Genomic DNA, 1,153,433 nt, shown 5'->3' on the forward strand with positions numbered 1-1,153,433 from the left:
TGTCCATTTGCAGTCTTTTTATAGTGTAAGTAGTGATCATGTTTTATTATTCTGAATTTTTTTTCATTTTGAACTATTTTTAAGGAAAATTAACACAGTCGTAATAGCTATGGAAAAATGAGGAAAAATGAATTATTTAGTCAGTTGTAGAAACAAAATTTTGGACTTTAATAAAAAACTATGCATTGTCTATTACACATCCTTCCAGATTTTCTCACAATAGACCTGCTTGTTGTCTTTGAGCTATCTGGCACCTCTTTTTAAGTGGCAGATAACTAGTGGATATGCAACCTCTGTTGTCCAGGAGAGTTTTGTTTGACTTTAACTCCCGTGGAAAAATCAATTTTGCCTCCGTCTGTAATCCAATTCCTTTATTCCATATGAATTTGTTTTTTTGTTTTTTTAACTTTTCCTTTGAACCAGCTTTGACACTTATCTGGTTCCTTCACAGATTAACAAGTAAAATAAAATCTTTAACACTATATGAGTCATTTTTTTATATCTATATGAAATTCATTATTGAGAATTATCTTTTAACACAGTTAAAATAATTATTCATGATGTTAGCCAGCTAACATTTTTTGCCAGATTTTTTAAAGTGCCATATATAAATCGAAATGATTCGTGAGATGTGACATTTATTAATTAATAAAATTATGCTTTGAGGAAGAAGCCTTTTATTTTCCTTAAAGCATATCTTGCACATGGCCTTTGGTCTGCCTGAACATATGACTGGCCCAGAGGAAATGTCTCAGAAAGCCATCCTGAGGTTTCTTTTTTTAAGCCTGATGAACTTGAAACTCATCCTTCACCTTTATTTCCATTCCTCTACTTCTAGGCAAATATAAAAGGATCTAGTGGGTTGTTTTTTTTTTTTTTAAAGAAATAGGGTAGCACAAGTTTAAAAAAAGACTAAACTTGAGAGTCAGAAGTTTTGAATTCTAGTCCTAGGTTTCTTTAATCATTGGGATTCTGTCTAAGTCCCTAGACTCTCTGGACACCATTGTTACAGTCTGTCAGATGTAGAGGTTGGACTAGGTTTATGACTGACTTCAAGCAATTCTGTGATTTACAGTTAGGTTCTTTTTGATAACTATATGTAGCCACCAACATTTAGAGGTAAAGGCTAGCACAACCTTGCTACTGGGTGAGACATACTACAATGAAGGAAGTCCTAGACCAAATTCCAATACATATGCACACACTTACTAACAAGCAGACACAAGCTATTCTGTAAGCTCAGAGAAGTCCCAGTTATTTGTTCTGTTCTTTTAGACACTCCAACAAGCTCTCTGTATGAAAGTTTCACTTGGGGATACTGTACAATATTATAGCGGCAGGATCCCACTAACCTTCTTCTAGGAGCCAGAGGGCAAAAATTTAAGTTATATAATTGAATACAGGAACAGTTCAATATATTAAGTTTAGAGTGTCATTCAGTGCATTTCAAACTTTAAAGTACATATAAATCTTGTTCAAGTGACTCTTTTTAAAAGCATAAATCTGGGGGGAGGGGAGGGTATAGCTCAGTGGTAGAATGCATGCTTTGTATGCACAAGCTCCTGGGATCAATCCCAAGTACCTACATTATAAACAAACAAACAAACAAACCTAATCCCACCCCCCTCAAAAAAAAAAACAAACAAACTCACAAATCTGATTTAGCAAGTCTGGAATGGAGCCTGAGATCCTGCATTTGGAGCAAAATCCCTCCTGTTGCTGGTGCTGCTAGTCTAGACTAAACCTTGAATATCAAAAGTATAGACCACTGATCTTGGTAAATCCTAATGCCCTGTTCATGCAGGGATAGGAAGAGCTGTACAGTCTTCATAGCCAAACACACAGCTTGAACAGCAATCAATATTTTCTAACATTTCTTGTGCTATTTTAAAATACACCTAGTGTTGATAATGGTTAGAATAGCTGCCTCTATAAAGCCTAGAGTATAGAGTTGCTTAGTCTTTCAAGTAGAAACAACCTACGCCTGGACAGTACATTCAGGATTAGGGTATTCGAACTGCTGGCTCACTTCTACATTACAGGGCCTATGCTGGATCATTTGCTATAAACTTGCCTCCTTTCTGCTCTGAAACTCTAAACTTGATCCTCTCCTTTTCCCTTCTTCTCTGTTCCACATCTGAAAGTAAGTTTTCTTTCTCACCACCCTTCCTCATTCTCACTTTGAATTTTGGCTCAAGTGCCTTCGTTCTCAACCCAGGCTATCTCAACCCTGGGTAACTAAGAACAATTGAGAATCTCTGAGAATGGAGCAAGGGTAGCTGTCTTCTGTAAACTCTCCCTAGGTAATTCTAATGTGCAGCCAGGGTTGAGAATCATAACTCTAGTACACTGATTCTTCTGTGTCTACATTGTGTAATCCCCTGGGGAGGTTTTAAAATATGCTTGGGTCCCACCCCAAAAGGTCCTGACTTCATTGTTCTGGAGTGTGGCCTGAGCATTAGGATTTTTAACAGCTCTCCAAGGGATGCTAATGTATCTCAAAGTAGAACTCAGCTTGGTTCTGTTTCTAACCCCAACTTACAGGATTGGTCAAAGCAAAATAGCAGGATGCCTAGCAATCCCTTTCACATTAGGGAAAAGGATTCTGGTTTGCTTTCAAGACATAACCTCTGACTCATTATTCAGCCCTTACTGAAAATCTAGTAAATGTTATTTGTAAGAACATTGTTACTTGTTTCATTATATGTATGTGCCAAAGGTACACTAGTGGAGTTCTCAAATTTTAAATTGCGTAAGAATCACCTGGGATGCTTGTTGGCAATGTAGTTCAGAATCTCCAGAGACAGGCTGGAAAAAGTCTGCATTTCTAAGAAGACCCACAGTTGATACTGATAGCATTTATGAGATTATGATGAGCATACCATGGCTGAGTAAGTGCATGCTTGGATAGCCATCTAACTCGCTCTATGATGTTGTGTGAGGCTGAAGAATATCAGGATATGCCACCCCAAAATATGCCACTGTGGCATAAGGATTATTTTGAGCTGAAGGCAATTGACAATCAACAAATGCAGAAGCGTTCTTTGCCTTTGGAAGCCCAAATCCCCTTTCTTTTTGTTAAAATGGTGTATAAACCTCCAGGTCTAATCACTTCTTTGAGTTTCACTTTTTTTCTGTGAATGCCCATGCATGTAAATATTAATAAAAAGTGTATGCCTTTTCTCCTGTTAATCTGGCTTTCATTTGTTTAATTCACAGGCCCCTAGTACTGAATCTAAGAGAGTAAAGGAAGTTTTTCTTCCCTGACAAGGTTCACATGTGAGGCTTCTCTGTCCACCAATACCTCATTTACTAGACTGGCTATTGTGATTATAATTTCTATTCTGTACTCACTCCTAAGATAAGGGATCTTTTCCCCAAATACAGGTAAAAATGCCAGTATGTTACCTGGAAGTAAGTCACTGTCACTATTCACCACTGTTGTTTGGTGCATTCCCTATAAAATACATGGGATGTGGAAATAAAGGAATGGAATCCAATTAAAAGATAGGTTGTATTTAGATAACAATAGAGTCAGGATGTTCTAAAAAATAGCAAGCCAACAGGAAGAGCAAGACCAGGTGAGAAATACTGGTCTCTATCAGACACCCAGGGAAAGGCGTGGAAGTCATGGGGATAGGAGAGGTAGCAGATAGGGAAGCACTTGTTACACTTTGGAGGAAAAGAATAAAAAGGATTAGGAGGAAGTGAAGGAAGAAAAATGTGCACATTCACCTACATCAATATTTGGCCTCTTGCTGAGTAACTACTTTTATTAACAGCAGTGTGTATGGTAGGCACTGTACTCAGCATGTTACATAGGCTCATATTAATTCCTGCACTAACTCTATAGGTAGGCTTGTGGGAGAGAAAAACCCTCTAAAACTCATAAACAATACATAATCTCCTAAAGCTATTACGAAGGAGCAGGGCTGGAATATGAACCAGCCTAGAACAATTTCAAAGCCCTCTTTCCTCCTTAATATCTTTTATTTAAAAAAAAAAAAAGGCAAATTAAAGTTTTGTGGATGAAGAAGAAAGACTAGTAGACTCTAAACTCCATTTGTTTTAACCCTGGTGATTGGATTAACTCATGAACATTTGCTGAGAATTCATGAATTGTTAATGGAATTGTGGAAGCACTATCACCTTTGCTGCTATGTACTTGAATAGAGCTCCTTAGTTTAACTGCAGGGTATTTACATTGTTTGGCTTCTCAGAAGCTTTTAATAGGCCTTGACCTGGAAATTGGCCAAGAGCTCTTAATAACAGAGTGGCCACTACAACAAGAAAGCTTATTTCTTGTACAATTAAGAAGTAGAGCAAAAAGAAAACTAACACTAAGTACATATTGCCTTATTGGTCCAGATTATGTGTCCTGTAGATGTTAATGCTGGGCACGTATTACCATGAAAGTAGACAACAACACAAACGTGTCCTTATTTGAGAAGTAAAGTAGCTTTTCAGACTGTAAAAGACTGTAAGTCAGATGTTCTGACTTCTTCCTCTATATTAGCCCCTTAAAAAAAAAAAATCACTAATGGAACTGAACAGCTCAAGGGCATTATAAAAAAGCAAATAAGGCTGATACTCTAATTAGAAACAATTCGAACCAAAGAGTGTACACAGTGACCTAGACTGCTTCATGAAACCGAATTTAAAAAAAAGGGAAAATAATGACTAGTATGTACAGGGGTACATGAATACTTAGCAATGATACCAGTTATGGAAGAATTATGCAGTTTCATTTTCAGTATCCCAAAGAAAGTATCAATAATTAAGAAAAAGAAAGAAGAAAGAAGAGAAAGCATGAAAAGGAAGACCTATTATCATTGAATATCTCTTCTTCTCAGGGCAAAATAAGTTCACTGTGCCAAGCAAAGGCCAAGAAGAGATCTTAATTATTTCTTTTAATTTAGTTAAAAAAAAAGTCTCAAAGGTAATGTATTAATCTTCCTCAGGTAATTATCATAACTCACAGGTAGAATTCTTTCTCTTTGACAATCTGTAACAGCACACAGAAAAATCAGATGGAATTCTAATGAATTTCTAGGCTTTTGTAATCAGCATTTTAGATATTTAAATGACCTCACAGATCATATAATCTAGCATTTAGTAGTAGTGTAGTCCAGAGACTACCTGAGTCAGAATTGGTCAGAAACTGCATCAAACATGCTAAATCAAAATCTCTCATAGAGAAGTCACAGCAGTTTACTAACTTTAAGTGTATACAGTATCTTCCTTATTTGCAGACATCATAGGAGACTTATAGATGGAATACCCAGGCCCCTCCTTCTCCCATCCTTTCCCCAAGTTCAGAGGATTTAGTTTAAATATCTATTGTTATGGACTGAATGCTTGTGTCCCCCCAAAATTCATATATTGAAGCTCTACCCTGAAATGTGATGATCCTAGGAAGTGAGGTCTTTGGGAGATAATTAGGTTTAGATGAGGTCATGAGGGTGGAGTCACCATGATGGATTTATGCCCTTACAAGAGGGAGAGAGACCAGAGCTTCCTGCCTCTGTCACTGGAGGCTACAGCAAGAAGGTGGCTGTCTGCAATCCAGGAGGAGGGTTTCTCCCAAGAACTGAATCTGCTAGCACTTTGACCTAGACTTCCAAGGTTCCAGAGCTGTAGGTGGTAAATGTCTGTCATCTGTTTAAGCCCCCTCAGTATATGGTATTTTGTTATGACAGCCCTAGCTAAGACCTTCACCCTGAGCTTGAAGTATAGTTGACTTACAATGTTGTGTTAGTCTCTGGTGTACAGCAAAGTGATTCAGTTATCATGTGTGATCTCTTAAACCTGACAAGAGGTACAAGACAGAATTTAAACTCAGTTCTGGATTATACTTTTTTTTTTTCCACCGTATGATGTCATCTTTAACAACAGTAAAGATACGCCAAATAAAAATAGTGTTACAGTATTTGAATTAAAAACAGCTACAACTATGAAGGCCCATTAAGTTGTTGCTGCTGCTGCTGTTGTTTGGTTCAAGAAATTTAATTCAAATTAAACTTCAAGAATTTAATTCATGAAAAAAATTATAAAAAAGATTTGTTTCAACATTTCAATAGAGAATTACGGACTTAGAAAGATTCTTAAAAATAATAAAATAGGACCTCCTTATTTTACAGATGAGGAGAAAAAAGATTAACAATCCGATACTTAGTCATGAAAAGTGTCGACACTTTAGTTGCCATAAAAGGCTAATGAAAAAGATGGATGAATAAATTATTATTTATTTTTGGCTAATAAAACATATTAAAAGGCTATTAATAAAAAAGAACTACACCCCCACTCCACTTTCAAAGATAAGTATGACATCTAAATTGAAAGTACCTCTCCAGGCTAGTTTAATGTTTTCACAAAGAACTAGAGCTGCTGGAATAAAGAACCTGGATGCTGACTTACAGAGGAAAACTACTGCATTAATAGCCATAAGAAAAGAATTCATTAGTAGGTGAATTTGAACACCGTGTATTCCTTATTAACAAAGAGCAATGTTCACAAAAACTAAGTCTTCATTCAGCAAACATTTATTTGATGTCTACTGTGAGTCAGAATGTACAAGAGCACTTGAAATTCAGATGGGAAAGAGACAGGTTCCTAATCTCAAAAAACATGCCAGAAAAAAGATAAGACTAGAATGCCACGTAAATCTGTAAATATTTCTTGAAGAATATCAAGAGTGGGACAGTACTAATAATTGGTAACTATTAAGTATGTTACCTTTTGAAGACCATTTTTGCACATTGCTTGTTAACGCCACTGTGAGAAAAATAAATCTTGTATTCCTTTTAACAGACAGCAAGACAACTGAGGCCAAGAAGTTATATGATTTACTTACAGCAACCAGGAGGGTAAACTAGTGTTAAAATTTTTTTATCCAAATCTTGAAAATGGTGGATGGAGCAGTATGACCTTCCAATGTAATACAGGCCATTGTATCAGAGTCCCATCCAAGGACAATTTAATTCTCTAAGGGAATGTACCTGTGCTTGACTCTGCTATTTGATTAGAGTACAGATACTGTAAATGATAGGTTTAACTTATAGCTTTTTATTTGATAGAAATGATAACCACACAGGCTGTGGTTTAATTGGTGTGTTGGAAATTCACCAGTTTGTATTTAATATTCTCCCCCAACTACTCCCAGAATGCCTGTAAGTAACCAGTTTCTCAAAATGATCTTTGAACAAACTTTACCATCTTATTGGCTCCAACATTAATGACTTAATATATCTATGACAAATATTTATTCTATATTTGCATGAGAATGACTTCTGATTTTTTCATAATTATACTTTGAAACTGTGTGATTCAGAAATTTACTGAATTCCATAATTATGGCAATTAAAAATGACATTATTACTCTGAATTTCAAAAATAAAGTGTTCTCTAGTTCAGCAACCAGTGATTAAATATCATTTGTATTCTTATAGCATTGTCTGTGACCCTCATTTGTATATTCAATATGGATCAACGACTTTTCCTGTGTATAATCTCTCACCCTAACCAGATATTAGACTATCCCTCTTGTTTGCATACCTCAGGTCAGAAGGGAAATATGTAATACATTAATAGGCACAAAGCCAACATGTTGTAAAAGCCAAACTGGCATTTACAGAGGAAGTTTTAGACAATTAGAACACAATAGAACTGGAGTTGGCTGTTAGGAAACTGAAGAGAGAAGTAGTAAGATTTACATGTTTCAAAATAAAAGTAAGTCTATATGCCCATACTAGTTTGAAGAATAATTTAAGATTTCAAGGACAAAAAAAAAAAAAGGCAAAAACAAAAACTCGCAAGTACCTATAGCATATATTGCATATATTCAAATGTAGCATATATTCAAATCCGAGTAAAAGAACAGAGACAAGAAAGTGGGAACTTCAATCACGACTGGAAAAATTGGCTCAGAATGACAGAAGCTGACAGATGTAACCAGGGTTCTAAGTTAAAAACTGATCACAGTGAGGATAAAAGACCTCCTAGATTTGTTGTGGCTATGTAGAGAAATGATAAGACAAAGCTAAAAGAAAAAAATGGCAACAGAACTAATGATTTCTTAACTTTCAATATCATCATATTGCTATGAGAACATGAACATTATATTTAACCTTTTCTTCCCCTCTGTCCTTCTAAGCCTTGTATCGGTATAAGTAGTGTTATACAATCAAAATATTTTAAATTACCAAGTCTTTGCAATCTCAGTCCAAAAAGTTCGTGGAGGTCCCAATTCTTCCCTTAAAATGGTTTAGAAGGATACAGGTGACTGGACAGAAGAACATTTGGTAGATAGTCAAGCAGTTCTGGCAATAAAATTAATCTTTCATAATCAGTCAAAATGATCTTCCAGGCTTTATTTTCAGAACTGCTGTACATAGCTCTCAAACATGAAACATCCTCAGCATTAAAAAATAGAAGATAACATGCAACCCAAGATATCAAGCATATTTAATTAGACAACCTTCATGAAAAATTCAAGTGAACAATTGTTTTAGAGCTAGCAAACAACCTTGTATATATAGTTTTACTCATTTCACATTTGCTTATTTCACAAAGACATGGTTCTTTTTGTGATCTGTTGTGATGCCAAATTGCATGCTGGGAATACTCATAACAGTTTTCTAATTTAGCTAAATATTTGTACAGCTTTATTACAATGTTGATTTTTGTTAATTTATTGATTAAATATCTCCCCTACAGCATTTGCTTAGTTTCTCCTTTTATTTCACAAAGGAGTCACTACACATTTTCTACAATAATATTACAGAAAAATAACACTATTATCTTAAAACAAATGAGGATTCAGAACTAAATGTATCAGTTATTGTCACTTCAATGCAAAACAAACACAACATCCATCCCAGTCTTAATGCTTTTCTGATTTTGCCCTATAGGACCATGTGGAGGAAATGTCTGAAGAAACAATGAAATGAGACAGTTTGTGAACTTGGCTGAAAGAGAGGAGGATGATAAATAGTGTGTGCGTATATTCAAATATTAGTATTAATATTACACTTGCCCAGAACATGATGAGCCAGGGTTACATTATAGATGATACAAATGAGTGTAATATTCTGGATTCTGGTTAGGTTAGGTTAGGTTAGGTTAGGAAGATAAGATAAAAACAGGAAAAATTATCAACCACTTGATTCAAGCACTTGATTTGAATCCTACCAAAAGCCCTAGAAATATCTTTCTGCTGATGTAAGTATCTGCATTGATACCAGTGTTCTGTTATTGATGACCTCTTCTGCAAGCACACTGCCCACAAAGTGAAGTTTATTAAAAGTTAGAAAGATTCAGCAGATATAATAACAATAGTGTATTGTTCCAATGTTTCACCACAGAAGAAGAAATCTTTAGCATGTTCTGGGCCATGTCTCACTTAACCAGCTACAATGACCTGCTGCCCTAACCCCTTTGATTTCATGGCAATATCTATCTCCACTGTCTCACCCTGGTGACAGTCATTGTAGGGTTCCTGATGGCTATACTGTCCTCTGCTGGTGCAGCCCAATATTTCCTGGTCATGCCCTCTCTTAGGCATCCAGGTCATCTGCATTCTTTGGGGATTTATTTAACAAATATTTAATAAACATCAGTATTTGCCAGACACTGGTGCTAGCCTCTAGCCACTTTAGATATTTTCAAGAGAGAAGGGAAGGTCTTCATCATTGTTTGGGGACTAACAGAACATAGAGGCCACCCAGTCCTAATGATTATTAAATAATATCTATTAGCTACAAAGCTCTTGATTACACAGAAGTGTTTTACTGCATGGTACAGTCCTGGATAGGGTCAGCAGAAGGACAGAAGGAACTGTACAGGTCCAAGATGGCATCAGTTATGCTAACAGCCATGCAGGAGCTATTTCCTGGAATGAGGTTGTAGCTAAAGCAGAATTTCCAGCTGATCTACAAAGGACATGTTATGTGAGCAAAACAAAAAACAAAAATAACCTTTACTGTGTGAAACCATTGAGATTTTGGAGTTAATGCAGCATAACTTACCCTATCCTGGATCATTAGCTATGGAATGTGTATGTATAGCCATTTTAAATGCCAATTCTGTTATACCTATATTAATGTGATTACAGTGTGTTATCAAAGCTTTAATATATTGTAAATAAATTTCTACAAAGTTAGTACAATATGAAGTCATTTGGATCTGGACTCCCAAAAGACATGGTAAAAACACTTAGAAGGTACATGGTAAAGGAAACCAGTGACCTACTGAATGGCAGAAAAATATTTGCAAATGATATGACCAAGAAGGATTAATATCCAAAATATATAAACAGCTCTTACAACTCAACATTAAAAAAAAAAAAAACAATGTGATTAAAAAATAGACAGAAGACCTGAATCGACAATTTTCCAAAGAAGAAACACAGGCACATGAAAAGATATTCAGCATCATTAATCATCAAAGAAATGCAAATTAAAACCACAATGAGAAATCACTTCACACCTATTAGGATGGCTGTCATTGAAAAGAATACAAATAATACAAGTTGGTGATACAGAGAAAAAGGAACTCTCCTACACTGTTTTTGGTGATGTAAATTGGTGTTGCCACTGTGGAAAACAGTATGGAGGTTTCTCAAAAAACTAAAAATACAACTACCATATAACTCAGCAATTCCACTCCTGGGTATATGGCTGAAAAAAATGAAAACACTAATTCAAAAAAATACATGCACCCCAATGTTTAGAGCAGCATAATTTACAATTTCCAAAATATGGAAGCAACCTAAGTGTCCATTAACAGATGAATGGATAAATAAGATATGGAATGGAATATTACCCATAAAAAAGAATGAAATTTTGCCATTTGCAACAATATGGATGGGATTGGAGGATTTTCTGCAAAGTGAAATAGTCATACAGAGCAAAGACAAATACTATATGGTATCATTTATATGTGGAATCTAAAAATTAAAACAAACTAGTGAATGTAACACAAAAGGAACAGACTCATAAATATAAAGAACAAATTAGTGGTTACCAGTGGGGAGAGAGTAAGGAGGAGGGGCAAGGTAGGGGTAGAGAGGTTCAAACTACTCTATATAAAATAAATAAGCTACAAGATATATTGTACAACACAGAGAACATAGCCAACATTTTATAATAACTATAAATGGACCATAACCTTTGAAAATTGTTAATCACTATGTTGTACACCTGAAATCTATATAACATTGTACATCAAATATACCTCAATAAAAATACAACAAATAAAAGCAATTGGAAATGAAAAAAAGAGAACACTTAGGGGGAGCAAAAGAGATAAGTTTACATTTTTAGTTGACTCTGGGAGACTACATAATACATTTTACCTTCTGAATATTTCTTCCAGTGATACCTCTTGTTCTTCCTTATTGCTCTGTGTTACCATTGCCCAAAAATCCAATTTCACTTTATTTTTCTCACTTTCATTTCTGCCTCTATATGTTATCAATTTCTACACACTTCCTTCTATAGCTACCTAGATGTCCTCCAAATCAATTTCCCCATAAGGGACATGATTCCTAAATTTGAGAATTCATGAAAGATTTATGGGGCTTACAGCCTCCTAGTAACACTCAATCCTCTTATTTATGGATTCTGTATTTGCATATTTGTCTACTCATTAACATTTATTTGTGACCCCCACATCATCAATACTTGAGGCCATTCAAGGACATGCACAGAATGGTAAAAACATTGAGTTGTCTGACATGAATGCTCTCAGCTGAGGTAAAACAACTGCTTTCTTGCTTCAACTCTTGTTTTTGCAGTCTATTTGATGCCATAGCTTTTGCTCTTTTATGCTTCTTGGTGATTTTGCTTTTCCAAATAGCCCCTAGGCATAGTGTTGAAGTGCTGTCTAGTGTTCCTAAGCATAAGATGGTTGTGATGTGCCTTATGGTGAACATACATGTTTTAGTTAAGCTTCATTCAAGCATGAATTATAGTAGTGTTGGCTGTAAGTTCAATGTTAATGAGTCAACAACAAATACTAAATAAGGTATCTTTAAACACAAATGTGCATATTACAGTGTTACATATTCATCAGTTGACAAAAATGTTGTGGTCAGATGCTAGCAGATACCTAATCTTACATTACTCCTAAAAGCAGTGGTTCAATATCTGCTAATGCAGTGTTCATGAGGACTTTATAGACTATTACCATGAATAAAGAGAAACACCTATATTCCCATCTGAGAATCCCCTTGTGGCTCACACAAAACATGCTCAAAAAAGCTCACACACTTCTCAGCAGATAAAAATACTCATTTTTCACATTCGACTTGTAACATATATTCAATGATATTTATAAAGTACACTAATTTTAAATGAAGAGCTAAAATTTTAAATACATGTATACACTTGAGAAACTACCAACTATATCAAGATATAAAATATTCACATGAAGTTCACTCATGTCCCTTTTCAGCTAATATCCCCAAAACATGAGGTAAGCATTCTTCTGACATCTATCACCATCTATTTTGTCTGTTTTTTGAACTTCATGTATATGGAACCACAGTGTATGTACCTTTTTGTGTCCAGCATCTTTTTCTCAACAGAATGTCTGTGTTAACAGTTGTATTTAGTAGTAATGCATTCACTATGTATTACTGTGTAGTATTCCATTGTATGAATTAATCAAAATATATTTCTCCATTCCCCAGTTGATAAAACATTTGAGTTACTTCTAGTTTGAGGCTATGCTGAACAAAATTGCTTTGAACATTTTTTGTGCATATATTTTGGTGGACATATGGACATATTTTTCATGAATACATACCCAGCACTGGAACTGTTGGATGTTCCTACATCATACGGTAGCTGTAGGTTAGCTTTACATTGACAGTTTTCAAAAGGTTAAATAATTTTCCTCCCATCAGCAATGTAGGAGACTTTCAGTTGTTCCACATTCACCAAATTTTGCTAAACAATTTTTTAATATTTTAACCATTCTATTGAGTATGAACTAGTTTCACTGTAGTTTTAATTTGCTTCTTCCTAAAGACTAATAAACATATTGGTAATTTAATAATATTTATTAGTTTAATTAATTAGTTTACTGGTTTCTGTGTTGTTAAAGAAATATTACTTATTCCAATGTCATGAAATATTCTCCTATGTTATAGTCCAGAAGCATTACTGTTTTATCTTTTAAATTTAAGATCTTCCAATATGGATATGGATATATAATTGTTCCAACACTATTTATTAGAAAGATAATTTACTCACTTTTGAAATTTAAATGCATCTGTTTGTCTTCAATCAATTTGTCATGTATGTATGGTCTATTTCCATCTATTTTTCTATTCCATTTGATTCTTTGTCTATCCCTTTCACAAATACAACAGTCTGAATTTTTACAGTTTTATAGTAAGTCTTAAAATCTAGTACTGTATGCCCTATATCTTTGTCTTCTTCAAATTTTTCTAGTCCTCTGTGGTTTCCCATACATTTAAAAATCAGCTTTTTAATTTCCTGTGGAAATTTTCTTCTGAGATTTGGATTGAAGTTGTATTGAATTGAACTGAATATTTAGATAATTTTACTAATAACTAAGATTTTTAAAATATTGTCTATGTTGTAAATCAACTACACTCCAATAAAAAATAAATTTTAAAAATAAAAAAATACTGTCTGTGGATATTTACTAAGATATCAAAAATTTGAGTAGTATTGAGGAAGCTGCAGAATTTTTTGTTTGTTTGTTTGTTGCAGTTAGGGCTTCTAGAAGCAAAGAAAACTGAAACCTAAGCCTTGGAACATGAAATGATAACCAAACAGATAATGAAAATTTAAGAGATTTACTTTCACAGAGGTATGAGGTTTTATTTCAAGGGTCCTGGAGCCGTGGAGATAAAAACTTGATTTTAAACTCAAAGAAGTTTATCTTATCTTCCCCTAAAGAATTTATTTACATTCTAAAAGCTAACAGTCCAGGATCATTCCCTTTCTCTTCTCAAGGAATGTTTACAATAGGGAACTAAGCCTTCTCTACTTCTCTCAGAAGGGAAAGTCACACAGCTATCTGTCTCCTAGTTAAGCTTTCAGATTCATATTTTTATGGTATGTTAGCCTACAGTACAAACCCCAGTACTGGTAGAGTGACCTCTAATCTGACTCTTTTCGAGAAGAGAAAAGAATTGGGGCAAATGGAAATTGATATGGTTATTGCTGTATGTCCATAATTTGTCCCTGCTCTAAAAGGCTCATGCCTATTTACAAACAATACAAATAAATATAGATACTAAAAACTTGTCATAGTTCATACTTTTTAGTAAAGGAGCTTTTCTCATCTTCAATAGGTTATATCTGAGTATTTGATGTTTTAAAAAATCTAATATAAACGATATTTGCAAATTTCTTTTTCCAATAATTTGTTGCTAGTATATAGAAATCTAATTGATTTTTGTATATTTTGTATGTTTGTATATTGATTGTATCCATCAATCTTCCTAAATTCACCTACTAATTTAATAGTTTTTTTGTAGATTTGTTTCAATTTGTTGTCTTTCCTCTTCCCCCTTTCTCTGCCTTTTTTTTTTTTTTTTTTTTGCTATAGTGACCAAGACCTCCATCACAATTTTGGATAGAATTTTGCTTATATATTCAGTTTGTCTGGTTCTGAATTTTAGGGACAAAGTATTCAATATATCTCCATTTAGTATGATGATAGAAATAGGTTGTTCTAGATACCCTTTTTCAGATTAAGGAAGTTCTGTTGATTCCTAGTTTCCTGAGGAGAATAATTATAACATGAATAGAAGTTAAATTTTTTCAAAAAGTTGTTTTTTCCATCTACTGAAATAATGATGTGATTTTTTAATCTGTTTTGATAATGTGGCAAATTATATTTTTTGCTTTTCAAATATTAAACTGATTTTGCATCCCTGAAATAAAAATCAATTGTTTGTAATGTAAAACAATTATGTATGTATACACAAAATGGAGGAAAAGCTTTCAGTCTTTCACCATTGAGTATAAAGTGTGTGGCTTATCCTATACGGCCTTTACTATGTTGAGTTATATTCCTTCTATATTCAATTTGTTGAAGGTTTTATTATGAAAGGATGCTGTATTTTTCTGCATGTGTTAAGATCGTCATATGATTTTTATCTTTCCTTCAATTTTTTAAAAATAAATTAATTTTTTTATTTTTTTAATGGGGGTACTGGGGATCGAACACAGGACCTTGTGGGTACTAGGCATGTGCTCTCCCACTGAACCATACTTGCCTCACTCTTTTTCTTCTTTTAATCTGGATATTGCATTTATTGGTTTGTGTACATTGAATCACCCTTTCATCCCAAGGATAAATCCCACTTGATCATGATGTATGATCCTTTTGATGTGCTGCTGAATTCTATTTGACAATTTTTTTTTTTGCCAAAGAAGTTATACAGCTGGCCAAGAGCTACAAAAAAAAGAAGATGCTAAATGTCACTCATTATTAAGGAAATGCAAATCCAAATCACAGTGAAATATTGCCTCACACGTGTTAGAATGGCTGACATAAAAAAAAAAAAAAACCACGAGATAACAAGTGTTGGCAAGGATATGGAGAAGAGAGCCCTTGTTCACTGTTGGTATGAATTTAAATTGATACAGCCACTATGGAAAACAGTATGGATGTTCCTTTAAAAAATTAAAAGTAGAATTACCATATGGTTCAGCAGTCCCACTTCTGGGTATATATACAAAGGAAATGAACATAGAAGATCAAAAAGATAGCTGCAGTCCCATGTTCATTGCAGCATTATTCACAATAATCATGATAAGGAAACAACCTAAGTGTCTGTCAGTGGATGGATGGATAAAGAAGATTTATATTTATTTATTTATTTACTTACTTACTTATTTATAGAAATAAAATGGAATATGGAATGAGAAAGAAGGAAATCCTGCCTTTTGAACCTTGAGGGCATTATGCTAAGTGAGATGTCAGACAGAGAAGAGAGACAAGTACTGTGTGATATCATTTATCTGTGAGACTTTAAAAAGCTAAACTCACAGAAACAGAGGGGAGAATGCTGGTTAGCAGGGGCTGTGGGATGGAAGAATTAGATACTGGTCAAAGGGTACAAATTTCCAGTTAGAAGATGAGTAAGTTCTGGAGATCTAACGCACAGCATTGGGATTATAGTTAACAATACTGTACTATATTCCTCAAAGTTGCTAAGAGACTAGATCTTAAGTGTTCTAATCACACAGAGAAATGGTAATTATGCTGTGCAATGTGGGTGTTAGCTACAGTGGCAATCATATTGCAACATATATATGTACCAAATCAACACATTGTACACCTTAAACGTATAGACTGTTATCTCAGTAAAGCTGGACACTCATCTTTAGAGGTTTATAGTCTAGTCAAAATTATAGAACCCACACATTAATAACCGTCAGGCATACTTACAAAGCAACATCAAAATGGGTGCTAATTGGTGGAAAATGTTAAAGCAAGTGAGTTTGATTAAACTGAGCAGAGCTCAATCAAGGAGATATGGACCAGGTATTGAGGTAGAGGAAGCCCTTGTAGTGGCAGCAGGAATGAAGAAGTTAGTTCAAACTGGAAGAAGAGCTTGAACAGAGAGAGGATAGGAGGTAGATGTATTCTCATGTTGTGTTTTAAAGGAACAGGCAGACATAGAAAGTTCATGCTGTTCTCCTGGGAAGCTCTGGTCTCTGCACTTAACACTTGTATATTACTACTCTCCATTTCATAAACAGCATGTCTTGGTAATGGCAAAAAAAGCGAAACAAAACAAAACTAATACATTTACTATGATTCCTGCAAATTTAATTGCTCTTGTCCGTTTCTACCCACTTACTTCACATTCTGTTGCTAAGCATTTTTTACTTCAAGCTTTGCTTATGTGTTCCATCAATTTGGTTATGGATTTTCTGCTTGCAGCTGCCCTAATTCTATGCCACATACAAACGTTATTTAGCAATATTCGCCTCATTCTTTCTCACACATATCCTAGTCAGCTGACTCATGGTGCTGTGAATTCAGCTTTTCACTCTGAGCAGACTGGCTGCATCTCAGGTCCTAAATGTAGTTTTTTCTTAAGTCAGAAATGAAGACTCCTGATGGGCTTCACTCTAGGACAGGGCAGCTTCAGCTCCATGGTTCCACATGGACTCCACCTTCAGTAATCTGTGATGTAGTGAACTTATCTCTGCTGGGTAGTAAGGTACTCCTTCTTACTTAACTTCTTCTACTCCTTTCCCTTATATCAACAGTGTAGCCACTAGTCAGCCCCTCACAACTTCTTTGTAGAATAATCAGGAAAAAATGGTCTTATATAATTGTTTTACTTTTATTCTTAATTATGTGTAATTCATATCGTTTGAAAGCTGAGTGCTGTAAGCAAATCTAAAAGTCTATTTGTTTATTTTTAATTTGTTTATAGATTTTATGTAAAATAATTTTTTAATGTAAAGGTAAGCACAATTATAGGTGTTAATTATTGGATACATTTTAGTCATGCTAATGAAAACATGTGTACTAACACATTATGTAAATTAACAAATTTATTTAGCAAAACAATAATCATTCTGAAGTATTGAGGCATTTTATAAAAAGCACAGCCTTTACTAATAAAGCCTCAGAAGCCGTGTAGCACCTTTCTTGGAACATTCTACTTACTGACAAAGGCTCCCTAGGTTCAAGTGGAGAAATCATAGAATCCTCTTCAAGAGAGAAGTCAACAAGTTAGTTGGTGTCAAAGAATTTGTGTAAATGTTTAAAAGTCACCACAGTTACTGACTGTATCCAAAACCCAGGTATGTCTTTTTGGTAGATGGTATTATTAGCCCAATTCTTTACCGATCCCTTTAATGACAACCTGTCTTCTTAGTCAGCTTGGGCTGCTATACAAAATACTACAGACAGATATATATTTCCCACAATTCTGGAGTCTGGGAAATCCAAGGTACTAGCAGATTTGGTTCTTGTAAAGGTTCTCTTCGTGGCCTGCAGGAGACTGCATTTTTGCTATATCCTCACAAGGTAGAGAGATGAAGCTTTGATGTCTCTTCCTCTTCTTATAAGGGCACAAATCCCATTACAGGGGTCCACTCTTGTGACCCCATCTAAACCTAATTACCTCCCTAATTCCAATGTCCTCATTTCCATACCATTACATTGGGGGTTAGGGCTTCCATACATGAATTGGGGGGAGTGCACACTGCATCCATAGTACAGTCTTTCCATGTGACTTGGCAGTCCTTTCTCCTCCTCCTCCATAAGGAGAAGTACTTTTTTCCTATTCATTGACTTTGACCATGATTATGCAGACTTGTTTTGGCAAATGGTATATTAGCAGAGGTAAGATAAGCAGAATTTGATATGACCTTGCATCACGGGACTGCCTCTGCCACTGGCATAAGGAGAACATTATCCATCCGCTAGGGTCCCAACAGAGGATAAGAGATGTGTAGAGCAGATCCACCCCAGTTGCTATAACGTGAAGAAGCACCCCAGCCAGTCTGAAGAACTATAGGGAGAAGCAGAGCTGCCCAGAGAAGCTCCTTTCAGGCCAGCTAAATCCCAGCAAATCTACAAATAAGTAAATATTTTAAGCCACCTAGTTTTGAAGTGGTTTGTTATACAGCACCAGTCAACAATAATAGTCTTATATTATTCAAGTATATCTTGTGTTCCACAGTGGGATTACAAAATATTTATATATATATATCTTTTATATTTTCTTTCAAGTGTAGTCCCAAGTGTTTTTTCTTATGTGTTGTAGCTTTGAGTGAAATATTCACCATTACATTTTAAAACTGTAAAGCAAAACAATTAAGATTTAAATAATAACTGTGTCTAACTATCTTACTGAATTGTTTTATAATTACTAATACTTTTCAACACTGATTATAAAAACTGCATTCTATTTTGTATAAAATCTAGCATAATCATCTATACCAAACGATTATATTTAAATCTATGTTTTGCTGTATTCAAAGTCAACACATTTTTCATTCACAATGTCTTTACCTGTGAGTTTGTTATTTCAAGTCATCTTTTATATAACTGGACTATATCCTTAATAAACTCTATGCATGCATAATTTATATGCAGTAAAATACACACATTTTAAGTCTACAGTTTAATGAATTTTGACAAATGTATACAACCGGGTAACCACCACTATGATCAAGATGCCGAATGTTTCAATTATTCTAAAAGAATCCTTTGAGCTCTCTGTTTGAAGTCAGACTCTATCCTGAACCCCAAAGCATCCTGATCTCTTTTTTGTCACTATAGATTAATTGTTTCTTCTAGAATTTAGTAAAATTGGAATCATACAGTATGTGGTCTTTCGTATCTGGTTTCTTTTGCTCAACACATTTCTGCAACTCATTCCTGTTGCTGTATATATTAGTAGTACTGACATTTTTTAATTGCCAAGTAGTATTCCAGTGTATGAATATATCACGATTTGAGATGCTTCCGTATTTGGGCTACTATTAAAATTATTTATATTCTTATACAAGTCTTGTTCTTGTATGTCTTCTATTGGACATGTCAATTCTTTTAACTACATACTCAACAATAAAATTGTTGAGTCACTGGGTAGATGTTTTTAAAATTTTTTTTTGTATTGTTTTGTCAGAATTTTCAGAACCAGGGTCTCTACTGGGCAAGTAGAAAAATAGAGAATTTTTATTACCTTGAATAGGCAGCCAGGACGAAGCAAATGCAGGGTTCAGGCTGGGTGGCGTCTCCCTCAGGGGCTGGGGCTGGGGCTGGGGCTGGGGCTGGGGCTGGGGCTGGGGCTGGGGCTGCGGCGCGTCCTTCCCGCAGCTGGAGCGGCCGAGCGAGCACGGTCCCGGAACCGGAAGTAGTCGCTCGCTGTCTTCCGCGCCGCGCCGTGTTGCTGGGCGAGGCCTGGGCCGTCAGGGTTAAATTCTGAAGTGACTCTTTTTGTTGCCTTCTGACTTCTCTGTCCCACATATCACCACAAGGACAGTGGTCTGGCTTGAGGTGGCTTCATCGTGAACGGGCTGGCAGTTTACCGTGTTGATTTGGGACTCTCTAGAAGGCAGCGTCTCTAGAAGGACCCTTGTTCTGAAAGGGTGTTTCTGTTTCCACATAAGGGTGGCCGTGCCCGTGCACACGCAGGACAGCAGGCGCCACCACGTGTCGGTGGTTGTGTAGGACACGCTGACAAACTCGTCAGAGGCGCGTCGGGCCTGGTCCACGTAGGTCTTGGAAGTCCTCGGACGCCATCTCGGGCCCGGCTGAGGGAGGCCTCCGCCCTGTGCTTCCTGCACCTGAGGGAGCCGGGCTGCGCCAGAGTGCCGGCGGGGCGGTGGCCCTGGTCAGTGCAGGTCAGCCCAGGAGGGATGACCCCAATCAGCGGGTTGGCGTGGGGCCCTGGGTCATTGTGGGTGGTTCCGGTGACCGCGGGTCGGGGTAGGTGGCTTGGGTCACGCGGGCCGCGGCTCGCTGGAGCCCCCTGTCCTTTGGGCAGGGGTAGGCGTATTTTTAATGTTACTAGAAATTGCCGAACAGATTTACAAAATGCTTATACTATTATACCAGAAATATATGAGTGTTCTGACTGCTCCTTATACTTGTCAACATTTGGTGTTACTAGTGCTTTCAATTTTAGCCATTGTAATGAGTGTGTAGTAGTATCAAATTGTGGTTTTAATTTGCATTTCTAAAATGACTTAGGATGTTGAACATCTTTTCTTATACTTAATGGTCATTCAGATACGTTCGTGAAATATCTCTAAATCTTTTGCTTATTTTTTAATTGGGTTACTTTTTCCATTCGTTGACTTTATTTATATGTTGTGGGTCACATGTATATATTGTAAATATTTTCTTGTCTGTGCCTTTCTTTTCATGTACTTAACAGAATCTTTGCGAGAACAGTTTGGGAAGACAATTCTTCATCGGTTCCTCATGTTTCTTCATTTATTATGAGCAGTGTTACCACCTGAACTTTTTTCTGGACTACCTTTTAATGGATGTTTGTATAGCAGGTAGCTTTGGATGAGATGATGTCTCCCTCTAGAGCAAAAGGCAGGTATGCTGACTGTCCAGTATGATAAAAGATAATGTCTTCTTCTGAAGCAAGGGTAGCCGTGCATACTGAACATCATAAATATTTGAGTTCCCTGAGGTCAGGAGTCCTCCCCTATAATGCAACTCTGCACATGTTCTAACATCTATCTGGCGCATCTGCCTCACCCCTGTGGGATTAGGGGACAAAGAAAATTGGTAGAAATATGCTAATGGTCATGGTACTTGCTGTGCCATGAGTAATAAAGGTTTGACCCAGGAGTCTTGGATGACAGCATCCATCAAACTGTGACAGTCTAACTCATTAGTTTGCTAGTTGGGTAAAATGTCAGATCCTTCACAGTTATTGGCAAGCAGACATCTATAATTTTAAAGAAGTATATTTGTCAATTTTTCCTTTTATAGTCATGCTTTTCTGTGTTCTGTCAAAGAAACATCTCAAAGTCACTAAGATTTTCTTCTAAAATTTTATAGCTTAGTTTTTATGTTTAGGTCTATGATCTGTTTCGAGTTATTTTTTGTGATTGTTGTAAAGTGTTGATAGCTTCATTTAAAAAATATTGAAATCTAGTTGTTCTAGCACCATTTTTGTAAAAAAAAAAAAAACTGCTTTTCCTCTAAATTATCTTGTTATCTGTAGTAATCCAAGGATCATGGGCACATGGGCTTATTTTTGGATTCTCTGTCAGTTCCACTGCTCTATCTATATATGCCTGTGTACTATAGCTTTATAGTATCTCTTGATATCAGGCAGTTTAATTTCTCCAAATTAGTAATTAAAAAATTATTTTAGCTTTTCTAGGTCTTTTGTTTTTTAATATACATTTTAAAATCATCTTAGCAATTTCTACAAAGTCTTGTGGTTCTGATTGGTATTGCATCAAATCTATTTATTAATTTGTGCAAAACTGAATCTAAATATTTAGTCTTCCAATCCATTAGCAGATAATCTGTTTACTGTGGTTTCCTTTGATTTTTCTCTCCAATGTTTAGTAATTTTCAGTTATACGTCCTTCAGTTATTCTGTTAAATTGATTCCTAAATATTTCATGCTTTTGGATGGTATTGTAAATGGTATCATTTTATGTTATTTTATTTTTCTTTTATTTATTGCTACTATAGAGAAATATGATTGCTGTATCTTGACTTGAGTCCTCCTATTTCGCTAATTTCATTTATTAGCTCTAGTAGTTTCATGTTAATTCCTTAGGATTTTGTATATAGATGATCATGTTATCTGTGAATGAAGAAATACTTCTTGATAATCTAACTATATGCCCCCTTTTTGCCTTTTTGCCTTTTTGCACTGTGTAGTTTTCTTCGTGGAATGTTATTTAATTGGAAATTTAATTTAGTTAATAAATATGGGGCATTCTGACTGGCTTCAGGAATCTATAAATTTGTGTTTCTTCTTTAAAAAGCTCTCAACCGGTTTGGCTTTTCTCTTTCTTCTTGAGTCTGTTTTGTAATTTGTGTTTTTCAACACATTGCTCATTTCACCTAGGTTATTGAAATTATTGGTGTACATTTTAAAAGTAATCTCTTATTCTTTTAATGACTGTTGTATCTTTAGCCATTTCTCTTATTTTATTCCTGATGTCAGTATCTGAGTTATCTTTTTCTTTGGTTATTGTTCAATTCAGCTAGAGCTTTAGCAATTTTACTACCCTTCAGAAAATAGTTTTTTGTTATTTTAATTTTCTCTATTCTGTTTTTTATTTTAGTGATTTGTGCTCTTTTTATTATATTAAATTTACATTTGGTTTAATATTACTCCCTTTTTTATAGCTTCTTAATGGAGAATCTTGGATGATAGATTTTTGACCTTTCATTTTTTTCTAATCTAAGGATTTAAATCTATAAATTTTCTTCTATCTAATTTCTTTAGTTGCATCCCACAAATTTTATTATGTTCTTTTTAAATTCTCTTTTAGTTCACATTTTCTAGTTTCCATTGTGATTTTTTGGATCCATGTTTATTTAGACCTGTGTTATTTAATTTATAAATATTTGAAAAATATTCCAGATGTTTTCTCATTATTGATTTATACTTTAATTTAGTTGTAATCAGAGAATGTAATCTATAGTTTATAGGGACCTTTTTATGTGGTATAGTAAATGCTCTGTCTTGGTGAATATTCCACTTATGCCTGAAAATATATGTATTCTGCAGTTATGACATGGAGTGTTCCATAAATGTCAATTAGGTCAAGGTAGTTTATATAATGTTGTACATATCTTCTATACCTTACTGATTTTGTCTTTGTTTTATCAATTACCAAGAAAGCTGTCAAAATCTCTTTATTACAGTAGATTTGTCTATTTTCCTTTATAGTTCTGTCATTTTTGTATTTCGTGTACTTTGATTTATCCTTTCTGGAAATCTTTATTTTTTTGTGTACATCCAGGTTTCCATCTGGTTCTATAAATTTTTTTTTTAACATTTTTTTGTAGTGCAGATCTTCTGGTAACTTAGCTTGTGCTTGTCAGAATTTCTTTTAGTTTAGCTTCATTTTTGGAAGATAATTTTGCTGGGTGTATAATTTCAGGTTGATGGTATTTTTCTTTCAATATTTTAAATATGTCATTTTATTGTTTTCCAGCTTTATTTATAACCAGGTGTATATTTTTGAGTAAAACAAAGAAGGTGCACCCTATAGCTCACTGCCTGGAGACAGTGTTCATTTAGTAGCACACAGGTTATACCCAAAGTATATATATAGCCTAGTAGTGTTAGTGAGTAGAAGATACAGATTTTCAAGTTTGTGGAGGCCAAGGAAGCTATAATTTTTTATTTTTTCTGAGAGCTTTTTTTAATCATGAAAGGGCATATAATTTTGCCAAATGCTTTTTCTGCTGCATTTATTGAGATGGTCATGTGATTTTACACTCTATTTTGTTAATGTAGCATATTACAATAATTGATTTTCATATGTTGAATGATCCTTGCATCCCAGGACTGAGCCTGCTCGATCATAGTGTATGATGCTCTTAATGTGCTGTTAAATTTGATTTGCTAGTATTTTGTTGAGAATTTTGGCATCTGTATTCATCGGGGATATTGACCTGTAGTTTTCTTGTGTTTTTTTCTGACTTTGGTATCAGGGTAATGCTAGCCTCGTAAAATCAGCTTGGAAGGGTTCCCTCTCCTTCAGTTTTTTAGAAGAGTTTGATAAGGATTGGTGTTAATCCTTTAAATGTTTGGTAGAATTCAGCAGTGAAGCCATCTGGTCTAGAACTTTTCTTTGTTGGGAAGTTTTTAATGATTGATTCCATATCCATACCAGTTACAGGTCTATTCAGACTTTCTATTTTTTCATGATTCAGTCTTGGTAGATTATGTATTTCTAGGAATTTGTCCATTTCTTCTAGGTTGTCCTGTTTGTTGGTGTATCTTTGTTCATACTAGTCCCACAATTCTTTTTACTTTTGTGGTTATCATTTGTACTATCTCTTCTTTCATTTCTGATTAAGTTTGCTTCCTTTTAGTTCTCATATTTAGTTTCTCTTTAAATGATACTTCATTTATTTGTTAATTCAATGAATTTTTGTTGAGACCATTATATTTTCCACACTGATTATGCAGATATGACAAAAAAATCAGACAAGATCTCTCCCTTTATAGATCTTAGAATTTGTTGATATGGTTATGATAATGCTTATGTCTTCTGAAATAATATGAACCTCTATCAATGCTAAGTTAAATTCTTTTTACTTCCCTTATTCAAATCCAAACTCAAAAAGCCCAGGTAAATTTCCTCTGCTTCCATATTGCTTTCCACCTCTGCCCAATGGATGTCTTCTTCTCAGATGTTATATTATTATCTCTACCAATGTGTAAGGTTTACATCACACACTCTCAATTTAATTAATCAGTGTACTTTCATAGCATATTTGTTCTGTATTTTATGGCCATTTTGAAACATATTTATTTTTCACACTAGAATATTTTCTTTAGACTTGCCTAAGATAAAGCCAAACATTAGTTAAAGTGGTGAAAACACATTCTTTTCAGTAACTACTGACAGTAGGGTAAAGAGCTGAGCTCCATTCCAATTTGTACTGAGGTGACTGAGTGTTTTAAAGGGAGAATGAGGGATTTGGGAAAGGGAGTAGTGCTCAAGCAGTATCAGGGGAGTGAAAAATTATGAGAAGTGGGTAAGAGGGTCAGTCAGTATATATGCCATTAGGTTAGCTGTATCTCCTAGCTAGCAATTATTGAAATTAGGATTATATCCTCCCACAGAGATTGGGAGACAGTGATCCTATCCTTTCTGAAATTTACATTTTGAAGGAATGGCTTCAGTCCCTGAGAAATACACTCTGTGGTTGGAGGAGATATATACACAGATATCTCAAAGGGATGGGTGATGGATTTACATCTTCCTCCCCTCCTCCCCTCCCCCTCCCTTCCCTCTCCTCCTTCCCTCCTCTCCCTTCCCCTCCCTTCCTTTTCCCCTCCTCCTCTTTAGTAAATGGTCTAAGAAAAGGGGTATCAGGGCCTTTCTGTCAGATGTTAGATAGAATAAACATTAAATTCTATTGATAGCCTTGAGCTTTTTCAGGCAAGAACTTAAAGAAGGGTTGGGTAGTCCCAGGTATGTAACCTTACGCCACCAAAAGCCATAATTGATTTGGTAAGGTCTCTTAATGCAGGGATTTGAAAGAGTCTTTACATGCTGAGAGTTCTTTTGTAATTCTTAGCTCCCATCTTTGTATTCCTTATAAAGTATTCCTGGCACATAGTAGTTTCTTAAGATGTAGATCAAATTAGTTTAAATACTAATACTTCTTTAATAACCAGATTTCAGTTATTATTTTCTGTTGGTATTGATTGGCCTTTTCTATTTATCCTGCATTCTCAAGACGCAATGCTCGGGCTGCCTTATATAGTTTATATACTGCACAAATATTTCTGGATGAAGAGGTGAAGGAGAGCTTAAATCCAGTTTGTACTTTACATGCTGTGAGCCCCAAAGCCAGCACTCATATCCTCTAAATCACACAAATACTCATGTGGGCTACTTGCTATCCTGCCAGTTACAGTGCCTGGACTACAGGGTTCTAAATGAGACCAGATGGACATGTTCTAATTTTTTTTTTTCTGGAGAGTTGAGGTAAAGCAGTTTTAAAGCAAAATTTTCAATAATTACCTTGATTTTTGCCTTTCTTTGTAACAAGAGAAGTTTCATTTGCTAAGGTTCAGGTTTTTGAGCACTAGGGAGCACAAGTTAGTACAGTGTAAGAGATTGTTTAAATTCTACTCAAGGTCTTCAAGAGAATGGATTTGTATCCAGGGGCCTCTCAGATAAAGTCACTGCCTTGGTAACCGGTGTCACAACCAAGAAAAACAGATTCCTCTCTAGGGAGTTTACTGTCTTTTTGTTGATTTTGATTTGAGATTGGGATAGATTTATCTGCTTTTATTATCTTTTCTATACAAGTTTATGCAGAGATACTTTCAAGTAGGCAAGTACGGTCATGATTTGTTCTTGAGTAATACCAATTTTCTTTTTTTCCATTCATGGGGATTTTTTTAGACTTTGAAAGGTTGTGCCTGTTTATCAACTCAGTGCCTTGCTAGTGCTTCATTCCTTCACGTACCAACTTGTGCATTCCCATTAATCCATCCCAAGTTTTTCTCCACCAAAAAACCTCATAAACATTAAAGATAATTAAAGATCATTTTTTGCAGTGTCACAACTTTGCATTTTATATTCCACAGGGAGTAATTAATTAAAAAATCACCAATGATAGTAAAAAAAATTCATCAATGACAATGGGAAGTGATATGTTTGCTTGGATTAAGAAAATTAGTTTTTAAGGTTCTTCATGGTAGTATAAGATATTTAACATCAGATAATAACATATTACTGTTTTTGGAAAAAAAATCTCAGGAAGGCTAAAAGAGCTGGGATGTATATCAGTATCCTCAACTTTACTGTATCTACCTTTCAGACTTTGTGTAATTGACAGAACTTGCTTTTTTCCAGCTTTTGTGTGAAACCAAAATAGATTCCAGTGTCTTCCATTAAGCGTTCCATTGTTGCCCACTTGTAAGACGCAAAGATTCTCATTTGTCTTTCAAAATTCATCAGAGCACATTCTTCAGTTACCATGGAAACTATTTCCAGCTAAATTTGAGAGGGTCTCTGGGCAGAACTGAAATACCAGCACTGATAGAAAGAACCCTGTTTTAATTCTTCTGGAAATTATTTGCATTTTTCTTTTCCATCTTAGCTGAAGTGCCAAATTAATAAATCAAACCACATTGACTTGACTTGGCTATTAATGATTCTGAAAATAATACTCAAGTGGGAAATTTTTTTTTATAAGAAAAGAATTAGAGAGTTGGAAAACAAAACCTGATACACACTGACAAATTTTTTAGTTTTCAAAGTTGGGCATTTCAGTTGTGTAGGTTTTACTGTTGATTTCAGCAGTCACATCAAAAGTAAATGCAATAATGATTCATGTTAGTTTGTATTTATATGTCCTCAAGTAAGTGACAGTCTGTGAGATGTTTATGTTTAAAATTATTTCATAATCCTTAGCATTTAATATAGTTACATTTTTAGTCAACATATCAAAAGTACTGCAGAATGTCCAAGTTTAAGAGATATTTACAATTTTGTCTTGCTTGGTACAGTTACAGGTATTATTACAGCAAATCAAACATTTCTCCAGTAACAGAAATTCATAGTTGTATTATAAAGGACATTTTAGCTTTTCTCGTCAAGTGTAAAAACTAGATGCTATTATGACACATATTTTCTTTTTCCCCTTGGTAGAAATATCTATTTAAATTTTAGATGCTTGTTTATGTTTCATAAAGGCAAGACTTTTATTTGGAATTTATTTTTCATGATGGAAAAATTAGAGTTGACAGTGAATTATGAAATGGAAGAGAAAGTACTTAGACATTTTCTGGAAGTCAGCCCAGCCCTCTGATTTTCCATTTGAGAAAAACAGTCCCATGTGATTTCCAACTTACATCATATCACACCTCTAGTGTGAATTCTGTTGGAACCTGAGGTTCTTAGTCCCCAGTCTAGTGTGGTTAGCCTTTCTTCTTGACTTACTCATAAGCCGCCTTTATATTTGAAGACTGTCCAAATGGTAGTGCTATGTATGTCTATTAAAGTAGTAGAAAAACCCAAAAGTTTACTAGATTTGTTGGCCTTTTGGTCACAAGTATAATTTGCCTCAGTAATAAAGACAATACTTCAGTAAAAGAATGATAAACTCTCAAGTTTTCTAAATATGTGTTGGGGAAACCTCAGTGTGGGTGGCACTAACTAAATATTTTGGACAGAAAATATGTGGGAAACAATTAGGCATTGACTATATGGTGTTTGTTCTGAAACATAAATGTGAATGGACATAGAAGCACACATTCACCTCTTTGCAGGTGGAATTGATATCTACTTGAAGTGGTGCATTAGTTATGTTAATGCTCTTTAGTGGCATGATTTATTCAGAATTTACTATACATGCACACATCCTGTTCCTATGGAGTGAAACCTTGAAAATATTTTTCCCATGCTGAAACACAAAGCGAGGTTTTAATAACACCCTGATCTGAAATAATGTAAGGTCAGGATGTACAGAATATAGATACTGTCATCTTTTGGAGAAAGTACTGGGTGTAGAGTTGAAAGTCTTGCATTCAAATTCTAACCATGTGGCTTACTGGCTCTTAAAAATGACTTGTAAATTACAGATTCAGTAAGAACCCTGATGGCTGAACATAAGCAGGAGAAGTAAAGGCTTTTCACTGAAATAAGATTTTGTACTTACATGACCATTTATTTGTAAAATGCTGACTGTGTTATGTAAAGGTCTAACAGTTAGGGCCTTTCTTATCATCAGTACTGGTTACACCAGCATGAATACTTTTGCTGATGCTTGTTTTGTCCCAGAAGCTACGTACAGGGAGAGTTTCAAGGATGACTGTCATTTTGTGGAATTTTATTCCTAGGCTGAGTAGCCAGATGATTTGTTGTTCATTAATATGTCTGCATGAAAGTTAACATAGTAGTTATTTTGCCCTTGTTGTATGTATTTCCATTATTTATATAATGTCCTTTGATCCTGTGGTGATTGTATCACAAAAGGGACAATTTATAAAATGTGTCTGCTTGATAAATAATAATGTTAATTGATTGTTTAGTTGTTAATATAGTCTTTCCTCTCATATAACTGACAGATTGAAATCTATTTTGTTTCTTTGAGGATAATTTTAATGAGATGAGTAAATATTGACTTTCATTAATGAAGTGGGTTTTTTTTAAAGTGTAAAATGTTAAAAGCATTTTCTTCAACTGATACATGCATAAAAGCTCTGAAAGCTTATGGTACATTCAACTTGTTCATCTATCAGAAGGTCAAATTGTTCAACTTTGCATAAGTTAAGCCATCTATGTTCTGTCACCACTAATAGTAGTCACAAATACTGTCTTGAGCCACAGTCATGAATAAATGAGGACATATGGAGCAGTAGGGAAGAGGGAACTCTAGTGGCAGTGATGTAGCTCTAAACTAACAAATTTACACATAAACATTTTTTTCAGTGGCCTATTTTAAGAGTTGAAGAATGGATGTGGAAGTTCTCACCTTGAAAAAAAGTAAAACTTTGAATCATTTTATTATAGCATGACTCTTACAGATATAGAATAAAGACATCAAAGACGTATTTGACTTATTAATAAGGGTGCCAATAGAATGGTTAAGCTGGTTCAAAAATTTTTGATATATATATATACATAATTTAATATACATTACACATACTTATTATGTATATGCGTGTGAATATATATGTGTGTGTATGTATATGGAGAGAGAGAGAAATTGATTTATATTAAGTCAGAAAGAAAAAAGACTTGCTGAATTAGTTTGCTCAGTGATGAAACTGATTAATATACTACAGGGCAATAAACTATAACCTTTTGGATTATCTTTTCTCCCAGAGATAAATTGTTTGCATCTCTACTAGAAAAAAAATCTGTATCATTGACATATAATCCACAGAATCTGGGCTTTGATCAAAGGTAGCTAGTAAGTCAAACAAAGGTATATCCCTTAGAGAATTAGGTAATTCTTGGGTGGTCCCATCAAACAGTGTTCCAATAGGATATTGAAAGGGTATACAGTCATGTTTTTGTCCTATTTTGAATTGGTATCATTTTCTTTAGTGGTACCAGATTCTTTCCCTAGTATCTAAAGGCTGCTTTCTGTACTTGTAACATCATCATGCTCTAGTAAAAGCCCTCTATTTTGAACTGAATTCTCCTCCTTAACATCACAGAATACGCAGTCCTACACAAAGGGAAAGACAACTTTCGGGAATTTTTCTGGAGTTGTGCAGAATTGTAATATTAGGGAAGGGTCTTTGACCTTAACAAATATTGCTTATAACAGAGAAAAAGGAATTCACTCTATATTTATGTAAATATGGCAAATAGGCCCCCACATATATTCCTATGCCATATTGAGAAATCCTGAAAAAAACAAAGACCTTTATTATTTGAATATTGTTTCTAATATTTATAAATATCTTCAATTTATGATGTGCTTTGAGTTTTTTTATTTTGTTTTGCTTATTTATGTTCTTTTTGCCCTGGCTGCCATAGTTTAGTCATTGTTGGAATAATTTGTACAATCCTGTACTTGAAGTTCCTCACTTCAGGGTCACTTTCAGCCCTCAAGATCCACAGTTGACACATATTGCACTGTATTTTGTTTATCTCACAAGGCACATTTTCCTTTTCAAAGTAAACGTAATATATGTAGATCTGTTTTTTAAATTCAAGATTCATTTGAACTTACAATGGGAAGAACTAACGTCCTTCACTCAATAAAACTGAAAACCCAACTCTACAATGTATTGTTTCTGAGAAGAATTTTTATTAAAAAATACTGCAATAAGAGGTTACAGAATAGCTAGCATATTGAGGGGCATATGGGGACGTTTTCGCCTGAGGGAATGAAGTAAATAACTTTGAATCATTTTATCAAAAAAATTAAGTTAACATTGCAAACCAAGGAAAGAATAATAAATAATAACTGAATATAATTGACCTTTAGACTGCTAAGAGTTTATACATACACTCCCAAACCAACTGGGCTTTTTATATTTCAATATATACTTCTAAATATAAACTTAATTTTTAGAACAGTTTTTGATTTACAGAAAAGTTGAGATGACAATAGAGTTCCTTTAAACCTCACACCCACTTTCCCTTATTGACATTATATCAGTACAATACATTCGTCACAATTAATGAACTAATACTGATACATTATTGTTATTTAAAAGCTATATATTATTCAAATTTCCTTAGTTTTAACCCAGTGTCCTTTTTCTGTTGCAGGATTTCATTCTGTGTACCATATCACATTTAGTTATCATGTCTCCTTACACTCCCCTTGCCTGTGATAGTTTTTAAGACTTTCCTCATTTTGATGACCTTGGCTGTTTTAGGGAGTACTGGTCTGTGTTTTGTAGAAGTCTCTTCTATTGGAATCTGTCTGATATTTTTCTCATTGTTAGACTTGGGTTATTGATTTTTAGAAGGAAGACCACAGTGCCATTTCTATCACTTTCTATCAAGGGTACATACTATTAACATGATTTCTGTTCATGCTAACCTTGATCAACTGGCTGAGGTAGCGTTTGCCTGATTTCTCTACTGTAAAGTGACTTTTTCCCCTCCTTTCCATATTGTTTCCTTTGGAAGCAAGTTACTATGCACAGTCCACATTAGATGAGCGGGGTTTATACCTCCATTTCTTGACAGCAGAGTATCTACACAAATTATTGGAAACACTCAGCATAGGAAATTTGTATCTTCTGCTCTATTTATTTATTCTGTCACTTAGTTCTGTAAGTATGGACTCATAGATACTTACTTTATACTTTGTGTTATAACCCTAACCCCTTTTTTACATTGCTCAAATTGTTGCAGCTTTGACCACTGGGAAATCTTTCAGTTTGCTTATGTGTTCCTTTGACATGTCTCTGTCATGTGGGTTTTTTTTTTTTTTTTCTTAGCACTTCCACTCTTCTGGTACTACAAGATTCTCCAGGAACTGGTAGGCACACATTAAATGCTCATTGAATGAATGGGTGGTTGGCCGTTTCCTCATCATTTCTCATTGTAGTGTATTAATCTCTTTCTCAGATCCAAGTAATACATGTGCAGTTTAGCAAGTCAAAGGATTTTACAAAGTTGGCCTCAAAATATAGTAATCCCCTGTTTTCTCCTTCATTCCCCCTGCTAGAATCAGCCATTTCATTTGACTTGGCAAGAAATTTTTTTGCATTAGAAAATAACTTTCAGGTAAAACAAAACATGCTATTGGTTGTCAAACACTAACGTTCTCTCGTTTGGTTTTCTCCATTTTAGTTTTTAATGCAATAACTTGTGGGAAAGCATCTGTTGTTTTTATCATTAGAATAACGATCTTCTTGTTATGACATGAAAGGAAGACCTCACTGGATTTGTTAATGTTCTAATAAGACTACTTTAGTATGTGGACTAAGTATCTGTATCATCCACCATAAACTTTTTATTTTCAGTAACCACTTTAAAGAGTTTGTAGATCTTTATTTTGTATGTATTCCATGCTTTTGTTTTTTAAAAATGTTGACAGGATTGCTCTTTGAGTTGATCAGTGTCTTTATCAGGGTACAAAGATGATGTAATTTCCTCAAAAATTTCTGCCTAGGTATATGAGAAGAAATAGAGAAGAGTCCAGACATGCTTTTATAAATTTGTGAAGAGAAATTCTCTGTTGCTTATCATTCTTTGTCTTAAATTTTTCTAACCCTCTTTGAACATATACTGGGATTCCTTTTTCCTTGGGCTCTAGTTTTGACTCGTCCTGGTGAGTTTTTTATTTGTTACTTAAATGTCATAGTGGTGAGCCTTATAAGGAAGCCAAAGAGCCAGTATTTGTTGGAGTTGTTCCTAATTAATACCTCTGCCCCCTCTCTACTCCTCAGCAGGGACCAGGGACTGCAGTCCATGCTTCCAGTGAGGTTCCTTTCTATTCTTTTGGCATATCTCTATGATTATTTGTACACTTCTTTACTTTTATTTTCCTAAGGAAATCTGGTTGTTTTTAATCAAGAATGGTATTTTGACACTAAGATATGTATGCTAGATATGATCATTTCTACTGATGTGTCATTGTTTCTAGTCCCTTTCAACAAAGAGAGCTAGGAAATAATATTTATCTGTGTATTTATATCTATGCAATATATCTGTATTTATTTCTGTATCTTTCTATTTCTATATCTAAATTACTTACTGTGAGTTTCATTTCTAATTCAATACCACAGGGCACATATTGGTTCTTCTCTTTTCATATTTTTATCCCTCTTTCACTCTTCCTAAACAGCGGAAAATCTGGATTCCATTATTCTCAGTATTTTTATTTATTTGCACATGTCTAGAGTAAACAAAAGTTAGTTTCAAAATTGTTAACTCATATTACTGAGAAAAGTAAGCCTTCTGTAAGAACCTTGTTCACAGATTTGATTTTAGGCAAAATTTATATACAGTTAGCTGCACAAAACCCAAGTCTACAATTGATAAGTTTGGGCAAGAGTATATATACATATAATCCACATCCTAGCAAAATAATTTTCCATCTAAAAATGTATAGCTTTTATATGCATTCAAAGTTGTTATCTGCTTAAAATAGACTGTTAAAAATGTAAGGTGTTATAGTTAAGTCTCATGGTTACCATAAAGCAAAACCTATAGTAGGCACACCAAAGATAAAGAGAAAGAAATCATACATGAATATACATATATTCACTTTCATATTCATAAATTGACACAACATTGTAAACTGACTATACTTCAGTGAAAAAAAAAAAGAGAGAAAGGAATCAAACCATACCACTACAGAAAATCATTAAACCATAAAAGAGGAGAGCAAAGAGGTACAAAGGCACAGAGGAATTACAAAATAATCAGAATAAAATTAACAGTATGGTAATAGTAAGTCCATACCTGTCAATAATTACTTTAAATGTAAAAGGAATAAATTCTCCAATCAAAAGACGTGTGGCTGAATGGATTAAAAAACAAAACAAAACAAAACAAAACAAAATAAAGATTAAAAAAAGACAAGACTCATCTATATACTGCCTACAAGACTTCAGCTTTCAGGTCACACATAGACTGAAAGTGAAAGGATGGAAAAAATATATTACATGCAAATAGAAACCAAAAAAAAGTAGGAGTAGCTACACTTGGACCAGAAAAAAATGGACATTAAGCCAAAGAATGTAAAAGAGACAAAGTTATTGTATAATAATAAAGGGGTCAATTCCTCAAGAAGAGATAACATCAGTAAATATTTATACACACAAAAGATAAGTACCCTAAATATATGAAGCAAATGCTAACAAATCTGAAGGGAGAAATAGACAACAATGAAATAATATTAGTGGAATTTAATACCTCAGTTTCAACAGTGACTAGATTATGTAGACACAAAATCAATAAGGAAACATTGGACTTACATTGCACACTAGATCAGATGGACCTAACATTTATAGACTATTCCATACAACAGCAGCAGAACACACACATTCTCCTCAACTGCACATGAAACATTCTTGAGGATACATCATATGTTAGGCTACAAAACATCTTAATAAATTCAAGAAGACTGAGATCATATCAAGCATCTTTTCTGATCACAGTGATATGAAACTAGAAGTCAACTATAAGAAGAAAACTAGAAAATCCACAAATAAGTGGAGATTAAACAACATGCTACTGAACAACAAATAGGTCAAAGAAATCAAAAGAGAAATCAAAACCTATCTTGAAACAAATGGAAATGGAAACACAACACACCAGAAGTTATGGGATGCAACAAAGCAATACTAAAATGAAAGTTTATAACAATAAGTACCCACATCAAGAAATAAGTGTGAAGAATTCTCCCAGACTGAAAAAAAAAAAAAAAAACCTAAAGAAATACGATAACTAAAGCAATGCTATAAAGGACACTATTAAGGCATAGATAAATATGAATATGAACTATGGATTTAAAAATAATGTATCAATGTCTGATTTCCTAACTTCACTTAGAATGACATTCTCCAGGGACATCCATGTTGCTGCAAATGGCGTTATGTTGTCATTTTTATGGCTGAATAGTATTCCATTGTATAAATATACCACTTCTTCTTTATCCAGTCATCTGTTGATGGACATTTAGGCTGTTTCCATGTCTTGGCTATTGCAAATAGTGCTACTATGAACATTGGGGTGCAGGTGTCTTTTTGAAGTAGGGTTCCTTCTATATATATATGCCCAGGAGCGGGATTCCTGGGTCATATGGTAAGTCTATTCCTAGTCTTCTGCAGAATCTCCATACTGTTTTCCACAGTGGCTGCACCAAACTGCATTCCCACCAGCAGTGTAGGAGGGTTCCCTTTTCTCCACAGCCTCTCCAGCATTTGTCATTTGTGGACTTTTGAATGATGGCCATTCTGACTGGTGTGAGGTGATACCTCACTGTAGTTTTGATTTGCGTTTCTCTGATAATTAGTGATATAGAACATAAATACAAAACAGAAACAGACTCATAGACATAGCATACAAACTTGTGGTTGCCAAGGGGGAGAGGGGTGGGAAGGCATAGACTGGGAGTTCAAAATTTGTAGATACTGACAGGCATATGAAGAATAGATAAACAAGATTATACTGTATAGCACAAGGAAATATATACAAGATCTTGTGGTAGCTCACAGTGAAAAAAATGTGACAATGAATATATGTATGTTCATGTATAACTGAAAAATTGTGCTCTACACTGGAATTTGACACAACATTGTAAATGACTATAACTCAATAAAAAATGTAAAAAAAAAAAAAAAGTCCTGGAATAGAAAAAAAAATAATAATAGAAGGTAAATACAAATAAACAAATTTAAGAATAAGAAAATAGATATCTGCATAGTTGAAAGGATACTAAAAGTTAAAAAGAAAATACTAGCACAGCTCTACAAATAAATTTGAAAATAACTCTTTGGAGATTGTAGATGGAATACTACATAGCAATAAAAATTATGTTGAAGAACACTAAATGGAATGAAAAAAGTTCATGATATATAAATTTTAAAATATGTAACAGTTTATATATAGACTCTTGCATTACCAAAAATGGTATAGAATCCAAATTAGAATAATATGTATAAAAACATCTGATAACAGATTATCTCTATATAAATGGTTGTGGATATTTTCTTTCTGGGGACTTTTCTGTGTTTTCTAAATATGAGGCAATATTATGTGTTACTTTTTCAAAAGCTGTTAAAAAACCCTCAAAAATTTTATGAAATATCTATGAAAACACATTAGAAAAGCATGTGCAATGACTCTGAAAACTAAGGATTAGAACTCATCATATATCAGAATGTTGGAAGGATTCATACTAATTACAAGCAGATGTTAAGGTTTAAACAAGTCTAATCATAGCCAATGAAAGCTTGACCTTTTGCCCTGAAACAATGCAGTAGGGGATAGATGCAGCCCTCTGACAGGAAGAGGGTCAACAACCGGAAATTGGCAGGACACCACCTTCTCATTGTAGATACTTTCTGAGGGAGGAAATTCTTCTCCCTAGTCTCCCCTCCTCATTAGCTCATTCTTTCTTCATTCAGTTAAAATATCTAGGAGACCTTGAGAATTATCTGAGTGGATATTTTGCCTCCTCGGCTCTACTTTGTAGCTCAGTCAGAGACCAGCAATTCCCAGCATCAGAAAAAGCAGAGAATGACAGAAGAGAGAGTTGGGGCACAGCAGTACTATAAGTATTATTTCATTTTGGCATACCAATAGAGGTTTAAATAGTTGATTAAAATAGAGCTATATAATAGAATAAGTTACTCAGGAAAAAATAAATTTTTAGAAGGTCAATGCAAGAAGCACACAAAAAGGGAAAACAAGGCTGTAACAAAATATACAAAGGAGTAAATGTAAAATAGTTTGGATAAAATAAAATCAAACTGAACAATTGATTTGATTAAATTCTCCTATGAAAAGATACTCTCAGATTGGTTTAATAAAATCTAGTCATACTGACTGCAAATAACAAATAAAGCATCAAAATAAAGGGTTGGAGAAAGATATTTTAGGCAAATAAAATTTTAAAAATCAGAGGATGATATTAATATCAGATGCAGTAGAATTAAAAAATATTCAACAAAAGAGACTGATAAAAATATAAAAATTGATATGATAATCACTAATATTTATTTATCAAATAACTAGGAATATAGAGATTTTGATCAGAATAATTGCCAACATATATGTGTATCTATTTTTATTCTATCTCTATAACTACACATATTTCTTATTTTATTACACTCATAGAACAATTGTAAAAAATTACCTGTAATTGGGCAGATAAAAAACTTAGAAAACTTTTAAATGAAGAAAGTAAGTAATATTCTTTCACTAAAATGTGAAAAAACTAAAATGAATAACAAAGAAATAGTATAAATTTAGTTGCTACATAATTGAAAATACTCTTGAATATGATCCCAAGAAGAAATGTGATTTTAAAATGAAATGTAAAATCACCAAGAGAGTAATGGTAAAGAAGATATTGGATAAAAACCTAAAGGAACACTCCTCAACTTCTGCTTGATGAAATGCTTCAAGTAGAAGACTTGATACTCAATTTAGTAACCCGAGAAAAGAACAACTAAAGTAACAACCAAAAATCAGCAAATTCCACCCTATGGGCCAAATCTGGCTTGCTGTCTGTTTTGTAAGTAGAGTTTACTGGAACATAGCTGCGTCTATTTCTTCATGTATTGCCTGTGGCTGCTTACACACAACTGGCAGAGTTGAATAGATATGACAGAGACCAAAAGGACCACAAAGTATAAAATACTACCTAGCCCTTTATGGAAAAAAATGTGCTGATCCTGAAATAGACCACAAAGAAACAGCAAAATACAGCTTTTAAAAACTGATGTAAAGAAAATTAAATCAGTTAATGAGACAGAGAGTACCCAGAATAATAATCTTTAGATAGATTAGTCAAGGAAAGCTAGTCTGAGGAGATGCTGAGGTCTGTAGGGTAAGATGTGTCTGACATGTGAAGAACTAGGGAGAGAGAGCACTCCTGGCATAGATAACGATATCTTACTAAGGGTTTAATGAATAAAAGGAAGGCTACTGTGGTGGAATAGTAGTAAGCAAGGGCCAAGGGGAAAATCAGTTTGAAAAGACGTTAAAGGTAGGTATGAACCAGATCCTGCAGGACATGGGAAGAAGTCTGGATTTTACTCAAAGAGCAGCAGGATTTACACTAGAAAGGCAATTATAATTAGGTAATATATCAATGTAATATTTACAATTACAAAAAGCAAAAATATGTGGTATCAATTGATAATTTTTTTTTAATTTGGTAAAAATCATTAGCCTTAAAACTCTAAACAAAAAGAAACAGAAAGAAATTCCTTAAAGACAGAAAAAGTCTTTATCAGAAACCAACAACAATAACAAATATCATACAAAATAGAAAAATACTAAAGGCATTGCTATAAGCCAGAAGAAAAGACTGGAATATTTGCTATCACCACTATTAGATAACTTTTTCCCCTCAAGATTCTAGCTAATGCAAAAATACAAGGCATAAGTAAAACTATAAGAAGAAAAATTCTTTTTATAGTTATTATAAATCTATACCAAAAAAATCCAAGAGAATCAGCTTTGAAAACTGACTAGTTTGAGAATTTAATAAATAGCTAACAATGAATATATAAAATAGTTTTTTAATAATAGAAATCACCAGATAGAAATCAAAATGGAAAAATATCCTTCACTCATAATAATGAAAAAATCATATGATATGTAGGAATGAATTTAATAAGAAGAATAAGATTTTGTGAAAAGAACTTTTAAAGTGTTTAGTGCTATAAACCAAAATCTGATTAAATAGAAAGACATCATTTTTTAGGATAAGTAGACTTCATAGCCAACCTTCCCAGAATAATATATATATCTAGTGTAAATACAATCAGAATTCCAAAGATATTAAACCTTGACACTCAGAATAATTCTCAAGTTCATGTATAGGAATAAACACATGAAACTTGCAAGAAGTTTGTGAAAAAGAGTAGTGCTGAAGATGTTGTGCTACTAGATATAAAAATTATCCTGATGCTATTTGATTAAAATTGTAGGATACTGGTGTAGAAATAGATGAAGAGAGTCTACAGACTTTTCCATGTACATATTAAATCCTAAAGGTGGGAAGTTATGTAATATTAGAAGTCAGTGGGGGAAAGCATATATTATTCGATAATTATGTCAGTGCAATTGGTTAAACCTTTGAAAGAAAAAAGTTTTAGGTCCCCAAGTCTCTCACATATAAAATGTAAATTGAAGATGGAATAAAACTTTAAATGTTGAAAATTAAACTATAGAAATATTAGCAGCAAATGTAACAATAATCTTGAAGTGAAGAAAGTATTATTAAGCAGTACAGGAAACCCAGACTATAAATAAAACAACAACAAAAAAACCAATTGCTACTATAAAAATTAAACCATCTGTCATTTAAGACAACATAAACAAAATAATAGACATGGATGATATATATGTAAAATATTAGAGAAATGAGAAAATGAGCAAAAATGGACAGGCAGTTAACAGAAAAGAAAACAAATAATTATGAAAAGTACGTAAAATTGCTCAATCTCTGGGTGTGTTGAGCCTCTTGAATGTATGGATTCATGTCTTTTTTAAATTAAGAAATTTTTAGCCATAATTTCTTGAAATATTAAATACTCTGCCTGCCTCTTTCTCTCCTTTTCTGGGATTTCCATTGTGCATTTGTTAGTATGCTTGATAGTTTCCCAGAAGTATCTTAAGCTCTGTTCTTTTTTCTATCTGCTCCTCAGACTGCATAATTTCATTTGACTTTAAGTTCCTTGATTCTTTCTTTTGCCTCCTCAAATCTGCTATTGCATGAATTTTTCATTTCAGTTATTGTATTTTTTTACTCCAAATATCCTATTTGGTCCCTTTTTATAATTTTTACCTTTGTTATTTTCTATTTATTGAAATATCAGTTTCCTGGTTTCCTTCATTACTTTGTCCATGGTTTCCTTTAGTTCTTTGAGCATATATAAGACTATTTATTAAGATATTTGTCTACTTATGTACAAATGTTTATGCTTCCTCAGGGATAGTTTTTGTTCATTTCTTTTTTTCCTGTGAAAGCCTCATGGCTTTTTCTTTCTTTGTACACCTCATAACTTGTTTGTTGAAAACTGGACATTTTGAATATGAGGTGGTAACTCTGGAAATTAAAATTTCCCCTTTCTCCAGGATTTATTGTTTTTAATTGCTGTGGGTTGTTCTTGTTTGTTTTAGTGACTTTTCTACTTTTGTAAAGACTATACTCTTTGTCATGAATGTCTTTAAAGTCTCTATTCCATTAGTTGTTAGCTAATTTCTTGACAGAGATTTCCTTAAACTCCTGGAGCTGAAAAAAAAAAAAAAAAAAAGAAAGGAGGGAAGGATGAAAGGAAGGAGGAAAAGAAAAATGGAAAGAAAAGAAAAGGAGGGGAAAGAAAACAAAGAACACTACTCTCCAGGTCTTTGAAGACTGACACTGTTGAAGCTCTCCATTGATTAGCCAGTCTGTTTACAACTCCTACTTAGCCTTTACTTCCTGCTTTCTTTCATTGAACCTAAAGATCAGCCAGAAGTGAAAGGTTATGGTGGTCTCAGTTCTTTCCTGAGCAGGCATCCTGTCCTGGGCATGTACGTAGCTTTCTAGGTTCCCCATTATAGGCAAGAATTTTTCAAAGCCCTTATTCCCCAAAGATTCTCACTCTCCAGGTTTTCACTCTTGGCTTTATGTGTGTCTATCCTTTCTCTCAACTGATATTTTTTTTCTCTTCGCCTGGTAGAAGCTCATTCTTCTGACTTTCAATGTTTTAGAGAAACATCCTCCATGTAGCTGCTGATTTTGAGAGAGTTCCAAGTTAGGTGAAACAACGGCAGGTCCTTCAGGAAACCCATGGATAGGCCAAAAGAAAAAAACACAATTTCCAGGAACAAAGTCGGCTTGGCTTGCTCTGGAACCATGTTTCCACATCAAGAACACAGGTTACTATCTTCAAGAATGCTATTGTACTGGGGAGAGGGGCAAGGCAAGGCTAAATTAACTGTCACAAAATTCTCTTCCACTTAATCTGTGGCCTTTCTCCTTGTTGTTGCAGCTATCCTCCAGAGTGTCTAAAAGGCTGACTCTTAAAGTGTTTGCTAGGTTTTTTGATGTTTCTTGGGAGAGATAGACCGTTGGAGGTTCTTAGTGCATCATTTTCACTGACGTCCATGTGTCTTGAAATTCTTTAATGGAAGGGTTGGAGAAAAAAAAATTTTTTTTCCAATACCAAAATGCAGTAAAATTTTTGTGTAAAAAATTTAAATTACAGACCACCTTTTTCAATAATTATGTCAAAAAATTTTTTTGTATTTCAATGTAAACAATGTATCATCTGTATCATACTCTTCTAGATTCCACCAAGGATACCAAACAAATGGGAACTGGTAACAAAGCCTGCCTAATAAACTGGAGATAAATAGCAGAGCAACTCAATGCAAAGACAGCAGAGTTCAGATCCAGTGCTGACTTACCACACTGGCGTGCACTCCACAGGCCTCAAGCAGCAGGACACCTGGGTCTGCCTCAGCAGGTAGTGTCTGGTTGAAGGCCTGGGTCTGTGGCTACAGGCAGAGCAGACAATATCTATGTGGGGCCTCCAGCAGAACTGTGGAAACAAATAAGTACGACTCAAGTTAGAATTTTAAAAGGCAACAGGTATATTCAGAGCTTGCTACAGTGGGGCAGTCAGCCCCAGTCACTTGCTTTAAGCAGAGACTATAAGACAGGCAAGGAAGGTTGATGGTGAAAAAAAAAGAAGAGTGGGCGGTAGGCCCCTGGTGTGCTCTGATTGGAGGATGTTGGCATGGGGAAGTTGGAAGTGGGCTAACTAGAAGTGGGTCGTCCTTCAGGACTGATTTGGGAATCTTGGATGGCTTCTCTGGTTGGTCCTGAGCCAGAAGCTGGGGCAAAAAAGAGAGGAAGCTGGCAGCCGTTGACCAAGTCCTAGTTCTGGGCTGATTACTGCAGAGGTTGTGGGGCAGAGTTTTACATAAATGTTCTGGTGTTATCTGTTTGTAACTTCTAGGCTTTCCACAACGGCAGTAACTTTTTTTTTTTTTTTAATGTGAAAAGTCTTCATTGAACTGACAGTTGGACCAAGTCCTGTAATTAATAGGAGGTATAATTTTGGGTGAATTTCTCTAGTTCCTGCCTGACATGTTTCATTGGACCACTGGTCTGAGAATTTCTTTGGAGGCAGTTTTATTTTTATAGCCTACTTCTAGTCCTCATTTCCTTTCCTCTTATCCTGCTGTGTGACCTGTTGCCCTAAGTGACATTTGGCTGCAGCTTGTCGCCCTGGGCTTGCCTGCCCAGAAGTGTTCCATATTCCAAAAAGGCTGTTAGAAACTCTTTGAAGTCCAAGCCTTTTTCTTTTGTTATTCTTTTAAATTGTCAATAATACTAACACAGTCATCTACACACAGAGGGTGATCAATAAGTGATTCTGACTCATTTAAAAACGTACTTCAGATTCACCAAAGCTCAGCGCTTCCTTAGAGAGAAACTGGCTCATTAAAATGGTATCACACCAGGTCATCCTTATTACCTTCCCCCCAAATTATTAAAAGTACATGTTACTGAGCAGGGTGCTTTGCAGATTACTTAAAAGGAAAAGAAAATCTATTTTTGATTGTGAGAAAATCTTTGAGAACCAGAGACGTGGACAGTTTCAAACTGCTTTTGCACCTGAGCAGAATTATAAGTTACTCTGTCCCGGAGAGGAGGAGAGAATTAAGCTGCTCATTATCAAGGCTCCTGATAGTCTTGGCCCCACAGGTTCAGGCCAACCCTCGAACTCACAAATTGCCTGCTGGTGAGGCAGTTAATGAATAAAAAACTGAGTAAAGGCTCTGAGGTTAAAAATTATCAAGAAGGGTTCGATATAATTTAAATAGGAAAACAAATACTCTGCATCTACATTTTTAGCCGTGGTTCTCTGCAATCACTGAATTGAATTTAGTTCTGTTTCTTTTCTATAGGCTACCTGACTTGGTCACACTGTCAGTGGCTGTTAACTACTTGTTAGCTTGTTGCAACCCAGCTCTCATTGTCTTCTTTATATTCAGTGTTATAGCCTCTGTGAAAGTGAGTTTTTTGATGCCCTCAAGGGCAGCTTTTATGTGTAGAAAAGACCATTTAGAGGTTTACTTAGGCTTCTTTTTAAATGAATATTTTATTTACTTGATTCTTAAGCTTTTAATATACTTTATAGTCTTTGAATTCTTTTTAAAAGTCTAGCAAATTTTTACAGTTGCTTTTAAGGGGGATTTTAGAACCTTATTAAATTCCCTTAAACATTTCAGTTTAATTGAATTTCCTTTTACATTCAATATTTTACATTAAAACGTTCAATTTTCTTTTCAGCAAAACAATTGTCTGACTTAAATACGGTCTTCTTGGCTACTTAACCCTTAATCTCATAAATTAAACTCATAAATACCTCAGATTATCTTAAAATTGTTAAGAATGTACATAAATTTAGTAAGAATTGAATACCACAAGCCTAAATCATTTATATAAGTACACTTTAGGAAATGGAATTACAAAGGTATTAAGACAAACAATATAAGGCAATATAGTGGCAAATAAGCAGTATTCCTTAATGCAAAATATTAACGTTATGGATTTTATTGTCTTAAGATTTTTGTACGTACTCCTAGTTTTTCCTGGGTGAAAAGATGCTTGAATCACTGAAGAGACACTTACGTCATACTAAAAACTTTTAGAGGTGCCTTCTTGAGTAAGGTGAGCTTCTACAATGATTCTTTTTTCCCCCTCATTTCTTTTTTATTGTAAAAAATGCATAACATAAAATTTACCATCCTTACCATTTCTGAGTAATTTCAGTAATTATTTCAGTAATGTTAAGTATATTCACATTGTCTTGCAGCCAATCTCCAGAATTCGTTCATCTTGAAAAGCTTGAAACTCTATATCCATCCATTAAACAACTCCCCATTTCTCCCTTCCCCCCAGACCCTGGCAACCACCCTTCTACTTTTTCTTTCCATGAATTTGACCACTCAGGATTCCTCATATAAATGGCATCATACAGTGTTTGTCTTTTTGTGCCTTGCTTATCTCACTTAGCTTAATGCCCTAAAAGTTCATCCTTTTTGTAGTGTGTCGGAATTTCCTTCCTTTTTAAGGCAACATTCTAGAATGGATATTCATGACAACAGTGAGGGGCTCAAACTAAGTCTTAGTTATAATCACTGTACCTTTAAAAAGGGGATAGAGAAGAATTTCACATAGTTCATGTCCATGAATTTAAGCCACAAATAATTTACAAATTTTCTAATATAGGCAGAAGCTGCTGATTCTCTCCTCAGTTAAGATTTTCCCACTAGGATGCCTCTTGGATTTTAATACACCTAAGTTCATAAAACATATTTATCTCTCAAAACAATATTTTAGGCTAGAGTTTATGTGGGAACAAATGTATAGTTATGTCCCCAAAGCTCAATGCAATATTTTTTAATCAAAATGATAAGAGGGGAAAGCCTTGAGTTGTGATCCAAATACAATCAACAGAATGACAGAATCATTGTAGAAGCCTTGAGAAGCATACCATAACATCAATAAAAACTACTTTATTGTGACTCTTATGATGTCCACAGTGTAAATGGAGGCATAGTAGTATTACTACACACAGTAAAGCATTTAGTTATAATAATTTCACATCTTAATGTTAGAGTCTGTTACTTGTATGAAACTGTTTTCTATATTTTAAAAAATTGGTTGGAGGCATTGAGTTGATGGTTAACATATTAAGTTTTCCTGTTTAAAATAGTTGGACCTAGGCTTCTGTTAACAATTTTGTGCGTAAGTGCCTATTGTCAGGAACAGTTTACTAACATTAATCAGGAAATGCCTGCATTTGTCTTCCTGAAGAAGTGTGCAGCCCCCACTAAGATTGTTGCCACTTGCTTCATTAACTTATTTAGATTTCACTTCTTTGTCTCCTAAGATGCTTAAATATCTTCCTGTCTGCCTTCAGAAACCTTTGGACTTGACCATATCTTGCATTCTTTTCATGTTATTTCCATCTTCTAAGACTGTAATTGTTATAAGTATTAGAAGATATCTAATTAAACTCCAGCCATCCCTATGGCTTTGGTTTTTGCACTCTTGGCTTCTAAAATCTATTGACACTTGGACAACACAGTATGATCATTTTCTTTATGTGTCAATATTGCCTGTCTGTGTCTGCCTTTTAATCTGACTTGTCAAAAAGTTCTTTTGGATGGATTATAGAAATGTTTCTAGAATTTGTGAATCAAATTTAGGTTTTAATTCTCTGTTTTAATAAATGCAGGCAGTAAAATATGTATTTCAGGCTTCCATTCAAACTGCTTCACTGCATTACCATGGATAAAAACATGTTTGCTCTAGTCCAAAACAATGAAACAGTTCATATTACAAAGTTACCAGAGTGATTCTGTCATCTGCAGTCTTATTTTTTATTTTATCAGTCATGTTAGAGTGAAAATGTCGAAGTTGTGTGCTTTACAAAAGGGTCATAAGGTCAAACTGTTAATTTTTCTCAACCTAGATTTTTATGGAAATAATTCTAAGATGTTAAAGTCAGAAAAAATTGTTACTAGCCTTAGAAGTTTGATGAATTTTTGCTAACTATGAATGGTAGCAGGTTAAGGATGGATAGACAACTGTACCTAGGAAGCTGGAAAGACTCCGAGATACAACCCCTGACAGAACCTCTTTTAACTCTAATCTGTTAACAGCCAGTACCCTTGCAAGAAAATGGAAACAGAAACATTACCAGACTGATGAAAGGTTAATACCATTCTAAAGAAAGGGTATTTTCTGAAGAATCAGAAGAAAATTATTCCTCTGAAAGATATTTACTGATTTTTATGTGGGAAATCATCTGAAAGCAGTGATTCTTTCTAGACATATCACTAAGCAAATTACAGTAGAAGGTAGAGGTCACAGAACATAAATGGTATGAGACCTCAGACCACCTGTGCCATCCTGATAGAACTGTTTGTTCTAGAGAACTCTGGCCCAGGGAGATAAGATTATAAATCAGTAAATTTTCCTATTTGTTCAGAGAATTTCTGCAAACCAGTTTTGTCCAGGTAAATACTTTACTCATTTGGATAAACAGCTCTCCTATTAGGACAACAGATAGCTGGCTTGGGCAAACGACTTCCTTATCCTTCAACAGTTTACTCATCAAAAAACCTTGCTATGTCCACCAATCCCAAATTACTGTGTCAAAAATGTTACAGTAGGAACCTGCTATGAAAGACTTGCTCTAAACCTCATAAGGCCAGTCCCTAAACCCTACAAACATTTTTCCTGGAAATCTCCCTTCTGATGTACTCCTAAGACTTTCATGGGGTTGCTCCCCCTTATTACAGTAACTCTAATAAACTTAACTTTGCTTGATCAACAGGTTTTTCTGATGTTCCTTTGAGGAACTGACATTGACAATCCTGGACATACAAGAAAATCTGATTGAGACCCTCTGGCTGAAAATCTGATTGAGACCTTCAGCTCTGAAATCACGTGAACCCTTGAGACTTCTTGAACTTCATGTTCAGGGGTCTTTCCCTCTGCAGTGATCAGGTAGGTCTTGCATTGGTGCTCAGGTCCAATAGATTTACTTGAAGCCCTCTAAAACTGAATTTATTGTGTGTTCTGGGAATGAGGATTCCTCTTAGGAATCCTTTGGCTTTCTGATCAGATTTGAAAACTCACATTTAGAAGAAAACCTAGCTCATTTATAACACAATGTTTGGGTTCTTTTTTCTGTTCTTGTCACATTTTGTTGAGAGGCTGTAAGAGAAAATTCAGAGGGGAAAGGATTAGCATAGGTTCAGTAGTTTGTCTCTCAGTGCATTCCTGAGGGCTGACAAGTTCAGAAGTTCTCATCAGGCCCACATCCTTATAGGACCAACGTTGCCTTGGGCTGCCTATTCATACTTAATAAGACTGTTCCTCCATCTGGTCTTTGTTTCTTTGATAATCACTCAATTTTTTTCCGTCTTTTTAAATCAAAACTTGTTACTTCACAGTAAAAAAACAAACAAAAAAATCCCAACATAATTCTGGGAATTAACTTTTCTATCATGCAGAAATCTACAAGGTAACATAAATTTTACATTGTCTGGGCTCTAATCAAGATTAAAGAGAATGGTAAAACACAGACAGAAGTGCCAGTTTAATTTTCTTAAGGAAAAATAATCCTCAGATGTTTTCATTAAATTATGATCCACTGTGACATTGAAAATATATACTATACTCTCTTGGCTTTATTTCCAATTTTGGATGATTTTCCATAAGCTATGAATATGACATGCTTATTCAAAATTTGACATCTTTGCACAGATGCTGAGAATGTCTTTACCCTACCTTCACTGTTTTTATAGTAAACAGCATCCTTCAAAATCTTACCTAAACTGTTTGCTAACACTAAATTTGCTAAGACTAGTATCCATAGTTGCTTTGATAATATTCAGGGTAAAAAAAAAAATTACCTAGAATACTGAGACACCCAATTTTCTTTGATAAGTTTGCTCATGTCCTAGAAGAAAACAAACAGCATGTCTCCTATCCAGGAATTTGTCAATTGCATTCATATTCTGAAAGAACAAACATTTTGTTTTGCTAATTTTCTTCATTATTGGTCATTTTCAATTCCATTGATTTCTGCTCTGATTTTTATTGTTTATTTCTTTTGACTTACTTTGGATTTAGCTTTTGTTTTTAGGTTACTAAGGTAGAAATAAAGATCCATGTTTTTTTAACGTTTCTTCATGTCTAGTATATACATTTAGAGCAGTAGATTTCCTCTCTAAACATTGCTCTACTTGCATTCTGCAGATTTTGATATGAAGTCTTTTCATTATTGTTTAACTCAAAATAGTTTAGATTTTCATTGTGATTTCTTCTTTGACCCCTGTTTATTTAGAAGTGTATTAATTTTCAAAGACTTGGCGAGTTTCTAGATATGTTTGTCATTATATTCTGTCTTTAATAAAGCTTGTTGAGGTATTATTTTTGTACCAAAAACTGTACTTAATTCAAGCAGAAAATGTGATGAGTTTTAACAGATATATAACTCTTATGATATCACTGCCAGTCAAGATACTGAATATTTCCATCAACCCCCAAATTTCCTCATACTCTTTTGTGATTCATTACTCTCTCTGCAATAGTGGATTAAAATGATTAAAAACATATACTATATAAACAATAATCAAAAGAAACTTGGAGTAGCTTTATTACTATCATATGATATAGACATCAAAGCAAGGAAATATTAACCAGGATAAAGAGAGAAAATAGTAATCATTCAAATGTCACAGAACACTCACTGAATAGACTACACTATGGGTCATATAACAGGTCTCAGCAAATTATTAAAAAATGAACTTATACAAAATGAGGAGAAATACAGCCTGTGACAATCAGGAGAGGTAACCTGGCGTATTTTCAGAGGAAAACAGAATAAATTTGTTCTAGAGTAAAGTTCAGTTTGTTGCAGAATATTAAAGACGTAGTAAAGGATAAAACTTGAGTGTATATAGCAAGTTGTAGAAGATTTGAGGAAAGTGAATTTTATTTGCCATACTTTAGACTACCTGAAAGAATATAGACAAGATATTGTAATATTTTGGCATGTTTTTCTTAATTTTGATGGGTTTATTTATAAAGATACGGTTATTGCCAAAGACTAAATTAATGCAATATTAGAATTTTATTTTCTCTCTGTGAAAATATTAATTGACCTTGAAATATTTAGTCTGCTTTTAACAAGGATAATAAAAGATTATTCCTTACCTTCTGTGAAATCTGCAAGTTTTGCAGAAATTCTGTATATCACCAGAATAATTTCCTGTATTTTGTGCTGACTTTATGTTCTTGATTATCTAAAAATAAGTTCATCTCTTTAGAACAGGTAAAGTTCCTTACAACTTTATTACCTTCTTATAGTTTTATTGTAAAATACAGTTTTCACTTTGATTTATGTGTAGTTAGCCTATTACTCATCCCTGCTCATAGGTGATTGTGCTCCTGTTTCAATCAAATGACCAAATGTTTTTGATAATTATTTTGCTTCCTCAAGATTAGATCCTAAATTCAAAAAGATAAAATTTTTAAATATCTTTTTCATTTTTTACTATGGTAAAATATATGTAACATAAAATTTACCATCTTAGCCGCTTTTAAGTGCACAGTTCTATAGCATTAAGTATAAAAAACTCACATTATTGTGCAGCCATCACCACCTCCATCTCCAGAACATTTTCATCTTCCCCAACTGAAACTTCATACCCATTAACAGTATCTCCCACTTCTCTTTTCCTCTAGCCCCTGGCACCCACCATTCTACTTTCTGTCTCTGTAAATTTGACTACTCCAAGTAGCTCATACAAGTGGAATCATATCATAGTTGTCCTACTGTAAGCAGTTTATCTCACTTAGAATATCTTCGGGGTTCATCCATGTTGTGGTATGTGTCAGAATTTTCTTCCTTTTTAAGGCTGAATAATATTCCATTGTATGTATATACTGCGTTTTCTTTATTCATTCATCCTTCAGTGGACAATTGGTTTGCTTTCACCTTTTGGCTATTGTGATTAATGCTGCTATGAACATAGGTGGACAAATATCTCTTCAAGATCCTGCTTTCGAGTCTTTGAGGTATATACCCAGAAGTAGAATTGCTCAATCATATGGTAATTCTATGTTTAATTTCTCTTAGGAAATGTTATACCAGTTTCCATAGTGGCTGCACCATTTTATATTTCCACCAGCAATGCCAAAGTTTCCAATTTTTCCACATCCTTGTCAACACTTATTTTCTGTTTTTTTAATTAAAAGCTGTTCTAATGGTTGTGAAATGATATCTCATTGTGTATTTGATTTGCATTTCTGTTATGATCAGTGATTTGAACATTTTTTCATGTGCTTATTGGACATTTGTATATCTTCTTTCAAGAACTGTCTATTCAGTTTCTTTGTCCATGTTTAAATCTAGTTGTGTATATTTTGTTGAATAGTAGGAATTTTTTTTTTTAATATTCTGGAGGTTAACCCCAAATTAGATATATGATTTACAAATATTTTCTTCCATTCCATGGGTTTCCTTTTCTTTCTCTTGATAATGATCTTTGATGTGCAGACGTTTTAAGTTTTGATGTAGTCCAATATATCTTTTTTCTTTTTTTGCCTGTGCTTTTGGTGTCATATCCAAGAAATCATTGCCAAATCCAAACTCATGAAGCTTTGCCCATATGTTTTCTTCTAAGTGTTTTGGTTTTTTTTTTAAGTATTAGCTCTTAAGTTTAGGTCTTTGATTCAGTTTAAGTTAATCTTTTGTATATGGTATAAGTAAGAGTTCAGCTTCATTCTTTTGCACGTGACTATTCCATTTTCCCAGCACCATTTGCTGAAAAAATATGGAATGCTTTACAAACTTGTATGTTATACTTGTACAGGGGCCATACTAATCTTTGAAGTATCATTCCAGTTTTAGTTGATGTGCTGCGGAAATAAGCATTAGCTATCTTTTAAAATTAAAATTATCTTTGATATTTCTCAAAAGTCCCTGGAAAATCAATGATTTATGCATTTATCTTATAAAAAGAGAGATGCCATAAGTATTTTAAGTTGCTTTGATATACTTTATACTCCTGAACTAGCTTATCACTAATATAAGGAATTCATGAGAAGAATTAGCAAATGAAAAGATAATTTTATACAAAAAGATAATTTTGTACAAATAAAATATTATTCAAATGACATTTTCTGAGATTATATATTGTACAAAATAAATTGACAAGGTCAAGAGATTTACTAATGCCTTCATTGTCTGTGATATAATCTTATCCAAGGAAAAATATTAATAAAACTCTTATGAAAGAGTTACCTATTATACCCCAGTGCAAAAGCTCACTCTATTCAGTTGTGATATTGTTAGTTACTATAATAAATCAGTCTCATCAATTTACTCATACTATAAAGCAGGCAATTCTGCTTCTTTGGTGATTATAATATAAAACTATTCTTTACTAGATCTGGGAACAATAGTACTCTTAAATAGTTCTTCAAGAGAAGCACTTCAAAAAATTATGTTCAAGTAAGAAAACATAAAGTGTTAAGCCATGTATTGTGAAATAATTACTATACCCCCAAAGCAATTATTTTATTTTGTAAAGATTTTCGGAAATAGCATGAAAACACTGCTTTTGCCTTGTCAATGAAAAAAGAATTCTTTAGGGGGAGATGCCAAGATGGCAGAGTAGAGAGACTCACAAGTCGCCCTCTCTCACAAATACACCAAGAATTACATCTACAAACCCACTGACTCACACAGAACACCTGCTGAACTCTGGCAAAGTGTCTCTTGCTTCAAAATACAGGAGGAGTCTCACAAAATCCAGTGAAAAACAAGTTTGTACTATATAGCACAGGGAACTATTTTCAATATCTTGTCATAACTTACAGTGAAAAAGAATATGTTTGTTCATGTATGACGGAGGCATTGTGCTGTACACCAGAAATTGACATAACATTGTAAATTGAGTATACTTCAACAAAAAAATTTTTTTAAACAAAGCAATAGAGTTTTTGAAGACTATTAAAATACAAAGTTCATGAAAGATGTTTTTGCTCTTTTTGATGTATAATATTTTGTTACACATTAATATATTTTTAAATACATATTCAGTCCCCAAAGAAAGCATATTTTATTTTAAATACTACTTTTTACATAATAGGCTTTGTCTTACATAACTAATCAAGGAAATTTGGCATCTTTGTTTTCTTACTGAAAAGGAAGGAGTCTAAATTTATCCTTATATATGTTTTAAATTATTAGATATCAAATTTTAAATATTTTAAAGTATGAATATTATATTGTATCCTTTGACATGCAAATATAAAATATTTATATAAATTATTAACTTTACTTTTTTATTGTATACATACAAAGATGGATAAAATGATTTTTAAAAACTTGGAGAATTCATAAGTAAAAAAAGGTTAGAAAATATTGAGCTACCTATTAACTTTAAAGAAAATTTTCTTAATAAAAAATAATGATAAATCTATGTTAGTGAAAAAAGTAACTCACAATTTTATAATAAAACAATTCTCAAAAAAAGGGAAATTTTTCTAATAGATATATACATAAATTCTAATTGTGTCTAGGTATTCATAAGATTTATAGCAGTGGTAAAGTACCATTTAAAAATTTTTGAAGCTGCTTATAAGGTCAGGCAAGTCAACATGGCTGTTCTCTTGCTCTCTGTACATCTCCCCTGCTGGACTAGTGCCTGCTTCACCTATACCCTACTCACCTGATTGACCTTCCCACATTCTTGCCCCAGGCCTCAGCTAATGACAGCTCTAGCTTTAGATCAGAACTCTCCATTATGCTTATCAAAGGACTGGTGAGGGGTGTGCCCCTCTGCTGGTTTCCCTGGTAACTAGTGAGCCAATCTAACATCAATACCCTTTATAATTGGTAACCTCCCCCTGTCCCTGGGGGAGTGAAGACTGCTGCCACATCCTGCCCACAGTGTGCAGCACAAGGTGTGGTGTCCCTCCAGGACCTTGCATCCAACATGTAAGATCCCCCTTATACATTAAACTATTTATGTCTCTGTTGTTGACTCCAGGTTCTTTCTTTGGTCTGGAAGCTGGGCAAGTACAGGCCTTGCAGGCCCATGGTGTGCAGTCCAACACTGCTTAATTTTTTAATTTTACTGAATTTTAAAATTATTTGTATTAGAAAAGTATTTTTGTGTCTTATCCATTTTATAAGGCATTTAAATTAAAGAGGCATTCTTAGCAATGTTTACATAGTAACAGTTTGGCAACTGAGAGCAGAAACATATATAGCCTCTGTAGTTTCAACTTAAGGATAAATCCACTTTCTCTTTCTCCAGCTTCTGGTCCTCATAAATTCAAATATTTTGCTAATGGCAAATTCACTATGCCTGGGACTTTCAAGAATTTTAAAGCCTCCTTTCTTTATGACACTTAGGTAAGTACTGGGATGGCTTCTGAACTTTTCAAAGAGTATTGTTTTTAATAATTTTGTGGGTGCAGTCAAAGAAACTTTAGGAAACAAGGTTGTTTGGGGATACTTTCAGTATCATCTTAGGTAATAGTTGGGTGTCCTGCCTGCTTCAGAACTTATTTGTGGAAACCTCTTTATCTACCTGCCCCTACGTGTGACTTCTAGATTCCCAGCAGTGGTTTGAGGTATCATTCTAAGGGCTAAGGATTTACATAGAGTTATTTTTTTCAGTCTTAAACCAGTATATTCAGATTATGTGCAGAAATTCTGGGTTACAGTTTATGCCGTTTATGTTACCACAAGAATATAAAAGAATGATGGACATTGAAATTGGTGCCTACCAGAGGAAATACTTGGAGAACAAAAACAAGAACAACAACAAAACAGTCTGGACATAGGACATTTTCAAGGAGTATTTTTTACAGGAAGCGGAAGTATTTTTAAATACTCTGAATAGAAAAGGAAATTTTACACGTTGTTGATGCCCCCTTCCCCATCCCCTACCACCACCAGTCAAGCCAAATCCTATTATCAAGCCTGAAAAATAGGATATAGCTGAATGGATTACTGTTAATTTGGAAGTCCAATAGTATAAGCTCTAGGTGATGAGCAAAATTGATTACAATTAAAGCCTTAAATAATCTCAACTATGCTTTAAAAATGCTTAAAAAATTACTGGAAGAACATAGATTGAATAACTAACTAAAATTAAGTCAGAATAACGAATATGATTTTTTTTAACCTTCTTTTAATTTACTCTGCTCTCAAAATTTTGTATAATAAATCACTTCAATGTTGAACTAAAAATAAAAGAAACCAAAACCTACAAAACCCTCAAGGATGCCCTTTTGAAGCTTCAGGCTGAAAAGAAGGGAAAGATGTAGATGCACAAGCTAACATAAATCAAGTTTTAATTAATTTAATTTTTTCACTAATCACCATACTGCTCTGTCAGAATAACAAACATTTTCCTATGTCATTAATATGGAAAATATTGTTCCTGTGTTGGGAATACACTTGTGGAAGAGTTATGGAGCACCTAGCAAAAAGATAGCCAATTTTATGATAGAAAGTTTCTGTATTTGCCTAGTAAATGCACGGTTGTTATTCCAGTTTTGACAATAGCAATTAAGCACTTCTGTTAAAGTTACCAACTTACTCCCCAGTTTCCATGGTAACCACTCTTGGAGGTGGTATATGTGTAGAAATTACAAAGTTAAGTATGGAGTTTCTTCCAGAGGTAAGTTCCACAGCACAAGGCTGAGAGGTGAATTTTCTGTATTAGAGTGGACCTTAAAATGCACTGATACTTCTGGTCCCTTTGTAATGATCTTAATGTATTGTTCTTTAGCAGAAGGAAAGGAAGTTGTGGAAATGAGAAGAAATAATCAATAAGAAATTTAAGTTCAAAAACAGGAAAAAATACTGCTTAAAGCTTTGTATGCCAATGGACTAGAGGTGAAGAGTTGTGAAAGTAATTCCCTCACAATGTTTCTTTTGTCTGCCCCTAATAAGGAATGCATAGGTTACATATGTATAATCCCTTTACTATGGTAACAGCACCCTTTCCCAGAGCAACAGGAAACAGGAAGGGAAAATTTTTCTGCGTGTCTGAGGTGTTAAAATAGGTAAATTTTTTTTGCTAACAGTCTTCACCAGGCTCCTCCCTTCACCAAAACCTCTTGCCCTCCTGCTCTTTTTCTTCCCTTTTTCTGTCAAAGCTTACTCCAAAAAATCTGACGTAAATATTGTTAAAATGTAAATACTTAATTATAGGTGATTATGTTAGGTATTTACTCACAATAAGGAATATGCTCACAACCACAAGGAATGATGCTGTAAGGGTGGCATTTAAGGCATAAAGACAGGTTAAAGAAAAGAGAATCCTTTAATGAATTTTAAATTACACTCTTGTAGCTGCCTTATTATAAAACCATAAAGTTAGCCCTATTCAAAAAGATTTATATATTTCTTCTATTTTTAATTATGGTAAAAAATACATAAAACTTACCATCTTAACCTTCTTTAAGTATACAGTTCACTAGGGTTAAGTATATTCACATTGTTGTGCAGAATCTTCAGAACTTTTTCATGTTGCGAAACTGAAACTTTATACCCATTAAACAACAGCTCCCCATCTCTCTATTCCCCTCAGCCCCTGGTAACCACTATTCTATTGTTCTATGAATTTGGCTGCTTTAGATAACTCGTATAAGTGTAATAATTCAGTATTTGACTTTTTGTGACTGGCTATTTCATTTAGCATAATGCCCTCAAGGATCATCTATGTTGTAGCATATGACATGATTTTCTTCTTTGTTAAGGCTGAATCATATTCCATTGTATGTATATACCGCATACTTTTGGGTTGCTTCCAACTCTTGGCTATTGTCAATAATATTACTATGAACATAGGAATGTAGCTACCTTTTTCAAACCCTGCTTTCAATTTTTGATATATATGCAGAAGTGGGATTGCTGGATCACATGTTAATTCTATTTCAATACTTTGAGGACCCTGTATACTATTTTCTATAGTGAATACACCATTTTGCATTTCTACCAGTAGTGCATAAGAGTTCCAATTTCTGCATATCCTTGCTAACACTTGTTATTTTCTGTTGTTTTTTTCCTTGACACTAGTCACTCTAAGAAGTGTGAAATAATATCTCATGGTGGTTTTGAAGATTTATACTTTTTGGTACTACTTCTTTTTTGCACTAGACCATCCAATTTATAAGTGTTACCTATCGCTTCTCTAAATTACTATATCATATACCTGCAAATACTACAGTACTTAGTATTGTATTGCCAACAGTGATACAAAAGAACTAAAAAGCCTAGTGATTTCCCAGGTCTCACAGGAAACTAGTGATAAATTGAGAGCTGAATTTGTAGCTATGAATCCCCTAACTAGTTACCTAATTCCTGGAAGCACACATAACTCCTAGCTTCCATGTTCTGTTATTATTTCTCTATGCAAAAATATGTATTTTTAATTATGTAATATGGATGTCACCAAATTTTTATGAAGAACGTACACAGAATCATGTATGTTTCCACATGCTAACATAAAAAGCACCACTTACAAGCTACTTAAATGATAACAAAGCAGAAATTATTTATGATTAATAATAATCATCGTATAATACAACTCAGTAAGCAGTTAAGGGATACACAAAACATTAGATGTAAAATAATTATGTCAAAAACAATAATCGAGAGGGAAGGAGAGTATAAATGCAGAGTTTTAAAAATGCATTTGAAATTAAGAGATCAGCAACTTAAAACAATCATATATATGTATATATATACACACACACATATATGTATATATAGACTAATATATAAAAACTTCATGGATTTTGACCATAACCATAAACCAAAATCTATAATAGATACACACACAAAAAGAAAAAGGGATCCAAACATAACACTAAAGATAGTCATCAAATCAGAAGAGAAGAAAAGAAGAAAGGAGGAATAAAAGATTTGAAAAACAAACCCGAAACAATGAACAAAATGGCAATAAGAACATACATATTGATAATTACCTTAAATATAAATGGGCTAAATGCTCCAACAAGAAGACACAGATCAGCTGACTAGATACAAAAATAAGACCTATATATAGGCTGCCTAAAAAATACTCACTTCAGATCTAGAGACACAACAGACTGAAAGTGAGGTGTTTAATGCAACTGGAAATCAAAAGAAAGCTGGAGTAGCAATACTTGATAAAGCTTTAAGAAAATGTAAAAAACACATAGATCTGAGGTAAGGAAAGGAATTCAAAGTAATTTACTGTTTCACAAAAATATGTAAGTTTTAATTTTAAAGATGTTATCTTGACGGTTTGTGCACAAAACTTGATTAGAATTATATAATGAAGTTCAGAAGAACACCAAAATTCAATCAAAATTCATTTATTCATATATATTAAAGTATAATTATACAAAAGTGAAATCATGACTCATACAAATATAATATGAACTTCTGTCAAAAATGTAATTGAACTCGTTCATGCAGGAACCAGTAAGATTAAAACCAACTCAAGGGACATTTGAGAAGCTATTATACACACACATGCACACATTCATGTAGAAATGTTTAGATAAGATGTTGTTAAGATACAAAATTGATCATATCTTACAGGGCAATAGTATTTAGTGTCATCTGTTTCACTGTATAGAAATTATTTCCATCTCTCTTGAATAAAAGTCTTGTTAAAAGATAAACTGAGGCATATTAAAATTTTTTTAAGGTTTATTTGAGCAAAAAATTGATTCAAATCAGGCAGTGTGAAATAGGAAGTGATTAGAAGTGTTCAGCAAACAGAAGCCAAGAAAGGAAATTATTTGATTGACTATAATTTAATGCCTAGTTGGCTGTTGTGATTGGTTGTCCTTAGTTTTCAATTTTGTAACCATTAGCCTGTAACCACAGGCTTAGATTTTAGTTTGCTTACATAGTCTACCAGTGCGTTAGAGCCACCTCAGTCTAATGGTCTCCTTGATTAATTGATTTAACAGCCCATAAATTAATGCCTGAAAACTTTAATTAATAGTGTACTGTTGGTCTAAGTAGAGACTTTCTGCTGTGTTAGCAATTCTGAAATTGTAATCCCTGAATCAGGAGCATCTGCATCACCTGAGAATTTATTAGAAATGAAAATTTTCAGGCCCCCATGCCAGATGTAGAGAATCAGAAACTCTGGGTGGGGCCCAAGGTCTTCAATTTAATAAGTCCTTTGGATGATTCTGATGCACACTTAAGTTTGAGGATCACTTTCCTAGATAATCCTTACATGACTTTCACCCCAGTATGACATGGTATATGGTACCCAACTTTTCACCTCATTTTTAAGTTTTGCCTATTTTTTCATAACAAATAAAAATGTTAACACTTCATGCCCTTTATCTTTCCCACATTTTGAAAATGCCTTCCAATGTCTCTTCCACATTTAGAATCAACTTTTCTCTTACTGCTCTAGTACTTTTATAGGATGAGTCCCAAATACTAAATAAAGATCAATGCTAATGTTATAATACTTAAATAAAACAATCTATGTGCATATAGTTTCATATAATTTACAGAGAAATTTGAGAAATGTGGTTTTGGCAAATTATAATGGAGCCTACAAAGCTCTAAGCTCTGTATTTGCCGTGTTAGACTTTAGAAGAGATTTAATCTTTCAGTGCTAGTAATGCATGGTTTCTTCTGTATAATAAATATTATTGTTAAATGAACAGTTAACATTGATTCTTTTGTTGTATGTTATAGTTCTTTTAAAGTGTACCAACGGGACTAATTTCTAATCTGTTTTTATAACTTTGTTCTTCCTTTATACAATACTGCCAAACAGTACTAAGCAGTCTAAAGAGGAAAAGACTTCCAGCAGTAGCACATTCTATTTCATACTGATTCTCATGAGTCATCTAAATAATATGTTGTTTTGAAGGTCAGCAGCTGGCAGGAAAAAGTAGAGAAGAAATAATTCATGAAGTTTTAACTTTCATAGCACACAAAAAACTCTATGCAACCAGTAGGCTGTTAATACTTTTAGATTTTCCATACCCTTAAATTCACTGCTAAAAAAAGAAGTAACTAATTCTTTATGTAGCCATAGTTATGGCATAACATTTGTCTAGGAAAATGAAAGAAAACAAAACAAATACATTTATTTTCAAATGGCCACTTTTAATTATATACATATTTACTGTAGAGAATTTAGAAAATACATTTAGAAGCAAAAATAACATCACTCACAATTTCACCTTCCAGAATAACCATAATAAATATTTTCATCTTCATATAAAAATCTATTTATGTTAATATATTTTTATGTTAATGGACATAGATGTGGTTCATAAAAGAACTAAGAAAAATTTCTCAGGAATACCAAAATGAATTGTACAAACACCAAATACTATTTTGCATTAAAAATTTATTAAAGTATAATTGATACACAGTGCTTCAGGTATACTGCAGAGTGATTCAGTTATATATATAAATATATATAGTATATACACATTCAGATTCTTTTCCATTCTAGGTTATTATAAGATATTGAATATAGTTCCTTGTTCTATACAGTAGGTCCTTGATGTTTATCTATTTTTCTTCATAGTAGTGTGTATCTATTAATTACAAATTCCTACTTTCCTCATTTCCCCTTTGGTAACGATAAGTTTGTTTTCTATGTCAGTGAGTTTGTTTCTGCTTTGTAAGTAAGTTCATCTGTATCGATTTTTTAATTCCACATGTAAGTGACATATGATATTTATCTTTCTCTGTCTGAGTTACTTCACTTAGGATGATAATCTCTAGATCCATCCATACTGCTGTACATGGCATTGTTTCATTCATTTTATGGCTGAGTAACATTCCATTGTGTATGTATCCACATCTTCTTTATCTATTCATCTGTTGATTGACATTTGGTTTGCTTCCATGTCTTTGCTAATGTAAATAGTGCTACTATGAATGTTGGGGTGCATATATCTTTCTGAATTAAATTTTTCATCTTTTCTGGATATATGCCCAGGAGTGGGATTGCTGAATCATATGGTAACTCTTACTTTAGTTTTTAAGGGAATCTTCTTTGCATTTAAAAAGTAATAAAGGTGCTCACGTCCAATAATCTAGGCACAAGCACAAATTCCAAATATATTGACAAAAAACTGACTTTTCAGTAAGACCAATGCATATTTAACCTAAGCTAGCCTGTTCATTCTGATTTTACCCTTTGAAATATTCACCGATTGTGAAGTGGAAAAAAAATGTGCCCACAACACTATGATGAGAGACATTTTTTTAATCTGTAAAATCACCTTGAAAAATAGGAGTGATACGAAAATTAACAAATGTATAACAGCACTAAAGACAAAGCAGGATGCCATAATCATACTGAAAATTTGAAGAATTTCTTGAAAATATACAGTGATGCAGAATGAGTGCTGGAAACCATGGAGGAATGCAAAGCATTGAGTCAGCAGGGTTGGCAATGAAAGCTGACCAGAGGCCCATTAATGATAAGCCACTTCATTAAAGAATTGTGCAACAGCTGAAACAATCCCAATTTGAATGTGCTCTAGCCTACAGCTAAATCCAGTTAGAAGAGTTAAGTAACGTGAAAATTCTGACTCATGGAAAATGAAGATTCACCATGAGCTTCTGGGCTGGAATAAGGTAAAAGTGTAAAATCTGACCCTCAAATGGACATGAAAGGACGAGAAGAAAACAACAAGGACATGTTAACTTCAGGTTGAAATGAATTGGACCACAGTCATCCTCTCCTTATCTCACCATTTCCGGAAGGTCAATAGGTTGTCTGTCTATTTCTTGCCTATGGGCCCCTCAGAAGACCTGTCCTTTATTCCCTGACAAGAAGCATTCTTTAAGCTTTCTTTTCTTTTCTTTTTCTTTTTGTGTGGAGGAGGGGCAGTTTCCAATAGGAAAGAAAGCTTGAAAATGACCTAGGAACTCCATGATACCTGAACTGATGAACCAAGTCCTTCATTTATAAATATGGATGCAAAAAATAAATTACCAGGTATTTTGTGGAAAACAAGTAACTAGAAAGATAGACACTATAATGAATACACAGGTATGCAGAAAAAATTTAATCTTATAAAAATTTACAATTCATACCTTCAAATATATTTGAAAGATTACTATATCCAAAGTATGAAATTATCAGAATAAGAAGATTCTTGGAAATTAAAAACATGACACTATATTTTTGAAAAAGATTTCAATTATAAGACTGAAGAGCAACAAAATACATGTAGATGACCTAATGATTGGAAGATACAGTAGAAAAAAAATTCATTAAGCAAAGAGGTAGAAAACATGAGAAAAAGTATTTAAGAAAATATGTAGTAGACATTTCTCATTCTTTTAGCTACTCAGCAATTTTGAACATCTTTCCAGTATTTGAGGAATTCCCATCTATGAGTATCACTAAGGTAGAGACCAGATACTTTCTTTCTCCACCTCCCTTGTTACTTGAAGTTAACATTTGATTAGTCAATAAATATTGCAAATTTCAGAACAATCTATACTAAATTATTTTTTAGAAAGAAGTGTGAATAATATGCCAAAAGATAAATGTGATCACAAAATGCTTAATTGAACCACATAAAACAGAAAGGGAGAAGAAGGAACAAAAAATAAGTGCAATGAATAAAAGACAGTTATAAACAAGGTAGATATTAATCGATGTGTCAGTAATAATTTGAAATATGAATGGTCTAAATACCCCAATTAAAAAACAGATGTTGTCCAAGTGGGTAAACAGTCAAACCCACCTATATGTTATTTACAAAAAAAGCCACTTTAAAGACACAGATTAAAAGTAAAGAGATGAAGAAAGATATATATGCCAACATTAATAACAAAGAAAGCTAAACTAGCTATATTTCAGAAAAAATCAAACTTCAGAAAAGAAAATTATTAGGGATAAAGACATGCATCACATAAAGGTAAAATTGTTAGCTCTCCAAGAAAACTGAACAATGAATGTATACCTAACAACAGATCTTCAAAATACTTGAGGCCAAACTGATAGGACTGTTAGGAGAAATAGTTAAATCCATTAATATAGGTGGAGATTTCCACACCCCTCTGTAGGTAAAGCATAGATCAAACAGGCAGAAAATCAATAAGAATATAATTGATGGAAACAGCACTATCAATCAACTTGATCTAATTGACATATATAGAATACTCTGTACAGTAACAGCTGAATACATATTCTTCTCAAGCCCACATGGAACATTCATGAAAGTAGACTACAATCTGGGACATAAAAGGAGACCTTTAAAAATTTGAAAGAATAGAAATCATGCAGTGTGCTCTAAGATCACAGTGCTATTAAACTAGATTGATAAAATTCTAGATCTGAAAATTTTTCAAATATTTGGAAATTAAACAGTAGACATCTAAACAAAACATGAGACAACAAAGAAGCCTTAAAAATTATAAGAATTTTGAACTAAAGGAAAGTGAAAAGACATCAGAATGTGTGGAATGCAAGAAAAACAGTCCTTAGTAGGAAATTTATAGCATTAAATGTCCATATTAGACATGAAGAAAATCTAAAATCAGTAATGTAGTTTAAGATACTAGAGAAAGAAGAGCAATTCATACCTAAAACAAGCAGAAGAAAAGAAGTAATAAAAATAAAATCATAACGTAATAGTATTGAAAAAGAGAAAACAGCAGGAAAAATGAGCAAAACCAAAAGTTATCTTTAAAAAATCAGCAAAATTGATAAAATTATGGTCAGGCTAACCATGAAAAAAGAAGACACGAATTATCAACGTCAGAAATAAAAGGAGTACCATTACTATACATCTTATGGATATTAAAAAGGTAATAAAGAAATACTATGAAAAACTATGCCCCCAAATTTGATAATCTAAATTAAATGGACCAACTCCTTAAAATACTCAATTTGGCAAAGCTCACACAAGAAGAAATAGACAATCTTTATGTCTATTAAATAAATTGAATCAATAAAAACTTCCAAAACAAAGAGTACCAAGCCCAGGTTTGTTTACTAGTGAATTCTACCAAACGTTTAAAAAAGAAATTACACCGAATCTCTACAAAATCTCTTTTAAAGCATAGAAGCAGAGGGAATAATTTCTAAGTCATTTTATGAGGCCAGCATTACCTTAATACTGAAACCAGACAAAGACATTACAAAAAACAAAAACTATATATGAATTTTTCTTATGAACATAGGAACAAAAAAGTTCAGCAAAAGTTATAAAAAGAATTATATAGCATAACCAAGTGGAATTTATCCCAGGTTTGCAAGGCTAGTTCAGCATTTGAAAATCGATTACTGTAATCCATCACATCAACAGGCTAAAAAGGAAAAATTACATGATCATACGAATAGACATAGAAAAAGCATTTGATAAAATCCAACACGCATTCATGACAAAAACTTTCAGCAAACAAGGATTAGAAAGACCTTCTTAAACTTGATAAAGAATATCTACAAGAACTTTACTGTTAATATTGTACTTAATTGTGAGAAATTGAAGCCTCCCCACTAAGATCAGGAACAAGGCAAGGTTATCCCCTCTTTTCACTCTGTCAACATTATACTGCATCTCCTAGCTAATGCAGTAAGACATGAAAAGAAAAGAAAATGTATACAGATTTGGGAGGAAGAAATAAAACTGTCTTTGTAGATGGCATGATTGTCTATGTAGAAAATTAGACAGAATTAACAAAACGACTTTTTTCTCTGGTAAGCAATTACAGCTAAGTTTTAAGACACAAGGTTAATGTACAAAAGGTTATAGCTTTCCTATATCCCAACAATGAACAAGTGGAATTCTACTATTTATGCTTTGAAAACTGAAGCAGCTATACCAAGGGGCTATATAAAATTTGAACTTATTTGAGACAACACTATGCATAAAAATACACTTTCAAGTGTCAGAGTTCAAATTCAGATCATGAGGTTTAGGGTAACAAAATTATTGTAGGTGCAAGGCATGAATAACATGTAATAGAGTTAGGACTCTTAAGGAAGGACACAGGGAAGATAAGGAACATTGTAAACATGCTAGGTTGACAATAAAGGTTGAGTTTAGTCCTGGACTATGTAGTTTGACTGGTGGGAACATCCTTTATGAAATTACTCAACTTGAATTGATGAAGGTAGACAAAATTTGTTTGAACAATAGAAATAAATGGAAGATGACATAAACAGATGGAAAGATATACTGTGTTCATGGATTCAAAGAATTAATACTGTTAAAATGACCATATTACCCAAGGTAATCTGCAGATTCAGTGAATCTCTTTCAAAATAATAATATACAAGTAATTTAAAAATTTGTATGGACATACAAAAGACCCCAAATAGCCAAAATGTTCTTAGAAAGAGAATCACACTCCATGACTTCATAGTATACTACAAAGCTACAACAATCAAAACAGTATAGATCTGGCACCAAAACAAACCCATAGATCAATGGAACAGAATAGAGAGCCCAGAAATAAACACAGGCGTGTATGGTCAGCCAATCTATGACAAGAATATACAATGGAGAAAAGACAATCTCTTCAATAAGCGGTGCTGGGAAAATTGGACAGCTATATGTGAAATAAAAAATGAAGTTAGAACATTCTCTAACATCATATATAAAAGTAAACTAAAAGTGGATTTAAGACCTAAATGTAAAACTGGAAACCATAAAACTAGAAGAAAACATAGGAAGAACACTCTTTGACATATATCATAGCAATAGTTTTTGGATCTGACTCCTAAAGCAAAGGAAATAAAAGCAAAAATAAACAAATGCACCTAATTAAACTTAAAAGCTTTTGCACAGCAAAGGAAACCATTGACGAAAAGAAAAGACAACCTACTGAATGGGGAAAAATTTTGCAAATTGTGTGCCCAATAAGGGGTTATATCCAGAATACATAAAAGGCTCATACAACTCAACAGCAAAAAAACATAAAAAACAACCTGATTTAAAAATGGGCAGAGGCCCTGAATGGACATTTTTCCAAAGAAGACATGCAGATGGCCGAAAGTCACATGAAAACATGCTGAACGTTGTTAATCATGATATTATGCAAATTACATGCAAATTAAAACCACAAGGAGTTATCTATCACCTTATACCTGTCAGAATGACGGTCTTCAAAAAGAACACAAATAACAAATGTTGGCAAGGATGTGGAGAAAAGGGAACCCATGTACACTATCGGTGGGAATGTAAATTGGTGTAGCCACTGTGGACAACAGTATGGAGGTTTCTCAAAAAACTTAAAATAGAGCTACTATATGACCCAGCAATTCCACTCCTGGATGTATATCTGAAAAAAATAAAAACACTTACTCGAAAATATACATGCACCCTAATGTTCATAGCAACATTTACAATTGCCAAGATAGGGAAGTAACTTCAGTATCCACCAACAGATGAATGGATAAAGATGTGAGATAGATAGATAGATAGATAGATAGATAGATAGATAGATAGATAGATAGATAATGGAATATTACTCAGCCATTAAAAGGAACGAAATTTTGCCATTTGCAACAACATGGGTGGAGGGTATTGTGCTAAGTGAAATATAAGTCATACAGAGAAAGACAAATACTGTATAATGTCACTTATATGTGGGCTCTAGAAAGTAAAGCAATCTAGTGAATGTAACAAAAAAGAGAAATACAGATATAGAAAACAAACTAGTGGTTACCAGTTGGGAGAGAAGGGTAGGGGAGTAAGAGTTACAAGCTACTATGTATAAAATAAATAAGCTACAAGGATATATGGTACAACACAGAGAATACAGCCAATATTTTATAAAAACCATAAATGGAATATAATCTTTAAAAATTGTGAATCACTATGTTGTACACCTGAAATTTTTATATTGTATACCAAATATACCTCAATAATAAAAAAGTCATGTAAAGTACCATTAAGCCATTTTTCCCATCCTTAAACTCTGTGGCAAGTTTTTGTTTTAAATCAAATTTTAAGATTTTATATTTATACCTGTTAAATATCAGTTTCTTAAGTTTAACCCATTGTTTACAGACTACTACCCAAAGGATAACACCTGAATTTCATTTACTTGAACAATATTTTTTACTGACTTTCCAAAACTGTAAGCCGTAAAAGGGCAGTGATCTTATTCCACAAAAATACACATCTAAAGCACAAAAAACAGTGCTTGACAGTATGCATTCAATAAAAATTTGTAAAATTGATAAATTACGGGCAAGGTACTATGACTGTAGATATGCAGATAGCTTTTGCTATTAAGATCAATATTTTGTATAGGAAAAAATCAATTAGTATGTAATGCAATAATTATATAACATTATGGCATATGCTAGGAAAATATGTATGGTTGGTATATGTTCATTCTCAAGTAGGTTCAAAAGAGGAGAGAGGTTATCAGTGAACACTCTCCCAACCCCAACATTGATTTCGGTGACATTTAGCACCCAGTAACAAGGCTTAAGCCTGGTCCTCACGATTGGGCATTTTCTTAGTGTTGGACTGAAACAAAATTGGTAATTTGATATACCAATTTTGTTGTCTTAACACTAGTAAAATGCCATCACTGCACTTGTGATTAATCTTAAGGACTGTAGGCAGTGATGAAACTTGGGACGGTACTCAGGTGACTCAAGGTTACAGAAATGAACAATACATAGTTTTGAAGTCAATTTAGGCTTAAGAAGGTAGGATGCTGTGCTTTTTATTACACTTATTCTGACATGAGGTTCATGTAAATGAGATTTCAAAAACATTGAAAACTCTTAGAAAAAATGTTTTTATTATTTTTTAAAAAGAATTTTATCTATAATGAATTTTCATAAGGAGGGCTGTTTCTGGGTATATCTTCCTTCTAGTTCTTTCTTGGTTTATGACAACTGCAGAGAAGAACCAGCCAATGATAAAAAGTTATATAACTGATAATTAATTTTAATTTGGTGACTTTCTTATTTAAGGACTATAAGGCTAAATATAAAAGAGTAAATAATGGTCTTCCAGAGTAATTAATGATCCTTATTTTTCTGGGTCAAAATGTTACTCTGTAAATTACCTTAAGTTTCCAGGATATATATATGTCATCTATCTCTAGGAATTATTTGGGAATAGAATTAGGCAGGTTTATTGTGTGCTAAAAGGGTTTCTTGGAAGGTTAATTTGAAAGGAAAGAGTCCTCTAGCCTCCCTTTCTCTTATTGATCCTTTCTAATTCTCATTTAAACACTAATAAAAACAAACACTTGAGAAATGTACTGTATTCTGCAAAAAATATCAAATGCCAAAAATTAAGAAAGATTCATCTGCACTAGATGATTAAATTTACCTGGTCACAAATAACTTGGGTAACTATAGTGGGTAAGAAAGTTGGGGTACCCTGGCTGGAGAATCCTTGGGTATTCATCCTTTAATTGCATTAGGTATCTCAATGCTGTGCTCAGCATTGTGTTCCTCAAACCTAGTCTAGAATCTGGCACATTAAAAGAAATCAGTAATTACTGGATATTTATTTATTTATTCAATATTTATTTGGGTATTGAGTATTTATTTATTTTAATATTTATTATTTATCCATCTAGATTCTATGTATATTCAAAGATGCCAGAACACACACATTTATTTTCTTATTTATTGTCTATCTAGATTTCTGTGTGTGTGTGTGTGTGTGTGTGTGTGTGTGTGTGTGTGTGTATAAAGAACCCAGAAAATGGGTAAAGGGTAGGGGTTGGGTATTTAATTTCTCCAGGAAAATATTAGATGCTTGGATAATAAGTTAGTCATCACATATTTTATAGGTGTGTATCAAATATTTACTTATTATGTTGTGTAGTTCTTCATGAATTCAAAACCAGTGGTCTTAGTTAGATTGCTATTATTATTCTATGAATAATTTTGTTTACCCTCTCTTACCATTAAGCCTTTTTGTAATTCTCTATTTATCTGGAATTCCTTAGTGTATGTTTTGAGGTATAGATTTAAAGCAATTCTTCTCCACTCTAATATTTAATTGCTTTTATATGTTTTTATACTGTGTGTATTTTCCCATTGTTGTGTTGCATATTTTGTGTTGCTGATAGAATTTATTCAAAAAGATAACTCAGAGTTCCAATCAGCATAAAATAGGCCTTTATCAATTGATTGACCAATGAAGGTACATTTATGTTTTAAGTTAAAATAGTGTGGTTCTCATTTTAAACAATTGTTTTGATTAACGACCGGCCTCAACTACATTGAATAAGAGGGATTCTTTACACAATTTCTGCAACTACAAATAGACCTTGTTGATAGCTCTCTGGGAAGCCACTTTTGTAAAACTGGTATTAGTTTCAACAAATAGTGCCATTGCTGTGTGAAATTAGTTTAATGTTCTGGATTAGCTCTGTGACGCAGTGGCATACTCTAATTTAATGCAGTCTTGAGGGGCAGCAGCTTTTTTGTTTTCCTTAAGTTTTGTTTAATTATGCGGTTTATAAAGAGAGGTGGGGGTCAGAAAGGGAGGAGTCTAGGTGTAACAGAACAGAGACTTACAGGGTATGTCAATTTCCTTTCAAAGTGGTTTCATTAATAGCTTTATCACCATATTGTTTAAATTATAAGTAACCCTCTTCACCCCCAGCAGACCCTGGATTGTGTCCCACTACCAATTTCACCAGTTCCACCCACCACCTGGCACACTGTGGAAGCCTGTAAATTCTGGGCTGGATGGGCAACCATTCCATATAGCCTGCTTCTAAGGGGAGAGGTTTTAGGTTGTGTTTTTCCATCATTAGCCCAGATCTTTCCATTTAGTCATTGCCTCCCAAGTATAATTCCCAATAAACCACTGTGTTTATGTCATCACCATGTCACACGAACCCAACAACCATTTGAAACTGGCGTATCAAGAGTTCCTTTTTCAGGTTTTCTTTTTCTAAGGTGGGGTGGGGGTGGGAAGCTGGCAATCTTTTTTCTTTCAGTTTTTTTTTGAGAAATAATTGACATACATATGTTTAAGGTGTGCAGCGTAATGTTTTGACTTACATATATTGTGAAATGATTACTACTCTAAGTTTAGATCAGGCTTTCTATACGCAGCCTATCATTCTACAACTCCAATGTTTATTATGTTTTGAAATTTGGTGTCTCATGAACCTCATTTGTCGCTTTTCTTTAGATGACTCACAATCACTATGATACTGTTTTAGTGTTAATTGGTATTAAAAACATCTGTATGCTCATTTCCCTGAACATCATATCTGACTACATTTTATGTATCTTCTTTTATCCTCACTGGTGTTTTAATTTTCTATTAATAAATCTCAAGTATTCCAAGTAAAATTGATACAAAAAATAAAATGTTATATTTTATTTCAATAGAATCTCTTTATTGTGTGGCTTTAATTTATATGTTAAAGTTTTGCATCTTATTATGTTACACCTATAGTCACTAATTGTGTGACTTATTTTATGTTAAAAGTCTTGTAGCTTAAGAAGTTTTTTGTTATGTCCAGAGTCGCTATTAATTGTGTGGCTTTACTTCACATGTTAAAGCTTGTAGTTTAAAAAGATTTTTATATTATGCCCAGAGTCACTATTAATTGTGTGGCTTTATTGATATGTTAAAAGTTTTTACAGCAGGAATGATTTCATTGACTTCCTGAAGTATTCTGGGTAAATAATGGATACTGGGTTGCTTGACTGATGTATTCATTTTACCACCCCCACCACTTCCCAAATTACCCCTACCCTTCCCACCCCACTCCCTCTTCCCACCCCCAACCCTCCTCACTGTCCCATTCCCCACCCCCCGACGGCCCCTCCTCACTGTCCCGCCCCCTCCACTGTCCCCTCCTCACTCCTCTATTTTTCTTTACCCTCCTTTCTCCCCCTTCTCCAACCTCCCCCATTCCTGCTTCCCCTTCTCTCCTCCCCAACCCTGTCCACTCCCTCACCATGTTCCACTAATGCCCGTGAACACTGAAATGATCAAGACAGTTTGCACTTAACCACTAAATCTTTATTAATTGAATTCTTATTATAACATCAATACAATATTAGTAAATAGAGAGAAATACAGAGTAAAGAGAATAAAGCAATGGGGAAGGGTGGGGAGGTAGGGCAGGGGTAGGTAGGAGGTGTAGAGTTAGGGAGAAGAGGCATGGGTAAGGAAGAGGGCTACTGACAGGGGCGTAAGCAACAGTTCTTATCCATCACTTTCCTGTAACTCCCATGAATCTTTACCATCCATCATTATCAATTTCACTCCAGCAACAATTTCTCAAAGGGCATCAATCTATCCTAACTCTCTAAAGACTTTGCTTACAATCTCAATCCCTGGAGTTAACACCCAGGGCAAAGATCCTCTATTAAATTATTTATCCAATCATCTTTGAACTTTCTCCCACTAGGGTTCTATCCAGGTCCAACAGCCCTAAAAAAGACTGATCTCCCTGCAGTTCCCTCCGAGTTTATTTGAAATCATTAGGGGTAGCAATCATGGGGTAAAGGATCACAAGTAAGTACACATGTCCACTTATAAAGATACCTAGTACATAGTATCATGCTTTTTAACTAATCCCACCCACTTAAGATTACTTAATAGTCCCTCCCATTCTAAAATACTTATGATTATGATATATATCCCCAATTACTTAAACTGATTACAGAAAGAAATAAAAACAATGCAATTTTCCACAGACCAATTCAATAGCATTCTACAATCTGAAACAACAAAGAACTTTCCATCCCAACAGATGTGCATTCTTTAGATGAAAATGTCGTGTGGTTCCCTTCAGCCACTTCATCTCTGTACATGGTCCTTCCTTCATTTCTGCCCAGGTCTTTCCCGCAGTGTTCTCTGTTGCCAATCTTGGAATTCTGTCTGATGTTAGATGTCTGTGGTAGATGACAACTGGATCAATTCAGGAGTCCAAGAGGTACCTGCAAACTTAAACAGAAATCCAGACTGCACTATGTAGATGTGCCCCTCCTATTTTGTGTACCTGCAAGTTCACTGTGCTAGCTCACATGATTTAATCCAACTTATTCTCCATTTTCCAGTATCTAATACAAATACCTCATTGCTCAAACTGAATTGACCCTTCAGAAATGTATGTAAACTGCCTCCGTTTCAACAGCCTAGCATGGTGACCTTAGCTAGTTCTAAGTCTGCCTAACAATGGGAGCTTATATCTTCTTCACTGATTTTTTTAAACACTGAAAATTCAGGCCAAAAGTCAATCAATTTTGCCAATTTGTTTTAAAAGGCAGACTACTGATTTTGCTTAATAATTTTGATGTTGTGGTTTATATGTCTTGTTTTGATTTTGCTCCCTTTCCACCTTCTTTAGAGATTTAATTCCTTTGCTTTTCCCTTTCTTATGAATAAAGGCATTTTGTCGGAAAATGCCAAAAAAATTTAAACTATTCAATTAAAATTGATCAACAGCAACAAAATAAATCGAGTGAAAGGAAACTTAATAAAATTCTGATACCATAGAATAAATTTGAGATTACTTATCCTTAACACCTACACTTATAGATAGTATATATAGCTATAGAGCATAGCACACACTGCCAAAGTTTTTCACAAGCTTTACAAAACAGCCAAAAGTGTGTCAGGGACTTCATCCATGAGTTGTTAACCCACACCACCATACTCCCTTGATGATTGTTGTTGTTGGCTCACATCTCCAGACTTCCACTTGCAGTGATGGCAAATGTTCGTGTGCACATGCCGGGGCTGCAAACAATAGCCCATTTCTAGGCCCTTTGCAGCTTGAAGATCAATTGACAACTGTAAATTTGACACAAAACAACTGGAATTCAAATGTATGGAGGATGGGTTGGTATCTGAGGTAAACTGAAGTTAACGCTTCAAAAAGTCCAAAAGCACAAATGCACCATTTAAAAAGTAATTACTCAAACACATGAGTGACTGTCAAGCTTTCTGATTCCATTGAAAGAAAAAAAAAAAAAAAAAAGTAAAAGTTGTTTTGGATTAAGTAGCCAATCAGGTATCTTCTCTGAATTTGTGTATCATTTTGTGTGATTTTTAAAGGCCCAATTAGAAAACAATTAGATGATATTAAAATAGAGGTTTGAAGATGAACAGGATGAACTATTATACAAATACTCCAGTTCTGAGGAGCCTCTCATTCACAGTGTTTTAAGAGAAGTTCACAGTAAGAAATATTTTACACTACGTTACCTATCAATTTTAATTAGTTTAACAATAAGAATTGGATAGTACTTTGTTATTCAATGGAAATAATTTCTGAAAGCAGAGTCACCACTTTAAAACACTGTTAAAGAACACTATCAATCTACAGCTAAAACTTTTAAGTGTTTAAACATGCAAGAATAGGGGTGGGTGATAATGAATATGTGAAAGATGATGTTGATGAAAAGTGAAACTTCACCATTAGACTCCTCTTCATGACAGGCAATTTGAAATATATACCACGTTGTTTTCTACTGCTCAAACTGTTTTGGCAATTGGGGGCTGTGTGTTGAAACAAATGCCCCAAGAAGCCTGCCTCTTTCTTCTTGCATGGCAGCAAAATGGAGTCTCGGCAACCAGGCAGGAAGGATGACACAAATCCTGCAGCAGGGTTAATGGCAGTAGTAAACAGAAAGAGAGAGGTTAGACAAAGAGTTCAAGGTATTAGCAAGGGACCAGGCTAAAGGAAGTCAGGCAGTCCCAGGTTAGCACAAAGCGTCTAGGAGACATCAGTTGATGTCACCAAATTGAAGACAACTCTTTTGTGTTGTCTGTTGCTTTGAGTTGCTTTCTGAGGCCTTCCATTCATTGGCAGCTTGTTACCAGCTCCATCCCCTACTGGGTGCTAAAATTATTTCCCCTCCCTAAGCATCCTAGTGCTACAGTCTAGTGAGGGGACTGATGATGAAATGCCCAGATGCATATGGAGGCAGAGACATGGACAGATGCTCCCAAGACTTCAGGTCATGCTCTTCCAGCCAATTAACAAAGCTTGTAAAAATTCTGAAGTTCCAGGACAAGTTGATAACATTAACTCAGAGTCTCTTTTTTTAAGAGTTGGGTATGGGATTTAGGAGTCCTTTTGACTTGCTACTTGTTAGCCCTCATACATGACTGAGAGGTGATCACACTTCACAAACATCTAACACACCTGGAACCATCAAAGTCTCTGGTTACCAGGATTAACGTTGTATGGAAGCCATTGCTGGCATGATGATGGTAAGGTGTTGTGACAGCCAGAGTTATTGGGTACATGTGATTTGCACCAGGATGTGAAGGCACACTCAACATGCAAATGTCCATCTGAGAGCACTTCCTTCTGAGGCCTGAGGTGTTTCTGTTGCAGGGGTTTTGCCTGCTCCTGGGAGAACTGGTCGAGTTGCTGCTCCTTGAACCATCAAAGTGTGGAGTCTGAAGATGGTGAAGTTTCAAAAGGTGCAGCAAAAAAGATCACGGAAGCCATTTCATACTGCACCATTAATTCTGGCTTCCTTAATAAGGCCTCGGTCCTCTAGTGATGTAAAGAGTACCGAAACTACAGGAAAAGTCATGTCCTCCTCCTCCTTGTCTCCCCCTCCATAAAGAAAACAGCATTTCCTGTGTTTGCATCAGCTTCTCTGTAAATGTTAAACGAGGACTTTGGCAGTCTTTAATTCAGATGGTGACAGTACTTTCAGCAGGTAAAACCCAGGCTTCCAGGGTTTGCTGGGAAGTAAACTTACTACGAATTCTAATTAGATTGGCAGTTAATTTGTTGGTAAATATTTTGTCACTCCCACCAAACAGTGGAGGTCCCTTGGTGCTTTAAGATGTGTGCCAGTCCAGGGCGGCCCTGACCTTCTGTAACCATTTCAGAGAAAACCTGTGCCTCAGGTTGGTCTGAAGGTGCAGTAGCTCAATTTAGCACACAGTCACTGATTGAGAAGCTGAACAGGAGTACATTTTGAGGGCAGAGATCCTGAAGGATGACTGGTATTTATTTACAGGGTGCTGTAAGAGGGCGGCGGTGGCGGCGGTGGCGGCGGCGGAGGTGGCTGCGGTGGCGGATACTGAGGCACCGGAGGCTGGCGGTACCAATGTGGATTCCAGGTGATCATCACGGGGACATAGAGCGATCGTCCATGTCCATCTCGCCCCACAGGGTACCAGGCGAATCCTACTGGGTAGGTTGGGTACGTGGCATACGCAGGGTAGGTCGGATATCCTGGTATTTGAGGTACATACTCAGTGTACGTCGCCAGGTGAGCTTGGTCTTCTAAATTTGGAATAGAGAGTCGAGGGTACTGATTCTGGATGGTGAAATTGTTGGGAGCTCGGCAGTCGTAAGAAACTTGCAGTTTCCATCCCCTTTTCACTTGGAGAACTTGGGCTCCGTTTGGTGCGATTGTTGGAGTAATCAGCCCATCTTTTACGTTTCTGGCCACAAAATCTCGCAGAGCTGCCATCTCTGATTCCGACAGTGAATACACATGTCCGCTGGGAATACTGTGTGCTCCAGGGATCATTTCTATGTTCGGGTCAACCAGGCGGTGGTCTGGGTAGACATTTTCATCTACTGGAGTGTACACATTCTGGACGTAGTAATACCTCACTGGTTGGTAAACTCTGTATCCTTCTACTGGGTAATAGAATGAAGGTTGTGCTGGTGGTGGGAGCGGTGGTGGTATTGGAGAATACATCCGGCAGTGGTATCGGCAATATTCGGAATCGAAGACGATCGATCGGGTGCTCCACGTGATATTGGGATCGTGTGTGCTCAGCCAACGCACCCCAAGGACGATGGGGAAGAATGGAGACTGAGTCACATCAAATGACAGCACTTCACGGTGATCTCCCAAGTCGACTATCAGGTCGTGTGTTTCATGGACAACGGGTCCCGATGCTATGGGACGTCCATCGATCGCTTCTACAAGTATTGGCCAGTCCTTGACTCGCAGAGGAATGCCATTCTGGGCAACGTATTCGTGATCAATGAAGTTGCCAGAAGCACCAGAATCGATCATAGCTCGGACGAACAGGGTGTGTCTGCCCGGAAGATGAATCTGGAGCATCACTTGCAAGTGTGGAGATGAAGCATCATCTTGTGGGGACCTTATTAATTCCGGCCCGGTCGCTGAAGGTCCCTCTACAGCGGGGCCGGGGAGTTTCCCGCCGGCGAAGCCTTCGAGGCCTTGGCAGGACAGTTGTCGGCGTAGTGACCTCCATTCCCACAGTAGAGGCACAGGTTCAGCTTTCTGCGTCTTTCTTTTTCTTCCTGGGTCAGGCGCATGCGGGCACCTCCCACGGGCTCGGTAGGATCTACCTGGTGGTGGCTGCTGACATGAGGCATCACCAGTGCACGTGGCGGAGAGCGCGGCTTGCGGGCGGCAGCTGCCCTGGCCAGCCTTCTCTCGATGTGGATGCACTGGCCGATCAGGGCGGGCAGTGACTTGGCAACTTCAAGGCGTGACAGCTCCGCCTGAATGTGGTCGCTGAGGCCCTCGTGGTACTGGTCAATCAGTGCCGGCTCGTTCCAATCCAGGTCCTGTGCAATCATCTGGAAAGCGTTGGAGTAGTCGATGACTGACCCCATGCCTTGGCGCAGACGTCTGATCTTGCGTTTGGCAGCCTCGCGCCGCTGAGGGTCTTCAAAGACATGCTTCATTTCAGTCATGAAGGCTGGGTAGTTGTGCATCAGGTAGTGGGATCGCTCAAGCTTGGCGGAGGCCCAGCGGGCAGCACGGCCGGTCATCATGCTTGTCACAAAGCAGACACGGACGCGATCAACTGAGAAATCTCTGGTGCTCTTTTCCATGAAGAGCTGGCACTGGGACATGAAAGGAACCAGCATGTCTGGGTTGCCGTCAAACTTCTCGGGAAGGTCATCTGGGCACTCTTCCTCGATCGGAGTGGCTGGGGCAGCAGCGGCTGCAGCACCACAGAGCTCAATGTCGTCTTCCTCGTCCTCGGGGGCGGGCTCCACTTGCTCACGGAGGGAGGTGTTCTCCTCTGTGAGTTTCTGCACCTGGTTCTGCAGGTTGTTGTTCTCCTCAGACTGCTTCATGACCTTTTCTCTGAGGTTGTTGATCTCTTCAGAGAGATCGTCCCGTCTTCGTTCTGCCAGGTTGGGGATGTACTGGCCCCTTTGGCCGCTGCAGGAGGCGGCGGAGGAGGTGGAGGAGGAGGAGGAGGAGGAGGAGGAGGAGGGACCGTTGGGGGGAGGAGGAGGAGGAGGAGGTGGGCAGTCGGGCCCCAGGGTGAGATTTGGGGTGGGAGGAGACCTCCCAGGTGTAGCTTCACTCCTGTGGGGATGGAGGCCTGGATCTTGGCCTCCTCTTCCACCCTTTCGGCGTTTGGTTTTCAGAAGCTTTTTGTTTCTGTAAATAATAGAAGCATAAATTCAACATATACATTCAAAGCAGCACAATATAAAGAAGATTTTAGCATTTAAAATATCTATTAAAGTACCTTAAATACATGAGTATTTAAAGTATCTCTTTGCTTTACTTGCTTACATCGGTAGTTAATAAACAGACAAAAACCCTGCAAAAAAAGAAATCAGTTAATCAATGAGGACAACAGATAATGAAAAGCACCCTACTTTTTCTTGTCCAAATGTCCTTTTCATCCTCAAGAATCACCTGTTCATTATGATTCAACAATACACCACTGTATCAATAGCACAATTACTTTTACTGGGTAATAAAAAAAGTGGAAACACTCCAAACAAGAAGTTTTATATCCAGAGAGCAAAGCAAGAAACTTTCAGGACAAAGACTGACACCAGAAAAGTTACACAAAATGAAGCCAAAATTGTAACTGTTATTAGAGAAGTTACCTGAAAACACCTACTGTTTCAGCCAATAGAGAACCAAGAAAAAGAAGAGAGGAATTAAAATCACGATGCCTGTATTCATCAACCCTGGGGGATGGGGCACTCTGGCCAGCCCTAATCCACATCTAGAAAGAAAGTAACTGGTTATGAGAACAAACAAGCACCACCACAAAATCCACAGGACTGTCTAAATTACTTTTTTCCTTTGGGACAGAAATGGCACTAGGCAGCAGCGTGTGTTTATCAGTTTCCTTTCTTATTATACAGTCAATTAACAGATGTTCGTTGATGCCTCCTAGGAGTAGTAGGGCTGAAAAATGGGGCATTCATTCAAAGAAGCCCAATAATAGCACACCTCAAACTTAAGGGTAAGGATTTAATTAAATAATGCAGGTAAAGCACATAGTGAATATTCAATAACTGTTAGCTAATATTAATAAAGTCACTGATAAAAAAACAAACTTTAACTTTGTGTGTAAAGAGGCTGAGATTAAAATAGGGAGGGGCTGCAACTATGGCAACCTGGATATGTACCTCCCACCAAAAGATACTAATTTAAAAAACAACAACAAAAACACTGTTTGTCAAACAAATCCAGGGCCTCATTAGACTTCCAGGTCACCAGTTTGCAATCCCTGGTTTTTAAGCAAGATTTGTCAGCATAGCCCCACCCCAAAGTTTGTGATTTAAAGTGGGATAGGGCTTCATGCTTAGGGGGTGGGTAGATGTATGTGCATGGGTAGGGGAGATTAATTGTCCTAATTATGGGTATGGTAACAATAAATCACACATACAGTAACAGCACACATTGCCTGTATACTTCCTGAAAATAAGGTTAAATGGATTTAGAGTACTTATTTTAACATTTCAATAATTTTTTTAAATGGACCTTAAATTCTCATATTTGGAAAACTCTAGGAAAAGGCCAAAAAGTTTAAAAACTTAATATATAAAGCAGGCAGACTGCCTATTCACTACATTTTAATTTGGCAGTCCTGGCCACCTGTTCTTCTCTGATCCATCAAGGCAAAAATGGACACCAAATTAATTACATAAAATAAAACCACAAAGATAAACATGTATTATTCAGAGAAGTTTGGTGAAAAATAGCTAATATTTCAACCAACAGGGTACAAGGTAGGGAAAAAGGTGATGATAATCAAACATGATGCTTGGCTGTGGAGAAATATCCCTTCCTCCTTCTTTCCTAAGGCCTCTCCTAATTCTTTAGGCCCTCCCCTTTGCCAACCCTGCCACCCACTGCCATTTTCCCTATGCCCTGCAGTGTTGGTACGGCCTCTCCAAGGAGTTGCTAGATAGCAGAGTCCTTGAGGAACAGAATCACTGTGCCGTTTTAATAGTTTTAAACTGTTACCTAATTACTTTAATAACTTAGGCTACAAAAACAATTAACAGTTGATATTTAAGATAAGATATTCACGTTTAGAAGAAATTATAAGGTGTAATTAACACATCATAACCTGTGACATTCAGTTTCATTTCCAACTGCCTGGAGACAACTGTACTGGTGACACTCAGATTATGAGGTTACAAAATAATGCAACTTTTATTTATTAAATTAAGAGTTTTAATGTCCCATAGAAAAGCAACTAATAAGCACACAGGTGACTCAGGTGCCACTTCTGTCATCAAGACATTAATTAATACTTTCAAAACTTAGAGACAAGATTTCTGAAAAGGCATTCACAGCATGGTCTGGCGTAGCCTGACCCAGGTCAGGAAGGTTAACAGCCTACATGTCAGTCACAGTCACTGGGGTGGGCTTTACTGAGGCCCAGGTCTGATGGTTTTAACATCTGCAAAACACAATGATAGGACAGAAATAACAGTACATTAGGAAATCAGCAAACAGTCACTGTATTGTTTATGGAAACAAGAAATCAATAAGAGTTTAAAATTTAAATGCTGTTGGTAGAAAGGAAGATAATATAGAGGTGAGAAGGTTGGAAACAGGACAATAGGGAGGGGCAGCAACTATTTAACATGGGGATGCATTCCCCCCTCCCCAAACATTGAATTCTTGTAAAAATTTTTTAATCCAGTGCTGGTCTAACAAATTAATGGCCTTATTTGGCCTGCAAGGTCAACAGTTTGAGGCTCCTAACTTATATCAATATCAGGCCTAAAGCTCCCATCCCTGGGGTTTGTAATTTTGGGGTAGGACCCTAAGCCCTAAAAGAGATAACTGCCCAGAACAGAGAAATTTAACACTAAAAGTGAAAGGGTAGTGGGCAGGCAAATTAACAGTGTAAGTTTACAAATGTTTAAACAGCAACTGGAGCACCAATTAACATGGGAACAGGAACACTGTGACTTGATTTGAATTACAGGACTATGGCTCCTTAAACGCCCCCCTTAGTAGGGGCTGGATTAGGGAGGTGAGGTCAAGAGGCCCCATTCCTAAAACCTGAAAGGACATACAGCTTAAAGCTAAGCAACTTGGGACAGATGCCATCTTTACATATGAAAAAGAGTTCAGTATTATTGTATTTAAGAATTAAATACATTTGATTCAACCTTTGACTCTTCACAATGACTTCTGAAAATTTCTATTTCCCTGACCCCCAAACATAGCAAAGTAAAATAGTAGCCAAAAACTGCCACACATTAAACAGCCCATTAGGAAATCGCACTTCATTAAACAATGCTTAATTGTTTTACATTTGCAAATATCCACATTTCTTTGAGAACTATGAATGCTATTTGTGAAATGCAAATTTTATTAATGTGCACATTCTTTTCTTACCATTGTTTTGAACCTTTTTAAAATGCAGACATATAACTTCCAAAGAGAAGGGGGGGTCAGGGGGACATGGTGCATAAAAGGGGCCTGGGGACTTACTGAAAGCTGTAATTATGATAAGCACATGATACCATAGTTTGTATACTTGTTGGGGCAGGGGGGGCGTGTTGGTGGAGTGTGACAGATTTTTTGGAGCCAATGTTTCCAAACCCCCCTGTAACGAAGTCCTGGCTCATGGTTTATAATATATGGAACCAGGTTTTATAATTTCTTCATATAGTTAGAAACAAACATCTGACTGTCAGTAAATTTGTTTTATGTATATATTTTTAAATGCCAGCTAAAACCCTGAGTCTGTATTTTGCAATGTAGCCATTTTGTTACATTACACAAATTTTAAATATGACAATTATGGACCATTAAAAAATCCTCCTGCCCCAAATTTAAATAATTAGCTTTTGCTTTTTAGTTTATAAAAAAAGTTAATTATCTGGAATATTTTGAATTAATTTAGTTGTTTTAAATTATAATTAAAGCTAAATTATTGGAGTTTAAAAATACATACTTTTTTTTTTTTTTAAAGATCCTGTTAAAGGTGAGAGAGATAAGGCAATGTCTTGGACATCCCAGGACAGCAAAGCACCATAGGAAAGAGACAGGTGCAAAAACCCAGAAAACATCTGCAGACACCAAGGAAGACAAGGAATAAACCAACTTACTCTGGTCATTTAGCACATATTTAATGAATGCCTACCATGTGCCAGGCACAATTAATAAATATGTAGGCAAGTTAGCCAGGGCTAATCCTCTAGCGTTCCAAGAAAAAAATCCAGCTTCATAGGCATGCAGATAAACACTTCATCCTCCCTCAGAGGCCAAGCTGCAGCACCAATAAGGCCACGTAAAACTCCTATGAAACAAAGTTCAAGTTGTTCTTTATTTTGTATTCACAAAAGCATCCGATTCCAGTAGATCCCATCTCAAAGGTCCACTAGTGTGTCAAAAAAGTCTTAAATGTTAAAGTATTTATAATATTTTATTTTTCATTTGTAGTAAAAACATTTAGCTGGATTGCTCTTACAGGTGCCAGACATGTCAGTTTAGAAGCACCCTTCATAACCCCTAATAGGAGTTTAAATTACGGGATTATGTTATTTAACATATGCAGAGTGCTTAGAAAACATGCTTATTAACGTCATGTCTAATTAATATTGTTGTTAGATTAATTATTCTTATTTATTACTCTTATATTTGTTAGACACCAGTGGATAAAAAGCAAAACAGGCGCAGCAGAAACCACAGGAGGGCGGGGCTGTGCAGCCAGGCTCAGACAGTGAAGGTGCGCAGGCGCAAAGGAGGGGTACCTGATGGGAGGGGTGGGGGCTCACACTGCGCAGGCGCAAGTGGGCTCTGGGGGAGGTGGGGCCATAGGCCCCCTCAGAAGAGGCTGGTTCAGGGAGGGGCCAAGCTTAGAAGAAGCGGGGTCTGGGCAAGCCACCTCAGAGGAGGCAGGCTCAGAGAGAGGAGGTCTGGGGGGACCACCTCAGAGGAGGGGGGCTTCAGGGGGAGAAGAAGTCTGGGCGGGTGGCCTCAGAGTAGGCCGACTTAGGGGGAGGCGGGGTCTGGAGAGCTGCATCAGAGGAGGCAGGCTCAGGGGAAGGCGGGGTCTGGGGAATCACCTCAGAGGAGGCGGGCACAGGGGGAGGCGGGGACTGGGGAGGCAGCGTCTAGAAGGCGCGCTCTGGGAAGGCGCGCTCTGGGAAGGTGCGCCGCAGAGGAGGCGCGTGGAGGAGGAGGCGCACGGCCGAGGAGGCGCGCGGCCGAGGAGGCGCGCTCTGAGTAGGCGCTGGGAGGCGCTAAGCCTGCTCTGAGCAGATACTGCGGAGAAGGCACGCTAGAATGGGCGGGGCAGGTCTGAGACTGGCTGCAAGCCTCTCCCAGGATCCCCCCTCCCAAAACCCCTCCCACAGCCAGATTCATTTCATGCAACAAGAGCAATCACCCCCAGATCCAATCCTCCCCCCGCTTTCAATACTCAGCGGACCAACAGTTTCCACAAACTGTTGCTGGACGCCAATTCGCGCCACCACTACAACTACACCGCCACTTCAATTAAACGCAACTAGGCATGGCAGTCCACTCTGCCACCACCAAAAGATTCCCTTTTACACTCAAGTCAATACCTCTCTACTCCACTGCCATAGCAGGAATGGTGTGGGCAGAATGTTAAACACTAATTTTTGCCCAGGGCTCCATTTTGTCTAACAGCACCATCATGTAGAGAACAGTCCTGTAGAAAAACATAGTGGGAGCCATTCCAAAGGTGTGTTAGAGACAAAGGGTGGGGTTCCTGTAAGAGAGTAATCTTACTCATGTCTGCTTCAGCTGGTTTCTTTGTAGCGCAAAGCAGTCCAGTTACTGTACCTCTGCAGTTGCTATTACTTTGTAGTGCATTTAAGGGGTAAAATTTTCCGCAGCTCATGTACCTCTGCAGTTCCTGTGTTTTGTAGCGCGATGAAGCGCTGTTAGGAATGGTAATCATATAATTTTTGTGGCGCCAATCTTCTGCAGCTCAGATTTTGTAGCGCATTTAAAGCGCAAATCAGTCATCAGTCTGCAGCTCATATATCGCTGCAGTTCATACTGGTTTTAGCGCAATGAAGCGCCCAACAATCCCTAACGCATTTAAGTGCCCAGTCTGTAGCACATTGAAGCGCCCATCTGTAGCGCAATGAAGCGCCCATCAGTTTGTAGTGCATTTGAAACGCCTATCTATCTGTAGCGCATCTGAAGCGCTCATCAGTTTGCGGCACATTCAAAGCGCTTATCAGTTTGTAGCGCATTGAAGCGCCAATTAGTTTGTAGCGCATATCACTTTGCAGCACGTCTGCAAATTGTAGCCCATGTCTGTCTGCAGCTCATGTTTGTCCGCAGCTCATATCTCTACAGCCCATATCTGGACTTGGGTTCTGGAAATCAAAGCCCTGAAAGCTTGGTTTCTCCATCAGTTTGGGGGTACAGCCAGTAAAGGCGTGACAAGGTGTGCGTGGAGACATTCGGGGCGCTACTCCATCTCCCGCAGCTCCCGATAAGAACCGGGAATGAACGTGATCTTAAAAAAAAAAAAAAAAGAAACATCCTCACCGCATACTCACCACGCGAGGACTCCTCTGCGAAGACAGGAGGGACTGGGTCCCACACCTGTGCCAGGCGTGGGCTCCGCTGGGTGCTCGGCAGCCCGGAGTGGCTCCGGACGCGAGCCCGCTCAGCGGACCTTTCGCGAGGCTCGGTGGACCCTCTTCGCTGTTCTCCTCAGGTCGTAGTCAGGTTTCTTCGACACACACCAACCGAAGTTGAAGCGCGTGTACCCGGAGCGCGGACTAGGAGCCTTATATAGGCTGAACAGAGAAGGGGGGCGCCAAATCCCAGCGTGCTCCGCGGGTTAGGGGGGCGGAGGGGGAGCGGGGGCGGAGGGGATGGGGGGATGGGGGAGATGGGGGTGGGGGCGATGGCCACGCTACAGTGGCCCGCCGCTAGAGGGAGTACGGGATTAAGAAGGGGGTGCAGGATGCTGATGCTGAACTGGCCAAGCTGGGAGGAAAGAAGAAAGGGAGGGGAGGGGAGAATCGAGGACGGCCGGCCTAGCCAGGCCAAGAATGCAATTGCCCCATTGGTGGGAGCTGGGAGACCCTTGTGCTTGGACGGGACAGGGTCGGGGGACACGCAAGATGAGCCCCGCGACCACTGGCACCTTCTTACTGACAGGTTAGTGGGCTGCGCGCGACGGGAGGTCCTGGGGCCAACAGGCCGCCGCCTCCCCATCCCCCGCCCGGGTTTTGGGTACCCGGGCGCATTTTCTGGGCGTCAGCCCCTCTTGCTGCGGAGTCCTCAATGCACCCCTCCTCCAGGACGCCCCGCACTCCACTTCCCGGGCCTTTGCGTCTCTTACGAGGCTTGACCCCTGGCCTTTTTCTTCCGCGCCCCCGCGGGCCCCTCCCTGCCCAGAGGCGCCGAAATTCCATCTCCAGTTTCCATTCCCACCCCCAACCCCACGCCAGCCCTGGGTGGACATCTCCCGATCCCTGCAGCAAAGAGCTGGGGGGTCTTGCCCATTTGGGTGGGGGGGCGTTATCCCGTGAGTGGGCCTCTGCGGCTCAGAGGCGAGCTGTAGGAAATGGGTGTCAGGCTGCGCCCCCCTCTACACAAACAAAATCTTTTTCTCCTTTTCTTGAATCCCATCTGGAGAGAACACAAAAATGTGTATTTGAAACGCTTAATTCTCCTCTCTTCCTAAGCGAATTTCTTAGCGGCGGAAATCTCGTTTTTCTTAGGTTTTACGGAGTAGGGAAACGGAATCATGAAATGCTAGGAGCTAAACAAGGCGTTCAAGTCAGGGTTAACCCCGGCTAGGGGCCAGAGGCGCCAAAACAGAACGGTTTGCCCCACCATGTGCACAATTTTGAGAAAGCAAAAACAATTAAAAACAGCTGTGGATGCCTTCTATGTATCTGGCGGGCTTTGGAGGCTCCCAGCTACGGCCTTTTGGTGGTGATTACGAGGTTTACGCAGAGACCTAGCTCTCCCTTCAACGTTACATTTTTCTAAATCTTGTAGGGTGAATGAAAACATTTAGTTACCGTAACCGCACGTTTAATCCTTGAAGCGTGTTGCCGAGATTCGGTCACAAATGTTTGTGCATATTTAAACGTATGAACATACATTTTAGGTTAGAGAAAATTGCAATGAGTTATAAGACTAAAATAATGATGAGAAAGGATGCTAAAAAAAAAGTCGTAGCGTGGATTTCAATTTAAGCGCCACAAAGTGTTAGGCACTGAGAAAACGGACAATCTGTTGATGATCTTAGTAAAAGAAGTTTAGGTTAAAGTGAAAAACCAATTGTCTACAGCTGAGTGAGATTCATGAAACACAGTTGGGACACATTTGTATTTGAAGGCTAAAATTGAGCATAGTTAGGTAACATTGCTACAGATTATTTTATATAGAGAGGATAAATAAGAATTTGACCCATTGTAGATGACAGGGTGGCAGGGATCGCACTTAACGCGAGCCTTTCTAGGAATAAACAAGACTGTAGCACATTTACTGAGATTCTACTTTTTGTCAGAAATAAAGTGTTGACCATTAGATACATGAAGTGCAGATTTCCAACACTGAAAGGTATTTTTCTAGGAAGTTGGGTGAACACAATATACTCTTTAGAAGTGCCTAGTGCCTTTTAATGTTTAGAATGTTCACCCTTTTCTGCAAGATAGAATAATTTCAGAATTTCTTATGTTAGCTAGAGAACTGTTCTAGTAACCGTCGGACTGTCAAATTCTTAGCATTTTTTTAAATTCAGGAAAATTACTTCATCTAGTTGTTTGTTAACTGAATGAAGTGAGATTAAGAAAACAGCATAGGTGATAGAGAAAATTCAGGCTTAAAAATCTATCCCAAGACTTAAAGTTTGAACAAGTTTGAACCTATTTGAATTTTTATTTCAAAATGTTAGCCAGGATTGGGGGCAGGGGGGAGGGACTGGAATAGCTTTAGTGTTATCTTTATCATAATAAAAGTAAAATTCCTATTCATTGTACAAAATTTAGAGGAAAAAACTCCAGAGAACTGGAAGAAAAATCGAGAAGAAAATCAAGATCACCTGTAACCTCTTCATCCTGAGATAACCCCAGTAACATTTATGAACTCTACTTTCTCTATGCATATATATGTGCCTAAATAATATATTTTTTTCATAGAGTTGCACATAATTTCTAAAAATTAAAAATGTGATCAAATTAATTTCCTCCATTATTTTCTTTCTGAGGAGCCTTAGCTATCAAAATAACATTATATTTGTAGGGTTCTTTTTAAAGGAAATAATATTAATTCCTTTTTCTAATGAAAGTTTTGAATGGACAATGTTAGTACATAAACATTTAAAACCGAAGAATTGAGAATTTCCTCTGATCTCATTATTCTAACATGCACATAGTAATCATTTAGTATATTTCCTTGCATTTTTACTCCTCTACATACATGTGAAATAATTTTTACTTTGCTTAGATTTTCCTAAGGAAAAAACATCAATAGATAAGTAGTTTTGATAGAACTTTTTAACCTAAAGCAACAAAATAGCATTAGAAATAAAAACAAAGATTCAATGTTAATGGATAAATACTTTAGATGACATTTTTGTGTTACCTAAAACAACAAAACAACATTAAAAAACCATCCCTCAAATTAACAGACTAGAATTTTAAAACACTTTTTTGACATTTAATATCATAAGTGAATTTTGGATTTTCTTAGATATTTGTTTCTAGTGTTGACTGTTTCTTACCCGTTTTGACAAGATTTCCCACAAAGCAAAAAAGGTGCTAATGTGCATTATTTATCAGTTGTAACTGCCTATTGTATTTGAACATTTTAACCAATTTTTATGAGAATTTTCTGTGGATCTATGAAGCTGTTGATTTACCACCTGTATTTAACTTCTAGTGTAGTGGGAAAATTGTATTTCAAAACAAAGTGGTATTTTCACTTGTCAAATAATAGAGTTTCTAATTGGACACTTTTACTTATTTAAGACAAGTTACCATGTATCTATGAAGCTGTTGATTTACCTTATATATTTAGCTTAATTTCTAGGGTGGTGGGAAAATTGTCTTTTGAAACAAAGTGGAATTTCACTTGTTAAATAATAACTGGACTTTCTAGTTGGACATTTTGCCTATTTTAAATGACAATTTGCTATAGCTCTATGAACCTGCTGATTTACCACATTCATTTGACTTAACTTTTAGTATGGTAGGAAAAATTTATTTCTAAGTAAAGTAAAATTTTCAGTTGCCAAATATTAATTGGACTTAGTACTTGACCATTTTATCCATTTGTTATAAGAGTTTTGCCATAAATCTGAAAACTGTTGATTTACCTCTTATATTTAGCTTTAATTCTAGTGGAAAAATTGTATTTCTAAGCAAAGTGGAATTTTCTCTTCTCTCAGTTACTGAAAATTAGCAAGGGACGGCAACAGAGAAAACTGATGAGAGAGAAAGGTAACACATACCCAGTTTCTAGCACTGGTTTTAACTGATTAAAAAAACCATACTCCAGAGAAAATGATGAAACAGTGAAGAAACTCTGACGTGTTAAAAAATTCACAAATATTCAGAACGTCTGGAGTCGTAGTAAGTGCAGTATTTATGGGTCACATTTTCTCCAAAATAATCAGCTACTTTGTTTCTTTTTCTTTTTTACTAACTGTCCACACTTACTCTGATTCCTTTTCTTAAAACTTACCCTTACTTCAGTTCTAAGCATCAAAGTCTAAATTTTGCTGTTTATCTTATTTCCTACTCTTGGTGTGAAAAAGGACTCTAGGTGAAGAGATGATATGGGTTTCTGTGTCCATTAGAGATTCTTTTAGTCCAGAGCTTCACAGAAATATTAACACAATTTTTTTTTCTCTCGATCCTTTTCAACCTCTCCAGCAGAGACGGAGAGACAGACATGACAGAAAGATAGACAGACAGATGGACAGACAGATGGACAGAGAGACAGACACGTGCGTGCACACACATGCATAACATGAGACTTTGTGTAAACTTCAGGATCCAGTTCTCCAGTTTGCTATCTCCCTGATCTCTAGAAGTATTAAGTCAAAAGCAACAATGCAAAACATTAAAAAGTGGTTCTAAAGATCAACAAGTCTTTTCAAATGACTATTTTTCCTTCTGGGCTTTTCAGGTTGTTAGAATCAGATAGTCTCAGTGCTCTTAAAGTTATTTCACATTAACTGCTTCCAAGCAAAATTCTCTCTAAGCAAAATTCTGGTGTCTTCAATTTTTTAAACAATGTAACTATAGTAAAGACAGTATTGAATAAAAAACAATTTCCACAGTCTGACACTAGAACAAACATTTCCATTGATGTTCCTTCCCTTCTAATCTTTGTTCTGTGTGCATATATATTTTTACATGACTGTAATTTTAATACATGTAGTTTTTTTACACTTTGTTTTGAAAGATAAGTGAATCTTGCTTTCTGTGAAGCATTTGTCAAGGCTTTAGGATGCTCTTGTGTATGAGATGCTGTGTTGACTAGCAGGATTGCTTTGTGATCCTGAGGCAGGCTGCACCAGCACCCGCCAGGTGTGTGGGTTACAGGCTTTAGGTCAGGAAGTGGTCCTTGCTGAAGGATCACAAGACCTGGGTCTTCTCTGCTTCAACATTTTTATGAATAACTTGGATGTAGATCTAAGATGGTTGCTTTAAAATCCATGGATGACTTGGAAAAGGGACAACTGTTACAAATAGATGACAGAATTTAGAGTTAACAGTGTTTAAGTAGGCTGCAGTGCCAATTTAAAAGATATTTTATAGCAGTAAATGCATCATTATTCATTGATGTGTAAGGAAAGAGGTGACTCTATATGGTGGCAATTTCTGAGGAAAAAGACAGTTAATATGAACCAGCAGCATGATATGACTGTAAAAAAAAAAAACAAATTTAGACTCCGGTAATAGTATAGTGTCCATATGTCACAAAAAATTAATAGTACCCTGCTCTAATTAACCACATCTGTAGTATTGTGTTCATTTCTGGCTGTCATATTTAAAGAGAGATATTGACAAATTAGACAACTTCCAGAACAGTCCATGGGGATGGTGAGGGGTCTGGCAAACCTGTCATAGGAGGTATCCTCAAAGGGTCTGGAAATATTTAGCTTGAAGGCTAAAAGTAGACATAAACTCTCTTCTGTTTGCTTCAGAAAGCTTCACTGGGTGAAAGGTAGAGATGGATTTTAACTTGAGACATTTCTAACTGTGCAGCTCAGCAAGGAAATCAACTTTATACCTTTACTTGGTCTATTCTTTTAAAGTATCAGGATATTCACCTTTATTGCAATGACTTTAATTTGAAGGCCATGATAACATTTTAGTGTAGGACAGCAAAGATACTTGTGATGGAAACATTTTATTTTTTTCTGATAAACTGTCCAAAAAGAATAGTCCTGTGTGTTTGTTGCAGGTTGATTTTCTTACAACTTGAAAATAGCTCACAAGAGGACAGTTTTAACACATTCTTTCCTCCCTTCTCATTCCGTTTCAAACATGAGAATCTGAGAAGTAAAGTTTTTTTTTTTCCCCTGCAAAGTATCCTGGCGTTATCTTGCTTCCTAGAGTTGTTCCTTTCCTGGGATTTCTTGCTCGCCGAGAACAGGCTTCTCAGGCAGAGTGGCTGCAGATACTGGGGGCACCCTGGGTTCAGGAGGAGCAGACCCCCTCAGCTGCTGGTCCAGGACAGCTCAGTCCTAGGCTGCTGGAGCCTCTTACCCACAGGGGGAATGTGAGCTATTCGCCCTTCTCCAGTACCTGCCCCCCGCCCCCACTTCTATGTCCTTGTAATCCTTAGCGTTACAATTTTTAGTTTTTCAATAGAAGATAAAACCTTTCAATCAAAAGTAACTGCTGACCGTGTACTCTTTTAACTTCTGTTCACTTCAAGTTAGGCTGGTTTCTGACTGCCTCAGTGGCACGGTCTTAGTGTCTGAAACGTGTGTTGGGGCAGATTTTTCTTTCCTCTCTCCATCTGCCTATTGATTGTTTGTTTTGATTACCGTCTCTAACTTTGAAAATGTGATTGCTCAAAATTAATTTGTGGAGTATGCACACAGAACCCCACTTCTAAGAAGTGATAACCCGTAACACATCTGACTCCACAGAAACTATTTTTATGCCTCTGACCCTTAGAAACTAAGGGGACTCTGATGAGAGATGTGAAGAAAGAAGACAATATTCTTCAATTATCTTTTTAAACCAACTTTTTCCTGCTTCATCTCCCCATATGCAGAACTTCCTCCTCCACTCATTGTTAGCTCAGAAATATGGTCATTCTAACTCTGACTGTGTGAGGTGTATTTTTAATGTTGAGCAAGTTTCTCCTCTGCTTATTTTCTCTATCTTTCATAAAAGTGTCATGCACTTTTGTGGGATTGTAATAAAGTACCGGGCTACTTGTGATGGCTGGGTTCCCAGTTGTTGAAGATGCCACAGGCATTCCTGAGCTGAGCTCATATTTCCGAGAGAGAAATGCTCAAAGATGAGCTTCTGGCTTGTCAACGATCGCTCACCTGATCTGCAGGCGGCTACTTGCAATTCCTTGAATGCAATACTTGCTCCTGTTTCTGGGTTTGAGAAGTAAATAACTCCCAATGTTTAAATTTTAAACTTCAGAAAGTTAATCTTAGGGAGTAAATAGGTAGCCTTGAAGTATGAGTTACTGGCATGCTTATTAATTGTATTCTTGAAAAAATCAACATGTTAGTAAAGCTCAAGTGTAGTTTTCTTCTTGGGTCACTATGGTAGAATTTTTGTTTTTTTGTATCCTCATCTAAGAATTCTTATGTAATAGTGGTTTAAATGTGTTTTATCACTTAAAAAGCACTCATCTTTAGCACATCTCATTTTCTACCTAATTGCCTCAGACTAATCAGATTTTTAGAAATAGCTTTTTGGCATTCTGGACCACGGGTATCGCCACGGCATATGTTGTGACATGGAAGGTAGACTTCTTTTCTAACAAATGAAGCCGTTCATTTCAAAAATGTTTAGGAGTTAGGCAACTCCGGTGTAAATTCTTTCCCATTCTTTTGCTTTTCATTCATTCATCTGGTCACCACTTTGATTATTATGGAGATTTGGAGTTCACTGTGAATTTGAAAGAAGAGACCACAGTTAATTTTCCTATAGCAGTTAAAGTGAAATATTTTAGTTCCTGATTTCTTTTGCAACAGGCATAGAAGTAAAGTTGATCTTTTTTCCTAGGATGTTTCACATGTAAAGAAGAGCGTGGTGTATTCATATGTGTATGTGTACAAACATGTTTGTGTATGCGTAGATTATGGGAAGATGTAAAGACTATTAAGACTAAATACCCTCGGCAGTGGCATTGGAGGGACGACAATAGATAATGTGAGAGAGAGCTTTTATTTTTTACACCCTCCTGGTTACACTATTTGAATGTATTACAGTGAAAATGTATGGGTTTTATAATAAAATTAATGACAGTTTCAAGTTAATACCCATTATTACATGATTATTATGTATTTTATCTTGAACAGAATATTTTCCTGCAGTTTTCCTTCCCTAACCCAGAAGAGAAAATAATGAGCCCTAAGGATTTTTTTTTGTCTTAACAAATTGGTGTTTCTTGCTGTGCAGTAAAAATGACACTGATTTTTCTCTCCTATGAAATAGTTAATCAATGTAGCACCTTTAACATTTTATTTTCTATAGTTATATGGAGTTGATTCCGATCGAAGGCAACTGCTGCGGAAGTGGAAGCAGAACAGGTTACTGCATGTGCATATCAAAATTTTCAGTGTGCTTTATTTTTTATCTAGCCGTTTTACTTCTAGGAATTTAGCTTACAAATATACTCATTTAAATGATGAAAGGTAAAAGTATAAGGATATATGTTATAATATTAATTGTGACAGTGAAAAGCTGGAAAAAAAATAGTGGTCATCTTACTAACTAATATTTCTTTTACTCATTTATTTTTTGAGTATTGACTGGTTTTGAGTCTCCGTGTTAGATGCTGGTAAAAACACTGTCCCAGCTGTAGGGAACTTCTACGCTTGTGTTTTGACAAAGATTAATCAATTAATCACACATATGAATGTGCCCTTAATAAGTGCTACAAACACTACTAGAATTTCTAAGTCAGGGATTTGGCCAGACCGGAGGATTAAGGAAGGCTTTTCTGCAAAGGTACTTGGATCCGAAGGATGAGTAACTATTAGTGAGGTGAAGAGGAAAGGTATATTTGAGGTAAAAGGAAGAGCTTTATAGAGGGCCTGGGGCAGGATGCCCTGGCAAATAGAGGGTGCTGGAAAGAGTCCAGTGAGGTTGGAGCCGAGAGAGAAGAGGGAGCACAATGTGAAAGGAGGCTAGATAGGAGGTCAGGGAGCAAATTTTGCAGGACCTGTTAGACTGCCTGAAAGAGTGTAATCTTCATCCTAAAACCTACGGGAAGTCTTTGGAGGGGTTTAAGCAGGACAAGATCAGATTTGCATTTCAAAAAGAGCACTTTGACTGCTTTGTGATGGAAGGATTGGAAGGGTCTGAACAGACTGCTGCAGCAGTGCCAAGGCTACTCTAGTACCCCGGAACAGAGGTGGTGACTTCCTGGGCTGGGGTCGCAATGGGGAGATGAAGCTCAGAGGGACAGTTTGAGGGGTAAACAGCAACAGGAGTGGGTCATGGATTGAATTTGGGGTGCAGGAGGAGATGTCAAGGATGATTTCTAGCTTTCCGTCATATTCATGGGGGTGACCGTTGGTGCTGTTCTCGGGATGCCGGAGGAGGACCAGACTTTATGGGAAGATCAGGAGTCCTCGTTTGGACAGGCTGAGTACGTACGAGGTGATGATAAATTATGATTGACCCACACAGTATAAAGCAAAGCATTCTTAAAATGTGATACCATATAAACATGTTCAAGATGCATGCTAAGGGAAAAAAGCGTGATCACATGTAAAGAAGAGCGTGGTGTATGTGTGTTCATATGTGTATGTGTACAAACATGTTTGTGTGCATAGAATACGGGAAGATGCAGACTATTAAGACTAAATACCCTCGGCGGTGGCATTGGAGGGACGACAATAGATAATGTGAGAGGGAGCTTTTATATTGTACACTCTTCTGGGGTACAATATATTTGAATGTATTACAGTGAAAATGTATGGCTTCTATAATAAAGAAAATTAATGACAGTTTCAAGTTAATACCCATTATTACATGATTATTATGTATTTTATCTGGAACAGAATTTTTTCTGCAGTTTTCCTTCCCTAACCCGGTAGCTCTTACTGCTTTGCCTTTTAATCCTTCCCCACTAGATTAAACTATTCTGCTAGATTTCACAGTCTCTGTACTATTTTGTATTCTACCTTTCACTAATTTTATTAATTTCAAAACAGTCCAACATTTTGCAGATGAAGACATTAAATTGTAATGGTGCATATAACTTCTACTTATATTATGTATCCTATTTTTTAAGGGTCCCACTGGTGCTCCTTATTCACCTAGTATTTCTGAGATAGAATACAGAGAGTACTGTTTCCAGGCAGTGAAAACCCAGTACATCCTTTAGTTGGGCTATTTGAGCAAAGGAGTAAAACTACAAAGACAAATAGATAACCTTCCCTTTTCCATGAACTATTTTTATTAAACCCATACTTCTTTTATTGGACATTTAATTTTTCCTCCAATTTTGATATGTATAATACAAAGTTGAATCTTCTGCCCATACAGTTTTTGCTTTTGTTACATGATTTCCTCAGAATAAATACCTAAGAGTTTCTGAGAGCCAGAGAGTACAAATATCAGTACAACTTGCTTCTTATTACATCTGGTTTTCCTCAAAAGGGTTAAACTGCAGCTCTTAACCAGTATGCCTGCCTTGGCCAGTGCTGGGAAAGAAGACTTGCTAAGATGTCACCTTCTCAGCCCCCTGGGAGGCCATGTGGAGTTTGGGGTGGTTGGAGCCTCTGGTGAGCAGCCTTTAGCCTTTACTTCACTCTGCCATAGAAATATCATTTTTCATTTATCTCATGACCGTGAAGAAAAAAAAAAGAGTGCTGTATTCTATAATGCCAACCGTAGTGACAGTGTTTTTTTCATTTGAACATCTATTTTCTAAAAAAATTACATTTAAAGAAATCTAAAATTTCCTTCATATTAATTGAAGATTCAGTATAATAATAGCTCTATTTTTTGAGAACATCAGTATGTGGTAAGCACTCTTCTAAGGGTTTTAAGTGCATTATCTCATTTAATATTCACAGTGTCTCTATGAAGTGGGCAACATTCTGTCACTACCAAATGAGGAGACTGAGGTACAGAGACATTGAGTAACTTGCCCAGTGGACAAAAGCTTGGATTTTGAACCCCAGTAGCCTGCCTCCAGAAACTCTGATTTAAATACCACCTACTCCAATTTTTATTTCACTCTCAAGTGTAAAATCTTACCTAACTTGTGGTAAAATTATAAAATTATAATAATTTTAACATAAATAATTATTTATGTTCTACCCTGCCAGGCTCTTTTGTTTTAATGAAGTTTAGAGACTTCTTATTCTGGCATTCATGGTCATGGTTTAAAGTCTTGCTGTTACACTTCTCTCAAGAATATCTTTCCCTGACTCCCTTCCAGGTTGGGCTGGACAGTCCTCCTCAGTAAAGCCATTTTTTTTTTACCATGGGTTCCAACTAACCTTTTAGCTTTCCTCTTTTTAACAATTGTGTGTTTGTGTGTGTGTGTGTGTGTGTGTGTGTGTGTGTATGTGTGTACATAATACATAGGACTAATTTCCATGGGTGTTGCCTCATTGCTAGCTACTTCTAATCTGGCAGTTAGAGGAAACTTATCTTTTTCTAGAAAGAAAAAGAAGTTGAAGAGAACCTACTAGTAATAATAATAATATTGACCTACTAGTAATAATAATAACACCTCAGATTACATTAGAAATACATAGTTTACAAATTGCTTTCCCATGTAACCATTTGAGGGTAGCATTGGTGAGCAGATGACAGTGACTTGCAGGCAGCCAAAAAAATGTAGAAGGCAAAGGAGCAACATAATGACATGGAGGGTGGTGAGAAGGGAAGAGATGTAGAGGACATGAGTCTTCTGTCCGGTTTATGAAAACAAAGTCTGTGTCCCCTTTGAGTAAGGTAGGAAAAGAGACAGATGAAACAGTGGACAGAGAAAGGCAACAGTTTAGTTCTAAGTTGAATGTGTTAATCAGATTAAATTTTATTTGGCATGTCCTGCTGTTTACTTGGACAGTGATGTCAGACTAAGTTATTATTTATTATTTCTATCTCTTGACATTCCGATTAGCTCATCAGTGATCAGTCACTATTCACAGCTCTTCAACTGCTTTTATTAAATAGCAACCCCCTCCTCCCCGAATCAGCAAATTATTCAGATTTGGGAAAGAGTAATGTCTCTTCAGAGAGTGTTTGCCCCAGGCCAGATGACATGTCGTCATGCTGCTACAAGACTCTGGATGAATCATGGAATCTTAAGACAAACTTTAAGTATTGAATGGTTTCTAGGGAATTTAAGGGCATGCCAGCCACCATTGAATTAACTCAGGCTTTGACGATTTTTGAGAGGAAGCACTGAGGAACTGGTTAAATTGTATACCTTGCTATGCTAGCTAATTCTATGAATGTCGTCTTAATTTGGGCTCTGTAAACACAAGGTGCTGTTATTCTTTGCTTTTGTGGTTATGAATTAGAGCAAAACTCACATCCAGGTACAACTGTAGATAGATTATCACGAGCCCAGTGAGCACAGTGGATTTCCTTTCAAGATTTCTGAGGATGGTCCATTATCTTTGGAAAGAGTCCAAGAACCAGTCTATACAGGTTGACGTGTCTTTTTTTCACACACTAGATTTAATCTTGAAAAGTTATGTATAGAATAAATATTTTTAAAATTGAGTCAATTTTCCCATCCTAAGGAACTTTGTTCTCATATAAAAAATTCTAATGAAAATCAAACTTTAAAATACTAGCTTTTTCCAGTGAGTATTCTGCATTTGTCACTGTACAGATTACTACACATTGTACAGATTACATTGTACAGATTTTCTATACAAGAAGTTAGTTGAGTGGATCCATGATCTTGGGCACACAAACAGTTATATCCATGTTTTTTAGATTTCTTCCTCAAGATGTGGGGCTTGAATGTTTAAGCAGACACATTATCTGTGGTGTTACGTTGTGCCTTTATTGACATTGTCTGGTGAGTGGAGCCATAAAAAGTTGTCTTTTTATCTAGATTCATTCGACTGTGGTCTTCTGTGGTCAAGTAGGACTTTAGTAGGATGGATCAGTATGAAATTTAAATAAATGGATATACTCAAAGCATTGCCAACCTTAAAACAGAGCTATATATGTGGGATGTGTTTAAACTATTTTGCCCTGCTTAGTTTTTAACAATTGAGGCACCAATCAGATTTGACTTTTGAATATTGAAATTTGTCTGTAGAAGCCAACTAGACCACCCTTATATCAGATCTAGAAAGTATGAGCAATGATATGGTGGTTCTTTGGTAAGGGCGTGCAGTAGCATTAGATCTTATGCTGGGTTAGTGAGGTTCTAAAAGCCAGAGTGTAAGACATAAAATTCTGTAGACTTAAATTATTCTAGTAAATCCTTTAAATCACCCATGAAGTACAGTACATACAGTTTTGTGTTTATAACTCTGAACAATAATTCTTATGCTCAACATAGTCTGAGAACCACTGGGCTAGAATAAAGGAACAAAAGGGGTGCTGTCTGGACACTCAGACCATTCTTTCTTTATGGAAACTCCTCAGTCCGTGGTAAAGTGGAGAATTCTAAAGAATGCCTACTTGCCTGCAGGATTTACTCCATTCTGCTGTAGCATCAAGCCTCTGTAATCTTCAGACACGTGAATAGGGTGGTTTGGTTTTATAAGGATTGAACTAGACAATCTACATGAAATCACCTTTTTCAGGACCAGGCAATGTAGTGGATTTAAATGTAAATATTACTTGTCAGGTTTGCATATATACATTATTCTTTGAAAAGTTATGGAGAAGAATTTGGCTACCTGCTTCCTGTCTTTCTAGGTTGGGATTTCCCACTGTCCAGCAGAGACTTACATATTCTTGCAGAAAGGCTGCACCAGTGGGTCTGTTGGAGGTAGGAGTGGGTGAGGTTTTCTGTCATAAGGTCTGCCCTACATTTGACACACGTGATGTGATTCAGTTGAATATCCCATATACCTTGGGTTCTGGAGGTCTTCTGTTGGTCTTCTGGAGTTCATATTTGTGTATGAGAATCACCTGATGAAACTGTATAACGCACCTATCTAGATTGTCCATTGTGGAGTCATGAATATGTGTTTTAAGTTTTTTATTATGTTTTTTTGGGGGTTTGTGAATATGTGTTTTCAGAGAACTGCCTGAGTGATTCTTACATATATAATCAGAATGTTGTCTTTGGAATCCAGCATTTAGGAGAAACCTGGAGGATGGGGTATTTTGCTGTAAGAGACCAGGAACATTTTTGATCCTATGTTAGCTTAAATTATTTAGGAAATGACTACTGTATTTTCCAGCTAGAATTTAAAAGCATATAATTTCAGTTCTCAAGTGAATCAACCATTTATTAGGTGAATCATCAATAAGACTGGTATTTTAATAGACATAAAAGTAGTATATTTAAGTTTACTTTTAAAAATTGATTACCAACCAAGTCATTTATTTGCTTGGGGTGGTAGGGCCTTTGATTTCCACTCCCAGGTATCACTGAAATGATCCTGAGGCTTTATTTGCTTGTTTATTTGTTTTTAATAACTTGGGTTCTGAATTATATTTTTTCACATTTTGGAAGGGGACTTAGTATTTCTCATAATTTAGTTTAAGTTTAGAATTTTACTCAAAATTCAGTTTGAAAAGGAAATAAGCATTTCATCTCTGATTCACTAGGGTGAGTAGCCCTTTCAACATTAAGTTTCATGTATCCCAACAAATGTTTCTGTCTTCACCTGTCCTTACTTTCTGACTCATGAAGTATTTACTTGTATATGCTTGGGCCCACTCATTGTAGTTTTTCTGGGATTGTGTCTCATCAGCTGTGCTCCTTTTCTTTATATTTAGTCTCTTTCTCTCTTCTTATGCCTTTTCCTTGGCTTATAAACCAAATCTGTTTCCCCACACTAAAATAACCAACCTTTCTCTCCACTTGCTACTCATCAGTCTGCCATATCATTTTATCTCTTTGTGTCACAATTCTGGCCAATGTTCTTGAAAGATTAACTGTACTTCTTGCATCTACATCTTGACCTTTTGCTGTCTGACATATACTCTTATCACTTTATTGGAACTTCACTTTCAAGGAGTCACAGAAACTTCTCACTTTTCACATCTAACAATCTTTTCTAAGCTCTCATTCTCTTTGACCTTTTTTGCAGTAAGTGAAGATGTTGATCACACTCTCTCTTTTGACATCACTTCCACTGACATATATATGAGATATATATATATATATATATGACATATGTATATATATATGAGACACTTTAGGCTCTGTTGTCCAACACTTCTGACTGCCATGTCTCTTATTTCTCTGCTTTGGCTATTTAAATGTATTTATTAACATGTTTTCCTGTCTTTGTTGTTCCACCCACTTTTGTGTTTTCCTTCTTGCTATATTTCAGCTCCAAGACCCAGGAAAAAACTATGTGGTATACTCTGGAGAATTTCTGGATTGAGGTGAACCCAAAGGGAGCATACCTGAAGTGGCTAGAGGAAGGGAGAATGAGATGGAGACCCAGTGTTGTAGTTAGGGAAATGGTACCCAGATATTACGCCTGGAAGGTGAAGGATCAAAAATGGGAGAGTAAGCAGTAAGATTAGTAGTTTGTGTGATGGTCAAGAATATGAATGTGTATCTTCTCCAGATCATTTTGTACCTGAGAGTCTAATGCATGCTCCCCGAAAGCATGATCTCTTTAAGGAAATGGACTGGGGCTTTGGCTTCCACAATCATTTCTCTGGGTATGAACTTCAAATCTGCATCTGAAGCCTGCCTTAGATTCTCTTATGAACCAGAGCTATATTTCCATCTTCCTTTTAGATGGTTTCATGTGGATATCCAGCTGGTACCCCAAATGTAATGTATCTAATATTAAATTTATCATCTTTCTTCTGGAATGGACTCTTTTGGGGGTTCCTAATATATCACTGTTCTGTGTCATTCTGGATCAGAAATTCAAAGCCATTGTTGATTATTTTTTTAGCCCACATGCAGTAATTAGAAAAGTATTGTCAGTATTGTCTTGTAGCTGGCCCAACTTTTACTTTTCTTTTGCTTCAACCCCTGATTTATGGGCTGAATGATACCCTATACTCCAGAGATAGCCCCCTATTTAGTATCTCCTAACCCTAGTTCTGTTCCTTGCTGCCAGTGTAATGTTTCCAAAACTCAACTGTGAATTTAAAAGACACTGAACTTATCACATTCCTAGCTGGGGAAAATTGCTTCCCCTCTGTGTTATTGTAGCATTATATCTTCTACCATTGGGTGTATATGTTTAATTATTATAAATACACTATTTTATATTTTACATATATCTTTTTCTGTACATGAATTATCAATCCCTAAGATTGTAAGCTCCTTAGAGGGCAGGAACTGTGTCCTGTTTACCTTATATCCCCATATATTCCTTGTATTGACATGCAACAAATATTTATTGAATGTAATTAAACGGCTAGCTTGGCTGGAAGGAATCTGAACTGATCCCAGTTAATGTAGTAGGTGATCTGCGATAGTCATTTAATTTGACATTAATTTCGTTTTTTGTGCATTTGTTTTATTCTGAAAAGCTTTATTATTAAGCTGTGCTGATGGCATAAATGGAACAGTTAACTGGAAGACCAAACAGGCCAACAATTTTATTATCAGCAGAAAAATGACTGCTGGGAAGAAAGATGGTGAGTTTAGGTTGTAACTCTAACTCCCTTTGGGGGAGTCAATTAAATGTTCGCTTCCAGTATTCCTTTTGCTTTTTCAGTTGTGTGTGTGGATTTTTTGATAAGTCAATCTGAAAAAAAATCAAATTTTGTTTTCCTAATCTTCTAAAACTTCTGATCTTCCATGTTCTTAATTCATTATTTTCCAGGTGTTTTTCTTTGCTGTAGTTTTGCCTCTTTTTTTAACTAAAAAATAATTCTCGTTTTTAACCTGTCGTTGCCCTTATCCAGTCACTAGCTTGCCACTTAAAAAAATTGTCCCAGTGTGGTTATTATAACAATTTGCTTGTAATATTGAAAAACATTAAGAAGTACATTTAACATAAATCATTTAAAAACAGTTTTTACATAACCTTAGGAAAATGGTCATAAAATATTTTGGCTAATTGTGGATGATTTTTTGAATGATTTTTGTTGCAAAACCAAATTGATATGTTTTGCTATTAGATAATTAATGGCACTCATTTTCAATTGAAAGATGACCTGACCCTTGAATGATTGATTGTCCTTCTAAATTTTTCTTCCCTATCTTTAATGTGTCCATTAGCAATGTGTCAGGACCCTTGAAATAATGCATTTCATCAGGCAGAAAAAAACTTAATAACCGAAAGATTAGTTGTTTTAAAAATATCAATTATCATCATGAACTTTCACTTAATATTTCTGGATTATTTGTCTTTACAATCCCTCTTAACTGCCCCACCCCCAACGTACACAATTTTGGCTGTATGTGGTCATGAGCATTAGCAGAATAGTAACCTAATTTCTATAACTTTGAGGTAACCAAAGTGTCCATAAAAATAATAGCAGTTGAAAAATATTTTTGAAAGAACAGTAATTTGATGTGCTAAAATGGCTTCATTGCCAGATAAAACTTTCTAGGTCCCTTCTAGGAGTGATTCCTTGCTTACCTCATTTTCTTCATACATTCCTGAGTTGGAGTCACTAAATTTTTTCCAGCTAGCACCAAATTATTCGTCAGCTGGAATCTTCTGCTCCCAGATCTGTTTCACAATAGGATCAAGACCGACATCCCTTCTACTCTGCTGTCTTTGAAACAAACCCACAAACATCATTGCATTTTTAAGGAATTTTCATCACTAATATTTTTAAGAAAATGAAGTTTTATAACAATGACTTCCCAAGAAAAGAACACAAAAATTTTTGACGCACTTGTTCTAGGCTCTAAGCCCATCATTCTGTAGTCCTTTCTCAAGGTTCCTCAGATATTCTTACGAGTTCCTTCAGGAGAATCACCCCTGCCTACCTCATCTGGCTGGTTCTTTAATCAGGCTGAGGGCTTTCAGCTTCTTTGGCACATCCACTCTTCCTGTTTTCTAATCTTTCTGGTTATGGCCCCAGATGGCCCTCAGAGTTACCATCTGCAATGTACTTCTGTTCTGTCATCTCCCAAGGATTTGGGACCTGCCCTGATTCCTGCAGCCTCACATAAGATCACTAAAGACTCTTCCTCTGGACGTCACACCATTTTGCACTAAACTGCAGCCATTCTTTCCCTTTTCTTCGGTCTTCTCCTTACCTTTAGTTCCTAGACCTCTGTCCTCTTTGAGCACGTCCCTCCATTTCCTATTTGGTTTTCCATAAAGGTTCTCTCTAACCAGTGGTTAAGCCCAGTGGAGTCATCTACTATGGTGCTGTTCTTAGTGAAATGCACAGCTCCAAGTCTTTAACAGCTTTCTCTAGGCTCTCCAAGAGACACTTGTCTCTCCCTAGTTCAGATTCCCACTGGACCTCAAAGTGATTTTCTCCTTGGATCCTGAGCAATACATATAGCTCTCAAAATAGAAATGATCAGTAATACATCTTGAATCTACTGAGGTAATCATTTCAGGTTACCATGTTCTCTTGTTGCCTCAGTTTCTCTTGAACTCATCCTTTGGCTTCTTTTCCCTGCCTGGTCTCCTCATCCAATTTAAATCCTATCATTATAGTTCTGCATTATTAAAATATCTCATACAGAGTGATACATTTCATCAACTGTATGAAGAGAATTGTTTCTAGTGGCTTATATAGCAAGGCCATTTAAAATGCTATCTTAGATATTAAATGTTTTTTGAAATATTCTTGGCCATGAATCTCAGTCTTCTCTTTTCAATAATTTCAAAAGAGCACAAAATATTTTAAGAGCATTTCTATAGTAAAATAACTTCAGCGGTTGTATTTTTTGTGTAACTTTCTTTTAAAATAATATTCTAGTTTTTAACTTTAGCAGTGAGATGGTGTCTCTTCTAGAAATGGTATTTTGAGGAATTTTGAATCTTTCAGATCAATACATTTGGCATCATTCTACCTCAACATGCGTTAAGTGATTGCAAAAATCATAAAGAGCAGGCTAAATATGCATTCCCTTCTCTTTTTACTCAGGTAAAAGTAGAAGAACTTAAAATTTACCCCTGGAATAATTTAAATAGAAAAAGAATAAGCTTTCATATTATTTATTTATATACTTCACTTAGATAAACATCCTCAAATTCTCCTTTCTTACTTAAGACAACTCATGTTCTAAAATGGGTCAGCCTTAGGTCTACTGATAAGCTTTCATTGTTTTTTTTTTTTTTTTTTTCTGAGAAACAAAGAGAAAGTATAAATGATTGTGACCAGATTTCCTAATTATTTTCAACTTCAATTCTCTTCTGCCGTCTCAAAGGAGGCTTTTTCTTAGCTTACTGATGGTCAAGGGACTGCATAGATCGAAGACAGAAATGTCTCTCTAGATGATTTCCTTTCCTCTGTTGTTGGAGGTGAGCAGGAAGTGCCCATAGGGCTGAAAATATGTATTCTTCTTGGCCTCTGAAAGGTGGCAAAGTCAGGAGGAAGGATCATAGAGTTCCAGGACTTCAAAAAGACTATCTACCAGAGCTGTGAGTTTCTTCTCCTAGACTCTGGCTATGAAGGCTGAAATATCTCCTTCTAAGCTTTGGGTTTGTTTCGTTCTTTAAAGAAACTTCAGGTTGGTTTCTTTCTTGACATCATGATTGTTAACTCACTTCTTCCAGTTGTGTAGTATAATTAAGATAACCTCATGAAATAATAAGATTATCTAGTCAAGCTCTGGTTCATGGTAAAACAAGAGAGATAATTAAGAAAGTTATGGAGTTATGCAACATAATGTGTTTACTATAGTGGATTATAATAAAATAATGGACAACCATCAAATACATAACCTCAATCAACAAAATACATGACTATCCTCGCTTAAAGTCCTAGCTCTTCCACTTGCTAGTCCTGTAGGTTCACTTAGTCTCTCTTGGTTCAATTTTGTTATCTATAAAACAAAGGACTGAACCCTCCAGGAAAACAAATGCATGCCAACTTGGATTGGTATTATCTGTCAGGAATCCTGAGTTGAGTAGATTGCTGAGGCCATATCCAAGCAGGAAGTAATGCAATGATCTGTCTCTTAGAGAAACTTACTTGGCATGCCCCGACAGGATGGCATCTAAAGCCGTTTTCAATTGCAGAGTTCTGTGAGACCAATTGATTACCAATAGACAATGGTTTGCAACCACTTTCCAACTGACATTTAAGAAAAAAACAAAACAAAACAAACACGTGATCATTCTATGGAAAATCACGATATTTACCTTCACTTTAGAAAAATGGTTTTAGTAAGTGGCTTTAGTTGGGGGGGGAATCTCATGAAGAAGCCTTTCTGCTTTTTGTAGAAAAAGATCCAAGTAGTGGCTTTTCTTTTACCTCATGTAAAGAAAAGTGGTCCTATCTCTTAGAGGAATGAAGTTTTAAAAGGCAATTTAATGCTTTCCCTGGGATGAATTCTACAGCCCTGGTGTGGACTGTCTGTGACTGAAATAAAAACAATAGCTGACCTTGCTAAATGAATGGCCCTCAGTACTTTGATGTTGAGTAAACTCGAGGGTGAAGGGCAGACTGCTGAGAAAAGCTTTTGATTCTAAGCCAAGATTTATAAACCTGAATTGATAAAAAGGTAAATCTTAATGAGGAAAAAAAAATCCAACACAGGTTCTATACCTGGCTGGATATTGATGTCTCAAAATATTTTTCTATAGCCATTATCTGGTTTAGTAATTAAATTTCAATTAGACTACAGAAGTAACACATTGAAAAATAAATTAGGAAGGAAACCATAAATATATCAGGCTCTGAAAACCCTGAAATGGGTTCTCTTGATGCAGAGGTAGCAAATGGGATTTATCTCTTGTAATCAATTCTGATGAATCGGTAGCAGATTCTTGGAGTGTTCTATATGCAGAGGCTCCGAGACTCATAATGAGTTTTTAGCTGTTAAAACTATAAAAGAAAAGACAAGTCTTATTTTTCCTGTCAGTACTAACAATTTTTAATGATCAGAGATAATCACATAGTAAAATACATTTTCAGCAATTGTATTTTTTGTGTAACTTTCTTTTTAATAATAGTTCAGTTCTTAACTTTAGCAGAGGGATGATGTCTCTTCTGTAAGTAGGATGTTAAGGAGTGGGGATATCTAGTTGCTTAGGCCAAAGTTTGTTTTAAAAGCTGTACCAGGTAAGTGGCTATTCAGTATTATCTTTATATCTTAAACATATTTAAAAGTCTACTTCATCATTCTTATCCAAAATTTTTTTTCAGATAATACTTATTAAGGCAGTACTATGAACATTTGGGAAATACACACTATCTTATTTAAGTAATTTGCACTCATTTCAAGCACCGTTGTCACATTTCCCAATGCGTAGCTTACGTCTTAAAACTCTGAACATGAGAGGCAAATTAACAAAATTGAAATGCTTTTAGAAATAGGCTTCAATTTCTTATTAATGAATTACTTATTTTAGTGTGTTTATTCTTAGGCTGATATAGCTATTGCTGAGAGTAGTAGATCTCTTAATCCATAGATCTCTTTGTTTAAATTATGCAGTATATTTCCCATACATGAAATATGTTAGAAATTGTTTTACACAACACATTAAATCTATTCATTTTGATTTGACAATCCATATAGCATATGGGTTAAATTAATAAGACTTTCCATGGTACACTTATTTATTTCTGAATGTGTTTCATACACAGCTTATGCTGCCATCTCCTCAAGTAACGGCTGTCTCCCAGTTATAGTAAGATCATCGTTTCAGAAGTACACTGTGTCAACTAGGAATCAGAAAATATGATACAAGAGGGTCTCTGGGTAGCCATAATAGATGTGGCAAATGTAGGCTTCTGTTCTTCACATCTAGCAGAGCCTTGCATGCATTGAGACGGCACAGATTTGTTCTTACTTTAACACGCCAGTCCACCTCATTTGGTAGTCTCATTTCTAAACCTGAAGCAGATTAATAGCAGCAAATTAGAAGGGAAAGAGAAGCTGTTAGAGGAAACATACTGATAGCGATGAGAAATGACAGCTGACAACTTATCTACAGATGAGAAAACAGAAAATCTATAAAACACACAACCTTAAAAAGCATTAGCAGACGGCAACCCGCTAGCGCTACTGTGATCGGTAAAAGACAAGGTGACCAAACAGTCCATAAGGGCTTCGCTGTATAATAGAGCAGGGTGCAATAATTGGTGTGCCAAATGATGATCTTAAACCATCATGAAAAAGGACCGACCGCTGAGTACTTTAGAAAACTAAGCTCTCTGAAATGTTTCCTTCCTTGGGCTTCCTAGTAAATTAAGATTTTACTGTATACTCTTAAATCTCAAAATTTAGAAAATGATGATATTAGTAGATCTTTTAAAGTGATTAATTTGTTGATAAAGCATCTATGAGAGAGAGATACACATTATAGGTACCTACTAAAGGTCACCTTGACGTGAATACCGACAATACTTTATGACTTAAAGATTTCAGAGGAGGAAGGCTTTAAGATATAAGTCTAGCTGAGACTTGCAGGGTCTCACACTCAGCAACCAGTGTATCTTTATAGTCATGTACTTGTTCTTGCTGATGCAGAAAAAGGGCTGGTAAGTGTTCTCTGGACTTTTTTGTAGAGAGTGGACTGTATGTGCCTGTGCACGTCTGTATGCCATTAAAAATAATCATTGTAGTAATTGTGATGTGATATGCTATAGACTCATTAGCAATGCACCACCACAATCCTTTCAAAATTTGATGTTTACTAAATACATCCAGATTTGTTTTTGTTTTTAAGTAATTATAAATAAGCATACAAATGCACACCCTCATATTTTCATCTCCCATAGGGAGGAGACTTCAAATGGACTATTAATAAAGGAAGATAGGATGCTATTTAGCTAGCATGAGGTCCGATTTTATTGCACTGCCATCACCGTCTGTTACTTGGTTCTTGGCTCTCTGCTGTCACATAATGTACATCGTTGAAATGGTCTGCAGTTTTTATGCCTTATGACTAAAACATGGAGAGAACAGTTTTGCGAAAAGATTTTGGTAGCGTGGTAACAAGGAGCATTGGAGCTGCATTTAGGGAGGGTGAAATATTATCCTTGCCACTTGCCCACATACCCTTTTGCTCTTCTCAACTCAGATATATAATTTTTCCTTAAAAATTCTGTTATTTATGACTACCTGTCTTCAGTTTTTAATCTTTGCAAATCTAGCTACCCTTGTTGTTTGAAGATGATGTCTTTGACCCCCTGTGGGTCGGACTTTTTGGTTTAATTGTTTTGCCCATTAATGGTGATGGATTTTCACGGATTTAGCCACACACTGGTTTCCAGTTTCGTTTGTATCCAGTGGCATGCATTTGCAGAGGTAATGGATTTGCAGCCGTAGACGATTGCAGAGCCATGTGATGCACAGAGCTGCCAGACAATGTGACCTCAGCTTGATTAGCATGGTGAGGTACACATGTATATTTCAGAGACTGTTTCAGAGATATGTATTTCAGAGATTTTTAGAGTGTTTAAATTTGATTTTCAAGACTTGCTTTTAGAGAAAGCAATATGCTTCAAGCTTACTGTTTGTGAGTACTACTTAGACACATGTGAGTGCAACATGTGTTCACTGTGTAGTATCAGCCTTTGTTGGTGTTAGTGCAAACTTATTAGTATTATTTATATAACTCATGTTTAGAACAAGAGCCTATAACTTTGAATTCTCTGGCATTTGTTGTTTTCAAAAGGAAGCTAGGTGGAAATACTGCCCAAATAGCCGCTGTTGAAGAACTATTTGTTTTCCAAGTAACAAATGGGAAAGGTAAGGCAAAGGGTACTTCTCTAAAATGTTGTGTGGGTGCTTATGATTTAAACTGATGCTGCAGAAAGGAAATATTATTTTCACAAACAAAACATATTGGCTTAGTCATTTTCCATTTCTAGATGATGAATGTGTCATACATCTGTATCATGTTTTTCTTAAAGTGAATAGCATACTATACTTAAAGTGAAGCAGGCTTTACTGTGGAGTTGCCAAGGTAACTGACCAGCAAGTATGCAGTTCAGCAGATTGCAGAAAGGCAATTGAGTACACATGAATAAAGAAATGTGCATGTCATCTTAAAGCCCAGGAGGGCCATGGTAGATTGTGGTTTGGCTCTGTAGATAGTAGAAATGTTTTCTTTATAAAAACAGAAAGTGAGATGTTCTATGCTAGTCCTTGAAGTGAGGTGATAAGCAGTGACACGTACCCTTTTTTGGTTCCATATCAGGCCCTGCTATGGGCCGTATAGAAAATAAAATCATTTCAATATTATTTAATATGAACAACCTTTCTTTTTGATTTATAAGCTAGCTGTTACTACCTTATGGTAGCAAAAACGAAGGGAGACCGTTAGTAATTTATAATGTAAATAGAGGATAACCCAGAAACTGCTACACACATATGAGAATTAATTTAAGTTACAAAACTGAAATTGAAGCTAAGTATTATATATATTTAGTCCTCAAACATGAGAGCTGTGTTTCCCTCTCCAGTGCTTTGTACTAGAATGTATTCATCCATTCAGTAGGCATTTATGAAATTATTCACATATGCCAAACACCTTTTAGGTGCCAAGGAAATAACATAAGTAAATAAAGTTTAGCGCTGGACTTCAAGATGTTTTTAATAAACCCTAGAAAGAGTAAATTATATAAGCTCCGAAGAGTTTCCTTTACATTATTCAAAATATTCCTGTGCTTTGGTTGTAGGGTTGTGATCTAGAATTTAAACATGATTATGTATAGAATGAGACAACTTCTCAGCAGGAGTTCACAGTGCTCCATAATTTGATCTTCTTCCCAATTTTCCTCCCCCTACCTTAAATACATCCCAGTGTCAAGCATCACTGGCTTAATTCCCTTTCTTGAAAGGGCTTGACAGGATCCCATGATTGTATCTTGCATGTATTTCACCAGTGAAATTGCCCATCTCTGCATTTCAGAATCCTGCTAGTACTTTAAAAGCCTTGTTGAATTCTACTTCTTTTTCCAGATCTTTCCAGCCTCCATTGCTTCTCCCCATCTCTGCAGGTACTGCCAGAGCAGTTTGTATCCCTGGGATCATACCTAGTTAGGTAGGCGTTGGTCTCCCAAACCAGATGGTGAACTCATGAAAGACAGGGATTGGGTCTCCTTCATCTTCACATTCTCCACAGCACCTAGCGTTTAGGGGATGCCATGGAATCCAACTGGTGAAAAATCTCCAATTCTCATCCTCACTATTTTCCTATGATTCGTTCATTCTTGAATGGGACCATTTTCACAGGTGAGTAAGTTGTTCTAAGGTAGAAACTGGGTACTCCAAATGCCATAGGAAGATTGCGTTCAGATGCTAGTACAAAACAAGTCAGGAAAGAACGAGTCTCCCTGCATACCTGGTTTAAACCTAACTTGCGGCTTCCTTTCCTCTGCTACAGAGCCTTTGAAGTTGTGTTTTTAGTAGTAAAGCTATGGCTATGTGAAGCTCCAAGCCAAATATTTTAGTTCCATTTCCCATTTTTGGCAGCCATCCACAGAACTGCAGGGACAAGTTTTCACAGATAAAGAAACATTTTGTGGGAGTTGCTATTTTTATGCTGAAAAATTTACTGTCAGTGATTTTGCCATCCAGGGCTTTTAGTTAGTCGTGAGCTTGAAGTGAGCAGCCTTGAGTTCTTAAGGTTAATGACTACATTTACAAATCTATCAGTGACTAAGAGAAAGAACTTACCTGCTAGAGTTTATCTGTTTAAAAATTGCAGCCACTAGCCAAACAGGAAGATAGAAAACCGAAAAGAGATTGTAGAGGTGACAAGGGTAATGGCAGTAATGTGTTGGTGGAGATGATGATATCAGAGGAAAAACGATAGGTTGAAACTAATCAAACCAATTTGGTCATTTTAATGTACTCACATCATATATCTTAAGTAACCAGTGAATCATGAAATCTGCCCCATTTCACTTGAAGAAATGATTTGCACTGAATTTTATTATGTAACTGTTACTGCTTATTTAGGAGGTAGCATTATAGACTAGATTATATGTGTGAATTGTTAATTGTCAAGATCAGGTAAAGTGGAATAAATCACTTCTAGGAGAGAGATGAGGAGTAATACTCAACAAAAGAGTATCCAGTGCATTTTTATAAGAATATATGAAATTCACCTTACATAAATCAGTGGTGGTTTAAGGTCTGATGTGCTTTGTCTGGCAAACAGTTAAATACAGTGGAGGTTCTTACCGTTTAAAAAGTACTCTTTATACCTTGCTTTGAAAAAAGGAAAAAAAATACACTGTAGCAATCATATAGTTGGTCAGTTCTCATGAGGTATTTTGTTGGTAATAATTTCCATAAAAACTTACCAAAAAAGATACGATGGATGTCTTTATTATATAATAACAATTAAAAATATTAAATGTGCCTAATTCTGCTTACACAGTATTTGAAATGTCTATAAACACACCAGGTTGAGAGTTGTTCCATGTTTTGTCTTAAAACCACTTCCCTTTAAAACAAACTTCTTAACAATATTTTGCATGTTGCTTCAGTTTTCTCAGAAATTTCTACATAGTGAAACCTTTCTTCAGAGTGTAAGTGGATTATCAAAAGCAGATCTCATTATTTGTCTTTCTATCTCTTATCTTCCCTCTTGTTTTCAGTGTACACTATTTTCTCCAGGGTGCACTCTGACCGGAATGTCTACCCATCTGCAGGTGTCCTCTTTGTTCATGTTTTGGAAAGAGAGTATTTTAAGGGGGAATTCCCACCTTACCCAAAACCTGGTATGTTCTTGGTGGGGAAAAAAAAGTGGTTAATGTACTAAATTTTCTTTTTGCTCAGTGTGCATCATCTAAATGATACATGGGCAGATATTTGTAGCATTAATTGAAATGGTCTGGATGTGTGATAAACTGATTGTTGCAGGATATTTTCCAATTTAAAATTAGAAATTTAATTACAGAAGAAAATAATTCATTTCTGAACTTTAAAAAAAGCATATTTCTGATTTCCCAGTCTTGAGTTTTGTTCTTCTGACAAATGATCTACCTGTATTCTCATAGAAATAATTGTAGCTGTACAATTGTGATTTTTACATATTAAGACTTAGAGTCTTACATAGTACATTGATTTTTAGGAAACTACATATGTTGTAGAAGATTATGAAATATGATATTAAGAAAGGGTTCTCAAGAAAGCTTTTACAATGTGAGATAATTTTATACAACTAAATAATAGTATAATGGAGATTAATTTTTCTTCAAAGTAATAGCAATTATGAAGTCTTATTTAATTTACTATTGGTTTAAATTATGTTATATTGGATTGTCACAAAAGCCAACAAATTAATGAGGATATAGAAAGAATAACAAGAGAAAAATATATTGTTATTATAACTCTTATTTAAGTAACAAATAAAAGTGAATTTTTTGAAAATTATAGCATTAGAATTAATATAAACATTATTTTTATGGATTAGATGATGAATAGCATACCTAACAACACTCATAAAATATAGTTAAGCATGTTCTCAGCAGCGCTCAAGAAAAAAAGGTGGTCTTTTCATCAATTATTTAAAAACTGTTTCCTTGTGAGGCGTTCTATGTTTGCAAAACTATACAGCTCAACCTTTTGAACAGCTGCTTCAACATTGGAGAAGAAAACATGTAGTTAAGAGCATAGTTTCTGGAGTCAGCCAAGATTAAATTCTATTTCAGCACTTAATAAGACCATGAAGAATTAACATGGAAAATTACATATTTCATTAATAAAATCAAGGCTAATAATAGTACTACTTTTATTGATATATTTGAAAATCAGATGAAATAAGGCCTGTAGAGGCCAGGCACAATAACAGGGCCAGGCACATGCTAGTCAAATGATGCTGTTATTATTGTTTATTATTAATAAATGTCATATTATTACAGTTCTTCTGAATTTGTAACATCTTTTTCAACTCATCCTCCAATGTTTTTAAATTGCATTATTTTTGTTTTGGTGACACTTTAAAAATTTTGAGATATCCTTTAAGATTAGTTTGATAGTGTTCAGAGTTTCATCAAAGGAAGGTTTCTCAAAAGAATGAATATACCAGAATGACTGGGAGATTTTCCTGAAAGGTAACTGTCTTATTGGCAGAACTTTTTCACTGCTATGTGACCAAAAAAAAAAAAAAAAAAAAAAAGAAGAAGAAGAAGAGGAAAGAAAGAGAGAAAAGGAAGGAAAATTGTATGAATATACTTTTCTTTGTTTCATCAGATTTCTAGACAAACTAAACAACCAAAAGGATTGTTTTCTTTACATGAGGCCCTAATCTAAATTCCCAGATGGATTTTTTTTTTTTGGTGTGTATTTAATTTGCTACAAATATAAGAAAAAAATTTAGACAGACATATTTTTATTGGAACTATCAAAGCAACGTTTGAAAACAACTGTCTCATAACTTGCTTCTGTGTTTCTTGTCTAGGTGAGATTAGTAATGATCCCATAACATTTAACACAAATTTAATGGGTTACCCAGACCGGCCTGGATGGCTTCGATATATCCAAAGGACGCCATATAGTGATGGAGTCCTATATGGGTCTCCAACAGCTGAAAATGTGGGGAAACCAACAGTCATTGAGGTAATTTACTTAGATAGAGCAAAATTATATAAATGTATATATATTATATATATTAATTTGAGTTTCAAATGTTGTAATTACAGTTATGTGGCAGTGGGAGTCAGTATTTTTGCATGGAAACACACTAGATAACATTTGGAAATGTACCATCCCTTTCTGTTCATTTACAAAGTTTTTTTGTTTCAGCTTTTATATAAAAAGGGGCTAAATTAGTGAAAAAAACAACTGAGACATTTAAAAGAAACAGATTACTATAATACAAATTCTATTGAAGAAAATGAATACAAACTTCAAAACTGATTCCCTCCGAATTTTAATTTCGTATGTCATGTTCATTCAAATACAGTCACTAAGCAGACATCTAATGAGCCCCTCCCATGTGCTAAGCTTTATGACAGGTGGTGGTAGGAGAATGATGAATGGTAGCTGTGTCCCGTCATGTCTTCAGTCCAGGGGTTGAAGCACTGGAATGGAAAGCCACACTTAGCCAACACTGACATAACTGTTATAATAAGAAGGTGCTGTTTGATGCAGAGTTGTAAGAGGGTAAATAGAAATTCACAAAGTAGAAGGAAGGCTATTTTAGGCAGAAGATACAGCACATCAAAATCTTGGAGGCATAAACAAAACCAGACGGTCTTAGGGAACTCCAAGTGTGGCTTGAGGACAGGATGCAAGCCAGAGGGCAAGTGATGGGAACAGAGGTGTCACTGTTGCTAGGGGCAGATCTTTGAGGGCTCTGTAAACCATGCTGCATGTTTAACCTTTATTTTGGAAATGGTGGTGTTAATAATTAATCAGATTTTTATCAGTACCTGGTTTCATACCTGGAAGATATTAGAAATTAAAACAACAACAAAAGCAATGATGACATTGACCCTTTAATGAGAATTAATCTTTTTAAAAAATGAATGAGTATAAAAGCTAAAAATGTTTCATTCTTTACTATATCCAGCAAAATCAGAATTATAATGGCATTTAATGACAGGAGAGTCCTACTATAGTTTTAGGCCCAGATGCCTTCAGGATCTTAAATTGGAATTTAACTGTTCAATTCCATAAGGATTTCCTGGTACTGACCAGGGCAGCAGCATAGGAACTGTTAGTGAAATTGTTGAGAGTTTGTACAGGTCCTATATGGCATGTTTTCTACCTGGTACAAACTCTCAAGGGATTACATCCTTTGAGTTTTTCTCCAAAGTCTTAATCAGCCATGGATTGTGGATATGAGCTTCCATATTGGCTAAGAGAAGACGGTGTTTCTTCCTTTGAGCTGAAGTTTGTATTAATGTGACTTTTCAATGATTTCTGTCTATAAATCTGTTTTTTTAAGATATAAATATGTGTAGCTATAAGTAAAAAAGTTATTTTGAGTTATTGTCAAAATGATTGTTAAAAATATTCAGGAAGTTATAAAAGGAATATATAAATGTAAGTTATCACATTGCTAGATTAAAAAAGAAAAATAGCACAATCACCCTGAAAGATGCAGAGAAAGCATTTAATAAAATTCAACACCTATTCTTGATAAGAAAAAAACAACTCTTAGCAAACTACGAATAGAGCTGAACTTCCTTAACCTGATAGGTTATTTACCAAAAATAATAGCAAATACCATTTTTAATGGAAACAAACTCTAAAAGAATTCCATTTAAATTCAGGAACAAAACAAGAGTGACCCCCTCTACAACATCTGTTACAGAATATATTAGAAGTCCTATCCAGGGCAGTAAAGAAAGAAAAAGAAATTTTTAAAAATTCTTAAAAAATTAAAAAAATCAAAATTAAAAAAAAGTTTTTGAAAGGAAGAAATAGAATAGTAAATGATATGAAGAGTCCATAGATTATTAAAACCTTCAGAAAGCCTAGCAGTAAACTACAGCATCAATATAAAAATTTAGTTACATTTCTACACCAGAATAACAAGTATTGAGAAAATACATGTTTTTAAAACATGCTATTTTTAATAGCAACAAAAATTACAATATACTTAGAATAAATCTAACAGAAGATACTCAAGGTCTGTATGGGGAAAATTATAAAACTTTATTGATATTAAAGAATTCCTATGTAAATGAAAAGATCATTGGTTCAGGGATATGAAGACTCAAAATCATAAAGGCATCACTCTCCCCAAATTGATCTGTAGATTCAGTGCAATTTCAACAAAAATCTCAATAAGTTTTTCATGAAACTTGACGACTAATTCTAAAATTTATAAAGGAGATAATGGCTTAGAAAAATCAAGACAATCCTAAAGAAGAAAAAAGAGGGGAAAGATTTCTTTCCTCTCCAGAAATCAAGATTTATTATAAATCTTTAGTAATTAATCATAAGGTTGTATTGATAGAGGGATAAATAAATTAACCAGTGAATAAAATAGAGAGCCCAGAAACAGATCCATCTACATAAAAAGTAATGATACATGTCTAAAGAGATAGTGCCACCGATCACAGATTAGGGAAAATAAGGTCTGTTCATTGGCTGGTGCTCAGCTATATGGCAAACATAAAATTAAATTCTTATTTCACAGTAAGTACAAAACTCAAGTCTAGGTAGGTTAAGGATTTAGCAAAATTTTAAACTATTCTATGAAAATGTAGAAGAATATCTTTCTGAGTTTGAGAATAGGGAAGGATTTCTTAAATAACATCTAAATATTTTTATTTAAGAGAAGAGATTGATAAATTTTACCATATTAAATTTCTGGACTTCTGTTCATCAAAAGAAAACATTAAAAAAAAAAACCCACATGCTGGAAGGTGATATTTTAAATATATATAGCTGACTAGTTATAAGTATGTAAAATATAAAAGAGGACTCCTACAGTTTCAATAAGAAAAAGACATGAATAGATATTTCACTGAAAAGGAGACTTAAATGCCAATTAAGTAAAGACACTTACTTTCATCAGTAATGAGGAATATTCAAATTAAGACTGCAGTGAGAATTTTACAACAGTAAAATTCATTACCGTGGACGTGGGAATTGGCATAACCATTTCGGAAAAACTGAGTATTTCACATAGCTGAGTATCACTGTACCCTGTGATTGAGCAGCCCCACTTCTAGGTATACACGTAAAAGAAACACTTGCAAATGTCCACCTGAAGGCATGCACAGTCATGTTCATTGAGCAATGTTTGTATAGCAAAACACTGGAAACCCACAAAGCATTTGAGACCCAGGAGTCTCTAAGTCTGTATTGTGGAGTATTCACACAGTGAACATTCATAGTAACAATGAACCTAAGTTTGCCTGGCAACATGAACGAATGTTTTGAATGTAATGTTGAAAAAAAAAATTCCCAGAAGACTACATAACAGTTACCATTTTGATAGAGCTCAAAACCCAGCTAACTGAACAATATATTTTAAGCATACATGCATTTATAATAAAACTGTATTTTAAATGGCTGGGATGATAAACACAAAATCCAAAATGGCTGCTCTGGTTGGAGAGAGTCAAGGGGCTAGGATAGAAGAGAAACATATGTGTTGAGCCAGGATTCACTGTGGTTCATTACATCTAAATACCAACATAGAATATTATGAATATGTATCAAGTAGTATGCTAAAGAGATGATGATGAAAACTTACATATCTTTCATCTAACACAAGTAGTGATTTATCTGTAAATAACTCATTTCTACATCCATGTATAATAATGTTTTCAGTATTTAAAAGTATTCCATTAATAATATAATTAAAAGATTTTAATTATATAAATCCACAATTATAAATACATTTATTCAAATAAATCCACAATTTGTTCAGTAGATATTTATTAAACATCTAAAAAAGATCAGCCACTATTTTAGAAATAGGGGATCAAAAAAAGCACATATGCATGCACTCCTCTGCTGTGAAGGGCTTCACGTCATGACGACAAGTAAAATTTGATTGAGGATATTACAGTATTTAAATATCTCATTAGAAGTGATAGAAGGATTGCATTCTGTTATAGCTGTTAAAATTAAACATTAACTATAAATTCAGATAATAAAATTCTTCCTCCTGATTTATGAAAGGTTCTTCACTCTTGTGTAGCCTATGATTTAAAAAAAAAAGCTTATTAGAATTTATGAAATTTATAATAATGAAATTTGTGATAATCATGGGAAGGCTCACCATAAAAATATTACCATTAATTTGAAAATACCTAATCTTTCTGAGCATTAACTTTGAGATATTACTTCAAATAGTATCTAGTATTTTTTTTTCCATTGAGAATATTCTTAAGTTTTTTCCAGGATAAACTTCTAAAATCATGAAAATCCCCAAATGTTTTCTGCATTTTTTTTCTTTTGCTCTTTGTGAGCAATAGTGCCTAGTTGATTTTAGTGGCTAGTCTTAATTTTAGTGTTCAGTGAGAACCTAATTGATAATGTGTCCCAACAGAGAGCAGCAAAGAAGTCATTAAATCCAAAAGAAATTTGACAGATTATGGAGAGAGGTCTTTTAATTTTGTGGAATAATATGTTTTTCAGAATATATACTTTTAAATATTGTTAAGGTTTGGAAATTTTTATTCCAAAATTCGGGTTTTTCACTCTTCTCTCAAATAATATTTCTGATGGCTGTAATGTGTTTTATTTAAAGCTCATATGTGATGCTATTAAGGTCTTTGATACTTGTTCTTAAATATGCAAGATATTTCTTTTTCAGTTTCAATCAGTTTTGTCCTGCACTCTCATCTCAGTGTCAAACTACAGCTGCAATGACTGCCAGAAGGCTAGTGCTGGGATGCTAAGACTTTTACACAATCAATTTGGTTTTTTTGGTTTGGTTTGGTTTGGTTTTTTTTGAGGTACTGCAGGCCTGAATGAATGATTTAATACCTGTTATAAGTTAATCATTCCTTGATTTTTTTTTTTTAAGCCGTATCTTGTTGTTGGCCTTTGCTTTGTTTGTTGTTTGCAGTGGCTGTTTCTGAGTTGACTTTGATGTAAGTTCATTGGCTCTGCAAACATTTACTAATATTGGACTCTGCAAAGGGATTGATTTTTGTTTTGAGCATGTGCCATAAGCTGCATAGATTGTGATTCCTCCTGCTTTATTTCCATTTTGAGATATGATTTCCAAACAGTTATTTTATGACATTTTTTGAGTGGTTGGTGTGCAGTTTAGTACTGAATGCAAACAATACAAAGATGTGCTGGTATGATCCTTAAGTTCCATTTAAAAGTACACAAATATATTGTTTGGTTTTTTTTGAAATTTTAGAATGGCACTGGTAAGTGATTCATAATGGTTAATCCATTTACTAATGATGCATCTGCATTACTACTAGCACTTAACAGCCTTCTATAAAAGGATTTTTCTGATTTTAACTTGTTGTTTTAGCATGTTAAATAGACCTGACTAATTATCTATTTTCCCATAATATTGCTAAAAGCTCTGAGTCCTTGTTGCTCAGAGAAGGAATATTTTGTAAGTATAATAAACAAATAATGAAAATGGAGAGAAGGACAATTTGTTTTCATTTTCTCCTTAATGAATTTCATTTTCCAAATAACATTTCACTTCCTTAATATGATTTTCTTTTTCCAATAGATAACTGCCTACAATAGGCGTACTTTTGAGACTGCAAGGCATAATTTGATAATTAATATAATGTCAGCAGAAGGTAGGTATGGAAAAATAAGTCACTGATTGTTTCCTTATTTGTAAGAAGTATTTCATTATGTTTAATATGTATGTAAAACATAGTGAAGGATTTTAAAGTACCATGAACCTGCTATAACTAATGAAATAGTAAAATATAGAAAAGAAACTAAGCAATATTTAATTCATTATAAAGTATCATGATGCATTATGGTGCTGAAAAGCTCAGGATGGGGAGCCAAATATCTATGTCACTTATTTCCAGACTGTGATTGCATCATCTGTAAAATGGGACTAAGAATACCATTTCTCTCATAAGTCTAGGATAAGGATTCCATCAGTTAAGATTCAAAATGTGCTTAACATAGGGCTGAACATGCAACACGTGATCGATATTATTTTACTTTAATACTTGCATAGGTGGTCCAATTGTATGTGACAAGACAGAGTTGTTGACAGACAAAAATAAACCACAACTTGGGCCACAGTCTCCTTTCAGAATAGCTAATCATGCATCAATAATTGCTGGAGTCCATCAGCGGTTTAGATTTACATATACCCAAACTGTAAGTGATGACTAAGATGTAAAAGGTTAAGGACACAGAAGATGCTCCAAGAATTACACTTAAATATTCTGACCCTATTTTGGCATTTGATTGGGAAAAGTACATACCACTAAAAACTTTGTAGTTAAAATTTATAGATCATGGAATACTATACCAGATATCATTTATTAGGGTAACAGGAGAAGAACTAGTACAGCATTTACCCCCCAAAATACAAGAACACAATCATGCATCCTGGATAGGAAAATTCTTACTTCTATTTACTAGTACAATTAAATACAAATGAATGAATACAACACATTTTATCAGAGCCTACTAATTTGGAATTCATAGTGACTTAGGAAGGGCTGGGTTGAAAACTGCCTTTACACTATATGAAAGAAAGCAATTTCTGTAGAATTGATGACACAACACATAATTGGGGAGAATGCGTGAAGCTTTTGAACCCCTTAAAATGAGATTTCCCCAGGCATTTTAGCTGTATAAATTGCAGACAACAAATGTGCTCATTTAAAATTTAGAGTGACCTTCATATATGAAAAGAAAATTCAAGTACCTGTCCCATTGGCCTGGATGGAAGACCCACTATTCCACCTCCTAAGGACTTTTGGTAGGTATCCATGTTTGGATCATGGAGATTTTTATTCTTGACTCCAGTTGTAATTGGATACCTGCATCTAGTCCAAGCTGTTCTTATAGAATTGGAATACCCTTAGTGAGCAGAATGGCTATGAAATTTCCTTTCTCCTTGAGAATCTACCAGTATGATTATATGCTTCCATTACAGTGGGCTTGGACCACTACCTCGGTATTACGCTCTCAGGGGGACTCAAAATCCTATGTCAAGTATGGAAGTCCGTACAAACTGAAAGGTAGCCTGGTGTGCAGTTTGAACCTCTTCCCTGTCAAGTCTGGTCTCAGTCCTATTGATACAGAGTACGTAGGCATCCTAACAGGAGATGCTGACATGTGGGGACCCACGTTCAAGCGGATACTAATGGAAGACTGCTAGATGACTGTAAGTTGGTATTAGGGGCTATTTATCTAAATGAGAGGTGAGGAAGGCTGAATACACGGGTTTTGAAAGCCTCCTTTCACATAGAGGTCAGTGGCCAAAACTCTGAAAAGCAGTGAACCAAAATGGGAGGCATTTTTCCTTGCTCGTGTAGATGGAATTATATGAGCAGTAGGATGTAAATCTTTGAGCATGGCCTACCCACGTCATTTCTCCCAGATAAGGTTAGGAAAAGAAGTAACAAGAGTTGAATATTAGGATAGCCATGCTCATCAGTCCAACTCCCTGCCCAGCTGCCTCCTGCTCTGGGAGACCTAATGGGAAATCAGTCATGTAGAATCACACAGCATGGAGCTCAAGGAAAGTACATAGAGTGATTCTCTAAATTGGGTTTAGTGCCTCAGAGGCCTGCCACCAATCTGTTGGCCTACTGTTCCCTTGGCCTCTGTGATGTCCAAATATAGCAGGCATGGGATTTCCCCAAAGTTAGAAAGCTACTGTGAGTCATCTCGGGGAGACCTGGCAGCAGCACTTGGCTGGGTAGACGGCAGGCAGCTGCACAGCCTGGAGCCTTGAAGGGGTGTGGCAGCAGCGGGTCTCAGAAAGGAGCCGTGAAGGGGGGGTCACATGGATTAGGGAAGCCAAAAAACAGTTCTCCAAAGAATAGCATTGATAATAAGGAAAAAGTTTTGCACGCTTTTTTAGAAAAAGTAGATAGAAAAACACTGAATGACAGTAATAGATGATAGATTTCTAGCATACTCAAAAGCTATTTGGTATTATTTATAAATATTATTTATTGCCAAGAAACTGTTCTTCATGACATTTTTTTGCATAACTATTTTTCAGTATGGGGGAAAATGTAGCATGATTAAGCTGCTGTTTTTCCGTATAAAGCAGGAAATGTGTCTGTATAAAACAGGAAACTTATCTACATAAAAGAATAAACATCATATTTTAGAAGATTGCAGATGGGCTATACATCAAACAAATCTAACAAAATCATAAGAAGAATAAGTCACAGTGTAGGAGATGAGTAAAGAACCTTCTGTGATTAGGGCTTTGAAAAACTTCATCTCTGGGAAGAGACACCACACTCCAGAAACACTTCTGAAAACTCGAAAGCCAGAATATCTCCCTGACTTCAACTCTGACATCCAATGTCCTTTAATATTAAAGGAGCTTCATAATAAATGAGGTCATCAAGATTTCAGTTACTCATTATATAACTTTTATTTTTCATTTATTAAATAAGAGTGGAGTACTTTACAGATAGTACATGAGTTTTAATGAAATAAATCAGAGTATGTGTGTGTGTGTATATGTATATATATATATATATATATATAGTATAATTACTGTTGGGGACTTTAAATCTGTGTATGGTCCAGAAGTTTTTTTTCTTTATAGGGCAGAATCCAAGTAATCAACCTGTGCATATTATTATAATAATTGCTAACGTTTAATGTTTTCTGAGTTCTTACTCTGTATTGGGAGCTCCACTGAGCTCTTTATAAATACAGTCTCCTTTAGCTTAAATAAAAGTCATATGAGGTAAGTTCAAATGATCTAGAGATTAGCTTCTGCTTCTGAAAGTATGAAGAAATGTACAAGTACCTGCTCATCTAGTGGTTGTGAGTATTAAATATAGTAATTTACCTCAGTCTCTTAGCTTGGCCTGCCTCATAGTAAGTATTCCAAAAATGTTGCCTTTATTATTACAGAAATACTATTAAACAAAAAGAAAACTATTTTTTGTCATAATTGGACAACCAGAATATAGGAAATTATAGTTTGTAATTCAAAAGTAATATTTGAGAAAGTAAAATAAATTATACTTATTTAGAGCTTCTTATATTGAGAATCTGAATTGGACTTTGAGTTGGTTTACAGTATTACTTCTGGAATCTTTAGAGGGAAATGATTGATGAGACATTGAGGGGGAAAAAAGCTAACTAAATCTCTAACAACATGAGATACAGAATTTCATGAGAAATTTAAATTATGATTTCTCTAAAATATTTAATTATGGAGTGATGAAAAGAGTGAAATTGCTGTGATTTCAGAGTTGTTAATGAAAATATGATCAATAATTATTTCAGTAAAATGTAATGTTTTAGCATACACCAAAAGATCAATAATACTGCATGTTGTAAAAATACGGTATTTCATATCATGTGTAAACAACCCGCAAGAAAGTACAGATATTTTATAATGTGTTCTCTGTTTGGAAAGGATGTTGCTCTGTGCCTCAGCTTGCTCCCCTGTCCAAATGGAAATAGCAGTACCAAAGATTGTAATGATTAAATTTATGATGTATTTGAAAAAGATCTGTGAGTTTTAAAACACTACAAATACAAAATATTTTTCTAAGTTCTAGAAGTGCACCTTCTACCTGGGTGCATTGGCAGAGTCAAGAGGCCAGCAGATGAAAGAGACAGATAGGGCATCTTTTCTTCTTGCTTTTTTTCCTTAACTGTGTATTGCCCTGCTGTTTGCCAGATTTGATTATATTGTAGATAAAATTCTGGGTCAAATATATGTTATGTTTTTAGATGCATCCTCTGTTATATAGAAAAGCCTTTAAAGTCAGTAATAATACTGTTCCTCAGAGCCAGGATTGTGACAGAAATCAATAAATCTCAAATTATTCTTTTGTTTCCCTTTCAAAAAACTATTTCATTAAAGATATGCATACCCTTTTTCACCAACATTAGACTTCCCGTTACCATACCAAGCAGAATTCTTCATTAAAAATATGAATGTAGAAGAAATGTTGGCCAGCGAGGTTCTTGGAGACTTTCTTGGGGCAGTGAAAAATGTGTGGCAGCCTGAGCGTCTGAACGCCATAAACATCACGTCGGCCCTGGACAGGGGTGGCAGGGTTCCACTTCCCATTAATGACATGAAGGAGGGGTAAGCAGACCTTTATCTTTTTGCCTTCAATATGGATTTTTAAGTATGATGATCTTATCAAACTTATTATAGATGGAAGGTGGCCTGTTGCATTTTTCTTTTTAATAAGAAATAGGTATTGTAAAGACGTGAAAAAACTAGCAATTTTCTATATTGACAAAGAGGTTACATTAATGGCTCTTTATATCTGATGTTCCAGGCTGTGAAATCTAATTGTAGATCAGGATCAGCATCATAAATTATAGCACTAAATCTTTTGTACCTTCCATAGAGAAGCTGCTTATTTACGGCCCTGAATTTCAAAGGAAATTGATGCCCCAGTTATCAGCTGCAGGACATGCAGACTTCTGTAACTTTATTCTAGGAAAGTATTTCTTCGCCTTTAACATTCTTTCCACCATGTGGCGGTGATTGATGGCTGGGGTGGATTTGAAATCCATTCCTAAAGTCTGGCCTTGTCACTCACAAGCTGGGTGACATTGGGCAAAATGCTGCACCTCTCTGGGCCTCAACTTCCTCATCTGCTCCAATGGGGATGGGAGTCTTCCCCAGGGTTGTTATAATGATAAATGATACCATGCATTTGAAAGGGACTTGTCTATTCTCAAGACTTACAGATATGAAGTATGATTTACACCCTTGAAGAGGTTAAGAAACACTCCTTATGCCTGGGTAAACTGATAGATTGTATGAACCTATCAAATTAAATTTTACTCTTTAATTTTTAGTCTGTAAATTGAGGCAGCTTTGCCTTTTTTTTCTTTCTTTCTTTTTTAACCAATCCCATAAATGTATGAGATACAGGATAAATTACATTTTGTATCACATACCCCTTTCCATCTCCTCCTTTGTCCATGGTCTCAGTAACATTTTTATACAGATGATATCTGAGATTAACTAAAATACCTGGATTAATAAGAATTAAGTTTAAGGGCACCTTTAACGGAGGACTTTGTTGGAAATAAGGGAAAAGATCACAAATAGCATGGATGACATATGAGGGAGAGGGCAGAATGGGGATAAGGGATAAGCAGTGAGCTGTAAAGTCCAACTTACAAATTTCAGAATTAAACTGTACGTTGTATGGTACAGTAATAGATTTTGAAGTCAGTCAAGCACACATAGAAGTGCTTCGAGGAAAATCGTTGCTTTATCTCTTGACCATCTGCTGGTTGGCTTTCTCTATGAAAACATAATTCTGGAGCTTAAAATTTTACTTCACAGGTACAACGTGGTTCTCTTTCTCAGTCAGTAATTAAAGTAGAACCATGGAAAGAGATGAACAGGGGTATCACCCCTGAAAAGTAAGGAATCTTTCCAATGGTTACTTAAAGTAATGTGTTCCACAATGACTGTTAAAACAGTGGTCAGAAGATGTTGGAGGAAGCAACGTGAAAACCAAGCATTGGTAGAGTTTTCCGTAGTTGTGCTTTCTCCTGGGCTCACCCCCTCCCTAATCAGTAGTGTAGGTGTCACCAGTAGAGGCACTTTTAGAAATAACTAAACTAAATTGAACTAATAACTCTCTAAACCAAACTTTGTCCTAAGACAGTGCTGCCCAAGTATGTCTAGCCTGAGAATTGCCAGTAGAGCTTTACTAAAAATGTAGCTAGGTTCCTGTCCTCTGATTCCCCCTAGAGATTCTGGATCTTTGAGTCTAAGGCTGGGCTTGAGTATGTGACTCTAAATTAAGAACAGAATTTTTGTCCTACAAGTACTTGTTAGAGAATTCAGTCATTAGCTGAGTGACCCCCAACACCTGCTAGCGGGTGGCATGTGCTGTCAGATATTTGAGAGAGTCAGTCCCGTGGCATTTATTTGGACCCTGTTGTCTCAGATCCCTTCCCAACTTGAAATGCTTTCCGCGAGTTTTAATTTAATGTTAAGCCGTAACCTTTACAAACTATTCATATGATAAGTCTTTTAAAATAGAATTTCTATAAATTGTACCCAACGCCAACACTATTACTCCAATATCCTTATACAAGCACCAGTGAAGTAAGATCCTACTTGAGTATAGTTCCAGAAGAAAAATTTGTCCCTGGAGATGATTTTGCATATTTTCCTTAGTTGTTGTATAATGTCATGGTAACAAAAATAGGGTTGGTTTTTTTTTTTCACCCGATTGCCTTAAATTTAGAGATAAATCCAGTACTTAACTCATCTCTTGTGGCTTCCTTTCTTTTTAATGGTGTAAACTGTGATTCTTAATTCACTTATTAAACTTTTTGACTCTGTACTTCCTTTTGAAAATAACATAGACTATAAATCCCTTTAAAAATGAAATACTGAAAAGATCGAGAGGGAGGGTTAGAGATGGCAAAGGAATTGCATCCCTTTCTTTTCTAAAATTGTATTTAAAACTATATTCATACACTTTGGAAGTATTAATTAAACACCTAATAACTATGTTCTACTTAATACTTAGTGTAAGTCTTAATCTCTGATTAAAAAAAAATCTCCATGAAATTATTTCCTAATACACATGGCAGCCAGTTTACTAACTGCAGATTTTTCCGTATTAGTCAAACCAACAGCAGATGACCAAGAGAAGCTCTCAGTAGTAGACCTCAGAGTAAACCTGCGGCCCTTCCACAGCCCAAAGCACCATTGTGTCAATCATCAAGAGCCCCGTCTGCAGCACCCCAGCTCCTTCCTCATCCTTCTTGATCTGCTTATTTTCTTCATCTCTTCAGACCTCACTGACAACTTTCAAACTGCTTCTGAATCTAACAGAAAATAATTATAAAGATTTACTTCAAAGTTAGTAAGCCTCTGCAAAGGAAGGGTGAGCCTCCTGAAAAGATTCCCTTTCACTTTCCAGACCTATAACCCCAGGGTAACGGTGCTGTCTCTGGGCATGGTGGCCGGGCCGCTTTTGCTCCCGACACTGAGCCAGAGGCTAAGGACTTGTGGGTGCATTTAGCCTGGGATAAAGCTGGTGGAAAGAAGAGCAGGTTCATATTTCATTCTGGCCATGGCAGAGCTGCCAGCCCAGGGTGAGTGATGTGGTGTAAATGGTAGTTATGAAGGGAATGATGGGGTGTGAGGATTAAAGAATATGCTCACTTTTCATAAGAGATTGTCAAACCTACCACTATTTCCTCTGGTTACCAAAGCCTGTGGATCTAGCCTCAATCAGCAACAGAGAATCCCAGTTTATTCTCTAGACAGTCTCACAAAGTGCTCCTTCTAATTTAATTGTCTGCTTTTTGCCCTGTAAAGGCCTCGGTGAGAAGTTACATTTCAGGAAGAGAATGTAAGTCAGTGGCTGCCAAAGACTGCTCTGATGCAAGGTCATAGTTCTAGGCCAGTCTGTAGTGATGGGCTGAATCTGTCCCCATGTTTGGTGATTTACAAGGTAGTCCTTTATTCTTAATAACATGCCTCCTATATTTTTTATGCAAATCTTCTGTCATTTAGGAAATGGCCATGATATGAGATTGGAATTTTTGAAAAAAGCCTTTAATAAAATAAAAATTGGAAACCAGTATAAGTCCACTTTTATAAGTATGAAAATAAATAAATAAAATCAATGCAACTATATATCTAAACTATATGTCTTTAATATCTGTTCTTAGATCTGTTCATAGATTCATTTTTTCTTTCATTTATTCAGCACTTATTAAGTATTTTTATAGGGAAACAATTTATTAATCTCTAGGATACAGTGACTTAAAGAATATAATCTATGCTCCCAGTCTGTTAGGGACCAGGCAAGTAATCAGATAATTAAAAAACAGTATTGTCCTTATCACAGTTGAGGTATTCATGGAGAGGGCTCCTCCCCTGCTTCTGCTCCACGCCAACGGTTTCACAGAGGAGATGAAGCCTGATCTGAGTTTACAATATGAATACAAATCAACCTGCTGAAAAAATGAGAACGGGAGAGTCTAGGCAGAGGGAACATCTAGGGCAAAAGCCATTAGGTGGGAGGAAGCTTGGTTGATTTGAGAACCTATTTTTTGTAGAAATTGGGGCCAGGGATCCAGGAGTGATAATAACCAAGGAGGCAAAGACCACACCATGTAAAGCCTTGTGCACCAGGAAGAATTGTTGGGCTTATATCTTTTGGAAGTATTAGGGACATTTGCAGAAAAAAAATTTCATTTTCTCGAGTAGGCCTGCAAAGCCCCATCACATGGTTGAAAGAGTGGACCAAACCCAAATGCCTTCTTTCTGCAGGCAGGAAAACTGCCCCCGCAAAAAACCTACAGGCATCTGAGCTCTGTGTGCCAGTTCCCTCTTCTGATAATTCATCCTTTCTTCTGGAAAGAGGAGCAACAAGCAGGAGAACTAGAGCTAGAAGTGACCTTTATTCTTTATTTTATTTTTTACTCTGAATTAGATTAGCTATTTAGTTTTGTTTATTCTTTATTTTTCGTCTTTTTTTTTGATTGATATTCAGAAGCGCGATGGGCTACGGGCAAGAGTCATGAAGCATTTTTATATAGAGCTCAAGAGTTCTGAGAAAATGTGTAACATGTGTGGACACTTTCTCGTCTAAACTGTCCTTTATCTCCTATTTACACAAAATAATAAAATGCATTCATTACTTGGAAAATGAGGTAAAAAATACGATCATCGGATATTTCTGGCTGTTGCTGAAAAAAGGAGAGTTTTGACTTAAATTTTTTTACCTGTTACTTGATTCTCCACATTGTATGAGTAAAGGCCTCAGTAAATGCATTTTATCTCAAAGGAAAGTGAGTTGTTCAAATTGGAAGAAAAAAAATCCTTCATAAGGAACATGTTTTATTCAGTGTACTCAATTCCCAAGATTTTGAGTTACCATGTTTTGTTAACATTGCTTGAGAGCCTTGTACTTGATAATACACTCCCATTTCATCTCTTTGAGTATATTTAAAAGTTTGAAAACATGTGGTAAGGTCATAAAGGTAAAAGATCATCCTCCTTTCACTCATAAAATTTTGAAATTTCTGCATATCAGAAAGCTAGCCTATAAAAATAGCAGCAGATGAAAAAAAAGCTGCATATGAAAACAGTAGATTATGAAAAATGCAATTTTAGCATGTATAGCATAGAATTATTACTGTTATATATAACCTCATATAAATTAAAAGTCAACATGTTGAAACTTACTGGCTAATAAGAAAAATACACATTTTTTTTTGATTTACAAGGCAAATCCAGTACCAGCTTCTCTTGAGTAATCTGGTTGCATTTTATTAACTTATTTATTTTCCCCATTTTATTGTGATATAATTGACAGTGTAACATTGGATAAGTTTAAGGTGTACAGCATGATGATTTGATATAAGTATATATTGTGAAGTGGTGACCACAATAAGTTTAGTTAACATCCATCACTTTACATAGTTAACAGTTTTTATTCTTGTGATGAGAACTTTTAAGAACTACTCTCTTAGCAACTTTTGAATATACAGTTGTTTCTGTTTTTAAACTGACTTTCATTCTGTAAACAGTTTCCCTGAGGTTAGCGAGAGAGACTGGTTTCAAGGAGAACAGTTAGGGGCTGTTGCTTCACTCTCTGTGGGAAGTGATGGTGACCAGCACTGGGGTGGTGGCAGTGGGATGGAACAGAGTGGAAAGTTGTGTTTGAGAGTTCTTTCAGGGTAAACGTCAGAGACTGATGATGGTTTGAATATGTGGGGAAAAGGACAGGAGTCAAAGATGATGGTGCTTGAGCATCTGGCCATGCCAATCACCGAGAGAGAAGAAGATCGAAGGAGTAACAGGTGGAGGTGGGGTGGGGTGGTGATGAGCTCAGTTCGGAACATATTAAGTTTGTGAAGCTTCTGGATCATCCAAGTAGAGATGAAAGTAATTTGGCAGTATGTGTCAACTGTCATAAAAATGTTTCCACTTCTAGGCATCTCTTTTAAGATAGTAACATTAAGGAATATCCACAGAGATAGTCCTTACAATATTATTTATAACATCAGAAAATTGCAAGCAACTTACATGTCTAACTCTGAAATAATTACTGACTAAATCATATGCACTTAAAAATTATATTGCTATGAAACTGTAATTACAAAGACTGTACAACATGGAAAATGCTTATGGCACATTAAGCGAAAAAGCAGGGTGCAAAATTGTATTTTAGAGATGATTGCAATTAGGTTAAAATATATGCACTTGAAAAATATTCTGCAAGGTACATTGGAAAATTAAAATCGTGATCTTGGTAATAGAAATTAATTGTTTTTAATATCCCAAGTTTTATGTAATGTTTTCATATTGCTTTTATAATTTGAGAAAAAAATAAAGCATTTCAAAACACCTAAAACTTATGCACATTTATATTATCTTAAAGTGAATTAACTTAAAATCTTACTAATTATAAATGCAAATCAATGTTATGTAAAAGCAAGAGGACTTTTAACAGTTTTTTAAATATTTCATTTCTATATTTACAAATATATTTCATAATTATCAAGGAAAAATATGGTCTTTGCTAGGTAGTTTATAAGGAGATAGAAATTGGCTTTACATGAAGCTTACAAGTAAATTGTTGTAAAAGAAATATGTATCTGTTCACTAATCATCTAAATTATTTACCAATGGTTTCTTACATCTAGTTTTGTTCTGAACTTTAAAATTTTTAACCTGATTTTAAATTTCAGTCTATTATACACTTTTTATCTCCCAAAGACACCATGTTTTTTTAAAAAATTGTCTTTCAAATGAATTGTAAGTCCTAATATAAATTTGACATAAAGAACAACCAAATGAATTTGTGTAATCGTACTCTGGGACAGAGTTGTCACCTCACAGTGTGACTTTGTACTTACATTAACACAGCTTTGAATTTTTATGCCACACTTCTATTTCATTTCATTTAAAAAACAGCTTACTGAGCTATATTTCACATATTATACAATTCACCTATTTGAAGTATATGGAGCTCAATGGATTTTAGTTTATTGACAAAGTTGTGCAGTCATTACCATAGTCAGTTTTAGAACATTTTTATCCTCCCAGCACTCCCTTTGCATACCCATTAGCAGTCACCACCACCACTACCCCCAGCCCTAGGCAACCACAATTTATTTACTTGCTGTCTCTATAAATTTGCCTGTCCTGGACATTTCATGTTAGTGGAATCATACAGTCTGTGGTCTTCTGTGACCAGCTTCTTTCACTTAGCATATTGTTTTTAAGTTCCAACCATGTTGTAGCATGTACTGGTACTTCATTCATTTTTATGGCTGAGTAATATTCTATTGTATGGATCCTCCATCTTTTATCCATTCATTAGTTGATGAGCATTTAGGTTGTTTCCACTTTTTGATGTTACAAATAATGTTCCTAAGAACATTTATGTGCAAAGTTTTTTATAGGCATATGTTTAAATTTCTCGTAGGGCACTTACTTAGGAGTGGAATTACTGGGTCATATGGTAACTCTGTATTTAACCTTTTGAGGAACTACCAGACTGTTTTCAAAAGCAGTTACACCATTTTACATTCCCACCAGCAGAGTAGGAGAGTGCCAATTTCTCCACATCCTCTCCAGCTCTTTCTATTAGCTATTATTTTCATTATAGCCATCCTGATGGGTATGAAGTGGTATCTCATTGTGGTTTTGATTTCTACTTTGCTGATGGCTAATGATGTTGAGCATCATTTCATACACTTATTGGACATTAGTGTATCTTCTTTGGAGAAATATCTATGTCTAGTCCCTTATTAAATATATGATTTGCAAGTATTTTCTTTCATTCTTTGAGTTGCCTTTTCACTTTCCTGATGGTGTCCTTTGGATCACGAAGTTTTAAATTTTGATGAAGTCCAATTTATTTTTTTTCTTTTAATTCTGGAACTATTGGTATCATATCTAAGAAACCATTGCCTAATCCAAGGTGATGAAAATGTATGCCTGTTTTCTTCTCAAAGTGTAATAGTTTTAGCTCCTACATGTAAGTCTTTGATTTATTTTGAGTAAGTTTTTATATGGTGTGAGGTAGGGGTCCAACTTCTTTTGCATGTGGATATCCAGTTGTCCCTGTACCATTGGTTGTAAAGACTGATTCTTTCCCCCGTTAAATTATCTTGGCACCTGTGGCAAAATCAATTTACTAAAGATTTTATTTCTGTGCTCTGAATTATATTCCACTGATCTACATGCTTAGCCTTATGCTAGTTCCACATTATCTTGATTAATATTGCTTTATAGTAAGTTTTGAAATTGGGCATGGTGAGTCTTACAAGTTTTTCTTCTTCAAGAATTTTGTGTGTGTGTGGCTATTTGGGGTCCTTTGAATTTCCATGTGAATTTTAGGATCAGTTTGTCAATTTCTGCAAAAAAGGCAGCTGGAATTTTGTTGGCTATATTCCATTTTGTAAGTAATTATATAATTGTCATTAGGAAAAAGAAAAAAAATAGTTATTTAGAGGAATTTCCTGGTTTTCCCTTTTCTTTTGAAAAACCCATGAAATTCCTACTTTCCCAAGCTGCTCCAAGATGATTTAAATACTATTATCACCATCTTCTCTTTTATTGTGAAAATCTTATTGGCCAATTTTAGAGTTCTTTCCCCCTATTGCTAAGATACACATCAAGAAAATAAATTTTGTTTGCCTAATTTGTATTTACCAAACAATAGTTTTTCTCTTATATTAACTTCTTAGATAAAAAATTGAGAGACCTTATAGTGAGAGACTAATGGTAGGGGTCTGTGCAGTAGAAAAGCTGGCAGACAGAACTCTTAGGTAGAATAGATAAGTCTGCCTAAAGCTCCACACCTCCAGGATGTAATATCACAATCTTATTAAAATGCAGTCAGATGAAGATTTATTTTGGTAATATTTTGGTGATAATGTTATTTTATAAACAATTTAAGAATAATTTTTGAATGGAAGTAGGCTATCAAAATATGATACATGATTATTTTGAATTAAATAAGGTGAAAAGAATTTTTAGAAATTAACAGAGTCTCAAGAGAGTGTCTGGTGCACCAGAGGACTCAGTAAATATTGGTTGAATAAAGGAAAGAATGAAAAGAAGCCCCTACATGAATCACTGCTTTTAAAGCCCAGGCCCCTACCTTAGGGATGATTCTAGATAATCCCTCAATTCAAAAGGATAAATCCTGCTTTCAGGGTAGATTGTTTTTCAGTGCTTCCAATTTTCTTAAAGGATAACCTGAAAGTTTCACATTTTTGCAGCGTTTATGTCATGGTTGGTGCCGACGTCCCATTTTCTTCTTGTTTACGAGAAGTTGAAAATCCACAGAATCAATTGAGATGCAGTCAAGAGATGGAGCCTGTAATAACATGTGATAAAAAATTTCGTACTCAATTTTACATTGACTGGTGCAAAATTTCACTGGTGAGTTTTTATTTTGTTTTTGCAAATGTAATTAGAGGTCATGTGGCTGGAGATAGCATTTGCTATCTTGAATTGCTTTTAGGAACAAATCCTGGGTTTACTTTGTTAACTGCAACTGACTTCTCTTGACTTTAAGGATTTAGCAAGCTCATTGACAGTGCATCCATTTAAGAAATAGTACCTCCACTTTTGTACTCAGTCCACCCTTGGTTAGTTGTTGGGGCCAGATTAGCTTTGCAGGTGGTCCAAGTGATCGCCCTGGACATCCAGGTGGCTGCTAAGTCCAGATAGATTTTGGAGTCAGTGTGACATGTGCAGGAAGCCTCAAATATGCTGCTACTATCCCACTTTGGAAGGAGACTGGACTGCAATAATAAATCAGAAAATAAAGCAATGTTGTACTTTGATTCAGTGCCCTGGAAACTCAAGTTGTAGGGAAAGATCAAGGAATCAAAGAAAAGAAGAGGAAAGTCAGAATCTTACTGACAGCCCAATAAATATTAAATATTTCTTTCTAAATTACCTCTTAATTAGCATACTCAAAAACGTAAAATGTGGGTAAGATTTTATATATATGTAATATATACATATGTATAATTTTATATAAAGTATTATATTTTTGTTCCTACTTTTTGTAAGATAGGAAGTTATTTTATTCCTTTAGTGACCTTTAGATTTAACTTCTGTCAACTCTTGATGATTGGTGGTGAGTGAATCAGGTCTAAGTTTAAAGTTGACATTTGAACAAAGTTATTGACACATAAACACAACTGTCACTTCATGTCTTAGAGAACCAGCTGCAGGCACCTTTCCCGGATCCAGGACGGGAGAACATACTGCTCACACTGTAGCACTTAGCACCTGTGGCCCTTGGCCCCAGACTCGTCTTTCCATGTTGCTTGTGTCTTAGAAAAATAATGCTCCTTTCTTTGTCTTCTTAAATCGAGTAAAATCACTTAAATGCGGTGGTGGATGTGTATTATAGATTAATGTTGAATTTGCAGAGCTCAGTATTTCAGTCATGGTGCTAAGTGTACAAGGGTGCAAAAGCCTGAATGGCTAAGTCACAACGTAGATAAACGTAGATACTCACCAGAGCCAGCAGACAGTGGGCCCTGACCACGCCATTTTACTTGTGCTGTCCAGCATTCATGTTTAGGAATATTACCTAATTTCTAAAGGTCTAAAAATGACTTATGCTTTGAAGATTTTATTTTTGGTGGTGAGACTTTCTAAGTAGAAATGTTGGGAATTTTCATTTTTTCTTTTACATGTATTTATTTATAGGTCACATCTTACCACTGAGTATTTCAGGAGGCTTAAATAAAAGGGTCATTGAACATAATATATTAAATATAAAAGAAATGGAAAATCAGGACCTGAACTGTACCCCAAAATAAACCTAAGGTCAAGTTTGACAACAAGCCCCACAAAGTCCAGGATTAAATGAGGAAACTCAACTGTTACTTAATTTTCATTCTTAAAGGAACATCAATTCCTTGGCAGAAAATAAAGTTTTTACTAGCACTATATTGTGAACAAAATTCTTTAGGTGGAGTTTTATGGGAGAGGATTACTGAGAAATGCCACAAATAATTCTCCCCAACATTTGTTTAAGGAGGGAGCAAATGTAGTGACGTATTTCACGTGGCTATTTTTGTAGTGTCCTTCAATACAAATCATGGCATAATTAAATGCAACTCAGTGAAAGCAGTTCGGTTAATGTGGAGGTAAATTGATATAGTGCAAGTGTTGTACATTTTTTCGAGCCCAGGATAGCATTTAATAAAACTATATAATTGGATGGATTACCTGTTTCTTATATTGTCTTTCCAAAAAACAACTGCTGTCAGCTGGATGGCAGAAAGATTAAGGTTGTACTCATTTAGAAATTCTCTTTTTTTCTTTTCTGTTTTGCTAACCTTAGAAACTATACCTGAATACTGGTTATCAGCCAGCCAGTTCACGGCTGCACCAGAGGTTTGTCACTAGGAAATAAGAAATTTCCATAGTAGTATGAAGGACTTCTGCTTTGGGGAAGTAAACTGAAAAAGAACAACTCCACACACACACATGCATGCATATTTCTTATGTGTGTATACCTTTGTGTATGCATATATGTTGTGGGAGGGACATAGAAAGTAGCCAGTATAAACTCTTTAATTTATTGCTTTTATTCATTATTTCTTCCTACCTTCCAGAAATTGCAAGTTCAAGGTGATAAAGTAATTGGAAAAAGTTGCTATTTAGAAATGTGTCAAAGACTGTCTTGATATGTCTAAATTTTAAAGTTTCATAATGTTTGCAGCTATTAATTTGATGTGTAATTGTCTTCTTTTGTATCAGGTTGATAAAACAAAGCAAGTGTCCACCTATCAGGAAGTGATTCGTGGAGAGGGGATTTTACCTGATGGTGGAGAGTACAAACCCCCTTCCGATTCTTTGAAAAGCAGAGACTATTACACGGATTTCCTAATTACACTGGCTGTGCCCTCGGCAGTAGCATTGGTCCTTTTTCTAATACTTGCTTATATCATGTGCTGCCGACGGGAAGGAGTGTGAGTACTTTAAAACACTAATAAAAATTATAAAGCCTACTAAGGTAACAACATATAAGATTCCATTAAAAGCCAAGATTCATTTAGTTCATAAAACACTTTATAAATGAATTGAAATCATGTGCAAGTCAAACTACAGCACTTTATTTCTTTAAATGAATTAAAATAGTTTCGAGTCTAGGAAATCAAATTAAGGGATATAGTTACTTCATTCAAAAATTCTAAAGGCTAGATGTAAATTCATGCTGGCAAAACAGCCCCAAGAATAATTGAGGCTAGATATTTCGGTTGTACAAGTCATCTTGTGTAAGTAGAGACTGTGGAAGCTATTGACAGTGTAATTGCACTTTAAATAAATAAATTATCTCAGTCAGTTTGATCAGAAACAAGTGTCAGAATTCTTCTTGAAATTGTTCTGTCGTCAAACAGGATGATGCAATCTAAATGTTTTTAAATATATGTACAGATAGATATATAAACACTTAGGAGTAAATTAATGAAAATAAGATGATAATTTGGGTAATGAGTCCTCACTTTGTGAATCGTTAGTACTTTTGGGGCATCTATATCAATTAAAACAATCTCCCATGATTATCTGGAAGTCAGGGGAACAAAGCAAAGGATAAAAAATTAATAAAGCAGCAAGTAACAAATTCTTCCATTTTTTACGTGTAGCCTAATTTCATTATGTCATAGAATTTATTTCCAAGAGCTTGATTCTTAATCTCCACTTCTTTTTCATTTTTTCTGTGTTTCTCATCAGTATTCCATCTCTGTATGTATACTCATCCAAGTAATGTCATAAACCTGGTGGCAAATGCTTCCTGGTTGCATTAATAGTAGCAATGTCAGCATTTCCACCTCATGCAAGATCCATGCGCATATAGTCTTAATGTTCCAAATATCAATGCTATTATTTAATTCATAAATTTTGTTTTGTTTCTAGGGAAAAGAGAAACATGCAAACACCAGAGTAAGTGTCTTCTTTCCTGTTATTTTCTTTATCATTTTTTTTCACTTCTCAGTTGCTCATCATGCTCCATACATGTGTGTCATGCTTTTTTCCCCCCATTCATCATCTTTCATAGTTTATTTCATAAATGTGAAAGCTGCTTTCTAAATAGAAATATTTAGGAGGGGTAGAAACTAAAACTAAAAAGGATTTGAAAACTAAGATTATAAAGATAAAAATTAAACCTAAAATATTTTAGATTCAGAATATTAACTTGCCATTTATATTATGTGATTTCCCAATCTGCATTTCTATAAACCAGAGAACAGATGAAAAGACCTTGCATACACGTTTTCCTGACTCTACAGTAATAACCTACCATAAAATGAAATTTCTGTGAGTATTTATAAATGCCCCGTCAGAAACAACAATATAAAAGCTATGGTAGTTCTATCTTAATCATAGCAATTAAATAGAATACTAGTTTCTTACCTAGGGCTGTAATATTAACACAGTGCTTTATAGCTTAGTTTAATGAGAGACACATTTATTAAAAAATTACTGTATAATTTTCAGTTTTGCTATGTCAAAAGTATATGAAATGTATCTTTTTCTGGGTTAACCTGTAGAATGCCCAAAGTGCAATAAATAATGTCTTCTTATTTTAAAAAGGAAAAAAGGTTCCATTACTTTTTCAAACTGATGACTCATGGGACTAATGTATGATTTTAAATATATGTTGTTTTATTTCTTTTTGACCTAGCATCCAACTGGTCCATCATAGTGCTATTCAGAAGTCTACCAAAGAACTTCGTGACATGTCCAAGAATAGAGAGATAGCATGGCCCCTGTCAACACTTCCTGTATTTCACCCTGTGACTGGGGAAATCATACCACCTCTACATGCAGACAATTATGAGAGCACTAACATGCCATTGATGCAAACCCAGCAGTAAGTATCCACTTGAAACCATAACTGTTAATGCATGAATATATCTACTTAATGTCTGTAAAGACCAGAGTTCCTCATTATTGCATTTGTTTGTTTGTTTGTTTATAACTGAAAAAAAATTACCGAAAGAACACTGAAAGTATAGATCCCAGCCCCACTTTGCTGATCCAAATAGAATTACTTTCAGGAAGTACTTTTTTTTCCTTCACTGATCCAAAGAAGATGACATTCACCTTAATATTTAAGAAATTGGCGCTGCTGGTCAACTAACATATGTTTGCTCAAGGATGACTTCATTGTGAAAAGAGAAGCATATCCTAAAGCATAACAAATTGATTATTTTTTAGGGCTATTATTAGAATTACTTGGTTCTGTTAAGCTATTTTTTGAATGTTAGTGCCATAGATCTATTTAATTTAAATTTTTTGCTTCAGGATTTTTAGGTTGTTTTTTGTGATTTGCTTGTGTATCAGAATGAGTAGTTCCAATTTTGGCTATAAGCACAGTTTATGAGTGCAGACTTTCTCTGTAGTGCTGGAAGGACTATGATCAAGAAGCCTGGAAGAGGCTTTTGTCAGGGGTTGGTATGCGGGAGACTGGTTAAGAAGTTCCTCTTGAGAACCCATGTTATATGTCTAGAAGCTTGGTTTTGATATGAGGAAATTGTAGGGAAAACTGTCATTTGTTTCTAAGAACATGGCTCTTTTTTCTTTTTTAACCATGTGTTGAAATGGATTAAATTCATTTTCCCTGAAGAAGTCACAGATTTGCTTTTGAGATCCTCCTCTTTTTCACTTTACTTCTGTAAGTAATGGATATACAGAAAATTCTATCATGCCTCCCCACCTCCCCCCAAACAAATAGAATGGGATATGAGTAGCCTCTTACTGATTAAAGATTTATGTGGAAACCATATTGAGTGCAAACATTTTCCTATTGCAAATGCTCATTTTGTAACCGTGCAAAATGCATGTGGTAATTTGAAGATTAAACAGTAATTAATATAAATAGTATGGACAGTCAGATTATAAATTTGCCCAAAATAATTTGGTAATCTAAAAATATTATGAATATTTTCCTGAAGTCCTCTAACATCATTTACTTATTGTTGCATAGGCCAAGGTATGTGTTTGTATGTGTGTGTGAGTAATTAAATCAAATTCTATTAGCAGTGGGGAAAATTGCATACATTTAAAATTTTGAGTTTTAGAAACATTAATATTCTGTCAGGGATGTAAATATGAAAGTCTCACAAAATTTAGTTGTACTGAATGGAACGGATGGATTTCTATGTTCTTTGATGGTTAGTGAGTGGGTCATTGTAAAACCCACTTTACCAGAATTAGATACTGATGAGAAAAATGAGGAAAAGTTCAAGAGTATTATACAGTTTAGCAATCTGCCTTGTCTTTTTTAGATGTAAATTATGAATAGCCTTATCATTCATTTTCAAAATGAAAAGAATTAAAGAATCCCTTAAGGCTACCATTTCCTTTATTTTTTACTGAAGATTGCTAGTGAAATGATGATACATATTCTTCAAATTTTGATATATATCCTCAAAAGTGAAATGGTCAAATACATTTGAGAAACAGGATTTTTTTGTTTTTGTTTTTTTAAACTATAAGGGTTCTCAGATCCTTTAGTGTGTTGATATGCTTTGTGAATCCACAGGAAAAGTTCAGAAGAGGTAACTCTATTTAAAGAACATAGTTTGGGAAATGCTTCTGTTGACAAAATAACAATTTTATCCAATTTTAGAAAAGAGAAATATTTATTATAATAAGTAGGGTAACTTGAATGCGTTTTTAAGTCAGTAAAATTTTATTGCTTGTGAAGTTTAAGGGAAGAAAAAAGGCTGGGTCATTTTTTAGATATGCTTTCTAACCGTATATATTAAAAATTACTCCTTAAAATTAATTTTGATTCTCTGTGGTTAGGATTTTGCAATGTTGCTACTAATATACAAAGGAAATAAAATTTCCTCTCTAGTTTATAACCAAATGCATCTTCCTAGTCCCTCCATAACGCCATCAAGACTGTCACTGTGTTGATCACATCTCTCTATTTGCAAATGCAATAGGTTATTTTATAGAATTGCAACAATTTGACCATATATGTATTTTTAAGTCCAGAGAACCTTTATATTATTCAGATTTCTGCTAATGGAAAAAGTCCATTAACAAGCACTTCTATATAAATAGGGTACATAGATAATTGATGATGTTCACAATGATTATTCTGAGGCACTGCAAGATCATCAAGTGCATCTGACTCATCAGAGGAAAATTAAATTACATTTGATGTAGTTTCAGTGTTGAGTGTATATTATCTTTTATTCTTGGAAACAGATAATATGTGCATGGTCTCTATGATAACTCCCCTCCCTATAAGCCAGAATGTGTGATTAACCTCATTTTCCAACCATACCAGATAATAGGGAATTTATTGTATCAGGTTCATCACAGCTGTCCTTTATGCAAATTCAACTTTTACTCCTTACCTGTTTTTAAAGGTTTATTTCAGCACCAAGTACACATATAATGTAAATATTTTGGTCATTTGGATCAAACTGAATTCTCAGTGTTAAAGTGAGATATTTTATTTGATGAGACATCATAGTACCTGATAACCAGGTGTATCTTTGGCTAGTGTTGCCTGGCATTTATTAATTAACCCTTCCTAAAAGGGCATGCATTTCATCTTCACTTATTTGTACAAACTGTACTGAATTTGTCATTCATAAATAATTTGGCTAGTTGCATCAGTTGGTGTTTATTCCTCAGACTTGACATCAGAAATATGCAGGCGTAATGATACGACTGAAAGTTTATGTTGGCTTCTAGACAAGACTCAAGAACATTCAAAGCTTTCTTTCACAGCTGCATAGAAACTTGTTTGGGTCTTTTAAACAGGTTGATCCACGAGGAATAGTGAACCTCACAACAGTGAGGGTCAGAGAAGAGAACGTAGAACAGTTGTGTAACGGGAGACTGCCGTAGTTATTAGTCAATTTGACAGTAGTATTTTCTTTTTGGTAGAATGCTTCATAGGACTCCAGACTGGCACCTTCAATTGGACAGTAAAAAAATGTTTAATTATTTGCTATTAATAAAATTCCAACATGGATAAGAAACAAAGCTAAATTAGGTCAAAACTGAGACTAGATTATTTACCTGTCTTGATATCAAGTCAGATAGATAATGTGGTCATTGACCCCGAAGGATTTCTGTTTCAGGTTACAGGCAAAGTGGATGAACAGATAGTGGAAAGGGAAACTGGAGTAGGCCTGGGAGACAGAACACCTGCTAGAAAGGAGGGATTTCATTTTGTGCAGTGTTCTTTCTACTTGTAGATTACAGAGACAATATAAACAAGCTTTTAAAATTATCACATAGTATAGAAATAAAAGGTAAATTTAGTTTACTCTTTGCTAATGTATTTATTGTTTAATGAACTTTTTATTTTGGAATGATTTTCAAGGTATAGAAAAGTTACAAAGATAATACAGGGTTCCCAGGTGTTCCTCACCCTGTTTCTCCCATAGTTAGCATCTTACAGTGCTGCGGTGTATTTGTCACAACGAAGAAACCATCATTGGTGCTTTAATATTCACCACACTTTTTTTTTTTAATAGATTTCACTAGTTTTTCTCCAAATGTCCTTCTTTTGCTCCAGGATTCTGTCCAGGACATAATAATTGGCATATATCTCTTCAGTCTACTCTGGTCTAAGCAGTTTCTTATGACCTTGTTTCCCATGACCTTGACAGTCTTGAGGAGCACTAGTCATGTCTCCTGCAGGATGTCCCCCATCCCACAGAATAGTCAGGCTTTCTGCGTCTATACTTAATCAGTTATCTTTGCAGCTCAGAGAATAAATGTTACCATTAATAGGAAGTAAATTTGTTCCTCTATTCAGTCCCCTGACTTATTACAATTCATTGCTGAAAATCACATTCTAAAGTAATTCTTAAAAGTAAATTTGCTTTGCCCAAAGAATCATTGTTGTGATTAGGGGTTATGTTTTTGACCAAAGACTTAACATCAAAAATATATTACATATTTGACTGAAGTACTTCAGAGATAAGCTTTTGTAATGATGTAAATTAAGAAAATCAAATTCCAAGGTGTAGCATTTGAGGTCCTAAAAGGAATGTCAAGAGATGGTCTAGTCTGGTTGTAGGTCAAACCAAGTTGTGGGTCGCATTCACCTGTAAGGCTTTTACAATCCAGATCCCAGGGCCCTGCTTCTGAGGGTTTGGGAGCTGGTGGATATGTGTATAATGGGGGAGCAGGAAAAAAAGGTTGGAAATCCCAGATCTAAATAATTAAAGGACCTGCGCTTTAGGGTTCAGTATTTCTGGCATTTCTGCTGGGGATGGAGGTGGAGAAAGGATTGTTATTCGTTCTCCTCCACGTAGAGTTTTAAAGGGGGACCGGTTTCTCCTAATTCCCCCTGAGGAATCTGTGCAGAATAAAATGTGAAAGGGGGCAGTCCAGAGTGTTAGGTCTGCTTGTGTGTTTCTGCTTATCAGCCTCTACACTTTCACACTTTCCTAAACTGCTGGAGGAGGATGGGTGGAGAAGTAAGAGATTAGTGCTGATTAGAGAGTAATGTCTGAATGGGACAGAAAAATGAAAAGCTAAAAACCACCCCAAAATTGTACTCATTTTGCAATTTTATGGGAGGCATTGACTGGCAGATCCCAAATACTTAGTTTTCTAAAAAACAATTTATTCTTAAATTTGTAATGTATAGTATGGTCTTTTAGGAAGTAGATCTGCCTCATTATTCTTTTCTTATACCAACATCAATATCAGTTGATTTTTCCTGAATGGGAAGCATCTTCATAGAGGAATTTATATGAGGAATAATAGGGGAAAGTACCCAGCCATTTTCTAGGAAGATTTTAATTGGCTTCCCAAAAATTGTCTTTATTCATTATACTAAAAATAGTACTTAATCCAGGGCAATTGGGTCTCCCTCAAAACAGGAGGTAGGTCATGTTTAATCTTTCACAAATTAAGGTGTATAAAAGTAGAACTAAGTCTTCTAATTATAGATATTTAGTAATTAATCATTTTAGCTTTTATCTAAAGTATTTTTCCATTTGTCTTCCCTTGGGTACTAGTGAGAACCAACTTCATGGTAAAATTCCATAAATAAAAAATTAAGTTTCAATAAAAGTTAATAACAGTTGAAGACAATGTTGCAGGGGATCAGATAATGATTTACTGGGTTTTTTTTTTTAACACTTTTTATTGATTTATAATAATTTTACAATGTTGTGTCAAATTCCAGTGTAGAGCACAATTTTTCAGTTATACATGAACATACATATATTCATTGTCACACTTTTTTCTCTGTGAGCTACCATAAGATCTTGTATATATTTCCCTGTGCTATACAGTGTAATTTTGTTTATCTATTCTGCATTTTGAAATCCCAGTCTATCCTTTCCCACCCCCTGCCCCGATAATGATTTACTATTGACAAGAAGTGTCAAGCAGCCAAAGATTTTGGAGCCATTGACTTTAAAAAAAAAAAAATCAGCGAGCATACACTAAAAGCGATAGATGGAATATCTCTGATGGAGTTTAGTCTTGGAGGTTAGGACTTCAGTTTAGAGCTGTGGTAGGTTTGCTTTTGGCTTTATAAAGGTAGGGGAAAAAACTAAAAGAAAGAAATGGATGTCTCTTTTCTTCTTTATATTCTCTATATATTCTATATTGATTTTAATTAAAATTAGATTTTGAAATTTAAAATTATGGTGATGTTTCCAATTTCTTTGTGTCCTTCCTTCCTTGGCCCAAATAATGGCCTGGTTCCGTACTAGAAGTAGTCATAGGGTCCAAATCAGCATTTTTGTAGAAAAAAATTTGTAGAAAATTCAAGATTTGGGTAATCAATTTTGCTGATAATTGGGAAATTCCAAAAAACTAGTACTGTTTCACATTGTTAAATGAATCCATACAAACTCAAAAGGGAGTGTTTTGTATTCCATATGACTAAACTAATGTCATTTGTTTTTAACTCTGGCACAGATTTTGTGGCTTTATAGAAGTCACTTAACCTCTCTTTGCTTTTGAGTCTTCAAGCAAGTAGGAATATAATGAGTTGATAATCATCAACCTTACTCATAGCATTACTCTACAGGAGATGCAGGAATGTCGAATTACCTTAAAATGGTTGTACAAATAATAAATAATTGTGTACTCCCTCCAAATCACTTATTTATTAATTTGCAAGTTATTACCTTTGCTTTCTTAAAGGGTAGAGTTTGTGCAATGGCTAATTTACGTAATTTTCTACTTAAATGCCTGTAATTAATGGTAGTAAAATTAGAAAATAATTAATGCTAATAATTTAGAGAATTTGCAGTTTTCGTAAACCTTTTTTTCAACATAATGTGGTTTACACATAATAATCTTTCAGTTAGTTCGTTAATAACTTAATTATTCCAGGTAGTTCTATGACTTTATAAAGGTCCTTTCTTTGAAGGATTATAAGACTTCTATTTGAAGTCAACCCCCACTTTCTTGTCTAATTGCCTTCAGCAGCCTGCTTTCAACCAAAGATGGAAATGTTTCCGTTTTCTTATTGCATTCCCTCCTTAACTGTAGCAAAGTCAGTTGTAGGCATTTTTCCACTATGCCTGAAGCAGCGCTCTTATGAGATGCCTCCCTTCAACTTTTAAATGGAATACACACTTTAAATATGCTCATCATAGATATATTAACACTCTGACACTCGCGGGCTCACATGTAGACACTAGTTTGGGCAACCACAAAATCAGAGTTATGCGTGCACACCTTGGAGACTATGGGGTTGTTGAATCTCCCCATATTTTTTTGTTGAGCACCTTTTTGTACACATAGCACTTGTATGTAATTCATCTGAGTTTCCATTGAAGTTGCAAAAAGCAATGTCATTCAGACTTAATCAGCTAGGATACACATTGCAGATATTTTTAAATCCCTAAACCAGTGTAATACACACAATTGCTCATATATCTCCTCCAAATTTCTTGCTAGTTTATGTGTGGTATTTTCTCAACCAACCATTTCTCTTTGAACCTAAGCAAGCCCATTGCTATTTAGAAAGTTCAGCGGTTTCAGCAGAAGAGGGAAAAAAACAAAGGCTAGGGAAGAAATGACAGGGCATAGATGAGGTCGACTTTGATCAGTGGTTTTTAAAGGTGTGTTGCATAGAAGGGTAAGCTGGACTAGCCAGCGGGAGAGGGGGTTCCAACTACTTCATGCACATATTGATTTTGAATTTGGTTATCCTTGTCTAGGGCTTTTGAAGGGCTTTCTTTGTCCTCTCTGGTATCTTAATTTTGTCAAAATGTATTGATTTAATCCATTAATAGGCTAGGTAGAGCTAGGATGACAGGAAATGAGGAAATGTGTGTGGGCGTGTGTATGTATGCTGCATTTATTGCTAATGTAGAATAGACCCAAAGTAGTTGTACCTGAGAAGTTAAAACAAAATTCATCTCCCCCTCCCAAATACCCATGAAATTGCATTTTGACTTTGGTAGTACAGATGTTTGTTTTCCAATCTTTAAATCTATAACTTAATTTCCTTTTTGTGGTTTATAAATTAATCTTTTTACTTTCATGATCAAAACCACCTATAAATACACTGTGTGAAATACTGAAAGAATAAACAAACCAAGAAAAATACTCCTAGAGACCACACAAGGATAAGTAGGGCTGAAAGGTAATAGCAAGAAAAGAATGTAATTATTGAGATGAATTAGTACGTAACTTCCTCCAATTGAATTAGAATTGATTTTATTTCCTTAACTGTATATTTAAAATGGAACGGATTTTTTTAATTTAATCACTCGGAGTCATTAACATTCCTATGGATTAGTTTTGGTGTTTAAACAGTATTTAACTAGCATGTACTGTTTTCCAGTTTAGATCGTTGTATTTGGAACATAATATTTGCCTGGCTGAAATGATTCAGATCAGTGGTTTTCAAACTCTGTTTCTTGGAGGTTTCTTAGAAATGCCTTAGGGGCCAGCATGTGAGGCAAAGGAAACAAAGCAGGCTGGATTCCTAGCTCCCTGGTTTCAACCGGGGCAACTCACATTTATCTCTTTTGTACATCAAGAGTTCTGCTTAGGATTTCAATTAAAAGGAATTCTATTGCTGACGAGAAACAAAAAACCTTGAAAATCCCTGGCTTGGATCAAGCCCTGTTCTGTAGCAAGGGGCTGACTCTTAGAATTTCTTCTGCACAGAATATAAACTGTCCATGTTTGTATCCTAATTTTAACATCCAAATTTGAAACTAAATGGGTGTATGTGAGTGTTAATAAACATGTGTGTGTTATGTGAATCTTTGTAAATACCTTCATTTTTGCATGTACCCATTCAAGAAATATTTACTGCATGCTTACTACTGGGGATACTAAACAAAATAGGATGATTTTACTGTCAAGGCACTTTGGGGTAGTTAAACCTTGTGTGAGGAAAATGCAATGACAGTCAGTATGTGTGTGAAAGCATGCTAAATGGTAACTGTTTGAGGAAGGGGTGCTTAGAGAGTGAGGAGGCATAGAACAGTTGGTATTTGAGATGTTACTTTTTTAATTAAAAATAATAAGTTAGATAGTTTGATTAACATTCCTTGTGGGATAGTTTTAAATCGCAGAAGTAATCTGAGTCCACTATAACCATTTTTGAGTTGAGTTTGCAAGGACAAATGGGAGCTGGTTGGATGCAAGAGATGGTAGTGGCCAAGGTGGTGGTGGTAGTTGTTTCAGGCAGTTCAGAGACGGCTCCAGGTACAGACCAGATCTATAGATAGCCTTCTAGGCTACACTAAGAAACTTGAAACCTACCTTGCAGGGAGATAAAGGGAAAAAATGAAACATGTTCATTTGAAGGACATAATCAGGTTTGTGTCTTAGAAGATCATCTGACAGCAATGTGCATAGTGGATTATAAGGGAGCAAGAATGGGGATGAGGAAACAATTCAGATCAGTTGCAAAGTTCCAAGTGAGAAATGATGATGGCTTCAGCCAAATAGCAGTGGAGATGGGGAAGATGAAAACATATTAAAGAGATTGAGGAGCATCTTCACGAGTTCCCAAGTGACTGGATGTGAGGACTGAAAGAGAGAGAAGGGTCAGTGATGACTTCTATATTTTGACTGGTGCATCTGGGTGGTTAGCCAGTGTCATTCCCTCGGATGGGGATGGAGGAGCACAGGTTTGGAACTGTGAATGAAGATGGTGATATATGTTGTTCTGTGAGTGTGTATATGTGTGTAGACCTGGATCTAACAGTGTGCAGATTATAAACACAGCCCTGGAGCCCCTGTGTTCACATCTTTATTCACCACTTCCTGGTTATGTAACCTCAGACCTCTAAGCCTGTTTCCTCATCTGTAAATTGGGGAAAATAATACCTGCCTCCTAGTGTTGTTGTAGGTGTAGCAGGAACTCTGAATATTATCAACTGTTGATATTCACCTTCCTCAAACCTCGGTTTCCTCATCCATAAACTTATGAGGAAAGGGGGTGGGGCATGTTTGTGCTAGATTAGGTGATTTCTGGGGTCCTTTCTAGCTACAAAGTTTTTCATTCTAATGTGCCTGCTCTATGTTTACATGTGTATGGACAAACACACTTTTACTAAAAATGTTAATCGTTTCCAGGAACTTGCCACATCAGACTCAGATTCCCCAACAGCAGACTACAGGTGAGTACTAAAAGTAATACGTCGATGTTTATGGGTGAAGCTAATAGATTAAAAGATAATTATAGTGCTATATAGTTTATGAAGCTGTAGCTTCACCAAATAAGGCAAAACAGTTGTGTCATTTCTTAATCAGAGTTAGAACCGCAGAATAATAGCTTAGATTATTGCATACATTGGCGTCAGTGTGATAAACACAGAGTAAATGATCTTAGAGCAAAAGCATCCATGGAGGTCCTGTCTAATTAAGGAAGACTGAATAAAATCCCCTTCCTTCAGCGAAGCTCCCCATTCTTCCCCTTGGTATGAAAGATTCTTAGCTTGGATGCTTCCAGGATTTGTCTCAGTAAGTGAGCAGCTTGAAACTGACTCTTACAAAAGGAAACCATTGTGACTAATCACTGAGGCTTCAGGGGAATAAATGAGAAATGGTTGGCCTGGTTTTAATGCCACTTTAAAAAGCTGTTATAACATGACCAGTGACAACAAGATGGCGCACAATTCTCCCTGGACTATTCTATGTCCCTAAGACTTGCTTTCTTTAAATCTATTTCTTTCAAGTGTTCCTTAAAAATTTCCACAGCCAATTATTTCATTCATCTCACCACTGAGTACATGACTTATTCATGATTGTCTTCTAATTAGTGGTTGATTCCTGGTTCTAATTGCCGAGCAACCAGTAATGCCTTTGTAGCTCTTTTGGAAAAGCAAGAGCAGTTCTAAAAATGTAAGTTGGATGTGGAATTCTGAGTACGAATAGTGGTATTGTGGTAGGGAAGCTATTAAGTAAGTCTCTTTAAAACTTTAGGCACATATAGAAAGTTATTACATGTTTCCATTCAAAAAATTATCTTCTCTATTACTGCTTTCGGGAACTTAAGGAGATTTTCGTTTGACAACTTTTCAAAGATTTGAGGCAAGTATAATGAAGTTGTTCATCAGATTTTAGTTACAAGATAACGTTTGTAAGAATTTTCCCCCACAATTTTGATTGCTTGTTTTAATTAAATGCTAACATGTTTCAACAAGACTGTTCAATATATTGATGCGGTGGTGCTATGTGTTTGCCTTCAGGAGATTGATGAAGGAAAAAACTGTTATAAATTTGTGTTACCTAAAGAGCAAAGAAATAAATGAATCCCTGCTACCACTAATTTCATGACTTTTTGTTAAAGAGGAAAAGTATTTAAAGAATATTTCTACAATGGAAATGCTAGAACCTCTTCCTCCTTAACCTCAGAGATTTCTCTCTCTCCTAAAATAATCTTTCCTCTGATTCTTAATTATCTCAGAAAAGGGGTGAAGAAAGACAGTATCTAGAAAAATAGTAACTATTTTAAGAAAAATACTTTAAAAATCCAGGTTTTACTTCTTCCTTCTCCCATTGGGGGAAATAAGGAAACCTAAGTAGATGATCTTGGGGAGATTTACCTGATAGTTGTATAAATTTGCGCAGGTAGACTTCATTAGTGTGCTGCATTTTAGTAATAGGTGGCATTTCCAAATACAAGGACAATTTATGCCTGAGCAAATGTTATAAGAGCCAGGAATTTCCATAGGGGGACTTTAGGTCGTTCAACCTAATTTTCTAAGTTATTTTTCTAACAGATTTTGGGGAGCATTTTGCTCAAGTTAGGAAAGCTTTGATCTCCTTTTAGTTAACACTACAGCCTATTACCTTCTTGTTTTCTTACATTTTTCTGTAATATGGAGTATATTTTTAACGAAAGTGCACTCTCTCTCATCTTGGTTGTTTTCTCCTTGTTTTTGTTTTCGGTGAGCCCCCAAAGTAGTTAAGTGCAAAGGGAGAGAGACCACCCTCGCATTTCATGTAATTATGATATATTGTTGTGTTTCTGCCTCTGATAAATTCTGAAGTAGAGCCGTGCCTCCTGGAGAGAAGATCTAAATGGGCAGGTTACATTCTTTATTCCCGTTCAATTCATTTGAATGAAAAAGTAAAGTTTGTTTCTTGATCTGTAAGGTATTCTCTTCTGTCTGTGCATGCTTGGATTCAGTGCTGTGTATGTGTTTCCATGGTTACTCCATCCTGGTTATCCTCATATCACTAAGAGGCAACAGCATTTGTGCATCATTATCAGAATTTGCATTTTCCGAGTACCTCAAAGCTCTATACTAGTGCCACAGTTTTCTTTATGAAGGTAATTTAAGTACAAGAGTTTTTCCTATGGATATCAAGTAATTTTATTGGTAGCTTCCTATATGGAATTTGTCAAGAGAGAGTATGTCTGAAGTTTGTTTTATTTAGTTAGTTGTTTTCTTTTAAATGATCATCCAAAGTTGGAGAAGTGACCTAGCTGCTGGTGTTGTAATCTTGAACTTAAGCGCTAGCTGAGCTAATAGAGCAGTTACAAGCTGACGACAGTACTACCTTTTGGCCCAGGCCCAAGCCATTAGGTTGGATGCTCTTCAGGTTGTCTCATTTTCTCTGCCCTTCCAACCCACACGGTATTTTCTAAAGAGCCACGATTAAAAAGCACAGTCATACATCCCACAGTCAAACTCACTCCTTTTGTTCATTGTGGGAGGAATTTTCAGGGCGTACCTTTTGAGAAATACAATACGTTATAGCCTTGGCCCTAGAAGGAGAGGACTAATTTAGAATTTACTTTTTTTTTTTTTTGAAAACCAAATGCAGAGAAATAATGCAACATAATTATTTTAAATTATGCTAAGAAGAGAGAAAATTACACCTTGCCTTAATTTGTTTGCTCACAAACTCAAAGTGTCCATGCCCTAACTCATGCCCATATTCATTCTTACACATTGCAGGTAAATGGTATCCCTGAAGAAAGAAAACTGACCGAAGCAATGAATTTGTAATCAGACAGTATAGCACTTATATCTTATTTTTCTTCTCTTCCAATAATGCATGAGCTTTTCTGACATATGGCATGCATGTCGACAGTATTAAGTATATGCCAAATAATACAATATAACATTCATTTTACTAATGTATTTTTTTTGTACTTAAGGCATTTTTGACAATTTGTAAAACATTGATGACTTTATATTTGTTACAATGAAAAGTGATCTTTAAAATAAATATTATTAATGAAGCCTGATGTCTGGCAAAATTTACTTGAGAAAGTTTATTGGATTGCCTCCCAGATAGCAGGAGTCTTTCATTGCTAGGAAGGGGTTCACCTTTATTCAATAAGATTTTATTAAGCATTTCTTAATGATATATAAACCGTCTGTGCTTCTTTGTTGCAGGTGAGCAATCTATTTACATACTTTTATCCTTGTGACCTATAAAGCTTGTTCTTTTATATACCACTTCTTGGAGTGTTTTAGGGTAAACCTGGTTTTCTGGATTGTGGAGCCGATGATCCCCAGTTCATGAAGGGCAGCCCAGGCAGCACATTGAACTTGACTCTATACACAGATATTTGGTTTTAGAAGCATGTCAGGAGTTGTTACTCAAAAAGAGAATAGTTACCTGCTGATGGCAACGTGTTTAGCTCTAAACCCCCAGGCTCCCTGGTGGTAACACCACTTTCAAGGCTTAGCCGAGTCTCCTTAGCCCATGTTGGTCCGTCTCATGCATCTTGGACACTATCAGATGAATGTGGCCATCAGGCAACTAGCAAGCCACTTTTGTTACAGACTCAACCATCTGGAAAACCTCCTTTGACTTTGCTTTGGGCAGATTTCTGTGTTACTTGTTAATTGGCCAGAGGATACACAAGTGCTGTCTAAATATGATTCCAGAATCCAAAAAGATTCCCTGTTAGTATTGTGTGCAGCAACTTGTCTTCCTCTTGGGGCGAATACTCTATCATGTCCTTGACATTGAAACTCCCACTTCCAACCACACTCTTTCCTAGAACTTAATGGAGGATGTACGTTTTTTGATTTCTTAAAGATTTATCTCATATTCCTTTCCAAGACAACTAGGGCACTGCCACTGCTTGCTGTTCTCCAGAACTGATCAGCTTGAGGTTGTAAATGAGCTAGGAGGAAGGAAAGTTTGCCACAACTCCAGACGACTAGATTGTGGCACAGGGTGGAGAGTTAACAAGATGTTGCTCCTGCCAGGTGAAGTCAGATGGTGCCTGGTAGTCCACATGAGTAGAACAAAGTAATACAGGATCCACAAAGCAGGAGCTGCAGATCAGGGATCAGAAACTTTATTCACCTGTTCTAGAAAGGAGACTGCTATGGTGATTGGAAAATGCAGTGGAGTTACCCTTAGTTTTCACACTGCCCATTTTAAGGAAGTGAATGGGGATAAAGATCATTGGCCAGCATCTCACAGCTCTTCGATAATTGCCTTAATCTCTGCAGTTCCTTCTAAAAAAAGTGATCTTGCCTCTGACTTAATATTTTGGTGGGGAAGAAGGTCCAAATAGTTTTCTCAGTGGTTGTTGCTACCTTAATAGTCCTTACTTTATGGGTTAAAAAGTGTGAAGATTCTGCCCCATGCTGAGAATTTCTTTCCCAACTAAGTACCTTCATAGTAGGCAGGTAAGTGCATGGTGAGTTTGGGGTCCCAATGGTGAACTGAAATTAGAACACCCTTTTGCAGTAAGCCATAGCCCTAAAAAACATCTGGTTGTCTGTACCTTCAGGAACTCAAGAAAACTCAGATCTATATTCCAGATATCCCCTAAATTTTGTGACTTTTCTTTCCTCTGAGGTATGGCTACCCAATAAATTATGACCTCTCTTTGGGGAAGTTCACATCTGTAGGTCAATACTGCTGGTAGAAAAGAGCGTTCAGTAAAAATGTTAAGGCTAAATTTCAGACTAGGAGAATACTTAGAAGATAATTAAGTAGAAAACAACATTGAGTCTGGAGCCTCCAGGAACAAATATAGCAAGTGTGTAGGATGTGTGACCTCTGGGATTAATTGTCCAAGATTTGAGCTATCACTTCCCATGTCTTAACTATACCCAATTGAGGGGATGTATGAAAACTTTCAAGCAAACTGTTCTAAGACGAAGCAGCTTCACAAATACGTATTTTGGAATTTCCTCTGGAACACTCTATTAGCTGCTTATCTATTGCATGCCCAATATGTTAATATGAGTAAAATCCTGTTCTGAGGACACTGTGGTGGGCCGAATAGAACACAGGCTATGCCCTTGTGCAGTTTACATTATATTAGGAAAGACAGATATTAATCAAGTAGTCAAACAAATAAATGTCAAATGGCAATTGTGATAAATGCTATAAGAGAAAGTAATTAGTGCTATAAAAGCTTACCATAGGAGGACTTGACCTCGTCAGCAGGGTCAGAGAAGATTTCTTAGGGAAGTTTGCTCTGATACCAAAAGGATGAGTAAAAGCTGATAAGATGAATTGGAGTAAGAAAGAAAGTTTGAGGCAGAGAGAAGAGTATTGCTAAGTTATTTTGGGAGAAGAGTTTCTAATGAGTATAGGGTTCTATTAAAAAGTCCAGTGCAGCAAGAGAACGGAGTATAGGGAAGGGGTGTTGCGAAAGTGTGGAGGAAGGCGAGACCCAGGAGATAGGTAGGATCAAACCATGCGTGACTTTCAAGACAGAAACATGAAGTCTAAAGCATTTTAAGAACAAAGGATGTGATGTCATATTTTGCATTTTTATACAATCTAGCCAGCTATAACATAGAGAAGAGATAGGGTAGATGAGCAGAGTGTGGATAGACTAGTTAAGAGGCTGTTGTAGATGCAGTTAGAGAAATATCTTTGATTAGGGGTAGAAGAGATGGAGAAAAATGGACAGATTGAAGAGCTATTCAGGAGGTGAAAATCAGCAGTTGTGGGTACACTGACACTTTGGAAATGATGTTAAGGGAAAGAAAGGGGCCAATTCTGGTGGGGGCTGGGGGGCTGGGCATATGGTCATGCTGTCCATTGTGATAGAAGATAGCAGATAAGGACCGGGATTGAGGAAAGCAGTATGAGTCCAGTTGTGTGTGAGGTAAGCTAGAAGTGCCTTTGAGAAAACCAAGAGAAGTAGGCAGTTGGGTACATGGATTTGAAGCTCAAAGCGAGGTTTGGACTGGGGATATGATTGGTAAGTCATCTGAGTTTAGATGTTCATTGAAGCCATGAAAATCGATGAGAAATCTGGTCCTTGGTATGTCACCAGAACGCTCAATGAATAAGCCACAGTTTGTGGTACAGTTATTCCTACAGTGGCTAGCAAAAAGGGTAGGATACAGAAAGTTGGGTATTTGCCAGAATCTAATGCGCAGAGAAAGGCAGGGATGATGTTTTATTTATATTTCACAAAATTAAAATGTAATATTACTTATGTTTTTACTGCAATTTTACTACTTTATTAATGGAGGTTGTACGTGGCTACAGGGATTTCTGTGGTTGGATTGTCTCCCTTTACATTTCATTAATAGGCTGCAGTTCATCTTAGGTAATTTATCATGTATTTTTCATATTGGTATTTATAGTTGTTAAAACTGTGGCAGCCACGTTGGCTTGCTGCTTGGATCTTCTTTCAGAAGGAATTTGCCGTTCAGCTGTGAGGAGCATGGTTAACTGACAGCTTCCAGTTGTTCGCACCTTCGGGACCTGCCTTGGCCTCTGAGCAGAGGGACGCTTTTCCTGGGCAGCCACCTCCATTTGTGATGGAGCATGATCTGGCTGCTAGGGCCCAGGACTCCTCTGATGGGCAGTCTTTCCTCTGGAGCTTTCTGTCGGGTTGGCTGTGTCTTTGTCATGTGTGCATCATGGTCGGATGACCTCCTTGCCCAGTCCTGCTTCCTCCCTGTCTCCATTCCGAGACGTCAGGTCTCCATGATGGATTGAAGGTTTTCCTTGCCCAACCCTGCATCCATCCCTGTCTCCTCTCTCACAGCTGTTTCCCCCAATAGACCTGTGTACTTCCAATTCCATTTCAGCATCTGCTTTCCAGAGGACCCAGCTGATCCTTTCAGTATTGCTTTACATTCCCAATCACAAATGTGGATCGATGGTTCAAAAATGGTTCACTGAAGGATAAAAGTGATTAAAAAAATAAACACACTATGCCAACAGGTACACATACTGGAATTTCAAATAGTGCTGTGAACATAAGGAGTGATTAGGGCTGCATACAAATATAGACTATAAGTCTCTTTGTACTAGAATACATGATTTTTGGTTAGAGTTTTACATAAAAGAAGCCAAAACAGAAAAGTAACAGTGGATTTTATTGGATCAGAAATCTGTTCACTCATACCTCAGTAACTCAGTTTATTGTTGGTTTTTGCATCATTTTCAAACTGTGCAATTCCTTTTTAATAAACCAATTGGAAATGAAATTGCTAGATAAATTCACGAAAGGTAGCATTGCCACGGGAGCATTGAATTAGTTTGGTTACCCCCAAAACAGGTCATTCGTTTGGGACATGCTTCCGGGAAGCCAGAGGGTAGAAACAGAACGAGTGGGGAGGTTAGGAGGAAAGACCACAGAGGGAATGTCGTTGATCTGGCTATCATTCTGGAAAGCAGAGCTCAGTCCTACTGGGGATCCTCTAAATAACTATGTAGAATAAACCTCCAAGTGACAGGAGGTTTAGACTTTCACTCACTGACTCTCCATCCTGTAGCTGAGAGTTGCCCTGGGGGCATTGACTCTCCTGCACTTGTGGGCTCTGGTTGTGAGTAGAATGAGAGGGATCCTGGTGTCCTGGAGACAAGCTCAGGGCCGAGAAGCTGAGAGATACTGTGGACAACTTGAGGTGAGAAACTGAGAAAGAAAGCTGAATAAGCTACTAGCAAAATGTCTTGATCCGGGGACACTGCTGGCTTCTGTATAGTATTATCAGCATACAATGTTAGAAGGCAGTTGCTGTCACTTGTACTTACTAGTTGACGTTTCAGTCTGCAGTGAGATAAAATCATTGATGCACAGCATACAAGTCAACTTGTGATACGCGTGAGATTCCTGTGTAAGGGAGAATTGCTTGATGAGTTTTTTGCTCTATCATTGGAGTCTCATGCCATGGGAGGATTGATTTTCATTAGGGAGAAACTGTTTTGTGAGCTGTGTAGGTGTGACAGATATACCCTGAAATCACAGTGGCTTAACACAGTAAGTTTACTGCTCACTCATATCGCAGTCCAGTGCAATTATGTCAGCCTTCCTCCATCTTGTATGCTATATGATTTGGGACACATGATACGCAGGATTTCTATGCAAAAAGGAAATTAAAGCTGAAAGGTCGTGTGGGATGTTTTTAAGAGATGGGCTTTGAAATAGCTTCTCTCACCTTCATCTATGCTCTGTTGGCTGATAATGTCCTATTACCCCAACATAATTGCTGCAGACATGGGAAATGTAGTATTCCTGTGTACTTGGGAAGAGGAAATGATGTGGTAAACACAAGCATTATCTTTGCCACAGGTGTGGACTGGACAAAACATGTGATCAGTGCTTGCAGACTAATAGCTGATATTAAAATGAAGGACATAATTATGCAAATAAGTAGTTCTATCATCCCCAGTGACCTAATTTGTCAGAATTTTTAAGTCAGTGGAAATAAAAACAAGAAAGAAACTGCCTCGGTATAGTAATCAAGCTAGATAAACAAATTTTGGGGAAATACTGCATTAAATTCTTATAGAAAAATATATGATTTTAAGTTCCTGGTCCCTTATCTGCAATTTCCAAATCCAAAGATCTCAATTTCTTTCATAGCTTCATAGAATGTCCATTTAATGATAGAATTTGACCTGAACAAAAAGGAGGATGTTTATTTTGTCTTTCCTAATCCCACTTGGTGTGAGGTTTTGCTATAGAAAGTTTAATATTTATTACAGGGTATTGCCCTTACCCTACTGAATATGTTACATAATAAAAGGAACATACCTTATAATAATTGCACTTATAGAATCTTCAAATGATTGAATATTAAAATATACCTGGTCCCAAGAGTTTCCAGTAATGTAGTATGGACTTATACTAGTCATTTAAAAAAAAATATGTAATGACTTTTATATGACAAGCTTCTTTTTATTACCTAAATTTGGGGGTCCATGTGTGTGCCCAAAGCAAATTAAGTGGTAAAACAATGAGGCAAGTTTGAGATAAACTGGTCTAACAGAATAATATATCCCTGTTCTTTTTTTTTCTTTTCCAAACCACCTCAAAATATCTTGTTGGATGTAGTATCAGGTCGCTTCATTTGTTCGTTCAGTGAATATTTACTTAGAGCCTGTTATGTTCTAGGCATTGAATTATGCTCAGTAAATAAAATGGACATAATGTGTTATGAAAGACGATAAATAAAGTCTAGTACACTGTCTGGCACTAGTTGGTGCTAAATAAATATTTGTTGAGGGAGTTAATCTAATGTCAATAAGTAAACACTATGAAAGTTGAAGGAGTGTTGTAATAGGGACTGGGAAAGGGAGCTGCTTCAATTAAATGATCAAACTAGGTCTATCTTACGAGAAAGCACTTAAGGCAAAATTGGAAAAATGATCACATGCCAGAGTCACACTTGGGAATTTTGTCAGGTGGAAGAGCATGAGCATAGACCCAGAGCATCTCCTCTTGCCAGAGAATTTGTAGATGCTCAAATAATGGAGGTTTATCAAAAGAATTCAGGAGCCAGCTAGAAGGGGCTCACGCTGCCCAGGGATAGAACAACTTGATTAACAAATTAAGTGTAGTAATATATTATAAACGCTACATAAAATTAGAGTTCCTGAATCTCTACTGATACAAATGAATGAGTGCATTAATGAATGAATGAATGAATGAGTGCTTCCTCATAGTAGAATGCTATATAATGTAGAAGATATGATGGAGCTAGAAAAGTCATCATTTTGCAGCCACCACAGAGATAACTGATTAACGCAAGAACCATAAATAGATAAGTAGAAACCAAGACCTGGGTTCTAGATATTCTAGGGTGTCATTGCTTCTAAGTCCTTCCAACGAACAGAACTAGCAAATATACAGCAGTATGTGTATATATATGTACACACACACACACACACACACACACACACACACACACACACACGCGCGTCTATCTATCTCAATAGTAAAATAGGACATTTACATAGTCTCAAAATATCTCCCTACAATGTAATCATTAATTACTGTACTAGTTTCCTAGGGCTGCTGTAATAAAGTATCATAATCTGGGTGGCTTAAAACAGGAGAATATATTGTCTCACAGTTCTGGAGGCCAGCAGTCTAAATCAACATGTCAGCAGGGCCATGCTCCCTCGAAAAGCTTAAGGGAGAATCTTTCCTTGCCTTTTCCTAGTTTCTGGTGGTTTGCTAGCTGTCTTTGGCATTCCTTGGCTTGCAGTGGCAGCCCTCCAATCTGTGTCATCACCTGGCATTCTCTCTCTGCGTATCTTTGTCTCTTCTATTCTTCTCATAAGGACACTGGTCAAATTGGATTAAGGCCTGACTCTATTTCAGTGTGACTTCTTAACTATTACACTGATAACAACCTTATTTCCAAATAAATTCACATTCTGAGGTACTGGGAGTTTGGACTTCAAAATAGCCTTTTACTTCCCTATGTTTCATGTGTTTATTGCCAAAATGCTTTAAGAAGGCAAAAATCTGTGCCAAGATGGGTTGGGAAAGATGACAAAAATAATATTTATTGCCATTACTGGTTCTAATCAGTATTTCTTTGAGTACCTCTGAGGATGAACACTTTTTACCTAGTGTTCTGGCCATTTTCCCTTTTCTTTTACTGTAATAAAACAAACAAACAAGCATAACATCAAATTTACCATCTTAACCATTTTTAAGTTTGCAGTAATATTAACCATATTCACATTGTTGTGCAACAGATCTCTAGAACTTTGTCATCTTGCAAAATTGAAACTGTATACCTATTAAACACTAATTTCTTCTCACTATCATCTCAGCCACTGGTGAGTACTTTTCTACTTTCTTTTTCCCTGGTTTTGAATACTTTAGCTACTCCATATGAGTGGAATCATATACTATCTGCTCTTTTATGAATGGCTTATTTCAGTTAATACCTTTGAGGTTCATCCATGCTGTAGCATATGACAGGATTTCCTTCTTTTTATAAGGTGGCATAATATTTCATTGTAAATCCATATCACATCTTCTTTATCCATTCATCTGCTGATAGACATTTCAGTTGCTTCTACCTCTTGACTATTGTAAATAATAGAGCAGTGAACATGGGTGTGTAAATATTTCTTCAATGTCCTGCTTTGACATCAAAAGTATCCAGCTCATGGAGATACAGACTGAGAAATTCCAGATTAAAAGAGACTAAAAAGACATTACAAATGCAATGTGTCATCTTGAGCTGGAATTCTCAGCTCTTTTAGAAAATGAATTGTATAGATAGAGAGATGGGTGGATATACAGATAGAGAAATGAAAAATCAAGTGTGGTAAAATATTAACATTTGGTAAATTTGAGTATATGGTAATAGTTGTACTATATTTAAAATGTTTGGCAAATCTGAAATTATCTAAAAATAATTTTTTAAATTGAAGTATAGTTGATTTACAATGTTGTGTTAGTTTCTGGTGTGCAGCATAGTGTTTCAGTTATACAGATAAATATTCTTTTTCAGATTCTTTTTCAGTGTAGGTTATTACACGCTATTGAATATAGTTCCCTGTGCTGTACAGGAGGACTTTGTTGTATACCTATTTTATATATAGTAGTTTGTATCTGCTAATCCCAAATTCCTAATTTATCCCTCACTCCCCCAAAATTAAATTCTTAAAAATAGCACTATAACTAAAATATTAAGAATGCATAAAAGGGCAAAGAGTAATGCAGAAGAAAGAAGACCAGTTTTAAGGAATAGAATTAGGCAGAAGAAATGGATAGATCTATGTGTCTTTGAGAATTATTTTGTGCATAGAATTGATGGGATTTGCTGATGGCTTGGAAGTGTGGGGAAAGGAGGAAGGAAAATGATTTCGAGTTATGGCCTTAGTTCCTGTGTATATTTTTGATCTATTTACTGAGTTTGAGAAAGCTGAGCAAAGTATATATACCAAGGATAAAAGCAAGAGTTTAGTTTAGAAGTTTTTTTGTGTAGTTACAAAGGCCCACTTTTACTAAAAGGGCAAAGAGCAGGGTGGACGTGCCATCTCAGGAATTTTCAGTGCCACTTGCCAAATTTTTGTGTATATAAGTTTGTGGTAAGTCTCTGAAACAAATTTCATTGGCTACAACAGATAGTAAAACGTTAACAAGGCATGTATACTGATGCTAGGTGATGTCTGTATCAGTGCAAAGTGTTCAAAGGTTCTCTCATGGATACAGATAATGAAGTCCAGGGTTCTTGTTTCAGGTGAATGTGTAACACAGGGCTATCTTAGACAAACCTAAAGAGGAACAAACACATTTCAAAAGTAAATAGAGTTATGGCCTAATTTATCTGTGGTGATTCCTCATGTCTGAAAATTATTGGAGTATTAAAATGAATAATTAAAATTGCTTCCTCTTTGTGTTCAGTGATCTGGGTGTTAAGATCATGAACTCCCAAGCCAAGCCAAGTAGTGAGGGTCGTTGAGATAGAAGAGTTCTTTATTGACTGTACATGGAATTTCTGGTGAGACATAGCAATGCCATTGATGACACAAATTAATAGCTGATAATCATGGATTAAACGTGTAAGAGCACTCTTAAAAGAGCTTGGATCTATCATGTCTACAAACTCTGCATCAGAGTAACTCACAAGCCTATTTGAGAGAAATAGTCTTTTGTGAGAAATGCCAAGTTCATAAAAATTTTAAAAATGGGATGGAAGTTGTAGCTTTCAGCAAGATTATGCCATGTAGCTTATTTCTTGATATGTCATTTATCTACTGCTATAATTCTGCTGTGTAATAAATTACCCCCAAGATAATAAGCATTTTTTAGCTCACCATGGGTCAACTATTTAGGCTAGGTTTGATTAGAAGTTTCTTCCAGTCTTAGCTAAATTTCCTCATTTGTCCTGGAAACGGCTAACTACAGACTGATCAAGAATGGCCTCAGTTGGTATGGTGGGAAAACGTGGTTTCCCCCAAGATTATTTTATTTAATTGGATTGGCATGGACATGTTCTCATAGCATGGCAGAAACACAAAAGGGTTAGCAGGAAATGTACATCTTCTTTCAAGCCACTCTTTATGACATAGTTGCTATTAAGTAAACTGACTGAGTCCTAAATCAGAGTAGGAGAAGGATGTAAGATTACAGGGCATAATGAATATGGGGCAGTTATTAACTGGGGCCATTAATGCAATCAGTCTACCACAGTCTGTTTATGTTCCTCTCATGTGCAGAACACACTAAACCCCTTTTAAGACTCCCCATTCTCATCTAAACATGGCAACAAACTTAAAGTAGAAGATTTTATGATCTGCATCAGGTTCAGATGCTTCTCCTTGGTTGTGGCCCCTCATGATAAGGAGACAAGTACTAAACTGTGAGTAATCTGCCTTGCTGCCCCAATTCCACATAGAATGGTGAGACAGGGACTTGATAAACACAATAGATACTTATTTTTAAAAGAAGGATTCATTGGAGGTACATAACAGTTATTGATTTGTTTCCAAATGCTATACAAAAATCATCACAAACTTAGCAGCTTAGAACAACACAAATGTATAATCTCACAGTTTCCATGGATCAAGAGTCTGGGTATGGATTCGGTCTGTTCTCTGCTCAGGATCCCACTGGGCTGAGATCAGGGTGTTATCCTGGGCTGTAATCTCATTTGAGACTCAGAGTCCTCTCCCAGGCTTACTGACTGTTGGAAGAATTCAATTCCTTTTGGTTATAGTACTGAAGTCCCTGCTCTCTTGGCTTCTGTAGGTTGGAGACCACTCTCACCTCCTAGACATTGCTCTTAGTTTCTTGCCATGCAGCCCCTTACATAGTTGTTCAAGTCAACTAATTAGAAACCTAATCACACTCTATTTCTTGGTCCCATCTATACTCAACGAGAGGGGATTATACAGGGCATAATGATATCACAAGTATGCATATTGGGAGCTATGTTAGAATGCTGCCTATCACAGTCTTTCCTGTGATTCCCAAAGATTCATGTCCTTCCCAAACATTTGCCCCTTTCCCAGTGCTCCTGACAGTATCATCCTAGTATGGCATCTGTTCAAATAAAAAAAAGAAAATCTCATCATCTAAGTTTAAATGTCATTATCTCATCAGCTTCAAGTCCAGAATCTTATTTGCAACATTATTTAAATCTGGTGCAGATAAGGCTCCTAGATGTCATCTATTAAATGCAGTTCTTGAAGTTTGATTTCTCTTAACCTGTGGACCTGCAAAACTAAAGAGACAAGTTATTTTCCCTCAACACACCCTGCATACGACGGTGAGAGAAGTATAGGACAACAGTTACAAACAGTCTGGCTCCAAAGGTGGGGGAAATGGCAGATAAAAAGGAAACGCTGGTCTATAACAGCTCTGAAACCCCATCGGGCTGATGTTTTTACCTGGATTAGGCTTCAAGGCCTTGAATAATCTTCTGTGACCCTTGGTTCCATCCTCTGAGTTGTTCTTTCTTTTTCAGGAAAGGTAGCGTGTATCTACAGCTGAGTAGTTTTATCAGCCTGATTCCTGCCGGTAGAATTTGGAGGTGGGTGAGAGGTATTGGAAACTTCCTTTAATCTGTACTTTTGCTCTCTCTTTCGGTCCAAGCTGGCAGTGTTTCCACTGGAATGATTTTCTCAAGAACTTTATGGGCCTTCTATGGATTTCATGAAAATCAGCGTCAGTAGACAAAAGCCACATCCCTAGATTTTCTTTGAGATAACACCTTCTCTATCTTTGCCTCCTGCTGAGATGACCGAGGCACCTTTATATTTCTTAGAGGCCCTCTGGTTTGATTGGGAAGATCTGGGAGGCACACCCTTAATTTCTTGCAATGACCATTTATGTGACTAAATAAAATTTTAATTAGTTTATATTTTTTAGGATAGCAAAGGGAGATGGTATAACATGTAGAAGAGCTCAAGGCTTGCAAGTAGACCAGTAGGTTTAACTCATTTTGTTTCTGCCCCCTTGACGAGCTGTGTGAGCTACTATGCAATAGGCTGTGGGACTCTTGTCTCCTCAACTGTAAAAAGGGCAGGATGAACACCCTCTGGGGTGGGGAGGGAGTATGAGTGTCAGGTAGTGGTTAAGAGTATAGACTCTGGGACCTGGTTCCCTGAGTTCAAATCCCAGCTCAACCATGTATTAGCTATGTGCCCTCAGCCTTCATATCTGAAGGGTAAGAGGATATGCCAATAATGCCAACTTCAGAGGACCAATTGTATCAATCAGAGACACACAGAGAATCTGACCTTTTGATTATTTTGAGGTTTTAGCTAAAGGTTGTACAGTCCATGCTCAGTCTGCCTGCCTGCCTGCCTTCCTTTCTTCCTTCCTTCCTTCCTTTCTTTTGTAAATAGTCCCTTTATTGAACTCTCTTCACAGGTCCATTTTCAGTGTGCCATCTGCTTTCCAACTGGGACACTGATCGAATCTTTTTGTCATTACCATAAAATGTGGTTATTTCTTTTTTAAAAAATTGAAGTATAGTTGATTTACAGTGTTATGTTAGTTTCAGGTATACAGCAAAGTGATTATAAATATATATATAAATGTACTTATATATATCCTTTTCCAGATTCTCTTCCATTATAGGTTACTACAAGATATTGAATATAGTTCCCTGTGCTATACAGTACGACCTTGTTTATTTTATATATAGTAATGTATATCTTTTAATCCCAAACTCCTAATTTATCCCTCCCACTCCCTTTCCCCTTTGGTAACAGCCTTTTCTTTACACCACGCCTTTGGTAGCCATTTCTAACTCGAGGCTTACTTTGCCACCTAGAGAGGCTAGAATTTTAAAAGTTAACTTTTTGTATATTTTGTGTAAAATTTCTTCCCTCAATTTCTCTCTTTCCTCCTACATTTAACTGTAAGCAAACCAGGAGTATCTTTGACAATTTTCCTTGAAAAATACCTTATTTATATGTGCAGATTTATTACTTATGAGTCCTGTTTTCCTCATTACTGCAGAAAATAATTTCTCTAAGCTTTCTGCCACTATACAGTAAGACTCTCTCTTCCTACAGTTTCATATAATTGATTTCTTACTTTCTTTTGAGCCCTTACCAACAGCATCCTTAGAATCCATATTTCTACTAAAAATCAGTTCCATGCAGTTTAGGCTTTTCCTATCATTTTCCTCATGATTCTTCCAGCCTGCGGGGCACTGGAGGGGGACAAAACCCACCAACAGGATTCTATATCCAGTAAAACTATCCTTCAGAATGAGGATGTAATTAAGACCTTTCCAGATAAACAAAAGCTGAGGGAGTTTTTGACCATTAGATATGCCTTGCAAGAATGCTAAAGAGAGTTCTTCAGGTTGAAATGAAAGGACACTGAACAGTAACTCAAAGCCATATAAAGAAATAAAGATGTCCAGTAAAGGTAAATACATGGGCAAATTTAAGAACCAGTATTACTGCAATTTTTCTTTGTAACTCCACTTTTTTTGGTATGTGTGTGTGTGTGTGTGTGTATATATATAAATTTGTTGAAGTATAGTCAGTTTACAATGTTGTGTCAATTTCTGGTGTACAGCAGATACTAACTGCTATATATAAAATAGATAAACAACAAGTTTCTCCTATATAGTATAGGAAACTATATTCAATATCTTGTAGTGACTTATGCTGAAAAAGAATATGAAAATGAATATATGTATGTTCATGTATGACTAAAGCATTATGCTATAACTCCACTTTTTGTTTTTTACATGATTTAAAGACAAATGCATACGAAATAATTATAAATCTTTTACGTGACACACAATACATAAAAACATAGCTTGTCTCATCAATTGCATAAAGGGGGGACACTGCTATATAGAAGCAGAATTTTTATATGCTATTGAAGTTAAGTTGGTAACAATTCAAATTTAGGATGTTAAATGTGAGCTCCATGTAACCACAAAGAAAGTGTCTATAGAATGTACACAAAGGAAATGAGAAGGGAATTGAAACATTTCACTAGTAAAAAATCAACTAAACACTAAAGAAGACAGTGATGTAAGAATGAGGGGCATAAAAGCTGTATGACATGTCTAAAACAATAAATGAAATGGCAGAAGTAAGTCCTTTCTTATGAGTAACTGCTTTAAAAGTAAATGGATTAAACTCTTCAATCAAATCTCAGAGGTTGGCAGAATGAAAAAATGATGCAACTAAATGCGGTCTGTAAGAGACTTCCAGGTCTAAAGAAACAAATTGGTTGAAAGTTGTCAACTGATTTTCAACATAGGTGCCAAGAATATTCAATGGCAAAAAGGACAATCTTTTCAATAAACTGCTGGGAAAACTGGATGTTCACATGCAAAAGAATGAAGCTGAGCATTTACTTTATACCATATACAAAAATTAATTCAAAACGGTTCAAAGACCTGCAACAGGGAGGGTACTTTCATTAGCTATAAAGCCATATTATTTTATAACATATTATGACATTATATATTATAAAGCCTCTATAATTAAAGTTGTGTGAGGCTATTGCAAGAATAGCTAATGATACAGAGTGAAAAGTGCATAAATTGCTCTACACACATGAATTAATTTAGTATATATTTTTATTATAGAAAAGGACTAATCTCCCAAACATGCAAAGAATTCCTTGAAGTTGATATGCAAAGGACCGACAATAGATAAATGAGCAAACAATATGAGCAGACTATTCACAGAAATGGAAATATTAATTGATTTTAAATATATGACAAGATGCATTTTGATAAGACACTGCATTGATGGTGTAGGCTGTAGGAGCCAGGCACTGATGCACTGCTGGTTGGAAGTATAAATTGCTAAGGTCCCTAGGAAAGCAATCTTGCAGTAACTACCAAAATTAAAAATGCATGTACCCTATGACCCAGTAATCCCACATCTGAGAACTCAAACTTATACATATATTGGTGGAAAATGACACATAAATAAGGCTATTCACTGTAGTGTTATTTGTAATAGTAATTGGCTGGAACTATCTAATAGAGGAATGGTAGATTGTTCATGTGACACTCATGCCATGTAGCCCTGTGCAGTGGTGACAAAGAATGGGGAAACTACACATTGATTGGGAAAGATCTCCAAGGAACAATACTAAGTGAAAAAAAAAGGGACAAAAATCTCGATAGTATAGTATAGTTTATGTTAAAGAAATGGAAGTATTTGTTTCCTTGTGCTGTATACAGGAACTTTGTGAGAATACATAAAAATCTAGTAAAAGTGGCTACATGTGTGGGCAAGTAGCAGTCATGAGAATTTGGCAGATGAGGGACTGACTGGGGAAGAAAAATAAAACTTTCCTTTTAATGTTTTTTCATTTTTGAACCATCTAAATATGTTCCCTTTTCAAAAATAAATACCTGAAAATAAATAATGAAGGAAGTTGACCTTGAAAGAAGCAGCTAGAGGACATGGCTGGCGCCAGTATACATTCCTGTTTCGGCTATCTCCACTTATCTCCTCTGGTATTTTAAAGACGACCAGAATGTTGAGAGAGAGGCTTACCAATCCTCTGGTGTCTTCTTTCTGATCTCCTCTTATAACTCCATTGGTATTTTCAAAGCTAGCACCTTGCCAAAAGTGAAGTGTACACATGCTTCGTGTGAGAAGTGATGGGCAATTTTAATTTTTGTTCCAATAATATGCCTGTTCCTTTTACTTGTCCCCACTCAGATAAAATTAGAACTCTGAGGAAAGAATTAAAGGTAACCACTGGTATGGTAAAGCAGGGTCTTGATGAAGTCAGTAGAAAAGAAGGAAAAAACCTGGATGACTGTAGTAGGTTAGAAAAGGGAAAAATAAATCACAACAATAAAGAGTAGTAAATTAAGATAAAACAGGGTGGAAGCAGTGAGACTAAAAATTACAGTTAGCAGAAGAAATAGGAAAGTGTAACACACCCTCCCTCCCCCGCCCCGGCAATACCTGGCATATAGCTGTTCTGTTTGGGGGATTCAGAGTGCAAATGTAAACAGTAACTGACGGGACAGAGAGTTTAGGACATTTTCTCTGCATTGAAAACCAGAGGAACCATCCTCGTGATGAGCTGTAGGGGGAGTAAAGACCCAGCCAAGATATTTCTTGGGAACAAACTTGGAATGTGTTCTTAATCACAAACAGATGGGCCATTGAGGGCCCACATTTCTGCTCCATATAGCACAGACTCAATAATTTCATTCTGTAAAATGTTTAAGGAAGGTGTAACCAAAAACCCACTGCAGCACATTAAAAAAAAAAAGGGAAGACTCAAAGCTTCCATAGAATGACCAGCTTTGAGTACTGTTCCTTCCTGATACCCTCCCCGTTAAACTCTGTATATAGCGTAGCCAAAATCATGGAATGAAGGGATTTACTCCATGGAATCAAAAACTATAAACCACGCATAAGTTGGAGAAAATCTTGTTTTAAAAAAATAAAATTGTAAGGTTTTTAAATATAAGAATATTCAAAGTTAGGTCTATTCATTAAAAAAAAAAAAGTTTCAATTTGCCTTTTAATTTATTGATGGCATTTCTTTTGACCAAGAGAAATACTTCTTTTTTTTTTTATAAATAAGTATTATCACAATTTATGCATTTTGATTTCTTCTTTTGTGTATGCGTTTAAGCTATTCTTTCTGTATCAGAGGTTAGATTAAAATTAAGTTGTAGTTTTTCCCCCTCCTTTTCTTGATTATTTAAAATTCTGTGTCCTCTACATTATGAATTCTTCTATAATAAGTGACTCTATTCTCAGTTTTTTCTTCTGTTCCTTTGATGTAGCACATGAATTTAATTGTAAATTTCTGCATTTCTTTACTACAATTATTGAGGACAAATACTTCCCTCATTATTCTTTGTTGTGGCCATGGAGCTAGGCTGCTCAGATCTCCCCTCAAAACACCCTCTGTGTGAACCGGCAAACAAGGAGAGGAGGCACCACTTTGGAAGGGGCAGAGGATCTCCATCAGTAACAGGAAGTAGGGCTGCTTTCACACAACTGTAGATGGAGAGAAGGTGTGTGAAACTGCTGGATCCACTGGGGTTCTACTCGGTACTCCCTTGCCCTACTGAAACTGTGGATGAGAAACTGCATCAACCGCAGCCTAGCAGGAATACAATGACAAAGAGCTCAGACCCTTCCAGAAGGAGCGTTTGGAGCACAACTCCAGGTGAGCTGCCAAGAGCTGTATGGCCAAGGGCCAAAGGGATATAGAGTTGAAAGTGGAGGAGGGAGACGTGAGCATCAGTGTGGCCTGAAGGCTAACTGCAAGCAAAAGGACTAGTTTGTCCTATTAACCTCTCTTTTGAAAATTCATCTTAAGAGTGGCCCATGGAAATCTTGTAGGACCAATTCCCTGAAAATGTGTGGCTGTTGATTCATGTACGACACTGGGGTGAGCTGTGATGGCGGTGGAGGTGCCCCTTCATCTCTCCCTTCAAGAGAACCCAGTGTGAAGAAGGTCATAGGGGACAGTCTGCAGATACGGCACCTTTGCACCTACTTCATTGTTCAGGCTGAGGTCTCAATCTCCCTGGGCTGCCCCCAGCCAACAGTGAGCACGATTGGGGGTCCATTAGCCAAGTCATTCCTCCTGGATGCAGGATTCCTCTGAGTGGGTGACCTTTGCTCAGGGGCTCCCCAACAGCCTGGCTGAGACTTTCTCAGGGTTTCATGCACTCTGAAGCTCCTCTTACCCAAATTTCTATGCTTGCTCCTCTCCTTTGACAGGTGTCACAAATGCATCATGGTTGAGAGGAAGAGAGTAATAACAATGACTAATAAATTTTGAGCTTGAACATTTTTGTGTAAAAAATTATAGTGTCATCTTGGAAAGGTATTTGCAAAATTAGAAAAGGGTTGTTATCCTTTTACACAAGGAATGCTCATAGATTACCAAGAGAAAGGCAAGTTTTTAAGTTACATATGCATAAAGGAAATGAACAGGCATTTGATTAAGAAAATAATTGAACACTGAAAATAAATAATTATTACTTGATTCTCCTATTGGCCCAACCCCCAAAACAAAACAAAACAAAACCAAAAAAAAAAAAAAAAAAAAAAAAAACCAAAAACCTTTCCTCAAAGAATTCTTTAGCTATGTATGAGTTTCCCAATTTAAATGTTGTCTCCTGAGACAGGCCTTTTCCAACCTTTGCATGGAAGAGGCCTCTTTAATGTTGCCTTTTTGCAAAATATATGGAAAAGGGAATAAGGAGGGAAATAGTATAGCCCCCCATCTTGAGTGGCATACTTAGTGCCTTCTCCAAGTTCCATGTCCCTTCTCAACACTCTTCTCTGTCAGGGGTCCTGCTCACTTTGACATAAATTACAGATTGGGAATTCATGGGTTAGAGCCCCTCTAACGGTAATACTGCTATTTCTCTCAAGGCCTCTGTGTGTAGGGTGGGGTTGAACATGGGGTGAGCCTTCCTCTCCTTTCAGTTACTATCATATCAGATTGCTACTGCGCCTCAAATTTTTCTGATGGGCCAGCAAAGCTAAAGCCACAAGAAAGGAAAAAGAGGGCAGTTGAAACTACATTCTCATCGGGAGAGAGCATCTGATCCATGGTCTAAAATGTAGCCACTTGCCGGGGCCAGATGCTCTCAGAGCAGTAGCATAATGATGTGGCAGTAAGAAGCAAGTCTCCACAGAAGAGGTCACTGCCCTTTCCCGAGGGCAGATGGATACCAACACCCTGAGGTTGTGTCTTGGCATCTGGTCCCCAGAGCAGTAACCTCCAAGAGGGAAACAGAACTGGCAGTTCGGAAAGGAACCAACCAGCACAGCTACCACTAGAGTTTTTGGTGATTAAGAAAAAAAATAGAAATAGGATTGGCTGAGAAGGAAGAAAGAATGTATAGGAAACAGGAGGATAAGAACTCTCAGCCTTGTTTTTATGAAGAGTTACGGAGAACTGTGAACATCTGCCATCAGGACATTTACAAACTACTCTGGATATGCCTCTGTCACTATGCTGGCTGGTATGGTCTGAAGAAACACATGACCGCCACACTGCCTTGTTCCAAAAAAGAATGTAAGATGGCTTACAGGGCTAGGCAAAATATAGTCCAGATGAGAAGGAAAAAGGGGCCAAGAATGAGGTGAATATAAATAATGAAGACCAAAGTGCCCTGTGTTCTGGGATGGAGTACTAATTTAACTCTAGTTTTTCATCAGCAAATTTGAAAAACTAACTCATGGTGTCCATACGATAGGAGCAAATGAACTAACTGTTCAGGAGAAGCACAAATATCCAATGCTAAGGCCAGAATGCAGTAACTCTTGAGTGTCCACGTAGAGAGGCTATTGTGTAACATTATCAACAACATTCTTACAGTGGACGTGATGGTAAAGGTTTTATAGAGTGTCCTGCCATGCCGACCAAGGGCTTCAAACCGAGGAGAAATCCTAGGGTACAGAAGGAAGATATTGCATAGGTGGCCTTTGCTGGGTGCTTGCCTGACTTAATTCTGAGGCACCTTTGAAAGGATCTGAAGAAATAGTAAAAACCAGATCCTTAACATTCCTTTTTAAATACTGTTTGCCTCTGCAAATCCATAGCTGATAGACATTAGGTAGCTGGGAGTTCAAAACAGAATAGCTGGAGTGCTATTATTCCAGACATCTAGGTGAAAAGTAGTAAGATAATGGACATTGAGCAAGTGTATGAGCGACATCTTTTGGGAAAATTTAGGAGCTTAATAATCAGGAGTTTCTGAGGGAGTACTCTAGAGCTTGGCCAAGATTCCCTTTAGGAAAAAAAAAATTGAATATGCACTTGCAGACAGATGGGCCATTTAGTTTCCAAATTTCTGCTCAATATAACCTAGTCTTAATTACCATTAGTCTGGAAAATGTGTAAGGAAGGCATAACTAAACATAGTGGCCATTAAAATAAATCTTTCCCTCCCCCAACTCTTGAAAAACATCCACAGAAAGCCTAGCCTTGACTACTATTATTTCCTGATGTTCTTCCAAGTTAAATTATTTGCGTAATGTACATCAAGGTATCTGAATGAAGTGACCTTCTGTCTAGAATTAATCAGAAACCAACTGAAATTTGGAAAATCACTTGGTTTTTCTAAACTTTAAGAGCTCTCTGTATATTCAGGATATTAGATTTTGTCAAATATTCATGTTCTAAAATTTTCTGACCTGTTTTTTCTGTTAATGTCTTTTGGTGTGTTGGTTTTACATTTTTATATAATGGGATGTAACAATTCTGGTTTTATCTTTTGTTTCATCCTTAATGGTTTTTTTCTCATCTTGAGATATTCACTTGTAATAGGGAAGAAACTTTGTATTCTATTACAAGTTAATCACTAAGGGAAAGTTGCCTGTATGTTTAAGTTATTCATAATGGCCCACCTCTGGGAACCCTGACTCCCAGTTAATGAGCATTAAGCTAAAATATCTTTGTTTAGCTCACAAGAAACATCCTGACTAGGCCCACCTGTGAATGGCTGCAGGGAGGAAGAAATTAATGTACCGCCTGGCTGGCTGGAACCAGGACTTTTGCCCCTTCCCCTTTCATTACAAAAGAAGCCTGATTTATGATAAGGGAAGATGCTTCTTGGGGGCTCTAGTCCACCATCTTCTTGGTTTACTGGCTTTATAAATAAAGTGGCTATCCCTTGCCCCAACAACCCATCTCTCGATGGATTGGCCTATAATGCGGCGAGCAGTAGAAGCTTGGTCTCAGTAACAAATTTTGGTGAAGTCAGCCCGGAACCTTGCTGCTCGTGGCCAGCTGACCCGGTGGGGAAATTTTCAGGTACGGCCCTAGCAGATGCCGGAACCACTTGCCCTGAGGATCCTGCCTTCAAACTTCACAGAAGCGGCACTGGCAGCGGCTGCCCCAGTGCTTCGATTTGGATCAAGGAATTGACATTTGGGAGCGTCTGGGCTCAATACAGTAGGGTAAGTTGCTCCAGTGTGGACAGCCGGAAACTTTTTCGTCCATTTGGGGCTCTTTTCCTCCTGAATAAGCCAATTTGTTTTGTATTTGAGTGGGATACCCTGTTGGAGGGAGGAAAGCAGTTGTCTCAGTTTGACCCGATTTGTGAACTGGTTTGTTTCTTTGGATGTTAGCATTTGTGTGCACCGTTTGTGTCTCGTTTGTCTTGTATTTCTGTCTTTTAAAAAATGGGGAATGTTTCAGCTATCCCTAAAGAAATTCCTCTGAAGTACATTTTGGATAACAGATCTGATTACAGCTAAGTACTCCAGACTGAAAGGAAGATGATATTTTATTGTGACAATGTATGGGCACAGTACCTGTTAGGATCTCCCCAAGGGGTTTATGCGAAGTTATCTTGGGACCCTGTGCACCACATACCGTCACCTTTGCTGTGTTAATTACGTTGATTGTGGTCTCCTGTGTCATTGGTCTGGCTCCAACAGCTCTCCAAGGATTCACATTGCATGAGGGTTGAGTTGATGGTTATTGTGGTAAGTAAAACCCCAAGACCAAACTTGAGGGTTTTGGGGGTTTTTTGTTTTTCATTAGGTTTTTCATTTCATACATACATAATGGCCCATCATTGGGAACCCTGCCTCTCAGGTAATGAGCGTTAAGCTAAAATACGTTTTGTTTAGGTCACAAAAAATGTCCTGACCAGGCCCACCTATGAATGGCTGCAGGGAGGAAGAAATTAACGCATCCCCTCTGGAGTCTCACCCCAACCAGGGCTTTCCTGGCTCCCAGTATTAAGAGTCTGAATTCTAACTCAGGGAAGATAGTTCTTTGTACCCGTAGTCAACCTTCTCAGTCTGCTGGCTTTACAAATAAAATGGCTATTCCTTGCCCCAACAATTTGTCTCTCAATTGATTGGCATGACTGTCATGTGGTCAGCAGTATGAGCTTGGACTGGGTAACACTTACATTTTCTACCTCTTTATGTCTTTGTACCCATTAATCATCTTAAATGTCTTTTGGTATATTGAGTAAGAAAGGGAATTACTTCCCTCACTCCCGTAATTGAGCAATTGTCTCAAGACTTTTTTAAAGACTATGTCTATCTTTTCTTAGTAATTTGAGAGCAAACTATTACCTTATTCTAATATCTTCTGAATTAAAATATTTCTGTCCTTCCTTTTCTGTCCATTAATCTATCTATTCTTGCATCTGTTATCCACACTGATAATCCTGTAACTTGATATGTCTACACATACAATTGTACAAGTCCTATCCCTTTCATTCTTCTATTTAAAGTCATTGTTGGATAGCTATGTCACATATTACTTCTCCATAGCTTCCATTTTTAACTTTGTTGTCTCTAAGTGCTTCAGGTCTACGTCCCTTGTGTGCATATGTATTTGGAAAGTGCTGGACCTTTAAGCCTTCCATGAAATGTTTTTCCATCACTTTTTGTCTCCCAGCAATAGTGTCATGAGGTGTATGAAATGGAAGGAGGGTGGATTCCTAGTTCTGCTTTACCCTCTCTATACCAGAGATGGCTGTCCAGATTTTTCTCCTGAATTACCCAGAAAAAACTCATCTTGCCACTTCAAACATTAATTATCTTCCCAAACCTGTCTAGTCTCACAGAGGAGAGTCTATTCCTTTCATTAGCAGGAACTTGACTCTATGACTTACCAGACACAATAAAACAAAACATACTGACCTAGTTAAGAAAAAGCTGTGGTCAAAAATCAAGTACTTACTGGAACTAGATAGAAAGTAGATTAAAAATTTAAAAATAAAAAAAAAAGAATGAAAACAAATAGCTGCCAGATACAGAATCAAACATTTTTTATTAATGTATAATGGCATAAGCCTTTAATGTAACAAACATTTATAATATTTGATACTTTAAATTTGCAAATAAGAAAGAATATTTAATTATGACATCTTTCTTGATTTACCTTGAATTTGGTATAAGAATTTTCTGTTGTTTTTTTTTTTTTTTACTAAAGTGTAAAATGTCAGAGTTTTCATTGTGATGTTCAGTACAATTTTACCTTTGAATCCTTTTTGAATCCTTTAAAGACAAAGAATATTTGATCTTACTCAGTTTCATAGTTCCCAAAATTCTTTGGATAAAATATCTGCATAATAGTCTTTATATTTTAAAGTAATGATTTCTAATGTTATATAAAGAATTCAGGCATTCCAATTGTGTTGTGTCTACTGAGTGGCAGCTATATAACTTCCACTTTTTTTCTCATATCATTTTTACTATCATTATTAATCTGAAAAGGTAAAACAAAGAGTGCTATTACATTTTTATAAGATTTAAAACCAGAAAACCTTTTCTAGAATTCAGTCTTCAACCCCATGATTTTGGATATAGTCGTCAACATTTCCTTCTCTGGAAACCATTTTTAGTATAGGAAAATGAACCAGAATACACTTGGCCAAATACATTTCCCCAAATCACAATTATCCTGAGAATGAACAAGTCTTATATATATGCAGTCATATTTGAATGTCTTTGCAGGAGAATAATCAAACTGGTAAGATGGGTTGAATTACCAATCAAAATCAGCCATCTTTATTTCCGTCTTTGAAATTAGGCTAATGGGGTCATTTTCTCTTGAATGATGTAAAAAATTTAATCTCTTTCAATAGTTCTAAAGATCACTATGTACAATGCCATCTAACCTCCTGTCACATAGCAGGCTCCCATGTGGTAGATCCAATATATCAGAATACTGACCTGCCTATAAGATAAGCCATAAAACAAATCCAATTTGATATCAGTGACTATTTAAGTCCATGGATCATCATAAAAGGACTTTGTTATCGTACTTTAACTTTATTAATATAGCCTGCATCAAACTAAGATATTCTCAATCCAGTGAATCAGTATAGCATTTTCTTATAATGAACATGACATAGGTATGTTTCTGAGTCACTTGGTTACAGTAAAACTTTCAATGAAAGCACAGATAAATATAATTAGGTGGTATGCTTATTTTAGGTGGTATATTAATTACCTGGACTTTCAACTGCAATAGAAGTTTTCACAAATTATATTTCTCATGAACTTCTATAAGTTCTCAGTCATATCTTGATATATGGAGGGAGATAATAGTTTCCCTAGTTACTCTTCTATTCCCCAAGTTAGTCTTCTATTTTCAAAAGCTTATTTCTTTTTGGCATGTAAATTCTGCTTATTTCTTTTTTGGCATGTAATTTCTGCTGCATGCAATGGATATGCTTTTAAAACTTACCATCTGTTAAATTTTCTGATGCATTTTTTCACTCTAATATATATCTGAATTTCACAGCATTATCATTTTTGAAATTTTCATTTAAAATCAAGCCCTGTAGAAATTTCAGACTTTCATTTAATTCATTAATCTGATTTTACATATATTGGCACTCACATATACATTTCTATATACTGGCAATAGTTTTTAGTATAGTTTATTTCATAACAGTTTTTAAGTGGTATTTCTGTATACTGGCAATAGTTTTTAGTATAGTTTATTTCATACTAGTTTTTAAAGTGGTATTTTATGACATAGTCATTTTGTCTGAACACAGGAATATTTTTGATTTCCACAAAAAGCACAATCTCTCTTAAGATAAACCAAGAAAACCATGCATTTTTTTCCTGTTCCACTTTTGACAGAGATAGGATTCCAAAGAAATAATTGTCTGCTGTAAGAAATATAAGTGCAATGACAAATGGCAATTGACATTTGTCGCCAGCATAAAGCAAGAAATTAAGGAACGGTAGGACCCATAGTGAGTAAAAGACTTGTTTTACCTGGTATGGCCAGCGCTCAGGTCTGCAAGTAGCTGCTATCCAGTATATAAAGACCCCTACCCTGCTGCAGTCAATTTATCTGGTTGCATAAGTGGGTTAAATTTTTTTTTGTAATATTACTCAAATCAACATCCTAAAAGCCAGATAAAAGATGTCTTTAGCTTCTTGTCCAAGTCACTAAGGAAAAGGAAAGTTATTTTCCCAACTGCTTTATCACTTTCAGGGATGCCCATCTGCCTTGAGTAGGGTTCCACACTGGTGCTGCAGCATTTATTAATTAGTTGATTCAGCAAATAATTGAGAGGTATCATTCTAGGAAATGTGGATACATAGAGAATAAAACAGAAAAATCCCTGTCTTCAAAAGATTACGTTCTAATGGAGGGGGGTGGTGTGGAAGATTAAAAAGGTCAGCAAAAAATGTATGTCAGAACTACAGAGAAAAATGGAGCTGACTATTACCATAATCCAGGAAAGAGCTGGTGAACTTTTGAAACAGGGTGATCACATTGGAGGTGATAAAAAAAAGTGACTGAATGATTGAATTTTGGATGTATTTTGAAGATGAAGCTGACAAGATTTACTAAAATATAAGACAAAGTATAAGAAAAAAGAAGTCAAATTTTTTACTTGAGCACCTGAAGAATGTAGTTGCCATTTACGGAGAAGAGAGACTGGAGGTATTTTTGTTCGTGGCCAGTAGTGGGGAAGCTTAGTTTTGCTCTAGGCTTATTAGGTCTGAGATGTCTTTTAGATTTTCAAGTGGAAATGTTAAGTAGAAATGTGGGTATTTGAGTTTGAATTTTAAGGAAGAGGTTCAGAGTAAAGATACAAATGTGATAGATAATCAGAAATATTTGAGTCCATATGACTAGGTGATATCATTTAAGGAGTGAGTGTGGATAAAGGTCCTCAGACCTCAGACGGAGGGGGTGAACAGGATCCAGGACACAAGACTGAAGGAATGGCTACTGAGGTAGGGAGAAAACAGGAAACGGTGATGTCCTGGAAGCACGGTGAAGGAGATGGTTGAAATGGGAGGCAGTAAATCAACTGTGTGAATTATTGCTCATAGGTCAAGTAGAGTGAAAACTAAGAATTAATCATTGGATTTAGCAATAGGGAGACTCCCGGTGACCTAGATAAGAGCAATTTGGGTTTGGAGAAGATAAATGAAGTGGTAGCTTTGGGAACGCTAGCAATGAAGAGGAATTTTGTTTTTAAGATGAGAGAAATAAAGCCAGAACCCCTTAGCTGATGGTCAAGCTTCTCTATACCTACTTTGTGTATAGCATGTTACTATAGTATCCATCTTGGCTATGGAGTTGCAATTTTACTGAAGGAACGGAAGAAATGAGACCAGGTAATTCATACTAGAATAGTTTAAAAGAAGATAAAGTATTGGTTTCACAGAGAAGGTGGAGTTTAAATTTTACATTGAAAGATAAGTTAGATTAGTTGGATGAAATGAATGGAAACGAAGGAGTAGTAAGCATGAAGATTTTTGCCCTACACATGACAGATACTTTAGGCAACCACAAATTCCCTTTTAAAATATTGATCTATCCCATTTTTATACTTTGAAGTGGTATTTTTAAAATAAGTTTTCAATTATTTCTAATAATTGGATATTTACAGCTCATAATATATTCAACTCTACTCTTGGAAAATAGTCTCTTGTGCAACTTTATGGATCCAACTTTTAAGGAATTTTTAGAGTATTTCTAATTCATATCATATAAGACACTACAAGGGATTTCATTAAAGAAAGACAGATACAAATTTACTGAAGTATGGTTAATTTATACTGTTGTATTAAATTCTGGAGTACAGCATACTGCCCAGTTGTACATATATATATTCCTTTTCACGTTTTTAATTATAGGCTATTACAAGGTATTGGAAATACTTCCCTGTGCTACACAGTTGTACCTTGTTTACCTAAATATGAATTTAAAGGTACTATTCAAACATGAGTATCTTAAATTTTCACCAATCCTCAATCATCCTGAATATAAGCAAACTTAATATTTAGAATTTTCAGAATAGCTGTCAAGATCAGTTCTGCAGATAACTACCCAAGTTTTCTTTCAATAAGGTAAGCTGTTAGGTTGAACTTCATGAAACTGTCATTTTTATAGGTCAAAAATTGTAACACTTTAGCACTTTATTCCTTTTAACATAAAAATTCCAACTTGGCTCTCCAAAAGTTTGCTAGATAGTCCTTCTCCCTTTAAATTTGAACTTTTACCAATCTAAAAGGGCACATTCTTTGACAAGTTGTCTTCTATTGAGTCTGTTTTATGAAGGTTCTGTCCTAGGTCCTATGGTTTATTTAGCCTTAATGGTTTAGGATCTAACTAAAAAATTAAGCATATCTGTGTTTGATTGTATTTCTCATTAAAGTTAATTTTACCAAGCTTAAAAAGCTTACTGTGCTAACATTTAAAATAATAAGGCATTTGTAGAAAATAGTCACTCATTAAAATTTTAATGGGTCAACTTATCTTAAAATGGAATGGTAGGGTATAAATGTTTATTTAATACCAGCACCTAAAGCAAATAATAGGATCTAGTTCATACATACCATGAATGCTTTTAGGTGAAGGCAAGGCTCTGAATTTTTTTTTTTAATTGAAGCATAGCTGATTTACAATGTTATGTTAGTTTCTGGTATATAGCACAGTGATTCATTTATACATATATGTATATTCTTTTTCATTGTAGGTTATTATAAGATATTGAATATAGTTACCTGTGCTATACAGTAGAAACTTGTTTATCTATTTTTATATACAGTAGTTAATATATGCAAATCCTGAAGTCCTAATTTATCCCTCCCTAACTATTTCCCCTTTGGTAACCATAAATTTGAATCCTATGTTTGAGTCTGTTTTGTAAATAAGATTTTGTAAATGTGTGTCATTTTTTTAGATTCCACATATAAGTGATACTATATGATATTTGTCTTACTCTTTCTGGCTTACTTCACTTAGTATGGCAATCTCCAGGTCCATCCATGTTGCTGCAAATGGCATTATTTTATTCTTTCTTATGGCTGAATAGTATTCCATTGTATAAATAAACCACAGCTTCTTTATCCAGTCCATCTGTAGATGAGCATTTAGATAGCTTCCACTTCTTGGCTATTGTAAATAGTGCTGCTATGAACATTGGGGTGTATGGATCTTTTCGAGTTAGAGTTTTTTTCCAGATATATGCCCAGAAGTAGGATTGCTGGATCATATGGTTAAGTCTATGTTTATTTTTTTTTAAGGAATCTCTATACTGTTTTCCGTAGTGACTGCACTAAAGTACATTTCCACCAACAGTATAGGAGGATTCCCTTTTCTCCACAGCCTCTCCAGCATGTATCATTTGTAGACTTTTTAATGATGGCCATTCTGACTGGTGTGAAGTGATACCTCATTCTAGTTTTGATTTGCATTTCTGATAATTAGCAATATTGAGCATCTTTTCATATGCCTATTGGCCATCTGTATACCTTCACTGGAGAAAATCTGTTCAGGTCTCCTGCCCATTTTTTGATTGGGTTGTTTCAGTTTTTTTTGTTTGTTTGTTATTGAGTTGTATGAGCTTTTATATATTTTGGAAGTTAAGCCCTTGTCAGTTGTATCATTTGCAAATTTTTTCTCCTGGTCCATAGTCTGTGTTTTCGTTTTGTTGATGATTTCCTTTGCTGTGCAAAAGCTTGTAATTCATTAGGTCCCATTTCTTTACTTTTGCTTTTATTTCTATTGCCTGAGTAGAATAACCTAGGAAATCATTGCTACAATTTTATGTCAGAGAATGTTCTCTTCTAGGAGATTTACTACTTCCTGCCTTATATTTAAGTTTTTAAGCCATTTTAAGTTTATTTTTGTGTATGGTGTGAGGGAGTGTCCGAACTTCACTGATCTACATGCAGCTGTCCAGCTTTCCCAACACCACTTGCTCAGGAGACTGTCTTTGAATTTTTAATGAATGAAAGAGTGTCTAAATTTTTAATGGTACGTTGGCTACCCATAAAAATGGGAAGGTTTGGCAAAGGAAAGAGGGAAGGATTGGGGTAAATTTGAGTCAAGTAAGTACCTTCTGGGACCAGATAATAGATTTTTCAGTGTGATTTATATTACAGAAAATTTTGAGTTTAGAGAACCTCTGTGGCTTTATCTAAGTTTTAGCATATCTAAATATTCTGTTAAACATCTTTTTCTGAAGAATGTTATAATTGAGTAATGTAAATGGTATGAGTCAATGCAGAAAAACATTAAAACATAACCATACATAGATGCTATCATTGTGGCAACTTCTACCATAATAACTTCTTATCCATAAAGACTCATTAAGAAAATCAAACATAAATATAATATGCATTTGTAATTAAAATACATTCTATTAATTATATTACCATATATAAAATAAAAACAATGGGCCAAGTTGAATGAGAGATATGATAAAGAAACAGGGCTTGCCAGATAAGTTTTAGGCTTAGGAGAGAAAACTTACATTCAGTTGGGTATCACTATCAGGCATAAGTCCTTCTAAAAAACAAATACTGGTCATCTTTCTTTTTCAGTTGTTTCATCAGGAAGAATCTTTCAGGTGATAAAACTTACAAGCTAAATTAAAATGCACTCTACTCACTGGCAAGCCACACCAGCAAGAAAATGTGATCACAGTACTTGGAAGTTTTTGATTTATAACTATACTATTCTCTACTTATAAGCCTGCAGTCTAGGAGGCAGAGCAATGAATCATTACAATTGTCTAGCTGGGAAGTGTCCAAAGATTAAGTAAGGGCAGAAGGAAAGAAGAAGAAAACACACATTTCTGTCCAAGATATATTCCTCAATTAATGGGAAGATCTCACTACCACATAAATCCAGTGCTAAAGAAAGAAATTAAATTTTTGAAATCTTCAAGTAAAATTACTAATAAAACATAATGCTTAAACTCTTGGGTAGAAAAGGCAGATTATCCTCTGAAGCACTGACAGTAGGGGTGGGTCCCTGTGATAAGTAAATTATTCCTTATTTAAGTTTGAAAAAGTAAATTTAAGCTGAGGAAATAGACATTTGAACCAAATGGATCCAGCTTTTAAAAAAACACATAGTTTAATTGATACTTTGCAATACAAAAATAAGCATCCACAGAACGTTTATTTACTGTTTAAATTACTCCATATTTTCATATACCATGAACAAAAAATATTTTACCCCACACACAGTAAGAGCAAACAAGTGCAATGTTTGAAACATTAAAATTCATAATCAAATCTGTACAACAGATAAATAAACTTATACCTCTAATAGCTGGTAACAAATCAAAACAAAACCAAAAACAAATTGCCCAAGGTCACTGGTTTACTTCTACTTATGGTTATACATTTCAAACAACTTGAATCTTTACTATACTGCACAAGTTTAGAGTGATATTTTTAAAAAAATAGGGAGTAATAGGAAATACCAAAATGGTTATAAAGACCTTTCCAAACATTGGAAATAATATATACAAAAATTAATTAGTTGGTGGGAAGCATATTCAGTGGATCCACAGGGTAACTGGTATTACATGGGTATTACACTGGTATAGCTTAAGGAAAGGTAACAGGTCAATGTTTGGATTGGAAAGAAAATTTGGCCTTTTTATAAAAAGAAGTAACAACATCAACGACAAAATCCTGTCATGGAGCGTTAAACAACTGAGACAAAGTGTACAAAGATTTAGGGTTGTATACTTGAAAACCACAGTTAGGAAGAAAAATCATGTCAGAAACATAACATCAGAACATGAACATATATAAATTAAAGACATACTGTTTATCATTCCACATCATTGCACATATAAGAAAACAATACTTCAGTCATTCGAATAAGAAAGTTTTCAATGAAGTAAGAAGTTCCATGATGAATATAGGTGTAGACAATCTTACTACCACAAATTCAGTAAATATCAAAACACTCAGTGGTGTCACTAATCTAATTAAATTATGTTTTTTACTGGAAAGCTAATTATTTCCCTGCCTTCATGTATGTTAACTTAAAGTCATTTATAAATGGAAATATAGATCCAGTAGAAAAGACTTTTCACATGCAATCCTATACAATGCACTCTGCTTCATCAGTTTTTTTCAGTATTTCACACTGGCTATGTACATTTCCAATATATACAACCACACATGTTCAACAGATGTCAGTGAGCTGTCCTCTTGCCACACGTTTTTATTTACATTATACATTTATATCTCCAGATAGATGCTATTCTCCTCTAGGTAGACAATAAGTTAGCCTAAAGAGTTTGTTATTTAGGATTTTAGGAACCTAATGCCTTGATTTATCTTGAATAGATGATAAGATGAGGAGTCCACAAAAGAATGCAGCTATACATGCCAACCTTTTCAACAGAGATGAGTTATCTTTAGGAATAATAATCTGTGCAAGATCATTAGTGATCTGAGAAATTTCGTGTGCCACACAAACAAATATAAAAGTGCTGACAATGATGTTGAGCATAGGGTTTCCGGGTATGAGTACCAAGATACCCCTTGTGTCTGCTGCCAGCCATATGTGATATTGGCAAATAAATAGCTGGAAGGAAAAATATTTCAAGTTAGATATGTTCAGAGGGTCCTTGAATATATCACAGGTTTTCCTAATTTAAACATCTGAATCATAATTATGTTAGAAGGCTTTCCAAAACCAATTATGTTTCACTATTGGCCCTAAAAAGACTACTGCAGTTAACTCTCTAGAACTCCTACTTGCTGAAGCACTGCTTCAAAATCCCCAGGAAATGAACCATAGGAATCTTCTAACTTTAATTTGCTTGATGTAGAAGACAGCTGACAATGATGTACGGACTCTTGTATTCAACTTCAAATACAGAATTATTACGTGTGAGTATATATATGTGTGCTGCATATGTATGTGTGAACATATTTATGTATGTGTATATGTAAGTGGAAAATGGCATAGTGTTTAAGATGTTCTCATGTTTGCTTTGCATTCGAATGTTTCTAAAGCATATTTCAACTTCTATGTGAGTGTACATATTAGGGGATACCACTACTACTTTTGGTTGTGATTACAAATGTGGTTCTTTCATACATTGTTTCAAAGTATTGAAGAGTAGGAAAATACTTAAGCTACTTCAACAAATAGGACTATGAAATTTCTATATATTTAATAGAAATGCCAAATTGTAAATTCATTTGATTAAAGTTACTAAAACCTCTCATGTTCAAAATACCAAGGGGCTTGCAAAATAAACATTATTAAGTCATTCATAATCAATAATTTTAAATTCTATAGGATTTCTTAAGTGAGACTGAAAAAATAATAGGACATTCATTCAAGGACTCAGATTAATCTTCCCTATTTTAAGGACAACTTAATGTTATACTCTAAAATATCTTTTATGATTACAATATGAATTCTATTTTAATTCTATTTCAAATAAAACTCAGAACAGTCAGAATGTATTTCAAAACCTACTTCAGAATGATTTTGTAGATAATTTCATATTAGGTATTACACATAAAATGTAGTAAGCTTTAAAATTTTCCCAAAACTTCCAATCATAAGAGTGAATTTTATTATGATAAGCATCAATGAACTAAATTCCAGTAATATAATATTTAATTATGGATGAACAAATCAAAATCCTCTGATTTCATTTATGTCTATTTACAAATTTCATTTATATCTATTTCACTTTTTTCTCTCCTGATCTCAGCATCTTGGTTACACTTAAAAACTTAATAATATAAAAAAATTTGAAAGTCATCTACGTCTAGTCATTTAAATAAAGCTTTAAAAACATTTTGCAATACTCCTGTTGAAAATTCTGAGTTTCTTCCCTATGATTCCATAAAAAACATAGCTTTAGTTTAAAAAAAAAGTATGTCAGACTTACACACTCATATACACGTTCACATACACACATGCATATAAAATTTGGCTGTGTAAGATAGACCAAAATATTAATGTACCTACCTCTAATGAAATTCTCCCAAACCAAGCAAAAAATGAACTGTAAACTGAACGGGCATATCCAGGGATATTCCTTATTAGGATGAAGGCGAGAATCTAAAGACAAACCATAAAGGAAAATATTAATCATCTGCTTATTATAAGCATTTTACTTTCGAGTGATAATTCTAGTCTTTATATTTTTAAACTTGATACACAGACACAATGTGTTTTTTTTCAAAAGATAAAGTATTATGTTATTTTTGATCTAGAATCTACCCAAACTAGATTTCTCAGCATGTGGTCTGTATACTGCAAACAAATGCAGGTTTTTACATAGCACATGGCTGAACAGTTTTATTTTATGTATATTAGAAAAACTACAGATTCACTTTGAAGCCCTTTGTGTAGAAAGAAATGATATATTCATGTAGCAAAATTAATAAAACCCCATGACAACTTTGCTTCTTCCATAAAGTACCTGCTTTGTTGGGAGCCACCCACCCCCTTCTTTTTGCTTTCTTCAAAACTCCTTCCACTGACAGTTATGTAAATGTGGGGGAAAAAGTAACTAAGGCAAGATGAGTATGTGAATGGTAGTGACTGGGAGAAGAGGGATAAGACTCAGGAATGCGTATGTTAGTGTTCTTCTGGGTGCAGTCACTCTCTCCCTTAGCGCTCCTTATATTGTTCTGCGTTGGTGCACTGTGAGTAGTAACATCCCCCTTCCTTTCAAGTCGTTACAGAAATAACATCATATATAATATGCAAAGTGTTACTAGTAAGCACTACAGTTGTTTACAGAAGTCATAAAAATGCTGTATGAATACAGCGTAATGTTTAAAATGTCATTATCAGTTGTGTTTGGAGAGTCTTATCACATACTTGGTTCTACTGACTATACAGAGGCTTAAGAGGAGTAAAATAGTTTCTTCATTGAAAAGAACTTAAGAAGGTCCTCCAGAAATTCTCCCTGTTCCTACTTGCTGGGCTACTCATTTTTTAGAACTCGGCTTAGATACTACTTTCCGTAAGAACTCTGCTCTGATATCAACATGGGTTAGGAGGAAATCCCATGTGTTTCCAAAGTGCCCTGTATTTGACCATCACCACACTAATCACAATGCCCTACGATTACCCGCAACCAGAGGTATCTCAGCAAAATGTAAACCTGATTTTTGAGTTGGCCCTAGCCTGTGCCCACCTCCCAGTCACCACCACACACTTCTCTAGACCTTGGCTCTCTGAGCTCCTGGCCCAGTGGCCTTCTTTAAGTTCCTTGAATGTGAATAGGCTCCTTTTTACTACAGGGCCTAAGTTCTTGCTGCCTGCTTGCAGCTCTCCATTCTCAGCTTAATTTTTTCAGGGAAATCATTTTGAACCCTGACTATCCTCACCCCATTTCTAACTGGGTTATATTCCCTTATTATCTTCCCTTGTAGCATCACGCACTTCTGTTTATAATTATATGGTGTTTACATGATTACTATCTCTAACAGAAGAATGCAAGCTCTGTGAGGGTAGGAACCATGTCTGATTTAGTCACCACTGAATCCCCCAGCATAATATTTAGGACACAGTGGGTATCAAATATTTGTTAAATGAATTTTAGAATTTGTCAAATGAAGGAATGCTTACTGATTCATATCTCAAACTGTAAGCTCTGTGAGGGCAGACGCTATATGTACTTCTTATATGTAGCATGGTACTTAATACGTAATAGATCATTAATAACTATAATTAAGTAAATAAATGGAGAAATTTGAATAAATAAAAACCAAACAGGAGAGAAAAAAAATTAACATCTTCTAGTGCCCAGTAAGCAACAAATACTGATTGTTTCCATACATTTAATAAAACAACCCTTTAAAAGAGATCTTAATATCTCTGGTACAGTAGAGAAGGGTAGCACTTAGGAAGATTAAGTAATATACCTACATTTTATAGAGTTTGATCTCAAGTCTCTCTGCCTCTAAAGACCATGTTATTATCATGAATTAAGAAAAATTTCTCTAAATAATTACCTGTACCACAGAAACAGATGGATGGAGTTCATTGCACTCTGCTTTATTTTTACAACTGCTAGCCCAAATGGAGTAAGTCTAAAATAAAAAATATATGGAACAGTTCACAAAAGTAGTTATGTCTTAAAGGGGCAGCACTCTCAGAATTTTTTAAATAGATTTTTACTTATATTATTATACTTCATTATGTTATTAAAAGGCTTCAGTAAAAACTGCACAGTTCTGCTCATCACTCATTTGGTGTGTTCAGCTGCCCAAATCTAGAAAGCAGAGAGAGAGGAGCACACATAGGCCTGTGCTTTTCTGGAAATAGTGATCATAAGGCAGGGATGGCTCTTCCCGTCAAACACTTTACATTATATTTTTTCCCCAAACTTAGTACAACTTTTAAAATTCCTATTTCACTGAGATCTCAGTTATTCTTCATATTTAACATATGTATTTTTTCTTTAGCATTTATATTCAATTAGAAAAATAAGGATTAAAAGAATTTCCAAAGTAAAGATTTTATTTATTAAAAATAAACTATTAAAAATAAACAATTAAATCCCTGTCTCTTAAAGTTAATTTTCTACACCATTTAGGATTTTGGAAATTAGAAGAATATACTTTAAAACTTACCAAGAAAGAAACTACTGAAATAAACAACAGAAAATTTGAAACTTTGTTTGAAAAAAGAGGTTCACCCTTTCCTTCAGAAAGTATTTGACGCTTCTGTAAAGCCAGATAAATGAAAGCAAACAACATTCCATGGAAGACTACCTAAAAAATAAGGAGACAAAATCTGTTTTAAATAGCTACTTTTCAGTAAATAGCAAAAATATTTGGTAAACGAGGACAATATGTATAAAAGTATGTTAAAAGCTTATAGGTCCAAAGTTTCTATGAACACCTTAAACTTCAAGAAATCAGTAGTAAAGAAATGAAGTAAAGCTAGTCATTGTTGGAAACTGCAATAGACAAGCAACATCTCCTGCAATGAGATGAGATAAGCTGATTCATTCTGAGCAGTCTCACCAACAAGTGAAGAAATAAAGACAATTAATAATGATAAAAGCTATTCTGAAGACACATGGTAAAATTTAAATGTACTCAACCAAAATAAATCACATTTCGTATCAGTATTTCCAATCAAATAAAGCAAACAACATAACATCACCAAGATTATGCTTTTAAAAAGAAGTAAATGCACATAAGAATGAAAAATATATATATATATATGGCGGACCAGAAAGCACATAAGCTTTCTTTTTTAAGCAAAGACTTAATATGAGCTATCATTTTATAGTAGACTGCTCTAATGAGAAAGTTGATCATTTAAAATTATTTTATGGCAAGGCTTTAGCAAAGCTTTTTATTCATATATATGGTTTTGAAATGCAACGTTCAATTAGAAAAATAAGGCAAAAAAGAATTTTTAAATTAAATATTTTATTTATTAAAAATAACTAGAAACTACATAGTCATTGGAAACCAGGAATGGCACAGAATAGACACTAAGAAAACATTTGCTGAATGAAAAAAGAAAAGACTAAAAGATGGAAGTTAAAGAGTAAAGAGGAGTAATTAGTATTTATTCAGTGTCTATTGTTTTCCAAATGCTGTGCCAGATGTTTTACATTTTCTTGGCCAACTGAATCTTAACCATCCTTCAAGATTAAATTCATGGAATCATCCATGACACTGCTCTCCTTTCTGTGCACACTTCTACTACAAAATCCAGACTACACAGTTTAGCACCTAGTTATAAGTAGTAATCTTGAGTTTTAAACTAGATTTTTAAGGCTTGGAAGCCTGGTGGTATGTCTTCTTTCTCTAATATAACAACACCAACATCTATCTAGAGCATATATTGAGGCTCAATAAAAATTGTGTTTTTGGATATAAGAGATCATCTATAAGTCAAAATTATGACCCAAATAAAGGTCACTTTATAGACAGTATTTCTCCAGAATTTTCCTACATACACATGCATACCCTTTCTGTGCTATAAAAGTGGGGAGGACAGGACTGCTTTGATTTACTACATCAACATGTTTCCTTATTCCAAAACAAATAAAAATAGATTAAAACCTTACAAATAATCTTTAAAAGTATAATCTGAAATAGCAAAAGATCACAAGGTAAATACATACGTAACGGTCTAACCTCCATCTGAACCACCATTCATATACATTCCCTTTCAGTTCAAAACACTTGGACAATGGCCAGAGAGAAAAGATCTTCTCAAATGCACCCTGAGAAGAGTATCCAGAAAATAAATTAAGATGGTACAAGTCAATACTTGCTTTGCAATTCTATTATAAATTGTAGTTTTCTAAAGTTAAGATTATATAAGGGTCATTCACAATTTTAAAATTCTATTTATTTCATTTGAAAATGTAATTTCATTTGAAATTCATTTGAAAATAAATTTATTGTCCTAATAGCTAATAAACAGGACTTAAAACATTTTTGTTAATTCACTTGCATTGCACATGAAAGGCTACTGAGACTGCAAAATTAAAAAAAAAAACACAACAAGCTGGTAATTGGAAAATTATTCCATTTGAAGTTTTTCAACTAGTACACAAAACAGCTAATATTTTCTGATCAAAACACAAAAATACAAAAGACTTCAGCCAATATGGTGTCAATAACCTAAAGGATGATGGTTAAAGTTAAAACATAGTTTTTCCTTCTCTAAATGTCTTTAATAATCTATACTTAGCCATTTGAGTTAAAAGAATCCTCTGAATTAGTCACCTTACTCAATTAACCATACCCAAATGTCATTTCTAGCTTTTGAAACAAAGTTTACATTTTTACCCCAGTCAAGTTAGTGAATGTACTCTCTCATTAATGTGACAGCCTGGAAAATCTGGGAATGAAGGGGCAGAAGTCTTGGGTACATTCCTGCATATTAATGAAGTCTTACAAAAAAGAGAACAAAAACCTCAATTTCCATACTAACGAATGACGACAAACTCTATTAAGGAAACTCCATTATTAGATACAATGCCACAGCATAGAAAACGTAACATCACAATTTTTAAAAAGACTAATAAAAATCAAAGCAAAAATATTAATAGTAGTATATTTTAGGTAATACTGAATCCTTAGGTCAGAACTTTATTATTTTAGTAAAATGTAATATTCTCCATTTAAACACAGAATTTAAAATACTAATAGCTTATTAAAAATAGGTTCTATCAAAGTCTGCCTCCAAAAATTAAGGGTGATTCTTACCAAGAATTGCAATATAAAGTATATACCTATTATATTTCTGTATTTCATTTATCTATGTTAGAGATACATGGCCTTGTAGATCGTATCACATATATATGATGTACTTATAATTTAAAATTTTATTTCTGATTAAAATTTATTTTTTATATGATCAATAAGCAAGTATTTATTGAGTACCCACTTTGTGAAAGATACTGGACTATAGTGGGCAAATGTACTTTCTTGTCCAGTGGTCAACACTGATCCAAAGCTGGGGAAATCTTAATCTCTCTATTGAACTGCTGGTCTGCCTTTCTTTCTCTGCCTCAGATGCACCAGAGTGTTGGGAATTTTCATAAACAACTGTCAAGTAGTTGTGGCAATTACCTGGCTATTTCTTTTTATATTTGCCTATCATTTCATTATTTATTTCCTGCAACAAACCTTGAAAGTCAGGCAGAAATATAAATGCTTTATTTCTAAGTATGAAAATAAGTAGGAAAGCCTACAAAACAAACAAAAAACCAGCTTTATAGGATTACATACACACACAAACACAGCCAGGTACAATACAGACAGTGCTGGAGATGGGAGTATACTACAGAATATGTCACAACTACAGACATTCAAATTAAAATATTTTGTTTTAAATATCATGCTGCCCAAATAATATGTCTGCCTGATAGACTGACCAGCCAGCAACTGTTTGCCATCTTGTTAAAATAACTGAGAAAATCTCAACTATCATTATATGGGGAATAAAAGTTTCGAGATAAGAAAATGACCAAGTTTTATTAAACATACTATATATACAAACCCCTTTGTTCCTAAGTTGGTTTTATTAACTGCCAAAATTTTACTCTATGCAGTTGTGGAAAAAAATCAAGCAACACTTTGATGCAATGAATAATGCACAAACCAAGTTGCAAATTCTGTCAAGAGAATTTTCATCTTCACTTATGGTGTCTTATAAGAGGCATTCAATAAAAGTCTGATTGATCAAAGTCAAGTAAAATGGATTTTGAACAATTGCCAGAGGAAGAGCTTTAAATTGCTCTTAACAACAAAAAACAGTGGTAACAAAAGTAGATAGGTCTCAAAAGAACTACACTGAGTAGTCAACTACAGAGTGACACTTTTATTACAGTCATTAAAAAATGAAGCTGAAAAAAAGCCCTCACTCTTCTCTCATACTTTAAGAGATTTGAACTTTAGAATAAAATAGAACAAAATATAAACCAAAAAGACTGTACAAACCTGTGAATATGCCAAAAAACATATACATAATAGCAGGAAGGCTAGTTTCAACAGTAAGCCAAAATGCCAGAAACAATTCCCTAAGAGAGAAAAAATAATTTACTAAGAAATGTAAATTTACAATAGAAAACATTAAATCTATTTAACATCTTAATACTGTACATAGTTCTTAAAATAATTTAAGGCTGCCTACAGGATACAAAAAATATATCTAAGCAGTATAAATTACAAGTAGGACACAAAGGAAGAGAAGGTAGAGGATCCTTACTAGGAATGAGGCTACAACATACACCTGATACCCTAAATACCTGCTGTTTATCTGCTGTACATATATTTGAAAATACTTCCTGGAGTCAATTATATCTATTCATTGAAAGTTACAACAAGATTTGGAACAATATGTTCAATGTAATTCTAACACTCATGTTGAATATGATAATATTAGGTAAACTTAGGTAATACTGCTTAAATATTAACATTCTAAGGCGGGAGCTTAAGAATTCCCAAATGACTAGAATTTAACCACAGAATGAATTTTAACATATGCATGTTTTAAGTTTTGTGCTCACATTTTTTATATATTATCATTGTATTAATATGCTAGGTTTGTGTTGAGGAATTAAACTATAGAGGGTGTCCAAAGACACTAATGGACTTTACTGAAAGCTGGAACTTAACTCTTCCCAGAAAAATTATTTGATACTATAATGGAAGGCAACAGAAAATATTTTTTGATACACAATATTTGGTTGAGTTAAGTTAAATACATTATTAAAAACAAAAAAATTTACTGTTCCCAAAAAGGGGAAGTTTTAATTTTAATGACATGACTTTGAGGGGAAGAAGCATTAAGATAAATAACTGTGACTTCACGTTGAACATTATTGGTACCTGGCTATGTGAAATTTGAAGATGATACCTTTTGGGCACTTAGTTTCCTTCTATGTGAAACAGGTTGATAAAAACTGCTTAAAGAGTTGACTAGAAGATAAATTATACTAGTTATTTTTGAACTTGTTTGGCATAAAAAGCCTTTGTGCAAATGAATGTTTACTCAAAATCTCAGTATGTGTAAGAAATCAAATAAAGCAGAGCTGCCAAGGCTGAAGCAGGATGTATGGCCCTGAGCTGTGTTTGGCTTTCCTCTCTTCTGCATCCATACAAAGACAGTTGGAAAACCGTTGTGTTACTATTATCTAAGGTGGCTTTGAAAAATGAAATTTAAAAGAGAGAAAGCACACACAGTATAAATGCAAACTATTATTAACTGTTACACTAACTGAACTACTTAAATTATTTTTCTAAAATTTTACAGTTAAGAACAAAATTTCAAAATATCAATGCTATACATAATTTAAACTGTCAACATGCCTCAATAAAAAGAATAGCCTTTAGCAACTAAAAAGAAATTTAATACACTGAAAGAATAACATTAGTAAGAGAGCATATTTACCATTTGCTTTTTTTTGGATTATTTGTGGCCATAGTGCTAAAGTAACATATATGACCATGAACCACACAGTGACCAAGGGGACAAAATAGTAGAATTGATAAGGCCGATCCATTACTATACACAACACCACTACCAGGAAATTGAGACGAAATAAGACCTAATAAAAAGGAGAAAAAAATGGTTTTTATTCCAGGTAGAGAAAAGCAGACAGATTCTCTCTGACAGAGTATAAATGTTTACTTAAGACTAGACTAAGAACTGTACAAGTATATTCAACTAATACCTGAAATTACATTTGTCCTACAATCACTGTAAAGAGTTGAATATAAAATATTTATGCATCATTATATTAACTGAACTTCAGCAAAACATCAGCCTGAGCTGTCCCTGGCTACAACTGCCGTCTTATTAAATGCAGGGAGAGAATCACAAACCTCCTTCCTAGGGCTACAGTTTATAAATAGAGATTAGATTAGCTCAACAAAAGAGTGTCCATTTCATCTGTTTGATGCTGATTTACCCCATTTGGTATTCAACTGAGAGTTGTAAAAGATACAAAATGATATAACTCGAATTAAAAAGTGTCTTAAAAAAGTATCTTTGGGTCTTTGTAACAGTCATCTTAAACAGTATGTCATTCAAAGAACAGAAAATTTGAGCAGATTAATATTAGAGCTATGTGACCTTAGGCAAATTATTTACCTCTCTGAGCCTCAGTGTCCTTATCTGTCAACTTAAAGATCAGAACTCAGGGTTGTAATGAGGGGTAAATAAAATAATGTTTACAAACTGCTTAGCACAAGGTAGAAACTTAGTATTAATCCTCTTCTTGGAGAAAGAAAACATAGCATATTCTAACAATCCCAGGTAACTATGTATTTCTCCAAAACTAACGTGCACCAGCAATGTTCTCCCCTGTGTACCAGTGCTTTTATTATACGTTCATCTAAATTATGTTTTCTCTTCCCTCAGTAATAAATTACTTATCTTGAATTATAATCAAAGAACAGAAATAACACAACTTGTGCTGTTTCATAAATTCAAATTATTCATGGCCTTAAAATGGCCATATTTATATTTTCTCAACAGTTAGGCACAAAAGCATGTTGAAGTGAAAGAAAAAAAAATAATGCATTCCTACCTGACATACTCTATGGATTCCAAAGTCTCCTTTGATCCAGAAGTATGAGAAATGCCCATATCCTGTCTGAAATAGATATGCAGCAACCAGAACCCGAATGTGCATGTACACAGGCAAAAACTGTTGACAAAAATACACAGGTAACACGTATGCTGGCACTAACTATCCCTAAATTATCACAACCAGTACATTTAACCAAGATAATGAAGCATCATTAACATTAAGCACTAGCTCAATGAAAATATTTATTCTCAAAAATTAGGCATTATAGCAGGGGTTAAAAAAACAGACTTTGGAATCAGAACTAGATTCAGATTCTGGTTCTGCCTCTTACTAGCTATTTTAAGTTTGAGTTTTCTAAACTGCAGAATGAGACTATCACCTCCTTTCTAAAGGGTCTTGTGAGGAATGAATGAGATAATAAATGTGAAGTACTTTGTACATTTCCTTCAATTAGAATATATAATATCCATAGTTATTAATCACCTATATATGCTGAATACATGGTCACTCTGGATTTCACATTTTCTCAATGAGGAGATAAAAAACAAAACAAAATCTCATAGTTTTGACCCCCTTAAATATACAGAATTTAGACTTGCAAATAAAATTGTCACTGACTACTTACAAAACTTAACTATTTAGCAAACATACACATTTAAAAAACATATTCAAACACAATTCAGAAATAGTATTTCCCTCCCACTATTACTTAATAAAACAATTTTATTTTACACTCCTACATCAATGTTTCATCATGACCAAACCCTTAAAGTCACTTACCATGGTTTTTCAGAGCATCACATCTTCACTTCTGTCTAAGTTGAATGAAATTTATTTCTAATCTATATTTTATGGGAGTCACTGGAAATATTATTTCACTTACAAGTCCTCCTTCTCATAACCTCAGAACACTGTCATTGCACCTCTCCACCACCCACTTGTCCTTTACGTGTATATTCATGATTTCCACAACATAGCTAGTACTCTTGTTTTTTTAAAATGATCTTTAAAAGGCTTTAAAATATTCAGTGGTATCCAACCTTTGTAATAATTATAAGGCCATTCTTTCAGGAATAATTACTAAGTTGAAGTAAAAAATTTTTGGCTTTTTCTTTACAGACTCATTTGATCATTTCTGTAATTACCCAGTGTTAACATTGCTTATGGCCACTTGAGGTTAATGTGCCTTCCCCAAGTTATAGTTTGTAGGATAAAATAAAATAATTGAACAGACACCTTAAACAGATTTTACAAGGCCTTGAATATGTGCATCTTTTGTATGTATCCTTGAATGCATTCTTGAACACATCTTTTTCTTTTCTGAGGGATAACATTTTTTCTGGAAGGAAAAAAACCCTGGATTGTAATAGGTCATATATTCAACATAGCTTCCACTCTAGCCAAACTGTTAGATTCTCTGTCTCCTAAACTGGTCCTTCACTTCTCCTTTATTTATCAGTTCATTCCACCCTGAAATGTTCCTCTCCTAACTGCATTTTCCTTATTCAAATCCTTTTCTTCCTTAGAGCCCTGTTCAAAATTTCCAATTTTTCACTCTCAGATGAAAGTCATTTCTCCTTCCTTGGAGTTCCTATAGCACCAACAATCTATATATAAGAGTTTTTATTTATTAGTTTTCATCACTAGTTCTTTTTAAATGTCATCTCATCATTAAATCAGAAATTTTCAATGAAGGTGTGACATATTAGAATCACAGGGATGAAGGTGGGAATGTAGTTTTGAAATAACCTCAACATTGATCTAAACCTGTATCTTTACCTTGTTCTTGAATGCACTCTAAAATATTTCCTTCAAATATTTAGCCACTTTTTAATAGCAGAAAAAATACAGATTCCCAAGGCAATTCATTCCATTTGCAGATGGTTATTAACTGCTACAGAGTTCCTTTTCATTAAAAGTTGAGATTAAACTCTATGTAAAAGCTACCAACTTAAGCTCTCTAGGACAGTGCTGTGCAATAAAAATAAAATGCAAGCCACATGGTAAATTTTTAAAGTGGCTACTAGACACTTCAAAAGTTAAAAGAAATAAATGAAACTAACTAATAAATATATTTTATTTAACTCGATATATCTGAAATAATATCATTCCAACATTTACTGAGGTACTTTATATTCTTTCTATACTAAGTTTTTTTTTAACTGTATGCATTTATCACAATTAATAATACTTAATTTGGTATGTATTTAACATTTACAGCACATCTCAGTTCCAACTAGCTGCATGACAACTGACTAGCTACACAGTTGCTCTTGGCTACCAAAATGTAGAGTGTAGCTCTAGAGCCATATGCACAGGCTTATCTCTCTTACATCTGATAGTTACATGGGTATTGAAAACAGATGCCAAACTAAGGCTAACTATTCCCAATTACTTTAACCACTCTTCATAAAACATGCTTTTAAGTCCCTTCAAGACTGAGTCTGGGTCTACGAGGTTGAGACCTGGTTATTATATTTAAAAAGTAAATAAAATTCATTTAAACTGAGTTAAACACTATCACAACAATTTGCCAAGTTCCTACCAATGTTGGATTATTACAAATACCATGTAATATTTCTCTCAACTTTTTATTTTGAGATATTTTAAACCATCCAGAAAAGTTACAAGAATAGTACAACAAACACCTATATTCCATGCTGAACCATTTTAAAGTATGTTGCAAACCACATGACTTCATCCCTAAATATTTTAGCAAGTATCACCTAAGAAGAAAGATTATTTCTTACATGAGCATATTATCATTATAATATTCAAGAAATTTAATGACTATAATAGCATCTACTGTACAATCCATATTCAAATTTCCCTCATTTTCCCTATAATATCCTTTATGATTAAAAAGAAATATTTTTTTTGAGTTAAGAACCTTAAATCAAGAATCACACATTGCATTTAGTTTTCATTTCTCTTTAGTCTCCTTTAATTCAAATTATTTTCCTTTTCGTCTTTCAAGAGTCAAGTATTACTTACAAGAAAATTTTAGTATTAAAAATATATTTAGAATACAACTTCATTAGAATTAATAGCTAGGCTGACTTCCGTTTCTGCTTTTTCTAGTCCCATAAATTTACCCTTAAGACTTTTTATTCAGGTCCATTTAGGAAGATTATTTATAAACTCTTGAAGGAGAAAAAGCCCCAGAGTAACATAAAATCATTTACTATATTTACCTAACTTGCTATACTCTCCACATTAAATTCATAGTATTTTATCCATATCTGATATGTTTTAAAAGAATGTTTATACCAACAACTACAATCTGCCAGACCATCTGGATTATTTTAATAATTCTCTGTAATTTTTGACAGAGTTTCTATTTTAGTATAAAAACATGGCACAACTCAAGTTTGACATATTTTACTAAAAATAAAAAATATTAAGATTAATAATTAATCATGACTGTTAAAAAGAGTTTTTAATGGAATCAAATATCCAAGAATCAAGTCCCAAAATATGTTAGAATTCATGCTAATAATGCTTTGCCAATGTAGATATAGGTAATTTTTAGCCACAAAATTCTATATAAAAGAACAGGGATATGCTAATTAATCATAATAAATGATCTGTTAAAGACAAGTGTGTCCTTCCAGAACAGGGATTTTTCAAAATTGTAATTTAGATGTATTAGGATGTAGTCTAAGATGTATTAGAATGCTAGCTTGGCAAATGATTATAATAGAATGCCAAATTGCTTTCATCCTTTTATGATCCAAATCCTTTCTAGAATCACTGAATTGAGAAACCGAATCTGCCATTAATTCTGATTTCTTTTTTTTTAACAGTATTATCACCCTTTCATATGTCAGCAATTAATTATGTCTCTAAGTGGCATTTTCTTAAAACATAACCCCCCCCCCAAATTAATCTAATCTTTCTTTGTAAGTCAGATATTCCTAGGATTCAATATTCATCTCTACTTACTATTTAGAGAACCTGCCAAATTTATCCTACAAATTCTGAACTGGACTTATAAACTAATTCTTACTGTCTTCACCTCTCTTCGCTTTGAATTTCTTTTTTGTCTTGACTCTTCCATAATTGCTTGAATTCTCCGGGTCCCCTACAGCTGCAGTGTCACAGGAATTTCACTGCTGTCACAAATACACATATCATAACCATACAATTACAGTTAAAATTATACTTTGTTCTTCTGCCCTCTGCCTTTCAAACAAACCATACATAAAATCAGGAATTTCTGAAAATAATAAAGAAACTTAATGAAGAATAACATTAGTATTTTCCAATTGTTAGAGATACCTGAAAAACCCCAGTATTATTTACCTTCTTAACTGCTGCTATGGAAATTTCAAAATACTCTTTTCTGGGAAACACTCCCCCTCTTATCTCAACTTAACATTGATTCAATGTTAAATTGAATCACTGATTCTATGTTAAATTACTGTTTACAGACATGTGCTTTATATAAGCAAATAAAGCAATAAAAAACTTTTTAGTAGTTCCCAAATTATGAAAGAATTTGTTAAATTTTTAAAACATATTTTATAGAAATCAGTTTGTACCTTCACTATAAAAACTTCCATGAAAGGTAGTTATTAGATACCTATGTTCACTCTTAAAAGCTTATTTTAACTGTGTGTAGCTGTAATGTTACAATTCTGAATACTTTCTTTTACCCCTACCAAATCCAAAGTGTCCCCATATCATGAGAATCCTAAGTCTTTTAAGACACCTAAGGAGAAGGAAAAGATGATTTTGTCAGTATGTAGAAGACACTAGGTGAGCAAAGGAAGGGTCATCTATCTAATGGAGGAGGTACTACTTAGGAAGCATGGCATGTTTTACATGGTCAACAAGGAGAACCCATCAGTATCTGAGTACTCTGAATACTGAGGTGAGAGAGTCCAAAGTCTTTTAAACTTTAAAAGTATAAAAATAGTTGGTCAAACTTCCTAAAATACAGTGAAGGGTAGAATATAAAATATAATCCTCTAATTTGATTTCTTTTGACAGTAATTTGCCTATTCTAAATCCTTTGCAATTCAGTATCATCTATAAAGTTTCTTGATAACTTTAAAATTAGTTGTTCAACAGGAGGACATGAAACAATACCCTTAGATTTTAGCTATTCCTAACTACATTAAAATTAAGGCCAAGTAAATACAAATAAATTACTGCCTTATCTTTTTGAACAGTAATTTTGCTTTTAAGACTGTATATTCTCAAAGAGTCAGGTGGTGGGAGAATAAAGGGAAGACAAAAAGATTGGGTGGGGCTCTATAAATGGCAGAGAATATAAAACACAAAACAGGTGGTGGTGCCTTAAAGAAACATTAAAGTGACATTATTTCCTGTATTTTCTGAACTTAAATTCAAATACTCACTGTACTTGCTCCAGAGATATGATAAATCAAAATCACAAGTTGCATCCAGCCTTTCCATTCATCTGTTTGTTCTCTATTTAATACTTTAGTCTGTGTAAAGAACCAAAATGTTTTAACATTCATCATGAAGCTATTATTTGGACCGTATATATGAAGTATGTTAAAGTTTTTTTTTTATAGGATATAAAGCTAATACTTCTTTCAAAAGAACCCTGGGGCAAAAACAGTTAAAGACTGTCATATTATTTCTTGATAAAAGATGTAATAAAACTACTTAAAGTATAATATGAATTTTAAAACTAATATAAACAAAAGATTGTAAATATTTAAGTTGATACTTATGGTTTTACATTGTTTCCTTTTAAACTATAATAGACGTATTTGTAAATCTAAAAAAATGGCATTTTATAATTTTCTTTAAGAAAATGTTGGAATTTCAGTTAGAAGAGATCTTATGGTTCTCTTATACTTTATTGTGAAAAATCTCCATTTCTATACTTTATTTTCCCTAGAATATTCTCACTGGAGATGAACTGATTAATCATCCTCATATGAGAGTTATTTCTTACAACAGAATTTATTAATTCAAATAAATCATGACTTACAAAGGAGTCACACTGATATTCTGAACAATTACAGCAATGCTAAAATAGGAAATTCAGAATATTGTTAACAGGGCCCAGATTATTATGTAAGTTCTAATTTGTGTGTACATACGTCTGACTGTATAAATACAAAATGTCTATATGCATACAGGTATTTATTAATATAATCATATTTTTAATTTATAAAAGATAATAATCTCACATTTGAACACTATTATAAAATTGGGAGCACTTTGACTTTCTCCATCCCCATACAGGCAAAATCACACTAAAGTCATGATCTCTTTTTCACAGGCCATTATTTTCTAACTTTTTAATAATCTTTATGAAACTCTGAACTTTCTACAAACTCTTTCAAAAAAGAAACACTTAAGAATCCACTAAGTGAAGTACAACTTCAGTACTCCATCATCTTCTTCTATATATGTAAATGTTTGTACATTGTGACATGATGAATGGTATTAATTCTTTAAACTAAGACTTTGTAATGAGATGAGGTTAACACAGAAAGAAAATGACTCTTACCTCTTTAGTATTTTCATTGTAAAATACTCCCAAAACCAAGATGTAGATAATTGGAATAAAGAAAGTTGAATGTGTATAAAATTTGTTTTCCTTCATAAAAAGATTTGCACGGTCACACATATAGAAATAAGCCATAATCAGGCCAAGTTTGCAGAAAGACTGTAAAAGTATTTCTAATGGAGATACGGGGGGATTGATGATATTTTTCTTTTCCTCTCCACTTTCCAAATCAGTACATGGCTTATTCTTCCGATGAGCATTACGATGAATTATATAAAAAATTAAATATCCAATAATAGATAAAGTGAAAAAACAAGCAGCCAGCTTCTGTATGAGAGTAAGAGGAGGCCGAGGCTGACAACAGGAACCGTCTACAGGCTTCAAAATCTTATTGCAATACACGTTCATAAGAATCATTGCACTCTGTGAACAAATCAAGTTATTTGGTTATTATCTTGTCAGTAATGTATTTCGGATTAGATTTTCTCCTGTGAATACTACTGACTTTTCAGCACTGAAACCAAAATGCTTTTGTCCTTTTTGCCACCATTTCCAAAACACTCATGTAAATAATGGTATTCCTTCAATTTGTAAATAACTAGTTCAGGGTTTTTCAAACTTCTTGCGCTATAATCCATAATGAAAAATTCATTTTATAATGTGACCCAGAACACATAAATGGGAAACGATACCTGTGCTTACTACTTGTAATGCATCTGACTTTTTTCTATTCTATTCTTTAAAAAAAGAAAGAAACACTGATTTCATGGCTGCTAATGGGCTGTGACCTTTGGTTACAAAAATACTGACAGATGTTAAAGACCAAAGAATTTTAATTAGCAGATTTTCAACACTGAAGATACCATGATACCTAAGACAGAGTCTTAGTCTGCAGATGTGAAAAAGGAATGTAAAATAACTGCCACCAAAAAACAATTAATTCTTAGCTAATTATATTTGATTTACAGCTTATGGACCACTTAAGATTCAATAGTTTTAAGATTTGTAATTTTAAATAAAATGTGGAATCTTCAACATAGTTTCATTACAATAAAAATATTCTAGGCAAGCTGTGAAGGTTTTCTCTAGTTGAAGATTTGACTGAATCTAGTTTTATAACAACTTATCATTTAGGCATCTTTAGAACTCTAAGACGATTATGTTACTTAAAACTAAAGCATTCAAAGTACTCAACTATTTAGAAAATCTCACTGTTTTAGCTCTGAGACTTCGGGAGGTTCTGTGCCTGGAACTCTTGCAGGTACTAGCCTACCAACTCCATTCCAAGGCTCTCAACCAGTTCTATGAAATCCACAGGGCCCCTGAAAATATATGTAGAGCTGTGTTTGTATATACAAATGTGCATTTTTCTGCAGGAGAGGAATAGAACCACTGCTTTTTATCAGATACAGAAGTTATGTGATCCTCAAAGAGGTTAAGAATCACTTTTATAAGAGAACAATAAATAATATCTATTGTACTATGGGTGAAAATTTACAATCATGCAGTTCTCTTTCATACTTAACCTAAAATCCCTTTCCATTTGTCAGTCTGGATTTGTTCAGTTATCTTTTTGTATTTTGAATAATGCTTAGGGTAACAGAACTATAAGGAAATAATAAAAATTGCTCTACATATTTTCAAATGTGCTCTTCACAGAAGCTTAATATTGTAAATTTAGGGTTTAAGGCAAAGAACATAAAGCAGTAGTTTTCAAACATGAGTGTGGTTTTTATGAAAAAAGGTATATTAAGAGTGCTGGCATTCACTAAATGAACTCTCACCTCCTCAATTCCATAACTTTCTCTCTTCGAATATACTAGAACTCTCACTTACATATTCGCTAGGTAATGGAAAGCAAAATTATTTCGAGATCTACGTTTAGATAGCATAATTACAAGTAACTAAGACTGCAATAAAATATTACTTAATGCCATGTTATAGTGACATATAGTTATAACCAATTAAGTATTTATAGTCTCTACTGACAGATACAAGAATTCTTACAGTTTCTCTGCTTGATTCAGGAAGATGTAAGCCATCCAAAGATTCCATGATAGTTTCTTGAGCAATTAATTTGGAAACACTGAACATCTTAACATTTGATTTAGAATTTCTGGTGCTACTATTCAAAATACTGACTGCAGCTTCATTGTAGGCATCTATCTTCTCATTAGTGATCATTTTCCTATTTTCACTTAATAGATCTTCATAAACAGGATCTGTACATGAAACACATTTTTAGAAACACACTTAGAAACCCCTATTGGTAGAAATTACAGTCATGCAAGTTACTTAACTGCATTTCATATTTTATTGTTTAAGTTCAGAGGATTCTAGGCACCTAATAATTCATTTTAAAATAATGTTGGCCAGGGTTTGCAATAGATTTTCTATCTTGTATTCAATTTTTGAATTGATCAAAATCTCTCTTAAAGGAACTTTATATCTCTTATCTCTTAGGCACACAGCTTTCAGGAAATGTTTTTATGTTCTAGCATGTCTTAAGAGTTTAAAAATTTTGGATGCTGGGTTATATCAGGTTATGGGAATTTAAAACAAGATTATGGAAGATGGCCTAATTAAAATAGCAGCCAGTCTTTTTTGTCCTCCTGTCACTGCTTAATTTTGCAAACTTTGTTCACACAATCAGGAGGTAATATTATTAAGGATCGAAGTCTCTTATCACTTACCAAAATCATTTAATTTAACTTTTTCTCATTTTAGTAAGAGAAAGGTTATTAATGAGTATGTAAATGAAATAGGGATTTTGGAAGAGATTATTACCACCCTTGGTATTCCTCTCAGCTTGACATTAAACTTGGAAATAATCATCAGAGTTTCTGACAAACACCTTGAATTGCTAAAATACCCAAGGCATTTCATATTGTGCTAGGTATTAAATAATAGACATTCAATAAACTCCTGAAATGAGTTGATCTAATGTCAACTTTCTCTTAAAGAATTTCAATACCAAGTATAAACTAGATGGTATGAATTTAAATACACTCTGTGAATTCCAAAGAATATTTACTTCCAATGAGTCTAATATTATGAAACAGACAATTTTTTTTCTGTATTTCCCAATCACAATAAATACACTTTGTAAGAAAGAAAAAGTGAGAGGCAAACATCTTACTTGCCTATAGAACTTATTCCCTTTGTTATATTCTGCAGCCATTCTGCCTGCTGAAGTTCCCTGCAGGGTATCTTTATTTATTTAATATTTATGTTTTACTCAGTCTGTTTATTAGTCTTGTCTGTTCCTTAAGTCCAAAAAAGGAGAGTAAACAACTCAAATTTATTCTAATTTTATAAACCTTATTTCAAAATTTATTCTCATAAAGTAGTGACTTTGCTTCTTGAAATAGGCGATAATAAAACCCACACCTCAACATATATACAAAATGACATTTTTTCATTACTCATTCCTTACCTTGTAAGACCCAATAAACATCACTAGTCTTTGCCAATTTTTCTAAAAGTGGTGCTATGGAGGTAATGTTCATTTTATATTGAGAAAGTGCTTCGTTGCTGCCATTGTGAATCTTGATAGACCACTAAGAAGAAGTAAAAATTAAGCATTAATACAGTATTTATCACAAAAAAATTAAAGTATATAATTTCCTCTTATTGTAACAAAGATTATTATTTTAAGATAATTCTCATTTCTATTCAACATTAGAATAAAATGTGGTCAAATTATTTCATGAAGTATACGAAGGCAGACAAAGCGGATATAAAATTAGACTTTCAATGTACAACATCTAAGAGGAATGTAATTTTAGATATAAAGTAATATTGACATTTACCACCAAATTTCCTAAGTTCATTCTGATCTTTTAATTAAAATTATCAGTCTAATTAATTATAATAGAAATAAGAATTAAATATAAGTATAATCAAGAATTCCATTTAACATAAGTTAACTTTTTCTTAACATGTTCTTAAGTATGAAACAAACATCATTATGTAAGAATACAGAGAATAACTTACTGTGGCAGCTCCTGCTACAATCACATGGGGCTTTGCAACAGAATCCTGGAGAAAGGAAAATGTAATAGTGTTATATTCAGTTTAGGGAATTAATTCAAGTAATATCACTTGATTTTTTTCCCCTTAAATTTAGGTTCTTCTTCTATTTAAGTGTGTTTTAATTTTCTAGAGTTCCTTATCAGATTCTTGTTATAACAAGATGAACGTCCTATGCCTAAAACCTGACATGGTCATATGCTCATACAGAATGGCACGAGGCTTGAATGGCTAATTCCTTGGTGTTATTTTTAAAAGAAAAACAAAAAAACCACTACTGAAATCTAATATGTCCTATTATTCTGAATTCTAAGTAAACTGCACAAAACTCGTGTATATTATATCAGTCAAGTAAAAAGTATTCTTGGAAGCCTACAGGACACACAATTTTAGTGTTAAATAAAATGCAGTGCTCTAAACAAACATGACCTTTTAGGGAAAGCCAAAACTAATATGAATTTAACAAAATAAACATAATTACTATAGATCACAAAAAACAAGGAAAAAAACAAGGAGAAATTTGGTAGAAATCCTCACCTAATGGAAACTGTACTATTAATAATACTACCAATTACATAGTACTCAGTAATTTACTAAGTATTTCTCTTAAGTTAGCTCATTTTAGTATAGATTCTTGCCACCTGTGAGTTAGGACGATATTATATCTATCTTTTAAAAAACGCTAGCGACTCAGAAAGGCTTACAGGGTATTGCTGAGGCCTGGTAGGGACAGAGCCAGAACTTAAGCCTTCTGACATACTGAGTTCAGTGCACTTTCCACAACATAGAAGACCTGATAGTACAACCAAGTGCACAAGAAACAATTAAAAATAAGAAATCAGAAAAGTCTGATGATATAAAAATAGAAATGACGGTTGCTGTCTTCATTATGATGGTAAAAAACATGCTCAATGCAGAAAAGTATGAAAGCAGAGAAAAAATAACAGCAAAATTAACCTATTTTCTAGTCTAGCATGCTCCATTTGACATTGCTCGCTTAGTGAAACTTTTCCCTCATCCCCAGGTGGCTCCCTTTCTCATTCTTCAGTGGTTATCACAAATTGTTATTTTCCTTACACAGGTCCTTCCTGTCCCCCTCCTTCTCCTCACTTTGGCATAAAGTCTGACTCTCAAATGTGACAGAGAAAGGATTCATCTGGCATGTATGCTCTTGCCTTCCTTCCTCCATTCTTACAACTTCATCCATATACTCACTCAGCCATCTTCCTCTGACAAGAGGGTAAAGAAAATGTGTCCCTATTCCTCTTAATGGCTAACTCTTTGTGTATCTCCTCCCTTTTTAGTTCTGGAGCTATATCCATAAATTACTTCGTCAGACTCCTGCATTAGCAATCTCATCCTTCTCTACTCTTCTTCCTTCTCTCAATCTACGAGTGTTAAATCATCTTTATCCTCAAAAACTATCCCTTCAACTCTCTCACTCTCAAATCTTTCTGTTCATATCATCAACAGACTACTTGGAAGAGCATTCTGCCTTCACTATGCTAACTATTCATCTCTCATTTATACTTCAATTTAATAAGTTTTGATTTTGACTTAACCATCCATTAAAACCACGCCCAGAGCCCATTAATGAACTCTGAATTGCCAAGTCCTGTAGTTTCATTCTATATTACATAGTTCCTAAAGTGACACTACTATCCACTTTTTAAAACTCTTCTCCCTGCGTTATATTATTCTTCTATTGCTTTTCCTTTTACCCCTTTTACTGTCTCTTCTCAGAATCTTTTTGATCATTCCATTCTTAAACTCTCTTCCTTAATTGCTATACTCCTTAACCTCTATACTGCCTATTCAATTTCCTTCATTCAAGTCACTTCAAATATCACCTCACTCCATACCAAGACTCCCCAAATCCATCTAAGTAGCTCAGACTGAATGACTACCATTCACCTATAGAATTAAATCTAAATTGCTGGTTCCTTAATTACCTGTATCTGCCACTTATCTAGAGCTCTTTGAGGAGAGGAACTCTGTTACACTAACCAGGGTGTCAACAGTTTTCAGCCTAGTGCCTAGAATATGGCAGGTGATTTATAAATATCTGTAGGATAACAGTACAGCTGTCTAAATTCAACTTTGTTTTTACGCCTATAGGTGCCTGTAAAGCTTTCTTAGATTGTCACCTATACTCTAAACAACTACCATCCCAAGTGCCTCAATTCATGGTGTTTTCAAAGCCCTTTGTACTCAGTTCCATTGTTACCCTTTATGCTACCATATTATTACTCATAAGAAAGTTACTATCTACTAGATTGCACATTTCTCAAGGGCTGAGACTGGGGCTAATTCCCAGCCACATTCCTAATATCTAGAACAAAGCTAGTAATAGTACATAAATAATAAAAATATGGCTCTTTGTATTCTCAGCATCTAGCATTTTTGACAAATGAAATAGTCAAAAATAAATATGTAAATACATGCATACATACATATTCTTTGAATGAATGAAACCATCCATTAATCAGCCTTAGGTAATTACATGGCTGTTTACCTAAATAAGTTGAATCTTTCCTCTCCCCCAATAATCATAAGGAGTTTTACAACAGAATCTAAAGCCCCCAAAACCAGTTCTGGCAAATTATAAGAACTGAAAATCTGGATATGCAATATATTTCCAGGTTAGTAAATAACAGACTTTTTGTGATCTTGTCTAACTTATAAATTATACTACATTGATGTCTGTTAAACTGAATTTCTACTACTTTAATGGATATACTTTCAGGTCTAGAACAAATATGAAACACATGTTTAAATCACTTGAACTATACACATATTATTTTATACCTCTGGACACTTAAAGACATATCAATAAAAACAAAACATAACTATGTGAAATCCCAATTTACCAGAAAGTTGAATCCTAGAAGTTATCAGTATGTTTGTTTTTTGAAAACTTAAACACATTTTCTCAAAGAAACAAAGTTAGAAATGGTGACTAGGTTCTCATAGGATCCTACAAAAGCCTATTTGGTGTGTGATATGGTTGCAGTACTAAACACTTATTGTGAAAAGAAGCAAAGAATAATACCATTGCAGCACAAATAACTAAGCAAAGCAAGGGCAACAAAATTGAATATTGTTTTATCCATCCTAAATGCAAATACCTCTGGGAAAGAATACAGGTTTAATTAAAGGCCTGATAAGGAGCTAGATGGAGATACTGTGGAAATTCTAAAGTGGACTTGTGAGAACTTAGGGGTTTTCTGGGGTTAACAGCATGCTTGCCTTATATCTAATTTATCTCTAAACATTATGAGCCAAAACATATCAGGCTCGATTTTTAGGTCACAAATATAATGATAAAAAGGGAAGAAAATAGGATTAAAAAAAAAGTGTCCTAAAGTATTGGGACATGAGTTTGAAGAACAAAGTAGAAAATGCCCAAGAGAATGTGTACTGTGCTAGAAAGATTACCTGGATTTGAATTAACTGAGATAAAACAGTAACAGAATATTTTCAATGAGGAAAGTGTGGTATAAGTATAAATTACTATAGGGTTAAAATGCTGACAGCAGAGATACTGGATCCAAACTTTGTCTTGCCAATAGAGTGATGATCAATCCAGCACAGCTGCTATCAAGAAGGTTGGTATAAAGTACAGAAGTGTGGGATAGGTGAGTATGGGAGAACAGCTTTCAAAATTTGTTCAAAACCAGGAAGGCCTATATTTTCAAATACAGACCTCAGTCCACACTTTGATACACTGTTTCATAGAACCATTAACCTCTGGATGCCACAGAAAATCCTAAAAGAGAAATGTAAGAAAAGAAAAAGTCAAAGAAATATCCACTATTCAAAATAAACATTAACATATGTCTTACAGAGTACTTATGAGTGAAACACTACCTTGTCTACATATCTCCATCTCTCATCTCAATTTGGCCAGTCTCACAATACTTCTCCTTGTATCCACTTTTCCTTTCTCTAAACTATTCTCTATATTTTAGCGGGAGCAATCTTTTAATAATTTAAATCTGATCTTGCCATATCCCTGCTTAAGTATTCAAGGACTTTCAATTGCTCTCATAGTAAATTCCAAAGTCCTTAAAATTACTAAGGACCTCTGACTAGACATTCTGCGTTTTCTCCTGCCACTTTCCACCCTGCTGTCTCTAAGTACCCTTTTGGTTCTCATTCAGCTCCTGGAGCGCTCTATGTGCTCCTTTTTCTCCAGGAATTTGTACATACTGTTCTTTCTGCCTATAATGCTCATAAATTCTTATCCTGAGCCTAACTCCTCCTTATTATCCTTGAGGCCTCAGTTAAAACATCACTTCTTTAAGGGGGAAAACTACTTTTAGTTCCTTCTTCTATACATTTCTCATGCCCCACTTCTTCTTTTTTTGCCATCCTTATCCCATGTTTAATTGCATGTAGAGAACTATAATGACTTGCAAGCTCCATGAGGTCTAGGACATTGTTGTCTTAATCCTCCTCTGTATTCTCAGTATCTAGGAAAAGTCACTGCAACCGGGAATTCAGAAAATCTACATATATTCTTTTATGGACATTAATCCTGAATATGTACTGATTTCAAATTAACATATAAGATTATTTTCTCCTGGATAAAAATCTGAGAGACCAAATTTTCTACTTTTATTACACAAAACAGTGCACACATTTATTAAGTTATTTTACTCTACTCATCTGCTTTCAATACACTGAAATACATTTAGTATGGACAAAGATTAGCTGATCTACAAATAAATTAACTAATGAATAGTTTTAACATTACAACATTTAGCTTATTATTACATGAACTTACCACTTTAACTGATGCAATCTTGTCTTCAAAAGGAATATTTTCATGCTACCATAAAAAAAGGGGAGAGACAACAGAGAAATACTAATGTATAGATTAATTTTATATAAATAACTGTCCCTTTAGCTGCTTTTGTTATTTATGCACCATATCCCAATTATCTATATTCAACCTGAAAGAGGAAAGATTTGTATAGAATACCAAAATATAAATGATATTAAATTGTTTGTATGTGATCTTCAACATCTAAGTTACAGTTTAAAGATGAAACCCCAACTACAAACAAGTAGATATGTGAACATGCCTATACAAGTTATCTTTTTGCCAAGCCTTCCATGATTCCAACTGAGTCCTAGTATTGTTATCTGTGGCAGACGCCGACTGCTACTCTACACTTCCTCAGTCCCTTTTTCAGTTAGACAGGACCACGTGGCTAGTTCTAGACAATGTAATATGGCTACATGTAATGTGGGTCACTTCCAGGCTGAAGTTCCCAGGGCAATTCTAATCTCTTGGCTTAATCTGATACAGAGACTGAGGAGGCTAAATGTCCCAACTGGTACAACTAGAAAACAGTAAAAATTCTGACAGCAAAAATCTCTGAATGAATCCGTGGAGCAAAGCCTCTTGCCAGCGCACTTGGGACATGCAGTGCTAAGCTTGCAGAGTGGTTTGCTCCTGCAACAACCTCTAGTCCATTCTCACCAATATACTAGTACAGGCCCTGTCTGCACAGGCACAGACATACACGACTCTAGGTTATTGCAGGTTTCACTTTGAAGACAGCAGATAAATAGCCCAGTTGTAGACGAAGTTAAAATCCAGAAACTACAACTTCTTGTAACTGTTCCATATAAAGAATAGAAATCCTTTCACAGTTAAATATCCAGGGTGGAATGGGGGTGGTTAATAAGAACCTAATTCACTTCCTAAAACTAAGGTTGAAATGTTTTCATTAATTTAACCAGACAGACAGTATTTATCTTATTATCTTTATGAAATAAGGTTTGCTTTTATCAACAGGCTAACTAAAATTCTTCTTAGTTCTTCTCAAGCAACTTTTCCCAAAAGGACTCTTAGGACCATTAATTCAATGAAACTTTAAGATATATATGAAGAGAGTTTCCCTGCCCAAATAAATCTGGGAAATACTGGGTCAGAGAAAGTCACACAGGTGTTCTCCTCCTCCTACCCTTTCCCAATCTTTGAAAACTTCTTCCTCAGAAAAATAGTGTGTCATGAGCTTTCTTTTCCCTCTTTTTGCATTGCTCAGTTAATTCAATTAATCTCTTTCTTCTTTTCCTTTATTATTTTAATCTAATATTTGATATATACAAGAGAACATGTCACATACATGTAGGTCACAAAGCAGAGTAAAAACAAACACTCATGAATCCATGGCACAAACAAGAGCATTACCAACACATGAGTGACCTGTGTGGACCTCTCCTTTTCTAAATCCCTTGTTTCACACCTATCTTGAACTTTGTTTACACTTTGCTTTCTTTTTTATTATACAGTTTTGTCATACATATCTGCATCCCTAAATGATAAAATGTTGACTTTCTCTCCAACTTTTAATTTTGAAAAATTTCAGATGTATAGCAAAGTTGACAAAATTGTAATGAGCACCCAAACACCCTTTACCAATTAATTTTTTCTACACTAGCTTTATGTGCCTCTCCATACCACATGTAGTTTTTCTTTTGCCAAACTGTATGAAAGTAAACTGCAGACATAATAACATTTCACTCTTAAATACTTAAGTACATATCTCCTAAGAATGTGGAATTTCCTTACATAACTGCAATACTATAGTCCCACCTAATAATTTGACATGGAAAAAATATTATCTAACCTAATACACAAACCATGTTCAAATTTTCCTAATTTCCCAATAATGTTTTCTCTATACTTCTTATATTTTAATCTAGAATTCAATTAAAACCAGGTATTGCATTTAGCTGTCGTGTCTCTTTAGTCTCATTTAATCTAGAACATTCCCTGGCCTTTTAAAATTTTTATGTATCAATTTACTTCATCTATATATCAAATACTATATTTACTATTTTTTTTTAGGATCGAAGTCAGTTGATACAATGCACAAAATCTAGATTTCAAACAGCACCGTTAGTTACCTTCTTGTATGTGTCTTTTTACACATAAGTAAAAGTTTTCCTAAGTTCTAAAGGTTTATATGCTATGCATATGTTCACCCTCACATGATAATGCAAATTATTTTTTGAAGTGTTTGTAACAATGTTCTTTCACCACTGGTTAATGAGACATAGTCTCTCCAATACATCTCGTCAGACCTCATATTTTTTGCCATTGTCAAATTTAATTTCTGTCACTAAAGTAGGTATAAAATGGTGTCTCACTATGGCCTTAATTTGCATTTCTCTGATTACTAATGAGGTTAAACATCTTTCAGATTTTACTCTTCTGTGAAATGCCTGATCATGCCTTTCCCCATTTTTTTCCTACGAAGTTGTCTTTTTTATTAACTGGTTCCTTTTACCTCTTGGATATATGTAACAAATACCTTCTCCCAGTTTATAGCTTGTCTTTTTTCTTTAAGGTATCCTTTGACAAACAAATAAATTTACATACTCTAAGATTAAAATTATCTTTTATTTTATGGTAAGCACTATTTGTTTCTTATATAAGAAATGTATCCCTACTTGAAATATTCAAGATATTCTATTTTTTTTCTAAAGGTTTAAGTTTTGACTTTCACATATAAGTCTAAATTTATCTAGAAATGATTATACCTAATGGTGTGAGGTAAGGGTCCAATTTCATTTTTTTCCCATATATTTAACCAATTGCCTCAGCATCATTAATTGAATAGACCTTCCTATCCCAAAGGACCTTCAATGGCATATCTGTTACTTATTAACTCTATATATGCATGTGTCTATTTTAGAGCTCTATATTCTGTTCCATTGGTTTCTTTGTTTAGCTCTACCAATACCACACTGTTAATTACTGAGTTAAAAAAAGGTCTTGATATTGGAGAATAAATCCTTTCCACTTTGTTCTTCAGATCTCTTGTGGTTATTCTTACTCCACTGTCCTCCATATAAAATTTGGAATCAACTGGTAAAGTTCTATAACAAATCCTGTTAGAGTTTTAATTGAATTACCTTGAACCTATAGATCAATTTGAGAATAGCAGACATCTTTACAATATTGAGTCTTCCCATTCCAGAATACAGTATATACTTTCCATTTAATTATATCATTTTCAATTGTCCTTAAATAAAACTTTACGATTTTTCTGCACACAGATCTTCCACGTTCACTAAGTTTATTCCTATGTACTATGTGGTGTTTATTATTACTGCACATAGTATACCTTAAATAACATTTTGGAACTCTATATTCCTGACACATAGATATGCAATTAATTTTTAACAGCTTTATTAAGTTACAATTAATTTTGTATATTCATCTTATAACTGACTATCTTATTAAAATTTGTATCACATCTAGTAAATTTTCTGTAGTTTCCTTGGAGTTTTCTATGTAGATTACTATATTATATGAAATTCCAAGTTTATATCTTTCCAATCCTTAACCTCTTTAAATTATCTTTCTTTGGTTAAAGACCTCTCTAATACAGTGTTGAATATAAGCAGCAATAATGGACATTCTTGTTTTCTTCCAGAGTTTAGGGGAAATGTATCAAATATTTTACCATTAAGAATATTTACTGTAGGTTTCTAGAATTTTTTTCAGGTTAAGTCAGAATATAAAGGAACTTACCTGATAGAGAAAAAATGATACTAATCCTCTGATGTTGTTGGGACTTGCTTAATGGCCCAAATTGTCAAAAAAAAAAAAAAAAAAAAAAAAGGGGGTTCCATGTATGCTTTGAAAAAAATGTATTCTCTTGATTTTTTTAGTGTATTCCTTGAACACTGAGCTTTCAGTTCATAAAACCAGCATGTTAATAGTCTACACTATGCTTACTTATTTGCTTGCACTGTCATTAACTGCATGAGCAGTGAGTTCTCCCACTACGGTGGAGGATTTGTCAATTTCTGACTGTAATCATATTAACTTTTGCTTTATACATTTTAAGGCTAATTTATTAAATGCCTACAAATTTTAAATCTTCCTAGTGATCTGAATCTTTTGTCATTAAAAGTATCTGTATCATGTATACATGTATCATGTATAATGCTTTTTGCTTTATAATCTATTTTGTCTTACATTAATATGACTTATCTGCCTTAATAAATATTCATCTGGTAAATTTTTTTCTCATTTTTAATTAAATCGTCCCCATATCCTTTTGTTTTAGGTATGTCTTTTTAAGCAGCAGTAAGTTCTTTTTAAAACCAGTCTGAAAATGTTGTTTAGCTGATATTTTTACTTATTTTGATTATAAATGTTTCTATCATCTTCCTTTTTGATTTCTAGCTCCCTCTCACATATATTTTTCATATATATATGAAATGTAAACACTGATTTTTACATGCACATATGTTTTTGTATATATGTATAGATGTGTATACCGTATGTGTGTATCAGAGTATAATTTGTATGTGTGCATATGCATATATATATATATGTATGTGTGTATAAAACATGTATTTGGTATTAGATGAGCTTGGTTTTATTTAATTTTCTTCTTCTTCTGGTTTGGAATTACCCATCCTATTCTATCCTTTTGGTCCTTGCCCTTAGGGTTTTACTATGCATACTGAACTTAAGTTCTAAAGTAAGATAATACCTTAAATAGTAAAGAGGACCTTAGAGCGCTTTAATTGTGATCATCTCTCTCTGATTGAGATGCTATTATTGGCCAGTTCTTTAGTACTTTCTTTTTGTAAAGTACAAAAAGACATTATTATTTTATACAGACACTGTTTGTTTAGATTTATATACATGTTTACTTAATTCTTTAACCATTGCTTCAGATCACTCTTCTGAATTATTTCCCTGCTTCCTGAAGTTTATTCTTTAGAAAACCCTTTAGTATAAGACTATGTGGCAGTAAACTCTCATAGCTTTTGTTTATCTGAAAATATCCTAAATTTCAAGAATACAAGAATTTGTAAGCTATGGATACAATTCTAGGTTGAAATTTACTTTCTATCAGAGCTTTAAAGCTATTAGTCTACTGTCCTCTGGCTTCCAATATTACTGTTGGCAAAAATACTGGCTCAAAGCTTAGTTTTCTACATAGAGGGCACTGTAGCTACTGGCAACTGTCTTCAGGGCAACCTGAATCTCTACTGAATGCCTACTGTTCCTGTTCCTATCTCTGGTATTGCCTCATAGTTTGTTCTTTTTGAGGGGAGTGTCCCATTTCTTCAAAGTCTAGGAATATATCAGCAAGTATTTTTTTAATCTAGGATCTACGTGGTTTGAGGTGGAAGGGGCCCCCAGAGTATCTAGCTTGCCCTCTGGCTGGAAGTAACACAAATAGGTTTCTTTACTGTGCGACTTCTCAAGTTTCTAATATCCAAGCCTAAATTAAAACTGTCTAAGAGGGGGATATGAGATCTGGCTCTGCCCAAACTTACTTGACCAGAGCTTCAAACAGAACTAGTCTTCCACAAAATATAATATGAAGAAAATTCTGCACTGAAGCTTCTTTTTTAAAAATTTGCCTCAATACAGAAAAGGAACAAATTCAAGGAATTATCTTCAATATCCTATTCCACCTAGACAATCCCAACACCAAGGCTGAAAAAAATTAATCAACTTTTACAATATGCCAGGCGGTGCTAAGCATAAGAAATGTATTTTAAAAATAATAATGATAATACATAATCTCTGTCCTCAATGTGTTTAGGAGCAAAAGAATAAGTAAAATATTATTTGGCAAATGCTTTGCTAGAAGTTTGAACTAGTTTCACAATAACTGTCTCTTTAAGACTGGGACAAAGTGTCTGTTTCTTTTTTAAAGGCATATAAAGTAAAACGTATCTTGTTTGGTAATTGTGGGATAACTAGGCACCTCTAGAAAATAAAAACTGGAAACCTAGGTTTTATAACTAGGACTCAAAAGCACTGCACCATATTGTGCCTACTTTTGGCTGTAGACCAAACCATTATAGCTTTTCTCAACTAACTTGCCAAATCCATCATTTCAGTTTTCAAGTCACACTATTCTAAACCTAGAAATACTAAAACATTTTAAAAAATCAGAAATCTCTCTACTTTTTTAAACATTCACTGAAGTTTTTTACTTTAAACTGTAAGAATCTCATGTCATTAAATAGTTCCAACTCTTCTGTATAATTTTGTATTTATAAATAGAAATGGAAAATACATTTATAGATATCAAATAAAGTGAAAAGTTGAATTTTTATCTTCTGTTATTCAGCTTTAAAATCTATACCAGCTTTTCTCACTAAACAAAATCTCTAATAGCTTATGGACTCTTCTCACAAGAAATAGTTCCTAAGGATTTAGTATCTATTACCATCATCACTATGAGACTAGTTACTTAGCCCTGAAGCCCCTGATTTTTCAGTTCCTTACCACTGGGCAAGTTGATGTGTACAGGCAGAGTTTCATTATAAATTCATAAGCTATTAACCCTACAATTCTGAAATTTCTTGTACTTTTCTCTTTCTTGATGTTCCCCACTCCCATGCACTTGAAGACAGGGATTAGAACCTTAGATCACTTAAAAATGTATAAACAGAAGGATATGATGAGCTAATTCACAAAACAATTAACTAACTTACAAATAAATCAGTTAACAAACATTAAGAAAGATGTTCATCCTTGTTAGTTTTCAAAAAAAGATACATTTTTAAATGAAAAATTTTCTATAAAAAAAGCAGAAATTTGTTACATTATCATTTTAATTATATAGCATGATTGCCCAGTGCCAGCAAGGCTGCAGAAAAGTAGGCCCCAATGCACACTACTAATTATAGTATAAACTGAAACAGTTTAACAATATGATCAATAATTTTTTAAGTATTTATATTCTTTAACCTAATATTTCCATTGTAGAGATCTGATACTAAAGAAATAATTTAAAAAACAGTTTTTGCACAAAGATAGAATTGATAATGTCCTTTTCTAAATTGCAAAATAAAAAAAATAGAAAACTACAAAAAGTTAAGGGACGATTTTATAAAACCACATTATATCCACTCAATAATATGCTACCATTAAGAAGATACTTACATTTATTATATAATATTGTGAATTATGGTAAGTGGTAGGGAAAAAAGCAAAATATAAAGTTGAATATGCTAAAAAGATTACAAGTATGTCTTTTTAAGAAAGAGACTGAAAAGAAATGTGGCAAAATATTAAACGGAGGATAAGGAATATCTGTTCTTTGTTTTCTTTCTGAAGAATTTTAACGTTTTTCTGTGGAAAGAATTTAGTATTTCTGAGAACTAGAAGTTTAAGTCAATAAAAAACTTGCCAATAGATAGGTAAGCCTACCACTTCTTTTTCTTATGTTCCCCATTATGGCAAATCATCCCTGTTTTCTCCCTCCACCTTTCCCAAAACCAAAGTAAAACTTAAATAGTTCCTTTTATTAATGTGAAAGGGCACATTCCTTCTATAACTATTCAGTTGGCTAACTTCTAAAACAAAACTCTAATGAAAAGAATAGACAAATTTTACCTTATTTCCTTCTTCTTTGAATTGGGGATTAATTATTTTTACAAAAGAATAAAACAATTGACGAATTCTGGAATCTCCAATAAATGCAATATGTTTATCTACAAGGCAGTTCTTTGCTTCACTGAAATCAACAAAGAAACATTAATTAAAATAAGTAAAATCAGCATACAGCATTTTCAAAGCACATCATTTGTGAAGAAAGTAGTACAGGATTATTATACACACAGTTATGTTGCCTTAGAAATAGGTGGCCAGGTTTGTTTAACCTACTGGCCCGTGTATGATCAACTAACTCTCAATAATAACAGCCCTGATGCTTTAGAGCAAGAATACTCACTTGGACTCAACCCCACTCCAACCTTGTCAGCAATTCCCTACCATCACATAGAGAAGTACCATATATTACTTTCTTTGCTTTACCAATCCTTCTCTACTAAATATTAAGACCTATCTTAGAAAAGAAAACAAACAACAAAATGAAGAAATTTTATACCTTATTTTGTACTTATGCATCATACAACTGTGAGGTTGCCAAACTTTCTCTCCAAGAAATCTGCCACTCGAGAGAAGGTATTCACATGAATCATTGCCTATAACAATTAAACATAACAATGTTGTAAACAATAGTTAAATTTTTATATATTGGTTATCTGACCCCATTTAAGCCTTTGAAATGAAAGAGTACAAAGTTTTTTACACTTTACTATATTTTTTAGGTGCATACTACTCATCCATGAGAAGCACAGAAATATCGATACATTATTATTCAAAAGGCTAAGGGCCACTAATGACATACCTCACCTTAGAAGACTGTCATCCTAAATGCTACATTCACTGCTTTGGCAGTGCCTTCTGCTTCACGTATTCTTTCTAAGGACATCATCTTGCCTAACAGTAGCCTTTATATTTGCTTATTACTCCTAATTCTAGTTGGGAAAGAAAAGTTTAGGTGATAAAAGACAAGAGTTTGGAAATGACTTCCTATTCAATTGTTATAGTAGTTGGTGCATTAGCATATCTTAGTAAATATTGAAGTATTTTATAAACCTACTCCCTCGTTTTGACAACTTCCCTGAAAGGAAGCAGGCTATCCCTATTCTGTAAGTGCCAATGGAGAAAGAAATTAAAGAACCTCTTAAAAAGCTTAATAAAATTTCATCCTTTTACAATGTCACAAAGACAAGACTATTAAAACTATGTCAGCCAAAAGGTGGCTGAAGATGCACACAATCGAAACCTGTAATAAATGCAGATTTTAGTTATTAATATTCAGCCTCTCTACATCTCTTGATTATCTCTTGCCTCCTCTTAGGATGACCAAACAACTCCTTCCAGTGTGGTTGGAACTGTCAGTTTTAAACAGAAAATTCCACATCTGCAAAACCTCTCAGCCCTGTGTAAACTAGAACAGATGGTTACCCTACTTCCTTTGGCCATTTTACCGTACATTAGCTTAATGTACATAATCAATGTACCTGGTTAAAAAGGGGGCTGGAGGCATTAGAAAAGTTCAAATATGTCAAAAGGATGGGGGGAAAACAAGATGTATAGATTACCTGTTAGGTTTTAATAGAATACATGTACTTTAAAATTTGTTCTCTAGTTCTTTATTAACAGTCAACAGCAATCTCTATTTGTTTTACAAATAGTTAAGGTCAAGATAGGAAGTATGGTAAGAGAGATACTACAGAACAAAATGGTACTGAACCATTCAGGTAAGGATAGGAAAGACCTAAAGATATCTAAAAGAGAAGAACTCATCTCTTTTCTCATTCCAGTTATCCATTTATCTGGCCAACACGTGGATAAAAGGTAATACAAGTGCAAGACATGTATGCTTAAGAAAAAGTATCATAAATTCTAAAATAGAAAAGAAAGGAAAAGTGAAAATACTGTATTACTGTGTTGGTGAAAAATTGGATAAGGAAAGTAGAATAACAATTATTACATTTTTGCAATTAAATATGTAGCCTTAGCGCTTTTTTTTTTTTTTTGGTATTTCAAAGGTTTTTTAATAACACCTCTTTAAGGAAACTATAATCAGTTCTTAATTCTTTCCAATTATTAAAAACTATTCTAGTTCTAAGAAACGAAATTAAGCTACATAAATAATCAAGGAAGAGTAAAGAAAGGACTATAGGAACACACAATTAAGTTATTTCCTAAAAACAGCACTCCTGCTGCCTTCTTTTAATGTCCATATAGTAAAATCCTATTAAAAATCTAGTAAATGTTTAAGATGAAAATTTCATATTTATAGCTTTTCTACTTCTTTAAATACATCTATTAAACCAAGTGGAGAGTTAGTAACACATCTATTTTCTAAAAATGTTATAAGAAGTTGTAAATAACTGGTATAAATTCTGTGGAGGTTTTCTTCTTTTTCTTTCTTTTTTATCCCTTCCTCCTCTCTTTTTTGTTTTTGGTTGTTACCTGAGGTTTGTTTTTAATAGAAACATAAACAAGAACACACCTTGATCAATCTTCAGTGTGTGGGATTATGCCATTTGTTCCCCATCTATATGGGCTATCAAAATGATTTTGTGGAGATGAAAGTTCCATACCAACATCTTAAAATAACCAATCTTTCTCCACCAGAAAATGTGTTTAAAAATGCAAAGTTCTTCTTTTCCTCCTCTATATTACTAATCACACATTATTTTCCAGTAGTTCAGCTAGTAGAAATCAACAGCTCTAATCTGATGAACCCATATTAGAAATACCCCACAGCGAAACAAATTTGAAGTTGTCAGTAACAAAAGACACTATAAACACAGTATCTTAGAGACCACCAGCCTTTCCAGGGAAGAAATTCTTAATTTGCTAATGAATGCTAGTCAATTATGACTCTTCATATTTTATGATGCAAATTAAAAAAATCCTTTTACATGGAATTAATAGTCTCTGTATCATATCAGTTAAAGTCCACTCAGAAGACAGAAACCATACCAACTATTTTAACAGAGAGAACGTAGTATGAAGAATTGTTAGAAAAGTAAAAGAACTGCTAACTAACTAACTGAAAAGGCTAGAGGAGACTGGTCTTTTTATATCTGACACCAACATAGCAAAATTAGTAGTAGCAGTGCTTCCTTCGGCAGCACATATACTGAAAAAATAGTAATAGTCATAAATACTATGATATTTGATTAAATATAAATTAACCTGATCTAGAAAAGAAAACTCCACAAAATTCCATACTCTAAAACTAGTTCTCTTTTCCTGGGAAGGAAATATTTTTTGGATAAAATCACTACATGTAAATCTAAATGTTAAAATATAAGTTAGTGTGCCGCAGTTTTATTATGTATACTAACTATATGTAAACATCTGCTGGCACATAATTTTCCTTTCAAAATTTATTCATAAAAATCCCAAACAAAAGAAAACAAACAAGCAAAAAAAACCACAGTCATTATTTTCAACTGCTTCATATAATTCTGATAGCTACTTTAACATAACCAGCATGAGATGAAAGTTGCCAAGTACTAAGATAAATCAAGCTGCTAGGAACACAATTTAAAACAAAAAAAGCAACTAAAGGGATAGAATTATCCACTTCAGCTTTCTCCAATACAAAGATTATCTAGATGAATGGCTGTCTTCCTCTTCATTCTGTTATCTTAAGCATAAGCATTCTGGTTTGTCAATCTAAAGTCTCACATTTTTATGCATGATTTTTCTCTAATAGAAAGATACTAAGAGAAAACAAGTGAAAAGAGAAATAAGCTTTTTTTTTAAAGCTGAAAAACAAAACATAACAACTAAAGAAAATAAGTGATGTGCTAAATAAACGATAGTTTACATTTTCCCTTGAATAGAATACCTTTGGTACATTGCACCTTTTGACTGAATCACCCTACTAAAGCTGTGTGTTTCTTACTACCAACCATGAAAATACCAGATCATAAAGTTTACAATATGATCTGCAAAACATTTTACTTGCCTAAAATTCAGCAAGTTATATTTTCCTCTGTGCTGAAAAATCACCATTTACATTTTTCTTTAGCTAAGCTAGGAATGTCTCATTACAAGTGGTGTCATGTAGATCAGGATCTTTCCAGCAAAGAAAAAAAAGGCTGAGAGACCTAGAGCTGCTTTTCTTTAATTTCTGAAGCTCTGAATTCATTTTTCTTCAGAACATTCAATAATACTTAACATTTGCATTTAATATGCCTTGTGATAGAAAGGAATTAGATTTCAATAAAATTAAAGCATCTGAAGCAAGTTAACTTTATCAATTAAAATATTTAAATTTATCCAGATTGGAACTGCCCTTAAGGCTATAGATACTGGCTTCTTTTCACAGAAATGATGTTTTCAATCTGTAATCACAATATTAATGGACATTTTGTGATTAGGTAATGTTAAAATTTAGAAAAAATGTGGTTAAAAGAATAACTAGTTTTTAAATGGGATTCTATTATATTATGTGAAAATAATATTAATAATGCAAAAAACCCCCACAACACACTACTTTCTAAAGTTGAGATCAGAACATGCTATTAGAACATGAAATTCAATTAAAACCAAAAGTACCAAATGGAAGAAGGAAAGAGAAGGAAATAAAGACCTTGAATATCCAATAATTGTTTTTGGAGTTCCTACTGTGTGTTAAGCTCTCATGATTTATAGATGAATAAAATACCCTTGGAAGCTCACAGTTTGTGTGGGGGAGTCGGTACATATTATTATAATACAACAGGATGAGTATGTACTAACTGCTGCAGAAACAATGAATTCCTAATTCCTACTTCTATGCTGGTGGCATCTGAACCAGGACTTGAAGGAAAAATCTACACTTTCTTTCAAGTAGAGAGAAGTCACTGTAGGCATAGAAAATCAGATATCTGTGAGACGTGTAAAAGGGCAAAGCATATTTAGACTGTGAGCCTGGAGTTTAGGAAGAAGGAAGAAAGATAAGCATAGCTAATAAAAAGTAAGCTGGTCAAATTTTGAAGCTTTACACATGCAACTTTTATAAAATCACCACTTTACTGGAAAAAGAATAGGAAAACTCTTGGCTGGCACTGTGAGTTTGAATTAGTGTATCTGAATGGTTTTAACCCATGTCCTGCTGGAGACTACCTTCTCACTCCACCTTCCATGCATCACCATTGTCTAAGAAGCTCTCAGAAAGGCAGACTATAACATAATGGCATGAGGCCGACTAACTGGGTTTTAAATTCTAGCTTAGTCAGACTAATTGTGTATCCTTAGGCAACTTAACCTCTCATGCCTCATCTTTAAAATGTAAATAATACTTTAATTCGCTGACCCTAAGACCACTGATTATAAAACACACCATTATTTTATGTAACAGTAGGGAAAATGTTATCAATTAAACTTTGACATGCAATCAAAGTTTTAAAAACTCATCTTGATTACAGAGATGTTAAAACTGGTGGGGGAGAGAGGGGGAGAATGAAATACGGTAATTGTATCTACCTCACAGACTGGTTATAAAAATAAAATGAGTTAAAAGATGTAAAACATTTAGTAGAACAGCACCTGGCATATAATAAGCGCTCAATGTTAGCATGTAGTTAGGCCAAGCTTCACTTTCTGTAGTGTTAATTCTTTCCTTTCCTTTCTGTAGTTTGTAAAGCAAGAGACACAGAGTATCTCAGCATTCCCTCAACCTTACCTAAGGCAAACTCATACCCACCGTTGGGAGTTTTAATATACAGCCCAAACCTCTGTATTTAATATAAGGTCTTTTATTATTCTAAAGATTTATGATGTTATGATTCAAGTGTATGGTTATCCTTGTGTGAGGGGCACTGTATCTGACTCAGTTTCACACTGCCAAAGCATGAGGATGGCTTAAAAGTTCCTGGTAAGATCAGTATTTTCCCCAAACAACCCCTGGTTCAAGTTCTTGACATTCAGTCTGGGCAAGTACACACACCAGGTGTACTGCTTCACACTCAGCGCACTGAAGCACCTGTGGAAGCTGATGACTAACTTCTGGAGGAGGCTTTGTAAACAATCCCAGATTGCTACACTCAATCATAAGGTTCCATCTGACACTCTATTTTCTCTACAGATGACAGATCTTGAAAGGATGAAATATATAATCTAAATATAATGTTTAGGATCCAAGCTTATCAAAAGATAAAAGCACAATTTTAAAAAGGGAGGTGGGACTACATGTTTAGCTTTAGGACTATAGCATCTCAGTTATAAAATTTATCTCAACTATCACATACATAAAATTGAGTTAGATTACTGTCATACCAAAATAGCATAAAATGATAGTAGTTAGAAATTTTTCTTCAAAATTACCACAAATTAATACATCAAATTGCTAGCTTTATTTTGTAGATGAAAGGATTGAACTTCTGTTACAGCCACTGCAGAGGAACCAAAGTCTTGTCAGGTCATGTGGCTGTGATCTATAGGAGGCTGGAGGAGAAAGGCCAAACAGGCATAAAGAATGTATCTTTTTAGTTGATTTAGTGTACTTATATAAAGGGTTATTCATCCAGTAGGGTACTAGAGCATAAGATTTTTAATCTTCAAGCACTGCAGAAACAAAGCAGCAGAATTGATCAAAATGTCCTACACTTTGAAAGATTTCCTAGGATGGGAAGAGAGTTCAGATTCCAGTGCCCCGTTTACTGGATATTTTGCCAAAGTAGGTGAGAAATCAAATGAGAAAGGCGTTAAATATTCACCTGTCTATTACACATTACATCCTGACCAATTACTCTCACAGTCACCAAGAGCTGTCCAGATAATGGCTTCGATAATACTAAGAGCCGAAAATAAAAGATCCTATCGTTATTAATTTCCCTCAGCCTGTCAACCTGTGTCCTAGTGGCATTTTTACAGAGAAAACTAAGAAAAAAATCAATCAGCAAGGACAAGTAAATATCCCTTGATTATTGGAGGATAATTCGTTCTGAAATAAGGTCATGTTTCCTTTTCCCCTTTACACCAATTTCAAAGCAGCGAAGGCCTCCTTTCAAACTGCTCCCAACTTGCTTTCTATTGCCCACTTCAACTCCTGTCAACCTGTAACTTCTTTTCAAATATCTGCTCCAGTGCCTCTACTTTGTAAAAAGTGTGCAACCAGAATCCTTGAAAGGTTTCTGAATCACAAAGGCTGGGTGACACCTCTACCATTTGGCCAAGGGCATCTTTTGCCAGCTGGCGCTCCGGCAGCAAAGGAAATGGGGCGGCCCTTGCCGCTGTCCAACAGCTCGGCACGCTGTCACGGGGCAGAGGACGGACTAAACAAAGGCTAAACAGCCGAACCCCTGGGGCGCAAAAACGGAGACCCCACTTGGGCCGGCGGTACCCCCTTGCAGGGCGGCCGGGCCTTCAGGCGCCTCGGGCTGGCCCCTGAGAGCCGCCTGCCCGCCTCCAGCACGCGAGCCCCGGACCGGGCGCATCTCCCCCGGCTCAGCCCGCGCAGGTGTCAGGACCCCGGAAGCCCCTCGGACCGGCCCAGACTGGCGCCCCGGACCCCAGCGCAGGCAGCTGGGGGGTGCCCAAGCCCCTGGGCCCTCGACCTGAGGCCATCTGAACTGGGGTCCGTTCAAACGGCTAGGGGCGCCTGGCTCGCCGCCGGGGCCACCTTGGGGCACGTGGGGGCACCGCCTCCCCCGCGGGCTGGCGCGCCGGCGGGCGGCCGCGTGAGCGTGGGCGTGTGTCGGGCGAGGGGGGCGGCCTCCAGCCGCCGCGTCGCCTCCTCCCCCGGCCGGCCGGGACAGGGGGAGGGCCCGCTCACCTCGGTAGCGGCGGGAGGCGAGGTGGCACACCGCTAGCAGCAGCACGGCCACCAGCGCCAGCACCTTGGCGCTCCTCACGCTGAAGTAGTGGTTGATCTCCCGCTTGCCCAGGTTGTAGGCCAGAGCCGCCATCTTGGTTCCTCCATGACAACAGTGCGCGGCGGAGCGGGAAAGGGGCGCCGCACAGGGGCAGCACTGGGGTTGCCGCCGCCGCAGCCAGGCGAGGAGCCGTCGCCAGCACTCGCGGCTGTCACCCGCGCCTCCTGCCGGGGAGCCTGACCCCGCCGCCGCCGCCGCCGCCGCCGCGGCGCCCCCAGCCTCCACCTGCCCCTCCTCGGCCGCGGCCGCCTCAGCGGCCTCCCCCAAGCCCCGCCGCCGCTGCTCCGCCGCACGGGTTCTCCAGGCGCCCTGGACGCCCGTCTCCTCCCCTTCCTCCTCCTCCCCTTTAGCCTCCCGTCTTAATAGCGGCTGCGCCTGCAAGGGGGGTCCGGATACCCAGAGCTCCGGGGTCATGGGCTCCAGACGGCCCTCCGGGGTCACCGGGTCACGGGCGGCGGCGGGCGACGGCAGAGACATGGGGGTGTGAGGTGAGGAGAACAGGGGTCCAAAGTGGCCCGAACGCGAGCCCCGGGCTTTCTGTTGGCTTGCTGGCCGCTACCGGAGTCCAAGTTGAGGCAGTAGAACTACTATTCCGGAAAAGTATACAAAGTCCGCTTCCTCCTACCCCGACACACCCTTTGCTGAGCTTTCTACTCCCTGAACCTGCCCAACTGGATGCGAAGGCCACCCAGTGTCGCCCGGGCTTCTCGTCAGACTAACTGGTCAGTCTGGTCGCCCGGAGATGTTTGCCAGGTGTTGAGACTGTTGATAGCCTTAGCACTCAACCCACGGGTAAGATTCATAACTCACTGCTTTGGTCTACTTTTCTTGGAACTTTAAAAAAAAAGTCTGGTTTGCCCAGTTCCAGGGGGTGAAAAGTACCCCAAAGTACAGAGTAGAAGGTACAAAGTGAACCTAGCTTAGTGTAGGTGTTGGTGAGAAAAGGACCCCACTCTTACCGCAAGGATTGTTTAGGTGGATGGGCCAAACATAAAAAAGTGTTCTCAGGATAGTCGTTCCTGCTCCAAAAGTTGGTTAAATTTCTGTGGTTAGCAATACAGGGAGCACTCCTTTGCCTTCGATAAGTGCTTATTATCCCTCACCTCCTTTCCCCCCTTTTCTTTAAGGCGGGGAGGGCAGTGGGGCGGGGCGGGGAGGGAGGATGGTATCCTTTCTGCTGCCCTCCAGGTGGAAATACTTACATTGCATCCCTTCCTACTTGCCTTACTTAGAGTGAGTCATTTGGTTAGTTGAAGTGTTTTCTTCACAACTTTCTCATTTAGCCATTCCTGAACTTGTGTTTATAGGCCCTTCCTAAAATTATAGACTTAGATATGAAGGGACCGTAGAGATCTTGTCATCCCAATTATTTTCACCCGAGGACTATTATGTTTTCATCCATGGAACCCCTATCTTGAGAGATTTTGTCACTTAAATGAAATCACATACATCACTGTCATGGATGTAATGCTAATAAGCAATTGAGCTAAATGAATGTACAAACACTAGGCACTGTTCCCTGGAAATGGTCGCTTAATTTTGGCTGTCATTCTTCTGATCCAAGGTTGATCACACATACTGAAAGAATTAAATCAGATACTGTAAAAAAAACAAAAACAAAAAAACAGAGAAGTAACTCTGCTAACAGTATATGGGCTACCAATCGCATCCTAGAAATTTCTATGATGTCATCAACAGCAAATTAGAATTTCTGATCAGCTCACGATAACCAGTGTTAGCCTGCAGGGTTGAGTTAATGCCTGCCAAAAGTAAAGAAACTTGACATTTTATTTAATTGCAATTTCCAGAAGGCTCTCTGAAATATTGTAAATAGCTTGTGGACCACTTTCTTCCTTCCTTCTAGTTTAAAGCTAATCCTCCTCTTCCTGTCCCCCTTTCTTGGGGGTGTTGATGACTCTATCAGTTATCTCTGTGTCAATCATACTCTCTCTGTGTCTTCTTTAAACTCTCCCTCTCTCTCCTGGCTGTTTTCCTTCCACCAGTAACTTTTTCTTGTGTGTTTCTGTGTGTTTACCTCTTCATCTCTTTCCTTCTCTGACGAATATCTTAGAAAGGCTAGTGTTGACTTTTCAGTTTTCACTTGCTCCACTCCTATTCTCCCTTCTAAATAACCCTCAAATATGTTCCCTTTTCTCCATCCCCTTGTTGTTGCCTTGGTTAAGACATGATTTCTTGCCTGGATTTCTTATCCTTTAAACTCATCTTCCTCAGATCTGGCTCAAAAATCCAATCTTACAGCTCTCTATCTCTAACAGACTGAACTTCCTTAAACTCAAATCTGATAATACTAAAAACTAGTTAGTGGCTCCATGTTTTTTGGCCTACCTCTAAACCATCCAGAATGTTAACTACTAATGCTTAACAGGTTACCTCACCCCTAAGAATCTGATAAAAAAAGAAACCATCTAATAGGAACTCTTTCAACCTTGCATTACTTGAAACCAAATCAAACCAAACCAAGCAAACAAAAAGCTGACCACTCTTTATTCCTTCCTTTCTTTTTCTTTTTTTAACCAGTATCTATTTCCCATTGTACCACAGGAGGTCATGGGGATGAAGAAGACAGGAAAAAGGACTGAAAAGGACTAGCCAGCACAATAGGAGGGGCACAGTTTTGAGGTGAGAATCTTTTGGTATAATTGTTTTTCTGCTCCACTGTGTCCATTTCATTACTGTTCATACTGTTTATAGTTGATATATAACATTATATTAGTTTCAGGTGTACAGTGTGATGATTTGATGTATACATTGCAAAATGATTACTACAATGTCTAGTTAGCATTCATTACCATATATACATATATACGTAATTACAGAATTTTTTTTTCTTGTGATGAGAACTTTTAAGATTTACTCTCTTAACAACTTTTGAGTGTGCAATTCAGTATTAACTGCAGTTCCTTCTGACTTGAAAAATTCCTCTTCTCTCCCAAAGCTGTCTTTCATCTATGTCCTTGATTGTATCAATACCATTTCATTTGAGAACCTAGTCACACATGTGGAGAGATGGACAATGGCTCACTTATTTGTTGACTTTCAGCATATTGTTCCTATAAGCTTATCAAATGGATTCACAGATTATATTATATACTTTTATTTAAACTCACAAAATAGAAAGTGACTTTAAAAATCCCCAGGGGGAATGTGAATTGAAGATGACTCTAATCAAATAAGTGCTGGTAAGCAAGAAGGATATACAGAAAGGAATCTTCTAATATAAGCTCTTTATCAGCATTGTTACCTGGTTAAAAAAAGTATCGATGTGTATCATATGTATTACATATCATAACTGACACAGGTTATATATTGATTGTATATCAAAAATGTATGTACCTGACATACACATATATGAACAACTTAAATCTGTAAGAAATTAGAAAAAATTATAAAATTATCAAGATTGTTTGAAATAAGAATTTACATCCACTCATCATAAACCATGGGTCTTGCTCTAAATATATGGTGCTTTGAGATGGGAGTTACTCTGAATATGAAGCCATCAAAATTAACAAGACATTTAGAAGTTAAGCATCCAAATATGAATTAAACCTTTCTCTTTGAGAGCAAAAAAAAATTGGGGACATTTATGAATGCCTCAAATTACATGTATTGGTTCATTAGTAGAGCAGTGCACTAAATAAATGGTGCATGCTCAAATTTTTAACTGATAGGAATACACAGTCAAAAGCCTAGAATCACATACTTAGTGAATCACTGTATTCTGTTTGTTAATGCCTTCCTCAAAGCTTTTTCCTTTTGCTGAGAATACTCTGGTTTAGGCTCCAACTTGACCATTGCAACAGGTTTCAACTGGCCTCCTTGTCTCTAATTTCTCACTTTTTTTCAATCTTTTTTTACCAATTGCTGCTTGAATTATTTGCTTAAGGCTTATATTTGATCGTGACATTTCCTGCTTAAAAACTTTGGTGGTTCTCTATTGCAGCAAAGTGAATTCCGAGCGTCTTAACATGTGTGAGGTTGTCTGTGATTTCGGACCAAGTCTCCATCTCTTCTCTCTAGCTCTCATTTTATCCAACCATGCTAAACTACAAGCCAGGAACATGATATATCTGTTGGTTTTCTCTTACTATTCCCTTAGCTTGAAATACTTTCTCCCACATACCTCATGTTCTGCTTATTTAAAACTTTTCTGCTTTTTCCCCCCTCCAGTTTTATTGCAGTATAATTGACAAATAAAATTGCTTATAGTGTACAACATGATGTTTTGATAAATGCATACTTTATGAAATGATTACCACAACCAGAAAAACTTTAATTTAAAGACCTGCTACATTTTGTCTCCTCCATGAACCAAGCCCCATGGCTCCTTAGGGAAATATAACTCTTTCCTTCCTCTGATTTGTCTTAGTACTTTGTTTCTATCTGTGCTTAAGTATGTATTGAGCACAGGCATTGTACAATCAGAACAGATACCTTCCTTCCTTGTGCATATTGAGTGTATTGGGAAATTATCAGTTCTGTCTTTTGGGACATATCTCACTGTGCCTTGTAATTTATTCTGTTACTATGTTTATCTTCCTCTCCATTCCCCTCCCTCCAGATTTTATGCATTGGGGCACAGGGAGTTAGTACTTTTCATATTATTTGTAGGGAAAACTTGTGAAAGACTTAGAAATAGACCAAGATATTATGGTTGTCTTCAGTGGGAAACTAGGCATTGTTCAGATTATCTGATTCTATGGGGCCTCTGAATCTTTCATTGTCTTTGAGTTATTTTACATTGCTGTAAGTTATATAATACTTATAGTAATGCAAATGATTCTTGTCCAAAGAAATGCAAATTATATCTCATTGGGATTCAGTTGATTATTGCCCTGTGGATGTTGAGCAGTTTTGAAGTTTTACATTTGTTAAGCAAATTTATTTCACCATTCTTAATGCCCTTATATATGTGATTCTTCGAGTTCTCCTTTGAACCAATTGTAATATCTTTCTGGTTCCCTCATTAATTAATGAATTAAATAAAAGCTTTGACACATGTTCATTTTATATCTGTATGAGAGTCATGCTATATCCTCTTCTAAAATTTATCTTTTAATGTATGAATATTAATATATGAATATTATTACTATTTCTTAAGTTCAGATTAAAGATCATTTAATGAGTAACACTGGAGAAAATTAAGATACTCTTCCTAGAATTTTTAAGATTATGGGATAGAGGAATATTTTTCAAGGTGAATTTGGCTTGTTTGAACAAATGAACAGTTTCCTATAGAAGACTGAAAACTTGTTTCTATTACTGTGAATTTGAATATTGACCTTTGGATTTTTTGATCAAGTTGAGTGTACCCAAAGCAAAGCAAAGCAAAAACCAAATATCTGATTTGTATGTACTGAAGTATTCAAAAACTGATACAGAACAGTAAGAAATTCTAAAGTATTACTCAATTATTTTATTATATATATATATTTTTTAATCTGGAAAATTTTATCTGAAAAATTTATACAGAAATCTTCCTATTAATCATTTGGAAATTTTATAAAGTAAAAGTTTTATACATGATATAATATTCTTCAGTATAAGAAACACATCCTGAATTCACAGCAGATTCAGACCTGTCCTTATCTTCAGACTGGGAAACACTTGGGAGTCAACCTTAGGTTTCTGATCCTTTCTGTCTAAATTCTCTGCTTACCCCAATTGTATTCTGCTTTCCCACCTTTTCAGCTTCTCTTCTGTCTTCTTTCCTTCTTCTGCCAATTGTAGTGTTCCCCAAATAGCTGTACTTTGGAGAAAGGTCTTCACTCCCTTCCCTGGTAGACTCATTCACTTTACTAGTTTGGATAAAGGTGAAAACAGAAGAGATGGGGGAAAAATGCAGAGATTGGAGATAGATTTTAGTACTAAAAACTGTCAGAAAATGCTGATAGATAGTTTGTGGGAAGATAAGGAAGAGGCAGAATCAAGGGTGACTTCAGTTTCCTGCTTGAGCAGCTGGTGGCTTCAGGGACCACTTACTGACCTGGGAAAGACTGGAGTAAGGGCAAGCTTGGGAAGGAATATCATAACATTTCTTCAGTTTCTTCTTGTTTACATTGAAGTATGTTTAAAATAAAACCCAAACAATCCACTACATACTACATTTTCAGGTGTGAAATTCTGCACCATCCCATCCCCCTCAATACACTTTCTCTAGGACAGAAAAATGCATTTACCACTCCACTCCAAGCTGCACACTTCTCTTTTCAGGGGAAATCAACATTTCCTGTCAACAGTTAACAAATAAAGGGTGGGGGAGGGATGATAGTGTAACAGTTATTTTGCCCTAGGTCTTCCTCAAAGGCTAAGACACATTCTCCTTTCTGTAGAGTAGTTGTTTTAAATTATCTGGAAATTCACAGTTCACTGCTTTAAAAAAAAAAAAAATCCCTTAGGGAAGGCGAATATGAATAGCTCCCATTGTTTCTCAGGTGAAGGATGTCAACCATTGATCAGCTCAGAGTGGGGCAACTTGAAGGGGAGAAGAAAAATTCTAAATGACCTGCCTGATTTCACACAGCCTTCTGGCCCAAAAGGTCCTGACATTTTCACTAAGCAGGTTAAGGAAAACAATAGAGGTTAATTAACTTAGTGGTGTTTCAGCTGAAATGGCCGAAACTGCCCAAGGCCTCAGGTAAGTCTAACTTTGTTCGCAGCATCTTGGCCTTCCACTTTACACTCTATCACCTTTGAACGGCCGTAAGCAAATTAGGATCACTTTTTGTATAACACTGTGTGGCTCACAGGGACGTATGAAAATGTATTAGGTAACATCTGTAAAGTACTTTAAGTGATTTATTCTTTAACCAGTTTTTCCTAAGGGATACTTTGTCCCACACTCTTCTAATTGCCATCTAGCTAGATGATAAAGAGCAATCTTCAGCTAAACACTTAGTCAGTTGCAGGAGATGACTCATATATCTTTTTACTCTGTGCAGGTGGAACATGCATTTACATTTCCTATCATGAAATTCTGCCTTTCTAACTAGCATTGTTATTTTTGAGGTGACATTTAGACATCATTTTTGGTTTGCGGAAGTGGCAGGTACAACTTTGTGGTTGTTAGTAAAAAGTTTTTACTACAGGGATAGAATAATGTAGTAAAAAATAGTGTAGGTTTTGAAAGAATATTCATGGTTTGACACCGGCTCCACCATTTACTAGGTAAATAATGTGGCATATCATTTTACCTGTTGAACTTCAACTTACTTGTAAAATGAGGATAATAAGACCTATCACTCAAGGTTGTTTTTATGACTAAATGAGTAATGTATAGTTTTTGACACTTAGATGATGCTTAATAAAAGATTCTTCCTTCAAAGTTCGTTGACACTGGTAAATTTGCCAGAAGTTTTCTTAAATTTGCTCTCTACCAGTTAACATATATGCCGTGGAGACTGGGTGTCTAATTAATAGAAAATAGCCAAGTCAAACATGGATGCATTCTTTTAGATAATTAAATAATTCTTGGTTTAGTCTGTTAAACAGTACTCCAGTATGACGTTGAAAGGTCCTGTCACCCACCTTTTTGCCTTATATACAAGTTTTAAATAATTTTTAACAGTCCATTCTTTTGGACTCAACAGTCCATTCTTTTGTTCATAAATAACTTCTAGAGATTTATTTTTGATCCCACACACAAAAGGCTGATTTCATTATGTTTTGGACTGACTGTTTACATAGTTCAGCAAAAGGTATTAACTAACAGTATATATAACCTCCTTGAGCATTTGGTACTGAGCAACTGTAGAAGTCAAAGAATTAAATTCTGCTGAGTAATTTCATTAAGAGATACAAGATTCAATTATTTAAAAGCATTTTTTTTTCTATCCTAAGATTAAGAAACCAAGCCTAAGAAAATCTGTCTACCAAGATTTCACCTCATTGCTTATAGGATCTGGTGAACTCCTCTCCACTTGAAGTCCACATATGCGGAGGTTCCTGGCCAGCCAGTGAGTGATGCTGCTTTTGACTTGTGAGGCTTTCACCATGAAACAGGTACCAGGCCAGTATTTGGGGGGTTGAAATTTGTAGGCATTACTTTCACATATAAAATATAGCACTTGCTTTTAAATGATGGGATTTCCATATCTGATTAAATGCCATTTATTTTCAAACATAACTCTCAGGTATGACCTTGAATGACAATGTCAAAATCTTCTCTGTTGGAGTGCAATGTGTAATTTTCAATAAGAATTTGATACTTGGTGAAAGGAGAACAACTTCTTTTGGACCCTATGCAAGTAACTGAACACTCAGTAGAGATATTTGGTTCTAAAATTTGAAAGAGGCATTGAGAGTTAGGAGCCATTTTTTAAATGTTTCATTTGATGTTGAGAGTTCCATTTGATGTGGAGGGTAAGGGAGCTAGAAATAAACTGCCAAGTCAAGGACTTCATATAAGCATCAGAAAATAGACAATTAGCAAATGAATGTCATCAGTGTTCCAAACCAAATAACTATAATTAAATTTACTATCAGTTCATTTAGCTTTATGTATTTATTTCTTATTCTGCTGCATCTTGGGTTATCAGCCTACTTTCATGAAGTCATCTCTTTCTGAACTAAAATGGGTCCTGGTGGCTAACATGAGAAGATAACAGGAATTAGCTGTCATTGAGACTAAATGATTATGGTTAACATATATGGTAACTACAATGTCAAAACTGAGGACAGTAAAATTCTCTATTGAATGAAGTACGTAATTTTTTGTAATAATTTGGTCAGTGCTTTTCCTGGGAGTAAGACTGTTTTATGGACAGTGAGAGCACTGACAAATCTCCAGGGCCTCCCAGTTCATTCTATCATGTGTATAATGTCAGAAACATAGATATGAATAATATTTTATCTATAAAATTTACCCTTTAATTTGATCAGTTCTTAGACTGGTGTTGAGTTAATCATGAAATTTACAACATGTTAAGAAAAGAATTATTTGGGACATCACCTCTTTTATAGGCAAAAAGACAAATCTTCATGAATTTCCTGGGGTCTTTATGGGATGTTTCAAAGAATTTTTATGTGTAAAGAAAATCCTGAAAACTATTTTTCTGAATCTAAGATATGATTGTGGGAAACAAAATCAAAAGTTATTAGAATACTTTAGATCATGCATTAAAACAGGCTCATGTGTACCTGAGAAACAATAAATTGGCTACCTAATAAAGTGAGAATACAGTATTCTAAATAAGAAGGTAACATAATTGAAAGGAATCTTAGCTTTTTCAGAAATGAGAAACTTTATGTTTTTGTTGCTTAATAGTCAAGGGCTTGAGAAAGTCAGCACAAACACAGAATACTGTTTTGATGGTATATGGAGTTTCCAACATGCAGACGGATCACACAGAATGTAAAAGAATAACTATTTACTACCCCTTGTTAAGAGAAGACTAAAGAGTTTAAGATAAACTGTCATTTTAATATATAGAAAATGAAATTCTAGTCTTGCATTATTATTATATTTAGCAGTAAAGGATTCATGAGCTCCCTGCTCTACTTTTTAAAATTATCTTACAAATAAACCCATCAAAACAGTGAACTTTGTCAAAATTTGCATACATTTCATTGCTTCTTTTCAGATTCATTATTTATAGTTTGAGGCAAATATAATTTTTTTCCTGCCAATCTGTAACTTTCTATATTTATTCAAGATTGTCTTACACAATCATTTTTTACATTCTTGGAAGAACCAGACTTTTAAAGACAAGAATACTCTCCTTTCCTTGAAAACAAAAGCACATTCTATTACCTCGCATTCACAATTGTACTTTTCTTGTACTATTACTTTAGCAGTCATTGATTACTCATATGCATTATAACATTCAGTTAAAGTAACTAATTTCTATTTCACAGAAAAAACTGGAAAGGAGTGTAGAGGAATCTGTCATACACAGCAAATTAACAAAACTCATAAATACATGCATAAGACCCTCTAGAGTCACACACATCCATTTTTCACCTTTTAAAATTAGCAAAATGAACACAATCATTAACATGACCAATAAATATATCCACTATAAGAAACAAAAACATATATATATATATATAAATATGTTGGGTGATCACAGTTTCATGTTATATTTCACTTAGAAATTATCTAATTGTCCAAGGTTAAGCACTAAATAACTTGATTTAAGAATAGTCCAAGGTTTTAAAGTTAAATAAAGATCTTGGTTAAGTTGACATATAACAGCTTAGAAAATCATTTATCAGAATTATAATTTAAGAATTTAAACTGTTTGTAGTTACTTAGCTTAATAATTAGGATTGAGAACTGAGACTCCCCTGTATCAGTATGACTTAATATTTGTTCCAGGAAATTCTTGCCTAGGAATATAAAGCTGTAAGCCCATGAACAGTTTCACTATTTGCTTCAGGAAATTCCTGAAAAGCAGTTTATCCATACAGTTTATTCATCTGGCCCAACAGCTCTGTCTCTATCAGGATAATAGATTGCTCACTTGGCCAAATAAGTAGCTTATAAAAAACATTTACTGATTATCAAGACTCATGTCAAGAAGCTGGCTTTGCTTTGTCCCTCAGTCCTAAACTATTATGTCAAGGACTGCCCCTCATCTCAATTATTTTTCTTGTCTTGACAAACCTGCCTTCAACCACTTAAGCCTAGATCCCCAAGCCCTTCCCTCATCTCCCCATTTTGAGACATTACTAAGATCTCTCAAGGTGTTTTCCCTTACTGCAGTAGGCCTAATAAAATTAGCTTTGACTGATCAGCAGAAACTAAAAGTTAATAAATGTGTTGCTTTAAGCTGAGAAATTTGTGGTAATATTATTATGCAGCAATAGCAAACTAATAGGACCACACTGATAACACCAGGGAAGAATCACACAGCTGTTTTCAAACCAAAAGTTATTAAATCAGCCTAAGTTTGTAAAAGATTCAACTTTATTACACGAACTTGTGTTTTTATATGGACCTGCTTCTGATCTTAAGCTTTCTGTAAGATTGTTTTGTTAAGCCAGGTTTTACATGTCTGATTTCTTTATTTCCTGAGAAATTTGGGGATATTAGAATAATATAAGTGTTTATTTTTCTTTGTGAACCAATTAGAATGGAGCTATTTGGATTTGAGAGACTTTCTAATTTATTTATATATTCTGGAGATAGGAAAACATCAAACACACAATGAGAGGTAAAGATTTTTTTTCTCAATTACAGATACACAGACTTGCTAAGAGCTTGTAACTTTAGTTCTACAACCTCAATCGTAGATTAAGATTAAATGCAGAACCATAAAAACTCACCAGAGCAGATCTCAAAGAGATGCTCTACTGTCAGTGAACATAAAATGTTTTCTTGACTGAGTTGAGTTTACATATAGTCATACAAACAAACAAACAAACCCAAAAAGGCTAACAAACTGGATTCTTTAAATTCTTATCTAATTGATCCCTATCATATACTGACAGAGATCACCTAATGATTAAATCATAAAACCAGACTCCCAAATGCTGCTATCACCAGTGAGGAACAACTTGTTGACTCTGCATAACCAGGCTTACATGTATACAAGATGCCTCTTGACTATGAAATCAAGACTGCCCCAGTGGTCCGGTGTACTCACTAGTCCATGGGTCCAGCTGTGAAGTTAGACAAGACGTAAACAAATGAATAGGTTGGGCCAAAAAACAGAAAAAAGGAAATAAAAGCTTCCATGGTGTACTCAGAGAACAATGACTTAGGCTGTTTCAATGTCAAAGAGTTTACATAGGGAGTGGGATGGCCAAAGGGGCAGTATTACTGATGACCTTGAATGTTAAAAAGTGCCAGTGTAACCTTGTTGAATATGTTAAAATATACGTCTTTTTAAAAAGGTAAAATGACAACTTTCATGCAGATATTAAAATGAATAAATGTTAACGCCTTAATTTAACTCATTAATGAGGAAACTTGTGAGATATTACAAGTTCAAGGGAGAATTAAAATAAAAGATATTTGTAAATCAAGAATATTGAAATAAATGTGCACATGGAGGTAAACCTAGCCTCAGGGGGGCAAATGGGAAGGGAGGAAAATTAATTCACTCTCTACCAGGCAGAATTTGCACAATTATAGACAGTAATTATTGTGCATTGTTATCAGTTATCTGCAGCTTGCAGAGTTGTAAGATAACTTGAGAACAATGAAGGACTAGAATCAGATACCTGAAAGAGTGTAATCTAAATAATACACACTCTTTTACATAGAAGCATAATTTTTTCCCTCCAGTGAGCTTGACTGGCTTAATGATGGGAAAGTGGTGAGGCAGATTTGGGAACTGCTTTTGGGGTGGAAACTACATAGCTGTTAGATGCTCAGATGTAGTAAGTGGGAAGGAGGAGTCGAAGATCATTGATTGCACATGTGGCGATTGCCTTGGTGTTTAGTGGTTGCTTCACATGGCCAAGATAGTGACGTGAAGCATGTTGGGCACAATGAAGGGAAAAGTGAGGAAAATTTTAAGGAGTATCATTCTAGAAACTCAAGTTCTGTGACAGTGAAAAGAGGTCTTCTGGTGTTGGTGGGGAGGGTTGCCATCTACTCCGTTATCATTAGACTCTCCTTTTTAAGGCCACCTCAAATAATTATGCAGTCTAAGTGAAAACAGTGTGTTGGGTCTGTCTGGCAGCTCCTGGGTAAGTCCTTTGGCTTTCCATTTTGGAATTGACTTAGAATATATCACCTTTTTTGATGCACTTGATCAGGAATCATTTGTGGACCTACAGAAAATATTCGAGAGGGAATTTAGGAAGGGAACTGTGGGAGACATTGCTCAGTACTTTTCTTTTTCCACTGTGAATTTGATCAGAAAATACTCTGATTAAGGAAAAAAAGTAGTAAGAGGAACTGAAGAAATAGTATCCTCTCTCCTAAAAGTTTTGGAGAAAAAGCGACTGTATGACCATGGATTTTTTTTTTTTTTTTTCATATTAAAGACATGAAGAACACTAGGTTCTTTGTCTATAGCTATATTATTGTTTGCTTAGCTTAAGGTCTTTTGAAACTCAGTTTTATATCAAAGATCTGCTCTAAATTAGTCAATTTGCTGTTCTGGTTTCCCAACATTTCAAAATTTCACCTTAAATTAATGTATCTTTTCTGTTTACCCTATGTATCAATATGAGGTACTACATGTTTTTGTTCCTTGTTTAAGGAAGGAAGGAAGGAAGGAGAAAGGGAAGGAGGGAGGACAGTAATGGAGGAAGAAGTGAGAGGAAGAAAGAAAAGAAAAAAAGGGAGGGGGGACCCTGATTCTAGTTGCAGTTTGATGGCTGGCTTGTTACAGAAGAGTTAGTCTGGTCACTACTCTAGACCTAGAATCCTTTTTTTTGATTTAAGCACTGAGCAGTAGTAAAACCCCCAAACTACATCTTTCCTTAAACTTTCTTATTCTTTCATTTATACCAGCAATCAATAAATATTATTCAGTGTCTTATATGTGCAAAGCCATATACTAGAGTCTGGGGACATCTGGTAGTGAATTAAGGCATCTGTGCTCTCTTTAAACTTTTGCTTTCATGGGAGGTACAAAAAATAAACACACATAAGTAAAATAAAGTTTAATATAGGATGCTAAGTAAAAGAGACCTTTCTTGTTACTTATAAATTGATGGCTTGGAAGCAAAATCTGAGGTTAAAAAATGTCTTGAGTGCTTCGGATTCTTAAGACAATGGCAATAAACTGGGGACAGACATGCCCTCAAGGCTTGTGGTTGCTTAACTGATTCTCCTGAACCATCAAGCCAGCTCCCATTTCTTCATTCCCATTCAGTCTCTCCTAGAGGAGATTAGCAAGGGGTGGAGAGAGAAAGAGAGAAGCAGCTGCCTAAAGTGAGAGTGCTTGGCATTTTCTTGTCTACTTGATGGAGTTGAGGAGCTATCCCCCCAAAATCAAGTGGTGTTTATTAACCTAAAAAGCCAAGTAAGGGGAGCTGCAAGGGAGCCACTCATAGAGATTGGGGATATCTGCACGAAAGCCAGACTGCATCTTATTTTTCTATTGGATCATCTGGTTATGCATGTACTTGCTGATCTGCCTCCATGCCATTTTAACAGACAGGAAAAAAAAATGGGGAAAAAATGACAAAACAGAGATCACTGTACTTGAACCTTTGCATACTGAAGATATGAGAGTTCTGCAGTTCAAATAGACCCTATAAACTGTAGATGGCCTTGAGCTGATCCTCTGGTATCTCACCTCATGAGATGGTCTTGACATCAAGGGCTTTGTGGTGTGCCACTAGGGCAGCTGCTGTGGGAAGTTTGGAAGATGTGAGCCAGAATGGGAGCGTCTATATCAAGGATACCTCAGGGTTTCCTGAAGAATCAGCAATTGGAGGCATTCTGGAAGGAGAACATGAAAGGCAGGTTGTCCTACCCAGGGAAGCTTCAGTGACCAGGAGAGGCAACCAATTACATAAGATCTTGACTATCTCTCTTTCTTTCTTTTTTTCTTTTTCATCCCCAATTCCAGAAGCCCTAATATTGTAAGGAATGGAGAGGAAGTGTAAAGAAACATCCTGAAAAAGAGAATGAAGTTGAGGTTTAAAAATGAACTAGACTGATTTTTAATAACTGAAAGTGACCGAGCATCTTTGAGAGCCGCCTGAGTTATTAAGAGGCAAGAGAAGAAAACTGAATAGTGTGAAGTTGAAAGTAGTGATCAGAAAGAAAGAAAACTGTTTCATGTTTGTTCCTCCATAGAGTTCAAACTGTAAAGAAACGGATTCCACATAAATGGATAGTTTTGTTTGGTTTTAATGTTGGGAAACAAATAAAGTAACGAGTAGCAAGTAACTGTGAGGATGGGAGTGGGTAGAAGGCTACTTTAGCTGTGGTGGGTGGTCTAGGAAGACTCTTCGGGTGAGAACTTCCGTGATAAGAAAGAGCCATTCATTCTAAACTCTGGGGCAACAGTGTAAAGTGCCCCCAGATAAGACTGAGGAAAAAGGTGGAATGGCTGGAGTTTAGTCAGAAAGGCAGTGATGCAAGGTGCTTCTGGTAAAATGGGCAGAAAGCCAAGTCACAGAAGGTAAAATATTTTGATGGCAATTTTGCTTTCCTCAGAAATTTTATAGACATTTTCTTGACTCTAGCCTCTTTGTAGAAGACTCTGAATTTATTAACTTAATATTATTCAATGGAACACACATAGCATAGAATTCTAAATAATTCTTGTCTCAGAGATGAGAAATTATTAATACATCTTACATTTGCTCTCTATGACCTCAATGCTAGTACTATATCAAAATAGTTATAAAAAATTAATATTTTGCTATTCCATTTTTCATCTCACTTAACTCTTCATTCCTGAGAATTAAATCCTTGCTCATCATGGGGGTGCACATACTTAAGTAGTTATGACTGACATCTAAATTCTAGATGATACATCTGTTTGCTGTAAGACTGAATGATGAGTTCAAGTGTTATAAATAATTCATATTAATCATGCCTAAAGAAAGAAAAACAATTAATTTGCTAGCATGTAGAAAATGTATAGAAAATAATGAAAGCATGGCAGGTAAAAATTCTGCTCTTTGATATTTGTGATCTAACCCCCAGAACAGTAAACCTTTCCTCTTGGATGTAGCTATAAATTCCAGAGATGGAAATCTCTGGCAGGAGCAATACATGTTGTCTCTCATTAGAGTACGGTTCTTCCATAACCATGTTAAACAATACACAGACTGCAAGGGACGTGTGCTCAGCCCCCTTGCCTCAATGTTCCTGGCTTCTTCTCTAATATGAATTACAGACCTCTCAGCGTAATCCTTAAACTTCTCTCTGCTGCATTTATGCAAATAGTCACTCTGAATCCAGCATAATACCTTTTAGTTAATCCTGGAACATTAAGTATTGTGGCCATCTCATGGAAGAAACCGAGAGAAAAATTTCTGTTCAGTATGGAAATAACTCTGTAAAGCTCATGATAAATGAAGGCTTATGAATAGTATATCAGTTATTGCAATCATCATTATAGCAGTATATTTCCTTGGGTTCTTCTGGGAAATTACTTTCTTTGGCACATTCTTAGGAATTATTTCCTGTGTTCCATTAGCTCCACGGGATGACATCCTAAAATGACGGATGCAGTTCTGTTGTTTTGTTAGAGTGCTCTATAACAGCTCTTAGGGCTCCTTGTTTGAATGCGTATTATATTCTCTTTGAATATTATCTGAGAATATGATTCATAGTTTAGTCTTAATGTTTTCCAAAAAACCACTTAATGAACAAGAAGGAAGCGTGTTCTGATGGAAAGAGTAATAAACAGTAGAGCAGGTAATCCTTGCTCTAGTCATGAGTCCACTGCTAAGTAGAATCACCTGTGGCAAGTTACTTTGGCTATAGTGTCTTTCTTTAGAACCTGTTTTTAAAAATCCCTTTCAGTTTATGTTTTCTATTATCTGAAGATTTTTAGCATTTAATAAATATTAACTCTGCAAGTAAAAATCCTGTTATGGAGACAAAATTGAAGTACAAAAATTATGGAAAAGTATATAATCAGTTACTGATTTATATGATATGTTAATGATGAATATTGGTTGCAAGCAACAGAAGTCCACTGACTAAGGAAAAACTGAAGTGTTTCAAAAGATATCAAGGACCCTCACAATCTGGTTGGAGGCTAAAGAGGGGACGAGGCTTGGGAATGAAGAGGATTTCAGGGATCTCTGAAGAGCAGAGAAGCAGAAAGTAGTCTTGTCAGGATTCTGCTGCTTTGTTGACACCCTGTATATGACTGTCAACCATTTGTTCTTGCCTCACTTGTTCATAGTGTAGGATGAAAACATTCAATGGGCTGATGTTAGGTCACATGCCCACCCTCTGGCTATATTTAGAAATGGGAACCTGATAGACAGGCACCCACAATTACTCTCCAACTACAGTAATACACAAAGAAGGGAATCATTCCCTAAAAGGACGTTAGAGTGCTGATAAGAAGTAGAATGGCTAATGACAAGTGTCCACTATATCTCAAATTGCAGAGGCTAGAGAAACTAGTTCAGTTTACACTGAAATTATTGAGAGACACTATGAAAAAGGCTAGATAAATAGAAGTTGAGAGGAGGTCCATGAAGGGAGATTAAAAGTGCTACACCAAAGAAATAAAGAAACAACCCCTCCATCCCCCGCACAATATATGGAAGCCACCAAAATTCAGTCTGGGAGACTTTCAGTATTGTTTCCAGTCAGCTACATTGCATCTTTTAGTTCTTAGAGGGGCTTTATCACTTGTGGAAGGAGAACAGTGTAACTCTTGGCATAGTCTATTCTCCAAACCTAGCAAAATTGTATCTTCTCATTAGAGATCACTCTAATTCTTTTCCCAAAGCCATCTTGAAAATGCATACTTACATTCCCCAAGACACTGAGGAATTTGGTTCCTCAGCCTTCTCATCCATTCAGAAGATGTGTCATCACATTATAAAAACAATAAACACAAAAGTACATTTAAAAAGAGCTAATACAAGAGGTAAGAAATCATGCACATTTGTTACAGTTACCATTACTGTGTAACTTTTTTCTCTCTCTCTTTACCAAGATTTTATTGATGAATTGGAATAAGGTGTTGTATGTGGTGACATTGCTTGTTGTTCCTAGAGACAGAATCATATATACTTTCTTTCCACAGGATTCCATGCTTGTGCATGCAGTGGCCAGCCCTTGATTAATCAGCAGTTTCAAAGGCTATTAATGACCAACAGGACTGCACCTAAGGCCTCTGTGAGTAAGATGTTCAAGTTAAATTTTAATTCTCCTTTGTCCATAATATGGTTAGAACTGAGGCTTATAGATAGATGTTATTTCATATTTCACAGAAAAAAACAAAACTTTTTATGGTAGCAACATGAGAACAAATGAAGACCCCTCTTGTCTCTGTTCTCAACACAATTTCAAATAGATACCTAAAACCTCCTTCAAATGTAACCTTTTCATGAATACAAACTTGGGGATTCCTCTGTGCTGAGCATGCATATTATGGACTCAATACATATCAGTTGATTTAATTCAAAATACACCTGGAAACTGATAAGAGAAGTGCTTCTTCATGTTGGCTGTCGTGAAATTACATTACTGCTGTTTGTGGTAGTCTTGTAAAGCAGAGCTCTCACTTTTCCCCAGAAATCATCAGGAAAGCAAACAGCTCTCTAGATAACATGGGTAAATATGAATAAAATATATTTATAGTATCCTACCTTGATGATGGATTTACAAATCTGTCTGCTTTTAGATGTTCAAGAGACAGAATATTGCACAGGAAAAAAATCTTGTATTTTCTTACCAAAACTGATGAAAGTAAACATGTGTATAGTAAATTGGAAAAAGCCTGTAAATCTGGAGTGTTATCATTTATGTATTAGCTTGCTGTTCTTGGTGGCAAGGGAAGGCGATGATTGACTTCCCCTTCTTTAATTTCTTTTTTTTTTTCTTTTTTCTTTCTTTTCTTTCTTTTTTTTTTTTTTTGCTGAAAGTGATAATTGACAATTGACATAAGTGGGATGAAAAACCAACGAAAGTACATTTTCCCCCCAATTAGATGTGAAGAATATGTTCTGTTTCTGGTAAATTCCTGCCCATAAGGCTGGCTAGGATGCCAGTTGTTAGTGGGCTGCTATGGTTAACACGGGTGCACAGAAGGAATAGAAATGTGAAGACAGACCCACTCTGTGAGAGGTGTGTTGTCAGGGCCAAGCCAGCAGCTGGCTTTCTAGACACCTCACAGAACCCTGTGAGGGGGCTTTATTTTGGTGAATTTATCACAGTAAGTGATCTGGCCCTGAGCTTGTCTAGGCTTGAAGCTCTGAAGCTTTAGTCAGCTCATGAAATGGATGCATTTCTCTGTGACAGTTTCATGTAAACCATATTCACAAAGTTGATATCCAAAATTTAGTGCTAATTTATTAATTTTTAATGGGAAATATACTTATCACACTAATCAGAAAACTATAATATAGTCTATGACCAGATCATTCTCTTTCTGTACATAATTGAACATCAGATGTCATATTATAATCTTAAGCTTATTTGATGAATGTGAAATCAGAACAAAGGAAATTGTTTAAATAAATATTCTTGAACTGTTATTGCATTCAGGACACAGTCAGCTTAACTGGCCTAAGAGCTTTTCTTTTGTGTTTTATATCTCTTGTCATTAGTCATTACATCCTAAGCTTAATCATTTAAGGTTCATATTCTCTTACTTTCCAGTCACAGGGAAAAACTGTAATCCTTCATATACTGACTTCAGAAAAATTTTACTTTTACCTTTTACTCTAACTGATTATCATTTATAAAGTAAAGAATAAATTACAATATGTTCAGTTTTTAAAATGTGTACATCTGAGCAGTACATAGAAGTCACAAGTATTCTCAGAAGCCTGAGAATTTAATAAAGTTGAATGATACTGAACTTCTGAAAAAAATGAGTTGACTGTTTTCCACTAGTAAAGAAGCTAGGAAAAAAATCTGTCCAGTTGCAGGCTAGAGGAAAGACACCAAATCTGAAACAGAAGAATTCTGGTTTTTGAAGAAGCGTTCTGTGCTGAGAATACTTTATCATGCCTTTTTATGACCTACACAAAGTAACTGTAAACATTATTCATGTAACTCTCCTTGTGGCAGCAAAGTAGGTATCCTGAATTGTGCAAACTATGCTGGAACTACTGTGTAGGTGAAATTAAACTGCTGTGAGTTGTGTCTGGTTAGCTTCTGGACTGTTAGAAAAGTCATATTTTGTATGCATTTTCAAAGTTTTTATCCCACACTCATCTTTAATTTTCCCTTACCTGTTCAGTAAAGTCTGGTGTGAAGACAAATTTAGAAAATAAAGAAGAACTTGAAGATTGCTCAGTGTCCATTTCTACATTTCCCATCCTCAAATGCAGAGATCCTAGTAGGGCAGCATCCTTCTGAGGAGGTCTGTAGGCAAGGCCATCCCTGACACTTGGGTACACAAATATCATTTTGAGGGGTGATCTAGAATAGACCTAAACCCAAATGCAGGGTTCATTTGTATTACAAACAAAAGCAGTGTCCATTCCCTCCATTTCAACCAAACACATTTTGAAAGGATTTTGTCCTTTTGTCCTGACTTTGCTGGTTCCCAGACCACTGTGTTTCTGTAAATGGGATTTCCTGAAGATGTTCAAGGTAAAATCGTTGATTAAAGAGGAGTCTCGGTTTGAGGGGAAGCAAGGATGATCCAGTTTGAAGGAGAACTCTTGCCTCTGGTAAGGGAGAGGGGAATGAGCTTATATTTCTGAGAATAGAAGCAAGAAAGAGGGAACCTGTTTGTTGGGAGGGAAAGTTTTCCAAATGCTGTGGAACGAGCACATGCTTTGAAGACCCACACACAAACACACATGTATTTGAATCCCATCTTATCAGTTACTAATAGAGTGATGGTGGACAAGTTACCCAGCTTGTCTGCTTTAGTCTCATCAGTATAATAAGGGAAGAAGACATCTAGGTTATAGCATTTGTTAGAACATCAAATGAGATCACATGAACAAAGTACCTATCAAAATGCCTAGACCGCGGTGATGTTCAAATACTAGTTTCCTTCTTCTTCACCCATGATGTTTAATTGTAACCCAGTGAAAAAAGAGAACTTCTGGGATAATAACCTTTTTCATTCTAGTTGATTGAAAGTTTCTCTTCCCTTAATGTGATTGCCCTGGTAAAACCCAGAGAAGAGCTCTTTCGTGCCTTGTCTGCAGACATCCCTGCTGGCAATCTTTCCCTGATTCACTTAGTGTACTTCCCCATGCTGTGATCACCCATAAGAGAGGAGATCGGTTCAATTTGGCAATGAGGAAAATATTTCACTGTCCCACAGTGGCAGTAATGGCCCTTCTGCCCTTGGGGAGAGAGATAATAGGGGCTACTGAGTTGTTTGAAAGTTTCATCTATAAAGTTTTGTCCTTTTCCGCTTTTACCAATTTGATCTAAAGATGCTGCTGCTGCTTTTTTTTTTTTTTTTTAAACTACTTGATGGCATCCAGGGCTGGGGGCTGGGGTCTGGAGGTGGTTCATATATTGTTACATTCTCATTGTTTTTCGGATCATTCAAGATGGGTCTGGCTGTTTTAGCTTTTTCCTTTTTTTAGAATTAAGTAGCTTTTGGACCCTTTGGTTCTTAGACTTCTTTACCTTCTGCATGTGCTCTGAATACCATAAATACAATATAACAGTGAATCAACAATTTCACCAAGGAGAATCAAATCTAATCTCACTAAACTTGTTTTTCAAATTTAAGAGCCAATGCTGTGATTATCTGCAGGCCCAGGGCATGAAATGAGACTAGGAAAACAAGAGTATAAAATAAAGCAGATTGTTTTCCAACAGGAATATAGACATATAATTAAAATGATTTTCAACTTGCAGGCACAGCCTAGATTTGACTACGTCCGGGATGGCAAGGGACACAATGAGTACCTTGTTTCTTTGACTAACAATGAAAACATCTCTTTAAAAAAAGTATATTTTCAACAGTAATGTCCTAGACTGCAAAGCCAATCACCTAAACAGAAGATATTTGGACAGAGTATGGTTACTGTATACCTATAAAGAAATCTATTTTGGAAAATGCTGATTACTTGATTTTCTACAATTACTAAAGGGACCTCAAAGAATGTGTGTTTGTAATTGAATTTAAGTTATAGAAAATTCTGGTAAAGCTTTTCAAGTTGTATTTTAATACATTGAGTGAATCAGAGGTGAGAAATATTCTAAATCAATAACCAGCATTTGAATGACTTTTATATAATTTCTCAAGAGGGGGTTTGGAGACCCAATGCATTGCAATTTCTAGCCAAGCCCAGACAACTTGCCACCTTGCTCTCTCAAGAGAGGGGCTGAACACATGGGGATGACAAAAGGCTACCCGCTTGGGATTCTATTGATTTTCACATGTTATTTTCCCTTCTGCTTGCCTCCCCCACCAATTTCTCACTCCCTGCTATTTCTTTAACTGCCAGCATGGCAGAGAAAAAAAATGTGATTATTGGTACATATTGGTGGATACTGTGCATATTGGAATTTTGAGTAAGATTTTCTATTTCCGTTCACAGTGCAAGGGTGCACACAGAGCAGGGGAGTTCTTCTACAGTCCTGATGGTCTCTTTGGCCAGAAACTGACTGATATCCAGCTGAATTTTGGAATTGTTATTTAGAATGACCTTTAAATGTGTTGCTTTACAGATAATTAGAACTTAAATTAGACTTTAGAGAGCCAGCAATGCAAGGTGGTTAAGGAATAAGCTCTGGAACAGAAGCTTGATTCTTCATCTTATTAGATGTGTAACTGTGGGTAAATTACTTAACCTGTTTGTGCCTTAGTTTTTTTCATTTGAAACTAATCCTAGTGTCTACCTGGTAAGGTGTTTGTGGATCAAATATATTCATATGTACAGCATTTATAACATGCCTGGATCATGATAAATGCATTTTAAGTGTTTGATGTTACAAGTCCACCATCCCTTATTTGCAATTCAAAATTTGAAAACCTGAAGAAATTGGCACATATTGTAGCAAACTCAAGAAGTGGTAAGATGTGACTGGAAATAATCTATGGCAATTTATAGATTCACTTTATCCCACTTTGTGTGAATGTAGAAGTCCAGTGATATCTGCAGGGGCTTGGTTTCAGTTACTCCTGTGGATAGCAAAATTCTTGGATGCTTAAGTATCTAATATAAAATGATGTAGTACTTGCATATAATCTACACATTTCCTCTCATATACTTAAAATCATCTCTTTATTACTTATACTACCTAATACAATGTAAATGTTATGTAAATAGTTAAGAGCCCATGGCAAATTCAAGTTTTTCTTTTTAGAACTTCCTGGAATTTTCTTCTGAATATTTTCAGTCCGTAGTTGGTTGAACCCCCAGATGTAGAACCCATGGATATGGAGGGCCTGTGTTATAATACGTATGACTGAGGAATTATTAATGTGTTTGATTAAAAGCAACTGCCAGATTCCCCTAAGGTTGTTACATAATATAGCCACAACTTTCTTAGATCCAAGACATGCTGAATTTCAAAAGACATCAAGTCCCAAGGACTTTGCAAAAGTATAGTGGATCTGTGTTACTGTTATTTCATCTGATAGGATAGTAGGTCCAATTTTGTTTTTTATTTGGTGGACACAAAACGAATGATTTGAAAATATGAAAGCTTTTATAACACGGTGGAGTTATGTAACACATAACACAGTGATGCATCGAGATTGGGGAAGATATTCCAGTTAATCAGATATTCTGATTAGTACAGAGTTGATATATATGATGTCCACAGATTACAAATTTTTAAAGAGTTTGTATTGGGTATTGTCAACCCCAAAACTTCCTTCAATGAATGCAGCCTATAGTTACCAAATACTTTCTTTGTGCCAAACTGTGCTAAGCAATTTACATTAATTTTTACTTAATTTTCTCAACAGCCCTATAAAGCAAGTTTGATCACCATTTTACTTTAGACATAATTAAGAGGTCACGTAGGTAACCTAAGTTGGGGCATTCTAAAACCTGTGCCCTTTTATGTGAATTGATTATTCTTTGATGATTCAGAATTTGTGACCCATGATGTTATTGCGTCCCAAAGATATCATTAGGAACACTAATGAGTATAATAGTCCACATTTATTATGCCTTTACTATATCCAGTTGTGCTAAGAGTAGAATCATGACTCAGCTGTAAACAAGTACCAGTTAAAAGGAGTTGATTGAAAGCATCTCAACAAACATTGTGTTATTATATTTATTGAGCCTTTAGATTCATTACTCTGTGGTTTATAATTCAGGATGAAAGATGAATAAAACACAGGTCTTGCTTTTTAAGGGATTATAATCCTAGGTTAAGTAGTTGCTCTGATACATATCCTTAACTTTTAATCTCAGTTTAGAGTTGATAATGAGCTAGTTCACATAAAATGTAGAAACCTTATGACCATATAGGTCCATTATTCTCCAGCCAATCTTTATGCAAAGTTTTCATATGTGTTACATCTATTTATTTATTTTTTAGTGGAGGTACTGAGGATTGAACCCAGGACCTTCTACATGCTAAGCACACACTCTACCACTGAGCTATACCTCCCCCCTCGTATGTGTTACATCTATATATACTATAAATCCTACAAGAAAATTCTATAATTTTTGACTTAAACATCTAGATGTATTTTAAAGCAATTAAGTAAAAAAAATATTTTATGTTAATTCAGAATTTTACATTTACATCTAAGTATTTTTATTCCTTCCTGAAGATCTGAGTTTTCATGTGTTATCATTTTAGCCTGAAGACTTGTATTTAGCATTTCAGCAGTTATGTTAGGTGATAGATTTTTTTAGTTTTCTTCTATTTGCAAACATTATCTCACCTTCATCTATGTAAGATATATTTGCTGCATCTGAGATTCTGGATTGACACATTTTTTTCTTTTCTTTCAACACCTCGAAAATACTGTTTCATGAAGTTCTGGCCTCTGCAGTTTCAGATGAAAAGTCTGTGTTTGAACCATTATTTTCTTGTGTAATTATGTCATTTTTTTCTGACTGCAAAATTTTCTCTTTTTCTTTGTTTTTTAGCAGTTAGATTATTACCTGCACATAGCTTCATTACATTTATCATGTTCTGGGTTCATCAGGTTTCTATATTTATGCTTTTCACCAAATTTGGGGAAATTTTGGCTGTTTCTTTGAATACTTTTTTCTACCATACTTCTTCTCATCCTGGGACTCCAATTACATGTGTGTTAAATATTTTGATATTGAGTTCTCTGAGGCTTTATTAGTTTTCTAATTTTTTTTCTGTTCTTCAGATTGGATAATTTCTATTATATCATCAAGCTCACTGGCTGTTTCCTGTCATTTCTGTTTTGGTTTCAAGACTATCCAAGGTCTTTTTTTTAATTTTGGAGATTTAATTTTTCAATTTTAGAATTTATTAGTTTCTTTTGCATACTTTCTATATCTTTACTGAGATTTTTCTAACTTTTCATTCATTACCAGAATATTTTTCTTTACCTCACTGAGTTTAGTTATAATAGCTCCTTTAAAAATCCTTATCTATATTAAAATGAAATACAAAATGGAGCCAGGCTTGAAAATTCCCTGAGCAGACAAAACCACTTAAGCCACATAGTGAAACTTAATTTAGCTATTCTGAGACTTAACTTGGGCTGCTGCTTATAAGTGCTTCTGATAATCATAAAAGAAACGGAGTCATCTTCCTAAAAATGGTATCAGGTAATCCCTTTTAATCAATCCCCCGCAATTTGGAAACCCCCATTATAATAATCAATCATTTTCACTTTATAATCCACCTTATAATGTCTTGTCCTTGAGCTTCATATTAGTTTTAAATTTGAAAGCTCCCAGTTCACAAACTGTTCTTACAGGTACAATAAAGTCTTAACTAAATACTATTTATTGGTTTGGTGGTTTTAATTAATTTTGCTATTTCTAGATTTTTGACATCTGCTAATTCCAGTTTCTGGATCATCCAGGTTTGATATACATCTATTGTCTTTTCTCTTGAGAATGGGTAACATTTTACTATTTTAAAAAAATCTACTTAAAATTTTTGAATTGTATCTTGGACGTTGTCAGTGTTATATTGTAGATTCGGTTATAATCTTCCAAAAATTCTGATTTTTTTTGTTCATTTTAGTAGGTAATAAAGTTAGTTGGGCTCAAATTTCAAACACTGTCTCTTATGTAGAAGCTAAAATCACAGTTAAGTTCTTTCATCTTTATCTGGATTTTTCTGACACATGCATGATTTTGGAGTTAGCTAAAGATTAAAATACATATTGAGATTTAATTTATAATTTTACATAGTGTAAATGTACCGTTTGTACATTTTAATAAACTTAAGCATTTGTGCAATGTCATTACAGTCCTGCTTTAGAACATTTCCATCACCCTCAAAGTTTACTCCACCTCATTTATAGTCAATCCCCATTCCTACTCTTAGCCCCAGGCAACCACTGATCTGCTTTCTATCTCTAGAGCTCTGCCTTTTCTAGAAATTTCATATAAATGGAATCATACATTAAGTAAACATTTATGTCTGTCATTTTTGAGGTCATCTATGTTGTTGCAAATATCAGTGGTTTGTTCTTTTTTATTGCTGAATAATATTTCATCATAATCGTCTTCCAAGTTTAAATTACCTTCAGAATTAACTTACTTTTGTTTTTTCTCCAATGCCTATAGAGTTTACTCCACCAGATTGAAAGTAGATTTCTCACTGGTTAAATTTATATATTAAACCAACTTTACATTGTCTTGAATATATCCCATTTGTTTGTTGACCATTATAATATCTATTTTATGAAATGTTTCATACGTACTTGAGAAGAAAATGTAGTCTGCTGTGTTGGAAGTACTGTTCTTTATAGGTCAGTTAGGTCAAGTTTGGTAATACTTTCTAATGTGTGTATGGGTGTGTGTGTGTTTCTGATTTTATATTTTGCTGAATTTCAATTTATTACTGTTTTATTTATTTATGAGCTTATGTTCATAAAACATATTAGCTTATAATTTTCCTTCCTTGTAATATTCTTGACAGATTTTGGTATCAGTTTACATCAGTCATATAAAAGAAAGTAGAAATGTTCTCTCTCTTTTTTCATTAGGAAAATTAGTGTTTTTATTATTATTATTTAATATTTGCAACAGTTCACCAGTGGATCCACCTGGACTTATATTTTTCTTTGTGGGAAGGTTTTTCATTACAGATTCAATTTCTTTAACAGATATGAAACTATTCTAATTTTCTGTATGTTTTTAATGTAAATTAAGGGAAAGTGTGTTTTTCAACAGTTTTTTCTCTTTGTCTCAATTCTCAAATTCTGTGACATGACATTGTTTATAATAGCCTCCTATTATCTTTTGAATGACTCAAGTCTTTAGTAATGTTCATTTTTTTTAACATTTTTTATTGGTTTATAATCATTTTACAATGTTGTGTCAAATTCCAGTGTTAAGCACAATTTTTCAGTCATTCATGGACGTATACACACTCATTGTCGCATTTTTTTCTCTGTGAGTTATCATAACATTTTGTGTATATTTCCCTGTGCTATACAGTGTAATCTTGTTTATCTATTCTACAATTTTGAAATCCCAGTCTATCCCTTCCCACCCTCCACCCCCCTGGTAACCACAAGTCTGTATTCTCTGTCTGTGAGTCTATTTCTGTCCTGTATTTACGCTTTGTTTTTGTTTGTTTGTTTGTAATGTTCACTTCTTAAATGTCTTATAATGGTAATTTGTGTTTTCTTTCCTTTTATTTTTTCCTGTTTTGCCTTTCTAAGAGTGAATCTATTTGTCATTTTAAAAAAAATTGGCTTTTGAAAATTTCTCTGCATCTTTGTTTCTATTTGTTTGATTCTCTTCTTATCTTTATTGTTTTCTTTCTGAAACATACTCCTTTTGAGATAGAAACATAGATAACTGGTTTTTAACTTTTCTTCTTTTCTAATATGTGCATTTAAGCCTTTAACTTTTCCTACAAATTTTGATATATTTTAATTATCATTCAATTAAAATATTTTCAACATTTTTTTTAACTTATGAGTTACTTTAGAATTGTTTAATTTCTAAAGTATTGGAGGGTTTTCTAGATATCTTTCTTTGTATTAATTTCTAGCTTAATTACATACTGATCAAAGAATTTATTCTGTTTGACTCAATCCTTTCAGATTTATTTGGGATAATATGCTCTATTTTGATAAATGATTCATACACACCAGAAAAGAATGTGAATTCTGTTGTGTTGGATGGTGTTTCCTATGTAGTTCAATCAGGTCAAGTGTGGTAACTGTGCAGTTCAGTTCTATATCTTTATTTATGTCTTTGTTTGCTTTTATCATTACTAGAATTTTGTTAATATCTCCAGCCAGAATTGTTTATTATCCATTTATCCTTTTAGTCTGTCAGTTACTGCTTTATATATTTTGATGCTTTGTTACTAGCTGCATAGAAATATAGAATATAAAATGCACTTTTGAATTGACTCTTTTTAAAAATTTTATTTCCATAGCTCTCTTTATTTCTAGTTATTATTTTTACCTTAAAGTTTTCTTTATCTTATCTATCTGTAGCTATAACACCTGTCTTTTGGTTAGTGTTTGCATATCTATCACATCTTTTTCCATACATTTCAACTTTTGTTTCCTTGCATTTAAGGTGAGTGTCCTGTAAGCAGTATACAGATCTTAAAAAATCTATTTTGAATAATTTTGTCCTTCAGCTGAAGGGTATAGTCCATTTATATTTGATATAATTGCTGTTATATTTGTGTTTAAATTTACTATATTAAGCTTGATTTTATTTTACTTCTTGTCTTTGTTTCTTCCCTTTTCTTTTTTCCTAGCTTATTTTGAGTTACTAGGTATATTTTATTATTCTTTTTCTACTTCTATTAGCTTGATAGTAATACATCTGAAAATATTCCTTTCTGGCTAATGCAGAGATTATAACATGCATTCTTGAATTATTACTGTCTGCATTAAACTGGAATCTACCTTAAATTAGTGCTGTTACTGCTTTCTGGACAATGCAAGGGTCTCACAAGCATTGTCACTCCATTAACTTTCACCTTTTGTGCTGTTGTTACTATATGTGTTAGTTTCCATATAATTTTAAACCACACAAGATACTTTAAAATAATCAACTAATTTTAATGTAGATTTATTTACATTCTGGACTTTTAGTGCTTTTCTTTAAAACCTATATCACAAAACTTCCAGGTGGGTCATTTTTTCTTCTAAATGACGAACCCTTGGTAGTATTTCTTTTAGCATCTATTTACATTGAATTTTCTTAGTTTTGTTTTTGTTTTTGAATTTTACCTTTATTAAATTTATAACAACTTTATTGAAATATAATTTACATACCATAAAATGCATCCTTTTAAAGTATGGCAATTCAGCGTTTTTTTAATTATATTTTCAGAGTTGTAAATATAGTGTCTAATTTTATATTTGCAGAGTTGTAAATACTGTCTAATTTTAGAATTTTTCATCTCTCCTAAAGAAACCCTGTACCCATTATCAGTCCATATTCCATTTTCTCCTCAGGCCTTGGCAACTGATAATTTATTTTCTGTCTCTATAAACTTGCCTATTTTGGACTTTTCATATAAATGGAATCATAAAAATATCACTTATGTGTGGCTTCTTTCACTTAGCGTAATATTTTCAAGATTTATCTATATGAACATGTACTAGTGCTTCATTCTTTCTTATGGCCAGATACTGTTCTTTTGTATGGATTTAGCACATTCAATATTGATTTATCAATTGATGGACATTTAGGTTGTTTCTACTTTTTGGTTGTTATGAATAATGCTGCTCTGAACATTCATGTACACTTTTTGCTATGGACATATGTTTTCAGTTCTCTTGGATATATACCTAGGAGTGGAATTTCTGGGTCATACATTAGTACTATGTTTGACTTTTTGAGGAACTGCCAAACATTTTTCCCAAAGTGGCTGGGAAATTTTATAATCCAATCAGAAATGTATGAGGGTTCCAATTTCTCCACAAACTCACCAACACTTGCTATTGTCTGTCTTTTTATTTTAGTGATCTTAATGGCTAGGAGATGGTTTCTCATTGTAATTTTGATTTACTGATTTGCATTTGCCTAATGATTTTGAACATTAGGTGTTTATTGGACATTTGTATATTTACTTTGGAGAAATCTCTTTTGAAATCCTTTGCCCATTTTTAAATTGGTTATTTGTATTTTTATTGTTGAATTGTAAGAGTTACTTATATATTCTGGGTGCATCCATTATCAAATATATGCATATTGCTAATATTTTCTCCCATTCTTTGAATTTTTTTTTCATTTTCTTGGTAATGTCCTTTGAATTGCAAATGCTTTAATATAATTAAATTCAATTTATGTATTTTTTCTTTCTTTTTTTTTTTTTTTTTACTTATACCTTTTCTTTTTAATTTGGGGGGAGGTAATTAAGTTTATTTATTTATTTATTTATTTTTAATGGCAGTACCCAGGACTTTGTGCATGCTACACACGCACCCTACCACTAGGCTATACCTTCCCCCCCGTATTTTCTTTTTGTCACTTGTTCTTTTGATGTCATACCTAAGAAAACATTGCCAAATCTAAATTTAAGATCTTGAAGATTTATGTTTTATTCTAAAAGTTTTATGACTAGTTTTATGTTTAGGGCTACAGTCCATTCTGAGTTAATTTTGTATATGGTGTAAGTTACAGGTTCAACTTTATTCTTTTGCATGTGAATTTAAAAGTGGCCAGTGCCACTTTTAAAAAGACTGTTCTTTTCCTATTGAATTGTCCCCATTTAGTTTTCTTTGACTTTTCATGTGGATGTTTTCTGGTTAATCTCTTCCAGTTTACTAATCTTTACTTTTGCCTTATCTGCTATTAAAATCATATATTGGATTCTTCATTTCTATTATTATCTTTTTCAGTTTTACAGTTTCTACTTGATTCTTTTTAGTAGATTCCTGTTTTCTTACAAAATTTCCATACTTTTCTCTATTTTCATGAATATATTATACATTGTTATTTTAAAATCTCTAATGATAACTCCAATAACTTGATCATCTTTAGTTCTATTTCTTTTCTCAGATTTTCCTATTTTTTGTTGCATATTCCAATTTCTGGTTTTCTCTAGTAATTTATGATGGAATATTGATATCCTGAATGAAAAATTATAGAGATCCTGGAGGATAATTTCTTTCCCCAAAGATAATTTCATTTAGACAAGAAGAGATCTGGTAGATCACCTTGATCTAGTCAGGAGTGGATTCTCTAGTTTGATAGGCTTGATCTTGTTCTAATTTGCCTTCATTCCCAGGACATAGTCTTGATTTCTAGGGTGTAGCTTTTCTATGGCCTCAGGTACAATCATCAGGGTGTTTCCTTCATCCCTTCTACTTTTTGAGCCCTGAATTATAATCTATGTGTCCTCAGTACTACCATACTGCCAAAAGTTTTGCTTACCTATTTAGCATACTACTATTTTTGGCTAGGTTTCTGAGAGTCTTGCTTTGTGTATGTGCAGTTTCAGTGCTGGCAAACTCTCTGCAGGGAAATTGCATGCAGAATTTCAGGCACACTTTCATATGTTTTCTCATTTTCCTCAAGTCTTAACCCTTTTGGCTGCCCTCAACTCCAAATTCTGTCCAGTGAGAGTGCTACAAGCCAGACTGTCTTTGTGTTTAGCCTCTGTTTCTGCTGCAAATCTGGAGATTCCTTGAGGAAAAACACAGTGCAGAAGCTCATCTCAGTGTGCTTACCTTCTCACTAGGACTACTGCTTTTCAAGTTCTGCCTGCCATCAGTGTTCTCTAATGTGTCAAATTGTTGTTTCCTGCATTTTATAGTTAATTTTAACAAGAAGATTACTCTGATATATGTTTTTCTGTAATACAGAGCTTTCCCAGTTTTCTTTGAAAAATAAGGAAAATCCCTACTTTTTGTTGTAAGATAATTCTGTCATATCAGCTAGTAATAGTCTTTAAAAATCAGAAACTTTCCTCATGTTATAGTTTAGGGTTTTCTTTGTGATCCAAAGACTTGGCATTAAATAAATCCCAAGGGGAGCTCCTTACAATTATATGTCAGTGCTACAGCATTTATGCAGGGATATGATAATTCAAAATTATAAAAGCGGCTGGATTTCTTTGGGCTATAAATAAGGGATCTCAACATATGTGATGTATAATGTGTTAAAGAAAACCTTTCTGTACCAATGTTTTGATCCATAGTTAATATGTCAGTTATCCTTAGCATTTAATTTACTGTACTTTTGTTTGTCTTGGAGTGTAAAACATATTTCAAGAATGACAATTTGAGTGGCCCAAGTCTCTTTAAAATGTCTCTAGTAAAGTTTGAACTACTTGCTACATTTTCTCTTAGTAACCTTTCCAGAGAATTAACAGAATCCTTTTCTTGATCTTAGTTCTACTCAGAAATATCACAGCACATATAAACATATCTATTGACATTGCTGTCGATGATTTTCAAGATGTTTCTTCTACTGAACATTATTTTTGAAGTAATGATTGACAAAATTTCTTTACTTGCCTAAGTATTTGCAAACTGTAAGTATATCTACTAAGTATCAGAACAGGAACTAATCATTTCTGCCTACTCACTGTCATTGATACTTCGACAATTATCAAAAAGTCTTGACATTTTATTTTAATCCACAGGAGTAATGAACATTTCCTTTAAAACAGAACCTTCAGCTTGACTTAGAGAATTGCAGAAATAGCTGTGACATTTAAAAAATTGTATTCAAGTAATATTTGTAATGGGGAAATTTATGACTTCTGGATAAGCAAAGGAAATTACTGTCCATATATTCAGTGCAATGCTAGAGCCTTTGGGGATTATCTGAACCTACAGGGATATGCAGCTTTGTCTCTAAGCTATTTTACAACTCCATACAGAGGAAAGTTAAGTTCTAGAAAATGGATAACAATGCAAATAATTCTTATCTGTAGATATGCAAAAAAAATTCTGTCTAATGGAAGGGAAATGTTTTTCCTCCTGTGAGAAAGTCAGTTTTGCAAATTCATCTCAATATTACAGATTTAAAGGTGTGTCTTCTTTGAGATCTCCTTCTGAACCCATTGAAATGGGTCCCTCAATCAGTGAGTTAAATGACATCTTTGATATGTGTTAATTTTATATTTGTATAAGAGTCATCATTTTATCTTCTTTTGAAAATTATCATCTAACCTAATGCTCCTTTGGGCTTGTCATTTATGGAAACTCTTAAGGAAGAGATGAATTCATGTGTGGATGAAATTTAGGCAGATTTGAATGGGTAAAATGATGGTCAATGAAAGTGTGACAGACGAGATCTTGCTTCCTTCTCCAGGATTGAGATACAGACTTGTCATAGGAACTAGGTCTTTAAGATTACAGAAATTTCTCAGGGTGTTGTTGTTGTTGTAGTTCATTTTAGTAGTGCCTATTCAAAATCCATTTTTACATTAAATTTGTTACATACGCTACAGTTATTCTTAATAATTTTTGATTGTACTCCTTATTTCAAAGTCTGGTTTATTTCTTTATTTCAAAGATTGGTTCAGTAACTAAAACTGCCCACACTGTACTAACAACAATCAATAAAGAGGTGTTGGTATACCGGGTAACATGAACTATTATATATTTACAAATCATTCAGATGTATGATAGTCTCTTAGTCTACTTAAAAAATAAAATCTTATTCAATTCTGTGTCCGTCATTGACAGCAGAAATGCAAGGAATGATTTCCCCATCATTACTACTACACTAGTTGTCCAGAATTTCATCTCTTCTATCTTGGGTTTGAGAGGTCCTAAAGTATCATAACCAGGAGGGAGATTTCCTGCACAGGTTATTCAAACAGGGCTTAGTTAAATCCTGTATCCCAGAAGGCATCATCACTGCTCAGAATTAATAGGTGAACCACTAGGTTCTGAAGTCCTTTCTTGTTGCTAACGAGAGGATCAACTGGAGTAGTGACATTCTCACACAAGTGAAGACTCCTGCTTGCTCAACTTCCATTTACCATCTGGGTACTGGACTGGTGCTCTTGGCAGTGGTCCTTAATTAGACCTGCCTACTTGTTTCTTCCCAGGTAGCAGGCTCTCTTCTTGGGCTCCAAAGCTCCCAGGACTCCTTCTGATACCCTCTTTTATTTACTCACCTCTTTTCAGCTACCTTTTTGCCAGGGATGAGAGGAAGGCCTTGGGAAGCCATTTCCCTCTGTTCAGAGTTCCCTCACAGGCACTTTTTTCTTCCCTCAAATTTAGTTCTCCTGTTCCCCCACTCCCCCAACAATAACTTGATGGCTCATTACTCTTAGAGGCTGAATCATTAACAATCAAAATATTAGTTCTCTTTCTTAACATCCAAACCCTGCCTCTAGGCAAGGGAAAATATTTGCATTCCATCATTCTCTGCATGAAAGGAAAGAAAGAAAAGTTTAAACAGTTTAACTTTGCATATTATAATAGTCATAATATTGGAGTCTTGCCACAGAAAAATATTTGATTGGGAAGCTTCAGGAGGTGGAGAAATAGGAATTGGAGCTGACAAGCTTCCTTCATTACTCTTTTTTCTTAGTTTCAGAAAATAGAAGGAATACTGTACCAGTCTGCGGTCCCTTTAGAAACCACTTGAGGTCTGATGTGTTCAAAATTTTTTAGATTTTTAGAATGGTAGCATAAATGTAATTTCTTCCAGAGGGGCCTGAGGCAGTACTGATTACTCAAAAATATTAATAGCTTTTGCCACCAACATGAATATTCACACTCTGTAGCATAAAGTCTTTAAATGGCCTCCTGTCAGTTCAGAACAGCTTTTGCTACTAAATAACTTCGGATCAAATTTTATTTTGCTGCCAAACAAATGTAAAAATTACTTTAGATTTTTTCAGCGCTTTCTGGATTTTGCAATTTTGAATAAAAGATTTGGGCTTATATTTCTCAGTTTTAAGGTACTATCAATTATAAAATACACTATGCATTTAATTACAATTTTAAAAGCCAACAAATGTTCTATATACTATTATTTCATGTGGTTTTACCTTTCTAAATCTTACTATCTTAATTATCTATCTATCTATCTATCTATCTATCTATCTATCTATCTATCTATCTATCTATCTGTCTATCTATCTATCTATCTGTCTGTCTGTCTATCTTGTTTCATTGCATTCTGTGCAGTGAACATGGTACACATAGTATCTTTTTTTTTGGTTTGTGTGTGTGTTTTGTTGAAACTTCCTTTGTGGGTAGCACATGGCTATTTATCATAAATTTCTTATTTATATTAGGAAAAAATGTTTACTTTCTGACTGTGTGTACATATATATTCATATATATGTATACATATGTACACATACACTGATATATATGTATGTATGTTTTGTATATGTGTATCTATTTATATATATTAGCAAATGTTAAGTTATATTATTCAGACATTATCCATACTTATTTTAAATCTGCTTGATCTGTTGCCATCTGAAACAGGTACCTTAAAAATTCCTACTATTCTTGTGAAGCTGTTAGTTTCTCTTTGAAGTTCTGAATTTTTTGTCTTTTTGATACATCTTGTATGGATTGTTCCTTAACATTTTATGGCTTTTATATGAACATAGGCATACTTTCATTTCTTAATGATACTTGCCTTCAATTCTTTTTTTATCTGACACTATCAGGCTTCTTTTTATTATAACTAGCCTGGTGTTTTGTTGTTTTTGTTGTTAATAGAGTTTGATTGCTTTAAATCTACTTTTGAGAGTTTAATCCATTCATATTTATTGTAATTATTGATAGGTTTAGAATTATTTCTACTCTCTTATATTGAGTTTTCAATTTATTATGATTCTTGTTTCTTTTTTCCCCATTTCCTCTTACATTACCTTAAATAAGGGTTTCCCCATTTTTCCTTCCTGTTAAATTTTTCCCTCAAACTGGGAAATAAGGCAGAAGATAATGAAGCATATCCTTTCATGTTGTACTAGAGAATGCAAAGGACTATCCATAGATTATATACTCTAAAGAAATGTACCAGTGCTTAACTTTGTTCTTTACTATTTGATTAGAGTCTGGACAATTTGAAGTTATATGTTAAATTGTAGATATTTGTCCATTAGAAATGATAACCCTACCATCCTTTTTTTTTTTTTTTTTTTTTTTTTGCTCTGTAGGACACTTTGTATTGCTAAAGTATATTTTTTTTCAAAAAGATAAAATTATGACTCCCATAAAAAGTGGTTGCATGTCAAAGATTTTATTCCACTTACTTATTAATGAGGAAACCAAGAAGATATTAATACAAGTTCAAAGAACATTCAAAGAATGTTTAATAAAATGTTTTTGTTTTAATTTTATTTTAATTTTATTTTAATAAAATGTTAGTATAAAATTTCTCAGTTAAATATAAAACCAGTTAATGTTCTACAGTGGAACAAATCATGCCTTTGAGGTTGTTTTCTAACAAAAGAAATTACTTACATTTCCTCTAGGAAAAAAAAAGTACAGATTAATATGTAAATTCACTGATCTGGAACCTGTAATCAATAATAAACAGGGAGTCAAACAAAGTGTATTTCTCTAGATTAGAGTTTGATGAACAATAACCTGCAGGGCAAATCCAGCCCACTATGGGCCAAATTCAGCCATGCCCATTAGTTTATGTATTGTCTGTGGCTGCTTTTGTTGTGACAGAGACATTGTGGCCTGCAAGATCAAGAATATATACTCTTTGGTCTTTACAGAAAAAAATTGCAGAACTTTTCCTTAAATAATTCTGGGGTAGATCTTTGCTCTTTAATAATATTGAAAGCAAGTGCTGCCTTATTTCCAAGTTCTGGATAATTTCTCTTAATATTGTCTAAACCAACAATTTATTCTAACATTTTTTGATTGTTTACAAATGAACTGTAATTCTTTGATGTGTGTTCTTTCTGTGTTTCTATGAAAGTCATGTTTTTAACTTTTTGATGTTGACCTTGATCATGTTGGTTTCCGTAATATTCTTCATTATAAAGTCTTCATTTTCCCTTTTGTAATTGTTAGGTGTTTTGGAGGAAGATACTAGATTATACCAATATCCTGTTCTTCATCAAACCCAAAAGCCTTAGCATCCATTGACTACTCCTGCCTGTATCAATTACCAGTATGATTGTTTCCATATGGTAATTTTCTATTTCTGTCTCTTTTTTTCAGCATTTGTTAACAGGAGTTCTACTAAGAAAGAGCTTTTCCCTTATTGCTCCTTTTATGTATCTATATATGTATATTTATGTGTGTATGTATGTATATATCATCTCAGGGATTTCTGTTTTGTACACTGGGTTGTAATTGATTCCTATTATTATTTTAATGTTCATATTGTTTAAGATTTGGCCAGTATGAGCTCCTTCAAAACTGGCTCCTATGACCTTTTGACATGCCCAGTTATTCTTCTGATCTGTGTTTAGACATGTTATCTGTTATGCAACTGACCCACACCCTGCCCAATTATTCTTTAAATACCTTCTTACATTCTTGCACTCCAAGATATTCCAAGGTCATCTTGTACTTTCTTGCCCCCATCCTGGAATCAGTTATTATTTCCTCAAGGATCTTGAGTTCCTTTTAAAAGAAGATGGAATTTTGAAACTAAAATTTGGCCACTCACTTATGTTCATTGTTAGTTGCTAGAGTGTCATTGCTTCTAGACTCTCAATAGAAGAAGGTAGAAGATATTCATGTGTATACAAACATATATATTTACACATAATATGATGCATACATATCTATGTTTATTTATATATCTACCCATAGAAATATATATAACAAACATGAGTTCACATTGATATCTCCAATTCTAAATTCACAGCTCAAGCCTCTGTCTAGCCTTCCTCCTTTTCATATTTGTAACTCACTTTTCTAACACTGAGAAATCTGGCTCCCATAATTTTTAATATAGTTACTACTTTTCTCAGTCCTCCTGTATATAACTCATCTCCTGACTACAGGAGCCCTGTCTTTGGCCTTTAGGTCCATCATCATCTCTTCATCACTTACCTTTCCACTCCCTCCCTCCCCTGCCCCCATCCTCATGCCTACTTGGCCTCTGTTTCCACTGCCAACTCCTTGAATACATTGTCTGCCCCACGGCCCAACTACCTCTTCAAACTGCCTCCTATGCCTTTGGCTATGCTACGATTGCCAGGAAAGAGAAGTAAAAGAAAGAAAACCAATTAAGTAGAGGAAGAAGCAGAGGAATAGGAGGGTTTTCTTATACTTCATGGTCTGAAATTTTACTCTGATGCTTCTAGACCTGGATTTTTTTTTCTTTTTTCTTTTTTCTTGTATTTGGTGAACTCTTTTGACAAAAGAGTTCTGTCACAGTTCTTAGAAATTCTTTGCCTCTGTTTCTCCAACCATAGATACTCCTCTTGTCTTTCTTCTCTTAGGGAAATTCTTTTTCAGATAGTAGAGCTTCTGAATCTATTTGCTATGTCTCTTAAAGCTTTCTCCAGAGTGTACATATCATTACATCTGTATTATATTGTGGAAGAATTCGTCAGCAGTATATCCCAGCTCACCGATGCACTCTGCAGTAGATCCAATATGCTATTCAGTCTATTTATTAAGATGTATAAATTAATGAATATATTTTTTATTTTAAAAACTTTTAACTGATTAGTTTATTACTATTTATCCTTGTTTCACAACCACTTGTTCTTGTTTTTATGTAGTTTTTTTGAATTTACTGCTTTATTTCTCCTATAGTATTAAATATTCTTTGAAGACCTTTCCATTAACTCATCGTCTTAGGTATAAGTTCTTTCTTATAAGTTGAAGGACTGAGCTTGTTGACAGTCTTTTACAGTGTTGCTATGGGATTAGTAAATCTTATTTGGGCATTTATCTTTGATGACAGAATTCTTCTGCATATATGCTAGGCTGGGGCAGCTTCCTACATGGTGTCCAAATTTACTTCTAGTGAGGATGATGTAGCTTTCCTGATACCACATGTCATGGCTATAGCAAGGGCAATATTTTCCTTCAGAATGGCTGTCTTGACTTCTAGCCCATCAGCTGTGACATGCTCCAGGTACAAAGGCCCCAAAGATTTCCTGCCTGTAATGACATTCAGTTATGATGGCTTCCCTCATAATAGATGCCTCATAAACTCATGCCGGTGATTTTGGTTCACTGTTACGGCAGCCAGTCTTCCTTTCAATGATGTGTCACAGTTTCATGCCCATCAAGAGTTCCCTTTATTTTTAACAATCAGTTTTTAAATTTCTTTTCTCACTCTCTCCCACCCTCCTCCTCTTCTTCTCCTTCTCCTTCCTTCCTCTCTCTCTTTTTCTTTCTTTCTCTTATTACCTGGTTTTATGTGTTAGTTTGCATCTTAGAACTAGAATCTATAAATAAAATTTTATACCTTTATGTTAATGAATTTATGCAAACAATGACATTTTTATGTCTTTAGCTTCATAAAGATTGAGTCTAACTCTTTTCATGTTTCGAGTCTAAAGGCTTTTCTGAATCATTCTCATCCATGGGCAGTCATATAGCACCAGATGGAAGATACACTTACTAGGATACTAACTTCTTTAATATGTTCAGAATTGATACATTGATACTATAACATGAGAGAGCACTGGGATTTTGTCTGCATTTCCTATGTGATTAAACTCACACTTAAAAAAAAATGTTTAATTGACTTAAGTATTTCTGGAAGTTAAAGAGCTTCTCTTGAAAGTCAGCCAAAGATTTTTGACAGCTATTTGGGGGCTGGACTATGGTTCTTTATAAACACATATGGTTTGTACCAATCTCTCCTAGCTTTGAAAATTTAATGATCTATTAAAAATATCTGGTGATTTCCAATGCCTTTAATTACATTACTCAATTTCTGCCAGGTAATCTTTATCTTCTGCTATCACAATAATGTTTTATTTCAGTGGTGTTCCATAATTAATCTCTTTGAAAGTTAAGTGGAAATTTGAAATCTGAATTTGTCAGTGTGCAATGGTATAGTGTGTGATACCAATGCAAAAAATAGGATCACAACTTGATGACAAAATCCTTTACTTGTTAAGTTTGTCTACATGCAGGCAATGCCATCCCAACTTACACATCAAAGTTTCTTTGGACACAAAGTGTGAAAAAGATACACTTTAGTTAAAAAATGATATTTTTGTTAAATGGCTAATGTAATGGATTGGAGAATAGAAACAAAAAGGGTATAATAGTCAATAGGTTAAGTAACATTGACCAAATTGATCTCTATATCAGATAGGTCTCCTCTAATGACATGGAAAAGGAAAGTTAATTCCAAATAGCTTATGAAAAAGAATATATTGGCTCATGTAACAAAAAAATCAAGGGTTTTGATACAGGACTTAAATAATATCATCAGAATATGGTTTTGCTGTATTTCTGCATTCTGCAATTCCCTATTGACTTCATTCTCAGGCTAGCTCTAGGCCTAACTTCTCCAGTGTTCAAAGTCCAGAGGAAATGGGATAAAGTGTCTTCTCTGGCAATTTCCACGTAAATCCTAGGAGCCATTGTAGTGGGACCCAGTTGGATCATGTGATTCCCTGACCTAATCTCCTGGGGAATATTTTGCTCTGACTGATCAAGGACCAGGATTGTACGCCACCCAAAATACACAGAATGAGACTTCGAGGGTAAATAAATAGTTTGCCAATAGTTTGCAGTTTAACTTTAAAGCAGGAGATGGGTATTGGGTAGTAAAGAAGAACAACAAAATGTCTTATAGATACAGAAAATAAGAAAATAGGCTAAAAATCACCAATTACAGAGTCTGAAGATGGCTATGAGTTTGATTACAAAATTTATCAAATTATAAAGATTTTTAAAGGCCTCTAATTAGTATTCTGTCATCAATTTTACATAATATTTCTGTTCTTATATATACATGAAAGAAACTTTAGGATCAAACTGAGAAAAAAAGAAAAGAAATATATAGGAGTAAAATAGAAAAAGTAAATGTTTCCTAAATTGATCCAAGTACACTTAAGACTGTTTTTTTTTAAATTATGATGATCTGGAAAACTTTAATTGCATCGTTCCACTTGTCTCTGGTGAGTAGATAAACAGTAGTAAAAAGTTCTATTTGCTCGCAAACTAGGAGTAAACCAAACTATATTGTTTGCTGTTCCCAGAAATCCCAGATACAGTGTTCTGCTTCTGGTCAGAGCTCAATTCTTACTTACTACCCCTCTCAGTAGTATAAATATATGTAATATATGATTGTAGTATGGTAGTCTAGCCTCAAAGCTGTTTTACTACACCTTCCTCTGAGATCTTCACACAAATTACAAAAACCAGCAGAAAATAAGCAACTACTCCTTCTTAACTAGCAACACTCTTCACCTTTCCTTGTCACTCTGCCCCCTACATCCACACCACGGGGACCAGATAAACACACAAAACTGATTTGTTCTCCTCTTGGATCATAACATAACTATACTTGAGTGTTATCTGTCTTTCAGCTTCACTAAGTATTTTGCAATAATAAATGTAAGGTATAATTTTAAGGTTACTGCAGTATGAAAGGAAATTATTGAGGGCTTAAGCCCTAGGAGCAGTAACTGGAATTCTGGGAAGAGAGGTTCTTTGAGGGGATGCCCTACCCCCACATTTTTGGTGGAGCAGCAAACATTAACCAGGTGTTTTTCAGTGTGTTTCTGCTTGTAGATTTAACCTTGCTGCCTCAAAGTGCATCCACTTCTGGGCATGTGTGTGTGAGTGACCTAAAGATACTAGAATCCTTCCCTCTTCCAGTTCATGAGAGAGTGAATAAATAAAGACTTGGCAGCCTCTCACAGAGGCTGCTGACACCTGCTCCGGACAAATCCCAGGGCAGTGTGCTTTCTATCTTCATTGCATGTTCTGCACGAAGGACTAAACTTTGTTTATCCTCCATCCAGCTAAAGATATTATATTTCATGGCCAGCTTGTTCCCTTTGAGGCAAAATTTGGTTCCTTAAATATAGTACTTGTCTAGCTGAATGTTTAAGTTGTTTAACAAAGGACATAAAATCACTTTTTCTTGGTAGCTTTTTTCTGCTTTCCATTAGTCTAATAGAGATTATTCATATGTTTATTGACAAATTTTTTTGTTTTGTTTCCCCTCCCCTGAGAACAGTATAAAAAAGACCAAATATTTTATTATTGTAGGAGGAATTCTTTCTACTTTATCATTATTCATAGCACTGTTCTCTTGAGGCTGTGAATATGATTATAATAGGTCTAGAGTTATTGCTTTCAATTAATGTAAATATTCTCAACTAATTTGGGGGGGGAGAGGCTTTTTCCCTTGTGGTTTGTTTCCATTTGGTGTTATGTAGTGCTTTCCATACTCCCACTATAGCTTTGTGTGCTTAGAATTAAAAACTTAAGTCACAATAAAAAAAACCTTAAGAAGTATACCACATTTCCCAAAACCCTGCAGTGAATACCCATAGTGTCTGTAGCAGTGCCCTGCATGCAATTTGCATTCTGTCTTGCTTGTTATTTGAGTGAAAAAGATGTAAATGGTTTGAATTATCTGTGTTACTATCCCCAAATCAGAAATGGATCATAATATCAATGCTCTTCATAAATCTTCTATTATGGGTTGTTTTGATGTTTATGCTGCTCATTTCCACGGAGCGCTAACCTGCCAACGTGGTTTGGATCTTCATGAATGCAGTGGACTCAGATGTGACAAAGCTTCAGACTGTTTCATAATGGCCAGTTTGCCTGGTTTCACATAAAAAAAAGGAACCTAGAAGTGTCAGTCCTTGAAGATCAGGAAGCAGCCACCATGAACTAAGCTAAATGAGACACCTCTGATTTTTTGGGCATGACTGAGAAACTGAAGGTGCCACAGCTGTGTAGGAAGAATGCATAGCAGAATGGAGTCGGGTTGTCTAGGTTTAAGAACCAGATCTTCCCAATTACTAGTGTGTACTTTTGGATAAATTATTTAACATCTCTAAGCCTTAGTTTCCTTGCTTGTAAAATGGAGATAATAATAGTATCTAACTCATAGGGTTGATGTGAGGATTAAATGAAATCATGCTCCTAAGAGAACGTGGGACAGAGTCTGGCACCAAATAAACACTCAGTGAATGTTAGCTGTTAAGTCCTGTCTGCCACAACACTCCTTGACTCTGAACTACTAAAGCTCTGGAATCTGCAGTGCCCATTTTGGCACTTGATCATGCATTAATTCGTCTATCACCATTTATTGAGGTGATTTTTAATCCCCCTTAGATTGCTGAACATGGCTCACAGTGTTTAAGATAGTGGATTGCCTATTTTAGTGCTGTTCACATTAAATTGATCTCTGATAAATATTTACTCAAAGCCCTAGGACAGTAATGGAAAAGCTAAAGGTATGTTGTATGCTATTAATGGGAAAAAGGGTTTAGCTTATAGAAGTCCTGCTTTCTTCATCATTGCTAGGAAATTGGGTTTAATTGTGGGACTCTACACCCTGAGAACGACACTGATAGCAAGAAGCAAGTAGAGGAGAGTCTAGAAACCTTACATTGTATGAGGAATAGTTGAAAGAACTGGATGGTGCAGTGGATGAGAATGCTTCTTTCTTTGGTGTTAGGTGCTATTGAAGAGGTTTCAGTTTTTAGACTCCTACTTATAGTCTAGCTTTAATGAGTCCCTGAGGCTGAATTGGGGGTAGTTACCATCAGTAGTCACCCATTTTAGAAGCCCTTACTCTTGCAGCTACTATGGCTTTGTCTCTAGGTCAGTTTTATTGTCCTTGCCATTCCACTCCCCGCCCCTACTCCAGTAGTTCTCCCCAGAGGTTCCTCGGTCTTTATGAGCTTCTTGAGGGAGTGCCTGCCAGTTTGCCAGAGGGGCTTAGGCTTTGCTGAATCCTGAGACAAACTTTGCTTCCCCAGGCTTAGTAGGTTCTAGAGCAATGGAATAGAAAGAGGCGAGAAATGGGAACCAACTAACTGTAGATAGCTAAGGAGCCAGGATTAGTGGTCAATCAGAGATAACTGGGGTGGACAGAGTAGATTCAAAGCTCTGTCTGTCTCAACGCATGTACTTGGTTTGAAGACAAACTACAATTGTGCTGCTAACCCTACCCTCAATTTTAGGCTGCCCTGTACTTTAGGATTCACTCTTGATCTTTCAAATGATTTTACTATTTAGTTTATTTTAAGTTACCAGTCCAAAAAAAGGGTATGGTTTTTCTACAAAATAAAAAAAATTGCTGATATTTATACTTTATTTGGTTTGGAGACTGAGCATATAAATATGGAGATCAAAACTATCAGTGACAGCGCCAAAAACTTTCTCTCATGATCTGATGATTGGTATTACTGAATTTTACACTTAAAAAAACCCAATTACTTTGATATTATGTTCATTTTTGTTTCTAAAATCGGAGATAAGTGCAATTTCAGACTGTCATTTGCAAGTATTTCCTCATGTGGATTTCCTTGCCCTTGCAAGCTTTCTGCCATCCTGATTGCCTTTAACTATAATGGTGGCTCAGCTATGTGTTTTGGATGTTTTGCTAACAATTCAAATTTGCTGTTTTCACACCACAGTTATATTCACCATTACTTTTTGTTTTGTTTTGTTTAGCAATAGTTGTAATTCATGTAATTGTAGGACATTTGTTTGATGTAAACTCTTAGTTCTATCTGGAAATATTTAAAACACTGTGTTTTTTGGGAGCACATGAAGAATAATATTTTAACACATAGCTTTTATTTTCACCAAGCCGACATTAAGCCAAGGTAATTTTGTTCCATGTTGTGTAATGTTCTCACTTGTGATTATTCCTTCAGGTTTCTCATTTTCTTTTTTTAATCACAACAACTAAAGGGCAACAAACAGCTACTGGAGTTACGGTTGTCAGACATTTTAGGAAGTTTTTCTCTTTGCATGAAACTGTTCTGTTGAAAATAACAAACTGTGTATATGTTGAGGTTGCCACCCGCTGGTGAAATAGAGAATTTCTATTTTAATGAGTAATTTAAGAAAACATTTGTTTTCTGTTCCTAGAGTATGAATTTATATGTTTAGGTTTTAAATATATATATTTTAAACTATACTAGGAGAATAAAGAATTTCTTCATTGTGGAACACTTTAAAGCTCTACTGGGAAAAAAAATCATCATTTTGAAACCATTTAAAAACCTTTATTTACATCTTTTGTAGCCCCGACAAAGGAGAGAAGTGAAAAAAAAATCTCAGAATTAAATATGTCTGTGTTATCTGTGGTTACTCTTGAGTACAAAGATTAAGAGGGATTAAAATAATTTTTGTTGCTTCTTTACGCTTTAGTTGCATTTTTTTCTACAGAAAGCTTGTATTGCTTTAAAAAGAAAATATAAATCTAAAGAGGAAAAATAACTGTATATATGTACATAAATCGAATTGTAAGTCTTCAATAACAGTGCTTTATGGAGTGTTAAAAAAAAAAAAAAAAAGCACCACCCTAAATCAGTGCCACATTTAACTAAACAGATACAAAAGGAACAAAAGCCCGGAGATTGAACTGCAGCTTTCATCACTCCACTAGCACAAATTTTAAATTCAAATGCATACATAAGAATTTATTATGTGATAAAGATGCTATTTCAAATTCATGTGCAAGGATGCTTGGTTACCTCACATCATTTACCAAATGAATTCCAGATGTGAAAAATTAGAAATATACAATGAAATAAATTAAAAATATATAAATTAACATTTAGGCTAAGGGAAATTGCACAGGGAAAACTTATAAAGGAAAATATTAAAAAATTCTATGTATGAATATCATCATAAAAGCAAATGATAAACAGGGAAAATATTTACAGTGTACACAAATGACAACATAAATAAGAATTTTTTTAAAAGGCCTATGAGCACTAAAAAAACTCATTACTAATCATAGGATTACATGTTTTTTAAAATGAAAAATTTAGCTATAAAATTGGCCAAGATTTTATAAATATTATTATATTCCATGTTTTCTGATAAATGTTTCCTTTTCTGATAAAGCTTTCAAATATCTGTCATGTTAAAAGTGTGTTGCTAGGTACATGAAAGATGATGCAGACAAAAGTACTCCATATTATAAAATTATTCTTCTATTTAAAATTATTCCTTAAAAAGATATTTAATAACATGGCGAAATGCTCATAAAAATTTAGATTTCAAGTAGGGTTTAAATAATAACACAGTTTTATCTCTTTCTGTCCAGAAGACTATTATTCCAAAGTTTTAATAGTGATTATCTGTGTTACCAGAGTTATTGGTGATAATTTTCTTCTTCATTCATTTCTGTATTTTTTAACTTTTTGAAAACAAAAAAGTTGCAAATATATAAAATGCTTGTTAAAATTCCTTTAAAATTAGAGTACAAAATACATGTAGTTTGATTACTATTTTAATAAAAATAAAAGCATATGTGATACGCATGTGTATATATTTGTAATTCATATATGTAGATTAAAATTATTTTAGAGTTTTAATAGTGGTTATGTATATAGCTACTTTTATAATTATATTTCCTAGTTAGAGGAACTTTCCTTCATTATTCATTTTGTAATTGTTTTATATTACTGATAAACAAAAATGTGCATTTCATATATATATAAAATCTTTAGGAAGATATTTATTAATGTGGGAAAATATTCATGAAAACTTCAGCTAGAAAAATGGGAAACTATGGGCAGTATATGTAGTTTGTTCACAAATTGATAGAAGTATATATCTATTTTATTCATGCATGTATATGGATAGATTTTTTAAAACTTGGAAGGGCATGTTCTAAAGTTTCAATTGTAGTTATCTATAGTAAAATGGATAGCTGATAGTGTTCTTCTTTATTCATTTCTAACTTTAACTAGAAATGATAAAGTACATATATTCATATCAAATGTGTACATCAATTTGTATCTTTAAATATGTGCAGTTTATTGTGTGTTGATTATACCTCAATAAAGCCATTAAAAATGTATAGTAGAAAACTGTGCTGCCCAATAAAAAATACAACTGTCATCTTTTCCTCCAAAAAGAAAAATTAATATTTAAAAAATGGAGAGTGTTCACACTTTATTAGCTCAATGCTTATTTCATCCCTTTATAAGTATGTAGACTATCCAATATTTAAAAATATTTCTTCTCTGGCATTTGGCACAGTAATGAATCAGCATTTTAAACCAGTTTACACAAATTGGGGTATGCAGATTCTTTTCTAGGGAGGAGGGTAGGGAGAGTAGGTAGAATATTTCTACTTATCAAGATATGTTAATCCCTCAAAGGAAATTAACATCATGTGTAAGGTGCTGACTACTTTGTGAAAGCAGTCAGGCATTTTTTTCATCAAAAGAAGGTAATTTCTTATGATTAACAAACTTAAACAAGCAAACAAACATGATTTGACTTTTCAGAAGGAAACCACTTATTCAGATATTAGAATATCTCATTAACACAGCCTTGGATTCAGCAGTGATTTTATTGATTATGTGAACTGTTAAATAGTCCATCTGGAATACAAATGTAACTTTAAAATTAAAAATCTGACATCAATTTTTTTTCCCTCAAGCAACTTCAGAACCAAATTAAATGAATCCCTTGGTTTGAGGCAGCCATCCTTTTCTGATAAAGGTTTCAAATATCTGGCACGTTAAAAGTGTGTTGCTAGGTACCTGAAAGATGATACAGACAGAAGACAACACTGTCTCAATCATTTTTTAATAAAGGAAAATACACAGCTCTCCCATGTAGCTGCACACTGGTGGGCAATACCATAATATGTATCCAGAAGCATGGTAATGTGTCTGCGGGTCTCTCTGAGCTGTGTGGAGACCTTTTGCACAAATGCTGCTGTGTGACAGCTGGCTGTGTAGTCTGTTTTACCTTACTTTCAAGGCTCTCACTCTTAGATACTGGCAACTAGTTTTAAAATAGTAATGCATGGCACAGGCCTAAAGAATGAATGAAAATACTCATCCTTGGGGCATGTCGTGAGTTGATTATAATAAAAATTGCTTAATTATTTATTAGTAGTTGCTTTATAAATAACTTACTCTGGTTTTGCTGAAGGGTATCAACTGTGAGATGGGAGAGAAGAGCTAGAGAAGTGAAATTGTCAGGGGACACCGTGGTTAAGGGTTTCATATACCACACAGAGGCCTTTTGACTTTATCCTGTAAGTACTGTGGAAACAGAAATCTTTTAACAGGGAATTGAAAGGTTAGATTTGTATTTTCTCTGTGTGATGGGAGATGGATTTGAGGGGGACAGGAAAAGAGGCAGGTGGTAGTTAACGTGAAAGATCACAAGAGCCTGAAGTGAACAGTTGCCGCACAGATGAAAAAGAGAGGAGGAAGAGGAGTATTTAAAAGGTAAAGTAAGTAGGAAAAACATTTAGAAGGATTTGGTAGTTGAGCGAATATGGGAGCCAGAGGTAAAGCAGAGGAAAGAATTGAGTTTTCTTCCTTATATAACTGGGTAGATACTAACATCCTTAACTGATACTGAAATGACAGGTGCTGATGCTGATTAGAAGGGGAAACATAAGTGGCTGGTTGACCTACTTTCCTAATGGATACATGCAGTCACTCAGAAATTTTACAAGAGCAAATTGCATGGACAGACATACAATAAACAATGACAGTAAAATTACAGACAGAGCCCTCCAACTAAATCACAAAAGGCCAGGAAAACATAAGAACCTTTTTATGATGCTGATGTCAGGGACATGGACAAAGATGGAACAATTAGATTGCATTAATTGTATTTGTTATGTTGCAATGGGAATGGTTTTACTTGCTGTAATAATGAGCTCTGTTATAATAGGCATTAGTCTTGTATCTCACCTATTCATTCATTAGAATGAGGTTTTTTTTTTTTTCCTTTTACAAAGTAAATATACAATAAGATCAAATAAATTTTGATGATTGCCAACAGATGGTGAGGGGCTCAAACTCAGACCATCTGATCTTTCGCTTTTCAGTTCTTTCCGGCTGTTCTTTCTACTTAATTACCTTCCCCTCACTTCCTAATCCCTTCCATGTAATTCTACACCAAGATTGGGTCTAGCACTCTCTATTAATTTTCCACAGCCTACACTGCTTTCTAATAAGATATTCGGTCTTTGTAGCTGTGTTGCTAATGGATCTAAACAGTCTGGTTTTAACAGATCCTTTCAATCCTACTTGAACCATGTCTTTGCTCAATGTATTAATTCAGTTTAATGCTGAAAATTTAAAACTTACTCGTACAGTTTGATCTCATTTTACATCTGACATAATGGATCAACCGCCAGTAATTTTACATAATCAAAGAACTATTTTAATTGACCTGTCTTTTAAATCCTTATCATATGAGACATTTATTTTTTTCAATCACTTAAACAGACTTACTAGAGTGATATATGTGTTTCAGTGAGAAATTTCCTTTATTACATGAATGCGTCTTTGCATCTTTTATGAATGAAGGAGAGAAAGTATTGCTGTAATAGGTATTTTAATGATATTTTAGGGAAGCACATAGAAGGTAGGGATTTATGCACACTCAGAAGGCACCTCCTAAGGTAATTTACTATTGACTCTGTTGTATGTATATTTATATAATCCATATCTGGATAGAACCTTCCTTTTTTTTCTTTACACAAGTACATTTTAATGTCCAGTTCAATATAAGGAGGCCGTTTCCAAATTCTGTTCAATAATCCCTAATAGCACTACTTTACTGAGGTAGGCTAATAGAATTCTGTTGATTGAAATTGTTGCATTATAGATGTGTTCTCATCTTTCTGTTGTGTTTAGCAGTAGTTTGTTTAACCAAATACTTGTTCTTTGGATACAGAAATTGCACACTCAAAGCTACATATTGTTAAGCATTTATAATAAAATAAGGCTTAGTTTTAAAGATATCATCTATGTTTTTTGAATGCTGTTTAAAAATAATCACTGTTTTTTTTGACAATGGAAGTATTAAATGTTTATTTACATTTTGGGGGAAAATTCAGAAAGATAAAAGAAAGAAATCTGATAGTACCCATAATCTCATTAGAGACGATGGCTATTAAATTTTTACATTCACCCTTTCTGGATTTTTTGCATATCTTTATAAAATGAAAATTGTAAAATAAACTTAGACTTTTATAATGATTTATGCAGGTAGTCCTTACACAATTTTTACTTATGTGAAATTTAGTTTGTGTGTATAAGAGAGACAACAATTTTTAAATTTTGCCTTCATTTTCTTCATGAGTGTATGCCCTGGAATAAGCAATGAGATAGGGGATAGGAATTTGCTGTTTCCTCAGTCAGTCAGTTTCTCTCTGTATCTCTTATGGTATATGCTTCTTGCTATAGTGGCTATAATTCTAATGGTAAAAATACATAATTTTCCTGCAATGTGGTCAAAACTCAAGTCAGCTGCTTTGATACTTAATCATAGAAAAAAGGTATGTATTCTAATACTAAAAAGAAAAACTGTTGAAGTTATGGTATTTGGTGTCCAAATGAGATTTTCAAAGGTAGTGTTAACCATATGAGATTTTTTCATTTTGTGCTGATTTTAAAACCTGTCCCCTCCATGAGATGCAACTTCATTGTAATTTACTTGTTTTAGTATACAGTTATTTTTTCTGATATCATTAAGTATTCTTTGAAGACATTTTGAATAACTGCAATGCAGTCCATCATATGGATGTGCCATATCTACTTTAATCATATCAACTATTTTTAGACGTTTGGTTCATTTCCATTGTATTGCTATAAGTAAGGCTATGACAGCTATTGCGCCTGAGGTATGATGTGATGATCAGCCATTATTTTCGCACATGTACTTACTGCTGTTATAATGTCTTTCTTTCAGGTATTTTTTAACACTTTTATGCTGGTAAGATATAGAAGGGAGAGGAATATGACTTCACAATAACCAACTGGGGATTGCTTTCAATGAAAGAGGAGGCAATGAAGCATATATTTTAAATACAATCTTTGGTATTTTTTTGAGACTTCTTGCCATGACACCTCCAGTTCAGAGGGTTGGATTGGCACTTAGTCCTGTACACCAGTTCAAGGAATATATTTGTTGCGGCTTTTTTCAAAAATAATTTTTTTATTGAAGTATAAGTCAGTTTACAATGTTGTGTTAATTTCTGGTGTACAGCATAGTGATTCAGTTATATATATATGTATATATATATGTATTCCTTTTCATATTCTTTTTCATTATAGGCTATTACAGGGTATTGAATATAGTTCCCTATGCTATACAGTGGGACCTTGCTGTTTATCTAATTTTATATAGTAGTTAGTATCTGCAAATCCCAAACTCCCAATTTATCCCTCCACCCTGGCTTTTTTGAGAGCTGCAGTGTTCTGGTTCTTCTGTTGGCTACATGCTGCAAATAGCGATGGCATTTCTCAAAGTTAGAAGACCTCTGTGATTCACTTGCTTGTCCTTCAGACTGGCATATCTCTCCCGTGAAACTTAGGTTGCTCTGAACAGCTGCATTGGAGGATAGCTGTGTGTTGTTCTGATTTGGGCAGTGGACTGAAAAACAGGATCTCACAGCTTTATGAGAAGCTCTTCATATGAACTCTTTTTTGTCCAAAAATCTTTAGAAAAATGAAAAATCCATTTCCTAGGATACATTCCTAGGTGTGGAATTATAACTTGACAAAAGGGTAAACGTTTTTAAGGCTTCTGAGACATACTGATAAATTGTTCTCCACAAATTTGGTACCAATTTATATTCATGCCAACTGTATATGAGACTAATCTTTTGGCTAAAACATTATTTTTAAAAGAGGCCTAACTATAGACCATGTGAGGTTTTATTTTGTGTTTCTTTAATTACTGAGGGAATTGAACATTTTTTTCACATTTAATGACCTTTTGTCTTTTATTATTTTTTAATTCATGTTCTTTATCCCTCTCCCACAATTTTTTTTGGTGTAAGCATTTTTAAATAAGAATTAATATGTAAGAACACTGTGTTTTATGTCCTTACCTGAAGAAAAATACTCAAACCATGTGAAATAAGATGCATATTTTTCAGGAGAAAGAAGCGAAAGAAAGAAGGTGAGGATAGACTGGCAACAGACATTCAAGTAGCGAGGTTACTAATGGCCTTTCATACTTTCACCTCCCTTTAAAAATTGCCCCACCCATGGCTTCTGATGCCTAGGTGGCCACGTGCTATATCACATGACTTTAATGATCATAATTGGTGTGATGTCAACTCAAAGGTCACCAGTTAATAGGCTGCCAAGGGATTTATGAACTGCACTGGAATGTCTCCCTAGGGAATTAGAATAGCAAGTTGGGGTTGGGGGGAAGGTTGCCAATTAATAGCAGATCTGAAAGGACAGACATGCAGAATATGAATGAACCAGATTAGCTTTGGAGCTATAGAGAAAAAAGTCACAAATTCCTGCTTTTCAGATCTCTAAAGCCCCCAAAAATAAAGGAGCACGTTCCAGCTCCAGTTTCAGGAAGGCTGTTTACCTTTCCTGCTCTTATTCCTCTAGGTGTGTCCCTCCCTGTCTCTTAAGCTTCCTTGAGTGGATCTTTATTACTTATATTTATATGAACCTGAAGAAACAGTAATTCTGAGGAAAAGTACCTAAGATAAAGATTTAAAACTATCATATTTACTGCAACTCTATCCATATCCCAGCAGTGTCATTTTAGTAGTTAATTCTTTCACTTAACAATTTGTTCAACATAAAATCATTGAGCATAGAGTCTATATTAGGTGTTGGGCTAGGTGGTAAAGAAGTTGCAGAGATGAATCAGACAGTCTCTGTCATCTAAAAGCATGTAGTTCAATCACACTTTTCTACATAGCATGGTCTTTCATTACTGCAGATTGTCAGATCAATGGTGACCAACTAGTTGCTAGGCAACTTGACAGTCAGGAATACAGAACTGATGCAGCTTCATTCTGATATGAATTCTTCTTTGAAATGTTTGTCAAGAATTGTGAAGGGTCTGAAATTTTCTCTGCTTTAAAGCTAAGATGTTAGCCTGCCGCAGTTTAATAGGTGCTGGCAGAAGACATGTGACTTCTGGGTCAGAGACAAAGGACTTTAATCATTTACAGCAAGGCAAGTAACATAAGCTTTATGTTTGCTTCTAGTCCCTTGCCCCCAAGTTTCATGGGGGCAATGCAGAGCAACTCAGGTGAATGTGTCCCAACTGAGGAACATTAAGTGGAAGGAGCCCAAGTCTGTTACAGTGGACTGTAAGCAAACCTGCCTGACATTTGCCCTATAGGGAAACATTCTTATTATACTGGAGGGTAACTTGCCCTCCACTCTGGAAGGAGATACTGTCTCTCTCTCTACTACGGCTGTTCACTATCACTATACAAACATCCTTTAAAAGATAGTTCAAAACAAAGGTAGTCAGTGCCTTTGCTTGCAAGACATTTTGCAGAAACACCAAAGACCCACAGAGAATTGTCTCCCAATGATGTTCTTTCTTTGGATACTTTTAAAAACCATTCAAATGTTTGGTTCTTATTTCTACTACCTCTAAGTATCTACTTATTTTAAGATTGTCCTATATTTCTTCATTTCTGCCAATTCACCAGAAACCAATTTTCTCTAACTTAAGCAAAAAAGAATGTTAGTGGAAGGATATTGGATTACTTCATAATTCAAAGAACAACACCAAACTAGTACTGTTCTGGGACCTCATCAGCAGAAATTCATAGTTGTCTCAAGAGTGCTGTCGTTAGCATGCCTCAGCTTCAGTGGTTCCCTGTCTCTGCCATTCTGTACTTCAAGTTTTAAATTCTCTGAAGAGAGGAGTCAGATGGCCCAGCTTGACTAAGGCTCTGTCTCTATCTTTTCAGTTATACCCAAGGGGGAGGGACTATGAAAGCACAGACCTAGTTAATCTTGGCTATTCCCAAATTAGGAGATTCTTGGGAGCTTTGGAAGACTCCCAATTGCTTTCTGCTATATCTGGATTTGTTTTGATTGATATTCCTCTTCTTATGGAGAAATACAGTTACTGTTTTGAGCATTATTTGATTTTTATCAATTAAATACAGTTTTGCTTTATTCATCATTTTCTTGGCTACCTTCTGCCATTTCTCAGTTTTGGGGGGTAGTCATTTTGTGAACTGATCTAAGCCAATTTAGTGATTCAAGAGCTTTGGGTAAATATAAGTAGCCTCTGGTGGTTGAAGACATATTGCACTATGTGTCTTTTCTTCTCAGTCCTGCTATTATGTGGTATGCTAAGCAGGGCAAGGCTTAGCCCAAATTTTGTTAATATTAAATACTTACAGCTAGTCAATGTATCTTCAAGACCATTATTTCAACAATGTAAATTTATTTTTAACATCTTTTATGCTAATTAATATATCCTCTGGTGTAGATTTCAATAGTGCTATTTGAAATACAGGAGTAGCCACCTCTAAAGCTGTGGATTTTCTTAATTAGGGTATTTCCAAGATTACTTAATCAGCCCTTGAGTGTGGAGTAATGTTACCTTATTGCCCACATGCACATATATACATATTTTTAAAGTAAATTACCAGACAGACAATATAATAGGCTAGAATATAGGCATTTAGTCATGCACTCATGCTAATTTCCATACTCCTTTGTAATTAACATTCCTCCTGACTGGATTAATTGGGTTTGCAATAAGTAATCACGTTTATAATACTGCAACTGTTCCCAAATTAATTGCTCATGTGTTCAATGAGCCATTACATGTTCTTATTTAAAGCAGCTTAGAGAGTCCATGATTTTAGAGCTGTGGTCCTAAACATTTTGGGGAGACGGGGCACAGAATCATCCAAGAATATGTCAATAACATGATGACAGAAATAAACCAATGGTTCCCAAACTTTGAGAGTACATAAGAATCACCTCATTGAAAATATAAATACTTTGGCTCCACACTCAGCAATTCTGATTACACAGATACTGTGTGAGGCCTGGAAGAACTTTGAGAAATATTGCACACTTTCTCCCTAGAAAAAGGCACATATGCACACACTTCCAACTTTACCAGTGATCTTAAGGGAGAGTTTCAGAACCCTGTGGCTTTCGTACAGTTTTTCTCAAGACTGGCTGTATAATACAATCACCAAGGGAGTTTTAAAATATTTCAGACCAATTAAATCATAATATGAGTGGTATAGGGTGACTAAACTGTCTGCATGTTTTTTTCCCCAACCCAGAATGGAAACTAGAAATTTTTCCCAATGTATCAATTTATTTTACTGAATTAGACTCACTTGACAGATACCTAGCAAAAATGATAATAAAAGAAGTTCAGTTACCCTATAAATCTTACAAAATACACAGTTTAATTTGTGTATTGGTGAGAAGGCACATCATTTTTGGCATTGATTTGTCTTTCTCTCTTCAAAGCTTCAAAGGATTTAGTGGACTTTGTACTCTGTTTGATGGATAGCCCTCCCAAGCTTGAGAGAAGAAAAGCAGGGCTCTTTTTATAATTCATGGTGGTAAGGTAAGTGTTTATTATATTATTTTAGCTGAAGAAAATCTAAGAAAACATATGGTACTTCAAATTGACCATCAGTTCACTGTGTTTTGATAGCATACCCAGCAATTACGAAAAGTAAATATTCATTGTAAATAGCCCTGAGAAATAGTTAAATGTGCAGTTTTCTAGATGTTATCTGAGGAAGATCTTTTTTAATTCTTTTGAGTAGGAAAATATCTTATCATGATACACAAAGTAGTAGATGGAAACTTTAGTTAGACTGATAAAGTTTTTGAAATTATTTTAGACTTCCTTATTATAAAGGAAAGGAGGCCTATAAACAGTGATAGAAAAACCATGTTGGAAATAACCATAATCAAAGCTTCTTCTATGTTTCTTTGAAGTGGATCCATTTATAATATTACTCATACAGATATTCAAAGCTGTGGCAATAATAGGTGATTTAATGATGTTTAAAGCCCTTAAGTAAGGAACATCGAGGGCATGAATTTAATAATTATGATCATTTCTTGTGCTGATAACTCTTGAGTTAGGATTTCCACTGCCAGAGACAAAGTTTTAGAAAATCAAATTGTGAAAATTAAGTGTCCGAAGTTTGGATAATTCAACATGTATGAGTTATATAGTCCATTTGTGTAGAAAAACTGGCTTCCAAGCAAGCAAAAGGGCTATTTCTATACTCAGAAAGCTTTCTCTCAAAGATTGGAAGCACCTAATGGCATAGGGCAGAAACCAGTTGAGTGTGAATTTGTTCTACTTGTCAGAAATGTTACTTTTTTAAATGTTAAGGTGGGATTATTAGTTTTAATTTTAAAAAATTGAAGAGATTTTCAAGCTTTTAATAAAAGCTTGGTAGTTTTTAATTCAGTTGTAGAGGATTCACCAAAATTGTGAGGGTTTGGAAGGTTGCTAGAATCTATTTGTGGTAGAAGAAATTTAAGTGTAATTGAATTGTAAATGTACTGTCATTTTAGGCCACTGCTGTCAAAGATGGTACTTGTAGAAAGGTGATTACTTTTCTTAGCGATGGAGTTAAAGGCTTTTAGGAAAGATCCAGTCTTGTAGGGATAATGATAGCAATGGTGCCAGGTACCTGCTCTCCACCAACCTTACAAGCTGCTGTGCATTCCTGTTTCTGATCCTAACAGTCTGATGGATAGTGTCACCATTATCCCCATTTTATAGATGAGGAGATGGTGCAGACAGGATTTACATCCAGATAGCTCTATTTCCTAAGCCCCTGTTCTTCCTGTCACATCCTTTCGTCTCTGTTTCATGTAATCCCTAAAAACCACTTGCATAGATCCTGAAGGGTTACTCACTGCATTTGAGGGCAACATTTGCAGGATTGGACAGCTCTGCTCACCCAAAAGGCCATTCTCCTTTTTGCTGTTTTTGTTTGTCTTCTTGTGACTTCCATATACTAGCTCTATGGGAGAGATATTAAGGATTGATTAGAGAGGGTAAGAAAAAAAGGGAGTATTGAGGACATAAAGGTAGACAACTATGGACACTGTCTCTCCACCAGCTGGAGAGAAGATAGGTGTTTGGGGCCAGCAGGAAATAAGTATAGGAAGCAGTTCTGTTTTCTTCTGAATTTGAGTTTTTATTCTCTGTTGGTGTGCATGTGGCAGTGTTAAAAGGCTGGGGTGTTCTTTTATCCAGTCAGCAGGGGGAGCAGTAAACTTGAAGTGACATCCTGTAGGAAGAGAAAGGCCATCCACTCAGCACAGTGGTTTATAAGTAAGTGTTCTTATCCTGCCTTGCATTAATAGATTGCACTAAAAATTTTGTTTCTGTTTTTTTTTTTCCATGCTGTTTATGGTTAATGAAGTCATTGGACACCAACAGCAATGCTGCACTAGAAAAAGTATTTACCTTAGTAGAAAAGCACATTTTATGTTTATGTTTAATAGTAAAGTACATCTTTAAATATATAGTGAATTGCAGTTTTAAAGATACCTTTCTAGAATCCATAGGATTGTTAGTTCTGGCCAAGATTACTTTTCTACCCTGGGCTCAGAATTATAGCTCTATATGGGAGCAGTCAGATGAGGGAGGAGACCTTTGGTTCTAGGAGGTGATTTGAGGGTCGTTGAAAAACATGTTCTTATTTTGTTCTTACAACCTTTAATGCTATTAGGATTTTCAATCCCTTTTAGGTTAAATCTTCTTTTTTAAACTATATAACTAACATATGCATATTTTACCTAAAAAGAATAACTCATTAATTGGTCTTCCTTATTGACTTTGTTCACATTTGAAAAAGTTCTGTGGACAGATGCATTTTGATGTTGCAGAGTACAAAACTGGGTCGCAAAGCATCTCCCAAGCCTTCTTAAAGCATAGGACAGAAGTCCCTAGCAGGGAAGTAAAAGAATAAATGACAAACCCCTATTTTAATTTGGGCCACTGTTGGTTCATGCTCTCGGGTCTTAGTATAGGAGAAGTAGCATGTTGAGTAAGAGACCCAGGATGAGATATGAAAGTCATAATAGTTCAGAAAAGTCCAGATTACTGCTGTTCTTTTGGCTAGTGGTTCATAACATCTTTTTTGGTCATGAACCCCTTGGAGTATCTGAAGAAAGTTCTGGGCCCTTTTCTAGGAAATATGCACACATACACAAATTTAGCTCTCTATTTCAGGAGCTCATTGATGTTCTGCCTTCTCCTGAAGCCCACCATGTGTTCTTGTTTAGAGCAGTGGTCTCTAAAATGGAGGGTGGGTAGATGATGCTCCCCAGGATGTGTGCCCAGTGACCCACTGGACTGTGCTGTTTTCTGTTTGTGTTTATTTTCTGTCTTTTAAAGTTTTTTCCATGTAGGTTTTATATTGCACATAATCTATTAGTACCATAGTGCATATATAACATTTACATATAAGTAGATTAATAAAATTAGTTGTAAGAGTTCACATTTTTACTGGTGGGAGACATGACTCAAAATTGATAGGCTACCAATTCAGAGAAAGGTAGTGATTAAATTTAAACTCTAGGCTCTCCTCTCCCTAAATTGGAGGGCCAGGAATAGGAGCTTAAATCAGAGGTGACTACCAGTGACTGGAAATTTTGGACCTAATGATGACAAGTAAAATTTGCCCACCCTTCATTAAGCACTGTCACACTTGCCCCAATTGGTCCCCGCAGTGGCTCTGGGAGTTAGGTAGAGTAGGTATGCTAATGGATATCTCCAAGAGCAGGTATGTTAACCAGATTCTCAGAAAACTTGAGACTTCCCCAAGGGTCCTTGGCTGGTCAGTAGTGGAACTGGTCCTCATAACCTTGGCTGCCAACCACAAATTATAGGCTCATTTCACTGAACTGCAGGGATAAGTCAGTCATTATGGGCTGTCTGAGGTCCCGCTGTTGCAGTTATTGGTGCTCCCTGAGGACACTGAGTTGTTGAATCCCTGGCTGATCCAGGCACAGGGATAGAAAACATATTTTAGCTACTTGATCAGAGGGCCAGGAAGCTGAACTAACAACTCAGCATTAGCTCTCTCCTGTTGGTACTGTAATACCAACATATTTCAAAACAAACAGAGGGCTCTGGAAGGGTTTAGATACATCTATGTACAAAAAAGATTTACAATGGGTTATTAAATGGGAGTTTTGAGGCTGGCTTCATGGGAAGTGCCAACCACTCTTTCTCCCAAATTTCCCTTGGTGCCACTGTCAAAGGCAAAGTACTCATTTAGATGGATTGTTGTTCTGACCCAAAATGACATTTCCAACTTTTCTTATATATAATCCAATTTCTGAACCTCCTTTTCAGTGATATTAAGTGGAATAGCATAAAAAAGTCTTTTGGCATTAAAGATAATAAATGTGTTCAGCATTGCTTAGGTGTCTTTGCTCTTGGCCAGTGCATTGGCTGTATTGATGTTAGAAATTTAAATCACCCTTTTTACCAGACTTTATTAATATCTCCTCCCCTCATCTTGGCTACCTTGCTCCTTCACTCTCTCATGTGCAATCTTCTTCCCTTTTATACTAGCACAAGTTATAGGCGGCTGACTTTCACATGACCAAGGGTCAGGAGATGTGAGGAGGATCCCTTGAGCCTGGTGATTAGCCTCTAAAAAGGGGACCTGCTGTTCAAGGGTCAAGCCTTCAGTACATTGCCCAGGCCCTGGGAATACTAACAGTGGACCTCCTGGCTTGGTAAGTACCAGATTGTTCTAATACGTGGCTTCCAGAGAAGAATCATTTAGCCAGACAGAAGAATTGAAAGTGAAATGAGATCTCTGGCTAGAGCTCATTCCAGTATCACTGTTACTGCATGAGGCTAAGGTTAATTTTGAGATTCCCTCTCATTAACTGTGTCCTCTGCTATCCTCAGAGGACATTTTGTTTAAAGTTGTGTTCACACATTGTTTTATTCTCTCTCTGCAACTGAATCGTGAGATCCCTAAGGATACTGCTGCCTGGTATGGCTTTGTACACCCCTCCCCAGTGTCCTCCAGAGTGGCTGGGACCCGGGGAATGATGACTCCTAGATTAGGACTTTCTTTCAGAAAGTAGGAGGGTGGAAGGATAACCACCCTTTCCCTGGTAATGGTCACTTTTCAACCAGGATTGTTTTCACTTGTTGACTGCTTATTTCTTTTCATGATATTTTAAGACTAAATTTGCTGTAAATGATAAAAGTAATATAACTACACTATAGCAAACTTGGAAAATTTAGACATAATAATCATTTCTGTCACTGTTATATAAATGTACCTGCTCTTAGTATTTTGATACATGCATTTAAAAATATTTTTAATAACAATGTACTTGAATATTATAAAGATTGTAACGTTCCGTTATAAGCATTTTTTTTCTTTTGTTTAATCATTCTAGTAAATGTTACTGAGATATAGAAATTTATTTCACTATTTTCCTATTTTCTACTAAATATATCATTATTTATTCCTCATTAGTATTTATTGGCTATGCCATCATTTATTTCTTCATTGTTATCTATCAGATACACCATTGCTTATTTAGCTGTTTTCCTGTGCTCATCTCACTAAGTGGACTACGGGCTTAAAAAAATCTGCCTATTTGTATACAGTTTGAAAAAAGTTATTATCATGTAGCATGGTATTTGGCTCATAGTAGGTATTCAGTAAATGTTGGATTTCTTTCTTCTCTCTTCCTTCTTTACACCAACCTTATGGTATTTTCTTGTACTGCCAGCCTGAGGGCATAACTCTGTTTTGTAATTTTGCCTTGGCTATTTCAATTGCTAATTTGTGGGGAGTACTAGTACTGTGATTCCTGGGATTCAGTTTTCTTTATGTCATTTGGTCAAGTATATTGATTTGTTCTTGCCAGACATAAAATGTTAGAGCTACAAAGAATTGTGGAAATTACCTTGTCCAGTGGTTTCCCAATTGGTGTATATCAGAATTTTTCAAGGCGCTTAAGAATACTGATTTCTTACTAAAGTTTAATTTGTTGGATGAAGATTGGGAATCTGCATTTTAAGAGGCAGCTCAGTGTTCTGATTTAGGTGATGGAAGGACCATAATTTGAAGTTATTGTTTGGTTAGTAGACTTTGCTAACTTTTTAGAGTTTATTTTAGATTTTCATGATGTTCAGTCTTTTGCTTTTAAAACTAATTGAATCTTGGGATGACTTATAACAGGAGGCAAATATTACAATCACAATTATGTTCTGCAACAGGAAATAAGCCCTAAATGAATCTTAACATTTTACCTGACACATTACTATGTTTAAGTGTATTAAAGATGTCATTGAAAGGTGCAGGGGAGGAAAATGAACTTGATTTGGCAGGTAGGTGTTCATGGTACTATTATCCACAACTGTCTATGCTGATTGACAGCACACACATTACCATTAACAGGCATTGTACTCAGTTGCATCAGATTTAAGTGTATGGCATTTTTACTGAATATTTGAAACTGTTTTAGTTAATAGTATTAATTGTACATAGACCAACTTTCAGCCACTGTTTCAAAGTGCTTAATGGATAATAAACCAAAAGGTTCTGAGGACCTCTGCTTAGAATTAGCTTAGGTCAACAATTGCCATTTTGCTTAGGTATTATGTATTTTGACTAGGGCAAATGTTTAACAGTTCAGAGAAGGAATCTTCACCACATTATTGATAAAAATGAAACTCAGAAAGGGGAAATGCTCAAGGTCGTTCAGCCAGAAGGAGCCAAGCCAGAATTGGAGCTCAGATCTCCTGGGTCCTTGTTCTTTGCTCTTTCTACCACACCAAGCTGCCCTTTCTGCATAGTGCCTGTCTAATGAGAAACAATCAGTCTAATGGCTGGTAGAGATACTATAATCCATATTTATATTGCAAAGAGCATTGAAGCAAGGAATTCTACTCAGTGTTTTCTTTTGGAAACCAAACATGCTTTATTTCATTTTTTCCACAATTTATTTAAACATCTCACATATACAAAATAGGTACAATTTAAGTTTTTGGCTTGTCCGAGAAACAAGGCTTCTTTGGAATCACGGGAGAGGATGAAAATGAGGCTGGCAAAGAACAAATGCTGAATTTAAAGAAGAGGACAATGTTGGGCAAATGATCCACTTTTTATACTGGAGTAAGATGTAAAGTACTGATGCTAAATCAAATGAAAAAAAATACACAATACAACTCAACACAGAGGAGTATTTCTTCTCAAATTCTCCTAGCACCATCAACATTCTTCAAGTATCTGAAATACTATTAATTAGCACCTTTGTATTTTGAACAAAAAACAAGTACCTCAGCTCATCTCTGTCTAGATCAGCACCTAATAGTGTGGACCACACTCACAGGAAAGTGTTTTGAGGTAGTTTAAACCTTTGGAAGTTTGGGTTTTAAACTTCCCTCTGTGGAAGATATTCAAAAGCCACAAGTGGTGCAAATGTTCATGGTTTTTATTTTATTTTTCAATTTTTATTTTGGTTTTCTTACAAAGGTTGACATTTTCCACAACAGGTGTAAGAGTGTTGAAAAAAATTCCAGATCTTTTGGGAAGGGGTAGAGGGAGGGGGAATTAATTAAATCGTATTGCACAATGCTCTGATCAATCCTTCTCCTTCTCTTTTGCCCACAATTTAAGCAAGTAGATGTGCAGAAGAAATGGAATGATTCAGCTTTCAGTTAGAAAAGAAGAAAAGAAATGGCAAAGAGAGAAATTTTCAGATTTCCTTTTTCTTTAATTTAGTTTGAGTTCATTTATTTGAAACAGACTGGGCCAACGTCCAAACTGAATTCTTGGTCAGCACCCCCGATGTCCAAAAGTGCAATATCAAGGATAGGCAGGCGAGATGGCTTATTTGTTTTGTATTCAATGATTGTCTTTTTCCATTCATTTGTCTTTCTCTGTTTAAAAAAGAGAAGAAAAAAATACTCATAAAACAGCACTACTACTGAATCCAATTATATTATATGATATATAATTATATATGATATATGTATCTAATATGCATTAATATATACTTTTATATAAATTATATATTATATAATATTATGTATAATGAATCTTAGATACTATATTAACCACTTTTTGGCTCATGTCATTCTGAAGATGTGTGTCTCAGATCAACAAGTTTATCTTTAAAACAGCAACATCAGGGGTGTCTTTAGCAGGAGAGGTTTCCTACCAGTCTAATTTTATTAAAAAACATTTCAATGCATACTCCAAGTGGTTTATTTAGACATTATCATTTTCAGGATCTGTGTGGTGGGGAGAGTTGGGTGGATATGCAGTACTACTGTTATTTTAAACTTTCTTCTATTTATTGCATTTTATAGAGAAAGCATAAAGAAAAACTAAATGTAGGCCATACTAATAAGTAAAATAAAATACATTTAACTATAAATTATAGCTTGGACCCTTTTAACCTCAAGTAATTGTAAGTTTTGGGCATACATCATCATTTAAGAAACTCACATTAAAAGAAAAACAACTAACACATGGACATAGTATATATTTCAGTATTTTAGAGAATTTCAGAAGGCAGGATCTTATAAAAATACTCTGGTTTACCATCTGAATTTAAACAAATACATTTATGAAAGAAAAATCAAATAAGTTAGTTTCTCATTCGTTGGTTCATTTAATGGTCTAAGCTAGAACTCCACTGTCCCACTTCCAAAATAAATGTTACTCCCACATTTCACCATTACTTACAGAGCAGCCATCTGCAAGAACAGTGTAAGTGAACCTGCTGTTGCCCTCGGCAACCAGTTCAACATCGTTGGATCCTTGCAAAATGACAGCCTTTTTCAGGTTGCCAGTCTCCTCATCCAAGTAGGCAATGCTGTTCTTGCAATGGTAGGTGATGTTTTGAGAGGCGTGGTTCGCCAGCAGGCGCATGAAGGCAAGTTGGGTAGCCATTTCCTTGGTGGTAACTCCTTCAACATTATATTCAAACTACAGAGAATAAGATGGAGTTCTCATTAAGTGAAGAAGGACTCAGATACTAAGTCAGTCAACTTTAAAAAAATAATCTGGTATAGGGAGGAATGATGATGGACTCAGATCTGAACTTGTACTTTTAAAAGAAACTTAATTCACTTGTCTTTGAAGTATTAGCTACCTAGAAGGGACATAGGAACCACCAGACTGAGGCAAGTCATCTCAAAATGCAAAATGGTACCTGTTTCAAATGAGGCCTCTATTATATGTTTCTTTTTTTAAAATAAGAGAGCAAGTAGACAGAGACTCAGATCTCTTTATTTTTCTATAATTCCTATCAGTAGGCATTTAATAAGGTTGGTGAAAGTTTTAATTACAAATTCAGAAAAGTTCATGTCCTAAAAATATGTGTGCATGGGTACTAGTCTATATGCTGACCAATACTCCTTCACACTAAATGACATTAGTCAGCTTCTCTGGTGATTATCAGTTAAGTCATTTGAATAATAACTTTGAATTGTATGGATATGTCCAATCAATCCATCTTTAATGTGCAATCCAGGATACAACTGAACCCAAGAACAGAGCACGTTCTCTTAATAAGCCCTAGGTAGAGAACTAAAATGTAGATCATTAAAAAGCAAATAATCCTAACAAAATATTATTTAGTAGGAGAAGGGATGTTTGTAGGATTCCTTACCTGGGTACCACCATTGATAGTTTCTCCTAACCAGACGTGCTTCTTGGCCTTGGAATCTCTGTACCAGTTCTTGGCTGGGACGTTTTCAGGTTGAGCCCGGATGCAAGTTTCCCCAGTAGAGAAATCACAGTATACTTTGATAGCATCCATAGTACATCCTTGGTTAGGGTCAATCCAGTAGTAACCTTTTAAATAAACAAGACCCAGATCATAAAACCTCTCATTGAGTGGAACACAGGTTCTAATAATTATTAGTCAAAGCTTTTGATTCCTATAAGTAACATTTTTGATTGCACTAATATAATGTCTATCCCACTTTAACAGAAAGAGTGTACTATTTTCAAAATTAGACAGTTTCTCCTCTCCTTTCCATGAAAATCAAATCAGGGTACAGATTTACTATGAGAAGGGCAAAAATATATATTATCAAGAGAAGCTTGAGAATAGGTGTTGGTTGGGAGAAGAAAATGCTTCATTAAGTAAGGTATGTTTCACATAATGTAGTTTTTACCCAAATACTTTTGAAAAGCCAACTGTGATAAGGGTCACAAAGTGTCAGTCTGGTTGGACATCTCAACCTACCACTGCTCCATTCTGGGTGGCTGAGTCTCAAGTCACGGCATGTGCGAGCTGGGTTCTTCCTAGAGCCTTCTGGAGTAAGAAGGGTCTCAATCTGGTTGTTGAGAGATTTCAGAGTAGCATCAACTTCATAATCCTTGGGTCTGAGAGAAGGTGGTGAGCGAGGCTGGTCAGCCCTGTAGAAGTCTCCATCATAACCAAAGTCATAACCACCACCACTTGGGCCAGGAGGGCCAGGAGGGCCAGGAGGGCCAGGAGGGCCCTGCAAAGGTGAAAGTGAGAAAGAGGAGACTTTATATTTGGTTACAGTGAGAGACATCAATGACAGCTGGTTTTTAGTTGAAATTTAAATAAAAGCATGTTCTAATAAGTTATAAAAAGTCAAGTTTATGTAAATAACAACTTGTTTCCAGACATACTTGCAGGGGCTTGTAATGGGCTTAAAGAGCTCATTACACGTAGACAATTTTTATATATTTTAGAAAACACATGGAAGTGAGGGGACTACTTGAATGTGTTGTTATAATTGTCTTGGTTTAGTCTAAAGAAAATATTACCTTAGGTCAGTGATGCCCTTTATTATTTCCCAAAATCATACTTACAGCAGGACCTTGGCTACCCTGAGAGCCACGAAGTCCAGCAGGTCCAACTGTACCAGGATGTCCACTGCGACCATCTTTTCCAGCAGGGCCAGAAGGACCAGCAGGGCCCTAGGGAAGAAGTACACTAAGTCTGTGTGAGCCAGCGAAAACCCTGCAAGGGAGCAGAACCTTGAGGCTCACTGCCTGCCATGGACTCTGTCTCAGAGATATTTATCTCTTAGATTGACCTACCCTAGGACCAGCAGGACCCACGGGGCCAGAAGCACCTTGATCACCATGATGACCCTTTAAAGAGAGAACAGGAAAAATCACACTCTCAGAACATGTGTCAATAAATAGATTTTTTTTTAATTGAGTGGAAAACTTTAGTTTCAGTGGACTATGGTTTGAGAAAAGTTGAAAATGTAAAATGGGGCTCTTTTCTGTTACTATGTCTATTACAGTCAATTATTTTTTTCTATGAGCTATTTCAGCAGTGCAATATTAGTCATTCTTCTAATTATATTTACTTTAAGTGGGGTTGAAGGACATTGTTGCCAGGAGATTTTAATATATGTATATTTCTATCTCCCTTAACCCTCACCTTTTCGTGATGGGATGAAATAGCTTTATCTCTGAGCTATGGAGTTAGCCAGAGAATGGGAAATGAATATAATGTAGGACATTTTAGAACAATAACAGTGAAGTTTAGAGGAAGATCATTCTGAGTTGAAGGCCTTTAAGATTTGTATACTTGCTAGATGTCCACATTTTACTTACAGCAAGACCAGGAAGACCTTGCAATCCATTGTGTCCCTTCAAGCCAGGAAGACCTCTGGGCCCTTTATCACCAGGCTCTCCCTTATCGCCTCGAGTACCTTGTGGGCCCTATAAAGAAAGAGAAGGACAGATAGGAAATTTACCTCCTTTAAAAAATGACACACACTTCCCTACAAATATTGTTAAGTCTTTTCACAAAGGTAATTCAAAACATGCAAAGGTCTAAAAGCCATGTAGGTGTTATGCCTGTCTCTTCCCTTAATCTGCTTTAGTTGAGCTTCTATAAAGTGGCTAGATCTTTATGATTATTTAATACAAATAAGCAGAAGATATTTGAAACAGAAGAGATTTAAAGCTATTTGCAGCAATTCTCGACATGGACTAAGTTTAAAAAAAAAAAGTCTAGCCCATATACTATTTATTTCCTTAATGGACAATCTGGAGTGATCTTTCCTAAATGTTGATTTGTACAGAAATCTTCACCATGTACGTACACTAGGACCTCTTGGACCAATGGCACCAGTAGGACCAACAGAACCAGCAGCACCCTGTGAATTGGAAAATAAAAACACAGTTTATCAGCCAAGCCCCCAAATCCTCCTCCCTAAACCCCACAGTTCCCAAGTGTGGAGAGGTCAGAAGTGAAGCCTGTTGAGGATGACAGCATTAAGGGACTGATATTTACAAACTTACAGGTTCACCACGGTTTCCATGTTTGCCAGCGGGACCCACGGGGCCTTGAGGACCAGGTGCACCCACAACACCAGTGGGACCAGCGTTACCAGGGTAACCACGTTCTCCCTACCAAAGGCAGAATGAAGCTTCAGTCAATCTGGCCTGTATTTTAATCCCTTTTAAGTTAGAGAAAGATGAAGAGGTATACTGACCTTGTGTCCAGGTTGACCATCACGGCCTGGGGGGCCATCACTCCCAGGGTTGCCCTGTGAAGATACCCCACCAAATAAGGCACTTAGTGAGGCTGTGTAGCCCACCACCCCCTGTAGTTCAGCTATCTGCTTTCATTGCTCCCAGTGCTCAATAGAGAACCCCCTTTTCATGTTGTTAAAAAATAGGAACAAGAACTTGCTGACCTAGATTTTTTTAGAGGTGTTTTTTAGTATTTTGGCCAACTTGAAGAATGCTCTTTGAAGACTCATTCCCTAGCCCAAGTTATTTTTCATATTTTCCATACTAGGAGTGATCGGTATATGTAGATATTGTGGAGAAACAGACCATTTTGTTTAGAAACTTGGAACAAGAGAACCTCAGCTCAGGATACAAAGTTGTACACAATGAAATACTGCTGAGTTTTATTTTACAAACCAAATGTTGGACTCACATCACGACCAGCTTCACCAGGAGCACCATTGACACCAGGACTACCCACACCACCAGGGGGACCACGGGCCCCAGGTGGGCCTGAAATGCCGAGAGGACCAGGTTCACCCTACAGAGACAAAGGAGACAAAACAACATTCCTCTCGCTGGACTGAGTGCCACTCTCACTCTCCCAAAACAATCCTAGCCAGGAGATTACAGTTTCAAGAGAGAAGGTAAATTGAAAGTGAATGGGCCACAGAATGCTACGAAGTGTCATTAGTGTCATCCTTGTCCTCCTCCTGCATATTTAGATGGTCAGCTTTGTGTAATTTTGGAATCTATACAAGATGAGCCTTGTTTCACCCAATATTCCAAGTAAAATGAATTCATAAAGTTGAGAGAGTTTATGGAGATTAGATGGTTGCTAGTTGCTGTCAAATATTAAGTTTAATGGAATGATTCAGAACTTCCTGAGTTTCATTCTTCCAACAAGGTAAATGATGCCAGCATTTCATATTGCAAAGGAGTAAATGCAATTAGAGTTTATATCATTCTTAAGCATGTAAAAAGAACAAAAATCATTCTGCATAATGTTAAGCTGTGTCTTTATAGCATGTGTCTAAGAAAGGTGGTATTAAAGCTTCTTAGATAAGTGACATGTGGTCTGTATAAAGAAAATGCCGTGAATAAAAAATCTTAAGTGGAGTTATTCAGTGATCAATCTGTCACCCTTGAAGTGGCAGCTTTTAAACTCTTTTATTATGTTAATGAGAATAAGAATGGTGTCAAACACTCACCACAGCTCCAGCAACACCTGGTAGACCACGTTCACCTCTTGAGCCTGGGAGACCCAGAAAACCAGGAGCACCAAGAAGACCTTGAGGACCTGGGGTGCCAGGAGGTCCCTGAACAAGTACAAAAATACTGAGTCTTACTGATAAGACCTTTGGTGATAACACAGGTTTGCTTGAGGATTCTGAGAATGAGTTTACTCTCAGTTTAGAAAAGGCTAGTGGCCTCATTAGTAGGACACATCTTTGGCTATTTTTTCTCTAGTGAAGACAGTGAATTTACATCTTTGTACCTGGTTTCTCCTTGAGACCAGTGGAGAAACATTTAAAAATATGTGGTTGGGATTAATGAAAGCATCTTGGAGTGAGGGAATAGAGGTTTTATAGAGTTTATGCTGGGAAGCAAATTTTGACATTGGCTTCTAACTGAACCAGGTCTAGTAAAGTCACATTTCAGAGTAGGAATAATCCTGGACAATGCATGTTTAAAAAATTTGTAGTTTACTGAGATTGACTAGTTTACAGTAGGATGACCACAGCAAGAGATTCTGTTTTAATCCCAGAACCAGTAAAGAATCCTCAATAGCTTAAAGGGCTCTTTTGATAAAACAGTTCCCTCAGTTATTGTCACCCCCATCTGTCTTCTGAGATGCCTTCTGAGCATCTGCTGAAGCCATAACACCTCAGTATCTGTCAGATTTCCTGGCTCCGTTGAGCTCTACTTGAGAGCCTACAACACTCGTCAACAAATACATGCCACTTGAAGATTTGTATAAAGGCTTTGTTTTAATTCAACACAAGGCTTTAAGAGAGAGGAGTTTGAAATCACTTACAGCAGTACCAGCCTCTCCAGATGGACCCTTCTCACCAGCAAAGCCAGGGGGGCCAGAGGCACCTGTTTCTCCAGCTCGACCAACTGGACCTTGGTCACCACGAGGCCCCCGAAGTCCTTCTTTACCAGCAGGACCAGGCGGCCCAGGGGGGCCAGAGATACCCTGTGAGCAAATGTACAAGGTCATTACTTTGTGTTAATCATCATGGACCTGGACGAGAACAGCTAAAGTTCTAAATATTAAGGTGCAAATAGTTTGCAGCAACAAAATGATATCCTGGTCATCTTGGAGAAATGTTTAGACCTTTTAACAATCTTTTCTTGGACAAACAAGCAACTTTCATCTTCCTTCTCCTGAGGCTGTAATAAAGTGAACAGCTGAGGCAGAGGCTATGGCAAATGCCTGTGAGAAAAAGCAGTGCTATGCACCAGTCACCTGGCATATTGGAATCACAGCTATGTATGTAGAGTTATAAGAGTTAGCTGTAAATGAAGGGGACTTTGGATTTTGGAAGACTCTGCTTGTTCCTTTTTGAAGAAAGCTAATACAGGCGTTCTGTTCATAATTGAGGAACCACATATGCTCTCAACTAGGTTTAATTAAATGCCTACAGGGAATGAAGATTTTTCTGTTATGAACCTGTGAAAGGATTCCAAGAAATCAACATCTTTGCTATTTTTTTCCCTGAAACCTTAACTGGAAGACTTAATCCTTGATAATTAATTAAATTCTCTTGAGTCCTGACAGAAGAGTCTGAATGAGAATTAAATTAGAGGCCAAACCACCTTTAAATTCAGGAACAATTATACTTTAACAACAGAGGCAGAATGTTGGCCATAAAGGGTAATTCGATAAAGCAATATCTGATATGTGACTAAAACCGTTCAGTTTTTTTATTTTTAACAAAGAGACCATGCCCCTAAACGAGGATAAGAGGACTTGTGTTCACATGACTAAAACCCTCTTAAACTGATATTATAAAATATAATTTGTGATGACTTTTGCCTAAATGATTCAGAAAAACTGATTTCAGATTAGGAAAGTAATAGCAAAATATTAGTAGCATGTTTCTCATAGAGAGTTTCTTATCAGTTTCGGACTAGAGACCAGGTCTTTTGACTAGAGAAAATAAATGAAGACACGTTTTGAAGTGATTTACTTACAGAGGGTCCAGGAGGACCAGTCCGTCCAGCAGCACCAGGGAAACCAGTAGCACCCTAAGAACGAAGCACATTAAAATTCCACAGTCAGCACCAACTCCAGGAATTTGGGCAAGATGAAAATTTCTCTTTTGGCAATTCCTCAATACATGTGACCAAAGATGGACCAAAGAGTAGGTAGTGGCATCCTCATATAGGGTATTCTATAACCAGACCTTCAAAGACCCTCCATCTCTACACATCTTTCTGACTGGCATGCCCCAAGTTGCGGTGCCCACATTTTTCATTAAGGCTCTGATAGTCCTTTCTGAAATGCAAACACATTACCTGATGGTTGTAAAAGCAAAAAGATAAAACACTATACCATTACACATTGATATGTATATGTTCATAACTCTTAACCACCTGGCTGGGTGCTAAGGGAATGGACACCAAAGAAGAAATTTTGTTTACAGAGGAAGGTGCAACAAAAGACCAAGGGTATTAATTGCTGTCCAATGAGAGAAGGAAGGAGGGAGCAGAGTTCATTCCTGGGGAGCTTTGGATCTCTAGGGAGTCAGTGTGATAGCACTGGACACCAAGGGAAAGGACTTGGTCAGGCAGAAGAAAGGGGGCATCAACAAAAGGATAAAAAGTATCAAAAAAATATTTTACTTATTTCATAATTAAACCACCTAAGGTTAACTTTGGTTGTTATCGCAAGTGAAGTGGTAGCAACATACAGTACACTAAGTTCTGGCAGGGATTAAGTAACATTCCATGAACTTGCCCTTAACTTCAGTATCAGAATTTCACTGAATAGAGTTAGTTTGAATCTCAAGACTCTCCTTATTATAGTCCAAACTACCAGAAATTTCCAAACTTTCAAGTTGTCCCTAATAGATCCTGAAGAAAGAAAAATGATCAGAATCTGTTGTAAATACTCACAGGGGGGCCGCCATCACCACGACTTCCAGCAGGACCAGGGGGGCCATTTGGACCCTAAATGGAAACAAAAAAAGATGGAGTCAAATCACAAAACAATCCTTATAAATGTTACTCTTTTCTTCAAAGGGATCATTCCTATGTGTATTAGAAGCAAATCTAGACATTAAAAATGATTATATCTCTGTTATATAATCAAATGTCCTTACTCCAGTATTACCACCATCATGGGTTTATCAAAGAAGTGAAATAAGACAATATTTATAAAACTTATATTATGTGTAAAGCTGCATGCAAATGTTAACTCTTATTTTAAAAATCATCTTCTATCCAGTATGTTCCTGATTGATTTATGTTGAGTTATAAGGTTTCACGGGTAACTGCACAGGCTGTGTTGCCTACCAGTGAATTCAACTTACAGATGGGCCAGCAGCTCCAACAGGGCCTGTGGGACCAACAGGGCCATTTTCACCCTTGGGCCCTTTGGTTCCTCTCTCTCCTTTAGCACCAGGTTGACCAGCAGCACCCTGTTGGAGATGAACAGTTGTAGTTCAGGTATTCCAACTCACTCTGAGTGCTAATTTGGGTTTTCTGAGATTAACCTTTATTCCATGATACTCACAGCAGGACCAGCAAATCCATTGGGGCCAGCGGGACCAACCTCACCACGTTCACCCTAGGCAGGAGAAGGGATTTTGAAATGTCTTAGCAATCAGATTCATCAACATCTAAAAGCTATGAGTGTCCAAAATGACCCAGGTTTCTACTTACAGGGCTACCACGAGGACCAGCAGGACCAGCAGCACCAGCAGGACCAGCTTCACCCTATAAGGGAACCAAAAATGAGTTTGCTAATGTGACTCACATAGATGCTGAAAGAGGTAGGAGGGAGAGGGAACAGAGGTAGACAGTGGGCTCTTGTCAGAGTTTGCGGTTGCATCCGAAGAGATAACTAATTCACATCTGACAGAGTAAAAGGAAATGGATCCTTACTCTGCTTAATGTTGTATTCATTTTAGGGGTTGAAGCAGTATTGGTCATACACTTTCAAAAATGCTGTAAGTCAGTGCCCACAATACCAAGAGGAGGACATCTTAATTTTTAGATGGACACAGGGCTGACCGATTTGCTGCAATCTGTGCAATACAATAAATATGGTCTATTTTATGTAGATTGTTCAATGTGAAAGGGGCACACCATATATTTTATTGATTTTGTTTTTTTAACAATTGAAGGCTTTGAGAAGGCTCAGTGCTTTAGGATACTGTTAATGGGCAACCCCAAAAGACTTTAAAACAAATGATGGGGATTAAAGTATCGATGAGATACCTGGCACATCTATAGGAAGGGAAAGAGAACTTCAGACACACAGCTTGTGTTCCCTGCTGCCCCATCATAACAGATAGGTTTTTAAATAAGTGGGCTTTATACCAAGCCATAAAAATGAATTGCTGGGGCTCTTTGGGGCCAGGGTGGCCGAAAATTTTAGATACTGATATTGGCTCAGAGAGTTGCAACTCAGTGAAATGCATGCTTACCCGGTCTCCATTGGCTCCAGCAGGACCAGGGGCACCTACAGCACCAGGGGCACCCTAGTACCAAGAAGGAAACGAGTCTTCTTATAACATCCCCATACCATCAAAAGTGACTCTTGCCTCTTCCCTTTGCTGTGCTTATGCAGTGACTGAACACTTTCACTGGATATTCTGGGTGGACATCAAGAAAGCCTTTGAAGCATTTCAGTCCTCATTATCAAGACTATTAACAGCAACTCTCAGCATGAGAGTACCCTAGTGGTGAAGGTTTTGGAAATGTCTAAGTCATGGCAGATTAGGAACTGGGGAAATCTGAACTCTGTGCTCTTGTAAAAATTTGCTGGATAGTAGCAAATGAATAGCCTTGCTTAGAACCATTAGGACTGTGTGACTCAGAGAAAGGGCTATTATGAATGTGCCACCGGGAGTTAACAGCAACTGAGGGAGAGGTGAGAAGAACCAAAGTAGCTTAGAGCCAGGAAGAGCCATGCTGCAAAGATTCTAGGTAGGATTATTTTATCTTTATGGGGTTATTGTTGGCATCTCCATGGCATTAACAGTTAATCTTTGGGGCTACTCTTTGAGTCATAAATTCTTAGAGTGTACATTTGAAAAAATAGGACCTTGTTAAGAGGTTCTGGCTTCTTAAAATGTAAGAGTTACTGTTTTTCCTAAAGCCCTATAATAAACAATCATTTAATGTTCTATTAAACCTAGAGATTTTGAATTGTAGTTTGTACTTGGTATATAGATAACACTAAGGAAGGTAGAAAATTCAGGCTATGATTTTCAAGGGAATAAGTCCTATTGAATTTTTCTTTTGAAACACGTAAAATGATGGTATATTATTTTAATGAAATATTCTTTTACTAAACTGAACCCTTCTTTTGTCAGTTAGATTTTGGAAAGCTTCCCAACTCAAACTGAGTGAAATGTAAAAACAAACAAAAGACCCAACAATCTTAAGTATAAACAGAATTCTACTCACACGAGCACCATCTCTGCCTGGGCTACCAACGTCACCTCTGAGACCAGTTTCACCCTGGAAGTATAAAGCAAGAGCAACTTTTTGTTTCCCAATCAAAATTTTCAATCAAAATTAATCTGAAGTGTTTTTATAGAAGATGCTATAATACCTTTATAATACCTTTAGTAATGTCTTGATTCCCTACCATTCTATAAGATGTTGAATGAGGAAAAAAATAAGGAAAAAATAATTCAAGGCCTTTTCCAGATTAGTGTTAAATATTCTCTTCTAATTTCCGTACACTCTCCTGAAGCATAATCAAGCAAGGTACAGATTCATGTGGACAGAATCATAAGGCAACATCACAATGGGCTTCAGTGCCTGATCACTCTTACGGCATAACTAATGCAGCAGCACGGTTGACAGCTGTTCAATATAGCTTCTTCCCATTAATTAGGGCAGGCTAGGCATTATTGTTAGTGGCATTAAAATGAGCCTCATGTATTACTCAACACCATCTGTTTGCGTGAAATTCCATGGTAGCAAGGAATTTTGCCAGATTAGTGAGTTTAGAAATGCGTAGGTGCTAGGTAGCAGAGGGAAATGTGTATAGATAGATATCAAAATGCTACCAGACCACCTGCCAAGAATTGTAAAAGAAAAAAAAGAGGTCAGCCTTGTGCAGCCTTCTTTGCTAGTGTTCATCAACAATATGTATTAAGGTCCAACACAGAAAAGGGTACCTTTTCTCCCTTGCCTCCAGGTATGCCAGCAGCACCCCTCTCTCCTGGGAGTCCACTAGGACCAGATGGACCAGCAGTGCCTGGAGCACCAAGCACACCAGGTTCACCCTTGAATCAAACACATGTGAAATCAATTATTTCAGTGGTAAAAGAAGAAAATGAAGAGTCAAACTCTTGAAGGATTCCAATTTAAACATTTAATAGAAAGAATTCTTGCCTGCTTAGAGATACAAAGGAGGTGTACTGAAAGGAGGCAGACTATAACAGACGGAGATGCTGTTAATGACAAGGTAACTAAAGAGAAGAGGATAGTGATAGTGGGTGGCTATGATTTTTCTGTAACCTACTCCCATCCTCTTAAGGCAGGCAAGGAAAAGAAGAGGGTAGGACAATGGGAGGCGAAGAGTGAAAAATGTTTGCCCACAAACATTTCTCAAGGTTAAGTCTCTTAGCCCAGACAGGAAATGTGGAAAGAGATCTCATCAATTGGGGAGATGTTTGTATTTTAATCTTCTCAAGGGTGGGGACTATAGCTTCCATTTTTCTATAAAACCTTACAATTCCACATGCTTAAAACCTGTTGACTAGCTTCTGAGATAAAACCTTTTGAAAGTACTTTCTCACAGAACCAATATTTCATTTCTTCTTTTCTCCCTCTTCCTTCTTTTTCAAATTTTTCCAATATCCTTCCATATACCAAAATAGCTTTTTATAGCTAATCTTTATATTGTTTTCCCTTAACGGTAAGAATCAGAAGTCATATAGGTTGCCTTCTCTTTATTGTGGTTAATCTATTTTTCAGAAACGTATTATTCCATCTATTTTAAGATTAAACCACAGATTCTGTTCTGAAACACAAGTTTTCAGGCTTATATTTTTGGGGTGAATGTACTGTCCAATTAATTTTTGTCATCATGAATTTTCTTATAAAAATGTGGGCTACTTTTTGAAATTTTATTCTGTGAAGTAGGATGTTGGGGAGGTAAAAGTTTATTCTCTAAAAACAGTGTCCAAATGTACATAATGTTTCTAGATTAGGACAAAAATATAAACAGTATGGTGAGAAAAGAGTGAAAACCCATACTAATTCATTTATGTATATAGAGCACTAGGGTTTTGCTTCTTTTGGAGTAATTCAGATTGTCATTTACTGAGATGGAAACCATCACAAAACTGAAAGTAAATTAAAAAACGGAGAAACAATTCATTTACTATTGTAAAGGATTTACCTATTCTAGAGTATACTGGGCTAACGTAAAGGTTTACCTTGTTGCCATCAGGCCCTGGGGGTCCAGAAGGACCTCGGCTTCCAATAGGACCAGCAGGACCGGCAGCACCACTTTCACCTGGGGGACCGCGCTCCCCCTGCACAAAAGGGATAAGAAAAGTGTTGTGCATTTGTCGCTTTCAGAGATACGTTTTACACATCAGAGTTCACACTTGTTTAGGTTTTGAATCCCGGTTCTGCCATTTATTAGCAAAATATAATTATTTTTCCTTAATTTCTGTACTAGTAAAATGAAGGGATGGGATGAGATAATCTCTAAAGTCTTATTCAGCTCTAATGTTCTGTGGCTACAACTCCAAAATTTGTTGCTTCTGGAGTATAATATTCAACTTTTGGAATTCATTTCCTTTTTTGGGGGGGGGGTCTTTTTTTGTGATAGATCCGTAGGTAAAAATAGTTGCTAGTTATGCATAGTGTTCAAAGGGAAAGATTACATAATTTTAGATGAATAGCAATGGCAGGTGTAAATAAGATTAGATATTCCTATATAAGTGCTCTCTTTTTACAGTTGCATGCAATAGTGATGTAACAAGTATTATAGTTAACATAGAATATATATATGAAAATGTGTGTGTATTTGTATATGTCTGTCAACTTATCAATCTATATAAACATCTCCCAATTCACATGTAAATATCACTACAACATGGCATTCTGTGGTCCAGAATATTTAACATGTAAGTCCACACTGCAGCTGTTTCAAAGGCCCTTGTTATGACTTGGTTTTATGGTGCTATGTTTCTATGACACTAAATTTGAGTACCCTCACTATATGGTAACTAGCCATATAAAGGATACTTTAGGGGCCAGCTAATCATTCCAGTTATTCTAATGATAACAGACAAACTACAACAATTTTTTAAAAATAAAAGTAGGCTCACGATTTAAACTTTTAGACTTTGCACACCAACACACATTACAAAAATGGACTTTATATCTAATTAGATACTACTTTTCTTTAGCTCAGGTCAAGCTACTGTCATAAATATATCATACTTGTCTATATAAATCACTGAATATAATACATATATTAGTTCATTTATGTTTCTTATAACCATGTGGTTTTTGAATAAGAAATATGAGCAATTAAATTTAAAAAGCTACCATTAATTTAGAAATCAAATGTTCCCTACAGATTATGTTTGACTACAGAAGAGTGTCAGGAACTTGTTGCAAGACCATCAGTAGTCTTTATAGGAGAAAGCACTACTTCTTTTAAAAGACACATTGCCAGAAGTTTATGAGCGTTAAGTAGCACTTACTCTTGAACCAGCAGGACCAGGCAGACCAAATTCACCAGGGATACCCTAAGAAAAAAATGAGAATAAATCAAGTGTGAAATTAATGCGTGTTCTTTAAATCCACCTATGATTATGATATTTAGAAAAGTTTTGAAAGCGTGAAACAAAGCCATGTGGGTCTACCTACATGAGTGTATAAGTACATAGGCTGTTAGGAACAAGAGAATTTTCATCAGTGTGTGAAACGTTACAAAAAGTGAGAATTCCACTGATGTTAAAGATATATCTGTCCTAGAATCTGGTATCAGAAAATTTTAGTTTCTCATTATTTAGTTTATTGCTTTTAAAAAAGTAACAAAACAGACCATCTCCTTTGATAATATGATAAAATGATGAACAATATCAGACATTGCCTATTTTTATTTATATAACAGACTGCTTTCTTAATAGAAATGCTCATATTCTGCACATTACCTAGTTAATTGTATACCCAAGTGTATCTCCTTTATTACTGACCAGCTGTCTCCTTAATGTGCCCCACTGTTGACAAAGGAGACCAGGCCACAGAATGTAACTGAATTGAGGCACATTCATCACAATTACAGAGAAAATGACTCAGAACTCATGCCCTTATTGTGGATAGCAGTGTCATGTCTGAATGCCAAGAAAAACATTAAAAGCAATTTTTCAGGATCTAGTTTGATAGAAAATCAGTACATTTACTTTTTCACTATGGAGAGGGAAATAATTTGTACCTTAACATTACCAAGAACAATACAAAAACTAAGGCTATTAAATGGCATGTTCATTATATATTTTACTTCCATAAGGTGGTGTTTCATTCAGTCCTTAAAACAAAGTAATTTTGAATGAAAATGAATAACTTGGTTCATTCTCTCTGTCAGTACCAACATATGTAGAACACTATCATTAATATATGAAATATGAAGTTTTCTTTTGCATATTTATAACTGCACTGTGGTAGGGTGTTAAACAGGGGGTAAGTCCTAAGTTTAGGTGAATTTACTATCACTTGTTTTACTCACCCTTTCTCCTGGTTTGCCAACTTCACCAGCTGTCCCTGCAGGGCCAGGCAGACCCTAGATGAAAAACACACAAATCTCAATCTTATGATTATGTTTGGGTGATTTACTAATGATTGGCTTTTTGGGAGAACTAATATCAACATAATCACTAAGTATTGTGTGTTATTAAAACAAAACACAAAAGTTTGCCTTAAAAAAAAAGTATCCTTTTTTGTTTCAGTTCTGAAATCATGTTCTGTGTGGTGAGGGCAAGTGCTATAGCAATTTACAGCTGGATAGTTTGACCAAAGGCAGTAGTCTGTATGTTTTAGTTGACTTACCTGGAAGCCTGGAGGCCCAGCGGGACCCTGTTCACCTTTCCCACCTTGCACACCCTGAAAGTGATAGGAAAGATAACATAAATAGAGATATATGCTACTATTGCTGTCCTGCTACATAAATTTTGGACTGGAAAAGAGATGGTCATTTTTGTGGGACTAGATTCAGTTTAGGGCAGAAAAGAACAAGAGTGGGAGAAATACTCACCTGTGGTCCAGGAGGTCCCTGAGCACCATTGTTTCCGTCAGGACCTGGAGCACCCTAAAATGTTTAATGGAAAGACTGAGAGTTACCTGTGACTCAGACAATTTAAAATGTCTCAAAGCCTACCTCATGTGTTACTTCCTCAAAGCAAAGCTTGTCATTTTAGCATGAATTAAACTCAGTGTGGGTACCCTGCCAAGGTCCAAATACTACCTATCCACTTTTAATATGGCTCATGGGAAGCCCATGGATGGAAGGCAATTTATGAAGGCCAGAGGATGCTACTAGCATATTTATACCTTTTAATCACAAAATGAATTAAATAAAAACCAAATGCATCCATTAATATTTTTGACTTAGTATACATTCTGATTTGTTATAAATCACTGCCTTGTAAGTGTGGCTTTAAAAAAAGGAAATTTTGTGATGACAGAAGGACCCTTGGGGATGCCATTTTAGAAAGAATGTGATGGAATTATATCAAATGGCCTCAGAAGATGTATATCCTATATGAATACTATGTGGATAGGTCTGCAAGGAAGTTAGCACATACCCGAGCACCAGCAAGACCAGCATGACCTTTTTCACCATTTTTGCCAGGCTCACCCTATAATAAACATAAAAGAAAAACATACATTTAATGTCAAATTAACCATGACAATTTTTAAATGTTAATTTCTTGCTTTTTTTTTTTTTTGGAGATTCCTAGACCTTGACTTCTGTTGTCTAAGGCATGATCCATCATCACACAGCAACATGTAGAATAAAGTACACTTGTGTCTGTGGGAGTGTTATGACTCAGGATGTGGATTTTCAGCAGGAGTACAATGATACATTGGAGGTCAACTTTTAATGAGGTAAGTGGCTTGCAATTTTCTTCTGTTGAAAGGAACCCCTCTGAGGTGGAGTGGACTGAAGCGGGAGTGAAATAATAGAGTTTTGGCAAAATGAGGCAAAAAGTGCTAAAGGAGAGGAGGCTGTGGTGATTCTTACAGTGGGGCCTTTGGGTCCAGGGAATCCGATGTTGCCAGGCTCTCCTCTTGCTCCGGCTGGGCCAATTGGTCCAGGCCTGCCATCAATACCAGGGAGGCCCTGAAATAAGAGTTTATTTAAAGTTCACTCAGTTCACTAGGGTCTCACAGCCTCCAGCTTGTGATGCTGCCATGGAATAAAACAGAATCATTTTCTGAATGCATAGAGCTTCCTGTATAAAGTGTCAATAAATTCTGAGTCCATTTTCCTTTTCTAAATAGGATGTCAGTACACACACAGCCAAGTCATTTCATATGCACACAATTCCCTCTTTCTGCTCTCTTTTCATACCCTTGTCACCCTCTTCAATTTTCCCATCATGTTTTTCTTTTTCCTTCTCTCCTTTCACTTCTGTGTTCATTTGGACTCTGTAATTGAAGTCTATTACTTTTCATTCCCAGATATGTGTGTGGCTGATACTTATTTTCAACATGTTAATATATAAATAAACTACAGAAGAGACTTGATAAGGGTGCAACAAGCGACCTTGAAAATGTAATGGAAAATGAGCAATACTTACCACAGGACCTTCTTTACCAGCTGGGCCAACATTTCCAGGGGAGCCAGGAAAACCCTATAAAACAAATAAGGATGCTTTCATATTGGCACTTTAACACAAATATTCAAGGTTCCAATTCATTAAAATCTCACAAAAGCACTTTTCTTTCCTACTTTTTGTTTGTTGCCTGGGGCAAATTATTAGGGGTATTAGCCACTAGCTGGTAGGTGTGAAAAGATCTCTGAAATCTTTCTCCTTTCTATTTTTCATGCCTTTCCTTTTATTGAATTTTAGTGCAACTGATCCATTTAAAGATATCTCATGAAACTGTCGAGCAGTATACTATATGGGCAAAATGTATCATATTATTTACCTTATAATAGAAAACCAAATACTTTCAGTAAGCAATTTTCAAAGTGGATTTTTTTTATTGCTATATTTGGTGTCTTTATTACTTGTCTATGGTACAATTACAATGATACTCATCCAAAAGAGTTAACAGAGGCAAAAAATTGCTCTATTGCTATGGATTAGAGTGTCTACAGATCTAAAGGTCATTTCTCCATAGCTAGTGTGTTGCTGAATACATTACAGCACTTTGTGATTGCTGGGAAAATGATTCGCTTATGAATCTAATAAACTGATAATGTATAGTCCTAATACGTTTCATGAACACCTTATATAAAACTCATAAATTGAGATAAAAGATTCATACTGATAGGAGAACCAACCTAATTTGGATATATTAAAATGAATTTATTCTTCAGAAAACCTCATAGCCATTGTATCTGGTAATAAAAATGAAATTTATGGGCTAACCAAATTTGTCAGAATATCTACTGGGTTTTGATAAATTAAAAAGCAAACCATCAGCAAGTCTAGTAACAAATTAACTTTTGATGTTTTATTGTTGTCTTCAAATATTAATCATCCTTTTAAAAAAGGAAACAGTGCCAGATGTGTCTTGCTCAGAATCAGTCTGAAACTTACTCGGGGTCCCATGAGGCCAGGCTCTCCAGGGCGACCAGAATCTCCACTGGGACCTCGCACACCAGCAGGGCCAGTTGCACCACGACTACCAGCAGGGCCCTATTAAAAAGAAAGGGGAAAGGAATATATGTATGTATATGCATGACTGGTACATTGTGCTGTACACCAGAAATTGACACATTGTAATTGACTGTACTTCAACAAAAAAAAATTTTTTTTAAAAAAACAAAAAACAAAGAAAGAAAGGGGAGGGAAGGAAGCCAGAGTGAATGGCACACCCACCACCAGAAGCATCAAGTTCCTTCCCAGGAAATGGGTAATGGACAACTTACCATGACACCAGCTCTGCCATCAGCTCCAGGAAGACCACGAGAACCAGGATTTCCCTGTAAGAAAGTACATGAAACGGAAGAAAATTGAAGAAGATCCTTAAATCAGGTAGGGCAGAATTTATTGAAACATGGCATGCATGCAAGAAATCTTGATCCCCTTAAGGGGGAGATACATTTACAAACCAAGCCAAAAAAATTCATCCAAACACCGAAGGAATGTGTAGGGGAAACATTCTGCGAAAGTAGGTCAACCAGATCAATTTTATAACATATCAAATTGAGAGTCAGTGATTTAACAAAGCAGATGGAAGGCAGATGCTTCCTTCATCTAGAAAAAGTACTCAGTGATTCTGACCAATTCCCAATGAAGGGGTGCCTCTGGCGTGTCTGGGCGTCAAGAGCATCTGGAACCTACTCTCAGCCCAGGAGGTCCTGCGGGGCCAGGGGATCCAACTTCACCAGTGGGGCCTCTCTTTCCTTCTTCACCACTGGGACCAGGAGGACCTTGGGGCCCAGCAGCGCCCTATTTAATGAAAGAAAACAAAAGAAGGGGACACAGGAAAAATAAAATTTATGTTCATATCCAGCTAGAGAAAAAGTAATAACTTAAAAAAGTGAAAGTATAACTTTTTGGATTGAAAAAGTGGTAACTCCATAAAATTGTGATTATAGAACTACTTACGGGCTCGCCCTTGTTGCCACCCTCTCCCTTGGAACCAGCCGGACCAGGCTCACCCTAGGGTCCAATACAAAACAATGGTCAGGTGACAAACATTTGACTCAACTCTCTCATAGATAAACATTGGGAACTATTTATGGTTCAAGGTAAAGAGAGCTCCAATTCTCTAAGAAATGTGCTCAGTTCATATTTAAATGACTTATAGGGGAATGATCTTGGTTGAAAGGACAAGACTGATATTATAGAAATGTGCCCCATTGACCTTTGGGCAATGTTCTAGGATAGCAGGAGGGGTGTGTCTGTGTGTGTGTGTGTGTGTGTAATGGAGAGAGAGAGAGAGAGAGAGAAAGAGAATACATACATGTGCATGAACTTACAGAAGAAATGAAATACAAACTAAAAATGCAAAGGAAGAAATGAGAATGATAAAATGACAAGAGGAAGTCTAAATGGGGGTGAAGTGATGGTAGAGCTGATTTTTCAGGATGATGAAAGCATCAGCCAAGACCACTTACAACAAGTCCTCTGGCACCAGTAGCACCAGCAGCACCAGTAGGGCCAGGAATACCACGGGGTCCAGGGAGGCCAGGAGCCCCAGCAACACCGGGCAGACCCTGGGAAAGAAATGCAGCATGGACCATCATGAGGCAATTGGCAGGAGAGACAGCATTCATTAAAATGCCTTTAAAACCACAGCAGCCCATTTTAGCCATATACTCACGGCAGCACCCTTAGCACCAGTAAGGCCATTGGCTCCAGGGTTGCCCTGTGAGAAAAAGGAAGGAAGAAGGATTTAAGTTCCTAGGGAGTATTTCTGTTCTTCTTTGACCCCCTACCTTCACTGTTTTTTTTCCCTTCCTTCCACTCAATGAGGTTAATGACAATGATTACTTACAGGAGGTCCAACAGGGCCAGAAACACCTGGAAGACCCACTTCACCACGGGGACCCGCAGGACCAGCAGGACCAGGGTTACCAACAGGTCCAAGTTCACCCTAAAAGAGGGAATGACGCTGAGGCATTAGTAAATAATGAAACAGCATGTCTCTGTTTTTAGGTCACCAAGTTTTATGAAATGTCTTCAGAATTGCAATAATTTCCCTTATCTGGTTTTGTACCACAAGATTTGGATTTGTGTTCCTATTTTCCTGGCCTGGTTCTGCCATTGTGGCTACCATTGCTATCTTCAGCTACCTCTGTCTCTCCAGGGTGGAGACTCGGTTCTCAGCTAGTCAGTCTCAACTAACTTGGAAATATATCCCAGAGGGGCCCTGTGAATCTATTTCTATGTTGCCGTCTATAGCCTTGCTCATAGTGTTCAGGTACAGAGAGACCATCTATTTCAAGCTCAGAGTTGAGAAAACTGGTCATTCTATATCCATTTTGAAGGAGGGATTACTTAAACTACCTGTTCTGTAATTATCTATCTGCAAACACAGCCCCTATCTTTCACATCACAATAAAAAGTTTATCAAGGTAATGACAATGGTCATTAGTGTGTTTACCTTGGGACCAGGAGCACCTGGGAAGCCTGGAGGGCCAGCAGACCCAATGGGACCCTGAAATCAAAGTAGAAGGTGGTAAGGGATTTCTTCCCAGTAAATTAACAACACAACAACAACAGAAGATTGAAATGGCTTAGAGTGGCTTGATCTTACTTAATGTTGGCAAAGAGAAAACTGACAGCTAGTCTGTTGTCATTAGTATCTTATCAAAGGGAAGACATTCCAGGTACACAAGGTGAGGTAGATTTTACTTTATATGGCAATTATAAGCCTCAGGGATAGCAGTTCTTATAAATAGAACCTTCAAATCACCTTGTAGAATGTTTGTAAGGTGTCTAAAATTGTATTATTTCATAGGGAATTAATAAAGAAGATAGCTTGCATCCCACACTCTCAACCCCTTCCAAATACTTCAGTGTCAAAACTTACAGCAGGACCCACAGGACCCACACTTCCATCACTTCCACGGGCACCCTATGAAGAAAATAAATGTAAAAAGTCAAGTGGAAAGTTATATAGTACATATTAGAAGATTTTAAAAAAGAATAAAATGAACAAAAGTGGAAGCACTCACAGCTGGGCCAGGGGCACCAACACGTCCCCTCTCTCCAGGAAGACCACGAGCTCCCTAGAAGCAAAAATATTTCCAATGAAATCCAGAATACTAATTTAAGAAAAAGTTACAGGCATCATTTGCTTTGTCCACTTTCCAACATGTGCAAGAATCCAGTAGAAATAAATAGGTCTTGTTCTAATTCCAACTAAAAGATAATGGATTTCAGTTAAGTATGCAGAAGGCTGTTAGAAAAATATCAAAGAATACAATGCCAAGGGAAATGGTAATTAGCGATAACATTAAAGAAGTTCCAGATTGCAAAGAGTGTACACATTTTAATTTACAATAAAGTGATCAATACTTACTGTTTGACCTGGAGTTCCATTTTCCCCAGGTGCACCAGGTTCACCCTACATGGAAAGGAAGGATAGAGTTTGTGTCATTATATACATTGATTTTTTTTTCTGATTGGGTAATTTTTGCCCTATTACTTCAACTTTAATCATTCATATATTTTTGTAATATTTCTTATATATTTTCTCAATTGTGCCAATTACATAAATTAAAAGGAATTTATAAAATACGGGGTTTTAATTAGATAATACTAAATATCACAGTACTAGGAGATGTGGCTGAGTGTTATTTACCCTTTCCCCAATTTCCCCTTCAATATCGGTTAGACTAGGCTTATATATTAGGAATGATAACATAAAGAGTGATGAAAGAGGATAAATTACTTTCAACATAACTATATTATATTTACCCTCTTTAAAGTTATTTTGAACACTAAATGTTTTCATTTTTATAAAATACGCATGAACATACAAAGTTTCATATTTTTTAGAGATGTCTTACTTATTTCCAATCTATGTGCTTTTTATCTTGAGTAAAAACCATGTTGGTGGTGGCAGGGGCGCAATTTAATACAGTGGCACATGACAAAGAAGTTTCCTTCAAGATAATCTAACTTAGACATAGAAGAAACCTCGTTTGTGAGACCATTTAAGGACCCTTCATTTCTCGAATTGTATACAAAGTGTATTCTTTGGGAGTAAGCACTAAAGCAGGTGTCAGGAATTCTAGCCTATGCCCTTCTAACCACTAGATTTGTGACTCTGGGCAAGTCACTTGCTTTCTCTAAGCCTCAGTTTCCCTTATCTGCAAAATGAGTCTCCAAAGCTCCTTGCAGCTCTAACATTTTATGATGCTGTGATTAGTAGTCTGAGCTACTATAGTAGGCTCTAGGGAGAATGAGTTTGACCTTATCCGTTTGTGTGGCAGCTGGAAAGTTAGAACAGATTCTCCATATTCATGTTCATTTCTGGTCCCGCTAGTATTCGTTACTCATTAATTTGTAATTACGTTGGTATTCACTTTAATATCACATTATCTCCTTAATAGGAGAGAGAACATTTCATAGTTGAAAACGCTGTCAGAGAAGAGCCCAGCCAAGAGATAACACACTTCTGAGACTTTAATTACCTAATTAAAATTTTTTTGAGTGTGCACAGATAAATCACAGGAAAGAGGTTGAAAAGCGTATTGTGACATGAATGTACCTATCTAATTAGCACATGGCAAAGGAGAATTTACAGTTTAAAATAACATAGTGTTCCTAATATCTGATTATGTGTTTATTTACTTTTATTTTGGCTGCAGAGATTGACTGAAATTGTAGGAGGAAAGGAAATGGAGGAAGAAACTATTGACATTATTTTTATTGCAATTGTTTAATAGATACTGAATTAAGTAAATATTATTAATACTTGGCATTTTGTTACAGAATCCCATAGTCCTCACCATTAAGGAATATGAAGTATTGAAGAGGAAATAAGATGCTCTTCAGAATATGAGTAGCCTTTAGTAAAATATACTTTCTGATGGTGCTGGGGAATTATAGTCAATGGTTTTAAAAACAATGCTTCTACTTTAGTATTTACCTTCACACCTGGAGCACCAGGTTGTCCCTTCAATCCGTCCAAACCATTATGACCCTGAAAGGCAAATCCTTATTATTAAAATGTTGTTCCACTATAGTGCTTGGTCAACTCAAACATCTTGTATCTTTGCAGTTATCTCCCAGGTTAATTTTGTGGCTGCTATAGTTGAGTGGAGTCTTAGTGCCCGGCTCTGGGCGAACTCCTTCTGTTGCCCTAGGTAAGTCATTGAACCTCCCTGCACTTGAAAGTGAAGGATATAGGACTAAATGCACTCTCACATACTTTACATCTTTAATAATTTTATGATTTTCAGAGGGTTGTAAATACCCTTTATGTTATACCCATTTTATACAATTTTCTCTGTAGGGATCCTTGTTTCTTGGAAGCTATGACAAGACTAAAAAAAAAACTACACTTTACTTTCCAGCCATCTTACTCTTGAATTCTCTTTCCACTCTCGCAAATTCCAGGAATTTGGAAGCAAGTATGTGTCACCCAACAGTTTAAATATAGTTTAGTTTTTTAATAAAAGTAATTAGCATTTTCTATTTTCTCTCCTGTGGGTAAAAAATTTTGCTTACCCTAATGCCCTTGAAGCCAGGAAGTCCAGGGGTTCCAGGGAAACCACGAGCACCCTTAAAAAGAAACACAGAAGACAAGTAATGCTTTTGTTCTAAATGAAAAGACAAAGTGTTTCTTCTCGTCAAAGTCCAAGCTTGGAATGAAAGACTAGTATGTTTAAGCAAGAGCTGCAAATTAACTTGCTCTAATTTGACTAACTAATTCTATGGCATTTGTAGGAAACACAGTTTAGTTGTTTACAATATACTTGTTGTCGTTAATGTTATATTATTTGCATTAATGAAAACTGTATGCATTTTTAACTAGGCTCCTTTATTTGTCAGGTGCCTTCAATGAGTGTTGTATAAGTATGCAGACATCTACGTTGCCACTTAGACTGATTCTAGTTTTACCAGCTATCTTATATATGAGAGGCCTCTGACGTTTGGACATACACTATTGTAAAAAATCTCACCTGTGGTCCAACAACTCCTCTCTCACCAGGTCGTCCGGCTTTTCCAGGGTGACCCTAAATGAAAGCATCATAGGGTAAATTTTTTCCTGGTAACTATCAGATGAAGGGGACATCTTGGTTTTCACAATAGGGGAAAAGGCATCATATAAATATGTCGATCAAAAATATATTTAATTAACAATTATATTTCCTTATTACAATCAAATTAATATTTCATTAAAATATTATTTTCTAGATGGGGAGAATTATACCAGACATATTCAGCTTTTGGCAGAATACTTCATTTGAATCTAGAAATTCCCATTGAGGCAGGAGTATTTAAATGGCATTTGGAAATGCTTAAGAGTAAATACTTACATCCTCACCAGCCTTGCCAGGAGGGCCAGGTGGACCACGAGCACCTGCAGGACCCTAGGAAGATGGGAGACCCATCATTTTGTTAATGCTATGTTAATAGACTTCTTGAAAAAAATTTATCAGGAAAGGGGGAAAGTACTCACAGTTTGACCAGGTTCACCAGGCTCACCAGCAGGTCCTTGGAAACCTTGAGGGCCCTAAGGAAAAACAGTGTGTCACACTCCAAGGCTTTATTTAATTCCGTCTTTTTATATAAGGGAGATTACAAACTTCCCATACTTACAGGGGCTCCAGCTGCACCAGGAGGGCCTCTAGGTCCCATCAAACCCTGTAAAGAGGACAGGTATAGTTAGCACTGACAGGTTGTCATGGCCTTGGTTTGGGTTAGGCAGGGCTAGCTTAGTAGTGCCATAGACATTTTGTGATGGACAAATTAAAAGAATTGTCCTGGTTTTATTTCATGATTTTTGTTCCTCCCAAGGAGGCATTTAGGGATGAAAGTTTCCTCCACTCTTTTTCTGCCTTTGCTTCCGCCTTTTCTCCTAATCCAAATCAGAACTCAGTTGGATGGGGTGGCCACAAGTTCCTTAGAGTTTTGCACAACTAGGCATATTGAGATTGCTCTAATTCAATGAAGTGACTCAGTCTTTGCATAGAATATACAACTGCTGTCCACGCAGTTGATGAAGCATTTCCATTTGGATTCCCTTGGAATCCATATCTCCTCAAAGCATACTTAGCTAAGGAATTGATATTTTTATTGCCACAAGGGGCATACATTGAAAAGGATCAAAAGTCTTTATTAATGATTAGAAGGAGGTTTGTTATAACCTTATAGCTCCTTAAAGGGCTATTGGTGACTGATGAAAATGTCAAACAAAAATGGGTGTAGTGAAGGGTGAAGAAAAAATAAAATATTACAGAAATATCCTACTGGAAGAATCTATTATATGCTACTATTATTGAAAATATGGCCCAAAGGACAGCAGATTTTTCTCCCCTTTGTTCTTCATTCTGTAGCACAAGAAATAGAGTAAAACAGTGTTCCTAGTTTGCGAACCAAATACTCTTTCTTGACTTCCCTTTGCAGTAATCAGTTCCTGTGCAAGCTCTTCAGGAAAGGTCATTTCTCTAATGTGGAAAATATTGCACAGACAAGTATCAGGTAATTTGTTTATAACCTATCAACCACGGGGACTTGGCAGTCAAGTCTGCCCCACTGTATTAAGGCCTAAGTGAAATAATACGGATTTTATTAAAAAGCACATCTTAATTATAAGGATTATTTTTTTTTGGTTTTGGAAATTGCTTCAACATAAAACTGTCACTTTTCAATCAAAATAATATTTTTAGGTATACATTAGAAATATTTTCTTTGACATCATGAATTTTTAATTATATTTATTCATTTTTCCATGCATTTGTAACAATTTCATTTACATAAAAGGTAGTTTATTTTGTGGAGGCTGTGAGATGGATGATGATTACTCATTAATTCAGAGAAGAACCCTGTGGGGTTTTATAGTTACTGATTTTCCAACACGGAAAATTATTTTGATATTTTATTGCTGCCTATCTTTCCTATTTGTGAAACACATATCTGTTGATTACGTATGTCTGTGAATGTGTATGGATGTGTGCAAGCTTAAATTATATTTCACTGATATTTAAAAGTAAAACACTCTGCTTTATGCCCCCCAGAGAGATGTTCCAAAGTGAGGGGAATCTGAAATCCATATTAATTTTCTGGTCTTATGTAGGCTTTTAAAAAATTTTATTAATGTTTTACTTTTTTTCCTTTTTAGCTTCTTCTTGAGATATAGGTACTGCTTTAAAACTGACTAATGTCCGGCGTTAGCTGGAGTGGCTAATTTCAAATATCCAATATAAACAAAGCCAAAAGAAAATCTCTACTTCTTCATTTCAGATATGAATGTTTTAAATTACCAGGCAAAATCAGGAAATTGGAAATCATCAATTAAAAGCATATTACCTCTCAAGAGAAAGTTATAATTTACAGAAAATATTGTCTTGCCCTTACAGTGTATTAGCTTATTGTGGACCATTACCTCCAGCAAAACATCTTTTGAAGACAGAGCACTGAATGCATTGTCCAGGTAAAATTTATTATTTTAAAGACTATGTTAACTTTGGGCAGATAAATATCTTTGAAAACAATTAATTAAAATCACTAAATTATGTGTGGGTGTGTATTAAACTGTAGTGTTTAATCAACTTACTGTTTTTACTTCCAGCAATTTTCCCCTCTATATTATACACACTAGAATGTATTTTGCATGCTCATAGCAGTTTTTTACCCCTAACACATCTCACTAATGCTTGTAAGATGGTTCACTTGTTAAAGATAGTCATATCATCACAGTCATATTCTCTCCTATAATGATTTAAAATTAAACTTTAAGAAAAGGAATTTTTATCAACATGGATAAAAAGAAGCATTTCCTATATCGTGAATTACTTTGAGGGAGGGTGACAATATGTTATATTCACTGCTATATCCCAAATGCATAATAGTTTGGGTCTCATCGAAGACACCTGATAAATACTTGTTGAATAAAGTAATGTTTTATTCAAGTGCTAGATACATGTGCCATGATGTCATTGAATATCAGACATCTTGCCTGGCAGTTAGTCCTGGTTCTGTCATTAACCACATGCATGACCTTGGGATAGAGCTTAAATTCTACCTAGAAAATGAACGGGCTACACTAGAATTTGCTGATTCTTAAAAATTCTAGGCAATGTTAAAGGATGTAAAAAGAATAATCAGAGTGATCATGCTTCTGAATTAAACTGATTTACCTAAGTTATGGTTATTGTGTCCAGAGATTATTCCTTAGATATAAATATCTGATTTATCCTAAGGAGGCATGTTTGTAGAGAAATTGAACTCCCTAACGTAGGCTTAGATTTTTATAGATTTGAATACAAAGAGAGTTGCTACTTTTATCTAAGTATTGAATGTTAACCTAGGTAGCTAAATAAACGGCAATGTGAAATTTAATAAAATAAGTTCTCCATTCAGTAATCTTTTGGCTAAGATAAAAGAAGATAAGCATACCATTGGTCCAGGACCAACTCCTTTTCCATCAAACTGAGCAGCAAAGTTCTAGATGGAAGAAAAAAATACATATATATATAATTACCAGCTGTGTAGTTCATTTTCTCATACTTCTAAAAATTTTTCTGTTGTTGTTTAAAAGGTAGTAATATTTTTGACAATTATTAGTTTAGAGCTAAATTTGTAAAAATTCAGGAGAAATACAAGTTTAGAATTTAGTCCACACCTAATTTGAAATAGGGAGCTTCCTTACCTTATTTTTGAACCTTTTCCTGCCTTGTTAACCTTCTCACTCAAATCCCCACCCCCTTCCTGTACACTGAGGAAGGCAGCTTTCTAAACTTTGAAAGTCAGTGAGGGTCCCTGATAAATTAAGCAGTGATCAAGAACTTTGCCTTTCTACCTGTTGCCCTCCTCCAGAACTCCACAAAATGACTGAAGCCTTTTTCTTGCTGGAGTTTCAAAAAGGATATAAAGAGTTTTCAAGTTTAGAAGAAAATTAAATTAAAATGCCCCTTGGAAGATTAAACTTTTAAAAAATAGTTCAGAGTAATAGCTTTACTGTTAAAGATCTCTCTTATAGTGGTACATCTATTAAAGAAGGTGCTTTTTAATGCACTCAGTAGATAAGCAATCATAATAAGATCTTTGGGGAAGAAAGGTCTTATTTTACTGGCGTACAGTTGGGTATTAGAATCAAGCTTCTGATTCATAGTGCTAACCAATTAAGCAAATATGTTTTCCTTCCTGCAGTGAGGCCATTTGGCACTCATACCATTGTTAAAGACATAAAGCTAAAAGGAGATATTAATGAAAAAGGGAAATGTACTTTTCTCAAATTAGTTTCAAGCAAATTAAACCAAAAACTGCTTTGAATGTTGGTTCAGAAGACTTCAAGCCAAAGAGAATAAAAAGAGTAGGATGTTTGTGAAATTGCTTAAGATCAGGGATTTCATTTATAATTCAATCTAATCAAACTCTTTAATAATGCAACACCTTTTATTTGTGCCCTACTGATAAAAGATATTAAATCCCCAAATTAAATAATGGTTGTGAGGGCTGCAGCTACCCTCAGTGAACACAAAGACCTGTCCTGTAATTGACAAGGGCTCACAGAGAGATCCGGCGAAGCAGAATCTCAAATGAAGAAACCAAAGAAATGAAATAAAATACTATACAAATATCTAAATAGCAGACTCTACCTTAAAAGCACTAAAAATAAATTCCACAATGGGTCTTCTTCCAACAGAGGTATGAGAAACTGAAGTTAGCTAAAAGTTAGCAAGACTTAAGAAACCTTACCCCGCCGAGACCAGGGGGGCCAGGGGGACCAGGTGGACCAGGAGGGCCTGGAATACCATCATCACCATCTCTGCCTGGTGGGCCTGGTGGACCCTGTTATGTGAAAAGTGAGTTAGGTCAGGGTTAGACAGACTCCTTAGAAACCTATACTTCAAAAAAGAGATCTCCAAATACATGTTGTAAGATCAGTTGGTCAGAATGTGCAAGAGGTGTGAAGATTTAAAATGCCATATTTGTCACTACTGATATGGGTCTATTTTAGAAGGAGGTTTAGTAACTGATGTCCAAAGAAGACACAGACAGGGTACTTCCTCCTGGAAGAGGAATATCTCAGTCATTGAATATTAATTCATAATGTAGGTCCACTATTCAAATAAAGATAAAAATTATAGCTAAAATTTATAGCTGTAAATTCATATTGTTAATAGTACACAGTTATGTACTACTATGTATATTGGTTGTCAGTTTCTGACTGTGATGGACTTACTCTATTGTTATGTTATGTGTGAAAAGTAGATTAATCAATATGATAATTAATAGTCATTTTATCACAGGGTAGAAAATCCTGTAGCTTTCCTACCATTAACACTATTTATGTTGTTAAAGTCATTTACTGACATAATCCTACCTCTAATAGATTGCTTGAGTGGGATACATTTAAGTCTGCACTTCTCGATAGATATAAGGTATAGATATTTATACAGAGGTGAAAGTGTCGTATAACGAAAAACCATAAGGTTACACATGCCCCCACTGGCATAGCAGAGAGATCTAAGGATATTGTGCATAAAATGTAAGCCTTATTGTACATTTATGAATTTAGACAGAAACATACTGTTGATTGCTGTTTCATTATTATTCCCAGCCTACATAGAGACCTTACGTCAAAAGCAAACAAAACATGTTAAAAAGAGAAAGACCATTTGGTGGTAGGTAGATAGATACACTGGGCAGGGCAACTAAAAACAAAGAAAGATAGACTTGTTACACAAAGAATATGGCTATCTGTAATAGTCCTGCTTTTTTAAAGGATAATCTCGACCTAAAAAGAACATTGATTATATATAATAATGCTCATTCACTTCTTCTGTAAGGCATCATCTGCTTAAAAGGTAGGCAATTATCTGGATACATAATATTCTTATAAATTGTCAGTCTCCTGTAGTTTCTAATATGTAGCTATTTAAATATGGGCAAAAGCCCTTTAATAGTTCAAAAATTACAAACCCTTTCTCCACGTGGTCCTCTATCTCCAGTTGGGCCCTAGAAGGAAGATACAAACAGCATAATAATAAACGTCTAGGCAATTTCCAGTGAATGAGCAAAGCATTCTTGATAATGATTAGTTGGTAAGACTGATCTAACCCTAATGTTATTAGATAGTAGCTATAAAAATGGCATAATACAATAGATAGAAGTGTTTTGTTTTTATTATTATTACATGTAATTTTTTAAAACTGAGAGATTGGAGGCTATACTCTCCAGCATTAGGCCAATGTTATAATCACTATTTTTAGAAAGATGATTTCTATGGATAAAATTATCATTTTGTAACATCAATAACAGCATATTTATATAGTCAAAGCCACTTAAAATAAACTTCTGTTTACTACCTATAATTAGCATAATACTCATTCCATCTCCAGAATAAAAACAAGTCTTTTTCCCTTTAGTATGTAAATCACCAGTTGTATAACATAAGTATAATTAGAGATGATTCCGGAAGATAATAAAGCTTTGTTATCTTAAGCATCAAAGCTACTTTATGTTATGGTTTAGCTAATGCATATTCATGTGGGCAAAATCTTGACAAAGTGTTTTCCTTCTGCAGTCTACTAATAAATTTAGTTAAATGGTAAGTTATCTCTGATCATTTAAGGTATTATGGAGAAGTATTCGACTCTTACCTTTCTTGCAGTTGCCTAGAAAAGAATAAATAAAAGATTATTATGGGGAAAATTGTACATGTATATTTAAAGATGGCTCCCATTTCCATGTAGTATACAAACATACCTACAGAGTATATATATTGTGCATTACTATTATCTTAATATCTTAAAGTATAACTTTAAATTTTACCAAAAAATTAAATAAAATATATACAGAACCCAAATATATACTTATCTGTAATTATGCCTCCAATTCAATTCACGAGCTAAGAATTTATTCATAATACTCTTGCAAATGATTCTGAGGGGGTGACAAGATTCTCTAGCTCGGTGAAGCCTTCTGCTTCATAGTAGCTGATGCTAAAACTCAAGCTTCCCCTGGATTATTTACTCTCTTTTCTTATGGGTGTTCTTTTTAGGGTGGTCTTATTCAGTAGTCCCACCCCTTTTGGAAATTGGGGTGGATACTTTCTAAGGCAGCCAGAAAGGTTTGACTACCATTACTTTTGATGATTTTTTTTTTTTTTTTTTTTTTGGGAAATTCAGTTTGGTCAATACCAATGTAGCTTCCCTTTCCTTCCTCAGAGAAGACATTACTTTGGTTATGGCAATAAAAGTCTGAAATAACAAATTTTAAAAATAATTTTACTTACCTCTTGTAAAGCTGTAGAGGAAAGGGGAAAGAAAGAAATAATTATTAATATTATTTCATTGATCACTAGCAGTGATTAACAAATGGGTGTATTAGTCTATAAAATTGACTTACCTAATTAAAGGACAAATTGTATTTTTCATTAAGAATATTCTAATGACTTGGAAATTATGCAGGTCAGAATTATGGCAGGGATCAGCAGGGTGATTTGTTTTCAATATTAATATGTAAATATATTTTGAATTAAATTGTTAATTATTTACTATTTTATAAATGCTGTGAAATATTAATGTGTCTAAAGGATATTTCTAATGCTTGGTGATTAAGCTGGTAAATTGCACAGGTGAATTACTGAATGTAAGCAAAACCAGTGGATTGATGAGGAAATAATTTATAGTTTAGATAACTTTTGATATATAAAAATTTGAAAAGGGAAAAATTCAGTAAGTACATTACCTAAAGTAGACTTTGCTTTCTATAAAACATTAAAGTTACTTAGTACTTCACTGAGTTTGTACCATTCTTAATGTCCTTTTTCAAAAGGTCTAATTTGCAAATTAGTCACTATGGAAATGAATTCATTTGGACATCTAAAATTTTGCTTTAAATAGTTTCACTTAAGTTAGGTAAGGTCGTTTTACCAATATGTATCACTTTTGTCCCCAGGAAAGAATTGCTCTGTGTAAATGGAAAAACTGTGGATTAAAGATCTAGGAAAAAATAAAATAAAGTAATATCCTCCCCCTTTGCCATAATTGCTGTAAGTCCTTAAAGACTGAATTCCTCTCCTACGGTATAAAAATTATAGGTTAACACGGGATGTAAGTGTGGCCAAGCTGGCAACAAGATGAATCACCCCCTAAAAATTGCTTTAATTAGGTGGCCAAGAAGTGTGTCATTTGGAGGGAGAACATCTGTTTCAACAGTCACAATTCAGGAGGGTGGACCACATCCAGCATTGACATTTAAGGGCAATTTATGAGAATTACTTTTAAATTAGGAAAATGATATGTTTACTTCATTGTGTCCATCAGTAGGAAAAATAATTATACCTGGATTTGATTAACGGAAGTCCTTATGATTTTGGAAATTTGCCTTTTGATTATTCAGACTGAGCCATTTTGAACAATGTGTTTGGTAACTTTTATTCCAGACTGTGGTTGGTTGTTGATCAGAAGGTGAATTGCCCTTCGTACCTTCAAACTTCCATAGGTCTATTTTCATCTTTTCTCTAGGAGCCAACTCTTTTCCCCCTACTCTCAGATCTCATAAAAAATGAACTTGGTAATGTGAATTTGTTCAATGTAATTATTCCTCAGTGTTTACAGTGTGTATACTAAAAGTGGATGAAGGGAGAAAGCACACACATGCAGATACATCAGTGATGATGCAATGGTAGACACCGTGGCATGTGGGTGGAGCAAACGTTTTGGAGTGTTGGGTGTGGCCAGACACCCCTCTTACTCCCTCTAGTCAGTATCTTTGTCTAGTAATTAGGCCGCCATTTTCAAGACAAAAACGGACTGATTTTCTTCTTTCTCTCTCGACAAGAAGTCTGGTCATAAAACCTACCGCTGGAAAGCAGGTTTGGAGCCCATCTAATCTCTATCCTGCATTTTAGAAAAGGCTCAGTTTGACTGGCCCAAGGTCACATGATAAATTAGTGCCAAAGTCATGGGAAAAACCTAGGTCTCGTTGAATGTCAGATCAGTGTTGAAATTTCCCAACTTTCTGTATTCAGAATGTCTGACTGCCGTTGGGAGCATGTTAAAGAAGTAACTCTGAGGCTCAACACGAGGCAGAGCAGATTTTAGCTAAATAATGTTACCATTTCCATGACCAGATAAAGAATTGAGAAGTTAATTTTACTTTTCGGAATGTATCCATTTTCCTTCCCAGAATACTCTGATTAGCTATTGGGAATGGCTTCAATGAGATATGCAGATCATTCTGTTTAAACCTGTAGAGTCTTTTTAATGGGGATTCCATTAACCCTAAGGCCTGGTCCCCTGTGCTTTCATTGACCTCCCTCCAGAGGGCGCCTCGTGGTCATCATCATCCAGACTCGTTTTACAACGCCCAGAAGAGAAAAGCCTTTAGGGGGTGAATTTTTTTATTACTAAATTAAAGGGCTTTCTAGAGCAGGCCTCAAGTTTCACAAGACTGGCATCAGTGCAGATATGGGACCTTTGTGTAGTCCTTGCCTGCCTTCATCACATCTATTAATATCTCATCCTTAGGGAAAAGACTTTATGCTCCCCTGGAGCTTCACTAATGGGAGGATCCAGATCAAGTTAACGGTCTCACTCTTGAGTTAAGGGAAAAAAGTTCCCTAACTTTTGGCGAGAGTCAAGCCTTTTTTGTTTTCATTTCTTAAGTATTTCCCATGTTTCTCATTAATGCCAGCGTCTCTCCACATGCCTGAGAGCCTTCCCTCCAAGCTGTAACTAGAACTTTGTTCAAGTTTTCCTTTCAGACCAGGCTGCCCACCCATCTAACCTCTTTCCCAGACTGCCCCAAACAAGCTGAAGGCACTTACATTGGCATGTTGCTAGGCACGAAGTTACTGCAAGCAGCAACAAAGTCCGCGTATCCACAAAGCTGAGCATGTCTACCACTTAGACATGCAGACTCCTTGTGTCGCAGAGCCCCTGGGTCACCGGCGGAGGTATCACCTGGCGGGCGCAGGCATGCAGTCGTGGCCAGTACCTCCAACTCAGCCGAAACCTCCTGCCGCCTTGGTGCTAAAATAATAAAGCCCGGATCTGCCCTATTTATATGGCCAAAGTTTCGCTGGCCCGAGGGTGCCTCCAAAAGCGCTTCCACCAATGGGAGGGCTGGGGCTGGGGGCCCGGGCAGCCACAGCTGGGAGGAGACTGCGGGGGCGCAGAGGAGGGAGCGAAGGGGGGAGGGACGTGGCCACGGGGCTGGCTTCTTAAATTGGTTCCATTCTTTTTGAGGACGTGGACACTTTTGAGGCTTTCAAGGGGAAACTCTGACTCGCTGTCTGCATACCTCCGCCCTCCCCATCCCCCCGGTCCCCGCCCGCCCTTTCCAAGTTTGGAAACACTTTTGGACACGTGGGAGAGCTCTGCTGACAACGACGTGGGCAGAGTTTGCAGATCTCGGGGCAGCCGGGCAGCTGGAGAGGGTACAGGAGCCCAGAGATCAAAGCAGGAGCTGTCCAGCCCTGCCTACCTTGTGCCCTGCGGGCTACTGGCAGGATGGAGGGCCCGGCGGCCCGGAGGGGGCAGGGGACTAGAGAGAGAGGATCCGACAGCGTGGCGCAGCCGGAGGCTGCACTCCCTCCGCCCCCTCTACCCCGCCCCCCGCCCATTTTTTCTCCAGCTTTAGGGAGTGTGTGAGCCCACTTTTTCAGCAGTAACGCTCCCTCTCTCTTCTGGCTCCAGGAGAGGGCAAGAGGGGGGTTCTATCTGTGGAAGGTTGGAGTCCGAGAACGCCTACTTTGGGGAGGATGGGAAGGGGAGCCGGCTTGGGGCGGCGCTCCATCCAGCCCCAGGGAGGATGTGCTTTGTGCACTCCTGGCTAGGCCAAACCATCGGGGAAATTCTGCGACCTCCTCGCTTCTCTCTGCTGAGGCTGATTCTAAACCAAGGCTCTGGGGATTATATGGCCCTGCGAAGTGACTGCAGCTGACTGACCTGGACACCTCTCTTACTCGGCCTGTCTCTCCTTTCCGAGGTTGCGGTGGAAAATCTGCCCCTTCCCCTTCTCCGCAGATTCCTTGTCTGGATATTACCAGCTCCATCCTGAGCCTGGACTCAGATAAGCCTCAGCAACTCTCCCAATCCTTCTTGCACTCGCTGCCCATTCACTGACCCCACTCTTAACAGGCAACGTCCAAGCACCTCCCAGCTCTCTCCACACACACCTTGGGGGAAAACGCTTAGCCCAACCAAGGCTAATTCGAGTTTGGGATACAGGCAGTCTTCCCCAGGGAACACCTCAAGCAGAGCTCCCTCCAACATGGATGTTTACTCTCTCCCCAACACCCAACGTCCTTCTCCTGTTGCAGACCCTTCCCACTCTCTGCTCCCCCAGGGAAAAGAGGAGCTGGAACCTTGACCCTGGGGCATTGGAAGTGAGAATCCAGAGATCCTGAGAATCCAGATTACTGTACAGTAAACTGCAGTGGATGGCGATGGCCGTCTCCCCCAGCCCTCTTGAGATGTCATTCCAGGCCCTGAGGAAAGGCCATGGTCTAGGGGTGCTCCTCTGCTTGTCCAGCACGCCCGATGGGCAGCCATTCTCTTCCAGAAGTCAAGGCAAAAGGAGCGTCTTGAGGTCAATCTCATCTCCACCACACAGAAATGAGTGGGCTGTAGTTCCCTGTTAAGCTTTTTTCCTTTCTTTTCCCCTGTCTCTTCCCATCTTTTTTTTTTTTTTTAAAACCCCTGTACTTTAAGGAAGAATTTCTGCTTAAGTTAACTCTATCAGCAGCTGCCATAAACCGAAGGGATTGCATATTCTTAAACTGGTTGCTTCCTCTAAACTTACGAACAAACAAACAAACAAACAAAGTTAATGGAAGTAAAAGAGAACAACCGAAAACTATAATAAACTCTTCTTCTATTCTAATTAAGAGCATTGACTTGGGAGATAACTTCGGAAGATTTTTAAAAAATAATTTGGAGTGAAGGAATTGGAAGGAGTGTCTGGTCAGTTCTTCGAGGGTGTTGGCCAGGAGGAATCTACAGTCAAACCTGGTAGTCTAAACTGTAGGACATATTGGGAAATGTGATTATAATTTCCCTTTTAGCATAACAAAATGCTCAGCTAGTTTTTGAGAATTAGAGACATTTAAGCACATATTTCTAAACTAAAGGAAAAATATCTCTGCAGAGTAAACTGATAACTGGAAAAGCATTCCTGGAAACTGATGCAAATACCAAATGCTGCTGGGCTCCCTCCCTGCTGATGTGGCAGGGTTTGAAGCTGGCAGTCGTCAGCTTTTGGTGGGAGGCCCTGAATCTAGAGGAAACAATGAAAATGGAGAAAACTTAAGGAGAAGTTTTCTTTTTTAAGTGGGAAACAGACTTTAGTTTTAGCAGTTCTTACACATTATTTTGACTCTCTCTTTCTCTTACTTGTCACTTAGTGGGGAAGTTAGTTAAATGTGTTTTTGGAGGAGTTCTTTAAGGCTTACATTTAGATCTCTGTTAAATATTTTGTGCCTCCAAACAGAAGTTTTGTGAGTGGATGGGGGTGGGGCTTGGTAGAGAGCTGGCCCAAAGCCTAAACTGACTGTTCTAGTGATAACTGTGATGATGTGTGTGAGTGTAAGGGAAGCCTCGGTGACTGCATGTCGGTCCATGAGTAGGAGGAAAAGGAGTAAGGAAGCAGAGTAGGGTAGAAGTTGAGAGTGGAGAGTGGAAGAAGAGAGGCAGAGATCAAGGATCTCTACATTTTGCTGTTAGACAGTTAACAACTGGGTTCCTATTTCTAAATAATTCTCTGTTGAAAAAAAGATGATCACTTCATCTCCCTGCAACCCACAGATTACCAACTGGGCCACACCTTAAAGTATGGCAAGAGAAGGGTTGAGAACCCTACTGGTAATAAAAATGCAGACCAACCTAAGACCATGCCATTTTATGCTTTAATTCCTCCTTTTTCTTTGATCAGAGTAAGCATCTGACTGACATCTCCTTTCAAACATTTTGAGGATCCACTCTGTGGAAAGCACCAATACTACACCATCTTATTCTAGTTCTAGTTGTTTTTTTGTTTGCCAGGAAGGTATTAGCTGATAATTAAGGTGGTAGCTGAAAAGATCTGAGGGCTGATTTCTCTCTGTGAGATTTGTTTGGAAGGCATGGAGATTCCTACCCTGCATCGTATCAGTTGGGTTATTCAGTTCTCGCTGATTATTTAAATAAGACCAGATGAATATTCACTTAATTATTTGTTGGTGTGCCAGCTACTGTACTAGTTGGTGGGTATATAACATGGCCATTACCCTCAGGGAGCATGTAGTAATCTTCCAGTTAGTTAATGTGACATCATGGCTACCTATTATGTAGTGTGTTAAGTACTTTGCTAGGAATTTTACATAAATTATCTCAAACCTACAAAAGTCATTATCTAAATCTTGGTGGGGTATACTTTATGATTCCCAAGTTTATAAGTTAAAAAACAATGAGGCTTAGAGAGGTGAGATGACTTGTCTAAAGCTTCCTAGATGTGCTAGAATGGGTCAAATCCATATCTGGGTTTCGGTCTGTTGCTTGTTGCATATTTTCAAAATGTGTTGTACTTCTAATATCTATCACAATGATAATTGATTGTTTAAAGGAGTTAATTGTTCGTTGACTGGCTTCATGTGAATGTGAAGTCTTTAATGGCAGAGACAATGCCGATTTTATTCACACTTCCAACCCTATATCCTAGTAGAGTGCCTGCTGAGTAGTAGATGCTCAACAAATATTTACTCCATGAACAAAGAGTGATTTGGCATGACATAACTGGAGAACATGAGACTTCAAAGCAAATTCTGTTTGTTTTCTTCACTGATGGTTACCATTTAACCCACACATTTAAATTTTTCTTTTCATTGATAGGTAAGAGTGACAATCAACACAAGAAATTTACTTGAATAATACATAAATATATTTTAACGAAATCACCTGACAGTAGTACCTAATTATTCCTTCACATCTCATGAAAATTTTATTTTATTGTCAAATTTATGAAGGACAAAGTGATTGAAAAAAAGCTAATTTTATTAATTATAAAGTCACAAAATTTTAGAGTTGGAAGACAATTTAGATATCAGCCAAATCATAATCATAATTACAGTGTGTGAAATCAGGAATTGCTTTTATACCATATTTATGATGTCTGGCAAATGTCCGGGACACAGCAGGTGTTCAGTAAGTTTTATTGCATGAATTAATACATATTATAAATGAGAAAACATGCCTAAAGAAGTTATGGGACTGGCTAGCTTATGGTAGACCTGTAACCAGGGGTCTCCTGATTCCTAGTCTCCTGCTCTTTTCTTTAAATTAAAATAACATCCAGCATGTGTCTGAAATACTTTGCAATGTTTAGCCTTTTCAACAGTCTCAAGATTAGTTATTATCTTCCAGAAGGTAAATTGAGGCTCAACAAAGTTAAAGGTATCCTCCAGATCAGTGGTTCTCAGAGTGTGGTCCCTGGACTAATAATACTAGCATCACCTTCAAACTTGTTAGAAATACAAAATGCATGCCCATCTCAGACCAACTAAATCAGAAACTCGGGATGTGGGTTAGCAACAGTCTGTGCTTTAACAGCCCTCCAGGTGATGTAGTATTGAGGAAGAATGTGACTGTAACGGTCAAGCTTGAATTGGATAGACCTAAATCTGATATCACAGAGAACAGATGTGATCATGACAGGATAGAAAAGTGGGAAAGTCCAGTTAAAAAAATGTTAACTCCTTTTCTCTATTCTTCACTCCAGAGAGCCCCCTCTACAGCCATATTTGCTCTCTAATATATCTGTTGACTTAGAATGCTTCTTTTCTTGATTCTCCTTGGTTCAAGAGGATGGATAGCTGAACATCCTGAAAGGCTGTTAATTGTTCTTTAGTCCCAGTATTTGTAACATCAAAGGAAGACTGTTTCTATCCTTTTTTTTTCTGATCAAAACTATATTTAAGGCTATGTTGGTAATATAATATTTACAATGGAAAAACGTGTGTTAAGGAATATACCTTAACTCTTTAAGAAAGCTGAGTGTGATTGGCTGAATGGTTAGAAGTTGGTGCTGATGAAGTCTGATTTATAGCCTCAGTTCCTCTAAGGACCAATTAACTTCTCCCTGTTACAGTACCTTGGAATTCACCACTGTGGGGGTGTAATTCCCTGGATAATTAAATAGTTTAGGTGAGGTAGAAAAGATTCATGATTTACTGCAAATCCACTACTCATTCTAGAAAATGCCCCGCAAAGCCCAGGTGATGTTTTGAAATACCTATTTCTATATTGACATCATAGACATACGCTTCTATCCCCTATAGTTCCCGTGTCACATTGTGATTCTTGAATTAAAATGGCATGCCAGACCCTTAAAAAATAAACTTCCCTTATGAAGCACCCAAGAGAGTAAGTAAGAGAATAAATAGATCTTCCTATCTAGAGCTTCAAAATGTGCAAGATGCTGGCCTAAAACAATCACAGAAGTCACTATTTTTGCCTATGAGTCCCTGCTGGCTTTTCTGCTAGGATGCTTGTTGTACAACTGTGGCCACTTAGGTACAACTGCAGACTAGTCCTACCCAGACTCTGGAAGCAGGCCCTGACCTTGTGGAAGATGAATTGAAGAAGCTCCAGTTCTAGCTTTTTTTTTTTTTTTTTTTTTTGACTACCATTCAGGGGATTTGACCCTGTGGCACTCTTCCTCTACCTGGGCTTCATATATCTGAAATCCAGTCTATGTTTTAAGTGCATCCTTATAACGTATCTCTTGTCTTCTTGCCCTTGAGTTCCTCTTTTGATAATGTGCTTGTTTCCTCTCTGATTGGCTTTATTCACTCATTCATTTGTTCATTCACTCAACAAACCTCCTGTCTATGAAAGATACAGTGTTGGAAACTGGGCCTGAGACACGATCTTGGCAACCCCGCCTTTTCTGACACCCTGGAGACTAGGGTCCTGCCCCTAAATTTCAGCGCCATATCTCCATGTTCATGTCTGTCACTGTCGCAGACCTGCCTGCCTGGATCTGCCTCCCCAGGGCTCCATATTCCAGCACTTGCTGCAACACCTGCATCCCTGTTTTCAGGCCTCGCTGACAGCCCTTCTGGCTTGGCCCAGCACCTACTAGTTATCTCCGCGCTTTCTCTGCTTCTGACGTCCAGCTGTTGCCTGCGGCTGAGTCCATTTCTGCTGTGCCTGCTCCCAATCTCCACTTTTCTTCCTCAGAATCTCCATCTGAGAGAAGAGGGTGGGTTTTACCAGGTCCTCTAGCCACATCGTGTTTTGGATTGTATCCTCAGTAATCAGTGGTGGAGTTGCAGTTGTGTGCCAGGTGCAGATGCAGGGACAGAGGGATAAGACACAGATTCCAGTCTCAGGAGACATCACAAATACAGGAGATCCTCCCCAGCTGTGAGGGAATGGAGATATTTCAGTTTGAGGTACTTAAGATTTTAGGGGGAAAATAAGGTCATAGAGGGACTAAAGGCAAGTCCTTATACATCTTTGTATCACCTCTAAAGTACAACCATCAAGACAGCATGCTAAATGAAGGGAGTAGCAGTGACATTTTTCACTTCTTAAATTACTAATAATGGTTATGGTACAACTGCTTTCCATTTACCATTTCTTGCTCAATAGAAATTTCTCAGGGTCTTTCTCCCCTGCCATTTCAATGAAATGCCCATAAATTTGCTTTGCTTTGCTAAAGATAATAAGCATATGAAAGGATTTTTTCCCCCTGTATCTGGTTCTCCATCCAAATATGTAATGCCTTTCTGATTGCATGATTTCGAATTGTTGACTCCTGCATCCCCGGTCCCAGAGATAACTCCCGAAAGCACATGGCATCAGGCCCCTCTTACACAAATATCCCTTCTCTCCTTCCTTGCAGCTGCAGGAGTGCCATTTTAAGGTCCTGGTTTATGTCTCCTCAGATTCCCTTATTTCCTAAAGCCTCAAGGCAAAAACCTCTGTTCCCACCATGCCATCTGCTTTACTTTACTTTTTTATTCCCAACACCCAATTTTTTGTTTTTCTAATTATCCCCAACAGGAATGTCTCATAATTCTTATATACTGGAACTAAAATTCTTGTGTTTGGGAAAAAGTATATGAAACTAAATCTGCATATACCAAAATCCCTTGTTTACTAACACTTGAAATAGAGGCCATTCACTAATGGGAAGAGATTACTTTATCTTACTGGAAAAAATAGGCATTAGCTCATTAAAACAAAGATGTTTTGCATTTATTCAATGAACAATGTATTGACAAGGTCTAAGGGAGTCTGCAAGGAGGATCAAAGAACACGAAGCGACTGATTCTGCTTGGGAAGGTTGAGTGGGGAAAGAGAACGTTGAAACTGACTCTTGCAGGAATTCACCAGGCAGAAAAGAAAGGAAACCACTTTCCAGGGAGATGGCACAACATCATGTATAGAGGCGGGTGACATTTATCTTAACTTGTACTTAAAAAATAATTAATGTTACAACAATTATTATTAATAGGGTTAAACACCACATGGTATGCTACAGTGTTTAGTGGACAGAGGTCAGGGATGCTGCTAAACATCCCACAACACACAGGATAGATTTTATAGCACGTAATCATCCACCTCAAATGTCAACATTGCCTCTGCTCTGTAAGTCCCAGGAGAACTGGGACCTCACTTGTCTTATTCACCCCTGTGTCAACAGGACCTAGCATGGCGTGAGGCAGAGTTGGTACTCTTTAACATGTGTTGAGTGAATGGAGGCATGAAAAGGGAGGGAAAATGCATGTTCAAAGTTAGAAGTTAGGGTATAATTAAATAGCAATAGGCAAAAAAGGCTATCAATAAGATAAAGAGAAACTAGAAAGGGCATCTTGTGTCATCTTAAGGAGTCTTCCTTTAACGTGTAGTCCATGGAGAACCACTGCACGGAGGCTTTTGAGTGAGAGATGTGTGCCGTCTGGTTTATATTTCAGTGGGATAACCGTGTACCAGGGGAAAGAGCCTAGAAGCTGGGCAGACACATGGAAAGGCTTCGTAACAGTGCCTGGATGACGAAAGTCTAACCTAAGGCTGAAGCAGTGAAGATAAGTCGAAGAGGGCTTAAGAGGTACTTAAGACTTAGAGTTGATAGGACTTGGTGATTAATTAAATAGAGAAAATGGAGAAGTTTCTGCTTTGGGCTGCTGATTGGGCATTGGTATCATTACTTGATATGGAGGAAGATAGGAGGAGAAGCCGGATTTTTGTGCATGTGTGTATGTGTACGAGCTTGTCTTTGTATATTCATTTAGACATTAACTTATGTTATCAGTATACTCAACAGACTTTTGATTAACCAATTTTCCAGGCACTAAGGATATCAAGATAATAATTCCAGTTTTTAAGAAGCTGACATATATTCGTAGCAGCACTAGTCACAATAGCCAAAAGGTGGAAACAACCCAAATGTCCACCAGTGGGTGATTGGATAAACAAAATGTGGTATATCCATACAATGGAATTGTGTTCAGCCATAGAAAGGAATGAAGTGTTGATATATGCTTCAACACAGATGACCCTCAGAACGATTATGCTAAGTGAAGGAAGCCAGACACAAAAGGTCATGTAATATATGATCATATTTATTTGAGATATCCAGAATTGGTAAATCCATAGAGACAGAAAACATACTAGTGGTGGCCAGGAGGAAGGGGCAATGGAGAATGACTTCTTAATGGGTACGGAGTATCCTCTGGTGATGATGAAAATGTTCTGGAACTATATAGCAGTTATGGTTGCGTAACACTGTGGACGTACTAACTGAATTTTACATCTTATGGTAGTTAATTTTAAGTTATGCAAATTTCACCTCAATAATGTTTTTTTTTTTTAAAAAGGAAGCTCACAGTTTCATGAGAAAGACTAGTAAAAAAGTATATGGCCAATCAATGTGAACCATCCATAATTGTCTGAAATAATACAAAATGTTCTTCAAGCTGAAGAACTATACACAAAAAGCCTCAGCAGCTATGAAAGGCCATGGCAGGAGTGGGGAGCAAGAAGGGACGTCAGAGACCATCTGTTCTATCTTTATAGTCCTGATTGCTGCACTTCAGGTGAGGCATAATGGGGTTATCCCAGAGACGTAAAGTGGTTCCATCCATGTCTTGTGACCAGTCAATGACAAAGGTCTGGAACAGTACAGTTCACCAGTTCTTGGAACTTCAATCTTTCTCTTCTATAGGCTTCATCTCCAAAGTATTCGTGGAAAGTAAAGTCAGAGAATGATAGTGATAATTCGAAGAATTACAAAATAAAAACAATAATTGTTTGAAAAAGAATAATGGAAACTTATGACACAACTTAAATTGAATGGCCTTTAATGTTTCAGACAAATTTCCCAAAGAACACTAAAGAATCTCCACTACTTAAGTTGTTTTTAAAAACGAAGAGTGGGCTAAAAGACATACTGTAGTGAACAATAAGGAATTGTCAGTCAGAGTGGTCACACAATTAACTGTAGGTATTTTCTTAATGTAAAATGACTATATTTACACCCTTACTTTCTATACATCTTTTTAAAAATAAAATATTGTGTCATGTATGTTTACAATACCTTCCAAATACATTAATGAAGAACTGGAATCACTTAATAGTCAGGATAGCTTTATCCCTCAGTATTGGAAGAAATATTACTTAACCTACCTCAAGTGAATCATTTATCCATTCATTCAGCAAACATGCACTGAGGAGAATAGCATGCCTTCAAGTTGCTCATCAGCTTAGTGGGGATGTGTGGGAGAGAAACAAAACAATGTGATAGAGGTCTTAATGTGGGAAAACAGAAATGAGGTGTCTAACTGCATAAGACTAGTAAGGTGAAACCACCTTAGAGGAGGTGATGAGTCTTAATGAGTTAGGGTTTGTTAGTTTGGTACTGCATGAAATAAACAGGAATACACAAGCTTATAGCAGCATGGTCCAATCAAGTTACTCACCCATTTATTAAATAGTAATTTTATGCCTACTGTGTCTCAGGCACTGTGACAGACTTTGATAATCCAAGATGAGAGAGTTCCTGCTTTGTGATCTTATAGACCAGCAGAAAAGACAGGCATAAACATGTCTGCACAATAAACTGTAATGACTCCCCCGGCAGGAAATATGTGGGGTGCTATGGGAATACATGACAGGGGCCCTGAATTAGCCACAGGACACAGGGAAGGAGTCTGATGAAATGACAAACTTAGAACTAGAATGGGGTCTTAGTCAGCTTGGACTGCCATAACAAAATGCTATGACTGGGGATTTTAAAAACAGACATTTATTTCTCATAGTTCTGGAGGCTGGGAAGTCTAAAATCAAGGTGCCTCCGCATTTGATTCCTAGTGAAAAACCCTCTTCCTGGCTCACAGATGGCTACCTTCTTGTTGTGTCCTCACATGGAAGAGGAAGAGAGAGAGCTCTGGTTTCTCTTCCTCTTCTTGAAAGGACACTAATCCTTTCATGGTGGCCTCGCCCTCAAGACCTCATCTAAACATAATTACCTCCCCAAATACCATCACATTGGGGGTTAGGGTTTCAACATTTGAATTTCAGGATGGGAACACAAGCTAAAAGCCCATAACCAGTGGGTACTACTTAACCAAAAGAAGGAAAATGGGTGAGGTAGGGTTGAGTACATAGAGGGCTGTTCCAGGTTAGCCAGAGGACAATCAGCGAGGGCCTTGAAAGGCATCTTTAGGAATCTATCCTAGCAGCAGTGAGAAGCCACTGAAAAGTGTTAAACCCTAGCCCAAATATTAACCGTAATCCTCACTCTAATGCTAACCTTGATCAGATTTTGTTTAGAAAAATAACTCTGTCTGTGGTCTGTGACTGTAACACAACCCTTTAAGAGACACTTCCAAATGAGAGATGAGTGGTTGTGGGGCCTGGGGTGATAACATTAGGTGTGAGGAGAATTAGGTGGATTTGGGATGAGAAAATTGGGAAAGGATATGACTACCAGGTTTCTGCCTTGTTGTGGTAACATTTCTGAGACAGAGAACCCTGGAAGAAGAGTGGATTGAGCTTGTGGAAATGATGAATTCCTTTTCAGGCATGTTGTGTTTGAAATACCTGAGTTTCCCTAAGGCAAAACATGCAGGCTGCTTATGGTAGAGATCAGAAGAAAAGTGGAGAAGTAAGCAGTCTCCATGTCATGGAGGACAAAGGTATGTCTTGGAGGGAATGGAGAATCATTGAGGGATTCTCAGTAGAGCGCTTTTTTGTTTTAGAACAATTATTCTGGCAATGGGAAGGATGGATCATAGGTAGCTGATCTTGGAGGCAGGCAGTTAATGAGCATCTGTATCACCTAACGTGGTGATTGGTTGGATAGGAGAAGGAAGAGAAGAATCATATTTCAAGGACAGGTTCATAGAATTTGTTGAGAGAATATCAGGATTAAGGGAAGAATTGTGAATGATTCCTAAATGAAACCAAGTGGATGATGATTTCATTAACAGAGGTGGAGAAAGCTGGGGGAAAGGCAGACTTGTGAATTTGAACTTAGATTTGCAAGAAGTGTCTGTGAGATGGTGCAGTATATCCATCTGCTGCTGAGTAGCTGGCAACAGCTATCGGTTTCTGTGACATCACCATTGGTGGTCTTATTAATACTGACTTATTTCAGTTTCCCTCTGTAACTTCTTTCTTCCTCTTGGTCTGTAAAAATGAGACTTCTCTCTGTACACTGTTTCTCTAAGGAGACCTTTTAACAAGGCGATAACTAAATATCATCACTCTAATGTAAGCACTACCACTAAAGGGTGACTCTTGTTCTGTGACCCCAACATGACCCCAACATTAGTCATATATATATATATATATATATATATATATATATATATATATATATATACACACACACAACTAATTCTGGATATTTCTATTTGGATATTTTTTCATTTTCTCAATTCAACATACTCACATCTAAGCTTTCCAAAGTTCTTCCAAATGTACAGAATCTGTATAATTTTTCCTTAATCTCTTTGTGCATGAATGTTCTTTTAGTCATACACGTCTTAAACTTCAGGATCATCCCTGATTCTTCCATAGTTTTCATTCTCCAAATCCAGCCCATCATAAATTTTTTTTCTTTTAAGGTGCTACTTGTTTCAGTCTTTCTTATATTGCTATTTCTGATGTTCTAGTTGATAAAAAGGAAAGAAAAACATCAAGACCCTACTGCGTGCCAAGTAATCAAAGGTGCTGAGGGTAGTACCACTGGAGAGACAAATATGTAAACCAGCAAATACCGTTTAATATGGTATGGAATCATTGTGTAGTGCAATGTATAGTGGAGGCCCTGCTGATTAATTCAAACTGTGAAAATCAAGAAAACATTTACAAGAGAAGAAAAACTCTAGCTGAGTCTTGAAAATGAATAGGAATGGCATGGTAGAGAAAGAGGTAGAGGTGGGGGCAGAGCATGAACAAGAGTGCTGAAGCTTAGGAAAGGTGTGGCATGTTGAAGCCACCTTCCATAGTTAGCACAGCTAGAATACAAATTATGCAGCAGAAAGTGGCTGGAAATAAGTATAAAGAGGGAGCAGATCAATCATGCTAAATAAGGAATGCACCACACTACACCCAGATTGCTGTCCCAACTTTCAAGCTGCTTTTGTTGCCTCTAGTCTCTCCTCCATGTGACTAGCAAGAATTTATTTTATATGGTATTTAGAATGAACTTTCAAAGTGTTGTCATCTAAAGGATCCACTTACCCATCACACAACCCCTTGAGGTGGTAGCAAGCTCAAATTAATCACTTTCTCAGTATCAACAAAGCCATGTTTAGATCCTAGATCTTCTGTATCAAATTGTCAAATGCTTGCCATTCGTCTATGCATTTTGTGGTTTTTCTGCCAAATTATCTTTTATACAAAGCTATGATAATCATTCTACTGCTCAGCAACTTTCATTAGCTCCCTCTTATCATATACCAGCGAGAAGAGCCTCTTTGCTTGATGTTTTCAAGGGTCTCCATAATTTGGAATCATCCTACATATTTTATCTGATTTTCTACTGTTCAAGAAAATTAGCCTTTGTACTTTGGTTTTCTATTGGTGCCTAACAAACTAGCCCCAAAATGAGTGGCTTGAAACAATAAATTCTTGATTTATGGACCAGGAATCCAAGCAGGGTTTAGCTGGATGATTATTCTGTCTTACTTTTTTATCAACTGAGGTCACTCAGGGTTCAGCTGGCAGCTGGTCTGGTCCAAAGGGTCCAAGATGGCTTTGTTCTTGTATCTATTGCCTTCATAGAGATGACTGAAAGGCTGGGCTCAGCTGGGTCTGTTGGCAGAAATGCCTCCGTGGGGCATCTCTAGCACAGCAGTCAGTTTTCTTATTTGGCTCCCACAGAGAGAGTTCTAAGAGACTAAAGCAGAAGCTGCTAGACTTCTTCTGTCTTAGCCATGGAAATTATGCAGTGTCACTTCCACTATGTTCTATAATCATGAAGAGAGCCTCAGTGCCAACTGAGGTTCAAGAGGATGGGATTACACAAGAGTATGATTACCTGGAAGCACAGTTTATTAGGGAGTAACCTTTGGAGACTAATAAACATATTTAGCTTCAGTCAAATTCTCACCAATCATGCACACACCATGCTTATTCTTGTCTCTGGACCTTTTACCCATGTTGATCTTCCCAACAGATTCCATTCCATCACTCCTTTGACTTACCTTAAGCCTGCCCATCTTTCTAGGATTGTTCCAGTCTCATCTTAAACGTTTTGAATTTCTGAATTTCTCTAAATACTCTTGCTTTCAAAAAATCTTCTCTATGTTTAAAATACAGCAGTGTTTATAATCTGGCAGTAGGAGTAGAAAGGAAGAGACTGTTAGAGGTTATTTGGGTGGAAGACTCAACAGGGCTACGTACCTGTTTGAATGTTCTGGGCTAGGGGTAGGAACCAGAGATGATGATGTAGCTTTGAACCTCGATCGGTGAGAGGATTGAGCTACTATTTACAGAATTACAAAACACCAGATGAGCAGTGGGTTTGGGAGAAAAGATTAATTCCCTTTTGAACATGTTACTTTGGAGGTGTAGTGGAAGAGCCAGATGAAGGAGTCTTGTAAACAATAAGGGAAAGGAATGGTGATTGGGAGAGAAGTCAGAATTAGAGAGATCTCCTCGGAACATCCTGGTGAGGAGGTGCTGGTTGAAGTCATGGGGCTGAAGGGGCTTGCCAGATGTGGATTTGTGGAGATGGCAAACGAAACAGCCAAGGGCAGATGTGGGGGAATTTTTGCAGCAAAAAGAATATGAGGATCTGAGAAAGAACAAAGAGATAGAAAGAGACCTGAGAGAGTGCAGAGCTCCTTAATCCAAAAGAAGGTGAGGATGGTCAAGTATTAAGGCTGAAAAAACGTGTTTAAGAAGCAGGAGATAAGAGCACTGAACTTTATGATTAAGAGATCACTGACCACTGATCTAGAAATTGTTTGGAGGAAAGCTAGACTGTATAAGTGGGCCGTGGGATTAGGAAGAAGGAGTAGTGAGAGCAGACTGGCCACTTTTTCAGGTTTAGTAATAAAGGAAAAATAGGCTGTCCTCTGCAGTAGAATTACAAATGGATCTCTTAATGATGACTGTTCTTCTCTAATGGCAGTCATTAAGTGGGAGAGTGTGTGTGTGTGTGTGTGTGTGTGTGTGTGTACGTACGTATGTACTATGTAGCAGTATTTTCCAAGCCAGCTCCATATTAAAATCACTAGAGGGCCAATTACACTTTTAAAGCCCCAAACCAGACTTAACTGACTGAAAATTTTTAGAGGTGGGTCCTAGGCAGGTTAAAAAAAAAAAAAAGCTCACAGACTTAAGGGTTTTGGTATATCCAGGGACCTTGGGTTTTACAAAATAGTTGAACCTTCATGGGGGTAGGGCTAGAATGGAGTTAAGTTTTAAAACGGAGTATTGCAAAATGAAAACTAGAGTAAGAATTCAAGATACAAAAAAGTAAACATAGAAGACAATTAAATATCTAAACTGAAGGCAAGCATTTTTGTAACAACTGAAGAGGTCGTATACTTCAGATAGTTTTTTTGTTTTTTTTGCCTCAGCAAGCAACGTGGACAGTTTTATGAAAGTCTATCATCAGAATTCCAAGCCATTTTCCTTTTTCTCTTTTTTTAAAACTGTGCTGGAGGAGGGTAAAAAGAATGTGGTTTGTGAGGCCAGTTAAAGCTCAGGAATTATTTCAAACCAAACACTTTTTCTAACTATTTGAAGTCTGGATATTGGGGGCAGGGCAGCAAGGAAAACTTTGTGGAGCCATTTGTCATTTCCTGGGAGGTGCCCTGTCCTTAACCCTTAAGGGAACCATATTTGAATATACATATTTCTGGGATTTGACCAAGAGCAGGTCCAGCCCTAGATGTTTTCTTTCCGTATTTCAGATTGGCGTTTTCCTAACCTATACCTCAGGGGAAAGGAGTGGCTTTCCTCGAAAAAGAAGTAAATAACAGTGCCATTTGGGGATGTCAGTGAGAGCAACACTGTTGAAGGCCTCTTTTTCAAACTTTCAAGCTTTCCTGCGACAATCCAAAACATAGACACAAACAGTGTCACACTTTATTAATCTTATTTAGATATGAATTAATTCACAGTGTTGTGTTGTGTGTATATTTTCAAAGGAAAATATTTATCAGAACAGGAGTATCTGGCTTTTGTTTTGAGCTAGCATGTCAGGAAAGGGTTACAGAAGCCTGTCTCTTCTTGATGTATAACAGCTGGTAAGAAAGCACAGCCTCTCCCTCACACTCTGCTCAGTTGTGTAAGTAACTCAGGGGCTATCACCATCCCCCACTGCCTTGCTTCACTTAGTCAAATTCCTTGCAAAAGTTAAAATCCAGCGGTAAGAGAAGGAAGCGACTTTAGTATTGGGAGGACTAAGGATGGGACTGTTGTAGTTAAAAAGGAGGTTTGAAATGCAACAACTGGTATGCAGTCTCCAAGATTCATGGTTGGAGTGTTGTTCCTGAAAAGGAATAATTCAGGATGAGGAGCAGTCTTGGTCTTATTGAGAGCCTGAGCTAGAATTGGAAGCCCCAAACCAAAAATCACAATCAAGTCCGAAAGCCCGGCATCTTCAATTATGTGAACACTACTTGGCAGCTTTTTGCTGTATGCAACTTACAGTAGATAACAACTTCCATTGTCCCTCTAATCAGTGTCTTAGCAGAACTGAGCTTGCTCGCTGCAAATAAACAGGGACACAAAGATGAAGTGTCCACAAAATGGCACACCCTTGGGTCAGCATAATAACCACTTAGGTTGTGGAGAAATCCACATGATTCATGAAGTCCTTAACTAAACACATTAAGGAACTATATATTACATTTTCTCCGAATCAGAGTAGTGCTTTAAATAGCAATCAGGAAGGAGAGGTCGACATGTTAGTCCCGGAATGGCGTCTCTCTCTGTGTCTTCCTGTCTCTCTGTCTGTCTTGCTCTCTCTCCTGAAGATAAAGTGTCCGTGGGTAACCCTCATCTTTTGAGTAAAATTAAGTCCCCAAGGGAGTAAAAGCAACTCATTTTTTCATTTAAATCCAAGGATAGCCTGGGTAGGTCCAGCACACTGAAATGCTCATGTGGAAGTGACAGAACTGACTTAAAAGATAGGAGTTGGGGAGAAAGAGACAGAGAGAGGAGAGAGAGAGAGGGAGAGAGAAAGAATGAGAGGGAGAGAGAATGAAAGTTTTATAAACTCATACATTCTACTACAAGAAAGGACGGCTGGTTTCTGGGATGCAGGCTGAGGGCAGATGCCCTCTGTGGGGGTGCCTGTGTTGCGCCACGCTGGCCTTTCTGGAAGGGAGGGCCGCGGGGCCACAGCTGGGCTGGGCTCCAGCTGCTTAGCTATGTGGCACTGCTGCTATTGTGGAACAAAATTCTTTCCTCATTACACATCTCTCTTCTCAATTTAATAGAAAGTACAGTTCTTGGACTTCTTTTTGTAAACTTGAAGGAAATCAGAAAAGAAAAGCTTATTTTCTCCTCACTTAACAAGGGACTATTTGCTGAATGGGTAGCTTGAAGCTGCTTTATATTAAATTAACTCTAAGAACACAAAGAAAAGAAACAGAAATTTGATCAATTCTATAGGATGAATATTCAGGCAAGATCCATAATTTAGCAGTGGGGAGGTCTGTTAGGGCTGATTGGCTCTTTTTTAATGGACTCTAATTCTGTGCCAATTTGCTTTAAATGGGTTGTGTGAACTTAACAATCAGTCTAATATTGTTCGTAATCATATATGTTAAGGGAAGCTTATGGAGCTGGAATTATTAATCTTTTTTGGCAAATTATTAAAATCCTGGCAGAAGCAGAAATGAGACGGGGTAAGATGCTCTTTCAGCCTCATTTCTTTTATCCATGAATTGGGGATATTATTTTCTCCGCCTACATACATAAAATGATGAACAGAGCCATTATTTGTGAATTCACCAATTGCTCTTGAAAATCAAACGGCAAGGATTTGCATAGTATAAATCAGAGGTTCTCATCCGGGGTGGGGAAGTTGGAGGAAAAGGAGTGGTGATCACCTAGGTTTTTAACTTGAAGAAGACTGTAGCCTGATTTGAGGACACCAGTTCATCATCTTTCCCCTCGGTTTTAGTTTCTGAAGCTTCTAATCTCTGGTTAATATGGTGCCAAATAAGAGAATTTTGCATGATCAATTATCATTGAGTTGGCACTCTTACGTCTTTAACAGCTTGGGTAATTCAGGCCAAAACAAGATCAAAAGCAAAAATAAACCCTGTTTTTGCCAAAAGCCAAGCTAAAAAAAAAAAAAGATTAAAAAAAAAAAGGACTTGTAGCCCAAATTCTCTAGAGCACTACTGCCGTGCCAGCCTAGCCCAGTGATTTCTGAAGTGCGGATCCTAAGCTGGTAGAATCAGAAGCACTTAGGAAACCTGTCAGAAATAGAGACTCTGGGCCTTTTCCCCAGACCTTCTGAAACAGAGCCTCTAGGAGTGGAGCCCAGCAATCTGTGCTTTAGCAAACCTCTAGGTGATTCTGGCCCACACTCAAGTTTGACAACCACCGCTCTCATCTAATCCTGTTGACCATTTGGTTACATCACTTGTTTGAAAAATTACAATGATAGTTATCACTCAGGCCCTACTTCTCTCTTCTTTTAATCCCTCCTTCACGTTGTCACTAATTATCTTCCTAAAGCACTGTTTTAATCATATCATTCCTTCTCTCAAAATGTCTCAGGGATCCTATTACCTACTGCATATGTTCCTACAGATATTGTAGCTAAATGGGGTCTTCATTATCAAATCCAACCAACTAGTTTTACAAAGGAAACTATTCTGGGGCAGGGAAGTAGAGTGGGGCAGCCCGGGCAAATCTGGTGATGAATCCTGGACATCAAATCAGCATATTTATATCTGATTAAAATATGCCTGAAGGCAGCTTTGGAGAGGGGAGGGAGGTGCCAGGAAGGGGAAACATGCAAACCAGGGTGTGTGTTTAGAAGGAGCAGGAACTCTCAGATCTGAGCTTACTGCTTTTTGTTATTTGGGGTTGAAAAAGCAGACCCCTTTTTAACTTGCTTGGAACTAGCTCATGGGGTGTCCTCCTTTGCTAGGGCTGCTATAATAAAGTGCCACAAACTGGGTGGCTTAACCAACAGAAATTGACTGTCTCCCATTCTGGAGGCTAGAAATCGGTGTCCAAGGTGTTAGCAGGTTTGATTCTGAGGACTGGGAGGGAAGGATCTGTTCCGTGCCTCTGTTTTTGGCTTGTAGATGGCTGTCTTCTCCCTGTGTCTTCGTATCACCTTCCCTCTGTGTGTGTCTGTCCAAGTCTCCCCCTTTTATAAAGACACCAGTCATACTGGATTAGAGCTCACCTTAATGACCTCCTTTAACTTGATTTTCTCTTTAGAAACCCTATCTTCAAATAAAGTCACATTCTGACGTACTGAGGGCTTGGAGTCAACATACGAATTTGGGGTGGTTACTACTTTCTCCTTTGTGCTTGGATGAATCAGTCCAGTGATCGTAAAAGGAGGAGTGTGAAGGAGGCTGGTGTGTGGGACAGTTGCTATTCAGAACAAATTTTAAAAAAAATTCCCACCTAGAAAACAACTCAAATGTTAACTAATTCTAGAAATGAAGAATGCTAACACTGGAGTTTCATTTAGAGAACATCTGGTGTGACGTCATTGTCTTGACGGAAGAGCCCACTGTTGGAAAGAGCTTTGCCCGCAGTCGCAAGTCAGATCAGGCTTCTGATTTCAACTCCAGTGCTTTTAAATTGCTGCATCCCTAAGAGGTGAGGTGACTGGTCCAAGGTCATGGCAGAGCTGGGACCGCCAGACTCAGTTCTTCTTCCAGGACTCTGTGCCCTTTGTGGCCAGGGCATCCCGCTGAGGGGTTAGATGTACTGCTGAACACTACACACTATGTATCACTTGTATGCTTAACTTTCCAAAGTCATCTTGCCACCTGAGACAACTGTATTACTGTGAGCTGTTGACTGTTTCAGCTTCCTTCTGTCAAAATGTATTTCCCCCTCATTTTTACTGTACAGTATTTGCTTGACTTCATAATATTTCTCGTTTGTTAGAACTCTTGTAATAATTGGTACAGCAGGAAAAAAAGACTGACTTGATAAGTCATTTCTAGTTAAAAGTCATCCATTTCCTGCGAATTGTCAGAGAGAAAGAAAATGGATGCAGACAGCTTTTTGTCTTTTAAGACATGCAGCTGCAGAGAAAGAAAGAGTTGCTGATCAGCTTCTGCCCTTGAAAAAAAGTAGGAAAAAGCCTCATTAATTTAGACAGTTGTGAGTTTGTGATTATATAAATACATGGAATAATATTAATAAGATCACAAGGGGAAAGATTAATTGGAAGAAAAGATTTTTTAAGTGTACAAGGAGCAAGCAGGTGAAGAAGTGATTCTCTCTTGTTAGCCATTCTACCTCTAGCATCTCCTGTAGTTGTTTGCAAATGACACATGCTAAGTTCGTGTGGAAAGAATGAATGAATAAATGAATAAAATAGTACACTTACAGTATAATCAGACATTGGCAATACTTGGGCTGGCGCCTGGATATGATAATCTAATTGCGAATCTTGCTTCGTTATTTATTAAATTTGAATCTTGATGAAGCAGTTCTCAGTCTAGTTTTAATTACCATAGATTCTTTAAAGCAATAAACCTGAATTTCATTAAAAGAATTATATTACCCAAACTTCATTAATTCACACTCCTCTTTTCCTTTATTTAGTATGGCATGGTGAAGTCTAATTTTATTGAAATGACCCAGAGGGAAGTAAGTGATACCAAATAGGAGAGAACAAAACTGATTAATGAAAAACTTCAATGTTTACCAGAATCCTTGTCTCTCTTTATGAAAGTCAACCTCACCTGAGAGAGAGAGAGAGAGAGAGAGAGAGAGAGAGAAGAAACAAAATATATTTGTAGATAATATAGATAGATGAGCATGGCTGTCTTTGGCGTGCCTGAGAAATTATTATATAGAAAATAATCACTGCTTTAAAGATAAGAATCATAAATATCTCCCCTGATCCAGCAAACACCATCACCCACACAGAAGAAGAAGTAGTAATGTTTAAATCCACGTGGTTAAGTAAATCCTATCAAAATAGTACAATATGTCTTACTCAACTTTGCTTGACTCCCGAAGTAAAATAAACACCTAAAACATCATCTTTTAAAATACTTTTTAAATTCTTTACTTTAAATTTCAGTCTCTTTTTTGTTATGAATGCATTAGATGAGTGTAGATAAGTCCCTTGCATAATTTTGCTGCTTATAGGCAAAACTAAAATTGACATCCTGAGGCAACTCCACTTAGTCATCCCAAATGGTTAACTCAGATTGGCGTTGGCCTTACCTAGCTGGAACCTTCCTTTCCTTCAGTTAAGAGCCAAAGCTGATTAGAATCAAGAGAACAGAGGAGAGAGAGAGATGGAGAATGGTATCCTTCACCTAATCTTGTCTGTTTTATTTAGGTCTACTCTCTGGATTTTCGGTAGATAGTCACTCTTTTACCTTATTCCTGGTACCAGGACTTACTTTCATTTTTATCAGCATGGTATTTTTCTCTGACATGTTCAGCATGCTATTGCTTTTAGAGCAATTTGTTTCTCTTTCCCAAACCATAAATGTATTGTCCTTGGGTTCTTTCTCCCACACTAAGCAAATAAAACTTCTCTGCCTCAGTGAGTCTTTGCATCCTTTATTATTAGCAAAGACATTCTATTGGGCCTAATGAATACACTACGTAATAATTAGATTTCATAGAGATGATAACCAGCAGGTTTTTTTAAAATTGCTGAGTGTGATTGGAATGGTGCATTTTCTGCTACAAAATATTATTAAGAGCTATTCTTTATTAATAAGACTTCCCTTTTACCAGGCATTTACCTTGTATTTATGGTTATTCTTCACGACAACCTGAGGATGTAGACTTTTAAAAATCACATACATACAGATGAGAAAACCCAGGATTCAAGTCAGACAATGAGTAATGGCAGAAATCAGGTAAGAATGAATTCTGCCTGGCTCTGAAGCTCATGTTCTTTCAATAAAGAGCCGCCTCTCACCATGGTCTGTAGTTCAGTAGTAAAAGTAAAGTTTTTAAGGCATTTAGATCACTCTAAATTGCCTCTTTAAAACGTAATTTTCCAGAAAGTTAATAAACCCTCTACTCAATTGAGATTACTCCCAATTAAGTGAAAAATAGAGAAAAAAAAATCTAAACAGAAATAGGGGCTTGGTGGAAGGGAAACTATTCCCTTTAACCATATGCCTCCGTGGCACTTATAAACTTGCAGTTCTTTTTGACTGCTGGCCAGAAATGAATAGGGTAACAGAAATGAAAGCAGAAACAGATGTGGGCAAGTCTAGATGACTTGCCCAGTGGAAGATAATGTTCTATACAGATGCAGACACAAACATAGTAAATAAAAATCTTAAAGACATAGTCATCTGCATTAACCAGGCAAAACAATGAGAAAAATACACATCTCCCATGTGACTCCTTAGAGCTTCGCTCCAAGGTTTGGCATATAGAATCCGATTTCCATTCCGAATTTGGCTTCCTTTGCTAAGCATTATGGGACCAAAGTCTTAACTGATTGCAAATGTTTCTGTGGTAAATTTTTCCATGAGAGTCACCAGCTGGATTCAGCAGGGCTGCTGCTTTTGCAGCAAAACTAGGAAGAAGGAGTGAGTAACAACAAAATCTCCCTGTAAGGACATTGTTGTGAAAAGTTGTCAATAAATTTGTTTTCTCTATTTGTTAAAGGGCAGGGTGCTCAAAAGGAGCAGGTAAAATAAAGTCATAAAAAGGTACTTGGACTCTAATTCCTTCTTAGCCAGACGACTTCCAGTGGTTTGGGAGTGCAACCCAGAAGAAGTGTGAGTGGTTTCCAGAAAAAACAGTGTAAGTGGCCAAACCAAGCAATCTGCTTAAAGTGGGCAAAGCGAAGCTCGAGGCCATTATGAGTTCGAAGCAAGAGACGTTATTTTCCTTCCTTCTCTCACTGGTGGACCTAAGTGTTGAGTTTTAATAGGGAATCAAAACCTGAATAGGTTGCTGGAAAAGAATTGAACTCTTAGCCGTTAATCAGTTCTATCATCTGTCGTGTATCTTCATTAAGAATTGAAATTCTTCAAAATAAGCTTTCCCATCAGGGTTAAAAGACAGAAAATCTATTATCACTATTTCTGGATGTTCCCTCTTATATTTCCCAGGGGTCAAAATTCCTCATTAAAACATATAACCATCCTTAAATTGGACTTTCCTGAAAAGGACTGTATTATTGAAGGCATCTTTAGTAGAAAGACAGTAGGGTTTTCCATAATAAAGTAAAACTGTAGACACAGCAGGTGGTCAGTTAGCACATTAACCTAAAATATTTATCTGGTTTTTTTTATTATTGATTTTGCTACTTTTTATCAAAGGTGAAGAGTGAAGTTCTTCCTAAGAGAAATCATCTTTCTTTGTTCATTGGGTAATGTCAGAGGAGGTCGCTTCCTATGGTTCCACCTCCAGGACTTCATGGGCATAGAGGCTGTTTTTTTACCTTATTATTAGGGAGGACACCAAAATGTCTGAGGGCAACAGTGTGTTCTGACTGACCCGGTGGGAGCTCTCCCACGTCAGTGTTTGCCACTTCCTTCTCAGGGCAGGGCAGGGATGGGCTCAGTCTGACTGATTTGTCTTTGGTACTCCCTGCATCATGTCTCTTATTGTCTGTGGTCCGTGGGAATCCCTCTCTTAATCTCGGCATTTCTCTCCAGAGGCCCACAACCCTCTCTTGGAGGTCCCCCTCTAGCTGGGATCCTGGACTGTATCTGTCTATCTTACCCTCTAACGTATGACTAGGAAAACTTTATGTATGAGGTCTGGGGCTTACCCCAGAGGAATAAATTTCTGAATCTGTTCATATAGCACCTACACTGAGTGAGTGTTGAGAATTAGAGGGGGACTTAGAAGGTTGAGAAGAGGGCATTTTCCTACATCTTCTTAAAGGACACCAAGTAAGGTGCACCAAGTTAAAGGGGACTTAGTAAGTACCATCTATTTGTTCGGCTCTATATCTAGACCTTGGTGTGACTTGTAAATTTCTGTGAGAATTAACCTCATGGAGGTGGGGGTGGAGTGGGGAGGGTGGGTTTCCTTGGGGATGCTGGGCTTGGCAATCCCAATCCAGCCCTTAGCTGTGGACACTCTAGATCTGTCTTGGTGGCACACTTTGGAACTCTAGGCTGAGGAATAGCACACATGAAAGGATGGAAAGGTGAATAACAGTTTTGTTTGTTTGTTTGTTTTGTTTTTTTAAGGGAAAGATTTGGAAAACTGAGAAAACTTGCTGAAGTAACCACACTCTTTGACTAGTCACATTTAGGGCTTTCAGCTTGAGTCCCTGTTTGAATCAAGTTTTTGAATACTCTGACAATACCTTTACATTCTTGAAGCAAGATCCTCACGTGTTCCATTGAATGCTTAGTTTCTCTTTCATGCTAGGTTGAGTTTAACCTCTTGTCTCTTACTCTCAGCAAGGTATACTCTCGTCTATATTATACTATGTGGTCAGGTCAGCTCAGTATCTTACCTAATGTACCTGTCCATAAGGGCTCATGGTCCTCAGTTGCAGCAAAAATACATTTCACATATTGAGGCCAAACTGTAAAGGCTGTCTCTCTGTGCATTTGAGCTGATTCTTATTAAGAACTGTTAAGGCTTTGAGATCTTACCCTGCTTGCAAACTAACAAGTGGCACTGCCAGTTTCATGGATACTGATAGTAGACAAAAGACTCCTGGGTGAGAGGTAAAGGACTGTTCATTACTCACAGTAATAGCAACAGTCAGGGCATAACTTTTTTCTCCCAATTCCCTGAGCCTCACAGGTTGATTTAAAAAAAAAGGGCCAAATGACACATGCACATGCTTACAGGAGAGGAGCCCTGAATCTAGGGAACCTGAATGTTTTACAATGGGCAGTAAGCATTCCTGTGTTTGCTCTCAGGGAGGTGTTATCTTTATTTTATTGGATGATAAACATGCAAAGTATCTCCCTTTGTCCATACCATTTGTTTTCTTCCAAGGCGGTTCACAGTACAAACATCCTTGAAAATATAGTCCAGAATAAAAGAACAGTCAGTGCTTTTCTTAAAAAATGTGTGGAAACATGAGACTCACAAAGAATTTTCTCCCAACAGTTCTGTGCGTGTACTCCAGAGCTGGTAATGCATTATTTTTAGGATGAAAGAGAGCTGAATTATTTTCACCCAAGACTCTAATTCCATCCTAGGCCACGTTATCTTTCCGTAAGGTTGTTATACTGGTTTGGGAGCTTTAGAGAAGAAAAAGACAAGAAGAGTTGTTCTTGAGTGTTGAATGTACTCAAGGGCTCATAATTTGTCACTTCTTAGTAAATGCTAAATAGTAGAAGTAAATGATTCTTCACTAAATGGTTACCTTTCTTTTTAGGTTATTGCCCTGAGTTCATGCCTCAATAAACTACCAATGGGTAGTATACATGAGTGTCATTTTCCCAATGTTCAAACATTACCCAACCACTATAATATCATTAAAAATTTTACGTCAACTTCCCCCACAAACTAGGACATTAACCTTAGCACTACAGGTAGATTTTAACTTCAGAAATTGGTCCTGTAATTGTCTCTGAAAAAAATCCATATATAGATTGGAAACCAATGATTGTTTTGTCAGTTCAGGAGTTTATAAAATTAACCTTTTAACTAATTAAAAATGATATGATGAATTCTAAACTTCAGCAGACTGACAATGCAAAAGAAGGGGAGCTTTTTAACAAACTGAACCATTAAGGGGGCTCATTTGAGGAATAAAGAGGAAAGAATAATTAAAACAGTGCCTCTGATTCAGAAGGGCTCCAGGTCAGTCTTCTCGCTGAATAAACAGAGTTTTCTCAGTGGGAGCCTGGTCTGTGAGCAATTAATTTCAAATGATAGCTGTATATGTTCTGGGAAATGTAAATATCAATATGAGAACTATCCCTCCCTCCTCTTTCTTTCATTGTATTTTCCTCTCTCTAAGATGGATCATGTTGCAGGGTTAGAATTCATACAGAGTTCTCTCTGCTAACCAAGAAAGAGCTGCCTGATGAATGCTCTAGGAGAGCACAGCTTTGGCAGATAAAAAAAATGCCAAAGAAAAAATGACTGCATTGCATCAGACTCAGATTATTTTTCCCTGAGGAGAAGGACAGCTTCAGCCTTCTCTTTTGTGAACTTTCAGTCTGCCATTACTCTTCTTGTGGGTCTCCACAGTGAAGTAAATAATTTCCAGGCTGTTTTCATTTTGAAAAACAGAAAACACCCTGAGAGGATTTAGAGAAAATAGCCATGCTCATCAGAGATACCCAACTTCATGACTCTTTGCTCTGTGGAGTTCTTACAGAGAGTTTGTTTTTGCAGTCTTTACGGACATGGAATTTCTTATGCTGTTTCTGTGGAATATATATTCATGTTAGGAATTAAGCTCCCTGTAACATGCAGAGAAAGAAATGTCTGGTGCATGGATGGGTTAGAAACTTTTCTTAAAAGACACCTTTTCCTTTTCTTGGTATATATTGCTGAAGTACACAAGATATGTTTTTCTTTTAAAATTAGATTCCAGTTGGTTATGAAACTGTTTCTCTAAGGAGCATCTCTTTCATATCAGTTTCTGTCCAAAGGGTTTAATTTCTTGGGTTTCTAGAAGGCTCTTTTGTTCAACACATATACTACTTCTCTTCTCTGCTCATTATTGTATATCTTTAATATACCTTTTCTGTTCCAATAAGTCTCCTTCTGTTGGTGGCAGTTTCAGACCCTTGCTATTAGGCTAGCCAGTGGGGGAGATTACAAAGGTGAGCATCGTCCATGACAGCAGGAGTTTAGTCTAGAACTGTGCCGTGCAGTACAGTAGCCACTAGCCACCTGTGGCTGTTGAATACTTGAAGTGTGGCTAGTGTTAATAAGAAACTGAATTTTAAATTTTATTTACTCTTAATTAATTAAAATGTAAAATACTTCAGTTTTTAAAACATTGATTACATATGGAAATGATAAAAAAATACAGAATCTTAAGATTTTTTTCACCTGTTTAGATGGACAGATTTATCGAATAAAAGAACAACATGCTCAGTTCAATTTGAATTTCAGATAAACAAGGAATGATTTTTCAGTATAAGCGTATTCCTGTTTATTTTTTTTAATCTGGCAAGTCTACTGATTTTCTTTACTTCTTTTAATATAACTACTAGACAATTTAAAATTACATATATGGCTCCCATGATATTTCTGTTGGATAGTGTTGCTCCAGAATTAAATATTGTTATTTTGACTTCTCTAGAAGACAAGTTTCATGAAGGCAAGGAATTTGTTTTTACTGTGTTTTCCGACATAAATGGAGTTGGTTTCTCAAACATGAGATTTATAAAATGATTTTTCCTGGGAACCAAACTGATGGTCTTTCAGGCACTGGGGTACTCTCCATGACTGCCTGCCTTCTCCCAATCCATCGTTCCTTTCCTTTTGTCACTTCCCTTCTCAACCACGAATCCATGCGTTTTGATTTCAGTAACACAATGGCCAGTACGACTAAATGCATTCACCTTTGGCTTTTCATTGCACCCATCAGGCATAAAGTCAGCTCCAGATTAACCCAAAGAGCTGCCCTTCCTGCGCTTGCAGCTAACAGCCCACTCTGACTGTAGAAGTCACACAGCAGGGCTCGTTGGATCTGCTATAAATGTATAGTCAGCAGCTACAAATGGGCATTTAAACTTGCTGCACGTTTTTGATCAATTCCCACCCCCATTTTCTGAAAAGACTTTCAAGTTCTCTCTTCTCCATAATCCTCCAACTTCTCTATCCTTTCCATTGCTCTCAGAAGATATTTTCACAGAGAAAATGGAAACTGTTAGATAAAAATGTGATCTCTCATCTTCCCATTTCTAAACATATCTCTGCCTGCATCTGTGTCCAATCTATTCTCTTTTCCTCCTGTTGAAGAGAGGAGCTGTGTGCATCCTCTCCAAAGCCGATCTGTTTGTTCACTTGCCCTTTAGATTTGTACACTGTCTCCACCTCTGTCTCCCTACCTGTGCCCACTACCGCTCAGTAGGGAGCGTGTCTTGGCCCCTTCACTGAACTATGATAGCTCTTATTAAGATCAGCAATAGCCCCCAGGTCTCTAAATCCAATGGACATTTTCAGGCTGCTTCTTACTTGGCCTCTCTGTAGCGTTTGTCACTATTGATCATTTCTGGCGTTCCTTGACTCTCTGGACATAATCCTTTTTTGCTTTCTTCCTACCTCTTTGTGGACTTGTTAAGAAGGCTTATCCTTCTCTTTCCTGACTTTAAATATCAGAATTCTTCAGTACTTGAGGCTCTTTCCTCTCTCTGCATGTTGCTCTGTCCCAAGACTCTCCTATTATGCTTTGGCTTCTATTACCACCTGTATGCAGATGACTCACAAATGTGCAGCTGCGCCCGTGCCAGACCCATATTTCCCTCTGACATCTCAGGACTGATGTCTAAAGAACACCTCAAGCTCAATATGCCAAAATTGAATTCATTATTTCTCTCTCTCCCCAAACTTGGTTCTTTTCAACTATTATCTGTTTCAGTGACCCCTGCCCTCTCACCTTCACAAAGTTCAAACTTGCATTGCAGTGTGACATGTCTCTCAGCCTCCCCTGATGTTTTCCTCCATAAATCTATTGCACTTTTAATTCCATCTTATTGTCTGTTTTTTCACTAATAAGGTAAACAGAAACCTTTATTGGAAGATGAAGTAACAGAGAATAGAGCTAAGACTGTAATTGATCTCAAGGAGCTCAGTCCCTTTATTTCATAGGCAAGAATAATGAAGCTTAGAAATCCTTAATTGGGATGGAACTGAACAAGACCTGTCATCTTCAGTGTCCATAAGCATAACCTCTGTTACACTGTCTCACCTGTTTCACTGCTGACAAATGTAACATTTCCTCAGAGGTAGACAGTGGTTCTAGGATGAATAAGTTTTTATGCATTTCAAGGGTTATTTTTAATGTGAACTTTAATGATATATAACATACACACAGAAAACTACATAAGTCCTGTGTCCTGTGCAATGAATTCTCACAAAGTAAACACACCTACAGAACAATGGCCCACAACAAAATATACAACATCGACTGTGCTGCAGAAGACCCTGTGGGCTTCCCTCCAAGTCAGGGGCCCTCCTTCCTTTTCAAAGGAAGCCACATCCTAACTTCTAACATCACAGACTAATTTTTAATTTACCTTAATGATGTAGCCCAAATTCATTTTTTGGATTATTTATTTATTTTTGTATTGAAATATAGTCAGTTTACAATGCTGTGTCAATTTTTGGTGTACAGCATAATGTTTCAGTTGTACATATACATATGTATATTCCTTTTCATTACAGGGTATTACAAGATATTGAATATATTCCCCTGTGCTACGCAGTAGAACCTTGTTGTTTATCTATTTTATATACAGTAGTTAGTATCTGCAAATCTCAAACTCCCAATTTATCCCTTCTCACCCGCTTCCCACCTGGTAACCATAAGTTCGTTTTCTATGTCTGTAATTTCTGTTTTGCAAATAAGTTCATCAAATCCATTTTTTCATAGATTCACAGTGCCTCGAACGAGTAGCTGTATGTATCTATGGCAATTTGTGTAAAACAAGGAACCACTTGGTCAAGATCCTTTCCCTGTCCTGAACTGATAATAGTTTGTAAGCAACGACATTTTTACCAGAAATTGGGCATGTTCTTTCTGCTTTGTCACCTTGGAGAAGTTATTTAGCACCTCCAAGATTGATCTTCCTCATCTGTAAAATGAGGATAATATTACATACTACGATTATGATAATCATGGAATAAATAAGTTAATGTATATAAAAGTCCTATTATGGTGCTTAGAACGCAGTATAACTTCAAAGAATGCTAGTTTTGTGGGAGTTATTATTAGTAATAATAATATATGAAAGTTCATATCAGAACTTTTTAGAAGCAATGTGCTAAATTAGTGACTTCTTGTCCAGCCTTGGGCAAGTGACTTAGTTTTTGAGTGAGTTTCTCGTCTTTTCTAAGGAGACAAAAGGTGAAGAAACACCTAGTGAGTTGTTTTTGTAAGCACTGGGCTCTGCAGTTGAGAAGACGAAAGATGCCTTTTAAACATACAAGTTATCCTTTTGTTTCAAAACACAGCAGTGCAAAGGCAAGTCATGATCCTCTTGAGAGAAAGATGGTCTTCAAGAGTCAGAGGCATAGTGACTTTTGAAATCTCTCAAAAATATTTAGATTACATTCTAAAACAAAATCCTCTATCTCAATTCTAGAAAAAAACTAATATATCGAAAAAATAATACAAAATTAGTTTCTCCTGAAGTAATGAACTTAATAACCGCAAGGGCAAAAATATATGTATGTTGTTATAAATGGTAGGGGTTGGGAGACAAATGCTATGGAGTAGTCAAGAATCCTGAGATCCAGTCTCTTCTGCTATCCAGTTGTATGACTTTGGGCAGATCATCTTACTTTTTTAAGGCTCAGTTCTTTTGCTTATAAAATTAAGTTGTTAGTTCAATAATTGTATAAGTCTGTTGGGCACATCACTTTTTTTTAACATCATTCAATGAAAAATTTGAAACATATATGTTAATTGTTGATAGAACAGAGATTTTTGGAGCATAGAGAATCATAGGCAAAACAAAGTCTAAAGACTGAATTCAATTCTGTGTGCGTGTGTGTGCGTGTGCGTGCGCGTGTGCGTGTGTGTGTGTTGGAGTAGTTCAGACACTGAGAGAAGGGAGTTTATAAAAGGAGAAAGAGGATACTGTGGGTGACAAGAGAATGAACATTTATAGTATTGAGTCCTAGATTTCTTGTTTCTGAATATAGCGCAAACCTGAGAGTTCTCAGTTTGGAATTCAGATGGGTGGTGTGACACAGTGGAAATAGTACTGAAATAACCATCAGGAATCTGGGTTCTAATAGCTATTCTGTCTGATTAGTAGTTTGATATTTTGACATGTCATTTCACCTCCTGGGTATTCTAAGATGTAAAAGGAGGTAGTTGGACATGTCTACTTAGGTCCCTTCCAGTTCTTAAAGTCTTTGATTTTTTAAGAGGAGAGTGAACCAATTTTACTGTGTGGTGTGGATACTGGGTGGAGTAGCTTTATGGCATTTTGGGATCAATCTGAGGCTTATAATTAGAGAAGAGTCCAGGCAAAACTTTGTGCCTTATTTTTTCAGGACATTAGAGAGATTTATAACTCCAGTTTTGTTGCAGTCAGCTTTATTCACAATAATGTTGTATACCAAACAGTGAAAAATTCACCAGCTTCCAGCAAAAAAATTCATTTATTTCTCACTCATGTCTCTGCAGGTCAGCTGAAGTGTGGCCGATGTCAGCTCAACTGGGTTCCAAGTTCCAGTTTAGTTTTAGTGTCTGTATGGGACCAGTGGACTATCTCAGGGCTGTGAAGACCTGCAAGAGGGCGAGTCCAGTTGTTCAGGTAAATTTCAGTTTATTTTTTCTGTCATAGAATTGTATTATTAATTTTTAAAAATTGAGGTATCATTGTTTATAACATTATATAAATTTCATGTGTACAATATTTCATTTCAGCTTCTGTATACACTACAGTGCGTTTACCACTGAAAGTTTAGTTTTCATCCGTCACTGTACAATTGACTCCCTTTACCCATTTTGCCCTCCTTGCCATTTCCCTTCCTCTCTGGTAACCACTAATCTGTTCTCTGTATCTATATGTTTGTTTTTGTTTTGTTTGTTCATTTTTGTTTGTTTGTTTTCCAAAGTTCAGTTTTTACGCTGAGGTTGTCTCTGTTAATGTCCCATTGGCAAAAGCAAATCATATGACCAAGTCCCAAGTTAAGAGGCTTACAAGTACACTCTACTTACTGTAAGACCATGGCAAAGCTACAGGTGTACAGCACTACTATAGAAGAGTAAAAGATTTTGGACCAATAATTCAATTTATGACAACTTGATCTATATGTGTGAATATGTGGATGTGTAATGGAACAAGAAAAGCAAAACAGAACTCTGAGTGGGTTAGGTAAGAGAACAGCATAGGTTTGAAGAGAAGGATCTAGGTTCTATAACTAAATGCCTATCATTGACTAACTTCTATAAACCCAATTTCTGTACCCACTGGCAAAGTAGTTTCTTGTACTCTATATTGCTGATTCAATGATGTACTAATGAATTTCTATAGAGGAACTGTTCTTATCATGCTCAATAATAGCCTTCACATTGCTAATCCTCACAGTCAGTTCTCAATTCTCACCATGTTTGATTTATCAGTGACATTTGACACAGTTGAGTCCTCTGTCCTCCTGTATATTTTTTTCACTTGGTTTCACTTCTGCTCATTGGCCAGAGCTAGTCACATGGCTCCCTCCAACTTCAACTTCAAGGAAAGCTAGAAAAGTAAGGAACCCATGGATATTAAGGGAGCTCTGACTGCTTCTGCCACATGTTCTGAAGGATTCTCTGAGCCTCCTTTATTTCCCTCCCATAACATTGAGGGGTGTGCCACGTGTCCCCTCATACACTGCTGACACTCTCTGAGGGTAAGCATTCACTAGAAGAATTCATGAATAAAATGGCCCCCAAGGGGACACAGAAGGAAAGAAAAAAAGAAGTAGTGGACAAACATCTGATGGCCTGTCTAAGTAAGAGGCACTGTGGTGTGGGCACCACTTACTAGCTGGTGATGTGAACAAGTTGTTTAACCTCTCCGTGCTTCAGTTATCTTATCTGTAAAGATGGGAGTGATAATAATAGCACCTACCTCATCAGATCTTTTGAGGACAAAATTAATATACATGAGGCACTTAGAAAAGTGCCTGGCACATAGAAAGTGTAGTAAGTGTTAGCTATAACTATTTCATGAATTGAACAATTAAATTCTAAATAATAGAGAACTGAAAATAAAAGTGATAACAAATTTATAAAATTTTAAATCGTCCCCCATATAAAAACCCTAGTCTAATGAGGAAGATTCTCATTTTAATATATTTTATTACCAGGATTATGGAAACAACATAAAAAATGAAAACAGAATGTATTATTTCTTTGCACATGTGGCACTTTGGCTAGAGGTAAACTTTTTTTTTTCTTTTCTTTTTTTTTTGAAAAGCTGAATGAGAGCAGTTTGGAAATGGAACAGAGCCAGGGAGTAGGGGGCACTTAAGATGTGTTTTGTAATTGCACACCATATTGCTTTATCAGAACTCTTCTCATTTAGTGTTAAGGGACCATGATGAGTGTCCTGAGGTCTAAGGGTCTGGTTAGAAGCCTGCGGAGAACTCAGGCACGCCCCTGCTGATGTGGCTCAGTGATGATGGCTTTTCGTCTAAATTGCCAGCAGGAAGGTATTCTTACTGCCTTCTTTTCCCTCTGCATTTCCAACAAGGAAGAACAGCTGAGGCAAATGAGACAGACTTTTTCCAATTACATAGTATGCATATTTCATTTCAGCTGCCGCCTATGAGAAATATGATACGGAGTGAGTTAGTGGTGCTGAGGCAGAACTAGCCCATGAAAGATTTGGGGGGTACATTGTTAAAATTTTCAGAAGATTATTTGGGTGAAATGGTATGGTAGGTTAATTATCAGACTGAAAGGTTTAAGGCTTTTAGTTGCTATAGAGGAGAAATTGCAGCCCTGAATACAGTCCCAAATTACTTTTAAAGCATAAAATGGTAAAAAGAAAAAAAAATTGTGACAAGTCAATCTGGCTTTTTAGATGTAATTGTTTTGAAGGGGAAAGGGTAGAGCTTTTAGAGGAGAGGTGATTTACTTGGTGGCACTTAGCTGCTAACTTTTACTTTGACGAAAAGTCTATGTGAATTGACTTTCTTTACTTCACATCATCATATAACTCTTAACTCTTCATAAATGTTCCTGAGGGAAAAGGCCAAGTTGGAATTTTCCCTGTGCTGAACTAAGTAAAACATCAGCCAAAATTCCAGCCAACATTTTTTGCAAAGGCATAACTTCTGAATAAGAATCTAAACAAAGTGAGTTATGTTTACTGTTAATTTCTCTTTCTCACTCATGTCTTATTGCTTTGGACCCTCTTTCTCTCCCTTGGATGAGTCCTTCCTTATTTCTCTTTCCTTTTGTCCACCTTTCTGTCTCAAAAATCCTTTGATATTCTGCGGTGGAGTAGATAGCATACATTGTGCCGGGGAAGGGATGAGGGATGGAGAGGGATGGAATGAAGATCTTTTCTCTGTTCTCAAGAAACACACAGACTTCTGGGGGTGATACATATATAAGCATACTCTTATAATTCAGCATGCCTGGATTGCGGCTTCTGGTCAGGCTGAGGTCTAGAAGATCTCTTCCAAGTCCCCCAATTTAGGGGTATAGACCAGTATAAATTCCAGCTCTGCTACTTACTAGTTGGGTGACCTGAGGTAAGTTTCTTAAACTCTTGGAGCCTTAGTTTTTCTAGCCTGTAAAATGGGTATAATACTTAGTTAGTTGAAGATCATTAATAAGGATGGAATTCAAGTACACAGGAAGGTGAATGAGCAGCTACTGCAGTGGGAATACTGTAGTAATAGGAATACTATAGCAATACTGTGGTAATGCAGATATAATGAGGGCTTGAAGTAAGGTAGAATAATTAGTACCAAGGGATGAAGAGGAGAGTGAAGAAATATTAAATTGATAGAATCAGGAGATCTTAGCTACCAGTTGGATGGGAGGGGGAACGGAAGAGTTCAAAGGTAAGGAGGATTTGGAGACTTCTGGCTTTGGTCTCTAGTGATGTCATTAGCTGGGAACAGAAATTCAGTGAAAATAAAATCTACTTTGGGTCTTTGTTTTGAAAGGCCTGCAAGATATTCAAGTACAGGTACCCAGAGAGTAATTTGAAACATAAGTCTAGAGAAGTCATCAAATTTCAATGTGTGTTTGTTAACACGTAGCATGTGCTAGGTAATCTGTGAGACACTGAATGTAGAATGGCTATAAAAGACTTAATTATCCCTTTACTTTCTAGTGGAGGAGAAAGATGTTAAATAAATACTTACACAGTGAAATACAGAACTAAAAATATATAGGTCATTTGAAGGAAAGTCACAAAGTGCTATGAAAATATCTAGCGGGAGAGCTAACTTAGATTGGGAGGTTTGGGGAGGTCTCTCTGAAGAGATGTAAGCTGTAACTGATGATGAATTTGACTTTGCTGGGTGTAATTAACCCCTAGACCGTAACTGCCATGATTTTTCCCCTTGGTTGCAGGTTGGTGACTATAGCTCTAGTTAGCGTGTTTTAGCTGAAAGAATCAGTAAGAGGAAGGAGTGCTTCCTTTGTATTTCAGGAACATTAGCATAGACTTCATCTTACATCTAATTAATCAGAACTGACTCACGTCACTACCTCTACCTGGAAAGTGTTGAAAGGGAAGAGGTTGGAAATTCAGGTTGGGGTATTTGTCAGTGGTATCTGCTACATTAAACAAGAACAATGTCTTCAAACTTTGGAGAGAAGAAAGTTTCAAGAAGGTGAATTGGAAACAAAATCAAATGTCAGAGGTTGAGAGAGATGAGCTGAGCTCTGAAACGAAACTACAGATTTGACATTTAGAAGGGCAGAGACCCTGCCCATTGTGCTCTCCACTGTACTCCAGGCACCTTCTCCAGCGCCTGGGACAGAGCAGGCAATTAATCACTGACTAGGCAAATTAATCTGGCTGCAGTGTATTAGATATATTGCACACATAAAGGTCTGTATTGATCATCCAGTATAAATTAAATTCTAATTTTCTCGTAAGTAAATACTTGCTGAAAAGAGTGAGCATCTGGAGAGTTATCCTTCATATGTATATCCGAAACCAGTTAGGAGGAACAGACTAGAACTGAAAAAATATTTCCCCAAAGCTCCATGAAGCAAGAGAAAGGAGCAACCTGGAAGAACGTGCTTACCTGTGTAATTTTAGTAGCTGTTTTTAGTGGGTACAAGTGGTTTGCCGACAGGGAAAAGCTGTTTATGTATCATTAGCGTTACCTGTTTATATGCTCTTTGCTATAGGAAAGAGTCACGACAGTTTTCTGTCTTATAGAGTGGTAGAAAAATTTCTATGAGAGACATTTATGTTATCAGATGTTGCAATTAGTATCTTACATTTGCATAGCACTTTAGAATTCACAAAGCACATTTAAGTATAACATCTCATTTGACAATCTCAATCATATGGGAGGTTATTAGGCCACTACCATTAGCTCCCCCCATTTTATCATTTAAAAAAATTCAGAGATCTTAAGTAATTTACTAAGTCACACACATACTAAGAGATTGAGTCAGGATTCAAACATGAATTTTAGTTCCTAATCCAGTTCTATCAGTGAGTAAATAAACTTTTGAAATACTCCCTTCTCTTTGCTGAGATTGCTAAGAAAAGACAAAAGGGACCAGCCTTTCTATATGGATTCTTGTGTTAAGTGGCATTCATAGTGTAGGATAACTCCATAATGTAAAGATAATTTCCTTTCTCCTTTGGGGGATCACGTAGTTTGGTCTGCTCTTCATTTGTGGTATTCTTTACACATGGTCAAGTATTATTTGCACGTGGTCAAGTATTATTGTCCATGCATTAATTTTAACTGGAAATAGGAACAGACTTCACAGAAGAGGTAAGTTGTAAGTATATGAGGTAACTTGATGTGATTTAAAACCTGATTAGAATTTGACTTAAGCATCTCAGGATTTAGCATTTTAACTCCTTAGGGAGCATAGCTCCCATTGTGGACAGTCTTGTCTTTCCTTCCTATTTTACATTTATAGCTAGCTCAGTTTCAAAACTGAGTTTTACCTGATATACTTTCCTTCTTCTGGCATGTTCTGTGTCTTGCATGCAACTAATCCATACACTTTGAGCCCTTTTGGGGGAAGTGTTGATATGTTTACATGGATCCTTTCAATTCCCTGCCTCATCTTCCTTGTGACCAGTGACAGGATAATACACCTATCTTCTCAAAAAGAAAAGCACCAACTATAAATCTATTTGTGGTCTATAATTCCAGGGTTTTATTTTGTGAGAAAAAAGATAAAGAAGAAGAGAAATAACTCACTATTCTCTAAAAGATGCTTAAATTGTAAATTATTACCCATTTGATTTGACAAAGTCTAAGTTTGTGGGCCTTGAGGCTGTGAGCAGTTCTGAGCTGCCTGAGAGATAAATGAGAGCTGCTGATCCAGGTGAGCAATGCAGCTGAGGGACTCACTTGTCACCAGGTGACTTTGGAGATTATGACTCTGTGTGCTCGAGAAGCTTTGCAGGTGGATGTGTGCAATAAATCAAAACTAACCGTATCCTGAAAAGAACAACATCTGTGTTTGTGCCCTTACGGGGTTATGCTGACCCTCTCTAGTGGGCCTCCTGGAAGTGTTAGACTTGAGGACTTGCTAATAGTTTATCTGAAACACCTTTTGAATCCATTTATTAAAGTTTTCAAGATTAATATCACTTTTCCAGAGTTTGGGTACATTCATTCATTCACTCAACAAAACATTCTTAATATTTTGTATGTGCCAGATGTTGGCCAATGAGATGCAAAGATAAACTAGGCAAAGTCTTCATAATTAAGAGACCAGTAAAGAAGGTAAAACACATAGACCATGAAAGGAAAAAAAATAATATGACACAGGAATATTTAATAATAGTATTTTATATATTAATATATTTAACAGCGAGAAAAGTAAGAAACAGAACAAATAGGTACGTATAGAAATAGTGGGCAAAAGGAAGGATTAGTACAGATAAAATATGCTCACATTCTATATTGTTGACAGCTTTCATTTGCAGAACCCTTTTTTGAAAATAAACGATTATTTACAGTGATTTTCAGCTAAAATTATCTAGTCATAAGGAATCAAAAGAAGAATGCATTTGTCAAAAAGTATAATTACTGAGGCTTACAACTAAGCAAAACCCAATAATTATGAAGTGATGAATTTGTCTTCATCTAACGTGCTTACCCACGTTAAAGTCCTCTGTACAATTTTTGCCGCTAGAATTTGAGAATAATGCGGAGAGCTTGGAAAGATTTAGAATAAAAGTTTAAAAATTTACTAGAATGGGGTCCTTAACAGGGACAGCACCAAGTAGCTTGGGGTGATTTAACCCTTCAAGCCCACCAAATAACGATGCAATGCAAGTAAAACAGTGTCCTCTATATTCACATGCAACTTCTGGACAAAAGTTGGCATCCTTGCCAGCCAACCAGATTATACCCCCAGGGCCCTTATAGGTAGAAATTCTAGAGTCTCCAAATGTCCCTAAATGATAGAAATGAGATTTAATGAGGAACATCAATGGGATTTTCAACATCTGCTTCACCCTGAGTACTCAAAAATAATTGTCAAAATGAATGAAGATGAGGATGAGAAATGACTCAAAGACTGACTTGGCTATTATTTTCTATACCTCCTTTGTACCTGTTTTGGATTTTAAATAGATCGTTATTATGAATTTGTTAATATTGTTAAAAATGTGTCCCCCTACCATCAAAAGATTCAAAATGCAAAATAAAAGATTTGGGGTAGATATATACAGTATCTCCTTACAGACGTGGTGAATGAGAAAAAATATTAACAGGTTAATTTATGGAACTCTTTTTTAAAAGAAGAGTGTATTTCTGGGATAGTTTCTAGAGAAAAATTTGAGGACCTATTAATGTTTGTTTCTGCCCTACACATAACAATATAGGACTATATCTACAAGAAAAACTTAATAATATGTGAAAAAATTATGGATTCACAGAATCATGAGAATTAAATAATCTATTATTTCATCTGTTCTCAAGCCATCTATATTTTCCCATCCATATATCCTCTTTTTTAACTAATATCAGTCTCTGAAAGTTTTCCTTTATTCACTTAAACATGTTTTCATTAAAGACCTACAACATGTGAGATGCTAGTGCTCAGGGCTATGGGGGAAGACAAAGATTACTGAAAAAATGGTTGCTCTTTACTTTCAAAGAGCATAAAATCATGTTGGAAAGAAAACTATGACCCCAAAGGAGCTTGAAACCTCAAGCTGGTGAGTTTAACAAAATACTTCATTCAGTGTTAATACCTAACCGTTTATTAGATTGTGTATCTGTGTTTCCATTGTTCTCTGCTCCCTCCCACATGAAAAGAATGGATGACTTGGGGTTCCAGGCTGTTTGGCTGGCACAATTTTGGCTACAAATACTTCCATTTACTCATCACACACACACTTGAAGTTTTAACTGATATGACTTTAGAGGTAATTATTTCATGGTAGCTTAATTCTGAATAGTCTTTCTTCACTTCAGAATGCAGTGGTAGGTTGAAGTAAAAGTATATTTTGATTTTGCACAACGATGTGAGCTTCTTCCTGGGTTTTCACATTTTCCTTTGTGCCTCTTGTGGAATAGTTCGTGGAGACTGCAAAAAAGCAGAGGCCGACGCCTTACTCCTGGCCCCTCCTCTGCCCCACTTCCAGCTCATCATATTCTTATATAATCCAAGAGAAATCTGCTTTTGGTTAGAATGAAGTTGAGAGCAAAGTAAAAAAAAAATTTTTTTGGTGCTTTAAAATGTTCCAAGTTTGTATGAAAGTCCTGTCAAAGCAACAACGTAAGTGGAGGCAGCTGGAAATCATTAAGGGCACTTGCAGCGGACAATGATTAAAGCAGGATGGAATTTCCACTCTGTCTCTCTCTTTTTTTTTATGGTACTTTAAGCAACTCAGTGTTGCTTTTGAAACTTGAATTAGCCCTCTGACTATGAGAGTTGGAAAATTATTTTACTCCTTTAGTTCCTAGAGACCACTCCGCTGATTTCCAAGGCTGTTACTGCAAATGAATAAATGAACACATTTGGAACTAACTGGTGCTCGGCAGCAAGTGTGCCTCATATTTCATGATTATCCTTGCATCTTCCTGGTCTGAGTCTGATTTGAAATGATAACCACTGAGGAACATTAAGAACACCCTGTTGCTACGTTCATAGTCTTCTGTGGTAACAGAAGGCTACTTTTTCAGCCCCCAATTTTTACTCCTCACCTTTCTTCTTTAATGGTTGTGCCACTTTTAATGACAAGAAATAGTTGCAAATGAGTCATTCCAAGTTCTTTTTTAGTTCCTGCTTTCTATGGGCTCGTACGCAAGGCGTACTGGGACCTCAGTAGCAAAGGCTTGTGGGTAGAGGCTGAAGTTGGAGCTGGGAAAGTCTTTGTGGCTGCAGGCTCTCCCCTGTGGGTGTGGTGGGGTTGTGGGCGGGTGTTGCTGTAAAGAGGTTGAATCTGGTCAGTGGGGCAGGACAGAGGAAACACAGATGCTGGATAGAATTTGTTGTCAGGCGAACAGTCTAGGCGATCAGTCTACTGGGAGAATAACCGTGGCTCATGGCAGGGCATATGGGACAGAAGTTCTGGGTTTCTCTGGGAAAGCAGATTACCATTACATAGTCAAAAACAACCTGGTCATTTAGTATGGGCCATTAGGAGAAATCACAGAGGGAGGAGTTCAGGGAGGGAGAGAGCAAACTCCACTTCAGCTGATACTGTACTTGGGCAGCGAAATGAATTCACACTATGGTTTGCCTGCCCGAGTCAGAGTCGGTGAGGGATGGGGCTACCGAAACTGCGAGGAATCTTTATGACCTGTCCCTAGCTCTTCTTCTCAGTGAACCACGTTGGTATCAAACAACCTTCTGTTCTTTTCTTCAATCTTTCTTAGAATACCTATGATAAAGCCCAGAAAACATAATTTAGTGGAATTTTGATGAGGCAAAGCAACCTTGCTATAGTGAATAGGCAGGGCTCCTCTAGTGGAATCACAGTACAACTTTCATCTTTTCTCCACTTCCTGTACCACCAACCTGCTCAGTGGGACAGATTCTTTTCTGGCCCTGGATGGATTCCAGAAAGGGAAGCCTTTTGTCCTCTTCTAGTCACTGAGGAGGTTTTATTTCGGTCACTAGAATCTCCACTTGATGTAGTAGTAATCTTAACATTACTTGAAGTTGAGGCACCTCAACGTCTCTCCTCACTTAGGTCTGTATGAATGAACGGCCCGAAGTGAGGAAGGCAGCCCTGTCTCTGATTCTCCACTTCCTGCTACTGTGCCTCCTCCTTCTCCAGCTTGCTAACTGTGGTTTCTGACCCCTTTGGCAGAGGAGGGGGCCGAGGGAGAGGGAGGAGGTCAGAGGGAAGAACAGGCATTATCTGATCAGTGCTGAAATGAGCTGATGATGTTCTCTGCACTTGGCAACTTGGTAGGTTTTTGTTTTTTTTTTTCTTGAAATGGACACTTTTTTTTTCCTGGCAAACTTAGTGCATTATTTGAAAACTGGTATCTAACCTGCAGTCCTTTTGATGTACTGGGAAATTCATCATTGTGGTTGCTTGTTTATATGATGCTCTCCCTCGTCCCTGGGAATCTAGCAGCACACTTCTGTGATAGGGTTACTGTGTTCCTTAACGTGGTCATTTTGGGCAGTATGTAGGAAGCCCCAAGCCTGGCTCTTTGCTCTTGCATTCAGTGATTGGGACTCAACACTCAACCTGTTTTAAATTTCTAATTCCTTTTTCAGCCTCCATCCTTCTTTATAGGGTAGAGGGGGTAGTACAGTCAGGGTTAAAATCCCCCCAAAATTTTTTTAACCACCTCTTAGCAAGCCTTATATAGATGGTATCAAATTTTTCAGTGGGTTGAAGAATGTTTAGCACCCATTATCTTGAGGCTTCTGTAAAATGAAAGAGAAAGAATCATTTTTTAAAAATCTTGTTAAAACCTTATTCAGACTTTAGATTTCCTTTGTTTTCATGGTAGTAGAATCATCTAGAAAGAATGAGATTTTTCTTTACCCTCTCTGGTTTATTAACTTTGTAGACTTTTTAAAAAATTTAACATATTCTCTCTACTTTCATGTAAGTCCGAAGTGCTAAACTAAACTATATATGAATCTATTATTTCTAAGAGGTAATTCTTATTAAGACCATCAAAACAAAACTCTGATTTGGCAGAGGTCTTAAAGCCTATAGTTGAATAGACAAACTATTAGATTGATTAAAGAGATTTTTGTACAAGGACAGTCTACTAATTTGCTGAGCATTGTATCTCAAGGTTAAAAAATCCTGGCTACATTTTAAAGCAGGGGAGATCAATTAGAACCTTCATTAGATTCCTATTTACACTTTAATTGTCAACTCTTGCTCATTTGTTGGAACCCTTTTTTAGTCATTAGTGTCTGTCAGTAAGAAATATGTCTTAATTTCGCTTATATTCATTTATTCATCCTTTCATTCAATCAACAAACATTAATAATATGCCAAGCACTTTACCAGCTTTTACAAATATACTGATGAAAAAACCCCAAAGCTTACCCTCAAGGACATATTCACCTCAAATTTCCATGTGATCAAAATTCGTATAAAGGCATTAGGTATACTAAAGTTAAAAAAAATAATTACCTTTCACAATAGGAATACAAAAAAGGGCTCTGATAAATGTACAACCTAATTGTTCTTTTCCTTTTGTGGTTATTAGCCTATTCATTTTTAGGTTTAAGATAGCTAAGTGTGTTTTGTTTGGACTGCTGTTGGCCTAGCATGTGTTGTAGATTGGGGAGTTTTTGAGAATAGACACGGTATATCTTCAATTGGATTCTATAGGATCCCAGGACCCAGGGTCAGTAAATCCCCCATTTTCAGTTCAAGAGAAGAAGTAGCCTGCATTTCATAATTGAAATGTAGAGAATGGAGCCAGCTGAATTTCCGGATTCTGAACAAAGGAGTTCCTGAGGACAGCAAGTGGTAGGGCTCCTCTATGTGAGTCTCCAGAGGAAGACCATAAGCTCTCCAAAATCACCTAGATGTTATGGGTATACTTTAACTGCCTTAGGACTTTTAGGTCAATGTCTGACTCTTTAAACAAAGAATGCCTCCCCACCGCCTTTTTTTGGTGCTCCTAAACAAAATCTGGGCCAGCAATTAGGCCCACCAGACCTGCAGAGTGCACGACCTACACATTTCTGAACACTTGGCAGTCAGAGCTGCAGCATGACATTTCTTCTTTGGAGTATAATTCCAGTGATAAAATAACTTTGCATTAGAAGTTTAATGCTAATTGTTCAGTTTGATCTAGATTTTAAATGCTTTCCCACACCCAGGGTAGTATGGAGCGAGTATTGTGAAGATACAAAAGACACGTTGACCATAGTCTCTCCCATTAGATTGACACATGACAGTGGAGGCAGCATAATGTGGTGGCCAGAGAGCCAGTCCAGGAGCCAAGAGGACTGGAGGCCAGTGTCTGCTCTGCCATTGACTAAATAAGTGAACTTACAGGGAGTGGGTATAGCTCAGTGGTAGAGTAGCTGCTTAGGATGCATGAGGTCCTGGGTTCAATCCCCAGTGCTTCCATTAAAATAAATAAATAAATAAATAAATAACCACCCCCCCCCCAAAAAAAAGAAAAAAAAAAAGAAATATGTGAACTTAGTCATGTCACAATTCCTTTGAGCCTCCATTTCTTTTCTTTCAACAAATATTTATTTCATTTGACAGAACTGGAATATTTCAAACACATAGAAATGTATGGGTAGTACTATAATAAACACTCCTTTTTACTCCAGAGATTACCACTCTCCTAAAGTTGATAAGTATTCTTATTACCCAAATTATTATAATTTTCAAAAACTATGTAGAGTACTATTTATGTATTTTTAGCTTTAAACAAATTGTGTCATGCTGTGTGGGTATTTTTGCAACTTCTTTTGTTCACTTAATATTATATTGGTGAGATTCATCCATATTGATACCTGTAGCTCTGTTAATTCTCTTTATCTGCTGTGCCGTTAAATAAATATACCCCCAAATTTCCATTTCCCTATGTTTGAACACTTAGGTTGTTTCCAATTTTCTACTATTTGAAACCGTGCTGTAATGAATAAGGTTGCATGTTTCCATATGTATGTGTCTGACAGTTCCTCTAGTGCAGAGCTTCCCAAGCTCCCAGCTGATGTACTGTATACCTCATTACAGATGTGCTCAGATGCTGTGTCAGTCCGGGTTCTTGGAGAAGCAGGTACCAAGATGAAATTATATGTGCAAGAGATTTCTTTTGAAAAATGCTTGTGAAAGATAAAGGGAGAAGGAGTAGGGTGGGGCTGGGAGAGTCTTTAGGTTGGACAATGCAGGTTTGACTCCTGTGAAAGAAGAGAGCAAAAGCAGGGTTGGTTTGGAAGCATCTCAGCCACAGCATGGTTCTGAGAAAACATCAGCAAGACTAATGGGGACTTCTCCACCAAAGTCTGCTGGTTGAAGGAGTCCAGTGTCAGGTAGGAATAGGCTGGCTCTCATGTCCCACGCTCTGCTCAGGCACGGGCTAGGGGCAGCCAGGAAAAGTAGGAATCCCAAGGGGCACACCTTGGGCTGTCAGTCAGCTCAGTTGCCTGCCTAGTTCTCTTAAAGAAGATCTCAGCAGTGCATCTTGATAACCGCTACCAACATTTATCACCTCAGCCCACACTGCCTGAGAAAGAACTGAGGCAGCCAGAGAGCTGACCAGTTGTGTCCAGAACCTCTAAGAACGATGGCAGTGTTATTTAGCACTTTTACTGGTCCCGCTAGAATGGATCTCCTTCCTCTCATTCGTGCTGGGCATCCCCTCTTTCTTTCTTTTGTGGCAGGCTATGTATTGAACAATTTCTTCTTTTGTTGCATTTTATCATACATTTCTACATGGTTTAACAGGAATGGGTTTTGTTTCCTCAATCTCATGTGTAATCAGAATCAGAAAGACCTCATTTTCTTCTCCTGTGAAATGCGAGGTTGGACAGAATGAACTCTGTCCACTTTCTGCTCTATTCATCTAATTCTAATTAGGAAAAAAAAAAGTGGATCAGACAATAACGTTAGTGGAGTGATATAGCAAGAGATAACCTGAGAGAAAATCAGAAACTAGAGATCTTGAAAGAAAGATGGGATCAGTGTATGCCGTGTACATTTTATAATTGATGTGTCATGTAAGTTTTACTTTTTTTGTGAGAAACTCTTCTTTGAAGGAAGGGTTCATGGTTTATTCATTTTAGTGTGTATGGTCATGAATATAGCACCTGGGCTATAAGAATTAAAAAAAATGTGTATTAACTAGAACATAATAGGAAAGTCAAAGCTATTGTTCATTATTGAGAGGGGAATTTTGTTCTGTGTTTAGAAAATTGTATTTTACATGTTAATGGTCTGTATTGGTAGGAAGGGCAGAATTTAGGTTATATGTGGTATATGCAGTTATTAAAGAATGGAAAAGAAGTGATGAACTTGGACCATAAATTTGGGGTGAAGTGCTCTCAACTTCATTTTGGAATAGTGAGTACCATAGAGTTCTTCTGACAGGGTTATTAAAACATAAGACAAATTATTGATTTAAAAGAACAGAATGCTCAAGCTATCAATGATGACAGTAACCCATGCCCATCAAGTCATTCTCTAACGACTGTGAATAATGTCATGAGAAGGGAGGTAGAAGATCCCAGGTTGACCAAATTGTAGAACACCTGATTTGTGAAACTGATTTATGAAACTCACCATTCTCATTCAATCAGATGCCACAGAGGCACATTTGGACTTTCTTCATGATTAGAATTGCCCCTTACTCAAGGGGTCTTTTTAAAACTGCATTTCCTCTGTTCAGCTGAATCACAGAGGTTTTTCCATCAGTAAATGTACTGAACTGTAAAGAATCGTTTTCTCATTTAGTAATTGTAGCCCTAGTGTTAATGTCAGTGTAAGTCTGGTGGTGATAACCAAAGCAAGAAGTGGCTTCTCTTTCAGTTGAGTTCACATGAATTTGAGTCTGTTGATTTAGGGTTCTGGGATTTCCTATTCTTCCCTAGCATTTATGAATTCAGCTTCCATTTTCAGATTTTCAAAGGCCACTTGAGGGTTTAAGTAATGCCTTTAATTATAACTTAAAGTATAGGCAATTGCATTTCATGAAGCTAACAATTATCCAGAGTATATTATTAGAGAGTGAGTTATTGAAGTCTGCATAGTTTGTGAAAACCCATCAAAATAACTGGGGGAGAAAAGAGATAAACTAGATTGGAACAATGAAGCTTGAAAACAACTTTGATTATGTCTGGAGTTTACATGGTAATGAGTCCTAATCTCAGGCGTTAGGGTTCCTTGTAAATATCCTTACAGTCTCTCTTGTTTGCCCTTATTCAGAAATAGAGATGTTGGCAATGTTTTCATCAAATTTTAAAATATAAACACCGAGTACTAATGTGGTAGTTGACTATGCTTTTGCAGATTTCATTTTATGGAATTCTTAAAATTTCCCTGTGACATAGGTGATAATGCTCCCTTGAGAATATGCTAAGAGGAGATAAGCAATTTGCCCGAAATCACATGCTTTAGAAGTAGCAATGCTGAATTGCAACCCAGAAATTCTGTTCTAGCATTGAATCTAAAAAGCCCATTATATGATCAAGTAACTAGAATGGTAGAGCAATTTTTCAGTATTGAGGCATTTTGCAGGTGATTTTACAAATTTGAGTAAGTAAATACTCATAAGAATGACACTGAAAAATAAATACATTGATTTAAGAATCAGTGCCATTTTTTTTACCAGCCTGGCCCATTTTTTCAGTCATGCTCATATGCCCCAATACCCTAAGGATGACAAGTCTGGCATAAAGGAGAGAAGATGTATTTGTAGTCGGAAATGGTTTGAATTCCAACTTTCATTTATTACTTGTATAACCTTGGGCAAGCTCTTTAGTTTACTTATTTGTAAAATGGTAAAAATAATAGCAACCTTAACAGGGTTTTTAGGAATAAATGAATGAGATAGTATTTGTAAAGTGCTTGTCATTCTAGGCACTAACCAAATGATGGCCATGCTATTTATAGCAGAGGCAAATGGGGCATTATTTCAACTTAGAATATCTTACCCCTTTTAGAAGGTAGATAGTTTTAAAATATATTACTGTGGGTTTGTGATAATTTAAGTGACTCAGGCTACATTTTTCTGGATTTTCAATACAGTGGTTTTCTAGCTGTATTTTTATTTAAAAATCTACGATAGGGAATGGAAATTCATAGCCCCTTTTCAGGTATTTCTTATGCTTCTATAGACCTTTGAATCCATAGCTTATCTTATCCTTTGATCCAGTTCTATACAGTTCCCTTTGAGTTAAAGTAGCAGCATGTTTTCTAAACTTAAAGTTTTTATAGGTCAAAACAACCTTCCCGTTAAGCTTGTGACCACCTGAGATCTTAGTCTGATCTGTTGACCATGGTCTCTCTGAATGGAATAGCATGAGACTGGTGCTGGAGTGTGTTAAAAGTGGCATTTTTTTCTCCTTCTCAATAGAAATTTGCAGTGAACACCACAGGAGGTGGTAGTTCTAATGTTCCTTCTTTCATCAGATAACTTAGCTGCACACTGTGGGTGTGTGGGGAGAAGACAGAATCTGCTGGATCTCAGTCCTTCCTCATCCTTTCCTCCTGTCTTCTCCTCCCTTCCCACCTTCTCCTCCTCCTTTTTCACTGTCTCACCATATCTTGACTCCTCTTGTGTCTACTTCTGCATTAGATGATATTTATAAAACAGGCCTGAGGCCATCTTAGTATGCTAGGCAGCTGCTCGGTTTTCAGGGGCAGTAGGAAATAGGTGCCTTTTCAATCTGCAGCACTCATGTAAAAATATAAAAGAAAAAGCATAGGTCACTTTAGAGATGATGATTTCACAGCATTTATTTAGCATTTACTATGTGTCAGGCTCAATGTGCTTTGTGACGTTTCACACATTTCTTATAACAGCCTTACTGTGGTCCAGATTGTGTCCCCCAAAAGTTCATATGTTGAAGCCCTAACCCCCAATGTGACTGCTTTTGGAGGTGGGACCTTTACAGAAGTAATTAAAGTTAAAAGAGGTCATGAGGGTGGATCCCTGATCTGATGGGATTGTTGTCTTTTATAAGAAGAGACATCACAGCACTCTCTCTCTGCCACATGAAGACACAGTGAGAAGGTGCAGTCTGCAAGCCAGGAAGGGAGCCTTTACCAGAAACAGCCCCTGCTAGACCTTGATCTTGGACTTCCAGCCTCTGGAACTGTGAAAAAAATAAATTTCTGTTATTTAAGCCACCCAGTCCATAGTATTTTTTAATAGCAGCCTGAGACGACTAATATAAACCTTAATTGTATCCCCTTTTTATAGATGAGAAAACTGAGGCTTAGATTACTGAGTTAAGGAATTCTGACAGTGTTCTCAACCTGTTTGCAATCTCTCTGTTCTTTCCAGTTCAGGGTAAGGTTGCAGGGCTACTTTCTAAGCGTTCTCTGTAACCACATGTTTGCTTCCATTTCTTCCCCCTATTTTTCTCCTCTTTCTTAAAAGTTATTTTCTTTCTGAACTCAGCCCTCTTGATTTTCTGGTTTCTTCAAAAACTCTATCTCCCACTCACATGAAAGCACTTTGTTATTGCCTAGTGTCTTCTCTCATCTCTTCGAAATGTTTTCTGAAAACCATTTCCTCTCTTGATGTTGAAGTTTTCTCTCACTTACCAAGCGTGTCTTTCCCCTATCTCTATTGTAATGTTGTTTCCTCAGTGTTTCCACTTGGATAAACATCTCCTGAGAGACATTGTTTGCGTGTTTTTTTCATCTTTGGTGAAGTTAGTAATCTGAAGGCAGGGAGTAATAAAAAAAAAATAGGCCAATAATTTGTCATTTTCCTAAGTCAAGATTTAGTGATTCAACCTCCACTTACTATCCATTTCTTAAAGAACTTAAAGATGATTTATTTTGTGTTATTTTTAAAAGGCATCCTATCTATTTCTCTCCTATTTTAATTATGAAGTAGTCTTTTGAAATTTTGAATTCTCCACCTGTGGGGGTGCAGATGTCTCCGTAGCTTATTGAATTGGCAATATCAAGACACACAGTAATGAACAGTAGACACGTTTTCAGTCTTGAATACCTGGGCCATCCTGTTGTTTACATTACTCATCTCTCTCATGTAAGACAAAAATAGAGATGTTCCCCATAGATCTTCCATTTTACCAATTTTGTGAGTCATCCTTTCTCTCCTACTCCCTTACCTAAACAGGTAATAAATCACCGGGTCCTAGAGATATAACTTCGTAAATGCCGTGTCTCTTGCCATCGGTCTTCTTGTCTGCAGCCCCCGCCACTAATTCAGGCCCTCTTATTGCTTCTTTGCTGTTCTCCTCTTGCTTATTACTTTCCCCGGACTTCCTTTTGAACAGAGATAACATTTATACACAGCAAGGTACCCATGGCCTTTCAGGCTTTAATTCTTAATCTATGAATTCAATCTTATCACCTATCCTTTTCCCCAGTCCCATCCTGTGTTTGGAAATTTTGAACAATTGATTCATCTCGTGTGCATTACCAGCTGTGAGGCAGACGCTCTGCTTGATGCTGGGGGTACAGTGGTGATCAAGATAGAGATGGTCTCGTCCTCTTGGAACGTGCAGTCTACAGGGAATATAGAAAAGTCTGCAGGATGTTACACTAGAGTAGTTAAGCTCTACAGTAGGGAGGTTGTGGTGTGCAATCAGGGAACCTAGATGTGACATCTAACTCAGAGCTGGGGAGGTCAAGGAGGTCTGCTATATCCAAGTTAAGAACAAACGGTCGAGAAGGTGTTACTCAGATCTGAGGTTTGGGAGTCGAGGGCAAGGAATAAGTGCTTTAGGCAGAAGGAGCATCATTTGCACAGGTGAGAAAGAGCAGGTTATTCATATTTGGAGAGCAAAAAAATAGATCACTGGGGCTAAAGCAGAAGTTGCCCAGGAAGCTGTGTTGGAGGATGAGGCTGGAGAAATAAATTTCTTTTAACAGTCAGGCTCTGTTAGGCCACTGCTGATGCTGTTCCCTTTGCCTGAAAAGACCTGGCAGGCTCCTCCTCACTCACAGACTCAGCTTAACCATCAGCTCCTCTGTAAAAGTGTTTTGTGACCTTGCTCAGTGATACAACTTTTACCCAGCACATACTTGAGTTTACCACTCATATCACTATATCTGTCTCTCTTACTTGAAGATCAGCTCCTGAAGGGCAGAGATGATGTTTATTTATCTTTATATCCCCCTATGTTTAGCAAAGGGCCTGTTATAAAGTGGATGCTCAGTCTGGAACATTTGCTAATGTCATACTTTGGAAAAGTATCCTATTTTTCCCATCAGTAACAGAACATTTTTGTTCATTCAAGCCTTGGGCTTGGGGCTGTCTAGCTGTGTAGCACCTTACTCTAATATATCCATTGATATATGGAGTTAGGAAACTACTCTGCAGAGTCTTATTTATTTGATTCCACAAAGTGATATAACAATCAGGCATGACTTACTGGAGTAGTGTGATTGGTGGTCCAAATTTGCTTTGAGGATTGAGTTTTTTCTGAGGTTTGAATGAACAGTTTGAGGGAAGAAGGGTACATGTTGAGTGTCTTCTCTGCTGAGGGTCAAATGTTGAAACTCCTGGTTATTGCTGTCAGAATCCATCCTAACCTCACTTCTTGGTAGCAGCCTTAGATCCAAGAAAAGTGGCTGGATAAGTAAATTTGAAGAGCTGTATCACAAGTACCCAAGTTAGTCTCGGCATGAAGTGCCCTTGTCTGAGCATAAAATCAGAGCGGGGTTCTACCACCTTCATGCGTAGGTGGATGCCATGCCTTGGTCTAACAGACAGAGAGCCCTGCCCCTCTGGTAAGGGCAATGACCAGATTATGGGGTTTGGGCCCAGGAGTGAGTGTGGTCCACCTGGGGCTTTTTCAGTTTTTATCAGTAAGCCTCCAGGTTAACAATGGTAACAACTGAGACAGCAGAGTCAGCAGGGGCAACTGCCTCAGTCAGAAACGTATCCCTGTGGGACCACCACGTTCTCTGCTACCTCGATAATTGTTCATTCCTTTATTCAGTCAAGAATATTTGTTGAGAATATGTGCCGGGTACTTCTCTAAACATTTAGGGCATAAAAGCAAAAAGGCAGGGTAAATATTTGCCAGCATGAAGCTTATTTCCTAGAAATAAATACACATATGGTATCATTATAGGTAGAAATAAGGATTGGGTGTGATTAAGAGTCTGAGTATGGGGGAGGGGGACTTGTATGAGGCAGGGTTTCCAGGGAACACCTTTTTTAGACCGGGATATTGACCAGGAAATGAAATGAAGTGAGTGTGAGTGAACCACACGGCCACATGAGTAAGAGTGTACCACAAAGAAAAAGCAGCACTCGGACTGAGGAGAGAACGAGTTTGCCATATTGCAGAGCATTGTGAGAGCAGAGGTAACAAGGGGGAATGTGGTGGAAGGTAATTCTGCAGAGGAGAGACAGGCGTGGATCCTGAAAGGCTATGCAGGTATGGAAACCATCGGCAGGTTTTGAGATTCATATTTCTAAACAGTCACTGGCACTGTAATTGTGTAAACTTGGTAGGAAGCTTGCATTAATCCAAGTAAGAAAGGAGAGCTACTCTATTGGTAGTTGTGGAGATGGTAAGAAGTGGCTGGATTTAGGATAAACACTGAAAATGAGGCCAAGAGAGTGAGACTGGATAAGGGGTGTGAGGAAAAAGAAGAATCAAGATATAACGGTGAAAGCAAGAGAGGTACCCCTGTAGGACTGTGATCTTTGGGGAGTGCCTTTTGAATGACCGTTCTACTCATTTTTAACTGAGCATCCAAAAAGAATGTCTTCTCTGCCCTTTGAGCCATGACCTGTAGGTCTCTGCATAAGGGCCCAGTCCTGATGTGCCAATCTTCGGCTCCACTAGCTGCTGGCACAAACAGCTTCTAGGGTGAATTTCCAAGAGCCAACACCAAGGGCAATTAGCTTTTACTTCTAGAATATTATACATACAAAGGTTAGTAGAGCCTTGGAGAAGGAGGAACTTCCTGCTTATTTAGGAAATGAGGAAGTCATGATTGCTATGCTTTGGGGTATAGCTGTTTTTTCTCAAGGTGGTGAGACCTGAACTTACTGGTTCCACAGTATTACGTATATGCACAAGAAAGTGCCCCAGATGGGTGAGGTGTAAGGCAGTGAGCTGAGAAGGCTTTAAAAAACAAAACAAAATAAAACAAAACCCTTTGGCATATGGCAGCAGAACTTGGCAGAGAGTGGCCAGTCTCTGAGTATGTTGGCCTTAATGAGTAACCCAGATGCTCTCTCCCTCTCTTTTTTTTTTCCTTTCCCCAGAATGTATTTAAAGGTTTTGAGTCTTCATGGCCTTGCAAATGTGCTCTTCTTTTTCCGTGGGCTGACTGCTACCAACCCTGATATTTTCCTTTCTCTGGGCATACAGGCTTAACTTGAAGTAGAGGAATTAATGTAAAGTGTCATATTTCTACATGTTGAGACTGAATTGTTGAATTGGAGTGCTATACTTTTCACATTATCCCCATCTGCCTCCTCCACCCAGCACCGAGAGGAGAGTTCTAGTCAGAAGCACTTGGTTGTTGACTGGTTTTGAGGGCAGAGAAAGCAATAGCCGTTTAGCCTCTTCATCTGGGTTACAATGGACTGTGCTCATGGATGAACTGTATCTTTAATTATTTCACGAGACAAGATTATACATAAACCTCTATTTTCCGCTTGATTCTTTTAAGATTGAATTTTCCAATGGGATGCAAATGGTTATGGACCAACAAAAAATTAAGACAAGTGCAGAAATGGTTTTTTGGTTCATTTTAATTGAAAGTGTGTGTGTGTGTGTGTGTGTGTGTGTGCGCGCGCGCACGCACGCGTGCATGCATGGGATGGTGATGAGGAATATTGGGGATGGAATTTTTTTCCCTAATATGTCTTCAAAGCAGATCAGTACAAGAAGCTTGTACATCCCTGAATGTTACACTCTTGGATGTTTTCCTTGGAGATTTTTATTACTTTGCTCATTGCATTAGTTATCTATTGCTGTGTAAGAACTTGCCCCAATACTTAGAGACTTAAAACAACAAAGATTTATAGTGTCATAGTTTCTGGGAATCACAAATTCTCACAATGCTACAATCAAAGTGTTGGCTAGGGCTCTGTGTCCTTCCAAGGCTCAACTTGGGGAGAATCCACTTCCAAGCTCACTCACGTGGTTGTTGGCATGTTCATGATGGCTATTGGCTAGAATCATCAGTTCCCTGCCTAATGGGTTTCCCTGCAGGGCTATTCACAATATGGCCACTTGCTTCCCCTAGATCAAGGGCTCTGAGAAAGAGTGAGAGATGGCAAGCAAGATGGAAGTCACATTCCTTCTGTAACCTAATCTTGGTGGGTGACATCCCATCACTTTTCCTGTACTCTATTCATTAGAATCACTAAGTCCGGCCCACAATCAAGAAAAAAGGATAACACAAGGGCATAACACAAGGAGGTGGGGATCACTGGGAGATGTTACAGAATCTCCCTACCACACTAATTATTAATTCATCAGCAAATGTTTATTAAAGACCACTGTATGGAAAGCCTTACTCTATGGGCTGTGATTCCAGAGGGCCCCAAATGCAAAAATGTGCGCAATGTGCTTTGCTCCTCAAAATGGGATTTGCGATTTATCTGAGAAGAAAGTTTTATACTTTAAAAATAGCCTGCAATAACATGTCAGTATATGTTAAGTGCTTGAGAGTTATGGAGGTGGGAGAACTCGCTGTGGAGACAATTTAGGATCTGTATCTGATCTAAGAGAGAGACAGGTTCCCATCTGACTCAGCGGCTGCCAAGTGAGACACATTAACGGATGACTACCAGAGATCCATTTGGAACCAAACATGACAAACTAAATAGCTTTATTTCTTTTCTGAGATATTTTAGCACTCTCTCAGAGTCCTATCCAACAGTTCTCATCCATTCCATCCCACCTCCTCTGCTAGGGTTGGGAGCAAAGGAGAGAAAAGATGAAAGAGGCAGGACTGGTAGTTCTTACAGTGTGACTTTTTTTCTGATTGTTGTTTCTGGTAATTTTCTGAGGCAATTAGCTGTGGAATTCCTGTGCATCCTCACCGTTTGTAACTGGAAAACAAATGATGATTAGAATCATCTATACTTTTTTGCTTACTTTCTTGCTTATTTTACTTTTAAAAAATCCAGGGCTAGCCTCTCATTTTGTCAAGGAAGAAACCATGTCCTGAGATGATCAATGACTTGCTCATGTTCTCCAGCTTCTAAACCACTGCCGTTTCTGGGCTATCCCGCTGTCTTCTACCTACTGTGCAAATACAGTAGACTCTACCTAGAGTTTTTTTTCACCCATCACATTAGATGTCACTTCAAGTTTAGTGACAGGGGTTGACTTTACATCATATATGAGATGCCAAGTCAGTTTTGGAGGTGACTCTTTTATTTGCTTGTACCAAATAGTATTTGTACAGTTTTTTTGAAAGCATGAAATGTACCAAACACCATTTATTTCATTGAGATTTAGGCCTCCTCTTTCAATGGACTACTCAAAAAAGAAAATATTACTAAAATTCATTTTAGTAGTATCTTTTGCCACTGTGGACACAAGGGAGCATTAGACTTATATGAAATTGAAATGATATCTGAATATGAGTTTCAAAAGAAAGCTGGCTTGCATTTAGTAATGATAGAAATTCGCAGAAACCGTCTAACATGGAACACTTTCTCAAGCAGTTTTGAGTTGCCGATAAGTTTTATATACCAAAATGACACTCTAGGGGAAAAAAACTCAGACTTTTTAATTGGAGGTTTAAGAAATAGAGTCTTTATTAAATCTAGGTTTCAACTATTCATTTACATATGGGTTTAAAACAGTAAAGCTTCTTATCTCAATTCTTGAACTTCACATGTATTTTCCAGGAGATGTCTTCCAGATATGGAGAGGAAATGAAATAGCATCACCTCTTAACTATTCTTTTATCCACTCTGCACTTTCTTTTTCTCCTCTAATTTTAAGAATTTATAATGCTATCATGAACTTCCTTCATAAATTGTAATATTCCTGCAGAAAGTGATAGCAACCATGTTAGATGCTATGATTTTTTAAAATAAAAGTGATATATCATCCCTCCCTAACAAAAATCTCAAACCTAAAATTAAATACAGTTAAATATTACAGATGATGTTGATATCTCTGTCATTATTTTGTTAAGACTAAATATTTTTAGAAGAATAATGGTGGGTTCAATTTTGCTGTGACAAAGTGATCCCTGGTGAAACTGTCAAGTGAAACTGATAACTTAAAATTAAATAAAGACTTCTGGAAACTTACAAGCTTCTGCACAGCAAAGGAAACCAGAAGTAAAACAAGAAGAAAACCTACGGAATGGGAGAAAATTTTTGCAAGTGAAACTGACAAAGGCTTGATCTCCAGAATATATAAGCAGCTCATATGACTCAATAAGAAAAAAATAAACAACCCAATCCAAAAATGGGCAGAAGACCTAAACAAGCAATTCTCCAAGGAAGACATACAAATGATCAAAAAGCACATGAAAAAATGCTCAATATCACTAATTATCAGAGAAATGCAAATCAAAACTACAATGAGGTATCACCTCACACCAGTCAGAATGGCCGTCATTCAAAAATCCACAAATGACAAATGCTGGAGAGGCTGTGGAGAAAGGGGAACCCTCCTACACTGCTGGTGGGAATGCAGTTTGGTGCAGCCACTATGGAAAACAGTGTGGAGATTCCTCAAAAGACTAGGAATAGACTTACCATATGACCCAGGAATCCCACTCCTGGGCTTGTATCCAGAAGGAAATCTACTTCAGGATGACACCTGCACCCCAGTGTTCATAGCAGCACTATTTACAGTAGCCAAAACATGGAAACAGCCTAAATGTCCATTAACAGGTGACTGGATAAAGAAGAAGTGGTATATTTATACAATGGAATACTACTCAGCCATAAAAACCGACAACATAATGCCATTTGCAGCAACATGGATGCTCCTGGAGAATGTCATTCTAAGTGAAGTAAGCCAGAAAGAGAAAGAAAAATACCATATGAGATCACTCATATGTGGAATCTAAAAAACAAAAACAAACAAACAAAAACAAAGCGTAAATAAAGGACAGAAATAGATTCACAGACAGAGAATACAGACTTGTGGTTACCAGGGGGGTGGAGGGTGGGAAGGGATAGACTGGGATTTCAAAATTGTAGAATAGACTACACTGTATAGCACAGGGAAATATACACAAAATGTTATGATAACTCACAGAGAAAAAAATGTGACAATGAGTGTGTATATGTCCATGAATAACTGAAAAATTGTGCTGAACACTGGAATTTGACACAACATTGTAAAATGATTATAAATCAATAAAAAATGTTAAAAAAAAAAAAGACTTCTGGCTGTACTGACTTATGAAACAACAAAACCCTTTATGAGCACCTATTATGTCCCAGGAAAGATCTTAAGCATTTTCACAGTCTTTATAGTGTAGGACGGTTTCAAAAGTATATTACTGCAGCCCTGGACTTTTCTTTCAGATATGATTATCTTCTCCATTTCATAGAAGAGGAAACCTGACATCAGAAAGGCAGCATGAGTACCCTCGGTCACACAGTCACTGGAATTGGATTCTGGGTTTCCTGAGTCCAAGGCCGGTACTTTGTCACTTATGTAATTTTGAGAAAGTGATAGGGGCATCAATATGCAAGAATATACAACACCCCCCCCACAAACACAAACACGGACTAAGTGACGTGTTCTTTCCATGTCCAGCTCTTCCAGGCCATTGCCATACCTTTATCTCACCCTATTCTTCCATTTCTGTGATTTTGGTATCTTTTACCTTTAGATGAGACTGTCCTTTTATCTTCTCTGCCTATTGAAATTCTGAGCACTGTTTATGGTCCATCTCAGATACTTTTCTTTAGTTGGGTAGTCTTTCTTGATTTGAGTGGAATGTTTCCCTCCTTAACCTAGATCCCTCCAAACAGTGTCACTTATACATGACTTTGGATGCTTTATCATATGGTGACTTGTGTTAGAATTATTCACTGCTCAGGAGGGTCAGCTTCATAAAAGCACGTCAGTGTCTTGTTCGTAGAAGGGGATAGGTGTATATGTGATGAACTGAAATATTTCTATGAGTAGTTTATGCTAGTTACAATTCAAGAGATGAAGAGATTACCTTCTCCTGCCTGAGCAGTAGGATGCTGAGCTCCTTTGGATGATCAGGTGGCAGTTACTGGGCAGAGGGGGATGGCAGACAGCAGTGAGAGAGCTGCTTGTGACAGACATTAGTAGTAAGGGAGTGGTGGCAAGAAGAGGAGACTGAAGTTTCCCTTTAGAAATACTCATTCACCTTCAATTGCCTGCTCTAATATGTGTATTTCCTTCTAGAACAGAAACTCCGTAAGATCATTCCCTGCTGTATCCTCAGTGCCTAGCACAGTGCAGGGCACTTATAAGTATTTGTTGACTGAATGACTAATGCATGACAATTGAGACTCACAATAAGATTAGAAAAGGGGAACACATGTCATGTACAGATTGTTTATTCACTGATGATGGTCTGTGCATAAAGTGTTTTGATTTTTTAGTGTTTATTTTGGATATTTGGATAGCTTATGCCTTTTATAAATTTTGTATTTTTTTCCCTTCCATATGCCTTTCTGTTTTCAGTTACCTTTCTGCACTGCCAAAACAAAACAAGTCCAACAGCTGCCTCCACTTGAATTTTCTTTAGTATTGTCTTCTGATCTCCCATCTCCTTTAAATATATCCTGGGGACATTTTTTTGTGGGGGAGGCAGGAATCTGTGGAGAAAGCAGACAAGTCTATCAATCTTGTCTTAGCACAAAAGTTTACTCTTAAAAGTCTAGCAGTGGAGCTAACGTACCTCCATTTTTTCACAAAGGATCTTTGCATGTTAAGTACCTTCTTCGAAACCCTTCTAATTATTCATTATTTTCTCAGTTTAAAATGAAGTCAGTAGGGAGATTTTTCTTCTAGGAATAGATATTAATTAGACTCATCTCTTTTTTTTAAAAAAAGAGGGGATCCCTAAGTCTAGATGGGAAGTTTTATTTAAAATGTTCTAGATGAGAGTGATTTAAATATATTTAAAGAGGGCTAATTTAAACGCTTTAATATATACGCTCTCAAGGTAAATGAAACTTCAACATATGTGACTTTCATTAGTGACTTTACCATAGAGGTTTAAGCCGAAACACTTAGTAGGGAAAATTTAATGATTAATTAATTGATCCCCATATTGTTTGCTAATGGATATTACACACTCATGGAACCCATCTTTTGTGTATTTTCTGAATTGCTCTCTTAGGGAAAAGGCAAGGTGTTACTTAGAGCAGATCAAGCCTTGTCAGCTGTTGGTAAGGCAGCAGGGTCTCATCTCTGAATATCCCAAGCTAGGTCTTTTAATTTTCTCAGCTCATGAAAAGTCAAGAAAACTATAATTAGATGTCAAACTAAAACATCATTTTGTGTAGGAACTCAGGATGAGGTCATCTTTGATAAAATAATTATAATAAAAAAACAATCCATTGTGTAAGTGCAAGGAAATTAGTTAAATCATAAGATGGCAACCCTATGGTATCCTGTTGACTGATTGTATTTTTATCCAGTAGATCAGTGTTTCCTGATATCTAGGATCAATGCAGAAATGTAATCACAAAGTGAGCCTGAAATTTAATAAGGTTTGATTCATTCGCTCTTCATTACATTTTCATTAGCTTTTTAAAGTGGACATTGAAGTATAGTCAAATGCAATTCATGTATTACATGTTGTTTTGTATTTGTTTAGCTTAATAAAATGATTTTAAGTACCACTTGTGCCAAATATATGCTGACGATTCCTAAATTTTCATGTCTGGCATAGACTTTCTCCTGTTCTCCAGACTTGTGTATCCACCAGTGCACTTGACATACCCACATTATGTATAAAGGACATTTCCAACATCCCATATCTCAAAGGGAACTCCTGATCTTTCCCACCTCCACCCCTCTTCCCCTTCATCTCAGTTAATTGCAACGACATCCTTCCAGTTGCTCAGGCCAGAAATTTGCGAGTTACTTTTGATTTTTCCCTTTCCCTCACACTCAGTCCATCAGGTTTCAGAATGCACGCAGAATCTGACTATTTCTTGCCACCTCATTCTACCTCAGGTTGGAGCCTCTACCATTTCATGCCTGGATTTATTGCAAGAACATTTGATTGGTCTCTCTGCTTTAATCTTTGCCCCTCTGCAGTCTGTTCTAAATGTGACAGCTAGACTGATCCTTTAAAGATGAAGATATCCCACTCCTCTGCTCAAAAAACTCAAGGAACCTTCCATTTCAATCAGAGTAGATATGAACATTCTTAACATATTTGCCAAAGCTCTACAAGATCTGCCTTCTTACTAACCCTGAACATACCACCAAGTACTCTACCTGATCCACACAGCATCAGCCTCGCTGACCTCTTTGCTGTTTCTGGAAAAAGCCCCTGGAAGACTCTTTCTTGGATACCCACATGGCTCACTTCCTCTCCTCCTTCAAGTCTTTCCTCAGATGGCATCTTCTTAATGAGGTCTTCCTTGATGCCCTTTGAAAAGTATCATCTGTACTTCCAGAGTGGAAAGAACACATCTTGCGTTCACATCCCTGAGTTCTCTTTGTGTTCTGGACAATGTCTTTATTCTCTTTAGGTCTCAGCTTTCCCACTATAAATTTATGGCTTTAGGCAAAATGTCCCATAAAGCCCTTAGGGCTTTAAAATCTTAAAAATTATATGTGGCAAATTTGACACTGATAAGCTAGTTAGATTTGGGCTTCAAAGTCTGTTATCGGTAAAGGAGATAGACCCCATTTTCCTGGCAGCTCAGCTCCTATAGGAAATAATAAAACATAACATGGGATGCTTGTTAAGGCAACTGTTACACTTCTGAAATAAGTCTTGTTTAAAAGCCTGTTTGTTTTGTGTAGGGGGTCCCCATTTGCTTTGGCTCGCTACATCATTGAGAGGCCTTGAAAAAGGAAAATTGAATTGTCTGGGCCTTGGTTTTCTCATCCGTAAAATGAGGCTGCTGTGCTAGATGATCTCCAAGTTCTCTTCCAGATTTAGAATTCCCCCTTTACAAGAGGAAATCACATACTTTTCCTCATAGTCATGACTCTTACTGTGTAGAACATTAATATGCAAGTTGGTGACTACAGCTGTAACTCCTTTGGCTTTGTGTAGCACGGCACCGTTCCCACTGAGTATAATTGTAGGAATCTTTTATTATAGTCCCCTTCAGGTACCTAACCAGCCCACAGAGGCTTCAGAGTTGAGCTCAGAGTGAGTGTGACTCCAGGGCACATAGCTTTCCGTTTATTTTCAGTGTTAGATAGATGTGCAAATAGACAAAGTAGAACGTGTAAACACAGCAGCTTTTTTGTCCCTAAGTGTCTGAAAACGTCTTGTTAAGTTGAGAGTTTTGTTATGTTTGACCATAATGATCAGAATTACAGATACCTGAATATTTTGACGTAAACACTCAAAAGGTTTTTGGAGGAAACTTTCTTTGCCAGTCTGATGTGCTCAGTACTGTCAACTGAGAAAGATCAGTTTTATGTTTTCCTTTACAAAGGATACTAGTGAATAGTAACCAGTTTAAATTATCAAGTTAATGAGTCGTTTTGTTTTGTGAACTCTACATAAACATAATCATTAAACTATAACCTTAATTAGTAAAGACTCTTCCTGTATAGAATTAAGGCAAATCATTTCTGTGAGCAGTATCTTCTAGGTGTGTGAATACTTATAGCTCCTGGGGTGTGACAAACCAGAAGGATTCTACAAAAATGATGTTTTCTGCTTTTATTTTTTCTTCATGTAACTAGAGACAAAGAAGAGAAGAATGGTAGCTGAGAGGTGTAAACGTACAGCTGCTGCAGTTTTGGTACTTGAGGGCATAGTGTTTTGAAATTTACATTTGTATGGTTTTCAAAATGTTTTTGAGGTGTTATGCAACAAATTTTCACAAAGTTCCTTTGAGAATAAGAAACAAATAAGATTGAGATGACATTTCTTCACAGGGTAGAGCCTAGAAAATGGAAGCAGAGATTCTTCAGAACACAACCATTCAACACCTGATTTCCTGTTGAGTTATGTGACTGATGTCATTACTTCCTTCCAAGTTAGGCTTTGGAATGTCATTGTCTCGTTACTGAAAATCTGTCAGGAACAGAGCACTATAAAATGCCCAAGGATAAGCCAAGGGGTCTTTGGTAACATTAGTACCTATTCTAGCTCTTTTTTCCATTTTGTAGAGAAGATATTTTGTGGAACTGTGAACCTAATTGAAATCATATGTCACTACTCTTGGTGTTTCCAGGCAGCCAGACCAGTATAAGCTGCCCTATAGAAACTCCACACTCATAATGTTTTTCTCTTTATGACTAGGGAGGCCTTTAAGAAGACTAAAAGCTCATGAGTAACTGTAAGATCTGAGAAACACTTTTATTTATAAATTCCTGGGATTCTGTAAGCTTTCCCTTGTAGCCAGAATTTAATCTTATTTCTTTTAAAATTCTTTTCTCCTTTTAAAAGTAATTTCCCCTCAATATACACAAACACATAGTCTTGAAATTATGGAATTTCTTCTCATTTCTGATCAGTCATTCCTTGTCATATTCTCGTTCTCCTCCTCCAATCAAGGAGGGGCCTCACCCAGGCACTGTAGGTATTTGATCTTGGCCTTGGTCTTGGTAGTCAGTTCACTTCCCCCAGGGGCTGTGTGCTTCCTCTCTACTTTGTGCCTATTAGTTCTTACTTAAAGGGCAAACTCTCTAAAACAGTGGCAACAGCCCTTCTAAGAGGATTTAGTAGCCTCCATTTTAACTGCACCAAGGCAAATTTATGGAGGAGAGAAAAAAAAAGAAACCCAATCATTGAAGATCTCCAATAAAGTTTGGTTGCCATAATTTAAAAAAAAAATTTTTTTCTAAGCACAAGCTATGGAAATGAAGAATAACAAGGGAAATTGGAAACTCACTCATTTATAAGGAAGAAAGGAATGAATAAAAGAAGCAAAAAGGGAAGGAAGGAAGGAAATAAGCAAAGGAAGAAAGAAAAATAAACAAGAAGGAACAAGAGAAAGAGAAGGGAGAGAAGGTGACGTGGCTGTTGGTAACATTAGTCTCTGAAACCAGCTGGGATATTGTGTGTCTCTCAGCTTCTGCATAATGAAAAAAGGTTTTCCAAATGACATAGGTTTCCTTCCAAGAGGGAGGAGGCCACGTTAGCACTCATTCCTCAGAACCACAGTATTGCAGACTGCACCATCTCACTCCCTGTTTCCCCTGTTTACCAAAGAGAAAGGAGGTGGAGTTGCCTTTAATTATTAACCTTTAAAATGTCTTCTTTATTATCTGTGGTCATGGCAAAAGCAAAACTTTTATTCGTAGATAATCTCAATCCTTATTTTAGCCTCTCTCTGCAAAACCTTTTTACCTGAACCAAACCCCAGATTTAACAGATGTGCAGCAACTGGACCAAAGGGAGAGAAAGAAAAGAAGTCAGGTCCTGTGTGATACCCACTCCTGGTGAATCCAGAGAGAAATTCTTGGAAATGCTGTGTACCTTCATCTGGGGGACCTTTTACTGGCTGTATCAGAGGAGGATTATGTCCCAAATGACTGCATTTCATTTCAATAGTTCTAGGAGTCAAAATGAAGTTCATTCCTCTATCATATTCCTTAATAATCCATGAGAATTTTACATAAAATTAATTGAGGTTTCTTTAATCAAATCTAAAATGTCTTGTTGGTGGGGAGGGTAATAAATACCTCAGTGTCAGAGCACATGCTTAGCATGCACATGGTCCTGGGTTTGATCCCCAGTACTTCCATTGAAAAAAAAAAAGCCCTGTTAAGGAGTTAGGAGTAGTAAATGTTGAGAATGCTGGCAAATTGACCTGAAATTTTATTTTGGTTCTCTCACTCCTAAATTTTAATGGATTAATTTTTAAAAATCTGTATGCCTCAGAGTTTTCATGTGTGATACTTATGGTATGAATCTGAATCATGACAACGATAACATGTATTTAGTTTCTTAGAACGAATGGTAAGGAATCATAGCTCTATCACCAAACAATGGGAGAAGAAAATCTCTTGGCATTTTTTTTTTAGTGGTAAGATAGAGTATTGACTTTAAGGGTTCAAGATCTACTATTTAAATACTATAAGCAGATATGTATTATAGTATTTAATACATATAATGTATTATATATGTTTATTTAATAGTGTTTATTTAATAGATGAATGCCAATTGTCCTAATAGAAAATATAAAATCAAATGAATGTATGAGACATAGTTTGCCTGCTAGTTCTTAGATGTCAGTGTTGAAAAATAGCAAGAAAAACAGGTGGCTTATTCTTTCTTTTGGAAATTCAAATTGACACGTGACCAAAATTATCATTATTTTGACACGTAAAGGAGAAGCAATTCTCCACTCCAGTTGATTAGGCTAGAGGTTGGTTACCTTTTGGTTTTTCTGTCCCATATGTGTAATCCACAGAAATACAGAACTCAATCAATATTCAAGTTTGGAACTATTTAGTTTTTGTGATTTAAGAAAGAAGCCCCTAGGGAGGATATGTTTAATGGTATAAACACACAAAGCCAGACAGACATTTAAATATATCTTTTTATCTGTTTGTTTGAATTGAAGTATAATCAGTGACAATGTGTAAATTTCTAGTGTACAACACGTCCCAGTCATGCATATACATACATATATTCATTTTCATATTCTTTTTCATTAAAGGTTATTACAAAATATTGAATATAGTTCCCTGTGCTATAAAGAAGAAATTTGTTTTTTAATCTATTTCATATATAGTGGCTAGCATTTACAAATCTCAAACTCCCACATTTATTCCTTAGTCTACTAAGGATGACCCACAGTTAGGTAGGCAATGCCAAGGAAGGGGGTGGGTAGGTGCTGTGACTGGGAAATGCAGGTGCTAGGAATGTATAGAAAGGGAAGCTAAACCGCCAAGGAGGACTTTCTGGAGGAAGTGTCATTTAAGCTGCTACAGGAAGAGAGAGCAGCAAGTCTGAAGAAGTTCTGTTTGTCTGGAGGGTAGTCAGCAAGGGAGGGGTGCTGAGAGAGGACTCTGGAGGGATGTGAAGGACAGATCTTGAGGAGCCTCACAGACCCTGTTAGGAATTTTAAACATCAGTCCAGATGGACACATCACCAGCGTTTATTCGTTCACTCATTTGACCTGTGTAAAGCACTAGCTATACCTCAGCCTTTGGGCTGGAAGTACAGGGCAGAAGACAAAGATCTCACGGTCCAAAGCCTTTCCTTGGATCCATGTATCTAAAAAAAATTCATAATTCAGTTCATTTTCTAGGTCCTATATGTTTTCTCTTCCAAATTAGTATTACTTTATCAATATAGTCGAGAGCAGATATTAAAATTCTTGTCAGAAACAATGAATTACATTGTGACTTCCCAGCGCCTCAGTTTTCTCAGCCAACGTGGGTTGCGTGGGCTCAGGCAGCTCCTTCGTGGAGCGCGGGAATTTAGAAGGAGTGCTTTGCGTCAATGACTGGTGGGCGCTATTTGTTCTCTCACTTTTAGATTTCGTGTCGAATATTTCAGTTTGCAAACTCAATGTTGAACTGTCAAGTTTTATATTTGGGTCATGGAGGAAAATAATACTGTAACTTTCCATACACAATGGCCCCTAATCAATATAAAAAGGAAATATTGAATATTTTATGTTAAAAAGTACCCATTAAATTGGTCAGTCCAATTTCTGAAACAGATTGAGATTCATCAGCTGTATTGGCAGAGGTAATTGTTAAAAATAGCAGGTCATGAATTAGTTATCTTTGTCCAATGAACATAGTCAAGTACTTGTGCAGGAATTCACATAGCTAACGTGGGTCTTCAACGTTGAAAAAACAAATCTGTATGCCCTGGGGTAAAGGGGGTAAGGTTGATAAATTAATCAGATAAATTAAATGAGGGTAAAATTACACAGACTAAAGACTTCTACTTTAAAAAAAATCTCTTTATGGCCTCTTTTACCTAATGGCGGTAATGCTGAGAAGAGGAAAGGTTGTCGTCACACCTCGAGACAAGTGCTGTTCAGCACGTGATTAGATGGACACCAGTCCTACTATTCACCTCCATCACAGGCAGGCGCTCGTCTACTGAAGTGGTGAAATAATGACAACAATGTTGTTATTAACCTAAAGGTTGTGTTGGCAGTTTTGTTTTTTTTTTTTTTAATAAAAAGAATTATGAAACTAGAGGGACCTAGAAAGAACAGTAAGCTCTTAGGTAACCATTGATCCTACTTTGGAGGGTTTTCAGAAAAAGGACATTTCTGTCTTTTATCTATAAAAGGTATTTCAGAATTTAATGGTCTGTATTGTCAAGAGATGTGTTGCTTCTTCATTCATTCACTTACTAATTCAACAATTATGTGGGGCCTACTATGTAATAGGCAATAAGGCAAGTGTCATCCTGCAACTATCAAGGAATTTATAATCTAATAAGGTAGAAGGGGAATAAAACAAAATATGATAAATGATGATAAATATTATGATAAGCAAAGTAGAGGGGATGACAGAAGCTCATAATGGGTGTTTCTCAGCTGGACTAGCGGATTGGAAGGCTTGTTGGAGGGAGTAAATTATAAGCTGAATCTGAAGCAAAAATAAGTCTCCAAGTGAAGTCAAAGTTGAGGTGGGGCAGGAAGTGGGGGAAAAATTTTTTTTCTAGGCAGAGGAACAGTATTGTGGAGGCTAGATGTAAAAGTTTTAGGCTGCATTTCGGGATTTCAATTATCTAGGGCATCAGGGTAAGAATGGACTTTTCACGTGAAAGTCCTTTGATTCCAAGAGGTAGAAGAAGCCAGTTTAATAATCATTACTGAAAAAACTAATCATTTTTTATTCTCTATTCTTTAGATTTATCTCAGAATCATAATCTCTTGTTCCTAGACTTTGATTTTACCATCCTGGCCACAGATAGCCCATAAGCTGCCAGATGTGTTCCCCTGATTTAAAACCCCTGGGAGTGCATTTGTCGCTAATTTGGGGTAATATTTGAATATTGGAAACTCCAAATCTAATTAGCATCTGGTAAGGTGTGCATGGTTTTGACAGCATGAGGCTGGAAAATGGCTTCACCACCCCACCAGCATGGGAGAAGATGGAAAGCATGTCATCAAACCTCCTTAGTGACAGTCACAGTGACATCTGCTTTTTAGACCTGGACCCTGTTTTCTTGGAATTGGGACTTAATGCACTATATATTTTTTCTTCTTGAGGGAGAATGGTGAAAGCAGACCTAAGCATACCATAATCAGGAAGTACTGATTGTTTAAAAGGCAGAAAGGTCATGGAGATACAGGAAGGGAAAACCACATGCAAGGCTCCCTAATTCTAAGCCCCAGTGGAAGATGAATAGGCTCTTATTTATACATGCTGGTCTCAACCCTGAGACTACCTAGGATAAGAAGCAGAAAGGCCCCCATTTCAAATTACCGGGCATCTGTAGCTAATGACTATATTCAGTTATAGTGCATATGGCAGGTGAATGTTCCCCTCTCTGACTTGTTCCTGCTATTACCCAGATAGCTACTCTTGTTTTTCTCTTTTTTCTTTTTTTTCTTGCTAAAATCACAGAGCTGAGAAAAGTAGTAACAAGCCATCGGGACCTGCTAATCAAATCTGAGAGAACAGGGCTCCAATCTCAGCTCATCATATGACTTAAGAGGCCCTCATTTAGACAGGACCTGAAAAGTCCCTTCTAAAGCCTTTACAAAGTGAGAATAATCTTCATTAAGTGCTACAGATTTCACAGGGAAAAAAATGGATTAGGGGCTTGTCACTGGAAAGATAATTAATGTGCTGGAGAGAAATATAGGCAACAGAAAGAAAAATCTCTCCTTAATAAGAAAAGAAAAAATGTATAACAGCCAGGGTGGATGATGATTAAACGTTAAGAAGCAGTTCCTGCTGGCTTGATTTTTACAATACAATTTTATATACATAAAATTGTGTGTGTGTGTGTGTGTGTGTATACATAAATATACACATAAATAGAGAGATGGGGTGGGAAGAGACACATAACATATACACAAAGGAAATAACTCACACACACAAAATACAATCTTAGGATCAAAAAGTACCTTAAAGGTTTTTTGTTGTTGGGTTGATACTCATTTATCTCTCCTGGACCTAAAAAGATTGTATCTTTTACTATGTTAAAGTCCTCTAAAACATCTCGTAAGTTGCCTTTCAATATATTCTTGGTCAAATTATTGTTGTGGGCTGGGAAATTATTTTGAAGTTATTTTCTAAGTTCCTTTATAGCTAAAGAAGTCTTAGACAGCAATTTTTCTCCACTGTTTAATTCAGCTATCTTGCTGCTCATAGTTCTTGCTGAAATTGGTGTTATTTCAGGCCCTGTAGCAAATGGTCCTTTGCCCCTTTTCTAATTTCCTCCTTTCCAGACAGCAGGACTTGGCTTTTTATCAAGGAATCAAATGCCCACCCAATGGGCCTGCTGGGACTTTTCCCAACCAAAACACATTTCTTTCCTGCAAATGTGTAATCATTTGCAAGTGAGTACACAGCCCAAAACCTGTTGATAGGAAATGTTGGAAGAGCCAGTTCTTTTTCTGTGGTGCTAGATATATCTGGGACACAAATAATTAATCATTATGACTTGCTATTTACTTAATTATAATTGCAATAAAAATTTGGGAAGAAAGGAGAGATTGCCTCTATAGTTTGGTGCGTCTGTTCTGAATTCAGAATGAAGTCCTAAACTTTGCATTTCAGTTGCATTCTATCCATTTGAAATACATATTGTATGACTGTGATGTATCTGCCTCCATGTTAGGCACAAAAGAATCTGAAAATGAATCAGATAGTATTGCCTCATGGTTTTACTAGAGGGGACTGATGCAAATAACCTCAATAAAATGAAATGGTCACAGTACAGGATGAATGAAGTACAACAGTGCCCAGGGAAGGAACCCTTGGTGCTGACCGAGGTTGTGCTTCCATCGGGATCTCACGAGGAGGTGCTGGGTGCTTGAAGAACTGACTGGAATTCACATGGCAGAGAAGTAGGAAAGGACACTTCGCTGTCATTCAGATTACCTTGTGAACCCCAAATGTGATCATGACATTCTTTTGCTCCAAGGATTCCAATGAACCCAAACCCATATTATTTAAAGAAAAAAGTCCCAAATACTAGGAAGTCACTGTTTTAAGTCTTTTATAAGTATGTGCCTGTCAACATGAAGTCTTTCTCATGTCCTTGAGGACAGTTTGTATGAACAGAGAGGACTACTTGTGATTCTTTTGAATTTCCAAATTAATATTTAACATATTAAAGATCCAACATAATTTTTCCTCAGTCTTTTACATTCAGCCTAGAAATCTCATTATTCTATTAAAAATGTAGCATATTTCAACAACCACTTTCAAGGGGATCTTTAAACCCACTTAATTAAAATTGTTTAAACATTTTAAATTGAATTTATAAATTTAAAATACTTGATTTTTTAAAAGATCCTAAGCTATCTGATTAACAAGTAAAATCTAAGTACTTAAGTAAACCTTAAGAAACCCAGTTAATACACTTTCAAAGATGATGAAGGTTAAGTTCTTTTTAAATGCCTTGATGCTATTTATGAATTTAGTAAAATTCTCTTATGTTTTTGAAATTAAAATGAAAAGTTTAATAAATTATCTAATTATACAATTTATGTGGGAATCACAGAACTACTAATCCATTGGATACACCTATATGCCAAATTCTCTTATGCATCAAAAATATAAAAATACCAAGTATACACAGATTGTCTGTTTATCTCCCAAATTAATACTATAGATTTAGTTTATGTCATCATTTGTATATTTATTTCTAAATTCCCTAGGGTTATATGACACTTACCCATTGTAGCAGAGATTGCTAGCTGCAGTTTCCAGTCTCCCATTCTTGCTTAGTAACGGAATCTTAGTTTTATTCAGGGCACCAATAGAACAAATAAATTATGCTTCCCAATCTGTTGTGCATCTAAGGATGGCCATGAGACCAACATCTGGCCAGTGAAGTGGAAGTGTTACGTGTGACTTCTAGGAGAACTGCTTCAAGTATACTAATCGTTTGAAAAATATCTTTCTGCCTTTCTTCTTTCTTCCAGCTGCCATTTTGGACAGTGAGGTGACTTTGAAGATCAAAATAGAAAGAAACTGGGCGATTGTATTAGTTCACTAGTTTTGCCGTAACAAAACACCATGGTGGGGTGGCTTAAGAACAGAAATGAACTTCCTCACAGTTCTGGAGGGTAGAAGTCCCAGGTCAATGTGCCAGCAGATTTGGTTTCTTTTGAGGCCTCTCTCCTTTGCTTGGAGATGGCAGGCCTCTCACCTGGGACTCACAGTGATGTGTTGTCTGCATCCTGATTTCTTCCTCTTATAAGGACACCAGTCATATTGAATTAAGGCCCACCCAGATGATCTCATTTTACCTTAACTTCCTCTTTGAAGGTCTTATATCCAAATACAGTCACATTCCAAGTTACTAGAATATAAATATAAATTTATATATAAATTTTGGAAAGTCACAGTTCAGCCTATTACAGTTGCTATGGAGTGAACGTTTGTGTCCCCTCAAAACTGATACGTTGAAGCCTAATCTTCAATGTGATAATATTTGGAGGTGGGGCCTTGGGAGGGGGTGGAGCCCTCATGAATGAGGTTGGTGTCCTTATGAGAAGAGGCACAAGAAAGCTTGCATCCTCTCTCTGCTCTCAGTCATGTGAGGAAAATAGGAGAAGCTGACTGTATGCAGGCCAGGAAGCAGGATCTCAGCTCTCTGCCAGTGCCTTGGTCTTGGACTCCCCGGCTTCCAGAACTGTGAGAAATAATGTTTGTTGTTTAAGGCACCAGTCTACAGTATTTTTTGTTATAGCAGCTTAAACTAAGTCAACAGTGCTGTAAGAACTGACAGAAGTTTTTGAAATCATGGAAGTCAAGGGTGGCTCCATGTAAATGTTGAATGAACAGAGATTTGAAGAATAGAAATTAACAAGTGGAGCTGTGGGGTACAGGAAGTATAGTCCAGGAGGAGAAGATGGTGAGAACGAAGACCTATGTTGGAAAGGAGGGCTTATGGCTGGGTTCCTGGTGTGACAGAGCACCTGGTAAGAGGACTGGCCAGAGAGGGAGCCAAGTGAGGATGTGCAGTGTCAGGTTAGGGATTTTTGTCTTACCTAAGAGCAATAGAAATCTTTTGACTATTTGAAACAAAGGTGGCTAGTCAGATTTGCATGAAAGGTCACACTGGCTGCAGTCTGGAGAACAGATTGGAGGGGTATCAGAATCAGCGGGGCAAATAATAGAGAAAAAAGAAAAGAAAAAGGCATAAAACTGGGTATAGAGCCATTTTATGGCTGGGGAAAGAAGGATGAACCTGTAAACAACTTTTTCCAAGAAGTTGCTCTGAGAGAAGCTGAGAGAAAGATCAGCAGCTGAAGAAGGGCATGAGGTTCAGATTTTTAATAATTGGATAGACATGAGCATTTTTAAAAGTTGATGGGAAACCACTGTGGAAAACGTTTGCCTGTCCTCAAAAAGTTAAACATCTAATTACCACATGACCCAGTAGTTCCACTTCTATATATACATCCAAAAAGAAAGCAAGAAAGAAAAAAGGTGTTTAAACAAAAACTTGGACACAAATGTTCATAGCAGCATCCTTCATAGTTACCAAAAGATGGAAACAATCCCAATGTCCATCAACTGATGAAAAGATAAATAAAATATGGTATATCTCTACAAAGAATATTATTCAGCCAGAAAAAGGAATGCAGTATTGACATTTACTGCAGTATGAGTGGACTTTGAAAACGTTATGCTAAGTGAAAGATGCCAGACATAAAAGGGTCACATACTGTATAACTCCATTTATATGACACATGCAGAACAGGCACATTCACGAGACATAAAGCAGATTAGTGGTTGCCAGGGGCTGTGAGGAAGGGGTAGGGAATTATTGCTTAATGGATATGGAGTTTCCTTTCGGGTGATGAAATGTTTGGAACCAAATAGAAATAATGGCTGTCCAACATTGTAGATGCACTAAATGTCACTCAGTTGTACACTTTAAAATAGTTAGTTTTATGTTACATTAATTTTGGCTAAATTAAAAAAAAAAAAAGGAAGAGAAGCTACTGGGAAGACTCCAGATGAAAAGAGGAGTGAAGTATTAATAAAGAGTGGTAGGCTTCTGAGAATTTTTGAAGAGACAGAATTAAAGCAAAAGTGGAAAAATTTGCCTAAAATAAGTTTGTGGGATGGCTCCTTTATATTGTAACAGGAAGGAAGTAAGAATAATGGGCAGGTACAGATGGATTTGTGCCTTGTTTATCAAGAAGTTGAGGAGAGATCCTACCTATTATGACATCTCTTTTCTCTATAAACTAACATGTGAGATCACCATGTGCAAGAGTGAGGGGGCTAAAGGTTGGTTTAAGATTTAAGGAGAATTAAAAAAAATTTTGGAAAAAATCATTAGAGAAAATGAGAGAGTATAGACCAGAGACACATATTAAGATAGAGCTGTTAGGTTCACAGCCTGTTTGAGATCAGGCTTTTGAAATTATAAAGGAACTAACCAATCTGCCATGTTTTGTGATTTTTTTTCCCTAGCTATATTGAGCTGCTTGGGTACAGGCATGGAGAAAGAGCTGGATAATTCATATTGGGGTTTTGCTGGACTTATGTGATGAAAATATAGTATAGCAAGACAGTTAAGGTATTGACAAAAGTACTTCTGAAATAATGAGTCATGAAATGAGGTTAACTCAGGAGGGAAATGAGGAAAGGAAAGAAAGCGTTGATTAAATAGCAGAAAACAGAGGGACTGACACACTACAAGTGCTGATGAAGTTGAATGAAGGCCACAGGGTACACAACCAAGTATGTCAAACACAGAGGAGTTTGAGACTAAGAAGGTGGGATGGGAATTAATGATTGTGGTTATAGAGGTGGTAACATGAAGGAGGGACTGAATAGAATGGAGAAGAATCTGGAAGAGACCAAGTTGCCGAAAGCTCAAGACGTTGGATGGGTCATTTGGTCATCTATGTAGACATTGAGATCATTCAGCCTTTCAGCAGGGCTTGGATAAAGACCAGCTGTGGGGCTGGATGCCAAAACCTTTGATTAAAGAAAGGGAGTAACAAGGTGGTGGCTTGGGTAAAGATAGGATGGCTAAAGGTTAGTAAAGTCGAACGGAATTGGTCTAAATGAGCAGGATTTGAGAAGACCGGTAGGAGAATAATGGTCTGAATGCAGCAGTAGGGAGACATGGCCCTCTCCCTAACTGGTCCCACCACCTCCTAGCCCTAGAATAGTTGGGACATGAGATAATAAACAGTGACCTATGAGTGTGTTGCAGAGAAACAGTGTCACTGAGGAAGAAATAAATTTTAATTAAAGCAAGAAGATGGAAGAAGCCCTTAAAAATATTTGAGGGTATTGATTGTGTATCAGACGGGGACTGGTGGTCAAGGAAATAGAAACTACTCCATGTCTTTCATACTGTGGGAATTTAATTCATAGAGTTGGTTATGAAGTTTTTGGAAAGACTGGAGGAACAAAAAGAGAGAGGTGAGATGACTATAGGCGTGTAAAGGGGGAAGCAGATTGTCAAAGGTCAGAAGCCTCTAATGACTGTAAACCATCCCTTATTGCTCTCCTGCTGGAGAAACTGGGCTGCACTCCCTGATTCCTACTGCCACTAACACAATTGCCAACTACTATCACACCATCAGAGGCAGAAGCAAGAAACTGCTCCCTCGCTTCCACCTTCTGTTCTCCACTGTCTTCTATTGGCAGAAGGAAGCCAGCTGGCAGGGGGCCTGCAAAAATATGTTTGCAATCTCCCAGCCCCAGCAATGTAGATCCAAGTGTAGAAGAGGTGTGGGCTGAGAGAAAACATTAAATAACTGGCAGGGGTAGGGCTTGCTGGTTGTGGATAAGCAATTCCAGAGGGCATAGTGGATGGTAGCGTAGAGGTGGCACCTTGGTCAGGGGCAAGGTGGGAAGGATAATGGGAAACATCCTCCACCCTAACTCTTCATTGAAGACCCAAGAAAACAGAACCAAATGGGAGAAAATGTTTGTATCTTCCCGCCAGCACTTCTTCTAACCCACCTGCAGCTCCGTCTTCACTCCTACTACATGGATGAGCTTGCCATGCTTCTTAACCGGGGTCACTGCCATCTCTTCTCCCCTCCTCAAGGACATCACTCTACAGTTGTTTCCTCAGTCTCTAGCATCATTATTTCTTTCTTTACCTGCTGGATCATTCCCCTGAGAATATAATCATGGTGCAGTTTCTCTCATTTAAAATAATAAGAAAAGGAAGGAAAGAAAGAAGGAAGGAAGGCAGGAAAAGACCCCTCTCCTGACTCCATTGTATCCTACATCATAGTAAATGGCAAATCATTCTCTCCAGTTGCTCAAGCCAAGAACCTTGCAATTATCTTTTCTTTATTTCTTTCTCTCACTGCCCCTACCTCTTTCCATCGACTGCACCAACTGAATCCTGGCAGCTCTGTCTTCAAGGTACATCATCACTTATTACTGCTTTTACCATCACTATGTTAGTCTATTCTACACATAGCAGCCAGATGCTCCTTTTAAAATACTTGAGGTCATGTCTCTTCCTTGCTGAAAGCCACCTAAAACCTTCCTGTCTTATTCGGAGTACAATTCAAAGTCCAATTATTGGCTGACAGGCCTCTGCAGGGTGTGTACTCTCTTCCCTTTCACCTTTTTTACTTCATACTTCTCTTCTCATTCACTCCACTCCAGCCTAACCAGTCCTCTTGCTGTTCCTGAAACATACTAGCCACGCTTCTACCTCAGGGCCTTTGCACTTGCTGTTCCTTCTGCCTGATAGCCTTCTCACGGTTATCCACATGACTTACTCATTCTCTCCCTTTAGGTCTCTGCTCAGATGTCATTTTCTCTGTCAGGGATTTTTAAACTAACCTGTGTAAACAGCAACTGCTCCCACTCTCTGCCATGCCATCTGCCATGCCATGTATCTGTTTCTTTATTTCTCCCTCGTCTGTCTTCTCCCACTGAAAGGTAAGGTTCAGAAAGGCAGAGACCTTATTTTGTTCCTTGCCATGTCTCTAAAACCCAAACAGTACCTAGAATGTTATAAGTACTGAATAACTATTGAGTTGAATAAATATGTGAAAGCATGGAGGATGGATAGATAAATAGAATAGCTTTTATGTGGAAGACACCACATTCATCTCCTGGCTCTGTTCTCCAGCTTTGGGTACAACCCTGTGACACTTGTGAGGACCAGTAGAACCTATAAACTCTCAGGGGAGGCCACTGTCGCTTCCTTCTAACCCCCTACCTTTCTACCTTGAACCAAATATGCCACTTATATTTCTAGATCAAGCATTTTTGTTTTCATTTTTGAAAGGCTGAGGATTGTGTTTGATTTCTTCCCCTTGATTTACTCCTGAGAAAGAACATAAAATAGTTAATACTGATGAAGAAGAATATCTTAATCCATGAAATGTTCTGATTTTAAGTAAAATTATCTTTGACTTGGTGTTTGTTTGGTTAGGAATGTGGAAATTGAACTCCAAGTTCTGAATTTATGCAGGGAAATCTAGACTTCTGAAACACATTGATTTATATCTGGCTGGTGTTTCTGAGGTATTTATTACTTTCCCCAAGTAGTGTACTTTTTTTTTAACCTCATAAAGGGCAGGATAATCTGTGTGTCGTTTGGAGTTTTTTGGAGAATGTATTTCTCTCTTTTCTGCGTTTATTACTTTGGTTGTGTTTGAGTGATTAGTGAATTCTTCTCGTGTTCCTTACGAGTATGGGTGTCTGCCTCAGCGACTGTGCTCCCGCTCACAGCCCTGCCTCCTCCCTTTGCGCGCACTGGTGAGGGGCCGGGAGAGAAAGGGTGCAGGCAGAGAGAGAGCAAGAAAGAGCAATAACAGAGACGGAAAGTATGCCTGAAGGCAGGCGGGGAGAGAAGTGGAAGAAAGGCGCTGGAGGAAATCTGAGAGGCCAGCTTTCAGGGGAGAGAACAGCTGTGCTGCATATTGCTTTCTGACAGAGCAGTTGAAATGCTTCATAAAAGTCCTCAACCCTTTCAGCAAATACAGTTTTTTTGTTTTGTTTTGTCTTCTTCTTTTGAAAAGCATATAATGGGGTTGAGAAGGCAGTGTTTAATTAAGGGAAAAACAGTTCAGTTCCTGGGAGTAAATGAATATCTACCTTTAGGCAACTTGGTGAAGTGCCTCATAAGTTAAATGGAAGACTCTGGAAAATAAAGAAGTCTTGAAGTAGCTGATGCTATGAAACCAGATAAAGATCTAGGATTTTTAGAGGGATAGACAAGAGCATTTTTGGCCCTTGTAGTAAACCTATTTTGTATTGACGAGGCAAACCAAATCAGACAAATGGACATGTCTAGTCAATTCAGTTTTCTGAGGCACAACTCCACAGTTGCACGATGTGGTGATCTGGAGACCCAGGGTGAGAAGGATTTCTGGGAATCCGGCTTGACATGATTATTCAAGTTGCTCATTTTACTTGACAGCTCTGTGTAGTTGAGACCTAGCCTTTTGCTTTGTTTGTATTACATATGAACGATAACCGGATACCCTAAAGAAAACTTCATCTGCTGATGTGAGCAGATAACTGGAAAAAAAAATTTTTAATTGTTGCTCTGGTGTTTTCTGTCTTGCTTCTTTGGTAGGGAGGATTAGGGAATTATGTTTCTAAAAAAAAAAACAACAACACGGGTTATGCTAGGCATTGGGAGGGTGGATGTGATGATGAATAGGACACAGGAAATGTCACGTTCTGAGGGGCACAGGAAATATAGGCAGCCACAAAGGAGGGCATTCATCAACCATGTCTGAAAACCCAGTTGGAAGAGTTTAAATCGATGGCAGTAGTTGTTAGACTTTGGATGATGAGTAGGATTGAAATGGGCAGAGCGTAGGAGGAGTCATTCCAGAAAAGGGAAATAGCATGAGGGAGATACAATAGATGGATTCAGCTGACTCCAGGTTCATAAGGACATTACTAGTAGGAGAAGAGAGAGAGAGAGAGGAGAAAAGAAAGAAAGAGAAAAAAAATAAAGAAAAAGAATTTTAATTGGATCATCAGGCTTTGAATTCAAGGGTAAAGAATTGGTTGGAGAAAGGAAACCCATGAGAATCTCTTCAGGAGAGAAATAAAATCAATAGTACATTGCAATGATTTCTGAATCTTTTCATATTACTATCTAATATGTTTGATCAGTGGATAAATTTGTTGCTAGCTTAATAAGATTAACTAAAGAAGGTTACACTGTTACAAAAATGATCTAAAAAGTTGTTAAAAGTTACAACTTCTTGAATTGCATCTTTTAATCAAGAATGAATTATTAGTAGATCTTTAATTGCTATCTTAGTGTTTCAAACTTAAGTCAAAATAACATTGCAGAACATGAACCAAGTACCTATCAACTCTAGTTTATAAGCTAGTACTCCACTAAACTGTGAAGAAACTAACTTAAGTAAACTTTAATTTCTGCTTTTAGGAAGACTTTTTACTTTTGTAAAAAAAATCTATCCCATTTCCTCAATCTGAGATGCAAAATAAATCCTATTTCACTTGATCTGTGTTGACATCAACTGTTTCTTTGTATTTAAAGGAGCTATTCCTTTTGGTTTCTTTCTGATACTATTATGTACATTTGAACAAACAGTACAGAGACATTTATAAACAAAGGTATGAGATGTTTTCCCAGCCAGTGCAGGGACTGGGAGATGGATTCCACTGAAATGCCTGAGGAAGTGGCCCAGCTTACCCCCACTGTGTCTCCCTGATGCTTAGACGGGAGACAGAACAGCTCCTGGTGCTCCAGAGGTTTTTTTTTAAGAGCTGCAGTCAGGGTCACAGGCCTCCTAGAAGACTCAGTTTAAGAGCTGCCATTCCAGACTGTTATCGCAAAGTTTCCAGTGTGTCTAAGCATTGGGTTCTGTGGGCCTCTTGGGCATTTCTTTAGAACTTACCCTTGGGAATGTTAGCAGGATCGGAAGTTGCTAAAAAATCTGAAAGTGTGGGAGGAAGGGAAAAGGAACTTTGTTTTGATTGTTCTTTCAGTTTATCATCTCGCCCTCTCTCCCCATCCCCTCTCCCTGCCTCCTCCCTGTTTCTCTTCCCCCTTCCTTCCTCCCTCCCTCCCTCCTCCATCCTCCTCCTTCTCCACCTCTTCCTCCTCCTCCTCCCCTCTTTTTCTCTCCCCTCCCTTTCCTCTTTTCTCTCCCTGTCTCTCTTCATATATTATCTAATATCTTTGATCAGTGGATAAATTTGTTGCTAGGTTAATAAGATTAACTAAAGAAAGTTATGCTGCTACAAAAACAATCTAAGAAGTTGTTATATGTTACAGCTTTTAGATGTAACTGTCTCTTTTTCACACACACAGGTTTTGGGGTGAGAGCTGTAGTCCCTCCTACAATCTCTCTTCTCATCCTTGTCTTGAAACATTGTTTTCAGCAAACCTGAGACAATAATTTATAGTGTGGATGTGAGTGAGTGTGTGTCAGTGTGTGTGTGTGTCTCGTGTAGGTACTGTGGAAAGACTGGAAAGAGTGTTAGCTGTGATCCCCCTTCCCTTAAACCTGGCTTTAGTCCATGTCTGTTTTTTCCTAGGTGGTCCTAGTTGATGGGAGCAGGGAAAAGTTTTGCTTGCATCATGAATTACACTTTTAAATGTTCACAGGCTTTTAGGACATTCTGGCCCTTCCAGTGAAGAATCCTTGTGGCCTCTGAGCTGGGAGGTCAGTTGGCGGGGGAGATACTCCCCTCAGGCATTCTGATGTCTTTTCTCTGTGGAAGGCTGTGGGCTCTCAGGGGGAGATTCCATTTGTCTGAGCCTGCAGAGTCTGACTCACTGCCTGGGGAGGGCAGAGTTCAGCCCTGAGTTGCCAGCAAGCCCCCCTGTCTTAAAGGCACAGCACACAGATTCCGACTTAAGAGAGGAGATGGATGCCGACAAGTAACAGAGCTGCTGCTCTCTAATTTCCAGCGGTGTTGTGTATGTGGCCTTGTTGATAAACATAAATTCCAGTGAAAAGGCAGTAGTTTACTCAAGATCCTGTTCACTTGGGAATGGAGAAAAGCGTATTGGATTTTACATGCCCTTGTGAAATTGAGATCAGCTGCATCATCCACATGGAGAATAAGAATATTTATTGTATGATTAAGGTTCTGATCCATAGGGGGAGGAAAAATCATTTGCACGTCACACGATTTTTCCGCCTCCTTGATTCTCAGCCTACTCACTTCATAAATTAACAACAGGTAGCATCAATCTCGCTTCAAACTATGTAAGACACACGTAACTTGGGGGCTCAGGCTTCGTGAGCTGGTGAAAATAGGTATTGTCATTAACTTGAACACCCACGCCTTAAAGTCCAAGACCCTGTCTGCTTGAGCGCAGGAAGTTCAGCATTTTAGAGAATCCAACTCCAAGTGCATTTCCATGGGGTGTATACTTATGTTCATAGTCGCCTCTTGTCCTTTCTGGCTGAGGTTACCAGTATGCTCCAACACAATAGCCTGGAGCCTTGACAGATCCAGAAATGCCTTTTGGATCTGGCGTTCTGACTGTGTCCTGGGCATTGCCACCTGGATTCGGATCCGCAGCAGCCCTGCCGTGGTTGGTGCTGGAAGGGCGAGTTCTCAGCGACACCCCCACGCAGCTGGAACTGCTGCTGCCACTCTCCCTCGAGACCACTTCCTAGGAGGTGGAAAGATGTCTTACATCTGTGATCTGTTCAGTTAATGGGTGGGGGTGCGACAGATTATTTTCCCCTGAACTTGACAGGTTTTAGATATGTATGAAGAAGTAACTTATATTTAACATTTTTATTTGAGAAACTTTGATGTGTACTTCAATTTACTAGCTATCACCTTTAAAACTCTTTGACACACAGAAATTATCTGGTTGATTTATCATTGTCTTCTGAAGGCTGACTCATTTAGAAATGACATGACATTTGCATTTGAAATCAGTACTGTATTTATTTCATTGTTCTGAGTCTTTCCAAATAAATCTGTGGGGTTTTTTTTTTTAATAATTGTGAGAAAAATAATAATGTAACAACCACTAAGGAACATATGGGTTATCCATAGTTCACAGTTCTTTCAGCTTCAGTCTTCACAAACTGTGCTCAAAACGGCAAAATGACCAAGTTCCACCAAAGGGAAAATGATCTTCTGGTTCTATGGCTGGAGCAAGATTAATAATAGTAACAACAAAACCTTTACGAACAAACAATGTAATTTTGTCAATGTTTCTTTACTCCTAATATTTTAATGAAGAAAATAAAAAACTGATCTTAAATGTAGGGAAGTAAAGATCTTTCTCATGAGAATAAAGACATGGAAGTCCAGATGGGCTGACCCCGGTTGAAGTCCTTTGATTTGTGGCTTAGGATTAGCATAAGGACACAAATACTGTGATTTTTTGAAGATGCTGTCACATTCCTGATAAATAAGATGGATGTTGCAGCCAGGATTTTTTTTTTTTATCCTTATACTTGAAACTCATATTGCTGTATCTAGAATTTAGACTACCATTGTTTGAAAAAGTGAGAAGTTTGAAATAAAACTGGAATGCTGTTTGAAAGTCCCAAATGCCAGCTGCTATTTGCTATCAAAATTCAAATGGGAATGAAAGATAGACATATCATTACAGTGAGCTTTAATTGAGTGACTACTGTTCACCATATACTTTTCTGATTTTTTACGTAAATGCAGTCACTTGCTCATGCTAATAACTTCTTGAGATAGTTTTATTATTATTTCCTTTTTTTACAAATAAGGAAATCAGCTCAGCAAGGTTGAAGAGTTTGCCCCAAATCCCAGAGCTAGTTAGTAGGAAGGCTGGGATACAAACCCAAGCAGACTGGCTTAGAATTCTGTAACACAACACTGCAGAATGTCTTTTTGATGTGAGATGTGCCTGAAATGATAAAAGCTCAGTAGAGAAAAGGAACTGGAAGTCAAAATAATTTCCTAACTGAGAAAAAGTGTCTTAGAGAACCAAAATCTTTGTACTGCAAGCACTTTGTTTTACAGATAAAGAAACTGTAGCCTAGACAGCTCAGATGACTTGCTGGAGGTTACTTAGAGCTTGTTTGCAGCAGAGGTGAAACTGGAGATGCTGTAGGTTTTCCTGACTTTTCATTAATTTGACTAATGTTTGCTGTACCAAGCACTTTTTTAACTATTGAAGATACACAACAGATAAAGTCCCTTCCCATAGGAAGATTCCATCATGAACAAAACAGTGATCTGACATCAGACTAGATTACCAAGGAAAACTGTTGGACACCCATGTTAAAATATCAGGAAAGTGGGGATAACCATGAGGCCGCAGGAGTGGGTTTGATATCAGTTCTACCATATTTTATAGATGAACTTACTGATATTCATGGAAAGTAACATGTCCAGGGTATAAATGGTAGAGGCAAGCAAGATTCAGACCCACCCTGATTCTTCTTCACAGCAGAGAGGGGGGTGGGGTGGGGGTGGGGTGAGAGTGAGTGCGTGAGTGTTAAGAACATGTTATGACCTGCTGGCTAGAGAGTATCTCTTTATATGGGTCAGTAAACTGATTGCAGCAAGATACCTAGTCAGATTGCCTGGAACCAAAGAGACCCATTTTTCTGGCAGAACCCACACAGCCCAACAAGCCTCACCTTAATTCATGCTTAATTTCACTAGATTTCAGACTCACTGATATGCACCTGGTTCAGGTTCTCCAACTCTAGGTTGAGGATCCTCTGATGTTAAGGAGTGTCTACTAGCCTGATAGCTGCAGAGGAGAAGGCTCAGACACAAGAGCTGGGGACTAGCATGCCACCCCTGCCCCCTCCGCCGCCAAAGTTAATCATTTAAGTGTGTAAAGATCTACTTCACACTGAAAGACCAGGTCAGCGGTGCCACTTCGTGTGGCTTCTTGGAAGGAATTAGCAAAAAGTGGCTTTTCTAGTTGGAGTTATTAAAAATAAGGTCCCTACCAATGGAGGAAATTTGTATAAGGCATCCTTCCCAAAGTCTCCCCTTTAGGCTGACAGGTTAGAAAAAAGAGCTCCATCTGGATAGGTGCAGCCCTGGGCCATGTACTTGGATGCGTGGGCCACCGCCCTGCTTCTATGGGTCTTGGTACTTTAAATTTTGAGAATCCCAGATGGGAGTGAGGTCTGAACAACTCACTGGCTAGCTACAGTTCTGTAGGGGGTGGGGTAGGACGAGAGGGTGGGCTTTTTGTCTGAGAATTCATACAGATCCCGTGGAGGGTTTCTCAGCATGGGAGACCCATCTCTTGGGCCTTGCTGAACCCAGAGCTCACCCACCTCCTGTCAGAGCTAACGTGGCAGAGGTGGTTGGGCAGTGGTTGGGAGGTGGTTACTGGCTCAGGGCCCTGAAACACTGAGTAATTTCTAGGATGGCTGGGACTGAAGGCACCATTCCAGACACTTCCACGTTGTCTAAAAGTATAAAAAAAAAAAAAAAAAAAACCCTGCCACCACCCAGCCCAAACTGCTGGAGACAGATCCCTTGGCTCTGAAACAGGACCCATCCCTTTTATGGAAGGACATTGTTGGAAAGTTCTACCATATAAGAGAGCCAGGATTCTATTCCCTTTTTTTTTTTTTCCACAGAGCAGGGAGGGACCAAATCAACAGGAAGGGTTGAAGGGAGATGGCTGAAGGCAATCACATTGCTTTTTCTAGAAATTTTTGAATCTATAATTCTTGGCTTATGAAGACAAAGATTTGAGCTTCCTTTCAGAGCTCCACTAGTGAAAGAGTTGACCACTTTTCTGGTGCCCTGGTGCTGTGTTAGTGCTGTGGACTTACCGAGGACTCAGAAACCATGGAGTTTATGATTTCAGAAGAAACGAGATGAGATACATAGCTCATCAAATCCTGTGAACAGCAACTCGGCGTGGCCGACAAAAATAGGCCATTGCAGCTGCACTCTGAGCATTTATTTATTGGAGGAGAGAAAGATGCAGTCAAGAGAAAGGGGAATCATGTCAGGATGTTATTGGAGTCAAGCAGATTGGCTGCCTGGAGTGACATCCCTGGCTGCATGGGGCAGGGAGGCCAGCAGTTGGGTCAGAGCCATGAGAACATCTGAGACGTGGACTTAGAGCCCCAGTATCGATTTGAAATTGGATTCCATGTTTTAGCGCAATTAAGAGCTACTGCGACGTTTTGAGAATAGAAATGGTGCGATCAAATTATTAGAGCAGTATGGTTTTTATTTTAATTAGGACAAACCGCAGAGACCAGTGGGGAAGAGGATCAGCAAGTGAGGTAATTCACTAGCCAAACCAGTTGAGGAGCTGACAAGGCCTTTCTGAAACTGACACAGTAAAGCTACAGTGTGACCCTAAAGACAGGAGCTGAGGTTTTTTTCCCTCAGATTTTATCTGACAGACTTGGATCACCAGCTTGATTAGTCCTCCCATTTGTGTCCATAAACACCGAAATTATACTGTTTCATCCATTGGTGTCTTTATTCTCAGCCACAGTCTAAACAAAGTGAAGAGAAAAAGTGTCCGGACTAAGGATGATTGAATTATTTCTCTATCCTATTTTGAAAAGAAAGAATTCATGTTTTTCTTGCTTTTTCATTATCAGCCCGATTCCTTTTGGAGGATTTTATTCTGAAATTTGAACTTGCTTACCAGCTGGGAAAAATCTGACATTTACTTGATTTTGTCCCTTGGAAGTAAAAAAAAAAAAAAATTGGCAGCCTTATTAAACAACAAGTCTGCTTATTTATTCCTTCATTCCTCCCCGGTTTGTGGGCTCCTTCCATAGCTCCAATAGACCTCTACCCAGTTTTCAGAAGGTAATTTCCCAAAGTGCTGCCTCTGGCTGAAGAAAATGCCACGTAGGTTTCTGGGTTTATAAAGGCTGAGAAAGCCATTTTGGTTACATTTGCAGCTTTTTGTGTGATTCTGGGTGGTAACACCCTGTTGCCAACATTATTCTTTCCTTCTTCTGAGAAGAGCCGTAATTGTACTTGGCTTGGTTAACACAAAGGCCTCTGAAAAATATGAAGCTGATCCCTCTAGTGTTCTTTTGTGAAGACTACAGTACAGAGCGCTGAACGGAGGAAAACAGCCGCAAAATACCACAGACAGTAGCTCCTGAATTCAATCTGTTTTTCAAATGACATTAATAAAATGACTTACAATGACAATGCTGTGTGCTGGGTACTTACAAAAGAAGACGTTGGCACTTTTCTACAATCCATCTCTGTATTTCAAGCGTGCAATTGGTTAACATTATTGGAGGTTGTGTGGCATTGAGAATTATCTGAACAAATAATAAACAATTTAAATAACACTGGCCACAATGATCAGAGGTCCGGAGGCAATGTAAACGTGCCTCATTTTCAGAAATGAATTTACTACACTGTTTAGGATTGTCTGACTATATTTGTAGGCTTTTTCTGGTCATACAAAGAGGAGAAGAGATTTGATCTGTTGTTACATTCTTTTTCTGATGCTCCCTAATGTTCAGTAAAAAGAATATGCTATCTTCTTCATGTCTTTCTTTGACATTTTCTTCTACATTCAGACATTTATTAGACAGCTATTCTATTCCAGGCACTGAAGATACAAGAATGATAAGATAGAATCACTTTTCTCAACAAACTGCATTATCTCACTGGAAGCCAGACTCTTAAACAACTACCCTGGAGATATATACAAAGTGCTTGGGACTCAGGGGGAATAATATTAATTATTAATATTGGTTCATAAGAAGATATTTAAACTAGGTTTTGAAGAATGAGCAGGATTTAGAGTCCTCATATTGGAGACAATTTGCGGTTTGTCGTCTTTGATTAATCCTCAGCTCACTAGCAGTTTCCGGGGAAGGCTGCAGCATAGTGGGCAGCTGGTCCTTGGAGCTGTGCAGCCTTAGTTCCTTGTGCAAAGTGCTTCTGGCTTAGTCCAGTTTCTCTTCTCTTTCTCTTCCATTCTTCACAGTAAATAAAAAGAGTTACACTGTACGGATGCCAGCTTTCAGTTAATGGACGTGAAGTCGAATTTGGAAGCGTCACAGGGACAGGTATTTGGACCGCTGCTATAGCTCTGGCTTCGGAGCAGGGAGAGGTATCGTATAAGCAAAACTAGGGGAAATAACGAAAGGAGAACCAGATCCCTCGTGTGGCTAGAAGCAGGTCCCGATTGAGGGAGTCGGGTTCTATTAGATGATCTCTAAGAGCCTTTCCAGTTTTAAGAGCTCATGAATCAGTTTTTAGAATTATTATCAGAAGGGCTGATTGCCCAGAGAGAGTCTGGGTGACTGCACAGCCACTCCAGCCCCCACCACTGTGATATTTCCACCAGACATTGCCTAACATGTTCTTCTGTCAAAAGGCCCCCAACCGACAAGATGATGTTAGCAGTGATGTTGATGAGGAAGTTTACTGGCTGGAAAAGATCGAGGTAGTTTTCAAAGGTTTCTGACCCTCTTTAGCACATTTAGATCATTTGGTTCATTATAGCAAATGTTACTATATTTACATTTTACATGTACAGTTAAAACCAAATCGTAGTCATAAAAGCTGAAAGCATGTTGAGGGTCTTAAACTGTAGAATGTAAAATTGTGTTGTAATTCAGTGTGAATGTCATTGTAGCAAGCAAACTATATTTTACAGACAGTTAAAGTAATATTATTATTATTTTGTAAAAACTGAACTCTAGTGTTCCAGGAGCTCCCTAATATTATAACAAAAATATGGTTTAAAAGGAAAGGTGCCGGAATTTATATCTATAACAAAATTACTCAAGTATAAAACGACATGAGAGGCAGTGCTAAACCACAAACTAAATAGGAGAGTTGAGAACTCGAGATTTAAACTAGTCATGCTTACTTCTAGCAGCGCTTTGGACATCAGAGAGTTTCTCTTGTGAAACCTTTCCTCTAGACTGTGAGTTGACATTGGTATATTGAAATTATCCCTGCGCTTCAGTCTTCTTATTCCTGCATTAATCACAATACACATGGTTGCATTCATCCTGCCAGCATAAGATAATTTTTATCCATGCTCTCAGAATAAATGGAATCCTAAATTAATTTGGGAATCAAATTTTAAATATTTAAAAGGAAATCTGCATTTTGTAACGGGCATATCCATTAATTATAAAAGGGGTATGGAGAAAGGAGAACACGTCCTGTGAAATGGGGCACAGACGTATTTCTTGAAGTCTAAGAAAATCTTAACACCTGTCCCTGGGCTCTACCAGCCTCGGCAGATGAATGAGGTCATATCAATGGCCATGGCTCAAATTTCATTGGTTCCTTCTATTTACATGACTGATGTCAGACTCAAGCAGCTTCACGATCCCCATCTTTCTACCAGATACTTTGAGAAGTCTTTCCGGGGGATGTCTCCTATGTGTGCAGGAATAAGTGACTTCCCTCAACTATTGCTATATGTTTGCACATCACTTCTCTGTGCTTTGCTTAGCATCCTTATCTAGTGATGATTACACTTTCCCCAGTACATTAGCTACCATGTGTTTATGGTGCTGCTAATTTTTATGGGGCACAGACGCAGGTTCCTTAGAATCCTAGAGATGTCAAGTCTGTCTGGAGAAGGAAGAGAGGAAGGGAGGAAAGGAGAGAGGGGAGATGGACAGAGAACATTTTTCTCCCTGATTTTCTTTCATGGTTAAAAGTGCTGCTTCTGCCCTGGTGTGTCACAGAGCAAGCAGCTTTTGAAGGTTTTATTTATAGCTCTTTTTCCTTGAGATTTAGGCATACATAGGGAAAGGATCAAAAGATAATAAATCTGGGATTCTGAATTACTGTTATTTCCTTCTCAAAACTTGTATTTCCATTAAAAGCAATTGGGTAGACATTTTAATTTTACTTAAAAAAATAAAGAGAAATATCTTTAATTCAATGTTCTGGGCTTTAGCATTATATGCAGAGACTGCAATTTAACAGGGAAAAACCAAACAGTCAGTTTAAGATTCGGAGTTAACAATTTTATCAATTATTTATTGATTCATATCCCATTTATGTATGAAGAAGATTTGATGGCATCTAAGATAATTAGAGAAGAGCCAAGGTTAAAAATGAAAGCTGAAATCCAAAGAAAAGGATAGTAGAGAGAGTGCTTGGGAAGAAATGAAAGTAATTTACTCTGATAAAAAGGAATTAAATAAGACTAATGGGAAAAGACCTTGTCACTGAGGGAAATGAGAAAGAAAGACGCACTGTTTACATCAATAGGCTGTTCTCTGTCTTTATTTTCCATGGCACTATATTGTTAAATTCTGCTAGCTCTCTGATAGCTCACCTCGAGGGCTAAACTAAGAAATCCAATTACTTTTCTAGAAGCTGTAGTGATGACCAACTAAACTGTGGCCCTTGGGGACAGTATTTGTATCCTTTGACAGCAATTAATGAAACCAATAAATCAATTAGTTAAATTAAATTAAGGTCCACCCAGCTGTTTCCACAGCCCATCCATGTGTAACTAAATGTGATTATAAGGGTGCCCTTGACGTGAAACGGATACAATTCAAGTGATCTCTGCTGTCTTTATGTCCTTAACGTCTCCCATTTACAAAATTATAGTTATTCTACCTTTGTCTTGACTCTCTATTGGATGAACTTTGCTTGGGGGAGAGTTCTTGAGAGAGGCAACCGAAGTGCTCTTTGTGCTGCTGAGTGAACGGATCACACTGGGGACTGCTGTCCTTTCTATTTACGTCGTTCTCAGATTTAAGATATCTCATTTTTCTTCCAAAGTAATTGCTGTATCCAGACTTATTTTCTATTTCAAAGAGGAGGCTCTTCTGTCTCTTGGCCATGCTAACTCTCATATCCCTCTCTGCCTCGCTGGACTTGTCCCTCTGGTTAACCTTATTTTATTTCCCTCCTTCCTAAAGAAGTAAACCGTTTCTCTCTCTTGTGTTGTCTTCCCCCTCCTCACACACCAGCACTGTACCTTCTCCAGTCCCTCATCTCCACATTATGAATAGATCATGACAGTGGCCTCCCATCATTGAATTCAGTGACTTTTCCCCACGCTTGACCTTTCCTCCACTGCTCTCCAGACTTGGACACCACTGGCCAATCCTGCCTTCTGGAAGGGTTTTGAGATTAGCCACACTCCATACCAGGTCCTCTCCACTCCCCTCTCACATTATGTCTTTATTACTTTTGTTCATTCTGACATCTGCCAATTCCTTCTGCATGTCCTTTAAATATCGATCAAGTACCCACTTTGGGAAAGCATGGCTTTAGATTCTTAATATAAAGGTTCTTGAGCACCTTACAGGACAGTGGGGAGGCAGAGGTGAACAAATGGCTGTGATAAGTCGAACTGTAATAAAATCCCCTGCTACAGGAATGCAGAGGATGAGGAGAAAAATTTTGCCTGGATGGACCAGGGAAGGACAACATAGATACATAGATGACACTTCTGTTGAATGACCAGAGCAGGAAGAAGAGAAATGTCACATCAAACATAGGGAACAGTTTGTGTAGAGCCCTAAAGCCTGTGATTTGATCTGAGATGAAATCTGGTGACTGTGACAGTATCATCTGTGGTTAATGATGTTGAAAATGTAGGTTGTGGCTAGACTGTGAAGAGCTTTGCATGCAGGACTGAAGAGTTTAGACTTTCTTTTTTTAACTGGAAATGTGTAGGGCTAATATGTTAGAGCTGATTTTGATGCATGTGGTCTCATATGAGTTGCAAAAGACACGTCATCAGTGTGAGGAATGGACTGAAGCCTGGACTTAGTGGGGCCATTTAGAAGCTCATTTCAATGGTCTAGGAGAAAAATAATTAGGACTTGACCCAGGATAGCTACAGTGAGACTGGATACTGGACACCTTGTGCAAACAAAATGGGCAAAAGATAGTGTTGATTTGATGTTGAGGATTGAAGGTAGAGAAAACATTTAAAGATAACTCTGGCGTTACTGAAATAATTTTTAGCTAATGTCCTGCTCCTGTGCAAACATTTCAATCCTTTCTGACTGCCTGATTGCAGTGTTTGAATAATAATCAAAGTTCTCTTGGTTACAACGAAGGAAGCCAGTCCTCCCACCCCACCCCCAAATATATTGGAAGGATATTGGGTATCTCACAGAATTCAAGAAAGATTTGAACAGTCTAGCACTATGAAGGGCAGAAATCAAAGTAGTGGCAGATACAGGGAAGTAAGGAACTCATGAATACTTTATCTAGAGTTCTGATTCCCATACATCCAGTCTCAGGGTTACTCAAGTCACATCTGCAAACCGTTGTGATCTGACTGGGCCGACTTGGGTGAGTTGTTGCCCCAACTTCATTCAGCTGTGACTTTTGCGACGTGGTCAGATAGTACAGCTCTGGCTATTAGAGGCCGCAGTCCTTGTGTGTCAAGGTCAGTATCCAAAAAGGAGAGACGCTTTTGTGAGCTGGACAGATACCTTATCAGAGATGTCTTCCCCAAGTTCTAAATTGTTTTGAGTTATGAACTCACTTGAGAATCTGATGAAGACTAATGGCTCTCTTCCCAGTGGGGAAGAAACCACAATCACAAAAATATAAAAGGAGCTTTACGGGCCCCTTGAAAATTGTGCACAAACCCAGATTAAGAAACTTTTGCCTGAAAAGTAAAGTCTACACCTCTTAGGCTGACTTCCCAGGGCCTTCAGGGCTTGGTTTCTATGAGCCTCTCACCAGTCTTGCATCCTACTCCTTCTCTCCTCAAATACTCACAGTTAAAAAACAAATTACTTTCCCATTGCTGAACTTTCAGTCACCTCATTTCTTCTTTCTATAAGGGATGCCCAAATCCTATTGAATTCTATTCATCCTATTCAAACTGAAACTCTGTTCCTTTTATGAGGTCTTCCTCTACTCGTCCATCAACACAAGGACAACTTTACTCTTCTTGTCATAATAATACTTCCTGCCTATTTCTCTCATGACATTTATTACTTTCTTCTTTCTATTATGCTTTCTATATGGTTTATCTCTGCTCTTAGATTCTAAGATCCCCGGAAATAAGACCTGGGTGCCATTCAGCTTTGTACCTGCATTTCTAGTGTTCTCTGCAGGGGCAAGACACTCAAGAAATGCTTGTCAGATGAATGAAAGGTAACTTACTGGGAGAGAAAGGGTCCCTGTCTAATTTTATCCTGCTTGTATTTGTACAAGCTCTTTTTTTTCAGAGGAATGAGTCTTTTTCTTATTTTCCTTTATATTATACTCATTTTCTTGGCTTTTATGTTTTATCTTCGCTTCCCTCCTGGCAAATCTCATCGTCTCTCTCTCTCTCTCTCTCTCTTTTTTTTTCATTTTCCTTTGGAGACAAATTTTCCCCCTTCAGCTCTTTAAAAAATATATTATTATTAATTTGAATGACTGTCTTGTTTTTATTTGTTCTACAGCCCCCAGCCTTTACTTTGGCCTCATTCACAGGAGGGAAATTCTGATCAATTCAAGAAGCATCCTCCCTCCACTGAAAGGCATTGTTTTCAGATTCACTAATGGGGAGCTAGAAATTCACAGAAGAGAAAATCGTGTCTGATGTTTGTGTTTTAGGCAGCATTTAGCTCATTCCCACTGCACTCCAGTGTTTTCACTTCCTTAAAATTGATAGATTTAGAAATCGCCATGAACATGTCTAAATTAACTTTAGGCGAATAAAAGATTCCCTTCTCTGAAGTGCAGAGCCACACCACTTACACAAAATGGCCCAAAAGGAATCCTTTCGCATATGGGCTGCTTTCTGGATGGAGTTGGGGTTGGTGGGGGGCTTGCTATGCATGGAAGAACAGCATCCTCTACTGGTGAGAGGGCCTCTGAGGCTGGAGATCCTTCTGAGTTTGGATAGCCAACAAAACTTTGGAAAATTCTTGGCTGGCGTATTCACTGCAGATTGGGAATCCGTTCAAGATTTCTTACGCTCATCACCCATGATATAACTGAAGCTTATTTAAGTTCATACCACTGAAAAAAAATCATCCCTTCCTTCCCTTCTCCATCAGAATTTTCTGAATTGTTAAGAATTATTCTTAACTCCCTTGAGAATTCTCATTATGCCATGCTTTTATTATGATTCCATAACAATGTATGTTAGTTCAAATGGAGCAACTTGATGTCATTCTAATCATCAAATATTTCATCAGAGACCAGCTTTGATGGGGTTCTTGCTGTCTCTGTGTGGCTGCTTTATTAGTAAGGCTGTCTCATATGATGATGTCTTCTTGGTATTTAAAGCCCTTGGCCAGGGTCCACAATTAAATGAAATTTCCGTCATTAAATGAAAATTCCATCTGTAGCAAATATGTGTGAAAATGAGTATATCTTGTGTTTATTTTAAAAGCATGGTGCTTGACATTTTCTTCTATCTAATAAAGATGGTATTGGCTCAGTTTGTCTTCTTCTACCTTTGTAGAAGGTGACAGCCTAAAGGTGAACTAACTCACTCCGAATTAATGGCTTTCTCATGTTATTCATGGCATTTTTTTTTAAAGTGGCATCTTTCTGGGACGGAGGAAGAAGTAAGGTTAGAGAGAGTTAAGGACAAATAATCAGTGGGCAATGATACCAATTTTTATAAGATTTATGAATTGCAAAATCTCATCCATTCACTCCTACAATTGTCAGTCACACATAGTTCATGGTTGTCGTAAAACTGACAAGTTTCCCAGAGTGGCCGTATGTTGTATGAAGAGACACGAAAAGAGGAGTCTTTTCAATAGAAATGCATTTCTAGGCATTTTCATAGGTCTTGATGGCTGGGCAGTTACTTTCATTAGTGTGCTTCAAGGACTGTGGTCCATGGGGTTCAGAGAGGATACTTCCTTCCTCTGGCCCACTTGGAATTAAATACAGTCCCAATCTCTTATCAATACATTCCCTAAATCTCAAATTAGGTTCAGTGTAAGGCATTTAATTTCAAGAATGATACCCATTTTTTTCTCAGGAGGCCTAAAGCAGATCTGAATCAAGTCTTGAGCTTGGCAAAATTTTCTTTGCTTTAGTTTCATAGAGAAAGCTAACATTTATTAACCTAATATCCACATATATTCTTTTGCGTTACAATCATAAGTGTATCCAGTTACAGTTCTATATTCTAATTTCTTTATGATGGAGCTATTAGCATTAAACCATCCTTGAGGTTATTATGATTACAATGGCTGCTATAATCACAGTTAGTCATAACTATAATTATCACCACAAATATAGTGACTATAAAGATAAATTTTAATAGCTCACTCTACCATTAGTATAATTGTTACTGTTAACTTTGTGCCATCTTAGAAGCTGCGTAATAATGAATAACTGATAGAGGAGTGGAAATACAAGACACAAAGAACAGAGTAAGAAATCCTATTTCTTGTGTTAATGGACTAAGTACCAAAAGTTTACTTATAAATTTATAGTTTGAAACTCAACACATTCTTCTCAATACTAATAGTTTTATGAATGCTGTTGAGTTTTCCAACTAGCTTCTGCCTCCAACTCTCTTTAAACCATAATATAACTTAATATAAAACTAAAAGGACAAGCAAGAATTGGGTGTTCAGCAGAATCGAGCTATATGATGCAGTAGGGAGAGAGAAAGAATTTTCTTTTCTTTCTTGGAAGCCAGGCTGATTATCAGCAAAATTTAGTCATAGTGAAATTTTCTCTCACCTCCCATCTTTGGCATACCACTTATTCTACCTTCAGCTAAGTCCTCTGTGGTGGAATCCCACCTAAAAGTAATGCCAGAATAGTGGGGAAACGGCTGTTTGACTTCCACATGGGATCACTGAGCAGAGAAAATGAGAGTATGCCTTGGGAACCGACTTTGATCCAATGTCTGGAGCCAGTGCTTGCCTATCGCCGGTCTCTTCCTTGTCTGGCTCTCAGTATCTGAGAGAGCCAGGAATTTGGGAGGCACTTCCTCCAGTTGTTCTAAAAGATTTCAGGGTGTCAGGGAAGAAGTCAGGAAGTTAGTAACCTTTTGTGATTCTTATTTGTCCTTCTTCACCCTTAGTGGGCCATCAGCAATTGTTTCCACAGCCTCTTCTACAGCTGCCCTCTACTGGCCATTCTTAGTATCACGGTTTAGTGCAGGCTTTCCCATGTGCTGTAACTATCAGCACAGATTCCCATACTCTCGTCGTACTCTCCCCCTGACATCCCCAATCTATTACCCATCAACAACCAAACAAAGTGCTCCTGATTTTGTTGCCCTGGGCACATTTATTAATCATCTACTATATCCCTAACACTGTGCTCTGAGGTATTATTCCTCTGCTTAAAAATCTTCACAGCTTTATTTTGCCTATAAAATAAATTCCAAATTTCACAACAAAACTCTCCAAGATCCAGCCTTAAAGTACTCTGCCAGAATTACCTCCCAGTGGGCTCTGTCATTTACTCTATACCTCAGTGACATGGTTCTGGCTCTCTAAACATAACACACATTTTCACATCTTTTTATATTCGCTTATGCTGTTGCCTCTCCGAAGAATGTTTCCCCTTATTTTCTTGTCAAATTCTTGCTAATCCTTCCAGACCAAATTAAAATTCTTTTTTAATGAAGCATTTCCAAATTTCTCTGCCTCCTCGTGCCTTAAATTTAGAATTAGTGACCATTCCTATGTACTTTACTTAGACCTCCATAGTATTCCTCATTTAGCTTGTATTTGTCAGTTACCTGCAATGCCAGACACTGTTATAGATGCAGAAGATAAACTGCACAAAGACCCTGTCCCCAAGGAGTTTATATTCTTATATTTTGGCCTGAGAAACTCGAATGATAGATTTGCCATTTACTTGACAAAGACGGGGAGAGGAGCAGGTTTGAGGGTAAAATCATGAGTTCAGCTTTGGACTTGTTGAGCATGACATGCTATTGGATATACACATGGAAATGTGATACAGGTAGATGTGTCTATGAGTCTAATATATGGGGCAGGGAGGGTGTATATTTTTGGAATTGCCAGTGTCCCTGCTCATTTGGGAACAGACTTTAAAGTCCTTAGATTGAATGAGAATGGAAAAACGAAGAGGTCTGAGAACTGAAACCTGGGACACTTGTATGTTGGAAAGATGACGAAAAGCTAGCACAAGAAACTGGGGGTGAGCAGCCATTGAGATGGAAGGAGACCCAAGAGACAGTGCTAAGTGAAGAAGGCATTTCAGGAAGAAAGTGCCCAAATGTGTCAATGTTGCTGACTAAGAATTTGCCTTTGGGTCAGCAGTGACCTGCTCAATGGGGACTCCGTGACTGGTGAATTCATTATTCGTGAAGGGAGTTGAATGAGAGAAGAGTGGAGACAACAAATATAGACAATTATTTCTAGTGTCACAGTGTAAAGGGAGACAGAGAACTCAGGAAGTGGCTAGAGGACATGTGAGTGAGAGATCCTGCATTTGTTTGTGTGGTGATGGATTAGTCTGTTAGAGACAGAAAAGTTGATGACCTATGCGAGAGGACAACTGCAGCAGCAATGTCCTTTAATAGGCAAAAGAGAGGTTGGCCTTAGATAGGAGCATTGACCACTTAACCACTGCAATGGGAGCAGAGTCAGAGTAGATGGGCTCAGATGCTGGTATCTTGGTAGATGGTGGTCATGATGGTGGTGGTGGTGTGTTTGCAAATTCACTTCTTGTTCCTTTTTTTTCCCCCTGAGTGAAATGAGAAGCCAGTTCAGTTGAGACTGAGAGGTAGGGAAGAGGCTTAGAGATTTAGGGAGAGAACAGAAAGAGTAAAATAGTGACCTAAGGAAAAAAGAAAGGATTCATCTTGCTTGCATGCTTCTATTGGCTTTTTTCTATCTTTCCCAGTAGAGTATGCCGCACCAAACTTCGAGCAGGGGGTCTTACCCAGAGAAGAGGCTTAAAAAATGTTGACCACATTATTGACTGGAAGCTCTTCTGTTTATAGCCTGGGCCACAGGGAGTCATGGCTCAGGGCCATCCAAGGGGCTTCGACTAATGAGACTACTCTTCAAATTTTTTTTTTTAATTTAAAAATTTAAATTTACCCACAACCCCTTCTATCTTTCTGCATTTTAAACTAGGAATTCAGCATACTTGCATTCGAGCCACATTTTGTAAAAATATGTTTCTGTTGACATCAGATAAAAGTTGAGTTGTGAAATACATCTCTTTTAAGGATTAACCAAGCTTCCAAAAGGCTCTTTGTTGTGGGATTTGCTACCAGATGGGAAACTCCAGGCTCTGGATGTTAACAGTATTCTGGTGATTGTAGGAAAATAGCTTCACTTTGTGTAAGCAAAATGAACATATATATGTAAAACACGATGACATTGTTAAGTAGATATGCAAATAAGAGAGGGAAAACATAGTTAAGTTGCTTATGGTTTAGAGAAATGAAAATGGAAAAAGATTGCTTGTTAATTAGCCACAGTACACCTAGAAAATACTGTCTCTACTACTTACATTCCCCACATGGTTTTGGGCACGGGGCTGGCATGTAGAAGAATATGTGATATAAATATTTGATATTTGACTTTCAAGGATATTAGTCTTGGAGACAAGTAGTCCTTGTTTTAAAGTATTGGAAAACTGCTAACTGATGTGAGGTATGGCAGCAGTTATGAAATCAATAGGAATCTAGTTTGTACTTGATCAGTTCAGGAAGGCTTCCTGGAGGAGGCAAGCCTTGTACATTGGAGAACTCATTTTTCTGAGTGTGACTTCTGCTTGGAGGGCTTAGATAAAGTGGGGAATCCTGGCTTTCAACTCCTTTTGTGCTGGGCTTGCTCTCCAGTTGATTTTCTGTGTGTAAATCATGTCTCCTCAACTCAAGTGCTTGTTACACAGCAAACATGTAGTGAGAGCCTGCTAGGTTCCTTGGTGCTGTGGGTGCCCTGCTGAACAATTATGGTGTCTTCCATGGAGAAAACTGTAATATAATGGACAGAGGTTGGTTTTTATGCTGTCTTTTTGGCTTTTAATACAACTACAATAGAGTGTTTTCACTTCTTCTTGCTGATCCATATTAATCTCTTCAAGGAAAAATGTCTTTCAAGGTAGACTTGTAGAAGATACTGGCATGAAATACTGAACCAGTATGGCTCCTGAGCTGCTTCTCCATGGGGAAAGCTGAGGGGTTGCATGAGGCACGTGCACACCGGCGGCGTCTATTTTGAGTTTAGTGTCTGAGCAAGAGGTGATTTCCCTTCTGGAATGGGCTTCCTCTCCTCCTCCCACTGCAGAAGATGCTGACTGGTGCCAGGTTTACCTGCATCAAATTCTGGGCTCTCAGGTATAAAAGGACAAGGTGTGACTGCAGTACTTCATTTAGCATAGACTTATCAGTCACATACTATGTGCCAGACACTGATAGAGACATGGAGGATGAAAGAATGAATGACACAAGCAAAGGTCATACCCTCCAGAAGCTTCTATTGTATTCACAGGAGATTGACAATAAACAGACACACGTAGAACATGTGGTGCTTCTTGCTATAAAGAAAAATAAAGATGCATCCAGCAGACTAAGGGGGATTGAGAAAGAGAGAAGGAGAAAGGGTTCTGTTTTGGGTTGGGTGGCCAAAGAAATCCTCACTGAAAATGGGAAATTGGAACAGAAACCTGGAAAAAGCAAGGAAGTGTGCGGCGTGTGGGTATATGGAGAAGCTCATTCTAGGTGGAAGAAAAGCAGGGATTTGATGAGGCTTAGAACATCAGGACTGTACAGCAAGCGGGGGCAAAGGATGAGGCTCTGCAGGGGCAGGTGTGGCTGGTGTGGCTGGTGTGGGAAGTCTGAGGAGTGAGACTCAGAAGCAAAAGACAGTTGGGCCTAGAATGCTTTCCTTAAGCACGTGCTAAGAGTTTCCTCCTACCTCATCAAGAGGACCTGACTTCCTGACTCTCTCATTCTCAAAAATCCCCGTTGTCATTTTCACGAAGTCCTGCTTATAACCCTGTCACCATCTGCTTCAGGGCACTTGGGAATGAATCTTCCTCCTCCCCGTCTCTCTAAGCTTCTTGGAGAACCTGGTTCCTGCCGCCTCCCAAGTTTATCTCCTACCATTGGTCACTCCCTCCTCAGCTCGTCCACACTGGGCACATTTCCTCCATCATGGCAGTCTCTTCTCTGACTCGGCCTTTTGCTTTCCAGTGCTCCATTTGGTCCTCATCACCAAGCAAACTCCACGACTTGCTCCTGCTCCTGCTCCTGCCTCAGGTCTCAATGTCAACATCACCTTCTCAGAAATACCTTACAGGACCACTCAATTAAAAGGAGCTGCACCCCGTCTCAACATGGTCCCGTTTGTTTCCTTCATAGCTCCTAATGTCACAAACTTACAAATTTTCTTGCTTATTTAATTGCTTATTAAATCTCAGCTCTGTGAGAGCAGAGATTTGTTATTAGTGTACCCCAAGGACCTGTGAAGATGCCTGGCATAGAGGATTTGGGGGGCCCTGTGCAATGATGGCAGTCTAGATTCTGGGGGGCAAAATTGGGTAAGCAGTCTCCCTAGAGAATTCTATCTTAACAAGTCTTATTTCTGTCTGGGTGCTGAATTATATCTTCCAGCTTTGATCCATTGACCCCTTTTTATTCCAAGGGAGAGGAATAATCTAGCTCAGACTATTTGTATTTTAATGTCTAACTCCAGTGTGTCTGAATGAATTAATGCAGACTCACTGTGGAATTGGTTGGGGGAAAGGTACTGGCATTTTGAAGCTGCGGGACTCAGATTTTGTTTAAATGAAGCATTGTTCAGGCATTCATCCGGTGACAATATGAGAAATGATTGCTCTAGCCTCTGCTGTCAGGTGGCCTGATTCTTGATTCACTGAGATATGGAAGGGGGCGGGGCGGGTACGCCTATGGGAAGAGAATTGAGCTATGAATGCACTGGTTTCTTTGGAAATCAGGTTTAAAAAAAAGAAATCTGATTTTGTGTTTATTCAGTCGCTGAGGAAGAAGTTAGCTGTAACAATAATACATTAGAGACAGACATTTGACTTGAAGACTTTCTCACTTCTCTGAGCTGTGATTTGAAGTGGGGGCTTCTCCTTGACCTTCCCCCCCTGATCCAGGCCCTTCTTCCTTTGGGGTGGGGTCAGTTGACCAGCAGAGACTAAAACCCAGGTGCCTGGGCTTCTGCCAGGGGAGGTGGGAGAAGGACACAGCCCAGGAGAAGGGGGGTGGTTCTACTTTATAATAAATTCATTTGCTTATAACTCTACCCACATTGTAAGTGTTCAATAGCCACAAATGGCTACTGGCTACTGTACTGAACAAGGCAGGTAGGGAATGTTTCCATCATGGCTGGAAATCCTATTGGAATAGCACTGTTCTAGAAACTGAAGGCATATGCTGGAAGGCAGCACAATACAGGAGAGGTTTTCAATGTATCCCTTAGCTAGGGAATAATTTCCTGAACAAAATTGTATACAGAAACTCAGTATATACAAATGATCTCTGTAGAGCTGCTTTTGCTGAGGTTGGAGTGGAAGATTCTGGATCCCTGCTCATTTGCCACTTACATCCCTCCCCACCCCAACACCTGGCAGGTGACCACAGAGCACAGGTTGGCGGTCATCCTTGGAGGAAGCTGACCTGAGTTTTGAATCTTGGCTCCTTTCTGATGAGCTTTGTGAACATGGCAGTTCTTGAGACTTCCTGAGAGTGAGTTTTCTTGTCTGTAACAGACTCAACTATCTCAGAAGGTTGAATTTTTCCATTTCTCAGATGAAGAATTGAAGCTTGGCAAAGCTCCATGCCCACCAGACAGCCGCCCTGCCAGCAGAGGCCAGACCTGGGACCAAACCCAGTCCCCTCTCAGCCCTTTCACTCCACTACTTCCTGTTCAAACTGAAAAATTTCAAGCCAAACTACTTTTTAAAAACCAGGTGTCTAGATGTCACTTATGACTTTTTATTTCCTGAATCCATGTAACGTGTGAGTACTTCTAAATGCATTTAAGCAGAGGGCACCGCCCTTGAACTAGGACACACTGTTTAAGTAAGTCAAATCTTCTTGGATACCCTCTTACTTCTTTGATATGTTTCACGCTCTTCTCTGTGCAGAGAGTAGAAAATAAAAACAACAGGCAAATGAAGTCCCTAATTTTTCACACTTGCTGGAAAAAAAAGAAGGGATCTTTTTCAAAAATCCTCATTTTCTAGGGGTGGAATTAGAAACCAACCTCAGCGTGGGCTTGGAGACCAGGCTCCTATTCTGTGGCGGAGAGCACAGACTCAGCTGACCCATGACTTCAGTCACCCCTAACAATGGATCTCTACGTAGGGAAAGTTTTGATAGAGCTGCCAGAAAGTTTTGTGCTTTCAATATTGACATGACTATTCAGTGATTTTCGTGTAGGATAACCAGGAATTGCAGAAATGTCACGATGATCAGAACAATCCCCGCAGTGCCTGAGACACAGACAGACTACCTCTTGATATCCTCCAGTTCCTCCTTTTTGTATCTTCAGGTGGAAATCTCTGTCCTCCAGTGACCCTGGACACTTTGTCCCCAGAAAAGAACAACTTGCTGTCAAGAAACTCTTGGTGGAGGCCTGAAAATGGAAGGAAAGGAGGCAAGCTTTGAATGCCTCACAAGTTGTCCTAGAGTCCTATCTGTAAACTTCATAATCTGTCTTTCCCTAAGAAGTATTTCTCTTATGTGGAGCACTGCATGCCCAAAATATTTTTAATGTAGTTGCTTTGCCACGTACAGCTGTAAGAGGGCATTTCTAGGCAGAGAGGCGGAAGAATTGGGGAAAAATCCTTCCAGTTACATATGTAAGACAATTTTCATGCAGCGTCATCTTCTGGGATCCTTTAAGAAAAGAAGTGTTTGCTTCCATGATTTAAAATCAAACGAGTCTTCATTTAGGGTTCAGGGAAGCTTATCATTGGTTCAGAACCTAGAAAGGGGACAGACCTGGAACTTTCCTAGGAATGAGCAAAGAAGTGGATGCATGGAGTTTCAAGTCACACTGGGGAAATATTGGAGGAGTTTACTTTTCTAAATCACATGGGTTGCTTAACTTCTCTTCCTGTCAGTTAGGGTAGACGTTACCCATCACGTGGAAGATTGCTCTGATCAGATCTTGCACAGTGCCTTCGAATAGATTAACAGTCAAGTTGTTTAAAATGTTTTCTTGACCAATTGATGAAGGAAGAGAGAGCTATGGAAGGAGTGTATACTTCTGAAGTCCTTCTCATCTCTGTCATCTCTGATGTAAAAACAAGGAATTCTTCATAGCGTGAATTCTGGGACTTGGGCAACAATAAGTCAAAGTTCTGCCACCAACAAATTGTCCTACCAGGCGGTGGCGCCATCATCCACATGCTTTGTTCTGCAGGCAATAGTGATAATAGTATGAAAGGCAGTGAGATTTGGTGAAACTGATTGCTCTAGGGCTCTTTATAAACTAGTTGCCAGAAGTACATCGCTTTTAGTTTGTCTTTAGGTCACGATGTTAGTGCAAAGCTTTGAAGCTAAAGGATTCTTCTCTTCTTACACAGTTATCTCCAGTAGTGGCAGCAGTGGAGGATATCCAGGTGGCATAGGACTGATAGCAGTAACTACTGTTTCCGCTGCTATGATGCTGCTAAGTCTACCACTGCTATTTCCACTTCCACTTCTCCTACTTTTGTTAATATTTTGTGTCATGTCAATAGTTGCACTGCTGTTTATGTCAAGGACTTTAGATACACACATCTATAGCTCCCAATCATTCTGTGAGGTGAGTACTGTTACTCTCATTTTGTAGAAGAGGAAACTGAAGCTCAGAAAAATTTCTGTACCCAAGCTAGTCTATTACCGACCTAGAATTTGATTTTAGATGCATCTGCCTCCCAGACCCCACACGGCTGCATCATTCTTGGCCCCTCATTCACTCCTCAAGATACGGCCTTGGCTCCCTACCTCCTAATTCCTACCTACACAGGATGTACACTTAGATACGCACAGCCCGAGGAGTGTGACCTTCACAGAGCTGTGCCGGAAGTCCAGATGGTTCTCCAAAAATGGCTTGTTTCCTTTGTGTTCGCCAACTCTGACTTGTCTCGAATGCTTCAAAGTTATCTTAATGTCATTTCAAAGGCAACTGAGGGAGCATCCATGGAGATAAATTGCGTCTGCAGCCTGTTGCTGTGTTGCTGAATGCATATTAAGTTCTATTCACGGATTTCCTAGCAACCAGAGCCCGATGACGCACGGAGTCAGTGAGCTTGCGTTATACTCAGCTAGAGAAATTAAATCACTTGGACTTTATTACTAATATTTTTAGAAAGCCTCACTAGATTAGCTGTTTGAAACGCATTGTTATCTAAGTTGCTATCAGCAGCTGGTCCCGGTCACACCGGAAGTCACTGAGGACTCTGCAATTTTCACAAATGCTCCAATGAGAGATTATCTCCATTTTAATATTTTTTGACAATTAAGGATTTAGTTGGGAAAGAAGGAAATTAAAAAGAGAAAGGTTGTTCTAGCAGTTTGTGATCTTGGCAAACTTCAAACCTGAGACAAACATAACAGAAATAAGCAGTAGGCTTCCTGGTGAGAAGAGACAACAGGCTGGGTAGTCAGGCTCTTTTGCATCAGAGGGACTTGTTGAAATGGAAGAACGTGATTTTAACAGACCTTGCTTTTCACAAGGCATTCTATAAGGGTAAGGGCAGAATATTTTTCTTATTAGGGTTCACTGACTCTACTGCTCTGTAGACTCAACATCCAGGTTTGTTTTTCATAGTTCCAGCCCAGCGTAGAGTGGTGCAGCCTTCTCACAAGTTTCTCTCAAGTTTCAGTTTGTGTTTTATCAGACGTACAAGTCAAATACTTGCGTGATCTGCTGTAGTGGTGAGCGTGGCCTGCAGAGGCATGCTCAACCGTACATACGCGTGCACACGACTGACCATTTAGGAATGTCAGAAATCTAGGCATTTTGTTCCTGACCTCCTATTGTTTACAGGATGTACCCCTAAAGCATTGAGATTGCTTCAGTAGATATACTTGCATTAGAGATCCAAATAAACATGACATATAGAGGATGGACACATAATCCAGTGGTTCTTCTTTGCTTAGAATATTTCTTTTACTGAGACTTTATTTTTTTAGAGCAGTTTTAGGTTCACAGCAAAATTGAGGGGAATTTTCAGAGATTTCCCACCTACCTCTTGCTCCCCGACATGCGTGGCCTCCCCCATTATCAACATCCCCCACCCGGGTGGTACATTTGTTACAACTGATGAACCTACGTTGACACATTATCATCACACAAAGTCCATAGTCTACGTTAAGGATCACACTTGGAGCTGTACATTAAAGGTTTGAATAAATACATAATGTCATGTTTCCATCCTTATGGTATCATACAGAGCATTTTTACTGCCTTAAAGATCCTCTGTCCTTAGCCTGTTCATCCTTCCCCACTCTGCAAACCCTGGCGACCACTCATCTTTGTGTTGTCTCCATATTTTTGCCTTTTCCAGAATGTCATATACTTGGGATCGTATAGTATGGAGACTTTTAGATTGGCTTTTTTCACTTAATATTACACATTTAAGGGCACGCTTCACTGGACTCCATCATTGCGTGGGGCGCCACGACCCTCAGACCCCCGTGGTTGTGGTGGGCTATCACAGCACTTACCCTGCATTTAGCCAGAAGGATTTCAATTCTACATTTCACTTTTCCAGTTGATTTAATTTCTGTAAATGGCAAAAAGTAACCACTTTTTTATAGCTGATACCAGTGGCTCATTTTCTCTTTTTTGAAGACTTTGAAATGAAGGCTTGCTTGTTTAGAGAAATGAGCAGTTTTCAGACTTTCAAACACTTATGTCCTCTCCAAAATCACTGATTATGCAAGGATTTCATTTCAGTATTAGTTTAACATTTCATATTAATGGCCACCTGTTGCCAGATGGAAAGTAATGATGGCATCCAATGAAGTATGCCCTTACCAGTGCAGTGCATGGCTCTCAGGGTTGCTTTGGGAAAACAGACCTCTGAGTGTTTTCAGCAAAAATTAATTACTTTGGAATGAATCTGCCAGTTTTCCTCCAAGTGGCTAAATGTCAATAAACTTGAAAAACTCGTCTTCCTACAGATTTTGATATTAGTGCAAGTGTGTGTGTGTGTGTTTGTGTGTTTTAGGCTAAAACAAATGATCAGGAATATTAACCCCTCTCTGGCAATATGCCAATTCAAAGGGACTTAAAAAAGATTTTAGTGAAAGATCTGCCCATAAAATGTCTTTTAGGATCTGAGCCATAATAGGGGTTATCTTTACAGCTGCGCTTGTAGCTTTTCTTTGACAGTATATATGGGAATAACTGAAATCATGACTCATTGCTTGCTGAAAGAAGGGTGTCTAGGACACGGAGTCCAGGTGGTCTTGATGGTGGCAAGAGAAATTTGACTAGTATTTGCTAGTCAACCCTGATGAGAGAAACTAGGGAGAAATGGTAAAATCTGGTGCTTATTTGACCTTTAAAATTTACCTTAGGCTTTTTTTAACATTATTTTTGTTGAGTCATAGTCATTTCACAATGTTGTGTCAAATTCCAGTGTATAGCACAATTTTTCAGTTATACATGAGTAAAATTTACCTTAGACTTCTTGAAAAACATTTCTAAGTTTCAAAAAATCTTTGAGAATTAACTTGGAACTTCAGCTCTTAATCAGATCAAATAAAACTCACTCTTCTCTCTATATGTATTACTACCATTCATTGGAAGGTTTTGGTTGTTTTTATAATTTCCATTCTCTAATCCTCATATTGTTGACCTACAGGAAAATTTTCACTCCTTGTCTTAGCTTGTGAATATCCAGAATTGTGTGTTTTAAAAAATTATAAAGCAAATAATTTAGTAGAAAAATATCTAATACTCATAAACTGCCCTTCTCTTATATCACTAATCCCTTTGGTAATCTTTTTTTTAATTGAGATATAATTGACATAAAGAACTCTAACTTTAGTGTATAAAATAATGATTGGACTTACATACATAATGAAATGATTATCACAATAAGTTTAGTGAACATCCATTATCTCATATAGGTACAAAATTAAAGAAATAGAAAAAAATTTTTTTCTTGTGATGAGAACTCTTGGATTTTCTCTCTTAATTTTTGTATATAGCATACAGTGGGTTAATTATATTTACCTTTGATAATCTTTGATAATCTTTATGTCTCTTTTAAAAAGTTGTAATTGGGTTGTTACTATTTTGTGTTCTGCCATTTTCACCTTCTATTAGTTTACATGTCTCCATTAATCATTATGACCCACATGTGTGTGATTTAAAAATCCACAAAATATATGTTCATGTTAACAATTAATAAAGCTTATTTGCTTAGCCATCATAAAGTGTTTTTAAGAGGATTAAATAAATGGTAATATCTCTAGAGGGCTTAGTACTTTATCTTTCATAATAAGTGCTGAATAGACATGTATGAAATAGATAAACTGCTTTATCATTGGTAACTTTTGTCTAATATTTTTCTATTATAAATAGTACTTCATTGACTATCTTTAGCTATTAACTCTAAAATAAATATTCTAAGATAGTTCCTTGGGATATGGTTTCCCCAAAGGAAAGAAAGAGGCTCTGGTTGCTTTAATAGCTTCTGCTGTGCATTATTCTCTGAGCTGTAGCAAATCCATAGTGCAATTAGTAATGTCCCTGTTCACAGTCCCATCAACTTTGGATTTTATAATTTTTGCGTATTTTGCTAACTTGTCAGGCATGTTTTTGGACTACTAAGCAATTTTTCTCAAAACATGGGGCCTGAAACTTCTGCATCAGAATCACTTGGGATGCTTATTAAAAATTTCAGAAACCTAGCTTTCTTGCAGATCTGCTCAAAGTGCCACTTGAGACAGGATCTGAAAATCCCCATGTTGAACAAGCTTTGAAGGCAGTTCTTCAAAATGACTTCCTTATAATTATCTTAATTTGTATTTCTTTGACTGAGAATAAGGCTTGGCATAATATGCTAGACCTGTAGGTATTGTGGGGAACTGACAGGATTTTACAGTAGTAAACAGATCTCTCAAATCCTTGCTCCTCCTCCGCACATTCCTCTGTACTTCCCTCATCTAAGATAGTGTCAGTGATTATCTTTTAAGCTAATTTGTTGGCTGTGGTTTGATACATACTATTTAAGAGAGCCAGATGTTAGCGAAGTCCAAATCTTAATATTTTAGGGAATACACAAATTGCAGTTGCATCTGATTTAGCTGTTTCAGGTATTTTATTATTGTAATACCCACATAAGCTCATGTTGGAAAATGAAATGGAGAGTGTAGTAGTGAGGTCATCAGAAGTGACTGGCTGTACCTTTATAGAAGGAATAGTAGTTTCCTAGGAATGAAACAGGAATATAATACCCTAGTTAAGTAAAATAATTAAGACAGTGCGATTAACAAAAAGGCTTCTCATATTTGTATGTACAACAGTATTATTGTACCTCATTAAGTCAGTTTCAATTTGTGAAGCTCTAAAATTTACTCTATTCCTGGAACATCCCCTTTATTTTTGTTAATAAGTGATTAGTTAAAAAAGAAAAAAAAAAGCATGGAAGGACTGAGGAATAAGTGTGTGAATGGGCAGGGGTAAGTGTCAGAAATGAAGAAATTTCATCAATAAAGAGTGGTTATCAGTGGACTCAGAAATATACTTAAGGACATAAAGAGATATTGATGAAAGAGTAGGTTATAAAAATCAATAATGTAACTCTGTTGCAGGCACAGCAAAAAAAAAAAAAAAATAGTGCTTTGTTTCTGTACCTCATACAATCTTTCTACCCAAGTATGTCCAGACAAGAATTAAGCCAAAATGAAGAAATATAGCAATGAAATGATAAACTGTTGTTTCTCAACCTTAAAAAAAGCAGAAGGACACTCACAATAAAATCAAGAAAGGAATGGATTTATTTAGGAAAGTTTCTTTAGGAGGCCATTTTGAGAAATGGAATGAAATTATGGAGAAACAAAACAGGATTGCATTTTTCTTGCCCTTACTAAGCAGAGCCTCTCACCAGGAGTGGAAGAGAACTGACACTTCTCCAACACCTCGTGTGGACAGGCGAGAGGCTTTAATATACTTTTTTTTTTTTTCTCATTTAATTTTCTAAAAAAACTGGTGAGCAAGCAGTAACATCCACATTTATAGGTTCCAGACAAGGCACAAAAGCTGAAGTACTGGGGAACTGTGCACTAGCAGAGAGATGCTTAACTTAATCATTTGGCCTGATCCTCAGAGCTTTTTAATGTGCTTTCCACTCCTTACCATATCCCTACCCAGAGGAGTCTTCATGTCTTTCATCCTCAGGGATTGTCAGTATTCCTAATCTCCTGTGTGTGTGTGTGTGTGTGTGTGTGTGTGCGTGCGCGCGCACGCATGTATGTGCATATTGAATATATAATATATTCATTTTGTAACTTAATTTTTCATCAATATCTTTTTACCTTATTAAAATTTCTACCACATCATTTGAATGAATATATTCCTATACAGGTACCATAACTTGTTTAACTAAGAGAATTTTAAATATAGAATCAGTTGAAACTCAGTGGGAAAATCATTCTCCTGAACTGGGCATAAGCATCTCTTTTTCTGAATCTGTGTCCTTTGCCACTGACCTTGGCTGGACTGGGGACTGGTCACACAGCATTTCAGCTTGTCCATCTCTAGAATATCTGTTGACTACTCATCATGGTGATGTTTCATAGCTGTATTATGAGGCAAATCATAAAAACTCAGACCTATAAGTGACAGTGATTTAGGTTTATACAATTTTAGAGGTAGAATGGATTTGAGAAATTATCTAGACTACCATCTGATTTTATACAAAGAATAACCGAGGTCCAGGGAACTTAATGCCTCGCCTAGGTTTATGAGGGTAGAACCAACATTGGAATCTGGTTCTCATATCCTAGTTTGATGCTGGTCCTACTTTATCATAACTACTTTCCAAAGAGATAACTTTTCTGGACAGTGAAATAATAATAATAATCATTGTATTATGCTTTCAAACTCACTATATTTTCTGATTGAATTTTCTTAACAACTCTCGAAGGTATACCTTATGTTTCCCTTTTTTTCCCCACTGGGAACTAAGGCTAAGAGAGATAAAGATAAGAGATAAAAAAAAATGTTGTGAGGCTACAAAGTTACAGAGGTGGGTGAACTCATGGAAGTTATGTCAGATATCACAATAAGTCCTTTATATGCATTACCTTGTTTCATCCTCACTTGAGTGAGATACTGTATAATACTCACCTGAATTTTAGTCAGGTTGCAGTCACCCATCTAGGACATTACATAACTGGGATTTAAATCTATGTTGCCTGACTCCAAAGCCTGCACTCTTAATCACTTTATCCTGTTACATTTATATGTTAGTTCAGCCTTTTTATTAAGTTTTTTTTTTTCATTCACCAAACAATTATGAAGGTTCCTTTTGTGCAAGGCTCCATGCCAGGAGCTAAGAAGAAAAACAAAGACAAAAAGACATGGTCTGGGCCCAGGAGAGAGAGTTTGAGATGTAAAAATATTACTCTGTTACAAGAACTTTGATAGAAGAAGGTCAGGGAGAGGGGGGCTATTTAATTTATACCACTGATTCCTTAGCATTGAATGCCCTTTCCAGAAACATGTGACTCATAAAGATGAGTATGAGTAGGCCTAAAGAAACAAACTTTGATCCTCAAGTTGAAGTCTGGTCTCTGTGGTTGGTTCAATGGCTGATCTGGCAAACTGTCATGCTACTTAATAGCCCTGCCTGCATCAAGGTTCTTCATAAAAAGGAGGTGAGAATATTGACATGTCGCTTTTGATGCTGGTAAAGATTAATAATGAAAATGACCAGGGAACATTTGCTAAATGTTAGAAGCCCTAATACTCAGTCTTAATCATCTCATTAATTATAGACTGAGTATAACTCAGATTTTTTAAAGTAAAATTATTGCTGTGTGCATTAGTCTCCTTGGGCTTCTATACCAAAATGTCAAAGACGGGGTTGCTTAAACAAGAGAAATCTGTTTTCTCATGATTTTGGACGCTGAAAAGTCCAAGATCAAGATCCAGGCCAGTTCAGTTCCTGGTGAAAGCTCTGTTCCTGGTTTACTGATGGCAGCCTTCTTGCCATGTCCTCATATGATGGAGAGAGAACAATCTTTCTCTTCTTTTTCTTATAAAGCCACTAATTCCACCATGAGGGCCTCACCCCAATGACTTCATCTAACTCTAATTGCCTCCCAGAGGCTCTGTCTCCAAATACCATCACCTTGGGATTAGGGCTTCAACATACAATTTTTGAGGGGATATAATTCAGTCCATAGCAGTGGAATTGCACAGTCAACAACAGTATGAAACAAATAATATGATCACATATTTATTGTTCTGTTTAAGCCTGAGGAAACCACATTACCTTCCATGTTTGTCTTACACCTCTATATATTTTTATTTTTACTGTGATGTCTCTCAAAGGTTTAAATGAAAAATTCAGTTATTTGTTTAGGAGCTAAATTGAGTGACATGGAGAAATTGGCAACACTAAAAAAGTAAGGAAGCATGCCCCTCTGCTATGAGTTGCAAATGAGAAACTTCTGCCCAAAGCCTTGGAACCAAATTAAGAATTAGCATAAAAAGTTAAATACCAAAGTCATGCCTTAAAGCTGCTAGTGACATTTGACTATATAGGTCTAATTTGGGAATATGTTTGCAGCTAGAGTTAAGATTTTATTACAGTGAGTTGAATTTAGAATTAATAATCAGAATAAGAGACTGGTGAAGACTTGAAATCAAATGTTAGCAGTGAACAACTATTTGGAGATAACATGATACTGTGATTTTCTATAAATTGCAATATCTTATTTGATTTTCTAGGCAGAGCAAAAGCAGTATTGAGTAATAAAGAATGATGGATTTTAAGATTGGGGGTTTAAAGCTTGAATTCCACCAGCCCAATATATCTGGACAAATCACTAAGTCCTCTGAATTTTCTCATATACAAAATGAACCTTTTTCTTCCTTCCTTCCTTCCTTCCTTCCTTCCTTCCTTCCTTCCTTCCTTCCTTCCTTCCTTCCTTCCTTCCTTCCTTCCATTACTTATTAAGGAGTCTATTATGTGCCCACTGAGGGCACCTGTATTAAGGGAAAAAACTCTCAAAGCTAAAAAAAACCTTTTTCACAAGATAGATTTCAATAAGATTTTGTATGAGAAAGAGCTGTAAAAGTGTTCAACATTTTAAGTATGCTAAGTACTTTTCCCTTTGGAGTCGACTTCTGATTTCAGGATTAATGAGCCAGGGGAGTTTTGTTCATGCCCTTATTAAGGGAAATAAGATCAGTGACTGAGATAAGTTGAAAACTGAGTTCATTAAACCAAATAATTTTTTATAGTTCCTCAAGTCCTCTACAGTTTCAGAACAATTAAAATAAGCAAAGTATTACTAATTGTACATTCTGAATTTTAGAAAAAGTTGAAAATATACCTCATTCAGCCTTATCATGTGTTGTGAAAGTTACCGTAAAAATCCACCAAGCCGCAGAGGTCAATAGCAGAATCATCAAAATGACTCGTGTTTGCACTGTTATTCTGACCATCATTGCATCATATTAATTGCATGCCTCCCAGGCATTGTAAAGCCAGTCATTGGACTTCTGATTCCTGAACGCTGAGTTCTTGGGGAGGTTGTGATCATGGTGATGCCTAAGCCCATGTCTTTTCTAACCCTGCCCCATTCTTGCTCTTTATAGTTACCTGATTCAGTATATTGGACAAGAAAAGAAATCACACCTTCCAGTTTCCTCTGAGAAGCCCCTTGGGATGTAGCGGGACAGAGTGAGTCTTTGCTTATTAATATGTATTTTCCTTAAATGCCTCAGAAATTAATGCTGCTTCTGAATCACTAAAGCAAATTACATCCATCTATCATAAAAGTTCTAAAACGTGTCTCTTCTCCAGAAACACAGAGAGGGACATATCCCAAACGTATACTATAAAAGCCTCTCTTTCATACTGGAGTTGCTTGAAATTAAGAGCTACATAAATTGAATTTCAAATTAAACAGGACTACCAGTAATTGCTCAAAATGGGATTCCAGGTTTGTGGTTGGCAATACTGAGGCAGGTTTACCAAGTCTGATCTTGTCCTTGACATTTTGACTACTTTTTTCTCTTAGGAGATCCAGGGGCCAAAATCATGTTCTATAAATCCATGCCTACTCCATTCAGGTTTTGACAGCTTAGGGGGAACAAACCCTTCTAATATGATTGTTTTGCTCAGGACTACTTAGCCCGATACTCAAAATTGTCAGACTGCCTATTTACCAATAAGAATTTGGATCATTCTTGGAACTTTATTGGGAAAAGAGAGGCTTGAAGAAACTAAGTTCAGTTTTAGTAGGAAACCTGCAAAAGTTAAGCTTTTTGTTTGTTACTAGAGTTTTACAAGAAGTTTTTGATTAAAGAAAACAGCTGTGTAACAGAGTTCCATTTTAAGCAGATACCTTCATTGTTGATAGCAGTCTCAGGAGAATGAATCAGTGCCTTTCTCTGAGCAATTGGTTTGTTTTTATCTCAAAGGAATCTGTGTGCTTTAAAACTGATGTTTCCTTCTGCGTTTTATATACCAGAAAGATTAGTGCCCAAATTCATAGCTCACTTTTTGCAAATGTATCAGACTTTAGAGCAAGTAGTTTGAATATAAACAGCACTCCTAATTCTTTATTTTCTTCCTTTACTTTTACTTATCCAATTCATCCCACTTAAAGCAAATATATTTCATCTTGATGCATTGTATCTTTTTAAAGATTTTCTTAAGTATTTTTCTTGGAACAAGGTGGAGTATAAATAATAATTATTCATAATAACGGTAGCAGGGTCAGTGAAAGCGTACAAGATGACAAATATTAATATTCAAAAACTAAGTGCCATTGGGTAATCCTGAAATAAATTACTTCAGGCTGCAGTTTAGAAACAAAGTCCTGCTAGTTTCTTGTTCAGTTAATTCTGAAGTACATGTAAATTCTGGCTACGAAAGGCTGGAGAAAGGATGGTGAATTCTTCTATTTGTTTTTTTAAAAAAACTTCCACATAGAAGAGCAAGGACTCAATTCTCTATAGACCTTGCCTGATTGCTGCTTATTTCCTCTTTTGGCAATTAGTACTTTTGAAGATTTTGGGGCCAGGCCAAGGCTGGTAATGATTAGTTTGTGCCATTCTGTTCATACCTGTCAAACTGTTGAAAACTATTGAAGTACTTCCATTCCTGTTGGTAGAGAGACCTTGCCCTGAGCCTTTAACCCTGTTAGTACCTATGTGTCGTCAAGGCCACTTACATCCCTGAGCTTTGCCTGCAGCTCATCAACTAAAGGGTTAATGCCTGACACACTAAGTAGCCTCTGGTACCCTGCTCCATTCTGGTTGGTCAATACCCCAACATAATGATTTTAAAGATTTTGAATATCATCCCTGGGCTAAGTCTACATGTGCAAACCAAGGTAGAATCTTGGGCAAGCGACTGGTAAATTGGAATACCAAAGTGGTAAAATAAAAAAGTCCAGATCCTCTGTCTTAAAAAAAAAAAAAAAGACTGAAGATTAGAGGGAGTATTTAAAATGGTTTTGGATAAAACCTTCAACTAATTAATTATCCAATCAGCAAGCATTTTGGAGTTTTTACTGTCTTTATCACTGAGCTAGGCATTTTAGAAGCTATAAAGTAATGTAATACCTGGTTGGGGAGGTGACAATATGCCTCTGACAAGATAACTATCCTCAGGTAGGTAATATATGTTATAGATTTCAGAGGATGGAAAGAATACTGATTGAGTATAATTAAGATGTATTGTGGGAGGTAGGACTTGAACTGAGTCTTAAAGAATGAGAAAGGTGAAGATAAAGTTAATTCCATTCTGCAGAATCAGAGCCAAGGATTGTCTTCATATGTAGTGGAATCATAGAAAGAACCTAACATTGGGAATCAGATTCGAGTCCACATCTCAGCCTTGCCACTTGCAAGATGTGTAATGTTTGGAAGATCACTTAATCTTTCTGAACCTTAATTCAGCATTATTATGAGAATAGAATAGTATTGTTGTTTGCAACTTATTAGTGGTAATAAGCTTATCTACATAATTATTTTTTGCCACATCTCTGTGAAATTAAGAACCCTAGTGATTGTTTTTGCATCCCTGTCTGTTATCAGCTCTAGATGCATGGACATATGTGTCTCTGGAGTGGCCACGTTGCCCTAAGGTGTTAGCAAGAACTTTTAGGGAAAGCAGTACTTGCCTTCCAGATGGTCAGTTTTAGGTTGTCTTTGAATTCACAGGGTAATCACGCAGGATTCCATTTTTGCTTAAATGAAGAGATGTAGAGTGAAGAAATAGCGGCTTAAATTTTCTTAACAAATATGTGAAGGTGGTGATTAAATTCCCTCATTTTGCATTTAGTTATGCTCCTGTTTAGGTGTGCAGACCTGACTTCTTGACTGCGGGTTTCCAATAGCAGAATTTGGTGCTCTCGGAGCAAACTTAAGAGAAAGCCAAACCCGAAGCCCATTGTGTTTATACATGTTAAAACAAAACAAAACTAAACTGTGAAGAGCCTGTCACATGTAATTGTAATTACAAAGATGTAGACGAATCTGTTTCCTAAAGGATGCAAACAAGCTGTGAGACCTCTTTGTAACACATAATATGTTAAGAAACAGCTGTTCAGAAATGCCATTATAATGCTGGTTCTTGGGATGGGTCTTATTACATTTACATTTGTAAATATTTATTGGATGGAGAATATGGATAAAATACCACAGAGCTTTTTCCTTAGGCTCTGGGGTTTGAGTTAAATTTTAGCTCTTTTGCATGGCATTTGGTTTTCTTTTCTTCCATTGGTTTCTGACTATGTGGAAACTGAAACTTCCCAAGAGTTTTTTTAGGAAGCAGAAACGTTTCTTGAAATCAAATAAAAGTCCCATCGTGGGCATGTATTCTGAATTGCTTTTAGGGAATTGCTTTAAGGGGATGAGAGAAAGACAGAACGGAAAGGTGAGATGTATTCTCTTCCCTTCCCTTATATCCATGTTGATTATGGACATTCAGAAAGCTTACTGAGAGACAATTATTTGAAATTCAGATAGCCTTCAAAACACTAAACATATATGTTATGGGGCTTTTATAACTAATAACTTTTGCTGCAGAGGGTTATTGTTTCTTGGGAATTTCTTATGCCTTGAATACTCTTGAGAATCTTGTAAGAGGAAAAGGCCAGCCAAACGTGTACCATAGCACTTGAAAATTCAGATTCAGAACACTGGAATAGAGTATAAATGCATGTATTTGGGGGGAAAACTTACAGTGGAGTGAGAAGAAAGAAAGGGGCAGCATACAGAAACCCCTGCTGATTCTAAGAGCTCCGTGTTTTCATTTTCATTTCTCTGTTCTATTATAACTTGGATTGGAGATTAGGTCCCCTTTGGCCGTCTTTGGACATTTTAACTGCAGGTTTACCTAAATGCCATATTGAGCAAGGAGACCTCAGAGCAGCATTAGATGAGAATATCAGAAGAATTTTTTAAAAAAGAGTTGTGCTTCCAGTTTCCAGAGTTTTTTATATTGCACATTAGGTAGTTCACCGCTCCATCCCACCCCCCATCCCCCACCACCCCACGATGGAACTCATCTATGATGGAGTGACTGAGAGGAAAACAATGGATGCCTCTGCCCTGCATTATTTAATTCTTAAAAATAATACCTCACTTTTCACATCGCCTTTGGTATAACTGACAGGAGGCCACTACATTAGTCAATTATCCCTTGCATCTTTTTTCCAGGCACTTTAGAGATCAATTTCTGGGTAATCAATATGATCCTACAGGCAATCAGTTTGGTCTCTGGTTGCTTCTGGACTGTAAGATTAAATCTAGCTTACAGGATGTTGCAATACACAGCCCTCCTTTACATTTCTATTTATTTCCAATCATTGCTAGTAGCATTGAATCTTAGGGTTTTGAGAATCTTAAACTGAATCTTCTCTACAATATCTCTATCCACTGACCATCCCAGCCAAGAATTTGGCTGACTGTTAGGAAGTTCTTTCTCATGGAGAATGAAGTTCTATTTTGTCATGCTGCCATGTTCGAAGCTGCTTAATTCTACCCTCTTGGTACCTTGTAGTATTATAAGTTTTCTACCACAAGGCAGCCCTTTGAAAACCAAAGATAGTTGCATTTAAAGTAAATGATAGATTCCTTTCCTCATTTTCTTATCAGATCCAGAATAATAGTCTTGAGCTTTCAGTGTTAGTGTTCCTCATTCCAACTCCTTTGGGCCACCAATTTCACCTATTTTTTCATGCATTCTCTCATTGCTACTTCTATGTCAGGGTATAGTCAAGAAAACCGAAAACTCACTAGGGTATTTCACAAGATAATTGAATAGAGAGGATTGGTTAAACAGGAAGATTGAAAAAAGCAAAACGCAAATACCCAGCTGTAACGACTGCAGGATGCAGTTGTCCCTCTGGGGCTGGGGGCATGTGAAGGCCTAGAGTTTACTGGAGGGGTCTCACAGAACTGAGATTGAGGAGGGGGTGCCGTCTGGGCTGCTTCTGGTTGCTCGGGAGCCTCAAGAGGAGCTTCAGGGTTCTGAAGGCTGCTGCTACCTTAGTAGCTCAGGAGGGAGCCTGTGATGGTGGCAGTCAGACAGCTGGGAAGAGGATGGTGCCCGTGGGTCCTGGCACCTTGGCAGCTTGGAGGAGTCTCAGTGCTTGAATTAGGGGAGCTACCTGCCAAGTGGTCTTATCCGTGGGGAGAGGATGGTGACCCTGGCTCTGAGAAGTCACAGGCTGGCCCCAACAGGACCATTTCTGGTGTTTCAACCTTCCTCCAGCACCTCCTATCTACAGCACCTAACAGGAAGCCAACTGGCAAAAGAGAAATATATTTTGCAAACTTCTAGCCCCAGTTTCCCCAGAGTAAAGGATGGATTTAGAACTGAGATAAAATGATCAGAAAATTCCTTTTAAAAACTCATTTTTCTTAACTTTAGTTAGAAACTCAAATAAAGGTGGATCAATTTCAATTATATTTTCAAAGAAGGATTAAATTCCTAATGTGAATGTTTGCCTATTTATTCATATGCAGCCACACAGGAAGCGTTGCTCCTGTCAATCCTGTTTATTTTGCTTGGGGTTTTTTTTGTTGTTGTTTAACTTTCCTGTAAATCAAATTTCCTCTAGCTTGAAGATTATGAATTTCTTCTTTGGAGACTTCTTCACATCTCAGATGTTTTCCCTCCAGTGTCTAATTTCATGGAATATAGACTATCAGAGTACAACTTAACTACTAAAACTCAAATTACCAAAATAGAAACACTATAGACTTAACTGGCTTGGGGAGTTAAAATTGGAGTAAAATTAGCACCACTGACCTCATTCAAAACCTCTCTTGTCTGAGTGCTAAGGATGAAAAAAAAACATATATTGGTATTGAAATACAACCTTCTCTCTTTGAAGCAAAGTGACAGAACATTTTTCCATGTGACAGCCTTGATTTTCTCCTTCGTGTGGGAGGCTGTAAATTCATGCTTTGGGAATGCAAAGAAAGAGAACTTTGCCATTCTCCAACTTTTTCTAGGCTTTCCTATTGAGGACTGTTGAGACCAGTGAAAGATGAGGAAGGCAATTTCCTGATCTTGAAAATGCTTTTCTTTTTTTCTTGCTATAAAATTAAGAGCACCAGTTTGGGAATTTTCATTACCTATTTCTAGTCCTAACTCTGCCTTTAAAGACTGAGACTATTTGCAAATAGCTCTTTGAGCCTCAGGTTTCCCCTATGTGAGACAGGAATATGGGCAGTGATGTCTAAGGTTTTTCAGTTTTAATAATCTGAGCAGAACAAGACGTTCTAGAATGCTCTTCCTTTTGTTTTCTCTTTTCGAAGTAAGGGATTTGAGAAAGAGAAGAGAGGAGGAAATGTAAGGTTCAATCATTGTGATTTCAGTGTTAGTCTTTCCCCCACTTTCTGAATTTCAGTGGACTATGGAGTTGAAAGTCTCTGTGACATTTCAGCGTCAGACTTTGGTTCAGATTCCAATTTATGTCTAATAAGTTGTGACTGTAAAAGAGGGATAATAAAACCTGTCCCAAATCTTTTGAGGAAAACACAGGATAATAAATAAAGGTAAGGCATCAGCATAATCCTTGATACCCATAATATTAATAAAATGGTTGATCACAATTGCTAACTAATAGTCCTGCTTGTGTTTCTCTGGTCTACTGGCACGCAACGCAGCCGTAGCCATTCTTGCCCACTGGCTTCCATGCTGGCATCTGGCCAAATCACAGAGTGCAGTCCAAGCCTCATAGGTGCTGCTACATTTAATTAGTCTAGACTTCTGTTTTCCCCTGTGCACATGTGGGCACAGGCAGGTGCCCGTGGTGGAGAGCTAGTAAGGGTATTCCACTCTCTTGTATTTCATCTCCTAGTATGTAAGAATTTGGTGATAAGACTAGTCTTTTTCTGCTGTAGAACAAAAGAGAAACCCAAATTCTTCTTAAAGTCTGGCTAGGTATCCAGATAGAATATGAGGATGGAGGAAAGACACTGCCTCATTGACACTCATGGAGACTGGTGAGGCTGTGGAATAAATCATGGAGCTTAGGAGTAAAAGGCTGGTTCTGCCTCTAAACCACATCTTCAAACAACACAACATTATATCATGATTTAGTGATTTATTGACGTAACTTCATTGTGAATGAGCTTTTTTTTCTTTTCGTAGTAACATCTAGTGAAAGTATTACTTAAAAATTTAAGAAACCAAGATCAAGAAAGTTTCCATGTCCTATTCCAGAACACTGATGAGTTTAGGTAACATTAACAATGGAAAGTTCCTCTGAGTTCATTTTTCAAATTCCAATGGTTTACCCTGTTGGAGGGCGTGATGTCTGTCCCAGCCGCCTTTGCTGTGGGCCCCTAGTCTCACTGCCCTGAGGGCTTCAGTGCAACCGGGGATACCAGGCCACTTGTGCCTTCTTGGTGATGCCTCTTCCCGTGCTGGTGGCGGGCTCCAGAACAGCGCCGCCTGTGTCTAAGGCTGCTGTGCCCATCACAGCTCAGGCTCCTTGTTTCCTCACAGTGCCGCGTCCCCTGTCCCCACCCCCACCTATTCTGAACCCTTCAGCAGCCCGGCACAGCAAGCTTGACAGGACCTGTCTTCCTCGACTGTTAATTTCACAGCCGGATGAGTAGAAAGGTAATTTATATGGGTCGGTCAGATTTAAAATGCTGCTGTGTCTCCTGACGAGGTGGAATGAGAGGATTTAAAAGAATTATTAGTGTGGTCCAGAGCCCCAGTCTGCGGTCTCTTCGACACAGTCCTATACCTTTTCCATTTGGTAAATGCCCCACGTGGCCTCCACATGTTGACTGTGGATTACAACCAAGATGAGAAGCAAGCCACTGGGGGAAGATTTTTGTTTTCATTTATTTTTAATTAATTGCAAACTTCCTCTTTCATTTGGCTTGCCACGCTCTGCAGATCCTGGTGACACAGGGGCTCTGCCAGTATTAGGAGCCACTGTGCCGAACCGTGAGAGGCTTAGAAGTACCAGCCAGCTGCTTTGCACTTGGTCCTCGGGGAAGGTTTGCAATACATTTGCATGCTTGGAATTCACTTTCAAAAAGGATCCAACTGGTGTTGCAGAAATCCATGTTTCTCCTTTCTTAATTCTCTCCTTAACTTATAATATTTATAATTATAAAACTTTATTCAAAACATAGTTATTAATTTTTAGTGAGTAAATAGAGCACCTAGAGGCACTTTAAGGTGAAAGTCCACAGTTTTCTTACCTTTCAGGTTTTTACTGAAATCTCTAGAACTAGTAGGTTTGTATAAGGAAAGGATGATGTTGAACAGAAGAGCCCCCAAACCCCCAACCAACCAACCAACCAAACAAACAAAAAAAAAACACAAACACCAAAACAAAAACAAAGACCAGGGGCTTGGGAATCAGCCACAGCTGTTTTGGAGTCAGATAGATGTGAGTTGCATCCTGGCTCTGCTGCTGAATAACTGTGTCACCTTGGGCAAAATTATTTAACAACCCCAATACTCAGCTTCTTCATCTGTAAAATAGTTGTAAAAACTAAATATGACATTATATATGAGGCACCTTGTACCTATGTTCCATGCTGTATAAATGGTAGCAATTTATTAATATAATTAATAGGAGAACAGAAGCATGAGTATCAAAATACTGAATCGATGGGTGTTACACTCTAAATTGAAAACTTGTCATTCTGGCAAGATGGTCAACTAAGATAACAGACATCCTCTAGCTACAAACACCTAGAAAACAGGAAACTATGTAACAATAACAACAACAACGAAGTATAATTAGCTGTCTGAGCCCCCAAGGAAGAAATGGAACTCTCCCCATGTGTAATAACTGAAGAAAGACTGGAAACCTGAATGGCGATTGAGGGAGGCTAACTCTGCCTTGGGGCGGAGCAGTGGGTCCCTGGGAATCCAGATGCTTGGGGTTTACCCTTGGATGGAGTCAGGGGAGGGTCCTTCCCTTGGGTCCAGGCAAGGAAAGGAAGGTAAAACCGGACTGCTGCCTAGAGTCAAGCGCCTGGGAGTGTTTTCTGTCTAGGTGAAAAGGTGGCCTTAAAAAAACCCACCCAGGCAGCATGGGGACATAACGTGTAAATCTAGAAGCTGAGCAAAAGTAAAGATGTCTCTCCTGGAAATCACAAGCCCTTGCCTTTGCCTCACTGGAGTTTGGGTTTGATTTAACAATTCTTACTTTGTTTGGGAAACCACAAACCTAGACATTTGTATGTAATCTGTCCAAAGAAAATGAGTGAAATAATAAAATAAATGAAACAGAAAAGAGAAGAAACAATAATGAATGTCAACAAAACCAAACATTGGTTCTTTGAAAAGACAAAATGGGAAGATTTTGAGCAAGACTTATAAAGAAACAGAGGGTAGGCATAGATAAACTATATCAAGAATAAAAAAGACAATTACAGATTGAGTGTTTGTGTGTGTGTGTGTGTGTGTGTATTTGGAAACTGTATGATCATAAATTTGAAAGCTTTTGTCAAAAGAATAAAATTCTAAAAAAAATCCAAATTTACCAAAATGACTACACAAAAGATGAACGTTTTTATTACTGTTAAATAAATGGGATCAGCACTTTAAAAAAAAAATCCAGATAAAGTTAATCAGACCCAGAGGGTTTTACAGACAAGTTCTACATGTTTAAGAAAGATATAATTACTTTTTACACAAAATCTTTCAGAGAGTAGAAAAGAGGAAATACTCTTATCATTTGTTCCATAAGGACAGTAAACATCTGAATCCCAAACTTGTCAGAACCATAGTAGCACAAAAGAAAACTACTGGCTAGTTGAATTTATGAAAATTATGCAAAATCATAAATATTAATTTAAAAATCCAAAAATGTACTAAAATATATAGCATGACCAAGGAGGGTTCATGTGAAAAATACCAAAACAAATCTAGTAACGTTATTCACCGTATAAACAAATTGAAGATGAAAAACAATTATCCTAACAGATTCAAAAGAATTATTTGATAAGATTCAGTACCTATTCAGGGTAAAAATCAAAGCAATCCATACATTCATACTAAAACTGGAATAGGAGGAAACTTACTTAATCTGATATAAAGTATCAACCAAAAACTTACAGTAAATATCATACTTAATGGGGAAACATTAAAATGCCATGTAAACTGCTTGTAAATGGTGCTTACTATCACCACTTCATTTTATTATTGTATGGTAGATTTTAGCTAGTGTAGTAAAACGATTTAATTAATTTAAAAAATTTTAATGTGAAAAAATCAGAAATAAAAATAAAAATAGTCATTATTGCTGATGATATGATTTTCTACACAGAAAAATATAAGGAAATCTATAAACTGTTGGTACCAGTAATAGTTCAGCTAGGTTCATGGATGCAAGATCAATGTAAAAAATCAGTAGTGTCCCTTCATACCCTCCATAAAATGTAGTAAATGTACCTGAAGGTAAATGTAACAAAAGAAGTGCAATGATTTTATGAAGACAATTACAAAATTCTACTGAAAATCCTAAAAGAGTTAAATACATGGAGAAGAGACTATGAAAGGACTGGGAGGCTTACTATTAGAAAGATAGTAGTTCTCTAAATAATGATAAAGGTCTCTAATTGATTTGTCAAATTAGTTTCACAGAACTTTATAAGATGGCCCTAAATATCATATAAATGCAAAAAGAACCAAGAATGGCCCAAAATAATTTTATAGAAGGAGATGGAGAATAGGATGAGAAAGAGAAGGAGAATAAAAAGAAGAGACACTACCAGGAGTAAAATTTACTATATAATTATATTCAATGAAACAGTTATGTACTGGGGACAGACAAACAGACCAATGGAAGAGAACAGAGTCCTAGGAACAGACCTATCTCTATGTAGATGCACAGAGTAGAGTGGCCTTTAAAAACCCACAGGGGAAAGTTGGGCTGGTCAGATATAGTGCTGTGACAATGGGCTATCCTTGGAGAAAAGGATGTTAGACTCCTACTTAATGCCATAAATGAAAATAAACAGCAAGACTGATTAAACACTAAATGTGAAATACACACCTTTAAAATTTTCAAAAAATAATATAGAGTAATATTTTACAATGTCAGGTAAGAGAAATTTCTTAAGCAACAAATAAACATAGCAAAATAAAATAGTGACAAACTTGACTTAACTAAATTAAAAACCTGTGCATGATAAAATATACCATAAACAGAGCTAAAAGCAACCCACACTGAGAAAAAGACATTTTCCATCTATGTAAGTGACAAAGGAATAGTATTCAGAATATGTAAAGACTTCCACAGATCAGTAAGAAAAAGAAAAATGACCCATTAGAAAATGGGGAAAGGGTATGAAAAAGCAGTTCACAGATGGGGAAATGGAGTATTTCATACCAAATGAAAATATACTCAACCTCATTGATACATAAGGAATACAAATTAAAATAATATAAGATATCTTTTCCTCCCCAAGAGGTAAGAAAGAGACTTCTGATATCACCACATGTTGGTGTGGATGTGGGGAAACAGGACTCAGGTAATGCTAGCAGGAGGATAAATTGGCACAACTACTTTGGAAAACAGTATTTCATTATTAATATGCATGGAAATTCTAGAATTCTAAAATTCTGATTCTAGGTATTCAGCTTACAAAAACTTTCATACAGGCGCACAAGGTGTCATCCACTAAGATTTCATTGCAGCACTGTTTACAAAGTGAAAAAAATGAAAACAGTATAACTGTCCCTCAGTAGGAGACTAGAGAGAGAAGCTGAGCTTATTTATGCAATGAATGTTATACAGCATTTATTCACATATATAAATATGAAAAAAATCTCATGAGTAGCATGTTTAATGAAAAACAAGCTGTAAAAAGATATATGCAATAGTAGTATCCTTTATGTAAACTTAAAAAAATCAAACAATAACATGCATTATCTATGCATATATGTATATGTGATAAAATAGAACAAATTAAAAGGCAAAGATACATACATACTTGATTAGGGTGCTTGTCACTGGAAGAGAGGCAGGAGGGCATGTTCCCGATGGATCTTTGGGCCTGTATGTTTTATGTCTTAAAAAATTTAAATAACAAAGAGGCATGTTAAGCAAATATGGTAAAATAATGTTTTGAATATGGTGACTGAATATGTGATGGTTTTACTTTTTCTGTATTTTTCTATTTCTTGCAATATGTTATGAGTGGAACCAAAAGTTTAAAAAGATAGTCAAAATACTTTATATGTTTCAGACAAAGCTAAGACCCTCCCTCTTCCTGTGGAGGTTTTGATATGCCTCCAGTTCCATCATCAGTCTTTGAGAATCATTGATACACATGGGATGAAATTGTTCCCTGCCAGTATTTTGTTACAATTTACTACTTATAGTTTTTGTTATCAAAGCAATAGCATTTTCATTTTCCCAATTTGGAAGTATATTCTAATATTAATTACGACTTTTTAATCTGAACATGCCTTGTGGATATGCTCTCTCCAGCCCCATCTCACCTTGCCCAGTTGTGAACGACAGATAAAAAGAATTAGTGGTGCACGTATATTTTTCTGGAAAGCTCATTAACAGAAAGTCTGTGAGATAAGGGAACAAGTGTCAGAACCAGAGCCAGGAGTCCTGGCTTCTCTTTCTGTTTAGTAACTGTAGGACTGTTTTCTTAACTTTTTTGTGCTGCAGTGCTTTTTGTTTTGTTTTTTTATCTTTAAAGTGGAAATGTGGACTTATCTCTAAATCCTTTCCAGCTCTTGGTTTTGTAATTTAATTAAATATGTGAGTGAAGTCAGTCATAAAACTAAGTAGTGACTGGAATATATGAACTGAGAAGCCAAAGGCTCCCTTGTCTCGCAGTACTTCTTCCTCTGTCTTTGCCAGAGTGCCACTGTTTTGGATTAAGGTATTGAAGGCTGCAATTTGAAAACAAATGCTGTTATGAAGTCATTTCAATACTTAAGACTGCATGGTTCAATCAGATGCTTTAAGAATATAGACAGCTAACCCATTGTGCTATTTTTAAAATGTCCTACTAAAATTTTATATTCCCATATTCAGGTGCCCTAAAGAGTTTTAGAATAAAATGTTTGAGTTACTATAACAAGAGGATGAAGAGGATTTTGACTTGTGCTCCAAGTTTTAGCAAGTCCCCAATCTGTGTAGAGAAGGTACTGGGTACCTAGAATTCTGAATGCAGGGAGCCAACAGTTTCTGGGATCAAACAACTTTCTGCAGAAAATAAGTCTTGCAAATACAATTTCCCTACCCCCGATCAATAGAAGAGGACTTCTGGGGAGAGAGAAGGAGTTCCCTTTTGGGAAATTCAGCGTTCCTGAAGAAGGCTGCACCCCACTTACATTTTGTTTCCCAGTTGAATATTTGCTTAGCCAGCAAGCTTACTGACTACCCTCTGTACTGTTGGAAAGAAGGAGAAAGCAATTCATTAGAGAGGTAACAGAACTTCCAGGTGAAGGGAGGGCTGTGGCTTAGACACTCATCCTAATTGTCCACAATCAACATTTCCTGGTTCCAAGAGTTGTGTGGAAAAAGTTAATGAGATGGGGGCTATAGGCTTGCCAGACTTGCTGTGCCATGAGGGATGAGAGGCACCAGTCATAGACAATCTGTTGAGCATTTGCCAGAAGTCTCGGATTTAAATCTCATGGGAAATGGTCATGTCCTCATGCAACCCAAGGCAACAAGCCAAAATGGTAGTGTTAGCCAGACTGGTATGAAATTTGATCTCCCCAATGAGGTGACATGGCATTGTTCCTCTCCCAGACATCGTACTCTCTCCTTTTCCTTGGCCCTTATATCCAGTCAATCAGTATCTATCTCATCATGCCAACAGATTTTTAATTGTTTTCTGTGTATCTAGACTCCAGATAGTTACTAGAATGATGTTAGGAGAATTTAGTCTTTAATTTAGCTTTTCTGGTCTCTCCAGCCTCATCTCTGGGCCGTGGTGAACTTTTCTCAGGGTTTCTGCCTTGCCAAATACTTTGTTTCATTTCTGCGCTTTCATAGTACCTTCTCTGACAAGAACATCTTCCCTCAGACGTTGTACCTTGCTTTGGACCTGCTAATTCTCACTTGACCTTCACTTAGCAGGTGAAATGTGACTTCCCCACAATACACGTAACCATGAGTTCCTGTATCATTTGCTGCTCCCTCCAGTTTGGGGGTGAATACCTGCCTGTCTTATTCCCCACCCTATCCTGTCCCTGAGTATATATTCAATAGCTATTTGATTAAAGAATGAGGGCCAATTAGGGACCATTTAATCCTTGGGCACTAAAAAGATAAAGTTAGTTACCTTAATCACATCAAAACTGGGCCTTCTGCCCATGCCATATTAACTTCTGACTCAGAGCAGCTGCTAACATTATATCAAGGAATCAACTTGAGAATAGTGAATATAATCCATCATTTTTAGACACCAAGCAGAAGCAAAAAACTTCATGCTTATAGCAGAGAAACTTATCCTGACAAATGTGCATCATACACCTTTTCTCAGACTCAAACTGCTCAAATTGTGTTACTTTTCATCCTCAGCCTTTTCTTTATCTCCTAACTGCAAAAATCTGCTTGGTCTCATCAATTTTTTTTCCTGTGAAGTCAGGGAAAACTAAGGCATTTTATAAAGTATTTATATCTCTGTTTAGGGGCTAGTCTGTTAACTTTCTATGTAGATTTCCCAGGTTAGCAACTCCTCTCCTCAGGCTGCTCAAGTCTTTCCTAACCAATGGCTTAAACTCCCTAGGAGTATTCATCTTTTTTTTTTTTTTTTTTTTTTTTTTTAAGCCAGGCTGGGTGTTTTGGCTACTGCATTAGTTTGCCAAAGCTACTGTAACAGTAACACAAACCAAATGGCTTAAGCCACAGAAATTTACCATCTCTTAGTTCTGGAAGCCTGAAGTCTGAGATCAAGGTGTCAGCAGATTTGGTTCCTCCTGGGGCTGTGAGGAAGACTCTGTTCCGTGCCTCTTGCCTAACTTCCGGTGCTTTGCTGGCAGTCTTTGATATTCTTTGGCTGGATCTCTGCCTTCATCTTCACATGGTGTTTTCTCTGTGTATGTCTGTGTCCCAATTTCCCTGTTTATAAAGTTACCTTTAGTCATACTGGGTTAAAGGCTGACTCTATCCGAGTCTGACCTCATCTTATCTAACAACATCTACAATGACCTTATGTCCAAATAAGGGCACATGCTGAGGTCTTGGGGGTTAGGTTAGGATTTCAGCATATGAATTTTGGAGGGACATAATTCAACCCATAACAGTTATGAGTAGCAGAAACTTTTACGTACGTGGAAAGTAAAATTGATTGCTAAGGTGTAAGGCAGTTTTGAAAGGTCTCAGTGATGGGGTGCTACTCAAGAGTTTATCCCAGGCCCTGCAGCTGGAAGATGACTCTGTTTCTTCCATCCTTGAGCAATTCAATTCAAGATTCAAAACCTTAGGAGAGAAAATTGCATTGGCCAAGAGTGGGCCTCATGCGCCTTCCTTGGCTGCATAGGATGGTGGTGTGGCAATGAGAGATTTTGGCAGGAGGAGTCTCTGGTTTCCATATTGGGAGGGCAGGCACTTAGATTTACTGTTCTGCAAAGTCTGCCCACAAAGAAGGGGTGAATGTGATTCCTCAAAAGAAATCTGAGATCTGGGAATGTTAGAGAGGAGAAATGGTTGCTGAACTAAGTTGAGAAACACACTTCCTCTGAACCTCAGGACCCTCCAGTGTGAGGTGGCAATGATAGCTGATGAGCCTAATACAGGGTTTGTGTGAGATTAATGTGGGATGTGTTTGCCAAGTGCAATTCAAGCGACTCGAGAACGTGCACTTCTGTGGTGACAAGTCAGGTCGCATTAGAGTTTATAACCAGATTTTGCTGGCCAGTTACTTTCGTCTTCAAAACCATTGTACTTCACACCTTGCTTTCTGCCCTGCAGAAGTCCATCCAGGTATTTCTAGAATTCCCAGGGCAACCTCTCATATGCTCATAACAGCTGTGCCAGCTTCTTCTGTGATGTCCTGTTAATGGCATTTGTCCGTCAGCTGCTCAGGGAAGACACCTCCCTTCTGCTTTTGCTCATGCTTGCTGTGAAGACGCTGCTTGTACCCTCTATGTATAAAATGTCAGTCTGGCCCCTAGGGTTTTGGACTTCTTAAGTTTGGCTCAAAGTATTAAATACTCCTCAGGGGGCATTAGATTTGGGTAGTGAAATCAAATGTGTGAGTTACAGCCTCTCCTATCGCCTTGTTGACCATGTAATGAACACTTGGGGCTGCTTGATAGGTTACTGGAGTAGCGCCATCAGCACCTGTAGCTCCCTAAAATGTGACTTGGCAAGATTGGAAGGTATTATCGGATTAGCTCAAGGATCAGTAAATTAGAAAATTTACTTAGGAGATTAAATAATCTTTTATTGTGACTGCTCTTACCTTTTCACTCCAGTCTTCTCTAATGAAATTTCTACTGTAGTCAGTGAAAGTAGCGAGGAAGATTATAGTTTTGAAACTCTGGGAAGTTTGTTCCTATCAGAAATGTACTATACACATCAAAACTCCAAAACTTGTAGATAAAGGTGAGGGATGATTTCCTGAAGCCACTGATTTTCCCCACATTGGAAAGTTGTGCTCTCTTCTTGTCTGTGCTTTCCCCAGCAAGCGCCTGTGGTGCCCCGACATGGCCTTTCCTTCCCCTCACATGGCCTCTCAGCTTATTGAGGTTACTCTCCCTGTGTCCATTCCTCTGCCCTGCTGAGAATTCCATGCTTTGCAACTCCCTCCCTCCCATCGTCCCTCCCTTCCTTCCTCTCCCACTTCCTTCCTTGTTCTACCTGTTAGTCATTTGATCTGATAATCTTTGTTTAGGAGGAGATAAGATGCTCCAGAATAATACTTGTGGCCTTCTGGAAACTTTACCTATTCTTTTAAATTTTATTTTTAAAATCTAACCCCCAGTTTCCCAAGCCTCGCACATTCACCTGCCACCTTCACAATTTTGTCATATCGCAGTAACCCTTGAAGTGTATGTTCTTGAACCAGTTCTCTCTTTAAACCTAAACGCATATTTTAGCTTTTATCCTCAGCAATAGTACCTGTGGAACAATGACTTTGAGCTGTAAATATATAATTTCTAATACACATTAAAATAATAAATAGCTATTAAAAAGGGATCCTTTGTATACCACCTGTAATCATCTTATATCATACCAGTAGTACCCTCATTTGCCTATGTCAGTGCCATCCAATGGAATTTTGTGATGATGGAAATATTCCATATCTGCACTGTTCAATATGGTAGCCATTAGCTGCCTGTGGGTATTGAACACTTGAAATGTGTGCAACTAAAGAACTGAATTTTAAATTTAATCAATTTAAATTTCTATAGCCACATGTGGCTAGTGGCTACCATACTGGAAAAAGTCAAATTTTTGTGAGGTGGTTGGACTAAATTATCCTTCAAGTTTTTTCCAGCTCTAAAATTAAAAAATGAAAGCTAATAGGCCTCCACAAGTAGGAATATCTAGATAGCATAGATAGAAGAAGAGACAGGTATTGGGACTAAAACTTTTCGGCAGGAGGGACTTTGTTAATATGGCTAGCAAATAGCATAGTACTTGGTACCAAAAAAACTTCTCAAGGGTGGTAGCTGTCATCAGTCTTCAAAGCACATCGTCAAGATGTTGGCCTTAATGATACAGATTTAAATGACCTTGATTAATTAAAGTTGGAGCTTTCTTAGTTGATTTATCACATCAGTTTATCCAGGACTCATTGTGTGCAAAGTAGTTTATTGGAAATGGACGCAGATGGCAAAAGAATACCCTTTGGTATATGGTCAGTGCCTACTGGTCAGACAGAGACACACTGTAACGCAAGTTGTAGTTTGTGCACTAGAAAACTTTCAAGCATAGTTCTTCCTCCAACTTACTTTCAACTTGAACAAACATAAGAGTACTTGTGGAGAGAAATTCTCCTCCAAAGTGCACTCTTCTGGTGATTGCCAGCAGGTCCACTGGCAGCAACTGGATTCAGTGTCTGACTCAGCCTGGCTGATTACCTTAATCACCTTCATCATAGAATCTACTCTCCCTGGAACAGTCTCAACATGGAGAGTGGCAGAATAGCCTACTCTCAGCTGAAAAATCCTCCTTAGAACTTATTCTGATGTGTTTAATGAAGAGCTTACAATTTATAGGGGACAAGATAATTTTAAGACTTTGTCAATCCTTTGCTAGTTCTTCTGTTAATAATGAAGAGTTTTCCAAGGTTGTCTTTTTTAGAATACAAGGCATATTCTTGCGAGGTGCTGCTGATGTCCCAAGGTGAGCATCTCTGCCCTGATGGCTCATTAACTGTTTAAAGCAGTACGTGGGACTTTTCTTTCTCTAGTCCTTCATTTTGCAACCCCATCCAGCCACACCTATTTGGGAATGGGGAGGGGAGCTTGATACCTGCTCCCAGAATAAGAAGCAGGGTCTCAACTATCCCTTATTATAGCACTTCTAAGTGGGTCCCTCAGTCAACATTCACAGCACTGGGGTCAGCTTCCTGAATGAATATTCCAGGTACTGTGACAGGTTTATTATCCTTGAAAAATAGTGCATCAGTATTTAAGGAACAGCAGTAACAAAACGAACTGGTGCAGCCATGCCATTAACCATATCGTTGGAATTTTTATATCTTGTTGTGATTGTATAGGTTTGAGCTTGTGAGAGTAAGTCCCCAGGTGATGTTTATTTTCTCCTACATCTTGTAGTAAAAGTCACCACAGAAATGATGGCGATGGGGTTATGCTGTATTGTCCAAGCAATTAGATTTTTAATAGGCATGGCTAAGATTCAATGATTGTTTATAGTAAATGACCTCATTACTGAAATAACAAGCATTGATATCAATATCATTAATATCAAGTAATTACTCCTAGGCAAAGTTTAAAATAATATTATAGATTTTAGTTCTAGCTAGCACTAATTTGCTGTAACTTATGAAGAAAAATTAATGGCCCATAATGATAAAGAGCACTAATCTTGGGGTCAGGAAGACTGGACTTGAATTCTGGTGTCTTACTTCCTTCTTCTATGATCTGAGATAAATTTCTAAACCTATGTTTTTCCAGTTTCCTTGTCTCTAAAATGGGGATAATAATATAACTCATAACTTTTTCTGTGAGAATTAAATGAGTAAATATATGTAAGGTGATTAGGTTAGTCTCCGGCACAAAGTGAAAAACAAGTAAATGATAACTAATTAGCAGTGGTATCATTATACTTTTTAACCATGGAATGCTTAAAAATGGTCAGAGGTTATCATTGTGATAAATCAGCATATTAGGCAAAGGACATACACACTTTTCTCCCCTTCACTATTCTTACTAATGCCTTAGTATTTCTTTCTTTTTCCATTGTATCCATGTTCAAACTGCCTTAAAAATATTTTGCATATGCATTGGCATATTACTCATATTATTTCCTTAAAAAAGGAAACCTTGCTATTTGTGCCAACATGGATGGACCCTGAGGGCGTTATGCTAAGTGAATAAAACAGACAGAGAAAGACAAATACTATGTGGTATCTCTAATCTGTGGGCTCTAAAAAATAAGCAAACAAAAAAGGCAAATTCAGAGAAATGGAACTAGAATGGTGATTACCATGGGCTGGAGGTGGGTGTAGAAAATAGGGAGAGGCAGGTAAAGGGTACACACTTTCAGAGGTTAAATGAATGGGATCTGAGGGGATCTAATGTAAAACATGATGTATGTAAGCGAAATCTGCTAAGTATAGAAATTAAATGTTCTCCGCAGAAAATTAAAAAAAGAAAAAGAAAAACATGAGGTGATAGGTATGTTAATCAACTAAGTGAGGGGAATTCTTTAAAAAATGTGTATGTCTATCAAATCGCCATGACATACACTTTAAATATCTTAACAATTTTGTATGTCAGTTGCTACTTAATAAAGCTGAAATTAAAAAGATGAATGACTTCCAGAAATCTAACCCATAGCATGGTGACTATAGTTAACAGTACTCTGTTGTATACTTAATAGTTGCTAAGAGAGTGAATCCTGGATATTCTCACCACAAAAAAGAAGTTGTAATTACATGAGGTGATGGAGGTGCTCCTGTGGTAATCTTAAATGTATCAACACATAAACCTTAAACTTACGCAATGTTGTATGTATGCCAATTATATTTCAGTATAGCTGGAAAAAAATCTTTCCTAGAGTGTGCCTATAATAGACTGCAATACTGATTCTTCAATGCTCTGCTTTCTCTCTTGTTTCATTTCTTCTGTACTGTTTGTGTTTTCTACCCATTGGTTTTCTTTTTTCTTCTTTTCAGACCAATACTTTCATTGAAAGAAGAAAAGGCAAGGGCAAAAAAAAAAAAAAAAAAAAAAAATTCACTTTTTCCCATTGCATTTGAAAAGCAAATTAAATATCCCGAGGGCTCTCCATAAGGGACAGGATGGGGCTGTTGTCAGCGTAGTGCATTTCACTCTGTGCCGGAAACTTACATACATAATTCCGCCACGTGCTTGGAAAATAAAAACTTTTGACATGGAAAGCTCTGCAGAGACTGCTCATTATTTAGTTCATGTTTGAAAATTAGGTAAGGGTCCTGACCAAAAGAAGACAGCACTTTGAAAAGATAAAATCACTCAATTTCAGTGGGACAACATCTGGATCAGCTGGAGAGGCAGAATGGTAGTCTTGACAAAAAGGATCAGTAAACAATCAGATGAGCACTGGGTCCCGCCAGGGCTAGCCAGAAAGTGATAGATGTTGGTGAAAGTTGTTATCCTCTTGTTCTGCTCTTGTCCAAACTTCAAATCCCAAATCAAAATGGGTGCCCTTTTCTGTCCAGCTCTCTGCTTAGCTACCAGGCAGATGTAGCCCGGAGACTGGGGGAAGCCAGGTGGGAAGCTTAGTGGAAAAGTGCAGATGACACTAGGCTGTCCCCTTGTTTGATGTGTGGCTACAAGTGCTTCTTCCAGCTCTTCCTTCAGATTCCCCTGGCTTGTTTTCACAAAGGGCTTGGTTGGGATAGAGATTCTCACGGCTCTTCCTAATGGGGAAAACTGGGCTGATTAAAATAATCCTGCTGGTTACATTTTATTCCTTCAAGACACTTTGTTTCACATTTGTTCAAAGTTCTAAAGGGGCATTTTCAGCGTTGACTCACTTGGTGCACAACTGTATGAAGCTGGCGGCGTCACTATGGTGGAATAGTCGTTCCTCATCCAGATGTTTATCCACTACAGGTTTTCTACACTAGGGTAGGGCTAGAGACACAGAAGTTCAGCTTAAAAATTCGGTAGCAGGGGGTCCAGGGCCTCATTCTCATGTTCAGCTTCTGGATCACCCTCAGTGGGTGGCTTTGCCTCTAGAGTCTTTGTCATACATCTGTGAATTCCTCTTATTACACTCATTCCTTCAGGCCAGTGTTTGGCAGAAACGTACTTTCTAAGTTTTTTATAAGTGGGTTTTACCAGTTTTACCAGTGGGTTTTATAAGTGGGTTTTACCAGTCCTCCAGGGAACATCATTTATTAGGTATCGACCATTAGCCTCATGTACTGTTACTATCAGGAACCAAAACAGAGAGGAAAATAGTTTAAACAATAACTCATTAAAAACTCAATTCTATGAAGCCTCTCTCCTAAGATTACCACCTACAGGCTATTCCTTAACACATTTCTCATGCTGCCAGATCATAACTGTCATTTGGGGCACTCTCTTTGAAAAATACTTTGCAATACTCCCCCTCCAAGGATAACACTTTTCAGTGGGTTTAGAGTGGGGCCCAGGAATTTATATTTTAAGAACACCCCAAACATATGTATTTAAAAAAAAACTACCCCAGGTTGGGTCTTATGATCAGGCCAACTTAGGAAACTATCTTATTTATTGCTTTGCATCTTCTGTCTAAAGGGCCTGGTAATTTAATTACATCTTAAATCTCAGGGCTGAAGTGTGCCTTGTGGAGAGATTTCAAAGGAACAAGAAGGGCAGTTGGATTTTTAAAAAGGTGGTCATAGGGACTGGAGTGTGACAAGATAATTAAGGAGAGAGACAGGAAAAGTGCTGCACAGACGGAGAAGGGCCGGAGTGGGAGCGAGTGGGGAGATGGAGCACTTGGCAGTCTGGTCTGCCAGATAATGACTCCTTATTGGTCTTGGCGCCTCAGCCCCTGCACCCTCAGATCCCTCACAGCTGTCGCAGGCAGCGTGCTCAGCCTCTCTCAGACTGCATCACTCTCCCTTTCCGAGCCTGGTGCCAGTGCCCAACTACCTCTCAAGCCAGATTAACTCTCTTAATCACAGGTGTCAAGGCACTTCACCCTCTGGCTTCCTGTAACTAATGGGCATCCTTGGCCCGGCTCAGACTTTCCACTCTGGCCCCCAGGTTCTGTTTCCCAGTGCCGAAGGGACACTTGTCATCTTGCTTTTGGCAGAGCCCCACCTCAGCTATGGACCATTTCCCCCTCCTTTCGATGTGGCCTTTCTTCCTTTAAAATGCTCTTCAAAAGTAACTTTTTCAGTGTTAGAGTCTCCCTTTCCTTGTTACTGACCAGGAGGATCTCACCTTCCCCCTGCTTGCCTAAGACTTAGAGGCTTCCTGCCTCTAGTCCTCTGACCTCCCTTTTCTTAAAACATTTACTTCAGAAAACTTGTAATTGTCAGTTCTTTCTCTGCCTCTTTGGAACGATGTAAATCTTCTCCCAGCCTCTTGCCAGTTTCACAGCCCAGGAAATGTCTTTCTTAAGGACCAGGGACACATGTCAAAGAACATAAAAGGAGATAGCACCCGTCTCCCAGTCTCTTTTGGAGGGTAGGAGCCTAACTTTGACAGCACAGACTAGCAAACCCAGATGGCTAATCACAGAGAGATACACTGGCAAACTCAGGAATAACTTGGTGTTCCCCACACATCACACTGATCAGACTTCCACTAATGTCCTCTCGTATTTTCCACTAGATCACCCCAGCTTTTAAAAACCCTCCCACCTTTTCTTTCTGCAGAACTGAGTTCAGTCTCTCTCCGCTATTGCAATAGCTTGAAAACAGTCTTCCTGGCCTGTTTAACTGTCCAGTGCAGTTTTTGCTTGACGTTATATGACACCATAGAGATATAGCTGCTTGTATAAATATACAACCATACATTTCAGAAAAAAATAATGAATATATATGTATATATTTCCTCATACCTGTATCTCCAAAATATAAAGCTTTTGAAGTTGGTGACCAGCTTTATTGGTACCAAAATCTTCTGAATAGGAATATCTGTTAAACCGAAGAAAGGATTAATGGAGTCTACATACATGTTGGGCTGCCATTACGTGGAAATTGTAAGTTTCCAAAAATTCTGAGGACATATTAGAACACTTTTCTAATATAAGAAAAAAAGCCACTCTGTTTTTTTAAGTTCTAGGAAAGTGTTCCGAGGGCAGAAAATGCACACAGCTGTGACTTTAAAGATAGGGAAATTTTGCTTCACATGCATTTTGGTGCATAGCTGCTGCCCGATTCATAGAACCCTAGATCCAGGTGTCTTGTTAGTAGAAAGTATTAAATAGAAACAATGAGGTAAAAAAATTTTTTTAAAGAAAAAAAAATCAATAAAATATACATGAACATTTTATATGCAACATATGCACATAAAATATAACTGTCAGGTTATATTGATTTTATTAATTCATCAAAAGAAAAAAATCAAATGCTTCTTTGCCCCATAGTTTCTTTAGAAAAACTTGGGGGAATATTATTGTATCAACTGTGAAAAATGCCTGTTAGTAGGACTGTGTGTTTTCTAAGACTGTCTTTTATAAGATTGTGTCAAGTTTTTAAATTTTTCATCTTATGTCTTATTAATATAGTTCTTCTGTTAAATATGTAGGAAAGGAAGCTCAGTTATTAGATAATTTAAAGAACGATGAAGACTTACAGCCTTTATTTTATGATATTCAATTTCTAAACCATTGTTTTCGCCCAAGAAGTACAAAGGTGCATCCTTGCTGTTGAGCTGGGAATGGGGGCCCATTTGCTTATGGGGACAGAGATTTTTCTTGGCAGTGCCTAATTGCCTTGGAATCACAAGTGCTCTGTGCAGCCAGCAGTGGGAGGAAACCATGTCCTCTAAAAACTCCAAAGGGATTCCTGTTCCTAGCTTCCTTTTCCTAGAAATATGAAGAATCAATCAAATGCCCCAAAAAGCACAACCAATTAATTTCTTTTTAACTTGAGAGCCTTCTTTTTTCTTTTCTTTGTTCTTTCTTTATTTTTGGACGCCAACGTTCCTGGGGTTTCCATAATAATACTATTTTGGCTTCTAGGTATTGAATTGAAATAAAACGATTGTCGCTTGAGTGGAAGAGAACCCTGGGATATTGATACGATATTTAATTTTCAGGATTTTGGTAGATCTTCAGGCCCTGGTCTTAAGCTAAAGACAGAATACTTTAGACTACAAAAAAGCTGTTGATGACACTTCACATTTATTTATTTGCATGTGGATGTGGAAGTATACGTTTGAGGATCACTTCTAAAACTAGGAAGTGTGGATGGCAAATTTGAACCAATCTGCTAATCTCTTGCATCAGGCCAAGACTATACAACTTTCTGTTATGCAAAATAGTCCCTTATAATTTGCAGATACTGTTCTATAGCCAAGTTTATTAAACATTTTTAAAACAAATGACCTCCAGTTAAAGCTATTTCTATTCTTTCCATTTCCTACCTAGAAATGCAGATGGAAAATTGATTTTGTGCATGCATTTCATATTTTAAAGCTTAGTAAAAATTGAGTGAATTGAACTATTCATGAATAAGCTTAATATTAGAGATTGAAATTTATCACTTTTGGAGTTTTAAAGGTTCCTTTTTTCCTTAAGTTAAAACACTGTTTATATGAGTGGCCAGATTTTTATTGAGCCCATTTTTTATCTAGACACTTCAGGCCCTCTGTCGTGCTGAACTGTACAAGTGAAATTCTAAATGGTTAATGCTATCACCTGCCTCCTGCCTCCAACCCCATCTCCTACTGAGCCAATCTCTCCTAATTCCTTTGTCTCCTCCCTTCTCTAACTGCTCTATATGCAGTCCACTGAAGCAGACCCCTTCAGGTTTATTTCTAAATCGTTCTCTAAATTCATCTTGTCTGAGAGATGAAGCATCAGGGTTTGAACTGGGTCTGTAAGAAAGATTATATTTTAATTCCAAACAGCAGGATGTAAATATGGGGGTTCAATCATAAAAACAAATTGAATCCCAGGGAATTAATGTGACCTGGGCAGAGCCACACCTGAATCCTAGGCCCATTGCCCCTCATTTGTTGACTGCTGAAAGTCTTCTAGAGTACCACAGATCACTTAATATTTCATAACACCATGTAGGTAATTAGTTTAAAGAAATGCAGTTGAGGGGGCAAATTATTCCATTTTGGGAAATCTTGAGAATTTCTCAAACAGAGGAAATACTACATGACAGGATTTCTGGAACTTGAATATTGTTGTCCTGTTGTTTTCCTTGGAGAGAAGCTCTTGATTTGAGAACTCAGAAAGTTTCTGGAGGAGAGGCATGGAAAATTTGTAAGAGAAACATTTCTGGGATTAAAATGTACTAAGACATCAGTTGCTTTTTTCAGAGATTCGGGGTTTTGAGTTATGAAAACTTGATAGGCAGTGAAGCCCAGTAGTCCTGCGTCCCAGTGGCAGAGATGGAGATATGCAATCAGCAGAGAGAGAATGGATTGCATTACTTTTCTATTGTTGCTATAGCAAATTACCACAAACTTAGTGGTTTAAAAACAACACAAATTCATTATCTTACAGTTTTGGAAGTCAGAAGTCCCACATGGGTTTTACTGGGCTACAATCCAGGTGTAGGGCTGTATTCCTTGGTGGAGATTTATATGCCTTTTGCAGCTTCTTAAGGCCTCCTACATTCCTTGGTGCATGGTCCCCTTCCTATGTCTTCAAAGCCTGCAGTGGCAAATTGAATACTTGTAGTGGCCTGCAGCTGGAAAGAACTCTCTGCTTTAGCGGATTCATGTGATTAGATTGGGCCCACATGGATAATTCAGGATACTCTCCCCATCTTGATGTCTTTGACTTTAATCAGCAAAATCCTTTTTGCATATAAGGGAACATACTCACAGGTTCTGGGGATTGGGGTATAGACATTAGGGGGCCATTATTTCTGCTCCCAGTGGAATCAGGGACTGTGGGTTGTTGGGCTGGGATGGAGGCTCTTGGTCTCTAAAACAATAATCTTCAGGGATTAGGGTAAAGTGAGCGCGGTGCTCTCTTCAAGTGCAAAATCTAAGTGGATGCCAAAGCTCAATAATCAAAATAAATACTATTTTAAGCAATATTTTTTAATTGAAGTATAGTCAGTTTACAGTGTTGTGTTAATGTCTCGTGTACAGCATAGTGATTCAATTATACATATATATATTCCTTTTCATATTTTTTTCAAGGTCCTATTGCAAGGTACTGAATATAGTTCCCTGTGCTATACAGTAGGATCTTGTTATTTATCTATTTTATAAATAGTAGGTAGTATCTGCAAATCCCAAACTCCAAATTTGTCCCTCTCCACCCCCTTTCCCTCCTTGGTAACCATAGGTTTGTTTTCTATGTGTGTGAGTCTGTTTCTGTTTTGTAAATAAATTTGTGTCCTTTTTTTAGATTCCACATGTAAGTGATATCATATGGTATTTTTCTTTCTGGCTTACTTCACTTAATATGATAATCTCCAGCTCCATCCATGTTGCTGCAGATGGCATTATTTTATTCTTTTTTTATGACTGAATACTATTGCAATATATATATATATATAACAACTTCTTTATTCAGTCATCTGTCAATGGACATTTAGGTTGCTTCTATGTCTTGACTATTGTAAATAGTTTAAGCAGTATTTTTAAAAAACCAAAATTGTTGAGAAAAGCGGTCTTGTGTGTGCAGTCTTTTGACCCTCATCCAGCTGCATAAGAATGAGCCTCGGGCCTTGAACACTTTTTCACCAAAAGATAAAGAGCCCGTACAACCTTTGCTGGGGTTATTGCCTTGTGTGGGAATAGCTTTCCCTTTTTCAGAAGGGAAAAGTGTATGCTCCTTTGCTCTGCTTACGCATGTGAGTCAGTGGCCTTTAGGCATGCCCCAGCTTTCAGTATGTTAGACTCCGTGGGAGAGGGATTGGGGTCCTTCTACTGTGGTATGAGAGGCCAATTGCCCTGCAGGGGCTGCTAGCCGTGAAGGACCGATGCCCACTACTAGAGCTGATCTTGCTTTGTTTCTTCTCTCTGTGAGTAAAGCATGGTTCCATCTGGTGCTTGACTGTTCTGTGTTTTCCTTGGCAACTCCAGTATCAAGATACAGTGGGCTGGTGTTTGGAGTCCCTCTCTGGGACTGGTAACCAGTGCACTGTCTTCTGCAGTTTTGAGATTGATTCGGTGCTCAGTGTTTGGCTTGACAAAAATAAATGCAGAAAATCTATGATGAACAAAAATATCAAAATTTTACCTAAGGATAGGCTGCTGTTGTTTGTTTGCTTTATGGCCTTGTATTATTATGCCAAGAGAATAGTCACTTCCAAATAGCCCGCAGCTGAGGGTTTACAATAGTGTGTGAAGGGAGTGGGCCACGCAGGGGTTTTTATGTTGTCATGTGTTTTGATTGCAGAAATTTTATTATTTACTTATTTTTTCCACTTGGTTCAAAATATGGAAAGATATCTTGATAAGTGTTTATAAGGGTGCACATTTTCTCAGGTTACAGTAAGGCTTTGTATGGTATTTGTGCTTTGCCATCCAGCCTGGCGCTGTGGAGAGGTGGCCAAATTAAGGTGGCCTTAATTTGTGAAAGCAAATTACAAAGCAGAAACATTGGAGCCCAGCTCTGTGAAATGAGATGTTGAATGAATAACATCTTGAATAACTTCTGTGTCTCGGTGAGAACCTGCATCAGTGTCAACAGCATTAACTGTAGGAGGATCACCCCACACTTTAAGACCAGACTGGCAAAGACATGTCCCATCACTAGCAGTTATAGTGGGTTTCCCGTTAGCATCACATTAAATTTTTGGCTTCTTATTTTTATATTGTTTGAGGATATCTTTCAAACTCAAGGGATCTTATCTGATGTATACCTCCAGTAGCAAGGAGGTAAACTATAAGAATAACCATTTAAAAAGGAATTTCTGTCTCAGAGTGTTCCTGGATATGTCATGTCACGGTGATAGAGATTGGAGTTATTAATCTTGTGTGATGTGATTTGGGAATATTGCTGCAGAGCACTATTTGCTCTTCAGGCTCGGGTGTATAGACACCAGTTTCAAGTGTGTAACACACTGGTATCCAATTACATAAAGACGAGAACCAATAATGGGGGACCTCAGCCTATAAACCAGTTCACCACTGGGAATTTTGTAAATTTTCCCTAACCAAAGATATAAAATCTGTATTCAGCCTACTGACAGTTCCTAGAATTCTGATGCGTGCTCTGTATCTTGTAAACATCCTTTCATTTCAGTACTGGTCAATCTCACGTTTACTTTTTTCTAAGATACACTTCCTTTTCATTCTTTATCTCTCTGTTTAAATTCACTTTGTCTTTGTTTTTCAGTAGTTTGACTATGATATGCTTGGGAATGATTTTCTTTGTATTTATACTGTTTAGAGATTGCTGAGCTTCCTAAAGCTGAAATACTTCCCAAACTTGGGAAAATTTTATTTCTATGCTATTCACTCTATCCTTTCCTGCTGAGACTATCTGATATCAAGACTTTGATACTTCATATGTTCCACAGGTCACAGATGATCTGTTAATTCTTTCAATCTTTTTCCTCTGTGTTCTACAGTTCAAATAATTTTTATTGATCTATCTTCAAGATCATTGACTTTTTTTTAATGCTGTGTGCCATCTGCTATGGAGCACAACCAGTAAGTTTTTTAATTTCATTTATTGTACATTTCAATTCTAGAATTTCCCCTATTTCATTTTTTCCCCTGAGGTTTTCTATCTGTGTTCTCATTCCATTGATTTCTCCTTTGAGTCCTTAAACATATTTCTAATAGCTTTTTTCAAGTCCTTGTCTGCTATTTATAACATCTGGGTCATTTTGAGGTCTCTTTCTATTGACTGCCTTTTCCTCCTGATTATGGGCCAGGTTTTCTGCTTCTTCACATATCTAATAATTTTTAGTGTATGCTGGACACTATGGGAATCTATATGATGTTGTCTCCCTTTAGAGGTTGTTTAGTTTTATTGTGGAGGATAGTCCAAGCACTGGTTTATCTTCTCCATGCTCTCATGCTTGGTTTTTTTTAAATGCTTTGTAAGGGTAAATCTATTTCTGTTCTGTCTTTTGTGTCCTAGGCTATGACCCTTTCTTTAAGGCATGGCCTTTCCAAGGTCCCAAGTAAAAGACTGAAGTGTCTAGTGAGATTTATTTACTCTTGTCTGTCCAGAATAACAACATTTCCCAGAACTTCATGACCTCCAAAATCTCTGCTCAGCTATCAGTCTGTTTACAGCCATTTTCCGGTTGGCCTCTTGGTAGTTCTCAGTGTGCATAACATCCCAGTTGCTAGCCGTCAACCTAAGCAGAAACCCTATGCAGACTTTTGCTGTTCTTCCTGTCTGTGTATCTTCCTCTTCTCTGATATCCTGTCCTGCAAATTCAAGCCAGTTCAGCAGCCCTGAACTCCTATTTCTATCTCCTCAGCTCAGCAAGACCACTGCTCTCCAGTTGAGCTTCAGTATTCTGTGCTGATGCAAGGAAATTGCCCTGAGACAGAAAGCCCAAGCTAACATGGGACTCATCTCATTGCACTGGCTGATATGTGATAAGAGTGATAAGTTCTATAGTTGTTTATGGTAGGAGGGTAAGAACCAAAACCAATTGCTCAGCCATAGCCCAAAGCAGAGCTCCCTGTGTTATATTTGGATGTTATTGCTTTACCATGCAAACCTGAGAGTCAGGAGCCTGACCTTAGCTTATGATGCTCCTAGGTGCTCCTATGCTCAGAGGTGGTCTCCTGCATGCCTGGTCCCTGGCTTACTACTCTCCCAGAGTCTTTGTCAGCATCAACTCTCTTCTTTGGCCATACTTGCCTATAAGGTTGGACCACCTATCATGATACTGTCCAATTTCTGAATGCAGTTAAACTTGTTATGTCACATGCTTGTTCTGGGGCAGCCTGTGTCACTGGAATAGAAGAAAGGAAAAGAAGCTCTTCGGGTTTTCCCGGTATACCCTAAAGTCTGAGAGCTACTGCCGCAGGCACAGGGATACAAGACACGGCCTTCCTTTCCTCTGTGTATGCTCCCTATCCCCCATGCTAAATAGAATGTTACTTGGCTTCTTACAGATCATGACTTTGTATCGATCACTCAGATTACTCTAAGTTAGAAAATTGTGTGTGTGTGTGTGTGTGTTGCGGGTGGAGTGGGGCTAGCCTAGCATATGTAATTGTACTTATATAAAATGATTCTATGAATGCATACAGAGTTTTGGAGAAGAATGGTGCTCTAACAGTCTTGAATCTCCAAAATACATAGCACATGATTTATTAATAGTTTCTCACTATCTGCTGTAGCATAGTTAAGACTAAACTGAGGATGTGGACAAGTGGGTAACACTCTAGATGTTGTAAACTCCACACATTTCTCTTGAATTTAGGGAAATATATCAGAATATGCATGGTTGAGTAGGGCATTATTGTAAGGATATCTTTAAACTCAATTCTATTTATATGAAGTCAATAATTTATAAAAATTCATTATTTTATTAGCAGTAACAGATTACTTACCTCACAAATAATGGCAGGCTAGTCTAACCTGATATCAAGGTTGGGGACCAGTCCTGCAAAGAATGTCTATAGAGAATCAATATAGGTGGTATCCTAGGATCTTGCAATCTGTGATCCCTGCTTCTCATCTCCTTTCTAACAGATTTTGCAACTTGCCATGGGCCCAGGGAGATGGGAAGAAGAAGATGATGGCTTTTGTCTGTACTTTTGTCTATAGTAGTAGCTCTCAAACTTTACAGTGTACTAGAATAACCTGAAGGGCTCATGAAAACACAGAGTGCTTCGCTCCAGCCTGAGTTTCTGATTTAGTAGGTCTGAGGTGGGTCAGAGAATTTGCATTTCTATCAAAGTTCCCAGGTGATGTTGTGAAACACCATCCTAAGATATTTCAGTCTGTTGAGCTTGAGGATCCCCTGAAACTGATTCTCCTTTTAGATATTTCTGAGATGTATTGCAAGTGACTTAGCTTTGGTAAAACTTTTATGGCATTGCCAAAGTCACGTAATGCTTCTGTATTTCTGTATCACTGTCTGCGAGATGGAATATGTCATCTAAGGCTTAATGATGCTTAGGCTCACATGAATAGCGCTATGGATTTGCAAGTATTTATTTTGAAGTATTATTTTGCAGTCTTGGAAAATTCCCCAGAGAAGTTATGGTTAAGGCTCCATACAGAAATTGAAATCTCTCTTTGGCTTCAAAATCATTTACTCTGGAGCATTGGCTTATTCGGGGGGGGGGGGGGGTGGAATCTCAGCTTTGTTGTTATCTCTAGTCTCCATGAAGTTATAGCTAAGAATAATTTTTAAAGTTAAACCGTCACTAAATCCTAATGCCTGCTGATGCATTTGGTCAAACTTTGTAACATTTGAGGAATTTAAATAGTTAGAAAACTTTTAAACTATTTTCAAGTGTAAAAATGAAAAATCAAAATGATATTATTAATTATTAATTATAATAAAGTTTGTCTCATTTGAACAAAATGTTGATTTAATAAGCATATCACATTTCACTGAAAGATTCTTTGGGTCAGAGACCTACAATGCATAAATTCTATTTTATCTCCAAAGTACCAACCTTGACAAATGCCTCTTGGCATTCTGTGTCCTTAGAGTAATAACTCACTTGAGACCTCAACTTCCTTATCTGGTATTGGTGATAATGCAGCAGCATCCTCAACAAAATTGTTTTAAAGCCTTAATAAGATTATGTACTGAAAATATTTTGGGACAATGTGGATCATTGGATATTTGAAGTCATACCCATTAAACTATATTTAGGTCCTGCAATAATTGCACAAACAGAATTTTTAACAGATTATTGCTCTTCCTAGGGAGTAAGGGAAACCTCTACGGCAAATCAACAAAACAAAATAACACTTAAAAAATAAAACAAAAACAGCAGTGAGCTAAATAAACAAACAAGGAACAAATCCCAGAGGTGAAATTTAGAGTTGTCCCAGCAAAAGTCTGTAACCAGTTTTTTGAGTGGAGAAAAGTCTTGGGTGAGCAGCTAGGTAGAAGAGATGAACCTGAGATTCTCACATTAATTTAGCCCTCAAGGTGGGATAGACAGTGTCCTAGCTTAGCAATAACTCCTGACTCTCAGCAGAAGCAAATACAAATCTTCTCTGGATCTAAGTTTACCCATATTAGAAACTTAGGATTCCCACAGAATAAGCCTGACAAAATTAAGTTCATAGTAAAAATGGCCAAGGAAACTCCTATGAGTGAAAGTTGGAAGGACGGCAAACAACAGATACATGCCCCACCAAGGACTTCAAATACTGGAATTTGCTGATATGGAATACATAAATATTTTAAATGTAGGATATGGAGTGAAAACCAAGAATATATAGAAATAACCAGGCATATTTGAAAATCATCAAAATAAAACCTTACATATAAAAATGTAAATGTGGAAATCAAAAGCTTAATGGATATTTTAACCTCAGAGTTCATGCCACTAAGGAGAGAATGACTGAACTAAAATACAAATCTAAATAAACTCCTCAAGAAGCATCACAGACAAAGGAGGAGCTGAAAAACATGAAAGTTCCATTATTATGGAAGTTAGAGTGAAAAGAACTAACATGCATCTAATTTGAGGAAATATTTAAGAACATAATGGCTAAATTTTTTTTCAGACTTGACAAAAAGATACAGAAATTTATCAACTTGGGAATCTGATTATATTCCAAACAAGGAAAATAAGAATAAATCCATATAGTGTAAATTTTTAGGAAACTTGTAGAATATTAGTGACAAAGGAAACATCTTGATAATAGCTGAGAGAGAATGCATGTCAGGCATAAAGGAGTAACAGACTCACAGGGGGCTTTCTGCTAGCAATAATAGGTGCCAGAAGACAGAATGAGAGTTTCAGTGTGTGGGGAAAAATAGTTATGTACTTACCAAAACTAGGCTTTAAAAACAACAGTAAAATAAAGATATTAAAAAAAAAAAAAAAAAACAACCAAAAAACAAAACTGGCAGAGTATACAATTAAAAGAATTTCACTTTAAAAAGCAGTGTTTAAGGGGAAAAAAGATGAAATATCTGAGTTGCAAGAAAATGAAAAACATCTAGGCAAAAATAACCTATAAAAAATACTAATCTTAATAACACCTAATCTGGGAGTTTAAAAAAAAGAATATAACTGACCTACTAGAAGACAATAGCATGTATGGTGGGAAGGAGTGATTGAAATCAATTTATTTTGAAAGTCTTGTGAGGTTTTTTTAGGAGAAAAGATAAGATACTGACTTTAGACTTTGTATATCATGCATGATAAAAGTTCAACAGCATTTCTAAAAAAACAGAAATAGAACATACAACCTACAAACAAATAGAGGGAAGAATTACAATGAGAAAGAGCAAATCAACAAGCCAAGAGAGACCTCAATCATGTCACCTTCCAAAAAGAAACAAGAAGGTAAAAGTGGGACAAATATGAAGCACAAAGTCAAAATAGTAGAAACAATGAAGTATATCAAAAAGAATGTATCATTAAGCTATTGCCACAGAACTGCTTAGTAACAATCATTCTACAACTCAGTGGATTAACACATAAGCATGCATGCTCATGGGTCTTTAGACGGATTGAGGATTGGTGATCAAGGCTTGGCTGAGCTAAAAATGGTTTGGATTTGCTCCACGTATCTTTCACCCTCCTCCTAGGGCCAGCTGGCTAACCTCGGGATGTTTTCCTCATGACTACAGCAGAGAAACATAGAAGCATCACTCAGTGCTAAGCTGCATTATGTCTGCTAACATCCTATTTGCCAAAGCAAGTCCTATGGCCAATCCCAAGATTGATGGAATGGACAAATATTCCCCTTCCATGATGTGAGGGTAGAAACATAAATATTTATAAACAACAGTCTGATACAAACAGCAATGAATGTAATTATATTAAATTCACAGGTTATCTGTATTATAAATAAATAAAAATATAACATACAACTGATTTCCCCAGTTACAGCAATTTAACTACTAATAGTTAAAAGGTAGAGATTATTAAATTGAATTTAAGAGAACCGTGGAAACCTGGAGAGACTGATGATAAAAGAATGGGGAAAAAGATAATCAGGAATATACTAAACAAAATAAAAAAGGAAGTTGTGAGTGGTTAATTTCGGATGCACAGAGGGAATAGCGATTGGTAGGGGACTCCTGAGAAAATGGTAATGTTTCTATTGCTCAATTTGGTGAATGTAAATAGAAAAAGGAAGAAAGGAAAAAAGCAAAAACTTCACAAGCAGGCAGTTGTGGCTGTGTTAAAATGGAACAAAAAAATTTAAAACACAAAGCGTTATTAAGGATAAATCTCTATAAAACAGTGAGAAGTTTAATTTACCAGAAAAATATAACAATTCTAAACCTGTATGAATCTAGGTAAATAGCACTAAAATATATAAAGCCAAGCATTATAGAACTATAAGGGAATTCATCAATTCATCATATCCCTTATCTTTGTTTATATTTAGGACAAACAAAAGAAAACAAAGTCCCATTATGAAGGATCTGAACATTGTATTATCAAGTTTGATTTAATGGGCATGCATAGAACCTTATTCCCAACAATTGGAGAATACACATTTTTCTCTATTACCTATGACATTTTATATATTAGACCTTGATGTGTTTTAAAAAATTGTATTGTATAGATTTAATACTATTAAGATAGATACCATACACTGAAGGATAAAGTTTACAACTACCATCCATTTGTAAAATAACAAATACCTAGAGCAGAATAATAATAAAATACCTTATAATAAAACAAAGAATACTAAATATTTTGAAGGTGAAGTTTATGTATGTGTGTTTATGGTTTTTGATGCTTATAATAGAAAAGAAGAAAGGCTGAAAATTAATTTGCTGATTATTAAAAAGATTTTAGAAAAATAAAATAAATATAAAGAAACTAAAAAAAATAGATAACAAATAAGAAAAATTACTCAGATGGAAAGCAGATGTAATGAAGAGGATCAACAACAGCAAAAAGTGAGTCACTTTGAAAGACAAGTATTACAGATAAACCTGTGGCAGAATTTATCAAGTCAAAGAGACAAGGCACAAGTAATAGTAATACATTTTTTTATGAAAAATTTGAAAACATAGATAGAATGGATTGATTTGTGGAAAACTATAACTTATTGAAACTGACTCAATAAGAAATGGAAATCCAGATCCGTAGTTTAAAATCTCCCAACATTGAAAGTAGGAAGCCCAAATTTATCAATGGATTCTTTAAAGTATTAAAGAAAGCATTTAACTCTAATCTAATACATACTCTTCCAGGTGAGACAAAGAGGAAACTCTTTACAACTTATTTTCCAATACAAGCATAACGTTTCTACCAAAACACAGATAAGGACGGTATGTGAAAGGAAAATTACAGACCAATCTTATACATGAATGTTAATGCCAAAATGGAAAACAATATTATCAAAACAACCCCTGCAGTGTATAAAAATGATAATACATCGTGATCAAATTGAGCTTATTCCAGGAACATAAAGGTATTTTAACATTATAAAACCAATTAACATGTTTCACCACATTTGCAGATTAAAGCAAAAATCCATTTGATCATCTCATTTGAAGCAGAAAATCATTCAGGATAATTGAACATCCATTTACGATTATCATCCTTTCCAACGCAGCAATATAAGTATTTATCAAACCTTTATAAACAACATTCTTAATGATGAATTTTAAAATTAGGAACAAGACAAGAATTCCTATTATTGCTTTTTTTTTTCAACATTGCACTAGAGTTTCTAACCAATGAAATATAAGAAAAAGAAAAGACTATAACTTTTGGAAAGAAAGAAAACTGTTATCTACAAATAGCATAACTATATAGAAAAATCTAAACAAATATCAAGGTAGTTTATTAGAATTAATAAGAAAAATTAGGAACATAACTGGATATGAGATCAAATATGAAAAATCAACTGCATTTCTAAACACCAACAACAAATAGAGAAAACAACTCAAAAAGGGACACTATTTTCAATATAAACAAAAATTATAATGTACCCAGGAATAAATGTAACACTATAAGTGAAATACCAGTATGGAGAAAATTATAAAACATTATTGGAAAACATTATAAAATAAATAAATGCAGAGATATCCCCAAATTCAGGGTTAGGAAGAATCAATATTACTAAGATGTCAGTTTTCTCTAAATTAAATGAGACTTTCAGGGCAAATCCAACCAGATGCCACAAAGGGGCTTTTGAGGAACCTGACTAGCTTATGATAATATTTGAATAGAAGATCAAGGGGTCAAGAAAAGTCGGGATACTCCTGATGAATAACAATAAGGTTAAGAGAATTGCCCTACCAGCTACCAGATCTATTAAGCTAAGCTAATTAAGAGAGTGTGGTATTTGTGCAAGGAGAAAAATTGATCAGTGGAATAGCAAACCTAGAAATAGACCTCCTCATATGGAAATGGAAATAAAATGTATGCCCAAGATGGTGTCTTACATTTAAATATGGATAACTATCCAGAAAGGGGAAAAAAAGAAGAAATTAGACTCCTCTCTCATAACATACACAAAAATTATTTCCAGATAAATATATTAGGAAAAGTAAAACTTTACAAATAAGGGAAAACATTTTAAAAGAATAGCTTTATGATTTCAGGGTAGAAAAGGTTTCGTAAGCAAAATACGAACAGGATTAACTAGATGAGAAAAGTTTCATACATTTAAGTGCAGACATAAGCTTCTTTAATTCATTTGCAAAATCCACAAGTCCATGCAATATGAAAGTTTATCTTCATATGCAACATTATTTGGTGGCAAAAATAGACTTGAGGCTATTAATAGTGTTTCTCTGTAACAGATGTGAATATGCACTCATTTTGCTGAGGGTATATTAACGAGTTTGACTACAGAATTCTGTCCAGGCTGTTGCTCTGTTGAGAGTGTTTATAGTACAGAAGATAGGACCTATCTTTCTGATTTAAAAAAAAAAAACAAAACAAAACTTTCTGGGAAAAAAAATCTGAACCTGAAAACATATCTGGTTCTAAGAGTTTTCAATAAGGGATTGTGGTCCTGAACAGAAACACTGAGAATGAGAAAGATAATTCATAACCATAGTTACTTCTGGGTGGCAATGAAGAGTCAAGCGATGGGATCCGAAAGGACTGCACAGGTTCTTTGAAGCTTTGTAGGGATAGTTAGTATTCAAGTAAAAGGGTTAGGGGGTTGGGATTTTATTTGCTTCATAGCTTACATGTATGTTACCTATAAATAAGACATTTAAAATGAGTTGAGGCTATTTTAATTCTTCTCTCATCTTTTTCATTTTTAAAAACATGGTTATTTCCTCTGACAAAATTGATTTCACGGCTCACTTGTAACTCATAAGCTACTTTTTAAAAAGCCGCCCTTGAACAACCCTTCTCCGCGTACACTGGGAGTCCTGAGCAAGACTGTCGGCTGTCCTCATTCCTGAGCTTTAAAGTAGCTGATGCTTAATGGATCAGTTGTCTTCGTGTTATAAAACAATTTGAATTTCGCGTATCCTTGTCGCTCCAAAGGCTTTGATTTATTTCTTCTTTTTTTCTGAGATGGACTAATTATCCTGTAAATAACCTCACCTCTTTCCTGGCGGGGGCCTAACCATTAAGCCTCTCGTGCTGTGAATTTAATGCCGTCGTGGAGACCGGGTGCTGGGAAGCACGCGCCGGCATCCAGCGAAGTGGGAGGAAAGCCGTCAGGACGGTGGAGGTGCTGGGGTTTGACAACCTTGATACCGGCGGCGTCAGGCACTCTCAGCTACTCAGGCACTTAGGCTGGGAGCAGGGGTGTTTAAACAGACAGCATCTGCCTCAGCAGCCGGCCCTCCTGCCGCCTCTCGATAGGGAGGACATTCATCACCTTCGCATCTCTTGTGCATCAATTGAGCAAAACAGTCTTCCTGCTGGTAAACCAAAGTAATCGGAACAGGCAGGAGATGAGACTTCAAAAGACAATTTGGAGCCATTCGAACCACTCTAGGTCTCTTTGGTTGAGCCGCTTTGGGGCACATGCACTCAAAATGGGTAGACATCCCTTTGGAATTTGAGATTATTGCCCAAGTCTTCAGAGATTGTATTTATCAGTGGAATCTCCAACCTCCTGGCTGAAAAGCAGAGGGGAATTTCCACATGACAGGCCCTCAGGGTGTAGGAGATTCCACAAGATGGGGATATTCTCAAAGAAAAGTAGAGTAGCCCTCATCAGGGAAAACTGACAAGTCCTTAACCTCACAGTAACTAGTAGCCTTTCCTTCTTGGTGGGGGAAGATCACACAGGGGAAGCTCTCCAGCTTATTTATAGACCTATTTTAGGAACTAAAGCATTATTAATATGAAACCTAACACTTTGTCCAGTTTTACTAAGAAGTGGTCAAAACATTTGTTATAATTTGCTTTGCTAAAAAGTTTACAGTTAGTTTGTGTTTTTAAAAATTACTGTGTAAAATAATTCACAGTTCAAAAACTGGTGAAAATGAAATAGAAATAAATGCTAGCTATTATGAAGGAACAACTAATTTTTTAAAAAGTTTTTAATACCAAGTAATAAATTCTCTAGACTCTATGCAGTTTAGAGTGTTTTATTTATATGTACAGGACTTTACATTATTCCTTCATATATATTTCTACAATAGATGTTCTTCTTTTATTCATCAAAATCAAATAAGATCTTTGAAATATTTTTAAGGCCACATTAGTAGAGTTCCAGACAGCCCAGTTTCAAATCCCAGCAGCTCTACAAATGATACAACCTTGATCAGATTACTTAATAATGTCGAGATTTTCTCATTTGTAAAATAGGATATTATAAAAGGCATTTGATTCTTTAGTACTGTCATGGGAATTAAATGGGCTAATCCATGTAAAGTGCTTAGAACTATGTGCTTAGTACCTAACTAGGTCCTCAGTATTTATTAGCTATTATTATTATTTCTCCATAATTGCAGCACTTAAAAATGCTAGATCCTACTCCATAGTGCCACACTCCTCATTTGCTGATAAAACATGGCTTTGTAAAAGAGTTTTGCAATAGGAAATTCAAGCCTGTGTCTTTAAAACTTATTTTTAAAATAACCAGTGGAATGAAACCAGTAAGCAAATAATACTATTAAAATTTTCTTCTTGATTTATCACTTCATTTACCAGCAGTTGGCTTTGATCTTTGCCTATATGATTTTGAAAAACATTGAGCTTGTATTTAGGGTCATACAATCATATTACAGTGTTAACAAAAGTAAGGTAGTATGTTTTGTTCCCAATCCAACCCTGGCTTTAAACAGTTTAAAACCTATCCCTGGCTTCAGTTTTATCTATTTTTGATAGTTGAGCTTCTGAGAAATTTTCATTTGCATGAAGGGTATCTCGTCAACTAAAATGATCAGATATTTAAAAGACTGCACACTTAATCCATACATCTGATTTAATAGATGAATGAGAAAGCTGAGGTGTTGAAAGGTAGGATGGAAGAGATGTGCCCTCCCTAGGAGGTACAGAACAACAACAAAAAACCCTAAAAATTATTTGTAGGTGTTTTTCGTTCTTTATCTTGAAAATGTATGACATTCCAAGCTATAAGCACTAGAGAAGCAGAAATATATATTTTTTTATGAAATTGTCTTTCTCTATATGATTATATTTAGTATTTATTTTGATTATGTTGTCTTTATGTGGCTTATTTTGTTTAATCGTTGAACAGCCTTCTGTGTAGATTTTTCGTTTTAAAGTTCTTGTTTACAGATGAGGAATGTGAGGTCCAAGATCATCCAGCCAGGGTAGAATCTGTAATTCAAACCCAGCCTGACAGGCCGCAAAATATATGCTTTTTATCAGCCCTGTCTTAAGAGAAAGACCACCTATGTCTTACCACCTATTATGTCATTGGTAATGAAATTATATCTTGAATCTTCTGATGGCCCATTAATTATAATCCAAATTTATTAGGATTGTAATGAATATAAACATCTGTTTTTGATAGTTGAACAGTAGGAAACAAGTATTTGAAATATATATATATATATAATGTAAGATACAAAACATTTTACTCATAGGAATGATTAATGATGGGAATTTTAGGTGCTATATTGTCCTAGTGGGAAAAGCTCTTTTAGTCGTCTTCACATTCTATCACATAAACTAGTCTTTACTTCCCTCCACAGCCTAGTGCATGACCAGCCAAATACTGCCTAAACCAGATGTTTGCAGAAAAGCTTTGGTAAAACGCTACTTTATAAGGGCTAAAGTTTCTAACACTTGCCATCCCATTAATGATTTTTTTTCTCTCTTTCTCTGGAAACGAATGGAATTAACAAATGGTGATTTCATCTGTGGTTCTAGAATTAGTCACACTAAGATTATTGTGCATATTTCCTGGAAGATGTATTTTACATCTTGTAACAAATGAACCATTTAATTCTTAAGATTTTCCGTTGAGAAGTTTCTCTCTCAAGTTGCAGCTTGCTGTTTAATGTTATTAGAGAGTTGAGATCTAGTCAAGCTTTTTATCAGTTGGTAATTGTGAAAGGCCCTAATTCCTTTCCTCATCATCATTTCATGATAATCACCCTCCTTCCCCTGGCACCCTAGCATGTAGAATATACCTTCTTTTGCACAAATATTTCTTCAAATTTTAAAAGTTAGCTTAACTATGCATCGAAGTTAATATATCCGTTATATTCTGGTAGCACTTTAATTTAGAAAAAGGAAAACATTTTCATTATACAAACAGTAATGACTAAATGATTTACTGAGCCCCAGACAACATCCAGACTTAAGAGACAATCCGGCCTGTAAGGTGTGGAGCAGAGGTACACTGTTTTGTGCTGGACTTTCTAGAAGAGGGACTCATAACCCTGTGCAGTTAATTCTCGAAGTGGGACAGGGGACTACAGAATATAAAGAACTCAGAATACCTGTTTCTGAATTGTGTCTCAGAATTTCCCTCCATTCACCCAAAATCTCTTCTGAGTCTCCTGTTTGTCCAAAATACTAGTGCCCATGGGCTGCACAATGGTTATTGCACAGATTTCATTTGATTTGACACATGAGTCCCTCTCTCCTATTAGGACTAGGCTGTAGTCGGTGAAAAAGCTTTTTTCCACAGCTGACAACATTAATGGGGTGTGTTTATTAAGCAGTTACTCTGCCAGTTATATAAGTATTTAGGCTGTGTTAGCAAAGAGGACATAAAAGGTGATAGCAATTTTCTTTTTCTTTTTCTTTTTTTTTGGTAATTTTTTTTGGGGGGGAGGTAACTTGATTTATTTATTTTATATAAACATATGTATTTTAATGGAGATACTGGGGATTGAACCCAGGAGTGCACTCTAAGTGCTAAGCATACACTCTACCACTGAGCTATACCCTCCCCCAGGCAATTTTCTTTAATACTAACCTTTGATGGTCTTTAGGAAATGGTTAATTTTTCTAGGAAACAAATGTGGTTGTTAACTTTAATATTCCTTATGTTTGGAAAGATAAGTATAGTTTTAGTTTTCAAAGTTCAGTTAGAAATTGTCTATTCTAGGGATTTTCAAAAGGTTGTCAAACTCAATTTCCTCTAGGGAACATTGCCATAACTTCATCCAGTATCTAAACAGCAAGCAGATTAAAAAAAACCACAGTAGATAGATTTAAAATCTTTTTGTTACAGCATGAAGTTGCTGTTATATTTGGCACACCCAGAGAGAAAACTGTCATTTAGTAACAAAGAAGGGCAGTTTATCTGGTTTACTTATTGTAGGCTCTGGAATCATGACTACAGTGATGAAATCAGTTGTTTGAATTCCATCTCTAATAAGATCCAAGGATTCTTCTATTATAAACTTCATCGAGATAGCTAAACAAGATTGGCTGAACTAACACTGAACAATGAACTCTATACAACTTGTACACCTTTAATGTGCAGCACAAGGACAAATAATAAACAGTGGTGTTGTGATAGTAACCTCCAGTCATTTCTAAGAATTCATGAAATTATAGCCAGATAAGGCCAGGGGACAAACTGTCCTCATTTTGCCTTCTTTCTAGTTTATCTGCTGTTTCTCTCCCCATTCATATGCCTCACCATCCTGTATCAGGCAGCGGAACTGGGCTTCCATGATGCACCTCTCCATTTTGTTTGCTGTTGTACCTGCAACAGCTAGCACAATATCTGGCACTTGTTAAGTTTCAACAGGATTTTGAATCTAAATGAACAGGTAGATAGAATCTCTTCCCTGAGTCAGGGCTCTGTTGTTTCTCTGGTGGTGTATCCCTGTTGCTGCAGCCTGGGTTCCTCTCTAGCCACCCTGCATGTTTCTTAGCTGATTCTGAGGTCTGCTATGGTGGTGGAAAGATTTTTAAAAGTTAATTTTCCCTGCTTATTTAAAAAGGAATACTATTTGACAATAATGCTGTTTTCTGTTGAAGAAAGTTTTGAAAATATACCAAAAGATATTGAAGAAAATAAAAACCCTCCATGATTCCCCTGCCCACAAATAAACACTTAATGTTTGGGGATTTTCCTTCCCTATTTTATGTGCTTGTATGTGATACAATATCTTTAATTAAGCTAATATCATAATTATAATTGTAACACTTAATTTTAAAATGTAATGTTATGTGACATTTTCCTAAGTTGTTAAGTATTTTTCAAATCATTGGTTTTAAATAACTGTCTTCGGCATTTTATATTTATTTTAGCATATGCATTTTCATAATTATTTTAACAATTCTATATTGTTCCAATTGTCTTCCTTGTTGTTATAAATAATGCTTTAACTAGAATCTCTGTACTTTTACCGCTGCATTCCTCCTACAGTGTTTCCTTAGGATAAATTCCAGAAATAGAAATTCTGAGTTAAAACATAGGAATATTTTAGAGTCTCTAGACACCTGTTGCTAAAATTCTTCCCAGAAAGACTGCACCGGTTGACACTGGTTGGGGCTTTTCTTTTTTTCATGAAGATTAGCTGGTCACTCAAATTTAAATGAAAAAGGACTCACCACATCCCAGAAGTTAGGCTGCTACATGCATCCTTCTCACAGGCCACCACTACTGCAGCAGCCTGGGCTTTTCTGGCTAGTTCACCAATGTATACCCACTGTTACAAAGGCTTTACCTTGTTTTCTTTTGAAATTAAAGATCTTCTCTATGAAATTTCTGCTAGAAATGACTGGTTCTAAGACTAGAGTGTTATAGTTTTAGCATTTTGCCTCTTTTTGGCTGCTTGAGACTTACTGCTTCACCAAAGTGTACAAGGGCTGCATAATCAAATTCAGAGAAAGGGTCATGGTTAAATTACCCGAGTCAACATTTGTGCCTCAAAAGCTTTTGGGACTGAAATCTATTGTGTGTGCTTAGGGAAAATGCACATTGCTCTTTTGGAATGTCATCCAATATAATGTGCTAAATAGACTAAAGAAGACCATACCCATCAGCAATAGAGTGAAGTAGGAGTGACGATTGGCAAAGTTTAAATTCATGCAATGTGAGTCTGCAAATATGTTAGGTAAACAATTAAAGCTGAGAGTTCCACACCATATCATAAGGACAAATAGTGCTGAGTTGTTTCAAGCTTATTGTTTCCTAAAATAATAGATGAAGCTAGATTTTCATTAAATTGTCCCCAAGGAGGGGACAACTGGTCTGTAGCCTAATATAGGCCCATAACCTTTAGTGTCCCTTGGGAGACACCTGAATACAGTTTGACTAGATGCCATTGAATCAGGTACACAGTAAAATTGACTTTTATATTTTTAATAGAAGAAGAAGGGTCATGTCTTCTGTTGATCTTTTCTTTTCTTTTCTCACTTATCTTCTTTACTGATGATGTTTCTTTATCAGATGGGCAAGCAAAGAGAAGGGAAGTGCTTGCTTCTGAGAGGAAGGATAGAATCACAGGGCACAGAATCATAGATCTGAGAACCAACTCTGGAAGCTGTTTAGTTCATAAAATAACTCTCTGGGTTAATATAAATGCTGCACCTGAGTTAGGAGAGTTTCAGTCCTCTTCAGGCAGTTCACTGATTCAACCAATATTTACTAACTGCTTGCTATGTACTTAAACACTGTTCTAAACCTAGGGATAAAACAATGAACAGAAAACAGATTTATCCTTGTCCTTATGTCACTTGCCATTGAACATGGGGAGAGAGACATTAATCACATAGTTTTCCAAATAAATGTATAAATGCAATTGTGAAGAGAGCCAAGATAGACAATAGAGGGGATTAACTTTGCTGAAAAGGTCAGGGAAGTCTTCCCTGAGAAAATGACACTTGGGCTGAAATCTGTGAGTTCTATAGGCAGTATCTAGGTGAGGAGAGGGCAGATGAAGATTAAAGACGGACAAGTTGTGTGTTCAGAAGGGAGATCCTGACAGCTTGGACTACAGTGAAAATTTCAGTGGAGAAAATGGACCATTTTAAGGGATACTTAGGACATAATACTAACAGAAATTGATGAGAATTTGGAGTGTAGGGTAGAGGGAAAGTGAGGTGTCAATACAAACATGTAGGTTTCTGATTTGAGCAATTGCTTTGGTGGTGGCGCCACGCACTGAGTTTAAAAATAATGAAAAATGGGCAGATTTGGGGGAGTATTTTGTGTTTGGTTTTGAATATTTGTTGAAATGTTTTTGAAATATCCTGAATGAGATGTGTAGATAGTTGAATATGGTACATAGTCTGAGCTCAGAGGAAATGTACGGGCTCGAGGCCCAAGTTTCCCAGTCATGTAGGTATTGGATGTTGATGCTGTGGATGCAGATAACTTTACCAGGATGGAAGTCTAAGTGGGTAAAAAGGCAACAAGGCATAGGCCTAATCTCCTATATACAGCAGGTCATCTTTCTCTCCCAGGTCAATAATGATTTTAATTCTTAAGCTTTCTTCTCTTCTAATCTATCAAGAGAATTCAGTATTTCATGAAGGAGACATGGAGCTTAATGGTGACATATTTTGTTGAAGAATCAAATAAGATGAAAATGTTAGCTGGGGTAAGCATTATTATGGATATCTGACACTTTATTGAGAGCCGTTTCAGGAAAGTCATCTAGTGATGATAGACTGGATTAGGGTAAAGAGTAAAGAATGAAACATAGACAAAAACTTCAGACAACTTGGAAAGTCTGACTGTGAAGAAAGGGAGACATTGGAATAGTAGTTGGAGAGGAACAGAAAACTAATGAGAATTTTTCATTTTTAATGGAAGAAACTTTGTGTAAAACTAATGGAAAAGTTCAATTGATGGGGGAGATGTTGAACATACAGGGGAGAGAAGAGAGAATCAGTAGCAAAAGGTTTTTAAATCATTCAGGAAAGCACCGAGTCCAAAGCACAGGTAGAGAATTTCGATTTAGCTAGGAAGAGACAGCTCTTTTATTTTCCCAAGAAAAAATAAAGCCAGATGATTGGAAATGTAGATGGATGTCTGTCTGACATCAAGGAAACAAGGTAAATGCTTCTTGATGGTTTCTATGTTCTTTGCAAAGTTCCTACATCTTTATGAAAAAGTGATTTGCTGAGGTTGAGAGATGAGAAGAGTGGTTTGAGGAGAATGGAAAACTCGCAACATAATCATTGAGATAACTTTAAGAGTGAAGGAACTGAACCAGAGGAAAGTGATGAGATTGTTAGGTGGTACTGAAGGTCCCTTTTGAGGCCGGTGATTGCAGGTTTACGATGGAGTAGAACTGGCCTAGTGTGTGATTGTCTCTGACTGCACTCAGCTGCTGAGAGGCAGGAATCAAGAAAGCAGAGAGTTACACACATTCAGTTTGGGGTTTCCTTAGAGGGGAGTAATGAGCAAAGCAGAAATGTGATGAAATGTGTAGCATTGTCAAGGGTACTATTGAAACATGAAGCTTGTATTCTAAATGATATCAGAAGGGAAATATAGAAGAAAGAGGGAGAAAAATTGGGAGGAAGTAGAGTGAACATTAGACTGGAGACCATGATAAAGTCAATGAATTGTTGTAACAAAAGTAATTTAAAATACCAAGCTGAGAGAGTAAAAATTAAACAGTCAAAGAATATGATATATTAGAATTATTGCCTTGGACAGAGAGAGAAGTCCAAGGCAAGATCATGCTCATCAGAGGTGGAGAGACTGAAGAACTAAGCAGCCAAAGCACTGGGCCAGGTGATCCAAGGGGACTGGGGTGACACACAAAGATGGTGTCTTGTGAATGGTGGAGATGATTACAAGCCAGGAATCATATTCTCTGGTGATCTACAGGCAGTGACCCTGACTTCAGAAGGTGATAGCATTTAAGAAGTGAAGACTTTGATGTGATTGAATGTTATAAGCCTCGAAGGACTGTTTTCCTTTCTTTCCCTTCTCTTCCCTTCCCTTTCTGTTCCATTTCAGGAGAATGAGTAAATAATGATCTAAAATCATTAGAGTAGCAAAGAACAAGAGAACATCCTGCTTCCTAGACTGACAGTATATGAAGTGTGAGAAAATAATGTGATGTTAGTCCTGAGATAACTTGAGAGCCTTTTAAGATAAGAACTGGGTTGCAGATATGGAAGAGAGTGGATAGAAAATTCAGAGAAGAGGGCAAAGACATAGAGGAATTAGCAAATGAATTCTGGAGCAATAGTTTTGTATGCTCCTGGAAGGGAATGAAAGATAGGATAAGAGAGAGAGGCTGGGTCAGGGCAAGAAAGTACATAGTATCATGAAGATTATGATGTATGAAGGATTCAGAGTACAGCTCTTACATATTGAGAATTTAAAAGGTTTAGTCTCAAGAAAACTTGAAAAGAAGCTGAGTACTGAGCTCAGTGGCTGGAGTCAGAGGGATAAGGATGGGGTTTGCTTTTTTCATGTTAGAAAGGTCATGGTGGGAACAGGCTTTTGTGGACTGATGACTGACTCAGAACGTCAGACTTCAAACACAGCACAGGATCCAAGATTTTTCTTTCATTCCTTTTTAGAAATTACTTCCTATTAATGTGGTGAGTCTTAACATGTAACATTCTTCAAAAACTTTTTATTTTTATTGACAATGGCCTAATCTTCATTCTGACTTGTTCTCATGTGTTTGAGTGTGTGTGTGTGCGCGTGTGTGTGTGTGTTCATGTTTGTGTGTATGTGTGTTTCTCTTCTGACTCCACTGTTGTATTTACTGAGTGATTAGGTTGATTGGTCTGGTTTTTATTAGCTCTACTTCTGGTGGAGCCTTCAAAATATGTCTGCTACCCACTCATTTGAGCTGGATTTATATTGCGTGTGTGAAACCAAGACTAAACTAAAATTAATTTAAAGACCATGTGGTATCAATGGAAGTTTCAATTAAAGCCTGAGGGTGGATGATTAAGTCAAACCAGGAATGATGAAGAAGCCAGATGGATAAAAGGGAGTTTAGAGTTGGGCAGGGCAATCATGTATCCGTTTTCCTTTTTGGGGGCCTCACACAGTTGAGGCATGAACAACTATGAGCTGACAGGATATTGGCTCGTGATGTAGGGTCTTCCCAGATGGCTCAATGCACTCATTTCCTGCCCTGGAAAGATCTAGGATTACCCTGTAGTTTTGATGCTCTCTTATTTCAATGTATTATATCATTGCTATTTCTTCTTAAAGTATTGAATATATTCAATAATAGATAAGCCTTGGAAAGGGTTGGAAGCCTCAGTGGATACCACTAACCTTCTTGTGGTCTTCTACTTCATGGTGGTAATAAAACATTAGGGACCAGGATGTCTGAGGCTTGAGAGTAAGGTATAAACCTTATGGTTCCTAGGAAGGGTTGCACACTGGAACTGTCTGGATGGCCTTTTCAGAATAGGTATGTTTGAGCACCCCCTTCAACACTTAAATGAAGTCTAGGCATGTGCATTTTGAAGATATTCTACTGTGGATATTAATGCACAGCCTTGTTTGAGAACTATTGATAGAGTTCATACAAACAAGAACGATAACAGAATGGCAACAACAGAAACAATAACCACGACATCTCCTTTACAGCTTATGAAGTATTTTCAACTACATTATTTTGCCTAATCTTCATAATAATGCAGCAAGATAAGAAACATTAAACCCATTTTTATGGAAGGAGAAACTGAGGTTTGGAGAGATCCAGTAAATTTCCCAAGTTTCCATTGCCCAGAAACATCAGAGCTAAATGCAGTTCCAAATCTTCTGACTTTTCTAGTATTAAAATCTTCTTTGGCATGAAGTCCTTTACATCATCAGATCATTTTAGAGTATGTATTTTCCCCTTCCTGCTCACCATAGCTCTTCATTTATATATGTCCTACTCAGTGTAATCCCATTCTTGAAAGTCCTATTTCCAAGATACATAATTGGAAAGAACTTGGATTTGTTAACTTAGCTTTGGGATGAGCAATATTGGCAGCTGTATCACTTTGATAACCTCAATAATTTCCTGTCTTTTTCACAGGGAAAAAATACACAGGGGATTTCCAATGACATTTTAAGGAAATTCCAGACACCATATTAATGTTGTACTAATACTGGAGAAAATTAATTATTATTAAAAGCCTAATTCATTCCTTGCCTAGAAGTTACACAATATATTGACTAGCTATTAACTTCTGAATGCAAAGCTTTAAGAATAGATGTAGAGATGTTCTTACTGAGGAATTTTAATTCCCAGGGGCAGCTTCTAAGCAAAAAAATAACTTTGCATTCTTAAATTAAGAATTTTAAAATATTAATCAATGATTTAAATAAGTCTTCATTTATGATGTAAAGGAGTTTATACTAATTCCTTGTTTAGGGAAGCTCTCCAGCCCTTTTACTTTCATCTTCCTTCAGAATGCAAGCTTTCTTTCTGAAGAGGATTCTCATTCACCCACATATTTTTTTTAAAAAACATTTTCTATCTTTAATATTTCTTTCTATAATCTAGTTCTTCTTCTATGTCTTGACAACTCATTACTTTATCCTTCTTTCCATGGGATTTATCTACATGGAATAATGTCTCTCAGTGTAATTTTGACCTTAAAAAATCTTTTAGACAATTCTCAAAGTTTCTGGAGGTCAAAGAGAACAAGTTCACAATTCAATCATAGTGACAACCTAGCATAAAATCATGGAGGCAGTGCCTTGGAATGAGACACATGCTAAAGGATTGACTGCATGACTTTATTTTTTTGGCAAGACATTATTCAGTGGCAGCTTTAACTTAGAACTAACATAGCTCCCAAGTGAAGTCTCAGATTAGCCTGATTTGTTTTTTAGTTCATCCATCTGAGAAATAGAAGAATTGGGCCTATTTATCAGCTCCCAACTCCTCTTTATATTTTTTCCAACCTATTATTCAAGGTGGCTAAACTTGGATTGTCACCACCTGACTTAAGCACTGAGAAGTGAGTTGTGGAATGATACCATTAGTTCACATTGTTGATGTGCCTTTGGGAAATAAAGCTTGGTAAAGCAAAAAGAGAGCCGGGTCTGATATCTATTTATCTCAGTGCCCTTTCTGATATCTATTTATCTGGATACACTGTCTAAGGAATGACTTGTAATATGAATGTATTTTCTAAGTCATGGTATAAATGAGAGAGAAGATGGATACTTCTACTTTGTCAAATGAAGGCTTTCTCAAAGACTTCTTTGCTTATTTATTCAACTTACTTTTGACTGAAGAGCTGACTTTTAAATCTTATATTCTGCTATATTCTGTTCCCCTTCAGCCTTTGAGGGGCTCTGAGGACAATTGCTGCAGCTGTCTAAAGGACTTAGAGCCCTACTGTCCACCAGCAGCACATATTCTCTGAAAGTTAGATTTTGACTGAGAATTAAGCCAGGAAATTAGTAGTCTTCTTAGAAAGCAAGACATTTGTATGGAAATCAAAATCTATGTGAGTGTTCAGATTTCTGTCCACTAGATAAACAATAAATCGATCCACTGATAAAGGTTCTGAAGATAAATAATATTAGGAGCCATCTGCATCATAGTGCAGATGCTTGATAAAAATATTTGTCAGGATAGCAACCCCATAGAATATATTCCCTTTTAATATAACCCTTACATCTGGCTAGAGATAGACCATGATGGTTATTAGTCATTTCAGGACAAGTCATAATCATCTTGGAATAATAAGATCCTTGAAATTCTTTCATGAGGAAGAAACTGTTGTCTGTATTTTAAGAGATGGAAGTAAAATAAAACAAAAGTTATCTCACTATGAAAAGTATGTAAAATGCCCTTGGATGATGCCTTGTCATCATATGCAAATGTTGAAAGAAAAGTGCCAATGCATGGTCCAAAAAACTATGATAATAATAGAATAAGCATATACTACAGGACCTTGATTATGGTAAATACAAGACAGAACAGGGGCAGTTAAATAACAACAAAAAAGACTTCTATAAAGAGGCATGTTTCCAATGTAGAAAGTTGAGAGACTGTTTTTAGCTCAAGAACAGGTAAATACAAGTGGAGCTGAAAATTGCTTGAATTCCTTCCAAAGTTGCTCAGGTAGGGTTGGAAAACAGCCAACAGCAGCAGTGACAACAGCACAGTAACTATCTGATAAGAGATAAGAACACAAAGAAAACAATAATACCCATTAAAAAAAACCCTCAGCACTACTGACATTTGGGGCCAGATAATTCTTTGTTGTGAGAGATTGTCCTATACATTGTAGGAAGTTAAGCAGCATCCCTGGCCTCTCCTCATTTGAAACTGGTAGTACCTTCCCATTTGTGTAAACCAAAAATGTCTTCAGATTTTCTGAAGTCTCGAGAGACTTCCTCTGGGGAGAAGAATAGCTCTGGTTGAAAATCACTAGGTTAGGAAAAATTTCTTAGATAAGATAATCAAAAACATAACCTATAAAATAATAATTTGATAAATTATACATGGACAACATTTAAAGTCTTTATTCCTTGAAGACATTGTAAAGAGAATGAAAAGACAAGCCACAAACTGGAAGAGAATATTTGTCAATCACATACCTGACAAAAATTCTTGTATCCAGAGTACATAAAAAAGTCTCAAAATCCAATAATAAACAAATAAATGTGGAAAACATTTGAACAAATGCTTCACTGAAGAAAATATACTGATGGGAAATAAGTACATGGAAAGATGTTGAATAGCACTAGCCAACAGGGAAATACAATGTAAGATATAATATACCATTATGTAATTATTAAAATAGCTGTAAGTAAAAAGAGTGATCATAGCAAGTATCAGTGAGGATATGGAGGAAACAGAATGTTCATACCCTGCTGGTAGGAATGTAAAATGACACTACATTGGATAAGTTTGACAGTTTCTTAAAAAGTTACACATACGCCTACCATATGATCTAGTCATTTCATTCCTTGGTGTTTATCCAAGAGAATTGAAAGCACATGCTCCTATAAAGACATATATGAATGCTTACAGCAGCTTTATTTGTAATAGCCAAAATAGAAAACAATTCAAATGTCCATCAACAGATGAATGGATAAGCATATTGTGGTATGTCCATATGATAGAAAACTACTCAGCAAAAAAAAAAAGGTTGATGCCCTCAACAATATATTGGAATAAATCTCAAAATGATGCTGAGTGAAATAAACTAAGGAAAGAAAGGATATACTCTATAATATATGTAAAGTTTGAAGAAATGGAAACTCATTTATAGTGAAAGAAAAGAAAGCTGAGATTAGTGGTTCCCTGGGGACAAGATGTGAGGGTGGGGTGAGGAGGGTGGCAGTATAAAGAGGCATAAGGAAACTTTTGAGGTGATGGATATGTTCACTATCTTGATTCTGGTGCTGGATTCACAACTGTATACATATGTCAAAACTTTAAGAGATTGCACATTTTAAATGCAGTTTATTGTTTGTAAAATATAAAAGAAAAAGATGCCATCTACAATAGCAATATGAAGTATACATTGCCTAAGGATAACCTTAGCAAGAAATAACAAGGACAATTAGGAAGAAACTTCAAGGCTCTATTTGGGATATAAAAAGAGTAGTTGGCTAAAATGGACTCATTTTGCATCACTAATACTGGATAAAAACATTATAAAATTGTCAATTTCTGTAACTCAACTTATGATTTTCATGCAGTAATAATAATACCAATCCCAAGAAAATTTTATTTTGTTTTTGAACCATGAGAAGTCTAGTCCAATGTTCATACAGACAAAATATGTGATAATAATCAGAAGTTTAAAGAAAAAGTTTGAGAAGTGACTTTTACCTACATTTTAGAATATCTTATAAAGCTGGAGTAATTAAAACAGTATCAATTTGATGCATAAATTAATAGATAGACCAATGATATAGACAAGAATTAAACAAGATATACATGGAAAATAAGCATATGGTAAAAGTGGCATTAAAATTTGTAAAAAAAACCAAAGATGGATTCTTTAATAAATGGTTTTTGGAATAATTAAGCAGCCATTTGGAAAAATAAAGCTAGATTACTATAGTCCTTCTACAGATAAATTCCAGATTGAACAAAAGATGAAATGTTAAAATAAAATTATTAAAAAACTAGAAGAAGATATAAAGGGATATAAACATATAAAGGGATACTTTGTAATCTTGAAATGGTCTTTCCTAGCCTGAAATAAAAACTGGAAAGATATATAACTAAAGATTTAAAATGTTGAATACATAACAATTGAAAACTTTTACACTGCAAAAAATGCCATAAGCAAGGCTGATGAAAATGAAATATGTGCAATTAATGTGACAGGAAAAAAGTGGTAGTGTTTAAAATATACAAAGCATCGTTAAATTGAAAAATAGGTAATTTCTGAAAAGAAATATAGACAAAAAGATACAAAAAGGCAATTCACCAAAGAAGAAATACAAATGGTCAGTGAATTTTGTATATATATATATATTTTCACCCTTATTAGCAATCTAATGAAACAAACACAATAATGAGTTCTTGCGAACTTTCTGACTAGCAAATTTAAAACTTAGATTGGCAAGAGAATAGAAATAGACTTTTTCATGTATTATTGAAGGGAGTACATAAACTGACACTTTTTTCCAGAACATGAATTAGAAACAAATGTCAAAACTTGAAATAACGCAATTACACTTCTAAGTAGTTATTCCTAGTGGATAAATAAATAGGAGCACAATAATTTATGAACAATGATGTTCGCTGCTGCTGTATTTCTTCTTTGTAAAAAAAAATACAGGTTTCTTTATGGAAAAAATTTGAACATACAAGAGTAGAGAGAGAATGGTATAATGAATCTAAACCTAAATCACCCAATTTCAACATTATCAACATTTTGCTAATTTTGTTTTATTTGTTTCCCTCTGTACTTTTATTGGGAGACCTTGCACTTTTATTTTGGTATGGAGCCCGAGTTTCTTAAATTAAGCCCAAAACAATATCATACACTCCACAAAACACTTCAGTATGTGTACTTAAGAAATGAAGACTTTGTAATAAAACATAACTGGAGTAAGCCATTAATATTATATAACACCCAGCCCATGTTTAAATTTCCTCAGTTTTCTCAAAAATGGCTATTTATAATTGGTTGTTTGAATTAAGATTTTAAGTTTCATTTGTTACATTTGGTTCATTATGCCTTTTAGTTTCTTCTTCTCAACAATCTGTAACATTTCCTCCTCTCCCTCTTTCTTTAATGCCACTTAGTTATTGAAAAAACCCACTCACTTATACTGTGCAATTTAGCACAAACTGAATTCAGCTGATTACTTTCCAATATGCTATTTTACTTGTTTTTCATTTCTCTATATTTACTGTAACATGGTAGATATATAGATTTGATCAAAAGTTTTTGACAAGAATGTTGCACAAGGGATGTTATGCACTTCCTATTGCAAAAACCCTGATTGTTCTGTTTAAGTGATGTTAAGGTCAAGATGATGTCAGTGTGATGCAAACATTATAAAGGTCCCCAGCAGCTCCTTACTAACTGATAATTGCGTAGATCCATTATTTCATTTAGGATTGCAAAACTGTGACTTTCTAATTCTGTCATTCCCTTTGCATTTATTAGCCAAAATTCTTTAATGAATTTTTCCTTATCAACTAATTGATTATACTGAAATAGATTTGTTCAGCAAAGACTGGCTTAATTCTTTTATTTGTTATTTTTTAGAATAATGAGTTAGTTTCCAAGAAGTGTCTAATGGTGGCCATTGAGTGTGTGTATGGTGCTTACATCACTATGAATGTGTGTATTGTCATATTCTTAATGTGTTTCAATCTATTGCAACCATTGTTCTTTTGATGTACAAATTATCTATATCGGCCTAGTGGAGGCTCCTTCAAATGGACTCTACTGTCCTTTTGACATAATCCCAATAGGTTTTTTTGAGAAATTTCTTTCCTTTTGGCATATGTAAATGTTCTAGGCTCACTTCACACATTTCTAACCTTTGACCTAGATTCACCCAATTTCCCAAGGAGTATTGATATTCAAGGGGAGGGCAGAGGTGGGAAATAGTAAAGATCAGAATCTCACCATTGAGGATGCACAATTCTCCTTAATTATCTCTGTTGCTATGGCTTTTCTGTGAACATAACTGGGAACTAGGCATTTTCAGAAGGATAAAGAAAATACTGGTATTTTCAATTCGAGTTAAGTTTATAGGACTCTACTTAACTTCCTTGATTTTAGACTTGTATTTTTTTTTTAACTGAAAATCATGGTTCCTAATGATAAATTATTTGCTCAGTCGTATAGTATACCTGTAATAGCTCCAAAAAAACAAAAATATTATTACAACTAACTGAATGTAGTTTAAGATTACTTTGCAATTCATTTTGTCCTTAGATTACATCTGATGAAGATTTTACCATCAAAATACTGTTTTAGGGTCACTTGAAATAATTCTCTGGTTATGCAAACAACTAAGTATAATAGATTATTTTTCTGACTTTTAAAAAAATTAATTTTTAATATAAAAGATTTATATGGTTTGAAAGTCAAACTAATAGCACCAGGTACATTTTAAAAAGTCTAGCTTACTTTCTGTCTTCTATACCTTGTTTCTTCTATACACTTATAGGTAATCATTTTTGTTAGGTTTTGGCTTGTTCTTTCAATTACTTTCTTTTGCAGATATAAACAATATGTGTGTAGGTGTATCCTCCCACTTCTTATACGTAAGAAACTATGTAAATTATTGCAGAAGAGCAATGAATTAGGAGTTGGAAAGACTGTGTCCTGGTTTTGCCTGGAGTGGTAACTGAACATAAGGTTTTGGAAAAGTCACTTAACCATTCTGCAGTTCAGTTTCCTCATCTGTAAAATTAGAGGAGTGGCCCAGATTACTTCATAATATTAACATTCTATAATTTGTGATACTAAACACTATTTCTTGGGATATACAAATAAAGATATGTAAAATTGACTACACACAAAAAAATAGAACTTCACCTCTTAGCATGATTAATGATATATATCCTAATCTGAAGATATGGCCCTAGAGGGCAAAATCTGGGTAACCAGTAACCCTAAATTGATTTAAAGTATTTGCTTTCTTAAATAAGCTTTAAATTATGAAAATGGTTGTATTATCACTACATAGTCTTACTCATGCAAAAATAGTAGACCTTAGAGTTCAGTTATTTGTAACTAGCCCATTCTCCCACTCTTCCTGGCCAATATTTCATACTTTTTCCTTTTACCTTAAATTTATATCTCCTTTCTCATCCTTGTATCAGTGGATAATCTTGCTTTCCACAAAATTTGAAGAAACCAGAGTAGAATTTCTAAAAGCTGCCACCACCACATCCACCTAGTCATTTGCATCTATGTCTATGAACTCCATTCTCTTCACGTACTGTGGAGGGAACTGTCTCTAATCCTAGAAATAGCCATCCCCTCCATACGTGCATTAGCTTCTACCCTCTTTCATCTGTTCATTCATCATTCCCATCCTGGTGCACCATCAATTTCTCACTCACTATTGTATTATTCCTACCAGCTTAAAAATATGTTGCTACTTTTCCCCTCTAAAAAATTCTTTTAAATCACCTTCCCTCTACATACACTAAATACCCCACATTGTGCTCTCTTTCACAGCAGAACTCCATGAAAGAGGAATCTGTGCTCACTATGTCTAATTTCTCTACTTTCATACTTTCTCAAACACATTTGAATCTAGTTTTTGCTCTACAACTACACTAAAACTGCTCTTATCACAGTTATTAGGGCCAAAAGTCATTTCTAAGTTTGCATCTTGAAGGATAAAACGGAAATATTTGATCACTCTTTCTTCTTTGAAACACATGACCCAGAATGAGTTTCTGTTATTTTTTTTCCACAAAACCAACTCTTTTCAGTGATAACTTTACTCTTTCAGTTGCTCAAGCCAAAAATCTTGGTCTCATCTTCAATTTCTCTACTGCATAAACCAGATCTAGTCTGACAGTAAATCCTGTCATTTCTACCTTCAAAACATACTCATACTAAAAATACTTTTTACCATCCCAAATGCCATTAGCCTGGCTTCAGCCACTATCATTTCATACTTATATGATGATAGAATCCAAACTGGTCTCCCTACTTCTGACCTTGTTTGACTGCAGTCTGTTCTCATAAAGCAGCAAAATGTATATAGTTTAAGCATAAATCAGATGATATTTCTCCTTTCTCTGATTAGTGCCTTCCCATGGTTTCCCAGCTCACCCAAAATAAAAACCAAAATAGCTACTGTGAGCTACAAGACCATTCATGATTATCTTTCTGTCTTCATATTCCACTGCCTTCCCTGTTATTTTCTCCATTCCACCTTCTTTTTCCTCAGAGCCTTTGCACTTGCTGTTCCCTTTGCCTGGAAAGCTCCTCCTCCAGTATCTGCATGGCTCCCTCCCTCACTTCCTTCACATCGTTCCTTCCCTGGCCACTCTACATAAAACTTTAAAACTCAGCCATTGTTAGTTGGCTCTGGCTACCATAGACTTGGAGGCTTAAACAACAGGGATTTATTTCTCACGGTTCTGGAGACTGGAAGCCCAGGATCAAGGTGCCAGCAGCATTTGTGTCTGGTGAGGCACCTCTTCTTGGCTTGGAGAAAAGTTGCCTCTTTGCTGAGGGCTCACATGGCCTTTCCTTGGTGTGTGTGCATGGAGCAAGAGAAAGCTTTCCTGCCTCTCCTCTTCTTATAACGGCACTGACCCCATCATGAAGGCACCACCCTCATGACCTCATCTAAACTTGATCACCTCCTAAAAGCCTTGCTTCCACATAACATCACATTGGGGGTAAGGATGTCAATGTATGAATTTGAGGGGTCACATTCATTCTGTAATAGCTATCTCCACTGATATTTCATATTCCCCTCTCTTTACTTTTTCCTAAGATACTTGTCATTTTATAAAATACAATATATTTTACTTATTTATTTTGTGGATTATTTGCATTCCCCAATAGAATTATGCCTCCACAAAAGCCAGAGTTTTCAACCTTTTTAATTTGCTTTTATTGATTCTCTAGCACCACCAAAAATGTCTGACACATACTAGATGCTCAGCAAATACATGTTGAATAAGTAGGTGTCCAGAATGTCTTAGAGGTTCCAGTGGGCCCTAAACATAAAGGGGAATGTAGCCCTGTGAGAAAGACTCTGCTCAATCCCAGAATAAGCCATGTGTTACAGGAAATCATTGTACTAAGTTCATGCCCATAACTGTGAACATCTTCATATTCACTGAGTGAATTTATCAATTAAAACTTCTCTTTTGAAAAATGTCTAATTGATAAAATTACAGCAAATAAACTGGCCTATCTTGAAAAGCAGTACCAAAGTAATTTAAATTCCAACACTGATATGGACATCTGTTTGTTGTAAAACAAAGGCTTTTTTTCCTTTTACTTTAGAATAAACAACTGTGACAAATTGGCTCAATATTTCCTTTAGTTATGCTCATAATATATTTTAAGCAACATAATAGGCTTACATTACCCATCTTGTTTTCAATATCCATATGGCGACCATTATGTAAATGTTCCTTAAAAATAAATGGTGCTGTTTAGTATACAATGTATGTTGTTTGCTGCTAAAACCATGATTATATGGGGAAAAAAAGTCATTGGATCATCCAAAAAAAAAAAAAAGGATTAAATTCTTGGAGAATTATAAGTAGGAAATAGTGGATACAATTAAACTAATGTCAGGAGGACTTGAATTGATCAAGATGGCATAACTTGGAAGAAGTTTTAGAATAATAATAGAACATGTATTCTAAGTTTTTCAAGAGATACAATTTATGAAAGACTCTGAAAACTAGCTATTGGAAAACTGCAAGCCTATGTAGGGAAATTATGACTGAGGCAGTATGGTGTGTTTCTTTGTTTCTCAAAAACTCATATGAGTGTAATTAGGAGAGGAGCCCTTGTGACTTTTCATGGCAACCACAAGGTGGAATTTAGTAAGAACTGTACATTTCTCATTATTCCCCAAATTATGTTTTCTTTTGTAGATATCAAACTACAATATTTGTAGCCTGTTGAATTGACAGAGCATTATAGAACACTGAAAGCATAAAACATCAAGTCAAGCAGTTAAGGATCACATTATAGATAACCTGCATCTCTGGTAGAATCCTGTAAGAGATCTTCAAATACTCTTTTTTGAGTTCAGGGTGTTCTATCATTTTCAGTTGTAGGCACATAGAATCTTAGCTTAGTTTAACTCCTCTCTTACCCATGAAAAAGTGTGGATCCTGCAGGCATCAGGAGCTTTCCCACTGTTACATAGGTCAGGTTATAGGAGACCAGGACTGAAACCCATCATGTCTCCCATATTGTTGTCATAAGGGATTCCAAATCTTTTTTGTTACTGGATGAGATTGACCAAGTGAAAAATACACCACACATACACACACAAACACACATACACAGATTCACACATACAGATGTACGTAATTTTATTTATTCATCTTAATTCCATTCACAGTGGGGAGAGAACCAGGTTTGTAAGCACCTAATGGTATGTTCAGTCATGTGAACATTTGGTTAGCATGTGATCATGGTCTGTTTCTTAGGCATTAAATTTTCTTAGCAGTGCCCAGAGCCTGGGACTTATGATAGTGATTAAGTGTTTTTTAAAGCTGGTGAAAATGGCTCACTAGTCCTGTTACTTATTTTCTTTTATGGTAGTTGACATTTAGAAAAGATCAGAAGCATACAGTGACTGGCTGAGAGCATAAGTACTTAAATTGCCCTATAAAACTAGAAAACAAGAAATGGGCTATGGAATAACAGTATGTGCTGCCTCATTACCTTCCTACATAACAGCAGAGATTAGGTGTGAGGGGCACTCCAGAATGTGTCTTTAAATGACACAAGTTTTTAAAAATCAGGATAAAAATTAACAGCTTCAACAACTAACAGGTAAAAAGAACATTGCTGAGAAGTGGATCATCTATCAGCATTTTCAGGTTTTCTGCTTTTAGTGATCTGATGTTCTTTCCAAGTGTTGGAAACTATTTATAAGCCTTCTTTCATTAACATTTTCTACAGAATATATTTTTCTTTGTATAGTTTTTGAAGATCCTCCATAATAAATTTGAAGGTCTGAAATGAATTGTAGTAGTTCATCAAGATTTGATTTGGGGAACTCAAGCTTTCCTTTATTCGCTCCATTGAGATCTAATTCAGTAACTCCGTAAAGATGGGCTGACTGGTCTAGGCGGTGCTGCTACTTTTTGTATGTTAGCACCTTTTCCCACTTACCATAGATGTGTGTTTGTGGTGTGGGTCAAGGAAGTGAAATTGTAAAAGGACAGGAATACTGGTTGAATAGTGAAAAATCTTAATGATATCCAGTGGGGGCACTGACATTAAGAGTTTGTAACCCCAACGACACGAGACATTGCAGTGGGGTCCTTTGAGGATGGATTAATTAAGTGAATGCCAGCACAATGGGAATGTCGTTCTGCACAGAAAGGAAGCTTAAGGAATCTGGAACTTGCTCCCATTTGTTTCTCCTCAAACTCATAAAACATTATGAACATCATAAAAATTCAGGCAGCTAGCTAGATTCAAATACAAATAACAGCTCTATAGACAAAATAACAGTTTGTTAAGAATAAAGAAAAGAACATTAGAAAATGCTTACTCTTTAAAAAAATACTGTAACTTTCTGGTTAAATTTAGAGGGTGAACCACCAAATAGACACTTTTATTTAAATATTTCTTATTTGTTCATTTATACATAAGAAGAACAAAACAAAACAAAATTGAAGTTGTAATGATACCACATGTTTAAAAAGAAATTCATTTTGAAATTTGGGAAGACCCACAAAAAATGGTAGAGGAAACCATAAGGATTTTTTTAATATTGGAATGAAATACTGATGAGGGCTGTGGAGTTTGTCCAGGAATTCTTTCTTGGTTATGGTGGATATGCTGGATTGGCTTTTTTAAACATCTGTTTCAAGTTCCTTCTAATAAACAGAGGCTGAAAATAAAAATTAAAAAATCCCAGATGTGTTTGAAGTGAGGATTCCAGATGTGATTTAGGTCCTGCTGAGATCAGATGCTCTCAGATGTGACTTGCATTCAGAATGAACAGAAGAATGAGGCTCAGTGTGTGAGACACTTAATTTTGTGGGTGCAAATTCAGCAGGACTTGCATAACTCTGGGGCCAGCAGTGGCAATGGTTGGTCTCTTGGTCCCAGATCACAGCTAAGCAAAGTGTGATTGTGGAGTCAGGAGCTGGCTCCTGAATTCTCTCCCAGAAGTCATAATTCTCTTGGCAGGTCACTTCTAGGCAGTTCTGGGAGTCATTCCTGGAGGCCCAGCCCAGAGCCTGATCCTACAGCTCTTGTAACAGTTTTGTAAATACCTAATTTCCTGTATTAAATTATTTTCTAATTTCCTGTATTAAATTGTTTCCTGCTTAAAACAGCTAATGTATTTTCTGTTACCAGCAGCTGAATTTTTACACAATAGTAGAATACATCCTTATTATATGCTTATGTGATATAGTCCTGCTGGAAGGGCTTATGAAAGGACTAACTGTATTGAATGTCTAAGCTCCCCAACCCCCAAAATAATTGTTCTCTTCCTATCGCATTCCCTCTAGAATCAGAACCAGACCACTGGCCTCTTTGATCTTTGGCAACTTACTTGACCTCTCTGTGTCTGAGAATAATAATAGTGTCTGCCTCATAGAGTGATGAGAATTAAATTATGAAAGTGTATTTCACTTAGTGAAATTCCTGGTACATAGTAAATGATTAATAAATGAGATCTATTGTCAGCATTATTACCTCTGTATAACTTCTGTCATCCGTAATGAAAGGCACGTGATAAATGGTTTGCATTCCCTTGGGGGAAAGAACTAGGCTTCATTCATTTATCTTTCTGTCCCAGGAGCCTATCACAAAGCTTGACACTTAGTAGATGTTTAATGCTTCCTGAATGACTGTTTCCAAACAGCCTATGAGTTCAAAAACATTCTCAAAATTCTCAAAGTGTCTTGTTCTTTTATTATCTTTTGGAAAATTAGAATATTCCTAATCCTTCATAGAGCTTTCCTTGTGAGGATGAGATCCAAGAGAATAAAAACTCTAAAAGAAGTTTTGTGTATTGCCCATTTCAGATCCAGAACTTCATGTGTAATGAAAGTAAGACCCAGTTACTGTTCTGTGTTCCTACAAACCTATGACCAGTTCTCTATCATCCTCCTGTTAGATTTTTTTATGGCATCACATTAAGCAGGAGATAATCATTAAAGTCTCATTCAGCGCTAAGTGTCTATGATTTTAATAGGTGAACTTTCGAAAAATTGCATCATTTTGGATGTAACCCTTCAAACCATTGTTGAAAACGTCCACATTTTTCTTAATGGTATGATTGTATCCTTTTTTGCTTACTGAAGACTGTAAATCTAAGTATCAGTAATTGCACTATGGCGCGATACAGTGACATCTTAGAGTAATTACAAGTCTGCAGGCACTAAACAGTTCCCAGTGTTTAGAGGCCTTAGGTCTTTTATGGTTTTGTGTTCAGTTCCTTTTCTCACTGTGAGGCATCTTGCTGTCTTTTCTTGCTGCCATCAATAATCTGGTCTCTAGAAACGCTCACCGATTTTCTAATTTTCTTCTAATATTAAAGGGTTCAGGAAATCAGGAAAAGAAACTTTTATAACTAGCCCAGACAAAGAGTACATTTACTAAGAGTGAAAACTTATGGGATTTTTCTAAGGTTAGATACGAATTGAAGTGAGTAGACCATTTAGTATTGGTTTTGGCCCCTCAAGGATCCACCCCACTTCTCCACTTCTCTTCTGATTTCCATTGGAGTTTTGATAATTGAGGGGACCAGACAAGTAGCCTTAAGATATGTTAGACTAAGTACCGATTCAGAACACTGACGCAGTAACCAATGGCAGGGTCAAATTCTGATAAATTCAGTCTCTGTGTAACGTAAAATGCTACAGCCACTTTGAAAAATATTCTAGCCATTCCTCACAAAGTTAAACAACAGTTACCATTTGAGTCAGTAATTCCACTCCTACTTCTATAACCAAGAGAAATAAAAACATGTCTACACAAAAATTTGTAAAAGAATGTTCATAGCAGTCATTATTCATGAAAGTCAACTGGTGGAAACAATCCAAATACCCATCAACTGATGAATGGACAAATAAAATATGGAATATATATAAAAATGAATACTTTTTGCTCATAAAAGGAATGAAGTAGTGATACATGCTAGAACATGGATAAACCTTGAAAACATTATGCTGATAAAAGAAGACTGTCACAAAAGACCAAATATTATATTACTTGACTTACATGGAATGTCCAGAATAGGCAAATTTATAGAGACAGCAAGTAGATTAATGGTTGGCTAGTGCTGGGGGTTAGAAGCAGGGAGACAGTTATGGGAGTAGGAGATAAAGAGTACAGGAATTTCCTTTTAGGCGATGAAAATTTTCTAACACTGATTGTAGTGACTGTTGCACAACTGTAAATATTCTAAAACCACTGAATTGTACACTTTAAGTGGATGATGTGTATGGTACGTGACTTATATCTCAGCAAAGCTGTTAGCAAATCAAGTCTCCATGTAACAAAATGATGATCAGTCTCTAGTTGAAATTCTATCAACTTCAAATAAGATTTTTTTCAACAAACTTAAACCGTTTTTAAACTTGTCAACAGATCCTGTGTGTAATAGTATTTTGTTGAGAGCAAATGCTCTTCCCCAATCACTCGTTTTAACGGTAGGGAATTTGACCAAATATCACCACCCCAAATTTATACTGACACATAGTAAACTCTCACATGAGTGCCTTGTGTCCCACCTAATTTTTTTGTTTCATTACAAAAGACATTGCTGCCTCGGATTTCACTTTTGTAGTGTGACGCAAACAAGATTTCATAACTTAAAGACAGGAAGTTTTCAATAGTAGAATGATGATTAATCAGCTCCAAAGAATTTCTAATGTCCTGGGTAACTTGTAGGGGAGTCATCTTGCTTTCCAGTCTTTTTCACTGTTACTATAGAGATCAGGGAACTGTAACCACATGTTGTCTGGACAGGAAGCTTCGTTTATTTCATCAGCAACAAAAGGGCAGAGGGCAGCAGTGTTGAATGGGGGCAGGACTGGACAGCAGAGGCTGGAGGGGTTTCGTGGTCCTGTCAGGCTGTGGGGTTTCTGGGTGAAGCTGGTGACTCATTAGTGCCTCTTAGGCCTGCTTTCCCTGTTTGTTACAAGTTTTCAAATCAGGTCCTGGGAAAAGATGTATCAGCTTAGTGACCTGAGCTGTTTCTCTGAAACTCTCTGAAGGCTTCTCACCTTCTTCTGTTGTTAGTAAAATTTTTGAAAAACAAGACAACAATATGACATTTCATTATCACGTAAGTTTAAATAGAAGTAAATAGGGGGAAATTGTTAATAATTCCTGGCCTGAACTGGCCAGAAGCAAACAGTAACATTAAAAATGAATGTATTTTAGGTGCAATCTTTTAGATTGTTTACAAAAATTATGCCAGGGACTAATAAGAAAATCTCAAAATAATTACCAACACATTCTACTTTTATATAAAATTTGATATTTTTTCTCCATATGACAAATTTACGACTGAGGTAAATGCTATCACAAGAAACTATATGTGTGTGTGAACATGCATTATGTGTGTACATGTGTTCATAACATAGACACAGACGGTTTGTAAGAATTCAGTTACTGCAACTGGGCAGTAGCTAAAATTATCAACATTATCAAGTTGTCTTTTGGATATCAGGCTATTCCAAAATTTAAAAATTAAGATTTTTTAAAAAATAAAATGTATAGTTTGCTAATAAACTTAATATTCATGTTGATCCTTTGCAAGAAGTTATTTTAAATGATTATTTAAATGCTTTACATTGTAATACACACCATGCTATGTTACCTGTATTTATGTGACAGGAATTACCTGTATTTACTTGACAAGTATTACTCTTGAGGATGTTCAATCCTATAAATCTTGGTGTGAAGCTTTTGGAAGCACTCCTTCCACAGAAATGTCTAATGGCCTTGCACCCATTCTCCATGCAGTGGAGAGAATTCATTTTTAGTTCTGATCCTAAGTATAAAGTGAGTAATTTCTAACAAAATGGATTTAAAACACCCTCTCACTGATATAGCCCAAAGGATTCCAATCTAATAGGAAGCAGGCAGCCTTGTCCCTAGTCCCCAGCCCCACTGCCCTCCTTGTGTCCAGTCTAGGGTGCTACTCCCACAGGAACAATGCATGTGCCAAAGGTTCCATGTATCTCTTTTGTGGATACATGTAGAATGTTGGGAATAGAGAGTAAGAGACTTGCATTTTCACCCTGGACCATTCTTGGGTTAGGAAACAAAAGCTGAGCATGTGTTACATGTCCAGCTCAGATGATCCAGGACTTATGGAGACGAGTCCATTCCGTCAGCAACACACAGGGAGAGGTGGCCACAGGCAGTGATAAGCTGGTTCAGCAGAACCGATACTTGCTTATGGCTCTCTGTATATGAAATCCCTGTTACAGGATTCTATTCTGGCAAGTGGATTTAGCAATATAGTAGCAGATAGTATTCTTACACTGCCTTCAAAAATCTTAAATCTGTAAGCTCAGATATTAAGTAGAACTTTTATCTGATTAGGGGTTGTAGCATCATTTGTTATTATGCATATACCGTAAATGCTAAACAGGCTGAGGCAAGAGGCTAAAATTGATTAGACTGTACTATGAAAAGTCTGACATTTCCTAGGAAGATATACATTTTTCATGTTAAATCCCATATTACTTCATAAGATCTGGACTAATTGTATCAGGAAAGCCCTATTTATTTAGGTAAATTCAAAACAGTTGGAACATTTGATTAATCCCAAGGGCTAAGTAGCATAAATAAATTAATCTATAGGCCAACTGGAAATGAGATGAGGGCAGGAACGATGCATGCATTAAAAGTGAACTAATGTAAATTGAAGTGTTCAGAAACTTGTAGCACATTTGCTAAAGATAAAATATTATTCTAGTAATTTAGGAATATTATGGGTTTTAACATCATTACTAACTCTGCATGATTTAATTTTAGGTGCTTGCCAGTAAGAATTATGATAAATACCTATTTTCACTATATGTAGCCTTTCCTAAAGATTATGCAAATTTCCATTGCCAGGGAAGTTTTCTTAAGTGATAGTTTAAAAAAAAAAACTGTAGAGAAACTGAACCTTTTTTTTTTTTTTTTGTCCTTGGGCATATCTGAGACCAGTAACACTAGTAACATCCCTGCACTCATGAGGTGGTCCAGAATGTGATAGGACTGTGTGCTGAGTGCATCACATCTGTTATCTCCCTGGATCCTCCCACAAACTTGAGAGGCAAAAGACAACTCCAGTTTACAGATGAGAAAGAAGAACCCTCCAAATTAGCTACCCTGGTTTCAAGTAGGCAATTTGAAACTCCGCACGCCTCCAACTGAATGACCTCTTTTCTTCTCCATGGGATTTCTGACTGCCCTAAGAATACTCTTGGCTGGAATATTGCCGCCAATGTCTTATATATGGGAGAGGAGGGGAGAGGTGGGAAGAGGAGGATAGAAGAGAGATGGTTTGGCTTGAAGCTTCTGCTTCCAGAATGCTTCCTGTGTACCACCTGATTTTGTCTTTGACCTTATTGGAATGGTGGACCTTATTCTTCATGTATGACTCCTAAAAAATGTGGTAGGCAGACCAATGACCTCCAAAGATATTTCTGTCTTAATTCTCAGAAGCTGTAAGTATTTTATCTCACATGGCAAAGGGTAGCTAAGGTTGCTGATGGAATAAGGTTGCTAAACAGCTGGTTTTACAAAAAAAAAGGGGGGGTGGGTGGAGAGGGAGATTATCCTAGATTATCCAGGTAGGGCCACTGTAATCACAACGGTTCTTAAAAATGGGGGGTGGGGAAGGCAGAAGAGTCAGAGTCAGAGAGAGATTTAAAGGTGCTGCCCTGCTGGCTTCAAAGCTGGAATAAGGTGCCATGAGCCTAGGAGCAGCTTCAGAAGCTGGAAAAGGCAAGGAGACAGAGTCTTGCCCAGAGCCACCAGAAAGAAACTCTGCTCTCCCAGTATCCTAATTGTATCCCAGTGAGACACATGTTGAACTTTTAATCTAAAGAACTATAAGAGAATACATTTGGATTGTTTTAAGCTACCACATTTGTGCAGTTTACAACAGCAGCAAGTAGAAAGTGAACACATAGCGCTAACCCAGTGTTTTGCGGGGTACAGGAGGAAGGTATCACATCTGTCCGCCTCTCCCCACCCCTGCCCACTCTCTCATAGATAGGTCACGTGGTTGGACCAAGGGAAAGTGAAGGCCCATGGAAAATTCTGTGGTTTTCTAGCACAGCCCTTAGCTGCTCTGACAATGGAAGCTCTACCCATCTTGCAAAGCCTGGAGATACCTATTTGCTTTTTATGTGAGGGTGCTTAGGAGACCTGCACCAGCATGTAGTTGGATTCCTATTAACCATGTTTACAAGTACTATGGGGGAAGAAAGAGATATAAAAGTTATAACATTTTTTCCATCGTCAAGATTAATACTTGTCAAGTAAATATAGGTAATGCCTGTCGCGTAAGTACAGGTCAGATAGCATGGCAGATTTTCAAACTCTGCCCTAACCAAAGGAGCTTAACTATTGTGGATGTGGGCTTTGGAGCCTGATAGACCTGAGGTCAAAACCTTGCTCTGCCCACTAGCTGGGTGGCATTAGGTACCCATGTAGCCTTGGAAGAGTCAAAGCAGAGAGCTGACACCCAAAGGCCTCCAGTTACCACCTCACCCAGGGAGTCAGGAATATCATACTGTAAAAACTTTGTGAGATACCTTAAAATTTATCATGTACCTGTTTGTTGTATTGATCACCTCCTGTCTCTTCTCTTAAGGTTAAGCAGTTCCACACTTTACTGTAAGAACACCAGGGTACTTGTTGGTGGTGGGGACAAAGAAAGGATAAAGAGGGTGAGTAGAAGGGTTGGAAGTGGAAAGAGTTGAGAATAATGTACCAATTCTATATCCCTCCTGCCACCCACTCCCCGGGGGGGGGGGCGGTCTGGAAACCAAAATTTCAGAGTGGTTGCTGGACTCTGCTAAAGGAGATAGAAGCAAGCTGGGTCTCTGGGCTTGTGAACCAAGGCTGCATGCACCTGAGAAAGAGCCTGGGACCCTTTGGCTATCTGAATGGGAAGTTACTCCTTGCAGGTTATATTCTCCTTATAGACCTATCTTATTTCATTCATCCTTAGGAATTTCTTGAACAACCGATCAGTTGGGTACTGTTGATACTGGGAACCTGCCAAAACAAGTAAAAAAAAAAAAAAAAAAGTAAAAGGATTCAATAAAGTCTCTTCCATAAGGGTTACTGACTGAAGCTGACTGGGAGAGCTGGGTGGTGGGGCCATAAGGAAGTTGTTGTAGGAAAGGGATAGGATTGCTGAGGATGCTGTCTCCCAGGGCAGAGCTTTTGCTGAAAACTGGAATGACTTGGAGGCAGTAGCACACATGAAAATTCCTTTACTGTAATGAAAGTTAGAAATGACTTTGTGAAGCCTTGAATCAAATTCTTTGTGTCGTCTTTGGGAGGCCGGGAGCTTCCTGTTCAAAACACTGGGGTTTGATTATACCATTTACATGAAAATGGCCTCTTAAAAAATTATCCCATGAGTTGAATCCAGGGATTGTTAGCCTTAGCTTGTCTTGACCCCCTGGAATGTGTCTGCTTGGTTTGGTGCTGCAGGCAGTGTGGGGCAGCTCTCAGGGCCCGGCGCTCTGCCCCGTGGTGATTCTGGCCCTAGAGGGAAAGGTCTTGGTCAATACACGAGCATCTCCTGGATCATCCCCCTTCCCAGGCAGGATAAAGGTACTCTCACTGATGAGGGCTCACCCTGTGGGAGGCAAGCAAGACTTGTGGTCAGATGGGCAAGACCAGAACAGCAGCCAGGGACTGATGGACATTAATTTAAATTTAAGTTGTTTAATTTAAGTTGAACAGTTTAATAGTTTATTTGTACTTACCTCTCAAACAGCTTCCTTTCTCAGTCTCATGATGGCCACTTCACACATTTATGACTTCTCTTAAACCCCAAACCACCCTCACTGTCATCAGGAAGCCTAATCTCCCATCCTGTGGAAAAGACAGAACTCTTGTAACTTCCCTTAATTTTCCACTGAGTGTACAACTATCTCACAGGCTCTTTTCTGTCCTCCTGTGGTCTAGTATTTCCTCCTCTCTATTGACTGCTTCGCCTCTGCTGCGTCCATGCTCCTAATTCTCACGTCCTACAACCAAACATTTCCCGCTCAAGCCTGCCTCTCCCTGAGGCAATCAACCTCTCTCCCCTCATCAGTACAGTTCTTAAAAGGAAAGTATCTTTACTGTCTATTTTCTCACTCCATTTGCATTGTATTTGATTTTGAAATAATTATTCAGTCACCATTTTGTCCCTGACATTAAGAAGTGTCATATTCCCTTTAGTCCTCAACATAATCCTGTTTCAGGTGCCATAGTCCACATTTCATAGAGAAGGAAGCAGCTTTGCTTGACACCGAAAAACAGTGTCCTCCCTCTGGACTCTCTTCCTCTCTGAGTTTCCATAAAACTCCTCTCTCTGGGTTCTCTACCAGTTTGGGGACTGCTTTTGCTCTCTTTTCTTGCTTTCTTTACCTTTGTGTGTTTCTTCCCACGCCTCTGGTATACATGCCTTCTCAGGGCTGTAGATTAGTCCTGCATCCATATCTCTGTGTCATCTCTGTGTTCCTCATCTATATTTTCACCTGTGTAATGAATGTCTCCACATTTATACTCAAGAAACCAAACCAACCTCATTATCACTTCATTCACATTTTCAGTAAATATCCGTAGAATTGATAACACATTCCAGGTATTGTTTGCTGCCCTGGGGACCTTCAGAACAGTAAAAAACAGCCATGTCCTTGAGGACCAGGAGATGGACTTGTAAATAATTATAGTATAAAATGTAAGTATTATAATAAAGTATGAGAAATAGATCAAGAAGCAAGAGAAGGGAGCCTGTAGCTGCCTGATGGCTCGAAAAAAGTTTCCCAGAGGAGATAATTTTTGTTATGACTTTGAAGGTGATTATTGTTGTGACTTTGAAGGAAAGAAAGAGATATTTAGTACAAAGTTTGTGCAAATGCACAGAGGTTTCAGAGAGAGAGAATGTTAACCCAGGAAAGCCTATGGTTTGGTAGCTTAAGATGTTTAAGAGGGGCCATCTGCAGTGGGATTGACAGTACCACTATTGATTGAATTATTTACCTGAAAGATATTTGGTTCTCCTCTCCCCCAGTATAGTACAACAATACTATCAGTGTTGTTGATTCCATTTTCCTTAGGACTTTTGATCCTGTCCTATCCTCCCTTTTTTGCCTGTGGTCACTGCCCTAGTTCAAGTTCTGATAAATCATTGTGGATGATTTATTGCTTAAGATTTGAGAAAGGAATTCTGCCTGCTGCACTGTTATTAAGCCCTTTATCTTGTTCAAAAATAAATATGTTTACAGATCTACATGTCCTATTATGCTTATGAAAATTGTGCTGGTTTTGAATTTTGAAATAGAACTAAGCAGTTTTAGAAACATTAGACTAACTTTTGTCAATGTGAAATCAGCTAAAAGAGAGCTCCACCATTTTTTTTTTAAGTTCATGGAAGCTAATTGTGTTCTCATACTTATCAATATAGAGTGACCAGTGTCAGAGACCTGACAGATATGATTCTATCAAGTGGAAGAAAACTTAAAGGGATTGATGAGGATTTTAGGAGAAGGATACGTCAACGTGTCAGTACAAGGACTGGGAATATGGCGATTATCTAAGAAACTGTGGAAGAAGTCAGAATAGTGAGATCTGTTTTATCAGGAAAGACAGAGAGAAAGGGAAATGGTGATGGATGATATATTCATGTAGTCAGGGTCCCGGCTGTGCCACACCCTGAGTGGAAATGGCTTTAACTGACTTTTAATCCTTACTTTAATGAATGGTTTCTGTGCAGTAATGCTTTATATGTATGTAACTATAATTCACTTTCAAGGAATTTTTTTAGGCTTTGTTTGATTCTCATTCTAACTTTATAGATAGGAATTCCAGCCATTCATTTCACAAATGGAAGGAATTGCAGCAAATTATTTAGGAGGCTTGCTCAAGATGAAAAGAGCTGGTTAGTAATCAGTAGATTTGAAATCAAGTCTGTTATTCTAGAGATTTTGCTATTACATGAACTTGACTCAGCGATTATGGAGAGAACTGAAGTTATGTGTCAAAAATGTTGGTTAATTGAAGGCTGAGCCCCCCAAATTTTGGAAATCAGTGTGAAATTTGCAAACACATTAAAATACATATTTTGGAAAATTTCTGAAAATTGTTTGTCCTAATTTTTGTTTGTATAGTTTTGTCCTCTGAGAATATTTGTTCAGGCATATTAGCATAAATATACTCATACCTATCAGAATGCATTTCCTGATTTGGAGTTTGGTAAATTTGGTCATCATTTGATTTGGGATTTGGTAAATCTGGTTATCATGTGAATACTCCAGGTGTTGAAAGACTTTTTTTGTTGTTGTTGGGGGAATTAGGTATTTATTTATTTATTTATTTACTTACTTACTTACTTTTGGATGGAGGCACTGGGGATTGAACCCAGGACCTCGTGCGTGCTAGGCAGGTGCTCTACCGCTGAGCTGTACCCTCCCTCCTTGAAAGACTATTGTACTGCTTATTTCCTGTGAATGGATCTCTTTTCCTCTTCTAAGCATTTAAAACAATTTTGTACTTTTTCTTTTCTTTTTTAAATGAGTTTGAATGAAGATTAAAAGGAAGAAATGTCTGTTTGTCACAGTGCTGTGTCCCTTTTTATGGAATAGAGAAACAGAGTTCTGGCTAGAAGCTTAAATACCTTGCTAGAATTTTTAGACAACTTCAAAATACTCAAAATATACTAAGGGAATAAGAAAAGGTTAACATCAATCATTTCTTTAGAAATGTCTTGTATAGTTTATTATGACTTATGAGATTAAGTAAATGTACTTGGTTCAGTCTCCTGTGGGTGTTTTTTCAAGACTGGTAACAATTTTGACAGAACCTGACAGTCAGTCTCATTAACCTCCTGCTTCCACCTGCGGTAGAGGCAGATGAGCGCCCCCTCACTGTGAGGACGTCTACCAAACGTCAGGTCATTCTTTAGTCTTTAGGGGAAGAAGCGCTATCCACCGTCAAAGAGAAGCCTTTCAGTCCGCCATGTCGGCTCACTAAAATGTTCTCCGCTGGGGTCGGAGGTGGAATTACTAAGGTAGCCAACCGACACAGTGGAACTCTCCAGAGCTTCCATCACGTTTAGTTATCTCTTTTAAAAATGCATGATTTCAGATGATATATGCATGATATGTAGAGCTTTTGTGTGTGTGTGTATGGACTGTATTATGGGGAGAGGGGTTATTTTTACCACAGTTTGTCAGTCTGACCTGTTTGGGAGGAATACATTTAGAGGGATTGCTACTCATGTCTCTCTTCTTGGAATTCTTAGAAAGCTCTGACCGAACTTTATGCATATTTTGGGAACACTTGGAAACAGAAAAGGGAGATGCGCTGAACATTGAGGTAGTGCTTACCTCTCTCTACCATTCCTTTTTCCTACTGTCTATTTCTACTTTCAGAGAAAAATTAATATTTATACCTCAAAAATTTACATCAAAATTTTTCACTCTCAATTGCAAGTCAAAGAATTTGACTAGGATTTACTTTGTCTAAGCTGTTATCCATCCTGACTTTTTGAGAAAAATATAGTTTCTTTCCCTAAAGTGATGGTGCTTGATGTAAAATTGTAGTTAGTGATAAAATAATCCCAAACTGGCTACAATTAGTTTGTGAGTTCATCCCTAATCCCTCAGAAGCAGAGGAACATGAAAACCCAATCAGCTACCAGGAAACACTGATTTTTCTTGAAAGAATTCAGAGATTTTTTAAAAATGTACGATGATTGAAGTATCTCTTGAATTTGGCCCCACCAATATACCATACTCCCTCACTCACAGATGAACACACACACATACTTTGACTAATGCTGTTTATGTTCATTCTGTAAAAATATATGATATGTGATGACCCCCTAGAACAGAAGTCTTCCACAATATTTTAGTAACAATAGGTATTACTAGCAGATGTGTTGGGGAAGGGGCATTGGATTACCATTATGAAAATTAAATAACATTTTAGAAAAGTGAATGAATTAATTTTTGGAGAATACAGGTAACCCAAGAATAATTCAGTTAATGCTTTGGGTTTGGAAATAGAATAGAAGCTTCCTTAACCAACTTTGAATTAACCACTTGGCCAACGTCATTGCCACTCTCCATTCCTTCTGTAAATCATACCAGTTGATGTCCACTATGTATGCGGTGCTCGTGAGTACAAGACTATTCTCTGGCTAGCCCCACATACTTCCGCTACTTCCAACTAAGTTGTGCACTTACTAAATGGAAGTTGTGATTGTTTACCAAATCTGTGAGTGCCAAATGTGTGTGACATTGGAATTATGATATTTAATTAGATATAAACAAACCAATGAAATACATTTGAAGACTTCTGGTTTTTAGGAAACCTAAGTTGCATATTTTGGAAATGTTGAATAAAGTGAATTGTTCACATAGTTCTTGCCATATCAGGTGTGGATAAAAATACTGTAAAACATGGGGTGTGTATAGGGGAAGTTTTCTCATGTAGGTGGCTTTACAAGTGTCTTTAAGGTTTCTGCTTCACATTAAAGAAAGTGAAACTGAGACGGGAAGATGATACAATACTGGTTTGGTCAAGAAAGATGATATGGAACTTTGATCATCTGATCCATGCTTAATGAAAAAGCCTTAACTCCACATGAAAAGATTGGCAGATGAGCCTGTATTTGTATATTTTAAGTTGAAATGCTTATGACGTATGTGCTTGTATGCTTACTCATTTTAAACGGGCTTTGTGATTAATTGGACAACTACCTCTTGTTAAACGCATCAACATGGATGAACCGCTCAAATGCCTTTTTAAATGACAGAAACAATTCAACAAAGTATACATATAATATTATGCCATTTACATAAAGTTCAGAAGTAGACAAAACTAAGCAATATATCATTTAGGGGCACATCTATATATGGTAACACTATTAAGAAAAAAGGCACTGATTATCACAAAAGTTAGGATTCTGGTTATACATGGTTGTATAGGTGGTTGAAATACAAATGGCCATTTAAATTCAGGTTGGCACAGGAGATCAGTTTGTACCTTTGGGGTACTTCACCTTGATGAAAGTGCACACTTACTGTGTTAGCTTCAGATTTTTCAGGTTCTTGTGCTACACCTGAACCCGGTGTTGGTGTGATACCCAGTCTTCTGCACTTCCTAGAAATGGTCTGCCCCTTTGATTGGCAACTATTTCTGTTCCGCATTTTTTTATCCTCTTTACTTATCTTATTACTTTTGGGAAACTGACTTCCAGAGAAAGATCCACTCTGATTTCCTACCAGTAGTTGAATAAACAGGTTCAAGTATAAATATCTTTTTATTCAAATAAGAGCATTCTCATGATTATCACAACAAACATTTTTATTATGTAAATTTTAAAACAAAAGTAAAAATTGAGAGAATATATAATGAATCATCATTCACTCCTCACCCAGCTTCAACAATTATCCACAGTTTTCAAAACGTTTCTTCCTATAATGAAATTTAGATTTCAGTAAACAGCTTTGACTTTCTTGAGTGCTAGTTTGTGTTTAGAAGTAGAATGAACATACTTTGAAATTTAATGGATTTGAAATATGTTTCAGTTCATTGCTTTCATCACTTCTGTGATTTGGAGCATTTTTAGTTATTTTTTAATGTAGTAGAATAAATTGCATTTTTAATAGTATCTCATATGGTTGCCTGAGGTGACACATTCTCACACTGAATTATAATTCAGTAAGAAAATATATTATTTTTTTCCTAAAAACAAACACCAGTGTTCTGGGTGGAATTAGGATTTAAGGTCTAGAATTTAAAATTATTTGGCTGATGTTTAATAGTTTCTAAACAGTAGTATGTAGTTAAGATATGATTATAACTCTTAACAGAGAAAGGTGTTTGATTTAATTTTCCTGAGGTTTAGATATGTGTAATAACTCAAACAGGATAGAAGTTTAATTCTTACATTAAGTTTCAAAATTGATGTTCCTGATTGGTAGACGATTCTCGTCTGTGTGGTGATTCAAGGCTGTGAGCTTGTTCCATTTTGCAATTTTGTCATCTTCAGCACATGGCTTCTAAGGCCATTGTGTTTATTTCATCAAGTTGGCAAATGGGGAAAGGGCTTGGAAAAGTTTCTATGAGCCAGGCCTGAAATTGATGCCCAGCACTTCTGTTTCTACATTCTATTGGCTAGAAGTAAGTCAGGTGGCTACCCACAGCTCTAGTGAATAGCACAGAAGGAAGAGGAAATGGGTTCTGTGAACAGCTGGCCATCTTTAGCCACAATTACACACTTCTTCTCTGTGTCTGTAGAGTCCAGGTGTTTTCCGCTTTTATCTACTTAGGAGCTTTTCATGAACAAGCCTGGCCGAGTCTTGCCACACAACAAATTTAAGATATTCATTCAACTTTATGTGATTAGTTCCCTATGGCTTTTGATGTCAAAGACTAATAATATCTAATTCTTCTCACAGACATTGTTACATTTAAGGGAGAAAGAGAAAGGGCACTAATTTTGGAGAACTAATGTAGGAGCTTAATATTTGCTCATTAGAGCCCGTCATTGCCAACAGATTTTGTTCTTTGAAATAATTTTCATAATTACTTGACTAAATTCCTCCATGAAAATAAATGGTGACAATTAACTCAAATTTTGCTTTAGGATGTAGATAATTAGTGAGTCTGTGTTTTCCAAATGTCTCTGTCATGAGGGCCAAGATGAGAATTCTAAATTCTTTCCTTGCAAAAGGGCACTAAACTATGCACAGAGCCTGGTTTTCAGAGTCATGAGATCTGAGCGGCACCCAGACACTCAATTTCCATGTGATTTTAGAACAGCCACTCTACTCTTCTGCATACTATTTACAAAACATCTCGTATAGATACATGCTGAGGATCACATTGGGATGATATCAATTAAAATACTTTTGAAAATTTAAAGTTGCTAAATGAGTTCTAGATGATACTTCCTCAAAATTTTGAGTTACCCATAATGATTGATGAACAAAAATGATGCCCTGGTTAGACAGAGACCACTCGACCTCCAGCAGGCCTTATTTTTACGAGGAGGATTGGTTACTTCTGGCTATTTTCTGAGTGCTGTTTGGCAATGCCTTGAAATTGCCTCTGTGCGGCACTGAAACTATTAGGGATGGTCTTTTGGTCACTGCTCTGCCACCTGGACTTGAGACCTACAGGAAATCTGGGTGTGTTTCACCATTAGCCCTCCTGAGTGCATACCCTAAGGCTTTCCTGTGAATTGTGCACAGAGACTCAGGCTTTTTTTGTGTGCTTTGAGAGACAGTGGCCAACAGGAATATGAGCATTTTAAGTTCAACCTGGAGAAACAGGGACATTTGAAAATAAGAATAATTTGTCTGGAGTTATTAATAAAAAGTAAAACTACTTCATGCCTTATTGAGTAAAGCTCTGCCTACCTCCAGGGAGAAGAATTTAATGATTTTCCTCCTGAGAATCACTTTTCTATTGATCCTTTACATAAACAAATACATCTCTTTTTTCTGCCTCAGGAAAATAAATCAGATCAGAGAAATGAAATCTTAATGGACTAATATTTGAAAAATGAATTAAAAATATTCGAGTGTAACAACTCCTTTTTATGGTTCATAAAATCCCCAAGTATCATTAAAATCCCCAAGTATACTTAAAAGTATCCCTAGTTAATACCCTTAAAAATCCGTGAGTTTTTATTGTTACTTAGGTGAAACTTAAATAACTCTACTAACAAGATTTAGAGAAATTTTTGCTACTTTTTTTATAAAATGAAATTGAATTTTCTCAAGAAATTAATAACTGGCTTGGCTTAGGAATGGAACTGTTTACAACATTATGAGCAGAAACTGTGAAAGGAAATGTGGAGCTAAAAAATTAATGCAATAAGAGGCATATTTTGTGTTGATTTTGCCTTTGGCTTTTCCTGCCTCATACTCACATCCCTATCAAGTCTCAATTGGGATCAAGCATCTGCTCCAGCTATTATAATCTTTTCAGCAGCTGGTTCTTGAACACCTACTGTGTGCCAGGCACAGTGTACATCACTCTGCCACCTGCAGGGACCATCTTAACCTGAAATTTGAAAGCCTTTTACTGTGCTCTCAGGGCAGCATAATGAAAAAATAATGTTTCTAAGTGAGAGATTTTGTGATGATTCCAAACTATTGCCCCAGTTTTTTCCTAAAAAAGAAAAAGAAAAGAAAAGTAAGAAAGAGAGGAAAATTTAGAATTTAAGTACTGCCATGAGGATTGTGTCCTTTATCCACTGGTATTTTTGAAGCCAGTACTATCCCCATCAACATCATTGTCCAGAAAGCTTTCATAAAAGTTAATAGTTTAGAAATAATAGCTGACAGTGAAATGTCATGATGTGAATTATAGAAGCAGTGTAGACTTCTGAATCTTCTCTTTCTCACCATAGCTGAACTTTTCTTGTTGAAAGGAAAAGAAAAAAGATACACTTCCAACAGGTACATTTTTTCCCTTTAGGCAAAATGTCTCATAAATTGAGATTCATTGAAATGTGTACCTAGATTCTGGTACCTCCATAAGCTATAAAGTCTTAAGATTATTGCCTCAAAAAGGGGGGAAAAAGATTAATTCTGACCTTTTTTTAGCTGTGACTTTAATTTTAAATGATATCTAATTTCATTATGGAGGATTATATTGAAAATCATCCCAATATCCATTGCATATTTCAATATTCATAACTTGTGTTGTTTCTAGCTTCAGATCAGTTGCCTTATGAGATTTATCAGCAATACTAACAATGAATCAAGGTCATGTATTATCAGCCTCTGTGCCTGTAATCCAATCCTGACTGAGACAAGAAATCCGTCGGAGACCTGAACCAACTGCCTTCCACTTCTCCTTTCCTTCCCGTACTGGCTGCCCCCACGGGTTTAGGAGGATGGATTCAGCCTCCTGCTTGGAAAAGTGGTTGAGTTGTAGCATCTGTCACTCATTATTTGAAAGAAAACATTATTTGGCCATGGTGTGTCCCCATTTTTCTCACCATTCCATGTACTTCTTATCAAAACTGGTCCCTTGGTCAAACAGGAGAATTTTTTTTTTTTCTGCAAGAGAATACTTTTAAAATCAAGGCTATACAAGTAGAAATCTTAACACCAGGCAGTGTGCTCTGTGAAACTGCATGAGAGCGTGTCCCATTATTGACCTTTGGGCTCTGCTGTTGTACTCTGAGACCTGCATGTTTTCTACTTATCTGTATTATCTCATATGATGGGCACCTTGGTTTTCCAAGCAGGACTGCAAGTGATACTTAGATATAGCTTGCAGGTATCACCCATTGTATATTTGCAATGACTAGTTTACATAGGGCTGGGTACTATTTTGGTAGGAAAAACATAAATAATTTCAATAACTGGGACCCAAAGAGAAAACTTAAAATAAGATATAAATGAGTCTGGCACAATGAGCAGGATTCTGTGACAAGATCTGAAAGTTCGAGGGAGAACATAATCAAAGCAACTGCTCCAGGCCCCTCCCTGGGTGTAATAGCTCTCAGGGAGAAAACGTACTGCGATATTTTTCCTCATTTTATTTTTCCTTCTATTTTTTTTAGATCGAGGTAGCATTGGTTTATAACACTGCAGACATTTCATGTATACAACACTGTATTTGAACTTCAGTACACACTATAGCCTGCTCACCACCCAAAATTTAATTTCCATCCATCACCATACAGTTGATCCTCTTACCTATTTTGCCCTCTCCCCACTTTCCTTCACCTCTGGAAATCACTGTTTCTGAATCTATATGTTTGTTTTTGTTTGGTTTGGTCTGTTCATTTATTTACTTTTTAATTTTTAAATAATCCACATATACTATACCACATTAACAAAATAAAAGATAAAAGCCATCTTAATAGATACAGAAAAAAAGCATTTGACAATATTCAACACCCATTTATGATAAAAACTCTTGATAAAATAGTTATAGATGGAAGGTACCTCAACATAATTAAGACCATAAATGACAAAACAATAGCTAACGTCACACTCAATGGTGAAAAACTGAAAGCTGTCCCTCTAAGATCAGAAGCAAGACAAGGATGCCTACCTGCCATTTTTATTCAACATACAATTAAAGGTTTTAACCAGAGACATTAGGCAAGAAACAGAAATTGAAGGCATCCAAATTGGAAAGGAAAATAAAACTGTCACTATTTGCAAATAACGTTTTATACACAGAAAACCCTGAAGATAACACACAAAAGGTATTAGAAATAATAAACAAATACAGTAAAGTTGCAGGGTACAAAATCAATATGTGAAAATCTGTTGCATTTCTATACACTAACAAGGAACAAGCATAAAGAGAATCCACAATCCCATTCACAATCACAACAAAAAGAATAAAATACCTGGGAATAAAGTTAACTAAGGAGATAAAAGACCTGTACACTGAGAACTGTAAGGTTGTTGAAAGAAATTGAAGAAAACACAAAGAAACGTGCTGAGATTTTAAAGCGAGAGCAATGCCTTCCAGCCCAACACTTAAACAGCATATTGCAGCAGAGGGTAAGTCTTTCCCTTTCTTGCCTTGAAGCAGACTGCAGAACTGTCCTGTCACTCTAAGTTTGGGGAGCGTCTGTAGCCAGCATGGGAAGAGTTCAGAGTAGCTATGATCAAAGCCAAAAGGCACTCTGTTTTCATCCATGGATATATATAAGACACTCTTTAGGAACTTCTAATAATTGTTGCCTGTGGAGAGTGGATTGTGCCACGATGATTCATCCATCAGCTTACCCTCCACCCAGTTCCTTCAGATGTGTATTCTTGATAATCTTGTCCTCCATCTGGCCTTAGTCACTCACCCCAGTGATCAAGACCTTTATGTCTTCTTGTCCTGGTCATTATCAAAAACTGCTCTCCTGTAATGGACAATGAACTCTCTGGCTTTATTTAGGGAGTAAATAACCCTCCGGGAGTACCATTTTTACCTGCTCTAAGCTCTGATCTTACAATGACCATTCCTCTCTGCTGCATTATCAACATTTCCTTCTCAATGCAGCATGCACAAATGCTGTAAAATCTCCAATCAGGAAAAAAAAAAAAAAAGTTACAATTCTGCCCCTTGAGAGTAGATCCTCTTCAGCTACTACCACAATTCTCTTTTTCTCTTTCTGGCAAAACATCTTTAAAGAGCAATGATGTCCATTTCCTTACCTAGCACTCTTACCTCACTCCAGTCCCCATCATTCCACTAAAACTGCTTTTTTCAAGTCACCAACGATTTCCACATTACCAAACATTGTGGTCAATTCTCAGTCTTTATTGAACTTGGCCTCTCACTGTCATATGGCATTATTGGTCACCTCCTTCTTCTTGGAACACTTCAGTACTGGCGTTGGATGGCATCGCTTTTTCCTTCTTAGTTATTTACTGCTTCTTATCAGTCTCCTTTTTTGTTTTTCCCTCCTCTTTCTGACATCTAATGCTAGAGAACCACAGGTCTCAGTCCTCAGCTGTCTTATATTTCCCTTACTTATTCCCAAGTTAATCTCATTCTTTTCCAATGCCTTTAAATATCATTTCTATGCTTAACTCCCAAATTCGTGTCTCCAGCCCTAACCTCTTTCTGAGTTCCATTTGATTATCTGTATGTTTGATCCCAACACAAGAAAGTCTAATAGACGTCTTAAACTTAGTATGTGAAAACCATGCTCTGGGTTTCTTCTCCTCTCTCCCCTAAACTTGCTTTTTCCTCCGAATTCCCCACACCATTAAATAGAACCAATATTCATGGGCCAAAATTCTGTTACAAAAACCAGTTAGGGGCAGAGGGATGTAATGGGGTTGCATCCTCTAGTTTATTTATTCATATTCTGTTAGGTACCAGCTCCTTAATTACCCTCCAGCCATATGTTACGCTCCTAACTAACAGCCACATCTGTGGAAGAAACAAACTCTTTTCAACAATGTGATAAACCCTAAATCCTCCTTGTCTTATATGCAATCAGCAGTACATCATGGAACTAATTCCCATTGATCACTATTTTGTTTGGGTCTAGCCTGTGTTCTGCCTAAAACATGTGACCAGGAGATAAATCGCAGAGCAGGTAATTAAGAGACAAGTAATTTAAATACTGAGTTATACTCAGGAATTATAAATGGCTTCAGAGCATGTTCTGAACAGTTTTGTTTTTTGCTTGTTTGTTTCTCTTGTTTCCTTTTTAGTTCTCCCTCAAACCCCCTTTACTGAAGTTTTGTTTTTCTATCTGAACTTTTCCATTTAGAATAGATTTCAGAGTCAGAACCAGGGGAGTCTTAGTTCCTCTCAGCCCTAGAGGTTGTTCTCAGAACAAATCAATTTGCCATTGTATTTAACAAGGTATGAATTTATTTATCAGTCATCCTGTTACTTAAAGGATTTGAGAGATGACAGTCTAAAAGTCTGTGAGGATCGTATTGATTATGAGGGCTTTTTGTGAGTATATGTATTTTTTGTTTTGCTTTGTCTACTTGCTCTGCCACAAGCTTTTGGCATGTTAATAGCTTTCTGGTCTCTTCATCTGCCACATCAAGGTAATGACAGACTTAGCAATAAACAGAAAATTAAATGCTTGAAAAGCATCAGGAAAATATATAACACTCTAGATATACAGATTTTAATCTTTTGATGAGACTGGAAGGGAAATAGAACCTTAGAAATTTTCCTTGTTTATTTCATTTTTTATATTTTACTCTGTGAAACTGAAGAACTAATCCTCTCTCATGTGAAAGCCAAAATGAAAATCCTAGCATATTTATGGCTATTGCAGCCTAGCTAATTTTCCTTTTACTTTGCTATGTTTATTAAGCAACATGTTAAATTTCACTTAACCAGCTCTATACGTCAAGTTTCTATGTAGAATGAAGGATTCCAAAATGTAAAAAGAAGCACATTTTCTTACTTCAAACAGCTTAAGCCAGAGAAAAGGATTCACGTAAACAAATGTAATATTTTTTTACCAAATTTAAATTATGTCATAATTTTTACAAAAATCTTGTTCGGGCCCAAATATTTTTTCCAACTGGACTCCATGTATTATCAAGGAATCTTCTCGTTCCTTGTGAGATATTTTAAATTTTTTCTTGCAATTTTAAAATCATTTAGAAATATTAATGGAATCCTATTCAAGAACATAAATATGACTTTCCTATAACCAAGAACTTCTGTAGACTTAAAATATGTCTGTGTTTGAGAGTTTGATCAGACTGGCACCCTAAAGCAACAGTTTTCTTTAATGCATTGATAAGCTTCCCTGGTTGCTGTGAACTTTCTAATATCAAAGTGATAGCAATAGCCCAAAGTCCGTGGAGTGCTCAGGTTGAATTATTTTTCTTGTTACAGATATTACATTTCTCTTCTAAAATTATAATTCACAATTGAAAAATATATTCTAACTTATTTACCTTTTAAATATATTTTTAAATATCACATTAATTTTACCGCACAAAAATGACTGTGGCAGAGTGATTTTTTTTTTAAATGTTGTGGGTTAATAATACAGCCACAGCCCCTCATACTAATAAACACTAATGATGGATCTGTACAAAATCTGTACAGGCTGCAGATGATGTCATGGTGCACTGTATATATGAAATTTCACAATTATTACAGTATTAAAATAAAGGATCAGTTTTGCCTTAAACATTGTCTTAAGCTCTTTCCATAAATTAATTTATTTAATCTTGTGGTATAGGCAGAATAATACCCCTTCAAAGATTTCCACATCCTAATTCCCAGAACATGTGACTATGTTACATATATGGCAAAAGGGATTTTGCAAATGTTAATAAGATTATGAACCTGAAATTAGGGAGATTATCTTGGAGTATCTTTATGGGCCCAGTTTTATCACATGAGTTCAGAGAGATGTAGCAGAAGTGAAAGAGATTCAAACTAAGAGAGAGACTCGCCATTGCTCAAGAAGAGTCACATGGAAAATGGTGACACCCTGTGAAAACAAAGACTGACCCCAGGCTGCCAGTCAGCAAGGAAATGAGGACCTTAGTCCTTTACCTGCAGGGAACTGACTTTGGCCAAAACCTGAGTGAGCTCAGAAGTCATCCCTAAAACCCCCAGAAAGGAACATAGTTCTGCTGATTTTGCCCTGTGAAGCTTTTAGTATGGGACCCAGTTGAGCCATGTTCTACCTGGAATTCTGACCTAGAGAACTGAGAGATATAGTAGGGGGTGTTGTTTTAAGAAGCTAAATTTGCAATGATTTGTTACAGTGGCAATAGAAAAAATATATATACATTTTTGTAATAGCTCATGAGTTGGTACTATTATTATCTCTACTTTATAGGTAAGCAAACTGAGGCACAGAGGAGTTAAATAACATACCCCAAAACCCCTGGTGGTAAAGTGGACCGGACAAATAAGTCATCATTTGAGAGACTGTATTAAGGGTTTGTTATACCCCGAAGAATATCCTGTGCAGTGGTCAGAGATACGTTTTTGTTGAAAGAAGAAGTAGTGTATGAATTGTATCTTTCGCACTAGATCTGTAATAGTTTATTAACAATAGTCTACTAGTAATTATTAGTAAATTTACTAATACATATTAGTGCATTTTTCCTCAAACAGTATTTTCAACTTCATAATAGTTCTTTTAGAGATGCACAATTAAATTGCTTGGCCTGTCAAACTAGAAATTACTGACTAATGGATGAAAGTTCCTTACTGAATCAAAGGCTAATAACCAGAGATAGTAATTAAAATAATGGTTTATTATTTTCAAAACCAAAAATTAAGTTGATACACAAAACATAAAACATTCAAACAACAGAACAAATTCTTGTCTTGAGGATTGTCATCAGATTTAAATGCAGTGGGCCACACAGCATAAGGTTCATTGTGAAGTGTCATGAAGTGAGTATTTAAATCTGCTTAAACTTCCTGGATTTCTGGAAATCAACATAAATCATGTTAAAATTGTTGCTCTACTTTAAAAAATGACTTGTGAGAATTATGTGAAAATGTGAGCACTACAAAAAAAGAGTTGGTCACAATGAACAAAACTGAACATGTGCTTCTTACAGAGTATCCTTATAAAATTTAAAACTATGTAAGTTATACATCAACAGAGGAGACCACAAAACCCATGGTCATTAAAATGCTGCAAAGAGCTAAATTAAATGAATATAATAATACATCAATAAATATTAAACATTATAACATGTTATAAATATTAGTATTTAATAAATTAATAGATTATTTATTAAATAATTAATAAGTGAAATGCATGAAATATGAAGGAAGAATTATTCTTTTTTTATTGAAGTATAGTCAGTTTACAATGTTGTGTCAACTTCTGGTGTGTAGCATCATAGTTCAATCATACATATACATACATTCATTCTCTATTCTTTTTTCATTATAGGGTACTACAAGATATTGAATATCATTCCCTATGCTATACAGTAGAAGCTTGTTGTTTATCTATTTTATATACATTAGTTAGTATCTGCAAATCTCAAGCTCCCAATTTATCCTTTCCCACCCCTTTCCCCTCCAGTAACCATAAGTTTGTTTTCTATGTCTGTGAATCTGTTTCTGTTTTGTAAATAAGTTCATATGTCTTTTTTTTTTTAGATTCCACATATGAGTGATCATGGTATTTTTCTTTCTCTTTCTGACTTACTTCACTTAGAATGACAATCTCCAGGTCCATCCATGTTGCTGCAAATGACATTATTTTATTCTTTTTTATAGCTGAATAGTATTCCATTGAATAAATATACCACAACTTCTTTATCCAGTCATCTGTTGATGGACATTTAGGTTGTTTCCATGTCTTGGTTGTTGTAAATAATGCTGCTATGAACTTGGTGGTGCTTGTATCTTTTTGAATTAGAGTTCACTCTGGATATATGACCAGGAGTGGGATTGCTGGATCATATGGTCTAAGTCTATTTTTAGTCTTTTGAGGAATCTCCATACTGTTTTTCATAATGGCTGCACCAAACTACATTCCCACCAGTAGTGTAGGAGGGTTCCCTTTTCTCCACACCCTCTCCAGCATTCATTGTTTGTGGTCTTTTGAATGATGGCCATTCTGACTGGTGTGAAGTGACACCTCATTGTAGTTTTGATTTGCATTTCTCTGATAGTTAGCAATGTGGAGCATTTTTTCATGTGCCTATTGGCCATTTGTATGTCTTCACTAGAGAATTGCTTGTTTAGGTCTTCTGCCCATTTTTGGATTGGGTTGTTTTGTTTTTTTCTTATTAAGTTGTATGAGCTGTTTATATATTCTGGAAATTAAGCCCTTGTTATTCTCATCTTTTGCAAATATTTTCTCCCATTCTGTAGGTTGTCTTTTTGTTTTGCATATGGTTTCCTTTGCTGTGCAAAAGCTTATGAGTTTAATTAGGTCCCATTTGTTTATTTTTGCTTTTATTTCTATTGCCTGAGTACACTGCCCTAGGACAACATTGCTAAGATTTATGTCAGATAATGTTTTACCTATGTTTCCTTCTAAGGAAGAGGCTTATAGTGTCTTGTCTTATGTTTAAGTCCTTAAGCCATTTTGAGTTTATTTTTGTGTATAATGTGAGGGAGTATTCTAACTTCTAATTTTCCCAGCATCATTTGCTGAAGAGACTGTCTTTACTCCATTGTATATTCTTGCCTCCTTTGTCAAAGAGTAATTGACCAAAAGTTTGTGGGTTTATTTCTGGGCTCTCTATTCTGTTCCATTGATCCATAGGTAGTATTTTCAATTGAAAAAAATACAAGCATCTCAAATAAGGCTATTTCTTGATAGGAAAGTGGACAAATTTTCAAAAGATTTTCTTTTTATCATTTATTGTCAACCAAATGTTGCTAATGCTGTATTTTAAAATATAAACTGTTCTAAATTTCTTACAATGCTACCTGTTCAACATGACTGGATAGAAATGGTATATGTCCTATATTTGAAAAATAGCCAAGACTTGTTATGAAAAAGGTATTTCATCAAATGGTATCATTGCAGTATACAGAAAATAGCTTTAGAAGTTAGAAATACATTGGAATATTATTGCTGGATTAACATTTTGTAATAATAAACATTGTTACAGCTCATTAAGCCAATTTTTGCATTTTCCACATTTTGTAAGTCAAAGACATTGATTATAAGCAGTTTTTATTGCATCTGAAAACTTTGGGTAGTTCATAGAAAGATTCATTAACACTTAAAAATTAGCAGATAAAGTAGAAGTATTTTAAAGTAATACTTATAATACTTTACAACTATGTTAGCAAATGTTCAGCTAACTTAAAATTTGTATCATTTTATAGACTATTTAGCTGATGAAATACAAATATTTAAAAAATAATTTTTGTAATATATTTCAATTATGCTAACAAATGTTGAATAGACTTTATTATTTAATTTAATTTAATTATTTTGTAGGGGGCATTATAAGGTAGAAAAACATGGGGGTGGATTTTTTTTTTTCTTTGGGACTATTACTACAATAAAATGAGTTAACTTTAAATCGTTGGCTTTAATAGAGCGGTTGAGACATTTCAATTAAAGGGAAAAGAGGGAACCATGTTTGCCTCTAAATATCCATAAGTTCAAGTATTGTTGCTGAATTAAAATAGCGTGGAGACCTATAAATGTTATCACACTTAATTTTTACATATGGCTTAAAATCAGGTAGACCAATAGCAAAAAAATACAGCTCACATTACTAAAAGTATTGTCAAAATCTGGAGGTTAAAAGACATACATGTTGCAAATGTATGCGTATGTTTTATACACCCCCCCCATAAATGCCTGAATAGTCATACACAATTTAAGCTAAGTGGTCTCTGGAAGATACATACCTTGGATGTATAATTTAAATATTTTGTCACTTTGGTCTAGAATTTGTAACTGTTTCTGTATCTGCTAAAAATAAAAATGAGCTGTCTTCTGACCATATGTTCAACTGGTGGGGTGTAAGGTAGACTTGTCTGGAAATCTGAACAGCACAGATTTGGTAAACTTCATTTGCAAGAAACTAGTTGGCTGGTAGCAATATTAGTCTAGTTGCTCCAAATAGGGCTGTGTAGTTCCAAGTTTTAAAAAAAGGATTATTCTTCTTTAGACATTCTTGTAAGACCACTTCTAAATTCAAATCAAATCAAATGTCTTAGTGCTCTCCTGCTTTTCTGTGAAGATCTTGCTTCTATTAGACATTACCATCTTTTTGACTACTGTCCTCCTAGGCTTTTAACCCCTAGTGCTTCAAGAAAAGACAAGGTGATAACATTAGACTTTTTTTTTTTTAAGAAATAACATGGTGTAGGTCATTTGTATCAAACTTCCTGCAATATGAGTTGTTCGTTGCTGGAAGTGGTGATAACGGGGGATTGTAGGCTTCTTCCTTATATGTCTTTAAAAATCAAGAAGTCCTAATTATCTAGAATTGGAAATCTGGATAGCTAATATTGGTGTTGCCATCTACTCAAATATAATTTTGATATTTTTTAATTTAACCAATCCTAATATCTTGTATAATTCACTGCAATAAACCATCAGTGTATGAAGAAACAATTCTGAGTGAACATTATTCATAGTTTTATGAATAATGAAAGTGCTGGAGGCAGAAGTTAAACTCATGATTACAAAGGAAGGGAAGAAAGTCTTATTGAAATTAAATCATTCAAATATGTTGGAACTTCAGGATTCTTGCAACATGATTATCATTGCAAAGTGCTCAAAATTTCTCTTAGGAATGAAAATCTGAGTTGTACCTGACATATATTTTGCCTGTAAAATTTATACCTGAAATAATCTGTTCAGTTAACTCCTTTATGTTTCACTTGAGTCATCCAAATTACGTTAGTGAAAATTAAATTACTCTAAAATGCAAATTTATTCAGCATTTTATAAGTGCATTCTACTGTCCTTCTTATTAAATGATGATATATTGAATGATGAATAGGGATTAATTTCTTTTTGAGGAGTTGAGAAGTTACATTTTTTTTCCTACAGTATAATTTTTAAAGGTTTTTTTGCCTGGCTTTAAGTGTCACAGATCCTCTTTCCACTTTTAATATGATAGCTCTTTTAATGTCTTACCATCATCTTTTGTCAAGAAAGACTCTAAAGTATTAAATTAAAATTCTTAGTAACCTTTTAAATAAATCTCCCTCATCCACACAAATATTTAAATCTTGTTCCTGTGAGATAATATGATTCTCAAAATTTGGAGCAGTATGGAATCAGTTATTCTTTTAAAAAGTATATTAATAAAAATCTAGAATTTATGATCCTCCGAGAGAGAGAAAAGGGTGGGCTACTTGGAAATAGTAGCAATTGGTTCTGTTCTCTTTGCCATTTACAAATATTTGATGCTTGAGGTGTGTTAGCAGTTAGAGAAATTCTAGAATCTCTTAAGGCAGACATTGTGTAATTTATGATTTATTGGTTTGTAGTATTCCCTGGTCTAAAGTGTGACCACTACAGGGTTCAGAAATATTGAGTGTACTATGGGATGGACCCACAGGAGCCAACATGTATAGGGAACCAAGAGGACTCCTGGAAGAAAAATCACTCCCAAGAGAAAGAGTTGGCCATGAAAAGGCTGACAAAGCTTTAGTCATTGAAGGGAAGAGCAAGTCTGCGTTCAGCCTGGTGCCCGTGCCCCGGGTCATATCCTGTAATGATATGAGGACTAATGTCCTAGAAAGTAAAATGGGAACCCCCATGACAGAGTGTAACACAGAACAGGGGAAGAGTTTCTCCTCTTTTTGAGCTAAACATAGCGTTTTGACAGCTGCAGGCCTCCAGTGCTTCAACTTGGGGCTGAGGAGAATCTGGAGAGACTGACAGGAGAGAATTTTCCCTCTTTGAGCCCTTAGGGAGCCCCAGTGGTGCCTGCAGGAGACGGCTGTGCCTGCAGGGTGTGGAACAGTCCCATGGGAGTACAAGTGGCACCTCTCAGCATTAGGGAGCTAAAGGAGAAGGGGAAAGAAAAGGATCCCCAACATGGCGCTGACCCCCTGGAGTTTGGATTTATGGGACCTCACCTGAGACGCTCCTGGTAATACATGAGAAGGGAAAGTCAGGGGTTGGGTCTGACAGTAGTAGGTCTGGATGACTTTTATTTATGACCACTCTCTGTGCCTTCCTTATAAGAGATTCTCAATAACTGTAGATTGAATGAATAATATTAAGGTAATCTGATAATTTTCAACAGAGGTGGAATTAAAAATTGAGAATATAAAAGGTCAGCTTCAACCTTTCTTCAGTATGATTCTCCATTGGTTTATCTAATCTATCTTTAGGATTTGAACATTTGAAAGGCAGGTTTAACAGGAAGCATTTTTCAGTCATCTATGGTGGAACAAAACAATCCCATTTTATAGAATTTCAACAATTTTGGTTATAGTAAAGTAAAAGAATTTTGAAAACTAATATAAATGTTATGAAAATTTTCTTATTTTCCCCTTTTTATACCTAGGATGATGTTTTAAAAATCAGGAATATATTGTACTCCTTAGGATAATTTCCTGGTTACAAATTCTAAATATTAAAGATGTTAAGATTTGTAGTTCCTTTGCTCGGAGACAAAGTTGAATGAATTCTGATATTTTTTTAAAAATCCTAAAAAAAAGATGAATATGTCAATAATGAAGAAAAATGATCCATCACTGAAAGATATCAGCACTACATGCTGCAAAAATTTGCAGCTGCCATAACCAGCTTTTTCAGCCCTACAGGAATAATCCCTGATGAAATAAATTAATTGATGTACATTTTTGTTTAAAAGCTAATTAGTTTTCGAAAATGCAGGAAAGCTCATGTTGAAGAAGTATATATTTGATTGTGTCACTTGCTTGCTTAAGACCCCTTGATGACTCCCTACCACCACCTGAGCAGGTTGATTTCCTCAGTTAAGTGGACTTGGAAACTACATTACTGTGTAGGCATATTTTTAGGGAATGGTTTTAAGATCAGCATTGATGGGAAGGAAGAAAAAAATTGCAGAATTTAAGCAGAGGAAGAAGTGAAACAGAGTTTGTGGGGCCTCATCTGAGGAGTTTTGAGGTTGGGATAATCCTCCTGAGTTGTCCTACATTAGGGTCAAGGAACCAGGCCTTATCGCCCATGTCAGTTAGTTATTGAACATGGGCCACCGTGAGTAGGAGGCATGACCTTGGACAAGATGGCCTTCTTCAGCTGAGCCAATCCCCAGAGGGGGCGGACAGTGAAGGACTGAGGGCTTTCGGCTGGCAGCACGCTTAGCAGTTGGGGAAGTTAAGTCGTTTATTTTTGAAGGGGGATCTGGGCTGCCCATTATGGCATCTAAACACCACTCAACAGGATGAAATCGTAACATTAATACAGCTCACAATCCCAGGCCAGACCCAACGTGCTTTTCCTGATTTATTCTCTACCATTCGCCTCTCTATATCCTGGATGCCAACCAATCCCCTACTCTTGTATACCTCTATGCTGTTGAAAATGGTAACCCCAGGCACACTCTCTTCCCCCCCGTTAAGACCCCATGTACTCACTCCCTTAGTCAGTTAATGCTTCTTCTGTGTTTATGCCGTTAGCATGTATCTCGTATTACTATTATCTATTTACTTACAAACTTCTCAAAAGAAGGCAGCTGCACATTGTACAACAAATACTTAACATAGAGCCAATATGAAGAGGACCTATAAACACTGAGTGACCAGATGAATAATGAATGAACACTAATTCACAAGACCAAGAGGAAGCAGATGTCATTTATTTATTTCATGGAAACCCGTATGTTTTCAAACAAGCCCAGTTCATTAAGGGCAGAAATCAAATCTAAAAGATCAACATTTACCCCAGTCCTGATATATGTCTGAGAATGCTTGAATTTGTGGAAAATACAAATAAATAAGAGATATATTCCCTGTCTTCAAGGTTCCTATGGTCTATTTGAAGAGATAGCAGACAAAAATATAAAAATTAAATACACAACATAAATAAAATTTTGTACAAAAATACATGAGAAATCATGGACAGCCCACCTACTATAATTGAGATATGTTATAGGAAGTTATTTATGATTTTTTTGGTCCAGAATTCATGTCCCATCTTCCCACAGAACAATATTTGACATACTAATCAATTTCCCTGGGTAGTCTATATAATCCTATTTATTAAATTTCAAATGAGCCTTAGGATTAACAATGCTGTATAGTGTAATTGTACTACCGTAGCATTTTTGTTTGTATGCCAAGTTTAATTAATGGATTAATATGTTCATATATTTAACCAGTATTTTGATGATCATCCACTGCTGATGATCATCAGGCACGAGGATATAGTTATGAACAGCTCAGATAAGCTCCTTCTCATGGCACACACAGTCTTTTGGGCAAAACAGACATTGAGTGATCATAATAAAGGGAGCTTCTTGGGCTGGGGCTTCTTATTTAAGGCAGAGTTAGGCTGAGGTTTTAAGGGTGAGTTAGATAGAAACTGGAGGTTGGAGAGAAAAGGAGGAAGGATGGCTTCCAAGTAGAGGGAAGATCATGTTCCAAGACATGGGAGGAAATACGTGCATAGAGGGTATTTAAGTAGCAAAAAGAACTGTCTCGTGGTTGGAATACTAAAAATAAAGTGTGACAGGCTACATGTTGAGGAGGTATGTAAAGGTCACATCATGGTGAACTTTGTAATGAGATTGGTCTTTGTCTTAAATGCCATGGAGAGTTAAAGATGTGCAGTATACCCTCAGATTTGCATTAGTAGAAGATTATTCTAGAAGCAGTGTACAGGAGGAATTGAAAGGGTCAAGAATGACCCTAGCAGGGAGACCAGGTGGCTAACCTTGCTATTGAAAGTGCACAGTAAGTTCACCTAAGGCATTGGCAATGGCAATGGGTAGAAGTGCATGGTAGCAAGTCCATAGAATGAATGATGATGGAGATTGATGAACTGTGGTGAGTGAGGGAGAAAGATGAGTGGGATGCCCAGGACCTTCGAAGTTCCAGTAAGATATGCCTGCTGTATACCTGTCTCCTCATCTGATCCGGGCAGTGTGCGAGGGGCTTGATTCTGGTCCTCGTCAGGCACAGACCACAAGGCAGGAAGAGAGTCCCTGGGCAGGTGGCCACAACAGAGGCAAGGGTGGAAAGGGAGCTGCCTTAAGCAAAGCTAGGTAAAGGAACAGAGTGACTCTGGGAGTCTATACACAGTAGGGAAGAGAGCCAGGCCAACACAGAAGGAAGCCAAAGAAAGCAGCCCTTGGTATTGGGAAGTGATTTTTACAGGTAGACCTCAATGTTATTAAAAGCTGGTCTGACATTCAGAACCAGGTCACTTTATTCTCCCCTTGGACATAAACAATCTCTAACTCCAGACGAGGTCACCCTGAGACAATGATACAATGAAACAGAACAAGGCCACTTCATAATTCTGTCTAAGCACAGACAAAAAACATGGTTATTGTGCCACCACGGAACACCCAAACGTAGAAATGCCCTCTTGTTCTAACAACATCCAATCTCGAGCAAGCTCTGCTTCCTTGGACCCCCTTCCAAATCACCCAGTCCAAGCCCAAATCTTGTAACAGATGCTTTCTGACTCCCTCTTACTGAGACACCCCACGGTTCCCCATGTTGTGTGCTCTCCTGCACTGCAGTGGGTAATAAACCCAGCTTGTTCAACTAAGGGGGCTCTGGGTGGTCTTTGGCTGAGGGCACTGACAGTGGGTTAGAAATTCATAAATTGGCAAGGGCCTACTTATATGTGATGCATTGGTGTGTTTGCACTGTGGAACAGCACACTGGGGGCTCATCGTGAACATTTGCTGGACAAACAAGCGAGCATTTACAGGAATGAGGAAAAGACCACTGCAATAATCCACCTGCTTGCAATCCTTTCTGGTCAGTCTCTTGGTCTCAAATTTTGACCTAACTCTACACTGGAAAATAAAACAGGGAAAAAAATTAAAAAACAAAAGTACATCCCCCACAGATTTATGAGTAATGCTACCTTAGTCATGGCAGTCTTTAGGTTTTTTTTTTAACTTTGATTTTGCTCAGGGAACTTTTAACTTTACTCATCTTTAATTACCTCAATTTCATGCTTAACTCAGGCACAGAAGAGATCTGTTTGTAATTTCAGATGAGAGAAAATGAAATTCCCCTCAGCAAAGTCAAATTTTAAAATTCAAGAGGAAGAACAATGTGCCAGCTCACAAAAAAAGTCAGCTTTACATTTCCAGGTAGTTCAGTGGTAATGCAGTATTAAAGGGCTCAAGTTTTGTATTGAAAACAAAACAAAATTCAACAGAGAGAGAAAGAGAACATTAAAACAAAATCTACTTGTCTCTCTCTTTTTTTTTTAAATTGTGGTAAGAACATCTGACGTGAGCTTTACCCTGTCAACAGAATTTTACATGTACCTTATGGTATTAGTATGCACTATAAGCACAATGTTGTACAGCAGATCTCTAGGACTTAATCAATTATCTTGCATAGCTGGAACTTTATGCCTGAACAGCAACTCTCCTATTTCATCCACCCCCCCCCACCTTGCAACCACCATTCTGCTCTCTGCTTCTGTGCGTTTGATTAGTTAGGATGTTTCATGTAAGTGGAATCATACAGTATTTGTCCTGTTACTGGTTATTTCAGTTGCCATAATGTCTTCCAGGTTTATCCATGTTGTTGCAAATGGCAGGATTTCCTTCTTTAAGGCTAAATAACATTCCTTTGTAATGCATCACGTTTTGTCTACCCATTCATCTGTCAATGGACAGTTTGTTTCTACATCTTAGCTATTGTGAATATTGCTGCAGTGAATGTGGAGTGCCAATATTTCTTTGAGATTCTGGATATATATCCAGAAGTGGGGTTGCTGGATCATATGGGATTTCTATTTTTAGTTTTTTGAGGATTTATGCTGTTTTTCATAGAGGCCGCACCAATTTACATTGCTACCGCCAGTGAATACAGGTCCACTTTCTCTCCCATCCTTGCCAACACTTATCATCTTTTTCTTTTTTAATATAATAGACATCGTAATAGGTATGGGGTGTTATTTCATTGTGGTTTTAATTTGCCTTTTCCCGTGACTAGTGATTTTGGGCACGTTCTCAAATACCTGTTGGACATTTGTATGTCTTCTTTGGAGAAATATCTATTTAAGCACTTTGCCCATTTTAAAATCAGGTTTTTTTTGCTACTGAGTTAAAGGAGTTTCTTATATGTTTTGGATGTTAGCCCCTTATCAGCTATATGGTTTGTGAATATTTTCTCCCGTTTTGTAGGCTGCCTTTCTTTTTTGCCTCATTTCTTTTTTTTTAATTGAAGTATAGTCAGTTTACAATGTTGTGTCAATTTCTGGTGTACAGCATAATTGTTCAGTCATACATGAACATGTGCATTTTTTTTCATTACAGGTTACTACAAGATAATGAATATAGTTTCCTGTGTTGTACAGTAGGAACTTGTTGTTTATATTAGGTTGTCTTTGTATTCTAATTGTTCCCTAGGCTGTGAAGAAGCTTTTTATTGTCTCTAGAAGGTGGGCATCTAACATATTCAGCAGTTGTTAATATTTTTCTTTAGTTTCTTGTATTTTTTGAATGTTCAAAAAAGAACAGTAATTCTTTTATAATTAAAAAGAAAACAATAGTAATTCAAACTAATTAACTGAAGCCAGTTCATGAAGCTGAGTGGAATGGGAAATATGGTTAATTATATGAGGCTTGATAAAGATTATCTGAGGAAAAAAGGGGAGATTTGGACTTACACATATGGTTATTTACATTAATCATGTTCACCAAGTCTTTCCCCTCTTCTATAGTCTATTTGATGATGATTAAATCAATGGCTCAAAGACCAAGAAACCACCTTTGAAGCTTTGGATAAATTTTGTTTGCCAACTTAATTTTCTAAGTTTGGGAAAGGAAGTAATGAGAAAATGGAAATGTGCAAAAAGTTACTAGCTCTTGTGCATTATGGATGATAACACTTAGCAGCTTCTATGAGAGGCAGATACAGAGATCATATTTTGCATTTTTAATATACTTCCTCTATTTGCTGAAAAAAGCTAGTGTAAACAGACGCATCTCCCTAATGAGGATGCTACCACTGATCTTCCTCTTCACAGTGAAAACTCCCAAATTTTATGAAGAACACAGAAAAAAAATAGCTGAAGGCAGAGGCTTTTTTTTTTTTTTTTTTTGAGAACCATAGCTAAGCTTTTCTTTCATTACTGAAATATGAGTCAGATCAGGGCCGTGATATTGATGAGTAACATAATGAATAAAAGAATGACTAGCTCACGTGGAACCAAAGATGTCAGCATAGGGCTGCAGGCTTTGTTATTCCGAACCTAAGAGAATGACGGGTACAGTGATAGTCATTTTGGAAGATTCTACACCAAAACAGTGACATCCTAATTGGGACATGTCTGTCTTCTATTCTTGTGCTTTTCAATGCACTTTGTCAGTGATTTTCAACCATGCTTTTTAACTATACAACAGCTCAACCTCAAATTCTCAAAACTTCTTTTTATCGTCTTTAAATATTTATGTGGCATTCAACACTTTTTGGAAAGCTGTGAGTCTCTACATCAAACCAAATGCAGAGCTGTAAGCTAAAAAGTCTGGAAACCACTGTCCAGGGGATCCATTCTGAAGGTAATATGTCTTATATAAGTTAGAAAAGCAGTAAGACTAACTCGTTGTTGCAGGCCAAAGTGATGCTGGTGTCAGACCACACAAAACCTTAAGGAAAAAGGGGAGTATAGAGGTGCAGATGGAGTGAATCATCCATATTCAAATGAAAGCTTCTAACGTGTATAATTAATAATTTTTGAAGGGGTGGCATGAGGTTTGGGGATTTTTTTTCTGTGGCTTCTGCCCTTTCAATGTTTTCTGCAACCATCTGCTATTAAGTGATGATCAACTCTGTTTGCCCTACCTGTCACACCCCTGGCAGAATCATACAATGATACATATCAAAATAAAAAAGATAAAATAATTATAGGAGTTAGTAAACAATCCAGGGTCAGGACTGAAACCCAGCTGAAGATGTGGGAAAATTTCTAACCTGATACAAACAATCAAAATCTAGAACCTCACTCATTTCACGATCCCAAGAAAGGTGATAACCCCTGTTGTGGAGTATCCCTGAAGGGCCCGTGTCAAGACTGGGTGTGTGAACCCAGTGGCCCTCCCCCTCCAGTGGCCACATGGACTGAAGTGCTTGGAAGCTGAGGGTCTGGCAGTAGAGAAGAGTGACAGTGGTGAGGAGGGCAGAGCCCGTCTATGGAAGAATCCATCCCAGGAGAAGAAGTCTGGTACAAGAAGCCACAACCGGAAGTCATGTCTGAAGTTCTCAAGTGAGTGTTGTTCCGGGTTCTGTGAGGTCATTGGCAGTTGAATAGGTCACACCTCGGCACACGGGTCATGGGTGTGCTCTGGAGGAGAAGCTGATTGTGTGTAAAATCAAAGTGCAGCACCTCTACGTGGAGTCTAGAGCCCAGGAAGACTGCATGCCTCATCTGCTTCTGCTGGGCGTGGGGATACAAATCTAGTTCTCAGATAGATAATGAAGCGGGGCAGAAGTGGAGGGGGAGGAGGTGTTGTTCCAAGATCTCTCTCCATGTGGGGAGGAAGCACTCTTTGACACAGGATGGCATGTAGATAACAGGATTTAGAATTATTATATCTATGCTATGAAGATGCCATGAAATGAGAATTACAGTTTACCAATTGATTTACTTATGCATGATAATATAGAACAACACATAGTTTCTAATATTTCCCTCATTTTCCCCAAAAGACAATGTGTAATGTGTAGATACAGTTTACAGAGGAATGATAAAACACCCCATGTAACCACTACCTGGCTTAAGAAATAGAATATACCCAATTTGTGATTCTTGCTTTCCTCTTATTTTATATACACGTATGGTATACAATGGGGTATGCTCTTCTCTCACTCATAGAGTCAACTTCTAAGAGGGTTATTGCTACATCAGAGAGTTGTTAATATGACCAAGGAATGAAAATCATTTTCCAAACAAGTGCTGAGCTCCACTCTCACTGGGATTTAAAGGGTGTTCTTGTTGTCTCGTATATTCTTGTCAGATATTTTTTTGTTTCCCTGACTTGTGGGAGATGAGACAGTATTTTACTGTGATTTTATTTTGCTTTTCCTTGACTGCTAATACAATTAAGCATCTTTTAATTTGCTTATGAACCATTCATGTTTCCTCTTCCATGAACTGCCTTTTGTTCTTTCTCTTGGTTTGAGTTTTATGATTGATTTATAGAAGTCTTTGCTCTGTTCTAGCTTCTCGTCTTTGACAGTTGTGCATTTTGCAAATAACTTCTCCCACTCGGAGGCTTGTGTTTTTATTCTCCTTATGATGTCTTTGATGATAATTAATTCCAGAGATAAACGTTGACATCTTTTTCAATCTTTTCCTTTATATTCTGTGCTTTTATAAAAGGTCTTAATGAAATCCTTTTGTGAATTGAGCACAGAAAGATATTCTCCTATATTGTCTTGTAAACATGTTGGAGTTTTGCTTTCCACATGTACGTCCATCTGGCCCTGAATTTTACATATGATGTGAGTCATAATTCATGAGATGGTCTTAATTTGGTTTTTTTTTTCCCTCTCTGTAAAATCAATATACTCCACAGTCCATCTTTCTCCCATTGATCTGCCAAGGCAAATATCAAGTTTGTACATACATGTTGGTCTGTTTCTGGGCTGTCTTTCCTGTTTCATTGTTTCATTTATCTATTCATGTGTCAGTATGGCAGTCTCAATTGTGACGTCTTTAAGTATTGTGGCCTCATAGCCAAAAGCCATCCTTTTTGAGAGGCAGTTTCCACCCCATATTTTTAACTCCACATTTAGTTACCATCATCATCACCATCATCATCATCATCATTATTATTATTTTAAACAGTCAATGTTGTTTAGGTTTTTCCTCAGCTTTACCAGTTTTTTTTTCTCACTGTTATCACTTGAATTTCAGATTTTGCTTCAAGGATCATTTTCCTTCATCCTGAAGCATAATTTTAGAAGTTCTTCTAGTGAAGGTTTGCTATTAGTAAACTCAGTTCTTGCTGTCATTATTAATGCTTCAAAGCATCTTTTATTTTGCCCACATTCCAAATAAAAACAATAATTTTTCTGGGTATTCAAGAATGATAACTATTTTCTCTCAAGACATTAAAGTTTTTTTTCCCAGTTTCTATTGTTCTTAATGCAATGTCAATTTTTAATTGCCATTCTTGTAGGTAATTTGGGACCATTTAAAATTCATATTTACCTTGAGCTTTTTGGTTACATAATTACTATGAATTTCAGCTTCAAGTCTGTATGGTGAATGTCTACATTGTACAATTAGGCATAGCCCATGGAGAGATTTTATCTGTCTGTCTGTCTATCTGTCTGTCTGAGTATCTATTGATCAGCTTCACTTAGAGCACAAACTGAGGTAAGTGTGTTTAGTTTCCCCCTCTGCTTTACCAGTTTTTTGCTCACTGATTTCTGCTGGGAGTGCCGCTTTTTCTTTTGGCCTCCAGTCTAGCCCACAGGGTTTGACTTCTGTCTCCTGCGTACATAGACCTTCAGAACCTACCTTGTCAACCACAAGTTTGCAGACATTTGCATGATAAACACTTGCTCCAGCACTTATTTATCTTTCCAGATTCATGATTCCTTACAGCTCTGGTCTCTGGTGATTTCCCCAACTTTCCCAAAAGCTCAGCCATGCTTTTAAAAAGGATGATGTTTACATTTTATCAAGCATTTCAGGTACTTCGTACAGAGAATGTTTCTCCAGATACAAATTCAAATGTGGTACAGGAAGCAGAAAAGTCAGATATTTTCAAACTCTTCTTTAATAGCCTTAAATACTCTTTTAAACTCTTAATATCCTTCACATTTTTCTCCATTAAGGACCCAATAAACTTCCTCATTAGTTACAGGACCATGGGCATCTTGCTTCTGCCAATTATCTCAATTCAATATCAATTCAGTATCCCAACTGTTAGTCTTCCTAATCTTTACTATCATTTATGTTGCTTGCTCTTTTTCCACTTACCTCTGAATCCTTCTACTTTCTTTCTCTTGAGTTTTCTTTTCCTGTGTCTTCTGGTGACTTTGGAGTCATCCACTGATGAAGTTCAAGCTGTTGCCCTAAGACAGCCGTGGCTTAGCAGAGGAGAAACGTATCCCCACAATGTGAACGTGGCGTGTGCCTTTCTGAAGTCTACCTGGGAGAAGACAGCGTCCAAACACTTGGAGTCGGATAGGAAGTGGACCTGTCTTACCTTTGTCTCTGCATCTTCTTGCAATGTCACCACTTTTAGAGAATACTCTCTTCACCTTTCCCTCGGACCTCTAATTCTGCCACTTCTTGGGACTGGCTGAGTGACAATAAAAAAGTAATAGCAGAAACTGACACAACATTTTAAACTGACTATAGTCAATAAAAATATATATATTTATACTATTAAAAATAATAGCACAGAAGACAGGCAGGACATTAAGCTTCCAAGAGAAGCAGAGATGTGCCAGGTAAGCAGTAGCCAAGGATGTATCCAAAGCCACATGTCTGGGCAGAGCTGTGTAAAACCTGGGCTGGACAGGCACAGTCTAAGCTCTACAGGGCAGAGATTTTTGATGGTTTTATTTCTAGTTCCTGGCACATAGCAGGTACTCAGTAAATATATGTTGAAGGAATTAAAAAAAGAAAACAAGTGATAGATAATTCAGTTTGAACTTGGATTATTTTTTCATACTTGCTTAAGTAATAAGATAATAAAATAACAATATAGCATCATAGTAGAAATTAATCATTTAGGTAGATTCATTTTTAAAGTTTATTTTGTACAAAGAACATCAGGAAGTTAATAATGTATCATATCTTGTTTTTCTGCATTACCCAAAGTGCACATAGTCATTGAGGCTATGCTACCTGAAACAGACATTAATATTTATGTGGTAGCAGCTACCAGAAGAGCAGACATAGTGCCCTGGGGAAATAATTCGCTTCCTTCGGATCAGCCTTGCATCCCAGAACCTCATCAGTGAAAAAATGCCCCAGAATATCTCATTTGTTGATTGCCACTCAAAACCTTTCACACTTTTTCTCTTTCTCTCATTTCTAGTTTTTCTATTATCTTTTTGTGATGGTTGCCTTCACTCTAACCTTTAAGTAAGGCAGGTGCTAATGAATGCATTATTTTTTTTTAAACAGCTGAAACTGTTGTCACAATCTAAGTGTGCATGTAACTTCCTTTATATGTAGATGTTTTTAGAAAATGGGCTGTAGTGGTAAGTTGTTAGGTTTATGTTGGCTGAATAATAATGTATGTTTTAAGTACATTAGGGGAGGTTGCTTTGTTAAAAGAAATCCCTTAGTGAGTTTTGGTAAATTTTAAAATCTGTCTACAGAAGAATTTAGAAGAGGGAGAATAATCATTCTCTGCTTTTAAAAATCTGGATTTTCCTGCTTTGGAATTACCTAAAGTTGGGATGTGTCTGTATGGTAAACTAAGGGTTTTAGCTTGCTTGTTTGTTTTCTTAAGAATGATGTTTTGATGTGTGTCATTTAAACACACATTTAACCTTGTTAAACAATATTTTCTAGAGAAACTCTATGAATCCTGGATTCGTACCCTGGTCCAGGTGGTTCTAAGATAAGATCCCCAATTCAGATGCCCCTTGGGGTCAGGTAGATAAAAGATATGAGGGAAGCAGGCTAGTTGTAATGCAATAAGTAGTATTTCAGACTGTGGCAAACTGAAAAGTGTGTGCTTTAGCTCAAGAGTTCCTGTCAACTCTTGCCTTGTAAAAAAGTTGGCAACTACTGCCAGATCTTGTTTTTCAAGAAAAGCAAAAACCAGAATTTAGTGTGAATTTTCCTATCTGTAAACAAAACCACAAAATGAGTAAAGATGTGATCAGGCCATTCACAGAATAGGAAACCCAGAAGGACAATAAACTTTCAAGAAGGTGAACTTATTTTCATGGGTACTCAGAAAAACAACAACGGTGTGTCATTTAGTTCCTTCAGGTTTAAGGGTTGCCGAGGAGTCCGGCACAGGGAACTCTCATTCGCTGCTTGTAGCAGTGTACGTTGGCACAACACTTTGAAGAGCTTGATGATCTTCAGTAAGATGAAAGGTGCACATACCCTATAACCAGCAATTCCACTTCTGAATTTACATGCTAGAGAAAACCACACATTGGTACATTAACGACAGTGTGTGAATGTTTGAAGCATCACTGTTGGAATCAGCAGAAATTGGAAACAGCCTTAAGGTTCTGCATAAATTGTTTGGGAAAACATGCTGCAGCAGATTCTTAAAATGTGGTACAGCATTTTTAAAGAATTATCCAAAACTACATGTAACAATATGTTAAAAAATATACTACTAAGCAAACACAAACCAAGAGGTGTGGAAGGCAATGTACAGGTTGTACAAAAAAGTTTAAAAACGTAGAAAATAATGTTACGTGTGCATATATAATATAAAATATGTGTACAAATGTATATAGAACAAACATTATTTGTTTGCATTTAAATATGAAAAACATGCATGAGGATAATAAATATCAACTTCTGAGGAGTGGTGTGGTGACCCCTGAGGGAGAGAGGATAGAACCGGAGAAGCAGGACACAGGGAGGTGTCTGCCTAGCTGCAACATGGTAGTGCGTTAAAAAAGGAAAGATTCAATAAAGCACAAAGGGTTATATAAACTTTCACTGTGTATTCTCTATCTTTTAAATAAATCTAATAAAATATTTCATTAAAAATGCTTTTACAGTGAGCCACCCTGATCAAATACAGGAGAGCATATTGTAAATCCCCCTCCTACACTGGCTACACATTTTTAGTCTCTTCTACTGATTCATCTTCAACTCTGGGGTCTGTCAGCATTTGTGCTCTCCAGAGCTTTGACCTGGGATATCATCTCTCCTCTATTTACCCGAGTTCCCTGTGTGCTTCAATGCTGTCTCTTGGATTTGAAACCTATCTATATGCTGATGACTCTCAGATTTATATTTCCAGCCAGAACTGCTCCCACTGAACTCCAGACTCAATTATTCAACCGTCTACTTAACGTCTCCACTTGTATGTCTGTTAAACATCTCAGATGTAACATCCATTACCCTGCTTCTAGTTCCCACCCTCAAGCCTACTCTCTGCAGCCTTCCCCATCTCAGTAAACAAACAACTCCATCCTTCTGCTGGCTCAGGCCCCAAACCATGGAGTTGACTTAGAATTCTCTCTCTCTCATTCTTTGTGTCCAGTCAGTAAGTTACATGATTCCATCTTCAAAATATCTTCAGCATCTGACCACTTCTCACCACTTCCACTAACACCACCTGGTCCGAACTGGTATCAGCTTTTGCCGGGACTGTTGCAATAGTCAGCATATCTGCTTATTTCTACTCTTGCACCTCTTCAATCTATTCTCAAAACAACAACCTTTTCAAAAAGGTAAAATCTATTAAAATGTAGGTTAGGTATGTCACAGCTTGACCTAAACTCTCCCATAGCTTGTCATCTTATGCAAAATAGAGGCCAGAGCCTATCCAGGGACCAGAAGGCCTCATCGGGCACAGCTCCTCTTCATATCTTTGTATTTGTTTCCTGTCTCTTTCTTTCTCTCTGCTATAGCCACTGACCTCAGTACCATTCCTCCCCAAACCCAAGGTTGGTACAAGGACCTAGAGTTCTCTCCATTCACTACCTCCTTTGTTGTACTTTATGTCTCCCCAGTTCATATCACCATGCCATGTACTGTCTACTTCTCTGTCTTCTTTTGATTGTACGTCTCTCCTCCTATAATTTAAGTTCCATGAAGGCAGGAAACTTTGTCTCTTGTTTATTGCTATATCCTCAGTACCTAAAATAGTGTCTAGCACATAGTATGCATTCAATAAATACCTGTTGAATAATTTAATAAATAGTGAGAAAAAAATTCTTACAGGAAGAGTGAGTAATTGACATAGAATCAAAATTTAAAAAATAATCTAGATAAATTGGAATTATGCAGATCAAATTTTCATGGATATTGTTAAGGACCTGGATTTAGATGAAAAAGATCAATTGTATAGGATAGGGAGGTATTTGTCCCTATGTGGAAAAAAAATTAGCCTATTTTAATTAGTCAAATATTCTATCTGTTAACTTGGAAGACATAAAAAAAGGTTAAAGTTGACAGATTACATTTAGAGGAGGATATAAGAGAAAGATAACTAATGAAACCTACACACAGGCCGTATTTCTATTCTTTGGGGAGAATAATAAAATCATACCTGAATGTCTTCTAATCTTACCATGGGTCTAATATATACTGAAATGAGATACCAATTTGATTGCCTTCCTGAAAATTAATTGTTCTTAGCTTCCAAACAACATCCAATTTTTGGTAACTATCCCCGTCTCTCCTTTTGAAACATTATCAGTATACTTTAATTTGATTGATATTTCTAATTGCAAATATAATGAATCTAGAGAAAAGTACATAAATATAAATACAGAGCTTAACAAATTACTGAAGAGAAGCCCAGGTTAATCTCCCTAATATACTTTTTCTTTCCTGTGTCTACTCCCAGTCTTCCAGGCCTACATGTTTGTGTGTGTTACCTTTCTTCATCACTATTTTCTCAAAGTTGATCCCTTCTAGAGAAGGAGATACATGCTCTTTTGAAGAGGGTTCAAACCTTCTCTTTCTTACCCTCAAAGACTCTCTCCAGGGCCTTGAATATTGAAAGAACTCAGTTAATGTGTGTTGAATACAGGGATGTATGAAAGTGGAGTTGTGTTAATGGATGGTAAGGACACAGGGACACATAAGTCCCTGAACATCCCCCAAATAATGAAGTGGAATCATCATAACTGTTGAAATAGATGAGGACAGATTGTATGGTGATCAACCCTCCCTTCCTTATTTTTTAATGCTTAATTTGAGAACGGAACATTTGATATGGAAATGTTAGACTTTATGAAGATGTAATCATTAAAATGAACAAGTAAATGAGGCAGAGAATGAATGAGACAAGAACAAGGCTTTCAGAGCATCTTTGCATCAATAGCCAGGCCATGATGGGAAATGCTCCTACACCTCGGGAGACAAGGAACGCAATCAAGCGTCAAACCTTATTAAATGGCTGCAGTCTAATGTGATAATTAAGAGAACAACATGGCTACTTCCTCTTTATTCTTCCCTTTCCGAATTGCCTATTTTGATTGCAGTTTCACTTGTGTCTGTAGGAAAGGGAAACATGCAGCCAATCCTCAGCCACAAGGCGGCAACATCCTCGATATCTCTGTAGAGCGCAATAGCTTCCTAACGCCCACATTGTACGACTGCTTTAGATGCGGAGAAGGCGCAAATAGCCTAAAAGCACTCATTGCTTTGCCATGTAAAGCTAATATTGAAATTTGATGGATTTTATCCCAAAGGAGAAATAATGCAAAAGGAAAAAAATTTCATTGTATGTCCAGTCCTAAATTCCTCACATTTGTAGAATGTTTTCTTCTGAAAACTTCATGCCCAAGAAAGCAATGTCTATGTACATTCTGTGAATGGATACTGTTGACAGTCATAAAAAAGTAGCCCTTTGGCTGAAGATTTTAAAGTATTAGGAAATGGGAGGAAATATAGTTATGTCCTGAATTCTACTAAGACGAAGAACCCAGTCACCAAATTAAAAAAAAAAAAAAAAAAAGATTTACAGATATCCTTAATGACTCGGCTTCTGAATAAAGTTTCAAGAAAAAAATCAAGACATTATTATGAATAAAATGTAGGACAGTTGGCAAATATTTGAAACCACATAAATAAAAATATAAGGCTTTTTTATTACACAGTATATTCCTGAGAATTGTTTTGTGACTGAGAATTTCATCATCGAATTCATAAGATCAAGGCAAACCTTCTATTCTCATTTGCTTTTGGATTGTTTGCCCTTCTCTTCATGTTGTTCCTTCTTTCTAAATTTTTCTACCCAAAGGGATTTTAAAAGTTTATTCACCTTTCAAATTTATTATTCATTTCTATCTAAGTAAAAGGGAGACAGAAACAGAGAGGACATCAAATTAAGGACACAAAAGAGACACAGTCCAAAAAGGAGAATGCTGATGAATAAGAAAAATAAACTTAGGTCTGATTGCAAATTAGAGAGCAATCCAGACATTCTCTGATGTGAGTTCAGTGGTATCATTCATTTAGTAATTGTGTTATGAGAAGTACTGAGTGTCAGATACTAGGCAAGGACTGAAGATACTAGCTCACATTCAAACAGGGGCTATAGCAGTGTGCACATCAGAGCTGAGAGCTGGGAGTAAGCCATGGTGGTTGTATGGTAGATATTGCCAAGTAGCAAACCACCCCACAACTTAGTGACTTGAAATAGCTATCATTCTCTCTCTCCCCAGGGGTCATCGGGATGGCTGGGTGGTCCTCCCAGTCATTGGCACTCATTATATCAGCTTCATGTCAGCAGGGTGGCTTTGCTGATTTGGGGTAGACCCTTTCTGGGACCATGGATGGGACAACTGAGCTCACTTGGCTCTGCTCTTTGTGGTCTCTTATCTTCCAGCCGGCTAACCTGTTCTTGTATAACAAGAAATTGTTGTGAGATGATGAAGGAAGGGAAGCAACAGAGAAAGCCAAAGTGTCCGTGGCCTCTTGAGACTATGCATTTTCTTCTTCCACATTCTACTGACACAAACAGATCAAAGGCGCAATCAAGTCAAGTCAGAGGGTGGAGAAATAGACTCCACTATGTGAAAGGAGGAAGTGCAAAATCACATGGAAAAGAAGGTGTAGAGAAGAAAGGGTGAAGAATTGGAAGCACACAATGGTTTTACTTGGGGACAGGAAGGAACAGAAGAGAAATGCAATTTGGTTTTTAGACCACCTCAACTAAGACAACGCAGTTTGCCAAGTGAGAAAGGCATGGGATGAAAAGCATATAGAAATCTTACCCACCATTCAGGCAACGGTGCCGTCAGGATCATAAAGAGAAGCCCTCTCAGGCAGCACCAGCCTAGGTGGATAGCAGCCAGCACTGAGGCACCTGAGAAGGAAGGTAGTGCTAAATCCTAGTGCTAAGCGCTACCTTTACAGTTCTGTATGACCTGCGTGAGGCTGAGCCTATTGGTAGAGAGTGGAGGTGGCAGTTCTCAATAAACTCTGTTTTATTGCAGAAAAGTTTTGGCTTACTTGGAGGACTGTGGTTAACTACAGTTGATCTCTTCCAGAAAACCCAGTAATTTCAAAGCCACATTTTTATTTGATTTTAATCAGTTCCTGTTTCCCTCCTGACAAAATCCCCCTGGTTTCCTCTACTACATATACAATGATTCGTTGTTGTGTTTTCAGCATAGGTACATCTGGCTGAGAGCAAATATTCAATAGCGAAAAGAAATGAGAGCCAGACACATTCTCCTCTGATTACATTATGACTCGAGAGGACACCCACCAGTAGTTTTATTCATTACTGGATATTAAAACCAAAGGCCTTTAATATGCAGCAACAGTGTTGTCCAAATTGAAGCCCATCTGTGCATCCTTGTAGAAGTTTTCACAGCATAATACACAGGCAATTTTAATAAACCTATTGTTTTTTTCAGTCTGCCCCAAAGGACTGACTGAAACTTCAGCAGTATCTGGATGTCTCCTGGAGCAACATTAACTCTTTTCTCAATCTAGAGCTTTAAAAACCAGACTGGGCTGACCATGGGCAAGGAGTCGCCAATTGTAAAGAGCCACCTACTCCTCTAATGCAGCCCAGACTGTCTGTCCCCAAGACACAGACCTTTTCTCTCCCTCCTACCTGCCTCAACAAGATTTCTCATAGCTCCATCAACTTTTGTATTTTTCTGATCAAACCCGGGTAGAAGTCCAGTAATCCTGGTCTCAGAAATGCTCCCTTTTTAATCCATCTTTCCTTCACTTATCATAAATATTAGTGAAAGAAAATTTAGAAATGGGAAACATAATCCAAGTGGACTTCCAATGTGTGATTTAGATTCTTAAATCAGCTTTAGGGGCAACAAAACCCTGCTGCTGTATCTGCATTTCAATTGCTTTTTTTTTTTTTTTTGTATTCTTCTTTTATTGAAGTATAGTTATGTCAGTTTCTGGTGTACAGCATAATAGTTCAGTCATACTCATACATACATGTATTCATTTTCATATACTTTTTCATTATAGGTTACCACAAGATGTTGAATATAGTTCCCTGTGCCATACAGTAGAAACTTGTTTATCTATTTTATATATAGTAGTTAGTATCTGCAAATCTCGAACTCCCAATTTATCCCTTCCCACCTCCTTTAACTCTGGTAATCGTAAGTTTGGTCTCTATGAGTATGTTTCTGCTTTGTAAATAAGTTCATTTGTATCTTTTTTTTTTTTTTTTTTTTTTTTTTTTTTTTTTTTTTTTTTTTTTTACAGATTCCACATATAAGTGATATCATGACATTTTTCTTTCTCTTCCTGGCTTACTTCACTTAGAATGATGATCTCCAAGTCTATCCATGTTGCTGCAAATGGCATTATTTTATTCTTTTTTATGACTGAGTAATATTCCACTGTATAAACCTACCACAGCATCTTTATCCAGTCATCTGTCAATAGACATTTAGGCTGTTTCCATGTCTTGGCTATTGTAAACAGTGCTTCTGTGAACATCGGGGTGCATGTGTCTTTTCAAATTATATTTTTCTCTGGATATATGCCCAGGAGTGGAATTACTGGATCACATGATGAGTTTATTTTTAATTTTTTTAGGAATCTCCATACTGTTTTCCATAATGGCTGCACCAATTTACATTCCCACCAACAGTGTAAGAGGGTTCCTTTTTTTCCACACCCTCTCCAACATTTATTATTTGTAGACTTCTTAATGATGGCCATTCTGACAGATGTGAGGTGATACCTCGTTGTAGTTTTGATTTACAATTGCTTTTACTTATAAGATTTAGAGAGCTGTTTAATCCCTTCCTCTACTCACTTACCAGTTTTCTTTTAGTATCAAGTCTCATCCCAAATGCCAAAACACTAACATTCTTTCATGGTTGAAGGGAGGAAGCAAGAGGTCTTAATAGACTATGAGTTCCAGAAGAGTCAAACAAATCTGGGTCTGAGTCTTTGAGAAGTTATTTAAACCTCTGTAAGCCTTGTTTTCTTCATATTCAGATGAAGTTTAAAATTGTACCTACCTCCTAAGATTGTTTTGAGGATTAAGTGAGATAGGGCATGTACTATTTTCACATTCAGCATTCAGTACAAGTGAAGAATTATTGCTATTACTGTGGAGTAGAGAAATGACTCACTCTATCTTAAGATCTGTCTTGGAAACAAATCAACCTTGACACTAACTAGAGTTACTACAGCTCTTACTATTAGTCAAACACTGTTACAAGCACCTTCAGTATATTAACTCAAGTAATACAAATACGTACTACATATTAACTTACTTACAACTCACAACAATACTACAAGTGAAATACTTCTATTATTCCATGTTACATATAAGGAAACTAACTCACAAGGGTTTATATGATTCAGCTGAGGTCACGGGGCTAGAAAGATGCAGGGTCAGGATTCTAACCTAGGCTGTCTGGCTTCAGAGGCCCACTTTCAAACACGGTATCGCTTCTGAAAAGAAAGTGTCATTGGGGAAGGAGGATGCTAGAGCTACACAGTTCTCCAGTGGTTACATAGCTCTAATTAGATGTAGGGCTTGTTGACTGGGTTGGGTATTTCAAAATATTTTCCTTCCTCCTTTAGAATATAAAATCCTCAGGGGCAGAGACATGCATACTGTTTTCCTTGTGCTGTAGCACAAGGCTTTCTAAGCTGCAGGTCCACAGCAGGTCTTCTCGTCTGGTTTTCTCTGTCTTTCATTTTCCCAGAGGGTTTCCAGAAACTATAAGGGGGTCCCAGGAGCTGAGAGTTAAAAAGGCACTGAGGTTTGGCCTCCCCCACCCCCTTGCAAAATTCTCATTAACACTTCTCAGGCAGCTACCACTTGTCTCTGTAAAGGAATCCCAGCATCCTGCAGAACAGCACACATTTCTGGAAACTGCTGAAATGATGCTGCCCACAGCTGCCAGCCTCCTGCTTGGTGGTGAGCCCCAGCCTTGCCCAGACCTCCACTTACCACAGCCCATGGGTTCCTTGGACCAAGGCTTAGACACCTGTGAAAGCTGACAGGTGAAAACTAACTCAATGGAAGCCAAAGAGAGCTCAGAGAGAAGTACTGATCAGTCCTTTTTGATCACTAGAATACTTCCATTTGAAGTTTTTTAGAAATGTTTTTAAATTGCAGACAAGCAAAATATTGCCCTTAATAGAAGACTGGGGACACTGCAAGAAGCTGTGAAATGTAAACTAGGTTAATATTTAAAGGGTTTAACAGGAAAACAAATACCCTGCTATTTACTATCCCAATAGTTCTACCTAAAATAAAACTCATCATATAAAGGTGATTTAATATACCGAGTCAAATCTTTCCTGGTTTGGACTTTTCACTATAGCACATAACATGTATGAAATGGAATATATTCTTGCCCACTTAAGTTAGCACCCTGGTATTTAAAGCGCGTTTGTCAGAAGGATGTGCGTTCAGATCTGAGCTCTACCTCTTATTAGATGTGTGACGCTGTGGGAGTGATTTAGCTCTCTCTTAACCTCAGTGTTTTTCATCTGCAAAATGGGAACAGTGATATTTCTACCTCTTAGGATTATTTTGAGGATTAAGTCAGAAAACACATACAAAGCTAGCACTTAGCAGTTACTCAATTAATGCATATTATGTAGATTCTGGTCATTCACTAGAATATAAATATCATGAAGAAAGAGACTTTTTTTCATTCACTGATATATCAGCATTTAGAATAGTGTCAGACACATATTAGTAGTTAAAAACTGATCAAGTGTTTGAAACAATTTGAGAAAACTTAGGGCAGTTTTGTAGTGAAGACTGAATCCTATTCTACATTAGCCGAAGACAGGCAAAGTTCCTGTGTAGAGTTATGTATTAGCACCAACTTATAGCTAGTTTCTAGTTCACATCGCAGGTTGTTTTTTGTCCTTTATCACTTTTTCCTTTTCTCCCTCACTCTTTCTGTTTTTTGGGGGTTTTCTGCATTTCATATTGACCCCGTGTGTATAGATTATCAGCCCTCATCCATCCATGGGGACAATGATCCATTTTGTCTGGTTGACTCTCTTTAGCAGATGTTCGCATCACAAACCTCTGGGTTTGAGGAAAACTGGCTCACTTTCTTACTATGTAGAAATTTTAGTTTAGTGTGTCAGTGGGAAAAGAAAGCTTCTTTCTTCTGGCTGTGATCTTTGAGTTATAGGTATACCAGAGGGCAGTTTGAAATAGAATGTGGCCATCTTGACAATGCAAACTTAGTCTCCAAAAGTAATTGCATACATTCCCCAGGAATTGTAAAAGATGTTTGTACAGATCATTCTTAACACACTTAACTCTTTAAGATCAGCACATCTGATTTTTAAGAAAATAGAAAGAGACTGATATCAACAGAACGTGTATAAACCCAAAAGACTGAATTTGTGGGGTTTAGGTCATATGTTATTGAAAATTATTAACAATTCTACAAGAAAAATCACACATCTGTTCCATTTAGAGAGAGTCTGGAGTAGCCCTCATGATCTGAGCCTAAATCTGAACTTGATCTCTTAACTAATGGAAGTGAACTGAATCTTCAGGTTTACTGGGCTGCCCCTGCTCCCCGAGAATCTCTTAATCCGGTGCTTCAGGACACCAGCATACCCTTATTCATACTCACTCAAATGGATATTCATACTCATTCTTCATCCTAGGCTGGGACCTGAGGGGAAAGAGAGCTGGGCAGATGCGGTCCTTACCCTAAAGGTGCCGAAGCCTAACATACCTTTGGCAATTAGAGAAGAGCCACATGAGAATCTGAGAGACTCTGAGGGTGAAGCAGCCACACACAGAGCTTCGGGGGCTAAGCAGTAGGAGGGGAGTTTATGGGCAGAGTGGGACTTGCATCGGTACGTGGTGGTGGCTAGGACTGGGAAGATAGTGGGAAAGAGGGAGCGTAATCTCAGTGGCAAGAATGCCTTTAAGGAAATCAGTCCCAGAGCAGTCGGAGGGGAGTGGTGGGACACAGGACTGAGGGAGAGTTTCAACTTGAGTGGGATAGGCACGGGGTTGGTTGGGGTGTGTTACGGGTTTTCCAGCAAGGGAATGTTAAAAGCATGATTTATTTCACAAATTGCACCACTTCGGGCAAGCAATTTTTGCCTGGTGCTGTGAGAGAGAGAAAGATGAATGCGTCAAACTCTTTATTGTGAAGAGGAAGTCTTGTTTTAGAAAGATGTATTTGATGTTTGTATATGTTTTGAACGTCCACTTCAGCAAGGTTTGAAAGAAAGTTTATTATTAAGTTAAATGTAAACCTCTTAAAGCTTTCACTAAAAATTCTTCTCTGCTCTTGATTGAGATCCACTTAAAACCCAGCTGCAGCACTGATTGGCACAAAAGTATCTGTGGCTCAGAGAAATGTCTCCAAAGACTGGCATTTAATTCTGTCCATTCTCAGAGTTCGTGATATGAATTCTGAGGGTAGATGTAATTTCTGGACTTAGATCCTCTTAGCCTGATAGCTCTTTTTTTTTTTTTTTTTTTTTAAGGAATTCAAGATGCTCATTCTGATTCTGGCTCTGACCTGCCAGGATCTCTTACCCTAAGCAGATACTAGCATCTGTTGTTTTCACTTGGGAGGCCTCGCGTTGTACGCGCCGTATTAGTTGTCAAGATTGGACAAGTGACTCGCTGTGTTTATCTTTCTGCTTGCTTCCAAAGTTATGTGGCTGATATTAAAATGTCAGTTCCTTGACCTTTGGATACACAGAGGAGCCTCAGAGGATATTCCAAGCTTTTGAAAGCAAGTTGAGCTGTGAGAATTTGGTGCCAGGAAGAAACATGACTTGCAGTCTAACAGCCTCTGGGGCTGATGCAGTACTGTTTTAAAAGGCACTCTGTGTTCTTGGAGGTTTAATTGAGCAAATTTAGAGCACAATGTAAGTTAGTGTGATTATTTCTTAGAATTACAGAATTTTCAGTGATAAGAAGTTTGAAAATAAGTTATTTTCCTCGGAATTATACATTTTTGGACTCCTTAGGTGTGTGCATTTGGGAAAGTGCCCTTAAAAGTCCTCTTTAACCTGTTGCAGGGAACCCTGTTCTCTCTAGAACACCTAGGACTCTGGACACTATTATTCTAGTAACATCTTGATGAATAGGAAAACATTTTTACGTCCTGCAAACTTGAACTAATTAAAATGAACATGGTTGTGTCTGGGTAAAAGGCAAATGCAATTTTAAACAGTGATTAGCAAAATTTATATTCCAGGGTAAAAAAATGAATATGGTCAAGGAAATGAGGCTTATCAAGTCTTGCCACTTGCCTCACAAATCTTCTGTGAATTAATAATCACTGACATTTTTATGAAACAATGTCATTCTCGGCACAAGCCTCTGCTTTCTGTATTATGACCGCCCTTATAAAGGCTTACCTCAGAGTGAGAGGAATTAAAAAGAAGTCTTCACAGTACTCTTCAAACAATTACCAGGGAAGCAGGAGAGGGAAATAAAGGCCCAACCTATTCTTCCCCGAAGAATTCTGGCAAGCGACATAAAAGTAATGTGAGTACATTGAGAAGAGAATATAAATGCCATATAATTACAGAGAACCCAAACTAGATGAATTATTAGAGAAGGCTCTGAACTGGAGAAACGGGCTCTGTGACAGTCATCACGTTTTAAAGGTCTCTTATTAGATTAAGGTAACACAATTAGAGTTTTCTACATGCACTAAGGTCCAAAAAAAAAAAAAAAAACCCACGAAAATAGGACAATGTAAAACTTATTTTTCCATCAGTATAAAAGCAATTTGAAGCAAAAAGTCTATCTCTATTTCATTTTCTAAGAAAGAAACTTGCATTTGAAGCTTGAAACTCTTTTAGCAATCAAGAGGAAGCTTTCTATGGCTAAAGATTCTTTATTAATCACAATGAATTATACCTTCGACATTATCTCCAGACACTTTCTAAATTAGTTTAGCCTACTTAGAGAGTCTTTCAGGACTTCAATGATAAAGCAGACTCGTGAGACCAAAAACATAGGATCTTTCTCCAGTGACTTCACTGCTACATATATGTGTTAGAGAAGTTCCATCTAGTACCCTTGGTTCCCAAAAGAGAAGCTTGAACATCAAAGCAAGTAGAGCAATTGCCTGCTGATACATTACGAGTGTTAGTGATTCTAAGAGTAGTGACAGCAAAATGAGTCAATGATAAAAATTGAAAAAAGTCTCCCAACAACTTTGATGGTATTTTTGAAAATGATCATAATGTATGGTGCTTCTGTGAAAATTAATCTATACTTTTTCTAAACTACTTTGTATCAGTTGTTTTTGCTCTCAGAACACTCTTTGAGGTATGAAAATCACATGCCATTGCATGAGTTTAACAGATAGTAAATTTAGACCAAGGGGAATAAACTGACTTTCTTGAGATCATGGATTTAATAGCAAACAGGATGAGAATCCTGGTGTTCCTGGTTCTGAGTCAGAATTCTTTCTATAATAATAGACAGGTGTTGTGTCTGTCATCTACCATCACAGCTCTACCCACATCTTTATCTCCAGAGAGGAACTTGCTGGCGGCATTCTGGCAGCGTGCACCGCCATAAGTATGTGTGAATGAAAGCCCGTGTGCCCAGATCCCTTCTTTGAAGAAGCCCAGTAAGCACTGACAATTTGCTCTTGTGTTTTTTTTTCCCCTGAGAACTGTGCCATGGTTCCACCTTTAATAGATCTACACTCTCATATGGAATGGGAGAAAATATTGGCAAACTATATATCCAATAAGGGGTTAAAATCTAAAATACATAAGGCACTGAAACATCTCAATAGAAAACAACAACCACCACCTCACTGAAAAATGGGTGAAGGACCTGAAGAGACAGTTCTCAAAGGAAGACATACAAATGGCTGATAGGTATATGAAAAGGTGCCCAACCTCACTCACCAGTCATCGAGGAACTGCAAAACAAAACCATAATGAGGTATCACCTCACATCTGTCAGAACGGCTGTTATTAAAAAGGCAAAAGATGCTAAGCGTTGGTAAGGATGTGGAGAAAAGAAAATCTTTGTGCGCTGTTGGTGGAAATGCAAATTAGTTCAGCCTTAGTGAAACAGTATAGAGGCGCCTCAAAAAAAATTTAAGAGAACTACCTTATGATCCAGCAATCCTGCTTCTGGGTATATATCCAAAGGAAATGAAATCAGGATCATGAAGAGATATCTGCACTCCCATGTTCCTTTCATCATTATTCAAGATATGGAAACAATCCTAATTGTCCACTGACAGATAAATGGATTTTAAAAAGTGTTTTAATATTCTATATATATAGAATGGACAATTATTCAGCCTTGAAAAAGAAGGAAATCCTGCCATATGCAACAACATAGATGAATCTTGAGGACATTATGGTAAGTGAAATAAATAATAGTAATAAATAATAAGCAAGACAAATACCCCATGATCTCACTTACACATAGGATCTAAAATAGCAAACTCATAAAAGTAAAGAGCAGAATGGTGGTTGCCTAGGATTGGAGGTAGGGGAAATGAAGAGATATTGGTCAAAGGGTACAGAGGTTATTATGCAGAATGAATAAGTTCTGAAGATCTAATGTGCAACATAGTAACTATAGTTAATAATACTATGTTGTACACTTGAAATCTGCTAAGAGAGTTGATTGTAAATGTTTTACCACAAACAAAAAAACAGTAACTCTGTGAGGTGATAGATATGTTAATTAGCCTGGTTGTGGTGATCATTTCATAATGTACACGTACATCGAAGCATCACTTTGTACACCTTGAATACATACAATTTTTATTTGTAAAATATACTTCAATGAAGCTGGACCCTTCTTTTTCATTCTTTTGAGCATTTAGCACAATGTGCCAAAAAACCTACTGGACTCACCAAAGGTTCCACAGCAAATCAGAAAATCTCAGGGATGATGTTAACAAGCTGGTATTTCTAACACCTGAAACCATTATTACTGCCTGCTAAGGATAATACAGGGATGATGTCCAAAAAGATGAAGCTGATACAAGATAGACAAGCGAGAATTGTGCAAAATATGTTTACGTAAGTATGTTTCATGAAAAAGGCTTCTGTCAAGACATGGGGACTGAGTTTTCTTTCAGATGAGTTTCTAATACCTTTATATTATAGACTTAAATACAGATTTAAAGTTATTAGTGTTTATTTTAAGGTGGATATTAGGTTATTGTGACTAGAAATCTTTTATTTGCTTGCAAATATGCTAGGTGTACAAACAAGAGAGATGTTATCTTGAGGCAAATAGGAAAATTTTAAAAACACAGCAGATCATGTTAATTACAGTTAATTGCCTGTTAATTATTTTTTTCCAACACACACAGTGCTAAGGACTGTACATGAGCTATGAATTGGGCACTCAATAAAAACGTGCAGGGTGGATGCGAAAGTGAACAAGCTCAGGAATTGTCTAGAAGAGCGATATAGTGACAATGAACAGATTGGATGGAGGAGCTGAAGGGAATAAGTAGGAAGTGACAGTGAAAAGAACACTGTGGCCGAGGAAGGACAGACGTTCCCTATAAAACAAAACCATTCACCTTGCAACTGGTGTTGAGGAGTATATACTACACTTTCCACCGAGGAAAACTTTTAAAATAATGTCATGGCCACGTATTCCCTGTGCCTCGTTCAATGCCTGACATATCCTTGGTGCTCAATTGACTCCAAATCACTGACAGTTAAAACAGAAGATGCGTAATAAGTATTTACTCAATAAATGAATGGCTCTTTAGGAGACTACATCACTGCCACCCATGTCCTAACCGCATTTTCAAATTTATGCCATTTCCAGTAAGAAGGTAGCCTGGCCCTGACCCTTCAGCCATGCAGTAGTGAAACCTTTTAGAAGTTCTGGTGCGGTGGGCTGGCTCGTACAAGGTGGGATCTCTTCAGCCATCATTCCCTCAAAAATTCATTTGAAAGTAGTGTTTTCTTCAGGCGACCTTCCCTTATCTAATCATTAGATGATTACAGCTGATCTTCATTGAAAAATCACTCCGTGTCAGCCACTGTTCTACTGTTCTACATTATCCTGTACACAGAATCTAGGCTCCATCCTCACCCTGGGAACCAGGAGCTGCAGGTTGACCAGACTCCCAGGTGACTCTTCTGCACGTTGACATTTGAGAAACACTGAATTTGTTCATTTAGTTCTTGCAACAGCTCTGTGAGGTGGAGAGGGTGTTACCTTCATTTTAAAGAGGAGGAAATAGAGGCATTGAGAAGTTGAGTTACCTAAGGACACACAGCCAGGAAGTGTCAGAGCCAAGATTCAGACTCAGCGAGGCTGGCGTGGTACTGAAAATTAACCACAATACTATTTTTCTTTGTGATACTACCAGCGACAGCAGTGACCCCAAATCTCCAACAGTGAAAGTGTAATAAAGGGAACAGTTACACCTTTGTACACTTGAAAGTTAAATGAAACCTAAGGGTTTCCACCAAGAGGAAGTCTGCTGTAGCAGGAAAGACATAGGCTTTGGAACCAGATCAATCTGGATTTTGCCCCTGATTACCTCCCTGACCTTGTGGTAATCATTTCTTCTGTTCATTTCCTCATCTATCAAATTGGGCTTTAATTTGCCAGATTGTTGTAAGAATTGAAGATAAGGTATTTGAAACAAAGAATGCCCAGTAAGTGGTCATTCTCATGAAAAGGATCTACAATTTTGTGTGTGTTGCAAGCAGCTTGAAACATTTATTTGAACCTCTTTTAGAAGAGTTATAACTCCCTGAACAAATATCCAAACAAAACCTATTCTAATTTTCCCAATCATTTTAACTAGAAGAAAAATTATTTTTAAAATTTTGAACAGCTTTGGCAATTATGAAGCTTTAACTTAGTCATTTTGAAGGACAGGTTGGGTACAGTAATGAACTCGTCATTTTGCAGGAGCAGGTCAAGTGTAACAAATGACTGAAGGTTTCTATTGAATTCCCAGAGAAATGACTGGAACTCTGGTGAAGAACTACAAGAACTTGGGTCACAAGAAGGACCCGGTCTTCAGGTTTTACCTTTTCTTTCTAGCAACCCTTGAATAAGCATGACTTAAGGGAATAACAATGTAGTCAGACCCAGAATCATTCTGGGGCCTGAGTATTAATTTCATATCTGAAGTACAGCTAGGAGAGGACACATGCAACTTCATCAGAACCTTAGAGATGTAGAAAGCAGAGCAAACATGTCCTCCCTTCCCTTCAGGCCTCTGATTTCATCAGAAAACAATGTTAAACCTATGCGCTAAGCTGAATTTTCAAATTCTGGTGATGAGCTCTTTCTTTATTAGCTTGTGGTGATTGTAATGTAGGGTCCTAGCTCAGATCAAAGACCCACCTCTTCTCTGTCTCCTGTGGAAATTCATTGTCATGCTGAGGAAAGGGGACGCACAGAAAAATAAGTTCTTAGCACCAAAGGGAAGGAATTCTTAGCCCCTAATTCAGTTAGCAAAGCCCTGGCAGAATGTTAAGTCCAATCTAAAGCATATAGTCTTTTTTTCTTTATCTCCCAACTGTTTCCCAATACTGCTGGGTTCTTAGGCCAAGGTTTTCTGAGAAATAAAGCAATTATATTAATGTTGCCAATTGCTGCTGCCAGGCTGATCAATAAAAACAATGTTAACCTTACTAATTGCTAGCAATCACCTAACCAACTTGAAGAAACTGTTAGTTGCACAGAACTGGATAAGGAACTGCTCTCAGTAATGTTTACAATATGCTATTTGAAAAACAAAAGGTTTCGTTTCCTCTCTAAAATAGAATCTTTCAGCTCTAAGTGAAAAACAGTAGCCTCTTCTATTTCGTTTTGGATGAGAGTATATGTTTTTAGTACAATTATTGTTCAAGGGTCCTGATGGTGAATAAAGCTGGAATGTTCACTGCAGAGGTACTACTTGTGTAGAAGTTATCTGAAGAAATTTGGTTTGACAGACTAGGGCAAAGGCAGCCCCCTCTCAGGCCCCATGATGGTTACATATTCACTTGGGTCATCCTGATTTAGGGAGTTCTAATCTAACAATAATAGCTGGATGGGCTTCTTTGTGTGGGATTTTTGGGAAACAAAGGAATCATTTAAATATTCCTTCAAGAAGTTGGTTTGTTGTATTGAGATTAGTTAAAAGTTAATTTTGCCCTATGTGTAGGTTTAAAAATGTCATGAACTTTTTTTACCCAGGTTGAGGCACTACCTGGGAAGGTAACCTTGGTTTCTTGACTGCAGTTGTCAGTAAGGCTATTTATGTTGGGAGCTATTTTTTCTGGGACTGTAGGCAATCTGAAGTTTACATGGTACCTCTAACGTGGCAATGTTTTTTTAATTAAAAAAAAAATTCACGTGAGTAGTGAGTTAAATGCTAATCCCCAGGCTGACCGACTAGAGAGTCTAGTTCAGTAGGTTGGGTATTAGAAACAGAAATCTGCATGTTGACTGTGGTTCATGCCCTGAGAATCATGACTATGAACTTGAACCTAGAGCCCAGCCCCTTCTGGACACTGAGCTCTCTGAATCTTATCAGATCCTAAACTCCAAGTGCTGAACTCTTTTGAACACAAGACTCCAGGAGCCTAAGGATGGCAGTGGGGGTGGCAGTTCCTTCAGGAGTTTGGGTTCGTGGAGGGACAGGAGTGGTAGTAGTAGCAATAACCACTTAAACATGAAGAATGCCAAAAGTCAGTGTCGAGCTGGTGACAGCCTGCACAGCAGGTCTCTGGTTTTTGTGCATTTAGCATTCATAGTTTCAACAGTTTGCAGATGATTTCATGGGTACCTCAGATATTCATCTATAACTTTGTGAAGACAGGAAATTGAATTCGTGTTCTGGAAAGCTGGTGTAAACACTAGTCCTTCAGCTAGGAGGTAGGCAAAGTCCTCCACCATCATCTGTATCTCAAGAGCTTTTTACTGTTCTCTGTTCTTACAAACTAAGTCTTCTAAAGTGATAAGAAAAATTGTTTTTCAGTATCTACAATAGGGCAGATCTGACTCATTTTTATTTCATTTTGTTTTCACTTAATGGTTCAGAAACAAAAGCCAATTCTTTGTGCAATGATGCTGTACAATAATCTAGGATTTTATGAAGGTCTAAGGATCTGGTCTTTGTGCATTGTAAATACTCTTCTATGGTCTTTACTGTTTCTCTTTTTATATCAGGGTAATCGAGGAGCACAAAAGTGACTGCTGAGTGTTAATCCTCCTTAGAAGGAATCAGAATTAAAACATAATTTTAAATCAGGGAAAAGATGGATTTCTCAAATGCCTTTTAAATATGCTCTATATGATGACAGTGTTATTACTAAGTGTTGGTGGTAGAAGAGCAAAGTTTGAATAATTTTATTTTCTTTTTATCTCCACAAATTAAAACCAAAGTACCCCACTCATTCTTTTCTCAAATTAAAAATTATGAGACTTTATGTAGGCATTAAGGAGTGGAGAGAAGAGAGTAATGCTGGCAAGTAAATTGTATTTATATGCCAATGATGAATGATACATCTTGCGTTTTTCATTCTTATACCATTGAAAATGTTGTGGCCTAGTCTAGTTTTATCTGAGGATTCATTTAATAAATGTTTTGGATTGCCTGCTATGTGCAAGGCATTGAATGGACTATCAAATTGAAACATTTTTCTTGGGGAGTTTACAGTAGGAAAGCTTGGATATAATTTATCGTAATCTAGGGCAGAAGGCAGGGACAGTATTAAAAATGCCCAACACCCAGCAGGACTTAGCTGAGAGTCAGTCACAGTAGGCACGACCCCAGTCACACAGATGCCCACCATCAACGAGGGTTCCACCTGTAGAAGTACCTGCCATCTCAAAGTTTGTGGCAGCAGAAGGTGAGAAAGGCCGTAGGAGAGGGGCAGACCGTGAGTTCAGAAAAGAAAATTTCCTTCTGATTGAGAGGATCAGGGAGAAATATCTGGGGCTTTGAAGAATGGGTGGTATTTGAATACAAATTAGATTCAGGTAACTGCTTGGACTTTTAAAAGGCATGAATTGAGAGGAGTTCAGGAAATTTTCCAGGGCCAGCTAAGTGTTTCAGCTTCAGTTTCTTGAATCCGGGGACATTGTAAATGGACTGTGGGGTAGAGAGCCAGGTCGAGGATTGGAGAACTCCTAGGAGGCTGAAGACCAAGGCAGCCCCGAGAGGGTGGGGAGGACTTCTGTGGACCGATGGAAAGGCGCAGAGCAGGCCAGTCTTCACTGTTCTTGTCCCCGCAGGCTTTTGGGTAACAGAAAAAAGAAGAAACCTGAGAGGAAGATTAAACTGTGCAGTTTCTGACCCTCTAGGGAGGAACGGACCCAGAAAAATCACTGTGCTGAAAAGGGGAAAAAAATCAAAAACGACACTATTAACTTGCTTATATGAGGCAGGCTGGGAGCTCAGATCAGAGATCTGACAATTACGACTATAGAGAAAATCACATTTTCTGCACAATCAAGTTTGTGATGTTGAGATTCATATCTATGATGCATTTAGCTCTTACTAAAAGGTGGTGCTTATTAGTAGCTGGCAAACCTGTAAGATCTTCAGAATGTCTGAATTCAGTCTTCCATTTGCCAGTTAAACTCTCTTCTCTTTATCTGTTTCCACTGGAGAGAGAAAACAGATTCTGTTCCATCCTCTTTGCCTTTGATTATTTTTCTTGTTCAGGGCAAGTCTTCTCTTCCTCCTCCAGCTGCCTGTTTGTCAAAACTTAATCCATTTCAGCTTCTCTACATTGGATGATAGTCAGACTTAATTATAGAAATAAAAGGTGAAAGTATGCCAAGGCAATGTTAAAAAAAAAATGAGGATGGCATTTCAGAGGAGATGTACTGTACTCACACAAGTATCTTGATTCCAGCCTCAAGAAAAGAAAAACCAGTTTCTTTCTGACTCTCATTTGGCTTCTAGACCTCAGAGTCAGTCCTGACCCATCTAATAGTTATGAAGTTTCCATATGATTTTTTTTATTGCCTCTATGATGTAAGATTTTCTTTACACCTTATAGTCTGACTTGGTACTTACTTGAAACACCAACCTAAGTGTTTGCTGGGATCATTTGTGCGTTCCCAGACTCTGAGTCCCTGGTAAATTCATAGGTATTTCTTCTTTGGCAGCAGAAGTCTTGCAATTTGGGGAAGCTGTGTGAAAATACAACTCAAATACTCCCATCATGGGTAATGATTTTGTTTTTAGTGTCTTCCGACATCATGAAGGAATCCAACCATTTTCACATGATTCCTGGCTGGTAATTTCCAAGTGAGGAGAGACGTTATTCCTTTTGTTTGGGGACCGGGAATATTTGTCTAATCTGTTGGCATCTCGACGTGAGATCACTTCCTGAAACTTCAAAGAAGCAACACAGTGCGCACTCTGTCTCAGAGATAGCAGACAGATAGTGTTGATGGAGCAAACCGTGGGAATAAGTTCTCTTTCATTTTCATATACTCTGAGGAACCCGGGGACACACACATTTGACCTCAGGAACACTAAAGGCAAGGGAAAGAATCTGCAGGATTGCATTTATTCCTTTGTGAGCATCTTCATGATCCAGTGGCAGTTTTGAGCTTCACAGTACTATCTCTTGAAATCAAGCTAGATGATCGCTGCTGTTTATCATCTAAGCAAGAAAAGTCAACACTCTGTTTGTGTTTTGGATCTGTCATACTTTGTGGCTCATTTTTCTATTTTGAGGATTAAAGGATTGGTTCCTGTAAATGAAAATATGTTCTTTCTAATCCCTACTCGCCGGAAATCCTGTAGGTGGTGACATGGCTGAATGTAATATTACCAGTTGTTGGGGATACTTTGTTAAAAAACTCCAGGAGAGATATAAGAAGAGAAAATAGAAGGTGACCAGCATTTAATAGGTTGTTTTCATCACCTTGATAGCTTTTATTTATTTCTTTAAATTCTGCTCTTTTCGGAGAGAGTTGCCTCTTCATTTTGTTACCTATTATTAAAAATACCACCACACATGCCTGGCACTTGAGCAGTGCCCTGGCTACAGTGAGCAGTGAATTGGTGTGTAAGTCTATCCTGAGACTTAATGTGTGAACTAGAATAAATATCTTTTGAAAATTGTACTTGGCTATGCTTTGCAAAAACATAGCTTTTGTTGCCTTTTCAACTTTCTTTAATTCATTGAGGGTGTAAAATTCACTTTTAATTTGGCCATTTCCTTTCCATCAAATCCTCCATATCTGTATAGCATATGTACCTTGAATATTCCTGGATAATTTCCAAAATACGGGTGAGTGTATATCTAAATTTTCTATTCTTAAAGATTGCCTGGAGGAATTAAAACATATATTTTAACAAACAAAAAGAATGATTATGAATTATTTAAATTACCAGTTTCAATAGTATTTAACTTATTTATTCAATACAGTTTTGTATGTTATTTATTTTGTTTTATAAAAGTAGCAATCACATAAGAGAATTTGGAAAAGAAAGAAACAAGAAATTATTTTGCATGTAGTCTCACATTCAGAGATAAACATTGTTAATATTTAAATATATTTTGTTCAACTTTGGTATATATACAAAAGTTTATTATATATACCTTTTTCACATACCAATATATTTGGAGTGTTTCTCCCATGTTATTAAATACTTTAAAATAATTTTTTCATAACTTAATAGCATTTGATCAAACAAAAGTGCCTAATTCTTCTAATTTTTTGTTCTTGCTCATTTAGCTATTTTTTTTAAAATTTTTTGCTATTATAATCACATTATGGTGAACATTTTTATGCAATATGTTTTTGTGTATATTTAATTATTTCTTTAGAAATTAGAATTAAAAAGCTCCTGAGGGTGAAATTTTTGAGTTTTAAAATACTGACATTTGAAAACAATATGTACTGTCAATTACCCTTCAACATTTTCCATGCCAGTTTAGTTTCTTCAAAATGACTAAAAGTACTTTAAAAAAAAAAAAAGATTTTTCCAGTTGAGGAAAGTTGTAATTTAAAGAAAAGGTGTTAATAATTTGAGGGGATGTTCTAAGTGATGATGAAACAGAGAACCCTGTAAGGTCTGTCTCTAACTGCTGTCCTCTTAATAATTTCTCCCAGCGTGGGTTAAATAGTTGATATTGGTCATTGCCACAGTAACCAAAGGGTTTGCTTTGTTTTGTTTCGTTGTTGTTTGTTTGTTTGTTTGTTTTAAATATTTCAGGGGAAGAATAATTCCCAATACTCTTGGAAAACTTCTCTTAATATCAGTGTCTGAGGCCAATAAAGTGTCATAGAACCTCTGATAGCAGTGATTTCTGAAGGAAATGAAGTGGCACATGGTTGTTCAAAAACTCCTCCCCAAAAGGGCTTGTTTTTTATCAGGCTCTGCTTAACTGTCCCCGGGTTCTCCCAAAGGCCTCCAAAGCTATGGGAAGATCAAAATAAAAGCCCCAGTGTCAGATTACAAGGAACTCTGCCTTGTGCTTTCATCCATTGTCACACCCTGTCAAGCTTTCGTTAAATTTCTGCCCGAAGAAGCCCAGTACAATTTTCACACTTCCTTCTCCCATCCCTGCCTCGATCATGACATGCTTCTCCTGGAACATCCTTTCTCAAACCAGAGCCTCTGTAAATCCAAAACTCAGCTTAAATCTTGGTTGGTTTACAAATCTTCTGAATATACTATGCTCATTTTAGTCCCTTCTTTGGGGTGTGTTTTTATAAAAACGTTTGTTTAAAATTCACAGGGGCACAAATTGATTTGATTAAATTGTTAGTCTATTGTAAAGCCCCCATTTTTGTTTTACATTATTATTTTTTCTTCTCCCTTAATTCCCTGTACTATTTCTATTCCTTGCTTCCTCTTTGGCACCTTCTCTCTCTTTTTCTTTAATGAATGTCTTTGACAGATATATGTGTACCTTTAAAAAATATACAGTGTTATTATGTAAATGGGGTTTACAATAACTGATGCTGTACAACAAATTCCATACTGCTTCTTGCTTTTGAAATCAATATTTAGTTACGGGGATCTGCTCATGTTGCTATATTTAAATCTAATTAAGTACTGCTGACTACTGCCTTGTATTCCATTGATGGCATATACCATATTTTAGTTGTTCACACCCCTTTTGTATGGGATTCCTAAGCTGCCTACCTTTACTCTCATAAACAATGCTGCAACTAGTAGTTTTATACTCATTTCCTTGTAGACATGTGGGGGAGTTGCTCTGAGATGTGTATCAGGAAGCAGGGTAGCTAGGGCATAAGGCATTGTGGTAAATGGAATTATGGACCCCAGTTCTCTGCTCCTCCTTGTGTCCACACCCTTTTGCTTGTAACCTGACAGCTCCTCCCACTTGATGTGCGCTTCCTGCCACATGACTTGCTTTGGCCACGAGAGTGTGGTCGGAAGTGACAGTGTAAAGACAGATCAAGTAACCTTATCGAGGGTTTTTAAATATTAAAAGAATAAATAAATAGTTTATATTAATGTAATCCAACTTATCAATTCCTAACCTCCATATGCTTGTTGGGGGGGGGTTAATTTAATCTTTTTTAAAGCAGTGATTCTCTAAACCATTACCCCGAAGATTTTATTCTAGTAGGTTTTACCTATATTTTCTTCTTTTGGCTTTTACTTTTCATATTTACACTTTTAGTGCATTTATAGTTTTAAATGTATAGTGTAGCTTTTCCTTGGTGTTTTTATATGCAAATTCTCTAAAAGTCATATCGATAAGACAGTATGATTGATTTTTAAACCAATATATTAGGTGTAAACAATCAGCCCAGCACATTTGTCCCCAAAAGTGTCAGTTTAGGGGTGCATGTCTACAAATGCTTAAAACACCTTTGGAGCTGCTCCTTGGGAATTCCCTTCACTGGTTACAGGACCTCAGTCAGATTATGCCTAATAGTGATAAATTGGAACTGGATTTTGAAAACACCTTACAACTATTCAAAATGAAGTGATTGATCAGGCTCAAGAATATCATTTTCAGTTTGATTTGCTCGTATGGTTAAAGGGTTTTTGCTTGATAGTTTTTTGTTCTTGCTACTTGCACTCAATGTCTTTCTGTAGAAACAGTATATCAAAGTAGAGGAATATGGACATACAAGTCAAAATGACTGTTTCAAATACTAGCTCCGAGTGGCCTGGATCAATTCTATATATCTCAATATCTGCACTGGTTAAATAGAGATGAGGAAGGAAAACAATGGTGGAGACTAACTTACCAATAAAGTTATTTTCCAGATGATAGAAGTTAGTAGTGCCTGGCATGGAATAAGCATTTAATAAGTAGCTGCTGGCATCATCATAATTATCATTAGCTAAATTTTCCCGTATTACCTAATAGTCTCGCGCTGATGTGAGAAGGCTATTTCTTCAGTCTCACTTGTTTGATTATTTTGTTTAAGACTGTTACTGGCAGTCAGACCCATCTTTCTTTACAAGACAATATAGTGAGCCTGGGGGAATAGCATTTTCTACATACTTTTCTTCTGTTTCTCCTTGGATTTTAATTCCCTCTTTATCATATACCTGTCAATCAGAAAACAAAATTACTTAGAGACAGTATAATAACCCCACCATTATTTATTCCATATACTTTTGAGGCAAACAGGTAATTAATTCTCTGACTCCCAGACTTAAGGGTTTATCCTCAACTCACTGCCCCCAGCAATCCCCCAAGTGGCTAAACACAGTAAATATTTCTGTGACGTTTAGTAACCACTGAGTTCAATTAGTATGTGTTTAAAATGTGTAACAGATACAGAAGAAGATGATATTTAATTTTTTGTCAGCCCCTAAAAGAATAGATTACAGCCTACATCCAACATATAGCTCAGAGATCCTGGCATGCCACTAGGTAGCATTTTTAACTTGCAACAAAAAGAAAACTTTCCTTCAGATTGAGGCTATTGTGTCAGAATTAATGACTTAGATAGACATCTAAATTACCAAATTATGGGTGACACTAACAACCCCACTAGTTTCTGGTTATCAGAAATAGAATCCTTTTGTGTATTTGCAGCAACTTAAAATTTGAACCTTCTCAATTATCTGTCCTTTGACTGTTGGCAGGATCACAGGGATGATTTAAAGCTAAAAGACTTATGAACGTTAAATTTGGGCAAACAACTTGTTCCTAGTCGGAGAGGGGATCTTAAAAATTACTCTTTTTTTCCTGTGGAAAATTTCTAAGTTTTTGAGATCAAAAATAGAAGACAGGATAACAGAGAGAAAACAGTTTGACAAAATGCCATCTTTTTCATGACAAGTTTGGCTAGGATTAGCATTTTTATCTGAGATAACACTCTCTAGATCATTCATTCCGATGTTAAACTGTTAAAATGTGACTGCTAGCCCCTATATTCCCATCAGTTCTATGTTACAGAAGTTATCTTATAGATAAAGATGGTCAAGGTGGACCTAGGCTCTGAATAGATTTCTGGAGAGGGTTGTGGGTGTAGGTGTAGGGCAAAGTTGGTAGTCAGCTATCAACTGAGAAAGTGAAAGCACTCTTCCAGCATTTTGAGGTCCCCAGGTAGAGAAGCAAAGGTCTATGGATGGTAAGAAAATTGGAGCAAAAGATGTGTGGCTCTGACTTATTACAATCATCACTGTACATAGTAAACATTAACTATAACCATTTACCAACCGAGAAGACAACTAATATGAAAGTTACAGATACTGAGTTCATTTTATTGCATGCTAGAAATAAGGTAGCAGGTTCAGAATGTAATAACTAATCAATAGGATTGGGGTCCCAGTCGTCTGTGGAGTATTGGCAGTGATAAATGATTCAGGAATAGTGCCATCAAAGTCAATAGCTTTCATTTCCATCCCTGACTTTACATGTACTCAGGTGGCTCTGTTAAAGAGAATTAAATGCACAGCACCATATGGGGAGAATTATCCTGAGTTTTCTTTATGACAGACAGTAAGGTAACACATTTAACATGCAGGTTTTGTTCAAACCAGTAAAGGTTAGGATCATGAGCATTTTCTTTTATATATTTTAAGAATATGATACCATAATATTAAGTAAATTAAATACAGCCACTACGCAGCAATAGCTCAAACTACCTCCTTCCTAATACACATGTTGGCTTTATCTCTTCCTGATGATTACATCTGTCCCAGGAATAAACACCAACATTTATAACACTGTTTATTTGCTGCAAATCATTCAGCTCCTTTATAAAACTCACCCGTATTCAATTCAGCCTGTATGAGTTATACCACATTGCTAGCCAGAATATTAATATTTCAAGATATAATCCAATGTAGATCAGAAGATAGTATGAGGACAGTTCACCGCTTTACACAGTTTTCTCTTTACTTAGTCCAGGTCCATTCTACTAAGCATAACTGATTACGTGTGATGTTTTCTTTGGGGATCAGAAATTGCTGAAATCAATTGATCGTAAGTATTCAAGCCTGATTAACTATGTATAAAATCATGGTAATTCTGTAATCTGAACCAAATTAACAGTTTTTGAAAATGTAGTCCATATATTTAACATATAAGTTAGAACTTTATGTCCTGAGCCTTTTTCAAGAACTTTTATCTTTGATGAAAAAAAGCAGGAAGGAAAGAAGGAAAAACAAGAAGGAGGGAGGAAGGCTGGAATAGCAGCAGGAGGGAAAGAGTCAAGCTGTCCTCTCCCTTCCTTCCCCACCAGCCAGGAGAAGTGGAGTCAAACTAAACATCAAGGGTCAACAAAATAGCGGAGGTGTGGGCAGGGCTGCTACTGCACAGCTGCTACCAGTTAAAAGCAAGAAGCCACTTCCCCCGCTACTTCCTGCTTGCCCGGAAAGTGCCTCAGCCTACAAGACTCAGGGTGGCTGCTGTGAAGTGAGGCACCAAAAGCTGGTCCTCCCTACACATGTATATAAGCTTTTGAACTTAAGCCAGGCCAGCTGCAATATCTGCAAAATGATTATTCTTTCATTGTTTTCTGAGTCTTATATTCACAGTTATATATGTGCACCTGCCCTGGATTCTTCTCTCCCTTCCCTCCTTTATTCCTCCCCTCTCTCCTCAAATATTAATTGAATATCTGTTGTATTTCAAGCAAATCCCTGTCCTTTGCAAACACAGTCTACGATGGACAGAACCATGGGAACAAATAATTTGAGGATGTTGCAATAGTAAATTGAGCTATATGGACTGATAGGTTGGGAGTATTTGCTGGTCTCCACATAGTTAGCCTATTTACAAGGCTGCTATAAGGTCACAATTCAAGCATCTTAGAAACACTTGCTAGTGACAAGATACTGTTATCACACACAGAATTAAAATAATGAAATTGTATTGCCATTACAACTCTTTCTACATTCACCAATTTCACTGTTATTTTAACTAGTCTATAGTAGAATAAACCAGGGTAAAATTATCATGGAAAACATGTATCGATTACTAACACACCTTCAAAACTAAGATTAAACTGTGTTGGAAGTGAAATTTGGATCTTTTTTTTAGGGATAGAATTCTGTATCCACATTTTAGTGTTTATTACAACAGTCTATTAATGAATCAGATATATGACAAATATCTCCGATTTATCAGGAAAAAATCATTAAAAACTGCAACTGTGAAGCTTCCAAAAGTCTATGTCCAAGCTAAGCAAGGGAAAAAATGAGAGAACAGTGTTTTGGAACAGTTTGTTATGAGAAGTCTGTACAAAAGTATTTACATAACCAGGAGAAGCCTCTAGAGAAAGGGAGAATTTGCAGGTAAATTAATGCAATGGATTCATAGAAAAAAGGCAGCATTCTGGAAGGCCCAAAGGTACACTTTACAATGAATAATTCCATCAGAATTATGTGTGCAATTTAAATCAATTAAAGTGGAAGCTGCTCAGTCACATACTGGTCTAAGAGTTAAATGTTGTGGGAATAGAACTAAAACCAATTCCGCCTGAAATTGTGGAGAACATCCCAGGTGGAAAACAACAATTCCTGAAGGAAAGAGAAGTAAAAGTATTATTTATTTTCTTTCTTTCTTCCTTTTAAAAGATTAACACTTTTTAAAAAGATCATGCATATTTTGCGTGGCTATTTGTACATTCCTGCTCTCCGTAAGCAACGACAGTAACATCAAAAACACAAGAAAAAAAAAGGCAGAAACCTTGTCTCATGAACTCAAAAAGGCCAACCAAAAGTTGGTCCAAAATGATGACCCTAATTTTATCAAAATTTAGAGATATTAAATCTCTAAGATTAACTCCTTCTTTGTTAGAATTTTTCTACAGTCACTTAAATATTTTTTAGCTAAGGAATGACAAGAGAGAAATGGGGGAACTGAACACGTTATTTCAAGGAAAAGCAAATGTGCGAAAGTCCAGTGCATGTTACAGACAAGGTGAATTGGTCTGCTGTCACTGTTTGTTATACCTGTTTATTATTGTTCAGGCATCTGTGGAGTTAGGTGGGTCTGAGTGTGGAAATAGCCTGGGAGGAGCGGAGCCAAGAGATGGATCCTGATGGCAGTGTAAACTGAGTCAAGTCACAGCTGAAGCAACCTTGAACCTAGGTATTTTGAGTTAATAGTTTCTCTCTTTGACCGCTGTAATTAGCTCCTGTTTATTCCTTGGGGTTGACAAACTTTTTCTGCAACAGGACCAGATAGTAAATATTTTTGGTGTATATTTTCTATTAGTTAAATACTAATTAAATTAATTAATGGAACTTTTTAAGGTTGTATTTACTGTCTCTATACTAGCTACTCAACTTCGCCATTGTAGCGTGAAAGCATCTGGCTACATTTAAATTTAAAGCATCTTTAAATTTCTCCATTGACAGATCTAATCAAATGATCATGACGGTATTTTTATATTGAAATATATTGATTTACAATGTTGTGTTAGTTTCTGGAGTTTCTGGTGTACAGCATAGTGATTCAGTTACATATTTATTATTATTTTTCATTATAGGTTATTATAAGATATTGAATATAGTTCTCTGTGCTATACAGTAGGACTTTGTTGTTTATTTTATATATAGTAGTTTGTATCTGCTAATCCCAAACTCCTAATTTATCCCTCCCCTCACCTTTCCCCTTTGGTAACCATGTTTGTTTTCTGTATCTGTGGGTCTGTTGTAAATAAGTTCATTTGTGTCATTTTTTAGAGTCCACGTATAAGTGATATCATAAGAAATTTGTCTTTCTCTGTCCAACTTACTTCACTTAATATGATAATCTCTAGGTCCATCCATATTGCTACAAATGGCAGTATTTCATTCTTTTTTAATGGCTGAATACTATTCCATTGTGTGTGTGTGTGTTTGTATGCAGAAGAGACTGCATTGTGACTGTATTCTAATAAAACTTTATGCATAATGAAATTAGAATTTCATATAATTTTCATGTGTTTCAAATTATTTTTCTTCTTCAAATTTCTTCTTCAACCATTAAAAATTTTAAAAACCATTCTTAGCTGCAGACCTTACACAACCAGGCAATCCATTGTTTGGTGATGCTTTTCTCCAGACTGTTTAAAATATTAATATACACATATATGTAGCCATAGAAAATAATTTTTTTTGAAGTTTGTAAATGATATTGATTTACATATACCATTCAACAACATACTTTTATAACTCAGTAAAATATTTTTAGAAATTCAATCATGTTAGTCCAAATCCTCCTTTTTAACTGCTTCCTAACACTAATATAATGTTGGTAATTCTAAGAGATACTTAGGCAGTTTCTACCTTTTTGTAAGCAACATTTTTACTCATTCCACTTTATTCCCAGGCATAGTACCTTTTTAGGGTAGATGCCCAATTATTCCTGGGAAGTGTGTTATAAACATTTGAAATTTTAAATTGTATGAGAGCATCCATCACATTCCTCACACCCTCATAAACATTTATATCATTAAACCTTTTAATATTTGACAGTCTGGTAGATGAACATGTTGTTTCCATTTTTATTTCCCTGAATATTAGTGAAGTTGAATAAATCTTTATATCTGCTTTGACCATTTGTAGTTTCTCTTCTATGAATGGACTATTCCTTTCTTTTGCCTAATTCTTATTGCACTGTCCTTTTCTTACTGATTTGTAGAAATTCTTTGTATATTCTTGATGAAAATCCTTCATATTGCAAATATTTTCTCCTTGAATGTCTTCATCATTTTTTCTATTAATGATGTATTTCATCAATAAGAGGTTCTAGTGCTTGATACAAACTTACCAATTTTTGGTGTCTTGTCACAAGATCTTCCCATTTCAAGGACATAAATTTAATCATTTTTATTTTTTTCTATTATTTAGATTGTCTTATCTTTTACATTTATGTATTTAATCCGTACAGAATTTAATATTATAATTGCCATAAGGAAGAATATAATTAATTTTTTTTCAAAATGATTAGGCAGTTTCCTGGGAAGCATTTATTGAATAATCTGTCTTTTCTCCATTGATATAAAACATTCCATCTATCATGCCGAATTTCCCAGCTATAAATGGGCCATTCTCTGCATTATATATTTAATTTCACTGATGTATTTGTTCCTTAGCCAATTCCACACAGTTTTAATTACTATACTTTATAATATGTTTTAATGTCATACAGGAAAAATCCATATTTTATTTTTAAATATTGTCTTGGCTACCATTTTGCATTTATTCTTGTACATGAATTTTAGAATTAAATTTTCAACTGCCATGAAAAATTTTATTGGGATTTTATTTGGAATTAATTGAATTGATAAATTAATATGGTGAGAATTGATAGTCATAAAGTACTGAGTTTATGGATCCATAAATATACTTTTCTATATACAAAATTATTTTTTTAAGTCCTTCAGTAACATTCTATATTTTTCCATGGATTTAAAAAAATTAACAGGTTATATTCCTAGCTATTCTGTTGTTTTTGTGCCTATGAAAAAATGACATCTTTCTTCTTACATTATACTTTAAATGGGTTATGCAAGTCTCTAGACTAGCTATCAATTTTTGTACATAAATGAGAGTGTCCTGTCGTTTGCTGTAATTAGCTGTCATTAGTCATAGTATCATATTTGATTCCAGTGTTTTATGTGAATCATAAAATAAGTTTAGTGGCTTTTCATAGTTTCCTATGCTCTGAAACAGTTTATGTAGGTTGGAAATTCCATGTTTCTTGAGGATTTGGTAGACAACAGCTGTAAAAGAATTAGGACTGAGTACCTTTGTAGAATTGGGCATATATTTTTTATTTTAATTGTGATATATTCAGTGGATGATGGTCTCCTAAGGTATTGTACTTATTTGTGCCAGTTTTAATAACTAAAATTTTATTAGTAAATTGTGCCATTCATTTCAAATTTATTGGTATAAAATTGCATTATATGACTTATCTTTCAAACCTCTTCATTTGTGTAGTTATATCCTAGAATATTACTGTCCTTCTAGTAATTATTCCTAACTTTTAAAAACACATAATTTAATTTGTGCTTTGTAATCGATATCAACATTTCATCAGCATCTCTATCTAATATGCAGATGTAGGTACCTATATATTACCTATAGCTCTGTATGCCTAGATATCTATTTTGCTTTAAAGCTTACAGTTGTTAACTGAGTGCCTACTCCAGGCCACACGCTTTATTAACCAATCTACAAAATCCCAGTGCAAAGTAGGCAACTTTTTTCCCATTTTACCAAGAAGGAACCTAAGAGAGCTTAAGTGAAGTACTCAGGATCACATAGCTAGAAAGATGGGCAATTGGGGCTTAAATATACATCAAAGCCTAACCTATACCTAGCCCAAGCACTGTCCGGAGATTCAGTTTTGAATAGGCATTCACCTAGCTTCTATCAAAAATGAATTTAGGCCAAATGATATAATAATAGACTATGGTGGCAAATTTAATCCCTGGTTGATCAATGGAATCAACTTGGAGACTTTAAAATATACATAATTATGTGAGTCCTATTGGAGACTTTAAAATATACATAATTATGTGAGTCCTATTCCAACATCTGTTGAATCATAATTTCTAGGAATAAGATCAATACATGTATCTTTTATATTCTTTATTTTGAAACAGTCCTTAGATAATTCCTATGCTCCAGGTTTGGGAAGTGCTGGTCCAGGGTTTACACTAACAATTCGTCCCGCTAAATTAATATTTCTTTAAAATATGGTCCCTTGAGCTGATGCCCACTAAATACTCTCTCAGTCAGAAGTCCTAGAATTGTATCTTAAACAAGCTTTCTGTGTACACTGGGTAGTCTTGTGTATCCTAAACTATGAGAACCATCAGTATTTGGCTACTGAGTTCTAACCTTAACCTATCTTAGTTTGGTTCCCTAGTATTTTCATAACTGACAAACTAATTTTGAATTTGGGACTTTGTGGAGGATCCAAAAGCAATGACAAATAAAATAGAAACCAGGTATCTGGAGAACTCTTCAACATTCTTTGCAAAATTGTCATTAGCACAATTCTGTTGATTGTGACTTGAGAGCCAAGCTGAAAGCTGATGTTAGCGTTAATGTTCAGTTATATTAATTATACATGGTTTATGGTCAAATTACTGTGCCTTTCTCTATGTCACAGTTGCGCAGTCTTGGCACTGTAGACATTTTGGGCCCAATAGTGCTTTGCTGGGGGACAGGGAGTAGCTGTCCTGTGCACTGGAGGACACTTAGCATCCTCCCTGGCCTCCACCCACCACATAGCAATAGCAATGCACCTGCCCGGCTCCCTGCACTTCAGCTGTGACAACCGAAAATGTCTTCAGACATTGCCAAATGTCCCGAGGGCAAAATCACTCCCCAGATTTCCCACTGCACTACAGAATTGCTTAACTCTACTCCCTGACTTTATAGTTAAGAGTCTCATTTAAGTACTTGAATTATGACCACTTAAAAGTATTTGTAGGAGCTATAAATCATAAACACAATTGAAAGAAGGCAAAAATTATTAAAAATCCATTAATACATTAATATTCAGAAACTGATTGAGTCTCTGTGTAATTATCAAGAGATTCCAAAATAATTTAACAGATTCCTCACTTGCATGTGACCTTTTGGAGATCTGTGAAATGACCTGATATCCAGAGCTTGTTTTCTTGTCTAACAATTTAGCTAGCATTACCAACAGTTCTTCTAAAATATATCCTAGTTCTTTAGTACATTATAGCATGTGAAACCTATCCACGTTACAGCAGATAACAAATTATATAGAAGGGGAGATAAATGGAACCATGGAGTTAATATTTGTCCTTCATCATATTTGTCTTTTTATCCATTGTTCAGGAAAATGTCATAAGAAAGTTTGTCATAGCTCGGTGTTTGATGTTGATCCAGGTAAGTATTGGTCCAGAAGAATAAGTATTTATTTGTAATGTTTGAGACACAGTTAATCTTAGATTTCAGAGCTAGTTCTCATTAAAATCACCAACGTTTCTATTTACACTTTTTCCTATCTGTTGACATTTTGTAAATAAATATTTAGACACCAAGTGGCTGGATCTGCAGGCCTTCCAATATGGGGATAAAAAATGAAAAATATTATTAGCTAGCTGTTTCCTAAGTTTGCATGTTTTGTTCTGTTAACAATGCTAATTAAAACCAAACAGGACAAATAAAAAGTAACAGGAAGCTCCATTTTCCTACATATTCACATAAAAGAAGGCATGGATACAGAGTAATTTAAGAATATCTTGTGCTTATGCGAATTAGAAAATATGTATTTGACTAAAGTTCATTTCTTTTTTTAAAGAATTCTAAAAGATTTAAATTACTAACAGAGATACACTGTTAGGTTACATTTAGGATTCTGGTATTCATTATAGCTATACTGTTTTACATAATTAGAAGGCCACTGAAAATAAAAATAGTTTACTTTCATGCAATTAACACTAATTGAGCGTATATATTATGCAGATGTTGTGCCAGGTGCCAGGGAAGACAAAGATGAATAATCATGGTCACTGTCCTTTGGGGAGCCCAGAGTCCATGGGGGAAATAGATTGTGACTAACGCTAGCAAGAAGTGGTAAGAGATGCATCCTGTGCCTGTGAACACAGACCATGGACTGAGGGGCTGGTGAGCAGTTCTGGAGTGTGTGTGGCTGGAGGTCACACTGCACAGTGCAAGGATGTTATAAAAGACAGGCTATAATGGTGGTCTGCAGATTCCATTCCATAGGAAAAAAATGAAGAAAAACTATTTTCCTCACAGTTATTCTGGAGTTACACAGAAGCTGGGTTAGTACATTTTTTTTGCCACTTTTTAATATAGCAAATCAAATCAGTTTAAAAAAAAACCCAAAAACTCAAGTCTGGCCAGCGGTGTATTTACCAAGAAAAATACTCCAAGTCAAAAATAATTTCTCTATTTATTTTGGTTTCAAATGCAAACTTCTTTCTCTTAGTCTAAATATGTAATTTTCACTCATGTTATGAAAGAACCAAAAAAGCTTGAGTGATAAAATATGTGGAAGAATATTGTATCAGTAACTCCATTTATTTGGATATATTCTATTTTATTGAAGGTCATGTCAGTCATAAACTTGGTGCTCCATGTTTTAACCAGTTGAAGCCAACTCTTGTCATTTTAAACCCCATGATAGATTCAAACCTTAGCCACCACTCTATCTTTAGATAAGTTTGTTAAATATAATAAAACCCAAGCTGAAAGCATTACCACACTAGCCTATTGGGGTGCTCAGTATATATCCAAGTGCATTAAGTCAGGGTAGCAGCAGCAGCAACAGCCTTGGCTTCCTGCTGGTTGTTCCTTTACTCACATGTCCTGCCTCTCAGTTGAGGCATTCTGAGTCTCCTGGTCTTTCTCCACTTTCTCTTTGCCAAACCCTACTCTCAGGAAAGGATCTGACATTTACATCTTGGTATAAATTTAAGTCATTGCATTACCTTTCCCTGTGTTACCTGCTTCGAAGATCTTACCTTTAATTATGCATACAATACATTTTAGATATTTACGAGCAGGAAAAGGAGATCCAATTGAATGAATTATGTTAATCCAGCCCCGTCTCAATACTCAGTACCACATGGAAGATAGGACATACTTAGTGAGTAGTTAATGGCTGACTGTTGGCTTACTCATCAAATATGAGCTGCTTTGGGGCATAGGAAAGCAAAGCATGTAATCTTATATCTTCAAATAATGTTAGAGGAGGGAGAGTACATTAGACACCTCTACGTTAGCTCCTGCACTTTATAGATTGCAGAACTGATAGCCAGCAAGTGAAGAATCAAGAGTGCAGAGTAGCTCAGCTGAAAACAGAGCTCTGATCTCCTAATGAAGATCCATTTCCCACTAAGCAACAGGCAACACAATCCCCAGCGCAAAGGACTAAAGGTAAAGTTTATGATACATGAATCTTAGCTGTGCATTTTGATTCTTATGCAATTGTCTCTGGTTATCTTTTACTGGAACACCAGTCTAGCCTTAGCCGTTGAGACACTCTACAGCACTGCTATTGGTTAATAATTTCAACTTTTACCTTTGTTTTCAGAGACATTAATTATCCTAATTAGTAGATTCTGTCTCTTTTGTTCATCACACATGCCTCTTTGTTGGTACTGTTGAGTGTACATGATGTTCCATCTTCACTGAGAGCTTTAAGCCCCATCTTCTCCATCAATTTTTGTCCATATATGTTTACTTACATTTGTAAGCCAAATGTTCCTTGGCCTTACTAGCCTATAACTACAAAAAATAAAATTATATTTCCTTAAATAACCGTATTATGATAACTTAGAATGGGGATTCTATTCAACTGCAGGGAATCTTACCTGGGGAGGTTTATGTACTTTGCAAACCCAGGCTGTCTCTGAGGTCTCAGCCTTCTCTCATCTCTGCTCTGCCCAATGAATCGCTACTTGCTCCTCTGCAGGTCACCTCTTGATAGTCTGAGAATGGACATCTCTCAAGCTATTATCCCTTCTCGGTGCATTCTCAATGGGTGAAGATGTTGTATCCACGGGGGTGAAAATTGGTTCATGAGGAGGTAAAAACATCTTACTCATCTTACTCTTTTAACTCTTATAAAGCACAGAAATGCATATAGCACATAAACAGATATCCAGTCTATCTGTGGTATTAAAATTTCATGAGAAGAGAGGCAATTAGGGAAAAAAAAAGGGAAAAATCTCTTAACTTTCCATAGCCCAGTTGAGACTAACCTGTAGGTGCTGACCAGATTTACTTTACTAAAGACTGTGGAGGTTACAGAAGATGAACATCCTGGGAAACCTAGTTCCTTTCAGGACACATCTTTCCTTAGGGCCCCTCATGAGGCATCGCTCTGCCTCCTTCCTGGTTGACTTTCTTCTCATCGATGTTAAAACCCTCTCTCCAGAAGAGTTCAGGACACGTCTGTGATTTGGATTTTACATTTCCCCCTCCCCAGTTTAATTCTCTGTCCTGGGGCTGCCAGTTTCCAGGGAGACTGACCGTGGAAATTTCCACTCCCTCCAGGGTACTCACTATCCATAATGGGTCACCTTGCCTCACGGCCTCCAGGAGGAATATCTTGTTGGAATATCCTAGTCTGATGAAGTACAGTTTTCAAGTCTGTGATATCTGACCTCAAATCGCTCTAAAATTGTAACATCAACAATTTAATCTGCATTGAGACCCAACCCACAGCCTTTCAGTGCCCCTTCTGTGATACGAGGTCATACTGCCAAGTCTTCCCAGTCATCTCTGAGATCATTGTGCCCAAACTCTAGTATCTGTATTTAGAAAAAGATGAAGAAATTCTTTAACTTTTTTGCCAAGTGGAGTTAGATAATCTTGAAATATCTATCATTACTTTGTCTTCCTTTAAATTCCACCAGGAGAGGGACCCAGCTGAGGTGTCAGTTGTTGGGTAGCTGATACACGGTTTTACAGTATTTCAGATCAAAGTGTGTACTGTTGGTGAGAAGTTTGCAGTAGGTTAACCAACTCATCCCTGTTTGCCTGGGACTTTCTTGATCTTAGCACCAAAAGTCCGGAGCCTCAGGAAACCACTCAGTCTTAGGCCAACTAGTTTCCAGCGTATCTCAGGGACTACTTGGAGACCATTTAAGCAGAGGTGACGTTAACATCAGCAGGTATCATCATGGTTTCCAGTGGAGCAGTGCTGAGTCTGTTTTGTGAATGCTACATTCTTCCTTAGCCTATTTCTCACTGTAAAAAGCAAAGCTATACAGCACTATTGCTTTTCCATATATAACAAGTTAAACATTTGATCTTGTAATCAATATGTGAACACACATATCTTTCAGAAACAAGACGTTTAGATGGTCATTCTGTAGCAGGCCTCTAATAGGAGGTGCTATTATTTTTGACAGCTGGAAGTGGTGAATCATTCTATTTGGTAATCACCGTTTGCTGGTGTCATGAAAAAAACATTTTAAATATCGCATGATACAGCTTAGCCCTCTGCTCCTCCTTGTCAACGCCACTGCTGTGTCTCCTGAGAGACCCAATATGTTAGGGCATGTCCATTGAAAATTGAAGCTGTATAATCTATTGCAATGCAAAATAGAAATCAGCTTCATGCTGTGGGTAGCATTGAAACAGGCTTGTTACATTTACAAAGATTGTTCTGATAAGAGCAGCCCCAGTTGGCCAACATATGGGCACTGATGAGGCTGTGTCTCTCATTTAATTTATAGTTGGAGCTTCCACCTTTGAGGTTTAACTAGCTTTTCAGTGGTACATTTTGCACCTGTTCAGTGTTACTAATCCCAGAGACTATTTTCCTCTTTATCCTGTGGAATTATCCAGAGAGGCCAATTAAGGGAGGAAAAAAAAGCAATTCAGGGAAGTAGAAATGCTGTATCCCAGAGCTTACGAGATGGAGCACATGAGGGAAAATGAATTCATGTTTGAATTTGCTACTGTAATTAAAAAAATAATGTCCCATATATATCAATTGGCACATACTGCAGGAAGCATCTAATGAGGTTTTAAAACTTCTATTAATTCCTAATATATAATTTATGTATTTGTGAAGTTCCCACTGTACAGATTAATGACAACAGGCAACTTTCTTATCTTCTTTCCTTCCCAGAAAGAATAGAGGTCACTATCACATAACTTCCATATCATATGGAGGAAAGTAGAAGATGCCCTCATTTCTCTTTTACAAATGGAAAGACCGTCACACAAAGACATTGTGGCATCTCCAGCAACCTTGTAATTTGCCAGCATGCCTGAAATATGATCTTACATCCCTGTGTGCTGTCTTGCAGGAAAATGGCCCCCTTCTTTTCTCTTTATTTTGTTTTGTTCAGGAATACATAGTTTATTAAGTTTTTAAAAGATTTATTTTCTGGTAGTTTTTTACAATAATATTTAAGCACAGCCAGGAAGGACACCAAAACGTCAGGGACTAGAAGTTCTAAATAGGAAAGAGATTGAATTTAAATATATAAATTGGAGTAAGGGGAGTATTTCCTCATTCCAAAGTTTCAGTTATAATAGTTTTTCCTTTTGCTATGTCAAGAGTAGTGTGACCTTTTATAGCTACCATTGTTTTGAAGTGCTTAAAAGGTAGTCACCCTGTCTATGCCCTGTTTCCATTGTAGTAGCCAATTTTGGTGCTATGGAATTAAATCTGTTCAATTATGGAAGATCTTATGTAATTTTTCTACTTATATTAGAAAGATTTACTAGTGCCCTAATTGCTTAATGTGACTGCTGAGATTTCATTAAGAAAAAATTATAGTGGATTATTGTAATATTTAATTATGGGCAAGAGACTTGGCTACATCACACGGAGTTCTGACCAAATATATAGGCTGAACCATATGATTCAGTTTCATTCAGTTCAATCTCATAATTTCAGATCCTAAAATAATTGTGGCTATGCTATTTCAATAATCCAATCCTGATGTCGATTTCCCCTATTCATAGAGAGCTCAGTCAGCAAATTAAGCTCTGCACTCAGAATTTTAGGCTAATGGAGAGTTGGGAAAACTAAGCAAGTTTTAAAGATATCCAAACTTTTTGTTTGACGTTTTGATATATGCCTATTATTTGTCTCTTTGGCTGTTTCTTTGGCTAAAACAAGCATTTGAAGTATGGGCAAAGGAATATTCTTTAAAAACAAATTTTAGAATAAAATGAGTTTTATTTTGAGACTTTTATAATATTTTCCTTAAGATTCCATGGAAACACCTTAATATATTGGGAAGCCTGGATTGGTGATTGCTGGTTCATCTTTCAACTTCAGAGTTGATTATTTAAACTCTGCCTATTCCTGAAAGAATGAGTTTGCTCACAAAAATGCATACAATACAAAAGGATAAGTTAGTAAACTAAGGAGATAGAAAAATAAGAGACATTAATTTAAAAAAAAAAAAAACCTAAAGAATTGTCAGGAAAATAGGACTCATGGATTCTACCATTAGCTCGTTCATCTCTGGACCAGTGCTTCTCCACATTGTCTGTATGTTCAGATCAATTGGGAAGCTTTTAAAAAACACTAATGTCAGCACCCTACCTCAGACCAGTTATGTAAGAATTTTGAGGGTGGGGCCTGGGCACTGCTATTTTCAGAAATTTATGTAGGTTATTCTAATATGCAACCAAAATTACGAACCACTGCCCTATGCCCAAAACAAGCACCCCACCCCCACCCTGCGTTCTCTCCTTTTAAATCTAAAGAAAATTATGAGACTTTCACAGCAACCCATTCTTTTATCTCACTATAGCATCTCATTTTATCTTCATAGCAATCCTGTACAATAAGAACTAGTTTTATCTCCATTATTACAGATGAGATCAGACCAGTGAGCTTGGTAAGGTCACTCAACAAGGATACGGGGAACCCGGATTCAGCCTTAGGCTGACATCACAAAAGTCTATTTCCTTAACTTAATTCCTATATCCCTATCCTAGACTCTTTATTCTCTGCCGCTATTAATAAAAAATAAATGCTAATATACCAAAAGGTAGAAATGCTGTCAGCAAAGGACTGATTCTGTTACTTTTCCTTCCTTGGCAATATGAAAAACTCTGATAAAAAGGACTGAGCAAATTCAGTCACCAAGTGCACAGCACTCATTTCCAGAGATAACTGGTAAGAAGAATCTCCACTCTGACCCAGTCTGCTCTCCCAGGGTATCTCTGCACATTTATTCCTTTTCCTTCCTACAACTGCACATTTTTCTCTACAAATGACTACTTGTCATTTATATTCATTGTGCTCTGATAAAGGGCTGTCATAGCTTGAAAGTAACCTTCAAAGAAACGTCCAAAATCAAACGCTTATAGATCTCTGTCTCCCTGCTCCTTATCTTAAAATGAATATTTGAGAAGGAAATCCTTTCACCACATATTAGTTGGGAAGGAAAATGGATTGCATCTTCCATATGCGAGGCAGTATTTTTGATGAACTCGGAGATAGTCTGGTACTTTATGCACCTGTCACTTTGTTCAGTCAAAGTAGATTTGTTTCCTGACAACTTATTCAGCGGTATCAAGAGGCCAGTAAGAAGTTGAGCTAAATAGGGTAAGAAATTCCTCAATGGTACTTGTATTGAGAAGTGGCTTCTTCATAAACCCACTTCATAGTAGAGACTTCAGGAGTAAAGAGGCCCTAAACCTCTGCTGGTGCCCACTACTGTGTTCTCGATAAGGTGCATTTTAGAAAATCTCTATAAGAGACAAAGACTGGATATGTATGTTCATTCTGATACATTCTGTATAATTATAGAAACATTAGTGGCTTTGTAACTGAGCAGGATCCTGTGGGGCTGTCAGCCGCGGGAGGCTGGAGAGGGATCCGAGAAGGTGAGCTGCCCAACTGGAAGAAGGCGCGGGGAGCCGACATAGAACAAAACATCACTTTTTTGCAGTAGGAGCAGTTGGCGCGTGCACTCAGGTGTGCACACTTGTGCTTTTATTATGCCCGCGCATGCGTATTGTTCATGATGCGGACTCATGCTACTAGCGCATGCGTACATTTACTTCTTACCTCATACAAATGCAAGTTACTGTGAACTTTGACCTGGGTCCCACGACCTACTCACTTAAGACTGCTGGCAGAGGCCTTTCTAGTTCAGACCCCTCTCCCATATCCTCTGCTGTAGCTCCTCTCTGAAGTATCCAGATAATAGTATCTCATGTATATTTCCTGAGTTTTTCAGATGCTAAAAACCACCACCAAAGAGAAGAAATTAAGTTCTTGATGATCACGAGCACATAGCCCCCAGACCTTATGGTGCCTAAGGATTGATCACCATCAACCAGTCAGAGAATTGTGCACAGCTGATCACGTACCCTGGGATGCCCCTCCCTTAGCGAGCCTTTAAAAATGCTCAGCTGAAGCTCTTCAAGGAGTTTGGCTTTTTCATGGTGTAAGCCGCTGTTCTCCTTCCTCGGCCCAGAAATAAATCTTTCTCTGCTCCAAACTCAGATGTTTAGGTATTTTTTGGCTGATCTTGCCTCAGGCACACGAACTTGCCTTGGGTAACAGTTTTGGTCTGTGCTGGTGGCAGGGCCATCTGGCCAGAGGCAGCCCCTTCCATGGATCCCAGCAACTGCTGGAGCTCACTTTGCTCCAGGGAACCGGGAGGGACTCTCCCCTTCAGCAGCCGCCTATCCCACTGCCTGAGACTGTTTGGAGCCAAGAAATGTCCGAAGCTACAGTCCACATTCAGTGTCACCTGGAGGTGAGTCGCTTCAGCTTGCACAGGCTGAGAACTGGCTTCACTCCATCTGGGCTCATTCCCTTGGAAGTGAGCAGCTCTGGGCTCATTGGGAGCCATTCTGGGTCTGTTCTCTTTCAAGAGCTGGGCCCATCTGTTCAGAAGCTTCCATCTGGAAGCAGAAGTGGAATTTTGGGGCTACACCTCATCTGAGTTTTGGTTGGTGGGAGATGTTTGTTGTTTGTATATGTGTGTGTATCATTATTTGCACTGGCTGGCTGAGACATCTTTGGGAGTAATGGGGCTGCATCGTGACTGCAGCGGGGGGATCCTTCCCTATCACATTGGCTTCACCTGTGTTGAGGCTTAGTTAGGATTTTCCCTTTAGGACTAGCCTTGTTCATTCCTTCAGCTTCATCTCTGATAGGGCACTGGTTGGGGTTCTCCCCCTTTGGACTGATGGTGCACTGGTTGGGAATCCCCCTTTTTGGGGAGCTAGGAAACTATGAATCTGAGAGACCCTTTTGATTTGTTGTTTGCTCGACATTGGATAACGTCAGCCATGAATAATTAAGCATGGATGATCAGAGTTCTGTTCCATCTTATAGTCCCCCTAGGGTGAAACTGGGAGATCTTCAGCTATGCTCCCATAAATGAAAGAAAATACTTTTTATTGTTGCACTGTGTAGGCTCATTACTCCCTGCAATCTTGAGAACAATGACCCCTAATGGCTCTATTATATCAAAGTGGGTCTTTTGCAATTGCTTTGGCTTTTATCATGGGTGTGTGTGTGTATCTCAGTACCAGAGTCCAAATTCTGTTCTCTCTTCCTGGTTTTACTGAAAGTGAGGTATGAGAATGCGAGTGAATGTTATTATTTTAAATATATATATATTTAAATATACATATATATTATATATATAATATATAAAATATATATAAAATTATCAGTTGCCTATTACAGTTATTTCTTTAAACTGAAGTGGATATTTGGGAACCGGGAAAAAAAATCCCTAAAATAACGAAGATGACTGAGTTTTGTCAAAGCAGTTAGAGGAGGAATCTGCATGTATCTTCCTGTGCCTTTGAGATGTAGATGATCTGCATGGGCTCTCAAGGAAAGAGTGATTTTTTTTAAATTCAAACCGAAAAACTGTGGGATCTCTGGTTCTGTCTTTATGTAAAAAATTGACTTGTGAAATGAGCTCTATTTAATTAAAAGTAAGTGCTTACAAATTAAATACTAAGTATAAAAGAAGCGAGATGAAACAAACTTTAGATTCCTATGATCTAAGAAACATTTAATATTGAATTGATAATCTGATACTAAAGCTAGCTTAAGCCTGGTATAATCAATACAGACATGTCTTTTTTTGTACCTAGATTTACTGAAGGTCACTAAGTTCATGCTTCTATGCAGAGTTTATCAACAGAAAGAAAATAATTGGTATGAGGCAATTTTTATAAGTGAATTAAATGCAAGTGGGTGAGATGAGAGCTTTAGGGTGAACTCTTTTTAGAAATAAATGTTTTAGGAATATTTAAAAAATGTCTCCCCAGGTATTTGAAATTTTAGAGTTGTGTTAAATTTAAGTTAAATGATGAAAGTTTATTGAATAGTTGAATATCTAGGTTATTCCCAAACAAAGTAAGATACTGAGACATTTACTAGAAATTAAGATTTTTAAGAATTGAGGTTTTTAATTTAAAGATGTAATTGAAGCTACTAAAAATGGGGAAACATTTCAGTATACAGTAGGAAAGTAGGATATATGTTCTGAGCAAAAAAGGTATGAGAAATGGAATTGCATTTTGTTAAGGGAACAGACAGTGATTTGGTCCTACGGCTGGTTGTTTCTAGATGGGGGTAAAAATAAGGGACAAACTAATATGGATGTGGAAAGTTTATAAAAATGGAGCCTTTGAAGGAGTTCTGTGCATGGTTGGGCTGAGATTAAATCAGACTTAATTAGGTAAATGGGTTTTGTTGTTAAAAGTAGGCTGGTGCAGGATTAGATTTCGTTCCTCTATTAAGAGAACAAATTTACTTAGAATGCTTCTGATAACAGATTGTGTGAAACTTTTTGATATTTTTAACAAACTTCCTGTCAAATTCTAACTAAAGTTCTTTTGACCTCATCTGACTTTGGGATGCTTCAGAGGGCGCCTGAGGCATCTCAGAAAAATACTACACTAACTGGGATTGTTTGGTATGTTTAATTGCACGGGAAGCACTGTCAAATGAGTGATAAGCCTCTTTGGATTATATGGTATGGATGAATGTTGCTGATGGGGACATTCTAGAAATTGTGTGGGGTTTCTGAGGTTTGGATATGTCCTGGTATAATGCTATTGGTCGTGGTTCTGGTTGTTATCTTGGAATGTTGTATGTCACAGCAACTTGATTAAGCTTCTTTGTCAAAAACATTGTAATCTGATCTTTTACCTTCCCCATTTGGGTCTTTTGTCATTCTTGGACAGTTAAGCTGTTGCTTTGCAAAACTGCTTCCTCAATAAGATTTGTTTAAAAACAAAAAAAAAGGACTTTTTGACAAGTACAGGTTTCTTTTGGATCATACTGCTAAGCTGGGTAGGATATTAAAAAGTCTAATGAAAAACTGATGGCATAAAGTTGTTAGTAAAAGGGATTGATTGCATAGGATTAAGTGAATTGATGAATATGGTTATAATTTTTTGGTTGTCTGAAATGTTACTGGCTTTTAATCTATGCTTTCTAAATGAACTGTTTACCAAATGTTTGTTGCCCTATTAATATTGCCCCCAATGTTTAGGATAGAAAGAGAATTCTCTAATGGATTTGTCACAAAGTTTGACTACTCATGGTACATAACAATGCTTGCTTTAAGTCTATTGCTAAAAGCGCATCTTGTGGAACAATTGGGTATAAGTGATCAAATGTATAGCCTGTAAAGTGTTTCCTCATTAACATACCTCTGAGCCTGTTCACAATATCTGATTAGTTCCCCCCACTCCCACCCAAGTGGATAACTAGGCAAATACAAAGGAAGCCTAGCATTGAGGGACATGATCAAAACCTGGGTCAGTAGCTACCACTCTAGCATCAGTAGCATCAAGGGACAGACACTTTGATAATCAGTGCTGTCTGTTGAAAGATTTGTAATCAAAAGGGGAAATTATGGAAAAATCTGCACCTGTTGAAATATGGGAACGTCATTCTGGCTTATGGATGGTTTGACTTAAACTTTACTGACCAAAGCAGCCTGTTTTACGTTCTTTTGGACATCCATTGTACATCTGTGTTGGCCTTGAGTTGGGGAATGCATTTGAAAATCAAAATGGAGTACCTGTGGTTCAGATGTGAAAGGTAAAACTAGGTGGCCATTGTGGATGTGATTTCAGACATACTCCTGTACTGTTGAGAACTCTAATTTTCTGAGCTGTGTCGGATTCAGGATGCAACCAGCCATTTTCAAAGCAGTGTCTCCTGGCAGATGGCAGCTGCAACTTTATGACCTCAAGATCTTCTCTTGTAAATAGTAAATTTTTAGACAATAAAATTGCTTTAGATCAGATCTTAGCAGAAAAAAAGGAGTTGTGCAATGGCCAATAGCTCTTGTTGTATACGTTAATAGCACATCAAAAGTTAAATCCTGCTCGGGTAAAAGTAGACAATTGGCTACCTGGCTGCAAGTCTCCCCCCAGAATGCCAGGTCTAGACTGGTTTTCAGCCTTACTCTGCTGAATTCCTCAGGGAATGAAATCTTAATCATACAAGACTCAGATCCAGGACTTGGAACTCCAGGGAATATTTCTAATTTGGTATCCATTCCCCAAATCAGTATAGGGCTACACCCGTTTCAGCAGGAATTAGCCCGAGTGGTCATTGTCCCACTCCCTGAAAGATTTGGGGAGGGGTGAAACAGGATTGGAGATTGAAACCGAGTTCCTCTACCGAGTTTGATTAACCCCCATCCAAAATCCTGTTCCCCTTCTTGCCCAGCCTCTGTTCTCAAGGTGAAGGAGTGCCAAAGAAAAGGGGGGAATTGTAACTGAGCAGGACCCTGTGGGGCCTTCCCAGGACAGACCCCTCCCCCATATTCTCTGCTGTAGCTCCTCTGAAGTACTCAGGTAACAGTATCTCATGCATATTTCCTGAGTTGTTCAGATGCTAAAAACCACCACCAAACAGAAGAAATCAACTACTGGGTGATCATGAACACGGAGCCCCCAGGCATTCTAGCACCTGAAGAGCGATCACCACCAACCAGCCAGAGCTGGGCACAGCTGATCACGTGCCCTGGGACGCCCGCCCTCGGCTGATCCTTAAAAATGCTCAGCTGAAGCCCTTAGGAGAGTCTGGGGGCTTCTGGGGCATGGGCCACCATTCTCTTTGCTCGGCCCAGCAATAAACCTTTCTCTGCTCCAAACTCCAATAGTGCGGTATTTTTTGGCCTCTGCGTCAGGCACATGTGACAGCTTCAACTCTCCATTCTAGGTAGATTTAGGGCCAGTTTTATTTTCCACTATATGTTCTCCGAGATTCACATTTTTTCTAAAGTGGATAGTTATGACTTGTAACAATAATTTATAAACAAAATAAAGAGGCAGAGAAATAGCCTTATAGGACATCTGAAAATACACAGAAAACTAGAACAATATCATTGAATGTTAAAGGCCAATTTAATGGTACAAAACATTTTGTTAACTATAGACAGTGCCTCTGGGAGTCTTGGAATTGGGGAGGGAACCACTATACAGGCACTCAGTCTGTCACGGAGGAAACTCCTGGACAAGTCAGTGCCAGGGCAGAGCCGGTTCTGAGTTCTTCAAGAAGCTGAGCATACTGTACAGAAACTGTACTTCAATAAAAAATAAAGTAAAAATTTAAAAAAGAAACTGAAGATAACTGAACACACAGCACTGGGCCCCTTTATCTAGGATCACACTTGTAGGGAGAAGGAGGTACCTGAGAGGAATTCAGTGAGGCTGGCCTTGTAGCTCTGCCGGGCACAGAAGGTGTGGAGGGAGGTTAGGGATTCTGCTGTTCCCCACCTCTCCACTGCCAAGCCCAGAAATTTCATTGTCAGAATAATAATGAAATATCTTTATCATTAGTTTGTTTTTCTCCTGAGTAGAGAAAAGAGACTCTTGGGGACCAGATTTGGAACCTAGGCCTGAGAGGCACTGATGGGTAAGCACCGCTGTCTGCGGGGTGTAGGGGACCTGCTGACGAGCTGGTCTGCTTGTGCTCTGGGTCCCCACGGGGCGTTCGCACCCATCTCTGCTGATGGAGGGGCAGTGCAGCGGCAGCTTCTGACAAGCAGCTTGGTTGTTTTGTTATAAGGAGTTTCATTTTCCAAGGATAAATTATGAAGACTTTTTTCCTCTCTCTTTTTGTTATTTTAAAATAGGGCTGTCTTATCTGAAAATGTGTTAATTAAGTTATCGTGCGTTGCCTCGTTGCTAGTCCTACACGTTTGATACAGGCCAATTATTCTTTAGGAGACAGCTTCCCATACTTGGAACAGCGGCTGGAGTAATTTGCCCAAGAGAGCAGTCCAGAAGGGTCGGGCAGGAGGGCTTGGCAAAAGAAAGAGTAAAGGAATGATCAGATTGGGCTCAAATGTAGGCAGGATTCCTACAGTGGCCCTTGGTTGGGTCCACTTCTCTTTCTGGTTTGCCTCCAAATCAGACTTGTTATCTACCCACTGACCTGATTCCCCATGATGCTCTCCAGCTGGACCTCCTACCAGATCTCTTTGCTGGTTGAGTGTTGGCCTTCTCCAGCCAGAAAAATACTACCTCTACCTCAGTACGCTGCAGTGTGGTGCTTTGGGAGTGGAAGGAAGCAACAGCTCTAGGTCCTACCCTGAGTCAGCCGGAAATTCAACTCAAATAATCATTTAGAAGGCATCTCCTGTCTTCAGTGGTCCTAGGATAGTACAGAAAGAGGTACAAAGATTAAAATATAGTCTCTGCCCTTGGGTAGTTGGAGATCTGTCTTGGGGACAAAGCAATTGTACTTAAGAACAATAGTAAACACAGCAGGAGAGATGCAACACTGTGTTATGAAAGGGGGATATTCAGAGAGTTTCCGCTGCCGCCCTCCCTCCCTCCACCCCACGAGAGCCTAACAAGGTGAGATGTTAGGGCTGCATGCTCCATGCCCCAGTGGCTCCTGCCGCCCTGGCACACTCTGTCTGCCAGCCATGATTTTGGAGAAGAGATGTGCAGTGGTGTGAATCTGAAAGCGCTGACTGGTCATATGAGGTGTTGCCAGAGAGTCACAATGAGGGTTGGAAGAAAATTCTAGTTGGAAAGAAAAGTGCCACAGTCCAGAGACATAGAATCCCTGCCCAATTTCTTGTGCTCATTCACTCCCAAAATCCAACCAGGGATTTTGAGGAGGGATTTCCACGCAGGTCTGTGAAAATAGGACTGACCTGGTAAAAAGAGCTTAGTTAGTCTCCTGCCTCTGAGGTTCTCAGGAACCCTCATCTGCTTGCTTCCTTCCCTTATTCCCATTCTCTCATTCCTAACCTTTCCACTGCCCTCTGTGTCCCGTGTCCCCTTTCCCTTGCCCTGACCCCTCCACGCCATCCCTATCCATGCAGACTCTGGAGGAGAGGCACAGGTGCCAAGCCCACCTGAGCTTCCCCACACAGCTAAGTGCTTTAAACTCAGTTTTGTGTATGGCTCTCCTGACTCTGAGTATTCGTCTCTTTTCTGTGCCTGGCATTACAGAAACTCTGAGAGCTGATGTGGCTTCAGCATGACATGAGTGGGAGTCAAAATCATCCATTTTCCACTTTTTTATTTTGCCTCTGTGAAACTTTTCCTCTCCCCATTGCTTCCCCTCTGCCCCTCAAAAGCTGCATCCAGTTCATATGCATCTTCGCTCTCTCCTCTTCAACTCCCCCAGGTGGAACTTTGCACAATGTCTTGGCTCCTCGTGCGTGAGGTCTGACGATCCAGTGCATGGCTTGTTTGTATAATAAAGGGCTGGTAAAATGTCTTTTTACTTCCACCTTCTCCTCTGGATTGTTCAGTTTTGGCTTTCCTATCTTCCCTTGTAGCTTAGTAAGATTTCCTTCCAGTCGTGTCTTCAAACGACTTGACAACAGCCCTGCTGTCTTCTAAGAAGCTAACATCACTTTGGCTGCTTGAGAAAAATATGTCTGTTTTTCCATCTCATTAAGGAACACCTGCAGTCTCTCTCAAAACACATGAAAGGGATGTATGGAGGGCCTCCCAGAATCTGAAAGTCCCATTGAAATTAAAGCCCATTGGTGGTTATGTGTGTGTGACATCAAAAAGTTACCCATGCATTTAAAAAATGTACTATTTTGTCTTGGATGTGGGTGGGATAGGATGTAAAAAGCAAATGAACTTGCTTCTTCGTTTATCATAGGGATCAAAGAAAAGAACTGGAGAGAAGAGAAAAGACAGCTCTGACTCTTTTCATCAGGTTATTTCTGAAATGGCAAAATGATGATCCTTCAGAATTTTCAGAGCTCTCCTTTTGTGGCTACCAGTCCACAGCTCTCAGGGGTGACTTGCCCAGGAAAGGATCCCTTTTAGTCTGTCTGGCTACTCAGCTGAGGCAGACATAGCCACAAGGTGTCACTATTGCTAAAATAGACCTCCACCTACAGAGTCCACTGTGATGATGCATCTGTAACTTAGCTTTCATGTTGTTTTCAACTAGGGCTTGTGGCATAGGCACTTTCTGATTGGCAATATTAGTTGCCACCTTCACTTCAAATACACTGTGACCACAAGTGAGGCTCGGATTTCTAATCTGGAAAGTGGATACAAGAAAACAATTCCTGTTTTTCAGGATTAGTTGTCAGGATAGTTGTCAGCTTTAAATGAGAAAACCTCGGTATGGTTGAGTTTCACACACAGCATTGAGTAAATTCACAACAAAGGCTTGCTCCCTTAACTTGGAAAGTGAGGAATGGGGTTGGGAGGTGGGAGTGGCCGAGAGAGGGGTAAATATTTGTACCTTCCTGCCTGCCTTTCTTTCTTCCCTCCTTTTGATTTTTAGAGCTGCAAAAATGTCATCTAATACAGAGTTCTAATACAGGGAATATTTACGTGACAAAAATGGTCAAGCGCCACAAATTGTTTTCCCCCCCACAGGATAGGTTTACCAGCATACCACTGTTAGAACCCGGGTGTCCAGACGCCCAGCCCCACATTTCAATGACTTTCAGTGTTTAAGGTACTTAGAAGCCAATATTTTAGCAGAGGAATGACAAAAAATGCAGAATATTAGTGCCATTAAAAGTGCATTCAGATATGTGTGTGTGTGTGTATGTATCTGCCTATTAGTGATGTCATTGAGGGGAAGCAGAATATGTCTCTCATCAGTTAGGAAGTATTTCAGTTTCCATCTGGGTTCTAACCTGCCAGGCCACAGGCAATCACATTTCAAGACAGTAAGATTGTTAACTGGCCAGTATCTCTGCTAGCCTAAATCTGATTCTTGGAATAGCTTTAGGAACCAGAACAAATTCAGGGCCTCCATCTACTCCACTGCGGGCACAAGATGGCTTATGTTATAGATTTATGGGATGCGGGGGATGGGGGTTTGGTGACTTCCAGGTGCTGTCCAGCTCCTCTAAGGAGTCTCTCTCACTAATATATAAATAATAATGAGGAGGTTGGCAGCCATTTGGAACACTTTTTCCATGCCACGCACTGCATTCAAAACTTCTCATATCCAGTCCTAGTTTTACAGAGGAGAAAACTGAAATGCAACCACGTTTAGTGATGTCACTCAACGAATACCTGTCTGCTGGATTTTATTTTTTTAACATTTTTTATTGAGTTATAATCATTTTACAATGTTGTGTCAAATTCCAGTGCAGAGCACAAATTTTCAGTTATACATGAACATACATATATTCATTGTCACATGTTTTTCTCTGTGAGCTACCACAAGATCTTGTATATATTTCCCTGTGCTATACAGTATAATCTTGTTTATCTGTTCTACATTTTGAAATCCCAGTCTGTCCCTTCCCACCCCCCACCCCCTTGGCAACTGCAAGTTTGTATTCTGTGTCTATGAGTCTGTTTCTGTTTCGTATTTATTTTTTTCATTTTTATCTTTTTTTAGTTTTCACATATGAGCGATCTCATATGGTATTTTTCTTTCTCTTTCTGGCTTATTTCACTTAGAATGACATTCTCCGGGGACATCCCTGTTGCTGCAAATGGCGTTATGTTGTCATTTTTATGGCTGAATAGTATTCCATTGTATAAATATACAACTTCTTTATCCAGTCATCCGTTGATGGACATTTAGGCTGTTTCCATGTCTTGGCTACTGTAAATAGTGCTGCTCTGAACATTGGGGTGCAGGTGTCATTTTGAAGTAGGGTTCCTTCTGGATATATGCCCAGGAGCGGGATTCCTGGGTTATATGGTAAGTCCATTCTTAGTCTTTTCAGGAATCTCCATACTGTTTTCCATAGTGGCTGCACCAAACTGCATTCCCACCAGCAGTGTAGGATGCTGGATTTTAAACAGCATAATTTTTCCCTCAAGCCACTTCAGGCATCCTCACGTGTAGTAAACGAGCTGCGGAAATGACATGTCTTGCTGGGGCATTCCTGAACAAGAAAATACCCCAGAACCAAGGAAGAAACCACTCTTTGGGAGAAGCCTCTGCCTGCTCTGTTGAAAACTTTATTTTCCTCAGATAGGAGGGTGGAAATGGAGTTGTCGGATGCCCAGTGGGGGGATATTAGGTAAATACAGTGGGAGACAGAGAGAAACTGCCAGCTTCTGAGTAGGGAAAACATGGAAGTTAAAACAGCTTTTACAAAGAGCGGCTCAAGAATGACAAGCTGCTTCGTGCTTTTGGGAAATGGCTTCAAATCACTCATCAATTGTTTAGGCGCAGCAACATTAGCATCAGCAGAGGCTCTGAAATTTGGAGGAAGACCACAGCTGAAAGGAGGTGGAGTACAGAGCCGCGTGGGCCCGGGCTGGGGGGTGGCTGGGCTGTGTGCGGACGCCTCGGGAGCCCAGAGCCAAGGCATGAGAGTCTGTCCTCTGTGTGTGCCTCCAGCCCCACCCCTAGCAGCAGCGGGTCCCAGGAACCCAGCATTGCAGTAGGAGAAGCTAAGGATCCCTGAAAGTGATGAAGAGGGACTGGTTGCTCCAGCTCCGCAGTGATTTGCTTAATCCCGCTTTCCGATTTGGTCAGTGAAGCCCTGCAGCTCTGGAGCCCCTTTGGCTTTCGGGCTCGGATATTCAGTTCACCCTCTGAGGGCTCCTGGCTGAGCTGCACACAGGTTTATCATCCTCGAAGGTTTGTGGATTTTGTTGACAAATTTGAATTTGATACCAGAAATCATTCCCTATACCACTTGACAGTTCGCGTCAGGTACGTGGCGCTTCTCTGCAGTGGATTAGAGACCAGTCACTCGTGGTCAGGCCTCCCAAGTCAAGCCCTCATTCTTTGAGGATGGATGGATTGTCTCTCTTTTTGAGCATGAAGTATGCTGTTTTTACACACTGGGTTGCCTGCCTCTAAAATTTCCTGTGCCGTGTGTCTAATAAGCTGGGGCGGAAAGACCAGAATTGGAGCATGTCATGACCACAGCTCCCTTCTAAGGGGGTCCAAGAGGGGCTTTCAGGTGGTCGCTTAAAATAGGTGACCATATTCTGCACCACACGATCCTCAGCCCAGAGCCTGTGCTCACGCCAGCATTTGAACAAGAACAACCGGTGTCAGACGGGTTTAGAGCTGTGTGTGGTGTGTGCGTGGCGAGTGCAGCAGCTGCAGGACACAGCTTGATGTGCCGAGTAGCTAAGAAGGACAAACCCTCAGAGCACGCCTCCAGGGTCCTTCCTGCCTGACAGCTGCAGGGGACTTGGGGCTTAGCACTAGACTGTTCACACAGCGTGGAGGCTTCCCACGGAGGAGAGTCAATGGAAAGTTCAGCCCATGCACTCAATAACAGTCATCTGCACACATCCCCGAATTGGGAGCTAAAGCAGTTTGAGTGAAAAAGCATGAAAGCTTAGAGTCTGATAGAATCGGAAGTTTAAGTTTAAAAAATAATAGAATATTAAATAGAACAGCAAGGCCGACTGTCCATTGGTGCTGGTAAATGAATTGATGATGAGACTCTCATGCCTACCATTTTATTTCAGACCCTAAAAGGCACAACAGCTTCCAAAGTTAATTATAAAAAGGGAGGGCAACTACATCGCAGTCTGTGTGTGCTTATCTTCATCCACCACAGCAGCCCATTAGCACTGCTTTATCAGAGGAAGTCAGAACACAGGCACATCTACAAAGCTCATTTATTAATGCTGTGAACAAAATTAGATCATCAGAGCTTATTCCTAAACGTTTGGATCAAAGCTGAATGTTAATAAGTAAATAGACAATTCACAACGAAGCACTGCATACTCTACAGAAAACTCTCTTCCTTCCCCCTTCCTCGATAGGATTTTTCTTCATCTTTGGACCTAGAAAGTTTGCTCTATTTGCCTAAGTGACCTATACTCTGGGGACCTTCTGCGTCTTCTTGATTACGGGAAGGGGAATGTGTCCCAGTGAGACAGCCAGTCCCAGTCCAATTCCTGTGTGCTTTCTCTTACTTCTCTTCTCCTCTCCTACATTATACCTTGTCTCCAATGAAACTGGTCCTCTTACCATTCAATAAACATAATTTTCTGTCTCTGTATGTCCACCGTGCCATTGTTTCCAACTAGAATGCCCTTCCTTTCAGTTTTAACTCTCAAGTTCTAATCAGCTTCAAAACCCGGCTAAAAATCACCTATCCTGGCCCTGAGAAAAAGATATGATCTTGTCCCTCTGTGGTCACCTGAAAAGGTTACTTTCAAGTTTTTGTGTGTATGAGAGTCACATGTAGAACGTATTAAAAATGTAGATTCCCAGGCCTCGCTCCCGATGATTCTAATGAAGCAGATCTGGGATGGGGTTCAGAATCTTTATTAAAAAAATACCACCAGTTAATCCTGATGCAGTAAGTTTGTGGACCACTCCTACTATAGACTGAGTGTTTATATCCCCACCCCACCGAAATTCATGTGTTGAAACCTGTCTCCAGTGTGGTAGGTAGTATCAGGAGGCCTTGGGATTCGGCTATGAGAGTGGAGTCCTCGTGAACGAGATTAGTGACCTCTTAAAAGAGGCTCCAGCCAAATATCATTCTTGAGGCAGTTCTTTTTTTATTCTCATTATAAAAATACAAAGCCTTGATCTGTCTTTAGGAATGAAAATTTGTCAGTTTTAGGAGTATTAATTATTTGTTATACCAGTACCTTCAGAAATGGCTGAGGAGTCTAAATGTATGGTCTAAATTGTTTGACAAACAACCATTGTCTCTGTTTCTCCACCGATGGAAAAAATTACAGGTTTTCATTAAGAATACACCTAGCTAAACTTAGTGAACTATTACTTTGCAGGGAAGCCTGGACCCTATTTTACTTAATTTGCTTTGTATTAAAATTGTTCAATTAAACCTGGGAAGAAAAATAAGGTGTTCCTCTAATGTTTATGTGAAAGCCATTTTTCTAAATGAGTTCCTGTATGAATATACATAGCATTTTATCAAAAATTAATAGTCTCAGCCTGAAAAAAATTATAGTACTACATATTAATTATCCAAAACAGTGGCTTTATTTATGACCTCTCTGACACAGCCTTCACTTCAGTAGTCTGAACCCCAGAAGCTGTGAAGAAAATAAAAAAGGAACTGAATGTAGGTTTTCAGCTGAAACGGTGGTTAATTACTTCCGTTCTACACTATTTGTGCTGTATGGTCAGTAACGTGCTAATGAGTTTCAATTAAGTTACCTCTGCAAAACTCAGTTACTTTTGCAAAATTCTGCCAGGAAACAGAAGTTGTGTCATATAAGGCGGGATGTTGAATGAATATTGTCTTGCTATCAGTGAACATATATGCCTAACCCATTTACTTTTCCATTATCTGTGATTCAGAATCACTGATGTGGGTTATGGGGCTAAGGTCATGATTACAAGTGGCTGAGAAGGCAGTAAAAGAATTAATAGGCTAAACAACTTTCTAGGAAACCTGAAAGATGTTCTGTGGACTGTTGTACCCTAAGCCTTGTCAGCAGAATGCCGAGGTGGGAAGGTGACTGACCTAAAAGAAGGGGCTGGAATTAGAACATTTGTCAATGTGTTCTTCATGGAACACTAATCCTTTGGGGGGAAAAAAGAGGAAACAGTTTTCCATGGGCAAAGATTCTGGGAAACATTATATACTCTGTCTTCCCACACCACATGGGAGATTTATACACTGAAGACTGAAATTCCTGCAATTAAAGACCCCCCCCCAAAAAATCACTAAATTTATTAACCAATATTTTCTGATATTTTCCTGAACTAAACCCTTATTTTGAGAATCATCTGTGTAAATGGTGTCCTGGCATCTAGAAACATGAATTTTGGGAGGGTTCCCTCCACTTCCAGCACTGATAAGAAAGAGTAGCTCACCTTGCCTGCTTTATTTATACAAACAATGTGGTTTATGAGGAAGATTTGCTTTCCTTCCAGAAGTCTGGGATTCAGGTCTGTGCTAGGTGGAGGGTGCCTATGTTACCAGCCCCCAGTAAAAACCTTGGACATTGAGTATCTAAGGAGTTTCTCTGGTTGACGATATTTCAAAGGTGTCGTGACCATGCACTGCTGGGAGAAATTAGGTGCGTCTCTGGGATTCACTGGGCGAAGACGCTTGGGCCTGGTTTTCCCTTTGCTGAACATGACCAGTATCATTTCACTCTTACACTGCTGAGCCCTGTGAGTCCTCCTGGCAAATTATTGAACCTGAAGGTGATCTTGGGGACACCCCCCCACATATGATGAGCAAGAAAGACACATCTCTGCTCTCACATCTAGTGATGTAGGTGATAAACCAATACTTGCACAAATGATCACTTATAAACCTATGATTAAGATAAATAATTCCTTTTATTTATAAATATATGATTAAGATAAATAATTCCTTCAAAAAAGGAAAAGTGCAGGTTTCTGTGAGACAAATAACAAGCAAACAGAATCCAGAGTGGAAATATCAGAAAAGGTGGTGCTGAGGAAGTGAGAGGAACGTAGAGTCCTGAAGGATGGGTGGGAGTTACTGAAGACGGAAGGAAGAGGATGAACTATTCGGGCAGAGGCAACAATGATTGCAAAGACTCTAAGACTGTTGAAGATGGCACATCTAATAAGTAACAAACCAGTATTTAATACTGGTTTCCAGGTTCTCAGTTAAATATTCTTTCTATGACACTTACGGTGCAATACTGCTCAATACCAACAACATCCAAAAGGCTTTCAGTCCATCTTAACCTCCTTAGCCCCCACCCCCACCCCTGCCCCGATCTTGCCATTCTATTTTGTGTATATCAGAAGGAGGTCTGGTCATGCTGAGGATACTTACAGGTTGAGATTGATCCCAGAGTCCAAAGATCTGGCTTCTTTCACACATACCTTGTTAGTCAGCGATCGCACCACTAGGTATATACTCAACAAAAGTGTTGCACATGTATATGCCAAAGTAGATGTCCAAAGATTTTCATAGCAGAGAAAAACTGTAAAGGAAGCAAATATTTTCCATAGAAGTATGGATAAATAAATTACAGTGTATTTACACAATGGAATATTAATATCAGTGAATTTTTAACACCTTTATTATAGTATGGTTCCTGTACAGTAAACTGCACATATTTTAGATACACAATTTGGTGAATTTTGATAGATGCATACACCAATGAAACCACTACCACAATCAAGATAGCTAACATTTCCATCACTCCCTAAGAGCTGCAATTTTCAAATTCCCAATTTATCCCTCCCCACCTTCTTTAACCCCCAGTAACCATAAGTTTGCCCTATATGTCTGTGAGTCTGTTTCTGTTTTGTAGATAAGTTCATTTGTGTCCTTTTTTTTTTTTAGATTCCATATATAAGCATTTTTCTTTCTCTTTCTTGTCTACTTCACTTACAATGATGATCTCCAGTTCCATCCATGTTGCTGCAAATGACATTATTTTATTCTTTTTATGGCTGAGTAGTATTCCATTACACACACACACACACCCCTTCTTTATCCAGTCATCTGTCAGTGGACATTTGAGTTGTTTCCATGTCTTGGCTATTGTAAATAGTGCTGCTGTGAACACTGGGGTACATGTGTCTTTTTGAATTATATTTTCTCTGGATTTATGCCCAGGAGTGGGACTGCTGGGTCATATAAGTCTATTTTTAGTTTTTTAAGGAAACTCCATACTGTCATCCATAGTGGCTGCACCAGTTTACATTCCCACCAATAGTGTAGGAAGATTCCTTTTTCTCCACACCCTCTCCAGCATTTATCATTTATAGACTTTTTAATAATGGCCATTCTGACTGGTGTGAGGTGATACCTCATTATAGTTTTGATTTGTGTTTCTCTAACAACTAGCGATGTTGAGCATCTTTTCATGTGTTTGTTGGCAATCTGTATGTCTTCTCTGGAGAGATGTTTATTTAGGTCTTCTGCCCATTTTTTGACTGGGTTGCTTGTTTTTTTTTTTTGATATTAAGGTGTATGAACTGTTTGTATATTTTGGAAATTAGTCCCCTGTCAGTTGCACATTTGCAAGTATTTTCTCCCATCCTGTAGATTTTCTTTTTGTTTTGTTGATGGTATCCTTAGCTGTGCAAAAGCTTTTAAGTTTAATCAGATCCCATTTGTTTATTTTTGCTTTTATTTCCATTACTCCATGAGCTGGTTCAAAAAATATTTTGCTGTGATTTGTGTCCAAGAGTGTTCCGCCTATGTTTTCCTCTAGGAGCTTTATAGTATTTGGTCTTACATTTAAGTCTTTAATCCACTTTGAGGTTTTTTTTAATATGGTATTAGAGAATGTTCTAATTTCAGTCTTTGACATGTAGCTGTCCAGTTTTCCGATCACCACTTATTGAGGAGACTGCCTTTTCTCCATTGTATATTCTTGCCTCCTTTGTCATAGATTAATTGACCATGAGTGTGTGGGTTTATTTCTGGATTTTCTATCCTTTTCCACTGATCTATGTGTCTGTTTTTGTGCCAGTACTGTACTGTTTTGATTACTGTAGGTTTGTAGTATAGTCTGAAGTCAGGGAGCATGATTCCCCCAGCTCTGTTCTTCTTTTTTGAGATTGTTTCAGCTATTCAGGGTCTTTTGTGTTTCTATACAAATTTTAACTTTTTTTTGTTCTGAAAAATGTCATTGGTAATTTGAAAAGGATTACATGAATATGTAGATTACCTTGGGTAATACGGCCATTTTAACAATATTGATTCTTCCAATCCAAGTACATAGTATATCTTTCAATTTGTTTATGTCATCTTCAATTTTTTTATCAATGTCTTATAGTTTTTAGAGTAGAGGTCTTTTGCCTCCTTGAATAGGTTAATTCCTAAGTATTTTATCCTTTTTGATGCAATGGTAAATGGTATTGCTTCCTTAATTTCTTTTTTTTTTTTTTTTTTGCTATCTCGTCATTAGTGTATGGAAATGAAACTGATTTCTGTATTAATTTTGTATCCTGCAACTTTTCCAAATTCATTGATGAGTTCTAGTGGTTTTCTGGTTGTTTCTCTAGGGTTTTCTATGTATAGTATCAGGTCATCTGCAAACTAACAGTTTTACCTCTTTGTTTCTAATTTGGATTCCTTTTATTTCTCTTTCTTCTCTGAATACTGTGGCTGGAACTTCCAAAATTATGTTGAATAGAAGTGGCGAGAGTGGGCATCCTTGTCTTGTTCCTGATATTAGAGGAAATGTTTTTAGCCTTTCCCCATAAAGTACAATGTTAGCTGTGGGTTTGTCATATATGGCGTTTATTGTGTTGAGATATGTTCCATCTATGCCCACTTTCTGGTGTGTTTTTTTTATCATAAATGGATGTTGAATTTTATCAAAAGCTTTTTGTGCATCGATTGAGATGATTGTGTAGTTTTTATTCTTCAATTTGTTAATGTGGTGTATCACACTGATTGATTTGCAGCTATTGAAAAATCCTTGCATTCCTGGGATAAACCACACTTGATCATGCTGTATGATCCTTTTAATGCATTATTGGAGTCAACTTGCTAATATTTTGTTAAGGATTTTTGCATCTACATTCATAAGTGATATTGACCTATAATTTTCTTTTTTTGTGATATCTTCATCTGATTTTGTTATCAGAGTGATGGCGTCATAGAAAGAGTTTGGAAGTGTCCTTTCCTCTGCAATTTTTTGGAATAGTTTCAGAAGGATAGGTATTAACTCTTCTCTAAATGTTTGGTAGAATTCACCTGTGAAGCCATCTGGTCTTGGACTTCCCGTTTGTTGCGAGTTTTTAAATTATTGATTCAATTTCATTACTGGTAACTGATCTATTCATATTATCTATTTCTTCCTGGTTCAGTCTTGGCAAATTGTACCTTTCTAAGAAATTGTCCATTTCTTCTACATTGTCCTTTTTGTTGGTGTATAGTTGCTCATAATAGCCTCTTATGATCTCTTGTATTTCTGTGGTGTCAGTTGTAACTTCTCTGTTTTCATTTCTGATTTTACTAATTTGGGCCATCTCCCTTTTTTTCTTGATGAATCTGACTAAAGTCATATCAATTTTATCTTTTCAAAAAACAGCTTTTAGTTTCATTGATCTTTTCTTTTTTTTTTTTTTTTTTTTTTTTTTTTTTTTGTCTCTATTTCATTTATTTCTGCTCTAATCTTAGTGATTTCTTTTCCTCTGCTAACTTTGGGCTTTGTTTATGCTTCTTTCTCTAGCTGCCTTAGGTGTAAGATTATGTTGTTTACTTGAAATTTTTCTTGTTTCCTGAGGTAGGCTTGTATCGCTATAAACTTCGCTCTGAGAACTGCTTTTGCATTCCAGAGGTTTTGGATCATTGTGTTTTTATTTTCACTTGTCTCAAAGTATTTTTTGATTCCCTCTTTGATTTCCTCAGTAATGCATTGGTTGTTTAGTAGCATGTTGTTTAGCCTCCATGTGTTTACAGTTTTTGCAGTTTTTTATTGTGGTTGATTTCTAACCATATGGCATTGTGGTCAGAAAAGATACTTGGTATGATTTCAATTTTCTTAAATTTACTGAGGCTTGCTTTGTGGGCCAGCATGTAGTTGATATGGTGAATGTTCCATGTGCACTTGAGAAGAATGTGTATTCTGTTGCTTTCAAGAGGAACACTCTATAGTTATCAATTAAGTCCATCTGGTCTAATGTGTTATTTAGGGCCTGTATTTCCTTATTGATTTTCTGTCTGGATGATCTGTCCATTGATGTAAGTGGGGTGTTAAGGTGCCCCACTATTACTGTGTTATTGTCGATTTCTCCTTTTATGTCTGTTAACAATTGCCTTATATATTGAGGTGCTCCTATGTTGGATGTATATGTGTTTACAATTGTTATATCCTCTCCTTGGATTGATCCCATGAGCATTTTGCAGTGTCCTCCTTTGTCTCTTATGGCAGTCTTTATTTTAAATCTATTTTGTCCAATATAAATATTGCTACTCCAGCTTTCTTTTGGTTTCTGTTTGCATAGAATATCTTTTTCTATTCCCTTACTTTCAGCATGCATGTGTCTCTAGCTCTGAAGTGGATCTCTTGTAGACAGCATATATTTGGGTCTTGATTTTGTATCCATTCAGCCAGTCTGTGTCTTTTGGTTGGAGCATTTAATCCATTTACATTTAGGGTAATTATCGATACACATGTTCTTATTGCCATTTTGTCCATTGTTTGGGGTTTGTTTTTGTAGATCTTTTTTTTTTTTTTTTTCTTTCTTCTTTTTGTTCTCTTTTCTTGTGGTTTGATGACTGAAAAATTTCCTTTAACATTTGTTGTAAAGCTGGCTTGGTAGTGCTGAATTCTTTAGCTTTTGTTTATCTGTGAAGCTTTTAATTTCTCCATCAAATCTGAATGAGAGCCTTGCTGGATAGAGTATTCTTGGTTGTAAGTTTTTCTCTTTCATCACTTCAAATATATCGTGCCACTCCTTTCTGACCTTATACAGCAATGAATTTAAAGAAACTATTGGTACATGCAAAGATGGATGAATCTCAAAAAACAAAACGATGAGCAAAAGAAACCAGACATAAAAGGACATTTATATCAACCTATGTCAATTGTTAAAACTGTGAAACTAATCAAAGGTGATAGAAGTGAGGATATTGGTTACCTTGAAGTGTAGTGACTGGCAGTAGCATAAGTAGCACTGGGTGCTGCTAATATTCTATTTCTTGATCTGGGTAGTGAATATGTGAATGTATTCAGCTTATGAAAATCTATTGTACTGTACACTTAAGGTCTGCATACTTTTCTATAGATAAGTTTTAGCTCAAAAAAGTTTACCAAAAAAAAAAATCTGAATTCTTGCCGTGCTATTATCTTACCTTGTTATTAACAAGCCCTGTTACTTTGGACAGACCAGACTATCAAGTCTCAAATTTCTTATCTGTAAGATCAAAAACATCTGCCTTTCTTCAATTTTTAATAGAAATCAAATGCCTTAATGAATGATATTATGATCTGATTGGTAGATGTGATATCAACCTGTGGTGTCATTGAAAAAATTCATTTGCATCTGAATTGATTCATTTATTCAGTACTTAATTATCCAATCTGTGAGTTTCCTGGACTTCAGCTCTTCCCTTCTCAACTGTTTACCCGTAGCAGAAAATGCAGAAATAACAGAGAAAGCAGCTAATTGTTTGTTTTTAACTGGCAGAGATAATGATAGAAAAAAAGAAGACTATGCCTTAAAAGTGTACATTGTGTAAACTTTTATGTTGTGTAGTATAGTTTTTAGATTGTCAAAGTATGGTCATCGTGTATGCTAACCTGAATCTCTAAAAATTTATTTTGATTACTAAAAACAATTGCTACCATTTATTGACTTTATATCAAAGAAGGGCATTATATACATATATACATATACATATATATATATACACATATGTATACATATATATATATATATATATGTTAACATAGGTATATACACCTACATGTGTATCATATGTATATACACATATATAATCGTCTTACTGAATCCTCACATCAAACCTGTTAGGTAAGTTTTGTTAAAACATCTTGCAGATAAGAAAACTGAGGTTTAGTGAAGTTGCAGGACTTGCATGAGGTATGTAAAATGTGGCTGAATTGACTTTGGTACCTGGGACTTTTTGCTTCCATGGCCCCTGCTTTTCATCCACACTATCCCCTCCTGTTGGTGGTGGCTTTAGAGCACAGGTCTCACCCACGCCTCCTAAATGGATCTGCTGTGGCACTGATCACCGACAGGAGCTCCTTTATTAAGCAAACATCAATGCCAAATAGTCTGTCTTTTGCACATGACAAAGTGTACATTATAAAGAGAACGTACATAATCTATTTCTTTGATTATTCACTACATTTCACTATTTGCCCCCTACAAAGTGCATGATAGGAAACTATCTTTTATAGTGAAATCACAGCTTCAAAGAATTAAGATTTTCAGCCCTGGGAAGACATGTATAAAAGATCTGTGATTTGATCTTCTTTATTTTCTTATTTTAACAGAACTTTCAGTCTTCCAGGGACCCCTCTACCCTTCATTTTAGAACAGATCTCAGTCTCCCACTTTCAGGCCTCGAATCTTTGTCCAGGATTACAAGAGTCTGTTGTCTAAAACATACCTGCACTAAGAAAAGAAACATGACCTTTGTGACTGAGAAAAAAAGTGTCATTGAAAGGGTAGGGGAACCAAGGTGGTGAGGGGCTGAGGTAGAGGTTGAGACCTTAGGAAGCCTTAGAAGCAATCGGTGTTACAGGACAGGTTAGAGTAGGTAGACCAAGGCATCTTGGCACTTGGATTTAGATAAGAAAACAAAGTTGAGGCCTTTTGGGTCCTGCATAAGAGAAGGAGGACATTGGTTACTGGGATCTGCACACAAGGTGATTAATAAAGAGCAGACATAGTCAGCTTCCTGATTCTGTATTGTTGACCCCATCGGCATCAACAGGGGCTGGCACTCATCCATTTTATATAAAAGACCGTAACAAGCATGGTAGCTGCCCTGAGAGGTGTTCTAACTTGACACCTTAAGCCTTCACGAAGATGTAAGCTTGCTGAGAGGGGTGATGAAGTGGAGGGCAGGCAGGGTGGGGTGGGAATGAGAGGTGGAGCCCAAGTGAAGGAAATGGTAGCAGTCACTGCATGTGAGAATGCCGTCAGTAAGTAGGCGGTCATGACTTGTCTGAACAAACTAAAGAACTTCGTGTATCTAACTTTGTGTCTTTTCCTTTCCACTCCGCTATCACTTCCGGGAGCCCTCTGTCTCGTCTGTAAAGGGAGGCACAGAAATGGATAATCTCGGAGGTCCTTGCTGGCTCTGACAGCCTATGACTAATCCTTACGTGTGAATGCAGTGCTTCATGGTGGATGTAATACCACATTGCCTTTGGCGAGAAAACCCAGCTGAGTGCAGAATTATGAATTTGACCTTTGAAATCTAAACTGTTTTGATTGTATTTTTACTGTTTTCCTAAGGGAGCCATTCACGTTGCTTTCATATTTGAAAATTAAACATAGTTCTTAAAGGGAATTGGTGAAAATGATGATTATCCATCATTCAACACTGGGGTCTGTCTAAAGGGCTGATTAGAGCGCATGCGGCTATTTGAGGCAGAGGAAACGAAGCAAGAGAGGAAGTTTATTATGCCAAATATAGTGCCTACTAGAAATCCTAGGAAACCCAACCTCTTGAGCTCAATGGGATTTTGAACTACTTGTTGTTTGAAATAATTCACTCTTGCCTAAAGGTATATAAAAAAAAAAAAACTTTCCAATTTTCCTCTTGAAATATCACCAGCTGTCCCAGACATTTTAAAAAATAGCAGTATTTGGATGAATTGTATTTTAAAGAGAGTCAGCAAGATTCAGCTTATTTCTTGCCTTAAGGCTCTGTGACTTTACATTTGCAGTCAATTTGAAAAATAGTTTGAGATATCTGTTAAACTTTGAACACAGTGAGACTTAACCGTCTCCCTTTTTGAGACTGCAAAATAATCCTGTAGATTTTGATAAAGAGCCAATAAATTGACCCCAAGGAAAGAGGCAAACCATACCTATTTTTCTAAATGCTTCTGGCAAGAGAGCTTCTTCTATTTTGGATGCATAAATTGAACCCAGCAACAGCTCCAAAATCCATCTTTTGAATGAACCGAAGAGAATTCTGGGTTCGGAACGGCCTAGAGGAAAGCCCTGAGTACTATATGAGTTATGTGAGATCTACTTAGAAAACGACTATTAACATATTTTGCTCAATATATGGCATTTGCATCAAGAACTCTGTGGATTACGGATGTGGACAGAGTTTTTTTTATTTATCACATCAGCTTATGTTGTTGATGCCCCCACGTGTATTTGAGATAGATTTACCCCAATAAGTTGTGCCATGGTGGAAGTTGATCTATTTCTTTCTATTTTTAAATGACTTTATGTGAAAGTAAATTAAGGCCACTTTGAAGGATCGCTGATCTGTCCTGTTGTCTTAGGTCAAGTTCCTGGGAAACAGATTCTGGGGTAGAAATCTCTGAGCAGGAAGTTTACTGGGGTAGGGTGTACTGTCTGGAGCAGTATCTCTGATGGGTGAAGGAAGCAAGATTAAGCAGAGGGAGAAAATGAACTACGATATAGTTATAACAAAAGCCTCAGCTCTGGTGTTGAGATGGCCTTTCAGATTTGTCCTGAATTGAGGGAAGGGAGCCAGGCCTTTGTATTCCCTTTCTCCCAAACAGACCAGTCATCAGATAAGCACTGCACTTGGGTAGAGAGGGTAGAGAGCTGTTGGCCAAGGAGAATTTCTGGTAAGGAATTCAGCTGTGAGCTGACAGTAGGCATAGTCTTGCCCTGTGAGGAAATTAAGCTGGAAGGAAGGAAGGCTGGAAGGAAGAATATAGCTTTCAAACCACAGCATCTACCAAAGTTCACCCTTTGTGCTGCTCAGATCATTGTAAACAAGTTCACCCTATCAAGGAACTGCTCCTCCAGGATTCTGGTTAGTCTCTTTTCCGAGGGAAATCTGAAAGATGACTGGGATAAAATCTACTTTTGCTTCTAGAGTTAGCCTAAGAACTCAACTGATAATCATCACTTGTCTCCTCCACCAACCCACTCTTGACTACCTTGCCTTTTCAGATTGTGACTGTTGCACTTACCCATTTTACCATAAAAGTTGAACAGGTGGTACCAAGAGATGCTCCAGTGGATTACTGGGTTGTTGATACATTCTTCCTTGCCTCCATGTGGGATTTCTTGTCCCAGCAGGAGACTTATCTACACCTGATTACCAGGGTCAATTACTTCTTCCAGGTGGTTCCTTTCCTAGCTTGCTGGTCTGTTGGTACAAGGAGTCTGACTAGAAGGCAGCCATGATACAAAGTTTAATCGGAGTCTTTCATTATCCCTGGAGGACACATCACTCCTACAGAAAGCAGGACTTCTAAACCAAAAAGCATGTCCAGAGTTTCAGAGAGAGAAAGCACAGATTCTTGAAGTAGGTCACTGGAAGCACCTCCTGTCTCTGCACGCAGATAGTCTACCTGTTGGAAACACAGCACCATGTAAAGATCATTGATTTAAGTCTTCATGAAGTCTTCACTCTGTCTTCACAGAGTATCATCTTCAGGCTGGTGCCTAATCTTTTCTGTCAAAAGATCATCTATTACTATAGACAGCTGGCAGCTTCTGTGTGTATGTGGATATTATGGTCACATATACACTGCTATACTCTCTGTGATGGTTAATTTTATGATTAATTTGGCTGGGTCAAAGGGCGCCCACAGAGTTGGTCAAACATTGTTCCGAGTGTTTCTCAGTTCTATAGGGAGGGTGTTGGGGATGATGTTAACATTTGAACTGGTAGACTGAGTAAGGCAGATTACCCTCCCTAATGTGTGTGGGCCTATTCCAATCAATTGAAGGCCTGAATGACCCTCCCCTGAGTAAGAGATAATGCTTGGTAATAGTGGAACAAAAATATTGATTCTTCTTGCTTAAAGTTGTTCACACTGGGATATCAAGCTCTTCCTGGTTCTATAGCATCTTGGGACAATGGTTCTGAAGATTTTGAACTTGCTGACTCCACTTCCATAACTGTGTGAGCCAATTTCTTACAATTAGTCATCACCCCCAGGAAAAGTACTCCACGTGTCTGCTAGAGATGCCTGGGGACAACACTTTGAGAAACAGGAATCTACTGGACCCCCTTGAGGAGGTACTGACCAATGGCAGATCCATTCCTTGTGGTAGTCTGGCCATGGACAACATCACAGTGGTAACTCTTGGTGAAATGCATTCCATGTTGAATTTTAGTATTTGCATGCTTTTCAGGCAGTAGGGAATTTTCTCATCCAACTGAAAATAAATAAAAAGTAGATCCGATTGAGTTTTCTTTTTCTCTGTTCACTAAGTGAAAGGCAGACAGCAGCAGCACAGAGAATTGGCCTAGCAGAGGTTTGGAATGATTAAAATAATACTTGGACGGCTTGATTTGGACTCTGGCTTCTCATTTAGACATGCTGACAACTCTAAAGGCGTTGTGCCGCTCCAAAGCTTGGATTGCCAGGCAACTCACCATGAAATATGAAGAGAACTTAAAAGCAGTTTTCTAAGAAGTGAAATGTGAACAATAAACCTACTGATTCCATCTAGTCATTTTTTATTGACAGAAGCTGCCATTTGAATATCAGAATGAAATATTCATTAATAGATCCTTTAAAGTACTATATATATTGCCTTTAGAAATTATTAAACAAACTTCCCTTCCTCTTTCTTGCCCCTTCAAAGGGTTTTTTCCCCAAAACATCTATAAATGTATGCCACAAAATTGTGCACTTCCCTGTGTATTCCTTTGCCCTGTATGTATAAAATAAGAAAATTCACTGAAAGCACTTTGCAAATATAAAGCACTATGTTCCTATAAAACTGCCATAATAACATTAGGAGGGCTAGATGATTTCCCTACTGTAGTAAAAGATACTGAAAAATAGGGTTTGTCTCCTACTGTCTTGGTTCCTGGCACAGGCTGAGGCAAAGAGTAGGCACTTGCTGACCTGAGAATATTTTATCACCATTTGTAAGTCCACAATTACAGTCCCTCTCATTAAAATCTCTGCTATCCCTCTCATTCATATCTTATAAAACCAATTCCTACAACCATCATCTATAGTTTAAACACATTTGATAATGACTAGGAAGAAAATTGGGCACGCCTACATCAGAAACATGTGGCATCTGGCCTCTCCTCCTTTTTTTTCCTCCCCATAACAAAAATTGTATTTGACCTTGGGAGCTCTTTTCTATAAGCCTGAATGTGACTCCAAAATCCTTCTTAACAGCTACTCCAGGATTCCCTACCAGTCAGTCGGGGTCCCTAACAGTCAATTAAGACTCAGGGTGACATCTTTACCACCCTTTTCCGAGGTACTAACTCTGGGTTAGAGGTCCATTTGGGCTTCTAGGACTGACACTGCAGTAAACTTGTATGACCCTAGGCAAGTAATTAAACATATCAGAACCTCCGTTTTCTCACCTGCAATGTTAGTTATTTGAACCAGACGCTCTCAAGATACCTACTCCAGTTGGGAGACTTTGTAATTCAGTGAGTGGAAGCCAGCCAGTCACAATCTGGTCAGGCTCTCAGCAGTCATTAGAATCCAATAAAATATGCTTTTTTCCCATTCTACCAGAAAATGTTTGATATTGCTGCTAGACACTTCCATGAGCCTGTGTTTGCAAATTCTTGATGATTCTTTAATGTTTCTAGTCCTCTGTGAAGAGAGCAGCGGCACTGGTTATAACTAAGGTAAGAAAGCCTTGGCGGCACAGAGTATTTGGAAGGGGTGGTGGCATAACGCAATTTTAGCGCAGCCATTTTCTGGGTCCTGCTAGGCTGGCAGTTGGAGACAATCAATGTACCTATTTCTTAACTCTACTATACCAGCCATGCTCTGACTCTAAAGCAAAAACTTCACACCATGTTTCATTTTGAGAGGCTTTGCATAATGATGTTATATGTCTGAATCTGAAGGTTCTTAGTAAGTGTCCAATCAGCAAAGGATGCTGTGGCTGGTAAAACCCCCCAGCGAGTTAGCTGTCCTACCTTGTCCTCCTCTAGCCTTGAACTCCAGGGTGAGCTCAACTGGTACATAACCTCTGAAGCCCAGAAGCCACCTGTGCCTACTGGTGGCTTGATCATCAGCCCAGACAGACCTACCAGTAACTATGAAGTGAGGACTGTATGCTGTAGGGGACATGAGAGCACCCTGGAAACTGCAGAGCCAAAGCACAGCATCCTCAGTGATGAAAAGCAAAACATTGCATAAGTATGACTGAAGAATTGTTCATGTCCTGAAGGCGTATCCTGAGTGGTCAGATAGAAAGAAATGATAATATTTAGAGCTGTTGTGTAACGTCTTGACTAAAATGCAATGGAAATCACGTAGTGGTCGTCATCCATGATTAGTTGCTTCCACAGACACTCAGGAAACCAGGCTCATCTGAAGGAGACTCATTGAGTGTGCACGTTCCCTTTCTGCTGCTGTTTCTCCTTCTCCATTTTCTCTCTGTCTCTCTGTCCCTGTCTCTGTCTCTCTTTCTCTCCCACACACATAATTTTGATCACTAAGTCCTCTCTGAGAACAGAGACAGAGTCCAGTTGTTTTCTATAGCTTTCCAAACTTTCTTTTACAGGGATGTTTACAATCTTAGAACAAAAAGAAAGTCTGTGACTCATTGTGAAGTTGACACTTTGTGACAAAGCTGTTTTTCCCTTTGTGCCGGTTTTACTAAGTCATACTTGTAACCTTGTGTTTTGTGGATAGAAAGCCAATTTGGTTTGTATTTTACTGGATCTTAATTTAATCATGTATTAACTAGGTGTGAGCTGTATACAAATCTTATCAAGTGACTTGGGTGCCTCCAAAGATGCCTAGGATGTGGGGGCATCTGAAAATTCACAAAGTGTCCTCCCACATGTGACAGAGCATTAAAAGAGGTTTCATCTTGCAGAAATCCAACACTACAAGAAAGTTAGAGGGAAATATGTGGACAGGCAGGAGACTTATTAAATCTGTTTATCACCGTCCTTCTAGCTTTCTGAGTTTGAACAAAGGATCTAAGTTGAAGGAAGCAACAAACACAGTGTTGACAAGTAGATGGATAATGGCTATCTTTTTGTTCCCTAAAATTGTTTTGGACTACATCGGCTATATTTTATATTTTCTGTGGAAAATAGAAAGTTTTTAAGTTCCTGTCTCCTCACATACTATAAGACATGACATTTTAAACTACCCGGACTTTCCAAAACAGTAAGTTCAAGTAAAGTAAGATTTCATGGATGAAGGAGTCAGTGTCCTCTAGGAAGCTGTCCTCTGACCTCATTTGTTAATGAATGTGGTTCATCATGGTGACAGGAAGTTATCATAATTGGTAGGAAATAGCGAATCTATAAATATCTGTGCAATTTTTTTTTTTTCTTCAGTTCCAGGTAGACTGAGCCATGATCTTCTGTGAAATCCATAAGAAACACGTCTGAAAAATCACTAGTACTGGAATGATGCCTCGGACATGGTAAGCTCTTGATCAATATTTATTCTTGAATGAAAATTAAACATTTTCAAATGGAAAGCCATAGATCTTCTACATTATCCTGAAATTCTCAGCGTTACCCTGAAAGCCAAAGAGGACCCACCTACATTTTTGGCATTCAAATCACTATTCACAAACACAGAGGGCGCCCAGAAGGTCTGGAGACCCCCTGCTGTGCCGGGCTGACCTTTTCCTTGCTGGAAATGAAGGGGGCACTTGGGAAGTCTGGGGCTGACACCTGGGCAGTGTGTGAGCAGTACTTCTTTACAAACCATTACAGAAGAATGTCAGTGTTTCAACCACTTATAAGGCCATGTACACTGCGTCCCATCTGTCCTGGGCCCAGTTAAAGAGAGGAGGGGTCATAGCAGCAGTGACAGCAGTCCTCATCCCTTTAGGGCATAAAACGAACCGTAGAAAACGAGCAGGACGTGAAGCCCCTCGTTCCCGGTCCTCAGCATCTTGTTTTCTTTCTCCAGCTTCTCAGGGAAGAGGACCGGGAAAGTGTTCCTGGCTTGGGAGGTTTACGATAGGGTGCTGACCACGGAGCTGCCCTCTGAGGGATGTGCTGATGCTTTGTCTGCAAGCGCTCAGTGACAGTAGCCAGTGCTGATGAGAATAAACAGTGACAGCAGTTGGCCTTGGAAAAGAGACCAGGGTGCAGTGCCGGTGTCTGAGCAGTTAGACTGATTCAGTCACAACTGCTGCCACATTTGATTTGGAAAAGGAGCCAAGAAAAGTATGGGCAGGCTAGAACCTGAATGTAAATGTTGATCTAATCTACTCATTTATGATAGGATCCCCATGCAGCTGAGGAACATTTCTCCATCATAACTAAGCCACGTGGATAATAACATCTAACATGGAGTCTCCTATTTACAAGGAAGTGTTACCTTTACAACACAGCAAGTTCAATATTATTTTATATCTAAACTATTAGGACATGGATACTCAGACCTTGTGGTCATGCAATTAACCAAGGCTTCTGGTAATTCCAATATGCTTTTTCTATGTACTACACTCTCTTTTCAACCTTCAATCTTTCTTCTCTCTTGGTTCGATGGCTTGTCGTTTTTCTAAATAAAAATAGTAGCGGAACCTCACCATTTGTAATTCTTGAAAACCTCTTGGAAGAATGTTAAATCTAAATTACTTATAATCTGCGTGAAATATGGTTATCTTTGGGCTGGAGAAAAGAGAATGTGATATCTTTACCTTTCAAGAAAAGGTTAAGTACTATTTATGTAGAAATGAATTTTTATAGGAAAGAGACCCACAATCATGTTTGGAGGACAAGGTAGATATATCAAAAATAATTTATTTCTTTATTCTCCATTGTACAAAGAAATGTTAACTAAAGTCCTTGGCAATTCTTTTCCTGCTGTCAGTGAACTTGCAGATACATCCACTGAGGAATTAAGAAATTCAAATAACACTAAGTTTTTATAGCCTGAGCTCAGTTACCATGAATGAATATGAACTTATTGTAGGTTCTCTTTGGGAGGACTGGAACTTGTTTGTTATGCTGAAAAGGTCAGTAGGAAATTGGGGGACCCAGGTGCAGGGATTAATGCTGTCAGTAAAGGGCTGTGTCTCTGTCTTTCTCACTAACTTCCTCTCTGTAGTTGTCACTTGTGGCTAGCTCTGTTCTGAACTGGGTCAGAGGTCACATATGTGGGTGGAACCAAGCCACCCTGCTTTGGAAACCAGTCTCAGAAGTGGTTGCCTCTCTTGTCTCATAGTGGTTCTCAGTCCAAGGCCCTTGACCAGTACTAAGGCTTATTCCTGCATGCTTGTTTGCTGAACTCTGTGCTTCATGCGTAACGGTTTGCAGGGCCCTCTGGCCCTACTACAAAGCTGCCTTGTATGCTGGCATATCAGCGCGTATCAGTGAGAAGCTGAAAATCCGACAAGAGACCCCGAGGGGTCCATCTCTAGCGCAGGAGTTCTCAGAGGCACAAAAGGGCACTTCATGTTTATTTTCTTGCACAGGACTTCTGGCTGTCATCGCCATCCACTAGTTTTTCTTGTTTCTGTACACAGGAAAAGGGGAGTTTTTACTTGGTGAAGTCTATAACATTGAAAAGTTGACAGAGAGCGCAGATCCACCTGACAGTGAGTCAGTGACGACTATTAGGGCACCCAGCTGTCTTATCTGACTTGCGACGGGAGTGAGAACACTTGACTCCTTGAACGCAGCAGTCACTGTCAGCAGATTACCTCCAGCTCTAAAAACAGACATCAGGGACCACAAAGGTTTCCTAACGTGTAAAACGCAGATCTCTCTATGCCTCCTCCTGATTTTTTATCCAGTTGCAAGGTGATTTTGATGACCTCAGAGCACTGACCATGATAGATAGCCAAACTCTTAGGAAAAAATCATCAATGACAGGTTATGAAAAACACCCTAAGATATTTTGGAGATGTAGCAAAAGAAACATTCTAGTAAAAATCCCTGAAATCTCCAAGCACAGTAATTATATGTAAGATAAACGGGGCAAAAGCAAGAAACTGTGTCACGATCTCTGACTGAAGAATGAATGACCAGTATGTGGTGGGCTAATTAATGCCCCCCTAACCACCGCCAAAGTTATCTACATCCTAAAACCTGAAATCTGTGAATGTTATCTTTTTGATAAAAAAGAACTTTGAAGATGTAGTTAAGGATCTTGAAATGGCAAGTTATCTCGCCTTATCCATGTGGGTTCTAAATGCAATCACATGTGTAATATAATGAGAGGGAGGCAGAGGAGAAGATGTTACCACAGAGGAAGAGAGGAGAGTGATGTGGCCACGAGCCAGGGAATACCAGTGGTCATCAAAAGCTGGAAGAGACAAGGACCAGGTTCTCCCCTAGAGCATCTAGGGGGTCTCCCAGCATCTTGATTTCAGCCCAGCAATCCCAATTTCAAATGTCTGTTCTCTAGAACCATGAGAGAATACATCTCTGTTGTTATAAGCCATCAAGTTTGTGATAATTTTTTATAGGAAACTAATACTCCATCCATGGGTCAGACAAAAGACGTTTTACTGCAATATGCTCAGTAGGCATTTATTTTAGATTAGTGACACTCTTCAAAGGAAGCTTCAGTTCTTGAGGAGAATTTTGAGAATGGATTTCTATCTTGGGTCTCTCTGTTCCTTCCAGTTCTCTAATTTAAAAAAAATGCAGATTTCTAACTTGGCTTAGCAGCTGTGGCTGCTGACATGGAAGGTTTCGGCAGCAGCACAGGAGAGAGAGAACAAGAGTCGTGGGTCCTGAGCCTGCATGGAGGTCAAGTCAGATAAGGCCAGACAAATGTCTGGCTGAGAGTTAGGAAAGCCGAACTGTACTGTGGATTTCCAGTGATTGTCTCTGTCTTCCCAAGCAAGTGACTTTATTTCTCTAGGTCTCAGTTTCCTCATCTGTGAAATGAGAGAGTCAATTAGACATACTCCCCAATTCCTTGAAGTCCTAACATTCTGTGACTTTATCATATGGCCCAGAGTTGGAATAAAAATTTGTAACAAGCTCGGCCTTATGGATTGGAGAGTTAGAGTTTGTGGTCACCTATAGTGGTATCAGACATCTCACCACCCTCCTCACATACACATCACACATCACGCCCAGGAGAGGGTGTGTATGTGAAATATTCCTTTGTCCATTCAAAGCTTCTGGATGAAATGATATAACACAGTAAGTGAATTTAGCAATCTTTATAGCTCTTCTTATTTGGTTATTGTCTGAGATACATTACACTGTTGTTATTTTATTTTTTTAACCTATATTATTTATTTCTTATCGTAGTAGAGTCAGTTTACAACGTTGTGTCAATTTCTGGTGTACAGCATAATGTTTCAGTCATACACATACAAGCATATATTCTGTATTACTTTATACATCTGTCTGTACCACTAAACAATAATCTTCTTGAGAGAAGGGACTGAATCTTATTCATCCCTGTATCCTCACGAGCTAGCTTAAATGCCTGGTAGAATGTAGGTGCTCAATAAATACTTGTTGGCTAGATGCCCAGCTGGCTCGCTGGCCTGTTCCCCACGTAAGGAGATCAGAGCTGACATATGCAATAGAATAGGAGAGAGGGTCCCAGATAGCGGGGGCATTCTAACAAAGGCCATTATCTGCTACCCATGGTGGACAGTGCAGTCCACAGATCTTCTCTCCCAGGCTTCTTTTCAAAGCTCAAAGCCTTTATCATGTTTTCTTTTGGGAGAGCATTGGGGATGCTTTATCAGAGGTTTGTCTTTTTAAAACATTATTTATCTCTCTAAAGCACCATTAAATTGTTAATTGAAATAAAAGAGACTTAATTTGTAACTGGGACTCAACGAAGTGGTAATTAGAAACAAATGCTGTATTGCGAGGGCAAGAGTTTCCTGATTATTCCCATGCCTATTGATTCTTTTTAAATTACTCTGTTCAGTTGAATTTCAGTAGATGAACCCCAGGTATTTTTCCACTGAAAAAATGACAGTGAAGAAAATTGCTGGGCAATGCAACATTAAGTAAAGAAATGAGTATTTGGTTGGGCTACTTTTCATGATTTTTCTTGCTGTTTTTTAAAGAATTATTCCAACTTGTGAGGAAGAAAATCTGCTGAGGTATACTATACTCCACCTTAAAAAAATTAGTCTATAGACACGACGTTATCAAGGGCAGGATTAAGCTTGATTTGTAACAGGCAACTCTTTAACACCCACGGGTTAAAAAATTCATTAGAAGGTCCTTAATTTATAGCATCTGTAGGAGAAGCACTGATATTAATAAATTAACAATACTTCACTCAGATAGGAGACTCCGTGTTTACTTGGAATCCCTTCCATTACTGTGAACCAGGACGTAAGATGTTTTATTTCTTTATATGCTGACCTGGGGAGCTGCTAGCAAGAGATATGGGATCCTTTCCACATCCTTCTCAGGGAAGTCATTCAAGTCACAACTATAGTTTATAGTACAAGACCTTTGTTACTATAGTCTGATAAGCATCTATAGAATATGTACTCAAATAAATGAGTTATAGTCACCTGAGTTACGTAACTTCGCTGGACATCCTTTAATAAGTCAGACTTTTTTTCTTACAAACCAATTTTATATTGCTGTGAAATCTGGTCCCTGGGAGAGTTGGGTCCTTACTAACTGGTCTGTGGGTACAAGCAGATCAAGTCTAAACTACTCCTTCCTTCTCAGCTAGGGACCCCCATTCTTGTTATTAGATGTCTATAGGTGTCTTCCTCTGTGCCTCTGGTCCCAGCGCCGCTCTTCCCAAATCGTCCCCGCCATTCCCTGCTCTTCACTCTGCGGCTGCTTTCTTAATCTCTCTCATTATCTATATCTTAGGAAATGACATCTGTCTCTGACTGCATCAGCCAGGCCCAAAACTATATTTCTGTTGGTCAGGCCCTGGCTTATTATTAAATGTTTATTCCCCAAATTCTGTACCATATTGTGAGCTATGAATAGTGAAAAAAATTTTCAAAACCCTTATAACGGGGTTGGGCTTCCTAAAATTTCAACCAGCTTTAGCAGAATATGAGTAGAGCTGTGTCCAGAAGAATAGGCAGAATGGCATGGAGCTCTTAAGTTCTCTTAGCCAGGTAACCATTTTTGGATGGTGTCTCAAAAGAGTTAAGAAATCTTGAGCAGAGTTCCCTGGGGAGTTCAGATCCCCCTGAGAAATGATCAGTTAACAATCACAGGATAATTTATGACATTAACATTTATTCATTCATCCCCTCATCAGCCACTCCAGACTTCAAAGCAAAACCAAAACCAACCAACTACCAGGCAAAGTTTCCCCAAATAGTACAGCAATGTTCTGTCTCTCCAGTTTTAGTTTCATGAGATGGAAAGGGTCATTGTAATGCTGACAAGGACACACCTTTCCTGGAGCAGACCAAGGAAACAAGATGGAAGAATATAGTGGTGCGGCTTTGGGAATTCAGAATTTGCCAAGATTCCTCACTTGCTTTCCTACTTACGTACTGTCCTGGAGTTCAGCCTCTTTACCTGGAGAGTAGAGGAGATTAATGATCACATCAGAGTTATCCCCTAATTTAGTTATAGGGAAAGAGCCACCAGACCTCTGGGCCCAGGGTCACTCACCAGTTTATGACACTGTGAGTTGGTCCCAGGATGTTAGAGCAAGACTAAAAGAAATGTCACTTATGCAATAGGACAAAAGTAGAATAAAGAGAGTAAGTCACAGTGGGGACAGGATGCTGTTGTAAAGAAGCAGGCAGGATGGAGCTCTGACCTTGACGAATGGGCTTCCCCTTGGATCTAAAATGGGAAGGCTTCCTCTTCCTCTAGGGAAAACCAAGAGTGTAAAGCAAATCCTTTGGTCTCCCTTCAGCTCCCTCCGTTCCTTGCATCCTTAAAGTGCGTACCTGGTCTTGCTTCTAAATTTCACAGTGTCCCAGATTCACCTGGGTGACTTCCTCTTTGACAGCTACCAAAGTTATCTCCCTTAATGCACATCAGCAATCTAAAAGCTATAAGCATTGCTTTAAAAAAAAAAAAAAACCAGAGTATACAGTAACTGAATAATACAGCGAGACTTGAGAAAGTTTGATATCTAGGTCAATTCAAACACCCAACAAAAGGAGCAAGGACTTATTTTATTGGACCCACTTACCTCCCAAATAGGTTTTGATTATGTTGATTATCAAGAGTGTGTGGCAGAGAAAAACACCCCCTGCTGTCTTCAGTCCTAGGTTCTTGTTCTGGGTTGGCTACTAATAAGCTTTGTGACCCTAGGCAAGTCATTTAACCTCTCTGTGCCTTTTCTTTCTGTTTTCTTATCTGTAAAATATGGATAATCACGCTTGCCCTATGTTGATTTATACCACATACAGCTATGTCACTGAATAAATAAATAAAAAAGATGTACCGTAGCGAAATCATCCTAATCCAGCCCTCTTCCCTGTTTCTTTATATCCAGAGTAAAGTTACAGAGCCTTTAAATAACTAACCTGACACCATGAAAATCCCTCTAAACAACTGTCTCATTTAAGAAGAGGCCAAAATTCAAAGACAAATAAAAAGCTCTTTCTCTCAGGCATCACTTTCCATGGATGTGAGATAAACCTGGGACCCGGACAGCGGGTGGTGTGTCTGTGGAGGGGGTGAAGAGTGGGAGTTTCACATAGGAAATGAAGAAAATGACTGTGATTTCAGTTGTCTGCAGAGTCAGTTCCTCCTTTTGGGGTCAGTAGTGGGAGCAGCAGGGAGTGAAATCTGAGATGGGTGCCTGGGACCTTGTGACTGGCAAGGGCTGTCTGACCAGCCACAGCTCTTTTGTATGTTACACATCCACTTTCACTGCAGAGATTGGAAAGTATCTATGCCCCTTCCCTGTATTATGTGCTAGACTTGGCAGAGGAAATGCCTGAATGCTCTCAATTTCTTAAAGGCTAAACAAAAGTAAAGGCAGAAAACTTGGCCAGTAAAAGCTCACAAAAGACAGGCTTGAGGTAGCACTGGAGAGCACAAATATGTGCATCTGATCCCTAGGTGCTCCAATTTCTCAGTACTCCACCTACATACAGTCTTGAGACACTTAGCCAAGGATAGGTATGATGCGCTAAATTATTGAGTTGCATATAGATGCCTGTTTTAGGATTCAGCGAAAGTGGCAAAGTTTTCCCTTTTAGATCAAGAAAGTTGAATTAACGTGCTTGTTATGTCTCTAGGAAGGCTTGGGTCGGGATTTGAATGCAGCTCTGTCCAACTGGCAAAGCCAGTAAGTGTTTCACCTCCCCACCTTGAGATAAGAGCTCTGATTCACATCCCCAGCACTTATGTCAGTCTGAAAGGGTTTGAAGTGATTTAGAAGTGGCAGGAGTACCTCATTTCCCATTGTACTCACAAGCTTTCTCCTCACTCACAGATTGTGAAACCCTTCCTGTCCGTGTTACTGACACTCCTGCAACATACGGGTTCACTTGGCTTTCACAGAAGGAGCTCTGTCTGCATTTGTTGAATAGTAAGTGGAAATTTGTCATGGGGACTCTTGGAAAGTGAGTGTGGAAAATGTCAAGCAGGAAAATGTTGTCCTCTGAAAATGTTAAGCAATTTACAGAGTATGAATGTGCTTTCTTAGGGACTCCAGGGTCTTAAAAGCGGTTTAAATACTTGAACTCAACAAACATGCAGCAGCCTGTCCTGTGGGCTGATGATGTTAGTGCTTTACAGTCATCAGCCCTTTCTGTTCTTATGAGAGCCTGTGGGGTAGCTACTGTTGTTTTCTCTATTTTGCAAATGAGGGAATTGAGGGACATAGAGAGTACGTGATTTCTGTCCAAAGTCACAAACCTAATTCATGGAAAATCTAAGATTTAAACCCAGCTGCCTGCTCCAGAATCCACGCTCGAGCCTTCTGCTTTGCCACTTCTAGGAGACAGTTGATATACACATGATGCAAACAGAGATTCAGCAAGATGCCTAAGTATCATGAACCTGAATGTTTTCCCCTTGAATCTTTATCTTCTTATTAGTCAAGATGTAAAAATAACTCCAAAGCATTACTGTTAGAAGTCTGGCATTTAACATATTCTGATTTTAAAATAAATTGAAACTTAATTTTCAACTTGCGGGGGGTATGCAAGAAGACTCTGCCTCCATGTGTGTTTGTTGGGGCCAACCCTGCCTCTGTCCGTGCGCTGGGGACTGGAGACACTGCTCACTGTGTGTCCCCAGGAGCAGCACATTCTTGGAACATGATGAGTCCTCAGGGTTGGATGAATAAATGCCACACCTTATCCTTCTGCCCCATAATGCGAGGTTGACTCAAGTGCTGGGAGAGACAGCCTCATCCACCCTCTAGGGAGCCCTGAGATACATCCTTCCGTCTCCCTGGAGAGAATCTGTTCTCAGTTCCCTTGGGGCCTTTTCAGTTTCAACCCTGCTTCATTGCGCCCTTTCCTTTTGGGAGCTTTTGCCAATTCCCCCTCTGGTTTCACCATTGCCTTTATTGTCCTCTACTTTCTAATCATTTACTTAACATATATCTTATTTAACTTATATTTAGCTTACATTGATTTAGCAACTACTATGAACAGTTTTATTTTAACCCTCAGAGAATTACAGGAAACTCCTTAAGTCACCCCAGTTTATGTCATGCGCAAACAACTGTGCCAGCCAGGTGTTCCGTGAATGTGTATAGGAGCATCTGTTACGTTAGTCTCCTACGGCTGCTGTGACCTAGTGCCACCAACTCATTTATTCTCAGGCATCTCTAGAAGCCAGATGTCTGAGGTCAGTTTCACTGAGCTAAAATCAATGTGTAGGCAGGGCAGTTTCCTTCTGGAGGCTCTGAGGGGAAAATGTCTTTCCTTGGCTTTTCTGGCTTCTGGGTGGTACCTTCAATCCTTGACTGTGACTTCTTCCTTGCATTCCTCCAACTTCTTGCCCCACCATCACCTCTCCTACTTTCTCTTCGAGTCAAAGCTCCCTCTGCCTCCCTCGTTTAAGCACACTTAATGATTATGCTTAAAGTCCACCTGGATATTCCAGGATAACGTCTACATCTCAAGATCCTTAACTGCATCTGCAGAGTCCCTTTGTAAAGTATCATTCGCAGGTTCAGGATGCAGACATCTTTGGGGACATTATTTAGCCTACCATAGACGCTCAAATACACTTGTATTTCTATGACTCATATATCCATTTTCATGCTCAGGGGACAAACCAAAAACACAATATCCAATGGTATTAAATCTGCACACTCAGAGAGGTCAGTAATCTGTTTTCTCCTTTTAGTAAAACCGGCAGTCTGAATGCAGTGAAGCACCATCATAGTTGTACTATGTAAGGAGCCATTTTTCCTTCAGGACCAGTCCAAAGAAAGTCACAAAATAACAGTGTGACCACAATTCCCTATTTTGACCAAACTTTTGGAATCACCTGAGCCATTATGAAACTTTAAAATTTCCTTCTGAGAAAAAAGGTCTCTTGACTTTTTGTTTATTTCTTAGAAAGTATGGCGGTTTTAAACATGTCCATAAATTTTAACACTCTTCCCAGTGAGAGTTTTTACATTTTTAAAAGGTTGTTAAAAAGAAGAAGAGGTGACAGAGACAGCACATAACCCACAAAGCCTAAAATATTTACTATCTCGTCCTTTACAGAAAATGTTTACCACCTGCATGAACATATAGGAATTGAGTAGATGTTTTACTGTCTTAGAAATGGTTTAAAAACTCCCAATACTTTTAAGATGAGGATTTGATGAAGCAAGTGGCCTGAAACCCAACAGACCTGATAAAGACAATTCATAAAAACCCATAAATAATACAAGTGCTTCTAATTGACATAACCAAGGTCAATTAAATTTAATGCCAAAGGACATTAAGGAGAGACATAATTGTTGAATATTAAAGAGTTGAAAGAAGAAACATTTATGATTCAGTCTTCATTTAATATAAAATTTATGGCATCCATTTTAGAATAGAGTGATTTTCCATTCCCTAAGGGGTTTAGATATTTTTAACTTTTTCTTTAGTTTGTAGATACAATTTCTTATCTTAAGCTTAAATTCCTTTTCCATCTCTCCAAATTGAAGACCAATGAAAATATTAAGCATTAAAAATATTGATTATATGAGAGAAAAACCATTAGGTAAAATATTAATGGGAAGTAGATTAAAATGTTTGGGGCTGTGTTAAATATTTACTAGCTATAGCCTTCAATAAATTAACAGTATTGCCAAAGGTTTTATTGCCACTGCTGTTAAAAGCGAACACCAAAATAGCCACTGCATTGGATGCGAATAAATTAGCCTTTCAAATGAACATTATTCCTTTTAATGAGTTTTATCTTGCCATCTTGGATATTTACATTGAATAATCTAACAGTTAATATTTAATGTGCATAGCATGGTGGCTTAAGAATTTGGAAAAGTTGAGGACCAAAGTTGCATTTTTAAGATGCTTTTGGCTGTTATTCTAAGCCTATGGCATTTTTTCTTTTAAGGTAGATGAACATGGTATGTGAACAGATATAAACAAATTTATTGATGGGCTTTTTGTACACTGCTTTTTGCATCCATTCCTTTCATATGTGGTAACAGCAGGCTATCTTGGGGGGTGGAGGAAGTCCCCCTGACCGCCACAAATTGTATGCAGCAGCATAGGTAGAACTGTCAATCAAGGCTCCTTGCTCTCCCCTAACAATAGATAAGTTCTTGACCTGAGCCAGACATGAAGGAGGGACCCTTCTCTCTTGAGCAGTGACTCACAGATGGAGAAGCAGTTGGCACCCAGCAGAGAGTCAGCCTGCTGATCAAGCTGCCTGAGCTCTTCTGCTTCTTGTTCCCTCCTGGCCTGTTTCATCCACCTTCTTTAACTCAGTGAGCCACGCCGTACCTGCCAGTTTTGTTCTTCGCCCCTCCCAACACACACATCTGGTTCTGTCTTACGTGAACCAGAGTCACTTTCTTTTGTTGGCTGTGCCTCATCCGAACACATTCATTTAGGTTCACATGACACAGAACTAAAACCTGAGAGGTACAATGTTACGAACTGCATTTAAATAATAAAAACTGTTCAAAACTGGCACAAATAGTTTTTCTGTATTTCAGTGCATATATGTATATATTTTCCAGGTTTGTCTCATCTAAACTGCAAATACTTCTGTAACACGAATATCCTGTGTTTGTAGGGAGAGATGTTATCCAAATGGTTTCATCTGTATTGATGTTAACCCAGCATTCTAACACTGTCTATTTGGCCGGAGAAAAGTCCTCTCCAGTCCTCTGATACTTATTTAAACTGTATAACTTCTCTTAGCTAAGGTTGATTCAGGCAAACACCACTGAAATAGGAGTAAACAGTAAACAAACACAGCCACTTTATCGTAACAGGTGAAAACCTTGTAGTTTGTTAATAGCACCTTCCTGTAATATCCAGTATGTGCAAATTAATTTTTTTTCTCTAGTTTTCCACTGAGAGCTTTTTCTTTTTAAACTATAAAATTGGGGGGAGGGTGTCAAGGGGGCTGAAATGTGAAAAAGGATCCTTTTTAAGAAACAGTAATAGATTCTATTTACAGTGCTTATTATTACGAACATCACCTAAATCAGCCCTCACTCCAGCCCAAAGCTCAGGCATTATCTCTGTTATTTGGTGATAAAAAACTGAGGCTCAGAGAGGAAAATGAACTTGCCTGGGGTCACCCCTTATTTATGAAGGAACAGAGCTGAAAGTTGAACCAAGGTATATCTGTCAGCACAGCTCATGCTTTTTACCCACTACACTATTTAATTTCTATAACAGATCCTATCCTCTGTTCATCAGTCCATGAAAAAATATCTACAGGGTGCAAGAAAAAATTGGATACAATTTGTTACACAAAATAGCTTTTTAAAACCAACTCAGATAAGAGTCTTGGGTAGGTTGTATTTGAAGAAAATAAAATGATGTTTTATATATATATATATATGTGTGTGTGTGTGTATATATATATATATGTATATATATATATATATATATATATATATATATCTCACAAATTCCAATCTCTGCTTTCTTACCCTACTCAGAATCCTAGAACTCTTAAGTTCAATGTATAATACTTATGGTTACTAAAGAGACAGGTTCAGAGTTCCCTTTAACAGTAAAATTTGAAGGAAAAAAACCCCACAAATAAAAAAAAAACTTTAAGCATTAAAAAAGTGAAAGAAAAGTACCACAATTTTATCTAGTGCTTATCACAAACCCTGATGTGAGAAATGGGCTTTATGCGTAGAAATTTCCAGAAACCAGCTTGCACAATGGGGCTTAGTGGAGAATATGGATAGTGGGTGTAGGGGACAGTGTTCTAAAGGAAGAATATAGATTCATGCTACATAGGAAAGGAATTTCCTCTAAAAACTAGGTTGAATGAGAATCCAAACCCAGCGTCTATTAGGCTGCCTTCTATGGGGTGTGATTTTCAGAATGGAGACCTTGGACCAGCAGAGTCGGCATCACCTGGGAACTTGTTAGACATGAAAATTCTCTGGCAACTTTAGACTTAACTGGATTAGAAACTCTAGGAGCAAAGCCCAGCAGCCTTCGTTTTAATAAGCTCTCCGGGTGATTCTGGTGCATGCTCGAGTTTGTAAACCACTGTGCTTAGAGGTTCAAACTGGTTCTGCAGTCTGGATTTCAAGCAGAATCACGTGGGTCCCTGCTGTCAGATGAGATTCAATGGAGCTTTTCATGAAGGAAGAAGGAACACTAAATAGTGCAGATTTTACTTCATCTTTAATGTCTCCCTGGGATTTCAACAAGGGGGTCTCAAACGACTGTCTAACAGATGTAGCAAATGTGAATCTCACTCTGTACTTGGGAGTGTGAGAAATATTATGACTCTTCTGTTCAAGATACCAAGTTGCCAGGGAATCCAATTGGAGGCAATCTTAGAACCTCTTCTCACCATTGTTTTAAGAGGATCTTTGATTGAAATGGGTGAGAATTAATTCTAGAAAACCTGGAAGTATCAGGAAGTCATCTTGGATTTTCAGTCCATATTGGTTACACTGAGAAATCGACTGTGTCAGCCAGGAGGCCCATTTAGTTCTGGTGAGTCTGACGTTCTGCAGTGAGCTTGGGGTCCCACACCATGGCTGAGCCTGGGAAGCTCTGTTCTAGAGTCCAGCCCCTCCAGGAAAACCATGCAGACGTGCTATTTGAGGTCTTGTCAGTACCCCTAGGAGATTTCAGGAGGCTGAGAGTAAGTTCCCACAACCTCGGGGGCTACGGCTTCCGTTCTCTTCCCATTCTGAAGAAACTTACTTCTCTAGGTAGGTCCCCTCAAAAACACTCTCTACCAAGACATCTAGCAGATTGCATCAAAGGCCTCAGGTTTCAAAAAACACTAGAATAGGAATTGTCTTTAGACCCAGCCCCTGCTTTCTAATTTCTAAATGCCTCAAGCATTTACTGGTTCAATGAAAGAAAGGATGTGATGATGGCCCCTGAGCCAGTGGTTTCTGTATGCTGCTGGTCATAACTGGCCTGACTGGAGTTCACAGCTTGGTAATCTCTCTCTAAACATTAAGAAAGATAAACTTTATACCTCAGTTTTATTTATTGAGCATCTGCTGAGTGACAATGTGCTAGAAGCTTTCTACACTTTCTCGTGTTTACTTTCCCAGAATAGCCCTATGAGTTTAAGTACAAGTTTGAGTACTTGAAGTAGCTAGCCCCAAATCATAGACTTTTTAGGTGGAGGAAAAGGGGCCATGAGTCAGCTACAGCTCTGTCTCCTCTCCCCAGAACCTCACAGAGATGTGGCTCTGTCCCCGCACCACACTACCTCTCGCCCCACCCTTCTGAGGGCAACCAACCAAGAGAATTCACTTTTGGATCAACTGTCTGAAGTGCATGAATCCAGCCAAAGCACCTTCTATGTGCCCCCTGGGAAGTAAACAAAATGACAAACCAGTAATGTTTTAGATTAAACCTCTCCTTCGTGGTATTTGCTTTCTAGTCCTGCCCAGCGTAATGAGCACATCCTGGAGAAATAAAGAGTATTATCACCTGGAACAAACTTGGAAGTTCAATGTGTTCTTCCGAAGTGTGAAGCGGGGGCACCAGGTTGCATTCAGACAATACATCCTAATTAACTGGCTGCCCAAGGGTCCAGACCAAAGAGGCTGTGAATTTTGAAGTAACTATTCAAGAGGGCTTAAAAAGGAAGAACAAGGCTAATATAATAATTTCTTATTAATAGTAATCTTAGCATAAGTATCAGGCTCTGTGCTAAATATTCCAAATAGCATCATAGAGCTCTCAGAACCTTGACGAAGTTGTTTTCTCCTCCCCAGTTACATCAGCTGTGAGATAGGGATTATAGTATCATCTCCATCACAGCATCACTGTGAGGACTAAATGAATGAATACTTGTCCAATGCTCAGGAGTGGAGCTGGTACATAATAGACACTTAATAAGTGTTGGTTATCATTTCCTCCCTTTTACATATGAGAAAACCATGGCTTAGCCATGCTGAACAAAGTTTTCCAAAGCGGCCAGGTAAGCGTGAGAGTGGGTTGGAGCCTCTCTGATTCTGGGAGCACCGATGTAAACACCAGCATGCTCCAGCTTCCCTTTGCTTTCTTTCAAAAGCCAGGACCCCTCCCCACCTCCCCTCAAAAGTGCTCTGGGTCCTCTTAGACCCGATTACCTTTGCCTACTTAAAAATTTAGAAAGGCCATGAATTGAGAGAGAGAGAGAGAAGTTTATTGTCAAGAGTGTTAACAGGAATCAAGATAAAACTTTTCTGTGAGAGCCATTGACACTTTCATTAAGCACCGACCTACCCACTGAAAAGTCCTTTGATGGATGTCTTGGCTGTGGTTCCTGCAGAAGCCACCCACCTACCTGCTACAGTAATGTAATCAGGTAACCTTTGTCTGGAACAAGCTCCGGGCTGGTGGATGTTCAAACACAAACAAAAGGAAATGACTTTTTGATTGGCATAGCTGTTTTGTGGATTGGCCTCACTGATAAAATCATTCAAAACAAATCAGTTTATGCACCAATACATACTTAGAAAGATTGTGTTTGGGAATTTCATGGCAGATATGATCTCTTCTGCTTTTGCTTTTGAAGTCCTTGGTGTCATCTATCTCACGATAAGGGGGGGTGTTAAGAAAGAGTCAACTATACTTCTCGATTTTTAATTACATAAGACCACACTGGGAATCTGTTAAAAAGCAGCTTCCTGGGCCTTAGGAGCAGAAATTCTGATTCAAAAGGTTTAGAGTCAAGCCAAAGATATATATATATGTGTATTTTTTTAATTTAAAAAAATTTTTTAAAGATAGTGGCAGAGGTGTTCCTGGGCCTTTGACAAATCAGGAGATGAAAAAAGTGGTTGACAGTGTTATTACATTAATAAAAATGAACCCTTAAAATGTGCATTTTACATAACTTTTTTGAAGTGAATGACTTAATATATAGTCTTAGGTAAATGAATATTCCTAGGGGCAAGCACTAAACTTTGTATTTTTTATTTATTTACTTATTTATTTATATCATTTTTAAAACTTTTTTTAACATTTGTTATTGAGTGATAGTCATTTTACGATGTTGTGTCAAATTCCAGTGCAGAGCACAAATTTTCAGTTATACATGAACATACATATATTCATTGTCACTTTTTTTTTCCTGTGAGCTACCACAAGATCTTGTATATATTTCCCTGTGCTATACAGTATAATCTTGTTTATCTATTCTACATTTTGAAATCCCAGTCTGTCCCTTCCCACCCCTCTCCCCCTTGGCAATTGCAAGTTTGTATTCTATGTCTATGAGTCTGTTTCTGTTTTGTATTTATGTTTTTTTTTTTTTTTAGATTCCACATATGAGCAATCTCATATGGTATTTTTCTTTCTCTTTCTGGCTTACCTCACTTAGAATGACATTCTCCAGGAACATCCATGTTGCTGCCAATGGTGTTATGTTGTCAGTTTTTATGGCTGAATAGTATTCCATTGTATAAATATACCACTTCATCTTTATCAAGTCATCTGTTGATGGACATTTAGGCTGTTTCCATGTCTTGGCTATTGTAAATAGTGCTGCTATGAACATTGAGGTGCAGGTGTCATTTTGAAGTAGGGTTTCTTCTGGATATATGCCCAGGAGCGGGATTCCTGGGTCATACAGTTAAGTCTATTCCTAGTCTTTTGAGGAATCTCCATACTGTTTTCCACAGTGGCTGAACCAAACTGCATTCCCACCAGCAGTGTAGGAGGGTTTCCTTTTCTCCACAGCCTCTCCAACATTTGTCATTTGTGGATTTTTGAATGATGGCCATTCTGACTGGTGTGAGGTGATACCTCATTGTAGTTTTGATTTGCGTTTCTCTGATAATTAGTGATATTGGACATTTTTTCATGTGCCTATTGACCATTTGTATTTCTTCCTTGGAGAATTGCTTGTTTAGGTATTCTGCCCATTTTTGGATTGGGTTGTTTGTTTTTTTCTTAAGTCGTATGAGCTGCTTATATATTCTGGAGATCAAGCCTTTGTCGGTTTCATTTGCAAAAATTTTCTCCCATTCTGTAGGTTGTCGTTTTGTTTTACTTATGGTTTCCTTGGCTGTGCAGAAGCTTGTAAGTTTAATTAGGTCCCATTTGTTTATTCTTGCTTTTATTTCTATTGCTGGGGTAGACTGCCCTAGAAGAACATTTTTGAGATGTATGTCAGACAATGTTTTGTCCATATTTTCTTCTAGGAGGTTTATTGTATCTTGTCTTATGTTTAAGTCTTTGATCCATTTTGGGTTTACTTTTGTGTGTGGTGTAAGGGAGTGTTCTAGCTTCATTGCTTTACATGCTGCTGTCCAGTTTTCCCAACACCATTTGCTGAAGAGACTGTCTTTATTCCATTGTATATTCTTGCTTCCTTTGTCGAATATCAGTTGACCAAAAGTTTGTGGGTTCATTTCTGAGCTCTCTATTCTGTTCCATTAGTCCATATGTCTGTTTTTGTACCAATACCATGCTGTTTAGATTACCATAGCTCTGTAGTATTGTCTGAAGTCTGGGAGAGTTATTCCTCCAGCCTCTTTCTTTTTCTTCAGTAATATTTTGGCAATTCTAGGTCTTTTGTGGTTCCATATAAATTTTATCATGATTTGTTCTAGTTCTGTGAACTATGTCCTGGGCAATTTGATAGGGATTGCATTAAATCTATAGATTGCCTTGGGCAGTATGACCATTTTAACAATATTGATTCTTCCAATCCAGGAGCATGGGATATCTTTCCATTTTTAAAATTCTTCTTTAATTTCCTTCATCAATGGTTTATAGTTTCCTGTGTATAATTCTTTCCCCTCCTTGGTTAGATTTATTCCTAGGTATTTTATTACTTTGGGTGCTATTTTAAAGGGGATTGTTTCTTTGCTTTCTTTTTCTGTGGATTCATCATTAGTGTAAAGAATATGCAACTGATATTTGAACATTAACCTTGTAACCTGCTACCTTGCTGAATTCTTCGATTATTTCTAGTAGTTTTTGTGCAGACCTTTTAGGGTTTTCTATATATAGCATCATGTCATCTGCATATAGTGACACTTTTACCTCTTCTTTTCCAATTTGGATCCCTTTTATTTCTCTCTCTTGCCTAAATGCTGTGGCTAGGACTTACAAGACTTTGTTGAATAGGAGTGGTGATAGTGGGCAGCCTTGTCTTGTCCCAGATTTTAGTGGGAAGCTTTTGAGTTTTTTACCGTTGAGTGCTATGCTGGCTGTAGGTTTGTCATATGTAGCTTCTATTATGTTCAGCACCCCTCTATACCCACTTTGGTGAGAGTTTTTATCATAAATGGGTGTTGAATTTTATCAAATGCTTTTTCTGCATCTATTGAGATGATCATGTGGTTTTTGTCCTTTCTCTTGTTGATGTGATGTATTACATTGATTGATTTGCGTATGTTGAACCACCCTTGTGTCCCTGGGATGAACCCCACTTGATCATGATGTATAATCTTTTTATGTGCTGTTGAATTCTATTTGCTAATATTCTGGTAAGGATTTTTACATCTCTGTTCATCAGTGATATTGGTCTGTAATTCTCTTTTTTGGTGGTGTCTTTGCCTGGTTTTGGTATGCACTAAACTTTATATTCCGGTGTTTGGTACCTGGTGAGTGCTAGGTGTTGCTGAATGAGTGAAGAATGGATAAATGGTGAGCTTAAGGTCTTGCCTCATTTCAGTGTCCTTGGTTTGCTTTGCATTCAGTAAATAATCACTAAAAATTTCATATTTGCACAAATGGTATAAGTGAAGGTATCCTTGAACAAACTACTCTTTAAATAGTCTCCAAATTATAAACTCCCAGCTTGGGCACATTCTGACCCATCAACCACTTGGGATGCAGAAGGCTATCTCCACTGCATAGGGTCGGCTTCCCCGCCACCCTATAGTGCCACTTCACTCCCACACTGCAGCCCCCCTCAGAGACCAGACAGCCCGGACAGCAGAGCAGCAGCTAAACCCCTGACCCCAAACTCTATACAATTCCAGAGTCTCCAGCAGTCCTTTGACTGGTCCTCTAACCTTTTCACCTTTACTCCACCAGAAATCCTGGGAGACCTGGCTGGTCCCCTCTTGTGCCCTCTTGTCCTACTCATAGATTTACTAGGTACCTTGTAGGTTAGTAATTCAAGATAGCCTAACTCCTTAACATTGCTTTTACTCAGCTTCAGCGAACTGAGGAAAAGAGAGTCAACTGAAGGCTCTTTCCAGGCCTGGGTCCCAACGCAGGAGCCACACCCGGGGCAAAGTCTGTGTTCTCAGGGTCGACCCCTTCCCAGCCTTTAGGACTGCATCATGATGAAAGATGCAGTGAAGGAATTAACTCCGGAGAAGCAAACCTGAGTGCAAGTCTGTGATAAAACACTCTGGTCTCCTAGTCTCCCTCCTTTTAACTTATAGCTAAATGGCTTTGTGTAATTTTAGGGAGTAAGAGCAGAGAGGAAAGGGGGCCATCTAGGTAGGTATGCATAAGGTTTTCACTACCTGTCTCAAATTTATGACAACACTAGCGGGTAGAATGGAGTGTCTTCTTTTTAAGTATGAGTAAGCAAAACCTCAGAGACCTCAGACAGCTTTCCCCAAACAACATTGTTCTCGAGAAGCTGAGGTGAGTTTGAATCCCAGCCTGACATGACAGCATGTGCTTTCCATTCTCAAACACTTCCTCCCCAGTGGCAGCAAAGAATAAGTAAGAAGCCTGTGGGATGCTGGGGATATGCACCAAAGAGACTCCCTGTCTTAGTTCTTGTGTTTTAAGTTTATGTATCTTTTGCATTTTCACAATATAGATGCTTGAGACTGAAGGCGAAAGAAATGATTATTTCCTCAAAACGTCAAGTAAGATGACACTCCAGGAAGATGAGCCACACTTTTAATACCTCCAGCAGATTCGAGGTGAATGTCACTCCAGGGTTGCTGATTTATCTTTACTGTCCCAACCTACAAGTGATCTCAAGTTGGAACTGAAACTTTGGGCCAAGGAGTATCAGGAAGAAGGACTCCAGCTCCAGTACTTCAACATCAGATCCTCACTTTGGAAGACGTGCTCACATCTCATTCAACAGGTCAGTTCATCCAGTTATCTTTGGATGTGCCTTATCTCCTGTGACACTCAGGTCTTATCCATTGTTACTCCTGAATTCAGAGTTCACTGTGATAAAGTCTTCTTAGAGACTAGAATTAAGAAAATGGTTAATTTTCTTAGGTATAAATACATAATATATCATAATGTTTCCACTGACCCATCAGCTCTAGACTTCCCGAAGTCAAAGGTAGAAAAGTGGAAGAGGGAAAGAATTAGTGTAAAATGCTCAGTAAGATACTATACCACAAAGGGAAAGCAGATGTCTCCTTCTGCTTGTGAATTGTCAGGTCTCACTTCCTAAGTGCAGTACAGTAGAACATTACTTTTAAATGAAGAGCGTATTTTTTGCGTGTTTTTTTTTTTCTGCAGTCAACATGAGGATGCAGGGTTTTTTTTCTTTTGAGTTAGTATTTTCATTTCATTTGGATAAATACCCAGAAGTGGAGTCACTGGATCATATGGTAGTTCTGTTTTTAGTTTTTTGAGGAACCTCAACCCTGTTTTCCATAGTGGCTGCACCAATTTACATTCCTACCAACAGCACGACAGGGTTCTCTTTTCTGTGCATCCTCACCAGCACTTGTTATTTCTTGTCTTTTTGGTAATAGCCATTCTAACAGGTGTGAGGGGATATCTCATTGAGGTTTTGATTTGCACTTTCCTGATAAGGTGAGGATGAACACTTTTTCATGTACTATTGGCGATGTGTATATCTTCTTTGAAAAAATATTCATATTCTCAGCCCATTTTTTAATAGGATTGTTTTGGGGGTTTTTTTGGTATTGAGTTATATGCATTGAAGAGCATATATTTTTATAAAACAAGGTTTAAAAGTACTTGGCCTTTCATATAACACTCATTGTCTGGGCCCCATGTCCCTGCATCACAGCCTAGAAATGGTGTCCAGGAAAAAAGCCGTAAATACATGGGACTCGCCTTGTGGGGTAAGTCAAGGTTTGTGGCTCTGCTTTGACTCTAGTCCTGTCACTGATTTTATAAGATTTCTACAGATTTTATAGCTGTTTAAAGTGGGATGGTAAGTCTGGTACCACTGACTCATCATGGCTGAAACCATAAGTTTGCTTATATGATCTTGGAGTAACACACACAAAAACTTGTTATTTTAAAATTACCATTTATTGCTAGACTTTTGACAGAGGAAAACCTCAGGGGTAGTATAAGCATTTCATAGATTTTTTCTGAGGATTTATCGATTTAATTAAAATCTTATTTGGGAACAGTCAACTGACTTGAAACATCACAGTGAATGATTATAAAATGAAGGCTAACAGACCAAAATAAGCCTAGGTGATCATTATTCCTGAAAGCTTCCATGTAATTGAGTTTTTGAAGATTCAGAATCATTGTCCTATGTAAACGGTGTTGACCTTGGCAAGTTTATTTTACCAAAAGTTAACTTGGATTTAATAGACCACTTTCAGGATATATGATCATAATTTCTTTGAGTCAATAATGTCCCATGTGCCAACTGGAAATTAAGAACTTCCATAAAACATATCCGATCACTATCTTCCAACTAGATTAAATTCTTGGAGAGAATTCTCCTACTGCCTAATTCATATGCCTTCCTGTCCACCTAGGAGCAGAGGGGTTACCCCTTCACCTTGGCAATTCACAGAGGAATCCTACTCCCTTCTCTATCTTGCCTTCTTTCCAAAACAATCTTAGGCATCTTGAAATAAATCTTCGGCATCTTGAAATAAAGACAAATGTTAGAGAGTCATTTAGATATGAATTAGAGATCAACCACTTTTTAGAAACATCACCAGTAGAATGTATTTGTAAGGAAATGCCAACATTTTAGCAGATCATCCTGGCTTGTACTGTTGAAACATTTAGGTGAGAAAATTGCTGAGAAATATGGTCAGCGGGTAGCACTTCCATCATGGTGATACTGACTTGGACTTAGATATTTCAAGAACCATAAGCTTCAGCTTCTATATATTCCTTAACATTAACCCTTCCCCAGTTAGCTGTGTGCTTGTGATCTGAAAGAATCTATTTCCTGTTCCTTTCAAGAAGCTTTTTTCTGTGTATCTGTATCTATGTAGATGTAGGCATCACATCTGGATCGGCAGAAGGTTATATGGACTGGGGCGGAACATCATAGCTATTACAATATGCTTCCCTTGTGGAGCCTAGCCTGGGAGTAACTCACCTGGGGTTGGAAACAAATACTCTGATCACATGTTACATTAGCATGTCTAGGGTATAACCAATGCCTGTGATCAGAGTTTTATGATCTCATTGAGAAGCAATATAGAAAACCAAGTTTCTCTTTCTACCTGAATCCCAAATTGCTGTGTTAAGTGTCACATCAAAATAGATTTTAGGCTACCTAAAATTTATATTCAAAATAACAGTCCTTTATCTCTCTTTTTTTTTTTTTTTTTTTTTCTCAGTATTTCTTCTGACACTTCCCCCAAAGCATATATCTATCTAAAAAAAGGCAGCCCCAGCCAGGGTTGGGTGGGGTTGAGTGCTGAGTTGCTGGAAGAGAGGAAACTTGAGAGATATTCACCACTAGTGGAAATGATTCCTTTTTCTGGGCTGGCCAGCAGGAGTTCTGGTTCTCACTGTTAGCTGCAGGGAGAACAATCATCATAGGGCACTTGGGTTGAATGTGTTGGAGAGTAAAAACTAAACAGAGTGAGTGAGCCGCTGTTCAGTGTATGACCTTGAGCCACTCACTCAAATGCAGGGGCTTGGTTTCTTCATGTGTAGATGAGACCTCATCTTAGAGGTCCTTCCAGCTTTAACATTCCACATTCAAAACTTGAATCTGTATATTCAATATACATTCTGAGGGGAATTCATTTTTCAGATACTATGTCAAGGACAAAGAATAATGGCTAAGTTTTTTTTTAAGCATAAATACCTAAAATTATCTCATTTTATACTTGGTCAAATCAGTCCATCTCCACAGTCAACACACGTGTGCATGCAATGCATGCACACACACTCACACGAATATGCACATACCCATGATAAATCGTCTACATCAGTAATAAACATGACTAGGTTGAAGTGTATTAATACTGAGGGGTCCCAAGTGGTTTCATTAAAAACCTGACTAAGAAAATCAACACACAGTAATACAATTAGCATTCTTCAACTTACATGCCTACCCTTTTAAGGGAAAGCTAACATTGTCAGTTTTTTAAAATAAATTAGAAAGAAATAATCAGTAAAAAATAGAAGGTGGATGTAGGTTAGTGTGTTCATTTTATTAAAATTTGATGAGACATAGACTTAGGACTTATGTACTTTTCTGTTTATCTATTTTAATAAAAAGTTTAAACATTTTGTTAAGTGCTGGAACTCAGACTGCATCTTAATTACATCGATCAATAATAAGATTTCTGTTCAGAGGCCATTGAAAAATCAGCTGTATCACAAAATCAGATTCTGTAAAGAACTTGCGACACTCCTATTTGGATAGATGTGAGTAGGCTACAGATAATGCAGTCGAGCAGTGAAATTACTTGCTTGCAACTGGTAATTATGTTTCATAGGCAAAATTATGCTGAGAAACTTTGGACCTCTCTATTGGAAACATGAACATTAAAAAACTTGCAAAGATTTCCACCAAAAATTCTCATCATATACCATATTGCAAAGCCACTATGATACTTTAGCTTCACTAAAATGATGATGTTTTGGTACTAACTCAAACGAAGAAAAAAATTAGGATTGAACACACCTTGGGCTGGGTCCATGGCAAATTAAAGAGCCTCTCTGTTGGATAGCTTCTCTTTTTTTAAAGGAGGCTTGGAGAGGGGGAAGAGATCCATAAGTCATGTTTTAGGCACTGCTGCTTGCTTCAGAGGGACCTTCTACCAGGAGCAAAATCTCTTGTTATTTTCAGTAGGGAGCATAGACAGTGGAACATTATGCCCATGTACTTTTGAGCCAGTCTGGGAGGGCTATCTAACTTGGAAGTTACCATCAGTATGCACTATTTAAAATTATAGCTCTAGGATGCATTTAATACGGGTCAAACATACCCATTTCTCAGAGTCCTTTGGCCAGTGGCATCCAGACCAGTTTGAGGACTTGGGGTCATCTCTGCAGCCAGCAGGAGAGGCACTATTGCCCCAGCCTGTGAGGGAGCTTCAGCTCTTCATCCTCTCTGTTTCTAAGCGTAGAGCAGTAGCTGCTTTGGATTGTCGTGTGAATGGCAAGAGACTGCCTGAGGGTAACTGGGCAATAAACCATGCCTGAGCGCGCAGCAGCAGTGTTAATCACATCTCAAACTTGTGCTGGGAAATAAGAGGTGAGACTGATGGACTTGATGTCCTGAAAGTGAGCTGACATTTTCCGAGACCTGAGGTCTCATTTCCCCCTCTTGGCTGGTGAGATGTCCAGAGAGGCATCTCTCTGGTGGCTGTTTCATTTGATAAGTGCCTTCACAGGAAGTATAATATGCATGCAAGGGCTTCTTGTAAATAGAATGAGTTAGCAAATGATATCACAATGCAACAGCTTTTATTATGTTTTCCCTGAACAGTAAGGAGGAACTGGCATCTATTATTACACGCATTGTATGGACGAGAAAACTGAGGGTAAGAGAAATTGACTCAGTGAGACATCACAAGCCACAAAAAAAGACACTAATTGAAGAGACGATGAATTCGCATAGAGCAGAGGTTCACATAGGTAGCAAGATGGTCCTTCAAGTTAGAAGTTAGAGGACTTTCAAAGCCGAGCCAAAGAATTGAAAGCTTATTTTTAAAGTAACGGAAATCTCTGAATGCAATTTGATGAAGAATGACATAGCAGTATTTAATGGGGATTGGTCTTATAGCAAAGAACAAGATTGGGAGAGAGAAATTACAGCCTGTATAATAATAAAAACTGGCAGGTAAATACTCTCTGAGCAGTTACTATGTTCTGAACCCTCCACTATGGACTTCACACGTATCACTTCCTTGTAAAATAAAAGGGAAGTGACATTAACTCCATTATATGAATAAAAAAATCATTGGCAAAAGGCTTTGCAATGTCACCTGTAACTAGGTAGCAAAGCCTGGATTTAATCCACATCTACAGCTTTCCAGTGGTCATACGCTAATCTCCATAATGTATTCCTACAAAGAGGTGGTGAAGTTGGCCTTGAGTAGCAACCACTTTAAGCCAAGACATTGTCATCATCATTATCTGCCTAGACTATTGGAGGAACTTTCTACCACTGTTTCTGTTTTTACCTCTGATATTAAGTATCTATTACTGTGTAACAAATTGTCCCAGCTTTTACTTTCTGAGAGTCAAGAGTCGGGGAGTCACTAAGCTGGCTTGTTCTGGCTTTGAGTTATCAGGATGTTGTCAGGGGCTATAATCAACTGGAGGCTTGAGTGAGGCTGAAGGATTTGTTCCCAGCTTTGGCTCCTTCACACAGCTATTGGCAGGAGTTCCCAGTTTCTTGCCAGAAGGCCTTAGTTCCTTACAACATGACAGCTGGCTTCCATGATTAGAGTGTGGTGGGAGCCACTCTGCCTTTCTTGACCTAGCCTTAGACGTTATGCACTTTCCCTTCCATTACGTCCTGTTCATTCGGAGTGAGTCACTAAGCCCACCCACACTCAAGGGAAGGAGAATTAAGCTCCATTTCCTGAAGCAAGGGATATCAAAGAATTTGTAGACATAATTTAAAACCACCACACTCCCCTCTTTGATTCTATACACTGCAGTCATAATTGTTTACAAACAAATATGTTTGCATCTCTAGTCTTAATAATCTTTCAGTGGTATCTCACTGACTTCAAGATTAAAACCCAATGTCCCTGGTCCTACTTGATGTGTCCAGTTCCTCCCCCATTCCCTCCATTGTCATCTCCCATTTCTTCCTGGCTCTCTTGTCTTCTGGCCAAACGCTCTTGCTTTCAATTTCCTTTTGATGTGGGGCCCTTGCACATGCTGTTCCTGGAACCCAGAATGATCATCGTCTTGCTGTCACTTATTCATCATTCAGTTCTTGGTTCAAAGGCTACTTCTTTAGGAGAGCCTCTCTGACTCATTAGCCTTTATCAGCTACCCAGCTACAGTTCTTGTTACAGCCTGTACTTTTCATTTGTGGGGCTGGTCACAATTTATGACTATTTATTCATCTAACTATTTTGTTATGGCTGTAAGAGTCTCTGTTTTGTTCACCGTTGAATCCTAGTGCATGATACAGGGTCTGCACAGTAAATATCTGAACTGAATAGGTTACTAGGAAAGAAAGATGAATTGATAGAACAGAGACAACCTCTGTTTTGAGATCCACATTAGAAGAGGTAAGCCAATACATCTGTACAGCTAATTTTAAATAAAGACCAAAAGAAAAACATGCCACAAATGTGCATAAAATGGGATAAACCAATGATGGGGATGCCAGCAGGGGAAAGCATAATTACAGGAAGACAAAGAGGAGATAGATGGAAGTAGGACTCTGCTGCTGGGTCCTGGGTCTGCCGGGTCATTGAAGAGATACAGTCCTGATCTTCATTGCACTGAACAGTCTTGGTTCTGAAATTTTAGAATCTATCTGTACTTCAAGGTAGCTCTGCAGGAGGAGCCTCAGTATTTTAGAAGCTTTATTCTGATGTTTTGCCCCGTCATCTGCTTGCAGCTCCATAATCTACAGACTGATTTAAAAGATGCACATATGGTGGTCTCTGAGCTGTCACCCGTGGACAGCACCTAAAAAGCATCACTTCCCCAGTCTCATCCTCTTTGGTAATATGCCAAGGGTGAGATTCCTGGATTAGAACCATTTTAGGTTTGAGGGTGTTTTTTTGCAGTAGGAAGAGACATCTAGGTGAGGGCTGGAAATGGTTCGCTGCTAACCCTTGTGTTGGCAAACCCTTTGCATTCACAGGGACTAAGATGCCTGCCTTTCAGAGAGTCCTTTCACAGAGCATCACAAGTGAGAAACAAAAATAGCTTGTTGGGAAATGAGTTCAGTCCCAGCCGCGCATCTCTGAGCCTGGAGGGAGGACAAACAAAGCCGCCACTGAGAATAAAAGCAAGTTCAGTGTTTCCCTCATTACGGTTTCTCTTGCTCCAGCCTCTTAAAACCTCTCCTATTGTATCCAGGCCTGAAAGCGTCTAGTGATCTGACTGAGCCTTTCTAATTGGGTGCTTGCAGTTCATCTTATTTTTCATTAAAAAAATAAGCTCATCAGCCCTAGAGCCTCAGGGGTCCACAGGGAACATGTTTATAGAGAAGTTTTTGTGTTTATTAGCATCACACAAAGCCCATTACACAAAAGCCTCAGCAACTCGCCCAGCCTCAGCAAGCTTCCAAATGTGAAGCTGTCAACAACCCGAAGTCATTGCTAGTGTCAGGCCCACAGGGCCCTGCAAAGGCTGTCCTTTCACTCAGCCTAGATTATTTGAGTCAGAGGATCTTGAAGGGGGCCTCCCTCCAGAAAGTCACAGCCATTCATTTTGGGTTGAGGCTGCAGGAGACATTTCCTTCAAAGTGAAAAATTACGAAGCACCTACTAACCTACTGATGTGTCGGGTGTGCTAGTGATGTAAAAATGCTGGTGTGTGGATGTTCTCTTAATACCCACAATAACTTACGAGGTATGGGAGAGTCTCTTGTCATACAGATGAAGTCACTGAGATACAGAAAGATGAATGACTTGCGCCAGTGTGGGGGGTGGGGAGCAAAAGCAGGTCTGTCTAATCTTGAAGACACTATTCCACCTACCAGAATGTATAAACACTTAATAACAATGATGGTTTGCACAACAGCCCCTTTGAGAGTCTCATACCAAACTAGGGCAGAATTAATACAAGGAGGACAAAGGGCCAGGGGACCTGGGTTCAGGTTCAGTATTCGCTGGGCCACCTGCAGGGCCATTTCTTCGCTGGAATTAGTCTGACGGCCCTGCTGGAGGAAGACTTTGAGCACAAGTTACGCATCAAGCAACCAATATGTCACGAACTAAGAAGAAATAATGTTCCACAAGGGTAAGCACAGCAGGAAGAAAACCAAATTAATTTCAATTGCTGCTGGGTTGAAGGGGGAAGACATTTCAGCAGTTGATACCAAATGCCGACTGTTATGAGACGGAGCACAAGAGCAAGTGAGTTCAGGTTAAACCTGACCAGATTGATTAATAGAAACCATCAAGTAATTGCCTACTAAAAGCAGCTGCCTGAAAGGCACCGCACGTTTGTAAGGAAGTCTAATTTCCACCCAAGCCCACACCTCTTGCGACGCTGGCAAAGAAAGGACAGATTTTTTTATGACTGTAGTAAATGTGTGTAGTTAGCATTTTTAATTACTGCTAAGTGGTGGATTTACATGTCTTTTAGTCTTTTCCTCTTCTTCCTCACACCAGGGTCTGTGGTAAATGCTGAAGCAATGAAAGAATGAAATGCAAGTGAGCAAAGACAGTGCATCAAAGTCAGTGAACGCTGCTTCCTGAGGCCAGCTGAAGCCCATTTCTCTGAGCAGAGAGAGAAACACTTTTACCAGTTAGGTGCAAAATGAGACATAAATGGGTTGTCTGGTTAACCTCAGCATTCACCAAAAATTTGGTAAGGCAGAAACCCATTTCTCAAATATTTCTTGCTAAACTGAGGTTTGACCTTTTGCACTATTTCTACATAAATAAAAAAGTTTTGAGTCAGCCATCACCATCAATCGTCTGCCTGTACCTAAAATGATGAGTACGGAGTTCCATATGTCATGAGTCAAACTCTTCCTTCATATGCAATATACCAGCTTTATATTAGGAGACCATCTGCAAATATCTGACCCGAGTCTCATTCTGAGACATGAGATCTGGAGACAGTTACTGCAGAGCAGAGCGGCAAGGTCTGATTAGATCGGGTGCTATTTTAAGGAGGCTAAATCCATTTAGGTTTGTTCAAAATGTGGGTTTGCCTTAGGAAAGACTCAGAAAATTTTGTGACTTTAAACCAAGTTGGCAAAGTATGACCCAAGGGCCAAATGCAGCTCCCTTCAGCTGTTTTTATAAATAAACTTTTATTGTATTTTCATTTGTTTACATTGCATCTGTTCTCAAGCTACAAGGGCAGAGTTGACTATTATTGAGAGAAATCTTCAATGCTGGATGAATGTATTTACAACTAGCGCTTCGTGGAAAAAGTTTGTGCACTCCTGCTCTAAACTAGGTCCAATTCTCCTCCAAATCCTGCAACATAAACCTGATCAAATTGGTGATGCTTATTAAGATCCTATTATTGGTAAACCAGTCTTCTCACCTCTTACTGAATAATCCCAATTAGAGTCTTCCTGGGTACATCCTCTAAAAGGGTAAAAATGATGGGGCTGGCTGTTTGCACAGCCCAGAGTTCCAAAGTCATGGCCAACACCACAGTCTTGAAGCAGCAAATATGGATTCATGGCCCCTTTCCTGTGGCTGTCTTCTCAGTGTTTTGGACAGAATAGGACATATGAGGCCCAGGTCACACTATGGCACAGCTGACATTCTGCCTGGATTAGATAGACTTAATAAGAACTAACACCCACAAAATTTAAATTTTGGAATTAGCCTTGACAACATCTTCAGAACTGTCAAGTCCCTTAGAATTAAAAAGAAGAAAAAGCCACTTTTTTATTTTTCTTTTTTGGCTTGCCAGGAATTCTTTGTTTACATTAAATGAAGGCATTCCTACTTAAATTCTTCTGGTACTGCAGGTTATTGGTAAACATAGACAAAATGTATAAACAACTAATTGTATGTAAGATCAAGAGCATATACAAAGATATTTGGATTAGTCTATCAGTTAAGTTTTCAGAGCTGAGAGAGAAAGATGACAAAAAACCCAGACACTCTGAGATCATAGAGTGATCACTGGGCATATCTCTGTCTAGTGCATCGTACACATTAGTACTTAGAGCCCCAGATTTTTGTTTTCAATATTACCTTCATTACTAGGAAATTGCTTACTACTAAGCAGGATATGACCAACACTTCATATATTTTGACTTCTCTGATATTTTTATTACACATTCATAAGAAGATAAAGGCTCTTGTTCTTTCAGAAAAAAGATAACAGACATTTAAAACTTGGCAAGTTTTCTGGCGGTAAGTATTCTACACGGGTTCATGACATTTCCATGAAGCTGTCTATAATGCGTCACCTATCAGCGTCTTTGACACCGTCTACACCAAAACATTCCAAAGGCAGTCAGAGGTGAAGGCTCTGGAGTCTAATTAACCTGAAAGTGTCAAGTTTTCAAATTCTCTCCAGCCTTGAAGATCCTAGGAAATTTCATATGTTCATTAATTCAACAAATATTTATCAAGTTTAAGGCAATGTTAAGTATATAAAAATGACTAAGAAAAGGTCCTTGCTTCCAAGCACCTCGAAATATACTTGTGTCATAAGGAAAGGTTAGTTCAAGCTGTAAGTGGGCTAGAAAATTCCTAACAAAAATTCAGAGTTTTTCTGTAGAAAATCAAATCTAGCCGATCAGAAAATTATTTCCTAGGTGAAAAGGATTTTGCTAGATGGAAAGAGATTGTACTTTGTCATAAAAGGTTGTAGTTTTTTTTTTAACCCATACTCTTGATACACTCAAGTTTTAAATATTCTCTCAATAAATTTCTTATTGATTTCAAGTAGTTCAGCCTATTTAATGTGAGAATTTAAAACTATTTTTTAAAGGGAAGCTATTAATAGCCTTTAATAATTGTGAAAGACCAAAGCTTTTAATAGTAATGTTGTGTCCATTATGTTATTTAAAGATAAAAAGAGAAAAGCAAAAATTCATAACCCCTAAATGCAGTTGGATTCTGGAACAGAAAAAGACCATTGCTGAAATAACTAGGGAAACCTGAATGAAGTCTGTAGTTTAATAGTATTGTACCAATGTTAATTTCTTAGTTTTGATAAATATACCATGAGGATGTAAAATGTTGACATTAGGGGAAACTGAATGACAGAAGTACAGGGGAACTCTGTTCTACTTTTGCAAATCCTCAGTAAATCTAAAATTATTTAAAACAAAACTACTAAATAGTAATGCCAAGTTATTTTTTGTATATATATGTATTTATTGAAGTATAGTCAGTTTACAATGTTGTGTCAATTTCTGGTGTACAGCACAAGGCTTCAGTCATATATGAACATACATATATTCATTTTCATATTCTTTTTCACCATGAGTTACTACAAGATATTGAATATATTTCCCTGTGCTATAGTTACTGTTCAAAGCTGTTTAGCTTTTCTCATAGCTTAGTATAGATGTGAGAGAACTCAAACAGGAGCACTTGAAATTGGCCAGATAGATAAGGCATTATCAGGAGTTTCTGTTGTTGTTGTTAAGCAAAAGCACAAAAGTACAGGCTTCCAGTGGCTCTTGCAAATGTAAAATGTACCACTCAGCTATGAGATTTAGAGGCAAAGGCATATAATTCTCTATGAAAGTAGAGCTAGAGGGATTTATTAGGTTTATTTCAGTGCTCATCAGTCGATCCATCAATACATTCCTTATGGCCAGAGAGTTAATGTGTACATCAGATAGTGCAGAAGTTTGCCAGAAATGACACACCTACAGATAGAAACTGTCTTCGCCATCTCAGATTTAACTTCAAAAATTCATGCAATACATTATGTTTTATATTATGTACTTATTTAACTGTTCTCCTGAGGTTCTTATGAAACTGATGCCCAAACAAAACAAAACAAACTAGAAACTGATGTTTTTATATATGAAAAAAATTAGCTGATTGTAACATGTTGATCCAAGGCTACCGTTTAATCTTTGACATAACACTAAGAAACATGGTTAGGGGTGAGAGTGGGGGAGGGATGTGCTATAGTTTGAGAAGCCTAGAGTTCTTGGCCTAATAGAGTTCATGTAGTTTGCTCAAGATCTCTCTCACCTGAGTGAAGACTAACCATGGCTGTTTGTGGATGGGCGTGGGTCTTGGGCACATGGAAACCACTCACTTTTCTAGCCAAAGAATCCTTCAGTCAGGGAAGTTTTCATCCCAGATGGTTCCTGAGAACTTTCTCTTTATGTTCCCTGCTTTTTTTGTTGTTTGTTTTGTCATCTCCCATCTTTTCCCCATATGGAAATGGGAAGGACGTTTTGCAGTCTATCAAATTCAGTCAATTTAGCAGTCCAGGGGACTGGTATACATTTTAAGATGCCTTTTCTTTCAGCGTGTTACGCTGATAAGACCAGTGTTACGGAGTCTGAACCACTGAGTGAAAACATGTGCCCTCCAGAACCCCACTTCTGTCAGGTTTATAGAGCTCAAGGGGAAGTAATTGGATGACTTCAGGCAGTACAGGTGAGAGTGCAACTCTGAGTTGAGAAATTCCATCCCTAAATTCCATTTATATAATTAAAGGCAAGCCAGTTTGAATTACTTAGATAATCCCCCAATTTATGGATTGGATTGGCTTAATTGCTTGACGTGAGATTTATTATTAGACACCATTTCCATAATCGTTCAGGAAGTTCAAGGTTTGCTTATTTTTCTCTTTAATTCCAGTTGATGACCAAAATTAGTGTGTTCTACCTAGTATCCTATCAATTAGAACTGCAATACAATGTACGTTGATATAAATTGTAATTAGCCTGGTGAACTAAAAATCATAAGTATTAAATTGCATATCTATGTTCTAAAAATTGTAACAGGAAATTAACACCCTGTGTTTCTGGTATATGGTTAATTTTGCAACCACAGCTCCAAAAAATGTTTGTTTTTTCCCCCTTTAGGCCAAAAAAAAAAAAAGTCAAGTCATCCTATCTGGAAAAATCAAGTGGCCAAGTCTACCAGTTCCTACATAATTCTAGAAATGACACCAAATCTGATCCTCAGATCAATCTTATAAGAAACTTTATACAGACACAATCAGGTAAGTCATGAAAGAAGTCTTGGTAATTTGGCACTGCGACATTTTAGAATTGTCATTTATCTCGTATTCTGTCACAAGGTAAGAGTGTTTCCTCTATTTTTCCACTGATGCCCTTATGAATTCATTTCTAAACATCTTTTAGAAGTTGGGAAAGTGTGTTTGTCAAGTTTATAATTTACTCATTTTCATGGTTATAAGTTTAAATCAGACTTGTCTTTTCCACATGATAATATTCTAATCCTAGCACATAGTTGAAAGGAGATTGCTAGATTTACCTATCCTCGGTATTCACGGAATATTAATGCATTGGATTTCTTCTCTGCGTTTCTCTTGAGTTCTCAGGAAAAGCAATGTGAACTTTAATCAGACCACATTGTATAGGAGGCGTGAAAAATTTTCAGCATTGAATGCTATTTGGTAGAGTTTATTCTTTTGCTTGGTATAATATCTAAAATTGCATTTGGAAGCATAAACTCAAAACAAAGATATCTCAATAGTCACCCCACAAAAGGCAACAGTGTATTTTCTACAATCTAAAGATGGGGAGTATCCCCCAAATGGAAGCTAAGCCAAAAGACAAACCTTGACCTTGCAGTCCAGGCATCTCTTCTTCCCTCTGCCGCCCGAATATCCCTAATTGTATTAATTGGGGTTTTGCAGAAAACACAGACTAGTATTTTATATGTGTATAAATATGTGTGTGTATATATAGAGAGAGAGATTTGGAGAGTGAAAGCCATGTAATTAGGGACTCTAAGAAGTCCCAGGACCTACAGTTGGCAATCTGGAGACCTAGGAGATCCAGTGAACCAGGAGTGCTGAAGGCAGGAGAAGCAGATGTCCCAGTTCGAAGACAGTCAAGCAAAGAGAATGAATTTTCCCTTACTCTGCTTTTTGTTCTATTCTGGCCTTCAACAGATTGGATGAGACCACCCCCCCCCCCGACCCCACTGGGGAGGGCAGTTTGCTTTACTCAGGGAATTTGGCAAATATCTGGGCACCCCATGGCCCAATCAAGTTGACATAAAATTAAGCATCATACTAATCAAATCATGGTAGGATGTAGGTTGTCACATACCTTACAAGCTACCTTGATATTTGGCCTCAGAAGAGTTCTAATGGGAGACAACTTACACATCAAACTGGAGCATCTGTAATTTCTACCATGTAGCATACTTACCTTCTCTCTGATTCCTTGGAAAATACTTCCTCCATTCTGTATGTTTCTGACAGGATATCAGTTATGCTTTAGTAGTGGTCCATCCCAGTACTGCGTCCCCCTGGACACAATGAGGAGAAAGATAAGCACATAATGCAGGCAGGGCCAAGGAGAGTCTTGCCTGGGGTTGATACGCAGCTGTAGAGAACAACACTGCTTTCTTTTTGCTGGTTGTCAAACCAGGATGGTATGTGGCTGTGGCTGCAAATGGCCATCTTCTCTGGGCACGTGGAGGAAGCTGTAGCAAAAAATAAAGAGCCCATCATGCAGAGAGAAGAGACCAACAGGAACATGACATGGGAGGGGAGAGAGACTGTGAGAGAGAATATTTGAGACTATGGATTTATACCTCCGCCAGCCTCTGAGAAGTCAGCCAGCGTCTGATTTCATAGCTCTGTGCTGCAGGCGGGAGGGCCGAGGCTACATGTTTAGTAAGCAAAGCTGTTACAATAGTTCTTTTGCTATCTAAAAAGGAAAAGAGGGGTTCCAAAAGGCATAGAATGGCATCTGGGTCCCAGGGGTGGGTCATTGCCTCTTGCCTCCGGCCCCTCTGCCCCACATCCCCTGCATCGTGGCATGGCCTTCCATCATAGCACGCGCTTCTCCTTGTCCTAGTGTGACACCACACTACACCAAGTCCCGCAAATGGCACCTTGGTCGGATTGTACTTGTCAGAAACTTAATACAACCAGAAAAGACATAGAAATAGCTGTATAATCTGAGGGGGTGGGAAAAGTCATTCTATTCTGTCCTAGTATTAAAAACTGAAAAATGTTATCAAGATGGAAATTAAAAATAAAGGAAAATGAGGAGCCTCATTCATGGAGTGACCAGCCTCCCATTACAGATTTTGCCTTCTCCCATCCTTTTCAGGTTTATTCCATGTCTCTGCCCAGAAGATCCCTGTGTAGCCAGACTAAGGAATTCAAAGCTTTCCCATCTTCTAGATAATCCTAGGCAATATAATATACTTACATTAAAAAAAAAAAAAGAGACATCATTAAAAGTCAGATTTGGGCCAAGCATTTTTTTTTCTGTGACTCGCATATTTTCTTGAATCCTCTGGATTCACCGAATAGCTAACCAGAACATAAGGCTCTCAGCTATGCCTCTCGAATGTACTAGCAAAATAAGCAATAATCATCCCACGCTCTATAAGTTCATTGCAGCCCAACCCCCTGGATGTAGAGGGATGTCACGGGGAACAACACCTTTAACCGAGCAGCTCTTCAGACGCAGCACAGAGCTCTGGCTTCCGCTCACCCCAGAGAGGTCCCTCAGCAAACCCCATAGAATCTACCAGACAAGGACTTTGAAGGAACGCTTCTTTAAGGATTACTATCAGTGATTTTAGGAGAGGTTTCTTCTGAAAACAGGAAGGTTTAGCTCCAAAAGAGTTCATCTTCCTTTCTGTAAACCTCAGGATTTTCGTGTGGAAATAACCCATACAGATTTAATGTCCTCAGCATTTATTCATGTCTGTGGATTTCCTTCCAACTCCCACACACATTTCCCACATCCTGCTTCTCTTGAGAAGTAGAATATTCTAGGTCTGCTCAGAGTGGAGCATAATGGAATAATGGTTCCAAGTTCCCATAAACTCTGCTTTCAAGTGGGTCCTCAGACTCGCCCCTCAGTGGTGCAGCGCGTTGCGGTCTCCTGTGGTCCAGCTACACTCACATTCTTCCTCCCTCCTCTCACATGGCCCGGTGCCTGGACCCTGTCCCCTGCCGTTGAAGGCTCCTCCTTCTCTTTTCTTGTATTTTCCAGTCATTCCTTATCCTGTTGGTCTTGATCGTTTGCCAGCTCGTCATGCTGGTGGAATTCTAATCCTCCCCAGATTTAAACTAATGAACATGCTCTCTCTCTTACCACAGAGGAGAAATTATTTTTGCCTTGCCATCAAATACCTTAAATAGCTACTTCAGAAATCCAAAGGGATAAAGGTAAAAACGTAAGCCAAAAAAACTTCCCTGAAACCACCCCTCAAAAAACCCCGAAAAATCCAGAAATGCTTACAAACAGCAAGGCAAGGGTCAAAAGGTTGACCCTCTCCTATTCAAACTTACCTGTCTCCCTATTTTCCCCATACATTTGAATGTAATTTGTTTTCCCTCCAAATGTAGTAGAGCTTTTCACACTCGATGGGATTTACTTCTAAAATAATAGCATCAATGTTATCAAACATTGCTAAGTCCTGCTTTATAGATTTTATATGTATAATTGCATTTAATACATGTATATGATTCGTAAGTACTTAAGTAGACCCCAGACAAATACTCATTTATTCAACAAAATATGCATTGAAAAGTCCAGATTCCAGAGGAGGAGGCAGTGACAAAAGGCAGACAATTTGGGATATTCTTTGAAAAGTGGCATATATGGTGCAAGAAGGGATATGTGTAAAATACTTAGAAAGCTGTTACAGTGTAGGTGAGATGGCATGGACTACAGTGGGACTGGTCTTGGTGGTGAAGGAAGAGAGAAGGATTGAGATTTAGGATGTAAAAACCTTAGTCTGTGTTGATAAATTGGATTTGGGGTTTGGGCAGGATATAATTTCCAAAGTATGAGGTGTAGGAACTCCTGAGTTTCTGGGTTTGTTAATTGGATGGATGAAATTATACTGTTCGTGAAATTAGGAAACAGTGGAAGAGAACATTCAGACAAAGTAGATTAGAAGTTTGGTTTTAGATGGGTTGAGTTTGAGATATGTCTGAATTATCCCAAAGGAGATATCAGATAGGCAGTTGGGTAGACATGTCTGAAAGTCCAATGAGTGGACTGTTCTGGAAATACAAACATGGAAGTTGTCAGTGTGTGGCTGTTATCACCATGAAAATAGATGAGGTCCTCTGGCGTGAAGTCACAGAATGATCAGAGTCCCTAGAAAAGTGCTTCCAAAAGGAGAAACTATCAAAAGAGACTAAGAAGCTAGGACCATAAAGCTAGAAGGCACCCAGAGAGATTGTAATAAGACAGATAATAAAACAGTTGCTATCAACTTAAAAGCAATGAAAATATGGCTAATGATACCAAGAAGTCACGTAAGAGCTTTTTGTACTTACAGTCATGGACTTAAAAGCTGTTTTGTGTATGTGTGCCATAAGTTTCAGAAAACTAGAAGGGACAGGTAAAGAGTGGAGGGGCTGAAGTATTCATGTGCCTGACAACTTCCAAGTGCTTTGCAGGCATAATCGTATTTCATCCTCACAGGAACTCTTACAGATGAGGAAAGTAAAGTTCAGAGAAGTAAGCCCCAGTGAGCTGCCCAAGCTCATGCAGTTCTGTGAGGCAGCAGAGCTAGAACTCAACACCTAGGCTTAAAGATATTTGATTGAATTTTGTTGTTGATAATTTTTCCTTTTGAAAAAGAATCAAGGATAAACTGTCTCTTTGTAAAAGTGAAAGCAGAATAAATTTAAAAGTCACCTTTGAAATATTCAAAACAAAGAAAGAAAACATCATAGTCTTTATTTGAAGGTGTTCCTTCTCATTTTATCAATACATGAACATATTTTAAACGAGTCATTATAAAGGCACCTGCACCCTGCCCCGTTCACCCACCCTGTTTCTGCTCTGCAGAGCCATCACTGTGAACACTTTCAGCTGTGTGGTTGCTCTTAGTGATGTTGTATTTATTTTCATATTTCTAACCGATATGAGAGGTGGATATAGTCCCTTTACATACATATGCCCACTCCCCCTTCTCTTCCCAGCCAATATAATTACATCATGATTTCAGTTATAGAAAATCATGTTACACATTAGCAGAACCTTGTAAGTATTGTTCATTAGAGACAGATGCATCATGTTTATATATTCTCTTGAGTTCATAATTGCCTAATTTTAGCTTGTATGCTTTTTAATAAACCTGTTCTTAATCTCCCACCCTAATTACCTCCTTAGTGTCACCAAAAGCCAGACACTAGTTGTTTCAAAATGCCCAAGGTTGCCAGCTAAGCACCCCCGCCATCTCCTGGCATCTTCATGCCTAGTTATGTTTTCATTCTCCCTCTGTTTTCTCTCTTCCCGTTTTCCCTGGAGCTGTGCTCTTCTCTTAGACTCTCACCCCGTCCTCTTTCAAATGGAATCTTATCAGAGGGTGGGAAGCAATCTGATACCTGTCCCAGATCACTGCCACGCTGAGCATCAGATCCCTCAACTGTGAAATGTAAGGCCTTGCTCCCTACAGAAGGCAGGTGAATCAAGGACAGAGAGATCCTATTTGCACCCTGAAGTCAGCCTAAGAGGCCACCACGTGTCACTGAGGTGTTGCCTCGTCCATCTCACAAGCTCTGGCATGTTGATTTAAGACGATAACTTAACTTTCCACCAGGACCCTCCACAAGACTGTTGCCACAGTCATTCTTAGTTACAGAAACATTCAAGTGAAGGCTGACTTCAAAACAATCTTTAAACTCTATACATTAATTAATTAATCTTTCATTAAACTGAATCATTCCTTAAAATGTAATTTGTGTTCAGTACGTTGTTTTTCCTAGTTGTTAAAGCACATTATTAAATATTTTATAAGCAATTGCTGTCACTCTGTCAGAAATACAACATCAGGGAATTTTACATTCATTCTTAGGATAGTAATTATGCAGTAAATTTTAGAGCAAAGCAAACTGGTTTACAGTCACTTTATTTTTGCAAGGCTTATGGCTATTTTAGAAAAATCAAGCAATTTTAACTTTGTACAGTAGAAAACTAGATACTCTTAGATATTTCTGTTGGATTGTTCAACCTAATTGCCAATCACTTTACTATAAATCTAAGCTGGACTTTATGAGGAGCCATGTTATCTTGCTCTGAAGACAGTGATGGCCTCTGGTTAAGGATGGCCATAAACCACAAAGCAGTAAGTGATGAAGCCTCTATAAGGTGTGGGATGTCTGCTGGTCCAGCTTCACAGACAGAAGTCCCCTGGCCTACCCACGGGCTAGGCCACTTACTCCCAGAGTGAGGTCCCAGCACGGGCAGCATCAGCGTCTCTTACGAATTCATTAGGAAAGTTCTTAGGCCCCACTTGCTGTGAGCAAACTACACCATGACTTGAGTAAGAAGTGAAGAAGAATGCGATAAAAGAGGAGGATGGGGTTAAGGAGGTGGGGTCTCCAGAAGAAATAAGTTTGCAAACAAATTAACTAAGATTATCATTTTGGCAAAACAGACGAATGAAAACAAAAACAAGCCACCGGAAAGATGCTGGAGTCACACTAGAGCAAACGTACCCCAAAACTTTTACCCACATAATGTGCAGACATATCCAGCCCTCAACTTCAAAGTGAATATTTCACTTTGTAATAATGATTTATGTATTGCTGGAGATGCTTAAAGTTATACTCAGGTTTCCAAGATTTCTGCCAGAAATATCCATAGAAGAAAGGTCACTGTTCTTGAAAGCTACATGATAGATGAAGAGCTTTTAGTAGGAGAAAGAAAAGTTTGCATGTCATCTTTCTTACCCAGGCAAACTAGTTTTTATCTATTTAATACAAGAATAATTTTTAAAGGATAATTTATCATTATAAGCAAATGTTACATGGAAATGGAAATGCAGAAATATGTTCTTTCTGGCATCTAAAATGTCCTGAGAGACACCCAGGAAGATCATTAGTACATAAGATAATTAATCTATTTTGCCCTTTGGAAGATGCCAGGAGGGACTCCTGTTCTGAGTCTCATGCAATTCTTGGTGCTGGAGCAGAGGCTCCCTTAAGCAGCCTGAAACTCCTGAAATCACCTACAAAGTTATCCACATAGGTCAATTTTCCAGGTCCATTTTTTTTAATGAAAAAGAGATAGTGGCTTTAATCAAAGAATTCTCTGATTATGAAAAGCATACAATTTTTAGGGCAGTAAAACTCTTCTCTATAAGAGTGTAGTGGTAGATGCATATCATTATACATTTGTCCAAACCCATAGAACGTACACCAAGAGTGAACCCTAATGTACATTACAGACTTTGGCGGATAATGATGAGTCGACGTACTTTCAAAGAGGCATAAGCATGAAAGCACGAACACCATCATGACTGTTCACATTCCGGTAAATACCCCTCCAGATTCTTCTGTCTCTCTATCTTTACACACACTCACATGCTCACGCACACACACACACACGTTAAATATATATATTTACATATGAATAAATAATTTTTCATAGAATACTCCAAATACGTTATAAACATAGTTTTATGATGCTAGCACAATTTATATATGGTTAATCTCATGGATGTTACTTTTATTTTGATATTTTTAATATTGATGAAATGAACAGTGTGGTGGCTACGTCCTTTTACACTTGTTTTCTCCTTGGGAAAAGTGTCAGGGTGTTATTTCTGCCTCAAAGCATAAAATCACTTAACATCTTATTTCAACATCAACAGCATGTTTCTCTCATCAGTCAGCTCTGGACACTTTAATTAAAAATTTTTCTTTTGCTAATCTCATAGGCTATATATTATGCCCTGTTGTTAAGTCATGATTTTAATATCAGTAGTTAGTTTAAACATCATTGTTAACTTAATACCTTCTTTTGAGAGTTGCCTGTATTCTAATAATTATTGAAATATTTCCCTTTATCAACTGAATCTTAAAGCTCATTTCTGATTGTAATAATTTGTACCTGTGGACAATGTCTATTTTCAGTTTATAATTTTTTAACCGTGTGTATTAGCCAGTGTAGACTAAATGTTTATAATGACTAGACCTCTAAATTTATGGTGGCTCATTCAGTGAAGTGGTTTTGAGACCCAGGTGCTTTGATCTTGTGGCTTTACTGTCAGCTCCTGCTTTGTGATCATCTACCTGCGGCTGGAGGTAGAAGAAGAGCATGGAGGCGGCGCACTGGCCTTGCTAAGCCTTGGCTCGGGTGTTAGCATGCACTGCTTTCACTCATACTTCATTGGCCACACCTAGTGGCAAATGGGATGGGGAAATTTAGTCCCTGACTGGGCTGGTACTTCCCATCTACAACTGTTTACTATAGAAAAGATGAAGAAAATTTAAGAAACAGATATAATTTCTGATATAACTTGTTTGAACTTTTTTGGCACGCAGAGGTTTTTAAGTTTTATGAAGTCAAATCAGTCATTCCTTTTCTTGGCAAATTATTTTCTAATGCACCGCATAGAAGCATGGTGACTGAGCAGAGAGTGGTCGCCTGGAACTTGCAGTAGTCTTCTCATTGGGCTGGGAGCTAGAAATTGGCGTTGAGAGCCTCAGGGCTTGAAGGACTGAGATCCCAGAAAAAAGGAGATCTGCAGAAAAGGAAGTCCACGCTTCTGTAGATAACCTGCCCTCAGTGCAGACACCTTGCTGACACCTAACTCGTGCAAATGTGGTGAGAGGCTCTGAGAAACCATGCAGAAAGCAGCTTCAAAAGGGCTAAAACTTTAAGCAAAGAACACGGTGTTTAGATGGTGCCAGGAAGACAGAATTTTGAGTTCACCAGGGGGGAATGGCCCAGGTGCAGGAGGAATGAGAGCCCCAAGGGGCTATGCTCTAGGAGTCAGGGCAGATCAGTAATAGAATCTCTTAACCGGATACAGCTGCCTTCTGGAATAAAATTAAATCTCTTAAAAAATAATATCTGGTAATTCCACTAAAAAGCTCTCCGTATCTGTTTATGACTGGAGTGATAAACTGGTTACAGGCAACTGGAGTGATTCAGTATTTTCCCTTCTCCTCCCTTCATCTTTTGGTTTTACTTGAAACACTGAAAAGTATTCTGGCTGGCTGCCTTAGAGATGTAAGTTTGTCTTGATTAGTTTATTCGCTTTTTTTTTTTTTTTAAGAGGATATGATTTGCTTTTCCTGCCATGAGGTAAGCAGCCTCTGTGGATTACTAGGAAAAAGTTTTTCTTTCCCTCCTTTTATCTCTTGTGGGCCATAGAAATCCTGCAATTCTGGCATAGGTGAATAGATGGTTCACATTAAACTTGGCTTTGGTTACAAATTGGAATTTGTTCAAAGAAGAATTTATTACTGCCCTTTAAAAACAGATTGTAAAACAAGTAATTGCTTTAGGTATTTGATATGGAAATATAGTTCTAACCCTTTATTTTAATATTACTATATAATTGGGGGCAAAAATACATTCTGCTTCTCAACTGTACGTGCTCCATACTTGTTCTCTGTCGTTAACGCTAAACGTGCTAATTACCTTATTTTTAAATCACTTTTTTTAACTTAAAAAACTAATTTTTCTTACCCTCTACAAATATCTTCCATTTAAAAATTTTACAAAAAAATCTAAAAAGGGAAAAGCCTTCAAAGCTAAAACTTTTTATACTTCTACCAAATAAGAAGGGAATAAGCCTGCCTGTACAAAATGTTTTAGCAAAAAATTAATTTCTAATTATATCTTGGTAAACAGATTTCATTTCTTGAGCAAAATGGGTTTTTAAGAAGTGTAATGTGAGATTCTGGCAATGGAGGGTGTAGCAACAGGAGCAGAAGCCTTTTGTGCCATTATATTGCCATCCCATCGTACTAAAGCTGTGCACAGTGTGTTACAATTACCTTGTGGGAGTGTGTGCACAAAAGCACGGGTCCACTTTACAGCTGAAGTTCATTAGTGGCATCAAAACAAATTCTCCTGTCTGAAACAGAATCCTTCCCACCCCGCTCTCTGCCACACCCAGAAATTAGAATATCTAAGCATGTCAAATATAGCTTAAAATAGCTGGGCATTTATACAAAAATAAAAAGTATGTTCTGTAAAAGTGGACTAAGTCCTGTGGGGCATTTGGGGAGAAAATAACTACTTTTGCTCTATACTTTCACCTTAAGGATATTCGTGAAAGAGTTTTTTAATTTTGCATTTATTTGAAACGTTTCATAATTAGTTTCTAAAAGAACTGTTAGATTCACCAAAAAGTGGAGAAAATAAATACATTTTTAAGCTTTGGATTTTTGTTATGTTTAGATTTTAAAACTTTAATCAAAGTTTGCTAATATCAGTCCATTCTTTTTGTAAAAGAACCAGTTCAGAAACTTGTGGTGGGTCAGTTCCAGAATGGTTTTATTTTACCTGTACAGATTTCAATTTTATTTGTATTTTACTTTTCAAATGTATAATAGATATGCTCTGTCTTTATACTAACTTACTCCATTTTAATTTTTCCTGAGATTCTCCTCTGTTTGCCTGAATCTTTGATGCTTCAGGCCCATGCATATTTCCAAGCAGAGCTCATTTTGTGCTTTAAAAGCATTGAACAAACCAGAAAATTGCATCAGATCGTATACTGAGATGGAGAGTGCTGAATTTGTGTGGGTTTTTTAGTAAAAACATTTAAAATTTTATGAAGTGACATTACATATACTCTGTAATTCAATTAAGAGTTAATGAAGATGCTAAGAAACAAGAGTAATGACTAAAAAGAGAAAAAAGACAATATAAACAGACCCACAGGTGATTCAGATAATGAACCCATACACTAGTAAACCATAATGAATATTTTTAAGAAAATAGGTTAAAAAATCATCAGACCCCAATAGCTTCACCAATGAATTCTTCCAAATACGTAAGGAATTAGGCTAGCATAACCTTTACTCCAAAACCTTACAAGTCATTAGCAAGAAAGGAAAATTTCAAGACAAACTTCCCTCACAAATAAAGGGAAAATTTCAAGACAAACTTCCCTCACAAATATACATCTTTAACAAATGTTGTCAAATCAAAGTAAACAGTGTATAAAAGAGGAATACTAGATCATGATCAAGTTGAGTTTATTCTGGGAAACAGAGTTGGTCTAACATTTGAAAATTAATTCACCACATTAAAAGATTTTAAAAGCTGATCATCTTAATAGATTTGGAAAAAGAATATGATAAAATCCTATAACCATTAGTGATTTTAAAAAATCCTCTTGGCAAAATAGGAATATAAACTTATTGAATCTGACAGTGTTTATAGAAAGTATCTAAAAACACATTTATACTTAATGTTATAATGCTGAAAGTTATCACCCTGATTTTGGAAATAAGTTCAACACTGTGCTGCAGATCTTAGCCAGTACAATAAAGAAAAAAATAATAGAACAAGAAAAAGGATTAGGGATTATAAATGAAGAAATTGTCTACTTTTTATAGATAATTTGCTTGAATCAGTGGATCATCTGTAAGAATTTACTTTTATTTCATTTGTAAATACCAGCAACAGTTAAAAAATGAAATTCTCAAGGAAGATACCATTTATAATAATATCAAAAATATCAATACACAGGGATATATCTAGCAAAAATTTTGCCAGATCTCTACACAGAAAACTATAGAACATTGTTGTGAAAAATTGAGGAAACCCAGCATCATTAGAGGAATACACTGAGTTTAAGAATTAGAAAACTCTGTGTTGTAAAGGCATCATTGTTCCCCTAATGCAATGCAACCCCAGTCAAAATACGTATAGGATTTTTTTTAAGTGAAAACTTGACAAGTTGTTTCTAAAAGTTATATGGCAATGCAAAGGGGGCATAGTTAAGACGTTCTCGAAGAAGAACATTGTAGGGGAACTTGTTTTGTTGAATGCTAAGTCTTATTATAAACCTATTTAAGAGTGTATTTATGAAACAAGGTTACAAGAATAGACCAGTGGAATAAATAGAGAGCTTACAAAAAGGCAACAGGTACAGAGGTGCTTGGTGCAGGAGAAAGAATTGGGGGAAGGGGGAAAGAACTATTTTTAATAATAATGATAATGGAAAAATTGGGTCTTCATATAGGAATAAAAATACAATTTGTTTACTATCTCATACCATCCACAAAACTAATTACAGTTAAAATAGAGATATAAATTGAATGACAAAATACTAATAGAGTGCTGGAAAGATTCAGATGTCTACTACACTGTTCCTCAAAAGCATGACCACTGAAGACGGTACATAGCCACCACCCTTAGGGTATCTCCAGATGACTTCAGGGGAACTAAAACGTAACTCTTCACTCCTCCTCCCAATCAACCATGCAGAATTCATCAAATGCCATTAAATAGTCGTAAGACAAAATTAGAGTTCTGGAAATTTTAATCTGGTGTATTTGAGGGGAGTAGACCTGAAAGCAAGGAAATTAAGAAGCCGCAGCAAGATTTGAGGTGCTTGGAACTTATATGCTGATGTTGTTAGTTTTGAAATGGAAAGAAAGAGGCAAATCCAAAAGACATTTCAACAAGGCTTGGCAGTTGGGTTGATGTTGTTGTAAAGTGGGGAAAAGTCGTATGACTCAGCAATTTTGAGGCTTAATGATATCATTAACAAAGATAGAACATCAGAAAGGCAAGCTGCTTTGGAGAGGAAATGATTGAATTTGAGCTGATGAGGGGGTATCCAAAGAGAAATGCTCAAAAGAATGGTAGGAATAAGCTACTGGAAGAAAAGAAAGGGGCCAGGCCTAGAGGGATAGACTAGGATGTCAGTAGTGTTGTGCTTAAGTACACGTGGCTGGCTGTTCGCCATCTACCCCGATTCTCTCACGTCTGTTCATTGAGATACAACTACGGTGGCATCTGCATTGGCAGATCACTGGGTTGGTTTTGGAGGGGAGGGGAAAGGATGGTGCTGGTATTAGCAGAGACTGACAGTTCTTCAGAGCGCTGCCTGTGAGTGACTCTTAAGTCACACAGACACTGAGCAAAATTTGAACCAACTCCACTCCATTATTCTATTAACATTAGAATATGTGAGATACTTTGTTTCATCAGTTCAGTTAACCCTCACCTAGTACAATATTAGTGGGATATGAAGCCTCACCTGAAGACCAACCGACTGAATTCTTTCAGTTGAGCTGAGGAAGGATACCAGTCCCCGGGTACAGAAGAAAAGCCTCTTCCTATACTCTTTTCCCAGTCTCTCCAGTCCAGGGATAAGGCACCAGATAAATATTCATGGCCATGCGTGATGGATGTCATTGGCCACTATCCCTTTAATGGATGGCACCTGTATGCAAAAAAAAAAAAGATTTAATGGGAGAAAGTTCTAAATGATCCAGATTTCAGAGCACTACTAAATCATGAATATTTATGTAACCCATTATCATTTAAAAAACACTTTTTAAAATCTTTTCAAAGCTTTCTAATTGAGGAATAAAAATGCACGCTAGCCTAGAACTAGGCATCCATGCTGCGGGCCCGGAAGTGCCGTATTAACACTTTAATACAGTTTGAGGGGCTGGGCCGTGAAGGCAGATTCTCTCTCCCCTACTCCTATGAAATCGATTTTTCTAAGTTTCTCTGTAAGACTTCTTATTTCCACATCAGTCCTTGCTAATAGTTACTGCTCAGACTACGTTTCTGACCTTGAGGCCCTATTTATAGAGAATTTTAGTCAGGGGGAAAACTTTGGCAAGAGAAGAAACGAATTCCTAGTGTCTCCCGTCTGGCAATAACAGCTTTAAAGGTGGGTGAACAATGAAACAAAGGTAACATTGACTTTATAACTGCAAAGAGTATAAATTATGACTCCATTGTTATGCCAGAAATGGTCTTCCTATATGGAAAAGAAAAAAGCAAACACTTGCTACAGAAGAAATTGAAATGAATGAAATGCCCTATTTCCTTCAAATGTGAGGATTTGACTTGATTTCTGAGTCTCTGTCACTCACGACGGGTTACTAAAGACATGTGAGGGAATGCTGACAGTCTGTGTGGAAGTCACAACTGAAACCTGACCTTCACGACAGGGCAGGGAGTGTCAAGGAACTCTGTGCTACAAACAAGATCAGGTCCTTATCCTTGCCTCCCAGAAGAAGATGGTCTTCTAACCCCAATAAAGAAAATTCAATAAAATAAACAGGAGGGAAGGTACATGGCCAAACTCACCTGGGTTAGGAGCACAAATCACTGCCCTAACAAAAGATAACTTTCACGGCCAGTGATAAAGGCCTCAGTGATGTGAGTGAGCATATAGCCCTAAACTGTTCTGTGAAATCTTTATTGCTCACCACAGAGATCAAGAGCTTTTATGCAAATGGTCATATCGCACACATGCTTTAATGTACTCATCAGTAATCTTTTCCCCTGTCCCTGTGTCCACTTAGAGAATCTGCTTTGCCCAAAGGTCTGAAATCCCTATCCCTCAGCCTCAACTGATTGGCTCGACCAGGAATGGACCTGTTACCCACGTTTGACCAGATTTTCTCTTCCAGAACACTGAGGTTGGGAAACAGTTTGCTACAGGGATCAAACTGGAAGGTCAAAGGAACATGGGGCAGAGGCTTTCATTCTGGAACAGTTATGGGAATCCCATGTTCAGAGAGAAGAGTAAAGTGGGTGAGAGATGCAGGGAGAAGACATCACATAGCCCCAGAGGGACCAAATTAGCTGCATCAAGGCTTTCCACAAAGAAGCCAGGCTCTACTCTGTGCAACTGGATTCCTTGATGTCCACCTTGAAATTCTGTCTTTCTACTTGTCCATTCCAAAGGGCAAAAAACAAAAAGCCCTGCAAAAAATGTAAAATTATGCCAGCTTTACTCATTGGTAACTTTAGTGTTCATTAAAAAAAATTACCTTTTAAAGCAGTTTGTAAATTGGATACTCTGGTTTCCAAAGTATTTCTGACCATGAAAGATTGTCAGTTCATCATAGTCAATTGCATGGGTTACTCTTAGTCTAAGTAATTCATGTGAAAGTAAATTACAAAAATCCTTTAAAAGTTGTATATGTAAAATACTTACTTAATGAAATTTTTTTTGTGTTTTGATAGTGAAATGAGTATTGGATGTGAATATTTTTGAGGTGGGATAGAGCCTCTGAAATGAAGAGATTTGAGGGCCTATGACAGTTTGGAAACTTCCCTGAAGATTTCAAGGCCCTCTCAGCTGGTGTGGTACCACAGGGAAGAATGCTGGGCCAGAAATGACATCTGAATGGTAGGTAACCCCGATTTCTACCGTACATTTGCCACAGAACTTGAGTGAGTCACTTCCTCCTAATCGTTGGTTTCTTCATCTTTGACATGAGATGGTTGGATGGACTGATACTGAAAGTCCCTTCCAGGTCTCCAGATAATTGAATTTCCATTAACTTGTTCACATATTCTGGGGAAATTTTGCTGGTTTTTAAGTTATTTGCCCCAAAGCAGTAGGTCCTAGACTCTACTTCCACCTTGCTCACTATCTCTGTGAGAAGAATGTGACTCTTGGGATAAAGAAAATTTAGGCCTGTTTCACTGGATATAATGATTAATGAGCAGTTTTTTTTTGCAGAGTTCCTTTTTTTTTTAATTGAAGTAGAGTTGATTTACAATGTTGTGTTAGTTTCTGGTGTACAGCATAGTGATTCAGTCATACATATATATTTTCTTTTTCATATTCTTCTTCATTATAGGTTATTACAAGATATTGAATATAGTTCCCTGTACTGTATGTAGGACCTTGCTGTTTATCTATTTTATATATAATAGTGTGTATCTGCTGTGATTAATGAGCTTTGATGATTCCTGTAGACCTGCATATCCAAATAAACTTTCTTTTCTGTGCACACCTTCCAAACTGTACACCTTGATCCTCACACTGAGAAAACACACACACAAATCTCCTGTATCACACCTGCTTCTCTTTGTAGGTTCTCTCTCTCTCTCTCTGTATCTCTTGAAATCTTATTTTAACTCAGTACTCATATCCCCAGAAGAAACGCTGCAGACCTCCAATTATGTCCCAGTTGTGAAACCCTTAGTCTTCCTTCTTTATTATGACCGATAATTTCTTTGCATCAAGGCTTTATTTAATTAATTTTAATGTTTTCTTCTGGGATAATTGTTCCATTGTGGTTCTTCAAGTCAAATCATAGTGTCTCCAAAAACGTCCTGTGAGAAACGACACAGGCACTTGTGTCCTGAGGGGCTGGCCCCATGCTGAAAGAAGAGTGGTAGACATGAAGCTGCTTCAGGACTGAAGCACTTACTTCCCTACGAGCCGTCCGCCATCAGCCCTCTGGGGAAATTGCCTTCAGTTTTCTAGTCTGAGGTCAAACCCACTCCCCAAGGCAGCCCGTATCTAATTAATCATCATCAGGGATAACTTTAAAGAGTCAGGTCAGTTCCAGTGCTCACTGTGTCCCCAGGATGACTGCATCACAGCTCAGCTTTTTCTCCCTCTGCTCAGTTCAACCTCCTCCCTTCATCCAGGGTAGCCCATCCCAGCAGCGCTGTCCAGAGAACTTCCTGCTGGCTCACCCCCAGCTTGGAGGTGGCTTCCCAGGGAACCTAACCAGGAGTGTGTTACAGATTGAGACATCGTTTGACATCTGTTGTCGAACAGATTGGAGAAAGCGGAAAAAACCATGGTTTTAATTATGGGAGCGATGACAGGCAAGGACAGTCTTTCAATTTACAACATTCAGATCACCGTTTTATTGACAACCAGCTCTACACATCGCTGTCATCCAGCATTTGTCTGGTACAATCTGCTGATTTCTTCAAGACAGTTCCAGTAATATTATGTCCCTAGGCTGATTTAATTGGTCTGAGGTGAGACCCAAGCCTTACTAATTTTTTTCTTTTTTTTTTTTCTAAACTTTTGCATTGTTTATTTTGTACTCCATATAGACATAAGAAGCAGCTTAATCCTGGATTTCCTTTTAGTCAACTTTTTATCATAGCATAAATATACATACAAAATGTACACAAATGATAGGTGGACAGCTTAATGACTTCACAAGATTAATACTCTATGTAATGTGCTGAAAATAGACATGCAGTACATTCATTACCAGTGTCCCAGAAGCTCCTTCTGCCACCTCCTAGTCATTCTAAAAGCAGCCTATTTCCTGACTCTTGACATCTAAGTTAGTTTTGCCTGTCTTTGAACTTTATATCAATGAAATCATATGTTCCAAATGCATTTGTTTCCATCTAGTTTCTTTCACTGAGTATTATATTTGTGAGATTCATCTCTGCTGTTGTATGCTCTATGAGGTTTTTTACTCATTCCATGGAATTCTAAAGTACACATTTACTATAGTTTATTTATCCATTTTTTTCTGTCAGTGGACAACTACACTGTTTCTGGTTTGTAGCTTTTATGCATAGTACAATTATGACCATTCTTTTGTGTATGTCTATACACCTTTCTGTTAGTATATGCCTAGGAACAGAAGTGCTGGTTCATGGGCACATGTGTATATTTCAGCTTCAGTAGGTATTGTGAAACAGTACCAAGGTGGTCATACCAATTTACACAGCCATCAGCAGCATTGGGAGTTTTGGTCGCTCCACACCTCCATCAACACTTGGCTAGATGTATATCGAAGCTGAGATCTGTTGATATGATGATGTACAATAAAGCAAATCAAGAAGAAGTCAGTATAAATCAGATACAGGAAATAAGTCACCAAAAGCACAAATACCAGACTTGATTTGATCCTCCTGGAATGTGGATGTCAAACAACAATGATTCTTGGTACAATAATTAAATCATTTTAATGCTATCTAGTGCTCTGAAACCATTAAATTCACTCTGTAGGAATAAAAAGACCCAAATATTGAACATATACAAATTTTACCATCTCAGATAACTGTGAGATTTAACAGGCAAGGTGACAAATTGGATCTTTGGGTCTCTGGCTGCAAAGTATTTCTGTGTAAATAAACTAAGGCAAACTGAGATAAGACAACTTGGATACATCTGTGATATAGTCTTGGCCCAATTCTAGAAATCAAGAGTGGTAAGACCATTGTGGGTAATGAAGCCAAAAAATTAGGTGAAGGTCTCCTACATAAAAACAGATAACATATTTCATTGCCTGAAAAACTCGTTAAAATGTTTTGTCTCTCATATATACATAACTAATATGCACTATTGGGAAAAAACAAGTCAGTGAGTGGAGTAATAAAATACCATCTGTCCAACTGTCTAACTCTGCTGTGCAAATACAACTAAGTTGTGTTTCATTTCTCCTTTATACGGGATGTATCAATAGGTAATTTTGATACATCTTGAATAATAAATGCTATTAAAACAAAGTGACTATCAACTTGACTAAAGCAGTCTTGATTGAGAGGTAATCCAGAGCCTTTTAAAACATACAACACCAATATTTTCTAAACAGTGGAAATTAACCCTATTATCTTTAAAATGATGTTTTAGAAGTGTCAAAGATGTCTCTAAAATTGGAATATTAAAAGGCAGCCTATGCAAAGTACCCATTTTGAAATTTTGCTCTCCTCTGGGTCCAGATATTCAGAAAAAAAAAAAAATCAAAGCTCCCGATTAACTGACATTAAGGAAGGAGTCATTTCCCAGAATGAGGTCTTAGAAATACATCAAAATTGCCAGAAGAATGAAACATCTTGGAATGAAACACAAGAAAAAGCTTCATTCCTGAAATCACACCCTATCATGCAGGTTTTCTGGGATCAAGCCCGCCTTGAGAAAATTTTTTCTACTGCCTGTACATGCCAAGTCACAAGAGTTTCACTCATCTATGGTTCATTAACCACTTACTGAGACAGAAACCAGCTGTGTGGTGGTTTGGGAGAACAGTGCAACCTAAAACCTCTTTCCTTCCTTCTTTCCTTTTGCTTAGGCCATCACATGCATACTCTATTTTCTTGTTTCCCTATTACTTTCACTGCTCAGTTATTTCACCTTGATCAGTCTCTCCCCGTGGATATATTTGTCCTCTCTATTCACTCACTCTCTTCATTTTCCTCTACCAAGTATGTCCCCATTACCTTGGAAGATTTCTCCCTGCAGACTAGGACCAGGTTCTCTGGTGTGCAGTCTTTGCAGATGCATAGGACTCTTGGCTAGAAGAACACCATGTTTGGCTTAATGCTCTGTGGTCACTGTCTTGACATTCTTTATTTTATCTTTGAATTTGTGTTTTGTAAATGAAGTCTAGTGGAACTGTGGAGCATCCATATGAGTAGAGGAGATGTGTGCAGTCTGCATGTTTATCGTTCCCTGCCACCTCATTCCCATGCAACATCTGCGATGCCCCACGAGCACAGAATTCCAGTGGACTCAATGCATGGAAGTTCAGCAAAACTCAAAGTGAGTACAAGGTAAGTGTATTCAGTCTGCAATTGAGTAAGTGTGGGCTCTGAAAGACCACATGTTCTTGAACTAGAACTCCTTTTGCCAAAAAAAGAAAACATCCAAGGAATCTTATCATGCTCTTTTTTGTATTAGCCAGTTATATGAAAATTGATGACATCTAAGGAAGGGAAAAATAGGGCAACCCAAAATTCCTTTTCTTTTCAGTTCCCCCTAACTTATCAGTAAGCTGAAGGTAAAGTGTTGATACAGTGCATATCAAGATGCTGAATAAAAACAGTTGAGTTAACTTTGTGCCATTTCCACAAAAATACTCATTTATGAACTATGAAATTTGAATTGTGTAATTTTGGCGATTTCCCATATGAGTTAAATGTTTGCTTTTAAAATTGTGTCACTGCACAATCTGAAGAGTGAAATTCATGCTAATAATTAAATTTTTTTTTTTTTTTTACTTAGAAGGACATTAAATAGCAAATAAAACACCATGACAAGTTGATGGGGAGAGATCATGACAAAAGAAAAAACTTTATTTTCTACTACCTTCAGTTGCACTTTTTTTCCTGCTTTTCAAATGAGGAGTGTTGCATTTTCATTTTGCAATGGGTTCCATAGCTCACACAGCTGGCTCTGCTGAAGTCTCTTCAGCTGGAATTGTGTGCCTCATTTTTACTAATTATAAGAATATTATTAATCTTTGTTAGGTAAGAAGAGTTAGGGATTTAAATTTTAAAAAGAAAAGAAAAATAGAAAATGATAAAAATGAATTCCCTCTAGTCTCTATGTCAGTTGTGGGCACATCAGATAATTATTTTTCTATGCATTAAATCCATCTTTCCACCTCATTTTTGAATGCAAAATCTTCTCGGATGAGATCATCCTTATTTGAGACTGGCAATGGAAGTAATAAACAACTGTTTGGATTTTTATTTTAATTTTTTTTCCTTTTTCAGTTTTTATTAGGTAGAATTATTACAATCCAACTGCACATACACATTATATTGCATGTAAATGCATACATACTGTATACTGCACATTTTTTTTAGTTTATATGTATGTACTGATTATTGTTTCTAAGAACAGATTAGAGCTTTAGCTTTTTAAACTTACACTCTGGATTTTTAGCTCATAAGCTCAATATAAACCAGCTTTGCCTGTCTTGAGTTATATTCTTGGTACCCTTTATTACTTTATTTTTTTTCCTTTAAGTTATATTTTATTATTATATTTCCTTACCATGTAAGGAAAGAAGATTATAAGAGGGTAACTACTTTTGTAATTTAAATGGTTTGTTTTGGTAAAATTAACATTAGATTTAAAAAACTACAATTATATGAGGAAGCCTTCCTTAAGGAAGATGATTTTTCCAATTATAGAACATGTGTACTTTTTACAAAAGAAGGGACTGTCACAGATTGTAAGTTAAAAAGGGAATCCTTGGCATCATTTCTCTTACTGAACCTTCAGTGTTTATTTGCAATAATTGCCTCTGATACAATCTTCACTTAATTCCAATGTTTTTAGAGAGGGTGGTTTATTTTTATGAAGAGTGTTTTCCTCTCAAAACGCCATTGGATTTAATTTATTTCCCAGGTTAATAGCTTTTATTAAAAAACTTTTTGTGTGTGTATTTTACAAAAACAACCTTAGGGCAGAGATTTATTCTGTTGCTACTATAGTCAGTTTCATATTGGGAAACTATGAGGAAACACTAAATGACCGGAGAGAGTATTTTCAGAAATCTCTAGTATGGAGATTATCCCTAACTGCAAACACCCAGAGGTTTTTGAGCTCTACTAGGTATCAGATTTTTTTTTAAGTTATTTCATTTAGTCCTCACGATAATCCTGTGAGATAAAATGAAATTCTAGGACTAACCCCGATTCCAGTACCACTCCACCCCATCCAACAAATTTTTCAACTTTTAAATTCACATTACTATACGTAAACAGCATTTCGGTATCCTTCGTGTAAGTTAAAAAAGGTCTAAGTGGGAGGGACCTTATGGGTTCCTTCTGTCCCTTAACAACTAATAGCCATTGTTCTCTCTAGAAATGCTACCAATCCAGTAACAGGGAACTAAATCTTCAGTCTCAGAAGATATATGTGTGAGATCAGAAATTTTATCCAAGTTTTTTTTACTTTCCCTGAACTAACTCGAGGTGAGAGGAAGTGAGAGGCGGAATCGGGAAAGAGAAGTTAGTCATCCTCCCTAGGTCTGGGAAGGGCAGTTCTACTGGGTTAAATTCGGGGTCGGACAACTGAGAGCAAGCCCCAGGGGGCGTAGCCCCAGACCCGAAGTCACACGCGGCAGTCCACGCTCCTCTCCCGGAAGCCCCGCCAGCTCCTGGAGCCAGGCTCACACCACGCCCCTGCCAGGCTCCCGGCCTCAGCCTGGTACTACATTTCCCAGAATGCCATTCAAGCCGCCTCGCAGAGCGCCGATAAGCGCCTTGAGTGACGCCATCAACCAGCGCGATGTTTAGACGCCACTGATGTCGTGGCGTTTCGCGGGAAGAAGTTGGTGTTTCGCCGGGCCCTGGAACTAGGACGCGGTCCGGGTGGCCTCTGGCCCTTTGCTACCCACTGCTCCGCTTGCCTGTTCTCCCGCTCCTCTAGCAGGATGAGGCGTACAGGCCTGGGTAAGAAGAGGGCAGAGATTCGAATTTCGGGGGCCCTAGAACTGGGGGTGCTGGGCGCGGGGACGGGGGAGGAAATCAGACCGGTCTCACGTTAATGAAATCTGAGCCAGAAAGCGGGGTGTATGGAGGTGTCTTAGGAGGCGGTGCCAAGTGGAAACACATTTGTCCCAGATCCTGGGGGTTTCCTTAAGTTTGGTTCAGTCCCAAGTTTGTAAGCCTAGTGGAGGAGGGGAGGATACGTACAGGTGCCAATTTAGTAGTCGAGTTTGTTAGTATAGTTGACTGAGCATGATGGTGGAACTGCCGAGTTTCCCAAAGTCCGTCTTCGGTTTCTCTTTACTAGACCTGGACGTTAGTTTCTTCAGGAGTGAAATTTAAAGAGTGAGTGTTTCATGTGAAGCACACTAATAATAATCTTACTAGTCTGATAACAGCGAATTACAAAGGTAAACGTACTTGTCATTACTGTTACAGGCCTTGGTATGTAATATCGGGGCCAAAGGCCATTTTACTCAGAACCTTTCTTATCTGAGCCTTTTTTCACTTTTAAGGCAGTAGAATGTGGTAATGCTTGGTGATTTAGCTTTTGTTCTTGACCTTTTGGCATAGTAAGCAGGTTCGACAAGCAGCAAGACTAAATTAGGCACAGGCACTTCTAATGGGCTGTTATAACAGCCCTTAAAACAGCATTTTTTGGTTCTGAAGCTATTAAGAGACAGTGGCGGGGAGGGAACCCTGCTAAATCAATATACCTGAGAAAATATATGAAATGCTTGAAAAAAGTTACCTTTTTCAGTTCTTATAGTAAGATGGAAAAAAAAAGTTTTTCAAAAGTTTCAGGTGTTTAAAATGAATGAAAATTGCCAGTAACTCTAGGCACATACATTGATGGGTAGATTGCAATATGAGAAACAGCTTTTGAAAAATGTAGTTTTTATGAATACTTGGATCATAGAAGGAAAGTTGGCCAAGTAAATTGTGGAGAAAAAAGAACACATTTTGAGCAAGTTGAGTTTTATATGCTGAAATGTTTTTCCTTTTTATCAATACTAATGACAACAAACATTTACTGTGTACTTGTGTAAGGTCTAGGTATACAGTCGTCCATGGCCCTGTTGGTGCTCCCCAAAGCTTCCAGTCTCGTTGAGGAGTAGGAGCATGTACAAGTGGTAGCTAGACATCCAAATACCAGATAAGTTGCTACAAGCAGGGAACGTCTCAGGGGTTTCTGAGACAGAGCACTCGGTACTCTGTGGAGAGTTGGTAACTTGAACTAAAACTTGAATAATGAAGAGTAGGAGAGGTAAATTCCAGTTGGAGGGATGACCCTGTCCGCCAACAACAACAATAACAACAAAAACAGTTGTAGGACTAGAATCTAGAATTATGAATGATGTGCTTAAGGGATTATGATTAAGCCAGTTTGGTTGAAGTGGGAGACATGGAACCAAACCACATTGTGGAGACCTTTGAGTGCCAGGCCAAGCAGCGTGAGTGTCATCAGGAGGTCCTTGGGCCCCTCTGAATGTTTTTGTGCAGCAGTGTGCCGTGATAGATTGCAGGAAGGGGCCTCAAGAAGTGGTGGTTCTCAGCTGACTGTACATTACAATCACCTGGAAGCCTTTAAGGCAATTGATACCCGGGCCCCAGTCCTGACTAATTAAATTCTCTAGGATTGAGTTTGTGCTTGTTTTTTAAGCTCTTCTGTAGTGGAGAGGAAAGGTGATTACTTAAGTGGCTGCTGCTGCAATTTACCTTGGTATGATGTGACATGATGTGACAAGGGCTTTATTCCCTTGCCTTTTATTTTATTTTTTTAAGTATCAGTATATATTGACCTGGAATTTTAAACTTGGAATTGTGAATCCAATAGTTGTTCATGTAGAGAAGCTTCCACTTTTCACACGACTCTAAATGATCTGGTTCAAGTATTGATAGAAACTATCCAGAAGTAGCATTTGTCTTATGGACCAGGGCTGAGGATCATCTTTGGCACTCATTAGCTTTCCCACAGCTCTTCATAGCAGTAAGTCACACAAATAGAAGTGGCTAGGTTTGGAATAACAACTCCTATTATTTTATTTATTTGTGTATTTATTTACTATTGGAGGTGGATGATGGTGTGAGGGAAAATTGTCTATTCTCTATTAAATAGAAGAAATGTGCATTGAAAGATTTCGGGGCAATGAGTTAAATTAGAATTCCACTTTTAATACATGGAACAGTATGGAAGAACTCTAGAAATTAAAACAGGCCCAAAATAATAATAATAAAGGAAATAAAACAAATAGGCATTAATTTGAAAATGAAGTCCTTGGTGAAGTTGTCAGGTGATTCAAATCAGCCAGTCAGTATGACTTAATTGGACAAGTGCTATATATGCAGAACCTTAGTCACATCAAACATGAGGACATTTTTCTTTTAAGGATTTTGTTACTTATTAGAGTTTGTACAGAGAATCACTGATTAATACAGTGAGAATGCATTCTTTAAATGATTATTTTAATTGTGAAGTGAAGGAAAATATGTCTAGTGACATGAGTCCTTTTCTAAAAGCACATTTCGAGAGCTTTGTGGATAGTGTGTCAGCAGTTGAGGGAAAATTTGAGGAATGTGACTCTCCTCAGGAACATACTTGTTGAACATCTTGTTGTGGTTTTTGTGGTGGTGGAGATTGTCTGGTACATGTAAAGTACTCATTAGGTACAGAGGGATCTAGAAAAGGATGAGACACTGCCTCTGCCCTCAGAGACGCTTATGAGTCCATTATTGACAAAGACAGGCACATTCAAAGTTGAATAACAGTAAATTCAGTTTCTGTTCATTAATAACTCATTTACAGGTATTTATTGAGTGTGCCTTACTGTGTGTATGTGTATGTTTCTGGGGGATATATAGCCATGAGCAGAATTTAGTTTTTGCCCTTTGAGTACAGTCTAGTGTGATATTAGTGTTATGTATAGTCACAGCTATAAGAATTCAAAGGTGAGAGTTTTACTTTTTAGAGAAAGTGAGACTTGTGCTGTGCCTTGAAAGGGCTTCAATTTCACCCTCCTTCAATAACCAGTGCTGCCTGCTACTTCCTGTCCTTCCATCTCTTACTGTCACTGCCATCCATCCATCTTTTGAGTTTATGGAGACACTAGTTTCTGCATCATCCCTTTCCTCTATATTCTCAGGTTTCTGTTGACACTACTTCAATCCTTGTCCAGTCTAGTACCCACATTCCACATCTTCACCCATTCTTTTGGCAAGGAATCTGAATGTCTTGGGGCTCTGTTCTTCAGCAGCCCCAAAGCTGTAGACCTCCAACTCTCGATGAATCAGTCCAACCATCCAGCTTCTGGACTAACTCAAGCTCATAAGTTCTTCTGCAGAAAAATCATGCATCTGGGAGAAAAATCACTCTACAGCATATTGCCTCAGCCAGGATTGTTTTATTCCTGTAGTAATCTTGTGTAGTCCTAGTCACTTTCCTCCGTTGTTCTCTTTACTGTTTTTTTTTCCCCCCAAATGACCACCATTCTTCAAAGACAGGCTTTTCTTTTAATGAGAAAATTGATAGTGTCAGTTGTTTTTTAAAAATTGCAATTAGATAACACCCTCAACTATGCTTTCCTCTCAGTCCTCCAGCATGTCAGCATTCACTGTTGAAAGCTCACTCCACCTGTTGGATTGCCTGATGAGTATCAAGTACCATATTGGGCAGTGGCTAGGACTATATTCCTGTATTCTCAATGCTGTGCCCTAGAAGATGAGCTCCAAAAAGTAGCACCTAGAAAGAACAATGAATGGATCTGATGCATGATAGCTTCTCAAATACTTATTGAAGAATGAATGAATCGCCCTCTTAAGTCTCAGCTAATAGTCTCCATGAGTTATTCCAACTGTCTTATGTTTAAAAGGAGCAGATGCCAGTAAAGGACTCTCCCTTTGCCATGAGCTCCATCCCACTATATTATCCTTATGTTTTATTTATTATTTAATTATTTTATTTTGGTGGGGGGAGGTAACTAGGTTTATTTTTAGAGGAGTTACTGGGGATTGAACCCAGGACCTCATGCATGGTAAGCAAGCACTGTACCACTGGAGCTTATACCCTCCCCCCATCCCGCTATATTATCCTTTCTCCCTTTCCCTTCACAGCCAAGCTTCTTCCGTAGGTAGTTGATGTTAGTACTTTTAGATCTGTTAAAGGTTGTGTAGTTTTATGGAATAGGGAATGTATCCTGAGTATCCTTACATATCAGTGCCTGTTTCATTGTCTTGTGGGCAGTCAGTAAGCAGTCAATAAATGTGTTTTGAACTGAACTCAGTATTCTTTGCTTAAGAGATGGTATTAGAATTGTTCTGATCTCTATTTGGTTATGAATTTTTTAAGTTCATTTGGAGTGTGAATATTATAGACATACGTGCTGGTCTGCAACGCCCTCCAGGGGTCTTTTTCGGTTCTTTCCTGTCAAGATTTCCAAAGTGCCTTATTTTTTCTGTAACTCTGCTTGTGACTCTGATCCTTGCAGGAGAAGGAGTACCTCCTGGCAACTATGGGAACTATGGCTATCCTAACAGTGGGTACAGTGCCTGTGAAGAAGAAAATGAGAGACTCACAGAAAGTCTGAGAAGCAAAGTAAATGCCATAAAATCTGTAAGTGTATAACATATACTTCTTAATTTATGTATTTATATACATATATATTTTATACTTAGAAGTTCATAACTTTTATTGGTATCATACTAAGAAATACAGTTCCCCACATAGTGCAGTTCCCCAAAGTTAACAATTCAGAGACAATAAAGCAGCTATGGAACTAGATAGCCCAAATCACCTGACTACTTTCTACAACTGCCATTCACACCAGGGAAGGAAATTTCCAGGAGAAAGATGCTTTCTTCTAACAAGGCACCTAAATTATCAATATTTTAGCTTAGAAAAAAAATCGTTTAATCCTTTCCCTCTAAATGTTGTATTTTCTAATATTGCTTAGTTCGCAAATCAGTGTCTTTTGTTTAAAATGACCATGAAAAACAATACTCATTTCAGAATGTAACAGTCTCTGGGCTGAACACAATTCTATTTTCCAAAGACTAATGAAATGGCAAGTAAGTTTTAGCAACATGACTCAAAATTAGATACCATTTGAGCACAAGTTAGAAAATGTGGCCAATCAAAACATATGGTACACCTTTGTTTTTTAAACTGCAGCTGTTTTGGGTAGTGACAGTAACGTCCCAGAGCAGTCCTTCTTCCACCCCAAAGCAGCGCTGCTTCTGACTTTTCTTCCCGACTTGAAAGCTACAGATCTCAGTCTTTCATGTTTCTGCCTTTGTGCTTCATTCACATCAGCACCAAGTTCCAAGCTTCCTTCTTTTTTCTATTTCTATCACCTGGTTGTCTTAGGTGAACTGTTGAGAAAGCCTGTTAATCTGTCTGTTCCTAATTTTTTGCACGTTCTGGTCTGAGCTGCACCCTGTGACCACAGTTGTCTTTTTAGAGTAATTTTTTAAATTGCATCCTATGTTCCCAGTAGTCTTCATTGGCCTCACATGGTGTAAGAAATGAAGTTCACACTGTGTAGCGTGATCAAATAGGTTCTGCAGAGGTTGTCCCCAGCTTTTCAGACCTTACCTCCCACGCTTGCAGAATGTGGACGTGCTTTCTTTCTGCCAGACAAATGAGAGTGCTCCTGTGTCCTGTGCACGCTGTCATTCTCCTGCTCCCGTAACTGGAGCTTTGCTTTAGGTACCCCGTCCCCACTGACATTGGCTGAAGTCTTGCCCATCTGAAAGGCTCCTCCCCATTGCACCATCCCTTTTCTAGGCTTTACCTGATCACCACATAAAAGTGTCTTTTTCCTTATGAACATAAGACCATTTGTACCACTTTATAGTTCTTACTGTATAACGGTCTGCACTGGAATTATTTATGTGTAAAAGAAATTTACCAGAATGTAGGGTATTCTATTGTACTTATTTTTATATTCTACATAGCACTAACGTAATTCCTTACAGTTATATTGAGTTAGTACGTATTAAATAAAGGAATTATCGAAAGATAATTCTAACAGTGATTATTGTGATTGAGTCTGCGTTGAAATAAACATGTTATATATACACTTAGAGAGCATTCAGTAGAAGCTTACGTTGCCAAAACTTAGTTGGCATTTCATTAGTCTGTGGAAAACAGAATTGTATTCAGCCTGGAGACTATTACATTCTGAGATGAGTCAAAGTCATATTAAATCAAAAGGAGTTGATCTATGAACTAACCACTATTGTATAATGTTAATCACTTAGAAAACAAAACATTTAGAGGGAATTAAAAATTGAAAGATTTTTTTAAAAAATGTAACACTGATAATTTAGCCTCCTTTTTAAAAGAAAGCTTTTTCTTCCCTGAAAATGTCTTTCCTTGGCACGAATGACAGTTGTAGAACTAGGTGATTTGGGCTGTCTAGCTTTATAGTTGCTTTACTTTCTCTGAATTGCTAAATTTTGGGGAAAAGCTCATATTCTGATCTACAGAATTTTAGTATGTCTTTGTGTCAATATTATCCCATATGCTTTCCACATAAAGTAAGTTGAGGACAGTATTTGCAATGGTATGCCAAGGTTTTTAGTAGTGTATTTATTCAAATATCTTAGATGTGAAGCCTTTGATGAAATTGTCATGTAAAATATTAGATAGGTTTTGGTTTGAATAGCAGCTGTAATAATCATTTATAGTATTTCATTCAGATTCAGCCTCTTTCCTGCATAGATTCAAGATGTGGATAGCACTAACTCGTAATTTTTTTTTCTAATTTAGTATCATATAAAGAAAAATAGCTTTAGAACTTAAACAAGTAAGCAATTTAGGCATATACTCAAAGTTAATGTCACATTTCATTAGGAAAATACTACTTACATTTGGATCTGAATTGATAATACGGCAATTTGCATACATCTTTTAAAATGTAAAGGGGGAGAGATACAAACAAATGCTATTGTGTGAATAATAGAGAGAGAGAAAAAAGACTGCAAAGGTAAGAGAATCAGAAGTATGTACCAAAATTGAAAGATGGAATTGAATATTAAGATGAAATCAAAATGAAGAGCAGGGCATGTCCATAGTTGGGAAGGAATAGAAATTCTTAATTTTATTTCCCATTAATTTCAGTGGGAAAAGCATCAGAATAAGAGAGTATATTTTATATTTTTTGAATACAGTTTTATTTGAGAAAATGTTTATGCTTAGAGTGGCATTACTGTTTTTACTTTAACACTTAAATACATTTATATAATTATATGCTTTCTTTTTGCAGCTTTCTATTGAAATAGGCCATGAAGTTAAACATCAAAATAAATTATTAGCTGAAATGGTAAGTGGTTAAGATTTTAACTTTAACAAACTTGATCTGTTTATCTTTTTTTGTTAAGAGGGTTAACAAACTTGATCTGATGTTCTCAAATTTAGCCTGTTAATAAGGAATAAGTTTTAACTTTTATCCATATTGAAATAGATTTAAAAATCGTAAGTCTTGGATTCCTATCCATTTATTAATTGGTTTGAAATAGCTCTTGAGATTAATTCTTGCCATATTTTTTACATTTTGCGTCTTGCCTAACACATACAAGTAGGAGGAGGACGTGGGAGCCACTGTATCTTTAATCCTGTGTTTAGAAGCGCTGTTAGAGCTCAGGACAAATGACTGTTTTGAGCCTTGTTAAAGGTCTCAGTGGATATAGACTGCCAGGTAATCAAAAGCACTTTATATTCAACCAGCCAAATGTCTTTCACTTAATATAAACCTGTTTCTTTTGCTTGATCTCCTAAGGATCACTTTGAACAAGTCAGTAAGATTTGAACATAGTAACATTCCCAAGCCTTTTTCTCTAGTCTAAACAAGCTCAGTAACATACACCTTTTCTTGTTGGAGGCTCTTTCCATTCTCTAATGCTTATGTGGGATGTCGGACTCCTGAACCTTCCCTACTTTCTCGACATTCCTTTAATATTGTACTATTCAAAAAGAAACAGCACTGAAAGGAATCTCCTTGTGAAGGTCATGCATTAGGATCACTTGAGGAACTTTCTGAAAATATGTATACCTGGTTCTCACTCTAAGTATCCTACGTACCTCCCTCTATTTAGGGAGGGACCTAGGGATATGTATTTTGAAAAAAGCATCCGAGGTGATTCTGAGGTATAACCCCAGTAAGGTGATGCCTCATTCTAGTTTTGATTTGCATCTTTCTGATAATTAGCTATATTGAGCATCTTTTCATGGGCCCCAGTTGGCTACCTGTAATGTCTTCTTTAAAGAAGTGTATATTTAGAGATTTAGAAAAATGTTTTTGATATTAAGCTCTATGAGCTATTTGTATATTTGGGGTTTCTTTTATTTTATTGAAGTATAGTCAGTTGACAATATTGTGACAATTTCTGGTGTACAGAACAATACTTCAAACATACATCAATATAAATATATTTATGTTCATATTCTTCACCATAAATTACTGCAATATATTGAATATAGTTCCCTCTGCTATACAGTAGAAACTGGTTGTTTATCTATTTTATGTATATTAGTTACTATGTGGAAAAATTGAAACTGATGCCTTCCCCACCCTTTCCCCATTGGTAACACTAAGTTTGTTTTCTTTGTATATGAGACTGTTTCTGTTTGTAAATGAGTTTGGTTTTTTTAATTCCATTTATATGTGATATCAGATGGTATTTTTGTTTCCTTTTCTGGCTTAGTTAACTTAGAATGACAATCTCTGGGTCTAATACCGTGCTGTTTCGTAGCTCTGTAGTATGGTCTGAAGTCTGGGAGGGTTATTCCTCCAGCTTCATTCCTTTCCTTCAGTAATGCTTTGGCAATTCTGGGTCTCTTGTGATTCCATATAAATTTTACCACTATTTGTTCTAGTTCTGTGAAAAATGTCCTGGGTAAGTGGATAGGGATCACATAAAATGTGTAGATTGCTTTGGGTAGTATGGCCATTTTAAGAATATTAATTCTTCCAATCCAAGAACATGGGATATCTTTCCATTTCTTTAAGTCATCTTTAATTTCCTTGGTCAGTGTTCTGTAGTTCTCCGCATGTAAGTCTTTCACTTCCTCAAGGGTCAGATTTATTCCTAAGTATTTTATTTTGGGGGATGCAATTTTAAAAGGGATTGTTGCTTTATGTTCCTTTTCGGATATTTCATTGTTAGGGTAAAGAAATGCCACTGATTTCTGTATGTTAATCTTGTATCCTCCTACCTGGCAGAATTCTTTTTTTTTTTTTTTTAATTTTTTTTTTTAAGTTGAAGTACTGTCAGTTTACAATATTGTGTCAATTTCCATTGTACAGCACAATTCTTCAGTCATACGTGAATATATATATATTCATTTTCATATTTTTCACCCTAAGCTACTACAGGATATTGAAAATGTTTCCCTTTGTTGTACAGTATAAACTTTGTTAATCTATTTTATATGTACCACTCAGTATCTGCAAATCTCAAACTCCTAGTTTATCCCTTCCCACCCCCGTGGCATCCTGAAGTCTGTATTCTATGTCTGTGAGTCTTTTTCTGTTGTATATATAAGTGTATTTCTCTTTTTTTAAGATTCCACATATGAGTGATATCATATGGTATTTTCCTTTCTCTTTCTGGATAACTTCACTTTGAATGACAGACTCCATGTCCCTCCATGTTGCTGCAAATGGCGTTATTTTATTACTTTTTAGGGCTGAGTAGCATTCCATTGTATAAATAGACCACAGCGTCTTAATCCAGTCATGTGTCGATGGACATTTAGGCTCTTCCCATGTCTTGTCTATTGTAAATAGTGCTGCTGTGAACGTTGGGGTGGGTATATCTTTTTGAATTACGGTTCCCTCTGGATAGATGGCCAGGGTGGGATTGCTACGTCATGTGATAAGTGTATACATAGTCTTTTGAGGAATCTCCATGCGATTTTTTATAATGGCTGCACCAGACTACATTCCCACCCAGAGTGTAGGGGAGGGAAGGGGAGAAGTCCCTTTTCTGCACAGCCTCTCCAGCATTTATGGTTTGTGGACTTTTGAATGATGGCCATTCTGACTGGTGTGAGGTTGTAGTTTTGATTTGCGCTTCTCCAATCGTTAGCAATATTGAGCATTTTTTTCCTGTGCCTGTTGGCCCTTGGTATGTCTTCATTGGGGAATTGCTTGTTTAGGTCTTCTGCCCATTTTTGGATTGGGTTGTTTTTTCCTTATTAAGTTGTATGAGCTGTTTATATATTCTGGAAATTAAGCCCTTGTCAGTCTCATCTTTTGCCAGTATTTTCTCCCATTCCGTAGGTTGTCTTTTTGTTTTGCTTATGGTTTCCTTTGCTGTGCAAAAGCCTGTAAGTTAAATGAGGTCCCACTTGTTTATTTTTGCTTTTATTTTTATTGCCCGGGTAGACTGCCCTAGGAGAACACTGCTGAGATTTATGTCAGAGAATGTTTTGCCTATGTTTTCTTCTGAGAGGGTTATAGTGTCTTGGCTTACGTTTAGGTCTTTAAGCCATTCTGAGGTTTTGTGTGTGCGTGGGCATGGGGGTATTAAGGAGTATTCTTAACTTCATTGATTTATGTGCTGCTGTCCAATTTTCCCAACACCATTTGCTGAAGAGACTGTCTTTACTCCACTGTATGTTCTTGCCTCCTTTGTCAAAGAGTAATTGACCAAAAGTTGGTGGGTTTATTTCTGGGCTCTCTGTTCTGTTCCACTGATCCATATGTCTGTTTTTGTACCAATGCCATGCTGTTTCTTAGCTCTGTAGTAAGGTCTGAAGTCTGGGAGGGTTATTCCTCCAGCTTCATTCCTTTCCTTCAGTAATGCTTTGGCAATTCTGGGTCTCTTGTGATTCCATATAAATTTTACCACTATTTGTTCTAGTTCTGTGAAAAATGTCCTGGGTAAGTGGATAGGGATCACATAAAATGTGTAGATTGCTTTGGGTAGTATGGCCATTTTAAGAATATTAATTCTTCCAATCCAAGAACATGGGATATCTTTCCATTTCTTCAAGTCATCTTTAATTTCCTTAGTGTTCTGTAGTTCTCCGCATGTAAGTCTTTCACTTCCTCAAGGGTCAGATTTATTCCTAAGTATTTTATTTTGGGGGATGTAATTTTAAAAGGGATTGTTGCTGTACGTTCCTTTTCGGATATTTCATTGTTAGTGTAAAGAAATGCCACTGGTTTGTATATGTTAACCTAGTATCCTGCTACCTGGCCAAATTCTTTCATTAGCTCTAGTATTTTTTGTATATAGCCTTTAGGGTTTCCTGTATGTTGTATCATGTCATCTGCATATAATGACAGTTTTTCCTCTTCTCTTCCATTGTGCATCCCTTTTGTTTCTTTTCCTGGTCTGATTGCTGTGGCTTGGATTTCCAGTACTTTATTTAATAGAAGTGGTGAGAGTGAGCATCTTTGTCTTATTTGTGATCTTAGCACCAAAGCTTTCAGCTTTTCATCATTGCGTATGATATTAGCTGTGAGCTTTTGATATATCTCCTTCATTATGTTGAGGTAGGCTCCCCCAAGCCCACTTTCTGGAGAGCTTTTTCATTCATTCTGTTGAATTTTATCAGGAGCTTTTTCTGCATCTATTGAGATGACAGTATGTTTTTATTTAATTTGTTAATGTAGTTGATCACATTGATTGATTTTCAGATATTAAAAATATTCTTGCATCCCTGGGATAAATCCCACTTGATCATGGTGTAGGATCCTTTTCTTTTCTTTTCTTTTCCTTTTTGCAATTGAGGTTCAGGTGATTGTACGTGTTACCTTGCACATGCTAAATCACTGAGCTATATACCCACTCCTTTATGATCCTTTTAATATTTAGTTGTTGTCAGTTTGCTAGTATACTGTTGAGGATTTTTGCATCTCTGTTCTTAAGTGATACTGGCCTGTAATTTTGTTTTTTGGTGGTATCTTTCTTTGGTTTGGTATCAGGGTGATGGTAGCCTCATTGAATGAGTTCAAGTATTCCTTCCTCGGCAGTTTTTTGGAATAGTTTCCAAATGACAGGTGTTAACTCTTCTCTAAATGTTTGGTAGGAGTCGTTTGTGAAGCCACCTAATTCTGGACTTCTGTTTGTTGGGCGTTTAACTGATTCAGTTTCAGTAGTGCTGACTGGTCTGTTCATATTTTCTATTCATGATTCAGTCTTTGGAGATTGTACCTTTCTATGAATTTGGACAATTTTTCTAGGATTTCCATTTTATTGCTGTATAGTTGCTCATAGTAGTCTCTTATGATACTTTGTTATTTCTTTGGTGTCAGCTGTGACTTTTTAATTTCTGAATTTATTTCAGGTTTTTCCCCTTTTTTGTTGGTGAGTCTGGCTAAAGGTTTATCAGTTTTGTTTATCTTTTCCCAAACAAGCTTTCAGTTGCATTGATTCTTTTGTTTTTTTTATGTCTCTATTTCATTTATTTTTTTTCTGATTTCTTTCCTTCTACAAACTCTTTTTAATTAATTAACTTATTTATTTTAACACTTTTTGTTGATTTATAATCATTTTACAATGTTGTGTCAAATTCCAGTGTAGAGCAGTTTTTCAATTATACATGAACATATATATATTCATTGTCACATTCCTTTCTCTGTGAGCTACCATAAGATCTTGTATATATTTCCCTGTGCTATACAGTATAATCTTGTTTATCTATTCTACAATTTTGAAATCCCAGTCTATCTCTTCCCACCCCCCACCCCCTTGGCAACCACAGATCTGTATTCTATGTCTATGAGTCTATTTCTGTTCTGTATTTATGCTTTTTTTTTTTTTTAGATTCCATAGAGTCATCTCATATGGTATTTTTCTTTCTCTTTCTGGCTTACTTCACTTAGAATGACATTCTCCAGGAGCATCCATGTTGCTGCAAATGGCATTATGTTGTCGGTTTTTATGACTGAGTAGTATTCCATTGTATAAATATACCACTTCTTTATCCAGTCATATGTTGATGGACATTTAGGCTGTTTCCATGTCGTGGCTATTGTAAATAGTGCTGCTATGAACATTGGGGTGCAGGTGTCATCCTGAAGTAGGGTTCCTTCTGGATATAAGCCCAGGAGCGGGATTCCTGGGTCATATGGTAAGTCTATTCTTAGTCTTTTGAGGAATCTCCATACTGTTTTCCACAGTGGCTGCACCAAACTGCATTCCCACCAGCAGTGAAGGAGGGTTCCCCTTTCTCCACAGCCTCTCCAGCATTTGTCATTTGTAGACTTTTGAATGACGGCCATTCTGACTGGTGTGAGGTGATACCTCATTGTAGTTTTGATTTGCATTTCTCTGATAATTAGTGATATTGAGCATTTTTTCATGTGCCTATTTGTATGTCTTCCTTGGAGAATTGCTTGTTTAGGTCTTCTGCCCATTTTTGGATTGGGTTGTTTGTTTTTTTCTTATTAAGTCGTATGAGCTGCTTATATATTCTGGAGATCAAGTCTTTGTCGGTTTCATTTGCAAAACTTTTCTCCCATTCCGTAGGTTGTCTTTTTGTTTTACTTATGGTTTCCTTGGCTGTGCAGAAGCTTGTAAGTTTCTTTAGGTCCCATTTGTTTATTCTTGCTTTTATGTCTTCTAGGAGAAAATATTTGAGAATTCTGTCCGATAATGTTTTGCCTATATTTTCTTCTAGGAGGTTTATTGTATCTTGTCTTATGTTTAAGTCTTGATCCATTTTGAGTTTACTTTTGTGTGGTGTAAGGGAGTGTTCTAGCTTCATTGCTTTACATGCTGCTGTCCAGTTTTGCCAACACCATTTGCTGAAGAGACTGTCTTTATTCCATTGTATATTCTTGCCTCCTTCGTCGAAGATGAGTTGACCAAAAGTTTGTGGGTTCGTTTCTGGGCTCTCTATTCTGTTCCATTGGTCTATATGTCTGTTTTTGTACCAATACCATGCTGTCTTGATGACTGTAGCTCTATAGTATTGTCTGAAGCCTGGGAGAGTTATTCCTCCAGCCTCTTTCTTTCTCTTCAGTAATGCTTTGGCAATTCTAGGCCTTTGATGGTTCCATATAAATTTTATTATGATTTGTTCTAGTTCTGTGAAATATGTCCTGGGTAATTTGATAGGGATTGCATTAAATCTGTAGATTGCCTTGGGCAGTGTGACCATTTTAACAATATTGATTCTTCCAATCCAAGAGCATGGGATATCTTTCCATTTTTTAAATTCTTCTTTAATTTCCTTCATCAATGGTTTATAGTTTTCTGTGTATAATTTTTTCACCTCCATGGTTAGATTTACTCCCAGATATTTTATTACTTTGGGTGCTATTTTAAAGGGGATTGATTCTTTACTTTCTTTTTCTGTGGATTCATTGTTAGTGTAAAGAAATGCAACTAATTTTTGAACGTTAGTTTTGTAACCTGCTACCTTGCTGAATTCTTCGATCAGCTCTAGTAGTTTTTGTGTGGACCTTTTAGGGTTTTCTATATATAGCATCATGTCATCTGCATATAGTGACACTTTTACCTCTTCTTTTCCAGTTTGGATCCCTTTTATTTCTCTCTCTTGCCTGAATGCTGTGGCTAGAACTTCCAAGACTATGTTGAATAGGAGTGGTGATAGTGGGCATCCTTGTCTTGTCCCAGATTTTAGTGGGAAGCTTTTGAGTTTTTCACTGTTGAGTACTATGCTGGTTGTAGGTTTGTCATATATAACTTTTATGATGTTGAGATATGTTCTCTGTATACCCACTTTGGTGAGAGTTTTTATCATAAATGGGTGTTGAATTTTATCAAATGCTTTCTCTGCATCTATTGAGATGATCATGTGGTTTTTGTCCTTTCTCTTGTTGATGTGATGTATTACATTGATTGATTTGTGTATGTTGAACCACCCTTGTGTCCCTGGGATGAACCCCACTTGGTCATGATGTATAATCTTTTTTACGTGTTGTTGGATTCTATTTGCTAATATTTTGGTGAGGATTTTGGAGTCTATGTTCATCAGTGATATTGGCCTATAATTCTCTTTTTTGGTGGTGTCTTTGCCTGGTTTTGGTATCAGGGTAATGGTGGCTTCATAGAATGAGTTTGGGAGTATTCCCTCCTTTTCAATCGTCTGGAAGAGTTTGAGAAGGACTGGTATGAGTTCTCTGTATGTTTGGTAGAAATCCCCGGTGAAGCCGTCTGGTCCTAGACTTTTATTTGTAGGGAGGTTTTTTAATTGCTATTTCGATTTCATTTCTAGTGATCGGTTTGTTCAAGTGGTCAGTTTCTTCTTGATTCAGTCTCAGTGAACAGTATGTTTCCAGAAACTTGTCCATCTCCTCTAGGTTATCCAGTTTGGTTCCATATAGTTTTTCATAATATTCTCGTATGATATTCTGTGTTTCTATTTTATTTGTTGTAATTTCTCCATTTTCCTTTCTTAATTTGCTAATTTGTGCTCTCTCTTTTTTCTTCTTTGTGAGTTTGGCCAGAGGTTTGTCGATTTTATTTACTTTTTAAAAAAACCAGCTTTTGGTTTGGTTGATTTTTTCTATGGTCTTGTTAATCTCTGTTGTATTTATTTCCTCTCTAATCTTTATAATTTCCTTCCTTCTGCTGCCTTTCGGAGCTTTTCTTCTTTTCCTAGTTCATTCAGCTGGTGGGTTAAATTGTTTATTTGAGATTGTTCTTCTTTTTTGAGGAAGGCCTGTATCGCTATAAACTTCCCTCTTAGCACTGCCTTTGCTGTGTCTCATAGATTTTGAGTGGTTGTGCTTTCATTGTCATTTGTTTCAAGGTATTTTTTAATTTCAGCTTTGATTTCCTCATTGACCCATTGTTTTTTTAATAACATATTGTTTAATTTCCATGCTTTCCTTTTTTTCTCCTTTGTTTCTCTGTTGTTGATTTCTAGTTTCATGGCATTGTGGTCAGTAAAGATGCTTGAAATAATTTCTATCTTCTTAAAATTGTTGAGGTTTCTTTTGTGCCCAAGTACATGATCAATCCTGGAAAATGTTCCATGTGCACTTGAAAAGAATGTATATCCTATTTTGGGGGGTGTAATGCTCTGAAAATAGCCACCAAATCTAATTTTTCTATTGTATTATTTAATCTCTCTGTTGCCTTATTTATTTTCTGTCTGGAAGATCTGTCTAGTGATGTTAATGCGGTGTTAAAATCTCCAACTATGTTTGTATTCCCATCAGTATCCCCCTTTATCTCTGTTAGTAATTGTTCTATGTACTTAGGTGCTCCCTTATTGGGTGCATATATATTAACGAGTGTAATATCCTCATCTTGTATCACTCCTTTAATCATTATAAAATGTCCTTCTTTATCTTTCTTTATGGCCTTTGTTTTAAAGTCTGTTTTGTCTGAAATCAGTACTGCAACACCTGCTTTTTTGGCTTTTCCATTTGCATGGAATATCCTTTTACGTCCTTTCACTCTCAATCTATATGTGTCCTTCTCCCTAAAGTGGGTCTCTTGTATGCAGCATATTGAAGGTTCTTGCTTTATTATCCAGTCTGCCACTCTGTGTCTTTTGACTGGACCATTTAGTCCATTAACATTTACAGTAATTAATGATAGATGTGTGTTTATTGCCATTTTGAACTTATCTTTGCAGTTGATTTGGTATTTCCTCTTTGTTCCTTTCTTCTTCTTTTTGTGGTTTGGTAATTTTCCTTTGTGTTATCATGGATTTTATTTAGTTTTTGTGACTCCCTTGTAAGTTTTTGGCTTGTGGTTACCCTTTTTCGTAAATCTATTAGCCCATTACTATAACTGGTTTTTTTAATTTATTTTTTAACATTTTTTATTGATTTATAATCATTTTACAATATTGTGTCAAATTCCAGTGTTCAGCACAATTTTTCAGTCATACATGGACATACACACACTCATTGTCACATTTTTTTCTCTGTGAGCTACCATAACATTTTGTGTATATTTCCCTGTGCTATACAGTATAATCTTGTTTATCTGTTCTACAATTTTGAAATCCCAGTCTATCCCTTCCCACCCTCCGCCCCCCTGGCAACCACAAGTCTGTATTCTCTGTCTATGAGTCTATTTCTGTCCTTTATTTACGCTTTATTTTTGTTTGTTTGTTTTTGTTTTTTAGATTCCACATATGAGCGATCTCATATGGTATTTTTCTTTCTCTTTCTGGCTTACTTCACTTAGAATGACATTCTCCAGGAGCATCCATGTTGCTGCAAATGGCATTATGTTGTCAGTTTTTATGGCTGAGTAGTATTCTATTGTATAAATATACCACATCTTCTACTATAACTGTTTTTATTAAAATGATAGTAACATGATCTCAAACCCATCCTACTGAGAACAAAAAATTTTTAAAAGAAAGGAAAAAAAATCTATATTTCCCTGCCTCCCTCTCCCACTCTCAATGATTTGTATGTCTTCTTTTGTAATTTCATGTTTATTTGTAATTCATGCGTTATCACCTTTCCAGTTGTGAGTTTCTCATTTCTGTAGCATCCTGCTGCTTTTCTATTTAGACCTTTCAATATTTCTTTTAGCATGGATTTAGAGTTGCTAAACTCCTGCAGCTTTTTCTTGTCTGTGAAATTCTTTCTCTCTCCTTCTATCCTAAAGGATAGCCTTGCTGGATAGAGTATCCTAGGCTGCGTCTTTTTTTCATTCAGGATTTTGAATATATCTTGCCACTCCTTTCTGGCCTGTAGTGTTTTTGTAGAGAAATCAGCTGAGAGCCTTATGGGGGTTCCCTTGTAACTCACTCTTTGCTTTTCTCTTGCTGCCTTTAGAATCATTTCTTTATCCTTGACTCTGGCCATCTTGATTATGATATGTCTTGGTGTGGGTCTATTTGGGTTCTTCCTGTTTGGGACCCTCTGAGCCTCCTGTACTTGGATATGTGATTCATTCTTTAAGTTTGGGAAGTTTTCAGTCATGATTTCTTCAAAAACCTTTTCAATCCCCTTTGATCTTTCTTCCCCTTCTGGGACTCCTATTATGCAAAGATTGGCATGCTTTATATTATCCCATAGGTCCCTTATGCTATTTTCATTTGTTTTTATTTGTTTATCTTGTAGCTCTTCTGATTGGGTGCTTTCTTTTGTCCTGTCTTCTAGGTCACTAATTCGTTCCTCTGCATTATCTAGTTGGCTTTGCACAGCTTTTAGATCATTCCTCATCTCAGTCAATGAGTTCACCCATTCTACTTGGCTCTTCTTTATAGCTTCCATTTCATTTTTGACATTTTATATCTCTAAACACTATCTCTTTTAGTTCTTTCAGCACTTTGATCACTCCTTTTTTGAAATCTTGATCTAGTAGGCTATCGATGTCTATCTCATTGATAATTCTTTCAGGGGATTTCTCTTGTTCTTTTAATTGGGAATGGTTTCTCTGCTTCATCTTGCTCATACCTCTCTGGCACTGTGATGTATGAGTATCAGTTATCTATTGTGGTCCTTAAGGAGTTTATCTAATGCCTATGTAGGAATAAGACTTAGGAAAAAAAGAAAAAAGAGAGAAAGAATTTTAAAAGAAGGGAGAAAAAAAGGTTTGAAAACAGTATATAATGAATAATAGAAGAGCAAGTTGAAGCAGAATAGCAATCGGGTTGAGATGTCCTTTTAAAACCTTTAAAAAGGGAAATGATGAAAAGATGTATTTGAAACCTGTGTCTAATCAATAACAGGACATCAAAACCCAAGAGAAATAAAAATGAATTAAGAAATAAAAATTAAGAGGGTAATAGAAAATACAACAGGTAGAAACAGATTTTAAAAAATTTTTTAAAGGGTGGGGTGGGGTCGGTGTTCTGGAGACTGTGTGCTCTTAATGCGAAGTCTTTGTGTCTTCGTCCTGTTTTGGAAGCTCAGCTTGCTGTTTCCAGAGGCCCTCCGTTGGCACCCTAGTCTGTGCTGCTCCCAGTGCCTGTCGGCAAGCAGATCGCACCCCCTCCCACCACTGGGTCGGGTGCAGCTCTCTTTTGCTGTGGGCGGGCGGGTCACTGCCCCTCCCAGTGCCGCAGTCAGATGTTGCAGACTGGCCGGGTAGGAGGGCGCGTCGCGCCCCCTCCCAGCACTGCGGTCAGGGGCTGCATTCCTGCACCTGCCCTCTCCCGGCGCCTGTCGCTCCGCTGCTCTGTGCCACTGCACGCTCCGCAGGCGGGCTCGAGGAAGACCTAGGAACAGCCTTGTCCCTGCTCCGGGCCAGAACCCAGCTCCTTGTCTTGGCGGACCAAGTTCTCTGAGGGACCAGGATGGAAGGATCCTATCTGCCTTGGGCTGTAGACAAGTCTCTGGCCCTTGAGGCTGCTAAGCCCTTAGCACCCGGGCGGGGGCGAAACCTGCGTCTGCACCTAAGTGCTGGAGGATATGGCGGCTGTGCCTGAGCCCCTCTTCACCCGAAAACTTTCCGCGGGTTTTCAGAGATGGGGGTATGCACCCTTCCCCCCGGGGCACATCAGCCTGTTGTTTTATGGAGGGCCCAGGTTGTTCTGCCCTGTGCACCCACAGCCACTGCGCGCAGCCCCCTGCAGTCCCCCGGGGCTGCCTCAACGCAGTCACCTCCCTGTCCTCCGCCTGGCTCCGGCAGCATGTCCCGGCCCCCAGCTGCCAGGCCGCGTCTCGGGCTGGGTGTCGCGGGGACCCTCGGTGCCCGTTTAACTTAGTTCTGTCGGTCAAGGGCTGCTCTGTACAGATCCGAGCCTCAGAGGCTCCCCCTCCGTCCCGCTGGCCTCTCAGTTGGAGAGGGGAGACCCAGCGAGCGAGCGCCAGTCCTCCTTTGCTGCTCCCTCCCTGCGGGACCCGTCCCGCTCTGCTTTGCCTTTTCTTCTTTCCTTTTCTTCTACCAGATTTTTGGCGTCTCTATCTTTTGAAGAGGGCGATGTTCTGTCAAGAGTTCTGCAGGTGCTTTGGTTGGCTGAGTGGGTCTGTGGATGTGAGCCTTGGTGCATCTGTGGGAGAGGGTGAGCTACGAGTGTCCGTCTACTCCACCATCTTCTCTGTTCCTCCTTTTATGAACTTTGGGTTTTGTTTGTTCTTATTTTGCTTGGTGCTTTAAATGTAAAGTTAGGTTGCTTGGGATTTTTCTTGTTTCCTGAAGTAAGCTTATATCTATAAATTTCCCTATTAGAACTGCTTTTGCTGCATCCCATAGGTTTTGGATTGTTGTTTTTTGTTTTTTATTTATCTCTAAGTATTTTTTTTCATTTCTTCAGTAATCCATTGGTTTAGTAGCAAAAAATTTAGCATCCAAGTGTTTGTTTCTTGCAGTTTTCTTGTAGTTGAGTTGTAATCTCATAGTGTTCTGGTCAGAAAATACTCTAGACATAATTTCAATTTTCTTATATTTCTGAGGCTTGCTTTGTGACCCAGCATGTGACCTAACCTGTAGGATGTTTCTTGTACACTTGAAAAGAATGTGTGTTCTGCTACTTTCAGATGGGATGCTCTAGAAATATGGATTAAATACATCTGACTAATGTGTTATTTAAAGGCCTGTTTCCTTATTTTCTATCTGGATGATTTATCCATTGATGTGGGGGGTGGGTGTTAAGTCCCCCACTATTCTTGTGTTACTCTCAATTTCTCCCTTTATGTCCGTTAACATTTGCCTTATGTATTGAGGTGCACTTAGGTTGATAGAATTTTAAGTATCTATCTTCTTCCTAGATTTATCTCTTATGTAGTGTCCTTCTTTGTCTCTTCTAACAGTCTTTATTTTAAAGCCTGTTTTGTCTGATGTAAGTATTACCCTCGTTTTCTTTTGATTGCCATTTGTGTGGAATGCCTTTTTCCATCTCCTCACTTTCAGTCTCTCTCTCTCTCTAGGTCTGAAGTTAATCTCTTGTAGGCAGAAAATACACAGGTATTGTTTTTGTATCCATTCAGCCAGTTTGTCTTAAATCAGTTTACATTTAAGATTATAGATATGTACTTACTGCCATTTTTAATTGTTCTTTACCTTTTATTCTTCTGTTTTCCTTTGTAATCTGGTAACCTTTTAGTGCTATGTTTGGATTCCTTTTCTGTGAGTCTATTACAGATTTCTGGTTTCCGATTACCATGAGGTTTTGGTATAGGTGGCTGTGAATGATTAAAATTAAGAAATCAGTAACTGAAAAGGAATTTTAAATATCCTACATTTATACTCTTCTCCCTTCATAATTATTTGTTTTGACATCATATTCTTGAATACTCAAGGATATACAGGCTCCTGAATGGATTAAACACAGAAAATACCATTAAAAATGTAGTATAATAATATTAACTTACTTAAAAATGTACATATGGAGAATAGGTGAATGAAAAAATAGTCAATGTGAGAAAGAAATGTAAATTTTTATTTGAGCCAATTTTGAGGATTATTTGAGCCAAATATGAAGATTATATCCCAGGAAGAACATCTCAGAAAGCTGAGAACTGTTCCACCAGTTAGATAAATTTTTCTGAGACAGAGAGCTGTAAATCAAATGACATGTTTAGTGACAATTTACATGATCCGCATCTAAGTATCCCTGTGGGTCATGTGACCAAGAAGGAATGTTCTCTCTCAGGGAATTGCCTTGGTGCTGCCAGGAGAATGCTGCTTTTTATGGTTGAGCAGGTATTCCTGTGGAGGTGGGGTGCATAGTGCACAGCGAGGGGAGAGAAGAGGCTAAAGGGCAGAGAATTTTTAAAATTTTTCATGTCTTGCCATAAAATAGGGATTTTGTTTCAGTTTCTCCTTGTTGATTGATAATCTTTCCATAGAAAACATTAGGTGATCAAATGATTGGCCTTTCAAAACTAGGCTGGCTGCTTGCCTGATCCAGTGTCCCCCATGTCCCTCAGTGCCCTATCCTCTTTTTGGGGGGTTATACTAGCAGAATGTTCGGCAAGGATTGACAGCCAGTTCTCCTTGAGTGTGCATTTTGTGTATGCCCATTCTTTTATAGAGAAATAAAAAGATGATTTGTAGCTTCCTTAATCTAGTATGAGTAGATGAAGCACAGCGTTAGGAGGCAAGAACCTATCACCTTGTAAATTCCACAAACCCTAAGTCACAGGGGTAGTAGGAGTGACTGTCATTAGCAAAGATTTAAGCCAAAATCCTCCTGAACCAAACTATTTCCTAGTATTTCCCCTAAACTCGAAGGAAGATTGTTCAGAGCAGAAATTTGACTCTTCATGGGTTATGAGTGAACAGATTTTGTGGTCAGACCATTGGAAAAGTGATAGAAGCCAGCGTGCCCACACTAAAGGCCGACTGACAGGGGCCGTTTCCAAGGCTGCCTGTAAGTGACCTTGTGCCCAAGGGAACCAACTGTGCATCTTCCTAACCAAGGTAATTAACTTGGTCTGTATATCCATTGGGTCCTCTTAGGAGTTACCCAATATTCAACATCTAATTTGAAGGACTATTTACGGCCAGAACGAGTATCATTAATTGGCTGGGTAAAAGGGGGTCTCACTTAGTGATACTGGCAGTGCACAGTGCTAGGCTTGCTTTCTTTCAAAATAAAATTTCTAAGGACCACCCAGTTAGAGCCTTGGGGAGGTAATGTCCACCAGGGGAACCTGGGTGTGCTGGACATATGTAATTGACCATAAGCCTAGCAATTGGACTTTTCAAATCATCCATGTGATTGAGCCCAAGAAATACATTTGGTTCACAAGCAAAACTATGAGCAACTACCAGAGTAAACAGTATACAGGTCTGGTCCAGCATCTTGGGTCACCTGTCTCCTCGTCCTGGTCTGGTAGTGCTGGTCTTTGTTGAAGTCAGATGTCAGAAACAGGCGTTGCAGTGCATTCAGGGGAGGCATGGTATGATCCCTTCCACCGTGGCAGAGTCCTTTATCCGAAGTCTTTCCGGGTATGAGTAACCTCCTGGTTGCAGGCCATGGCAAATCCGATCTTCATCTAAGGTTAGATTACTGTGAGGCACTTCAGAAACAAACTTAGTGTGTCCTTTTAAAACTACACTTTACGAGGAGCTGTCTGGAAAGTCTTAGCCAGTAAATACAGACCTCAGCTAACAAGACTAGAATTTAATATTCACTAAAACAACCTTTTTCTCTTTAAAATTACCTCCATTTCTACCAAATATCTGATAATGGACCATACAGACTCTTAAATTGGCTGTGCTGGAATTTCTCCTAAAAAATCTCAGATTAAACTTTAGGAACTTCATGGCCAGGGAAGCCATACCAAGAGTGTGTCATATATTTTGACTGTGATACCTATAGATTTGGGCAATGGATTTGGGAGAATTCCTCTCTCCTCAACGTCCCCCAAATACCTGGAGGCTCCTGCACCTGTTAGGAGGTGGCCTTCCTTACAAGCCTGAGAAAGCGGCTGGGAACCTGAGTTTTCCAAATTCTGGAGGGATCAGGTAGAGGGAAAAGATAATGTTTCAGTTCTACTTACAGAGGTGTAAGTACAAAGTCCTTTCTGTGAATCTTCTTAAAGGTGAACCATTCTTGCAAAAGCATCAGAGTACAACAGTAGTTTTCTGTAAAGGACAAAAACTTAGTAAGTTGAGGTTAAAGACTTTGATTACAATGCAGCTGAAAAGAAAGTTAGTTACTGCTGTGACATACGCTTCAATATGACTGATAACATTTACCAGGGCACCCCAGAATTTGGGGAGTTCCATATAATTTCTAGAATGTGTGTTAAGACTTAGATTGTATCATATTGAGTGTTATTATCACCACTCATTTGACAGTGCTTCCCATGTAATTTTACATACGAAATAAGCCTACCTAGCTGAATGTTCCTCTCTCTGAGATGGAGAGGAAATAAACATTTTGAGGTGTTCCAGCGACCCTTTGGAAAATCTCAAAGTTAGCTAGAGGTCAGGGGAAGTTCATTTAGAATTTGATCTTTGGGAATTTTGTCAAAAATACCAAAAGGGTAAAATACATGGTCACATACAATCCTTTCAGGCAATAAAATAGAGCTCTTTTACAAATTAATTTTGTTAATGCCACATACATCTACAACACACGTGTAAATATGTACATGCACACAAAGACCTCATAGTTTCTGTTTCAAAATTTCAGCCATGATTCAGGTACAGCGTAGAACCCGTCAGTTACAAAGAGGTTGGGTTTCTGGCAGATGGGACAAATCAGGGTCACCTGTCTAGATGGCTAAGTCCTTTTTACTAGTATTTAGGGAGAAGACACTTGAGATTGACAAGTCACTTTCCAAATTACCTTCCCTGTTCCTGAAATTTGCTTTTTAAAAAAATAGTAGAGACATGGGTTCCTGGAGAAGACCAGGTATCCAGTTGGCATCTCGAAGGCATGGGAGGAGGAAGCCAAGTTCCTCCTAGGATGGCTTTCTTCCTTAAGGCCAAAAAAATGTTTCTTTCCTCAGTACTTGGAAGCCTCTTAAGGTAAACAGGGGAGTTCTGGGATCCATGGAGCTAGCCCAACAGACATTTCCTCTGCTAGTCTGATTTTAGAAAAGAGAACACTCACACTGTTTGCAGTAGGCCGTACAGGCACAGAGGACTGCCAGCTTTTACTGTGTGCTCAAAATTGAGATTCACAGTGTCGAAAGAATCCCAGCTTGGCCATTTCAGGGCCCAGTTCCTTTGGTTCCCAATTAGCTACTCACAAGCGTACATAAATCCAGTGTTCCCACGGGTGGCTGTTTGCACAGGAGCTGCTTGGTCTTTGAGGTGGTTTCCCAGTATTACTTTTGTAGCCCAGTTCAGATACGAGATACGATCTGAACAATTCTGAGGACAGTGTGGTGGATCACACGTGTGCTGCACCTGAGTCTAGCTCCCACATGAATTACCCTTGCGTCGGTTCAACTTCTTTTACCTGGCTTAGCTTCTCCCTAGGACGGCCTAAAGCCATCAGGGGGGCTCGGAGCACTGGCTGCGCGGTGTCCGTCGGGCCCTCCCCTGGAGGAGCAGTGTTACATCGTGGGCGTGCTGGGGTCCCCTGAGGGACCACTGCGTGTCGTGAGGAAGGATTGATCCTCAGTCGCCTGAGCATGCCAGGTGGCCGAGAGGAGCAAAATGTCCCTTTAGTCTTTGGAGCAACTAATTCAGCCTGTCATTTTCATGAGCAAAACTTTTGTTCAGACCATGTATCAACTCATATTGTTTTTTCCCCTAGTTTAAGCCAGATTTTACAAAAACCTAGCCATCTATGTTTCTCTCGGCCTCTGAGCCAGACTCTCTAGGTCCTGGCCTAGGAAATGCATCAGTGTCCATTAAGACTCATGAACAAAGTTTTTAGGCTCATGGTCCCAACAGTGAGATCTGAGTATCGGGAGAACTCACCGGCACACCACAGGAGTGTTCGAGAAGCTGACGGGGCACAGGGGGGCCGTGCTGGTACGGAGTGCCAGTTCCAGGTAGACTCCAGGTGTCCTCTGGTGGTGGTCTCTGACATCCTACGGACTACACCAAGTATGTCGACGAAAAATTAGTCCATCTAAGAAAGAAATAGAAATTTTTATTTGAGCCATATTTGAAGATTATATCCTAGGAAAAACATCTCAGAAAGCTGAGAACTGTTCCACCAGTTAGAAATCAAGGCACAGTTAGATAAATTTTTCTGAGACAGGGCTGTACATCAAATGACATGTTTAGTGACAATTTACATGATCCGCATCTAAGCATCCCAGTGGGTCATGTGAGCAAGAAGGAATGTTCCCTCCTAAGGAGTTACCTTGGTGCTGCCAGGAGAATGCTGCTCTTTATGGCTGAGCAGGTACTCCTGCCAGTGGGGGGCGGGGGGTGCACGCCGGGGGAGAGAAGAGGCTCACGGGCAGAGAAGAATTTTTTCTTAAAATTCCTATTTTATGGCAAGACACGAAAAATTTAATTTCACAAACATTACAATCCAGCTATTCTACTTGGTTTTTTCCTTTTGTTCTCATAGGATTCACAGTTTGATTCTACAACTGGATTTCTTGGTAGAACTATGGGAAAACTGAAGATTTTATCCAAAGGGAGCCAAACAAAGCTGCTGTGCTACATGATGCTGTTCTCATTGTTTGTCTTTTTCGTCATTTATTGGATTATTAAACTGAGGTGATGCAAGTAAGTGTGAGTTCGGAATTTGTCCCAACTTAAAGGCTTGGGTTACCACTTCGATAAAAAATCAGCATCAAAACATTCCTAATTTTCAAGTACTATGGCTTTTTTCATTAAAGATTACTGAATTTTACTTGTTTTATAAATCACATTAGATAATACAGTGCTCTTTGCATACTGTTTCTTAATGGTTCATTTTTTGCCCCTATTTTCCAGGGGTATTGAGATGGTCTAAGGTCATTCTGTTCCTGACAATTTTTTTCGTGGTTTTTGCTGTCAGATTAAATAGGAGTACAATATTCCGTTGTTACCATAAATTTAGGTTTATGTTCCATGTAAAGAAACTTAGTAGGAGAACAGCAGCCTGCCTGGGGAGCCTGGTGCTGAGCTCCTGCGGCAGAGGACGCGTCCTGATGGAGCGGGGAATGCATTTCCTCAAGTGGCAGTGACCCAGCCGATGTGCTGTCCTCCTTATTTGGTTAAAATTGTAGCGGATTTCTTTTTGCCTACAGTTTCCCTGATAATCTTTAGTGATACAACTCCTCCTCCCCCTCTGCCCAAGGACCCCATTCTTTAATAAAATTTGTTATCTTGGCTTATTTCTAGTAGGGTCCAAAACATATGTACCAGTATAGTGGTCATTTTATATTAAATTTATGCATACCATCAACTTACCTTAATAGTTTTAAGATGTTAGCTACTTAGATAGGCTGTTTGGTTGTCATTTATGGCAGAATAATGTGAAGCTAAGGTAATTGCTAAGCTCTGAATGGAAATAAAATGCTCAAGAAAATTAATTGCCTGTGCTTTCTTATGTGCTCAAATATACACAGGATTAAAGCAACAATGCCTGAGTATTTCCAGAGTATTATTGCTTTAATCCTGTGTATAGGTTTATAGAAAACAAAATGCAAAATGGACTGCTGAATTGAGAGAGGAATTAAAATGTTGTTAAACACTCTGAATTGCTACTGTTTTGGAATTTGCCTATTTATGGGCTCTGTCCAAAATAAATTTTTTAAATGAAATATATTGACTTTGTTGCTTCTTTGTTCAAGTCTTCTTTTTCCATAGAATCTGAGAAATAGTTCTGAAAACTGAGAAATTCAGGAAAGCTTAATATAATTGTATCATTTCAGAACTTGCTTCAAAGAAATGCAGTAAGTCATGACTACAGTTTTAAAAATATCTGATGAGTAAAAATTTAAAGAACTACAATCTATTATCTTAAGATTTGCTGAGTTTGCAGTCCTTTTGCTCATCCCTAATTACCTATCAATCAGTTTAGGCTTATCTTTTCTGGCCCCATTAGTTGTCATTTGGGCCTCTACTTAACAGGTAAAAACACCAGAACTGAGAGGGCTAAGTGACAGCATGTAAGGGACGGGCCTACCGTATGAGGTGAGGGACGCTGGTTTGAGGTGGATGACCTGGATTCCAATCTCCATTCCTTCACTTGTTCAGTGTTTGTGGCCTGTTTTGTCAATAAATCACCTATTTCATAGGATTGCTGTGAGAGGAAGGTAACACACTGGAAAGTGCTTGACACAGGATAATCACTCAATAAAAGTTCTCCATAGCATTAACAGACACATCAGGAAAGGGAGTTAATTTAAGGGCAATACAGTGAGTTTGACATCATGTGACCTCCAAGTGGAAATTTCTATCAAACAAGAGATTGATTTGTTTTTCAAAAATTATTTAACTGTGTACTCTGTGCCAACTATGTGACATTAGAGCTCAGGGAAGACTCAGAAATCACTGTCAATAATTAAAATCTCAAAAAAGGGAAGGCTAAAAAAAATGGAAGGTGGAAACAGAATGGAAATAGGTGAGATCAAAGCGTTAGAAAAAACACTGATGGCAAGAAGAGGATGGATTTCCAGATTTGGCTATTATATGAAAGGACTTTGTAAAGTACTAAAACAGTATTTCAGGGTTGAGTATTATCATCATCAAGGAGGGGAAGATTTCAGGGAAAAGGGTTTATGGTGATGTAAACGTGATTCTCATCACTGCATTATCCGGCATTTACAATTTTACAGTTCTTTTTAAGAACTGTCTAAAACAGGTCCCTAACCAGGATTTCATGTCACCCCTTCTCACCGCTGCCTTTGCTGAAATTCCTGGCAGTCAGGGAACTCCTCTGGAAGGGTCCATCCTTGCCCCATCAGGGGTCCTCCTGCCAGCACCCTGTTCTTCCTTCTGCTTGGGGGCCCCTAGGAAAAGTTATTTCAGAAATAAAATTTGGGGGAAACATGAAATAGGGAAAAGTCCTAATTATTTATAATCCTACACAAGCTCATTGCTAAGTCTGAGAAGGACTTTATTGCTGTTGATGTCTGGGAGGTTGATTGGAATAATCAACAATCAAAATAGTCATCAGTTTTTACTCAAGCAACGTAAGATTTGCAGAAGTTTGGGTGGTGGGTGACACACTATAAATCCTATATTTTAAGTGGTAAAACAGATTCAGAAAACAATTTATAAAAATCCCAAATATCCAAATTTTTTTCTGCAAAATATCTAGTCACTTCATTTCACTAGGAGTTGGTCCCAGGAAGTGTGCTGACAACATTTGCAAATGATAGAAAATTTAACTTACCTTCTCCTTTCCTTACAGATACCAGGCATAGGTCTCTACAGTGAAGAAAGGGGAAATTATACATAGCATTGATAGAATTTAAGTTAGATACTACTTGAGCAGAGAATAGTTGTTATGTCCAAAACACTTTTCACAGAACTAGAACAAATAATCCTAAAATTTATATGGAATCACAAAAAAACCAGAATTGCCAAAGCAATACTGAAGAAAAAGAGCAAAGCTGGAGGCATAACCCTCCCAGACTTCAGACAGGACTACAAAACTGTAGTAATCAAAATGGCATGGTATTGGCACAGAAACAGACATGGATCAATGGAACACAATAGAGAGCCCAGAAATAAACACACACATCTACAGTCAGCTAATCTTCAACAAAGGAGGCAAGAATATACAGTTGAGAAAAAGACAGTCTCTTCAGTAAGTTCTTTTGGGATAACTAGACAGCCGCATGTCAGTCAGCAAAGTCAGAACACTCCCTCACACCACACACGAAAGTAAATTCAAAATGGCTTAAAGACTTAAACTTGAGACAGGACACCATAATCTCCTAGAAGAGAACATAGGCAAAACATTCTCTGGCATAAATCATAGCAATGTGTTCCTTGGTTAGTCTACCAAGGCAATAGAAGTGCATGCAAAAATAAATGAATGGGACCTAATTAAACTTACAAGCTTTTGTACAGCAAAGGAAACCATAAACAAAACGAAAAGACAAGCTACAGATTGGGAGAAAGTATTTGCAAATGATGCAAGTAACAAGCTTTTAATTTCCAGAATATATAAACAGCTCATACAACTCAGTAACAAAAAACCCAATTAAAAAAAAGAAGGGCAGAAGACCTAAATGGACATTTCTCCAAAGACATACAGATGGCCAATAGGCACATGAAAAGATGCTCAATATTGTTAATTGTCAGAGTAATGCAAATCAAAACTACAATGAGTTATCACTTCACGCCAGTCAGAATGACCATCAAAAAGTCCCCAAACGATAAATGCTGGCGAGGGTATCGAGAAAAGGGAACCCTCCTACACTGTTGGTATGAATGTAGTTTGGTGCAGCCTTTATGGGAAGCAGTACGGAGATTCCTTGAAAAACCAAAAATAGAGTTACCATATATGATCCAACAATCCCACTCCTGGGCATATATCTGGAGGGAACTATAATTCAAAAAGATCCATGTACCCAGCGTTCATAGCAACATTATTTACAATAGCCAAGACAAGGAAGCAACCAAAATGTCCATGGACAGATGACTGGATAAAGAAGTTGTGATATATATATATACACACACACAATAGAATACGACTCAGCTGTAAAAAAAAAAAAAAAAAAAAAAAAAAAAAATGAAATAATGCCATTTGCAGCAACATGAATGGACCTAAAGATATACCAAGTGAAGTCAAGTCAGACAGAGAAAGACAAAATATATGATATCACATATGTGGAATTGAAAAAAATGACACAAATAATTTACAAATTTCAGACACAGAAAACAAACTTACACTGAATATATGTATGTATATGCATGACTGGGACATTGTGCTGTACACCAGAAATTGACACATTGTAACTGACTGTACTTCAATTAAAAAAAGAAAAAAGAAATGTATGGTTACCAAAGGGGAAGGGCAGTGGGGAAAGGATAAATTAGGAGTTTAGGATTTGCAGATACAAACTACTATATATAAAGTAGATAAGCAATAAGGTCCTACTGCATAGCAGAGGGAACTATATTCAATATCTTGTAATAACCTATAATGAAAAAGAATATATATACACACACACACGTATAACTGAATCACTATGCTGTACACAACCAGAAACTAACAGCATTGTAAATAAACCATACTTCAATTAAATAAATGAACCAAATGTGCAACATTTAAGCATCAGAATTCTGAAACAAAATCCTAACACCTGCACCCATAAAAAGCTCCTGTTTCTATCAAATAAACTAGTTTTCCTAACTTTTCAGTTCTCTTAAATTTCTAATTATATGTATTGAATTTGACTCCTTGCAGAGGAAAATGGGAAGTGCGTTTGGTAATTGGGGTTCTTTCAGTCAGTAAGTAACTGTATCAGCCTGTATTGATGAACAGACTTTGACTCAATATTTTCTGTGAAGCAGAATAGCTTTGTAGCTAAGACTGAGAGCTATGAAGTCACACCGCCTGAGCATGAATCCTGGCTCCGTTATTCACATTATAACTTTGGGCTGATGACCTTTCCACCTCAGTTACTTTATTTGTAAAACAAGACTAAAAATTGTAAGTAGGTAGCAGTAAGACACTCAGGATTATTGTGACGAATACTATTACAAAGAACTTAGAATGGGTTCCTCATACCCAATGATGGTTGTTGCCTTTGTGGCTCCGTGGATGGGCACTTGGGAACTTCAGGACTTTTCATGTCACACTACCCCACATGCTGCTGCTAAAATTCTGGCTGCTTTCTCCCCCTCCCCCAGTCCTACCAGAGATAAAAGCAGCTGCTTGTCTTTTCTGGGGAGGGTTCATCTTTTTCTAGAAATTAGCTTATTCACGTTTCTTTGTGTCCTTAGCAATCTAATGGGATTTTGAGTGTATCTGGCTTGAGTTATTAGACTGAGGAGAAAGTAATTTTCAACTTTCTGGAAACATAACTTTGAAGGGAGAGAACTTGGAAAGTCTTCTATCTGTAGAGGTTTGATAAAATTGATAGTGTATTTCCTTTTACTTTCCCCATAGTTCTATTTTTAATTTTCTTCTACTTTGAAATAATGATTTATGGTGTGAGGCAAGGGGTAGAAATAATTTTCTTTTAAATTTACAAGCACCAACCAGTTATTCTCACAGTAAATATTAACTTTTCTCCCCGTCTCCTAATATGTTGCTATAGTATATGATAGGGTTTTTTTCTTGTTTTCTTGCCAACACATCTATTCAACTTATTCTTTCTGATAAACTTCAAAATACTTTGATAATATTTTAATAAAACATAGTGGGTTTCAATGAGAATCACATTAGTCTTTTATAATCCTCTCTGAAAAACAGACCTAAAATGTTTCCCTATTGGAAAATCAGTTTTTGACTCCAAGTAACTTGCACATTTTCTTTCCTTATATGTTTATATTTAATGATATAGAGTGGTAAACCAGCCGTTCTGAGGGTGCAGGGGAGGGGGGCGGTGGTGATTTGTAGTCATTTTTCATTTCTGTGGTATAAATACTCCCATCACACTTGATTTCAAGCAGAGTTTGAACAGAGTTGTGAAAACACGTGCACCTGGTTCTAACAAGCTGGTACCAGTGAGTCTAGTGCGCCACTGGTAATACTGAGGATATTCTTTCAAAAAATGTACAAGTTATTTGTTTCCTAAATGACAGTCTTTCACTTAAATTTTAATAGAAGACTCTCGGGCAACATGAACTGAAATTGGTAAATTAACCACAATAATACTTCAGTGGCACATGTCAACTTTTTTCCTCCATCTTTATGGGTAAATTCATGTTATATTTATTGATCACCCATCTTCTAGTCGTTCCAATACTGTATACAAATCATACATTTAAAGGGGTGGATGATTATTGTTATTCCCTATGCTTTTTCCCCCCAGTTAAATATTCAAACAGAGTGCAGAGATTGTGCTGTATATTTTATAAAGCTTTTCTCTCCACAAATACATTGGCTTCTAAAGGTTATCTTGGAGTTCAACTGACTGGGTCTTGTCTGTACGCTCTTTGAGAAGTTTTCCACAGGCCTTTAAAGGACTACCATATACACTGAAGAGAACTGCAAAGTGCCAAGTCCAGGTCTTAAAGTAGTCTTTCCTAATCTTCAAAATCAACAGAAACATTGAAATACACATAAAATGTTTTGGACCAAAAAAATCATCTATGTATTAGGTGTGAGACATGAAAATTTACAGAAGCTTAATCACCTTGAATAAAAGATAATGCAAAATACAACCACATTACCCACTGTGAATGTTAGTATTCTACAAAGTGTTTCTGATACTTAAAAATAAAAACTAATGCTTAATGGTTTCTTTTTACTAATTAAGTCAACTTTTGCAGCTTTAACAAGTGTCAGTGTTATATACCTAATTGTATAACAATTGTTTCTACCGTGCATTAAGGATCTGCAATCATGGTGTGATTCACATGAGAGCAAACAGCTCAATCTAATTTTCAGTATTTATGATTTTTTTCATGCCTGTAATCAATTTGGAAATGAGCAGAAAAATCATAGCATAGCTGAATAAGTCTGCATAAAATATATTAATGTATAATAAAAAACTTTCCTAAATCATTATATTTTATATAGCTATTTAAAATTATTCCCCTTGACTTTATCTCATTAATGAATAAATAGTCCTGTAGTTGAGAATTTATTAAGATCTCTGTATTAAATTATCTACTGGCTTTAAAGTACACAAGGTAAGTTCTCTTTCAAGGAGCCTGAAGTATAATTGTTATGTAAGATAAACTATTTCAGAAAATTTACTGGAAAATTTACTGGAATGAAATGCTTTAGTCTGCTTATAGACAGATTTAATACTTAGTGTCTTCAAAAACTTCTTTTAAATTATTTGAATCTCACATTAATGCATATTTTAAATTACTTAAACATTATTTCAAACGGTTTAAAAGGTAAGTGGAGTTTGTTTTATTTGTACACATCCCCTCCTCCAATTCTACAGAGAACAAATACATCGTGATTTTCTTACAAAGATCCTTCAATAATTAATTCATTTTCTTCTAGGTTATTACTTGAAAGACAAGCAAATTTCTGAATGGTGTATGCTACTCTGCTCCCTTAAACTCTCTTTACTATGTCTGCCTTTACTTCTAATAATTAAATAATTTAAATTTTATGCTAGTTCTAAAATAGTTTCCAGTATTCACACAGATAGCTTTTCAATGGAGATCAATGAGTATGCTTTTTTTTTTTAATTAATTACACACTGTTTTCTCCTCAAAAATGCCACAAAATTACCTTTTTCAAAGACTTGGTGGAAACAGTGCAGAGGACATGGTGTCCACCACTGTCAGAAACCTTTGTCAAACAGCTGTGTTTTCCCCAGAGCACTAGGCAGAAAAGTAGATCCCAGGAAGCGTACGGTGCATAAGCTGATGTTTCCTACTAGATAACTCATCTTTTTTTTTTTTTTTTAACTATATCTCACTAAAATTCCAGTGCTGGAACCATAGAAAGCCCTTCATAAAAAGGGGTGTCATGATTAATACAATTCCAACTCCAGTTGCAAGCTGAGCTTCTATGACTATTGAAGGCACAATGCTGTGGCCATTAGGTTAATTATGGGTCCAAAATTATTGATAATTTAAAATTCTTTCATAATTTTCACTTTATAAAGCTGACATGACATGGGCTGAAACTGAAGGCTCTACATGAAAGATCAATAAGACATGCAACTCATTTCTTTACACTAACAATAAAATATCAGAAAAGGAAAGCAAAGAAACAATCACTTTTGAAATTCCTTCCAAAATACTAAAATATGTAGGAATAAATCTGAAGAAGGAAGTGAAAGACTTATACCCAGAGAAATACAAAACACGGACAAAGAAAATTAAACATTACTTAAAAAAGGATATCCCATGTTGTTTGATAGGAAGAATTAATATTATTTAAATGCCCATATAACCCAACGCAATCTACAGATTTACTGCAACTCTTATCCAATTACCCAGGACATCTTTCACAGAACTAAAACAAATAATGGTAAAATGTATAATGAATCACAAAAGACCCAGAATTGCCAAAGCATTACTGAAGAAAAAGAATGAACCTAGAAGAATAACCCTCGCAGACTTCAGGCAATACTACAGCTAAAACACACAACGGTTTTGGTAGAAAAACAGATGTACAGAACAATGGAACAGAATAGAGACCCCAGAAATAAACTCACAAAATTTAGTCAATTAATCTTTGACAAGGGAGGCGAGTACATGGAGAAAACACAGTCTTTCCAGCAACTGAGGGCTGGGAAACCTGGAAAGCTGCATGTAAATCAATGACCTAGAACACTCACTCACACTGTACACAAAAGTACACTAAAACTGGCTGAAAGACTTAAACGAAAGACATTATAAACATCTTAAAAGAAAACATAGGCAAAACATGTGACATACAAGCCACAAATGTTGTCCGGCAATAAAAATGAAAGCAAAAATAAAGAAACCAAACCTAATTAAACTTACACGTTTTTGCAAGGAAAGGAAAACATAACTAAAACAAAAAGACAACCTGAGGAATCAAAGAGAATATCTGCAGAAGGTAAGACTGACAAGGGCTTAATTTCCAGGATATATAAACAGCTTAAGAAGTTAAAAAAAAAAATTGAAAAATACGCAGAAAACTGAGTAATTCTCCCATGAAGACAGACAAATCTCCAAAAGACACAAAAAAAATGCCCAATATCACCAGTTATCAGGGAAATGCAAATCAAACCTATACTGAGGTATTACTTCACACCAGGCAGAATCACACAAAAGTCGCAAATGATAAATGCTGGACAGGCTGTGCAGAGAACGGAACCCTCCTACACTCCTGGTGGGAATGTACTTTGGTCCAGACTTTCTGGAAAACAGTATGCAGATTCCTCAAAAGACTCAACATAGACTTACCATGGGATCCAGCAATTCAACTCTTCGGGATATATCCAGGGAGCCGCTTAATTCAAAAACTACATGCACCCCAATGTTCACAGCAGCCCTACTTACAGTAGCCAAGACGTGGAAACAACCTAAATGTCCATCAACAGATGACTGGATAAAGACGCTCTGGTATATATAAATATATATATATATAAAAAACATATAAAAATATATAAATATATATATTAATATATATATATGTAAACTTCTGTTTACAATGCAGGACTCTTGAGCCAGAAAAAAACAATAAAATGCCATTGGCAGCACCATGGATGGACCTGGAGGTTGCCATTCTAAGTGAAGGAAGCCAGAATGAGAAAAAAAAATTACCATGGTATCACTTAAATGTAGAATCTAAGAAAAGAAAAAAGAAAAAAGCCAAACGAACTTATTCACGAAGCAGAAACAGACTCAAAGAGAGAAAACAAACTTATGGTTATCAGCGGGGAGGGGGTGGGGAGGTAAAACTGGGAGTCAGGGATTTGCAAATACCAACTAGTATAGATAAAACAGATATACAACAAGTTTCTACTGCATAGCACAGGGAACTACAGTCAAAGTCTTGTAGTAACTAATGGTGAAAAAGTACATGAGAACATGTCCCTAGGTGGCTGAAGCCTGCTGCACACCAGACACTGACACAATATTGTGAACTGACTATACTTCAATAAAAAAAAAAAAAAAAAAAAGGAATACTCCCTCACGCCGTTCAGAAAAATACACTCAAAAGAGCTTAAAGATTTAAACCTACGACAAGACACTACAGTGGGGCAGGGTACAGCCCAAGTGGTAGAGGGCAGGCTTAGCATGCGTGAGGTCCTGGTTTCAGTCGTCAGTGCCTCCTCTAAGAATATTAAATAAATGAGAAAGGAAATAAATAAATAAATAAATATATATACACACACACACACACACAATCAAACCAACCAACCTAAATTCCTCCCCCCAGTAAATAAATTTAAAAAATTTATATACATCGTTTTATTCATATAAGAGTTTTTTTTCAAAAATACAAGACCCTATAAACCTCTAAGAAAACATAGGCAAAGCATTATCTGACATACATCCCAGCAATATTCTCCTAGGGCAGGGTACTCAGGTAATAGGAATAAAAGCAAAAATAGAGAAATGGACCTAATGAAACATAAGTTTTGCACAGCTAAGGAAACCATAACCAAAACAAAAAGACAACCTAAGGAATCAAAGAGAGTATCTGCAAAAGGTAAGACTGACAAGGGCTCAATTTCCAGGATATATAGACAGCTCATACAACTTTGGAAGACAATAACAATCCAATTGAAAATAGGCAGGAGACACAGCAATTCTCCCATGAAGACAGACAAATCTCCAACAGACACACACACAAAAATGCTCAATATCACCGGTTATCAGGGAAATGCAAATCAAACCTACACTGAGGGATCACCTCACACCAGGCAGAATCATTCAAAGTCACAAATGATAAATGCTAGAGAGAATGTGCAGAGAAGGGAACGCACCTACACTCCTGGTGGGAATGTACTTTGGTCCAGACTTTCTGGAAAACGGTATGCAGATTCCTCAAAAGACTCCACATAGAGAAATTATATGGTCTAGCATTTCCATCTTCAGCATATATCCAGAGGGCAATTTAATTAAAAAAATACATGCACCCCAACGTTCATAGCAGCCCTATTTACAGTAGCCAAGACATGGAAACCACCTAAATATCCATCAATAAATGACTGGATAAAGAAGTGGTATTTTATATATATATATAATGGAACACTACTGAGCCAAAAAAAAGAATAAAATAATGCCATTGAGAGTAACAGGATGGACCTGGATATTGTCATTCCAAGTGAAATAAGCCAGAAAGGAGAAATACCATATGATAATCACTTACCAGTCGAATCTAAAAACAAAGGCAAATGAACTTATTTACAAAACAGAAACGGATTCAGAGATGGAGAAACAATCTTGTGGTTACTGGTGGAGAGTGGACCTAAAGGAAGAAATTGTGAGTTTCAGATTTGCAGCTACTAACTAATATATATAAAATATATAAATAATGATTTCATGTTGTATGGCACAGGGAACTATAATCCATATGTTGTAGAAACTTACGGTACAAGAGAATATGAACACTAATATATGTATATTCCTATATGACTGAAACATTGTGCTGTACACCAGAAATTGACACAATTTTGTAAACTAAGTATATTTCAATGAAAGATATGCATACCAAAAAAAAAGGAAAAAGCTAGGATCAAAAAGAAAAAAAAAGAAAAAAATGTCATTTTTTATCCGGCATAGGCCTTAGAGGAGTTGAGGAAAGCCATTTAATATTCTACCTCTTCCACAATCACATTTGAAAACAAGATATTTATTGACATGTCTGACCCTAGTTGATCAGGTAGATAGGCATTGTATTTCAGAAAACCCAGTTTCTTTTTTAAAGAATTTTTTTTTTCCTGTTTCTAAGGAATTAGACTTGACTTCTGTGCTTTACCAAGATGTCTCCATGTCTTTCAAAGCCCAACAGAAAGATATGCAACCCACTGAGTCATTAGTCTAAGTGGTGGCTTCTCATTTACCAGCGAACTTCATTGACACTCAGGTCAGGGACTTACTCAGGCCAGTGATGGGGGCATCACATACTGGTGTAGGCAGTTAGGCACAGCCAGTCAGCAGAGCATTCCTTGGGTGTCCACATTCAGCTGCCACTGACAATACAGTCATCAGCTTTCTGCACATCAGTTATCTTGATATCTGTTGGAAAAGGCAATAGGAGGAAACAGAATCTTTATCTTGTGTCTTTTGGAACAGTCAGACCATTCTCATTCACAAAAGGCAAGTGACAAATACTAGCAACTTAGTAACTCAGCTCTTTAAGTCTACCATATATTTTCAAGGCTAAAAATTTCTGGTGTTCATACGGGATTATAGAATTTATAATGATTTGTTAAGTGAGGATTCCAACATAGAATATTCCCAGAGAAAATGGAAATGAGGTGGTTTTGAAGATAATAAATGAAAAGTCTCCAGTACTGAAGAACCTGAGTTCTCAGATTGATATGCCACACTATGATGCAAACAGGAAAAGAATATGAGAAAAGAGCAGCAAAAGAGAAAAGTAAAGCAAAGCCCCGCAGCTGGGCACAGCTTATGACAAGCATAAAGCGTTAGAGATGAAGAAACAAAGTCTTAAATGCATTTCTTCAGTAAGAAGGAAATTGAACAGAGAAAAGACAATGAACATTAGGGGAAAATTTTAAAACCAAAAAGGAACCTAATTTATCAGGGTATATTCTTGCAAATATGAACTGTTCCTTGCCTTATCCTCAGGTCTTACAGACTAAGAAAAATGGGGTAAATGGCTTGTGGAATAAGAACTCCATGATGGAGCCTGAAGTAGCCCACTCCAGACACATTGGTGAGGACTAATGGGAACGTGGTCACAGAGGCACTAAGCTTAAATTTATGCCCAGGCTCATGTAACTGTCACATGTGCTCCAGAACAAGGAGATAGCATGGCCTCAAGTGTACTTGCTCCTTTCAAAGCCTTGTCCTGCCTAGTGCAAGGGACACAGTCTTTAAAAAATAGTAATAAACACAATTGGAAAGTCAGATCTGGGAAAAACACATGGGATTAGGGTAGTTTAAGACTTGTTCACTTTTAATGTCAGACCCTCTATCCGTTTCACTGATGCCCAGACAAGCAGTAAAATCTCCAGCAACAGATGGAAAAGACTCTACTGTTTAAGTCCTTCACTCCCTTGCCTGAAGCTGAGGGATCAAACAAGATTAAAACTGGGCATCATTATAGGAAGGGTAGATGATCAGTTCCCTGAGAATCAGGGCTGACTGTTGTGTGCCCTGGTCTATTCCCAGTGCTCGGGTACTCTATAAATATTTACTGAATGAATGAATGTAATCTGAAACATAAAGGAAGACATAACGTTATTAGGCAATCCAAATAACTCTGAAACACATCATCCTTTCTCAAGATAAATTAAAAAAAAAAAAACAGAATCTAGCTACTGATTTTTTGTGCCATCATATTTAGGAGGACAAGTCTATGAAAAATAAGAGATTATGTTAAGCTGAAGTTCACCAATTTATGACATGATACGTAAGGGAAAATTCCACTATTTTCAAGCAATGAAAGTATATTTTTAAATACAAATATTTATAATGCATCTTTCAGTTAGTTGTATGTCCTTGCTGTTGCACTGAAAATTGGCACAGTGAGGCTTTCATGGTGGACATCGGTTGTGTTTATGTAACTAGCACCCAGGAACTACTTATTACAGGGCATTCTCTGCTTGTGTAAGTGTGGCTTCCCACCCCAGAACCCAAAGTAGCTGTAGACACTCTCTTCTTGCCCTCCTGGTAGCCTGGCTAGAGGCTCAGAATCCAGGCTTGACCAGTTGGGTCCTTCCAACCAAGACTTCAAAAGATGCTGGCAGCTGAGAAACTACCAATGGCAGAAGCCTCGGCATCAGCTGTTGAACAGAGACAGACGTGGAGCCCGTGGCAGCAGCCTGAGCGTCCCTGCTCAATGGTTTGGCAGAGACAATAAAACAAGAGCCCTGGTGTCCACCAGGGGCAGTGCCGGTGGCAAACCAACCAAAGTACTCTTGAGTCATGACTGGCTGTGCTTCCTGCTCTCCAGCCAACTTTCATTTTCTGTTCTTGATCACCCATTGATCACCCAGCTTCCAGAATGATTATATGGGAAACCTTCAACCAGATTCCTTTCTCTTCAAGGTAGCCAAGGCTATTTTCTAGACAAAGCTATTTTCTTAGCATAAAACTCTTAATGATATACTTTGCCATTTGTGATACAAGTCCATGTATTGTGGGGTGACTTAATTTAAGAAGTATTTCTAACTTGAATTGGTGCTGTTACATAAACCATTATCTATGCAGACAGCAATGCAGACCATAACAGCTGCAGATAACTCTATGTTCGACTCAAAATCTGACTATGCTGCGTCACACACTTTGTCTTTCAGGTAATGCGTCCTTATTACAGAGGCAGGTTTCACTTCAGACTAGGTAACTTACCTCCTGGGAGTATGACATTGACGATGTTTTTAGCCTATACACTGATGTTACTTTCCTATGAGTACTAAACTGCAGCTGATTAGGGACGTGCTGATGCTAATTCTTCATTTGAATATCCTTCTGGGTCATACACAAACATATAACAGACTAACTTATATATGCTAAAGTAATTTAAAAGGCCACATCATCATAGAGTTCTGGAGGAAGAAACTGGATGCTATTCTAAAAGGTCTTTGCTGAAGAAGAGGAAAAAACGGGAAAAAATTATATACATATATGTATATGTTCTATTACATAAAATCTTGATTCTACATATCCCACAATTGCATTTAAATTTCCTTTCACTCATTAATTCAAAGACATCATGTCAAGAGAAATTTAAACTTTAATAATGAAAACAATGAAAACAATCTTAAATGGAAGGAAGATGCAATAAAATAGTATTTTCCACAGAGCCCAAATGTAAAAATATTGATAGGGATTCCTATTGGCAACACAATGGGATTTTTGTCAATACGAAAGACTTCTTGTTCCACAAACGATGAGGTCTAATAGTTTATTTTTGAGGGGAGGGAACACAGAGGGTTCCATCTTTCAACAGTCTTCTAGAAGCCCAGATAGTGTAAGACAATGACTTCATTTGTGTTGTTTTTTTTTTTTTTTAAGCAAAAAAATGCCTTATAATAAGTGGATTCTCAGTCCATCTTCAGGAATTTGGGTACTAGGTACTAAAAGAGAAGAGAATGCCTTTTCCTTACTTAAGGAAGAATTGTTTACTGGCCCCAGCAGTTTATCTAAAGGACACAGGGATTCTCTTTCCTTTGAATTCTCCCTAATTGCCATTCAGCAGATTTTAAACTTCTGCACAATTCCTATCCACGCAACTGCCCGTATCTGCTTACTTGGAGTTATTTTATGTTACTTATGTATAACTGTTTTACCATCACATTTTAAAAGAATAATTGGAACCCAGGAATAACTGGTTCGGGGGAATATTGCTTTTATCAAAGTGTTTTAAATGGCTAGATGAAAGTTTCCAAATTTAATAGTATCCAGTGAAGCTTATCATCTGGATACCTTGCTTCTTAAAATGTAAGAATAATAAAATGTAGGAAATTGATATCAATTTTAATTCATAGGATAAATATGTTTAATAAGCAGAGCATCAACATGTAAACATTCCTAGGTCTATAAGCACATAAACTGTATAAAAGTTATGTTATTAGGAAAAATTAAAGCCAGAATAAATTTCTATTCCACAAGAAGTAAATTAATTTTAAATTATTATTTCTGACACATATCTGTTTCTATTATTACAAGATCAGCAAAATTGTCTTTTTTTTTTTTTTTTAAGCTAATGGTTGTGAAAGAGACTGTTACCAAACACAAGTTTGTGTTTCTCACACACGGTGAAGCCAAAAAAATACCAAAACGTTGGAGTTTGAAGCAGAGGAAGTTTTATTGCTGGGGCAAGCAAGAACAGGTGGCTCATGCTCCCCCCTAAACCCCTGAACACACCAAAAGGTTTCAGCTGAGAATTTTTAAAGCCCAGCTGATGAAAGGGGGGCAGGGCACGTGATCAGCTTGCACAATTCTGATTGGTTGATGGGGATCAATCCTTAAGTGTCAGAAGTGGGGCGGGCTACATTCTCATGACCATCAAATAGTTAATTTCTTTCATTTGGTGGTGGGTTTTAGCATCTGAAAAACTCAGAAAATGTGCATGAAGTACTGTTACCTGGATACTTCAGAGAGGAAATAAAGCAGAGGATATGGGGGAGGGGTCTGTCCCAGGAAGGGCCCATAGGGTCCTGCCTGGTTACAATTCCCCTCTTTTCTTTGATAATCCTCCATTTTAAGGAGGACAAAAAGGAGAATCATATTTTGGGTAGAGAGGTTAATCAAACTTGACAGAAGAACTCAATCTCCAATCCTGTTTCACCCTCCACAAATCTTTCAGGGAATGGGGCAACAACCATTCTGGCTACTTCCTGCTGAAACCGGGTGTAGTCCTACATCAATTTGGGGAATGGACACTGAGTTGGAAATACCCCTTAGTTCCAAGTCCTGGATCTGAGTCTTGTATGATTAAGATCTCATTTCCTGAGGAATTCAGGAGACTAAGCCTGAAAACCTGTCTGGACCTGGCACTTTGGGGGAGACTTGTAGCCAGGGAGCCAGCAGTCTATATTTATCTGAGTAGGTTTTAACTTTTGATGTATTAACACTTATATTAAGAGCTATTGGTCACTGCACATGTCTCCTTTTGTGAAGGAAAAGCAGGGCTGGTCTAACAAGATAACTCACAAGTCTAGGACTGTGAAGGAGAGGCTGGGCGGGGCTAACAAGATAACTCCAAATCTAAGTATCAGAATACTGATCTGAGTTCTGCTGGACTAACTTGTAAATCTAAGTTAATTAGTGTTGGTTTGCTGTTGATGTTTTTTTCTAGCCAGCTGGGTTTTCAAAGATACGTATCTGGCTTTGGAATGTTGGTTTGCTGTCTCCCTGCCTCCACTTTTGTGATAATGATGCTGCTAAAGCTGTCCCATGCCCATTGGCCGAATACCCCAAGCTTGTACTTCACCCTATAAAACCTCATGTGCACATCTTGGAAGTGTTCAGAGCTTTGGAGCAGAAGCCCCTCTGAGCCCGCCAGCGTAATACATCTGAGTACTCCAACCCTCCGAGTGGTGCTTGTTTCTTGGATGGCCTGTCGTTTCCGTAACGCTTTTTTTGGCTAACACCTGATCTAAAGCAATTTTATTGTCTAAAAATTTAATAGTTACAAGAGGAGATCTTGAGGTCATAAAGTTGCACTGCAATGGCTCGTGGCACAGAGCTCAGAAAATTAGACTTCTCCACAATACAGGACAATGTTTTTGACAAAGAAGCTTAATCAAGTTGCTGGGACATACGGCATTCCAAGATAACAACCAGAACCATGACCTATAGCATTATACTGTGACACATTCAAATTTCAGAAACTCCACATAACCTCCAGAATGCCCGTATTAACATTCATCCATACCGTATAATCTGAGGAGGCTCATCGCTCATTTGACAACGCTTCCTGTGTAATTCAACATATCAACCAATCCCAGTTAAATATTTTTCTCTGGATGCCTCAGGGGCCCCCTGAAGCAACCCAAAGTTAGCTGAAGTCAAAATGTTAGAGCAGGCAGATAGCTAGATATGAGCAGAGAAAGGGGGACACAGACCAAATGGCAGGAATTGGGCAGAAAGGAAGGGCACAGGCCAAATGCAGGAAGCCACACATCATGTGAGCAGCAGGGATCCCCAGGCAGAGAAAGAAAAGCTGGAATCTTCGGGCTGATAAGGAGCCACACCTTTTGGCTTGGAGACCAACAAAGAAAGGTCAGAAAAGGCAGGAATTTCCAGTGTCCGAATGTAACCTTTTACTCATTATGCCCTCATTTCAATAAAATTAGCCTTGCAGATCAGAGGTACCCATCATGCACCGATGCCATGACACGTCCGATCCAGACTAAATAAGGACAAAAATCCCTCCTCCCTTTGGGAAGGTGGAGTTGGGATGATAATCAGGGAATACGACCCCAAACCCTTCCCTCCCCAATGAATATTCCGCCCATTCATTTTTACACCCTATGTAACTAACTTCCCAAAGAAACTCAGGGCAGCTGCTCACCTGAGCCTGGCCGCTCTCCCCTGAGAGCGTACTATCCATCCTTTAATAAATCCTCACTTTACCTTTTTAACCTCTAAGTCTTGTCTCTGAATTCTTTCTGGGACAGGACAAGAACCTGGAACACCAGTTGCACCTATCGGCGACAAAAAGAACTTTAGAGTTTGAAAGAAAGTTCGTCAAAAAATATTTAAAAGTTTCGCACAATCTGTTAACAGAAGCATTCCAAGTAAACTTGTTCTCTTAACAGAGAGGAACCAAACCTAGTCCTGCACCAGCCTACTTTTAACAAAACCCATTTACCTAATCAAGTTTAATCTAACCTCAGCCCAACCATACACAAAACTCCTTTTTAAGTCTTCCCTTTCAACAAACTTCCCACAACTCTGTATCCATATTAGTTTGTCCCTTATTTTTTCCCCATCTAGAAACAATGAGCTCTAGGATCCAATCACTTTCTTTTCCCTTAGAAAAATGCAATTCCATTCCTCACACTTTTCTTTTTACTCAAGGCATACATCCTACTTTCCTACTGTATACTGTGAACGAAAATACTGCAACGTGAATGAAAATACTGCAACCATATCAGTAAGCAAAGAATGCTGAAACCAAGTCATCAGCGGCTGCCACCACCCTGCAGTGCGGACAGGCCTGCAGCCCAGCCTCTGCAGCCACTCACAGTGGTGCACTCTGAGCGGACTGAGAATTAGAATGGACAGGATACTGGCCCTAGATAGCTAGGTGCTTGTCAAAGGAATGAATTCAGTGAGCCCAAATGTTTGCTTCCTCCCATACATAGAAAAGCACTAAATTCTTTAACTTGAGATGCCTTGTTTTCTTTAGATAACAAGCAATCTTTTATCGTTCCAACTACCTGGTCTTTGTTGTAAAGCTCCTATCTATCCTAGCTCCTCCCCTACCTCTTTGGAGCAGTCCCTCAGAGTGATCTGAGAGGCTGTCATCCTGGCTGAAGTCCTCCCGCCAAATAAAACATAACTCTTAACTTTTAGGCTATGCATTTATTTCAGTCGACAGTTTTGGCGACCCAGATGGGACCCAGAGCAGGCTTCTCTCCTTCGCCTCAACTCTATGAGGAACTGGAGCCTTGGTATCAGCAGTGGCCCTTTGTGCCCATCCGCCTCCTTGGGGAGCCCAGACGAATTTGGGTGAGTCTCTCCTGGTTCTCGGATCTCCCATATTGGTTGATGATCCTGAGTTTTATTTGGCGGTGTATCCAGGTACCTGGCCTCCAGTTGAAAGATACTGGGGGGAAATACCCACCCAGAGGAGACTCCATGGGTGGGGCTTGTTGAAAGATACTGGGGTATGGACTGAGTGGTTAGGTAAGAGACTGGTCTAACACTTTCCTCAATTTGGCTACCTCCATTGAATTTTTCAGGATAAAAGTAAAACTCTTATGAGGAACCTTTCAACTCCAAAAATGGGACCATCCTCCTGGCTGGCAACAGCTTTCTCAGGTGGCTGAGAAACCTGCAGGAGTGGTGGAGGCAAAGCCCTCATGCCGCGCAGGTGTCCTTGCAGGAAAACCTACTAGCAATTTTATTCTGGCAACCTGACCTGAGAATGGGGAATAGAACTTTCAAAAAAAAAAAAAGGAAAAAGAAATGACAGATTGCCAGCCTCCAACTAATACCCCAGCCAGGTTTCTGTATGTACAAAACTTACAACTTTAATTGGGAATTTTAAAAAAATCTCACCCTGAAAATAACAAGCCAGGCCTGATAAAAACATTTTTTTGGAATCTGACCTTATAAGAACAAAAGCCCCTTTAGGGGGAACTTGGATTTCTCTTCCTGTGTTCTTGAAATGTAAATGTTTTATCTTTCTCTGGGTGTTTTGTGTGTGTGTGTGTATGTATGTATATATGTGTTTCCTTTTTTTTTTTTTTAAGGAAAACTTGGGCTCTGCCATGCAAAAGGTACAAGTATTGTGTACATATGGTGGCCAAGCAAATAAATTGGGATTCTCAACAATCCTTTGATTGTACCAATTCTCAGGCATTTTCCCATCTTAACCTTTGTTGCATCAGCCTGGACCACAAAGGTCTTTACCTTCTGGGGAGCAAACTTTTAAATTTTATTTAGGCAATGCCCCCACTCTCATGTGGAAAAGCCTCTTTATCTTATTGGTTTAAATGCACTATATATGTATTAATTGATGGCCATTTGATGGATCCTTTAATTTGGAGAAACTCATAAATTGGTGAAAGTTAAGAGAACTCTCATTATAAACGGCTGTTTTATTGGTACCTATTAAAATCAATCAAGTTTAAAGGTGGAAAAATATATCTAATGGTTAACCTAAGAACTTAGTTTAAAAGAGGGAAAAGAATGGTTTGGAAACCTACATTTGTGTTTTCTCTTTCCCTTCAATGGGTTTTAGAGATGCTAATAAAAACATTAGAATAATTAATGTTAATTAGGTTGAGTAACTGAAAAAAGGAATGTAAAAATGTCAAAAGATTTTTTTCTTAACAAGAAAAAAATAAGGGACTTATCCCAAATGGATAAATATTTTTAGATGGTTATTTTGAATGGAATAAATAAAATGGACATTTTTGGATTAAGATACAAGGTTTTGATACTACACTACGTAAAGTTAAAAAAAAAAAAAAGGCCAAAGAGATCACCTACTGGTCCCCAACATTAAAGTTCAAACAAGTCCGTTTATTTACCCCAGTTTAAAATGTATATATTTATAGGGCTGGAAAAAATATATATAGACTGAGATACTTGATCAATGATTGTGGCAACAGACCAATTAATCAAATGAAAAATTTACAAGGGCCTAAGTCCTTCGGCTCAAACTTGGTGATCCCAGAGACTTTTATATAAAAATAGATAAAGTGGACAACAAATAAAAGGAAAAGGCTTCTGGCACTCCTTTTTGAAATAAGAATTATTGATTAAACCTAATAAATAACAAAATTAAAGGTTTAAGAGTTGATAAAATTGAGATAAAAGTTTGTAAAATTGGTATATTTAAATGGGCTTTATATAAACCTCTTTTGCTTAATTATGTTGTGGGATCGATATGTTTCAATGGAAAAACACTTCCCCTTCTTGGTATTATAAGGCTGGGTATGTATCTGTCCCTCAGAAAATATTAATTAAACAAACTAAAGGAAGCCAGTAGAGTTGCCTGAGCCATCCAATATAAAGTAAAACTAAAAACTAATATTCAGGGGCTAATAAAAATAAGAGATTTACCCTGGGTTTAACTTAGAACTCCAGGAAAGAGACCTTACTAAATGCCTTACGCAAGCTTTTGAAGACAAGATAAAGTAAACCTTAAAGTTTTAAAACATGGAATTCTTTGTTTAGAGCTCTTCTCACTGATACAAAAAAGCAAATTAAGGAGATACAATTGGGCCTGCGTGACAGACCAGTTCTTTGGGGAACTGGAAGCAACTGTCTTTGTCTTGCAGATCAGAAATGTAAATACAGCAAACAATGACCTAGGACTGAGCCTGATTAGCTCAACGAGGTAAAACTTAAAGGCCAAAGAGATTTTTGGCATTTTAGAACTCAGAACCCTGACGGGTCCTTCAGACTCTCAAGAAATCTTAAATGTCTTTTTCATAAATAGTAAGCCTTGATTTGAGCAAGCAAATTCAGCTTACTCCACCTGTTGTTTATAAGCAGTAAATTTATATTGTAATACCTAACTCAAAAGTGAAGCTATGATAGCTCTAGCTTTTGTCTGTTTATAAGTCTGTGTACACATTATAGATGAGATATTTCTACTGCTAAAAAAAAAAAAAAATCAAAGTCAAAGAGCTCTGCTTAATTGACTTAAAACAAGAGCTTACAAATTAAGTATTTCTAAAATAAAAACTGACCAAATTGACTTTCAGGTTCACGTGAACTGGAAAATATTCAATATTAAGTTAATGCTTGGTATTAAGTTTAGTTTAAGTTTGTTCTAATTAATATAGACATCTTCAGAGTCATCAATATTAAGTATAATACCTTTACTGTACCTAGGTTTAATGAAAGTCAAATAAGATCCTGTTATATTTGTTGCAGATTTGTAAAAAACAAACAAACAAACAAAAACAAACCAGTAATGTGGTGTGATAAAATTCTTAAGTAAGTTAAATACAAATGAGATGAGAGCTTTTGGGTACATTCTTTAAAAATATATTTTTTTAAATGTATGCTTTAGTTAATCTCTGTAAATATTTGGTATCTTTAAATTCTAGAGTTGTGCTAAATTAAGTTAAATGATAGGAGTTTATTAAATATCTATGCCATTTTCAGTAAGATAAGATTGAAATATTAATTACTTAATATTTGACTTCCTCTTATAGAAAAACTAAAGGTGTTTAGAAATATTAATAAATGGTTGGTGCCACCCTGAAATATTCTCTACTATTAAGGGAAACATCTCAGTATCCTAGGAAAGTAAGATGAATGTGTAAAGGAAGATATAAAAAATGGAATTATATTTTGTTAATGGAAAATAGTGACTTTGTCCTGAAGCTGGTTACTTCTAAATGGAAGAAAAAAATAAGGGACAAAATAATATGAGTATAAAAAGTTGTGGAAGGTTTGTGGCAGAGGAACCCTGAGGAAAGAGTTTTGTATATGGTCGGGATTGACTAAGTTTAAAATAAATTTGGTCAAAGTAAATGAATCTTAGAAGTAAGCCGGTACAAGACTAGATTTGGTTTTCTCTCTGTTAAGAGGACAAAGTTTTCTTAAAATGTTAATCCGCCTTCAGTAACAGATTGTAAAGCTACTTATACCCCTTAAGTGATACGTTCTGCCTTTACCTTTGAAATAGTTTCTTGTTAATGAATGAGTACTATTTCACAGTGATCTATACTTTTATCTGACCAAGTGTTTTGAAACCTTTTAACAAGCTTCCCAAATATCAATTTCTGATTAAAGTTCTTTCGATCTACAGTTAACTTTGGGATGCCACAGAGGGCCCCTGAAACATCCCAAAGAGAGATTTTTAAAGTAGTAAGTTTCATAATATGGAAAGTATTGTCAAATGAATAATAAATCTTCCTAAGTTATATTGTATGAGAAAGTATTATTAATATAGATATTCTAGAATTTATATGGACTCCCTAAAATTCTGGCATATCTGAAATGTTACCAGTCATAATTCTGGTTATTGTGACCAGGTTTCTTTATCGATTACAGTGTAATGGTGTTTAACCATGCTTTTAAATCTTTTGTCATTTATAGACAGTTATTGTTTTATTCTGATGATTTTACAAAATGCTTTCTCTTCAAGGAGATTTACTGGTTTCTAGTAAATTTCAAACTATAGCACTGAACTAAACTGGGTAGGAAATTTTAAAGGTCTGATGAAAACTGATTTCATAATACTGTTAACAAAAGGATTAGTTACATGGGACCGAGTAAACTGATAAATATGGTCATAATTTTTATTTTGTCTGAAATATTACTGGCTTTTAATCTGTTTCCCAGGCATAAAGAAACTCTTCTCCTTAAGCTAGTTATGATTCACAGCAATTTGATGAATTATACCTATGTAAGCAGACTTAGAACAGTTATCTTTTCTCTCTACCTGGTCCCTCCAGAGATGAAACTCTTAGGTCCCCAGTGGCTGTCTCAGATAAATTAGGAAGATCATCTCCTAACAGATACAGGAATCTCAAGGTATTTTAAGGACCTTAAAGAGAAAACAATTTACCTGAATCTGTAAGGCAGAAATCTATGACAAGCCCCTGACGTGGCTTTCCTGGCCTTAGGAAACCTTATTAACATTCTAGCCTGAGACTCCTTATTAAAAGTTCTAACACAGCCAATTTAAAAGAGCCTATATGATCAAATAATTAGACTTAACTTGTAAACAAATTAATCTTGATTTGACTATATTTGATAAAAATGAGGGTAACTTTAGAGAGAAAAAGATTATATTTTAGTGGATATTAAATTCTAGTTTTGTTAATTGAGGTCTATATTTACTAAGACACTTCCCAGATCATTCCTTGCTGTTGTGTTACATTGCTGCAAAGTTTAACTGAATTATTAAAAGGACACTCTAGGTTTGTTTCTGAAGCTCAGTAATCTATCCTTGGGTAAAGATCCGATGCCCCATAACCTGCAACTAGGGGATTACACATACTGGAACAGGCATGACTTAATGAACTGTCTCCAACCTGAATGAAAGGACCCTTTACCAGGTACTCTTAACTAGACCATACACAGTAAAAGCTAAAGGAAATTGACTTTTGGATTAGTTTCCAGTCAGAAAGAGCCCCTGCAGTGGGCTGGCCTATAGAGTACCGCTCACCTTAAAACAATGCTCAAATGAAGAAAAAGCTACCAGGCCAGGATGAGAAGACAACGACATCTGAGGTAGACGGCTGACCCAAGACACCAGACCAGGCCTGTATACCAATTACTTTGATATTTGCTCACACCTTTGATTATGAACTAATCTAATTGTTAGGTTTATGGTAAATTACCTATGTCTAGTACTTCTGTGTTACCTTGGTGCGTTTCCCTACTCCAAGACTCTAACTAGATAGCCCTCATAAAATTTATTCTAAAAAGAAATTACAGTTCTGTTTAGGCCACTATTGACATTACAAGGTAGGAGACTTCACCTGGCCAATTAATAATACCTGCTCTGAGCCTGACCATGAATATGAATTTTCTTATAAGATCACTCAAGCTCAATCAGAAACACAAGCAAAATTTTAACCCAAAAATGTAACTTCTCAACTATTAAATCCTTACTTGTGACTTTATTAACATTACTAGCTATATTACTTATATCCTGTCTATTTTATAAAATTGTTCTCTTCCATTTCCCAGTGTGTAACTAGGCCTCCAACAAGATTGATGATGGCTAAACATCTTGAGGAAATAGATAAAATTTATAATCCTGCATAGAATAATTGTAATAGCGTGATTCTAGGTATGGGAATGAGCAACAAGGGGTAAACATTTCCTGGATCATAATAGACTAGTAAGACAGGTGATCCAGAGAATTGCTAGTCTCAACAGGGCCTGATCCAAAAACTAGCACTTTGAGTGGCATGTCAACACATTCTTCACCTGATCTAGGAATGAGCCTTCCTAGCACCGTGGGACAAAATTGGTCACGAAATGTCTCCCAAAATATTGGTCGAATTTAGGACCAAGGGGAAGCACTGTGAACGAAAACACTGCAATGTGAATGAAAATACTGCAACCATGACAGTAAACAAAGAATGCTGAAACTAAGTCATCAGCGGCTGCCACCACCCTACAGTGCGGACAGGCCTGCAGCCCAGCCTCTGCAGCCACTCACAGTGGTGCACTCTGAGCGGACTGAGAATTAGAATGGACAGGATACTGGCCCTAGACAGCTAGGTGCTTGTCAAAGGAATGAATTCAGTGAGCCCAAATGTTTGCTTCCTCCCATACATAGAAAAGCACTAAATTCTTTAACTTGAGATGCCTTGTTTTCTTTAGATAACATGTAATCTTTTATTGTTCCAACTACCTGGTCTTTGTTGCGAAGCTCCTATCTATCCTAGCTCCTCCCCTACCTCTTTGGAGCAGCCCCTCAGAGTGATCTGAGAGGCTGTCATCCCGGCTCGAGCCCTCCCGCCAAATAAAACATAACTCTTAACTTTTAGGCTGTGTATTTATTTCAGCCGACAGATAGAGAGGTTAATTAAACTTGACAGAAGAACTCAATCTCCAATCCTGTTTCACCCTCCACAAATCTTTCAGGGAATGGGGCAACAACCATTCTGGCTACTTCCTGCTGAAACCGGGTGTAGTCCTACATCAATTTGGGGAATGGACACTGAGTTGGAAATACCCCTTAGTTCCAAGTCCTGGATCTGAGTCTTGTATGATTAAGATCTCAATTCCTGAGGAATTCAGGAGACTAAGCCTGAAAACCTGTCTGGACCTGGCACTTTGGGGGAGACTTGTAGCCAGGGAGCCAGCAGTCTATATTTATCTGTGTAGGTTTTAACTTTTGATGTATTAACACATATAACAAGAGCTATTGGTCACTGCACATGTTTCCTTTTTTTGGCTAACACCTGATTTAAAGCAATTTTATTGTATAAAAATTTAATAGTTACAAGAGGAGATCTTGAGGTCATAAAGTTGCACTGCAATGGCTCGTGGCACAGAGCTCAGAAAATTAGACTTCTCCACAATACAGGACAATGTTTTTGACAAAGAAGCTTAATCAAGTTGCTGGGACATACGGCATTCCAAGATAACAACCAGAACCATGACCTATAGCATTATACTGTGACACATTCAAATTTCAGAAACTCCACATAACCTCCAGAATGCCCGTATTAACATTCATCCATACCGTATAATCTGAGGAGGCTCATCGCTCATTTGACAACGCTTCCTGTGTAATTCAATATACCAACCAATCCCAGTTAAATATTTTTCTCTGGATGCCTCAGGGGCCCCCTGAAGCAACCCAAAGTTAGCTGAAGTCAAAAGAACTTTAGAGTTTGAAAGAAAGTTCATCAAAAAATATTTAAAAGTTTCACACAATCTGTTAACAGAAGCATTCCAAGTAAACTTGTTCTCTTAACAGAGAGGAACCAAACGTAGTCCTGCACCAGCCTACTCTTAACAAAACCCACTTACCTAATCAAGTTTAATCTAATCTCAGCCCAACCATGCACAAAACTCCTTTTTAAGTGTTCCCTTTCAACAAACTTCACACAACTCTGTATCTGTATTAGTTTGTCCCTTATTTTTTCCCCATCTAGAAACAATGAGCTCTAGGATCAAATCACTTTTCCCTTAGAAAAATGCAATTCCAATCCTCACATTTTTTTTTTTTTACTCAAGGCATACATCCTACTTTCCTACTGTATACTCAAATGATTCCCTTATTAGTTCTAGCAGCTTTAATTACATATTTAAGTTAGAATCCTCAACTCTTAAAAATGTTAGTTTCTAGTGAATTACTTGGGAATGACCTGGTTACTCAAGTTTTCAATAAACTTTCATTGTTTAACTTAAGTTAGCACAACTCTAGAATTTCAAGTTACCAAATATCGAGAAGTCATTTTAAGTAAACATTCCTAAAACATAGTTATTTCTAAAGAGTGCTCCCAAAACTCTTATCTCATTTGCATTGAATTCAATGCAAAGAATATCATTCCAAGTTAGTTTTTTTCTTTCTGCTGACCAACTCTGCAACAGAAACATGAGCTTATTGACCTTCAGGAAACTTAGCTGTAATAAAAGACATGTCTGTATTGATTATGCCAACAAGCTTAAGCTAGCTTTACTACCAGACATCAATATTGAGTATTTCCTAGATCATATAACCCTGAAATTTATTTCATTTAGCTTCTTTTATACTTAGATATACTTAGAAGTATTTAATTTGTAAGCACTTACTTTTAAGTCAATTAAATAAGCCAGCATTTTATTTTATTTGGTCTTTTTTCTGTTTGTTTTTGGTGTGTGTGTGGGGAAGTAATTAAGTTTATTTAATTTTAGAGGAGGCACTGGGGATTGAACCCAGGACTCCATGTATGCTAAACATGCACTCTACTGCTTGACATAACCTACCCTTGAGTCAATTAAATAAGCATTCATTCACAAGACAATTTGATATGTAAAGACAGAAGCAGAAATCTCAGTTTTTTCCACTTGAGTTTAAAAAACAAAAAACTTTTTTCCTGGAGAGCCCAGGTAGACCATTTAAATCTCAAAGGCACAGGAAGAGAAATGCAAGTTCCTCCTCTAACTACTTTTATAAAACTCAACCATCTTGGCTATTCTCAGGGATTTTTTTTTCCCCCAGTTACCAAATACCCACTTCAGTTTAAAGAAATAACAGTAACAGACAGTAAGTATATATAATTCACTCATATTCACATGCCTCACTTTCTGCAAAATTAGTGAGAGAGAACAGGATTTGGACTCAGGCACCAAGACATACACACACACACACACACACACACACACACACACACACACACACACACACACACACTCCCAATATAAAAGCGAAAGCAATTGCAAAAGGCCCACTTTGATATGATAGCAGAGCCATCAGGGGTCCAGATCTCAGGGAGTACTGAGCCCACACAATAAAAAATTTCATTTATGGAAGCACAGTTGAAGATTTCTCAGTTGTGCAAAATATACCGTAGGGGGACTATAAGATGGAACAGAGCTGACCATCCACACTTAATTATTCATGGTCAATGTTATTAAATATTAAGCAAACAACAATTCAAAAGTCTCTCAGTGTCACAGTTCCCTAGCCCCCAAAAGGGGGATTCCTAACTAGTGCCCCATCAGAGATGAAACTCACCAAAGATGTCCGAACCAGTCACTGCAAATAATGATAAACACATACATACAAACAACAAACATTGTCCCACAAACCAAAGATCAGGGGAGGTATAGCCCCAAAATTCCACTTTCGCTGCCAGACAGGGGCCTTCAGAGTGGCCAGGCTTCTAAAAGAGAATGGACCCAGCGTGGCTCCCAGTGAGCCCAGAGAGGCTCTCTTCCAGGAAGGGAATGAGCCCAGGTGGAGCGGGTAGGATTTTCCCATCCCACACAAGCCAGAGTGGCTCAGTCTAAAACAATACACACAAAAACACAAACAACAAACAAGCTACAGTCACACAATCAGAGGAGGTGTAGTCTAAAAATTCCACTTCCACTCCCAGAGGCCCCCAAACAGATGGGCCCAGCTCTCCAAATAGAAGAGACCCAGAGCAGCTCCCAATGAGCCCAGAGTGGTTCATTTTCCACAAAGGAATGAGCCCAGATAAAGTAGAGAGAATTCTCAGCCTGCGAGAGCTGGTGCGACTCACCTCCAGGTGACACTGAATGTGGACGGTAGCTCCGGACTTTTTTTGGCTCCAAAAAGCCTACTGCTGGGGCAGCCGGTGCCTGTCGGGGAGAGTCTCTTGCGGTTCCCCTGAGTGAAGTGAGCTCCGGCAGCTGCAGGGACCCAGGGAAGCAGCGGCTCCTGGCTAGCATCGACCTGCCACAGGCACAAACTCCTAGGCTGGCTTCCCCCAAAGTGCTGCCAAACACACGTCTGTGTGCCCCATGCACAGTGAGTCCAAGAAATACCATATCTTCAGAGTCTGGAGCAGAGAAAAGTTTGTTCTCGGGCTGAGCAAGGAGAAATGGTGGCTTGTGCCCCAAAAAACCCGAACTCCTCAAAGGTTTGCAGCTGAGCATTTTAAAGGTCAGCTGATGGAGGGGCGGTCCCAGTATGTGATCAGCTGTGCACAATTCTCTGATTGATTGATGGTCATCAATCCTAGACGCCAGGAGGTCTGGGTTCTACGGGCTCATGATCATCAACTAGTTAATCTCTTCCCTTTGGTGGTGGTTTTTAGTATCTGAACAACTCCAGAAGATACTATTAAGGGCACTTCAGAGAGGAGCTAGAGCAGGGGATGTGGGAGAGGGGTCTGTCTGGGAAAGGCCCCATAAGGTCCTGCTCGGTTACATTTTTAGAGGCAGTGTGATCCAAATCACCATTTTAAAAGTGATAGAAGTGTGAGATCATCACCTGAATTGAATTGCCTAAGACCCAGAGGTAGGTGGTGGCAAAGTTGAAACTAGATCTGGTTACCTTTAATCACCTGCATATCACCACCTAAACTCCACCTCAGCCGTGTTTGCTCCTTAACCATTTCTGTCCTGTGAATGTTACTCAAAGGAAATCTAGTTAGCAGCAAGTTTCTTTGTTGGTTTTAAAATATCTAAATACATACATCAGGCAGGAAAGGCTTGGTTGTGCTACTGTAACAAACCACAGAAAATTCTCAGTGGCTTAAAATGCCAAAGTCTATTTCTTGCTCTTGCTCTTGCTTCGTGCCCATTACAGGTTGTTTAGGGAGCTCTGCCCTGTTGTCCTCTGTGCTTACATTGAGGGAGGTCCCACCTCTGAAATTCATAGTAACTGAGGGAAGAAAAATGGAATGTGGCCAATAGTGCTTTATCCCTGTATCCAGCAGTGACATGTGACATTCTGTTCACATCACTGACAAAGGCTATTCCAAGGCCACCAAAACTTCAGAAAGCAAGAAGGGGAATCTTCCTACGTGCCTAGAAAGAAAGAGAACTATTTGATGAGCAGCATTAATGACTACATTGTATATATAACAGCTACGCCTTTGAGCTTTGCAGGGAAAATATTCATATATCTGCAAAAATGCTACCAGAAGGCAGAAGACTAATGACGTTTGATATTTGATTATACCTACCTGCTTATTGAAATCTATTACTTAAACAGATTTTAAAATGGATAACATATAAGACAAAAAGCTCGAATTTAAAACTAGATTATAAAAACCCTTTATGATGTCAAGATCCAGTTTCTTCAAAAAGACAGTTACCTTGTCAGCAGCCGTAAGTGAGTAGGCCACGGGGCCCAGGCCAAAGTTCACAATAGCTTGCACCTGGTAAGAGGTAACTATACGCATGCGCCAGTAGTGTGAGTCCGCATTATGAACAAGGCGCATGTGCGGGCAGAACAGATTAAAAACAGGACAAGTGTGCCACGTGGGCGCGCCATGCTGTTGAACTAGAAGAAAGTGCTGAGCGCCACCTGCCGCCCGCACCACCCGCTTGTACTACAATAAAGCGCTGTTTTGCTCCGTGTTGGCTCCTTGTGCCTTCTTGCAGTCGGGGCAGCTCACCTCAACCCCTCTCCAGCGTCCCTCCGCTGACATATGTATTAAGCAAACACTTCCTAGACCAATGCTGCTTTTCAACTCAGTTTCACCCAATTTAATAGTGAAGTCAGGGCAGAAAAATTATGCTATAGGCATTTTTTGTTTGTTTGTTTTTTATTGAAAAATCAGCATGGTTTGAGGAAAGTACCCAGAGAAAGAATGAAACGGCCTAGGTGTAGGTAAGATCCAAACATCTGAATGGGAAGATCAAGATTGTCCCTAAAAACACTAAATGTTTTCAGGGGAAAGAAAGTTAGACGCCAAACAAACTGCCCCTTCATTGCTTAAACCGTAAGTGCTACGTTAGCTTATTTACACATTTGTTTCCTCAGGTGCTGTGCCACTTACACAAGGTTAGTGTAGAACGATTGCCTGCCCAGAAAGTAATAATATGAGAATTTTAAGAATGTAATTTACCTAAAGTTCTTAAAAGCCAACTAACTAAAGCTTTCATGCGGCAGGAAAAAGCTTGGATCAGAACCGCTTAGGTTTAAATGTTCGCTTTTCCATTTTTAGCTGTGTAGCACAGCGTGTATTCTCTCTGGCACTATTTCCTTTCTGTGAACTGGGGAAAACTTTGTCTCCGTCGCAGGACTGTTGAAGGGATCATTCATTCACTTGTTCAGCAAAATATTCAATAAGCTGCTCCACGTGCCACACACTCTACTTGGCATTAAGGATACAATGAAGCCCAAAGCAGGCGAGAGAGGCAAAACCCGTAGACAAACAAAATAAGCTATTACAATAAGGAAGTAAATAAGTAGGGAAATCAAAGTGAGAGTTACTGGGGAGACCTCTTTCGACGGGATGGTCAGAGGAGCCCTCTCTGAGAAGCTGAGATTGAGAGCATGGAGATGAGGCAACCAAACAAAGAGCTTGCGGGTAAGGCCAGCGGGGTGGAGGGAACAGGACCCCAGAAGTGAGAAGGCGGACTCTGAGACCACGTGGAACATCCAACACTTCTGCCTCAGCGCTTTCTTACTCACACTTCTGTAGTCATTCTACTTTGCTTGGCTGGACAGGTAATAGCAGTTGTAGTGAGTTTCTGTGCCATATAGTCTACTGAGTAAAACAGCAACCAATAAGAGCCTTTGGGGAAGCTCATTATTAGCGTTAATATAATCACATAAGCATAGTTGCCTGAGATATTTTCAAAGAGGAGGGGAAGAAAATCATCCTGAATACAGTTTCCCAGGAATGTGTAACCTTAGAACAGGTCATCAGTTCTAAAATACTCAAATAAAAACTCTGAGGTTTGCCTTTCTACAATTTAATTAAAAGATCTGTGCTGTATTAAATTTTTAGCAAAATAAGTATTCTAACAATATATTCCTTTTCACCTAAATAGCATTCAGATTCAGTTACTTGATCTCAGAGGGTGGTAGCCAAAGTTGCTAAATTATCTAGGATGAGCTGAACAAGTATCTTGCTTGTAAAACTTTTCATCTTGATGCCCCTTGAGATGTTTGTGTATTTTCCATGTCTCATTACCTTTACTGAAGAATTGCTGAGGAAAACAGAATCTGAATAAAATCATCTTTAAAGGATGCAAAATGCAAATCAAAACTACAATGAGGTATCACCTCAAACCAGCCAGAACGGCCATCATTCAAAAAGTCCATGAACGATAAATGCTAGAGAGGGTGTGGAGGGTGTAAGTCACTATATATAAAAATAAATTTTAAAAAAATTTCTTCTGTATAGCACAGGGAACTATATTCAATATCTTGTAATAACCCTTAATTAAAAAGAATATGAAAACGAATATATGTATGAATATGCATGACTGGGACATTGTGCTGTACACTAAAAATTGACACATTATAACTGACTGTACATCAATTAAAAAAAAAAAGATTAGGGTCTTCCAAGATGGATGCAGAATATTACAAAACTATCTGTATTACAAACATTTGAAGCAAACTCAGGTAATGGGGTGGGGGAATATGATACCTAAGTAACTTTGGTAATGACTGACATTTGTAAAAATAAAGACAAAGGAACTAAAATTTTTTGAATAAATAAAAAAATAAAAGATTCAATCACAAAGTCCCACCACTAAGCTCCATCTAACACTTTGATCCAGTATCCCTGTCAAGTTCCAGGCAATAGTCTCCTGACTCAACCTACATAAAATTAGAACTTATAAAGACAAAAATATATTAAGGACAAGAAATCGCTCAAGTACCATTCTAGTGTGCAAGTTAAAGCAGATTCTAAGTCACTGCCAAGAAAAATTGCCCCACTACCTTTGATGCTGAAAGCTCTGTGAACAGTGGACAAATCTTAATTCCATGTTATGATTCCTTGAGAGAAGATCTACAGGAGACCAGACTGGAGTATCCAAGGGTCCATCATTAAATTATGACACTTTTATCAACCACTAAATGATCATGATGGGATAAAACAGGAAACAAACTAAAGCACTAACCCAGAGAGCTATTGTTCAGAGATCCTGCCTGTATTCATCCTGTCTAGTAGACAAAGTTGATAGCGTGAGAGCATCCTTATGCTTAAATTGTCATTATATCACTTCATGTGAATATTATATATCATGTGTGTGTGTATATATATATATATATATATATATATATATATATGTGTGTATAGTATATTTATACTATAAATAGATACTTTTAAAATAGATCCTGTTCAGTAAAGCTCTCAAAATAATCCTGTCATATCTTCTTTGCTCCACTTCGGAAAGGAAAAACTTAACATCCTTCGTTTACTGTGTGAAAAGTGGTTCTGTACGTGAGGAGGGGTGGAGAAGAACAAGGATGAAAGAATGATTTAGGTTTTCTATCACATCTACCTTCCATTAATTCACTGATTATTGGCTCCATTTTTCTGCAACTCTCCTGAAATTATATTTACTTCAACTTTAAACAAAATTTTCAAATTACTTAAAAAGTAAGATGTGGGTTTTTTTTTCACAGTAGACCCTTCAGCCTCCAAGTAATGATAACAGTGGAAGCCTGGTTCTGCAGATTTCAGCTATTCCTTGTCATTTGTCCAGAAGCCTAAAGGGAAGTGGGCTTCCTTTCAGTTCTAGCCATCACAGCCACAGAATTACGTAATAATATATCAAAATACTGGCTGGGAGACACTGTGAAATCCTACATGCCTTCCAAAACTTCCAACAAAAAGGTAGGTTTTTTTTTTTTTTTCACAAGTATATTCTGTGGACTCACAAGACTTTGAAAATTGAAAATAACATATGGAGTTAGAATTGAGCATAATATTAAAAGATTGTTACCATGACGTTCGTCAACTATTTGAGAGAAAGCAGCATTTTCCACACACGCTCATTATATCTGGGATCATTTCAGCTTTCAAAAATGGTAAGAGTCTGCTTATAATTAGAACATTAAGGATGACTCAATGCCAATTTAAGTTTCTATACAAAAGCAACATTAACTGGCATGGAATTTTTCCTATCAAAAGCCGAATCTCCTTTGCTGTTAAAGTTTTCTGATATTTCTAACATGTAGTATAAAAAATTTTGCATTCTCTTTTTAAAATAAAAATTATTTTTTTCACAGCCAAAGACACACATAAGGAATCTTCTGACCAAAAATAAAAATAAAAACATGTCTTTTATGAATATACATGCTCATTGTAAAAATTTTAGAAAATGGGGGACAGAGGGTAATACAGCTCAGTGGTAGAGCACATGCTTAGCATGCACAAGGTCCTGGGTTCAATTCCTCAGTACCTCCATATTTTTTAAAAATTTAGAAAACAGAAAAATATAAAGGAGAAAATAAAAATAATCTATATTTTCATCATTCAAAGATTACTGCCTTTAGTATTCTAATACATTGTTTTAGTTTTTAAAAATTATTTATAAAAAAGTTTTAGGATAGAGAAGTTGCAAAAACAGCACAGAGGGTTACCTTATATTCTTAAGAGATTCCCTTAATGTTCATATCTTGCAGAATCATAGTACAATTATCAAAACTAAGAAATCACTATTATTGGTACAATAGTATTAACTAAGCCACAGACTTTATTACAGTTTCTCCAATTTTTGGCTCAATGTCCTTTTCCTGTTTCCAGGACCCTGTTTAGGATCTCATGCTGCATTTAGTTGATGTGTGTCTCTGACACGTGACAAACCACTTTTGAAGAGGACCCGTCAGTTATTTTGTAAAATGTCTGTCGGTTTATTTTTGTTTGCTGTTCCTCATGATTAGACTGAGGTTATGTATTTTTGGCAAGAATATTAGAGATGTGATGAGTCTCTCTTGGTGTATTGTATCAGGGAATATATGATGTCGACATATCTTATCATGGGTTATGTTAACCTTGGTAACTTTGTAAAACTGGTATCTGCCAAGTTTGTGCACTCTAAAGTTACTATTTTCCCCTTTGCAATTAATTAATAAACATTTTGGAAGAGATACTTTCATATGCAAATATTATGTTTTCGTATCCATCAATGGGTTTTGCCTACAATAGTTTACCGATATTCTAATGGCGATTTTTTTATTTCCCTCATTACTTATTTATTAATTGGACTACTTTTTTAAGAAAGAGCTGTCCTTTCTCCTCTATTTATATATTTACTCAAATATTTATATATCAGTATGGCCTTGTAGATATTTATTTTATTCTATGGGATATAATAGAATTCTAACTTTTTTCTTTATGAATTGTTCTAGCTTTGACCACTGGGATCTTTTCAGTGTCCTGTGCCCTTTCAACATGCCCCTGTTTTTTTTAGAGCGTTGCTTTATTTTCTGCCACTGCAAGAGGCAAGAGTCTCATGTTGTACATTTCCTGTCCCAGTCCTGCAATCAACCATATCCCCAAGGGGTTCTGGTTCCTTTTATTAGAATTTAATGGTATTAGAAACCAGAGTCAGGGTGGTAGTGAAGCTTGTTGCTACTGGGGTGTCACTACTTCTAGCCCCTGACTATGGACAGAGCTTGAGAGTCTATACACATGTCCTAACCTATGTATACACACAAATCTAAATTTATTTCTGTCTTTCTGTACATATATTAAAAACTGTGAGTTCGCACTGATGCTGACAATTCTAATCCAGCACTACACTATTCTAGCCTTCTCCCTTTCCTTATATTTAACTTCTTTCTGCTATAGACAGTGAGAAAACTGGCTGGCATTGTCTACGATATATGTATTTATTTGTCCAACTCCAGTGTACACAGAAAATAGTTTCTGAATTATAAATCCATGCCCATGTGAGAAATTTACTAAATGAAGTATATTATTTGTATCTAGTTATTTTCATCTTTAGCCTTACACCATGCAGTCAAAGTCCTGTTTTCCAAAGTAACTTCAGTTAGTTCTTTCCTTTTCCCCATCCTTCAGTGTTCTGTTATTCATTTGTGATGTGGTTTAGATTCATTTGCTACAGTTTCTATTCCATTTGGGGTTCTTCCACATGGAATCTTGGTCAATTTAAAAAACATTTTACATAACTATATAATTCATGCTTTGTGGTGTAGAGTTCTATGAGTTTTGACAAATGCATAGTTGTATTCAACAGCACAGCTGTGAACCAAAACACAATGTACCCTCAACTCCCAGCCTCCAGAGAGAATAAGAAGCCCTGGCACTCTCCCAACAATCTTGCTTTAAATATACCTAGATCTAGATGTATTCCTACTCAGCTTTCCTTGCTTTCAGTCTCCTCATCACAGGGCTCAGAGGCCAGGTGTGGATATGTGCATGGAGCCTGCAGACCTGTTTCATCTCTCCTTACTGCTGAATACCCTCAATCAGTAGTCACTAGCTCTTTACAGTATGTGGTTTTATGTGCATATACTAGTCATGCTTCCTCCCACTGCCTCCCAGCAAGTTCCCTTACAGGCCAGTACTAAATAGTCAATACTGAAAATATATTTTGTTAAAACTCCTTAGCCAGAGTTTGCTTCCCCAGAGCTAGTTCCTGTGTGTTGGGAGTAACATGCTCCTTTGTAATTCAAAGAGCTACAGGGAACAAAAGCTCCCAAACCTCCCTGAAGGCAACTGAAGCTTTGGGCTTTAGTGATCATCATGCAGCACTGCAAGGACCATCAGTGTATACGATCCAAGAAGGATCAAGTTCAAGCCTGTGGACCAGTTGTGGGAGGCCTTCTGGAATGGTAGGCTTTCAGACAGTAGCAAGACTGCGACATCTTTAAAAAGCCCTGGATTCTTGAACCCTCCCACACTGCTGGTGGGAATGTAGTTTGGTGCAGCCATTATGGAAAAAGGTATGGAGATTCCTCAAAAAAACTGAAAATAGACTTACCATATGATCCAGCAATCCCAATCCTGGGCACGTATCTGGAGGGAACTCTAATTCGAAAACATACATGCACCCCAATGTTCATAGCAGCACTATATACAATAGCCAAGACATGGAATCAACCTAAATGTCCATCGACAGATGACTGGATAAAGAAGTTGTGGTATATTTATACAATGGAATACTATTCAGCTATAAAAAAGAATAAAATAAGGCCATTTGCAGCAACATGGATGGACCTAGAGATCATCATTCTAAGTGAAGTAAGCCAGAAAGAGAAAGAAAAATACCATACGATATCACTCATATGTGGAATCTAAAAAAAAAAAAAAAAAAAAGGACAGTATGAACTCGTCTACAAAACAGAAACAGACTTGCAGACATAGTAAACAATCTTATGGTTACTGGGGAAAGGGGGTAGGAAGGGATAAATTTGGGAGTTTGAGATTTACAAATGTTAGCCACTATATATAAAAATAGATTTTAAAAAAAGTTTCTGCTGTATAGCACAAGGAGCTATGTTCAATGTCTTTCTTTACTGAAAAAGAATTTAAAAACGAATATATGTATGCATATGCATGACTAGGACATTGTGCTGTTCACCAGAAATTGACACATTGTAACTGACTATACTTCAATTAAAAACAAACAAACAAACCCAAAAAAACCCTGGATCCTTTTCTTCCGTAACATGGGTCATCTTTCATCCCACATGTGAAGTTTTGACATCTGTGGCAGCCACGACTGCAAATAGCCCAGGACTTTTTCGAGTATCTGTTAACTATACTTCAGATACCTCTATAACCAAATCGATTCATTGATCCTTGAAAGCTAAATGAAAAGAATCTCAAATTTTCCCACTCCTTTTTGAACCCTTGATACTCTTTAATTTGGGAGTCAATTTTTCAGTTTTGAGGTTGAAAAGGCTGAAGAACTTAGCCCACTTATGGCTCCAAAAAAATAAGTGAAATTGAGAAGATAAGGCTGTCTCGAGGCAGTACAGTAATAGTTATCCCACTGAAATGTATAATTGCCTTCATAAAATTGTTAAGGGCAGATGGGAGCAGAAAAAAAGTGATCAGGATGATGTGTCTGCCCACTTTTACCCTAAGGCAAGTCTTAAAGATTTTTCAAATAAAATAGGAATGTTCCACTTTATCTCCATGCAGGGATTCTTGTTTTAGTGTAGTAGGAAGTGGTTTTCTACCCATCTGAAATCTCTTCTCAGTCAGGCATTAGAGACTGGAGCCAGAGATGTAAGCAGAGGTGGAGCAGAAAGAGCACACGAGCAGAGTCAGTCAGCCTGGATTTGAATTAACCTTCCATCAAGTCCCAGCTAAGTAACTTTAAGGAAGTCACTTAATCTTTCTGGCTGTAAATCCCCACTTGTAAAATAACACACACCTCACAGGTTGCTATTGGGATCAAATAACAAATTTATGTCAAAAGGCCTGCTACATAACAGGCCTTCTAGAAATGTTAATCGAATCAGAAAATAACCCTAGGTCAACATACTTTGCCTTTAAGCCAACACTAGTGACAGCATTTTGAGTATATTGGTTTGCTGCCTGTCTACTCGGGCACTGCCATGGACATTATATCACAGGAGAAACAAACCCTGTCTCTGATGGATGGTAGCTCATGTCCTAGAGCTAACTCTTCACAGTCACGTAGGGACAGGATGGTACACTAATGTCTCAAGCAGAATTATGGTCAGACTTGACGGAGAGTGTCATTCTCTGGGTAGGAAGAAATACAACCATTGCCTGGTACCTCAAATAAAGTCCTATTTTAAGAAAAACAAAGCCTCTTTCAGAAATTTTCTCAAGACTCCTTTTTTTTTTTTTTAATCCCAACTGGACTCTAAAAAAAACTGCAGCTGCAAAACATTTCTTTTTCAAAAAATGTATTTAATAGAGCATTTTCCCTGTCCCTTTACAAGTCAGCTTACTTCATGGAAAGTTACTATACAATTAAAACTTTCTTAGTTAAATCTTACTAGCCACCAACCCACATCTTTAATGAAATTTCCTGTTTGTTGCCTTAAACTAAAATAGGGTAACTTTATAATTTATTATCCAGACTGAGACACTTTGGGGAGTGAAAGTGCGCTTCATTAATAATTATGGTGGGAGCATAAAGCATATTTAGGTATGGTCTTGGGAAAACCTGGACAGAAGTTCACTCTAACTTTCCAGAAAGATTGACTAGCCTGACCACTGGCATCTAAGAGGGCTGATACATGACGGTATTGGGGAAGGGACTGGGGTTGTTTAGATTCAGCAGAAGCATATCGTGATTCTTTTCCCCCTTGAATCGGAAGGTTTGCATGTAATTTAAATTTTAGCATTAACTGTTATTTTGAGAAAAACTGTACCTAAATTGTCCCCAAATTTCAAAGCAGGAATAGATTTCCTGTATTGATGTCCTGGACTTTGAGTTATTGTTTGCTAATACATTAGACACAGTATGTTAATTTTGTGATTATTAAATTTGAGCCTCATCAGATGGTGCCCTTCCCCCAATACAAAAGAACACATTGTCCACTGGTCTGAGGATATGTGGTTAAAAGGCAAATCTGGGCTTTCAGATAAAGCGTAAATGGAAATAGAACTGCCTATTATTATATATTGTATTTAATAGATATCTCTGTTTAATATTACTTACAGCATATACAGTATATATTTGAGTCTATTAATCAATTAGGGCCACTAGGAGTTCTCTTAATATTGTGCAATGTTCTTTTTTCCAAGTAATTTACTTAATAACATAACAACATAAATATCCTCAGCAATTGTTAAACTCACAGTTGCAAAAATGTGATAATGGCATCTCACCCTTTTCAGAGATCAGACAAGTCCTATTTATTCTATGTCCTGCCTTTTTCAGGTATTCTACATTCACTTTGAAAATTCACAACATTTAGCTATATCTTCCAGCTAGTACATTACTGGAGACATCAAAAGGTTTAAAGAAAAAAAAAATGAACGATAGAATTTTGCAAGCCCTGATTAGTATTTTTTTGTCAAAAGCCAGATACTATATAATATTTAACTCGTTTCTCCCCAGTTGTATTTGTACATTTATTTTTCTCTTCTTTTTTGTATGACTCGTTCATTTTATAACCCAAGTAGTATTTCTGAACTATTTTCTATGTGCTGAGCATGATTATCATTGTGAGGATGACAAGGTGAATAAGACATGTGTCCTGTCTCAAGGGGACTGCTGTCCTATTTTGTTGTTTAGAAAAAGGTAACAGCATAAGGATTATATTTGTATTGTGTGTGCCCAAGGTTCAGAAAACAAAAAAGGTGCCAAATATGCAAATTCTATAATTATTTTGAAGTCCAGCTATTTAAAAGGTCAAGAAAAGTGTTTTCTTTTCAAGAGCTAATGAAGATGGGGGGAAATCTGCCAACCAAAGAGTTTCAATTTGGATATGCATTCATTAGCTCCTCCATACCCTGCCACTCTACCCAGACAAGAGAAGGTACTTACTGAATATTCGGGGGGCTGTCAGGCTGAACGAGTGCATTTATGAAGAAGAAACCCCATTCTCCACTAATATTTAATTACTTCTTTTTTTCCCTCCGTTAAACAAAGATCCTGATGAACGTTCTTTGTAAAACCCATTTGTTTACCTCTTTCATGAACGTTAAATTGTACAAAATTTCATTTGGGAGTGAAATATCTTTAAAGCAAATGCTCTTGTATAACATCAATTTTATAGGCTAGATTGATTATGAATTTAGATATTTCATTTACAAAGAACCACTGACTGAGAATGATTAGTAATTTATACTTCCCCTGTGAAGACAAAAAAAGTTTTGTAGAAATATACCAAATTAATCAATATTTGAGTAATTATTACTCATCTCAAGTTGATTTAAAATAATATATGTTAAATTTCTGCAGTTCAATGTTTACATTCATAGATAAACTCAGTAAAACGGACTAGGGCATTTAAAATCAACATAAACCAGGTAGGAATAAAACAAACTGTCATTTCCCAACTATGAAGAATCAGGGTAGAGAGAAACAATATGAAAAATAAGCATATAAATAATTTAAATGACCACAAAAAAGTACTGGAAGATCTGTTGTGTGAGATTTCAGTAAGTATTCTACACTGAAGGAAGTAGGAAAATCCTGATACGAAGTTAGCATTCCCTCAGGTATCTGTTTTAGGTGTTGTGACTGGGGTTCTTTCTGCTTTCCAGATAAACCAAGTCATAAAGGAGTCATTCCATCAAAGCACAAAGGTGGTCAACATCTGTGTCTCCTTCCTGGTCACTCAAGTCCACCAACACTGTAATAGACAAATGTATGTGCTGACTTGTTATATTGACGGTTAGAGAGTGACTACCAAGTTCCAATGATTTACAAGGGAGGGAGAGTTCTTTACGGGAGCAAGGACTTTCTCTAGGGACATTAGATCTTTCCTAAAGCTGTTCAATGTTAGAGTCCCTGGTTGACAAATGATCAATACTTCTGCTGTCTGAGTTCCAAGCAAATGGAGAAATGGATTCAAAAGTCAGATAGTGATCAAACTATCTACTGAAATTTCATTAAAGCTGGATGAGAGCATTCTCTTGGACCCAAGAACCAAAACGTGCCTCTAATTCTTCCTCTTCTACAATCCTGGCTATTCACTCAGTCAAAGGCAAAGTCACTGGAGGCTTTCCTCTCATCAGGACAGACCAGTCCTGCTGGGCATTTCGCTTGGAGGGCAAAGGGAGCCAAAGAGAAGAAGAAAGGAACAGAGTGATACAAAGAGAAGTGACACATGAGCCTGACATTTTACACCTTAATTTTGCTTCACACAAACAAATAGTTCTTGGTCTTCTGCTATCACACCAGTTAGATAAATCATCCCGTTAGAGAAAAGGAGCTGTTCCCCACCTCATCCTTCAGAAGGCTGAAGTCCCTAGTGAACAGGAGGGGGAAAATGAGAAGAAATTATGGTCAACTTTACAGAGGTAGAGGGAAAAAATGCAGATCCTCTAAACTAAATATAATGAGACAAAAACCTCTTCAATTACACATATCTAGATTGTACTTACTTTCTCTAGCCACACACACATTGGATCACTTATTCTGTTACAAAATCTTATTTGACTTGCATTACTACTTAGATGTTTCACATGTGTGTCATCCTTCCCAATTATAGATTATAAATTCCAAAAGGAAGACCATTTAACACAGCAAAAGCATACGGGCTTTAGGTTCCCAGAGAACTGGGTGCAAATTTCAGTTCTGCAATTTACCAGATGTATGACCTTGGCTAAATTATTTTACCCTTCAGAGGTTTAATCTCCTCATCTATAAAATGGACCTAACGCCTAGGATGATTATGGGCATACAAACAATAATGCACAGAAAACATCTAATGAGTGCACTTTAGACACGCTGGCATTCGTATTTTTCCCCACAAAAGGCATTAGTTATCTCTCTTGAATTCTGCATGTAGCTTGATTTTCTGCATATTGTGAAGAATGGCAAATGACCATGAATATTAAGCTCTGGCTGCCCTACCTTGGGAGCCACTGCTGAGGAGATATTACTTTTGTATATATCGTTTTGGAATATTTATATATTTTTAGTGTTTGAATATTTTAGTCTGCTAAATTAGAAATAATCTACTTTTCAAATTGTATCTATTTTGCAAAACTATGACAGCACATTTGCAGTTAATTGTTTCTAAGAAAAACTGAAGGCTTATGACAAAGGGTACAAAGTTTCAGTTATGGAAGAAGAGTAAGTTCAAGAGATCTAGTGGAAAGCATGGTGCCTGCCTGTAGTTGGTAATATTGTATTATATACTTGAAATTTGCTAAGAGGGCAGATCTTAAATGTTCTCACCAAAAAAGAAAGGAAGGATGGAAGGAAGAAAGAAACAAAGAAAGAACGAAAATGGTAACTATGGTTACGTTAATTAGCTTGTTTGTGGTGATCACTTCACAATGCATGTGTTGCTTTATCAAAACATCAAGTTGTACACCTTCAATAGATACAATTTTAATTTGTCAATTATGTCTCAATAAAGCTAAAAAAAAATAGTATTTGGTTGGTCATATTTACCAGTATTTATAGATTTGATGAACTACCAAGAAAGTAGTTAGGCTAAATCTGAGTGGAGGTGGTGGGAGTAACATGGAGGCATTGTTCAACATTAATCTGAAATATATGAATTATATATACATATATAAAATATATGAATTAAATGTATTCATTATTATGTTAAAGAAATAGAAAGAAATGGAATGTCATTTTAATGTTCCATGCAATGAAAACAATTCTCTATTAAATATATTCTGTTCAGTACATGTCAAATGAGTTTCTGCCAAAAGTAAATTTGGTTGCATCCTTCATGGTCAAGGAAATTCTCAATGGAAATGCCTATTAATACTTTGTTCTTTTCAAATACTCAGGAAATATTGTGATAATTTTGCAGATGTCACAAATAGAACTGGATTCTATTCTTTCTGGTGGTTTATGTGATAAGTTCTGTGGAATGGAAAATACTAAACTCAAAAAATGCAGCTCTGAATCATCTATAAATAATATAGTATCTCTGTCCTGTAATGCAAGAGGATTTATTAGAAATTGTTAAAGATTTGTAAACAAACAGAAATTTTGTGTTACTAATAGATTTTATAATGCAAAATTCAATTCAGCTCTTAAAAATAGATATAAAATCTAGTTTTAGTTTCTGAACAATTATAAAGACAAACAATTGTCATTCACATATTCTAAGTATTTTCTTCCAATCTCATTAATTCTTAGATCTGTTTCTGTGAGAATTCAGCCCAAGAATTCGCCATGCAGAAATTTCACAGCTAAACTAAAGTTGGGGCACTGAGGCTAAGTGTTTCTCAATAGTGAGGTAGTTAAATACAACATGGTATACACTTACAATGGAATGCTATCTAGTTATTCACAGTATAGAGCAGTTAAATACATATCAATAACTAAAATTCTATTTAAATGTTATTCAAATTAAGTAAAATATTGCATGTATGAACTAAAGTTTGCATTTCTAAAACAAAAACATGGCAATTCTAGTTCATATGCTTTCACTGTTCTAAAATTTAAAATAAATAAAGCTCCAAATGGTCATAGAGTGACAGAATTGAATTAATTCAAGTTCTATTTATTCATTTTAAGAATGATATAATCTACATAATTATAATTCATCTATTCATTGTTAATGAAATATAACTATATTTAGTTTATATAAATTTCATATGCTATATATTGTTTTTATAGAATAATATAAATACATAGTATAAATATATTATAGATATAATATCCTTGTTTATCATAATTCTATTCTACTGTTATAGTATTATTATTCTAATCTACTATTTAGAAGCAGGAATGTATAAATGCCACAGAGGTTGAAGATATAATCAGCACACCAGGCAAGCTTGAATAATTAAATAATTCTAAACCATCGCAAAGAGATTCTCAAATACAGTGTGTGTCCCTGAGTCTGCGGGTGTTGGGATTGACTATCTGGGAGTTCTCTGAACTTACTTTTGTGTAAAATACAATGCTTATCAAAGGATAAGTAATAAAATTATGCTAATTTGAGGCTTTTAATATATTATTGAAACTCAACAGTAACAAAAGCAATTTAGAAATTAGATAAACAAAAGATTTTTTTTTTCTAGGAGGGGTACTTTATCACTGACATTTTAAAAATTGCTGGTGGATGGTATTGATAAAAATAAGATGGATCTTAACTTGGTTTTATTATTGCTTTAAAATCTTTTACAGACAGTGCCTAATTATTTTTGTCAATTGAGAGATAACTGACATGTAACATTTTGTAAGTTCAAGGTGCACATGCTAGCTTAATACATTTATACACCACAATATGATTACCATCGTAGAACTAGCTAACACCTCCATCACATCACATATTTATCATTTCTGTTTTGTGGTGAGGACATTTACGATCCAGTCTGCCAGCAGCTTTGAAGTATATAATACATTACTGTTCACTTACAATCACTATACTCTGCATAGGTTTCCAGAACCTATTCATCTTCCAGTTGAGATAGTGCCTAATCATACTGCCTGCATCTGGGGTAGACTGCTCTCACCACCTTGGCGTGCTAGGGCACTACTGACTGATTAAGAAAATAAATTTGTTTTTGAAAAATTGAACATGGTCAAAATAGCCAAAGGGATAATATTAATGTTTGTTGTCAGACTTGAGAAGGAATCAGTTAAGCTACCTAGAATGGTTAAAATTATCGATTTGGTTTTCCAGTTTGTAAAGAGGCTCCTCCTCTGTTACAAAGAATGGATTAATTGGTTCCAAGTAAAAGGAGTAAGGAGAATGGGGTGCATCTCAACTCTTCCCGCGATCTCTCCTCTCTTCTAAGCAGTACAACAGCTTTTGGCCATTAAACCAGATAATAGCTGCAAAGTGTTTAGCACAATGCCTGGCCTAGAGTAAATCCTCAATGAATTCTTACCATCACTATGACGGGCCCATCCCACGTACAGCCTGGTGACAGACTGTGGGATGGCAACCCCGTAGCCCTTCCTCCTCCCTTCAGCCTTGCTCTCAGAACCTTGCCTTTGTTCAGGACTCAGATAGCCATGTGCTTCAGAGTGCCTTGACCCCTCTCTACCTGCAGGGGGCAAATCTTGATTCCTAAGGTCAAATTAAGGTCACACCGTTTGCCTTTCCGGAGCTTGTTTCAGAAATAAGCATATGATGCAATTCTGGCCAATGTGACATGAAAATCTGATAAAGGCACCTGGGAAACTTCCTTTCTGGAAGTGGAGTCAGGGTAGAACAGACTGTCTTCCAGTTCCTTAATGTCCTGCGGGAATGTTGTGATTTGTTTGTGCAGCCGTCTTGAGGGTGTTGTACTTTTGCATGGGTAGGGGTGTTTCATCCCAATGGCACTGGCAGTTTCAGACCTTGGAAGGAATCTGGGTCTTTGGTGGCATCCCTGAACTACTGAATCAGCCATACCTGGGACTTCTCTACTTCTGGACTTCGGGTCATAAGTGTGCCATCTAGCATTGGCTCTTCTATTCTATTCAAAAGCACCCATGAACTGACATGTTTCCCACTCTCCTAAACATATGATTTCTAAACATGTTCAGAAAATGCACCTATGAATTAGGAAGCTTCAAGGATGGGAAGTATTATTCATTTGCTGCCCTTCCACTCTGACGCTATTCCATCTATAGTAACCATTTTTGTTACTTAGTAAAAAGAAGTCATTCATACAGTCGTGGGAAGTACATTTAATGAAAAATATCTGCATTCTAAAACCATACAGCAACTTCTGGAATGCTATCAACTGCCACCCCATCTTCATACTCTCTTAAGGAGTCTCCTGTGTTTACTAATTCTGTGTTACAATGGGTATTCACAGATGGGGAACACTTTTTTTCTAATTCATCCAAAGTGGGTTGATAGTCACCGTTATGTACAATAGTGGTGGGTGGTCTCATATGATTTATCACCATTAAAATCACTTCACTATTCATCTCTGGAAGTATTCATAAAATAGTGAATACTAACTCATGCTAATTTATGAAAAGTCTAGACTAGAAAAAGCAGTATCATTATCAGCATCATATTCTTTCTGTTCTTCACAAACTGTGGAAGGTTCTAGAACTATCCTTTCCAAATCTGAAATTCCTCAAACTACATGGATCCACATTTAGGCTCCTGGAGACCAGAAGTAAATTAATAATAGAAGTAGCCCAGTAAAATGAATATAATCCACAGTCAACCAACCAATACATGAGGCTCCTGGCTGTCTTACTATATTGACTGGCTGTTAACATAATTTCCAATTAGGTTAACATATGGGAAATTCTTTACTTTGAACAGAGCAACAGAAACAAGCAAGGTGGAAGCCCTCCCCCAAATGTGTCATCCTTTAAGACAACTAGGCTCATGCTGCCTTTTCTTGCCCATAGAGAAAGATTAAAAACCCTCCTTTAGCAACTGAAGACAACTTAAAGTTCAGTTTATCTACTTATTCTGTAAATATTTACTAAGTGGCTACCATGTATCCATGACGATTCTAAATTCTGCAGCTATAGTAGTTAATAAAGTGTCTGCCCTCATTGAAGACTGCTTAACTTCTGGTGGGATGAACAAAAAATGGACAAATAAAATATATAATAAATATATAATATGTCAGATGATGCTAAGTGGTATGGAAGAAAAAAATCTGACTAGTAGATTCAGCATGCACCTATCCTGGCTTGCTCTTTAAACATTAAGAGATTTAGGAAATGTCTACTTGTTTTTGTTCTATCAAGATATTAACGGTTTTAGTCTTAAAAGGAAAAGAAAAATATGTTAAATATGTAGCTGCCCCCTGGCCCTTCTATTAACAGTACTGCCCCTTTTGACCTATTAAAGAATAAACATCTTTGACATGATAAAGTCACTGCCAAAGTTGATTTAAAATACATTTGATGCTATTGCTTTTCTGACATCAAATCAAATCAGTTGCAGAGGGTTTTTTTTTCCCCTAAACATCAAAGTGAATGTACAAAAATGTCTTTTTTCCTGTGGAAATGGAAGTTTCAGGGATATAGGTGAAGAGTCAAATATATCCAGTTTTAATCTCAGTCAAGGTGTTTGTAATCTTATTAGCTGCTCTGTGATGTGAACTGAGGGGAATCCATTAGCTCAATATTTTGGATTTCAAATAGTGTATCTTATTTTATTTTACCATTAAATTATGAAATTTTGTACCCTGTGTATAAGGAAATAAATAATTCTTAGGAATTTATCTAAGTATCTGGAAATTCTCAATTTAAATTCTTAAACATTACTTGACAGATCCTACTAGCTTTAAAAAGCTAACAACTTAGGTTCATCTTTGTTTTGTGAAACTGGACTTCCATGCTTATCAGAGTTGGTGTGGTCAGCTGTGGTTTCAGGCTATGAGTGAATACAGAGGAACACCAAAACAAAGATGAAGTTTTTTTAATATGGCTGAATTTTCATAATTTCCCTTTGACTTTTTTTCTTTATTATGATCTATTTTCAATGACAGGTCTTTTATAAGAATAGAAGTCCACTACCATGGGAACTGTAAGTCCAGAATATAGACCATGAATCATATTTTTTATACATGACTTCAAGCTTATCTATAAAAGCTTGTATATAACCCTAGCAGCATATAACTGGTCTATAAAAATACTAAGAGAGTGATCATTAAGAATTATCTGTGTGAAATGATCTCTGCATGAAATTAGAAATATCTAGGAAGTTCCTAGAATCTGCACAGTCTCCACCACTTGGGTGGAAAAGCAGCAGAGAAGACTGGCGTGCAAGATAGAAGAGGAAAAGAAACCCCAAACAGCAGAATGTGGAGGGACATATGGGAGAGAGTCTGGAAAATTTTTGGTTTTGGTTTTAATCCTTATCTGTCTTTGGCATCCTTAGGACATGTCTGTTTAATGAGTTTCTTTTTAGTTCAAGCTAGTTCAAATTCCTTTCTCTCCCTTGTAATTAAAACAGTTCCAACTAGTATACTCTCCCAGTCATAGCCACTGGCACAAGAAAGCCAGTTTTCTGCTCATACCCTGAGACTGGTATATAGACCCATAGCTTTCTCAAGGAAGCTGAGATGATCGCTCTTCAGGTAAATGCACAAAATGGGGGGCGGGGGACAGAGGGGAGCAGGCCTTTGCCTTTTCCTGCTTCAGTCCTCTTAGCAGTCGCTGCGGCACTGTGAGAGCCCCCAGGCCTGCTCCTTTCTGCAGTCAGCTCAGGACTGGCTCATTTATCAAAACTGTCTAGTTTCTGTACTCTGCCTGGCCAAGGTGATTTTTGCTACTTTGGATACAGGAAAGTGGAAAGGAACTAGTGGGCAGAAGATTAGGAAAAGTTGAAAAGTGAGAGGAATGGAAAAGGCAAGGAAAGCAAATGATGAAAAGGGAAGTAATGCGAAGCCAAGAGCGTGAGGTTGGTCAGAAACAAAGGAAAACAGGGAAGTAACAAGAAAGGAGAAGTGAACAAAATTAGGGAAGAGGCGCTTGCAGAGGACCACATCCACTGGAGAGACAGGAAACTGCATTTTCACTCATCTTTCCTCTTCCAGAGTCACTTTTCCCGCGATTTCCGTCCAAAAATGTTATTCCTCTAATGGCTCTTTAATCTCGACAGCTGTTCAAACCTTCTCTACTTCTTCTAAATACGAGCTCCCCAACCTCTCTCTCTAGTCCATGGTACTCACCCCTGGTGAACATGAGAATCACTGGCGAAGTATTTTTAAATGCTGTTATCTGGGCTCCACGTCAGAACCCATATAGCAGAATCGCTGGAAGTGTGACCCAGCACTGGGTTTTAAAATGCTGTGCAGCTTGGCTGAAGATTGATCGCTTCCTACTTCTGGTGCCCAGAACCACCCGACATAGGAAAGGAATCTAGTATTTATTACACACCTGCTACATGGTAGAAACGGGTTGGGTACTTTACATGACATGCTGTTGTCATAGCAACCCTGCGTGGTGGATGTTATTACACTCATTTTAGAGATGAGAAAACTAAACACCAAGGAGAAAAGTACTCATCCAGTGTTAGAAAAGAAGGATTCAAATACAAGTTTGTCAAATTCTAGATTCTACAATCATTCTGCTGCAACGTGGTATTTTGTCACCAAAGAATAATTACATAACGGGGGTAAGAATTTGAAGGGAATTGATTTTCACACAACCTACTTGTATGTATTTATTTATTTGTTATATTGTTTTAGAAGGCCGTTTAAAGGATCTCATGCTTTAAAAAAAAAATAAGCCTTTAAAGGCTAAAGCTTTAAAGAGAAATGATTTACTTATTCTGACAACAGAAGTATCTTCACCCACAAATGTTATGATTGTGTAACCCTTGTCTAAAAAAAGAGATAAACTAGATAGAGAGAGAGAGAGAGAAAGGGAGGGAAAGAAGGAAGGAAGGAATGAACAAAGGAAGGAAGGAACGAAGGAAAGCAGGAAGGCAGGAAGGAAAGAAGGAAAAAAAGGAAAGGAAAGAAAAAAAAGGAAAGAAATGAAACAAAGAAATTCACAGGCCATTTATAACAGATATACAATAAATATGCAAACATCTATACATAAACACTCTCCTACATAGATATGTACATTTAAATTTACGTTGTCATTTTTCTAGACCAAATGGTTTGCATATTATATTTAGATAACAGCTTGTGTCTCTGTAAATTCTCTACCTGCAACTCTTTTTAAGAATTTGCTACAATGTGCTATATGAAATACATAGACATTCCCGTGAGTATCTGTCTGTGACTTCCCACTATTACATGGTACCAGGAATCCTATCTACCCCTCTGTGTTCCATTGCGTGCACTCAGTTTTGTTTGCAACAGAAGTTGTGTCCTGTACTCATCATGCAGCGTTGACAGGCTGGAAAATAACTTGTTCTGATGAGTAGCCCATCTTTAACATCTCATCAGTTCTCTTTAGTCTTTATGGAGCTCTGCTGAACCATTGTGCAAATAACCAACAGCACGTTCCTGGTTGCACATTTGTGTGTGTGAGAGAGGGAGAAAAGACTCAGGTGTAGAATAAACCCTGCCCTTTGCCATGTTTTTCAAACCAACCACAGGGACAGCCCACTAGACATCCATCATTGTTTCTGTAACAAGGGGGCAGGGAAGAAGTCTTTCCTTTCCATTCTAAAATTCTAATCAAAGTAGTAGTCCACTGACAGTAGGTCTAAATAGAAATATTAGGGATGTCTGTTTTTGCCCTGCTCCAATATGCATATTCTACTGGTAACTGAGTAACAAAAACGTATTTTAGAAGGGTAAAGTTACAAACCCTTGGGGAGGAACATGACTTGTATAATGAAAATACTACCAGGCACTGAACTCCAGCAGCTCTGGCAGGGACAATTAAAATATAATTTGTCACCAGAAAGCACAGGAGGATGCAGAATACATAATCATCTTATCAGTAAACGGAGAACAGTGGTGAAGCTCATTTGAATTAAGAAACAAAAATGTTAGTCTCAAGGAAGTTATAAGGTGTCAAGCAATCATTAAAATTGAGATGAATGCTAACAGTCTTTCAAGAGGTAAAGGTAATTTTTCGTTTTTTGGACTCAAGTCTATAACTTATACAAAGGGTTAAAAATATACTGCAAGTTTAGGAGTAAGAATGACTTGTTAGGGATGTACACAAACTTGAGACAGCATAAAATGTCTTATTTTTTTTCCCTTTCAGAGAACTATATATTTAGGTATCATCACTATAAAAATGCAATTATTTCCATTTGCTGAGAGCCTGAAAGTACATCATCCAGGGCCTAAACCGCATTAAGCGCACAGTTTTAGGTTTTCTCTGCTATAGTCCCAATTTTATTTTGTTTTTAAGGGACTCTGCATTGTGTCTAAACCATCATAATGCCCTTTTTTAAACTGAAACTATCCACTGTCAACTGCACTAAAAATGTAATATCTGGCACACCTAAATAGTATGGAGTCCTTTTCAGTCATTTTCACCTGTGCTTTTCCAAGATAATTGCCCTGGGTAGGTAGGAAAGAGCAGCGCTTTCTGTCCCATCCGTTCTCCGGGGAGAACCTGTTAATAAACGCCCGGCCCCAGAGGGCGGCTGATCACACAGCTGGAGCCGGCGGCAGCCTCACGTGCTAGGAGAGCGCCCGTGGCCCAGCGGCACCCGCTGCCTCCCTTTCCTTTCCCTCCTCAGTGTAGACAAGCCAAGGTGTAATTTCCAAAATGAACCATTCTAAGAAACAACAGAAAAATAAGCAGAGGAAATGCAAAACCATAAAAATAAAATACATGATAAAGCGGCAGCGTCCACATTAGGATATCTAAAGACTGCCAAGAAACAGCGGTGGCGAAGGAGAGAAAAACAGGGGACTTAAGCTAACTTGTATTGGTTTTAAAGTCTTTGTTTTGCCTTATACTGGATATTCGTGCTTGGATATGGTATGGCGCCTGTGGGCCCTCCATGTTTGTCTTAATTTGCTTGTTTTAATGTGCAAAATGTTATTAGTAACTCCTACTTTAGAGGGCTGTTATAAGGATTATGATTTGTGAGCAAATGTGTGGTATTTTTCACCTATTGAAGCAGTTTCGTCATGAACAGCATTGTTATACCCTGTTACAGATGGCACTGCCTTTGAACGTGGAGCGCCCTTATTGTTAGCTCAAAGCTAGTAAGTCGTTTCAACCACAGTACTATCTCTGACTTCTCCAGTGAGGGCTGCTTTGTGTCTGAGAACCTGGCCATGACCCACAGGTAATAAATTAAAAAACAAAAAGTTTGACCTGGTCCCACAGCCATGTGCCTTTTAAAGGCACACTCTCCCCCAAGATCTTACCTCTCTTCTCTCTACCCAGTTTTTATTTTCTCTCTTAAGTGAGGTTTTAGTGTTTACTTCGTTTGGATGGTACTGATGCCAGGCTCACATATAACCCACCGAAGCCAGTCCCTCCTATTTAAGTGTCTCAATTCTAGATACAACTGGAAAACTGTCTCCCCCTCCCCTATTCTTCCTGTAAGGGGCATGTTCTTGTCAAATGAGTGTACTTTCCCAATATTGCAGTATCTTAAGCATTTAAAAATAATCCCTGGCAAATATTCACTCCTTAGATCCTCCCTGCGAACACAGACAGGCATGTTAGTCTCCGCACAAATCGGCACTGTGGCTGATGCAAGGTCTTGCTAAGGGTGTAAAGAAGGACTGAGAGAGACAATCCCCTCCCCTCCATTTGGACACAGAAGGGTTTGCCTGAGACCATGGGAAGAGCAGGAGAACCAGGAAGACGCTTCCTGCTGTCTGTGTCTTGTACCAAATACAAGGCAGTGATGGTCTACCCCAGAGTTGGGTGGGAGTGCTGAGTGCTGAGTGGATCCCACAATGAGGTGCTGCCAAATCAAGGTCTTTTGTGTCTTAGGGTGTGGGGGAACTGATGAAAATTCTCCAACACACCATACCCTACACTGTGTCTTTTATACACAATGACCAGCATTCAATCAAAAATATTACAATATACATGAAAAAGCAAGAAAACACATCACCAGGAATAAACAGTCAAGAGATGAAAACTCAGGTGTGGAACAGATGTCAGATGATCAGACTGGGGCTTTAAAAGAACTATTCCTATAGACCAGCAGCAGCATAACATCCATAGTCCTCTCTCTATTCAAGCAGCGGTTCTCAAGGTGTACTTGGAAGACCAGCAGCGGTGGCCCCTCCTGGGGACTTACTGGAAAGGCAAACGTTGGGCCTCACTCTATACCCACAGAATCTTGGAAGAGGGGCTCAGCAATTTGGGGTTTAACAAGCCTGTGGAGTAATTATGAAGCATGCTAAACTTTAGAGCCGCTACACTAAAGAAATAGAATTCACTACCATAAATAAAGATAACACAAGGCCCAGATAGCTGCACTCATAAATTCCATTAAATTTTTAGGATGAAAAAATAGCAACACAACATGAACATTTGCAGAAAATAAAGGAAAGTGAAACAGTTTTGAACTCATTTCAAGAGGCCAGCATAAGCCTGATACTAACCTGATAGAGATGTCGCAGGAAAAGAAAACCATAGATCAATATCCCTCATGAACTCATATGTTAAAAGTTTTAACAAAATATTAGATAAGTTAATCTGACAATATACAAACAACATAATACATCATAACCAATGAAATTTATCCCGCGAATACTAAGCTGGATTGACAACAGAAAATCAACCATGCTATGCATGATATTAACAAAAGAAAAGAGAAATATTATATGATCCATTTAATAGATGTGGACAAAGCATTTGACAAAATTTTATACCCATTAATGTTAAGAATTTCCCATTAAAGTAGAAGAGAAAATCCTAAATTTAATCAAAGGAATCTACAAAAAACCAGCGCTAACATCCTTCTTAATTGTGGAACATTATGCATAAAGCTTATAGAACAGTGTTTGGTACAAAGTAAATACTATAAAGCAGTTTACAAAAAAATATATAATTACACAAGTTTTTATTCTGCCTTATCAGAAATGCTACAAGTAACTACATGTGGTGAAAATTTGTGATATAATATTAATTTTTATCTTGGCAAGAATTCAGTGTTCAATAGATGTTCTTGGGTCTCTAATTTTTTTTAAAGAAATTCTCATTATATTTGGTTTTGAAACTTAATCATGCTCTAAATACTTTAGTATAGGAAAAGAGAGATTTTGTATCATAAAATTATTTTGAAACATTTTTATCTTATTCCCTCTAAAGAATGGATAATGCCTTCCTATTTTCATTGACTGAAAAGCTTTACAGCAAAAATATGGTGAGCCTGTGTGTGTTTCTTCTCTTCCGCACATCTGGGTCCCTTTTCATCTTTCCTACTTTACGTGTATGTCTGAATGCAGCTTGGACTTTACCTGCAGCATCAGATATCACTAAATTCATGCATTTAGGGGTTGCTCACTTGTTCCAATTGGACCTTAGTGTCCCATGAACATTTCCCAGTATAGACCTTAAAATTCAAAAATCAGTTTAGAGAAGTGCAATAATTCTTTGCTTCTCTTTAGGTTTCTGAAGGGTTAAGAGGTTTTCTTCCTTAAAAAGCTGTCTTAAGAGTTATAAATTATTCCTAACTCTTTATTTCAAACTCTCTGAACTTCAATTCTCTCATCAGAAGGGGAAAAAAAAAAAAACTACCTTGATCCGTAATAATTCATATCCTCACCACAGCCCTGTGATACGATACTAATATTACCCCCATTTTACAGATCAGGAGACTGAGTCAAAATGAGATTAGGCAATTTAAAGTGCCGTGGCTAGGAAGTGGCAGAGCACAGTTTTGAACCCAAGCAGACTGGCCCCAGACTTTTAGCTCTTGAAATATGCAGGTACTGTATTCAAATTGAAATTGTTTGCTTAATGTCTTCATTAAATTGTAGGTTTCACAAAGCCACCAATGATTTACCTGGCTTCCAGTGCACACAGTAGATAGCTAAGAAATAGATGAATGAATGAACCATGTCACGTAGCTATTCTTCTCCCTAATTTACAGATGAGGAAACTGAGATTAAAGAAGCCAAAATAATCTACTCAAAGTCAAGCTGATAGATAGTACATCCAAATTTGAACCTGGACCACTCTGACTCTAAATCTATTCCTCATTTCCTTTTTCACACATGACACTAAGTCTTCTTTAGAACTCTGGAAGTCTACAGAAAATTAACAGGCAGCAGAAAAAAAAAAAAAAAGCACTGGGGAGGATGTGTCCTTTGGAGGGAGTAAATATTAAATGACTCATCATGAGGCCTCTATAAAAGGAGACACTCAACATCGCCTGCTGGTGATGGCAGTGGCCTAGAGGTATCTGATGATGAGAATGATGACAGTGATTTCTATGATGAAGAATTAGTCTTAGTATGGAGGGGAGGGTGGGAAGGAGAGCGAAGTTCTACCCCAACGACATAATAGTTTAACCTCAATTAGTCCATTAGGCATCATGTATGCAGACTTTGATATGGTCCATAAAGATTTGCTATTTTAATGGTCAGAGATTATCTGAGCAAGTGAAAAATTCATTCAGTTCAGCAATAAAACATCAGATATTGACTCAGTACTGCCATTAAAATAACACATATAATCTAGTTGACAGTTGTTTCTTTTTGAAAAACTTTAAACTTTTTGCTAACAGTATCTTTAACATAGTATGAAATATCCTTAAAAAGGGAAAAGGGAAAATAAATTTAAAATACACAGGCTGGACTGAAAGATATCAATAAAATTATAATAAAATATATAAAGGAAGTAAAGCAGATTTACTTGTATTTTTTTTTTTTTTACAGATTCAGAAGTAAAAATGGAAAAGTTCATATTTTAGCAGGTGGTTAATTATCAGTCTAACAGGAACAGCATTCATGTCACCAGCAACAAAGTCAGAAAGACATTCTCTTAACAGTGATGTTCAATGGAGTTCTGTCCTGGTACACCCAATTGTTTTCTTCTTAAAGAAGGCAACTAAAAAGGAGTTGGAAAAGCAGTTACTGTTCAGAGTCAGCTGCAGGCTTAGCCGCAGGGTTTATGCAAGTCAATAATTGTCTGCTGCCGTCCAGACAGGCTGGTGACTCATTCCCAGACTTGCCCTCTAGATAGAATCATAATTACTGGAAAGTCTCACCATTTTCTGCCTCATGTTGTGAATACTAAGAAAGTGCAAATATATGTTTAACGAACAAATAAGACATTTGTTTGGCTGACTTGAGTGACTTAATCTAATGCTTCAATCTTCTGATCAATAAAAGACTAAAATACCTTCCACTAAGTCTTAAAGTAGCAAGAAAAGGAAGTGGCATCAGTAAGGTACATGTTGACAAAACAACTCGCGACTAAAGGCCAAAAAGTGTATTGTCCTTCCTTTCCTTTCTTTCCTCCCTCGCTTCCCTTATTCCCTCATTCAACAAATATTTCCTGAGCACCTGTCATGAGTGAGGTCAAGCGTGCGGCTCTGTATACTGCGCCTCCAGGCACACTGCAGGGAGCTGGGACGCCATGTTGAAATATGGCAGCACCTGGTGGATGACAGCAGAAAGAAGGTTCGACATTCTTTCCACTTGTGTTCAACTGACCAACAACTGGGAAGAGTGGGGCCACTTGAAGAGAACGTCTAGCTGGATAATCAGATAAGGCTCCTGAGACCCTTCTTGCCTTTCCTCAGGACCACCAATCCAGCTAAAGCTCCTTTTTAAAAAAAATACACTAGGCTTCTGTTTTTCCTCACTTTCCTCTTAACTGCAATGGACGTATTCTATTATCCAACATTTTAGGAACACTCTTGGTCACATCCTAAATTTCTTTATGTCCTCGTAGTTTCATCTCATTGGTCTTGCAAAATACCAGTCCTGGATAAACCCACTTACTGATTCTCTCAATGCTTGTATGCATTGTTGGCATTTCAATAACTTTTTTCCCCCATATAATTCTGCACTCACATTACTCAGCAGTGACCATTTAAAATATTTTCCATTTTCCAGAGAATTCTGTCTATGCTACTTTCTCCTTCTCCCTTGGTCTCAGTAGTTCATACTACCTACTATCTCAGAGGGAACGTAGATGCTCCCAGGTGACATTTCCTCAATCTCTAAATCACCAAACCTTCCTTCTCTCTTCACCCATCTCCAGCCTCGCTCTTTTAGCCAGAGAGGAGATAGTCCTCCTTGTAAAATTCAAATCTCGCAGCTCTGACTGGGAGGCTATCCTCTCCCACCATCTCGGGAGATTTATACAATCAAATATATTTTTCTCTCTCTCTGCAATATTTTCTAATTTTCCCATAAGCCTGAATATTTTCAATTGCTTTTCAGCTCTCTCAAGCCTCTCCCAAAGAAAAAACTAAAACCCTTACCTGATCCCTCATTCCCCTTTAGCTACAACAAGCTTGTCAACAACATTGTCCATCTTTTGCTGTTTCCAATTCTCATTTCATCATCATGAGTCAGCCTTCTAATCTGGATTGAACCCCCACCATTCCATCAAAACAGCTTTCATCAAGGTCCCTAGTGACCTCCATATTACTAGATGCAATTATCTTTTTAAGTTTTCATCTTATTTGATTTCTCAGTAGCATTTGATGATATTGAATGTATCTCCTTCTTAAGACACTTTCTTCTTTTGATGTGTTACATCACATTCTCCTGGCTTTCCCCCTCTATTTGGCCACAGCCTCTTGGTGTCCTTTACATGCTCTTTCTCTCCTATCCTGGAGGTAGTTCTTGGCCTTCCTCCAGACCAGACCTGGCCTCTTTTCTGCTTTTATGTCTCTCTGCAAGCAGTTCCATGGTTTAGTTACTAGCCATACATCTCTATTGGACATAAATCTTATGCATCTCCTAAGATATCCCTCAGCTGCCTCCTTATTTTCTCTTGATCAGCCTCCCACCTAGACCTGGCCACACCTCCACTTCAAGGTGAATACTGAGGTTGTTTGATTTGGCTGTTAAAGGTTGAGCAGAATTTTACAAGGTGAACTACAGATGTAGAGGAAATTATTTCAGACACTGAAGATGACAAAACAAAGGCACAATTCATAAGGAAACAAAAAGATCAAGGCAAATTTTGGAATCAGGAAGTAACCTGCTTGACATGAGCAAACTTTAAAAATAGGTTGACCCTGGGACATGGAGGCATTGGGCTGTCAGACAAGGAGCCCAGTTCCCACTCAAAAGAAAACCAACATGGTTTCAACAAGGGACATATGGTATCAAAACAGTGGTTTAAGAAGACAAACCTCAGGGCCTTTTGCAAGGTGGCTTTATGGAAAGAGACTATAAAGGCTGGAACGTGAAGCTGGGATATACCTATTTTAGGTTTCCTGTTTTGGGGTGGACATGCAGCAGATGAAAATTCAGGCTAAAAAGTCTCTTGAAGGTTGAAAGTAATTGCAAAAAGGGAGTCACTAACATTTAGAAAGGGATTTGAAAATATGGCACTAGCCTCTCGGAAAGAGATCTGGGGTGTTCATATTAATTTCAAAGTCATACTCAAAGAGTTGGTAGCTGACAATTTCAAAGTTGAGTTTTCCAAAGAAAAGGAAGAGAAGAGTAGAGAAAAGGAAGAGAAGAAAGTCAAGGATAAGCTTTTTGTGGTATATAAACTGTTACGGAAGGAAACAAAACAAGAAGGACGAGCAAAGAAGAAATTTAGTAAGTGCAGAGCCAGAGAAGCCAAGGAAAGCAAGTATGTCAAGAATGCTTCTGAGGAGTGAAGAGGGGAGGAGGGCAAATTCTGAGAGTTTTCAGAGCCTTGCAAGGGATTAGGAAGAAACTGATGAAAGCAGCTCCCTCTTTGAAGAAATATTGTGGTTATAGGAAAAAAATTTCTAAGAGACTAGTTTAAGGAGGCGGTTGACTTGGTGAAACATTTGTTTTTGCTTGCTTACTTTAGGCTAAGGAACCCCTGACAGCATATTTATACAGTGTGGAGGTGTAATTATATGGAGCGAGCAGATGTAACGTGATCAAGAAATGATTAGGCGATACCCACTTCGGAGGACAGAAGAAACTAAAGGAATTTAAGGAAGAGGGCAAGATAAGTTACAGAATAAAGGAAGGACGCCTTGTCCTTCCAACCATTGCTGAAAATAGCTCAGCTGTGTGGGCCTGAGGATGATGTGCTCAGAAGTCTATTCAAAATGGGCAAGATAAAGTTTTAGGGCACTGTTAGAACTAGGAAAGATAAGGGAGGCATCAGATCACCTGCAGTTCTTCATCTCCTAAAACGGCCATGCACGAAATAGAAAAGAGGGGCTGCAGAGACGGCCTTTCAGCATTTCTTTTGAAAAATGATTAATGAGTTTGCCCAAATGATTGTTGTATCTGATATATTTAGAAACGTCTAAAGCTGGGAAGGCAAAGAGGTTTAATCTGTCATGTCAATTCCGATTGATTAGGAAACCTGCAGTGCTATTGGGAAGGATTATGAAGCCCGTTCTTGCTCAGCGGGAGAGTACCCTGTGATTGATTAGCGATGTCTACTTTGGGCCAAGCAGAGAGGGCTGATACATTTGCTAACTCTGGAACCAGAATTATTAGTTATTTAGTCCAATTTTCTGATATACAGATCAGTAACAAGACAGCATTTTAGATATTCATCACTGGTTTATAAGAAAGTAAAGATGTCAGGCAGAGCCATCCTACTTTAAGATTCGTTAGATGAAAGATTTGGACTTTGGAGCCAGGTTTTGAAACCTCCAGATTTTTAAGCAGAAATTCCATACCCCACTCATTTCTCTAAACTGTTTTCAGATTTCAGGTTTGCTCCTTCCTTCCAGCTTCATCTGGGACTGGCTTGTGACACATTTGAACTTTGCATATAAAATATAGGTATAATCAAAGTTTGCACAAATCCGAGATTGGTTGTCTGATTTCCTTTTCAGTAGAAAGAAACACTTTTCTGGATCAGAAAGCTTTCAAATTGTACTCTTAGTGGAATGAGCAAGAGAGGATGGCAAAGAGCAAGGAAAGGAGCAGCATCTCTGGGTGGAGAGAATTCTCTGCAGATGAGGCAGGGCTGGTGGGATCGCCATGGCGAAACACCTTCTAGAGCGCCAGCACCTATCAATGAGGCAAATATTGGTCAGCGGACCTGGGAAGAAGACAGGGTGAGGCTGGGGGGCAGTACGGATCTCTTCATTTGCTTCAACGCCTCAGTTCAACTGGAGGGAGAAATTAGCTATAGGAAAGAAAATTAGAGGGTCCATCATTTTATTAAAGATTTGTGACTAAGAATATAAATATAAATGTATTTCTTGAGTATAATTAACTTTCTGGTCAGCATTGTTGAAACTAAGTTCTATATTTAATAGTTGCATTCTTGTTTTCTATACTTGTGTTATAAAATTCCTCTGCTATTATGTAGTGCATTGTTCATGTGAAGCTGTTTTTAAAGGAAACACAGTTCTGTCTTGATAAATATCAGGAAACTACCAGATGTTTCCTACTGTCTAAGCCAAACCAGTCAACAGTGGGATCCAGCTTTCACTGACATACTCATGAACCGTACACCACCCACAGCCTCCCCTGTAACATGGAGCACAATGCTTTAGCACACAGCAAAATGTGCAACTTAAATAGTTAGAAGACAAAACAAAAATATAAGGAACATCATTCTAATATTATTTTACCTTTCTTACTAGAACAGAAATGCAGTAGTCCTATTCAAATTCTTAATCCCTAAAAGGAATAGACTTGCTTTCTAATATCATGACACTTCCAGAAATAGAATAGAATTTACATTTTTTCTCTACTGAAAGCGGAGCATTATTTAAGAGATTAGAGAGAGAAAAAGTTAATTTGTTCTTTAAGAATAATATATTAAGAAAGGCTAGTTGCTAAGCAAGTTTTTTGTTTGAATAACCCAGACCAAATCCTTGCTCAGCCCGTATTCTAGAGTTGGAGCCACCTGGACAGGGGGTGAGGTGGAGAGTGAAAACAAGGTTTCAGACAGAGTAAATGGCTTGTGTGATGACTGGGAGGCAGAGAAGCTTAAGGCTTACTAAGCCATCAGCCAGCAGTCCCCTGGATAGGGATATACCAAAACACAATGGGAGAAAAATCTAACATGGTGGATGCAAAATGTGTGATGTGGAATCTTGAAGCCAAGCTGAATAATCTGTACTTCTATCAGCAGGCAAAATAAGGCCATTCAGGTCTTCTGAAAGAGAGTGTATTATTTGATCACTGTTGAGAATCCTCATGGAGAAAGGGAGAGAGAGAAGCGTGGAGGGCAGGAGTTATGGCACAGGTGTATATAAGAGTCTGGAAAGAGTTCCTACTAAAGAAGCTGGAAAGTTCCAAGAGGCTGAGGCAGATGGATAAGCATGGGGGAGATTTCAAAGTCACAGGAGGAAAGGGCTTGGAGTAGAAACCAACTTCCAGTGTCAGAGAAGGTCATCAGTGGATGAGAATTTAAATGCCCTGGATTTGAAAGTTGGAAAGTCAAGTGGAGAAAGCTGACAGTGAGAATGAAAGTGAGATTGCAAGGTTTCAAAGAATGAGTAATTAGTAAGGAATGGAGTCAGCCAATGCTCTAAAAAACTGGGAAATTGAATAAAAGCACGGAGAATATTGCTCTCACAGGGAGCAGGAACAAGGAAGAGTTTCTCCTGTTGTTTTATGATTCTACCTGTTGTTATTATCAATTTGCATAGAGAATGCAATGCAAATTGCATTTAGGCAGAAAAGAAGAAACCAATCAAAGGAGAGAGAGAGAAAAAAGTCTAAGAGATATGGCATAACTTGTAGACAGGTCCCAGGAGATTCAGGGATACCAGAACTCAAGGAGAGAGGCTTTAGCAAAAAAAAAGGCAAATATTTGCTTGTCCGTCAGAAAAGAGAGGGACCATGAAAGATGAATTTGACACATTTTCATGTAGAAAGAAGAAAAAGTAGGCAAGTGTTTATCTGATGTTCTCAAACTCTTCTAATGAATAAAAAGGTGTAGGGCATTTGACAGCAAGATGGCAGGTTGTAGCAAGGCTGGACTCTTGAAGGAAAGAGAGAAAGTTGGTACCTGATGTAGTGGAGAATCCAAATGAGAAGTAAAAGAACCCCAAGGCCACAAAGGACTTTGCCACGGCTAGTCAGGGTTTCTCCATACTTCGACAGCATCCTGGAAGCAGATAAAACTCAAGACCAACGTGGTGGAAAGACTGATTTTCATGTGAAATTAACTGGAATTTGGAAGTGAAATAGGGCAGCAAATAGAAGATGGGGAGGAGAAATGAAGGGGGACTGGAGAGCAAGGCTTGCAGAGAAAAATGGTGGGAACCTGACACTCCACGTGAGGTTGTTACCATTTTTATCTCATAAACTCCTCTTCACTCAAGTCATGGATAGTATCTGCTACACACAGAAATGCCTTACGAGAACAGCTTTTGGGGGACATGAAGAGAAGACTCAGACAAGAATCGTGGCAGGAAGTGAAATGTGAGTGGGCTGGGGGGATCATTGGGTAGCACTCGGAACCAGAGGTGACCTTCAGAAAGTAAGTCTCAGGAATTCACACCTGTGGGCCTTGACTTCCCATAGGACACACAAGAGGAGAGCTGAGCGGTTGTCATCAAATGCTTAAAGGACAGTGTGAAATCATCTGACATGAGAGTGATACAGGTATGATGCTAAGACGGGTGACTACCTGGGCCAGGCTGGGTAGAGACAAAGAAACTCAAAATGTGGGGAAAAAATTGGGAAAAGCAGAGGGATTATAAAGGAAGATGTGGACAAACACCAGAATTTATATAAAGGAGAGACAGAAAGACGAACCTAGAAAATTCCCAAGTTTGGGATTGAAGATAAAAGAATTTTAAGATAAGCCAGTGGTGGCGGAGATGAAAGTGAAAGAAAAGATGAAGGAAACAAAGTAATAGCTGCAATACTGAAGCAAAAGAACAATACTGGTATTTTGGTATTTAAGGTGGCAATTTATCATAAAAAAGCAGGATGTGGTTGTCTCTGTTTGCTGCATTCTGCCTGAGGTGCTGCTGCCCCGGAAGGAGGGTCAGGGTTCAGGTCTGAAGTGTCTTTGACCTTGGGGCTCAGGTGATTGAGGAAGAAAGTCCTAGTTTAAATAAATCATCCAAGAGCACGATGGGTCAGTCCCCTGACAACGCATCAGGCTTAGAATAAGAAGAGCAGGAGAGTGAAGTGCATCAGTAATCAGCCTGAGAGGCGGTCTGGGAAATAGACGAGGTAATGACCTCCCACCCTCCACTGCTCCCTTCAACTCCCGCAGTCCCCCTGCCACACGCTCTTTCTCCTTAGCGTCCCTCCCCCCGCATTTTTTAAGATTCTATCAAGGACCTCAGGAAGTGTGGGACACGCTATCTTTGGAGAAACCACAAATGACTAAAACATAAGATTCTCAGTGCACTAGTAACCTGAGAAGTTAGAATTAAGAACAGTATCTTTCAGATTGTTTTAAAGGGGAGCAAAGAGGTGAGAATACTTGCTATGTGGTAACAAAAAGTGTACATATCACAGGAGTATACAACACAAAAAATTTCCACAGGTTGAACACGATTGTGTAATTAGGGACCTCGCCCAATACCAAAGTATTCCCAGCCTCCCAGGAGCCTCCTTCCTGTTCCCTTTTCAATCATGCTATACCCCTAAGGAACCACGATCTTGACTTCTAACACTGTAGGTTGATTTTGCATTAAAAAGTACACTGTCATTTTGTTCACATTTTTCATCCTCTCTGGGCATAGCTCAAGACAGAAGTTATTAATATGCAAAATTGGTAATATACCAACAAACATACTAGACTTTAATCCTTTAAAATGGCACAGCATGAAGTCACCCAGTATCATGGGACAGCGTGATGGGTGAAGCTAATATTGCAATCACTGGAGTTACTGAGATTGAGGAATTCAAAGGTTGAAGTGTCAGAAAGTCATCGCATTTTCTTAGAAGTTGGCAGGAGATCAGGGGAAGGGTGGAGGCCAGGTCTCTGATGTTATCGAGGAAGAAGCAAGGTTGGCAGGTGACTGACTCCAAGCTGAAGCAGGCGGCTTGGACTTCGAACATGGGTAAGTGAGGGCAGTCAGGTGGGGGGTCAGGAAATGGCAGCAGGGATACCCTCAGCCCAGGAAGGAAAATTGTGGAAGAAGGAGCAGTCTCTTTGACTGACTGTGATAACAGGAGAAGCTCAGGGAAGGAAAGAATTGAGAGGATGGGCCAGCGTGATGACCATGGAGTGGAGGGGACAGCACAGGGCACACAGGGCTCTGCCCCAAGCCTTCAACACAGTGAAACAGTCACAGGCTCTAAACTGCAGGGCCAAAGCCATCCCTTCCATGTGGGTTTTATAGGCAACTTCCCTCTCAAGGTAAAGGATCCCAATCATCTCTTCCTGACTGACACTTTTGAGGTGAAAATAGTAGATTGACCTACCAAGGGGAGAGGCCGCCAGGGGAAGTATATACAGCATTTTAATTTAAATTTCAGAAGGTTGACTGACTCCTAAAACTCATTCACACATACTCATTACAAGTTAAGAGAAAGAGAGAGTGGAGAGAGGAGAAGGGAGAGGAAGTAGAGGAGGAAAAGACGGAGAGGAAGAAAACCAATATGTCAACAATAATGTGGGAAAATAAGAAGGTACATGGGATTTTAACCCAAGACCCTGTATCTTTTATTCTCATTCCTTATCAACCTTCATTTATTATTACACGCTCACACATGCCGTGTACTAAGGGGAATACTGAAGATGTACGTGATGCAGTTCTTTGTTCGGTACCTAGATATCAGGTAACCTGGTGGTTTCTCGTGAAAGAAATTAAAATCAACATTTCTAGAGAGTGGAGTGTACAACATCCAAGGAAACGATGTTAAGCAATGAGAAAAATGAGATTCAGGCAGAACCAGAGTCTCTGGCTTTGAGTTCTGGTTTCTCCATTTAAAACTTGTATGATCCTGGGAAACTCACCTAAGCTCTCCCAGCCTTAGTTTTGTCACCATAAAATGGGGCTAACCCTCCTACAAATGTTCTAGGGTCCTTGTGAGGATAAGATGAGTTACTGGGTATCGCGCCCTGGCAGAAAGTCAGATAAACTCAACAAATGTTACTGTGTGTCAGCAGGAACAACACAGGCGTAGGAAGAAGCCTCTGAATAAGGGGACCTACAGAGCTGACGCTCACGTGGCCTCACCACTACCTGGCTGCACAGCCTTTGTAAATGTCCCTGGGCCGTGCTTTCCTCATCTGAGAACTCAGAAGGGTACAGTCCACAAAACCTCTCATTTCTGATGCTAATTACAAGTTCAGGAGTCCCCAAGACCACCCTCAGGATCAATAATTTGCTAGAAGGACTCACAGAACTCACAGAGAGCGGTTGTACTCAACAGTTATCGCTCATTACAGCTAAAAGAGACAGATTAAAATCAGCCAAGGGAAGTGATGCATGGGGCAGAGTCCAGGAAAGTTCCCACTTTCCAACGGTCTTCTCCCAGTGGAATCATGAAACAATGTGTGACATGCATGGGGCACTGCCAAGCAGGGAAGCTCACTGAAGCCTTGGTATCCAGAGTCTTTACTGGGGCTCCATGGTCAACTGCCCACATGGCTGGCCTGTCTCCAGCTTCTCCAGAAATCAAGCTGATCCCACATAATTCAAAGACTCACTATAAGTCACATTTTTAGACTTTCTGGCATAGCCCCAAATCTGCAGGTAAACAAAGACATGCTTATCGGGTAGGACATTCAAAGGGCTTTTAGAGGTCACCTCCCAGGGGTAGGTAGGGAAGGGCCAGAACACTTTGGATGAGGTTAAATTCTTTATACTATTAAAAGCCGGACTTTCAGCTCTAATACTCTGTACCAGCAACCTTCAAACTTTTATCGACTAGAACCTACAAAAAGAAATGAATTTCACATGTTGACTTCAACACATACATGTTTCATAAAACAAGTACCCTTTTACTATATGGAATATAGGCTGATAGCTTATTTGAACTTATTTCATTAAAAATATTGATAACATTCCACTAAATTGACCATTAATGGGTCCTAACATGCAGTCTGAAAGACACTTATCGAGAGTAGAGCCCTGGGGGCCACATTTAGCCTGCTGCTTAGTTTTATAAAAATGGTTTGATTGGAACACAGCCACACCCATTTGTTTATGTATTTTATTGTCTTTGCTGCTTTCATATTGGAGTAGGTACCACAGAGGTACTACAGCATGCAAAGCCTAAAATTTTTACTATCTGGTCCTTTACGGAAAAAGTTTGACAACCTATGATCTAGTGTAGTATTATGATTCATGACTTCAGGAAAATACATTTATGATATTGCCTTATATCCCATCCAATATATGACAAATACATAGCCTTACTCATTTTTAATTTCTACACATGCATGATAACACAAGTTTTAAGATTCCAGGCTCTCAAGTGAATTTTGCAAAAGAAAGTCTCTCATATTATTTTGGGAAGTGTTTTTCTAAAAAGAATAAAAGAATCACACATTTCCAGGGTCAGCTCCCAAGCCAATGGATGCACCAAGGCTGTGTGACACTTTAAACTCATGATTTGTGTGTCCTCAAACGTGTGATTGTGCTCCTTGCTAATCAAAAACTATGTGCAAACTCCTTCCCTTCCAGATAACCTGCACCCTTTCAACTATAGCAATGTATGAGAAATTATGTGAGAGGCATTTGGCACAGTAAAAGACATCAGAAGCCTGAGAAATACTGATCAGAATTAAGGAGAAGGAGTTCAGTGTTCCTAAAAGAAATGTACCAAGAAAAAAAGAAATTTCAACACAGACACCCAGAGAAATATCAGCAGGGATCCCTCTAAAGTCCAAGTTCAGACAGAATGTTCAGAAGAATTAAAATTAAGAGTGAATTTAAGTAAATTAAAAGCCAACCCAAATTCTCTGGACATCTCTCTCATCTCAGCCCTCAAACACTGAATATTTGAATATTTGGAAAAGACTAGAAAGAAACACAGGCTTTCCCAGAGGGGGAGCTAGGAGTGGCATGATATTATCAGTTTCTGAAGCATTTGGCAGGATTGATTTTTACCCTCACCCGACTGACTGACTGACCACTGTTGGGATTAGAAAGAAAACCTTGTGACTTCACGGGGTTTGGCTGTATTGTAAACGAACCCTCTGCATGAAGAGGTGATCAAGTCGCAGGGGTCCTTTCTATTCTCTAAAGTAAGATGTGAACAGGACATAATCAGAACCTGCCATCTGCTTTCCAGACACTGACGTGTCTATAAAGAGACTTAGTTAAATTAATCTTCAAAGGGCTCCTCCTTTTCTCCTGGGTGCAACTCAGCTTTGCCACACTAACTGTGAGGGTTTATCAAGTTCCTGAAACTCTCAAATTCATTTTGATGCAGATTTCTGATTCTCCCCCTCCCACTTTTTCGAATTACTGCCTGAGTGTGTGCCCAAACCATCCCCATGTTTTGCCTTTAGCATCAGAACCTTCTTTTCCCCCGATATCCCTAGATTATTCCTATTGGCTTCCACTGCCCAAGGCTGAGAGCAAGATCCTCACCCAAGGAGGCAGGTAGATTTAAAATGCCCCAACTTTCCACCGTTCTCTGTATCTATGCCCTTTGCCATGAGACTCTGCAGCTCCCACACTCAAGAGAGAACATCTGCTGTTCTTCCCTTTGAATCTGGGTTGGCCTTGTGTCTTGTTTTGCACAACTGGACATGGTGGAAGTGATGACGTACTCATTCTTTCCCTGAGCTTTGAAACACTCTCTTCGTAGAATCCTGCCCTATGAGAACGAGCCCCGGCAAGTCTGCTAAAGGGTGAAAGACGTTTCACTCAGTCACCGACTTTGACCCAGCCAACTCCTAGTGGACACCGGCTAACTACTCAGCCCTGAGCTGATCCAGCAGCTGGCGGTGTTTGACTCAGTGACATCAGCCAAGAACAACAGAACCAGGCCCAGATAAACTGACTGGAGGACTAGAAGCAATAATAAATGCCTTGTTTCAAGTCATTGGATTTAGGCTAGTTTGTTGCCCACCATAACTGAAAAAGCATTTCAAAGACTTTTTATCAAAGACAGTATACCCAATGAACTATCAATTCCTTCTACTCCTTTTATATAAATTTGATAACTGCCTTCTTGGTCTGCCAAACTGGACTCAGTAAGTGGAATTTCTCTCTCTTAGTTTAATACCATAAATTCGTTTTCTTCACTTATACTACTGTGTCTCTTTCCATGAAATGTTTCCAGAAAAAAAAGGTAGAAAATGTACTAGTTTCACTCTTACCATTTGCTTAACCCCTTCTTTTCTCAACCATTTAATCCACTTACATTTTGTACATAAAATTGGTTTAATTAATTGGACATGATAAATGTCACTACCATTTGTTTTGACTGCCAGTTTCTAGAATGCAGGAAAAATACTGGCTGAACTTGTCCGTAGGGTGTCCAGGCCCTTTATCCGTTTGTCAAATCAAATTTAAATGAATGATTTCTAAATGTCTGAATTAATCCCTTTTCTAAATTGAAAAGTCAAAATATTACTAAATGTTAATTTATTTGAACTTACATCTGCTTTTATTTTAAAATAATGTATGTAAATAAGAATCAGCTGAAACCCCAATTGCATATAATCTTTCAAAGATTAATTAAAATAGTAAAAGAGAAAAGGCGAGCCTGGACTTTGGTGATTAAAGAACAAGCACATCCTCGCTGTGATGGTCCTCATTAACACACGCCTTCAGTTACAAAGAGGGAACATTTAGGAACAACAGTCTTTGAACCGTTCCGAAGTGATCAGTGAACTCTATCAAAATTTATCAGTGTTTTTAGATTAAGTTTTCAAAGTATTTAACATAGGTTAAATGTTTCTCTCCTTTCCTCTTTTTCTCTCTTGGATTGAGACACACACAAGTTTTCATACGATTTCAAAACACCCAATGAGGTAAGACCAATTCCTTTCCCTTCCTTCTCCGCACTGTACCAAACAGAGCCATGAAAATTGGAGGAACTATACCAATTCTGTAGAATCGATGTTTTTTCTAGATTTATATTTAATCTGATTACTTCCAAAAGGGATTTGCAGGTGCTTATTGACAAATACTGATCACTGCCAATACATGAGGACTTTTTAATGGATTTAAGCAACTGTACTCACAGCTCAGGCCCATTAATTCCCAAACCAACTCTGTGAAGCAGGTCATCAATATTGTCTGTCACAGGCTGGCTGTAAGATGAGGCTGAGATGACACAAGCTAAAGCCTATGGCTACCTTTACTAAAGAAAACACGCATGTGTTTACAGAGGCTGAGTTTGATGACGACTTTGAAAAGATTCTTTGGTATCTGTAGGCAATTCTCCAGGGCTGACTATCACCAATAATTTTGGTATTTTCAAGAAAGTCCTTCCAGAGTCTGATATATTCCTTGTAGGCACTTTACCATAATTCATGCAGCTTCTACCAGATAAATTCAAGTACTAAACTGAGATACTGAATCAGCAAATGAGCAAAGACTATTTGATTATATAATTGGAATGTATCATTGTTATGATAATTTAGAGTTGTGATATGATTTTTATTAACAAGGCAAAATTTACCACTGGATGTAAGTTAAAATTGTTAAATATTAGGCTGTGCTTAGCAAAAAAATCAATCAACTGACTAACCAACAAATAAAAACAATTAATATAAATTATTATAAAACTCTATGTCATATAACAGGGCTAAAACTTTTGAGGCTATAGTAGCTGGCTACACCTATGCCAAAAGCCACCTTTGAAAACTATTGAGCTAATAGTTCTTTTCACTCTGAATACATGCTGGCTTCTAAAAGAGAGGTACTACTGCATAATGTTTAAGGCACGGTCTCAGTTTTGCTAGTCACACTAGCTGTATGACTCTGTGTGAATTATTTACCTGATACATAAGGTACTTGTGAGAATTAAAAGATACAGCTATGGAAAAAGTTTACTCCAGTGCCAGACAAATATTAAGCACTTCATGTGTGTAAACCAGCAGCAGCAGCAGCCGCAGCAGCATTTATCTGCATTGTCATAATCATCATCATGCCATCATCGGTGTCATCAATGAAAAAACAAAGCATTCCCATTTATCCTAACTTATACATCATAATGCACTCTAATTTCCACCTTTATCTGAGTAAGTGTAATTTCTGCAAATTCTGTGACCTTGAAGGCTTTGTCTAATTCACTACTATATCCTTTAGGCCTAAACCAGTGCCCAGTACATAAAGGGAACTCCGAAGATTTTCATTGTTGAATACATTAAATGCATGCATACATTTACATATATGTCAATAGGGATTTGTTTTATGACTGTTGAATTTTACAATCATCTAGTTCCTTCATGTAAAGTGTAACTTTTGCACAGTAACTTTGGGGCCAATTTCTGAAATTTATAATCCATCCATTTTAATCCCTCTCTGCCCATTTTCGTGTTTAATGAAATTATGCACTCTTTACATCAAGGGTTTTTATTTGTATTATTTTGTTTTTTGTGGGGGGTTTTCTTGGGGGGTGGTAATTGGGTTTATTTATTTATTTACTTACTTAATGGAGGTGCTGGGGATTGAACCCAGGACCTCATGCATGTTAAGAATGTGCTCTACCACTGAGCTATCTATACTCTCTCTCCCAACATTTTTTTTTTTTTTTTTTTAAAGAAAAGGAGGTCATCATTTAATGTGTGTGTAAACCAAAAGGAAAAGGAAGGAATGGCATCCATGAGTCTCCACATTCTCAGTGAATGGTTCTTAATGGTCTGTGGATGCACCCTCCCAGACGGAGGGTAGCTTAAGTAGAAAAAGTGCTGATGATTTCCTGGTCTTCCCTGGTTAGGATAGCCTGATGCACTGAGTAGGGTATGAGGTTTTATCCCAATACCCTAAAATGTGACCACCCCACTCCTATTAAATCAAAGATATCTTCTCACTGGTCCTTGTTGTCTTAGACTGTTAGACTAGAAATGGGGGCTTATTTCTCATTGATTATCATCCTTCTAAGACTCGGAAGGGATAGGGAGGAATATAACTATTACTGACTCATTATCTTTGTCTTACTTGATGGGATAGCTTAATAGAGCAACGTGTATAAATGATTAGTTACATCATGTTTGATGATACAAACTTATTACTGATTCATAGGACATTATTACCAAGATACATTTAACTTTCCAAAGTCTATACGTAGAAACATAAATTTTGCTTCTATTTTTAAATTACTTTTACTTTACTAGGTAATGTATTTTCAGGGTCAAAAAATCAAAACTTTATAGAAAAATATACAACGAGAAATCTCAATATCATCCTTTGCCACTTGATTATACCCAACATTAGCCCTAATAGGTAGCAATTTTTATTAGTTCCTTGTATAAAACCTTCCAATGTTTCTTTAAACAAATAAAAGCAGATGCAAGTAAGTGCATTAAAAGGTGCTCAACATGACTGGTCATCAGGAAAATGCAAAACAAAACTGCAATGAGATATCACCTCACACCTGTTACAGAGGCTACTGTCAAAAAGATTAGCAAAAAATAAACAAATGGGACCTAATTAAACTTAAAAGCTTTTGCACAGCAAAGGAAACTATAAACAAAATGAAAAGACAATCTACAGAATGGGAGAAAACATTCGCAAACAATACAACTGACAAGGGCTTAATTTTCAGAATATACAGACAGCTCATACAACTCAACAACAACAACAAAAAACCCAATTGAAAAATGAGCAGAAGACCTAAACAAACATTTCTCCAATGAAGACATACCAATGGCCAATAGGCACATGTAAAAAATGCTCAATATCACTAATTATCAGAGAAACGCAAATCAAAACTATAATGAAGTATCACCTCATACCGGTCAGAATGGCCATCATTGAAAAGTTCACAATTGATAAATGCTGGAGAGGGTGCGGAGTAAAAGGAACCCTCCTATGCTGTTGGTGGGAATGTAAATTGGTGCAGTCATTATGGAAAACAGTATGAAGAGTCCTTAAAAAACTAAAAATAGACTTACCATATGATCCAGCAGTCCCACTCCTGGGCATATATTTAGAGGAAACTAATTTGAAAAGATATCTGGAACCCAATATTCATAGCAGCACTATATACAATAGCTAAGACAAGGCAGCAACCTAAATGTCCCTTGACAGATGATTGGATAAAGGAGTTGTGGTTTATTTATACAATGGAATATTACTCAGCCATAAAAAGAATAAAATAATGCCATTTGCTGAACATGGATGGACCTGGAGATCTTCATACTAAGTGAAGTAAGCCAGAGAAAGAAAAATACCATATGATATCACTTATATGTGAGATCTGAAAAAATAATGACACAAATGAACTTACTTACAAAACAGAAACAGACTCAGACATAGAAAACAAACTTATGGTTACTGGTGGGGGAAGGGGTCAGGGTGGATAAATTGGGAGTTCAGAATTTGCAGATACTAACTACTATATATAAAATAGACAAAGTCCTATTGTATAGCACAGGGAACTATAGTCAATACTTTGTTGTAGCCTACAATGAAAAAGAATATGAAAAGGAATATATATATAATTTAATCTGTATATTAATACTGTATATCAGAAACTAACACACCATTGTAAATCAACTATACTTCAATTAAAAACAAAGATTAGCAATAACAAGTGTTGGGAAGGATATGGAGAAAGGGGAACTTTTGTGCACTGTTACTGTGAATGTAAACTGGTGCAACTACTATGGAAAAGCGTATGGAGGTTACTGCAGCATTATTTTAAAAAGCCAAGGTATGGAAATAAATTAAGTGTCCACTGATGGATGAATGGATAAATTGTGGTACAGATATACAATGAATTCAGCCATCACAAAAGAAAAAAATCTTACCATTGTAACAACATGGGTAAATCTTGAGGGCATTATGTAGTGAGAAAACTCAGACAGAGAAAAGATAAATACCATGTGATCTCACTTATATGTGACTAAAAAAGAGGGAAAAAAAAGAAAGAAAGAAAGAAAAAGAAACAAAACTCATAGATACAGGAAATAGAGTGGCTGCCAGAGTTGGAGGTGTTGGGTGAGATGAAATGGATGAAAGTGTCAGAAGGTACAAGAAAATCTGAATGTAAAAACCACAGGAAATCAAGCAAATGCAAATTTGGACATAATGAGATACTAGTTTGCATCCAACATACAAAATAAATTGTCTTAAAATACCAAGTATGAATGAGCTTGTGATGTTAATTCTGCCAAGAAATGGAAAAGCCAATTTTGCTAATATGAGTTCATAGACTCCAAGTCTCAAAACACAAAGCACAGTAATTATTTAATCAGTAACCAACTGATTACAGAACTATATACTTGGAAGTAATTGAACACATGATTTAAATTCTACTTAACAAATTCCCACCTACTGAAGGTTACTTTCATAATATATCCAAGTATATAGTTACTATATTTTTCATTTTCTTCCTAATGCAAGCTAATACATTTTTAGCAGCCAAACACTTGAAAATCAAGAGGATTTTATTACACTTTTACAGGTTGACTGAGTTACTATGATGAAACAGTAAAAAAAAACAAAAAACAGATTTAGTGGAAACATCTGCAAGATTGGATAATTATTAAGGAAAAAAACAGAAGTGGGCTGGCTAATCTGTAACACAGTTAAAAGTACATGAAGAGAAAAGCTAGGACTTGGAGGTGTACCTGAAAGGATGGGTGAGTACGGCTAGTACAATTTCAGGGCACAGTCTTGTGACCCACAGTTCTCAAGGAGTTAGGGGATATGGGTGCTGACTTGGCCCTCCATGAAGGAGGCAGGTGATCTGATCTGCCTTACTAATAACCAGAATAGATGTTTGCTTCCTTATGCAACAGAAGGAAATCGTACGGCTTGGAAAAAAATGAAACTGCTCATTAAAGTAAAATTTTAGAAGTCCTAAGTTACTAAAATCCCATGCCACCTTAAATGTAAAATCACTAATAGTAGCAACACATTCCAGACCCTAATTGTTCTATAATTGTTGGAAAAGACATACCTCTACTTTTTTAAACTTCACCACGAAGTAGATCAAACTTTGGGCTAAAATTATCCCTGGGCTCTCAGGAATCCCAATTGACGTCAACACTTGGAAAAAGGCAGGAAACCGAAGGAAATAGTTCCTGCTCTTGGTCTGCTGTAACCAGCTCTTTCAAAGCCTGGGGTATCCTGTTCCTTCTCAGAGAGAGGAAGGAAAGTAATTTCAGAGTGAGGTTGCTGATATACATTAGGAAGCTTCTAGAGGTCATTGGTAGCGCTCTGGCTTAATAAGATACACCTGCGGATCTAATCAGGAGCGAAGACCTAGTTAAGGAGAAACCTGGGCTTCTATGCCACATTTATAATTGCAGGGCGAGTTAGTAACTTAACTCACTTGAGGCTGGAGCTAACCGTTAAGGGTTTTGCTTGTCTTTCTCTTAGCTTAAACCTACAGCAATTTGCATCCAAAAAAACAAAGAAAGATGGGAAAAAATGCTCAAAGAAAGGAAGAAAGGTCATGCCTTCATGAAAGACTTGAGCAGGCCATATACTTTGGCATGCTGCACCCTCCACTTAAAACCTCTGCAGCTATAATCCCCTTGTGAAAAATTAAGCTGTGGTTTGGGAGAAGGTATTTACAACACCTATCACCCTTGAAGGATGAATGGCCAGAATACATGAAGAATTCCAACAAATCATTGAGAAACAAGGCAACCTAATTTTAGAAATTGGCAAAAGATTAATTTGTCTCTTTGGAGAAGGAAAAGAGGCGAGCTTGCTCCAGGCCTGCTGGAAAAGGCTGGTAGGAGGAAGCACCGAGCCAAGTATCTGTGCCAGTGCCCAACGCCGCAGAGCTGGAGGATTGCCACACCGAGACCAAGCCATCAGGTGGGACGTGCAGCTCCCTGCAGGCAGGCAGGTGGGGAGGATGACAGACCAGCGCTGGCCCCGCTCCTCCAGACCCCCACCCCTCCTTTTCTCCAGATCACTATTGTAGCAACACTCCGAGCAAGATCTGTATGATGATAAACCGGGAAGTACTAGTGTAGACATGGCTTGGCCTCATTCCTGACTCAGATAATCTGCATCCGTCAACATTAGGAATTCTGCTCAACTCAGTTGCCTAATAGTTAATGTCAGAAGAAAACATTCTAGGAGTCAGAATGCAGAGCTGTCAACCTCCAGAGAGAGCTGGATCTGAAACCTGATCTATCAAACCACCTAATCTTTTGATACAGGTCCCAAACACCCAAAAATCTATGGGGAGAAGTATAAAAGTTAATGCAAAAAAAAAAAAGCTTTCTTAAATTGCCAACATTTTCCAGAGATAAAACTTTATTTGAGGCATCAAGCAATATACTGAAAGAGGTGAATCATGCAAGAGTGATGTCCTTATTCCCATAACTGTACGAGTGATACTCTCTGCCCTCTTAAAGGGGTGTGATGTGTGCAAAAACGAGAAGCACACAGCTTTCAGACATAACCGTATCTATACGAGTGCTTAAGAAAGTCTCCTTTAAATTTTATTGTTCCTTCTTTAAAAGGCACGTCGGTTTTATTTCGGAAAGCTACAACAGACTACTTCTACTGAGGATGAAGCTCTCCCCAGAGTTATTTACGAAATAATGCAGCTGCCTTTTTCTTTGAAGGGATTCTTGTCTTCTGGAATTCCTTTCACCAGAGGATCCTCTCCAGAACGTTCTTCAATATAGTTCTTTATTTCTTCAGAACATTTAGACACCTTAAGGTGAAAGAAAAGAAAGAATCACGTCAGGATTGTTTAAACTCTGTCACCACCCTTTATGAAATTAATATAATTGGGTACAACCAGCATTTTAAAAATGAAATAAAATAGAATAAAAATATTAGAGTGCAGTACAGAATCTATAAAATATATATGAATAATACAATCTATGTAAAATGTATTTCTTACTGTGGTCAGAGTCAAAAAAGTTTGAAAGTCACTGTATTAAAAAAATTAACCCCAGCAATTTCTATCCATTGTCTTTCATATGATTTCCTTCCTTTGTTAAAATACAATTATGATGCATCCACAATATTTTAGGAACTAAAACATACTCCACTTTCAATCTTCCATGCTAATGAACAAGTGTAGTAGCAGACAACCCCCGAAGGTTTTTGGGTATGTCCTGCAAAAATGCTCACTTACTGGGTGTATGCCAGGTTCCGCAGTTTTACAGAATGTCAGAAGCGCTGGAGAAAGTCTAACTCTGGAAAGGCTAAAATTGCCCCAAATCCACCCCCTCCACACCCCTCTGTCTCTGCTCAGAATTCTCTCCCCTTGCTTGACGGCAATGATCGTAATAAAGGTGAATCTGAAGCTTTTTAGGCTTATCTGAGACTTGTGTTTATGTAACTAGTTTAAACTTTTACTGAACGGAGAAAGAATTGAATAGCTTCTCTTAAAAAAGTCTGTCCTTAACAGACAGTTTGCAAGAGTGAGTTAAAAAAAGTGTGTGTGTTGGGGGTTGGGGGAAGGGATAAAAAAGAAAGAAAAAAAGAAAGATTAGGGTCTTAATGAAGGCCTGTATTACTAGTAAGAAATTAGAAGTAAAAATCATAGAAGCTCCCTCCAATGGAGACCTCTAGGCAGATGTTCCCACTGATTTTGTAATCTAGATTAGTAACCTTCAAACTGTTTTCATGGGGACCACTAAAAAGTGTGTGCATATGTATCCTTATTTACTTAAAAATAAGTGCAGATACTACTGTGGTAATATATCAGGTATAATAATAAAACATAAGCTAAAAAGTATAAAAAGATGAGATTTTAAACTAACCCCAAATACATTAGTTTGCAATATCAGATCATTATGTTGTATGCCTAAAATTAATGTTTCACGTCAATTATACCACAATTAAAATTTTTTAAAAATCAAACATTTTATATTTTATTCCGACACCCCAAAGATTCTTGGCATACCAGTGTGGAGGCTACTGATCTAAAATTTAAAACTAAGAGATATAGTTATATGACTTAAAATGTGGCAAAATAAAATCTTTCAAAGACCATTCTCTCAGGTAACACTTGCTCTCCCTGTTGCTGGCATTCATAGTGTGGGCATTTTAAGTGAATTCTCAGAGGTGATGATGCAAGTATTCATAAGCTGGGGTCTGTGGCCACAGAGAAATTTGTCGGTAAGATTCATGTTTCCCCAAATTGTATCTGTTCTTACAGAAGCTTCTTCATCAGGTTTCCAAAAAGATATGTATCTTCCAAAAGTTAATAATTACTTCTCAGATGCATTTCCTTCCATGATCAAGAGGATATATTTGAACATCAATTAGCTAGAGCCAGAATTCAGCCTGTGAATTTTGTGTTCTTGACATGAGCAGAGCACATAGCTTAGAAATGACCAGTTTACTGACAGAATAATGGAACAGGCATCAAAAGACACGTATTTTAGTGTTTTAATAATAACTGCCCCATCATTATCTCTGGGGTCTTAAATGAGGGGCTAGTTAGCTTCTTTGGGATTTAGATTTTTTTATCCTTAAAAGTGAGAGGGTTGAATGATCTCTAAGAGCCACAGTGTTTTTCTAGCACTGACACTCTATAATTCAAAGTGCATAATAAAATGCTGGAATCTTATTATTAGGATTTAGATGCCTCTCCCTCTGTTTCCTAAGGTTACCCCGGAAGTTTTCTCTCTTTCTGGTGCTGACTTGGAGTTTTGGGAGCTGGAAAACCAATCCAGTAGAGCGTGTCCTAAGGAGTGGAGGCCGGGAGCTGGCAGGGAGGTACTGCTAATGAGTGATACCTTTAATTTCCTCATGGTCAGCCACATCCAGGCCTCTGCCCAATTTCTAATTTGAAGGTTTAAATAACTGAAACACCCTTGTCTCTTTTTTCCCCTGTAAGTTCTGCATAGTGGTACCAAATATTAAGATAGTCCAACTTTGCACAGGCAATGTTTTACTTCAGTATTTACAACTCTGTTTAATATGTAACCCAAGATTCATTGTGTGAAAAAAATCCAAGTGGCCGACAGACACTTTGCCATCCACAAAATGGGTCCCTTAAAGTCGTGAGAAACAAACCTATTCATTGGATCCTGTAACTTTTTTTCCTTTAAACACAGCAGTATTTTTAAAGCTACAAAAACTTTCAACATGGATGGAAAGGACTTCAAAATCTGGGAAAAACAGGGATTTGGAAGTTAAGGTTAAATTTAAGAAAAGAAATGTATAAAGAGTAAAACTCCCAAAAGCCTGTATCTTCCAAACATCACTCAAAATGTGCATCCTGAGTAACAAGACTGTTTTAAAAAAAAGTCTTTCTTTTTAAAATTTAGTTTTAATGGCGGTACTGGGGACTGAAACCAGGACCTCTTGCATGTTAAGCGTGCATTCTACCAGTAAGCTATAGCCTCCTGGACAAAGTAACAAGACTTGTCAGGAACAGACTTCCCACAACTAGAGCAGGAAGGTAAGTGAGCATATTAACCACACCTACTTCTTTTTCACTGTTTTCCTTAACTTTTTCTAGTATTAGACCACAGAGAAATAAAATTAGTCTAAATTTTTCTGACTGTGGATGGAGAAAGGAAAATTCTCTTAAAAAATATCTATCCAAAAACCTATTCCCAGACTACAGGTTGCCTGACTGGGGAAAAAAGAAGAAGTGAAGGCCCCTATTACCAGTAAAAACTTGGGAGTAAAAATTACAAAGTCTCCAAAAAAATTCAGTGGAGACCTCTAAACACTGGGACATATGTTCTCACAGAATTTGTAATCCACTTCTAAAATTTTTGGTCACAATCACTAAAAAGATTTTTTGTATGCAGTATACATATAATTATGTATTTACAGATAAATACAAATACTGCTGGCTAGGTGTTAGTTCACTGCGCATACTTACAAAACATAGAGTGGAAATTATAAAGGAATGAGATTTACAAATAAAGATAGAAATTGTAATGTTTTGCTCTCAAGCCCCAGTGGACTGTTCCTCACACACCTTGGAGAGCCCTGATGAAACTCAAAACTATGTAATTCAAGACTTCCATTGTGAGTTTTAAAAAACCTTTAAATACCATTTTTCCCACTATGAAAAAGATCAAGGAACTAAGAAGCCATCTGCCTTTTCCCTACAGCTTGAGTTTTTAAAACCAACTGTCTCTAACAGCAGGCAGAATTTCTTGTCTGTTTCTCCCATTCTAAGTTCCAGCATTTGGCTTTAAATGACTCATGGGATCCCTGCTCTCTTCTTTACCTCCTATGATTTCTCCACATCAGCTGGAAGTTTCCAAGCACTACCAAAGCCCTTCTTCAAGAGAAGCCAAAAAACAAAACAGAAACAGAAACAATAAACCCTCCCCCAAACCAAAAACCAACCAAACAAAAAACCCCAAACCAAAAAACAGAACACCTAATGCCAAAAAAAAACCCATTTGTTCTACTGTAGCAAACCAGGAAAAGCTGAGCTTAGTTCATTTCATAGAAGGAAATATTCTGGGACATCCAACTTACTTGTTGTCTCTGCAACTTGACTTCTTTGCGAAGTTGCTCAACTTCCATCTTCAGCTTTTCCTTTTCTGGCAAATCTTCGATGTGAAGGGCCGGCATTTTCGCCCCAGAACTGGGCTCAGGGACAGCTCTTGAGGTGGAGCAGCTGTAAGCGCCGCAAACTTGGGCGCGTCCCGAAGTAGCTGCGCTGCCCGCGCACCCCGCCCGCCCTCCGGCGCAGGAGGTGACCGCCTCCCCGCGCGGTGGTCCCCAGCGCCCCGACGACGTGCTTCACACCGGCTCTGCCTAGTGTCCTAAGACCTTAAAACCCCTGGTCTCTTTCTCGGGTACCCAGAACCCCGGGAGGCCTGCTCCAGGGAGGGTTAAGTTTGCGACGCGGCCGGAGAGCGCGGAGAGGCTGCCGCGCCGCGCGGTCCGGCCTCCCGCGGGGATGCTGGCCCGGCCCGCCCTGCCTCCCGGCCCTGCCACGCCCGCGGGGGACCGGCCTGGGCTGGGGCCCAAGCGTTGGAGTGGAGCTAGCCCACTTTCCTGGAGAAACAACAAAAAGTTTTACTTTTTGTTCCTTTTTTTCCCGTTCCCAAGTCACATCCGGGTTTTGTTTGTGAAGCAAGCGAAGGAGGATACTACCCCGCAGGAAATAACGGCCAAATCACCTCTCCAAGAGTTTAAAAATATACAGCATGTAACTTTCCCCCAGTTAACATACATGTTTGTGGGAAATGTGGACGCTTAAGAAAAGGCCAAAAAGGAAAATGAAACTGAACTGTAATCTCAAACACTCAGCCCATCTGTTGATGTTTACCCGGCCAGTCTGTTAAATGCCTAAAGCAGATTTACGAAGTTTGGGATAAAAAGGGCATCGGGTGTGAGTATTGCTTGTAACTCGCACGGCCATTTTCTGACATGAATAAATTGTCCTCATCCCCAACAGCAGAGTTATTGTTCTTTCTTCAGGGGACTGCTTTGTAATGTTTGAACTATAAGCGGAAAGAAGACAAGCCGGAATCTTACAGTTCTTACCAGGAAGTGTTTGTCTGTCAAAGGTTTAGGTGACACTTGACACCAAGGGTTTGAATTCCTGGCTCAGGCACCTTCTTCAACGTTTGGCATGGATCCACTTAGCATTTGTTTCTCTGCTTTCTGGAAAGCAATAGTTATCTAGTTGCCACTGTGCAAAGCCAGGAAAAGTGTATGATGTGACAAATGTTAACTTGCAACGTAAAGTTTCCCTTTGACTGTGAACGAAAGCCTCTTCAATGATGCTCAAAAGACTAGAATTAAAAATAAAGCCTGTAGGAAGAAAAATAAAGTATCCCAAGCAGTCAGATACATATTACTCTTTCTCCCCAGAGATTACCTCCTGCCTATAGAGTCAAATTCAAGGTGAGTGGTGGCATTACCTGAATATTTCAGGGTACTTGGCCTTACACACCATAGGCACTCCCCTGTTTTGTAGGCAGTTTGTTTTTTTCCGTTTGTTACTTCATAATTCTTCGCCAGGCTTCACCCTCTTATCCTCAATAAATTTATTAGTATGAAAAGAACAATGAGATCCTTGACCAGTACTCATGGATTCCAGTCCCTGCTCTGCCACTGGCCATCACTAGAAAAGACACACTTCTTTCTGGATTTTGGTCTCCTACTTTGTAAAATATGTGATGGGCTAGGGGAGGGGTGAATTAGCTAAGGTACGTTTAGTTTCTAGTTGTAATTATATATCTATATCTAATGAATTACTTTCACAAAGAAAAATATTTAGGAGCTTCATTTTCTGTATTTGAAATACCACACATTCCAGAATCTCCCAGGCTGAAAGAAATCAGATCAGCTGCTAGAGTTTTCCCTGTTTGTATGCACTGAGCCAAGGCAAAAAACTCACATCTGTCTCCAGAACTGATTTTTTTTCTTTTTGATTCCCCATTGCTTAAATTTAAGGTTGGTTAAAAATAACTTAAATAAGTTAGCAAAAGTAGTTAATGCGGCCTGAATTAAATAAGCTCAGAACCCAAATTAAATAAATTGGTAAAGTAAATTAATGTATGTCTGTTCCAAATCATAAAAATAGATTTATTTGGCCTGGAAATTTCTTCCCTGTGGAATCATCTAGTTGCATGCAGTGATATTTCTAAATCTGTAATGAGTCTTCAACGTATTCCACAGTATTATGAGACTTAGAGATGAAATACATATTAGTATACTTAAAAAAAAACTTTTATTCTTATCAAATAATTCACATGCTAAGTAAACTGAATAAACTAAACTTAGTTGGGAAATGCTGAAATCCCATGATCACACAGCATTCTGAAGAATGTTTTGTTGTTGTTATTGTTGTTTGGTTTTAAATGGTAAAATGATGGGCACATTTTTTTTGTTTTAAACAAGAGTATGTAACTCCCTCTTCCTAAGCATGGAATTCACCTCCCAGAGAGTAACCACGGTAAGCAATTTCTCAAGTATTTTCAAAGAAATATTTTATCAGCAAACATTTTGGATAAACAAATGTTAAAATCCATTATTAGTTGTATCCAATTGTGTTAACTTTTTACATATTTTGTACGTTACCTCTAATAGAATTTATTTTCTAAAATAGTATGAGTAGAAACCATTCTGCAGTGAAAAGTGACATGTGTAATAAGAAAAGAAAAGAAAAAAGAAGACACTAATGAACTTATCTACAAAACAGAAACAGACTCACATAGTAAACAAACTTATGGTTACCAGTGGGAAAGGAGATGGGAAGGGACAAGCTGGGAGTTCGAGATGTGCAAATACCAATTACTATATATAAAATAGATAAAAAACAAATTTCTTCTGTATAGCACAGGGAACTATACTCAATATCTTGTAATAACTTGTAATGAAAAAGAATATGAAAACAAATCCATGTATGTTTATGTCTGACTGAAACATTATGCTGTATACCATAAATTGATACATTATAACTGACTATACTTCAAACCCCCCAAAAACAAACAAACAAAAAACAAACAAAATGCTCCCTATTCAGAAAAAAAGAAAAAAGAAACGAACCTTTATTAGCCCAATGTCTTGACAAATGTTTTAAAGAATCTGCTTAAAGTGGAGAAAGAATGAGCTTTTCAATAAATGATTCTGGGTCAACTGGCTATCCATATGGAAAAAATGAAATCGGAGTCCTACTTCACAATGAAGGAAGAAAAAAGTTCAACTGAATTAAAGACTTATATGTAAAAAAGTAAAATTATATAGCTGTTCGAAGACAATGTAGGAAATGTCTCTATAGCCTTGAGGTAGGGAAGGATTTCTTTAATAAGGTGACTAAGAGTGCAAGATGGACCAATTTGACTATATTAAAACTCAGAACACTGATTCATCAAAGGATTCTATAAAGAAAGTGAAAAAGCAAGCCATAAAATAGTTATTTATAATCCAAATAACTACAAAAGGTTAATATGCAGAATATATAGAGAACTCCCCAAAATCAATTTAAAAAAGAAAAACAAATTGTTAAAATGTAAGCAAAAGAATGAATGTGTGTATTTCACAGAGGAAGAAACACAAATGTCCCTATAACCTATGAAAAGATGCTCATACTCATGCTTATTAGTAATAAAAGAAATGCAAATTAAAAGAAGAAGATACCATTTCACACTCACCAGACTGGCAAAAATTAAGAACTCTGAAAATTTTAAGAGTAGGTGAACATATAGAAAAGGGAAAGACCTCAAAAATCCTGCTTACTGGAGGAAATGTAAATTGGTACATCCACCACTTTAGAAAACAGTTTTACTCACGTGTATGCAATGGTGCAGTAATTCTACCTATAGGTATATACCTCAAAGAATTCCTTCTATCTGTGCACCAAAAGAAATGTACAGGAATATTCATAAAATACTGAAAATAACTCAAATGTCTACCAACTGTAGAATGAATGGATAAGAAGACTGATATACGTTTACAGTGGAAAACTTTGCAGCAGTAAAAGTGAATAAACTACAGTTAAAAGCGTCAACATGGATCATTTCAAAACTGATTTTGCAAGAAGCAAGTTAACATGAAGCATGATTCCATTTATATGAAGTTAAAAAGCAGAAAAAACAACTAAACAGTATGATGTAAACCAACACTGTAAATCAACTATGCTTCAATTTAAAAAAAAAAAAGAATACGTACATGAGTAGTTTTTTTTTTTAAAAACCTATAAACAAGGGGATTATAACAAAATTCAGGATGGTGGCTTATCTCTGAGGAGAAGAAGGGTAAGATGTTCAGGGAGGGACAGAAGGGACTTGTAGAGATGGTGATGTTCCGTGTTTTGCACTGGGTTGTGGATATGTAAAAATATATTTCAATACTTTAAAAAAAAAAAAAGAATCTGCTTAATACAAATAAAGTTAACTAGGTGGCTACTCTAACTTTTAAAAGAGCAAAGACTATGACATATGTACCTTCACATGCAAAAAAGGGAAAAACAATTCTTTTTGACTATTTTTCTGATGTATTAAATATGCTATTAAAAATCCATATAAGAAAAGTATTTAAGAAAATACTGAGGGCAGTTTTATTGGAGTTGACCTAATACTACCTTGAACTTAAAAAAGACCAGGCTTCTGGTTTCATTGTATCTTGTGATTTTTGCAAGACAGATCCTCTCTGCCTCTGTTCTGTAGGTATAAAATAAAACTCTCAAATTCTGCTCTTCTAAAACTTACAAAGTAAATGATGACTGTTTAGGTCATTAAAATGATGGTTTCTTTAAGGAAAGCATTCAACCTGCATTTCATGCACTCTTGGTTCATTTGATATTTGGTTCAGTTTGTTATAACAGTCACATGAAAATCTTCAGGAACTCACCTATTCTATGTAACTGTTCCTAAGATTCCTTTTCTAGATAAAAATAATGGGAAATCACAGGCTGATTGGTGCCTGATGCTCCGATTACCTTAACAATTACTTACAATTCATGTTATCAAAATGATCTGCCATTTCTGTCCATATAAAACTTCGATTTCTACTGCATATAGGTGGTCATTTTTGTTACTCAGTTTACTGTCTTCCTCCTGGTAACATATTCTTTTAAGAATTTAGGACGTTTGATACTAGTCTTGTTTTGAAATCTAGCTAAAATAAAATCAATCTTAATTAAAACAAGAGTGATCTTTTTTTTTTTCTTGCTAAAGCTTAAACTCACCAATACAAAACATCCTCAAAGTTCAAGTCTCAAATGATGTATTATTATGGTAACAATGTATGCTAAACCCATTCCCACTCATGACATTAGGAAATTTTGTTGAAGAGCCAAATGCTAAGGCTCTGGAGTATTTTTTGGTTTCCCTGTAGCCTTACTTCATGCTTTTTAACCTAATAATCATGGCCTTAAAATAGTAACTTCTGAAAAAAACCCAGTATCACTCACTGCCAGTTGTAGCTGTGTAGTCTGAGGGACAATCATGATTTTATTTCCTTTTTCCTGAATCATCTTCCTCTATACTTCCTTCCTATAATTTTTATCTTATTCAAATTTCTGCTGACAATCTGTATTTTTAAGCAACAGGAAGTATACCCTATTGTTGATCTAATCATGCGTTAAGCCAATACAAATTCTGAATTATCCAATGTAAAAGTACCACCCTTGCCTGCTTTTAACTGGATTAAGCACTTATTAAGTTAATTAAGTTGTAGAGACAATTTATTATGGCAGATTCAAAGATGAACAGAGCTTTTGGCTTGGCAAATTTACAATACAGCATTGATATTAAGACACCCATATAAATTATAATAGGAGAAAGCAAAGTAATGTTAAATGACTTAAGGATATATAGAATACTCTGGGGAGGGAGTGAGAGACAGAGAGGGTTTTTAGTGAGCCTCAGGAGAGCAGGAGGATTTCAAAAGACTGAAATCAGGTGGAGTGGAGGGACATTTTAGGTGGAGAGATCAGTATGACTAAATTCAGAAGGTGGGAAAATGAGGTATCATGTCGTGGACTGTTTAATAGTTAAGACTGTTGACTACATGAAGTCTAAAGGGTTTATAAATAAAGGACATCTACTAGGTTTTTCCTATATGTTTATCTTCTATCTAAGTGATTTTAAATATCCTCATAAGAATCCATCTTGGGTTCCATTTTACGTATGAGAAAAATGAGGTTCAAGTGTTGAAATTATTTGTCAAGGTCTCAACTAGAAAGTGGATGACTCAGGGTTTTCACTTAGAATAGTCTGGCTCCAAAATCTATTTCCAGTTGTTGGATGAAAGCTAGAGATGTTGGTTAGGTCTATATATGTTACAAAATGCCATAGCCAAGATTTTGTATTTTTTCAGTCAGGAAAAAAAGATATATGGAACACTTAAAAAACATAAATTGCACAGGCAAAACCCCTAGAGACAGACTACAATTAAGCAAACAAGCAAATAGATAAAATATACAGTATGCTAGAAGGTGACAGGTGCGATGGAGGAAAATTTGAGTGGGAAATAGAGATAGGAAGTGCTGGGGCTGGGGCTGGAGAGAGTTTTTGTAATTTTCCACAGAAGGAAAAGAGCTTCTCCTGAGGAAAGAAGATAAGACCACTATAGTTTATCCTGGAATTCCTTAATACACAACACATTTTTGATACATGTGAGTGTGTTGCTAGCCATTCATCCAGAGATCCAGAGTCTGGACTTGAGAAATTCACCAGTTCACTTCTCTAAGCCTTGATTTTCCGCACTCCAAAATGAAGGGATTGGACAAGAGTCAAAGATTTTTGTGGGGCATTTACTATGGCCACCGTGGGAGGGCACCTTGTTGGGAGCCAGACTCGGGATGACTTTTAGATACCCTTCCATACCAAATTATAGATAATTCTTATCTTGTTTTTAAAAGGTTGACAATCAACTAGCATTTCTGAATATTCTGATCACTGATATATCCAAAAACAGCACTGTACAATGTGGGATAGCAATACCAAACACTAACAACAAAAATAGTTTCTGAGTTGGGGTAATTAACATTTGCCTTTTACAGAAGCACAGGCAAGTTCTCTCGTAGTCATCAGCACAAACACAGTGAAATTTGGCTAATGAAAATTCAGTGAGATGCCAGGAGAAAACTGATTAGCAGGATGATACAGAGGATAGCTATTATTCTATCATCTTGTCCTTACACTGCTACGGGGAAGAGGACCATACGGGTGAATCTTCATGGGAATGGGATGGAATGGCATGTGTCCTAAAGGATTCTAGGTATTTTGTCTAATTCCATTCCCAGGAACTACACTAGTTAACACTTACTGGCTCTTATTATATGCTAGACAATATGCTAAGTGCTGTAGTTACCCTAGTGCAATACTTAACTGCCAGGAAAAATGGGATAGGACCATTATTATCCCCGTTCTACAGCAAAAGAAACTGAGATTTAGAAAGATTAAGTAATTTATCCAAAGTCAGTTAGGCAGTACAGTGCTACAGCCAGAACTCTCTGGCTTCTCATAACCTCTATTTTAGTGATGGTTAAGTCCACTATCCTCCGTGACCACAGGCGGAACCCTGAAATCCAGTTGGTGGTTTGGGAAAAAGTCATGGCACTGGTTACAGGTAGAATTGGTAAGAATGCAGAAAGAGGTTACGTTAAAACCATTGCTGCAGACTGGGGGTGGAGAGAGAAAGGGAAACAGAAAACAAAACATCAACAACAAAAATCTTCACAGCACATACTCTGCAAGATACGTCTTCCATGAAATCAGAAGAATGGACTTGCTAACTCTGTAAGCAAGAGAAAGGTTGAGGAAAAGGGTAAGTCTAACCATGAAATTTCTGGGTGGACTTTGAAAGGGTAATGGAGAAACATAAAACATTAACTATAATGCTGGCATCCAGAATAAAATCAACTCATTCATAAAACACAGGAAAGGGATCAATCAATATTGTCAATTATGTGTTAAATTCTGTGCTAAGTATTTTAAGAAAAACATAGACTTATACATGATTACATTCCAACTTTTATTAAAAGCTGATATTTATAATTTAACAATTCATGTACATGCTCAGTAGTATAACATATGACCCCAAATTAGTATTGACATTAAAGCTCAAGATGTTCCAAGATTTTTTTTTTTTCTTTATGAAATCACACAGCCTCCTTTGAGCTCCTTGAAGGGATTTTTGTCCTCTGGTACGCCCTTTACTAGGGGGTCCTCCCCAGATCTCTCTTCAACATAATCCCTTACTTCTTCACAACATTTGGACACCTTGAAGGAAAAAAATTAAGAGATGACTAACTTGGTTTCATAGAAAATACTGCAGAATCGAAGAATGTATCTATAAAAAATTTTTTTTGGGGGGGAGATCATTAGGTTTGTTTCTTTGTTTAGTTATTTTTGGATGGAAGTACTGCAGATGGAACCCAGGACCTCGTGCCTGCTAAGCATGTGTTCTACTGCTGAACTATACCCTTCCCAATAATAACTTGAAATTTTTTCGTGTGTGTTACATGTTTTTTTTTTTTTTTAATGTGATTCTGCTTTCTGCCAATACATTTGTACTTTCTACAAGAAAAGAAAAAATAGCTACTCTCTCGCCTGTCCTCCTGGATATCTTAGGCAAAGGCTACACAGCTGGCTGTACTCCAGCTAGGGGTTCTCAGCAGACGCTGCCTCCAGCTTCTTTGAAGGAGACAGGATCCAGGGGTCAGAACACAGCTGACAACACAAGTCAAGAATGTTACCACAGTGAACATTGATTAAACCTTTTTCCTCATTCCAAAAATATGACCTATAAAGGTGGAAGGCAATGAATAATTGTTAAATTCCAGGCTTATCACCACTCCTGGATTCTCAGAAGTGTACACAAGTAATTTTATTTTAAGCTTAAGTCTACAATGATTGATCATGATTGTGCACTAGAAGGTGAGCTCCAAAGGGAACTTGGGCTGATTTGTTCACATGTATCCAGGCATCCAGAATAGATGGTGCTCAGTAAATAAATACTTGCTAAATTAAATCATTCATTTTGTTTTTGAGCTTGCTCCTTAGTCACCAGCGCCATTACAGTAATGACTTTGCAAAAAAACAGGCTTTCATATTTTAATGGACCCAGCCAGAACCTGTTAATGTACCATTTAACATCTTTTAGAGAGAGGGAATATTCTATACGTATGTAAATATAAAAGTGTGTGTATGTGTGTGTGTATACCTGCATATGTACACATGGAACCAAATTATTCTTTTAACTATCAACTTACTTTCTTTTCACTGAATAGATCATTCATGACATTAACTCGAAGGTGCTTCATTTTTGGCAGTCCATGAAGTGACCATTTTTGAAATTATTACCTAAGGAATTTATTGCTTTATTTTAATAATATCTTTATGCCATTTTTGCATGAAAATTCCAAGCAGCATTAGACAGAAGATTTAAGATTATTTTCCAACTCTTCAAACTTATCATCTACATATTAGAACAAATCGTCTCTAACTGGGGCAAGGCATTGGTCAGGTGGCTCCTTCATGGGGCAACACTTGGAGTTTATGCACACATTTGCAATATGCAATAATTGAGATTCCTTTTTTTTTCTCTTCAAAAATTCAAAATTGAGATTTAGATACACTTATTTTTCCTTGTTCCAAACACCAGCTCTTTTAACCCCAACCAGACTCCAGGAACAGAGGAGTAAACTGCTCTTTTAATGCAGGAGTCAGTGAGGGGTTAGTTTTGATAGTGCCTGGCTAGGATCTGAGGATATGAGTTGCAATACATTACCTAAAATCTTACGGGCTTAAAAATTACTTCAGGGAGGCTTATTCTAAGCATGCAGAGTTTAATGCAGGATTACATGACGTGGTGAAAAGAGCGTGGGCGTTAGATTCAGGCCATTCCCGGTCTGATTTTGGCGCTGCCCACTTACCAGCTGGGTGTCTTTAGTTAAGATAGTTCATCTAAGGTCTAGTTACTTCATTTACAAAATAGGAGGGGCAACACTGGTTGGATTAAGTACCTGGCATACATAGATACTCAGTCAAATGGTATCTATTTTTAGCTATTACTACAAAGATTATCTTTCATCTTTGCCTATTATTTTCACTTAGCTTCAGAAATGTGTTAGCTTCAGAAATTGGATGCAGAGAGTTGTCTTACTCTGACAAGGCCACTGCCTTGAAAGCAAAATAGATTAAGGCATATTATGAACCAGTCTGGTTCACAGATATCAATAACAATCTTTAAAATAGTAATTATCATTATATAATGTTAGTATCCCCATTTTATAGAAGAAGAAACAGAGGAACAGATAAGTTAGCTAATTTAAGTGACTGTTACACAGAAAGTGGTGAAGCCAGAATCTGAACCAGGGAAATGGTTCCAGAGGATATCCGCTTAGCCACACTGTGATACACTAGGCCGTCCCGTGTCAGAGCTTTGGGTCCAGGACTGGGAAGTTTGTGTGTGTGTGCGTACATGTAGTTTTGGCAGTCTGATATTAAATTAATTCGACTTCCAAGAGCAAAGACACATTGAATAACAGGGAAAAGGAACCCCTAAACCTGACAAATGACGATGTATGTGATGTTTACCCCAAGTCTTTACCTCAAAGGTCTATTTTATTTTCTCCAAATTGCAAAGATAAGGATTTTAATTTTTTTTGGTGTCTGTTCCAAGCTTTTGTGCTGTTTATAGATTTAATTTTATCTTTACAGCAAAACATGTTTTGCTTGTATGGAAAGGGCAATGGGGAAATTTGAGACAACTATAAACATAAAAGAAGCCAAAATTCCAATTTTTATTGGGAGTAAGAGTTTTGAACAAAGTATGAAGATAATACAAACTCCTTTTTTGCTTTGACCTAATTAAATGAATTTTTTTAAAAAAATACATAAAATATACTCTTATCACTTGTTGGAGGAGTTTTGGTTCTAACTTTCCCAAAGTGAAGAGATGTAAAATACATTATCTAAATTTTCCAAGCTTCAGTCATGGTTTGACAGAAACTTTCATTCCTTTGCCATATCTGCTCCTTCTACTGGCAGACTTTTGGTAACCATTTCCAAGATAATGGAAATACTAATCAGTCTAAAATAATCCTTATGCCAAAAGGGCGTATTCTGGGCTGGCAAATTCTGCTCCCCTCCAATGGTTTTTAATCTGATAGTGTTACAGTATCTCTAATTTAAAATAAAATTCAGGGGGGGAGGGTATAGCTTAAGCTGTAGAAGGCATGCTTAGCATGCATGAGGTCCTGGGCTCAATCCTCCGTACCGCCTCTAAAAATAAACAAATAAACCTAATTACCTCCCCCTGCCAAAAAAAAAGAAAATTCAAAAGAGAGCAACAGTTTACCAGCATTCTTTCCAGTGTCACTTCTTTCTTGAGCTGGTCAACTTCCATCTTCAATTTGTCCTTTTCTGTCAGGTCCTCAATATTGATCACTGGCATCTTTTGCCTGCTGAAAAGGTAGAAAGTTAGTTTACACACCCGAATTGCTGAACTTGCTCCAAGCAATGCCAGCCAACTCTTCCCGTAGCTCTTAACTTACTAAGTGGACTTTCTGTTCTAACTTCCTATGATAATCAATTTCTCATGAATGCCTTCTGAACAATTCTAGCACTGCATGCTAGCCTTGAGATTTTAAAGCTTCCTTATAATCCTCACTAATATGATTAAGCCAAGCATTTGACTCTATAAACACCTGCTAATAGGTTTGTGGGGAGAGGTCAGTTCAGTCAGTACATAGTCTTAAATAGCCAGTGCTCCTCCCTTTCTCTGTTTATTTGCACAGTGTAAAAACTTGAGTTTCCAACCCTCATCTCCAACTCCAAAGCCCTCTACCATATGATTTGTGCCATTTAAATTAGTTTGAGGTCATTCTGAGGACTGCCCATTAATCCCCTAAACCGCAAGAGTATTTAATCTGGTATTAACAGAAAAACATACAAAAAGTGTCATTATAAGTTCTTTATAAATAATGGATAGAAAGGTGAAGCGATAGAATGAAAATATAGCAAACAAACAACCTTGTAAATTAGAAATAAACTATCATATTGCTTAGAAGTGTTTTTCCATACAATACCTGGAATTTGTATGTAACTGTCACGATGAACTGGATAGCAATGATGAGCAAATGCAGCAGCTTAAAGGGGACGTGGTGAGTCTGATCTACCGATGCACATCACAGATGAACAGACTCTTCTGCCCTCTTGGCAATTTCTTCTCCCCAATCAGATCGATGGGCAATGGGAAAGATGGCACAGTAGCTGGTGACTCCTGTATGAAATTGTCTAGAAAATATTTCACTGTAGCCAAGTGGCATAATGCTTATAATCTCTCCTTCTTTGGTCTTCTCTTCTCTTGTCTCTCTGGTCCAATTTTTATAGTGACAAATTTTTAAGAAAGTAGACATATTCAGGTCACATGCTACTTCAGAAAACAACATCATATATCTATATAAAAATACTCTGCTAATTACATATCACCAATTAACCTATCTCCTTGTATTTGTATAGTATTTCATTTCCAAAACCTTTGAAGAAATATTATTTCCCTTCCCAATTTTATAATATCTTGCTCTTCTCTGGGAAAGAGGTAGTTGAGCATATTTTTAGGGATGAATGCCTACATAGGCCAGCACAGAGGAAGAAGAGAACACCATAAGCCAATGTTTCTGATATTTTTTATTTCTGCTATTCCGTTCTTATTTCAAGAAACAACATAACAATGAAGAAGTTATTACTTCCTTTGTAAGTATTGTTTGGTATTTGAGAGCCCATTCTCTATTTTATTCTTACCTTACTTTTCACTCCCTTCAGACTATCTACAAAAAATTCACTTAGTGAACTAAGCCAGAAAGAGAAAGAAAAATACCATATGAGATCGCTCATATGTGGAATCTAAAGAAAAAAAAATCAAAAACAAACAAAGCATAAATACAAAACAGAAACAGACTTATAGACATAGAATACAAACTTGTGGTTGCCAAGGGGGCGGAGGGTGGGAAGGGATAGATGGAATTTCAAAATTGTAGAATAGATAAACAAGATTATACTGTATAGCACAGGGAAATATACACAAGATCTTGTGGTAGCTCACAGCGAAAAAAATGTGACAATGAATATATGTATGTTCATGTATAACTGAAAAATTGTGCTCTACACTGGAATTTGACACAACATTGTAAAATGATTATAAATCAATAAAAAATGTTAAAAAAAATTCACAAGTGTTATCTATTTCTGCTCATCATTTTTACCTGTTGACATTGTCCTTTGTACAACTTTTCTCCATCTTGGAAATTTTTTTTCCACTTGGCAATGGCTTTGACACTTCCCACGTATAAAAATCATTTAAGGAACGCATTAAAATATGAGCCCAACCTAAGATACTTTGACTTGGGGTAGGGCTTAGAATTTTATTTTCTCTGTTCCAGAGAAGACCTACCATATATTGCCAATAAAATGATCATTCACTGGCACTTGCTAGCTGTGTGGGCCTGATCAAGTTACATCACCTCTCTGTGCCTCAGTTTGCTAGGAAGTAAGAGCAACAATAGTACCTACATGGCAGATTTCTCGAGAGGAATAAAGACTGCATAGCAGCGTATAGCAGGGAGCAAGCACGCCGTACATGTTAGCTGGTGCTACTTACTCTGTACCTCTAGACTCTCAGGTTGTGCTGTCTTACGTGTCATCTGCTGACAGGTAGCTATGTAAGTGTTCTTAAAGGACATCACGTGGACATGATTTAGCTCCTTTAATATCATGTGTAGAAGATGCTGTTGGGGCCCTGCCCAGATCCTCCCCTCAGAAGCTGGGGATGTTGACTGCCAAAGTTCTGCATACATTTATCCTTGGCTGATGGAAACCTCTTCAGCTGGTGATGCCTGGCCATTGTGAGTGTCCTGGAGCAGATGGCTGGCTGAAATGGGGTTCTAATAGCCCAAACCACTTGACTCTGGGCTGGAAAATCTTGGTGTAATTAAGAAACTTCCTGAGCACCCCATGAGTTCAGTATGAAGCTAGACTTCTGAAACCACATCTTTGCCGACCTCTCCTCCTTCATCCTGCTTTCCTCCTTCCTTCAGAGGTTTCTCCTGGAGCTCACCCTCAACACATCACTTGGACAAGGATCCCTGTCTTAGTCTCTGCTTCTAAGAACTCTAAGGCACAGTGGATGTTAAGGACATTTACAAGAGCATCCATATCTTTCATAACTTATGTCCTTCTAGGTTCTTGGCTGAGACCGTCCTATGATAAAAGGTTAATAGGAGAAAAACAAACAAAAGTTTAGTAACATGTATACTTCCTGCACACATGGGAGAGACCCAGGAAAACTGAGTAACTCAACAATACGGCCCAAGCCAGTACCTTCAATATCATTTCCAGCTAAAGACAAAAGAAGATGTTGGGGAGGGGGAGGTGGAGGAGGAGTCAGTTATGGGAGGTGATCAGGCAAAGCAAAGCAAACAGGGTTATGCAGATCTGAGTTGCTGTCTTCTCCACTGACAAGAGTTTTTAGAGATTTAGACTCATCTTCCTCGTCCTGGTACAGAAAGGAAGACACCACTACAAATGGAGATTTCTCTTAAAATGTGAATGTCTCTTACAAAAGGATGGCTTCTACTTGGTTTTCACAGCTTTTCCTGTGTCTGCTGTTTCTTAAAAATAATCAGTTCAAAATATTCCTTATAGCAGTGAGGTGGCATATTTTGGGGTGGCATAGTCTGCTTCCCTCCAGTGTCTAACTTCACTTTATTAGCAAATGATTTCTTTACTTTAAGATGCTGTGATTCACCGTGTTTAATAATATTTTAAGCAAAACACACTTCATTTGGTAGAGGTGAATCTTACAAGATCCAAGAATGTTTGCCAAATTTGATGCCATGGGTCTTGTACGAAAAAAATCCAAAGAGTGAGGATCAAAACTCTCACCAGCCCCAAGGACATCTAGATACACAGAGAAGAGCAGCATACATGCATGGAGAATTCAAATGCTCAGAGTTGGACTGAAGTCGAGGATTTAAAAGGATTCAGATATAACATCATTTAATTACTCTTTATCCCATTTTGCAAATGATGCAAAGGTGATCGAAAGAATTGAAATGCACAAAACCACAGAGCTGGTAGCACTAGAGCTGGGATTATAACAGGTGTCTGTTTTCTGGTCTGGGATGTTTTCCGCTTCAGCACACTTCTCTCAGTTACCCTCTTCAAACTAGTGTAAAGGAGAGGGTTTGTTTTTCGTTTATAGTCCCGACACTCCAGAACTACAGAGAAAGCAGCACAGAGTTGACAGCCAAGGGCACTAACTCGCCTCCAGCCCCAGCATCCCACTGACTGGGCCACTTCTACACTAAGTTTTCAGGTGGCCACCCTGATGGGAAGTTCTGAAAGGGGTGAGGTCAGATTACTGGGCTGATCACCAAGCATCCCCACCCTCACATTCACCGGACTGTTAGGGTAGGACTGAAGACTCACAGACCCACAAGTGAAGTTTGCAGTTACAACTAACCCAGGGGAGAAACATACCCTCATTACGCAGAAGGTATGTCACCTCTGACCTCTTCCTCTATCCTGCACAACCATCGGAGGCACTAAGGTCCAAAAAAGACAGGAATAAAAGAGGATGGGGAGAAAGTATCTCAGAGCTGTACCCCATACACAGTGCAGTGGTTCTCAGTGTGTCTCTCCTAAGAGGCCTTTTGAAAATATATCAGGTTATGTTTTCACTGCTTTTGCAGGTGTGGGTGAGGGGTGTTGAGAGGTTAGAACTGTGTAGAGTAGCTTAGTGTCTCACTAATATCTTTCAGAGTTTCCGTTAAGTTTCTTGCTAATTTATTTTAAACCTAATATGGGCTAGTGTAAAGTTAAAAGGATATATGTTTTGTTTGTTTTTACACATCATAGGTAAGAATATTTGGAAGTAAGAATATTTTACTTACAGGGGTTACATTAGGGGAAATTATTAAAATTAATTTTTTAAAGTCCTTTGTTTTATACAGAGGATCAATCACAGGTTCTTTGAAATGGAAATATTGTTGGCATACTTTAAATATGTTGATGCATAAACATTCAGTCTGACACATTTTTTTCAGAAACAAATCCACTGTATTACATACAATAAACTTGTAATCATGAGCGTATACATTTTCTTACATGGAATATTCTTTTTCATCCTGACATTATACTTGGGACCATTAAAAATAACAGCTAACGTTTTATTCATTCATTCATTCAACAAATATTTACTGAATATTATTAGGTGCCAGACACTATTCTAGATGCTTGAGGGTAGAGAAGAGAAAAAAATTTAGAAAACTTGTCCCGTAGGGAACAAACTTGCTAATGAGGGAGACAGACAATGAACAAGATAAAAAATAAAATGTGGCAATATACTGTGGTAAGTGCTGAGGAAAAAAATAAAGCAGGGAAGGCACAGTGTCAAGAGTGTCAAGAGAGGTGTTTCAGTTATTGAGAGAGGGGTCGGGGAAGGCTTCTCTGAGACAATGCTATTTGAATGAAGACCTGGAGGAGATGAAGGAGTGAGGATGGCTCCAGGGACAGTAGTACAGCAAGAACTCGAGGAGCCACGTGAATACAGGGGAGGAACAGTAGATGGTATCAGTGATCATGTGCATCCTCAGGCCATTGCAAAGACTGTGGTAATTAAGGTGAGACATGAGAGTGACTAAAACCAGGGTAACAGGAGTGAAGGTGGGGACAGGTGGTAAGATTCTAAATATATTTTGAAAGTAGAGGTAATAGGATGTACGGAGAGATCGGAGAAAGAAAGAAAAGAAAGAAAGAGAGAAAGAAAGAAAAGAAAGAAAGAGAGAAAGAAAGAAAAGAGAGAAAGAAAGAAAGAAAGAAAGAAAGAAAGAAAGAAAGAAAGAAAGAAAGAAAGAAAGAAAGGGAGAGAGAGAAAGGGAGAGAGAGAAAGAAAGAAAGAAAGAAAGAAAAGAAAGAAAGAAAGAAAGAAAGAAAGAAAGAAAGAAAGAAAGAAAAAAAGAAAGAAAGAAAGAAAGGAAGGAAGGAAGGAAGAAGGAAGGAAGGAAAGAAGGAAAGAAGGAAAGAAGGAAAGAAGGAAAGAAGGAAAGAAAGGAAGAAAGGAAGAAAGGAAGAAAGGAAGAAAGAAAGAGAAAAAGTCAAGATAACGCCAATGATTTGGGGCTGAACAAGTGAAGCAGGAATTTGCTATTTCGGAAGAAGGGGAAGACTCATGGAGGGGAATCCCATGTTGGAGATGCTTGTTGAACATTCCTTTCAATGAGCAGTCTGCAGTTTAGGGGAGAAGCCAGAGCTCAAGAGAGCCACAAGGATGGGTGGGAAGACGCAGGGTAAATACGAAAGAGAAGAGGACAAAGGATTAAACACTGAAGCCCTCTAAAGTGAGGGAGGTGAGACAGAATTAACAAAGGAGAGTGAGTTTCTTGTGATGAGGATTAAATGCAGTGATATTAGTTAATGCCTATGGAGCATTTACTGTGTGCCAGACATTATGCTGAACACATATATGCAATACTGCTATCCCTTGATATCTGTGTATCTCCTCTTTTTCCTTCTGGCTCTCTATATGGGCCAATAAAATGACAGCAACTAACAAGTATTTATTTATTTGGGAAATATTTATTGAGTAACTACCAAGGACCAGGCACTCTTGATTGCTAGGGGTTAAAGCAGCAAACAAAATCAGTTTTTTAAAATCTCTTACTCTATTTATATTTCATCACTGGATACATCATTCTTTTCAATTGAGTTTTGTTTTTTTTGTTTTTTTTTTCCTGTCACACAAAAGGTAGTTTGTATTTTGGGTTTTTTCCACCATCTAATCAAGTTGATCACACATTTTATCATATTTGGTTTGTGAAAGCCAGTTGCTTTTGTATCTATTGCTATTTTTATTACATGAATACCAATTTCTTTTAACCTGTAGTTTATTCTTAAGGCACATATGACTTATAGACATTCAAATGTATTCTATGATAACTCACTTTCTCCCCTCAAGCAACTGTTTCTCTGTTTCTACTGAGCCAGTTAGGTTTTCAAGACACTTGAGCACAAGTAGGATGGTGATAACAGTAAGCATTTATGAGATTCTACTTTTCAGGTCTCATTCCTAGCACTGGGATACAAGGATGAGACTGACAGGTAAACTCTCTATTCTCACAGAGCTTATATAACAGTGACAGGATCAGAGAAACAAAATAAAACTGATAAACACACTGGTTTCAAATGATAAATGCTATAAGCATAGTTTGTAATACCATGAAGTCATAAGAAGCCTTGAGTCACCCCAACCTTTAATTGACAGGCAGAGGAGGATAGATTGATTGAGGAGTCAACCAGGGAAAAACCAAAAAGAATGTGGTGTCTTAAAGACTAAGAAAAGGCATCTCAAGAATGATGAGGGATTTGAAATTTTTAAATATTCCTGAGAGTTTAGACAAAATGTAGATGGAAAATGTGCTGTTTGGTGAGAGCCAGCTGCTTTGTCTTATGTATTGAGAGGTCCAGTGAGATGTGACAGCATGATGAGTTGCCCTGACAAGAGCACTTCCTGTTCTTCCTCTTCTCAGTATCCAAGTTTATTGAGTGGAATGTGGGGAAAGGAAGGATGAGGAAGTGGAGGGAGACAGTGAACATAATGTTTCTGATAAATTTTGCTGAAAAAGGCAAAAGTGAAATGGGGCCCTGATAGAAAAGGGATGGAGAGTCAAATAAGAACTTTAAGTTTGGGATGAAAAAAATCAGAGACAGAGCCCTCCAAGTGGAAACTTAAAATTGGGTGTATGTGCTGAAGGATAAGAGAGAGGCAGAGCTGATGCGGTAGAGGAATGAGAGGAGTGGAATCTCTGAGAAGGCAAAAGAAGGAAGGACCCAGAGCAAGGAAAGAGAAGAGAACAAAGGACCAACCAAGGGCTTGGGCTCTGACTTGACCAGGGCATGCCCTCCTTTGTAAAGGGAAGGAAGGCAGAGAATACAGAAGATTCAGCTGACTGGTTGGAACAACTCATCCTTCTCCGGCTGGTTCAGTACATTGAGTCCAGTCTAGTGTACTCAACTCTTTCTAAGACAGATCTTTCAGTTCAAGTCAGTTTTCCCCCCAGCTGATAGTCAATAAGAGGGAAAAAAAAATGGTGGGAGTGCTAGGAGATATATGCCCCTTTCACACTGCAGCTAATGCCTCCTCCTGCCCCCCCCCCGGGCAGGTTGTCCCTCCTGTGTGATTTAAGATAAAAAAGCTTTTCCACATAAAGCGAGAACAAATGAACATTTGGAGGGCTTATAATACTTTAATAAGTAATGTTTATCTAACATGAGATTTGGGCTAGAGTATAAAAATGTCAAGATTTTTGCAAGAAAGGGTACCTTTATCCCCTTGAAAGGTCAAGATCCATTACTTTCTGCTAAATATAGACCTGAAAATAAGGTCTTTAGTGATTAACTCTCTCAACCCTCTAATCTGATTATCAATTTCGGCAGATGTTTCTCTTAGAGCATTACAGCAATGTATTTAAACTGTAGCTCTCTGTTCTCAATTATAAAGTTTATGTTTGAGTAAAAAGGAAATCTGAGCTAGAGCTGTCCAGGTACTGAACTAGGGTCGTGAGCACATCTTCTATAAAATGAGCCTGCCTTTGGTCGCCAGTAATGTGGAAGAAAGGATGTGAGATTAGGGGAACAGGATTCAGATTGCCTGTGCTAGCTGTATAGCTTTGGCCAAGTCCCAGATCTATCTAAAGCTTTAGCTTCCTCATTTGCAGAGTGGGGAGAGTAAAGTATTTCTCTCGAGTGGTTATCATGGGGGATTTCATGAGTTAATGAATGCAAAATACAATGCAAACTCTCAATTAATATTATATCCAGTGTTACAGTTACTGCTATTGAGGATCTCACATGGTATCCAGGAATTAGGGGAAATTTCTCTTCCATTCCCCATTCTTAACATGCCACTCTCCAGTGGATTAGCAACCCAGGCTAGAATTCTGGGTTGGCAGTGAGGCTGCATTGTGCTAGAAAGGTCTTGGGTAAAGTAGTCCAGAATTTGTTCCAAGCTTATGGGTGCTTTACATAGATAAATGTGCAGCAACCTGAGTGAGAAAAAAGATGTCTGCATCCTAAGTAGGCATGAGGGAACATACACCCAGGAAGAAGAGAAAGGGGGTGTCTGAAATTCTGCCCTCCTGCAGAAGGCAATGTTTGCCACAGCTGCAGCTCCTAAAAGAACCAACCAAAGCAACTAGCTGATGAAGGAAAGAGCCGATGTCCCCTGGGATAGAAGATGTCATGTGAGATGTGTTTGTGTGGATTGGTTTTTAGTGTGAATTGAGCTCTTTGCTCTAATTTTATTTATTTCCTCTTCCATAATCCCATAGAACTTGGTACAGATTTTTAATATTATACTAAGAACACTACACTGCAACTGGGTTATAGTGTTCATCTGTCTACTCTGTTTTGCTGTGAGATCCCTAATGTGTTTATTCATCTTTTTATCCCAAATGTCTGGCACAAAGTTGGGCACATTTAAAATGTTTAACCTGCTTATTTTTTGAATAGGTAGATGAAAGAATGCCCAGGGTAAGAGATACATTATATACTCCATTATCATGTTCTGCCTAGGGAGAAGGAAAATAATAAAACTAGGCATGGGGAATGTCTCATTCTTTTACGTGGCTCCACCTCATTGTATAACACTCACACATGTACTCGGTGTCCGACAGAGGGCCTGTTAGAGTAAACATTTCCTACATGGCCCAACCCGCTAGAAAAACGTCTACTGGGTGAAGTTGTCTAAACTTAAACAAAACTCTAGTGATTCCTAATCTCCCAGAAGAGAGTTTAACTGCCTTCTTAGCAGATGTTCAAATTCCTTGTCAGTGCCAGCTGGACTCATTTCAGATTTTATTTTGACAGGGCAGCAAGAACTTTAAGAGGTTTATCAATGTAACCCCTTAAGCAACTATGTTATGGTATGTGCATCCCCAAATCACTGGGCTAAATTAATTCTCCTCATGTACTCGGGAGCTAGTCATGCCACCGCTCCCTAAGGTGTCTCACAGAGAGGAAGGCCATCTGCCTCAACCCCTTCCTTAAAGTCATGGTCACCTTTCAAGCCTGTGGGGCTCTCAGAGGACAGACCATCACGCTCAAGTCTTGATTCTCGGAGCTACAGTGTTCCAAATCAACCTCACATCCACTTGTTATGGGGCCCAAGTCGGGGTGGGTATGAAAAAGAACAGAGGCAGGGATCTGACATGTGCCAAGCTGCTCCTGAACTCATGGTAGCTTTTGTGTGTTTGCATTCCTGATGTTCAGTGTTCTACTCTACTTGATACAGTAGAAAGAGCCCAGGTCTGGGTATGTTAGAAAGGATACAGGGCTGAGTAAGTTGCAAGAATTTGGGTTCTAGTCTCAGCTCTGCTAACAACTAAGGTAAGTAAACATGACCGGCCATTTCATCTTTCTAAATCTCGATTTATGAATGTAAAATAAAAATAATGGAACAGATAGTATGTACAGTTCCTTTCAGCATAGTAATGATAAGAACTCCATGCCTTGTTTTACAGACCTCTAGACTATTTTGAGCCTCTGTGTTTAGCTGCGGCTACCAGAGCTGTCACTTGCTCTAACAATGATGAATCAATCTTGGTGACTGTTCTTCCCAGTTTCATTCAGCCTTGCACTTCCTGTTGACTTTGGATAAAGGAATTCCTTTCCTCAGCTATGTGGTAACCTTCTGGCCTCGACATTGCTTTAAGGAAATAGAAATACTATGACATCCGTATGGAGGCTGATTATGGTGGTCATATGGTTCTAAGGATAGATTCAGTAATTTAAAGTAGTCCCAGGAAATTTAGATTCCTCTTGTACTGGAAAATATCTTTTTCATAGATATTAAAATACTCAAGTGTTTCGCAACTTAGGAGTAATTTCCTTCTTGATAACCTGGTTTGACAATCTCAAACTTCTAGCTACCGAACTTGTTCAATTCTCCTCCTTCCCTGTCCCTACTCAGTGGTCAAAGGTGTTAGAGACACTCCCTATTTGGCATAGAACAAGGGGAGGAAGCTAAAGTTAATTTCTAGAGTACCTCTGAACACGGATCTCCACCTGTGTCAATAGACTCTACATCACAGAGGGGTGAAAAGCCTGGTTTGGGCCACGTCCTCTTCCCCGCCCTGTCCTCCGCCCCCTCCACGTGCTGCACAACGGGCCTGAGTGTACTGAGTACTCTGCTTGGGCCAAGAGAACCCTAAAGCTCATTTCCCCAGAAGAGACCGTCACAAAGTGACGTCTGATTCTGTGACACCTTCCTCGGCGGAGAGGTGGCCTCTGAGCTCAGCCAAAGAGGAGAGCTGGTGGGAGCAAAGTCACAGGGAGCAGTCCTATCAGGCCAGCTCATGTTGTTCTGCTTGACTGTGGGGGATGCTTCATATTAAAATGTTGTGCCAAGGCTCCCAGTGGGACCCGGGACACGGAGTGTCCGGGTGGATTCTGTGCCTGTGTGTGAGGAGCTGAAGCACACCACCCTGCGTGCCTAGGTGCTTTCCCTTTAATCTGCCCTCATTCAAAAGAGTCCTCTTTTTATATGAAGCGAAAGGTGATCACAAAGCACTAGCAGCTGAGAACAAAGAATAGAAGTGACAAGAATCAGTGCTGAATGGTAAGTCTGACTTAGCCTTAGGCCTCGAATATGTTTTAGTCCACTTGGGAGCTATATTTAATCATATTCAGGAGAATGGAACTAGGTTAAGTTGGAAGTTGAACCAGCTTTTCTCCTGAATAGGATCCTGGCTAAATGTTTGGTGACGTTTCCTTTCCCTAAAAATACTCGGGCAGTCCTGGGAAGGTCTAATCTGATTCTCAGAGGAGCATGTCTTTCCAAAACCGGCCAGCTGCCCCAGTGATCGGCGTGCCGGAGTCAGCTCACACTGGCTGAAATCAATAATATACACAAACCAGTACCTCCCTCCCCCGATTTTTTTTTTCCTCCTGGCAACCTGGTTGTTGAACATGTAGCCTCATATCTCTGTCATTCCTACTCACAGATATGTAGCAGCCTAACAGCACAAGTGACAACGAGTATTTCCGGACGAGGCTAGTTTTCCTAGGAATATGGTTCTCCAGCATGACATCAGGAAAACTGAAAACTGGTTCAAAGGGGTATAGTGTGCAAAATATTCCAGACTAATAACCCACTGGGAGCATAGGGATTCTCAGAAACTTGAGAGAGAAATCCTATAAGCCGCTTCCATTATCCTCAGGAGAAGCCATGGATAATTATTCTCTTAAGAATATTAAATAGAACAGGAGGGAAAGCGGGAGGAAGGGAGCACACATTCATCAAGAGAACCCGTGAAAATGTTCTCCAAAAGTATCTTTAATATTTCAGCCCTTTTTCGCTCCCTCCTCTTCGGAAACAGCCTGCACTGTCTATGGAGTGTGTGCCTACTTGTACTTTAACCTGAGCGCCAAACTCCCACACCTTGTGGCCTTTCTCCTGCCTTTTGAAACAGCCTACACTCTATGCAGTATGTGTCTCTCCAAATAAATCTACCTTTACTCCACTGTGGCTCGCACCTGAATTCATTCCTGCACAAAGCCAAGGACCCACACTTGGCAGGCCACATTCCAGGAACTCAACTGAGACCTGGGACATGGCCCTTCTCACCATATTCATTTTTCCTGCATCACAGGGACCTGACTCATATCTCATTTCTTCCAGGAAGGCTTCTTTTGACCAGATCTACCCAAAATGCTTTCCTTCCCTCCCAAGTACTCTGATCTCCTGCTTAACAGGCGTGCCCTTCCTCTGGCATTAAAACCTGCCTGGCCTGGCCTTTGCCACATGTCCCTTGTCTCTCCAATTATACCCAGACACTGCTTGAAGACAGGGATCACCTTGAGTACTTCTTTGAAGTTCCGAAATAATGGCACATGTGATTAGCACTCAATAAATATCTGTTGAATTATTTCATTTCAAAGCCTGAGGGGAATCTGAAGGGAAATCCTAATTTTAATTAGGGCTTATGGGTAGTCACTAGGAATGAAGAACTAAAAAAAAAAAAAGTCCCCCCAAAGGCACTGCTAGAGCTCAGCCCACACCCAACGCCCCCTTTGACCAGCCTCACCTCCTGGGCCCTAAACACTGAAAACTCTGACAACTCAAAGAGCAGAGGGAATAAAAGGAATGATCTTATCAAGACCATCGGACACACGGTCTGGCAACACCTCTCTAAGGGGTTAAACAGTGAGCTGCCTTTGTTTCCAACAGTACTTTCCATGCTGTTCAGTGAGGGAGGGGAAAGAAAAAATCTTTACTATTTCATGTAAAATTTCAATGTAGAAAATTTGTTTTGTATAAATAAAAAGTTAGGCTCAGGCTAGTATGTCAGAGGAGCTATAAACTGTAATACTTGCCCAGACACTAAGAAATGTATGGGAAGGGGCTGATCCGGTCAAAGCTTCAGGACCCCCCACAAGGTTGTCTCTTTTTGGACTTTCATGTTTCAGCTCCAAAAACATAATTACAACTCAACATGTGGCTGACGGAGGTGTAAAATGGTATAATCATTTTGGAAAACGGTTTGGCACTTTCTAATATTTTAAAATATTTCACCCAAAAGTAATACAAAGTTGTATGCACACACAAAGCAGCTTTTTTCATAGTAGCTGCAAACTAGAAATAACACAAACGTCCAGTAATAGGACATTTGTTGTATATTCATACATTGGGAGACTAATCAATATTTAAAAGGAACAAATTATACGACAGCATAGGTGTGTCTCAAAAACAGTAGTGGAGTGAAAGAAATACAAAACAGTACATATTTCATGATTCCATTTGCATGAGATTGAAGAATAGGCAAAACCAATCTATCAGGATCAAAGAAGAGTGGTTGTCCCTGGCCTGGGGATGGAAGGATTAACTGGAAAAGGATATGAGAGAATGTTTTGGGGTGATAGAAATGTTCTAATTATTGACTGGGAGTGGTGATTGCAAGGGTATATATAGTTATCAAAATTGATCCAAGTATACATTTATATTATGAGCCTTTTCTTAAATGTAAATTAGACCTCAATTGAAATATGAGTATGTGTATATATGTATAAATGTAAATAAATACACATATACTTAAATTTCTAATCTAACTAAAAGGTCTAAAGCAATGAGCTCAGCTCCCCTTGGCCCTATGAATTTCACACTTCCCACCCTTCAAAGACTTGGACTTTGTGCTTCTATAGGTGGATTCGGGCTTCACAGTGATGCTGCAAGTTGGAATCCTGTGCAATCACACCCAGGTCATTTCACTCTAGCTTGTGTACTTCCCATCACTGACACAATGCCCCATGTGGTCATCCCTACGCGGCCACCGCCACCGGAGAAAGTTTTGAGAGGCAGGTTCAGCTTGCTGGGGAATTCCTCTCCCCCGCACACACTTTCCAGCGCGCGGGAGGCAGCAAGATCAGAACTCGAGGGGCATGAATCAGCCTCCCCTCCAGCCTGCGCACAGGCTCGCTCCGCCCTGTCCCGGGTCAGAAGGACGCTCACCCTACTTAAAACAGCTGGCATTCACCACGCCACAACCCAGATTGCCTTGAGGTTGGACTCTGTGCACCCTCCTCTCGCCGGCGCACTCTAAGGATACCTCGACCCACAGGCTGCTGGAACCCAGACACCATGAACTCTGCTCGCCCCCTCTGGCTGTTGCTTCTGCCGCTGCTCCTGGTGGGGACTCCGCTGGGAGATGCTTCTCAGGCGCCACCAGGTATCTTCCCGCCCAAGGGCTCCCTCCCGACCAGGAGGCAAGGATGTGGCGGACCAAGGGGCCCCCCTGTATCCACTCTCTGCGCCCGGGTTTTCCTAGATCCCTGGCGTGCGTGCGCTGCTGCGAGACAGGGCACTCGCGCCCAAGTTTGCACTTTCTGTCTCTGCAGACAGAGGCCATTCTTCTGTGCTGGGAAGCTGCGGGGACGGAACTCCCCGGGAAGCCTCTCCCTCCACGGAGAAGTGGCTGATCTCTGACTCCCTGGCTCTCCTTCTGCAGTAGGAAACAACGCGGAGATCTGCCTCCTGCCCCTAGACGAAGGGCCCTGCCGGGCCCGGATCCCCAGTTACTACTACGACCGGTACACACAGAGCTGCCGCGAGTTCATGTATGGGGGCTGCGAGGGCAACGCCAACAACTTCGAAACTTGGGAGGACTGCAATGAAGCCTGCTGGAGGATCGAGAGTAAGTGCTTGCACGCACACTCAGAACTCTTGCGGGGCTCCTTTCACAGAAGGGCTAGTAGTAAAATAACTTAGCTTGTTTTCCAGACCCCATTTTCTACAGTAAGTTTTGGCCTGAATTTCCTCAAATATTAAGTAAGGCTTTCTGCTTTTCAGTTTCCCAAAAGTGATCACGAAGTTTACAACGACTAAGACATCTCTCTCCTAACTGGCATTTATCACAGATGAGTGAGCGTTCAGACTCAGGGAAAGATTTCACCGTAAGGAAAGCAAGGCGTAACAGTGCCAGGGTGTATATAATGCATTAGGTGCAACGTTAAGTGCTTGTCAGTATTTATCATTAGGTCTAAACTTGTGGTTTTTATGCCTCCTTGAGAACACCATTTTCTCACGTTCACTGCCTATCAATCTGAAATACTTTAGTGGATTGCTATTAAAGTGTGATTTAGCTAACTAAACCTTACTTTTGTCACTTGATACCCGAACAGATCTCGGGTTAGTATAGGGATATAGTGAAGATTCACGATGCTGTTTCCTGTTTAATTTTAATGATGTTTATTCTCTCCGTTAAGGCCTGTGATAGAACAAGGGGCTCTGCCTTTCAAGGAATGGAGCCCGGGGAAAAATACATATTCTATGAATAAGTCTGATTAACTTCTTATGTGGAAACAATCAGAACACCCTGAGAGAACAGAGTCTTTCCAGTGAAGCTGAAAAATTTATCATAGCTGAGTCAGGTCTGGGTCTGGAGACTGTCAAAAAAACAAAACAAAACAAAACAAAATAGAAAACAGCTAAATACAGTTATCCTTTGGAGTCCTTGGGGACTGGTCCCACGACTCCACATCCCCATACCCAAATCCACAGTATTTGCATATAACCTAGGCACATCCTCCCTGACACTTTAAATCATCTCTAGATTACTTTTAATGCCTAATATAACGTAATTGTTGTGCAAGTAGTTGCCAGCACAGGACAAATTCAAGTTTTCCATTTTTTGAACCTTCTGGAAATTTTTTTTTCTGAATGTTTTCTATCTGCGGGTTGGTTAAAGCTGCGAATTCTGGACCCAGGGATACAAAGTCTCGCTGTAGCTGGATTAATGGGCCGTCTTTTGGGGATTTGCTACCCTAGAATCTAAATATGATGCCTCCCCCCCACCAGCTGTTTCTGAAAGTACAGTACAGTTTTGAAAGTAATACTAAGGCAGCTAATTTTTGACTAACATTGTTTTATGTCCTCCTTTTCCAGAAGTTCCCAAAATTTGCCGGTTGGAAGTCAGTAAGAGGCAGTGTGGGGAGCCTCAAGAAGAGTATTTCTTCAACCTAAGTTCCATGGCATGTGAAAAATTCGTATCTGGCGGGTGTCACAGCAATGAGAACCGGTTCCCAGACGAAGCTACTTGTATGGGCTTCTGTGCACCAAAGAAAAGTAAATAGTACTTTTAGGGTGTTTCAATTTCATTTCTTTATTAAGACTTTAGGGTAGAAAAATTAATAATTTGACGTGGAATTAACATTGTTTTCGTTCTGGCGATTTCACATATAATGTGACCAATCTTTACACTATTGCCCTATGAGGAAGTATTGTTAGCCCATTTTCACATACGAGAGTGCAAGCAAGCTGGGAAAATTAATGACTTGCCAGTTCTCAGGGCTTGCCAGCTTGTCATGATTCAAGTTTTTGCTTCCTCTTCTGCATTGCTTCTTTAGAACTATTTCTCATCTATTTCACTTTTACACAGAAAAATGACAGTATTCATTAATGAATGACACAACTTCAGGTTCGTACGGAATCAGTTGCATATATGAGGTAGTGCAATATATATAGAGAGAGACTTAAGATGGTGAAACCTGAAAATTTCTAAAGTTTTTGGTTAGATTTCTGTAGTCTTTAGTAACTGCAAATTGTAGCACAAATTGACCTCTATTCCTCTTTTCTCTCCTCCCCATTTCTTACCTGCATTCCCCCCAATGCAGTCCCTAAAATGAGGGGTTACTTGGGCAGTATGTAATATCTGTAGAGAAAGACAATACAGGCATTTTCCCTAGACATAGCAGAGATACACACAAGTAGGTAAGTAAGTTCCACAAACGGGGAAAACTTGCTTTGGCAGAGACTGAGATAACACTCCATAGCTATGCTGTGTTCAATATGTGTAAAATCTTGAATTAATCAGGAGATAGTTGTTGCTGGCATTCTTTTAAATAGTTTATGTAAATATAAGTGTTCCAGTGGTTACCTGGGAATTAGAAACATGTATTCTTGATTTATAATGGAAGGAGAACTGATAAAAACATTTAAAATAGAACTAACACAAGAAAGTTTACCAAAGCATGTCATATATTTCCCTTGAAACATAGCCCATTTTTACCTGACCCTATCTGGTTTTTGTTTCACTTCTTTACACACTCAAATGATACAAGGATATATAGCTTCAGAAGAAATTCTGTCCACTTTGTAAAAATTTAGAATTAACAAAACATATAAGCTTTTTTGAAATTTTAGGCACAGTTTTTAAGTAGCTTCGTATAATATTTTGGATTCAGAATGAAGCTTCTATGGGATTAGATTTTCTTTGGTTACTTCAGAAACCATCAGTTTATTAATTCTGGCATTACTGCATTTCTAATTTTCTTTCTTTTTCATTAAGGTCCATCATTTTGCTACAGTCCAAAAGATGAGGGACTATGCTCTGCTAATGTGACTCGCTATTATTTTAACCCAAGATACAAAGCCTGTGAGGCCTTCACCTATACTGGCTGTGGAGGGAATGACAACAACTTTGTTAACATGAAGGACTGCAAACGTGTTTGTGTAAAAGGTAGTGAATTTTAATCTTATTCCATTTTTAAACTAACTATAAATAATTCATGAGCAAAATTATATTTTTATGTATCCATTTTACTGATAGCATATTGCCATTTCTAGACTACATAAATAGCACTTTAGGACTGATCAGTTTTGTCAAAATGCTTATACTAGCTGACTACAATAGACAGTAGCTGTATCCTTGTTTTTTAAAGGTAGAATGTTATTGACTGGGTAGATAGTAAAACTGACTTTATAATCATTAAAAATAAGATGAGGTGAGTTAGTAAGCATGTTGGCAATGGTGATTTACAGTGAGCCTACAGACTGGGGACATATAATGTTTATTTTTATTTTGTTGACCTTAGCCTTGAAGAAGAAAAAGAAGATTCCAAAGCTTCTCTTTGCCAGAAGACTGAAAATCAAGAAGAAGCAGTTTTAACCATTTTTTTTTCTGTATGTCATCTTGTGAATGCCTTTATATCTATCTGAAGGACAATATATCTGAAGGATAACATGGTAACTCAAGTAAACGAATTGTCAGTGATTTATTCACCAGTTCTTGTATGTTACATTTTTTTTGGGTGTATTTCTTTATACATAACTAGCTGCTATTCAAATGTGAATCTATCATTTTAAATTTACTGTTCAACTATTTTTTTTTTTATGAGGTTAAATTCTTCCTGTGCATAAGATACAAAAGCCAATATGACTCACCCAGTTCTTGGGGTTGCTCTTCCTGATTCAGAAGATGAGAGTAACTGAAAAACATAAGACAGCATAATAATGTTCTTTTAACACCCAGGATCATAAAAGGATCAGCAAATACATTTTATTTTATATTTAAAAGTTAGATTATATTTTAGGCACAAGGACACAAACTTTCAGATTTATCAACACTTCAAAAACATATTACAAGTGTTATTATGTAGACACTGCCAACTTACCTCCATTTCTATTGTGTCATTTAAAAGATAATAAAATAAAATAAAATAACTCTTTTGGCTGAATTAAAAAACTAGTAAAGTTATTACAATGAGAAATGTTCTCCTCAGGGGTAAAAATTCTCTCTCTCCTCATCTATCTATCCATCCCTTCTCATGTTTCAGTTGTTAAATTTTTGTACTGTTCAAGGTGTTTATATTATACCAGAGACAATGCATACATTTAATAGTTTAAATTCCACTAATAAAATATTCCTGATAAATATGAACATTCCAGGTAAACAGTTTTTTTTTGCTTTCTCTGTAATAAAAATATTTTTTTTAATTCCTAAAGTTTCTTGGAAAGATTAATGTTTAAAAGTATGCCCTTGATCTGGCAAAATTATAAATGCATTTGCCCTTTGCTTGAGCAATCCCTCCTTTAAAAATCTATCCCAAAGGTATTATGACAAAAAGACAAAACAAAGCAAAATGGTATATGCCATGATTGATGTATTATTTGGAATAACTGAAAACTGGAAACAAACCAGGTACTCAGCAATAGGGGGTTGGTTGAAGAAATTATAGATGAAATGTGAGCAAAATATCTATATATGGTTATCATCTGACCTTAGAATACATTAAAAAAATAGTCTAGAACAATATGGATATACACACACACGAATCTCAGAAGATACACAGATACTAAAAATGGTTACCTAATCCTTTCACACCGGTCAGAATGGCCATCATCAAAAAGTCTACAAATAATAAATGCTGGAGAGGGTATGGGGAAAAGCGAACCATCCTACTCTGTTGGTGGGAATGTAAATTGGTGCAGCTACTATGAAGAATAGTATGGAGGTTCCTTAAAAAACTAAAAACAGAGTTACTATATGATCCAGCAATCCCACTCCTGGGCATATAGCTGGAAAAGACAAAAACTCTAATTCAAAAAATACATGCATCCCAATGCTCATAGCAGCACTATTTACAACAGCCAAGACATGGAAGCAACCTAAGTGTCCATGGACAGATGATGAGATAAAGAAGATGTGGAATATATATACAATGGAATGTTACTCAGCTATAAAAAAGAACGAAATAATACCATTTGCAGCAACATGGATGGACCTAGAGATGACCATACTTAGTGAAGCAAGTCAAACAGAGAAAGGCAAATATCGTATGATATAACTTATATGTGGAATCTAAAAAAAAAAATGATACAAATGAACTTATTTACAAAACAGAAAGATACTCAAAGACATAGAAAACAAATTTATGGTTACCAAAGGGGAAATACAGGGGAGAGAGAAAATTTGGGATTAGCAGATACAAACTACTATATATAAAATAAACAACAAGGTCCTACTGTATAGCACAGGGAACTACATTCAATATCTTGTAATAAACTATAATGGAAAAGAATCTGACAAAGAATATATATATGCTTACGTGTGTGTGTGTGTGTCTATATATATATATATATATATATATATATATATATATATATATATATGAATAACTTTGTTGTACACTGGAAACTAATACAACATTGTAAATCAACTATACTTCAATAAAAAAAAGAAATAATTTTAAAAAATGGTTACCTATACAAGGAGGGAGGAAACTGAAGATTGGACAAGTATGAAGGTGGAATTTATGTGAAAGTACCTTATTTTTATCTGAGACCATGTAAATATTTTATATAATTAAAAACCAAAATTAAATCAAAAAGAATGAAAAGCATTCCTTCTACAGTTGGAAACAAACCAAAATTAGCAGAATCCAAATGAATATCAATTAGTGGCATAACTACAAAAAGGATATACAATTATTTTCAGTGACTTTCAAAACAAGTATTTTGACTGTATCTTTGGGGGGATACAATCTAAGACAAATTCTGAAGATATCTGAAAATGCACTTAGTAGTCTTACTAGTAATATTGTTTTTTTCAACCTATCATTTATAGAATACTATATTAAACTATGTATCTATTTAAAAATGTATTTTCTACTCTTTCATTGAAAAGTCCTTGAAGCAATGACAATCCAGAAGCAGTAAGTATACCTACCATCCAGGTTGTGGTCTCTAAGTACTAAGTACTACACTAAAAGGGACCAGAACTCTAAAGAGAAATCACTGAGTCCAGGTCTGGGACAGGAAATACGTAAGATGAAACTGGGCCATCTTATTCCAGAAAGCAAGGAAACTATTAAAGACTAATGAATCATGTCACAAAAACAGGAGAGTAACATTAGGGGACTTCCACTGACCTGAAAATGAGGCAATATGAGCATCAAAACAAGTAATGACCACCATATATATACATAAATATGCATATAACATGAGTTAATAATTACACATACACATACACCTCCTTGGTGACTCTTGGAGGTTGCTAGGGTACTGTCTCATTGGTTTGAAAACTGATGAATTAAGAGAAAGAATAAAGCACTTATCCTCTTAAAAAGTTATTCTTAAAAACTAGTGTATGAGAGGAAGTCATAGACAAAAACCACCTAATACATGCACTAAAATGTTAGAAGATATGAAGATATGAAAGTATGCATCTAGATAACGACCACCTGTGGATGCTGAAACCATGGCATGAAAAACTGATGGGGAACAGTATTATGGAGAAATGAAGCTAATGTCTCTGAACCTATGAATGATTCTAACATCACTACCTGTGCCAATAGACATTATTCACCTCTTTATATGATGCAAGAAGAAACTTACACCCCTTCCGATGAAGTAATCTTACAGAAAGAAAGAAGAAAACTGAACCCGAAGTTAGTCAAGTCTCTAGATCTTACCAGCCATCATTTTGCCAGATTGTAAGGCACTATTAGGGAAAAAGGAGCAAGTTGGAAGACACTGGGGAAAGTTAATCAGCCAAATCCATAATGTTGGACACTCTATGGGACAAGTATCTTAGTTTCTCCAATAAACCAAGGAAATTTTTAAAAGGAGGAGAAGGAGGAAGAGGTAGTGCTTTTATAGATCATGAGATGTAACAACAAAAAGCATGTCATTAAAAGGTTTTTGGCTGAGTAAGGCCTGCATTTATGACAGTTTTTGGCGGTTTCTGAGAATGATTCTAGCAGAAGGATCTTGTGTGTGTTCTGAGATTGTCAAGTGAGTGATACAGGGCCTTTGGAGAGATCTGAGGGTTCCAAGCACTACAGGGAAGCTTGATTTGATTTTTTTTGCCTTTAACCCACCCTGGAGCCAAAACCCATTGAGGATCATGGACCTGACTTAACCTACAGCTGCAGCTTTCTGTTCAGCATGGGTAGTAGGTAGACTTCGTGATACAACTGTTCTAATACCCCCATACCTCTGCCATTTTATTTTAATGAAGAAATAAATAAAGCTGTGTAGGACATTCTGTAGTCAAAGGGAAATTCCTTCTTGCCACAATCAGCTTGAAGACAAGTCACTACTGTGGTTTCACCAGACAGCCTGATTAAAAGGAATGTCTCATTCTGTGACACGAAAAAAGGAATGAGCTGGCTTTTAATAACTCAGTCTTTTATTGAAAAAAGAATTACTCCGGACTATCACTCATGCACACATACTGTCACATGTTCAACTATAGAAACTGCAATGGAGCCTTCCAGATTGCCTGGATCATAGGACCTCCAAGTTTACATGCTATCACTGCCAACAGTCTTGCAGACATTTAGGTAAAGATATTATCCAATAAGGGACTGAACTTTGGCATGTCCTTCCCTGTATTGTAACAGTGGTTGTAGAAGCTTGTCTTTACAATTTTCATGTTTCTAAAAAATGTTTAGGTCTTGAAATAAAAATAAGAAAAAGTAGAAAAGTGCAGACTTGCAGCTTTAAAATATTCACTGTCTACATATTCTGTTATAAATTTAGAGATGGAGATAAGCAAATGTGGGAATCAGAATCATCTACAATCACTTTTTCTCCCTTCACCCCCATATTCAATTGGTCACCAAGTTCATTTATTCAAGCTTATTCTAATCCAGCTTATCTTATTCCAGGAAAATTAAAACATTCTCCCAAGTTTCCTTCCTGTCTATGACTGCTCCACATCCAAACATCTACGATGATGCCAGGATAATCTTTCTGAAAAAAAAAAAAATCTTATCAGGTTACTCTTCTGCTTAAAATTCTTTAATGACTTCCAACTGAATCTTCTGTTAATGTCCAAGCCTCTAGTGTGTTGCCATTTAAGACTCCTTACAAGTGGACCATGACATTCTGCTACAGACTCTTCTCCCCACGTTCCACTGTCATCTGTAACCTACAATTCAGTTGCACTAAATTATGTTCAGTTTCCAAAGCATTTTGTACTTCTTTATTTTTCTATAATATGGTTATCAAATTTTGGGCATGAGAACCATCTGGGCAGCCAGGCATAATGCAGACAGACTCTTAAACCCCATGAACAGGAGTTTTGATTTAGTCTGAGTTTGAGTTGGCACTCAAAGATGCACATTAAAAACACTGGCTCCAGATGATGAGGACGTATACCTGCATCACACACTGAGGAACACTATTTCATGCCTTAGCATAGGTTTTTTTGCCTTTATAATAATATCCTTCCCTCTTTACTAACTCCACGGCAAGCTGAATCTTCTTGTTGGCACAGCATTCCTTGACCCACCTTAAGCAGGTTTAACCATTTGTCTTGTGGGCCTACCTATAACTAATACATCTCCACGTTGCACTAGTAGAGTACGAAATTATTTTCCTAGGAGTTTTATTGTTAGGATGTTCAGATTTTTCAAGTAAAATTAATAGGGATTTTTTATTTTAAAGTATATTATTATACTCACTTCATTCTACATAAAAGAAAAGAAAAATATAAAGATAAAAATAATCGTGTTTCACCACCAAGTGATTAATAACATTTGTCTCCCTGAAGTAGGAATAACTTAGTTAAGAGATACGAGCATTTTTACTCATTTACTCATTTTTACTCACCTTAGTGTATACTGACAAACTGCATTACAAGATTATATCAACTTATCCCCATCTAAGAATCTAATGAATGTATGCAAATACCCAACAGCTGGGTTTAAAATAAACAGAAAAACAAATCACTTCTTTATACTAAAGTGGTATCTACTCATTATTTTAATTGGTATTTCCAGGATTATTACTAATGTTGAACTTTAAAATTTTCTCTCATTAAAGAGAGAAAATTTATATCCCATTTATAATCCTTTCCATTTTTCCATTTGACTCTGTGCCTTTAAACTTAGCTTATAGTTTTTAACATAAAAAATAACTAATATTTTATAATTTAATTTTTAATCATGAATTGTTTCAAACAGAAAATTACAGAAAACCATGTAACTGACTCCATTTAAAATACATGATACAAGTTTGCCAGATTTGTTTCAGGGGCTTTTTCTATTTTAAGAAATAAAATGTTGCAAATAGAGCTTAAGACTTAAATGTTTCTCTGTCATCCTATTTCTCCCTCATATGCCCAAGAAGTTGCTCTCTCAATGTTGGAGTGTATACCTTTCTGTGCATATTTTAATGCTTGTATTATACATATATTCACTCATAGCAATATGTCACTCTGTATCTATTGCTATTATGTATTGCTACTACTATGTTAGGTATATTCTATAAATCTACATTGCTTCATGTAGATGTGTTTCATTTATTTTGACTACTGCATGTTATTCCAATACATGAATATAGTACAATATATTCATCCATTTTCTTATTGGTAAACAGTCCCAAATTTTTGCTTTTATAAACAATAACAAATGTTTACATACATATCTCATTGTACACATACATGGACCTGGAAGTGGAATTGCTCGTTAAAGATATGTTCATCTTCAACTTACTGTATTTTGCCAAATTGCTCACCAAAATATTAGTACCACTAAGCAGCAATGTATATGAATTTCTATTTTTCAAGTTTTTGACAACACTGGGCATTGTAAACTCTTTAATTTTTGCCATTCATATAAGTGAGAAATTGTACTCCATTATTGTTTAATTTTTATTTTTCTGAGTAGTAGTGAGGTTGAAAAATCATTTTTCTCATATTTTGTTGGCCATTCTCATTTCCTCTTCTGTAATTGTCCATTTATATTCCTTTCCATTTTTCCATTTGACTCTGTGTCTTTTTATTATTAATTTGCATTTTTTCATCTATTCTGGGTAAGAATCCTTTGTTAGTTATACAATTTACAGACATCTTCCAATTAGTTGAAATAGTGATGTTATTTTGCTTTTCCTTGGCAAGATGGATTGTGATGCCACATTATTACATGATATGTTATTAAGCAGGGTTCATTTAGCATTTTCTTAACTCTTCAACTGATTATGTGACATCATTACAAGGGAGCAGGAAGTATGATATTTATGCCAAAGCCCAATAGATCATGAGATATTTCCTCAATAAAACACACTAGTGTTCTGAACAAAGTGATAAGAAAAGTTTTATGTACTATCAGAAATATTATATGGAATATAAAAAGAAGTAATATTGGAAAAAATACTGGCTAAGAATCTTTCCTAATTAAAAACATGTAACTATGTGGTCAAGAAGTTCTACATACTCCAAACAGAATAAATACAAAGAAAAATACAAGTGGGCACATTGTAGTCAAACTTCTGAAAACTAAAAACCAACTGAAAATCTTCATATACCTAGAAAAAAAAGAGATGATAATATCTCCAAATAAGCATCAAAAAGACTGATGACGTATTTCAACAGAAACGATGGAAGTCAGAAAATGACAGATGAACATTTTAAAGTGCTAAACAAACAAACCAACCATGCAAACCAGTAATTCTATACCAGCAAAAATATTCTTCAAAATGGAATGGTAAATGAAGATGTTTACATAAAACAAAAGCCAAGAGAACCTGTTGTCAGCAGATCTGCACTACAGAAAACATTAATGGGAATTCTGAAGGAAAATGATCCCAGATGGAAGCACATTACTGTAAAATGGAATGAAGGCACTAGAAGATATAAACGTGGAAAAATAAAAATGAGCATTCTGTTTACAGTATTAAATGCATGAGTATTACATCCTATGCATTTAAAACATGTAGATTTTTAAATGGAATTAATAGTACGAAAGGTAGGAGTGTTGGTTGATGGAATTAAACTCTTTTTAGTTTCTTGTATGCTTTGGGAAGTCTTACAACTTACTAGCTAGAATATATATAGTAATTTTAAGGGTAATCAGTGAAAGAATAACAAAATATGTAGAGCTAAAAAGTGAATAGAGGAAAGAATAGACTAACAGGAAAAGTGGAATAATGATTAATCCAAAGGAAAAAAAGGAAAAAAAAAAGAAAAAAAAAAGACAAGACAGGACAATTATAAAGCAATGGCAAGACAGCAACTTAAACCCAACTATCGAAATAATGTTACCAAATATAAATTGACTAAACAACATTCCAGTTAAAGGAAGAAATGGTCATACTGGATTAACAAACAAACAAAATCCAAGATCCAACTCAATACTACTTATAAGAGACATATTTTATATACTGTTACTAATATCTGAAAATAAAAGGAGCAGAAGGGGAATACCACACAAACACTAACCAAAATAAAGCTGGTGTAGTAGTTTAGTAAAGTCAGACAAAAAAGACTTTGAGACAAGAAGAGCCAAAATAAATGAGAGTCTTTCACAGTGCTAAGAGGCTCAATTTAATCAATAGGATAATAAAATAATGATAAATGTCTACATGTCTAATAAAAAGTTTAATACTTTAATACTGAAAAAATTTTGAGATAACTAAAAGGAGAAATAGACAAATTTGTAACTGTAATTTGTATAATTTAACACATTTCTTTCAGTAAATGAACAAGTAGGAAAAAATTAAAATAGAACATTTAAATAACAAAACACTACACCCAACATATTCAGAATAAACATCATTTTCAAGCACATGTGGAATATTAACCAAAGGAACCATTTGCTGATCCATATAGGTAAGTCTCAAAATATTCCAAAGAACTTATGTCACATAGAGTATATTCCCTGCTTACAAAATTGAACTAGAAATTAATATCAGAAAGATGATTGGAAAACCTCCAAGTGTTTCAAAATTAAACACATATTATTATATAACACACGTGCCAAAGAAATCTTCAACACATCCGATCCAATCCAAAGTCAATGGAGTATATTTTCAGTTAACTGAAAATAAAAATCTGAAATATAAAAAATCTGAGATGCAGTTGAAATAGTGGTCAAAGGAAAATGTATAGCTCTAAATTAGTAATCAAAAAGAAGAAAGATTGAAAATCAATGTTCCAATCTCCCACCTCTAGAAACTAGAAAATTAGCCATATTAAACACATATTTAAGCACCTCAAAAAAGTAGAAGGAAGTAATAAAGATAAAAGCAGTAATGAAAATGTTTAGAAAACAGACATAAATTTTAAGAAAATAAAGTTAAAATTTTTTCTCTAAAAAGGTTATTTTGTTAATAGCAATAATTTAAAGAAAAGAAAGAGAAAACATAAAGTATTAGTATCACAGATAAAAAAGCAGACAGTATTATAAATCCTAAAGATATTGAAAATGGAATTGATGGATATTATTAACAAATTCATACCAATAAATTTGGTAACTTAGATGAAAAAGAGGTCCAGGGCAAAGTGAGAATGAGAGATTCCTTGTTCAAACATTAGTTAGGAATCTAAAGGTGATGACAATAAAACATTAAACCAAGTGAAAGACCTTGTAAATGCATGTGACCACACAGGTTGCATGCCCATTAAGCTGGCCCTGTTTCCAAAACTAATAAAAAAAAATTGGTAGAAATTCTGAATATTCCTATATCTGTTAAAGAAATTGAAGCAATAGTTTTTAACTTTAGCACAAAGAAAACGTCAAGCCCAGACAGCTTTATTGGTAAATTATTCCAGATATTTAAGAAGAAATAATTTCAACTTCCAAAATCTGGAAAAAAGAAATACTTCTCATTTGTCAAGACTAAAAATAATAACTGGCAAAGGCATTGCAAAGAGGAAAATTTATAGGCAATTTCTTCCTTGTGAACAGATGCGTAAACCCTGAACAAACTTTTGCCAAGTCAAATCCAGCAACATACAACACATAACCAGGTGAAGTGTATTCCAGTTGTGTATTCCACTTGTGTAAGATAGTTTCAACATAAGAAAATGAATCATTGTAACTGACCACAGTAACAAAATAAATGACAAAATCATATGATCATCTTAATAGATGTAGAAAAAGTATCTGATAAAATTCAGTATCAATTCATGATAAAAAAAATAAAGCGGGAAGAGATCCTCTTCCATCTGAAAAAGGATGTCCACAAAAACCTATAGTTAACATCATAATTAATGTTGAAATCTATGAAATTTAATCTAGATGACAAGAGGAAGGAAAGTATTAAGAAGAGAGGGAGTGGAAAGGTAGTAGGATCAACATGCTGGAAGTCCCAAGTATGTCACTGTTGAAATCTATGGCTGATACTTGTTTCCCCCTGTGACTTTTTTGCATGAAGCCCCAGAGGATTGTTCTTTAATTTTAGAGTCTAATAATTTACCGAATACCAAAATTGACCAAAATTTAAATATTTATTTCACAGTTGTTTTTCTTCTTGCCACATACATTACTTAGACACACACACAATTTGCATTGCTTATCTTCTATATCTAGAAATTTTCCCTATGAATAGCTTATGTCTTGGACTTTCTTGAGTCAACAACAAGCATCCCTATGGGGCACTATGAAGGGTCTGGGTGGCTTACTAGGGCTCTGAGTTCAAGAAGAGTCTTTTCTGTTGGTGCATGGAATTACAAAGTTTTAACATGTTGGTGTGTCTTCTACTGCTACGATTCTTTTACTTTCTATTAGAGTCTTGCTTTCCATTATTGTCTTCCTTCTTTCCATTCACTATCATGCCTTCAAGTGATATTTGCTTCTTTTAGGCTGTCTCACTGCCACTCTGAGCAGTGCCTTCCCAAGACTGTCACCGTTGATTCCACAGTTTCCATGTCTCTTCTCCTTCCCAATTCTCCAACAGCCATGGCTTTGATCCACCAGGTCTCAGAGTCCAGTTTGGGTAAAACCCTCTTTTTCTTGTGGTAATATTATCTGTATTTCACCAACTGCAGGATACTACTACACTCTCTCTCTCTCTCTTTTTTGGCATAATCTTCACTTTATTTTTTCAATTACATGTAAGTTGAAGTCTGTGTACTCCCCTGTTGTTAGTTTTGCTCTAGATACAAGTTTTTGGTGGTTTTACTAGATCTCCTTATGGGTCTATACTGTCTTTGAGGGTGTATGGCAAGATTATCATTTACATATCTACCATTATCCTAGGGAAATCTGACATCCCAAACACTGTTTTAAAACTAAAATATTTAAAGTTTTAAAAACCTATCTCAATTTTCCTTTTCTCTTTTTAAAACCTACTCTGACTTTTACATTCATAACTCTTTATGTGTACAGGATATAAATTACAGTTGACCCTTGAACAACATAGGTTTGATCTGTGCAGATTCATTTATTCATTGATTTTTTTCAATAAATATACTACCTATATTTTCATTTTACATATCTTTAAATTAACTAAGTGTGGAGGAAAGTTGATGTTTGATTAGAGATCATAATATGTGGAATCAAAAGAACTAGAGTTTGAGTTTTGGTTCTATTTAAGGTATTTCAGCTTCCTGCCTTTGAGTCATTTAATTCCTTTGTTTTTGAGGCAGAAACAGCAGTACACAGATTTCTGTCTGTGTGGGGGAGGGGGCCCCATCCCTTGAGATATTCAAGGGTCAACTGTGTATGTTGACACTACCTAAAGAATCTAAGCTCCTTAACCCCATGAACACATTTATAATTTTATCTTATCTAGTATTTGAAGCTAATAGATTCTTCAGTAAAGACACAAACTGATACGATCCTAGACTAGAATTTTGCAGTACAGGCCAGCTATTCCCCTCGGGGACTAAAATGGAGGTTAATCTTATATTAATCTTAAATCTTTTGCTTAAACAGTTCTTTCGATATTTGATTCTGAAGAGGTCTGCTTAGCCATCCTCTCCTGGAACTTTTTCATCTGAATCACAGCACTATAATTTTCATGACAAATGCATATTCTGCACTGTGTTTAAAAGTTAATCTTTTCAAACGTGTTTACACATATTCAAGAACAATTTGCTGTCCTTTATGACTGGATTACCACATTCTGTTGATTCTTATTTTGTAGTTGGCTTTATTCCTTTGATAACTATGTAAGTTTAAAAAGCTAAAGCTCTAATCTGTTCTTAGAAACAATAATTAGTACATATATGTAAACTAAAAAATGTGCAGTATACTGTATATATGTATTTACATGCAATATAACGTGTATGTGGTCGAACTATAATAATTCTACCTAATAAAACTGAAAAAGGAGAAAAAAAGTTAATCTTTTCAGATAACTTACTTGTTAAATATATTTTTTACATAGAGAAGTTGTTCAGCTATAATTTTGAAGACTATAGTCTTGGTCATTTTTTGGTTTCTTGAGTTTACTGGAGTGAGATGAATGATGATATACCATCACTTTAATTACTACCTGCTAAACAAAACTTTTGTTTCAAATAGTAGTCTAGAATTTTAAGTTAACAACTAAAGCTATTTACAACTTTTAAATAAATATTGCTGTCTATAATAAAATGTTATTTTATAAATCAAACTTTTATGTGCAAATGTCATTTCTCATAACTAATAATCAAGACTAGCCTTATATCAAGATTATGCTGCTTCAAGGAGACAATTATTTTTAAAATTAGGATATTTCTAAACAATTTTTAGCCCAAACATTTAACTACCAACGACCAGCATTGGCCCTTCTTAGAAAATAGACAGATGGCTATTTCCTGACTTTCTTTTCTAAAGATTTGCATTGATTTTAACAATAATATCATAGTGTTTTATTCCTCTTTAAAAGTAATTTCTTCACTATTTGGATACGCTGATTTTCCAGGTTAATTTTAGAATCTGTTTTTCAAGTTAAAAAATAATTCAAGTGAGATAATAATCAAATTAAAAAATAAAATTGGGTTTGCATAATATGTATACTTTCATTTGCAATAGAATTATCTGTAATGTAAGAAATCTGTCAATAACATGAAACATGCAGTTAGGGTCATATTTCAATTTCCTTTATTTTATAAATTCATATTATGATTTTTTTCTAGAACCTATCATCAAAACAGATGATTTAGTACAAATTTATGAGAATTCTCTTGTTTCACTTGGATAGTTTAAGATTACTGGGACATAGAAGCCTTCTTCATTTGCAAATGAGAGGTCTAGACATTCAACTTTAGAGTCAGGGAGAAGCCTCCTCTCTGTCCATGGCCCCTGCTTATCTTTTTATGGAACAGCATGCACTATCAGCAATCATCTGCTCCTCTGCCTTGCTTCTTTGTGTTGTAATGGGATTGCTTTGCTCAGCCACTTGTCCAAATCAACTGGTCCTACAACGGAATGTAGGCTCAGATTATATTATAAATGTGATTATATTTTTTCTCCTTTGACATTTTGATATGATAAATTATCTAACAGATATCTCAACATGAGCTTATCTATAAATTCTTAAAATGAACCTTATATAAACACCAAAACTTTTAATATAGTTCTGAATTCAGTTTGATCTTTTTAAAGGAATTTTATCTAAAATCTATATTTTTTCTGTTTCTAATGTTCTGTCAAATTTTCATGTTAGTATTATGATGGACAAAAAAAAGTATATTCTAAAACAGTCTATCTTTCTCTATGCTCTGAGATTTTATAATATTTTACAATTTATTTATTTGGGTTTTAGATGGTTTTAATAACTCACACATTAAACTGCCTAAGCTTAGCACTCAGAGGAAGTTCTTTGTTAACCTTTTCTATTTTATGTATAACTCGATATATTCAGACTTTCTATGTCTTCTTGGGCTGATTTTGGCAATCAGTCTTTTCCTTTAAAGTAATTTGATGGAGGCTTTCATAATTTTTAGCATTGAAATTTATATCAGATTTTTAAAGATAAACTTTTTATTATTTTATCCTTGATTATAGCTTTATCTACTTTATTAGACTTTTAAATAGACAAATACTTAATTAAACATGATTCTGTTATTTGCATGTGTCTCAATAAATTTTTTATCTTTATTAATTCCACTATGTTCTTTTTGTAAGTATGTAAGTTTTTTTCTTGAAATAATTTCATATGGAAGATTTGAAATATAACAATAAATGAACTAAAAAAATAGATATCTGTGATTAAATTAAAATAAATTCATACAAAAAAACAGTAATACTAATTTTATAGGGGCAGTTAAAATATGATAGAATTAAATTGAAAAATTATGTTTAAGTGGAAAGTAAACTGATTAGAATGAAAGTATTCTAGCAAAGTAAAGGTATTTACTGATATGTGATTTTGTTAGGTTAAAGAGAAAAAGCAAAAATAGAAACAATTTCAAATGAGGGCAAGAAAGGGGCAAAAAAGAGTCAAAAGTTATAAAAGCTGGGACAAACAGAAAGTACAGTAATATAAGCTTTAGGAATAAATTTAACAGTACTACATTAAATGCACATGGAAGAAATTCTAAAGACAAAGATTATTTTCTTGGAATAAATAATAAATTCCAGCTCTTTGCTCTTCAGCAGAGACAAATCTAAAACATAAGTACACAGGAAGACTGACCATAAAAGGATTGAAATGCATACCAGGCAAATACCAAACAAAAAAGTTAGTACATCTATTAATATAAGGCCAAAATTCTAACCAAAATTCAAATTTAAAAAATCAATTCACCAGAAAAATATAACTATTTAAACTTCTGTGCACTTAAGAACCAATCATTTATCTATGTATCTATCTAAAGCAAAACTGAACAACTTTACAGAATAATAGAATGAACAAATATACTACTATAGTGGAAATACTGATACATTTCTCTCAGTAATTGATAGATTAAGACAAAAAAAATCACTAAGGATATGTAGACTATTAAACAACTCAAACTTAATACAAGTTGTAATCAATGGATACACGGAACACCAGCCCCAAACTGCAGATACATATTCTAAAGTCGGTGTGGGGGGAGGGTACAGTTCAGTGGTAGAGTACATGCCTAGCATGCACAAGGTCCTGAGTTCAATCCCCAGTAAAATAAATAAGTAAATAAATAAACTTAATTACTTCCCCCCAAAACATACATACATACATACATACATACATACATACAATATTAAAAAAAAAATAGGGGTCAGCAAACTTGCTCTGCAAAGAGCCAGATGGTAAATAGCCTTTGCAGGACATAGTTTCTCACAATTTCTCAACTCTGCCGTTGTACTGTAAAAGCAGCCATAGACAATACAGAAATAAACGGGAGTGGTTGTGTTCCAGTAAAACCTTATTTACAAAAACAGTTGCTTTGCTGGATTTAGCCTCTGGGCCATAGTTTGCTGATTCTCTGTTCCTAAGCATACACTGAATGTTAATGAAAATTACCACCTTTCCATAAAACAAGACAACCAATTTCAAGGTACTGGTATCATATAAGCTACATTCTTTGAAAACAATACAGTTAAATTAGTTAATAGCAATAACAAGCTAATGAGAAAATTACTTTTGTTTGGAAATTTAGAGAAACACTCATGGGTCAGAAAGAAATCATTGGAAATTAGAAAATATTTTGAACTGAATAATAATTAAAGTATTACATATAAAAACTCAAAGAAGGCAGCTAAGAAGTTCCTAGAGAAAAACTGTTAGCATTTAATGCATGTATTAGAAAATATGAAGGCTTAAACTAATGAGTTGAACATAAAGTTAAGAATTGAGATTAAAAAAAGATTGGATTGTCAAATAAGACTCACATGAATAAGAAATCAAGCTTTATTAAGAATGCAAATAATCAAAGAGCACAGTCAAATCACTGGACCTCTAGCTGGGCATTGTTAGGTCTTTTTTTTTTTTTTTTTCTTTTCCCCAAATGCATCAGAAAGTCTCTGGCTCATAGCACCCATACTCATAAACCATCTATGCTTTATACTCAAATGGTTATAGCTTACATGATATTTTCCAGTCAATCATGTCCTATAAATTTGTAGATTCCAGGCTTCTTTACTTCAAGCAATTCTAAATAACTAGGCACACCCTGATAAAAGCTTTTCATAGATAAGGCTTATTTTTCTACAAAACCATTTCGTTTGTTTACTATGAAGTCTATCATCAGTATGTTTGCAAGATTAGACTGGGACATCTGCCTTTATTCTTTTCCAGGGACGTCTCCTCCCCTGGCCAGCAGACTAAATGAAATGCAGACCTTCTGTTTGAATCATTTATTTCCCAAGAAACTAGAGTCAGAACAATGAAACAAAGCTCAAAACAAAACAAAATTCCAAAACAGAAAATGATAGAAGAACTAAGGAAGTAGAAACAAAGATAAAATGGACAGAATAAACAATGCCAAACACACAAATAAGCAATCTCTGATTCATCGGAAATATTAGTAAAAGTGATAAACTTCTTGAAAGATTAACAAAACAAACACAAAGAAAGAAGACAAAAAATGATACCAAAAGGCATAAATACAGATGTCAGTAGAGATTACAAGGATAAGACGAACATATCTGCCACAATTTTTATGACAACAAATCAGAAATCTTAAACTGAATGGACATGATCCTAGACAAGAACGTGCTGCCAAGCAAGTAATGACAGAGAAACATAAGGAAAAGGATTGTTGGGAGCTATGCATGCTCTTACCTTTAGACTAATTAAAAAAAAAAGGTGGAATTAAAGCTAACAGAATGGAGTGATTATTGCTGTATGCTCAGTCAATATAGAAATGAAACAACTAACAAAAATTAGGAGCCAAAGAAAAGAGAAAGTGGCGAACAAAATCAGCCGTTAGACCTGGGGAATCAAAGAGTATCAGTTCCGGCTGAGAAGTCAAGTAGTTGGAATAGTTTGATCTTAATGGTTGTACTAAGACTGCAATCCTATGAGAGATGCTGAGCCCAAACCACCCTAGATGAGCTGTTCTCAGATTCCTGACCCTCAGGAACTCTGTGATAAGAAATGATTGTCATTTTAAGTTGCTCAATTTTGGAGTAATTTGTTATGGAGCAATAGATAACTAATATAAGGGTGAAGGAAAATATTGTAGATAACCTCAAAAATTAGTACTCATAAAGTGTGTGGATGGTTGCCAAGGTTTGTGGTGGTTCACTCCAAAAATGTTTTTTTCTAAACTAGGAATCAAAGAGAAGGGAAGAATAAAAGATCTCTCATTCAAAAAAGGGAGTTTTCTATTTTCTAGCATAGCTGCACACGTGGGCAGTTTTCTCATCTAGTTCTTTTAGTACTGCAATTAGTACAAATTTTTCTCAGACACTGATAACAGATTTCTTAACAATTTTAGTTTACAGCATAATTATGAGTTATCTTATTTTCTATATCTTCATAGATGTTTTTGTGACCATTTGGGAAAATCTATAACAGAATTTATTAAGCCAACTCAATTTTGAACCAGAATTTCTATAATAAATTAATTATATATGATTTCAATTATTTCAAATTTACTGATGTTCATTTTATGGGTCAGGATACAGTATCTTGGTGAATGTTCCCAACTATAACTGTCAATTTTTCTATTTCTTTTGTTGGCTCCAGCAGTTTTTGCTCCATTTATTTTGAAACTTCTATTTGGTGTGCACATTTGGCACTGTTGTGTGTTTCTGGTAGATTGATCCTTTTATCATTACATAATGTCCCTCTTTCTTTTCAGCAATTTCTCTTTCTCTGAAGTCTATTTTACCAGACGTTAGTATAACTAATCTTTCTTTTTAAAGATTCATGTTTAAGTGGTATAGCTTTCCATCCTTTTACTTTCCATCCACCTATGTCACTGAATTTGAAGTGTGAGTTTCTTGTAAATAGTTTATAGTTGGGTCATATTTTCTTTATTCACTCTGTCCTTTGCTCAGTGTATTCAGGCTATTTGCATTTAAGGTAATTATTGATATGCTATACCAATTTGCCATTTTATTATTTGTTTTCTATTTATTTCTTCTTGTTTTAGTTTATTTCTCTTTTCTGCCTGCCTATGAGATTTTCCAACACATTTTTAGGATTTCATCTTGATTTATTTAAGGTCTGCTTAGCAGAGATAAACAAGGAGAAATGAGTCTACCGCATCTTATTTGGACAGTTAGTGCCATTCATCTACTCTTGATTTCTTGGTAGACTACTCTTGACATGGTACCTGATAAAACCAGCACGTAGTCTAGTTGAAACTAGACTTCCTGTTTACTCAGAAAATGTGCAGTGTTGGCCTATTCTGTTTGTAAAGGTGGCCATAAGGCATATTACATGATAAAGAGCAGTTCAGTTGTAGGCTATCCATAAACTGTTTATTGGTCAAAAAGAAAGGGCATTGCTCAGTGGGGTAAATTTCCTAAGTCAATTAGATTAGATCCATCCAAATCTTGAGTGATTAATCTATATAAAACTATACAGTTATCAGTAAGAAAAGTCAATGATGGAGATTATGAAGACAGAAGGAGAGCAAGAGAGGGAGGAGAGGGAGACAAAGAGGGAGAGAGAGACTGAGAGAGAGGGAAATCTGCAGAGTTGCCTAGAAACCTAAACATCTATATGTATTCATACAATAAGCACTCACCCTTTGACTCTAGAATGCGGCTTGAATAAGTGTCACAACAAAGAGGTCTCATTAATGCTATAAAACCACCAGAATAATGTACTATACCTAGAAACTCTAATGGGATACAATTGAAAATATTAACTTATTTTTTTTTAACTTGATCCTTCTCCCCACTCAAGAACTAGATTGTGGGACATCTTCGGGAATGGGCGGTTACACAGAAAATCAGAAAAAAGGTTTCATAATTTCAAAAGCCTGGGCACTGAGATAACTCAGAACATAAAAAAGAATGTGGTAAGGTAGAGCTAGACTTCCTACTCCTAGAAGAAATGCAAGACTTCAGATAGCCTCATGTGTCGTGGGTGCTGCAAGATGATTCCAGTGTGTCTAAGAATGAGACTAAAATATCAAGAACAGAGCAAAATCTGGTGACACACACATTCTATTGGTCAGAACTAATCATATGATCCAAACTAGGTATGAGGAAGCTAGGAAAGTCTAGTCTCTGGCTAGGCAGCAGCTTCCCACCAACCCTCCACTATGGACAGGGAGCATAAATATGTAGTGGTACTGTAAGTGGGTTCTGCTACAGGAAGGTTGTAGTATTCATATCAATTTTGCAAGATGATTACAATTTGTTTTCTAAGAGGTGATAACAATTCCTACTGTCACTAGCAGTGCAGGAGTTCCAGTGCTCCGTATCTCTGTCTATGTTTGATATCACATAAGTTACTTCATTGAACAATTATACAGATCACTAATTTGAAGAAAAAAAATGTAATGTGAATTCCCAAAGGCCTTTCTTAAATAAGTCATTAATCTTTTTATGATAAAGCAAACGAGTAATAAATGAAATAATTTCTTAGGGTCAAGCCAGTAGTGCTCAGACTTTATTCTCCACAGCCCAGCCATCTTTTCCAAGGGTTTTAGTAATTTCAGATGTATTCAGTGAAAGTTTTTTATTGTTTCTTTTTTTTTTGTCCCTATTGATTGAAATGCTTAGCATAGTGCCTTGTAAATTATTGGCAATTAGTAACTGTTCTTTAAAATAATGAATAAATGAATTTCTAGGAAGTAATCACATTTCAAAGCTTCATCATATGTTTGTATTATAGTTCTCCCTAGTTCAGGCTGGACTTTGGTTTGTAAAATGAACTTGAAAAATCACCACTTTTGCGGGGTGGGTAGGAGGGCAATGACCTGATGGTATAAATGGTCAATTATTCTTTCCTTGGGAATAAAAAGCAGAAGTCAATTTGTATCAGACTGTGTTGCTTCTTGATTAATCAACGTAGTTATCTATTTTGAGCAAGAAATAACTAGTGTGGCTTCCTCCACCTGCCATGTTTCCATTCTTACCTGGAGATCAATAACAACCTGGACCACAGAGGCTTGTACAAATAGTACAAAGTGACATGGAAAAGTGACATGCTCTTCAACAACACAGAGTAAGGAAGTAGGAGATCAATTTGAATTCTATGAGGCTTCTACTACTTTTAGAAGGTGTAAAGGAGAAGGGAAGTGAAGAAATATGTTAGGATGCAACAGTGATTACATTTTCTTATGAAAGCTTTTCCTAGGCAATGAATAGTAGATGATTACAAATAGATACTTTGATTTTCTATAAAACTTGCAAACTATATTTATTATGGGAAAAAATCAACTTTGCTCCTTTGGAATAATCTCTCATTTCTTCTTATGTTAAAAAGAGGGGGAGGGAAGTAGCTTTTCCTTCTTTGTAATGCCAAGCATAATTAAAGAGAGAGATGTGGATTGCCCAATGCTGAGGCTCATACTCCCTAATGCATAAATCACTTTTTGTAGAAAAGTGAGTTGGCACCATTTAATGGTGTGGCAGCATAATCGCCTCAGATCAGTTTGTTCAGCTTGCAAGGCCAAGGGTTCACATGCCAGGGAGCAGTCAGTTTTACTCAGTTGCAAAATAGGCCTCTGGTCTGAGATGGGGAAGGCTGAAGGGGCGTGGTGGATGTATTCATTCTCCCAGGAGAGGGCAGAGAGAGGTCACGACAAAGGGCAGTTTAAGGCAGAGTGAGGAGTTGAGCTTTAAGAAGCCCTGGGGAGAAGACTCTCCAGTGTTCCAGCACAGCAGATTGGAGCTCTTTGATAGGAATGGGAAGATACCCTCCTGCTAAAGATAGTACTTTAGAAATAAACACAGGGGCTTCTCTGAGATGTGCTGGTTTAGAGTCAAGGAGAGGTAAACCTGAAGACCTGTGGGTGTGAATGAACATGAATTAATTTCTCTCAGCCAATTCCTGATGAAGGGATTGACTTGTTCCCTCATAGAAGGAGAGGGAAAGAGTCCTTCATAGTTGCTCCACTGCTTGGGTGGGAGTCTACCTCAGACAGCACAGGTATCATCAAATGCTTCCTAAGCAAGAGAGTCTGGAAAGCATCTCACCTGGGGCTTCCTCCCGCCTCTGTCTGAGGCAAACGATAGATGCAGATGCCACTGTGATTAGATACAGCAGCATTATTGTGGGAGGGTGGTGAGGGCAGTCACCCAGCAGTGACACGGAGTTCTAGGTAGTTACACATGAAGCAGACTAATGCCAAAGAGAAAACTGCCCTGGGAAGACTGCTGAGTGTGAGGAGAAGAATGTCCATCAGGAGGGATCCCTTGTGAGTCTCCAGCTACAGCAGCAGGACATGCTTTGCGAAACTCGGGCTTACCACTGGGGTGATCCTTAACTCTTGATTCAGAACTTTCCTTGAGCAGTCCACAGACCATGGGGACTTAAATGTAAAACATGCTGGAATACGGCTGCTGGCTAGCAGGGAGAGAACAGACCAGAACGGGGAAGGCATGAGCCTGCGAAGAATCACTTGGCCACAGGGAATCCATAGATCCCTTTCCATCACAGACCTACTGCAGGGGGAAGGTCTAGAGCCAGCACGTCTGGAGAAGACAGGGACTGAAGACATATGGGAGAAACTTCCCACTCTTCCCATTTTACACTGGGGGACAGGCTCCTAATGATAAACTGTTAGGAAGATGGATACTCAAGGTTAACCTGTCGTAATTAGATAATTCTAGCACCTGGCCCTCTCTCTTCCAGAAATGTCTGAATTGCTTCCATATTTAAGAAGGCACAGGGTGAATGAGTTGATATAGGAGCTTGCCAAGATTGTTTTCTACTCATATTTCAGACTTCACATCTACAAAATCAATGTCTTTATTCAGTGTGTTTTGAATCATTACACTGGTCAGATTACACAATTTTTACTTCTGTCTGGATCGAGAGGGAGTACTCTGGATCCATGGGTGGTGTGTTCACTGAATGTTTTTCCCTGAGCTACAAGTATCTATTTGCAGAGAATCATTTTTTTAAAAGAGGTTTTCCCCATTCATTATACTCTATTTTCATGATATAAGACTTACACTTACAGTTTTTGATTTTTGTTTTCAAGTTTTTAACGGTAAAATTTCCATACAATAAAATACACAAATCTTTAGAGTATAATACAATAAATTTTGATAAATCCATTCAGCCATGCAATTCATACCCCTATCAAGATAAAGAATAATATTTCCATCATCCTAAAATGTTCCTTTACAGACCTTTCCACACAATTACATCCTCCTAAGAGATACCAATTTTCTGATACTTTCCCCTCTAGTTTGCTTTGCCTATTCTAGAACTTCATGAAATGGAACCATCTCATTTGTACTCTTTTGTCTAGTATCATTATTTTATTGGATGAGAAAGACATATTGGGCAGGAGGAAATTTTTCCTCTATTTCTTTCCCTGAATCTGCTTTAAAGCCAGAAATAAAAGTTCAACTGCTATTTCTGGCAGTATTGGGAAAGCAAAGGATGGCAGACACAGAAAAGAAAGAACAAAATTATAGTAACTGTGTGCTTACTTGCAAATGGTAAAGTGCAAGGAAATCTCCGGAAACATCCCAAAGGAGTAAGTAAATTTTCTTTGAATATACTTAGAACACAGACAACACATCACAGAGATCTTTGTTTGGGATTTCTATAATGACCATAATGACAAATCTGGTAAGTGCATATATGACTGTAAGATACAGCTATGGAGTTATGCCTTTATATTGTATTTCTTAAAAGCTTGTGCTTAACTCAGTAACTGGAATGAGCTTTGTCATGTCAATTAAAATCCTAAACTCAGTTCATTATAGATAGTTATTCTGAGTTAATTCAGAGGCTGAAGAAATATCTAAAGATCCAGAAATCTTCCTGCTATGTACTTTTTGTCTATCAAAGTCCAGGTCAGTTAGAATTCTGTGAACCTGGATATAAGAAGTGGATCATTGTTCCTAATCCAAGAATGCAAAATATTTCAAAGACCATATGAAATGCAAAATATGGGATGAACTCAAGGCTAAGGATAATGCAAAGAGATGGAAAAAAATCCTAAAAGTATTGTGTTCACTTATTCTCAAGGGTCAATGACCCCAAACTGAAGAAAAGGAATACAAAATGCAAAAAGGTCATTATGTTATCCTAAGGAATTGTGATAATGACAGGAGCCCACTTAGATACGCACCCACAAATCTTAAAAAAATTATTAAAAAACCCCAAATCAAAACCATACTAAAACCTCTTTGTACATAAAACCAAAATAGTCTAACTGAATAACTTAAATCATAATCACAGTGGAAATGACATGGTGTTATCGAAGAAAAGAGACATAAACAACAAGGACCTACTGTAGAGCACAGGGAACTATATTCAGTATCTTGTAATAATATATAATGGAAAAGAATCTTAAAAATAATGTATATATGAATAACTGAATCATTTTGCTGTACACCTGAAACTAACACAACATTGTAAATCAACTCTACCTCAATTAAAAAAGAAAAAGAAAAGAGACACAAATTGTTACATAATAGCAGAAGGAAGTTCACTATAAAAACCTCCAAAGAGATCACTGTCCTCTGTAGGAGGCTGGCAGCACTGCTTCTCATTCAACCTCCTATAAAGCAACATAATGATCTTTTGTATTTTCTGATGAAGCAATAAATGCGTGTGTGCAGAAGTCTCTCTTTCACACACACACACACACACACAAAACACAGTTATAACTGCATTAAGCCTTCCCCAAATAATAAAAACTTTACTGAGTTTGCCAAGAGAGTTTAATATTTTCTGAGACAAAATCCATCCTAGATGCTAAAGATTACTTTGTTTGGAAGTTTTATTGCTGCATGTAGAAGCATGGGAAATCTTCCCATATACGCTCGCAGGAAAAATGAGGTGAACCTTCGGAACATGACATTATACTTCCAGTGTGATTTTTAATTTTAGTGTAATTAACACGAAAGGAAGTCATTTTCAGAAGTCCCAGAACATGTATTTGAATAGAGATGCTTGAGATGTACATAATTGCCCATGTTAAGTAAATTAGTTTGTGAGTGTATTGGGTCTTTAATCAACAGACTGAGAGGAATATGGAAATTAATTATTTTTCAGTCAGAAACTGGAGAAGAAATTACCCAAAGATGAATAGTTGAAGTAGTTAGGTATCTGGTTTTATTTATTCTCAATTTACCTTTGAAGTGATAACATATACAACACATTTAAGAGCAATTAACTTGTAAATACTACAATTTAGCTTCCTAGTAAACATATCAAACTTACACTTATAATATTTCAAAATAAATCTCTTAAGTGAGATTTGACTTACAGCTATTTTTAACCTGTTTAATCATTTGAACTACTTGGATGAAATAAGATAAATGGATGTTAGTAAATAATACAAGTTCTGATTTTGTTGTTATACATGTTCATCCCTGATGAAGTCACACTTACAGAATGGACTTTTTGCTTTGGGTGATTTCTTATCCCAAAAATCATTACTAGTGAGTCTTTTTTGAAAATTGAGAGAGACAAATGGGCTCTAATGCAATAACCCCTCCTAGGTGGATTTGGTGAGATTAGGCCAAGCCAAGCTGCCTGTTTACACACACAGGTAACTCATCTCCACCATGGCAACTTGGAAATGTTTCATTTGACTAATTACCTTTCCTGACCTCATTTTTACAATGGTATCTTAGTAAATATACAGTAGCCTAAATTCCAGAAAAAAACAACAAAACTACATAAACTAGATTTTTATAATGCTGAAGTAAACTCTTGCACATTATATAAAAAATTAAGGTATGAGGACAACCAAATTGGATAATTTAGGACAAAGGGCAATTTGGGGAAGGCAGTGACCCAAATCAATATTTTGCAGTCATTCTATAAACCAGATATTTGCTAAATAACTCTTTTAATTTGGGTAGAGACAATCTACAAATTATAAGGGGTAGTTTAGAAGAAAGGTTAATACACCATGATAGACACCTATAGGTGAAGTAAATCTCAAATATAACCTTAGTAAGTTCCATCAGAGCTTTTGGTGAATACTTTGAGTGTTACATATTTTAAAAATATTTTCCGCAGAGCCTGTCATTCATATGGTTACTGTCAGTATTTTAGGTTAGAAGGAGCTTACAGTCTGGGAAGAAAAAGACATGAATATTTTATAAAGAATTAACTACTATTAGAAGGATGTCACACAGCAAATCATATGCAATAAAAGGACAACAAGAGATTTTAAACAAGGAGGTAGAAAGAGAAGAAATTTTAAAATGTCTAGGAAGAGGTTGGTCGATAGAAAGACAGAAAGGAGGACTAGTATTAGAATGCCATCCCCCAAAGAAATCTGCATATCTGTGTGGGAAGAGGGAAACAAGGGGGTAGGAAAAATAGAGGATAAACTGTGCATCTTCAGATTTGAGTTTGGAGGTGGTCTCTATTGAACAGCCATGAGGGGAATGAAAAGTTTGACAGGAAAATAACACCTGTTAGAATATGTCATTAATAGAGCTGAGAGTGGGTTTCTAAAGAAGATTATTTGTAAGCATTAAATCACAAGCAAGACTGGCAGATCCTGTTTCCAAATGGAGTCTGACAGAGAATTTTACAATGTATCGGTCTGTGGATGACCAAATTTCCTCCTGAAAGGGACAGGAACCATGCCTGGGTGAAAAAAAGGACATAGAAGGTGTCCATTAAAGTAAAGGACAGGACCAAAGTTGGAACAGGTGCTGGCTGCACCTGAAATCTCCTTAGTAAGGGGTTCTCCTGTAGCACTTCCCTTTTATTTCTGTGAAGAACACATGAGAGGTACTTTGCTAACACATGGTTATATCTTCTACCATCTCAAACCAAAACAGGATTTTTTTTTTGAAGAGCACAGTGAAGTAGATAGATAGATAGATAGATAGATAGATAGATAGATAGATAATTTTCTTTTTTTCCTTGCAAATGTGGCCACCTGAAACTAAGATTGAAAAAATTTGAATATTTGTTCTCATATTAAATAAAGATGAACACATGAGACAAAAATTTATTTTCTTGTTTCTTTCTTACTTTCTCTCTCTTGTTCCTTTATCCCATAAACTAATCATGTTTTTTGCTTTTGTTTTTCAGTTCTGACGTTTAGCCACCTATATATGGCTCCTGTGAAGAAAACAAATTAAAAGTTTTCTTGGCTTTTGTGTCTGGCAGAAGCAGGACAAGAAAATAATTCTAGTAGAAATATTTGGCTGTCTAGGAGATTTTCCCACAAAACAAAAAAAATAGGAAACAGTAAAATAAAAACTTAGCTCTCAGGAACAGCTGTCTGGCAAACTTTCTTGCATTTGCAAGTAGTCCCTGGAATGACAGTCCTGAGAGAAGCCATTCCCCTGGTTTGAGTGGCTTACTAGGTCAAAATGGAGTTTCCTTCCCTACTCGCTTTGACCTCTCCAAACATTTGGAGTCATACTGTAGTCAGTCATCATTCTAATTGGTAGAGGCTTCAGTATTTAGACATTAAAGGTAATCACACACCTTTGTTCTTAGGTCTTCTCTCCACATTTGAAAAGCTGAACTGTACAATATTCAGAGCAAAATCCTCAGTACTGAAATTCTTATAGGGTCTTTGTAAAACTCCTAACACTATTTCCCTCAAGTAAAGCAAATTAATTTTATGTTGAATCAATACCATGCCCATACATAAAAATAAAAAGGGAAAAAACTCAACTCTACAAATCAGCATTTCCAAAATGTATCTGAAAATTATAAAGAATTGATTGAAGTCTGACAGGATAACAAGAATATAATGCAACTTTGAATTTAGGTAAATACAGAAGGCACTGATAATGCATTTGCTATAGGGTGATGGGAAAGATGTTTTTCTCCTGTTTGGGAATATCCCTTTATTTGAGCGGATGAACAGCAAACTTCTTGGGTGAGGTTTAGTGCAGTTGGAACCTGTCAGAATGACCTGGGTGGTGTTCAAGCCAAATCAAACTTTCGTTATCCAAGCCTTAGTTTTTCAGGATTATTTACTCAGTAGGGCTTGTGGAAAGATGCAAATCTTTGATCTAAACAGAAACTCACTTTGTTTTGAAAGCAAATGTACTTCTCTAGTCTCTTATTCCCACTAACCATAGTGTTTTCTGGGGGTTTATTTCTTACACTTGCCTTTTGAGATATTTGCCATTTCTTTATAAGTTGTAGTTCTGATGATTAGCATTGCAGACGTTACGTATCTTCCAAAAAAGTTTTCAAGGGAAGAGTACTAGGAACTAGGCATTTTAGTTCTGAGAAGACAGCATCTCTATTAAGTTTGAAGTACTAAAACGTGAGAAGTCAGAAGTGTCCCGAGAGAAAAGGGGCAGAATTTGAAGAAAAGCACCAGGCTCCTCTTAGTTGATTTAAAATAAGTTATTTATTCATTTATTATCGAGCCTCAGTTGAGCCTGGAGTATGTTCCCAAAGATAGAGGACTGGAATCCTTTCACATGTGGTCAATTTAATCCCTAGGCTATCTGGTGCATCAGATGAGCTCTCAGAGTATTCCAAAGACAACAAGTTTCAATATTAGCTCTTGGTCAACCCATTTGATTTTCCCAATAACATAGTACATATTTGCTTATAAAGATTTTCCTGTCATGCTACTTCTTCCAGCATTTACTGCTGCTGAACACATTAACTGCACTCTAGTGGTTTATCTTCTATGAATAGATGAACAAGCCTTCTGTTGCCTTCAGGCAAGCAATCTCCTCACTATAATCACTTGTCTCTAGTCACAGAAGAAATGCATTTCTGTCTTGGTGACTCTCTGTCTCTCTCTCTCTCTCTTACTAAATAAAATTTAACCTTTGAGAAACTTCCTGTGACATGATCATGTAGCAATAGTTATTTAAATCTTCCTGAAATGCCTCCTTAAAACCAAACTGATTAACCATAAGAGTAAAAGAAAAATGAACTCAGATGACATTTTCAACCAATTTTATATCACAATTCAAAATCCAGCATTTAACTTTATGACAGTAGAGAGTTTCCAACAAAAGCCAAGAATAATGCAAGGATGCCCACTATTAGCACCTGTGTTAGACATGACATTAAATGTACTAATCAATCAAAAAAATATTAGAGGCCCAAGAGCAGAAAGTAAGAGGTAAAACTAGCATTATTAGCAGGTAACAATATGTAATTGAATTTTTTCAAAATCCAAGAGAATCTATGAAAATAAAAGTGGTAAAATCCATGAGAACTAAGTAAAGGAGAAGGATATAAGATTGGCATACGGAAGTTAATCATCTTCATGTATACAAACAATAATCTGTTAGAAATATAAGAAAAGGCTCATTTATAGTAGCAAGAAAAAATAATGAACACACTTAGGCAAAGCCACAACATAAAAATACCTTAACAAAGCCTTAACTTTAAAACATTACTAAAATTACAAACTGTACTTGAATAAAAATGAAAAATTTTTTGACAGAAAGACTTAACACTGTAAATGTATCAGTTTACTGTTAATTTATGAGTTAATATGATTCTAACAAAATTCAAAAAATGTTTTAAATGATAAATTACTTTTAAATTGATATGGAAAAATAAATCAGCAAGAATAGCCAAGAAAACAGCAATTCATGATGAAAATTCTCAACAAACTAAGCAAAGATGGAAACTACTTATCTGATAAAGAACACTCATGAAGGGATGGGAAGATCCCTACAGCTAGCATCATACTTAATGCTCAAATATTGAAGGTCTTTTACCTAATATTAAGAACAAGGCAAGGATGTGTACTCTCATCAATTCTATTCAACATCCTACTGGAAGTCCTAGCCATAGTAATAAGGCAAGGAGAGGAAATACAAGGCATGCAGACTGAGTAGTAAAAATATCTCTGTATTCTGAAGCAAGATTGTTTATAAAAAAAAATAGCCAAAAAATTTTTGGAAAAAAGTAGCAACATCAGTGAGCTTGCTTTTATAATTTAAAATGTGTGTTAATGCATGAAGAGACAGACCAGTGGAATAGAATAGAAATTCAAGTAATAGACCCAAGTACATGTAGAAATGTAGCATATAATATAAAGGGGCTTCTCAAATTCCTGGGGAAAAGATGAACCTTTATATTACAGGCAGTTCTCACTTTGTATGGTAGTATAAGAACATTAAAAAAAAAAAAAAGACTATGCAAGCTGATATCATGTAAAGCAATCTTAATAGTTAATGGGAAAATTCCAATTGTTTCATGGTCTTTAACATTTTTGTCAAGGTAGTAGAAATCCCTTTAAGGTGGGTTATGAATGTATAGGGGGATTAAAAAATAGTACAAGTAATGTTTATTTAGTACACTTAATTTTAAACATTAGAAACACAGAGAAGGAAAGTGTTTTATTTCTTTATAAAATGTTATCAAGAATAGTTTTAACAGTGTTAAAAGCTTCTTATTGTCATATATCTGTTTTATAAGTTATATGACAATAAGCCTTGGGAAATTGTTATACTCCTTTCTAAGTCTGTATCTGCTTTCAAAATTTTATCCTTTGCTCTTTCAATGTTATGAAATATCCCTGAGAGTTCTAAGGTGATTTTTTTCCCTTTGGCTGACATTACTCCCTCTGGGACATCTTCATCTTTTTCATCCTAACTACATTCCTCATTTATGTCATCAAGTACTTCTGGCTGCATATGTAGAGCTTCTCAAACGGCAGAAGTGTCACCATTCCCACACTCAGCTATATATATATATTTTTTTATAATTCCATTTGTGCTTGACTCAAATTTACTTACAGTATTATCATTATTATTATTTCTTCACCATGCTTTTATTTTTGCAGAGCAATTCTCTCTCAATTATCTATTTTTGTAAAATGTCACAGAGATTTATCACTGGGAGACAAGAAGGCAGCACAACTGCATGGTTTACTGTCCCGGAATGACCTGCATAACTGATGTACAGTGACCAATTAGCAATAGGCTGTGAAAGAAGTAACATGATTTGTCACTGATCAAGATGTGCATCTGCTGTCTACGCAGTGGTTTCTAAACTGAAGAGCCAGCAGCAAAGTTTGTACTATATATGATTATTCACAGCTAACATACTGCGATAACTGAAATCTGATCTATGTTATTGAGGGACAATGTTATTTAACTAAATTGTGGTAACTGAAATCCATGCATATTTGAACCATGAAAACTGAGACTGTCTGTTAATTGTTAGTATAACTGGTTAGCCACTTGAGAAGAAATGAAATCATATTTGTACCTCACTCCGACACCAGGATAAATTCCACAACAGATCACAGTTCTAAATGTAAGACAATGAAAACCTCACGTAAACTAGAAGAAAACATAAACTCCTTTGTAACCTGAATACAGGAAATATTTTCCAATTACTACTGAATATATAAAATGAGAGAAATTATTAATAAATTTGACTACATTAAAAATTTTTCAATGTGAAAAACAAAACAAAGAAAAAAACTCCATAGACAAAATCGAAGGACAAATTAAAAAAATTTTTAAAAGCTCTTTCCATTTATATAATGTGCCAAAAGCTTCTACAAATCAAGGGAGAAAAAGACTGACCATTCTTAAGAAAATGGGCAAAAGATAATAAATAGTGTATATAAGAAGAAATATTTTTTTAAAAAATTATCAGGCATATGAAAAACTGCCTAGTTCCACATATAATGAAAGAAATAAAAATTTAAACTATACTGAGATACCACTTCTAACCTATCAGATTTGCAAAACTAAAAAAAGGTAGTATCTTTCAAAACTGTAGTATTATATCATCAGGGTACTGACATCAATACAGTCAAGATACATGGCATTTTCATCACCACAAAGATCTGTCATCTTGTCTTTTTACAGCTAACCCTTACTCCTTCTTTAATCACTGGCAACCACCAATTTAATCTTTTATTAAGTTTTTCATTGTAAGAATGTTATATATACATGTAGTTAGGTAGTCTGTAACTTTTGGGGACTGGATTTTTCTTCTCAGCCTATTTTTCTGAAAGTGAATTCAGGTTTTTTTAAATGTATAATAATGTTTCTTTTTAATTGCTGAGTAGTATTCCATGTTATGATGCACCACCATCTGTTTAACCATTCACCCAATGAAGGACATCTGAGTGGTTTCCAGTATGGTTTACAATTTTGGCACAGATTTTTTTGTGTGAGCATAAATTTTGCTTTCTCTGGGATCAATGCCCAGGAGTGAATTTACTGGGTCTTACAGTAGTAATTGCATATTTGGTTTTTTAAAGAAACGGACACACAATTTTGGCAGAGTGGCTGTACCATTTTGCATTCCAACTAGCAAGGTATCTAACCCACTATGACAATTTCTATCTTTAAATCTTGTTATTTAGACTTTTAAAATATCATATAATTATTTATATATTGGTGGTTAAGTCTGCCATTAAATTTTTTGTTTTCTGACCTGGTTTGTTTGTTTTTTTTTGTGGGGGTGCATTTTCTTTTTTTCTGCTTTTCTAAGAGTTACTTGAACATTTTTTAGAATTTCCTTTTGACCACTTCCAGTGTTTTGAATGTACTTTTTGTACTTTTTTAGTGGCTGCTCTGGATATTACACCATATATATACATAATTTATCAATCACAGTATGTTGGTGTCGTCGTTTGACCAGTTTGAGTGAAATACAGAAAACTTACCTGTTGTACTTTCACCTTTGTTCATTTATTTAACATTTTTTATGATTTATAATCATTTTACAATGTTGTGTCAAATTCCAGTGTTCAGCACAATTTTTCAGTTATTCATGGACATATACACACTTATTGTCACATTTTTTTCTCTGTGAGTTATCATAACATTTTGTGTATATTTCCCTGTGCTATACAGTGTAGTCTATTCTACAATTTTGAAATCCCAGTCTATCCCTTCCCACCCTCCACCCCCCTGGTAACCACAAGTCTGTATTCTCTGTCTGTGAGTCTATTTCTGTCCTTTATTTACACTTTGTTTTTGTTTGTTTGTTTTTGTTTTTGTTTTTTAGATTCCACATATGAGCGATCTCATATGGTATTTTTCTTTCTCTTTCTGGCTTACTTCACTTAGAATGACATTCTCCAGGAACATCCATGTTGCTGCAAATGGCATTATGTTGTTGGTTTTTATGGCTGAGTAGTATTCATTGTATAAATATACCACTTCTTCTTTATCCAGTCACCTGTTGATGGACATTTAGGCTGTTTCCATGTTTTGGCTATTGTAAATAGTGCTGCTATGAACATTGGGGTGCAGGTGTCATCCTGAAGTAGATTTCCTTCTGGATACAAGCCCAGGAGTGGGATTCCTGGGTCATATGGTAAGTCTATTCCTAGTCTTTTGAGGAATCTCCACACTGTTTTCCATAGTGGCTGCACCAAACTGCATTCCCACCAGCAGTGTAGGAGGGTTCCCCTTTCTCCACAGCCTCTCCAGCATTTGTCATTTGTGGATTTTTGAATGACGGCCATTCTGACTGGTGTGAGGTGGTACCTCATTGTAGTTTTGATTTGCATTTCTCTGATAATTAGTGATACTGAGCATTTTTTCATGTGCTTTTTGATCATTTGTATGTCTTCCTTGGAGAATTGCTTGTTTAGGTCTTCTGCCCATTTTTGGATTGGGTTGTTTATTTTTTTCTTATTGAGTCGTATGAGCTGCTTATATATTCTGGAGATCAAGCCTTTGTCGGTTTCATTTGCAAAACTTTTCTCCCATTCTGTAGGTCTTCTTCTTGTTTTATTTCTGGTTTCCTTTGCTGTGCAGAAGCTTGTAAGTTTCTTTAGGTCCCATTTGTTTATTCTTGCTTTTATTTCTTCTAGGAGAAAATTTTTTAAATGTATGTCAGATAATGTTTTGCCTATGTTTTCCTCTAGGAGGTTTATTGTATCTTGTCTTATGTTTAAGTCTTTGATCCATTTTGAGTTGATTTTTGTATATGGTGTAAGGGAGTGTTCTAGCTTCATTGTTTTACATGCCGCTGTCCAGTTTTCCCAACACCATTTGCTGAAGAGACTGTCTTTATTCCAATGTATATTCTTGCCTCCTTTGTCAAAGATGAGTTGACCAAAAGTTTGTGGGTTCGTTTCTGGGCTCTCTATTCTGTTCCATTGGTCTATATGTCTGTTTTGGTACCAATACCATGCTGTCTTGATGACTGTAGCTCTATAGTATTGCCTGAAGTCTGGGAGAGTTATTCCTCCAGCCTCTTTCTTTCTCTTCAGTAATGCTTTGGCAATTCTAGGTCTTTGATGGTTCCATATGAATTTTATTATGATTTTTTCTAGTTCTGTGAAATATGTCCTGGGTAATTGGATAGGGATTGCATTAAATCTGTAGATTGCCTTGGGCAGTGTGACCATTTTAACAATATTGATTCTTCCAATCCAAGAGCATGGGATATCTTTCCATTTTTAAAAGTCTTCTTTAATTTCCTTCATCAATGGTTTATAGTTTTCTGTGTATAATTCTTTCACCTCCTTGGTTAGATTTATTCCCAGATATTTTATTACTTTGGGTGCTATTTTAAAGGGGATTGTTTCTTTACTTTCTTCTTCTGTTGATTCATCGCTAGTGTAAAGAAATGCAACTGATTTTTGAACGTTAGTTTTGTAACCTGCTACCTTGCTGAATTCTTCAATCAGCTCTAGTAGCTTTTGTGTGGACCTTTTAGGGTTTTCTATATATAGTAACATGTCATCAGCATATAATGACAGTTTTATCTCTTCTTTTCCAATTTGGATCCCTTTTATTTCTTTCTCTTGCCTGACTGCTGTGGCTAGGACTTCCAGGACTACGTTGAATAGGAGTGGTGATAGTGGGCATCCTTGTCTTGTCCCAGATTTTAGTGGGAAGCTTTTGAGTTTTTCACCGTTGAGTACTATGCTGGCTGTAGGTTTGTCATATATAGCTTTTATTATGTTGAGATATGTTCCCTCTATACCCACTTTGGCGAGAGTTTTTATCATAAATGGGTGTTGAATTTTATCAAATGTTTTTTCTGCGTCGATTGAGATGATCATGTGGTTTTTGTCCTTTCACCTTCGTTCATTTATAATGTAGTGGTTTTAAACATTTACTTTACATACGTTTAAGAACCATGTCACACAGTGCTATAATGTTGCTTCAATTATCAAAATAATTTAGGAAATTTATGAAGAGAAGAAAAAACTCATATTACTTGTATTATTGCTTATCATTTGACTCTTCCTTTTTGATGTTATAAGCTTCCTTCATTTACTATTTCATTTCTGTTTAGATAACTTCCTTTAGCCATTATTTTAGAGTAGGTCTACTTGTAACAAATTCTCTTACTTTAACCTCATCTGAAAATGTCTTGACTTTCCCTTCATTCTTGAAGGATATATTCATTAGGTATATGATTACAAGTTGATGGGTTTTTTCTTTTAGCACGTGAAAAATATTGTGCCCCTTTCTTCTAGCTTCCATTTTCTGGTGAGAAATTTGCTGCCGTTCAAACTTTTTTTTCAAGAAAGGTGTTATTTGATCTCCTGTTGCCTTCAACGTTTTTTCTTTGTTTTTAGTTTCCAGAAGTATAATTATAATGTGTCTTGGCACTGAATTCTTTGAGTTTATCCTGTTTGAAATATTCTCAGATCTATGTATTGTAGATTTATTTCTTTTGCTGAATTTGGGAAGTTTTCAGCCATTACGTCTTCTAGTGCTTTTTCAGTTCTGCCCTCTTTCTCTTCTCTTTACATACTGCTGACACAAATTTTCCATTTTTAAAAATAATCCCACAGATCCCTGAGGCTCTGTTCACTTTTATTTTTCCAGATTGTGTCTCTCTGTTGTTCAGACTGATTGATTTATATTGTTTTGTCTTCCAGTCCATTGATTCCTTCCTCATTCTGTTGTTGAGCCCATCCGTTGAGCTTTGTACTTCAGTTTCTTTTTCAGTTCTAAAATGTTTATTTGGGTGTTATTTATATCTTACAGTCCTTTGCTAAGAATTCCTATTTTTTCATGAGTTTCAAAGTATGTTTGTAATTGCTTTTGAAGCATCTTTATCAAGGCTGCTTTAAAATCTTTGTTGTATAAGTGGGATAAGTCTAACATTCTGTCATATTTTTAGATGAATAGTCATGTTTTAAAATATTGATAGCTCTTTTTCAGTAGTTATAATATGCTAGGAACTAGTCTAACTTTATATGTACTGATTTACGTCTAACCCTAATCCTAAAAATTAAATAGACGACACATTAGTGAATATTGTGATTCCTTTCCTAGCAACCCCCCCCCCCAAAAGAATCCCATTGTGAACTGGGATTATAAAACAGATACCTGCTTTTGGTTAGGTTGATACAATCTTGAAAATCTATAGGTAGGTGCTGATTGGCTAGGTCAATCAGTAGAATGCCATCTTTTTGCTACTGTCATTGGCTCAAGGGGAGATATATGATTTATGTTAGTCAACTTATCCTAAAGTCCAGGACTTGTGTCTAAAGGCTGAGAAAGATAAATTCTTTTGTCCTCTAGATGGTATTACCTGGTGTTGCAGCCTTTTGGCTAATTTAAGGAATGTGAGACTGAGAATAAAGATAACAGAGAGGGCCAGAGTCAAGAAAACAGCAGAGAAAGGAAACCAGAACTCTGATCAAACTCACATGAATCCAACTCTACCTCCAGAACTTTCAGTTAAATGAACAAATAAATTGTCTTAATAGTTTAAAATTTTATTAAGTGATCCCAGTGGTCTCAAGAATAAAATCTTTTATCTTTAGGCTTTATCTAAAAAACAAGGCTCCTACAAACTGTTTATCAGTACCAATCCTGAAGTCTTTTTCAAACATTCTTTAGTCTTAGCTTTTAGGAGGCATAAGTATAAGTAACTGCCAATTCTTATAATATATCAGCTTGGCTGACAGAACTATGTTTTTTTAAAAGTATAATAAGAAATTCATAATGTGCTATAGCTTTTCTTTTTGCATTAATTTTATGGACACTTGTGCCTTATATATTAATTTTCTATATTTTTGTAAAGATAATACAATATGAAAAAAATTCAACTATCATAAAATAAAATTGATAGGTTCTGTCCTACCTCTAACATATAGGCTTATAGTTCCTTAACATAGATGTAATCACTGTTACTATTTACTTGATTAAGCACAAGGAAATATTTTATACACATACAAGCATATGTATAATTATCAGTCCATTTTCTGTGTATGTGAATGATTACTAACTGCACGTACCCTTCTGTACCTTGCTTCTTTTCTTTAATATATTAATTTTTTCTAGTTTCTGGACATTCTATATTAGTACTTATGGCTCATTTGTTCATTATATATGACCTCTGTAATTTATAATCAATCCTCATTTTAGGGGTGTTAGATTTGTTTTCACCATTTGATATTACAGGTAGTACTTTAATAAATAGCCTTGTTCATTTTTTTTGCAAATGTACTAATATATATCTATTATAAATTCCTAGAATTGATAACCACAGTAAAAGCATATTTTGAATTTTAATAGATATTGCCAAATTTCCTCCCAGAGATTCTATTTTTTCCATAAACTTTTCCCAATCCAATTTTGTTAAAATTTTACCATCTGATAGGCAAAGACTGTTATATTTTAATTTGTATTTATTTATGATGAGTGGTATTTGATATTGTGCATATTTATAAACTATCTGTATCTGTTTCCCTGAGAACTTTCTATGTTAACCTTTTGCTTATTGACTTATAAGCTCTCTTTATACATTAAAGGATGAGCCATTAATTGCCATATGTGTTATATGGTGGATAATGTAGACTGGTTTATTTAACCTCTAGTCCCCCTCTCTCTAGCATGCCTTCTTTTTTGCAACTATTAGAAAACTAATAACTATCTTTCCAGACTACCTTAGACTTAGACTTCTGTAGTAAATTGGTATTGCAGTTTAAGTGTGTTTGCATGAGATTTGGGTGGAAGCACTAACAGTGAATCCATGTTCATTTTCCTGACTGGCCTTTTGCTGTTAGGCAAAATTTTGGAGATGTGAGGTCATATACAGCATTGACTGTTCCTCATCTTCTTGAAGAAAAGAGGCTGTTCTGGTGGAAGAAGCAATGGGATCTCATACTCCCACTTCCACATGCCAGTTTTGTTGGTGACAAGAAGCTTTTGTGCTAGGAGTAGCAAGTAAACGTCGTGCACCAGTGCTAATTCACCAGCTTTGTAGCTTCCTGACATCTCCTTTAATCTCTAAATTCCAGTAGTGTTGTGCTCTTGGTCCTTCACAGTGGCAGTTTTGGAGATAAAACTTCCTCTGATGGGACAATGCAATAGTGTTTGGGGTGTGATTCTTGGAGATTACAGCTTCCAGCTCATTCCTCTACCTTCCAATGACATTGTAAACACATACTTTCCTTTATCAAATAGCTTTCTTAATATTCCTCAAATAATTTTCATTTCTTGCACTGGATCCTGACTGAGACAATGTTGCAAAATCTCTTTTCCAGTGTCCTGACTTGAATAATTTGAGTCTTCTCTCTCTCTCTTTTTTAAAATTAATCAGTTCTGTTCTCTATGTCATTTAATTTCACTCTGATCTTTATTGTTTCCTCCCTTTTGTTTACTTTGGGTTTAGTTTGCTTTTCTTTTCCTTTTTTTTTAGTTTCTTAAAATGAAAATTTAGATCATTAAGAACTTTCTTTTTTTTTTTAACAGAGTAAATTTTTTAGACCTATTTCACAACTATAGATTTGCCCCCTAAGCCCTGCTTAGTAATAGCAGTCACAGTGTACAAACTTTTCTTATTCTTATCTGTAATGGAAATTCTTCTATTATTAAACCATGATATTTTTACTTTGACTCAAACTATACAGAGATATATAATCTCATGCCAGATAATATATATTTGTATTTTATATACTAACTTGTTAAGCAAGTACCTGGATTGCATCAATTGCCCTTCATGATCTTAGAAGATAAGTGTATATTTTTACCTCACTTCAACCTTAAACAGCTAAGCTAAGGCTACTAGCTGCTGAGATTCTGAGAAAGTAAATATCTGGGGTTTTCATTTTGGAAGTCTGCAAATGCAGCAAGGAAGATCAGATGTTGACTAAATCAGTAAAAAAGAAACAAAAGAAAAGACAAATGTCCAAGTCAACAGAGATGCAGCCAATGCCAAAATGAAAATTCAAGAAGAATCACTGAAGTTCTCTGATTTCTAAAAATTGCCTACAAGACATTATTTCTCCTTAGGATTCTTCTTTAGATATTTAGGTGTTGCTTCAAGTATAAAAATATAAATTGCACACCTTATGAAGAGTAAAGTTACATTAAATAAAGCATTTATGAGGTACTGATGATAACAGAAAAAGATACAACTATTTTCTAGGGAAGAAATTGTACTCTTCAGACATAATAAGATACTAAACACAGAAAAGAATTTGATCTTTTTCTTATGAGTTGGAGTTGATTAGATGGATTGTGTGAGTCTCAAAAAGTTTATATACAGCCATCCTGGCTCATTTTTTATTTTATTTTGGGTAGAAGGGATCTGTTTTTGCCATCAATAAACTGTAATGTATCATCTGAACTTAAATGAGAACACCTCCTATTGCTAGTTCAATGTCCTGCTGTTACCCTTGCTCTCCAGCCATGAGAACAACATGTACTATTTGCCCTCAGACTGACATTCATGTGGAAACATTAACTGCCCAATGGGTGGTCAAGATACTCTTGTTTTTCTTCTACAGACAGATGAATAACCTCCTTAGCTGTCATTTTAGTTTGTGCAGAACTAACTCTGAATCTTTCTACTCTAGTGCATTACTCTGCTGGTGCCTGAGTATTTGTACAAAACAGACCCAAGCAGGTGTCCTTGCAACCTGCAGAGAGTACTGGGTTCATTCTAATTAGTTGGCATTAGTAATTAATCTAAAGCCTTCTCTTATAATTCAAGGTTGCAGAATCCTGTTTATTGTTAAAACAGTGATAGGTAATATTTATTCTTGCTGCACTAAGAGCATTTCTTTTCCTAGATCCTTTAACCCTCTGAGTTGTGGATCATCGTTATCTACTTTTCACAGATGATGAAATTCAGGCTTACACAAATGAAATCTTTTCCCCAGAATGTTCCAGCTTTTATAAGGAAAAAGCAGTACCCTGAGTCTATTCACTTAATCTCCAAATTCAGATTCTTCTTAACCATTCCATCTATTGTCCATTCATTAGCTGCTTCATGCTATAAAGTAGGAGTTTCACTAAGGAGAGAGCAAAAGGAAAGGAATGAGAGGAAATTCAACTGAATTCACCTTCCAATCACAGGAAAGAAGTAACATTATAGTGACAAGCAAAATGTTCCAGGTTTTGATACTTTGTGTATTTTCCAATAAGTCATTTTCACTTTTGGAAACCAATAAAACCTGATAAAAAAAATATCCACCCATCCTTATCAGTGTCACTTCACTTCATTGGGTTAGAAAGAATTTCGGATTTAAAATTGCCCTCTTCATTATCAAAGTCATGGTGAGAGAGACTAAGTTTTGCTATCACATCTTTATTGACAGGCATTTAAAAGCAAAATGTTGGGGGAAAGACATGGATACATGGTCATTTGTTTTTTACTCACCATGTTGCACTAGAATACGCTCATTTCCCTTGCACTACTCACTCTCACATCCTATACTTGCCAAGTTTTCTATTTCTTTGTATTCAGTGATAGAGGTGAAAGATTTATTTCCCCCGGAAGCCACAGGAGAAGGCGGATTTGTTTCATTCAACAAATACTTATTCAGCAACTGTTATATTTTAGGGATACAGCAGTCAAAAAAAAGAGAAAGGTCATTATTCTTATGGAACTTACATTCTAGAGACTATCAGGCAATCAAGTCTGAATCTTTTCAAGTGGATTTCTTTAGATTTTACTTGTGAAATTTAACTTTAGGAAAAATGTAACTATATTTTATCCCTTGGTAATCAAATCTTTCCAAGAGCTGACTTTATTACTATAGTTTTCTGTGAGGCAAGCTTGGCTTTCATAGCTTAGCTTAATAAGTTATTAATAAATAGAAAAATAACTGATAGGAAAAATATGAAATTAGCAGGGTTTTCCTATTTAAGATAATAACAGAATGTAGTAAAATTTAATAAAAGAGTTGTTTGACTTTATAATTAGGTGATATATTAGTTTTTTATGGGTATTTTTGTCCTATTTACAGATAGATACTGTAGCTTAAGAGCATGATCTGTCACAGAATTTCATGGTGACACATTTTACTTGAACAAGGATAGTACCCGCTCTCCTCTAAAATCAGATGGTCCAGACAAATCTCCAGTAAACTAAAATTGTGATTCTAACTCACTCATATAGGACAGAATGAGATGTATGAAACAATACTTTGAGGCTTTTCAAGCACCATTTGAATGTTAGTTATCATTGTGAAAGACATTTCCAAGGCCACATAAAGTCAGTGAGAAGCCAGAAGAAAATCCATGTTTCTGTTTCCTAGACTGGGGCTCTTTCTATTGCACGATCCTTGTACGTGCGTAAGCCCGAAAGATGCACGAGGCACAATGGGTGAGCTTTCTTAGTGTGGTAGCGTAATTGTAAAAACTCCATTTTCATTCCCTGAGAGTGACTCAATTTGCCACAAAGATCTACTTAAGATTTTTTTTTTCAAGTTAGAGAAAGTAGCTAATGGCTTTTAAAATATGTCCTTCACGTGGGCCAGACATGAAATAGTTTGTGAAATAAAATGCCAAAAGCACTACATTTTTCAATAATGAATCACTACTCATTTGTCTCTGTACTCAAACTTGGCTTTTAAGGAAGAAATTTTTAAAACTCTAATTACAGCTTACAGAAGCAAAAAGGTCAAAAAAGTGATGTTTAGCAGCTTAATGGGATTTCTTATTGAACCAACATACCATTATGAAGACGCTGTTTCCCTCTTCATCAAAAGGCTACACACATAAACCAATACTACCAGTTCAAAATTATCAATGTGTCATACTAACGTGCTGCACAAATCAACTGTCAAGCTCTTAAGCATCTAAGTTATACATAAAAAGCTAAAAAGACTGATTTTCTAGGTGAGTAAACGTATGAGATGTTGGGAATGCATGGAAATCTCTCTTGAAACTGAGAGGTGGAACCACTACAAAACATTTTCGTCTCAATGAATCTACATTTTGTGATGCAAAATCACTAGATTGTGATGATATTGAAAGCAGAACTTATTTCTTCATTTCATTGCTTGAATAAATCAACTCTGCAAAATATTTCTTTTAGGACAAGTCAGGAAAAGTCACAATCCCTTGACTAATTCCTCTTACAGAATCATAACTTATTCTTTTACTTGTTTAATTTATTCTTCACTTGTTACAACTTATTCTTTTACTTGTTGGATTTGTATACTGCTCTTATATAATAAACATTGTATAGCTTTGTCATTGCTCCTAAGCAAGATGGAAAGTGACATGACCCAAGTTTTCCAGAAAATAATCTTAAATAGTGGTTCAATGCATGTAAGGGTTATAGTTTATGTAAGTCATAAGGTGTCTAAGTATTGATTTTTTTTTGTGTCATTTTTGAGTTCAGAAGGCCTATATAGTACTCTAGTTGTGTAGGGCTTTCTTTTGTTTCTCTCAGATACTCTGATCATATTAGGTTACCTTTCCTAATTTCCAAAAATACCCTGTATTACAACAAGAAATACTAGCTCTTGTGAAAAACAACTACCAAATATCAGTGGCTTAGCGTGGTAAAAATTTGTTTCTCATGTCACGGCTGGCTGCAAGTTAGCTGGTTCTCCTCAAGAATTACCTCAAGAATCTAGGCTTCTTCCATTTTATGACACTGCCATCTTAAAAATACAGGCCTCTATGACCACCACAGAAGGAGAAGAGTACGGACAGCACACAGGAGATTTTTACGGCAGGCTTCAAAGTGAACACGTTACTTCTGCCTACAACACATTAGCCAGAATCCAGTCATGTGGCCATAATTTAACTTCAAGGGAGGCTCAGAAATACAGTCTTCATTTGTGTTCAGAAAAAGGAACGAGGAATGGTGAGCACATAGCTATTTTCTGTCACAATCCCTAAACAGCAAATCTGCAACTCCTAAACATTTCAGATTGTCAACCCAACCCTGGAATCCTGGTTATTAGTGGTGGGAGGGGAAGTTTTGGGGGCAGATAAACGTAGCAGACAGGGCACATAGAGATATTTGATGAATAAGAACTGTCAATTGCTGTCTGCCCCATTGTCTCTTTCTCTTCCCCTGTCCTCCCCACCAGCCATCTCTCCTGGTACTTCCCAGAGTTCCCTTGGACTGACTTTGGAACAGCTTGATCTGGTCCGTAGACAGCAAAGGCTTTCCAAAGTGTCTAAATATCTTGATTTCTACTTCATGAGGAAATTCGATAGCCTTATTAGAGGCAGTAGGAGGGAAGAAACAAAATGTGCCCAGAGTCTAAACTGTTAAGAGAAATAAATGCTTCTTTGTTGAGATACCGATGTGCACAATTCCAAATCACTCTTATTTAGCTGCATATTGGAATGAACTTACAAACCACTGTGTGGCCATACCGAGTCCTGCTAAGAATCTAGTGAGCTGATAAACTGAGACCTCAAGGAAAAGAAAAATGAAAATTAAATTAGAAATAAAAATTAACAACTGATGGCATTTCAAAAATAAATTTCCATCTTATCAGTTCCTTTCAAAGACTCCAATGATGGATATTGCTGTGAATGGAAGAGGTGATTTTCTTTTCAAAGTTTTCCGTTCAGTGAAATAACACAGGTATCTGAAATTACAAATCTGAACTCACCCAGAATCAATGCTTTTCCTGCTGGCAACTTAGCAGCTTCTGTAATTGATGTGACAGTTTCATTTCCTCACTGCCATAGACGATCAGCATGTTACTCCATCTCTCAACCAAATCTAAAAAAAAAAAAAAAAAAAAAGATTTCCAGTTTTACTTTTTAGTGGATATTAACATTTTCCAAACAAGATGTGGTGGCAATGACAGACAACAGATTCAAGGCTTAGACAATATCCTGCTTTGGATGATACAAAACAAAAAGTTGTCAGTGTGACTTCATCAACATACTTAATAATTCCCTTAACAGGACAACTGATCATTTCAAATCTGTCTCTGAGGGTCTTTTTTACAAGGATTCTCTTTAGCACAGGGTCAGGAGGACATGAATGAAGGTAGACATGTGCCCATCTCTTGACCATCATGGTTGCAGAATTATTTTTCTTGCTTTGAGAATAAAGTAGAAGACCTTTAACACAGCAAGAGAAGACTGTTCACACTTTGTCCTATCTAATCTCATCATTTTTCACCCACCACATACCTTGAACTTAAGCCTCACTGAATTCACTGTTTCAGGAATGCACAATGATTTTTCACACCTCTAGGTTTTTTTGCACTGGCTATTTTCCCTGGAATATATGGTATCAGTCAGAAATAATTAGGTTATGTTGCAGTAACAAATGACCCTTCACATATCAGTGTCTTAAAGCAATAGAAATTGACTTTTTACTCCAGCAGTGTCGATTGGTGAGGCTCATCTCATCACAGTCACTCTGACAACAGCAGTGATGGAAACTTCATCTCTAGTTGTGCTTCTGTGATCACAGCAGAAGTGAGAAAGGATCATGGCAAAGAGGACACTAGCTCTTAAATTTCATGTCTGAAACTGTCAGTCATTTATTTTACTTACACTTCATTGATCAAAGAAAAGCACATGGTTGCGCCTAAATTGAGAGGGGATGAGGAGTGCAATCCTACCATGGAAGGAAGAAAGCGAGAGGCATTTTTGTTGAGCAGTTCTAATGATTACCACACCAACCTTTCTAGCTGGTGAAGCTGAACTCACTTTTCAAGATCCAAACAAGCGTTACCTTCTCTGAAAAGCCTTTCGTGACTTCTCAAGATAATTAATTGCTTCTTTATCTTTATCATCCAAGATGTTATACAAACTTTCTTAGAATACTTATCATATTATATTATAATAATCTATTACCATATCTGTATTACACTGAATTAAACTGAGTTACACCGCATTACACAGAAAATTCCTTACTCACATTTCATGCCAAGTGCCTAGTACAGATGCAGCACAGCCTGGGTGTTTGGTGGCTGCTCCTTATTGAAGACTTATTTGTCCATTTTTCTCATTATACCATAATGAGACCATCCTAACCATCCTAACTCTAGTGTCTTGCAACAGTACTTGGCCTAGTGGATGCCCACTATATGTTGGATGAATTAATTAACTGATTCATTATTTCTTTTATTTTACCTTGTTATATTAGTAGGGTAGGCTAGGTTATGCTGCAGTAACAAAACAGTTCCAAAATATTAGATAAGTTCAGCAAAAGTTTATGAACTGCTCATGCTGCATATTCTACATGTGTGGGCAAGGGGCTTTGTTCCGTTCACCCAGTTAGAGACCTAGGCTGATGTAGGCTCTGCTGTCTTATAGCAGAATCATCTGTAAAATCAATGTCTTCTCAGATACACTGGTAGAGGAATAAGAAACTGGAGAATCACAGATGGCTTTTTAATTCCTCAGCCTAGAAATGGCCTGTCACATTTGCACTCATACTTTATTTTCATTGGCCAAAACTAATAATATGGCCCCATAACTGTAGAGGCTTGGGGAATATACAGAAACAAATGTAATACTTGGTGTGCATTACTGTGTCTGTCTCATGGTTGAACACCATATATAAAATGTTCACAATATGGGAAATGTATGTTTGGAATAATATCATCACGTTTCTCTAGCACTTTTCAAGTGAGAAGATGACTGAACTCAAATCGCTGGTGTAAAAAGCCTATAGAGCTGAGGAGAATAATCAGACTGCTGTTTGGGAAACAATTCTTTCACAGACATTTAAAGGACTTTCAAGTTAAAATGAATCTGCCTTCCAACTTCCTATTAAATATATGAAACAATGAAAACTATGCAGTAACACTAGAAGCTAGGAATAATATTTAGCTATATGCTAGACATTGGAAGGAATTTACAACTAGAAATGTGGATGGGTTTTTGACAGATGAGCAAAGTACTGGTCTTTGCACATCTTCCTACTGTGTCAGCTCAGTGGCCTGGGAGGAAATATTTACTCAACTTCCACATATATCCCCAGCTCAAGGATGTTGAGATTTCAGAAACCCAAAAAGTGGGAAGTTTTTAATTATTATACAGGTATTCTTTCATTAAGCAGTCATAATTATGTCCCGTTTTCTCTATTTTTTTCTTTATGGAAACAAGTCTTAAACTCAGCTAATCCATAAACAAACAGGTGGGAGCCCCATTTCCTAAGATGTCCTCTGTTAGAATGCATCATTTATGTGTGTTCATCTGGACAAAGTACTAAAGATTGCCTCAGACTCTCTCTTCTGGATATAAAATACAGAACAGCAGCAAAGAAGTGAATTTTATCACACTCTATTGGAGTTATATTAGTTGGATAGCTCATAGGCACGGAAAAGTGCTCAGTATGTTGTATTCTTAAACCTGCTCCTTAGCTTCAGATGCTTAGGATCTCCTTAGCTTTCTTCTGATCCTTAGGATCAGAGAAGATATTCAACTGGAATGAAGTGGACAATGCGAGCTGATTCAATCAACATATCCACTATGGCAATAATTCTGACTAGAACATTTCATATTCAGGGTTAAGTAAGCAAGAGCAAAACAAAGCAAATGAGAACTATGAAAAATGTACTGCAAGATATTTCAAGGCAACCTGAAGAATATTTCTAGGTTTTCATGTTTTCTCCCCCAATCACATATTTTTTATTAAGTATAGTTGATTTACAATATTATATTAGTTTCAGATGTACAATATAGTGATACAATATTTTTATAGATTATATTTCATTTAAAGTAACTATACAATATAGGCAATATCTGCTGTGCTATCCAACATATCCTTGTTGCTTATTTATTTTGTACATAGTAGTTTGTACCTCTAATTCCTCTGTCCCTATCTTGTCCCTCCCCATTACCCTCCTTCTACTGGTAATCAGTAGTTTGTTCTCTGTATCTGTGAGTCTGTTTCTGTTTTGTTATATTTGTTTCATTTTTTTAGATTCCACATATGAGTGATAACAAACAGTATTTCTCTGTGTAACTTATTTCACTAAACATAATACACTCCAGGTCCATCTATGTTGTAGCAAATGAGAAAGTTTCTTTTTTTTTTTTTTTTTTTGGCTGAGTAATAATATTCCATTGTATAGGTATACTTCGCCCTCTTTATCCATTCATTTGTTGATGGACACTTAGGTTGCTTCCACATCTTGGCTATTGTAAATAATGCTGGTATGAACATTGGGGTGCATGTATCTAGTTGAATTAGTGTTTTTGTTTTCTGTGGATATATACCCAGGAGTGGAATTGCTGGATCATATGGTAGTTCTATTTTTAGTTTTATGAGGCACCTCCATACTGTTCTCCATAATGGCTGCACCAATTTACATTCTGACCAATAGTGTACCAGGGTTCCCTTTTCTCCATATCATCACCAACATTTGTTATTTGTGATCATTTTGATGATAGCCATTCTAATTGGTGTGAGGTGATACTGTGGTTTTGATTTGCATTTCTCTGATAATTAGAGGTGCTGAGCATCTTTTCATGTACCTGTTGGCCATCTGTATGTCATCTTCAGAAAAAATGTCTAACTCGGGTCTTCTGCCTATTTTTTAATCAGGTTGTTTGTTTTCTTGATATTAAGTTGTATAAGCTGTTTATATATTTTGGATATTAACCCCTTATCCATCATATCATTTGCAAATACTTTTCTCTCACTCAGTAGGTTTTCTTTTAGTTTTGTCAGTAATTTCCTTTGGCGTGCAAAAGCTTTTAAGTATATTTAGGTCGAATTTGTTTATGTTTGCTTTTATTTTCTTTGCCTTAGGAGACAGATCCAAAAAATTATTGTTATGATTTGTATCGAAGTGTTCTGCCTATGTTTTCTTGTAGGAGTTTTACAGTTTCTGGTCTTACATTTAGGTTTTTAATCCATTTTGAGTTTATTTTTGTATAAGGTGTGAGAAAATATTCTAATTTATTCTTTTCTTGTAGTTTCCAGTTTTCCCAGCACTACTGATTGAAGAGACTGTATTTGCCCCATTGTATATTTTTGCCTCTTTTGTCATAGATTAATTGATCATAAGCACATGGGTTTATTTCTGGGCTCTCCATTCTGTTCCATTAATCTATGTGTCTATTTTTGTGCCAGTATCATACTGTTTTGAAGAAATCTTTGTAGTATAATCTGACATCAGGCAGCATAATACCTCCAGCTTTGTTCTTTTTTTCTCAGGATTGCTTTGGCTATTTGGATTATATGTGGTCCCATAAAAATTTTAGAATTATTTGTTCTAGCTCTTTGAAACCTGTCATGGGTATTTTGATAGGGATTGTATTAAATCTGTAGATTGCTTTGGATAGTACAGACACTTTAACAATATTAATTCTTCCAATCCATGAACATGGCATATTTTTCCATTTCTTTGTATCATCTTTAATATCCCTCATCAGTGTTTTATAGTTTCCAGAGTACAGGTCTTTCCCTTCCTCAGTTAAGTTTAATCCTAGGTATTTTATTCTTTTTGATGTGATTTTTACACAGAATTATTTTATTGCTTTCCCTTTCTGATAGTTCATTATTAGTGTATATATAGGAAAATAACAGATTTCTGTATATTGATCTTGTATCCTGCAGCTGGGTTGTAAAATCAACTCCAGGTAAGAGAAGATAAAAGTGTGAGCAAGTCCTATTCATCAGGCAATTTAAAAACTGAAAAAAATTATGTTCCATTTCTACTTAAGCAGAAATGCATGTTTCTTGCTAAGCATGGGGATGCGCTGGGTCACGAGAAACCTGGCTGCTGCTGACACAGAGGCTGAAACTGTTCAAGCTGCAGAGGCTAGAAGTGAGGATGTCTACAATGACTTAGGAACTTATCACAAACCCAGGGTGATTCAACTAATCTACTCCTTCTTGGGTGATTACAGGACCAAAACTTGCCGGTCATAGTGGGTTTTACAAAGTGACTTAAGCATCGTTTGAGAATAAGGATTGCTGATTTACAGCTGTGGAAAAGTTCTAGAACTCTGAGAAGAGAGAGCCTTATGATGCAGGTGTAGTAACAATAGCAGGGTGGGCATGTGTTTATCACTCCCACCAAAGACTTCATTTTATTTCCCAAAGTAGCGTATCACAGAATAGGAAAAATAAGAATAGTTAAACCATTTTGGGGGTGCTAATTGGTCACATTAAATAAAAGTACTCAACTAACTCCTGTTGAAACGAGATGTAATGGCACTATTGCTAATGTGAGTCTAAAAACATATTTTTTCCTTTGAAACCTTGCTATTAAACTCAAGACACAATAACATAGGGATCAAAAATTCACAGTACAATTTACCATTACACAAACCCAACCTCCTTAAAACAGAAGGTATCAATACAGGAAAAACATCTACCCACATACTTTGAATTGCTCAAGGCTTCCACATAGAAGGTAAAACAGGAAAACAATCACTTTTATTTAAAAATTTACCTCAACAAACATTTACCAGATGCCTCATATATGCGAAGTTCAAGGCTAGTTTTGTAAGAACTAAAGTGTATGCATGAATCCTACTATTTTGTTGAAGAAGACAGGAAACTAAACTGTCATAATGAAGTACAGGAAGTACTATGCAAATTACAACCACCTCATTCCAGTGCGCACACGCACGCGCGCACACACACACAAAGAAACAAGCAGAGGGAATGCCCTGTGTTTGTTAGCACATACTAACAGAGGGGTTCAGAGATAATGATGTCATTCCATCTCCTCAGATCTCAGAAATATACCTTCCAGGAATTAGAAGGCAGACAATTAACTAATAAAGCAAAGCCTTTGTAATAGGTAAATAATATTTATTTGAAGTTAAATGTGTATTTGGAAGCTTATTACCTAGACCTTTTGCAGGGTTCTAGGGTGAGAATCTAAGCAGTTTTTACCTTAGTACTCAGATAGGTCTGCACCTGTATGAGCTGTGGTCTGATGGACCAGTCAATCAGCAGTCGAAGGAAAAAGATGCCAAGAGGGGCAAGTTTGGTTAATAACAGTGCTTTCCATCCAAGAGAGGAATATTTTAAGACACCTGGGAATGTTATCTGAAATATCTAGGACATTCGTAGGTGGAATGGCAGGGATTCAATTATTAGATACTTCAAGAGTTAGAGAGTTGATGGAATTTTATACTGCATTGTTTTTAAAATGGTCTCCTTGAGAGAACTAAATTAACAACAAAATATAATTCAGCTTTCTAACACTTATGGTAAGCTTTGTCACTTTAAAAAACTATTTGCAATGCTGTAAGAGTTTTCATATGACCAACCCATTTAAGGAACATATTTCACATAGCCTCTGAACTTGAGAGTTTATTACACAATAAGCAATCAGAACCTTTAAATAAATTCCACTTAGGATTATAGTCAATTAAAACTCATCTCCTGGACACAATTTTACATTGATTTATGAGGACATAAAGTACTGCTTTGGAGAGAGATCTAACAGTTTCTTTTTCCTTTGAGTCTTCAAGAAAAAAATTAAAAATATTTCAATAATAATAAACAAATAGTTCAGAAGATCTGAATCTGGACATTTACTATGTGTTAGTGGAAGCAATAATGATTACTTCAGACATAAAGTGTTTGTATAACAATTTGTGAATCAGTGGAATTAAGCGCTATTAGAATTACATATATCTAAGAGATTTTTTTTACCATTCATTGAAACAGTTTTTAAACTATGAAGCAGAATTTTGAGTTTTTCATTTGAAAAATGAAAACAAACAAATAAACACAAAAAACAAAACAAAACAAAACAAGAAAGTACTCTGAGAAATAACCTCATTTATTTCCAAATAGAGATCTAGCATACTAACCCTAGCAAGGATGGTGTAATTTGGTAAGAAACACACAAGTCTTTTGAAATAACTAGGCTTGAATCCTGGCTCTTCTGCTCCCTGAATTTGAGCAAAGGTATCATACCCTCTGAACTCTGGTTTGCTTACCTGTAAAATGTAGATACTAGGGCTTTTCTCAGAGAAGACAGTTAAATATCTAACGAGATATACTATGAGAAAGCAGTCTTTAAAGTCTAAAACTCTGTAAAATTGATATATTCCTGTATCCAATGTTTGCACAGTACCAACTCTATGACATGAACTGGACTAGGTACCACATATACTCCTCCGTGTGGAATACAGTAATGAGCATTGATTATGTAAGTTACTATCTTTTAAAGTTGGCTTGTTAAAATCCCACAATATGAAAAAAGGAAAAGTCTTGCTTTTCAGGGTGGGTTGTCATTTAAAGCTTTCCTCTCATCCTTCTGCTTCCCTTTGGAAGGTATTATAAATGTCCAGTTGGCCTCTGAGGTAGTCCATTGATCCACCCTAGCATCTTCCACAGCATGGTACCCAAACTCCCCTAAGCTTATATTGCCTACAGCCGTCCTTGGCAATTCACTCCATAATGAACAGTTGTGTCCAGAAATCACTCCGTAATGGAGTCTGATTCCAATTTTGATGTTTGACTGCTGAGAGCTTTTATAACTCACCACTCCTTTTTCCCTTCTGCCTCACATGTTGGCAAGCTAATAAAGCCTAGGTGTTTCCTCCTTTGGAAGAAGGTTCAAACCACAAAAGCTCCTTCTTGCCATCCCTTAATCATCATTAAAAAACCCAAATAGTTTCTTTTCTCTGCTCTCTCATTTTTGGACTTGCTTCAGAAGCCTGCTGTCCTCTTTCCAGAAAGCCTCATTACGTACATAATAAACCTTTCTCACACCCTCGTGGTATTATGTACTTGGAGTCTTCAGACTTCACATCCAAACCAAATTTTGGTGGGAGTCCACTCTGAGTCTGTGTATGGTCCCTGTCTCTGCAGAATGACCACAATAATATTCTGAGAGTGAAATACCTAGACGATGATCACCATCAATTCCCGGGGAGGGAGCAGGTGTCTTTCTTCTTTTTCTTTGGCCTGCTAATGTCTCTGCTGCCTGGATAGCAGGTCTGCACTTTGAGCTGCTGCCTGCTGGCTAGCCTGCACTTTGAGCTGTGCTACTTTGTGCTGTTACTTGCTGAGTTCTACAGAGTTTCTGTTATAGAGTTAACCAATCCAAGTCAGGAGTTTCAATAATTAATTGGCTTTCAGGGAAAGAAGTATGGGATTCAGGATCTCATTAAAGCAGCCCTGGGTCATGTGTCTCAGCCAGGACTCATCTGTGTGTCTTAGATTAGATCATGTGTCTCAATTATAGCATAAACTGTGACTGATCCTAGGTTCAGAGAATGACTCTTGCCCTCTGACCAACTGCGATTTGGTTTGTTTCATCCAGCTGTAGGCCCTCATTCCATACAGCATTCAGGGGAAAGATTATACCTTATGTAATAAATTTGGGCTCCTTGGGTGGTAACTCACATAGAGGAAGAACAGTCACAATCTGAATAGCAATCATTATTTGAAAATTTGAATTGCTGAATTCCACACTCCTAAAGGCAGATGGCTCACTAGGACCCTACAAAATGCTTTTGATGGTACTGCTATTGTTGTACTTACGTCTCTGTTGCCAAAAAAGATACTTATCATCAGAGGTACAGGGAAAATACCCATGCCGTTCCTGTAGTCCAATCAAGGATTAATTCAACCATCGCCAGAAGGGAGGCCCTTAATCCTGATAGTACTGATTTGAGGCTCCCTACAGGAAGGAGCATATATATATGACCAGAGGAGAGAGGAACCCACTGAAGTATATCCACCAAGGTTAAAAAAAAAAAAAAAAAAAAAAAAAAAAAAAAAAAAAGGCAAGTAAGAAACCTGGACACAAAGGGAGAAAACAACAACAGCAACAAAAAGAAAGGTTCACGATTTTACCCAACTGAAAATCCAAAAGTTACTAAAATAATTTACACAGCAAAAGAGCAAAAAAAGGTGCTGACTGGGTTTTGTGCCTTTATAGGACAAGTTCTCAATTAACTTTGACATCTGCTGAGACGCACCAACTGGCAAACCTTCATGGCCTTTAATCACACAGGGACTCAAATTACACTTAAACTGGGGTATCCCACTAAACTGAAACAAAGTACCGCTCCTATGATTTTAGACTGAGTTACTGACTGCAAAGTAGAGGACATTTTCTTCATTTTAGCCACTGGAACTATTGTCTTGCCTAAACTGCCCATATTCATAGACATCTATTCCCCTAAAAGATCCTATAATGAGCATAAATACCCTGATCTAATGACTAGTAAATTAAAATTAGATTGTCTTTGCACAAATTTACTTGACAAAATGGGGACCACATGACCTTCTCTCTAGTTAAAATAGTTAATGTAGCTCAAGGTAAACCAGAATCAGGGTCTTTTAGGATAGATCTCCATTATAAAAGATCTATGTATGGAAAAGGTGATTATTCCCACTGCTTCTCAGTTTAGTAATCTAATCTGGCCTCCTCTTACACTTGGAAAGAATGAATGGAGTCACACAGTAGATTACTGCAAACTTAATGCCTTGGGCTCATGCATTAAGGTTTCCATATCCAATACTGTTCAAATCACTGACTCCATACAAACAGGAACTGGTATTTTGCCACTGCAGATTACAACAAAAGGCTCTAGAAGCTATCCAAACTGTGATATAATCGGCACACTCGTTAGTGTCCCCAAAGTCTCCTTTACTGCAGATGCTTTAGTAATCTCCTCTTATGTCTTCTGGCATCTCTGGACTACCTATAATGGTCTTAAGTTGTCCATAGGCTTCTGATGCAAAAAACTGCCCTCCTTCACCCCATGCTATCTGCCATTATTATTTCAATTTCTGGACACACACTGGGCCTATGAACCTCCATACCCGGCTACCTAAATTGTGTTGGATCATGAAAAAAGCAGCATGACTATTAGGGCTTCTTGTTATAGGACAGAGCCAAATCTGGACCCTCTGACTTACCCCACCTTTAGGAGTGGTTGCCCTCCTCTGACATTAGTCTCTTGCTATAAATCAGAGTGCTAGAGGGGGTCACCCCTCTCTAGGTTCCTCTGGCTACCTGAGCCCCTTGGGATCAACTAAATGAACAGTAAAGGGCACCTGTAACTTTATGGATGACATTATCACCATCACAAATAACGGAGCTCACTGGAGAGCAGCTGCTTTCCATCCCTTAACCACAATGTCTCTGACAAAGGATAGGACACGAGGCTCAACACAATTGGTAAAACTTGAAGTACTGGATGTCAGGCATCTTAGCACTGGATGCCTTGGCTCAACAATCAGTCCTGTCCGCACAGTATCAGTATCTTGATCCATTGCAAACGATCTGGCTGTCTGATCTACCCAATGGCAGCAACAATAACCCCTTATCCATCGTGGCCCACTTAGGGGTAAAGAACTCTGATCATTTCTTTCCACACAGATACTCAAAACATAAATCAAGGTTACATGTCTCTATATGTACTAAAGTACAGTCCAAGTCCTCACCAAAACACCCCTGTTCTCTCAGAGTTCCAGATGTTATTAATAGTAACCAAGGCATTTATTTTACTTTTCAGAATATTTACTACTGAGCTGTTGAGGAAGACATTCAAGGATCTTTTCTTTCTCTTGCTAGTCTCATACAATAGGCCTCACAGAGTCCAATAATGACTTACTTAAAGAAGTTCAAATTCAATGAACATTCATTGTTCAAATTCATGAATAACTGAACATGGCATGTTTCAGTCATCAGTCAAACATCAGAAGGTGGATTATAACAAAAATTCAACTCAATTTTTGGGTGTTTGACTGCTGAAATCTTTTGAGCCTCACCATTGCTTCTTCCCCTTTGTCTCCTGTCTGGACAAGCTCATAAGAAAGCCCAGATGTTCCCTTCTTTGGAAATGACAAAAAATTCAAACCAGGTGTGCCATTTTTCGCAAAAGAACACTTACTCCAGCCCCAGTCCCTCTCCCCACCATAAAAATCCCAAGGGAGTCTCCTTTTCACATAATACCTTTCCTGTATCAAAATTTTTCTTTACCAATGTAAAATATAGACAGGCAAATCTTAACAAATTTTGCTCTTTTTCTTGACTCTTCTACTAAAAGCAACCCACAGAAGGAATGTTTCTATTCCCTGCCCCCCAGATAGGACCTATGTTCCCCAAAGCTAAAAAGTTTATGTCTCTTTGTTGTTTGATAAGACCATATTATCTCATTTGTTTAAAAAGTATCTGGTGTAATGGTACATAATTAGTCTGAGAGCACCAATGGCAGAGTGTGTTTGGGTGAATATAATGACATTTTTTGGATTTCCCTCAAGAACATCATTAGGTTACCAGGGTCTTTATCTTTTCCTGGCTTTGCCTGTGAGTGCCCATTTTCTTCAGTTTCAATTATATATTATTTCTGCATAAACATTCCAAAACTTAGTGGCTTAAAACCACCACCATTTTATTGCTCATGATTCTGTGGGATAATAATTTAGACAGAGGATGGTGGGATGGCTCAGCTCATCTTTGTACCACATGGGACCAGCTGGTCCAGCTCAAGTGACTGGGGGCTGGTTACGTAAGTTCCACTAGGATCACATGCCTGAGGACTCTGTTCTTGCTATTGATTGGGCACCTCATGTCTCAACCATGTGGACTCTTCTCATGGACAGTTTGACCTCCCCCAGTGCACAGTGTTCTCAAGGTAGATGGACTTCTCATATGGCCACTGGCTCCTCCCAAAATACAAAAGTGCAAAGTGCAAAAGCAAAAGTTTCTGGGTTTTCTTAAGGCTTTAGCCAAGAACTGGCACAATGTCACTCTTACACAGTGTCACTCCTACTATGTTTCATTGGTTAGAGCACATTTGGGACCAGCCCAGATTAAGAAGGGAGACTACACATGGATGAGGGTACTGAGAGGCTAGTTAAATGGCTGGTGATCATAGTAATAGTCTACCCTATCTTCTAGAGCATTATCTATTTCCAGAGCTACTACATTCTCCACGCAAACTGGCCTGACTCCTGGCAAACTGGATGTGTTTTGGCCACAATATTTGTGAACAGCACAATTCCACAGTGGCAGACACCATAAAGCACCACAAATAAGATAAAGTGTGCTAGAGAACATTAAAAAAAAAAAAAGACTAAAAATCTGATTGCCTTTCTCTTAGTAAGGCTGTAAGGTTGACAACTATGAGTAATTTTCCAAAAATCTAACTGGCTTAAGGTCTCATTTCTATTATATATCTTAAGCTCAATGTATTTTGTATAGTAGAATATATTATGAGAAATAATGGCTACCATTGAGGTAGCTATGGCATTTTCTACTTTATATTATTTTTGTTTATCTTTTAAAAATATTTAAACAATGTCTGCTTAAAATGTATCTGGGAGTGGGGAGAGAGCAAGAAAGAGCCAGAGTGAGAGAGAGTAAAAGGGGGCACTCTTATGTGCATAGATTATACAGAGAGGGGAAGCGAAGTGATCAAATGAATATGAAATGAATTGCGAAGCGTCCATTTAGATAACAAGCAGGAGGGTGTTATTTACTGTTCTGTTCTATTACTGACATTTTCTTTCACACCACAGGTTGCCATGACCCCTCATTTTGTAGCATTTCATGATCGGAATTCTGTCACGTGACATTTCACTAACCACATTTCACTGAACATCTTTTAACCTATGACATTTGGGCACTGATGATATATTTGAACCTGCAACCAGAAATCTTTTTCTAAGAAACAAGTAATGTTTTAGAGTCAATGAAAAGGATGGAGATGTCCTCTCTATATTTTAAAAAGACATTTTCAATATGTAAGATTTCCTATTAATATTCTTTAGATGCAAGTTAAAAATATGATTTTCCCCTCATGATTTTCTTAGCATATGTTATAATATTTATTAACTACTATAAAGCTGTTCAGAAGAAATAGCTTTTCTTTCAAGAACTATAAGGAGTTTATTATTTTTAACTGTTCTTTGCTCAGCAGAGTCTCCTTGCCAAGTACTTATTTTCCAACTTTCTTAAGGTATAATTGGTAATTAAAATTTATATATATTTAAGGTACACAACATGATGACTTAAAATATATGTACATTATGAAAGAACCAAAGTTATTAAACATATCCATTACCTAATAGAGTTCACATTTTCTATTTTTCTTTCTATTTTTAACTTAAGTGAGAATACTTAAGATACACTCTCAGCAAATTTCAAGTTTATAATACAGTATTGTTAACTATAGTCACATTGTTGTACAGAGACTGATTCAGAGTTTTTATTTGTAAATTTCCTTTGTATTGCATAATTTTTAAAAAGCTGTATTACAATTTACTTTTATTCAATTTTTAATTTTTCTATTGAATTTCTATGTAATCTTTAGAAATCCAATTAACTTTCATATCTTCCTCAAATAGCTGACAATATTTGCTAGCCAACTACATCAGAGATTGGCAAACTACAGCTCGTTGGCAAGTTACAAGCCACTGCCTGTTTTTGTAAATAAAGTTTTATTTCAGCATAGCTATCCAACTCATTTACGAATTATCAATGTCCTACTTTTGTGCTACAATGGCAGAACTGAGTGGTTGCAAAAGACACTATATGGACTGCAAAGTCTAAAATATTTACCATCCGGCTCTTTACAGAAAAACTTTGCTGAACATGAGAATATTGTATAACTTTAAAAGACAGCATTTTGAAATATTTTGACTAACTTCTGAAAGACAGTAATAGTTATATATCTCAAAATGTGATCAAATGTACACAAACTTCTTGACACCTGCAGAAATTTACCTGTCCTTCTCTGTCACCCACATTTTGTATTTTATTTTCCTTTCTCTTCCTTCAGTGCAGTTTCATTAATTCTCCTCTTTAGTTGCTCTGTTTTTTAGGCTAATGTCTCTCCAACTGTGATTCCTGAACCATCTCAAGATCACCCAGTACTTGTAAAAAGGTAAGATTATTGAGTCCCAAGTCAGACCAGCTGATGATTCTTCAGCTTTCAAAAGGCCTTGAGAGTAGGCATTCCCATTCCACTATGCTTCCTACTGGTTAATTAAAATGACAAGTTTTAAGTAACTTCCAACTCCGTATTTCTTGATTCACTTATCAGCATCAGTTAATAGTTTTAGGTGTCACTAGAAAGTGTGGGGGGTTAGCTGTCTTAAAAGCAAATGCTGTTCCTACTCCTGCAATTTAGCATTACCAGAAACAAAATGGGTATCTTGACCACTATCTGACTTTTGTCCCTATTTCTCAGTTGAGTTGAACTCCAAACAGGAGAAGGGGGGAGTGATAATCATACTGAATCAGACAGATGCCATCTGCAGGGCATTTGTATTGGGACACAGGAACTCTGATTAGTCTCTTCTGAGCACCTGGCTTTGAAATTTAAGCCAAGCCAGATGGGACAATCCCACTTGAAACGGATTAGCATTTAAATATAAATTGATAAATGGATTGGCATAGAACTAAAAATACATAAAAAATTAGTAATTTTATTACACAATGTATTCATAAAGATTCACTATAATAGACAAATCTTAATGAGAGGCAGACATGTACCTGTTGTGGAGAGGCAAGGCTGAAGACTAAGGAGAGGAACTATGGCATAGAAATAGAAAGGATGGTCATGATTAATCAAAGTCTAGTTTTTGCTCCAGTGACTTATTAGGCCCACCTATTGCTCATGAAATCTGTAAGATATCCACGAATCCATATAATAAATTTCCAAATTGATTTTAACCAGTTAAAAAAAAAGCAGGGGTGGGAGAATTTGGTGAAGGGGGGTCAAAAGTTACAAACTTCCAGTTATAGAATAAATAAGTACCAGGGATGTAATGTACAACAATGTTCTTTGGTATTCTTGCAAGTTGTTAAGTCAGTAAATCCTAGAAGTTCTCACCACAAGGAAAAAAACGTTAACTGTTCTGTAAGTATATGAGGTGATGAATGCTAACTAAATTTATTGTGGTAATTACTTCACAATATATACATATGTTAAGTCATTATGCTGTATCCCTTAAATTTATACAAAGTTGTATGTCAATTATATATCATTGAGGGGAAAGGCAAATGCTATTGATCTGAACCAGATTGTTCATATAAGAAAAGAATTTATGTGGTTTCAACAAATTGCAATATCTGATATTGGGAGTTGTCTTAGTTACATTTCTGGAATATTACAGAATATTACATTTCTGCATAGTACCAATTACCTCTGGAATTTAGCAGCTTAAAACAACAAACATTATTATGTTGGGAAAGCTGGCACAGCTTATCTGGGTGCTTCTGGCTCAGAGTCTCTCAGAAGGCTGCAATCAAGCTGCTGGCCAGGGTGACAGTCATCATAAGGCTTATTTCCAAGCTCACTCATGTGGCAGTTAAAAGGCTTCAGTCCTCCGGGAAAGCTCACAGCACGGCTGGTGACTTCACTTAGAGCAAACAAGTAAGAGCAAAAGAGGCCATCGCAGATGCCACATTTCAAGATTTCCTAATGGAAAAACCCACATGGCAAGAAACGAATGTCAGGGCCAGCAGTCTCTGAAGCCACATGAGGACTCTTGGAAACTTCCTCCCTTAGTAGAACTTGGTGATGACTGCAGCCCGTGCCAACATACTGACTGCAGCCTTGTGAAAGACCAGGGCTAAGAAATTCTCCAGAGGAACTATTTAATACAAACATCGTCCAAAGAAAGTTTGTGTTGCTATATCAAATATAGCAAGCAAAAAACAGACTTTAGGGCAAAAAGTATACCATAAATTAAGAGAGGCCTGTCATAATAAAATAAAGGCTTAACTCACCAGCAAGACTTCTCATGCACCTAACATACATAGCCTCGTTAAGTGTAAAACAAAATTTAACACGGTAAAAAGAAAGACAGATAAATGCAAAATTGTAATGGGTCAAATTTACATACCTTTGTCAGTAATTGATTGAGCAGACCAAAAATCAGCAAAGACATGAAAATTTTAAACCATGTCATTAGCAAAACTCATCTAATGGAAATGTAGACAATATCTCATAGAACACTCATTCTTTCCAGGTACAGAAAGAACATGTAAAAAATTCACCATATGCTGTGCCATAAAGTTAGTCTGAACAGATTTCAAAGATTGAAAGGATAAAAAAAGTATCTATTTTTATCGCAGCTCAATTACAGTATAAAAGGAAAAAAACAGCACTATGTCCTCACTAGTATGTATTTCACATTCTAGAATGCTATATTATTTATTTATTATATCTCTGGTTTACTTTACATTTTCCCCTACTAGAGAACAGAATTTTTAACTTTTGAGTTTTTGCTTGTTTTTTATGTTCACTGACGGATCCATCCTCAGGCATCTACAACAATGTCTGGAACATAGTGATATTCAATATATATTTGTTTGTGCTGATGTTGTTGATGGTTAGGGTCAAAAAGGGAGGTTATATGTCACCTAGAAAACCGCCCACCCAAAGTTTTTGGTGTTTATCTTTTCTTTTCTTTTCTTTTTTTTCTTGAGTTATGGTTGAGCAACTAGTAACTGAGTAACTACAGCAGGGTAGGTATATATGGACACTGAGGCTGGGGTGTTGAGGAAGGACTATGGTCTTCTAGGGGTAGTTGTAGAAAGGGGAGAGGCTGGGGAAATGGCTGCAGAATACTGATGGAGGCTAACGCAAAATTACTGAGGCACTGAGGGGAACACTGACAGCAATATTGTTTAATTCAGGCCGGTTAGCTCATTTGGTTAGAGTGTGGTGCTAATATTGTTTAACTGAAGGTGAAGACCATTGCTGGACAATGACTGAATACTTGATTGAATTAAATACTTGAAAATACTGATTAAATACTTAAAAGAATATTAATAAAAATAGAGATTATGCTCAATTATATATGATGTTTTCTTTGCATATATATTCTAATTTCTTTATTGACTTTTTAGCTGTGTCTAATATACTATTAAACTTCCATCAAGTCCTTAATTTTATATTTTAAATTTTTAAATTTTTCAGTTTTACATTTGCCATTTGGTTCTTTTTTAAAGTTTTCAATTTTATACATGAATTGCCTATGTTGTGTTTTATTTCTTTAAACATATTAAGCCTAGTTAATTTAGGTGGTACCTGATAACTGTTATCCGAATCTCTTCTGATTCTTTTCCTATTGTTTTTTATTTACCTTGTTTTCTTTAAATTACATTTTCATATAGTTTGTTAGTTTTTGCAGAGTGCCAGATATAAACAATAAGAAGTTTTAAAGATAATATGAAACCTGATATGAGGTTATATTCCTCCAGACAGACATAAATTCACTTTTGGCAGAAAATTTTAGACACTAGCTATCCTGGAATTCCCTAATTTAATTAAAATTAGATGATTTGTAGCTGACTTTCAAACTTGAAGAGGAAAGTTCTATTTTGCTTTCATTCTTATTTCTAGGCTAGGAACTTCAAGGTTCCCCCCCCGAAGCCTGGAGGCTTAATACTTCTCTTCCTTAGTGACCCCTGAATTTCAAATTTTTTCTTAGCCTGATTAAGTCCTATTGAGAGTCCTTTTCATCTTCCTCTACCTCCTATGCACTTCTACTGCAACCAACTAATGCTCAATTAATCCCCAAATGCCAAATTCACCTCTGGATTTTCTTCCTTGCCCTGATGTCTGCTCCATAATTCTCCTGCATTCGTAGCCTTCTGATACCTTCACATAGGATGCTTTTTAATAATTTAACCAGCTTTCTAAATTGTTCTCAGCGGAAGGATTGCTACAAATGACAAATTCTGCCATGACCACAAGTGGAACCACGTTTATGTGAACTTCTGGCACAACATAATTCAAGATCCTGACACAAACTCATGGAAATTATTGTGAATAAAAATCACAATTATTACTTGATATTAGATCCATCTATTCTGATAGGTTGTTTCTTGGAGGAGACGATTTTAACTACACAAATAAAACATAAGACAGCTTCACACACAGAAGAATTTTCAAACCTCTCATAACTAACTAAGTTATCTTAGGGTATTAAAAGAATATTAACATATCTAGTCTTGACCATGTGTCTTCCATTCATTCTTCCTCTTTTCTCTCAGTTCTAACTGTCCTCTATCTTTATGCCTCAAAAGTGCTGAAGGCTAGTGATACATCTGTATCATGTTCTCTCTCTTCCACTTGCCACCACCACCTTCAATTTCTCCTCTCATTACCTGTGCCTGACTCTACACGGAAGTCCCATTTGGGATAACTGTAAGATCACCTGGCCAGTACTCTTCAGCATCTAAGCATACAGGCTTATGGAACAGATAACATTCTATCTCATGCCTTCCAGAAAGAGAGAATTGCTTATGTTGGCAAGTAAGGTTCATAAATTTGTCTGGGCACCAGTTTATATGTGGGCGTGTGGCTGCCTGTGATACTGATTATGGGTATAAGAACGCCGGCAGAATGAACCCAGGAAAAAATTTTAAATTGTTCTGTCTGCAAAAAATTAATGCTAATTACTGTCATTTTTGTGAACTACTTACCATTTATTCTCAATTATGATGCAGCAAAATAATAATTATGTGTGATTAAATATGTGTTAGATTTACTTCAACCTAAATTTTTTTTTTTTAATAAAAACAGAGAACTTTGCATGTCAGCATTAAAAATATCCTGGATTCTAGCAGCTGGTAACAAAGAATGGATCCAAATTTAAAGTAATAACTCAAATTTTACCATTCTGCTTTTCTCATGTACATATTCCATGAGCTCGTGAGTGAGAACTCAATATCAGAAAGGAGTTTAGGAAATCTGTGCTTGGTTATTCTCACGTGCATAAAATGACTTCAGCCTCTTGCAAAGGCTCTCAGTTCCCCTACATATCTGTGATGTCTGAGAATGTCCTGTGTGCGCTCATAAATAAGCAAGGTCAGTGCTTTGCTGGGCTCCACAGTCCTAGTAAGGGTCACTGTTGCTCTTCCAAGCATTTCTTGCTACATCAGGGTAATCTCTGGACTATGCCAGACCCTACTTGACATATCATCCTCTCCAAGTACCATGACCTTTGACGTTGCCACCCTTGGGGTCATATTACTTACTACAGTTTTATCAGACTCATTTAGGGCTCATGCCCCTAAATGTTTTACAGAATTTGGGAAGGAAGAATTTGCTTATGTCTTATTTATAGTTCCCTTTTGCTCCTTAAGACTCATACATGGAGGTACTGGGCAGCAAGACAAAAAGACAAGTCGGAGTGGTAGACACTATGCAATACTCATAATTATCTCTTTTCCCCCAGTGATTACTTCTCTGCTGCAGGTCAGACTTTCTAAAGCAAATAAATAAACATCATTGATCATTGGGCTGTTGTACCATTTCTTCACACAGGTGCAGAAATGTTTGAGCCCCTTTGGTGGATGTGCAGAACCCTAAATTCAAGATGAGCTTGCTGCTCTACTTCAATATCAAACTGCATAGTATATGGCAGCATGAAGTTGTAGTCCTGACAACCGAAAGCCTTCAGGAAAGCATTGCCTCTAAGTTTATATGAAACACTCCAAAGAGTTGCCAGAGACAAGGTATATATTTGCCATGTTGTTATATAATCAGTAAAGTAGATACAAAATCAAAGTGCACTTGAGTTACAGTTTTTAAATTCATATACCAAAAACAATTTGTGGTAACACATGTATGAGGTCAGAAAGCACATCTGGTTTTCTGTTTGTTTGTTTACCTTTAACTTCTATCACCATGAGCCCAGAATATGGTGAGTTCTCAATAAATACTGGCTGAAAAAATAAAATTAGAAAAAAGTTAGCTTCTGATTTGGGATGAACTCTCTAGCTGTAGGCATACTTTCAGATAATTTTTAAATTGTTAAATCAGAAAGACTGGGAAATGTATTTTTTGGTCAGGCCTGTCACTTGATAGAAGGTTTAGGTTCTGTTCTATGGTGTATCTGGTTCAGTGATACAGGCAATTCTTTCTTATATAAGTTGACACAATGACAATTACTCCTGTAAAAACCCTTTCTGTTCAAAGTTCTGGAATAAGTACATTTAAGTAATACACATTTTTTTCCTGAGTGAAATCCAACTTGCCCTTCAAAACTAACTTTGAAAATACCCTAAAAAGGGCCAATCTTCTAAATGCACAGCACTTTTCAAAAACCGTGATGGCAGACTAAAATGATAGCAAAATTTACTTGAGAAAATGTAAGAAGTAAGTGTTACTATTGAATTTTCTCCCAGCTTTATGGGGTATAATTGACAAATAAAAACTGTATATATTTAAGGTGTACAACATGTTGTTTTGTACAATGCATACACTGTGAAATGATTATGCAATCAAGCTAATTAAAATTTCCATCTTCTCACAAAGATTTACTCTTTTAGCAAATTTCAAGTATACAATACAGTTTTTTTAACTGCAGTCACCATGCTGTACATTAGATCTCCAGAACTCATCCATCCTGCACAACTAAAACTTTGCCTTTTCACCAACATCTTCCCACTACCCCCATTCTTCAGTCCCTGATAACCACCATTCTACTATTTTTAGGAGTTCCACTTTTTTAGATTTCACATATAAGTGAATGGCTTGTTTCCTTCTATGTCTGGCTTATTTCACATAGCAAAATGTCCCATAAGTTCATCCATGTTGCTGCAAATGGCAGGATTTCTTTCTTCTTGAGGCTAAATAATATTCCACTACATACATTACATAATAGATATTACATGTGTTATATGTATCACATTACATATATACCACATTTTCTTTATCCATTCATCTTGATTGAAAATTCCAACTTCTAGGAAACCTCAGAGTTGGGCTCTATTGATTTTTTCCTTTTAGCATAGTCCTTTGTATGTCAAGTTAACTTGGATTGTATCTTAAACACTGTGACTGTTATATTGTAGAGCCCCTAAATTCTGATACATTGCTTCAAAGAGTATTGATTCTTTTGTTTCAGCAGATAAATAACTTAGTTAGGCTCAAACTCCATCTCTGACTTACGCAGGCAGCATTTTCAGATCTTAAGTCGTTTCTGAAAGCTTTAATTGCACTGCTTTACTTCTGCCTTACATATGTCTGATTTAAGAGTCAATCAAAATTTTACGCAGTTTATACCCACAAAATGGGTTTTCTGGCTCTCGCTCTCTCTTCTCTAGAATTTTCCTTCTCACTCTCTAAAAAGGGAGTTTTGCCTGAGTTGTTGTCTGAGCTCTGTTTCCTGGTTCCTCATCCAATTAAGATGGAGGCTTTTTATAAGAGTTGTAACTGCTTACTCTGCTCACGCAGTTGTGGCTCACTCACAGGCCAGCGTCACAAAATGAGTCTCACATTTTATATTTCACATTCTCATAAAATGAGAAAAATGGCAAACTGTCTCCAAATTTTAACTACCTGCTTTTGTTCACTCTCTCGAGCCCACAAACAGTTGTTTATTTTGTATTTATCTACAGTGTAGTATTTATTTACTAGATACTTGGTTATGAGTTTGCTCTATCACATCAGAAACTTAACTGTAGAGTGTATTTTAACGTTTGAAGGAACTAGCTTCCCTCATTTCAGCTTTGACTCTGGATTTACTTGTCTCTCTAGGTTTCAGGGAGGCTGTTTGCCTTGTAACCCCAGTTCTCTAATGAGATGAAGAAAAGTCACTGATTTTCATTTGTTCAGCTTTCTCTTATTGTAAGGACAGGAGTGGTAACTTCTAAGCTCTTACATGCTTAGGCTTGAAACTGGAAGTCCCTATTATTTTTAAAATGTCATTTGCTGAAACGCTTTGATACTGATTTCCTGTTTTCTTCATCTGATGTGTTTAAATAGGTTCTGGGTTCCTTATTCTGTTCATGGGGATATCTGGCGAGTTCTCTGAAGAAACAATGGCAGGCGATCCTTGGTGGAAGGAGTATTTGTTAGGTTTACTAAATTTCCTCCTGAAATTTACCACATTCTTATTTCACTACCTTCCCCTTCTGTGTCCAGAATAAGGTGAATTTTCTTTAATTAAGGGTGTGTTTTTGTTTTTTTCATCTAATTCTTTGAAAATACTTCACTTCCTTAGGGCCTTTCTTTCTGTCACTTCCTTCTTCACCTCTTAGCATCATGCCTCCAGGGGGTGCCTCTCTTTCGGGACAATGCCTTCTCAAGACTGTTGCTTCTGAGCTGCGTACTTCCCAACTTCTTAGTGTTCACTGTCTAGTAGCCAAGTGTTCTGATCAACTTTTAGAACTGTTCTCAGCATTTCCTGAGTCAAGATGGAGACCACTACCCTGGGCTTGAGCCCTAGTGTGCTGTCCATGTCCCATCACTCCTGTTCACTGTCTTCTGCTCATTTCGTGCCTGGCCCACTGCTTTTATGTGAGCCCTGGAGATAATTCTGTTGGTTTCAGATTTTTATTTCTCTGCCTAAAGGTAAACTTAAGATTGCTTTATCACCTGTCTCCCAGCTGTGCTGTAGAAGTAAGTTATGGACAAGTTTTATTTGCTCCTTGTTTTGATATCTATAGTTTTATCTTAGAATATGTATGAAGATGTGAGAAACTTAAGTAGTCCACTTTATTTACAAATGGAAAAAGAAAGTCTTTTACTGGTTCCCTTTATACTATTTTTGTTTAACCCTTATGATAAGCCTATGAAATAGATACTCTAATCCCAATTTTGCAGATGAGGAAACTCTGAAAGGTTAGTTTACCTGCAATTACTTCCTTGGAAAATGATAGAGTAAGGGTTAAATCCATTTTTAACTCGATGGTTCTTAATCACAGTATTATATCACCAAGATAAAAATTTTTTGCCTAAGGGTATAAGGTACTGGAATCAAACTGCCCAGGTTAAAATCCTGACACCACTATATGCTAGTTGTGACCAGCAGCAAGTGCTGGAGAGCTTAGAGAACTTCGAGTTACTCATCGATAAAATGAGGGTGGTATAGTACTTTTCCTTAAAAGAATATCTTAATATTAAATTAAATAATTCATAGCACATATTAAATATATATAATTTGTATGTTCATGTATGACTGAAGCATTATGCTGTACACCAGGAATTGACACATTGTAAACTGACTATACTTCAATAAAAAAAAAAAAAAAAAATATATATATATATATATATATATATATATATATATATATATATATATATATAAAATTTATATTAATTCCTAAAGAATATTAAACTGGCTGAAGCTTTTGGTGTTTCCAGGCAACTTTACAGTGTGGTGGTTTCTAAGTGTGAGCACATAAAAAACAATATTAAGTATTTGATTGCAGGCTTCTTGAGACCAAATTTGAAACAAACTCCAATTTGTCAACGCTCTACTTGAACCCACAACTGCTAATCTCATTTTAGATTTCCCTTAAGAGATAACCCTTGCAAATAACTTCCAATTTTGAAGGTCTAACTGTACTCTAATCACAGTAGGGTACTGCTCCATCAGTCTATTAATGGGACAATTGCATCCTTTTGCAATCAGATTTAATCAGATTAAATTCCATTGCTTTTAGTAGCTCTTATTGGTAGATGAATTACAAATTTTCCCACTGAAAATGATCATGTGAAGAAAACAAACATATCTCAAATTGGTTACACTAGAGGTAGAGATGTGAGACAAGTATTTTGGAGTGAAGAGAAAAGAAGCATTTTAAAAAAGCTATCAATTTGAACCTTCCATGATACTGAAATTATTGATGCTGAGAGAGGAAGACATGATTATTTATTTGAATAGTTTATATCTTGATGTCTCCTAAAATAAATTTGAGAAAGTAAAAAATATATATCTATAATTTGCCATATATATAAAATTTATACATATATAAAAACTAATGACAAAAATATTACAAAGAATAGAATTATTTCACAGCCTTTCCTCCAGAACAGATTGTGTGGGTTACGAGTTGTCAGTAAAGAATCCCCCTTGAAACAATGTCTAACATTTCTTCAAATATAAAGTATGACATTTCTATCCATAGGTCAGCAAACTGTGCTATCACACTTACAAAAGAAAAGTTGGAATTTATTTTTAAAATGGTAAGATGGAACGTAGTGCCAACTCTCTCTAGGATTCCATGCTTTAATATAATCTTATGTTCATTTTAGAACTGCTGAAAACTTGGCAGAGCAGAAAAGATTTTGATATTCTATTATATTGTAAATCTAAAGTGTTTGTGAGGTTGCCTAGTCTAAAAAATCACAGGTAATTCAAATAAAAGAACTATTGAGAGTACTAGGCAGTAATGTGGTTTTCAGATGTATTTTTCAGGAAAAATATGCCTCTTAAACTGAAGTTGGCCACAGTGAATCAGGAAAAATGTTCTGATTTAGCTCTACATTCAGTGTAGAGAAATGAAATTATATTCTGCATTCTCCCATCCTTCACATGAATTGTTGGATTGTGGTTTATAGAATTGTTTGGATTTCTGAATTATTATAAATTATTATAGATTAGCACAGTGCTATTTTTACTTAATTATTTTCCGGCTCCTCCTCTCATCTGTCCATATCTAGGAATACACATATTAAAATAATAACTACCTGCCAAGATACGTCATCCAAGAGTGAAAAGTGGGGAGGAGCGAGCCACTTGCTTTGAAGAAGCCAACTGCCACATTTTAAGGACACTCAAAAAGCCTTTGTAAACTTCCAGTTGCCAAGGCACTGAGGTCTCCTGTCCATAGCCAGCACTAACTTGACAGACATGTGAGTCACTTAGGAATATATCTTCAACTACAGTCAAGCTGGCAGATAACTGAAGCCCCAGCTGACCTCTTAGCTACAAACTCATGAGATACCCTGATCAGAAATACCCAGCTAACCCCCTGTCCCATATAAATAGCTTGAAGTTATTAATATTTATTTTTCATTTGAGTTGCTAAATTTTTGTGTTGCTAAATAATACAACTGCCTATCTGTTAAATATTGTTGTCAACCTTCTGCTATGATGGGAAAGCTGGTATTGAATTAGATCTCCCACTAAGAAAAACTATAGAAGGTAGGTAAAATTCAAAACAATGGCTGTTTGAAAGAATATGTAAGCAATAAAGGCAACCAGGACATGAGGGTCCAATATTCTAAAGAAAAGGACAGCTCAGTGAGTTGAGCCCTGTATTTGTAGCCATTTTCTCCTCAGGACATTTGCTATTTCACATGGCAGGCCATGAAGGTGGACCAAAAAGCAGCAGCCTAGAGTTTGGAGCAGTCTCACTGGGCTAGAGAGACACAACTGGACTTCAGGGTTACCAAGACAGTCATAACCTGAGAGGCCAAGGTTCTATAGTAAAGGAAACGACATATAACTGAACCTTGCATTCTGTATATAACTCCCACTTATGGCATTTTTCTGACTGCCAGGCTGAGTGTATGAAATGTGAAACTCCTACAAACATAAAACCATTATGCAGTCATTAAAGAAGCTAAAAAGGTAAGCAGAGTTTTTATGAAACTCAAAGTCTTGGAAAAAAAAAAACACTGAAATCAGTATGCATTAAAAAAAGAGGGAACCTTTAGATTTACTTGAGATACTACAGAGGGTAAAAACCTCAGAGTCAGAGAAAACTGTAAATAGGTTAGTCTTGAATGCATCAAGTTCATCTGCCTGTACTCTTTGCCTACCAGAAGAAAATTATATCCTCTCTGGAGGAAACTAGAACCAGTGAGAGCCTCAACCATTTTTTCAGATATGATGTCTAGGGCTTAATAAAAAAAATTAATAAACATACCAAGAAACAGGATCAATTAATAAAAATCAAGGGAAAAAATAGAAAGTATAAACAGATTAAAACAGTATAAACTTGATTAAAAGGCTTTTAAAAGGAAAGAAAAGAAAATATGGAGTATCTTGCTGTAAAACAGGAATTTATGAAAAAGAATCAAATGAAAATTCAAGAATTAATAAAGTAACTCAATACATTTGTTTTGAAACAGACTAGAGACTGAAAAAGAGAACACTGATAAACTGAAAGTTAGGTCAGTTAAAATTAAAAGGAAAAAAGTAGATGGGAATATTGAAAAGAGCGTACAGACACGTGGGACATGGTGAAAAGTCTAACATGTATGTCATTGGAATTTCAGAAGGAGAAGAACAAGAGAACAGAACAGAAGCAATGTTAGAAAACCTAATGGCTGAGCATTTTCCAAAACTGATTAAAAAAAACAAACTATAGATGCAAACATTGATACAAACCTAAGGAAGGATAAATAAAAACAATCACATTTTGGCATGTTTAGTAAAACTGCTGAAAACAAAGAAGAAAGAGAACCTCATAAGAGCAGCTGATGGAAATAACACATTATTTTAATAAATGAGACAGATTAGTCAAATATCCAAGATGCTAGAAGCCAGAAGAAAAAAGAAAAGAACTTCCCAGCAAAACATTTTTTAAAAATGAAGGAAAATAAAGGATGTTTTCATAAAGCAAAAACCAAAAAGATTCAGTGTCAGCAAACTGACACTAGAAAAAATGCTAAGAGCAGCTCTTCAGTTAGAAGACAAATGGTCTCTTGGAGGAAGTACACTAATACAGGAAAGAATGAGATATACCAAAAGGCTTATGTCTTTGATACCTCAAATACTTTTGAGGAGTACCAGTCAGGCATTTTGTAGAATATCCCTCTTGGGATTTGCCTTATGTTTTCTCATGATTAGACTGGGATTATGAGTTTGGAGAAGGAAAACCACAGAAGTGAAGTACCATTTTCATTACACTATATCAATGGTATATGCTGTCCATTACTTACCAGTGGGTATGAAACTTGATCACTTGATGAGGTAGCTTTTGTTAGGTATTTCCACTGTAAAGTTACTCTTTTTCTCCACTTCCCATACTGCAGTCTTTGGTAGGAAGTAACTCTGAGCAGTGCACACTTACGTTACGTTCCAAATCCTTGGGGACAGAGCATCTACATAAATTACTTAGAATTATTAAGCATATGGTTTTTTTCTCTTCTCACTCATCTGTAAAACTTATTCAATCATTTATTTATAATAGGATGGACTCAATGGATATTTATTTTATACTTTGGGTTATAATTTAATATTGCTTTGTTCTGCTGCTCGAATCATTCCAGCTTTGGCCATTGGGAGCTTTTTAACTCAGCTTTAAAGTTTTGTCCTTCCTGAATGTCATATAATTGAAATCATACAGGTCATAGACTTTTTAGATTGGCTTTTTTCACTTATCAATATGCATTTTAGGTTTCTCCATGTCTTTTCATGGTTTCATAATAGATGATTTCTTTTTATTGCTGAATAATATTCCATTGTATAGATATACCAGTTTATTTATCCATTTACTTATAGAAAGACATGTTGGTTGCTTCCAGTTTTGGGCAATTATGAATAAAACTGCTATAAACATTCCTATGCAGGGTTTTGTGTGGACATAAGTTTTCAAGTCAAATGGGTAAATACCTAAGAGCATAACTGCTGGATTATATGGCAAGACTATGGTTAGCTTTGTAGAAAACCATCAAACTGTCTTCCAAAATGGCTATACCATTTTTCATTCCTACTAATAGTGAATGAAAGTTTCTTTTGCTCTACATTCTCATCAACAATTTGTATTGTCATTTTCTGGGACTTTAGCCAACCTTAAAGGTGTGTAGTAGTATCTCATTGCTGTTTTAATATGCAATTTTCTAATGACATAATGGTGTCCAGCATATTTTTACATGCTTATTTGCCATCTCTAAATCTTTTTTGATGAAGTGTCTGTCTCTGTTCAGATATTTTGCCCACTTTAAGTTGGCTTGTACATGCATGGCCTCCTAGAGTCACAGGAATATGCAAGACCTTTTCAAAGCCCTCTACAGACATTGAATTGTTCAGATTTTTCTTGGTTAGCTTGCTGAATTCCCCAACTATTTTCCACTGGCCTCAGGTAGTCATGATATTAATTAATTGCCTCTGATGGTTTTTGATAAACAGACCTTGGTAAAAGGCTGTAGGAAAGCTCTGAATCAGCTCAAATAAAGTCAGCCTTCAAAGTGTGGTCTTTCATTGAAACTCCAGACATGTCAATGACAGTTCTCTGGAGTTTTGAAGGAATTTCACCTCATTCTACCCCTTTTGGTGACTCCAGATGATTTCTTCACACTGTGATTGGGGGCTGTTAGTTTTTAAGGCTACTGTGGAGCTAAGAAATGAAAGATATAAACAGCAAACTAAAATGCCACAAAGCTTACTGTTCTTACAGAGATTCAGCTGCTTTTTTTGAATAAATTCTCCCTGGATTGCTACAAGCCTCTGTTTAATTCTCGGAGTTCTTATAAAGTTGATTCTAACAAGTTTTGCAACTATTCTTGTCGCTTTCATGGATGAGAGGATTTTTTTTTTTAGGTCTTCACTCCACTATTTTCACTGATATTTCACTTGCTTGTTATTTTAGGCTCTCATTTAATTTTGCTGTGGATTTTGTCAACTTCAGTATCAGAACGCTGTCCAAGTTTGATCTTAGAACTTTTTCTGAGAAAGCAAGAGTGAATGAATAACTGCATACAAATGCCCAGTTACTTTCCAACTAAGCTGTTTGAAGTGTATTAGCCTATTCTATATGGTCTGACTGTCAGCCTACTGTGCTATAAAATTGATTGATCAGCATGTTATTCTTAGATTGTGGAAGCTTGTGTAAATTATTCATGATACATAGAACCATCTTTCAATAAAAGCTCTTTACTTATGCTGCTGATGCAGCTATCAGGCATATTTCAGCTCAGTCGTACAAAAATTGGCTTTTTCTAATGACAAAAATGTGTCTATAACCACAAGGAAGTTAACAAATGCTGTAATTTTCAAAAGCAACTCATTATTTTTCTCTTGTCACAAATTCACTATCTTACTCAGATTCCAAGAAAAAAATTAGCTAAGGTTTGAATTTTGGACTCTAATTGACAGCACTGGATCCTATATATCAAAGTGCAATACATGAGGGTCAAAAATTCCTTTATCTGTTGTTTCAGTGCAGACTGTAAAACATGGCCCTTCTGAGTCATGTGACTATGACTCCAGCTGCCTTTGCCCTGATCCTTAGTTACATCCTACCTTGTTTCAGAGTTTCTACTACTGCCCTGTTTTACAGGTTTCTTCACAAATGTCAACACCCACAGAGGTACACTCATATTTAGATGTTATGGTATGCTGGTATTTTCTGAAATCTGCCACCTCTATACTTTCCTAAAATTTTCTATGCCTCTCTCTTCACTTTTCCCAGCTTCTGCCCTCTTCAGTCAAAAACTTCAGGTCTCAGAATGAGAACTGCTTTTTCTGGTAGAGAGTATTTGCTATAGATTTATGAGCTCTCCAGGCCTAAGACCTCCTCTTCATTCCATGTTCTTCCCTACAGCACCTTTATAATTTTGTGTGGGTTTGCTAATTCACTCTAACTTTGTCAGAATTTATATAAGATTTGGAGTTTGTGAGTTTTCTTCCTCTTTTAGATTTGCTGGCAACATACTTTGTGTGTGAGATCTTAATTGTTTTGCTAGATTATTTAGGGTAATCCTAGCTATTCTAACAAATAAACCTAAAATTGCAGTGGTCTAACAAAAGGAAACTTTGTTTCTTGCTCATGCAAAATTCTAGGGTTAGCTGCTTATTGATTGGCAGCTTTCCTATACTTGATGATTTAGGGATCCATGCTTTCTTTATACTGTTTTTCCACTATGTTAGGCCTCAGTGTTCTCTACGTTCAGCTGGGAGATAGAGGAAGAAAAGATAAAGGAGACACAGCTACTTCTTAACTACCTTGGCCCAGAATTGACACACATCCTTTGTTCACATATTTAGGTGAGACCTAGTCACATGGTTCCACCTAAAAGTCAAGCTGAGGGCTCTCCAGACTGTTCAAAAGGTTCACAGAAACAACTGTAAACAATGGAAAGGAAGAATATATTTATTTAATGGGCAGTCTTCTATCTGTCACTTTCCCCTTTACTATGGTTTCCAGGAGAAATGGGAAGATTCAAAATTAATTTACTAGAAAGAAAGATCCCAGAATAAGTTTTAATGGAACCAAATATAAGCAAAACAACTGCTTTCTAGATATTCCTTGAAATATTAGTAGTTTGCTGTTTCTGCTATTAATCGATTTTCTTTTTGTGGAGGACTCAACTGGTGCTTGGTTTTTGTTCCAAAGATGGTGCAATCATGCTACAGAGAACCCAGAGGGAACTAAATAACCACTGTGGTTTTAAAGTATGTATCTAAAATTTTATGGGGACAAGCTAAGCATGAGCAACTAGTGCTGAAAGCATCTTTTAAAAATAGTTATCTGAACTCTAAGTTCTAAGTAACAGAGTGGGTTCTGACTCTAATTTTAATCTGTAAGCAATGAAGTTATGGATGGGGCATGATGAGTTTTGTATCCGTTTACACAATAACTACCTCAGGTGAAATCTTTACAGGGTCTTCTTACAACACTTTGCTAATGTAGACTGACCAATACTTGGGAATATGATTGAGAATGAGGAAGATAATTTTTAATTTGAGCCAAGTTTATTAATAGAGGTATAATTACCTGAGATCTTGGATTCAACAAATTAGCTCAAATACCACAGACTATTTGCTCAGTTGATTAACTAGTATCTCAATGAATGCGTATACTAAATAAAGTTCACATGACAGGAATTCTTTCTAAATAGCAAAGATTTAAAACCTAAAAACTTAGGAAGATGAAAACATTGGCATGGAAGCGGTTGCTTACTTATTCTTCACTATGCACCCTGACAGCCCAAGAAAATTTTCCTTAATGAAGTTGTTGAGAAATATATACTTGGAAAGTTCTGTTGAGGTTCTTTCTGAAGGATGAGAATAAAAGTGGGAAAGACCACCATTAAATAAGTACTCTGATATAAATGGGAATGATGGGATTTTGAATTAACTGAGACCAAGGAGCATCATTTAACCACCAGGAATACAGTGGCATAGTTCGTGCACAGGCATCAGAGCTTGAGCAATAATCAGGATAATCTGTCCCTAAGAGATTTTCGGCGGTGGCAAACTAATACAAGTCTGTCCTAAACATCTTAGTTTGTCTTACCTGATTTACTCTCTGCTTTGGGCTTTGAGAGGCTGTCTGTCCTTTATGGACTGTATCACCATGCAACTAACTGACTTGCAACTGATTTTACCAGAGGAAGATTAGAGGGTGGAAGGGGAAGGAGATATTTATTTCTCCCAGTTCCTTTTCTACTTACTAGTGAATTGGCAGTATATGAATACCTCTAATTAAGGTCACAGATCCCAAATGGCAGCCTCTTTCTACAGCTGTAGCCCCCACTAGACACCAGTTAAAGTTCTTTCTCATTGCCCCTTCAGATTTTGTTTGTTTTACCATCTTTGCAGGTTTCCTTAAGTTTGCCAACATCATTGTAATAGTCCCTTTCTCTAATTTGCTCTTAGCGTTCCATCTGTTTTCTGCTATGGACCTGATGAATAAAGAAATTAGTATCGGGGGTGGCCAGAGGAAACAGACTTCAAATGGAATTTTGGGGTGGAGTTGCTTGTATATTAGGTGAGCAAATCTGTCATAACATTATCAGGGAGAAATGAGACATTAGCAATATGTAATATGCAATATATTGAGCACACATATTATCGCCACTGAAGGCAAGGGATGGAGTGTAGTAAAGAACAGGTTATTGGAAAATCAATTTGCTTTGAAATCAGCAATGATTTTGACAATGTCTAAAAAGATGAGATGGCTACTTCTTCCTGGCCTAGAGATAATTCAAAAAGAAAAGGAAAAAAAAAAAAAAAGGAAAATCTAAACCTTCAACTCAAGGCTTATCAGGGGGCAGAGGGTATGTCTAGATTAGAAAAACCGTAAGGGAGTTTCACTGAAACATTATTTCAGTTCAAGTTTCCCAAACACAAGGAGTTTATGGCTGAGGATTAAGCACAGGGATTTATTGTAAAAACTGTGCAGTTGCAGTAAGAGTTAACTACTGAACACCTCCCAGTCCTTATGCTAAGGTAAAGCATTGGTTATGACAGATTGGAACCTTAAGACGTGGACTGCTGAAAATTTGGGGTGAACAGATGAGGTTGAGAACTTCATACTCTCAAGTCCCCCTGAACTTTAATAGAGGAAGCAGCCTCTTCAACTTCCCAACTGAAGTATCATTCATATTGCATAAAGAACATTCAGTGATTTGACCTAGGAAAGTTGCCTTACAAAGGGACACCATATCTCTACAGGACCCATACTAAATATTTTCATTGTTTTCTGGTCCATAATAAGACTAGGTTCCCATTAGAGCCCAGACAAAGGGGTATGAGTAATTTTTAAGCAGTTAATAGCTGACACACAAAAGAAATTGTAGCCGTTAAAAAAAAAACTTATGTTAGCAAATATGTGGGGAAAACATGCTTAAGAGTGGATTCTTGGAATGCTAGACCAGATAATAATTAGACTAGACTAAATTTGTTGATATGAGAACATTCACCTTAGATTTAATGTGTTGCCTTGAACACTTAGAGTGGTCTAACAGCCCACTAGTTTGGTTTCAAATCAATCTTTCTATCACCTGACCATCATAAGCCCTTCATGATAGAAAGATACCACATACAGTAGTTAAAAGTAAATCCATCTATCTTGATTGCATTTAGTATAACTATCTTTCCAGTAGCAAATTAACAAAGCCTTGGCACCTAACATGTAGCTATTGCCTTAAATATGGTCTTTCCTTCTCCAAATAATTAAAAATAATCAAAATAGCACAAGCATGGCAGGAAGAGCTGATATTTTCACTGTCTTACCTCAGGACTATATCCATTCTCTAGTTCTAATATATAGACCAAAGAGATATTGATTATTTTGATATTACACAGAAAATCACACTATCCATTATATTCATATCATGATGTTAGTTGGATCAGGATCAAGATCAAGCATAAGGACTGGGAGGTGTTCAGTAGTTAACTCTTACTGCAACTGCACAATTTTTACAAATGGGAAGAACTACAAATGCTTTAAAATACAGCATGAGAGAGGGTAGACACTAAATCCCATGAAAATTCAGGAGCTTGCACATCACTGAAATATCTAGGAGTCCACTGAGGCATGCCAATGACAAGTGAGAGAGAAGTCACTGCATATTACACTGTACAATGAGGAAACACAGTATTTATCAGACCCTTTTGGATTTTAGAAGCAAAATACATCATACTTGAGTTCACTACGCTACCCATGTACTGGGAAACCCATAAGTTTGTCAGATTTAAGTAGTTCCCAGAGCAAAAGAAGGCTCTGCAACTGGTTCAAACTATGGTATAAGCTGTCTTATCACTTGAGCCTTATAACAAAGCAGTCCCAGTGGTAATGAGTATGAGACACATGGAAAAATCATATGGTGGCTCTTGCCAGTCCCAAAGAAGAACCACAGCGCAGAACTGTGTCTAGGGTTTCAAGTAAGACCATGCCTTCTTTTGATGAGGACTAGTCTCAGTTTGAAAAGTCAGTTCCTGGCTTACTACTGAACCTCAGTAGAAACCAAATATTGGACCCAAGAATACAAAGGGATTGTGACACTAAAATTGCTCATCATGAGTGAAATATCATTTGATTTGTCAAATCATGTGCATTGGGCATGTCATTATTTAGTGGATGTTGAATATGGGTTACGCTCTAACAGATCAGAAAGGATGAACAACTTGTCTGAATAGGATGCACAGGGTCCCTGTTCCCATTGCTTGGCTGCCTTAGCCTTAACTGTACCTGTTGTCTTAAAAGAAGCCCCCTATGACCAGCTACCCAAGGAGGAAAACCTGTGGTCTGTTTTATAGCTAGCAGAGAAAGAAAAGTGTTGTTTTTTTTTTCTTTATGATATTCTGGCACCAGCAAAAGGTTCATAGCTACCAGATAACAGAGCTCCACAAGGCTGGTCCTGAATGACAGCAATGAAAGAAATCTTTCCAGCTGATCTGCTTGTCTACCGTCCATGGAAGGAGAGTTGGCCTGAAGTACTGATTTATGCTATTTCTTCAACAACTTCAAAGATTTCTGTAGGCCTTTAAATACCCAGTAATAAGTCTATCTCTGCTCAAACCTGTTCATTGTAGTCACTGCAAGTGAACCCCAACCAAAGAAATTTACCAAATATTTTATGACACGAGTATGTAATATCTTATGTTTCATCATCTTAAAAGCATCATAGTCAAATGCCATATATAAATAACAACTGTTGCTTTTGTTTTCATTTAGCAGAAACTGTTCACACATATATATATACATATATATCTGAGCTAAAGCAATCCTCTTCTGGGCCGAGTGGTGGAGCTATTATAATATACCTTATATACCTTGGGAAACTTGCTTAAAAAAAGAAAAGAATTTCTCAGACCCTAAGAATATATAGAGAGGTAAATCTAACAAGTCAGAATATATTCACCTGGTGAGAACCACAAGTGGTTAAACACTATCTATTGGTTAATACGCCAACTGCCCTGAATGCCTGGGGTCATAAAATGTCTAAGCCACGGTGTGTTAGGAATTTAAATGGCAGCTTTACATGACCTGGGTGAAAGACTGAAATATTGATGCAGGCATTACTCTGGAAGGAACGTTAACTTTTTTCTTAATTTTGAAAGTCATATTGAGATCCATCTAGCTGTCCTGATAAATAAACCACCCTTGAGGACGTAGCAACAACTACTTCACAACTGAATTGACCGAAGGAGTGGAAAACTATAAAATAAATAATGTAAAGGTCTTGTTTTCTGGGAATCTTCAGGCCACATATGCCTTCTTTGGAAATGTCAGTACAAAACATGTAAATAGTGACATTTAATCTATTTATTTACAAAAAAGTAATAAAAATTTATCTTATAAAGGTTGAAGGATTTTTTCCTAGAGTGTATGGTGGAAATTCTGGAATTAAACTGTTCATAAAATTTCTTCAGGGCTATGATAAGTAACACTCATAATAATACTCTTGAGTGTTTAGTAAGTCCCTGCTATGTGACTGATTCTGCATCACATATCTTAGGTATCTCAGATCATTTAAATAACCTTATCAAATTAAGAGATAAAGTCTATACCTGGTTTGTCTGGCTCCAAAGCTGGCAATATTCCTCAGTGCCATTGAAATAAATACATATGGAAATACATTTGAAAGGACATTTTGTACTAAAGGACTAAGTGATTTGGGTGTTGACTTAATTCAGGAAAGTGCTGTGACATTCATGCTATTTAGATGGCTTCATGACAGTAGGATGGTGAACATGTGATACGAACACTGTAGTTTTCTCATATTTATGCCCAGCTTCTCAAACTTGGGGTCTTCTGCCCTTCTCTGGCTGATCAGTAAGATAGGAAACATACCGTTAGATGTATGCATAGCCTCCATTCTTGCTGCTGTGGCTAATCCACTCATGTGTCCATTGTGAAATCACTAGGATGAGAATCTAGTTGTTTATTAAATCTCTTCATGGTTTTTCAGGCTTTATTAAATTTCTCTGGTCTTCCTACTTCTGCTTCCCTTGATAATAATGCCCTTTATTCTAAAAATTAGACATCACTTCGTTTCTCAAGTTCTCAAGCACTGCCATTTCCTAAAGACAGGTCTTCTCAACTAATTGCTAGAGGAAACTGTAAGAAAAGTATCGGCTTCTTTGTATCTCATATCAATTCCCACCCAAAAATATCCATTGCAGCAGAGGCACTGAGCAATCAAATGGATAACTGGACATCTGGTAGAGATTAGCCAACCTTCCTGCTCAGTCATCCCAGTGCTTTCACAATAGGCATGTCACTGGAATAACCATACTGGCCAGGATGCAGGCAATGAACACATCTAATAGTATGTATTCAATCTCATTAACCCTGATTATCAACATTCTTGGAGCTGTATATCCAACCCGATAGCACCAAAAATTTACACTCATTCCTCACTATGGTATCATCCCTCGATGAGTCCACCTAGCTCCTTGATGACAAGCTGAATATATCTGATCCCTTCTTCCCCAAAGGATGCAGAAACTTGTCCTTATTGGGACTGATACAAATTCCATATGGGTTTACTTTTTCTACCCACAGAGCCTTGTTCAGCTGAGCCCAAGTACTCATAGAATGTCAAATTTATTATAGCGTGATATTTCATAACACAGCTTCCTACCAAGGGATCCACTGGTCTTGCATACTCTGCATCACCTATCAATTGCTAGACTGGTAGAATACTAGCATGGACTTTTATACAGGCAGCTAAAGCACTAGCATGGGCATAACTTGTAGGGTCAGGGCACATTAATGGTGCTATTCTAAGGAGAATATTGAGTTCTGGAGTCCAAAGGATGGGAGTAAGAGACTGCTCTCATTATCATTCCAAGTGATTGACTTGAGAAGGTTTTGTTTTCTACCCATATAAGTTTAGACTCTGCTTTACTTGAGGTCCTTTTTCTTTGGTGGGAGTGGGGCTGGGGCGAGGATCCAATAATTTCTGAATTATCACCTGGTCACACGATGCTCTTCAAAGCATCAAGGAAAGGAGTCACTGTACCGGCAACTCTAACTGACCCTGATCACCATGAGGAAATAGACTTGCTGCTGCAGAATGGAGGCAGATATTTCTGAAGCTGAAGGGATGACTGTTTTGCTTCCATGTTTAGTAACTGCCAACAATCAGCATTTATAGCAACCACAGCCTATGTGGCTTAATAACTGTAAGAGTGATGAAAGTTTGGGTCCCCACCAAGCCAGCAAAAGTACTGGCTGAGGCTGAGGGGAATCTAGGAATAACTGAGGAGGGAGATGATGAATATCAATTGGGGTTAAGAAACAATGGCAGCTAGTTCTACTAGTTTTCTTGTTTTATAAAGTGCCACTGGCTGCCCACTTTAGAGAAATAACGAAAGGACAGAAATCACTTTAATATAAGACATGCGTAAATCAGAATATTCAAGTGTGGACCTTAACTAGTATTGTTCATCTCACTCTAGCTTCACTACTTCAGCGGACTCCAGCCAACTTCCAGTTCTTTTAATTGCTACCATCTGCATCACTTTGTCCCAGGATTTCTCCAAAACTACTTTTGCCCTTGCACATGGTAGTCTGGAATTGTCAGGAAATTAAGTCTCATACCTCCCATGCCCCAGCAGTCAATGACAAACAGGAGCTGGTGGATGAATACCCCAGCTCCCTCACTCAGAACTGATAAATGTCCTTTTGGAAACACTACTCAAAAAAACCATCTCACTTCTGTATGCCTCTTTCTAAAATCTGTGCCCCTCTGGTCTTACTTGTTTCAAATCTCTAATGCCTTTACTATGCTGATTTTTCTTTTTTTTAACAACTTTTCTAATTGCTTTGTGGGAACGTGTTTGTTGCAAATTAACCTATCCTAACCATCAGTGGAAATCTTCTGTGAGCCATTTTTTAGCTTCCAAGATAAGTCCTGACTCTTTTTTTAAGCATGTTAATAATAGATAGCATTATTGAGCAATCATTATTTGACATGTTCTCTGTTGGTCAACATGTGCACATTATATCTAATTTTCCCATTTATAGACATTATTCCAACTTTTAATATAAGATAATAAGCTAGAGTTAAATAACTTTCTGAAGATAACACATTTAATTAATAAGTGATATTCTTTAATTTAAAGCTAAATCTGGTTCCAAGCTTTTTATTGCCTTACCAGTGATCCTCAAGTTTTATATGTACAGAAAAATATATGAGAAATTGTATAAAGACCATATACCCAGGCCTAACTCAGAGACAGTCTATTAGTTTAGTATATGGAGTGCCTCAGAATCAACAACTTTGGCAAGCAGCCCAGATAATCTGATGTATATATTCCAAGACTACATTTTGAGGAACAATACCCTGTATCAGATTGCCTATCTATTTTGTACCTTATATAAGTAGGCAAGTTTTAACAACACTGTAATTCTCTTGAATTCAGAGGTCAAGCATTACACTTTGAATATGATTCTCATAGGGTGTGACATAGTACACAGGAGGTCTTCAATAAATATTTTATGACTAACAGCAAATATTCTAGAAGAGGGACTGTGTACATGATTTGATATTATTATAGTCTAACAAGAATAAAAAAAAAAATCATTGTCAATAGTGCAAGAAATCAGTGCCTGGCCCAGATGAGAATATAGTTTAAAAGGAGATTAACATTTAAAATAGATAAAAAACGAGGACCTACTGTATAGCACAAGGAACTATATTCAAAATTTCTTGTAATAACATATAATGGAAAAGAATCTGAAAAGAAAAAATATATATGTATATATATGTATAATTGAATTGCTTGCTGCACATCTGAAACTAACATTGTAAATCAACTACACATCAATAAAAAAATTTTTTTAAGGGATTACATTGTACTAACCCTGTTAGATAAATGGGGCTATATAATTTATTGTTTTAAAAACTAATCATACAAATATCATTGTGAGATGTGCCTAATTTCAAGTCAAATCAGTATTTTTTTATCAAGCATATTATTCATTTTTTAAATACTTAATCTTAAGGAAAAAAAATCCCTCTGAAGGAAAAACTGAGCTCCAGTATTTAACATTTTCAGTAACTTTTACAGAAATAGTCTAAATCCTGAGGAGTATTCTAAAGTTTTAGATATCAGCAGGAATCTTTTTAATGCAGCATGCATTTATTTAGCATAACATTTTCATTCATTTTGTAAGTGTATTTGACTTCGTTCCAATTCGTTCACCTTGACTCCACTAAGTACAGAAGAGCTTTGCAGCAGATGTTCCTATACGCCATTTCTATTTGGGAGTGTAATGATGCCCACCTGACATCAACATATTTCAGAGTTTTCATTTCTGTGACACAAGAAAAAACTATGACTTCAGCCCATTTGATATATTAAGTACTTGGAGTAGAATTTTGGGCCAAGATATGGCAAAAGAGCTCATCTTTCTATCAAAACACAATTTGTACTGACAAAAAAAAATCACAATTCAGAAAAAAATTTTATAAATAAGAATAACAGGTTAACCACATACAGATATTTTCTACCAACTGAAATGTCAACATGAGAGAAATAAAAATAATAAAATTAGAGCACAAAGCCAAACTAATACCTCTGGCATGAGAAATATATTATGTTCCAGGTATGCTAATGGACTGTGACATACAAATAAATGTCATCCTTCATGTGCATAAAAACAGAAGAAAAAAGTTGAAAGCCAGTATTTTATATTGCCCCTAAGTATTTGGCAGAGAAAACATAACTCACATGATAAAAGATTCTTAAAGAGGAAATAAAAAGTGTCATAAAAGTATTTGTCTTGAAATTCCCCAACAGAAGAGCAAACCCTACTCTGAATGGTAAAGAAATAAAACTGAACCCATATGGAACTTAAAATGGGTCATGATTAAAAGAAATGACAAGTTTTGAAATATTAAGATTTGAAATATTAAAATATTTAAGAATCTACTTCTGGGCAGGATGGATTAGGTTACAGCAGATTAATGATCATCCTGTAGTAACTGGATAAAGTGAGATAAATTCAAATGTCATATTTCTATAGACACTGGAGAGATGTGGAAGCAATGAGAACTGAAGGAAATAAAATGCCTCTGAAGAGCAGAGCAGAATTGTTTCCACATCAGGGTGCTTAAAAGACAAAGATTTGCTGGAGAGGAAGGAGGAGCGTGGGGAACACAGTGAACACTCAGGATGGAATTCTCAGAAAATTAGGAATAGGAAGGAACTTCCTCAATCTGAGAAAAGAGTATCTGCAAAAGAACATATAGCAAATGTCACATTAAATGGTGACATTTCCCCTGAGATGGGGAAGACACAAAGATGTTCTGTGTCACCTGTTTACTCAAAATTAGACTAGAATTTCTATCCAGTACAATAAGGCACAGAAAAGAAATAAAAGACATTAAGATTGGAAAAAAAGAAGTAAACTGCCATTATTTTCAGATGACATGAATGCGTATGTAGAAAATCCAACAGAATCTATAATTATTAGAAATACGTGAACATAGCAAGTCTAATATAGAAAACATTAATAAAATAAGTTTTTAAAATTATAATTTAAAAAATCAAAGACCTAAGCAATAAACCTAATGGAAAAATGTGTATAATAACTATATTGAAAAGTACAAAATTAAAAAAGGCCTTTAAAATGGAGGGATACATAATCTTCACAGAATGAAGGACTAAATACTCTAAAAATGTCTAGTCTTCTTAAATTAGTTCATAGGTACAATGTAATCCCAACCAAAATTCAAATTGATACATTTTTTGAAAATCAACAGCTGATTCTAAAATTCATATGAAAATTCAAAAGGCCAAGAATAACTAAGGCAAACTTACAGAAGAGCAGAAAAATCAAACATGACCTATTATAATGCTCTAATATTTAAGATGATATTAGACTGACTCAGATAGACAAAAATACCAGTACAGAAAGGATTCACATTTCTCTGATACATGGGAAAGTTGACCTGTCACTGCAATGGCGAGGGAATGGTCTTTTAAAATATGATGTTAAGTCAATTGGATATTTACATCTAGTTACCTACCTATCTAAAGACTCATTCTTCATACTACACATAAAAATTAATTTGACATGAATTATAGACCTAATGTGAAAAGAAAACCATAAAACTTTTGGAAGCAAATAAAGAGGTAAGTATTCATAATCTTAGGATAGGTAAAGGTTTTTTGAACAGTACCAAAAAAAAAAAAAAGCACTAAGAGAAAATACAACAAATTGCACTACCTTAAAATTAAAAGTGGGCATTTATCCAAAGAAATTGTTAAGAGTATAATGGCAAGTCATAGGATGGAGAAGACTTTTGAAGACTTATTATATTGGAGAAAGGACTTATGTCCAGAATATATAAAGAACCTTTATCAAGCATTTTTTTCTTCTTCTCCTTCTTCTCCTTCTTCTTCTTTTCTTCTTCTCCTTCTTCTCCTTCTTCTCCTTCTTCTTCTTTTCTTCTCCTTCTTCCTCTTCTTCCTCTTCTTCTCCTTCTTCCTCCTCCTCCTCCTCCTCCTCTTCTTCTTCTTCTTCCTCTTCCTCCTCCTCTTCTTCTTCCTCTTCCTCTTCCTCTCCTTCTCCTTCTTCTCCTTCTCCTCCTCCTCCTCCCCTTCCCCTTCCTCTTCTTCCCCTTCTTCCCCTTCCTCTTCTTCCCCTTCTTCTTCCCCTTCTTCCCCTTCCCCTTCCCCTTCCCTTTCCCCTTCCCCTTCTTCTCCTTCTCCTTCTCCTTCTCCTTCTCCTTCTCCTTCCCCTTCCCCTTCTTCTCCTTCTCCTTCTCCTTCTCCTTCTCCTTCTCCTTCTCCTTCTCCTTCTTCTTCTTCTTCTTCTTCTTCTTCTTCTTCTTCCTTTCTTTTTTAAGAAAGGCAGACTGCCACATGCAGCGCCTCATTTGGATGTGTCTGGAGTCTTGGGAGCCTGACTCTCTTACGTGCTCCTACAAATGGACCTTGAGAGCTTGTTTGGATGTTCTAGCAGGGGTGACACTACTCATAAACCCTTGACCAAAGAATGATCCTCATCAGGGTGATCAATGGGGTGACAGATGTTGCAGTCAGATTGCCCTCACATCCACAAAATAATTTTTAAAAAGTAGACAAATCAGTAAAAAATTGGACAAAAAATTGAATAGGTATATCACAAAAAATAATATACAAACAGCCAGTACACATATGCAACATATTCAACTTCATCAATTACCAAGGAAGGGCAAATTAAAACCACAATTTAATACTTATACACCTTCATCCAAATGGCTAACCTGAAAATGGCAGATGATATCAACTGTAAGCAAGGGTGAAGAGCAGTGAAAACACACATAGTCAGCTTATGCTGGTGAAACTGACAAAACTGCTTCAGAAATCAAGTTGGCAGTATCTACTATAGCTGAATTTACGCAAAAGCTTGGACCCAGCAAGTCCACTCCAGGTACAAACAATAGAAATGACTACATATGTAAACCAAAGGATATGTAAAATAATTTTCATAGCAGCATTATTAAAACAGCTAAAATCTGGGGGGAAAACCCCAATGTTCATTGACTAAAAAATTAATAAACTGTGATATATTTGTCCAATGGAATATTAAGCAATGCAAATGAACAAGCTATAGCTACAAACAACAGCACAGATGAAATTCACAAACATAATTTTTAATTAAAAAAGACACAAGTAAGAGTACTTAATGTATAATTCCACTCACAAAAATTTTTAAAATAATAAAAAGTGATCTAAAGTGCTAGAAATCAGGATAAAGGTTATCATAAGGATTGATAATGATCAAAGGAGTTTCTGGGATACAGGTAACGTTCTGTTTCTTGACATGGACACTGGTTGTATATGGGAATGTGTTCACTTGAGAATTCATTGAGCTATACATTTATGATAATTCGTACACTTTTCTATATATATATTGCACATTTCAATAGAAGTTTACAAAGTATATTATTTCACAAAGGAAATACATATCATTTTAAGTGTTTGAGTCAAAAACTTAGGTAATATTAAGTCACTGGAAATGTAGAACATATGGTAAGGCATATTTCATAAAACTGTAATCACATGTGTATCACTGGGAAATCAATGTGACTTCAAAATAGTAACAGGGACTTTCCTAAATAAAGTTACTGAAATTAAAGCATTGTTTTTAAAGGTCACGTCCAGTGTGGGCTCTCCCACTCAAGTGTTTGGTGGCTTTTCAAAAGGCTCTTACCTCACAGAGCTGTTATTTCAAGGTCTGTAATGCAGAAATGCTAGTACTGGTCATTTGCCTTTCACAGGCTGTTTGTTGGGGTCAAATAAGAAAACTGTTGATGAGGTGTTTTAAAAATATTAGAGTACTAGACTGATGGAGAATCTGCATGTTCTTAGTGTTAAAAGAGGCAGTAAGGTCATGGGGTCTAATCTCCTTATTTTTTTTTTTCCATTTTCCCATTCATTTTTATTAAAGGTTAATACAATATATTGAATATAGTTCCCTGTGCTATACAGAAGAATTTATTAAAATCTATTTTTATTTTAAAAAAGCATTGTTTTAAGTTAAACTTTTAAAAAACCTTTATTACATAGGGAACAGGAAAGGGAGATTAGCGTCCAATTTGGGAAATTTCTTGACTTCCTTAGAATACTGCCTAAATTTGATGCAAAATGTAGACAACTCTTCATTTTGCTGACATCCTGGGAAAATATTATGCCCAATATTTCAGAATGTCTTTCAAATGTAATCTGTTAATGCAGAGAATGGATTTGAAGGTTTTAGTTTATTCATTTATCATCTAATTCTGAAATGGCACCAGACGTGTAAGGGAGTAGCTTTTCATTTGTTTTCCCAAGGGTAATATAAAATTTATAAATAGCTTAGATAGTCACCCAAAATAATCACTGTGAAACGAACACCACATGTAATATGCACCAAATAATCTGTGATAGAGGATGGAAAATGTTCTAATGAAAGGTTTAGAATGGCATATCCCTCCAAGAATAAAATGGACTATTATAGCAATACACGTCTAACAACTATTGTTTTATAAATAAAATAAAATATAAGGTTTTGGGGTTGTGTATGTAAATATAAAGACATATTTCAATCAATTAATAATAAATTTTATATTATGTAACTATAGCTTATTTTTTAAATGACAAAGCTATAAGAATCTGTTCTGGTTTACAGTCATAGAAGGCTTCTTCCCCTTTGTAAAACAAAAATTCTGCTGTGATTTGAGTATATATTGAATTCTGGAAAGAATCCTCAATATTTCTGCTTTGTCATATCTCTGGAGTGTTTTTCATTTTGAAGCAATATAACCTAGTTATTAGGAGCTTCTGTGAGATGTAAAACCAACCTAAGTTTAGACACTCTTTCTTAGATGTTGTGTAGCCTTTGGTAAATTAATTAGCCTTGCTTATCCTCAACTTTCTCACCTGTAAAAGGCTACAAAATATTTCTGATAAAATGCTTAACATATTACCTGTCAATTAATATGCATATCAAATTATCTTACTTTCATTCTAAAAAATATTGAACATCACCTGAAACTGCCAAGCTTAGTCTTCCAAGAATATGATGATTTATCTTTAAAATCATGAGCCTAAATCCTTTTCCTTCTTTCCCTCAGCAGAGATGAAGGGTTGCCATTGTAAAAAAATAAAATAAAAACAAACCAAAACAAAATTTGCTCAAAAGTTGGTGGAACCAAAAAGAATGTAATAACTAAAAATAGAATCATAAACATAACATATCTTATCCAAAGATTGGTCTTTTGACCTTCTGAATCCCAGTAAAAGCAGAATGATATAATTTCTTTAAGTTTTTACCAAAAAGAGTAGATTAACTCCAATGGGCAGCCTTTGAACTTCCTGTTTAAATTCAAGATCCTCTTACTCTGATATTTAAGTAGTCTAAATATTAAAAAAAGAAAAAAAAGTCTACCTAGAATACGTTCAAATTCCATACATCAAGTACTTGTCCATTAGCTAGTGACTAATAACTAAATTGCCTTAAACTATTTTGTATTTTATTTTTAAATTGTTAAAATATTTAAAATAATGCAATATAATACAAAGACTAAGTGCTGGATTTTAGAATCAAAAAGCCTGAATTTGCATACTAACTACCCCACTTACTCATTCTCTAAACTTGGCAGATTTATTTAACCTTTCTGTCTCAGCCAGATTCCTTAGGGGGAAAAAAAACAACAAAGGCAAAATGCATCACTGAGTTGGCCAAAGCCATATTGATAACATGATTTCCTAGGACATCTCCAGAGAAGTCATATCTTACAGGAATATCCTCTCTAACCTATCTGTCCATACAAGAAAGGGAAAGAAATGTACCTGCCCACTTCTATTTCCCATTGACCAAGGTTATCCTTATGGAGTGTTGCACAATATGGGGACCCAGAAGTTTCCAAGGCATCTTATGCCTTAAAAGCAACAGGGAAGACTCAGGACAGGATGCACAAAGTAAATACTGAATTTGAGGTAAGGCACTACCATGTTGTGTTCATACGGACTTGGAGCAACCACTCTAGTCAACCCTTGGTCTCTAACGATGGCAGTGACAGCAGGTGGCAGTAGCAGTGTATTAGTCAGCTATTGTCACAATAGTACTGCCTAACAAGTCACTTCAAAACTTATTGGCTTAAAACAAAAAGCAGTGCAACTTATATAGGTTGGGCTCAGCTGGTAAGCTTTGTTTTAGGATGTAAGTTAGACAGATTTGGCCCCAGGTTATGGAGTTACGTATTGGCCATGCCATGTATTGTGACCTCTGAGCACAATTCAGGTCGGCTTTCTTCACAGCTAACATCCCACTCACTGCCTGAATCAAGTCACATGTCCAAGGCCAGATTCAAGAGATGAGAAATTATGTGCCATCAACCATGAAATCATGGGCAAGGGTGTGGAAGAATCATTCTTTTACAGCTGAGTGATGAATTAGAACCAATAATTCAATTTACCACAAAGACACCTGTCTTCATGATTGTAGGTAGTACAAGCTGTCCTCAGGGCCACTCTGACCAAATATTAAGGCAAATGCTTGGATCTCAGTGACATCTAAAATGAATTCAGTACTCTGGGTAATCCTGGATTTTGTCATCTGTGAAATGGGAATAACAGTAATCCTTAATACATAGGGCTTATATTTAGGATTTTAAATGGAATAAGTTATACAAACAACTTTTAACACAATACCTGGCATCGTGTTCAAGAAATGTTAGTTAATACACATCTACCAAACAAAAGAGGCTATTAGCTATGATTCAGATATGTTCCAGTGGCTATGAGAGTGAGTAAACAGAATGCATATATTTAGCTAGTTTATTTTGACTTGTTATTGTAGGAAAAAACTCCAACACTTTTTCTCAATGATGTTGGGTTAATTTAACAGTATGATCCTTGTGTATGTAAGATAGCAAATTTTCAATAAAATAAGGAAAGATAACAGGGAATCCCTCATTTCATTTGTTTTCCCAAGGGTAATATAAAATGAGCTATTTCTCATTTCATTTAGGAGATTGTTCTACATTACCATTTGACTGAATTAATTTCAGTTGTAAAGCAACACTATTTTTGGTACAGGCATCTGGTTCTGGTCTTTGCGATCTCAGAAAAAGAAGGAATTAAAATTGCTCAAGGAATTCTCTCAGAGAGACACAATTTCAAATTTGGTAGGAATGAAAGAAAACAAACAATTAAGAAAACGTCAGGATGGCAAAGTCAGCATGGCTAATTAAAAAAGGAGTCACAGGAATCTGATATTTTTATGGTAAATTTCAGTGATTACAAAATTCTTAATGATGAGAGATAAGTTGAAAGCCAGACAGCACAAATCTGAAGTACTCTTAGTGATTATAGTCATTATCATTGGATACTTCTGATGGAATTAAAAATATTACTCTAAATAGACATATCTATTTATATATAAAAGAGACTTTCTAGCACACTTGTCTGATGTTCATTTTATTTATTTTACTTCCCATTTCTTACTCTTTGAATGATTTATTACCCAACACTGAATAGAAATTATTCCTTCTATACTCCTAACTGTCCTTATTCAAAGCTTCAGTAATCTGTTATCAACATTCCATTCCTATAGAAATACATCTGTATGCCAAGTCATGGGAATATATTAATAAATTATGTTTATGTTTTGGTGTCTACTACACGCCAGTCATTTCACAAGAGAGAGGCCAAAAAATGTATACATACATGTTTAGGAATTTTTCTTTCTTTCTTGAAATGATTAGAATATGCTTTTAAAAGTTTGACATGATACAAATACAGCTCTCTCTAAATGATGGCAACAAGAAGAAGCAGAAAAGGGAGTTTATGGGAAGTACTTCTAAGATCAAAACACAAGCATTTTTTTAGTATGGTCTATTTAAAGCACATTTTCTTCTAGGAACCCAGGAGAGATTTATAATGGTAGTTGTGTTTCTGTTTTTAGTTTTCACCGTGTGACCTTGGGCAAGCCTTGATTTTCCAATACACCCCAAATAAGATTAGCAGTACTAGTTTGAGTTACAGATTTGCTTTCTATAGAATTTCAAAAAAGATCAAAAGCAGCAGGATTTTACTTGGTGGGTCTAGAGGTGTGAGGTCAGAGAACACGAGAGCTGTAGGCTTTCTCTTGCTGGGCCAGGGGGCCCTGTCAAACCCACAAAGTCTCTGATATTGACTCACTGGAGAGACTCAGTCTTCAGCAAAAACCCTGTTCTGTACTCCCTCCAATGAGCCTCAGATCTTCAGGATATTTTTTTCTATGACTTCCAGTTACTTTTCAGAGAAATTTAACTTGTCTTTTGGAAGGCAGATTAGATCTGGGGCAAAGGGGTTACAATCACTGTCTGTTTTTTTCTTTCCCTTTAATTAGCGATGTTGCGGTTTTATTTATTGTCTTTTTTTTTTTTTTTGCCAAATTTTCCTTAATTGTCATTGTATATCTTTGTCTCTTTTTCTAAAACAGATGGCTATGAGATTCCTAGTTTCATAGTCTGACCGGCATTTGGTCTTGTATTATTCTTCGTTATTGGACCTTCCTTGGAGAATATGTGATTTAAGCTAATTGTTTTCAACATTGTTCTTGTTTTACTCTTGCCACTTCGAAATTTCACGAAGGGAAGAATTACTCATCAGCCTCTTATATCTCAATGAGCAGGTGAGTCAGCACATGCCATCTCCAAAGTCATTTGGCATATAAAGCTGTAGCTCTTTAAAAGTAAAGCTATTAAAGCCAAGTTTTCCAGGTTTGTGAGCACTTTGTATGGAGCAGGAATTTTCTTAAATGCAAGTGAAATTACATTATGTAGACTACTTCCCACTTGGTCTGCTTCACTTGGTTATTGTATATAAACATCTTCTTTCTAAAACTAAATTATAAGCTCCTTTAGCTCAAGGGATGTAAGAAGGTACTTCTTTGGAGTCTTTAATAAGGCCTGAAACTAAGAATATCCTCACATAATAATTCATAACATTAGATTTAGAAATTAGTGTGATATGCTAGTATTTGGAGTTATCATCCACATGACTGAATAAATATAACTCGGATCTTATTCTCTGCATTCTGCCTATGGGGAGATCATGCCACATTGTAGGGACTAGGAAACCCTAGTTACATCCCATGTTATTACTGTCATTTTAAATTTCTGTGTATACTTCCAGTTCTGAGCCAAGTCATTAAGAACGATCTTCATGAGCACATTTTAAACCAACTGTTTAAATCTCTATTTTGGGGTTCTACACCATATAAGACATGGCAATAAACCTTTTCATAATAACTCATGTCATTGAGCTATTCTCTTTTGTTCTGATATGAAGATACTGTCTATCATTGGAAAGTAAAAATAAAAGCCTAGGTCTAGGTATATTTTGCAAAATAATATATATGATTAATAGCATAGAAAGCACAATGAGAAAATTTGCCTTGAACTCTGATCATTGTATCTAATTAACTAGGTATCTTTAAATTGCAAAAGACAGAAACACAAGTCAAACCAGGCTAATTAAAATAATAGAATTTATTGAGTGATGTAAGTAGAAAGTCAAGGTTACTTTGGACATGGTTGTATACAGAGATCTACATGACAGTATTAACATCCTATCTCTTTCTTCCCTCTACTCTCATGCTACATGGTTAGCGTTAATCTCAGGCAAAGATAATCACAGGAAGCCCCAGTCCTTACAACTTGGGATCCCATAGAAAAGAGGAAATTGTGTCTACATCAACATCCTTATCAATTCCTGAGAAATTTGATGGGCCCTTGCTTTGACTGAATATTCACTCTTGTTATGAGTGAGCTGTATGATTAACTGTCCCAAGAGAATCACAGGGAGTAGAAGAGAGGTACTTCCCACAAGAAGTGTTTTAGGCAGGCAAATACAAATAGCAGTCTATTGAATTACTGAAGTTTTTATGTCCTTCAGTTTTATGTTTGTTCATAATCAATAATTTAGATTAATTAAATATTGTGCATATGCAAAGAAAATGGCCTGTATATTGAAACTTTCCTCACTATATTGTCAGCTTCTGAGTCATAAAACATTTTTACTGAGAAAGCAGTATTATAACAGAGCCTTATAAATTAGGTACTCTTGGGCTTAATGCATGGCAAAGCTGCTTCATGTTAAAAATTTTATATGCTATTCAACTTGTATCTGAAATATACTGAGTTTGTATATTTGATAATGGTTTTATAATCAACTCTATTTTAGGATGAGTTCCGAGCATGATAAAATATTCAATGTATTACAACATCTTCATTCTCTAACTCAGGTCTAGGTAAACATTTTCTATAAAGGACTAGATAGGAAATATTTCAGGTTTGTGAGTCATTAGGATTCTGTTGCAACTACCAGCTCTGCTGTTGGAGTGTAAAAGAAGCCATAGAGAATTCATGAATTAATGACTGTGACGGTGTTCCAATAAAACTTTATTTTCAAAAACAGATGGTAGACTAGATTTCACCCATGTGCTGAATGTACTTTGCTGACTCAATGAACTTGGTGAACATTCAGTATTTATCCCATGGTGAGTCTCAATACTCACAGAGATAATCAAGACCTGCATTGACAAAGTTTTAATCACAAACAATTCTAACTTAAAGTCAATTTATTTCTCATTCATTTTAAATTTCCTACTGTTAATTGGAACATTGCCAAAATTAAGTAAAAAAAAATGTATCAAGTGCACAGAGATTCTTCCTACAAAGTATTTAAAACAACGGCTAACATTTTATTGTAATTTATATTACCTAGTACTCTCATGAGAAATTGTATCATTGGTTCCTCAGAACAACCCTATGTGATACTGTTTTTTCATACCAAGTCCTTCCCACTCACACCCCTCACTCATCAAGGCACAGACCCTTTCCATCTTAAGGAATTTACTTATCACTTTGGGAACATAAAAAAAAGAACAAAAAACACAAATGTAAAAGTTTTTCTGACCTCTTATGCTAATGGGTCTTAATACATGTGCTGATACATCTGCATTCCTATCTTTCCTTTTAAGTAGAAAAAATTATGATGCACTCCCAGATCCTTGACAAAGCCGATCTAATTCCCCCAAATATTTCTAAAATGCGTAAGAACATCTATTAAACAATATTACAAGCATCTCTGCATAAGAAAAAGCATCCAAAACAATTATTTAATTACTTGATACTAAGAAACTGATTGATAGGTATGTTTGTGTTCAATATGCAATGATAAAATACAGTGTTGTATACAAATCACCTTTCCCTCCTTCTGTCACAAATATCGTAATGCAAATAAATAATGAAAAATATAATCAAATATATAATAAATGCAAATACCACTTAGAAAAATAAAATAAGCAAAGAAGGCAATACTCAATAAATGTTTACTTCATATCAAAAAAACTACCTGAGTTAACTTTGGTGGAAAGAGGAAGAAACTAGAGGACTCTTGTTTAGTGATGGATAAAGGTAGCAAGGGTGAGATGGTGGAGTGAGTGTGGACATAATGCCTGAGTTTTATCTATGTGAAAATCCAACCAATGGGTAAGTAGTCTTTTCTTCTTGGTTTTACAGATACTCTTGAACATTGAAGCTGTAAAATATTGTCTAAAGGCATAAAAAAGTAATGGGATTAAAAACCAAATAAAAAATAAAAGTAGAAGACTTGTTTGGTTTCTTTGCTTATGATTATACAGCTACTAATGAGACTTCAGTTTTAATGTGATGCTTCTATTCATGCTGTGATCATTCTCTTATGCAGCAGGAATTATTTTGAATTCATTGTCTAAGTTGTCCTTTAAAAACTTGCCATCAGGTACTTTTGGATCCTCTTCTTCCTCTAACCAACAGTAGGCATCAAACTGAGCAATTAACTTGTTTATAAGTTTTTTTCAAAGTAACTTTAGACTCTAAAATTTCATTGTTTGCCATAAAGAATCCAGCTTCCTGGACAGCAGCATGTAAATCAATGAAGCTAGAACACTCCTTACACCATACACAAAAATAAACTCAAAATGGATCAAAGACTTAAAAATAAGCCAAGATACAATAAGCCTCCTAGAAGAAAACATAGGCAAAACATTATCTGACATACCTCTCAAAAATGTTCTCCTAGGGCAGTCTACCTAACCAATAGAAATAGAAGCAAGAATAAACAAATGGGACCTAATTAAACTTACAAGCTTCTGCACAGCAAAGAAAACCATAAGTGAAACAAAATGACAACCTACGGAATGGGAGAAAATTTTTGCAAATGAAACCAACAAAGGCTTGATCTCAAATATATACAAGCAGCTCATACAACTTAATAAGAAAAAAACAAACCTAATCCAAAAATGGGCAGAAGACCTAAACAAGCAACTCTCCAAGGAAGACATACAAATGATCAATAGGCACATGAAAAAAATGCTCGATATCACTAATTATCAGAGAAATGCAAATCTAAACTACAATGAGGTATCACCACACACCAGTCAGAATGGCCATCATTCAAAAGTCCACAGATGACAAACGTTGGAGAGGCTGTGGAGAAAAAGGAACCGTCCTACACTGCTGGTGGGAATGCAGTTTGGTGCAGCCACTGTGGAAAACAGTATGGAGATTCCTCAAAAGACTAGGAATAGACTTACCATATGACCCAGGAATCCTGCTCCTGGGCATAAATCCAGAAGAAACCCTACTTCAAAATGACACCTGCACCCCAATGTTCACAGCAGCATTATTTACAATACCCAAGACATGGAAACAGCCTAAATGTCCATCAACAGATGACTGGATAAAGAAGAAGTGGTATATTTATACAATGGAAAACTATTCAGCCATAAAAAATGACAACATAATACCACTGGCAGCAACATGGATGTTCCTGGAGAATGTCATTCTAAGTGAAGTAAGCCAGAAAGATAAAAAAAAATATCATATGAGATCGCTCATATGTGAAATCTTAAAGAAAAAAACAATAAACATAAATACAATACAAGCAGACTCATAGACATAGAATACAAACTTGTGATTGCCAAGAGGATGGGGGGTGGGAAGGGACAGACTGGGATTTCAAAATGTAGAATAGATAAAGACTATACTGTATAGCACAGAGAAATATATACAAGATCTTGTGGTAGCTCACAGCGAAAAAAAAATGTGACAATGAATGTATGTATGTTCATGTATAACTGAAAAACTGTGCTCTACACTGGAATTTGACACAACATTGTAAAATGACTATAACTCAATAAAAAAAAGTTAAAAAAAAAAAAAAAAGAATCCAGTTTCCTGAGCTAGGTGGAATTTGTTTTCTTGATCAATCCTTAAAATATTGAAAGTCATCATGGCATGATCAGTGTGTTCCAAATTTTGTTCATAGCCTGTCACCATACATTTTCCAAATTGGTGAATTTGATGATGTCTTTATTTGGGTTTGTGTGTGTGTGTGTGTGTGTGTGTGTGAATTGTCTCTTCTTAATTATCTTTGAAATGTCTATTTTTGTATTGGATAATTTGTCTTTTTTTTTAGAAATCAGGTTTTATTTATTTATTTATTTAATTTATTATCGAAGTGTAGTTGATTTAGTGTTGTGTTATTTTTTCACTGTGCTAAGAACACTTAATAGACGTATCTACCTTTATAAGAAATTTTAGTTTTACAATACAATATTGTTAACTATAGGCACAATGCTGTACAGCAGATCTCTAGAACTTACTTATTTTGCACAATTGAAACTTTATACCCATTTAATAGCAACTCCACGTCCCCCCGCCCCAACCTATCTCCTGGCAACCACCATACCCTTCTTTGCATCTATGAGTTTTACTATTTCAAACTACCTTATATAAATGGAATTACACAATATTTCTTCTTCTGTGACTCCCTTATTTCACTCAGCATGATGTCCTTTCATCTATGATCTATGTTGTAACATATGGCAGAACTTCCTTCCTCTTTTAGGCTGCATAATATTCCATTTTATGTAGTCATCACTTTTTTAATCCATTCATCCATCAATAGATACTTAATTTCCACCCCTCGGCTACCGCAAATGATGTTGCAATGAACATGAGAGTGGAAATATCTCTTCAAGATCCTGATTTCAGTTCTTCTGGAAATACACCCAGAAGTGGAATAGCTGAATCATATGGTAGTTCTATTCCTAATTTTTAAAGGAATCTCCGTACTGTTTTCCATAGTGGCTACACTGTTTTACGTTCCCATCAACAGTACACAAGGGTTCCAATTACTCCACATCTTCGCCAGCACAGTTATTTTCTGAATTGTTTTTTAGTTTGTTTGTTTTTGTTTTTTAATAGTGGCCATACTAATAGGTTTTGATCACATCACATTAGTTTTAATTTGCATTTTTCTGATAATTAGTGATGTGCACCTTTCATAAGCTTGTTGTTCATCTGTATGTCTTCACTGGAGACATGTCTATTTAAAGTTGTCCATTTTCAAATCAGGCTATCTAACTTTTTTGCTATTGACTTGTATGGGTTCCTTAAGTATTTGGATGTCAATCCCTTATCAGATATATGGTTTGCAAATATCTTTTCCTTTTCTATAGGTTTCCTTTTCACTCTGTTACTATTTCCATTGCTGTGAAAAAGGTTTTAGTTTGATGTAGTTCCATTTGTTTATTTTTGCTTTTGTTTCCTGTGCTTTTGGTATCATATCCAAGAAATTATTGCCTAGACCAATGTGGTGAACCTTTTCCCTTGTTTTCTTCTAAGAGTATGAGGTTCAGGTCTTATATTTAACTTTTTAATCCATTTTGAGTAGATTTTTGTGTATGGTATAATATAAGGCTACAATTTCTTTCTTTAGTGTGTGGACATCCAATTTTCCTAACACCATTTGTTGAAGAGACTATCCTTTCCCCATTGAGTATTCTTGGAACTTTTGTCAAAGATCAGTTGATTAGTATCACAAAAGGGTGTTAAATCTTGTCAAATGCTTTACTGCATCTATTGAGGTAATTGTGTGATTATTTTCCTTCATTCTCTTGATGCAGTGTATGATTATGATTTTTGTATGCTGAACTATCCCTGAATCCTAGAGGTAAATCCCACTTGGTCATGATAAGTAATCCCTTTAAAGCGCTATTGAATTCAGTTTGCTAGTATTTTGTTGAGGGTTTTAGCATCTAGGTTCATCAGGGACACTGATCTGTAGTTTTCCTTTCTTACAGCTTCTTTGTCTGGCTTTGGTATCAGGATAATCTTAGACTCATAAAAGGAGTTTGAAAGTATTCTATTCCCTTCAATTTTGGGGAAGAATTTGAGAAAGACTGGTGGTAGTTGTTGATTAAATATGTTAGAATTCACCAGTGATGCCATCTGGGTCACGGTTTTTCTTTGTTGAGTGGTTCTGATTACTTATTCAATCTCTTTACTCATTATAGATCTGTTCAAATTTTATATTTCTTCATGAGTCTGTCTTGGTACGTTGTACGTCTCTGGGACTTTATCCATTTTTCTTAGGTTATAAATTTGTTGATGTGTCATTGTTGATAGCAGTCTTCTAGGATCCTTTTTATTTCTGTGTCATCATTTGTAATATCTCCTCTATAATTTATGATTTTGTTATTCCAGCATTTTCTATTTTTATTATTTAATCTAACTAAACGTGTGTCAATACTGATGTTCTTCTCAGATAACCAACTCTTTATTTCATTGATTTTTCTCTTTTGGTAGTTCCTTGAGGTGTTGAGTTAGGTTACTGATTTGATGTCTCCTTTCTAACATAAGCATTTACTGCTATAAACTTCCCAATGCTAATTTTGCTGTATGCATAAGTTTTGATATGCTGTACTTCCATTTACTAATTGTGTCAAAGTACTTTCTAATTTCCCTTTTGATTTCTTTTTGGACCCACTGGTTGTCAGGAGTGTGTTGTTTAATTTTCACATATCTCATGAATTTTCCAGTTTTCTTTCTGCTGCTGATTACTAGTTTCATTCCACGGTGGTCAGAAAAGATACTTAGTCTCATTTCAATCTTCTTAAATTTGTTAAGACTTCTTTCATGACTTAAAATGTGATCTATTCTGGAGAAAGTTCTATTGCACTTGAGAAGAATGTGTATTCTGCTGCTTTTGATTTAATCACTTTTCTTTGGAGGGGAGGTAATTAAGTTTACTTATTTATTTTTAGAGGGGATATTGGGGATTGAACCCAGGACCTTGTGTATGCTAAGCATGCACTCTACCACTTGAGCTATACCCTCCCCATCAGCTGCTTTTGAATGAAGTTTTCTCTGTTTGTTAGGTTCATTTGCTCTAGAGCGTTATTTAAGTCAACTGTTTCCTTACTGATTTTCTGTCTGGATGTTCTATTTATTATTATAAATGGGGCACTGAAGTTTCCTGTTATTATTGTGCTGATATCTATTTCTTCCTTCAATTCTGTCAATGTTTGATATATATACATACACACACATACTCTAATGTTTGGTACATATATTTATAATTATTGTCTCTTCCTGGTAAATTGACTATTTATCATTTTTTAAAGCTCTTTTTGTCCACAACTTTTTTAAAGTCCATTTTTTCCTGGTATAAATAAGTATTATCACATCTGCTCTCATTTGGCTACAATTTGCATAGAATATCCTTTTCTATTTTTTCACTTTTAGGCGTATATATGTCTTAAATCTAAAGGAAGTCTCTTGTAGACAGCATATATTCTGAAGTTATTTTGCCTGTCAATATTATTTTTATTGGGTAGTTTCTATTTAAAGTAATTATCAGTAGATAATGACTTAGTATTGCTATTTTGTTAATTATTTTCTCTCCGTATTTAGTTATTTTTTCATCTTTTCATCTCTTGCTGTCTTCCTTTGTGTTTCACTGGGCTTTTTTTTTTTTTTCTATTGGTATGTTTTGATCTCTCTCTCTTTTATTTTTGTGTATGATCTATAGGTACTTTACTGTGGTTACCATGGGGCTAATATAAAACAACATATAAGTATAACAGTTTAAGATTTTACAACTTAACTTCAATCTCATACAAAAATTCTAGACTTCCACTTCACCTCCACACTTTATATACTGATGCCATAATTTACAAAGGGAGTAGGAGGCACAGGGAAAAAATCTATACCACTGGAGAATCATTTAGAAATGCTACACTCTAAGGCACAACCCCACTAAAAGGACACAATTTAATTAGCTATGGAGCACTCTCCCTATGTTATAGCTTAGCACCCACCAATAAGACTCCATTACAGTAACAGTGTATGATAGCTGAAAGAGCCAGAAAACACAGACTGCATCTGAGAAGGAGTACTTAGGGAGGCCCACAGTCAGAGGAGACAAAAACAAGGACACTAAGAGGAACCTGAAGCATTGAAGGGAAGCATCTGCCACGTAGATATATAACAAACATTAAATGGAGCTCAGTTCTTAGCCAAACTAAAATAAAAAGACCTCATAGTAAAGGTCTCTTTATATTAGTTCCTATTGCACAAAACAAAACAAAATAAAAGCATGCCAAAAGGCAAGGAAATCACAGTCTAAAAAGACAAATTAATCATCAGAACCAGACTCAGAGATGATACAAATATTGACATTATCAGACAGGGAATTTTAAATGACTATACAATAATTAATATGTTAAGGGCTCTAATGGGAAAGCAAACAACTTGAAAAAACAAATGGGTAATAGTGAGAAGAGCGATAAAACTGTAAGAAAGAATTTTTAAATTCTAGGAATCAAAAACACCGTAACAGAAGTGAAGAATGTCTTTAACTCAAAATGACCCAGGGAAAAATTAGTGAGCTTGAAGACAGGTTAGTAGAAATTATCCAAACCAAAATGCAAAGAGAAGAAAAAATGAAAAAAGAACAGAACATCAAAGTTAAGTGGGTCAATATAAAAATTGTAACACATGTGTAACAGGAATACCAGAAGGAGAAAAGAGAGATACCAGAATAGAAGATATATTTGAGATAATAATGGTTGACAAGTTTTCAAAATGATGACATAAACTAAATCATAGATCTAGGCAATTCAGAGAACACAAAACAGCATAAAAATAAAGACAAAAAGCCACCTCAATATATTATATTCAATGTTCAGAAAACAAAAGAGAAAATCTTGCAAAGAGAGAGACAAAAAATAACTATAGAAGAACAAGACTTAATTACAGTGAACAGCCCATTAGAAATCATCTAAGTGAGAATAAAGGAGAGTAAAATATTTTAATTGTGAGAAAAACCACTAATCTAGAATTTTATATTTGGTTAAATTATCCTTCAAAAGTGAAGGAGTAATAAAGACTTTCTTGACAAACAAAAATAGAGATTTCATTGTTAGCAGACCTGACCTTCAAGGAATGTTAAGGTTTTTTCAGGTAGAAGGAAAACAATAGTCAAAAACTCGGCTCTGCATAAAAGAAGAGTCAGAGAAGGAATTAAGTAAAGGTAAAATATAATCTTTTCTTATTCTTAATTGATCTAAAATATCACCATTAGTTTAAAGTAATAATAGTAAAGTAATAATAGAATACTGAGTGATTAGAGCATATGAAATAGTGAGAGGAAAGGAAAAGAAATGCAATGAAATGACACAAGGGGTGGAAAGGAGGAGCGGAGAACACTCTTTTAAATACATATACATTTCACACAAAGCGCTATAGGCTCGCTCGAAGGTAAGCCAATGTTATTCTAATATGTATATTGTAAACTCTGAAGCAACCATAAAATTTTTTTTAAGAAACTGTACTTGATACATTAAGGGAATAGATCTAATGGGATCATATAAATGCTCAAACCCAGAGAAGGCAGAAAAAAGAATGACAACAACAAAATAGAGAACAGTGTAACAAATCTAAAAGAGATAAATACAGGGTAGATATTCATCCGACTATAACAATGATCATTTTAATGTAAATGGTATAAATACACAAATTACAAAACAGATTTCATAGTAGTTAATAACTAAAAGCAAGATCCAACTGTATGTTTTCTATAAGAAATCAACTTTACATATAAAGGCTTATATAGGATAAAAGTAAATGAATGGAGAAGAATATGTTAATATTGTTAAAAGGAATGAACAGGAAGCTGGAGTAGCCATTTTAATTTCCAACAAATCACGTGGTCATCTCAGTAGATGCAGAAAAAGCATTCGACAAAATTCAACACCCTCTTATGATATATATAAATATAAAAACAACTCAACAAACTAAAAATAGAAGTCAAGTACCTTAACATAATAAAGGCCATATATGAAAAGCCCACAGCTAACATAATATTCAATGGTGAAAAACTAAAAGCTTTTCCTCTATGATCACAGTCTACAGGAGCCTAATGTTGACTAAATATAATGTGGTCCCCCTGAAAAGAGCCCCTGGAACAAAAAAGCACATTAGGTAAAAACTAAGGAAATTTGATTAAAGTGTGGACTTAGTTAATAATGTATCACATTGGATCATTAATTGTGCCAAATGTACCACACTAACTGTAAGATGTTAATAACGGAAAATTTCTGTGAGGTATACGCAAACTCTCTGCACCATTTTTACAACTCTTCTACAAACCTAAAACATTCTAAAATTAAAAATTCCATAAAATTAATTTTTAAAAGGAAAAAAGCAATGAAACCTCTTTCAGCTGAAAAAAAAAAACATCATAAAATTAACAGACTTCTTGAAAACTGGACTAGACCAAAAAGAAAATCAAAGTGAAAATGACAAATTATTTACAGAATTATCTAAAGGAGAACAGACCTCAATTCAATTGATGTGGGAATTTAATTTCCAGGAGATGATACTGTGTTATGGTAGATCAGACTGCTTGGAGCTGAATGACTCTGGGAAAGTCATTTAACCTAGCTCTTCCTTAGTGTTCTCATCTGCAAAATGGTTGTGATTCCAGTACCTCTCCTATAGTGTTGTAAAGAAAATGGTTAAAGAAGAATGTATATGGAATACCTAGGAGTCTGGCACATAGCAAGTGTTCTTGAATGATTTCTATCTAATTGTATTCATTACTCCTTTCTCTCACCTTTTTCTCTTATTCCACTTTTGTTATTTTCCTCAATGTGTTTCTTTCACTCTTTTTAATAAAAAATACATTTAAAAAAGAATGAATAACTGATACAATATTGTTGATTCTCAAAAATATTTCATTGATTTAAAAGAGTTACATACCAAAGAATACATACGGAGTGATTAAATTTGTATTAGATTCCAAAATGAGAAAATTATTCTATGGTTACAAAAATCACAACAGTTGATGCTTTGGGAATCAAGGATTTACTGCAAATAGGTACAAGGGAATTTTTGGGTGATAGATGATCTTGGTAGGATTGCGGATTACAAAATTGTATTATCAAAACTCATCATCTAAAATCTCAGTATTTTGCTACATGTAAAGTTATTTCTATTAAAAGCTACATATTATTATATGCCCTATTAATAAAGTAAAACTTTCCAAAATTAACAACACTTTTATAGTTCACAAATATTCTCTCACCCATATACAGAAACGCAACTATATGCTTTTAGATAGGGGTCATGTTCATGGCCTTTGTTTATTTTGTATCCACCTCTGTTGATACACTTTGTGACTTTTGATTTTTCTTCTATTTATGGGTTTTCCTTCTTTAACTCTCTCATTATCACCTGTTTTCCTCCAATACTGTTCCAGTTTCTTAGAACACATTTTCAATTAGTATTGTAAGATAAGATTATAGATATAGTACAACATTTTAAGACAATGTGAGCACAAGACATGATTTCTTTGGAAGAGTGAAACACAACCACACACACCATATTCAACATATGCCTAAATGTGCTGCTAGTCAACTTAACTACATTCCATTATAGTAGGTTTGAGATTTAGAGTGTGAGTTTTGGATACGTAATAGGGAAGAACAAATCTGACTCTATATTAGATCTGCTCCTTTAGCTCTAACCCTATGCTGTTTTCAGTGCTTAGGCATGCTGGTTCTGCACCTCTTATAAAAGAATGGTGCATATAGCTTGAAATATACAGGATAGACTATTCTCAAGGCTTGGACTTTTAAGGGTATAGCACTGTTTCATTTACATAGAGAAAAAAAGTTGTAGAACAGAAAATAACATTTGTCTTGTTGGAGGTTTACAAGAACATCATAACCTGACCTATGTAGACAGCTGCCAGAACAAAGGATTCTGACACCATGAAGTTTGCACCACACCCTTTCCCCTTTTTAGAATAAAAGGAGCCTGAATTCTGACTTGAATAAAATGGTTCTCTAGGACATTAGACCCCTATATTCCCAGTCTGCCGGCTTTCTGAATAAGTTACTTCTTGCCCCAACTTGTCTCCCGATTTACTGGCCTGTTGTGCAGTGAGCAGAATGAGTTTGGACTCAGTAACAGATAGGACATTTTCCAAGTTCCTATAGCAAAAACGTTCTTAGTGAGAATTCAGTTATGGATGCAAACTTGTAGTTTGATGAACTATAAGATTTATATTTGATTATACATATTCAGGAAAGAGCAAGAAAGAATGCCTGAGGAGGTGTTTTGGAATTTTGATCTCATTGGTAGTCAAATAATGCTGCTAGCTGGGATAATGCAAAAGATGCAGTTGGACAAGACAGACTGAAAAGAAACAATCTAAACTGCATTGTTGTTACATGGATATAGGGCTGGAAAGAGGAAGTGTGAATGAAGGTAGAAAGAAGTTGATACTCAGACTCATTGTTTTAACTTCATCTTGATTCTTCAGGTTGATAAACAACACAACCCCTAAAAAAAATCAGAGCATTGGCCATATGGTTCAGTCCTCTCCTTCCCTCTCCAGGGAGAAGCTGGGATTTTTTTTTTTTTTTTTTTTTCTGCCTGTTTGCTTTGCACTAAGCCAGAAAGTGAGGCCATGTTGTGTGCTTGTTTCTAGTTCAAGTCATAGTCTGTTTTCAATGCCCTCAGCCAACTAGAGTGTGCTGGGTCTCAATAGCACTCCAAGACAGGCAAGACAGAAGCCAGTGTCTCAGACAGCCTCTAGAAAAATCAGAACATAGGATTATGGTCTAGGTCTTTCCTTCCCTCCCCAGGGAGAGGCTGGGATCTGGGGCTTTCCTCCTGATCATATGGAGCTATGCCAGGTGTAGGGCTTGTGGTGAGAGCATATCTCTAATATTCCTACCAGATTTGATCTGGCAAGTTCCACCCCTGTCTGAGATGCAAGACCTTCTGAATTAGTTTCGGAATTTCTCACAGAGAGTATTGTTCTGTGTATCCTTGTTGAATCTGTAAATCTGTGGGAAGAAGGAGGGTCCATGACCACCTATTCTGCCACCTTGCTGAAACTGCCTCCCCACTTACTTTTTATCTTTTCAAATTCTGGCTTCAGTATGTCTTAGGAATTCTGGACCATGTATCAAGGCAAAAAGGAGTCCATGAAACTTTTTGATGGAATTTTGAGGAGACAATACATTAACAAAAAGAAGTACCTCTGAGGAGTCTGAAAGGAAAAAACGTGAAGGAGCAGAAATTCACTAGTAAGCTTTTAGCCCAGCTCAGCAAGTAACCTGTCTCTGTTACATTCTCAGACATATTTTATAGTAAAATCAATTAATAGACATTTGGATTTATCAGAATCCTGGGAGTTTAGATAATATAAGTCATTTTCCCAAACAACTGGGTAAACTGCTGTTTGATATTCAAGACTTTACCACCTGTAAAACCCTCCTTGATATACATAGATCTTTATTTGTTAAGAAACAAAAATTTTAATTAGATATTCGGTACTATGGCATAGGAATATACTGTGTTTTGTGTTATGGATATCTGTGGCTTAGAAGATGTCGATTTAATTAAAGTTACGTATCTAATGTGAAATTAGAAATACCACCAAATGTTGGTCTCTCCAAAGACACTATCTTGGGTACCATGTAAAAGAAAGTAAATAGATCACTTGGTCTCTCCTTAAGCAGGTCTCTGGAATACAAACAGTAGTGGAAATCAAGGTTCAACTGCTAATCCTAACTGCAAGATTTTCTTCCCAGACTTGAATATACTTTATTGTCCTCTCTGCCTGTGTTTGACCTCCAGCAGCTAGTAGCTGTCTCTATGTAGTCAAAAGGAAGAAAAGGAAAAAGAGAAAATGAAAACTAGATGAAAGAGAAAAGAAGTATTTTATCCCCAAACATAAACACAGCCTTCCACCCAACTGGGACTTTCCGAAATTTAAAGTGATGGCTGCCAGGTTAACCGGCTCTGATTCTGAAAGCTAGTAAGTAGTCGCTGGTTCCATAGTTTTTTGCAAATATCCACTTTCAGGACAATAGGAGAGGCAACCTAATAAGGAATAAAGGTGAACACACAAGAATCAAAACACTTGGATTGTACTCCCCACCAATAAACTGTGAGACTTCTGTTGAATTACTTTACATATCTTTTTCACCATTTTTTTTTCTTTTGGTGATATCTAGATCCTTCAACATTTCATGGTTTCTAAGAATTGCACTGAAATAGCTGTATTTGGCATGCATGTGTGCACTTAAGCCTACAGTTTTAGGACACTGTGGTGTACTATGGGCTTTGCAATCTGATGGATCTAGGTTTGAATCTTTGTTCGGTCCCTTACTAGCTATATCTACCAGAGCAAGTTATTTAAATTCTCTGAGCTTAAGTTTCTTCTTTATAATATGGGAAGAGTCACACTAATGTTCATTAGGGGATTTGTGAGGATTTACTTATACAACAAATCATTATGCCACAGGACAAAACAGATGTTTTATAAAAACAGTTTCCTCCCCTACTGACCCACTTGTTTTTAATCATTCAGTTATAGTTAAAAATAGTTGATTTTGGAAAAGTTTATCAAATGCCTAGTTCTATCATACTATAGATTATGATTCAAAGAAAGTATCATGTAACCTTGAGGTTAGGAAACCAAAGTTTTGGTCTCATTTTTTTGTCCATAACATTGAAAAAATCACTAAGAAGCAAAAAACAATTTTAAAACCTGAGAGCTTGAGTTCTCATATATAACACAGAGATAATATAATCCTCCTAGTTATATTATAGGTAAATTGATCACACAATTTTTCATCAAGATGGAATACTTTTGAGAGTTAAGAGTGAGCACTGTTTATAGACCAGGACATCATGCTATGGCCACCCTTACTAGAAGGTTACAACAGACCCAAATGAGAAGATGTATGTGAAATTGTAAAGCACTATACCACCTGCCTAAGAGATGACAGATTTTATATTAAACTGACCCAAGAAAGCCTGATTTTGCTTTCATCATCCTGATCTTACATTTCTTCCAGCACACCCAACTTCTGTTAGATTCAAAGTATCTAGAATTAGGGGGATTATGGCTGAATGTGTCTTAACGTCTGTATACCTGGATGACATTGGCGTGGGATTCTAAACCGAGCTCATGTGTGAGGTGAACAAAGTCAGAAAATCAAGCCTACTTTTAGTAATACGTAATCATGTACAAGGTGAAGGTATATTGCTCTTGAAACAGGTTTATGTTTCAATTATAAATTTTAAAATGTCCAAGCAGATGCAGTTATAAATGTAATTTTCTTATGTAATTTCTTTACTAGGTGTTTTTTAGTTTTTTGCTCAATTTTCCAATTTGTAACATCAATGAATCAGTAGAAAGAAGGACACTTCAACCACTACTTATTTGAAAATGTAATTTAAAAAAATAATCATCAAATTCTATTGGAATACAGACTGGACCACGGTTACAGACCTCCTGCCCTGTGCGGCTTTCTGTGAGAATGTGACGAAGCACCAGCTCACTTTTGAATCAATAGCCAGCCAGTGGCCTTCATTGTAAGCCAAATCGCTGTTTTAAGAGTGGTACCAGGGATAGGGAAGTTTTAACTTGATATTGCTGAGGAGGGATCCAGACTGAACGGATTTCAATAAAAGTTTTGCAGAAAGGTAACTTGCTGGAAGCACTGTTTTTCATGAAATTACAGCTGGGAAGAGACAGCATTCTCTTGGGCTACTGCAGTAGTCATAGGCAATCTTCAAAGAAATTGTATTACTAGTGATTTTAAAAGAAATGGCAATAAAAGGTAGCTTCCTATTTCTATTTAGCAACTAGTACAGAGCTGAAAGGGGAGATTCAATAGAGCATGAATCAGATGCACCCTTTGTGATTTCTACGTCTGTAGGTAGAGTTTCTAATAATTGGCTATTCATTTTTTTCAAGTCAATAATTATTTTTCCACATCATAAATAACTGGCACAGTTTTAGGCACTGGGGATCCATAAGTGAAGGAAACAGACAAAATTTCATCTCCTCTTTGCACTGACACTCTACTGGAGGAAAACAAAAAATAAATATAATGCATACATAAGTTAATTAAACTATTTATGTGAGATAAATGGAGAAAATAAAGCAGAGAAGGTGGTGGTGGAGGTCAGCACTGCAAATTTTAAATTAAGTGTATGTGAAAGCCTTACTAAGAATAGTCTTGTGAATAATATAATACCTGTATGGAACTGGATACTGTGTGAAAGTTAATGGCAAATTACTTTTCTATAAGGTGTATACACACTAGGAATAAAATTCAACAATGGCTTGCAATGCAGCCAGTGTAGGAAGTAAAAGGAAGCTGACTCTCTGGGCTAGCATTTCTCAAAGTCTGTGTTTGACCTGTACCTGAGTCTCAACCCGCAGCTAGTGAATCAGAATCCCTGGGCATGTGTCCTGGGAATCTGTCAATTCATCACACCCTCTGGATAATAATCTAACAGTTATGTACTAAGACTGTCTAATGCAAAACATCAAAACTCAAGAAAATATACACCGATTTACTTACTTAGCAAATATTTTCTGAGTGTTCTCAATGGTGCAACTACAGGGTCTAAGGAGACGGATCCTTCAACTCCATGACATTAACACAAACATTCCCACCTGGTTGTTAATTCATTTGATAAACAGTTACTAAAGCTCACAATATGCAAGTGTTCAGAGTCTAGAAAAAGAGACAGACAGACCAATAGATGGACGCCATATAATGGAATAGAGGAATATGGACTATATGCTTAAGAAGCAGAAAGATGGCACTGCCTGTGCTTCTAGGGATATTTCTCACAAAGGATATAACGCTTGGATTAGGACTTGAAGGATAAATTAGATGTTGCAGGTAGAGGAAAGGGAAAGGGTATTATAGCAGACATAACAGCAGGTACAGATGCACAAATGAAAAGCATAGAATTATACTCACGTTATAATACAGCTATGCAAAACCAAATAGCTTCTTTATTTTTTATAACAAACTGATGCCCATCCTCACTGAACAATGGAGGAGTTGCCAGAAAAAAGCTGGCAATCAATAGAATCAGTGTCCTCTAAATAGTTTTTAAATTTTAAAGCAGCCTCTAACGGGTAAATAATCAACAGTTCCAAGTTCAATTCCATGTCAGAGCCATTTTCCCCTTTCCTACCTTCTTTTCAACCTGGTGGCTGAGTACAGTGAAGCTTATGGACTGAATGGCATTGGGGGAGAAGCATGTAGGTGGCCTTTGTGCTGGTTTCTGCATCAAGGCAGATTCTTATTCACTGCTGCTGTCAACCAAGGAATGGGGAGGATGGTACCATGAGTTTACCTCCCCTATGGTATAATCCCTTAGCCTTATCAGACCCGGTGGGCCTCCTTTCTAATTTTTTTCTCACTGGCAATGTTGATACCTCCCGAATTTGGGCTTTTGCTGCTCTTTATCACTGAACCACGTGGCCTACCCCAAAGCCCTCGGCTAAAATGCCACCAGTTAGCCCTACTGCAGTGGGCCCGTCTGCAAAGAAACCCTAATACTCAATAATTACACCACGTCGGGGAAATTCCTTAAATGCTACATGCCTCCATTTTCTTATTTTTTAAATAGGGACAATGATAATACCTTCTTTGGTATGTGGTTGCATAGATTAAATGAGTTAATGAATGCAATGTGCTGAGAGGATGTCTGGCATATTTACAAACAGTCAATGCTTGTTTGCTATTGTTACTAGTTCTTCATTCCCTGTGAGTTATGCAGGAACTTCTGGGCCCTTTCTCTATTGTGTGCATGGCACCTGGAGCCAGGAGCAGTGCTTCAGGTCACCCACGGTGCAGCATCTTTTGCTACTGCCCCTACCACGTTGGCATGCCATCACCCTGCATGACAGTCTCCATATGCTTTTGACTTTTTCTTCAACTTAAAAAAGCCCCTCTTTCCTCTTGGGATTTTGCCTTAGAGAAGTGAAGAAAAGACATACAGTAGACCTGAATACTTCTGTCTTTTCTTCCCTGATACTAGGCCAGAAGGAATAGACTATTCTCCCTTTTCATCTTGGAAAGGAATTTTTCTACATCATAACCTGAGATCTCCGTATGGCTTGGAGTAAAACAAGTTTGAGATTTCCAGAACTGGTTCTTGATGTCTTGATGTTAATATTTTAAAAATATTTTTTAAAGAATGTTTTCATTCCAATGGAAGCCTGCTTTTCAGAACCACTGTTTTACCACGGACTCCAAAATTTCAATTTTGAGTGTCAAAGGCTCAAACACTTCTCTTTGTCTTCTTGACATAAGAATTCTAGTCCCCTCTAAGACAAATAATGCCCCTTGAAAAATAGTGAGGAAATAATACATAATGAAATGTAAACAAGGAAAAGCACATGCATACATTTCAAAATTATTATTCTCACTTTCTTCTTAAATATTAAAAGGTTTGGTATGTTCAAAAAGCAGGGACGAGTGATTAATTTGGTGCTATAAGTGTAGAATTGATTGGGGTGTGTGTGTGTGTGTGTTGGGGAAGGTAGGCTAGAAGCTGGAAGGTGGGTAAGAAGGCTAAAAGGTGAGGTTCAAGAAGCCAGTTTCAGTCAGGTTGAAAAGAATGTTATATGCCAGGCTAATTAATTCTTGTTTTTCATTGAGTTGAAATAACAACATTGTGTATTAAGTGGCATTAACGTGTGTACATCTATTTCATGTGTTACAAAATAAAAGCTCTGAGCTATTAAGCTATTCTACATTATCATCACTGTAATCGTCAGAATTCAGTTTTATTGATTTATAATCTATCTTATTATCCTGTTTTGTTTTCTGTTTTTAACTTCAAGTAGTTTCTTTGGACAAGTTATAAACTGGCATTTTCACTTTTGAGATAAATGAGATAAATCCAATAGAACAATTACTTGAATCAAAAACATTTAATTGCTTTTGAAATTCTTGTGCCTCTAGCAAGACAGAATCCCAAGGCTGTGTTCAGTAAGATCCTCTGATAAATTTCTGCCTGCCTATTACTCACTGGCTTACTCACTTCCACAGTCAGTAAAGACTCAGCAATTCTAACTATGAGGATATCAAACTGAATTCACGTATAGTCTAGATGATGTTATTAATTTATTTATTTCTGCCACACAATTTTCTGAAAATAAAGGTGTAATTTTAAAAGTATCTGCTGGATTAACTGCAAATCTTTCATGGAGCTCTCCATAAATAAGTTTTTTATACCACTGTGTCACTTAATTAGAAGGGAAAATACAGTGTCCTTGAAAATTTCTAACAAGTAAACGTTAACTAACATGAGGTGCCAGGGAAGGCTTCCACAGAGAAATTATCTTTAAGCAAAGACATGAAAGCTAAGTAGCATTTGTCCAGGTGATGATTTAAAGAAAAATGTCCCCAGGAAGAAGAAATAGCATTTGCAAAGGCTCTGGTCGGGGATAAGAGGAGTTTAGGGATTTCAAGGAATGAAAAACTCTATGGAAGCAGCATAATGAGGAGGGAGATGGGGCCAGATCATGAAGGAATTCACAGCCCAAGTTAAATATTTTAAAATTTAAGAGAAGGGGAAAGCCCTGAAAATTTTAAGTGGAGCAGTATCATGGTTGATTTTCATTTTTAGAAGATTATTTCAAGTCAGAGCCATGGCACATACAACTCAAGGAGGCACCATTCACCATTCATAGGGGGTTCTGCTCCAGACACTGTGTTCTGCTCCAGAGAATGGATCAGAGGTGGTGACGGTGAAAACAGCACTGTCACAGGAAGAGAATGCACTGGTCCAGGCAAGAGATGAAAAGTGGTTTGGATTTAGATGGAAGAAAAGTAATGAAGCAAATGGAAGCATTTGCAAGATATTACAAAGTAGAATTCATGATATATACTGTGTGATTTTATGTGGGAGCTGAAATATAGAAAAAAAATCAAGAATGACTCATTGCTTCCTGGTTTGTTGGTTGTAGGTGCCATTTGGGGTTTAGGGAGCATAGGAGGCAGAGGGAATCATAACTTCTCCTGGGGGTGTGGTAGTTTTTGAAGGACTCATGAAACTTATCGATTGAGATTTAGAATAGAATGTTTGGTGGTTTGTTCTGGAACTCAGAAGAGAAATTTGAACTGGAGACATAAAGCTGGGAATAATCATTATAGAGATGGAACTGAAGTCACCAAAGTGGTAAAAATCAGTAAGTAAGAGCAGGTAGAGAGAGAAGAAAAAGAGGAGAGGGGTGAAACTATCAGGACTCCTACAGTTGAAAGTCTAAAAGAAGAAAAGTAGTCAGAGAGGTAGCAGCAAAGCCACGCGAGGGGCATGGAGTCCAAGGAATTGAGTCTTTTAAAGCAGAATGAGTGTCCAGCTATGCCTAAGGCTCCTGAGAGGCCAGGAGGAGTGTCCATTACATACTGCGACATGGAGGGCATTTTCCACAGGTGTGTCTAGGGCAGCAGTCATTTCAGACTGAACTGAGGAGTGAATGGAGGATGAGGCATAGCGATGCCAAGAAACTTGACTGTGAAGTGAGCATGAAAGAAACAAACTGGAGAAGAATATGGAATCCAAAGATTTAAAAGTGGGTGGAAAGTATCTAGCACACAGAGAGGTTTTGAATATCATGAGTAATAGAAGATCCCTAGGAGAGTAAGAAATAGGGAAGGAAGGCAATTTTGAGCACAGCAGGAATTGGGCTTTAGGAAGAAGGAGGAATAATTCCTCCACTGGATTAGATGGAGAGGAATAAGGGAGATACAAGCTGGTTGGTAGGTTTGGCTGTAAGAAGTTGTATTGGGTGTGGTTGTGGGACCCCCCCCTTCCCATCAATGGCTTCTGCTTCCTCTGCAAATAATAGCCTAAACAGTTAAAGCACATATGCAAAAAAAAAAAAAAAATGATGTCAGGGCTTTAAAGAGAGCAAAAAATTGTTTTATTATCTTGTGTGGAGATTGGAGAGAGCTGACAAGAGAAACACTGCTTTGCTAGGTAATGTTTAGGGTCCAGTTTAAACTGAGGATCAAAAATCAAAATAGCCTTGTTTATCTATTTTATATACAGTAGTTAGTATCTGTAAACAACAAGATCCTATTTTATAGCATAGAGAACTATATTCAGTATCTTGTAATAATAGTCTAGAATGACAAAGAACATGAAAAGGAATATGTATACATATATATGTATAACTGAAACATTATGCTGTACACCAGAAATTAGCACAGCATTGTAAACCACTGTTCTTCAATAAAAAAAGAATCAAAATAGCTAGGACCTTAAAGCAAACGAAAGCATAGAACCCCAAAATTCTGAAGAGTCAAAAATTGTTTTACTGAGCAAAATACATAGGGTCTGGTGCATGTCTGTGGTAGGAGATGTTCATGTGTATTTATGTGTATCTGTGTGTGTATATGAGTGCACATATATATATATATATATATATATATATATATATATATATATATATATAAATTGAGTAGGGTTATGCTTTCCATGTATGTGAATATGCAGAAAGTATAACCCTAATTCAATTTTGATTCAGCCAATCTTAAATTTCCACATTGGAACAGTGAACAGTGCTATCAACTAGCCAATTATAAACTGTGTCACATGAAAATGACTAGTGATACATCCTATCAGGGTCTAGCAATTAGGATCCAGGATAAATGAAAGAGTTCTGGGGTACTCACAACACCATAATTGTTTCTTAAACATTTTCAAATGACCACTGCAAGACAGAATTATTATTTTAAGCCCAAGAAATTCAACCTTACCGTTTGTTTGTAATTGTGAGGAAGATTAATACAGCAAAGTCTCTAAGAAATGGCCACATGGTAATGTGGTGGGTTAAGCCATGTCTTACTTCACAGTCGAGAGGAGATAAACCCTACTCTGAGTCAACTGGCTATCATCCAAAAAATGAGAGTGAAGAAGAAGATGATGATGATGATCCTCCCTAAGCCTAAATTCACTGTAATTATCCATTCCTTCCTCTGAAATTATTCAGCACATTATTTTTAACTCTGCTTAAGATATATTTGAATCTTCCTGTACTGTAATTGGCTATTTATGTGTCTTAGTCCTCAGCTATATTTTTCCTGGACTTGAATGACAATGTGTTAAATAACTGTTCCTATATGGTTTTGAAGAGTGCCCTATTCAACAATAAACCTTACTTAATAATTTATTCAACAATTATTATTGATTACCTTCTGTATGCCAGATATTGTGCCACATACTGACAACAAAATAGATATGTTTCCTCATAGAATTCACAGTCTAGTGGGGAAAACGGCATTAAACAAACATGTACAACTGAATACATAATTGAAAATTTAGATGAGTTCCTGAGCAAAAGAACAGCATGGTATGAGAGAAAGTGAAATAATTTTATATTAAGTGAAAAACTTGAGAAAGTCACAGATAAACCAGGCTTCTCAACCCCAGCATTACTGACAGTTTAGGATGGACAATTCTCTTCTGTGGAGAGCTGCCCTGTATGTTACAGAGTGTCTGGCAGTTTCCTGACCTCTACCTACTAGATGCCAACAGCACCATCCCTATTGTACCAGTCAAAAATGTCTCAAGGTATTGCCAAATCACCCCGATACAGAATTGCTAATTTAAATTGAGATCAAATGTATAAGTAAGAGTAAGACAGGAGGAAAAAAAGATCAGAAGATCATTATTCCCAGAAGAGGAAACATCAGGAGAATTCCACGGGGGCAGAGAAGAGCTCAGAGCATTTCAATAACTAAAAGAGGCTGGCAGGGCAGGAGTATATTGAATGAGGGAAAGATTGGTGCAAGTAGGGCAGGAAAAGCAGGGAGAGGACAGGTTTAAAGAAGGATCTTGTAAGCATTGTCAAGGAGTTCAGAATTTATTCTAGGAGAAATGGGAAGCTGCAGGAGAGTTTTCAGTAGGATAGTGGCAGGATCAAAAGATGCAAATTACATTTTAAACCATCTCTCTGTTTGCTCTGATAAGAATAAATGAGATAGAGTGGAAATAAGAAGGCCAGCTAGGGTCTATTGTCATTTTCCAGGATGATGGCTGAGGCTAGAGTGGAGGATGAAGAGATGGTAAGGAGTAGACACAGCAAAGCTGTATTTTGGAAGAAGAGACAGCAGGACTTAGTGTATAACATGTCTCTTCAATGGAAAGAGGAATGAGAAGGAAGAGAATTATTTGAGACCTCCACTGATTTGTAAATGTATATACTAGATTTGTGTTACCTGCCCAAAATGATAAAATTTTTGGTTGGTCTTATTCTTATGCCTTTATAATATTAAAATTTAAAAAATCAAAACTCTTCACATAATAGCCTTACAAATATATAGTTTTATGTCCTTTAGCTCACTACACATTCCATACCACCTAATCTTCTATATCCCATGTTAAATATGAAGGACTTAATAGCTCAGTTTGCCATTCTCTTAACCTACTCCTGTGTGTGTATTAAATTGTAGCATCCAAAACAGAAGGGTTCATTCTAGGTCTTGCTCTCAAAAAGTATAAAGGGGAGTGAAAATATTTCTGATAGATGTATTACACTATTTATTCATCTTGAAGTTTTATTAATGAATACTCCTGTCATTTAAACATACTGCTAAGCCATCTCTCTCACATTTTATACATTTGCAATTGGAGTTATGCCTTTAAATGCAACATTTCATGCTTATTGTCTTTACAGCATGTTATGTCTGTCAGAGTTCAATCATGAAAACAGAAAATACCCTCTGCATTCCATGTATAAATCATTATAATAAAGGGAATCATAGCTTTACATGAAATGGGGAGGATGGGGGAGTAAAGATCAGCAAAGTCACCACTAACAAGCTAGCCTACAATCTGCCCTCTGAAAGGGCAGAGAAAAGGTATCATTATGTCCACGTAATTATTCTGAGCCTCTTTTGAATGGGATGACTGGTGAGCATGCATACGAAATACAAATATCTGCACACTCATCATTCTGAAAAGTCCACTCATACATTAGATATAACACCTATCATCTGCCTACCCATCTGTCTATCTCTCATCTATCCTTGATCTAAACTTTCAGATCTTGCTCCTTCTAACCCATATCCTAAGAGTGTAAAATCACATCTACTGCAATTTCCCTTTCCCATACTCCTTTAGGCCAGCCGTGTGGTACTAGTAATGCTGCGAATCTTAACTTTCATGTGGTGCTACCATATTATATGGCCTCTGTAAATCAGGTCTGAATTTCCTTTCTTCCGTAAGTTATAAGCCCCACACTATGTTATTACCTATTCCTGTGTAAGCAATCAGTAATATTTCAAATAGGTTTAAATAATAAGAAAAATATTGTATTTGTCCACATGGTGTTTTGAGTATTTTTTTCCCCTCTCTGTATGTTTCATTTTGGATAGTTTCTATTGTTACGTCTTCAAGTTCACTAATCCTTCCTTTATAATGTCTAATCAGCCTTTAAACTCATGAAGACTATTTTTCATCTCAGACACTGAAGTTTTCATCTCTAGAATTTGATTTGGGTCTTTGTATATAGTCTATGTCTCTACTTAACGTGTTCAATCTCCTTTTAACTTTTTGGACGCATGGACTACAGCTATAACTGTTTTAATAACCCTGTCTGCTGTTTCTAACATCTGTGTCATTTCTGGGTTGTTTTCAATTGATTGATGTTTCTCCTCATTATGGATTGTATTTTCCTGCTTTGGGCATGGCTGCTAGTTTTTTATTGGATGCCAAACATTGTGCATTCTACCTTGTTGGATGCTGAATATTTTTCTATTCTTGAGCTTTGTTCTGAGTTCTAGTTATCTGGAAATAGTTTGATTATTTTAGATTTTGCTTTTAAGATTTGCTAGATGGGATCTAAATTAGTGTAAAGCTAATTATTTTAAATTACTGAAGCAAGATGACTTTGAGTGCTCTACCCAATGTCCTATGACTTAACGAATTTCTCCAGTCTTGTCCATGAGGAAAGACACCATTCCTGGCTGCAGTGGTCTTTGGGTGCTATTCTCTCTAATCCCCTTTAGAAGAGTCCGTTCCTAGCCTTGGGAAGAGACTGTATTTACCATTAATCTTCTAAATACTATCTAAATAATCTCTCTTTATATAGCTTTCTCCTCTCCAATACATGAACTCTAACCACCTTGGTCTCTGCAAATTCTGAGCTGTTTCTCCTTAACCAGTGAGACTGCTGGGCTCAACTCGGATTTTCCCTCCTGGAGCCACAGATCAGTAACTTTCTCAAGGTGGCAGGCTGGGTTAATCATGGGGCAGCCTGTTCATTTCTCATACCTCAGGTGTTGTTATCCTCTGTAGTTTTATCCCTAAAGTTTTGAAAATTATTGTTTATTTTATTGTGTGCAGTTTTTCAGTTGTTTCAGGTAGGAAGGTAAATCTGTTTCCTGATACTCCATCTTCGTTGGAAGTATAAGGGCATATGCCTCTTTCTTACTACACTGATTGCAAGATGTAACCCTTCACACCTTTAAGAGAATTTCTTCTGCATAATTCATCTTCATCTAGTTCATTCATAAAAATATTGAAGTGTTCAGGACCAGGGACAAGGTTTGTACATTGTCAGTGAGACTCTTCTTTCAAAACTTATATTAATCCATTATTTGAAGTTTTCCATGTTATAAATTTACCAAATTGTCATATTACCCTATACATTTAGATCTAGCCATTTATTTTTCATTAACTCACTGGATCACTGCTTTATTCCATTTTTAAATCATTAATTGTAGGAAAAATAGGTAAATTCATTCTCCTGTGTGGTGGGCATTGATTCTTCTCTCTGAATATTTCTGACTCTTCTGGCCCTCGACCTATGGTAGAATTGTACTTCCTGATCCATGTGTGGATAAGTAGCATCATATGATTATTTCGCCACCTATTTGTTGTGAGGAGAACTTTTACAAATAGTTCTAGGCCAAACATTTAATTGCTAGTGCAAAACCCACTAGAGTTCCCTTATACTCTCTAGCTTTTAACATAGTGGCTGGTCCATCAGCCAAAGTCTCTGAGTAAATTAAATCGCTCACTTCTACCACCAACCTATGATAAACAAGCAATATGAGTATGAAATAAACCTTCGTTATTTTAAACCATGATATTTAGGGTGTGCATGTGTGTGTGTGACAGCATATTTTAAACTTTCACTGATACGGTTTATTTTAAAATATAACATCGCAAAAAAAATTAAAGTTTTACTTGAGTGAAAAATACAATTCCAGTTTTCTACCAATGTGTCCCTGGAACCATTTAATAATGGTCATAACCTTGAGTCTTCCTCTCGGCATTTTTCCTACTTCTCTCTCAAGGTGTAATGGACAACTTGCTTATTCTCATAAAGAGTGTTTTATATATGTCTCTGTTGATACATGAAGAATTAGTTCATTCCTTGTAACTATCATATAATATCAATGTTATATGAATATGCTACTTTTACCTATTCTATTTTGATTACTATATATAAACAGTGTCCATGTGTCTGTTGTAGACATTTAGGACATTTCAAAATTTCTATCTCCATAGTAACAGAACATCTTTCTATATATCTCCTGTTATACACATGAAAGCAGGACATATGAGTTGTAGGGTGTATACTTTCCATGTATTATATACTGCCAAACTCTCCTCCAATGTGACTAAACCACTTTATAATAAAGCCATTTTTGTTAGGTTTATTCCTGTGTTTATTGCATTGGTTTATATTACATGTAAGAACCTGATTTATTCCACACATACCCAAAAAACCCATTTAAGTGGTGATTATGATCTGGCATTGTTACGGACTTTGGTAATACAAAGATAAATAGGGCACAATTAAGAAGCCATTACTACAAAAACAGGATGATCTTGATTCTTTGTATTACGATTTATTAGATAAAATTGAGTTAATATTTTCCTTAATTGTAGTCACTCATGAAAATAAGCTTTCAAATATTGTATAATTATAACCCATTTTCAAACTGAACAGCAGTTTATATAAAATTAGCCATTTAATTAAAGGAGTAGTTTTGTATAATATTTTACATAAGCTTATATTTAATTGTGGTTTTATCAGATGATGTTCTTGTTAAGTGCTGGGAAGAGTTTATTTTTACTGACAATGGAGACTGATTGGGAATATTCTAAGTTACTTGCAGTACATATGAAAAGTATAGTACTATTTGTAGGTGGACTTGGGTTATTTTAAAATGTATATTGTAAATAGGTTTATACTTACAAAACATTTAAAAAGTTTTAAAATGAAATGTGAATGGTAAGTCAATGTATGAGATAAAATAAGATCACAAAAAATGCTCAAGCAAAATGAGAGAAGTCAGAAAAAGAAGAAACAAAAAAGAAACAAAGACAATGCAACAAATAGAAAATAGTAAGACAGTAGATTCCAACTCAATTATCAGTAATCACTTTAAATGTGAATAGTCGAAACATACTTTGTTAAAACAGATTTTCAGACTGGATAAAAAAGCAAGACCTGAATCTATACTGTCTACAAGAAACCCAATTTAAATATATAAAGTTATATAGACTAAAGTAAAAGGATAGAGCTGCTGTGGAAAACAGTTTGGCAGTTCCTCAAAAAGTTAAACACAAAATTACCACTGATCCAGGAATTCTACTGCTAGGTATATATCCAAGACAATTAAAAACATGTTCACCCAAAGCATGTACACAAAAATTCATAACAGCGTTACTCATAACAGCCTAAAAATTGAAACAATCCAAATGCCCATCAACTAATCAATGGATAAACAACATGTGATATATAGCCATACAATGGAATATTAATCAGCCATAAAAAGCAATGAAGTACTGATATATGCTGCAAGTGGAAAACCTTGCAAGCATTTGCTAAATGAAAGAAGAAAAAAAAACAAAAGGCTGCATAGGTATGTCCACATAGAGACTTAAAGTAAGTTACTGGTTGCTAGGAGATGGAAGGAGAGAGGAATTGGGATTTGGGTTACCTATAACTTGAAAGTTACTTTGGGGTAGTGGAAATATTCTGAAATCAAATAATACTGATGGTGATGCAATATTGTGAATATATTGAAAACCACTTTATTGGACCCTTTAAAATGGTAGAGTTTATGTTGTATGAAATTTATTTCAATAAAAAAAAACTTTAAAGGGATGTAGAAAGTTATACCATGCAAACACAAATTAAAAAAAAAAAAAGAAAAAGAAAAAAGCTGTAGCAGCTATATTAATTTTAGACCAGGCCAACATCAGAACAAGGAAAATACTCAGGAATAAAAAGGGACATTACATAATAACAAGAAGGTCAATTCTCCATGAGGACATGACAATTCTAAGCAAGTATGCATCAGAAAAACAATAGAGCATCAAAATGCATCAGAAAAACACTGACAGAACTAAAAGGAGAAATAGACAAATCTACTTTTACAAGTTGGAGACTTCATTACCACAAACAAGCAGGCAAAAATTCAGGAATGACAAATATAACCTTGAACAGCACTATTAACTAACTTGGCATAATTCACATTTATAGAACACTTGAAACACCAACATAAAAATGTAAATTTTTCTCAAGTGAACATTAAACAGTCATCATGATAGACCACATTCTAGTTCATAAAATAAACTTTAACAAATATGAAAGAATATAAATCATGCAAAGTGTGTTCTGATACCACAATGGAATTAAACTAAATATCACTAACAAAACTAGAAAATGCTCAAATACTTGGAAAATAAATAATACATTTCTAAATAACCAGTGGGTTAAGAGAAAATCAAAGACAATTTTAAAATATTTTGAACTTACTTGTAATGCAAATGTAATTTATTGAACATGGTAGGATGCAGCTAAAGCAGTGCTGTGCTATAGCATAAACTGAAATATTTTAAAAGAAGAAAGACCTACCAATCAGTGTCCTAGGCTTTCATCTTAAGAACCAGAGAAAGGAGTGCAAATTAAACCTACACAAGCAGAAGAATGCAAATAATAGTAATGAGGGGAGAAATCAATTAAATTAGAAAGGAGAAAACAAAATCTGGTTATTTGCAAAGAACAATAAAACTGACAAATTTCTAGCTAGGTTAACCAAGAAAAAAAAAAAAAAAAAGAGAGAAAAACGAAAATTACCAATACAAAAAATGAAAGAGGGCTAGCACTATTTATCCCACAGATATTAAAATGATAAAGGAATGTTAAGAACAATTCCATGATTATAAATTCAAAAATTTAGATAAAGTGAAACAATTCTTTAAAAGATGAAAACTATCAAAATTCACTCAAGGAGAAATAGGTAATCTAAATAGCCCTATACCTATTAAAGAAATTAAATTAATAATTAATTTAGTTCAAAACTTTCAAAAAAAAAAAAAAAAAAAAAGAGAGAGAGAGAAAGAAAAAACACCAAGCCCAGATGGTTTCACTGGTGAATCTGTCCAAATATTTAAGAAAAACAAAGTACAAATTCTACACAATCTCTTTCCGAAAATAGAAAGTAGGGATATTTTCCAATTTATTTTATGATGTCATAGTTACCCTAATACCAAAACCAGACTAAAAACATTACAACAAAAGAAAACTGAAGATCAGTATCACTCATGAACATAGAAGCAATAATCCCTAAAAAATAATGTGAAATAAAACTCAGTGATATGTGAACAGGGTAATACATTATACCTAAGTAGGGTTTGTCCTACAAACACAATGCTAGTTTAACATTCATAAATCAATGTAACTTAGCATATTAATAGACTGAAGATGAAACCTGTATAATCATTTTAATAAACACAAAAATTTATCTGACAAACTTCAGAGTCCATTCACGACGAAAACTTCCCAAAACTTGGGTAGCTAACATCATACTTAATGCCAAGAAACAATGCTTTACCTTCAATATCAGACCCAAGTTATGAATATCCTTTCTCACCACTCATATTCTGCATTGTGCAAGAAGTCCTAGCTAGTGCATTGTTAAGAAAAAGAAAGAAAAGTTATACACATTGAAAAGGAAGACATAAAACTCTGTTTGTTGGCAAATGACGTTATTGTCTACGTGGAAAATCCCAGAGTCAATAAAAACCTACCGGAACTAATAATTGAGTTAAGCAAGGACTCAGGAAACAAGATCAGTATACAAAAGTAAGTTAGTCTAAAAAATTCGGAAGAGAACAATATTGGAGGGCTCATTTTACCCAATTTCAAGATTTCTATAAAGCAACAGTAATACAGACAGTGTGGTATTACTAAAAGTACAGACACATAGATCAATAAAACAAAATAGGAAGCCCATAAATAGACCCCCAAAATATAACCAACTGATTATGACAAAGGTACCAGTTCAATTGAATGAAGAAAGAATAGCCTTCTCAACAAATGGTACTAAAACAAATGGAAGAACATGTGCACTTGGCTAGGCTTTGAAAGGCAGTTTTGATTTGTTCTGTTTTGTTTTGTTTTTTTAAACATTTTTGAAAGGCAGTCTTTTGATCAAACATCAATCAAGATAATGCTGTAAAGGTAATTTTTAGATGTGATTAACATTTAAATCAGTGGACTCTGAGCAAAGCAGATTACCTTCATCCAATTAAGACATCATAAAATAAATTGGAAAATATCCCTACTTTCTATTTTTGGAAAGAGATTGTGTAGAATTTGTACTCTGTTTTTCTTAAATATTTGGACAGATTCACCAGTGAAACCATCTGGGCTTGGTGTTTTTTCTTTCTCTCTCTCTCTTTTTTTTGAAAGTTTTGAACTAATAATTTAATTTCTTTAAAAGGTATAGGGCTATTTAGATTACCTATTTCTCCTTGAGTGAATTTTGATAGTTTTCATCTTTTAAAGAATTGTTTCACTTTATCTAAATTTTTGAATTTATAATCATAGAATTGTTCTTAACATTCCTTTATCATTTTAGTATCTGTGGGATAAATAGTGCTAGCCCTCTTCATTTTTTGTATTGGTAATTTTTGTTTTTCTCTCTTTTTTTTTTTTCTTGGTTAGCCTAGCTAGAAATTTGTCAGTTTTATTGTTCTTTGCAAATAACCAGATTTTGTTTTCTCATTTCTAATTTAATTAATTTCTCCCCTCATTACTATTATTTAAGAGAAAGAATTCTACTGTCTTCTGACTTAAGACAAATATCAACTCTTCCCTGGATGTCCAGCCTGCCTGCTTTTCCTCCAGATTTTGGACTTGCTCATGTAAGCCAATTCCTTTAAATCAATTTCTTGACTGACTGATAAACAGACAGATACACAGACACAGCGATAGATATATATACATCCTATTGGTTCTATTTCTCTGGAGAATCCTGACTAATACATTCCACTGTATAGTATCTGAACCAGTAATTGGAAATGTAATTCCTTGTAATAGAACCCCAAGATTGCTGTTCACCTGTGTTGCTGCCAAAACATGGAAGTTTCTTGGATGTGGACAAAATTTGAACCACCTCAGCTGCTTTACTAATTTTCACACAGGTTCTCAGTCTGCTACCAAAACAACTACATTTTTTTCTGTTGAATTTTGGTGAGTGCTAAGTCAATATACTCTATTCAAAACTATGGGTTTTACCCCCAAACAAGAAAGACTAGGTTTAAATTTGATAAACACAATTATGTCATATTCCTAGTGTTTCTGAATGAACCAGGAGTCAGACATATGCTACTGATAAACAGAGAGACATTTGCCAAAGGTGTTAAGACTATATTTTCAAATATCCGGAATAAGAAACAAATCTCCACTTATCAGAATGGATATCAAGATCTGCAGTCTTTAAATAGGTGCTTAATTTAATTTGCACTCTAGATCTCTCGCCAAAAATATTTTGTAGTGTTTTTGATTTATGCAGTAAGAATATAATATCTAAACTTCCTGCCTCAAACCTGGGAAACAACAGCTGCTGCTACAGTAAATAGCATTATCTTTAGCTGATGAATGGACATTCATTCTCAGGGTGTAAATAAGAATACCTAGGGATTAGCCATATACACACACAATGGGTAATAAAACTGAAGGAAAGCAATGGTCATCTGTTTTCACAAGATAATCTTATTTGCTCCCATATTCCCGAAAAATCGCTCTATAAGCAAAAACTCAAAACTTCAGCAAAGGTACCTTTCAACACTTCATATGGCTGTTTCAAAAGTATTTAATCAGTTAGAGCTAAATTATGCAAGCACAGAGAAACCCCATGGCTGAGCTACACCTACAGTTTCTAGTTTTCCACATAACTAGAATTTCTCACCCCTCCATCACAGCTTCTGATTTCTTCAATGGAACAGCACGGCACTTGGAGGCTGTTTGCTTTCAGAAAGGTTACATGAACCCAAATACTGATCTATTTATAGTTTCAAAAAACCTAAGAGATGGAAACTTCCCAAATTTAGGCCGTAATCTAAAATATCCCAAAAGACAAAACATACCCACATTCTTGATGAGGAATAACTGTCAGTGTGGTCAGACTTACTGGATAGACAGCCACGTGATGCAAACACAGCTTTTTCGTCTTCTTATCATTTTTTAACTGAAGAGGTCCCAGGAGCCAGTCTGCAGTCAAAGATAGATCAGTATTGGAGTACAGAAAGAAGTCTCTGCCACACATGGAACCCTAAGGAAAGATTAGTAAGATTCACAGTAAGAGATACAAATAACCAGCGACAAAAAGGGGAAAGGATACACACTGTTAATGGTGTCTCTTCTATTGGATAACCCATCCAGGCTCATCATCCTCCAGCAGGAAGCCTCAGGGCTTCGACCTATTTATATACCCATGTGGTAGTTCCTTTGATTGCTAGGATATGCATCCGAACCACAGACAATTCCTTTCCCCCAAGATCTAGCCATCCTAAATGCCTCACTCTTCTTAAATTCTTCCATTCCCTAGAAATGCCCACTTCTCCATTCCTAAGCTGGGCTTGCTTCCCAGCCTCAATTTTAGAATTCTGCTCTTTCTCTCCCATTTCTGTTGCTGAGAATGGAGAGGATAATCTTCAGTTCTGGAAGAAAAAAAGGTGGAAAAAGTCACAGAGATGGTCTGGTTCTCCTCTTGGCAGGTTGTTTTTAATTCCTCTTCTGATTAACTCCAGATAGTTACTTTAAAAAAGAAAATGTATACTTTATTTCAAGGATAAATCTCCTGCACTGTTTGCATATTGTTTGGTCCCTCATTACGCTCAAAGACTTTTTAAATTTTGTTTTGTTTTTGTTCTGTCCCAGTGGGGAAGTATACCGTAAAGTTCACTTGTGTTGCATCTTCCTGATTTGAGGAATAATTTGTTTGTTTGCTTGCTCGCTTGTTTACTACAATTTGTGGGAAATGTGCCATTTAATCATATGTGGATTAATTGAACATCCCTATATGTGGTAATAAAGATTACTAAACAATGCAAATATTGAAATGTGAGATCCTTTGAATATATAGCAATAATGTATCATCCTGATAATTCCTTTTCCATACCTTCACTGGACAAATTCACAGCAGCATTATAAATAATTTGATGACAATAATTTGATATTAGAAAACGAAATAGCCAAGGTGATGACTACAAATGTTTGCTAGATGATGATTAGTGATTCCTGGCCAGCAAACACATTTCCTTATCAGTATAATTCTTCTTTAGTATGGTACTTCTTTTCAAGTTATTAGGATCTTTTGGTAAAATACAAATTGAGAAAAAAAAGGAAACTGGCCTACTTTAGCAACTGCTGTATATCGCTGTAGGCCTAGACAGAGCCATTATTCCAGATGTATTAATTATTTACTATTTTCCCAAAAAAATAACACTTAGAAGCAGGGCAACTCAGTTCTGAGACTCAGATTATACATTTTACACATAATGATTATAATGACTGCTGACCTCAAAACTTATTTTATGGATTAAATAATAACCATGAATGTAAAAGAAACCTGGAAATCATGGAGAATATTATAGTATTAAAAACTGTTCATATTATTTTTTTACTTTCTATAGAAATATCTATGTATTTTTTTGTTTATAATATTTTTGCCATAAAGTGGAGTTTATTTTTATTTCCTATACTGCTTCAATCTTTTCCTTTACAGTTTATGTTTTTATAAGCCTAGGAAGTCTTAAGCTCTTAGTTTATACTTCTTATGTTTAAGACAATCATTTCCTTCTCAAACATTATGTAATATTCATGCATATTTTAATCTTAATTTTTTTCAGTCTCTACAGTTTAATATTTAACCCAGCTAGAGTTTAATTTTCTTATAAGGTGGGAACTTAGTTATCTGAAAATTTTTTTTTGCAAATGATTAACTGATTATTTTTTTAAATGGCAGGGCCAAAAATACTAGCTCCTTTTTACAGATGAGTGACCAAAGCTCAAGGGGGTAAAATGACAGACAGTGGTGTGAGAGACAACTCAAACCTGCTCTCAAGAGATGATTATAAATAGCATTTCCCAACTCCACATTCAGTAAATTGGACATAGTGGAAATACTTACACCAGGAAAATCAGTAAACACTACAAACCAGAGCTTGCTTTCCTCCCTCCCTCCCTTCCTTCCTTCCCTCCATTCTCCCTTCCTTCCTTCTGGCAGCTAATTTATTAGCATTCACAGTGGATCATATGCTGGGGCATTAACAAGGTTTTAACATAAAAATTGTCTATCTTTCTAGAGTAGCGTTTGATTTAATGATAACATATCTAATTATAAGAAACAGTATATTTTAAGGTAGGAAATAAAACTCTTACAACTTTTCAAGATTTAGCTCAATATTACAAAAAAAAAAGTATGCTGTGGCAGACAGATTTTATCCATACTCCCAACTCCCAGTACAGAGGTGAACAAAACATGTTAACCCTCCTTGTCTTCTAGGATATCCTCAGCAGAAAAGTTTGAAAAGCAGTGGACTAGAATATTTATAAGGACTAGGGATTCTTCCTACAGCCTCCAGCTTGCATATCCTATAATTATAAGCAATTAAGCTAGAACAATACTGCAGATCCTCTGGCAGTTCATTGGTCTTTCTAGGACAGTCCACTATTTTCCCTTGCCTCATTATCAATGTTCACTTAATGTAAATAAGGCAGAAATTATGTGCTGCTTGCCAACATACTCTAAATATTTACAGTATTAGCAATCATCTCTACAGTAGGCTACCTCTGGGATGGTTTCCCATTGTCCCCAACTCCTGGTATTCATGACCTTATGTAATCCTCAATGCTTGAGATTGGGCTAGATTTACTAACTCACTTCTAATGAATAAGTATGACAGAAGTAATGGGATATCACTTCTGTAGTTAGACTGTTAATACTCTGTGGTTTGTTTTGAGTCTTCTCTCATTCTCTCTTGACTCACTCTCTCTGAGACAAGCCAGTAGCTATGTTTTGAACTATAAAGAGATCTACATGGCAAGGAACTGATATCTTCATACAACATCCAGCAAGAATCTGAGCCTTGAGTGACCTTAGGAATGAATTCTCTGTAAATTGGGCCTTGTGATGCTCACAGCCCTGGCTGGTACTTTGATTGCAGCTTTGTGATAGACACAAAGTCAGAGACTCAGTTAAGCCACATCAGGATTCTTAGCCTCAGACACTATGAGATAATGAATGTTTGTTGTGTTAAGGCACTAAACTTTAGAGTGATTTGTTACGCAGCAATAGATTACTAATACAATCCTCAAGGGACTCAATTCAGGGATGATACTGTTGTGACGCTTTACATGCTAGCAGCCTGATAGACTAATGATCCATCTCCCAAGTGGATTCTAACACCATCCAGTGCCTCTTCTGAGAGCCTCTTTCATTTACTGTTCTCAAAGCTTAGAGATATCAATACCAACTTCTTGTTAGTGGGATCTGAATTTCAGGTATTGGAATTTTTTTTCTACTGAATACTCCTATACTTTTTAGCTCTGCTCTCCTCCTCCCACTCAAACACTTTTATTGACAACTTGGAGATGAACTTTTTTTTTTTTTAACATTTTTTATTGATTTATAATCATTTTACAATGTTGTGTCAAATTCCAGTGTTCAGCACAATTTTTCAGTTATTCATGGACATATACACACTCATTGTCACATTTTTTTCTCTGTGAGTTATCATAACATTTTGTGTATATTTCCCTGTGCTATACAGTGTAGTCTACTCTACAGTTTTGAAATCCCAGTCTATCCCTTCCCACCCTCCACCCCCCGGTAACCACAAGTCTGTATTCTCTGCCTGTGAGTCTATTTCTGTCCTTTATTTACGCTTTGTTTTTGTTTGTTTGTTTGTTTTTGTTTTTGTTTTATAGATTCCACATATGAGCGATCTCATATGGTATTTTTCTTTCTCTTTCTGGCTTACTTCACTTAGAATGACATTCTCCAGGAGCATCCATGTTGCTGCAAATGGCATTATGTTGTCAGTTTTTATGGCTGAGTAGTATTCCATCGTATAAATATACCACTTCTTCTTTATCCAGTCACCTGTTGATGGACATTTAGGCTGTTTCCATGTTTTGGCTATTGTAAATAGTGCTGCTATGAACATTGGGGTGCAGGTGTCATCCTGAAGTAGATTTCCTTCTGGATACAAGCCCAGGAGTGGGATTCCTGGGTCATATGGTAAGTCTATTCTTAGTCTTTTGAGGAATCTCCACACTGTTTTCCATAGTGGCTGCACCAAACTGCATTCCCACCAGCAGTGTAGGAGGGTTCCCCTTTCTCCACAGCCTCTCCAGCATTTGTCATTTGTGGATTTTTGAATGACGGCCATTCTGACTGGTGTGAGGTGATACCTCATTGTAGTTTTGATTTGCATTTCTCTGATAATTAGTGATATTGAGCATTTTTTCATGTGCTTTTTGATCATTTGTATGTCTTCCTTGGAGAATTGCTTGTTTAGGTCTTCTGCCCATTTTTGGATTGGGTTGTTTATTTTTTTCTTATTGAGTCATATGAGCTGCTTATATATTCTGGAGATCAAGCCTTTGTCGGTTTCACTTGCAAAAATTTTCTCCCATTCCGTAGGTTGTCATTTTGTTTTACTTCTGGTTTCCTTTGCTGTGCAGAAGATTGTAAGTTTCATTAGGTCCCATTTGTTTATTCTTGCTTTTATTTCTTCTAGGAGAAAATTTTTTAAATGTATGTCAGATAATGTTTTGCCTATATTTTCCTCTAGGAGGTTTATTGTATCTTGTCTTATGTTTAAGTCTTTAATCCATTTTGAGTTGATTTTTGTATATGGTGTAAGGGAGTGTTCTAGCTTCACTGTTTTACATGCCGCTGTCCAGTTTTCCCAACACCATTTACTGAAGAGACTGTCTTTATTCCAATGTATATTCTTGCCTCCTTTGTCAAAGATGAGTTGACCAAAAGTTTGTGGGTTCATTTCTGGGCTCTCTATTCTGTTCCATTGGTCTATATGTCTGTTTTGGTACCAATACCATGCTGTCTTGATGACTGTAGCTCTATAGTATTGCCTGAAGTCTGGGAGACTTATTCCTCCAGCCTCTTTCTTTCTCTTCAGTAATGCTTTGGCAATTCTAGGTCTTTGATGGTTCCATATGAATTTTATTATGACTTTTTCTAGTTCTGTGAAATATGTCCTGGGTAATTGGATAGGGATTGCATTAAATCTGTAGATTGCCTTGGGCAGTGTGACCATTTTAACAATATTGATTCTTCCAATTCAAGAGCATGGAATATCTTTCCATTTTTTAAAGTCTTCTTTAATTTCCTTCATCAGTGGTTTATAGTTTTCTGTGTATAATTCTTTCACCTCCTTGGTTAGATTTATTCCCAGATATTTTATTACTTTGGGTGCTATTTTAAAGGGGATTGTTTCTTTACTTTCTTCTTCTGTTGGTTTATCGTTAGTGTAAAGAAATGCAACTGATTTTTGAACGTTAATTTTGTAACCTGCTACCTTGCTGAATTCTTCAATCAGCTCTAGTAGCTTTTGTGTGGACCTTTTAGGGTTTTCTATATATAGTAACATGTCATCAGCATATAATGACACTTTTATCTCTTCTTTTCCAATTTGGATCCCTTTTATTTCTTTCTCTTGCCTGACTGCTGTGGCTAGGACTTCCAGGACTATGTTGAATAGGAGTGGTGATAGTGGGCATCCTTGTCTTGTCCCAGATTTTAGTGGGAAGCTTTTGAGTTTTTCACCGTTGAGTACTATGCTGGCTGTAGGTTTGTCATATATAGCTTTTATTATGTTGAGATATGTTCCCTCTATACCCACTTTGGCGAGAGTTTTTATCATAAATGGGTGTTGAATTTTATCAAATGCTTTTTCTGCATCGATTGAGATGATCATGTGGTTTTTGTCCTTTCTCTTGTTGATGTGATGTATTACACTGATTGATTTGCGTATGTTGAACCAGCCTTGTGTCTCTGGGATGAACCCCACTTGGTCATGATGTGTAATCTTTTTTATGTGTTGTTGGATTCTATTTGCTAAAATTTTGGTGAGGATTTTGGCGTCTATGTTCATCAGTGATATTGGCCTATAATTCTCTTTTTTTGTAGTGTCTTTGCCTGGTTTTGGTATCAGGGTGATGGTGGCTTCATAGAATGAGTTTGGGAGTATTCCCTCCTTTTCAATCGTCTGGAAGAGTTTGAGAAGGACTGGTATGAGTTCTTCTTTGTATGTTTGGTAGAATTCCCCGGTGAAGCCGTCCGGTCCTGGACTTTTATTTGTAGGGAGGTTTTTAATTGCTATTTCTATTTCCTTTCTATTGATCGGATTGTTCAAGCGTTCAGATTCTTTTTGATTCTGTTTTGGTGGACAGTATGTTTCCAGAAACTTGTCCATCTCCTCTAGGTTATCCAGTTTGGTTCCATATAGTTTTTCATAATATTCTCGTATGATATTCTGTATTTCTATTTTGTTTGTTGTAATTTCTCCATTTTCCTTTCTTATTTTGCTAATTTGTGCTCTCTCTTTTTTCTTCTTTGTGAGTTTGGCCAGAGGTTTGTCGATTTTATTTACTTTTTCAAAAAACCAGCTTTTGGTTTGGTTGATTTTTTCTATGGTCTTGTTAATCTCTATTGTATTTAATTCCTCTCTGATCTTTATTATTTCCTTCCTTCTGCTGCTTTTTGGGGCTTTTTGTTCTTCTTTTTCTAATTCATTCAGGTGGTGGGTTAAATTGTTTATTTGAGATTGTTCTTCTTTTTTGAGGAAGGCCTGTATCGCTATAAACTTCCCTCTTAGCACTGCCTTTGCTGTGTCCCATAGGTTTTGAGTGGTTGTGCTTTCATTCTCATTTGTCTCAAGGTATTTTTTAATTTCAGCTGTGATTTCCTCATTGACCCATTGTTTTTTCAATAACATATTGTTTAATCTCCATGCTTTCCTTTTTTTCTCCTTTGTTTCTCTGTTGTTGATTTCCAGTTTCATGGCATTGTGGTCAGTAAAGATGCTTGAGATAATTTCTATCTTCTTAAAATTGTTGAGGTTTCTTTTGTGCCCAAGTACATGATCGATCCTGGAAAATGTTCCATGTGCACTTGAAAAGAATGTATATCCTATTTTGGGGGGTGTAATGCTCTGAAAATATCCACCAAATCTAGTTTTTCTATTATAGTATTTAATTTCTCTGTTGCCTTGTTTATTTTCTGTCTGGAAGATCTGTCTAGTGATGTTAATGCAGTGTTAAAATCTCCAACTATGATTGTATTCCCATCAATATCCCCCTTTATCTCTGTTAGTAATTCTTGTATGTACTTAGGTGCTCCTATATTGGGTGCATATATATTAACGAGTGTAATATCCTCATCTTGTATCACTCCTTTAATCATTATAAAATGTCCTTCTTTATCTTTCTTTATGGCCTTTGTTTTAAAGTCTATTTTGTCTGAAATCAGTACTGCAACACCTGCTTTTTTGGCTTTTCCATTTGCATGGAATATCCTTTTCCATCCTTTCACTCTCAATCTATATGTGTCCTTCTCCCTAAAGTGGGTCTCTTGTATGCAGCATATTGAAGGTTCTTGCTTTATTATCCAGTCTGCCACTCTGTGTCTTTTGACTGGAGCATTTAGTCCATTAACATTTACAGTAATTAATGATAGATGTGTGTTTATTGCCATTTTGAACTTATCTTTGCAGTTGAATTGGTATATCCTCTTTGTTCCTTTCTTCTTCCTTTTGTGGTTTGGTAATTTTCCTTTGTATTATCATGGATTTTATTTAATTTTTGTGACTCCTTTGTAAATTTTTGGCTTGTGGTTACCCTTTTTTGTAAATCTATCAACCCATTACTATAACTGTTTTTGTTAAACTGATAGTAACATGATCTCAAACCCATCCTACTGTTAAAAAAATTTAAAAAAGAAAGAAAAAAATATTCTATATTTCCCTGCCTCCCTCTCCCACTCTCAGTGATTTGTATGTCTTCTTTTATAATTTCAAGTTGACTTTATTTGTAATTCATGAGTTATCACCTTTCCAGTTGTGTGTTTCTCATTTCTGTAGCATCCTGCTGCTTTTCTCTTTAGAATAGCCCTTGCAATATTTCTTTTAGCATGGGTTTAGTGTTGTTAAACTCCTGCAGCTTTTTTTTGTCTGTGAAACTCTTTATTTCTCCTTCTATCCTAAAGGATAGCCTTGCTGGATAAAGGATCCTAGGCTGCATCTTTTTTTCATTCAGGGCTTTGAATATATCTTGCCACTCCCTTCTGGCCTGTAGTGTTTGTGTAGAGAAATCAGCTGAGAGCCTTATGGGGGTTCCCTTGTAACTTACTCTTTGCTTTTCTCTTGCTGCCTTTAGAATCATTTCTTTATCCTTGACTCTGGCCATCTTGATTATGATATGTCTTGGTGTGGGTCTATTTGGGTTCTTCCTGTTTGGGACCCTCTGAGCTTCCTGTACTTTGATATCTGATTCCTTCTTTAAGTTTGGGAAGTTTTCAGTCATGATTTCTTCAAAAACCTTTTCAATCCCCTTTGATATTTCTTCTCCTTCTGGGACCCCTATTATGCGAAGATTGGGATGCTTTATATTATCCCATAGGTCCCTTATGCTATTTTCATTATTTTTTACTTGCTTCTCTTGTAGTTCTTCTGAATGGGTGCTTTCTATTGCCCTGTCTTCTAGATCACTAATTCGTTCCTCTGCATTATCTAGTCGGCTTTGCACAGCTATTAGATCATTCCTCATCTCTGTCAATGAGTTTACCCATTCTACTTGGCTCTGCTTTATAGCTTCCATTTCATTTTTGACATATTTTATATCTCTAAACACTATCTCTTTTAATTCCTTCAGCAATTCGATCACTCCTTTTTTGAAATCTTGATCTAGTAGGCTATTGATGTCTACTTCGTTGATCTTTCTTTCAGGGGATTTCTCTTGTTCTTTTAATTGGGAAAGGTTTTTCTGCTTCTTCATCTTGCTCATACCTCTTTGGCACTGTGGTTTATGGAGTATCAGTTGTTTATTTTGGTCCTTAAGGATTTTATCTATCTGATGCCTATTTAGGAATAGAACTTAGGAAAAAAAGAAAAAAAAATAAGAGAGAGAGAGAAAGAATTTTAAAAGAAGGAAGAAAGAGGGTTTGAAAACAGTGTATAATGAATAATAGAAGAGTGAGTTGAAGCAGAGTATTAATCGGGTTGAGACGTCCTTTTAAAACCTTTACAAAAAAAGGGGGGGGGGAGATGAATAGATGTATTTGAAACCTGTGTCTAATCAATAGCAGGACATCAAAACCCAAGAGAAATAGAAATAAATTAAGAAGTAAAGATTAAGAGAGTAATAGAAAATAGAACAGGTAAAAACAGATTTAAAAAAAAAAGGGGGGGGGGTTGTCGGTGTTCTCCTGGAGTCTGTGTGCTTTTAATGTGAAGTCTTTCTGTCTTCATCCTGTTTTGGAAGCTCAGCTTGCTGTTTTCAGAGGCCCTCCGTTGGCACCCTCTTCCATGCTGCTCCCAGCACCTGTCGGCAAGCAGATCGCGCCTCCTCCTAACACTGGGTCAGGTGCAGCTCTCTGCTGTGGGCGAGCGGGTCACTGCTCCTCCGGATGCCGCAGTCAGATGTTGCAGACTGGCCGGGTAGGAGGGCGGGTCGTGCCCCCTCCCAGCACCTCGGTCAGGGGCTGTGTTCCTGCCGGAAAGGCAGGGGGGCCGCTCTCCCTCTACCTGCGCCGCTGGTAGTTCCGCTCTCTGTGCAGCTGCGCGCTCCGCCCTGGTCGGCGCTCCGCCGGTGGGCTCAGGGAAGACCCAGGGACAGCCCTGTCCCTGCTCCAAGCCAAAACCCAGCTCCTTGTTTGTCTTTGTGGAGCAAGTTCTTTGAGGGACCAGGATGGAAGGATCCTATCTGACCCGGGCTGCAGGCCAGTCTCAGTCTGGCCTTTGCGGCTGCTAAGCCCTTCGGTGTGGATGCAGGTTTCGCCCCCGCCCCCGCCTGAGTGCTCAGCGCGGAGGATATGGCGGCTGTGCCTGAGCCCCGCCTCTCTTCCCCCGAAAACTTCACGTGGGTTTTCAGAGATGGGGGTGTGCACCCTTCCCCTGAGAGCACATCAACCTTGCTGTTTTATGGAGGGCCCAGGTTGTTCTGCCCTGTGCACCCACAGCCATGGCGCGCAGCCCCTTGCGTTCCCCTGGGGCTGCCTCCGTGCAGCCACTTCCGTCCTCCGCCCGCTTGTGCAGCCTGGCCCTGCCCGCCACTGCCGGCCTGCGTCTCAGGCTGGGTGTCGGGGGGATGCTCTGTGCCCGTTTAACTGAGTTCTGTTAGTCAAGGGCTGCTCTGTACAGATCCGAGCCTTGGAGGCTCCCCCTCCGTCCCGCTGGCCTCTCAGTTGGAGGGGAGACCCAGCGAGCGAGCGCCAGTCCTCCTTTGCCTCTCCCTCCCCGCAGGACCCGTCCTGCGCTGCTTTGCCTTTTGTTTTTTCTTTTTTCCTTTTCTCCTACCAGATTTTTGGCATCTTTATCTTTTGAAGAGGGCGATGTTCTGTCGGAGTTCCACAGGTGCTCTGGTTGGCTGAGTGGGTCTGTAGATGTGGGTCTTGGTGTATTTGTGGGAGAGGGTGACCTGCGAGCGTCCTTCTACTCCGCCATCTTCTCCGTCTTCAAGGAATCCCCGGAGATGAACTTTTGTTCAGCCTGGAGCTATGGAACAGAATTATTCTTGGCAAAATGGGAAATGGCCCTGGGAATATATTTATCTGATACACAGCTTATTAACACCAAACTTTGACCAAACTGTCTCAGACTCAGGAAACTGACTATGGTGGGTCTGCTGAGTGCAGGGAAATGGTTCCACTTTGGCTGAAAATGCGGTGGGGATTTTCAAGGAAAAAAAAAGTTGCTCACAAAAGGGCTCAATGTGTACAACCAATGTGTACTCTAAAGAGTTTTCATAGAGGGGAGGGTATAGCTCAGTAGTAGAGCATGTGTTCAGCATGCATGAGGTCCTGGGTTCAATTCCCAGTACTGCCATTAAAATAAATAAATAAATAAACCTAATTACCACCCCCAAAACAAAGAAAAAAAAGAGTTTTCATATTTTTAAATTTTAAATTTGTCCTCTCCTATGTTTAAAGGGCTTTGCAAGTGCTCTTTGGTTTACCTAGCTCTACCTGATTTTGTTGCTCTATACTTTGCAAGTTGGGATGAGTTTTAAAAATTAACACTAGCACAACATGTGCAGTGGTGTTTCTCTCTCTTGTACTATGCCACTGTGATTTGTCACCAGGAGTTACTGTGTGCACTGGAGGGTTAGGGAGTGTTTCAGAACTGGATGAGTGTATCCTCTGGAGGAGTGCTGTTATTAGCAGAGAAAGCTGCTGTCTGAAACTTCTTAAGCCATTACCCACAGGTCAGGAACATGGCCTTGGAATTAATATTTTCTGTCTTTGTCTTGCAATGAAAATAGCAAGTATTTTTTCAACTTTCTAAACCCTCACCAGACTCCTTTCAGAAGGTCATCTTGACCTCCACTGACATTAATTGCAAAGACTTTTAAAATTTGATCATTTTTCTCTCTCTGCCCTAACACTGTAGGGATATTTGCTTGGCCTTGCTCAGCCTAGTTGGCTGCCACTTTTACTGATGTTTATATTACATAAACCACTTCTATTAACCAGTCCCCTTATCTAATACATTCAAATGATTCTGAATCACTGTTTGTCATTATCACCCTGGTTACTACTCCAGTGTAATCAACTTTTACAGAGTTCTTTGGTTTTTATAGCTTGCCCTACAATGTGTAAAGTTGAGTTGGAGGAGAGAGCATCTCTGATCTGTTGTCTGAATTGTCCAAGACTAAGGCCTCTTCCTCCTGTGAGATAACAAAACTTTCTTGCGTGGGAGGAAAAATCTGCAGCTACCACATACTCAGAGATGTGTTTAAGCTGGATGAAGGTTTTCACATAAGAAACCTGGACAGTGGTAGAGAGAACCCAGGTCCTCTGTCTGCCCACATCCTTCTCCAACTTCAAAGCCCTGATTAAATACCAGCCCTGTACCAGATTCTTACAGTTGCAGGCAATGTCAACTACCCAGGGGCTCCTTACGATTTTGATTGTACCACTGTTAACTTAAACCACAGGCAGCCTGCATTTTTGCTATTTGTGGGCATCTTTACCTCCCCTACTAATCCACTGATTCCTTGAAATCAATAACCAATATTTATTTTCCTTTGTATTGCCTCACAGCTTCTCACACAAAAACTTGCTTACAGAAGGAGCTCAAAAATATTTGTTAATTGGATGAACGAAAAAATGAATGAGAAGCGACAGACCTGGAGAATGTCATTCTAAGTGAAGTAAGCCAGAAAGACAAAGAAAAATACCATATGATATTACTTATATGTGGAATGTAAAAAATAAATAAATAAATAAAAGCCAAAAAAGAAACAGACTCACAGACAGAAAACAAACCTATGGTTACCAGGGGGGAAAGGGGGTAGGAAGGGGTAAGTTGTAAGTTCGAGATTTGCAGATACTAACTAATATATTAAAAACAGATAAACAATAAGTCTATACCGTATAGCACAGGGAACTATATTCAATATCTTGTAGTAACTTACGGTGAAAGAGAATATGAAAAAGAATATATGTATGTTCCTATATGACTGAAGCACTGTGCTGTACACCAGAAATTAACACAACATTGTAAACTGACTATACTTCAATAAAAACATACATTCAAAAATGAATGAGAAGAAGGAAGCTACACTTGACAAAGGAGGAAGCACTGGGCAATGAGAAACAAGTGCAGATGAATCTTTGAGGGGGAGACAGGAGGAGCTGAAAATGATGAGGATATTGGGGGGCCAGGTGCAGATATAGGACAGAACTCAAAGTTACACTTCATCAATTTAAAAGAACTGGTCTACTTAAAGTGGTATACTTTGAGGGTTTTGTTATTTTTTTACTAGTGTAACAGTTATTTCATGGAGTTGTCTAAGCCAGGGAAGGAAAAAAGAACTATTAACAATTATCAGACTATGAGTAATGGGCATTTATTTGAGCATTAGAATTGAGTTAGACTCTACATCAAAACGCAAAGTAGCTATAATAGACATATATTTCCAAAGATTATATGCTATTATTATTACCTTGCAAAAATAATACTAGACATTAGTATTTTTAACACTTGGATCACTTTGGGGTTGCAATGCTAAGATGTCACTTCTATGTAATGACCATCCTAGCGTTTCTAACAGTGTAAGACAGTAGAAAAATCACTGATTAGATTTGGAGTATTATATAACCGTGTGTCTCATCAGCTGTGTAATTTCAGGTAAACCCTCCAACCTCCCTGGGTTTCATTTTCCTAATTTTAAAATGAGGATGTAAACTAGAAGAGCCATCAAGTCCCTTCCAGGAATTAGCACACATATGTGGACAAGACGTTTTCTTTCTTTCTCCTCCTTCCAGCTGGACAAGTCCCTTCACTCTCGACAGATTTATTCTGGGCTACAAGGCTTCCTAGGTAATTGGGACCCCCCTCTTGGCCACCTGGGGACCTGTCATTATACATCTCTTCTAATTCCTGAACCTTGAGGGGATTACACGCACTCTTCCTGTGATATTTTTACTTTGACAGTAGATATTTTCACTCTGACTCCAGTTGATACTACTTTGTATAATGTTTTCTTACATATCCATGTACTTTTCCTTTTCTCTTCCAACTCTTTGACAATTATCTCAGGAAATTTCTTCCTTTCTCCTTTTTTCCCCTTCTACTCTTTATTTCATTTCCCTCCTTGTTTTGCTTATGAGATAAAATAGAGTGACTAATTTCATTTTCTTAATAAATTATTTTCTAAAAAGTTTAATAACTTTTTTTCTGATTATACAAAGACATGTATGTTTATTATAGGAGGTTTAGGAAATAATAAGAAAATTAATTACACAAAATAGTTTACCTAGAGCTATACACTGGAAATATTTTAGGATATTTCCTTTCATACTGCCTTTGTATATATATGTAAATAATTTTTTAATTTATAGTTTGGATTATGCTGTACTTTTTGTGTCTGTTTTCTGTAAATAAGTATTTTTCACCTAGCACTTTATACGTTTGTTTCCTAAGTATTTTCCAATGTCATCATTGATTCAACAGTGTATCTCATATCCTGAGTCTAATAATTAATAAATAAATTAATAATAATAATAATAATAACAACAACACTACTTCATCTAGTGATTACTATGCGCCTGGCACTATTCTAAGCACTTTACATAGGTTATCCTCTTATATCATCAAAATAACAATGTGACATGTACATTGTTATTATCCACATTTTAAAGATCTGGAAACTGACACAGGGATATACTAAATAATTTGTTCAGGTTAACACAGATAGCAAATTCTAAAGTTGGGATTTGAGCTCAGAAGTCCAGCTTCAGAGTTTTTGCAACTAATTATATATATATACCACCTTTTGTCAGCATTCCTATCAGCTCTAACTTTAAAATATATCCAGCACTTTATTTTTCTCTACTCTTACCTCTTCCTTGGCCTAAGGTGCCATCATCTTTTACCTGGATTATTTCAAAAGCTTCACATCTGGCCTTCCTGCTTCTGACTTGTCTGAATACAATTTCTTTCAACATAACAGAATTTTTCATATTAACTTTATATCCTGTAACCCGGTTATAATCACTTTTTCCAGGTTTTTTTTTTTTTTTGGTCAATTCTTTCAGATTTTCTACATTAATGATTGTATCATCTGTAAACAAAGACAATTTTATGCCTTTCTTCCCAATCTATATAAATTTTATTTCCTTTTCTTGCCTTACTGTATTAGTAAGGAGTTCCAGTACAAGGCTGAAAAAAAAAATTGATAACGGGGACATTATTGCTTCATACCTGATCTTAATAGGAAAGCTTCAAGTTTCTCACTATTAAGTGTGATGGTAGCTGTGGGTTTTTTTTTTTTTTTTTTTTTTTTTTTTGTAGATAGTCTTTATCAAGTTGTGAAATTCCCCGTATTCTTAGTTTACAGAGAACTTTTAATCATAAGTAGGTGTTGGATTTTGTCAAATGCTTTTTCTACATCTTTCAATATTTCATTGTGGTTTTGATTTGCATATCCCTCAGGATTAGTGATGGTAAGCATCCTTACATGTGATTATTGGTTTGTTTTTTTTTTTAGATTCCACATATGAGTGATCTCACATGGTATTTTTCTTTCTCTTTCTGGCTTACCTCACTTAGAATGACATTCTCCAGGAGTATCCACGTTGCTGCAAATGGCATGTTGTTGGTTTTTATGGCTGAGTAGTATTCCATTGTATAAATATACCACTTCTTCTTTATCCAGTCATCTGTTGATGGACATTTAGGCTGTTTCCATGTCTTGGCTATTGTAAATAATGCTGCTATGAACACTGGGGTGCAGGTGTCATCCTCAAGTAGGGTTCCTTCTGGATATAAGCCCAGGAGCGGGATTCCTGGGTCATATGGTAAGTCTATTCTTAGTCTTTAGAGGAATCTCCATACTGTTTTCCACAGTGGCTGCACCAAACTGCATTCCCACCAGCAGTGTAGGAGGGTTCCCTTTTCTCCACAGCCTCTCCAGCATTTGTCATTTGTGGACTTTTGAATGACGGCCATTCTGACTGGTGTGAGGTGATACCTCATTGTAGTTTTGATTTGCATTTCTCTGATAACTAGTGATATTGAGCATTTTTTCATGTGCCTATTGATCATTTGTATGTCTTCCTTGGAGAATTGCTTGTTTAGGTCTTCTGCCCATTTTTGGATTGGGTTGTTTATTTTCTTCTTATTGAGTCATATGAGCTGCTTATATATTCTGGAGATCAAGTCTTTGTCGGTTTCATTTGCAAAACTTTTCTCCCATTCTGTAGGTTGTCTTTTTGTTTTACTTATGGTTTCCTTGGCTGTGCAGAAGCCTGTAAGTTTCATTAGGTCCCAATTGTTTATTCTTGCTTTTATTTCTTCTAGGAGAAAATTTTTTAAATGTATGTCAGATAATGTTTTGCCTATATTTTCCTCTAGGAGTTTTATTGTATCTTGTCTTATGTTTAAGTCTTTGATCCATTTTGAGTTGATTTTTGTGTATGGTGTAAGGGAGCGTTCTAGCCTCATTGTTTTACATGCTGCTGTCCAGTTTTCCCAACACCATTTACTGAAGAGACTGTCTTTATTCCATTGTATATTCTTGCCTCCTTTGTCAAAGATTAGTTGACCAAAAGTTTGTGGGTTCGTTTCTGGGCTCTCTATTCTGTTCCATTGGTCTGTATGTCTGTTTTTGTACCAATACCATGCTGTCTTGATGACTGTAGCTCTATAGTGTTGTCTGAAGTCTGGGAGAGTTATTCCTCCAGCCTCTTTCTTTCTCTTCAGTAATGCTTTGGCAATTCTAGTCTTTGATGGTTCCATATAAATTTTATTATGATTTGTTCTAGTTCTGTGAAATATGTCCTGGGTAATTTGATAGGGATTGCATTAAATCTGTAGATTGCCTTGGGCAGTGTGACCATTTTTAACAATATTGATTCTTCCAATCCAAGAGCATGAGATATCTTTCCATTTTTAAAAGTCTTCTTTAATTTCCTTCATCAATGGTTTATAGTTTTCTGTGTATAATTCTTTCACCTCCTTGGTTAGATTTATTCCCAGATATTTTATTACTTTGGGTGCTATTTTAAAGGGGATTGTTTCTTTACTTTCTTTTTCTGTGGATTCATCGTTAGTGTAAAGAAATGCAACTGATTTTTGAACGTTAATCTTGTAACCAGCTACCTTGCTGAATTCTTCAATCAGAACTAGTAGCTTTTGTGTGGACCTTTTAGGGTTTTCTATATATAGTAACATGTCATCAGCATATAGGGACACTGATTATTGGTCATTTGTATGTCTTCTTTGGAGAAATGTCTGTTCAAGTTCTTGCCCATTTTTTAATTATTTGTTTACCATTGTTGAGTTGTAGAAGTTCCTTATATATTCCTTATTAACCCATATCAGATATTTGATTTGCAATTATTTTCTCCCATTTTGTAGGCTGCTTTTTTACTGTTGATTGTTTCCTTTGATGTGCAGAAATTTTTAAGTTTGATGAAGTCCCATTTGTCTAGTTTTTATTTTGTTGCCTGTGCTTTCTATGTCATATCCAAATCCAATGTCCTGAAGTTTTCCCCTTATGTTTATTTTTAGGAATTTTATAGCTTTAAATCTTACTTTTAGGCCTTCAATCCTTACCTTAAAGGTAAGGATCCAGTTTCATTCTTTTGCATGTGGACATTCAGTTTTCTCAACACAATTTGTTGAAGAGACTGTCCTTTCCTGAATGATATTGAATTTTGTCAAATGCTTTTTCTGTACCAACTGAGATGGCCGTGTGGTTTTGTTTTTTTCCACATTTTTGTCCTTCATTTGTTAATGTGGTATATTACAGAGAGTGATTTTTATATGTTGAATCACTCTTGAATTCCAGGTATAAATCCCACTTAGTCATAGTGTATGATCCTTATAGTGTGTGACTGAATTCAGTTCACAAATACTTTGTTTAGGATTTTTACAAGAATACTAATTGAGGATATTGGTCTGTAGTATTCTTGTCTTGTTGTGTCTTTGGCTTTTGTATCATAGTAGTGAGGCCTTATATAACGAATTTACGGGTATTCACTCCTACTCAATTTTTTGGAACAGTTTAAGGATTGCTATTAATTCTTCTTTAAATGTTTGGTAGAATTCACCAATGAAGCCATCTGGTCCTCGGCTCTTCTTAGTTTTATTTGTTTTTGGTTGCTGATTCAATCTCCTTACAATTTATAGACCTGCTCATATTTTTTATTTTTTCATCATTCAGTCTTGGTTGGTGGTATGTTTCTAGAAATTTATCCATTTTTTTCTATGGAGTCCTGTTTTGGGGGCATGTTATTGTTCATAATAGTCTCATATTATTTCTGCAATATCAGTTTCATTTCTAATTTTAGCTATTGAGTCATTTCTCTTTTTCCTTAGTCTATTTGAAGGGTTTGTTGGTTTTGTTAATCTTTTGAAAAAATAAACAACTCTTGGTTTCATTTTTTACTGTTTTTCTATTTTCTATTTATTTCTTCTCTAACCTTTATTATTTCCTTCCTTCTGCTACCTATGGGTTTAGTTTGTTCTTTTTTTTAATCTCCTTAAGGTTTAAGGTTAGATTGTTGATTTGAGATCCTTCTTCTTTAAGTGTTTACTGCTATAAACTTCCCTCTTATTATCACTTTTGTTGTAGTGCATACATTTTAGAATATTGTGGGGTTTTTTATTTGACTCTAGATATTTTCTAAATTCTTCTTTGACTTATTTGTTGTTAAAGAGTGTGTATTTCCACGTATTTCAGGATATTCCTGTTCTCCTTTCACTATTAACTTCTAGTTTTGTTCCACTCTGGTAAAAGAAAATATTTTGTATGATTTTAATCTTCCTAAATTAGGTAAGACTTGTTTCATGGCCTAACATGTGGTTCTATCTTGGAGAATGTTTCATACGCTTTTGAGAAGAATGTGTATTCTAGTGTTGTTGGATGAAGTGTTTGTTTATGTCTGTTAGGTTCAACTGGTTTGTCTGTAGTGTTGTTTAAATCCTCTCTTTCCTTATTGATCTTCTGAATGGTGTGTAAGCCTGTATTTTTTATACTAAGTGGTAAAATAAGAAAACTATAAAAATTAGGCATGTATATTTTAATCCCTAAAATAATACAAAGTGATAGTAGCCAAATACCAACACATAAATTAAAATTTAATTGCTTAAAAACTCAAATACCCAAAATAAAGTATGAAAGGGGGAACAGAAGGACAAATACCAGAAGAAAAAAATAGAAAAGTAATAAAATAGTTGACATAGTAAACTATATAAATCATTACACTAATGTAAATGCTTTAAACATACCTACTGAAAGACAGAGATGATCAGATTGGATTTAAAAAAAATACTCAACTATAAGCTGCCTATAAAAACACAACTTAAATAGAATGATGTAGATTGAATAAAAGGAAAAGGATTGAAAAAAAGATATACCATATTTATGGAAAAATCAAACGAATCAGAATGGCCAAAATTTTTTTAAAAATTGAAGCTGGAGGATTCACAGTACTTGATTTTTAAATCCATTAGAAAACTACAATAATTAAACCATGTGGTTTTGGCAAAAGAATGGGCATATAAATATATGGAACAGAAAAGAATCCAGATTTAGACCTATACACAAAAGTGCAACTGATTTTTGAGAAAAGTGCAAAGCCAATTCAATAGGGAAATGACTGTCTTCCAGAAATGGTGTTAGGACATTTGGTCATCCATATTAAAAAACATAAGCCTTAATATATATTCCACATCTTCTATAAAAAATGACTCAAAATGAACCATAGACATAAATGTAAAATGTAAAACTGTAAGAGAAAATCTTTGACATCTTGGCTTATGCAACGAGTTCTTAGACATGACAACAAATGCAGAGCTAATAAAAGAAAAATATGATTAAATGGATCATGAAAATTAAAACTATTTGGTCTATGAAAGACAGCCAGGGAATGAAAACATAAGCCACAAACTCAGAGAAAATATTTTTAAATTACAAATCTGACAACAGACTTGTATCTAAAATATACAAAGAACTCTCAAAACTCAACAATTAGAAAACTCAGTGACAATGGACAAAAGATTTAAACAAATACCTCACCAAAGAAAATATACAGATGGCAAACAAGGGCATGAAAAGATAACATCATTACTCATTATGGAAATACAAATTAAAAAACAGAAGAAGATGCCACTACCCACCTATTAGAATGATCAAAAAACAAACAAGCAGACAACAATAAAAAATACCTGTAAAACTAAGTTCTTGCAAGAATGCAGAAGAACAACTAGGACTCTCTCACATTACTGGTAGAAATGCAAAATGGTACGGCCACTAAGGAAAATATCTTGGCAGTTTCTTACAATGTTAAACATACTGTTACCTTCTAACCAGAAATCCCACTCATAGATATTTACACAAGTGAAATTAAAACATATGCTCGCATGAAAACTTGCTGACAAATGTTTATAGCAGCTTCATTTGCCAAAAACTAGAAGCGACTCACATGTTCTTCATCTGGAGAATGAATAATCAAATTGTGTTAAATCTACTTAAAGGAATATTACTTAAGAATAAAACGGTTTACTCAACTTTAAAAACAAGTCATGGTGCCAACAACAACATGTATATATTTCAAATATATTATACTGGCTGAAACAAGTTAGACCAAAAAGTCTACATACCATATGAATATGACTCATTTTATTTGACATTCAGGAAAATGCAAAACTGTATGGTTAGAGAACAGATCAGTGGTATCAAGACTTAAAGAAGTAAGCCCAACTATAAAATGTCAGCCCGAGGACATTCGTGGGGAGGGTGTTAAATTGTTCTGAATGTCATGTAGTGTGGTTACTTGACTCTGCATTTGTCAAATCTTATAGAACCATGTAACATAAAGACTGAATTTTACTTATCATAAATTTAAAATAAATCTGAAAAGATAACATCCTCTCAAGTTTCTATCTGAGCCAAAAAAACTGAGTACAGATTAATATATAGTGGTTTTTTAAAAAAGAATGAGAAGTCCACTATCTTTAACCCTCTTTATTATTCTAACATTTCATCTTCTTGAAGAAAAGTAATAGGATTCTTGTCTTCCTGTTGTAAAGACATCAGTGTACTCAGCAGTGTTGCTAAAATACTCTGTCAAAGGGATGGAGGTAGAAGAGAAGAGATTATGTGCTTTTTGATAAATCTTTGCTGCTACATGTGTGGTTGTTCTGTAGGCAGGGGAGCCTGCTATCTTGGTAGTTTTCTGAATAGAGCTGTCTAACAGGAAGAATCAATGAAGTTACTGGCTGATTAATGAGCATGAAAACACAGGATGCTGCTATCTTTATTAACAGCGAAAAAGTAAAGCCCTTAAGAATAAACAAAACAAAAGACATATATCATCAGATTCATTTTCTCTGGCCCTAGCTCATTGTTCTAGGAACCTACTTATATCCACATGGTGATGAAAAATAAACCTTAGTAAATAATGCATGGGGTTTTTGTTTTTGTTTGTCTTGTTTGGTGGGAAATGAGGCTGTAGTACTGTGGGATCAGATTGATTCAATCCTATTAACATCATCTGATACAATCAATGTTGGCCTATGAGCTTCTCGGTGTTTTCCTAAATCATTATTTACTTTACCCCTATCTGTTTCTATTTCTCTTGTCCAGTAGAAGAAAATAAAATACTTCCACTTTAGGTATGTTATGAATCTTGCTAATTCCTACCAAAAGCCACCAGTGTTAGTGGAACAGGCAACTTCGTCACAGTCTTTGCTTGCAAGCCATCCTAAAACTAATTAGTCAAAAGGAAAATCATCAAAGTGGACATATAAAAATTATATTTAACTGTTTCCTTACAATTAATCTGTTCTCAATCCCTCACAGGTCTTTTTCCCCTATGTCCAGGTTATATTATTGTAGCCATGAAAACATTGAGGATAAGAGAAATTGGTGGCACAAAACTAAAATCATAGACTTTGCATAAAGAGTGTATGTATAGACACAAAATCTCTTTCCATTGCATCAGACCACTCTCATTTAAGGCAATTTCTATAGAAACAAATATAATATTCTAATGATAAGTTTTCTAAACCTGAATAATTTTCTGAGTACCTAAGTGTTGAACTCTAAATTTAGTGTTGATGAATCAATATAAGGATTTATTAAAAGTTGAACATGCGATTTTCTGCTTTGGCCTGATTACCTGAGGAGTACCACAAACACATTAAGACTCATGTTTATGATGAATGCTAGTATTTGGGACCCAGAGATCAAGTAGAGAAGCTGTGCAGCCCACACAAGAGAGAAACATAAGAGGTGATGACCATACAGTGGGAGAACAGACTAATCCCTTAGGCCTAGAGAATAATGGGGAGACTGCGTAGCTAATCTGGAATCCAGTATTCCCTTCAATGTTACTCTGGTAGAAAACTCAAATCTACACTCCTACGTCTCTCTACTTCTGGAATTTCTGTCCACACACCTCCTTCCCCAGTCTCCTTAACCCAGAGTCACTATCTCCTCCCCTTATCCCATAATCTTGTCCCCCTTTCCTATCCAGCTCAATTTCCTGTATCAGAACATTTTCAATGACTTAGATCTCAAGGAGTCTGATTTTACTATCCAGAAGGTGGTACATTAATGGAAAAGATCAAATATTTCTCCACTAGATTGTGATGTTCTTTGACAGATGACTTTGAGTATGTTTCCTACAGAAGCACTGCATTATTGTGATATTCATACAATAGTATACCTCAGATATATTTAGACTTGGCCTCACCAAGAGACATAAATACCCTGTATAACATTTTCCCCCAAAGAAAAATATCTTCCAACTTGTAAACAAAAGATTTACAATCAAACTTTTGGAACCATACCTATTGTTATAGTTCGAATTTCAGGTAGTTATATTTATATCTGCATTATTTTCTTCATTGCTATAAAACTCTGGGCACTAGGAATAAGGTTAAACTTTTACTAGATGAGTAAGGATAATAGAATATCTACTTTGTGCCATAAGCCAGACTCTAGAGAAGAGAAAATAAATCACCATCAATTGTTCATTATGTACAAATTTGGCTGTGGTCTGTGCTTGGCCATTTAAAAAGGAACTAAACTAATCTAGTCTCTTCCCTCTGGGAACTTAAAATCAAATATAGGCTATGCTAATAAAGCCATAGCAGTCCAAGAAAAACGTAAATTAAGTAAGAAGTACTTACCAGCCAAAAAACAAATTTAATTAAATGGGAGCTGATCTCAGAAGAGTAATTCTCAAAGCGTTCTGATAGGTTACAATACATCCTTTTGCGAGAGTCAAGCGCTATACTGGAGATGCTCTCTTTGAAGCACTTTGCTTTGCCCACCTCCCAAATGTGGAGGACTTTTCCCTGTGTCTAGAGCTTTGCGGACATCAAGAGATCACTCTGCACCTGTGAGAAGAGCATAGCTCTGCTCTGATCTGCTCTTTATTCTCTATGGTCATTTCAGACTCAGAACTCTTTCTCACATTTTGAAAATAAGGCATTCCTTCCATTGTGACATGTTGATATGGTTGAAGGATACAAAGAAAATCTAGCTACAAATAAAATATAATTGGAGAAGGGAGGAGTATTTTAGTAGCTGTTTTAAGGCAATTTGATACTAAACCAAAACGGTCAGCGGTAATTTCTTTAAGTTTAGTTGCTATATAGAATCTGAAACCTTATCAAAAAATATTTTGTACTTTGTCACATTAAATTGATTTTTCTATCTTGAATTTTGAATGAATCTTTTACCCATGCAAGATTTGGTAAGAGCATACATTGGACATTTGAAAACTACTGTATCATTGAGTTATGCACAACTTCTAAATGTTGCCACATTTCATTATATGATATAAAAATTGTATTTGTTAATATCTCTAACAATCTTCGGAGAAAATATATTGGGAAGCTGTCAGGCTTATGCTGGTGGATACTAATTTTCACAAGAATCTCTAACTGCATCATGGGCACAGTTTTCAATTGTGTTCGGTAGTTGGTTTGCAATGGTTTATGAGGCCCAATTATCTAGTCCCAGTTCTGTGTTCAGTAACATCAAGTTGGTAGTTTGAAATCAGTCATGCTGGGAGTATTTACACTACAGAAATTGGCTATAAAGCTACAAACTGGGACTTTTGTTGCCCCTGAAGTCTTGTTACACATTTATCAGAAAATCACTGGTTGTTTTCCTTGAGGTGACAGGCTTACATTTTATTGAAGATAAATTTTCTGCCAATTCCCCTAAAGCCGAATAATAATAGGTTATCTCACAATTGTTTTTTTAAAAAGGAGTGTTCCATGAAAAAGGAGTTTATTCATCTCACAATTCAAACTATTGGATGAATGCTTTTTCTCTAGACAACTATGTACTTTTTTTGTACACAATAGGCTTTATGCATATATTCCCTTCCTTGAAAAAGAATAATAAAAAAGATGTTTTTAAGAGTCAAAATGTAATAAAATTAATAATTTTTACTGCTTTATCAAAACATTCCTAAGGAGCCAGATGTTTTACCCACCATAGTTTTTCAACACCTGTGCAAATGTCAAGATGGTGGAAAATGCAAATAAGACGTTAGTATTTTTATGAAAATAGTTTTATGAATCCTCTGGAAGTATCTCAAGATCCCCAGAGTTCCACAGTGTATACTTTGAGGTGCACTGTCTCAGACAAACAGAAACCTAGAATACTTACTATCAATATACTCTCACTTAAGTCTAAAGAAAATAATGCCTCAAGAATGAAATATCAATATTAGATAGTATCAGATGGAGAATCTGATTAAGAAGGGATGATAAAAAATAAAATAAGCATGCGTTAAATGAAAATAAACATGAAAGCAGCATGAATAATATTAATGTATATGTTGAGGGATTAAATAAGCAAGAGGGTGCCAAAATAGCAAAGAGTGAAAGTATTTAACCCAGGAGAGAAGCCAAATAAAATACAACATTTGAAATTCTGAATTTATTTCAGAAGAGGGACAAGATAACTTTAGACTATAGTAGGTGAAATATGAATGTTAAAATTTTCTAGAGAATGACTAAAATATTGAATATGCTATATATATCTTACATTATACTTTGAATAGGCAAAAGAAAAACTAAAAGAGAGTAAAGGGAGGAAAAAAAGACTGAAAAAGATCGTAACAAGGCACCTAAGTATATTTGTAATTAAAACCAATAAAAGTCAATTAACTTATCCCGGTAAAAGGGAAATATTGGGGATTTCCACTTTTTTCTGATAGTTTGTAAAAGATCAAGAATAATTGCTGACTGTGATAAAAATGAACAAACAACTGTTTGAACACATCAGAGAGCAGCATCGACACCCAGTGCTTGAAATAGCCTAGATCACAGAGAGAACGGAAATACACTGATGTGACTGTGACATTCTCTGCTCTTTTTCTCCTTAAAATATTTGCCAATAAGTAACTGCTGTCAACTGAGAGATCTAGCAGAAAGCAGCAACTCTGAACTGTTAACATTCTTACAAGGCTGGGGAGCCAAGCAGAGTTTAATGCTACTAAGCGAGCAAGAACTTGAGGGACCAAGATCCTGGAGTTTAGGAAACTACACAGAATAAGCCTGACATTCTGCATTGCTTTTTCTCTTGATACATTTTCCAGATTCTACACTTTGTAGGATAATAGATCTAAAAGTTGAAAAACTAGTTCTTTTGTGAAATTCTCCATCCTGACATCTATTTTCTTGAATATCTTAATCACAATTATTCTAAAGTTCACATAAGATACTTCCAAAATTCAGTTCATCTATGAGTCTTTTCCTATTAAGTAATTTTTTCGTTGGTTTGCTTGTTTGCTTTTGATCATTTTTGTCTCTCCGCTTGTCTCATACATTTTTATTTGGATGTTGAACACTGTGTATGTAATATTGTATATTATCTGTTTGTTGCCATTTTCCTCCAAGGGAATTTAATTTTATTTTCTCAGGCAGTTAGAATGGGAATACACCTTACTTCTGACAGAAGTATTTGCCTATTGGTGAAAAGTTTAAATCAACAGAAATATATAATACTTTCCAATTTGTATATATCTAACAGAATAATTTCGAAAGATACCAAGCAAAAAAAAAAATGAACAGAACTGCAGCAAAATAAGTAATTCCACCATTTAACACTTAGTAATTTATAGTTCATAAAAACAATCCCCAGTAAAGATAAAAATTGAATAGAACTAATAAGTTCAAAATGATGAAAATTATAAACACTATACCATATGTGTACGAAGCCAGTACATGCTCCTTAGAAATAGATGTTTTTAACTGAGCCTAGAACATTTACTAAAATTGGCCAGGCTTTAGGTCATTAATCAAGTCTCAATACATTTCAATACAACAGAATATTTTCTTATATTAAAATGCAAATGTGATAGAAATCAGTCCCAAACACTAGTATTCATTATAAACATGAATTACTACAAGATATTGAATATAGTTCCCTGTGCTATACAGTATGAATTTGTTGTTTTATCTATTTAATATATATAGTATTTGCAAGTCTCAAACTCCCAATTTATCCCTTCCCACAAATATGCTCTCTCTGCTTGATCTGAAAATTCATTTTCTCCTGCCCTGGGACATTGGTGCTCCTGGTTCTAGAGCTTTCAGACTTAGGAAGGAACTTACACCATCAGCCCCTCCCTCACCCCTCACACTCATCATTCTCAAGCCTTCAGACTTGATCTGAATTACGCTGCTGACCTTCCTCGTTCTCTAGCTTGCAGAGGGCATGTTGGGCTTTTCAGCTTCCGTAATTGTGTGAGTTAACTCTTACAATAAATCTTTTGTTGTATCTGTTCATTTTGTTTCTCTTACTAATACACTGTGGAAAGAAATTTTATAGACCTAAATGGTCATGTTAAGCAAAAAAATAAAAAAGAAAGAAAAGAAAAGAAAAGAAAAGAAAAGAAAAGAAAAGAAAAGAAAAGAAAAGAAAAGAAAAGAAAAGAAAAAAGAAAGACTAAAAAGCAATGAGCTAAGCTTCCAATTTAGGTTAAGAAAATCATCACAGAATAAACTAAAAAAAAAAAAAAAAAGTAAAGAGAAGAAATAAAAAGACCACATAAAAAATGAATGAAGTAGGAAAAAATAAAAAAGATCAATATGGATGAAGAATGTCACCTGCCATATCAGTAAACAAAGGATTTGTGGCCTTCAAGCCAATAGCCACTGCACCCCAGGGGATTCAGGATGGAGAACAATAGGATAATGGCCCTAGAGAGTTAAGGTGCATATCAAAATAATAATTTCAATAAACCCAAACTCAAATTTTCCTATACACAGGAAAGAGCTAAATTCATTAACTTGACTTTTTTTTTTAATTAACAGTAATCTTTTGATGTTCCAACTATGTGTTTTTTGTTTGTTTTGGTAAAAACTCCTATACATCCTGGCTCCTCCCTTATCTCTTCTAACTGTCCCTCAGAGCTATCTGAGAGGCAGTCTCCTGGGCTTAAGTCCTCAGTAAATCTGCCAAATAAAACATAATTTTTAACTCCTAGATTCGGCATTTTTTCCAGTTGACGCCAACAAAGCTAAATTTTGGTTTAGTGGAAGACCTAATTAAATTTATAAATCTCAGGCAATATTGTTGAAGAACAAAAAACAACCAAAAATAAAATTACTTAAAATGAAAAAGAATAAACTGTTACAACAAAGATTTACCAAAGACCGTAAGAATACATATGAAAACTTAGCCTAGGGGAAAAAGTAACTTTGTTAAAACTGAACATAGAAAAGGACAGTCCTTAAACTCTTTTTAAAAATTAAATTAGTAGTTAATATGTACCCACAAATAAAACAGCAGATTCAGATGGTCTTAAGTTGAATTCTACCAAAAATCAAAGGCAGTTATGTTCATTGTTATACAAAGTCTTCTAGAGGTTGCAGAAGAAGGTATTCTCCAGAAGTCATTTTATGAGGTCAGCATTATCTCACCCTTAAAAGTGGATAAGAACGTTATGAGAGTACAAAATTATAGACTAATCCCAATTATGAACACAGATCTGAGATTTAAATGTTAACAGATATAATCCATCAATGTGTTTTTTAAAAGTTGTCTTCATTCCAGAAATGCAGAATTAAATAAACATTAGAAAATCTGTTTACGTTATTCTTCAAGTTACATTATATGATGGGGGGATCAATACAATTAAGCATTAATTTTTGTTAAAATTAATCTGTTGATGGATACCTTCAAAAACCCTAAAAAACCAGTATATTCAATATAAACGTGAAAGCAGTCCTTTAAAATCATGAACAAGACAAATATGTCCATTAACACTACCTCAACCCCACATTGTACTGAAAGTACTAGGCAGCTCAAAAGTACAAGATAAGGCAGGTACATAAAAGAAATAAATGGAAGCAAGACTAAATAATTTGTAGTTGATATGAATTGTTTACATAGAAAACCCAAAAGAATGCATAGACAAACTATTAAAGTTAATAGGAGAGTTCAGCAGAGTAGTAGACAAAAAAGCAATATGCAAAAATCAATTGCATTTCTATACCAATAACAAGGTATTAGAAAATGTAATTTAAACAAAAGATTCTGTTTTTAATAGCAACAAAGGCTATAAGGTATTGACGGTACCTAAGAATAAACCTAATAAAAGATAATATAAAAATACTTTAGGAAGACATTAGAGACTAAATAAAAGAATAACCAGAGCATGGAGATGGAGCTGACAAAAGATGAGGCTGGAGATGTAGTCAGGGCCACATCATGATGGAATCTGGGGTCTTATTTAGTGGTTGGAAATAATTCTGAGAGCAATGAGTATCCATTGAAGGATTTGAGTGGGGATAAATATGAACTGTATTATTCTGTGATCACTCTGTGAATGATAAGGTGAACAGATTGAAGACAGGTAACATTAAGGATCAGGATACAAGATAAGAGGTTTTCTGAGCTGTCCTGTTAATACAAAAGGTGGCCTGAACTAGAGTTTGACATTTGACATTTGACATTTCAAAGGTATTTTTCCGATCCCAAATAGAAGACTGGTGATAATTTGTTTAGTGCCACTGCAAAACTTAATCCTGTCTAGAAAATGTAGCTTGTGGGATTTCTACCTGCACAGTCTTAACCTTGGGTGGAGAAAGTGATGAATTTTGGCTCAAGTGAAAGTAAAAGGCAGAAGCTGGTAAACCTGTAAGCCATATATGACCTCTCTATTTTATAAACAAAGTTATACTGGAACAGAGTCACATTTTAAAAATTCACTTATATATTGTCTGTGACCGCTTTCATTCTATATCAGAATTGAATAGTTGTGATGTAGACTGTATGGCCCACAATGTCCAAAATTACTATTTGGCCTTTTACAGAAACATATTGACAACTTCTGGTGTAAAAAGCCAGACCTCACATGATGAACTGGGAGCGGATTAACTGAACAATTAATTGAACAGTTATGACTACCTCCTGATGGCAGATTAGCACAACAGAATATCCATTGTCTTTCAGATTCAGTCCTGGGCATAGTGAATCAGGTTAGGCAACATGACAAGGCAACCTGGGGTAAGAGATTATTGTACAATTTTTTTTTTAAATGAGAGAGAAATAGAGACAGAGAAGGACACAGAGAGAGAACCACTGATAATAGTTGCTGGTTGAGTATCTTCTTGATACAGAAAAAGAAATCCTTTTCACTGGTGTAAAATAAGGTGTCAGATAGAGTCATCATACCCAGTGTATGGTTTTCTCTTGTCATTTTAGAATATTTCTCACTCTTATGAAAGATACAAGACTAGTAGTCTTGGAGGCTATAAAAAGGCTATAACATAAAAAGGTTCCCTTTTTATATTAGGAAAATACCTGATCTTGGCTGAGGGTATGGAGCTCTTACTATCAAAGTGCCTCCTCTTATAAAGACTCAAAGAGCTTTTACCTTTGTGGCTATGGCACATTTATATCAACTATAGTCACTTCTCAAGGCAGACCTCATCATACAGATATACTCCTCAAGAAATCTTGACTCAATTCAAATAAGAGAACACTTCAAAATTTATACATATATTTTTATGGCTGTAAGTTACCATTTTCAAGAATTTATATGGAAACCTAGGATCATTTTAAGACTGGGGAAGTCACACTTGTACTATTTATCAAAAAATGGAAAAGTGATGACTCTAGAAATATCATACTGATTAGTTTTACTTGGATGCATCAAAGAATAATTAAACAAACCATCAATTAATCATTTTGCAGTTGCATAAAAAAGAACTCCTTGAGATAAAAATTATCACAGTTTTGTGACAAGCTATTCCTTTCAGCTGCCCTAGAGCTGCAAAATTATGTCTTTCAGTATTTCAGGAAAAATATCGGTATGTTTATTTTTTATTAAGCAGGTTCACCTCATTTACAAATGTTTCTTTTTATATATCTTAAGGTCTTCCTAAAACGTTGTATATAAAGAGAACTTCTAATAATATGTGTCAAGAATATATATTATATACACACACATACATGTTTATGTTCATAATATATATGTATAATTATGTGTGTGTATATATACATATGTGTGTGTTAGAAATCCATATTAAAATCCTAGTTCTTGCATTGTGTTTTTAGAGGTTCTATAAATTACCTAATGTCTCTAAATTGTAGTTTCTCATCCATAAAATGGAGATTAACGATAGTCCTTCTCTTATAGGTTATTGTGAGGGTTTAAAGAGTTAACAAATGTAAAGCTATCTTACATTGCCTGGAATATGGTAAATGCTCAAAACAATGTTAATATTATTATGCTACCTGCACCGGGGAAGCTAACTATGGTGTTTTACTAAGAGTAAAACCTTCTTGATGAAGTCAGTTACACCAATAAAGCTTTCTACTGTTTGACTGAATTTCGGTTTTTATGTTTGGTATTTTTTGTTTTGTTTTCTTGTTTTTAGGAAATAATTGTTTCTTCAGTAGGTATTCTTAAAGTGGGCTGGCTTTACAAAGTATTAGTGGTAGATTGAGCCTTGGACCATAATTACTTGACAATACCTTTTAACAAACATGGCAAATCTATAGCACACATATCACCACATCACTCTCCCTCTAGGAAAGACATCATTAACTAGTGACAACATTTCTTTTCCACATGAGTTCTAATACAAGTTCAGAATACTTCTCAATATATCATTCCTGGAAGGCAAGAGAAGTAGGTCAAAGATAACATACAAGCTGAAATCTGGTTGGCATCCCTGATGGTGCCTGTTAAATTTTCCCTATGTGTATCTTTTATCCTCTAATACTTTCCATTCCTTTTAGTTCTTCTCTTTCACATCTATCTCTTTACCTGCCTAAGTCCTAGGCCTACCAGTGGTTACCACTCACTCCATCTTATCGAAGATCCACTGCTAACATTGATATGAAGATACTGTTGACTGAATTTCTGTACTACAAGAAGCTGCCTAGAAAAGCATACCTACCCATTATGGAGTTTACAGTCTAGTATATTACATGAACATTAGCAAATAGCCACATTTAAATTTTTAAATTACATTTGAATTAAATGTTATGAAGGAAAAGTATATAACAGAAGTCCTGACTAAATCTAGTGAGTCAAAAAAGGCTTCCCTAAGGTATTGGTGTTTGTGCTGGGATGCAAAAGATAAACAGGACTTAAACAGAAGTAGGAATAGGTGAGAGGTAAAAGTATTCCAGGCAGAGAGGCCAGTATGAGTGAAGGTTTAGGGATAGAAGGAAGTCAGTTTATTTAAAGAACTGAGAAGAGCAGTGATAGGGACCTAGATTGAGGGTAGGAGGAATTGTGGCTAGACAGGTATGCAGGGGCCAAATCACTTAGGGGCACCAGGAGTACATTAAGTATTTGTGACCTCATCATAAGAAGTTGAAAGCATTGAAGAGGTTAAGCAGAAGAGAGGCATGAGTAGGTTTCTGTTTTTAAAGATTATTCTGAGCACCATTTGGTAGACTGATTAAAGTCAGTAAGAATGCATGCAGGAACTCCAAATGGGAAGCTATTAGAGTAGTTCTAATAAGAAATGATAGTAGCAGGTTGTATAAAGAAGTGGGGGAAGACGAAAGATATTTAAGAGAGAAAATCAGCAGGGCATTATGATGTATAACACACACAGGTGAGGAAAAGTGAAATCATGGATGACTCCCAGATTTTTTTTTGTAGAATCCGGGGCATATGCTATCATCACTGAGTCAAGGAACACTGCATAAGAATCAGGCTTGGGCAGAAGATCACGAGTTCAGTGTGGGGCAAGTTTAGATCGCTATTCATTGAGGTATTCAAATAGTGACAAGCATGCAGTTGAATACACACATCTGAAACTCAAACAAGAACTCTGACATAGAGATATAATTGTCAGTCGCTGATGTAGAGTGACAATTTAAGTTACACTTGTGGATGATATTATATGAGAAGAGAGTAGAAACTGTAATCAGAAATAGCCCTAGAATTCAGACTTGAGATCTCTGACATTTACAGGTCAGGTGGATGGAAAGAAGCCCACAGAGAGGTGAAGTGTGTAAGTAATAAAAACACAATGTGGAAGAACACCAGGAAAATTTAGTGTCATGGAAGCCAAGAAAAGACAGTGTTTCAGAAAAGAAGGCAAAATTAAAGCGTGTCGAATGCTGCTGAGGTAAGGTAGGTGAAAGTTTAGATTTCAACATAGAGATCATTTGGAGATTTTACGTGGGAGCTAAGTGGTGGGGTTGGAAACTAGATCAGACGTAGCTGAAGACTGTATGATATATATGAGGAAATGCAGAGCACAAATTAGAAGAGAACTGAGGGGAGGATGAGGGTTCAAGAAGGCTTGAACACTTTTTTTTGTTTTTTCTTTTTTTTTTTTCTTTTTCCAGATGGGAACGACTTGAGCGTATTCATAGTTATGAGAAACAGCCGACATGGAAGGAACATCTGAAATTACAGTAGAAAGGAGAGCCAGACTAAGGTTCTGGGAAGGAAAGGGCAGTGTGAATTAAGAGCACAAGTAATGGTATTAGTCATAGGTAGGAGGAAGGGTACCTCCTCCAACAAGAGATGAGGGAAGAAAGGGAGAAGAGTGCAGATGGAGGTGGGAGTGGCAGGAACAATCAGAGGCTGCAGGAAAGGCAGAGTGTACAAGTGTGGGATTTTCCTCACGTGACCATCTTGACGTTATCATGGCTTATGTGAAGTAAGTCTAAATTTGTGCTCTAGAAATAATAATACCGAAGCACTCCTCCTTAAAAAAAAAAATGATCAGGAAACTTTTTCTAATGTGCTCTCAGAAAGCAGGAGACAGAGAGTTCTAACATCTTTTGGTTATTTTAAAACAGCCACAAGTTACTCTTTCAAAACTATAGAAACACTGAATCCTCTTCTAATTGGCAGAGACGGGACAATGTTGGTGTGTTTCTTGCCTTTGCCTGTCAGCTGGTATAAAAAGTTTTGCTTCTTAGAACAGTATGGCCTGGCCTCAAAAGCTGTAAGAACGTTTACTTTATACAGGCAACTTCTATAAAACAGTATTTTCCTTTGGAGTTGAAAAGACATGCACCTTTTAAATTTGACTAGATAGAGATGTTACAGAGGCAACTTAAAATTTATTTCTGTGGTATGGAGAGAGGGAGAGAAAGAAAGACGATAAAATAAAGTAATATGTGACTGGGCATGGATAAGGAAGAGTGTTAATTTTAGGAGGGCTGAGTCACATCACCACTTCCTAACTTTCTCACCAACACAGGACTGGCCTTGGTGAGAAAACTACTGTACTGATTTGAGTTTCACCAGACTCTCTTGTCCTTTTTCCTACATCATCTTTAAAGTAACTGGCCACAGAAAGTTTCAATTAGAAAAATCTTTAGTGATCTCACTGCCAATTCATTTTCTGTAATTAAAAAACAGCCAGAAGTTTAAAGGATAATAGGTTTTGATATAGTTGCCCCAGTGTATCCTGTGAAAAGAAAGTTTCCAAATATTTTGAGGGCTGAAGATTTTTCTTCTGTTTTCACGCAAAGGAATAAGGGCGAGAGTTTCCATCTCCAAGAACTTGGTTACGGAAACTCTCTCCTCCCTTCTGGGGTAGTTCTTCCTTCAGTGTCTTTTTAACAGAACAAAATCACATATTGAAACTACTTTACTACATTATGAGGTATTCTCAGTAAATAATTTGAGTACATAACTGATTAGCAGTATCTCATTTTTTTTTAGTTTTCTTTTCTCTCTTTTTTTGTTTAACATTTTTTATTGAGTTATAGTCATTTTACTGTGTCAAATTCCAGTGTAGAGCACAATTTTCCAGTTATACATGAACATACATATATTCATTGTCACATTTTTTTTTCTCTGTGAGCTACCACAAGATCTTGTATATATTTCTCTGTGCTATGCAGTATAATCTTGTTTATCTATTCTATATATGCCTGTCAGTATCTACAAACTTTGAACTTTCAGTCTGTCCCTTCCCACCCCACTTCCCCTTGGCAACCACAAGTTTGTATTCTATGTCTATGAGTCTGTTTCTGTTTTGTATTTATGTTCTTTTTTTTTTTTTTTTAAGATTCCACATATGAGCGATCTCATATGGTATTTTTCTCTGTCTTTCTGGCTTATTTCACTTAGAATTACATTCTCCAGGGACATCTATGTTGCTGCAAATGGCATTATGTTGTCAGTTTTTATGGCTGAATAGTATTCCATTGCATAAATATACCACATCTTCTTTATCCAGTCATCTGTTGATGGACATTTAGGCTGTTTCCATGTCTTGGCTATTGTAAATACTGCTGCTATGAACACTGGGGTGCAGGTGTCTTTTTGAAGTAGGGTTCCTTTCAGATATATGTCCAGGAGCGGGATTACTGGGTCATATGGTAAATCTATTCCTAGTCTTCTGAGGAATCTCCATACTGTTTTCCATAGTGGCTGTACCAACCTGCATTCCCACCAGCAGTGTAGGAGGGTTCCCTTTTCTCCACAGCCACTCCAGCATTTGTCACTTGTGGACTTTTGAATGATGGCCATTCTGACTGGTGTGAGGTGAGTATCTCATTATTATATTAATAATGAGAGCCTGATGAGGTTTAATTCATTAAATTAGGCTTTTAACTTGTCTTTGCTCTGGGTTTCAGTCTCTGGCCAGCTAAAACTCTCAATGATCCACTTACCCACTCCTCCCTGATGGCTCCATCCTCATGGCTTCCCCATCTTGAGACTGTTCAGTTACCCAGATCCTGACTCACTGGTTCTATCTACTTGATTTCCAAGGAAGTACAGATCTTCCTGCCTAAGTTGTTTACAAGTTACTTTTGCCTTTATATTGAACAGTGGGGTCTGTGCAACTCCTAATAAGTCATACTCCCTCCAGCCACTCTATTCTCTCTATTGCCTCTAATTTGAACACTCAAACATCTATAGGGGCCCAGCAGGTGTCATAAATAGAAAAAAATGGTTGAGTTGTAAGGCAACAGAAGAAGGGGCTATGGCTACTCAGCTCTACCCCAATGTAACCACAGTTTTGCTAAACCTTCTAATTTATCAAGAAAAGCCAGAAATCCAGAGTATGCAAAATATCTTGGGTATTAAATGCAGACAAATAGCTCAAAATATGATGCATGTCAAACAGACTTATGCACACATTTGGGCCACTGGTTGCAGTTTTGTTGCCTTTGGCCATCAGATTCATGGAAAAGGGCCAGCTCTGACACTATGGGTGGTTCAGACTCACAGGCCCTTACGACCCAGACCCACTGATAGGTTATGAGAACAGTGATTGAGCTTAAAGGTAAGAAAAGAAGTTGCAGTTCAGCCTGCATGTGGTGGAACCAGCAGGGACCTCACCCCAGGGTAAATAAGTACTTACTGGACTGTACAGGTCCCAACTTTCAACAGCAGCTTTGTGTGGTGACAAGGAACAACACTAGTAAACTACTGGCCATTTTTTCTGATCTTTTGTTTACTTGGTACTTGGAAAGAGGATTGACTCCTCCTTCATCTTCTGATTTTAGTGCCTGAATTAGCTTGTCACGTTCTTGGGAAATTGAGGAGGACGGATATCCTCAAGAGGGTGATGCTGACCTATAATGCAATACATTACTCATACAACGAGATATTAAAAATTCATTTAAAACTAAGTATGACTATGTTTGTACACATATTGGTGAAAAGTACATCAATAGGAAAAAGTAATTCATTAATATATCTAAAAATTCAATGTACTTTCAGATTATTCTTAGTCATACCAGGTGATTGCCAAACTCCTGTAAGTTAAGGGGCTCTTATTAGCCACATGTTGTTAGTTAGGACCCTTTAATGAATACCACTGTTAATGAACACCCCTATTGTGTTAGACAGATTCCATCTGGATGTCCATTTGCCATGCATTGATAGTTAGAATAAATTCCTTAATGTTTTGCAGCTCACTTAAGAAATATGCTCTGACCAGGAGTTTGTAAGAAGAACATACAAAACTAAGGTCATGTATATTTCAACCACCCATCATCATCCTACAGACAGGCACGTGGGAGCCCGAGCAATCTTCTAGAACCCTAGATGGATCCAAGTCAGAGTAGAGAGAAACTGTCTCCTGCCCATTGCTCGCATTCCTTGTGGGGCAAGCATGAAAGCAACCTTCTCAGGCAATCTGCATTAGAGAGCCAACTACATGAAGGAGCTGTCTGGGAATGCTACCTGCCCCTCAGTTCTAGAGGATTTTACAGTCTCCACTGTAATACAAATGCCCTGTACCTAACTGGATGCAGCCAGCTGATCTTCAGGAAACCTAGACTGAACACCGGGATAGTTTTTGGACAGTCCTGCTCCTTGCATCACACCAGAGAAGTTTCATCCTCTTACACTATGATTGTCTCCTTGAAAAGCAAATATCCCTGTCCTATTCAAATATGCAGACACTTGGAACTTTACACATTTCAACCTTGAAATGGGAACTAGGAAGTACCAAGATAATGAAAATATGCATTCAATCTCTAAACTTAACTTACCATTTACAAACTTTTCATTTATAAAACCTGCTAAAAGACTTACAGGCAATTTGTTAGAGCTGAGGTTTAGGTATGTGATCTCCACATGTCTGTCTCGGAAGTGGTAATGTGTGGTGGGATGGCTCAAAGGCAGAGAGCAAGCCATAAAGTTACATGACTAACTGGTGGGCATACCATGTAGAAGCAGTAGCTATCTCTCCACGACAATATTCAGGACCTTAAACAGGCAGTGGGGACATTCCTCTGATAGAAGTATATTGTTTTATCTTCCTTTCTTTCAGATAGAAATTTTCATGGTTTTTAAACTCTGAAAATCCAAAGATCATTTCTGAATTTTTCTGTCCTGAGACAATATTGAAGCAGTCTCTGGAAAAGAATCTAACGTGACTAAAACATACTCCTGTCCTAAGCCTGCTTTGTGGAACCACTGAGCTTTGGACCAATTAATGAGAAGCTTTGTTCTTCAGCTTCACAGACATCTGTCCCTCTGCAGTTTCCTAGAGACTTCAGGAGGGTGTGGAACTCAGCTATCTGTCAGTAACTCTTCATGTAGGATGGGAAGAGCCCGACTTTGATGATCCTCATATCATACATGTCAGAGCCATGGTGAGATCTAAGTCATGGTAAATGTGCATTGGTTGGCTGATTTTCCTTAGCTTCATTTATTCAGTCAGGGATCCAAGAGAAAACAAATGGCATAACGGAATTATACTAACTTAGGATGGCTTGATGAGAATTTAATAAAAGGATTTTTGTTGTTGTTGTTGTTTGTTTTTACAAAATATGGTCAGGATATAGGAAAACTAGAAGGGATAGTACAGGATCCTGGGGCTAAGAAGGGAGAGGAGAGTTTATCATTCTGAGTCTGAAAGCAGATGAAGAGAGGGAACATTTCTCGGAATTGGAAGGACTGAGCTAAGAAATGAGAGCTACCTACCAGAAATTGTGGCTTTAGATGGAGGAAATCCATAGGAAACACAGGCCTCGCAAACCCCACAGGAAAGAGCTAGGAAAATAAGTATCCTGATTCCATTTTATTCCATACCTCTCCTCTCCTCCCTCCTTCTGACCTTTTCCTGGTGCTGATGGGCAAAATCCTATGCTCAATCTGAGTCCAGAAGACAAGGGCAGAGCATGTTGGAGAATGGTGAAGAATGAACCTGAGAGGTAGGAAAAGATATCCAACCCACTCACCCACTACATGGGGGAAATGGAAATGATCTTACTCATGAAGGGTCAGTGAAGACCAATAAAACACAGCTACAATAACAATGCCCGCAATGCCTCAGAGCGTTGACAGTCAAATCAAAACTGCCAGGCTACACGGAACCACACATGACCTGCTTATGCTTTTTCCATAGGAAAGGCTGCAGAAAGCTGAGGTTTCCTTTTTTTTTTTTTTTTTTTTTTTCCTTTTGCCAAATTACCCCTTCAGTCGGTACTGGGCACTTTAGTATGATCTGAAACACATCAGTGAGCACACATTAGTGACAGATGTTGGATGGAACTTGGCTATAAGAAGAATATTTAGAGGGAGTTGATTTCTTCACATTGGTAATAGAAACATCACATAGATACTGACTTTGTGACTATGGACAGTGAGTGATATATATGCTAACTTTTGTTTCTTACATCATTCTTTTTCACCTGTTGGGCCATTGCTTATGACTACTAATCAGTTTTACAACTTTATTCTTACTTGAATATTCAGTAATCTAATTTTGAGAATGGTGGTGATTTTCAAGACAGTTTCTCTTGCTTTTATTCTTTGTCTCTTATACCTCTGGTGTTAAAAAAGTGTTCCCTAAATTTCTATCTTCAGAGAAAATAGTGAGGACCGGGGCTGCCTGACCTTGGAAATTCTCAGAGCTTTTCTTTTCCATCTCATAATACCTCTCTTGCTAACCTCTCAGAGTTCTAGGAAAACAAAATGGCATAATATAGGAGAAACCATGTTTTTTTTTTTTGTTTTAATATTTTGTTTTACTTTGGGGCTTCTTTTTTACAGGTTTCTGTATTTTTCCATTATTTCTTTCAGGGACTTGGCTGCTTTTTATTTTATTTGTATGTAAGGAACTTATTTTTTATATCTCATCTATTTTCATTGTAATAAAGGGAAAGGCTCACACACATAAGCACATGTGTGTGCTCACACACATACATACATACATTCACAGGGAAACAATATGCAACCTTTCTATTCCTTCTGAATGTTCAGGCTTGAAAGTCATCGGAAACAAGGCCAATGAATTTACATTTAGAAGCAATGGTGGGAAATATGACCACTGCCACCTTTAAGAGGAAAAAAATAATATAATTTGGTAGTAAGTTCTCCTTAGGAAAGTAGAAGGGTTTTTTGCATTATTTTGTCAATTTTCCCTTCATGAAGGATACAAGAGTACTTTGTATTGGGTTTTTTCTGACTATAAAAATTATAACCATTTTTGAAGATTTGAAGGTTAATTTTCTATAATGCCTATTTTAAAATATAAATTACTTTCAAATATACAACTTCACTGTGCATGTTATCTGTATAGTAATAGAAGAGAAAAATACACATTGAGTTCACATTAATGATTGTAAACTAAAATATTGTCAAGTAGTTCACCCAGACAATTAACATTTATTAAAGACTGATATTTATACTTTTTACGTATATGAACACCTGAATCTTGACCACAGTGGCACAATCCATCTTCCAAATTCAGAAACCTCTCTACATGTTAATATTATATATAATATTAATAATATATAACTATATATTAAACAGAGGCTCTTTAACTGGAACTCTTGTAGTCTACATCACTGTCTAACCCATACTCTGAAAAGAGAACTATATTTAGTATTCTCTACACTTATCACAGACATAATTTCTAATATAAAAACAATGTTTGATATAAGCTTCCAATTCCTCTTTGCCAGCAATTGGTAAACTCAATCTAAAACAAAACTAAGAGCACAATCACTTTTTCGAGTAAATAAGGATTCCTGTTCACATAGGCACTATTGACCCTCTTCCTTGTCTCTACTGAGGCTGCCCTAGGATATTGTCTTTTTATCTTTACCATCTGTAAGAAATTTTTAATCTTGGCTTTTGTGCTTCCTCAAAGCTCTGTTTCATACAGAAACTTTATAACTTTGTTATTAAGGAGGTATTATTTTCTCCCATTACATTCAGAACCTGTGCTTGTTATCACACTTAAGTGGGGAACGACAGTCTCTTTGTGATGCACAGGTGCTGTCCTCTTCTACCTTCTAAATACTTTGCATTTAAGTACTCTGTGTCCTGATCTGTTTGAAAATTCCACGTTCTGCTTGAAAATTCAAATGTTCTGTTGTAGTATCTTACTAAAAATTGACCTCTATTTCACTTTCATCCTAATCCAAATGGTCAAAATTGTGGAAATGAAACACAACAGATCAAAATTTATGGAATGCCACTAAAGCATCACTTAGGGAATATACAGAAAAGTTTCAGAAAAATGGCCACAGCTTGTACTATAAGAAATTAGAAAAAAATGAGTAATTAAGACACAGAGTGAGCAGAAGACAATAATAAAGGCAAAAATGGAAACCAATACAATGGAAAATAGAAAATAATATAAATAATAGATGGAAGCAAAATCTGGCACTTTAAGAAAATACAGTTTACAAACCTCTAGAAAGACTAATCAAGGAAAAGAGAAGACCCAATCAACGAGGAAGTGGTGTTACTATAGATCCTACAGATAGTAAAAAAAATAAGGAAATACTAAAAACAAATTTATGTCATTAAATTCACCAAATTAGATGAAATGGACAAATATCTTGAAAGACATAAACAACCGAAGCTCATTTACAAAGAAATAGATAATCTAAACAGGCCCTTACCTATAAAAGAAATTGAATTTGTAGTTGAAAGCCTTCTTACAAAGGAAACTTCAGGCCCAGATGAATTTGCTGGTGAATTTTAACAAATATTTAAGAAATGAATAAAATCTATTCTACAAAAACTCTGCCATAAATTCAAAGAGGGGGAATTTTCCCCTCTTTTTCTAAGAGATCATACACACCCTGACAACCAAGAGCAGAAAAAGACCATACAAGAAACAAAACTACAAACTAATAACCTAGATCAATACAGATGCAAAATTTCAATAAAAAATTAATAAATTGAGTTGTATAATATATGGAAACTTCAATACATCAGACCAAGTATCAATAATCTGTGGAACACAGGGTTGATTTAACATTAAAAAATCAGTTAGTGTAATTCATCACATTAACTACCTTGAAGAGAAAGATCATAGATCATTTCAATGAAAAATATCTACCTTATATTCATAATAAAAAACCTCCAGCAAGCTAGGAATAGAAGTGAATTTATTCAATCTGACAAGGGGCATCATCCAAGAAAACCTTACAGCTAACATCATACTTGATACTTTATCCTCAAGATCAGTAACAAGAGAAGGAGCTTAGCTCTTGCTACTTTATTCAACACCGTGCTGGAGTTTCTAGCCAATGCAATAACCAGGGAACAGAAATGAAGGGGATCAAGACTGGAAAAGAAAAAGATCTTTAATAACAGATGACATGATCATCTATGTTGAAATTCTGACAAAGAGGAGAAGAAAGTAAAAGCTTCCTGTATTGGCTAATGGGAATACAGAAAAGTACAGCATCTTTGAGAAACAGCTTGGAAGTTTATTTAAAAGTTAAAAATAAACTTACTTATTATTCAGCAATTCCATTCCTAGGTTTCTATCCAGGAAAAACGTAGACATATGTCCAAAGACCTGTACACAAATATCCATAGTGGCATTATACAGAATAGCCCCAAACTGAAAACAATCCAATGTTCATTAACAGGTAAATGAATAATTAAAATGTATATCCCTACAATGGAATGTTATTTGTCAATACTAATAAACACTAAGTGAAAGAAGTCATACACAAAATACTACACTAAGTAAAAGAAGTAGTTCACCACATAAATGTCCAGAAGAGGCAAATCTACAGAGACAGATTAGTACTTGCCTGGGGCTGGCGGTAGGAGCAGTGACCGACTGCTCCTCATCAAAAAGTGATGAGGAAACTTTCTGGCGTGACAGAAGTACTCTAAAATTGCATGATGGTAATAGTTGTCCAGCTCTTTAAGTTTACTAAAAATCATTTAATTCTATAGTTACAGTGGGTGAATTTTATGCTGTGCAAATTATACTTCAATAAAAACTTTTTTTACACAGTCAATAAAGGGTTGGGAGTTAGAGGTTTTGATGAAATAAATTTGGCAACATATTTATAATTGTTGATGCTAGGTGGTGGGTAATGGGGATCCATTATACTATTCTTTTTACTTTTTTATGCTTGAAATTTTTCAGAATAAAAAGTAAAAACAAAAAGAGAGTGATTTCGTATTTAGATCTATTGTGCAACTTCTTTTACAAAATCTGACTTGTGTGTTATTATCATATGCTATTCATACCCCTAAGCTTCCACATTCATTTTTAAACAATAGCTTTGTTGACCTAAATGTCCTAATATTTCCTATCTTGGTCATTTATCATTCTTAATAAGTCTAGAGAGACACTTTCTATTTAATTTCTCTCTTCAATTATAAATGAGCCAAATGCCTGACTTTCATGCATTTCCACATTTCAACAATTTTATTCAATACACTATGAGATTTCTGAGGGCTTGGGCATTGCATGCTCTGTGCCAATGCCAAAGGAACAGAAGAAAAGAAGTCTCTTTTCATATTGCTCCCAAGTTTCCTTTTAACTCTTATTTTAGCCATTGATTAACAGTTTCCTATGAAGTTATGCCATGCTTTAAACTATTTTATAAGCTTTTTTCATAAGGAAATTATGAACACTTCAATTTAATCCTATTTTCCCACCTGCTATGTTGGGAGCTCCTGTGAAGAAGTGGCAGGTTTCTCTCTCAGTTCTGCCAACAGAATATACTGTGATCTTGGACAACCAGCAATCTAACTTCTCTTTATCTGAGATGTCTCCAAGAGGAGGAACACAATTTTTAAATCCTATTCCTCTTGCCTTAGAGACTGAATCCCAATTAATTTTTCTGGAGATATGATGTTCATATACAGGCTAAGTGTCAGAAAGTCACCTCCTTTCTGAGGTCTTTCATATTTTTATTCTGCAATTAGAATTATCCTCCTTCTGAGTTTGAATATCATCTTGATTATAATTCATCCTCAAATTTATCACAGTGTGACTTGTATTGTAAGAACAGAATTTCATGCCCGTCTCTCCAGTAACGGTATGAATTCTGAAAAACATGACTTCAGAAAAACCACCTTCTGTTCATCTTTGAATCTCAGAAGTTAGTGTAGTAACCTTTCAAAATGTTTGAATTATTGAATTGTATCGAATTAGGCTCACCTTGTCTACATTTTAGACATAAAGAAACTCAAACCTAGACTACACAGTATTTCCTCACATTTTTCATATCATGACACACACAGAAAATATCAACACTTGTGCACTACTCTGAGGTAATTGGATGAGACTGCTCCAAGGAAGAAGCTACTTCCCTGGAAGCTCCAGAAGACCCAGGCACTCCATTCTCCCCGACCTTGCCCCTCTCTGAATACTTGAAAAGCTAAGCAAATCACTATCACAACCTGTTTATAACCTATTCACAGCATACCCCTGTACCAGGAGGGAAGGAGGCTCTGCTTGTGCGTCTGCCTCAAGGTCATCCAACCTTCTAGCTTCAAATGCTTTCCATGTTCAATTGCAACTAAATGTGCAATTAATTCATATAGAAATAAACATATTTCTGAGTAAACACTTCCTTTTTCATTCAGATGGTGGCCAACTCCTCCTGACATTTCTATATAACACTCCATAAACAAAATCATTTTAAGCTATGCTTTCCAAAATGTGGGTGATATATTTTGAATAAAAATACTGGGATTTATTTTCTGTATCCCCAGGTGCAATCATTTCATCCATCCTAGTTTCAGGGTCACAGACCCTTTCCTTCACTAAAAAAAATAAATAAATAAAAATGATCTTTTTTTGGCTGTTCTGCATAAAGATGAATAAAACCCAGGCTGCATTCATTATTATGTATTCATTATTATAATATATTTTTCTTACTTAAAAAGAAATTATAAATAAAACAATTTCTTGGGCCTATATACTATGCCTTATGGAAAAGTTGGCTCTGCCCAACCCGTTAATGGTTTCTGGCTGTGAAGTTCACCCACACAGGGACCCTTTAACCATACCACGGGCTAAATTTCCCGCAGCAGAACAACTGGTTTTAGCAATGATTGGACAGAAAGGTAGCAGAGCTGAATGTGCAAGTAAGGACTGAAAACAACATATTCTAATCTCTACTTGATGGCACATTAATGTGCCATTAAAACTAGCTTAATTATTTTTATTTATTCAATTAAAAATAACTCATGGGAGGCTAGGTTGGGACACTTTGAATCATTATACAAGACTACATATGGTGAATGAAGTTGCCTACCTGACTGCTGTTGAGTAATTGACATCTGTCACAGAAACTGAATAAAAAATCTGAATTCACAGGCTGTATAGAATCTGGTCTTTCATGCTTCCTAGTTCCTAATTATTTTCAACTGGAAAAGGCTCTCATATTTTCCAGGTAGCAAACAGCTCTGAATTAGCGTAAGGCGTGATGGATTGAGAGGAACAGAGTAAGTGGCTTAGTTCCCGTTCTTAGTTGCACTGACAAGGCAGAAAAGTCCTTCCTTGCTTTCTCCTCTCACATAGGTTTTATTCAAAACACTTTCAGTGTGCTTAGGTGAAAACTGATGTTAGGTGGGTACTCATTCTCACTCAGATTCAATTTTGAAATGTATCATTTCCAGGTGGGCTCAGATCTCATCAAACACTGAAGTCGAGGCCCCTGATGGCTCTCTTTTCTACATTCTTCGATAAGCATCATAGGGCAAAGCTGCCACTACCAGTTTCATAAAGCACTGACTTCCACAAAGAATCTGAGGATTGCCAAACTTCATGACATAAAGACTGAATTATTTTACAACAGCACGCGTCCCATCTATTTCAATGAACTGCTTTCTAAGTAGAGTTCAGCACCCCTTCACTGCTGGAGCCTTGGATTAGGTGCTGACAACTAGTGAAGGTTCTTCCTGCAGAATATTCAGAAAATTTGCATTTACTTCCTTTACAGTGGTTCCCAGAGGTTGCCGCTGTAAACAACACTTCTGCATTCCGATGCATAATTGGGCTGCAATCTTTTCTTAGTCCCAGCATCTAGGGGTGGGAGAGTGGGGTAGAACTGGTAATCAGAGAAGCAGCTATTGTATTTGTAGATTTTAATTTGTTCATTCACAACATACTTACTGAACGCTTACTAAACACCAAGTTTTAGATTGCAATACATAGAGGAAAGACAGCTTCTTCTTCCAAGAGAGTTCATTTAATCTGAAGGAGGAGACAATAAGAAACAACTCTTATACTGGAGAGAGATAAATGCTGTGATTAAAATGGTTAGAAAAAGATCTGTGCATGCTCCACAACAGAGGAATATCTAGTTGGTGACATCTCATGGTTAACACCAGATAAATTCAGATTATTTCTTTATTTGGGCTTAATATGCTTTTCCTACTTCCTGGTTTCTGGAGTACTAGGTACTGTTTTCTGATTCCTGCTGTTCCAATCTAGTTTAATATTATCTGTTGTCCTAAATTCTGTTCACTTCAAAACTCATCCTTCCTCAACACTGTTTTGTTATATTTTTTTCAGAGTTTCTAGCAAAGAGATAAAATCTTCACTTTAAAAGTTATATAGAAAAAATACATATGCTTTAAAGATGAAAAGTCAAGGTACTGTATTAGCTTCCCAAGACTGCTGTAAAAAATTACCACAAATGTGGTGGCCTAAAACAACGCAAATTTATTCTCTTATACTTCTAGAGGACAGAAATCTGAAATCAGTTGTACTGCTATGAGGTCAAGGTGTCAGTAAGGTTGTGTTCCTTCTGGAGGCTCTAGGAGGGAATTCATTTCCTGGTCTTTTTAGCTACTAAAGGTCACTTATATTCCTTGGCTTGTGGCCTCTTTATCTTCAAAGTTCATCAATCAACCTCCACTTCCAGTGTCATACAGCCTTCTCTCTGATAAGAACCTTGTGATTACATAGGTCTGTCCCGATATTCGATGATACTATCAAAATCTTTAACTGAATTCACAAAGTTTCTTTTGCTATGTAAGGCAATATAGGGATTAGGCTGCAGACATATTTGGGGGACAATTACTTAGCCTACCATAGATTCCTTTGAGCCCAAGGAATTCATGAAATACATCCAGGGCTTATGTTTCCTGGTGGCACATTCTATGCCACTGCCATACACTTCCCCAGTTCTCAGTCCATTCCTGGACCTTGGTCATATACCAAAAATAGGTAACCCTGCTAAAAGTTATCATTCTTATTAATGTTTCCCACTGTGAACATTTCACAATTTTCTATTTTAAAAAGTATATACATTTTAAAAATGCAAATGGAATGATTCTGGTTCATTGACTTTCAAATAATTTAAAAACTTCACTTGGAAAAATGCTCATACTTTCACAAAGTAAAGATGATAGTAAAGATGATAGTTCTTAAGTCAGAGTGGAGAAGCATGGAGAAACATATACAGTTTCCAGAGTTTCATTTCTACTGAGATTGACCTTTGCTCTAATTTTATACTTACTTAGTCCTTAGTGAGGAAAAAATTTTTTTTCTAAATTAAAATCATCTCAGAGTCAACAAATGAAGAATGTATATGTGTGTGTTTCAAATGGAGACAAAATGCTTCTTGGGTTTTCACTGAGCAATTGCCCATGAGGTTATGGATTTAACCAGCATTTGATAAAACCAGCAGCGCTAAATCTATTTATACCTCCTCTCTCCAGCATCTAAGTAGCCTAAGCTTTGCAATGGAGAGATCAAATTATGCAAAACAGTTCAGGTCTTAGGCATTCACCTTATTCTCATTTCAGTATCATTTCTTGTTTCTTGATAAGAAGCACAATAAAAGCACTACATACTGTTAGAAAACAAAGTATCTACTCCACAAAACGAGGGATAGAGAAATCTTACTGATTTTTACGAGCAGTACATTTGCCAACAACTGGGATGATAAAATGTGGATGAGGGTACCTGATATTGAGAATTAAAAATTACGTGCACATTTATCATTCCTTTGGAAGTTTGTTGCTTATACTGCATGTACTTAGCATTTCAGTTAGGAGACCCACCATTATCCAAAGTTAACTAAACATTGATAATTTTGGAAAATTGTGAACTTCAATTAAAATTGACTATTGCCATAAATATCTTGTCATTTTCTTTCTTACATTTGAATTCCAGTCTTTAGGGAAGTAATATTGGGAGGTATAGCTAGAGCAGAAATAGGAGGCTGGATGGTGTCCTCAGCTTGCCTGACATCATTAGGCAAAGTTATTCAGAACAAACACTGAACAGTATTCTTGCTTTCAACGTCGTAATGCCTGATGAGACACTATTCCCAGCAGGTTTTGAACACATGGGGGTAAAGGCCCTACATAGATGCAACATGTCTGCATTTATATTTAGACTAAATCATTGTATTTTCTGTATTTAATATTTATTCTATTTTACTTTCATACACATTTCAATGAGTGGTTTTTATAGGCCTCATGGTGTTTTAAAGAGAGGTACAAGAAAATGTTTCACATTTAGCTTTATATTTGACTCATTAAGTCCTCAATTGAATTGATGTCATCAGGTTCTACCCGTTTCAAGGTAATCAATTTTAGATGAGAAACAATAAAATCACCTTGACCTCAGATCTGAAGCCACAATCACCACTTCTATTCTTAGTTCAATTTCACTATGGCTATCTATACTATAAAAAGCTATCAGCGTAACACCAAAAACGTTATGAAAGAGAGTATGAGGTCCCTATTTTTATGCCAATATTCTCAGTTCTATTGCCATCCCCAAGTCTTATAAATCTTGATAGGTTGATTCCTCCAGCCTTAATTTCATTGGTCAGGTAGAAAATAGATCATTGCATGTATTTTTCAGTCATTGTTTTTTCCTTCTACTTTCTTGGTTAATCCTAACTTTACCATAGATTATGTAATTGAGTAGCCTTAAGATATTTAAACAGACACACAACTAAGACTTTGTTCTCTCTGCTATGGAGGTTCCACTCGATTCCTTCCTTAAGTAAATATTTTCACATTGTCAACATAAATACTACTATATGCTAAGATGTAAGTGCAGTCAGTGAGTGTGATAATGGAAAAACTCATGCTGAGAGAATGTGGCAAGTTAATTTCTGAGATCTGGTTTTTTGGATATAATATGGGATTTATACCTACCTTGTAGAATTGCTGTGAAGATGAGATAAAATATATTTAAATGGCTTATGACAGTACCTGGGACAGGATCAAGCTCTCAAAAATAGTGGCTCTGATTATTAGTAGTAGTAACATTAACAAAACATTATTATTTCAGAATCCTTCTTAGGGAAATGAGTAAAATGAATCCTGAGAGAGACTGAAATGTTCCTAATTTTGATTTGGTTGCAATAAAATTAGTAAAGTCAAGAATCTTTATAACTACATGTGCCAAGCCCCTTTAGCTGAAAAATTCAGACATTTTCCCCAAGATTCTGGGTATAATGAACAGGACTCTAAACATGCTGAGTTTTCAATAGTTTCTCAAAAGTGATCACTGTCTTATGATATCTTTTGCCCTTCTACTAGGAAGCTGTGCAGTCAAGCCTGTCTTTTGTGCTAATTTTGTCTCCTTTATTTTTCATGAAGGGCCTAGAGAAGGGCGCTTTCAATTTCAGCCACTTATTATTCTGCAGTAATTTCTGAAACATTCATAGGGACATGGTTAAGGAACTGAATACGAGTGTGACTGAAGACAGCAAGTAAGGTCATATGAGGACTCCTGGCTACAAATGACAGAAACTCAAAACAAGCTTTTTTCAAAAAAAAAAAGAAGAAAGTTAATTTATTGGCTCTCTTCACTGGAAAATTTAAGATCTGAGTTTTACAGCTGAGATTGTTATGGAAGAGAGAAAATTCTTATGATGATTAAAAATGAGTATGAGAACTTGCATTAATATTGGAAAATAATTATAAGTCAGTGAAAGTTTCTGCTGAAGCAAGTAGGGTGGTCAAAACTGAAGGTATTCTTTCCAGTAAAGAAGCAATAGATTTATTTAACAAATTCTGATAATGTAATGTACATGGCTTGACCATATCTGGTCACCCCTCTACGTGGACTTTCTGCTTTCTTCACCCAACTATGTGCTTCAGTTCGACCGTGGTTCCTTGTCCTCTACGTTCTGATTTGTTTAATGTGAGGCACTGTTTGAAAGTTTAAGGGTAGGAGGAAATAATTCAGGGTATTTATTCCTGTATCCTCTCCTGGCTAACGCCGTGTTCCTTGACCAATACTTCAGCTTCTTTTAGATGGGTCTTTCCTACAGCTGGAAGTCTCAGATTACAGCAAACATCTGCTTCCTTTCTCCTTTCAAGCCTTCAGGTGATGGTAGCTTTTGCTAGCTCTTGGGTATTTTACCATTCTTTATTGGTTTTCTTTAAACCTGGCCACATAGTTGTAAAAAACTGGTTTATTAAACTATTTTCAGTAACTCCTTACAATGTTGCTATCTTTTTCCTGCTGATTTCATGTCTGATACAATAACTTATACCAGGTCTAGCCCCTGGAAAAGACCTTCAAAATGTAATTCTGTAATTGGGTTGCTCTCATATTGGAGGTACACCTAACCTTACTGTACAGATGGGAGGATGGGCTTTATTGATCTCAATTCTTCACCTTCCTGCGATGGAATTGTGCAGCCACCCTCTTGCTGGGTAGAGTGAACCTCCTCACTCTTTTATGAAAGTATATAAGTTCTCCAAAGCATGGGCCAAATGTCACTGGGGCCACAGTGGTTGTGTGGGTTATACGTTCATAATCTTAAATCAAAGTAAGCAGTATCATCTATCCTAAACATCCCCTCAAGGTTCAGGAAGGCTTCAACCTCTATGAATCTTTAGCCAACAGAATAATTACTCTCAGATATCAATCCCACAGAGAAAGAATTTAAAGAATTAAATAACTGCCTTTGCTCTATATGGAAAGTATCTAAGTACTCAAAGCAAGATGAAAGTTTTCAGTGATCATTTATGTAGAAACATGAGTCAACTGTTCGAGTTAGAAAGTGTTTGATGAAATGTTTTTACACTTCTCTGGTAAGGAGAGCACTTCTCTGGTAAGGAGAGGGAAATGGAGTGGGGAAAAGCCCTACATCGGGCATAATGTCAACTTTGTTATAATCCTCCCATTTATATTTAGTATAATTTCTATAGGGCAAATCATTTAATCTGTGTCATATCAGTTTATCTTCTTAAGCTGAGAGTTTAAGGGACCTCTAAATTGGCTTCTATTTTTTATGTATCAAATGCCTTAGACAGTTTTTAATGCTTTTTGAAATTTCTGCCTTCCAAGAGGTCTTCCAAAGCCTCAGCAACTTGGTGAAGTCAATCAGGAACACAGTGTTCCAGGTAGGAAATGGAATATAAACACAATCTGAGTATCTCAGTGACCTTTAAAATAGCGGCACCATGCTGGTTGTAAAGTAGTATCATATCACAACACTGTCAAGATCATGAAACAAGACATTTAAACTAAATACCAACAAATAAAAAAAAAAAGGAAGAGAACCACTGAATAATCTACTTCACGGCATTCCATTCAGAATCCAAATAGAAATTTTTGTTAGTTACAGACTTTTCACGGGCAATTTCAATATTATGCACTGGGAAAGTATGAGTAGTCTATTGGCAGGACTGGAGGAAAGCAAAACATCTCCTCTAGCATCCAAGTAGCTCCCAACATTGTTGGGAGATTCTGGGCTAACAGAGAAAAGACTGCAAAAAAACAGAGAAAAGGCTAACAGAGACAAGGCAGGGCAGCTGGTGCTGGCCTTCGTTTACTAGAGAATGTGCCAGCTTCCCTTTTTAGGAGGAAGGCTTGGTTTGGGCAAGTGTGCTGACCATCTGGGATCCCTCAAGGCTAGTCCTAGAGTGAGTGCTTTCTTCCCCTAAGATAAAATGCATGGAGTTAGGCTACCAAATGGGTTATAATGGGAAAGGGGCTTGAAATGAGCTTTGGGTGCCAAAATATAGACAAAAGTAGGGGCCAGAGAACCAGGAATACAGGAATAGGGAATACTAGGTTAAAATGGAAAAAAGAGTCTCATGGAATGGGAACAAATTCTGGAGCTAGAGGGTCACTGCTTATGATAGAACTTTTAGACCTCTCCAATATATACGTGCAGAACTCTGGAAGGGGAGAAAGGGATAAAGCAATAAATATCGTATCTCTTCACTGTTCAGGTTCTGAACAAGTTTGATAAAAAAAAAATAAACAGTAGTTAAGGAAGCTACATTATCACTTTTATTAACCAGTAGCTAGATTGGAGGACTTCTAGGTGGGAGAGTGAAGTGAGATTACCAATATTGGACCCCTGAATTAGAGAGCACCCAGTTACTGTTACCTCCTTGCACTGTGGAGAGCTGCCCAAGTAGGACTCACAGTGTGAAGAGATAGAGGAAGAATCTGTCTTGTAAGCAGTCTTGGTCCGAGAGAGAGACACGTAGAGCTGAGTCAAATCTGTCTAGTTACCCTACTCAAATTTACCACTCAGATAAATTATTTTACTTCCTCAGGGCAGAGCAAGTAGAACAGAGAGAGATCTACGTTCCACTGACTGAATTCTATTCACAGGAAGAAAACAGAAGTAGGGCAAGCACCTTCTCTACTAGTAGAAAGTAGCCTAGTTTGGATGAACTGGCTTGGGCCAAGGTAGAAAGAGCTCAAAAATAAGCGGAACTGTCAGCTAGGGAGAGAAGAAGTCACAGCACTGTGCTCCAGGACCTGGAAGGAAAAATAACCATCCCAATTCCACCTCTATATAATTGATGTAAAAATTGAGTCAAGGATAAAAGGTATTCATTGACCCCAGTACTTTACCATCCCATTCCCATATCTGTGCTTCAACACTTTCCTGTAGTTGCTTGGCACATAATACTTTTCAAAATACTTCACATATTGTCATTTTGTTTATCCTCATAATCACCTTTTTTGAGTAAGCAAGACTATTATTGTTACTTTATTTTATACAAAAGTACAGAGAGCTAATATGTCATTTAGAAGGACGATATTCACTAGAAAAACTAAAACAAAAACACAGGTTCCCTAATAATTGTATGAGTGGAATATGAAACTTTTGATTTACTTGATGGTACAAGTAGAAGATAAAGAAAGCTGAAATAGGTTTCTTAACACACTGACCTTATTCTAAGAATATGAAAATTCGAATACCTGGAGTTTCAGGCTAGGGAAGAGTTATGATTAAACATTGTATGTGGAAATCTTTGACCCATTCAGTCCATGAGCTAAAATTTTACACAGTACTATATATAGAAAAAACAGTTTTGTTTTGTTTTGTTTTAACAGATCTACTAAAGGTAGATTTACAGATATTTTATTTCAGATTTCACTATGCTAAACTCATGGTAATACAGAAAAACCTTTCTAACTGTTATTTTTAAGAGAAAAATATCATATGACATTTGTGTGTAAGCCAGTCACTTATTCTTGCTGAGTGTATAAATAAATGCTAGGATCTATGCTCAGGTGCCTATTAAAACAAAGAAAAAAAAGGCTTGTTTTTGAGTACAATCAAGTCAGAGAAATGGACACACAGATGAACCTAATAAATTATTACAGCTTAACTAATACGAGGATATATAGCCTGCAATAAAGCACAAAGGATAAAACAAACAGAATTTGTTTAAAGTCTATGCTTTTAAATTTTCTTGGAGATTTTATATAACACATACATTCTTTGCTACCAGAATTTTAGTTTACAAATTGTATGGGAGCTGGGTTTACCCTACTTAGCTTATAAATAAAAATGATATAACTTTACTATCCACAACATTTTTTATTGAAGTATAGTTGATTTACAATGTTGTGCTAGTTTCAGGTATATAGCAAAGTTATCCATATATATTTTTTTTTCAGATTCTTTTCCATTATAGGTCATTAGAAGATACTGAATATAGTTCCCCGTGCTATACAGTAGGACCTTGTTGTTTATCTATTTTATAGCAGTGTGTATCTGTTAATCCCAAACTCTTTATTTATCCTTCCCCTTCTTTCCACTTTGGTAAGCATAAGTTTGTTTTCTATGTCTGTGAGTCTATTTCTGATTTGTAAATAAGTTCATTTGTATCACTTTTTTTTAGGTTCCACACAGCAATATCATATATTTGTCTTTCTCTGTCTAACTTATTTGACTTAGTATGATAATCTCTAGGTCCATCCATGTTGCTGCAAATGGCATTATTTCATTTTGTTTTTATGGCTGAGTAATATTCTATTGTATATACATGTATATATATATACCACAACTTCTCTATCCAGCCATCTGTTGGTGGACATTTAGATTGCTTCCATGTCTTGGCTATTGTAAATTGTGCCTCTGTGAATATTGGGGTACATGTATCTTTTCAAATTAGAGTTTTCTTCATATAGATGCTCAGGAGTAGGATCACTGGATCTTATGGTAACTCTATTTTTAGTTTTTTAAGGAACCTCCATAATGTTCTCCATAGTGGCTGCACCAATTTACATTCCCACCAACAGCATAGGAGGGTTCCTTTTTCTTCACACCTTCGCCAGTGTTAATTATTTGTAGATTTTTTGATTCTGACCAATGTGAGGTACAATGACACCTCATTGTCGTTTTGATCTACATTTCTCTAGTAATTAGCAATATTAAATATCTTTTAATGTGCCTGTTGGCCATCTGTATGTCTTCTTTGAGAAAACGTCTATTTAGATCTTCTGCCCATTTTTTGTGTTTGTTTGTTTGATATTGAGCTGTATGAGCTGTTGGTATATTTTGGAAATTAATCCCTTGTCAGTCACACTGTTTGCAAATATTTTCTTCCATTCTGTAGATTGTCTGTCTTTCCTTTGTTGTGCAAAAGCTTCTAAGTTTAATTAGGTCCCATTTGTTTACTTTTGTTTTTATTTCCATTACTCTAGGAGATAGATCCAAAATATATTGCTGCGGTTTGTGTTAAAGAGTGTTCTGCCTTTGTTTTCCTCTAAGAGTTTTATAATATTAGGCTTACATTTAGAAGTTATTTTTGTATATGGAATTAGAGAATGTTTAAATTTCATTCTTTTACATATAGCTGTCTAGTTTTCCCAGCACCACTTACTGAAAAGACTGTTTTTTCTCCACTGCATATTCTTGCCTCCTCTGTTGTAAATTTATTGACCATAATTGCATGGGTTTATTTCTGGGTTTTCTAGCCTCTTCCTTTGATCTATATGTTTGTTTCTGTACCAGTACCATACTGTTTTGATTATTGTAGCTTTGTACTCAGGGAGTCTGATGCCTCCAGCTCCGTTCTTCTTTCTTAAGATTTCTTTGGGTACTCAGGGTTTTTTCTGTTTCCACACAAATTTTAACTTTTTTGTTCTAGTTCAGTGAAAAATTCCATTGGTAATTTGATAGGGATTGCACTGAATCTGTAGATTGCCTTGTGTAGTATGATCACTTTAACAATATGGATTTTTCCAATACAGGAACATGGTATATCTTTTCATCTGTTTGTGTCATCTTCAGTTTCTTTCATCAGTGTCTTACAGTTTTCAGGGTACAGGGCTTTTGCCACCTTAGGTATGTTTATTCTTAGGTATTTTATTCTTTTTGATGCAATGGTAAATGGGATTGTTTCCTTAATTTCTCTTTCTGATATTTTGTTGTTAGTGTATAGGAATGCAACGTGAAAAGAAGATGTAAATAATCAATATTAATTATCATTGCATGACTGATCACATTAGTATTTCCCTGGTTATCACAGTATCATGAGGGTGGGGATTAGGAGAGAAAAACAGTTGGATCCCAGAGCACTTAGAATATATAAGGACTGAATGACATGTTTTTGAAAGACAACATCTTCCATTATTCTAGCTGCAAACAGAGTGACAAGCCCCCGAGAATCTCTAGACTGACCTGGAAATAAGCTGATAATTTAATGAATCCCCAGAAAGAATCTAATTTTATGATTTTTCTTTCTGCTTATTGGGGTATTTGCAATGAAACACAGTATGTCCCTAATCACATAGGATCCTATGGAAATGACTGATGCCATGACTGAAATATTGAACCATCTTTCAAAACACAGAAAATACTCTGGTAGCATTTACCTTGCAAGACTCCTCATCTACGAAAAGTTCTTTGAAAAGGCTTATTCTGGATAGGAAAATAAGTCTGTGTTAGTTTGCCTGATGAAGCATTCTAAATCTCCCCTGTCAACTGAATAATTCATTCCATTCAAGCAGAGAAGATCCCAGGGGGTCTTGTTTATCTTATGATAAGAACATAAGCCATAGTTACAACTGGCCAATTCTTAAGCACTGAATTCTAAAAATATTCACAAATAGAGGACCCACCTTAGAAGACATACCAGACATAATTATCCACCATTTTGTAAGGGCTTTTTCATTATGGTTCATTTCCTTTGTCCAAATGGGCTCATACCCATCATTTCTTTTTTTTCCCCATCATTTCTTTTTGAAATGAATATTCTACCCTACTGTGTGTTTCCAGAGACAATTTAGGTAGAAACAACAAGTAATCCATCTGTTTGATTTCTTGAGTTTGGTAAAATTCTTGAGACAATCAGTGGCCTTAGTGCTAATAAATGTACTACAATATAGGGCATGAGATTGGGGCAAGACCCAGTGAGGTCATGAGTAGCCCCACAAAGCCGGGTGGGAAAATATATGTGGTATAAAGTCCCTAGGGAGCATTTCTAGAAATGACAGGCCATTCATCATATAGTGAGAAGTAAACAGCATCAGGTTGTCGGTGTAAAAACTGGTGGTGGAAATGACAGAAGCCTCAGGAAGGGCAGAGAGAGAGGCAGGAAGGTATTAAGCCAAAGGTCTGATCTAGGGTATTCACTAACAGTTTGATAAGGTCAAGCTGCATAGTGCCCAAATAAAGGAACTTAATAAGTAGACACTTAAACAATGTTGGTTTATGATGATAATAAGCTTTGAGGATATAACCAGCCAAGAGGAAGATACGTGAAAACACTGCAGGTAGTACTGAGTGTATAGGTAGTAATGAGGTTAGTACTGAAGGTCCCAGGAATGAAATCTCTGAGTCAGGAGGACGATGAGGAACTAGGTCAACAAGTATTATGGACTGAATGTATGTCCCCCCCCCAATTCATATGTTAAAGTCCCAACCGCTCCACGCCCCCACCAGATAGTGTGGCTGTATTTGGAGTAAGGAAGTAATTAAAATAAAGTGAGGTCATGGGGGTTGGAGGGTCTTGATCCAATAGGATCAGTGTGCGCTCTCTCTCTCCCTCTCCCTTTCCCTGTGCACCCAACAAGGAAAGTCAGTGTGAGCATACAGCAAGGTGTTTGTCTGCAACCCTAGGGCAGAGCACTTACCAGGCACCAACCTTGCTGGCACATTAATCTTGGACTTCTAGTCTCCAGAACTGTGAGAAAATTAATTTCCTTTGTTTAAGCCACCCAGTCCAGTCTGTGGTATTTTGTTATGGCAGCCTGAGCAGACAAATGCAGAAAGTCCTGGCAGGCAGAGAACTTCAGAAAGGGAGTTACACGATTTTAGGTTTTAGTGAACTTGTGAGCTGAGGAATTTGATATTATAGCTTTAGACTTTAAGTTCCTCAATAGGATGTAAGCTACAGGAGAGCAAGGACCCAGTCATTCACTGCCACATCCTCAATTCCTAGAACATAGCAGGTGTTTAATAAATATTTGTTGAGTAAATTTCACCTTACAAAAATTGGCCAGAAACCTGCAATAAGGGCAATTGGAAACAAAAGCAGAGAGTGAAATAGTTCCCAGTTCAGTGTTTTGCATACAAAAGACACTGGACTGATGTTATACAACAACGGACAATTGCAGGAGCCATCACAATAACTTCTCCAAAGCTTCACAGTAAAAGTCATTCTTCAGACTACTAAACAAATGCCTTTGGGCTAATTTTGTTCTCTATTAAAAGGCAAGAGGCAAAAAATGCTACTGATGAAAGGCAGCTCATTCGGGATGAACACAAGGGACTTTCTCATTTTTCCAAGAAAATAGCCACTGAGTGATCATGACCCACCACTGAAAACAAACTTAGAAACAATGTGCAAAGGCCAGAAGTGTGTGTGTGTGTGTGTGTGTGTGTGTGTATTTGTGTATGTGTTGTATGTGAGTGTCTGTATGCGTTTGTGTGTATGTGCCTTTATGAAACACCTCATAATTCACAGATTGTTCACTGATAAACTCAATCAAAATACAGACTATTAATATTGTGAATGCCATATGCTATATGTACATATAAAGGAATTTTGTAGGGAACTACTGGAGAGCTTAGGAGCAAGCCCCACAGTAGACGCCTAATTTAAGCTACTGTTCATGTCAAGGACACTTACATGCCATTAGTCAAAGCAAATCCTAAATAACAAGAACAAAATCAAGAAGCAAAGACATTCAGTTTACACACCAAGAAGCCATGGCAAAGATGTACATGTGTAATTGTATTACAGGAGATTAAAGTGCTGGAATTAATAATTCAATCTAACATAACTGGTATTTTCTGACTCAAATTTCTTGAAAATCTGTATGATTAATAGTTATGCTATTATAGTATTATTTCGTGGTTGTGTTATGTATATATTCCCAAATCAAGTCAATTGTCCATTATATGTTTTGTGCATTTCTTCTCTCCCATCTCCTAAACTGGCTTGTCTTCACTTTCTTCTAATACTTGGAGGATAAAAGATTTCATTTTAAAGTATCTGAATTTATCAATCACTTTTATGATGGATGATTCTACTTTTTCAACAAAGTTCTTCACTACTTCAAAAGTCACAAAGATATTTCTTTATATTAATGTCTAAAATAACAGTTTTACCTTTAACAAGTAGATCTTTAATTCACCTGGGAATTTGGGGGGGATATATTATGAGGTAGTGGTGGCCCAAATTTTTTTCCATATGGATTCCAACTGTACCAGCACCTTTTGAAAAATCTGCATTTCTCACCTGATCTGCTATGCTCTCTCTCTTGATATGTTCAAGTGTCCATTTACACATGATTTGGGGGGACTGTTTATTCTGTCTATTGTTCTAAATGTCACTGAAGCACATGTTGTTTTGTTTATTAAAACTTACTAACAATTTTGATATCTAGTAAGAAAAGTCCATGTATATTGGGAATAGGGTAAGTTAAAATGTCACAAAATCCACTGTTCTTACTGTGATTCATATGTTTTTCTTGAAAAGAATGTTCCTCAGATTGCTGTAAGCCTTTGGTTAATTTCCAGAATTCTGATAAGACTGATTACAAATCTTTCTGCTAGTATTCTATCATTTTTATGAAGAAGAGGGTTTCTGGGAGTCCTTACTCTACCATTTCTGCTGACATCACACTGATAAGTAAATTTTTAAATCTTTAATTTATATCCAACAACTTTGAACAATTCACCTACTCACTAAATTCTAATAATCTGTCTACCAATATATTTGGAATTTCTATATGTAAAATCATATTATTGGTAAATACTGACAACTCTGTTTCTTTCTTTCCTTTCCTTATGATTTTTTGGCCTTATTAAGGACCTCCATTAAAATGTTTAACCAAAGTAATAAAAGAAACTTTCTGGTCTTACTGCCAACTTCAAAGCAAAACTTTCTGTTTTTGCCATTAAGTATAATGTTGCTATAGATAGTCTTATCGAACATCTATCAGATTGAGAAATTTTGCTTTTTTTCTCAGTTTTCTAAGATTTCTATCTTATATGAATGTTGAATTTTTCTGCATGCATTGAAAAGAAAATATAATTATTATCCTTTAAACTCTTCACGTGGTGAACTACATTCATTGGTTTTCTAATACTAAACCAAACTTCGATTTCTTAAATTTAACATTGCCGTAATTTCTTATTATGTTTTCTGCAGTATATTTGCTAATATTTTATTTTGCACCCCTTATTCACAATTGAAACTGGTACACAATTTTTCTTCTTCATTCTATCCTTTTCAGGTAGTGGTGGCATCAATACTATATATACCAGGCTCAAAAAATGACTTAAGAAGTTTTTTCATATTATCTGGAATATCTGTGTGCAACAAATACTTTCTTCCCTGAGAATCTGGTAGTACTCACCTGTGAAATCATTGAATCTTGGATGCCTCACATGAAACAATTTTTGATTGCTGGTCTAATTCTTTATTTCAAATTCAGGTTCTTTATTTCTTCTCAGTTGGGTATGGTAGCTTATATTTTCCAGGAATTTATCTACTCCAGCTAAAATGTCAAATTTATTACTATAAAGATTTCCATGGTTCATTGTTACAATTTTTGATGTCTGTGGTATTTATAATGATGTCAACTTTCTTTTTTATTGGTGTCACTAGAATTTTGTTAGTTATGTTAATTTTTTATCAAAGATCACTTTTTTCCTTGTTGATCTTTTCAACTGCATGTTTATTTTCTATTTTACTCATCTCTTGCCTGAAGTTCATTTTCATACTTTTACTGTTTTTTAGTTCTTATTCTAACATACTGAGAAAGATCTTAGTTCTTTAATTTTCAGCTATTCTATTTTAAATACTATATGTATTGAAGGCTATTTTTTCTTTAAACACTACCACCTCTATGCATTTGAAGATATGTATTTATACTTTGTCCAAAATTTTGAGCAGTTTTCAAGCCAAGATTTAATATGAATAACTCAATCCAACATTTTGCCTGAAGTTAATACTCCACTCCTATTGATACACCACCTTGCCCTTGGCTCATTCTGTTACTAAAACTGTTAGAAATATAGCATTCTCTTTCTTTCTCCAACATGTCTTTATTTTTACCAATGCTTCCTTGATTTCAATAACTTACTCTATTCTATCTCTACTAAGCAAGCCTGTTGTACGTCTCTCATTCTATATAGTAGATGTCCTTTCTGATTAGTTTATCCAGCAATGATCATCTGGGATCATTGCATAAAGATCAGAAGATACTTCTTGATTTCCTTGTCATTTAAATCCCTTTAACATGTACAAATATTTTTCATTTTTTTATCCTGAGTTTTATTAAACTCACACTATCTTTATTGTGAAATTTAATTTATTTATTTTTAAATACAGAGAGCTTCCTAGGTTCATCTTCTTATTCAGATTTGGTAAGTCACAAGAGACTCTCTTGCTTACTGTAAAATCCCAAAACAAAACAATCTGGACAAGTTTCAAAATCATACTAAGCTAAAGACGCAGAGAAAAAAAAAATGAGCTAAACTGAAGAAAGTGACAAGACATTTATGTAATTCTAGTGAGAAGAAAAAGAATATGCCATTTAAGAGGTTAAAGGCAAACAGCTGGAATTTTATTAGTTGCATGTAGGCTAGTGTCACAGAGTAAATCCCTAAGGAACCTCGGCTACAGATTGAATCTGTCACCACCTGCCAGTTATTTTCCTCAGCTTTCCATCAAATATTCAACAAGAATATACCAAAACCTGGGGACAGGAAAGAGGAGCTCAGAGAAAGCTCCTGAATGTTTAAGGCAGCAACTTTAGCAGGTAGGAGGGCAGGAAAAAAGAAAAAAAAAAATTATCAGTGGCAATTCAAACTTTCAAATATGAAGAAAGACTGGGGACACAATAACAGAACTGAAAGAAATACTTCCAGGTCAATTCTAGGCCTTCACAGAGTGGAGAGCAGCTGCTCTCTGAATGTCCCGGTGAGAACTCAGGGCTCAGAAAGACCTCCAAAGCCCAGCAAGCAAAGGGGTGGAACTAGACGGCAAGAACAAAAGAAAACACTCCTCAGCTGCTCTAAACTCTAGCAGCTGGGATGTAAAGTAAAATAAAAAATAAAATATGATTTCCCACATATACAAAAATGGGTAGCTCATTTGTAAGACAGAAAGATTTCCAGAATGTTACTAGTGCTCATGTCCCAGATGCTACTAAAGGGAATGCCTTGATCTTAGCCTCAGAATGTTTAAAGTCAGCAGCAAAATATATCAAACCCACAACAAATCTCAGATCCAACTCGTCCACAGACTGGAATGACTTAGCTAACTCTCTAGCAGCCTGACATAAATAATGTGCCCTTTCTAGAGGTAGATATTATTTACTTCTGTGTCTACTTATATTTTATACAAAATTATCAATATATAATAAAAAACAGGACATATAAAAACAAACAAGACCCTTGTTCAAAAGAAGAAATCGTTAATAAAAGCTAATTCAGAGTTTCTAAGATGGTAATCTTCAAATTAATTGACAGAGATACTTAAGTAATTGTGATTAAAATGCTAAAGGATCTAGTTAAAAAAAAAAAAAGGTGGATAAGATATGTAAAGAAGTGAGTAAATTCATCAGAAAGGTGAAAGGTATAATGAAAACTAAGTGGAAATGTTCATAGTGAAATTACCATGTCCAAAATGAGAAATTTATTTCATGGACTTAGCAGGAAAAGATGATCAGAAAACTTGAAGATAGGTTAAATACAAAGAATCTCAAGGAAAATGCAAAGATTTTTTAAGTGAATGTAAGAAAACAATTATATGTAATTGTAGTCCAAAAAGAGTGAAAGGAGGAGGCAGAATCAACATTTGAGATAATGGTTAAAAACTTTCAAAAACTAGTGACAGATATTGACCCATTGATCCAAAATTCTCAGTGAAACAAACAGAATAAATACAAAGAAAACTATAACTATGTACAGCATAATAAAATTGTTAAGAATCAAAGATAAAGAACAATTCTTAAAAGAGCCAGAAAAGGAAAGACTCAATATAAGGAAGAAAATAATATAAATGATGGCTACTGTTTTACCAAAAATAATAAAGGCCAGATGACAATGGAATGATATCTTTAAAGTACTAAAAGAAAAAAAGATTAAAATTGTCAAGCCTAGAAGTTTATCTCCTGTAAAAATATCCTTTAACTATGAAAAGTGGTATAAAGCAAGCCAAAAGCTAAGAGAATTTGTCTCCAGCAAATCCATGTTCAAAAAAAGAAAAAGAAAAAGAAGATAAGTTATTTAGGCTGAAAAGAATACCAGAGGAAACCCAAGATCCTCATGAAGGAATAAAGAGCATCCAGAAGAGTAAATAGCTGAGTAAATATAAAATAGTTTTAAAATTACCCCTCATTTATATTTACACATTTCTAAAGGAATTGATTTTTATTCAAAAATAGCAACAGATGTTTTTGGAGTTTAGAGTATATGTAGAAATAAATTACAATGATCTAAGAAAGAAAGAGTGGAGAAAATAAATGGAATCATACTATTATAATTTTTATAAGGTTTTTATGTAGATCCTGATGTGATCTATTATTATTATTTAAAGGTAGACTGTCATTACTTAATGATTCCTGTTGTAGTTTCTAGAGCAACCACTAAAAAATAAAATAAACAAAGCTAAAAATATCAATACAAGAGATAAAACGAGATATTAAAAATGTTATTTACCAAAGGAAGGCAAGAAAGGAGAAATCAAGAAATAAAGTACAAATGGGATAAACACTAATACCAGAACAGGACACAACGCACCAGTAACAATAATTATATTAAATGGAAATGGAATTACCCTTCCAATTAAATGACAGAGATTAATACACTAAATAGGAAAACAAGACCCTACTGCATGCTGTTTACAAGAAATAAACTTCAAGTATAAAAGGACAGGCATATTAAAAATGTGAGTACAGAAAATATTCTCATGCAAACACTAAGCATAAGAAAGTTTGCACTGTTATACTAATTTAAGATAAAGCTGATGTCAAGACAAGAAAATTACTAGAAACAAAAGAGGGTATTTCATGACAAAATAAATAATTTCTCAAGAAAACATAAAATCCAAACATGTATGAACCTAATTATAGCAGAGCTTCAACATACATTAATCAAATTTGAAAAAATAATGGAAGAAATAGATAAACCCATCATCAGAGTTGGAGATTTTAACAAGCCTTTTTTAGTAACTATTAGAATAAGTAGACAAAAATCAGTAAAAATGTAAAAGACTTTTTTAAAAACTGTCCATCTGACCCATTTGACAATTATAGAATACTACTCCCATTTACAAACTACACGTTCAAGTGCATCTGGAACTTTCACTAAGACCATACAGTGGGTCTTAAACTGTAATAAACTGCAACTAATAGTAATATGTTCTCAGAGAATATGTTCTCATACTATTAAAAGTATTAAAGTATTAAATTATAAATCAATAAATATATCTATAAATATATTTAGAACATACAGAAGTTGTAGAAACTTTAATATATAGAAAATATAACATGTATTTAAATAAATGTGCCTTTAAATATATAAATACATATATGTAATAAATAAATAATATAGTAGAATATATAGAAATAATAAAATATATAAAGCAAATGTAGAAATTAAACAAAACATGCCCAAATAGTCCATTGGTCAGAGAAGATATACAGGTAAATTAAAGTATGTATGGGAATAAATAATAATAAAACCAAAGCATTACAAAAATAACTCAGACATAGTTAAAACAATGCAGAAAAAGAAATATATATCTTAAAATTCAAGTTTTTAAAGAGAAAAGAGGCCTAATATCAATAACCTAAGACTTTACTTGAAGAAGCTAGAAAAAGAAAAATAAATTAACCTCACACTTGTCAGAATGGCTATCATCAAAAAAGTCTACAAATAATGTATGTTGGAGAAGATGTTGTACACTGTTGGTGGAACTGTAAATTGGTGCAGTCATTATGGAAAACAGTATGGAAGTTTCTTAAAAAAACTAAAAACAAACTACTATATGATCCAGCAATTCCACTCCTGGGTATATAACAGGAAAAAACAAAAACAATAATTTGAAAAGATACACATACCCCAATGTTTATAGCAGCACCATTTACAATAGCCAAGATATGGAAACAACCTAATGCCCATTAACAGACAAATAGATGTGGTATATATATATAAATAGGAATATTACTCAGCCATAAAAAATGAAATCTTGTCATTAACATTACTATGGATGGATCTAGGGAATATTATGCTTAGTGATATAAATCAGACAAAGAGAAATATTGTACGATATCACTTATATGTATAATCTAAGAAATAATACAAATGACTGTATATGCAAAACAGAAACAGACTCACAGATACAGAAAACAAACTAGTGGTTATCAAAGGGAAGAGGAAAGAGGGAGGGGCAAATTAGGGGTATGGGTTTAAGAGATACAAACTACTAAGTATAAAATATATAAACAGCAAATATACATATTGTGTAGCACAGGGAATTATAGCTATTATCTTGCAATAAATTGTAATGGAATATAATCTATAAAAACACTGAATCACTATGCTGTAAACTAAAACTAATATAATAATGTAAATCAACTATACTTCAATTTAAAAAGAAGAGGAAATTACATGCAACATAAAATTACAAATTAAAAATTATGGAAACCACTGAAACAGAAAATGAATAAACTATAGGGAAAATCAAGAAAGGCTGGTTTTCTGAAAAGATTAATCTAAATAGAATAATTAGGAAAAATGGAGGAAATAAAATTTAATAACAGGAATAAAAACATCTATCTACATGAATTCCAAGAAGAGATAAAATTCATTAATAGTCACAGATATTAGAAAGTCAAGGAAGGTATGGTGGGGGCAGGGAGAAATGATTAAAAATGTGCATGAGAGAAATTTCCTATGTGCTGGAAATAGTCAATATATTCTTTTGTTTTGTATTTACACAAATGTATACAATTGTTACAACTGAGCAATTATGATCCATATATGTTATTCCATGTTAACCACACCTCAATTTTTAAAAAATCTTCAAAAAATAGAACTTCCTTACTTTCATCCTGTGTTTAGAAGAGAGACTGAACCCTGTCAGTGCCTTACTTTTGATGCCTTCATGATCTGGTATTATTCCTCCACTTATTAGCTTTCGCCTAATCTACTAGCCCTATATATCTTCCCAAATAAGTTTTTCCATCTCTATACATCTTTCCCAAAGCTATTTGTGATTTCTGGAATATCACCCTCCTTGACCTACTCAAATTCTTCTGATCCCTCAAAGCTCAGATCTAATGCCCCTTAAGACTTGCCCATCTATTCTTGCCATTGTTACTATTAAAATGACTTATATAACTACCATTTATTGAGCATTTTACATGCTGTACCCTGTGCTGTTTATATATTTAGTCACTTTTCATAGCAACCACATGAGGTGGGTAATAATCCTTTTCTGTACTGTAAACCAAGGCTCAAAAGCAATTTGTAAAGTATTACATAACTAGAAAGAAGCAAAGTCAAGATTTTCTAACTAAGAAGGCTGTGCTCTTGAGCCCACTGTACCACATTCTTATGCTTTCTTTTGGTCAGTATGAGTAAGCACTTTAATACAGTGTTTTGTTGTTGTTGTCACTGTCCCTTAAGAATAGAAACCAGGGCTGTCCTTCTTCTTACTTCTCCTAAAATACTTAACGTATTTGTAGTCACATAGACAACTAGAGAAATAGTTGCTGACTGAAAATAAAGTTATTGTTTCCAAATGGCTAGATATTTGCTTAAGTAAATAAAGGAAACACCCACAATAATTATGGCTAAAATAATGGGAGTTTTGTTGATTTATGACTAGATCATTGCCAGTTCTATCACTTGGCTGACACACTCAACATGGTAATGATTAAAGTCAACCTTTTAAACACTATCATGAATATAAGGATGTGGTTACTATTTGTACAAATATTTGGTATTTATTAGAGCTATAATGAAAGCAAGGCTAAGTCATTTGGATAAAGAGCTTTTAACACAGAATTAAAGCTGGGGGTGTTTTATTCTACCTTCTTATACTTTATCCGTCACTTCCCCTGATCTTCTCAATATCATAGAAAACAACAGTTATTTGTCTTTCTCTTGCCCTCTGACTTCCAAGTAGGCAGGACCATTGGGAGGCATAACAAAAGGCTGGAGGGCAGGAGCAGAATGAAGTCAGAGTATTTCGATCTTTATTCTCTCTCTACTTTTGCTGGCATCTTTGGCTGGGGTCATATACCTGTTGACTCCAACTTCCATCACACAGCCTTCCATCTGCCCCCATTCTAACTCTCATAGAAAGATCTAACTTCTGGATTCTGGTAATAACACCTCCTCATCTTGTCCCTCCAGCTTTGGGTTGGTAGTGCTGTTCTCCTGTTAACTTCTGGATTATTTCATCTTTTGCTTTTTGGTGTATCCACTCATCTCTCTGTTAAAAAAAATAGATAGCCAGGTTCCAATAATTGTTCCCTGCATTAAATTCCCCCTGGAGAGGTGTCTTATTTTTCTTTTTTGGACCTTGATATATGTATTAACCATTCTTCTTTAAATTATCAGTTAGTATGACTTGTGCCCATATGCTATAGTAATATACTTTCAAAAGCTTCCAAACAATAGGAAGAAATCCTCAGAAAACAAATAAACAATGTATGAAAATTCTTTTATTTTCTGTCTTGCTCATTCAAGATGTGATGAGATTAGTATCACTGTAGAAGTCTCATTGTCCCTATTGTTGATAATATAAAGCTGAAACTCACAATGATGAGCATGATAACACTAATTTCTGCTTTGGTCAGTGTTTCTTCTTATTTGAATTTTCTAGGTATATTTCAATTTCTGATTGGATTTGTCAGGAACTTTAATTGGTATGTTTAACATAATAAACTACCAATTAATTAGTAGCCAGTGGAAATATTTCATTACATAAAATGAAATAGACTAGAGATGACAATCAAAAGAGTGCTTCAAAAGAGAAGTAGCCATACTTTTGAAAGATGAGTCAGCTAAGTCAGCTTTTTTTCCTATGGATTTATTAATAAATTAGCAAGTTTTGTTAATTTGTCTAGTTTAACACATCATAAGTATATATTTTAAAAATTACATCCTTTCAAAAAAATGTGTCACTAGTCTGTCTTGAGATAAATTAGAACACAATTTGTTAAACCAATTGAAATTCAGGACTCAATAGGTCTATTATAGAACCACACCAAGACAAGCCCTTGACTCAGATATCTAGAGCTGCATTGAGTGACATCGCCAACTGTGCCAGAGATATATGACACATAAAGATAAATGACAATTCTTGGAAACCTCCTATATCAGCAACAGCAAACTGAAAAATGCTCTTTGTTTCTACTGTTCTGGTATGAATATAAATTCTGGTATGGGAGTAGCCACATGACCCACCAAAATCAGCAAATGCCTGATGAATAGCAGTTTTGTTAACTGAACAGGAAGTTAAATGTCTCTAAATGGGTCAGTGGAAAAAAGGCCTTTACCACTGCTGCTATCATTTACTTGAACAACTCCATCAATGTCCTCAGCTGATAACCAAAAAAAAAAAAAAAATGAAAGAAAGAAAGATAGCCTAATATAGACATAAGTGATGATTTGAAAAGATGATGTAATATCACTTAGGTAACGTGTGATTTTAGAAAACACTTCAACCTTTGGACCTCAGCTGACTTGCCTATAAAGCAAACATCTAAAGCAGCTAATCTCCAGTGCTTTTAATCTCCAATATTCCTTGTTCTGAAATTTCCCATGTCCATTTGGTTGACAATAGTCTTTCCTTATTATCTAGCTAGACATGTGCAAAGGAAAATGGGAAACAGGATTCCCAAAGAGCTGTAATATGTAAAAATAAAGTTACGCATATTATAAGGAAGCCAGAACTAATATTAGAAGAAATCCTAAAGGTAAAATTGCTAAAGCATGCAAAAAAAAAAAAAAAACCCCAAACAAACAAACAAACAAAACACTATTAGGAAGCAAGACCGAGTGGGATGAAAGTCAGAGATGAGTTGCTCAATTAGAACAAAAGCAAAAAGAAAAGCACTAAAGAGAACAACCCAGCAAAAAGAAGCTAACTAGGTAATACTCTTCTTGAGCTCTCCCTTAAATACAAGGGGCAATAAAGCTACTCACTTCATATTCACTCTTCTGAGATAATTGGAAACAAATGCCCACAAGACAACGCTCTTTTAAACCAAAACTTACACTGACCCAAACAATGTGGAAAAGCTCCCTTTCCTATTTAGTAAGTATATACCCTCAGCTAGGGAGCATTTTTGTCCCTTTTCAGCCTAGCAGAAAGGAATTACTTAAGCATCTGACAGAGTCAGCTCTAAAATATTCCTTACTTCTTTTTCTTTCATTTTTCATTTTATCTCATTCCTAGGCAACTGAAAGTTAACCAGGAGGAAAATCCAATCTCTTACGTAGTTTCATTTAAAAACAGAAAACAGTTTTTATCAAGTTGAGCAGGTTCCTTTGAGCATTTTTACTCTATGAGAAGTAACTTGCTTGGAAAAATGTCACACGATAGACATACCTCTCTATTTGAAAAGGAATTCACTTTGCAGTAGTGAAGAAAAACTGAATTGCTCAGTATTGTGGACAATAAACACAATTACAAGGACTGTTATGGGAAAATCAAATAGCTTTCAAATTTTCCAATGTCAGCTCATTTTTTTAATCAGTAAAGTCTTTTGTGTGTCCTCATAACTGTCTGCCATAGAGTTTCGGGATTTTATTTACTTATCATAGGATGATGCATAATTTCTAGTTTTTTTGTATGTAAATGGAGAACTCAAGACTTTGAAAATAAAGTGGAGCTCCAAGGTTCCAGTGATAAAATGTGACTCTAACAGAATGTAACCACAAAGATCATAGGAACATTACATTAAATAATTTATGTTATTCCCTCTTAAACATCCCCCATCTCTTAACCAATCTCCCAATCTTAAAGATAGAGAAGAATGTATCTGGTTCTTTAGAATCCATTCCAGGAAGTTTGGAGTGCTAGACAGTCCTATGAGTTAGAGGATTGCTGATCCTAGACATTGAAAAAATATATACATAATATAAAAAACAAAAAGTAGTAAGAATAGTGGTTGTCATAATATATAATACTTATTTGAGGACTTACATGCATTATCTAATTTAATCTTCACAACGATTCTCTGAGGCAGATATTATTACAGTTTACATTTTATAAATGAGGAAGGCAAGACTTGGAGAAGGTCTATCAGTTAATGGGCATGGTTTACTCCTTTCAAGTCTCACTCACTGGTAATACTAGATATTTTATCAATTAAGATTATACTGAAAATTTGTATATGTTTAATTTAATAATGTCTCTCAGAAGAAGTTTTTGAAACTCTGGAGGAAATTACTGATTATATTTAGAATGGTTCACAAAATATTCTGTGGGTGTTTATAGCGTTAAACAAAATAATGCAGTATTTCCATCTCTATATTTCCAGTATATGCAACAAATATTTAGGTATTGTTTTAAAAGAGTTTGCAAGTTGTGCTTGGTGTGTATGAATGGAGATATTCATCATTTATATAATGAATGTATTAATGACTTAGTCGCAACTTGGTTTATAACTCAACTGAAAGGTACCAGCCACCACAGTGGCTGCTTTTTAAACAGCTTTGATACATAATTTGGATACAATAAAATTCACCTATTTAAAAAGTATAATTCAACATTTTTATTATATTCACGGGGCTGTGCAATGATAACCTCAATCTATTTTAAAATAGATTAAAAATAAAAGATTTTGTCCTCCCTAAAAGAAATCTCATGTCCATTAACAGTAAATATCCATTCCTCTCTACACCCCCCTACCCCACTTTCACCTTCCCTGAGGAACTACTCTATAGCTCTATGTATTTTCCTACTCTGGACATTTCATATAAATGTAAATATATAACCCATGGTCTTCCATGACTTTTTTTACTGACAATATTATTTTAAAGATTTATCTATGTTTTAATGCATATTAGTTCTTAATTTCTTTTTATTGTAGAATAATATTTCATTGAATGGATATACAACATTATATTTACTCATTCATCAGTTGATGAATATTAGAGCTATTTCCATATTTTGGCTATTATGAATTATGCTGCTATGAATATTGTGCACAAGTAGACATAGGTTTTCATTTCTTTTGGGTATATATCTAGGAGCAGAACTGCTGGACTATATAACTCTATTTTTTACTTTTTGAGGGACTGTTAAGTTGATATCCACAGCAACTGCCCCATTTTACATATTCACCAGCAATATATGAGAATTTCAGATTCTCTCCATCCTTGCCAATAGTTGTAATTTTTTGTCTTTTTGATTATAATTATCCTAGTGAGTGTGAAGTAGTATAACATCACGGTTTTGATTTGCATTCCTCTAATAACTACTAATGTTGAGAAAATTTTCAAATTCTTAACAGCCAGTTACATGTTTTTTTTCTTTTTTTGGAGAAATGTCTATTCAAATCTTTTGCCTATTTTTAAAATTGCTGATTTTTTTAAATTGAGGTAAAAGTCATGCAACATGAAATCAACCATTTAAAGTTGTATAATTCAGTGGTATTTAGTACATTCACAAATGTAGTGCACTCATTATTTCTAGCAAACAAAATCAGGTGGTCAACATAAATCATATTATTTGTATAAACCATGTAGACAAACTATTAGAGTATGGCTCAAAGTCCTAAGTGTGCAAAAAACTCTTACTAGTCAGAGAATTCCATGAACTCAATTCCCAAGAGCTGGCCAAAGGCCAATAATGAAAATAGATCCTTCTTGGAAATATGCAAGGTTTGAGCAACTCAGGTCTACTGGATTAACCCTTTTCCACATAACTTGTATTCAGAATATATAAATAACTCTTAAAACTCAATAAGGCAAACAATTGGAAATTTTTTTTAAAGATTTAAATAAACATTCACTACAAAGATAACACAGATGGCCGATAAGCATCTAGAAAAGGTTCTCAGTATCTTTACTCATCCTAGAAATGTAAATAAAATCACAATAGGATACTACTAGAAATGACTGAAATAGGATAGAATTTAAAAGTGTGACAATACCGAGTATAAGCTTAAATGTAGAACAACTTGAAGTCTCATATATTGTTGGTGGGATTATAAAATGGTACAGCCACTTTGGAAAATAGTTAAACACACACTTACCATAAAATTCAGCAATCCCTCCTTTAGTTTATCCAAGAAAACTGACAGTACATGCCAACAAAAAGACTTATACTCAATTGTTCATAACAGCTTTATCCATAATAACCCTAAATTGGCAACAAAAGCAAAAATAAACAAATGGGACTACATCAAACTGAAAAGTTTCTATACAGAAAAGGAAACCATCAAAACAGACAAAAAGTAACTTACTGAATGGCAGAAGATATCTGCAAATCATATATCTGATATGGGGTTAAGAGCCAAAATATATTTAAAAACTCACACTACTCAATATAAAAAACCCCCAAAAACCCCATTAAAAATGAGAAGATCTGAATGGATGTTTTTCCAAACAAGACTTATAGATGTCCAACAGGCACATGAGAAGATGGTTAACATCACTAATCATCAGGGAAATGCAAATCAAAACCACAATGAGATATTACCTCACATTAATCAGAATTATTATCAGACAGATAAGAAATTTCAAGTAAGGATACGGGTAAAAGGGAACCCCATTCACTGTTGGTGGGAATGTAAATTGGTAGAACCACTATGGAAAACAGTATGAAGTTTCCTCCAAAAATTCAAAATGGAGCTACTATATGATCCAGCAATTCCACTACTGGGTATCTATCCAAAGAAAAAGAAAACATTAATTTGAAAAAAATATGTATGTTCTCCCATGTTCATTGCAGCATAATTTACAATAACCAAGATATGGAAACAACCTAAGTGTCCACTGATGGATGAATAGGTAAAGACAACGTGGTATATATACCTATATACGATGGGAAATTACTCAGCCTTAAAAAGAAGGAAATTCTACCCTTTGCGACAACACGGATGGACATTGAAGGTATTATGCTAAGTGAAATAAGTCAGACAGAGAAAGATAAATACCACATTATTTCATTTGTATGTGGAACCTAAACAAAGAAGCAAACAAAACAAAGCCCAGACTCACAGACACAGAGAACAGATTGGTGGCTGCCAGAGGAGAGGGAAAATGTGGCAGGGGAGGGGGTTTCAAAATGAGTGAAGGGGGTCAAAAGGTACAAACTTTCAGTTATAAAATAAGTCATGGAGATGTAATGTATAGTATGGGGAATACAATCAATAATATTGCATTCCCCTTTGACAACAGATGTAACAACACTTATTGTGGTGGCCATTTTGCAATGTATACAGATGTCAAATTACAATGTTGTACACATGAAAGTAATGGTGTTATATGTCAATAATACTTCGATTTTAAAGTTACTAGTATTATTTTAATTATTTTTTGCCAGGCCCTACTGGAGTACAAAGATAAATTAAGACACCAAAAATGGTCTTGTGGAGTTCACAGCCTACTGGAGGAACAAGACATGCTAACACATGGTTATAACACAGTGAGACTGTCTCTACCATGGTATTTCAAAGGAAGAAGACATCATAGATTAGTTTTACCTCAGAGTGAGAAAAGGTAAAGGATAACAACTGCTGAAAAGATGAAAAGAAAATCTTCATTAATGTTGTAACGTTTAGCTTCCTAACAAAATACCTGTATGGGTCTGTTCATACCTTGACAGTGGTACCAAGATTAGTACTTGAACAACCGGAAGAAGGTGTGTGTACACAAGAGAACAGGAATCTTTGGGGCCATCTTTAAAATTCTGCCTACCGTAGTCTCTATACTTACTCTTGTCCTCTCCTACAGATAATTCATGCTTCAGCCAAAGTAGTTACTTCACATCCCATCCTGGACATTGAATATGCTCCATGGATTTTGTTGTTGTTGTTGTTGGCATCCGTATAACTAAAATGGAAGGTAAATATCTGAGTTTATGTGTAATTTTGATCAAAGAAGCATAATATAATTTGCACATACTTGGATAATAATCATCTAGTATAAGGATTATCAGCAAGAAAGAACTGCTTACGGCTCAAACAAAATAACCTCAAATATTAGACTACTCCTTATTTTATAATGACATGACAGTTCACTGATCTAAATTATAAATCTAATTTGAGCATGTGAGTAGGCAGTTCTGGGCACCACTTTAGGGGACAGTTTGTATAAACAACCCAGTGAAAGCTAAGTAGAAACCTCGTAGAATAAAAAATATGTATCAAACAAAGAGAGGGTTGAAGTTTTGCATAAACATGAAAATTCAAACCTGCATGTTTAGAACTCTGTGATATCACAGACCTGTTTCTTCTCCCACTGACATAGTTGCCCATGTCAGTATAAGTAAATGATATTTTCATGGTTAAACCATTAACCAGTTGATATTGCTCACAAAGACAGTTTTATCAGATGAAGCAAAAACAGAGTTTGCTTCCTTGGAAGATCAATGACTTGAAATGGGATTTTAGTGTTGCAGACAGTCAACAGCTATATAAAACAGCTCTGTTTAATTGTAATGGTGGCTAGTCTTATTTGTCAGGCAAGTCCTATGGCTCAGAAAGGGCTATAGGACTGCCTGGCAAATAAGTTAGAAAAGCTACTCTGAACAGAAGTAATGAAGGTATAAATGTGCAAAATATGGGAGGAACAGCAAGCAGCTCGAAATAAAATGGGGGGAGGGGAAGCATGAAAATAGAGAGGCTATAAAGAATCTCATATTCCTTGAGTATTGCTGAGGGCTTGATACAGACTGAAACTCATGGGCAGAAACACAAACAGTTTCAAAGATTCTCCATCTTTCAGCATCCTATGGCATCCTTTGGGGAGGCTCCCTAGGGACAGAGTGCAGCAAGACATACAATGTGGCTGTGCCTTAGCAGAGAAACCACACCACTCCTACCTTGCCCCACTCCCACGCTGACTTTTTTTATGGGGCAAGCTGTGCTAGTATTTGTTGAGTTTGGGTTGAAATAAACTCTGACACCAAAAAGCCTGAGCTTAAGTGCCAGCTGCTCAGAAAAGTACTAGAAAAGCCAAGTGCCTACCACCTGGAGATACTGGCAGTCTCTCCCACTGGGAACAGGAGACCTTTGTCCCTTAACCCTTTGTCAAGCAACCCAGAAAGACATTACTGGAGAAATCCTAAACATGCTAATACAATTATACTTTATTCCAGGATGGAAGAACAATTAGAGGTTTCCAAACAGGTGACAGACATGATAAGGTCTGTGTTTAAAAGAGTGACTAGCAACAATGTGAGAGGTGGATTTGGTGAGAGAACATACACAAGAGGTAGAGATACCGTTAAGAAAATTATAAAATAACCCAGGCCACGAAGTATGCAGATATTCTGGAAGAAAAAGGAAGGATTCTAGAGATATTCTGGATATTTGACAAAACTTCAACTCAGTCATCCTGATTTTCATTAGACCACCACTCAATCATTCAATGAATATTCCCTTTATACTCTCCTGGAACTACTACATTGAGGTTTGTGGTTAGGACATTAGTATCATCAAAGACCCAAGTAATCTTCTGGAACTCTTCCACTCTTAATTCCTTAGATATCAACCTGGCCATGAAATATGTAAATAGAATATAGGTTTTATACAAAATATATATACAATACTTAACCAAAATCTATGTTAATTAAAGCATTTTTGAAAGCTGTAAAGTATTAAACAAACGTAACAAATTTCTGATGTCTAACCTTCCTTAGGAAAATTCAACCTCACTCCCATTCGATCACCTAATCATGCAAAACCCAGAGTCTTTTGACTTCCTGGAATATCAGATGGTCCTTGAGATTCAGAATATCGATCTTTATTGAATGATATTCTAATCAGGAGTCTTGTCCTTTGGTCCCTTCCACATTGTCAGTAACAGATGGCTTCTCACTCTTTCTGATCTACTGTCAGCTTCCAAGTCTGCTCACAGAATCACAGAATCATCCAATTCAATCCAAAAACACTTTATTAAGCATTTACTGTCTATGCAGCATAACATGGTAGACAACCATGGGAGAAAACAATGGTAAGTAAGCAGCAATTACTATCTTCAGGTAATCTATAATATTCAGTGAAGAAGATAAACATAATCAATTAAATGTACTGTTAAAAGTGAAAAAAATGAAGGTATATATAAAGTGCTATGGTGGATAGAGCGAATATCAAATTGGTACCCTTTTTTTTTTTGCGTATAGTAATTTTCCAGGAAGCCTTACCAAAAACAGACATGTGAATTTATTTTCAGAGGGAACCCATATTAAAATAAAAGAAATAGAAGGAAATAGTATAAGACCAGTTAGTATTCCTAACATTATCAAAATTTCCAAATATCTCCATATGAGACCAGTTTTATTTTAATAATACATTGTTTGAAAAACACAGAATGACAAAAACTTTTTGCCTTTAGCTTGGTCACTAAATCACAAATTAAATTTACATACATTCATTAGGTGGAAAATGCATTGCAAAAAATCTTTTTAATCATTAAAGTATTTTCTTTTAATTTAATGGACATTTAAAATTAATTATTTTAATTTTACTAATCACAGGAGCATCTATTTATATTTGAAAAATTAAAGTGCATACATATGAGCCACTTTCAATCTACAGGAAATACTTGATGCATTGAAGGATTTACATTTTCTTTACAACTCCAATGACTCTACAGGCTCCCAGAGATTGAACGTATTTAATTTAAGTCACTGGTCTAGGTGGGCTATAATTCAGAAAAGGAATAAGAACAGTTTGGGTCTCCAAGGCACTAAGAAAGAATTACAAAGTATGTGAGAAGCTAGAATGGAACCAAGAATAGTCATGGGTGTTTTACACTCAGTAAGTCTGTGTGAGCCTCTAATAGAAAATGTTGAAATTAGTAGGGACATTAATGATTTTCTTTCTCAGTCCTTCTCATTTTACAATGAGGAAACTGAAACTCGGGGAATTTAAAATACTGCTAAGAGTTACCAAATATTACCAAAAGTAAGACCTAAGTTTCATGAATCTAAGTCTGTTGTTTTATCCAACCATGACATTAAAGGAAGATGCCTAATGATTAAAAAACTATTTTGCAGTACATTTTTTCTAATGCTATATATAAAACTTAATTTGTGATTTATTGACCAAGTTAAAGGCAAATTTTGATGCTGTTTGTATAGAAAGGAAGACAAATGTTAAAGAACATAAAATCTATATTGATAGTAATTTATAAACATATAAGTTCGATTGGAAACTTGAAAATACAAATTGACACATTTTCCTATCCAACTAATGGGAACCCCAAATAAACCACAAACAAATTAAAGCTTGTTTCCTCCAAGAAAGATTTGTATCTGTAGCTTATTGAGCATTTTAAAACTCAGAATAATTATGCAGGAGAAGAAATATTGGACAATACAGGAAGTGACACTTCATCCCTATTCCTACAATAATTACTTGGCTTCATTTCGTAAAGTCTTAGATGAGGAGCTAATTTCCTTTCTGTTGCTATGACTATAAATGAGATTGTCATTTGCTTCTGTTTAACTCTGATTAAAAGTAATAACCACTTAAGTAAGATCATTTAATCTAGTTTTGATTAAAATCACCTGTCACCACCAATAACAAAATTTAAAATATGTATATGTATTTATCCAGAATTCATGTGTAGCTCAAACAAGAAAGCAAATTCTATATGGCATCTCTTTAAAGGGCACTCATATTCTTTTGCAGATTGGACCGATGCTGAGTTTTGTCAGCAAGGCACTTGATGTTCAAAGTTCAGGAAAGACAAGGCATTTGTATCATTTTTAAAAAGACAGTTGGAGCTGAGAGCCCTGAATAAAGAAGTGTCACTTATTACAACAACACTGGGATGAGGCCCTCCCTCCCAAAGCCATAACACATTGTAACTATTGAATCAAGACTACAAAATAAATATGTGTAGCAAATTAAAGATATAAAGTAAGAATTTGAAACAGAACAGGAAAAAAAGTAACAAAAATTAAAAATGTAATGAAAAGTTAAACCACAAATAGATGCAGCTGAAATAAAATGTATTAAATTGGGAGACAGATACTGAATTAGTCAGGCATAGGAAATATTAAAAAAAGAATTAGGAAATACAGAATGTAGAAAGGCAAAATGTATTATAACTTAGTAGGAGTCTTAGAAGGACTTGGCAATGGGAAGAAAATGGCAGTGGGAAAAATAAAGCAAAGCAAAACAGAGCATTACTAGATAAAGTTTCAGAAATTAGAGCCAGACCTAGGAAGTAAGGTGGTAGAAAAGGGAAATCATGGCAGTGTAAGAATCAAAGAAAAATACAATCAAAATTCAAAGTATAAAGTGCCCAAATCACTGCAACTACACTATGCATAATGTCAATCCCACGGGACACAGAGGAGCCACTAACAGTGACCAAAGGAAATCTACTCTTGAAAGGTGGAGCAACATGGAGCCAGATCTATGAGGCTGATGCTTTTCTTGACTTAGTGCCAGATCCAGGAAACTCAACCACCTCCAAGCAAGACTTTAAAATAAAAATAAGGGTTCTTCTAGACACATCATACTCAAACTGCTGAAAGTAAAGGTAAAAAGAGAATCTTGAAAGCAGCCAGAGAAAAATGGTGTATTATATGCAGAATAATAATGATTAAGTAACAGATGACTTACCAGAAACTCTCCAAGCCAGAAGATATTGAAATGACATATTTATAAGGCTGAAGGAAAAAAGTTGTCAACTAAGAATTCTATAACTAGGTTAAGAAAAACTCCAAAGATGAGATGAATAAATTTTCATATAAACAAAAACAGAGAATTTACAGCTCATAGAGCTGCACTGTAAGAAATACTAAAGGAAAATACTCTAGAGGGCAATCTGAATCTACAGAAAAAAACTTTAAAAACCCAAAATGGTAAAGGCATGAATATAGATCAGCAAAGATACAGAAGGCTGAATGACACTAATAACAATATTAACCTAAATGATAACTGTCTGAGGTGATGAGTGTGTTAAGTAAACTTATTCTGGTAACCATGTCACAATACATATGTATACCAAATCATCATGTTATACATGTTAAACTTATGCAATTCTATACATCAATTATATCTCAATAAAACTAGGAGCAACATAACCACATTAACCTAATTGCCAATTATATAGCACAATCTCCAACAACTAAAGATGCATGTTATTTTAAAGTGCTCATAAAATGTACATAAAGATAGACCATATACTGAGCCATAAAATAAATCTTAAAAAAATCTGAAAAGATTGAAATTTTATACAGTACACCCCTGACCAAAGTGTAATTCAATGACAAATCACCAAAAATAATACAAGTAGAAAAGCCTCAGATATCTGGAAATTAAACAACTGACATTAAGACAACTCAAGGGTTAAAGAAGAAATCACAAAGCAAATTTAAAAATATCTTGAACCCTTAATAACAAAAGCACAATACATCAACATCTTTGAGATGCAGCTAAATAGTACTTAGAAAGAAATTTTAGTCATCAAATGCTTATATAAGAGAAAGTCTCAAATCAATGATCAAACCTTCTTCACTAGAAACTAGAAAAAGAATAGTCAATTACACCCAAAGCAAGCAGAAGGAAGGAAATAAATACAAAGGCAGAAACCAATGAAATTGAAAACAGAAAACCAATAAAGAAAACCAATGAAATCAAAATCTGTTCTTTGAAAAGATCAATAAGACTGAAGAACTCTAGTAAGGCTGGTCAGGAAAAAAGAAAACAAATTATCAGTACCAGGCATGAAAGCAAATAAATGACTACAGATCTTATAAACATTGTGAACAACTTACACCAATAAATTAGAACACTTAGATTAAATGAACAAATCCTTTGAAAGACACACGTTACCAAAGTTTACCCAAGAAAAAATACAAAAACTTGGATAAATCTATACCTATTAAAGAAACAGAATCCATATTTGAAAACTTCTCACAAAGAAAACCAGCTTCACTGGTGAATTCTACAAAATATTTAAAGAAAAAAAATTCAATTTCACACGCAATCTTTGAAAAAACTGAAGAGGAAGAAATACATTCCAACTTATTTTAAGAGGTGAGCTTTATTGTGACATCAAAAATCAGACAAAAATACCACAAAAAACTACAGAACAATATCTCTCAGAAATATAAACACAAAAAAAGAAATATAAAGGCTCATGAGAAAATTTTAAAGGAGCAGAGAGAATACAAAGAGAAAGGAAACTACTGGATGCCCAATTTCTACTGGAAGGAAGTAGCCTGACAAATTACTCAGATACCTGCACATGCCACTTATCATAAAAAAGGAAATATGACTAAGAGGGTGAAACTAAAAGCAGAAAGAGCATAGGCAAGTCACTCCAGAGCACAAATGAGAGCGCAGCAGGCAGAGCAGAGAGCCGTGAAGGATTATCCCCAATTTGAAACCTTATCAGAGAACTCAGGCTAGAGTTTGCCTGGCTAAATTTTCAGAACTGCATTGGACCAATGATCCCTTTTTACCTTCCATTTTTGCTCTTTTTGATTTAGAATGTCTTTAATTTGTTAGCCTATATGTATCCCGAAATTTTGTGTAGGGAGTGTTGGGTACTGGAGTCATATAAGCTGTCTGTTTAGCTTTAGTTCATACAAAGGTTAATTTTACCCCAAGAGTCACACTTAATGGATTATACCCTAGAGCCTCATTTGCATGTGATTTAGATGACTTAAATGTTGAGAGTTTGGAGTTTTGAGCTAATGAGATTTAGAGGAGATTCTGGATTTGAGCCAATGCTGTTATGGGGAGAGAGACCCATGGAATCCCTGGGAGGGAATGAATATGCTGTGCTTTTGGCAGAGGCTTGAGTTTTTGGGAGTCAGATGGCAGTCTGTGGTAAGCAATATTCTAAGACATCGCCCAAGAATTACCATCTCCCTCATACACATGCCCTGTGTGATTCCTGGGACCTTGACTATGATGGATTTCACTCTCGTGATAAGGTTATATTATAGGCAGACTTGACTTTAAGATAGAAAAATTACCAAGGTGTATCTGACCAAAACACATAAGCCTTTAAAAGTAGAGCTGGTCACAGAAGAAGACAGATTTTCAAAGCATAAGAAGGATTTGATAGGTCACTGCAGGCTTGAAGATCGAGGTTATTAACATGCCTTACTTAGAATGATAGAAGATGGAAATGGAGGGTGATAAGGAAGGAGGAGAAAGAGGGAAAGTTATATGATCCAATTATATGTAAAATGATATGTCTGTGGGTATGGATGAATGCACAGAAGATGCATTAAAAGATGAACTAAAATGTTACTAGTAGTTATTTAGGGATGGTGAGATTTCAGGAGATCTTAACTTTCTTATATTTTGTATATTACTTGAATACTTTAGAGGGGTATTATTTATTTAATACTGAAGAAAATGTAACTGTTTTTACTCCAGGGATAATAAAATTTAACTTTAACTTAACAAACAAAAAGTAACCGCGATATTACAAATAACAAAATAAGATTGGAAGATTGGACAGGGGTTAAGGTGGGAGAGAGATATACACAAATGGTCATTACAGCACCATTTGCAACAGGGACAAACTGTACACAACATAAATGCCCTTCGATTGAAGGGTAGACAAATAAATTCACTCTACTCATCTCATAAGAGTTGCATCAACATGGATGAATCTCACAAAGTTTAAATTGAATTAAAAAGCAAGTTGTTAGAGGAAATACCGAGTATGATACCATTTATTATAAAATAGGCAGAATAACAACATGCACAGGAAAAACTTACATGGGAAGATAAACACTAAAATCTGGAGGATGACTGGAGAAGGATAAACAGGAATGAGATCAGGATGATACACAAAGGTATTTCTAGCAATGATTTCTTTATATATATGTATATGACATGATGGGATTTCTAGCAATGATTTCCTTATATATATGTATATGACATGATGGGATTTCTAGCAATAGTTTAAGTACATATATACATATATGTATGACAAAATGTTATGACTGAAGGATGAATAATGATGACAAAGATAGATCAGATTTTTCATAATGTAAAAAAAATCTTCAAATATTACGAAAAAGTATTTTCAAAACTTCTAATAATTTTTAAAATGAAAATATGTCTAAAATTACCTGACACATATTAGTCAATAAAGCCTTACTTAATTTTACTAATTGAGGATAATGTACTATTACTAAGCTGTCAAAGTTCTATTAGGGTGTCATTCATTTGATCATAATTTCATGAGGAACAGAACTCTAACACTAGATCTGTATCTAACAATCAAACTAAGGCACAGTTGAACCAGTCATTCTAGCTCTCTGAAAGATCAATACTGATTACTGCAATATTGACTGGAATCTAAAGTCAGATATAGATTGTGAAGCTAGAGGAAATAATTGGTTCAGCCTGATTCTGTAAACCAGTGTACAAGTGGTCTACAGGAAGTTAAACAGCAAAATCCTCCTAATGTGTCAGGTGAATAAAATTAATTTAGAATCCTACCTTTCAACTTTTCTTTGACTATTAATCCTCACTTTACTTCCTGAAAATATTTTTGCTTTTAATTCTGCCTTTTTGGTTCAGGGATGACAACATTATTTCTGAAGATTTTGCATACCCATTTTCCAAAGAGCAGGTCTGATCTCTTTAGACAATACAATAAAGGGGATGTAGCTTTCCCTATGCTGAATCAGAATGTAAAATCCAGGAAGGCAAATTTTTTAGACTTTGTTGCATGAAAAAGGACAAGAATGTAATATACTAAAATTTTATAACACAAACTACAATACTACTATCTAATACACATCTTCCTGAAATTTGAAAGCCTTTATAATGAATGGATACCTTTGTGGCATATGAAAAGGTTGATTTATTTCTATACAATTATGATTCACTACTAGAACTGAATGCTTCAACAGAATGATTGTGATACACAGAGGAGTCAGGGTAATTTTATGGGCATTTAAAATGCAGTGGATAAAGATATTACTCAGTCTTCTTTTGTTATCTTCTTAAGCCAATCTCCGTATCGACACATGGAATTGTAGATGTAGTAATTTTTGATCAGCTAGGGGAGTGAAATAACACAATCTGGGTACCCAAAGTAGCAAAATTCTAAATATCCAGCAAGGCAAATGCCTTTAAAACTGCTTAGAAGTAATGCCATTCAACTCATATCATAGAGTTAGTCATACAAAATATCTGCTGCTATATGAAGTATAGCAAGCAGGCTTCACAATAAGGAAGAACAAAATTCTATTTGAAAATCTTTTTCCCCCCCTAGGATAGAGGAAAGAAGTAGAATACCCCTATAGAACTCCCCGCATTTAAGCCTCAGCACAGCAATGTGGGAGCGGTAATCTGAGCATGCTTGCAAAGGGAAGGATGTAGATCACATTATTCATGGATACCACCTGCTGGTAGTCATGCGGCGTTGCTACACAGAGGAAGGCACAGAGGGGAAATACACGAAGAAATGGAACGAACAGAGTATACTGAATAGAGAAGTAACGCTATTTAGAAAAGAGTGACGAAATTGAGTAGGCTGTTTAGCAAACTGGTGACAACATCTCATTTCTTCAAGAACTCTTCTAACAAATTTCTGAGTTTTGACTTTGAAACGTCTATAGTAGTAGTGACACGTAGTCACTGACTCCACTTTATAACTTTGTAAGTACTAATAACTGTATATAAATCCAAGATGTATAGCTATTAATTCTTGTATCTAAGGGCAATGATTCTCAAAGGGGACAATTTTGCCACTCGTCATTGGGAAGTTTGTCATGTCTGGAGATAATTTTAGTTGTCACAATGGGGGAGGTGCTACTGACATCTAGTGGGTAGAGGCAGGGGTGCTGCTAAACATCCAACAATACACAGACCAGCCCCCACAACAAAGTCTAATCCAGCCCAAAATGAAAACAGTGTCAAGATTGACAAATCCTGACCCAGAGGAACCAATTCAAAGATAAAAATACACAAAACTAATGTTAAATCATAACACTTACACCTTCTGGCTTTTATTTTATTTAATAAACATTTACATAGTGCTTACTATGCATCTACTGTTAAAAGCTTTACTAACATTAACATATTTTATTCTCCTAACAATTCTAAGCGGTATGTATAATTAAAACCCTCATTTTAAAAATAGGGAATCTAAAACACAAAGAGGTTAAATAGTTTGTCCAAGATGTCACAACAGGCAAGTGCTGGAGCCTAATTTGAACCCAGGAACCCTGACTTCACAGTCCATTGCCTAAACTATGAAAATATGCTGATCATCTTTCAGCAGACATAGTCTTTTAATTGAAGGAGAAAACCAAAAGTAGGATTGCCATTTCAATGATTTTCCTGCCCACCTGGACATCTGCTAGAACCTGATGAAGTCAGTGTATTGACAGTCACTGAATTCTTCGGTGTCCCTGTTTCAAGGGAGTAGGTTGCTGTAGCAAGGAAAAAAAACCCAAAAAAACAAAAAACTCTGGATTTTAAAATTCAAAGGATATATGAGTTCAAACTCTACTCCTATCCCTTAATTCTGTGGCCTTCACCAACTTTCTAAGACTCAGTTTCCTTCTTGTAAAAAAGAATTATTAATACTTGTAAGGCTTGTTACAAGGAACAGAGATATGTAGTGTGCATAAAAGCTATTACAGCCAATAAAATGGTTATCATTATTATTATTATTCTATTTAATTGATTGGAATTTTTAACTAATATTCAACTGTTTCCACATTCTCTCTTCCTTGTACTTCTCTACCCCTGCCCATTCAAATCTGAATAGCTAGTCCTAGAAAGATTCTGTCCCTCCCAGTCTGCCCCACTAAATGAAGTTAATTCTTCCATTTCCCTGGCTATGTAATAAGTGAAGTCACTAGGCAAATGCATTCAGAAATATCTTTTTGTGGGCTATGAGTCTCTTGAAAAAATATTTTCAAATATTTTATTTGACTTGTTGTTATGTTGAATTCTTTATCTTAGCTAGTTCAGATACAAATTCACGTCTCCTATATTAGTCCTTTACCTGAAGCAAGACAACTCCCTGGTTTCAGATGGAAAATAACACTATAAATGGTTCAATTTGTGTGTTAGAATGTCAAATTTGACTCAGATTGCCATTAAAAGAAAACCCACTAAAGCTAGCTTGGGAAGAAAATGAATTTATGTACTAGCTCATATTCCTGCGAAGTCTGGAAATGTAGCTAGGTCCTAGAGTTTCAAGCGTGGCTAGATAGAGAATCCTCCTTCTTTGGCCTTCTCTTAGAACCTTCTGTCTCTACTGGCTTTCTCTTTGACATCTTCATAATAAACATGATGATCAGTGGTAACCCCTGTATCCCACACTTACACGATACTGGCTTTTTATTTTTTAGAGCCTTCTTTAACATCTCTAGCTAGGGGAATAAACAAACAAACAAAAATACCCTGAGAGCCTCTGATCAGCCTATATAGGTTAAAGACTTATCACTGAACAATCAGAGTGGCCAGGGAGATAGGTTACTCTGACCTGCCTGGCCTATGCCATGTCCCCTGTCCCTCCAGGCCAGAAAGGGGAGAGATATCCTCATTTAACCACACAGAAAGAGTTTTCAACAAGAAATGAAAGTTTCATTACTAGAAGGAATTGCAGACACATGCTGTCCACTACAGTCACCAGAGTTCAAGCTTGGTTTTTAAGGAAACAAGTTTTGGTTCTGTATTTACATGCAGTAGTTTCCTAAATCAAGGTTATTTTTAATCATTGTTTCTCATTCTTTTGTCTTGAGAACTTATCATGATCCAAAAGATTAAATGCTGTAGAAGTACCTGAAGAACCATATGAGAAAAAATATATTCAACCACTAGGACAGGGCTAGCACCAATGGCAAGAATGGAAATAGATAGAAACTAAATTACAAGAAAGCCAAGAACAGCATAGGATTTGTAAAATATTTTAACAGATAAAAAGTTGTGTCCAGATAAGCACTTGCCATCTGAGACGTTTAGTAAGATAAGAGCCAAGCAAACTAAACTAAAATATATAGGTTGGCAGGCATCAATAGAAAGACCAAACAAGTCCAAAAACCTATCCCACCCAACTCAACTATTTTCTATAGCTTTGCACCCACAATGGCTGGAATAATACAGGGAAACCTATAGAGATCAAGGTATAAAAGGAGATTACAAAGGGGCTTTTTGTAATGTAACCCAGGGTGGATTAGAGACATTCTTTTAACATAAATAATAATAATTATAATAAGAGAATAGCTCCTTAAGGGAAGATATATATATATTTTAATGCTATTTACCAGATCTTTTATTGCTCAACATAATAAAGAAATGAGTAACAATTCTTATTTGCAATAGTAAAGGAATACTAGTCTTTCAGATTCTCCACTTTGAAATAATGTTATCAGGGAGGCTTCTGCTCCTTCCCCCTCTGCTTTCAAGATCTGAAAACCCTCTCTCCCACCCCCTATCCAATGACAGAATTAGAAGTGACCGAGGGTAATCAACAACTCAGGCTAAAAGATAGACGTTTCAGGAGAAAGCAAAAATTAAAAAGCATAGAGACAGACAAAAGGAAAGGGAGGTGAGGAGCGTATAGAACTAAGAGTTAAAGCTGAAAGACAAAATCATGGCGACAAGTTGAAGGTGTTAGAGAAACGAGTTTTGACTATACATCACTCTGCGGACTCTGTACGTGTTGGAATATGACATTTTAACCTAAAAAAAAAAAAGACTAGTTAGACATTCTTCAGGACTCCTTGCATGTTTTTAACTAAGAAGAAGATGGTTTCATAATGGTTTTGACTACATTTGCCTTCTATAATCAGGGAGCATTGATCTAGAGTGACACATTCATTTGTACAGAAAAAGTTTATTGAAAGTGTGTGTGTGCTATGATCTGTATCAGCACCAAGAATATACAATTAGTGCCATATATTCCTAAAAGAAGATAGTGAGAGGTTCTGCAACAGTGAAATGAACATTTCACGGAAACAAAGAAAGAGGGGCTGAGACAGTAGAGAAAAAAAGCCTGGAGAAGGATAATTGGAAAGTTATACATGAACCCTATCTTTTAGGAGCTGTGAAACTGCGAAGACTTCAAATAAAGGACTCAAGCAATTAGAAATAAATAAGAGTGTGTTATAAATATGTATTTAAAATCTAAGAACAAAGCAGAAGTCCATGCACTAAGGAGCCAGGGTCAAATCAGTACTGACAACAAAATTGATTTGATTTTTAGTGCCCCAAGCATAGATCTGTATTTCCTCAAACTTCTTCCCTGATAAAATGGGGCAGATCTCAGAACTAAGAGATGGAGAATGAACACACAGATGATGCTTGTACCATATGCAGGAGTAATAAACTTGTAGAGATAGTTACTATGTAGTTTAGTATGACTAGAGAGTGAATAGATACTTCTTCATTTGGGTTCTTCCTTTTTGACACTTTATGTCTAAGCTATCAAAAATTTTTAAATACTAGTCCTGGTGTACACAGCGGTGAAGCTACTCAAATTCTTTATCAAATTTCTATTTTCCTTAGAACATCACTTCTAAAACATTTCAATGGAATTAACATAAACAGCAGAAAATAAGTGTATACATTCCCTTTGTTGGTTCTGATGGCCCAGCAAAAAGTGGCTTTCCTTAGGCATGAGAATTTTGTATCCTAGTTATTATTTATATTATTTGTGTTGTTATTAAAATGCTTACCTCAAAACATTCTGGTAACAGATATTATAAGAAAATGGAAACTGTTTATCACGCACTTTTGGGTTCTGCTGAAATCCTGCCCTATGTCACTAAGCAAACAGACTCAACTTAAAAAGCTCAGATTTAGAGGAAAAGAAGACTATGTTTTGATCCCAGGGAAACTAGCGCAATGGTTAAATTTGGATAAAATTACTCCATAATACACCCTCTCTTCCCTTCCTCCACCTCATGAATGTTCTGAATATTCTTAGGAAATCCATGTCATGTATAGTTGTACTGGATGTTGATTCCACTGGTGTAAACTAGCTCCTTCTCAAGAAACTTCTGAATTAGTCCTGATAAGAAGAAAACTCCTTTTTGACAGAGTCATTCTACAAATTTAAAGTACAGCTTCCAGTGTACTAACAAACAAACTATGTTATAATGTTGAAGGGGATTATGGTTCTATTCAGTCAAATTTTAGGAGGAACACTGTGAGGAAAAAAAATTTCAAATGTTTTTGTCAATTACTAATTTACAGAATTTACTTCCATTTTGTATGCCAGCCCATTTTTTTGTTTGTTCTTTCAATTTTATTTTTTTAGTGGAGGTACTAGAGATTGAACCCAGGACCTGTTACATGCTAAGCATACACTCTACCACTGACCTATACACTACTCCCACCAGACTGTTAAAGAACAACCTATGGAATGGGGAAAAAATATTTGCAAAAGATGAGGCTGACAAGGGCTTAATCTCCAGAATACACAAACAGCTCATACAACTTAATAAGAAAAAAACAAACAACCTGATCCAAAAATGGGCAGAAGACCTAAATAAGCAATTCTCCAGTTAAGACATACAAATGGTCAATAGGCACATGAAAAAAAATGCTCGGTATCACTAATTATCAGAGAAATGCACATCAAAACTACAATGACGTATCACTTCACACCAGTCAGAATGGCCATCATTCAAAAGTCCACAAACGATAAATGCTGGAGAAGCTGTGGAGAAGAGGAAACCCTCCTACACTCTTGTTGGGAATGTAGTCTGGTGCAGCCATTACAGAAAACAGTATGGAGATTCCTCAGAAAACTAAAAATAGGCATTCCTAGGCTCTCAGACGTCTGCCTGTTGAAAGTACATTCTTTACTGGGTGTGTTTCCCCTAACAAACTAACAGCTCCAGGTAATGCCTACCTTTTCAGAGAAAACCCCATGGCCCTTCATGGACCCTACACCTCTTACCTCATCTACAACCAACCAGAGACTTATGTATAAGCCCATCAGGCACCTTGTGACCCAACTTTCTAAAACACCCCAACAACCGGCCCTGGGTGCTTACACAGGCCACCTCTCTCCTGTGTGGCCCACTGTTGCCTAAGACAGTGTACCCTAATAAACTCCTTTCCATTCTTATACTTAACCTCTGGTAAATCCTTTTACTAACCCGGGTTACTGGCCCACCCCGTTGTGTCCCACAATTCCCACACATAGAAGTTTTGAAAAATTATAAAAATAATGTTATGCATGCAGCCATACTCTCATCAGCTCATTAATTTCGTTTACGAAATTTATATCCCTGGGGAAAAATTCATGGAGTCGAGTCGTTGTGGTGCAGTCCTTTAACAATTTAGTCATTTTGTTATGAGCCCTTCTTATGAAGAAGATAACCCATAATATGATGAACTTCTCCTGGCTTGTCACAGCTTTTCCCTCCTCCTGTCTGCTTCAGAAATGAAGACGACCCTTCTGTCACAGATTCACAGGAAGCAAATATTAAAATTATAATGCTCAGCAATACATGCTCTGGTTTCCGGTAGACACTGGTTCAATCAAGCGGTTTAGGAGTTTCCCGTTCAAGATGGCGCGGGAAGGCGATTCCGAACTTACCTCCTCCCACAAACACACCGAGTCTACAGCTACACATGGAACAACTTCCTCAGAAAAAAACGTAAAAACTGGCCGAGCCACTCCTAGCAACCCCAAACGAGACGAAGTCCGCGTCAAAGCCGGTAAGAGAGGCTGGGGCACGACCCTGCCACAAGCGCCATCACCCACCCCTCCCCCACCCCCTAGCGTCTCACTGAGGGGCAAAGGGTTCGAACCCCACGTGGGGCACTTTTGAGGCCTGCGCCTGAGAGACGGCCCCTCAAAACATACTGGGCCCCCCTAAAACGTCTAGCTTTAGAAACCAACGGGGCTCGAGGCTTCCACCTCACAAGATCTGGGCGCTTAAACAGCTCGCGCGCGCTGGGACTCACCAGCCCCAGGGTCCAGGGGCGAAGCGTTGCTGCGGGTGCCCGGACTGGGTGTGGGAGAGGCCCGGGTGCCGGTCTTGGCCCGGCCTGCGGGCAGGCGTCTCACCTTCAGGCATCTGGGGGCCTGCTGGGGCTCTCCGGGCAGAGACTGGCGGGCGCCAGCTTTGCGCCGAGCGTCTGCCGCCGGCGGGGGCCACGGTCTCCCGCGCGGAGCTTTCTCGCGAGTCTGGCGCCCCCTGCTCGCAGCTGCTACCCTGGGGCCACTCCTTGACCGCCTGGGTCTGGTGGCCAGCCGGGCTTGCGTTCCTGGATCCCGTGAGCGTGCGGCAGTGGGAGCGATGGTCCTTGGCAGGCTCCACCCTCAGGGCACTGCACGGAGGACTGAAGTACCCCCAGACTTTGTGGGAGGGAAGCCTTGTTGCCGGTCCGGGAGCTTTGGCCTGAGGGCCATGCGCAGCCCTAGGACCCTATGGATGGGATGTGCTCTCAGGGAGCTAGGCTTGTGCACATCACCCTTGTGCTGTCTCTGCCCCTCTGCAGCCCCCGTTCTGGGGACTGCTGCCCAGGGGACACCTCGAGATCAACTGGCCGTGGTGTCCATTAGGGCGTAAGCTTGCAGTCCTGGAGGACTGCATATACTTGGCGTACTTTAAAAACTGCTGTTGGAAGGTCTGGCTTCCTAATCATGTGCCCCAATATAGTACATTAGAAAACTCTTAAGTAAGAAAGATAATCTTCCACCATCGCACCAGCAATCCTTGACTTTTTCATTTTGTGCCACCCTCCAGTCTTTGTTCACGTTGATTTTCAGAATCTGTATTTTTATCTTCTAGAATGGTGATTTTAAAATACAATATTTGTCTTAAAAAAAACTCTCTTAAAGATTTATGCATAAGCTCCACCAAACACAGCGTTAGTTTCTAACATGTATGTCATGAATAAATTTACGAATATCATGAGTTACCCTCCTTGAGTTTCTTGTGCTCTCCTGCAATAGTTCACAGACTGACTTTGCTAATTGGTGCCTGTCAAAATAGATATTTTATATTCTTCTCTTTACTTCTTGCTTGTTAAACTTTACAGATATAGTCAGTGGTTCCCCATGATATATTATTAAGAGCAAACAATTAACTTGTCATTTTATTTGAAAGAACTAATTTCAAAACGTCTGCATGCCTTTACCATAATCACATGGGAACCTTTTTAAAGCTGCTTGTTAATCTTTTGAGGTTCCCTCTCCAACTTTGCCAAATACAGTATTAATAAATCTGTACAATAATTAATTTTAAACATATTTTCTTACTTTTTAAAACAAGTTGGGAATGTTTTATTTATGTAAGCACTTCTGGAAATGTAAAAAAGATATTTGGCATCCTTGAAAGTAATGTTTTTAAAAACTGGCCTAATAAATTTCTCTGATGCATGAACTTTGTATCAATACTTGTATAAACGCATACCACAACCTCTTCCATTACCATAAGGCTTAATGATTATGGTCTTAGGGTAACATTAAAGATTTCTTTTAAACAAGTAGTACCTGATATCTTTTTGAGAACATTTAACTTTTGTTACTGGGAGGCAGTATGAGGGATTGGTGACTCTGATCATTTACATCAGATTAATTCTAACGTGTATCCTTCCTTAAGGTAAATGAGTTAACCTTATCATTGAACTTTATTTTGTTTTAAATGCACTCTGTGGCCTTGAGTATTTGATTTACACATACCACATGATAGCACATTAGAAAACTCTAAATAAGAAAAATAATCTCCCACACTCTCAGCAGCAGTCTTTGACTTTGTCATTCACACCAACTTCCAGTCCATGTCCACATTCATTTTAAGTAGTTGTTGTAAAATTGTGAACTTTCCAGGCTCTATGGCAGGAGTGTAAGGAAGTTATTTTTCATCAGACCTCTTTGCATCATTCTGCCCAAAGTTCATGAATACATCTTTTAATTACCTCTTTTTTTCTGATCTTGTTCTTACTTAAAGAAATCTAATTCCCGTTAATGAAGCTTACCCAGCACAGTCTTCACCACTGGTTAACAGTCATCTTCCCATCCAGTGGTGTTGCATTTTTCCTGATTCTGCATTTGATGTCCTGTTTAGGTTTTTACCAAATTCCACCTTTATGGAATGTTTTAAATGTCATCCTTTAAAAAGCATGTGGCAGAAGAAAATATTCATTTAAAATTGTTCACACAAGATACAAAACCAATAGTTACTTAAAAAGCTATTTTCTTGACAGAACGTTGTAAACTGACTATATACTTCAATAAACAAATTAAAATTTAAAAAAAATTTTAAAAAGCCATTTCCTTGGCATCTTAACTCCATTCTAAGGAATGGAAAGCTTGACCAGATGGGACACAAAACAGAAAATATTATTAAGTGCTGTTCTAATTGCTTTTCATATATTTTAACTTTTCTAATGTTCACAACTCAATGGTGTAAGTACTGTTATTGATTCCATATTGCAAAAAAAGGAGACTGAGGCAGAGAAATGTTAGACAACTTTCCCAGTGCACGCACTGTGGCTCCAGAGTCTGTGGGTTTAATCATTGTACATATCGCCTCTTTATATGATTAACTTTGTTACCTTGTCCTTGCTTTCTAACATATAAATCCATAGGTCTTAGTCATATTTGAGAATAGCCAAATATACATAAGAAACACCTTAGAATTTTCTAAAAATCTTGAGCTAAAAGGAAATAATTAAAGATTATATTTTTTAACATTTTAGATTTTAAAAAGAATTTCAGGAATTATAATTAATCTTTAGAACTATATGATAAAATAGCATTTTTTATTTAATTGTAGTCCCCAACATGGTGCAGCACACAAGGAATTGAACGAGAAGTCAGAAGACCCAGCTCTGATCTTGACATTGCTCCTAGATATCTGTGTTAGTTTAGATAAGTCACTTTATTTTTAAATTAGTTTCTTCATCTGATAAAAACCAAAATCTGAACAGAACTGTATGTTTTGCCTGTCTCGCTGACTTGTTCTAAAGACAAATGAGATAATATATTGGGCGTGCTCTGTAAATTGTACAGTGTTATGTGCAGTGCTACCCAATGGAAGTTACTATGGAATGTGGTTAGAGCAGGCTCCAGTGTCTTTTTCATACACGTCCTAGCTACGTGACTTTGCCGAACTTCTTTAACCTCTCTAATATTCCATTTCCTCAACTTAACAAAGTTATAAGGAGGTTTTATAATAGAACTACCTTCCTAGGATTTTTGTCACCTTTTATAAGATAACACATGTATAATTTCAGTTTCCTTGGATATAGGTCCTGAGATAAGGATTCGAGTGCAAGTAATTTAATGAGAGGTAGGGAAGTGAGACAAAGAATCCAAGGAAGCAATAAAAGGAGAATTATCAGACAAATTACCACCCTGGGTTACTGGAACTTAATCCGGCTGGGGAATTCTGAGTCTAAGCAACGACATAGACAGTACACCATATATGTTCTCTCTATATATAATCATCTTGCTTCATTAGGACAGTTTCCATTTATTCATCTTCAAGTTAACTGATCCTCTCATTTCTCATGTCCAGTTACCAAAACCAGCCAATGAAAGTTCATTTCCAATATTATACTTTTCACTTCTAGAACTTCTACCTGTTTCTCTCTTAGAGTTACCATTTCACTGCTGTAATCCTCCATCTGTTCACATCTCTTCTCTACCTGTCCTGCTTATCATTTCTGCATAATCAGTTACACACTTAGCAGCTGAAAAGAACCATTTTAATTTGCTCATGATTTTATGGTAATGCAGGGGAGGCTCAGCTTTTGTTGTCTTACATGTGGATCTAACAAGATATCAGCTGGAACTGTAATCATTGGAAGCCTCAAATGGGCTGGATATCAAGATGACTCAACCCATAGCAGACAATTTTTGCTGGATGTCACCTGTGAGCTCAGTTAGAGCAGTTGACCTACTTCCTATATGTCGCCTCTCCAGGGTGACAATCTGAGGGTAATCAGACTTGTTACCTGGCATTTGACCTCCCCAGAGGAAGCACCCCATGAGGACCAGAGAGAAGCTGTATGCTTTTTTCTGATAGAGCCTCAGTGGTTACATAGGCTCCCCTATGCATTACTCTGTTCAAACTTTATCTGTTTGAAGCAGGTAAAAACCTGTCCATACTCAAGGGAAGATAAAATGGAGATCAGTTCTCAATGAAGAGTGTGAAAGAATTTTAGGACCATGTTTTAAAACCACCACACCACTTTTACTGCTGAAATATTTAATAGATTTATCCTAGTTATTTTAAAGAACTTTTCAGCTAGTTCTTACATCTGTCTTATATCTGTGTTACAGATGGGTTTGCTTCAACTGATTCTTTCTTCTCTTGACTGTGGGTAACATTGACTTGACTCTTCATATATCCTGCAAGTTCTAACTAAATGCCACATACTATGTCTAAAAGGAGCAGCAGGGACTACTATAGATAAAATTACTCTAGGAAATGACATACTCCTTCCTTAGAAAAACCACTAGATTGAGTTGCTGAGTGAGTATAATCCATGGTTATGTAATCTGTCTTGCCTGTTATTGCACCTTTTTTGGATTCAATTCACCACTGGGTTCAAATATTTTGATGGTGAGATCAGATTTTTCCTGACCATAGGAAGATGCTGATGATTTCTCTCTACAGCACAACTGCCAGCATTACATCTTGCTGGGGAGAATTCTTTGCTTTCTGACTTTTTATCTTTCTTCCCTGGACAGGGTTTTCCATGGGCTTATGGTTGGTGAAGGTTGTAGTCACCTCAGGGTGATCTCTCTGAGTTCTCTTGCTCTGCCCTCGGCCTCTAGCCACCTGTTTCCTGGCACTTAATGAGGACTCTGTGAGCCTGAGGATATACCTCTCAACTTTCCCTGTACCTCATATTCATACAATGTTGCTGTGTGTACAATGAAGGTCCTATGGGAAAGAATTTATAGCTATGTGTGGACTTGCTTTGTCACTGGGATTTTCAGAAATCTAAACACTCATTGTCTTCTACATATAGCCATTGAAAGTTCATTAAAAATTTGGCCATTTCTCGTTACCCCATCTATTAGAAGCTTTTCCTACCACAGCCACAGGGATGATGGCAAGGCACAGGCATCTGCTTTCCTAAAAAGGGCTAATTTCTTTCTAGAATTTAACTCTCTGGGATTCCTTTACATTCTCAGCTCTCTGAAGAGTATCTGAAAGACTATGATTTTATAGTAGCTTATATGAGATATTGTTATTGTTAGGGATGGCAATGATGATCTCTTCCAATGTTCTACATCAGGAACTGATTCAGAATGGGAAAAACTTCCCTGCTATATATAGCATGACCTTATTCCATAGGGCTAAGGGTCTGCAATGTGATTCTTCTATTGGGGCTCACTAGAGACTCCACGCATTATGTAATTTGACAATATACCCCTGGTGCAAGGCTATAAATGTCTATTTTTGTTCATCCCAAGTGAATGGGAAATGATTCTGGTCCTTTTTCTTGATTGAGATTGAAAGAAACACTCTTGTCAGATCAACAGTCTCATACAATGTGTACAGTGTGTTGATCTGTTCTAATAAATATATTCTATCTGGCATGGCAGCTGTCCTCGGGGCTACCACTTTGTTAAGTTTTTGGAAATGTGCCATTAGGCATCATGATCCATCTTGGTTTTTAGGGGCAGTATCTTCATTCTTTTGTTCTTAAAAGTGGCACTAATCTCTGTGAGTCTATACCTAGGAAGCTTCTGGTTTATGCTCTTGCATGATGGGATGCAGTTTAAGGGGCTTACACATGGCCTTTCCCACTCTAATGGATATTATTCCGAGGGTCAAGGAATCAATAGGAGAGTTCCATCAGCTGCTAAATATATCCATTCTTTTAAAACAGAGGTATAAGGTAAATGACCACAGGTTGATCCGTGGACCCATTGAACCCACTGTTATATAGACTTAGGCCATGACTCTGTTTTGTACCTGGCCTCAGTACACTTCACTCAAACAAAAGAGTCAACATAGCATTGATGTATCTCCAAAGCAATCTCTGAGACAAGGTGAATTAGTTATCTATTCGTTATATAGTGCAATAAAATATTAGCAGTTTAAAACAAAAGCATTTAATATCTTCTATCATTTCTGAGAGTCAGGAATCCAGAGGTGTTTTAGCTGTGTGATTCTGGGTTAGAACCTCTCCTGGAGTTGCAGAAAAGATGTTGGCTGGGACTGGAGTCATCTGAAGGCATGACCAGGGCTAGGGGAACTGCTTCTATGATGGTTGACTTACATAGTTGCTGGCAGGAGGCCTCAGTTCCTTGACACATAAACCTCTCTGTAGAGCTACTTAAGAATTCACATAACATGGCAGCTAGCTTCCTGCAGAGCAAGTGATCCAAGAGTGGCAGCCAGCAGTAACCAATGATGTCTTTTACCTCTACATGCAAAACATCATTTCTACCATATGCTGTTGGTGAGAAGCAAGTCACTAAGTCCATGCAAATTAAGCATCGGAATTTAGCTACATCTCAGAGAAGAAAAAGTGCTTAAGGGTTTTTTGCATATTTTAAAACCACCCCCAGAAGGATTTGAGTGCAAATAGTTTAGTTGGAAGACAATCCTAGGAAATACCAGAAGTAGAGAAGAAAGTGAGACAGAGACAGAGAAGGAAGAGGTCTAGTAAAGGGTATCTTACCAAATAGGTTACCACCGTAAGCAACTGAAGTGTAACACCACTGGAAAACTTGCAGAAAAGCATCCCAGAGTTTTCTGACCGAAGGGCCTAGAGTTTTTGCCACAATGAGAGCTTGGAGAGATAGTAACAACAAATGAGGGTCCAGTGGGGGTGGAATGATAAGATATAAACTCTGAAGTCACAGGTTCTGACGGGAAGATATCAGACAAGAGGGTTTCCATATCCCTCTGTCACCAAGTCAGAGAAGGTCTGATCCAGTAACAGTAGTTTGATTATTATTGTCCTAGCACTCACTACATGTTTCCTATAAGATTAGCCACCTTATCTGTTCATACCACTAACTAGTAGGGCCCTTAACCCAGAGCTGCCTTCACATTGCCTTGAAGGAGCAATGCCTGAAACTCTGCTGAGTCTCTTCTGAGTGTACCCATTTTCTATAAGCAAAGTTGTGTCCTTGATACCCACAGAGACAGTGATAGTAAGGAAAGGAGGACTTCACAGCCATTGAACTTGGGAAGGACCAGACAGTGATGAAAATCATCTCTGTTATTTGCGACCTTTCTGCTAACCAATATATTTGGTTATTTAAATTCTCCATTTCCCACACCATGCTAGGTATCTGAAAATGCATTGTATCTTTATTATATCAAAGAAATAAGTGTTAAGCTTCTAATAATCCCATTCATTTCCATCACTACTAGTGAAGTATCTTTCAAATGAAGATGAAGACCTTCTGTGATCATTAGAAATTTTGTTACACTTTCCATGAGATTGACATTGCTAACTCCAGAGCCTTGCTCAATTCAAATGAAAGTAATTATATTTTGTCTCAGTCACCTTTTTGAATTTATAATCTCAGAGGGAAAATGATTTCTTTTTTCCACACATTGGGCTATGATTTTGTGCATTTTTAGAGAGTTCCCAAGTTTGTCAATCACTTCAAATTTCACATAGCAATCTTGGCTTTTAACCAAGAAAAGAAAAAAGATGGGGAGCATTTCTTTAAAGAAGCCATAATTAGCAATGTTGCCAAATTACATCAGCATATTCAGCACTGGGTTTTTGTGTGACTAGATGGATATTACCAGCTTCCACATTACCATGGAAATGATTATCAAAATGCAGTAAATGATAGCATGTTTCTCAAATATTGGAAAATGGGAATATTAGCCAAAGATCTGGTAGGTCAGGGCAGATTTTCCTCTAATCAAAAAAGAATTAAATCTTTGAAACAAAGTAATTGGGCCAGGCAGAAAACAGATGATTTTTACTCACTACGTCTTGACTTACCTCAGGGTTTTTAGGTTTTGTCCACCTAGAAGTTTTGTCCACCTACTAAGAGGAAACTTCTTTCTGAGGAAGCAGAGTTCATATCAGTCCTAACTCTCCTTTGGTTATTCTTCACACTGTTATTTCAGTTTTCAATATTATTAATCACATTTAGGGATGGTAATTCTGTGTCCTAGTTTATGATAAATAGCATAGAAAGAGGAGATAAGGAAAGTGTGGAGATTGGATATTAACCACAGGGATTTTGCTTTCACATATGTTTAAATTCATCTTTTATTTACATTATATTGACAGGTCCTCGCTTTTCTGTTTCCTCAAAAACCCCCATAATTTAATGATGTGTTTCTAAAACTGGGTCTAAATCCTTTGTTGAAAATATTATGAATATTTTTTTGCATGTGTCAACTTATTTTTCAATAAGTTTGCAATGAGAGTGAGATCACAGGAAGGGGAGATGTTGAAAATATATGATAAGCAACACAGCCTGGGCTCTGCCAATCAGAAGGGATGTTCTAACTCATAAGAACACTGGACACAATCAGTGCATCTATATCTGTGCCTACTACATGACTATACAGTCTGAAGATGAGGGGCACCAGGATGAATTGCTAGGATTTGGGAATAATGATGAAGACACGTGTGGTTTGTTTTTTTTTTAACATTTCAGCAAAGCTGATATCGTGTAGGATTAAAAAGTATAGTAAGAGGTATTACAATCCTCATGCTTTTATCAAAAAGGAAAAAGAAAACAGTGAAAGAGTCTCAAGAAGATACCTGACTGATTTGAATGTAGAGAAATGTTTTATAATAACTAACATGGAATAATGGTCACCATTTCTAGTTCTCTAAATTTGCTGTAAGATTTTACTTGGTATGCAATGCGTACACCAATGAATTCAGGTCCCACGTCAGTAATCATTTCTCCATCGGATAACGGGATTTACACAGAGATGAGTTTCACGTGAAAACTGATTTTGGGTTATTGCTAGCAATAGGTAATTTGGTGAAGTCTCCAACTATGCAAAGGGACCACCCATGATGAAAAGGACTCATTAATGCCCCTGAACAGAGCACAGGATGCTCAGTAATTCCAAGAAACTATCCCAATTTTAAAATGAAAAAAACAGGGGGACCAAGGAGGAATAAGACTCATTTTGAAGTTATTTCAAAAGAATAAATGTCCTAAGCTTTCACGTACTCAGAAAGAATCTGTAACATTTTTTTAAGTTTTACATTGGATAAAATCAGGTCCTGAGATTGCCAAAAAAAAAAAAAAAAAAAAGGAAAAAGAAAAAGAAAATGGAAATGGTCACTCAGTGAACACTTGGCCATTTATATTCTTGTTTGAGAAAGTAACCGCAATTTCTCATTTGACTTTCCATCACTCCCAGTCACTGTCTAGATACCTCTACAGTAAGACAATGGGCTTTGTCCAAAAGATCATTTCTCCTTGTGAGATCCTGAATAACCCAGGCCATATTCGATAGGCCTGTGGAAGGCAGAATGGTGTATTCTGAGATAATGGCATATTTCACTTTCTTCCCTTCTTGTTAACTTTAATAGAACTTTTTAGTGTATCAGACTCTTTACAAACAGGAAACTAATGTTTGTAACTCCCTTGCCATTTAGGTATGTGTCTATCCAGTTTTAAGATGACAATTTTCTTAAGTTGAATCATTGAATCTTTGTAAAACATAACATTTATAGAATTATATTGTTATAAATCACTGTTTTTCAACACTTTTTTTCACCACAACTCAGTAAAAGATACATTTTTCACCATGACCCACATGCTAACATGTACTGAAACAAAGATCCTTCATATATACTGAAAGTTAACATTCTCTATTCTGTGGTAGTTGAGCCACTCTTAAATTGCTGTTTTTCTGTTTTAATTTTAATTGCTTGTCAAGATCTACAAAGATGATATTACAATCCATTTATGGCTTGTGTTCTTCAATTGAGAAACAATGCTATAAAGATCTTTTCAAATGAGAAGAAACCAAGAAAAGGAGTTCTCTCCTAGATATGATGAGTACTCCAGAAAAAAAAAAGCCGTGTTATCTCTGAGATAACCTACCAAGCCAAGTGAGTAGGAATCTGTTCCAGGCACAAAGACATATCTAACTGAATGCCTTTAAACCATCTCTAAAGCTTGATGACAAAAGCCTAGAACCTCACGACCTTGTGGGAACTTTACCCTTGAATTCACTGTGCAGTTCACCATACTGCTTCCAGAGATGAAATTATGCCTTAGGTGCATAACGACCAAAAGAGGCAGTTGCCTGGAATAAGGCCTTGAGGAAGAACAAGGGGCATCTTAAAGGCAGTGAGATGCCAGTATGACCCTGATCGGGTGATGTTATTATCAACATCATGCTATCAGTATCAGTGTCAAATAGGATGGGTGTTATTGTGGGTAGCTGAGGGAAGCAAAAGCCACACAAAATGATCTTGTGTTTCTATAAGCCTATCAGGACATACTTAGTACTATCCTAATGTACTATGTATGTTTTTGTATGACAAAAAACATTTGTATTTGGAGCATTCTCCTAGTATCTGAAATTGGTTAGCTTTTATTTCATTTGACTTGGCCTTTGCTTTTTCTAATGTTCAACTGTATTCTTATACCACAAGTTCCCAGGCATGCTTTCTCTGTTTTAATCATATATAAAGAATATATATATGTGTGAGTGTGTGTATCTATGTGTGTGTGTGTATATATATATATATGTACATATATATATATATTCTTTTCAATTACGAATTAAAGTTTTATGGCCCCTGAAGCCCTTCAAAAGAAAAAAAACCTTGTAAAGCAATGTTTTTCTTCTCTTCCTAAAGAAAAGGCAACAAAACATCATGACTAGAAGACTTCTCCTCATTTGAAATATTTTTTCTGGGAAAAAAATATTGTTTGTAGGGTCAGTGTAAGGATTTCTCAGCATGCCTTACTCAATGTGGTCCATTATCTAACATTATGCATTAACTGACTGTGGATTATATTCTAGTAAAAAAGGAGTAAAAGGATGACTTTTTAGAATCACATTATCTTATTCAGGCTTTTGAAGTGTTCATGCATATTGAAGAGAGAGCTTAGGTTCCCCAAAGGTTTAATGCACCCATATTAAATAAAGAAGAGAGTCTCGTCTTCCTAGTAGGCTTAATGTGGAGAGAAGAAAGACCAAGAGACAAGAAAATTCAATAATACAAGCTACACTGAATTTAATATGAACATGTCCAGTCATTCCAAACAAACAGATTTTGATATATTTTAAAATTCTAATCAATTGAAAACAGATATGTGAACACCAGTATCTTCTTGTTGCACAAAGTTTTATGTTCTTTTTGCCATAAAATAGGAAAGTAAAAAGGACATATACAGAGAGATAAGGTAAAAAGGTACCCTCATCTCTCAAACAAGATATAGAAACAAATAGATCATTTTGCTGTTTTTTTGGGTCTTTAGTAGACTGTCTCAGTTAGAAATATGGGTTATTGACAATTAAAATGTTTATATTTAGTTGGATATAATTCAGTCAAATCAACCCAAAGCATATTTTTAATAATTACTTATTTAACAAGTAACTTGATGTTTGTCTTATATCCTCTCACATCCACATTTTTATTATACATTTGAATGAAAGCTACTTGTTATAATAATGTGGGACTTTTTTAGATGGATAAGTACTACTTCTAGAAACAAAGGCTTAAGCAAAATTAACCTGGATAAGTAAATATGTATTTGATGTGCATTTATATTTTAAATGTTTATTCTTTGGTAAGTGTGTGTGTGTGTGTGTGCTTACAGTGGCACTATTACTTTTCTTTTTAGCATAAAATAAGCAACTTTTAGTTAAAGATGGCTTTAGCAGTTATAATATTGCTGAAGTTAAATTGTCTCAATAATAATATTGAGAGCCTTGGAGTTAACTGAATATTGAAAACAAACTTAATTACTTCAGTCTTAAAAGAGACCCTACATCATTTCTCACAAAGACATTGCAAGTCATGTGTGACTTGGTTCCAAATACTAGAGGTCTATATTATTAATCTTTGAATGCCAGACCAAAGCTTAGAATTAAAAACCTCCCAACTGCAAAACCTTATCTTTAATCATTAGCAAATATTTATGATATAAGCTTGGTAGAATATCTGAGTTTGCTGGTTGTTAAAATAGTTTTTTTAAATTATATAAGTTTTGCTCATTTTCCTAGACTGGGTAAAGCATACTGTTAATTACTATCATGAAAAGGCCTCCAGTGGACAGGAAGCATTAACATATGTATACTGTTTGCAACAAACGACTCATGGTTGAGGAGCTCTGTTCAGACACTTCCCTGTGGCCTCTAAGAAGGTCTGTTCGAGGTTTAGGCGAGAGCAAGACTGTAGGTATTAGAGTAAAACCTTTTTTTTCTCCTTGGTTTGCCTTTCTTTGGTGAAGTGATAGTGGCCTATCAGTACATTAGAGTGGCAAATTCTGAGAAGATGGAGGAAGTGACCAGAATACGACTCATAGCCTGCTTTGGCTAAAAGTTATTTGGGCCCACTGGGTTAGGAAAACTCCTTCACACAGTCCAACCTAGAATTCTTGGATTTTGAGACAAAACCTCAGTTAATAAAAAATATCACATCGCCCAATTTGTCTCTTTTGTGTGTGGATTCCTTCTAGGAGTTGAAAGGAAACTAAGGGTGTTTGTTTGCCATTCAGTCCAAGCATTATGTGTCTGACATGGTTTCAGTAAACCAGCAAATACGTGTGTAGGAATGGACATTTGGAGAATTACAAATTACAATGTGGATAGATTCCTGTTTGGAAGTCACTTTTTCTCTTTAAACCTCAAAATGAAAGTGTACTTTTCTAATATTAATGGGATTGGGGATCCAGAAGAGGTATAAGACCATTTAAAAACCTGCTAAATGAGAGTCACTTGGAGGAACAGGCATCTGGCCATGGCAAGAACTAAGATATGTTTAGGGGAACAGAGGGGACTTCATCTTAAGCCTCAGACGAAAGCAGAAGCTGCTATTCTTGAAGCCTGAATCCCATGAGAAGTCATCAGAGCTCTTGCTAAATCCTCAGTGGGTAATGAGGACTGGAATTTGTTTCCAGGATCAAGGGAGCCTAAATCTAAACCGGGGACATGGGCATGGGTTGGTATTGGGGATTTGACTAACCTCACTTATTTTGCTTTAGTTTTCCCTCTTTATTGATTTTTTCAAAAATCAGCAGTGAGAACTTTCACATTTCTACATGAGATCAGGTTGTATTCCGGACATTTATTGAGCATGTGGTAAGTAGTGAAGTTCATAGTCAAAGAGAGTTGAGATGAGTTCAGGAAATGAGAAGATAGGTGTGTTCAGGAGGTGAGAAGGAGTAGGGTTACAACATGAGACCTGGCAGAAGTCTATATTACATTGTAGCTTGTAATTTGCCCCTGAGAAACCAGTCTCCTGAAGGAAGCATCTGCGAGCACAGCTTTCGGCAGCAGAGGCTTGACAGGCTCTTTCAGGCTTCCAAAAACTTGTATGCAAGGGCAGACAATAGCACAATTAATCTTACTGTGAGATTTCTCTCAATGTCTCTTAACATCTGGAAGATTTGAGTGACAGCCTGGAAGAGCTAAAACCAAGAATCTCCTTATGATATTTTCTCTATTTTTCACCTGTCTACTTTATTTCCTCAAATAATGCTACTGCTCTTTACTATTAATTTCAGTCTGGACCTAGATTTTAATATGTACTGATTTGGGGATATTGTTTTGCTTGGCAATTATTGTTGTATAAGAGAATCAGCATTTAGAGTATAAGTAGTTACCTTTAGATTTCGAGTTCTTCTTGGATTCTGAGGATATTTATAATATGTTAAATCACATAGGTATTATTCTGATGTCATAGCCCTGGGTTGCTGTTATTCTGAAACCTCAAAAAGTTAGAATATATGAGAAACTTGTCATATTAGTTAGCTTTTGCTGCACAACAAACAACCCCTAAACAACTTTTATTTGCTCACAACTCTGTGGCCTGACAAGTTACGCAGGGCTATCTGGGACAGCTTGTTTCTACTCCATATGGTGGCAGCTGGGCTCACTCGTGTGTTCATGGTCAGTTGGCAGGGGCGCCAGGATCTGCCTGCTCCTGGATGGCCTCCCTCACATGGTTAGCAGTGGCTTGGGCTTTCCGCAGAGGCACTTTAATTCTTTCCCACATAGCCTCTTCATATGGCTAATTCAGACTTTCTCACCCAGTGGCCCAATTTCAAGATGTCATGGCCCAGTGCACAAATGCTCATCCAACCTCTGCTTGCACCACATGTGCTGATGTTTAATGGGACAAAATAAGTCATAAGGACAACCCCAGAGTCAATATGGAAAGGAACACACAAGGGCATGGGTGGTTGGAGGCATGACTCATTGGGGGCCATTAATATAACAATATGCCACAGTTGTGGTGAGAATAATCCCTCCTTAGTGATAACAAAGAATCCGTATTAGTTCTGTGCAAAAGGACATAGGCTAAACACACACACACACACACAAACACACACACACACACACACACACACACTCATTCACTTAAAAGAGACTCTATTAGGTAGGGTGAAACAGAAGAAGAATAAATCTCTTAAAGGATACACCTTTGATTCACCATTCCATTGCAAGAAAAAGAGTGATCCATTTGTGAGCAAATAATTTCTCCTTAGAAAGAAGTAAGAAAGTTAATTTGTCCTTTTCTGTGGAAATAGGGTATTCTTGATAATTAAAGGATTTTGATTGCATTATTTGACCCCTAGTATCCATTTCACAATGTTTAACGCCATCTGGTGAGTGTGAATGGACTCCAGAAGAATTATTCAAAGTAGAAAATAAAAGAGATGGTAAATTCTTGACTTGATGTGGGCTTAGTGTTAATTTAATGTTTTATCTTGATTGATTACAGAATCTTCTGGAGGGATTATAAAATATCTGAGGGCGTGGTGGTTTTGAAATATGCCCACAAATTCTTCAAACGCCCCTCCTTCAAGTGGCAGAGTTTTCATTTCTTCCTCTTGAGCGTGGGCTTGGTGTACTGACACTTGTGACAAACAGTGTGTGAACAGAAGTGACAGTTTGTGACATACAAGACATAAAAGACATTTTGACTTTCTCTTTGATTTCTCCTCTTGGATCACACACTTTGGAGGAAGCAGCTGCCATGTCAGAAAGACATTCAAGAATTCCTATAGAAAGGTCCATGTGTTGAGAGACTGGGGCATCCAGCCAGCAGCTGTGTGAGTGAGCCCTCCTGGAAGCACATTCTCCAACGCCAGCCCAGCCTTCAAATGACTGTAGCACTCCCTGGTATCTTGAGTGCAACTGATGCAGGAAAAACGTATGTGGGGCATGAGGAGGGCTGTGTCCCATGCCTCAGTTGAGCCCCTGGGACATGCCCCGCCAAGTGTGGGTCCTTGGCTTCGCACAGGAAAAATTTCAAGAGCGAGCCACTGTTGAGTAAAGGTAGATTTATTTAGAGAGATACATACTGCATACAGTGTAGGCTGTTTCAAAAGGCAAGAGAAAGGCCACGAAGTGTGGGGATTGGGTGCTTAGATTAGAGTAAAAGTAGGTACACACTCCATAAGACAGAGTGCGGGCCGTCTCTGAAGAAGAGGGAGCCAAAAGGCGGCCACGAGGCGCTGTGTTGCCAGTTTTTAATGGGCTCAGTAGCTTCATATGCTAATAAGTGGAACGACCAGTCTAACTATCCTGGGAAAGGGGCTGGGATTCCCAGGAAGTTGGCCATTTCCCACTTTGACCTTTTGTGGTTAGCCTTGGGACTGTCATGGTGTGTGTAGGCATGTAATTCACCATGCTAATATGTTACAATGAGCATATAATGAAGCTCAAGTTCTGCTAGAAGTCAAATCTCCCACCATCTTGAGTCTCAAGGCCTACTGGGGGTTGAATCTTCCGCCATCCTGTTGTTAATTACTGTGTTATTCCTTGAATGGCCTTGCCCCCTTCCTTCCTGTCTCACAGCCTTCTGACAAACTCTGAACCAGAACTATCCAGTTTAGCTATTCCCAGATTCCCTTCTCCCAGAAACTGTGTGAGGTAATAAATGTTTGTTGTTTTTAAGCTGCTAAATGTGGGGATAATTTGCTATACAACAACAGAGCTCAGAGGAGCTGAACTGCCTCTATCATTAATCCTAGATGCGCAAAATGAGAGCAGTGCTCAAGAAAATCACCTCGGTGATGCAGGTAGGACTTACTGATGTTTGCTGATCTCTTGTCCCACTAGAGAGGCCCTTTGCTGACCATAGACTTGACCTTTAACTGCATGGAATTGACATAAGGATGAATACAAAGACAACAATCTTGGCTTAGGGGGAAAGAAACTCAAACTCCTTCTCAACTCCTCTCCCCCTTACTGTGCCTCAGAGATGAATCTGAATCTGGTGAAAAATACTCTACCACCAGGAGAGAGTGTGTACTGCACTGAATTTCTAGGGGAGTAACCTCTAGCTAACAAATTTGTCATGGAGAGGTGTGGCCCCATTTAGGCACTTCCCATGAAGCCTAGGTGCTGATAAGCCTGGAGCTGCTACCACAGAGTAGGGCCACACACTCTTCACTCTTCCTTTCAACTCTTTTTCTCTTCTATCCACAAGTCTGAGAAGAAGCCCAGCTTACCTACTACAGCTTTACACTGGGTTTCAGAGCAAAAACTCCAGCCAAGAATGAAATATCACTTTGCCTTCTTTGTACATAGATATGTCTTTGGGACTTTCCAGGAAGGAGACAGAAGCAGGGTTCAGATGTTAGGTGGTTCTAAGTGACCACTGTTTTGTTGTTGCTGCTGCTGCTGCTGCTGTTGTTTTAATGTGCAATTATTAAGTGAAATGTAGGAATTGTTTGCTTGCATTAATTGGTGGATCAAGTTAAGAAGTGGATACAATGTCTTTCGCTTAGACTGTCTGATTATCAAATTGTCAGTCAGCTCTGTAAAATGTAAGGAAATGCAGAATATTCCAAGCAGGAATTGGGCATGCACCTTAATAGCAGGCAAAATTTCATAATGTCAAGAAATAGCAATTTAACATCCTTTGTCCTGATTTTGTAGTTTCCTTACCCAACTCTCCTATCTGAGGAGGCAGTTTTGCCTGGGTATGAATTGTGGAACTGGATCACAGCTGATAAGCTGTGAAATAATTTAACCACTTGGAGAAGAAAGAATGAAAAAAGACCCAGGAGTTATCACTGTCATGACAGCTTAACAAAGGCTTCTGTGTGGTGTGAAAAGAACTTTAAAAAGCAAAATTGTAGGCAGTCTAAAGAAGTGAATATTATATATTAAAAGTATGCATTGAGTGTCTGGTAAATGCCAAATTATATGATTATCTCATTTAATTTTCATTAAAAATGCCTGTGAGGGCAGTGCTATTATCATTCCTGTTTTACAGATAAGGAAACCAAGGCTTAAATAATTTAAATGTGTTGGTCATGATCACACAAAGGGTCAGGAGGCAAATGTAGAAGAAAGAACCCTGAAAATATTGAAGTACTATTAAACATCACCAGTAAATTTTGCTAAAGGATTATGATTTCACTCATAGAGATACTTAGGACCTGATGATTTCAAAGGAGAGAAATGAATAATTTTATTTACTATGTCTTTTCCTGGCTGCCAGCCTGGTAATATAATATTATAGTCTGTCTGTCTGTCTTGTCTCTCTCTCTCTCTTCTCACATCATGGATTTTGGAAAGATCAGTCCTTTCTCTCTGATTCAAATCTGGGTATCTAGGAGATATTCGTTGTGTAGCTCAAAATTGTCACCTTCTTCTGTATTCAAAACACAGTCTCAGGTCAAAAGCACGTTGCCTGACCAACAGTTCCCAATATCCTAGAGAAAATCTATATGCGACACCCATCATTGTTGCCCAGTGAAGCTGTGTGAAATGCTTTTCTCTCACCTGCATCATTGAACTGATGGCTTTCCAAAAACACTTCAACTGTTCTGATGCTAAATCCACAAAGATAACACTGCTCCCCAGCTTTGTATAAGAATATCAGCGACACCTGCTGTTTGACTCTGTATTATCTCCCCCTGACTTCAGAACTCTGGCATGGAGCCTCAAAGAGCTACCAGACAATCTATCTGAGCATCACTTTACCATGACAAACCAAAACCATCAGGAGTGAAATGTCGTGAAGAGGGTTCTCCCCAGGCCTTACGATAATCAAGGAGAGTTGAACAGGGCTGGCTGTCAGCCCCCAGAATAGGTACTTCTTTTCTCTCTATACCCGGCTCCTTGGTTCCTCATGAAGATATCCCCTGACAGCTCCACTAACCAACCCTCAGAACATCCCCAGATGAATATGAATCTGCAAGAAACAAAGTTAGCTTATTCTTCCAGCATTCTGGATGCATTCTCAGAAACCCATCATCAGTCGGCTGCAGGATAGCTAGTATATTATAACCTCAACTGTCTATTTTTTAAAGGTATGCTCTAGCTTGGGATCAAACAGTGTATGAAAATATTGTGAAGTATTTTGTTTATAATTAAACTAAAAGTTTAACAATTCTGTATAAATTACAGTCTTTATATTTAGGAAAGCTTCCAATTTCATTGTAGTATTAAAATAGTATGGAAATTATAATATTATCAATGTATTTGAGTGTCAATTAAAACATAAATATCATGCCAGTTGAGGACACATCTGATCATACAGGCAGCAATGATAACATCTTGATGAAATCTTGGTTCAGAAAGAAGCCACTAGAACCAATCTTCTTTGTCATGCAAATAGAAGGTAATAATTAGGCATATATTTACAGGAAAAGTTTGTGTGGGAAGGGTGTGAAATGACCTTTTTTGGATCAATTCAGGCTTTTCTGACATTCCTAGTATGCAAAGTTCCTCAGTGGAAAGAATAGACAATAAGCAGAAAAAATTCTAATACCATTTGGGAAAGAAGAACTTGAGAATCTGACCTCTGTTTTGAAGACTATAAATTAAGGAAAGCTGGCGGAAGAGACTGAGGTGCGCTCTCTGAGGTCCGCTGGCAGAAATGAACTCTAAAGTTCCTTAGAGGAAATGAAACAAGTGGGAAAGGTCAGTTTGGCCTGTTGACATGGAACCTCAGAGATTACCAGCAACAGGTGAAGGCTGGGACTGGAAGCCTTTTGGGGCCCAGCCAGCTTGCTTTGGGAGACAATGGTTGAGCATGTCAGTTATTCTAAATCAGGACCTCTTGGTACTGTGGTCACCATGGACTGGCAAGGGCATCTCTACAGAGTGGAACTAGCATTCCTAGTCTTGTGTGTGACCTATCTTCAACCATGCCACTAGGTCCATCAGGAGGCAGCAGCAAAAACAGACTCATGAACTCTCAACCATCTCTCAGTCTAGCATTTGAAAATCAGATTGAAATTTTACTCTTTAGAATTGAATAAATCCTGGGGTTCTTGGGCAGATTTAAGGTAAAAGGATGCTAGAAACATCAGTGGATTTTTAGCAACAACAAGCGTTTAGAAGCATTAGTTATCAATTCAACATATAATAGAACTACATGTGCATACATCCCCCAAGTTGATGAAGTGTCCTTATATTGGCTTTTCTGATTACCCATATTTCTGTTCCAACTATCTTACTCTTGTTTCTTGGAATCATCTCCCAAATTAACCACCTGTACCCAAGTCCTTGTCTCAAGTTTTGCTTTGTGGGGAGCACACAAACAAAGACAGGGACTTGGAGAAGCAAAGGTGGAATAACTGGGTGGCAGGCAAGGACAAAAGCTGGAGCAACCACAAAAATGGAATAGAGGATGCTACTAACAGCAGATTTGTGTGGCTCTAACACAGGCCTGAGTAACGCAATGATGAAGGTTACACCGGAGAGAAAGATTTCATGAGAACTCATGCCAGGAAATTCCAAATAGTAGAGTGATTTGTATGCCACGCTGAAGAGTTTGGACTCTAATTTTTATGGCATAATGATTCAGACAAGGTTTTTAGGTAGTGAAATGACATGTGTGAATTTATATTTCAGGAACATAGCTCCAACAGAAATATGGGGGATAGAGAAAACTGAGGAAACAGACAAGCTAAAAGACTAAGACAGTGTCTCAGGTAAGAAAAAATGAGGCCTTGTACTAAGGTAGTGGCTTTAGAAGCGGAAAAGAGGGTAAATATTTGAGACATATTTAAAAGATAGAATCAACTGAAAGGCAGTGTAATGTGGTGATTAATAGCACAGACACTGGAGCCAGAGTGCCTGGATTTCAGCTACTGCCTAAGAGCTGCTTAGGGCAGGATCTTAAATTCCTAGGCCCTGGTGTCCTTGAATGTAACATAGGGATATTAATAGGGAATGCCCGATTGGGGTATTGTGTATTAATTGAAATAATGCTGAGTTCTTGGCACGGTACCTGGCAGACCGTTATCGTCATCATCCTCATCATCAACTGAGTATGGAAAGTTTTTTTTTAAAATAGAGATAAAGGTAATATTTCTATTTGTTCAAAAAAGACTAAAAAAATTTTGGCATGCTTTTTCAGAGCACTACATCACCATAGTAAAATGTAAAATTATTCCAGTATATATCTCCTCCCCGAAAAACTTGAATTCAAGTGTTACTATTCCAGTTGAGATTGATGTGGATATAGTGACTTGCCTGAGGTCCCACAGGACTCAAGTTTCAGAGCCAAGATTTGAATCATGATCTCTTAATGCCAGTGTCATGTCTTGATCCACTAATGCAGATATGTCCCTATGTACCAGCATGCACATATGAAATAGGATGTGTGAAAATAGGCATTTCCTTCATAAAGCAGCCATTTATAAAGAGCCCACTCTGTTACCAGAAAGTTTCCTAGTCTTTATATAAGACCTTGTACCTGCTCTGAAGATAATCACAGGAATGACAGGAATGGGGGAATATTGGACATATACAGTTTCTTGTGGTACCTTGGTTAATTCTCTTAGCAACTTAATGAGGTAGACCTGTTCCTCATTATTTTTCAAATGAAATCTAGGCTGAGAGAAATTAATCTATTTGTCCATAGTCACAGGAGCAAACAATAAAGCTGAGATTTGGACTTTGATCTGCATGATTCTAAATCTCATAATTTTTCAAAGTTTGAGAACTTAGATATGTGGCATTTCTTGGAGATCACAAATGCTAAAGATACATTCAGATGAGTACAAACCAAAGTAGATTGAGAACTAAAGATAACCAGAAATCGATGAAAGTAGGAGATCAGAAAGTAGATGATGAAAATTCAAAGAATAAAGGAAGAAGCTGTTATGCAAGTCAGCGAAGGTAGGTCAAGTACTAGTTGCAGAAAACACAAGGGCAGGGTATGTGTGAAAGCAGGTGGGGTGAACAGTTAGAAGGAATTAATGGATAAAGACAGACAGGTCTGCCAGAGGGTTTCATAAGTGGATACTGGGATTTGAAAGATGAATTATTTTTTCTTGATGGCACAGTAATAAGTTCCTAAAGAGTTAGGGATTTCTTGCCATATTGCATTTAATCAATGCCTTTTTTTCTGAATTAAATAATCTTATAGATTATACTGCACTGATTTTCTGCCATTGGGAAACATGAATCTATGCTATTTTGTAAATTGAAATCTCAAAGCACTTAGTTAGAGAACCAGATACTATAAATTCCCATCATTGGCTTGGAAATTAATTTAGTAAGTTTCTTATATTTTATATTAAAATACCAGTGTGATGGTAAACTGACTGTGACAGGGTTGTTAATTGCCTTTCCAAAGATCCATTCTTTCCATTCACCCTCAGTTACAGAACTCAATTACATATTTTGTATTTTTTCTCTTCCAGTTTTACTGAGAGATAATTGACATATATTACTATATAAGTTTAAGGTGTAGAGCATAATGATTTATTTGACTTACATACACTGTGAAATGATTAGAGAATCCAATTTTATTTGGGTGACCGAGTTACTAGCTAAAAGAGTACATACACTTCATGCAATTTTTTTGTGAAGAGTCACAGTTCAAGTCAATAAAATGAAAGCAGGTAACTTGTGAGACTTCTGAGAAAGTACAATTGTCGCTTAAGACTCTAAGGATGGCAGAGTAGCAAAATAAAGGGAGACTGGATCCTTGACAATCATGGAGTCCTCACAGTGCCAGCAGCTGCCTAACTCTAGATCCTTCTACGAGTAAGTTAAGACTCCCCTTGTGTAAGCGCCTATTACTTTGGGTTTTCCCATTTTATATGGCCAAATCTGATCCCAACCAATATAGACCTAATTAGATTGAATCATCATTGACTTAGGTTGCTGCTAAATGCTAGATAATCTTCAATTAATTGTAGTAAATGATAGGTAGATGATTTGTGTGATTTGAAATTTATAAATGGAGTTTGTAACTGAATTTGGCCCACGAGTAGCAAATATAATAATTATTTGAAAGCTGATCTAAGAAGAATGAGTCAAAGTTAGATGATAATAGATAAAAATTGTCTTGAATTTCTTTCATATTTCCCGTAATTCACACACACAGCATAAGCAACAAAGACAACAAAGTGTTAGGACTATTTCCACACATAATTAATGTTCTTATGATAAAAGGAAAATGTTCAAATGCAACAGAAATACAGGAATTCATTTTAATTTCCAGCATTCTGTTCAAGTTTATTGTTGAAGAAAATGTGCTTTTCTAAAGGTAATATGATTCTTGAGTCTAATTCTCATGATAATCCCCTATACATTAAATTAATAATAAAATAAATTGCAAATTATGGAAGAGTCATGAATATGCTTGCTACAACTTCTTCCCATAATGTTGCTGCAATTTGGCTATGATTTTTCTGTTTCATCATCTGTGTGGTGCTCCTTACCTACCGGATAATTTCAGATAGAGGGAAGACATCAGGAGATCACAGGATAGCATACTTCCTGAAGAAAGGGGAGGGGAGGAGAAAAGGCCATAGGACAGTACTAAGTGGGATACCATGCATACTTTACAAATACGCTTGTTAGTTGGAAGAATAAAAACAATAATTACTGAGAGAGAGAATGTAGGTAATCAAGCCCAATTTCTGTCAGGTAGTGGAGAAGGAAACTCCAAATAGCAACACCCTTGGCTTCAAAAAGGAACAGATCCATTTAAACTGTTGCCCTAATCATGAAGTGTCATTTGCTTCCTCATTTTATCTTGATTTATGCCTTATTACAGAGTAATTTCTCTAACCCCACAACCTCAGTCGTCACTTATTTATAGATGAATCCCAAGGTCCACCTCCAGGTCCCACTTCTGCCCTGAATTCTAGATCTGAATACTGTTATTATCATATGGATGTCAGTAACCCAAAGACATTACAAATGAAAAAATAACTATTTTCTCCTGCCCTGCTTCCAACTCACACGTTCTCTACCACGGTTATGTCATCATCTTTACTACCCAGTTTTACCTACTCTCTCTTATCCCTAAATGGACTTACTTTTGCAAGTTTCCTTTTTTTTTTTTTTTAATCTCCTCCTTTCGATTGTCTCTGTGAATGATCTGCATTAGCCACCATCACCTCCATCTCTCACTAAGATCATTTGGACATTCTTATAACTGGTCTCCATCCTTCCTGTCCCTTTCCCCTTCAACTGAAGACAATCTATTTTCTAAAATCGAGATCTGACCATACTTAACCTCTCCTTAAAAGCCTTCAATGACAATCTGTCCCTAACCACCTTTGTATTTTCACCTTCTGTCATTTATTTCCCATGACCTTTACTCCAGGAACATGAAGCAATTCACATTTCTTCGAACAAGATATGCACTTGGGGTGCGCCTTTATGACTTGCCTGGTGCTCTTTCCTCTGCATGAGGTGCTCTCTCTGTTTCCCCTCTTTGCCTGCTCATATTACCCATATGTGTACACGTATGGCACATTTTTTATGCTTCCCTTTCAGAATCAATTGTTCTCTTTTGTGCTCTTAAAACATTTAGCACATACCTCTGTTAAAACACTTATATTTTGTGTGAGACTTAATTTTCCACTTCCCTTTTTACCACTAGGCTATGGGTTCTTTGAGAGCAGAGATCATATTTTATCAATTTTTTTATCATTGATATATAATATCCTACCTTGTGCATAGTAGGCGCTTGATTTTTCTGAATTGATATAAAATGTATTGTCATGTTACCCAAATAAATGTTTTTGTTTTATACAGTTTTCTCTCTCCCTGAAAAAAAAATTATCCATTACTTTAGTTTTATTCTCAAAAGGTAATGACTTGAAATAAGCAGGGAACTAAACCTGGGAGACACTTGTACTGCTATTACATTTATACAGCACATTTTAAGTGCACCATAGTGCTTAATAATCACCCTAATTATTTATTAAAATTTAACTCTCTTTTCCAGTTAATTAAACTTGCATTTGGTAAAGCTATCCAATTTTGGCAGATAAGCAGCTGCTTTTTTTATGCGTATATATGTGTGTGAAAGGCTGACTGGGTACAATTTTTGCAGCAGAACTTTTCAAATTTCTCTACCTACTTAAATACATGGCAATGTCACATCTTTAATATAGGAAGGCTCTCCCAAAGAAACAATGAGACTTAATTTATTGCCTCTAAAGGGTAAATCTTAAATAATTTAGGGATTTGTTATTTTTTTCCTCTATATATCCACACACTTATAGATTAAAAGTACCCTTTAAAAAAAAACAAAAACATAAATATTAAAAGAGTCTATAGCATGGTTTTGGTCTTCCTAAATAATTTATCCTACTATGAGTAAATGATCTGGATTTTCTGCCAGTTGTAATGTGCAGAATCCTATTACTTCATTCTCATCTCAGAAATGTATCAATCCCAACATAGTATGTTCCTTTTCTAGGAGACTTTTGCCTTCCTCTCTGTTTTTGGATGCAGGTGCTATTTTGGGAGCTCACAACAGAGGCAGACACATTTTACAGATGTGCAGAGCTTCTGGAACTGCTGATATGATTCTGGAGCTTCACCTACAAAAAATACCACACTCCAATAGGCGTCAGTCTGCTCAAGGCACCATTCTGTAAGGGGCTTCCTCTGGACATCCAAACTGGAATGGCACCAAAATTAGATTACATACTCTTTTTTTGAAGGGGGAGGTGCTGTAACTTTTTCAACATTTGTAAATTATTTAATAATAGATTATTTTAAACACACAAAAACAAAAACAAAATAATAACCACCTTCCATATACCCGCCACCTAGATTTGACAGGTGTTAATATTTTATCACAATTTACTTCAGATTTTTTTTAAGAAATAAAACTGTACCAATAAATCCTAAGTCCCACTCCCCATCCTTTCTCCCTCTCATTAAGCAATAATACACAAAATAAGAGAACATCTTATTTACAGAGGCACCTAAATGCAATAAAAATATAAAAGGCTTCTTTTAACTAGGGACCTGACAATAACAAAAGAAGAATGGATTCATTCAAAATTTGTGAAAGTATACTCTAGCGTCTGAACAAGAATTGGCAAACTTTTTAGATAAAAGGCAAGATGGTAAATATTTCAGGTCTTTGTCGCAGCTACTCAGCTTTGCATTGTAGTGTGAAAGCAGGCATAGACGATACACAAGTCAATGAGCATGGCTGTGCTCCCATATAACTATTTACAAAACAGATGGCAGGCTGGATTTGGCTCACAGGCTATTTAATTTTATTAAACAGCTACCTGAAATACAATTATGTATATAATAAGCTATAAAACATTCACTGTGGTTCTTATAATAACTTCTCTAGAAGAGATCAAAATTGACCCTGATATTTATCCTCCCCTTCTTTTATAATATTATTTTTAGCATATGGTGGTATGGAATACAAATTGATTCTCCCATGTGATTGTCCCATACTCTTTTGTAGTTTATGGCCATATAACTAAGTTGTGCCCAGTGAGCTCTAAGTACAAGAGTCACATGGCAGCTTCTGTGAACTATCCTAAAAGAAAGTTGGCATACACTCTTTGGTGCTTTTCTCTTTGCTTCCAGCATCCTACTGCTTGAAATGTGGTTGCAGTCATTGGAGCGCTATCTTAGCTCATGAGGACATGAGCCTCACCATAGGAAGGAGAGAGCAAGGAGCTCAAAAGAGCCCAGATCTTTGGGGACTTGGTAGGAGCAGATCTTATTAGCTATATGATCCCTCAAATGCCCATGTCAATATACTTTTTGATGAGCGAAATAAATTTTAATATTATCATTCCACAGTTATTTGGGATTCTTGCAGCCATACCTAATTCCTACTGATACAACTTTCAGACCTGCTCTGTAGGCAATAGGCAAAACCCTCAGACCCACCCAACATCAATATTCTTGTCTAACAGAGTTTCCTCCCTTCTTATCCAGAGTCTGCTCTGCTTATTTCTCTTGGTTTTGGAAACTGCTAGGGGATTGATGATGTTTACTTCATTAGAAAGTTATACAAAATGTAAAGAAGTATCAGTCTCTTCTCTACCACTGTTGAAAGCATAGACCTAAAATGCTATGCAGAGACTTTCTATCTTTTTTATTTCTCTAATTCTGATTAATGCTAATACTTATAGTGGACTCATGCAAATGCTAAAATTTTCAATGTGCTTTGTTCTAAATGTTTGTGCCTATTACCCTGAATAATAGACTCTCTTTAGCTGGACTGCCAAGCGTTGTTTCTGCACAGGAGCCACGATAATGGTGGTTGATGTTATTTGTCCTGCCATAGCCATGGCTGGAAGAAAACGGATTCTGGACTGGGCAAAACCTGAAAAGAGTTACCCTAGTGCATGAAAACCAGGTCATCTATACTTTGAACCCCTTATCATATGCACCCCCAGATATAACAATCCTGGGTTTGGAATAGTTTATTTCACATCTGTTTTTAAACCACTTTTACTCATCAGATCCTAGATGATGACTGAAAGAGGTAAGTTGCAAAGGAAATGATAATCTCAATTTAAATGTAATTTAAAATAAGAGAAAGATAAGCAGATACAATTTGTATTTCTAACATGGAAAAATTACTGGGGAGAAAAGAACCAGAAGGTTAATGTTACTTATTTCTGACTGAAGTTATAGGTGATTTATTTCTTCCTTTTTATTTTCTAAATATTCTGCAACAAACATGTATTACTTTTTAAAAAGATTTTATTTATTTTTATTATTTTTGAGGGGGAGGCAATTAGGTTTATTTATTTATTTATGGGAGAGCTAATTAGGTTTATTTATATATTTATGTTTGGAGAGAGTACTGGGGATTGAACCCAGGACCTCATGCATGCTAAGCATGTGCTCTACCACTTGAGCTATACCCTCCCCTTGAAACATTTATTACTTTCGAAGACAGAAAAAAAATGTATATTTCAAGTTCCTGAAAAACTCGATTAAATAAAGAAAACAAGTAGGAGAATGAAAAATATGAGGAAAATCAACATGGCTCAGAAATTAAGAGCAAATAATAGACCAACAATTCTCTTTCATCTACATTGAAGGAAAGCAACCAAGATATAGCTACCCAAAGAGCAAATGACCCAGTGTTCAACTGCACTTTGGTTGGTTTTTAGACCTCCCTCCAGTCTCATTCTGTGAGCTTTTGAACCTCAGTTTCCTCTTCTGTGAAACTGTACCCACCCCTCAGAGCTGCTGAGAGGATGGAAAATTGATACGAAAAGACCTAGATTTCAATTTCTAGCAAATGAATAATCAGTTCTAATCACTGTAATAAATTTTCAGTCAATTCATGAAATGCAATGTGATTGCACACTGAGCACCAGTGTTGAGTGGAAAACAGAGATGAGTAGGAAAGTCTCCCTGCACCCAAGGATGTCACAACTGCGTTAGAGGGTTAAGACGTATACTCAAATAGTTGCAATGTAGTGTTCCTCATCAGAGAGGAACAAAGGACAATGAAGTTCAGAGGCAAATTAAGAAAGATTTTACAAAGCAGACTATTCCAGTGTGAAGATGTAAAGAAACATTCTGGTAAAAGAAGTGAAAATCCTGAACTCTAGAGTTGGCTGTCCCAGCAACTATGTAGCGCAGGATAGGGTTACAAGTCCTATGTTTCAGATTCATCATTTTTCCAGTTAGGAGGATTTTTCCAGATGATCTCTACAATAACTTCTGCTTTTATAAGAAACACCGATATAGTATTTTGTGCAAGAACTGATCTAACTTCTTCGTAACTGCAGATAAAGATGTGTGTATGTGTTATAGTGTATGGACATATGTACGTTTAATCCTTATAAACCTTGGGATACACATAAAATTATTGTCATTCTTATTTTTAAGCTGAGGAACTGAAGCACAGAGAGAGAAAGTTAATTGCCTAAGTCCTAAAGTCACATGACTAGGATTCAAATCCAGGCACTTCCCATATGGTACCACTTGAGTGAAGCCTAGAAAGGTTTTTAGGATTTAAAAAAATAATAATAATGGTGGGGGGGATGGACTTTCCATAATGGAAATTCACCATGCACAAAAGCAGAGAAGTGGGGAACAAGAGAGATTTAGGGAGGCAGCATGAGATCCTGGAAGGAGTAGGCCTTTGGATTCCATCTAGAGTTAGAATATTTATTCATTTTGTGATGGTGATAAAATTACTGAAATAATCTGAGCTTTAATTATCTGTAAATTAAGGATAATAACATGTTCCATGTAGGGATAAAGTGAAGATCAAATAAGATAAAGCATATAAAATGCTAAACACAGTGTCTGGCACATGATGGGTATCTAATAAATTGAAGCTATCCCTGCTAATGGATGAATTAGCCTAGTTTGGCCAAAATGTGTCAGGATAAGGTGAGAATTGGACAATAATTGGCTACCGAAGTACAACTTGGAAAGATCTTAAATGCCTGGCTGGAAAGTTTAGATTTTTTTATTAGGTCACTTAAAGTTTTCAAGGAGGAAATTTTGTATGCCTATAGCCAATGTAAATTTGTTTGAGTTTCCTGAGCATTCATTTGGTGGGCAGGAGAAAGATGGTACCGAGATGGATCCTAGGCCAAATAATAAAGATGTATGGAAAATAATCCACATCCATTTACAAGGACACTGGCTCTGACCTCCCAGTTGATAGGATTGTTGAATTTTCTGGATAGAAATAAGTATTATTATAAGTGTTAATTTATAAAAGGCTGAAAATATAGAAAGAAATTTTTAAATAGGAAATTACTAAACTGCCTTTATTCATTTATCACCCAAAGGTCACTGTAAAATCTGCGCCTTCTTACTCTGAGCAAATGAGTATGTGACAAAAAGAAAATATAAACCAAATAAAAAGAAAAAAGTCAGAATTCAACCTGTTTGGACACTTACAAGTTAAGAATGAATGTGGAGTCAGGCAATTTCACCAATAAATAATCAGCACATGTACTGAATATGGGCTATATGCCTTACACTTTGCTAAAGGCTTCACATGCTTTATTTAAATTAATCCTTACAGGGTACTCATAGCTAAGTATTTTATTATCACTATTTTTCAAATAAGAAAACTGAGGCTCAGAGACATTAAGTAATTTGCAGAAGTACACAGACATTAATGGCTTGAATCAGAATTGAAAACCAATCCTTGCTTCTCTTCTATGTAGTGCAGCTGATAACATCTCCATCACTACCACCTTTACCCACATCTCAACTGCCACCACCACCATTACCATTACCATTATAACTACCACAACAACTTTCTCCAACACTATCACCACTATCATGACTATAACCACCATCATCAAATCACCGCAAATACCAACACTATCACCATCATCACCACAGCCACCACCACCAATAGCAATATCTACCCAATAATCATCACAGTCATCCCCACCATCACCATCATACTAACAACAATCACTGTCAAGTCTCTACAACTTTCACCACTGTCTTTGCCACATCATTGTGCCCTTTACTAACAGCAAAACTGCCGTTACCCCACAGCCACCAGCATCAACTATCACCACCAATATCACCACTAATACCAAGCATCTCCACCACCATCACTCTCATCTGTCTCTAAGGGAGGCTAGTTTCTTTAAAACCAAATATCCTCCCAGGCAAAGTGATTGATGTCCATAATATCTCCCAAGAGTAAACTTCTTTCCCAACTTCCTCCTGCATAAGGGTCATGTCTTCATCAACAACACCCCTCTTCCGTGACAACTGTCCTCAACTTCTACTACAGATAGTTGCTAAGATATTTTTAAGATCAAGAAAACCAGAATTAGTTCTATTTTCTATGGTCAGGCAGTAATGTATTTTATAGCATAAAAAATAATTCTAAATTTTAAAAAAGAGTAAAGTTTATAAGATGGTGTGTATATTTAAAGGGAGTGATTCTAAAGCTTTGTTACTTAAAGGATGATCCATAAGCCAGCGTCATAGGGCATGGAAGCTTGTTAGAAATGCAGAATCACAGGCCCCACCCCATATGATAAATCAGAATCTTCCTTTTAACAAGATCCCCAGGTGGTCTGTGTCATGTTAAAATTTGAGAAGCACTACCCTGAATCCTTAATCAACTCTGTCGTTTTGCGTAACAATAGGTAATTTTTGTTCATTTTTTTGAAGAGCTCGGAACACAGACTCATTAAAAACATAAAAATATTTCCTTTTAAATAATAATATAGAAATATCTTCAAAACGCTGAGAATCTAGCTGGCTGATCATTGAATGATGAAAATAAAAACAGGTATTCTTTCTTAGGGGAAGGCAGGCTGCAATAAGTAGGAACTTTGAGTATGTGGAAAAAAGAATATCAGAAAAGGGTTTAGAAAAACAAGGTAAAATATGAACAGCTATTTGAAAGAGACAATATCAGAGAGAAAACATTCCTTAAATAGAATAGGAATAAAGAGGACATGGAAAAATGCTGCCCCCCTTTGAAGTAGAAAAGGGAAGGCTGGTAAAGGCTGCTGGTAAAGTGGCAGAGGCTGTTAATGAAATTCCTAAGACATGTTTTTCACTCCCCAACCATATATATGTATCTAGTAATCTGTAATTAGTTTAGTACTCTGTGGTCAATTTTTAAGAACGACAACCTCGGTAACAAGGGTAGTTTAAGAATCACCCCAGGGATGAAACACCTGATCTTTCATAGCCCTTTCTGTCTTTTAACCCTTGTTCCTGGTCATGCTTTCTTTTATGCAAAAAGACTCCTTTCTCTTCTCAGGTTCCACCTTTGAAACATGTGTGCCCCCTTGTCATCATCTTCTCTGCGTAACTTATTCAATTAAAAACAACTTCTGAAGTATTTATAGATGCCTACCACGGGCTTATTCTACTGTTATTTAGAACCACAAAATTTTAGGACATTTGAGAGGTCCACCTGATGTAAAGCAGTCCTTCTGATTCTGTGTCCCTTATAAACTAGTGTCCCTGTTCTCTCCCTCCATCTCCTCCCGACAGCCAGGGTTGATGCTGGTGGGGCAGCAGGTTACAAATTTTATAAAAATGTTTTCCTACATTTAAAACCTCAAGTTTTAGCAATTGGGTCAATTTTGTTCCTCCCTATTTTTATTTTGCTTTTAAAATATCTTTTCTCCATGTTTTACACTGATTCTGTTTTATTTTCTACCCTTTAAATGCCCCAGCCATGCAAATCATCATCAAAATAACATCTTTGTTTAAACTATGAACTGGAAAGAATCTATTATAAATATTTAAACAAAATATCCAAGGAAAAGTTATGTGGACAATATTGTCTTTTGTTACATGATGTCATTTATGTATATTTACCATGTAATTTAAAATGTCACCTCTTATTTTATACTAAAAATGGGAAAATATTATTTCTGAGGCACGTGAAGCTCTGTGTTTCTAACACTCACCCACCCACATCAGAGTCTGTTAGTGCCAGAGTATTAGATTTCAGAGAGACGATAACTAGTAAAAACAAATCTCTTCCCAGGCAGAATTAATCCCCTCTCTTCTGAGCTCCCAGGCACTGGAACATACTTCTGATGCAGATCTTTGAATTATTATTAATTGTTTAAATGGTCTGACTCCCCAATTAGACTATACTATGCCTAGAAGGCAAAACTCCGCTGTAATTCAGATGGCTAGGTGTTCTGTTCATAGTTGGCTGAAACAGAAATTATTCTTTGGGAAAAAAATTTTTGTCATTTTAAAATATGTGAATCCGGTTAGAATTTCCTGTTAAAATAATCTAATGTCTCACTATTTTTTAATCTATAAAAATATATATCTGTGCTGAATAATTACTGAATCAAGGCCAGTCAAATATATACTAAGCCAGTCAAATGTTTATATAAGCCAGCCTAATATATTAGACTGCCTATGTTAGAATCTGGGCTCCTTTGTCAAACCATTAAGCATCAGTATCTGCATTTCTACGAGAGGAATAATAATCATACCTACTTCATAGAGTTAAAAGAAGATAATGCATTGAAGGCCTAGCATATAGTAGGTGGTAGGTATTCAATAAAATGAATTCAATAAAGCTATTGATTTTTAATCAGAAAATGGAAAACTAATAGTCGTAGATATTAAAGTCAGGTTTTGCTTTAGTTCTGAGGGAAGGTGTATACTCTCTTGCATTTTAGCACTCTTCCAACATTCCCTGAGACAGTCCAAGCCAAAAGGCTAGTGCCATGTGAGGGTTCTTTCCTAAAAAATACTAAAAAATTACTACTGCCTACCTGACTTAGTGAAAGTCACATACCTCCTCTTTCCCGGATTTCTGACCACAGATTAAATACAACTGAATTACAGAGAGCCCTTTACACACACACACACACACACACACACACACACACACACACACAATCATAAAAAGAATAGATTCCAGGTATTTATTTTCATTTAACGAGGGCCAAAGCAGCACTGTGTGAGGATTTTACTCAGGAGCTCAGAACGGCTGGCGTCTTCTCACTCCCATCTCAGCTGGAGGAGGGCCTTCCCTGAGCATCCGAGGGCAGCGCTGCCCTGTGCCTGCCTCTCGGTCCTCTGCCCATGATCCTCATAGTATTGTCAGTATTTGAAATCAACAGCTTATTTCTTATTTTGTTTATTATATCTTTACACCCTCCCACTAGAATGTAAACATTTTAAACTCAATTACTATTTATTAAATGAATAAATACATAAATGCGTGCACGATTGGCTTCTGCAGTTTTTCTCCTGGATCCTGAATTTTCCTCTAGAATTCTCTCTAAAAGTTAGGAAGTATCTGGGTATTTCCCAACTTTATCAGGGATGGAGCAGGTAATTTCCACTGCTACTTAATGTTGTATGCCCCCACTGTCCCCTCCTACCCTGAGTTATTTATTTATAAAGTAAACAGTTAACCCAAGTGAAGTTCATGTAAGTACAATCTGGAAAGACACTTCCTAGCTTAAGTGGAATTTGTTTTTTCCTTGCCAGGAGACACGTTCTGTAGAGAAACACAACTGTGTTATACCCTTCGAAAGATGAAGAGAGAGGAGAGACTTATAAGTGCATCAGCCCCTATTTCTGGCAAAGAGGCAGAAAATCAAAACAGGGGACTACCCTCAAGAGAGCTTAACCTATCACATGGAAGTTCAAATTGCTTCAAACAGAAAATATTTTTCACCAAGGTGAATTATTATTCTTTCTGTGGTGATGAAATCTATAAAGCTGTGATGGGTAATTATATAAAGGGTAATCACCAGCTGTTGTCTATTTGGAAGGAGGCTACAAGAGGAAGAAACAAATGTCCTCAAATAGATTGTGGGTTCCTTGAAAGTAGGGGCTACATATTGTATTTTTGGGTCCCCCTAGGTTTGATAGGCCAATGTGTTATGACATAAGTATGCATTAAATTGCCAGCACATATGTATGAGGGCTTGGGCTGTATTTCAATGTAAGGAAAACTTTACTGATTGGAGAGTTAACTAAAGCTAGGAACTGGATTCCTAAGAGAGGCCAGAAATCTTTTCTCTAAATTTCTTTTCAGAAGAGAACAAACTTGAATCCACTTATCTTGATAAATGATTTTTCTTCCAAATATTATAGAATGCATACATTTTTATATGCATGACTTTTCTCAGTCCCCCCAAAATGTGACCTTCCCTTACATTATCATATTTAACAAGAACAAGCTTTAGTAGAGTTCGTTTTTAATAAAGGGCAATCTTCCTTTCATTTCAAATGAAAGGAATTTTGCAATTCAAAAATTTCATGATTTTATGGAAAAATCACTGAAGTCTAGAACCATAAATGGCATTAAAGTGATATGGTCCGAATTCTGGTTTTGCAGATGAGTAAACCTTGTCCTAGAGAGACAAGGCTGAGAGGTCACACAGCCACTCTTTTTAAAGAGGAAAAGGGGCAGAAGGAAAGGAGCAAAGTCTCATAAAGACAGAGAATTTAAAAGTAATGATTAGTGAGAGAAAATTTCAGATGTGTTTATCACATTTTAAGATGCATGTTTCTGAATGCCCCTTTGATGAACTAATTTCATTTGAAGGCTTATTTTGCAAATACAAGGTATTCTATATAAAGTGTCACTTACTATAAACAAGTATCTTAGGATACTTTTGATAGTGAGTTACAGAAAGAAATATACTTTACTTTGTATCTCAGTACACAGATATGTATATAAAGAAGACATGAGTTTCAAGAAACCATGCTCAGACTTGTCACAGGAGACAAATCTACTATCTTCTATTGTACTCCACTTCATTTTTAAAATGTAGCTTGTGCCCTCTAAATTGGTTTCGGAACCCAGTAATGGCCTCACATCATTTCCAAAAACACTGCCAAGTCCTCTTACCAGACCATCCCCTGGTTAATACCCACTCTCCAAGGATCTACAACACTGTATCTATACACAAAATATTTTGATAGTGTTAAGACACCAGTAGGGTTAAATTTCTGTAGATTCCAAGCGCTTCTAACAGGTGCAAACCCCTTTGGTGTTCAATAAACGTCTGAGGCTGACAAAGTGAATTTTATCCTCTTGAGAGACCAGAGAGCCTCATTTTTGATCCCATTTCTCCCATGTCATCTTCCCTGAAACCTGCCTGCAGAGAACTCACCTTTTTTTCCTTCAATATTGTCTCTAATACAATTAGCGCTTTAATTTGTCTGGGTCCCTTATGCTTGTATCACTCACAGTTTAAGATTTATAATACACTCATGCCATTTTTCTCACTAATTTTTAGACTTTTGTTTTGTGTCTCTAAGTTATGGTGAAGGGTTGTGTCAAACACACCTTCAGTCGCCTTACAGAACTAAGCCTCATTCGGCTTTCAGAATACTGGTTGTCAGTCAGTGATGTAGGGTGCCCTAGGGTTAATCTCCAACAGAAAAATCTCCCTGTGCTTGCTCCAACACACAGTGCAAAGGACAGCAACACTCTCCACTCAACAAAAATCCTCCTGATTCCATGTTATTGCCATGATTTTGGGTTACAATAAGGAAATTCTCAATGCTTGGCCCCCAGAAGTTGACCACAGGAAATACTCAAACAACTTTAATAATTATCTGCTTGTTTGTACCAAAAAGGGATAATTAATGTTACCTAAGAGAATTCTTAAAGGAGGGCATGGTCAGGTGTTAACTGGACAGCAGTAGCTGGGAAGCAGGAAGCTACTGAACCCAGGACGATGTCAAAGCACAGAGTGAATATTCATATCTATGTCCTAATTTAAAAGATTTTTGTATAGCTTTTGTTTGTACTGCTCTGTGTGTGTGTATGTTCCTTTGCGAGATTCCTCTCCCAATTGCCCAGCTACCTTTCCTAGTCACATTTGTTCATACTGCTAAATGCATTATTCCCACTTAGATCCCCAGAATCAAGGGACTGTAGAATATTTCCCTGCAGTGGGGCGGTGCTGTAGGGTTTGAATGCATGGTGAGTCACACACAGCCCACTGGGTCACCAGACTGGAGGTGGCAGGGAAGTGGTGATGGTGGGAGGTGTTATGGAGGGGAGAAAGAAAGAGCCTGAGAAACAAAACCCCTAATAAGGTCTATTTGGAGAGCTGATCTGCCCCTGGACTCTATCTTCCCTTGAAAGCCCCCAGTGACATGAGTTAGAGGTCACTGAATTCCCCCTAGGGTGGAAATGGGAGTTCAAAATATGACAGAAGCACACGCACCTTTTGCCTATAGTGTAATCTCTCCAGGGAAGGGATGGGTGCAGGTTGCAGTCCCATTCACAGGGCACGTCTGTCGTCTGAGTGCTTAGGAGAAACTCGCACTGCCTCGGAAAGTGTGCTGTGTTGCCGTCTGGCTTTCTTCCCGTCCTATTTGGTTGCTGTTACCATTATTTCCTTTGCCGAGTACATAGTGTTGGTAACCTGGACGGTCCACGACCACCTTGCAGTCCCGGGACACGGCGGGATGTTGCTTTCTTAGCCCAAAGCCCCTTGAACAGAGTTAGGAAAAAAGTGTCCGCTGCTGTCTTTCTCTTATCCAGCGGTGGGCTAAAGGATGTTGAAGCCTGTGTGTCCTTGGAACCAAGTTGCCCGCCTCCAAGAGCGCTCCCTCCAGCCCGGGTAGCGCCCTGCCTGGAATCGGATAGTCCCAGGCTCCTCCGGGCATCAAAGGATTTAGTGGGGAAGAGGCAGGCATTCAAGACCCCCGTCTTCCTCACTTCCTCACTGTGCTCATTCCCGGTAGGCTACTGTCCCCGTCCGCAGCCCCCTACATGCAGGGCGCTGTTTCCCCCAAATCCAGCCTGCGCCTCCAGCTCCAGACAGCTGCCCAACTCTGAACGCTCTCCCTGCGCTTTCCGGACCCTCAAGACCCTCTTCACTCCTCCTGTCTCCCAGCTCCTTTTCTTGCTTCCTCTCCACACCCCAGATCTTAGCCAGCCGTTTTCCCACCTTCTCCATCCCACTTTCACCACCTCGTCCACTACAGACCCTCTTTCCACAGGCTCCCAGGTGGTGCTGTCCCCCAAGCAGTGGCTGAAGAAGCCAAGGTGGGCACGGTCTCTGGAGGTGGATTCTTTTGGAAACTCACCTCCCTCCAGAATTTGCATCCTCTGGGGAGGGGGATAAGACTCCCAGAAAGCTCTCTCCGGGGACAGGCTACGAATCCCCCAGCCCATTCCTTTCTACTCAAATCTAACTAGGGTCTCTCGCCTGCTTCCCGTGTTTACACCACGTTTTAGTCTTGGGGGCTCGTGGGGGTGAGCCCCAGCCCAGACTGGAGCAAAGCAGCCGCCGTGGGCGCAGCCCCACTCGCGGACCAGGGCAAGAGGGGCTGGCGCGGAGGCGCTCGGAGCTCTCTTGCTCCCCCTCCCTCTCCAGGGACAAGAGCGGGCTGACGGGGGCCGGAGGGTTCGGGGGGCGGGGGGGCTGGCGCTCATCAATTCCGCTGCCACCTCCTCTGCTGCCTGACGGGGTTGGAGGGGGGGCAGGCGGGCGGGGTGGGGCGGGGGAGCGGGCGAGTATAAGACTTAAGTCGGGAGAAGTTTACGCACAGCTCACAGCTGAGCGAGAGAAGGAAGGCGCCGGGAAGGTGAGCCTCCTGGACTTTGGGGAGGTGGAAATCAAGCAGGGGGATAAAGCGTTTGCCTTTTAGCCTATAATAAAAACTGGGACTAGGTATAAACGATCACTTAGGGCAGAATTAAAGTGTCAGGAAATCGGGAGTGGGGCATGAGAGGGAGAGCTCTGGACTAACGCAGTTTGCTCTCTCCTAGGACGGCCAGCCCCCCAGACTCTGGGTGGGCTGTGCCGCGCCGCTCCGGACCTTCCTGGGTTGGAGAGGTGCGCACCGTCTGCACCTCACCCTGCGGCTGGCATCTCCTGCCCAGGAGATGCACCCTGGAGCCTGAGGTCCTGAATCTCTGGAGCCACCACCTGCGAATGCCCTTCGCCTCTCCTGATCTGTGCCCGGCCGCCCAGTGAGATTATTCCAGGTAAGGAGGGTTTCGGAATGACCAGGACTTAAAGCTTTGGGATGTTCTCGGGGGTGATTAATGGTGAAGGTGCGCCAGGTACCTTGTTTTTTGATTGCAAAACTGCGGTTTGATTGTGATGCTTGAGGTTCTGATTAGGGTCGACTTAGTCTCAGTTGTCTCTTTACTCTTGATTAAAGAAAAGGTAGCTGTCCTGGGCAGGTGTTAAAACTTAGGGTTTCGTACTGAAGCATCCTCGGATTTCGTGTGACTTTTACTATGCTGTTAATATCAATTTTCCCTCAAAAGTTTTATTCTCCAACTGACTGGGTATGAAAATTATGGGATGAAAGTTGTGGTTTTTTTCAAAAGGGTGTTTACTAACTAACAAACAGATAATATCGGCATCTATGTGATGTGTCATGGTTGTTCTAGATACTAGAAATGAGTACAGTGGTGAATGGAGTTGCTTGTTAAGTCATGTTTTACAGAGAATTATTTTCCAACAATCATTTATGCATAGCAGCCATTCTTCACACCTATTAGGAAAAATATGTTGTGTGCACAGTTTCCAAAAGGGTACTCTTTTTTTCATGATGCTCTTTCCAAAGATGTCATCTGGGTGAAAGACATCAAGAAAAGCTTTAACAAATTAATTCTTCCTGAAACATTAATTTTCCTTGAGGTTCAAGGGAATCTGGTCAAAGTCAAAAATCAACAATCCAGTTAGATTTTTAACCCATTGTTGAGGCTTTCTTTTGCAGATCTACCCAAGAAAATCTCTCTCTGGAAGCTTTAACCTAGTATTACATGGTACATGCAAGACTAGAAGGCAGGGTTCCATTGCCGATCTTCAGAAGTCTCTGACGGCCGTAGTTAACCTGAACCAAATCAACTGTTCAAGGCTATTTGTTTAAATTATTGGGTGACTGAAAGTGAAATGTTCAAAATAAACCAAAGTGTGACCATATCATTTCTGAAACTAATCTACAAATAGCAGAGTGTCCAAGTTTGAATGTGTCTTAGATGATAATAGAAAGCAAATATTTTATACATTTGCGTAACCTTGGCTTCCCATTAGAGACAAAATAGAAATGCTTTTAGTGTTGTGGGACTTCTAATGAATGTATGGTTTTTAATAGCATGTTGCTAGCCTACTATGTGTCCAGTTAGAACTGATCTTTAAAAAGTCAAAACTGCTGGTTTTCTACACTAGCATTATGAGAGGATCTAAGGTGATTAGATTTGCAAAATATCTTTGCAGTGTAAGTCAGTATTCTCAGTAGGCACCCATTTCTATTCAGTATTTTAACATAGCTCAAAACGTCCATCGGCCGAGATTTGCTTTGGTCCCATGCCTCTAGTCTACAGTTAATTTCAGGAACTATAGCCTCAAGAGTAATAGTCATTGTAAAATGCTCTAAGATTATTTATTGACCACACCAACATACTAAGCATAGTAAACATGAAATTCTTATTACAATTTATTCACAAGAACATGTAAATAATCTTATAGTTTTATTGTTTCATGGTGCTTGGAGTTGAGGAAAACTCTATTCTTGGTGAACTTCTCTTTCAGTGTTGACATGAATAAAGATATTTTCTACTGTTAGCTTTTATTAGACAAAAGTGAAGTGGAAATTGGAGAAGGGTGATATTTTCAATGATAACCTAAACCAGTATCCTTAACTCGGGCTGCAAATTAGAATCAATGAGAGAGCTTTCAAAAAAAATATGGTTGCCCAGACCTTATCCCAAATCAATTAAATCAGAATATCTGAGGAAGGGGTCTGCATTTTGATGTTTTTTAATGAGATTGTGTTGTGCAGCCATTATCGGGAACCACTGACTGAGGTGGTTACCGTCGGGCTTGGTTAGAGCAGGTAAATGTCGGAGGGTCTTGGAACATAAATGCCGTATGTTCTGTTGCTGGTCTAAGCTTTGTTTTTCTTTAAAAAAAAATTTTATATCTTGATATCCCAATTAGAAGAAAGAGATTTTTTTCCCTTGATGTAGATGTTTAAATGTTTCCGGGAAAAAAATTTTTTTTTCCCCTAGAAAACAAAGCTATTGAGTTTGAACCTTATCAGACTGTCCAGAAAATGCTTTAGTAAATTAACTCTAGCTTTAAGAGATGTTGGAAACAATGCTTTATGAAACATAGAATTTGATCTCATTTTGCTAAGACCTACATGATGTTTAATGTGCAAATACGTAGCCTTTTGAAAGGAGAGAAAGAGAAAATAGTACCATCCTTCTTGGCGCACCAAATACCATATCCCAGGTGCCGGCTATGTTTAAGTATTTTCACATAAAGTATTTTCTTTAAAGCTCACAATAGCCTTGTGACATACCAGCTTTTATTCTGATTTTACATATAAGAAAATTAAGGACCCATTAGGTTAATGAACTTGCTCAATGCTGCAAACCAAGTAAATTTAATGTGTGTTTGAACCTAGGTCTTCTTATTCTAAGTTCAATGCTGTAATAAAATATATATTTATATATATATTTTATAGATATTTTTTAATTTAAAGACAGCATTTTTTAAAAAGCAGTATTGGTTAAGAGCGCAGATTCTGTCATGCCTCTGCTTCAGTTTCATGCCCCGCTCCATCACCTCCTAAGAAGCTGTATGATTTTGGGCAAGGAATCTAACCTCTGTGTAGCTTAATTTCCTTTGTAAAATGAGGTTTTTCTAATGGGAATTAAATGAATTAATATCGGTAAATCACTTCTGGTGGGTACCTGGTGCATAGTAGGTTCTATGTAAGTGTTGTATTTTTAAAATGGTATTTATCCAAAAAATATTTTTGATTGTTTATGATATGACAAGCACTGCATTAAGTCTGAAGATACATAGATAAAAAAATGTTGTCTGATCCTCAAGGATTTTGTGCCTAATAGAGAATGACCAATACATAAGTAATATTCCACTCAGGTATGGGATTTTCTTCCATTTTAATTATAATTAAAAGCATTATTTTGTAAGACAACTGTGTGCTTTTCAAAGTTAATATGATCTTCTAGGGATCCATATGATGAGTATTACCACCCCGAGTGATAATATTTTGTTCTGTCACAATGGAATAACTTGTTTTCCATTCTATCAAAACACAAAAAATAATATTAACATATGTTTCTGGCTTCATTTTATGAGTTTAGGTAACTAGTCATATGGAAAGGGTTTAGGTCTTTAAATTTTATTTTCACAGGGCAAGAATTTAGAGGGGAAGAATTGATAGAAAACGTCATCAGAATCTATTCCTCAATATTCATAAGTACAATTCTCTTGAATTGTTTTTCCAATAAGTATTGTCTGGTTGGAATTCAGTTTGGTATTTTTTAAGGAAAAATAACTTCAGGGCAGGAAGAGTGGATCAAGGAGTACAGTTCAAGGTCTCTGATATGGGAATGGCTCAGTAAGACTACCTCATGGGGCTGGCCGTGGTTCTGCCACCGTGCCCATGGTCCATGCATTGCCGTATCTCGTGAGACCTCCAGGGTACCTCTGGATACCTGAATTATAAGGTTATGTCTTTGCTCAAATGAAAAGCCTCTCTTTATTAAAAGTAGCATATAAATTGGTGTTCTCCATAAAAGAATAACACAGATACTCTAAACCGAAGGAGCTGTTCTCAAAAAAATACAGTACCTGGCTCCATGAAATAGTTTCTGTTTTTGTAATCAATATTTAACCATTCTATTTCATTAAAATTTCTGTTTGCAAATGTATATCTTCCTCTCTCTTCTCCAGTCTGAAGGCTGCTCCCAGTTTTTCCCATGATGATGCATATTTCTTCTTCGTAGTTTCACTGCCACCCCAACACCCCCCCTCCATTTAAGCTTTTATTACCTTTAACAAGATACTTCAGTATTCTCCTAATATTCAGTCACGTTTAGTCCCTGTGTGACGCACTCAGTGTTATACAATACAGCCAGACTTGTTTTCTAAGCCTCCATTTTGTCGCCCTCTGTTCATAATTATTCAGTGATGGCCCAGGGAACGTAAAACATAGAACCACTCTTCAGCCTAGCGTTTAAGAGGTTTCAAGATATAATCTCATTTTATCTTTCCTATTCAAGTCAAGTAGAAAACTGCAGCAACTCCCTAATTCCAGTTCTGAAGCCATGGTGGGTACTACAAAAATTGACTCCAGTCCATCCTTGATTTCTAACTCTTGTGCGTGTCAGCTTCAGTTTATATTCTAATACCTGAATATTAGGGTATGTGGTGAGGGGTCCCCTTTACGCAAGTGGTTCAGTTGCAGAGCTGCTTTGCTTTGGTTTCTTCTCGCAGCCCTATTCCCAGTCCCTGCCTTTTATTTTCCGGTAGTTCAGAGTTTGGCATTTCAAACATTACCTTCCTCGGTCCTTCCGAATGTATTAATCATTCCCCCATAACACATCCAACAAAGTACCATCCTTATAGCTTTGTTTATATTTTAAAACTCAATAAATATTTACTAAATGCCTATTATGTCCTAGTCTGGGGATAATTTGGCAAATTACAGTTCCTGGCTTATTGGGGACTGGAGGAGACAGAAACCAACAGATAATTAGGAGCCCATGTGGTAAGTACTCCAATAGAGAAATGTCAGGAGCGCTTTGGAAGGAAGGAGGAACAGCACCCAGCTGGACACCCAGGAAGCTTTCTGAGGGAGGTAACCCTAAAGGAGACATGATTCAGCATTGAAATGACAAAAAAGTAGAGCCCGAGAAAGAGGGGAAGAGCTAAAGTGTGTTATAGGCAGGACACCAGACTGAAAAAGCCCTGGAGGCTTGAAACAACATGGTGATTTTAGGAAGCACCAGGTACCCAGAGGTACCCTGGAGGTATCACACCGCAGCGGGCAGCAGCACGGAGCCGTAGGCACAGTGGAAGAAGCACAGCCAGCTCTGATGAGGCAGTCTTGCCGTGCCAGCCCCGTGTTAGAGCAGTAAGGCTCCTGGCTTCCTGCTGATTTGTATCCAACCCCCTTTTATTTTAATATTCTTTCTATCTTTCAACCAGAATGATCTACCAGAATGGCAGATCTGATTATTTAAGACCTCTACTTCCTACTTTAACTCCTTCAAAGACCCCAATCGTCCTTATGATGAAATGTAAACCCTTTAGCATGGCAGGCATGTAAGCCTCTTTGCTACCGGTGCCCTGCTGACCTTGCCAGGACCAGCCAGAACACCTTATTGCAGTAACAGAGGGGAGAAACAATTAGAGTCACCCTGTCGGGGACAGCAAAGGGAAGAAAACAGTCAGGAGATTATAGGCGGACACGGGGATAGTTGGTGAATGACAGAAATTTGAGATGGGCTGAATGAGGGAAATGGCCGATTGTGTGATCAGTTCCAAGTTTCTTTCACAGATAATAGGAAAGGTGAGCATCATTCACATAGGGCAAGTAATATTTTGGAGAAGAAAGATAAAGAATTTAATTTGGAATGTGATGCATTTGGCTTATCCGTGTGGCAATGTCCAGTAGAAACAGATACAGAAATTTGTGTCTCGAGAATTCTGCACTAGAGGTATAGATTTGGGAGACAGAAGTTTATCTATTTCAGCTGATGGTGCAGGAATGGAGGCTATCACCTATACAGAGTAAAAAAGAAAAGAAAGGAAAAAACAGGCAAAAAATTAAAAAGAAAACAAAAACATCTAAGACAGAACCTTAGGGAAACCAATCTTTTTAAGGGACAATGGAAAATGAGCCAGCAAAAAAGACAGAGATGAAAGGCTAGATGAAAGGAAGAAACCCAAGAAAAGGTCGTATTGTAGAAACCAGGGAGGAGAAAGCGGGCACCTAAGCAGGTTGTTGGAGGTAGATAAAATGGGATAAGGAGAGATCGCAGTTGGATTTAACTGAGAGCAGGGAGGGAGGAAATGGAGACACTGAGTGTGCACAATAATTTCAGTCAGTTTCATACGCACGCCTTATTTTATTTCCCCTTTTTGAAATCTGACCATCCCCTATAAGTTTAACTTAAATGCTGCTTCCTTTTTTTAGTCTTGGATGGCCAATTTTTCAGGTGAAAATACACCAATTTTGGATCACAGATTATACCATTTTCTATTTGTCTTATGGTGTTTTAGTCTCCCTTTTCTGTTGTGGATGTCTGTTTCTTCTTATTTCCCTACTAGGTTCAAAAGGACAGAGTCCCATATTCATCTTGACTCCAGCACACACAAGAGACCTTCTCTTCTCTTAGTGAAATGAGTTAAACTTACCTAAATATGGTCATAAATATAGTAACTTTTTTTCCCCTGAAATTATTTTTGCCACATTGAGGCTTAAATTTTTTCTCTTTTGTGGTATCACCTAGCTATTGCCCCAAAGATTTCAGCCCCTTCTCTCTCAAATCAATAATCCATTCACATTTCGAACCTTCTTCCTCGAACGCTCTGATTTCCCGATTGAGCCTTGTTAACTTGAAGAACCAACTGTTTTCTTTGCCGAGCATTTGAAACAGAGCTTACATATTCAGAACACAGCATTTCCCACCGGCCTCTTTACAGTTTCTTAATCACAAAGTACATGCTTCTCCTTCTCCCCTGCCTCTTGCATGAAGCTGAAGCTACTTAGGTGGTATTTATTTCTCCGTAGGCAGGAAAAAAAAAGGGGGAGGGAGGACTTTCCTTCTTGGATTCTGATATGGACCAGAGTCCTGGAAGCAATTAATTCTAAATTGTTTGAATAACTGATCATCAGCAAGTTAATACCTTTAAGACTTTAGGAATATGACTAAAATATTAACCAAAACAGCTACAATTCACTGGGCTCCTACTACGCTGAATACAGTGGTGCTTAGTCACTTCTCACGGCAGTCCTATGGAATTTTCAGTCCCAATCCGTAAACAGAGACTCAGAAAGCTGATGGGACCTGCCAAGGTTCATGGATCTTGAAAGCGGCAGAGCTGGAACTCCAACCTAAATTTTATTTATTCCACTGCTACAGTCAAATGACATTTTGATGGTGACTTAGAAATCATTTTATTATAATTGTATATGTTAATTATATTGCATGATCAGAGCCTTTAATAACAGATAAAATTACCAGCCCCTCTCCATGGACATTTAAGTCAGTTTCTCTGGAGGTATTGAGCACAGCTTTCCCATCCAGTGGGGCTGCAGGAGCTGTGGTTCTACCTAATAACTAGAGCCCGGCAATTTGGAATATCCTGGAATATTCCAGGTTCGTGCTATATATCAAGTGGACATTCTAGGTAGCCACGCACATAAGCAGGAATTTCCTGCATGGCAGTGAAAACATGAAATGTGTTATAGTAGTAGAATTTTAAGCATTCATGTCTGACCCAAGTCTATTTGTATTAACTAAACAAATGAATTTATTATAAACAAATATAAATTTGGTGTCAGCCAACAGTGAGAGCTGTATTTCTCCTTTCCTGGAGCCTAAAAGGAACAGCAGTTATTCCAGGACTGTACTAGGAAAAAAACATCTTTTTGATAATTATTTTTCATAAAGGAAAGCTCTGCCGTTTGAGGAAATTTCCCCTATAGTGAGGTTTTCATAAAGTCAACTTGGGCAACAAGGGAAGAAAGGAAAGGTGAAGTGCAGCACTCCCAAATTTAAATTTCAAATCGACTCGACTCATACATTAATTAACCCAAACTTCAGCATAATTATTTGTTGCTAATCTTATGTCTGATGGACAGAATTCTTGCAAGCATGAGAGTGTATTGTAGAAAATGTCCGTGTTTAAAGACATTACGATGGGATCTCTTTAGCCCAAGACGCAAAGAAGTTCATGGCACAGGGAGCACAATGATGCACATGGCTTTAGCATCTCATTCTCTGGGCCCACTACGGGGCTAAAAGGTCAACACATTATTAGAACACTTTTTCATTCTTAACGTCATATAGACTGCAAAGATGGTGTTCAGGCAAAAATCCCAGCAAAGGGGTGAACAGTCGTGGTTGCTCAAGGGCCAATTCAAGCAAGAATTTACTGGGTTGCTTTTTCTCCCATTCAAAATGAAAATAATTTAATTGCCTCCAATGAGGAAAATGTGTATTCTTGCAAATGAGATATATCATTTTAGTGAATAGAAGGACAGTGAGAAACTGGCATTTCTTTTTAGCAACTAAAATATTAATAATCTAGAAATTTGAGGCATAGCAACTTGGAGTCAGCAAATATGAACAGTGGAAGTTGTCTCATTGAGCTGCATTGCAATTTGGTAAAGAGGCATTCCTAGTATTTCAGGTGATGCCATACATTTTCTCGGTAACTAATATTTTATCCTTATTATTGATCAGGAGTTGAATGCTTTTATTAAAGTGCAGACTGAGGCAGAGATGACATATTTGCCCACCAGTAGATGACAGTGCCATCATGAAAACTCCAGCCTTTTGACTCCAAGTCTAGTGCTCACCCTGAAGAGTCTGCAGAGTTGCAGGGAATCATGAGCATTTGCCGACAAATATTTGCAGAATGTGCTTATAGATGATTACATGGAGTGTCAAACCCATACATAAGACTGGCCTTGGATTATATTACAAAAGAGGCCTGTCTCTGGGGTTTTTCTCTTAGTTTTCCAAGCATCTACTACTCATAGTAATACCTTTTTTTCCCCAGAAGCCTGCTTTCCTAAGGAAAAACCCCACTGCTTGAGTCTTTCCACAGCTTCTCCCTCAGCTCCCTTTTGCGCAACCCCCCATAGTCAGTTGCTTTTCTTTTACCTCATTCCTACAAATCCTGCTGTCTGCAGGTAATATAATAGTGAAATAAACCCTTATTCTCTTCAGGGGAAAAAAACCCTGCATCACCAGTGATACAAGAGGTCATTCTTGAACCTGGCATTTCCTGATGCACATTCGTTGAGCAAATCAGTTTGGATCTTAATTATCAAACTTGAAGCTTTGTGCTACACATATGTGTATTAAAAGCCATGAAGTCCATATTGCTGCGTATCCACCATCAGCAGTGTAGCCAAACCACTAATCTCTTGCCCGGACTGCTCCAGCAGCATCCTGGCTGGCCTGCTCACTGGCCCCTGCACCCTTCCCCTACCCATTCTCTGCTCAGCACCTAAAGTGACCACCTAAAATGTAAATTAGATCGGGTTTCCCCTCTGTTCACAACCATTTAAGGGCTTCCAACCACACTGGAACCCATGGTCCCATAATCCGCACCGTGGCCTCAAGGTCCTCTGTGACCTGGCTGTCACAGCCTTATTGCTCCATCATCTACCTGGACTACTTAGTCCACCACACTGATCGTGATCCATTCACTGGAGCACATCACCTTATTCTCCTCTTCACACCCTTCACGTATCCTCTCCCTCCGTCTGGGATGCCCTTTCACTCCTTTTTACGTAGCTAGCTGCTTCTCTTACTGCAGACCTTCCCTTTAATGTTGCTCCCTCAAAGAGGTCCACCACAGTCAGTCATACTTTCTAAAGTATGTGTTACCCTATTAATTTCTCTCTCTCAGCTCCTTGTTTATTTCTTTCATAATAGTTAGTACACTTCGTAATTATTTTATTTTGTGTTTCTGTCTCTTTCGTTTTCTGTCACCTGCATTAGAATATAAATTCCGTGAGATCCACCCTGTGGACTCTTAATTTCCAGCACTCAATAAGTATCTGTTTAACAAATGAAGGTATATATTTGTTTAATTTTATCCATCCACAGCATTTCTCAATTCATGTAGCCACAAGACCTTTTGGTGATATACCCGCAATAAATATCCTGCTGACAGTCTGGGAAATCTGCCTTTTCTGAAAGGTAATATGGTAACAGGAATTTTAAGTACTGTTGCAGGTGTGGCTTGGGGTAGGTGGGCTTTTCTGATCATTTTCAAATCTCCCCCTAGATGTAGCTGTTCACAGTGGGATTGACCGTATGGTGTCATATGCGTGCGTCTGAGTGGGCCTGGTACTTGCTGAGGTAGAACCATGCCCAAGCACGTAGAGCTAATTTTAGTCTGTGTCACCCTTGGAGGATGCGTGGAGTTTTAAATCTAATCACTTTTATAAATATTCTTTACTGTATCTACTATTCATGGCCTCTGCTGAACCTGCAGTTTTTACCAACCACCGTGGTCACCTGCCTGCCTTACTGCCTATGCATAAAGGTAGGCATTTCTAAGTAAAATGCTAAAGAACTTTCCATAAATAATTTGGTTCACATGGGATTTTAAAATAAGTATTTTCAGTTGCAATGTGCAAAACTGACTGAAATTAAAAAGGCACCCTGTGACTATAACCAGCTTGTACCTGGCAGATTCTTAGAAATTAAGTTTCGGTGTTGAGACTGACAGGGCATTAATCTAAACAGAGCCCGTTGGGAAACTTTGATCAGTATCTGCTTCATAGCAAAGTGTAATTTTTAGTTTTCAAGACAAGTATGTATTAATAACTTTCAAGGAAACTTAGATATAAAATAGATTTATTGAAATATTTCAATAATGATGATAATGGTAATCATGATAATAACACCTAACACTTACATCACACTTACTAAGAGCCAGTAGTGTTCTAAGCCTTTTATGGGTATTAATACATTTAATCTTCACAGCAACCCTCTCAGGTAGGTGCAATTATCATCCCCTTTATACAAAGAGGAAACTGAAGCACAGAGAGGTAAGTAACCTACAGAAGAACACACAGCTAATCCAGGACAGATTTTGAAATGAAACCAAGGAGGTCTGGCTTCAGAGAGTAAGTAAATCCGAAAAGGGAAATATGCTTATTGTACATTTATGTTAAAAGCTTAACAAAGTTCTGTTATTATGAAATAAAATCTTTCACTTTTGCATTTTTTTCAACAATAGATCCATGAATTTCTCTCTTTTACCTAGAAAATTAAAGGAATTACATAGTGGTTTTCCTTATTTGTGCTAAATATTAATCTCTATAGCTGTCATAGGATATACCCATGCTAATAGTATTCCACTCTGCCCTGTGGTTTATAAGAAGGGGAAATTGTGCTTTGCCAGGTTGACATCTCATTCATAAATGTAAAAACTTAATCTGTTTTATTATTTTAAAGGTGCAATTTCTATTAAAAAAAAAAAAGCAAAACACTTCTCTTAACAAAACATGGTTTTAAATAGAATTTCAAAACTCTATTTTGATTACTTACATGAAAATTAGTCAGAAACCCATGATATACATGGTTTTAGTGATGTGGACAAAAAAAAAGTGGTCTAAAAATGGCAAGTACAAATACATTGAATTTTAATTAGTCTAAAAATGGTCAAGTTTCCTATTCACTCACTTAGAGATGATAAACTTTCCAAGATCTATTTTGGAGCATGACAACTCTTTTCCATGTGTTCTAAAGGGGCTTATTTCCCTATGAGGTGACTACGCTGGCACTTTGTGTACTTGTGCAAGGGAGGGAGACAGGGGGACTATTCAAATTCCCAAAGGAAAGTCTGTGTGTGCTTCCACATTCAAGCTGCTCAGCCTGCTGCAAGTGATTTTCATTGACTGTCTCTGATATGTTTTTAATTTATTTACCATATCTGAAGTTATTTTCCTTTCTAATGTTAATTTTAACTCTTTTATTTAATGTTTTTAAATGTTTCATGAATTCTATTGTGTAACATGTTTTAGTCTAAAGCTTTTTTTCCCTCCACTGTTATGGCTCATTTTAAGAATAATGAAAGGATGGAAAACATATGTTTTCAGGGGTATTTCACAGAATATTGATCTAGAACCTAACTGCTTGACATTAGATTATCCAATTTCCGTGTGAATCAGGTCATTTTTCCAGCAGTGGGTTATCATTTTACAGGCAAGGGAAATGAATGCACCAGAAAGTATGATAGTTTTATCCTCCGAAGCTGTATGAAGTGTAATCAAATTTATGGGGGAAAAAATGTGTATATGGCACAAGGAAAAACAGTTTTATTTGTTTTATTTCAATCTAGTCAGAAAAAAGTCTGTTCTTGACATTTCTTCTGTCAATTTAATATGATGCTGTACTCTTAAGTACTCAAGGAAAAAAGGGCTCAGGATCCTCTTTGCCCTTTATCAGTTTCAAAATATTACAAAATAATATTTATATTACTCTCAGTGATGCAAAATATCTTAGGACAAAAAAAAAAAAAAAAAAAAAAAAAAAAGCACTGAATCTTTAACACAGGAACTCATCCTGAACGCTTTTGAAGATTAATCAGTATCTCTAGTAGAAGAGGAGCACTCATCATTCTGTTTCGTTTAGGTAACCACCTCAGATAGGTAAATTAGTCAAATCAATTTAGCAGAAGCTCAAACTTTCATAAACATTGTATTATAGATTTCATTTAGATCCTGCCCCAATTCTTCTCTGCCCGAAAGCCAAAGAACAGTCCGATTTACAGATTAAGGAAGTCTGATTCCGAGCAGACTAACTCGCGATAGCATGTTGACCCGGGACAGGTGCACCTACTTTCTTTTATATTCCTCCGCTTATTTAACAGTCACGGATTTTTCCAAGCCCCCTTTGGTTGTTTTGTATTTCCAGTTTATACAACCTCTTAGCATAACAAGGACAATACATTTGAGCCCTTCTTCATATTTATTTAAATGCTCAGCTAAATGATTCAGGATAAAACCCCTAGTTTTAATACTTTGTCAATAAAGTTATCTCTCACCATCAATGTTACATATGTGTACCCATTCCCTGACTTCATTCAGATTCTTCAGTCCTAGTTATATTAGTTTATGTTAGTCCACGATCTACTTGTGTATTTTCAAAAGAGTGTAATGCCTCCCTATCATCATATAGATAAAGACATAAAAGAAATATAACTTCTCCAGTATCACAGAAATTTTCCCCCTCAATCAGATATTTTGGGGGGAACAGGAGGGAATGGCTACTCTTGTTCCTTATTATGATGCATCAGACAATTTTAGATTTGGAATGACAGGTGTATATTAAAAAGAAAACAGGACATTCTTCATCAAGGAGCCAAGATCATATCAATATAAGCTGAATTTATCCCTCCTTTTGATACTATCACTGGCCAGAGCCTTCAGTCGGCCAGACCTTACCCGACAGTAAATAAAAGAGGGTCAGGGTCCAGACATAACCACCATGGTAACTAGCAGCAGAAGTACGAGAGATGGAGGGCACCTTGGGTGACTCCCTGAGTTTTCCAGGCTGATGGACATGAAAATATAGACTTAGGCAGGAGAGAAAACAAGATTATCTGGTCTTACCATTATTCATTGTTTCCAAGCTGGAGATTTTTTTGTTTTCAAGTCTTTGTCATTTTATCTTTCCTCTTCACAATACTTTTAAGTAGAGCTCCAAAATAGGTATTGCTGAGTTTTTAAGTGATAATTATGAATGTGTTTTGCTTTTACAATGTCTCAGTGTGCTTGTTTAAATAACATTCAGAATTTTCCCAAGGCAATTTGTTGATGGGATTGTTTTCAGATCCATTCAGGACTTCAAGGGATCAATAGATGGGACAGGTAAGTTTTTAGGCACATGACAGAGAGACTGGCTAGAGTTTGTGGCAGAGTTACAGGTAGAACACTGAAGAGGGACCTGGAGAAGCCAGCAGTCATCTGCCAACCGTGAATACACTAGGGGAAGAAGGAGGGGAAATGTCACACAAAATAATAATGACTACCATTTACTGGGCTTCTGATAAATGCTATGCTATGTACAAATACGCATTATCTCATTTAGGCTCCACAACAACCCTGCAAGCTGGGTGTTTTTTATTTCCATTTTACAGATGGGAAAGCTGAAAATCAAAGATGCTAAAGAAATGAATAATAAGAAGAAATAAGAATGAAAGTAATCATAATTACTACTACTAATATGTTAGTAATAGCTCAATTTAAAAACTAACTTTTTGAGGGTTTATTATGTTGCTTCTTGGATGAATTATCCCATTTAATTCTCATAATAATCACAGTATTTTATTATACTCATTTTACCTCCAGGGAGTGGTGAGGCTTAGAGACTTAAAGAAAAATGAGATAACCACAAGCAGCGGAGGCAGAATTTAAACGTAAACAGCCTAACCTCAGAGCGCATGGTAGTAGCATGCTGTCCTGTGCTACAAAAAGCAGAACACGCTTTCTCACCCAGGTCTGTTTGCTGCTCTGTCATGATTTTCAGGGTTCCACGTGGCCTTTAAAATAGTAGTTCTCCAATTTCATCTGATGACCCATGCGGACCCATGTCACTGTCTGGCAGCAAAATAAAGAGATCAAAGTCCATGTCAAGAGTTTGTCCACCACCAGGCATGTTCAGTTTAAAGGACTGCACTTTGTTCTGAGATCTGTTCTTCCCTTTCTGGAGCAAAAATATTCCTTCTTTTTATCTAATGATAATAATAATTGATGATAGGTTTTTTAAAAAATATATTCTTTATTTAAAAATGATAAATTTGTCAACCCTATGCCCCCTACCTCACTTTAGAGAAAACGGGAGAGAAAATTGTATTTATTAATAAATTAATAAATTAATAAATACAATTTTAAAACCAGGGCTCTTCTAATAAAGAATGCCATTAGGGCATGAGGAGTGGCACACAAAGCAAGCTCTGCAAATGTTCCCAAGATTATGCTAGTGAGCCCCACATGCTAGCAAGCCCCACTTTGTAGTTTTTAAAGAGTTTTCAAAGAAGCAGATTACACTTGAAAGAAAATATCTGTGAATAAATGCATTGTTATGGAATAGCACTCTCCATATATAAAACACCTAAGATGTGGCTGAGTAGAGCACACACCATCTAGAAAGTGCTTTCTCATTCAGTATCCCGTTTGATCGGCACCCAACACTCCCCGATGCAGTGCATACTTTACAGTATGCAATTTGATATACTGCTCATTAGTATTGTTTGGCATCTCTTAGCCTGAGTTTCCTTTAAAGAAGGAACTATTTCTATCTTAAAGGATCATTTCATGGATTTTATATAAAGTAGGGAAAGTGCCAAGCATGGTATAAGACATACAGCAATCAGTAACTGCCACTTATTTTGTAATTGTTATGATCCTCATTTTATAGAAGAGAAAACTATAACTCAGATTAAAACATGAGCTAAAGTAGCTCATTTAGTTAAGTGATGGAGTTGGGGCTTAAGCCCCATTCCATTCACATCCCAAATCTTCTCTTGCTTACCACTCACCCACAGTTTTCTATGAATCCCAAACCTTCTTTTCACTATTCCAGACAAATCCAGTGATGGCAAAAACCTGAGAAATCCATTGTTTTAAATGTACCTTCATCATTCTGTAGATGTGTGTTTTAGCTGAAGCTGTCTATATGGGCACAGGGCATAAACTTCTCAGCAGGAAAATCAGGTGAAATTTAAAATCATTTATTGTGTCTATCAATCCAATAAAAGTAACATTAAAACAAATACAAGTGGAAATGGAGTCTGTAAAGAAAGATCTTACAGTGCATGAAGGAGGCAGTACCTGAAGGTCATCAGTTTAATGGGAAGATAAAATTTTTAAGTGGACCCATAATTTTTATATCTATTAATAAGACCTCATTGTGTGACCTGTGCATACTAGCAGATATATTTTCCTAAACTACAGACACTGATAATCAGTTGTTTGTTTTTTTAATTTAAATTACCTGAAGAGCAACTTCATCTCCCCCAGAATAGAGTGTGGCTTCAATTGTCAATGGAAGATTAGAAAAAAGTAGGCATTTCACTGATTCCCTAGGTAAAAGCTTTGTTTTCATCATAATCCTAAAAAAAAAAAAAAAAAAAAAAAAAAAAAAGAATAAAGAATACTCCTAATAATCTCTTTTAAAGAGAAAGGAGAACTATGACATGTTTCAGTTCTCAGAGCAAACAAATGAGGAAGGAAAGCCAATTCCTTTTCTTTTCTTTCAGAGGGGTTTTCTCTTAATATAGCACCTTCTAATTTAAGAGTTCCAGCTCTTGTTGTGAGTTCATCAGTGATCTGGATCTTAAATGGCTGCTTCTAATATATTCAGAAACAAATGTACACTGAATACACATGGTTTTGTGAGAACAAGTATCTTGGACTCAAAGAGTTTCACATTTACTGAGTTTCATATCTTCCTGTGATTTAGGGTACAGTTTTGCAACAGGGAGCTTGTCACATGGTGTGCCAGCCACCAGACAGGGGAAGATAACAAGGCTGGACCTCCAAAGGGAAGTTAAGACTTGTACAGCAGACAGAGACACCAGTGAGAGTGTGAGAGAGCAGGGGATAATGTTTGAGAATCTTGCTTGCTGCACTGATTTATGAAAATGGCTTGAAAATATGTATATTCAAAGATCAATATATTTCTTTAAAGACTAATTTTGCTCCATTAAAAGGAATGAGTAGAAATATTAAAAAAATTTTTTTCAAATGCCTGAGTATCTTGTCAGAAACTCAACCACCGCTCCTAAAAGTAAGAAAGGAATGGAGTCACAGCATTTAACTTTGGGCCTGTAGGTTTATTTCAGGTAATAAAAATATTTTTGATGAAATAACCGACTTGATCTAAAATACCAGTAAGTCATTTTACTAAGTCACAGAAGGGCAAAGGCCTTGGTACATAACCCATGAGAGTGTGGAAGATACTTCTTTTTGTTCGTTGGTTTCTATTCTCATCACTTTTTTAACCCTTATTTTTTTGTGGTGAGAATCCTGACGATCCATTTTCATAGTAGATTTCAGGTATACGGCACAGTATTTTAAACTATAGTCACTATGCTGTATGTTAATAGGCAAGCCAAAGAATACCAGATCAGCCTGGTTCTGCTGGACAGCAATTATGGGAACTGATTTTCTGTTTCTGGGGCTGGGGGTAGGGAGCAGGAAAGGTTTAGCTTAACAGTGTCCAGTGAAGCAGGTCTGCCCTATAGACTGTGTATGTGAATCTTGCTGAGAGGTACTGCCGAAACTTGCCTAACTTCCTTACCAATTCTTAAAGTTACAACTTGCTACCATTCTTACCATATTTTCTCAAATAATTTTCTCAGCTTCTCTTGTATACTCATGACATGAAAGTCGATGATAGGGACAAGGATTATATTAGTTGTCATATTTTTTTAACCTCCCATCTTCCCTCCTTGCTGCCCTTGAAAAACAAATTTTGAGTATCCTCAAGTACCTTAGTGACTTAAGGATAATCTTAATGGATTCAGAAAGGATTGCATGCCCACGTTCATTTTTGAACTGTTTGCAGGATATAGTATTTGCAAGATAAGCCATGCAGGGTGAAATATCTGTTACAAGCATTTGGCCACCCAGGTTACTCACCTCTGCATTACAGATTAATTTTATTCTTTTCACAATTGGTGAAAATGACCTCAGTGGATATGGGATATTTTAATTAGATTAAAAATTGAGCAGAAATATTCATTCATAAATGTGATAAACCAACTCCATCCAGCAATCAGCCTCCTTGCTGTCTTGTATTCTTGCTGTCGACTTTTTGTTTATCAAAACCTGTTTTTAAAAATAGGATTTCAGATTAGATTTAGCTTGATGTTTCCATCTGTTTTAATAAATCTATGATAAACTCAGTGCTGTGCTTAATCTGTACCACTTTAATGTAGTCATTAACCTGCATCAATAAACTATTTAACAAGTTTGGATTCAGTGTCTCCCCTTTGATAAATGTCTATCCTTTCGAAGCTTGAAGGGAGACATCATTCTAAATGCTTGTGTTTAATCTGCGCTGTAAGTGATTTTTTGCTCTTTAAACCACTATCAAAGTTATTTGGGGCTACCAGCCTTCGTCCCATTCCAGCTATTCCAAATGATCCCGGGAGTATTCAGGCCTGCCATTGCTTCTACACAACCAGTTTGAGAATAATGAGCAAGTCTTTCTCTAGCCCATCCACAGTTCCTCAGTGCCCTGAGTTAACTATGCTGCCCAGCTTTGGAGCACGGAGGGCATAGGGCATTGCTGGAGACTGATCAGAACAAAATCCCCTCTGACTATCCAGTTCCTGACCTTCTATTCATCTAGAAGTTTCTCCAGCCCCATGCAGAGTACTGACACTGGAGTAGTGCTTCTGTTTGACGTTCTCTGTCATCTGGCTGGGACCTGGCTGCACAGAAGTTCCCCCTGGCCCTTGAAGCCCAGGGAGGAGGGCCTTGGCAGTTACCTCATAACCACAAGGACCCTCCGTGCAGTAGTTGAGTCCAGAGACTCTGGAGTCAGAGATTCTAAGATGAAGTGCTGGCCTTGCTGGTTACTGGCAGCATGGCCTGGGGCAAACAATGTAACCTTCCTTTGCCTCAGTTTTCTCATCCATTCAAGAAGGATATTAGTTCCTACCTCTCGGAGTTCTTATGTCGATAAAGGCTGAATGAGTAAAGCTCTTAGCCTGGTACAGAATAAGCACTTAAATGTTAATATTATTATGTACTTTATAAAATGACAGGTACTTACATATGGCCTGGCAGTTGGACCTTTCACTATCTCTCTCTTCAGAATTCTTCATTTGTCTTATCTCTGCAACTGAGGCCTCCCTTTGGAACACAGTGCTTAGCTTAGACTAGAAATAGCCTGCTACTACTTGGTCTTAAACTTCCTGTTTTTTCCCAAAAGACTATTGCTGCACTCTCTATTCTTATTTTCATATTCGCCTATGTTCTCGTTCACCCCAGGTTTAGCTAACTTGTTCTAAGAAAAGGCCGATAATGAACAGCAATCTCTTTTTGGAAACAAATTGTGACAGGGTCACCTTTGATCATTTAAGTCACTTGTGCTGTCTAATTTCTATCTCCTTTGATCTCTTTGTCTGTAGATTTCCTTTCCTTGAGGAAACTTAGCATTTGTAAGCTGGCTCTTAATGTATAAGGAACAGAAAGAGATCTCTTCTAGCAAGCATTGAAAACTTTTCTTGGCAATCTCTATAAAATAGAATATCATGAAAAATAAATACATACACTGTCAAACAGATGACTTATAATAAGGAAGGGTCCCTCTAACAAAGTACATTTTTATATACCAATATTCATGATGGCTTATTAAAAATGCACATTTTTCTCATATGAAAAAATAAACAGATAAAATCTTGTGGCAATTTATAAAGGTCATCATGAAAATATTGCACTATAGCAAAAAGTGGAGTGGATGTGTCAATCTGAGGTTTATCTTTTGATACTGACAAGTTTCACAGTTAAAGTTTAAATTCAAATGTCTTGAACAAATTGACAAAAGGGGAAATGACAAATAGTTTCCTTCTCCTTTGTCTACTCTAGAGCCCTGTGTTGAGAAGGATGCTGAGGTCATATCTAGACACAGTGGCATTGAGTGCCATGCTAGAAGATTCATATCTGTCATGGCTGCCGGAGTGGGAAGTGGTGTAATTTGTACCACTTAGTCACCATCATCCCTGCTTGTTTGGGGATTACACATGCATTCCCTCTGTATAGTCAAAGTAGGATGTGCATTTTGTAGAAAGGGAGAGTGCACTGACATTTGGGGCTGGGACAAGGATTATTGTGATCCAGGCACTATTCAAAGCTCTTCACATGTACTCACTCACCTAAACACTACAATAACACCAAAGTATATACTACTATTAACTGCATTTTACAAATGGGGGCATGGAGGCACAGAAAAAATTAATAACTGCCCAAAGTGATACAGTTAATAATGAGCAAAGCTCATTGGTAGAGCTGTCAGGAAGTCTGGTTTCACACTCTGTCCCTACCACTATTCTAATACACCTCCAAAGTTTTTGTGCAAAAAAAAAAAAAATAGATAGTAAATTTTCATGAATATCCTTCTACAGCATGAGTTTTGTAAACCTAGAACCATAGACTCTTAGTGTGGGAAGGGATCTTGCTGGTTATCTAGACCAAATTCCATCTGTTAAAAATCCAGTCCCTAGTGTCCAGTTCCATCTCAATATCTCAAAACTGTTTGATGTATTGAGCCAAAGTATACTTCCCTGTATCACACCTCTGATCCTACTTGTGTCCTCGATGGAGACAACAAACCAATCTACCAGTCTATACCCTTTTCCACAAGACAACAGTCAACATCTTGTCACTGAAGTTTATCCACCGTGGTTGAAATTTGATAAGAAAGGAGGCAGCAGATTTTAAAAACAATCCATAGTTGAGTAAAAGGACTTTTTATTTTAAAGCTTTCTTCCTGTAAACCAACAGTATACCTTTAAAAGAAGTAAATGGTTAAAGGTTCATATTTCCATTCATTAGCTTACAAATATATATGCTTTTGCCATTACCATAGAAAGAAATTCTCTGTTTCTCCCATTCAAGGAGGAAGAACTTTTTCTCCCCAAGGGTTGTCAGACACATTCCCCTGAAGGTGGCCTACCACGTCCAACTGGGTAAAAGTAATCCCTTTTTAATGGGTGCAGGTGCTACATAGGGCAGAGGGGAGCTCTACTTGAGCATTTCTTCACATGATGTCCCTCAATTGCTTGTTGCTTGAGATTCACGAATTCGCTTTGATATAATAATCTGTTAATAGGCTGTACTTCATGTATGAAGATAATGCTAATTATCAAAGATTAACTTTGAAATTAATCTAGTTAAGTCCTCCAGAAAGGATGGAAATAGGTCAAAGAGAAATAATTACAGAGATATGGTTTAATATAAAGGTTTAATATCAAACCTAGATTCAGCCATACTTCAGGCCATGGAAGTGACTTTCTAAAGACGGGGCTGAATAAAATGTGGATAATCAATTGATTCAAAAAGGTCAGGCCTTGACCTTGGTTTAGTTGAAGTCATGCACATTTGGCCATCAATATGCATACCAATGGAGCTAAATCTTGGTTTTAAAATTACTTAAATGTAAGCCCTGAAACAATGCAGCCTTGGAAAGGGCATCCCATCAACAGTCGGAACACCTGAGTTCCAGTTCCAGCTCTGCAAAGAGGTTTTGTGATTTTTTTTTTGAGATCGTATTTATTGAACACCTGTTAGACTGAGAAATTGAGCTGAGTATTTTCTCTTATGTAGTCTTTATAGCCGCTGTTTAAGTTAGATCATACATTTACCTGGTACAGATGAGGAACTTAAAACTCTGAGATGCTAATTAACAATGGCCAAGATCACTCATCTGGTATAACAAAGCTAGGGTTTGACACAGCCTTTTCTCTGCATTAAACTGTTTCCATCACTTAACCTCCTAAGTCTGCTTACTTCTTTGTACAAGTGAGGTCTACATGATCTCTGTATCCTTTGAACTTTGACATTCAGTGTAAATATTTAAATGTAGCAATGTCCTGTTCTATTATATTATTACTATTATTATTATTATCCATCTCACTGACTGCTGGTCAGCCTTTTTCTTAATTTGCATTATCTGAACATTTATTCAGCTGGATATACCAAATTATGTAATTTCTACTTGGGTTGGCTTAATATACCATAACATCATAATTTCATCTCACATTTGTTGCATCTATAGAATAAAGTTAAATATTACAGAGTATGACACCAGCAGTTCGAAGTTACAGGTTCCTCTTGCTGAAAGTAGAGGTGCTGACACCTTCTGTCCCCTCCATCCAGGAGATGCCCCCCAACAAGGACAGTCCTCATATTTGTTTCCTCAAAGGATGGGGGGATAAAAGCACCTACAACCTTGTGCCAGACTCCTCTTCACTTTTACTGTCACAACTGGCCTGCTGCCTAAAAGTAAAATTGTTACTACGTATAGACTCTAAACTAGCTAGCACTGTTGAAGGAAGTGGCTGTTGTGTTGTTGTTATTGCTGGAATATTAAAGGGTTCTGAGCATATGAATCATGTCAACAAACAGCTTTCCATAATAAGTGGGGACCAAGCTTGTCACCAAATGAGGTGGAGAAGTTTGCCCGTGTATATCCCAGATCTTTATTCCTACCAAAGGCTGTTAGAAGCCTCAGTGATGAGATAACATGTTTCCAGTTCTTGAGTGCGTTTCTTGGAAGTTGACAAGTTGTCCAGTAGGTGGCAGAGTGTTAACACTCTGTTAATGGCTTTTCGTGTTAAAAGGAATTCTCTTAAATTTGGTTGAAAATCTCAGGAAGGACTTGCTTTTTATGTATAATGTTGAAACACATATATTTCGGGCATATTTCAAGCATATTGATTTCACTTTTGGAAATACATTTCAAAATTAAATAATTTTTCAGTTTGGGGGGTTTATTCGTTAGCTTTACACTCAGTCATTATGCCTCCTTCCTCCAAATATTTATATTTTACATTTCTAATTATTTTTTCCTAGAAATAAGTACAAACAGGTGTAGACTGAAAGTGGGTTTTTGAGTATTTCAAGTAGGTGTTTTGCCATCTTTAATCCATCCAGTTACTGTATTTGCCTAATACCAGTAGCTCCAGTTCCCACATCTCACTGTGTGTGTGTGTGTGTGTGTGTGTGTGTGTGTGTGTGTAGCCCAAATGGAAATTCTTGGTTACAATAAATGTAAATTCTAAAGATAACTAAAATCTGCCAACCTTGATCAAATTAACAAACTTCACTAATTCGCCTTTAAAGGGAAAATAAAACCCATACGCTCTGTACAGTATGTAGTATACACTGATTAATCAAGTCATTCTTTTGAGAAATAAAGCTGATCAAATGTTCTGTACTGGGGAAAATCATAAAGACTCCACCTCACATTTTGACATATTGTTGTATTTAGCTAAAGTGCAACAAATGGTCAACTCTAAGCAAATCATTATGTTTAATTATGTTGCCAGTCTGATCCCTCCAGAAGATAAGACTTCTAGTGATTAAAACTGAATTGCCCATCTGCTGTTTAAAGCATAGCTCCATCAGCAGCATAAGGTAGTTTGGGATAGATGAGCTCTTGGATAGCCCCTCTTAAATGTACTTGTCATTGTAATAATATTTAAACACTGCTCATGGTCTTTACATCTCAGTTGAGTCACAAAAACACAGAACGGCATTGGCTTTGCATTTACCATTAACTCAACCTAGTAAGGTCTTCAGCAAGCCTTCAATCTGCAGAGGGTTTTTAGCTAGTCAGATGGTCGGAATGAATTCTAAGATCAACCTTTTAATTTTTTTACTACAATCTTTTCATCTTGATCCTCTAACCACAAATCTTAACATAAAATGACTCTCCCAGGAAACTTTCTATGAAATATAATAAATAACTTCAGTCTCCAGAGTAATTGTCCTCATATGTAGTATCACCTTTCTGATACTACATATTACATGGTCCAGTAGCTGAGAAAGCTCAAGAAACAAAGTGGAATATTCCATGGTTGAGATCTCATTCTCTCTTTTGTATCAGATTTCCGCCTTTCTCTCTGCACCTTTCCAAGTTAAAAGGGGCAATGAACTGAGAATTATGAGAATCACCTGAGAAATGTTATTGCCCTTAAATATAAAAAACAAGAGGTCTAAAAATACTCTATCATCACTTAGTCTCTAATGCTGACATAAATCTTCAGGCAAATCACAGTGCCCATGCAGCATGTGGTCTTGTCTCATTGTACACTGGAGACACGTAGAGCAGTGATCAATTTAGTTAAAGCTTGAATTGTAAAATTAGCTTTTCGGCTGGACCATATTATTCTAACTGTTTTGGACAAATTAAATTGGTGACCTCAAATTGCGCATTTCTCATAATGAATCCTTGGCAAATCCAATAAGGCTAACCAGAAGCAAGACCCGTGTTTCCCGGGCAAAAGCAGAAGACTCCAAAGTGGTCAACATTTGGGACGTCTGCTGTTACCTGAAGCAAACTTCCTACTTCAGAGTCTTCAAATCCTACTTCTTATTCTTACATATCGAACAAAAGGGCTGCTCACACTATAAATTAATACATAAACAAGCTCTGATTTAAGGCTGTACCACCACATGAGGTTGAGGGCCAGGAATATTTATTTCTTTTTAGTTACAATTTTTGAGTCAGGAAGGGCCTCGTTGAACCCTTGGCCTCCAAGTGGAGTTATTTTCCATATGAATTCTTCCTGCTGCTCTTCCAAGGTTGCCATGGCAGTACGGGAAAGGCCCTGGCCGTAGCCACAGGCAACCTCCACCACAGCAACGCAGCGTTCTATTTCCCACCTAAGATTGCTCTGAATAAAGCTGCTATTTCCCACCTAAGATTGCTCTGAATAAGGAGTTCAGCAGCTAAAATAATAAATGGATTTCATCCAACTCCTTCACTGTAAACATGAGAGAATAGAGGCACAGAGTGGCTAAATGGCCAGCCAGACATCCTTCCTTGAATAATTAGTAGAAATTTAACGATTGGAAATTATGCATCATTTATTTTTGTCATATGCTTTTAACTCATATTTCCATTTTATGTCCTGAAAATAAGGAAATAACTTACACTCAGTGTAACACTTGTTTTAGTTGAAAATAATTTTTACTTGAAAATTTTGATAATCACACTACTCTCTGAAGGAAAAAAAAACTGTACAAATGTAAATCTTAATAAGAATCTCAGGGAATAATAATTTAAATACACACAAAAAGAATTTCTTCTGTATTGAGTCATCCTTACAATTGTTATCAGTTAATAGTTGAAGAAGACAACAACAGAGATGTTATTAATAATTATATCAGGACAACAGGAATAAGTCAGGACTTTCCTGGGAAATCCAGGATTGTGGTGTTGCCCCATCTTGAAACTCCTAGTATGACGCCTGGGACCAAGTTAGAATGAGCTATTAATATCCAATTATATTGCCTGAAGGATTGTGGTGAAAAAAATTCTGAGAATGTGATATTCCATATTAGTATTTGCGGAGTTTGTTAACTTATACTTTAAATAAAGGAAAAGTGTGCTCCAATATCTATGTTTAAGAGGGTCCCTTACCATTGTTCCACTTATTTAGTACCTGTTCACACTTTGTACAAAAGAAACACAAGCATGCAGAGTAGCAAAGAGACTCCTTGTGTTCCTTCCAGTCCCCACCCTTGTCTGATGATGAAAGAGGGGTGATACCAGGTCGGTCTCACAGTAGCGGCAGGAGTAAAGTTTAACTTCAGGAAGTTTAGAGTTATTTTTGTTTTGACTTAAAAAAAAATTTAAAACACTGTCAAAAATCCAGCAAAAATAATTGGTAATAGAAGCAAAGACATTCCCGATTCAGAAGTCCCATGAAGTCATCTCTATACCTCTTGCCAGCGTAGGGTCTTTTAAAAACATGTTCTCAGGGTCCTGGCCAGCCTAGCATCAGCTGCCCCAAAGATGGGGTTTTCATCATTTCTTTGGCAAGACATCATTGAAGTCTAGGAGGCAAGGTCTTCTGAGTTGGATTTCTCAGTTTAATATAATCCTAGAACTAGGAGATACCACGTTAAGTTTCTGTTAAATGCCACTTCTTAACCAAAATTTGCTTTGTTTGAGCCTGTGCACCTAGAAGCAGAATTTACATTGCATAGTTCAAATTCTTTCAGTATTCACCATCAAAATCCTCTTGCCCCAGTTAAATTTAACAAAACTAGCACTCTACACTTAGCATGAGGACAGGATTTTTAATCTATATGACATGAAAGCAACAGCATACAAGAAAGTCATATTTTATTGAAGAGTCTGATAGGTTCCTTTCTCCTGATAATAATATCAACAGGACTCGCATCTGTATTGGGCCTCCCCGTTTCCAGAGTAAGCAAGCCTAGATATGTTATGTCATGGGTGCTTTATCCTTTCCTTTCCACCAGTTTAACAGGCAGCGGGTCCAACCTCATGCTCGAAGCAGCCTAAAGAGAAAGCCCAGGCAGTAGTACCGTGCAGCGTGTTTTCGGCCCTTCTCTGGCAGTTCAGGGAAAGTGTGGGGTGTCTCATAGCTCTCGAAAAGTTCATGTTCATGTTCAGCCTGGGAAAGCTGCACAGTGGCCTTTCCTGCTGCTCAGCATGAAATGAGCCATGAGCAGCATGAAATCACTGACCACAGGTGTAGAGATCCACAGTGACATAAATATCTTTGCTGTTTAGCAGTTGGAGGAAGGCTGTGGGAAGATTTGCCACAAGCTCCTCCCGGCCAAGTCGGCCTTTATAAAGAAATGGTCATTTAGGCCACACTGTTGCCAGGGAGCTTGATGAGTGTCATACTAACTTCCAGTTAAAAGACTCATGGAGAAGAATTAGACAAAGATGTAGGTGAATACTTATCACAGGCCATTCTAAGGAAAAAAGCCAAAGAAAGATATCATAAAGTACAAAACTGATGGGTCTGAACACAAACACTTAATATCATCTATGTGGTAAAAAAAAAATCCTCATAAACAAAATTTACAAAGACAAATAAAAGCAAAATTGTTGTTTATATGACAGGGAAATGATTAATGATGCAACTATCTAAAGCATTTGAAAATTCTTCCAAAAAATGAATTAACTGATATGAATATATGCAAAGAAAATAGAAAGTGAATCACCAAAAGGGCAGAGAAAAATCTTAACAAAATATATGCAAAAGTTCAAATTCACTAATAATATCTAAATCAATGTAATAAATGTACCGTGTTTGCCTATAAAACTGGAAAGAATTTTTTAAAATTATGATATAATAGCCTTAGCTAGGATGTAAAAAGGAGAGACTACAACATCTGATTTCGATTTTCAATGCTACTTCCATTTTATTTGATATCAGATAAAATTTTATTTCTCTATTTTATTTATTCATTTTCACATCATGTTTGGTTTCTTATCAATGTAAGCAGGATACAGCTGGATTTTTTAAACCAAAATAAAAGTTACTATCTTTTAATTGGAAAATATATTGCAGCTATGTTTATTGGCATAATTGGCATGACTGGTCTTAAGTTTTACTGTAAATTTTCCAATGTCCCTTTTTTCTGCTGTTTTGTTGTTGTTAGGCAGTCTATGTTTTGTTTACTTTTAATTTCTATTGACATTTAAAAAGTAGAATTCCTATAGCAATTATTATCACATATAAATATACCCAAATTACTAATTATAATAATTATGATGACACCATTAACAGAAAAATCCAAATAATGAATAAGAAAATTAATATGCTATTAAATATAACAGGTTTGACAAAATATATATAGTTATTAAATTTTTATTTTAAAAAATCAGCATAGATAAAAAAAAAATCTCACAATAGAATAAAAACTTGCCCAAAAATAGTATAGTATGATCCCAGATGTATGTATGTATTTATATTCATAGAAAAAAGACTGAGAAGTAAATACATCAAAATGGCAACAATGATTATCATCTATTTATCAGTTATGGGTGACTTTTTCTCTATTGTATGGTTTTTAATTTTCCAGATTTTATGTAATCAGTTCATACTGTTTTTTTAACCCCAAAATAACCACTAAAGTAAATTTTAACATAATGCCTATCAATGAACTTCTCAGAAAGCAATGAACTTCTCAGAAAACACAAACATCAGAACCTCTTCTAATGCCTTATAGCAGGTTATAGGGATTACAGAGAAGTCCAGAGATTCCGTTTACAGTGGATGGGCACAGGCCAACCCCTGTCAGTTGAGTGGCTACTTCCAGCCAGGCAGTGAGCTCTTTATTTGTGGATGGACAAATGGATAGATTGGCACTTGACTTGCACTCTGCCAAACTGTTTTCATATGTTAGCATACAAGTCACAACCTTAGATGCCCTCTAGCCCATAGATTGTCTGACATATACCAAGAGAACATAAAACAAAATGCGCCAGCAGCTGATTTTTAATTATAAGAGTATTTGATGTATTGTTCTGAAGTCACTATTTAATGCAAATGCAGCAGTGAATATATCTTCACCCTGTTTCTATCAGTTAGTTTAAATTCTGTTGCTCTTTTATCTTAAAAAGACTTTAGCGTTCAGTTTCATGTTTCATTTACAAAGCCATAATTTGATTTTGCTACTTTGGAGTTTATAATCCAATTTGTAGCTATTGTTCAGCCCAGTTGAGTGAACTTGCATGGCAAACATAGGTTACAAATTATGAACTCAAAACACAGCTGAAGTTTTTCAGTCTTTACAAGACTACAGTGAGTTTTAATGCCAAATCATTTGTCATTTTTCTTAATGAAATTGAATTTTTTGCTACTGATATTGAACCATTTTCTACTGAATCCTTCCTGATCAATTATATAAATGGGGAGAGAGGTTGAATTAAGTTAATTTACAGAGGAATGCTAATGTTTATACATTCCCATTCTCTGTGATACACTAAAATATAAATAAGACATATATCTTTTCTTTAGAGTTGTCTTAAAATTTGAGCCTATTTAAATAATGGATAGTTGGGGAAAAAAAGAAAATACAGATTGTTTGAAAGGAACAAGAAAAAGTAGACTTTGCAAGGCATTTAAAATAGATTATCATTCGACAACAAATGTTCCTCCGATTTTCCTGTAAATAAATGCAAATACAGAAACACATTGGGTGGCGTAAAGATCTAAATAGAAAATTCATCAGCAAAGACAAGCCTTTTACTGGATCACAAATCGAACAAAATTTTATCACATGGTTCCATTTATGAAAAATTTCAGCATCAGCACAAAATACTTTCCAACTACAGTTTTACCAAAGATAGGGTGACTGTATTTAAGTGGAAATCGTAGTTACCTGCCCTCCGTTCAAGAGAACCATATCCTAGCTGTTGACTCCTGTCTTCCTGCTTAACGTACTCACAGACACCAAAAACTCACCGAGTCCGAAACTGAACTACCTGCCCCTCAAATCATGCTGAATTAATCAGTATTTTTGATTGCATACAACTGAAACTAATTGTCAGTCTCCTTAGTAACTAGTATTTTGTTGGAAGGCAGATTACAGAAACTGAAAGCAGCTACCCTCTACCACCTCCTACCCTGCCCTCTAGGAAATGAAACTACACATTGAAAGCCTGCAGAAAGCCTGGCAGTACTTTCTAGCTCTCGTTTCTGCAGCTCTCTGCTTGTCTGATTCCTTTCACTGCAGACCTATGATGTCCATGGCAAAGGACAATTGCCCCACAAAACCTGCTTTGACATGGGTCTTCCATTTCAGGCCATGCAAAGATATGGACTGCCTCTTTCTTCTTACTTTCAAGAATCTTGGCATAGGGAAGCTTCTTTCAGTTCCCAGAGCACACCATGCTCTCTCCCCATCCCAGCCTTTGCCATGGAATGCTCCTCTGTTTCCTCACCCACCAATGCCTCTAACTCTTAGATATCCTTGGGCTTTCAACTTAAGAGTCATTTCCTCCAGGATACCTTCCCTTAAGTCTCAGAGCATCCATTCATTTATTCATTCACTTAACAAAAAGTTTACTGAGCACATACTATAGGTCACACATAGTGCTGGGACTGGGTAAATACTGGTCCCTGTCTCCATGGAGCTTACATTCTAGGAGGAATATGTAGGTATACATTACAATAGGGGAAAGCAATGGGATAAAGAATAACGGGGTGATCAGAGAAGGCCTACCTGAACAGGTGATGCTTCAGCTGAGACCTCTGAAGGACAGGTGATCCAAAAAGAGGAATCAGAACATGCACCAGCTCCATGTGCATTTGAAGAATTGAAGGGAGGCCAGTGGCCTTCAAGACTGTGAGAACAGGAACCTAGGAGTGGCCATGACAGAAAGTGAGATCACCACCCCTCCTCCAAAAAAAAGGTGGTGGAGCAGAGATAAATCATTAATGATCTACACACAAGATTTGGCCGCAGGTACATTTTGCCTGGTAGAGTATTTTAATTATCTTTCTTAAAATTTTAATACATTAGGGTGGAGCAGTACTTCAAACTCCACACTGATCAGGTCGGATTCAGACATTTATGCTACTTTCTAGTCCCCAGAATTCCATTTGGCAGGCACTAGAAACAAACCAGACAAACAGGGTGTTCTGTTTCTGTGGGTCTGTGGAAACACTAATGCAGTATTTAAAGTCTTCGAGGTTGCTAACATAGTAGAATGAGCTGTGTGGAGTCCTGGAGCCACAGTAGAATCCAGCTCAAGATGGTCATGAGAACTTGAAATTACCTGCTTGGCCTTATTGTAGGCTGGCCATTTTATTTGTCTGGATAGTAATGCTCCCAAATTATTTTTATAAGGAGATAATTTCAAGGTATTGCTCTTAAAAGCTTCACATCTTTCAATCTCATACATATATTCTCAGAATTGATGATTAATTTTTCCTTCTTTTTATACAAGGTTTCCATATAATTTGCCACATTTGCTGCCTTCACTGCTTTCACTAAAATTGTAACTCATTATGTTGCCCCTGCATCTGATCTAGACAAAGAATGTATTTTAAAAATCAATGTCCCTCAAATTTTTAAACCTAACACATTCAGCTAAGGGATAATCTTCCTATAAAACATCAAACTACAACTAATAATATTGTTTTCAGGATTATAGCTAATTAGGTTTTTTCTCTTTTAAAACATATTCATAGCTCTATGTGTGTGTGTGTGTGTGAGCGCGTGTGTGCGCGTGTGCACTGTGTAGTATTTTTCTTTATCAAAGGGATTCCCATCGTTTTTCCCCTTGTTACTCCATGAGACTAGTGATACCTGGGGTTGTTTATGACCATTTTCTATCAATTATCAATCACATTTTGGGGGAAAAAAATTGCTTAGTAATAAAAATCCCAGCCTACATTGTTTTGATATATCTAATAATTAAATCCTAGGGAAAAAAATTTGAAAACTACCTTGAAGTGACAATTGTCAGTTACAAAGGGAAAATATTAAGGAAAAAACACCCACTCAGACACTTAGAACTGTCAAAATCAAAGCTAAGCTAAATTGGAGCCTCAAATTGAGTTGTGCAAAACTAATTCTAGCTTAATTATTCCATATAAAGGACATAAATACCCTCTTTTTTGGATTTTTTTTTTCTTTAGCAACTAGGAGTAAAAGATAAAGTGAAATTCATTAGGTCTTCCGTGATTTTTCTTTAATGGCATTCTTTGCATTGCCATTTGTTTTGGTATATGTTCAATTTCTGACAAAGCAGAAGAAAAGAAAATAAGGATCCAACTTTACACTGACCTTACAGCCTAAATATACATTAGGTTCCCCAGGCAGGTACTGCTCAGTGGACTCTGATGTACTTTAGTAAAGTCAAAGACAGTAAATGCTTTTCTTTATTAAACTGCTGAACCGAAAGGAATTTCTAAGTTTTTAGTGGCCAAATTATATATTCACAGCTCTCAAGTAAACCTATATATCCTATCTTTCAGAAGAGCTCAGAGTTTTCTCTAGGTCTCTGGGTTTTGCCTCTAGTATCAGTTAACAGAAACATTAACATTCCTTAAAAAGAAGCGCATGGCACCATAAGACTGATGTTTTCAAGCTGGTCAGTAGAGCAGGAACAAAATTAATGCTCAGGACTGGTGACAAAGTATGCCACTCACTTCCATGAAATAGCATGTGACTATCTGAGGGCAAAAAGCATTTTGCATAGAAAACAGCTATCAGGATTTATTTTGCACTTTGAAACTGTTTTTTCACTTCTTCCATGCACTTGCAGCTTAAAATCAATGACTGTAAGCGAGAAAGAGCTTCTGGACAGCCTCACCAATTAACGTATTCCTTCCCCTCAGAACAGCAAAACACTACCCTCTTAATCTGACCAGCTTGACCTTCTACTGTCTCAACAGGAGTTACTAATACCTACTTTGTAGAGCTGTTATAAATATTAGAAATAATATGAAATACTCGCCAAACATTCGACAGGTGTGTAGTAAATTGTTTCTTAGTTTTGTATTTAGCTATTTTGATACAGAACTTTATGACTTGAGAAAATGTTTAAAGTCAGCTTTCTCCTTTAGCTCATTCTTTTTTTTTTTAACATTTTTTATTGATTTATAATCATTTTACAATGTTGTGTCAAATTCCAGTGTTCAGCACAATTTTTCAGTTATTCATGGACATATACACACTCATTGTCACATTTTTTCTCTGTGAGTTATCATAACATTTTGTGTATATTTCCCTGTGCTATACAGTGTAGTCTATTCTACAATTTTGAAATCCCAGTCTATCCCTTCCCACCCTCCACCCCCCTGGTAACCACAAGTCTGTATTCTCTGTCTGTGAGTCTATTTCTGTCCTTTATTTACGCTTTGTTTTTGTTTGTTTGTTTGTTTTTGTTTGTTTGTTTGTTTTTGTTTTTGTTTTTTCGATTCCACATATGAGCGATCTCATATGGTATTTTTCTTTCTCTTTCTGGCTTACTTCACTTAGAAAACATTCTCCAGGAGCATCCATGTTGCTGCAAATGGCATTATGTTGTCGGTTTTTATGGCTGAGTAGTATTCCATTGTATAAATATACCACATCTTCTTTATCCAGTCACCTGTTGATGGACATTTAGGCTGTTTCCATGTTTTGGCTATTGTAAATAGTACTGCTATGAACATTGGGGTGCAGGTGTCATCCTGAAGTAGATTTCCTTCTGGATGCAGGCCCAGGAGTGGGATTCCTGGGTCATATGGTAAGTCTATTCCTAGTCTTTTGAGGAATCTCCACACTGTTTTCCATAGTGGCTGCACCAAACTGCATTCCCACCAGTAGTGTAGGAGGGTTCCCCTTTCTCCACAGCCTCTCCAGCATTTGTCATTTGTGGATTTTTGAATGACGGCCATTCTGACTGGTGTGAGGTGATACCTCATTGTAGTTTTGATTTGCATTTCTCTGATAATTAGTGATATTGAGCATTTTTTCATGTGCCTTTTGATCATTTGTATGTCTTCCTTGGAGAATTGCTTGTTTAGGTCTTCTGCCCATTTTTGGATTGGGTTGTTTATTTTTTTCTTATTGAGTCGTATGAGCTGCTTATATATTCTGGACATCAAGCCTTTGTCGGTTTCACTTGCAAAAATTTTCTCCCATTCTGTAGGTTTTCTTCTTGTTTTATTTCTGGTTTCCTTTGCTGTGCAGAAGCTTGTAAGTTTCATTAGGTCCCATTTGTTTATTCTTGCTTTTATTTCTTCTAGGAGAAAATTTTTGAGATGTATGTCAGATAATGTTTTGCCTATGTTTTCCTCTAGGAGGTTTATTGTATCTTGTCTTATGTTTAAGTCTTTAATCCATTTTGAGTTGATTTTTGTATATGGTGTAAGGGAGTGTTCTAGCTTCATTGTTTTACATGCCGCTGTCCAGTTTTCCCAACACCATTTGCTGAAGAGACTGTCTTTATTCCAATGTATATTCTTGCCTCCTTTGTCAAAGATGAGTTGACCAAAAGTTTGTGGGTTCATTTCTGGGCTCTCTATTCTGTTCCATTGGTCTATATGTCTGTTTTGGTACCAATACCATGCTGTCTTGATGACTGTAGCTCTATAGTATTGCCTGAAGTCTGGGAGAGTTATTCCTCCAGCCTCTTTCTTTCTCTTCAGTAATGCTTTGGCAATTCTAGGTCTTTGATGGCTCCATATGAATTTTATTATGATTTGTTCTAGTTCTGTGAAATATGTCCTGGGTAATTTGATAGGGATTGCATTAAATCTGTAGATTGCCTTGGGCAGTGTGACCATTTTAACAATATTGATTCTTCCAATCTAAGAGCATGGGATATCTTTCCATTTTTTAAAGTCTTCTTTAATTTCCTTCATCAGTGGTTTATAGTTTTCTGTGTATAATTCTTTCACCTCCTTGGTTAGATTTATTCCCAGATATTTTATTACTTTGGGTGCTATTTTAAAGGGGATTGTTTCTTTACTTTCTTCTTCTGTTGATTCATCGCTAGTGTAAAGAAATGCAACTGATTTTTGAACATTAATTTTGTAACCTGCTACCTTGCTGAATTCTTCAATCAGCTCTAGTAGCTTTTGTGTGGACCTTTTAGGGTTTTCTATATATAGTAACATGTCATCAGCATATAATGACACTTTTACCTCTTCTTTTCCAATTTGGATCCCTTTTATTTCTTTCTCTTGCCTGACTGCTGTGGCTAGGACTTCCAGGACTATGTTGAATAGGAGTGGTGATAGTGGGCATCCTTGTCTTGTCCCAGATTTTAGTGGGAAGCTTTTGAGTTTTTCACCGTTGAGTACTATGCTGGCTGTAGGTTTGTCATATATAGCTTTTATTATGTTGAGATATGTTCCCTCTATACCCACTTTGGTGAGAGTTTTTATCATAAATGGGTGTTGAATTTTATCAAATGTTTTTTTCTGCATCGATTGAGATGATCATGTGGTTTTTGTCCTTTCTCTTGTTGATGTGATGTATTACACTGATTGATTTGCGTATGTTGAACCAGCCTTGTGTCCCTGGGATGAACCCCACTTGGTCATGATGTATAATCTTTTTTATGTGTTGTTGGATTCTATTTGCTAAAATTTTGGTGAGGATTTTGGCGTCTATGTTCATCAGTGATATTGGCCTATAATTAGCTCATTCTTTTTAAAGTGGCGTCTTCAAAATCATCCTTCTGTTAGATAAAGGCATCTTTTGTTAGCAAAGATGCTTGATTTGTTTTCTACTTTGAAATGAGGGATAGAAAGCTCGTCTCTGGGTGATAAGAATGTCTATACCAACTGCTAAATAAACTCAGGAAGGTAAAAGCAGACTGACACCAAATTCATGAGCAAAGACCCCCAGATTTATATCCAAAAGAAATAACATTTGTGGCAGAAAGAAGTTGAGTACTTTCAGAATTATCTGGGCAAGGGGGAAAAAGACTCTTAAGTACTGATGGCTTATCTCTGTAAATATTAGATCTGCTAAGCTATGAGATCTCATGAGCAAAGGACCCTATCATCCCACTCTTCTTCATTCAGAGTGAACCCACTGTAAAATGATGAAATGAACAGCCAGCCTTTTGTATCACTCTATTTCTCCACCCTAACATTCCTGTTTGTGTCTAAGCATCCAACAATGCCAAGTCTTTTTGGTCTTTCCTTCAATACCGTCCCCCATTGAAACCTCATCTTTGATGATTCATTAACACAAAAACATAAAACCCAACAGCAACTTAGTGCTTTATCCCTCCCATTGGTCTTGGCATTTCAACAGAGGGCAAAGGCCAACCTTTTAGTTAAAAACATGAAGCTTTTTTATAAACCATGCCAGGCTTCTGGAGGAAAGGGTGCCAGTTTAGGAAAGAGATTAGAACTTTCTGCAAAAATAAAGTCGTATTGAATAATTGGTGCCAAGTCATCTCTTGGGCATTTTAGTCAATACAGGAAAAATGAAAGTGTCCATCACACACACTTTCAGCTTATTCAAAATGAAAATCACGTAACTGAGTCCCTTGGAGGAGGGAGTATTCAACTTAGATTACCTAAATTTTATAAAATAAAACAAGAATAAACATGGAAAAAATGGCACCACTTTTTTCTCTAAAATGTTAGTCCCTGGGTGACTTTTAGAGAAATATCACCTTTAATCCCTCACACTTTACAAAATGTGTTTCTAGGTGTTGTCGCATCTCATGCTAGTCAGAGTCCTGGGAGGTAAGTGCCATCATCATCCTCGGTTTGTGAAAACTCAGAAGAGAAAAGTAGTTAAGGTTGAATATGTAGTTATCAGCAGAGCCGAGGCTTGAGTTAATTTATCCTATTTAGTGGACTATTTACTCGGTGACTATAATGAGTCAGGTCCCCATCACCCATAGGGGCTGGGCTTTCCTCTTTATTACTGCAGGGTTTCCTGTCTGCTTGTCCCTGGTCTAGCAGAGCTAAAGGAGTCATGCAGCCTTTCATTACACTGATGCCATTAGTTGACCAAGGAGGGAGAGGACTTTGGCTCCTCTAACTTGCATTACACTGCAAAACCCAGAAGCCCCAGCCCATACGGGGTAATCCCCCTGACTGTGTTCTGTGGGTTAGACTGCATGTGCCTAAGAGGGAAAAAAAAATCAAAGCTCTTCTCTTGGATCTAGAACTGTAAATCTTTTGGAGACTTTTATTCCACAATCATTCTTTGAGCAAAATAGTAGTATTTGAAATTGGCTAACCTAACTAAAGTAGTTGCTAGTCAACCAGCTGGAACATACGATCACTTTCTTCCTAAATTTAAGTCCAGCCCTAATTTTATCCATGATCTGAAGAAGGCTTGGTTCTCTGTGACTCCTGTACATACCAGAGGCATATGAAGGAAAGTCAGAGCACCATTTTCCCCACTGATTTGGCAGTACATTGATCCTTTATAAAGCATATCAGCCAAACGAGTTGATCCTACATCTAGTTTGCCAAGCATTTCTGCATTGACCAGGAAATGGGAAATTATCTTTCACACCAATGACATTGAATACTCACTTTTGGGGGGAGATTTTTCTGCTCTGGATGTGAGCAATCAAGGCACTGTGTTACAGATGTATATTAAATTCCTGCAAAGTCATCTGGGTTTATTGGCAAAGGAGCACCCTTGCCATTTTTATTCTAAAGAATTGCTTCCATAGGCTGCAGTCTGTCCATCATTCCAAAATCCAACCAGATGGACTGTTAGTGGGTCTGTTCTAATTTGGGAACCATTCCAATTCTGAAACAAAGCACCTTAATAATTTTGTTCCATGTGTATCAGCCATTGGCTGAGACTTTGGCCCACCACTAAGAGCAATTATGCAGCTTTCTCATTACTATCGTTATCCATCTGTAAAGCGTCCTGTCAATGAACTACATTCTCTGCGGCTTGGGGTCTCTTTAAACTTAACCTCTTGAATATCTGCCTATATGCAGACGCACTTATAAAGATACAATAGTGACGAGTGGATAGTGAAGCACTCTGTGAGAGACTGAGAAGAGTTCCCTTTCTGTCTTCAGCTCTGTCCCACTCTGGGGGCTAAACCCTTCGAACACCAGATATAATCTCTTTGAGGCACGTGGGGATAGCTATTTGCTATAGAGCTCGCACTTGCCTTTAGAGAGACTTACTCATATATCTTCCCTGAAATTGACAAGGAGGGAAATACTGAACTTTGATTATTTTACCACTACTTGCTTTTATTCATATCCCACAGTTATGGCAATTACTTATGCGTGGCTACCAATAGACAGTATTTGAGAGTATTCAATAGTGTTCATATTACTAATTGCCTAAAGCAAATTCTTCTTCACAGAAAGAAGTCACATTTAACATCTGTATAGCGGTATGTTGATGAATTACTAATTTAAATACATTCCAATGAATTAAAAATGAAGAAACACCCTGTCCATGACCAAATAATGCTTTATAATTTAAATATAATATGAATTATAATATTGTTACATTCCACTGGGTTATCTCTGGAGAGCCTTTTTTCCCAGGCACCTCCATGTAGCTTATAACAGAGGTTCTCAAAATGTAGCTTGTATGGGAATCATCTGGAGGATTTGTAAAAACACTGATTGCTTGGCCTCACCACGAGAGGTTTTGGCTCAATAGGCCTGGGGTGGGGCCAACGTATTTGCATTTCTAACAAGCTCCCAAGCTCCTGCTGGTCGAGGAACTACACTTGGAGGACCACTGGCTTAAAGGACCAACTGTCCTGCTAGGATTGGATTTTCCGTCAGTTGCATTTAGAAAGCTCTAAAATGAGCAAAAATGTATTTTTCCCCCAGCTTTATTGATATATAATTGACATATAACATTGTGTAAGTTTAAGGTGTACTGTGTGTTGATTAATGAGCAAAGGATTTATATAAAGATCTAAGGAGGCTAGAGTATTGATAGGAGATGCTTCGAGTAGCATCTAATATTACTGTTTGTTTCTGGAGATTCAGAGGTTCTTTTCCTAGATGGTGCTGCTCTCCTCGATCACCAGCACCTGTGTGACTAATTGCCATCTGTGAACCTTGCTAATGGAACATGCCAAAGATCTTTAATGAATTTTAAAATGCACCACTTATGGATAATCTTAAGCACTTTTTATATAAAGGAAATTATGGACCTCCTGTCTTATATATTACATTGATCCGAATAAATGAAATGGAGCCAACTCTCTTGTGTGGTGTGGTATTAAAGTTAAACTAAAAGGTGAGAAGAAAGTCTGTAGTTACATAATCTATACAGCTTCTAGAATATGCAAACTGGTCCACCTGCTGAGTCCCCAGATGGCTCTAGCAGTCACGAAGGGACTGGGGAGCATCCTCCACTGTCAGGAGAGCATGTATCTAACATTCCCATAAAAACAGCAAAATTGGTCATAGCTTAGATGTGTGAGGTGCTTCTGTGGTTTATGCTTATCTTTCACAACAGCTGTGGGCCACTGTTTTGTCCCAGAAGCTGACATATAGAGCTATCCCTAGACAACATTTCGAAATCAGTGAAGTTTGTTTTGGATGCTTTCCTTCAAGAACTATTTGGTCATTTGCTGAAGATGTCTACCTGCTTCAGTTGTTTGTCATCTTTTATCAGATGACAAAATGTTTTAAATTTTTTTTAATGAAAAGTATATCACTCAAAAATGATAAAACTTAAATAAGTGTAAGATAAATTTAAGAAATTGAATTTTTGAATGACAGTTTTGTAAGTTCATAGCATTTATAGTTTGGAAGGCATTAAAGTTTAAAACTATATGAAGACTTTTAAGACACCCTGTAAATGGAGAGATAGATAATACTTAGATATAAAATTTAAATACGAATGTATACCTTTTAATGAATAGCATATAATATACATTAACTTATAAAACTTACATATCATACATATACATTTGTATAAATATATTTTTATATGTTTATTTTAGTGTATATAAATATATACTGGAACTGTGATAAGTATTGAGTGGTAAAAAAAATCTTCAGTTCTGACTCCCCAGGGGAAGGTGGAATCACCTCTCAAGTCCCTCACAGACTAGGCAGAGGCCGAACTGCGAAGTAGCGGCTTATCTTGACACCCTCCTGACACCTTTATTGTATCCCCTTTTCGAACACCAGCCGTTTCATGCTCTCATGGTTCTAATGGGCAAAAAACACATCAATGTCCTATCCAAGCCTATCCTCTTTGGACTTACTCTCATGCTATGAGCCACAATTCCTTTTCACTTTCAATTCTATGAATTTACAGCTCTGCATCCTCAAGTGGTCTCCTATTGCATCATAATTTAAGAGTGATGCAACATAATCCTCTCTTCTTGGCCATTTATATTTTATGAAGGACTTCTAGTTAACTGATTATTACTTTTTTATTATAAAAGAAATATCCCAATATCGGAAACTTCATCCATCATCCTACAATAAGAGATGATCTTTGCATAAACAGATGGATGGATGGATAGATAGATAGATATGTAGATAGGTAGAGATAGATACACAGTAGGGCAAAAATACAACAAGCCTTCAATAGTAAGGCTTGGGTTCTAATCCTTTCCTTAGCATTTCTAACTTGGGTAATAATGGCACATTCCTTTGGCTTCTAGTCCTCTATCTAGCCTTTATACATATGGTAAAACATGGGCAAGTTTCACTTATCTAAGCCTCATTTCTTTATAAGTGAAACATAATATGAATTTATATATTCATATTTGAATATGAATAAATGAAATATTCTGTCACCATCAAGGGTTGTTGTGAGGTACAATTGAGATCATGTATATAGAAATCAATATAATACAGTGTACAATTCAAAGATTTAGAACAATGCGCTCTTAAGGATGCTAAGCTTTGTAGGAATCCTGCTCATACCTTTCTGTTCTCTATATTGGTGTGAGGAATCTACTCCTGGCAGGTAAGGAGATTGAGACTGACACAAGGAAATGTGCTGATTATTCTGCAGAAGCACTGGACCTTTAAATGAAAATTCCATTATAACATAGACTAACAAAGAAGCTTTCCATCTCTTCCCTTGCACTATGAATTAACCAACAGTTTATTCTCATTATGTTGAAGGTGGGCATAACTCCCTTAAAATAGGTCCTGCCTGTCTTGGCCACAACTGGAACTAGCTAATTTTTTTATTAGGCCAGTATCACAGCAGAAATAAATAACCCAGTCAGCAAACAGAGCGAAGCAGATTAAATCTATAGGATGTCAGTATCATTTTCCCGGTTTTCAAGGCAAAGGAAATCTCTCATGCCTTCATTTCAATGACTGAGACAAGAAGCTGGCCTTGTGGGTAGAGGTCAAGTGCAGTTTGAAAAGGACCTTGGTCTTAAAATATATTAAAGAGCAGAACATCATATGAAAGATTAGAACGAAATTTCCTGAGCTGTTATAAGAACTAGAAAATGTAAGTTTCAAGAGACCGTAGACACCCACTAATAAAGCCCTTTTATTTTATAGATGGGAAACAAGAGCATGTATTGATTAACCTGAGATGACATGGGTAACTGTGAGCGTTAAAACCAGGACAAAAGTATGGATCAGTAATATCACTAGAATATTAATATTTGTAACTTCAGTAACTATTTACATTCTTTAGGTTTTCTTCCAATTTTAGTTATAAATACTGTTTCATAAATACTTATGGCACTTCCTAAAATGCTTTCTTCATCTGCTTGGGACACAGAACTGGTTCTATATATGGATGATATACTCAAAGGATGCTTTCCACAGAGAGGAAAGAGAACAGAGATAGGAATGCTGTGATTTTATTGCTTTCATTGTCACTTGCCCTTTCTTCTTATTTCTTTAGTTTGAAAGGTCTTTGCTCAGTTGCATCTGGTATGTCTAAGGCAACATGCCTTAATATTGATGTTCTCAGGACATACCATGTCAATTTCTCCTTCTTCTCTTCTCAATCCCTCTGTGCCTCATTTTTTTTTTTCATCTGTAAATGGCAGTAGAACCCACCTCATCTAGTACTGTGAGAATTAAATGAGATGACATAAATAAAGCACTTTGGGCATTACTAATACATGGTAAATGTAATAATATTAACTATTGTTACTACTGTTATTATTGTTATTTGCTAAATATTTTCTTCATACAGTGTCAGTGAATTACCACTTTTTAAGGTAACAAGGCTATTCACAAGGCACATGGAAAAGTCTGGTCAGATGGCCTCGATAGATTATCTGAGGTTATTTTAAAAGGCCAGTTTGAGAGCAGAATAATTTTCAGATAGCATTGAAGATTGTTCCTTATAATTATAATGACAGAGATGGTGTAAGGGATAGTATGTGTGTGAACAGAAGTTTTAAATATGTAAGTTAGGTTATGAGAGGAAAAATTTTACTAGCAGTGTGCAAAAACAACCTCATAAATGTGTGAATCTCTCCTAATAATCTTACTGCACACAAAGATAAAAGTTATTATCTTAATTCTGTAAGTCTTCTAAGGACTTTCTACTTCTCTGGCTGATTTGGGCCCTATCCCTGACTTACTGGGCTGTCTAGAGGCGTCATACTTAAATTACAGTTTATTCTCAAAGACAAATGGAACACACCCAGGCCACAGTAAAAGTAAGTGTCTATATAGTGAGTGCTTACTGCCTGTCAAATGTTTTATGGACCAAACTTCCTTGAAGTTCATATTAACACCATAAGACAGGCATTAAGATTCTCATTTTTCAAATGAGGAAATGGAGCCTCAGAGAGACTGACTGACTTTCTCAAGGTCACACAGCTCATAAATGCCATAGCAGGGTTTCATATCTAGCTTGGTCATTTGCCATGTGGAAAGTTTAAGAGGTTTTGTTGAAAAAACAGCACTCTAGAAAATATCACCTTTTAAAACATGTATAGAACTATTAAGACGAAAACATAAGAGAACACCTCAAATGAACAGAAATATAAAAACGGAAGAAATATCTTTTGAAATTAGCTATTCTGTGAGAAACCAGTGGTTCTATATTGCAGTACTCAACAGAGTGACATAGCAAATAAAAATATATGTATACACTTTTACTCTGAGCAATAGATGTTGTTAGATTGTTTTCATTTTAACATTTATTAACATGAATGATTAGCTTGGTCTTCCTTGAAATTTTTAAAAATATTTTTTGAAGCATTTGAGACTTCTAATTGTCCTTTGGGGTTACTTATATCCCATTTTCTTGAAGCCAGAATTAATTCAGGAACATTCTAGAAGCACAGTGAGAGGAGAGGGGTCAGGATTCCTTTGCAGGTAAAGACCACATCTCTGGGCGTTCCAGGGAGCCCAGAGCATTACAGAGAAGCAGCAATCTCCTGCAGTAGCTCTGTGTCTGGATTTGAGAATGGACATGTATTTGGAGAGTGTTAATGGTCACTCCTGGCCTTTTTGGGACTTCTGGTTTGCCTTAAATTTTTTTTTTTTATATAGCAGGCACTACTGCCTTATAATATTTAGATACCAGTTCCTAAGTACGGTAATCATATGTAGGATGGAAAGTGGTTATCATAAATTATGTCGGTGTTGCCATTTATGGAGGAAAAACATTTGTGAGTGCTATTTAGAACCAGACAGTTTTCTGTGGAGTCATATGATACTCTTGTGTGTGTGTAAGAGGCAGATGCAGCCAAACTGCACGGAGCTCTTCAAGAACTGCTGAAGAGCCTCTTCTACTTTGAAAAAGAGTTGCTTTTTAATTAGACCTCTCAGATTATCTGTATAAGTCATACTAATTCATCCTATCGAAAATATAATTATCCTAAATATTTTAGGATCTCCAGCTGGATTTAATTAAGCAAGAGCACATTCCCCATGTTTATACTCACTAAATGATTATGAATTCCATGTAAATTTTATAAAAGTCTTATGTATATTTGTAAGACTCTGAATTAATTTTATTGCCAATTATGGTACCATGAAACAAAAGAAATGCTTTTCTAAAGTGAAGAAATAACCAGGAAGTACTGGGAAAATGAAAACATGGACTTGTAGAGTCAGAAAAACTTGGTTTGGATTTAGATTCTACCTCTTACTAAATGGAAGACTTTGAATAAGTCTCAGTGTCTCTGGATGCAGTTTCTTCCTCAGTGAAATGAAATTACCATGTACCATGCAGAGTTGTTGTGAAATTCAATAGCATGGCTCCTGGCCATACCAGGTATCCAGCAATTTTGTGTTTAAGACAATCGTCGGCAGTACCCTATGAATTCTTCCCCAATCTCACTCCATTCCCTTCTCTCTGAGAGCCAACTGTTGTTATTGTAAAATTTCTAGTTATTATCACCATGCTTTTCTTAATTATATGTTTTGTGTCCCTGGCAATATATAGGTGTATTTTTTCACCTTGTATATTTTTACACTTACCTTTCTGTTCTCAGCTCAAGGTCATCTCCTTTATGAAGTCTTCTCCAACCCCCCACCCCCACCCCAGGCCCAGCTCCCTGACTGTCTCTGCCTCTAGGATTGCTCCTTCCCAGCCCATTTCCAAGTAGAACCCTGTCACTCTCCCAATTAACACTGTAGAGGCGCCCCTGTTCTCTTGGCCTAGACTTGTTGATGCAGCATATGCAAACTACAGTGTTATTCCTAGCTTTTCTCAAAAGACTGATGAAAGCCCCCTTGGGAAAGCTAGCACTCCCTAACGCATGCTCCCTTGGCCCACTGGGAGAGGTGGAGTCTTTGCAGAGCTGTCCCATAGAGGCCTGGGAGCTTTCTGGCAGTGAAAGATTAACCCCACCTTAGTACTTAACCTGGACCTTCTCCCATGGCTTTTGGACAGGTCTGTAGCTTCTCATGTTACTCTGAACTAGGAAAATCAGAGCAGAGAAATGCTGACTTCAAAATATTGTTTTAGGGGAAGACACATTTTTATATCATCAATGTAAATAATTATAGAGTACTCGCAATTCTGATCTGCTTGATCAGTAAAATAATGTAAATGAGTGCCTTTTCTCATGACAGGGAAATTTATAGGGCGGAAAAAAAGTCTCAAGAGCCTTTAGAAAAGATTATTGTTTTTGTTTTTAAGATAGGCCATTCCAAATCCCTTCTATATTAAAAAAGTTAGCAAAAGTATATAAAAATAATGCCTAACTAATATGATTATAGGGAAGCTTTAGGTCAAACTAATGATGGAGGGAAACTATTTTTATGTATTCAGCCTATAAATATCCACATTTTGGAATTAGAATTAAATATTACTAATTTTACCATAGAGATTTTTTCAAGTCTATGTTTAGACTTTCATGATACACTGATATCATGTACATGATTGACTTGATGCTGAGTCCTTAGTCAGGGACGTAGCCTATAAATGAAACGTTGTTCCTGGAATAAATAAGATTCACTTGATGGAATGATTTCCATTGAGGAAATAAACTGGAAACTTCTGCATTTGGCAGAAAGTTAATCTCCAAGTGTAAGTATTCCAAATGTTGCTTTGGACAAAGTCTTTAGAAAGAAAATGAATCTACTCTCTGCTTTGAAAGCAGTTGACCTCAGACGTTTTAGATTGATTCTAAAATTGTAATTTTTTGCTGAGTTGTCTTGAAAGTTTTCTCATTTTGTTTCATTTTTGTCATATGTACTAAAATGTCCAAAAGGACCTAGGGCATCTGTTTATTTATATGATATGAGGTTAGGAAGCCTGTTAGTTCTTAAATACTCTGTTAGGATCTTCTCTTTCCCAGGTAACAATATCATATTTCTAATAACTTGAGTCTCTGAGTTGCCAGCAACTTTTGAGAGAATGACTCCCTAAATTAGATTTTCAGTAATGTGCAAGATAAGACTTCATCATTTCCTGTCTAAAAACCAATATTGTTGGGAAGAATTTCAGAGATTTGTGGAAAAGAGTTTTTCCTGGGAATCTTATGGGATCCCTCTCAGCCACACTTTTATTTGAACCTGCACACACCTCTGTGCCTCACTCCGCCCTCAGCTCAGTCACGGATTCAGGCAGAGTCCAACTCCTAAAAACAAAACTTCATTCTCTCTGACCAATACCAGGTCACCCTCCAAGTGAAAACATACAATCTAATTTGCCAAAGGTCATCTTAATGTTTCCTGAGCAGATGGGCTGGTGGTTCTGAGAATGATAAATTGATGCCAACTTACCTGGAGTAGATCTTCATTATGGTTCAGCCTCACAGCTTAGTGTTTTCCTTCTATGTCACAGATCATTTCTGCCCCCATAGAATTTTTAAAGTAGAAGTTGGATTTTCTATGATCAAGAAAGAGGAGTCATAATTTTCATGTAATTTTTGCCCCTTAAAATAACTACTTCCCTTATACCAGTTAAGGATCATTTTGTTTCTAAAAAGTCAAATAAAAAGCATGCCAAATGCCTCCTGACAGAGAAGTTCCCTTTTCCTCTCTACTCCGTTTTTCTTCAGGGAAAGTGAAAGGCAAGTGTAAAACAAAGAGAAGTTAGTTTCTAGCCACCCCATCCTCCGCAGGAATTTAAGGGGGATGTTTCATTGTCAACACCTGGGCCACCAAAAAAAAGTAAATAGAATATGGCTCAAGGGCTTAGGTAAAAAATTAATAAAGAGTATTTGGGAGAGAAGTAGAATTTTATTGGCTTTGTTCCCAATATGGATAAGCCAGTTCATAGTCCAAGCCCAATAGAGATTTATTATATAAAGGCATATTAGAAGATCTCTCATTATTTTAGAATATATTTCTGAATGTTAAGAGACAGGAACTATTGACAAACTTTAAGCCCAAGAGCGTATGATTTTCTGTTGTGATTAACACAAAATAACCGGAAAAGTTAAAACATTTAAAATCATTTCACTAATTTTATTTGATGATGGAAAATCTTAGTTTTACTTCTTATTTTTAAAACTTACTACATTGACATCTTTTTTGGAAAATATTTCATTTTTGTCAGTCTTTCTGTTGCTGATATAATTGATTTGTGTAGTAGTAATTGTGTAGATTTAAACTGCTTTGACTTGCAATTACCAATTTAGCTACTGACACGGGGGCCACTGTTATTATCTTATTTAGAAACCATCTCTCGTATTGCATGTAATAACTTAAATGAATGCATAAAGATAGCATTAAAAGATAAGATGAAAAATCTTCCCAAGCCTTTCAATTTAATGCTAAAGTTAACTCGTTGTATAGGTCCCAAAGGAAGAACATCCTTATTAATTCATCCTTTCTAACCACTAACCATGTAGATGGTCTGAGTCCTTGTTCTCCCAATTTTCAAAGTTCTATCAATTTATTTGGGAATTATTTTCTAAATATTTATAGAATCTTAAACATGGTCCTTGAATTAAAAATGTAGCTGGAACAGAGTCCTTGATTCAAGTATCGTTAATTGAATAACCCTTCAGTCAAACCTCAACTGAAGAGCCCTTGAAAACTAACTTGAATTCTAAAATACATTCCTAAAGAAATACATGTATAAAATTTTTCGTGATGTTGTGACACTACAAAGGCAATGTTGAAAGAGGTATACATTACCCAATTGTGACAATTATGTTATATCCTATAAAAATGAAAATCTCAGATCATGTTATATGTTTCTTATCAAGAGAGTTCTATTCCATAATCATGGTGTACCTAAAACTTAAACACCTGTTTGGAAAAATATCTAGTGTTGTTTATCTACAAATGAGGTCCAAAAGGCTTTTTAGATGAAGCTTTTTCTTGTGCCATCAATGTTTATGATCTGTTTGTCTATAATCACTGCCCACAATTTTATTCTTAGCATGAACTAATGACATTTTTTTCTGTCAACTTCAAAAAAGAACATGTATGTAATGATTATACATTTGTGTACACATACATGCAGTGGAAGGCATAAATGGATGGGGCAAATGATTCTTGAACTCCTTTGCCACTCAAGTTACGCATAAACCGAAATCTAAGAACCATAAATCTACACAATATCTACTTCCGTAGTTAGCCTGAAATTTTCGCTTCATTAATTGTTTCAGTCTCCTCTGGCACCTAATTTGGCATAAATGCAGTCTATTTGAAATTAACTTCCCAAATTTTCCTAACTGGTGAGTGGATAGGTATGTTATGATTAACAACCTTTTGTGGGTAATGAGAAGTAGAAAAGTCTTAGCCAGTTTTTTCTGTACTGTGTACCTAGTTTATTTAATTTTCAGCAAGGAGTAAGAAAGAGGAACCCAAATCCTCTATTTTTAAGCCAGTTCTATAGAAATTAAAATCAGGAAGACATTACTACATAGTCACTAAGTACTTGGACTATAAGATCTCAGAGATCTGATATTGAATCCCTGCTCTGCCACTTTCTTACCTGAAAACCTTCTCTCTTAGGGTTGTTGAGAGAATTAATTTAGGTGATGAGCATAAGGCCTTAAGCACTGATCTAGGCACACAGCTCTTAATCATACAAGTAGGTCGTCACAAAAGCAGCCTTCTACCTGTGATGCCCTTGGCCTGGACTTTCATTTTAAACAGGGCTAATTAAAAATATTAAAAATCAGAAATAATTTTTTATGAAGCTATGTGTTTGTACCATTTTAGTGAACTTTTTACCCAGCCTGCATTATAGTTATTTTCGCACATGTCTTATTCATACTACTCCCCTCCACCACCATGCTCAGTTTCTTGTAATGGAACCATACATATCTCATCCAGCTCACCCATATTTTGCATCCCTTGTAACGCCTTAGCTGTGAATACATGTACTTGTGTGTTTTTAACTTCCTAGTGGGCTTGAAGTAGATCAGAAACAATGAATAATGCCCAGCATATAAGATGACACTTGAAAATTATACTTTGCATTCTCAGTTTCCTGGCCTACTGATATGTAAATTGAATACAGTTTACCCTTTTGGGGACAAGGACATTAGGCACTGTATGGTTAGGCCATTTAAGACGGCTGTTCTCTCGCTCTTTGTACATTCCCTGCCTGACCAGCCCCTGCTTCTCTCACAGGACTATCCAATTCTCTTAATTATAGGGCCTAATCAGTAACTACTTACAGTGCTTGCCTCCTGCCCCAGCTGCTGGTTTCCCTGGTACCTGAGCCACCCACCTGACATCAATTCCCCCTATAAATAGTAGCTTCCTCCTCCCCCAAGTTTCGAAGGTTGCTGCCATGTCTTGCTTGCCGTCGGCGGTGGGGTGTTACTCCAGGATCTTTTTGCTTAAGATCCCCTGTCCGATAAGCCACGGGTGTCTGTCGCTGTCTCTGGGCTCTTTGGTCCTAAGGCTAGGCAACTACAAGGCCTGCGGGCCTGTAGGTTGCAGCCCAAGGATTGGGAAGCCAGCCAAGAGACCAGGAAAACTCCCTTGTACACCGAGATGCCGGAAAACAAAGACAGGGTATGGAAAGTTGCGGGGGTGATCCCGAGGTGGTTGTCCACTGGTGTGTGGGGCCCTGGGCAGCTGTCTACCACGAGAGATGTCTTTCTTATCCATTATATTGATGATATCCTGTTAACCTCAGAGCCTCTTTCTGATTTAAAAGTAGCAGCCCTGTGCTTGTGGCTCATCTGGTTGCATGGGGATGGCTGTTGAATACAGGCAAAATGCAAGGTCCTGGATTATCTCTCAAATACTTGGGCCTTACATGGTTGGGAATGACAAACATACCCCCAACCCGCCACCCCTAAACAATTCCAGTCACAGGATTCAGGGATATTAACTTAGGGACAGGCTTGCGAATTGGACATTGCCAGTTACCCAGAAGGGTTTGGTTGTGGCAACGGTAAAATACCCTTGGGCTTCTGATCCCAGCTACGGAAGGGGCAGAGCAATGATAGTGTGTGATGGAACATAGCTATATGTAGTCTACACTGTGTTACAACAGGTGGGATACATTACAGAAGGCCCACCTGAGTCATCAGGAAATGCAAAAAGCCCCACCTTACTGGTCATGAAGTTCAGGAATAAGCTGATAAAAATGCAATACTTTGTCATTTCCACACGCCCTACAGCCCCACTGCTGCCGGGCTAGTTGAAGCAGTGAATGAATGATTTAAACAAAAATTGAGAAGGGAAACGTGCTCTCTCATGTGAACACATCCCAGGAGCAATCGCCCCAGTGCTTACGCCGTGTTAACCCGGAGGTAACTACTCAACAGAATCCAAGTTCAAATGTTGACCACCGGAGGACCGCTGCCAACTGTCGGTCAGGGTAACTTGCTTTTGCCCTTGCCATAGGATCTACCCTCCAGGGGAACACATTATAAAATGGCCCTGGGGCTGGCAGTTAAGACCCCGGTGTTTGGGTTTGCTGCCTCGTGGGGAATAGATTAGAAAGGGCCTTACAGACTTCACCTGCTTTCTACTCAGCCCCACCTAAGACTATTAAGGCAACTACTGGGCTCCCTTTGGAGAAAGGCATTATTATGTTAACTTTGTGGTCCATTGTTTTACGACCTCTCCAGTACTCAGCACCAGCTGCGGGGACTAAGGGTGGACAGGCAGTGTATGGTACAGCAGGCCAGGACAAAAACCACAGGCAAAGTTACCATTATCTCAGGATGCTGTTACTGCTTATATCTTGCTTCATGGTCATGATTTTCCTTGTATTGTGGCTGTGAAACAGCTTACATCCCCAGTGTGGGCAGAGGGAATCTGTTCTCAGACTGGGAGACAATGATGGCCTCACTGCAAAATGAGTTTGATTGCTGGGTTGCTGTAGCAAGATGGCATGGTCATCCTCCTCTGGACTTCCATGGAAAACTGACCTGATAAGGCCCTGGCTCCAAAGTTTGCCCACCTCTTGGACTCTTGATATGCATTAGCTGTCGCTGTCCGTAAGGCATGTGTGGCATTTGGCTGCAGTGCACCTCTACATCGCTGAGGGTTATCACCGAAGAGGGGCAAACTAAGATTGTAAGGATCGAGTGGAGGGTATGGTTAGGCCATTCAAGATAACTGTTCTCTTGCTCTTTGTATATCCCCCACTTGACCAGTCCCTGCTTTTCTCACATGACTACCCAGTCCTCTTAATCGTAGGGCCTAATTAGCAACTGCCTACGTGCTTTCCCCCTGCCCTAGTTGCTGGTTTTCCTAGTAACTGAGCCAACCTGTTGTCAATTCTCCCTATAAATGGTAGGCTCCTTCTCCCTGGAGGAGTGAAGATTGCCGCCATTTCTTGCCTACCATCTGCTATAAATGGTAGGATATCATTCCAGGACCTTTTGCTTAAGATCGCGTGTCCCATAAACCATTGATGTCTCTGTCCTTGTCTCCAGGCTCTTTCTTCAGTCTCAGGGCTGGACAACTACAAGGCTTACAGGCCTGTGGAGTGCAGCCCACCACGGGCACACAGAATGGATACTAACTCATACCTAGCAGAATATGTAAAATCTAAAAGTGGTACAATCAATATAGTGTTAGATGCAATTATAACCATTCGCCCCCAGTTGAAATAGTTTTCACACAAATCCCACTGATGAAAAGAAATTTTCTTTTACATTTTCACCCCTCATTATCTTTCCTTGTGTAAAGTTATATGCAGAGTCATGAAAAATTGTTGATACTTGTAACCAAGCAGCCTGTTTCTGACTGTTGTGCTCTTGAGTAGAATGGTGAGCTGTTAAGTGCCATGGAAGCTGGTGCCACCAGCCTTGCCATGGAAGAAATTTACTCTGAAGAGCAGTTTAAAGCTTGAGAAAGAATTTGTAGGAAAGAAAAAACCTCAAGGCTCTAAATAAGACTCCTTAAGTAAAAGTTGGCCTTTTGATTACCTAGAAGGCATAGCGGTTGTTTCCTTTACACAGCACAGATTTTATTTGTTCATGTACATTGAAGTGACTTTTTGGTGGATGTTTCCACTGAAATTTTCAGCAGTTCTGTTGATGCCGCATGTTGACTGAAGTCCACATTGATTGCTCTTGATTTCTCGGAATCTTTTCTTTTAGTCCCGATAAGTATTTCTTAACGGGAGGACTTAAGACAATAACCAGACAACAGTTGTTTCCTGGCTGAAAGGAAGGGCAACGGAACATGCCGCTGCATTTGCCTCACAATCAGACTGTTCTTACTTACATGGTTTTTTTTTTAGGGTGTCTTGGGTCATTGATCGTCTTCAAGTCAAAAAGACATGAAAAAAAAGGCCATGGTCAATATTAGAGCTATATTAATTTAAATGTCTTTGTTACTTTTATATTTTTCTAGGACTTGGAAGATCATCTTCTGAGACCAAAAATGAAGCTCACACCAGTACGCTGGTGCTTTATCTTCTTGCTCTTCCTAAATGTAAGTGAAACGAAGTGATGCTAAGCTATGTTCATCATGAATGCTGAAACAGTTTGATTGAGGATGATTGAATGGGTATTTGCAAGGGTAGACGTTGTTCTCCAGAAGCCAAAACTATAATTTTCTTAATACTTTGTTAAGAAATCTCCTCTTCACGTTATTCAAGGAAAACTATTACTAATATTCCATAAGTGTTCATTTTAAAGGGAGTTTTCATTTTGTAATATTATACATCAGATAGCTTGGGGGAATGATTGTTAATGTGCCCTTTCGAACCTGTTTGAATAATGAGTATATTATTATATATATTATATATATATATTATGTAAGTATATATATTATGTAAGACTGTCATGTTTTAAGCTTTAGACAAAGTGCAATGTAAGTTGCTAAAAGTAATCCAGTATTTGGAAATACAGGTACCTTCATGCCATTGGAAATATAATAAATTTTAAACAATACTATAGAAACTATTAGAATATTTTATTGTCTGTAAATGCCCAAGTTTTATGTCATATTCTATAGATTCAGAAATATTGATATATTGTATTCGTATTGAAACTGCTATTCATACCTCAAATGAAACCCTATGTGAATATGCCTAGTTTTGTTCCATAAAGCATATAATTAGACATTGAGAGAAGAAAAACTAAAACTACTAGATAATAAGATAGTTTGAGTATTATCCAATCACCTTTTTTGCTATAAAGACTGCAGATAATTTTTGGTGTGTTTTAAAAACTAAAGTAGCCACTTTCATCAAATTTTACCTGATAACATTTTAATATTCAAAGAGTGGAAGAATTTCATTTATTTGCATGAGAATAACAGATGTTTTATGATTTGTGGACATCTTTTTACTAGAAAACATAAACTGCACAGGGCACCTAAATGGCTTTGTGCTCTCTTCACTGTGACAAATAGAAATTTGATTCTGTCTATATTTGGATTACATATTTGATTTGGAGGATTTGTCCATAAAAAAATTTGATACATCAATTTTCTTCTAAAACACTATGTTCCACATTGATACTCCTCAGAGAAAAGGAATTTTTAAAATAACTTGATTCTAATTACTCTAAAATGTCACTTCTTGGATACATTATTATGAAAAAACTTCACCAATGTGTTTATTGAATTCTACCAACCTGATTTCCAAATGGTCTTTAAGAAACTATCATTTTGGGTCACCACATACTATTAGCCTGATCCACATTTACCAAAACCACACCCTCACCTCCTCTTCCTTATCTGCAGGATACAATAGGCTTAGAACAGTGCTCAGCACATAGTGAGCGCTCAAATCTTGCTCATGATGACAAAGAATAATAAAGACATAGAAAAAGTAGGTCTGAGAAGCATTATGTTACTGTTTACTTAGCTGTATTCCCCTATTTGTGTTGAATTTGTGCAGCAGTTTTGTTGTTTACATAATGCTTAGGTAGAAAGAACATAGGACACCAACCGGGCATCTGATCCTCCCTGGCAAAAACAGGGCTTTTTACTTTACTAAAAGAACTTTACAAAGTTCTTTTATCCTTGTTGTTCTGAAAAGTAATTGAAAACTACAAATTCTAACATTGACATTATCATTAAGGACAGTGACACAGAAAGTTGGCTTTATCAGTTTGTGGACTCTGGATTCATCTTCCTCTTAGAGCAGTTCTGTCTATGGCAGTCAGCAGCAGTCTCTCCCTTCCACACTGTAACCTGGGTCCCCACAGTCAGTAGGTTTGGACCATTTCTCAAAGTTCTACACAGAACAGCTCTCTACTTGTTCTGTCTCTGTACTTCTAGAAACCACCTATATCCCAAAAAGAGGCTGATTGTCTTACATCAAAGCAGGAATTACTTAAACACATGGCCATTCAAATCAGATGGCTTTCCCTCTCGAACCCGTAAGTAGTGTGGATGAAACCTAGAATGTAAGCTCCATGAGGGCAGGGACCTTGCCAGTTTGTTCACTGCTGAATCTTCAGAACCTAGAACAGTGCCTGGCATGTGGGAGGCACTCAAAGTATTAAGGGAAAGGACAGCGATGTTTCGGCTGCGGACTACAGCTGTTGGTGGCAGCTTGGCGGTCGTATGTGTGGCGTCATCTACTTGAGCCTTTAGGAGTGACATCACATATACGGCGGCTAAACTGCTACATAGGACAACAATTAAGAGGTTGGTTTTTGTCTTTGTTTTGGAGGAATCATGCAAGATGGCTTATATGTAAAACTTTGAATTCCAGTCTTTATTCAGAAAAACAACATGCCCATAATGTCTCATTTCTATCTTCATGTAAGCATAAAATTACATAATTATTTACATCCCACAAACATACAATATAAACATATCACTTAATGATAAGTGGAATAGTCTAGTTTTTCACATTGCTTGGTGGTTTTTCCTAATCACTGCTGCTTCTCTTTACCTCTTTATTGCTGAAAATTATACCACCTCACTAGCAATTTTTATTTGTATGAAATCATCAGCAAACAGTTTAATATGTTGAATGAACTTGATGAAATTTGCATATGTGTTATCCTGAAGCAGTAGTAATTCTGTAGCTATTACACTGATGTAATAGCTATGTATCTCTATCTGTGTCTATATCTACATATGTTATATATACAGATAACAGAATGCCTCAATGTGTATTTTCAGAAGAAAGTCACTGAAACATTCAGCCACCACTGGAAACATTCCATCATCAGTGCTCAAACATGAACCAGACCAGGAGTGGACTCAGTTTATTATGGCTCATCTAAGGACAGAGCTTCTACTTTTTTCATTCCCTCAGTGTTGAAACAATCTCTGCTGAACCAGATTCTAAAAGTTCACTGGAGTTTGTTTCAACATTGCAAGAATGATAAGATCAATGCTGCTGTCATCTACAGGAACTACACCTACTTTTTCAGATGGTCGTATCTCCACTGTTACTGGTGTTAAAACTGCGTTAAGCCAGATGTTGTCATTGAAAACACAGGTAGAGGGTTTCCCACTTGCTATTCTTGCACATGCTGCCTCCCCATGGCTTCCATGAGGTTCTGACTAACACAGGAATGTTTTCTAACTGGTTGTTCAGTCCGTTTAAAGATAGAATTTAGAATGTTACTTCTGGAAGGAATGTCAAACTTAAAAATAGTCCCTAGTGTCTAAAATATCTAGTAAGTGACAGAAAAGATTTATATGTGACATCATACTACATCTTCTGATTTGATTTAAAGATGGTGAGAAAATTACCATAGATAAGTAATATATCAAATGATTTTCATATCAACTAAAGATTATAAGAATAGAGCCACAAAGAATGTAAAATAGATGAATAAGCTGGACCAATCATTTTATATTTTGAGGACAATAAATTAAAGATTATGGTTACGTGATCTTTAGTCAGATTGTTCAAACACACACACATTCATACAAATGTAGGCTAACAAAATCCAAAAAAGAAGGCTTTACATGAAATCTCTTCAAAATACTTTTTCTTACTCCCAGACCAGCTCTCAATTCCTGATGAAATATCTGAGCATTTAATGACTGATAATTCTTTACCTTTCATAATTTCTGGTGTCAGGAAATATTTCTAGTGTTGGTCTTTCTTGCTGGGCTGTAAGTTCCATGAGGGCAGGATGGTGCTTGTTTTATTCAGCACTATATCCTCAGCATCTGCAGTAAAGCTTGGCTCATCAAGTTTAATGACTATTGCTGAACGATTGATCTTAAAACCAGTGGGAAAGGAGTCATGTGACAAAATGGTGTTCAGCTACATTGGTAAAAGATTTGTACGCCTTTCATCATTGTCAGTTCATTAATTTTTCTTCTGTCACAAATTAAAATTAGAAATAATCCTAATACTTAGAGAATAGTGTCAACTATATCCACAATAAATGTCCATCTAGCATTAGAACAGTAATGTTTTAAGTTAGTATTCACCCTCTTCTGTTTGCAAGTGATTTCGACTCAGATGACTTACTGGCACCTCCAAATCCAGTCCAAAATAAAACTTACCTTCTTCTCCTAGTAAGGTTTTCCTTTCCCAATTCCTTCTCTTTCTTGGGGGCACACTCATTTTCTCTACAGTCATACAGGGCTATTTAACTCTTATTGTTCTCCATTCCTTATACTCAAATATACCTCCATGCTTTCATTATCTGAGAAAGTGCTGAGAGTTGCTCTTTCTTGTTCCATCATAAAGTCATCAAGTCCAGCTCGAATCTGTGGACATCTGATGCCTACCACGTGAATTTTACCAATACTCTCCTTTCACAACCTTCACTGATCAAACTGCAAAATATCTTTATCATCATATCATTATTTTAAAAAAATATTAGCTAAAATATATGGAGCCTTTCATGTCCCAGACACTTTGTTTTCTCAGGGCTCTGTATTATCTGATTTTCCATGATTTCATTTCTTACCCTCAAATATGCTCCCCTCCAGGCAGAATGGTTTCGTTAGTGTTTCACACATGCCGTTTCCTTCCTCTGGGCTTACCTGCACTCTGTTCCCTCCATCCAGAAAGCCTTTCCTCTCCTTTCTCCCTGTGCAGACACTACGTATACTAAAGGTCTAGTTCAAATTCTGCCTTGTATCTGTAGTTACTCCTGGCTGTTCTTGCTCCATGCTCTCTTTACTGTGAATTTTTATTGTTTAATGTGTTGTACAATTTAGCCTTTAGAGATAGGCTGTCTCATAAGACAGGATGCTCTATCTACACATGAGATACACTGGAAAACAGTGAGGCTCTACCATGAATAACCTAGGGTATACAGGTCAACTTAATAAGGATGTTTATTTTAGACCGTGGAGAATAGAGAAGGTACATAACACTATTTCTGCCATCACTACATTGGGAAAACTTTAATCTTAGAATAATTAGAACAGAATAAGGCCTAATAAAAGTGTGTTTCAAAAGATATGGTAGAATATTTCTAACTTCAGAGAAAGAAAAGTCAATGCAGGCTGAAGCTTGCAAGCCTTCTCCAAAGAACTCAGTAAGCAGAACAGGGATATAAAACAAAAAAAAAAATCACAGATTCAAGCACCACTAAAAACATCAGAGCCACAAAAGAAATGGAAATCTATCTAAACACAACTTAGGACAATTTGTCAGACATTCATCTTTTCAGATACATACCAACTTTGATAAACAGGGCCTATGATGCTAATGAGGATTAATAGGCACGGGCAAAACTACCACCAGCCTGCACTGAAAATGCAAAAGCGCTCAGAGAAATAGATAAGATTTACGCTGATTTTCAGCAGTGAAAATGAATTACCTTGTATAAGTCATCTGCTGATGAAACCAATTTAAAGAAATTAAGGCCCATTATCCAAAGCAGAATATCTCAGAAGAACAGATTTTTGTTTGTCCTGTGGAATAAATGGGGTAAATTTTTGGCAGTGTGTGCAATCTAAGCACAAGCAAAAATCAGCTGAAAATCCAACTAAAAAAGTTTATTTATTGCACCAAGGTACCTACTTTTACATGATTCTTAGGAGTGCCAAAGAAAGCAAAGTTGACTTTAGTGTTAGTCTTTGTTTGGAAATCAGGTTATTTACTTTGTTCGCTTCTGAACTTTACAGTGATAATAAAATTAAAACAATCTTTTAAAGATGTGCATGAGTTTGTGTGAGTGCTATACATTTCCAAGAGTGAATAAATGAATACAGATATGAAATTTGAAGATAGAATTTACAAATGAAATATAAATACACTTTTTAGTTATAAAGCAAAAATATTCCACATGGAGACCATGCATAAATTGCTTATAGAAGGAAAAATAAATGTTTTCATAGTTTTTGATTGTTTGGTTTATTTATGTGTTCACCCATCTCCACTCTCCGTAAGTAACTGATTTTCCTCTCTAATACAGCTGCCGACTGAAACTCTGCCTACCACTTCAAATGACACCCACCATCCGACAACAGAGCCGGAGCCGTTTCTCTACATTTTGGGGAAACAGAGACTGTTGGAGGCAGAGCACAGATGCTATGACCGAATGAGAAGGTTACCCCCTTACCAAGGACAAGGTAAAAAGAAGACTGTATGTGAATGTGTTTCAAACATCAGTAAAGGCTTATTTTCTTCCCTAGGTAAATATATGTTGACTAATTTTAATATGCCAATAGTCTTAACAGTGGCTTCCACACCGTGGTATGCGTGTGTGTTTCATGCAGCAGACACGCCAAGTGTCTGGGCTCCAGTTCATCCAGCTGCTTTTTGGCTCACGGCTGCACTTAGGACAAAATTACTATGGTAACTCACTATTCACCCCTGGCAAGCAGGAACAACGCAGGACTACGTGAGGGAGAGGAATTGGTGAATGACAGGGAGAGAGCTGGAAAATGGTGGGGAGAGAGTTAGCCTGAGGTGAAACCTGTCCACACTCTGTCTTGTTTGGGTTAATTAGGTAGTATCTTCCCTTAACTGTCAATTGGTTGGCGACTTGTGCTATTCCTTCTCCTTTTCTACCCCCAGTTCCCAGAGGAAGTGGAAACAGATACCTCCTAGGCAGACACTGTTTATCTGTCACCTTCTCTAGAATGCTCTCTGTGGCTGCCCAAATATTCCCAGGGCCAAGCATATTCTATTAGCTACATTGGGCCCACAGGAAAACAAAAGGAAGGATGCGATGGCCAAGCGTTGCTACATCCATCTGAATCCTCTGCCTCTGTCCCCTAAAACATTTGAAAAGACCCAGCGAGATTTTGTATGCCCTCCCACATGTTAAGACAACACTGCTTGGCAGGGGGGAAATTGGTTGATTATACTCTATTATTACATATGGTTTGCCATCAAGCAGTTAAAGCTCTAATTTGTAGTTCCTATTTTTAGCATTTTCCTTTAAATGTAAAAGTGAGTTAATTGATAGATACATGTCATTCTTCTGTCTACAGTAGTTTCAGTGTTTTTTTTTTAGAACCCGAAAAGGCAAGAGATGCAACTCTGCCCCAAGAAGAAACCATTTCTCTGAAGCAGATAAAACAATAGAAACACAAAACTGATACTTTGAGAAAGCAAGTGTGTGTAGTCTCCTGCACTTTGGTCTTAGTCATCTGGGCAGGTTGAAGTTTTGTGCTATGATCATTATTTAAAAAAAATTTTTTTTGGAGAACTGCCTTCAAAGCCTGAGGCTCATTCTTTTGAATATCTTTACAGAGTTAAATGTTCATGTTTTAGGGTAGATTTAATTTTTGAAAGCAGTGAGAAACCACTTGGAGCCAGTGTTGATGAATACATAAAAGTGATCAAACTGAGCATTATTTTAGCTAGTAACAAAGTGTGATTCTAAAGTAATAAGACTATTTTTACATGCAACCCATTAACTCGTTGCAAATGCATCTCCAGTAGGAATGGTGAACAACTGTATCACCCCCTCGATTAACAGTAGAACTACCCAAGGCAACCCTTTGAAGGTTCATGGTTAGTAGGATACATATGTCCCAAAGCCTTTTATCCAGGGGTGATATTGCATATACTTTCACATGAGTTCTTTTGTAGCATTTCTGGAGATATTTTAAAGGGAAGATTTTGGAGGAAAGATTCTATACAGATGACAAATTACGGCTTTTGAGGAATAACTGCAGAATATCCTACAAAAAATTCCCTTAGTAGTTGGAAAAGTTAATACCTTTATTTGGCTGCTGCTGTTGCTACTGTTGTTTTAGTATTTCCAAATCCAATGGGAGAGCCTCAGAATAACTGTCTAGGTGCTGTTAAATCCTGCTGAGGAGTCTATCATTTTTGACAACTGCAATATAATTTCTAAATGGCCAGGCCCCTTTTGCAACCGTACCTGGGATGGATGGACCTGCTGGGATGACACACCGGCTGGAGTTCTCGCCCATCAGTACTGCCCAGATTATTTCCCAGACTTTGATTCAGCAGGTATTTGTTATTTTATATTTTGCTATGAAGAAACTTTCATAGTTTTTCTAATTCTGAAAAGAAAATCAGACATAAAATATACCTACCAAGTAATACTCTACGTAGTTCAGCATGCTCTGAAGCATTTCCATAAATGAACTATTACCCAGTTGTACAAGGATTGCAAGCTGTCCTTTTGTTTAAGTCACATTACTGACCAGTTCATGCACCTTGGTCATAAATTCTATTAATTTTAAATTAAAATTCTATATAGTTTAAATATTTACTATTACATTATAAGGAAATTTTAAATTCATTTTTCTAAAACTATGAACAATTTTATCTAAGTGTGTGATTTAAACGTTTTTCAACGGTCTCACATTTGGTGGCTTATGCAAATACTTGATCCAGAGTTTGTGTGTACTGGTCTGATAGAACAGGTACAGTGAAAATTTTATGTAACCTTGAAAATTATATAAAACTGTCATGTGCAGGGAAAACAAAGCAGAAGGTGCTAACTCTAGACATCTACTTTCTGTTCTAACGTTAGCTTATTAAAATATGCTCAGTAAATAAGACTAATACTAATAAAATGGATCATACCAACCCAGCTCTGTCCTACACAACATGAACAGCCAGCAAATGTATGTTAATTAATGATACCAAATTCCCTTTAGTTATAAAAGTAACAGGGATACTTTGCATTGAATATCATTTTTGTATATGTTACCTCATTTTATACTGACACAATATTTGACATAAAACCACAAGTGAAGTCAAGTCTCCTAAGCTGTTACCTAACTCTAAGTGCAACAGTTTCGGAAAAACATTTGAGAAATTGTATTTCTAAATCACTGTACAAACTTAGGCAGATTGAAGTACTTTCAGAACTGTCAAGGCAGGACATGTTGTTCCGTCGGCCCTCAGTCTAGCCACACGTGTGGTTAGGAGTTGGGCTGGGGTGCTTAGGCAGGAGTACCAGGTGCCACGTGGAGTGAGAAACTGGAGACTGAAGTCACACATCTTAGTATTGTCAGCTGTCCAAATAGTTTGGAGGCCCAGAATCTAAGACGCTCAGTGGTGAGTGGTCAGGAGCAATGCAGAGGAAGGTATGAGGAGAAGCATGCACGAGGTTGTGTCACAGCCTCAATCCAGAGACGAGCCCCATGGGGTTGGGGAGTGGGATTAGGTAGCTGCTAGTAGTGCATAAGTGATTCTCAACTTGTCTGAGAAGCTGGGGAGCTTTTAAAAAAAAAAATCCTGATCCCTGGTACCACCCTAGACATTTGGATTTAACTCTTTTGGAGTGCAGCCTGGGCATTCAAGATTTTTAAACGTTCCGACTAAATCGTGCAGCCGAGGTGAAAGTGTAGTAAGCAGTAGAAGTTCAGATGAGAAAGTGGCTGGTCCCAGGGAAGCCCAGCCAGTGCACTCAGTCGCTATGCCCGTGAGAGGCAGAGCCCGGGGTGGGATGAGACTGATATAGCCCACGGAGGAAGGTGGGTCCCAGGGGAGCAAAAGGTAGCAGCTGGTCAGCTCCAGGAACCATGGGTATCAGGGCCAGATAAATTCTGTTCTAGGCAACTAGATAGACAATCTGTCCCATTGAAATGAATCTGGGATTAAGAAACTTGAAAGGGAGTATGAATCTTAGTTTTAAAGGAGAGCCTGAAATGAAGTGGGTCCCGCTGCAGACACACCGTGTTAGTCCCTGTTAACGGGTGAGGTTTGTTCCCGAGAGCACAGTGAGCCCAAGCCTGCAAGTGTTCGGGTGGCTCTAAATGCTGAAACCAGAGCCCCTGGTTGACTGGTGCGGGGACAGAGTGCCCAGCACGCAGGTCATTCTCCCTCAAGCTCCCTATCTCTTCTAATGAGATATGGGCAACAGAACACAGCAATCCCTCCACTCCTCCTTCCGTCAGAGTCTCCGAGGGAGTGGTTCCAGAGGGGAGAGTTAGAACATACAGTTAGTAGAAGAGAATGCCAGGTTCCTGACAAGGGAGGATCTTCTTTGAATTAGCTGATCTGGACTGGAAATAACATTTTGAAGAGAGGAAATCAGTGTTTGTTTCCTGCTTAAGAGATTACAGAAAAATCAACCTTGACTCAGATTTTTCCAAGACTTGTTTGGTCGTACTTTCTATCACAGCTCAGGGTCAACCAGTCCATCTGGTTACCCTCACTTATGGTCTGTGAGTGACAAGACGTTATTTCCCACAGACTGAAAGTGAGGACATCAGTTAAGATAGAAAACAGCAGTCATACAATAAAATTGAGGCAAGAACATTTCTGGAATCCTGATCAGAGCAGAGCAATTAGTCTTTCCCTGAGACGGCGTGTGGGAAAGGCTTTTCATGGAGATACAAAGCTCCACTCCAGTGAGACAGAGATAATGGAAGTGGGATAACAGTGGGGCACTTTTAAAACCAGCGCAGGCCAGCTGCTTCTAGGAATTCTCATTCTGATGGAAAAGTTGGGATGTGAAGAGAGAAAGGGCTTAGTGCTATGCCCTGCTCAGTACTACCTTCCTGTAAACTCTAACTAAATGCTATTTGTTGGTAATTCTCCAGGTCTTTATTGACTCTTCCCAACAAATGATGCTTCATTAACCTGAATCTGACAACTACATTAGAGGTTAACTTGATTGGCACAAAGAGCTATTCTGCGACTGAGGCTACAAGGCCAGGTCCAAAGCAGCAATGGGCTCTCGCCAAAGTGGCTGTCATTATCGACTAAAAGGCAAGGTTTTGGTCAGCAAAACAGCAATTTCCAGGCATAGATCCATCTTTTCAGCCTGATTTTTAGATAGAACCCTCTCAGCTGGGGGACAAATCCACTTCAAAAGAAAGGCAAATCTTAAAACTACCTATATTCAATAAACTTAAATTCTTTAGTATTTTACCACTGACCCAAAGCTGTATCTTGATAATGACAGAGACTTCATTTTAGACAAAGTGCTTGGTAAAAGACAGGTTGGTAATGAAACAGTGAATAATAGTATTGAAAGTCAAAAGAAGCTGATAGTCTGAAGGAATATGCTAGAGTATAAAAAGCAAATCTTTGTCCTAAGTCCTGCCCTTAGAGTCAAATGATCAGCAGTAATGGGACACAGCCAAGGTGGCCGACATACGGTTTAGGACAATGATTCTCAACCCTGATACCTTTGGAATTGTGAGCTGATACACTTTGGAATGGCTTTTAGGCTTTAAATTACGGTTTTTCCTTCTTGCGGTTTTGAGATTTTATTCTGTTTCATTAACAGAAAGAGTTACAAAATACTGCGGTAAGGACGGGATTTGGTACAAAGACCCTGAGAGCAACATAACCTGGTCCAACTACTCCATGTGCAACGCTTTCACCCCTGAGAAGCTGCAGGTAGGTTCTAGTTCAAATTTCAGTGTTGGGTGAAAATGCCATTACTTATACATGGAAACATATGCATAATTTTAAAACGCCTGCTACCAAGAAGCCAATCTATTTTATAGAAGGAAATCAGATAATGACCTATAAATTCTGAGGACTCTATGACATTGCATCGGGGAAAACGATGTTTTACTTCTTGGTTGGCACTCAGAGTTCCATGAGCCTGTGGAATCAGGCCGTTCGTTTATGGCAAGGGCAACAGTGTCCATGGAGCAGGTGATGTGATTCTCCCCGATGCCAGACATTAGGCAGCATTTTCAGGAACTGCCTTAACATCTTTCTTCTGGAAAAGTCCCAAAACTACAGATTTCTCCACAAGCCTCCAGCCCCCTTCTCTGTCCTGAAATGTCTATGACAGTTTTACAGTCAGCCCTTGAAGGAACCCTTAGAATGGGGCTTCTCATCGGCTCATTGGTACAGGTGTGACTGTTTAGATTATAGTGGAAGTGATCTTTTCACATTTCTGATGCCTCTGAAGAGAAGAGTATCTGCTCCCCTCCCAGCCCCATTGGCTTAAATGTTTCAAAGCAGAGATAATATTAAGAATATTTAACAGCCAGTAAGACAGAAGTAGTAACAAATCAGAATGGACTCAGCTTTGTCTTTGATCCACTCAACATGTATTCAAGTTCTCTTTATAATTTCTGTTTCCTTTCTTTTACATTCTTTAATTTTCTTCAGATGAAAATTTAGGTCATTGATTTTTCAATCTTCTTTTCTCATATGTTCATTTTAGTCTTTGAACTTCTATGTACAGCTTCATCTATACCCAAAAAGTTTTAGTATGTCATTGTGAGTTCTTCTTTGATCCAATGGTCATTTAGAAATATAGTGTTTAGTTTTCAGCAGTATGAGGATGTTTCTTAAGTTATCTTTTTATGAATTATTTCTGGACTATTATGGTCAGTGAAGATGCTCTTTAAGATTTTAATTATTTGAAATATGTTGAGATTTGCTTTACTGACTAGTGTATGTCAATTTGGATAAATATTTCTTGTGCATTTGAAAATTTTGGGTATTCTGCAGATGCTGTGTGCAATGTTTATTATATGTAAATTAGTAAAATTTTATTGATCATGTTGTTCAAATCTTCAGTAGTTTGATTTGTCATCTCTGTGTTCATTCTTTTGATTACTAGGGGCTGTCAGTTTTTGCTTTATGCTCTGTGTAGTTTGAATTTACATTATTAGGTGCATAGAATTTTAGAATTGCTGTATCCTCCTGAGTCAACATCTGAACCAGCTTTCTTGGTTGATGTTTACTGGTCCATCTTTTCTCGTCTTTTCACATCCAGTATTTCTATACCCCTGTATTAAATGATGTTCCTTACAAGCAGCATATAATTGCTTTAAAAATCCTCTAACCCAACCAGATGATTTTACAGGGGAGGATTACTGTTGTCTAGAAAAGTGAAGTAAGTGACCTAGGAGGGGCCACATAAAGACTTAATGATAATACTCTGAGTAAAGAACAGCTCTGATGAATTCAGTCTTATATTCTTCCCACCATGTCATGCATATTCTTAACTGATATTCTTATAACAGTTAATCTGTTAATCTAATTTATAATTCGATATAATTTAATTCTCTAAATATTTGTTATTTTAGTAGTTTTTTTTTTAAAGGAGGAAAACAGTCGTTGATTTATACTATTTAAAAATAGAAACTGTTTTCCATCTTCTGTAATCATTTATTCATCTATTTGTTTTTGTAACTGTTTGCTTCTTGTTGTTCCAGAACGCGTTCATTCTGTACTACTTGGCTATTGTGGGTCATTCTATGTCGATTTTCGTCTTGGCGATTTCCCTGGCGATTTTCATGTTTTTCAGGTAAGTGCACTTGTAGCATCTGCTTTTAATTTTCTTAGGTACTAAAATAAATGGTAAACTCTGCAAGTGTTCTGGGCAAGGGGATGTCTGCAAATTACAAGACATGTAACATTGGGAGTCATGAAGTAGCAAGAAAAATGAAATTAATTAAAGTAACACCTTTTAACCCTATTTTTGAGGAAAATAGGATGGGATCATATACATTTCAAAGGCAATCTGCCTCTTTCCCCAAATGAAATAATCCTGTGAGCCCATACATAGCCTGCATTAATATGGTAAAGCTCTACTTATGATGGCTAAGTTTCCATGAAGTATTGGGGAAAAAACCCTCCTTCTTCTTTTGCCCTCACTCTAAAATAAGGCTGTGGCCACAAGTTCACATGCACCCTGCTTAATCGTGAGCTGTATTGTAAGTGGATTGGGCCAGAAGAGAGGTGGGGCCATGACAGTGTTCAGTAGGAGAAGGAAGTCTCTTCTGGCCTCGACTCACTCAGCCAGAGTCAAGGAGAATCTCTGGAAGAAGATGGCCTGTTGTCAAGTGTCAGTTTTTTGCCCTTGCAAACCTACCATTGTTAACTGAAATGATCTTCTAAGAACTATAAGGAATAAAATTCCAGTGGGGGTTTCTGTTCTGAGGCTGCATCTATGCAAATGATTGCATAATCCATTGCAAAATGATTAAGTTGATATAGATACTGATTTTACAATGATGGAGAATTTAAAACATTGATTCTGTAGTTTGAGGAATGACTTCCCAATGTATGTGTGATAGTAAGATATGCTAAATTTGGTCCTAAACACATGTCCTAAGTTCAGTGTCATTTCTTTAAATCAAAGTCAGGAGGTACTACATTACCCTGTCATGAGAATTCTAACTTCTACACTACCATGGTATTTCCTCCTGCAATACTTTTTTTAGTGATATTATACAAATGATGAAGGAAAACTCATAGTACAGACTATAAATAATTTTCCACACTTAAAAGATGTGACATGTAAATAAATGTATAGTGATTCATATGTAGAATAACAGAATTTTAATTTGATTTTTCTTAAAATATTACAATGATAATACTAGAGAAAATTAAACCAAGGGGAGAATCACCTGTAAACATACCTGTAACACAACTATAATTTTTCTCCTTGATCCTGTTTCTAATTTTTGTCTATATCTTACATCGTAATTATACATTGTTTTATATCTATATCTTTTATCATCAAAATTCTTATGTTGACTAAGCATTATAATTGAATAGCAATTCTTTGGTTAGCTGAATAGCAAAGAATAATGTAAGTAAGCAAAGAATGAGCTCCTTCCATATATGGTTCACAGGAGAAAGACTGATAAAGCAATAAGACATAAGGGATTAATTATTAGAATTAGAATAATTTTTTCAATTGTAATGATCAGAATACAGCAAACACCTAGCATAATTAATCTTTGAACGTCTGTTCATTTTTCCACTGCACTTGACCACAGTGCATAAATATACCATCATGGCTCTCATACAACTCTGATTAAAACATCTATCACTGGAAGTCTATTCTTTCAACGTTTTTTAATATAACCATAAGAAAATGGAAAGGAAACTTCCCAAATTTATAATTGTACAACTAATAAATCCATGCAGGACTTTAAAGATAAAAAAAATGTCAGGGGAGCATATCTTAGCTCTTTATTTCTCCAGTCACTTAAGTAAGTGATGAGGTATGAGAGCCAAATCATCTAGGGAAATAAGGATGCTCTTGCAATCATCATTTCTCTATTAAGCTACTGAAGACGGGTATTTAAAACTGTAGCCCATAAGCGAAATAAAGTATTTCTCAATTCCAGTTAGTCCCGAAACAAAACTAATCTGGTAAAATCTTTGAGAGAATGCGGAGGAAGATTGTCTAGGAAGCACTGATTTTATTTTTGCCCTCCTGTCTCTTAGTTTCAAGAACCTACCAAACAGCAACTTAAGTCTTGGAAGGAAAACCAAGTCTCACTGAGGTCTAATCTGAATATAGCCATGGAAAGACAGAAACTGAAATAGCTGGTTCTCAGGGCGCACACAGTAAGAGATGACTAGGGTACGAAGAAAACACATGCTGAGATGCTAAATACTCAGATCCAAAAGAAGTCATGCCTGATTTTTATACCTGTTCTTAATCTTACCTTAAATCTGCCCAAACTGAAAATACCAAGGCCATCTGTTTTTCTTACAATTAAGGTATATTTCTGATTCTTCAAATTTTTTTCTTACATTTGGATTTCAGAAATATTAAAAGTGACTGTGAACATAAAAGGTAACTCTGATCTATGACTGAATTGTATCTTTTAATTAGAAATATCTTCCCAGATTTTTTTCAAACACTCACCATCACCCTTGTGATATTTACTGCACGTTATAGTGGGAGGTTTTCATTTATGCACTTAAACGGCATCATCTCTCTGAACCCTGAGCAAAAAATAATCATCACTCTGTTGCTTAATTCTGCATGCCCAGGATTGAGTTATTTTCAAAAATCCAAATAATCAATTTCATAAAACTTTAATGAAATGAGAAGTTATACCCAGCTCCACTTCTGAGACCTAACGCCCCATTCATAATCATCTCATTGAAATCTCACTCTAAACTCCTAAAATGTGCCTTATAGGGTTTATAAAAAGGAATAACCCTGCAGGTGTCCTTCCCAAACCAGCAGGCCATGAAGGCCTGCAGAGGAATTTGAAGTTACTGAATATATGGGAGGCTATGGAACTGCCAACACTTTGCTAAACATCCTGGGATATTACTCGGAATGAGATCATTAAGGCATGCCTCTAATCTTAATGTGATTTTATTCTGAGCATACAGGAAAAGATAAAAAGCAGGACTATGTAACCCTGAAACAAATAAACAAGCTCCCTGTGCTATCGGAAAATGAATGTACAAATGTATATGAAGTCTTTGTTATTTTAAAAGAAGAAAGTTGAACTTCTATGCCCTCTTCAAGATAGAGGAACATTTTTTTCAGTGATTTAAGTGCTAGAAAAGGCAGTACTAAAGACCTTAACTATATAAAAGTGATAAAGTTATAATAATGTTCAGGATGATATGCAGGTTACTTCTGGTCCACCAGTTAAAGGTTGACGACAGCCTCATTAGGATGATATTTGGTTTAGGCCTTTGCAGGGAAAAAATACCATACAGAAGAATTCAACAGAAACACCAAATGAGTTCGCCAAGACTCTCACTGGTAGATGCCAATACCAGACATCAGTAAGAGAGTCAAAAATACCCTTAGAGAAAACTGCCTTTCTGGACATTTGTGTTTGTTTCCTGACCATTTTAAGCAAATTTGTGATAAATTCACTTATCCCATCAGTTCCATTTATAATTTATCAATTTACATTTCTGTGGAATAATTCTAAATACTGAAACATCTCACTGCTTCCTCTTAAGAAAGGTCCAGTAATAGAACAGCCACTAACATACATTTTGACTGTTTGGTACCCATGCCTTGCTGATTGTTGTATGTTGGGAATATCAATTACTTTGCCTGAAAGTTAATAGAGATCTATGTTGAAAGAGGAGGAGTATCTTCATTGCATTACATTGTCTGCATTACGTTACATTGACTATGCTGGCAAAAAAGGAGGGTTTCCTCCAGGCCTGCGAAAGGAATATTGATTCCTACTCACTCAGTATTCCCTATGCTATGTGACAGCTATATAGTGGATGGATAGATAACTCTCTATCTTGTATCCTGTTAAACATCTCTGGCTGCCTTCCTGTTCCTCCAGAGAAACCATTAAATCCATGGCATCAAAATAGCCTCCTTTCTCCCAGCCCACCCCTGACATGACAGGACACCAGAGATAACTGTTGGTCATCTCTTGGCACGTACTCACTCATAGAACAGTAGTGTTAGAAAAAGAAGCAACAATTATGATTGAAAGGGAGTTCCTTAAGGATAAAGATTTTGTGCTAAATCCAAAGGTATTAAGTGCCTTGTCAAGTAGGAAAGATGTATAGTATGTTGTGTTTTGAAATTTTCTAGGACTCTCAATGCAGTCCATTTCACATTCCCTCTCCTTCCCTCCCTTCTCTTGTCCATCATGAGCAAGGTAGGATACCTAAGTGAAGGAAAACTTAGTTAAAATTGTTCCTTGTCCTATGATATTAAACTGATTTATACAATCTACAAAACTCAAGGCAAATATTAAATACCTTCTCATACAACTTCAAGATCCTCAAAAGCCCACATATATATACACAGGATACCAATAACTTGAAACAAAAAAGTTTTAATGTGAAAAATTTACACCAGATAAACTAAACTCATGAAAATGACATTTAGCTTTAAAATATGACATCTTGAGACTCATATGAAAGTAAGTCATTCTCTCTTCCTCACATGTGAATGACACCTTGATTGGGCCAAGACAGGAGTAGATTATGTTGTCTTATCCTCCCACTCTTAGAGAACCTATAGTAATTACATAGTTCCCTGTCACTTACAGTAAGCAGTGTCCTATCCATCTAAATACTTGTTATTTATCAAGAGGAATAAATTATAGCTAACATCAGGTTCGTGCTATTTCTACTTAAGACATTTCCGGTCTGACAGGAAAATGTCCGCCTCTCTTGTTCATTTAAGCAACAGGATAGGAGATTTGTATTGAGAATAATTAAACACATAATTACTTATGTTAAGTTCAGTCAATCCTCTTGAGCATCTTATACCTCTCTTTCAGAACATTTATCACAGGAGTGAATAATGATGTAATATATAAGGTCCCTGAAGGCAGAAGCTGTTTATTTGTTCCCCCATTTGTCCCTAGCATCTACAAGAAGGTTGGAATCATAGTGCGTACACACGTAATATGTGTTGGATTATTGAAAGAAGTTTGATAAATTTAAAGTACCTTTAACTCCCTTCAAAAAGCTTAGTGTAAATGTTATCAAGTAAGTGTAACAAAAATTTTAAAACTCAATAAGCAGAAATTATATTGAAGCCTTCAAGAAACAGAAACTCATATAGTATCATATTCTTCCTTTGGATCCTAACACTTTATCTAGCTTTCAACCATTATTTTCTCATTGATTACATAATACAGTACTGTATATAGGTTTTAACTAATGTCGAACAACAGGATAATGTCAAATATTAGTTAATAGCTATTTTAAGAATCTGGCAAATGTTCAGTATGATGCAAAATGCAAGATATGAGATCGTCTAGCACTTAATGTAGTTCCCTGATGTACTGGAAAACTATTTAGTGGTCACGGCTCAAAGAAGAAAATTGCTATTATATAAAGATTTTTAATGCAGAAAAGAGCATCAAGCCTGTCGCTGTGTCAGACGCCGTTCTAGGTACACAGAACAAATTGCCTTAGCACTTCCATTCTAGTGAGAGAAAAGGAGAAAATAACAGGCGACAAACAAATGTGGGATCTGTCAGGAGGCAGTAAGTGTTAAGAAGAAGGATGAAAGAGGGTTACAAGGGCCCTAGAACCAGGTGGAGGTGGAGGAAGTATGTTTTACTCAGGGTGGTTGTGGTTTACACAAAAGACTGGACATTAGCCAACCCTGTAAGCTAATGTCCATCGACAGATTATTGACCTGCACCCAATCCAAAGAGAATCAGGCATGAGAATAACAGCACGGAGTGATGCATCTGTCCCTACCCCTTAGTCCTGCGTAATATCAACTGTCGTTGGTTTAAGCCAGGCTGAATCCCATAATGAGACCATGGATATTTGCCTCCCAGTGAGAAGAATTATAAAGTGCTATTATGACTGTGAAAAATGGCAGGTCACAGGTTTAGCAGTTGCTTTATGGAAGAGTTTATGCCGTACAAATGGGCTATTTATTTCACATAAATAATTTTTTTCTTTTTAAAGCCTTAAATGTTCCTCCAACTTTTACAGTGTTCTTATAAAACCAATTATGTTCAGTTTATTTAACAGAATTTTCTGGCGCTACATCAAGTAGCACATGGTACTGTGTGTGAGAAAGAGAGAAAGTTCTTCTCTAAACCCCGTCTTTCCCACTGTCTGCCTCCTGCACGCTGCCCCTGCTCAGCAGGTTGAAAATTTTAAAATATTCTGCATTAGCTGTTTGCTAATGCTTGTGCTCCCTGAAAAGTTGAGAAATGTAGCTACCATAATCAAAATATGCCCTAACAGATGCCTTCATTGCCTGGATTTACTTTTTACTACAGATAATTGACAACTCATTTTCTTTTGATTTGAAAACATAGGAAAGAATTTTCATATTTCATTTCTCCCCAGAATTTCCTTGTCAAAATGCCTGGGATTCTAGCTTTATTCCGTGGAGATTTTTTAGAAATAGTTACTATGCTCAATCATTGACCTCATTAACTGAAAGTTAATGTTAAAGTTCTCACTTGTTGCTAAACATTTTTTGACTGGATCAATCAAATATGGTCAAACACAAGATTTATTTTCATCTAGGATAATCATTCCAATTTCGTTATCCTGCAGGCTCTCTCCATTTGCATAAAAAAGGGACATAGGATATTTAAACTAATGTGTGTTTAGGTGAACATTCACACAAATACATATGTACACATTTATGAAGTAGAGGGGAAAGGAAGGGAAAATCCAGCCAACTGTTTCGTACCCCCGAGGTGGGAAATGGCTGTGCCAAGAGGCAGCACACTTGGATGGGTCCCAGATCCAAACCACACTGTGCCTCAGCACTAGATCAGTCTGAGCCCATTCGGAATTCTCTGCCTGTGTCTGAGCTCCACCATCAGGAGGACATGGAAAGGAGGAACCACAGAGTTGATTCCTGTTGGAATACAAAAAATAAGATATGAAAACAAATGGTGAAAGAGAAAGGGTGAAAGGAGACAATGAAGTCTGTGTATGTGATGAGCAAAGGACAGGGATTCAGTGCTTTGTCAGGCAGTCTTGGTCCTGACTTCAGGCTCTGTTATCCCATTTGCCACTCGATTTCTGCCTGGTCACATCAGTGGACAGACTTTTCTTCTGAAGCACAATTCCAAACCCTAATGGTTTCTCTTGCAAAAGTCCTTCTCTTAACTAATTTCACAGCATTTATTGTAATTAAAAGTGATTTTTATCACTCACTCTTAGTTTTTGTAGGAAGTTACCCTTAAGACTAAAAACTGTGAGCTACCATGACTGAAAAACTTTTTAAAACTCAGGCAGAAAAGTAGTAATGAGTCTTAGAGGTGGGACCAGCCTCACTTATTTCTGTATGTTCTTTCGTCTCTTGCTAAAGAAAATACTAAAAATATTACCAACGTGGGTTTTGTCCCCCAGGTACGTCAACATTTTGGCCCTGGTTAATACTTTCTGTTACTTTTTCCTTCCAGGAGCCTTCGCTGCCAACGGGTGACTCTGCACAAGAACATGTTTCTGACTTACATCCTGAATTCTATGATTATCATCATCCACCTGGTTGAAGTCGTGCCCAATGGAGAGCTCGTGAAAAGGGATCCGGTAAGCGCTGCATGATTTGTTTTTAATTTTTTTAAGGACATAATACCTGCAAATAGTGAGCATGGTGTTAGTGTTTACATGTGTAACCATATTTACTTTTACAGCTGAGTTTTGCATTAAGCAAAGCATATCTTCTATGTGATTATGGGAAGTAGTGGTTATATGCTATAGTAAAGAGCTAGGAATAATTAATTCATAGCCAAATTAAGAATCATACAATAAATCATGAGTTTTTATGACTAATCAATAATTTATTAACATCTATGGGAAGTTCACTGAACACACATACTAGGTGTTCGAGGCAGTGCTCTGCAGGGCGCCAGTGCATCACTAATGGATTACAGGTGAGCGGAGGTATTAATCCCCTCAGCATTCTGGTGCCAGGCTGGTCTGGGGCCAGTCGTCTCCACTGTCAGTAGCTGTGCATTTACTCTAGTGATTCATACAACTATTATCATGTTCTATGTCTGCATGACTTAAAAAAAAAAAAGTTTAAATGTCCCTAGTTCACTCATCTCCCAGTCTCTGCTGATGGCCCCTGCATTAACCAAGCTCAACCAGAAACCAGAGGGCAAGGAAGCCCCGACAGAGATGTGCAGAGCAATTGGCCCAGGGCAGTAGCAGCAGGGTAGAGAGCGCATTTGAAAGCACAAACAGAAGTTATCTAACACACAAAGAATGGCCAAGGGATATTTTCATTTTTGTGTCTCTGCTTAACTGTGTTATGCAAGCATCTGTAGACAGCCTCATCTTTCAGAACTGGCATTTGACAGCTCTGCCAACCCAATGACAAAAATCCGTGAAATCTGCCCAGAGCGTGCACCCTGCGTGACAGTGGCATGGCATGGGAAAGCAGTTTAATTTGGCTTCCAATGGATCCACAGTGTTAATAATTTTTGTAGTGTGAATATACCCAGAAAGGCATTAGGATCCATCTTTTTAAAACCATGGCATCTGCTATCTAAGACAGAATCCTGCCTCCGGTGCAGAATGGGTTTACCTTGATGAGGTTTCTTTTTAATGTCAACTAATTTTAATAAAGTAATCTCATTTCATTTAATCCTCACAAGACCCCAGCGAAGGATGGATATTAGCCCCATTATTAACTGGGTAAACTGAGGCTCAGTGAAGGCATGTGTCCTCCACACTGTGGATAGTTAGAGGTGGGATTCAAACCCAGAGCCATCTCACACAGAAGCCCATCCTCTCTCCTCTGTACCACCGGGTGCTCTTAATTATCTTGATTTATTTCCTTAGGAAGATTGCTCTTAAAGAAACTGGCTCACCCATTCCAAAGGGATGGTTGTCTGTAACTGGAAATGCCCTTGGCAGTTCATTAGGGAACTTGACACCTGCCAAGTTTAAAACATGCAGAAACCATTGACAGAATATCTCAGTAGAGGAGACTCAAATCTGGGGGTTCCATTTCCCCTTAAGTGTGAAAACCCTGAGAACATTACTATCTGTACAAAGTAGACCAGGAAATGGCACTTTAGTCACTAAATAATCAGCCCACCAACCTGAGAGCAGTGCTCAGTCAAGAAGTTCTGTAAATTACTGAATAGATTCTCTCGCATCTCTCTTGTCGGAGTCTCACACCCATATGTCATGCCTCCGGCCTACTCTTTGACTGTTAGCGTAAAGGGAGCGTCTCATCCATTATGAAATCACACTAAACCTGTTATCTTCCTGAAATAGATAAATTCAGGACTTTTCTGAGTTCACTATTAAATTGTAGAAGTCATTTAACCTTATCCATCAAGTGAGAATAATAAAAGCTGCTCTGCTTACTTCCAAGGGGTTACCCCAGAGTCCCAAAAAAGCATAAAGCTTTTAAAAATTCCCCAGGGCGTGACACTGCAAGTGATCTCTTACAAGGTTACTGCTGACCCCTTGCCCTGTGGTCCCTAGTTCTCTGTACACGGCTTTCCCAACCGATCTGTTACTCTATTCATTGCCCTTAGTCACATCAGTTATCATTGGCGGCTGTTTTCTTTCACAGGATATTTTAGGGGCAGACATGCCTGTGTACTCTGCCAGTCACCTCACACCGGCTGCCTCCCAGCCACCAACAAGCCAGCCCAGCTCTGTCTTGCAGCTCCCTTATTGCCTAGAAACCTTTAAGAAAGTCTATAAGCGGGTATCTAGGGACCTGGCTTAGCCACTATGCAGCTGATTCCCTGGGAGAATGTGAATGCGAGTGCAGGGGAGTAGAGAAATTAATAGGAAGTTTTCTTCTGGATATGGAGGAGTGAGGGTGGCTCTCTCACATACATTAGGCATTCTCAAAGTGCAGGAAAGAAGCTTATCTTTATGGCATGACTAACACCTGGTTCTCCCAATCAATATATTTTTAACCTAACAGAACTTAGGTATTTGTAGTTATGCAAGAGTGAATTTCCTAGGAAAAAACTATAGAACACTTGAAAGGTAGAATTCCATCCAATCAATCAAGTTTTTATTGAGCACCACACACTCAAATTTTAGTCTTCAGGCTGAACTAAATTCATATCATTTGGGGGAAATACCTGTTCATGACATGCTTTTCATAATCCCCAAGAATATGCCAAGCCTCCCATGGCAACAGCTTGCTATGTCTTAGGACTATATATGTGAGGCTCAGTCAGCTATTCACCTATTTCAAAGTGTGTGTGTGTCTGTTTTTTAGCAGAAAGCAAAGGAGCAAGAAGTCTAGATATTTTTTGAGTGAGAAGTCTCCTTCCTTCTGAGGTTCAAATGAGAATAAGGCACCATCACAACCCCCTGGTGCGGCAGACAGGGACAGTCACAGCGTGCGAGCCTCGTCCTCGTCCCCAAGTCTGTTTCTTTCATAAGACAGAATCTGGAAACATGTGCCTTCCACCAAATACACATAAACGGCATAGTCTAAAAACAAGTGACCACAACGACAAAAATTAATTCGTGTTTGTAAATTGTGACGCATACACTTGGCTCAAAGGGAAAAAAACTAGGTCATTTGTTTTTAGTACTTTCTCTATTTGAACACAGTCATTGTTTGCCAAGGAGATTTTGGTGTATCTCTTATCAAATCCTCCACGTACAAACAACACAGGACTGCTCTCTCTAGGTGGGGAAAATTAGTTCAAGAAATGGAAGGAATACACTCTCGGGTAGATATATGTTATTCATCCTTGAAACTGCTTAATTAACTATTTCTAAGAGAGACACAGGTCTTAAAATTTGTGTGGTATCTCACCTTGAAAATGCATATTCTGCTGTAAATGCTTTCATAGAAGTCCGATTTCTGGAGGATCTTTTCTTATCCAAAAGACTATTGAAGTAAATTGTAGCTGAAACTACAAATGCAGGCAGCAGTAAGAAAGGAATTTTTTCCTGTTGTAACATATTTGAACATAAAGGGGAGAAACAAGAACTAAGAAAGGTTTAACCAGGTTTAACTAGAAAAGCCCCATCTTCCCCAGCACTAAAGTTCCCCACCTCTAAAAAGACAGAGAAAATAACGTCCAAACATGGAGAGTCATGTCATCAGTGTATTACTAAGTCATGTGCAAAATCAGATATTTTAAATGACCAAATGATTTGAAATACTGCATTTTTCTCGAAAAACTGAAATTCCAGAAAATCATTAATGTCCTCCCTAGCCAGGAAGAGTAGAGATAATAAAGAAAAACCCAAAAAGGAAGAGACAGACAAAAAAAAAATTCAGCAGAAGAAATTTTTGAAAAGGGGAGGTTATTAGGCACTGTCAGTCTACAAATACTGATTGAAACTGCAACTAACATGGAAAACATCACCAAAGTCATAAACTAAAGCACGTCCATTAGCACTTCGTCTACCTGTGATCCAAGCGTTATGTCTCCTTTTTAAAAAGAAAAGAATATATAATTTTTAAAGACACTTTCTTTCTTAAGCAAACTAAAGGCAGAGCTGTGGGGGTTTTTTTTGTTGTTGCTGCTGTTTTTTTCATTTTGACCCAATTCTCAGGTTCCTGAATCAGCAGCTAAGAGGCAAAAAGATTTTCCTTCCCAGTACCCAATGGGATACGTTAAAAAGAAAGTTGTTTCTTTTAAAAGGAGGCTGCATCATCCCAATGCTTTCGCACTACTTCTGCAAGAGTTTATTTTGTTGCGGGCGAAAGAAAACAGTGTTCTCACTCCTCAGCAGGGAATCCCTATGGGTTTAGGATCCTTTTCCCATCAAAATAGTCAGTCTCTTCCCTTGGAAGTTTTTGAGTGAGGCAGATTCTCTCCCGTGAAACCAAGGGTGAGAATCTTATTCCTTTACATTTTTTTAAAGTTGATTTTTAAACTCAAAATAACTCCTGGCATAAATAAGGGCTGAATAGATCCTCAGTTTATTGAGTGATGTGAAAATTGCCTATTGTCATTTGTGTCATTTGAACATTTCATTTCCATAATATCGAAAATTTCATTTTCTTGTTCCCTCTGCTTATTCGATGATCTTGGAGACAGAATTAAAAGCATTGTTCTTGCTGCATCTAAAGGAAGCTGGCCACATAGTTGTCATTTGCTAGAAAGAAATGTCTCTCAGAACTTTTTATTTGACAGGGACAATACAGGGAGATTGGTTTTTGCTGGGAACCCAAGCATTTTGTACCTCAAAAGCCAAAACAATTGGGTCACATTTTCTGCCGTCTCTTATATAAGGAAAGCCAAATGAGTCCTAAGTTCTAAAAAAGTGAATTTCCACTAAGTCTCATTTGTTAAGGACAATTGAGCCAACAGGCTATGTCAGAACTTCATCCTAGTCACAGGAAAATCAACTTGGAATGACTACTCAGAAGTGAGGCACTAAACTGATCAAACCCAGGGCGGGAGATGGACTCCTGCCCAGCCCAGAGGAAGCTGATGGGAGGGAGGGCATACAAATGTCAGGGAGGTGACAGAGATAGCAGAATTTTTGAGATGAGAGATCAATGGTAGATAAAACTATGTTGGAATTATCCATTTTGGTAGCCTATAAAAAAACATATGATTGGGAATGAAAAAGCATGATGGATTTGAGGGACTGTGCAGAGAGAATAATGTCAAGGCGTGGTAATGGAATGAGGTAACTTACCCTGGTCATTTATGCTATTTCACTTTACTTACATGTCAAAACGAATAAATGGTCTTTAAACCAAGATCATGTGGTACAGAAAAGTATAGAGGACTTATTTATTCCTTTTAAATTTATTATTTATAACTGACCACTTTCCTATATGGATTTGAAGAATTCATTCCTAAAATGGCTACAAACATCAACTCAATCTCCAGTTTCTCTCCTCTGACCAGTCTGGGTGATCCTTCTGCACAGGAAGCTAGTGACCTACAGTGGTATCTGGTGGCATGGTTTTACGTAGTGAGTCTTCACCTCAACATTTGCAGCTAGTTTCCTCTGCTTTGAGAAGGCTGTCATGAATTTAGTGCAGAACTTCTTAAAGATTTGTTTCCATTCTCAAAAACCTTCCAGTTGAGATACGAGAAGTTTTGTATACTCCCTTGGGGGTGTATGTTGGTTAATTACTAAAAAGCTATGGGGCAGTAGTCATTTTGATGTTTGTTGTGCTTGGGTTGCTGGCTCCAAATACTATAGCATTGTTCTTGCTGAACTATGGAATCTCAGGTTCTAACTCTTCTACTAACAGATTCATCTTGAGCAAGTTACTTAACCTTGTTGTGCCTCACGTGCCTGATAGAGATAATAATAGTACCTTTCTTACAGAGTTGTTTGTGAGGATTAAATGAACCAATACACTTAAAATCCATAAAACTGGGTCTGGCATGTAAGAACTCTCAAATGTTAGCTAGTATGGTTTTTATTATAGTTGTTACCATTGTCTTGCCTTAAGGACTTGTCATTTTCTAACTGTGGTACCCAGTTTCATTTCTGAGTTCGACAGCACGGGAGACGTGGAAATTAATAGCGTGTGTAAAATACTGCTTCAGTCCCAAAGGACTAAGTGTGAAAGCAAAATACACATACTCAGAGGTTTTTAAATCACAAATAACCAAAAGGGCTGTGACTTGAAAAACATAAAACTCAATCAGTCGTGGCTTGAAAATCCACAGTGAACAGTGATATAATATCCTAATTACACCATACAGAGGAAGACTCTTGAGTGTAGCAAGCTGTTAACTTTTACTCCCCTGCCACATTTCTCACAGATCTTTTTATTTCCATCAAGTTTTCTGTTGACTCTGGCTTCAATTCCTGAACAATTCCAGAGTGTTTCCTTTGCCAATTTCTGGATCATCTTCCAATGTATTTATCTCAAATGAGACTTTTTTCTCCAGTGCTTTCTTTTTTTATCATACACAACCGTCATGACTGCATGGCACAGTTTCAAGCTCATTTTCTCTGAGGCTTTATCAGAAATCAGCTCAGGATTGCATGACAGACACGCATTTAATTGAAATCATATTATGTCTTTAAATTCCTCCACAGAAAGATCACAGTACTTTCCTGCAAAGTTACTGCTGACTTTCTGAATGGGGGATTTTTCTCCTTGGTTCAGCTATCTTTCAAGACAGTTGACAGTTTTCAAGTTGATATGAGAACCTTTTGCCCTTTAATTTATCAACCGCACTGGCATCTTGACAAAAAGTTATGTAATTCCTGCTCCTGAGGCTTTAGTATACACGTGAGTCACAGTCAGGGTGTGCGTGTTTTCGTTGCGCCATGAGTCTCCTGGCTCAGGAAGCTTGTGCTCTTCGATGGTTGGGATGATCAGCGCTGGAAGGTCAGCAGGCAATTAAAACAGGAGCCAGGTAGTGAGGAAATTCTCTCTGTACCCTGAATCCCTTCGAGGTGTGGCCCAGACCAGCAGGATCAGCGCCACGCCAGCACTCACTAGAAATGCAGACTCGCGGGCCCCACACTCGATCTTCTGAATTAGAATCTTTACTCCTGGGGCCCAAGAACCTGCGTTTAACAAGCTCACCCAGTGATTCTGATGCATGCTAAAATTTGAGAAGCACTGCTATAAACTTTTCTATTATTTACATTCGAACTGAATATTTTGGGAGAGATTCATTACCATACACTGTTTAGAACTCTTACCCCTCTGAGGAAGCCACGCCCACACCCTCTGGAGTTGAATGTCAAAGAGTAGATGAAAGGGCATCTCAAGCTTACAAGGTGTATGAAGGAATGGAGAAGAAAAGGGAAGCTGTGTGTCCTTTCTAGCTCTCTGTGTATCAAAATCACCCTCTCAGTTCAAGAGAGGAGAGCTGGGAAAATAACCAGCCTAATCAAATGTTGGTCTGATTTGATCCATTCACTTTTGTAGACAAAACACAAGTAATTTCTCTCCATAGTATTTCCCACTCCAGTTCTCAACAATTCAGGGAAGATCATCTCCATGCAACCTCCTCTTCCCAAAAGTTTGTGCCTGCATGAGGCAGAATGACACACACCCCGCTGAAATGGTAGCGACAGAATCACCTATAGGCAGAGTGCAGGCTGGTGCACTGCTGAGATACATGTATATTGGCCATTCACAAATGAACAAACTGCAAGCCCTGAACTTTGTCTTTGCAACTCTAGGACCTAGTCCAGGATTGAACACCAAAACAAAACAAAAAAACCAAGCATAGTTTCTGCATGAAACTTAACCACCATTTGGAAAAATCAAAAGACCTTAAATAATAACATATGTGTTTTAACCAAACTCTAGCAGAATGTCCTTTAAGAAATGGCTGGTTGCTATTTTGAATTCTCCCATGCCAAATTTTTTTTAAAGCCAAACAGAACCCAAACATCTCACAATTTTTTCCTTAGTGTGCTACTGTTTCTGGCCGTATGGAACGTGCCTACTGTGAAAAATGAGAATTGGCTGTAAATAAAACGTGAGGCCAGAGCTGCTCGGGGTGATACAGAGCCCCATCTCTGCACAGGGCCGTCATCTTCGCCCTCTTCTTGTCCCTGCCTCCACAAATGCATCTGCTCTGGAACTCTTGATCAGAAGGACTAGAGTTTTCAAGTCTTTATTGTTTGAGTGTCATGTGCACATAGCACGTATTTGCTTAGCAAATGCAAACTAATTAAAATATCAAATCAAATAATCCCAATTAGGAAGGTAATAAGATTTAAAAAAAAAACAACTCAATGCCTTTATAAGCCAAATATAAATTACTTTTCGACTACCTGATGTTTTGAATTATCTACGCTATTGTTCCACTTTGGTCAGAAAAGAGGTTGATTCTATCTCTGAAAAATGCATTGTCTGCCTTCTCGTGGACCGAGCTGGCTACCTCAGCACGTCAGATTCCCAGTAAATGATTCACAGTTGCTATGCATTGAATAGAAATGAGTGGTCCTGAAAAGGTTACTGCAATACTGAAAGTCACTTTATGGCTACTTTGCTTTGTAAAACAGAAGGCCTGAAATCCTGCCAGACTCAGAATGTAGTAAGGAGCAACATAATGTAAAGCCGAGCACTTGGTACGATAATAATGCAAATAATCATCCCTAGTGTGCAAGGTCTTGAATGCTAAATGGTTAGTGTTGTTGTTAGAGGGATTCAAGCACAGCTAAACACCCTAGGGCAGTCGTCCTCAACGGGGACGTCTTGCTCCCTAGGGGACATTTGGCAGTGTCTGGAAGCATTTTTGATTGTCATGACTGGGTGGGGGGTGCTACTGGCATCTAGTGGATAGAGGTCAGAAATATTGCTGAACACCCATCATTGCCCAGGACAGCCCCCACAGCAAAAAAAATTACCCAGTCTGAAACATCAGCAGTGCCAAGATGACAAGCCCTCCTCTAGAGGTGACTAGGAAATCGTTTAGGGTGTTCTGTTATGCAGTTTAAGCAACAATTATTTCTATAAAAACAATATGAAGTTAATCTGATTGCCCCGCAAGTGTGGATCCTACATCAGTACTGAGTACTAAGCAAAGATGTTATCTTAATCTCTGTATCCCAAACACTTGAAACCCAATATAGAAACTAAGGCTCCCTTGAAAGCAGAATTACGTCATTTGGGCTCAGCATAGCTCCTGGCTCATATATTAAAATTTTATCACCTGGCTTTTTCCTCTTTTACTGCTAAGGAGGCATCACTAACAGAACGGTGAACTTTAGGAGAGCATTAACAATTTCTGCGTTGTGCTCCTCATTGGCCACAGAAAAGGGGCCATAAAAGTCATGTGACAAATCCTGGGAGGCTGTCAAAACTTATGGGTCTCAGACACATTGCAGGAAGATAACCTGTCTAGTCTAAATAGTCTAAATAAGTCACCTGAGTGTAAGGGGGAAAGAACATTTGGGGGACTAGGGCTGCCAGTGCCCCAGTTGGCTGGCTGTTTACGTGTAATACTAATAATCTATGCACTATTACTCTATTACTCTGATGTCTGCATATAAAGGGTGACAAGTGTTGACAGATGCCTGGGGACACTGCCTTTCAGGATGCAGATATTTTGGCTCATTTTCACATTCACTCTGTTTGCTGCCAAACCCTTGCTAGTGTCTTCCACTGAGTATCTCCATTTCTTTCCAACAGCTGATCTGCAAGATTCTGCACTTTTTCCACCAGTACATGATGGCGTGCAATTATTTCTGGATGCTCTGTGAAGGGGTCTATCTCCACACTCTCATCGTGGTGTCAGTGTTTGTTGAGGGACAGTCTCTGCGCTGGTACTATGTCCTGGGATGGGGTATGTATTTTCTGCAGCTGAGTTTTGAGCCACCTTTACCTCTGTACATTTACAGTCTTTTTCTAGTCTTGGTCTCAAACAGTCAGGGGCCCAGGTCCTTTGAGGAGCGATGGGACACAGGTTGAGTCTCCAAGAGAAGTTGGTAGAAGCTTTTAACAAGTTCACACAGACTGTGATGAGCATGAATGAGGGTGAGAGCTGAGAAGGAGGGACATGATTATGAGAATGTCTTCAGGAAACAAACCCAGCTAACAGATGCCTGTCTTCTCCAGTTTACTTCAGGATGGCCCTGTGCAGTATTTGTTTCTATAACACCCCTTCCTAACAGGAATACATGAATTTTAACCCAAATATATTACCCAAACCCAGTGGGATAATTTTTTAATGGTGGGTCATTCATTCATTTCAGCTGTGAATAATTTTACCCACTCCAATGTTAAAGAATTATAAGAGACATTATGAACATCACCCCCTGGGTAAAAAGTATCTGGCGGTGAACTCCCCAACAGAAAAAAAAAGACTGCCTGGGACTGCTGCCTGGTCAGTTTCTCTCAAATCTCAAGCAACTTCAAATACTGAAGTTTAATTCTCAGAAAAAATCATGTATTTTACAACCCTCTTCAGATTGATTCTTCACCTTGCTGGTTCTCCCCTTGTTATAAATCAAAGATGGGAATTTCCCCACCCTACCATGAGCTTTTATGATGGACAGATAGAATTTATCTAGTGCCCCTGAAGAATCCTAGCGAGAGAGGATTAGTCTTACTCTCACCATCTTTAGCGGGCGGGAAAGGTTGTTATGGCTCTTGAAGCCTGGAGGGAAAAAAGGAAAGAAAAATAGACAGCATAAACAGAGACATGGCTGGAGGAAGGCAAAGAGCCCTAGGAATGAGCAGACATAGGGTCTTTGTATTAAGTAAGAAACCCATTTTTCTTTCTACAGGATGAGGTGGAAGTGAGGTCATATTGTATCTCTTGCTGTCTAATTCTAGAACAAGTATATCAGAATAAATCTAGAGAATGGATTTCTGATTCTAAACCTGAGTGGGAAAATGGCATGTTAGAACTGCTCTGAGTAAAAGATAATTGTGTTTTGTGTAACAGTCAAAATTCTTTCAGGTCAAACATTTAATCGAGGGTCCTGTTGAATTATATGTTTCATGGGTTCAGAAGCCGAGGTTGTTCTTAGGTGAAAACTCACTATTCTGAGTCGTTCTCTTTTTGCATATAATACACAGAAAATAAAAGTGTGGGGGTCAAACTCACTTCTGAGACACGTTTCTTAATCTGGTAATTTTAAAACCTCTTTCTATAGATGTCTCAACTAAATCAAACAATATTCTATTGTGCATGGATACATCTGAGAAAAGGAATTTTTTTTTCTTAACAAAAAGCTTTCTGGTCTCAGGTAACTGTCATCACCATCACCACAACATAACGATAGGATTATAGTCATCATGAGAGTAATAATGTCCCCACCATACTGGATAATCTGTGAAAGGCTTTTAATTATCTGGATGCTCTTAACCAAACTCTCTGAAAGCATATGATATATTTGGTTTGACCAAAGATAATTTGCACAAAAACAACAGGGAAATATCTTGACAAGATGTTACACTGGTCCCAGGGCTTGAAAGTGCACTACCATTTTCCATACGACTGTAGTTACAGCTTTTGTACTTTTTCACATTTTAGGGCTCCCACTGCTGCCAACTACTGCTCATGCTATTTCTAGGGCGCTGCTCTTCAATGACAAGTAAGTATTGTGGTTTTTCATTGACATATTTGGAAATAAAATGCAAGTGTGCTGATGTATCCCGCCTCCTTTTATTCAGCTGCTGGCTGAGCGTGGACACCAACCTGCTCTACATCATCCACGGCCCTGTCATGGCAGCACTGGTGGTGAGAAGTGCTTTTTAAATCCACTACTAACAGTGTCATCTCTGTGGGGTTTTCTGTGAGGATGGTTCTGTGTAGCATGTGTATTACAATTTCAAGATGAAGTTATTTTAATGATAATCTGGTATAAGAACAATTTGATTTGAGAGTTTTAAAACAATCTTTAATCAATACAAATGGGTAGAGGGGGCATAAGATATTTCTGTACAAGCCATAGCAACAATATAGGGGGGTTTAAAAAAAAAAATTCTATACCTAAATTCTCCTAGTTGAAGGTAAAGACCAAGGGCAAAGATGTTGCTGATAAGAAAGTGAGAGACCACAAAGTTCCCCTGCACCATTTTCCCCTGGGTTCTGCCAAACTAAACCATCTTCCATTTCTCCTTTGGCCCACGAGCCATCATTCTAACTACTACTGATCCCGCACGTAAAGTACTCCGGGCACCTCACGTACACTGCTGTGCTGTTCCCAACAGCTGCCCGTCAGAGTTGATACGTCAGGACCATTTTACACATTAGGAAAACTGGACCCAGGAACTGAAGTAAAATCACTCAGAATCGCATGATTAGTGAAAAGTTGGGCCAAGGGAGAATATGACTGTCTGAATCTATATCCAAGCTCTTTATTTCTACCCATAGTTTACTATATGTTGGCCACCATCAGAACCATCCAATTTAATATTTAGACATTATTTTCCCCATTAGTCTCAAAGACAGTGTTTTCTTCAGATAAGAGTAAGAAAACTAAAAGCAGAGTCCTAGACTATATTCTGCGTGTGCACTGGAGAAGCATCCATTAGTAACTGATCAAGCTGGGTTCTCACCCAGCCCGTCTTCTAACTCTCCTGGCCTTGCCAATACAAATTCAGTTTCTCCCGCTGTTGCTGTTTTTCAGAGTAGTGATGTGCTTACTAGCTCAACTGTGCTCACCAGGACCTGCTAACACGAGTCTTGAAAATTTACACAACACCCCATAAAAATTCTCTTTCCATTCTTGAATTTTGGGGGGTAGTAACATTTATTTCTATTCCAGGTAGAAAAATCATTCTAATCATTTTTAAATAAATGATCAATTAAAATTTTTAAACAACCTTAGTTTCAAAACTAATCTTCACAGCCACAAGCTGGTGATCCACCAGAATGGCTGTTATTAAAAAGAGTGACTATACCAAGTGCTGGCAAGGGTGAAGAGAAACTGGAATTCTCATACAATGCTGGAGGGAGTGTAACACGAAGCCACCTCTTTGGAAAACAGTATTGCAATTTCTTATAGAAGTTAAACATACACTTACCATATGATCAGACAGTTCCACCCCTGGGGTACTTGTTCAAGTGGAATGAAAACATATGCCCACCCAAAGACTTGTACACAAGTATTCATAGCATGTTTATTCATAATAGTCAAACTGTGGAACCATTCCAAGTTTCATCAACAGGAGAATGAATAAACAAATTATGGGTATGTATTACTCATATAATGCAGTGCTACTCAGCAATAAAAATGAATGAAATGCCAATATACACAACACGAATGAACCTCACAGATAGTATGTTAAACCAAAGAAACCAGACACAGAAGAGTCCATACTCTGTATCATTCCATTTCTATGGTAATAGAAATCAACGGTTGCTTGAGATGGGGGAGGGCCTTGTTGACTGCAAAGGGGCAAGAGGGCACTTTTTGGGGTGGTGGAAATGCTCTTTTCTTGTTTGGAGTGCTTATTACACAGATATATACATTTGTCTAAACTTCCCAAATGTAAATTTAAAATTTCTATTTTATTGAATGTACTTTATGCCTCAATGAAATTATTTTAAGTTGTTTTCTTTTTAAAGAAGTCTGGATTAGCTGTTTCCACCACATAAGCTTTACAGATACATTTTTCAGTCCTCATTTTACTTTTAGTTAAGTAGCTACATGTTCATTCAGGTCTGAAGAGGGCATTCAGCTTTTCCGGGGCTCCAAGGCCCCGTCATGCTGAGCAGATTGTAACCTCTCGGGCTGTCTCGTGTGTCCTGTATAGGTGACATCTGCTCCCCATGCTGGATAAATGAGAACTGAGGGCAGTGGGTGTCCCTCAGTGGTGCTGAATTTGCTCATAATAATCATATTTTTGCAGGTCAACTTCTTCTTTCTGCTGAACATTGTCCGGGTGCTGGTGAAGAAACTGAAGGAAACCCCGGAGGCGGAATCGCACAGGTACCTGAAGGCGGTGAGGGCCACTCTGGTCCTCGTCCCCCTGCTGGGGGTCCAGTTTGTCGTCCTTCCCTGGAGGCCTTCCAACCCGCAACTTGGCCGAGTCTATGACTACGTGATGCACTCTCTGATTCACTTCCAGGTAAGGAAACTGATGGTGTATTTATTCAACTACTTGCTCAGCTAGTTGGTACAGGGGCAACAGTTTTCTGGGGCTCCGCTGTGGTTAGAATGACACTTGAGAACATATGGTCCCTGAAAGGAAGACGGCTCCTCCCTGCCTCTCCCACTGTCTGCTTTCCGTGTTTCCATTCACTTGGCCTCAGGTCCGAAGCCTCATTGAAGGCATAGTGCTAGGTACTTGGAAAGCAAGCTGGGACACACAATAGAATCCTAACAAGAAACGGGCATTTCTAATGAATATTCTTGTAGTGAAGCACTGAATGTGAGTGGTGGTCACTGTTCATCAAGCCTCGACTTGCTGTTACCATAGTGAAATGTTCCTCTCCGGGCTATTTGTATTGATTACTAAACAACACGCTGCACACAGAAATAACTTCAACTCGATTTTCCCCTCTTTTTAGGGATTCTTCGTTGCCGTGATCTACTGCTTCTGCAACCACGAGGTAAGCGTGCACGTCACATAATCCCATCACTTGTCTGTAGAAAGCCAGCTCTTTCCAGTTTCCAGACGGCCTCTGCGCACTTTTCATTTGCTTTCCCTTCTGCAGTTGACCTTACAGGGTTTCAGGACTAGTTGTGTCCAGTTGGCACTGGTTCAGCACCTTCTTTTCCAGTTGCATGGTGCCAGCGTCATGCTACTTATTTGACATTTTGAAAGTCACCCTGAAGTTAAGACTTAAAAAGGAATAAATAATTTGTTATTTGAGCATTTAGATCAATAAAATCTAGAGATCCACATGGCCAGTGTTTCAAGGGTTTTTTAGCTACTTTCTTCTAATGATATCTTTGTAAAACAAAAGTGGAACTGCTTAAATTTGTACCAAAGAACTTCTAGGCCTTCAGGGAACATGATTTGGAAGCGCCCTCATTTTTCAGGTGAGAAATCTAAACTCCAGAAAGATCACATGGCTTGCCCAGTCACTGTATAATCAGGACTAGAACCCAAATTTCCTGATTCCCAATTAAATGGACTAAATCTTCCACTGCAGGCATTATGTCTATGATTAGTACACTTTGAGTTATATACCTTATAATTTTTAATGTAAAAGTATTTGTGATCATTTTAAATCAGTTCCTATTAAGAATAATTTTATACCAAGGCAAATTACATTTTGTTAAGAGATCAACATATTCTTATTACTAACTGGAAAATAATTGTTTTCTAACCAGTATCGCTTGATATTTAATGGATTTTCCAGTCTTCTTATTTCTTCAGGTAAACAATATTCAGTGAGCACCTATAATATTTTATAGCTCTGTGACCGCTTGCTCATCTCCAACCCCGAAACTGCAAGGTCATTATTGTTCTTTTTCTCCCTTTTAATTAGTACATTCTGTTCTTTCCTTCCTTCATCCATCAACTCATTCCCTAATCAAACAAAAATATATTGTGCAGTCCCTATTACTAGGGACTACACTGAAAGCCTCAGATAGAAATGAAAAGACATCCTTCATTGCCAGCTATGAAAGTGTCCCTTTTTTTTTTTTTAACAAGAATAATAAAAACTAATAAATAAATAGGGCTTAGGTCACCCCATCTTTATATCAATTCCCGTGAATGTATATCCCTCCCTTTTGAATTGGTTCAGATGGCATACAAAATAAATGTTTTCATCTAAAATAATATCTATATAGAGCTAATATAAAAATCAGGTTCAGGAAGGGCATACCTTGAAAACACGAGAGGATTGTATACATTTGTAAAAAATACTTCAATATTGATTGTGTCTTAACCATGATGTGGTCTTAGAAGTGTCAGGCACAATAAGCAAGCCCAGAGGTACCCCTCACAATCAAAAGTCTCTAGTTTGAGTATGTTATTTCTGCTTTTGGAAGTAAAGAAAACATCTCCATTTTAATTAAAACCATGTTACTGGGGGAATGTACAAGTGTGACATTTCTAATAATATAGAAGTTGTGTACTGTGCCAAAGGCAGTATTGCAGTCACAGGGGTGTAGGCATCTGGGCCTCAGCTGGGCCTTCTGGGAGCATACGGTCTGACAGCACTGCAACAGGCAGCGCTCATCCACGCAGGAAGGTATCTCCAGCTGCATCTGAGACAGGGTTGTGAGCAGGCTTTGTCTGGCTGAACGTTACATTTTAGCAGAGATCGAGGGGGTAATACGTCAATTCTACAATAAAGATAAAGGTTTTAATGTTTATTTATTATCCATGTGTTATCAGTGGTTCCTCCTATAGAAGTGGATTAGGTAGTCAATGGGTAGACCAGAAGTAGGAAAGGAATTTTAAGAATTACAGTACTAGGAAACAGGAGATGAGTGCCCGCTTCTGTATCAGACATTTCCTACTACTCTTCCAAGCGTGTGGACACTGACCATCCAAACACTTTTCCAAGTATCCCTCTATGACGGGGAAACGCAAAGGGTCTCTACACTTCTCTCTCCCCTTGTTCTTGGGGGAGTAGAAGGGCCCTGCACTTACCACTTGCGCTCCCTGGTGCCACATCCTGCGTGTTCTCTATACTGTGGCTATTAGTAAAGTTCTGCTTTCAGACCAGTAAGGTTATCACTTCATATGTGGAGATATGTTTTTCTATTTAGAAATTCTTTCACTCAGTAAAACTTGGTTTTCAAAAATATGGTCTTCCTAGAGACTCAAGAAAGTGAGCTTTGGGCTCAAAGCTAAGCAATGATTTCTTTGTTCTAGACCAGGGCACTCAAACTTAAGGATGCATGAGTCACTGAGAAAGTTTGTTAAACCACAGATTGCTGGGTCTCTACCAGCAGGTTCCTATTCAGTAGGATAGGTATGGGACCTGAGAATTTGCATTTCTGACAAGTTCCCAAGTGATGCAGCTGGTCTTCAGGAGACCCACTTCGAGGACCACTGCTCTAGACAAAATCTTCTTTGTTCAAGCAGTGAGTGACCCTGACTTAATGAGGGAGATGCAGGGGAATGTTATTTAAGAAATACAGTTGTTAAGTATTTTCAAAGTCTTTAACCTTATTATGGATGGCACTTATTTATTTTTGTCTTTTACAACAAGAAAGCATCCTCAAAGTTAGGGAAGTAGATAGTGAAAAAGAATTAGAAAGCCCTGCTCTTGTAATCATCAAGTACCCAATTACCTCAAACTGTACAGCATATGAATAGGTTCTGTAAGGTAAATATTCTATAAACTAGACTAGTAGAGACACAGCTGATGCGTCCTCCAAAACGCATCAGCTGTGTGAAAAAAGGATCAGCGACAACTCTGAATAATATTCATAAGTTATTCCTCAGCATGTAATTAATAAGGCTTAACAGGGATCCAGCTCTGAAAAGTCATATAAAAACATGAGAAGCATGCAATTACTTTCCAACTTCCAAGGGAACCTAAGGTATTTTTAAAACTCATGCTTTTTCATTTTAAGTTCAGACTTCAGGAGGGCTGTTGGGCTGGGGTGACAGCATGTGAAGGGGTCAAGGAGCAAGTCTTAAAATCACTTTGTTCACTGACTCAGAACTCCTGGGACAAATCCCACTTTCCATTCAGCAGCTCATAACTGTACATGCTTATGATGAACTTAACAGGAAAACAAAGGCCAAAGACAAAAACATCCAAATCCGACCACGAAGAATCCAACCTGATTTTCTTTCTTTCCTTTTTTTTTTTTTAAACAAATAGAAACCAGAGGCCCAAATATTACCAACCTTATGCAGCTGGTTAATAATAGAGCCAGGTGTAATAATTAAGTCCTCAAACCCTCAGACCAGGGCTCCATTTTTAAAAGTTGGCAATAAATATATTGACATAATCAGGGAAATGGGAAGTGATCTGTGTTCATTGTTTTTATAATGAACAATGAATTTATATAATTAAAAACTTGGTATATTACACTCATCCCATCAGCAACTCCTAACCTTTCAGGTGCTCTTCAGGAGCAATGAAAGTCTCCCTGTTTTTTTCAAACAGATTCAATGCCCATATTCTTGTGATCAAAGCAGTATTGGGCTCAACCTGTGGTATTGTTGGAGATAATTGCCCTTATTAAACTGTAATTAGTGAAGTGTCTTTCACAGGCTGCTAAGGGCCTGTTCTTACACGTGTGGTTGACAAATTGAAGCAGATCGCCATCTCCAGACAAAGGGACAGCTTATGGTTCTGGGAGACAATTATTGAAGGGTATGAACATTTCTCTCATCATTTTTAAAAATTAAAACAGACTTCAGACCCTTCAGCCTCATGCTGGATACTTCACTAATATGTATGGACACTCCAGTGGAGTCTATTTTAAAAGGTCAGATGAGGTGAAATAAAGACTTCCTTTTTTTTTCTTTTTCTTTTTTTCCTGCTGGGTCCCATCTGCTTTAGATGCCTGTAAACATCTGTGTAAGTTTTAGCTCTAAAGACAATGTTGGTATTTAAGAGATGCTGAATCCACAGGAACTACCAGTTCCCTTTGTCTGGGGACCTCGCTTCTCCAAAATATACTGAGCCAGTATATTTCCTAATTCCTCAACAGGGTATTTGATAGTTCCTAGATTATAAACCTGGCATTTAAGGACCTATGTTTAATAGACAGTACAACCCAAATAAAGTATCGCCATCTCTTTGCTAGTCTCAACAGGAAAATACATTGTCAAGAAGTTTAAAGTCCAAAGGAGAATTGGAAAGCAGTTTAAATATTTACTAGATTCTTGATGAGGTGCTAAAGGAGAAATTTCACTGAATGGCAGAAAGTAAAATTTACTCATGTTTTACCTGAATGTATAACTCGGTCGGGACGTGCTTTCCCAGACACATCCAGCTTGTGGTTCCATATCAGTCCTTTCTGATATCATCAGTCTAGTCTCTCTTCAGTTCTGTAGCTCTCCCTTCTGTACAGATTGCAAAGCAAAAGCCCAGGAACTAGACAGGGAAACAAAGAACCTTCCTGGGGAGTGAAGCAGAGGACAGAGTGAGTGGTAGAAGGAGTCTGAACTAAATATTCATTAATACCTGTAATAAATCCATTTGTATTTGAAAATATATCCCTAGGGTGATCTTCCCACCAAAAGTATTTTCTTTCCTTTTCCCAAAAGATCCAGCCACCCCTCTCCCCAGCGCAAATCACAAAGTGAAGAAGACTTCCATTTGCATGAGCATCAGGTACTTCACAGGAAATGACAAGCCTTGGCTGGAGAGGACGCTTTGCGGGGCCCTAGGTTAGAATACGAGACAGCTGAACACGAGATCCGGAACTATGTAATTAAGAGCTCTTCTTACTTTCTTAGCACCACCACCCTCCAAATTATATAGGTAGGGTTCCTGCCCTTAAGGATTTCACAGTACAGGAGGAGAGCGAGACAAAGCAAAACATCAGACTGTCCAGTAGGCAGAGCAGTGACGACCTGTGGACAGGTGCAACACACACGGAGAGGAGGCCCCAGACTCTTGCAGTAGGGGCCGAGAAAAGTCTCGTGGGGATGACAGCAGAGTTCAGTCCTGAAAGAGGCCTTTTTTACTTGATGTAGGACGGGAGAAAGGCATTCCTAGCAGAGGGATCAGAGTGAGCAGAGGCCTGATGGGAAGAAACATTATAGCTGGCGGGGAGAGACATGCAGTTTATTACTTTTGGAGAATTAAGGTTAAGGCAGTAAGTGGCTAAGAACCACTTTGGCAGAGAGATGAGCCAACTCAGGGGGAAGCAGTGGAATGGTGGGGCCTTCCCACCCCTCCCAGGGACAGCATCTCTGTGCTCGGTGTCCAAGTGCCCTTGCTGGGCTCGATACCCCTCGTACGTGTGCCTGGCCGAGTTACTGAAATGGTTGGGTAAATAGCTAAAGGACAAAAATCATCAGGCCAAGACTTCGGATCACTTTTGATGTGGCTTAAATTCTTTCTTTTGAAGAAAACAAGCCTGATGGCGTTGAGCCTGTCTGGAGCACGTCACCTCACGGCTATTTTGAATGGCAGTAGCAGAGTGCAAGAAACCAAAATGCGTCAGGGAGCACACGGCTTAGATTAGAAAGAGTAAAAGGACTTAACCTTCCCGACTTTGTCTTCTCCATGTGTCTCAGCCTCAAGACAGAAATGTCTCAAAGGGTTCACAAACTAGCCAGTACTCAGCTGCTCAGCCCCAGATGCAGGTCAACAGCCTTGGCTGGCTGTCTTTGTGGCTCCACCTCTTCCTGTCCTCCAGTCCCGCCTTTTCTCTCCAGCCACATTACAGCTTCTATGTGTACCTCTTCTTAGCACTGTGCTCAGAAAACCACAGGTTGCAAAACACTTGCATGAATCAATTTTCAACTTGTAAACAGCTCTAATAAAGAAAGGGGCCAGACAGAGGAGTCTGAAAGCGTACGATAATCATAGAGGAGTTACTTGACATGCAAATCCAGCCACATTGACTAGAAAATCCTTAGGAGTCAGCGTGGAGGAGAGAAGAGGAGGGGACTTACTGCTGTGCACCGCCACCACGAGAGGTGATTTCAATAACCTCAACAGATCTTACCGACAGCTCTTTGAATCAGCGTTATGACCCCCTTTTCACAGAGGATAAAACGTAAAGAAAAAACATGCAGCGAACAAACCGGGACGCAGACCTGAAGAGCACAGTGCCTGGAGCGTTTGCCCAGATGCTCGATGCTGTCGTCCCATCACGGGCACAGAAACAAATCCTAGGTTCAGTTCAGCTCTAAACTTAACGGTCAGCCCGGTACAGTGTACACTGCGGCCACGCGCCACGGGGAGGAGCCGAGGGCTTACCTGGGCTGGTGGCTCCACCTCCTTCCGGTTCTCTGTCCGTGGACACGCATAACCTCAGCCCTCCTTTGTGGAGTGTAGAGTAGTCCTTCTCCTAGGGCTGCTGTGAGGACTGAGTAACTTGTTATTAATCAAGGGCTTGGCACATGGAACATGGTAGCGGCTAAAGCTGCTCACGCCACCCTCTGTCCCCCGGATGTCCTCTGTGGATGTGGAGTTCAGCTGCGTGGCTCACAGCCCACCCTGGCATTCCAAATTTTTGCCTTTGTCTCTTTTAAATAAAATTAGATATAAAGTTCTTTGCAGTCAAGTACTCATCACTTCCAAAAAACAAACAGAAAAACAGCGAGTTGCCTCCGTAATTTGGAAAGACTAGTATTCCAAATTGTCAGATGACCAAATTACTCTGCTTGCCGTTTGTCACCTTGAACTTCACAGCTGCTTTGCTGTGTGAAGGTAAACCTCTCCAGCTACAAGTTTCATACCTTCTTGATTTGCTTTGCAGTGAATCACTTTACTGTTTTGCCTTTTCTCATGTAAAAGTCTTAATATTATGAGACAAGTACTAATAGTACCTCAACTTTAGTACCTTCTCTTCTTGTGTTCGATATAGATTTTATCACATTTTTAAAGCAAGTTTGGTAAGTTTGCTTACATATTAGCAGTCTTTCAATACAAAGCAATTGCAATTTTATTCTTAAAACTTCAACCACTAACCAGAGTTTTATCAGGCACACCCCACCTCAAGCCACATTGGATAAAGGAAAATCAACAGTATGAGACCATTATCATAAAATTCAGAACTGTGTTATGATTTTCATAAATATTTTCATGACCACTACTGTGTAGATTTAGATGATAGCTTCTGCCATATCAGAGGTAGTAGCAGATAAAAAGGTTTCAAAATCTATCTCCCCAATATTATGTGTATGCCATATTGAATGTGAAACCAAATCAGATTTTATTCATTGACTATAAGAGCTAATGAGGAAACCTTTGCTCAGAATAGCAAATAACCCTGCCAGTGGTAGCTAAGGCAAGAACTCAGTTCTCCAATTTGCAGATTCTTCTGCCAAGATGGTACATTCTACAGCCAGAGCGCATAGACCAGAATTAGAATGCAGCCTCCTCTAACCTCTGATGAGCTCCAAGAACTGCACTCATGAACGCGGCTCAAGGTCATTTCTGACACGTCTGAGAATGCACGGCTCCCTTTTCTTTTCCAGGTCCAGGATGCCCTGCTGCGTCAGTGGAGACAGTTTAGAGCCCAGCGCTCCGGGGGCCGCCGCTCCAACCGCGCCACCTCCAGTGCTCCTGCTGCTGCAGCCCTGGCCGAGGCTGGCGACATCCCTGTCTACATCTGCCACCAGGAGCCGAGGAACGAGCCCGCCAACGACCCCGGCGAGGAGGGGGCTGAGGCCATCCCCATGGAAGTGATTGAGCAGCAGGAGTCATCCGCTTGAATGTGACGCAAATACAACATCGTGATCACTGACCCCTCACCTCCTGGGAGCAAGACAGACCATGCATTTAAAGTGATTTCCATCCTCCCAGGAGCGAACATCTCATTTGTGAGAATTATTAAGTGAATTTGTCCATTGTGAACCTGAAGAAAGTTTTACTTGGTACTTTTGCTATGGGAGACAGTTTAGGAATGGAGTCTCCCTCTATAATATTTGTGAACTCCTGTGAATTCCATCTTTCATCCAGGATTGAGCTACAAATGTCACAGAAATGCAAGCAAAGTATACAAGTAAAACGTGATCAAATTGACCTAGTTTCAGATACAGGGTGCTCCTTGTTAATCTTGAGCCATTTATACCTTTGAAAAAATTAAAACCACTGTCAATATTTTTCTTTTTAACTCTAAACTTTGAATTAGACTATTTCAGTATTTGGCTATGGATCTGATTTTTAATTTTTTTTTTAATTTCAATCAATTCTGATGTTACTCAGATGTTTTTACCATCCACACAATGTAAACCGCACAAATTACATGACCTCTGCAAGACAAAGTGGATTTCTAATACTGAGGTGACTGAGTGTGTGGAGAAGTCCTGCATTTGGCAGGAAGATGTAATGATTTGAATGAAAAAGAAATTGAGTCAGTTTACTCAAAACATTAGATGGGCCAGTTTGTTCATGGATTTATTAAGGTCATAGGCTCAGCTTGGTTTTGGATAATCCCGTGTATTGGGCAGGTCCCAATGCTGTGAGGAATTAGCCTTTGTGTTGCATGTGCTTCAGTCGCTCACATTTACCAACTGGGAGGTCACGAAGACTCCATCACTAAATTTTTCACAAAACTGCCAAAAATGTAATTCCTAGTGGAAGAGAATACTCCCTTTAAAGAGAGTTCTCGGCTTTCCTAAACTCCAGGATTTATAAAGCAAATCACTCCAAGGTTTATAAAGCAGATTACCTCTTGCCCTTGGGTGCTATCTAGCAGTAAAGGATAAATTTGTTTGAGACTGGTAATTAAAAGACTCCACGTAAGTCCATTAACTGCTTTCTGCCCAGCTTCAAAGCTTAACAAGATCTCAGCCTTTTCCAGGAAGATTCAGTAGGACTAATTAGAAGTCAGTTTGTAGTTGACCTCTTGTTTGCTGCTATTAGTGAAACAGGAGGAGGAAAAATGTGACTGCTACAAGTTTAACTATATACCAATTCATTTAAAATAAAAGTAGAGTTCCTCATTAGAATCCAAGATTAGATTCCCCTACCTCTCTTTACTTCCTTCAATATAAAGTCTTCAAAAATCCCTGAATACACCGATGTCATTCCTGGCCCTTGAAGCTAATTTGTGAATTTGCAACTGTAATCAGCTACCGTGATTTAATTTGTATGCTGAATGAGGAGACACATTGGAACCCATCACATCTCAAGTCTCATCTATGTCATCTTGTGCCACTGCCTTTCAGAAAATGATCTAGTTTTGGAAAGACACAAAAATTGATTTGTTCTGGTGACGTATTTAGCGCACCTAAAGAGAATTATATTCTTTCAGAGAAAATGTATTTTGGATACTAAAGTAGTTTAAGTTTCCTTTACTGAATGTAAGGGAGGATTTGAAAAGAAGGTATTTTTCCAAACACAGTGTTTATGTAGTGCTGTTTCTATTTTGTTTACAAACATGGAAAACAGAGTACTTGCGGCAGCTCTCGCACCAGCGTGACAACGCACTGCTGACGTGTCCTAGATGCTCTTGTGCTAATGTGTAGTAGCGGCTGGAGACAACCAAACAGCTTACCCTAGAACTGCGCACAGTGCCAAAAGTGTGACACGCTTACGCTCTATCCATGTGTGAATTAATAAAGAGAATTAATAAAGCAAAAAGTTGTGTGTGTGCGTATTTTTCTAGAGAAATACATTCTTTGTCTTTTCGTTCATTTACCTCGTCTCCTGCTCATTCCATATTCTGTTTCCTTTCAGCCAAGGGACACTAACACCTCATCTTGCTTGCACTGCAAGAGGGGAAAGATAATCCAAAAATACAGGTTAGAAAAGCATATGCAAAAACATCAAGGTTATTACCTTTGTCAGTGTAACGAACCATCTTCAGTCATCATTTTGACTATAAACTCCAAAGCACAGTTCCCATACCCTTGTTAGTGCAAAAACACACAAAACTGTCAGTCTGTATTGTGTAAGTCGGGGAAGCACAGCAAAGAGATCCAGGACAAGAACATATCACATTCTTCTATGGTTCTTGGTTTGTTTTTTGGTTTTTTTCATCATTGTGGGACTAGGCTTGAACTGTCCACCATCACATCAGGTCATTAGAATTGTTACAATCACTGATTTCTAAGTTAGTTTCTGAGACTAAGGCCAGATGAAAGGCAACTAATTATATATCATCAGAATGTATAAGGGCCACTGTTGGAAAGATTTCCAGATCTGGAAAGCATGAGATGGGAAAAATGAGGGTTCAGTGAGAACTGGGACGGCTTAATAAAGGAGACCAGGAGCAACGGGTAATGGTTCCTAGAGGAGGGAAAGATGTTGGAAAAGAAATGACAGAAATGCCACCATCATGGAGCTCCAGCCCTTCTCATTGCTTCCTTCATTCATTATCACTGATCCAATAGACGTTTCAGACACCTTTCGTTTGCCCAAACAATGAATATTTGTGAACAGTAGCCATCCTGACAAAGTTTCTTTGTGTCAATGGTAAAAATCAAAACCTACTAAGTGAACCCATACCCTAAAACCATGACCACTGAGATCTCTGGGGTGGAACAACACACACATGGGGTTGGGGGTTGGAGCTGAATGTGAACTTTCTTCCACATTAGCACTGGGTAGGACAGCTGGGTCCTAAGAAGTATTTTCAGAATAAGACCCCTGCATAAACACTTAGCAAGGACTTATTTTCTTGACAATAAGGTCATAAATGGCACTTCTTTCATTGACTAATTTACAGTTCAGCTGCTTATCACTGGAGTTAACACTTTAGAGTTTAAAATAAGATTAAGCATGAAGAGGGGAGACCAGAAGACACTGAGAAAAGCAGACAAGCTCAGAAAGAAATTCTCAGTTGCCATTTGGAGAGAAGAAACAACATGACTTACTCCTCACTTAAGCTTAAGAACACTGACTTTACTGAATGATCCCATACATACCACATATAGGGTGGGGAAGGGGGCTGGGGAAATTAGCTGGAAGCATAAAGAAAAAAGATAAGTGCACGTGAGGACAAAAACTAACATTATTTCTGATGGTGGTGGTTCTGGACAGAGAATTAATGTCTGTTCAATATCTGTGAAAAATGTGACACTGAAAGAGAGAAAACACGGCCATTGAAACTAAACAGAAGTCAGGAAGGTTTTCTAATATCTTCCTCCATTTGAAATAGCAAGCACCTTGGAAAGGTTTCAGAGATTTCCCATTATCTTAAGCAAAGACCAGCCAATCTCTCAGGTCACTATCAGTGTCCATTTTCCATTTCCAGAAATTCAATGCCTTCTACCAAACTTTCCCATAAACTCTTCCAGTGACACTCAAACTGGTCCCTCATTCCTTATCAACTGGCCAGCAATGCCACTGCATGTCACCAGAGTCTCCTTTACTTAAGAGATTTAAGATCTCGTTTTAATTTGGAGAAATTGCCTCCAAATAAAACTCAGAGTATTACTAGTGAAGCACCAAGGAGATATTCAATAAAACCAATTGTGATGCCTTTAATGAAAAAAATTAAAACATTCAGAATAGATTGGGACATCTGTCTTCATCCAACCCTGCCAGACTGGCTAATCAAAGCCAGCACACTGGTCTCTCACACAAAGGCGTGAAGCCAAAACATACACCCAGCTGCAAGCTCTTGAAATCTGCACAGCAGGGTAGGTGGTTAGTCTCAGGGCAGCGAGCATTTCTCTGGATATAGCCCTTCTCCACTGGACCCAGTACTGCATTGCAGTTCTGGTACACTGTTGTCAAAGAGGGTTATCGTGAGGCTTAATATGGAGTTAAGTTACAGAGAACTTACGAAGAACATCCCTCAGCTAGAGATAATTTCAGAAGAAAAAAACAAGAGAACGATCATTGAAACACTGAAGTCCACATAAACCTACAGGCATTAGCTTACCTCCTCTTGATAACAACCAAACCTGTTTTAATCTCTATTTTAATGATGAGAAAACTAAGTGGAAGGGAAGTTGAATGACACGCCAGCACAGTCACACAGTTAGTCAACAGCCGAGTAGGATTTGAATCAGAAGTGCCCGAGGCCTCTGCTTTTGAAATCGCCACCCTGGAATGACAGGTGAAGGCCTGCTTCGGTGCTTTTCTGTTTCCTCCTACGAGTGTTGCCACATTCTGTAGGATCCCTGGCCCTGGTGCACCAGGGTGGACCCCAGGAGCACTTGTGCCTGGAACAGCAGGTGTAATGAAGCCTGGGTGAACTGCAGAGTCAGGAGTAAAATACTCTCAACTGTAGAAGCTGGTATTGAAGGGGCTTTGGAACAAGGAGGGTCAAAATGAGCATCAGAGCCCAAGCCTGTCAAGTCCATACTCGATTACTGCTTCCGGCTCAAGCAAATGGGTCAGAGCTGAGGGCACTAGCCAAGTAAGGGTCATCTGAGGGCAGAGAGGAGGGGCTTTCTTCTGCAGCTGAGCCTTCACTCAGGGGCCTAGTAAAAGGGTGTCCTGGGGTGGGGGAGGCTGGTTCCCCATAAAGAGATAGAGGTGACTCATTTATTTATTTTTTAAATAAATCTGAAAAAAATCAATCAATCTGAGAACCAGGGACAGTTTGTTACTGCAAAATGTTAAATAAGACTGCTCTTAATGGTGGACATTCTATACCCAGAGGAGGATGGCTGTCAATTCCTTCTCCCCATCCAGAGCCACATAAGCCAGTTTTTTTTCCCCCAAGAGGCTTAGTTGGAATCTTCAAAAACTTTTTGCAAATCTCAACAGGCTCAAGTCAGAAAAACTCAAAGACTGCCAAATTAATAAACCAAACTACAATATTGTTAATATTTACAAGATTGGGGTACAATCAACATGACAGGAGAGCGGACAAAAGCTTCTTCTTTTAGGGGGGAAGCTAGATATTTGGTTAATTAAGGAAGCAATATGGGTAACTAAACATGAGTATAGGCCTTAAGATGTGTGAAATGTCTCACTGTAGGATTAATTATAATGAAGTGGTCATGGTCACCAATTAAAACCAGAGAATCTCATATTGGAATGAAAAATTAAAGCCCCACAATGGGCAGGCAATAAGAGACATGTCTAGACAAAAAGAAAATGAAACATTAAAAATGGATGGGAAAGTTATGCTAGGGAAATAGGAACCAAGAGAAACGTGAGATCATCTCTTAATATCTGACTAAATAGAATTTAAGACAAAAAAACATAAAGGACAGAAAGAAAATTATGTATTAGTAAAAGGAGTAATTGAACAAGACTATAAACTCATGTGCACCTTAAAATACAGCTGCAAATACACCAAGCAATACTGAGTAAACTGCAGGAAAAAGAAACAGATGACTTACCAGTTGTAGTTGAAGATTTTACCATACTTGCTGCAGAATCTAAGAGATCACACAAATAAAGTATCAGAAGTGATATAAAGTGTCTGGAAAATACAACCACCAAAGTTGAGCTATTAAAGATATATCAAACTCTATGCTCAACAGACGGGAAACATACAGTCTTTTTGAGTACACACAGAATATTCATAAAGACAGCCATATTTGAGACTATAAAGGAAGCTTCAATTAATCCCAAAGGATTAACACCATTCAGACCTCTGACTGTAATGCAATAAGATTAGAAATGAATCACAAAATTGTAGGTTAAACAATCTGATGTTGGAAATAGTAAATATTTCTATATAACCATTATTTTCAAAAGGATATTAAAAATTATACAATGGTGGCTGTCTTATACTAGTGTCATATTAGTTTTTAAATATTAATACTAGTTAGAAAAAGAAAGCACTACATCTCTAAATTTATGGGAACCTAAAGCAGTTCCTTGAAGGCCACTTACATTTTAGAAATATTTATTTAAGAAGAAACAAGAAGATGAGCAACGGAGTAAAAGCAAAAACCCAAAAAGTAAAACACAAGAAGGAAAATGTGTGGGAAATCACCTTGACACAATGGTATTCTCCTAGTATGCTATCAGGCAAGCTATTTCAGAAATCATGACCCAGGAAGGCTCATAGACCAAATTAGAATGCTCAAATCATGCAGTTTATTCAATCAATTGAAAACACTCAGTGAGAAGCTTGGGGGAACAGAGAGGGTAGGTTAGCACACTCAGCATAGCGTACCATCAGGGGGAACTAACACACCACCTGAATCCTTACAGTGTCCACATGTCCTCTCTGGGCCATGTATTTCCTGCTGAAGATGTGCACGTGAGGACCAGAGTTGAGATTTGAACTAAGAGACATGGAAAATGGAAGATGCCCAGAGCCCACTTGTGGTGCTTGCTCTATCAGAGATACGCAGGGCTAAGTACTCACGGCTAGAGTTAAAGCTTGTCAATTAACATAATTAACAGCCATGGATTTTACCTCCATTTCTTGGTCAGAAGACACAGGAGCTAAAATAGATGTCACCATGGGTAGTGCATTTAAGAGGTCACAACTACTGAGTGTCTTAGAAGACTCACGTAAATGTAGAACATCATGAATACTAGGGGTCTTATGTCTTAAGTGTTCACTAGAGAACCCAATGTTCATAGAAGCACTATTTGCAACAGCCAAGACCTATTGTCCATTAACAGATAACTGGATAAAGAAGTTGTGGTGTATTTATACAATGGAATACTACTCAGCCATGAAAAGAATAAAATAATGCCATTTGCAGCAACATGGATGGCCCTGGAGAATGTCATTCAAAGTGAAGTAAGCCAGAAAGAGAAAGAAAAATACCATATGATATCACTCATATGTGGAATCTAAAAAAAAAAAAAAAAAGACAAATGAACTTATATATAAAATAGAAACAGACATAGAAAACAAACTTATGGTTACCAGGGGGGAAGGGGGTGGGAAGGGATAAACTGGGAGTTCAAGATCTGCAGATACTGACTGGTATATATAAAATACATAAGCAAGTTTATACTGTATCACACAGGGAACTATATTCAGTATCTTGTAGTAGCTTATGGTGAAAAAGAACATGAAAACAAACATATGTATATTCATGTATGACTAAAACATTGTACTATACACCAGAAATTGACACAACACTGTAAAATGCCTATACTTTAATAAAAAGAAAAGTAATAAAATAAAATAAAATAAAATAAAATACATGAAGATAAAAAAAGGAATAAATGCATTTACAAAAATACATAAGCAAACAGCTTAAAGGCAGAAAAGATTCTTTAAACAAACAGCATAAACCAAAAGACAACAAAAATGAATTTATATCAAAATAAAGATACCTGGTCAACAATAGTGCCCTTTGTTAAATAGATATTTTTAATTGACAAATGATAGAATGGAAGATTAAACAGTGAGTTAGTATCTAGAATATGAAAAGAACTCCAGGTTACAGAAGTCATCCCAAAGGCTACAAAGTGTATGAAGATACCCACAGACTCTTTAGTTAGCAGAGAAGAGCTTACTAGAACAATGCCCCTGTGAGACATGGAACAAGGCCGTTCCCAGGGAGAACCAGCAGGGTCTGTACCTCATCTTGTGAGAGAGAGGAACCTGCAAAGTGCGCATGAGGTCTGTCTGATTCACAAGTTTCACAGATGATACATATTTTAGAAGTAAGCAGGTATCCCTATTTGGGAGAAAGCAACTCTTCTCCAGTTCATTGGAAGACTAGAAAGAATAGAAGAAATAATTCTGGAAGTTCAGAAAGAAAGCAAAGCCAAAGTTTGGAACTTAGTGACGAGAAAAACACATAGGAAAGATAAATCTTGGTCATCTGTATGACAGCTATGTGTCATGGAGGGTGAAACTGAAGCATTTAATCAACAGTGACAACAACCTAAAGCCCACCAAGCTACAAGTCAATTAATAATAAGAAGAATATAAAAAGGAATCTACGTATATTCATGTATGACTGGAGCACTGTGCTAGTACACCAGACACTGACACAACATTGCAAACTGACTATACTTCAACTAAAAAAACAAAAAAAATTAATAATAAATAACTGCCTATCCCTGCACTTGGTATGTGTGCTGAACTAACTGAATCAAAGAAGACACTTCGTGTATTTAAAAAGTGGTCAGTCTCTCTCCATTCTAAAAATATGAGAATGTTGATGTACTGATAAACCGATCACTGCCTCCACTTACACGACCAGATAACCTCACTGTCTTTGCCACAGCACACTGAAACATAGGCCGACACCTCATCTAAGCCGAGTTCATCGAAATCTCTCAGGAATTTCAACTGATATAGAAATTATTAATTATATGGGTTTTGGATATATAAGTCCACAGAGATTCTGAGGTGGTAGCCATTTTTAGCCATATATACAAGATAAATAAGAAAGAGAATCAGGAGAACAAAATAGACACACTGAGAACAGAGGCAGGGACCACGATGACAGAGAGAAGAGAAAGAGAGAAATGGAAAAAATAGCCTCATGGTTACTTTCTCTCTCTCAAGAGACCTGGCTGTGTTCCCCACAACTGGATTCTATAATATTGCATTGTATTCTTACAATTAATCCCTCTTTTTCTTGCAATAGTTGCAGTAGATTTCTGTCCTGGTATCACAATGTGTCCTAAAATAACTGGAGTCTTAGAGCATATGCCCTGATGAAAAGGTTGCCAAAGCTCATTAAATGCACCAGACATACTCTTCCTACTCCCACAGGAATGAATAGTAACATCATTAAAAAAAACAATTCTGCCCGTCAGGAAGTTTTAGGTAAGAAGCTGAGAGTCACGGAAGTACAGGTGGTTTTCATCTCTTCTTCCAAATGATGACAGTAGCTTTGTCAGAGAAAGAAGGTGAACTAGGAAGAGCTCAATCTGAGGATATCAGTGAAAAGTAGAATTTGGTTTTCTGAGTCACTACTGAGGGCCTGCCTGCCCATCCTAAAACCTGAGAGGATTCTATTGGGCAGAAAACCTACTGGTAAAACCAAGAAATCTTTGAACTGAAAAATGAGGAAGAGAGGGCTAAGAGTGCCCAGATACAGCTCCAGAACCTTCTGTGGAGGACCCCAGCAGGACAGATAAAATAGAACCATAGGAGAAGAACAGGGTATGTCTCATGGAAAATTAGCTGGAAAGAAAGTCAGGAGTAACTCTCACACCCTACAAAGATGCAAAGTGCAGAAGTAACAAAGTGAATTAGCAACATTAACACAAATAGAGAAGGACTGTCATACGGGTTTTGGAGAAAGTTGGAGAGACAAGAGCAATAGAAAGATATGCGGGTGTACATATATATGCGTATACATACACACACACACATATATATACACGCATTTTTTTAGAAGCACAAGCATTGAAGAACAGTATATTGAGAGAGTATGGAAAAATCACTGATCTGCCTATAAAGCCAACAGTGGACCTAATGAGGAAGGGAAAAAAAATCCGCATGATATCCATCAAGCTCTCTGAGCAAGATGCTGCACTTTTGAAGGAATATGCACAGCTGGAATTCCTATTTCTGTTAGGAGTTGATTAGATAATTCAGATTAATTCTCTCTCAAAAAACAGCTAAAAACCTTGATAAAACATTAAAATTATCTTATTAAAAACAGGCAAGTGAAAACAAGAAAGATAAGTGCACTCAGAAGGCAGTGGCACACTGAGGGCATTTGTCAACACAAATGTTAATTTTGACAAGGAGGAAAGACACCTAATATTCAAAAAAAAAAAAAAAAACCAAAAAATTCCCTCCCAACAATGAGCTGGCATCCCCAGAAGGTTACACCGTTAAGGATTCAGGATGAGGGTGAATTAATGACTATTAAAGAATTACATCACACTCCACTCTTCAGGACAAACTAGTAAATTTCAACTTCTGAACATAATTTAAGTTCTCCAGAAATATTTGAGCTCCCTACTGCGCACAAGTGCCTGGCAAAGGCAAACTCAAATGTGTGAGTGCGTACTTTTGTCAGTAGGCAAAAAAATAAATAAATAAATCAACAGGCTGCACAGCACACAGCCAAAGATGACTAGACACATAGAAACCAGGCTTCATGAGGAGAAGTGGAAAAACCAGACCTGCAAAGATATCAGCATTGAAATTGCTGCGTAGACTAGAGAACAACTTTGCTGACTATGTTTAAACATATAAAAAAAAAAAAGGTTGACGCTAACTGCAAAGGACAAAAATTATTAAAAAATGTAATAATATGGTAAAAGAAACAAACCATTACACTGTACTCCCTAAACTTACACAGTGCTGTATGTCAATATCTCAATAAAACTGAAAGAAAAATAAAAGTCTTTATCTCTACTTCTTAAAAAATCAAATATAATTTCTATAATAAAAAATATAACATTTGAGAGAGTAGATGAGTTTGGTAGAAGGTTAGGCAGAGACACAGAAGATTCATGGACTGGAAGAAGAGGGAGAAGAAAATATCCAGATTTCACACACAGATGGACGAAACAGGCAGAAGAGACGTGAGCAATGTGAGAAAATCTAAAACATATTTAACCAGAGCTCCAAACAAAATGGAGAAAAAGAACGGGTTGCAAGTAATATCTGAAAAGATAGTCTTAGAATTTTCCATAAACTTGCAACACATCAATCCACAGACACAAGGAGCCCAACAAAGCCAAAAAGAGCAAATGAAAAGAAATTCACAGGGTCACACAGACTAAACCCACAGGAAAAAAAAAAAAAAAAAAAAAGGAACTCTTAAAAAGCCACCAGTGATGAAAACCAGACAACTTCTGAGTGAATTAGACAGTTGATTCTCAACATCAGTAATGGAAGCAAGAAGACAGTAGAATGATAGAACCAGTAAGATAAAATAAAATGAGTATTAATCTAGATTATGCACTAACTACAAGTATATTTTAAGAACAAAGGCAAAATAGAGGAAATGCACATCCAGAATGGCAGACTGAGAACTTCCAAAAAAGCTGCTCCTCCACAAAAGCAATGAGAACACTGGCAAACATTGTCAAAATCAACATTTTTCAGAATTCTGGAAATTAACCAAAGGCAGAGTTAATCCAGAAAGTCATTACACAACTCTCAGCTAGTGGCTTCTCCCTGGGAAATGAGAAAGTTAGAGCATATCTTCAGTGCTGCAGCCTTTGAGGGAAGGGGTTGCCTGAGAGACTTGTCCCTGTCTCCCCCACTGGGAACACTGATGGGACTGGAATACTCTAGAAGCCTGGGGGCTGCTAAAAACAAAAGAAAGCTGAGAGGCTTAGCAGCAGCTCCAAAGAACCTGCAGTACTGCAGACAGACAGCAGAGGGAACGAGAGTCTACAAGCTCCTGAGAAAAGAAATGTGAACCCCTCTGACTGAGAATTTATGCACCAAATCCAGAAAAGACACGGAAAAGGTTTGAGAGGCTCCCAGAATCTCTAGGTAGGCTGATTGCTGAAGGCATTTTCTTGTGTAAAGCCAACTGGTAAAGACTGGGAGAGGTGACACTTTTTCAAATGCATGTATCCTAACACGAAGTTACAAAGGCACAGGAAAAAGTGCGAAATATAGCCTATTCAAAGGAATGAAATTAACCTATTTTATTTCAATACTCTACTTTCAGCAATGGATAGAACATTCACACAAAAGATAAATAAGGAAACAGAGGACTTGAACACTTTAGACCAAATGGACCCAGACGCATACAGCATGTTCCAGCAGCAACAGGATCTGCCTTCCTCTCACATGCACACGGAACACTCTCCATCATAGGTCACATGTTAGGTCAGAAAACAAGCCTTAACAAGCTTAAGGCTGAAATCATACCAAGCATATTTAGGTGCTCCTATTGATAAGCTTCTATTGTCCACTTTGTCTCAAATATTCTTAAGCACCAAAAGATGTTGTTGGTAATAAAAATATTGAGCTATGTCTGTAACTCAGAGACTACAAGACAAAAACCCAATCTTCTTCCCCATTTTATCCATATCATGTTCCCATTCAACCTCTAATTTCTTATTTCATGTCTTTCTCTGACACTTTCAAACAAAATCCACATTTTGGAAGTTTTGAAATTAAGCCATTCATTGTAAGAATGAATATATGTGTATTTTGGGGGGGAGGGGTAAAAATAAGTGTGTTCTTTCTGGGAGGCAATTTGGCTGTTAGTATAATGGGCCTGTTTTTGGCTGGAAAATCTCCATATCAAATAAGACAGAACACCAGTCAATAAAACATATCATCACAGGACTTTCTTTTACCAGATCAGCACTATAGACTGCCCTAGTATGTGGCTACAAATGTCTTTTGCAGCAATTCCTTAAGCAGGAATGAACTTATACTTAGCACACAGAAAGCTTATAAAGAGGTATTTTGACTTGACCAGCCAGCAATCATTCTCCCTTGTAGCCTTGCAATTGACAGAGATCATTTCTCAGTTTTAATAGGAGAACATAATTAAATAAGAGAACAAAAGTTAAAGTGAGTTTCCATTTCTGGATGTGGTAACAATTACTACATTATTAATCCATTTCTCCTCTCTCTCATGGGTACTTTGGAAGATTTGCCAGTTCCCTTACAGGAAGGTGGGACTATATGCTTATTCTGGCCAACGCCCTAAGAGTGGAAAATAACACGTGTCACGTTCAGTTCAAGAGAGTGAATGACAGTGTGCCTTCTCCACTGCTCTCTTCCTCTCCTGCAGCCACTCTAGAAGTTGCACGTTGAGATGGCAGCAGCCTCAGACGGTGGCGCCTCTGACAACCTGGTATCCCTGGAGCAGAGCCCCACCTAGCCCACATCAATGCCGCAGCACGTGCAAGAAATAAATCTTGGCTGTGTTAAACCCAAATTTTTGAGGCTAATTACCTACCTGGACTTACAGCTGCGTTTTTTGAAGTCACTTACCCCAGAGTGGAGAATTAACGAGAGGGCCATGGGCTGATAGAAGGTCTCAGTCCTGTCCCCAACTAGTTGTCCGAACTTACCACTTCACCTCCCTGAACATCACTTTCTGAATCTGTAAAACAAGGATCTTGGACTATATTCAATTCAGCAAATGTTTAATGGATGTTTGATATTTTAAAGATGCCACGCACTGTGCTAGGTACTAGACATCGGGTTATCATAAAGGTTCCTTCTAGGTCTCTAATTTCACACCAGGAAATCTCAATTAGCTGGCCTTTATCATCACCCACAACCTGCTGAGTATGAATGAGGAACATCACCAAGTCCACTTTTACTTAGACCACTGGTATTATTATATAGAGGTCTGTATTATTCAGGTAATAATAAAGCCTGTATGTGAATGAACTGCCCTCTGAAGGGAGAAATCATGAGCGCTTTCACTCCTTCTTACCATTTCCTTTAAACTCATTCTGTAAACTGGTTTTTCCTTACTGCTAGATGATGCTCTGTGAAGGTAACTTTTCATTCACAAGAATAATCTCATTTAAGGAATTTAAATATTCAGGACAGCAGAATAAGCACACTAACTCCAAACTTCTTTTAACGTAAAACTCCTTCCGTCCCCAAGCCCCTCAGTCCTGGAATCCGGCCGAGTGGACTGCAGCAGAGGCAGGGCAGAAGGTTCTCATCAGTACCCCTCTGTCCCCTCATCACGCCAGCCGATGTTTCTGAGCCCTTGGGCAAGGATTTGGTGGAGAAAAGTTTTCATGGTAGGCACCTCTGTGATCTGTCTTTATTGCCTCTAGATGTGGAGGGCCCACAGCTTTCTGTCTATTTCTAGTAAAGATTCTACCCTTTGACGAAGGCTCTCTTTAGTGGCGCGGGGTTGGGGGAGGTGGGACGTGGAGGGTTCACTCTCTTACTTGCTGACATTCTCTCAGCTTGTGGACATTCTCCCACCACCTGGCCCCTCTGGTAAGGCCACCTCTTCCCTCCAGCCTGGTTCCCACGCACCCACACTCGGTCCCTGGAGAACATGCATCACTAGAAGTGAAAGCACAGAAACCTTTCTGCCACCATCAGGTGGGGCAGCTGCAACCAGTCTCACAGTGACAGGCTTTTTGATGAAGGTCAGACATCAGCCTTTTTTCTCAAGCTGCTTTAAGAGTACCAAGTTTTATTCTCTGAGTGGTTCTCCTCTCAGCATTCCTAACTTGGTTTTGAGGGGGAGGAAACCTCCATCTTCGTTCTGCCGTTGGTGGGGGAGGGAGAGGTTGGGGGTCTTGAATAGTTACAACTCTCCTAATAAATCCTTTCTCCCATGGCCTCTTTACTACAAACTCTTTTATACTCTCAAAGTACGTGACAGGAAAATGCTGGAAAACTAATTTACCATCTCTTGGGACCTCCAGTGTGAGCTAACCTCGTGCGTTAGGACACTCTGTAGAGTTACTGGACACCTGTCATATTGTTCTTGTGGTCACTGTAGTCTCAGAACTGAGACATCAAGAGTGCTATTTTGACATTCTATTTATAATACTAACATACGTACCTGAATTTCACAAACTTCTATTTTGGAGGCAGGTCAGTATAAAGAAAAGAACACAGCTTCTAGTATTGAATAGAATTTGGCTCAAATTTGATCTCTGCCACTTGGTAACTATCACATTCCTTATCTATTAAATGTAGACATCTAACTTCATAGAATTTTGAGAATTAAACTAGATAATAAGCAAATGTAATAACATTACTGGTTCACTGAAAGGAGTCAACAAATCCACTTCCTTAATCTTTCCCAAGTTTCTGTGAGATAGACATTGTGTCCACCAATAACGAATGACATTAAATCAGGAACTAAATGACAGAGGCCATTGTCAAATACAGACCTTCTCACTTCAAGTGTCACTTTTTTTTTTTTTTTTTTTTTGGCCACATCAGCTTGCCTTTATGTAAGAAAGCTTGAGACGGTGACAGATGATTCAGATAAACATCCTTCTCCACTGGCTATTTGTAGTCTGTAAAACATAGCACAGATGATGGAAGACACATTCCCAAATCCGCTTGGATAGTTCCTTGGTGGTTTCTGGCCAAGCCAATTTGTGTTCACAATTTTGATTAGTTAGCAAATACACAGTAATTTGAAAATCAGTCAAGATTCACTTCAGAGCTCTGGGGACGACTGCTGATGACTCTATTTATAGAGACTGGTATGCAGAGAGCATGACTGAGTATTTCTCAAGTTCCAGACACCATCATTAAAGTATATAAAGTATTTTTGCACTCAGGATGTTCAAAGTCTTCACATTTGTAGGTGTCTTCATGCAACAGGATAAATAAGAAATTGATCTTGTAGGTTTATTTATTTATACCATGCATGTATCCATAGGTTTGCAGATTAAAAAAAAAAAAAACAGATTAGGATCACAGTAGACATTGTGAGTGTCACTTGATTCTCCCTTTAAGAAGGGACTGGCTGCCCAGAAATGCAGTTGGCTGGCAGCTGTTAACTCCCGGTCCACTCGCTCATCTTTTGAGCTGACCACTAACTCTTTCCAGAGTGGCCTCAGCTACTGACTAAGTCGTATTACATTTCTTTACATTGAAGTCTAGGAGCTAAACCATGCAACAGAAGAACTCAAAGCTCAAAATCCTATAGATCTTTACCATTTTCCCAATCTTTACAGTTCCCTCACCCACACTTCAACGGCACATTTTATAATTCATTTATCATTATTGTTGTTCTCAAACATTTAACTTAGTTTTCTTAAAAACCACTCTCTCTTTTCACACTCTTATTTCATTTTATGCGATACTTAAAAATTATGTAATAACAAAACAAGAGCAACTGGTATTAAACGATTTGAGAACAAACACTTGTTAAAGCAGGTGTTCTTGTCGTAGTGCCGCCTAAACTTTGTGTTTACGAATCACCCAAGGGTCATTAAGATACACAATCCTATTCAGCAAGTCTAGGGTTGAGACCTAAAAATCTGCATTTCTAACAAGGCGATGACACCAGGTGGTCACCCCCAGTGATGCCAATGTTTCTGGCCCTCAGCTACACCTTCCTGAGTAACGTCTAGCCATGAGAATTCAGCATGCCATGTGCATCAGCTGCAATGTTTTATGGAGGGAGAGAGGAACATGGCTTCGTTGTAAAAGCAGGATTTTCTTCAGTAATGACAAATGAGGCTTTACTTTGGTCACATGCTATGCTAAGTCGTTTACATACGTTATTTCTCCTAATCCCCTTCAACACCCTATCAGGGAAGGTATTACTCTCATTTTATAGATCACAAAAGTAAGGCTCAGCCAGCTAACTTGCTTGATGTCACACAACTAGAGGTGGCAAGAGACATTCTGACTAGGAGAGAGCAGCTATTCTCTTAAGATTTTTTAAATCAACTAAATGGAAGAAAAAGTACCAGTCCAAAGAGAGACCAGTCCACCTCCCACCTTCTTTAGATTATAGTTCAAGAAATTTTCCCAAAAGGAATGTGAAGCAAAAGAAAGAATGCACAAAGTGTTCAAATTCTGGGACTTCTGAACAGATTCTGGGGGAAGTAAGTCCATGCCATACCTTATTTGCTAAAAGCAAAGTTCTTATCCTTATTAATAGAAACACTTTCCATGCTTGATAGTCTGTCTTATTAATTTATGTTTGTGGATTTTTGAGTACTCATAAATCAAGCCTATACATCACATTAGCCCTAAAACAGATGCAATGTCCAAAATTACAAATATGAGTATGCAACCAAATTCAAATTGAGTTTTACTGAATCCTTAAATATTTACAAAGTTGCTGATAATCCAGCTCTTTAAAAATCTAGAAGGGATTTCTTCTCTATCAGTAAGAACCTAAAAAGGAGAGTCACATTTACATTTTTTCCTATTCTTGGAATCACTGTTTTACTATCTACAAGAGAAAAAAGCAACACAGTAAACTAGGACCACGAGCCAAGAAGGCAGAACCCAGAAGTTTTTTAATTGTTCTTCCTGAACAATAGTACAACTCAAAGCAATTTTCGATTCCACAAAAATTTTCTCCTTGAGCTACATTAATTACTACTTGATGGAACTGTAAAGAATAAATTTAACTTCATAATGCACTCTCACACAGAGACATGTTCCAGATGGTAATTTCAGTCTGCTCCGTATTTATGGCAAATCTTACTAAGTTCGGCAAATATCTGAGTGCCTACTAGAGGTGGAAGAATGATAATGCACCAACAGACCTCGTATCTATTACAGAAATGGAGGGTCCTGCATGCGGGATTCTGGGTCTTCAATAAAGTCAACCAAATCTCTTTCTTCAAAAAAATGAAATCATTTGGGGGAAACAGAGAGGAAAAATGAAATTTTATATCTATTATTTCTAAAATTACAATTTACATACACTATTTTCATTTTTCTTGAAAACAAAGGTTTCTTTTAGCAAAAAAACAATGACAGGTAAACCTGAGGTGAGGCGGAGCCTGCTTTAATAATCATGAATTTCAAGTCTGAATGCCAGTATTCTCATCCTAGCTGTGCCACACGCTGTCTTGGTTTCCACATCTGAAATGAAGCTCATTCTGGCTTTATAATTCTAAGACCATATGAAGAACTTTCTTAGCAGTGATAAAACTTCAGAAAATGTCGATACAATGATTGCATTACACTTAACCTTTCAGAGGTTATCCCAGTACATATCTGTGGGGGGCTAGATTTTCTTTATATACTTCAACCAAAAGTAGTATGTTCCAGCAGACTGAAGGCAAAAGCTGATACAAGAATTGAGTTGTCTTCATTAAGCCAGTCACTAAAGACAGATGCAAACATGAAAAATAATGCCATTCTTCCCACTAAATGTTTTGTTTAGAAAATCACTCAAATTTGTACTTCAGCAAACCACACACTTTCAATCCTTTGGGTTGCTTGTGAGTGGTCTAAATGGCACTTCTAAAGTCTGACATGTCAAGGGTCCATTGTATTTCTAAAAGTTGTTCATAAGAGATTAGACAATAAATCTGCACATCTGCATGAATGTTCCAAAGTCTGTAATTTCCTGCATCCTCTGTAAGAATTCTACTCCCAGAAGTTCCACTAATCAGCAAACAGATTTCTCCCAAATAAAAATGTCACCCCAGACCACTGACTTTTGACTCCTCATAGTTTCACCCCATTTTTATTTTAGAGGGAGGGAGAAAGAATCTACAGTAAGACAATTACGTTGCTTAAAAAGACCTCTAATTTAACATTCCTTAGAGAGTTCCTTAAAGATTTTTCAATCAGTACAAAATCCCTCCAAGATAATAATCACAATGCTAAGCTTTTGTCCATTTAGTCAACTTTTAGTTGTAACATGACATTGTCACTAAAATGATATACACCAGACAGATACAATTTCTCCCTCTAAGTAAGGAAAAGAATGCAATATAGTTTGAGCATTTCCTAATAGATCAAGTAATGAATAAGGAAAAGAAATTGCACCAAGCCCAAAAGTCCTAAATTCCAAGAAGTACAGAAGAAGGTATCTGGCTCTTTATTGTCCACTGTGTCCCATACTTCACTGGACCAATTTATAGAGGATTAAGAGTATTAATGTCTTTTTCTACTTCGATCACATTAAATCAGAGCAGTACCTGAATGAAGTAGAAACAAACTTCCCCAGCTCCCGAGCTGACTACATGCGCTGCCGCAGCTTCATGACTCTTGAACTCTTTGTCACACAGAAAGTTCAGGATTACCGTCTCTTCACTTTCTGAAGTTACTGGGAAGAGTTGTTGGGATTGGGGAGAGAAGGGGATGACATTAAAGATTGCAGGTCTGTCCAGAAACAATTTTAAATGTGTGGATTCTGCAGAGTTTAATGACGCTCCTGTCTTTGGTTTTCTCTATGCATCACGAGTGGTCCTGGATGGCCCTAAAGGAGATGCAGACCTTTCAGGGTGTGGAAGATGAGGTGCTATTCCTGAGGAAACACACCGGAGTCTAACTGGAGGAGCTGATTTATTTCAGTGGAGGGCTGAAAGGGAAACGTGGCAGACTCTGGTCCTGAAACAGCCCGCTTCTAGTCTCTAAGAAGAAGCTGCTTTCAAGCAGAAAATCAAAGGACTATTTTCACAGGGGACTTAGTGAGACTCAGAGCACAAGCAGCAATACTTGGGTCCAGATCCAAAGTGAAGCTGGAAACAGGAAAAAGACAACCAACCCCACACAGACCAGAGTGGGGCCCCCAGGGACAGTGAGGATTGAAGAGGACACAGCACTGTTCTGTGCCTTAGGGTTTTACCATTTTAGCAACAGAAAGTGGAGCTGCTTTGGGCTGTTTCTGAAGACAACATCCAGGAGGATTCCCCCATGAAGACATGACCCAACACAGGGGATGTCCACGAGGCCAGGCTGATGGCCAGAGGACTAGGCAGGGTGGCTCAGTGATGGGAGAGCAGCAGTGCCCTGCAGAGGGTGTGGGCCATTCCTTGGGGACAACTGTGCTGGGAGCTGGTACTTGATAGCTATACACTAGAAGGCTCCCAAACAGTGGGTCTGGAAAAGCACTGCTAATTGTCTTCAATGTAACCACAAACTGATAGGAAGTAGATACTTTCTGATTACACATACATACCATATATTTGACTTCACATTAGATGCATCTGAATGGAAGCTGCCAAACATTTGATTTGTGACACATTTTTCAGCGTGAGACCACTGTTCTTGAGGTGGCTAGTTAAAAATGTCTTTAATCTTCTTATCTTAGTGGTTTTCCAATGCCACCAAACTAAGACTCTAGACAGAGACCATTCTCCTTTACAATGACTAAAAGCAAGCATCTTAAGATTCTCTGTTCAAACCATTACTCTGACTTCTTTACTGTCATATTTCAGATCTGGATGTTTCTGAAATTAAAAATAAAAATGTTTCCTACATCACAAGAAACCACGTTTGAATAGGAACTTACATAAATTTAAGCCCAAATAGTCTCTTATTTCTATAGTTATTAAAAGCAATCAGCAAATACAGGAAGAAAGACCTCTAAGGAAACACTTTAAGTCTCCTTCAGCACTTTATGTTTTAATGAACTGCCCACTTGCTCCCATGGGTGATAGGCTGCTCTACTGGGCTTAGCTTTATGCATTTTGATGACAAGATCTAAAAACATGTCACCGTTGTGTTAATGTGGTATGTGACCAGCAGCTGGATTACTGTACAATGGGAACTCTTTGGGCTTGTGGGACATAATCACCTTTAAAAATTTACCTTAAAGGTCATGTCTCATTTATTTCTCAGCAGGAAGTTAACCTCAGATTTCCCACTGCTTTCAAAGGAGAGCCTGATAGGTAAAATTTTAGCAGTTTTACTTAATAAATGAAAGCAAGTAAGGTTATTGGGTAGATAAGTTCTAATTGGATTTCAGCTGTCCAGAGGAAATGGTTAAATGTTTTGGCAAAGATACAAAACTCAGTCATATTTGACAGCCCATAAATGGAAGCCAATTTTTTCTCCATGGAACAGACATGCAGACTGGAAGAAGAGAACAGGAAATTGTTCCTGACAGTGGATCGAGGGCAGACCTCTGCCAGGGCCGAGCAAAGAAAGCATCCTGACAACCTCCTGTGTTCCTGAAGTGCTAGTGTTTCCCTCTTCCTATGACATAACCCTACCACCGCCCAGGATGACTGCTCTATGTTCTTTATGTCTGCCTCATGGGCTCAGCATTCCACTGACCTCACTCTCCCCAATGCATGTGCAGAACTTCCTTCAAAGTTCAGAGAAGTAGGCGCCAGGGCAGCAGAACGTTGCTCTGGGAGAATGTGAGGGTAATGCTGTGGTAAGGTAGGAAACTCAAGCCTAAAAATAGGCAACTTAAGTGCAATCCTGTATCAAAACTACTCCCAGTCGAAGAACATGTCCCTGTGGCCTGTAAGGAAATTTATCAAGCCTCAGAGACAGAAGGACATCTCTGTCCCAAAAAAGGATGACATCTAAGCTGCCCCAGTCAGAGAAGAACCAAATCCCTCACTAGGAGACCACCAGAGATGGCAAACCCACATCCACCCCAAAGACCCCCTGCCATCCAGTACCCGGGAAGCACGCTACACCTTGTCAGCCAGGACGGAACCCCTGAGAACTTCCTCAGGGTTTCCAGCTGAACCACTCTTCAGGTCACCAAATCTCATTCTCACTCTACCATTGTTGACATTCCCAGGGCCTGGCAAACAGTAGAAAATTCAAAGGTGCAGAATGTTCCTCTCCAGGAGCAAGCAAACAGTACACTACTCACACGTGCAATCGGCACTTTCCACAAATCAGCTGCTTCCCTTTGTTTGGACTGGTAATGGACCACACTTATTTTTCCCCATAAAAAAAATTGGAAAACAAAACATTTCCACAAAATGATGGGGACTGCTTATAACTTTCAATTTTTTAATGGAAATATCACCTCAATTCTAAGGTTCTCCCTGTTACCAGCTGCCATTATCTTCTTTTTATAGTTATACATTCATATTAGAGAGATCAGTTGGAGATGCTGTTCCTAGGAAATATTTCCACAGCACTATTTCTCACAGTCAGAAAAGTTAACAGTCACATTCTATGACCTGTATCCAGAGAGGGGAAAATAGCGATGAGGGTTACAAATGAGTTTATCTGCTTTCATTTTCCAAAATCCAGTGGTAACAAATTCTCATTCCAAACTAGTTGAGTGCCTCGATTCAGCCGCCTAAAACTCCCTCCTGGACTAGCCTTGGTCTCTGCTCTCCTTGCTCTTTATCACAACATTTTAACGACACTCTTCTCTGAATGTGTGTCTGTTTCAGAGCTCAGATATCCTTCCTAAAATCCCACCTTCCTGCTAAGAAAATGAAAAAAATTCAAAATAACTGAAGATGAAGAAGAAAACTCAATTCACAATGTGTCATTAAATCCCTAGTCCTTGATGGCAAGGACGTGGACAGTAGCTCGAGATGACTTCCATCCAATATTCTATTAAGATGCACACATTTACACTCTAGTAAGAACCTAGAGTAATTCCCAAATCATTTTATTGTAGTTTAAACCAATTTTGTATTAAATCTAAAGGGGGTTATTATTTTGAAGGTCTGTCAATGATGGAATTGAAGAAATGTACACAGAAATTAGAGTTATTTTACCAGATCTAAAGAAGGAAGCTTAAGTAAATTATACTCTCTCTCTAAAGATGTTAAGATTTAAAGGACAAATGCACTCCTGAGTTATCCACCTTTGCATTATTGCTCATCTATGGAAAGAAAACTTACACTGCTGCATTTTACAGCCCCATTTCCATTCTCACGAGGTTCTGGCTGCCACCACAAGATTTGCTGCCCTTTATCCCTAGCACTTTAAAGTACTACCAAGGTGGACCTCCATTCCTTTGCCAGATGTCCATTCAGCCACTTCTCTGGCTCTTATTCCAATTAAAATGTGCCCAGACTGGCTTTGCAGCTGGTTACTTAGTATTTACAGGCTATGACTTCTCATTTTGGAAAAAACTATCCCCTAAAATGTACAAGTGTGAGCAGTCACTGCCCTTGCAGGGTGGGGCCTCTCCATGACCCATGGGCTTCGTCATTACCAGTTTGCTTTTTTTTCTCTGACCTGAATGTGTTTCCCAATGTAAGAGTCTGGGGCTAATTCCTAATTGAGAATCTTATTCAACCCTCTAACTCCATGACCCAAATGCCTCCGTTTCAGTCTGGAGACTTCCTCTCAACAGGGAGTGTCTGTCTACTCTGAGCTGGCAGGGCTAGAATACATCAAGCAGCAGCCTGTGAGCCGGGGAGGGCTGTCTGTCTCCTTCCCCTGAGACGGGGCTGTATCCTAGGCTGCTGGGGAGAATCTCTGATGCACTGCTCTACACAGCCGGAGAGAAGGTTTGGGCAGGAGAGAGCACCAGGCGTGTATTTCAAAAGCACGTCCACATTACCACATCGGTCCTCTTACCTTGGCTTCTGTGCTGCTTCTGCTCTACTACAACACTTCAATCAACCACTTTTGCCATGATAAGGAATGTACCATCAAGCAGAAACATGGCTGATTGTTTTAAAATCTACCATAACCTTTTTATACAGGAGAGAACTAAGGTGCAAATGGAACTGTCCCTAAGTTTGGAAAATTGGTCATCAGCGAAGTTGGATTAAGTAAATGAATAACTGGGCTGAGTTACCACCAAGTCCATGATTCTATGTGCTCCCCAAGGAGTGCCTCAGACCCTGGGTCCATGCAAAGTAGTTTGAAGTTTAGGTTTTCTTCTTTTCTTCAGCTCTCAGCTAGACACCCCACCCCACCATTAAATAAGCCATGCCCCTGGTCAGGAAGCAGGGAATACAGGGACATTCAGAGGGTAGTGAAGGGAAAGCAGGAAGACACTGGATGCCTGGAGAGACTGAAGAAGGGAAAAGGAAGAGTACAACATGAGATTCCTGTCCCATTACAGTCTTCCTTCTCTCTACCTCATAAACCTTCCCTGACCCTTAGCTCAGAAGGATGCAGTTTACATGGAAATTGGCAAAGGTTGCTCTGATTCAGATCCAAGGGCTAAGACTTATTTTGCCATTTCTAGCATAAACCAAGCAGAAATCTGAAGCTGGCTCCTCGGGGAAATAGTGGGCTGCTGTGGTGGAACCAGAGGGTCAACAAGAGAGACTCAAAAGCAATGCAAAGACTTCCCTAGCAAACAGTAAGTGGCAAATATTAGAAACACATATCAAGTTAAATTGAGTATTGTACTAATTCAAGTAAGAAACACTAGGAATTTGGAATCAGCCAATGCTTGCACTGATGAAGGGAAAAAAAAAAAAAAGGCAGGTATGAAAGGACTCTGCAGACAGAACCAACTGGAACTGGTATTTCACCGAATGTGGAAGGTGAGTGAAAATGAGCAGCTGAAACAGTCTCAAGATTTCCAGTCAGGTGACTAGAAGGGTGTTTATGACATTAACTAAGAGAGGATTTCAGGAAAGGGAGAGGTTTGGAGAAAGCATGTAGGTGAAGAAAATCATGGGTTGGGTTTATAATACGTCTCAAATATAAATGACAGCATGAATCACACGATCCAGGTTAGTCAAAAATTTTGAAGACTGACATTTGCAACTTTTTCTTGCTGTCATTTATACAGTCTTACCAAAATCCAGTTCTTACTGGCAGATTGTTGACCAGCTGTGTATTAAAACTGCTCTTCCCAAGATTCTGTTTCCCCTCTGAAGGCAAACAATCAGCCAGGTGTGACTATGAATCAAGATGCCTGGAATCAAGGCAGACTGTATTACCACACTTCTCTAGTAACCTTTATTTATAAGTAAGTAAGTGAGCATATGAAATTTCCTATGTTATGAAACAAACTTGTAATAATAAACCATTAGAATAAGCAAGCTCACCATGTTCACAACCACCAAAAAAATTTCACCTTTTTGTTTCTAAAGATTAGGGTAGACACAGTTGGGGAAGGACTGTTACTTATATTATGTTCATATTTCAAGTTTCTTTACAGACTTACCTGATGTATCCAACATATATATGTTTCACAATTCAGTATAATTTTTAAAAGTATAATCCAGCATATTATATTGATCTGAAACCACAGTCCATTTCAGACATTCTCAGCACTAAAAATTATTCTGCTTTCTGCCAAAGTGGGCAGGTACTTTCCTGATAAATCCTTTTTTTTTTTTTTTTGTTAAGCTTTATATTCAAATTCCCATGAAAAGCCTATGGATAGTCCCTCCCTATAGAACCAGTTGTGTTATATTTAAATTTCAATTGCATAATAAGCTATATTCATTCAACCTTTCGTGCAAGATTTCTGCTAACTTATAGTTTGTTTGTTTGGGGTTTTTTTGCTCCT

General features: G+C 37.0%; 9 protein-coding genes, 4 long non-coding RNA genes, 2 other non-coding genes and 1 pseudogene across 36 annotated transcripts; 6 read left to right on the forward strand and 10 right to left on the reverse strand.

Annotated features, from left to right (window-relative positions):
• Positions 1-19,698: 19,698 nt before the first annotated feature.
• Positions 19,699-20,262, reverse strand: LOC105083091 (NTF2-related export protein 1-like; annotated as a pseudogene).
• Positions 20,263-30,952: 10,690 nt separating this feature from the next.
• LOC141578174 (uncharacterized) lies at positions 30,953-42,097 on the reverse strand. Its single transcript, XR_012508214.1, has 2 exons — positions 41,763-42,097; positions 30,953-41,474 (listed from the first exon to the last, which is right to left on the reverse strand). It is a non-coding gene; the product is annotated as an uncharacterized LOC141578174 (long non-coding RNA).
• An 8,623-nt stretch (positions 42,098-50,720) lies between these two features.
• Positions 50,721-50,827, reverse strand: LOC123613799 (U6 spliceosomal RNA). The gene has a single exon (XR_006721229.1). It is a non-coding gene; the product is annotated as a U6 spliceosomal RNA (small nuclear RNA).
• Positions 50,828-69,875: 19,048 nt separating this feature from the next.
• Positions 69,876-82,841, reverse strand: PEG10 (paternally expressed 10). The gene is given in 3 exon segments (XM_010972559.2): positions 69,876-75,034; positions 75,037-76,238; positions 82,605-82,841. Coding segments are annotated over 3 exon segments (2,379 nt in total). The 5' UTR covers positions 82,610-82,841; the 3' UTR covers positions 69,876-73,862.
• A 191-nt stretch (positions 82,842-83,032) lies between these two features.
• Positions 83,033-147,718, forward strand: SGCE (sarcoglycan epsilon). Of its 10 annotated transcripts, XM_074367475.1 has the most exons (13): positions 83,035-83,225; positions 98,903-99,010; positions 109,073-109,195; positions 110,878-111,035; positions 115,702-115,767; positions 116,590-116,662; positions 120,939-121,137; positions 130,293-130,455; positions 132,802-133,013; positions 133,960-133,986; positions 134,729-134,917; positions 144,598-144,641; positions 147,432-147,718. In XM_074367475.1, exons 1-13 carry the CDS (start codon positions 83,117-83,119, stop codon positions 147,446-147,448), a joined length of 1,488 nt encoding a protein of 495 aa, XP_074223576.1. In that variant the 5' UTR covers positions 83,035-83,116; the 3' UTR covers positions 147,449-147,718. The 10 variants fall into 10 exon arrangements, with proteins under 10 accessions (XP_074223578.1, XP_074223576.1, XP_074223577.1 ...); XM_045508721.2 differs by lacking the exon at positions 115,702-115,767 and having other exon boundaries at positions 83,036-83,225; XM_074367478.1 differs by lacking the exon at positions 98,903-99,010 and having other exon boundaries at positions 83,036-83,225.
• Positions 147,719-151,101: 3,383 nt separating this feature from the next.
• On the reverse strand, positions 151,102-159,202 carry LOC141578175 (uncharacterized). Its single transcript, XR_012508227.1, has 3 exons — positions 159,064-159,202; positions 152,455-152,533; positions 151,102-151,595 (listed from the first exon to the last, which is right to left on the reverse strand). It is a non-coding gene; the product is annotated as an uncharacterized LOC141578175 (long non-coding RNA).
• Positions 159,203-159,212: 10 nt separating this feature from the next.
• On the forward strand, positions 159,213-616,049 carry LOC105082918 (uncharacterized). Of its 11 annotated transcripts, XR_012508216.1 has the most exons (17): positions 159,213-164,812; positions 168,422-168,567; positions 222,757-222,834; positions 228,055-228,216; positions 237,852-237,943; positions 275,156-275,255; positions 276,918-276,995; positions 279,249-279,415; positions 299,341-299,496; positions 306,304-306,388; positions 308,655-308,729; positions 309,608-309,681; positions 348,156-348,285; positions 425,628-425,712; positions 595,851-595,939; positions 603,847-603,942; positions 615,774-616,049. It is a non-coding gene; the product is annotated as an uncharacterized LOC105082918 (long non-coding RNA). The 11 variants fall into 11 exon arrangements; XR_012508218.1 differs by lacking the exons at positions 159,213-164,812; positions 168,422-168,567; positions 306,304-306,388; positions 308,655-308,729 and adding exons at positions 220,848-220,986; positions 562,538-562,651; XR_012508219.1 differs by lacking the exons at positions 159,213-164,812; positions 168,422-168,567; positions 306,304-306,388; positions 308,655-308,729 and adding exons at positions 220,848-220,986; positions 594,135-594,173.
• Positions 177,460-220,689, reverse strand: CASD1 (CAS1 domain containing 1). Its single transcript, XM_074367479.1, has 18 exons — positions 220,095-220,689; positions 212,850-212,946; positions 212,357-212,477; positions 204,743-204,787; positions 203,660-203,722; positions 199,918-199,962; positions 199,358-199,481; positions 197,929-198,143; positions 195,922-196,344; positions 194,792-194,881; positions 189,423-189,542; positions 188,282-188,438; positions 186,829-186,908; positions 184,500-184,601; positions 182,986-183,126; positions 182,365-182,442; positions 180,365-180,457; positions 177,460-178,957 (listed from the first exon to the last, which is right to left on the reverse strand). Exons 1-18 carry the CDS (start codon positions 220,669-220,671, stop codon positions 178,691-178,693), a joined length of 2,838 nt encoding a protein of 945 aa, XP_074223580.1. The 5' UTR covers positions 220,672-220,689; the 3' UTR covers positions 177,460-178,690.
• On the reverse strand, positions 282,125-317,338 carry COL1A2 (collagen type I alpha 2 chain). Its single transcript, XM_010972601.3, has 52 exons — positions 317,029-317,338; positions 314,491-314,501; positions 313,856-313,870; positions 313,176-313,211; positions 311,949-312,041; positions 310,647-310,694; positions 307,848-307,892; positions 307,708-307,761; positions 307,565-307,618; positions 307,208-307,261; positions 306,753-306,806; positions 306,172-306,225; positions 304,597-304,641; positions 304,250-304,303; positions 304,105-304,149; positions 303,676-303,729; positions 303,067-303,165; positions 302,893-302,937; positions 302,687-302,785; positions 302,175-302,228; positions 301,908-302,015; positions 301,493-301,546; positions 301,161-301,259; positions 300,192-300,245; positions 299,633-299,731; positions 299,193-299,246; positions 298,643-298,696; positions 298,438-298,491; positions 298,118-298,171; positions 297,093-297,137; positions 295,809-295,907; positions 294,543-294,650; positions 293,821-293,874; positions 292,836-292,889; positions 292,069-292,122; positions 291,920-291,973; positions 291,717-291,824; positions 291,301-291,354; positions 290,377-290,430; positions 289,214-289,375; positions 288,387-288,494; positions 287,609-287,716; positions 287,157-287,210; positions 286,963-287,070; positions 286,764-286,817; positions 286,270-286,377; positions 285,742-285,795; positions 285,511-285,618; positions 284,912-285,170; positions 284,330-284,514; positions 283,402-283,644; positions 282,125-282,590 (listed from the first exon to the last, which is right to left on the reverse strand). Exons 1-52 carry the CDS (start codon positions 317,096-317,098, stop codon positions 282,444-282,446), a joined length of 4,095 nt encoding a protein of 1,364 aa, XP_010970903.1. The 5' UTR covers positions 317,099-317,338; the 3' UTR covers positions 282,125-282,443.
• TRNAP-AGG (transfer RNA proline (anticodon AGG)) lies at positions 360,133-360,207 on the forward strand. Its single transcript has one exon. It is a non-coding gene; the product is annotated as a tRNA-Pro (tRNA).
• Positions 616,050-628,795: 12,746 nt separating the features above from the next.
• BET1 (Bet1 golgi vesicular membrane trafficking protein) lies at positions 628,796-677,845 on the forward strand. The gene is made up of 6 exons (XM_074367480.1): positions 628,796-628,933; positions 643,860-644,025; positions 647,994-650,795; positions 655,316-655,440; positions 658,097-658,153; positions 676,663-677,845. The coding sequence occupies exons 3-6, from the start codon at positions 650,777-650,779 to the stop codon at positions 676,816-676,818; spliced, it is 357 nt and encodes a 118-aa protein (XP_074223581.1). The 5' UTR covers positions 628,796-628,933; positions 643,860-644,025; positions 647,994-650,776; the 3' UTR covers positions 676,819-677,845.
• On the reverse strand, positions 673,539-689,313 carry LOC123613705 (uncharacterized). Its single transcript, XR_006721089.2, has 4 exons — positions 678,924-689,313; positions 676,059-676,212; positions 674,180-674,264; positions 673,539-673,672 (listed from the first exon to the last, which is right to left on the reverse strand). It is a non-coding gene; the product is annotated as an uncharacterized LOC123613705 (long non-coding RNA).
• A 62,817-nt stretch (positions 689,314-752,130) lies between these two features.
• On the reverse strand, positions 752,131-756,901 carry GNG11 (G protein subunit gamma 11). Its single transcript, XM_010972641.3, has 2 exons — positions 756,307-756,901; positions 752,131-752,554 (listed from the first exon to the last, which is right to left on the reverse strand). The coding sequence occupies exons 1-2, from the start codon at positions 756,400-756,402 to the stop codon at positions 752,429-752,431; spliced, it is 222 nt and encodes a 73-aa protein (XP_010970943.1). The 5' UTR covers positions 756,403-756,901; the 3' UTR covers positions 752,131-752,428.
• A 7,350-nt stretch (positions 756,902-764,251) lies between these two features.
• GNGT1 (G protein subunit gamma transducin 1) lies at positions 764,252-769,207 on the reverse strand. Of its 3 annotated transcripts, none has more exons than XM_074367895.1 (3): positions 768,326-769,207; positions 767,596-767,701; positions 764,252-764,513 (listed from the first exon to the last, which is right to left on the reverse strand). In XM_074367895.1, the coding sequence occupies exons 2-3, from the start codon at positions 767,689-767,691 to the stop codon at positions 764,385-764,387; spliced, it is 225 nt and encodes a 74-aa protein (XP_074223996.1). In that variant the 5' UTR covers positions 767,692-767,701; positions 768,326-769,207; the 3' UTR covers positions 764,252-764,384. The 3 variants fall into 3 exon arrangements, with proteins under 3 accessions (XP_074223996.1, XP_074223995.1, XP_010970957.1); XM_074367894.1 differs by lacking the exon at positions 768,326-769,207 and adding an exon at positions 767,792-767,990 and having other exon boundaries at positions 767,596-767,698; XM_010972655.3 differs by lacking the exon at positions 768,326-769,207 and adding an exon at positions 767,792-767,986.
• A 12,461-nt stretch (positions 769,208-781,668) lies between these two features.
• TFPI2 (tissue factor pathway inhibitor 2) lies at positions 781,669-786,505 on the forward strand. Its single transcript, XM_010972666.3, has 5 exons — positions 781,669-782,017; positions 782,297-782,482; positions 783,733-783,912; positions 785,135-785,305; positions 785,661-786,505. The coding sequence occupies exons 1-5, from the start codon at positions 781,930-781,932 to the stop codon at positions 785,732-785,734; spliced, it is 699 nt and encodes a 232-aa protein (XP_010970968.1). The 5' UTR covers positions 781,669-781,929; the 3' UTR covers positions 785,735-786,505.
• Positions 786,506-1,034,998: 248,493 nt separating this feature from the next.
• Positions 1,034,999-1,128,593, forward strand: CALCR (calcitonin receptor). Its single transcript, XM_074366616.1, has 13 exons — positions 1,034,999-1,035,209; positions 1,085,863-1,085,943; positions 1,091,811-1,091,967; positions 1,093,715-1,093,825; positions 1,097,067-1,097,179; positions 1,098,964-1,099,055; positions 1,106,392-1,106,518; positions 1,116,009-1,116,162; positions 1,117,858-1,117,918; positions 1,117,998-1,118,064; positions 1,120,182-1,120,400; positions 1,120,843-1,120,884; positions 1,128,357-1,128,593. Exons 2-13 carry the CDS (start codon positions 1,085,893-1,085,895, stop codon positions 1,128,591-1,128,593), a joined length of 1,431 nt encoding a protein of 476 aa, XP_074222717.1. The 5' UTR covers positions 1,034,999-1,035,209; positions 1,085,863-1,085,892.
• The last annotated feature ends 24,840 nt before the right edge of the window (positions 1,128,594-1,153,433 follow it).

This window comes from Camelus bactrianus, chromosome 7, assembly GCF_048773025.1.
Source record: "Camelus bactrianus isolate YW-2024 breed Bactrian camel chromosome 7, ASM4877302v1, whole genome shotgun sequence".
Lineage (NCBI taxonomy): Eukaryota > Metazoa > Chordata > Mammalia > Artiodactyla > Camelidae > Camelus > Camelus bactrianus.

Excerpts from the sequence above, each read along its gene's own strand:
- SGCE (XM_074367475.1), top strand. The coding sequence starts at position 83,117 with ATGCAATTGCCCCATTGGTGGGAGCTGGGAGACCCTTGTGCTTGGACG. Across the intron at positions 133,014-133,959 it reads TGCTGCCGACGGGAAGGAGT|GGAAAAGAGAAACATGCAAA; the intron begins GTGAGTACTTTA and ends TTTTGTTTCTAG. Across the intron at positions 134,918-144,597 it reads CCATTGATGCAAACCCAGCA|GAACTTGCCACATCAGACTC; the intron begins GTAAGTATCCAC and ends AATCGTTTCCAG.
- CASD1 (XM_074367479.1), bottom strand. The coding sequence starts at position 220,671 with ATGTCTCTGCCGTCGCCCGCCGCCGCCCGTGACCCGGTGACCCCGGAG. Across the intron at positions 212,478-212,849 it reads ATGCATAAGTACAAAATAAG|TGAAGCAAAGAACTGCCTTG; the intron begins GTATAAAATTTC and ends TGTTGATTTCAG. Across the intron at positions 196,345-197,928 it reads CTGAATCAAGCAGAGAAACT|AGTGCAATGATTCTTATGAA; the intron begins GTAAGAATTCTT and ends ATTTGTTCACAG.
- COL1A2 (XM_010972601.3), bottom strand. The coding sequence starts at position 317,098 with ATGCTCAGCTTTGTGGATACGCGGACTTTGTTGCTGCTTGCAGTAACT. Across the intron at positions 312,042-313,175 it reads GAGGACCACGTGGAGAAAGG|GGTCCACCAGGCCCACCAGG; the intron begins GTTTGTAATTTT and ends TTCACATAACAG. Across the intron at positions 285,619-285,741 it reads TGGGTCCTGCTGGTCCTAGG|GGCCCTGCTGGTCCTTCTGG; the intron begins GTAGGTCAATCT and ends CTTCTTCCCTAG.
- BET1 (XM_074367480.1), top strand. Across the intron at positions 655,441-658,096 it reads AAGTAAATGCCATAAAATCT|CTTTCTATTGAAATAGGCCA; the intron begins GTAAGTGTATAA and ends TTCTTTTTGCAG. Across the intron at positions 658,154-676,662 it reads ATAAATTATTAGCTGAAATG|GATTCACAGTTTGATTCTAC; the intron begins GTAAGTGGTTAA and ends TTGTTCTCATAG.
- GNG11 (XM_010972641.3), bottom strand. The coding sequence starts at position 756,402 with ATGCCGGCCCTTCACATCGAAGATTTGCCAGAAAAGGAAAAGCTGAAG. Across the intron at positions 752,555-756,306 it reads TCAAGTTGCAGAGACAACAA|GTGTCTAAATGTTCTGAAGA; the intron begins GTAAGTTGGATG and ends TTTCACCTTAAG.
- GNGT1 (XM_074367895.1), bottom strand. The coding sequence starts at position 767,691 with ATGCCAGTGATCAATATTGAGGACCTGACAGAAAAGGACAAATTGAAG. Across the intron at positions 764,514-767,595 it reads TGACACTGGAAAGAATGCTG|GTGTCCAAATGTTGTGAAGA; the intron begins GTAAACTGTTGC and ends TTTTCCTTCAAG.
- TFPI2 (XM_010972666.3), top strand. The coding sequence starts at position 781,930 with ATGAACTCTGCTCGCCCCCTCTGGCTGTTGCTTCTGCCGCTGCTCCTG. Across the intron at positions 782,483-783,732 it reads AGCCTGCTGGAGGATCGAGA|AAGTTCCCAAAATTTGCCGG; the intron begins GTAAGTGCTTGC and ends CTCCTTTTCCAG. Across the intron at positions 785,306-785,660 it reads CAAACGTGTTTGTGTAAAAG|CCTTGAAGAAGAAAAAGAAG; the intron begins GTAGTGAATTTT and ends TGTTGACCTTAG.
- CALCR (XM_074366616.1), top strand. The coding sequence starts at position 1,085,893 with ATGAAGCTCACACCAGTACGCTGGTGCTTTATCTTCTTGCTCTTCCTA. Across the intron at positions 1,085,944-1,091,810 it reads TCTTCTTGCTCTTCCTAAAT|CTGCCGACTGAAACTCTGCC; the intron begins GTAAGTGAAACG and ends TCTCTAATACAG. Across the intron at positions 1,091,968-1,093,714 it reads ACCCCCTTACCAAGGACAAG|GCCCCTTTTGCAACCGTACC; the intron begins GTAAAAAGAAGA and ends CTAAATGGCCAG.